This window comes from Paroedura picta, chromosome 7, assembly GCF_049243985.1.
Source record: "Paroedura picta isolate Pp20150507F chromosome 7, Ppicta_v3.0, whole genome shotgun sequence".
Classification (NCBI taxonomy): Eukaryota; Metazoa; Chordata; class Lepidosauria; order Squamata; family Gekkonidae; genus Paroedura; species Paroedura picta.
In genome coordinates, this window is record NC_135375.1 from 88,125,596 (window position 1) to 89,170,667 (window position 1,045,072).

The window sequence follows — 1,045,072 nt, forward strand, 5'->3', positions numbered from 1 at the left end:
GTGCGGTCTTCTAATCTGGCATGCCAGGTTCGATTCTGCACTCCCCCACATGCAACCAGCTGGGTGACCTTGGGCTCGCCACGGCACTGATAAAAACTGTTCTGACCGGGCAGTGATATCAGGGCTCTCTCATCCTCACCCACCCCACAAGGTGTCTGTTGTGGGGGGAGGAAAGGGAAGGTGACTGTAAGCCGCTTTGAGCCTCCTTCGGGTAGGGGAAAGCGGCATATAAGAACCAACTCTTCTTCTTCTTCTTCTGCAGGTTGTTTCTGTTGTCGTGTGGAAACTGTTGTCTTAATATCTGAACGCTTGCATCTTTATAATGTGTTTTAGCTGCCCATTACTCCATAAAATGTACATTACTCTTAGCACAGAGATGGTCTGATCTCCGTGAAGAGCCAGGATCCTTGTACTCTATTGCACTGTTCAATCATAACCATATTTCATAAACCATATCTTTAATGGTTTATTTTTTCTCAAAATATTCCATGGAACCTGTTTTAGAAACTGCCAGAGTAATCTTCATTTTTGCTTTACTTAAGCCAACAGGACATGAACTCTCAAACAGGATTAAAGACCAGTACATTTAGCCCTCCCATTTACACACCCATTTTCCACCCCCAAGGCCAAGGTCCATTTAACCCAGCCTCTTATTTCCTGAGCAGCAGGATAAAAATATTCCCTCCACAAAGTGATGCAGTAGAAATTTCTCCTAGTAAAGGCCATAGAGATTAGGGGAGGCAGCCTTGATTGTCATCTGGAAGTGATATTACATCCTCCTCAAATTCCATCTTCCCCTGGCACTGCCTCCCAAATCACCCAGCATTTGCTGAGGCAGTGTTGGGAACCCTAAGTATATTTACCAGGGATCCTGGAACAAAACTTACAAGGGATAGCCAAATTTCCCCTGAAAGATGTTACACTGCACACTGCTACTATGTTTTCTGTTTTCAACATTTAAGCATTAGATGAGTTCTAGGGCAGGAGTAGTCAACCTGTAGTCCTCCAGATGTCCATGGACTACAATTCCCATGAGCCCCTGCCAGCAAACACTGGCAGGGGCTCATGGGAATTGTAGTCCATGGACATCTGGAGGACCACAGGTCAACTACCCCTGTTCTAGGGTATACAGTAATTCACGTGGACCATCCATGGGACTTATTTGAAACTACATAAATTAACTGGGTGGCATATAATAGGCCTTCAAATCTTTTGCAGTGTGCCAGAGTTCCTTAGGACAACGATATTCAACAAACCCAGGCCTCTTTAGCCACAGGGGCAACATGAGACCTGCTGACTGATGTGACATCACAATCATGAGACAGGAAGAGGAGGTGCCAGTCTCTATTGAGGAGCTTACTTCCCACTAGTTTCCTTCTTTCACTTCTTCTCTCAGCATGCACTTAAAGAGAAGCAGGAGGTGTGCACTAGTAAGCAGATCATTTCATAAAACAACTGTATAGTGGCTTATGACTCATCAGGCAAGACTATGTGATCTATGAGTTGAAGACCAGTGTCTTGGCAGGCAAGGGAAGGTAAAATGTGTCCCTGAAGAAAGATAGTTCACCACTTGCAAATCTAATGATGTGACTCCAATCAACATTCTTGACATACAAGCCAAGCAAGCAAAGCTGTAAGCAGCGTGAAAGCATGCACTTTATCTTTGTCTATGAAGCCAGTCTCCTTGAGTCCTGCTATGGTTCTGAAGCAGGCTTTCACTTCAGGGAGAACTTGAGGTGTTAATTAAGTGAAGGAATAAAGCTCACTGACTTAAAGCCCAGTTCTTCACTTGGGATAAGCAGCATCTGTTCTGGAAAGGAAGCCAGGAAGCCGTTACCTGATAGAATTCAAGGGAGACCTCCCTGTTCCACAAAGAGTGTTTGTTTTGCTTCACACAGAGATTTAGGCAGCTTTCCATTTGCATGTACTTTGCATTCAGATTCTGCCTATTATCTCTTAGGTTTGTAAATCAACAGTTTGCCCAGTTGAGTAATTGTTGATGGCATTTGATGTCAGTGAGTACAATGAATAAAACTGATCGTATCACTGAGCTTTGGGCATGGAAACAATACTGCTTCACCCACTCTATTGTGCAACACCAGACTGCTAATGTTTACGGGGGAGTTGTTTTCTTTTCCTATCTTTCTCAAGATCTGAGAGGCCTCTGTCACTTGACACAACTCCATCTGGTTCCACAGACAGAGGCAGGAAATTTACCTCTGGGAACAATTGAGGTGGGTGTTCTTCATCAGAATGACATACCTGTGTGCACTTAGAGGTTCCTATCTGCCCACTGCTGGAAATAAGAGGTTAAATGGAACTTGGCCCGGGCCCACAAACAAGACTTTCATAGGTGCTATTATTCCTAATCTGCTTTTGTTTACACAACTATTTTGAACTGAATGTTTTTAGGTACAATCTATTAGATTTTTATTCCACCCTTCCTCCAAAGAGCAACATGCTTCTCCTTCCAAGTTATGTTAAGAAGAGAGGAAATGGCCCAAAGGCATAAGTTTATTATGCATAGGTGTTTTCCATTGCTTTCTCCATGCATGTCTGCATGATCCTCCCTCCCAATTCTGCACTGATTTTCTTCCCTTCAGCGTTCAGTATGCTTTTTAGTTGCTGTTTCCCCAGGTTTTCTGCTGGTAGTTTTCTGCTGGTTTTTCCCTTGCTTCACTTCCAAATGAAGGTAATTCAAAAGCATAGAGATTCCCTTGGATTTCCCCTTGGATTGCTGGATGGGGAATTATTGGCAGGGAAAGGCAATGGGACCACCAGCCCCCTTATTAAAGAAGGGGTACTTTATGTGCTGAAGCAGTCGGTGCAAACTTAAATGTCACTGAAGCAGTCGGTGCAAACTTAAATGGACTTCAAGGAATGGTAGAAGACAGGAAGGCCTGTAGGGTCATTGTCCATGGGGTCTTGATGGGTCAGACACGACTTCGCACCTAACAACAACTTTATGTGTACTGTGTCTTATCTAGTTTGGCTGAGAATTGATGTCTCATTTCCTGCAAGAGCATATATGTAATTAACAATAAAATACACATATTCCTAACTGGGATTAAAGTTGCTAGCCCTGCACTAGAAAATGCTGGGGGACTGAGGAGAGGGGCAGTGCTGGGGAGAATAGTGTTTCAAAGGATGTGACATCACCTCCTCCATGATGCTCTAGGGATTTCCCCAGTCTTTGTGGTAAAGGCAGTAGAGACTGGGGAAATTCCTAGGGAAACACAGAGAACCTGGCATCACTTTTGAATACAGGTTTGGAAAATGGGACATCATTTCTAGGAGGAACTTTAGCAGTCCCTACAATTAGGAGAATTCCTACTAATATACCCATCAATGCCATTTCTGTGCCCCCCCCAGCTTTTTTTTATCCCCTTTTTCAAATCATCATGATACGGGAGATTGGGACCTTGTTTTACTGATGTGCTAGTGTTCTTGGTTGGTTTTAATTGTTTCATGATTTTATTATGTATGTTTTTAATTTGTTAGCCACTTTAGTGGCTCTTCTAAAGGCAGAAAGATATAAATGTTGTAAAATAAAATAAGGCAGGGGCTTTTCTGCCACAGATGAGTAGACTGCAAACCTTACTATAGGGTATAAACTGCTGTCCAAAACATGGAGGGAAGTGCATTGTCTTTCTCTGAAAGCTGGCTATAACAGAGGGGGAACTTGCAGGTGAGTGTAATCATAGTGTCTTGTGCACACAATCTAACATTTGTTAGCAGAGGATCCATAGGTCAGTGGTTTACTTTGCCAAACAAAGATTCAAGTGGGTAGCCCTGTTGGTCTGAAGCAGCACAATAAAACAGAATCAGAGTCCACTGGCACTTTTAAGACTAACAAAGATTTATTCAAGGCGTGAGCTTTTGAGTGCAAGCACTCTTCCTCATTTCATCTCTGGTATTTCCAGTGAAAGGATTTCAGGTAATAGGCCAGGAAAAGACATCTGCCTGTGACCTTGGAGTTCCACAGTCAATCAGAGTAGAAAAAAAATGGGCAGGATGGACCAATGGCTTAGTGTAACTTGAGTTGCACCTGGGCTATCATGGATAGGATGTTCATATGAAACTATGGAGAAAGTGTTGATGCACTTCTTTAAATGCTGGTCTGCTGCCATTCATGTTTAAAGCTAACTGATGCAATGGATGACTCCATCCAATGATGTTGCAATTTGTGAATGGGGAGGTGTCCTGAGTTTCCAGTGGAAACACACCTTTCGCCAAGTTCCTCAGGTGCTTTTTCAGTGATGCATCAACACCCAGAAGATTTTCAGCTATTGCTGACTGGCTTGATAAACACAGGGCGAGAACATACACAGCCCTTTTCCTGCTGTATTCCAGTAATTTTGACATGAGATGTTGACAGCACCAGATAAACAAAATTCTGGATGTCGTTCACAGCTGTGTGGGAATGCAATTCAACCATGACGAAGATCAGAGTTACATCAGTGACGTTTGCCCAGTAGGTAAATGTGAGCACATTTTTTAAGAAATAGGTCATATTTCTTCTCAAAATGTTCTGGAAAATTCATTGACTTTTTTTTTTCACTCACCATTTTGAACTTTTCACAGGCACAACTTTAAACAAATCAATTACTGTGGATCTACCCATCAGTTGTAACAATGGATCAGGTAGGTGTCCAAACACCAGGGCAGAGGCAACTACCCATGGAAAGAGTTAGTGTCATCTTAGCAGCATAACACTGTAGAAATTCACCCGGGATAAGGAAATGCTACCAGTAAAGAGCTTGTTCACATAGATGAAGATTTAGTGCCCCTTCCCATGTAACATTTTGAACTCATCGTGTTATTCTTTGGAAGTAATCGCCTGACTATGTACCTGTTGAAAAAGTGACATTGGGGTTGCTTCTTTTTCAAGGAGCTCAAGGAGGTTTACACAATGGTGGCTCCATTTCACAGAACACTACCATCCACCACAGCCTATGTTACATAGGTTCAGGCATACAGGTAGGCCAAGCAATCACAATTTACCGCATGCTTCGTTGGTCTTAAAGGTGCTATTGGACTCTATTTTTGTTGTAGTCTATCTAATCCAGCATTCCATTTCTCACAGTGGTCAATGCATTGCCTTGAACTGCCAAGGCCTTCTTGGTTGCTGATGTTGCTCATAAAACCTGCACTTGAAAGTTTATAGCCCATGGACATAGCTATACATCTTGGCTGGCAGCCATTGATGGACCTATACTCCATAAATCTGTCTAAATCCCTTTTAAAGCCATCTTTGCCATCTCTGGCAACAAATTTCACAGTGTAATAACTCACTGTGTAATAACCCCTTGCATATATTGCTTATCAGCCATGTTCCTCAGACTAATTTTATCAGTCTATAGTTCTGTGTCAGTGCAAAATTTAAATGCACTTCTGTGTGCTAAAAGTGATTTAAATATTCTGCTTCATCTCAGGTATGAACTTCAAATGATACTTGGATGATAGTTCATCCACCATTTCAGGAGGGAGCAAAAAATCATATTTAAAAATCCCCAGTTGATGTCTTGGGCAGACTTGTAGAGCTGTATTGCTGCTTTCATCATGTTGTAGTAAAAACTTCCTGGTGCTGGGTAAATTCCCTTTTCATACTGGTATTTGGAGCTGTGAGTAACATGTTAATCCAACTTATGAGCATTCCTTGGAGCAATTCTCTGAAGACTGAAAGTGTTTCGTAAGTATAAAGTGGTAATTATAGTAGTTTGGAATTTAGAGAATTCTCATCTTTGGCGATAGCAATTAGTGCTAACATTCATTAATACCATTGCCTAGAAAAGGTACAACTAGTTAGCTGGTGTCTAATTGCCATAAAAAAGTTTGTGTGCATGCAGGACACCTACTTTTTGTATATGATATGACTTCTAGTCCATTGCTTATATCTTGTTTTGCCCTGCATCTGCATATTGATGACAACCCAGCCCAAAACTCCGTTCCAGTTGGGCCAGAGGGCGCATAAAGATGTTAAATAGTGTGGGGGAGAGAACCCCCACAAGGGAGTCTGTAGGTATGCAAAAAGTCATCCCCCCATCGCCAACCTCTGGGTCTGGGTATAGAGAAAGGGGCATATCCAGCTAAGAGCTGTGTCCTGTATACCCATTCCAGTGAGACGGTGAGCCAGCAATTAATGGACGACCACGTTGAATGCGGCCAACAGATCTAGCAGAACAAACACGGTTGACTCGCCTTGATCCAGCTGACTACAGATATCATCCAACAAGACGACCAACACCATCTCCACCCCATGACCACGATGGAAGCCAGACTGATATGGATCAAGAGCCGAAATTTATTCCATGAATGCCAGGAGCTGGTCTGCCACGGCCTTTTCAACTACCTTACTCAGGAACGCTAAATGCAAAAACAGGCGGTAGTATCTAAGCTGCTATTGAACAATTAAGACTGCTTATGGAGGTATGAGATTCTAATTAGGAAGTGGAGGATTAATCCGTGTCATCCCATCAGTGAGACAAATAAGGTGAAGGAATGCTGCAGGGCAGCACATCATTAGTATAGAGATGCCTGAAATAATATTTTTTCTTACACTGCTTTGCCCAACATATAGGATGGTTAGTGTGTGGTGACCCACTATCCAGGCAACGGTGGGGAGTTTACCAAACTCCGCCTAGGTTACCCATGAGAAAGCTGAGAGGAGTGGCCAGTTGTGCCGCGACTGTTTGTTTGATCTGATTATGGAAGTCTAATACTATATTATAGCTCTGGGGGTTTGTGCATGGTACTAAATGTTCAGGCTAGGTGGTAGAAGTTCATTGAGTGTTTCCAAGGTTGCTCAACTTTTGGACCAAGGCTTTCCTGAATGTCTGGCCCAGGTAAGGTAATCCAGGATCAAGAACAAAGGCTGCAAATAAAATGCACAGCCAAAAGGAATGCATTTTCCCATATTGTGGTGCAACTAGTCATGCATAAATGACTTTGAAATGAAGACTGAATTCTTGCCATCACCAGCTTTAAAAAAATGGACTGAATCTCATCCCCAACAGACAGATGGGGAGTGCGCAGAAACCAAGCTAGAAAACATGCTTTGGGATGGAGAAAAAATGCTAGAACAGAAAGAGATTAGCCTACTCAAGAAAATCCTTCTTTCCTTGTGAGTTCTGGAATGTGTAACTATGTGGGGTCAAGTTGAAATGTAGAAAAGGTACTTTCCTACATTGGAATTCCTTTTCTTTCCGACTTTTCTCCTTATATCATTCTTTTACTCCCAGCTTCCAACAATCATTCTTCTAACATAAAACCTGTGTTTTCTTCCATTTCTACATAACAAGAGAACTGGATTGTTAATATCCACCAATAGTTCTTTTGAAAAGCATCAGTTGCCATATTGCACAATTTAATAATTTCACACACATATCTTCCATTTGAATTTGAGTATTCTATGGCCCATTCCGCACCAGGATCAATGTGGCAAATTGGTTTTGGAAAGAAAAAACACAATTTTAAATAGTGGAATTCATTGTTATACATACCTGCCTTTGTAGTGGAATCCAGTTGCATTTCAATCGTTTCCCACAGGTTTCCGGTCTCGGCAAAAATCGCTAGGAAGGAAGCGATATTTGCCGTGCTTTGTCCCGCCCCTGGCCGTCAATCAAACGAGCAGCCAATGGCCAGTTGTTACCATGCTCCGAAAAAGGCCCTTTGCCATTAAGAACAGGGTTTAAAAAAAAAACACGTAGCAGCGAATCTGCGTTGATTCCTTGCAATGGAGAGACCCATCTAGCTGGCAGGTGGTGTATGAGCTGGCGATTCATCGTTGCCACGCTCCCCCGAGTGAACCCCCCCCCATGCACGGGCGCGATTTTCTGCCGAAAATAAAGGGAACTAGCAAATGGGGCTTGTGTTGTGCTTGGTGGCTTGAGGCGAGCTTTAAAGCAGCTCTGTGGAGGGACTGCAGCCGGAGAAGCCTCGCTGGGTGAATGAAGGCTCACCAGTTTGTTTCTCTCCGCTCACTCCAAGAAAAAAAAATGGCAATCGCTTCGCCGGAAGTTCAGAGGAGAGAGCCAGGGGGAGGGACTTTGCTGAAACCACAACAATGGAAACGCACAGGTCTTTTTCAGAACTGTTGCATATTGCTTGCAAGAGTGTAGCACTTTTCGGAGGGTGAATCCACCTTCTGGGATTTCCCTTTAAGCGCTACAAAGAAACGCTTTTAGCTGATCATTTGCAGGAGTGTGGCAGATTGTGTGCGACGTCGTGCATAACTGCAAATTAGTAGTGATTACAATTTGCCACACTCCTGCTACTTTGAACTCGTGCGGAAAGGCCCTATGTGTTTCAGGGAACCGCTGTAAGGTTTGGAGCTTATGTAGACATATGCCACCCCAAATTCTGTCAAAATTTAATTTGTACTGATTCTCTTCCCTGCCATTAATGTATCAATACAAGGATCGTTTTATTCAGATGGGCAAAGAGAGGCCCATTATAAAGAACACTCAGACCCATACAGGTGTTGCTATGAGGAACTGACATGAGGCACTTCACAACCTCAGAACTGAGTGAAGTGAGGCCTTTGATTTGAGGCATCTGTTCAACATGGTGTCATCCTTGAGAATTAAATTTCGTATCCATGTTCAAGAGCACAATTCCTTTTCACCAGCTCAATTCGAACATCCTTTTAAAAGCAGTAATCTGTCAGACTGATGTATCTCTTTGGTTTCTATGCCCTCCATTCCTCTTATCTTATTTATGTTGTCTGAGGGTAGGTCCTGTTTGTATTGTGGTCATCCCCTTGGAGAAAACCATAACAGAAGTGCTGCAAATATATAAGATACAGATGCCACTGTGAACAGGTACCTCAAGCAAGTCCTCTCAAATTTGATGATTTACTTGTTTTAGGAGACATACTATAAGTAACCATAGAAGTTGGATGTACACAAATACATCTACTAAACACTACAACTAACTTAGATGGTTGCTAAAGAAGCATACAATTTCTCACAGGCCCCTGAACTAAACAAAGAGCAAAAAATTTATAGACCTGAATAGCATCATGCATTTTTATTTTGACATGTTTTAAATCAATATGTAATACTGTAATATGTAGTGTTAGCAATAAAATGAAATGCAATCTGATTGTCTAGTAAAAAGACAAACAGTTTCAATCTTAATTGAAAGCATATAGTGCAGAACATAGGGATGTGCTGAAGCCTTTGAAAACTGAGATAAAAATCAGAGGCCCTCACAACTGTCTGTATCTCTTCCCAAAAGGTTTGAATTGCAAGACCTATCTCTCTGACTGCTTTTAGTCTCTCACTGTTTTCCTCCCTTTCACCCAAAACTGCCCTGCCTTTTCCTCCCGGGCTTACCTTTTCCTGTCATATCATTTTCTACCTGAATTACCTTTTATTGTTCTCTTTCTCTTGTGCTGCCTTTTGTTGCTAGTTGCCACTAGAGACACTCGTCTTGTGACATGTCTTCCCTCCTGCCCTGTCGTTCATTTCCCCTGTAGAGAGAAACTAAAAAGTCTCAGACATAAAGATCCTGAACGTTTACTGTCTGACAGACCCCAATGCTTCATTTTCTAACACAAAACATCCAGGATGTGCCTTTGTTACACAGCACTGTTTTATTCATGGGTGATCCAAGTGTGTTATATAAAGGTTTCCACAGCTGTATGGCACTTTATTAAAAGTATTCACTGAGAAATATAGAACAAGTCAAAAGGCATTCACGTAAACAATGCCATCACTGTGTCGTTTACACACATCACTTTACACACTTTACACATAAATACTTTATGGCCAGGGTTGGGACCACCCCTTGGTGCCTTTCAATTCCATTCCCCCCCTCCCTCCCAGGTTGAAGCTTTCCAACAGGAAGCAGGATAGAGTTGTCAAGTTCTGCTCAACTGATGTGGCAAACAGGTCAAGGGATTCTGTGCTGGAAAGGGTAAAAAGATCATTGATATTTGCATGTATCTAACCAACCCTGCAGGAGGCAAGGCAGCATGGTATAGCCTGCTCTCATCAGGGCTGAATCTGCACTTACTTTGTTTATTCCATTGTCAATCCTGTTGAATCGATTTGAACTCGGGTCTTCCTCTTTCCCCCCCCCCTCCTCCCCATTGAAATAGAAAAGTGTTTTGCACGTGCTTAGGGAGGCTCAGAAAGGGAGGGGGGAGCCAAGCACAGCAGGAGCCTTTCTTTCTTTTCTTAAAGGGGGGGGGGGAGAGAGAGAGGATTGGAGACAGCAAAGGAGAGAGAAAAACCACGAGGCAAACCTCTACAGACAAAAGTTAGGGCTTCTGCTGAGAGAAAATTAGGGTTTCCTCTTTAAGAAAAGCTTACAGCCTTGGCCAATCAGGGCTTCTCTACCACTGAGCCAGCCCTGGACAATCAGGGCTTCTCTACCACGGACCACGGCAACAAATGGGAAACAGGCACTGGCTCTGCATGCTTTCTCATGCTTTCTCAATCTGAATCTTCAAATATCAAGGGTTAAAAGCACTCTAAGATATTGCAGGATAACGGTAGGGTCACTCCAGATCAATCATGCTTGTTACAGAGGGAAAATTTAAATTGCATTGGAGATGGCAGGGACAGAATCAACCTGGGATTGGAATAAAAGCTCTGTGCAGACTCCACTCAGGTCTCAGAAACTAAGCTGGGTCAGAACGTGTATGGGAGACCACCAAGGAAGGCACTGAAAAGGAAAGCAATAGAAACCACCTCTGCCTCTCACTTGCCTTAAAAGCCTCTTGCTGGGGTTGCCATGAGTCAGCTATGACTAGACGGCACTAACCATTCTTTCACCAAAGGCAGATTTGTTAGTGGAACTCTGCTTGTTGAAGAGGAAAGGGGAGCAATTTCACCCATTATTGTTCCTCACTTCAGCTCTCCTCATCCCTGCTTAGCTATTGGTCCCATGACCCTGAGAATAATCTTGCAGGTAGTGTGGAAAGGGCTGCAGTAATGGAAAAGAGTGCATGAAAACTCTATATTCTGTGTACAGAATGGTATGATAAGCCCCTACTTTTGCACTTAGGCTGTATTTATATAAGATATCAAAGATAATGAACTTAAAGTATGTGACCTCCAGATTTGACTTGCAGGAGGGCATGTTGGGCGAAGTACAAAACAGGCACATTTCAGTTGGCTTGAAACAAGGCAACAGCTTTACTGGCATATCAGTGTTGGCCCAGCATGGGAGAGGGAGCCTGGGTATGTGATCAGCTAACCACGAGAACCCTGCCCACAGCAGCGTCTTGGGAGCCACCCAGTTCCAGTCCTGGAAACATGGGTCCCCTTGCCACTGGGTCCCATCCAAGGGAGGTGTACCCACCTGGGGCACCAAAGAGAGGTGTAACCTCCTCAGGACCCACCCCTGGTCACCTAGCCCTGTGAGCCCATTTGTCTTCCCACACTGGGTCAGCCCTCCTTGCAGTCAACTGCCTCACATGGAGGCCCTTAACCATGGGGAGTTTGATGCTCCCGACCAAACTCCACCCAAACTGGCTCCATCCCATGCCACAACTGCCCCCCCAGCTGTGATGGATACACACAAGAAAGCCTGCCACCTCAAGGCCAACATAACTTTATCTGGCACAACTCAAGACAACTAATATATAACTGGGTGCGTGGGTGGGAAGCTGCTCCATTCAACTGTCTCCTGTGGAGCCCATTAACTATGGGGAGTTTGATGCCCCCGACCAAACTCTGTCTCAAACTGGCTCCATCCCATGCTAAAACTGTTCACCCCCCCCCCCCCCAATTGTGATGGACACATACAAAAAAGCCTGCCACCCCAGGCCAACGTAAATTTATCTGGCACAACTGAACACAACCAATATATAACAGCGTGGGTGGGCGGGAAGCTGCTACTCTCAGCTGCGCGGCCCGGCCCTGATTCCCTCTCCCCGCCCTCCCGCAGTAAGAAGCTTCCCGGGCCGCAAGCTTGCGGCCTGGGAAGTTTTTTACTGCGGGGGGGGCGGGGAGAAGGAGCCGCGGCCCGGCGCCATGGCCTTCGCGGCCCGGCACCGGGCCACGGCCCGGAGGTTGGGGACCACTGATGCAGAATATGACTGTGACGCATAGCCCACCTGAGGCCCCTCCCTTTCCACCCCCTCAAAGCCTATTGTTGGCCATTTTGGGGAGGGGAGATTAACTTAACCATGTATGGTCATATCACCTGATAAATGTTTAACAAATTTTAAAAATATCTAAAAATTAATTAATTCCCACCCATTCAGGTAACCCTTCCAGAGCCATACAAAATCCTGGTTGAAAAAGCCTGGGCTAGAGTCTAGAGGAAGATGTCTTTCTTTCACGCTATTCTGGTGAACTTGCATTCTAGAAACTTCTAACTGGAACAGGATATTGGACTAAATGAACTTTTGGTCTGATCCAGCAGGGTAGTTCTTACATTTTTGTGACCACAACACACCAACCTGTGCAGTGTGTGTAGTGCTTTTTATTGTAGTTCCATTCAGACTCTTTTGTTGTACAAGAGTAAATTTTTGGCAGAGAAAGTATCATTTGCATAAGCGCAACAAGAAAGTAAGCAGTAATATTTGCTCAGGTGCTAATGCTCCCTCATCAGATTTTTTTTCAGGACAAAATGAATTCAAAGATAACCAGGATGTTGTGGTCTATTCCATTATCAACACTTGCCAAAAAAGAACATCTGGCCCAAGCAGAAATGGCTGTCTTGCTATTTATTTTACCATAGATATATACAAGTGATATTATTATTATTGTTCGATTTATTTCCCGCCACTTCCGAAGCTGGCTCCTAGCGATTACAGTGTCCTTTAAAAAACCATTAAAACCCCCATTAAAAGACATAAAATCCCAGAACATGGTGGAAACCCTCCATCTATCCCCACTACCAGAGGGGAGAGGAAGGAGTTCAAGATAATTCAGTCACACCCAGGGGTGTATGAACAAACCCTTGGTTGGGGTGGTCTTAGTCAATGGGCAACAGACCCAGTTGCCCCAAGTCCCTTTTGCCCCCCCCCCCACCCAAAGTTGGGGGACAAGAAAAACTGCATGTTTCTGTTTCAGTTTGTACCTGCTTTATCTAGGCACTGGTATGCACTTGTAATATGCATTACAGAACATATGTTGCATCCAGTGCCTTGCAGTGATTTTAGGATTTTAAATCTTCTGAACTGGAGGGTTTCTGGCTGCAGCAGCTTCTTCTTAGTCCACATTGGATGAGGGCCACCCATTGCTTGACCCCAGTTTGGGGGGGGGGGGGACAACAGTAGGGGAATTACAGTGATCAACCCTGTGGCTAAAAGCCTCCAGTCTAGATCCAGGAGTATAACTTTGAAAGATGTCCTGAGAGGGAACTGTGAAAAGTTTACATGAGAAACTAGATTTCTCAGTTCTTCAAACACACCACTGTAAAACATACACACACTGTCTGTGGCATCAGAAACAGAGACTGGGGAGTATTAGGAAAGCAAGTCTGCAAAGCTCATTTATGGGTGAAACTCCCAGCTGTTATGCCTCGACCACAATAACTGTGATGCACAGCTGTAAACACCGACTAGCCAATTGTACAGTATTTTTAATAAATATGTCATAAACCATAAGTCCATGATAGGATGAATGCTCTTCCAGTATGGACCACAGTACATATGTGGCACCTAATGTCTTATGGTGGTTTTAGAGCTTGAAGTCTTTGGAGCTGGAGGGCACAGGCAGTCGTACAACACTGGACAGGCTGGCAGGATTATAGGCCTCATTCTATGCTTGAGCCAGGACAAGAACAGCTCTCCAGATGTCCATGGACTGCAGTTCCCATGAGCCCCTGCCAGCATACTGCTATAGAAAATAGGAGACCTAGATTTCTATCCCACTATGCATTGAAAGTTTACTGGATGAAATTCAGTCATCCACTTGCTTTCAGCATAACTTATCTGACAGGGTCGTTGTAATGATAAAATGGAGCAGTGGAGAATATTATAAGCTGCTTTGGGTCCTCTTTGGAGCAAAGTGGGGCATAAATTCTGAAACATACCTACATCAAAGGCCATTCTGCTCCTATCTGGCAAGCCACAAAGTCCTCCTGCTAGTGCCATTGGGTGGAGCAAAAAGTGGCTTATCCTTCCTTTCCTCTTACCGCAACAGGCACCTTGTGAGGTAGCTGGGGATCACAAATTTCTGAGAGAACTATGAGTGGTCCGAGGTTACCTAGCAGGCTTCACATGAAGGAATGATGAATCAAACCCAGTTCTCCAGATTACAGCCTGCCACTCTTAACCATAACACCATTCTCTCTCTCTCTCTCTGGTTCCATTTAGACACTCTCGTTTAATGGGATAGCAGACTACCTACAGTATGCTCAGTTGCCATTTTGTGTGAACAGCGCAATGACCACACGTCCATCTTTGGTGTGCAGGAAATCATAGCATCTGAGATTTTGATTGCTCGTACCAAAGCTTGAATATATATTGGCCTCCATATGTGTGGTTGGATTGCCAAAATTTTAATTGCAGAGCTAGTTCTTCTTTAAAAGATTGCCTTGGAAACTCGGTGTTATGTAGGGAAGTGTGGTTGGGCAAAATACTATTGTTTCCCCAGCAGGTGTCAGAAGAAATGTTCTTCCTTCAGGGAGACAGAGCTGAGATGCAGATGGCCCGAAAGGTAGAAACAGGAGAGCGGCAGAACACCATAAACAAACGAAGAAGAGATGCTGAGATGTACATTAAAACAGCAAAACAAATATTTCACATTCCCTTCATTGTTTGGCAAGGGTTGCTTAATTTTTTTCCCCCTTGCTGCAGGTGGCAAACCTGTTTTTCAGGTGTTTGCTCAACCTGCCTCCTGTTGAATCATCTGAAATGATTTTTATTGTAGGACAAAAAAACATCCTGCAACACTGCCAACAGCATGGCAACCCCCCAAGCCTTCTGGGAGCCAGGTTCTGCGTTGCCAGCTGTTGCCTGAGCTACAGACAAGCCAGTCGCAAGACAGACTGCCTGATCAGTCCAGTTACCTCTGTGAGAACTTCTGAGTTCCTTGATGTGCCTCAGCCAGGGCTGGTGCAGCCATCCAGAACTGATGAGGTGACTTGTGAGCTGAGCTGCTGTTTGGCTGCTTGACAGGAAATCTATTTACGGTCTGTAGCAACTAATTCTCAATGGGTTCTCCCTAACACCACCTTTTCCTTTCAAACTGCCTTCGGGGGTCCCTCGTGATAAAACAGATAAAAGTCAGAACTGACCTAGACAGCAGCAAACCTGTCTCATGAAATATAGATACTGGTTAATTGGCTAGGGGGACGGGGCTAAGAATGGTTTTGAGCAGAAAAGCAGAGAGAAGGTGGGAATGCTGGCCTGCTGCTTTACCTATGCAGCCCCATTCCCCCACCCAGGCTAGTGAAATTCACACACAACTGGATGTCTGTTCTGCATGATGCTCTGAGAAGGACTTTCCAAATGACACCCCTCCCGAAGTCTGCTTTGGCAGTGCTTATCATTCCTGTCTCCCTGCTGCCAGATTTGCCTAGCATACTACGGCAAGTGCAAGAGGAGGAGCACCATTAGTCATACTCAGGCCCCAAGGAAAGGGTGAGGTAGAAAAGGGGTTAAGGCTCCAGGAGAAGAAGTTGGCAGATATGCAGGATGTGATTGTGTAGAGATTTGCCTCTGCTTCAGCAGATGGAGCATAATCAGGACAGAAAAGGAAATGGAGAAAGTGAAGGAAGTGGGCAAGACATGCCAAGGGGTGCCTCAATATGGCCAACCAATTGAGGAAACTTTTTGTGTGTGGGCATAGGTTACTTTAAGGATGTTCTGCAAACATCCTTAAAATATAAATGGTAGACACTGGAGTCAATGGGGATCTCTGTCTCAGAACTTCTAGGTAGTGAGGGGAAGGGGAGAAGAAGATAGAGGCAGGAATTCAGCACTTAACCACACACTATACTGCCTATTTTGAGTCTTGTCAAACCAGTTGTACAATGGGAGTTCCATGCTGAAACTTAATTTTCAAGTGCGTTACGTGGGATTCAGAAGAGGATTATGACATGCAAAGAAAGGGGGCTCAGGTCTCAGCCCTTGCAACATTTATCCCACCTGAACAACCTTTTGCCCTGTTGGGAAACTTGAGGCAGCCCATTAGTACACATATTTTCTCAATAGGGCCTTTTCAGATTGAGAAAATGGTATGGGTGGAGAGCCAGTTTGGTGTAGTGGTTAGGAGTGTGGACTTCTAACCTGGCATTCCGGGTTTGAGTCTGTGGTCCCCCACATGCAGCCAGCTGGGTGACCTTGGGCTTACCACTGCACTGATAAAGCTATTCTGACCAACCAGTAATATCAGGGCCCTCTCAGCCTCACCCACCTCACAGGGTGTCTGTTGTGGGGAGAGGAAAGGGAAGGCGACTGTAAGCTGCTTTGAGCCGCCTTCGGGTAGAGAAAAGCGGTATATAAGAACCAACTCTTCTTCTTCTTCTTATGTCCTCTCTCCATATCCACTGTGGTCCCAATCTAATTTGGGCCTGCACACACCTGAAAATTAATTTTCAGCACAGAACTCCTAACAGATATCTGGTTTGACAGGATCTGGGGAAGATTGGAGCTGGTCCAGTTAGAGCCAGAGAAGAGGATGGTGCAAATAGCCTAATCCAATTAAGAACCCTGGGAGTAAAGACATTTATTTAAAATAATAAAGAGATGAATTCATGTGTGTATCTTATATTGTGCAATATGATGCATTGTGAAAGGAAAGTGAAGGCCACACCTGCACATGACCACTTCTGCATATGGAACTACGGGTGGAAGTAAAAGCACCTGCAGCCACACCAGATGCTGTCTTAAGGATCTGAGAATGAATTCCACATGCCCCTGGTGGTAAATCTGACTGGCATCGTAAACTGTGTGCCAGTGTGAGAGCCACACAACTCCTTCACTGCAGACCATATCCACTCTTTCATATTTTATTGGGCACATTTAATTACATAAACTGGATGTATATTGGAGAATAAGTGGAAGAGGCTTGGGTTGGAATTAGTGAAGAGGGGAGAGAGGAATGGAAATGAATTCATCTATGGCAAATGCTGGCAGGGGCTCATGGGAATTGTAGACCATGAACATCTGGAGGACCACAGGTTGACTACCCCTGATCTATGGTACATGGCCATCAAGGGAAACCACATCTTATGGGGGTACAGGTTCTGTGAATTTGAAGTAGCCAGGTGTCTTCTGCCCAAACATTCTAGGATGCTCTGTGTTACTTTCATCACCACTGCAAATGTAGAGGGATGTACATTGGACATGGTACTTTCACAAGGTGGTCTTCTGCTGTCATCTCCTTGTAGATACCATTCTCTCATGCCATGCAGCCAGAGGGCTGTTCTTTTTTAAAATCAGTACATGCTGCAGTGCTATAGTATTATAATGCTTTATAATTAATCAAGATTTTTTTTAAAGACCCTAAAAATCCCTCCAGTAGTGTAAGTAGTTAAAATAGCAGGTTTAAGGGGCTGACAGTAATGCTGGTGTGGGCAGGATGTTTCAAAATCTGCATCTTCCAAACAGCATGATTCTGTGCCTGGAATGTGCTCTTTCCTTAAAGAGCAGGGCAAAGTGGGTTTGAAAAAGTCAAGGCAAACCTGGGAAGATTATTAAAACCTGATGTCATGTGTATGCTCCCCCCCCCCCCGATGCTTTAGATATTTCTTGAACAATCTGTACCGGTGTACATGACTTATGTTCCAGTTCCATGTTTTGGATATAACCAGAATAATGCTGATCCAATGCTGCCCAAAACATCCAGGCAGCACTTTTATTTCCCTTACCTGATGCTTATTCAGCTCAGCTTGTAAACAGATCTGAATCTGAGTGGCTTTGGGACCAGAACCTGCATAACCAGGAGGACTGCTGGTGTGTGCGCATATAGGGGCGGGGAGAGAATGGGTGGGACGCATTTCTATCTCACATGATATGGCCAAAGTAAGTTAACCGGAGTTTCATGATTTTACCTTCCAGTGATAGATCAGGCTTGATGCGCTCTAGTATTTCCTTGTTTGTGACTTTTGCTTTCCATGGAATCCTCAGAAGCCTTCTCCAACACCAGAGTTTACACGAATCTACCAAAGGTAGTAGGAACCATGGATTTCTGTGATATGCACAGTCATAATGTTGTGTGAAAGGGACAATATGCATATTTCCCGTGCACATACAGCCTTCATGTTTATGAACACAAACCTTGCAAAATACAGCAGTCAGGTTCTGCACGCTGACGTTGTGTATGCATGAGAGATATGTTCATTGCCACCATTCACGCAAACATGTATATCACAGAAGTATGCTTTCCAATTACATGTGGTTGGTAGGCTCCCAGACTCCAGGTGTCCACGGTTGTACTGTCCGGCCAGGGCTCTAGATCAGGGGTAGTCAAACTGCGGCCCTCCAGATGTCCATGGACTACAATTCCCAGGAGCCCCTGCCAGCATTTGCTGGCAGGGGCTCCTGGGAATTGTAGTCCATGGACATCTGGAGGGCCGCAGTTTGACTACCCCTGCTCTAGATCATATTCTGTATTCTACAAACTTAATTCTCCCCTTACCTCCAAACAGAAATTTAAGCTCGTAAAAAAGGGAAAGAGGAAATGTGCTGGCTGCCCCAGGTTGTAGGGAACAGCTAGACAGCATTTTTCATTATCTCCCCTCAGTGCTTGTTCAGCTCAACCTGCAAAGAAATCTGAACCTCAGTCACTTTGTGATAAGCTTTCCCGTGTTATTGAAAACTCCCAGATGAGGATGTGGGACATCTTCCTACATGGCGTGTTTGTTTTAGTAAACAAAGCCTCAGAACTGAATGCAACAAGGACACAATTTTGATTAAGGGTTATTTGTGGCTTCAGCAAGAAGAACGACGAACCCGGATGCCAGATAAAGGGACAGAAACGGGTTTGATGCAAACGGTCACTGCTCCACCGGCATTCATAACATTATGCCCATCTGCATTCTCCAGGAACTGATCTGTACAGCCGTTCTAGGAGGTTGTTTCCAGTTCATGGGCACTTTTATTTATCTGCCTGTGTTGAATGTAGTTATACTGTTCAGGGAGTATTCATGCCCTGATCCTGAATGTGAATCTGCACATTACTTTCTAGAGATAAATTGATTTAGGAGGTATTAAAAACCAGCAATATGGGTGGTCACAAGTAAGGCCGCCAACTCTGGGCTGGGAAATACGTGGAGATTTTGGGGACGGAGCCATGAATGCACCGGATTCAGGGCAGGGAGGGACTTCAGTGGAGTATAATGCTATGAAGTCCACCTTCCAAAGCAGCCATTTTCTCCAGGGGAACTGATCTCTTTAGCAGCCATTTTCTCCAGGGGAACTGATCTCTTTAGCAGCTATTTTCTCCAGGGGAACTGATCTCTTTAGTCTGGAGAGGAGCTATAATTTCAGGGATCCCCAGGTCCCACCTGGAGGCTGGCATCCCTGCTTACATAAGGAGTGCCAACATAGTTTTCTGTCTTCACAGTTTTCCCTCTCTGAATTTTTAATGGCAGTTTGAACACACAAGCACACAAAGGTGCCTTATACCAAGGAAGACCACTGGTCAACCAAGGTCATTGTTGCTTACTGTGGCCAGCAGCTGCTCTCCCAGGTCTTAAATATAGAAAGATATAGAAACCAATATGGCAATAAAATATCCAAATTGGACTTATATAGAGTCTTCTCTCTTCAGTGATTCTTTATTTTTATTATTTCACACCGCATTTCGCCTTACAGCTTTTTCAAGGGACAATGGTTTTTATATTTAAGGACCAACTTCAACTTATTAAGCAATCTCTTGACACAGTATAAGGTCATGCTAACAATAGCTAAATTTAGCTTGTGGCGCTCCACGGGGGGGCTCACGTCTCACGCCTTGCAACATTTATCCCACCCTTGAATGGCTAGCCTGGGCTACCAGCTGCAAATGGTATATTCCTCTGGACATCTCCTCTTCCTACAACCAAGCTGCAGTAGCCATTGGCAGGCAGTCCTTCTCTAGTACCAAATTTGCAGTCCAAAGGCCTCATAAGACAGGACATGTTTCTGAATAAAAGATCTGCACTCTAAAATGTCACTCTGTGATAAATTTTTTAATGGCAACATCTCCCTGACAACTCACATAATGCTTAAGGGTTTTGTTCAAGTTTAAACTATGGTTTTCATCCCAATGACAATTTATCCTCCCCCCCCCTTTCATAGCAAAGCTTTGATTCGCCCTCGGGCTATTCCTGAGGGCCTCCTGTTCCACGGAAATCAATGGGCTGTATTGAAAAGGGCAGGCAATTCTCTTACTGAAAAGTACAAGAACTGGTGGGCACTCAAGGAAATTAATAAGCAGTAGGCAGAGAACAGATAAAAGAACGTTTTTTGCCCAAAGAATAATTAATACATGGAATTTTTTTGCCACAGGAAGTGGTGGCAGCTACAAGTCTAAAGAGTTTCAACGAGGGATTGGATAAACATATGGATCAGCAGAGGTCTATCAGTGGCTATTACCCATAAGGTATAGATGGAACAAGGTATAGATGTCTGGGGCAATGATGCTCTGTATTCTTGGTGCCTGGGAGGCAAAAGTGGTTGGACTTCTGGAGTTCTGGCACTGCTGGTGGGCCTCTTCATGGCACTTGATTTTTGGCCACTGTGTGACACATAGACTGTTTCCGCACAAGGAATCTGCCATTGGACAGCCTCTGGTTGCTGGTGGGTTTTAGAGCCACCTCCACATGACGTCGGCTGCATCCTGAGGCTGTCCGGGGGCTGGCTCATGTTTTGTCCAGATTTGTCTTGGGATGAGGAAAACAACAAAAAGTGGATTTGCCACCTTTTATTTCGCATCCCATTGGTGAGCAACCAGTGAGCCCATATGGAGGGGGAAAGGTGCAATAGACTCTGCCATGTTGACCCGTTCTTGTACCCACCCTCTCCCTTTCCTGCTCCGAGTAATTTTTTTAATGGCGCAGTCCGCGTTGCAGCGTGACCGCAAAGCTATTTTGTCAGAGATAAAATAAAATCTTCTTTTAAATGTCCATGGTCTTTTTGGGATCAGGCAGGCAAAACACAGTCCTGTTTGTGTTTTCTGGAGGTAGGAAATGAGCGGGGAAAGAGAGTTGGTTGGGTGTTTGAGCAGCCTTCTTCCAATCATACAGGGCTCTGAGAGCTTTGTTTTTAAGCCAGCCGTTTACAAAAAAAAATGACTTTTTGGGTTCCAGGGACTACGTCCAGCCTTCTCACAACTCAGGCAGGCAAAACACAGCCCTGTTTGTGTTTTCTGGAGGTGGGAAATGATCTGGGAAAGACTGGGTGTGGATGATTGAGCAGCCTTTCCCAATCATACAGGGGTCTGAGCGCTTTTTTAAAGTCAACTGTTTACACAGTGGGCTCCAGGGACAATGTTCAGTATCTCAGAAATCCACTCAGACATAAATAAAGTCCAAAATAACACAAATCCCCAAAAGGGGGGGGGGGATGCTGTATCATTCTGGCGTTTCTCCATAGCAATGCGGAACTGTTGATTTTTATTAAAAATGCATCTGTGTTGTTGTATTACCACATAGCAATGCAGAAGTGCCTTTAAAAATAATTAGGGGACTTGGAGGGAAGAAATTTTTAGTCCATGAGAAAACTGCTGTACTGTGATTGGTGGCTTGCTGTTATTGACAAGCCAAGGAGCAGAGGGAGATGTTCAGCTTGTTTTGACTTGCAACCTTGTCAGGTGGCAAAAAGCTACGATGGGGCAGAGGGAAAACACGGGAGGAGTTTCCTGTGTGGAGGGCTGCCAACACGAGGTTTACCATCCCATGTTTGCAAGCAGGAAGCCACTCGTGTTTTACCCCTCTGTGTGGAAATGGTCCAAGATTTGGAATGGATTGGCCAGATCAGCACAGTTTCTCTTATGTTTTTAACATAAGTTCTTTGCTCTAGCATAAAGTATCATGAAGAACCATCCTGTTGGTTTTATAGTTCAGCAAGCCAAAAGTGAAATTGGGCTGGAGCCTGCTAATCATTTCTGAAGAGCTGGGTGGTATGCTGTTTTTTTGTTTGTTTGTTTTCTTCTGGTTACTTCCCCCCTTTGAATGGTCTCTTGTTCTTTTTCTGAGGTTCCTTGCCCCTCAGGATCAGCATTTTGGGGGAGATCATTGTGAGGGAGACTAGTTTCAAACCACTATTTATTACTTCATGTATAGTATGACTATAAGCCTACCCTGTTTAGTTTCTGAGGTCAGTCAAAATCAGACTACCTTGGATTATCCCTGTTCCATTATAATGCAGTTCTGATCCCGTTATAAAAATGCCCTCCTGAGTATTTCTGAGTCTCAGAATGATAAAAGCTTGGAAGCCTTCATTGAAGTGCTTTCCATTAGCAGACATGGATCCAGCCCAACCCATAAATGTAGGGTTTTCTAGATTGGACTGCTGCAACTTGCTCTATGGAGGACTGCCCTTGAAGCTGCTTTGGAAGCTTCAACTAGTCCAGAATACAGCTGCACAGGTCCTTACCAGGACCTAGTGAAGAGCACACATCCAAACTGTGTTAATTCAGCTGCACTGGCTCCAGATTGGGGACCAAATCAGGGTCATGGTTTTGGGGATCACCTTTAAAGTCCTAAATTTTCTGGGACCTTTGAAATTAAGATCTAGTGACCAAAATTTGTTCAACATCCCTAACTCCAATGATGTTAAGCTGGCCTCAACCAGGGCCAGGGCCTTTTCAGTCCTGGCCTGAGAGAACAATCTCCCTGTTGAGATCAGGGCCCTGAAGGACCTAGGAGAGTTCTGCAGGGTCTGCAAGATAAAGCTATTCCACCAGGTCTATGGTTGAGGCCAGAGACAGCTCCCGCCTTCTGTTCCTGAACGCTAGCCACTTTGCTCTCACACGCGCCTTGCTACTGGAGCCAGCAGCAGGTCACCCTGGGCAAAGGGTGGTGGTGAAGGGGGCGAGGCCTCCAGGCTGCTAACGAGCTCCCTCTGTCTGGGTTGCTAATGAGCTCTCTCCATCCTGGCCTGCTAAGGAGTTCCGTCCAGTCCTCTGCTAATGACCTCTGTCCTCCATCCAGTCCCACAAATGACCTCTGTCCCACTCCTGTGCTCAGGACCTCCATCCTGTCCTGCCCTGCTAACGACCTGCATCCCAATCTGGCTGTGAGATGCTCCAGAGTCCAGAGTCCGAGTGGCCAGTTTGGTGTAGTGGTTAGGAGTTCAGACTTCTAATCTGGCGGGCCGGGTTTGATTCTGCACTCGCCCACATGCAGCCAGCTGGGTGACCTTGAGCTCACCACAGCACTGATAAAGCTGTTCTGACCGAGCAGTAATATCAGGGCTTTCTCAGCCTCACCTACCTCACAGGGTGTCTGTTGTGGAGAGAGGAAAGGGAAGGTGACTGTAAGCTGCTTTGAGCCTCCTTTGGGTAGAGAAAAGTGGCATATAAGAACCAACTCTTCTTCTTCTTCTTAAGTGGCGGGGGGGCAGGGGGGCCCTTTCAAAACCCATTCTTAGGAATGGGCTTTGCAGATAGTAAATAAAATATTATTATTATTGTTATCTTCAAACCGCCCGTGGCGCCACGGGCGCCACGGACTATATAATTCGCTAAGGGGTCTGAAGGTGGGATTAGTCCGTGATGAGGAAGGGTCCGGATTGGACCCTTCCTCATGACAGACAATCGGAGGGACCAATCGGCAGGCGCGAAGCGCCTGCCGATTGGTCCCTCCGATTCCCAGCTCCAGCAACTGCGAGCCGCGCACAGCGCGGCTCGCAGTTCCCCCTGACCTGACGCGGCGAGAGGCGCTTTGCGCCTCTCGCCGCGTAAGGCCGCCGACCCAGGGAGCCCCCGGCAGTCGCGCGAAGCGCGGCTGCCGGGGGTTCCCTGCCTGGCGGGCTGACGCGGCGAGAGGCGCTTTGCGCCTCTCGCCGCGTCAGGCCGCCGCCTGGGGGAGCCCCCGCCCACGCCGAAAGAAGATGGGACAAGCCTGCCGGACCTCCACCGCCGCCGCTGCCTGCCGCCGCGCCTCCGCCTGCCGTTCCGCCGCCGCCACCCGGCTCTCCCCGCCCCGCCGCCGCCGCCGCCGCCAACTGGCCGGGCCCGCTGGCCAGCAGAGGAAGGAGCAGCGGCGTCGGCGGACAAGCGCCGGCCGAAGGGGACGCGCAGGCGGCCGGCAGGAGCAGCAGGAGGAGGCGGCGCCGGAGGAGGACCGAAGCCCCAGCTCGCCGCCGCCGCCGAAGGACCCGCAGACCACGCCGAAGACCACGGTAAGGTCCTAGCGCCCGCTGCATTCCCCTGCAGCGGGCTTGATTACTAGTTATTATATAAAGCAAATGGGATGGGAAGTATATTATTACAGATTAAGGATTGCTTACTACGAAATAACACTGGTTTATCAAGGGCAAAACTACATCCACAAATCCCATAGAGTGGCATTTAAAAAGGGGAAAACTGCTGTGTCATGAAACAGTTCCCAAAAGGAAATAATTGGCACATAAAACTGTTTGTGAACTAGTTAGCTCCTTGCCTCAGGCTGAGTGCTGCTGATCTAACTCACATTGCAGGTAAGCTACAAAGCAGCTTTACCCAGCAGCTGTACAGCACAAAATTAATTTTCTAGCTGTTCTAATTCTAGTGTCTTGCAGCCTAAAGGGCTTTGAAAATCAGCATTTTCAGCTGAGTAGTATTTTATTTTGTGGGAACAGGCAACACAATTTGTGCTTAGTTATCTAGTTAAAATAACTACCTTGAATATCTAGGCCAAATATCAGATATGTGGGGGGCAGGGAGGAATTAACAGATCTATGAGCTTTGTTCATTCCAGAGTCATAGGAATTCTATAGCAGCAATAATAAGTCCCTGAAAGCATTTTAGATCAGGTTGTTCCACCATGCCAATGTGCTTGAAGACAGTAGCAGTGGCTCAAAGGTTTCTGCGGTAAAGCACCCCAATGGGGGAAAAAATTCAGCAAGATACAACACGGCAGCTTCACTGTGTGTGCAGAATGACAATTTTATTTGCTGGATGCATTTAATAAGATTGCTACCTTATGCTGACTCTATGCATTTAGAGTGGTATATGCAGAGATTTAGCAGGCAATGCCCTTCTTAGCATGAAAATTAAATCAGTCAGGCTGGAGTTCTTGGGACAAAATAAGGTTGCCAACCTCCAGGTGGTGGCTGGAGATCCCCCTGGAATTACAGCTACAGAGATCAATTCCCCTGGAGGAAATAACTGCTTTGGGATGTGGGCTCTAGTTTATGTACCCTTCTGAAGTCCCTCTCCTCCCTCAAATCCCCAGGAACTTTCTTTCTTGGTGGTAGCAACCGGTAAGTATTTGACATCACTTCCCTTCATCATCCTCTATGCTTCCCAAACAGCTGGCAACAAAGAGAGGCTTTATAGGGATTAAAAATGGGAGGCAAATCAAGAAGGTTTATTTTTCCAATACAAATGACTGGCTTCAGGTAGTTACTGCAGCTGTCTCTGACTCAGGAGTGCCTCCTGATGTGAATGCCACAGGGGTGATATGCATGCAGAGATACAAGAAGTAAACCCCTAGAAGCACAAGAACTACTGTGGCCACTCTGCATCAAGGTCCAATTGAAAGCTCATTGACATCCAATGGAGAGATGGATGTTGCTACCCTTCTCATCTTGCCTCTAAGCTGGATAGTCCATGGTAGACCGATCCTATCAGGTCTTAGATATCAGTAGAATCCCATCCTTAGACCAATCCCATCAGGTCTAAGCACAGTCAGTCCTGGCTAGCATTTGGAAGCTAGCACTCCAAAGAATACTAGGGTCATAATGGTGGCGGGGAGGCAATGGCAAACCACCACTGAACATCTCTTGCCTAGCTGCCAGACAATCCTAGAATCTCTTGGCTACACTGCACACATGTCATATCATTAAATATATAAAGCTGATAAGATCTTCTAATTTTCATTGCTGGAGGGAAAAGAACACAAAGGATCTTTGGTACAAATATACATGCAGGTATTTGGAGAGTAGAAGATGCTGCTTGAATACGGTATATATCAGCATGGCAGCATGTTTCTTTGGGAGGCTCAGACTGGATTTGGGTCCATAAGAAATCCACCACATTCATATTTTCCACAATGGGAATTGGAGTAACATTTGGCTATTTGTGACTGCCTTTTCTTTGAGAGGCATGGGCTACTCAATGCGTACTCAAGAGATGCATTTAGCACAGCACTTCCAAAAATGCTTGGCCTGGTCCAAAGGAGCATAACAGGATGCTGGAAACCAGCCCCAATTGCCCATCTTGTTTCTATCATTTCTGAGTGCACCTGGGGCTTCCAAACTGCCAATCGGTCCACTAGCTCCTGTGGATGAATTATGAATGCTTTGAAGACGACAGGTTGATTCAGCACCTATTTATTCTGCTCCATGCTTGTGTCTGGCTATGATTACCTGGACTGATCAAGGGGGGGGGGGAATAATGACTTTTAATCAGTCCCATTGATTGCAACAGGAGAGAAAAAGAAGTGCTTGTTGAACATTGAAATGAGCTGGATTTAAAAGTTGAGAAAGGAGTTCAGCAAGGCTGTATACTGTCACCTTGCCTATTTAACTTGTATGCAGAGCACATCATGAGAAAGGCCGGGTGAGAAGAGTCACAGATTGGGATCAAGATTGCAGGGAGAAATATCAACAACCTCAGATATGCAGATGATACCACTCTAATGGCAGAAAGCAACGATGAACTAAAGAGCCTGTTGATGCGGGTGAAGGAGGAGAGTGCAAAAGTTGGCTTGAAACTCAACATCAAGAAAACAAAGATCATGGCATCCAGCCCTCTCAATTCCTGGCAAATAGATGGGGATGAAATGGAGGTAGTGACAGATTTTATTTTCCTGGGCTCCAAGATCACAGCAGATGGGGACTGCAGCAAAGAAATTAAAAGACGCTTGCTCCTGGGGAGGAAAGCTATGGCAAATCTAGACAGCATCCTAAAAAGCAGAGACATCACCCTGCCAACTAAAGTGCATCTAGTCAAGGCTATGGTTGTTGTTGTTATGTGCGAAGTCGTGTCCGACCCATCGCGACCCCATGGACAAAGATCCTCCAGGCCTTCCTGTCCTCTACCATTCCCCGGAGTCCATTTAAGTTTGCACCTACTGCTTCAGTGACTCCATCCATCCACCTCATTCTCTGTCGTCCCCTTCTTCTTTTGCCCTCGATCTCTCCTAGCATTAGGCTCTTCTCCAGGGAGTCCTTCCTTCTCATGAGGTGGCCAAAATATTTGAGTTTCATCTTCAGGATCTGGCCTTCTAAAGAGCAGTCAGGGCTGATCTCCTCGAGGACTGACCGGTTTGTTCGCCTTGCAGTCCAAGGGACTCGCAAGAGTCTTCTCCAGCACCAGAGTTCAAAAGCCTCAATTCTTTGACGCTCGGCCTTCCTTATGGTCCAACTTTCGCAGCCATACATTGCAACTGGGAAGACCATAGCCTTGACTAAACGCACTTTTGTTGGCAGGGTGATATCTCTGCTTTTTAGGATGCTGTCTAGATTTGCCATAGCTTTCCTCCCTAGGAGCAAGCGTCTTTTAATTTCTTTGCTGCAGTCCCCATCTGCAGTGATCTTGGAGCCCAGGAAAATAAAATCTGTCACTATCTCCATTTCTTCCCCTTCTATTTGCCAGGAATTGAGAGGGCCGGATGCCATGATCTTTGTTTTCTTGATGTTGAGTTTCAAGCCAACTTTTGCACTCTCCTCCTTCACCCGCATCAACAGGCTCTTTAGTTCCTCTTCACTTTCTGCCATTAGAGTGGTATCATCTGCATATCTGAGGTTGTTGATATTTCTCCCTGCAATCTTGATCCCAATTTGTGACTCCTCTAATCCCACATTTCTCATGATGTGCTCTGCATACAAGTTAAATAGGCAAGGCGACAGTATACAGCCTTGCCGAACTCCTTTCTCAATTTTGAACCAGTCAGTGATTCCATGTTCAGTTCTCACTGTTGCTTCTTGACCTGCATATAAATTTCTCAAGAGACAAATAAGATGCTCTGGTATTCCCATCTCTTTAAGAACTTGCCACAATTTGTTGTGCTCCACACAATCAAAGGCTTTAGCATAGTCAATGAAGCAGAAGTAGACGTTCTTCTGGTACTCCCTAGCTTTCTCCATGATCCAGCGTATGTTGGCAATTTGATCTCTAGTTCCTCTGCCTCTTCGAAATCCTGCCTGTACTTCTGGAAGTTCTCGGTCCACATATTGCTGGAGCCTAGCTTGTAGGATTTTGAGCATAACTTTGCTAGCATGAGAAATTAGTGCAATGGTGCGGTAGTTTGAACATTCTTTGGCATTGCCCTTCTTTGGGATTGGAATGTAAACTGACCTTTTCCAATCCTGTGGCCATTGTTGAGTTTTCCAAATTTGCTGGCATATTGAGTGTAGCACTTTTACTGCATCGTCCTTTAAGATTTTGAATAGTTCAACTGGAATGCTGTCACTACCACTAGCTTTATTGTTGCTCAGACTTCCTAAGGCCCATTTGACTTCACATTCCAGGATGTCTGGCTCCAGGTCAGTAACTACCCCATTTTGGTCATCAGGGATGTTAAGCTCGCTCTTGTATAGTTCTTCTGTATAATTTTGCCACCTTTGTTTGATCTCTTCTGCTTCTGTGAGGTCCCTACCATTTTGGTCCCTTATCATACCCATCTTTGCATGAAACGTTCTCTTCATATCTCCAATTTTCTTGAAAAGATCTCTGGTCCTCCCCATTCTATTGTTTTCTTCTATTTGCTTGCACTGTTCATTTAAGAAGGCATTCTTATCTCTTCTAGCTTTTCTCTGGAATTCTGCATTCAATTGGGTGTATCTTTCTCTTTCTCCCTTGCCTTTCACTTCCCTTCTCTCCTTAGCTATTTGTAAAGCTTCCTCAGACAGCCATTTTGATTTCTTGCATTTCTTTTTCTTTGGGATGGTTTTAGTTGCTACCTCTTGTACAATGTTACGAACCTCCATCCATAGTTCTTCAGGCACTCTGTCTATCAGATCTAATTCCTTAAATCTATTTGTCACCTCCACTGTGTATTCGTCGGGGATATGATTTAGTTCATACCTGAGTGGCCTAAGGCTATGGTCTTCCCTTATATATCAGCCCTTATAGTGCAGTTGCTACAGACTTATTCAGAGTGTATTTTAAATAGTTCAATGAGGCTTAAAGGTAAGCTTAACTTTCCCCCAATGAAAACAAGGAGATGTAACCTCCAAGAACATATCTAATCCTCTTTGAAAGTTACCACATCCTGTGGCTGGCTGTCTTGGATTCTACCAAATCTCAGAGGCATCAAAAGGATTTCAATACGAGAACTGTTCCACCTGAAGACAGTGGTAAAGGCTATATTTTTCCATCTTGTATATCTCTTTGAGAACCCCTTTTTTTTAGATGAAAGGAGACTATTCTATATATAAAAATAATCCACACCCAATGCTGCTTTAATTGCAGATGAGTAAACCCTCCACGTTGACTATTTGCTTGTAATGAAATAGAGGATCAAGAGTAAGGTGACCAGATTGTCCCACTTTTGGAGGGACATCTGGGGGCACTTGGCAAAATCAAGAGACCCTGTTATCCCAAAGTATTCCAGGATAATAACGTTTTTTGAGGAAAAAAATCCCTAAACAGAACCATTGCTTTTAACCAAGCGATAATAATGTTTTCACGAAAGCTGTCATGAAGTTGGTAGGAGGAGAAGTAGCTCAAGGTTTTCAGGAGTAGCTCAAGGTTTGCACTGAGATGGAAAACACATGACAGCCCTTTGATAAACATCTTAGGAAAGCTTAGGGAAGGGCCTTTGCCTCCTCTGCCGAGATCTTACAGTTGTAATTCAGCACTGACTCATAGAACAAGACCTTGAGTGGTGCAGGAAAGTACCCATTGTATCTTCTGACTTGGCATGAGCCAGTGTGGTGTAATGGTTAAGAGTGGTAGTTTCCAATCTGGTGAGTCGGGTTTGTTTCCCCACTCCTTTCCCCACTCCTTCTGGTGACCTTGGGCTTGTCACAGTCCTGATAGTGCTGTTCTCACACAGCAGCCCTGTCAGAACTCTCTCAGTCCCACCTACCTCACAGGGTGCCTGTTGTGGGGAGAGGAAGAGGAGGTGATTGTAAGCCGCTTTGAGAATCATAGAACCATAGAGTTGGAAGGGAACTCTGCGGTCATCTAGCCCAAACCCCTCCACATCACTCTTCTCCAAGAGGATGGTGAACCATTAGCACCCTTTGAGTGTGATCTAACAGTAATAGGATCCAATGCAGCATTTTATTAACTTGTCAACAAGAACATCATGTGGAACCTTATCAAAAGCTTTACTGAAATGGATATAAGCTATATCCACAGCATTCCCCTGATCCAGCAAGGTAGTAACTTTCTCAAAAAAAGAGATAAAGTTAGTCTGACATGACTTGTTCTTGAGAAAGCCATGCTGACTCTTAGTCAGCACAACCATCTGCTCCAGCTGCTCAAGGATTGACTGTTTGATGGTTTGTTCTAAAATTTTGCTAGCTATAGATGTCAAGCGAACAGAGGGCATCAGAAGAGATGTGTATTTATATTGTTTATATTGTTTGTATTGTTTTATTGTAAACCGCCGCAAGTTTTTGAGAGCGGCAGTATATAAGTCTAAAAATAAATAAATACATTCATACACAGAATAACATCCTGGATTTTTCCCCCCAAATACTTTCCCTCCAGCATTCTGACTGGTTCATTTGGAGACTTTCTGCTCCTTTGAACATACTTCCTCCCTGCTTCATCAGATGACAGTGTGCATGCACATGGAAGCTTATACCTTGAGTAAAAAGGGGCACAAACTTTGTTCTGCTGCTCCGGACCAACATGGCTATCCAACTGAATCTACCAGAACAATATAGTTAAGAAACAGTTAATTGGCAGAGAGGCCATCTGCCTCTAGGGACAAAAAGGTTATTAAATTGGCTGCTGGAGTTGATGCCTCACCTATTCAGTCATTCCTCAGAGACTTGGATTGATTCTTTGTGGAATACTTCTCTGGCACTTTCTGCTTTAACCTTGAGCAGTAGTCATGTCAAGTCTTCAGTGTTTTCTGCCAGTAATGTGGTCTGCATATTTCAAATTGTTAATGTTCCTTACATCACTTTTCACTCCACCTTAATCTAAATCTAACCCAGTTTTTATTAGGATCCACATATGGATTGAAGAGACAAGGATCCCTTTCTGACACCTTTGCCAACTGGAAACTATTTTGTTTCTCCATATTCTGTCCCAACATAGCCCGCTGCACATCCAAACAGATATTATGGCACGTCTGTTTCTTTTAAAACCAACCATAGCTTTTCATGATCCATACAGTCCAAAGCTTTACTGTAATTTGCGAAACTCAAGATGATTTTCTTCTGAAATTCTCTCATATGCTCCAGCAAACAAAGTAAAATTTGTAATATGATCTCTAGAGTTGCTTCATTTTCTGAACCCAGCTTGAACATTTGGTATTTCTCATTCCATTCACAGTAACAATCTTTCTACTGTAAAATTTTGAGCATCACTTTACTTGCTTGAGAAATCAACGCAATGGTCCAACAGTTGCCACAAAATTTGATGCCTCAGTTTTTGGGAACTGGATTGAAAATTAAGTATTGCCAGTCTGTGGGCCATTGTTGTTTTCCATATTTGTTGGCACCTTCTTGTGAAGATCTGGGTGGACTCCATTTCAGATGATGAAATTTCTGTGGCTTGGAATAGCTCTATTGAGCTCCTCCTGATTATGTATTTCACCCAATTGCTCTCTGAACAAATGTGAACCAATCTTCTGCAGTCAGCTTTTGTTCCTCCCATTCTAATTTTCTAATCAGCAGCATGTGGCCACAAACTGAAAAGTGAGACAGGAGCAAAGAGAGTTAAAAGTGACCAACTAAACATTAAATTACAAACTAAATTAATTTGTCTTTGCTGGCACACAGTTTTAAAGCTGTAGGTTCCAGATTACTGGCCAACCCTGTTGCTGGAGCTGATCCTGGCCAATCCTATTCTGGCTGTGGGAGACTTCCTAATTTTCACATCCAGCCACTCCTGCCTTGAGCAGGTCTCTAAAGAGGCAGCATAGAAATATTCTAAATAAATTACTCCCTTTTAAAAAATGTGCTGGATTTCATAGAATCATAGTGTTGGAAGGGACTTCCAGGGTCATTTAGTCCAACCCCCTGCAGAATGCAGGAAATTCACAACTATCTGCTCACCCAAGGTGGCCCCAATTCCTTACCCAAAGGATGCCAACCCCCCGTAACTTGAATAAGAATGTTTTGGACCCTTCTCAAACTTGCCCTAAGTTCTCTTTTGTGACCTGTTTCTCACAGCTCTTTTCACCAGTACAAGCAAAGTATTTTCCAACCATTTAGATCAGCAAGCAGACAGAGAAATCTGTGTGTGGATAAAACTGATCATATCAGACACAGGGCCCGGGGAGGGAACTTCCCCAGGGTAAAGAACCCTTATTTGAATCCTCACACTGGCCTGCATAGGACATGGAGTGGTGAGGGAGCTTTGAGACCAGCTGGGTGTGTCCATCATGAAGCCATGGGCAATGCTACTCCGGACACCCACACTAATGGAATTTAATTGGAGGTTGAATTTAAATGTATTTATTTCATTAAAACAATATAATTAAAACAATTAATGAGCCCTTTTTGCCATCAAGTCACAACTGTAGGGTTTCGAGGCAAGAGACATCCAGAAATGGTTTGCCAATGCCTGCCTCCACGTCACAATCCGGGTTTTCCTTGGCGGTGCCCCATCCAAATACTAGCCAGATCTAACCCTGCTTAGCTTCCAAGATTTGATGAGAGTTCATTAGCCTGGGGGCTGTTCAGGCTAGGACTAATACATCTTTGGCTTAATGCAAAATGTTATTTGGCATCTTCATTGGGACGGTGTGGTAAGAACTCTGTTCCCTGGAGAAGTGGCCTATAAATTCCCTAAACAATCAGCCAGTCTTGCTTATCGACAAGAATGGTTTCTCTTCAGATCGCATAGATCTTTCGCCTTTTAACAAGAATGCTGGTGGCCTGTAACCATCCACACCTATTCAGGAGTTTCTGTGTTCCTCTCCCTTTCTGCAGCATCTTCTGGCTTGCGGAAATATCATTCCCAGGGTTACAGAACCCACACCAAGGAAGAGCTGTGAAGATCCAGGAGCAGGAATGAGGAAGGACATAAAATCACACCCTCCCCTCAGTAGAGAGAGACGTGCTTGTGGGAGAGGTGGAGCAACCTGTGCTGGCCAGTCTCTCTGCCAGCACAGCTATCCCTTCATGTGGTTCCTGCTACTCTGGGAATGATATTTCCCAGGGCCGAAAGGCGAAGCAGGAATGGGAAACTCCCTCATTCATTTACTGATGGCTGATTACCAGCCAATGTGTTTTATTGTTAGGAAAGCAAATACCTCTTCTCCTTTCATGTAACTAATGAATAGGTGCCCTGCTTTTCATTTGTATTAACATATTTTGCACTCTCCTTTACCATTTTATGCTCTGGCCATTCTTCAGATTAATGGGCAAGGATTGGAACAAAAATGTGAGTGTGGTAATGAAGGATGTTTTCTAGGCTGAAAATCTTCCAAGGAAGGTTGAATTTTTTCCGTTCTTCTGCCGATAAGGAATGAGTTCTAATGGTACAATCTTAAACTCTATTTAGGATTCCACTCTCCTCAATATATTAATTGTGTGTATTTAGAGGGGCTGTATCTGATATGCAGCTACTTGATCATACTTTACTATAAACCTGTCCAGGGTATTTAGCAGTTCTTTTCCAGATGGGTTATTCTCCCCATTAGTTCTGACTTCATAGTGTTTTGGTTTATGTCCTGATTTCCTCACACACTTTTGTGTCCTTCGTTTTCACTTCAGGGACTTTGAGACCACTTTTAACAAATAACATAAAGAGAAACAAAAAACCCAACCTGGAAAACAGGTGAGAACCACAAAAGTTAGGGATAAAACCATATATGTTGTTGTGAGGTTCGAAGTCGTGTCCGACCTATCGTGACCCCATGGACAATGATCCTCCAGGCCTTCCTGTCCTCTACCATTTCTCAAAGTCCATTTAAGTTTGCACCAACCGCTTCAGTGACTCCATCCAGTCACCTCATTATCTGTCGTCCCCTTCTTTTTCCCTCAATCACTCCCAGCTTTTCTCCAGGGAGTCCTTCCTTCTCACGAGGTGGCCAAAGTATTTGAGTTTCATCTTCAGGATCTGGCCTTCTAAGGATCAGTCCGAGGTGATCTCCTCTAGGACTGACCGGTGTGTTCGCCTTGCTGTCCAAGGGACTCACAGGAGTCTTCTCCAGCACCAGAGTTCAAAAGCCTCAATTCTTTGACGCTTGGCCTTCCTTATGGTCCAACTTTCACAGCCATACATTGCAACTGGAAGACCATAGCCATATATAGAAAAACATAAACAATTTATTATTAGTGCTCAAAAATGTTTACAAAACATCTTTAACTGCTCCTGGCGGAGCGGAAGAAATAAAACAGTAAGGGCCCCGAGGGCAGGCCCTGTCCGGGATGAGGAAGGGTGCCGATAGGCCCCTTTCCCTGGACTGACAAGCAGAGGGCCCAATCGGGAGGCGCAAAGTGCCTCCCGATTGGGCCCTCTGCTTGTCAGTCCAGCCCCAAACTGCCAATCAGCAGCCGCGCACAGCGCAGCTGCTGATTGGCTGTTTTCCCAGACTACAACCAATTGGGAGGCGCAAAGCGCCTCCTAACCCACCCTAGCCCGCACCAGAGCTTACCTTCGCTCCAGCGGCCATTGCTCTGCTGGCCGCCGAGAGCGAAGGTATGCTCTCTGGCCCCCGCCTTACGGCTCCCTAGACCTCAGGGAGGCTGCTGGCAGGCTCACAGAGCTGCCCAGCGCCTTCCCCGGGGCCTGGGGAGCTTTTTGCCAGAATGGGGGGAAGGAAAAAAGCTCCCCAGGCCCCAGGGAAGGCGAGCCGCGGCTCGCAGAGCCGCGGATCGCCTTCCCCGGGGCCTGGGGAGCTTTTTGCAAGAACGGGGGGGAAGGAAAAAAGCTCCCCAGGCCCAGGGAAGGCAAGCCATGGCTCGCAGAGCCGCGGATCGCCTTCCTCGGGGCCTGGGTAGCTTTTTGCAAGAACGGGGGGGGGAAGCTCCCCAGCCCCCTAGCGCCCGCTGAATTTTGGTTTCAGCGGGTTCTACTATTAGTAAAAGAATATCTTATCTACTGGGCTCACATAAGACATCTCAGTGTGTACACCACAAATGGCAACAAGTTCGGACTTAACGTGTTTTGATCAAACAGACTGGAAAATCGTGCTGTGTGCTTCTTTGTGAAAATCTCTCGTTTTGGAGGAATAAGAAATATTTGCTGGCTGAGGATTCTTCCAGTACGAATACTTTGCAGTGGCAGAACCAGCCATAGCAGATTAAATGTTTTAACCCCTATTGACAATTGGGGGAAAAACTGGTGATAAACAACTGTGTGTATATATTTTACTTAATTTTACTGTGTGTATATATTTTACTTACTTACTTACTAAAAAGAATTTACTTAGAAATGTGATTGTCTAATAATTTCTTATCTTTCCTCTCTCTCAACCACACCTGCACTCAATTATCCAGTACCTCTTAAACATCACCCTCCCTCTTTAAAGATGTTACCAGAAACTTATTTTGTTGTTTTTCTGGTTCTTGTTTTCTTCCCCTCAAACCCCTTGCTCAGAGGTTGGAACCAGATCCTTAACAATGAACTAGGAATTCTCCTTTGTCAGCCAATTGTTTAATGCAAGAAGGAAAACAATGCTTTCATGGTGAAATTTATTGGGAACCCCAAGCAATGCTCTTCCAGAGTTTGGCAAATTTGTCATCTTCCTTAATCTTGTGGGTATAAATTTGCACAGGATCTGCTGCGGGGTACATTAATTTAAGGAAGCTTTATGTAAGAATCTATGGATTCTCTGCACTTTGGTAGAATTGCCACCATCTGGAGAATTGTGTGTGTGTGGCAGAGGAAGTCTCTTCTCTGCCTCCCTTGAGTGTTAAGTAATTTGAGCTGAGCAGATGGCTGGGAGGGGGGAGATCCAGAGGGAAAATCTCTACAGGTTAAAATTGAATTTTTAAACATTTGTTCTCTGTGCATACAGATAGACATATGAGAGGAATGGGGAAAGGGAAACACAGAACTTAGAAACAAAATAAAAGTACAACATCCCACCAATTCAAAACTTACAAGAATTCTCTGGTCGTCACATGTCTCTGGTGAGGGAGGCACAGCTTCCAAATAGGGAACCTTTTCGACTTGTGTTCTGTTTGTTGCTTGTTAGCAGGGACTGAGTTATTTTGAAGGGCTGTTTAAGAACAATTTGACCCTGTTCATCAGTTTACTTTTGGAGTACTAGTAGAGTACAATCAGTAGTATTTCATATAATCTCAAATAGGCCAATAGCTTCCTCCTCTCCCACATATCTGCTATTGCTGAATGCTACCGGTTGCATGCCTCCCTACCATCCCTCCTCCCTCCCCATTTCCTTCTGACTCCTCCCTACACTGCTGACTAGAATTACTAGCAACTCTCAGGAATCATTATTGGTGCGAACTGTGGTCTTATCTGTGATTTTTAAAGCATACTGATTTGATTTTATCTCTTATGTAAATTTTCTGTTTTATTTAACTGAATTAATTTGCTATTTGATGCCCTGAGGTTGCAATGTCTGAGAGGAGTGGTAGGTAGGTAGGTAGGTAGGTAGGTAGGTAGATTCATTCCTGCAATAATTAGAGAAGATTTTTAAAGGGCTGATCGCAGTACTTGATAAAATCACAGCATTGTCCACATAAAATAAGGACAGGAGTTTTAGTGAGTTTGGGGAAGTGGTACAATTTGTCAAAATTTAAAGCAAGGTCATTTAAATATAAATTGAACAGCGTTGGATCCAGTAAACAACATTGTCTAACTCCTCTGTCCAGATTCAATAAATTTGATAAATGACTCTCAATTCCACAGTTGATTTGGGCTGTTGGATCAAGATATGAGTGTTGAATGAGGCCTAGTAATCTTTTATCTTTCCCACAACTTAACACTGCAGACAGAATCTGATGCTACCCTAAGGTCCATAAAACCTGCACACAATTGTCCTCTTCTCGTTAACTATGTATTTATCAGCTAGATGATCTAAAATCAGAGAATAGTCTAAGGTTGAACAGCCCCTCCTGAACCCAGTTTTTCCTTCCCTAAGATGGCCTTAGATTCAAGTCCCAGTCCCATAGTTTACAAAGTTAAAAAGTAGAATATAATTTACTCAACAAGAAAAGTAAACTAATTGGGCAATAGCAACACACTGGGAATTGTATCAAGAGAAACAGTAGGCAACTATACAACGATAGCTTCATCATCTGAAAATTGCAGACATGTGGGGCAATGCAGAAGGGAATATTAAATTATGGCTTGATAGCAGAGTTAACGAAAGACTAAAAGTTTATGTTGTCATTATTACTGACTACAGATATAAGCTGACTCCATTCTTTAGCCAAAGCCTCTTGAATAAAATCTTTGTCAGTCTTTTTAAGGTTTATTAGCTCCTTCAGAATTGTGATAATCTTTAAATTCCTGATGTTTCTGCTGGATTTGCCTTTTAAGTAATCCAAAATCTCTGTTAAACCATGTGTTTTGATTTACCTCCATGCTCTGTTCCAATGAATAGAATATGATGTCAAAGTTGGAAAAGAAGATCTTTGTTTCCTTACTACGAATTTCTGGTGCCCCACCCAGCTTTATTTCAGCTAAGTAGGTTAACCACACAACACTTTGTCTGTCAGTCATCTGCAAGATGGAGCTCTTCAGATGACTTACTGGAATTAACAATGATAACAGGTTCAAGGGGAATAGGCAGTTTCACCCTCAGGGAACTATAATCTTAGGACACTCTTTTTGCTAGATAGTGAGTAATTCCTCCCACTATCCTGAGAGAAGGCTGGTTCTTATTTCCAGTTTGTTGGTTATTGGAACCTTCTAAAACTGGCCGTGGCAGATCAAGAGAGTGATTTTGTTCCTGCTGCACTTACAATAAGTTCTTCTGTAATTTTTGAAATGCTCTATGATATTATCCTGTTCCTTTGAGGGAAGAGTGTGAAATAAATGCAGAAGATTAGAATTCTAATCCAATTGGTCCAATTGGCCATCTTTTGATAAAAGACAATGACTGGGAATACTTAAGGACATCTTATTTTTCCCCCTGTAAAGTTGATTGATTTATAAATACAAATGTAACCACTAGTGGACAGCTTGCAAATTTATTATGGGCCAAAAATTCTTAGAAACAACAGGAAGTTTCCTTTTTTCTCCTGTGTCTTTCTCAAGATTGACTTTGAAGCAACAAGAAACGCTAAAATTTCTGCCCCCAACCGTCCCCTTTTCCTTCTTTTCCCTACCTTACCTACTACCTCCTCTTCCTTTATCCTATAATAAAATATTCTGAAGCAGGTGCAGCCAAATTAAAACAGTCAATATGGTTAATACTCAAGTGCTAAAATACAGAGGATTTAGTCTAAAACTGAATATAAGTTCTATTTTGCTAATTCCTGTTTCTAGAATTAATTTTCATTTAAATTGTCCCACTACTGAATACCTTAAAATAGTTAAAAGAATAGTTAAAAGAAAATAAAACAACTGGAAACTTAATTTTCAATTGAAATAGAATAGTTAAGAAAATAAAACCATGGGAAATAAAATTAAATTATCTTTAACTGCTCCTGTGGAGCGGTAGTAATAATTGAGTAAGGGCAATGTGGGAGGAGAAAGGCTGGGCCCTGTCCTGGATAAAAACTCGGAGGGCCCAACCAGGAGCCGCGAGTGTCCATCCAGGGCTTCCTGCTAGCGCCCGCTGTATTCAGCTTACAGCGGGCTTAAATTCTAGGGGGAAAATAAAATTGAATAGGTTAAAAAAGGAGTTAAAATTAAAAGTATTAAAGGTTAATGTTAAATTGGTTGCAGTCAACCTTAAAACAGGTTAACACACTAATCCTATCTAATCCCAACTAATTATACATTAAAATTAAATAAATGTTAAATCTCAAACAATACAACTGCTTTTCTCAAGATCAGCATTATCAAAGCAGCAACTGGGAAGAAAAAAACAAAACAAAAGAGAAGTCAGGGAGTTACTCCCTAAGGATAGTATAACTCCCTAAAACATAATATAGAATGATTATATGGCAGACAAAAACATAAAAGTCCTAATAACCAAAATAATAGAAAAGAAGCTTCTTTCATTACAGTGGGAACCAGGGCCTCTTCTGCATGATGGATAAGCTGATGAAAACTCACTAAATACATCGTTTTTCTGATCTCTGCACAGAAGAGTGATTTTACTCCGCAAAACTGATTTTGCTCTGCATGGTGAACTGCCTCTTCAGTGCTTTAAGCGTCTTTTAAGCGTTGTTTCTGAAAGATGCTTTTCACCGATTCTTTTCGCTCCTGCCTAAAGAAGCTCCTTAGTCTCCTGCCTACCTATTAGTTATGCAGAGAAGCTCCTTAGTTATGCAGATTAGTGACTGCATTAGAGAACAAAGCAGAGTTGGCAAAACTACAGGGGGCAGGGCTTGAATTGTTTCATGCAGAGAGCATTGCAACGTAGTTTTTCAACAGACTATATTCAGTGCAGCCTCCACCCCCAAATCTCCAGGAATTTTTTCATCTAAAATTGGCAACCGTAACTGAGAGTGAAGCAGCAAGCCTGCCTCCCTAACAAAGGGGAAAAGCTCAGACTCAGATGAAGAGAATGGAAGACCTTGGTCTAGACCCCTGGGGAACACATGAGGTGTCAGAATCACTTGAGGGATCAGCTGGTCAAGAAACCACACTCAGGATGGAGTACTTTGACAGATTACTTGTAAAAACCAAGCCTGGCAGCAGAGTTGTATGCAGCATCCTCTCTCCACTTTCTTCTATAGCTTACAGGAACATGAGGAGGTTTGCTGTCCCTGAGTACATGTGTCTTTCTCTTTTTTTTTGAACAAAAAGTTAACTCTGAAGAAATTCTACAATAAAATCTTTTACAATACCATCAGGATCAAGTCTGTACAGTTTCTTTTCCTCCAATGTCTGTCAGTACATGTGTAAAATTGGACAGTTTGTCACAGGACACAGTGACAACACATACATTGCTGGGCTTTATACAACTGACTTAGATGTGTCTCAGACACAGTGTCATTGTGAAATATTAGGACAAAATTTGAGCTCAGTGGCAGCTTTAAGACCAACAAAGTTTTATTCAAGGTATATAAGTTTTCAGAAACACTTCTGCTGCTTCCAACCAACACAGCTACCCACCTGAATCTGTCTTCATTGTGAAGTATTGTTGGCATTTTCAGGGAAACAGAAAGTTAAAATTTAAGCTCTTAAGAATGTGGTTGATCTCCTGGATAGAAAACAAGGAAACCATCTGTAACAACTAGCAGCAGATAAACCTGATTAAAATAGTCCTTACTATGCCTGGGCCATCCTGTACAAAACAAGAGGGGCCATTTTCTTGCATTTGTAGAATAAAGATCTTTCTACAGTCAAGTGTGGGGCAAGCCAGGTTCAGTCATGGGGCCTACTACATGGACAGAAACATATCAGGTGATGGATTTTATTATAGCCAATGAGTTTGTCAAGAGAGCACTAATTAAAACAAATAGCTTAGTTGTAAAAGAATTCTAGCAGTGTATACATAGATTCTGTTTATTTTAACTATAGCTCTCTAGTTCACTGTGAAAGAGCTGCATTTAATTTATGTAGTAGAGATCTGTTTCTCTTTACTTTTCAGCTCACTCTGCCCTCTTTCCAGATTTGTTCTGTCTACCCTTGGGAAACCCAAAAAATCTTTGATACAATTTTCTTGGGTTTTAAGCTCCTCCTTCCAATTTAAATACTATGGAATGGTGGGAGAGAAGAAATAGATGGATGATGACACTAATGTGCATGGGTGCAGAAAGAGAGACACCCATGGCAGCCCAGACTGTTAGAATATGCAGGATCTGTAGTGTACATGATTCAATATGAAGAATATCCTACAGGGGGCATCAGAGGAGATGTATAGCTAGCATATTAGATCAGGAACTTCCTGGCTTTTTTCAAATAATCTTCTCGTGTGTCCTGATTGGCTCATTGGGAGACTTCCTGCTCCTTTGGGCACACTTCCTCCCGGCTTGCCCCCATAATAAATGAAATAAATAGAACAACAGTGAGTTAGGTCTCTTTCCCTTGTTTCTATATAAAGTTGTTTACCTTCTAAATAAACTATTTTCTTCTTTTAAGCAGCTTGGTTGCAGCGCTCCTCCTCTGCATAAAACCTTTGCCAACAAAAACAAGAGAAACCAGTGGGACCTTAAACAGCAACACATTTATATGCCTTTGTTAAGCCAGAGGTCTCAGCATCAGATGTGCATATATCTGTGCATGGATACAGAATTCCTCTGCTAACTGAATCCAATCTGAGATTTAACTTCTCTAAGATGTATTGCCAAATGTGTTGTTTCTATTTTATCAAAACTTTAACCCACTCCTTAAGACATTTTGTTAAATAGTCAAGCTAATAAAAAAGTAGAAAGAGCAGGAAGTTTACGAACACTCTTCCTTTTCAAGCAAGGGTATCTTTGGCAATGTGTCATGGGGGTGGATGCATGGGAGGATCAAGGGGGTAAACTGCATGGAGCCTTTATTCCAACTCCAGATCGATTCAGTCCCCAGTCACAGAATGCGATTTCCGTTTGGATTTGGGGCGATTTAAAACTTCCTTCTGCAGCAAGAAGGATTAATCTGGAGTGACCCTACCTTTATTGTACAATATCTTAGAGTGCTTTTAATGCTCAATATTTAAAGGCTGTTTTGAATCTGGCCTCTCCTTGGCCACAGGTGGTCATGTGACAAACTTGCCTTAAAGGAGAAGCCCCTAATTTCTCTCAACTTCTGTCGGTCCTGGATTTTTTCTCCCTTCTCTGCCTTTTTCGATCATCTCCCCCCCCCTCCAAGAAAAGAAAGAGGCTCCCTGATTGGCTTCTCTCCCCCCCCACCCTTCAAGAAAAGAAAAAAAGAAGCTTGGCTCCCCCCCCCCTTCTGAACTACCCTAACCACGTGCAGAAGACTTTCCTGTTTCAATGGGGGGGGGAAGCTCCGAGTTCAAAGCGATCTGAATTCAACAGAATTGACAATGGAATAAACAAAGTAAGTGCAGACTCTGCCTAGGTCAACCACCTTGACCAATGGGTGAAGTAAGGCTGTGTGACATGGGAGCTAGAGCAGCCATTTACAACCTTCTGATCATGGAGGAGTTGTTGAAATAATTTTTCAGGTTTTGAGGAGTCCTGGAAGTGATGTCAGCTAGCCATGCCTACCTGCCGCATCCTCAGAATGGACATGTCACCAGAAGTGACACTACCACCTGCATTAACAGGCAAGCTTGAGGAGAACTGGGGAGGGAGGGAGACAGGAGGTAGTTTAAGGTGGGACTAGGCATGCAAGCTCTGCCCCCTCCCAGCCACAGAAACCATGAGAGAACTTACACTCAAGTGGGGGGAGGAGAAGTGATGGAAGTGGCCAGTTCCCTAGCTTTTGGCTGAGACCATTAAGACATGAGGGGAAAGGCTATGGAGCCCCTTCAGACCTCCCGTAGACCTCTGGTTGGGAATCCCCGAGCAAGAGTATCAGACTAGGACTTGGGAAAAGCAAGTGCAAATCCTCACTCAACCATGAATCTCATTCACTGCACTCGGGTTGTCCAGCCTGCCTTACAGCTCTAAGGATAACATGGAAGAGGGGGAAACTATGTATGCTGTCTTGGGTGAGGGCTCACCGGAAGGCATCGTGCTCAGGGCCCCCCATCCAAAATTGGATCCAGCTCTGTCAAGCAATGTTCACTGATATATATGCATTGCAAAGAGATGCCACAGGTAGTCAAAAAGCATCCCTAACTTCTTCTGAGAGTGTATGTTAGTATGACGAGTGATGGTTGCTAAGTTCCTCTTGGGAAACGTGTGTGTTTATTACCACAACCCTTAAATATCAGTAACAAAAGGAAGAGAAACTCAGCCCAGATTAGGTTCAACAGACGCACCAGGATGGCAGATTCCTGGAGATTTGGGAGTTGGAGGAGAGGAGCGAATTTAGCAAGGATGTGATGTCATAGAGTCTATTCTTCAGAGCTGCCATTTCCTTCAGGGGACTGTGCAGTCTGGAGATCAGTTGTAATTCCAGGAGAAATCCAGATCCCACCTGGAGGAAGAATGATAGAATCTTAGAATTATAAACCTCCAGGGTCATCTAGTCCAACCCCCCTACACTATGCAGGACACTCACAACCCTTTAGCTCATCCACTGTAACCTGCCACCCCCTTGAGCCTTCACAGAATCAGCCTCTCTGTCAGATGGCTATCCAGCCTCTGTTTTAAAATCTCCAAAGATGGAGAACCCACCACCTCCCAAGGAAGCCTGTTCCAGGCTCTGTCTGGAACTGCTCTGTCAGGAACTTCTTCCGGATGTTTAGATGGAATTTCTTTTGAATTAATTACATCCCATTGGATCTGGTCCATCCCTCCAGGGCAAGAGAGAACAACTCTGCTCCATCTTCTATATGGCAGCCTTTTAAATACTTGAAGATGGTTATCAGATCCCCTCTCAGTTGCCTCATCTCCAGGCTAAACAGACCAAGCTCCCCCAACCTTTCCTCATACGTCTTGGTCTCCAAACCCCTCACCATCTTTGTTGCCCTCCTCTGGACATGCTCCAGTTTCTTGGTTGGCTGTCCTATTCTGCCAAAATGCCATAGAATCTTGGCTGTCACCACTTTAAAAGGAAGCCGTTCCAGATTGGCGAGCCTAATCTTTACTGTGATTTTCAGTACTCATAACTAACAGCTGGCCCACAAAGAGGTTGGGGCAAGTAGGTATACTATCAGTAAACCAGAAACGGGAGTAATTGATTTTTAAAAAGCAAAAAATGAGGGGGAGGGATTAGGACTCCTAGTCCCTTTTTTGCTCTTGTAACATTATTTACTCTAGCTTCTGGTGTATGGATTGTCTAGATGGAGAGACAGTGGGAATATCAAACTTTGCAACAATCGTGGTCCATTCCCTTTGACTGAACCCCCCCCCCTATCATTTCTGCTCCCTCCCCATGGACAATGATCGCTTTCCACCCCCAATTGCTCATTAAAAGCTAAAAGAACTCCTTGCACTTGCTGTATTAGATGTCAGTCCAGATGTATGCCAAAGCATTGCATAAGAGAAACTGTGTTTTCTTTCCTGCCCACTGAGCCACTTGGGAAATAAAGCTTGTTTAGAGCCTCATATAAGCTTGTTAAATGCAGCATGATTCTATCACCCTGTGAAGGGAGGATGATACTCTCAGCAGGGAACAAGCTGACAAAAGCCCATTATACACACACGGTTTTTTCCCCCGAGCAGTAACCCTTTGAGCTCGATTTTGGATTATGTGCCCACCTTATACAGGTGCATTTATTCTGCAGCTACATTTTTTTTAAGCCCCACACTTTTCTAAATTGGAGTGGAACATCCCTTGTGATGTGTGGGGGTGGTGCCCCAAGTTTTTTTTTTTAATTATTACACAATTGCCCAGTTGCAGCAGCTCAGTAACATTCAGCAAGCACCTTCCATTTAAATCCTCATCGTTCAGGTTTTGCATGTGCATTTTAGCATTCGTTCATTGAATGAAAGGTAATAGAAAGGAATGCAGGCGGGGGGGGGGGGGGGGCAACATTGAAACTATTTTGTAACTGACAAGAATCTAGAAGCCCTGCTTTCCATATTGCAGAGCTTGAGAAAATTCTCTGCTGTGTTATCAGCCACTGTGAAAAATGGGAGCCACACCATCTCATAATATGGGGGTACATGTAGCATGTACAGAATGCATGCCAGAACCCATTAGCTTTGCAAGCTGTGATGTGTGTGTCTCTCTGTGGGTGCTTGTGCAAAGTCAGCTGCATCTCCACCACGTTTTGCAAAGGGCTGTGTAAAATATATGGGCTTGTAGAAAGAACGCCAGGCTACTGGGCCAACAAACAACTTTTTATTTCAGCAGTGAGTACATGTTGTAGCAGGAGACAACAAGACTGAGAAACCCTTCAGAAAACCCCAATTTATATACACAAAGCAGACAATAGGTCTCTCCGTCTGTGTGTGCCATTGGCCAAATAAGCATTGATTAGTTTAATCTGATTGGCTAGATTAGCACTGATTGATTTGAAATGATTGGTCAGTTACGTGTCTGCTTGGATCCTGCCTTGGACCTCAAGCTCAGTCTTTGGTAGATCCACATACACAACAGGCTGCAATTTTTAAGGGACAGAAACTCTGGCAGAAGCTTTGGGGAGCCTTTTTAGTCTTTGACCACTAAAGTGGAAAAAAATGGGGGGTATTTTCACCAATTATCTAACATGCCTGCATAGTAATGCTTCATTCCTGCTATTCCTTGCATATTTGCATAGTTTTCTCTTTGTGATTCTCTGTGGGTATGATTCTGCTGGCTGTCCTGGGCCCCCGGGACATTTACATGGCCTCGTTCAGGGCCAGGGCCTTTTTGGTCCTGGTCCCAACCTGGTAGAATAAGCTCCCGGAAGAGCTGAGGGTCCTGATGAAACTATCAAGGTTCTGCAGGGCCTGCAAGATGGAGCTCTTCTGCCAGGCATTTGGTTGAGGCCGGGGAGGAGTGCCTGGAGTTACAAACTAGTGAGGAAGACTTGAGGCCTTGTGTGACATGAACAGGTGGATGTAGCTTAAGGTGACCAAATTGTCCCACTTTTGGAGGGATATCTGGGGGTACCTGGCAAATTGTACTTATGTTGAAATTAAAATATATATATTGCAATACTATTTTTGTGTTCTATGCATTCTATGAAACTTTTTGTTGCTCCATATAGACCAAATTTTTAATCAAGAATCCCCCCCCCCCCGTCAATGGTGTCCTGCTTTACCAATGTTAAAATCTGGTCACCTTAATGTAGCTGTAGGTTACAACTGACTGGAATAGCGAGAAGGGTTATTTTATTCTACCATCTGCTGTAATATTGTTAGTTGCTCTGAAAGACTGTTTTTTAATATTCTAGGGGTTTATGGATGATATTTTATATTTTTATTCTGTAAGCCCTCTCGAGATGACTTTGCCAAGAGAGGTGGGATATAAATCAAATTATAAATAAAATAAATAATAAATAATTTGATCTGTGCACCGATCATGATTTTGGCAGTTTTTAAAAGCCTGTCCTGAGCAGATAGTGCTCTTTCTCTAAACAGGTAGATCCCAAACAATTTTTATGTTTGATGGTTTGTAGAAGCTTCATGTGTCTCAGCCACCATTTTAATGTCAGGCTTCCCAAGATTGCCAAAATGGGGGGAAGATGAAGGGGGAAGTGGGCAGAACAATCTTGATGTGAGCAGATAATGAATCTTAAGGGGCAGCAAAAGGCCAAAGAAAATCCAAGGGAATCCATAGTTTTTAATTATCCTCAGTGTGGAAGCAAAACAAGAGGGAAATGGGCAAAAAACCATTGTAAAAAAACAAAACAGGGAATGTGCAACCAGAAAACAAACTGAGCACTGAATGGAGGTAAATCAATGCAGAATGACAAAGAAAAGATGATGAACATGCACGGTGAAAGCACCCATGCCCTTAATTTGTGAGATTATATGTTTAATTGGCAAGAGTAATGTGAGTGCTGGAAATGGCATGGAATCTTTTGGAAACATATAATTAAATCCTAAATCAGGCTAGAAAGAAAGTTGGAAGCATCTCTCAGGCCGATTCCGCATGGGGGGAAGGCTGGGTGAGCACTTGTATGGCACCGGGGCTAATCCCTGCTTCCACATGACATTGCTGCCAGCCTGGCCCCCTCCCTAGGTGCACGTTGTTTTCTGCATTCCCTTAGTTGCCCTGGGGTCAATGAGGCCTAGTCAGATGCAGGCTCTTGTGGATGCCTACAGCATACCGGGAAAAACAAAATATACCCCTACAGCACTTTGTAGCACCACAGGGCTGAATGGGGCATTAAAAAAAAAAATGTGCAGTAAGGTGGGATTGCACAATCCCTGCAAATAACCCCCTCCCTGCACGGCAGAATCTTTCCACCCTGGCTGCGGCCATCAGGATGCACAAAATCCAGGGTGGACAGGGTCCACTGCCAAAATCTGCCCCCCACTGGGACTCAGGAAACAGCGGAGTATGCATTGGGGGTGGAGCAGCAGTGCTGGTATGGAATCGGGCTCACAGTTACTTCTCAGAGGCAGCTAAGTAAAGTTCCCAATGCAGTCTCTCAGAATTAATGGTTATTTCACTGAGAAACTAAAGCTACAGTTTTGCACATGAGCTGAACTCTCTCACTGTCATTTATGTTAATAAAGCAACATCCAGGCTGTCTTAGAGCTCTACCTGGCTAGGAACCCAATCCACCTCTACTGCAGAACCACAAGAATGTCAAGACAGTCTGAAATATGGCACACAGACATACCTGGAGAGAATCATAATCTAGCCAAATTTCAGAAAAAATCAGATTTAAAAATCTGAGTTGGACTGCACATCTGCATATAGCCTAGCTGAAAATGTACCATTGCGACTTGGCTCAAGGATCTCCAAAGCAAAATAAACAAACAAAACCCCCAACTTCCCAGAATTCTAGACATGTTGGGATTGTTTAGGGCGTTTGGGATGCCAATGTCCTTTTTATGGCTTTCAGGCCGATGGATAGGCTTCTGGCTACCAATCATGGCAGCTCAGGGCTTTGTGAGATGCCAAAGCCTTTGTGAATATCTTGCACAATTTGCAGCCAGAACATTATTTCTTTACCATGTTGGTCTCCTATCTCAAAGCCTGAGATAAGGTGTCTTATTGTTTCTCTTTCTTTTAGTAAGTCCCCAGCTGAAGAATTGATCCCCTCGTGATATAAAGGCATTTCTCTTACCTGTTTGGGCCAAACTGTGTACCCAGATTAATTCTACTAGAATTTCCCACCTCCTTCCAGTAGGAAAAAAAAAACCCAACTATTATATCTGTATTCAAAAAGAGCTGCAAATCTCACCACCCATATTATTGTCCAGTTAATTGATTAGACATAGCCACTAAACCATATAGCAATTTTTTGTTGGGCAGACTGGAGGATTGGTAAATTTTCAGTCATGTCATTTGTCCAGAGCAAGCAGGGTTCAGGAAAAGGTATTATTGGTCATTGATTGACCCATTATCCACTGGCTCAACTGTGTATTAAGAGTCCCAACCAATCTCCTGTTTGCTACATTTGTAGATCTAACTGCTGCTTTTGAATCAGTCAATCAGAATCAATTGTGGGTAAAATTGTTGTTGTTAATAGCATGTGCATAAAAGATAGATGAGACTCATTGATTCTGACCCATAATTATATAAACAAATAAAGGTGGGTTTTTTCACAAAGTTACTTCCATGAAAAGTACCAATGAACTAAAAGTTACAACTGCTGTGTGGCTGCAGCTAGAAGCCATTACCCCTGCTCTCCCCTTTCTCTATGCACTACATTGACATTACATTCTAAGTTTCTATGTTTCCCACAAACAGTAGCTGATATCAACAAAATGGCAAGGCATTTACTGAAATGTTGCAGGAAAAAGGGGAAGAGAACCAAGGCCACAGCTTTCAGTAGCAACTCATATCACTCTCTGTTGCATTTCATGTTTTGATTTAAATAGGTCAGTGGTGCTTTCAATGTTCAAAATTGAGAGAAGATGCTCTTTTTTACATGTATGTGGGGCAGCAAGAGTGGTTTTATGGAGAAAAACACACCTTTTTTCCTGATGTTTTACTACAGCTGGCTGCAAGAATTAGCCTTTGCCCTGCTTTAGTCAAATTTGAGAACTGTTTACCTTATTTCTCAGTAACTTTTGGAAATCCAAGCTGGCAAGGAAAACAAGCAAACGTTACAACCTTGGTTTTCAGACAAGCTGAAATTACAACAGGGGGATGAGATCATGTTATCAAGGTCCTTCAATCCTCGGGATTCTTATCTGCTTAACAGCAAAGATAGTGGCACAAGTTTCAAAAGGCAGTGGTTCAAGGCAGACAGGCATTGCTTCTAATGGTCAAGTCATAGTTATTTCTTGCGGTGACACTCACCAAGAGTTTAATGTTTTAAGAGGGCTGGTATTATGCGCGCCTGTGAAGATGGTGAAACTTATCCTGGTTACCGACATGTTGAAGATTTCTCAACAGGTGACAGAGGGCTTCTGAGTTTTGTGGGGGAATGCAGAATTGAACCCAGCTCACCAGATTAGAAGTCTGCATTCCTAACCACTACACCAAACTGGCTCTTAGGAATTTGGAGGAAGTATCTGTGAAGGGGGAGGGATTTCACAGAATTTATAGTCTTCCATCCTAAAGTCTGCTTTAGGATGCTTTGGGCTGATCCTGCATTGAGCAGGGGGTTGAACTAGATGGCCTGTATGGCCCCTTCCAACTCTATGATTCTATGATACAGTTTGCCCTGCCATTTTCTCCCAAGAAGCTTATCTTTGTAGTCAGGAGATCAGCTGTAATTTCAGAAAAACTCTCAGCCCCAGTCCTGCTTTTGCTAATGATTGTGGGGGGAGTTAAAGGTATAATGGAGTAATAAAAATCCTGAATGTGTCCAAAGGCTGCCTATGTCCTAGAAGAAGCCGGAATGGACACTAAGGAGCCATTCACTGTTCTAACATAGCCAAAAAAGAAAGGAGTCAGCAACAGCAATAAAGGGAAAGGGAGAACCAGCTTGTCGAAATTCTAGTTGAGCATTGTGTAATTTATAGCTCTTTTGTTTGTATTTTCCTTATGAAGCTCAGCTTGCTTAATAATAACTTGTCTGGCCCTCAGAGCAGACTGTGAATGGCAAACACATCTATGGAATCAACAGATGGATCTCCGGCATGTGATTTCTCTCAAGGCCTGCCTGTTGCCTAGGGAACTCCCTTGCAATTCCTCTACCTACTCCTCAGCTTGTTTTGCCAGACATGGGGCGTTTCTGGATTGAATAGCCTGACAGACTGGTTCATTCTTTGATGCATTGCCTGTTCTGGAAGTAAACGTTCCTCACAGTTGTCATTATTCCATAGGCTGTGGGAGAACAGATGTTCTTTGATAACAGGAACTCTGCTGTAACCATATAAAGGTTTTACCTATTGACAGTCTTCTCTTCAGCAGAATTCACAGGACTTGGCTGTAGTGAAGATTTCTTGAATCCTGGCTTCTTCAAAGCCAGGGGTCCCCAACCGTCTGGCACATTAGAGTGCCTAATGCTTAAAGAGGGCCATAAATTAAATTCAAAATGTAATAACATTATTAGCCTACCTATTTAAGTTAAAAAAAATAGAGGTCAATTAAGAAATGTCAAGTTGAACGCAATCCATTTTGGAACAATATTTTACTATGGGGTCCTTTTATTTAGCTACATGTGCTACATCTAATCAGTGTAATTGTTGTGGCTGTTTTCTGTAAACTAATTAATGTCCAAGTCAATGTTTGCGAGAGACACCCTTAAAATATGTAAATGTTCATCTGTAAGTCTTGGATTTCACAATTTTCATCTTAGGAAAAGTTGTTCACAGATGTATGTGGTGCCTCCTGCAGCAAATTTCTTTAGGTTGATAAATATTTCAGGTAGACAGAATAGAAATTGAATAGTCTTATTTTCTTTGTAAATGTCTCTGAGATGATCACTGGCCTGCAAATCTGAAAAAAGTTACTTGCATCTTCTGGTGCTACTACAATGGATTCTGTAATATTCTTATTTCCTTTCCATGCATATTGCAATCAGTGACTCTATACTGGGATTCCACCTACAATAGGTTAAGTGTTTTGATGTGTCTTTCAACACTGAATTGTAAATTTCTGTACTTCTCAAATTTTATGCATTGTAGCATGAGAAGTTTGAAAAATTATCTTCACTAACTTGCTTCACAAAAATAGTTTTGCTTCAAAAGTTTTTAATTCAGAATACATGCCACACAAAATTTCCTTTCCTCTGCAACCTTAGATTCCGAAGAAGAAGAAGAAGACTCGGTTCTTATATACTGCTTTTCCCTACCCGAAGGAGGCTCAAAGTGGCTTACAGTTGCCTTCCCATTTCTCTCCCCACAACAGACACCCTGTGAGGTGGGTGAGGCTGAGAGAGCACTGATATCACTGCTTGGTCAGAACAGTTTTATCGGTGCCGTGGTGAGCCCAAGGTCACCCAGCTGGTTGCATGTGGGGGAGCGCAGAATCGAACCTGGCATGCCAGATTAGAAGTCCGCACTCCTAACCACTACACCAAACTGGCTCTCACTGTGTTTGGATGCTCGGTGATATCAGTTTAAAAAGCCAAATAAAAAATCCATTCAGAATCAGAAAGTACTTCTTGAACTTTCCTTTCTCCATGCAAAAGACATCTGCTAAGCCAACTTATTTCTGTGTGGCACAATACATCTCAATATTCTGCATCTATCTCTAAAATTGTGCAGGGGGTTGGACTAGATTACCCTGGGGGTCCCTTCCATGATTATATGATTCTAAGTTAAAATTTTGAAACTGATGCTGAATAAGACCATGATGCCTGATGTAACTAATTTTGGATACAACATTGCACATCACACTTTCTGAATGAAGAACTTTACTACGCAAAGCTTGCTGATAGATGATACAGTGAAATTTCATAGGGAGTGTACCATTTAATTCCAATCTCTCTTCATTGTTTCTTGCAACTACACCCATTTTACTTCCTACCGTATTTCTTGCGCCATCAGTTGGGATACATTTCAATTTATCCCAGCTTAGGCCAAGATTTTCTACTGATCTACACACTTTCAAGAATATGTTTTCTGCTGTTGTAGTACCTTTCAGAGGCTGCAGTGTACACAACACCTGAAGAAGCAAATTTTAATACTCTAATGCAGGGGTAGTCAACCTGTGGTCCTCCAGATGTTCATGGACTACAATTCCCATGAGCCCCTGCCAGAGTTTGCTAGCAGGGGCTCATGGGAATTGTAGTTCATGAACATCTGGAGGACCACAGGTTGACTACCAATCCGAATGATATTGTTAGTGTGGAAACAGTTTCAAGAAATATCAGATAAACTGCTTTATTCTTGTTTGAAAAAAGGAAGTACTCAGTAGTCCATTTGTTGTTGAAGTCACTGTGCACATTTGTCTCCATCTGTAGGAAGATTTAGGGGTCTCCCTCTTGCCCCCCTCATGGGGGTATGTGAACTCAGGCTGCCCCTCCTTGGGTCCCACACGGTGCAGACAGCCAGTAAAACACACCAGAGCCAAATATGTGTTAAAACAGTGGTCCCCAACCTGCGGGCCGCGGCCCGGCGCCGGGCCGCAAAGGCCATGGCGCCGGGCCGCGGCTCCCTCTCCCCGCCCCCCCCCCGCAGTAAAAAACTTCCCAGGCCGCAAGCTTGCGGCCCGGGAAGCTTCTTACTGCAGGGAGGGCGGGGAGAGGGAATCAGGGCCGGGCCGCGCCCGCGGCCCGCGGGTGCGGCCCGATCCACGGGCGCGGCTCGCGGGCGTGGCCCGATTCGCGCCCGCGGCCGGGCGCGGCTCGGGGGCGCGGCCCGATCCGCGGGTGCGGCCCGCGGGCGCGGCCGGGCGCGGCTCGCGGGCGCGGCCCGATTCGCGGGTGCGGCCCGCGGGCGCGGCCCGATTCGCGGGTGCGGCCCGCGGGCGCGGCCGGGCGCGGCTCGTGGGCGTGGCCCGCGCGGTCCCTGCGGGCGCGGCCCAATGCCCTGCCGGTCCCCAGCCTAATAAAGGTTGGGGACCACTGTGTTAAAAGATGTATTAAAAGATATTCTAAAGCTACAGTAAGCCAGAGTAACAATACAAATAGATTGTGCAACAGAGATTAAAGGAAAGAACACTAACTAAAACTCGCCTCCGTAGTTCAGGCAGATCTAACTACTTTACCCAAATGTCTACCTGTATATGGAGACGGGTGGGGCAAGCAACTAGTCTCTTTTAATTATTTATGTTAACAACTAGGAAGTGTCTGTCACTAATTACTAACATGGACTGTTTTTTCTCCAATGTTTTTGTGAACTACAACTGAACTCAGAAGGACTGATTAGCTGTTCTAGCAAATAATTAGCATATGGCATAATATGGCATAATTTGGATATTATGATACAGTTTACTAATTTGCCAGTAATTTACCTTTTCTATATATCTGTACTCTCATGATCCTTGTTCCATTTTGTCTGTGGGAGTGCGCCTGCACACGAAAGCTCATGCCTTGAATAAATCTTTGTTAGCCTTAAAGGTGTTATTGGACTCCATTTTTGTTGTGCTACTTCAGACCAACACTTGAATCTACCCACTTGAATCTAGCATGTTTCTCAGTATGCAATATAATCCAGAAGACCAACAATGAAAGACCCTGATTTGTTCACTATTAACTGATGCTAGATTCCTGTATCTTTGCAAGAGAACAAATTTACCTTAAAAAGAACAAATTTAGAAGTGGTTTCCACTTCTGTACAACATTACGTCTTTGTATAAACAATAGCTTTTTAGAGATTCAAACATCTCAAGAATGCACAAATTTCTTGTTTCTGTCTAGCCAAACAATGTCTTTGATCCAGCTCAACTTTTCTGTGAGTGGGAGGTATCCTGTGACTCTTCCTAGAAAGGGGGTCGTGGGTTGCCAAGCTGTAGGTGGCAGCTGGAGATCTCCTGCCATTGCAAATGACCTCCAGGCAACAAAGATCAGTTCCCTTGGAGAAAATAGCTGGTTTGGAGGCTGGACTCTGTATGGCACTGTACCCCACTGAGGTCCCTTCCCTCCCTGAATTCCACCCTCTACAACAGGGGTAGTCAACCTGTGGTCCTCCAGATGTTCATGGACTACAATTCCCATGAGCCCCTGCCAGCATTTGCTCTACAAGATCCATTCCCCTAGTCTCCAGGTGTTTCCCAACCCAGAGTTGGCAAACTTGGGGTCCCCTGTGCCCCTAGAGCAACATTTTGAGTATCTTTTGAGCTGCAGCAAGTAGGAGGAGGTGGGAAAGCACAGTTCACAGGCTGAAATGTTTCCTCCTGTGGAAATACTCTTCTGGCTCTAAGTCAATCCCTGGTTAAACAAAGCTTTGTAAATTTTTGAAGCCCGAACAAAACTTGTGAAAGACTTTTTACCAGACTCAACAGTGCAACAAAACAGTAGACTCCACTCCCTGCCCCTGATTTCAAACAGGTCCTCTGAAATAGGATTACTTAAGAGGACATTTGCCACTGTTTGTTTAAAATCAGATTCTTTCTGAATCGTTGAGGCTCCCAGCCTTCATCACGATCTCAGTTCTGTTCCATCATTGCCACATTTGGGAGGGGCCTTTGAAGATCCATATACCAGTCAAGGGCCACCCTCTTATTAAAGAATTCTTGTATATCCCAATATACTTTACCCCCAATATACCCAGACTCATTTACCAGGTGCACAAGGCCCAGTTCAAATCAGGGCCATGGGAAGAGGGTTTTGTGACCTTCCATGTGCTGGTTTCCAAACCCAAAATTTTCCCCCAGAGGGTTGCTGTTCCCCCCACACACACCTCAGTGCACCATAGGTTCACCCAGGTTTCTTCAGTGTGGTAAATGGCTCCCCCATAGCCATTTTGAAGTCAGGAAAACAGCATGGAGAGGCATAAACACTCCCCATGGTCCTGATCTGAAATGGGCCAAATCCTGCCTGAGGATTCAGTTCCCACTACTGAACTCACAACACTGTAGACCTTTTGACTCAAAATATATATTTCAGTGATGTAATCCAGTCACTACTATTTGATTCAAGATGTTTTGTCATGAAATACCTAGTTCTGTGAAATATGTTTGTTCCAAAGAAACTGTCTGGAGCCTTTGCCAATTCTGCTCAGTCTATAACTTGCAAAAGTTATGCCATTCTGGTAGGCCTTGCGCATAAACAGGGAGAAAACAAAGTTCACAGAGAGAAGGACTGTGGTTCTTAACAGTCAGCATAGCATCAAGGGGATATGTACACTTCCAGAGGCCTAGCAGAAACTAATGAGATGTTGTGAGATGCGATTAGGTTTCTGTTTCTCACATTTTTATCCCTCCAAGGAGATGACAAAGATGTATGAGGCCCCCACTGCACAATGGTAGGGAGCAGCATGCTGCTCTCCCACCAAGGTGGAGGTGAGGGGACACCCCAGCCAGCTGACAGGGGCATGCGGTGTCTCTGCCAACTATGCACCGCACTGGCCCAACCTAGCCCCTGATGGTGCCCGTGGCATCCCAGGGAATGTGGAATATTTTGTGTTCCCTTACCGCGAGCCTTCTGGGGTGTTATGCTGGGCCAGGGCTGGGATGGTGGCAGTGTTGTGCACAATCAGGGCTGCCCTGCTGCCGCCACCCCGGATTACCTGCCATGTGCATAATTGGTCATTGAGTGACTAGGAACTGCCAAGCTTTACACAAAGGGTTGGATATGAAGGGCCTTTACGCACGGGGATCTTTGTTGCAAATTGTTTGCGGAATGAAAAATCGCCATTTAAAATAGTGGAATTCGTCGTTATGCATACCTGCCTTTGTAGTGGAATCAGTTGCGTTTTTTAGCGTTTCCCACAGGCTTCTGGTCTCGGCAGAAATTGCTAGAAAGGAAGCGCTATTGCCAAGCTCGTCCCGCCCCTGGCCGTCAAGCAGCCAATGGGCAGCCGTTAGCATGCTCCCAAACAGCCCCTTTCCCTTTAAGAAAGGTTTTTTTTAAAAAAAAACAGACCCATAGCAACGAATCTAGGTAGATTCGTTGCAACGGAGAGACCCATCCAGCTGCCTAATGTGAGCTGTCGTTTGATTGTATGATCGTTGGCACGCTGCCTCGAGTGATAAAAAAAAAATCCCCCCCCCCTCTCACGGGCCCGATTTTCGGCTGAATTAATGTGTAAAAAATAAAGGGACTTTATTTCAGCAAACGGGCTTTTATGTGGTTTGTGTTTAGTGACTAAAGGTGAAGGACTGAAGCCAGGGAAGCCTCTAAACAGAAAGAGGCTCGCTGGTGCGTTTATCCCCGCTCGCTCGGAGAAAAAAAAATGGCGATCGCTTCGCCGGAAGTTTGGAGGACAGGCTCAGGAGGAGGGACTTTGAAGAACCCGCAACAATGGTAACGCACAGGTCTTTAGCCCTAGTGTTGCAGATTGGTTGCAGGAGTGTATCGCTATCCGGAGGGTGAATCCACTTTTCTGGATTCCCCTAAAAGCGCTACAACGAAGCGCTTTTTGCTGATTGGTTTCAGGAGTGTTGCAGATTGTCTGCGACGTTGTGCGTTAAGGCAAATTAGTAGCGTTTTCAATTAGCAACCATTGTGCTATTTTGAAGCCGTGCGAAATGGCCCGAAGAATTTATTCTCCCCAGCTCTCCCATTCTTCTGCAGCTCCCTAAAACCTGCTCAGTCCACCTGTTACCAAATCCTCATGTTGATTAGTTGTAGATCATAGGAGGTCTTGGGCTTAGACTTTCAGTGGGAGGTGTTGCACCTCCCAGACTCACATTTGCCTTCTTTTTATCATGATGGTGGCATATGGCATTTTCAGACACCCTCTTGCCCACACAGTTTTCACTTTTTGAGACCACCCGGTGGAACCACTATTAGCCCAGTTGCAAAACTTACAAGAGGCAGCTACGTAAGTAATGTGGTTTCCCAAACTCGGCCAGGCTTCACAGGGTGGTGTGAGGGAAGTGAAAGTTGGGGAAGGGGGAGCTGAAGCCCCTTCTGCCCACATGCCAACAGTGTGAAGACGAGAAGAAACACATTCGTTTATTTACAGAGGACCCCATAGAGTTGTTAAAATAACAGTCTTCCATTAGACCCATGAAAAATAAGCTTATATTTTGGAAGGTGGGGAAGAGAATCTTTGATTCTGGTCTTTATTTAGACTGGTTTATGTTAGGCCAGCAAGTGGTGTGCCATCCAGAATGAGTTGTCTAAACAAAAACCTTTTTGTAAGTTAAAGTTCTCCGTGCCACTCTCAAATTGAGTTAATAATTGTTTATCTCTTGCCTCTCTCCCAGTACTTTTTACAAGAACGCAGAACATTCCCATAATCAAGTCAATGCATAGGTACATGACTGGATAATCTCTGTTTTTCTTCTGCACAAGGTCTTACCTGCTTATAAAAAGCTTCGTCTCTCTCTTCCCCCAAATCTGTCGGGAATCTGTAAGTAAAGACAGACATCACTTTAGCAGAAGTGACTGCTGTTCTTCGAATTCACTATGATCCCAACTTGGCCACTTGCTTTAATCCAGCCCATACTAGAAGTCAAAATGGTTGGATCCAGACTAATTTAGCAATCCCATCCTCCTACTGTAGACACCCCCCCCCCCAGAAAAAATGTAATTCCTCAGGGTCCTCTGTAACAAAGCAAACTGAATGCTTGAACAGAGCTATGGTTCACAAGTTCAAGTGTGGAGAAACTATGTAATTGTCTACCTGAATCAATCCAATGCTATGTTTAAACCATAAATAAAAGTTGTGTGTGGACTGGATTTGTATAGTCTTAGGGAAAGAAACACACACACACACAAGTTTTCAGCCTGTGTGTGTGTGTGTGTGTGTGTGTGTATAAATGGTGACTTGAACCTGTGTGACCAGGGTTCTGGAAGGTGGTAGGGTCTGTAAAAAGGAGGTCACGCATGTATATGGGCCTGAGATCCTTACAGAAAGGGAAAGAATCAAAACATAATCAAATGTTCTCTTCACTGTATACAATAATTTTTTTTGCAAAATCAGTTTTTAAAAGGCTCAGAAGAATTACAGGAGGATTATTAATGGCACAGACACTGTCCAATGGGTGCTTCCCAGAATAATGTTTTTCCTTATATCACACTGAGTACTTTTAGAATCACGTTAGGCTGGTACAGCCAAGGATAGCTTGGTGCTGAACCCAGTGATGGTTCTTTCCAAATGCTCTTGAAATATTAAGTTTGTCTTGATGCTGTGATGCATACCATCATGTGACCTGCTGCTTTTCGAAGGCCTGATCAGTCTCCCTTATGTACTCTGCATACTTTCAATGAAGTTAAGCAGCTGGAATTTATTTTTAAATTTGGGGACAGGAGGGGATGATCGTTGTAAGAGGAAGCACTTTAGGAAGAATTAGTCATGGTTCACAATGATAATCTTTGTTAATGAAGCCTAAAGCAGGCATGTGTCCAAACCAGGCACATAATGAAGTGCAGAACTGTTTCTGAGTCTATGGAGAATTCATTAACAGAGATCCTATATGAGTGGGAGAGTGACTGAAAGACACTACACAATTTTTCAAATGCAATTTCCACTGGGATCTGTCTTAAAATATCGGGCTTAAATTAATTACGTCTACTGGCAGTCTGTCTGGTTACTCTCCTCTCTCTCCACTCCCCCTCCCCTTTTGCATGTGAAGAAAATAATATTTCCAGCTGAGAGGATGACTTCATGGTTTAAAGGTAACGGGAACAGGCCCAAGTCACTTAGCTAAAGCTCTATTCTTGCACATCGGGTGCGATAAAGACTACAGGTCATCTCAAGTTTTTGTGGCCAATGGCCTCTGCTCAGATCTCTCTGGATCAGTTGTGTCTATCTTGCCCAAATATCAGCTTTCTGCTGAATCCTGGGTGATCTCTTTTTGTTGGCAGAAACCAATCCAGTAATAACTGCCAATATTGCCAAATAGTTATTTATTTAAAACAGGCTTTGTTAATTAGAGTTTCATGAAACCCTGGGGTTTCTTGATGGCTCTGGAAAGGTTTCCGGAATGGGTGGGAGTTAATTAATTTTATATATATATATGGCTGTATTTTTTTTACTGTTTTACTGTGAACCACCACAAGGCTCTTGAGAGCGGTGGTATACAAGTCCCAAAATAAATAAATAAATAAATAAATAAATAAATAAATAAATAAATAAATAAATAAATAAATAAATAAATAAATAAATATATAATTTGTTAAACATTTATTGGGTAATATGACCATATATGGTCATGCTGACCCCCACTCCCAAAATGGCCAATGATGGGCCTGGAGGGGGTGGGGAGGGGAGGGGCCCCCTGGTGGGCATGTGCACAGCTATGCTCCCCAAACATATTCTGCATGATCACACCACTTCTGGGGTTTCTCAAAACTTGAAGAATGTTTCAGGGATCAAAAAGTTGAGAAAGGCTGCTGTAAAGAGTTATCAAGATGGGTTTTAATGTACTGTTTCCCATCAAATTGTGTAAGAATATTGTAACACTGTAAGAGCCTCTTGTATCGCAGAGTGGTAAGGCAGCCGTCTGAAAGCTCTGCCCATGAGGCTGGGAGTTCAATCCCAGCAGCCGGCTCAAGGTTGACTCAGCCTTCCATCCTTCTGAGGTCGGTAAAATGAGTACCCAGCTTGCTGGGGGGTAAACGGTAATGACTGGGGAAGGTACTGGCAAACCACCCCGTATTGAGTCTGCCATGAAAACGCTAGAGGGTATCACCCCAAGGGTCAGACATGACTCAGTGCTTGCACAGGGGATACCTTTACCTTTACCTTTATTGTAACACTGCCATGATCTGCCATGTGTTCTATTCTGTTTTACTGTATTGATTTTTTAATGCTTAAGATCTCTGTTCAAAAGAATTTTATTAATAAAAGGAGAAGAAATGAGATGCTTATCTGGAGAGACTTCACACCATAGCTGCAATCCCAAAGTGTAGGTGTGTGAGATTGTCAAGCACACGCCTAGATTTGTTTTTTAAACACATTTTAGCTTGAACACCTCCTCTTGCCAAATCATTTAAATAATTTAGGATTATATTAAAAATTGGCTTATGCAACAAGCTATTATATGGTGAGGATGTACAAACACACACACACGCGTTCTCCCTTGTATGTGGATTACGTATGCTCACAACAGGCAAGCTGACTCTTGCCATCTGGCAGATGCTAAGTGGCCTCCCCTTCTGACCTAGAGGCCTGAATGGCTATCCGGTTTGCTCACTGGTATGCAAAATTTATACTCCATGATTCCCAAGTGGAAAAACTGGAGAGAAGAAAGGGTGACAGATACAGACACTGCATTCAAAGTAAAGCCCTATCGACTTGACTTCAGTGGAAATTGAAAATAAACTGCAAGTCAGATTGTGCACCCGAACCTGACACAAGTTGGGAGCATTATATAGTTATGCCCTCACTCTTAATAGTACAGTCACTGCCCCCCTCAATAGAATCACAAAACTGGCCAAACCAGGATAGCTACTTTCTTTACCCTCAGGGAATTCTCTTTTTTCATCTTCACCCTTTTTTCTCTCCAGTTTTTTCTCTTGGGAATCATGGAGATTAAATTAAGCAAAGATGGTGTGGTGAAAGCTGAAGCTACTTCAGGAGGCATAGAATGCTGAGCCAGCTGAGCCAGTTGAAGTAAGAATTAGAAGTCTCAAGCCCATGAGAGTTTCCTGAATCCTATACAGGGAGATTCCTTTTTTTCGCCTTTTCACTCCTCCAATTTTTCATGGGACCCAAACTTTAAGGGCCATTTCGCACGGCTTCAAAATAGCACAATGGTTGCTAATTGGAAATGCTACTAATTTGCCATAGCCCACAACGTCGTAGACAATCTGCAACAATCCTGAAACCGACCCGCAAAAAGCGCTTCGTTGTAGCGCTTTCAGGGGAATCCAGAAAAGTGGATTCACCCTCCGGATAGCGATACACTCCTGCAACCAATCTGCAACAGTAGCGCTAAAGACCTGTGCGTTACCATTGTTGCTGGTTCTTCAAAGTCCCTCCTCCTGAGCCTGTCCTCCAAACTTCCGGAGAAGCGATCGCCATTTTTTTTTCTCCGAGCGAGCGGGGATAAACGCACCAGCGAGCCTCTTTCTGTTTAGAGGCTTCCCTGGCTTCAGTCCTTCACCTTTAGTCACTAAGCACAAACCACATAAAAGCCCGTTTGCTGAAATAAAGTCCCTTTATTTTTTACACATAAATTCAGCCGAAAATCGGGCCCGTGAGAGGGGGGGGGGATTTTTTTTTTATCACTCGAGGCAGCATGCCAACGATCATACAATCAAACGACAGCTCACATTAGGCAGCTGGATGGGTCTCTCCGTTGCAACGAATCTACCTAGATTCGTTGCTATGGGTCTGTTTTTTTTTAAAAAAACCTTTCTTAAAGGGAATTGGGCTGTTTGGGAGCATGCTAACAGCTGCCCATTGGCTGCTTGACGGCCAGGGGCGGGACGAGCTTGGCAATAGCGCTTCCTTTCTAGCGATTTCTGCCGAGACCGGAAGCCTGTGGGAAACGCTAAAAAACGCAACTGATTCCACTACAAAGGCAGGTATGCATAACGACAAATTCCACTATTTTAAATGGCGATTTTTCATTCCGCAAACAATTTGCAACAAAGATCCCCGTGCGAAAAGGCCCTAAGAATCACAATCTCCCTCATAATCTCTCTGGGAAGATCAAATGAAGACATTTGACTGATAGTCATATAATAGAGGCTGATCAGCCAGAGAGGGGGAAGGTGGGGACAGAGAAAATGGCAATAGTTCAACATGACCTCCAGTGAATATCCAGAAGGGACATCCTGTCATTGACATGGTGCTCTACAAGTCATCTAAAATTCTATATTAAACCATAAAGTTTTGGGCAGATCCTAGAGTCATACACAGGTACTGTGATGTTGCTTGTGACTATTCACTGAAAGCGATTGTTGTGTCACTGAAAAGATGCCAGTTTTCCCAAGCAATTTTTTCTGTCTACCAGCCAGGCAGAAATGGGAAGGGTGGATAGAGGCCAGGTCTTCTACTAAATGGGATACTTGATCAGAGCTTGGGCAACTTGGGTCAACCCTTAACTCAGTCATGCAGCATACTTGGTGGCCTGAATCGGTCACTGTGTCTCAATCTAACCAACTTCATGTGCTTGTTGTGAGGATAAGGTGAAAATAAAACACTGGCTTGTGGTCTTTGGGGGCCATAGGATAGTCACAGTTTTACTGCACTGTGTGTGTACAGCTGAGCAGACATTAACACTAGAATTGCTGCTATTATTCAAGCAATGCTAGAAGCAACCACCAAAACAAGGTTGTACATCCACAGACCGTAAGCAATGCCCAAAGGATTCTGAAGCCTGTTGAGAAAGCACATACAGTGCATTATAATCCCCATTCTCGGAAAAAAATGTGGCCTTTTCCAAATCATGATATGACTAGAATCCTGCTTGTCAGTGGCTTATCACCCACAGGAGTATGAGCACCCATGAAGGTCAATGCTATTAAAAGAAGTGTTCTAAAACAGCGGGTTAATGATTGCGGTGGGAATTGCCTCATTAAAATGGATTCCGGCACGTCATGGACAGGAATGAAAGTGAAGGGCTATTATGCATGGATATTTTCCTTTGCTCAACCCCCCCCCCCCCCTTCTGCATATGCTGTTCTCCTCGTTGTGCTCACTTCACTTTTCCTCTGCCTTTTCCAGGGATCACTTTTACAGGTAAAAAAATTTTTTGTTCACTTCCAAGTTGAAGGATATCCAAAACCATAATTATTCCATAGGCACACCCCCAGCCCTCTGCCTCCCTTTGATGTCAACTCCCACACACATCAAAGTTGTTCCACCCATTCAACCACCTTCTGCAGTGCCCTCCCTCGTTGTCCCTATAAGCACCATTCTAAATTGTTTCCCCCATAGTTTTGATTTTTTAACAAGCGGTAAAAGATTAGCAATAAAATGCTAATCAAAAGTTAAATGCCCATGGCAAGATCTGTCCTCTTCCTCCTCCTCCTCCTCCAACTCTCTTTGGCAGTGGTGAAGCTTATCCCTCATTTTGAGCCATTTTCCCCTTGTCTTCTCCCTCTCACTCTTTTTTGCAACCCACTTCTGCAACCCCCCTCCTTCAGTACCAAAAAAACATTTCCCCATTTTTAAAAATTTAGTGGCACAGGACTAGCAGTAAAATGGTAATCCAAATCCACCAAAGGCAAGCAATGACTCAGTATCACTAGATCCACATGCAATCATGAGTAGGACACTGGAAAGAAAGGAGATTCCCCCGCCTCAGCACCAAGCCAACTGCAGATGTTCTAAGGTCAATTCATGCCCAGAGTGAAGAAACACATCAGTAGACCATTGTGACAGATGTGGGGTATGTGGAATGAATAGGGGAGCTGAAAGAACCAAGTTAAACCAATGCAGTACACAAATATGCTCTCCAGGGCTTTTGTCAGAGGACACTTCCCCCATATAAATTCAAGCCCCAGAATGTGTTTATCTGGTGCTAGTCCAGTCTCATCTGATCAGGGAAGGAGGGTTGGCCCTGGTCAGATGGAGAACATTAAAAATATATATATATCAGGCTTGCTACATAGAAGCAAGCAATGCCAAACCCACCTCTGCTAGTTTCCTGCCTTGAAATACTTCCAGTGTCACCAAAAGCTTGCTGCATGCAAAGGGTTTTCAAGTTGCATCCAATTTTCTGTATGTGCAAATGCACATGCACATATGCATAGGCACTTTGCCAGCCATCAAATGAGTTTTGTGTATTTGGTGTACATCTGAGAAAAGAACATGATCCCTGCTTATGAAGGAAGACTGAGGTCCATTCCGCACGACTTCAATGTTACAAAAGGCTTCCAAATTGTAAACGCTACTAATTTGCAGTTACGCACAACGTCGCACACAATCTGCCACACTCCTGAAACAGTCCCGCAAAAAGCGATTTGTTGTAGCGCTTAAAGGGAAATCCAGAAAAGTGGATTCACCCTCCGAAAAGCGCTACACTCTTGCAAACAATCTGCAACACTAGCGAAAAAGACCTGTGCGTTCCCATTGTTGTGGTTCCAGCCAAGTCCCTCCCCCCTGGCTCTCTCCTCCGAACTTCCGGCAAAATTATAGGGAGTTTCTCCCATCATATTCACCTGGTACCATGGATACATTCTGATCTGTATGGGGACTAGCCATTAGCACTTAAATTCTAACCACAGACCCTCAGGTATCCCCACCTTGATACACCGTGGTTTTTTAAAAATTGTAACTCAGTAGCCCTTGTCTACAATCTTATGTACGCAATATTGGAGAGATATTGTTTTATTCGTATTTGTACCATATTGTTTTTAATTATGTTTTGTAATGGCCTTTGGCTATACACAATAAATGTTATCATATCGTATTGTATAACCACAGACCCATTCATCATTAATAATAGTCTCTCTTAAAAGCCATCTGTGTCAATGGCCATCCCCATATCTTACAGCCTAACTAACTAGTCTAACTAGTCAAACTTTATTGCACTAGGCCATAGGCCATTTTACAACAGTAAAGTCCATTGGCTATTTATTTATTTTATCCTCCCGTTCCTGGCAGGCCAGCTTGGGGCAGTTCACAATGTAACAGTTAATAGTTAAAATTACAATAGAAGAAATTTAATTAAAAAGCCATAAAACCTAATTAAAACACCTTTCTAAACTTCCATTACAGTTTCTGCGTCTGAAGCACATTTGTTGCAGGAGGGGGCCAGCTTGGATGATATTACATATTGTAAACTGTGGGTTGTGTGAATAAATGCTTTTCAAACATTGGTTGACTTTGAGTTCCCATATTATGGGAGAAAGAAAAATAGTTCTTGATATTAATTTTTCTGTATCATGCATAATTATATGAACCTATATTGTGAGAAGGGCTTAAGTCTCTCTCTCAAACACACACACACACACACACACTTACACACATACCCTGGGGATGGGTGGCTCATGCCACCAGATTCATACCAGAATCTTTTCCTTGCCTTTCTCTCTAGATTTTGTATATCCATTTTGTACAAATTTGGGGTGGCTTTTCTAACACTGCCAACCCAAATCAGACAACCACTCTGTGTGTGTGTGTGTGTGTGTGTGTGTGTTTTGAAGTGATCGAATTGCACATATACTATCAATACATCACTATGAAGTATGCAGCACACAGAAGAAACTTTTTAAATGCATTTTCTTGGTAGACTTTTTATCATTTTAAAATAATTTCCTACTATGTATTTAGAATTAAAGATTTAATCTTGTTATATTTAAAGGAATATATCAAGAAAAGTATGATAGCTAACATATTCATCTTGATTGCTGAAATCCTTCCAAACCAAACGGTAGTTTATTCCTGTATCTTGTACCTTACTCATCAGATCACTGAGCCAAATGGTCTGTAATCCAGACACCAAACTACAAGATTGCATCTTTTCCCCCATGAGATAGAATGTACCTTGGCTATCTCATTCATGAGAGGAATTTTACAATGTAATTCTAACATCTTTGATTTTATTCAAATTAATTTTATATTAGGAGAGAGATTTCACTGTATCTTTCCAACAAGAATAACAGGGCTCCCCCTCACAAGTCTGTGACAGTAATAAGAATATCATCAATATACAGAGAGATATAAAAATTTACTATCTGCATACTTCAGATATCAGCAGTTTATCAAATTGCCATGACTATCAATTCAATAGAAAATTCAAATAACAAAGGCAATAGGATACCCTAGCTCCATACTACGTGCTACACGAAAACTTCCAGAGACTAAAATAACAGAAATTTTTGGTTTTCAATTAAAATAAATTAGGTAAAGGTAAAGGTATCCCCTGTGCAAGCACCGAGTCATGTCTGACCCTTGGGGTGATGCCCTCCAGCATTTTCATGGCAGACTCAATACGGGGTGGTTTTCTGGTGCCTTCCCATGTCATTACCGTTTACCCCCCAGCAAGCTGGGTACTCATTTTACCGATCTCGGAAGGATGGAAGGCTGAGTCAACCTTGAGCCAGCTGCTGGGATTGAACTCCCAGCCTCATGGGCAGAGCTTCAGACTGCCTTACCACCCTGCACCACAAGAGGCTCTTAAAATAAATTAATGAGGTTTAAATACAAATAGTTCTACCAAACCAAAATATTATGTATTTACTGTAATAGTTCACCACACCTTGCTGAATTTGGGTGGATTGATAGACCACCAAGAATGTTTAAGAAAAGTATTTGTAAAAAAAGAAAAAGAAGGAAGGTAATCTCACTAACATTATGTTGTGCTAGTATACATCCTAATAAGGGGACATGAGTGAACACTTCATTACTGGGGAAAATAATATCACTATTTTATCATTCTTGGATTGTTCGGATTAAGATTTGGCATGGTACTTGGAGAGATTTTTTAAGTGTTTATATCACCACTAGTACCTTGGGATAAATATAGATTATCTCTAAATACTGGGGTTTCACCTCTTATGTCAATATTTTTAATGAACACATGTCAGATACTGCCTTGCTCAGTAATACTACAATCTGGAAAGAGTTTGTTTAATTTACCTGGAGAACTTTTATGGCAAAGTGGGTGTTTTTCTCACATGAATGGGTAATAGAAATTAAGTTTAGAAAGAAATTCCAGCTTTTTCAGTTGGCACATTTGGTTTATTCTACTAAGTGCAATGATTAGTTTGAGAAACAAAACTGAACTTGGAAAAAAATTGATGGCTGGGACAATTAACTAGTTACTATCATTTGGTTATGTATTGTTGTTAAATTTGGAAGAGAATGTTTACAGTATTTAAATGGGATAAAGTTCTTAACCAGCTGTCTAAAATATATAGAAGGTACCAGTCCAATAAAGCTGATTCTCCAGTTAATACATAAATATGTGGGAATAAGATAAAACAATGTATTACAATAAAATGTATAGAATTAATATATCAAAATGGCGACACTCTTAAACATTCTTTAGCTCAAATCTTCCTGGCTGCCAGAGCAAAGCCAACCAATTCTAGTTAGTCTTTAAGCAGCCAGTGCTTTAGTCTAGCGATCCCCAACCTGTGGGCTGGGGACCACATGCGGTCCTTTGAATAATTGGAGGTGGGCCGCGAAGGACGCCTTCTCCCCCCCCCCTGGCCCTTTACTTCATCCCCCCCCGGCCCTTTACAACACATTTTGGGTGTCATTGTCTCCCATCACTCCCAGATGGGACTATCTCGTTGCAGAGAAACAAGCTCAGGGTTCCTATTGATTTGTCATTGTCATGAGTTAAAATTTCCATGAAAATAAAATGTTCCTTATGTTAATTGTTGTGGCGTGTCTGTATCTTATTTTGAAGGGATGTTTAAACATTACCATAGCAATCAGAGAGCGTTAGGGCAGTGGTTGAGAGTAGAGGAGTAAACTACCCCCCCCCCACTGGGCCTCAGTAAAATTGTCAAGCGTTGAGTGGTCCCCGGTGATAAAAAGGTTGGGGACCACTGCTTTAATCCTTTGCCACCAACAGTAGGAAGTGTTTGTGGGATAAAGTAACAAATTGATAAGGTTGTGACTGATAGTTGAACCTAAGATTATCTTGTTGAGTTATGTAAAGGGACAGGTTTAAGACTCAGATGCTAAAATGATATTTGATTTACAGAAGCTAAACTGCTCGAATCCCACAGACAAAGATTCCCACCTGAAAGATCTACAACAAACCTTCTTGGAACTAAAGTACGCACCCAATGAGTTCAAGAAACAGATTAACAAAGCCAGAAGGATACCAAGAGAAAACCTGTTGGAAGACAGACCCAAAAGAGTCAATAAGAGAACACCACTAGTGGTTACATAGAGCTCTGAACTCGAAACAGTTCAGCACACCATCAGTGACTTACAACCTCTACTGGAGGGCAAACCTTTTCTTGTAGGGATGCTTTCACGGTTGGGTGGAGATGGAAGGGGCAAGCAAGTAGTCTCTTTTAATTGTTTCTTTTCATAACTAGGAAAGTGTCTGCCATTAATTACTAACATGGACAGTTTTATTTTGCCAATGTTTTTGTGAACTACAAATGAACTCAAAAGGACTGATTTGCTGTTTTAGCAAATAATTATCTTATGGCATAATCTTTCCCTTCCTCATAATTTGTTAAGGGCTAAGTGGGTGGAGAAGCGCCTTCTGATTGGCCCCTCACCAGGACAGACAGCAGTTCTAGCCAATCGAGTGAGGGCACAATCTAGGCCCTCAGCAGGACTGGCCAGAAAGGCTTCTAGGCCCTCATTAGGACAGACAGCAGTTCTAGCCAATCGGGTGAGGGCACAATCTAGGCCCTCATCAGAACAGGCCAGAAAGCGACGGGGAAGCGGCAGGACACCGTGAGTAAAGAAGGAGGCCTTCCCCTCGGGCCTAGAAGCACACCCGGGGCCTCGAAGAAGCCCCAGGTGTGCTTCTAGGCCCCGAGGGGAAGGCCGCGCCACTGCCGGGGGGAGTGGGTGAAGCAGGCTTTCCCACTGGGCCCAGAAAAGCTGCACCCGGGGGCAATGCTGCCTCTATATGTCTGCTGGGCGGCCACGGCGGGGGAGAGCTTTCAAAGTTCATTCTCACAAACGGTCTTTGAATCTAGTATGGCATAATTTGGACACTATGACACAGTTTACTAATTTGCCACTGATTTGCCTTTTATATATATCTGTACACTTATGATTCTTGTTCCATTTTGTCTGAGGAAGAGTGCTTGCACATGAACACTGACACCTTGAATACATTTTTGTTGGTCTTACAGGTACTATTGGACTCAATTTTCCTCTGATTAGGTATTATTACATTTTAATAATTAAAAAAATAATTTTAATAAATTTTTTTTAAAAAATAATTTAAATTTTTTTTTAAAAAAATTAAAAATAATTTTTAAAACATCATGTAACTTTGTTCAGGATTGATCTATCCTCAATATATTCTGGAATAAGTTCCAAGGCAGGTTTTATCCATGTGTATTTTTACTGAATTGAATGTGTAAATGTAGCTGTCTTTAAAATACATTAAGAAACAAGAGGCTGAAGACTGCATGGGTCCCTCCTCGCGTCCCCAGGAAATAGCTGATTTAACTAAAGAGAGGCTGACTTAAAACTAAAGAGAGGCTGACTTAAAACTAAAGAGAGGCTGACTTAAAATTCAGTGGGAGATGAGAACCACATGTATGCTGCCAAACAATAAAGAAAAAATTACATCTGTAGTCCACTACAATTAATTTACAGTTAATTTTCAAAGTACAAGTGGGACACCGGTTGAGACTACAGTCTTACTGAATTGCAGAACAGAAAGAAGAGCTTAGCAAAAAGTATCGTAACTGCAGTGGAATCTCACATTAGGTGGTATCAGCATACTGAATGTAGGATTATAATGACTTAATTAAATGTTTTATTTTTTTTAAATGCTCAATGCAGCACATACTGTTCAAACGCAAAAAAAAAATCATCTGTCTGGCTTAGATATTGAGTGTTCACAGAACAGTTCTGATCAGGCAAGCAGAGAGAGGGACAATGTTGTCATCAAACTAATTCAGCAGAAGAGCTGTTTGAATAGATAGATAAACAGTGGAACTTTTGAAGGCATGGTAGGCCCAAGGGAAATTCTTCAAACCGCTGAGAACAAGAAAAGCCAACAACAGACCTTCTTGTTTTGACAAAGGAACAATCACTCAATGCTTTCAGGGGGACTACAGAGATCGTTTTCTCCCTTTGCTTCCGGAAGGTATTTATGCTTCTCTTCCACACACTAATTCACTGAGCCATATTCCTCACCCTCCACCCTGGATGGATCTTTTCTCACTGGCTGCTGCCTGAACTATATGTGTAACAAACACTTCCAAATATTTCAGACATCTAATATAGAAGGACAAAACACATCCCCACCTGCTTGGTGTGATCAAAGTTTGTTTGTCGGTTCATTCATTCTGTCTCGCCCCTCACAAAGTCCTAGGGCGGCTAACAAGATAAGAATTTACAATAAACCTGTAAAGCAAAATAAAAGTTTGTTACATTACATTACAGTACTGTGGGCCATTATGGGCAGCTATGTCTATCCCAACTGAAGTGTACCCGGCGTATAGGACGACCCCCCCACTTGGAGGCAAGTTTTTCAGGGGGGGAAAGTAGTCTTATATGCCAGCAAATACTGTATATTAGGAACTTCCTGGTATTTTTCAATTAATTGCCTCCAATGTCCTGATTGGTTCATTTGGAGACTTCCTACTCCTTTCTGTGCACTTCCTCCTTGTTTGCTTCCTGAACAACAGACAGAATGAATGAGTGCAGAGCAGATAGTTAGATCATTAGGTCTCTCACTCCTCTCCTAGGTCCATTCTGCACACGTTGGATAATGCAATTTCAATGCCCTTTAGAAGTAGATTATCCTGTTCCTTACATGAAAATCCTGCTGCCAAAGCACATTATTAGTGCATTATCTAACTGGTGCAGAATGGGTGCTAGTCACAGTTATTTCTCTTCTTAATAAAACTACTTTATTCTTTTAAGGAGCCTGGTACGGCACTCCTCGTTGCAAATTTAAAATCAGCCAACAAGAAGAAATATCTAGATGATTTAGAATAAACTGGTGCTATCCAACAACAGAAGTCTAGATCCAGCTTGCTTTTGGGATCTCGTTGTCCTGTAGATTAAACCAGGGCTGGCTTCCCCTTCAAACAGTGTAGATCTTTGCAATTCAAGGATGGTTCAGTTACTGAAAAAAACATTACAGGGTCCATGGGACCCAGCCATCTACCACCCAGTCTTGCATCTTGTGTTTCTAGGTAAGGTGGTTGAAAGGGCTGCTGCAGACCAGTTTCTGGCATACTTGGAGGAAGCTTTGGTGATCGACCCATACCAGTCAGGCTTCTTTCCTGAATGATCAATGCCAGCTGGCTCAGGGTGGTTCAGCTATGCACATGATGTCAGATCTGTTGGCCGCATTTGATAAGATCAACCATGAGCTGCTGGTACACTACCTTGCTGGAGCCAGGATACAGGGGACAGCCCTCCAGTGGCTGTGCACCTTTCTCTGGAACCAGAGACAGAGGGTTGCAATGGGAGAGGGGTTATTGCATTCCTTCCATCTCTCCTGTGGGGTTTTTCAGGAGGTGGTTCTCTCCCCCACTTTGTTCAACATCTACATGTGCCCCCTGGCACAGCTGGTTCATAGTTATAGGCTGGGTTGCCACCAATATGCAGATGACACCCAGCTCTATCTCTTCATGGATGGCCACCTGAACTCTCTTTGGATACATTTGCCAGGTGTTTGGAAGCAGTGACGGGATGGATGGAGCAGAGTTGCCTGAAACTCAACTCCTCTAAGTTGGAGATCCTGTGGCTGGATGGGAAGGGGGAAGGTCAGGATAAGGAGTCAGGAAAGGCATCTACCCACCTTGGCCAGAGTGCAACTTAACATTATGCCTTCATAATGATCTTGGATTCCTCTTTATCTATGGAAGCCCAGGTCATAGGAGTAGCTCACTTGGCATTCTTCCATCTTTGCCAAGTGCAGCTACTAGAACCCTTCAGAACACTTGATCACAATGATTCATGCAATGGTCTCCTCCAGACTGGACTTCTGTAACTTGCTCTGTTTGAGTCTACCCTTGTCCTTGACCCGTAAATTGCAGCTGGTGTAAAATGCAGTTGCTAGGGTCCTCAGAGATTCATCTTGGAAGTCCCATATCCAGTCTGTGCTGAAGCAGCTGCATTGGTTGCTGGTTACAGCATGGATCAAGTTCAAGGTTCTAGTATTAACCTTCAAGCCCATCCGTGGTCAGGGCTCTAGTTACCTGAGGGACTGCTTGCCTGCTTTTGCCCCCTGTAAGGCACTTTGCTATGCGGAAGCTAATTTACTGGAGGTTCCTGGCCTGAGGGAAGTTCATCTGGCCTCGACCCTGGTCAGGACATTTTCGGTCCTGGCCCCAACTTGGTAGAATGAGCTCCCAGGAGAGCTGAAGACCCTGACAGAGCTCTCGAAGTTCCACATGGCCTGCAAGATGGCCTCTTCTGCTAGGTCTTTGGTTGAGGCCAGGGCTGTTAAGATTGGGGTTCCCCCCTTGAGCGAATTAAATCTGTGTGGCTCCCTCTTAAATTCTCCCCTGAGGTGTTATATGTCTGTGTGAGCTGCCACTGACTTGGGCAGTTGATGTTTTATGTGTAAGGGGTTGCATGATGGGTTTTACCATGTAATTGTTTTAGCTGCCATGAGCTAGTCAACAGGAATAGTGGGATAGAAACTAAATTATAAATAAATAATATATAAATAATTAATAACAACAAATCATAACCTGTTATTATAGGAACAAATTTGGGTGATTCTTGAGCTGATGTGCTCCCCTCCACCCCCTATGTGTGGCTCAATTAATTGTTTTTGATGTGGAGGCAGGCAATGTCAAACCATCTTTGAATGCCCCTTGCCTTGAAAACCTTTGAAAACCCCATAAGTCAGTTATGAGGACACTTACCACCACCATCACCGCCACTACCAATTCCACTTTTGCCCCTTGTTTTAAAAATGGGAACAAAGAATTCACACGTTATTCATGTAATTTATCACAGCAACGATGATAACCGAAGTAAGTAAAATTTGTGCCCATCAATCATCACAGGAGGAATCAGCATAGGCCGTGGCATCTTATTTTAAGAGATGTCCCAGGATGGGCATCAAACCAGAAGCTAATCAGGAGCAGTGATTGATGACTATTTCGTAGTGATGGATGACTTTGTTAGTCCAAGTGCAACTCATAGGTTTCTCTGCAATTGGGAACACCAACACTGCTATTTTTTATCGATCAGGTGCAAAAGATAAAGTCTTCATTAATTGGATTTTGTGATTCCCTGCAGACGGATCACACTGAGATCCCCTTGAAGTGGGAGTATATGAAACAGCTCATCCCTGATATGATTAACTACCTTTGGTCTAAGCTGAACTCTGCATTTAGATAAAGACTCAGTTTTGATATAATAGCAAATTTGGTGATCCAAGGAAGTCAGCATGGATTTGTCTCCAACAGGTCCTGCCAGACCAACCTAGTTTCCTTTTTTGACCAAGTAACAGGTTTGCTGGATCGGGGAAATTTGGTTGATGTCATTTACTTGGATTTTAGTAAAGCTTTTGACAAGGTTCCCCATGATGTTCTGATGGATAAGTTGAAGGACTGCAATCTGGATTTTCAGATCGTTAGGTGGATAGGGAATTGGTTAGAGAACCGCACTCAAAGAGTTGTTGTCAATGGTGTTTCATCAGACTGGAGAGAGGTGAGTAGCGGGGTACCTCAGGGTTCGGTGCTCGGCCCGGTACTTTTTAACATATTTATTAATGATCTAGATGAGGGGGTGGAGGGACTACTCATCAAGTTTGCAGATGACACCAAATTGGGAGGACTGGCAAATACTCCGGAAGATAGAGACAGAGTTCAACGAGATCTGAACACAATGGAAAAATGGGCAAATGAGAACAAGATGCAATTTAATAAAGATAAGTGTAAAGTTCTGCATCTGGGTCAGAAAAATGAAAAGCATGCCTACTGGATGGGGGATACGCTTCTAGGTAGCACTGTGTGTGAACGAGACCTTGGGGTACTTGTGGATTGTAAACTAAACATGAGCAGGCAGTGTGATGCAGCGGTAAAAAAGGCAAATGCCATTTTGGGCTGTATCAACAGGGGCATCACATCAAAATCACAAGATGTCATAGTCCCATTGTATACGGCACTGGTCAGACCACACCTGGAGTACTGTGTGCAGTTCTGGAGGCCTCACTTCAAGAAGGACATCGATAAAATTGAAAGGGTACAGAGGAGAGCGACGAAGATGATCTGGGGCCAAGGGACCAAGCCCTATGAAGATAGGTTGAGGGACTTGGGAATGTTCAGCCTGGAGAAAAGGAGGTTGAGAGGGGACATGATAGCCCTCTTTAAGTATTTGAAAGGTTGTCACTTGGAGGAGGGCAGGATGCTGTTTCTGCTGGCTGCAGAGGAGAGGACACGCAGTAATGGGTTTAAACTTCAAGTACAACGATATAGGCTAGATATCAGGAAAAAGTTTTTCACAGTCAGAGTAGTTCAGCAGTGGAATAGGCTGCCTAAGGAGGTGGTGAGCTCCCCCTCACTGGCAGTCTTCAAGCAAAGGTTGGATACACACTTTTCTTGGATGCTTTAGGATGCTCTGGGCTAATCCTGCGTTGAGCAGGGGGTTGGACTAGATGGCCTGTATGGCCCCTTCCAACTCTATGATTCTATGATTCTATGATTCTATGATTCAAATAATGCATTGCCCATGACTGAGTCAGCCACTTTCCTCAAACTAGCAGGTCCCTTTCTTCCTTTTTTCTTTTGTTGTCAAGTCACAGCTGATTTATGACAACTCCATGGGTTTTTCAAAGCAAGGGTTGCTCAGAAATGGTTTACCTGCATTTACCTGTAAATGTTGTTTAAGTGGTCTTCTGTGCAGGCACACATTGGGAGACTGCACAGAAACCACAGTGATGAAACTGAACTTCATTGGTGGTGGTCTCCCATCAAAGTACTAACCATGGCAGACCCTGCTTAGCTTCCGAAATCTGATAAGATCTTGCTAGCCTGGGTTATCTAGGTAAAGGGTTCCCTTTCATAGGACCATTTATTTTTGTTTCAGCATACCTATACAGGCAAACCAGGACTACAATCCAGGACTAGACCAGTCTTTGAAATCCTTTTTGATGCTAAAGCCCCCCCTCCCCCCTCTTTCCCTGCTCATTCCCCACCTCCAAAAAACAGAAATGAGGCTGTGTTCTGTCTGCCGGATTCCAAAAAGATCGTGGACACTTTAGGGCAGGTGCGAGGGAGGGACAACGCTGCAGAAACTATCCTGCCTTTCTCCCTCCATACAGGCTTGCCCCTGGTTGCTCATCAATGGGACGTGCAATTTAGGGTTGTAAATCCAATTCTGGCAATTCCTCTAATCACAATTTTAAAATGGCCAACACTTGACAGCCTCGGTATGCAGGCAAGGTCATGTGGAGGGGCTCTAAAAGCCGCCAACAGTCAAAGGCTATCCAGTGGCAGATTCCTTGTGCAGAAATGGTCTTTATGTCCGTCTCTAAATTTACCAAAGGAAAGCAGTAGTTTTGCCTTGGCAAACTTTCTCCCCTAGCGTTTCAAGAGAGCTGAATAACAGAGAGGATCTGCTTGCTGTCTGCTGCAGTTACAAGGCAGCATTGAAAACCAGCCTCCGATTTGGCAGCTGAATCTTTGAAAGCCCACCTTTTCAGAGCATTTAATGACTTCAATTATCATTCTTGTGGAACCTCAAGCAATCAGGAAGGAAGCTTGACGGAAATGAGACATTTTTCAAAGACGTCAGTTGGCTGCTGATTACGTTGTTTATTGAACAGCTGGGGGGAAAGTAACAAAAATCTTTAAAAAAAAAAATTCCTAGATCAGCAGAGTTCTTCTCAGACAATAATGAGATGCTCTGTGCTTATTTAAGATCCTATAGGGTCTAGTAAGCAGAGTTCTGGCTTTAAGCTGATTCACAGTTTCTCATAATAGGAAATGGATGAAGCATGATAGCAGGACCTCTGTTAATTTTTCTCAGCATTCCATGAGAAGGGTATATCTGCCCATCATCCTCCAATTTTGAAATATTTATTCCCTTCACTATGTTTTTCTTCGGAATTAAATGCAAACAAATGCTGACCATATAAATTAAGCTTGCTGTTCCAGTTTGGTCCTTGCATCCATCATACACTGTTTACTATGCTTACTAGAGGCAAGGCCTGTTGTACACAAGAATACAACGAGCACTAGGATGCATACCTGCACTGTGGCTTTCCTGGGGGCTGGCTACATTGCAAAAGCTCCTGCCCACCCCTGGACTCTTGAGGCCCCATCTCTGAAACTCAGGGAACATTCCTGACCCATGGGTCACCAGACTCTAGCTGTGGCCTGGAAATCTCCTGGAATTGGAGGTCATCTGCAAAATATAGGTTCTGGAGGTACAAGTCTAGAAAGAATGACGTTGCCAGCATGAATGGGCTTTTGCACTCACCGTTTTTAAGGCTGACATGCTGCTAATTACCATAGCTGACTCTGGGAGTCCAGATCTTCCTTGAGCAATTAGCTGTGCGGTCCTCCGCCTTTCTTTCAGGAGGCAAGGGCAGGGAGGCAAGTGCTGCTGGGGCTTCAGAAGCAGGGTTGGTGTTCAAAGGCTGGAGATGCTGGGTGCTTGTGCCTGGTTGTGTTCTGGACCCTGGACCCTTGGCAGCCCTTTGCTTTGGAGGCTGAGATGGTTGGCAGTGGCTGAAGCTCAGGGACTGTTCCTGGCAAGACTGGCAGTTCTGCCTCTTCCACAGAGTCAGACAGGATTGCAGCTGCCTGGACTCTGACAACCACTTTCTACAAAATACACTATTTGGGTGAACTTGGGTGAGTTTCTCCCAGGTGGCCAAATAGCAACTCCTGGGATAATTTCAGGTTGTAAAAAGATATGGGAGGTGGCATCATCATCCCAATACAAACCAGGTACCCCATATGTGGGAATGGAGGAGAACCTTCAATTCACATCTGATGGTTATGCTTTTACCCAAATTGTTCTCCTAATTTGTTCAGGGAATGTAGCTTTTAAATGGAGACTTAGAAAGAGGGGGCAACTCGTGTTCTCTACCAATGTCCATTGGGATGGGTCCCTTAAAGCTAAAGATAAAGGTACCCCCTGTGCAAGCACCACGTCATTTCTGACCCTTGGGGTGATGCCCTCTAGCATTTTCATGGCAGACTCAATACGGGGTGGTTTGCCATTCCCTTCCCCAGTCATTACCGTTTACCCCCCAGCAAGCTGGGTACTCATTTTACCGACCTCGAAAGGATGGAAGGCTGAGTCAACCTTGAGCCGGCTGTTGGGATTGAACTCCCAGCCTCGTGGTCAGAGTTTCAGACAGCATGTCTGCTGCCTTACCACTCTGTGCCACAAGAGGCTCTGGGTCCCTTAGAGAAACTTAAAATAACCAGTCCAGTATTAAGCTGGAAATGCTTTAATTAAGGGGAATAAAACGGGTACAGCAAACAAACAAAGCTGACTAAAAAAATAAAGGGTGAGGAAGGAAGTTGGGGTAAACTACACTTACCAATTACAACGTGGAGAAAGGTCTATGGATTCACAGAAGAAGAAGGCCTACACACAAGTAGTGGTGCAGGTATGGTATAGAGGGCACAAACATACATGACTGGGGCAAGATGCCCGTATTTTATAGGGAAAATATTCCTTGGGTAATGCTAACATGTGAGCCCCTAAAACAATGTATTGATGAGATCTTCTGTGTTTGATTATGACCTTAGGAGGCATGTGATGGGTTTGTTCAGAGAAGGAATAATGCTCAGGGAGGAACTTCAATGGATTCCCAAGAGAGATCTGGTGAGGTGAGTTCTATGTGAAGAATGGTCCTTCAGAACCTAAGTTTAGGAAGGGTATTAAGTTTGCTAACTTGGGTAGATTGGTCAAATTATATTTATTGAATGTAGCCAAAGGACATTGCAAACTTTACAAACAGTCATTGCATAACTACACAAATTATAGAGTTTCAAATCATGGTCCACAATTCATTTTAACCATCAAATTCAATTTAACCATCAAATGCAATCATGAGTGACATGTCTATCCTTGATTTTCCTTGCAGCCAAAGCAAATAAGGGAACATTATAAGTAATGGAAGAGTCTAAGTCCAATGATAACATGCATAGTATCTTATACTCTGTGTACCCATTGTACTTAACAAGAAACTTTCCCAAGAATGTAGATCTTGGTTCTGAATAGAGAGGGCAGTGAAGTACATAATGGATTACAACTCAGGTAGATGGGTGTCAGGGAAGCTCAGTTAGGAAAATGACAAGATTAGCTGCTAGTTTTGGGGAAAACTAAGGTAGATCTCTCTCTGAGGTATGGAGGAGGGTAGTTATTGACTCAGCCTCTCATCTGGAACCGCTCCAGTGGAGCGCTACCATAACTGGTTAAGGAGTAAATGGGCGGAGAGTGGGTGGGGCCAGTCCGGGTGAGGGGCCAATCGGAAGGCACGAAGTACCTTCTGATTGGCCCCTCACCCGGACAGATAGGAGCTCCAGACAGTCTTCTGAGGGTCCAATCGGCAGGCACGACGCACCTGCTGATTGGCCCATCACTCGACTGGCTGCAGCTTGAACCAGTTGGGAGGCGCTTCACGCCTCCTGACCCCCCTCCAACCCCCAGGGACCATTAACAGCCTTCAGTCCTCACTGGCCGCACTGCCAGCAGGCCTGACGCCACATTCCTCCCTCCTCGCCGCGCTTGCCGGGAAGTTCCCGGCCTCTGAGTCCCAAGTAAGTGCCTTTTGGAAAGGGTCTGATGGAAGGGGAGGTGGGAAGAAGCCTAGGGAAGGGTCTGGGGGGGAGTTGGGAAGAAGGCTGGGGAAGGGTCTGAGGGGAGGGTAGTTTGGGAAGAAGCCTAGGCCCTTCACAGCCTGTCCTTAGGGACGGGCTTTGATGTAGTCCTCATATAATATGGCAAGGCATCTCCTGGACACTGGCATCCATGTAGGCGTCCTGCTTGGGACAGGGTATTTTACACTTAAGACCTGACTGACAGCTATTTTAGTGTCATTTAACTGTGATATTGAAGAGTATTTATGGGAGTCTTTCTATAAACTGCTCTTGATGAAAGGAAGGGTCTGCCTGCTAACAACTGAGGGAGGGGACTGCAGGCTCCATCTGAATCTATATAATCCATAATATATGATCCAGCTCTTAATATGCTACAAATATGCACACCTATAAAAATGCAAGCTGTTAATTTGGGGGCTGGTGCCACTTTTGAGGTAGTATTACTTATGTTCCTGCTTGTGGCCTACCCAGCCTTCCTGTATGCTTAGAGTTGCCGGCCTCCAGGTGGTGGCTAGAGATCTTGGAATTAAAACTAATTTCCAGTCAACAAAGATCAGTTCTCCTGGACAAAATGGCTGATTTGGAAGGTAGACTCTGACATTATATCCCTCCCCTCCCTAATCCCATACTCCTCAGGCTCTGCTCCCTGCATCTCCAGGTATTCCCCAACCTGGAGCTGATAACTCTAGATATGCTACAAATACAGGAGTCTCTCCTTTAAAAAACTCTGATCCCATAAAGCTTCTTCTAGGCCTTTCTAGTCCTGAAGCTGTTGAATAACTCCTGTGCATATAGAAAAACAGAGCAGAGAGCCATGAGATTCAGGGTCACGTTTTTCCAACATTCAATAGAATCCCTAAAAGTGAGCTTGATACTGAATTGATGCTCTCTGCTTAATGTTGCATGAGAGGAGATAACTTATTTGGAAATGATTTACAAATGCTCCAACCTCCAGTTTCCTCTGGTAGATCACTCTTGCTATTGTTTAAGTATGTGCACAAAGATTTCTACTCTCTTCCTGCCTCACAGATAACTGGATATCTAGATCAGGGGTAGTCAAACTGCGGCCTTCCAGATGTCCATGGACTTTGCTGGCAGGGGCTCCTGGGAATTGTAGTCCATGGACATCTGGAGGGCCGCAGTTTGACTACCCCTGATCTAGATAGTTCATAGGAGTGCCATATATACAACCATGTCGACTTCACAGAAAAGGCCTTGACATTTTGATCCTGAGGTCAGTTTATTACCCAAATTAGATGGAGTTGGGGAATTTAGTTAGCAAGAGGAGTAACAACTGGATCTCTACCAGTGTATAGCAGAGTTATTCCATTGGAAACTCTCAATGAACCACATGAGATTGAAACCAAAAGTGATTTTTATTAAAGAAAAACAATATTTGAAGTAAATTACCAGGTTTACACAAAATTAAACTAAACACACACACATAAAGGAAAAAGAAGAGATGGTGCAATAGGGAAGTATATGGAGAAATATATAAGGTACTAGGGGCAAAGCCCGTTGTCTCCAAGAATACAACGGGTGCTAGAGCTTGGCAGTGGGAAGAGGAAGGGGAGGAGTTGTCCAGTCTGTAAGGGCATGGGGTTGTCATGTGTGTTGTGTGGGAGGTTGTGGTGGCATGGTGGCAAATGAGGCCATGGGTGTGGAGATATGGGTGTCACGAACCTGTGGTGTGGAATGTTCGTTGATTGTGGGAGAGGACTGACCTTTGGGAATTGTGGCATAGTGGTTACAGATGAGCTTTCCAGAGCCATGTCCTCAGATATGTGAAGGGAAAATCACACTGGAGACTCTTCTTAGGGGAAGATTACATGGCAACCAATTCCCCCCAGTTCTGCGTCATTTCCCTTCTTGTGTGAATTAGGCCACATTCACCGAAATGCCCCTCTGCCCTAATACACATAGGGTAGTCACAGTACACAGGTGTCCACCCTGTTCCTTCTGTCTCCCATATTTTCACTGTTGGTAAAATGTTATGTGCCCACATGCTTCTTTCATGGTTGCTCCTTAGAAGAACGGATTTTTGTACCCTATTGCTTACTACCCAAAGGAGTCTCAAAGCGGTTTACAAACACCTTTTCCATTTCTCTCCACAATAGTCAACCTGTGAGGTATGTAGGGTTGTGAGAGATCTGAGAGAACTGGGAATGGGCCGCAGTGACCCAGCAGGCCTCAGGTGTCTCAAAGCATTTTCCAATCGTCTTCCCCTTCTCTCCCCAAAGCAGACTCCCTATGAGGGAGGTGGGGTAGCAAGCCTCACAGGGAAGCTGGCAACCCTAAGAGGAAGACTGTCTGTGCACAGCAATCTTGACCTTAGTAAGGTTTTTAATACTGTTTTTTTTATTTGCCAGGCCAAGGCTATTTGCCAGTTACTATTTCAGTTACAATGTGTCTCCAGACATTTACTTGTTCTCTATTTAGTTTCAGGCTGTAAATATTTATTTAGATCTTCCTGCACTTTCCAGACTCACAGGACTGATGCTGGTCTGCCTGTCTGCGCCCCAGAATACAAACAGTTGCTGATAAGGGCTGGCCATAACCCATAGGCCAGGAGGGACACTCCTGCACCATTCCCTACCAACTGCAGGCAAAAATGGCTCCTTTGAAAGCTGGACTCTGAGGCATTGTACGATTTTGAAGTCCCACCTCCAAACCTCCAGGAATATTTCCAACCCAGGTGTAGCCAACCTACAGGTGTGGCCTGGAGAGCTCCTGGAATTACAGCTCACCTGCAGAGTATAAAGATCAGCTCCCCAGGCAGAAAGGGCTACTTTGGACAGGGTTGTGGTAGATAAGAAACATTTAAGGCTTCCCACACAGGTTGTTGTTGAATTGAAAGACTTGAGGCCTACTGCACTGTGTTGTTGTGCAGATGAAACAGGAGACAAAAGAGCCAGCTTCCTCTGCAGAATAACGCTGTGCAGTGGCCTCAAATCTGCAGAGAGTTGCAAAGAAGAAAGACACATGGCTTGGCTGTGTCTAAACCCTGGCCAGAGCAGTATTTTAAGTGAGAAGGGGCTTTTCTGTGGCCTCCCTGTCAGGCAACTGTTTGGCAGAGGGGGAAAGTCCCCCCCTCAAAAGGAAGGCCCCTAAGGCTCCCCTGCATTGCTCTTGGAAAGGCCTCCTTCCCTCAGTCAGGTTCCTTCGCAGCAGGCCTGAAGGGGGGGGAGGGGGAGCACCAGCCTCCGGCCAGCTCTGTCAGGGTTCTTAGACAATTTACAGTTGGACATGGCAGTTAGGGCAGCCTTGGGGCGAAAAGGGCTGGCACAGCCTGTCCAAGCCTCTGTTCTCATCCCCCTTGGCAGCCCTACTGACCTCCTCTCCCTTTGGTGGTCAGGAGCAGACTGGCAGCCAGACTGGGCTGGGTGAATGGAATTTTGGTCTGTCCTGGTGAGGGGCCAATAGGAAGGCACTTTGCGCGCCTCCCCATTGGCTGCTTGGCCCTGGATGGACACTCGGCTCCTGTTTGGGCCCTCTGAGTTTTTATCCTGGACAGGGCCCGCCCTAACTCCTCCCCAGGTGGCCTTACTCTTTTATTTAATAGGACCCTGTCCTATTTAAAGATAGCTACTGTCACGATGTGGAGACGTTCACAGGAGAAATGACCAATGTCTCTGGAAAAAGGTGAAATCTGAAAGCATGTAGGGATGCGCCTGTTGGATCCATACAAGCACACGCACCAAGGAAGATGAATACCAGGCCGCATATAGTGGAGGTGTGCAGAAAATCCGAGAGAACACTGTCCTTGGGTACATGCCACTGTAAGTACATCTGTTTAATATGGCTGTATTGGTGATAGAACTGCTATTCTGGAATGAACACCATTAAACTAGTGGTATTTACAGGGCCCTTAAAAAGAAAAACCTCAAGGGCCAAAAAAGCAAGTATGCATTTTATGCATGAAAATGAATCAGAAAGGGAAGTAAGGAATATAGTCCTGTTTACTGAAAGGCCAGTTCCAGATGGCAGCAGAGGACTGGCGGCTGCAAAAGAAATTTAATACACTCAGCAAGCAAAGAATAGCCTTCAGCAATGTTTGATGCAAGGCAGTAATCCTTTGTGGATTCAAACACAATACACAAGAACATTTTCAACTGAAAGATCCTACACTGTTTAAGGGTGAAGCTATATATATGTGTGTGTGTTGGATAGCCGCACGTAATGCACAGTTCTGCTCATAGCATGTAGCACAACTGACTCTTTCATTCTCCTGTCTCAATCATCAACTATAACTTTTGTGGCTCATTCATTTCTGCTTCTGAATAATAATCTGCTTTTGCAGTCAGCCTGTAAGAATCAAAACAGAAGGTTAACAAGGGGCAGGTATGAAAGGAAGTGTAGAGGAGAGAGAGAGAGGTCGTGGAAGAAAGAAATATGGTGGAGTGGCAAAAACATATTGGGAGGCAGCCTTGCTCTTTCTTTGATGTTGCAGATCTCTCACATTGTAAGGGCTTTGCTTCCCCCTGTGAGCTGCTTGTAGATGAGCAAATTAAAACAACAGTAGAAAAATGCCTGTGCAAAGGGAAGCATCCCAAGGAAGCACTGGTCCAAAGCACCTGGCCGCTCAGAGAATTAGGGCATGTGAAATAATCCACAAATGCTTTGCAGCCAAACTCTGCATGTTCACTCAGAAGTAAGCTTCACGAATTCACTGGGCTTGCCGCCAAGAGTGCGTAGGATTGCAAACTTAAAAAAAAACAAAACTTTATAGCCTGTTAAATAGAGCTGCAATTTTTAAATATGTTGTATTTGCATAGAAAGAACACAGTGAACTTCCTTTGACCTGATAAACTGCTTCAGCCCTCAGGAGATCTTCTTGGCTGGCCTAATTGAGTGGGGGGCAGGGAGGAGTATAAGTTTGCAGCTCAAAGGAAGCTATTGCCTTGGAACCATGCTGGATATTCTTGAGCACCATCTACTGGCATGTTATTCCCTCCCCATCCCCATTCACCGTACATATCCAAGACCATGAAGCCAGAAGAGATCTGAAGATCACATGATAGCCCAGCTGGTTGTATCCTCTCTAAAACTATCTTGTTGGTGACTTTGGCTGCCCATGGTATTCGCAGCATTCATCTCCAACACCAAGGCATAGGTAGGCAGAATATGATAGCAGCTCAGTATTTAAAGGGGGGGGGGGAATCTGTTCATAGAAGACATTTTAACCCAGCAGCTAACAATTTTTTTTAAATGACACAAACTCACACTACTATAAACATGGACAAAAGGAAAAAAGGGATAAAACTGATAAATACTTTTCGACACTGCCACACACTACAAATATTTCCCAGCAGGATCCAAAGTTTACTGACTATGTTGATTTTGCCCTTCTTCACAGGGTTTCCCTTTATCTTCCTTTTGACTGAGCAGCCCCTTTTTTCCCTTCTTCTTTGTTTTTCTCTTGCTGTCCCACCCAGTTGTTTGAATGCGTCTTGTTATAAGCTGGCCTATCCTAGGGAACTACCTAAAAAGCATAAGCTACTTGATATCATAGACACTGAAGTTGGTGAAGGCAGGAACATTCAAACAAGTTCCCGGTTCCTTTCTGAACCACTTAACCATGCTCTCCTATGCAGGGTTACTCCAGTCTAGATTCTAAACCTACTGAAATCAATCGATGTGTAAGTCATGTGACTACTTCAATTTGGAGATGGGTTCAGCCATAACGGCTGACCACCTAGAGAAGTAGCCTCCCTCCTAATAATCAGTGTACCCCAACTATGCTTTCCCTATTCACAGCCAAATGTACATGTTCCAAGTGAATTGGTTGGCTCATAAGTGGGTCTTTTTAGCCAATAGGAGAATAAGTTAAGCCTGTTAGAGAGAGTTCAGCCAACCACAGGGAACTACGAGAAAGTAGTTCCAACTAAAATATATCAATGAGAGTGGAACTCTAAGGCAGGCTTTCTCAACCAGGGTTTTGTGAAACCCTGGGGTTTCTTGACTACCCTGAAAGGGTTTCTCAAATCGATGGGAGATAATTAATGTTTATATATATTTTTAAAATATTAAACATTTATATGGTGAAATAAATATATGTGGTCATGTCAACCTGTCCCCTGCTCCCAAAATGGTCAATGATGGGACTGGAGGGGATGGGGAGGGGAAGGGCCTCAGGAAGGCATGTACACAGCTATGGTTCCCAACTGTATTCTGCCGAATCGTGCCACTTCTCAAAACCTGAAGAATGTTTCTGGGGTTTTCAACAGTAAAAAAGTTGAGAAAGGCTGTCCTAAGGGGATTGCCTGTTAAGGACAGCAAAGAGGAGCTCTCCAGGCCCCACCTGGAGATTGGCTACCCCGGGGTTTTGGAGGTGGGACTTCAAAATCGTACAATACCTCAGAGTCCAGCCTTGGAGGAGACCGTGGATGCACTTCTGGGCCCGGGGGAATGCCGCGCCACTGCCGGAGGGGGGGGGGAGGAAGCCTTCCCCCTGGACCCAGAAGCACACCTGGCACCCGTTGTATTTACAAGTACAATGGGCTTGGTCACTAGTCCTTATATAATGAGGATAATTTTCTGCTTCCTGCAGCTCAGGTTCCCAGTGCAATCCTAAGCACTGTTGACCTTGTTCTATAATAGACATAGAAGGGCATAACTCTGTGTGGTTTCCAGGTGATTACCCACTGAGGTTGGTCAGTTTATCTTGTACAGAAAACCTGTGTTTTTAGTAAATGTGGAGGAGGAAGGAATGCTTCTGCCAGAGGATGACCCATAAATCTGAAATAACAGGAAATGCTTAGAGAAGATCGGTGTCAGACCATTCAAAGGAACTCTGCCATAACAGTATTGTACATAGTTCATTTGTACATGAGGAAATAAGAAGGTGAAAAAGGCACTGAAAGCATCCCAAACATTGGGAAGCCTGTTTTCCTGAGCCCAGAAACCAGGATGCAGCAGAAACAGTACTTGTCTTGACAGAGACCCAAATATAATTTTTTAAATCACAAACAAAGGGAAACAAATTTAGGTTAATAAATCCTAATCTGTTTCCACACATCTGTAAACATTTTGTTAAATTAATCATGGAGCGCAGTAATAGTGAAGTCAGTCTGAATGACCTCAAATAAAGGACTGTGCAAACTTCAAAAGACCTGAGTCTTAAGAACATGATATATCACAAAGCAGTAAACAGGTTTTCAGCCTTCATGGTTATAAGGGTATATTGGAGAACAAACAATCTTTACAATACCCATCCCACCTTCTGACTAGGTTAAAAGGCTTCGGATCTCCATTTCTACTCTACTGTGTCTGATGAGGGACCTTTGACTCTTGGAAGTTTACACCATAAAACTCCACTAGAGTGGTCTCTAAGGTACCACTGGGTTCAAATTTAAATGGTTGTCACTTATTTTAATAAAATAATGAAAGTTGAGAGGAAGGATCTAGACCAGCCTTTCTAAAAATAAATTACCATTGAGAAATCTCTGAAACATTCTTCAGGCTTCAGAAGTGGCACAAGCATGCAGAATATGGCTGGGAATATAGTTGATCTGCAATGGATCGAAGTGGCATATGGGCCTGAGGTTGTGACTTGCATTGTCTGTGGCATGTTTGTATTTTTACCTCAGAGTAATTTTAAATATACACGCACCAAGTGCAAGTGAGTAGTGCTCCTGGAGAAGGTATAGAAGCTAGAAGAACACTTTCCACACTTTATTCTAAAAAGGAGGGTGAAGAGTTCTTAGAAAGAACTCATGGGGCACTCTTTGGAGGGCAACTGGGAGAGGAAGGAAAGGTGTCTCACCAATTAGAAGAGAACCCAATACAAGAGGACAGCGGATGGAAGAACGTTACCTGAAAAATAAGGAGATGTTCTGCTCCTCTGACACTCAGAAATTGTTTCCAGAATCTGCCTGTAAATAGGGACTCTGGACCACAGGAACAAGGGCTATTCCCCCAACCCCCTCAAAGCTCAGAAGCCGGACTAGAATGGATCAAGAGCCGATGTTTCCTCCAGGAAACTCTGTAGTTGTTCTGCGACTACACACTTAATTGGTGACACAAAGAGGGGCAAACACAGGGGAAATGCAGCTGATAGAGGAAAGTGGGGGCAACACTTCCATATGGACACTTGTTATCTGGATGCATACTTTGCAAAGTGTTAGAATTGTTAGAATTGCCCCTCCCAAGGCAACATCTAATAACGCTGAACAGCAAAGTTGTCTATGTTTTTAACCAGTTGATGAGGGCATTTACAAAAGAGATATTTGCCATCTGATATCCTTCAGGTCTCTCACCCACACAATCCTGAGAAATACTCCCTTCATATTTTGAGTCAGAGACAAAGCTTTGTTATTATTTTTCTGTTCAGAAATATCTGTCTTCTCGCTTCCTTCCATGTGCCTAGAAACATGTCCCAGATATCAACACACTTCCTGAAAAAGTGCATTCTCTGAAAAATGTGCCTAAACAACAGATTCTCAGAAAATTACTGTTGTTAAGTTGTTACCTGAAAAATGCTGTCCAGCTAGTCCAGCATTTCCCAGACAGCTGACGCAAATTTAAATTAGAAGGCATGGGTCACTTCCACACCACTAAAAGGTTACTTCCACAATGTGCAAGAGAAAAACCTGTTGTCATAAGAGCCCCTCCCCCCAAGTCTACAAAGAGTAGAGTCACTATTTCTGGCATTCTAGGATGGCAGGAAGGTAAATCATATCTGGGTGTAAACTGCACGGAGCTTTTATTCCAACCCCAAATCGATTCAGTCCCTGCCCTCTACACAGAATGCGATTTCTGTTTTGATTTGGGGCGATTTAAATTTTCCTTCTGCAGCAAGAAGGATTGATCCGGAGTGACCCTACCTTTATTGCACGATATCTTAGAGTGCTTTTAAGTCTCAATATTTAAAGGCTGTTTTGAATCTGGGCTCTCCTCCGTGGTAGAGGACCCGTGATTGGCCACAGGTGGTCATGTGACAAACTTGCCGTAAAGGTAAAGGTATCCCCTGTGCAAGCACTGGGTCACGTCTGACCCTTGGGGTGACGCCCTCCAGCATTTTCATGGCAGACTCAATACAGGGTGGTTTGCCAATGCCTTCCCCAGTCATTACCGTTTACCCCCCAGCAGCAAGCTGGGTACTCGTTTTACCGATCTCGGAAGGATGGAAGGCTGAGTCGACCTTGAGCTGGCTGCTGGGATTGAACTCCCAGCCTCGTGGGCAGACAGCTTCAGACAGCATATCGCTGCCTTACCACTCTGCGCCACAAGACTCTGCCTTACCACTCTGCGCCACACACTCTGCGCCTTAAAGGAGAAGCCCCTAATTTCTCTCAACTTCTGTCGGTCCTGGATTTTTCCTCCCTCCTCTGCCTTTTTCGATCTTCTCCCCCCCCCCTCCAAGAAAAGAAAGAGGCTCCCTGCCTGGCTCCTCTCCCCCCCCCCTTCAAGAAAAGAAAGAAAGAGGCTTGGCTCCCCCCCCCCTTCTGAACTACTCTAACCACGTGCAGAACACTTTCCTGTTTCAATTGGGGGGGGGGGAAGAGGAAGCTCCGAGTTCAAAGCGATCTGAATTCAACAGGATTGACAATGAAATAAAGAAAGTAAGTGCAGACTCTGCCCTGCTTGCTGTTGGTAGAGTTTTCTTATGCAAAAGAGGAACTGAGCACCAGGCTGTTTAAAAGGACATAAGAGTTTTATTATGAAAAGAAACAACTATGTAAGGAAAGGAGAGAGAGACCAAACTAACTGTTCAAGCTGTTGTCTGCGGTCTTTATTCTGTTGTGGACACAAGCAAGGAGGAAGTATGCTCAAAAGAGCAGGAACTATCCCACTGAGCCAATCAGGACACAGGAGGAGATAACTTGAAAAATATCGGAAAGTTCCTGATCTAATTATGCCAAATACACATAATCTCTGCCACCCCCTGCAGGACTCTCTGCATATTCTGATCAATCGTGCACTCTGCAGATCTTGCATATTGCAGCTCTTAGGGCAATCCCAGGAAGCTCCTTCACTACATGGGGTTTTCAAGGCAAGAGATGAACAGAGGTAGTTGGCCATTGTCTTCCTCTGCATAGCAGCCCCAGTCTTCCTAGGTAGTCTCCTCCCTAAGTCCTGACTCGGCCTCGCTTCTGAGCTCTGATGAGATTTGGGTATTAGGGTTCCTAATCTACTGGAGGGAGCTGACCAATTTTAAGATCAGGACTCTGAGATAGCGGATAGGGATTCACTAAGTAGGAAGCTTATTCTCTACACAGATGCTTTGGGCTCACAGGATTACTATGCCATTTCATCAGTATTTCTCACCATGCTTGTGCTCTTCTCTCTGGGAGCACATGATCTGTGAATTACCGAGCTAGATTTTAAGATCAAGTTGTGGGCACCCTTATTAGAATATGTGCAGTTAGAAAGTAGGAAGAACTGGGTGTAAGTTCCCTTCTGCTATGAAGCTCACAGCAGACATTCCTTCTCAACCTAAATTATATCCACAAGGTCATTGCAGGAATAAAAAGGGGGAAGTCGAACCATGGACATTGTCCAGAACTCACTTAGAGAAAGGGCAAGATTTTAAAAAATGGACTCGCTAGATAATGTGAAAAGGCTAAATCTGAATAACACTTCACTGCTTATTTTATGTTATTGTCTCCCAGGAATTGCAAAGGAAGAGAAGGTGGCATGGTATAGGCCAATCTCATCAGATCTTGGAAGCTAAGCAGAGTCCACCAAGGAAATCTCTGCACAGGAAGGCAAGGGCAAACCACCTCTCCTTAACCATTTCCTTTGAAAGCCCCTTGCAGGGATTGCCATAAATCAGCTGGGTACCTGCACAGGAGTTGCAAAACACATGCTCATATGACCTGTCCTACCAGAATTATTTCACCACCACAAAACAAATTTGGCCAACATGGGGAAATATACGACCAGTAAAATCCACACCCCAGGGCATGTCAGTGGCTGCCAGCTGAAGAGGTTGCCCATTCCAGTCCCCTCACATGTGTTTGCAAACCTGCATAAATCTGGTGTTTGAAATGAGTGAAAAGAGTTCTGCATCCCAGCATTAAGTGCACACATGAATACATGCCCTGTGCAGAGCAGCCTTGTCAGCAGAAACACACAAAGGTCCATATGGGTCGCGACTGACCTTCATCATAAGATTTGTTTTCCGACTCATGTGGTCCAAAGTCTGAGAAGGGCAGTTGATTAGAGACTAAATGGCCCTTCGGAGTCACGTCATCCTCTCCAGGCAGCTGAGCCACCGCGATGACTCATCGCTCATTGTGTGCTAAATGCAGTCATTCTTCTGACTTCTCCTTCCCTGTTCATTGAGGTCACTCTCACTTTCTGAGTAGGCCAGTCATACACTGGGGAACAAGGGTCAAAGGCAGAAACGCTGTGAGCATTTGCTCGTGCTTTGGCTTGTGACTGAACTGACCCTTTCCGGAAACTTAGGAACTCACAGAGCTGTATATATATATTAAAAAAACTACTGTATACAAGAGGGATGTGCCAGTCCCCCCTTCAACAAACACAAACACATACACAGCCATAGATAACACTATTTTGCAGAGCTGAGGCTGAGGTTTCTATCCTACTCAAAAGTGCACAAATACATGGGGTAGAGTGAGATAAGATCTCTGTATACACATGGTGTTTTTCCCAGGTACATCCCCAGAGTGGGTCACAGAGGGGTCACTGGTCTTCCCGGACATGTGAGGAACTGATTTTGATGGACACTGGCCTTCCCACCCTTATCACACTTTTGAAACCTGAAATAGCTAGGGTTGCCTGGAGAAGAAGAACAGTCCTGTCCTTTTAAATGAGATTTAGTGTGTGGAAATGGGCAGGTGTGTGGCGGGAAATAAATCTAAACAACAACAACAAGAACAACAACAACAACAATAATAATGGTAAAGAAAATTTCATGGTAAATAATATCCCATTAAGCCTCTAAGATATTAAGACCTCCCCCCCACACACACACACACACACAGAAACAGTCCCATAAAGTCACTGTTTGTTCATCTGGGAGCTGCATGGCTCTGATATGGGAGGACTAGTTGGGTCAAAAGGTGGAACCCATGTGCCCAGAGATAATACTGAAGGGTCAAAGGTACAGACAACCGAAGGAACAGATATCCAAGGTGTACAATTCAATCTCTCTCTCTCTCTTCCTTCCCTTATATATACAAAAAACAAAACAAAACCTCATGTGTTCACCCTCAGTTTGATTCCAGGCTTAATAGAAGTGATTTTTAACCTTATAAAGGCTTAAAAAATCAGTTGAGGACTCTCTCAACCCCTGTTCATTCTCTTGAACTCTGATCAGTTTGTCTGAGGGGATATTATTTACTTGTTTGTTCCAAAATCCTGTTCAATACTGCTGTGAGAACCCAGAATAGTGGAAGACTGTCTTGAGGGGATCCACACAAAGGTATTTGGGGTACCCACCAGCAGCAGACATTGGGACTCCTTTCCCTGGAATTACACCTGCCCCCCCACACACCTTTTTAAGCCTTCTAAACAGCAACCGAAGTCTTTAAAATTCAGAAGGCCTTTTAAAATTAGGATCTTACCCAGGATTTAAAATCCTGCCATTTGAACTTTTACTGTATAAGGTTTTCAGTTTTATTGACATTATGATTATATTGGCATAGTACTGTCTTTGTGAGTGACCTTGGGGATTTTAATGAAAAGGTAGCAATGAAAGAAAATCTAAGTAATTAAATGTGGGGAAATCACTGAGATTTTTCTATCAGGCTTCCATATGAGAAAAGAGATGAAACACTCCTGATAGAGGAGTGCCCTTCATAGGAGTGCCCGATAGAGGAGTGCCCTCTCCTAAAGATCATTTGTATTTACAGCTTGCCATAACATGCCATAACCCCCTTCAAGGATCGCTGCCTTGTTGTGGCAAGGGGGCTTGCGTAGTTCAGTGAAGCTATGAGCTATACCGTGCAGGGTCACCCAAGACGGACAGGTCAAAGCTGAGAGCTCTGACAAAAGGTGATCCACTGGAGAAGGAAATGGCAAACCACTCCAGTATCTTTGCCATGAAAACTCTATGGACAGTTCCAATAGGCATAATGATATGACGCCGGAAGATGAGCCCCTCAGGTCGGAAGGTGTCCAATATGCTACTGGGGATGAGCAGACGGCTAGTACGAGTAGCGCCAGAATGAATGAAGCGACTGGGCCAAAGCCGAAAGGACGCTCAGTTGTGGAAGTAACTGGTGGCGAAAAGACAGTCCGATGCTGTAAAGATTTTTATTCCATAGGAACCTGGAACGTGAGATCCATAAATCAAGGCAAGCTGGACGTGGTCAAACAAGAAATGACAAGACTGAACATCGACATTTTAGGAATCAGTGAACTAAAATGGACAGGAATGGGTGAATTTAATTCAGATGACCATCAGGTATACTACTGTGGACAAGAATCTCGCAGAAGAAATGGAGTAGCCTTCATAATCAATAAGAGAGTAGGAAAAGCAGTCTTGGGATACAATCCCCAAAATGACAGAATGATCTCAGTTCGAATCCAAGGCAAACCATTCAACATCACAGTGATCCAGGTCTATGCCCCAACCACTGCTGCTGAAGAGGATGAAGTTGATCAGTTCTATGAAGCCCTACAACACCTTCTAGAAGCAACGCCAAAAAATGATGTGCTTATCATCATGGGGGATTGGAATGCTAAAGTAGGAAGCCAAAAGATAACCGGGATAACAGGCAAGTTTGGCCTTGGAGTACAAAATGAAGCAGGGCACAGGCTGGTAGAATTTTGTCAAGAGAATACAATGGTCATAGCAAACACTCTTTTCCAACAACCCAAGAGACGACTCTACACATGGACATCACCAGACGGTCAACACAGAAATCAGATTGACTATGTGCTCTGCAGCCAAAGATGGAAAAGTTCTATCCAGTCAATAAAAACAAGACCAGGAGCTGATTGTGGTTCAGATCATGAGCTTCTTGTTGCAAAATTTAGGCTTAAATTGAAGAAAATAGGGAAAAGCACTAGGCCACTCAGGTATGAACTAAATCATATCCCCAACGAATACACAGTAGAGGTGACAAATAGATTTAAGGAATTAGATCTGATAGACAGAGTGCCTGAAGAACTATGGACGGAGGTTCGCAACATTGTACAAGAGGTAGCAACTAAAACAATCCCAAAGAAAAAGAAATGCAAGAAATCAAAATGGCTGTCTGAGGAAGCTTTACAAATAGCTAAGGAGAGAAGGGAAGTGAAAGGCAAGAGAGAAAGAGAAAGATACACCCAATTGAATGCAGAGTTCCAGAGAAAAGCTAGAAGAGATAAGAATGCCTTTTTAAATGAACAGTGCAAACAAATAGAAGAAAACAATAGAATGGGGAGGACCAGGGATCTTTTCAAGAAAATTGGAGATATGAAGAGAACGTTTCATGCAAAGTTGGGTATGATAAGGGACCAAAATGGTAGGGACCTCACAGAAGCAGAAGAGATTAAACAAAGGTGGCAAAATTATACAGAACAACTATACAAGAGCGAGCTTAACATCCCTGATGACCACACTGGGGTAGTTACTGACCTGGAGCCAGACATCCTGGAATGTGAAGTCAAATGGGCCTTAGGAAGTCTGAGCAACAATAAAGCTAGTGGTGGTGACAGCATTCCAGTTGAACTATTCAAAATCTTAAAGGACGATGCAGTAAAAGTGCTACACTCAATATGCCAGCAAATTTGGAAAACTCAACAATGGCCACAGGATTGGAAAAGGTCAGTTTACATTCCAATCCCAAAGAAGGGCAATGCCAAAGAATGTTCAAACTACCGCACCATTGCACTAATTTCTCATGCTAGCAAAGTTATGCTCAAAATCCTACAAGCTAGGCTCCAGCAATATGTGGACCGAGAACTTCCAGAAGTACAGGCAGGATTTCGAAGAGGCAGAGGAACTAGAGATCAAATTGCCAACATACGCTGGATCATGGAGAAAGCTAGGGAGTACCAGAAGAACGTCTACTTCTGCTTCATTGACTATGCTAAAGCCTTTGATTGTGTGGAGCACAACAAATTGTGGCAAGTTCTTAAAGAGATGGGAATACCAGAGCATCTTATTTGTCTCTTGAGAAATTTATATGCAGGTCAAGAAGCAACAGTGAGAACTGAACATGGAATCACTGACTGGTTCAAAATTGAGAAAGGAGTTCGGCAAGGCTGTATACTGTCGCCTTGCCTATTTAACTTGTATGCAGAGCACATCATGAGAAATGCGGGATTAGAGGAGTCACAAATTGGGATCAAGATTGCAGGGAGAAATATCAACAACCTCAGATATGCAGATGATACCACTCTAATGGCAGAAAGTGAAGAGGAACTAAAGAGCCTGTTGATGCGGGTGAAGGAGGAGAGTGCAAAGGTTGGCTTGAAACTCAACATCAAGAAAACAAAGATCATGGCATCCGGCCCTCTCAATTCCTGGCAAATAGATGGGGAAGAAATGGAGATAGTGACAGATTTTATTTTCCTGGGCTCCAAGATCACTACAGATGGGGACTGCAGCAAAGAAATTAAAAGACGCTTGCTCCTAGGGAGGAAAGCTATGGCAAATCTAGACAGCATCCTAAAAAGCAGAGACATCACCCTGCCAACAAAAGTGCGTTTAGTCAAGGCTATGGTCTTCCCAGTTGCAATGTATGGCTGCGAAAGTTGGACCATAAGGAAGGCCGAGCGTCAAAGAATTGAGGCTTTTGAACTCTGGTGCTGGAGAAGACTCTTGCGAGTCCCTTGGACTGCAAGGCGAACAAACCGGTCAGTCCTAGAGGAGATCAACCCTGACTGCTCTTTAGAAGGCCAGATCCTGAAGACGAAACTCAAATACTTTGGCCACCTCATGAGAAGGAAGGACTCCCTGGAGAAGAGCCTAATGCTGGGAGCGATCGAGGGCAAAAGAAGAAGGGGACGACAGAGAATGAGGTGGCTGGATGGAGTCACTGAAGCAGTAGGTGCAAACTTAAATGGACTCCGGGGAATGGTAGAGGACAGGAAGGCCTGGAGGATCATTGTCCATGGGGTCGCGATGGGTCGGACACGACTTCGCACATAACAACAACAACAAATAACATGGAGAGTGTAGAAAGGCAGCATAAAAGTGTTTTAAATCAATTGATTAAAACTATTATTAGGATCCAACCTATTATTTTGCTTCCCAGGTCTCTCCGTCAACTTGCTGTTAAATTTATATTGTTATATTCGTTTTATTTGTGATTAGAGAAGATAATATGTTTAGACACAACAGTCTGTTGCCGTTGTTATCAGTGGAGGAAGTTCAGACAGCTGGTGAAGCGTTCCAGGAGTCCTCTTCACAAATGGAGAGATGCCCGTAGTATCCCAGATTCTCAAAATCTTCACAAGGCATTTGGGAGATGAATACAAAGCTCTCTCCGTTTCTACTGGTTATTTTAGGTGAAGAGGGTCTCCACCTCCTTTGGGAAACTGGGACTCCACAACAACGTCAGTTGGTCAGCCATGTTTAGAAGAAGTTTTAACCTTCTGAAGTAGGGTTAAAAATCCTTGCAAATAGAATTTTCAAGAATTAGAGTGAAGTCCTATGCCAGCATTTCTCAACTTGTTTTTACAATTGAGAAACCCTGGAAACATTCTTCAGGCTTCAAGAAACCCCCAGAAGTGGCACGATTGTGCAGAATATGGTCTGGAAATATAGCTGTGAACTTGCCAGCCTTCCCCACCCCCTCCAGGCCCGTCATTGGCCATTTGGGGAGGGGGGCAGGTCAACATGACTATAAAGGTCACATCACCCCATAAATGTTTAACAAATCTAGAAAATATATTAAAAATTAATTAACTCCCACCTATTCGGTTTCACAAAAGCCTGGTTGAGAAAGCCTGTCCTGTGCAGAATTAGTATAGCCTAAGTACCTTGAAATAAATGGCCTCAAACTGGAATAACTGCAAGGATTGCAGCACTGCTATTCTCCTTTTGTCATCATAGCCTTCATCTTTATCAATTAATTGAGCCTTTTCTGCCGTAATTTGCTTCTTGGACACCAACTCATTATTTCCAGCAATTATTTGAAGCATCTGATAAAAGCTATCATATGGATGAGAGGGGGGAAATGGATTTTCTTTCACAAAGTGGCTCTTTTTTCATTTTTTTTTCAAACTTAAAAAACATCAGAAGCTTGATTTCATACCTCTACAAGCAGGCTAATAATAACTGGCTTAAACTGACATAACAAGTTTTCCTCTAAATTAAACCTACATCTAAACTAAGTATGACTAATGCGGTCATTAGCTTTGATCAAACTGGGAGGGTAATTTTGTGGCTGCCGCACAAGGGCGGGGGGGAGGGAGCCAAGAAAGGCATTCTCCATGAATGAAAGTCAATATGTAGTCACCCTACCACCAGTCTATCAGCCAAACGATCAGAAGGAAAAGAGTTGGTTATTATACTCTGTTTTCACTGCCTGAAGGAGTCTCAGAGTGGCTTACAATAGCTTTCCGTTCCCCTCCCCACAACTGGAACCCTGTGAAGTAGGTGGGGCTGAGACAGCTCTGACAGAACTGCTCTGTGAGAACAGCTCTAACAGAGCTGTGACTAGGCCAAGGTCACCTACCTGGATGCATATGTAGTGGGGAATCAAACCCGCCTCTCTAGATAAGAGGCTGCCGCTACACCAAACTGACACTGCACCAATATTATCATGCCTAACTTTGTCTCTCTCTTATTCTTTCTGGTCATGAAGTGACCATGTGAGTTCTGTGCTCAGCACTTGGTGCCCAGTGAGATGTTACATTGTACCTGAGTCCACAACAGAGATTTTCTGCCATTTTGGCGGAGGGGACTGTAAGGGTTGGGAGTGCCACAGCCCAGTGGGAGGAGAGGCACCACTCTCCACCATTGTCCTGGAATAACTTACCTGGAATAATTCTGGACACCAGCTGACGTTCTAATGAAAGAGCTGGAGTAACTTTATGCCACATTATATCACATAGGTAGGTATACAAGCTATTTTTCTGGTGTGAAAGGAATGATCGATAGGAATGAATCTTCGTTTGAAGATATCAAACAACAGATTGCCAGTGACAATGTTGTAAAAAGTGAAACGTGATTGAGTTTTTGTGAGGCTGCAGTTTTTGCAAGAAAATTATACTTGGGGGTGCAGTTACTGCAGACACACAGCACAAAGTAGGCACAAGAACCCCACCAGAAAAGAATGGACTAAATCAGCAATAAGAATAGTTAGTGAATTTGTTCACAGACATTACCAGACGTGCAAAATACAATATGGCTTTCTACACATTTGTTTAAAACCCTTCCCCCCTCCCTTATCCTCATACTTTTAATTTCTGCATTTCCTTCTGACTGGAATGTTTTTAAGCACAGTCAGGAGACTGTTAAATTGGGTGTCTCTCTCAAATATCCCAGTGTAGCTCTCAAATCTGTCAAATATTTTAAGATCTAGGAATGTGTGTGGCCTATGATACATGAGTATTTCCCCCACTTTCACTGTTCATGTTTGTCAGGTTTTCTTTGTCATTCTACACTGATTTTCTTTCCTTCAGCTCTCAGTTCATTTTCTGGTTGCTGTTTCCCCAGGTGGAGCCTCCTTGCAGAGAGGGCTGGTATGGAAATTAATTAAATAAATAGAGCCTTTGTGCCAATTTTCCTCTTGTTTTGCTTCCAAGCCAAAGGTACTTCAAAAGCATACAGTCTGGTCAATTTCAACATCATCACCCCCCCCCACACACACACACACTTCTTTTCTGTTCTCTTTCATTCAATGAATGAAGGTTAAAATGCATGCACAAAACCTGAACCAGGAGAATTTAAATGGAAGACACTTGCTGGATTCTACTGTGTAGCTGCAATAGGACTATCCCATAATGTTTTTAAAAACAAACTTTGGATACCCCCCCCCCCCCCGTTACAAGTGACATTACACTCTGATTTAGAAAAGTTTTTTTTTAATTCTAGCTGCAGAATAAATACACAAGAGGAAAATAATGGTCCGTAAGGCAGGCACAGAATCCAAAGTTAAGTGCTCTGAAAATCTGCAATAAGATATCTGTGGGTAATGGGTGTGTGACACATGCTAATTAGCCCCAGAAAAACTGGCTCTGCTCAACCAAATTACTGTTGTAGCCATTTCAGTGGCTTGACACAAACGCTGTTAAGAAAGAAGAGACTTTGAAGTTCAAACATTACATTCTTATGTCAGCCAGAGCAGAAAGAATGTTCTTGGAATACTATAGCAGTGTGGGCCACAGGAATTTCCCCAGCAATGTGAAGGGGGAAAGTTGGATTTTGGAGCAAAAACAAACAAAACAAAACAAAAACAAAAACAAATGGCCACCAGGCTTCCTTTGTAAAGTAACAGTGCCTGTTATAGGATAACCACTTGTCAGTTTATACTATGTGGGACTTCCCTTCAGCAATACTGTGAAAGAATATCTAGCCAGGTTAATATTTTACCTTCCCAGTCTGACTCAAATTCTGATGTTGTAATATACTATCTGTGTTAATTTACTTAGGGACTTTATATACCATCCTGCTTGGATGAACTTTCAAGTGCAAACAATATCAATACACAGGGAACGCTAGATTTCCCCTAGGAATTCACAAAAAATTACTACACTCCTAAAATGCCATGGTAGGTAAGACAACATGTATTCTTTATATAGTGTGTTTGGAAATTCAAAACCCAGCTGTCAACAGCCTAACAACCCGGCATTATCATTCTCATTCTGTAGGTAGGGAGCTGAAGCTTAGAGTCCTTAGCACATGCATCCCTGAGGTAAAATGCAAATGCTTCATAACCACCACATCACCTCTAAATGTCGCTTGGTGACCTTGATCCATTCTGCACTGGCTGCCGCTGGTTATTTGGGCCAGGGCAGGTCCCCCCCCCCCCCTATTCCTGGATCCAGGCAGGGGAGCATGCAGGATGACGTAGGTCAATTCTGATTTTTAAGAATAAGGTACCCCATTCTTTAAAATAACAAAAAAAAATGCCCCAGGTGTCTCTGCTACACTGTGCAGTGTAGTGAAGCCACCTGGGGCATTTCTTTTCCCTTCCGGGATGCCATAGTTGTGGCCATGGGTGGGGAGGAGCCAGGACAGGACAGCCCATCGGTGCCTGGGCAAAAAAGGGGTAATCAAGGGCCTGAGTCAGGCCAGGCCTGGGACAGCACCAGCCCAGCTACAACCTCATGCAGAACCAGGAATTTCCCCCGCTAGTGACTGAACAGTGAGGCAGGGCAAATTCCCAACCATTTTGGGTTTCCATTATCATTGCTGGTTTTATAGATTTGTTTGCATGGCTTATGCACCTTAAATGAGCCTCTTGTGGTGCAGAATGGTAAGGCAGCAGACATGCAGTCTGAAGCTCTCCCGTGAGGCTGGGAGTTCAATCCCAGCAGCCGGCTCAAGGTTGACGCAGCCTTCCATCCTTCCGAGGTCAGTAAATGAGTACCCAGCTTGCTGGGGGGTAAACGGTAATGACTGGGGAAGGCACTGGCAAACCACCCCGTATTGAGTCTGCCATGAAAACGCTAGAGGGCGTCACCCCAAGGGTCAGACATGACCCAGTGCTTGCACAGGGGATATCTTTACCTTTATCTATATCTTTATGCAGCTTGATCAGTTTTTACTTGAAGTTTGTACAGTATCTTAGTACCCCACTTACGAGTAAAATGTATGAAGAATGTATAATGTCCATTTATTGTCACACAAATTATATATTTTTGGAAGGAAATCTAGTACAAGGCAACAGAAAATGGTGCAGAAATAATCACTTTTCATTCACACAAGGAAGATCTGAACAACAGCAATAAGAAAATTAAATTCTTGAAACTTTAGAAATTGCTTTGAGAAACCTTTAAGAAATTGCTTTGCCAGATATAGTTTTTCCACTCACTGAAATGATTCTGGGCTAAAATGAATTTCAATAGTGAAAAATGCAAAGTTCTGCATTTAGGTAGGAAAAATCAAATGCATTATTATGGGATGGATGAGACTCGGCAGTAGTATGTGTGAAATGATCTAAGGGTCTTAGTAGACCATACACTGAACATGAGTCAGCAGTGTGATTCAGTGGCTAAAAAAGCAAATGAGATTTTGGTCTGTATTTTTTATTATTTGTATTTCTTTATTATTATTACATTTGTATACTGCCCTCCCAAGATGCATAGTGTCCAGTTCACACAAGGTGATGCTACCACTTTACTCCATTCCGGGTAGACTTCACTTGAAGCACTGCGTCCAGTTTTGGGCACCACAACTGAAGAAATATGTAGAGAAACTGGAGTGTGTCCAGAGGAGGGCTACAAAGATGGTGAGGGGTTTGGAGACCGTCATATGAGGAAAAGTTGAGGGAGCTTGGTCTGTTTAGCCTGGAGAGAAGATGAATAAGAGGTGCTATGATATGATAGGAAGATTGTGAGTGGGTGGGCAGGAAGGGATGTGCCAGTGTTTGTCTCTTGTGGCCCTTCCTTGCATACCCAGGGGACTGCTAATTGCCACTGTGGGATGGTAGGTGAATTTTCTCCAAGCCAGGCTGGATTCTGGAGATTTTTGGTGGAGGGATCATTTGGGCATGAAGTTGGGATCACAGTGGGTGGGCAGGTAGTTGTGAGTTGGACTAGATGACCCTGGAGGTCCCTTCCAAGTCTATGATTCTATTATTCCTTCTATAAGATTCTCTAGCCAAGACTAAGCATGCAATGGTGGTATCAGCAGGGAACCTTGGATGAGAATCCCTGACTTAGAATCTACTAACATTCTGTGGAACTCACCACTATTTTGCAATTGCCCCCACACCTATAACAGCAATTTTGTTATTGGTCCTGCCTTCCATAGCAAATATTAACCTGGCTAGATATTCTTTCACACTATCACTGAAGGAAAGAAAAGCCCCACTAGTGGTTATTCTATAACAGGCCATGTTACTTTACAATGCAAACCAGATGGTTCCAAGATCCAACTTTTTTCCTTTGCATTGTTGTTATAATAGTAATTACTGAAACTCATAATTTCAAATGCATTCCCAGGCTCAACCAAGTTGGAGACCTCTGAGATAAAGAACAGCCACCCCCCACCCACCCACACACATACACACACACACACTTCCATTCATTTATTTTATTTAAAATATTTATTAGCCCTCTTTCTCCCTTGCAGAATGCAAGTTGGCTTTCGATGTAAAGGCAATTATTATTTTTTAAAAACTCAATAAAAACAATATTGGCCCCAGAAACTACTTGGCCCCAGAACACCTAGCCACAGTGATCCATGCAACGGTCACCAACGGTCACTTCTGCAACTCACTCTATGCTGGCCTGCCCTTATCCTTGATCTGGAAACTGCAACTGGTCCAGAATGCAGCTGCCAGGGTCCTCACAGCAACATCAAGAACTTCCCACATTCAGCCCATCCTCCAGCAGCTGTGCTGGCTTCCAGTTGAATTCCGGATCAGGCTTAAGGTTTTGGTTATCACCTATAAGGCCATATGCAGTCTGGGCCCAGTGTACCCAAGGGATCACCTCTCTGCCTACGCCCCTCAAAGAGCCTTATGCTCCACCAGCTCCAATCTCAACCAGGGCCAGAGCTTTCTCCATTCTGGCCCCCACCTGGTAGAACGAGCTCCCAGAGGAGATCAGGGCCCTGACAGAAAAACAATTCTGCAGAGCCTGCAAAAGGGAGCTCCTCCGCCAGGCATTTGGTTGAGGTCGACCAGTACCACCGCTTCCAACCGGTCCCCCTCAGCCTCCCTCCTCCAACCAGCATTGCAGGCTCACCCACCCCACTGGGCCATCAGTAAGCGTTGAGTTATTGTTCTCCCCAGTGTTCTATTGTTCATAATGTTATAGTTATTATTATGTTATTATCTACTGAGTTATTTGTACAGTTATCCCTGTTTATGTAAACTGCCCTGAGCCTTCGGGGAGGGCGGTATATAAATGTAATAATAATAAAAAAATTGAATAAAGCAACAACTATTAAAAACACATATAAAAGGTAAAAATTTAAAATACTCCATTTAGGACTGCCAATAAATAAAAAGTATATCGACCCAATGCAGTCCTAAATAGAACTGAAGTTCGACAGTGACAGGGGCCAGGTGCATCTCCTGGAGAGGTTTTCTCAACCAGGGTTTTGTGAAACCCTGGGGTTTCTTGATGGCTTTGGAAAGGTTTCCTAAATGGGTGGGAGTTAATTATTTTAAATATATTTTTATAAATTGTTAGATGTTTATTGGGTGAGATGACCATTTATAGCCTTGTCAAACCCCCCCCCCCATGGCAAATGATGGGTGTCTACACAGCTATGCTTCCCAACCATATTCATCACAGTTGCACGACTTCTGCGGTTTCTTGGAAGCTGAAGAATGTCTCAGGGGTTTCTCAATAGAAAAATGTTGGAAAAGACTGTTCTAAGTCAGAGACAGAGTTCAACGAGATCTGAACACAATGGAAAAATGGGCAAATGAGAACAAGATGCAATTTAATAAAGATAAGTGTAAAGTTCTGCATCTGGGTCAGAAAAATTAAAAGCATGCCTACTGGATGGGGGATACGCTTCTAGGTAACACTGTGTGTGAACGAGACCTTGGGGGTACTTGTGGATTGTAAACTAAACATGAGCAGGCAGTATGATGCAGTGGTAAAAAAGGCAAATGTCATTTGGAGCTGTATCAGCAGAGGCATCACATCAAAATCACAAGATGTCATAGTCCCATTGTATACGGCACTGGTCAGACCACGCCTGGAGTACTGTGTGCAGTTCTGGAGGCCTCACTTCAAGAAGGACGTAGATAAAATTGAAAGGGTACAGAAGAGAGCGACGAGGATGATCTGGGGCAGTGGTCCCCAACCCCCAGTTCGGGGACCGGTACCGGTCCGTAGATCAGTTGGTACCAGGCCACGGCTCATCCTCATCCTCCTCCCTGGCTACTGCCTCGGGGACTGCCCTGCCACTCTGCCGTTGGCTCACCTTTGGTGTTCTCCAGTGGCCTCCATGGCTGGGGCTCCCCCTCGGCATGGCACTGTGCAGCTGCTGCTAGCAGTTGCCACAAAGTGGGCAGCGGGAAGTCAGGGGCACCGGGGCTCAGGCAGCGGCGGCGTCCCTCAGCAAAAGATTACCCCCCCCCCGGGCCTCAATAAAATTGTTAAGCGTTGACCGGTCCCCGGTGATAAAAAGGTTGGGGACCACTGATCTGGGGCCAAGGGACCAAGCCCTATGAAGATAGATTGAGGGACTTGGGAATGTTCAGCCTGGAGAAAAGGAGGTTGAGAGGGGACATGATAGCCCTCTTTAAGTATTTGAAAGGTTGTCATTTGGAGGATGCTGTTCCCATTGGCTGCAGAGGAAAAGGACGCGCAGTAATGGGTTTAAACTACAAGTACAACGATATAGGCTAAATATCAGGAAAAAGTTTTCACAGTCAGGGTAGTTCAGCAGTGGAATAGGCTGCCTAAGGAGGTGGTGAGCTCCCCCTCAGTGGCAGTCTTCAAGCAAAGGTTGGATACACACTTTTCTTGGATGCTTTAGGATGCTTTGGACTGATCCTGTGTTGAGCAGTGGGTTGGACTAGATGGCCTGTATGGCCCCTTCCAACTCTATGATTCTATGATTCTATAAGCCCATCAGGCTTCACTGGGCACAAGTACTCCTTCTTGGGAAACAAAACTTGAAGGCAGCACTGTCTCTTCCTCATATGAAGGCTGCAATGACGTCTCCCACTTCTATCAATATTTGTCCGTCAATAATAAAGCTTGTGAAGTTTTGGCTCATCTCCCATCACTTGACCCTTGCAGCCAGAGTTTGTGTGCCAAACTAGAATGAGGAGAGAGAACAGTGCCCTTGCTTTCCATGTGTGGTTTGCTCAGAACAGAACTTCCCTCTTCCTGGATTTGTAACAGGATTGGCTAAAAGACTAGAAGCAACTGGGGAATGTATCGTCATACTAAGAGAAATGAGTACATCTGTGCTTTCAGTCCAATTTCTATCACTCCATCTCACTGGAGAATATAATGGAATTTGGAGGGTGGGCAACAGCACTACCAAAAGCCATTAATAAAATAAAAGGCTGAAAGAGATTAGGATTTGTTGTCTTAGAGAAACAGACGACTGGATGGGGAAACAGACGACTGATGCATAAGACGTTACAAGTGGATTTGCGGAAGTGAATTGTGATCAGCCAATTATCTCTAGATAGAAAACAGAAGTCCTGGGCACACTCCAGCTAAGTTAATCTTTTTTCAAATCCAATTGATTTCAGAGATAAAGATGAATTTTATATGTTTTCACTTGTATCAAAGCCCATTTTAAAAATGGGCATTGAAAGGTGCGGAAGGCAGGGGGTGTGAGAGGGTGGCCATGACTCCCCCCCACCTGCCAGCGGCTACAGGGCTTTGCGGCCCTCAGGGAGGTTGCAAGCTCCCCCCACCAGCTCCCTCCCAGCAGGAGCGTACCTGCGGGCTGCAAAGTCCTTTTGCTGCTTCTCTCCTCGTGGGCGACAATGGAGGCCGCAGCCACAAGGCTTCTAGCAGGCAAGGAGGGAGGGTGGGAGCTGGAGGGGGAGGGCCAATCAGGGTGGACCTGGATGGACAGGGCCCTGGACAGTCTCCTCCCAGGAGGCTGTTTCCCAAATATATAAGGGAGAGAAATAGTATTAAGGATGGAACATTGAAAAGGGAAAACAGCTGATAAAGTAAATAAATTACAAATTGGGGGCGGGATCAAATAATTTAATCAGAATTATATCTAAAACAAAGCTGTCCCCCCCCCTTCACTCATTGTCAGATGTCTTTGGTACTGGTGGAAAGTGCCAAGCCTCAGCCAACTTACAGTGATCCTGTAGGGTTTCTTGGCACTGGGTGGAAGATACGGATCATGCTGAATGTAGACAACTCTTATCTGGATTTCAGTTTTGTAATAGATCAATCTCAAAAAAAAATACTCCACTCTAAAATTCCTGTGGTCGAATCATTTGTATGAAATTTCTGAAGCCCCATGAAGTCACTGAACTCTCTTGACCAGTCCCCCCTTTTTTGGCTGACCGGAAAATAACTACTGTCATGTCAAATTACCCCTCTAGCTCCCTCCTCAAACCCTCTACAGACTCCATCCCAAACCTCCAAGGCTTTTTCAACCCAGCGTTGGCAACCTTTCCACTGGATAGGGCAAAGTATTTGTATGGCTGATGTAAACTAGTGTTATCATTGCTCAGTTTATAGTTTTATAGAAATTGTTTATCTTCGTTTTTCAGTTTTGTTTTAAAAAGGACTTTTTAATGTATATATTGTTAAAGCTGCATGCAAAATGCATAGGACACTTTGGATGAAATAGAAGTTTTTTTCCTCCACTGCATCATTTCTTCTTCTTTTCCTTGTAAAGTACACACCTAATTTTCTTTCTCAGTTATTAGAATCAAAATATATCATTTGAATAAACTCCATGGGAATCAAATGGACAAAGTTTCCGTTAATGAGATTAGCCAGTTCTAGCTGAAACTGATTTTGGGTGGTGGGAAAGATTAAATGAGGATTCCAGCTGCTTATCTCAAGGGCCAGATCCTTGAGTCAAGGCTTCAGCCTTCAGTTTCACTGGGGTGGCAGAAAAGGTGGTCAGGTTGCTGCAGTGACCCTGTAGACTCAGAGTTTCAAGGCAAGAGACAAACAGAGGTGGTTTGCCATTGCCTGCCTTTGCAGAGTGACCCTGAATTTCCTTGGCAGTTTCCCATCCCAAATCCTAACCAGGACCAACTCTGCTTAGCTTTCAAGATCTAGATGAGATTGGGCTAGCTAGCCTGGTCCACCCAGGTCAGGGCTTATTTCACAGTATAGCTATAATTTGATTTTGGTGCTTGGCTGCTAGATGAAGTTTAAAATGGTACTCCTATGGCATATCAGAATAATTAGTTCTCATACAATTATTTGAGAGATTAAATGATGGACCCTGGAGAAACAACCAGACATGACTAGGCATCACCATTCCCTATAGTTGTCTGTGGTTGGCTTAGGGCTGCCAATCTCCTGGTGGGGCCTGGAGGTTTCCCAGAATTACAACAGGTCTCCAGACCACAGAAATCCATTCCCCCCTGCCTTGAAGAGTGAGCTCTATAGCATTTGCTGGCAGGGGCTCATGGGAAATTGTAGTCCATGGACATCTGGAGGACCACAGGTTGACTACTCCTGCTCTATAGCATTATAGCCTTTTGAGATCCTTCCCCTCCCCACCTGGCTTCCCCAGGTTCCATTGCCCAAATCTCCATGGATTTACCATTTCAGAGAACTCTGCTGGCTATGCATCTGTGCACTGTTAAAATCCACAGCATACATAGCAGAATTTTTCAGTGCAGCTGCTCTATCATTTGTTTTTCTTCTATCAGATGAGGTTATCAAGGGGCCAATGATAGTAGAATTCAAATCAGATTCAGCTGATGCTTTCATAAGTACACCAGTTTGAGCCAAAAATGGAATTAAACTAACTCTGAGGAAAAACAAAAACTTATCATTGGACAACACAAAATCTATACACAGCAATTATTTGAACCATAAATACTGAAAAACCCATGAAGCTTGTCAAATGAAAAAATTCTGCCAAAAGGTATCATGAAATTGGACCAAATTGATAGTTGTTCTTAATCTCTTTGGCTTCATGAATCAACTGCTGAATAAAACAGTTTATACACTGCGAAGAATCTCTAGAGTAATCACAGCTATCTCCCTCTGAGGCATGTTTATCAGCCCCAGATGGACCGTGTGACTGTGCCTGACTCTCTCTTAACAGTATAAAAAGAATTAAGGCTTTTTTCAGATACCCTCTTCTTGCCCGTGAGGTGGGTGTCTGTTCAGAATGACCTGTGGACCAAATATATAATGGCGAGATTGCCAAGAGCTCTAGAGTTTAGTTGTACATAAGCAGAGTATGTCCTCACTTTGGAGTTACAAAATAGCATCAATCAAGATTGAATGTTTGAGGAAGCTTCCAAAAATAAAAGTCTTCTTCTCTGCCACCAAAGGAATATCCTGATGAGAGGGATCACCCAACCTAAACAAGTAAATCAATCAATCAAATTTGTAGTTATGGCAATTGCAAACCATAACTATAAAACAGTAAACTTAGAATAAAAATTAATGGTTCATAGAACAGATCAACCAAGAGGTAAAAACTATACAACAGCTATACTTAGTTGTCTGTGCACAGTACTTTGCAATGTGGAAGGTGGTAGGAGTGTTATCTCCCATAAGGAGTTTTTTAATCCAATCTTCTTCATCCTCAGCATTCATATCTCTAATCAGAAGCTCAATAATCTTGGCATGAGGTTCCCTATAAAAAGGGCATCTGGAAAAAAACATGGTTAATGGTTTTCAGTTCCTTAGTGTTACATAGACAGATTCTCTTCTCCCTAGTGATCTTATTAAATTTTCCTTCTATAATAGCAGAGCATATGCCTTTCGGTGACTATTTATTTCCAGCAGGTGATGATCAAGCAGCTGGGCTGAAAGTGCTGAGCTGGGACACCATACGTTTCTGACAGATCTGCCCAATCCTTGACACAGTTTTCTCTCTCTCCAGCTGCAGAAATTTGTGGTCAGTTCTGATAACCAAGAACACAACAAATAGGCCTTCAAATGTTCCTGTTACATTTACAAATCTCTGACCAAAAGAGCAGTTTGGCCAGAAGATACAAGACCACTTTGGTTTGAAACCAAATAAGGAGCTCTCCCCTGAATACATATAAAACAATCTGAACATTTGTCCTCGTCCATTGCCCATGAAGCAATGTTGAGCCAGCGTATCTGCTCGGTGACATTTTCTCTTAGTCAAGGCAAGAAAAATGTCTCTGTCAAAAATTACCTGCTTCAAGAGAGCTACTTTTGTTCTAAATGACCATCCATGAAAACTATGTAATTTAAAGGTAAACATTATGCCACACTTATCTCTAAAATGGGACTTACTTATGCATAAACAGGCATAGGATTCGTTAGGGCTGTGATAGACACAAACCCTTCATTCATGGTAGGGCTGCCATGGCCACCCTAGCACTGGTTAAGTGGCAGGAGTTTAGGGCAGTGGAGATCAGAAGAAATGACCTCATGCAATGTTGTGATGTCCCTTTTAGCTGTGTAACTGGAAGCAATGTGACTGCATCATGCAGTGTTCTTGAGTTTACTGTTTCTGTAGGCAACCCCTCAGGATTACATCTTCTAAAATGCTCAGGGATGCTGGAAGAAAGAGAGAAGAAAGATAATGGTGGAGAAGACCATGTGGAACTAGGATTTTTTGGTGCTTTTTGCCTAGTCTTTACCAGGAACAAATGTGGAATCTGAGCCAATACCTTATCCTCTGGTAATATCTGCTAATTACATTTTTCCCCTCCACTATTGCAAGTGACAATTGTAAAATGAATGCAACAGATTTATTTCAGGACAGTTGTCAAACTCTGTGTTACTGGGGCCAATGCAATCTTCAGAAGAATTGAACACTGTGCATGTAACACCTTTCCACTTTCATTTTTCTTCCTTTCCTTGTTCTCTCATACAAGATTAATGGGATGTCATTTCACATTACTCTCTTCTTTGATAGAACCTCCTCCCCTTTTGACATACCATAGTATATCATAGGCAAAAAGGCCTCCTAAATCATGATGGATGTAACTGAATGCAAATGTATGGATTTCTTGGACATATTTTAATTTGGGTATCTTATGGTAGGACAGAATGCCAGTTGAACCTCTTAGAGCCAAACAAGATGATTTGTGGCAGACCATGGAACTGGGATCTTAAGGACCACTGGGAAAGTAGAGCCAGTGTATGTTGTAGTTAGAGTGCTGGACTAGGCTCTGGGTGACCTTGCCCTGGGTGCCCTTGAGCTAGTCACTCTCTCATACCCTAGCCTAACCTACATCACAGGGTTATTGTTGTAAGGATAAAATGGAGTGGGGTATAATAACAGATGCTCCCACTGAGGAGAAAAGTGGAGCACATAATATTCTAATACTCATGTTTAGCCCAATCTGCAGATCAGGGCCACAATGACATAACACAGATTTTCTGCACATTTGGGGGGGGGGGGCTCTGTGGCTTTGCAGAAAGAAAACATTGAAAAAATACATTGGGGGTCTTAAATATCCTCCTTTCATGAGCATTGCTCTCTTCAATCAAGGCAGGATATTCAGCACCCACTTCTCACCACTGGACCAGCCTCTCCCCCACCATGACAGAGGCCACTACCCAAACCAGAAGGCCCTCTTCATCCATCAGGCCCACTGTGGCTCCTGACCTTCTTGCACTGGGCCACCTTGCAGTGGGCTAGGATGGTGAGGGGGAAGGCTCTTTGCTCACAAAATAAAACTCCTCCGTGGATCCAGGCCTGGAGAGCTCTTTCCTCTGTTAACTACATGATTACAAAGCAGTAGCACAGCCTTTTGTTTCTATGTGGATTGCAGATGCATCTGGTGCTTGCCCGATATTTCCACTATGTTTTAGCCACCATTTTTTTCTTATGACTAAACATTTGCGGGCTCACAGCCAGCCAGTGGCCAGCATCAGTCATTACTGCTGCCCTCTTCAATTAACAAACAATGTTATTTAGTGGGTAGTTGAAGGCACCACCTTGGAATCGTGATTACAAAAGAAAAACGTTATACTAGATGTGTTAAGAGTGATCAGTCTAGATCTCAGCTCCATAAGGAAGCAAAACCTCCTTTTCTCTTAAAAAAAAAGACTCAATCTGGAATTATCACACCACTATTCGGGCAAATTATGTGTTGGGGACATGGATCTGAACAGCCAATCATCACACTACAAAGTCCTCAGATTTGTTGGTGGATGACATGAGGACTCTTTGTATCAGATGTGCAATGGTAGTTTTATGACCCCTAGATGTATGCCAGTCGCACTGAAAGAAGCAGTTTCTACATTTCCCCTCCCATGCCATTTTTGCACCCTCCAATTACCCTCTTGAGCCACTATTGGCTTTGTTGCAAAAAAACAAAAACAGGTAGCCATCACACCTCTGCGCTAAACTCCATGTTTTGTTCCCCACCAAACCCAAGGTCATGAAGTTCAAATACTTTTTAAAAATGGAAAGGTCAGGCTGAATCCAATCAACCAGGAACAGAGTGCGTTTGCTGATTTTACTGAGCGTACCAATGCAACCCCTCACCAGAGTCCCCAGTACTTTACAGTTCCCCTGGCTCTCAAGAGAATTATTTTTTTAGGGGATGCAAGAGAGACCACAGGAGCATAGATTTCTTCCATAAACTCACTCCATTTCTAGTTGATTGGGTGATCTGCAACATCTGGAAGAAAAGGAAGACATTAAACAGAATAGCATTTCCTCCCCTTTCTCCTTCAACAATGATTGTTATGATTTTATGGTTTTGGTTAAACATTGGGAGTAGAAAAGAATTCAGGAGTGAAGGTTGAATGGTTACATATTTCCCCCTCATATTTTTATTGTGGAATAAAAAAACAAAATCTGAATATAGCTTAAAAAAAATATCTTCCACTTCTTTCCAACACAGTTCAACAACAAGCAAGATAACGATATGCAAGAATAGCTTCTTGAGACACAGCGTCCCTCCTAAAGTCCTTGTTATTCGGAAGGACTTCTAGTTTGGTATTTCTCAATGGCAGGCATAACAACTGTTGTTCCCCTCCAGTTCTGGTCAACTGGCTTCAAGATCAGGCCAGCAAACAAGGAGGGCAAGGCCAGACTGCAAAGGCAATGCTCCAAACTACAGAAAAGACCTGCATGTTATTGAGCTGGCAATTAGGAAATTCTTGAGAGATAAGATTGGGGGAGCCCGCCACCCCACATAAGCATTGAAATAATCACAGCTCATTTGGTACTAGTTTTAAAAGCACAAGGGCAACTTTCAGCTGTGTATGAATCGACATCACTTTGCTCATTTTAATAGTGTGACACTTCTGCACTGTATTTCTTTATTATTATTAATAACAATATTATCTTTATTTTTGTATTCCTGGCTAACTGATGAGGAAGTCCACAGCGCAGAGTCCTTCCCCTACTGAGGCACATCTCTGTAAACTTCCAGCTTTCAGGGTGAGGGGCCAAAACACAGAGGAAACGTTATTTCTCTAAGCAGCCGGCCCTTTGTATGACTAGTACAGTTTTTGTGTCTGTGCTACACTTTCCCAGCCAACCCTCCCCCTCTTGCAAATGTCACATTTGGCATTTAAAAAGCTTTCTAATTATTTGGTTCTTGTGACTCATTAGCAACAGTCATTGAAATGTAATACTACACCAATCAGCAAATATATTGTGCTATTTAACAAATGCTAATTGCATGCTTCCAGTGGGTAAGCATTTTATAAAATGTGGCTGGCTGTCTCTCAATCCAAGGGTGGCAAGAAACATCTGAAATGGCAGCTGAGCTATCTAAAGTATTGCTTTTGTTAGTTCACTTTGCCCAGGTTTCTGATCGGCAGTATGCTTTGTAAGTCCTGGTCGTCTGAATAAGAGATTATAGCGCATTGCAATTTTATAACTAATCATGTGGCTTCCAGCTTATGGTTCTTACAGCAGCAATCAGCAACTAGCAGTTCCTGGCCAAAACTGCCCCCCTCCCCCCCCAAAAAAAAGTACAAGTATTTCTTACCAGGCAAGAATGCTGAAAATGGGATTTATCTGCAGCTCGCTTAGGGCTAAGCTAGGTCCTCCCAGATCACTACCTTCCATCATCTCCTCAGAAGCAGACTTCTTGGGGAATTACTGGCCAGGTCCCCCAGTGTCCATGAAACAGGAGTCTGTTGTAATAGGTGTTACTTGGATTGTTTATATTTTGCAAGGTGTGGTGGGATGATCAGGAAACAGTCACTGACAATGGCTCTTTTATGCAGTGAGTAAAAACAGTTCACACTAGGTGAACGTAGTTGTGGATATTTCCACACAGATGCTTCACAATCGTCGTTTCTTTCACAGGGAGCCACACACATATATTCCAACTATGGGACATGTTTACTAGAACCTCGTGTGTATGTATCAAGGTGGAAAATCCATGCACTGCCCTTTTCAGAAGAAATTGTATCAAGGGCACATTTGTTCCATATGTAGTCACAGTGGCAGGAATGTCATGTAATCGGTCGCTGTAGCAATATGGCTACCACCAATTGGTTTTGACACACCATAAGTCCTCAAATGGCATGGGGGAGGGTGGCAGTATGGTGGGCATGTATGAAGAAGGCATGGAGAGTATCCCCTGTGAACATTTTACTGAGTACAATGAGTAAGTACATAACAGGGACCTGTTGCTGCTTAGATGCATCTCATAATGTAGTGACTACTGTCCTCCACCAAGTCAGTGATTGACCTGCATTGCCCTTATAGTTCTACTATTCCTCTTTTGGTCAGCATTGTAAAGTGTTTTGCTTAATTTGGCACAAAGAGATAGGACTTCACAGAATATTTATACCTTAAATGCGCCTAAACTGAGACACGGCCCAACGTAAGGGTACAGACTAGAGCTGTATTGAATATTCAGGTGATGGGATGATAACTTGTTTCTGTCACATTTGCACATATGTCTTATAGTTTGGTGTAGTGGTTGAGAGTGGCAGCTTCTAATCTGGCAAACCAGATTTGATTCCCCACTCCTCCACATGCAGCCTGCTGAGTGACCCAGTCCTGATAATGCTGTTCTCACAGAGCAGTCCTGTAAAGGCTCTCCCAGCCCCACCTACCTCACTGAGTATCTGTTGTGGGGAGATGAAGAGAACATGATTGTAAGTCACTTTGAGACTCCTCCGGTAGTGACAAGGGGTATAAAACCAACTCTTCTTCTTCTTCTATGCTGCCTAGTCCACAAGACAGTATACAAAGAAGTGAGATTAAAAACTAACCTTCTCTCAATGTTTTCTTCCTATATTGGACAGTAGTCTATATTAATTCTATAGAGGCTAGTTAGCCCAATGTCTGTACCAGGCAAATTGTGTATAAAACCTTCTGAGGCAAAATCAGTTAGGCTTCTGCAACAGGAAGTCCTGCCTTGCCAATCATTTAGAGTTCCTTGGGTGTTTAAACATGTAGATAACAATGACCTGGCAGCCATTTTATTTATATTTAGACTTTCAAAAGGCTTTGACAAGGTACCTCAACCAAAGATTCCTGAGCCAACTTAGTAATCATTGGGATAAGAGGATGAGTTCCCTTATGTTTACAAACTGGCTAAACAACAGGAAGCAAATAAATGGCTCTATTTAGTGGGGTTTCACAAGGATTGTTATTGGGACCAGTATTAATTTGTTAATAAATGATCTGGGATGAACAGTAATGGCCAAGTCTATACAAAATTATACAGGATGATGATGAAAACCCGAGGCTGCCTGTGAAGAATTCCAGGAGGATCTCTAAAAATGTGGTTAAAGTGCAACAAAGGGGAAACAAAGTTCAATGTAAGTATATGTAAACTGATGCACACTGGAACAAAAAGTCCCAATTTTACACAGGCAGTAAATTCAGGACAAACGAAAGGAAATACATCTTCAACCAGTGGAATTTACTGCCAGAGGATGTCATGATGGTCCCAGGCACAGCTATAAAAGGGGATTAGACAGTCCTATGGAGGATATGTCTATCAGTGGCTACTAGCCATGGTGACTATAGGGAACTTCCACATCCAGATGCAATAAGCCTGTGAATACCGGTGCTGGAAGGCAACATCAGGAGAAGGCCTCAGCCGCTATGCCTTGTTGTTGGCCCTCCAGAGTAACTTGGTTGGTCATTGTATGAGGCAAGTTCTGAACTAGATGGACCAATGGTCTAATCGAACATGGATTTTCTTCTATTCTTATAAATGATCTCATTCTCTCAGAAATAATTTCCACAACTGACTTTCCCATTTTTATAGGGGAGATCACCCAAAAGTAATAGTCCCCGTCTGTAGTCTGAAATGGTACAATCCATTCTATTATCATACTCTGCTGCATAGATCCAGCCACAGAAAAAAGATATTGCTAAATGGAGAGGAATATATAGGAAAATAGTCAGTTTCAAGTAACTTTAGGGGGCCATTCCCCAAGGAGATGAAAAGAGATCCCCTTTGCATAAACAGTGTCTGTAATCTGATTTGGGAGCTTAGTTTTTCCTTTGCTTGTACTAGAACACTGATCTGACTCATCAAGATAAAAATGGGTCCCAAAATCAACATGTCTCTGTAATCTCTTCCCTTATGCATCAGCCATTGCATGCTGCTGAAATATCATGCTCTTATACTGAAACTGGGAGGTATCCCACAACGAAAAATAAAATGTGGATGATTCGAGGTCTGGTTGTATGAGCAAAGCTATGCTAAATAACAAATTGGGGGGGGATCTTTTAAAAGGTGCCTCCCCCACCTCTTCTGCTTAACCAGTTCGGATAGAAGCAACTGCAGCTCTTAGTAAAAAGCAGTCTGCCAAGTGGAGTTGCATGCAGAAGCTCCTGAGGGATCGATGGTTCATTACTGTGAAACGTGCCATTTTGGAGTCTTCTTAAAGTCTGTCACATGGGACTTTGCACAGGCAATCTCACTCTAATTTTGTCAAACTCAACCAATAAATGTCTTTAATATTTAATATTTCCATCCAAGTTGTTCTCTACATAGAGGATTCTTCGTCCTGTGGACTAAAAGCAAAAGTGGGTTTGGTGTGGAATCCTAGAACAATGGCCAGGATAACTAGAAATGTTTTACCTAACAAGAAAGAATGCCTGATGGCAGTGCAGGAAACAATAAATATGATCATAGAATCATAGAGTTGGAAGGGGCCATACAGGCCATCTAGTCCAACCCCCTGCTCAACGCAGGATTAGCCCTAAGCATCCTAAAGCATGATACAGGTGGCAGATTTTCCAACATATGCAATAGGTACAGAACTGAGTTGTCTTGATAGATTTTTGCTATATTGAGCAATATAATTTATAGTAAGCAAGCTTGATATTTATTTCTGCATTAGTCATATTTTAAGACATTAATATTTGTATGTGACTTTTGTTTTGTTTTTTATTGCCTAGAAATCAAACTAAACATAAGAAGAGCAAAGATGAATTTCAGTACAACTTCTTGTAATCCAACAGAGTTAAAGTGCCCTTCAAAGCCTCTACGATTGTTACATTCACACAGGTTTTCCTTATCAATGCTGTCACTGTATTCTTACAACTTCCACATAGAGATGAAGCCTGAAACTTTAAATTTCAGAATTTTCTGCTCTTGAGCCATAAGATGTTCAGTAATGATCTAGGTACCTTGAACTAATGCAGGATATTGTACCTTAGTTTTAACATTCTTAATCTTTTAAGTAACTTAAGAGTCATGTGGAAATAGCTTCACATGTAGCATTGTTCAAAATTTACTTCAGAACTTGACCATAATCTCCACCATAACTACATCTGAAATTGAGAGTTTAAGGATGGATTCAGAGAATGAATTTTTACATCATTTTTGCCATTTAGACATTCCCTCCCTCCACTAGAGGCACAATTATACAGAGAACTTAACATGTATAAGGCTATCTATGCCTACAGACCAACACAACTAGAAGTAAAGCCCATTAAGGTATGGGAAAATGTTTCAAAGCAAGAGAATTGATGGAAGCTTAAGACATAGTGCTCACAGTTTTGGCACTGTGGTCTTGTCATGAAGTATGTTTTAAGAATGGCTACACAGCAATTAGAAGAGAAAAAAGTAGGAAGTCAGTCTCCACCTCTAACATGTTCAAGGGTGCCTCTTGGAGGATGAGTGGCACCCTATGAACAGGGGTTACCCAACCTTTCTGAGGCTGTGGAAATTGCTGGAATTTCGAGAACAGGCAGTGGGTGTCACTACAACAAGGCTACTTGGAGACTAAGATCCATTACAAAACTGTTAGGAGATTCCTAGCCAAGCACCTTCCTATGGTGAAGGCAGCCATTTCTGAACAGATGTTTTCTACAGCCATAAAGGTGATGTGCTTCTGAAGTGCTTCCTGCTCCAATTAGGTGGTGGAAACCCAGGAGTGGCCCTTTGCTTTGAGAAAGTAATACTTCTGATGAGGAGGAATTGAACACAAGGAACATATTTGTGGACACTATGATGCCCATGAACACCTAGCGGAGCGGATAAAATAAAGCCATAAGAGCCCCGAGGATGGGCCCTGTCAGGGATGAGGAAGGGTGCCGATAGGGAGACCCAATCAGAGCAGGGCTGGAATTATATAGCAATTGCCTCTGTGGAAGGACCCAGGTGTCTGCTTCCTGGAGCTACAGCTGGGCTTGACATCCAGCTTGCTTATAACTCTGCTGCTTGCCTTTCGGCCTACTGTTTGAATCAAGCTTTCTGCCCAGTGAGGCTGGTTTAATCATATTCATTTTTGGCTGATCCTGACACTGGGTTTGTATCCAGGTGCACTATTTGGATGGGTGCAAGGACTTCCCACCCAAGATGCATGACTTTCACAGGGCCCCTCTCCATACCAAAATCCTTTAACTGGCATGGGTTCCAAAACATCTCCATGGGGAGGAGGCAGCAGAGAGCCATATTTTGCTGGGTGAACGTGGTTGTGTGAATCCATCTTCAGCTCAGTGCTAAGAAACACTGAGCTGATCCAAACGGAAACTAGCACATATTCCATATCAAGCAGTCCTTTCAGTAACTGTACATATGTTCAGAACAGAAAATGAAACTCTCTTTGAAAAACTGTGTGTGACCTTGCCAGAAAAGTTGCAGGATATTCTGTTCTTGATAAGCAAAGCTTCAGTAAGAAGTTCTTGTTTTGAAGCTGGCTGTAGGACATTGCTTTTGTACCAAGGGCAAATTTTCAAAAGAAATGTGCTTGAGATCCTCCATAAGAAAAGTTCTTTCATCAATAGTTTGGGGGAAAGACGTTTTGATAGCCAGAAGCTGTGAACAAGACTTCTCTCATGTCACTTTCAATTGCAGCTTGGCTTTTACAATGAGGTTATATTTTAGCATGCCAAAAATAACCCTTCTGGGCAAGTACAAATAAAAAAGAACAGTGCAGCAAAAATATTCAGGCAATTAAATGGAAGATTTCTTGGGTTATCAAGCCAGCAGTTTTACACAGGATTCATGCTGATCCCCATATACATTCTGACCAGTCCAAACAACAAAGCAGGGGATTCCCTAAGTTTGTGGAAGTGGGTCCTCTTGAATGACAGCAGTACAAACTCTCATGCAATCATGAAGCTCTGCCCCCTGGCACTTTCAGTACAACCAAATCTACAGCATGGAAAATGGCACATAGGTACTGCCCAGGAGTGCCAGCTCCAGGATGGGAGAAAACAGGAAGCTTTGGAGTTGGAGCCTACAGAGGGTGGGGTTTGTTGAGGGAAGGAGCTTAAATGGGGTAGAACAGGGGTAGTCAACCTGTGGTCCTCCAGATGTCCATGGACTACATTTTCCATGAGCCCCTGCCAGCGAATGCTGGCAGGGGCTCATGGGAATTGTAGTCCATGGACATCTGGAGGACCACAGGTTGACTAGCCCTGGGGTAGAATACCACACAGTCCTCCTTTTTTCTCCAGGGGTACTGATTTCTGTTGCCCAGAGATGAGCTGTAAGTCTGGGGGATCCCCAGGTCCCACCTGGAGGCTGGCATCCCTACATCTTTGAAAGCCCACTGGCTCCAATGGACTTAGAAGGGTATAAACTCTGCTTACCACTAGTTCAAAAACAACCATTAAACAATATTTATCAAACAAGTATCCAAAACAATGTATTGGCAAAACAATCTATTTTCACTTTTGTCAATGTATTGTTTTGGATACTTGCTTGATAAATATTGTTTAATGGTTGTTTCCCCCCCCCCATTCCATTCTATGGCTTCACAGCAATTAACTATTGCGATTCTGATTTATGACTTATTGCTGCGGTTCCTTGTAATTCATCTTACCGCCACCAGTTCAAAGCAGCTCACTAAAGACCACCTATATAAATAGATAAGCCATGTAATAAAATCCAAAAAAACAAGTACATAATCCATAGAATACCTTTTATTAAGACCAATTCAAAGATACTTGTTGTTTTCATATATAGTTCATGTTTCTCACTGGGACTCAAGGCAGATTTAAAAAAAAAGACTCACTCCTTTGAAAACAGATTTAAAAATAAAATATTCTCACAACGGTCAGCAGGATGACCGATGGCTTGTCTAGAACAGGATGCTCAGGCCTGTTTCTGCAGCATATAAATCTGCTATCTGATACAGCCTCCCACAGTCAAGGACAAGGGAAAGGAATGGCGGGAAGAGGCCACTCAAATTAACACTGTAATAGCTGTTAACAGTCTCTGAGATGTTAGCTTGAAGTGCCCACGTTTCACCGAGGACAGTTTCCGAACAAAAGAAAAACAGATAAGCAAATAAAAACCATGTCATGTGGATGGATTTGCTCGTTCTATATTCCCAGGTAAACTTGGATGGTTGCGCAGCTCCGGACCCTTCCATGTCTTCTTTCATTGTTGTCTAAGTGATTGGTAGATGTACACGTCAGAAACGAGAGAAAGTCTGAGTCACTGGGGGAGGTGACATAATAGTCTGCTTGGTGGTAGATAAAAGTCGAACCCCATCAGACAATGTCCTTTTAGCTAGGGCGGCCTGTGATGTATGCACTGCTGCGCTGTATAGATAAGAGCCAAATAACAGGTTAGGGGAAGGGAGTGGAGAGAGAGAAAACAACCCAGTTGCAACTGAAATACTGTAACGGTGGAAAGGAAAAGCTATAACCTCCCGGGCCCCCAAAGCTGCAGGCACCGTCACTGAGGTTTATCCATCCCTGTTGGTCTTCCAATGTGATAACATTCCTGTTTGCTGATGAGGGAGCCGTAATTTCTGTTACTTCCCCCTTCAGCTGCAGACTCTTATTTTGCCTCCTATGTCAGGGGTAGTCAACCTGTGGTCTTCCAGATGTCCATGGACTGCAATTCCCATGAGCCCCTGCCAGCAAATGCTGGCAGGGGCTCATGGGAATTGTAGTCCATGGACATCTGGAGGACCACAGGTTGATTACCCCTGTCCTATGTGGTACTGAAGGCCTGCTGACCCCTCCTCTCCCTGAACATTTTTTTTTGGGGGGGGAGTGGTCAGGAGGTTGCATCAGAATAAACCTCAATGCTGATTGGATGACAGGGGCTCTTACTCAGTGGTAGATGTTTTAAAGTTAGACCACATCAATAAAAAATATTGTGTACAAATGATCCTTGTAAATAATTCATGCAAATGTGACAAGTATCCACAGATCTCATTAAAATCTGAACTACACAAGAAAAACACAAACTGTAGTTACAAATCATCAGAATTTTGCTCCCTGATATATCCTTTCTTTTTAAATGCAGGGAACTTAAAATCCTTAAAATGCATTACTCCAAAGGAAAGCCCTCCTGAAGGTTTTACATTATGTTACAGTTACTGTGCTATATACTGCCAGAAAGAAATTTGTGTTGCTTTTCTGGCCAATTAACATTAAAAGCACAATGCCACTTTTGGGGAGTCTGCTTCGGAATTTGGATCATGAGAATCTAATTAAAATATTTTCCAAAAATACCCATTAATCCTCTTTCTTCCCAGTCCCAACAAAGGTCTGTCTCACACTATGCTACTTCAAATACCAAATGAGAAGCTTAAATTGATGGGCTGTCTATAATTCCAGAGTAAAATCAATGCATCTCAGGTAAGCTGTGAGGAAGAGAAAAGAAATGGAGTCTCCACCTACATATTTCTTTGTGGAAAACATATAAAGCTGTGGCATTGGGGATTTTAGATACTTGCATATGCATTAAATACGCGAAGACATATTTAAGTCTTCAGATAATTAAAAAATATTCTTATCCATGAAAATAAAAGACTGTTTCTCTTTCACATCTCTTGAACAAAAGCTTCCATCAAGTTGAAAAAATAAGTAATTTTCAGGAGAGCTGTTGCTGCTAAACATACATCGGTTGACAGCAACTATTATTCTGGGCATGTTCAGCACGGTCAACTTGAAACCCCTGTATTGGCTATTGGGCAGCATCAATAACGTCACCAAAACACATCCTTCCCCGCCATGCGGCCAACCACCAGCATCCCTTTAACAAAGCATTTACAACCATTTTTACTAAGAGGAAGGATGGCGTGAATATACTTTTGCTACTTTAATTAGAAAAGACATTCCCTTGCCAGACAAAGAGTGGGACCAGGTTGAGAGCTAGCAGAAATCAAGCGCTGCTGTTCACTGACCCAGCATTCGACTTGATGGTATTACGTGTCTGTAACAGAAGCCTCAAGCTGGGCTCACACTGTAGGTGAAGCGCTCCCTGTGATCGTTCTTTGAGTTCTGCAGCTGTCTTTCCTTGTGTTTATCATATCACTCATTCTTTTGTAAAGACCCAACTCTAGCAGAAAGATGAAACCATCTGCAGTTAACACTTAGCATTACGTACCGTGCTGTGAAGAATGATAGTAGCAGGATGGAGCAAAGAACGGCCACTGACCCTAACATAACAGCAGTCACATGTTGTGGCTTGGATGATGCATCTGAAAGCAGGGGGGGAAAAAAACCTGAATAACTACAGTGGACAGCTACCAAATGATTCTGCTCAGTCTTGTGATTCATTATCTGGAGATGATTGAAATTAAAATACTGTGGCAAAACTGAAAATGTGGATTTGCTGCTTCATCAGGCAGCAACAGAACTCACCAGGCAACAAACAGCCATTAACTAAATTATATTAACAGACTGGACCTGTCTCCTCCTTCTGCTACAGCCTTGCATAACCCCCAGAGGCAGCTCCTGAGAGGTTTCATTTCCCCTGGGTGAAGCCAACAGACGTGTTCTGCAAGTCTCATGCTGGGAAGTTAATTTCCTAATGCACAGTACTAATTTGGATTAGGACCACAGTGTGCAGGGAGAGGGGGACTTGTGCCCCCCCTCCCCTGAAACTGCCCTACAGATTCCCCGTTGGGAAAATTTATATATATTCTATCAGTGCAAATAACTAGGTGTACTTATGAAACATATTTGCTTCTTTAAGGCGTAGGTAGGTCCTTAAGCACAAGGTGAGTTGAGATAAACCTCTACCTCCTATAAAACATTCATCCAACTGAAGAACCTTAAAACCTCTCTATGGTGAGAGGGACTTGAATGAGGAAGAGGTGTCCAAAGGGCTTTAAGAATGTAAGAGTCTTGCTGGGTCAGACCCTGGTCCATCTAGTCCAGCATCCTGTCTCAATGAGGGGCAGCTAGAGGGAAGGGAGCAACTTGTTTACTGCAGCTTTAGACACAAGGACTGTGAGCAATGGATTCCAGGTTCCACTTAAATATTAGAAAGTGTTTTCTGACAATGAGGGCTAGAATGTTGCCTCAAAGTGGAAGAGTTTCCTTGGTTGGAAGTTTTCAGGAGTGTGTGATTTTTAAGTCCCCGAGAAGATGTGCGGCTGGACTGGATGGCGCTTAGTGGTCTCTTCCAGCTGTGTGTGATTCTGATTCACCCAGAGGTGTTGTCTTCTGGCACTGGTATTCAGATGTTTATTGCCTCTGAATGTCGAAGTTTCCTTTAGCCACCATGGCCGGTAGCCATGGCCGGTAGACCTATCCTCTATAAATATGTCTGATCCCTTTTTAAAGCCCTTTAAGCCTGCGGCCATCAATACATGATCTGGCACAAAATTCAACATTTTAATCCACAAGCAACAAGTTTTATACTGGATTTGCTTCAGAAAGGAATGCAATTCTAGCCCTCTCTCTGGAGTACTTGTTCACTGATGCTGAGTGGTGGTCTGGCCTGGGGGGGGGGTGCTTTAGTAAGCAAATAGCCCTGTCTGGCAACAGAAGTTCAGAGTATATGGACATCTGGTGTTGCCTACTCCTAAAAAGTAGTGGGGGAGGGGGGCTAGTAATAATATATCAAGAATGAAATCTAATCAGGACAAAATTAAAATCTACTTCTGGGCAGATGCATGCCAATCTCTCCTGAGGCAAAAATGTAAGTACAATGTATTTGAAAAACAAATGTCATCTGTATCAGGGGTAGTCAACCTGTGGTCCTCCAGATGCCCATGGACTACAATTCCCATGAGCCCCTGCCAGCGTTGCTGGCAGGGGCTCATGGGAATTATAGTCCATGCACATCTGGAGGACCACAGGTTGACTACCCCTGATCTGCATGAAACCCAGAGTTCGACATGAGCACTGAGCTCCCGTACTTGGAAGTGAGGCGGCTGAGCTTCCTAGATGAGGCCTCTTTGTAGTAATGGGGGATGAAGGCTGGTGAAATGAAATGATGCCTGAAAAGTCGGTTTCTCTTGGATACCCAAAAAAAGCATGATGCAGTGTAGGCAGATGTAGCATGTTTTTCCCCGTTTTTCTTTCTGTTGAATCTGTCTCGGAGAAGAAGCCTTTTGCCAAGAAACCGTGCTTGCATGCAACACAAGCAGGACAAATGCCAAACTGTAAGCATCAGATCAGTGTCTTGCCCAGAATTATTTTGGCTCTGTCAGTATTCCCCACATGCCAAAAAACAAAAAAAGGGGGGGAGGATACCAGTAACCAACCAGTGTGTTTTCTGGCTATTGTTCTGAGAATATCACCACCCCACTTCCTTTCAAATGCCAAAGCAGCCCTTCCCATGGCTGTTCTGAAGAAGCGTTGGTTTTTATACCCCGCTTTTCACTACCCAAAGGAGTCTCAAAGCAGCTTACAATTGGCTTCCCTTCCTCTCCCCACAAAAGATACCTGAGGCTGAGAGAGCTCTGAGATAAACAGCTCTATGAAAACAGCTCTAACAGAAGTTCACCCAGCTGGCTGCATGTGGGGAAGCAGGGAATCAAACCTGGCTTGCTAGCTCAAAGGCCACTGCTCTTATCGACGACACCACACTGGACCCTGAAAATGGCACTTGAAAATGCATGCAGGGGGACGCAAAAGCACTCAGCCCTGCAGTTCTGTGGGTTAGACCCAGTGGATGGGGGCGTAGCTCAGTGGTAGAGCATCTGCCTGGCATGTACAAGGTCTCACAAAACCCTGAAATCTCCAGTTAAAAGGACCAGCAGTAGATTATGTGAACCAGTGGTCCCCAACCTTTATTAGGCTGGGGACCGGCAGGGCATCGGGCCGCGCCTGCGCGGGCCACGGCCACCTTCTGGCCGCGCCCGTGGGCCACGCCCGCGCATCGAGCCGCGCCCACGGATCGGGCCGCGCCCGGAAGCCACGCCCGCAGATCAGGCCACACCCGCGGGCCGCGCCTGCGGATCGGGCCGCGCAGGCGCGGCCTGCACGGGCGCAGCCCGGCCCCAATTCCTTCTCCCCGCCCTCCCGCAGTAAGTAGCTTCCCGGGCCGCAAGCTTGCGGCCTGGGAAGTTTTTTACTGCGGGGGGGGGGGCGGCGGGGAGAGGGAGCTGCGGCCCGGCGCCATGGCCTTCGCGGCCCGGCACCGGGCCGCGGCCCGCAGGTTGGGGACCACTGATGTGAACGACCTCTACTTGAGACACTGGAGAACCACTGCCAGTCTTAAATAAAGCTAACTTTGAAGGACAGATGGTTTGATTGAGTGTTCATGTGACACTGTAATGCCCAGTTTGGCCCTGAGAGTGGTGGCAACTTCTAAAGAGAGGAAAGCTGATTCTGCCTCCTTCTCTTGAGGTTTCTATCCGTGCTCCCCTTATCAGAAAAATGAGAAGGCTTTGTCCTTACCAAAAATTCATGGACCTCATTTTGACTGTGAACCTAATTACATGATATACTTTCTCTGGACAGATCCCTGGATCAGGTATGTTCTGGGTGTTCAAAGTTTCCCAGATGCATGGAGGCCTAATTCCTATTAGGACCAAGATACACAAGGAGAGAGGGCTTAACCCTTGCCACAGTTCCCCAGACCCGGAACAACCCAGGGGAGCTGCTATTTGCTCCACTGAGGAAACATAACATGTACAATTACTGGCTCCCTGGTGCAACTTCAAGTAGCAAAAACTGTGCAAGTTGGAAACTGAAGCCCCCTCTCCTTGCACACCCTGCTGCCGATATAAATTGGGTCTATATATGTTTGATAAATACAACATTTCCAGAGCATGGTCAAAATCCAGCCATATTAAGAAAGCTTAAGGGCACTTAACTGTTCTTGAGAAGGGGATGACAATTTTTATTAATCCCCCCTTCCCACTGAACACCCTTCATTTTTACTTTTTCTGATGTCCACTGACCTGTGCAGAAAAAACTGGCAGGGGGCTCATTGAGGTGCATCTAGAGAGAGGACATAGCAAAAACTGCTGCCCCTTCTCAAACTTTTTAAAGGGCACTTATGATTTCTCCACTGTGTAGTTGTAGATAGACCTACACAACAGCCAGTGTGGGCTTGCGGTTAAGTGTTGAACTAGAATTTGGGAGACCTAGGCCTAGTCTGCACACAATAGATAATGCACTTTCAATGCACTTTAGAAGTAGATTTTCCTGTTCTGCACTGGAAAATTCAGCTGCCAAAGCATATTGAAAGTGCATTATCCTTTGTGTGCAGACTAGGCCCTGGATTCAAATCCCTACTCTGTCACGGAAGCTTATTGGGTGACCTTGGGCTCCTCACACAGTCAGCCAGTCAACACTCCCAGCTTGGCCTACAGGCACACTGTAAGAATAATCTTGGCCCAGGAAACATGCACTGTGTAGCTAGGTCCTGAGAAATGCTGGTCTATATAATATAAAGACTGTTTTTTCACTCACACCAAGAGCCACACAAGTATTTTCATACTTAGGGAGGTTTAGAGCTTGTGTTTATCAACCATCAGTTCTTTTTAGTTCATGGAAAACTTCTACTGAAAAGGAGGGAAGTTTTAAAAGCAGCTTGTGATAAGGCATTGGGGGGGGGGGAACTCACTGTACAATGGTAATTTTTTAAATAGTTCCACTGGGCAAGCCTGAGCATTTTGTAAACACTAAAAGTCCCAAGAGCCTAGCTATATGATAGATGTAAGCCTGGTCAGGCATCCCAGCTTACAATTGCCTCAAGGTCACACGTACCATCTGGGGATATACAAGCTGCTCTGCTGCTCAGTATGACTTCAATGGCTGAAAGTGGAGCTAAAGGGCTTCTGCTTCTCTCTTGTGCCATTTTCACTAGTAGAAACATCCAAAGCGGTCCCCAGTTGGTTCCTTTCTAGGGATCCCAGAATACATGGAACCAAAGAAAGGGGCAAACCGGCACCAGGGTGGCTGGTTCTGCTACAGAAAACAATGTAGGAGAGAGGACAGAATTGCCTTCTGTCTTCTTGCAGAACTTGGAACCACACAAAGTCATGGAATAGTTTGTTAGGTGAGTTGCCTGATGGTACACAAGACCATGACTTGGGTTAGGGCTCCTTCTCTTTGGTTGCAACCCAAAGGGGAAGGTTAAGAACTGCTGGTTTACCTGCTTCTGTGGCAGCGGTGGCAGCCTCAGCGACCCAAAGGGGGTCATAGGGTTGGGAACGCACTGGCAATCATGGAAGTAAGGCAGCCAGTGCCACAGCGCAGAGGGGAAGGTGCCGGTGGTGCGCCAGCCAGCGCCCGCATGCAGGTGCCGGAGTTGCCCCTCTCCTCCACACTGCTGGCCATGATTGTCAGTGCGTTGGCCTTCCATGATTGTCAGTGCGTTGGACGATGCAACCCTACGCCCTCCTTTGGGTTGCCGCCACTGCCACGTTGGTGGCAGTGGTGGGGTTCGCAGCAGCGGGAAGGCTGAGAACTGCTGAGCTATATCATGATCACAAACCTTGGTGTGGTTCCTTCCAATTTGTTTTGTTTCCCCCCCCCCCCCATTCATCATATTTACAACTCTGACTTTTTTTGTGGCACAACTCAAGAATGAATTAAAAGCCATGCTGTCTATTATTTTTACAGCAGGATATAGCTAGAAATGTCACTTTCCCAATAAATTGGAAAACAACAACACATACCTTTAATTTGGGCCCAGGCTATGCAGGATTGTGTTCTCACCTGAGAAATAAAAACAAAGAGTCTACAGCACTGTTTTCCTAAAAGTCTGTTTTCACTGAGGTGGTAAAGCTGAGGGAAGGGCTTTATAAGACTGAATATGTCATCACACAAGATAAATTCCTGAACAGAGAAAACTAGTTATGTCAGGGAGAAAGTCAAATTAGAAATCTTCTCCCTGAAATCTAGGTTTTGTTGTGAACTTTGAGTGAAGAAGACCAAGAGAATAGTTTTTTATACCAAACCTTTCACTACCCGAAGGAGTCTCAAAGTGGCTTACAAACACCCTTCCCTTCCTCTCCCCACAACAGACACCCTGTGAGGTAAGTGGGGCTGAGAGAGCTCTAAGACAAATGCTCTGAGAACAGCCATAATAGAACTGTGACTAGGCCAAGATCTTTCAGCTGGCTGCATGTAGAGGAATGAAGAATCAAACCCAGTTCTGCAGATTAAAGTCCACAGCTCTTAACCACTACAACCCACTGAAGACATGTTCTGTCATGTAAGAGTAGTATATCCTCAAACCAAAATACACATTCCACTACTTTAAAGTAGAAAATAAAAATAAATAAGCACCAGGAAATCAGATCCTAGTTCTGCATAGGGTTATTGTTGTGTAAATTTGGCCCTCAGAGAAATGTTTTCACACATTTCTTGTGACCATCTGTCTTTTACTGCAATTTATTAATGGGAGCTCAAGTCCCATTTATTCAACAGGGCGAGTTACAACCTGTTTCCCTTTCACAGTTGATCTGCTAAAGGTCAAAATGGTTGAGATATTAGGAGAAGAAGGACCAGGTTGCACTCCGGTGTTCTGCAAATGTTCACTGAAGCAGCAGGGAGGCCTGATTTGGCCTGGGATTGCAGAAGAGCGAGTTTAACTCTTTACACCCCAGTTTCCTTAATCAAAATGGATCCTCCACTGCACTGTTATTTGCTCTCAGGAGGAGGGGAAAAGGCAGGCGCCAGTCTTTTCCCCTTTCTTGGGGAAAAATTCATATTCAAAAATTGTTGGGAGATTTGGTATGACCCTAAATATACTGATTCTGCAAACTGATAAGTATGGTGGCAGGATGCAAAGTGCTACTACCTTCACCTGTACCCGAGATATTGGGTTTGCCCCCTTTGACCCCCTTCTTCTCAAATGTGTTTGTTTTGAAATGTCACTTTGGCATATCACAAACTGTTTTGGGAATTCCCCTAAGTGTCAAACGGGATTTGTTATACCTGGGAGGCTGCTAAAACAAACAAACAAACAAAAAACATCCAGGAATTCCCATGGATATCCAGAATTAATTATGCTAATCTTTGGATCCTGGCCACTGCAAACATCTATACTCTGCACAGGAAGGGAAATTCAACATGTTTGTTTTGATCTTTCTGCTAAGTGAAGAATCTTCTTTCTGTGATCTGGAATACAAGAATCCCTCACTTTGTGGATGGGGACCTCAGGATCCATCCAACCCACTGTCACAGGAGAAAAAAAAAGTTTCAGCTAGTATCTTTATTCCTTTAAGGCGGGGATTCCCTACCAGGAGTCCATGGACCCCCAGGGGTCTGCAGGAGCTCAAGAGGGGGTCCATAGCCTTTTCCCTCCTGCCTTAATGGACTTGGCCACCAGCTAGGGAACCAGCCATTTCCATTGCTCCCTCTTTCTGCCACCTGAGAAGTCCTGTGGCTTCTGCACCTGGGAGCGGGCAGAGCCTGCACACCTACTCCCACCTTAAACTGCCTCCTGTCTCTCCCCAATCCCCGCAGTCCTCCTCAAACCTGCTTGTTAACATGGGTGGTGATGTCACTTCTGGTGACGTGTCACTTCCAGGGGTGTGGCAGGGAGGTGTGGCCAGTTGACATCACTTCCAGTGTTCCTCAAAGCCTGAAAAATTACTTCAAGGGTTCTTCCAAGGTCAAAAGATTTAAAAAGGCTGCTTTAAGGAAATAAAAGGCTACAACTGCTGAATATACAATGCAGGGAAGTGGAAAGAAGCATGGAAGATGTTAGTTTTTGACTACATGGGAGGTAATGGGTTATGCCCTTCTTTCACCTAAAAGGGCACAAGTTCTGAAAATAAGTATGAGAAAAGTGCAAAACGATTAAAACTCAGGACTCTCTTTTTTACTATGTTGTTTACGTATGCTACTGTCACTTGAGGAAAATAGTAAGTGAACAATATAAGAGCTGGAAGTGCTAAGCAACAAGAATTGCCCATATTTTCTTCTAACTCATAGCATTCATGTTCTCTTGTTTCATTTAGGTCACACAACTAAAGGAATCTCCCCTGCAGGAATGAAAAACTGTACACATCATTGATTTTATTTGCAGAAAGCATTTCATCCCCCAGAACAGTCTGCAAAACAAATAGTTCAGCCTGAAGGAGTTATACTTGGCTGGACTAAGAAGAATTCTTATCTTAAAAGCTGTTCTGCATGCTGTGTACTATTTTAACAACATGGCTCATGTTTTTTAAATACTAGTTTAGAGAACCAACACGGCCAAATCCACACAACTAACACAATGTGCTCCTTGTCAAAATTTGTTTGAGGCACTTTAATTAAAGTCTTTTGAAAGACTTTTAATTGAAGGACTTTTAATTGAAGCACTTTAATTAAAAATTAAAGTCTTTGTGATGGAAGGAAATGCACAGCCACACGATCTATTCTATTCCACAAAGAGGAACTTTAACTGAATTTCAGCCATTGTACTGAAGGACGCAAAATGCCTGACAGAATGTTTCAGTTTGTATTTTGAATGCTAGAGCATCATGACATATCACAAGTTGTTTTTGGAACTTGCCTCGGTTTCAAGGCAGAGCTAGAGTCAAAGTCCAAAGGACCCTTGAACATGAAGAACTAGTTACACAGAATTCTGGATCAAGGCTTATGAAATAAAGAACAGGTTAGATAGAAGAATTAATTGGAGAATATAGTGATTTAGTGCACAATGGCTATAGCCAGAACAGGCCTCACACAGCACATTTTTTTAACATTCTGCAGTTCATATTGTTCCCAGCTGTGTGCTTACTTGAACAAACAATTAGGAATGTGCATATTTCCCCATTAGTATTTCCTTCCGGGATGCCGAGATTTACAGTCATCTGATCTAGATACTGCAGCAATAGCAATGCTTTAGCGAACTGTTATTCTTCATTTTTCAGACTGCCACAGGTGTACAACTAGTCGCAGTTTGCAATCTTAGTCATTTTCCCCTTACAAACTACTGATGCATAACTTTCAGCATATATGTGCATTGGTTTTTTTTTCTTTCTTGCAATCCAAAGCCCATTGTCTCCAGCTGAACTGGAAGGGTGCAATTCTTCTTCAGATTGAGATGTGAATCACACAGCAAGAAAACACTTGACCCGATCACTTAAGTACATTAAATAATACGAGAAAACCCAAATCTTAATCAATGTGCTTATGTGCTGGTATGTATCAGAACCTATTTAAAACAAATGGAAATCCTAGACCTGACAGCTACAACAACCTGCACATGTGCCAGTTCTGAAGTTCATGTTGGGAATGAAACCAGCAGGCAGATGTAGGGCAGCAAAGCCATGGAAAATATAATATCTAAACAGAACCAGTGTGCCATAGTGGTTAGAGTATCAGACTATGATCTGGGAGAACCAAGTTCAAATCCCCACTCTGCCATGGAAGCCCGCCGAGCGATTTGAGGCCAGCCACACGATCATAACCTAATCTACGTCACAGGGTTATTGTTGTTGTGTGGAGGACAGGTTCAGTGCAGTTAGTTTTATTACGGTCATAGACCAGCACAAGATGATGCAAAAACATCCATTAAAACCTTAAAACATAACAATACATGAGAATTGTGTAAACCAGGGTTTGCCAAACTGTGGCTCTCCAGACGTCCATAGACTACAATTACCATGAGCTCCTGCCAGCATGGTAATTATAGTCCATGGGCATCTGGAGAGCCACAGTTTGGCCATCCTTGGTGTAAACCATGGGTCCCCATTAGGAGGGAAAGGTGGAGTATAAATGCAGTCAATAAATAAACAGTTTTTGAACCAGCCTATTGCAGTATTCTGACTTTTCAAAAACAGCAGATTCTCAACTTATGGTGTGAAACCATAAACACTCCTTTCCTAGGACTACAGAGTATCAAGGGATTCAAAATAGAAGAGTCTCACGAGCAATTTAAAAAAGAGTTGGGAGGTATTAGTATGATGACACTACGGTCAAACAATATTGGAGGCCCCAAGTGGAGTCAGTTCGGAGCCAATCTTTTGTATGAATAATCAGTTTTGTAGCTTTTCCTTCCCCAGCCCAGTATCTGCAGCTAGAAATGCTGGCACAAATCTCTGAGCAATCGAAACAATAGCTGTCTTGGAATGTAGCAAACAAATTCAGAAGAAAGAACCAGACAATCACCACCCACGGCTAATCAAAACTTCACCAGCATATGAGCAGGATTTCACTTCCAGTTTTTTATTTTATTAATCCTATTTCAGCATATAATGATTTGTGCCTGGATTCATGTGACGAGGATTTCCAAAAGCGCTATTAAGAGTCAACCATGTGGACAAGGTGGCTGACCTTAGAATAATGGGGGGAAAACCCTGACATTTCAACAAATAGGAATTCTATTTTAACCTGGGGTCTAAACTGTGTCATCCTGAGCAGAGTTACACCCTTCTAAAATGGTTGAAGTCAATGGGATTAAGAAAGTGTGACTCTTTTGAGGACTAGACCAATAGCAGAGACTGATGGGGGGAGGGGGAATGGCCCTGAAAAAGCTCCCCACCCCACCCCAAATAGCGGTTTGCACGAATGAGTGGGAATCCGGCACAATTACCTTTCTCTCTTCCATTTGATGCCTACACCAGCAGAGAAGAAAGAAATAAGATTTCCTCCTCACGTTGCTGCAGCACCCTGTCAGGTGGCACATTTTGGTTGTGAGGTGCTCACAATCCCTAGAGGAATTTTGGGACAAATGGCTGAGCACTTGGGGAAGGCAGGGAAATACTGTGTCTGTAACTCTTCCACTGGATCCAACCCTTAATCTTGGACTGGTTTTAGAATTAAGAGTGGAGTAAAAGTTATCTGCTACTATTCATTTCAAAAGTTAGTTCAGGCTAAGGTTAATGTTCTTAATGCATAAGGTAAAGGTAAAGGTAAAGGTATCCCCTGTGCAAGCACCGAGTCATGTCTGACACTTGGGGTGATACCCTCTAGCGTTTTCATGGCAGACTCAATACGGGGTGGTTTGCCAGTGCCTTCCCCAGTCATGACCGTTTACCCCCCAGCAAGCTGGGTACTCATTTTACCGACCTCGGAAGGATGGAAGGCTGAGTCAACCTTGAGCCGGCTGCTGGGGTTGAACTCCCAACCTCGTGGATGGACAGCGTCAGACAGCATTTCTGCCGCTTACCACTCTGCGGCACAAGAGGTTCCTTTTTAATGCATAGCATCTTACAAACACACACACACACACAATTAAAAGGAAAGCTTTTAAATTATTTTGCAGAAAAGCTTCCCTCTATCAGCTGTTCCATTCCATTGTATGTTGGGGAAAGACTGTTGTAATATTTTTTGTTTTCGACACAGTGGGTCTCCTTAGCCATGGAATGAAGCAGATTTCTATTAGCTTTGATACTTAGTGGCAGACATGCTTGTGAATGACTGGAACACTGGCTCAGCCATCTCCCACGATCCAAACAGGGTCTTTTCAAAATTTTAAAAAACACTGCTTGCTGCATCTGCATACCTCTGGCTTATTCATTTTTAAATCCCGTTTTTAAAAAGAGCAAACTGTTCCAAGCACTGATGATTGCAAAGAGTTATGGGTGACATCTCAGCTGCCATGCTGGACTGCGGCATGCATAGCTGACCTCTGCAAAAGAGCTCAATGCCAACAGGAAGGTGCCTCTTTCAAAGGTGTCCTTCATCAGTGTTACATCAGTCTTCACCCAAAGTGAAGTTTGAAAGCTTGGAGATGTTTGCACTACAAAGCACTGATTTGAGAATATGGCTATATAGATCTCATTTTAATATACTGCTGTTGTTCAAGCCAAGAAACTGGAAAGAGGCCCTACCTCATTCCATTCACTGACGGTCCTTAGTATAACACAATAATCTTTTTCTTGTTTCAAGGGAGCATTGTAAAATTTCCCATAGTAAAGTCTGTCTCCAAGAGCAAAGGCCAGTCCGTTGTCAGTAAGGTCTTTGGCTGGGAATTCAGCCGTTGCGTACCCATCAGAGTCAGCGCCATTGCTGAAGTAAGTTTGGGTAGTCAAGGAATAACAATTAAAGTTGCACTGTGGTCTCCAGGGAACGACAATCACTTGGTAGGCACTAGAATGAGACAGAAAAGCATCAAGCACTGTCAAAAGGAACTTATATTCAATTGCCATTTGATGCCTGGCACTTATTCCCTTTAGAGCATGAGTAGTCAACCTGTGGTCCTCCAGATGTCCATGGACTACAATTCCCATGAGCCCCTGCCAGCATTTGCTGGCAGGGGCTCATGGGAATTGTAGTCCATGGACATCTGGAGAACCACAGGTTGACTACCCCTGCTTTAGAGCACTACTTTGTTTAATAGTTCCCATCATTGGCCTTCACTGAATTACTTATTACAGCTCATGAAACAAAACAACACACAACCGCAAATTATTAAACTGCATTCAGAAGCATTGGCATAACTCTGTTCACAACATCAGATTTGGAGTTCTGCTACATAGAAAATTAGACTACATGACTTGCAAAAGAATCAGCACTGTCATTTTTTTCTTCTAAGACTACCATCATTAGAAGAGGAGCATATATTGGGACCCATGGATGACGCAATTAGCCGCCGGCTCCATCCACATCCACCCATTATAAAGTCCTTGTGTTTGTTGGGGAACAATGTGAGGACTTCGAACCACACTTGCCATAGGAATTTTGTACCTCTCATATGGACACTGGTTCTTTTCTGCTTATAAGCACAGTACATAGAGGCTGTGCTTCTCCCCCCATTATTATGTCCTCAAACTGCATCACAAAGCCTCTACTGGTTCTGTTGTGAAACTGATGCGTAGCTGCACAACATGACTTTTACAACAACTGCTCCATGGAACCATTTGAGGATGTGAAGACAGCAGGGCAGAGTGGGGCTATAGCCGTTTCTTCTTGAATGCTGTTCTCATGAACAGAAAGAACTGAAGAAGGGAAGAAGAAGAGTTGGTTCTTACATGCCGCTTTTCTCTACCTGAAGGAGGCTCAAAGCGGCTTACAGTTACCTTCCCATTCCTCTCCCCACAACAGACACCCTGTGGGGTGGGTGAGGCTGAGAGAGCGCTGATATCACTGCCTGGTCAGAACAGTTTTATCAGTACCGTGGCGAGCCCAAGGTCACCCAGCTGGTTGCATGTGGGGGAGCGCAGAATCAAACCTGGCATGCCAGATTAGAAGTCCACACTCCTAACCACTACACCAAACTGGCTGTACAAAGGCAAAAAACCCCCACTGCACATGTGACATAAAATACTTGTGCTGCTCCTCAACAAACATGAGGACTTTGTAATGAGAAGGTTGAACCTCCTTCGTACAATACACAGAGAGCTTCACTGCAGCTACTTTACAAAGGTTCCATCTCCATTGAAGGCTGGGACACCCAGAATCAGAGATAAGGGTCCCTGCACCTCTTACTTTTTTCTACAAAGAGGAAGTGACAATTACATGACAGACAATATGCTGGGACATTGTCAGGGTGTAGACCAGGCTTTCTCACCCAGGGCTTTGTGAAACCTTGGAGTTTCCTGATGGTCCTGGAAGGGTTTCCTAAATGGTTGGGAACTAATTTTTAATTTATTTTTAAATTTGCTAACTATTTATCGGGTGCTATGACTACATATGGTCATGTTGACCTCCCCCTTCCCAAAATGGCCAATGATGGGCCTGGAGGATTGATAAGGGGAAGGGCCTCTGGTGGGCGTGTACACAGCTATGCTTCTCAACCATATTCTATATGATCGCACCTCTTCTGGAGTTTCTTGAAGTCTGAATAATGTTTCAGGGGTTTCTCCATGGTAAGAAAGCTGAGAAAGACTGGCATAGGTTAATTATGTGCCTTGCCTCTGGTAAACCTAAATTCCTACAGGAAGTAGATTTCTCCCCAAACACAGTCTACTTACTATGCTCCATTCAACTTAACAAAAGCTATTGAGATCAAGCATTTATTTTCAACTGCATTACGCAGTCATATTACAGTATGATGCTAAAGCATGAAAAAGAGATAGAACCTAGAACTGGTTCAGAATGCATGCTAGACTTGTCTTTTAGCAAGAGTCAGCCACTGACTGTCAGACAAAGGGTTAACTAGTTGACACTAGTTGCTAGTGGGAACACGCAAAGTGAGTCATGTGATTTTGTTTACTGGTGTGTAAATGTTGTTTTTCCATTCAGGGTGTGTCTGTTTACACACAAGCAACAGAGGCTGGGAGAGAAGATTCGTCCTTCCTCTCTTTGTTTCAAAAGAGTTCTGCTTTAGGCAGAAGGAGATCCATTTTGAATTCTCACTATGTAATACCTTAGGTGCAGAGTTCACAGAAGCTATGTATTTTTACTGTTTTACCTTTCAGTATTCCCTACCCTGACAGTTCTAGCAAAATAATCTTTTTATATTCTTTAATACTGCCTTATCTGGCCTCATCATTTATATATTAACTCTGCTACGTTTACACAAAATATACCCAACAATGTGGTAGTAGTATTTTTTTTAAAGGCAAAAAAAAATTCTACAGGAAACCCCTTAGAACGATTAAGCCATTAATTAACATCTCATTTCTGATACTTAAGCAGTCAATATGTTAAAAAGTGACTATTAGAATAAGAACAAAGGGAAGCTTCCCCAGCAAGTTTATACTTTGTTGCCATCTTGTATGCAAACTGTTTTACAATTTCTTAATCAGCTACAATCTTGATCATCTGATATGCAAGGGAAGGAGGTACAGTGCTATGTGCAAGACCAACCTTTTTCAACCATTTGACTGTGGAGGAGCCCCTGAAATATATTTTCAGGCTTTGAGGAGCCCCAGAAGTGATGTTGACTGGTCACGCCTACCTGCCTTGCCCCCCAAAAATGACATCACCACTTGTACCCTTCTCCCTCTTTTTGTTCCCTCCCCCAATCTCTGGGTGCAGGCAACCAGTTCCCTACCTTGTGGCCAATTCCATAAAGGTAAGATGGGAAAGGCTGCAGACCCCCTCCAGAACTCCTGCAGACCCTTAGGAGTCAGTGGACCCCAGGTTGGGAATCCCTGCCCAAGATAATACAGCCTATTTCCGAATGAGGTGAGCTAAATGTGGCTCTCCCTTTACTAGGCCAGACAGACAGGCTAAATGCTCTTTAATATCCTTTAACTATCCTACTGTATTGATAACTAGAGTGAGTGCTTGCTTACACTTGAAGGGAAATTCAGATCCAGGTTAATGATTGCAAGTGTGGAACTGGGAAGTGTTACCTTTCATATCTTCCTGGGTTAACCAATATAGGAGCAAGATTTTGACTGTGTGGCATAAAATACCATGCCTAGGACATTTCTAAGACCAAGAAGTAAATAAGCAACCTTAAATAAGCAAGTGGTAGAAATTAAATCCCCTGATTTGCTGTGAAATTTAGAAGGACAAAATTCAAAATAGCTGGGTGTAAATATCAGATATATTCCCAGCAAGTCAATCATATACAACAGAAAATCTAGGGACCTTATAGGTCCATTACTTTCTTCGGCCTTCGTAAGGTTGAATACTGGAGAAGAACCTTCTGCTGATATAAATTTCACTTCTGGGCTTCGCGGATCTAAAAGGCAAGCCATATATCACCATTAATATTGTTATTGTGGTAGAAATTGCTTATAATGCACAAAGCAGAACTGTGCTAGAGCAAGTCAAATACCCTGCCTCTCTCCTCTCACTGCTGTGGTCTGGACCTGTTGAAATTGTGTCTCTTCAGGTCAGTACCGCACACACACACACCCCAAACTGCTGGGAGGGGCAGTAATGGGGAAAGGGAATTATTGAGATTCACCCTCCTCTCTTCTCCAAATGGAAATGCTGTTCTGTTTGCAGAATTAATTTTATGATGATGGAATGGCAATTTAGGATCCAAGAATATATATTTAGCATCTTTATTTGCTATCAACATCAATCCGGTCCAGCAGTCTGTTTTTAATGTTTAATTTACGGAGGAGTAGGAGGAGGATGTTGATAAAAGTCCTTGAGATTTCAATCTGAGCAGCAAGTCTGGCCACTGATTAGATGTCTGTGCAAGAATTTGAACATAACTGTCCATGTTCAGCCTGGACAACACTGGTTCTCATGGGAATGTTCTCATGGCTTTAGGAACGTTCCTCTCAATGGAAGTGACCCACATGACTAATAAGAGACTAATTTTAAAAACCCTAATGCTGAATAAAGGATTACAAATTGAAATCCATATCTGAAAACCAATGCTTTCAAAACATGAATAATATTAATGACATACATAAAGAAGGATAGTTTGTTGTCTGAAAATTAATGCAAAAGCTGCCCATTGAGAATGTACAATAATAATTAAGTGCTGTCAAGTTGTAACTGACACATGGCGATAGTCAGGTTGGCATCTGCAACCTGCCATGGCGTTACAGTACGCCTCATTTGTGTCTTTGTGTTATCGGAAGAAGAAGATGAAGAAGAAGAGTTGGTTCTCATATGCTGCTTTTCTCTACCCGAAGAAGGCTCAAAGCAGCTTACAGTCACCTTCCCTTTCCTCTCCCCACAACAGACACCCTATGAGGTGGGTGAAGCTGAGATAGTCCTTATATTAATGCTCAGTCAGAACAGCTTTATCAGTGCTGTGGCGAGCCCAAGGTCACCCAGCTGGCTTCATGTGGGGGAGTGCAGAATTGAACCCAGCATGCCAGATTAGAAGTCCGCACTCCTAACAAATACACCAAACTTGTAGGAGAGGGGTGAAGCTGGCAGCTGGTGACCTTGGATTTGCTTTGATGTACGGGGTTGTTTATAGTTTCATTCTGATCTCTGTGTATGCTATAGGTTAACTTTATGTTGACAGATGGGTGCTTGGAAGGAGAGGAAGCCTAGGTGTGATCTGTAATGCAATGTCCTTGCAGTCATGGAGTCTGGAGATGGGAAATTGCACTTGGGTGTTACAACTATGCTTGGGAAAGTAGGGAGATTACCTTATACAGTGGGTGGGGGCTGACATGAGCTGATGGTGGACCCAATAGGAATATATTGATCTGTATGTGGAAAGGGGAGGGGCCTCGGGTGGCTAAGCTTGCCAACCATATTCAGCACAATCGTGCCACTTCTGGGGTTTCTCCAAGCTTGAAGAATGTTTCAGGGGTTTCTCAACAGTAGAAAAGTTGAGGAAGGCTGGAAAGCTCTGCTGGCATGGAACCCTAGGACCCCCTCCAAAACTTTTTATGATTCCTGCTCAGCTCAAAGACATTAGTCATCTATGGCAGGGGTAGTCAACCTGTGGTCCTCCAGATGTCCATGGACTACAATTCCCATGAGCCCCTGCCAGCATTCTCTGGCAGGGGCTCATGGGAATTGTAGTCCATGGACATCTGGAGGACCACAGGTTGACTACCCCTGAACTATGGCATACTGAAACCCCAAACAAAGACAGAAATCAAACTCTCTCCCTGTCACCCAGAGCTTCCTTGTCTGAATACCTGTGGGCAATCCTTCCATGCCAGAGGTTGTCTGGCTGCTCTTTCTAAGCCTGTTTTATATTCATGTTCAAGGCAAATGAATAATAGCACCATTCCAATTTATATGACTTTCTCCAGAGGTCACTTACAGAAGGGGAAATGTATTTGGAAGCATGCACAAAATCCCAAAGAGATATAAATGAAGTCAGACACATCCCAGTCATGATGGATTTCCTCTTTCTGCACATGAAGTGCCATTCCAGAGATCACTCTTTCATATCTTTTTGGCTACTATGTGATCAGTGCTTAAGGGCAAACTGGATGTTTATATAAAAATACATGCTTTTAAAAGCCCTGATTTCAGGATCGGGGGAGATTTTTTGAAAGCAAAAGCAGCTTGGGCGGGGGGAGGGGGGTTCAACTAAGGACTAGCCATGTCTGGACGTGTGAGTGCTTAACCCTTTCATCTTGGTGCTTTCCACACAAAACAGCCTCTGACGAGAACGTTGTTGCGTTAATGACAACAAAGAGGCTTTTTACAAAGAATAGCCATGGCAGCTTCATGGTAATCATTTGTTTTAGCATGGAGTTAAGCCAATAATATTTGATTCTCATTTAAGAATGGAGTGCAGAGAGGAAGAACAAGAAGGTTATGCATTCATTAGGATGCAAAATGACCAGAATGTTTACTTGTTTATTCTGCTTGGAGTCCACCTTTATCATTCAGGCTCATGAACCACCAAATCAGCGGTAGCTTTATGACAGGGGTAGTCAAACTGCGGCCCTCCAGATGTCCATGGACTACAATTCCCATTTGCAAATGCTGGCAGGGGCTCATGGGAATTGTAGTCCATGGACATCTGGAGGGCCGCAGTTTGACTAACCCTGCTTTATGAGACGTATGTAGCTTTTTCACATGCCATCTGTGCTAATTTTGTGATCTGGGGGCTTCTTTCAACCCTTTTACTGAATACTGAGAAATAATCAGAGGGCCACCATGAACAGAGACCAGGCAAGAAGTAAAATCACAGGACAGAGAAAGTCCTTCGAGAGGACATCTGACAGAATGACGCAAGGCAGGGGAGCATATGGAAGCAGAACAGGAGACAGAGAAGCAGGGGTGGAAAGAGAGAGGCCAGCATATATTAGTCATGTGGCTCTTCTGATTGATGGGGATTGTGAATGTGGCATTCCTAGCTGTGGAGGGGGTACCACTGCGCAAAATCAAACATAACCCACTAGGAACTCTATACGTATCCAATTGTACTGCCAGGCTGGGACTCTAAAAAAGGGGCCAGAGCATTATTTGTAGGCTTTAGAGGGAGAAACTCAACTTGTTGAGTCACAAATAGTGCAGGCTTGCACTACCACCTGACAAATTCTTGAATCGTTTAGTAGACTGCTATAGATGGCCAAGAATTGGTACACAGGAGAAGCACGGTTCATGGGATTCATAATACTCCAATCTTGGCCCATTTACACTGGCGCCCAATTTGTTTCCAGGTATATTTCTAAGTGTTGGATAGTTCAGGATCAGCATACCAAAGAACGCCTACTGTCATACAAATCTACCCAACTAGTACGATAGGTATGCCAACTTTCAAGTGGGACCTGGGGATTTTCCAGAATTATAGCTAATCTCTAGACTACAGAAATCAGTTCCCCTAGAGAAAACGGATGCCTTGGAGGGTGGACACTATAGCTGTATACCCCACTGAGGACTCCAACTCCAAATCTCCAGGAGTTTCTGAACATAGATCTGGTTTAAAAAATGCCCACTGGTGGCCAGAGTGAACTTGGCAACCCTTAGCTATAGTTATCTCCTGAAGCCCTGCTTTAGGCTTTCTGAGGCTGGACTGAAAGCAACACAAGAGTAGGCCATCTTGCACAGAGAGTCAAAGCTATGGAATTACCTCCTCAGGGAGATTCATTTGTCTCCTTCTATTACTGTCTTCTGCTGACAGGTGAAGACTTTTTGCTTTATCTGGCATCTCCTCAATGACTCCTCCTCCTGCTTCATGTTTTAATATGCTGCCTACCACTTATTGAGTTATTTCAGTTCTGCTTTTTAGTTGGTTTTATGATGCGTTATTAAGCTGGTTTAATTGTTAAATGTCTTGGTGATTCTGATTGTGCAGAAGGCAAGGTACAAATGCTATAAATATAAAATTAATAACAACAGCCTCATCGCCCTTTTTGAAAAAGGAATTTCATTGTGGTTTGTAGTAATATAACATCTGGCAAGGAGACAAGTCATCAGTTGAGGATTTTTATTAGTATTTTCACCTCAGCTACACTGGAGAGAAAGTACCACAGTGGTTAAGGGACTAGAAAAATTACTTCCTAAGAAAAATGCTGAGGATACTGAAACGATTTATCAGCTGAAGTTCAACAGCTTCACCTAGTGGATGATTATAGATTGGGGGGGATGTAAAAAGCTTACAAATGCTCCCTTGGTGTTTCTACTGGGTTAACGTTACAGGGCATCCTCAGCTAGCACACTTTCCCCCCATGTGAAATGCATGTGAAGTATGCACAGGTATTTCACATTTGTCATGTGATCGTAGTACATAATGGGTCATAGCTTGGACTCTATGCAGTATGAATGGAGTTGTACTACGTAAGGTCTGATTCCTCCCATGCCACCTTCTGTTCCTCCTTGGGAACATGGACCTTCAGGAACATTATGGGAGTTGCATTGTGTTGCGGGCTGTTGTGAAAAAGGGCATAATTGACAAGAACAACCTTCCTTCTCAGCTCTTTATCTCCTTCTTTTGAGTTTTATTAGGGTTCGTGGTAAGTTCTCAGAGCTTGCACTGTCATTTCATTTGTCATATATGCTGAATTGTACCCAGCGCAGATTTCATGAGACCCTGGGTTTTTCTGATGGCCCTGGGTTTTCCAAATGGGTGGGATTAAAATAATTTTAATATATATATTTTAATTAGTTAAACATTTATCAGATTATACAGCCATGCATGGCCATGTCAACCTGCTCCCCCTCCCAAAATGTCCAATGATGGGCTTGGAGAGGGTGGGAAAGTGGGGGCATGGGTGGGCATGTACACAGCTATGCCTCTCAACCCCACCACTTCTGGGGTTTCTTGAAGCTTGAAGAACATTTCAGGGGTTTCTCAATGGTATAATAGTTGACAAAGGCTGTCCTAGAGCATTACACATTTTACCTAGTTGGTTAGCACAACTCATAATGGAAAGATCATTTTAGAATTCTGCAAATAATCAGGGTAATTTGTAGATGAATGAAACAGAAGGGATTGATTAATATCTTGGTCAATGAGGGCAAAATTTAATTAACAGGCCAGGACACACTTGTTTTGTTTAGAGGTTGTTTTACATCTGGCCAGTGCCTTGCTTTGAAAGGGCATGAAAAGAAAAAAAACAGATGGCTGGTTTTGTTTAATATATTGCAAATTGTCTCAAGTAATTCCAACAAAATGAACTAATAAATGAAAACACATGTAATCCTCGGCCTTTGTGTTTGGGTGTTTACTGATGTCTTTTGTTGACAACCTACATTGCTCAGATAAGAAATTCAAGCAGTTTACAATCCAAAGTTTTCAAATCCAAAGTGCAAAAGACTCTGTTTACCATTGCATGTGTACAACTTTGCACAAAGTATGGGTCATTCATTTTCCTGTACATGCTCTGTGTGCTCACCAGAATGACTGAACCATTTAAGTGACTGAACCATTTAAGCCCTTGGGCAGCAGATACCTCTTCTGATTGTTACCTCAAATAAAAACTCCCTGCATGAGGAAAACTAACACATCAGAGAGGAAATGGTCTAGGCCAGCTTTGGTCTGCTTACTTCCTGTTCTGTTAGTTGTACAGCTCTAGCTCAGATGACAGAAATAGAGAGGGGAGTTACTGCGTCTATCAGCGTTCCACATAGTCATGGCAGCCACTGAACTGCAGTAAGTGATTTGCCTAAAGCCACTCAGTAAATAAGTCTGAAACAAGTATTTGAATCAAACCCAAATTCACTGTTACCTCCAATGGCTCTACTGCAAAAAAAAAAAGTTCATTCATATTCTGCGTTTTGTCAGTTTGCTTTAACAGGGGCAGAATGATATATTTCACTCCTTCCCCTCAATAAATTACTGTCTGAGGTTATATATCATTCATTCATTCATTCATTCATTCATTCATTCATTCATTCATTCGATTTTTATACCGCCTTCCCATATGGCTCAGGGCAGTTCACATAAAACACTGCAGGGGTAATACACAGTCTAAACATATAACACAGTCATAAAACAACATATCAACAATAATCCAGCAGTGGTTCTAAATTAACAGAATTTCAATAGCTTTGGTTAATGATAATATAATAAGAACGACAATGTAATTATGGAGGCGCAGGTCAAGAGAGTAGCGGGCCAGGCATTCTTCCACCTTCGCCAGGCCCGGCTACTAGCGCCCTACCTGTCCCCTGACCACTTGACCACAGTGATCCATGCGACAGTCACCTCCAGATTAGATTTCTGTAACTCGCTCTACATGGGCCTGCCCTTGTCCTTGATCCGGAAACTTCAGCTAGTGCAAAATGCAGCTGCTAGGGTCCTCACTGGCACACCTTGGAGGGCCCACATCCAGCTGGTGCTGAGGCAGCTACACTGGTTGCCAATTGCTGTCCGGATCCGGTTCAAGGTTATGGTTCTAACCTTTAAGGCTTTATGCGGGTTGGGACCCACATACCTGTCACCCTATGTGCCCTGCAGGGCTCTACGCTCTGCGGGAGAAAACCTACTGGTTGTTCCCGGCCCAAGAGAAGCGCGCCTAGCCTCAACCAGGGCCAGGGCTTTCTCCGTCCTGGCCCCCACCTGGTGGAATGAGCTCCCGGGTGAGCTGCGGGCCCTGCAGGAGCTGTCAGCGTTCCGCAGGGCCTGTAAAACTGAGCTCTTCCGCCAGGTCTATGGTTGAGGCTGGGATTGGCGAGGAAGAACATTGCCCCCCCTGGGCAATGTCCTTGTTCGGGTAGGGGAGAGTGGTATTTTCCGCCGTGTTGGGTATTTTTATAGTCTTTTAGTGGGGGTTTTAACGGGGGATTTTAAGACTACTGTTACCCGTCATGAGCCTGTAGGGAGTGGCGGGAAATAAATCTAATAATAGTAAGATGATAATATAATATGAAAAAAACCCAGGGAGATCAGGCTGGTTCAGGTCATGGAGGAGGTGTCTGAGGAAGGACCAGTGGATGTTTTTGGGTTGGTTAAAGGTAAAGGTAAAGGTATCCCCTGTGCAAGCACTGAGTCATGTCTGACCCTTGGGGTGACGCCCTCTAGCGTTTTCATGGCAGACTCAATACGGGGTGGTTTGCCAGTGCCTTCCCCAGTCATTACCGTTTACCCCCCAGCAAGCTGGGTACTCATTTTACCGACCTCGGAAGGATGGAAGGCTGAGTCAACCTTGAGCCGGCTGCTGGGATTGAACTCCCAGCCTCATGGGCAAAGCTGTCAGACGGCTGCCTTACCACTCTGCGCCACAAGAGGCTCTTTTTGGGTTGGTTGGAGTCAAGCAAATGGCTGGTGGAGGAGCTCCAGAAGGGAGGGGCTTCCCAATGAAGTACAGCAACAACAGCAAAGAAAAGTAGCAGAACAAATGTAGAATCCAGTGGCATCTTTAAAAACAACAAGGTATGAGCTTTCGTGTGTACACACGCTTCCTCAGACACAATGTCATGGCCTTTCTCCACTTTTTGACCATGGAGAACCCCCTGAAACATTCTTCAAGCTTCAAGAAACCCCAGAAGTGGTGCCATCATGCAGAATATGGTTGGAACCATTTAATGACATTGTATCTGAGGAATTGTGTGCACATATCTTGAATAAAACTTTGTTAGCCTTAAATGTGCCACTGGACTCTAATTTTGTTCTGCTGCTTCAGACCAACACTTCCCACTTGAAAGAAAAGTACATCACTTCAATTACCTCTTACACTCTTAACTTTTGCTCTGGTATAATATATAAGAGGGAAAACAAAAAACAGAGAAAACACTCACCAGTGATTGGGGTTGTTATATAGACTATGACACTATGTTCCAAATTTGCTGTGGAAATATTAACAGTATAATTGCTGCCTGGATGTAAATTAAGGCACAGTGCTGGACTCTGTGAACTCTCAGCAAAATCAAAAGCCATAGAATGAAGAAATTCCTTCTGGTACCAGCGTAGACCCTGTACATGAAGCTGCAATGAAGCACATGCAAAGCTGTGAATTTCTGATGGTTTCATACATATCCACTAATAGACTTCCTTAATTTAAACAGACTGAACAAATACATAAGATTTACCATACTTGTGTACAAACAAACTGAAGCCCCTGATCCATGCAGCAAAAGAAAAAGAAAAAGAGGTGGTAGAAGGGACTGTACCACTTCAGGTTACAAGAGGGGAAATACTCTTTCCAATGCTCCTCCATATAAAACATATCGTGCAAAAAACAAAAAGAAAAAACCACCACCCTAATACATTCAGGGACAAGGTTCTGACGAATCCATGCTGTGTTCATTTTATAGGATGACTGCTACAAGGACCATGCAAAATTGAGATCTTCCCACAATCCCCAAGATTATGAAGTGGTACAGTCCAGTCTACCATTTCAGGACTTTCTCTCATGATATGGATCTACCATATCTCCACCAATCCAGCAACCCTAATTCCTACCCTGATTCACCCCCTTTGCTCTGGATCTCCTTCCTATTCTCCTGGAGAGCCAGTTTGGTGTAGTGGTTAGGAGTGCGGACTTCTAATCTGGCATGCCGGGTTCGATTCTGCACTCCCCCACATGCAGCCAGCTGGGTGACCTTGGGCTCGCCACAGCACTGATAAAACTGTTCTGACAGAGCAGTGATATCAGGGCTCTCTCAGCCACACCCACTCCACAGGGTGTCTGTTGGGGGGAGAGGAAAGGGAAGGCAATTGTAACCCCCTTTGAGCCTCCTTCGGGTAGAGAAAAGCGGCATATAAGAACCAACTCTTCTTCTTCTTCTTCCTCCTCCTCTTCCTCTGCTACATCTCTACTGCCCCATTCTCTTTAGTCACCCACCTAGCTATTTTTTTCTCCATGCCTCCTCACTCAGCCATCTGCTCAGTCTTTCCTTCCCACTGCTGCTCATCCCTCACTCCCTCCCTCTTCTTGTAGCCATCCCAGTTTCTTCTCCTGCCTGTCCTTCCTTTGTTCCTACCCCCTCAATCCAATCACCATAACTTTTTCTGATCCTTTCCTACTTTTCTCACTTTTTTCAAACCATTTCCCCCACACGGTCCCTCCCTTTCACCTTGATCTTTTTGTTCAGCCACTGTGTTGCTTATAGTTCAGTGTTTACTCCCCCTGCAACATGTGTAGATGGTGCACATCTGTTTTGGGATGGGGAAGTGAGACTATTTAGCCCTACCATTGTTAAAAAATTATTTTGCAATTTTCTGCAAGCCCTGAGTTACCTACATGGTGGCCACACCTATCTATTAGATATATATATAATATACTGTGCTATCAGATTCTTTCTGTCTGCTCTAGTTATCATATCTCTAAGCCAATCAATTCAGCTCCCTATATAAGCAGGTATTGTTGCTGTTGTTGTATACTTCTAGGATTAGATCCAACCAGTTTTTCCACTGGGGGAAAATCCCTCTGAACACACCGGAGCCAGCGCGTGAGAGAGAGACACAGAGAGCCTGGCCAAATCGCAAATAAGCCCTGATTCCCTGTTACAAGCGAGCCCTGATTATATGCTATGGCTCCTGCTGTGAGGGAAAGGGAGAGAGAGAGAGAGCCGCCCCAAACTGCAAATGAGCCCTGATTTCCTGCTACAAACGAGCCCTGATTATCTCCTATGGCTCCTGCTGCGAGAGGGGGAGAGAGAGAGAGAAAGAGAGAAAGAGAGAGAGAGAGAGAGAGAGAGAGAGAGAGAGAGGGAGAGAGAGGGAGAGAGAGAGAGATGTCCCCTGGGTCCTAGCGCCCATTGCATTCCTGGTTGCAATGTGCTTTCTTACTAGAAAATAAATTAAGTAAATAAAAAGCCAGCAAGATCGAATCTGTTTTTTCTCCCACTATCTCATCTGTTCAAACAGGTTTTTGAGACGTTATCCAAGAGGCAAACATGGGTTGTACATACACATCACAAGCAACAATCTCTCCCTACTATTACCTTCAACAGTGGAAAACAAATGCACAGTCTGATTTCCATCCTTCCCATGCATTCCAGAAGAGCACTTTCACTTACCACATAGTTCTGCTCATACGGTGTTCTTGATTTCCTCTGCCATTTAATACAGGTAACATTAAATATGGAGATGTTGCCAAATACAACTTTTTTTTCTAAGGGAAAAACCAGTAAAAAGTCAGTGGAGCAAGATAATCACAGACTGTGTATCGAGACCATTTAATGAGGGAATGTTGTTGCTCTAATGGATTATACAACACTAATCAAGCAGCTTTGGCAGTCAAATAATTAGTTGGTGAGTTCAAATCAATATGTGAAATTCAGCCCACTGCCCAAAGTTTCTTGGCTCCCTTCAGGCTGACAGCTGACAACACTGAAGAAGCCACAACTGGCAGATGAATCTAGTCTTGGAATGAGGGGGTTTTGCTGTTGTTCACTGCCTTCCTGCCCAGGAACATAGTCTCTGCCCCCTGTTTCATGTCCTTTACTGTGCATCATTCCCTCAGGGGCTTCTTTTTAGAACCACAGTCTAAGGATGCATAAATCAGGGAAAGGGAATGGTAATATATGTTTTGTTTTTTTCTGTTCCCTCTGCCCCCATTTTTTACAGTGGATGTTACAGCTAACATGAGAGTCGTTCCTGTGCTTATTTTCTTTTTCTTCCTCAATGAAAATGTTTTCTGCACTGTGTACTATGGAGACTATTATTTGACAATTCAGAACAGGGGTCTTCAAGTTCACAGGTCAGGACCATCACAGGAAGTGGGGGTCATAGAATCCCATCTGCAGGGTCACAATAATGTCATTTCTTGGTTTTTTTGAAATAACCTGTTGCTGAGAAACACACATACACACATAACAGATCAAGGGTGCCATGCCTTCTGCCTCTCCTAGCATATACACTGAACAGAACAGCTGGTGATGTCACTCAGTGGGAAAGAGGATTCTTTTGGCATCAGTAAGTTCAGAGACTCTGCCTTTTCTTCTTCCTGTCATGTGACATCATAGAATCATAGAATCATAGAGTTGGAAGGGGCCATACAGGCCATCTAGTCCAACCCCCTGCTCAACGCAAGATTAGCCCTAATCATCCTAAAGCATCCAAGAAAAGTGTGTATCCAACCTTTGCTTGAAGAACATTGGCATCATGTGCGAGCAGTTCAGTGGGTCCCAGCTGCCACCTGGGATTCCAGGTTTCAAAAGATTGAAGATCATTGATCTAGATCAGGAGTAGTCAAAACTGCGGCCCTCCAGATGTCCATGGACTACAATTCCCATGAGCCCCTGCCAGGGACTCATGGGAATTGTACTCCATGGACATCTGGAGGGCCGCAGTTTGACTACCCCTGATCTAGAGCATTAGATAACGATAATTCCTGTTTTATATCATGGGCAAACACAACATATTTTCAAGATTTTTTTATTATGGGGCTAATTTTGTTTACAGTATGACAAGCTATGTATACGGTGACAATTTACTGTTGAACAGCTTAAACTGAATTAAATAGTCTTTAATACAATCAATAGTCTTCATACAATCACAATATTAAAGATATAATAAACTGTATTTATTATATCTTTAATATATGTATTATATTGTATGAAGACTCTTTCTGAATCCAAGTAACAAACCTTGGGATTGATTCAGTACTGTGTGGATGCAAGGACTGCAGATCTTCCTCATGTTCCCCCCTCCCCCTGTAGTTCTTTTAGACCCTGTGGAAGTAGATTCCTGAGGCCATGGAGCCCAAGGTGACTATTGACCATGCTAGTCAGGGGGCTATGCTAAGGAAAAGCAGTAGGGAAAATCTGCACTCTCACCCAGACTAACAATTTTGCCCTCCCTCATGGAAACTGCACTGCAAACTGATGATTTTGCCTTCCTTCATGGAAGGTGGACTGTTTAGTTCCCTGACCAGCAGAAAACTGCACTACCTCAGACCATTAGTGTTGGAGGCTTCACTGTTTACGTCGCCTAGGAGGAAATGTTTCAAGGGGGTGTGTTTTATTATCTTAGTGTGGGATTGAATATTGTAACTGGCCCCAAGCCAGTCTCTGGGAGTGATGAATAATAAATCAAATAAATAAATAAATATAAATATGATAATAAGCAAAAAAAAAAAAAAGTACCACAGATAAGTAATTACCAAAATACAAGGAAACACCTGTGCAAAAGGCTACCAATAATGCACTCTATGTTATCTGCATCTGCAACAGTAATAAGAATGTAAACACTCAAAGTCTTGTAAGTTGTTTCTGTTGCGGTCTGGCCAAAATGACTTCCAGATTTTATTTGTTTTCAAAAACTTTCCTCTGTGGCCAAGACTGCTAGAACATATAAACCACTAGCAAGACTTAAATATACAAATGACATAAATATCAAAATAATCTTGAATTGGCATGCTCACTGAATAAAGTTGCTTATCTTGTCAGAACAAACAGAACCTCATACACCTCTTAAGGCTTCTTCTGGGTCTTTCAACAACCTCCTACTCTAAAAATATAACAATGAAAATAAACACAATAAGTCTTTAAACAATTGTACAGAAGACAAAGAGCCATAACTCTACAGAGCATGTTAACATTCCAAAAGCATACTTACATACCAAAATTTTCACTTGGTAAGATAAACCTTCTCCAATTGAGAACCCAGCCTTCAAAGCGACAATCTTCTATATCAGGGGTAGTCAAATTGCGGCCCTCCAGATGTCCATGGACTACAATTCCCAGAAGCCCCTGCCAGCATTCGCTGGCAGGGGCTTCTGGGAATTGTAGTCCATGGACATCTGGAGGGCCGCAGTTTGACTACCCCTGTTCTATATGCTTCTGGTCCGCAAAATAGGAGTTATAATGTAACATCATAAATACAAAATTCACAATATGTCTCAAGTGGATACAATCACAGTAAATCAAGGCTAAAAAACACACTGGCTACTGAGGAATGCTTTTGAAAACAAATCATAATTCGGAAATCATTTTGGCTAGATTTCAAGAGAAACAACTTACAAGACTTTGAGTGTTTATATTCTCATTACTATTGCAGATAACTGAGTATATTACTGGTAGCCTTTCACACTGGTGTTTTCTTGCATTTTGGCAATAACTATGATTCTGATCAGGGACCCTGTTCGAAGTTGTGTACTTCTAAATTAGGTGGGTAAACGCCAGAAGACAAGGATTTCTCTCCTATGGCATCCCTTACACAGAAATTTGGTGTGAAACTCACTGAGTTTTTGGTAACAGACCCAAAAAAAGTTCTTCCAGGCTTTTCCTTTATTTTGTAGTTGTTCTCTTTTATTTCTCCTCCCTTATCCAAAATGGTCACAGTGGATCAATTTTTGATTGCTGTAATGCTGCCCTCAGCTAGGTAAGCTTTTGGATTGTTAGGATTTACATTTTTTTTTGTGTTTTGTTTATTGTTGTGCTTTTAATTTACTTTTTAAATACTGGTTAGGGGGTTTTATGGGGTTTTATGGGATTTATATTTTACGTGACCTGCCCTGAGTCTTCAGAGGAAGGCAGGCTATACATTTAATTAATTGATTGATTCCTTAAGTACAGAACCTACCAGCCACTGGATTTAGTAATGAGAAGCTTGAAATCAAATTGCTGGATTCCGCTTCAATTTTTATACTGTAGTTTGTATTTGGATGAAACGGCAAGCATATCTTTACAGCCACCTCAGCAGTGGTTAGGTTAATCTTCAATTCATTGGCAGTTTTCCTAAATTCATTCTCTAGCACTCTCATAGTAACCTGTATAAAATAAATAAATAAGAAGTCAACTCACAGTGCCAAGTGTTCATGGCTTTATGTAAACCACCCAGAGCCGGATGGGATGAATGAATGAATGAATGGCATAGCTACAACACCAGCTAAACAGGCTAGTAGTACCTCTTCCCTAGGAAATTTTGGGGACAAATTTTGCAAGAACTAACACAAGTTCTAGCAGCTTCGACAAACTCCCAGAATTCTTAGAGGGAACACTTATAAATAACGGAATATAAGTATACATAGATTTGTGGTTGAATACACTTTAAGAATAATTTGAGGTAGCAATATTATCAGCCCAAGTTTAAATCTGTATTAGAGATGCAGCTGTCCTGAACTGGTCTCCTGAGAACTACCTCAGGCTAATCAGAAAGTAGAAGCCTATCTTCTACACACCAAATAAACAAAGGGCTTTTTATTTGCTGCAAAGGTTCCTAATTTGGCCCTGTTTTGTGCCATTTTTAAGAAACTTTGGGCATTCAAGTCAAGTGGCTTTATAAACTACTTCACTCAGCAACATTTGCAGAAGAATCTCTTATACATACAGTCTGCCCACCCCACACCCCAGGTTTGACTCACTCGGTAAGTTTCGTTTACACCTTCACTTTCATATTGCCTCCTCCATGTCAAACAAGAATTGTTCACTGCTAAATCAATAAATGGTTGTATTTCTGCAAAAAACAAGAAACAATTTTTTGGGTGCAAACTTTCGTCACTTGGTGTTTTGAAAGAAGAGAGATGGTTTCTTCTTTCTGTTCAGCATCTCATGTCACCTGACTAAACATAATGTACATATTATAGACAGAGGGAATCTGACAGTACAAAAAAAGTGGCAGGAAACAAAATGGTTAAGAAGATTATTTCTTGAAAGCTGGGAGAGCCTGAGAACTATCTTCTCAGGTACCAGACATGATCAAAATCAAATTTATTTCACTGTTCACCGAAGTTCATAGCGAGTAAAAGAGTTTAAGAAAGATAAATTAACAAAACTTCACAATGCAGACACAGGAAATGCTTACCTTTAAAGCACTTTCAAAAAATCTTTCGCCTGCTAAAATGACAACACAAACTCTTCCTTGTTGCTATTGCTACAAAAAATAATTGCTCAGTCTCACAATCTCTTCTTAGCTTAAGGATTTCAGTTCTCTTATGGAATCTTGCTTCACACACAAGGGCATCCCTTTCACTTAGTTCCTGCGTACAAAATTCTGCATTAATTTCATGGAATATGCATAAGTGAAAGGAATGCCCTTGTGTGTAAAGGTGTGTAATACCACTTACTCCTGTGTGGCTCATATACCCATGAGCACACACTAGGCTGCCTTATACTGACTCACTTCACTGGCCAATCAAGGTCCATGTTGTTTACCTTAATTATCAGCGCTCTCAGCTAGAGGTCTCTCATATGACCTACTACCTGATCCTTTGCACGGGAGGTGCCAGGTTTTGGACCTGAGACCTTCTGCATGCAAAGCAGATACTTCACCACTGAGACATGGCCCCTAGTTCTAATCCCAACCCTTCCTCATTTACATTTGACTATCTTGATTTCAGTCATCAGCAATGTTTTCTCGTCATGCATGCTGTTATTGAAGAAGGCCACTGGATGCCACTGTTGTTCTGTTAAAAACTTTTGAACGCAAAACTGTTTGGGGGAGAGAAGAAAAAAAAAAACATCCTCAAAGATCCCTGAAAGGCAAATAGGGAGAGGGCAACTGAGCCAAAACAAAAAACTTGTGATGGTAAAGAGATGAGAACTGTGTGTGGAGATGTGGCAGGATACCAGTACAGCTCACAAAATACTTCCCACTGGTGCAGACGGAGCCATTCTGGGTCCAGCATATCTGTCTCCCTATGCCCCCTGAAGAGTACTCCGCTCTTCAAACACCAACAAGTTGGTTGTCCCTGTCCCAAGGGAATTTCAACAGGTGTGCCTTTGCCTTTCCTCTGAAGCACCATTACAGGAAGAGTGCTGTTTACTGGAGTTATTCCTTCTACGTACAACTATTAAAGTTGTAAGAGCTCAATCTTGATACCTTAAACCTGCTAGCCATCTCTTTTCCAAATATACCAGAAATTCCCTCACAGAGTTAAGTGGAAATTTGGTATAAGAAGCAACAAAGACTGAGCTAATGATTTACTTCTTTCTTTGGTCTAAAAATCCAACAGGAAGCTATCAGGTTAAAATAATTAAAGTGCTAAAACCGACTGCCAAAGGCAGCAATGGGAGTCTCGACACTGTTCAAAAGAAAGACAGATTAATCATAGCATGAGGGAGTCCGAACTAAAGTAAAAATACGGCATGGCTTCCTACACAGCAGGGGAAAACTCTTGCTCTGTGAAAGTTTGACATTTTAGGTTAGAAATCTTACAATTATTAACTTATATTGTAAACACATGAACACACACACGAAGCTGAACAAGCGGGCTGGATAAAAATTTAGGCCATCATTTATCGTAGCGGAGCTAAATCTCTTTGATCTGACCAACAAGGTTCTCTGAATGCTAACATCCAACCTGTGCCTTTCTTCAAGCAATTAAACACGTTATCAGATTACTTTCTTTTAAATGAGATCAGATCAAAAAGCCCCTCTTTTTCTTCCCAAGGTAGACAAATTCTTTCTCCACTGGCCGTGGGCAGCCTTATTGTTGCATCCCATCTATAGCTAGTGGCGTACAACACAATCTTATGCATTGCTATGCAGGCCTATGCACGTCCCACCAAGCACAGTGGTCTGACTAAAAAATACACATACACAGGACTGCCCTGTACATTCCCCCAAATTGTGTTGTTACATGTAAATAGTTCCTCATGTAATCAATAAGGCCTTAAAAAGCAATGACCAATCTTCCCTTGTCTCAGTTTATTAAATGGCTTCTTCTTTATAAGCTTTCTTGAAGTAATGCAAAACTTGGTCTGTAACATTGCTGCATTCAGGCTGACATTGTTTTATACCCTTATGCATGTGCCATATCCCGAAAGATCAACATATGCTGTGTATTTGTCTGCAGAAAGCACTAAGCAAGGGACCCATGAGAAGAAGCCCACTGGCCTTTCTCCCCACCTTAAATCATCTTCCCCCCCTTCATGGTCCCACTGCCTTCTCTTTCACCTACCCTTCGCAATTTGCCCCATCTGACATGTCATTTCCTTCCTTCCTTCCTTCCTTCCTTCCTTCCTTCCTTCCTTCCTTCCTTCCTTCCTTCCTTCCTTCCTTCCTTCCTTCCTTCCTTCCTTCCTTCCTCCCTCCCTCCCTCTATACAGTCCTCAACCTGGTCTTTCCTGCCTGGTTATTTCTTCTCTTGCCTCACTCAACTCCATTTGCAAAGTGATACTGTGACAGCCGTTTTTATCTAGACAACAGCAATAGCCTAAGCGATCCACAATGACTGCAAAGATCTAAAAAGAAAGATTTCAGTTTTTAAAAGAAATTTTAATTCTCTTTATTTGTTTAACGGTTAAGATTTTCCTGCAAAGTTGTGGGTTTCCTGGTTTGCAGAAACATTCCCCCTGTCTCTTCCTTTACGCAACCATTCTCAAGAGATATTGATCAAAAGTATAGTCTTATAATCTATTATATGTTAAATACTATGTATCCACTACTATCTAACAACTTAAGGGTAAGAATGAATTATTTTGCTGTTGCTTTTTTGGAACTCATCTGTATGCTGTGTATGGACCATGATCCAGCTTTTATTTAACCATGCTCCATAATAAGCGTGTAAAGTGTTGTCGTCATAGCCTACTTATTTTATTATTTATGTATTTATGTATTTAATATTTGATTTGTAGATTGCCCCTTTCTAGAGGCAGTCTTGGGGTGTTTTCCAACATATAAAACCAGATATACATAGTTAAAATTTAATTTAAAATTAATTTCCATTTTTTAATATTTTAAATATTGACTAGGATTAAAATGCTCTCATAAAACTCCAGTAGGGGATTAAATAGATCATGTCTTCAGAGTTCATATCCCCAAGTCAAGGTCTGATGGCAGGGAGGTAGGGAAGAGAAGAGGGGGACTCACTCAGATGTTCTTATGTACTTGGTATCAGCCTCAACTGTATGCCTGGTGCAAGAATGCCATTTTGCAGGCCCTTCAGAACCTCGATAGCTCCAACAGAGGTTGGATCTCTGCTGGCAGCTCGTTCCACCAGGCTGGAGCCAGGGCCAAAAAGACCCTGCCTCTGGTTGAGGCCAAAAGGATCTCTTTGGGGCTAGGGACCACTAGTGCATTGGAACTGGTAAGCATAATGCTCTTTGGGGGACATATTCAGACAGGCAGTCCCTCAGATATGCTGGGCTTGGACCACATATGGCCATGAAAGTAAGGACCACCACCTTGAACCTGATCCACATCTTGACTGGTAATCAAAGCACCTGTTGGAGTCGAATATGGGCTCTCCATGAAGACCTAGCGAGGACCTGGGCAGCCGCATTTTGTACCAGCTGTAATTTCTGAAGCAAGGTCAAGGGTAGACCCACATAAAGTAATTTACAGCAATGCAGCCTGGGAAGTGACCGTCACATGGATCATTGTGGCTAGATAGGGGCCAGATAGGGCACTAGTAGCTTTGCTTGGCTTAGATGGAAAAACACCTGCTGAGCTATTCTTGTGACCTGCGCCTCCATAGAAAGGGTGGCATCAAGGATCACCCCCAAATTCCTGATGGTGTGCAGCTTTCAGTTGCACCATGTCAAAACAGGGGAGGCAGACTTCTTCCTCTGGGGCTTTCCTTTCTAGCCACAGGACCTCCGTCTGCAGGGAGTTATGGTGACCCTATAGAGTTTTCAAGACAGTGATAAAGCTGAGGGCTCATGGTGATTGTAATCCATGGACATCTGGAGAGCCACAGTTGGGCTACCCCTGCTCTACAAGTCACATATTTAGGATGTCAACAGTTATCAAAAACAGCACAAGCCTTCACTTGTCCACAATCTATGGTATTTGAGCATATTCAGTAGCAACATCTATGGGGTAACAGACAGATACTGATCTCTTCTTGAGAGTAAGCAGAGCAAGCTTTAAGGCTGCAGAGGATCCCCTGCCACAATGCTGAGAGTTCTCTGAAAGAAACTTCATTGTTCCTGGTGTGTTTGCTCATCTTACTGAATATTTTGATGCAACAGTCTTGCAAAACCTCTTTCACCAGTTTTAAAGGTAAGACAAAGGTATGTTCACATCATGGGAGTTCTACAATGAATATGCTATGCAAGGCCAGTTTGACAAGTCTGATTTGTCCTCAGGGTTTGATGATTGTAATGATGTGTGCATGTTTTCTTTATTATGGCTTTTATGTTTTCTACTTTATGTACATCAGGTAGGTAACCTACCACTCTGTGTCCAGAAAATGTAGTTTCTCCATGGTCCTTTTCATGGCTGCTGCTTTTTCAGACCCCCAGAAAGATCATTTCCCTGGTTGTGGGATACATATCAAGGAGCAGCCATACAGGCTGGGGAGGCTGGAGCAAGGAGGAATAAGGAAGTGAAATATCTCCTCCTTTCTGTTTCACAAATGTAATACCACCAAGACAAGAAGGCATCCCCACCCCACCCCCATAACCTCCTTGCTCCAGCCCCCTGACCCTCACTGGTCTCCCTCTGCATGGATTTTGCAACCCCATAAATGAGCTTTCCAGGATGCTGGAAAGAGCTGCAACAAGTAGCAAAAATGAACATGAGAAAAACTCACGTGCCTTACACACACAGACAGTAAGATATTGCCCACCATTTTCAAGAAGCATGAAAAATTAAAACCTCATTGACATAATTATTTTTTTACAGTACTGTTTTAAAATGTAATTATTCCTCTACCCATATTTCCACCATGTTTCTAGCTAACTGAAAGGGTGAATAAAGGGGCTTTTGGACAATCAAAATGAGCAACACAGAGGGGAAATGGAATTAGGGGGCCAAAGAACATAGAATGGGAACTGAGGAGCAGAACAAATGCAAGAAGAAAAGAGTCCAGCTGGATCAGACTAAATGTCTACTTAATCCAGCAACCTTTTAACAAGATTGACCAGCCAGCTGCTTCTTGAAGGCAAAAGGCTGCCCCAGTTATGGTCATTAAGAGGATGCTCCGGAGACAGAGCTATCATGACCAACAGGTCCTAGCAAGCTTGATCCACCCTGAATTTGCTAGTTGCATGGGGAAGGGGTTGCTTTTCCCTTATACCTCATGGAGCAATGCTAGGTAGACTCTTCCAGGCTGGAGGGAGCACTTTTTAGACGGCACCACTTGAATGGGAAATTAAAGTTTCTGCTCAACACTTCAGCTATTAGCCATATTCTTCAGGGAGGTTTATTGACTTTTTTCTGCCATTTTAATTAAGACTTGGTTGTCCCTTTGCTCATAAGGGAAAAATGTTTGGATGTCTTGTAGAATTAGTTCTGTGAAGCAGAATACCTTTTTAAATTGAGTTACATACACCTTTTCTGTTAATCTGTATTAATCTAAAGGCAACAATACAGATATATTAAAAAAAGACATTTTGTTAAATGTGAAGGTTCTCTGGGGCCATTAAAGAGAACTGCAAACATAACTATGAAACATGAGGAAACTGAACTCTTCCTTTACAATGCCTTTCTAATTATGAGAACAGTTAAGGGAAAATGCTGTAATTATTCTTCACTGCAACACTCACAGGCAAAGTCAGACGTAATAGAATGAACAGCCTGTCAATTTGTAGACAAAGGTTCAAGACAGTTCTTTTAAAATCCTTGTATATACTCTACGGAGCAAACTGCTTCAATGGTGTTTTGACACATTATAAGAGAACCCCAGTTCTGTGAATGTTTTCTTAGAAGTCCCAAAAATGGGATTTACCTCCCCCAGAAGTTCCAAGTATTAGTGACTGTTGCAATTCGTAGCAGTTCTGTAGTGCAGGAAAAAAATATATATATATAGAATACAGCACTGGGCCTCAAAGATACCACTTGGCCAAGAATATAACTTCTCCTGAGAACCTGTTCTGCTAAAAAAGAAAACTCCCTGGCTTCTAATCATTATGACTGTGAATATGTGGAAATAGTGCCTGTTAAATAAGAAACCAGAGATGTTGCTGAATAAGACTGCCAATGATCAGAGCAATGCCCTTTGCTAGAGGAATAAATTATGCAAATCTAGAACAATGCAAAATGCATTATGCAAAGCATCAATTTGCTTTCTTTCTATATTCTGTATAGTCCTCAGAACTCTGTTTTCCTTTGGTTTAGAACTGAACAGGGTACAAAATTGAGACAGAGGGGTTAGTGTGACATGTATGCAGTGCTGAATTGTATCTAAAACGGCTGACTTGTATGTAAACAAAATTCTTCTTGGATTTATTAAATAATGCACAGTCTTACAGGAAGTTCAGTGTTTCTCTTGCCAAAATTACATGAATTAGTCTACTGGGGCACATGAGAATTTCCTGATCCAAGCATATTAGTGGTGAAATAAAAGATTCACACTGTACATCGTAAGAGACAGGGGAAGCTATTCTTTCCCCAACCCTAGATATGCAGGTGAATCAAGTCAAAGTGGATCAATAAACCCAATCAATTCGTTGATTAGTCTGCCAAGAGCGAATCAATATACCAACAATTCAGTCAACTAATCAATCATTTCAATTAAACAAATTTCCACAATTGATTCCAGCAACCAGCTTCTGAAAAATCTCACACTCACTTCTAAAAGGGAGAAAAATTGTTAATAATATTACATAATAAATGCCCCCCAAAGGCTTATAACTTCTTTCAAATGAATATTTCATCATATACTTACTTTTGCATCTTAAATCCAGGATTTCCCATGATCCACTATGGGTACAGTGAGAACGGGTTTTTGGGCTTGTGGCATAAAAACCTTTGTTGCATTCATATTCCACCACACTTCCCAGCCGAGAGGTCTTATCCCAGTTCATTTTAGAGTCAGGTATTAAAGGAGGGTGTCCACAATCTACTTCAAAACATGATTTTACAACTCCATTCAAAAATACATTTGTTGACATCAACTTTTACAACACGCCATTATTTTTCACAGGAATGTGACTCTCATATTGTGATCCACAGCAACTGGCCCATCATTAATCTTGGCCTCCATATGACTTGCTGCTACAGGGCAACTTCTCTGTGAGATTACAGTCCACAACATTAGGCTGCTAGACTGTCAAACAGGTAGCAGTTATCTGCTGTGCATGCCACTGACTGTTTATGCACTGGGGGTTTAATGCCAGGCTGTAGACTGGAGTTTTAGTCGTGGCAGGTTGGCCCACCTCTTCCTGCACCCACACGGAGGAGTATTTGGCCTGGTGCACCTCATCCGCTCCCAATTTGCACTCTTGCATGGGAGCTGGGACAGTGAACTTCCCAGTGCATAAACAGTCACTGTTTTGAAAAAGGAGTTCATGAATAGAGTTCAAAGTCATAGCCTGGCAACCTGCAGGAGATGGGGGGATAGGGTCAAGTACTGGTATCAAACCAGGGTGACCCTCTAGCACTCATTTGCCACATCTGCTAGAGTGGCATTTCAATGTGATGCTGGTGCTTCCGGGTTGTGCTGGAAGTGACATCATTTAGTCACTGGACTAAAAATGCTTTCCCCACCATTTTGCCAGCCTTATTCTGCCACATGAGCATTGTCAAGCAACAGTTAGCAGGAGTTTGCCCACCATCAGCAGTGCCTGGTAAGACTAGCTTATGAGAATTTAAATTAGGATACATTCACCCATCAAGCTCTCATGCCTCCAATCCTAAACAGAGTTACACAATTCTAAAATGGCTGACTTCAGATTATTTAGAAGGATGTAACTCTGTTTAAGATCGGAGCACTAAGCTGTGAGCTGTACTTTTCAAAATAGTTTGTTCCTGTTCCCAGTAGACACTAGAATTCAAAACTAGAAGCAACTCCACATCTGCTCTGACTTTTCATTAATCACAAGTTAACATTGTGGATTAGAATGGACCACCATGCAAATATAGCTTCAGGAATGGAATCGTGATTTATATTGTTCATTCCATAACAATTATAACCTGCCTTTGCCTCTGACTGGAATCCCAAAACAGCAAACAACTTCAACCACAATAAAAATCCTATAAAGGTAAAGGTAAAGGTATCCCCTGTGCAAGCACCGGGTCATGTCTGACCCTTGGGGTGACGCCCTCTAGCATTTTCATGGCAGACTCAATACGGGGTGATTTGCCAGTGCCTTCCCCAGTCATTACCGTTTACCCCCCAGCAAGCTGGGTACTCATTTTACCGACCTCGGAAGGATGGAAGGCTGAGTCGACCTTGAGCCGGCTGCTGGGATTGAACTCCCAGCCTCATGGGCAAAGCTTTCAGATGGCTGCCTTACCACTCTGCGCCACAAGAGGCTCAAAAAAAAAATCCTATACATAGCCTAAATATTATAAATGGTGGGGTATAAAGACTTATCACCATTAATGGCAGGGTGATAATTTCATATCTCCATGGGCTAAATGGATTCAATGAGAGGAAATTTTAATTTGTAAAACTGAAACATTTTAAAGCCATTCTGACTGTGCTATATTGTAATACAGATGTTTAAAAGCATTAGAAATATTTGTTCTAAGCAAAAGTGATTTTAATGAACTAAGTTATCTTAAAATTGCACTTAACATTGAGATTTTGGTAGGATGTGGATTTTAATTATTTAATTATTTATTTATTTGATTTCTATACTGCCCTTCCATATGGCTCAGCGCGTTTTACATACAACATGGGGGGATACATGGAATGTATAACATAAACAAATACAACAACAACAGTAATCTAAGTAACACAATTACAGTGATCTTAAACAATATAACAGGAACAGAACTTAGCTAAGGCCCTAAGAGAGGACAGACTAGTTCAGGCCATGGAGAGGATGTCTGAGGGGGGACCTGTTGTTGGTGTCAGGCAAATGCCTGGTGGAGGAGCTCCCTTTTGCAGGCCCTGCGGAATTTTGGGAGTTCAGAAAGGCCTTGATCTCTTCAGGGTGCTTGTTCTACCAGGTGGGAGCCAGGACAGAAAAACCTCTGGCCCTCGTTGAGGACCGACGTGCTTCTTTGGGGCTAGGGATCACCAGCCAGTTGGCAATGGCAGATCATAATGCTCTTTTGGGGATATAGGCGGAGAGATAGTCTCTTAGGTACATTGGGACCAGACCGCATATGGCCTTGAAGGTAAGAACCAAAACCTTAAGCCTGATCTGGAATTCAATTGGGAGCCAGTTGAGTTGTTGGAGTATACGCCGGATGTGAGATCTCCACGATGTATTAATAATCAACTTGATTAAAAAGATGATTAATCAACTGTACAACTATACAATTCTTTCACTAATTTACAGCCATATGAAAATGAGCCTAATAAAAAGTACAACTGCACATGACGTCTCAATATCTATCTTCTTAAAAACTTGCTAGGAAAAGAAAAATGCACTCACCCTTGGAGAAAGTGGGTGGCCATTTTGTCATTTCAACCACTCTTGGCTCTTTTAATGCTCCATAAGGCCAGCTCTCCACAGCTAAAATGGAGGGAGAGAGAGAGAGATTTCACAAGAGGAAAACCACATCAGAAGCTATTATAGTTCACAGAAAGTAAATTAATGTAATTACAGAGGACAAATCCCTTGAGGAAGCCTACAGTACTTTCATCTGGATCATAACCACTTTCTTGATGATACTTGATGATAAAGCAGACACATGACCTACTTTACATTTACATATGAAGCCACAGAGATATCTCTGGTACATTCATTTCATTTTGTTCATACCTCTCTGTTCTCCAACAGGGACCCATTTTTCTCCTCTCCTCCATTTCATCTGGATAACCCTGCCATGTAAATTAAGCTCATGGTCGCTCAGCCAGCTTCCATGGTAGATTGAGGATTTGGAAGGACATCTCCCAGACCCTACTCTGACACTTTATCTGCTAAACCACACTGATTCTCATGCCATGAGGCACTCTCTCAAGCAGCTGCCATGTGCCTGTGAATTCTTTAACTATGGTTAACAAGGATGACTGTCCCAGTGGGCATCCTCAGAAAGACCAAAGTGAGGGGTCACACCCAAATGGTTGCATTATTTATATACACAGCACAGAAACACATCATGTGGCAGTGCTTCTCTCAAACTTCTGTGGGTGTATGCATGAGAGAAAAGGACATCGGATTTGGATACACTGGGAAAGGCGCCCAATCATTCTGACGGCCAATGTCACAAAAGGCAAAAATAGTGTTCCAGTGATCTTCAGTAGTCCTAGAGATTCTGTATTTGGAAGGTTAAACAACATCCCTGAGAAAGAATTCTCAGATTACATTTTTAATTTGCCCGATGGAATTTAAAGTTCACAGAACAGGTTCTTGTCAAATGCAATGGCAGGTGCATGTACTTTTCAGAACAGTCCTTTAAAATCCAAGGACTTACCCAAAAACAAATAACAAATGTGAAGGCCATGCATGTGAACATACAGGACTGTGGTTCAGTGGTAGGGCATCTGCTTTGCATGCAGAATGTCCCAAGTTCAGTCCTCAGTATCTCCAGTTAAAAAGGACTGTATAATAAGTGAGGTGAATAACCTCTAACTGAGTAGAGGTCAGAGTAGGCAAGAATGACCTTGATGGATTAGTGATCTGACTCAGTCTAAGGCAGCCTCCTGCATTTGTGTGTCTGAGTCATCAATAAAAACTGGATCAAGGGTATTTAAAGGAATGTACTGAAATCGATATTGTTTAACAAAAGCCCACTATAACTGTATGCTCGGTTTCCATATCTAAATGTAAAATGAAACTGAGAACTAGTCCTTAGAATGGATGAGCCACCAAACTTCTTCCAGGGATTTCATTTAACAAACTGAACTACTCAGACTCCCAAATACACTTCAAGACAAAATTTAACTGGGCTGCATGGACAAGCTTGGCTTGCTGTACTTCCCTCTTCCCTTCTTGCATGGAGAATCCTGGTTAGAAACTAATTCTGGTTACCTATGGCATGTAAATGCAATTGAACGTGTTAACAAGAATTAGCCCCTTCCCCAAACTAGGGTCTTGTGCCTGGGAATCTCCAGGATTGGAGAGAGGGTTTACTACAGTTATATTGCCACCAGACGCTTCCCAATCTCAAAGTGGCAATACCTGAGCATGCAAGAAAGGAGCACAAGGGCCAAGCACCAACAGTCCCTTCTGACCACTTACTTACAATCAGACTAAGACTAGGAAGACCTTGGTTCAGATCCCCATAGGTCCTGAAACTATGGCTGATTTATTATCTGTCAGCCTAATTTACCTCAAAAATTATGAAAATAAAATGGAGGAGTACAGAGCCATATACACTCTGAGGCTCCATGGACAAAGGGAGGGATCAAATGTGATATTAAGGGTTTTTAAAAATATGATTTTAAATAAGAACAGAAAAAATGATATTTTTTTGCCTGATGAAATAATGATTTTGGATTCATTGCAGGGTTTTTTTTCTCTTAAGCAAAGAAACATCATACCTTGGCCATGTTCATTCATAAATAATATTTCAATGGAGAATTTTAATAATATGTTTACCTTTGCATTCAAAATAAATGTTTTCCCACTTCTTAGATATTGTACATTGTGAAAAATTATGTTCTCCAACAGGCTGAAATCCTTTCTTGCATTTGTAGTATACTGTGCTGCCCAAAGCTGTGGTGTTATCCCAGACAACGTCTGCATTTGGAAACTGCAATGGTTTTCCACAATCTATTTCTAGGGGAAGAGGAAGGCACCAATGCGAATGAGCAAAGCTATATCACCAGGTTTAATAAGTTCCTTCAAAGTTATTATCAAGTTCCTTCAAATATTCAGTTCCTATATTTTAAGGCAGCAGCTGTCTCTCAAATGTTGAAATTAAAGTTTGTTCAGAGCCACCAAATAGAATTTGAGATAATCTAAACAGGATTTATTTCCACAATAACATTTGTCCAACCCAATTAGCCTTTCTTCAGTGTAAAATACTCTCCCATTGACAAGAACCTCTTGAATTCAAGGCTGAACAGATCGGTAGGAAGCAAAGCAATATAAACACGATTTATGCATGTATGACTTCTTCCATTACAATAGTTACTCATAAAATAAATGGAAAATGTAGGAACTGACCTTTAATGTTTTACCATGGATGACCAGACAGAGGCATGGTGACACAAATAGCAGGAATTAGTGGCATAGACGAACAAGCCATGAACTACATGAGAGACTGTGCATTGTGCTAATAATGTCTGTTCCTGGAATCAATGAACTAGAGGCAAAACTACTCCGGATTCCAGAGCTCTTCTTTAACTTGTTCAGTGTTCTACTTTGGACACGACTTGCAGCACATGGAGTTCCATGTGGCCAAATGTCCCTTATTGAGAGGGTGATATAATTCATGGACAAAGAAAAGTTGGTCCTTTGAGAACAAAAAAGACACTCCTTCCTTGGACATAGCAGTCACTTCAAGATACCCAACCTTTCTTTAAGGAGTCCATGGCTGTTATGACTGTATAGGCCCCTCTGAACTTCTTGAAGGAAGCAGGATAAAATGTAATACATTAATACAAATAAATAGCAATTATAATGAAACAGGCTATGTACAAGGCTGTTTCACATGCCTCCTGGATTGGAGGGGGGGGGGGTGACTGTTCAAATAAACTGGGAATTAGAGATTGAAAACGGTCTACTTTTTAGAGATATGAGAGAGGTTTCACCTTCTGATATTATATGTTAATGTGTCTTTTGTCCCATGTCTACTTTTGGTCGAACAGATAATTAAGCCCCCTGCATATTCTAGGAGAATTAACACACAGCATCTATATTTTCTTTACCTTTGCACACCAGACTGGCTCCTTCCCAGTGGCCTGTGGAATTACAAACTGAAATCCAATTTCCACTTTCAACGCCATACCCTGGTAGACAAGTATATTTGACTTTGCTTCCATAGGTTGTTTCATTGACAAGGGTCCAATATGCATTATGAAAAGGAGGTGGATGCCCACAATCCACAACTGCAGCAAAAGGGAAAGGTGGAAAAAGACATTGTAAAGGGAATCCCATTTTCTTTTAGAAAAAGGATCCAGGCCACTTATGCATAAATCCCAGGTTTGATTAACAGCATATATTGCAGTATACTGCAGCCAAACTCAGCTGCTTGTACCTCAATGCTTCATCTGCTTCTGTTACATTCACATTTTGCTAAATCTGTATCGTGTTCAAAAGCATATATGGAAAACAAGAGTGATACCATCTCCAATGTTTGGAGGAACACTGATAGTTTCATGGGTTTGAAATTTCCTTGAAAACACAGCTTACAGTTATATTTTTTGTAGCAACAGTCATATTATTGCATTGGGTGGCAGTGATAGAAATCTGTAAACAGCTTTCAGTTATTTTAATGTCATGGACATTTATTTGACAACCATGTGTTAAACCAAAGTACCCCCCCTCCCCCGCAAAAAAACAAGGATGAAAAAGCAAAGAGCAATGAACCATGTTGTAGGAGTAGAGTTGGCTACATTTTTCTGAGTCTGACCAGGAACAATAGCTTTCAAGCTCTCCCTCTGTCATTAAAAGTTCGTAACAAAGCCCTGCGGGCAATATTTTGCTTTACAGAAACCAAACATATGTTTTTACTATCAATCAAGGAAAAAACAGAATTCTGCTTACATAATAAGTAAAATCACTCAATACTGATCTTATTTCAATGTAAACTTAAAAAGTTAAAGGCATTTTCAACAATGTGGTAAGCATGGATGGATGAATGAATATCAAATAACAGCACACTGCCAGGCTTTACCAATCAGCTTAGTTCCCTCTCAAGGGAAGGAATTCCTCATATAACCCCAGTGCAAGTGTTTAAAATACCATCTTTAAACATCCTGTAAGCTAGGAACAGGCAACAGTTAACTACAAAGAGCCAGGTTTACAGAGGCAATTGGACTTTATTGTAACAGGATTGATTTAGAACAAATGCTTCAATAAAGGGAAAGAAACTGGACTATACTACTGTCTATACTATGTGCTATCTGGTCCTGTAGGTATCCTATTGTCTAATTTGTACATCATTTAATATGCAATGTTAGTATATATGCTTGGTTTTAGCTACGTTGCAGATTTTGACTTGGTTTCAGTTTCTGTGCTTCCTATTACACTGCCTATTGATTAGCCTATCCTACCAGACTGCATGAGCTCAAACTGTAAAATCTACCTTGAGTCTCAGTGAGAAAGGCTGACTATAACAAAAATCAATTAACTAATAAATACAAATACAGTCTTCATCGTTATAACGCTCATCATTATGCTCTTAGGAGTGCTCTGTCTATTGTATGAAGATAAATGTATAAGTGGACTATCTTGAATATATGGATCTGCCTTATCTTCAATCAGACTCTTGGTTCATCAAGGTCAGTATTATCTACTCAGACTAGCAATGGCTCTCCAGTTTCTCAAGCTGTGGTCTTCCAAATCACCTACAGAGCTGTTGTGAAGTTTATTAAGCTTGAAACACATTATTAAACTTGAAACACATTTCTGAAATAGTAGAGGTCTATGTGGTACAGAGAACCACTACTAGCATCCAACATTATAAAACCTTTATTTAAAAGAACATGTTTACCAGCATACTTTTAGGACAGCACCAGACTGAGCAAGAGATTCCAAAAAAGGTAAAAATGCAATCCCATTGCCTTTAGCTGTCCATTTGCATTTCTGAGCAGGATAGGGGCGGGACAGAAAGCTCGCCTCACCATCTTTGCTGGGGCATGGCTTGACATCTTGCCCATGGCCAGGAACTTGGGGGTGATTTTGGATGTCTCTCTGTCGATGGAGGCCCAGGTCACAGAAGTAGCACACCCAGCATTCTTTAACCTGCACCAAGCATGGCTACTAGTGCCCTACTTGCCCTCGGATTGTTTGGTGACAGTGATCCAAGTCATCTCAAGACTGGATTTCTGTAACTTGCTCTATGCGGGCCTACCGTTGTCCTTGACCCAGAAATTCCAGCTGGTGCAGACTGCAGCTGCTAGGGTCCTCACTGGTACACTTTGGAGGGCCCACATCCAGCCCTTGGTCACCAGTTGTGACCCAGATCAGGTTCAAGGTTTTGGGTTTAAACTTTAAGGCCATCCATGGCCTATCTGAGGGACCGCTTGCGACCTTATGCCTCCTGCAGGGCTGCAGGCCCAGCCTTGACCCAGGCCAGGGATTCTTCAGCCCTGGCCCTAACCTGGTGGAATGAGCTTCCAGGAGAGCTGAGGGCCCTGACGCAGCTATCAGCATTCTGCAGAGCCTGTAAGACAGCGATCTTCCACCTGGTCTTTGGTTGAGGCTGGGCTCTTAAGATTACTGGAGCCCCCTCAGGCCATGTTTTACCATTGAGAGGACCCCCTGGTCATTGACTGTGTGTGTGGGGGGAGAATTTGCTAATTTGATATTTTATTGAGGTGTTGTTTTAGGGGAGGAGTTTTATAATGCGGCATGACTTTTTCTGTAACCCACCTTGAGCTTTGGAGAGTGGATGATGAGATAAATAATTAAAGCTGACCTGATGTGCGCCTGGACAGCCACCACCCAGCCCCCCTCTTCTTTTGTCCAGAAAAACAAAACTGTCAAAATGCTTGTTTCAAAGCATAGGGGAAATACATTTCTTCATAGTCCCTTCACAGTGGACTTACAATTAAATGCAACAGCTTGCCATTATGGCCTATTATGCACGGCTGCTGAATCAGTGGCATGGAGAACGAGGAGGAGGAAGAAGCGAAGCAAACTGATTATGCACGGGATGGAACGCAATGGTGGTAAAACCCAGAGTATCCAATTATGCACGCGGGTACTCTGGAGCTGCTTCTGGTTGCGCCCTGGTCCCGGGAAGCTCCACTTTCTGCCGCATCTCGCTAACACGGCTTTTTCAGCTGCATACGTTGACTCTGCGCCTAGTTGACGCACACGGCGTGCATAATTGGTGATTTTAGCCGCCGCCATTCCCCCCCGAATGTAGACTTTCCACTCCGTGCATAATGGGCCTATAAGCAGCAAGATGTTAGGAATGACAGAAGGGCTCTCTTTAGAGAGGTACTGATTTCCTTGGAGCCTTCATCAAGGACTTCACTCAAGGGCTGGGTGAGAACTGCTCAGTTACTGAAATTGTGCCTACTAAGCATCTGCAGTGCAAATGAACTGTGGCTTTTCTCTCCAAGGCAGAGCACCTGTTCTACAGGTCGTCATGTACCACTATCTCATAATTAATCTTGCCCAGTGTTATTTTACTTTGACCAGAAACAGCACTCCAGGGCTTGAGGCCTATTCTGAGATCATTTGTTTTAAATGGCAGTATCAGAAATAAATTCATTCCAGTCTCTCTGCTACATATGTTAGCCAGAATACTGAAAGCCTATAGTAAGTTTGTTACTTGGAAATGGGGAAAAGAGTCCTGTATCATTCTTCTGATAGCTCCATTAGTAAAAAGGCAAGAGAGCTAGTTATATGAGGCTACAGTCTCTCACCTTCGCATGAGATTCTATCTGTAGGTGGATGGAATGTTTCAGCTCCATTTTTTGTCCTGTATCCTTCAGTACAATTGCACTTATAGCTTCCCACAGTGTTCACACACCGTCCTCCAAGGCCACAGGTGTCCAAGGCTTCACATTCATCATGGTCTGCAATGCCCAATACAACTGTGACAATTATTTTGTTACAACGGCTACTATTACTTGCTACAGCGATGTACTCAGAGTGACATACCCCAAATAGGAAGGTTACTGTCCCAAGAAGTTTACAATCTACTTTCTGACAGTGAGATGGACCTCAGTGGAGGGGCGAGAGAGGTCAGAATAAGAGGTCAGAGAATAAATGCAGTTACAGCTACTTAACTTCTACTGTTAGGTTTGAGTCTGGTCTTTAATGTGCTACCAATAAGAGTTTCAGGGTATAAGCCTTTGAGTGTCAAAGCTCTCTTTGTCAGACACATATCAATTTCTATGGGAAACAAAGTCCACTGGCATCTTTAAGACCAACCAAGATTTATTGAAAGTCTTTGCGTGTATGCACACTTCTTCAGATACATGAAAACTTATACCTTGAATAAAACATTGTTAGTTTTAAAGGTGCCACTGGACTCAAATTTTGTTCTGCTGCTTCAGACCAACACAGATACACATCTGAATCATTCTACTGGGAAGTGAGTGCTAAGGAGAGAAGCCAAAGACTCCATAGAAGAGATGGGATTTTAAAAGAACAAGATGGCACCAGGAAAAAGAGATGGCAAAAGTGAAAGGGAGCAGGAAATGTTTAGATAACTGGTGATGGCAATGAGAAAGGGGGGGAATCACATGCAGGAGATAAGGATAGACAGATGGGGCAACACAAATTCAGCATGGTGTAGTGATAAAGAGCAGCAGGCTCTAACCTGGAGAACCAGGTTTGATTCCCCATTCCACCACATGGAGCCTGCAGGCTGGCCTTGGACCAGACACAGTTCTCTCAAATCTCTTAGCTCCATCTACCTCACAAGGTGCCTGTTGTGAGGAGAAGAAGGGAAAGTGATTGTAAGCTCCTTTGAGAATCCTTAAGGCAGAGAAAAACAGCTTATTCTTCACAAATTCATGGAAAGCATTCAAGTTAAGGACAGAGCCATTTGTGCTGAATTTGAAAGCAAAGGGCAGCCAGTGTTGTGGAAGGGCATCACACAATGAAATTGTCAGACTTGGATTGGAAAGGTCATAGTCAGCCTCCGTCACAGACTCTGTCCAGTGTAGGGTAAGTAACTGTCTCACATAAATAGGATGAAGAGACCTGTGTATTTTGTGTGGGAATCATCACTATACATTAAGCAGGCACATAATAGAGGACAAAACACGTTACTTCCACCAGGCAAGGGAGACACATATACATAGTGACAAACAAATATGAAAGTGCCCTTCCTGAGTTCCGTCCAAACTGCTGCTCTCCAGGACTGACTGCTGAGGTAAAATTGTATAATTGAGCACTGGAAGATTCAAATGAGTAGTCATGTTGGTCTGAAGTAGCACAATCAAATCAGAGTCCAGTGGCATCTTTAAGAACAACAAAGATATATTCAAGGCGTGAACTTTCGAGTGCAAGCATCCTTCGTCAGACCTCGAAAGCTCACACCTTGAATAAATCTTTGTTGGTTTTAAAGGTGCTACTGGACTCTGATTTTATTGAGCACTGGAAGTTCACCATGTTCAACAATGACTCTTTGGCTACCTGTGATGCCACCAAAGGACCGACCACAACCCATACATGTTGAACTTTTTAATACTTTACAATCATGAACAACATTTTTTTTAATAAAGCACTTCTGTTTTTTCTTTAAATATGCCCAGCCCATATCAAGCCTGTGAAGAGAGGCAAGACTGACAGCTGAAGCAGCATTCCAGTTTTTTGGGTGCACTGTATGGTGAAATTGGGCTCACCCTGCAGTTGAGGAATGCACCACAAACCCTATTTTTATGTTGGGCCTCTAGCCCACATACTCTGAAATTATTTTAATTGTTCTTCTTGGTGAAATAAATGGAAGCACGCTGAACTGAACGATCCAGGCTATCCCAACCTCATCAGATCTCAGAAGTTAAGCAGGGTCAGACTGTTCAGACCAAAGAATCCCAGGATCAGTATGCAGAGGAAAGCAATGGCAAACCAACTCAGTTTCTTGCCTTGAAAACTCTGTGGGGTTGGCTTAGATCAGCTGTGACTTGATAGCACTACACACACACTACTGCTTTGATCTTTCTATCGTGCTGTGAAAATGTCAGATATATGTGCATCAACAGGCCTAAAGGGCCTGGGTATTTTGAACTCAGTGATCACTAATGCAAACCAAAACAAAGAAAGAACAGCTGGAAAACAAACCAGGTGCACACTCTAAATTTCCTTTTACAAAAGGAACAGAAATGACAAAGGAAACTGTAGAAACGTATTTTGCTTACCTATACAATGTGTGCCATCATTAGGGATAAATGTACTGTTGTTATTGGAAGCTTTGTAGCCTTCAAGGCAAATGCAATAAAAACTTCCATGTGTATTATGGCAGGAGGCATGCTCTCCACAAATCTCATTAGTCCCGATCTGGCATTCATCTTTATCTGGTAACACATTCAAAACATACCACTTAGGTTAAATTTGAGCGGTACAAAAATGAACAGGTACCATGACTTACAATTATTAAGATAATCCTGACTAGGGTTGCAGCATCTGGATTCATTAGTTAAATGTCAATTAAATGTCAATCAGAAATGTCCAGGATCTGGGATAAGGGGGGAAATTATGCTGCTGGGGTGGAAATCTCTGGGGCCTATGGAAATGCAGTTCTGGTTCCAAACTGGTGCCTGTTATAAGATATGGCTGCTCTAACACTAAAGAAAGGGAAGAATAGACAAGAGATCTCGCTGCTCCCACTGCCTGTATATCACCACCAAATTTAGTTTAAAAAAAAGAAGGGGCAGCCGTAGGAGCTGTCTAAGGGACTTACAACAGCTGGAGGGGACAGAGATTTATGTTTGGCTTTTATGTAGGCTCTTTATGCATGTTTGACAAAACAGATTTCCACCCCCACCCCAGCACTTGCTCACAAGGAAAGATTGCAAAAAGCAAGCATAAATTAAGGTAAGCTGATGGTGTGCGTTCATTGCCACGATCATTTATTTAGTTCACAAAGGTACACTGAGAGCCTGTAACATGTTTGTCTTTGAAGACCAGCCAACTTATGCCATGAGTGGTGGAGCAGGTTTTGTCCCAAAACATAATCTGCCTTATTAACAAGTATCCTTTGGGGATAAATGTTCTGGCCATTTTAAGAAAAGTTATTTGAAAAAGCTCTGTCCCCTTCAGACAGGAAATGAGGATTAGAAGAGAATAGAACAAGGAGCTGCATATTAGGATAGACAACTGTGATGTCTGCTCAACAAAGACCTATTATGCACAGGTACTTTTCCCTTTCACATTATATGTCCGTCAGGATTTCGTTGTTGATCTGCATGGATTTTCCTCCCTCAAGCACTCAGTTTTCTTTCTGGACGCTGTTACCCTGGATTTTCTGAGAGTGCTTTTGTGCCAATTTTTTCCTTGGTTTACTTCCAAGCTGAAGGTAATTGAAAAGCATACAGAGTCCCGTGGATTTCTCCCCCCCCCACACACACCCTTTTGCTACCCCTTGAAGGTCACTCATCGCCCCCATCAAGGTTGTTCCATCTACTCTTCCACCATCCTCCCCCCTTTATCAGTAAACATGTCTCCACAAGCAATGGCGTATCTGGCAATGAGAACGGAATTGAGCAAGCGTTCACGCCTGTGGCTCACTCCTGATTTCTTAACAGTAACTAAGATACTGGGGAACATGACACTTGCATCAGGCCTGTGAGCTGCTATAATAAACACCCAATATCACTTGGGAACAGGAAGGCAGCGTTATTTTAGTCAGTATAGCTTTGACAACTGTCAGAAACTACATGCTGTCCTGGACATTTTCACTGACCTTGACACTGGTTCCTTCCATTACCCACAAATCCATAATTGCAGATACAGGCAGCTTTGCCATCTTGTTGCTGACATGTTGCATCAGCATGGCAAGACTCACACACACTGGGAAGGAGATCATCACCTGTAAAAATACAGTTTAATACAGTGCAAATACAGTATAACATACTACACATTAACATTCAGAAATTAACTAGCACTGAATAGCAAGCATGCTGATTTTGATCGATACAATCCTGCCAACATTAAGCGTACCTGAAGCACGTTAATCTTAATAGGTCACTAATAATGCAAACCTGAACAGAGCTATCCCCTTAAAAAACACCACTGAAGTTTTAGTAGAATGTACCTGTGGTTAGGATGACACTGTTAAAACACATACTTTCCCCCATTAATATTAACAGTACATAAAGTACCAACTCAGCCTTTCTCAACATTTTTACCATTGAGAACCCCCTGAAGCATTCTTCAGGATTCAAGAATCCCCAGAAGTGGTGTGATCGTGCAGAATATGGTTGGGAAGTTTAGCCGTGTACACGCCCACCCGGGGCCCCTCCCCTTCCCACCTCCTCCAGGCCCATCATTGACCACTTTGGGAGGGGGGGGGGCAGGCTGACATGACTATATGGCCATATCACCCAATAAAAGTTTTACAAATTTAAAAAATATATACAAACTAATTAATTCCCACCCATTCAGGAAACCATTCCAGGGTCATCAAGAAACCCCAGGGTTTCATGAAACCCTGGTTGAGAAAGCCTGTATTAACTTCTGGCTGGACTTACTTAAGGTAGGTCTTTTAATTCCAAAACCTGATTTCAAGAACAAATGTACTACCTAATATATGGGCGGGAACTTTGGCTCATCATTTTAAAAAATCCAGAGGGGGGGGGGGGACCTGGTCAGCAAAATAAACCAGTTCATTACTCTGGAAATATCACTGGAAAGCCAAACTTATACAGGTCTACTTGTTTATAACAAACGAGAACAGTCTCTAACACAAAGCAGTTAGGGAAGTTCGGTTTTCTTTATAAAATGTATAGAATTGGGATTTTTTTCTTTTTCCAGGCTGTAGCTTTGTGACAAATAGGTCCACGTGAACAGGTGAACTAGTATATTTCTTTTGTTTAGACTATTTACAAGACCCAGTATTTGTTGAATAAAACAACTGATATATTTTGTTTGTATTCATTTATCTAGAAACTGTATATGCTCCCTCTTCAGATATGTACGCAAGATGACTGACGAATTTAAAACAATCAAATCACAAAAACATAAAAAATGATTAACATTAAATCAAGCAATTAAAAATAAGCCAGAAACACTGCATTAAACAGCCTAAAATAATATCCACCGGGGAACTTTCAGGCTAGGAGCTGAAAATGAAAACTGCTTAAAAAGATGGAACATTTTAACTATGGATAAAAAGTAATATTTGTCCTGAAGCCTGCCTTACCTTTTCCAGTTCTATGTAATTTTTAATGCTCCTCTATGCTTAAAACACACACACACACACACACAAAATGCTTCCTGTAAATGGAACACTTGCACAACAAAAGGCTTAGAGAAACTTTCCGGAATATGAAACTTTCTACCTTCAGGAGCCATAATAAATAGTATCTATACAAAAAGAGAACCTGACCCATTCATTTCTGAACAATTTGTGCAGAAGAAACTTACAGAGGTTATATGCTCGTTTCACTGGTAAAGAATTAGGTCTGTTCTGTGGTCTACTGTCAAAAGAGACAAAACCGTTTGTTTTTTATCTCTCTGTCATTAACCGATAACCGATGCTTTTCACTGTGACAGTAAAAAATGAGATATGGATGTTCTAGATAACTTATCAAATTCCTCCCCATTTTACCACAAGCCCAAGTTTTCTCACAGAAAAATAAACATTACTGCTGCACTTGTTTGCTTTGAATTTTGGTAACCACTATATTCTAATGGTGTTCTTGAACAAGCACAGTTCCGGTGTTGATTCCTATGGCGAAAACTAAAGTCCAGCATTTGGGGACCACATTGCAGAGGGGAAGGGCAGGGGCTGGACCTGAAGAAATGATTGGGCCTTTTCATTCCCATCCTTTCTATCAAAACTGACAGGCATTTAACAAAATTGGTCTGAAGCAACAGAACAAAGTTTGTGTCCATTGCTCTTAACCACTACACCAAGCTGGCTCTTAAGACCAATGAATTTATATTCTGGATATAAGCTTTCATGTGTATGCACACTCAGTGCCTCACCACCACACAATTGCATGTTTCAAGGAGGAAACTGGGAAAGCTGAGCATATGGGGGCTTCCAAGATAAGAGAAAGATAAAATAACCTGGGGAGGATAGAAAGTGAGGTGTCCCTAGTTCTTGCAGGTTCTCCACCATACAACTGGGCCCAGACTTGCTGGCACTGCACAACTTAACCAAATCTAGCACCTAACACTGCATAATTAGGCCAAACTTTTCTGTGGAAATGCTGCCATGGAGGGAAGAAGAAGATGCTGAAGATGGGCAGATCAAAGTTGGTAGGCTGATGGGAAGGAAGAAGAAAAAGAAGGTATATACCAGTTCACTTAAGAATGGAAGAGCCCTGCTGAATCAGACCAGTGATCCCTCTAGTCCAGCCTTCTATCTCACACAGTGGTCAACCAGAACCTCTGGACACAGAGGCTGAAGCCTTTCCCTGATGTTGCCTCCAGGCACTGAGATTCAGAGATCGAATGCCTCTGAATGTGGAGTTTCCTTTAGTCACCATGGCTAATAGCCACTGCTAAAACTATCTTACATGAATCTATCTAATCCCCTTTTAAAACTGTCTACAGGCTACGGCTATTGACTTATTTTATTAATCAGGTATGACCATATAACTTGCCAGTATTTTCAGACAAAATGACTTTGGGGATTAATGACATATAAATTTTTTAAATATGCAGCAGAGTGTCAAAAAAACAATCACGAATACAGATTCAGGGGGGAAGCCATGTTGGTCTGAAGTAGGGTTGAGCGCTTTGGCACAGTCGCCGAAGCCTGAGGTGGCGTGTAGGAGACCAGCACCTCGGTGTGGAAAGGAGGGGCAGCAGTGGTGGCATGCCACATGGTGGTCGCACATAGGCACAGAGCTCTGCACCTAAGTGCAGTTGCCGGCTGCTGCACTGCTGCCACCGCCACCCCTCCTCTCTGCTCCATGGCACTGGCCACCTCAGGCTTTGGTGATCAACGAGGTGGCTGAAGCGCTCTGGAAATTAATTTCTGATATAAAGAGGAGAAGAAGAGTTGGTATTTTTATACCCACTTTTCACTACCAGAATGAGTCTCAAATCAGTTTACAAACACCTTTCCCTTCCTCTCGCCACCTCTCTCTGTTCAGCTAACTCCAACCTGCTGACAATCCCTGGCCGCAAAGAGTTGCCCTTGGCCTCGAAAAAGAGCCAAGGCCTTTTTGGCCCTGGCTCCAGTCTGGTGGAATGAGTTGCCGTCTGAGGTATTAGCCCTCTGGGAGGTCTCAAAGTTCCTGAGGGCTTGTAAGATTGTAAGGACTGTCATTACCATCTAACGAGGCCCCCAACCAAACCCCCACCATCCTCCATTCTGTGTCTGGCCACAACTATGGCCATCTTAATCGCCAGGTTTATGAATCATAGAATCATAGAGTTGGAAGGGGCCATACAGGCCATCTAGTCCAACCCCCTGCTCAACGCAGGATCAGCCCAAAGCACCCTAAAGCATCCAAGAAAAGTGTGTATCCAACCTTTACTTGAAGACTGCCAGTGAGGGGGAGCTCACCACCTCCTTAGGCAGCCTATTCCACTGCTGGACTACTCTGACTGTGAAAAATTTTTTCCTGATGGGGGCATTGGAGATAGGAATATGAATAGGTTTTAATGTATAAACTTTTCATTTTTGTAATTTTAATTTATTGTTGTGAACCATCTGGAGAGGGGCATCATATAAATAATAAAAGTGTAATAAATAAATAAGCAACAGACACCCTGTGAGCCAGGTGGAGCTGAGAGACCGCTTTGTGACTCCTTTGGGTAGAGAAAAGCAGCATATAAGAACAATCTCCTACTCCTCTTCCTCTTCTTCTTCTTCTACACGCTGGCTCTCATGGTATGATAATGGTCTGCATGTGCCAAAAAGATGAATTACAAAGGTATGATGCTGCAATATCAAGGCATTTTTTCTCTCTGATTGAGACATTTAAAAATTTGTCCCTCTCTTGAAACATGGCTAAATTATACTCCTTTGGCATGCCGATTCTCTGTGCCAAATGGCCTGGATCTTATTATTAATATACAACTTTCAGGCATTAAAATAGTGTTGTTTAGCTCAAATGCCTTAACTTATGGAGACGCTTCCAGGAGACAACAGTATCAAGGAAAATGCCTGCACACAGAGATGGGTCCTCCTTGGAAACAGTTGTTGAATTATATTGAGAAATAGATAGATAGACTAGCACAGAGAAAACAGGAAAAGGAAAGCAGAAATCTATATTACCAAATGATTGTACAACAGATCTGAAAAGGCACACGTCCAAGACTATACAACATAGCCTTCCTGATATTTATTCCAAGTTGTTTGCCTGGCTCACTGAACGAAGCAGGATAGCAAGAGTAAATGAAATAGGTTTTAGCTGAATTTGTCTACGTTTATTGTATTTGTATTTTACTGCATTTTACACCACCCCAAGACCAATTTTGGGTTAGAAATTTTGCTGCTCAGAATGATATAGTACAAAATAAAAAATGTTTAAAAACAGAGCAAAACATCCTAACTAAAAAAGGTAAACAAACACCCCACACACAATGTTGCTTTCAAACTGGAGAATATTAGTCACTTGTAAAGCTGCAGGGAGCAGTTGTTGTGGATCTGATCTTCAATAAGGTGCTTATGCTCTAGAAATAATAAAACCGAGTCAGTTCACTGAAGTGGATTTGGAATGAGGAGACCCAGGGTTCAAGAAAACACTAGCCATTAAATTTACTGGATGGCCCTGGTCAGTCATGCCCTGTCAATCCAGCCTAACTTAAAGGGTTGTTGTAAGGAAAAAATGACATGAAGCTACCTCTTTTTTCCCAAGGAGGTTCTCTGGTTCAACCCCCCCACACACACACACACACACACACAACAACCCTATGAGATAAGGCTAGGCCGCAAGCTCACAACTGGCAGTTTCCTCCCCCCCCCATTCCAGAGGTGCAGCCAAAATAACACAGCTGTGTGGCTCTTTACATGGGTTCATCTTTAACATACCACAAGTTCCTTCTTCCTTCCCTACCTTGATACCAGATGTATTCCGTGGGCTTGGTGTACACAGTGGTTATGTGCCTGCACTCTGCACGGGCCTAGAGGCACGGTCTAATTCCTCCATGATCATATTAGATCAACATTATTGTATCGCCCCCGCTTCAGGGCTAAATGCTGGCATTTAAAAGGTTTCCAGGACTGAATGCTGGATAGGCATTGACCTCGCACCACAGCAATCATGCCACTTGCTAGGCTGCCTTGTCCACCCAGGAAAATCCGTTTGCAAACGTTTTTATGTGACCCGCCTCGAGCCCCCGGGATATAAATTAAAGAATAATTATAATAAAAAGTAATACCACCAAGCAGCTCTAGAGCAGGCAACGTCCAACCGTGGACGCATCCACACGTCCCTGCACCTGGCCCTCAAGGACAGCGTTCCCAACTGGTTTTTCCCCCCAAGGCGACAACCATCCAAGCGATGCGTTCCTGCAGGATTTAGCCCCGCGACGCCAGACTCGGCCTGGCTGCGAGGCGGCCTCTGGCTTGGTACTTACCCCGCTTCTTCGCTTCCTCGGGAGGGTGGGAGAGCAAAGGGGGCGCCAGCAAGAGCAGCAGCGACGGGGCAAGCAGACCTGCAGGAGAGCGCCGTCGGCTCATGGTGCAGCCCGCGCTGCCGCGACGAGCTTCAGCTCCGAGGCTGGCCCCGCATCGGAGCCGCCGAGACTTCCCGCTCTCTTCTGCGGGGCCGGGCAGGAAGGGCGCGCGGCAGCCACGCCTGTGCCACTCGCTCCCTCCGCGGCCCGCGGGAAACCGCAGGCGCCCCGACGCCCTTCCTCTTTCTCTCGCCCGCCGTCCCCACGAGCCGTTTGCTCGCCCCGTTTGCTTCTTAGGCCTAACGTGGGAAGGGGCTTATTCAACTAAGGGCAACCCAGGTGGGCAGCCGGGTTGGTCTGAAGCAGCAGGGCAAAGTCTGACCTTGAAGACCAACAAAACTTAATTCAGGCCATAAGCTTTCCTGTGCGTGCACAGGAAAGCTCTTACCCGGAATAAACCTTTGCGGGCTTCGATGGTGCTCCTGGCCTCAAACTCCCTACCCGCTACAGCTCAGAGAGAACCTTCTCACCTGCGGAGCTTTTATTCACTCCCTGCCCAGAAGTCTTGCCTTCTAAAGGAGTGAGTGCTGTGGTAGTTTTTGGTGTTTTTTTTTGTAAATCAAAAAAATAATACAATAAAGAGATGCTTAATCAACTGCATACAGGCCAAGAGCATGCAGTTTATACTCTAGTTTGGTCGAAGCCAGTTGATAATAATGTTGCATAGGATTGCACTGTTTGTTCTCACGATGGAGCTTGCATTTATTTCAGGATATCTGCAATAAGAGAATTCCAGCTTAAGAAATACGTGGCGAAAAACAAGTGGATGACGATGGCGTACAGTAGTGATCCCCAACCTGTGGGCAGCGGACCACATGTGGTCCTTCGACTAATTGGAGGTGGGCCCCGAAGGACGCCTTCCCCTCCCCCCCCCCCGGCCCTTTACTTCATCCCCCCCCCAGCCCTTTACAACACACTTCATTGTTGTGGCATGTCTGTATCTTATTTTGAAGGGATGTTTAAACATTACCATAGCGACCAGAGAGCGCTAGGGCAGTGGTTGAGAGTAGAGGAGTAAACTACCCCCCCCCCCACCGGGCCTCAGTAAAAGGCGTTGAGTGGTCCCCGGCGTTGAGTGGTCCCCAGTGATAAAAAGGTTGGGGACCACTGGCGTACAGCACTTCACTTTATTGAAACCTCAGAACTCACAAGGTCAGTAGGAGCTCCGCTACAATGACCGCTTTCAGGAATCCCTTCCTCAGTGACTCTTAATAATTCAGTTCACAATTTGCGAGTTGCAAAGCTGAGGAAAATCTATGAATTTGAATCAAATTTTGAATTATTTGAATTATTTATTATTATTTTTCATCACTTCTGTTCTTTTGGCTGATGGGTTGTTGTTTCACTAGGAAATACCTGGAGTTTAGGGCATGGAGCAACAATTTTCACCTGGGGAACTGATCTCTGTTGTCTGGAGATCCATTGCAAATCTGGGGGATCTCCAGCCCTCACCTGGAGATTGGCAAATGTAGAAGCAGCAATAATCCCCGTTATATAGATAGGCAGAGGAGGGCGTGGGGGAGGAGAGCAGCAATACTCTGATCTTTTGCAGTCTGAACATGATTTGGCACACAGTCAAGTAATAAATCCCATACCGGGGGTGGGGGGGATTGAAAAGCTGCTCCCTCCGTGCTGGGCAGCATTCAACTGAATCCTAGCTGCTGTACAGTGTGGGACGAGGGAAAAGCTCAGCCCTTCTTGGCACATGGCAGTACGGAAAATAATGTGCCAAAGAATGTTTTTGGCCACTCTCTCTTTTAAAAAATAAACCTTCCCTAATAGGCAGAGTAGAGCAGCTGTCCCCAACCCCTGGGTCCAGGGACCGGTCCGTACATCAGTCGGTACCGGGCTGTGGCTGCTCCTCATCCTCCTCCCCGGCTGCTGCCTCGGGGGCTGCCCCGCCACTCTGCCACTGGCTCACCTTTGGTGCTCTCCGGCGGCCACCAATGCTGGGGCTCCCCCTCGGTGTAGCACTGCACAGCTGCTGCTGGCAGCGCCCTCCAGTAGGCGGCGGGAAGTCAGGGGCACTGGCGGGAAAGCAAGCAGAGCAGGGGCTCAGGTGGCAGCGATGTCCCTCAGCAACAGACCACCCTCCCCGGGCCTCAGTAAAATTGCCAAGCATTGACCGTTCCCCAGTGATAAAAAGATAGACCACTGGACTAGAGGATCCTGGGGACATTTCAGATCAGGAATATAGTACAGGGGGAAGGTTTAAGACCTGTTTCCCTGTGTGCTTCTTTGCCAATGAAAATCAAGTCTGCATACACCTGGGAATTAAGTTTGGAGTGCAACACTCTCAGTCACATTTTCATCATAATTTACCTTGCAGGGCTGTTGTAAGGATAAACTAAAGGAGAGGGGAATTATATAAACTATTTTGGATTCTCATGGGTGAGATGGAAATGATGTAACTAAAGTAAATAGTATTCCATAGAGTTCTGAGTGCGGTTAAAGAGCTGAAGAGAAAAACCACAATACATTTGCTTGAAAAAATGTGTTTTACAATTTCTGTGTTCCTGAAAACACCCAGCACACAGCTGCAGATATATGGTAACAATAACTACTAGGAATTATTTCATGACTTAGCAAAGCTCAGAAATCATTGGGGTCTGTTTGGATATTTCCATTCTGAACTATTCTTTCTTTAAATGTCATTAATCTCCTTTCTGTCACCACTAGAGAAAAACACACACAAGTGGCTGTACTGATAAAGGCTTTATTTATTTATTTTTGCTACCAGCAGAAAGCCAGTTTGGTGTAGTGGTTAGGAGTGCGGACTTCTAATCTGGCAAGCCGGGTTCAATTCTGCTCTCCCCCACATGCAGCCAGCTGGGTGACCTTGGGCTCATCACAGCCCTGGTAGTACTGTTCTGACTGAGAAGTAATATCAGGGCTCTTTCAGCCCCATCTACCTCACAGGGTGTCTGTTGTGGGGAGAGGAAACAGATGGTGACTGTAAGCCTCTTTGATCCTCCTTTGGGTGGAGAAAAGTGGCATATAAGAACCAACTCTTCTTCTTCAGAGTACCAAACATGATTTCACACAATAAGTTGGTTCCTTTTAGTAATTCTCATCTCCTTTTTTTCTCCTCTACAAACTCTGGAATTGTGCTTTTAAAAAAGATGTTAATTCAAGTTGAAGGTCTCAAGAAAGCATGAGAATTATTGCTTCTCTTTAATCTTAACATTACTTAGAATATTAGAATCTCTGGTTTGGGTCCTGATGATACAAAGATAAGGAAGGACCCCAGATGAAAGTCTGCAAGTTCTGCATAGTTGCCAAGAGAACCTGAAAATGCACCCAAAAATGCAAATATGCTAGGTCAGAAATAAAACTCCAATAAGTCACTGCTGTAATACCAAAAATGTGGAATTTCCTTCTAGAAATGGCTTGGGGAAATATCTCCCTTAGTTTCCTGGCTATGAAAACAGGCGTAAAAGACCTAGAATGTGCTGTAGCCAAAGAAGAATTAAAACCTAATACAACTGAAATAGGTATCGAAAGTGATATATCTCATACAAAGACCCAGTTTGATCCACAATGATTTCTAGAAATTGTCATTTTGTCTAACAAAACATATTGCAAATATGACAGCAGCATTTATTGGCTCAAGATGTTGAGTTTGACTGGGTAGCTTCAAAACAGCAGGAGCCACAGCTAATAAAAACACCTGTGTTGAAGTGTTACGATGGGAAAGTACCAATAGCTGGGTCATTAGATACCAGTTCTGTACCATTAGTGTACTGCTGCAGAAAGGCTCTGAAGTACCTAACAGAACTTCACTCACATTGACAAAAAAAAAAGTTCTAGCAATGTTATTTGGATGTAAAAGATTTTACTAGTTATTCTTGTTTTTTTTGGGGGGGGAGCAGTGATTTAAAGGGTGAAGGAGGAGAGTGCAAAAGTTGGCTTGAAACTCAACATCAAGAAAACAAAGATCATGGCATCCGGCCCTCTCAATTCCTGGCAAATAATGGGGAAGAAATGGAGATAGTGACAGATTTTATTTTCCTGTGCTCCAAGATCATTGCAGATGGGGACTACAGCAAAGAAATTAAAAGACACTTGCTCCTGGGGAGGAAAGCTATGGCAAATCTAGACAGCATCCTAAAAAGCAGAGACATCACCCTGCCAACAAAAGTGCGTTTAGTCAAGGCTATGGTATTCCCAGTTGCAATGTATGGCTGCGAAAGTTGGACCATAAGGAAGGCCGAGTGTCAAAGAATTGAGGCTTTTGAACTCTGGTGCTGGAGAAGACTCTTGCGAGTCCCTTGGACTGCCAAGCGAACAAACCAGTCAGTCCTAGAGGAGATCAGCCCTGACTGCTCCTTAGAAGGCCAGATCCTGAAGATGAAACTCAAATACTTTGGCCACCTCATGAGAAGGAAAGACTCCCTGGAGAAGAGCCTAATGCTGGGAGCGATCGAGGGCAAAAGAAGAAGGGGACGACAGAGAATGAGGTGGCTGGATGGAGTCACTGAAGCAGTCGGTGCGAGCTTAAATGGACTCCAGGGAGTGGTAGAGGACAGGAAGGCCTGGAGGATCATTGTCCATGGGGTCACAATGGGTCGGACACAACTTCGCACCTAACAACAACAACAAAGTGATTTAAAGACCACAAACTGTTGGAAGCGATTTTTCCAAAAGTCATATAATGAACTTCCCAGCAGTCAAAGATGTGCACAGCAGAAATGGCTGCATCAAATTTGTATAGACACTGAGCAAAAGCTAATTGCTGCTAACTATCTTTCCCCGGAGGACATATTTAAAAGAGTAAAAGTTTTGAGGAAACCTATGTCCTCATTGCTATTCTCAAAACCGAAATGGGAGGAATTTAAAAAAAAGATACTGTGAATGACAGTTTCACAAAACTCACATGGACTATTTTGTAAATGTAACAAGGTAGAATCATGAATGCTGTAAAACAAACAACCATCCTTATTATGAAAGAACCATGCTTCTCAGAAACTGGTGAATGAGAGATTATTTCCTGATTTTTTTATACGGATATATAGGATAATAACTTCAAGAAATATTTAATACTGTATGCAAAAGTTATTTAAGAAGCTTGCTTGGATCCCATGAATTGTAAACAGGGTTTTAACTGCTCTCTTTCCTTCCTTCCTGTAGCCCTCTGCATCCCTTCAAAAGCGATTCCTGAGGATGGGGCTTTTAGAGCACAGGGGACTCTGTCAAAAAGAACGCTGTACATAAACTACATAAACTACATACGCTGTACATAAAAGAGCCTCTTGTGGCGCAGAGTGGTAAGGCAGCACCCATGCAGTCTGAAACTCTGCCCATGAGGCTGGGAGTTCGATCCCAGCAGCTGGCTCAAGGTTGACTCAGCCTTCCATCCTTCCGAGGTCGGTAAAATGAGTACCCAGCTTGCTGGGGGGGTAAACGGTAATGACTGGGGAAGGCACTGGCAAACCACCCGTATTGAGTCTGCCATGAAAACGCTAGAGGGCGTCACCCCAAGGGTCAGACATGACCCGGTGCTTGCAAAGAAGATACCTTTACCTTTACATAAACGATACATACACATAAATTATTTGCTGAATTGATGCTCTGTTTCTGAAACAACTTTTGCCCAGGTGTGGTGGTAGTGTCTCTACTAATCCCCCAAGCTGCAGGCCCCTTCCCATTTTGCATCCCCCTCCTTTCATGAGGGCCCCCTAAATATGCCAATGTGAATTGGCATTGGGGCCGAACTAGGATAAAAGATAGGGAAAGATCTGTCCATGGATGTCTCTGGGATCTGCCCTTCATGATATACACTGTTGTAGAATGTTTACCAGCTAATCAGGAAAAGTACAAGGTTTTTATCTTTTGACAGCCAGTTAATAAAGTTAAAAGGGGGGGAGAGCAGAATTATCACTTTCTAATTACTAGTAAAGTACAAAATGCAGCCTTTTAAATCTTGTGTCACATTTTTTCAAGCAAAAAGCAGAAAGCCATAATCTTGATACTTAAAGACAGAAAAGTAAGTTCAGAACAGATTTTGATGGCCTTCAGTACATAGCAGATATTCTTTCTAATAGGAAAACCATCCGTTGCCAATTAAGACAAACGTAAGCAAGCTCAGTGAACACAGATTATTCATTCTCGCTGCAATTTTCATTTATTTTTATATGCTCTGCTGTCAACTGGCTGCTTTATGAACAGCTGATCTATGAGTTGCTGACACCTGATGGAAGGGCCACCTTTGCATGCCTCTCAAATGTTGTCCTTTGAGTCTATTTGCAATCAGATTAATTAACAATTGTCGCTCCTGGTAGGTGACAGGAAGAGCAGAAGCAATAAAACTTGCTGGAGCAGAAAGAATAGCTTCCCATCTGGTTCTCTGGGTCTCATCAAAATGCTTCAGTTGTTATTGAGCAGCAGAAATGTCTTTCCTATAATGAGACTTCTGCTGCAAAGAGGCCACAACAGCGCTCCTGGGTATTAGCAGTGTTTCTTTTAGCTCCCCTGATTTTGATTTGTTGCAGTGACCATGAAACCATGAAACTGATCTCTGCCCAAGGGGACACATGCGTTGCAATATTCAAACTCAGAAGTCGAGTGATACGTGTGCATTAAAACCACCCAGAACACCGGAATGCATCCCTAAAGATAGTATCTAACTAATCTAAAGTTTAGTATGGACACTGGGATCACTGGTTGACACACACACACACAAACAGAAAGAGTTTTCAGGGCCTCATCCCATTACATTTTGTTGTGGCCTTTTCTAGCAATTTCCAGGCGGCTATGGATTTGCTGATGGTCTTGGCTGGGCTCCCGGGAAGTACGCCTGGCTTCGACCAGGGCTAGGGGTTTTTCGGTCCTGGCTCCTACCTTGTGGAACGAGTTCCCGGAAGAGCTGCAGGCCCTGTTGGAACTCTCTGGGTTCCGCAGAGCCTGAAAAATGGAGCTCTTCTGCCAGGCATTTGGTTGAGGCCGGGTGGAAAGAACTGGAGTGATAAGATCAGGCTACCCTCTAATTGCTGTCCATCCCCCATTCTTGACAATGTTTTAACATTATTCTGTTATTCTATGAGATTGATGTCGGCAGTGCCGTTATGCGGTGCTCTTATGAGATCTAGGCTCAGTGTATGTCATTCGACACCGTCATCTTTGGGTTAGAATTTTATTATTAGAATGTTTTACTTGGTTTTATATGTGTGGGGCTTTTATCTTTATATGTAAACTGCCGTGAGCCAGTATTCCTGGGAGTGGCGATATATAAATACGTTTATATATAAACAAATAAATACATAAATTGGAAATCAGTGACCTATCAATGCACAGGTACAAGTTTGGGTCCCAAACAGATGGGGATTCTTGTACACGCCAGTCTCTCAATTCCCAGCCAATTTAAAATCTGATTCTGGGACCCAAAGATCTTTCTAAGGATGGCCATACATGTACATGATCATGTTTTGGAAGAGTTCTATGTCTTTCCAAGCCAATTATGGAATTCCCTTCAGAATTTACAAAATCCCTTCAGATTTTACACAAGCCCAGCCCAAAGAATCCCTTGGCTATGTGGAACTAGCTGAACTGCTCTTTGGTCCCTGTCCGGAGCCACTTGTGATTTCTCGAAGCACTACCTTTTCCAGAATAACAAAGTTTTAGTCCAGTGGCACTTTTAAGATCAACAAAGTTTTATTCAAGGTGCAAGCTTTCAAGTGCACACACACACTTCATTGAAACTTACACCTTGAATAAAACTTTGTTGGTCTTAAAGGTGCCACTGGATTCAAATTTCATGTATTGTTGATTATAAATAAATAAATAAAATAAATAAATAAATAAATAAATAAATAAATAAATAAATGAATGAATGAATGAATGAATGAATAAATAAATTTTGTTCTGCAGCCTCAGACCAGCATGGTTACACACCTGAATCTATTTTCCAGAATATTTTCAGGTGGCTCTAAGTTCAGAGTTTGGGGTGCCATATTTGAGAACCTTAAGAATCACAAAGAGTGGGAAGAGACCACCTAGGGCCATCCAGTCTATCTCGGGATAGATCAAGGTAGGTTTGTCTGTGGCAGTAGAAAAAAAAGTCCAATAGAACCTTAAATAGTAAATAGCTCCTTATTGGAGCTTTATTGGCGACAGAACTTTTGAATATTGCAGCAAACTGCAAGAAGGATAAACCTCTAACATTGTGGAAGGTTAAGACATATGGTTAATCCTACCGCTTCAGGTTCTAAGTTACTTCATTTAAAAAAAAATAAGTTGATGCCTCTTATTTCTTATTTGGAGGCAATTAAATGTTATAACGGTGGGGAAGTCCCTTCCAAATATGAGTTTCTTTTTTCATAACTGTTCAATCTTAGATACCCTAAATTGGATGGAAAGGCAGTATAAAATATTTTAAAACAAATACTTTATATTTTTTTGGAATCTGAATCCCCCTGCTTTTTCCACTTTTCAGCAAATGCAGCTCAATATTCCTTATGTTATCTCCAAAGCAAACAGTTATTTTCTTATATTTTCTTATACCTTTACCTATTGGGACATGTGTGTTCTTTTGAATTGAATAAGTATCATTCAGATTAGCTATTTCAAGGAAGATACTACCTGATATATGTTAATAAAAACAGTGTTAAATTATTTCTATTAAAATAGGTAGTCCTAGGACTACAATGTGCTTGAAAGTCATAAAGACCTAAAGGCTACAATTTCAAGCCCATTATTGGAAATAACACAGAAATAAAAGAGGCTTCTGAAGAAATATTTACCTTAGAATCATAGACTAATAGAGTTGGAAGGGACCTCATGAGTAAAGGAGGAAATAGTCCCACTGTTGGGTGTGGATGGACAAACTCTAACGGAAGATGCAGAGAAAGCAGAAAGGCTTAGTGCCTATTTTACATCTGTTTTTCCCCACAGGTCAAAAGGTTTCGGCACATCTAGAGATGGCAGTAGCCAAAGGACTCTGGGTGGCAGGTTAACATGGATAGAGAGGTTGTCGAGAGGCATTTAGCTGCAATGGATGAGTTCAAATCCCCTGGGCCGGATGAAATGCACCCGAAAGTGCTCAAAGAACTGTCTGGGTGGCAGGTTAACATGGATAGAGAGGTTGTCGAGAGGCATTTAGCTGCAATGGATGAGTTCAAATCCCCTGGGCCGGATGAAATGCACCCGAAAGTGCTCAAAGAACTTTCCAAAGAACTTGCACAGCCCTTGTCCATCATCTTTGGGACCTCTTTAAGGACTGGAGATGTCCCGGAGGACTGGAAGAGAGCAAATGTTATACCGATCTTCAAAAAAGGGAGGAAGGATGACCCGGTAAACTACAGACCAGTGAGTCTGACCTCTGTTGTGGGGAAGATAATGGAGCAGATATTAAAGGGAGCGATCTGCAAACATCTGGAGGACAATTTGGTGATCCAAGGAAGTCAGCATGGATTTGTCTCCAACAGGTCTTGCCAGACCAACCTGGTTTCCTTTTTTGACCAAGTAACAAGTTTGCTGGATCATGGAAATTCGGTTGATGTCATTTACATGGATTTTAGTAAAACTTTTGACAAGGTTCCCCATGATGTTCTGATGGATAAGTTGAAGGACTGCAATCTGGATTTTCAGATAGTCAGGTGGATACGGCATTGGTTAGAGAACCGCACTCAAAGAGTTGTTGTCAATGGTGTTTCATCAGACTGAAGAGAGGTGAGTAGTGGGGTACCTCAGGGCTTGGTGCTCGGCCCAGTACTTTTTAACGTATTTATTAATGATCTAGATGAGGGGGTGGAGGGACTACTCATCAAGTTTGCAGATGACACCAAATTGGGAGGACTGGCAAATACTCCGGAAGATAGAGACAGAGTTCAACGAGATCTGAACACAATGGAAAAATGGGCAAATGGGAACATGATGCAATTTAATAAAGATAAGTGTAAAGTTCTGCATCTGGGTCAGAAAAATGAAAAGCATGCCTACTGGATGGGGGATACACTTCTAGGTAACACTGTGTGTGAACGAGACCTTGGAGTACTTGTGGATTGTAAACTAAACATGAGCAGGCAGTGTGATGCAGCGGTAAAAAAGGCAAATGCCATTTTGGGCTGTATCAACAGGGGCATCACATCAAAATCACAAGATGTCATAGTCCCATTGTATACGGCACTGGTCAGACCACACCTGGAGTACTGTGTGCAGTTCTGGAGGCCTCACTTCAAGAAGGACGTAGATAAAATTGAAAGGGTACAGAGGAGAGCAACGAAGATGATCTGGGGCCAAGGAACCAAGCCCTATGAAGATAGGTTGAGGAAGTTGGGAATGTTCAGCCTGGAGAAAAGGAGGTTGAGAGGGGACATGATAGCCCTCTTTAAGTATTTGAAAGGTTGTCACTTGGAGGAGGGCAGGATGCTGTTTCCGTTGGCTGCAGAGGAGAGGACGCGCAGTAATGGGTTTAAACTACAAGTAGAACGATATAGGCTAGATATCAGGAAAAAAATTTGTCAGAGTAGTTCAGCAGTGGAATAGGCTGCCTAAGGAGGTGGTGAACTCCCCCTCACTGGCAGTCTTCAAGCAAAGGCTGGATGCATACTTTTCTTGGATGCTTTAGGATGGTTAGGGCTGATCCTGCGTTGAGCAGGGGGTTGGACTAGATGGCCTGTATGGCCCCTTCCAACTCTATGATTTTATGATCTACTCCAACCCCCTGCACTATGCAGGACACTCACATCCCTATCGCTCATCTACTGTAACCTGCCACCCCCTTAAGCCTTCACAGAATCAGCCTCTCCGTCAGATGGCTATCCAGCCTCTGTTTAAAAATTTCCAAAGATGGAGAACCCACCACCTCCCGAGGAAGCCTGTTCCACTGAGAAACTGCTCTAACTGTCAATAACTTCTTCCTGATGTTTAGATGGAATTTCTTTTGAATTAATTTCATCCTATTGGTTCTGGTCTATTCCTCTGGAGCAAGAGAGAACAACTCTGCTCCATCTTCTATATGGCACCCTTTTAAATACTTGAAGATGATTATCAAATCCCCTCTCAGTCGTCTCCTCTCTAGGCTAAACAGACCAAGCTCCCCTAACATTTCTTCATACGTCTTGGTCTCCAAACCCCTCACTATCTTTGTTGCCCTCCTCTGGACACGCTCCAGTTTGTCTACATCCCTCTTCAAATGGAGTGCCCAAAACTGAACTCAGTACTCCAAGTGAGGCCGAACCAGAGCAGAGTACAGCGGTACCATCACCTCCTGTGATCTGGACACCATACTCCGTTAGATACAGCCCAAAATCCCATTTGCCTTCTTAGCCACCAAGTCGCACTGCTGACTCATGTTCAATGTGTGGTCTACTAAGGCTCCTAGATCTTTTTTGCACATGCTACTGCCAAGACAAGTCTCCCCCATCTTATATTGTTGTATTTGGTTTTTCCTACCTAAATGCAGAACTTTACCTTTGCCCTGATTGAACTTCATTTTATTCAGTTTAGCCAACTTCTCGATCCTATCAAGATCATTCTATATTCTGATTCTACCTTCTGTTGTGTTTGTTACCCCTCCCAGTTTAGTATCGTCTGCAAATTTAATAAGTATCCCCTCTAATGCTTCAACCAAATCATTTATAAATATGTTGAACAACACAGGCCCCAGGACAGATCCTTGGGGTACTCCACTTGTCACTCTTTTCCAAGAAGATGATGAACCATTAACAAGTACCCTCTGGGTACAATTTGTCAACCAGTTATTGATCCACCTGACAGAATTAGGATCCATACCGCATTTTACCAACTTGTCAACAAGAATATCATGTGGAATCTTATCAAAAGCTTTACTGAAATCCAGATAAACGATGTCCACGGCATTTCCCTGATCCAGCAAGGTAGTCACTTTCTCGAAAAAAGAGATAAGGTTGGTCTGACATGACTTGTTCTTGGGAAACTCATGCTGAGTCTTAGAAATCACAGCTCTCTGTTCCAGATGCTCAAGGACCAAGTGTTTATTTGTTACAAAATTTTGCCAGCTACAGATGTCAAGCTGACGGGTCGATTGTTACCCGGATCCTCCTTGAAGATGGGGACAATATTTGCCCTCCTCCAATCGTCTGGCACCTCACCTGTTCTCTAAGAAGTGTAAACAATAATGGAGAGAGGTACAGAGATTACATCTGCAAGTTCTTTTAGTACCCTTGGATGCAATTCATCCGGCCCAGAAGACTTTTTCATTTAAATAAACTAGGTGTTTGTGAACTGCTCCAACAGTGATCCTAGGCCACCATTTCCATCCCCCGTGTTATGTTGCATTTTTGCCACATTGAGCACCATTTCCCTCAGAAGAGAAGACTGAGGAGAAATAGCAGTTAAGCAGTTCAGCCCTCTCTTCATCATCTGTTATAATTTCACTTTCTTGTCCTCGCAGTTGTCCTACCATGTCTCTATTCTTTTTCTTACTTGAAATATAACTAAAGAACCCTTTTTTGCTATGTTTAGCATTTCTTGCTAAGCCTAAGCATATATTGAGCTTTAGCTTTTCTAACATTGTCCCTACAATTATTGATTATTTGTTTATACTTGTCCTTGGTAATTAGGCCTTCCTTCCATTTCCTAAATGACTCTTTTTTTCCCCTCAAATCATTTGACAACTGCTTATGGAGCCACGTTGGCTTCCTTCATGTATCACATCTTATTTTAGTGGGTTAGTGCCTGTTGAATATGACTTTCTTCCTTCTTGAAATCTAGGGTGCTGCCCATTTAGCAAAAGATAAAGACCATACTCTAGTATTAATTGATTGCAAAAAAACAGCACTGCTCATCTTCAAATATTTTAAAGTGTGCTATCTTCTGAAAAAAGCTGAGAAGATATACTGAAAGCACTGTCTGACCCATCTAAAATATCAAAGACTTCTGAGCCCAATACATGGGTTTTTCTACTCAGATAAGGAAATGAGATCAAATTAAAAGCAGGGATACCCCCCCCCATTGCTGGATAAGAATGTATTAGTTTAATATTTCCTATTATAGTATGTTGTCAGCTACTATGGAAATATTGATTGGTTGGTCCTACCAGCTCTCCTGCTAGCACAAGAGAAGGGGACAACCTTGTCAAGTTTCCCTCCTTACTGTATCCCCAATCCTATGAGTTTTTGTCCATATTTGTTTTTGAATCAAAAGCTTCCCCCGCACATTGTGGCAGCAGAAAAATAAGCACAATATACTAAGTTGTATAATTTTCATACCACAGTATCGTTTTGATGTAGCATTTCTTTTCTACTGAAGATTACACTGCTAGGAATATTACACACATCTCTTTAATAGGTTTACTGATCGTGATACACAGACACATAACAGAGTTAACACTAGCGTATCATTTAAGGATAAATGCTAGAAGCCCTTAGACAAGGTTGTTCCCAATTTTAAATGTAGGACAGTTTGAATCATATCCCAAAAACAAATGTCAAGTAAATCAATTCATGAATATCAAAAGGCCATCTATCTATGCTTTTATTGATTATTCTAAAATGTTTGACTGTGTTGATCACAAGAAGCTATGGGATGTAAAATCAGCATGCCTTGGGTCCAGGTTTTGTGGCAAAAGATGGGCCTATAAGTGTTCTAAAGTAACCTGAAGGTGGAGGAACTGAGGACAGGGTCCCTTTCATAGACGAGCTGGGAAATCTGGTTATTGGCAATACTGAAGCTGCAAATCTGAAACTATTTCTAGGAAATGTTTCTCGGAGTGTAATTTCACATTCTGCCTTAGGTAATGTTTTGAGTGGGTTAACCATGCAGTTGGAAACATGAAGAATTCTTACCACAGTGTAGTATATAGTTCAGAATAATTAGGTAGTAACCTTATTAGATGCTCACTACTTTTCAAGCTAGAGCTTGGTCATGAGGGAGAGTTTGGAAGTAGAAGAAATAATCTTAATGTTGAATGATGAACCAATGGTTAGCCGATAACATTTCAGCTCCCCCACAATTTCCTGCTGACCTCTGATATGCACCTTAAACATAATATTGTGCAGCAGCATTCACAATTTTTCAAGCAGAGGTTGAGCAAATGGAAATCTCTGAAGGAATATTTTAAGAGGATTCTAAACCATCTCCAAATGCTTCACGGTTCCCTTTTTAAAAGCAGAATGTAATTTTATAGATACTTCTGCAGTCCCCCCCCCTCCCAATAGTTGAACTCATGTGGTCTGACCCACTCTTATAAGTAAAGCCACCAAAGTTCCGGTGTAGCCCATATATGACCACAGAATAGCTGTTGAGTTAGGCATTGCTTGTCAAGAAATAAAGCACAAGGGATATCGTTGAGCTTTAAGAACTGGTTTATACGATAATTAATTTCCAACTCTAGAATGCTCTGGAATAAGAATGCTGCATTGAAGTTTAAAAGCAGAAAATGAGATCATGAGCTGAAAAACTGGGTGAGCAATTAATAAGATGTAAGAACTGTGAACTATTTATTTTGTCCAAATTCATTGGATATTTCTACCGTAGCTATCAAACTTGCTTATCCATTGCTATATGGGTATATTCAAGTAGCATTTTCAGACTCATGTATAGGTTCTGAAAATCCTAAAACTCCTTTGTATTGTATCCCAGAAACAAAGTAGGAAGAGTTCAAATTAATCTATAAAATATGTCTTGCCCTGCTAGCCCAGTTTGTTTCCCTACACTCTAGAGCAGGGGCAAACGCTAGCAGGGGCTCATGGGAATTGTAATCCATGGACATCTGGAGGGCCATAGTTTAACTACCCTTGCTCTAGATTGTCCATGTGGGAAGTGAGACTTCTATGTTACAGCAGATAAACTGGATTGCACTTACCTGTAACTGTTATTTGACTGTGCACTACACTGGCAATTGTGATGCAGTACACAATGCTTCCACATACAACACAGTTGTGTACAAATGTGTGAAGTGTGCGGTGAACTGTCGAAATCAGGGTGTTGTTTTTTAAGGGAAAGCTGTATGTCACATGGTTGAGGCAGTGCTGAGGATGAAGAACAGTAGGCTACACATGTCAGTACCACTTCAGTGAGACACTAGCTATTGTCCTGAGGTCAGGAATTGAGGCAGCCATGGAAGTCTCCTGAAGCAAATTTAAAAATCAGTGCATAGCCCAGTTTTTGTGATTGTTACAGAGATGGACCATGAGAAGCCACATAGAATCATAGAGTTAGAAGGGATCTCATGGGTCATCCAGTCCAACCCCCTGCACTATGCAGGACACTCATAACCCTATCGCTCAAATCCACTGTAACCTGCCACCCCCTTAAGCCTTCACAGAATTGGCCTCTGTCAGATGGCTATCCAGCCTCTGTTTATGAATTTCCAAAGGTGGAGAATCCGTGAGTGGCATCTTCTGCTGGAATATTAATTTCAGGCCAAATGGCAATCCTAAACAGGAGCTGGTGCTCTAATTAGGGTCAGTCAACAAGGGGAACTGGGTTCAAAGTGCCTATTGAACCACTTTCCTGCATAGTATTTTCAGGACCAAAGGTGTAGAGAATGTATCTTCTTAACTAGCACCCAGTCCTGATACAGCAGCTGTCTTTGGTGTTCTCTCCCTGCCCCTTGATGATCAAGCCTTTATCCATTTGCATACAGCATCTCATAAAACCTGCTTATTTGACGCTACGTGAGTCATAATCAACTGGGAACAAAAAGATGGGGAAAATGTGCTTGAATACCAGCATTTGGTGGATGAAAGTAAAAAAACCTGCAACAACTAGAACGTACAAGGAAATATGGAGAAGTTGATTGCCACAGGTGTTTCTCAACTTGATGGAAGAAGAGGCACATGGGGAGAGGGGAGCAGAGAACTGAACATGCACTGGATTAAGAGATTGTATGAAGTTGTGTTATATCAACCGACACCTCCTGTACATTAGATTTAGAAAAAAATGAATGCATCAATTAAAATGAAACAGCTCGTCTCAACAAAGCTCTTGTGAGTTATTTGAGGAAGGTCAAATTGGTTCTTGATTTAAGCCTTGCTTCTCAGTGCACTGGAAACAAAGTCAATCTCTCATCTGTAGAAAAAACTGTGGTGCAAATTATGTCATAAGGATGTACTATGAAGATGTGATTGTCAAAGACTTCAAACACAATCCAAGGAGAGCAAGTGTAAAATGGCCAATAGAGGAAAAGGAACATAAAAACAGACAGACATTAGCTTTACATTAGAAGGGGAAACCCAAAGCAATAGACAAGAACGCAGAAAAATTTGAGAGTACAGATGTCATGACATTTATTAAGAGGCATGCTACAACTAGAGTTGTTAGAAAAAGAGTTAAGATAGATACTCAAGTAATAATCAGCAAATACACAAAACTTAAAAGAAATGGAGTATACGGCAGTGTACAGAAGTTCAAATTAACCATGCACTACGCAATTAGAAAATAGTTTCTTTAATATTTCAACTTCTTTGCATTTATAACAAGCAATCTGAACAATATGGAATCCTTTTTCCCCCTCCAATGCCACAAGCTGCTTAATAAACGAAAGCTGGTATTGTTGCTTATCAAAATATACAAGACAATTGATGTTTTATTTAATATAAAAACCATTTTATACTTGTTCCCAAAAACCTTTTTCTTTGCCAGGTAAAAAGTGTTGTTACAAATATTTACAGCATTTTCTTGTGTTAGATGAGTATTTTTACAAACTTAAAAGGGACTTAGGAACACATGAAAAAAGTCGGGAATGTCTGACTCCTGAAATCATTCTCCCTTTTTCTGAATACAGTACTACGCAGTCCGTTAGCCCCTTGCCTTATGCCATTACATTTGGTTCACATTTTTTTTTAAGTAGCTTCTCTCATCAAGTGTTCCACTCACCAGCAGCATTCATTTTAAAAGGTCACTTTACAAAGAGTCCTTCAGGAAAGTTAGCTGGATGGAAAACTGGCAAGATGTCTCAGTAGATAACTAGAACAGATAATCTTTGGTCATTGCAATGAGGTGACAATCCAGTGCAACAAGATGCTTGGTTAGCCACCGTGTTCTGAGTTGGGGATGAACTTTTACAGGAACTGTGGGATGAATTGGGGGAAAAAACTAAAACAATTAAAAGATGAATCCAAGTATATAGCTGGTTAGTTTTCCACTATCATCCCTAATACTGGACATAGATTCAAGAACCAAACGTTCTGCCAAAACACAAGCCCTTCATTTATCATGGAAGGTTGTTTTGATACTGAAGTCCCCACTAATGTATTATTTCTCCATTGCATGCCACTGAAGCAACCATACTCTAAGAATTTAACTTGGATTCCTAAATGGTACAGCATATTAATGCTACAATGGTAGAAGGCAAAGGGATAACAAATTCAAATGAAACAGCTATAACTCATTGCACACATGGACAGTTCATGGGTCATTTGGTTTTTACTATATAAATACATATTTTCTTGAAAACGAGAGTACTGATTTGTAAAGACTGAAATAGATAGCAAAAAAATTACACATCTACTGAAGGCACATAAACTTTGGTCCCATTTTGTGTGTTTTTCCTTTGTAAAAACCCTGAAATTAAGTTTTAGAAGTTTTTCAAATTCAAATAATTCCTAATTGTTAAGATTTGCTCCAGAACGAGAACAATCTCATATACAATATACAGATCTTTGCAAAGACAATTAGGAGTTAATTTGCTTCAAGAAAATCTCTGTGCAACTTGGAACAGTTTTCAGCACAACTGTTTAAATCTGGCAGTTTTGTTCAGTTACCAGTCCACCAAAAAAGTAAAAGGCAAACAAAAATGGCTTTAATGCAGTTAACCACTTAGCCCCCTCTCCTTTGAAAACACCAATGCATATATACTATATATAAGAGGAAGAAGACCGAAAAGGAAATCTGAGGTTTCTTCATTACCAAAAGAAAGCCTATGCTATGTTTTACAGCAACAAGATTCCACTGCATACAATTTCTTAATCTGTGAAAAGAAAAAAGAGGTGCCACACAGACAACTCAAGGCTACATTTGGATATATAGGCACAGAGAGCCCTCAAGGTATCCTCCAAGCACAGTTGTAGTGCAACTGACAGGGAGACAAAAGGCAACCAAGTATGGGAAAGGCTTAACGAATGAGTATTCCTTTGAAGCTCTACATCTTGCAACTGACATTGTTAGTCGAGTAAAAAATGCAGTCTAGGTTTTAATTACAGTTCTAAAATTTGCTTTTCCAATTGGTAGAATGGCTAATAAGCAAAGCCTCCAAGACACTGAACCATCAAAACACCTGCAGTCTGTGTCAACCACAAACATATACTTTTCCTCTCCATTAGCCCATTTAGAAATGAAGGAAATGGCAGATCACTTTCCCTTCCACTTTGTATCCAAAACTAGCAGCTTTTTGCTCTCAGGATGAAAGCTATTATGGCTTAGCCTCTAGCAATGAGTATCACAATCAATTAAAACAGACCACTTAAATTGAAATGCAGCTTTTAAACATAGCTCTTCCACAACTCTGATGAGCCTTTGACCTGAATTCAAAGGTATTTGGGCTCTGGTCTGTTACTGTAACTTTAAGTATAAAAAAAACTTCCTTCTTACAATTAACTGGATTTTATTAAACCGCGGGTTATTATTTGAGATACTGCTCCTTTCCTCCAGTATACTAAAAGACACTGTTGCCAAATTTTTGCAGCCAAAACATTAAAAGCTTGTTAATTGGTTATGGACCTGAAAGTATTTTATCAGCTATAGAGTTAGTGATTCATATATATGACAGGAAAGAAACTGAGAACGGAACAGCTTTCACTTCCAAAGCATTTGCAAAGGTCACACAGTGTTAATCTCAATCACCTCAAGAATAATCAAGAATAAATGGTGAGAGAACAAAGACTCAGCTGATAAAATGCTAGCAAAGACCATGTACTTAGGAAAATGGGTCATTCTATACTAGGGTGCTTGATAAGGAGACTTTTGCACAGACAGCTGCTATCCAATAACCACAACCACTGAAGCACCTTAATTCTGTGGAGTGCTCATTGAAAGCCTGGCAGGCAAAGAGGGATCTAATGCTAACATTCTGCAGTGAAGGAACGAAAAAAGAAAACACCAAAACTAGTAATGTCCAAACCTCAATTAAAGGAGTTGCCCTTGAAAATATGAGGTTAGGGTGTCTTGTTTTTGTTTTTTTTGTTTTTTAAAGAAGGGAGAGTAAATCAAACTTGCTGTAAATGGAGCCATTGTTTTAAATGCAAACAAAGTGTACTGCTATCGCTCACATATGCAACTCATGGAAAACAGCCTTCTGAAAATAAGCCAACCACAAAGTGTTGAGAACACATGCATTACAACAAAGATGATAATATAATTAGGACAAGATCACACAAGATAGGTTATCTACCATCCAAATCTCTGTTAAAACTGTTTTAAAGGTGCCAGCATATAAAAACATACGCCCTACAACACAAACTGTAATTAATCTAGAAATGACATTTTCTAGGGACAGAATTAAGCTATTTCTCAAGCTGATTGTTTTTCTCCCTTAACACTACAAAGTTGCTTTCTTTTAGATTAGTTAAGTCAATAAATTAAATGCTTGTAATGTGTATCTGTATACACATTTCTCACTGCACACACACTTATACACACAAACCACGCACACAAACACACCACCCTCACCCTTGATATTATATACTGCTAATGCTCAGTCTCAAAACTTCAGGTTGTTGGTTTTTTTTTCCTGCTTCACAGTTACATTCAACTCCAATCATGTCCCCACTTTGTAGCAGCATTAAACACGTCACGGTGACCAAACCTAAGGTGACTGTAATTACGGTGAGGCAGTATAGTCATTACAGCCTTACTCCAATAAGCTAGTTAACTCATGCCTAACTAGGTTGCCATGCCAAACATGCTTATTTAGAGTCATGTTCCACTGATATCAGCTAAATGAAAAGATCAAGAGCCATACTGGAGTTAGGCACCAGTATAGCCACATGGCTGAACTGAGGGAAGATATTGATACCCTTTGCTAATTTATATACCTTTATATTTTAAAATGGCTATGAAGTCTTGGTGAGTCAGTCATTAGTGGACACTAAAATTTCCCAGTGTAAAGCAATGTTTCTGCAGGACAAGTGAAAATGCACATATTTTAGTCAAGTGTCCAAAGGTTTCCCATCATGAACTGTAGAACACCTCCATACTAATATAGCCATATAATTTAAGGCAGCTGCCTATTCTTTAATCTGACAGTGATGTTACCAAGAAGCTAGCATTTCAAGGATATTTACTAAGATCCCAAATTAAAAATTAGCAGTTTTTTAAAAATCCAATGCTATAGATTTCTGCTGAACCATATCTGCAGAAAAACATTTGGACTTGCTGAAAATCCCCAAGATGAATAAGCAATACCAGCCATTACACTCCATTTTGTTTCCTCAAAAAAAAAATTGTCCAGCTCCAAAACTACTTAAGGATCACCCTTAAACTTGAGGATACCTTACAAACAATGAAGAATTTCAGTAGACATAACATCTTGAGACACCTCTAAAAACATTGTATTACAATCATAGAAATAACTTGTATATACTTATATTTCACAAAAAAATAAGAATTGCATCTCATCTTGCTCTCCAAACAGGAGTGAACATTCAGTACTGAAGTTATGATGTTTATGAAGGAAAGCAAGTCCACATTTAGTACAGCAAGCCCAGTTCTGTTGGGTGAAAAAGAATCCTGAGACAAAAATATTCTCAAAGAGCCAATGGCTCAACAGGTTAGATACCATCCAGAAACTGGAGAACATTCTTCAGAGCCCAACAGTGATGTCACTCAGCTGCAAACCCCAACATATTGTGAAGAGGCCTATAGGATGTGCACTGAGCTGACTTCAGTGTCACCTCCCCATCCCTGTACCAAAGCACCAAAAATCTGATTTACTATTACTTATTAAAAACATTTTTAAATCACCAAACTTTTAAAAACTAAGACAAAGAAAAAACTTTCACCAAGCCACAATACAGTTTAAGATACTTCAGATAAAACTCTAAACTATTGTTATCATTATAAGCACATAATAAGGCACATAAGAAATTAAGTAAATACACAGTAATTCTGATTTAAGTATTAGAGATTATAGTGGTACAAAAAACCCTTGAGGTTTAACTTTGTATTTTTAAACAAGACCTTACCAAAAATAACCTTTCTAAAAATTTGTCAAACCATATGACAGACCTGAATTTTTTTCCTTAAGAGTGTAAACATTTTTTTCTCTGAAAGAAATGTAAAAAATTTAAAATCAGGACAAATTTCATTTTCTCCAAAAATCTTGTTACACATCATTTCATAATAAAAACTAAACTTCATGCCATGATTTAATACCTAGTTCAGAATGTCACTATGAGCACATTAAGACAATTTACTGGTGGCTACTCTTATTATTTGGAATTTTTGTCTTCCAAAGGGAAAGAAGGCCCTGCCTTTCCTCTGATATTTTCAACGGGTGCTAATTAAAATGTTAGTCCATAAAAAAAAAATCCACAAAGGGTAAAAATGATCGTTCCTTATTAGTACGGTAAAGCTATGCAATAAGTTTAATTTGAAGGCATTCTTTTGGAAGGGTAATTTAATGGGACCCAGAAATGTTGTGTACAAGTCATTTTGGAATAAACTAAAGCATTATGTTTCTGAAATCATCTGAAAAAGGGGCTTCTACTGAAAATATTGTTATTAAATACTAGAGAAGAAAATTTCATGGAGATCAGCCTTTTGAACAGCAATAGATATGGAAAGATCATCCCTTGATTTGTTGATGTGCATAGAAATACACATGAACTTATCGCAAGTCTCATAGTTGAAGGACGCAGCGTTTGTCCTGGCTACTCCAGTCTCTGTCTGAAGAGGTTACTCTTAACTGTGGGTAGAGTCCTTAAAAAAAGTATCCAACTGATATCAGATTGTAGATTTGGAGAACGAAACTCTGAGGTGATGGTTTTCTCCAAGATCGTGATTATGAAGCTCAATAAGAGTCTGGATTGCTTCCTCCACTGAACCCAACTGGATGAGAGCCATTTTGCGGTCTTTTCTGGATGTGAAAAGAAAAGAAACCAGTTGAACCCTAGTTTTAAGATCTCAAAAACTTTATGAAGCCAAGTGTGATTTAGCAATTAAGCATGCCAGACTAGAATCAGAGAGAATGAGGTTCAGATCCACATTCTGTCATTAAGCTTACTGGGGGACCTTAGCCTAACCCACCACACACGGGTTTTTTTGCAACGATAAATGGAGAAAATAATCTACACAGAGCTAAGCACCTTGGGGAAAAGGTAGGATTAAAATGCACTAAATATAAATCACAGTGATTGGGTATTCAGCAAAATAAAACAACTGCCAAACAGAAAGTCTGGCATGAGAATCCCACATAGCATCTCATATTGATCCTATTTCCATTGAGAGAAAAAGAAAGGCAACAGGAAACTCAATTAAAACGAGAAGATCTTTAAACTTTCCTCTGAGAACAGAGGATGACAAATTAAAGAAACAGCATGTACCTTCCTTCCTTCCACTGCAAAGTTTTAATTACATGATGATATTCTGTTAGACTATCAGTTCTACTTACAGATTCCCAGCTTGGTTTTCAAAAAAGTGTTGTAGGGGGAAGTTTATACTACACAAATCTGGGTTAACTATGTTTTGTCTCTGCATATTTCATTAAACAGTAATTTGATTCCACATCATTCCTCATTTTGCTGTCTCTATTCATAAGGTCTGGCAATCTATTGCACCATTTTCAAAGTTATTGTAGAAACTTACGGAAAGAATTTGAAGTTTTTCACATTACATCCAGTATTAGCAAAAAGACTCTTCAGGTCCTCAACTGTTATAGACGGTCTGTAAACAGAATTGATTTACTTAAAATAATTGTAGCATTTGATCTCAACCCATGTACTCTGGAGGTACCAACAATCATATGATAACAAGACACTGATACAGTAGTTAAAGAAAGGAGGCATAAAACAATTAGCATTAGCAAACAGTACTATTAAATAATATAAACCAGTATCAAAAGCTAAATAGTTTATAAAAAGAAAGATTTTGAATATATTATAAGACTGGAAATCAGATCACAGCATAAAACCATTAAATGAGGAGTTCCCCCCTACCCACAATATCATTACATTTGATTCCAACAATGCATTGTTTTTAACATTGTTTAATTACCTTAATATTTTTATGTAGCATCATATTTATTTACTACTATCATTGATTGTTGCAGTTTCTGCAGATGTATCTTTTATATGGGTCAACTCAGGGGAGGTCAACCTGTGGTCCTTCAGATGTTCATGGACTACAATTCCCATGAGCCTCTGCTAGCAAATGCACAGGATGACTACCCCTGGTTCAACTGACTGAATAAACACTGACTGACTGACTGATTAAACGAGGAGCAGAATAAGCCCCTTGTAGTCACCCGCTTTACAATCATTGGCGGGGGCCATACAGATCAGGGTCTGCAATAATCATTTCAACAACCGGTTAAAGCACATTGGGGTGAAGCCACTTTAAATGCTACAGCATTCTGAAGTGGGCTCAGAGGTACACCAGCAGGCAGGATTACTTTTTCAATACTCAAGCAATATGTTCATATTATCTGAAGGCACACAGCAACTCTGGAATTCTGGAGCTCAGCAGCTCTGGGTCTGGTTATTGTCTCAGTGGGAGACCTTCTGGTAACCCTATGCACACTGCCTTGAGTGCCACACCAGCTGTGTCACTGCTTTTTGTATTAATTGCATCTCTTAAGTACTCATCCCAGACAGTTGCACATACAGCACTAATCTGGCAGTGAGTGATAGTCAGATGAATTTTCCCCCCAAGATAATTTTTTTAATGCAAATAATTTCTCACTACCTAATAATTTTGAGAAATTTTATAACTATAAGCCAGTCTGGAAGAAACACAACTGATAGCACTGAAAACTACAGAGAGATCCAGAAGCAGCCGCAAGGATACGTTCCCATCACTTTCCCACAGGTCACCCAGTAGGGGATCCAAGGTAGATTCTGTCTTGCATTCAATTACAAATTCAGATTAAATGGGCCTAGATAGTTTGTTAGAGAGGAACTACGAGGTATGGAACAGCTTCATTAGTTACCTATTTGTTTCCAATCCTAATTCAGGATACTAGCTTGTATCCAGAGTAGCATTTAATGGACTTTCTCACCTCCTTCATACTGCAGCAGCCCAAATGCCCCCATGCACGTCAAGGGATATTTGGGACTACAGTGTGAGGGGGACGTAAGGATGTCTCATCAAAGGAACTTCTCTTCTCTGAAATACTCTCTAATTTGTGGAATAGCCAGCTGGAAGAGGTTCAAGTAGGTGCCATAGAATCACAGAGTTGGAAAGAATCTCCAGGGTCATCTAGTCTAACCCTTTGCACAATGCAGCAAACTCACAACTACCTGCTTACCCAAAGTGACCCTAAGTCTATGGCCTGATGGTGCTCCCAAAGAACCAGACTCCCTGTCAGAAATTTACAGAGTAGGCATTATATTGTACTAACTGATGTGTTCCTGTCCTGGTATCCATTTGAGCTTCACTTCCCGAACTCTTCTACACTCATTTGTTATTGGGCACTACAATTGCTCCCTTATCCTCTCTGTTGTGCTGATGCTGCACTGAGCAACTTAGAAAACAGAAAATAATGTAGTTCGTTTTAAGCTGAAAATAATAATTTTGATTACATTCCTCTGTTTCTGTGCAACCTCTTTGAGTCCTGGGGGAAGAAGGGAGCATGGCAGAAATGCTTAAGAATTTAATATACTATACCACTGTCGAAAAGCAAGTTTTCAGATGACTCACTGTAGAATCTAGTACATTTGACCTCTGTACCCTTCCACAAAAATATGTGAAATCAGTGTTTTATATACTTGGAACTATGCAACCTTGAACTATGGACAACAGACATGTACATGGTCTTCTGAGAGCAGCTTGCTCATTTTGTAATGCAAGCAGGCTTCAAAATGGGAATTCTATTTCTGAGTCATGTGTATGCATAAAACGGCACCCTGGATCAAACCTATGGTCTAGGTCTGCTTATTATGTACTTCTCAAAGAACGGTACTTACGGAATGTTGGAGAGGTGCAGTGTGGCAGATGGCGGGAAGATATTTAGGAAGTTCTTTGAGCCAGGTTTTTTAAAGCGATGCAAAGGGCTATTGCTGTAGTCCTTAGTCAGGCCCTGGTCCTCTTGTCCCTCACGAGGAAGCTGTACAGTCTGATGCTTTGAGAGTGTAATACGGAGCACCTTTCCATAAAGTTTTTGTCCATTTAAATGATTCATGGCTAAAATTTTCAAGGAAGGAAGTTAAGAGAAGAAATGGAACAGAGACTCAGATCTTGATCTCTAAGCGTCTTTTGCAGTTATCAATTATTGATAGAATTCGATACACACTTCACCTTATATCCCTCAATTATACATTTTTTCAAATTCTAATAGCTGTAATTTTCAGACAATTTGCTTTGAAAAGTATATTACTACTCAAACATACACTCACTCTGCGCAGAACAAGTTTTCTTCTTACATACCTTCTTCAAGAGGTTTTAGAGAAGCAACAACAAGTTTGGTACCAATTAGCAACAAGTTTGGTACCAATATTAGCCTTTTAATTCAATATCTTATTGCTGACTATTACTGACACAAAAGCAATGGTCTCAAGTTTAAAAAAAGGAAACACATTCTACTTTAAAGTTAGTCTGGGGGGAATGAATAAAAAAACTTGGAATACTTAATACTGGAAGTTTGTAGAGCCTTAAAAAATGAATGTTACTACATTATCCAGATCATGTTAAAACACTACCCACATTTAACATGAAATGGGAATGAACACAGTATCACAACAGCCAAGCCTTTTATTAACTATTCATACCTAGCTGCGATTGTGTTGGATCTGCCATCTGAACCAAGGCGTTTTCCTTCTTATTAAACATGATTTTCACACGATGGACATCACCATAAACACCTACCAGAGTGAAAAAAATGTTGCCTTCAATTCCCAAAGCATCCGTTATATCATAACTGTGGTATGTTATGTCATGTGTTATCATATATAAATCACATATGTCGTGTGTTATTGTATATAAATACAGAGTTTATTTTATCCTAAGCACAACAATACTGAATTACAACCCGGAGAAAGAAATTTCCCATGACAAAATGACTACTACAAATACATGAAATTAGCAGGTCTGTCAGTTTCAACTATGAACGTGGCATGGAATGGTAACAATAAAGATCTTTAATGTGTGATCATCCTAACCAACAACTTAACTAGTGGAGCAGATTGTTTTAAGGCAACATGAGGCCCAGGTCCCATACAAGGTTCTTATCCGGCCTTCAAGCAACTGATGTGATGTGGGGTGCAGGACGTTGCTGGGGCAGGGGGAGGGTGAGAGGAGTGGGTGGAGCTACTTTGATTGCAGCTTCAGCATGGCAGAACAACCTCATCTGCAGCACTGAAGCAGAGCCCCTTCAGTAGCAGTCTCACAGGTAAATTGGGAGCTGCTGTAGCCACTAATTCAGGGTTACAAGACATGGCTCCAAGGCCTCTCTGCTCAGCCTGCAGCTCCAGGTATGCTGTCCCAGGTGGCCACAGGAATTAGCATTTACATGTGCGGGTCCATGGGGACAGCATTCTCTGTCAGTTTGTTCCACACACTGTGGGTGTAATCCTGACACCAAGCATGCAAACTCTGCCACTAGGCCTCCCTTTCCCCCTGGAACACCCAGTGGCCTTCAGCTGCAGGTGGCTGCCACCGTTTTGGAAGGTGGTGCTGGCAACCTTCAGCCATACTAGCCACCAGGGCAGCTGCTGCCACATAGGGATAGCCCAACTTGCCAATGATCTCTGGCTTGAACTCCCAGCATTGCCTCACCATGGATCACACAGTAGCCACTGTACACAGATGTCTCTGGCTTACTGTGCTTGTGCACACCTGGCCCACCATCTTCTCTCTTCGGCAAGTGTGTGCATGGGGTGTTAGTTCAACTTGTCTTCCCCATCCATGGTGACTCAAGGGCAAAGAGGAGTTCAAAATATCCAGCCACTCTGGGTTTGTAGCTCTGGGGCCCCAGTGCTGCACTGCTGACTCTCCAGTCCACCCATGTGGGTTTTCCTCTACAACCCACCCCAGGCCATGAGGCTTTGCACTGAGGACACACCAACTCAGAGCTTACCAGCTGCTGTCCTTTATACAAATCTGCATCTCTGGTACCTGATGTTACATTTTATGACACATACGGTCTGGCCTAACAAAATGACATTTCTGTCAGATCCAGCCGTTCTAACATTTCTTATATAAAATTCTGCAAACGGTTAACCGTAAAAAACCCTGCTGGAAATAAGAGCAGTTTTTAAAAAATAGAAGACAAACCAATATAATGAAAAAATACTGTTGATTTTATACAAAGTCCAACTTACCAAATAAGATAAAGAGTCCATCTGGTGTGATTGCCTGCATTAAAAAGGCAAGATTATATGTCTAAATAAACATTTGTTATTTACATTAATTATAGTTCACCTTTCTGAGACTCAAGGCCGATATAAGTGACAAAATTATTTCAAGTCACGAAAAAGTAAGAAACATTAATGTAATCTTATGGTTACCATGAAGCCTTAAGAGAAATACGTCAAAACAAATTAATATTTTTCTATTTGAAGTCATGTTTGCTTAACTATCTAAGTCACCAACAAACATACAGTGATGTCAGGTATTTGTTCATTGATAACACCATGATATTCAAGTTTAAATTTACATTTTTGATAAGTACTGCAGACTAAGATGCAATCTGCAATGGTGTTATGATTAACACTATATATGTATATGTAGATATATTAGCCTTACATCAGGATTCAGATTGCTAACAAGCAAGACAGAGTTTCCAGGAATTCCAGTAACGCCTGGGATGGCCATCCGACCAGTCATGGCAGAGGTGGTGATTGCAAGAGGGCCAAGTGCACTGGGTACAGCTGGGACTGACAGACCTGAGAGTCAAAAGAGTTCCATCAAAGCACTGAAGAAGATTCACTTGTTGCTCCGCTCTGAAAATAAGTAAATTCACCTCTATACCACATAAAAGAAAAGCCTCTAAAGTTTTTTCACTATCAACTTAACTACCATGTTAATATCTGCAACCCACTTTGACGGCACCATTAAAATATCTCACCATAATATTTTTGTAACAATGCAGTTATTGACGGCTTATTTTTTAATTTACCTAGTTAGGTAAGGGTGTGATTTTAAAATCGCATGTGCTAATTATTTATATATACTAATAAGCTAATTCCATTACACTGTCCATCTTAATACTGCAGAAACATTTCCAAGTCCCAAGAGAGAATTCTATTCAAGGGCCCAAATGAATATCTAGATGCTGAACTACAATAAAAAAAGATGTTGAAAAGTTTTACACAAGCCCCCACTCCCAGCACAAGTTGGGAAAGGTGCCAAAATATCTCTATTCTTTGGTTCAAATATGTGTATTTTTCTACTTTTTAATGGACACCGGATATCAACAGCAGCACAAAATGAAATACATTAAAAAGGACTTGCCTGCAGCTTGGGGAAAGCCAATGGCAGGAGCAAAGCCAGCAGCCCCTGCGTATGGTGAGGAGATGATGCCTGGAGTGCCTAAAAGGGGGAAAAAAACAGATACTGCAAAATATTGTACATACAGAACATAATAGACTTGGAAGGAGACTAGACTGACACTTATTTAGAGGTTCAGGTTATGTACCCAAAAGTTTCCATCTGCAGAAGGACCTTCTGCTACACAGTGCAAGGCAAATCAAGCCCTAGGATGTGCTTCCAGTATAATGCCATGCTCTTATGCAAGCATCTGTGCTAGCAGTACCAGTCCACCTGCTAACAGTTCTTTGGATGCAATCCTTTAGAAAACAAAGCCAACATTTAAAATTGAATCAGCATACACAAAATGAAAGACAAAAGAAAAATATTAATATGCTGATACACAGAAACAGCCTGAAGACAGAAACCAATTAATCTGAATTTCCAGAAGTACAAGTTCACACTCCAATGGTGATATTGTGAGCTTTCCAGAAATTAGCAACAAATTGGCCGTTAGCAATTAAAACATGCCCATCCAGGTAGATATGTTCTTATCTTGAATCTCAATATAGCAGCTTTACAAATACTACAAAAAATGCTACTTAAATTACATGTGTAATGCATTCATTAGTACGTTATATGATTGATAATTGACAATATACGTTCTAATCGTTTCTTCACAGTTCCAGTTTCCACTATAAGTCATTATACAAGCAGACAGTAACAAAAAGCTTATTCAGCCAGACAGGACCTGCATGAATACTGATACCAAATACAGACATACAATACTGCTGTGTTTACCTAGAAGAGCATGCAATGGTCAAAAGTCTTTCCTACATCATCATGGAGTTCAAAATGCTAGTAAAGTAAATTAACCTACTTTACAGATTAAGCAGGGCGCAACTTGTAGACTAAACAGAGAAAGAGTTTACACAAATTAAACCATGCCTCTATTCCCAATCAGAGCCAGCCATCATCCCTACCTTCATTTTTTAAATTTGGGGCAGGATTATAACTGAAAGTAGCTGCCTTATGTATGTAGGCGCATTCTGTTCAAATTCATGCTACATGTCTATTTTTGTAAGCAGGACTTCTAGGTTTGGAGTGTTTTTACAGTCACAATGTATTGTTTTGCAACTTTCCTCAAACACTATACAGTTTTTGCCAGTTCACTCCTTGATCAGAGCTCCTCAGCACATAAATCTGTTATAATAGGTGACATGAAACAGTCAACATGTCAAGAGATGCATATTACATAAGACTTCTATCAGAGACGATATATGGAGTACTTGTTTTTACATGACATTCATCATTAAGTTTGTCTGAAGTACGTACTGCCTTGTGTTCACAAAAGATTTTACAGTTTAAGTTCATTTGTTATGTTTTTTATTTTTAAGAAACCAAATAAGCCTACCTTAGGACAACAAATATTTTACTGATGTCTTCAGTGCAAAAAAAAAAAAATACAGCAGAAGTTTAATGCCAAGAGAAACAAACAATTTATGTAATGTTGAGATCGGTTTTCCCAACCTTTCCTCAAACAACACAGGGCGGTTTACATGGCTTGCCTTCATTTTACAACCATGCTATCAGGTAGGTTAGGCAAAGAGAGATGAGCCAGTCCAAAGCCCTTCATGGCAGAGTGGGGATTTCTTACCAAAAGCAGCAGCCATAGTAGGGTCAATGGAAGGCTGCCCATCACCTGAAGGAAGGTCCAGACGAGTAAAATCTCTGCTTTTGTCATTGTTGTACTTTACATTAAGGCTTGTGAGCTTGGAAAAGTCAATACGAAGAGTGCAGCAAGCATTGTAAATATTTTGACCATCAAGAGCCTATGAAAATAAAGTAAAAATACTAATGTTTAACCAGGTTTCTTGATCTTGTGATAGACATCAATCAGCATTCAGACACGTTAAGACAACAGAAGGGACAGACAGAAGAACAAGTCAATGTTTCCTTTTTCATTCCCATGGTTTTCCTTTGTCATAGGCCCAAGAAACTATGAGAGAGTATATTACCAACATGTTTCTTGAGCTTTGGAGCCTTACATAGCCAAATTAATTAAAAACTGCATTTATTTTGTGCTTGTGGTATACTATTAATAGTTTTCCAATCACAGCACTTAACTGTGGCTATCAACTATATATAATTATAAGGTCAAATAGGAATTTTTATTTAATGCTAGTGCCAAGAGAACTGTTTTGGATGCTTTATAAAAATTTTTTAAAGAATCCAACTATAAAAGTTTGTATGAACAATCTCTGCATTAACTGTCAACTATATGAGCTAACTGCGAGACTGGCAAGGCAGGATACCCCAAAATTTAATACTGACAATGAAATCAATGTTGTGTCAGCAATTAATGTATATTTTAATTCAAATATATTGATAACTACAAACTTACCATTTTGGCATAATGTGCATTCACTGGATCAGAATATTGAAGCAAGGCCTGAAACTGATTGTTCTTTGTGAAAGTTATAATCTTCAAAACAGTCCCAAATTTGGAGAAGATCTGCATAAAAATTCAACTAAATTCACATTTCCATATCATTCACGAAATAGCTGGAGTTCTAAACTATACTTGATAACACAAATTATCGATGCCACTCTTAGGGGTATAGGGACCTCAGCTATTATGCCTGGCCTACACTACATTAATCTCTCAACAGAATGACAACACATATTTCACTTCTAGTTCAGACCCAATGTGATTAAATTTCCAAGATACATTCCTATTTATGCTCTTGGGAGGGGGGGGAAGTTGATGCATCCTACCAGATCATGAGGTTTTTCCTATAGGAAACCAAAATACTTTTCATTTATTTATTTTTAAATAATTTATTAAAATGCAACAGTACATAATCATTAATGTGTAGAGGAAAGCAAGGGAATTAGTATATAGGACAGAAAAGTTTTAAATGCATACTTAAATAGCCAAAATGTTAAATCTGGTTTAAATACAGGATTTGGCAATAAAAACAGTAACCTGAAATTTATGCTTCAGTTCCTTACCTGATATAGCACTTCTAGGGTTACAGGGTAGAAGAGATTTTCAACTATAATTCGAAGAACAGAACTCTGACCAGGGGGTAGTCCACTATCAGTAGTTGGAATACCGGCTAGTGCCAAGCCTCCAGACTGCACGGCATTCACTGCTTGTAACGCAGCTTGTGCTCTCTATGGGAGTGGGTAGAAGGTAGAGGAAATGTGTTGTACACAATTACAGGCATCCTAACAGTTAGCATGAAAACTACACCAAGTTACTTTAAATTTGCCATATCCAGGACATATGTAGATTTAGTGTGCTTCATTTCAGGTGATAATGAAAACAAATCTTTTGAGGCAAACTTCTAGAGCAGTAAAAAAAACCAAACTAAATAATTTATTTTCTATTAAGCTTCAAACACTGCATGTCCTTTTAACAGACTGTAGGTGAATGGCTCATGCTCCTTCGGGTATTTTGGTAACTCTACTGTAGCAGGTAGGATTAAAGCATCAACACCACTTAATACAGAGTCTAGTATACAGACTGTGCTGCCAATAGTTCTCTCCTATCTCCCAAATTCAAATGGAATTTAAATTTGCTTAACTTACCTAGGATGCCAGAAAAAAGATCTGAGCCATATTTGCTAAATTGGGCTAAATTTGCTAAACGGTTAATGGTGAACTGACCTACATTGCCTCATATGTGCCAATGGTACTTTAAGATTAAAATGTAAGCAATTTAGTTGGAGAGTTTTTACAGCTATGTTGTCAAAGGATATCTTGCTATAACACTTCATTCCAGGAATATTATTTCACTATAAGAGAATACGCCAATAGGATGCTCAGTCCCACCTTACATACACTGTCTATACTCTCATGCACAAAAACCTGCAGGTGGAAAACAAACATTAACCCAATTTATGATTCAGGTGGGAACACAAGCTTTCAGAATGCCTAAATACGACTAATGCATCTGTAATAAATTACATTATCCTTGATACTACATTACATAGTTGCAGATTTCTCAAAACAGTAAATTTAAGCAATACAGCAATTTTTCACATAGTACCTTATTATTGTATGCCATGTATTTTCTTGAAACTTTTTTACTTACAGCCTGATGGGGCAGATTGTCTGTCTTAAGTTCTCTGTGATTGGAATACTGGATATAAACAGGCTGGCTGCGGAGGTGAGGAGTAACGGGAGTGTAGTAGTTCACCATGGTAACAGCAGCTTCTTCTGAAGCCATTTCTAGGAAAGCCTACAATTAAAAACAAGCAGAACATATTAGTTTGTAAAAACTCCCTAAAAATTGCACCAGCCTTGCTGGTAGCTGGCAATATACTTAATCAAAGCATTTATACTGATAATTTAAAAAATATCATTCCTATGTTTTCTATCTCAACTAAAAATAATGTATTTGTTATTTTTATTACGTAAGCATAAGTCCATGAGTAAGCATCAGATACTGAGACCATTTCCCATCCTGAAGAAACCATTAATATATATTTTTAAAACTATGCAGTTCTATCAAAACTAATGACAGTAAATCACACTGTGTGGTGGTGAGAAGAATACTAAGAAGTGATCTAGCATTACCAAAATCAATGTCATAGTGTCAAGGAGGGAGAAGCAAGGGAGAAAGTTATGGATTCAGTTGCTTTGCACATTGCCTGTGAGTAATGTTTTGGGTGGAGCAATGTCTGCTTGTTTATGTTGGCCACATGAATAAAAGAATGCACTTTTTCAACATCTTTTGTTCCACTGTCATTTATATTTTCCCCTGGCATAAGTTAGAGCCATAGAAAATCAGTGAAAGGGAAAGCTTGTTCTGAGATGATACAAAGAGCTGACTGCAACCAATGATTTTTGGCTGCTCTGGGACAGAGAGAGGGCAGTGCCACTGAACAAACTAAGATGTCCACATTTTATTATACTGACAAAACCACAGATTACTGACAGTGCTTTGCAGGGTGAAGATAAACTGGATGTCTAAAATATGGTTTATCAGGCTCTGGCAAGCTACAGTTTATCATAAAATGGGAGCATGGCAATAAAATCAAGCTATCGTGAAATATGCCAGGATAGTAGTCTTCAACTCAGCTGCAAGTACATGGCAGGAAAACGTGTGACCTGTATGTTACATGACAGGAAGAAAAGCTAGAGCTAAGTCCTCCGTGGTCAGCAAACCAAAAAAATGAAACAGGAAACACAAGCCAAGCACCAGCAGATGTACCATAGTGAGGAATGAGTCTCTACAAATAGAGGATGACAACAACTTAAAAAAAAACAAACCCTTCATGCTGTTTCTAGGGGAGCAGCTTTTTCAGGAGGCATTCTGGGCTGCAGCGAGATGGGCAGGCAGGAACTCCCTTCCTCCAGCAGAGATTCTGTTATCAAATCCAATCTCAAGTCAAGAGTTATGGAGTTACTGAGTGACACCATCTCACTCTCATATTATTCTTCTCAGCATACCAACAACACTGGGCAGAAGGGCATGCCACCCTTGGTTTTCTACTTTTATAGCATCTGTTGCAATGCTCCCTTTTTTTATCCACATAGAACAGATGAAGCCTGGAGAACACAGGAGGCCGTCCATTTGCAATGAGATTTGAATGCACAGGCACCTAAGCAAACTGGAATTAATTCACATTTTCTGATACCAGCTGCACTTCGGATGCAAGAGAGGGCAGAAGTAGAGATGCCAGGACCTGGAGCATCCCATGAAATTATAGTTTATCCACTCCAAATCCTGCCCCTCCCAGCTCCACCCCCAAAGATGGCAGGTATTTTCTAATCCAGAGCTGGAATTGTTTGAGACAAGTGAAAGCAGCCACTAGATATTACTTAGAATACATCTTTAAGCCATGAAGTTTCAGTACAGCTTATGACTTTTATGGGTTGTCTTTTTAAATAAAGTAGTATAGACTAGACCCAATCACAGTTACCTCAGCAGGCCCTTAAGTGGGGGCTGCAGTGGGCAGGGAAAATTGATGGGAAACATCACTTCTTAAGAAAACACTTTAGAAGCAGTGAAAGGTTTTATTGTTGTTTTTTTGTTGTTAGCCCACACAACGGTATGCAGTTTTTATACAAGCTAATGTTCCACATAAAGGGATATAGGGGCCATCACTGTCAAAGAGCACAGAAATGTACATACCTGGCTTTTTCCCTTCAACATCAAGAGATTGGTTACTTTTCCAAAAGGTAGACCTAGAGAAATGACTTCTGCTTCAGTGACATCATTTGGAATTTTACGAAGATGAAGGACTCGGGAAGGGGAACATGGAGATCTGTCTCCTTTAAATTTCTTGCTATCATTCCCATTAGCTAAAACAAAGAGAGACTTTTGCATTAAAATTAATTTTGCAAAAATAAAATATATCTGTAAAATGTAAGACTGACACACTTATAGCTAGCAATATTAAATTGACTTGTATTCCCTTCATTAGATTTTCTTGTAGTCTAATTCTTAAAAAGGATAAATTCAGGAATATTGGAAGCCTTCCAAGTCTCACCTGGCTGCCTCTTTCTGGTGGCTACTACCACCATCTGTTGCCCAACCCGGTTTTCTTTCCCTAACATCTGCTTCTACCTTGTTTTACATCCCTCCCACCCCAAAAATAAAGCTTTTCTTTGAAATGTGAGGTTTTTCTGCAAACACTGCTGGGCAATGTTGTTCAGACTTACCTATCAGCATGGCAGTCAGCCTTAATCTTAATTAGTGAGGCTGATTTCTTTCACAGAAATGTTTTACTTTTAGCTTGCAAACAGCTGTATCAAGTCATAGCTACTAAAACAACAGCAGCCAGATGAGCTACAGTGGCTGGCTGGGGTTTTCTGATAAGGAGGGGGACTGCTTGGGACCATAGCAACAACAGATTAGATCACGCAATAGCATCATAGGGTATGAAGAAAAAAGGGAAGCAAGAATGAGTAGATCAGGGGGAGTTTGAATAGTGCTGTTGATAAGATTCTGTATTATGAGCAGGCTCTCTGCTAAAGCCATGGACAGCAATTTTGGTTTACTGTGCGGAACACCATGGACAGTCAGGCAGGGCATACATATCATGAAAGACCCTCCAGCCTCGACAAGTTACTGCAGGAGGGACAGTGAACTGATCCACAACACAAAGTTCACTTTAATACTGCCAGCACAGTAAGCAACTTGAGTAGTAGCCTTCTTTCCTGCCAGCACACTCAGGATAGGAAGTAGCAAGGCAAACCTGAAGGACAATAAAGGCAACAACCACTGAGGTTGAGGGCAGAACTGCCACCTGAAGAAGAGAAACAGGAAGAGGGGAAGACAACCGTTTTTCTCTTCTCTTCCTTCCTACCCATGGCAAAGTTTTGCATATCTTCCCTCTTTCATATCTCTGCATGTTTTATGTAAATGTATCAGATCCTCTGAAGTCTCCTTCATATAAAAGTTGCTGATCTTGCATCAGATGCTTTTCTTTGTAGTTTCTCCAGTTCTGGCTTTTTATTTCTCATGGCAGAATACTCAAGGGTTGGAAAAGCTAATTGGTATGTTTTAATGCTGCTTGTTATTTATAGTTTTGACTTGAGATTATATCATTCAGAACTAAATACTGATTAAATATAAAAGCTGGCTGCTCTTCCAAGATCTCTTCTACATATAGCTAACTTTAACCGTTGGATAGCATATATATATAATGTGTATATATATATACACATTATGGCATACTTTTTCCTCAGTCAATGTAAGGTTCAATGTAACTTAAAACTGATCAGTTATGTTAGGAATGGCCTAGAGGTTCATATAATACTCTTCTCATTCCCAAACTACGATTTGACATTATTTCCACCAAAAATATTGATGCAGACAACTCTAACTGTAGTTAGCTCAAACTAAAATGGGTGACACCTGCAAAAGAAGTAGAGCATGCAAGCCTGCTGTCCAATCAGGAGATAGGTAGCATTCCAACAGCAGCAAGCAAAGGTGATAGGTTAGCTTCTGTGGGAATACCTATATTTTGGCCCTATTGAGCCATGCTCTATGTCAAGCTTTCTCAATCAGGGTTTTGTGAAACTCTGGAGTTTCTTGAAGGCCCTGGAAGGGCTTCCTGAATGGATGAGAGTTAATTTTTAAAATATTTTTAAACTGGTTAAACATTTATCAGGTGATATGACCATATATGATCATGTCAACCCCCTCCATGGCCAATGATGGGCTTGGAGGAGGTGGGACGGGGAAGGACTCTGGGTATCCAGAGTACTGTGTACTCTGGGTACACAGCTATGATTCCCAATCATAATCTGCACGATCGCACTACTTCTGGGGTTTCTGAAGCCTGAATGTTTCAGGGGTTTCTCAATGGTAAAAAAGTTGAGAAAGGCTGCTCTGTGTTATATTGCAGTCAAGTATAAGAGTCTTGCTTCTTTTAACTTAACTAGCTAAAACCCATATTCCCACATCCACCAAATCCAAGAAACATTCAAGTGCTTTTAAAAAAATGGTTCAGTCTTCAAAACTAGAACAGACGAATTATTAATTCCCCCCAGAAAGAGAAGTATATCCACAGGGTACAAATCAGGAGGTTGGAGTTTGGAAAATGTTTTGGCAAACAGATGAAATAAACATTCACACAATACATGTTTATTACTCAAAGGGATACTGACAGGGCCTGCCCTGCTAATAGGTACCAATAATCATGTCCAGTCCTTAACTGAGTGAAGCCTGTAATTCCAAATTATTAGCGGTGGTTCCAATATAGGGCAATGGAAACAGAATTCCTGGCTGCATTACTGGAGACAAACCATCTATACTCTCTAGTTCCATGTTTTTTTTTACTTAAAATTCCTTAACATTCCACTACTGCTGTTAGTCCAGCTCCATGGGAAGTTGGATGACTGGACCAGGGCAATGGCAGTAGCACCCGGGCCTGTGTTTACATCAACATACTGCAGAACAAGTCTTGCAAATAAGCCTTTAAAAATAAGCCTTGCCACAAGAGACCTGATAAGTAGCTATTTGCAAGCCTGCTGCAAAATGTATTGTTTATCATACCTGTAGCAGGAGTAGAACTGCTCATGGTAAAAGGCCCGTAAGTGATACCAGAAGGAAGAAGCTCATCAGATCCACGCTGAAAAAATAAGCCATAAAATAGTCAAAATATTAAAACTACCATGGCTCACCTCGATATTATCTATGAAATGTACTTTAACATTTTTGGTTGGTAAGTTCTAAAATGAGAAGATTCTAGTCAATGTACAAGAACAAATTTATTTTAAAGACACTTATCATAGCTTGAACCCACCAGTATATTATCCCATTACAGGACACTGTACAACCCCCCACCCCACCCCGTTCTATCAGCATCTGAAAACAAAGATTTGAGAAACCATTTCAAAGAACAGTCATGTTGGTCTATGGAGGAACCATTAGATTCAAGTCCAGCAGCACCTCAGAGACCAACATGAGTTGGGGGGGGGGAAGCTTCTGAGCACAAAAGCTCCCATTCCTCAGATAGGAGCTCTATATCTGATGAAGTGAGCTTTGAGTATCGAAAGCTTATACTTCTCAAATTATGTTGGTCTCTAGGCTACTACTGGAACAATATTTCAATCTGAGGGTTCTACGAAAAAGCATTTCTTTAACTTTTTATGGTTATGCCAAAATTAGCTTGCCTTTCCTTTACAGTTCCCACTCTAGCCAGTTTACTCATATATATGCATTTTTAGATAAAGAACAGAGATCACTTTCAGAGAATATTTTCACTCCCCAGTGGGAAAAAATGACCTTCCCAGACACTCAGTTGCTGACCTAAGAGTAGCAGTTCTTTTACAAAGAAATTTCATAGCGAGATTAGAAAGCTCAAGATAATGTAACCTTCTGGACTGACTTGAGACCTAGTAGGGCTCTCATACTGTCTTCTCCACCATTTATTTTAAAAATAATTAACCTATGGAAAAGAAGGGATGGGATTCAGTGAAATGAGGCCTGTCTTGAAAAGTCACCACTTTCACTGCTGCCTGTTACAGCCTTAAAGACACAAGAAAAAGAGCAGAGCAGAGCCCATAACTTTGGTTCCTTGTTCTATTAATAGATAGATAAATTAGAAAATTACACACTCCTTATTAAACAGACCAGCTACTTTTATGGAAGCATTCAAGCAAGATCAAACTGTCTCCACTGTTGCCAGCTAAAGGGACAATGATAAAGTTTGACCTTTTACATTTGGATTAGCACTACTGAATTTCTGTTCTACATCTGCACCTAGCTAAGAGAGTATTTCTACATCATATAGCATCATGGTGAGGGGACTCTATTTCTCTTCCCCCACCTCAGCATTTCTCAAACTTTTTACTGCCGTGAACCCAACTTCTGCGCGGGGACACCATGTGTGTGCAGCGTGTGCACAACAACCGAGGCGGCGTGGAGGTGGCCAGTGCCATGGCTCCACCGACTCTGCCCGCCTCCACTGTCCTGCGGGGGCAAGGGGGGGCACTTCTCAGTCTCTGGGATGCTTTCCTCTCCATCCACTGCCTCCACCACCGCCTTCTCCCTCGGCCTCTACTAGCAGCAGGAAATGAGGGGCCGGGAGGAGAGGTGGGGACAGGCAGTAAAGGAGGGGCACAGCAAGGAGGCGGGAGCCCTGGTGGGTAGGGCTGCTGCGTGGAGGGCCCGGGCACCACTGGCTGCAGAAGACTGCCCTGTGCAGCTCGCTCAGCTGTGCCAGCAGGGGATTTCTCAGGACTTCGGGCACCTGGGATGAGCGGGGCCGCTGGAGGAGAGTCCCCGTGTCACTGGTCACCTGATGACCGAGTCAGGGCTGACCGAGGGACGCAAAACTGCTGAAGTTGTGCAGAAGAGAGGATTTGGGCCCACTCTGCCTGCCACCTGGCAACCCCATGGAAGAGGCCAAATGACCCCAAATGGGGTCGGGACCCCAATGTTGTGAACCACTGGACTATCTGCTTAGGGATGAAAGGCTCCAAAAATTATTTTTTCTAATTCTATTCTAAATTAAAGACTAGAATTTTAACACCTAAATATGGTAAAGCTGATTTGCTATGATACAATAGGCAACAGCTTAACATTTATATAAAGTAGCAAACTTATATGAACAACACACGCATGTCTTGTACCTTGCTTGGAAGTCAGGTAAATTTGGCCAGCCCTGCACTTTTGCAACATTACTGGACTAACCTTATCAAGGTTATGTATTCAATTAGCTGCTACGCCTGAGCATTTCAAAAAGAGAGCAGTGCAGAAAACTTGTAATAGTAACTACTTGTGCAAAGCCTAATCTTCTGATTTTCAGCTTCTCAATTTCATCCAACCTTGTGAACCCCCAAAGCCACTCTTGTTGGCATCTGTTGTGATTATCTCCTGAGGAAGTAGAAGGGAAAACGGTTTCCGGGGAACCATCAACCATTGCAGCTGTCTTTGAGCTTGGTGGACCATGGTAACTCTCCATGCCTCATTAGAACTATCACCTACTGATAAGGTAAGAGAGTCAATTTCAAAGTGAAAGCAATCCAATGGGATCACGTCTGTCATGGAGATCAGCAGGCCCTGAATGACTGCCAGGTGCATGATGGTAGCTGCATTGCAGGCTAGGACTTCTCAGACCAATCTGGCGATCTTTGCTTGTTGAGAGGCAGGAAAACTATGGCTTGCGTCATGTTGATCCTGGCCCCCAGGTGGATCAGGTCCCTTATCAGCATCAGGTAACTCTTTGGAGAAGATTGGGGCGGCAAGTTACAGTGGATGAGCAACAGGGTTGTGAGTGTCCTGCACAGTGCAGGGGATTGAACTAGATGACCTAGGAGGTCCCTAGAGGCTGAAGCATTCAAAATTGTTGATGGTGTGTGCCATAGAACTCTCTGCAGTTGCAAAATCCAGAGCTCAGATCAGAACATTGTAAGCAATACAGGAAATGTGTACCTCACCCGCCTCAGTTGGGCTATGAAGACCCCCTGACCTTGGTAAAAACCCTGACAGTCCAAAAAATAACAGTATTCCTGGAATGTGAAGTGTAAGTACTCTTGTGATGCCTCATAGATAGGAAAGCGCAAGTACACCTCTGTCAACAAGGTCGGGGCACTCCACATTGTAGGGCACTAAAAATATGTTGAAGGAATGCTGAACTTCCATTGCTTGACCCACCAGTTGAGAGCCTTCTAATTTATGACTGGTCGCCTGTCCCCAGACTTGTTTGGCACCATGTAAACGGCAGTATATATGCTTTGAAAAGTGCTGAACCTCTGGTACCACTTCCATGGCCCCAATTTTACAGAAATGCTGGATCGTTTGTACCAAAAAGAGCTTCTTGCAGTGTTGTGCTGGGACTGGCAACAGAACAAGTTGTTGGGCAGCAGGGAGGAGACTCTATCCTGTGGCCTTCTGTCATGAGGTAGAACACCTCTATCTGTTCAAGGTAGTGGCAGCCTAGCTCTCCTGGAATATTGCAGCCAACCACTGATCTGGTAGTCAGACAGCCATCTTCTTTGTGTGAAACCGACCCCCCCCCCCACCACCGCCGCCTTTCCTGGCAGAAATTGCAGTGCTGACACTGGGCAGCTCTGGGTTTGAACTAGAACTGGTCAGTGCTTCTGTAGGCTTCTGCTGGCCTATAGGGGCGAACAGAATGCCATCTTGGTCTGGTGTCCCTGGCTCTGCTGGTATGGCCTTTTTTGTCTTTTGTCTCGACTAGGACCTTTGACTTGACAAAGGATAGGCGGCGGCCTGAAAACTTCTGTTGCCTGCATAGTTTTGGAAGAGGTTTCAACCAGACATTGTGTCTATTGATGATGGTGGCCACCTGCACTCTGTCCCCAGATACATAATATCCTGTCTCATGAACTTTATGAACCCAAAATCTTGCTTACATACACATTAGACTAGAGAATGTTGAAGTAACATGCTATTTCAAATAAAAGTTTTACAAGAATATAGGTTTACTATATGTTACAGTGACTTCGTCAACTCTTATATCAGCTTTTACGTAGCCTTTGATACAAAAACCTCAGCATGAGAAGATGCTTCTGCTGAAGGGTGTATGTATTAGGAAGAAAGCTCATTTCACCTCTTCTGCAGATTCTATTCCAGTCCAATACCTGGCCTGAGTATTCTTTTTGGTTATAAAGCCAAAAACAAAGGAGGCAAGTTCTTTCTAAGCCAGACACAAGTCAAGCCCTGGAATTACTGCCACTGTACCAGGGGCTCATGTTTAACTAGGGTGGCCACTGCATGGCCTAGAGCAGTGGTCCCCAACCCCCAGTCCGAAGACCAGTCCCGGTCCGTGGATCAGTTGGTACCGGGCCGAAGCTCCTCGTCCTCCTCCCCGGCTGCTGCCTCGGGGCTGCCCTGCCACCAACTCACCTTTGGTGCTCGCCATGGCTGGGGCCCCCCTTCAGCGTGGCACTGCGCAGCTGCTGCTGGCAGCGCCCCCCAGTGTGGAGCTCAGACGACAGCGACATCCCTTGGCAAAAGACTACCCCCCTCCGAGCCTCAGTAAAATTGTCAAGCGTTGAGTAGCCCCCGGTGATAAAAAGGTTGGGCACCACTGGTCTAGAGGAATAAGCCATGCCTGTAGTACTACTAGTCCTAATGACACTGTCAGCTTTTCAATGGCTCAGTGTGGCTGCTTCACTGGAGACGTTTTACATGCCAAGGAAAATTACCATGTATGCCAGACCCTAGGCCTGCCATACAGTAGCTTTTCTTATAGACATGGGGGGAAATGGCCAACAGAAAGGAACACATGCTCTGAGCAACTAGAAGGGTCTTTCACATATAGGGAGGGTTTTTTTGATCAAAACCCTGGCCTCGCTTAGTATAGGCAACCTATCCTGTTAACCTGTAACATTAACATGGAAACGGAAACAAAATAGCTGTCCAATTGAACTGAAGGCTACTTTAGCAAACACATACGATAGAAGGAAACACTTTAAACATAACCTTTAATAAGGATTCTTTTTGAAAAGCAAACAAAAAAATCATCTTCCTACCATAGTGACAAGAGATGGAGGGTTTTAAGTTTGTAGGCACTTTTGGAATTCTGAGGGCACTGAATGTCAGCACAAAATTCCTGCATTGGGAGCGAGGTCCAAGCATTTGGGGAGGTTCCACATACAAAACACATCTGAGATATGATGCTTGAGGAAGCACATGGCCCAAACAAAGAAAAATGAACCAAGCTATGAGCTCAGGTGCCTATTATCTTCCCAAGCAATGGCCACTGCCTGAATTTCATAGGAAGCAGCTGGATCTTACCTTTAGAATCTCTCAAAGCTACTTGGAAAACTAACATGGTATGAGTGAAGGGTCAAAAGACTGAGAGAAACAGGGACAGAAAATTTAAGCAGACAGTAATGTGAAAGTGAAAAGTGACAAACAAGAATAGGACAAAGCGACTTGTAAAGCCATCAGAAAAAAAAAATCAAAGAGGTCGGGAACAAAGCAGCAGCAAATTAACATGTTGGAAACTGCTAGGTTAGACAATCAAGATGAGGCTGAGCAAAGTAGCTCAGCAAATGATCTTGTGTTGGATATACCAACAGCCTAGCCTGATTCAGATGATGCAAAGAAAGAACAAAGAAAGAATGTGCTGCTCTGAGCATCGTGAAGGAAAGGCATGTGAAAAATGTGATGGCTGTATGATTTGTAGACTACAATTAGAATGCTTTTCAGTTGAGCAGCAAGTTGGAAATGGCTTCTCTCAATTAAATTTAGAAAGATTCTGTAAGGAAGGATACATTTAAATGTATTACCTTTAACACAGGGACAGCCCTTTTCAGAAAACACAAGTAGCCACTGAGTTCTCTCTCTCTCTCCCCCCCTATATGTGTGTGTGTGTGTGTGTGTGTGTGTGTGTGCCTAAAAAGTTAGTTTAGTGATAGTTTTTCATACTTTAAGAATCTTATACTTTACATAAATTTAAATCTCTGTGAGAAGGGAATATGGAGGAATGTATGCAAGCCTTGCAACAAATTATTTTCACATTTTTATTAAGTGGCTGCACATGTAATAGCTGAATATAGCCCAGGTATCCCCTTCCCATGGCAGAAAAAATAACTGTACTCAAGAGCTCAAAGCTAGGACACTTTTCAAAGACTGTGTTAAGGGCTATATTAGCTTGTGCCAATTGCCTGCCCTAAACTGACAACTTCTATTGTACTTATATTGAGAGCAGGAATCCAGCTTGGCTTTTTGCAGATAATTCAAAATTTAGCCTTGAGAGCAGCAGAATGGCAACACCAGAGAGAAACCAAGCAGTTATTCTGTTAGTATCAGTAAAACTGACAATGTAGAAAGTTTCATGATTAAATGTATCCTCACACTCAGTACATAAAACGAGCTTTAAATTAAAATTAGTTTTGTTTAAAGTAAGACTGCAGAAGATTAAACTGGATTTGAACTATATTTATTGCATTCTCAGTTAAGATAGATGAAACCAAGTGTTTATGCACTGAATGCTAACAACATAAATACATGGTAAATATAGCAAGTGATTAGTTTTGCTTAAAACTAAGAATGCTTAATGGATCAGTGGTGGGAGTGTCAATTCAATCCAAAGAAAACTGCAAGCTCAAAAGTTCAAATCTCTGTACTGCAGGATTTGGAAAACCCCAGACATTAGGCCAGCATAGTACCTATCACGTTCAGCAATTCTTTATTTATTGTAGCATCTCCTGGCAATCTTAAGTGGAAGTACAAAGCTTATTTATCATTTCATACCAGAGTATGTTGTACAAAATAAAAATACATGTGCATGATGCTTTTGTCACTGATTATTTTGTACCATTCAACTATGGTGGATTAATTTATTTCATCCAGTTATTTTCTACACTGGCTCAAATATTTAATTAAATGAAGCTTCTGAAATCAGTAATAAAACTATAAGAAACTGGGGAGAAATAAGGTTATGGCTAGGGTTACCCAATTATGAGAAACCACAAAAAGTTTACAATAATCGGACAATAAGGTCAATAAAATATAAAACGCTCAAGGCTGAAGAATTAGTGATTACTACATTTGTTGTCCACCTCCAAGAGTCAAAGACAATGTGTCAAGGGCAGCTGTACTCAGTTACTGAGATATATTATTATTTATTATTACACCAGGATAAAGATGACTGCCTAATAAAATTAGGTTAACACTACAGTTTCTGTTCAGATCATCTGCTGCCTTGTGGAAACTCAGGACCCAAAGATTGTGAAATTCTCCAAGACTAGTTTGGGCTAGCTGACAAAGGATAGGATCAAGTCAGGAAAGACCATATTCCATTTTGCAAAGGAGGGGAGTAGCTTTTGCTAACTATGGTCACCCTTGAAGGAAAATATACACTTAATTTGCAGAATACTTGAAGGTTTTAAGTCATTTTGTCAGCTGTTTACATACACACAAACAAACATATATATCACAGGACAACTTGAAATATAGCCTTGCCAGTATTGTTACTGTCTTCATGAGTTGCAATATCAAGCTGATTTTTATCATAAACCCTCATTGTATATATTTGGGGGGGACTAGCAAATATTCTCCTAATTAAAGTTCTCCTAATTCTCCTAATTATCAGGCCCTTTATTTTAAATCTAAAGCAAATATATTCTAATTTTAGATAGCAACACCTCATTAAGACATGAAAGTATAGAATATTCATGTAACAAAATGAAGATACAAATGGTTTTAAGCATCCATAAAAAGAATATGCAGTTGTGGCTCTTCTAACACCTTGTTTCAAATCCACATTAACCATCTGGCAATACCACAAACCTACTGATGTTGCAGGATAGCAGTCAAAAGGTTGTTGCAGCTTCAATGGTGGGTCTAAAAATTGGGAGATGGGAGATAGTACCATACTATGAACTTTAACCTTATTTAAAAGATTCCTACCCTCTTCAGCAACAATAGCTCAAGTCTCTCAGTGGTTTCTATTACCTCGGTGAAAAGCAAAATGTCCTACATTTTATCAACTGCCAGCATATAAATGAAATCATGCCTTTCAAATTGTCACGGCATAGTTTAATTGATCTTCTTCAGAGTTGTCACTATTCAGGTTAGCCCCCCCCCAAATGATAATGCACTTTTTCATACAAATATTTTCTACATACCAAAAACTGAAAATGCATAAGGTAAAAGCTTATCTCAGTGATCACATATGAGAAATGCAAAGGCAACAGGCTACATTCACATATGAAGAACAAACTATGTTTTCTTTGTAAGCCACTGAGTTTCATGTACTACCTTCGCCTCACAGCTAGCTTGGATACGAAAGAAATCAGACAAAAAGATACTCTGGACATTATTTCATAAAGTAGGATTCCAAACATGGCTTGGAAATTGGTTTGTAAACAAAAAAAACATACCATTATCTGATCTGTACATGAAACACTATGGTTTGTCAGTAATGTGAACTTATTATTGACATCATTTATATACACACTCTTCTCCCCTTTGAGGACCCAAAGTGACTTATATTGTTCATCTCTCCTTCATTTTATTCTCACAAAAACCTGTGAGGTAGATTGAGTTTGCGGAGCCCAAGGTCATCCAGCAAGCTTCCACAGCAGACTGAGATCTGAATCTAGATCTCCCTAAATCTTAGTCCATCCCTATGAATTTTCTGGAAATGTTTCAACAGAAAGATGAGGCCATATAACGTGCTCCAATGTAGCATATTTATTGTATCTTATATACAAAACAGCTTTAAAATCTCCCATGTTAATTTCATATCCTAGACATAACATAATTATACTGAGACAGATCTAGATGGGTATCCATATTAATTTGCCTGTAGCAATAGAAAAGAGCAAGAGCCCAGTGGCACCTTAAAGACTAAGAAAATTTGTTGCAGGGTATGAGCTTTCATACGTTTGCATGAAACTTTGCATGAAACGTTTCAGAGAACGTTTCATGCAAAGATGGGTATGATAAGGGACCAAAATGGTAGGGACCTCACAGAAGCAGAAGAGATTAAGCAAAGGTGGCAAAATTATACAGAAGAACTATACAAGAGCGAGCTTAACATCCCTGATGACCACAGTGGGGTAGTTACTGACCTGGAGCCAGACATCCTGGAATGTGAAGTCAAATGGGCCTTAGGAAGTCTGAGCAACAATAAAGCTAGTGGTGGTGACAGCATTCCAGTTGAACTATTCAAAATCTTAAAGGACGATGCAGTAAAAGTGCTACACTCAATATGCCAGCAAATTTGGAAAACTCAGCAATGGCCACAGGATTGGAAAAGGTCAGTTTACATTCCAATCCCAAAGAAGGGCAATGCCAAAGAATGTTCAAACTACCGCACCATTGCACTCATTTCTCATGCTAGCAAAGTTATGCTCAAAATCCTACAAGCTAGGCTCCAGCAATATGTGGACCGAGAACTTCCAGAAGTACAGGCAGGATTTCGAAGAGGTAGAGGAACTAGAGATCAAATTGCCAACATACGCTGGATCATGGAAAAAGCTAGGGAGTTCCAGAAGAACATCTACTTCTGCTTCATTGACTATGCTAAAGCCTTTGATTGTGTGGAGCACAACAAATTGTGGCAAGTTCTTAAAGAGATGGGAATACCAGAGCATCTTATTTGTCTCTTGAGAAATTTATATGCAGGTCAAGAAGCAACAGTGAGAACTGAACATGGAATCACAGATTGGTTCAAAATTGAGAAAGGAGTTCGGCAAGGCTGTATACTGTCGCCTTGCCTATTTAACTTGTATGCGGAGCACATCATGAGAAAGGCGGGATTAGAGGAGTCACAAATTGGGATCAAGATTGCAGGGAGAAATATCAACAACCTCAGATATGCAGATGATACCACTCTAATGGCAGAAAGTGAAGAGGAACTAAAGAGCCTGTTGATGCGGGTGAAGGAGGAGAGTGCAAAAGTTGGCTTGAAACTCAACATCAAGAAAACAAAGATCATGGCAGCCGGCCCTCTCAATTCCTGGCAAATAGATGGGGAAGAAATGGAGATAGTGACAGATTTTATTTTCCTCGGCTCCAAGATCACTGCAGATGGGGACTGCAGCAAAGAAATTAAAAGACGCTTGCTCCTAGGGAGGAAAGCTATGGCAAATCTAGACAGCATCCTAAAAAGCAGAGACATCACCCTACCAACAAAAGTGCGTTTAGTCAAAGCTATGGTATTCCCAGTTGCAATGTATGGCTGCGAAAGTTGGACCATAAGGAAGGCCGAGCGTCAAAGAATTGAGGCTTTTGAACTCTGGTGCTGGAGAAGACTCTTGCGAGTCCCTTGGACTGCAAGGCGAACAAACTGGTCAGTCCTAGAGGAGATCAGCCCTGACTGCTCTTTAGAAGGCCAGATCCTGAAGATGAAACTCAAATACTTTGGCCACCTCATGAGAAGGAAGGACTCCCTGGAGAAGAGCCTAATGCTGGGAGCGATCGAGGGCAAAAGAAGAAGGGGACGACAGAGAATGAGGTGGATGGATGGAGTCACTGAAGCAGTAGGTGCAAACTTAAAAGGACTCCAGGGAATGGTAGAAGACAGGAAGGTCTGGAGGATCATTGTCCATGGGGTCGCGATGGGTCGGACACGACTTCGCACATAACAACAACAACAACATGAGCTTTCATGAGTCACTGCTCCTTCTTCTACTACAGACCAATATGGCTACCCACATGAAACTATCTCAACCAGGGCTCCCTGGAGTTCTGACAGAACTCCTTTCTCCTAAATCCTGCCGCAGTGGACGGTCACAAGCTATTCCTGGCATTGCCATAAAAGCAGGGAACCAGTCATTTCCATTGACTAGGGGTGGTATTTTTGCATGATTAGTGTAGCTGGGAAACAGGGCTACGCCTGGATGCCTACTCCTGTCTTAATCGCCTTTCTTTCCCCGCCCCGCAAATTGTCCCTGAGAATAGCAGGGAGGAGTGGCCAGCTGACATCACTTCCGGCCTTGTTCAGGACTCCTTGAAGCCTGAAAAAATATTTCAGGAGCTCCTCCATGGTCAAAAGGTTGGAAAAGACTCCTCTACATGCTACTAAATATTCTTTCATCCTTGTCCATTGGTAGCACATGCCCGCCTACAATATTCACATCTAACTCTTCTTTGAAGATGTCACAGTAACTCAACTAAACAACTAGTAAACCTTATGCAAATACTTATAGCTTTGCCAATTCAGTAAAATAAATAACTGTTCTGTGTGCTTGCTGAAGGTGAGGAGATGGAGGGAATCAATCTGAGATTTAAAAAATTAGCTTTGATTTTGATCTGCACAGCCAGTCAAATTCAAATATATCATTATGGTTTGTACCCCCCTCAACCTCCTTAACAAACTACTAAAACATTCTCCAAAGGCCTAGGGATACTGATCAGGAAAAGCATTTATTACAACTCTGAAACTGCCAAGCTTGCCCAATAGTGTATTGGCCATTGCATCCATTAACTGCTACTAGTTTAATGAAAAAAACCCTTAGAAAAATATTCTGCAAAAATATAAAGTTCTTAAAAAATTAAGTTAGTAAGAGACCAACAAAAACGTTTTTAATATGCAATTCAGATGCTATGGGAGGAAGCTGTGCATATCTGAAAATTTCAGAGGCTTGTTCTTGCTTGCAGAAGCTCCCTTACGGTCCTGTAATAACTTATTTTCTACTATTACTCTATGAATTAAAACATTATCTTAAACCCCTGAAATGTATTATTAAAAAGAAATCTTGTTTTATACTCCTTGAAATAAGACTACAAAGGAAGAATAAGGCTATACTCAAAATGTAATAATAAACCAGGGGTAGTCAAACTGCGGCCCTCCAGATGTCCATGGACTACAATTCCCAGGAGCCCCTGCCAGCGAATGCTGGCAGGGGCTCCTGGGAATTGTAGTCCATGGACACCTGGAGGGCCGCAGTTTGACTACCCCTGTAATAAACCATTGTTTGTCCTTATAGAAATAAGCCTTGGAAGACATCATAATTGTGAACTCCCACCCCAACCAACATTTTGGGAGCTGAAGATTTCCTAGACTGTCAGGATACTTTGACATTTCAGTCTGGTTTAAGAAACAGAGTTTGTCATTTTCTTGTCTAGTGTAATAAACTGTTAGCAGTCAGGCCACTCTTCTCATTGAGTGGCAGTTTATAGACAGAAAACCATGAATATCCTTCCTCGAAATATAACTTCAAATATCATAAAACAAATCATTGCCTGGTCCAGAGTGACCCAAAATGGATGCCAGCCAGGACAAATCTGGATAATGTAGTTTAGAATGTGTGAGAACAACCTCCTCTTCACCCTAGGGAGATGTATAATTTAGGACAATAAGGTTCCCAAGAATCTACAAGCTACTCCATAAGGCTCCACCCTCACCCATTTATCATAATGAGACAATATTTAACATTATTCCCCAATCCTGGTAGCTTTCCCGGGCAAGTAATCCATGGGTTATCAAGGGCAATTAACACCTAAACTTTACTTCAACAAATCTCATTACATGTCCCCCAGAGTCATTTTCTACCATTGGGCCATTCATCAAATGTCATCATTTCCTAAGGTAGCATTTTGCCCTGTAAAATATAGCACACTGCACCATAGCTGTGTGTGTTCTTGGATTCACTGAACAACCCCATCTGCATGTGGGCCTGCCTCCTTTGTGCTGGTCCTTTTGATGCTGTCTGTAAATTGTCTTTAGTATTGGTAAATATTGACTTCCCTAAAATTACCTTCTCTACTCCCTGATTTCCTCTTAGCTAGCCTTGTACCCCTTTACATCCCTTCAATAAAGAAACTTCCCAGTTTAGCATCTACTGGTTATTCTGAGAGTTGGTGGAGATACCATTTACCTGCTTCACACTACTTCTCCCTAAAAAGCTAATTTCCCCAAACAATTAGGAGACTACCTCTTTGAGTAACACTATGGCTTATGGTTATGTATGAACCTAAAGTTTGAGAAACATTAATTCAAATATAAGACAAAGTTACAGTTGTCTCTTAAAATCAAGAATTTTTTTTCAATAGAAAGCTGCACAGTGCTTATCCTTGAAACAGTTTGTAATTTAAGCAGACATGTGAGCAATTCATGCCAGTGGCTTGTACACTGTGCCACAAGGCAAGTGCCTAGACTGAATTGCAGTTCTTTTCCTCAGATCTGCTGGAAAGCATTCTGCTTGCATCCAATTTTCACATAACATTAATTTCACCTTTTTTGTGTATATCTCAAAGTTTGCAAGCAATTCTTCTCTCCTCCCCAGAAATTCCAAGTAGACAGCAGGCTTGCATGGTACATTTGACTCTAAGCTAATGGCAAAAGGCTATTGAGAACCAAGACAAAATGGGTAAAAGAGCAAACCAGCAGGCCCAAATGGAAACATCAGGATGAACTCAAGCTGGCTACTTATGCAAATTTTGGTACATATCATATGAAACTAGGAATTCTTTCAAGTGATGTTAAAAAATCTACTTTTGAATAGAAAGTTGGTATGGTACAGTAAGTCACAGGGCTGTGTTTCAAATCCACATTTGCCTGGATCTCATACAGTTGTTGTGAAGCTAAAGTATCACTTACAGAAAGGGAAGAATTCAAATGTAGTTTTTTTAATGGGATTAAAAATATAAGCCAGTCTCAGAATATAAAAACAAAACTGACAGGGAAGAGAAACCCTAGCATCTAAGTATTGTGGGAGAGTTAGCCTTGTATAAAGAATGTGACTTTATGAAGCCAAATTACCTAAATGAGATAGCAACCAGCTTTATTGACAACAAACCCATCCCATTCCACACTGGTTCAACAAGTTGATCAGCAATCTCCCTAGAAACAGGGCTGCTAGTTTAACAAGAGAGCAGCTGTTTTAGTCTTGCTTGCTCACTGGCACACTTGGCATGCAGCTAGTTCCATTGTCTCATGTATCAATTATTGAAACTCTCTGCTAGATCAGTAACAAGATACCTTGGTCCTAACAAAAGGCACACAAGAGTGTAATTAAGGAGCCAATGGAAAGAATGTTTATTATTGAAAGAAATGCTTCAACGTTGATGTAAAAATGACTAGAAACAATAAGGTAACGATGGCAATATACTTGAAATAAATGTCTTAATGGAATGTGTAATATCTTATATTATTTGCTTTCTAATTTAAAATATCTACAGCTTTCAAATAATTTCAAGAGTTTGCAGTTGTAAGGTTATGAAGCTTCAGAACCTTGCAAATAGATTTTCAGAGGATGATCACTTGTGTTCTGCTCCATGCTGGCAAAAGCCAGTAAAACTACAACCCCACACACACACTGCTTGTGAGATGGTTAGAAAAGGAGATGAAGCTTGGCAGCAAGTCACACTGACATGCTTACTCCCTATCTTTAAACAGCCCATGGCGCCACGGTCTAAATAATTCGTTAAGCCCCCTTGAGGTGGGCTTTGTCCGTGATGAGGAAGGGTCCGGGTTGGACCCTTCCTCACGACAGACAATCGGAGGGACCAATCGGCAGGCGCAAAGCGCCTGTCGATTGGTCCCTCCGATTCCCAGCCTGAGCAACTGCGAGCCGCGCACAGCGTGGCTCGCAGTTGCTCCCGGCCTGACAAGGTGAGAGGCGCGAAGCGCCTCTCGCCGCGTCAGGCCGCCGCCCGAGGGAGCCCCTAGCAGTCGCGCGAAGCGCGGCTGCCGGGGGTTCCCTGCCTGGCGGACTGACGCCCGAGGGAGCCCCCAGCAGTCGCGCGAAGCGCAGCTGCCGGGGGTTCCCTCCCTGGCGGTCTGACGCGGCGAGAGGCGCAAAGCGCCTCTCGCCGCGTCAGACCGCCGCCCGAGGGAGCCTGCCTGCTGCCTAAAAAAGCCTGCTGCCGCCGCCGCCACCAACGACGACGCCGACCAGCCCGCCGCCGGTGAGTCCTAGCGCCCGCTGCATTTCCCTGCAGCGGGCTTGCTTACTAGTTTTTCATAAATTGCAAAGAAACATCTGCAACAGTGGGTGCAGATGTTTCACCTTAGGAATTCATCTCAATAGAAAAACGGCTGATTATTCAAATTCTTCAGGAAGCTGAATAAGGGTGGGAAATGAATGTGCTGTAGACAAGTCAAGCTTTTAAAAGACAAATTTAAGGAACTTTTATGCAATTGGTCTTATATTTTGTACCCTGTAGTCTCCATTGCACACAACGAAGCTATATTTTTAAAATAAAATAAAATATTTCTATTCCACCCTTTCCAAGTGGGCTCAAGAAAGTGGACAAGAAGGTTGGCCTCAACTTATAAACACACACAAAAACTCACCACCATCTGACATTAAACATAACAACAATCTGGGTTTAAGCCAAAAAGTCTCTGGGGAGGTCAGTGACTACAGTGAAGGGGAATTGGTGATTACTGCTCTCCTTATTACTAGCAGAAGTGATTTACTTGGAAGGAAAATGACTTTTGGAGTGAATCCTCTGCCCTTTGTTTTATGTAAATGCTTTATATACTACACCAAACTTCAATTCAAACTCATTTGCCTCTAAGGATATGCAAAGTAATGCACACCTTAATTAGTGTAGCCATTCGCAACAATGACCAGCTTTAATGTATTATTTTTGTTAAACTAAGAATGGTCCCATTTAACATATTTTGTTCTAAGCACTGTATTATTTGTTTAAAAAAACAGCAGAACCAAGTGGTCTTAAACAATGACAACTATGCAGAAGTCCCATCCATGTGTTCAGGGAAGGGGAGTGTGCATGTGGTCTGCATGCAGCAAATAAAGGCAGTAAATATATGAAAGGCTGCTACACGTGATCAGCAACTATTTTGAAAATGTTCAACATTTAAAAAATTACTCTCAGGTTTCCTTTCCTCTTCAGTAATGGCTCCCTCATTGTACACAGCTGAATACATATTAATGACTCTTATATGTTTTCACAAGAACCGATATCACATGAGGAATTTGTCCCCAGGACAGTCTCTTACTGCTCAAGGGTTTTAATGCTGCTTCCACATGATGTCAGCAGCAACCTGGAGCTCTCAAGTGGCTGGCATGCCATGCACACACCCATTCCTTATTGGTTTTCTCAAACTGGCAGCATGGAGAATTAAGACATCTCCATATTACATTATATTCATGAAAAATCTTTAAATGTTTCATTAGGGTATCTAGTAAAGTTATGTAATACAAAGGACAGTTTAAGAGAAAATTTATGGCCCTTTCCACAGATTAAAGATGCTTGGCAACTAAGCTTGTTGGTAACTTAAAACTACTAAAAGTTCAAGGACTGTAAGATTCTATTGACAGAGAAACAATGGCAGTAGACAAGTGTTCAAGAAAACCTAGTTTCCCTAGAAAATTCTTTACCAACTTAATAAAATTTCTGCACATTAGTAAAAATAACGTCAAGCCCACAGGCTGGCAAAATGCTGAATTCTATCACGCCTCCCAGGCACTCTGCACCTTTTTGCTGTCTTGCCTTTGTCTGCTTTCTTTTCACACGTCTTACCTGCCACTGGAAGAGGTGGAAGAGAGCAATGCGCATTATAAGTGTTGCACCTCCGCCTGTCAATCAATTCAAGCAACTAATCCCCTTTCTCCATATTTTGATGCAGTTTAAAGGTACCGCAATGCCCGCTATTTTTTTTGTAATCCATACTTCTCCATTGCAATGCTTATGTATGGAATCATAGAGGCATAGTGCTTTTGGGACACCACCCCTTAAGGAATCACAAGTCTTTTGATAAATTAAAAAATTAATATAATTCCTGATTTGGGGGGTCGGAGAAACCTTTCAAGAGGCACGCTTTGTTGGATAAAACATTATTTTATTTCTGACATCACCTACATACATATCTACCTATTAGTTGCTCCAGGCATGTCACCATTAAAAAAAAGAAATTCCCATCCCCGGGAACAAAGGAGAGGGAGGTGGGTACAAGGGCAGGATGAAGCAGGTGAGCGCATTTGAGCCTTCGTATCTTGCTTCTGCTGGTTATTCCCCAACAGCTAGCGCTTTCTGGGGTGGTGAATCCAGTTTTTACAATTCCCAAAGAAGTGCTTAAAAATGGAGGATGTAGCGAGCTGTCCACTAGATGTGGGCGACGTCATGTGCAGGGGCCGGAATATTCAGCTTGCAATTGACTGGCATAACATTACGTTTAATGGGTATGGAAATGCCCTATCATTACCAGAAACACTGCCCTGAAAGATCACTTGTCAATTATTATTGACTAGAATTAGTCAGGCCCCCCTCCCCGAGGGGGCTGGTGCAGCATGGCCACCCGCCCGCCCGCGACCTGGGGCGTTCTCCCGGCCCTGGGAACAGCCTCGCCATGGCGCAGGGCCAGGAGAAAGCCACCCCCCACCCCCCCAGCAGTGACCCGGGGGTGGGAGAACACTAGCATTGTTGGGGGGGCAGAAAGGAACAGGGACGCCGCGTCCCTAATGGGGAGGAGAGGTCACCGGGAGGACTCACCACCTTGGAGGTCTTCTCCGTCTGTGCAGTGACTTCCCTGGAGGCCGAGGCGGGGCCGGGCCAAGCAGCCAATGGGGAGCCGCGCAGCCACTCAGGAGCCACGAGTTTTTATCCCGGACAGGGCCTGCCCTAGCTCCTCCCCAGGAGCCCTTAGCCTTTTATTTAATCCACTCTGCAGCAGCGGTTAAAGATTTTAGCCTGAAGTAATATCATTCAATTCATGCAACTGGAATTGCTAAGTATTTTATGGAAATGAGTGCCACACTAAGACATGCCTTTGGACAATTTGCCATGCAAGTATTTTATTTTTAATTATCAAGTTTGTATACCACCGTTCTTCATGGATGGTTTGTTTCAAGGCATATAATAATAAACATCACAATCCTAAAATGATAGTAGTAAAACTTAGCCCTCATCTGACTCCTCTCTTCAGATTGCTTACTCATTCGTGGATCCCTTTAAAGGGGGAAGAGAACAGTGTGGAAACTTAAGTTTCTTGACAGGCATGCCAGGATTTCTTTTTTGACAAGCTAGAAAATTTTGACATCACATTGTCTCTGGGCAGAATGAAAGAGTAGCATACACAAAGAAAGACTGGGAAGGATCTATATTGATTATCAGAAGTGAAGACATTTGATAGGCTGCTATAAACTATATTAGAAGTTTTTTACTAATTAACCTGGAGAAGTAATATTGATTCAATATTGCCAAAAGTTACTAAAAATTTAGATAGAAGTGAATATAAGAATCCAAAGAACATGAAATGTCAACAGCCCAACATTTGACAAAATTAGTATTTAAACAAGTATCAGGCCTGAAAACAAGCCTATGTGAGAGAAATGAAAATATCAGAGTATTTAAGATTTACTTTGCATCTGGGAATTAACCTGAAGATATGCAAATAAAGTTCTAATTAACATAAGTTGTTACTGGCAGACTCAATAACAACATCTACAATAACTAAAATTACATAGCAAAAAAGACAAAAAAGACACCTACTAGAATAAAGCATAAAGAGCTGATGAGTTCATTTGAATAGCACTCCTTTCTATCACTCCCTGTATTATGATATGTTCATCTGCAAAGACTCATCACCATATCCAAGGGGAAAGCAGAGAGGCAGGATATTAAATTATTTCTAGTAAGTAGAGGGCAAAGCACTGTACTGTATTGTGCTACAAAAGAACATCCACGGGGAGTCAGGGGAACTACAGGGATTTGAAATTTTGGCTTGCCAGGGCATGCAGTAGCTACATGAAGTATTTGAGGTTGGGGCTAAAGAGGAAGAAACAACAGAGAATGCACATCCCTTGAATGCATCAACTAAGCCCAAGCCCCACTCTCCAAGAAGGTATTTTAAGCTGTGACAGGCACTGTGCCTTTGCTACTTGAGCAGCTACTATGTTACTGGACCCAAAGGAAACTATGGCCTGCTTCTGGGCATATTAAAAGATGGGAACTTTGAGAACATGGTTCCTTTGAACCTAAAAATATCCCTTTAATCATGATGTTTAGCCCCTGGCTGATAAGCACCAACAATTTTATTTCCAAATCGCTACAAAACACTGTGCAGTAAATGCAATTACCTGGTTAACACGGTGAACTGCCAAAAGTCAGTACTGTAAAATTCTATGTAGTTCTATGATGATAAAGTCTAAGAAATGTATCGGCTTAGGTGCACTGACGCCATGACATTTTCTAATTAGTCAGGATGAACATGCTGGCAAAACACAAAAGCTGTCATTCCTTCCCTACCTCACAAAACACAACATGTGCTGCACAGTATCCCAACCACACTCAAATAATACAACAATTTAGCAGAAATACAAGTTCATCCACTCTGAAATTGTCCAAGGAGTGGAATTATCCAGCATCATCCTAGGGAGGATAGACAGGTATGTGTCTAGTCCCATCCCCAACACTAATTGATGCTATACCATAAAGAGGTCTGACCCACTTCAGACATTACTTTAAAATGTTGCTACTACCAAAACAAGGAACTACATATACCTGGAAAACTGCTTATGTAAAATGACTCCCTGTGTGGTTTGGACATTTTCATCCCACAAAGTATTACTGCCCTCAGGTGTCTGGAATGTTCCAAACTGCATGAGCTGCATCACAAATACTAGTTCATGCACACGTGACTGCATGGCCTTTCTGCTAAGACATGCAAAGCGAGCTAGAGTTTCTCTTTAAGTTTAATGAGATCTCATAAGGCTACCAGCCTGTGTGTTCTTTTATACATTCTGCTGCTCTTCACCATGCTACATGTCTCTGCATGTTTACAGATTACTTTTGTTAAACCCTTGAGCCAGAAGTTAACAGTTCTCAGCCTCTGTGGAACTGAAGGCCTGCTTGGCCTCAGCTATCTATCTTCTTCTGAAGGGGAGCAATCTATGCAAGACAGAGAGGACACTGCTTAGAAAAGCAGAGGTTTCGAGGGAACTACTCTTCCATCATTAGTACTTCCTCGAAAATGTTATGAATGTGTGTGTGTGTTTGGTGGTGGGGGTGTTATTAGACCCAGATCTCCCACTGTTAAGAATGTGGGGTATGATTAGACCCAGATCTCCTACTGGAGAAACAGGTTGTTAGTCTCTAAAATGGGTTCTCAGCTACACCAGCACCATCAATTATCATCTGGCTGCCCTAGGTCCACACCATAGTAGCCTTGAGGCTTCACTATGGGCACTCAATCTGGTTCTGGACTCAAAGCCAAACTAAAACTACAATTACTTTAAAATGCAACTCCTACTTATAGTTGGAAGTGCCCACAGGGCTCACATTGCCTAAATCTGGTTATCTTTACTATTGCCTGTGTTTTTTATTCAGTTCAGGTGCTGGTGCTTCATAATGAACTCACAAAACCGAAAGACTGCTTTGCCCTGTATGAATTCAAGTGCCAGTCTCCATTACCACAGGGGTTCTTTACTATTCCCCTCCTGAACTAAAGTGAAGACAACTGCAGTCTGTTCACTGCGTTGTTTTTTTCTTTCTCAGTCTCCATTTTGTGTTACAGATTCTCTGAAGCACATGAAATAAGCCTTTTCATTTATGGCTTTCAAGACTGACTGTACAGTAAAATACCCCATTATGAAACTTTAGTTGATGAGTTGTAATGCATTTGTATCCTATGCCATTATGTACCTTGGATCCCTGACTACTAGGAAAAGGGCAAGTAACAAGGATGAAATCATCATCCCAGCAGAAGCAAAGCGCCATGACATGTAAGTAATTTCGAAGCAATTTCCTGACTCAGACATTTAACTGCAGAATATCAAATTCATGCCCTTCATAAACACTGAGAAGGACTGTATGAGCCTTGTTTATCATTAAACTATAGTTGTACATGAGTATCAACTGTGCTGCCATACTAATTTCATTTTTTGTTGTATGCTATTTTTTGTAAATTCAGCCAACTAATATGCTTCAGGTCAGCTTTTGCACACATGTCTTCTTGCAGATCTGTGCTCTTAGCCAGCTCTGGGTTAGAATATTCCTGGATATTTTAGGCTGGAGCCTCATGAAGTGTGGGATTTGGGGAAGAATCTCAGTGGGGTATGAGGTCAAAGAGCTATGCAAAGAGCTATTTTCTCCAGGGAATTAATCAGTTGTGACTCCAGGATATCTCCAGGCCCCACTTGGAGCTTGGCAACCCTATCTCATCATCAATTCAGCTTAGGGCCTTCTTGGTCTTTAGCCTGAATGTGACATATCTATAGAATGATCTACCAGAGGTGGTCTAGAAGGAATTGCTATTAGCTCCTTCTAAAACAGTTTACAATGCCATTTTATTTCAGAGGGCTTTTATTTGAGGCTGCCTTTGAGGCAATTGCCTTGAAGGCAAGTAGACTGGCTACAAAGTGGCTGATAATTCTTATTTGTAGATATGCTTATGTACTTGTGTTCTGTTTTTGGCTTGTTGGCTTAGCTACTTTGAAACCTCAAAGAAAGGCAGGATGGAAATATTTAAGTAGACAGAATCAGTGGCCTAAGATAAAAACTATTTTAGTTATGCCTTCTAAAGTCTGCGATTTCTGAAAGACAAATTATTTTTAAAAATCTAATTAAAATCTTCTCAGACAGTTATGATATTTACCCCTTAAAGCTTTTAATATGCTTAGATAGATATTTACTCCTTAAAGCATTTCCCCGATTTTGTACTCCTATTGTCTCATTGTTAGCATGTTCAGTCAACATCAATGATTTGTGCCAAAAATTTAATTTACTTAAATGCATTGACAATAGGTCTTTAGTGTTCCAACAATGCACAGTGGGACACTAAACAGCTGTTGTCAATACTTTTAAATTTTCTGAGCAGAGCTATACTCTAAGTCCACTGAAGTAAATGGGACAGAGTGTAACTTCAGTGAGGACTACCCTGTACTTTGATCTGCCACTGAAATGGTATCCGCAAGTCCCACCCAACTAGACATTTCATAGAAGCTCTATAAGAGCTTCTTGTGGCGCAGAGTGGTAAGTCAGCAGTCATGCTGTCTGAAGCTGTCTGCCCATGAGGCTGGGAGTTCAATCCCAGCAGCTGGCTCAAGGTTGACTCAGCCTTCTATCCTTCCGAGGTCGGTAAAATGAGTACCCATCTTGCTGGGGGGTAAATGGTAATGACTGGGGAAGGCACTGGCACCCCGTATTGAGTCTGCCAAGAAAACGCTAGAGGGCATCACCCCAAGGGTCAGACATGACTCGGTGCTTGCACAGGGGATACCTTTACCTAGAAGCTCTATGGAATTTGCAAACCATCATATATTAACTAAAATTTGTACAATGAGCTTTCTTAAGGTAGTTGTCCAATACAGCAACATCAGTCAAGAGCACAGCTTAAATAGTACTCTGCATTTTTGCTGAAATACAGTGATGGAGAAATGCTGTTTAAAGTTGAAAGCACAGAAATGGCAGATGTTTTCAGCACAGTGGAGTTCAAAGGCCACTAAAAATAGTTGTCACTTGGCCTTGAAAAGTCTACACAGAACTAGAGCACAACTTTTCAGATGGTCATTACTTTTAAGAGATGGATTCTCAGACACCACCACAAGTCATAAAAATCTAAGAGAAAAAAGGGGAGACTCGTTAACTGCTAGTATTTTGTCACTCCTTTAGAAGCTCAGTGGATCTAAAATCTTGATCTTTCCTGACTCCCCATATGCACCATATCTCTAGAAAACTTTTTGAGGATTGAGAAACTCTTGGGAATACAATGAGATATAGAGGCCAGAAGTTCTAACATGAAATCCACAGAACTCAGACTATCCCTTGCACTAGTAGAAATTACTTCCCCAACACATACCTTTGGATTTATATGAGAATATATTATTACTCCTAATAACTTCTGAAGTACAAATTGTATCCAGTGGTGTCAGAAGGAACACAACAGTGAACCTGCAAGAATACTTAATACTTCATTAAGAAAAGAGAAAGAGTGAACTAGCAAACTCACAAAAAAGGTGTGTGAACATCAAAGTGTTATCCAGAAATTGGAAAAAACAAGGGGAAGGGATTAACAAGTGCATATGAAAGGACAGAAAAAGATTCCTACCTTTAAACCGACTGCTATAAGATCTGTAACAACACTGTGTGAAAAAAAAAATGGAGAAAATGGAAACGTTAGAAAAGTAGTTATTGCACAGGCAGTGGTAAATAAAGCTAAAAGAAGGGAAAAATCTAAAAAATGTAATGAGTTATGGAATGTTTTTTGCAAAATAAAAGGGACAGTTTAGTAACAGTGCAAGAAAGGAGAAGTTTAGTTAGAACAGGTAGTATAGCACTGATTCTTTAGATGTGTTCATCATGAACATGAACAAAATGACTTTTTAATTTGTGTCACATACACAAAACAAAATTCTGACTTAAAAAACATATGATCACAAATACAAATGGAGTGTAACTCAGAGAGTATCTCATTAGTTTTGTTTCATTTTTATGCTTTCTTACAAAAATTACGTATTTCCCATCATCATCCTTGAGTGTGATAAAGTTCAGCCATGTAAACAGAACTGTCCTGTGTCATCCATATTTCTTTTTGAAGTTCTCAGAATATTCTGTCCAGATTCTGGATTGCCACTGTCACAGTGTCACTTTCCAGAAAGGAAAGCAGTCCTTTATGGCAGTGGTCCCCAATCCCTGGTCCGGGGACCGGTACCGGTCCATGGATCAGTTGGTACCGGGCCGTGGCTCCTCCTCGTACTCCTCCCCGGCTGCTGCCTCAGGGGCTGCCCTGGCACTCTGCCGCCGGCTCACCTTTGGTGGTCTCCAGTGGCTGCCATGGCTGGGGCTCCCCCTCAGCATGGCACTGCGCAGCTGCTGCTGGCAGCACCCCCCAGTGGGCAGCGGGAAGTCAGAGGTGCCAGCAGGAAAGCAAGTGGAGCAGGGGCACAGGCGGCAGCGGCAACGCCCTTCGACAGAAGATTATTCCCCTCCTGGGCCTCAATAAAATTGTAAAGCCTTGACTGGTCCCCGGTGATAAAAAGGTTGGGGACCACTGCTTTATGGTATGTGAGAAATGGATGAAGATGGTCTTTCATGAAGGATGTTCCCATAAACAAACAGGACAGAGCTAGATTTTAAAGCAAGGTTGAGTGCCAGGCTTTAAGGGCTATCTGCTCAATAATCCACTCAACAGCTGAAACAATAATATACAGTAAAAAATAGGGCTGAATCTAAAGTGGTCACTTGCTTGGTAATATAGGTTAGATCCATGTTAGTGGACAGGACCCTCGTTGATAGTATATCCATTATTAAAACTGATGATAAATGTGTTTATATTTTGAAGAAATAAATTTGCTTCTATCTATATGTGGCATGAGGAAATACAGACTTACAGATTTTTATGTTAAATGTAATCCCTTAATATGATATGAAGAAAACACAGGCTAATCAGTTTACTTTGTCATATGTAACACTGCAGATAGGTCTAATCAGTAACTAGCTCATAGTGCTGTTTCCATATCACAATGCACGGCTTCATGGGGCAAAGAAACATCTTTTTGCTAATGAGCAGAAATCAGCTTTTGAATCCATGAACGTCAGGTTGGGAGGCAGTGACAGAATAGGCAAGAAGTCGGGTTATGAGAATAAAATTGAAGTACCTTGCAATTCATTTTCCAGATTGCATCTTTACTTTTATCATGACCTCATATTATTTACCATGTGAACAACTTGTGCATCTATGTGCGTATAAAAAAGCAAACAAAGATAAAGTGTAAGATCAGACTGAAAATGTTTCTGTGCAAGTACTCAGGGAAGATATTAGATATAACTACTGGGGAGACAAGTGCTTCCATCAGAGAAATTGCCTTCAAACAGAGCCACTAAAAAGATACCACAATGCACTGCAGGATTTCAAAATTGTTAAATACATTTACAAGGAGGGAAGCATCTATTTCAAATTTGTTAATGCAAAATACAGTACCATATACAGCTCCACAGCAAATTACATCTTTCTACTGCAATCACTTTTGGAACACACAGAAAAACATTGACAATGGACAAGACTAGCATAGGGATAGATCCTTAAAAAAATATCCGGGGGGAGGGGGGAATCAGCAGCAGTGTGAAAAATAAATAAAATGAAGAAGCATTTCAATACAATATCTCAGCATCCATGCCAGCATCAATAACATTGCCTGCTAACCTAACCATGATTGCAAACTATGTACCTGTAAACTAGCTCTCAAATTGAAACGAAGGATACAGCTATCTGAAAAGGGGGAAACAGCATGGAAACTACACAAAAAATGATCAGTAGATCTGAAAGAGCTTCCGCACACAAATGATATTACTGACCCAGACATCACTGACTATGAAGACTAATGTTTATGATAACCACTGCCGGAAAAATGATCATAGACCCACTCAAACATAGCCATATGGGGCCAAGGAAACACAAAGTGTCAATTCACCATATGCTTAACAGTCAAGAGACGGGAAATATCCAGTTGTGCCACCTTGAGCTCCTAGAAGAATGGTGTAAAAATGTGGCAGATGTTCAAGAAAAAAACAGCTCTCAACTATGTGTTTAGGACTCTAGGCACAGTTGATTTACTGAAAGTTCTTTTGACAATTTGCATAATCAGCTTTTATCTGAATATATAGAACCTAGATCATATTAGCACATGAGTGGATGTGTTTAGAAAAAAAATGCTTATTCCATATGGATATCTCAATCAAGCTTTAAAAAATGATCTGTCACACTACTTTAGTAACACATTTAATTTTGCTAGTATTATGCACAAGTACAAGTTAAACAACATTTGGTACCTTGTTACAGTGATACCATTCCTTAGCATAACACGGCTACCCATTTGAATCTACCATTCCGTAGCATGTAATACATTACACATTATCTTAAATGATTTACCCAGGTATGACTTTTAATAGAAACACTTTATCTGTTTGTGCAGAGAATGTCTCACTACAACTTGCTCCGCGATGCTATTCAGCTTTTTAAAAAACTGAACTCCTCTTGCATGATAGATGTAAAATCTATCATGCATACCTTTTGTCTCACAGCCAACACCTAGACATATTCACTTGGGAGAAAGCACAGCTCAAGTTAGTTCATGCATTTGGCATTGTCAGCACTGACATTTTTACCATAGGTGAGTGTGGGAAGAATTGTATTGTCTACTTCAGAACAATCCTTATTGCTGCACCAGTACACAGTTATGTTTCTCCTAGTCTCCTACTTAAAATTGTTAACTATTTTTATTTCCTATTCTAGCTGCACCAACTCAAGATGTGGTCATTAAACTTGCTGTTGGAAGCCAGAGCTTTAAATCACAAAGGCCAGTCATGGAGAAAGAGGGAGTCATAAACAGAATGTTGCTAGGCAAGCCGCTTTGCATGCCAGGTACGGCTGTTTGTTATCTCTCTGCTGGATATTCTTATTTGGGGTCTCAGTTAATATGAAAAAACACCAGTATATTATATTCTGTTAAATAGTCACCTCACAAGTATATTGTTCATTTTATCATGGTGATCATCACAAGTGAAGGAAAGCTTAAGTAGCCACCATTTTATAATTAAGTACAGCTTTATTCAAATATCATTATCTTAAACTGACCCCTCCCTTCTCCAAAAAAAACAGCATAGAAACTACTGTGTGGCTCGGCATTCTTACTCCTAAACAACAGTTTTGAAGAGGGTGAAGAGAGATCAAGTATTAGTCATAAAGCTCATTATACTGCTTTGCACAACTCACTTTCTGAGACTACCCAACCACATGAGCTGTAAAATGGGGAAAAAACCCAGTAAATATTGAAAACCGGTAAGTACTGAAAAAGAAAAAATGGCTAATTGTTTATAAATGGGAATTTCTGTACAAGTACTTAAGCTAAGAAGAAACTCTAGTTATTCAAAATATTTAAACTGTAAACATTTCTGCCAGTCCATTATAATTTACCAGAAAATACTGCCATTACTGGGGGAGGAGAATGACATCACAAGCATTTTGCACACTGGTAACCCAATATAAACTTTTTTTTAAGCAATTAGATTTTATAGCATGAGAAAAACTTTTTTGTTTATATCTAGTTTTATTGTAACCATTTTAAATATTAAGAAGGAATGGGCCTTGGTGCTTAAAGTGCTTGAAAATTTAGTTCTGGATAAAAACAATTTTAAAAGGCTTAATGTTTTAATTAGCAGCTTTAATCAGTCAATGGGGGCTAATATTAATTCATAAAGCTGTAAAGGGTACACCCCAAATATTGGGGGAAGGATAAATGAGGAAGTTCCTACTGCCTTGTTGGTAGAAAGCTAGAAGTAGATGAAGTCCATCTTGGTGGCTATTTTCCTCTTCTTCCTGTAGATATTTTATCTGGTCAGGGACAGAAGCATGAGCCCTGTTTTTTTCAGTCTCTGACTGCAAGTCACTGAGAGTGGCTAACAGAGGTGGCAGATCTGGATAGGCCAGATGCAGTTTTTTAATGTATTTGTTGTTCAGTATGGTATTTCTCTTCCTTCAAGCCACTCTGGAGAGCTAGGAGCCTAAGAATACCCAAATACGTAGTTCTGTAACAAAATACTTAAGGTGGCTACTCCTAGCTCTTCCGGATCAGGTTCAAGGTTTTGGTTTTGACCTTCAAGGCCATCTGTGGTCTAGGCCCAGCATATATGAGGGACCGCCTTTTGCCCTATATCCCCCGCAGGGCTTTACGCTCTGCGGGGGCTAACCTACTGGTCGTTCCCGGCCCCAAGGAAGCCCGCCTGCCTCGACTAGGGCCAGGGCCTTTTCGGTCCTGTCCCAACCTGGTGGAATGAGCTCCCGGAAGAGCTGAGGGCCCTGCGGGAATTACCAGCATTCCGCAGGGCCTGTAAGACGGAGCTCTTCCGCCAGGCTTATAACTGAGGCCGGGCGGAAATAAGATCAGCCCCCCCCTCACAAACTGGCGGTAGAGAGCGTCACCCCCCTCCGTAGTTGAGGATGCGGAGAGCAAATGAGTAGATTACGCCATCGCTGTTGCCATTACTGTAAATTATCGGGTTTTATTGTCATTTTATGGTTTTAGGGGACGGGGTTATGTAAGCCGCCTCGAGCCTTCGGGGGGAGGCGGGGTATAAATATAAATATAATAATAATAATAATAGCACAGGATATACAAATTTTGTAGGTTTATTTACTAGGTTTTTAGTCCTCAAATAACTTTTACTGATGTTTTAGGGATGTAAAAACATTTAATCAATTGGTAAGCAACAGATTTACTGAAGTTCTTTATCCAACAGATATCCACTTGTAGCAAACCATCAATGCATTTTATTCATGTCCTTCTAAAAGAAAGCCATAAGTAACCTCCATTAGATGTCTTCTGAATTTTATAATAGAGAACTTTAAATTGCATACTCCTCATGAAGACTGTAGCTTGGTGTAACTACTTCTAACCAAATATTGTTCGACTCAGACCTTTTATGCATGGCAGTGGCTGTGCCAGGCCACAGCCAGGGGAAGATTTTCCCCGGCACAAACAGTCCACCCAGAGTTGTATGTGTGCACACAAAACTCCTGGGTTGAAAGGTTCCACCACACTTTGTTGCAGAGGCAGCAGGGGGTTACTTCCATGAGGGTGGGATTGTGTGCCAATGCAACCCCACCTTCTTGGCAGGTTTAAAAAAATGCCCCGTTCAGCTCCACCGTGCCACAAAGCTGAATGGGGCATTTTCAGTCCTTGCTGGGACACCACAGGCAGGCCTATCCTTGTATGCACAGGCATGACCTGGCATGGCCCCAGCAAAAAAAGGGAACGCTCAGAATTCAGTGTTCCCTTGCTGGCCTTTTTTCTCCGTGCCTAATCAGTCTCAGCCAATCAAGTTATGCCACACTTTCCTTCAAGTATATTTTTACAATATTCTGTTCAATCGTTCAGGCGAAGTAAATGCAACCAGTGCCCAGAATGTAAGTACTCAGAACATATTAAAAGGAATCCTAAACAATGTATCCATGTATTCTAAGATCATCATTAGACAACTAATTTTCACTTAGTTCACATCCCCTATTGCCCTGGTCCTTTCAGCCTGATACAATTCAAGGCCTTTATTAACTAGCATAAGATCTATACCCATTAGTAACCAGTAGAAATATACAGTTATTTAAGCTAGAGTAGTAATCATGCTGTATACTGATGACCACATCTATACCTTTGGAATACATGTATGTATTAATTACATTTTCTCATCATTGCTCAGTGTGGCATATATTGTCCTCCCCTTCCCCATTCACTCTCCCAACAAATGCGTGAAGTAGTTTAGCCAGAGATAATAACTGGCCCAAAGACACCCAGTGAGCTTGACGGCAGTGGAACTTTGAACCTACATCTGCCAAGTCTTATGTACGTTCAGGTTAGACTGCCACATTGACCACTGCACCTCACTGTTCCTTCACACAAGGTTAATTCATTCTATCATAAATACACTTAGATGCAGGGTACTATTTACTCTCACTTTCCAGACACCAATTAAGCAAAATCAGGTACTTTTAAAGACATACAGACTTCCTGCCTAAAAGCATATTTTAATGTTACCCTCCAAATTTAACTCCTGCACAGTAATTGGGAGCATATTAACATTCCAAATAGATACCCCAGACACTTATCTTATCCAAAAAGACCAGATAGTTCTCTTAGGAATCTTTTATTTTCCTGTGTCCAATAAGTCACCCACCCAACACATAGTCAGGGATAATGCCTGAAATGCATAGAAAGAATTAAGGCAGAAGACAGATGTAGATCTAATTATATTAGGTTCTTTTGGGGGGGAGGGGCAGTATTAAGGCTCAGCAATCTCACATCTAAAAGACTGGCAGGCAGAAACTCCAACTTACACAAAATACTGGATATTTTCTTGAAAATTATTCACAATCTGCTCAATACCTATTTGTATAGATCTAAATGAAAAACCTGAATTGCATTCAGTGAAGAACTATACTTAGATTTTAATTAAAAATGAAAGTTTCACTAAAATTAATATACTTGTTTTACCTTGGTATAACTGAACACGGGTTGTAATATGAATCAATGTGGCCTGAGAAGTTAAACACAATTGGTCAAGCTCTATTTCTAGACTTCTTGCTTGATTTCATGCAGAGAAAAATGTGATATATAAGAAATCTGTGGGTCTTGTAACTATCATATTAGAAGTCAAACATTTAATTATCCCAGCTTTTGTCGAAGCATTTTGCTTACTTATCTTTCTGAAGCAAGTAAACATGATTGGTGACCCAGCCTAACCAGTCTAGACTACCCATAAAAATTCTATCCACTCTGACCTGCAGGAGCCTTAGTGACTCAGGCAAAACACTGAAAAGCACATATCTTAGCACACAAAATCTTGTTTTCAGAACAGGAAACAGAATTAAATATATTATTCTTAATACTATCATACTGCATTTCTTTTGAGAAACACCACGATCAACAAAACTTAATTTCTTAAACTGGAAGAGAAATGTCAGATCTCAGACAGGGACCGTGCTTTTATCATGCAAAGGCTTAAGGGTCAAACTAGCTACAGTTGGAGGGCTGGGGTCCTTTTGACTCAGAAAGTGTTCCTAAGAATTAGTCACATGAAGTAGATGGAGCGTAGCCTTTTTTCAATCAGGATTGATTGGAGAAGAGCTTACAGAATTTGATTATTTGTTTGTCCCCTGGATAAGCATATGCAAAACAGGAGGGCCCAGTATCTGTTGTAGAGTTTTTCTTGGTATCTCTGAGATATCTCAACTGGAGGTTCCTGGACTGTATTTGAAGATTGGACAGACACAATGTGGAGACCTGGAAGTTTTGAGAGCGTGCTTTTTTTTTTTATGGGACTCATTATGTGATATGTGTGTTAAAAATAATGTCTGTGACAGATATGTAATTCCTTGTATAAGTGAATAGTGGTTGTGTATGCTGTTTTGTGTCATTCATATTTAGATTCTTGTGTATAGTTGTAGTGGAATTTTTTTCTATAAGTGAAGAGCTATTTAATAAAGTTTTATGGTATTTAATAATTATGTTGTTTGTACAATATACATTTATGGTTGTCCTTTTTGTACATTGGGCTTTTTCTACTGTCATATACAGAGAATGGCTAAGGATCTGTGATGGGATCTCATCTAAACTGAAATATGGCAGTAAATACTCACAGAACCATCTGCATCCTCAGATATACCATTACTTGTGATGAGCACTATTTTGGCAGGCTTTCCAACTTATCCATTCTGAAATGCTTTTGAAAGAGCACTATTGCTGGTGCACATAAGGTTTTTGGACGGTTTTTGTCTGTGTTTTATATAGATTATAATATCTTTGTGTTTCTATTGGTCGTTAGGATCTTAAATGCTCAAAGAACACAGGGGAGTTGCATCAACACATGTGAGGCATTTCTCTGAGACTCTTCAGAGCAACTTGTTTTTTAAAAGACAGATCCACAATCTCAATCTTTCCCCCATTTGACCTTAAGTTACATTCCAGTTTGGAGACAGTTTGCTTAGTAATAAAGGTAGCAAAATCAAGCATCTTATACGATTTAAAGTTGTCTTATCTGATCACCAAACCATTTCAACCCCTCACCTAAGTTTCACACAGGCAACAAGGTACAATTAATGTATGATGTTTTTAGTTACTGTTCATAATATCAACTTGGGGGAGTACTGCCTATTAAGTATATGACCTTCTGTCATATCTCTGTGGCATTCTAGTCACAGAAATCTGAAAAAATGTATATAGCAAGAATAAGTTAATTTATGAAAGCTTGTTATGCATAAAAATAAGTCCTAAAAATTAGCACATAAAAACTCCCAACTTATTAATAGTCATAAGATGGTATCAAAAATCACATAGCAAACACTTTGCCAGATGATCAAGCTTTTGAGGAGCCACCATGGCTGATGGAAACACAGGGTTCAGTTTCATGGCTGTGAGAGGGCAGAGTTCTAATTAATTAGTTAATGGACTTCATCAGTATCAAGTCAAGATTACAGTTGTAAGCTTCTCCAGTTGTTGCTTATGATAGCACTACTATGTCAGACGTACAGTCACGGCTACCTTAAGGGTTAACTCCCCCCCCCCTTTTTTTAAGTTCTTAGGCTTCATTTTAAGCATTTATTTTTGGACACATCTGCACTTAAGGCGGCGCTCTCTCTTTTTCCTGGTTCTCCAAGCACCCAAGAGAAACAGAAGTACCGTGCGCTCTAACAACTACCCCTTCCCCCAACAAGGAAGAACTCCAGCAGCTTCCGCTACTGCAAAGTCTATTTCTCCCTCTCTAGAACCAGCTTGTTACAGCTAAGTCACAAACGCAGTTCCTTCACTCCGCCCCCACTAATGTGCTCATACTGGTTTGCCTCTTTTTGCCAGTCGATCAAAATGGAACCAGGAGAAAAAAAAATGGCCATACTTTCATTCAGTCCCCCACGTCCCAACCCGGGAGCAGCCGCAAAACTTCTAGCTCCAATACGCTCGCATTCACACCTATCAAGCGGCCGCAGCAAACAAAATGCACCATCCAGTTTTCCTCGAGACAAGCCTCGCTCTCTGATCCACACACGCGCACACACCCCAAAAAAGAGGAAGAGGAAGCAGGGTGGGAAGGAAGAGAAATCTGTTGCTCTTTCGGCAGCACTTATTTCTCGTCCCAGGGTGCCTCTCTTTTTAAAGACGGGAAAAGGGGGGGGGGGAGAAGGAGAGGAAAAAGAACAGCTCTCTCCCTTCCGACAACAGTATGGCGTGACTTCGCTCCAAGTGCAATAAACCCGAAATTAGTTTAAGGCAGGGGCGCACCGTGGGCCAGCCCTACGAGAGGAGAAAGTTAAAGAGTTTCTTTCCTCTCCGCCCCCCCCCTAGGTTTGGGAGCAAGGGAGGGAGAACAAGGAAGTAGGGGGGAACCTGTTTTCTTCCTCCTCACCTCCCCTGGAGCAGCTTCGGCTACCAACTCCTCACGCCCAAGGAAGGGAGAGAGACGAGGTCTAGGGTGGGGGCGCCTTTGGGAAGGGACGGGGGAAAGCTACTTCCCCCACCGACCCCCCCCTGCACCCTCACAAATCCTTCCTCTCTCCCCCCCCCCGTCGCCGACCTCACTCCCCCTCCCTGCCCCACCTACTTTTGCGCCCTCCTCCCCCCCCCCCGCTTCCCTACCTGCGCCAGCTGCTCCCCACTCCGCCCCAGAGCGCCTCCCTGGCCCCTGCCCCCCGGCAGCCCCGCGCCTTACCTGCGCCCTCCTCCCAGCCCCACCACGGACGTGCTGCCCACCCCCCGGGAGAAGAGCCGGCGGCCGAGCGCACGGGGGCCCCGTCAGGTGAGGCGGCGGCGGCGGGGGGCTCCTTCTTCCCGCCTCCCCAGGCGGGGGTGGGGGAGGCCGCCCGTTCCCGAGCGGCGGGGCGAGGCGAGGCAGGTACTTACCCATCCATGGCACAGACAGGAGGAAGGAAGCGGCGAGGGACGGGACGCCGAAAGGGGGAGGGAAGGGAAAGGGAGCGAAGCGGCCGCCTCAGTCAAGGAAAACGAGAAAGGCTGGGCGGAGGAGGGGGCGGGGCTGCCGGCGGCACGCATGCGTGGCCGCTGGGCTAGGCCGGCCCCGCCTCCGCCGCCTTCTGCCTTCGCCAGGGTTTACGGCCACACCCAAGCGTCAGCTGGGGAAGAAGAGAACTGGGGGGGAGGGGGGAGGCAAGGTGCGCGTGCGCGTCCCCGGCTTCGGTTTGAACGGCCAACTGTCGCCGGCCCGTGTGAGAGCGCGTGGGGGCGCGCGCGAGAGAGAGAGAGAGAGCCCTCGCTCACGAGGCCGCAATAACAACGCGGGGGCCTGGGTGCTGCTCGTGGGCGGGGTGCGTTGCGCGTCGCCTTTTCTCCCAGAGCCGCCTGCTTGTTTCCTCCCGGTGGGGGGCGGGCGGAGGGAGGGAGGCGGGGAAATAATCCGGAATTAACACGACGGGAGCGTTCCGATGGGCGAGGGTCAGACTGCCTCAATGAATCGGCGCACGTCTGGCTTCGTTTTCAGAGGGATCTCGCAAGCTGTCTTAACTTTTCGCTTCAGTTAGTGGTTCGGTTGTGAAGGCTGTGAGGTGTTTGGTGTTTTTTCTTCCTTTTCAACCGCCCTGTAAAAATTTAAGACGAAAGCGTCAAAGTGCGCGTTCTAAAGCGTTTCTCCTGCAAAAAGAATGTTCTGAAACGATTCAGTGTTTTGTTTTGCAATTTTTTAAATGAAAATCCATATAATTGTTCAGTTGCTTTCACCAGATTATTTTGTGTGGGAGTCGAAAAGCATAGGTTGCTCTTATGAGTAATGCCGTGTTGAGTAATCCTGCATAGGGTTGCCGTGTAAAATCGGGGAGCCGTGAGGTGTATGGAGGTGTGCATCGAACCGTTGGCTTCAATAGGTTTTAACTCTGCCACTTGGTTGAACTGGAACTCTTTACATAACTAGGAGTCCTTATATCAGGATGAAGGGAATTCCAGCATACTAGTTTGTTGTTGTTAGGTGTGAAGTCATGTCCAACCCATCGTGCCCCCATGGACAATGATCCTCCATGCCTTTCTGCCCTTTACCATTCCCCGGAGTCCATTTAAGCACGAACCAGCAGCATAGTAGTTACACACCACAAATGCATTGGGTATAGAGTTAAACTGGGATAGGCCTAAATAGCCCTCTTTTAATCCTGTTTACTCCCAACTGATTGAAAATGCTCTCCTTTTAAATGCTTGGGAGATTACGGGGAATTGCACAAAAGCCTATCTGCCATTCTCAAAATGTAGGCAGATTTATGCAGATTGAGTGGAAGGTGTGTCTCCACTCAGTCCGCCTTTTTGGAGAATAGCTAAATCAGCAACTACATCTGCATCAGGAATGACTGAGTGATCTGATCACATGGAACCAGATTTTCAGTGGTGCTGCATTTTTGTGTGAGTCACTGGTCTGGCTTTGTCTCTGTCCAAACAAACAGTATAACCAGAAGAAAAGCATGTAAAGTTCAGTGGATAGTCATTGAGCAGAAGGGGATTTCAGATTGTAGTGTGGCACATTATGTATTTTAGATTTCTGTGCCAATGGCTCTGGCGAAGAATACTTGACATGTCTGTTAGTGTGATGCAATAGTTAAGAGTGCTGGACTAGTAACTGGGAGACCTGTGTTCAAATCCCAATTTATGCCACGGAAGTTCATTAGGTGACTTTGGCCAGTGATATTCTCTCAGCCTAACTTACTTAACAAGGTGCTTGCGAGGATAAAATGGAGACAAGGAGAATGCTTAAAGCCTCCCTGGGGCGGAAACTGGGGAAGCATTTTTAAAACAGGCTTTTTTGTTTTTGAAGTGGGGTGATTTTTATTAGTTCTAAAAGGTAAAGGTATCCCCTGTGTAAGCACCGGGTCATGTCTGACCCTTGGGGTGACGCCCTCTAGCATTTTCATGGCAGACTCAATACAGGTGGTTTGCCAGTGCCTTCCCCAGTCATTACCGTTTACCCCCCAGCAAGCTGGGTACTCATTTTACCGACCTCGGAAGGATGGAAGGCTGAGTCAACCTTGAGCCGGCTGCTGGGATTGAACTCCCAGCCTCATGGGCAGACAGCTTCAGACACCATTTCTGCTGCCTTACCACCCTGCGCCACAAGAGGCTCTTTATAGTCTGACCTAAATTGCATTACTGAAGGAAGTTTCCCCCATTCAGATTGTAATGTTCATACAGTTTTCATGTTCTTCAACTTGCCCAGATGAGTGGCTATCTCAGCACTCATACAACAACAAAAATTATAGGTTATAGAATGTATTACCCATCTTGGCAGGCCCTTTCCAGCTCTGGGTGTCTGCGATGCGATCTAGAACAACTTTCCAACTGATTCCAATAGTGTCAATCCATTTTCACATCACTTTATTTCTGCTGATATTGAACACTTTTGCTGAGATCATAAAGAGTGCTACCTTTCTTGTTGAATTGAGTCTACTATTTGGTCTTCTACATGCAGCTAGGTGGTTCTGGAAAAGTCTTGAGCATACTCATTGATGACATCTCCTTTTCTTTGCCCCTCAGATATATCATTATAAGTCTGAAAAAGTGGATACGATTATTGCATAAGAGAGGCATTTGAACAGCTGAGTGCACACTGATTTCTTCAGTGAGAAGAGAGGATCTAGGGGTGACATGAATGCTCTGGTAGACTCAAGCTGAAAGCTTATGTGTGTCAGAGATCAGAGATTTGTTCTACTGATTTCTAAGCTTTTATATGAAGGCTGGAAGAACTGGGACAAATCCCAACTATCTTGCAAATGTATGAAGTATTTCCCAACAGGTTATTTAGTTTTTAGTGCAACAGTATTGTCAGCAACAAGCATTCTAAAACCATGAGTCGTGTGTGTGTGTATAAATCCTATCAGACTCTGATATTCAAAGCACTGTCCTGTCGGCAGTGTTATTCATCACAATGGGTTTGCGCCAGTGAAGAACTACAAGGATTAAGTTTGTTTTATCTTTAGTCAGCCTTTGGGTTTCACATTCTTTTTACAGGCCACATTCTTAGTCTTTTCTAACAGGGAGATGTAGGAACATGACATAAAAATCTTACCGCTTTAACTTAGGTAAAACCACTCTGAATCAGTGTTAACATCAGATGAGGATAATCATTCCTTAATCTAGTGTGGATTGTGTGTGCTCCAAGATAGGATTCCTTAGATCAGTTGTTGGAGTGGGAGAAATTGGAGTCTAAAGTTCAATACTTCAATGTTGTTTCTGCAGTCCAGATCCTATTTTGCATAGTTTAAATTTTACTAACTGCCCCATCCATATTGATTTAATTGTTTCACACTGTGTGATCTACTTTGAGTTTGGTGACAAAAGTGAAGTATAAATTAAATAAAATGGCATTGCTCTGTTCAGCAGACCAGGTTCCTTCTGTTTATACCAGGCCCAGCCAATCCAAACCCAGCCTATCTGTCACTTAAAAAAATAAATAAATAAACGCCTGAATCAGGGTCTGAGACCTAAGCACACACAAGCTGCGTCTGTATTAAAAATTTTGTCTAGAACTGCCATTGCTCCTTTACAAGTTTTTAAGGGAGAATTCAGATGCAGTGGCAACCATGTCATTGCACCCACATGTTTGGGTTGTGGCAATATTGTTGGCTTTGAACAGAATTGAGAGTTAGTCTGTCCAGTGCGCTTTGACAAAATGCTATTGATGTACTTGGAAAGAGGAATGTTCAAGCCATCTGACTGGTAATCCCCTCGCCATTTCTGGGTTGCACAGCCATTTTAAAATGCCCTGCAATACAGTCCCTTGCCTGATTATATTTGAACAGTCTGTGACTGCAATAAGGAAATGAAATCAGGAAATACTTAATTATGGCTAATTACAGTAACAATGGGGGGAGAGGAGCAAAAAGGACAGATCACTTTAAGATAATAAAGGACTCCATGAAACAGCTTGAAATAGTCCAGAATGTTACAGAAGCAAAGAATGCTGGGTGAAGCACTCTGAAATTGACTAGAATGTTGCTCTTTTGACATCTGAAAAAAGAAGATGCAAAGCAAGGTTTTTTAGCAGTGGTCTCCAAGGCTTACAGATTTGGAGAATGAGTGGGAAAAGACCTCCTGCACTGATTGCTTCTATTGGGGAGGGGACTGTAGCAGGAAAGAGAAGCATGCAAAGAGGCCACAGTATCCCTGGCTGACTTTCTAGAGACAAAACCAAAGTGGTCATAATAGACTACTCCTGTCACTGCGGTAGGAATGACTATTGCATAAAATAATGTGAATATAGTGCAGTAATAAGTGCTGAGCAGAGTCAGCAACACTGAAATATCCTAGGAAAGAAAGGATCACAGTCTCAAGTTACTAACCGGTTGAAGTCAAGCCTAGAGGTATGAAAGCCCCTAAAATTTAATAATAAAAGTTTAAGGAGAAAATCTTTCCTGTGAAACTTTTGGAAAGCACTGTGAAATATTTTCTCTTTTTGATTGAGAAAAAGCATTTCGCTCATTCCAAATATGGCATGTGGAAAATATCTGAGAGATTTCAGTTTTTCCAGTGGAAATACCAGAAAATTTGAGGGAGCACTGGGGGAAAGACACACACAAACACTATATAATGTCTCTTTTAGAATAAATGAAATACTTCTTGAAAAAAAGGGTTTTTCCACTTAAAATGTATACCACGGAAAAGTCCAAGGACTATCGGAAAGTATCTGAGGACTTTTTCAATATTTACAATGGAAAACTAATTTTTCACCCTTTTCAGAACAAATGAAATGACAGACAAGGTTTTAGTCAAGGTATACAATGTAAAATTCTATTTATGTAAGTAAATCTTTATGTAAGTAAATCAGATCATTAGATAATAATTCCTATTTAAGCTGTAGATACATGCAACATTTAAAAGAATTGTTTCACTTAATTGTAAACATTTTGTAATTAATATAATTAATGTATGATTATGAATGAGTTCAGGTTTTCAATTTTGTAATGTTTAAGTTACTATTGAAATATGCTGGTAGTTCTGCCTATTTTGAATGTATTAAACTGTTTCTGTTCAAATAGTTCCATTTTTTGTTTATTATAGAATTTATTTTCAGTCCTCAAGATTTATTTTTTTCCTACATCTCAGATAGCAAAAATTATGATACATTATGGTAGCAAAGGGCATAGCAGTTGCAAGACTTTCTCAAGGAATGATGTAAAGTAACAATTGAAAAGTCTGGCCGCCCTGACTCTCCCCCAGAAGCATTAGCCAGCTGGATTGAGTCTGAAGCTCAATCCTTCAAAGACGGAGGTCCTGTGGCTGGATAGGAAGGGCCCATGTAAGGAAATGCACCTGTCCACCCTGGATGGTGTAGAGCTCACTACAGCTCACTCCACCATGAACCTGGGTGTTATCCTGGATGCTTCCCTCACAATGGAAGCCCAGGTCACGAAGGTAGCACAGCTGGCATTCTACCATCTCCGCCAAGCTAAGCTACTAGTGCCCTACCTGGCCCCGGAACACCTAGCCACAGTGATCCACGCGACGGTCACCTCCAGACTGGATTTCTGTACCTCACTCTACGCAGGCCTGCCCTGAGCCTTGACCCTTGAAACTACAGCTGGTCCAAAATGCAGCGGTCAGGATTCTCACAGCAACCCCATGGAGATCCCACATCCTATATCAGTTGCAATGGTTGCCAGTTGAATTCTGGATCAGGCTAAAGGTTCTGGTAATTACCTTCAAGGCCATAAGCGGTCAGAGCCTAGTGTACCGGAGGGACCGCATCCCTGTTTATGCCCCCAGAAGAGCTCTACACTCCGCCACTACCAACTGGCTAATGGTCCCTGGCCCTAAAAAAGTCTGCCTAACCTCGACCAGGCCCAGAGCTTTCTCTGTCCTGGCTCCCATCTGGTGGAATGAGCTCCCAGAGGAGATCAGGGCCCTGATGGAACTAAAACAGTTCTGCAGGGCCTACAAAAGGGAGCTCTTCCATCAGGCATTTGGCTGAGGCCTGGCACAATCAACAACATTGCAGGGCCCCTGGCCCCCCCACCTGAAATCCACCAAGACTCCTGGACCTGTTTGTATTACTATTGTTTAATGTTATACTGTTAATTGTTATCAGTTAATAATATTAATGTTATCGTTATTATGTATGGTTCCATGTATAGTTTTCATTTCTATGTAAACTTCCCTGAGCCTTCGGGGAGGACTGTATATAAATATGAATAAATAAAATAAAAATAAATTATTTTTTTCTTATGCCAAATAATGTAATTGTATATGCTAAATTATAAGTACATTATATATTGGTAAATCAGTCAGGTTTGGGTTTTCCTAGGAAGTAGTATTGCATGTATTTCAGTTTTCCACCAGGCTTCTTACAGAGGCATAGTGGTTAACTCATTTAAGGGAGCCAAGCCATTCCCTTTCCAGAAAGGAAAAACATGTCATGGACTGTTTACCAGATTGCTTCCCCAATTATTAAACATGATTTATCTTTATAGGAATTAACAAGGGGGAAGATATTGTTAAAATCGCTATATTAATCAATGTAATAGCAGGTGTTGATAGGAAGGAGTTGCATATGCAGAGTATTCTGGATAAAACAGCATTTCTTTGTACAAATATTCTATGACTAGATTTAAAGCCCATTTTATATTAGAATAAAATGGGCGCTAGCTGCTGTCCCTGGGGACAGCGCTTGGTGGCTGGCAAGGGCAGGAGAAGACGGGCGCGCAGAAGCCCTTCTCCCCTCCCACCCCCCCCCAACGGCAAAGGCTTCTGAGCGCCCGGGAACGGCGCAGGGCTGCTCGGCCACCCTGCGCCCTCCCCGGGAGCGCAGAATCCTTTGTACTCCCCCAGTTGGGGGAAGGCACAGGGAGCCGCAGGCCTACCTTCCCTTTCGGCGGCCAGCAGAGTAATGGCCGCCGTGCAAGGAAGGGTAGCCTTCGTCGGGGATGGGGCGGGTTGGGAGGCGCTTCGCGCCTCCCTATTGGCTGTAGTCCAGGCAAACAGCCACAGCGCGGCTGCTGATTGACAGTTTGGGGCTGGACTGACAAGCGGAGGGCCCAATCGGGAGGCGCTTTGCGCCTACCGATTGGGCCCTCCACTTGTCAGTCCAGGGGAAGGGGCCTATTGGCACCTTTCCTCATCCCGGACAGGGCCCGCCCTCGGGGCCCTTACTGTTTTATTTCTTCCGCTCCGCTAGGAGCGGTTAAAGATTACTCAAAAGAAAGGGCAAGAACTGTGATTTAGAGAAGCTAGTATAGTGAACTACCAGTTTGTTCTTGCAGCTACGGATTTCCCAAAGTTGTAGGTTTTAACCTAAAACCCTTGTGAATGCTGATAAATGCTCCATTAAAGTTCAAGAGTTGTAAGTTTAGAAGATATTTGCTTCCTTTTATTCTTGCCCCTTAGGAGGCCTCTCTGAAACTAGTTTGGGGTTTTTTTTAATCAGGGAGAAACAAATATAATTTACTTCTGACTCCTTCAAAAATATCTCCCTTAGAGGTTTTAGTAAGTAAAGACCATACATTTTTATGACAAGGCACATATGTTTCTTATTATAAGCTAAATTTAAAGTCTTAAAATACTATGGAGGAGATATCTATATTTGGTATATAAAAATAAGTAGGCCATTCATATTGTAGTCTGTGGTGTCCTACTAGGAACCTGGATTGACTTCTATTTCTTTTAGCTACCCAGAGCTTGTAGGAGCTATTATATATTGTTTAATGGTTATAATAAAAGAGAAGAAAACACCAGAGGTTTGTATGGAGTACAGCCATTATTTGGTTAGGCTAGAGAAATGTGTTTACATAGATAGAAACAGTAGAAGGGCTATGAAGAAATCACTCTGGCATAAAATTAAGGCTAGCAGAAATGTCCAATTTCATATGTGTCTAATATTCTACTGTGGCTCCACACAATTAAATATTTTTTTTATAATTTGGTGTGTCAACTTGTTATTAAAAATAAGGCAGATGGAACTAGATAAAACAAAACACACTTGAGTAAATAGAGAGTTCTGACTGCAAGATCTTTAAAGTGTAAAAACAGTGCATGGAAGTTCCAGAAGCAGTTTGTGATAGGAGAGAACGGATCTGCTGTTCTTATCCATTTGGGCATGTACAGACTTTTGATTTAATTAAAGCAACTGTTTGAAATTTGTTCCCAGCTTGTGGCCTAATTGCCCACATACCTAAAGTTTCTCAGTCTATTGTGGAACTTTTTGGCCTAAAGGCAGGGGAATGTAAATAACCTGATGCCACTGGGACCCAGAAATTCAAGATACACACAGCATAATATCATAAAGCTCTCAGGTGTCCATGGACATGCAGTTAAATCTTTCTAACAATACCTACCTGCCAGCTTGATGTAGCGGTTAAGTGTGGTGGTCTCCAATCGGGAGAAACGGGTTCAATTCCCCACTCTTCCACATGCAGCCTTGGGCCAGTCACAGTTTCTCAGAGCTCTCTCAGCTTCACCTACCTCACAAGGTGTATGTTGTGGGGAGAGGAAGCATATGCAATTGTAAGCCATGTTGAGACTGCACAGTAGACCACTGGAACAGCAGTTACAGGTAAATACAACCCTGTTTTCTTCTTTTCTATACAGGGTGGGCTAAAAATGACAGTACTTACAAACCAATGGAGGTATATTTTGGCCTCCCAGTTACTGATTTAAAAATCATTATTCTCCAGCCAGCTCCCCCCCCCCCACAAACACACACACAACACTTCAAAAGAGAGACAAACTATTGAACTTGACTGACAGAATCTCCCTTTGAGGTCTGAATAAGGACTTGAGACTCCATAGTCATTACAGATGTTAACTAGTTCAACAAAGCCAGAGAGGTGGCCAAGTACAATTGTGAATAGTTTATGTATTTTCTTGATTACATTTGAGTCTCTAATGACATTTTGGCCTGTAATGCTTGCATTTCATGGTCACATGACCCTGCATCATCTGTAAACCGCCCGTGGCGCCGCGGGCGCCACGGACTAAATAAAAGAGTAAGGGGTTCTGGGGCGGGATGAGTCCGGGATGAGGAAGGGTCCAGATTGGACCCTTCCTCATGACAGACAAACGGAGGGACCAATCGGCAGGCGCGAAGCGCCTGCCGATTGGTCCCTCCGATTCCCAGCCCCAGGAACTGTGAGCCGCGCACAGCGCGGCTCGCAGTTGCTCCCGGCCTGACGTGGCGAGAGGCGCGAAGCGCCTCTCGCCGCGTCAGCCCGCCACCTGAGGGACCCCCGCAGTCGCTTCTGCCGGGGACGGCGACAGGGACGGGGACGGGCCAGCAGCGAAGGAGCGCCCGGCCCCGCAGAACCCCCGGGCGCCTCCGACGTTCTCCCGGCTTCTGCCGGGCCGGGCGCTCCCTCGCCGCGGCGGAGGAGCGCCCGACCCGGCAGAAGCCGCTCCCGGCCGCCTCCGACGTTCTCCCGGCTTCTGCCGGGCCGGGCGCTCCCTCGCCGCGGCGGAGGAGCGCCCGACCCGGAAGAAGCCGCTCCCGGCCGCCTCCGACGTTCTCCCGGCTTCTGCCGGGCCGGGCGCTCCCTCGCCGCGGCGGAGGAGCGCCCGACCCGGCAGAAGCCGCTCCCGGCCGCCTCCGACGTTCTCCCGGCTTCTGCCGGGCCGGGCGCTCCCTCGCCGCGGCGGAGGAGCGCCCGACCCGGCAGAAGCCGCTCCCGGCCGCCTCCGACGTTCTCCCGGCTTCTGCCGGGCCGGGCGCTCCCTCGCCGCGGCGGAGGAGCGCCCGACCCGGAAGAAGCCGCTCCCGGCCGCCTCCGACGTTCTCCCGGCTTCTGCCGGGCCGGGCGCTCCCTCGCCGCGGCGGAAGAGCGCCCGACCCGGAAGAAGCCGCTCCCGGCCGCCTCCGACGTTCTCCCGGCTTCTGCTGGGCCGGGCGCTCCCTCGCCGCGGCGGAGGAGCGCCCGACCCGGCAGAAGCCATTCCCGCTGACCTCCGACGTTCTCCCGCTCCGCCCCCCCCCAACCAGCAAGCAGCCGCCGCAATAGGAACCTGGAGGATCGCCAACGCAAGCTCCTCCATCGGTCCTGCGAGTGCTTGCCACAGCTTTCCAGCCCACAGCTTTTCCAGCCCCAGCATGCATTGCATCCCCGTGCAATGCATGCCGGAAACAGGGAGGGGTGGGGGGATGAGCAGGGGGAAGGAAGCGCCCATCCATGTTGTATGCAGCCCGGGAGCCCGGCCCTAGGTTGCCTGCGTGCCCCATCGACCTTTCCCAGCTTCCGCGAAGCCGCCCGCTGAGGGTTTCCCGCAGCAGTCCCTGGCGCGATTCCTCCTCCTCCTCCTCTGTGCATGCCTCCTGCTCTATCGGCAGCAGCCCAACAGGTGAGCCCAGGCACACAACTGTGAGGGGGACAGGGGGAGAGCCTCCTAGGGCCCACTGTATTTAGCGTACAGTGGGCTTAACTTCTAGTATTTTATAATGACCTTATACATGTGTGCTGAGTGATAACTCACTATATTATTTCAATCTGCCTTCCTTATTGAAACTCAAGGCAGATGACACAGTGTTTAAATCAGTGTAATCAATAAAATGAGATGACTAATAAGGAATGTAATAGGACTAGGAATAACAAAATCTTGAAATTATAAATACTAGTCTTGGAATTCAAAACAATGCAGAAAATGATGTCATTTAAATAGAGCTATTGGATGAGAACACGATAATATATTCAGAAAATGAAGTATGACTAGCTCTCATTGATCAAATGGCAGTCTTAACTTGAGTTGAGCCTTATGTGATGCAACACATGACGATTTAATTTCAGTCCTCCTAATACTAACATAATATTCCTTCTCTTGACCAAAAATAACCCAAGTCTTGGAGCACTTTAAGGACATGTTGTTTGTTTATTTGGATTTTTATATCTTTACACAGCGGCCGCGGATTGAATAAAGCTGTAAGGGCTTAGGAGGAGGAGTTAGGGCGGGCTCTGTCCGGGATAAGGAAGGGTGCCGATTGGCCCATTCCTCCGGACAGACCATCGGCCGCATGAACAGACCATTTGCAGCATGAACAACAGGGGCGATGAGAGAGTTTTGCTGTACATGCATGGGAAATAGTGGCCCCCAGCAATCCGGACTGAAGCAGGACTCTGTAGTTCCCTAAATTCCCTGAGCAGAAGTGCAAGGAAGAGGAGATAATGCTCTCTTCTAGAACAGAAGCCCAGTTTTTATAAAAAATAAGGCAGTGTGCAGTGGGGGGGGGGCTATTTTGAGGAAAAAAACAAGAAATATTCACTCACAGCAAACGTTGTCCAGGCTTACGCACAGCAAGGATGACACAGTGGCTATCACATCAGTAACTACTGAAACTAAGGCCTTCATTAGTATAGTAGGAGATCTAAAGCTTTCAGTCCAGAGCTCGATGAATACAATTAAACCTCAGAAATACTTTATATTTGATCCATCTCCTGAATCTCATTTTTGAAGATATTTTGTTGTATAATGGTGACCTTCAATTAAGCAGCAGAACAACATGGAAAATTAAATTTCCTCACACTGGTTTCTGAACAATTCTGTTTTTAATATATTTATATTTATTTGTTCCTTTGCTAGGAGATCAATGTAGACAGGACAGCACAAGGGTTTGTTGCTATGCACCGCATATATTCCACTAGAAAATGAATGGATAAGTAGCCCCTTGATGGTACCATTATTATTAGGCCCCAAAATAATGCTGAAAGTTAGGGGGGCACATAGCTGGCAAATGAACTTGTTAATGAGGCCTAATTTCTGGCCTGTGCCTCTGTTAAGAGACTTGCTAGTGCAGTAAATCAGCACTAACTGTGAGTTAGTACAGGGCATGTGATATACTGCAGTCAGTGCCATGAAGCACGAAGACAGGGATTTCTACAATAAGCTAGTGATTGTATGTCCACTGCACAGTTGTACGGTAGCATCAAGGAAATGAACTTGCTGTGTAGAGTAAAGGTAAAGGTAAAGGTATCCCCTGTGCAAGCACCGAGTCATGTCTGACCCTTGGGGTGACGCCCTCTAGCGTTTTCATGGCAGACTCAATACGGGGTGGTTTGCCAGTGCCTTCCCCAGTCATGACCGTTTACCCCCCAGCAAGCTGGGTACTCATTTTACCGACCTCGGAAGGATGGAAGGCTGAGTCAGCCTTGAGCCGGCTGCTGGGATTGAACTCCCAGCCTTATGGGCAAAGCTTTCAGACGGCTGCCTTACCACTCTGCGCCACAAGAGGCTCATGCTGTGTAGAGTAGTCTAGGCTTAATCTGGACCGAAGACATATGAGGAAAGGTTGGGGGAGCTTGGTCTGTTTAGTCTGGGGTCTCCAACCCCCCCCCCGGAGGCCGGTACCGGTCAGTGAATCAGTCAGTACCGGGCTGCGGCTCATCCTCCTCCCTGGCTGCTGCCTCAGAGGCTGCCCTGCCACTCTGCTGCCAGCTTAACTTTGGTGCTCTCAAGCAGCTGCCATGGCTCGGGCTCCCCCCTCGGCGTGGCACTGTGCAGCTGCTGCTGGCAGTGCCCCCCAGCGGGCGGTGGGAAGTCAGGGGCACCAGGGGGAAAGCAAGTGGAGAAGGGGCTCAGGCGGTGGCAACATCCCTCGGCAAAAGACTACCCCCCCCCCGGGCCTCAGTAAAATTGTCAAGCGTTGACTGGTCCCCGGTGATAAAAAGGTTGGGGACCACTGATGTAGAGGATAGAGGAGAGTTGTTTTCTCTTGCCCTGGAGGGATGGACCAGATCCAACAGGATGAAATTAATTCAAAAGAAATTCCGTCTAAACATCCAGAAGACGTTCCTGACAGAGCGGTTTCTCAGTTGAACAGGCTTCCTCGGAGGTGGTGGGTTCTTCATCTTCGGAGTTTTTAAACAGAGGCTGGATAGCCATCTGACAGAGAGGCTGATTCTGTGAAAGCTCAATGGGGTGGCAGGTTACAGTGGGTGAGCGATAGGGTTGTGAGTGTCCTGCATAGTGCAGGGGGTTGGACTAAATGACCCACGAGGTCCCTTCCAGCTCTATGATTCTATGATTCTGTTCTATGATTCTCACCTGATGGTGGTGAGGAAGTTGTAGAAATCCAGTAGAATCTCAAGTTTCTTCCTGAAGCTCGAAGCAAGGAAGATTCCAGTAATGCATCTAAAGTAGAAGATGACGATGCATTGTTCATCATTTGCATAGTGTATGGTCAGACCATTAACCTGGAGACGGAGAGGTTGGATCCCACCAGCTTTTCACTTGAGCCACACCTAATTTCCCTCTATGACAAATCCTCTGTTCCATGTGGCTTTTGTTCACTTGGGTTTGTGATTTCTTGTGTCCCTTTTTTGGTGTTCAGTATTGTGGTCCTGAGAGAACTGGTGTAGGTCTCACTGAGGAATCATTTCACATGTTTTTGTTCCTTGGATCTCACTATCGCTTTCAGTTAAAATAAATCTTAAAGCACCACCAAAAGAGAAGAGAGACCATAGTGGGTTGAGTGTCCACAGGAGAGACAGTGGTGATTTTATACCAGCTTCAGTTCACTTTTTAGAAATCTGCAATTCAAGGTAGCTGCTCAAGGATAGTTCAAGCTGCCAGGAATATGAATTCAAACTTATCCAGGACAAACCAATGACTGGACAGTCTAAGGCAGGGGTAGTCAAAGTGCGGCCCTCTAGATGTCCATGGACTACAATTCCCATTCGCTGGCAGGGGGCTCTTGAGAATTGTAGTCCATGGACATCGGGAGGGCCGCACTTTGACTACCCCTGGTCTAAGGCAAATCAGATACCGAAATATTGCCTACGTTGGCTATCTTGCATCAGCAACAAAAATAATCACATGAATGTTTGCATTGGTTTAGGAAGTTTGCCTACACCCAAGTTAACACTTCCTGGCAATAAATAAACATGCAACACTGCAATGTACCATTGTCAAAACTTGTTTAAATTGTCTAAACTTTTCCTATAATGCTGTAAAATGGTTACCTCACATTATATCTTCCCTTCCTGTTTTTCCTTTTAACACATTAGAGTAGTGACTGTTTTCAGAAGTTCAGAACAATTTTGAAAACAACCGCCACATGTAAATTCAGGGCATTTTTAAAACTTTGAATGCAACAGGGGGGAAAAAAACAGAAAAAAAACAGAAAAAAAATGTTCACTTAGGTAACATTAAATACACGATTTTAACAATGCCATGGTTTTAGAACTTTCTAGCTTCAAGGAGTCATTTTTTTTATTTACTATCTGTGTCCCTATTGTGGAAACCGTGTCTGTTATGAGGTATACAATATTCTGGGGCATATTAAAAGTTTGCAGTCAGTTCTTGCAAAGCACTTGCCAGGCTTGTTAGGCCTCATAATTGTCCTCTTTAATTTGACAGTACATTCCAGAATACAACAATTGTTGCCCTATGGCAGTGAATTAGAGGAGAAGAGTGAACTTGTAAGTATGCTGTTTTTCAGGGAAGTTTGTTTGCTGTAATTGGATTCCTACATGGAAATGCTGACTGCTCTTCTTCAAGAATTCCTGCACTCTGGACAGAGGCTTAGATCTTAAGCCTGGCTTCCACTTACACTGCACCTTGTCTGTTGCAGGAGCAGCCCTTCGCTGTGAAGTATGTATCTGCTAGGCACTTCAACTAGCCTGCACTTGAGGGCTTCCCTCCTATCCAGAAAAAAGGCACACCACACTCAAACCAAGGTTTAAGATCGAAACTGTAGTTCTCTTCCGCTCCCCTCCAATTTTCTAAATGCCCAAACACAAGGCAAACACCAAAATTCCTGCCAAACCATATATAATGTTTACGAAAAATTAAACCTCCTGTCAAAAGATGTAAATCTACCTTCTATCTCTATTCTATTTTGTCTGAAAATTCCTCCAAACAGCAGTTTTAAGATTAATTTTGTTACACTAACTCAATGAGTGGGCACCACTAGTATAATATCAGGTTATGAAATGTGTTCCCAGAGATGCTAATGCTTTAACAAAATGCACTGTGAATGCAATACAGCTTTAGGTCTATCCTAGTGGGAGCAAAATGGTTTAGCAGATGGACTACCTGAATTTATACAGTGCAGGAGAAAGAACATATGGCAGACAACATAATTTCATCTTCTTAACCATGGATATGGGATCCTCTGGTTGTCACTGAAACGATTCATCTGATTTCTTTGATATGCGTCTAATATGTCAACCTATTTGTGACAATGTGTGGGGTGTGGGAAAAAATGAAAAGTTTAAAATATTAATTTGTTATCCTTGTATTGTTGACAGGGAAAAGCTGGACCACAGTACTCATTTGAGGCAGGCAGCACTGAAAGCAAATCCTGAGCTGATTTCCTGCTATACAGGATTATCGTATTTAACTAAAAACTAAAACCATCTGCTGCTAATGGGCTAATTTGCAGCTGTTTCAGACATTTCAAATTGACAATCTAATACTAGGACAGCAAGAAAAGTTACAGTTTGGAGCTCAATGAGATAATAAATATTACATGCAACAGTTCAAGTTGGAACCATACTCTGCCTGAGCAAATGCCTGTTTCCAAAACATGTGTTTTCTGAGATAAGGTGAATGTGGGAGACTGATTTGTAGGAGTGAACAGACAGGCAAGCAGAGGGGCTGCTTAATCTTTTCCTGCTGGCTGACTCAGTGCTACAGATTCCCCACAAAGGAGGGGAAATTGGCAAAAAGGGAGGGCACAGGAAACAAAGGTAAACTGGTGGCTGCAAGTGGTTTTAAGCACCCCCTTTCTATCCTGTACGACCTTCAATAGCCCTGATGTCACCGCTATAACCCAGCCATGGAAACGTCACAGTTGTTTTGCAATGTGCAGTTCTGCCCTGGAGCTCAAAATCATAAAAGAAATCAATAGCCTGCTTGTAGAAAAGGCAGCTGTGAGGCAAGGTGAGGATTAGGAACATGTTGCTGGTATCTGCCCAAAGGGAATATGATTGTCTCCCAAACCAGTTATATACTGTACTGTATCTTGTATATAAATTTAAGATGACCCCCTGTTTTTCTCGATGGCATGTATGGTGGCAGTGGGGGGGGGGGGAGAAGAGTCTTCCTTTCTGGTAAATAAGTACTTGAAGGACTGTCTCTCCTCTGTCAGTCTGGGTGATGGTCTCCTGAGGACCTGCTCTGAGTTTCTCCGAGAAATGAAGACCGCCTCAGCCCAGGCAAGAATGTCTTCTTTTGGCACTTCCATCTCTTTGGAACTGTATGACAAATGATGGGAGGGTTGTTTAGTTCCTTCTATAGTTTAGGGGCAAGTGCAAAGGGCAAACAATTTAGAAAGATCTTTGGTGAAATATTAATTTTATACTTGGTTTTTAATGGCACTATAATTATGACTGTGTATTAACATTTATGTTTGGAAACTATGAGTTTTTTGGGAAAAGTTATATAAAAAATGTTAAGTTAAATGAAATTATACACACACACACACACACACACATATATATATTAAACCTTTTATGATTGGGCCAACTCAGTAGCTACAATATGTTGATCTTAGTTTCACATCAGAGGTTGAATCTGCATGTAGCTTAAACAAACCCAGCCTTGTCCTCTTGTATGTTCTGGTAGGAAACTATTCCTCGGTTTGGTTATGTCAATTTCATAGTCAAATTCCCTAGATAAAAAAATCTAGATAGAAAAATTGTTAGGAATCTTAGTTTAGCGTCAGTCCAAAATGTACTCCCAGAATTCTATGCTGCATCTTCTGCTAAGAGATGAAAGAGGAACTTGGTAATAGTACCTTTTATTATATTATGGATTTTCTGTTATCAATTAAGGTAAGCACATTGTATTAAGTTAGGGACGAATATATAAATTACAAATATTCTAGTTTCTACTTCCTTGCCTGAAAAAGGTTGCCAACTGCCGGGGGGGGGGGGGGATCCTGCCCCTTTAATATGCCTGCATGTCATGAAAAGATTTAGCTGCTATTTCCAAATATTAAAACTCTATTAAGAGAACGACTTTGGGGGGGGGGGCAGTTCACAAAGGATACATATTCATATTTTAGTCCTGGCTTTATGTGTGGTTTTCCAAACCTTTGTATTTCAAACATTGTTCAAGGTTTTTGTTAGTAAGGGTTAGGGTTGAGGGGATGAGAGTTTTCACCACACATTCCCACTAATCACTTCACATTTTTGCCATTATCAAGATGACTTAATAAAGAAAGCCTGGGCCTTGCAAGACCTGAGCAAGGCTGTTATCCATATGACAGTTTGGAGGTCATTACTTCAAGGGGTCACTATGAGTTGGAAGCAACTTGATGCCCCATCACACACATGATGCTCCATTCACACTGAAGAAAATAAAGTGTATTTTAATACCCTAGACTTCATAATCCCTTTCTATAGCATCAAGTTATTTTTATAATATATGTTTTTAAAGCAAGATTGATAATATAAAAAGGATACCAAACAAAAGCAGGGACTACATAAGAAATCATGTATAGCAAAATCCTTGTACACTACCAGGTATGGAACTGTATCATTGCCATTCATTACAATCCTCAAGATATTCTCTACAAAATACAATTGTTCTTCAAACATTTTAAATTTCATAACATGTACTTTACAACTATATTATCTTAACTACATATTTTATATTTTGTCATCTCTGCACAGTAGCCACAGCTTCCAATATATACCAAAGTTTAAAAGAAATATAAAGATATTTTTGTTCAAAATTCACTTCCATATACCTATGTATTAAAAATTTAATCTAATTCTGTTTCTGCATTATAATACATTATATGCATTGCATTGTATTTATATATAATTTGAAAACTGTTTCTCAATCTACGTTTGTCTCCTGTTTAGATAATAAACATCCCCTCTCCTCAGATTTTGAAATTGATATGTTCCTTATTCTTATTGTTAATTTTGTCATTGCTGCATAATCAGCAAGTTTATTTTCCCATTCTTCTAAGCTTGGATATACGTCTAATTTCCATTTTGCTGTATGAATTATTCTAGCCATTGTCACCATATATTCAAATATCTCTTCCAAAACTTTTGGTTATTTGTCAGGCAATGTTCCTAATAGCATATTTTAAGCCTCCATATAAAATTTATATCCTTAACACTATTTCACTCCCTTATATATTTGGGAAACAGCCTCTTGGGAGGAGACTGTCTGAGGTGCTGTCCATCCAGGTCCACCCTGACTGGCCCTCCCCCTCCAGCTCTCACCCTCTCTCCTTGCCTGCTAGAAGCCTTGTGGCTGTAGCCTCCATTGTCGCCCACAAGGAAAGAGGCAGTGACAGGGCTTTGCAGCCCACAAGTACGCTCCTGCTGGGAGGGAGCCGGGGGGGGGGCAGTTTGCAGCCTCCCTGCGGGCCGCAAAACCCTGTCGCTGCCAGCAGGGAGGGGGAGCTTTCCACTCCCTTTAGTCTGGTAAACGCTCTTACCACAGTGAGAGTGCTTGCCAGGCCAAAGGGAGCCTCCCGTGGCAGCGCCACCTGCAGAGGGGGGGCTTTCCACTCCCTTTAGCCCACTTTGTGAGCCAAAGGGAGCTGTGGCCACCCTCTCACACCCTCCTGCCTACTGCCCCTTTCAAAGCCCATTTTTTACATGGGCTTTGATACTAGTTTTAATATATTCTGCATTGTCCTTGTATTTCCTTCCAATCTCTTTTTCTTTTTCACAAGTCCGCCACATATGGCAAAAGGTTCCATCTATATCTTGACATTTTCAACATTTTCCTTTGCAATTTTTATTTACTTTTTCAATCTTCTTTATCGTACTATATCATCTGAAAAACTCTTGTGACCCATCTACTCCTTCCTGAATAAATCCCTGCTTTTTCTAAATGATTATATAGAATGAATTGTAAAATGAATGTGTCTTCACTTAGTAAGCCACAGCGGGATATGTATTATTAGAAAGCTGGAACATTTGTCAGGTAGCAGGAACAGTCTTCAGCCTATTTCTTAATAATGCCCTCAAAGTGTGTGCTGCTAGCTTTCTAATGCATATCCTGCTGGGGAGTATTGACGTAATCAATTGTATGTAGCAGCAGGCCAGTGGGAATAATGGCTTCCCTGCTGGCATTCATTAATTATTGGAAAGTATCTTTTTCCTGGTTTATGTATCTGAGATTTAAACTACTTTTCTACATTCAAATTTATGTGGTTTTCTTCCACTTTGTTTTTATAATCTGATAATCTGTTTCTTTACATAGGCAGACCAAGTGAAGTGTTGCTTTTATCCATCACACTTCATGGCCTTTAACACCGGTGCTTCCATAATTCTTGCTTCTAAGGGCCTGCCATAGACTGAACACATATACAGCAGTTAAGACACCCATGTCTCTAAGCATGGAGAACTCAAAAGTGATTAGTTGGATTTTTCTAGCTGCCTTCTTTCTTTCTTTCTTTCTTTCTTTCTTTCTTTCTTTCTTTCTTTCTTTCTTTCTTTCTTTCTTTCTTTCTTTCTTTCTTTCTTTCTTTCTTTCTTTCTTTCTTTCTTTCCTTTTCTTTTCTTTTCTTTTTGGCGGAGGGGCAATTCCATTTGATCTACAAGAGAATTCAAGACCCAAACACCCAATGAGTCATTTGGTGTTTGTATGTGTAAGTCATACAAGTGAAAGGTAGAGATTCGTTATCTAAACACTTTTTGGCGGACTAAATAAAGCGCTAAGGGGTTCTGGGGCAGGATGTGTCCGTGATGAAGAAGGGTCCGGATTGGACCCTTCCTCCGGACAGACAATCGGAGGGACCAATTGGTCCCTCTGATTCCCAGCCCCAGCAACTGCGAGCCGCGTGCAGCGTGGCTCGCAGTTGCTCCCGGCCTGATGCGGCGAGAGGCACGAAGCCTTAGAGAGCCGCTGCCTAAGAGAGCCGCCGCCGCCGTGAGACCGCCGCCCGGGGGACACGCAAAACTGTAAGTTTCTAGCGCCCGCTGTATTTGTCATACAGCGGGCTTTATTACTAGTAGAGACATATTTTGGTAATGTCACCATAAGTTGGCTGCCAGCCATTGGTGCTTTAAACACACACAGAAATATAAAACTAAAGAGGGGAGGGCAAGATGTAAACCACTTTGGTTTCCATTGGTGGTGGAAAGTGCTGTTAACTTACAGCCAACTTGTGACAACCTCATCGAGTTTTGAAGGCAAGAGATGTTTAGTCGTACTTTATCATTGCCTGCCTCTGTGTAGCAAACCTGGATTTCTTAGGTGGTCTCCCATCCAAATACTAATTAGGACCCTGCTTAGCTTCTGAGCCCTGATGAGATTGGGCTAACCTGGGCTTGGTTCATGTTATACATATCTAAATAAACAGCAGATACTTTCCTATGACCTCTCTGCTCTCATTAGCAGCCAGGAAGGCCGAGTGTCAAAGAACTGAGGCTTTTGAACTCTGGTGCCGGAGAAGACTCTTGCGAGTTCCTTGGACTGCAAGGCGAACAAACCGGTCAGTCCTAGAGGAGATCAACCCTGACTGCTCCTTAGAAGGCCAGATCCTAAAGATGAAACTCAAATGCTTTGGCCACCTCATGAGAAGGAAGGACTCCCTGGAGAACAGCCTAGTGCTGGGAGCGATTGAGGGCAAAAGAAGAAGGGGATGACAGAGAATGAGGCGGCTGGATGGAGTCACTGAAGCGGTGCAAGCTTAAATGGACTCCGTGGAATGGTAGAGGACAGGAAGGTCTGGAGGATCATTGTCCATGGATGGGGTCACAATGGGTCGGACAACTAACAACAACAACAATGGCAGACTTGATGTATTGTATGACTGACTGAGATTGTCTAGATTGTCTTTTAGTTATAATATTAGTTTTATTGTTCTCTTTTCAAGAAAAATCTGATCTCAGAAAGAAAATAATGATTGCCAAGTTCATTTTAAAGAAATGTACACAACAATCCAAAGTAAAGTTACAGCCTTCCATATCCAGTGAGATCATTGAGTTTAGAAGGGCGTAACCATATTTAGGATTTCACTGCTGAAGTCTCTGGAAGATCACCTAAAACAGGCTTTAAAAAAATAAGCAAAAGAGTCTGTTTACAGCTGGATTTAAAGTTTGGTCTTCTGAGTCCAGAATTCTGCTTGAATTATCTGCTGAAAGGATACTCTTGCCTACCCAAACTATCCTTATCTACAATTTATTGCTGCGAAGGTTGCATGCTTGACATTTCTTTGCTTGCTCTGATTTACAACAGAAACGTCTTGAACAGCACTTTTTAAAACCATCCACACACGTACTCTAGCCCCCACCTCCTCCACCCCTATCCACATTGCGGTGAAGCATCCTGTTTGCCCATTGACCCATTTTCTTTCGTAAAATGCAATGTTCCCTATTGCCATGCGCTTCTGGAGACTACATTGTGCCCTGGCAGGCCCTGGTTCTTGTTAAATATAGTTTTAATGTGAATTCACCCCTTAGGGGGTCAAGCAAGGGAGAAGAGTACAACAGCGTGAAGGCAGACCTGCCTCTGCATGTGGAAACAGGGATGGCCTGTCTCCTCCTCCAGGGAAACAGTCCTTTCACATACAGGATAAGGCATCATCCCCCCCAAAATGTGAGAGTCTCAGAACAGATCTCATTCTTAGCTGTTTCAAGAAAAATTGCTATGGCTACAGTTGGCATCAGTAGTTACATGGCAGGGCATACTTATAAATAATAAATAATTAATCTTTAATAAAGCTTGCCCTTCTTGGATAGCTGAGGGTGGGAAACAATTATAGTTTAGGCCAGTGGTTCTCAGCCTGGGAGTCAGGACCCCTTTGGGGGTCGAACGACCCTTTCACAGGTCTCACGGCAGGGCAAACAGCTTGGCTGGGGGGGGGGGGGGCACCATTCACAAAACAGCGTTGCAGGGTAGATCGAGATAGAGCATTCGTCAGTCTGGAGCAGCAGAAAAGAGTGAGATCAGCATGGTGGGACAAGAGGCAGAACTGAACTGAGAAACCCTGGGGGGAAAACCAATTTATATACAATCATGAACAATAGATCTTCACGCCATTGGTCAGTTTTGGATTGATTTCTGTGAAAGAACACTTGCATAATTTTATGGTTGGGGGTCACCACAACATGAGGAACTGTATTAAAGGGTCACAGCATTAGGAATGTTGAGAACCACTGGTTTAGACAATCAGTCACGATAAAATCAAATAGAAATCGCTAAACATTTTATAATTCCAGTAACCGCCTAGTAGTCTAGGCTGGGGGGGGGGATCAAAATCCTTGGAGGGCGGGTCTTCCATCTGTTTCAGCAGTAAGGCCAGCACTTCTCCTATTAGAGCCTCAGCCATGGGTCTGTGGGAACAGCTCTGACTTACAGGATTAAGGTCCTGCAGGGCCCCAGTCTCTTTTGGCAGAGCGTTCCACCAGGCCAGGGCCAAGGCTGAGAAGGTCCTGGCCCTGGTGGAGGCCAGTTTCATCTCCTTTGGGCCCGGGTATCCTTAGCAGGTTTTTGTCAAGTGACCTTAATGCTCTTTGCGGGACATAGTTATCAGTTATCTTTAATAAAATTGATTTATAAGCTTTAATATCAGGAGGTTTGACCAAGGTTTCATAGAGGCCCTGGAAGATGTCACAGTTTGCTTGAATTCCATGTGTGTGATAGTGAGCAAAGGAAGTCTCTTGCAAAGGGGGTCCTATGGCCTTCAAGGAGAAATGTTGCAGGTTAGGAATGTGTGCATGTATGGAGGAGTGCTCCAAGAAGAGGCTGTTCTCAGGAGATTGCTCAGAAAGCAAACTTTACAACAATACTGTCTTGTGAGAGAAGTAACTCTGCCTAGTAGGCTGAGTCAAACAATTGTCTTGAGAACTTAGCCAATCAAGTGGTAGTAAAGTTACCGATGAGACCAATGAGAATGTGTAAGCTGTAATATAACAAGAAAGGAATATTACTTAAGGGGTATGTCAACTCTGCTGAAGCTGTGTACTGGGTATCCCTATATGTTCAAATATGTTTTATTTTTGCTTCATCTGGTACTGTTGTCTAATTCTTTTGCTTTTTCATTTTAGTTGATTCTGCTGAATCTAGCTTCCAGAACCAGGCTTATCAGTATCTAATTAAAGTTACCATTCCTTATGAGCCAGACAGAAGCTGCCAATATTAATATAGAAGCTAAAAATGAAGGCAGCTGCTTTAGTCTACCCCCAAAAAATGCAAACATCTTACCAGCGGGGCTTTTCTCTTCCTATACATAGGGTAGCCAACCTTCAGGGACAGCCTGGTGATCTCCCAAACTTCATAGTCGATCTCCTGGCTGCAGAGATCAGCTCCCTGAAGAAAATAGTTGCTTTGGAGTATGGACTCTGTGGCTTTAGAAAAGTGCAAGTATCCAGAGGTATGAGGTTTCACTAGTCACTGCTCACATCTTCAGATAGATGAAGCATTGGCTGGACAGGTACTTATCCTGGATACTTTAGGCTGATCCTACAATGAGCAGGGGGTTGGACTAGATGGCCTGTATGGCCCTTCTGGCTCTAGGATTCTATGATATGAGCTCACAAAAGCTCATATACGCTTGCTCTTTTTCACTGCTGCAGACAAACACAGCTGCCCATCTTGATTGATGGCAACAGTGGCCAAACTGTGGCTCTGCAGATGTCCATGGACAACAGTTACTATGGGGCTCTTAGTAATTGTAGTCCATGGACATCTGCAGAGCCACAGTGGTGCCACCCCTGATCTATGGCATTAAACCCTGTTGAGCTCCCTCCCCAAACCCCATCTTCCCCAGGCTTCACTTCAACATCTCAAGGAATTTTCTAACCTAGAATTGGTATCCTTGCCTGTAAACCCTGGATATGGGCAGAGTCATAGAATCATAGAATAATAGAGTTGGAAGGCACCTCATGGGTCATCTGGTCCAACCCCCTGCACTATGCAGGACACTCACGGCCCAATTGCTCATCTACTGTAACCTGCCACCCCTTTGCCATCACAGAATCAGCTTCTCTGTCAGATGGCTATCTAGCCTCTGTTTAAAAATTTCCAAAGATTGAGAACCCGCCACCTCCCGAGGAAGCCTGTTCCACTGAGAAACCCCTCTAACTGTCAGGAACTTCTTCCGGATGTTTAGATGGAATGAGCTGAGGGGCAAGAGCCAAAGGGCTCTCATCCCTTAGTCTGTACCATACAGCCTTTATCTTCCAATGAGCCAGCCAATGAATGCAATAAGTATATCAAGCAATATAGGGCTTGTGACCAGCCTACCATAAGGATCATTGTCTCCCATAAAGACCTACCCATATAATCCAGGCCTCTTTGGAGGTGCTGCTTCAGGTGCCCCTGCCATCTAAGGCTACAGGGGGGTCACCCAAGAAAGGTTCTTCTAAATTTGTGGTGTCAAGATTTGGAACTCCCTCCCTCTCTATCATTGTCGTTCACCAGCAGGTGAAAACTTAATTTTGATGCCAGTGTGGTGTAGTGGTTAAGAGTGGCAGCTTCTAATCTGGCAAGCCAGGTTTGATTCCCCGCTTCTCCTCATGCAGCCAACCTTGGGCTCATCACAGCCCTGATAGTGCTGTTCTCACAGAGCAGTCCTGTAAGAACTGTCCTGGCCTCACTTACCTCACAGGGTATCTGTTGTTGGGAGAGCAAGAGAAGGCACTTGTAAACAGATTTAAGAAAGGCAGTGAAAAGAGGGGTATAAAAGCCAACTGTTCTTCTTCTTGTTTGGTATACCCCCAGTAACTGTTACTGGCCTTCCTCTCTTTGTGTGTTGGTCTATTTATTGGTCTGTTTATGTTTTTTATTGAAGTGTGTGTGTGTAAAACTGCTGTTTTAGCATTGAGATGTGTTAATGTTTTGATGTTCACTGCCTTGGGGACCCTATTCAGATAAACTTTTTTGACGAAATAATGATTGTCTTTCATATTGTCAAAGGGAGAGCATTCTTTGTCCTTGTATGTTTGGTGCAATTTAAACCTTGGTCTACATACTTCAGTCTAGATCCTTCAATTTTAGAAAGAGAGATGAATGCTAAGTCAGGTGTTACCCCACAGTAAAGGCTGGCTTCTGTCCAGGATATGTGGACTGGATATTAGGAGGACATTGCCATTTATTGGCGATGCACATCTGCTTCTCATACAGAACAGTCCAATCAAGAGCTGTTGTTGGTTTGCGTCTCTAGGGTTGCCAAATTCCTGGGGGAAATGTCCTGTCCCTTTAATAGAGCCTTAATCCGATGTTATTTAGTTCCATGCCATGAAAAGCTTGAGTTTCCCGTTTCTACACATTAATGTGACAGGACATTTTTTCCTTACGCCTGTTGGCAACCCATCCAAGTAAACAATGCCGACCCTGATAGATGAACGATTCTGTAAAAGGCAGGTTCAAGTGGCATACATGGCCATTCACTATAAAATCTTAACTTGAAACTTGTTAGATATCTGTGTTTTATGTTTTATTTCTACTATATTCTATATGCGTGGGGGCTTCTGCTATCCCAGTGTCTGCACAATAGCCCTGCAGAGTAGCTTAGACTCAAAGTTATCAATGAGTCCAAGATCACTTTATGAGTGACATGGCTAGGCAGGAATTCAACCCCAGATGCAAGTCGAGAACTTCATCAGACTCTAACACATGTGCTCTCCATGTTTACATCAGATCTTTTTATGTATATATCCTGGCTAGGACCCTCAGGGAAATCTTGCCTCATGGTTGCTTTTAATTGCAGAGGCCTCTTGTCCTTTGACCCAATTTCTGCAGTCAGGAAAGAGCATTAGATTCCCCTCCCCCTTCAAGCATCTACGGTTGCTTAGTCTCCTTTGAAATTTCAGCTGAAATACTGCTTGTTCGCCAGACAGATTCTCCCTCCCACATTTCACAAGGAAGATTGTTCTATCACTCCCACCATATAAACAAATTAACTTTGTCTCCTAATCTGAACAACATGCCACCCTACTCAATAGAAACCTTGCAGTGTTTTCTTTGGATTAGTCTCAACAACTTGAAAGAGCCTTGACCTTAACTTTCAAGCTGTTCCACAAGACATTTTTTTGTGTGTGTGGTGGTGGTATCTTTTGTACATTATACTAGTTGTAACAAATAAGAGTCAAACCAATTATTCATGGTGGATACCAACCAGGTCTCCTCTGTACTTTTCGGCTGCCTTTATGCTCTGGAGACAGGCACTTTGGCGGCATGAGACTAAACCGAGATGCCAAGTATTCTAATCCCAGCCCTGAGACTCACTGAGGTGATCTGGGGCAGCTAATTAATCCTGATGATTTTCTTGCTGAATGAATATTTGCAGTTCTCCCCAAAGCCTGCGGGAGTTATATAGAGGCTCAGTGTTATTCAAATTCCACCACCACACCCTTTCCCTACCAATGTAGAGGTGACTCATCCTGAGCAGAACTAAGTCCACTGGCTTCAATAGACTTGGAGAGCTGTAACTCTGCTTCAGATGGTATTGTTAAACTGCTAGAGTAAGATAATTGTAACACGAGATAAAATAAAAACCAAACTAACAAATGCTCACTTTATTGTCTAATCAAGCCTGTTGATATTTATTTATACCGGGCTTTCCACTCCAGTAGAGACCCAAAGCAACTTACAAAATTGTTCTCCCCTCCCTCCCTGCCGTTTTATGCTTGCAACAACCAACCTGCGGGGGGGGGGGGGGAGGGAGAGATAATTTTAAAAGTCACCCAGCAAGTTTCTATGGTAGGGGAGGGATTCAAACCTGCTAAGAAGTTAAAACAAAAAATCAAAATTAATTTACTTTCTACTGCCCGCATTTTTGAATTACTTAAAAACGTATGTATTCCTGCAACAGATAATATCTTACATTTGATGGCAAAAAGTCTCATCAAGTCTCATCTGACTTACAGCAACCCTGCAGAATTTTAAAGGAAAGGGACTAACAGACATGGTTTGCCATTTCCTGGCTCTGTGTTCCCACCCTGGACTTTCTTGGTGGTCTCTCACCCAAAAACTGACCAGCTTCTGAGATCTAATGAGATAGGGCTCACATTTAGACATTTATTAAAATATACCGAACTCCACTCTGGCATAATGATCATATCTCCAAAGAAAAGATTTGAGAGTCAATAAATATGTAAACTACAAAACTAGTTTAGTTTCATGAACAACCTAATGCTAGAGCAGCAAATCTATTTATAGCTCCTGTTTTAGAAAAGGGGTTTCACTGAAGCAACTGCATTTGCTTTGAGATCTTGTTCTGACACTATGCTGCTCTTGTGTAGACTATTATTATTATTACTAGCAAGAAAGCCCATTGCAACCAGGAATGCAATGGGCGCTAGGACCCAGGGGACACCAGGAGGTGTTTTTTTTTCTGCTGCGTGGAGCTGTGAAAGGCTCCGACAGGGTTTTTTTGTTTTCTGCTGCTTGGAGCTGGGAAAGGCTCCTACAGGGTTTTGTTTTCTGCTGCTTGGATCTGCGAAAGGCTCCTTCCGGGGTTTTTTGTTCTGCTGCTTGGATCTGTGAAAGGCTCCTGCAGGGTTTTTTTTTTCTGCTAGCTCTCGTGGGCGTGCCGGCTTGGAGCTCCTACAGGGGTTTTTTTTCCTGCTGCTTGGAGCTGGGAAAGGCTCCTTCAGGGTTTTGTTTTCTGCTGCTTGGATCTGCGAAAGGCTCCTACAGGGTTTTTTGTTCTGCTGCTTGGATCTGTGAAAGGCTCCTTCCGGGGTTTGTTTTCTGCTGCTTGGAGCTGTGAAAGGCTCCTGCAGGGTTTTTTTTTTCTGCTAGCTCTCGTCGGCGCGGCGGCTTGGAGCTCCTACAGGGTTTTTTTTTTCTGCTGCTTGGAGCTGGGAAAGGCTCCTTCAGGGTTTTTTTTTTCTGCTGCCTCTCGTCGCGCTAGCGAAAGGCTCCTCCGGGGGTGTTTTTTTTTTTTCTGCTGCCTCTCGTCGGCGCGGCGGCTTGGAGCTCCTACAGGGTTTTTTTTTTCTGCTGCCTCTCGTCGCGCTAGCGGCGAAAGGCTCCTCCGGGGGTGTTTTTTTTTTTTCTGCAGCTTCTCGGCGGCTGGAGTCTTGTGTTGTGTTTGCGGCGGGGGCTTCCTTGGGGCCGGCCTGACGCGGTGAGAGACGCTTCGCGCCTCTCACCACGTCAGGCCGGGAGCAACTGCGAGCCGCGCTGAGCGCGGCTCGCAGTTGCTGGGGCTGGGAATCGGAGGGACCAATCGGCAGGCGCTTCGCGCCTGCCGTTTGGTCCCTCCGGTTGTCTGTCATGAGGAAGGGTCCAATCCGGACCCTTCCTCATCCCGGACACATCCCGCCCCAGAACCCCTTACTGTTTTATTTAGTCCGTGGCGCCCGCGGCGCCACGGGCGGTGTACAGATTATTATTATTATTATTAGATTTATATCCCTCCACTCCCTTGCGGCTCCCTTGTGAGCAGAGCCAGTCAGCTACTGGGAGCCAATATGATGTAGTAGCTCCAGTGCTGACCTTGTGTGGGAGACCTGGATTAAAATTCCCATTTGGCCATGGAAGCTTGCTGGGTGAACCTAAGCCAATCATACATACACAGATCTCTATCTTTTAGCTGAACCTTCCTCACAAGATAAAATGCAAGAGAGAACACTATCGTGAACCACTCACTCTGTGGAGAAAATTAACATACAAGTATATGAAATAAATAATAGTGACGAGGTGGCTCAATCAGAGTTGTCTGAAGATCCACCCTTCAAAAACGGAGGTCCTGTGGCTGGGCAGGAAGGGTCCAAGTGAGGAAGCACGCCTACCCAAGCTGGACTGAGTGCAGTTATCAGTGGCCCACTCCACCAAGAACCTAGGTTTGATTCCCGATGCCTCCCTCTCAATGGAGTCTTAGATCACAACAGTAGCACAGCTGATGTTTTACCACCTTCGCCAAGCCAAACTACTAGCGCCCTACTTGGCCCTGGACCAGCTAGCCACAGTGATCCACGCAACTGTCACCTCTAGACTGGACTTCTGCAACTTGCTCTATGCAGGCCTGCCCTTAACCTTGATCCGGAAACTACAGCTAGTCCAGAATGCAGCAGCCAGGGTCCTCACAGCAACGCCATAGAGAGCCTACATTCCGGCGATCCAACAACTGCACTGGCTTCCAGTTGAATTCCAGATCAGGCTTAAGGTCCTGGTAATCATCTTTAAGGCCATACACAGTCTGGGCCTAGTGTACCTGAGGGATCATCTTTCTGCCTACACTCCTCAGTGCCAACACTTCCAAATTTCTGGTGATCCCTGGCTCCAGGGAAGTTCTCTTGACCTCAACCAGGGCCACAGCTTTCTCCATCCGGGTCCCCAACTGGTGGAACGAGCTCCCAGAGATCAGAGCGCTGATGGAACTTGAACAGTTCCGCAGGGTCTGCAAAAGGGAACTCCCCGACAGGCATTTGGTTGAGGTCGACCTGAAGCAATCACTTCCCAGTGTCCCCTGAGCGTCCCCTCCCATGGAAAACACTGCTGATTTGTCCAACCCTCGGGGCTTATGTTATAGTTAAGGTTCTGTTACATTGGTCTGAGACCCAACACATTATATTGTTCTTTTGTTATCACTGTATTGTTTACACAAGTAAATGGTCTGAGATTAGAAGAGGTCTGCACATGAGTGCATTGTATCAGTGCAACTCTAAGCGTATTTACTCAGAACTAAGTCCCACTAAACTCAGTGGGGCTTACTAGGTTTGAAGTCTTGGTGGAAAAAGTCCACCCAATTAGCAACCAATTTGGCTTTAGCCTGCTCTTAAAGGTAAAGGTATCCCCTGTGAAAGCACCGGGTCATGTCTGATCCTTGGGGTGACGCCCTCTAGCGTTTTCATGGCAGACTCAATACGGGGTGGTTTGCCAGTGCCTTCCCCAGTCATTACCGTTTACCCCCCCAGCTAGCTGGGTACTCATTTTAGCGACCTCGGAAGGATGGAAGGCTGAGTGAACCTTGAGCCGGCTGATGGAATTGAACTCCCAGCCTCATGGGCAGAGGTTCAAACTGCATGCCTGCTGCCTTACCACTCTGCGCCACAAGAGGCTCTAGCCTGCTCTTACTGGAGTAAGAGATTGTAAGAGATTATCTAGCAACCAGGAGTTCTTTTAGGAGCGCTCAATAAGACTCACTTTTTATTTCAAAAATCTTGGGTATAGGTCACAAGACTCTTTTTTTTTTACATTGTGTTTCTAATACTTAAATATCCCTGTGGATTTGTATTCCGGCTGCAAGCTGATTAGAAAAAAATAACTGGAGTGTATGCTGCAGAAATAACATACTCAATGCAACTCCTCCTCACTAGTTTGTTGTCCTGTAAGGCCTGTGGATCTGGTGAACATCATCATTACCGACTTTCTCCTTATATAAGTGGTCCGGTTATTTCCACGTCATTGTCTGAGTAGGCGTGCAAGCGAAAACGTACAACTTGATTAGAAACCCTGCTGGTCTTAAGGGTGCCCTTGGGCTCAACATTTGCCCCGACAGTCCATTCGCTCGTTTCCGGGGGGAGGGGGAGGATGGATGTTTCCACAAATGTCGCCTTTCTCCGCCCTGACAGAGCCCTCGTTCTCGGTTTCTCCTTCGCTTCAGCGCCCTTCCCGCCCGACCCAGTTCCCTCGGAGGCCCCGCCCGCCGGCCCTGCGTGTCCCGCCCTTCTCCGTGGGGCAAGCAAAAGGGCGGAGACCTCCCGCGGCTACGTGGCTAGGAAACGACGGGCTTCTCAATAGTGCCCGGGCCGTTGCTATGGACGCGGAGCGGCGGGGCGGGGCGGATCGCGGGAGGGCGCGTTTCGTCAGGCGGGGATCCAAAGACTTCAACTCCCAGGAATCCGCGCTCTTCCGCTCCTCGGGGCTCGGAGAGGGCGGGGCTTCGAGGAGCCGCGGCCGGGCCGGGATTCCCATTGGCTACCGGGTCCCCCGAGGGCGGGGCTGAGCGGAGCGGCGGCTGACGCGCGGCGATTGTTGAGCCCTTTGCCCCGGTGCGCGATTCCGAGCGAGGGGCTGGGATCGGAGCGGCCTCGGAGGGCCTCGAGACGCCGTCCCGCCCGGGCCTGAGCCCCGCTGCCGCCCTCCTTCCCTCCCCGCCCCTTCGGCCTCGGCCATGCTGCCCAACACAGGGTAAGCCTCGGGGGCGAGCGGCGCTTTCCCTCCCGGGGGCCGGGCTTTTCAGCCGGGGCACGCGTGCAGGACTCCGAGCGGGCAGCAGGGGCTTCCGCGGCTTCGGGACTGGCGGGAGAGGGGCAGCGGCTCGTGGGCTGAACTAGGGCCCGAGTCCACACACACACACGCCCGCCCACCTACCTACTTGGTATATTAGCCTAACCTAGTCCTGGTGTTGCTTCAGCACGCAAAGTCAGTGGCCAAAGAGAACCGTGTTGAGGAAAGGGGCCCCCAGACGTGGTGCTCGCGGTCTGCCTTTTGCACCCCGCTGTGTACGCCTGGGCGTCGTGTCAGCGGAATGCGCTGTAATAGGAAAGGCAGCAGTGAGTCTCCCCTTATTCCCCTGGGGTCCAATTCAAAGAACGGATGAAGAGGTTATGGACTGGTAGCAGACCCAGGGATCTCTTCAGAGGTTGCACGTACTTAAGCGGGGTGGGGGGAGAGACGTGCACTAGTCAAGCCAACTTGCTGGTGGTGTGAAGTGCAGTTCAGGGTGCAGCTGACTTATAGTAAGCCAGCCCTTTTAAATCTTTTTACTATGGGGAACCCCCTGAAACATTCTTCAGGTTTCTAGAACCCTCAGAAGTGGTGGGATCCTGCAGATTATGGTTGGAAAGCATAGTTGTGGACATGCCCATCCAGGGCCACTCCCCACCCCGTACAGGCCCATCACTGGCCATTTTGGGAGGGGGGGAGGCGGGTTGACAACCACATATGGTCATATCACCTGATAAAAGTTTAACAAATATATTTATGAATTAACTCCCCCCTTTTCTTTTGGGAAACCCTTCCTGGGCTGGTTGAGAAAGTCAGCTGCAAGCTGTGGCTGCCGCGGTTAGCTGCAGTCTGGAGCCACACAGGGTTTTGTGCTGCCTATTTTAAAATTACAGCTATTACATTCTGTTCGGGATGTGAACTGCTCCATTCAGTAGGGTGGGGAATAGGGAGACCATTGCCTATAGTGACCACTTATGGTGACCCACCCTGTAGGCTTTTCAAGGCAAGAGACCTTCCGATGTGGTTTGTCATTGCCTGCCTCTGCAGAGCTATCCTGCGCTTCCTTGGTGGTCTCCCAATCCAAATGCCAACCCTGCTTAGGTTTTTTGATATGAAGGGCATGAACACTTCCTCTGAGCTTACACCTGGAATAAAACTTTGTTGGTCTTAAAAGGTGCCTGGAATCTATCAGACAACCTGATAGTACAACTTTGTGCAGCAAATTGATTGTTTTGTATTTCAGCATTCCACCCCTTGCACCCAGGGGCACTTCCCTGCCATCTTCTATCAGCCTCCCCACAAACAACCCAACAGCAGGGATCTGCTGAGAATCTGCTTTATTTGTACAAGTCTTGCACAAAGGCAAATTCTCAAGCTTAACTAATAGCCACAATCCAGACATGAGTTCAGTCACTACACATCACCTCCGCTGCCTTCGGCCAATATCACAAGAGTATTCTGAGATTTTCTACCAGCCCCCTCAGCCACCGCACCCTCCAAGCCTGGAGGCAGCAAAACCCACACTTTTGCACGTAATTCAGCCTGCCACATTTCTGGTCATCTTCCTGGTCCTAAGGAGGAGCTGATCCCTCCCGATTACTGAAACCTCAGACCTGTCAGCCAGTATTTCCCCCCTGTTCTCTTTCTGGGGCCTTTATTCACTTCATCTCAATCACATCCTAGCAGCCCTTCCCCTCCGAGGAGGCCCTTCCACCCCTTTGGGAGACCACTACACTGAGGGAGGGTTTGATTCCATATGACACCAATGCTGGCTGACTTTGCTCCTGCTTGTTGTTTAGTTACCCACCCCCCAGGGGCTTGCCTTGTCCTTCCTGTTTCTGCCTTGTCCTGCTCTGTTTTCTGTACCACTACCCCTCTCTGGGTTATACCTTTGCATTCCCCCCATTCTCCCTCAGGGTACACCCCCCTTTCGTTATGGTGTTTATCTAGTCCTGTGCAGATAACCTATCCACTTGTTGATTTACCGTGCAGAGAAGGAGAGAAGGCATGACTGAGTTGCCCATTAAAAGCCCATATAGGAAGGGCCCAGGAATGTGGCCCCATGCTCTTGTCGGTGATATTTCTGAATTCCAGTGACCACAGGACATAGGCATGCAGGCAGGGACTTCTGTATATTCACAGCATGCAGATGACTTGTTAGTGTACCTTGGTGGGGGCAGTGTGCTTGTATTTACTGTCCACCCCCATGTGGTGTGTTAGCCTGTGGATGGTTCATCTACTCAGGGCTTCTGAATATGGCCAATAAAATCTATTGGCAGAGGAAGTAAAATCGAGCACATCCTTGGTTTTCCAAAACATTGTGGCTCCAATTTGGTAAAAACCCTTTAGGACATTGCTACTTTATATTGATGTAACAGTTAACAATGAGGTTTTAACCACATTATATTTAAGTGGGTTTGAGCTAAAGGAAATGAGTGTAAGTAACGAACTGGATCAATACTGGGGTCATTACAGGGCTCAGGTGTCACCTACTATAAACGGGGTAGATAAATTCAGGTGGGTAGCCATGTTGGTCTGAAGCAATAGAACAATGTTTGAGTCCAGTGGCACCTTTAAGACTAACAAAGTTTAATTCTAAGCTTTCATGTGTATGCACACTTCATAGATACATATCATCAGGTAGACGTTGGACTCTACTTTGCTGACTTTTCATGGATCACCTACCACATAGAATCATAAGAGTTGGAAGGGACCTCATGGGTCATCTAGTCCAACCCCGTGCACTACGCAGGACACTCACATCCCAATCCCTCATCTACTATAACCTGCCACCTCTTTGCCTTCACAGAATCAGCCTCTCCGTCAAATGGCTATCCAGCCTCTGTTTAAAAATTTCCAATGATGCCTGCTGAGGTTCTTGTAAAGAATGCTAGATGTGTGCTTAGGTTCCATGAGGCGCTTCCTATTTCTTCAAGTGAGAATGCTTCTGTAGAATAACTGTCCTGAGTTTGTGCTGCTGTCTTGTAAACTTCACACACATCACTGAGCCACTGGGATTCTTTTTTGTGTGTGTTTTTTTCAGCCTATTTGTGCTATAAACAACAAGCCTTAATGCAGTTTCCTTTTGTGGTTTGTTGTTGTCGCTTTAAAGTCATTGGATTGAATACAAAAAAAAAAATCCATCCATTAGGTGAAAGACTTCCTGCAAGTGTCTCACTTAGGGGAAACAGACTCTTCGGATTGTCCCATGCATGTCAGATTTTTTTTTGTAGTATATTATTCTTGACTGTGACATCTTTTGATTCCATTATCTGGTTAGTATGGTACTTCTTGCAGCAATAGCGTGATGATGAATACTACTTACTACATTCTCTGCTTATAAAGGCGGTTCAATGAAGAAAGTTCCCTGGAGTTCATTTGTGGATGATTAAAGCAAACCCCTCAGCTTTATATCAGAATTAATGTGAGACATTGAAGTTAGTGTGTATCTGAGACCTGGGCTCTGCAGAGGATCAAAACGGACACTTTTCTATGTGGTCTCTATTAGGATCTATAGCTAGTTACAGTTTATGTTTTCTTAGATATATCTGTAGTAGACATTCATCCATTTTATGCTGGAATGAATTTTGTTGATCTTTAAGATGCCACTGTACTTCTGTTTAGCAAACATGGCTACCCTTCTGGAATTATTATCAGATGTTGCAGTTCAGGGATGCTGCTTCTGGAGGCGGTCCTGTGTGTGACAGGCTGCATTGAGACACAATTGAAACTTTTTCTTTTTATACAAAAGTGAAAGAAATCAATGGGTGACCTGTGGTTTTGAAGATTAAAGAAAGTAAATGTAGACCTACTTACAATTTAAATATGCTGGAAGTTATATATATAATAACGTGGAAGGTATAGTTTGTGGTTTATAATTAACAACGTGGTGTGATGGAGAAGTTAAAGAGAAATAAAGTAATAATAACAATAGCAATAAGAATGTAGTCTTACAGCGTAATGTAAGTGATGTAGGATGCCTGTTTTTTATGTTTTGGGTTTTTACATTTTTTTCTACTTTTTGTTTTTATAATCTTCATTTTTGTGGAGCAATCAAAAACAATTGTACTGCATGGAACATATGCAACAACAGTGTATGCAAAATGGAGCAAATAGGATTAAAAATAAACCCCTTACATAGCAGTCACGCTCGGGGTTTTCTAGTTGTACTATTAAGACAGTTTTTAGACTAGAGAGCTGCTCAACTAACTTTTCAAGTGGTTAACGAAATGATCTCCTCACTCCCAATTGTGTTTGTTGCTTAGGAAGTTGAAAGGGTGCACTCTTTTTATCACGGGTGCAAGCCGTGGCATTGGAAAAGCAATCGCCTTGAAGGCGGCTAAAGATGGCGCAAACATTGTGATAGCTGCCAAGACAGGAGTGCCGCATCGCACACTCCCAGGAACCATCTACACTGCTGCGGAAGAAAGTAAGGATGACGGGCACTTGGGTGGTACAGCTACTGATTTCCATGATGCTCTGACTTCCAGATAATTTGGAGCTTTATTGTTGCATAGCTTTTCTTGGTGCTGATTTACCTGGACTCTCTTTCCACTGGTTCATATCTACCCATCTATCTTTTTCCACCCTTCTACTTGAATCAGGATGCAATAAGAGCTCTGTGCCCCATTGTACAGTGATGAGATGGGAAAGAAGCCAATTTTAATAACATGCTCATGGGCAATTTTGTGCTCTATGTGAGCAAGGCATAAACGTTAGACTGGAAACCTGCAAGCAGGGTTCTTTAGCTGGTTTGGTGTAGTGCTAGTTTGGTGTAGTGGTTAGGAGTGTGGACTTCTAATCTGGCATGCCAGGTTCAATTCTGTGCTCCCCCACGTGCAACCAGCTGGTTGAACTTGGGCTTGCCACGGCACTGATAAAACTGTTCTGACCAGGCAGTGATATCAGCGCTCTTTCAGCCTCACCCACCCCACAGGGTGTCTGTTGAGGGGAGAGGAAAGGGAAGGAGACTGTAAGCCACTTTGAGCCTCCTTCAGGTAGGGAAAAGCGGCATATAAGAACCAATTCTTCTTCTTCTTCTCCTCTTCCTCCTCCTCTTCTTCTTCTTCTTCTTCCTCTTCTTCTTCTTCCTCTTCTGGGTCTAAACAAAAGGCGTGCTCTGCCCTCCATTTTAAGACTCAAAATGGCCCGTATAAGATCATTCATTTCTATTTTCATAACAGCTTTTTAAGACAGGTAAGCCCGAGTAAGTGGCTTGAATGAGTGAATTTAAAATCTCCCAGGTTTCATGGTCACAAGCTGACAACCTCAATCTTTTAGGGGCAAGAGGGAACTTAAGCCATTTAAAACAACAGATGTGAGTATTTTGAAAGCTGCTCAAATGTCCTCCTAATCAAAGGAAATTTGAAGCCAGAAGGGGTCCCCCCCATGGGGTGGGGAGTGCATGGTTGTATCCTGCCATTCCCTGACAGTGTTGGCAGTTGTAAGTTAGAGAGAGAGCACTCTCGACTGAACCTGGATCTAGGAATGGCTGTGTAGATGAAGTCCTCTTTATAAGTCTCCAGAATATAGGCAAAAACAATGAAGAGTTTGGGAGCTGGACATCCGTTCCTGCATCCTTTTATTAATATTTGGCTACAAGATGAGTATGTCGTATGTACATTAATATACAATGACAGAAAACAAAAATAGAGTCCAATAGCACCTTTAAGATGAACAAAGATTTATTCAAGGTGTGAGCTCACGCCTTGAATAAATCTTTGTTGGTCTTAAAGGTGCTATTGGACTTTATTTTTGTTGTGCTTCTATTTGTTGACCAACATGGCTACCCATTTGAATCTAGACCATAGAGGGTAATCTCTCCTAGGGTTGGTGACTAATGTAGAGAATGCCACAATCCTTGAATAGAGGCCTACTGGTATATATGCTGTGAGAAGTTTCAATGACCCTTTTCCCCAAATTAAACTTCTATTAAAGGGACAGGACGGTTTTCTCCAGGCCTGTTGGCAGCCCTTAATCTTTGATGTGTAAATGTTTTATGGCCCGAATCATGGCAGCTGTGTAACTAGTTCTGCAAGCTCCAGGGAATGCTGTGTAGGCGGTTGTTGTTTGAGAAATACAAGTACAGCGTGTCTGAGGGAGTCTGGGAAGCCATGTGGGAGGTTGGCTGTTAAGGTTTCTAAAAAACCCTGAAAAATCCCACTGGACATTCTCTAACCTTTGCGTGCACCTAAAGCAGCTCTTGGGCTCTTTGCCTCTGCCTTTGTTAGGGGCTGTGGTTTAGTAAGGCTTTTGTTCTGCAAGGAGGCGTTGGTGTAAAGCAGGGAAGGTTATTGGTACTTTAGGCAAGGACATGGTAGCTTTACTGAGAAGCAACTCTCTTGAATTATTCTAGCACCGTCAGTGCATTTGTACAATGGAGTACTTGTAAGAATGTAAGCCAAAAGAAAAAAGTCATATGCCTTCCCTAAGGACTTTATAATCTAAGACCCCTCTTTTGGATCATGCTCTACATTGGTTTGTTTGTTTTTTTAAGTTCCCGGATAGTTCTGTTGAATTATTATGGGCTTGGATAAAATAGTTGTGTAATATTTGTGGATGTGGCTTGCCAGTGGGGTGTCATGGTCAGAGTGGGAGACCCAGGTTCAGATCCCCACTCTGCCATGGAAACTGCATGGGGTGACCTCAAGTCACACTCTCTCAGCCCCAGCCTGTCTCAGGGTTGTGCTGAGAATAAAATGGAGGAGAGGAGAATAATGTAAGTCACTTTGTGCCATTGTTGGGGAAAAGGTGGAGTACAAGTGGGGAAAACAAACACATTTTCTCTTTTCCAGTTGAAGCAGCAGGAGGAAAGGCGTTACCCTGTATTGTCAATGTCAGAGAAGAAGAGCAAATAGTTGATGCTGTGAATAAGGCTGTCCAGACATACGGAGGTAGGGCCTAACCTCTGTTCTGCTGAATATGTTGCACATATTTATCATTATCATTAATAGAACGTAACTAACCAACAAAACAGCTAGGTTAAGTGTGCTTCTGCCCATGTGGTCTTTAAATGCTGATTTTTTCCCTCCCAAATGCTGGATTGTTTTAAAACCAGGGATAGATGTTCTTGTGAACAATGCAAGCGCAATCTCCTTGACTGGCACGCTGGACACGCCGACGAAAAAAGTGGACCTCATGATGAGCGCCAACACGAGAGGGACCTATCTTACGTAAGTGCTTACGGGTAAATAGAGATACATTTTAATGTTTTCTAATTATCAGGTCTAGGCGGAGGGGAACAAATCAGCTCTGGGTTTGGTTTTGCCTGTTAGACAGGCAGATGATTGTGGAAGTGGACGAGGGGAGTACAGAGCCCTGCCTAGAACTCTCTAGTTCTTAAGTCTGTTGCAAGTAAGCCATGCTTGCTTCCCCTGCTTGAGGGTAGAAGTGAACCAAACTTCTAGTGCTCTGTGCATGTCCTGTGCTTAGATAATCATAGCCAGATGTCTTCTAGAGCCTCTGCTTTAAGAATTCATAACCTTTACCAAAGGCTGTATCATGTTTGCTTTTCTTCTTTAGCGTTCTTCTGCCAGTTTCTGGGTTAGATCCTTCCTTGATTTCTGCAAATAGGTGGCAGCTCAAATGACACCCCCCTCTCCATGCAGCTGCTGAGGTACAGAGGAACCTAGGAATGGGGGGCGGGTGGGTGAGAAAATAGGAGATCCTGTGGAAGAGAGGGGATTGGTGAAAAATCACCCTCCCCTGATGTCCATACAGAAATCTAGGCAGAACTGAGTTTCGATTTCTTTAGAATGCGCACAGAAAATTCATTTCTGGCTAGATCCTGTATTGTGGGCACAAATGGAAGCTTGTGCTGTTGCATCTCAAAATGGTATCTTGTGCAAGTAAAAAAAGTAGACAGTATTTGTAAACAGACGTATCAGCCCTTTCAGAAAAAGAAACAAAATCACGCAATACCTTTTGTTCAAACCAAACGAAAGGGTGCGAAGGTTTATGCAAGCTTTCGAGTCCTATAGCACCCTTCATCAGCCAGAAGTTACCAAACTTTAAAGAATGAAGGGGGGTGGGGAAGCAAAATTTCTTGGTCCAAGTCAAGCTGTGGACCCTCAGTCACTTGCATTTACAACTAGGAACCCAAGCCTCTGGAAGTGCCAGGTGGGCAATACCTGCCAAGTGCATGATCTGATGGACTACTGTTATTTTCTCTTGTACATTCATTTTTGGTCTGTTTAATTCCCCAGGGTCATAACATATCTGTGCTCCCACAGGCAAGAATGGGGCGGGGGGTGGGGGGGGGGGAAACGACTGGCTTGATTCTCAGTGTCTGCATTGAACAGGGCCAGGGAGCATGTGGGCCACATTGTATCAATGGCCCCTCACCCTTACCCCTGTGAAACTGAATGGTAGTGATTTGTTTGTAGAGAGAAAGGCAAAGCCCTGCACTTCAAAACTTCTTATTGATAAGTAGTTGGGACTGAGTTCCCAAACCCATGGGCTGTTTTAGAGTTTTCTCATAAATTCTAGAATTTCCTTTGCTCGGACAAATCTTTTCATTTTTATAACATGTTTGCAGAGAGGCCTCTCTCTTCTGAAATGTTGCATCGAAACAGTTATCAGCTACCTCTTGGCATCTTCTTACACTTTTCATTTGGCTGTGTCCATGATGATGAATTATTGCTTAAATGCACAGCAAGCAGGAAGCCCAGATGCTTGGAATATAGATTTCCTGAATCTGCCCAAGTTTTAAAATATGCCTTTTATAGATCTCAACATGTGCTACTTTTATTTATGTTATTTTATTTTTGCCAAATGTTTGAGGAAGCTCCTTCCATATTCTCAAGAAAATCGAGCCACTTCAACTATGTGGAAAAAATTTCAAAATAAATGGTAAATGTCTTTTGCAGTCTCCCCCCCACACACACGATCCATTGTAACAGAATTAAAGTGCATTTGTTTCACAGACTTTTTAAAAAGGCAAATGCAACAGTAAATACGATAAGACAATGAATTAGACTTCAAGAAAAGTGAAATAAATAGAAACATATGTAAAAATATGTTTAAAAAAACCACAGGTGCTTCCATAAGAGGCAGAGAAATTGACACAATATTTGTAAATGATACAAGTTATGGGCCAGAGATCTAGGAAAGGCAACCAACTTGATCAAGGAGTTGGAACGTCTTCCTGATAAGAAGAGACTAAAGAGTTTGGTGTTTTTCATTTGAGAAAAGAATGGCTCACAGGGTGAACTGTAGAAGTGTATAAAGTTATGCATTACCTAAGAAAAAATGAATACAGGAGATCTTGTCCTCATGCTACCAAAATATGAGAATTGTAGGGACAGACAAAAGGAATAGCTTTTTCACGCAATGCACAAGGAGCTGTAATGGGATATCATGGTGACCAAAGCCCTAGATGTCTTTAAATATGGATGGTCTGACTCTAGGTTTGGGCTGAAGTTCAGGGTGGTTCATGGTTCCTTCAGTAGGGCTTGCACTAGGGGGAAGAACCTCAGAAAAGGGGGGGGGGGAGGTTTCTTCACTCTCTTGCTCCTACCAGTAACCTCTTCCTAGTTGCCTTTGGTGAGGCCTGCCCTCCATCCCTACTTCTCCCATTGTGCACCCTTTAAAGCAGTGTTCCCCAACCCTCGAGCCCTCGGTACCAAGCCGCAGCGGGTGGGAGGGAGGGGCGGGTGCCACTGGGCCGAATTGCTCAAGCCTAGGGGAGAGGGAGGCCTAGGGACCGGGGGCGGGGAAGAGGGAGAGTGGTGCTTGCGGCACAGTGCTTGCCAGCGGGCGCAGGCACGGAGCTGCTGCGCCTGCGTGCTTGCGCCCATGCCTCCCCCCCCCCCGCAATATGGAGCTCGCCAGCGGGCTTTTAAACAAAGGCATTTGAGGGCCAGATGTCACAAAACTCTAATATAAATATTTTGTCTTCTTTTGTTTTGAACAGTGATACAGATCTGTTGAGATCTGGCATAACAACAGATGGGAACCAAAGAAGCAGAAAGACCTCTGCTAGCTCTACTTGTGCTGACTTTAGTGTTGTACGTAATTTCCCCAGCAATGAGAAAATCCCACACTTTCCCAAACCCATTGAAAGGTGGGAGGATTTCCCCCTTTTTGTCAACTGTATCTTAGCTGCCGGCAGGAAATAAGAAATAAGGACAGATTGTGAGTTGGCCACCAGCCCATCTATAGCACAATGTGGGCTGGATCGGAAGAAAGGGGGACTGTAGTGCTGGTGATAAGGTCCAGTGTGCTAAGCCGGTATAAGTGGGGCCACTGGATGCTCAGCAGAGGAAGCATTTTTCTCGGTAGTGACAGCTGCATGCTGGAGTAAAGCTGAACACAGGCTAATATCTGTAATCCCCCATTGGTAGTGTAGTTGCAGACTGAAAGCGATGGCGAGAAGAGAAATGCCTCCCCCAGGAGTCCTTTGCTGCTGTTGTGTGCCTGTCAGTTCAGAATTTCGGAGGCATCCTGTACTTAGCACTATTTTCTGTTTGTTTCCCTCTAACTGTGCTTTTTTATATAGCTGAGCCCTAGTGGTGCATTCCCTTCAAGTCTGCAGGAAATGTCTTTGTTCTTGAGTTTAAGTTGTTGCCCTAAAAGTTTCCTTTATAAGACCATGTGTAAGGCCACAGTTCTCATGCGGGCATCCTCAAAAGAGGAGTATAGCAATTGTTAGGAAGACATTCCCATTCCTGTGACCTCTTTTGAACCCAGTAGATTTTGAAATGCTTCTGACTTTTTTCTGTCCTGTGTTGGGCCCCATGGAAGTGACAACGCAAAAAACAATACCTTTGTCATAGCACATCTAGTTCCTTTCTCCAGTCAGACGTTCTTATAGTGCCTCAGGCTTGGGGGCAGGGCTGATCTCTTTCTCTTAACTCTGGCTAGAGTTTACTCAGTTACTGCCCATCTGTATCTCGAATGACCGGGAGACTTAATGATTCATCAGGTCTTCACAGTCATTTTTGGACTATTCAGGTAACCAATGGCAGCCATCTTCTTGAGGCCCTCATTCATTCTGTGAGCCTGTGTGGCCCTGATAACCTTTCTTGTGGCCTGTCCTCCCAGCATTAGGGCAAAATTGGTGGACAGTTCACACTTGCCATCTTCCTTCACTGCTGTGGTCCCATGTATGGGAGCCCTATAGACTGGCTAAGAAAGTGGATTCTTTCTATATGATTGGTACCCACCTCTCCCTCCCTTAACCATTTGGGCTGAGCCATTGGGTGGCCTTGGAGTGTTGACAGCCAAGCTGTTTGTTGTGGATTAAATGGTTTTTGCTTTATCGGACAAGGTCCGACTACAGCCTAATTTGTGAGCCTTGTCTATATGCCCTACTTGGTTTATAGCGATTGGAGTTATCTTCTGTAGTCTTATATTTGATGTTTATTACCTAGCATAAATCTTCAGATAGGAGAGAGGTAGGGGGAAATGGAATCTAGCTATGGGATCCTTTCCTGGGAGTAAGCTTTCTTGAACAGACCTGGGTAACACTTTGAGTAGGTCTGCTTAGGAATGTTCTCTGAATGGAGCAAAGAAAAGGACAGATTAGATTAAATGTCCAAAATACCAGAGCTGCACTTTTTAGGTAGGAAGCTAAACATTTCTCCTTAATCAGACCTTTGAACTGTAAAGAGTTGCTGGCTTTGAATTGTATTGTTTCCAGTAACTCAAATTATTTGCTTACTGAAATGACAGTATTGTAATAGTACATTTAATGATACTGTCACTTCATTGTTTTGACCTTTTTGTGCATACTAAGAAATGAGGCAGTCTCCCTGTACACCTGTGTGCATAGACGGGTTGTACATATATGCATCTACGTGTGTACCAAGTCTACATTATGAAATACTTGGTACAAGTGTGGAATCACTGCAAAGGAACCCCAAAAGAATGTGAAAGTACATGTCCCCTGGCAAAGCTGTACTCAAAACGCCAAGAGGTTGTTCAATTATTAAAGATTCTTTTCCTTCTGCACCATTTGTTTCTTCCTTGTTCTGCTATGGTGTGCCCCCCTTTATCATTGGACTCACTACAAGTGGAAATGTTTCAGATGTAGGAGAAAGTGAACATGTAAAGTGATTTGAAACTTTCTGTGCCTTCTGAGGAAAGGCAAAGAAAAATTAGATATTCCTACCCCCTAAGGAAATATGGTTGTTTCGTTGGATTTGCAGAGATGTTGTGTTCTCAGTCACTTCTGTCTTATGGAAACCCTATGAATTAATGACCTCCAAAACATCTTACAGTTTTCAGCATTGCTCCGGTCTTGCAAACTGAGGGCCATGGCTTCCATTGGGAGTAAATTAATCTTCTGTTGGGAGATCTTTTCCTGCTGCCTTCAACTTTTCCAAACAATAATGTTTTTCACGACCAAAGAATGATGGCCTCAGTTTAGTCATTTTAGCTTCTAGGGACAGAATCACAGAATCATAGAGTTGGAAAGGGCCATCTATTCCAACCCCCTGCTCTATGCAGGATCAGCCCAAAGCATTCTAAAGCATCCAAGAAAAGTGTGTATCCAACCTTTGCTTGAAGACTGCCAGTGAGGGGGAACTCACCACCTCCTTAGGCAGCCTATTCCATTGCTGAACTACTCTGACTGTGAAAAATTTTTCCTGATATTTAGCCTATATCGTTGTACTTGAAGTTTAAACCCATTACTGCGCGTCCTTTCCTCTGCAGCCAACAGAAACAGCATCCTGCCCTCCTCCAAGTGACAACCTTTCAAATACTTAAAGAGGGCTATCATGTCCCCTCTCAACCTCCTTTTCTCCAGGCTGAACATTCCCAAGTCCCTCAACCTATCTTCATAGGGCTTGGTCCCTTGGCCCCAGATCATCCTCGTCGCTCTCCTCTGTACCCTTTCAATTTTATCCACATCCTTCTTGAAGTGGCTCAATTTGATCTAGATGTACATGTACTCTAAATTTCTATTACTGTTGGGATATACTTTAAGAGTGCCTTTTTGGGTAGCTGTTACAAGAAAATTTTGAAATAACGAGGAGTCTGTATTACTACATAGCGGCTGCTTTCAAAAACTGATACAGTACTAATGGAAACTCCATTCTATGAGGAAGTGTATCGGCCATTTGAGAAGAATAATGGTATTATATTTGAGACATGAGAGTCCAGTCTGGTCATCTAATGTAGCTATTAAGGAAATGTTTTAAGAAATGTTGTTTCAGTGATCCTGCACTCCATTTAAATTATTTTTTTAAATGTTTGCTACTGTATCACAGAAGCGTCAGTGGTATCAAATGAGTAATAGAGTTTTTACATACGTGTTAAGGATGTGACATTATTGAAGATTATAAAAAAGGTCCTTTGTTATGAAACAAGTTAGAAACTAAATCTCCTTCTCAGTGATTGATTTGTTGATTAGTATCTGAGATGACATTCAAAAGAAGTGTACAGTACAGTCCTAAACGGAGTTATACTCTTCCATGCCTCTCAAAATCAATGGATTAAAAGGGTATAACTCTGTTTAGGATTGCCACAATAGAGGTTATTCACAGGCAGTCTGAAAGAAAATGGTGCAAAACAAGAAACTGTTGGAGGAATATTAGGGTAGGACTGATTCAGACAGTTTCTGCATTAAGTCTTCAGTTAATTGCTCTCTAGAATACCATTGTGCCCAGTGAAATGCTGCAGTTGATAGGTAACCATTAATGTTGTGGCTTAGAAATAGCAGGGGCAATGGAAGGCAAATTAGGCAGAGAAACTGGCCTTCTGTGTTTGTGCATCAGTCCAAGGATTTTTGTATTTACATTTGCTTAATATCTTGCTTACAGGGCAGACATTCGTAAGGCACTTATCTGATTATGGTAGTTTGAAAACCTTTATAATTTGGTATGTTAGGTTTTATCAACCGTAACTTGATTTACCTTTGTAGACTGGTTCAAAATCTAACTCAGGTTCCACTCAAGTAACTATCAGCCATTCATTTATTTTTTGCCAGATAGCTTGTCTCTGATCACATGGGTTGGAAATTGAGTGTGTCTGTGGGTGGAAGAGGGTGGGGAGGGGGAGAGGTTAACTTTAAAAAACCCTTATTTGTAATAAATAAATAAATAAATAAATTCAGACATAAGACACATAGAATCCATCCAGCCTTAAGACTTCCAAAGTCCCACTCGTTTCTCTGGGGCATACATAAATCTCCCTGTTCAAACTGGCTTAGAAGTTGCTTGGGTTTGGCTGGCTTGTGATTTTATCTTTATGTATAATAATAATGTACCAAGTCTATTTTCTTTTTTGGTTGTTTGCTTTTTAAGATTGCAGGTCATTCTTGGAGTGTAGGGTTTCAGTTTAATTTTAAAACATGGGGAAGGAAGATGCTGAATACAGTCTTTGTGACGTTAATATATCATGTGTTATACGATATTAATATTTACTTAGTTGGGGAAATTATGGAACGGCGGTAGAATTACATTAGGGAAATTATGGAACAACCGTAGAGTAGTCAGAAAAGAGCCTCATGCCATGCTTGTCAGTGACATTTGGCACTATTTCCCCATTAATGGCTGATGGGGAGTGTTTATGGTGGATCTCACTCGCTACATATAAAATTAGTTTCCTATAGCTTCTGAATGTGCAAATTAAGATGCGTATGACCTGAATGCGTAATATATTATTCTTTCTAACTCTCTTCTATGAGACTGTTTCTCCCAATTATTGAGCGATAGCTGCTGTTCTGTATTGGGCCTGTCTAAAGTAAACTACCCCCAAGAGAGCCATTTGGCTCTGAAACATCAGTCCATTTAACAGAGGTACAACATATCTCTAGGAATATGACCTGAAATGTACATGATCAGGTAGGCAGTCTAAAGGTCTGCAAAATGATCTTGGAACTCTCGGTGCCATAAAATTATTGGTGTTAATTTGAATGCTGGGTGCATGGGAGCTCTCTGGGAGTCTTGCTTTGGTCTTTCTGAGTTTTCTAAAGCTAGAAAACAATAGAACTAAATAAAATTTTACCAGTGGTAAAGGATGGATGCAGAAGGAGGAGGGGGAAAATGCTTTCTGACTAGAGATTTTGTCAGTAGTAGTGAGACTAAATATCCACTTTTTAATATTTCCAGATCTAAAATATGCCTGCCTTACTTGAGGAAGAGTAAGATCGGTCATATTCTTAATATCAGCCCACCAATAAACTTGAATCCTGTCTGGTTTAGAAATCACTGTGGTAAGCACATTTTTTGAAGTGTTCGCATAGAGAGATACCCCCAAATTCAAGACAGATGTAAAGGTTGGTTCTTCCCCTCTCTTGTTTCTTTCTTTTTGGCATTTTCACAGCCTGAAAATTGATACAGCCCCCTCTCTCAGAATTGTTGCATGTACTCAGCTCCTCTCCGGTTTCATACCAAAGGCCAAGAGCCAATATGGTGTAGTGGTTAAGAGCTGTGACCTCTAATCTGGAGAACTCTGTTTGATATCCCTACTCCTCCACATGCAGCTAGCTGATGGACCTTGGGCCAGTCACAGTTCTGTCCAAGCTCTCTTAGCCCAGCCTACCTCACAAGGTGTCTTGTGGGGAGAGGAAGGGAAGGTGATTGTAAGTTGCTTTGAGACTCCTTCAGGACCCGATTCTTATTCTTCAAAGTAGGACGAATGTGAAATTGCCAATGCAGAGTATTATTAGCCCAGTTTGGCTAAACTAATCAGTATTAGGGAGCTAAGCCACGGACAGTACTTAGATGGGTGACTGCCCAGGAAGACTGAGGCGATTGGTTACATATAGGAGACACTGGCAGACCACTTCTGCTCAGTCATGCCTGGAGCCCCTTATGAATGGGGTCACTGTGAGTCAGTTGTAATTTGATGGCACATTCTTCTCCTTTTGTGTCCTAGGAGAGCAACGATATGATCAAACTGTGTTTGCACTGTTTTTGATTGCACTGAATTTCTGTTACAGGGGAAATGAATCTGGCCATTGAAGCTAGTGTGAGGGAGTGGTTATTGTGGGACTAGAATTGAGGAAGCATGGATCCATGCTTCACTTTAAAGCACACTGTGGGCGGCCACACTCTCTCAGGCTAACATAACTCCATAGGGTGTTGTGACAATAAAATAGAGGGGGGAGAGCCAGGTACATCACACTGAGCACCTTGTTGTATAGAAATTAAACCAGCTCAAATGCCACTGTTGTTCTCCATCAGATCTCTCTCTTGGCACTTTGACACACACACATTCATGCACATGTACACATGCACTTTCAATCCTCAGGTGTATGTGAGCCAGGCACTCTTGTTCAGTGGAGCCTGCTTATGCAGAAGTCCCCATTCTCTCCCTTTGATGGAAATGCGGTGCATTTTGTGGAGGGTCCTGCTCAGCTATTCTTTGAGCTTTGTTGTAGTAGCAAGCAGCCATTCCTTCCTCCTCTGCAAGCAGAGGAACCAGGACATTTGGCCATGTGCTGTGGATGAAGGCTGAGGAGGAACTCGTGCAAGTGCCCTTGACAGGAAGGCGTGGTGTGGGTTGGAATTCACCAGTCTGAACTCTGACCGAGCTTCCAGATGAATCTTGTGTGCCAGAAGCTTGGCAGTTCCTTTCCCTGGTGTCAGGGCTCTTGTGCAACATGAGTGCAATGATCTCATCACCCTGGGAGAGAATTAATCTCTAGTTCTAACAGTCAGTTAATAAAATGCAGATCCCGTGCAGGGAGAAACACACCCTGGCCCTTCGTTCTTCCCACACTGGCCTGCTTTCTCATGCAGGAATTTGCACAATGTTTTGTACGTAGTAGAAAACAAACCAAAGATCTACAAATTATGAACTGTGATGACGATGATGGATTTTAGCTGGCTAACTCTGTCTTTATATCTTGTTCTAGCCTATACTATTTCTAAATACGGAATGTCCATGTGTGTACTTGGAATGGCAGAAGAATTTCGAGGAGAAGTCGCGGTTAATGCTTTGTGGCCTCAAACAGGTGTGCATTCTTTTTTTAAAAGTATATATTGCTTGACTTCAACATCTGACGAGATCGGGCTAGCCTGGGTTGTTCAGGTCAGGGTGTGCTTGTTCCCCCTCCCCCTCCTCCCCCCCATTCATCCCTGATCTGGATAGCCCAGGCTATAATATTGGTCTTGGAAGCTAAGCAGGGTCAGCCCTAGCAAATATTTGGATAGGAGACCTTGAAAGAGTACCACAGTCATGATGTGGAGGCAGGCAATGGCAAGACAACTCTGAACCTCTTGCCTTGAAAGCCATACAGGGTTGCCATAAGTCATCTGTGACTTAGCACCAGTACCACACACACACACACACACACACATTTCTGTTTTGATGTGTTCAGTCCAAGTGGCTTATTCCTACTCATTCTTCAGAAGTAATCTGCTTTCACTTGAACGGTATGCAAAATGGGGTTTTATGTATTAGGCAGCACATCCCTCTCTGTTTACTAGGGGGAAAGCCCCACTGAGTTAAATGGCCTTGCAAGTAAGGGTATGTAGGATTGTTGTCTTAAGATTCCTAGAGTGATAGCCTTGAAACCATGCACACTTCTGCAACCCGTTTGCTGGCTTAATACTTTACAATGAACATAGCATCTACATTCCATTCTGTTAATTTAGATGCTTTGTTTTGTTTGGTTATCGGATTAATGACAAAAGGAGCCAGACTGATTGTTCTGACCTTAGGCTTTCTCCTAAACATCATTTTTTCTGCCACTGATTTGCAGAATCTTCCTGTCCTATCCTTGTTATTTTCCCATTAGCCTTATATGTGTCTAAAAAACAAGCCGAACGATACTTGCCTTTGCCCCACTTTCACAATCCCAGATGGGCACTTCTTCCCGGAAGCTTCATCCCTTTCTCATTCTTACAAAACGGATGCAAAAACTGCTTGTGAGGTCTTCTTTCGGGTTTGGAACTGCTGTTCACAGTCACATGCATGGTCTTTTTTACTATCACGTTTTATTTATCCCTCATAAGCATTACTGGACAAATAATCTAAAATTATTGAAACTCAGGTGACAAGTATCCTGTTGTTCAGAGGACCCTAGTATGGTGCCCACAGAGACCATTCCTTGCGTCCTCCAAGTGTTTTTAGGAAATGAGCAGGGTCACATGGGGATTTTGCCCAGCAAGAATGTTGATTAGCCACTGAAGATTTTATTGACTGTGCAGATTCTTTAGAAATGTTGTTTTGGTAGGAGGTGCCGGCACCTCACAAGAATCTTCTCTGTGTGACTGAAGGTAAGGTGTGGCAGCTGTTTTGTGTTTGGCTGTGCCTCTCCTGGTGGCCATGTGGTAGCTGCACCCATCACACTCTGCCAGAATTCTGGAGGTGCTTGCAGGCTCAGAAAGATTGGGAACTTCTGCTCTAGGTGGTCCAAGATGACAGACTGAACATTTTTCCTTTGTATGTACCTTCCTTGAAGGGTCTTTTCCACGTATGACACGGAGTGAATCCAGATGTGCCCTTATAAACCCCCAAGAGCACTGCAATCCATGATCAACATCTGCTCAGGGTCCATGGCTCAAAGGAGGTGAAATTTGGCCTTTTGGGCCCTGTCCCCAGCCTGGTGGAATGTGCTCCCAGGAGAGATCAGGGCCCTCTGTGGGACCTAAATCAGTTTTGCAGGGCTTGTATGACGGGACTATGCTTATGGTCAAGACCTAAAGCTGGCTTTATTGCCAGAGGAGGAGAACAATTAGAAGATTAGCTCCTTACTAAACAACCCCTCTCTGAGAATTTTAATTGGGGGCATTCAGGAATGTAATGTTTTAGTTGTATGTAATCTATATGTTATTACTTACCCTGAGTGTTACGGAAGGATGAGTTAAAAAATAAAATTTATTATTATATTTTATTATTAATTGTATTCTTTATGAGTCCACCGTAACATTTTAAGGCGGACTCATAAAGCATAAAGTAAGAAGTGGTTGTAGGATGCGCCTTTTGCAAAAAAGGGGATGCTAAGTTTGTAGGACTATTGCATATCTGCAGGGTAAGGAAAGACAGGATTTAAAACAACATTGCTAACAAATGACTTTCTTCCCTTCCTTTCTCTTTCAGCTATATACACTTCTGCTATGGATATGCTGGGAGGGGCTGGTGTGGAGAAACAGTGCAGAAAAACTGATATTCTTGCAGATGCTGCATATTGCATTTTAACAAAACCTAAAAACTTCACTGGAAATTTTGTTATTGATGAAAATTTGCTGAGAGAAGAAGGCGTGAAGAATTTTGATGCATATGCAGTTGCACCAGGTAATTGACATTCATCTGTCTTGCCCAAGGAGGTAGGACTGTATGAAGCCAGTGGGATTGCAGAACTACAAATCAGCACTCCCCCTATCCTGCCTTCCTCCGCTGCCAGTCAGAATAGACAGCATTGACCTTGATGATCCAGAGGGCAGCTTCTTGTGTGGGAATATGGTAATACGCAAAATGCACAGAAAGCAAGTTCTACTGAGGCAAAATTAAACTGACAAGGAATTCTACTGCTAAAGGCAACTTTCCTTTGATGCATGTGCTTCTCTGCCTGTGCATTCTCCCTTGTACCAAAGAAGCATGTATGTATCCAAAACAAACAGCATCATTTTCAGGCACTCCTCTGAAACATCCCATACTTGAGGATGGTTCCCGCCCCCATTAGTTGGTGTATATTATATATGCTTCAGACAAAACATCATCTGCATCATGCAGTCAATCAATATAGTTGGTTGTCTTATTGAGTGTCCTTTCAAAGGGAAACTACAAGTTGCTGTTGCAGAAAATAATGGTGTTAGCTCAAATGTCTCCTAGGTAATGTGTGGCTATTGCATATATGGTCCAGTTTTGTTTTCTAGATGAATGTTCATAGATGTTTAAAGTGCACGTACGCATATGGAGCCAACGTAATCCATCTGCTACAAGAATCAGTCCATATAATATGTGTTCCCTGCAGCAGTTGTCCATGTTAGCAGCTTAAATCTCTCATTACCCTGACTAACCACATAGTCTGATTTTGCTGTATGAAATTTTGCCACCTTATTCTGTATTTTTAGGTCACCCATTGCTACCAGATTTCTTTTTAGATGTGGATCCTGAGACACTAGCGATGAAAATGGAAGCGCATGGTGAGAAATGATGTGGTTAGCTGAGCATTCCCTGAGGATATTGAAATGTGCAGTAAATCTCTCTCCTCTTGAACTTCATCACTTTCAAACATCTGGCAGCAGCTCACTGATTGCTCATTTCCCCCAACATCATTATATTTGGGGCTGGGTTTTGTTGCCATCTCAGCCTCTTGGTTAGGAAATAACCTTTGAAGTAGAAAATGGGGAATATATTGGTGGGGAGGGTTGTAAATTACAGGACATTGTTCTAAAAGTACAGGTTTCCAAAAACCGGTATTTATATTTCCACACAAAATTGCTGCTAAAATTGCATAATTTGAGTTGACCATCTGAGTGCTGTTGGAATTGGTGACACTCTCTAAAACTTCGGCAATTTTGGCGGAACTTCTTGTTGTCTAATCAATTCCATGAAAAGCAATGGGGGCTGCACCAAGGCAAAATGAAGAGAAAGCAACACATGATGCAAAAGGAATAATTGCTATGTGTTTCGCGTTTAGCTTCATTGGGGGGAATGTCCTTTTAGATTCCTTTTCAATTCCTTTCTGTTATTCAACTATTAAAGATCCCTTGGAGCCATTTGTTTCTTTCTCTTCATAATCAATTCCATGCCCAGCAATGAGCACATTAATTTTAAAATCATAGACTCATAGAGTTAGAAGGGGCCATACAAGCCATCTAGTCCAACCCCCTGCTCAATGCAGGATCAGCCTTGTTGCTTTGTATAAAAGCACAGAAACCTATCGTGGAGGAAGGGGAAAGGTTCCAGTCTCAAATTATATAGAGCCTGCAGCTTCTGAGACAATCCGTTTCCTAAACAGTTTTCCAGACCTTTGGCCCTTTCTTTTGTTCCACATGTCTTACTGAAATCAAATTTGCATTTCGGAATAAATGTGGTTCCTTGTAGCTAAGGGGTGGAATGGGGAACAGGTTTCTCAGAGAGCAAGGGGATCAATTAGGGGCATGGTGTTGCAAAAACTGAGCAAGTATCAACTCCTCTTGGGTCGATATTGGTCCTCCAGGGGCTTCTCCAGCATTCAGAGAAGGAAGGAAGCAAGACTTATCCAAGCACGAAGGTCCTGACAAAACTAAAGCCGAAGGTCCTGAAAGAGGGAAACATCACGTGCACTTTGCAGCTGAGAACTCGGGGAGCCCTGTGGTGGAAACATTTAAGATCATCAAAGGAGCAATCAACGAAGAAGTTGTAAAGTCAGTCCAAGGCGTTTATCAGTTTGAATTATCTGGTAAGAGCATTTTCTTTTGACTGTGTCTTGCTGAGATTTTGTTGTGTCTGTGATTCCTACCTAGTTCTGACTTCCCAAACCATAAGGAGCTTTATTTTGTTGATCAAATATACAAAGGATATATTTTGTTTCAGAAACTCTCTACTGAAGAGAAATATATTCTGCTTATTCCCAGAATGACTGCCTCTCTTGGGATGTAGTTCAGGCCTCCCCTGGTCATCCGAGTTACATCAGGAAGTGGGAGGGGATGCTTTGGGATGCCCTGGAAGCACAATTGCGGATGAACCCAATAATGGAGAGAGCAATCTGCAGCTTGTTGTATCTTGTGCTATTTGAGTACATATTTTAGAATTTGAACCAGCCAAGAAATAAGAAAAAAATAAGTTGAAAAAAAAAGCATAATTTTTTGTTTTAGTATATAAAAGAAAATGTATCATGTGGACAGAAACTCTTGTGATCACAAAAGGAGTAGCAGCATATGTGAATACAGAGTTAAGCTTTATGACCTGGACTATACTGAATTCTTATGTCACATGTTACAAAATATTAATTTTGGTCAGAATTAGCTACGTTTAAATTATAGGTATATCCTTGCAGTTATGGTTTATATCACTGGTATATGCTGGAATGGGAGGAAAGGTGGCATGGTGCAGCCTGATCTCGGAAGCTAAGCAGGGTCAGCCCTGGCTAGTACTTGGTTAACACACCAAGGAAAGTGCTGCAGAAGGAAATGGCAAACCACCTCTGCTTCTCACGTGCCTTGAAAGCCTCTTGTTTGGGTCACCATAAATCAACTGTAACAGGATGACGCTTTACATACAGACACTGGAATTATTTTGCAATGCTGTGGATTGTCTTACATTAAAATCTTCATATTATACATTTTGTCCAGTGCAATCTTGTCTTAGAAAACATTTCACTCCATCCAAATAAGAAGCTATTTCACAGGAGGTGTTTTGCCCCCTTTCCCCTCCCTTTTGTTTTTGCTTTTCCCTCCTGGTCCCCCCCCCCAGACCTTCACATTTGTATCCTTAGCTGAGAACTTATTGGGGACTCTTAACTCAGTCATTATCTCCTAGCATCAGTTCCTATATCAGTAAGAAGAAAATACTGACCTATTTTGGCAGGTTTAACAGTTGCATACATTCTCCCTGAAGCATGCTTTAATGTTTGGGAAAAGTATGAAATGCAAACTGTATATTACCTGGTAAGACTTTTGAGGCTGCAAGACTGTGCACACTTACTTGGGAGTAAGTATGGCTGAACAGGACAAAATTAGACTCTTGTAGCATCTTAAGAAACTAATAAGATTTTGCAGGATATAATGAGTCAAAATTCTCTTCATCTTATATCTGACAAGGTGAGCTTTAATTCACAAATGCTTATGCCTTGAAAAATGCTATTTGTCTCTTAAGGTACTACTAGACTCAAGTTTTATTCTGAAAATGCAGATTAACATGTCTGAAACTAGGGGGAAAGTAGAATTGAAATCCACAGTGTAATCATTAGAAGGAGAGAACCCTGCCCCCAAGAAATTAAATCAATCCAGGAACCATTGAGTCTAACTGAAGTAGAACACGCACAAATGTTTAGTCAAATCTGTATCTTGTGTTGACCCCACCTAGTAGTAATCCATAGTGTTAGCATTGGTCAATAGATCCTTTTGGAGTTAAGTATAAGAATCACTCTTTAACATTGCCTTCTTGGAACTGTCTTATGGCTACTGCAGTGTTTAACTTTAAAATCTCCTGACCATCACACCTGTAAATAATAATTAAAAAATCTGCCTCACTTTTTATAAATGGTCCATTGTTTGCCTCTTGCTTTAGGTGAAGAAGGAGGAACGTGGTACATTGACCTAAAAAACAAAGGGGGCAGTACAGGAAGTGGAGAGCCACCCGGGAAAGTTGATGTAATCATGAGCATGTCCAGTAGTGACTTTGTGAAAATGTTTTCAGGTGGGTACTAGAGAAGTCTGCCTTGGTTTAGGCAGAATTTATCAGTTCTGTTGTCTTGTTACTAACAGGTCTTAACGGTTGTTGGCACCTGCATTCTAGGTAGGGTATTAGACATGTGTATTGTCTTTTATTTCTTTGTTGGATAGCTATCACCTTGACACACTACAATGTTGATACTCACTTAACTTTTATCCACTTACTTACCTGTCTACTAGAAAAATGTATATCCTGCTTTCCTATCATAAATATGACCTTTCTTTGTTAGAGAAGCAGCACAGGCAAAACAATAACGAGATTATTAAAAAAAAAAAAGAATTAAGCTAAAACCAAAGCTTTAGGACAACATTAAACAAAAATTAGATTGAAGCAGCAAGATTGTTGAAACACAGTAGCAGGACCATCCTTAGCAGAATTAAGGCGCGTCTACATCCTTTGAGGAAAACTTGGAAAGCTATTTACAACCACACTAAGTGAAGCCCAGATAGAATGCATTCCACAAGTTAGAGAAAAAAGACTGCCATATCTAAAAGAAGGCCTGAGTGGCTAACAACAGAAGTCAAGGAAGCTATAAAAAGTAAAACAGCTTATTTTACAAAGTGAAAGGTCTTCCCCAATAATTTGAACAGGAAGAAAATCTACACCGGGGGTGGGTGGGGGCGCAAGCAGTTTCAGACAGAACTGGTTATACAAGCAGTCTCAGATTAGTTTTATCCATGAGTCACAGTATGCTTCAGTGTATTTTGCCAGCAACCAGCCCTTTGCTGACTCCAGACACTGATTCAAGGTTTCTGTAGCTCCCTAGAATCAGATGGCTGAGAGAGGGATGAGGATAATCTATGCACAGGGGGCATTGCACACTGGATGCAACAGCATCATGTGCCCCTTGGATCATTCTCTGAGTCCTGAGCTCTGCAGTGGATTAATCTTGTCTTCAGAATAAATTGTGCAGATAGTCTAATTTGTAAGGATTTTCAGTGCATACTATGCTGAAATTTAAATGCTTTGGTTATAAATTCATTAGTGCATTGTCAGCTTTTACAAAAAAAAAAGGTCTATAAATGACTTTAGTCAACACTGCAGCTTGTTGAGGAGGAATGGCTGGCTGTTTGATGTTAATTGGGGCTCTTAGGTTTTCTTTGTCTGACTGCATTGTTTCACAAAGATCTCAGCATCTGATCTCCTCAGGGGCTTCCTACTTGACTCCATTCTACCATTTTCCTAAGCAAGTAATCACTGAACGAAAAAGAACTGGCAGATGTTTAATTATTAAGTATACCAACAATGTATTCTTGAGTAGATTCAAATGGGTAGCCCTGTTGGTCTGAAGTAGCACAATAAAATCAGAGTCCAGTAGCACCTTTAAGACCATAATAAATCAATCAATGAATAAATCTTTGTTGGTCTTAAAGGTGCTACTGGATTCTGATTTTCTTGAGTAGAGAAACCCTAATTTAAAACCATTGATTTCAGTAGGCTTAAGCAGGAATGGTGGCATAGGATTGCATGGTAAAGTTTTTGCTTGCTTGTTTGTTTTTGTTATGCTGCCTGTTTTAATAGCTTTTTCTCCCCCTGCTTCTTTCAGGCAAGCTAAAGCCAACCATGGCTTTCATGTCTGGAAAACTGACTATCAAGGGTGACATGGCCTTAGCGATCAAGCTGGAAAAACTCATGGGCCAGTTCAATGCCAAACTCTGATAACATTAAAAGGCGGGGATAGGGGCATGGTTTTGTGTGTCACGTTGACCTTTCAATAAATGTGCAACACTTTTCTGAGGAAGGTGCTAATGTTTGCTTTTGTTTAACACATTATGATTTATTTCATAATTTTCATGATTTCCTCAATTGAATGAGATTTGTGGAATAGATTGAACCAGTCCTAAATTGATTTTCTTGGAATCAAATTGTATTTTTGTAAAATGGAACTGATTCCCAAGGGATTGGTTGTAGGATCAGTGTTGGCCATGTTGATTCCTCTGATGAATCCTTCCGGTAATGTCAACCTTGTTTAGGCTAAAGGAAGATGCCATTTCCCTCTTTCTGCCCTGTTTCTGTCATCTTTCTAAATGTTCAGATTCACTTGAAGTGGCTGCACCTGAGTGCATTTTTTCTCTCTGCATTGGCAGAGTTGCTGTAAACTAGTTCTTCAATTGAAGAAAGCTCCGGTCTTGCTCGGTTGGTTTTTTGCTTCAGGCATTGGGAACCAGCATGGAGTGGGAGCCATAATGGTGTAGTGGTTAAGAGCAGCGGGCTCTGATCTGGGTTTGATTCCCCACTCCACACAGAGCCTGCTGAGTGACCTTGGGCCAGTCACAGTTCTCTGAGAGCTCTTTCAGCCCTACCCTACCTCACCAGGCAACTGTACTGAGGAGAGGAAAGGTAGACGTCTGCAAGCCACTTTGAGACTCCTCAGGGTAGAGAAAAGCAGGGTGTAAAAACCAACCCTTCTTCTACCCCCTGGGTGGAAATCATGGGTGTGCACAGTAACAATTTTCTCAGAACTCTCTTAGTCCCACCCACATCACAAGGGGCCTGTTTTGAAGAGAGAAAGGGAGGGTGATTGTTATCCACTTTGAGACTCCTTAAGACTCTTTTTATATCCTGAAGAGCCTGTTGACTTCAGTATAATGGTGCCATCCTTCAGTGGCCACTGAATTACCTCAAAGGTGCCTTTGACTTTTGCTTCCAGTACTGGGGCTTTGGGGGTTTGTGTGCCTTTTAAATATTTTAAAGTGTTTTCTACATCTGTTTCAATTACACAGTCTCTCCCCTCTCCCCCTTTAAGGAATTCTAAATTCAGAGGTTTTAAGCAGGGAAGAAACTAGCAATTTGCCTTAATTTTTAAACCTTTAATTCTCATATTGTTCAATAACTTTGCTGCTATGAAAACTCAAGTTACTACCAAAATGTCATAAAGTTAGTTGAAATAAAATGTATTGTTTCTGTGTCTGTCTGCTTTCTTGTAGTGCTTTAGAATTAAGGTGTTTGTTTCCAGTTTGCTGGTGAATGCAGAGAAGACTATGATATTGCAAGGTTCTGTATTCTAACTGAAATTTGTTCATATATTGGGTTTAGATCTCATCTGGATGGGAAGGGCTTGATTGGAGATGCTAAAGGCACCAAATAGAAGTTTTCTTTGATCATAATATGTTTGTAGTGTTGGATACAAACCCACTATATTCACATTCTGGTGCCCTTACCCCGCAATTCATCTTATTTCTTCACAGTTTCAATGCTGCCTTATGCTAAAGAATGGCTCAACCATACACTTTGCCTGGACTGTATATCCAGCAGAATAAGGAAGTGGAATTTTGAGTTTATAGAATGGACTGTACCACTTCAGACTCTGTTGAGGGGAAATGCAACCCCCCCCCCCTTTTAAAAGACTCCTTGCTTCCTTCTAGCCTTATTGCACTAGTTTTGTGACAGCATAATCAGGAAGAAGGGTGCATGCAAGGAATCAACAAAGAATTCCATCAGCATTGCTAGTGTATTTCCTGCCACTCTGTTCCAGCCCAGCTTCTCAAGCATTCTGCCCAAGGGAACTTTCCAACCAGATAGTCCACTGGTCCTGGGTGACCAAGACTAGCCTGATCTCACCCGATCTATGGTTGAGGCCAGGAAAAAACATCAAGAAGTTGCTGTCCTCCCTGCCTGAGAATCCATCCAAACCCCCTCAAGAAGACTTCATCTGTAAAGACAAAGTGGTTTTCAATAATTTTAAAACTGAAATGTAAGTTTATAATGTATTAGTTTTATTGTATATGTAACTTTTTTGTATTGATTTTAGTTTTGTTGTTGTCTGCCCTGAGCCAACAAAGGATGGACAGAATACAAAAAATAGTAATAATTTATCTTGGCTGTTAAGCAGAGTTGCTCCTGGTTAGTATGTGGATGGGAGATCACCAAGGAATACTAGAGTCACTAACAGAGGCAATGCCTCTTGCCTTGAAAACCGTTTGATTGGTTGACAGTATTTTTGCTGTTACAATAGGTATCACGATCTCCATTAAACATTATAAAGTTGCAGTTGTATGCTGACAACTCAATCCCTACCTGATTGGCCTTCCCTGGGGGTGTGCTGCCAATAGGGATAAAACGCTTTTCTAATTGGAGCCAATCAGTTCAAATTGCACTCTACCAATGAGGACCAATCAGTTCAAATTGTGTACAGACAACTTACTCCAGTGGTCCCCAACCCCCATTCCGGGGACCAGTACAGGTCCGTGGATCTGTCGGTACCGGGCTGCGGCTCCTCCTCGTCCTCCTCCCTGGCTGCTGACTTGGGGGCTGCCCTGCCACTCTGCTGCTGGCTCACCTTTGGCGCTCTCCAGCGGCCGCCATGGCTGGGGCTCCCCCTCGGTGTGGCACTGCGCAGCTGTTGCTGGCAGCGCCCCCCAGCAGGCGGCAGGAAGTCAAGGGCACCAGCGGGAAAGCAAGTGGAGCAGGGGCTCAGGCGGCAACATCCCTCAGCAAAAGACAATCCCCCCCCCCGGACCTAAATAAAATTGTCAAGCATTGACCGGTCCCCGGTAATAAAGTTGGGGACCACTGACTTACTCCCTACCGGATTGGCTTTCCCTGGGGGTGTGCTGCCAATAGGAAGAGCACTCTTCCAATGAGGGCCAATCATGGGACTTTTCCCCATTTTTAGCCTCTTCCCACCCTCCATCTCCCCCAGGCAAGGGAAGGAAGCTAGCTGCTTCCTTTGTCTCATGTATTGGTCTCGGGTTTCAGCTCTCTGCTGGAAGGAAGCACAGATGAGCTGCCAGGAAGGCAATCTGTATTTCAAAAAGAGAATGCCAAGGGACAGACAGAATGCAATTAATGCCTTAACTCCATCCAGTGAGTCAAGGGTTCCTTAAGGCAATCCAAGGGCATCAGCAGAAGGAGCAATTTCACAACTCAGGCCCCCCAGCCTCAAGTTAATAGAGGCTGTCAGCAGCCTCTCAGTCCTCACTCTGTAATGACTCATAGTCTTCTGCAGTCAGCAGCTATCTTGCTAATATGGCATAGTGCCTTTTAGACTGGAGCTCTCTTCCAGCACATAGCTGGCATTGCTTAATTGGCTCAGGTGAGCTGACAAGTCAGGGAAATGCAGCTGGAGGATGAGCAGATGAATGAGGAGCTCCTGCAACAACTTTGGAATCTAAGCTCTGGTTTGTCTGCAGCTCCATTACCTCCTGTTGGATAGAACTCTCTGCCTATTGAACATCTGGCTGGGCTAAATTCTCATCCAGCTGAGACTCGGGTGAACATGAGAGCTCCCAGCAAGGCTTTTCCTCTGAGTCCTCCTTAATAGGACCTGGGCTCACAGCACCTCCCCACGGCCCTGCAGCTGGCCATGGGAGTGCTCTTTGCTTTGCTTTTCTGCAGTCTCTTATTCCTACAGGCTTGTAAAAGGTGAATTCATTTATTTTCAAATAAAGCTGTGAAGCAGATCTCTTCAGAAGGATTATCTAAGCTCTGAACAGTAGCAGGGATTTTTCCCTCCCCCTGCCATGAAAAAGCCTTTTGTAACGTATGCATGTGATGTTTATAGACTCTGAATGTTTTATGTTTGCCAGAAGAAGACTGGTGACTTTTCCCCCCGAGGAGGCACACAGAGATGTGTGCTTAGACTCCCACTGTGTTTTTATGTATTTCGCATGGAACCTAGCAGCTTCCATGACACTACAAGAGAAAAAGTATAGCCTGGTGTTTTGTCTTCAGGCGATTTATCTGGCTCCCTCCCATCTTTCTTGCTGCTTGTTAAATCTGATCATTAAAAATGAAAGTAGAATGTTCCAAAGTGAATTCAGATGAAGGTAATTGGTGAGCTAGAGTGAAAAGGGGAGAACAAATACCCCTCTTAAAATACTACTACATGGGATTCCATTGTTGAAGTACATCAGACTGATGGCTCTAGAGGAGAGACAGCTTTGCCCTTAACTGAGAGGATATAGGGAGGGGGTAAATATCAGAATGAATGGCATGTTCCAGATGTAAATGTAGTTATGTAAAATCGTGCCACAAGGCAAGAGAGAACTAATGGTTACTACAGGCAAGCATGCCCTATTCTGGATACCCCAGGCCAGCCGGATCTCGTCCTGGAAGCTAAGCAAAGTTGGATTTGGTAGTATTTAGATAGGACACCACCAAGGGTCCTTTACAGAGTGGCAGGCTAATAGCAAACCAACTTCTCTTGCCTTGAAAACACTACAGAGCTGCTATAAATTGGCTGCAACTCAACAGCCAAACCAAGCAAAAAACATTCAAGATTCAGTTGGTCAGTGTGTGAGGAAGTGTGCTGAGCATATAAAAGCTTACACATTGAATAAAATTTTGTTAGTATTACAAGGTTAGTTTTTATACCCCACTTTTCACTGCTGGAAGGAATCTCAAAGCAGCTGACAATCACCCTCTCTTCCTCTCCCCACCTTAGTAGGTGAGGCTAAGAGAGCAGAGATAAACTGCTCTGTGAGAACATCTCTATCAGCAATGTGAGTAGCCTAAGGTCCTCCAGCTGGCTGCATGTGGAGGAGTGGGGAATCAAACCTGACTCCCCAGATTAGAAGCCGCTGCTCTTAATGACTGCGCAACCCATGGCCCTGCTGTTCTCCCCCATACAGTGGGACAAATGGCACTGGCCAAACTTATGTTTTTGAACACAAACTCACCCTACTGTAAGCAGTCTTGAATTCTGTTTGGTCACAAAAAGTAACATAGAGTGGACAGTTCTCTTGTTCTCAATCATTTATTTGCACAAATCTCTGCAATTCTTTGAAACACAAACCAGACTTCATTAAAAAAAATAAAAAATCTCTGGAACTAATTTTTCAGCCGTATTTCAGCAGAAAGAAGTCCAACATCTGTGGAGTCTGGCTGTATCTTCAGTCAGCTTTATTACATTATTCATTAATGTATAGGCCTAGTTCTGTCATAGAGAAGAAATACCTCAGCACAAATGAATCACCCAAAGCAGCTATGTTCTTGAGAGACAAGAAAACAATGCATAATAGCGTCACATTATTCTATATTTAAAAGAAGATTAAAACACGGTGCATTCCATTGGTTTCACATGTGCATAGGGGAAATACATTGTTCAGATCTATTCATATACATTACTCTATTGCTTAAAGAGCAGCATTTTTAAAGCACAATGCAGTTCTAAAACGAAGTGAAGAACTGTTGCTAACAGCAGGTGTCACTGTTAACTAAAGTGACAGTGGCCAAGCTCTCCTGAAACCACTTGAGAGCATTTTTCTAATCATTTAAAGAATGAAATAATTCTGCTGAAGTTACCAGTTTGATAATGTTCTGCTTATGTGCTCTTTGTGAGTAGGATTAGACTGTTCCCAATGGCTCTTATGAAATCACCAGGCAACAGGAAAGGAGGGAAAACAAAACAACCAAAGCTGAAAAACAGGTGAGAACAAAAGGGAGACTCAAAAGTATCAAAATATACACCTACGGTGTACATGTTTCACTGACATATGTACATGACCTATAGGGCTGGGGTAGTCAACCTGTGGTCCTCCAGATGTTCATGGACATCTGGAGGACCACAGGTTGACTACCCCTGCTATAGGGGATAGAAGTGTTCCCTTTTCATGTTTTTTTAATTACCATGAGTTCTGCTTAATAAACTGTTCATTTAATATATCTTTGATACTTTTGTGTCCCTCTTTGGTTCTCCCCTCTTTTATGAGATCACACCAAGTTTCATGTAAAATCCAAATGGGAATGTCAAAGATGTAGGTGTTTTAAACGGATCTAGATAGATAGGGCAGAGATACACACAGTTCTTGTGTTCCCTCATGAGCACCTTATATATCTGCTAAGGAATCTCTTCTCATTTGAAATATGAGATAATTGTTACAAGCCCTAACCTGGACAGTCTCCAGGCTAGCCCAATCTGACCAGCTCTGGAAACTAAACATGGTCAGCCCAGGGACAGGAAACCACCAAGAAAGTCCTGAATCACTGCACAGAGGCAGGCAATGGTATTGGTAACCTACTCCTGAATGTCTCTTGTCTTGAAAACCCTATGGGGTTGCCATAACTTGCTTTCAACTTGATTGTACTTTCTACCTATTGGTGCAAAGAATTCTCTTTTCTTCCCTCCCTCCAAGGGAGAATGAAACGCTCTATATTGTTAACATTGCTAGTGTTATTATGAAACATAATAATTAACTAGGACAACATTCCTCCAGAAGTTCACAGATGGAAATCAGAACTGTTGTGCATTTGTTACGCCCCTGCTCTCATACCAAGCATCTTGATCTCGCCCTTTCTCTACCTCGGGCGGGGGGGGGGGGGAGGCACCCATTAAAAGTTTATAAAACTATGCATAGGGCAGAGAGAATTGACAAAAATAATTTTCCCCCTCTCCCAAAATAATAGAACTTGAGGACATTAAATGAAGTTGATGGGCAGTAGATTCAGAACAGACAAAGGGAACTACTTATTTATGCAGAGTAGTTAAAATGTGGGATTTGCTGCCAGAGGATGTAGTGATGGCCCACAGGAAGAGACAAGTTTAAAAGGAGATCAGATAGATTCATGGAAGGATAGGTTATCAGTGGCTACTAGTCATGGAGACTGAGAGGAACCTCCTTGTTCAGAAGCGATCAACCTCTGAATCCCAGGGCTAGGAGGCAACATCTGGTGAAAGTCTCAGTTTCTATGTAGTCTTGTTAGCCCTCCAGAGGAATTAGTTGGCTACAGTGTGAGACAGGATGCTGGACTAAACGGAACATTGGTCTGATCCAGCAAATTTCTATTTACATTGTTAATGCCGTTTAAAGTAATAAAGAGGAATGGGAAGGCGACTGTAAGCCGCTTTGAGCCACCTTCGGGTAGGGAAAAGTGGCATATAAGAACCAACTCTTGAGAGAACTGAAGATGGCGCCATTAAAAAAGCTGGACTTCTGTTCAGCTCTTAAGCCATGCCGAGGGTCAGGAGCTTCTGCACCTGGCTGACCTGAGCAGATACGCAAATCTGCTCACCGGTCGCCCCAGGAACCGGGAACGGCATCCTGAGGGTCCTACAGATCCGTGGGGAGATAGGAAGACCGACCTCCCTGGATTAATAGCGGCGTGTGCTCAAGGTCACAATGGCGTCTTTGTCGCAAACAACTTTACAAGCTTGAAACGACCAGCTGACCTTACATTCTTCCCAGACCATCATTTACCAGATCGACAGGAGCAGAAGCTGACAGAAGCTGGAATCTACAACAGTAAGAATTGAAAGCTTTCTGGCTTTTCTCTCTCTTCTCCCACAAGCTCTTCCCTCCCCCCCCCTCAACCAAATCACAAGCGAATTCCTTCTTTCGCCGAGTGAGAGACTCCCAGCTAATTATACCCATTAACCAAACAAAGAGAGTGCTTTGAAGATTTATTGGTGAAAGTTCAGTGGGGGAATTTGACTTGATACGGAGATCGACAAACTGATAATTTGGGATCGCTCGTGCTCCCGCGAGACCTCACGAGACTTTCTGTTTATAGTTTGTGACTGCCTAGAACTATGGAAGAATTAACTAAGGCACAGCTTTTCCATTTGTTATGCAAAGGAAACTCAGAGATACTGAAAGCAGTCAACAAGCTGGAAAAGGAAATTCGTGGGACTAAGGGGGAGCTTTTGGATGGAGCCCAAGGTCCGGAGAGACCAGCTGATGACGTAGCTCAGCTAACAGTAAATCAAGTGAAACTTCAATGTCTGGAAGTTAATCAACTGGAGGGAGAGAGTGCCAGAGATGTAAAAACCCAAAGTACCTTTAAAGAACCTGGGAAAACAGATTCAAGGAAGGAAAGTACCGAAAACCTGGAAGTCTATTCAGAGCAGGAAATGACTTGGATCAGCAAAATAAAAAGAGTCTATTCAAAAGCGACAGCAACTAGGAAGCTATCAGGAGATATTTCTGTGCGACCAGAGGAAGAGATCCAGATTGACAAAGGATTCAGAGCCCCCTCAAAGGCGATTACAAGCAAGAATCAAGTAAGAGATTTCTTTGGCCCTGACAGAAGGACAATCAGAAATACTCTACTATGGAAAAAAACACAATTTCATTTTCTGCGACCACCTGAAAGATGAGCTGAACAATGGAGTACTCTCCTGGCTTCCTGTGAGAAAAATAGCAGTAACCTTTAGGACAGGTCCAATATATGAAGGGAACTGACTTTATATCATTTAAGACAATAATAGAATATATCCTTATAATAGATTATACCCTCCTATGTATCAACAACTACTTTGTTAAGAAAGATGATAATAACTCCTAGATCAGGATTAATATGCGATGGGAATTGAATATGTATGTTAATATGTATGCTAAAAGAGGATGACAAACCATATTTTATAGGCATTAACAAGACGACAGTAGTAATTCTTGGGTCAGGGCCAATTTATGAAGGAGACTGACCTAATATCATTTAAGATAATAACAGAATGTATTCCTATAACAGATCATACTCTCATATGTATTAACAATCACTTGGCTAAGAAAAATGGTAAAAACTTCTAGATTAGGAATAATATGTGATGGGAACTAAATATCTATGTTAAAAGAGATGGCAAACCATATCAATTGGTCGCTTTTTCTTTACAACTTCTCTGTAAATGCTTTACATAATAATAAACAATAAAATTATTATTAAAAAAAAAAAGAACCAACTCTTCTTCTTCTTCTAATAAATAATTTCTTACCTGCCACTCTCGGCACGCTGGCTCATGGCGGGTTACAGCATAAAAACCTCACAAGAATAAAACCCCATTAAAGCCCTCATTGAAAATACATAGCCGGGAGCTATGTCAACCAAACATCACCCATGGTGTTCTAATAAGTGACGCAGCTTCCTAAGGGGAGGCCCAACCAGATCTTCCTCCTGCCCCAGCGTCACCCATAGACCTGGTCGAAGAGCCCCATCTTGCACGCCCTGTGGATAGCAGACAATGAAATTAATATAGAACACTGTACATTTTTCGGTTCTGCCAGAATTCTAAATCTGGATGTGTGTGTGTATTTATGTGTGGAGAGAGACAGAGAGACCGATAAAGCATTTTGGCAGAACTCAGAACCTTGCACGTTTTTGTGTTGTGCCACTCGTTTTTGCATTCAATCAAGGAGGCAATTGAGTTGCACAGGGAAAATAATGCCATCTACGCATCTTTGTATGTAAGCTTTCTGGTCGTAGGTTCTGAATTTGTCATACGTTTAAAGATTTCTCCTGTCATGAGCAAAATATACTTTAAAAATTCTGATGTGTGAAGGAGGTACTGTAGTTGTATTCTGAGGGAACAAAGGAGGAAGAAAGCTACCATGGCACAAACTAAATAAATAATTGGTGGTGGTTGTTGCGCTAAGTAAAACACAGGGAACAAGATATACTATATTTAGTACAAACCATGTGCAGAGCATTTTTGCAAGTCCAGCCCCGAAGAAAAAGATTTTTACAATCTGTTATTTCTTTCATTGGTAATATGGTGGATGGTTCTGTTTGGTCTCTCCAGCAAAATGACTTTTGAGCCAACATGGCATTCTGTGTCTTCGAGAAAGGCTGCCTGGCTTCTCTGCTCATGAGTAATTCAGTGCAGGACAAGATTAGTGAGCTGGAAATGGTCCCAGAAGGAATTAGGAAATACCCTGCATTTAAAGAGCTAGGAAGCTACTTTGTGCATTCCAGGCTTTCTGAATTGATCAGTATAAAGGAAGCCCAGTGGTCATAACAGCACCCTTGAGAGGCTTCCAGACTAAACATCAGGCATGGTTTTTGACACCTGTGCCAGTCATAAGACACAGCCTAGGCACAAATGCCCCCCACCATGCAACAGCCTCATTCTCCTGAAGACAGACATTTAAAAAACAACTAATAATTTCCTACTTGACCTACCTATCAGAGAAAAAATGTCCTGCTTTCATCAATTCAAAGTGCTCTTGCAGTTGTAGAAGGTACAGGGAAAATTCTTCTAAATCAGGTTTTTTCAACCAATGTTTTGTGACTGCCCTGGAAGGATTTCCCGAATGGGTGGGAATTAATTAATTTTTGATGTATATTTTTAAAATTTGTTAAACATTTATTGCCCTCCCTCCCAAAATAGCCAATGATGGCCCTGGAGAGGGTGGGAAGGGGAGGGGCTCCAGGTGAGTGTGTACATAGCTATGCTTCCCAACCATATTCTGTTAAATCATGCTACTTCTGGGGTTTCTCAAAGCCTGAAGAATATTTCAGGAGATTCTCGGGTTTAAAAAAAGTTGAGAAAATTATTCGTTTGGGAGAGGTATTTGGATTGTATGGTCTAGTTGGAGAAATGCAACGGAAATGCCTGATGACTAGTTGATTTTACTGTCTATATGAGGTTTCTTTTTAAAATAACAATTAATGGAGACTTCCAAGAAATATATAACTGTGCCATCCCAAACACAAATACACCCTTCCAAGTCCATTGTAGTCAATGGCTTGCGAAGGGTGAAACTCTGATTAGTATAGTGCTGTAAGGGAGGAAGAATAGAGCTACACCATAGTGAATGACACATATCCCATACAGCTATACACAAAAACAAATTATTATCAATATTGTAGATACTACTCATAGAACATTTTTTAGTCTTTAGAGTGTTTCACACACAGTTTGTAGCAAAATATACGTCCATTCACAAAGCAGCTCAAGAAGAAGTTTCAGAAGCATGGGATGGAAAATAGATCTAGATCCGGGAACAGAGCCGTGTTCATCTCAAAGTGTGGGCAAGCACATTGCTTCAAATAGATGTTACAGTTAAGAAGTGGTACATCAAAACTGCATTATATGCTGAACAGCATACAAGAGATTTAATCACAAGCTGATAACATCATTGTTTTGCAAAGTATCCAGAACATATATTCACATTATTCTGTGTTAATTAAAACAGCTTCCTGTACAGTTCTAATTGGAATAGCTCCTTGCTGTGAAAAGTACATTCAAGTAGGGTTCTTTTTAACTGTTAGCATTTTATTACACATCCTTACAAACTAGTATGATTAAGGCATTAGAGCACCACAACCTATGGCTTTATTTTATGGACTGTCACATCAGCATAAGAGATCCACAGGTTGAGAAAACTAACACCATTCCATGTGGTTTGCAACCTCAAACAGAAGATCCTGTTTCCCAAACTGCTTCTATTCACACATGGCTCATTTCATTTGTTATGCAGGCCAGAACTGATGACCTAAATGGTACTGTGTTGGGTTGGGCCACTTGTGCCATAAAATGTCATGCCAGGTACCAGGGATATAAACATTCTCAATTACACAGGCAACCCAGTTAACAATATTATTTTAAATTCAAAATGCAAACAAAAGCACTAGATTCCTAGGAGTAAAAGCAATTGATTTACTGAGAAATCAACAAAAGCCCCAATAAGTGTATTTAATTATATGCAAGACTAGTTATTTTCCCCGAGGGATACAATAAAAGGGTACCTTACATTCCATACAAATGAATTACATTTAGTATATATATAACACTTTTCGGAGAGGAGTCATCTACCTTCTGAGTATATAAGGTAGTTTTTCAGCAGCCTTCAGCTGGCAAGCATGACTACAATCTGTTTCTCATGCTCTTCTGTCCTATCTCTGAGGGTCTTGAGGATGCACACTGGACTCCCCCTTTCACTGCCCCATACTCACCACCAATACCCTTGTGAGGTGGTCTAAGCTGTGCAACCTGCCCTGGGTGACCCAGACAACCGGGGTTCTATCTGTTCTCATCCCTCCAGTATTTCTTACAGAAGTGTTGGAGCTGAAGGGAAAATCTGACTAAGATGCTATTTTTGAAACCCCCAAGGAGTGCTTTTTGTCCTCTCGTCATCACTTTTCCTTCATGGGCTGAGAGCAGGTGCAGGGGAGAAGGGAGGTTGCTGTCCCTCACTGTTACTGACACTCATTCTGCCTCCTGGCTCCATGGCAGCAGTGACAGCTGTTCACCTTTTCCCCTTTGTTCCTGCACTCATTCTCGTAAGAGCAGCATGCACAAGACAGTCTAGTTGCCTCTCGATCCATGTGCTGGCTCTCGTCCTCTTCCTCTCTCCCTTCATTGGGAAACTGTTGTTTCATGTGCCCACTCTTGCCAACCCTCCTCATGGTCTCCATTTGGTCTGGTGATGGCAGCGCTGGCTGCCCAGCGGCTCCACCAATCCTCACTGAGCTGTGGTTGGAGGGGAAAACACCATGCCTCCTCTTTCTCTGTTTCACTGAAATCCTCTCCCACCACTGTTTGACCTCAACCTCATAGTCCTGCCCCCTAGCAGTTTCCATTCTGTTTCTTAACTGCTTCAACCACACATACCCCACTGTGTGCACCCGCTCACCCCCCCATCCCAGCCTTCGGCCTTGTACCAGATGCTTGCAGGTCAGATAAGAGTCCTGGACAAGCCAGTTCCTGCCCCTGGCCCTTATTGACACTCCTTAGGCAAATATCATTTAACTTCTTTCAAATCAAATGTTTTATACAATACTACAAAATAGGGTAGTTGGATTGGTTGGGAAACTCTTAGAGATCTGGAGAAGGTGCCTTGGAAGGACAGAGGCCTCAGTGGGACACAATTCCATAGAGTCTGCCCTCCAAAGTTCTCCATGGAAAATGCTCTGTAGTCTGGAGATAAGCTGTAATTTTGGGGGATCTTCAGGTCTGATTCTGCACTTACTTCCCCACCCCCCGCCATCGATCCTGCTGAATTCAGATCGGTTTGAACCCAATATTTCTCCTTCCACCCCTAAAACAGAAAGCCGCCTACTCTTGATTGGGGAAGCTCAGAGGGGGGAGGGGAACGCTGGTCACAAAGCTGAACTACCTTTCCTCAACTGGAGGGGAATGGGGGTCTGGTGAAGTCCAGCCGGCACTAGTTCTTTATTCCTTCTCTTTTGACTCCTGAGCCAGCAGCAGCCTCCCAGAGAACAAGGCTAATCTCTGCTGAGAGAAGTGTGGGTTTTTGGAGCACAGTCACTTTAAAATAGGGAGGGAAGCCTTGCAACCGGGAACCAGGAAGTCTTTGAACTCACACTCTGGCCAATCAGGGAAGACTCCTTTGGAGCAGAATGTTAATTTGCAAAAAGCAAAAATCTACATATTTACTGATGGCAGTTTTTCAAATATCACAGCTTATATCCACTTCTGGATATCACAGGGGGAAGGTAGGGTCACTGCGGATCAATCAGGCATGTTAGAGAGGGAAAATTTAAAGTGTCCCAAATCAAAAATGGAAATCGAATTCAGTGTAGATGGGATTTATTTGGTCTGGGTGTGTCTTGGCCCCCACTTGGTGGAGCTAAAACAGTTCCACAGGGCCTGCAAAAGGGAGCTCTTCCGCCAGACATTTGGTTGAGGCCAGGCATCACCAACAACATCTGCAGGGCCCCTGCTCCCTCCATCCCAGAAATCCATCAATGCATTCTGCTCCTGGATCTATTTGCACTGTTAACACTGTTACAGTTATTGTTAGTATTAATGTTATGGTATTTCTTGTATTGGTTCTATATTTCTATGTTTTATGTAAACGGCCCTGAGCCTCTGGGGAGGGTGGTATATAAATATAATAAATAAATAAAAAGCTCTGTGCAGACTTGACCCAGGTCCCACCTGGAGACTAGCATTCCTAACAGAAACTGTATCAACACTAAAGTACTTCCAGATTGTATCTACTTTAGGTTTTGCTTGATGATTACTGTCATTAAAGCTGGTTAGTTCTTTCATGGTTAGTGAATGCTGGGACAGGAGCAATTAAGCGTAAAATAATTTACATTGGGGCAAAAAAAAATTCCTTACATATACTCTGACAGGATTTTTGTCTCACTAGGAAAGAGACCTCAAGGGTGAAGGGTAGATACATGTATTATTTATACACCAACAAGTCACAAACAACATAAAACAATGTTTTCAAGGCAACTGAGAAGCAGAGGTGGTTTTACCATTACCTTCCTTTGCAGCTTTCCTTGGTGGTTTTCTATCCAAGTACTGGCCCTGCTTAGCTTCTGAGATCTGATGCGATGCCATGCTACCTTTCCTCCAAAGAAATGCATAGCTCGGTTAAATTTTATGGTACAGTCACATTTGAAATACAAACAAGGATTCCCTACTAGGGGTCTCCAGACCCCCAGGGGTCTGCAGGAACTCTGGAGGGGGTCCAAAGTCTTCACTATCCTACTTTAATGGACTTGGCCACAAGCTATGAAATCAGCCACTTCCATTGCTCTTCTTCCCCACTGTCCTGAGCATGAGTGAATAATCTTAAGGTTCCTATGCCTGGGGTGTGTATGTGGAGCCTGCATGCCTACTCCATCTTAAACCACCACCCATTTCTCCCTCCCCAGTCCTCCTCAAGCCTGCCTGTTAACACAGGTGGTGATGTCGCTTCTGGTGACATGTCATTTCTGGGGGGAGGGGAGTGTGGCAGGGAGGCATGGCCAGCTGACATCACTTCCAGGGCTCCTCGAAACATGAAAAAATATTTCAGGGGCTCCTCTGTGGTCAAAAAGCTGATCTATACTAATGTTTAGTTTACACAAGGCTTGCCATCTGTGGAGTATGTGAAATTCTGGTCTCCACCTCTCACAACAGGCCAAAAGACCTCCCTTCCACCCTTCCTGTGAGCATACAGTCCCTCAGGTATGGCATTTTAGGGGTTTTTTAGTTTGCCACAGGAAGGGACATAAGTAGGTCACCCTCTGTGGGAGGAAATCCCTTGTTCATATGGAAATACTAATCAGCATCCAAACCACAAAGTACAATTCTGGGTGTCCTATCTCAAAAAACAACATAATATAGCTGGAACATGGGGTGTCATATTAGATTCCAGATTTTATGTTTGACATAATTGACACGTTTATATTACATTTATTTATTTGTTTATTTAGTTTGTTTGTTTATTCATATTTATATACCACCCTCCCCGAAGGCTCAGAGCGGTTTACATATAACTGAAACTATACATGAAACCATACATATAATAACATTCATATTGTTAATTGATAAACCGGGTGACAGTATAACATAACAGTATAACATTATAAGATAAACAGTGGTAACTTGAACAGGTCCAGGAGTCTTAGTGTGTTTCTGGGAGAAGGGGGGGCAGGAGGCAGGGGGCAGGATAAAATCATTATCATGTACATCCAGTAAAAAAAGTATTTAACTGGGGAATATTTGACCCCAACATCAGATTACTAAAGATTTTTTGGTTTTGTTTGTTGTTTACAAATTTAGAAAAGTAGAAATAAAACCAGAAGAGATTTGGGATTAGTTAAAAAACTGGATTTTGATGTAAAACCTAATAAGGATATGCTGAGTTTAAATTGTGTTCAGTTCGATTGGAAATGCCAACAGGCCCTGAAAATTTTTTTTGTCCCTTTAAGAGAGGCTTAATATGTGGAAATGAGCATGTGAAGATTTCTATAGCATGAAGGTAAAAAAACATCTAATTAAGTGTATTAAAATGACAGGTCTATTACTCCCTCCAGACAGTTAGCAATACTAAATCCAACACTATCCGCACATTTAATTTAATTTCCCCCTCAGTATCCCACAAAGTTATTCTTATTTTGTATTTATAGTTCCCCTTTCTCACAGGGACTCGGGGATTATGCATATTCTTTCACATACAAACACTAAGGGCCATTTCGCACGGCTTCAAAATAGCACAATGGTTGCTAATTGGAAACGCTACTAATTTGCCATAACCCACGACGTTGTAGACAATCTGCAACAATCCTGAAACCGACCCGCAAAAAGCGCTTCGTTGTAGCGCTTTCAGGGGAATCCAGAAAAGTGGATTCACCCTCCGGATAGCGATACACTCCTGCAACCAATCTGCAACAGTAGCGCTAAAGACCTGTGCGTTACCATTGTTGCTGGTTCTTCAAAGTCCCTCCCCCTGGCTCTCTCCTCCAAACTTCCGGCGAAGCGATCACCATTTTTTTTTCTCCGAGCGAGCGGGGATAAACGCACCAGCGAGCCTCTTTCTGTTTAGAGGCTTCCCTGGCTTCAGTCCTTCACCTTTAGTCACTAAGCACAAACCACATAAAAGCCCGTTTGCTGAAATAAAGTCCCTTTATTTTTTACACATAAATTCAGCCGAAAATCGGGCCCGTGAGAGGGGGGGGGATTTTTTTTTTATCACTCGAGGCAGCGTGCCAACGATCATACAATCAAACGACAGCTCACATTAGGCAGCTGGATGGGTCTCTCCGTAGCAACGAATCTACCTAGATTCGTTGCTATGGGTCTGTTTTTTTTTTTTTAAACCTTTCTTAAAGGGAAAGGGGCTGTTTGGGAGCATGCTAACGGCTGCCCATTGGCTGCTTGACGGCCAGGGGCGGGACGAGCTTGGCAATAGCGCTTCCTTTCTAGCGATTTCTGCCGAGACCGGAAGCCTGTGGGAAACGCTAAAAAACGCAACTGATTCCACTACAAAGGCAGGTATGCATAACGACGAATTCCACTATTTTAAATGGCGATTTTTCATTCCGCAAACAATTTGCAACAAAGATCCCCGTGCGAAAAGGCCCACACTGTTTATCTTTTCTTGAAATTGAGGCCTTGTCGTTTTTTGTTCTTATGAAATACTGACTGGGAGAAGTTACGCCTCCCCTTAGCCACTTATACCTCCCCCAGTAAACCTGGAGTGACACACAAATATTGCACGGATGGTCTTGAACTTTAAATTATTGGGTTCTCCAATGCTGAAGAAATAAACATTAAAAGGACAGGACTTCTGCCCCCCATTTAAAAACAACAAAAACTAGTTATTGGACACAGGGATGAGTGCAAACTAATCCTATAATATGTGGAATAAAGAAAAATGTGACTACAGAAGAAGTAGTGGAACTGGGCTTCTGGACAAACGAATATTTGAACTTCTGTCTCTCCCTTTAATGAGATTCATACTTTTTTTTTTGCAAAAATTGAAGGAATGGAGACAGTAGAGGCAGATAATGGAAAGCAGGGCTTGGACTTATCTGTAGTGAGGACAGGAATTGGTGGTCATGCCATCATATCACTGACTTAAAGTGACGGTGTGAGGTTTTCTATGCAAGAGGCATTCAGAGGTTGTTTGCCATTGCCAGCCAGTTGATAGTAGTTCTGAACTTCCCTGGTGGTCCCGTCCAAGTAGTAAGCAGAGATCCCAGATCTGATAGCCTGGGCCATTAAAGGCAGCAAATTTATCAGTTTGACCTGTTATATTTTTGGCATCATGGGGCTGCAGTGGATGGGGTGGGTAAATAGGGTGGGTTACCAAATGGATTTCCTCCCATGCTTGCTGCAAATCTCCACCCCTGATATAATGTAGTGTGGATTGTGCATGCATGTGTGTTGGGGGGGGGGGGTGACTACGACACTGGGCCAAAGTTTCTAATGTATTTGTAAAGTGCTCTCAAGTCACAGCTGTATTAAGCCAGCAAGGGGCTTTCATGGCAAGAAGCAAAGGTAGTTTGCCACTGACATTGTGTGCAGAGACTTCCTTGGTGGTCTCCCGAATAAGGACCCTGCTTAGCTTGGGAAAACTGACCAGATTGGATTATACCATGGCCCCTCCCGTCCCCTCCCCCTGAAGATTCTTACCATACTTGTAAGTACTTAAACTGGCATTGGCTCAACAGATGTTTGGTGTGGGAAAATCCATCAGGACAAATACAATTGTGGACTATAGTGAGGAATTCTGAGAAGTTAAAAAAAGGATTTCTCTGCAACTTCCACTGACTCCAGCAAGCAGCAGCATTGCCTCAAAAGACAGACTTCCTTCCCCATCTACAAACAACTGAGAGGAGGGAGAGAGAAAAATAGCAAAATCCCAGCCCAGCAGTTCAATCCAGAGCTCCCTCCCCCACCGCCCCACTTTTCTAGTTCCCAAACAATAATGCCGAAAACCTTCTGCAAATAACAACCAGAGATCTTTTAATTTAATAAGGAGCACCGATTCTATTCCCCTGCTGCTGCTTTATCGTCTGTTTCTGCTTAGAAAAGGGACCCAGGGAGAGGTTTCGCAGCTGCTGTTCCAAAGGCGGACATTTGCTCGACAGCGTATTTAATGTGCTGTTTATTGCCTCACCATTGAATAACACGCTCGCTCCCTCTCCCTCCCTCCCTGCAGCTCCTCCATCTTTCTCGCTCCCCCTTCGGTTAGATAGTCCCCAGCACAGCGTTCTTTTCCGTCAGGGGGGAAAAAGGCGGGAGACGTAGTTCTCCAACCAAAAAACAAACAACCCCCAAGCCCCCCATAAGTGTTAAAGTACTATTAAGAAATCTTTCTCCGCAGAACTTGTTGGTCTCTTGCAAATGTTAACGATTTATATTTGAGGAGGGATGGCTTCCCTCAGGGAATTGAGGAATCACTTATCGGATGCTATCTGAAATAAATACCGACGGTTCCAACATTTTACAGGATTTCACCCGTGCGTCTAGCAGACATATGCTTCAGTGACTCCTATATGATACCATGCGTTGTAGCATGGCATTTATAAATTCACCCACAGTCCCCGCCGCTTGCTCTTCTACCAACGCAACTGAAAGGTTTCGCAAATCCCATTCGTTTTGTAGGTTTGAAAACGGGGCTTGAAAATTCCTCGAGCCGCGCTTAGAGCCATGGGAAGGAGCCCTCTCTCCCATATCTTCCATCAGTTCTGCTAGAAGGGCGTGACAGAAACCGGAGTTGGGAGAGATAAACATCTCCAGCATGGCTGGACACCTGTGTAATATTTCCAGTCAGGGTTCCCCACTATAGATTCCAAAAAAGCGAAATTATGCTTGCCTTGAAAAAGCCCTAACTATATGCATCTGTCTACTCTCTTTCTCCACTCCCCCTGTATATATAGTATGCAACCACACTCACACATATATAGCACATATAACACGAGTGTGTGCATGTATTATACTACATGCATTGATATGTCTGCTAAACCTGCTGTGTTACGCTGTGCGGTTATCCTGTCACCCCAAAGACATTTCTGCTCTGTAGTCCCGGCTGGCTATGCAATAAATCCGCTTTGGCAGGCAGACCATGATATATGATATATGATAGTGGCGATGTTTTCCCTTCCCTTCATCTGTTCAGTCTTCCCTCGCGCGTAGCTGCGCGCTGGGATAAAAGTGCAGCGGAGGGGTCCGTGTCGTTGTGTGTTGGCACAGTGGGAGGCGGGGGCAGGGGTAGCTGCGCGTATGCGTGTGTGTAACAGGAGGGCTCTGCATGTGTGTGTGTGTGTGTGTGTGTGTGTTATTGCACACTTCCTGTGGTATATTTATGACCAGGGCTTCGATTTCCGGTAGCAGATACGAGCTCTCTCGCTCTCTCCCTCTTTCGCACAGAGCATTTAATATCACTGAGCAAAGGAGGAGGGCAACCTCCAGCAAGCACACACACTCCGCGGGAGGAGGAAGAGCAGCAGCAGCAGCAGCACCCGCCGCCTCGGCCAGGGAACTGGCGACGAGAGACACCGTCCCCCTTCCCAGACACAACAACTCTCCCTCTCAGCCCAAACAATATCTGATGAATAAGCGCGCCATCCAATATCACGCATAGACCACGGGTCTCTCTCTCTCTCTCTCTCCCCACTGCCCCCAGCGCGCGCACAGGCGCATCGCATTCCTATGGACGGGCACGTGCAGGTAGGTGGCTATCTGGGGCAGCTGGGGAGGGATGGAGAGGCGAAATGGCGAGCCTGTGCCAGGGCTATATGTCTGCTATTATCTCTCTCGGGGGTGCGTGTGTGTGTGTGTGTAATGAAAAGGATGGGCGCTTGATATGCCTTCGGGGAGAAAGTCTCCCTGCCTGTTGGCGTGTGCGCCCAGTATGGAGAGGCGGCCGTGCTGGAGAAGTGGCGAGAGAACTGAGGAGCTGTCGGGAAGATAGGACGGTTATCGCATGGGGATCTATGGCGAATATATTGCAGGTCTTTGGCGGTGGCAGGGTTGCATGGGAGATAGCCAGGGGAAGGCTCCCCTTATGAAAGCTTCTTTAGTGCTTTGGTGTTTATTTCTGGTTATTGCTCAGTGTTTATTTTTCCGTGTGCTAGTTTTTTAGAACGCGAAGGGGATGAAGCGTGGGTCTCCTCTGGCGCGGACGAAGAGAGTTGGATGAAGTCAAGGCATCTTTGACGTGAGCTGGGAGGTTCGAAGGCGGGTCTGGCTGCACGGAGCTCGTCCGGGGGGAGGAAAGCCGGTGTAGTGGCTGCAAAAAGTGGGTGAGGGGGAAGGGGAAGAAACGAGGTTGCATGGCGCGGCAAAACCGGGTGGGTTTGTGCAGGGGGCAGGTGTGCCTTCAGGGAGAAGTGGTGGGCGTGCATCTGTGTGGGGCGATCGCGTGCAGAAGGGTTTGTGTGCACCCAGGACGGGAGGAATGTTGGAATGAATCCCAGAAGCTGAACCCGTTAGTTGCAGCAAAACTCTGGCATCGTTGAGTGTTTTTACCCCAGCAGAAGCTTTCGTGGATGCGTGAAGGTGTGGCGGGACAGGTGTGGTGCTATGAATTGTATACGGTGAAGTTCAGTGTGCTTTTGCTGGCCGCTGGAGCAGAGGGCTAAGATCGGAGAAGTGCGTAAAGAATGTGGCAGGACAAGCGGGTAGGGAATTCGGAAAAGTTCTCCCCTCTCCGCCTCGCTCGGTTTTGTCTTGTAAAATGCAGCCGCGCGCTGACACAAGGGTCCATGAGTCCTGCTGCTGGAATTTCGCCCAGCAAAAAGCGGACTGACCTAAAAAGACGAAAATGAGGAGGAGGGGCACGAAGGAAAGAAAGAGGCGAAAGCTTTCTGTTTAGTCGAGTGGGGGGAACCCGGGTCGACAGAGCTTGGGAAGGGGGCGGGATTCCCCTGCTTGCTTGCGATTTCTCTTTCAGATGCCCATAGGTTCGTCTTGGTGTGTCATTTATGCTTTAGTTGTTTCTAACAGGAGAAAAGGGGGGGAAACTGAGCAGGCAGTTTTGCTCTGTGAGGTTACATGCCAGCATTGTTTGGTAGCAAATGAAGGGCATCCACCAAAAGAAGTCAAAGCCAGAAGCTGCCATAGTAGAACTGATGCTTAATTGAAGACCTAACGGCAAATTGGAAATTTCTTTCTTTCTTTCTTTCTTTCTTTCTTTCTTTCTTTCTTTCTTTCTTTCTTTCTTTCTTTCTTTCTTTCTTTCTTTCTTTCTTTCTTTCTTTCTTTCTTTCTTTCTTTCTTGTAGTTGTACTCCCTCCAGCGAGACTGAAACGCATATTAGTTTTTCAATCAGCCAATTAAAGTTGGAGTCAAATGACAAACAGACACTCTGAAACTGGTAGAGGCTGGAAGTAAACACAGGGTTTCTTATTCCAGAATGCATGCTAATTTCCCCATCCTTATTTTTTTACTCCTGTTTTTAGGAGGACCTCATATTTGGACCCCTGGTGACTCATCAGTTTCAATCTAAAGCAGAGTTACCCCCTTCTCAGGGGTGAGAAGGGTGTAACTGATTAGGATGGCACTGTCCGCTTCATGGGTTCTCAGATCTTCTACTATGATGCGCATCAGTATCGTTTAATCTTAGGATCTGTATGTTCACATTTACTACCTTGCTTTCTGCCATCTTGCCTTCAGCGCCCATTAATCTCTTGTGAACCAATAATCTTTCTTAAAGTATAATTAAGAAAGATGAAACTCAAATACTTTGGCCACCTCATGAGAAGGAAGGACTCCCTGAAGATGCTGGGAGCGATTGAGGGCAAAAGAAGAAGGGGACGACAGAGAATGAGGTGGCTGGATGGAGTCACTGAAGCAGTAGGTGCAAACGTAAATGGACTCCGGGGAATGGTAGAGGACAGGAAGGCCTGGAGGATCATTATCCATGGGGTCACGATGGGGCGGACATGACTTCGCACCTAACAACAACAACAAAATTATAATTAAGGGTAGAATGAATTAGAACCTTGCCTAAGATACCTTGCTAACAGATAATCTTATCCCACCATTGCTAAGCGACTGGGCAGTATAGGTTACTGCCATTACATTAAAAAGACAGCCACCAAATCTGCTGAACAGTAAGGTAATACGTCCAATGTTAATGCTTCTACCATTTGAATATACATTATGGTACCAAAAATGCAAACATCTTCTGTCCACAGGAATGAGTTTATAATTAATTCCACAGTGCCTATGAGCAAAGAATTATTATACTATTTCTGCATTAGTGATGAATATATACAAAGTAATACTTGCATGCCATTTGGATGTTCAATATTTACGTATTCAAAAGTGTCCTTCAGCAAACTATATGGTAAATAATCTGCTTTTACCAACAGTCTCTTGATTTTACCATAACATTATAATAACTTGGGGAATTGGAGGAGAGGGAGGACAGGAGATTAAATTACATCTTTTTGTCTACTTCATGGTACTTACTCTGTGGGAAAATGGGGATAGATATTTCCATTGGTTTTTTAAAAGACAGTTTTTATTTGCATCTTGGCATTAGTTCTATAGCTTTTCTGGGAATGATAATCTAGGATTATATTTAACGTATAATGTTTGTAGGCTTTAAACATACTGCATTCCACAGTATTTTGTTAACATTATTTGGTGAAATGTAATACAAAAGTACATCAGCTCACTGAACTGGTTGTTTGACAATCAGATTTCTGCCCTGCTGGTATTAGAAACACAAATCTTAGAAAAAAAGAGATAAGGTTTCTCGGTGGTGAATGTCTCTTGTCCTGTGGTTTGCACCCTTATTCCAAAAATTATCCAAAGATAATTCCTTCACTCCTTTCCCCTTGTGAACTAGAGAGGACTCAGGTAATGCAATGGGAAGGCAGGAAAAGGGAACCTACATTCCCCTTGTGAGGTCTCTGCAGGTCACGCAGTCAGTGTAGTGTGGTGATTAGTGTGTTGGACTAGACATGGGTTCATATCTCCGCCTTGCTATTGACAATTGCTAGATCTTGGGCCAGGTTCAGTGTGACTGATCTCAAAGGTTTGTTGTGGTGAGGATACAATGGAGACTGATGTAAGCTGTTCTGGGTCTCCATTGTGAAGAAAGTAAATGAAGTAAAACAAATAAATAAGTATGGAATAACAGAGGGATGACATCTCTGTTTACAGGCTCACATCCAAACCTATCTTGCAGGACTGTTGTGTTTATAAAATGGGAAGAAGGGACTATTCATGCTGTCCTGAGCTCCTTGGAGGAACGACAGGATACAGATCTAATTGAATCAGTAAATAAGAACTACATAGAAATATTCTTCTTATTCACATCTTCATTATGCAGGCATTTAAATGTGTCTTGTATTTGAAGTTACATCAGGTCAGAGAAACTTTGAATAGTTAGCTCTTTTGGTGCTGATAATGGTTCTGTGTTTGCCAACATCTTTACAAAAAACAACAACCCAATAACAACTTTGATGAGCTTACACTTAGGTGTGCACATTTGAATCCAGTTTAAAATCTATTTCTCAGAATTAATGAGATATTATCTTTCATAAGATTGACCAACCAGCTCCATGATATGAAAAGTTTACAAACGAACATCCAGAGATTAAAATATTGGTTTAGCTGTTACATGTCCATTTTTGGTTTCTGCCCTGTCTTCTGCAAACTAAAGTCTGGCATGGCTGATAATCAGATTACTTTTTGGCCATCGTTGGCTGTTCTTGTTAGTGCTCAGGTTACAAAATTGAACCTAATTGGAAGGATCAAGTAGAACAATATAATATTCAGTCATTCTCATTGCCAAACATGCATATTAGTAAAAGCAATATCCATACGATTTTTCCAAGATGTTGAATATGACATTGACTTTGAAAATGACATCAGATGTGGTTGGAAGAATCGTTTGACTTTTCTGCCATGTCATATGTGATTGTGATCAAATGCACTTTAGTAAGGTTTGCTTAAAAATTCCTCTTGATGTTACTTTAATTGGATTCTTCAAAGGAGTAATACTGCAACAAATGTTAATTGAGTGGTAAGTTACAGTAGTGTGATTCCTTGGTATAACTTTTTATAAAATTAAAAAGGAACCATCAAATTGACAGGATGTAGACTTTGGGAATTGCTTCATTTATCAAACAACAATGAACATGTATTTAACAGGGAATTATAGCCCATCCTGCTTTGACCTCAACAGGCATATGTGTTGTCACATTCACATTATGTTTTGAAATTTACATTCTAAACATATTAGCCATACACTTATACAAAATGATCTGTGAAATAACTCTAGTATGGGACTGGGAACCCAATAGATGATTTCCATTTTTGACATTTTTGTGGCTTTATAAGGCCTCGAATGCAGAGTTAACTATATGGCCCGATGTTTAAAACAATGGCTCTGCATGCACATTATTTCATGTGTGCACTGAGGAGCTTCATGGCTGCCATTGGCTGCATCCACACATTCCCTGCCATGGCTGCTATGAATGCAGAATAATTTGCATTGGAAAACTGAGTCTTCATGCAGCAGTGTGGTGTGCCCTTTATCAGCTGCTAATTTCCTTGATTTTTTCTCTCACTGGAAGGTGTTTTAAAAATCTAGAAATTGCTAGATTGTTGTAGCATTATAATGAATGATTGCCATGATTTGCTAGTTCCAACTTTCCAACTTTCATTTTTAAAAAGGATGTTTCTATCCCACATGGAGATAAGCATAAAGGTTTATCACAGTAAGCAAAAATGTCTTTGAGGTTACGTCTTTAAAAAACTGAAATTTGGGGGTTCAGAGGAACTGGTAGATCATGGCAATAGCTTGCTTTAGTATAGTAATGTTATAACAATCTAGCAAGTTTATAATCCCTTCCAAAGTCCTTCAGAGATAATGGGGAAATGGTGGCTGTGCAAGCAAAATGGTTCCACTGTGCATGGGATCTTTTAAATTGTGCACTTTCTTATTTACATGGGGTACAGACAAGCTTTGACTGTGATCTTTTGAAAAATATCATATCAAACTAGGTCTGGGAAAAGATCAGAGCAAAGCAGGGGAAACCTGGAAAGTGGACAATTAAGGAAGGCTGTCATATGGATACTTAAAAAAAACTGGTTCACTTTGGATGCTGAATTAGAGCAGAACCTCTGTGGAGCAACAGTCAGAATATCTGTATTCCTTAGAAATACATAATACTGTATGAGTATACCTGGGACTGAAGAAATATATCATTATGGGAAACAAAGGGGTACAAAGGGAGGCAGAGGCAGAGGCAGCTCTTGCATTGCCTCCTAAACACCATCACCTTGTTTTTGTGTAATTTATATTTAGCTTCTCCTCGTTGCAATATAGTCCCAGCTTATCCAGCAATCTTTTTAGGCCAGTTTTAGTTAGAGTGATGAACACCATGTCATCTACATATAGCGAGATTGACACCTTTGACTGGTCAACAGATGGAGACATGAATTCTGGACAAGCTAGCTTGGACACTATGTCATTGACGTATAGATTGAACAACAGGGGGCCCAGCACACATCTCCGTTTCACACCCCTTTGAACTGGTATTTCATTGGTCAGTGAGCTTGGTGTCCCTACTTTGACTCTTACAGTGGTATTTAGGTTGAGTTGTCTAATTAGGTAGACTAAATGGACATCAGCCCCCAGGTTTAGGAGTTTCTGCCAGAGACTTTCCCTGTCCAGGAAGTCAAATGCCGCAGCAAGATCAACAAAGGTCTTTTCATGGCTGAGGAGGCAAGATGGTACAGGGTCTGGCAATGTTCAATTGTTGTGTCCTTTTTTGAAGTCTAGTTGGCATGGATGTAGTATGTTATTGGCTTCTATCCATTCTTCAAGTTTAAGTTTCAGAAATCTTCCATATAGTTAAGAAATGGATAAAAGATTGATGGGTCTATAATTACAGGGATCATTTTTATCAACTTTTAAATGGATGGGGCAATAATATTCGTTATCCACTGCTGGGGAATTTTGCCAGTCTCATTAATTTGGGAGAACAGTCTCGATAGCACAGGGGCCCACCAGTCAGGGAATGCTTTATTTCAGGGAATGCTCAAATCTTCACCTGGCGATTTATTAGACAGGAGTGACAAAATCAGTACCTTGATCTCATCTTTTGATGCCAGAGACCAAGGTGGTAACAAGATAAATGACTCTTGAGACCCTGCATCCATTATGCCATCCCCTAATATCTTTGAGTAGTGGTCATGATACATACTTGCCTTTAAGAGTTCTTGATAATGGGATTTGGCCCTTCTTAACTCGTTTAGTGTGGAATTGTTTTTAACTCATCTAGTTTCCCTGTTACATCTCAAGAGCTTTGTTTTATAGTCTTTACCAGGGGTAGTCAAACTGCAGCCCTCCAGATGTTCATGGACTACATTTACCATGAGCCCCTGCCAGCATTCGTTGGCAGGGGCTCATGGGAATTGTAGTCCATGGGCATCTGGAGGGCCGCAGTTTGACTACCTTGGTCTTTCACCATCAAACCATTTATTGTCATTAGTGAGGATATATTTGGGGCGCATTGTATAAAGGAATAAGAGTTTTAGACCATCAGCAAGGTTTTCATAGTACTATGACATCACAGTCCACCTTTGAAAGGGCCTTTACATGCAACAACTCATCCTCGTTAATCAGGGTTTGTTCCACCGAGCTCTGAAGATGGTCTGAACATTTCCCTTTCCTGTGACCAGTAATGTCATAGTCTACTAAATTAGATGGTAGAAATATATCCTTGCCACATTTAATTGTTAACTTTAAAGGATTATGATCACTGAAAGAAGATTCTAAAACCTCAAACACGAGAGCTCTGACATTGCTTGATCCATTATTGCTTGTAAATGTGGACTGAGGGAAGATGAGGGATAGCAACTCTGTGAGTAAGCCCTTATATCTTTTTTGCAGGCTTTCCATATTAAGGGAAAAACAATCACAGAACCTAGCATAGCCATCCCTCCCCTTGCAACTTTTGTACAGAGATAAATAAACTTAATTATGTGCCATATAAAATATTTTACATCCCAGGCCCTGTTATCAAAATACAACAACAACAAAAGGCGGTTTTAAGTTTACCTGTACACGTGTGAACAACAGACTATTTTAAATGTGCTTGTTATCATGGTCCTGAATTGACTCATGGTCGTGCAACAGGGATGATTTCATAATCACATTCAAGCTTTCTTGCATTTTGGAATGCATTGCATGTGGGATTTTGGGTTTAGTTTCTTTAGCAATTTGTGCCATGCAGTCCAAAGTATTGTACGGATAGGATCTGGCCAAAGTTAAGCTGTTTGAAACCCTGTTGATTCAAATAGGGGAGTTAAACATATGTCTAGTTCTTGTTCAGTGGGATTTTAAAAGTGCTTAACTTTTCCTGACTCCTGACTCTAATTTCTACACTATCAGCCCAATAGATTGTGTCCCATATGCTTCCCCCATATGTTTTCTAACATATATGCGTGTTTGGGCGATCCTGCACCAGTGGCGCCATTCCGCAGTGTACAGAGTCCCCACGGGGGATACATTTCAGTACTGGATCATTTCTGGTGTGGAAATGTGTCCCATGGAAGACACATTTCAGTGGGACAACCAGTGTCCTGCTGAAAGGAGTCCCCCCAGGAAACGCAGTGGTGGCAGGTAGGTTCTGCCGCACGGGGGTTGTGGCGGGGGATGTTGTAGTTTTCTGGACTGTGGGATTATGTTCTAAACAATTCCACCTTCCTGCAATTGACATAAACAATGCCCTAGTCCGCCCTGTGGCACCAGGACATGCTGAGAAGCCATCCAGGGCATTGTCCCCTGCAGGCCTCTGTAGGGCGGGGAGGAGCCGGGCCTCCTCCCATCCTAACGGGCCTACTGCTGCGACAGGCCTCGTTGGCCCCCACAGTGCCAAAAGGGAACATGGAAGAATCCTTGTTCCCTTAGTGTGGGGCTTCTGTGGCCCAATCTGCACCAGGCCGGAAGAACAGCAGCCTGACAGCAACGTCATATAGATATGGGGATTTGCACCACCTCCATATGGCTGCCCTTTAGGCCTTTTCCACCCATGTGGAATTGGCCTTTGACGTTTATCTGGAGAACTCTACCTTGAAGCAACAACTGCTTTATCATAATTTTTTTGACCTTTGGGTTGCTCTTTTTAAAAAAAAAAATCAGCATAATTGAGGAAATTCTTTTGCAAGACAAAAATTACAGTGTTTCAGTGCTCTAGTATGTTCCCTTGGTAACAAATACACTACGCAAATTTCATAATGAGGTTCTCAGTCTGTTAGCGACCATGTATGTTGCCTTGCTCATTAAGTCTGCCTTGAAGTCAGTAAAAGGTCTTGTTTATGCAACTATTCAAACACATGCTGTCAAAGATACATTACTACTAACATCCAAAGCTTCCATATACAGGAATTTATTGTAAGATATACAATGTGATGAACTTTATAAACGATGCTGTGTAAATAATGCAACATATTTACTCTGCATGTAAGGTTTGCATTTATTAGCATAAGTTCAAAATGTGTACGCATTTTGTCTCCTTGAATCTTAAGCTTATTAATTCACCCAGAGTCAGACATGGAGCGAGATCCTATGTATGTTTATTCAGCAGCAGATTCAGTATGGTACACTGAGGTAAGCGTGCCTAAGATTGCACCTAAGATTGACAATACTATATTAAAATAATCATCTTGCATTCCTTTACCACAAGAACTTTGTTGTCCCATCCTCACTCCTACTGTATGGCTGTGTGGTTTACTAACAGTGCCATCTTAATCAAGTCTGCTCAGAATCATAGAATTCAGTACTTCTGATGTTTCTAATTTGTCTTCAAGGGTTGTCTTTAAGGTAACTGATAAATCCCCATTGCTTTCACAAGATCCAGGGTCATCTAGTCCAACCCCCTGTACAATGCACAATCATATTCAGGTTTATTCAATGGCACTTACTCCCAAGAAAATGTTTTTAAGATTATGCTGCTAATCATAGTACTGTGGCAGACTCACTGGGCTTGTCTACATCATGGTGATAAGGCTTCATAAGGAGAACAAGTGGCAACATGGAAGAACAGCCAGCAGAAGAAGTGTTAACAGCTGCCACTTGGTTTTTTCCTGAGAAAACAGTCACCTCCGTATAATTATTCTACTTTCAGTGATAATTCAGGGCATTTTGCAGTCTAAGGCAACAAGCCCCTCAACTGACAGACTTTACAGGCCCATATTTTTCCACCACCATGATCACCAAAGGTAAAGGTAAAGGTATCCCCTGTGCAAGCACCGAGTCATGTCTGACCCTTGGGGTGACACCCTCTAGCATTTTCTTGGCAGACTCAATACGGGGTGGTTTGCCAGTGCCTTCCCCAGTCATTACCGTTTACCCCCCAGCAAGCTGGGTACTCATTTTACCGACCTCGGAAGGATGGAAGGCTGAGTCGACCTTGAGCCGGCTGCTGGGCTTGAACTCCCAGCCTCATGGGCAAAGCTGTCAGACGGCTGCCTTACCACTCTGCGCCACAAGAGACCAAAGGTACCATAGACATTAATGTCTCTTTTCTTCCCTACTCACTTTCTCTAAAAATAGCATAGCATGTGCTATGGGTTTCAAAAACTCACACAGAATTCCCTTTTTTTGCAAGAGTTCAGTTGTTATTTTTGGTTGCCATAGCAACACTGCCCTAGGCCTGTAGCCTGAATTTTTTCTTGGGAGGGGGCAATTTTTTTGTTTTAAGGGAGCAGTGGAGGCATCAAAAGTTACATTAACTGCAAGGACTGTATGTGTTTAGGAATTCATTTTTTATAGAATAGCGCATCTAGAGCCAGGGTTATTTATTTTTAAAAACGTGTCACAGATTGATTGCAGAAGGAAGAGAAAATCAGTGGACATCTTCCCACCCCAGTTCTTATGAATTCTTCCTTTAACTTCTTAACTTCCTTTAACTTCCCCAACTTTTTAAAAACCTCCTTAGTATTCTGATTTGCTCCAATGCAGGGTTGTTAGACAAAAGCTGGATAAAGATCTATTTGTATAAATTTCTGGGAACACCCTGCAGAGGAACTGTGGTCCCAGCCAACATTGAGCGCATATGAAAATGCCCATTGGTGAACCTAGTCAATTTGACACCCAGAGTGGATCATTTTTTAACATCTCCTTCCTTAATTACTTAATCCCAGTATGAATTGCAAATGCATGCAGACATCTAAGCATGTTTTAATATAAGTTAGATGTCCATGGTTTTGATAGTTACTAAACATAGACATAATTAGAGTTACCAACTTTTAAATTGCTCCTGTAGCTGTCACTTTAATCTTAGTTGGGTCTGCAGCAAATACCAGATGATATTTTTAAAAAACACCAAGAGAAACTTCTCCTGTCCTATTCCATTAGTTAAACCTTAGTTAAACGGACAGCACTGTTTATCTTTATGTCTCATAAGAAGGGCAACTCTTCTTTCTTAATAGTTATAAGGCAATTAGGATATTAACAGACAGAAAATGAGCTGAGACCGACGCCTGGCACCAGCAGCCGGGCTGCATTCCTGCTGAACCCCTTCCCCAATGGCAGGAAGGCGGGTCACTCAGTGCTTGGTGGAACGGCCCTTCTGAACTCCAGCCAGACGGAATGCCACCCCAAGATGAGCCAAGAAAACAGCAGGAGTTGCAGCCTTTCACCTAGCTGTGACATTTTTGTGCAGCATCTGCCGGAGGCCATGCACAGTGAGCTAGTGTCTCCAGCTGAGAGAGGTTGGTGTCTGGCAGGCAGCACCCAGAGCAGGCGGGTCTTGAGGTACAAATATGACCAATGTATGCGAGTGGCTTGCTCATTTTCTCACACAGCTGGAAAGGGAAATATTCCTCGTCTCCCATTTCCAAAGCTTCTCAAAATCAACGCAGCAAGCTATGTGTACTCTAGAAGACTTTGCAAAATTTCTTCCTCTCATGACAGTTCAACAGCGTGCAGCCAACGGGGGAGGGGGACTGACACGAACAAATCCCCACCTCAGAGGTGCCCTGCCCCATCAAGCAAACTTGGAAGAGGTCGCTAATCAGTAGTACCAAGGGCAGAGTAATTTGTGTCCTCTGCAGCTAGCCACTCTCTAGTTTTGTCACATCTTGCTTTTACCAGAGTCTTCTAATTATTTGCACCGGGGGCAGTGATACTACTGATTAGCAACCTCTTCCAAGTTTGCTTGATGGGGCAGGGCACCTCTGAGGTGGGGCTTTGCTCTCGTCAGCCCCCCTCCCCTGGCTTTTTGAGAAGCTTGGGGAATGGGAGATGAGGAATGTTTCCCTTTCCAGCTCCTGGACAAAGACAAGGGTGACAGGGAGGGAGATTCACAAGCCCCCAATATCTGTTCCTTGAGATGAATGTTCCCTCTCCTCCACTGGGGACATTCTGTTCATCATAACCTGTCAATAGAGAGGCCTCCAATTTCTAGATCACGTGATTCCAAGTCAGTGCAGAAAACAACATCAGAACAAAGTTTTATTCAAGGTATAAGCTTTCGTGTGCAGAAGTGTGCATGCACACAAAGATTTATACTGTGAATAACATTTGGTTGGTCTTAGAAGAAGAGTTGGTTTTTATACCCTGCTTTTCTCTACCTGAAGGAGTCTCATAGCAGCTTACATTTGCCTTCCCTTTCCTCTCCCCACACCAGACACCCTGTGAGGTGGGTGAGGCTGAGAGAGCCCTGATATCACTGCCCGGTCAGAACAGCTTTATTAGTGCTGTGGCAAGCCCAAGTTCACCCAGCTGGCTGCATGTGAGGGAGCAGGGAATCAAACCCGGCTCACCAGATTAGAAGTTTGCACTCCTAACCACTACATCAAGCTGGCTTTCTTAGCTCTCCTACAGGTGCCACTGGACTCAAACCTTGTTCTGCTACTTCAGACCAACATGGCTACCCACCTGAACATTTGACCCATGTTATATATTGAGTCCACGTAGAACTACAGGAATAGCTGAGCATCAAGGTAATCTTGGCGTGAATGTAGATGTTCAATCCTCAAATTACATGCCTGCAGGATCTGTTCAATAATGACCACTAAGTAAAGCCAGTAGAATGGTTAGTACTGGCACACCTGCTTGGTATAGTGGCAGGTTCTAATCTGGAAACTGCTCTTGATTCTCCGCTCTTCCACATGCAGTCAGCTGGGTGATGTGGGCTAGTCACAGTCCTGATAAAGCTGTTCTCACAGGGCAGTCCTGTCAGAGTTCTCTCTGCCTCACCTACCTCATAGGGTGTCTGCTGTGGGGAGAGGAAAGGAAGGCGCTTGTAAGACGCATTGAGATTCCATCTGGTAGTGAAAAGTGGGGCATAGAAACGAACTCTTCTTCTTCTAATGTGCTTGACACTGATTGTGTGGCAAATGGGACAACATCTTTCCAGAACCATTCACTAGCTCCCTCAACCCCTTACTCAGGAAGGGTGCTGAATTGGATATTGACTGGAGCTACATTGGCCAAATGTGATCCCTCAGCATCAACCGGCCAGTTTTCAGTGAAAAACACGCCAGATTAGTAGCCTGTTCTTGAATCAGATCATGGATAGCAGATGTCTTGTTTGGCAGGAGTTAACTGTACACCCTCTATGAAGTGAAGTTGGTGGAAAAATATTTGCTAATATGCTTGCATGCAAAAACATTAATTTGGAACGCAATATGAGCTCTGAACATCAATATACTCTGTACCTTTTTCAGTCCAGCAAACTATTCCTATAGGTATCAATGAAATGTATATACATATCTAACTTGAAGCTGATTGATACTCTAAGTGCACATTGTGTCTAGGCATATGGCTTTTCCTTCTTATTTTAAATCTGTTTGCAGTCTTTCCTCCCTCATTATTTTTCCAGCAAGTGTCTTGTTAAATAAACTATCCTGAAGAACTGCTCAGCATCTTAATATACCAGTCTGTGGGAAATTAAAGTGGAGCACCTTCTGGGTACAATCAAAAAGAGCTCTTTGGCACAGGAGAATGTGTAAAGTGGAATTTTTATTTTTATTTTTCCCTTTGGCATGAGAAACGCACCATTATGCCAAGCTTGTGTTTTCTGAACCATCTATGCATGACAGCCGTGGAACTGAACAGAAGCAGTCAATTCATGCGGGAGGCTGTTATTCACCATGGCCTTAATATACAAGAAATGCGCCTCACTGTAAATGAGCTCTTTTAAGCAAGCTGCACCTGCTTTAACAGGATCATCTTGTGTGTATGTGTACATTATCTGATGGATGGTTGGAACCTGTTTTGTTTTAACCAGGAGTCCAGACAAAACAGTCGCTTGTAGCAAGGAAACAAAGATAATATTCTAGTTGCCGGGTGTGACGTTATCTTTTGTTAGGCTGATAGTCTTGGGTGATTGAATGACGGTTGATTGGGAGATCCACTGCTGTTCTATAAATGGGATCTGATAACTAGAGATCTTTACCCTGCTTTTGAAAAGTGACACCTGATAGTGGAGCAGACTGCCCCTCCTGTAGTTTTGCCGTTTGAACTGAGAGACAGAAAGGAGAGCTGGGGGCATTTTAGCAGACATTTAACTGGACCAGAAGCAAACTCAGGATCTCTAGGGTCGATATTTGATATAGAAACTGAGAAAGGATCAGCGGCATTAATTCATGCAAACATGAGGGTCTTCGTTTCTGTAGCTACTAACTTCCATGCCAGAGGATAAGGTGGTATCCCTAAGGCTTTATTCCCTTCCTTCAAAATTAGTCCCCTCCAAGTAATAGGGAATTATGGAATTGGATGAACTGGGGGGAGGGAAGAGCAGAGGGAAAGCCATGCTAGACAGTAGACAGCTATGTGAGAATTCTTGTATGAGAATTATGAGCCTTGATTACAAGTGTGGGACCCTTAGTGGTCCTATACACAAATAATAGGGAATTCAGAATTACACAGTGTAGTGTTAATTTGTACAAGTTTCTGGTGTGTTATGTAAGTTTCAAGCAAGATTGTGAGTGGGGGAATGTGTTGGATGGGAAATGTCCAAAAAGTTACTTAGAATCATAGAATCATAGAATCATAGAGTTGGAAGGGGCCATACAGGCCATCTAGTCCAACCCCCTGCTCAACGCAGGATTAGCCCTAAGCATCCTAAAGCATCCCAGAAAAGTGTGCATCCAACCTTTGCTTGAAGACTTCCAGTGAGGGGGAGCTCACCACCTCCTTAGGCAGCCTATTCCACTGCTGAACTACTCTGACTGTGAAAAACTTTTTCCTGATATCTAGCCTATATCGTTGTACTTGAAGTTTAAACCCATTACTGCGTGTCCTTTCCTCTGCAGCCAGCAGAAACAGCATCCTGCCCTCCTCCAAGTGACAACCTTTCAAATACTTAAAGAGGGCTATCATGTCCCCTCTCAACCTCCTTTTCTCCAGGCTGAACATTCCCAAGTCCCTCAACCTATCTTCATAGGGCTTGGTCCCTTGGCCCCAGATCATCTTCGTCGCTCTCCTCTGTACCCTTTCAATTTTATCGATGTCCTTCTTGAAGTGAGGCCTCCAGAACTGCACACAGTACTCCAGGTGTGGTCTGACCAGTGCCGTATACAATGGGACTATGACATCTTGTGATTTTGATGTGATGCCTCTGTTGATACAACCCAAAATGGCATTTGCCTTTTTTACCGCTGCATCACACTGCCTGCTCATGTTTAGTTTACAATCCACAAGTACCCCAAGGTCTCGTTCACACACAGTGCTACCTAGAAGCGTATCCCCCATCCAGTAGGCATGCTTTTCATTTTTCTGACCCAGATGCAGAACTTTACACTTATCTTTATTAAATTGCATTTTGTTCTCATTTGCCCATTTTTCCATTGTGTTCAGATCTCGTTGAACTCTGTCTCTATCTTCCGGAGTATTTGCCAGTCCTCCCAATTTGGTGTCATCTGCAAACTTGATGAGTAGTCCCTCCACCCCCTCATCTAGATCATTAATAAATATGTTAAAAAGTACCGGGCCGAGCACCGAGCCCTGAGGTACCCCGCTACTCACCTCTCTCCAGTCTGATGAAACACCATTGACAACAACTCTTTGAGTGCGGTTCTCTAACCAATTCCCTATCCACCTAACTATCTGAAAATCCAGATTGCAGTCCTTCAACTTATCCATCAGAACATCATGGGGAACCTTGTCAAAAGCTTTACTAAAATCCAAGTAAATGACATCAACCGAATTTCCTCGATCCAGCAAACCTGTTACTTGGTCAAAAAAGGAAACTAGGTTGGTCTGGCAGGACCTGTTGGAGACAAATCCATGCTGACTTCCTTGGATCACCAAATTATCCACCAGATGTTTGCAGATCACTCCCTTTAATATCTGTTCCATTATCTTCCCCACAACGGAGGTCAGACTCACTGGTCTGTAGTTTCCCGGGTCATCCTTCCTCCCTTTTTTGAAGATCGGAATAACGTTTGCTCTTTTCCAGTCCTCCGGGACATCTCCAGTCCTTAAAGAGGTTCCGAAGATGATGGACAAGGGCTGTGCAAGTTCTCTGGAAAGTTCTTTGAGTACTCTCGGGTGCATTTCATCTGGACCAGGGGATTTGAACTCATCCAGTGCAGCTAAATGCCTCTCGACAACCTCTCTATCCATGTTAACCTGCCACCCAGACACTATCCTTTGGCTACAGCCATCTCTAGATGTGCCTAAACACTTTGACCTGTGGGAAAAAACAGATGTAAAATAGGCACTAAGCCTTTCTGCTTTCTCTGCATCTTTCGTTAGAGTTTGTCCATCCGCACCCAACAGCGGGCCTATTGCCTCCTTTACTTTACGTTTGCTCCTCACGTAACTGAAAAATCTTTTCTTGTTACAGTGGACTTCCCTGGCCAATCTTAGCTCACTCTCAGATTTGGCCTTTCTGATGATTGATCTACAGTGCCTAGTAACCTGTAGGTACTCTTCTTTAGAGCTCTGTCCTTCCCTCCATTTCCTGAACATTTTCCTTTTCTTTCTTAGTTCCTCTTGAAGTTCTCTGTTCATCCAAATAGGCTTCTTAGAGCTCCTGCAGTGTTTTCGTATTTCTGGAATAGTCATTGATTGAGCATGCAATAGCTCTTGTTTGAGTAGCGCCCACCCTTCACATGCTCCCTTCCCTTCCAGCATTCTCGTCCATGGTATGACACTCATCATGTCTCTGAGTTTATTAAAGTTTGCCCTACGAAAATCCAACATCCGCGTCTGGCTACAAGCTTCCTTGGCTCCCCATCTCAAAAGGAATTCTATGAGGACATGGTCACTTCCCCCTAGGGTCCCCACCTCCTTCACCTCATCCACCAACTCTTGCCTGTTGGTCAGTATTAAGTCCAGTATGGCTGAACCTCTTGTGGGTTCATCTACCATTTGATAAATGAAATTGTCAGCCAGGCAGGTCAGAAACTTGCATGACTGAGGACGCTTCGCAGAGTTTGTTTCCCAGCACACATCTGGGAAATTGAAGTCACCCATGATGACAAGGTCCTGCCGTTTGGATATTTTCTCAAGCTGCTCACAAAGTGCAGCATCCACATCCTCTCGTTGGTCAGGCGGTCGGTAGCAGACACCAACCACCACACTGTTTGTTTTCCCCTTGCTTATTTTCACCCAGATGCTTTCCACTGTAGATATGCTCTCCTTCACTAGAATTTCCTGACAGGTAAGCCCTTTCTTCACATACAGTGCCACTCCTCCACCTCTTCGATCTATTCTGTTTTTTCTGAACAGTTCATATCCATCCACCATTACATTCCAGTCATGAGAATCATTCCACCAAGTTTCTGTGATGCCTACTAGATCATACCTTTCCATCAGCATGAGAAGTTCCAGCTCTTCCTTTTTATTGCCCATGCTTCGGGCGTTAGTATAAAGACATCTGAATCCTTTTACTTTTGGTTCCCTATGAGCTGGCCTTGCCGGTTGGGCTGCCTCCGATAGTTTTCCTTCCATACACTCCGTATGTTGATCGTCTCCTTCCCCTAGTGGCTTTAGTTTAAAGCTCTCCTGATGAATCTCCCCAGGTTCCTGCCAAACACATTCTTCCCCAGTTTCGATAAGTGCAGTCCATCAGGTGCTAGTAGGCCTTCCTCAAGAAAGCCTATCCCATGGTCCCAGAAACCAAATCTCTCCTGCCGGCACCAACTACGCAGCCAGTGATTCACCTCCATTATCTTCCTCTCCCGACGCATTCCTCTTCCCTTGACAGGCAAGATTGAAGAGAATACCACTTGTGCCCCCATTTGCTTGAGCTTCCTCCCCAGATCTTGATAGTCTTTTTTAATAGGAGCGATGGTATTCAGGGACATGTCATTCGTTCCCACATGGACCATCACAAATGGGTAGCGATCCGTAGATTTGAGGAGTTACTTGTATGTAGGGATCTTTTGTATTAGATCTTTATATCATTATGACTTCTTTATAACTTTATAAAGGTTTATCTTTATAACTTCAATAACATTAAGATTGCACACCTCTATTAAATTAGATGCAATGCACCCAAATGGAGGGAGGGTGTTGGAAATCATGAGATCTGACAGGATTGATACTGATGACAAGGCTGGCTGTGCCCCTTGTGTGGCTGATTGGCTGGGAGTCCATGGCCTGAGACGATTGTGTTCTGAATAACCCTTATCCAAACATTCCCCCCAGCATGACTGGTTGCATCTGAAGGGAGAACAGGAATGCCAGGTGCTTGGGAATGTATGGAGTGTTCTTCTTCTCTCCCTATGATGGAGGGGCTGAGTATTGTCCCATGTGGCTCAGGGTCCCAGCCAGTCTGGAATCTGGAGGGGAGGGGTGGTGAAGCCAAGACAAACAGTTCCTTTTAATTGGCTTTTAAAATTATAATACTGATTATCTGAGCTATTGAGGTTTATACTGGTTGAAATGTTAAAATACTGGATTTGGCCCAGCCATCGTTTTTGTTCAGTCGTGCCAAATTCCTCTTCTTATGTCAGTCCCCGTGGTTTTTATGTAAGCATATCCCATGATTCCTAGTATAGGCTTTGGGGAAGGGGTCAAAGAACACCCTTTTTAGTTGTAGAAAGGCTGGTTGGTTCCAACCCACTCCCTTACAGTCAGGATAATTGTAGGGAAGGGGGATGTAATAAGAGTTCCATTCCATTGTCGGTAAGCTTTGCACATCTTAGATGAAAGTATACATAAAGCTCCCTTATTCTGAATCAGACCACTAGGCCATCAAAGTTGACACAGACTGGCAGTGGCTCTCCACTGTTTTAGGAGAGATCTTTCCCATGTACCATATTGTTTTAACTGTAGATTCCAGATATTGTATTTTCTACACCAGCCAAAAAAAGAAAAAGAGAAAATATTTAATATCAGGACCAGACAGCTGCCAGTTTGTTTCTTTTCACAGTTGGGAACTCAGAATTATCCCTTTCTCCATTTTATCCTCACAACATTCCAGTGACATATGTGAGGCTGAGAAAATGTGACAGATCACCCATCAATTTCCATGGCAGAGTGGAGATTTGAACCCAGGCTTCCCAGATCTTGAAAATTCTTGATTTAAAACAGCAGCATTCTCCTGGTCTCCTGTGGGAAAGACAGCGGCAATAACTTTTAGGTCAGGGCCAATATATGCGGGGAACTGACTTTATATTATCTAAGACAATAATAGAATATATTCTTATAATAGATTATACTCTCATATGTATCAACAATTACTCTGCTAAGAAAGATGGTAATAACTTCTAGATCAGGATCAATATGTGATGGGAACTGAATATGTATGCTAATATGTATGCTAAAAGAGGATGGCAAACTATACTTCATATGTATTAACAAGACAGCAGCAGTAACTCTTAGGTCAGGGCCAATATATGAAGGGGACCGACTTTATATCATTTAAGATAATAATAGAATATATTCTTATAACAGATTATACTCTCATATGTATTAACAATCATTTCGTTAAGAAAGATGGTAAAAACTTCTAGATTAGGATTAATATGTGATGGGAACTGAATATGTATGTTAAAAGAGGATGGCAAACCATATCAGCTGGTCGCTTTTTTCCTCTTTTACTTTTCTGTAAATGCTTTATATAATAATAAATAATAAAATTACCAGAAAAAAAAAATAAAACAAGCGGGTCAACTCCTGTTTCTGTACCCCAATCCTAAAATAATTGTCCTGGCGTATCAGCTTTTTGCAAAGCACGAATGCTTGAAGCATGAGGGAGACCATGCCTGCTGTCTTCTCTCCCAGCCTTTGCACCCGCATTTCTCAACCTTTTTACCATTGAAAAACCCCTGAAAAATTCTTCAAGAAACCCCAGAAGTGAGGTCAGCAGGCCACACCTACCTACTATGCTTCCAGAAGTGACATCACCCAGACATTCCCACCAGATATGATATCACCAGGACATGCCCAGAGCACAGGATGTGACAGCACAGAAATATTTTCAGATGATTTGTGAACAGAAACATGCTTGCACTCTGGGCTGGCTACCAGTTTGCTCTTCTTCACTAAAGGCAGTCTATAGTGGGACTGCAGAAACGGCCGGGACAGGTCTATGCCACTCTATCGCCCCCACCCGAATGCCAGAAACAGGGCCAGAGCAAGCCTATGCCATTCTGTTGCCCCCTTGCCAGTAAGTTAAATTGAGAGTACTTACCTCTCTGGACTCCAGTCGCTACCACATGTGATCCTTGGCCAGCAAGTCTTGTATAACCAGGGTTCCAGGTCCATCATTGGCCATTTTGTTTGTTTGTTTATAATTAGATTTACAGAACCACCCCTCTCAGCCCGGACGTCTCGGGGCAGTGTACAACAGCTTAAAAACAACAGAGTTAAAACCAAAATCAGTTGATCCATTAAAATCATATCAGTGTCCCTTGCTTCTGGGCCTCTTCACTCACTCACATTGCTCTCCTATATTATAAACCAGGTCCAGATATTACAAGGGAGTGTTTCAAGGGGGGAGGACGAAGGTTTTGGGAGGAGTGGGTGGGCTGACATGACCATGTACAGTCATTTCACCCTATAGATTTTTTAAATTAAAAAAAATATATAAACAATTAACTCCCACCCAATCAGTGAAACCCCTCTGGGGCCACCATGAAACTCAGGTTTTCACAAAATCCTGCCTGAGAAAGCCTGCTGTACCCCTTCAGTGACCCCTTATGGGTGGGCTGTCCTCACAAATGGCTACTGATTGTGTGAAGACAGGGGGCACTAGACACAATCCCTGTCCTCCTCATTGTCCAGTGTCCTCACATTTTTAATGTGTAAAGAGGCTTCAAGTTCCATCCTCACCGTAGTATTTTGTGATATTCAGCAGGGGTCACCATCCTAAGATGCTTGCTGGCTTGTTGGTATGTGAAGTTACTGAACCATCAGATTGCTGAAGCCGTTTCAGAACTGTTTTGAAAGATCATTAACATAACACTCAAGTTTCTGTTAGAGAAACCAGGTTGGTATCAACCTTGTCATGTGACAGCATTTCAAGTGTTGCTCTTAGCTCTACCCTTAATTACCCACTCAAGCTGTGAAAATGTATAGCAAATCCCCCAAAGCGAATGCAACAATATCATTTCCTCAGCACTGATAATTGTACCACACAGAGCTCTATACTGTATCACAACAGCAGAAATTGTGTTATGATGTATGCTGACAGAGGAAGAGTTTCTCTGCGCCTTTGAGCAGCTTTTTCCAGGGGATTTGAAAAAGAAACCAAAAACAACCGCCTCGTTTTCAGATAGTCTGACCCACTGCAATTGTTACTAGAAAGAATCTGAGTAGGTGGAAAATTGTATTGCGTTTACATTCTCCAGACATTTAGGAGAGGAGACTGAAAAGCCAGAACCAGATAAACAAGCATCACATATAATAACATTACTGCCAAGGAAATTTAATTCACTCCTCAATGATGGGTTTGGGCAGATGAGCTGCATTCAGTTTGAGATAAGATAATACATGTGGGGCAGTCTCGAGTAACCAGTCGCAGAATGAAATAGATATTTTTCTTGCATTAGGTATGTATTATTTATGTTGTATCTGATGTAAATGTACAGCAGATACATGATACCATCGCCATCTGCATGCAACTGGATATTCCGTATCTCAGTGGCAGATGCAGAACAAATGCTATTTTAACTATCTGCACAAAGGCATGTTTCATAAAACTCGATTGCATTAGTGCATTTGTGTGAGTACTAAATTTATTTACATAGGGCTTGAAAGGCTGATGTGGGATAGATAGAAGACCAATAAACTGAGGTAGTTAGAAAGAGAGATTGCTGCTCATAATATGGACCCTGATCTCAGTTTCACCTTTGTTAAAAAGGTTTGGCAGGCTTCACAAATCTGCCATGCCTGTTTGACTACAGGTGTAACAAAATAGGTATTATATGCTATAGGAAATAACTGATTTTGTTTATCTGGATTTCAGTAAGGCTTTTGACAAGGTTCTCCATGATGTTCTGATGGGTAAGCTAGAGGACTGCAGATTAAATTTTTGGATGGTTAGGTGGATAAGAAACTGGTTAGAAAACCACACCCAAAGAGTGGTTGTCAGTGGTATTTCATCAGATTGGAGGGAGGTGAGCAGTGGGGTGCCACAGGACTTGGTACTGGGTCTGGTAGTTTTCAATGATCTGGATGATGGGGTAGAGGATCTCTTCATTGAATTTACAGATGATACCAAATTGGAAGGGGCCAGAAGTGTACCTTGGTGATTAATTGGCCCTCTAGCGAATTATCAGGAAATAAAGTAACATTTTCTGGTGGTTCCCAATCATGGAACTCCATTGCTGCAGCAAACCTAAAACGCAAACATACCAATGTAAAAAATGGGGGTATGGGTCAAACTTTTTAAACCACCTCTTAATCAAATTCACTGATGGGATATAAGTGGTCAGTTTAGGATTTCTCATGCATTTGGAAAATTCCTGGAGATTTGGAGGTGGAATCTGGGGAGAGCAGGATTTGTGGAGATAAGTGATCTCTGCAGGATATAGTACTATATAGTCCACCTTCAGTTTTCTCCAGGGAAACTGATCTTTGTAGTCTGGAAATTGGTTGTAATTCTAGGAACTTTCTAGACCCGACCTAGGTCAGGTCAGGTTCCAGATATGACCTTCATGCAGACTATTGTTCCTCTTCAGCTAGAATATTAGGTTTATAAATGTTTCAAATATCTTTTCAGTCATTCAGTCCTTATATACCCTTAGGCAAAACTGTACCTCTGCCTCAGTTATGCATATTTAAAACAGGCACACTGATGCTCTAACTGACAGATTATTGAGAAAGCGAATGAATAAAAACTATAATGAGCATTATCATTATAAATTGTGGCCATTTAAAGGGGATTCAGGTTCAGCCCCCCAAGTTTTTAAATGTTCAAGATGTTTTAGGTGACTTTGGCATGAAGAAAATGAACAGCCAAACAAAAACAAGCAAAAATATTACATTTAAATCTTTGTAAATGAAAAGAATGAGGGTTTGGAATTTCATATTAATAAAAATTGGGTGAAATCCAGTTAGCTTTTTCACTTACCGCCATCTAATTCCACTCCTTACTGCAACTCTCATCCCATGTGTCTTTTATCTGTCCAGATCCCATAATGCCCCAGTGTAGCCTTTTAGATGTTCAAAGGAGATCCCATCCTCCTTTTTTTATCCAGCAGAAAATTTTGTTGGATTCAACCCAATGATCTGCGAAAGACCCAAGAAAGTGTTAAATTGTCCTTGACTTTTTGTAAACAAGAATCTACATTTGAGTCAAATCCCCCCTCCCAATTAATATTATATTTACAAGTAACTTCCATCACTTTTTTTGCGGGGGTTGGGAGCAGCATTCTGGTATCTGGTTAGGTAGCATCATGTTCTTGGAGAAAGCTGGAGGAGACAATGTTATTGACAATGAAGGGTTTCTTCCTCCCCTTCCCCAACTATTAAGTTGCATGCTAGATTTGCTGCCTTTGCAATGGGCAGGTATTCTATTGCACTTGATATGCTTTCTGATGCACCTTAAGTATGGCACCTGAATGCACCCTGGGGAATGTAGCTGATATCTTTGGACTACAGTTTTCATCCAAGGGTGCATTCAGGTGCCACATCTTGGACAAACAGGAAAGACAAACCTCTGTCAAGGAGGTTGCAGGCAGGGGGAGAGATTCTCTGCCCTAAACCCTACCACACATCACTCTAGGTGCAGTGTAGATAAGGAGGAAGTGAAGTAGGGCAAACCCCTAGAAGTGCTATCACTACCCACATCCTATTAGCCCTTCTTTTGCTCCTTCCCCCCACTTTGTCTCATGTAGGCAGGAAAGAAGAGCAGCAGCTGAGAAGACTGCCCAGACCCCCCCCCACTACCACCACACCACTCCAGAACACCTGTGAACCCCCTTCCAAGCTCCCACAGATTCCCAGTGGTCCACAGACCCCTGGTTGGGAATCTCTGGGTTAGAGTGTTTGACTAGAATCTTAGAAACCTTGGAAGCTTGCTGAGTAGACTTGAGCCACTGTCAGCCTGACCTACTTCACAGGGTTGTTGTGAGGATAAAATGGAGGAGAGGAAAATAACCTAAGCCACCTTGAGGAGAAAGACAGGATATAAACAAACAAAAATACATATAAGCAATATTATTACATACTCCTATGGCTAACAGTGCAATGACACTTGAGTCAGCAGCCTCTGGAAAGAATTGGTTCCGATGACTGTGTGAACAAGAAGGAATCAGTTTCACTAAACCACACTTAACAGTGCTTGAAAGATTAGCAGTGCAATCCTAATTGGAGTTATCCCCTTCTAAATCCATTGAAGTAAATGTTGTAAGTCTGGTGCAACTCTCTTTAAGAGAGTTGCAAGTCCTTATCTGTTTTTCACCATATGTGGGCAGAGCACCTCTGAAGACAGGGCCGAGGGGCTTCCTGCCCTCATCTGGTGGGAAAACAAGCACAAATGGTCAATCTTTATTGGCTTTTGAAATCCCCCCCCCCCCCGACTGGAGTAACACACTGTTATGATGTTTATTATGATGTTTGTTTGTCCCCTAGATGGAGAAATGGATGGCCTTGTGGTTCTGGCTGTGGTTCATACCTGAAGAGATCCAGATTCAGTTCCCCAAACTGCTTTAGACTTCCCGGCTGGTCTTGGTGAGTCTGTTGCTCATGCGTATTTCAACTGGAGAGTAAAAATAACAAATTTGTTTTTAATCTTAAAAACAACGGTATTGCATATTTGACATTAGATCCTTATCTTTCAGGCTTATTGTGTTATTTTGACATTTGCCCAGTAATGGTCAACCTTCCTACATTTGGGGAACATTTCTGTGTTGAATCGTGTGCCAAGGAACCCTTCAGTATCTGTGACAGAACCACATTGCTTTGTAGAAGGCCCTGGGGCATGTACTGAAAAGCACAGTTGATAGTAGTAGGCAAGGTGTCTTTCAGGAAACCTTGTCCTCCATCAATGATCTTCTCATTGAGGTTCTCCAAATGAGTTTCCACGGACTCCTAGGTGTTCCAAAAACATGGCGTGTCAAATCACTATTGTAGTAGAACCATAAAGGAGGTTATTTACATGATCACTCATGATATAGACTGTTTCATGTACTGTTCTTATGTTCCATGTAAACCGCCCTGAGCCTCCGGGGAGGGCGGTATATAAATATAATAAATATAATAAAAATAAAAATAGATTAGTCTCAGTCAGAATGACAGGAGTCCTGTGATGGTGCAAAAATGGACGGGAGGAGGGGGTAGCTGATACAGAACATGAAAGAAGTAAATGGTATACAGTTTGCAAACCGTTTTGATTACTAAGAGGTCCTCAAGGTCCACACATCTGTTATTAATGATAAATGGCAACATAATGGGACAGGCTGGTTCCTCTAGCCATTCACAATTCAAGCTCACTTGCCATGGGTCCTGTGGATTCAAAAGCTAGAGCTGAGCATGAAGCCTGCTGGGTAACCTCAGACCAATGGCAGTTCTCCCAGAACTCTCTCAGCCCCACTTACCTCAAAAGGTGCCTATTGCGAGGAGAGGGAGGGAAGGCAATTGTAAGCTGCTTTGAGACTCCTTAGGGTAGAGAAAAGTAGGGTATAAAAACCAAGTCTTCTACATATGCCTGGGATCTTCTGGAAGCTCTGCCCTCAGCTAATAGCCCACAAAGGCTCACTGCAACAATATACCAGGTTGCCAAATCTTTACCAGTGTGTGTTAACAAAACATAGAGAAAGCTTAAGTAGATCTACTGAGCAGTACAAGTAGAATGCACCACTGAGCCACAACTGACTCATGATGCAGAGGTCTTTTGCCACTGCTTTCCTCCATGTACCACTCTTTGTTGATGGTCTCCCATGCCAACCTTGGCTTCCATGTTCTGATGAGCTTGGCTAAGCTGAGCTATTTAGGCTGCTACTAAGAAGTAATGCCCATTTTATTCAATGGGCTTCATTCCCAGGAAAGCACTCTTGCAGTTGCAGAACTGGTTTTCTTACTTCTCAAGTGCTCTGCTTGCTCATTTGTACAACAATCAGTGTTCTTACAAAATAAGGAAACCAATGTTTTCATTTGTTGCTTTGGCAGACTTAATCTATTTCTCCCCTGGAAGCGATTTGGAGCATAAGCCTTTAAAAATGTTCTATTTGGTTTGCATTCATATGCATATATTTAAGAGCTATTTTGAAGATACACTGTTATGGTTCTTATGATCCTCTGTTCTGGAAATTAAGTTTCAGCATTTGTTTTCTGCTGATCTTAATGGAAAACAGAGCCAGTTGCTAACAAGGTTCATAAAACGCTACTGTTATTTTAGGTCTTAGAAGCATGTTAAATTAAAAGGGCAGCAGCATTGCATCACTCCATATTAGTGTTACAGGGACTCCATTTGCCTAGGGACTGCAGTGGCAGAAGGGAGGGAGAAAGGAAAAGGTCATGTGATGGTGAGATATTTATTTAAATCCCATGTTGCTGTTTAAATAGAATGCCCAAGGCAGCTAAGAAATATAAAGCATCCTAATAAAATACGCTAGAGGGCGTCAACCCAAGGGTCAAACATGACCCGGTGCTTGCACAGGGCATACCTTAACCTTTAATAAAATACAAAAATCAGATATTTAATTAGTAATTAGACAGCCAGGGTAGTTGTAGCAATTACAGTGTCAGGCTAGGATTTGAGAGGTCATGGTGCCACAGATTCTTGCTGGGTGTCCTAGGACCAGTCTCATTCTCTCAACCTTGCTTACCTCACAGGCCTGTTGTGAGGAGAAAATGGAGAAGGGGAGGAAGCTGTAGAAGAAGAAAAAAAGTTGGTTTTTATACCCTGCTTTTCACTGCCCAAAGGGGGGCTTACCATCGGCTTCCCTTCCTCTCCCCACAACAGACACTCTGTGAGGTGGATGAAGCTGAGAGAGCTCTAACAGGACTGCTTGGTCAGAACTGGACTATCAGGGCTGTGACTATCCCAAGGTCACCCAGCTGGCTGCATGTGGGGCGGGGAATCAAACCCGGCTCGTCAGATTAACCACTACCCAAGCCACTTTGGGTCCCCATTAAGGGGAAAAGTGATATATATAAATAAAGTAAAAGAATCAACAGGTAAACACTTGGCAGTATGGTCATGGGGGACAGCTGTTGGTTTCACCATAGACTTTGCAAGGATTTGTTGTCACTTTGTATTTTCTCTGGCAGTGACAACATGTCACCACCTTTTATTTTTTAGCGATGGCAGAAAATGGGGGGTAGGGGCAGGGAATCCACCAGCCAGGGTACTGGCAACTCTGTTTCCTGCCCAGCTGCATTATAACACTGCAGTGCAAATCAGCAGAGGGAAAAGACCATTAAAAGGCTAAACCCACCGGGAGAGTTACAAGCTGCCCTGTACCATTTTGAAAGCACAGCTTAGCTCCACACCCCTTCTATGATGGCAATGAGTGGAGTATCCAGATCAGGGGTAGTCAAACTGCGGCCCTCCAGATGTCCATGGACTACAATTCCCAGGAGCCCCTGCCAGCATTCGCTGGCAGGGGCTCCTGGGAATTGTAGTCCATGGACATCTGGAGGGCCGCAGTTTGACTACCCCTGATCCAGATGGATGTGGCACCTGTAGAACCTGCCGTTCCTCCTTTGAACTGGAGAACTGTTTTTGTTTTTCTCTGGGTTAAAGTGGAATGTCCCTTTAACCTCCACTGCACCAAAGAAATGGGGCCCCAGTCATAGTTGCCAATGGCTCTTCAACTCTCCAGGTGCAAACTATAGTAGCTCAGGGGGGAAATTATCTGGCTTATGATTTTTTCCTCCTCTTTATAATACAACACTCATTCCCAGTTATTTTTGAGTCTTCTTGCACTTATTGTTATTGGCTAGTAACCTATGCAATAATCGAGAAGGCTCATATTATATCCATTCATTCTGAAGGCACTTGTATTTCCTCCTTATTTATTTTATTTTATTTATTTATAAACAAATAAGTAAATAAAATATTTCCTCCTGTAATCTCTTTGACTTCCTAGCATGAGACATTTCTTCAATAGACTGAGTGATTATTTATATTTAACTCTTGTATGGAGCACTCTGGCTAAAACAACAGGTTAGGGTCCCATACTAAGCCTGTCACACTGGAGGTCAATAGCTTCAGATGGATAGCAGCAAGCACAATGCACTGCTGTTGTGATGTAAGACTTGGTGCATCCGTATTATCTGATGTTGAAAAGGGCATGAGCATGCATATTCTATGGAGGTGAGGGGTTAACAGATTAGGTCTAAACTTCAGATCCCAAGGTTTCCTGGTGTATGCCCTAGCTTGGCAATATGATTGCAGGATGGAATTAATAAATGACTGGGTGAATTGGGGTGCAGGTAGACGAGTCCTGGGCAGTTGCTCAGGTAAGGTTCTGTTCATGTACATCATGTAACAAGGGTTAACTGGATTTTTCTGTGTTGTTCACTGCCCAATAGGAACTTAAGTAACGGTCGTTTCATTTAAAACAATACCCCCTCACACCGGTGTTTCTAATGACCAGGTAATAGGTCATTCATTGCCTGCTCACATTAGAGGATAAATGTAATTATCTTTGTCCTTAGAATAATAATGCTTTTTACAGTCTTTAAGTAATTATCAAAAGCTTTTTGTGAACTAAAGTCCTAAGATAGGCTTTCGCAAGCAGGGGTGATATCAAATTTGTTAAATATTTATCAGGTGATGTGACCATATATGGTCATGTCAACCCACACACTCCTTCCAAAATGGCCAATGATGGGGCTGTACGAGGTGGGAGGGGGGGAAGGGGGGGCAGCGGCTGGAAGTATACACAGATATGCTTCCCACCCATATTCTGCATGATTGCACCACTTCTGAGGTTTCTCGAAACCTGAAGAATATTTCAAGGGTTTCTCAATAGTAAAAGAATTGAGAAAGGCTGCCCTAAGATATATCGTATTTATTGGCTGAGTCGTGACAGCTAATAAATGATAAATGTTATGGTGTGTTTACAACATATTTAATTAATTGAACATATGGAATAACAACACAGAGTATGGCTATGAATAGCCTGTAATTCTGAAAAAAAAGCACCAAGAAAGACTAAATACGGTAAATACTATAAAGAAATAATAGCTATACAGGATTTGTTTTCTTATTTTGTGTCTTTTGCAAAGCATCTGAGACAGATCTGTTCTGTTGCGATGCCTAACAATTGCATTCCCATTACAAAAGAATCAACCTGAATGAGATAAGAGGTTTCTTTATATACAACATTTATATCTTGCCTTATCTCCACCGACTCAAGATGGCTAATAAATGCAAAATCAGGTTGCATGGGCCCAGAACTGAACAGCCCAAGAAACTCAATTTTTAAAATAGGCAGATCAAAGACACACAAAACAAAACAGAATGAAACACACACAAAAAAGCCCCATTCAGAATTCAAACCAATTTAGCCAAATTCAACAAAACAGTTCCCATTTCACCAAATGCTATCTGAAATAAAACTGTCTTGTACATCTTCCTAAATGCAGTGAGGAAAGGCACCATCTGCACAGGGCTGGTTTATCCATGCAGCACATGCATGCTATGGGCCCCACAGTTCCAGGGACCCTACACAGTGCCTTCCCCCCATGGACCTGGGCTGTAGCCTGTCTGCTCCCCCCTTTTCCCTCTTTAAGGTCACTTGGAGTAACACCCCTTTCCACTGTGGGTGGGACCCTCCTCCCCCAATCTGGCTGCCCCTGCCACAATTGTACTCTGCTAGGGCCTCACAAATCCTTAAACTGACTATGGGCCCCACAAATCCTTAAACCACTTCTGCATCTGCATCCACTCTAGTGGGCCATTTCAAAATATTAGACTTACCATGGATAAAGCTCATGACTTAGTGATTTTGGTGGGCCTTGGATAGACATTATAAGGTCCCTCCTTACCTTGCTAAGGATGCCAGCCTCCAGGTGTGGCCTGAGAATCCTTTGGGATTATAATTTGTGTGCAGAGATAATTTTTCTTTGAGAGAATGGATGCTTCGAGGGAAGTGGACTCTGTGACATTGCTATCTCCAAACTCCAGCCCTAAATCTCCAGGAGTTCCCCAATCTGGACTTGGCAACCCTCACCCCTATCATCTGCTGGTGACTATGGGGGACCTAGCAACCCTATTCCCCTCCTCTCCTTTGACTGATGCTGTGCTCCTCTATATCATCCCTCTATCTTTCCTACAACCCATCTGCTCACATATGCATCCTTCTTTGTACCCACTTTTCAGGCTCCTAGCACTTGCATGCCCTTCTTCAATGGTGCAGAACAGCACATGCAACCAGGAGCACTGCTGGTACTGTATGCTACCCACACCCCCTTTCTCCTGCAGTGCTGAATAGCATGTGTGGCCAAGAGCTTGAGGATGGGGTGGGAAGGCTCATACACTCAAGCAGCTGGACAGCAGGGAAGGGGGGCAGGTGGGGTGGTGGAGGCTGGGGGCCCCCCTAGGAACCCTGGGCCTTAGTCTCTGCTTGACCCACTGTATGCTGCTGACACCTTCCCTGCCAGATGAACATTCCTAAAGAATGGTACCATCAGGAAATAAGAATAAGAATCGAGATCAGAACTAGGCAAGAGTAGAGATATAAAATTTCTGAATGTTTTGAAAGCCCTGAGGGAAATTGTTCACAGAAGAAAAATGGAAAAATGGAATTTTGTGGAAACTGAAATACATGCAATAAATTTTGTTATAAGTCTTAAATGTTACTATTTTATATATATATGTGTGCTTCCCAGCCCCAGAAAAGCATCCCTGCCGTGGGGGGGCTTCCCGGCCGCGGAGAACCGTTAGGCCCGGGGGGGGGGAGAGAAAGGTCCCTTTCAAAGCCCGTTCTTAGTCAGATGAGACATCTAATAAGTCTTACATTCAGACATCGATTTGAAATGAAAGTATTCAAATACTCTCCTCTATGTCCCTCTTTTCAATTTATTCACAACCCTTCGTGTTTCTAGCACAGAGTAAATGGAAGGCAGTTCTGGTTGAGATTTATCAAGCATCTGGGTTTATTATTTTGGGCAAGTACTACCCTAACTTATCTTTTAGGAGAAATGTCCCCCTTTTCTGCCTATTCTGACAGAAGCCATTTTCCCAGGCAATCTGTTTGCAGTCTGTTCAACACTTGTTGAGCAGATACTTGTAGCTGAAGCGGTGCCATGCCATTCTTGGCAAAGAAGCAAAGTTCCTGGAAGAGCTGCCAATGTTAGCAGAACGATAGTGGTAGATTGGGAGGAATGTGGCAGTGCACAGGGATTTAAATGAATGGAAACTAAAATACTTTATTAAAATACCACAGACAAGAAACAAGGGGAAGAAATGTCCCTGTTTAAAACATCACCTGCTGGCGATGCTGTATCGTTAGAACATAAGAGAAGCCATGTAGGATCAGGCCAGTGGCCCACCCAGACCAACACTGTCACACAGGAGCCCAAAACCAGGTGCCATCAGGAAGCCCATCAGTGGTGCCAAGACTTCAGAAGTGCTCCCACTGTTGTCCCTCAAGCACCAAAAATACAGAGGACCACTGCCCCAAACAAGATATGATGTGGCTAATAGGCACTCATGGATCTCTGCTCCAAATGTTTATCCCAGCCTTTCTCAACTTTTTTTGCTGTTGAGAAAACCCTTTAGGCTGCGAGAAACCCCAGAAGTGGCACAATTGTGCAGAATATGGTGGGGAAGCGTAGCTGTGTACATGCACACCCAGGGCTCTGCCTCTTCCTATTTCCTCCAGGCCCATCATTGACCATTTTGGGAGGTGGGGCAGGTTGACATGACCATATAACCCTATATGGTCATGTCAACCCGCCCCACCTCCCAAAATGGTCAATGATGGGCCTTTATCCAGTGCCCTCTGTCTATGCCTGTGGCTTCCACCATTTCCGGCAGCAGTGAATTCCACATGTTAATTCCTCTTTGGGTGAAGAAGTCCTCCCTTTTACGTATTCTAAGCCTACTGCTTATTAATTGCCTTGAGTGCCCATTATATCTTGAATTGTGAGAGAGGGAGAAAAGTACTTCTTTCTCTGCCTTCTCAGTCCCATGTCATGTCACCCTTTCAGTCGTCATTTCTCCAAGCTATAACAGTCTATCCTGATAAGAGAAGTAAGACTAGGCGTTCTCTTACGAGTCTGCCTTCGCACAGTTGAGGCAATTTAAAACACATTAATTTTAAAAAAGTAACCTGCAGTTACGACTGTGTTGAGGATAAACGCAGGCAAAGTGAATTTTAAAGCCTTTACTGCAACACACAGAGTAATAAATAAAATTGAACTCGGAACAGTAATGAATTCTCACAAGAGCAAGAGCAAGAGCATGAAATAAAGTGCAGCCAAGAGATCTGATTAATGAGAGGGAGGGTGTTTTGGACCAGAGGATGAAACAAAGGCTAAATGGAATGCGAGTGGCACCTAAATGACAATCACTTTTGAGGAGAGCATGTCCCCTGCAAATAGGTAAAACCGGCAACTGCCTGTTCACACGTATTCTCCCTGGTGGCTCCCAGCTTGTCAAACACGCTGCCTGAAGTCTTCAGAAAAGACCCCACACTTCTGTCATTTTAAAGAAATGTTGAGGAGGGCACTTTTACAAAAAGTTTAGAGCCACAGTATAATGGAACACCTCAGAAGGTCGTTACTATAAGGAATAGTACTTTAATCTCTTGCGATGCTTATTGTACCTATTACCACCCTTTTTAGTACAATGCCCTCTGCTTTTGTAACCTTTCTTCATTGTGATATGGCATACATCAGACTGTTTTTGGTGCCTCAGACAGGTTTTTTGTGGTTGTTGTTTGCACTGTTTTCCCATTCTATAATCATAATCTAATTGCATTGTTTATTAGAAGTCTTTTCTGTCTGATTGAATGGCTTTTCACATTGTGTAAGCCATCCTCAGTTGCAGTAAGAAAGATAATCAACAACTACCACTATCCAAGTCTCCAAGAGCTTCCCAACTTGAATCTGGCAACCCTATGCCCCCCCCATCCCTTGCCGATGGTCAGAGGGGATTTGGCAACCCCTCAGCACACCATCTTCAGTCCATTTTTAGAGGGCTGTGGTTCAGTTCTGTCCCTGTTCACCCGAACTGAGTTTCTGTATTGAATCTGCTCTGGGGCTTACTCCCTGAACAAGAACAGTTCAGCCCCAGGCTCCACCCAGAATTCTGGACTTCAAGAGTTAACAACCTTACCTTATGCTGAGCAGTTTTCAGCCATCTTCCATTTAGCAAGTCATCCTCCATTATTGAAAACTCTGGGAACCAAGACTGCTCAGCGTTAATAGATCATGTCCATAAACAAACACACTTCAGTACTATTGCTTATAATATGACTAATAACTTCATCCTAAAGATGAGAGCCAGTTTGGTGTAGTGGTTAGGAGTGCGGACTTCTAATCTGGCATGCCGGGTTCGATTCTGTGCTCCCCCACATGCAGCCAGCTGGGTGACCTTGGGCTCACCACGGCACTGATAAAACTGTTCTGACTGAGCAGTGATATTAGCACTCTCTCAGCCTCACCCATCCCACAGGGTGTCTGTTGTGGGGAGAAGAATGGGAAGGCGACTGTAAGCTGCTTTGAGCCTCCTTCGGGTAGGGAAAAGCGGCATATAAGAACCAACTCTTCTTCTTCTAAACATAGAAGTCAATGCTGTTAATTTCAGTGGGACTTTCTTTCAAGTAAGTGAGCATACGACTCAAGCATTAAGCATATTTCAATTGAATTCATCCTTTATACCAGTGGTTCCCAACCTTTTTTAGGCTGGGGACCGGCAGGCCAACTGCCCCGCCCGCGCATCATGCATGCGCGCCTGCGCCTGCGCCCATGCGGCACGTGCGGCCGAAATCGCGCATGCGCGATTTTGGCCGCACATGGCACATGTGCGTGGGCGCGGCCCTGATTCCCTCTCCCCCCCCCTCCCGCAGTAAGAAGCTTCCCGGGCCGCAAGCTTGCGGCCTGGAAAGTTTTTTACTGCAGGGGGGGCGGGGAGAGGGAACTGTGGCCCGGCGCCATGGCCTTCGCGGCCTGGCACTGGGCCGCGCCCGCAGGTTGGGGACCACTCCTTTATACTACTCTCAGTTTTTTCCTATCTAGTGTAACAACACTGAGGTTCTACAAAGATAAACACACACACTTTGCTATGACAGAAAGGCCATTGGTTATTTGCCTACGATTTGCTATGTTTATTTTCTTCTTGTACACTTTTTACGCAAGGAAACAAACCACATCTCATTCCCCTCTTTTGTTTGCATGAGTAAAATTAGAATTCAGGTTCGAATGCTTATAGTTACAAGCCTCTCTTCTGACCTAAAGCTTTCTTCTTTATGCTCTAGGAACAAAGCAACGGTGGGTGTACGATTACCATGGAGGACTGCCTTCACACTTCCTCTGAAAATCTCTCCAAACTGGTCAGCTGGGCCCACAGTCATGGAACCATTTGTAGTCTCATTCCAAATCTAAAACACCTCCTGTCAGAGGGGTCCCATGGCAACCTAACGGCTATGTGGGGCTGCAGTGCGGGCCATGCCTATCACTGGCCGCTCACGGCAACCTGTCGGGCCGGCTCCCAGGAAAGGGTGTGTTTCCAGGACAACAGAAGCTTCAATTCGGACAGTCCCAGCATCATAGGCATGACATCAGACACACAAACCAGCCCTGTGGAACGATACCCTGGAAGGCCAGGGAAAACGAAGCTGGACTGTAACCGAACCAGGGATTCCTGTGATTTCTCCTACTGTAGCGAACCTTCCGAATTAGATGAAACCGTGGAGGAATACGAAGATGAAGCGACGCTGTTCGACATGGTCTGTGAGTCCTCAGTGACAGACGAAGACAGTGATTTTGAGCCTCATCCACAAAGAGCTCAAAGCACTTCCCGGAAAAGGCCAGGCGTGGGCCTATCCTCCTCCGTTCATTCAGGGTCTCAGGTTGTTGATGGCAGCAGTGGAGATGCCATAGTGAAAAAAATCAAGCAAGAAATCCCCGAGGATTATTATATCGTGGCTAATGCAGAGATTACTGGTGGTGCCGATGGTCCTGCATTGTCATTGACACAAATGTCAAAGCCCAAGACTCACGCTGGAGCTGCCTACCCTGTTCCCCCTAAGCCAACTCCCCATACCTCACCTTCGCTGGGTGCCGAATTTGATCTGCAAAGCGTCTCCGCCTCTTCCTCTGTCATATCACGGCCAGTCGTTCAAAAGCCTCCCAAAGTAACTCTGGCTTCGCCAAGCCGAGGGCCTGGTAACACTCCAGGGGCCAACGCTCAGGGGGCCCTCCAGATGCCAGCCAGCACTTCCAACCCCAGCAAACAGATAAGCATCCCTTTATCAGCATTGCAGCTTCCTGGGCAAGAAGAGCAAGCGGCCTCGGAAGACCTCCTCCAGCCTGCACCCAATCAAGTTCCCAGCGACGTAGCGTTATCGCCTTCTGTTAGCACAGAGCCAGAAGTTAGCTCTAGCCAGCAGCAGCCAAGCACTGCTCCTGCCGTCACCACTGAGCCAATGGCACAGACAATTCCAGGTATCGGCATTTACACAATGCTTCTCGATACGTATTTGTTTGAGGCGTGGGCTTTAAAAAGAGAATTCAGTATGTATTCCGAAAGGTAAGGTTTTAGCACAATTCAAGCAATGATTGACGGCTGCTAAAGGGGAAATAAATATGCAAGAAAATATTAACATTGGTGTAGGCCTGGTGCTATTTGGGAATGACATGGTTAAATCAAAGGTAAGTGCATGATGATACACACTAAGAGATTTTTCGCACGGGGACTTGCTGGGGAACGCGCACTTGGTTGTGTGAAAATATTCCGTATAACATTTTAAAATGCACCAAGAAAAAGAGTATATTTGAAAGGGTCTTCCACATACACATGAAGTTGCCATGTATTGAATCAGTCCATCTGTCTATCAAGGTCAGTATTGTCTGCTGAGACTGGCAGAAGCTTTTGGGGTTTTTGGCAAAGGCTTTTCACATCACCTATTGCCAGGTCCTATTAACTGGAGATGCTGGAGATTGAGCCTGGGACCTTCTGCAGGCCAAGTAAAGGCTTTTTCACTGAGTTATGTCCCCTTCCTAACTTGCTTCTATAGAATGGCTTTTGGGACCTCGTGAAGCCCCCAAGAAGGGAAACACACAGCTTGTTCCTATACAACAGAATTCTTATTGGGATAGAGATTTATTTTGGACTGACTTTTGGAATCAATACTAAAGGCCTATGAGCAGAACCAGCTCCAAGTGGTGGAGCATTGGTTGAAAATATCTAGTCCTCCTTTTTCCTGTAAAGTGATGTCATCATGCTACAAGTCCCCGCTCCCCCAGCCCTATATTATTCGCTAGCAGCTATGGCATGGTGCTTTTCATTATATGTTGCAAGGAAGGGAGAAACAACTAGTAGAATCATTACAACATTTAGCAACCTTGAGGCTACCATTCAACTCAAATGCCTCTGGTAAAACCATAGAGTTTTTCCAAAATGCTACAGCATCCCTTATGTCACTTAAAAAAGACACAAAACAGTGATGTAAGTGCATGCATGTGCTGCCAGTGTTGCCAAACTGCTTTCCAATTCCTCCTGGGGGTTTGGTGCTATGGCCTGATAATCCTAAATCTGGGGGTCTGACTTTCCTTTTTACAAAGAGTGGACCCTACAGTACCATCCTAAGCTTTGTTCACAGGAGTGAGTGCTGCTTTATTTTTTGGGGCTCACTCCCCAATACATGTAATAGTTCTCTTTCACTGTTTTTGTTCAGTAGCTGTTGACATCGTATTTCCCTAATTTTGCAACTTTCTTTGAATTGGGCTCTTTAAAATGTTTAATATTACTGTTGCACTAGTATGCCTTATATTCTGCGTGTTGTTCCCTTGTTGTACATATAATTGTGCAAACACAATTAGTTGCAGAAATAGGAGATGTTTCCAAATGACAGGTGTTTAATCAACTGAGAAAAGGGAATGTTTATCTTGAGTATTTGTTTTTGAATGGTGCAGAGGCATAAACTGTGTTGAACAAAAAAAAGTGATTCATTTCAAATGCAGACTGATTTTTTAATCTGTTCTTTAGAATCTGCAATATGGCAAACTTCCTAAATGGACGTTTGACTAACCACAGTCCATCACAAACCTTTTATGATGAAGAGAAAATTTTCCTGTTCATCAGTTTTATATCCTTGGTTATCTAAGCCAGTTTGGTGTAGTGGTTAGGAGTGTGGACTTCTAATCTGGCATGCCAGGTTCGATTCTGCGCTCCCCCACATGCAGCCAGCTGGGTGACCTTGGGTTCGCCACGGCACTGATAAAACTGTTCTGACCGAGCAGTAATATTGGGGCTCTCTCAGCCTCACCCACCCCACAGGGTGTCTGTTGTGGGGAGAGGAATGGGAAGGCGACTGTAAGCCGCTCTGAGCCTCCTTCGGGTAGGGAAAAGCGGCATATAAGAACCAACTCTTCTTCTTCTTCTAAGCAACTATGCAGTAACAAGTCTATTAAACTTAAAAATAACTTTGAATTCTGACTACACAAAATGCCTCCCAAATCTCTAGCGAATGCTTAAACCTCATAAAATGCTCTATGTAGTTGTTGTTTGGGGGGGGGGGTGGCTAAGTGATGGAGCATCTGCCTTGCTTGTAAGAGGTCCAAGGTTCAAACCCTCTATCTCAAGCTGAAAGGATGAGGAGTACATGATGTCAAAGATCCCTGCCTGAGACCTTTGGGAGTCGTTGCTAATCAGAGTAGACTTGATAGACCAAAGTTCTGACTCTGTAGAAGGCAGCTTCATGCGTATGTGTTCATCATAACAAAATGAGGCATAGCTGATTTCAGCAATGGGGATGGGGTCCATAATGGCCTCTTTTTCTCGCATTGTGAAATATTAATTTTGTTAAGCCTTTGTTGTACTTATTTACAATTTTTAAATACCTTGTAGCTACAGAAATATTGTCAATATGGGACTTAGCAAATAGGCTTTGGCATGCAAGTTGACTACATGGGCCTAGGAATGCCAGCCTACCGGTGGGGCCTGGAGATCACACAGTATCATGAATCAAAAGTTCTACAAAATAGCCTCAGACTGAGCTGCAGTTTAGGATTCTGCAAACCAGATCTGCAGAAAAATCTGAAACGTTAAAAAAGAGTTTGGTTTCCCTTAAGACTGCCAGGACTGGTGTGAGCTCTCACGTGGGCAGCCTTCTTCTCCTGCTGCTATTTGATGGACCTGTGGGGCAGATTGGCTTGGCTGGAGGTGACATCACCAGTGTCACAAAGCCACTGTAAAGAAGTTCTCCTCCACACGCAAGTCTCCTGCTGGTTGCTTGCTTCAGGTGGACTGCCAGAACAACACAGTATGCCATGCAAGCAAGTAATCAGGGGGAACCAGAACTCAGGACAGATTAGGGTTGCCAACCTCCAGCTGAGCCCTGGAGAGTTCATGGAATTGTAACTGAGCTGCAACAAGCCAAAATGGTGCATAATATTGTTGCAGGGATCACTAGGAGGAACAGGAGAGGGAGCACAGAGAGATGAAGCCAGGTGCAAGAGGTGGATCCAGAAAGGGGAGGGAGACAGAGACAACAGGGAGGGAGGGCGGGAGACTGAACTAGCAGCAGGGAGGGAGAAGCCAGAGCCTCTAGGAATCTGTGTAGCTCTTCCTTTGGTAACAAGTACATTATCAGCTCCAAATCTTCAGGGAGAGCATGTACTACACATCTAAATTAATGAAGAGATATAGAGACCCTTGCAAAATAAATCAAAGTAATTCTGGATATAACACCACACATGTACAGAAACAGTAGTGCCTTCCTTGCATTGCTGCAAGGTGATCTGTTGTGCAAGAGGCAGTGACAAAACCTTATAGAACATCGCAATATCTTTCCAGAACTCTCTTTCTAAAAGCACTGCTGCCTGTGGAGTTTTGCCATTAACACTGTGAACACCAAGGCTGATGACTTTCGGCTAAGTCAGTTGCTGGAGATAGCCTTCAGCGTCCCTTTAAGTTGGTGATGGTCAAATGAACAATTAAACCGCTGTTGCAGATTAATCAGATGTGCTCTTTCTTTCTCTCCTGCTTGAAACAGGGGCATTCAGAAGTCACCAACAATTCCTTCCACAAGCAGAGCCTAGCTCTGCTGCAGAGCTGAATATAACATTAATTCCCTGATATGTCATTTTTGAAAAGGAAAAGCATGGAGAATATAGTGTTTTTTTTCTCATGGCCCAGAAATCATGAATGAAATTTATATGATGTTTTTATTATGATTACAGTCGGTGCTACCACAGCAGAGGTAAAAGAAAATCTGTATTCCAGTAGTAAAAGATTCCAAAATATAGATTCTCAAAAGCTGCCCCTTTACCCTTTCCTGCATCCCAAGTGGTCTGTAACAGCCCCAAGTTCTTGCAGCTGGCACAAGACAGAAAAGAATCCTGGTTGTAATTGAGCAATTTTGTGAACAAGCCAACCTCATAGATTCTGTTTGGTGACACATACATACATGGAGATATTCTGCTGGATTAACTGATACATCCAATTGTATTGTAGAAAAACAAAGTGTTAACGATTTAAAAAACTTAGATGGGACAGTATGGGAAGAAACGCCACAAAATTATCTGATGTGTTCACTGTATGTTGGGGCAAGCAGCAGCAGAATGGATTCTCTGTGACTTCACTGTGACCTTTGACCTACTTGAAAATGTCTTGGAAATTGTCTGGCCTCTATTGGAGAACTAAATGGGTGTTTGGTCTATTAATTATAGTAAGGAAAGTGCTCCCATTTTGCAGAGTGAAAGACACACACCTGTAGTTAGGACCTTCATCTGTAGATGAAGATGTCATTTTATGGTTTTAGGGGACGGGGTTATGTAAGCCACCTTGAGCCTTCGGGGGGAGGCGGGGTATAAATATAAATATAATAATAACAATAACAACAACAACAACAACAACAATAATAATAATAGATCTCAATCCCTGAAATACCTATATCCGATCTACATGAGAGAGCAGGAGGTCCATGACAGGATCTTCACAATGATCCCCCCCCCCAAGTCAAATAGTAACCGTACAGTTCCTGGCTTTCTAGCACAGAAAGCAGGAGGAGTTTAGCTCTTTCACCCCCACATAATTTCATTGATCACAACAAACTCCACCCTCAGGGCTATCTTTCGCCCTTGGGAGAAAAATAAACAGACACGCTTTCGCTGGCTGTCTTACTACTTTTCCAGAACTAATAATAGCACCAAGAATAAGTTTCCATTTGAACAACTTTATACAGGTGGAAAGGTTAACCCCTTCCTGCAGGGTTCTTTCATATCTGAATCAAGGCCCAGCGCGGCTGACATTTGACTGTAGAAAATGCCTGGGAGATTAGCAGTACAGTCCTAAACAATCACAACATTTAAATTCCATTCTCAGTGAATTTGTTAGGGTAAATTCTGTTCAGGATTGCACTGCAAATTTCTGTTGTGAAATATGAAGTTTATAGTGTCCTCCTAAAATATGGAGGTAATTAATACAGTAGGAATTTGGTTGCCTTTCTAAAACAAACACACTTTAGATGGCTGGACCAAAAGATAAGAAGCCTTATCTAGGCTGTAATAAAATCAGGATATTCCCTATGCACTGATATGTTTACTTGCAATAGGGAGCAACTCTATAACTGAACACTCATGTCATGATGAATACATTCTTCCTAACATGAGTGGGTTGGGTCTTTTTTGTAGACTTGAATGTGGAGCTGTCATCAGATATACATGGAAAGAATGCACAAGTGACCAAGTGCCCTTTTAGTCTCTGAACATACACAAATCATATTCTCAAAATGGAATACAGGACACATCTTTCAAAAAGAAATTAAAAGTTGTATAGCCTTGTGTCCTCATTGCTAACGTACTTGATTACTATTAAAATGATCCTTAGATAATTTTTTGCCATGAGCTTTAACTGTACATTTGAATTAATGTTTGAGCATCGTCTGGAGGCAGTACAAGGCTCCTAAAATGGTGCCAGCAATGCACATGGCACTTACAGAATAACATCAGCAAAGAAAAGACAGACCATTTCCCAAGGAACTTGCCATCTAAATTTCTGGTGTGTGTGTGTAAGAGAGAGAGAGAGAGAGAGAGAGAGAGAGAGAGAGAGAGAGAGAGAGAGAGAGAGATGGGCAATAAAAGAATGGGGGAAAAGGAGACATGTTTGCTTCTGATGCACAGGAGTAAGATGGGAAAGAGTTGTTTGAATATTAGAGTTCTATAATCTTAACATATTGTTTCCCAACATGAACTATTATAGCGTGGTGGGCTACAGATCAGCCCAAAACCTCCCAATAAAAGTGACTTCAGATAAATTGCTTTGCTCAAATGCATATTAAAGAGCCCAAGTTGCAACTCTATTATACTTGTTTATTGGAAGGATGTAAACTTGTAAAACGTACAGGCTTGCTGTTCCTTGATTGTGAGGAATCTTTGCTCATACCCACCGTGGCAGACATGGCTGTTAATTAAATTCATTCTTGGGATGCTTTCAAAGCACACTCTTGTCCTAGTTGTATGGATGGCATTGAGTCAATAGGGCTCAACACAAGGAAGTAAATCTGCTTTAAAATGTGTGGCCCATTTAGAACTAATCTTCCTCCCTCTTAAACAGACACAGGTAGGTTGGTCAGGTGGGCCTGGGAGGTTTTAAATGCCATGTTGATGGAGAGGGATTGGCCTTGTCTCCTTGCAGGAGGAAGTTATAAAGCCACTCCTGAAGAAAGCATCCATGGACTTGAATGCTTATATTCCAATTATCAGAATCCTGTTTTTCTGCAACGTGCTTAAGCATTTGCTGGTTGTGCAGCTTCAGGAGGTACTGGAGGAACTAGATTAGTTTTACCCATTCCAATCTGGATTCAGGTTTGGTCAAAACATAGCCTTGGTTGCTTTCAGTGACAATATTCCCTTTGACAGGGATAGGGGACTGCATTCCTGCTGATTCTGCCGAGCCTTTGGATAGCTTTTGACACCATGAGCCATGATATTGTTTTGGAAATGCTGGCTCAGTTGGAAACTACAGGCACTTGCTTAACAGTGGTTCTACTCCTAGAAGGCCAGTGGCTTCCACATTACAATGCTGAGAGTCTGTTGCATAACCCCCTGGTATTGTGTGTTCTTTGGCTGTTTAATATCTACATGAAACTACTGAAAGGATTTCTCAGCGATCTGGAATGGGAAGTCGCAACTATGCAGATGATATCCGAAGCAGATAGTATTGACCTGAGGATAAGGCACTTCCATGTGTTCTTATTAAGATGAGGTGCCTTGTCTCAGTGGTAGAGCTATAACTAGAAATGCAGGAGATGGTGGGTTCCGTATCTGGCACTTCCATTTAAAAGAACCAGGCAGAGTATGTATGTGTGCAAAGGGCCATCAAATCACAGCAAACTTATGGGGACTTCATAGGGTTTTCAAGGCAAGAGATGCTCACAGGTAGTTTGCCATTGCCTGCCTCTTCATAGCAACCTTGGGCTTCCTTGGTGGTCTCCCATCCAAGTACTAATCAGAGTCGACCCTGTTGAGCTTCTGAGATCTGACAGGATTGGGCTTGCCTGGGCCATCCAGGTCAGATCAGGTAGCAAGTGATGTGAAAATCCACCATCTATAACTGTGGAGACCCACTGCCAGTCAGAAGAAGAGTTGGTTCATATAACCTGTTTTTTACTATCCAAATGAGTCTACAATTGCCTTCCCTTCCTCTCCCCATTAAAGACACCCTGTGAGGTAGGTGGGGCTGAGAGAGCCTTGACAGGGACTGTTGTGTGAGAATAACACAGCACTATCAGAACTGTGATTAGTCCAAGGTCACTTAGCTGGCTGCATATGTAGGAGCATGGAATCAAGCCTAGCTCACCATATGAGAAGCAGCCGCTCTTAACCACTATACAAAGCTGGCTCTCAGAGTAGACAATATTGATCTTGATAGACCAGTGGCGTCATGAGTATTCTCCAAAACTGAAATTTACATTTCACATATCTTGTTGGAATTTCACTGATTGAATATTATTTATCACCATACGTTGTGTCAAACTAATCATTCAATTGTTTTATTTGTTCTTAGCCTTCTTGAACAAGATTTCTTGAAGAGAAGACCAGGAATATTGTAAATATAAACAATGTGTTCTGTAGAGTTGCCATGATTTGAATCAAATTACAAGCCTTTACAATCAAGATATACGAAGAAACTCATTTTAAGGCTCAGATGGGAGAAATCCAGTTTTATTTGCTGTAGGTAACAGATTTCCCCACTCTGCAATATCCTTTAAGATCTATTTTAAGATCTATTTTAACTGTATTATAAATGTATTATAAGGATGATACAGTTAATGAAGAGTTGATATTTGGAGGAGAGGGCATCTCTCTCCTGGGAGTGGTAGGGGAGAAGCTGTGTTGTGGTGCTAGGCTGGTTGCTGAAGTTATAGAATCACAGAATCAGAATTGGAAGGGCCCATCCACGCCATCTAGTCCAACCCTCTGCTCAGCCTAAAGTAGCGATCCCCAACCTGTGGGCCGCGGACCACATGTGGTCCTTCGACTAATTGGAGGTGGGCCCCGAAGGACGCCTTCTCCCCCCCCCAGCCCTTTACTTCATCCCCCCCCAGCCCTTTACAACACACTTCATTGTTATGGCATGTCTGTATCTTATTTTGAAGGGATGTTTAAACATTACCATAGCGAACAGAGAGCGTTAGGGCAGTGGTTGAGAGTAGAGGAGTAAACTACCCCCCACCTGGCCTCAGTAAAAGGTGTTGAGTGGTCCCTGGTGGTCCCCAGTGTTGAGTGGTCCCTGGTGATAAAAAGGTTGGGGACCACTGCTTTACAACACACTTCATTGTTGTGGCGTGTCTGTATCTTATTTTGAAGGGATGTTTAAACATTACCATAGCAATCAGAGAGCATTAGGGCAGTGGTCGAGAGTAGCGGAGTAAACTACCCCCCCCACACCGGGCCTCAGTAAAAGGTGTTGAGTGGTCCCTGGTGAGTGGTCCCCAGCGTTGAGTGGTCCCCGGTGATAAAAAGGTTGGGGACCAGGATAAGCCAGCCGCTGCTTGAAGACTGCCAGTGAGGGGAGCTCACCACCTCCTTAGGCAGTAAATTCTACTGCTGAACTATGGCACTAAGGAAAATTGCCAACTTTGGGTTGGGAAATCCCTGAAAATTTCAGGATAGAGCCTTGAAAGAATGGGGTTGGGGTTAGGGAGGGTTATAATTCCATAGATTCCACCCCAAAAAGAGCCATTTTCCCAAAGAGAACCGGTCTTTGTAGCCTGGATTCACCTGGAGGTTGGCAGGCCTGCTAAGAGATCTCCCAGGGGCCCAGGTTGCAACATATGTAAATCTGTTGAGTTCCTTTACAAGTGACTAGGGTTAATTCCTCAGGAGAACTTGGAAGATCTTTTCGAAGTTTCCATTATAATATACAAATGGGGTGGGGGCAGATTCAACCTTTAGAAGAAGAAATGAAAAAAAATTATGTGTGATCTTTGCTTCCCCCCCCCCCATGTACATCATCCCTTATCCTGTTAATGCATCTATTTATACTGCTGCCAGTAAATCTTGACAGTAAGATAAGTGGCTATGAATACTGGGATTTCCTTATGGGATTCTGGCAACTGTTTGCTCCCATTCTTGGCAATCTGGATATTTGTCATCCCCCGCCCCCCAGCCAGTATAGTCATCACAGTGAAATGAGATAGGGCGTTTCCTGTGTAACTCACTTGAGTAATTGAAGTTCAGGGGAAATTAAAAGGCAAAGGCAGTCTCCCTTCAGCCAGGCCTCCACATGGATTTCATTCTTATTATTTGCCTTCTGTATTTCTAGTGGCCCTGAGTTCTGCCGCCTTGCCTGTGATTGCTGTCAGGCAAAGGAAGCCTCACTAGTACAAATCAGTATAATTTCAGTTTTACCCTTAAATAAAATTATAAATATTTATTCCTTGGTATCTCAATAGAGAGATCTCTGGAAATTGGACTCTGTATACAATATCTATTAGCTACCTTGGTGGCCCTTGTGAGGGCAGAAAGGCAGGTTAGAAATTTTGCCGTAAATAAAATACACACCACTTCCCTCATTTGGAACTCATGAATCTTCTTTGGAATGCCAGTCCACCATGTTACATGAGCAATCCTCAGGCTGCATGCTACCTTCTCACTGATGCTTCCAGCTGCTTTATACTGAGGAGTGAGACAACGGGTCTCTCCAGATCAGTATTGTCTCCTCTGACTGGCAGTGGCTCTCCAGGGTCTCAGAATTCTTTCACATTACCTACTACTTGATAGCTTGTTAACAGGAGATGCTGGGGATTAGACATGGGATTTATTGCATACAAAACAGTCTGCAGCGTGGTGTAGTAGTTAAGAGCCGCGGCTTCTAATCTGGTGTGCTGAGTTTGATTCCCTACTCCTCCACATGCAGCTAGCTGGGTGACCTTGGGCTCTCAGGGAGCAGGGAATCAAACTCGGATCACCAGTTTAGACGTTCACATTCCTAACCACTACACCAACCTGGCTCTCTCAGCCTCACCTACCTCACAGGGTGTCTGTTGTGGGGAGAGGAAAGGGAAGGCAAATGTAAGTCATTTTGAGACTTGTTCTGGTAGAGAAAAGCACTATATAAAAATGACTTTTTTCCTGTATTGCTTTGGTGTAAACAGGTGTATTATGTATTTTATTCCTACAGCTCTGGTGTAATTCTGTAATAAACTTACTACTACAGTCCGCCCCCACTCCTCCAGAGAGAATTGGGCCTCAGGGAAAGCCTAGTAGGGATCTGCAGAGGAAAGGAGGAATTGGTGGAAATTGGAAGAATATTTTTTGTTTGACTACTGCCACCTCTTTTTTAACAACAGAAAACAAAGCAATAGAATGCTATACATAGTTGGTAAACCGCTAGGATTTAAATTTTAAAAATACTCTCACTGAGTGAAGCAAATGATGAGGACAATTTACACATGCACCAAGAAACGCACAGCTGAACAATGCTTGTCATTTTGAAGTGGTGCATAACCCAAATATTTTGTGAGCCATATTGAATCTGAAGTGGGCAGCGCCATGGCACCCTTATGGCTCAGGTATATGAATTGTAGAAGGAGTGTTTTCACCCCCTCATCTGGGAATGTTCTCTGTTGCATCCATCCCAGGGGGCTTGGGATTGAAACCCAAGCCCTGGCAATGCAGCGGAGAAGTTTCCTGTCCTGTATAGGGAAAGCTAGATCACCACCTGTCAGCTGTTTTTTGGACTTAGAGAAGACGTCCTGATCTTCACTCACCCCTTTGGAAATTTATCCACTTCCTCTCATGGAGATATCTGTTTACTAACTTAAATGCTATAGGAAGGACACGACAGAGCTCCCCCCCTTCTGAACACTAGACATTTACAGTATTTGGTTAACCATTTATTGACATTCAAACATATGCATCTTGTGTGTTTCCAGTCATAATATTCTGCCAAATAATCCTTCAGATGTTTGGATATGTGTCTGGGAATGTATCTGGTCCCCTTTCAATAGAACATGATAAGTTTCCATGTGTAAATAGGCATCTTTTAAATACAACCTCATTCAGTGTTTTTTTTTTAACAACTAAGAAGGATTTGTTTGGTTTGATGGATGTTGAGGAGGGTAGCAGTTCTCCAGTTCTTTCCCTCCAGCAACACTCAGCCCTCCCCCACAGCCCCCAGGAAAGGAAGGAGCCTGACCCCCTCTCTGCAGTCGCTCCCTACAGTAGCTGTTTTCCCCACTAATGGCCCAGCAATCAACCTGTACAGTGGAAAGGGCTGTCACTAGCTGCTCATCCTTCCCCTCTGCAGGTGCTCATTTGGATCAGGCCAGAAGCTGAGAAGTGGAGGCATGGAAAATTTGTTTCCTCTACTTCTGGCCTGATGTTGGCTGCCCCCACAGCAGGAAGGGCTGGTGCCAGTCACCTCCTCTTCCCACTGCAGGGCCCCACAGGCCAGGCTTTCAAAGGGCTCACCGTTGGAGAGCTTTTACGGAACTCTGGTTCCGACTCCTCCTGGAATGCTGACCCAAGAATCAGCCTTGAGGCACTACAGAATGGTTCATAGGTTTACCATCCTTCAGATGCAACCTAGATTTCTCTTGGAATGATAATGGCTCTTCAGACTACAGAAGTCCGTTCCTCTGTAGAAAATATACAAGTTTCTGTTTCCATTCAGTTAGCTCCATTCAGTTAGTTCTCAACACTGTTGTAGCCAGTTTGGTGTAGTGGTTAGGAGTGCGGACTTCTAATCTGGCATGCCAGGTTCGATTCTGCGCTCCCCCACATGCAGCCACCTGGGTGACCTTGGGCTGGCCACGGCACTGATAAAAAAACTGTTCTGACCGGGCAGTGATATCAGCGCTCCCTCAGCCTCACCCGCCCCACAGGGTGTCTGTTGTGGAGAGAGGAATGGGAAGGCGACTATAAGCCGCTTTGAGCCTCCTTTGGGTAGGGAAAAGCGGCATATAAGAACCAACTCTTCTTCTTCTTCAAAAGTGCCTTGTAATTAAAGACAAATATTGTCTAAATTATACGTCCTCGTTTTGTTGGTGTCCTTATGCCTCAATATTCCAGTTACTGGGTTGGAGGAATCACATTTTTCTTTGTGTTTGAGAAGTAAGAAATTAACAACAACAATGCAACATGGAATGTTTCCATGTGGTGCTGATATTAAATCTTCTCTTGAACATGCCTCTTGGGATGTTCTTTCCTCTTCATTCTTCCCCAGCTCTTTCATGCTCTTCCTCCTCTTTCTCTTGTCGGGACCAAGCCGGGACCAGGGGCAACCAGCCCTGAGTCCAGACTTTGAGTGCATCTTCTCAACAACAGCTTCCTGGGCACTGTGATTACAGCTTGGGTTTGAATCTTATGCACACAAGGCAGGAGATACTGTTTGGGGCTTGTCACATTGAAGACCTCAACATCTTTTAGCAATAGGTTAAATCCAGTGGGAAAGTTTACCTATGGTGTACAGTTAAAAGGGAGGAGGAATTGCCTTGCCCTTTGATTTTCTAGCAACTGGTCCAAAGCAACAAATGTGTTCAATTAAACTGGATCTGTACATCATTTTTGAAAGTCTTACTTCTGGGCATCAACTATCAAATGCCCAGAAGTAAGACTTCCAAAAATGATCAAGAGGAGATCTCCATTTTCACATTTCATAATTAAGTGTCTAGAAACGTTACCTGTGCATGTGGCATGCTGAGCTGGTAGCTTATCATGTCAGGAATCCACCTCAAGAATTATGTGATAATTTCACACTATACTTTTAATGTTTATTCATGAGAACAAAGCTTTCTTTTGCCACATAGGTCTGATTCCAAAGCATGCGAGAGAACAGTCTAGCTGTCTGAGACTATGATGATTCTTACTGCCTTCTACCATTTTTTAAAATGATCTTGCCACTGATATATGAAAGAGTACCTGAGGATAGGTAGTTTGGCACTACCTGTGAACTCAGGTAGTTTAAAATAGATTCACTGATATTGACATGATATTGTGAAGCTGAATAAATACATAAAACTGAAGGGGGGATCTTAACATTTTGATGTCCTTTTAAAAAATCCAGGCTTAAATATATGAGTCCACTCCACTGAGAAAGCATAGCTGCGAGATTTATATGAATTGCGGATTCCGTTGAAAGGATTCTGTTGAAAAAGTTCAAACAATCCAGCTCAGCTAGAGACTGAGAAAATTTGGAGGTTGAGAAAATACTGTTACAATGAAGTATCTCCATCTCACACTGGCTAGTTTTAGATAACCCTTATTCAAAGGGAAACCTCCTTTGTACAACTATCCAAAACATTCACTGGCAGAAAGTTCTGTTGCTCCTTGTAAGTCTTACAGAGACTGATAATTATGTATAATGTATATTGAAGAAAAGGGAGACAACTTATTTAAAAATCAGTCATTTAATCCAGTGGTCCCCAACCCCCAGTCCGGGGACCGGTACAGGTCCGTAGATCAGTCGGTACCGGGCCGCAGCAACTCCTCGCCCTCTTCCCTGGCTGGTGCCTTGGGCACTGCCCTGCCACTCTGCCGCCCACTCACCTTTGGTGCTCTCCGGCAGCCGCCATGGCTGGGGCTCCCCCTTGACGTAGCACTGCGCAGCTGCTGCTGGCAGCGCCCCCCAGTGGGTGTCCGGAAGTCAGGGTCGCTGGCAGGAAAGCAAATGGAGCAGGGGCTCAGGTAGCTGCAGTGTCCCTCGGCAAAAGACTACCCCCCCCCCGGGACTCAGTAAAATTGTCAAGCGTTGACCGGTCCCCGGTGATAAAAAGGTTGGGGACCACTGATTTAATCTGATTAAAACTTTGAAATGAAAAGCATATTCTCTAGCAACCATACTAGCCATGTTATTGTGTTCATTCAAAGGAGGAGGAAATGTCGAAATAAGATTCCCTAAGACACACCTATAGTTTCCTGTGGTATTAGTAGCTGGCAGCAATAACTCATTGTACACACTGTATATTTACATCTCTGGTGGATATTACAAATAAATCAGAAGCGGGCGCCTTTGATTCACTAGCTTTGACAATGAAATAAAAAAGATTAGGGGCAAAAGACTGTATGGGCCATTTTATAAACCATATATCAGCCAAATACCTCGAATTTCTGTAGTGAAACCCAGAGTGTGATTTATTATATTAATTACAGTCTTGTGGATTCATGCTGCTAAGCCTGAAATTACAATCACATTCTAAAGTTGATTTAGGAATATTCTTTGGCTAGGAGTCACTTCAGCATAGTTTATTATGATTAATGTAATAAAATATTTATTGCATATTCCATTGCTTTCCTCTTCTTAGTGCTTTATTTAGATGGTCTGATTCAAAAGCTGAGAGAGAGGAAGGAGCAGCTGCATTACCTGCTCCTGTTCACACATAGTGAATGAGTTGAGGAGGGTCTAGTTTTCACATCCAAAGGAACGTCCAGGTGTGGGGCACTGGAACTGACCCCATTTCGACCTGTTCCCCATCCAACCCCCCTTTCCCTCAGCTCATTTTTAATAACAGAAATGAGCAGGGCAGGAAGAAAAATCCCAGAAAAGATTCTGTTCTCTTTACCTCTGAGCCCCCTTTGATGATCAAATAAGATCGCTTCCCTGCATCCTTATTTTATAGCCATATCTCAGAAACTAAGCAGGGCTAATCCTGGCTAGTATTTGGATGGGAGACCTCCAGGGAATACCAGGGTTGTGATGCAGAGGCAGGCAATGGCAAACTATCTCTGAACATTTTTTACCTTGAAAAACCCTACAGCAGGGGTAGTCAACCTGTGGTCCTCCAGATGTTCATGGACTACAATTCCATTGTAGTCCATGAACATCTGGAGGACCACAGGTTGACTATCCCTGCCCTACAGGATTGCGACAAATCAGTTGTGACTTGATGGCACACACATACAAAATCCCTACTTTATACTGAAATAAGAGAGATATAAGAACAAAGGAATGCAGTTGCCAAGAAGTCATCTGATTTAGAATGATTTAACAGTCTTATCCTAACTCTGTTTAGGATTACTCTGTTATTCTGCTTAGAAGAGAGCCAGTGTGGTATATTGGTTAAGAGTGGTGGAGAACTGTGTTTGATTTCCCAATCCTCCACATGAAGCCTGCTGGGTGACACTGGACCAGTCACAGTTCTCTCAGAGATTTCTCAGTCCCACAACTTCACAAGGTGCTTGTTATTGGCAGAGGAAGGGAAAGGCAATTGTAAGATGCTTTGAGACTCCTTAAGGTAGAGAAAAATGAGATATAAAGACCAACTCTTATTCTTCATCTTCTAAGAGCTCCTTGGAGGAAGGGCTGACTAAAAGGGCTGCATCACATATATTAAAGAATACCCAGAATATTTCCTATGATGTGTAGACACCTTACCCTACTAAGTGGTAAGGCCTCCACTGTCCTCTCTCCTTTGCTTTCCTGTGCACATTACCCTTCTCCCTCATTTTCACATGCAGGGTTTTGCATCTGACTATTATGGCCTGATGGTAGGTAAATCAGACCGGGTTTTTTCCCAGATAGTGTAAACAAGCCACAACACAAACACACATGACAGTGTGTCTCTCTTTTGTTGTGACAAGCCCATCTATTAAAATGTGATGAGCGTTTACTGTGTCTCAAGCTGTGCCATTTAAGATGTCTAGACAGAGTCATTTTTTTTTAAAGATACTCTTGTCAGTCAAAATTCTGATAGCTTGAGAAGTTTTAAAATAATTGCTGGGTGGGTGTGATATATTCTGGAGTATGGGCATGCTGAACAGCATAGATGCTTGAATATTCACTGGAATAATAGGGTGAATTTTGTATTGGCTTCAACAAATATACCAATATTTTCTCCTTTAAATGAACAAAAATATTGTGAATGTTTCTAAAAATGGTTGTGGTAGTAATAACCACATTGTAGTCAACCAAGTGTTATCAACTATAGTCAAGACTTTTCAACACACCTAAAATGATCTTTTAAGTCATTGTACTATATAAATGTAACATCTGAATCAGCCAGGTGGGGGTGTGTCTAAGCCATGGGACAACTTGGGTGGCTACCCTGAATCCTGCACAGAGGGGGACTGCTTCAGAGGACCCCTGACTGCCCAGCTGCTGTAGCACCACCACTGCCAGCCTCTCTGCTATCTCTGAAGTTGTAGTAGACAGCAGCAGCTTAAGGGCAGCAGCTGGAGAGAAATCAGTTGTACAGTGGTATGTGTGTTACCCAAATTAGAATTTCGATTGGGGAAATTAGCTTGCAAGAGGAATAACAACAATGGGATTCTCTGCCTGTGGGGTTCTTCCCTTAGAAATTCACAGTGGCCAGTTTGTAATAGAATGAGAATTTTTTTTAAAATTGAGAAACAAATTAAAAATAAAACTAGCACACTTGCACACAAATTAAGCTAAGTGTTAACACAAGACAGAGTGAGATAGTATGATAGGTAAGTATAAGGAGGGAAATAAAAGTATAACTACTTTCATGATGTATAGAAATCCACAGAACATTTCTGGAAGAGAGCCTCCAAGCATGTAGGGATGTACATATTGGATCAGAGAACACATACACAGAGAGGTTCTGGTATGTGCTTTAAATAGCCAGATTTGTATCCTGAGGTTAACGTTAGGCACTGTGGCCCCTAAAACTATTATTATTATTATTATTATTATTATTATTATTATTATTATTATTATTATTATTATTATTATTAAATTTATTACATACAGTTGCATAAAACCCCCAGTTAAAAACTAGACATAAAAACACAGTCGTAAAACAAGCAAAACCAAGTTACGGTGGAAGAAACATGGGGGAGGGCTCCCACCTGGGATTCAACCTACCTTTTCATGGCAGCTCCTTCCAGCCTCACATGGGACAAGAGCTGTCCCTTGCTTGGGGCCAGAGTATCTCTGGTAGAGAGGTTGGCAGTGATTCCAGGGCTCCAGGATCATCTGAATCTAATTTTTGAATGCTTAAAACTCAGCCTGTGGTATAAAGATCTTAGTACCAGAAAGAGCATTTTATTATCACTAACTGCAGCAACAGTCCCAGAAATCTGTAGTGCAAAAGTGGAACATCTTTAAAGTGTTAAGGGTAGGCCTGGGAGTATCTAGGAATTTGAATAGAGAAATATCTATGATGGTCAGAGGAGGCTGTGCTGCTGGTGGGGCTAAAAACAGAGGGATCTGGCTAGAAGGCTGAGACCAGCCATACCTACAAATTATAATTATTAGGCATAGTGGCTTGAATCCACACTGGGAAAAAGACGGGTGGTTCTCCCTTGCCTTTAAAAATACGTAAATAAACTAATTGAGAGAAGCTTCTTTGTATGAGTTTCAAACAGATCTAGGATCATAACATTTCTCTGAGGGAGGAAATGACACTATATAATAATAGAGTACTCGTTGTTTACTCAAAATAGGGCAATAAATTTCTTGAAGTCCTTTATAGTTGCAGTTCTAAGCAGAGTTACACCCTTTTGAGTCCATTGAAGTCAGTGGACTGGGAAGGGTGTAACTCTGCTTCGGCTGGCACTAAGTCACAGACCATCTTAATAATTTGTTTGCATGAGCTAAGCTTCTTTTAGAAAATATTTATTTCTTGTCACAGTTATCAACTTTAAATATGAAGCCTTGTCAAAACTGCTGACATGCAAATTGCATGCCTGTCAACATTTCACAATGAACTTGAAGATAACTTGCAACCAAAGAAGGAATCAATATCTTCCACAATGATTCTTCTGTCTTCTTGGTATTCTGTAGAGTAGACTACATTCTCCTGCTGTCAATCACTCTTAAATGAAGGAAATTGTAGTTCTTGAAAAGGAGGTCTGAGTGGTTCCTCCAGTTTTATAGCTCTGTCTTCATAGGTAGTGCATGTATTCAGTGCCAAATGAGTAATTCCTCAGAGGTAGGCCAAGGAGGGTACTTTGTTGACAGAGTACTATAAATTGTTGTCTTAGTACTGCCAACTGCTTCTCATGGTCAGAATAGAGCCTGTTGTATTTGGGAAAGTGTTGTGTATGCAGACATAAGGAGAATGTGCAAGGCTCGGAGGTTGAGATGTGAGGCTGGGATCCTGAGCCCTTAATTGGGATTTGTTGATGCTGGGCTCTCACCCAGTAACCGAAGAGATTTATGAACCAATTGAGAGCCAGACTTAAGGTCCTATCATGGACCTCCACTAAGGGCCAATCACATGCTTTGGTGTGAATTCTGAATTGTATATAAGTTCCATAGTTTGCTTGTCTGTTGTTCAGTATTTCCAGTTCCACTAAAGTTGTTGGTTGTTGGAGCTGAGTGCTTGTGTCTTACTGAACTCACGGATTTAATAGAAAGGATATATCTCATCTCCTACCTTCTACAGCATGAAGCTGTTCTAACTTCATAGCAGTTTTCAATCCCCTGTGCCAGTAGACTAGGGGTAGTCAAACTGCGGCTCTCCAGATGTTCATGGACTACAATTCCCATGAGCCCCTGCCAGCGAATGGGAATTGTAGTCCATGGACATCTGGAGGGCCGCAGTTCGACTACCCCTGCAGTAGAAAGTTCCTCAAGAACTTGGCCCAAGTTCAGGGACAGGAGTTGCCTAGGCGCACCTGGCTTTAAGGGGCACCAAATTAGGTGAATTTAATGAAAAATAAAAATGTGTTAAAATGTTATCATTTTTAATTTTTATACTGTTAATTTCAAATGCCAAGTAAATGAAGTTCAAAGTATGTTCTGAACTACTAAATTTTCTCCACATTGAATGTGGGGTTGAGCACTAAATCCATAAATTCACCTAAGGTGCCAAAAAAACCATGCTCAAGCTATTTCTGCTTAAATATTATAGATTGTATATTTTGATCACAATCTGCATTGCACAACAGTGACCTAAAAATCCTTTGTGTAGTAACTACTGATATGTATTATATCAAAACAGACTGTGAATTTGGTAGGCTGAAAAGTGTATTTCATTAAAAGCATTTTTGGTTTATTAAATGAGGCTCTAGATCTTTTTTTTTTTTAAAGGTAACCAGTACAGCCTCTGGTTTTACAAATGAAATGATTCAGAAAGGCCTTTACATTTTCTAAATGCACCTCTGCATATAACAGTGGGATCAATATAAAGTTTCCTATTTTCTAGCTTGTTCTAAAATCCATACCAACTCAAATTTCTGAATTTCCGCCTTACAAATCTTCATGCATTGAAATATGTGCCAGCGATCTGAATAACCCATTTTGGTTTGTTTTTCGTATCCTTGATAGCAATATTTGTGAAACAGAACTTGGCTTTTCAGACACAATATGTAATGAAGACCTTTGTGATCTTTCTGAAAAGAATTAATTTTTCTTTTGTTTTAAGGATAATTTTAATTTGAGAAAAGGTGCATGCCTCAAACTCATTTCCTCCCTTCTCTTCTTTTGTGTGTCCCAGATCAAGATGAGAGAGCAGCAGAACTGAGCAGAGAGCAGAATGAGAAAACCATCCGCAGCACCCAAACGGCTCTCCGGAACTTCAGAGAATTCCTTATCTCCAAATATCCCTCAGAAACCCGGGAGATCTACATCATTCCTTGCAAAGAGCTGGATGCATACCTGGCTTCATTCTTTGTTGATGCCCGCCAGAAGGATGGCTCGGAATATGAGCCAAATAGTCTGGCCAACTACCAGTGTGGCCTGGAGCGATATCTCAAGGAACACAGATATGGATATAGTATTACCCGGGATAAGGAATTCAAGAGGTCACAAGAAGCACTGAAGCAGAAGCAGATAGAGTTGCGATGCAAAGGCAAAGGCAACAAGCCACACAAGTCCATGAAGCTGACTTTTGCTGATGAGCTCATCCTACGCAAAAGAGGCTTGCTGAGCCGTTACAATCCCGAGGGATTGCTGAATCTTGTCTGGCTTAACAATACCAAAGCCTTTGGGCATTGTACAGGTTTCCATGGGTCAACCCTCAAATGGGGGGACATTAGGCTTCGGGTGACAGAGACTGGATTGGAATATTTGGAATGGATGGGTCAAGACAGCAGCGATGGCAACACGAAAACCAAGAGAGGGGGCACAGACTCCAGGGTGTACGCCACACAGCACGCACCACAGACCTGCCCGGTGCAAGACTACAAAGAGTATGCACAAAGGCGGCCCCCTGCCATGCGGTATGAGGACGCCCCTTTCTACCTGTCCATTAAGCCAGTGGTTAATCTGGCTGCCCTTCACTGGTACAATTGTCAAGCGCTCGGTAAGAACAAGCTGGCCAAGATGGTTAAGACCATGTGTGAGAAGGGGAACATCCCCGGTAGAAAGACAAACTTCAGCGTCTACCAGAGCTGCAGCACTCTCTCGGAAGCCCAGAGCAACCAGCTGGTGCTGATCTGCAACAACCTAAGCCAACAAGCTGCTCAGTCCATGGCCAGCCACTCTAGCTCTGGCAACTTCATTGTGTCGGCATCTTATGACTCTTCCTCGGACACAGCTTGACAGAACTCAAAGCTGAGAGTGCTCTTTTGTTTTAAGCTTTGGATCTGGGTCCAGTAACACATGTCAACTGCGACTGTACACTGCTCTCCCCATTCATTTCCCCCCAGTATCAATTCACTGTATTAAAATAAATTGCATATATATATTTCTTTTTACAACTGAGTGAACAGTAATAGTTTGGTATAACTTATATAATATTTATAGAAGAGCTTTTTTTGTACCTCACTTTTTACTGCCCGAAGGAGTCCCAAAGTGGCTTGCAATCACCTAACCTTCCTCTCCCCCACAACAGACACCCGTTGAGGTAGGTGAGGTTGAGAGAACTGTGACTGGTCCAACTGGCTGCACGTGGAGGAGTGGGGAATCAAACCCAGATTAGAGGCTGTTGCGCTTAACCACTGCACCAAGCTGGCTGTCTTGTAGTCCTTATATAAGGAAAAAGATAAAAGAATGAAGCCTACATGGAAGAGTAATATGATGATAGGTTTTGAAAGGGATGATAACAGTTTTTGAGCAAAGAAGGGACAGATTATAATCTTTATGTAAAATCAACTGAGGAAAGATTGACACTACATATTTAAAACAGTGTAAATATACCCTAGCTGCCATTATTTTTCCAATGGGAATTTAGTAGTGTAATCACCAGTGATGCATTGGCCAAACTGCAGGTCTACAGATGTCTATGGACTTCAGTTACCATGAGCCCCTGCCAGCATGGCCAAATGGCAGGGGCTTATGGCAATTGTAGTCCATGGACACCTGGAGAACCGAAGTTTGGACACTCCTGGGCTAGAGTATCAGGCTATGATTAAGGAGACCTGTGTTCAAAGCCCTACTCTGATCTTGGCCCAATCACTCGCAGCCTAACCAACTTTGCTGGGTTGTTGTTGTGAGGATAACATCTTCTAGCACATGATGAGGTAGGCCGCTTGGGTCCCATTGGGGAGACTAACGGGGTATCAATACACAAATAAAAATAACATGTAGCTACTGAGATGCCCTTGTTCTTCCATAGAACTATATTTCCCACAGTTCTTTTGTTTGGAGTCGTAATAGTTGAATGGATACAAACCCAGTTTAAATTTGAAATCTGTGAAGGCAAACATCGCTAATTAATGGGAGTTGAATTCTGAGACATTTTCTGTTTCATCTCTGCACCTACGGTCCCAGCTCCAGATCCCCAGGCCTGACTTGGAGGCTGGCATTCCAATCCAAAAATGGAACAAGATACTCAAGAATGCTGCTGTGCATTTCGTGCTCATTGTCAAAGCTCTTGAGCAGAAGGTGTTGATGTCTGATGGTGCCCAGAGTACACAATTTGCATCCAAACATTCTTTATTAAAGAGTGTAAGAGCATACCCTTCTAAACCCACAGAAGTTAATAGGTGTAGAGGTATGTAACTCTGCTTACAATTGCCCTGTCAGTTTCTTATGATGTCTCATGTCCTTTGAAAAGGTGTTATTAAAAGGTCATGAATCTTATAGTGGCTGGAGACTCCCTACATTTCTATGCCAGAAAATATGTTCCTATTCAGCATAATGAAAAGAGTGGGAAAGAAGAAAATAGTGGGAAATGGGGGAGAAGGAGAGGATACCATTTCCTATAATCCCCCCCCCCCAATATTTCAGTTGTGTCACCCAGGGGAAAGTAGGTTTTTTAAAAATTAATAGTGGTATCTTTAAAATATGTATAATATATGTATTATAATAATATGCAAATAAGCATAAGGGCAAAAAAGTAGACTGTTATACAAATAATAACTTTTCCAAACTGAGCACCACTCTTCTAGTACTTTGTGTCCATCGCCATTTTCCCGCTTGAAAATACTGTCAAAGGTCCAATTGTCAATTGCAGGTGTCAATTCCGGACACCAACTTTTGTAAGCGACTTAACTCTGCACTGGATTGTCGGTCAGCATTTTATTTATTTGATAAAGTGCTCATAATGGCAAAAAGAAACATCAGCTTGACATACATGTAGAGTTTTTCACAAGGTGTGAAATGGTTTCCCATCTTCTTTCTCCATGCCCCTGTAACTTTATTCTGTTAAGAAGGGAGGCCCGTAGAGAGTAAAGGAAACGGTTCTGAAGGTCACCATATGCCTAATTGGTTGCTTTCAGTTTGTCACATGAATACAGGAACACCCATGAAGCTGCCTTCTACTGAATCAGACCCTGGGTCCATCAAAATCAGTACTGTCTAGCCAGACCGGTAGCTGCTCTCCAGGGTCTCAGGTGGAGGTCTTTCACATCACCACCTCCTACCTGATTCGTCCAGCTGGAGATGCCAAGGATTGAACTTGTGACCTTCTGCATGCCAAGCAGATGTTGTGCTGTTGAGCCACAGCCCCTCCTTTCAGTGGGCATCAACCGATGGAATATCATCATTGTTCAGGACTCATTTTTTTTTAAATCTGAGCCAGAAAATGAAGGATCCCTTTCTCTTTCCATTGCCCTTCCCTAGGGCTGCTGGTCTTCCCATTATGGTGGAAAACCTCCTGCTGGAACTCCTTGTTGCCTGTCGCCACTCAGAGTGGAGGGGAAGTTAATTTTAACACGCTAGCCTCACAAGCAATGTCGCTTTGTGTGATCTCACACCATGTGTGTAAAAGTTTTACTATAGTTTCTGGCAATTGCTAGGGCAACCTGACATCACTTTCCCCCCCCCAGAAGTGACATCATGGTGGCCCCAAGTTCTTGCACCCACCCCCTGGTAACCCTACCTTGTCCACAACTTCCATTGCTTACAATGGTATTTGCTCAGTTCTATTTTGTTGAGATCCTACTCTAATCTACTCAGGGTCAAGTTAAAAGTGACTGGTGAGATCCACGAGCAGGCTCTCTCATGTTTCTTTTAAAAGACGGCAAGCGACCACCAGCTGACTTGGACACTGGCTGCAGTGGAGGGCAGCTACTCGTGTGCTCTGTCCTTGCTCCTCAAGCACATCACAGCCCTCCTCCCTGAAGCTGCTATTTGCCTTGCAGAGACAAACTTTCACATGGTCAGAGCTGTTGCTTGCAGTGCTGCAGCCATGCCTGAGCCTATGGACTGTAGATTCGTTACCGCTTCTTGGTATCAGTTCTTTTATGGAACCTGAAGACTGGCGAGAGGGTCAGTTGGTACAGAAAAATGCACTTCAGGTACCCAGACAAGTGTCTTAAAAATAGTGTTGTCCCTCCTGTCCCCTCAAGAATATAGAAGTTGGCCACCCCTGAGCCACAAAATACCCCACTGAACTAAAGTTAACTTCTGAACAGCATCTCTGAAACTTTTTGAGAAGGAGTTCTTTTGCTTTTAAAATCATTGTCTTGCCAAAAGAGAGATAATTTCTATGCATTGTATAATTCATTGATGGTCCTGTTGAATATGCATGTTTTACAGCATATGTGATACTTGGATTGTTAACCATTGCTGCTATAACCATTTATTGTAGCTAAATGGAGAGAAAAAATGTTCCTGTTTATGTTGAGGCTGTGCAACTTAACAGTTTTACGTGTGGCGTTTCTACTTGTCTCTTTTTTAAACTTTTGTTGTCTGGAGCCCTTACTTTGTGCCTTCTGTTGAAGGAAATAAAACATTGTGGCTGACAGGCTGTGCCAAACAAATAACTACACTGCTCTACAATTCTAGCCATGGAGTGGGACAATGGGCTCTTGGAAGTAATCCCTTGGGCACAAACTTTCATTGTTCTCATCAACCATTTAAATGTCACAATCAGAATGCCATGTAAAGAACCCTATTATGAAGGTCACTACAATTCCAATTTCAAATGGGAAAACTGAGTCTGAGAGATATTACATCCCAGGGCATATATCTATACCATATTTTTAAATTGGTTTAACAGCCTCTTCCCAGAGAACCCTGGGAAATTATACCATGTATGGGAACTCTGTGATCTGGGAAGATCTCCAGCAGAGAATGCTCAGCACTGTGCCAAACTACATTTCCCAGGATTCTTTGGGGAAAACCATGACTCTAAGTGGTAATTCAATCAGTTGTTCAATATACTGTTGTAGAATAGATGTGCCGTAACTAATGAATTTGTAGCTGAGAGATCTTATGGAAAATGTCTACCCTGCAAGTCCCATGGAAATAAAGGGGATTGGCATAAGAATATAGTTGTACTCTTTAATTTTAAAAAAGAAGATAATTTCTAGAAATACCCAAATATTTCCATAGGCTTTCCACAACAGTGTCATAGTGTTATCTCACCACCAACCCTATTCTTGTTGCATGTTTGGCTTGAGTATCCAACAATCATCTGTAAATCTGTAGTGTAGCCATTTGATGCCCCTCCCCTACTCACAGTGGAAAAGCTGGTTGGGTCCAACCCGATGTGTAGCGAAGCACCATTTTCTATAGCAAAGCCTTCAAACTAAATAAAAATAGGAAATAATGTTTTAAATATTTCTTTTCATAACGGCTTTGTTATGATTTCTTTTTAATTGCAACCCCAGGAAGAACATAGCTGGCTTCAGAAATGGAGCATTTCAGCGGTATAATGAGAAATAGACAGCAAAGGGTTAGTTGCAGTCACACCTTTCAGCCGTTAAGACACACATAAGCCACATGCCATTTTTATTGCATACATGGCTTCATTCTTTGTTCTTCCTCCATCCAGAGAGAGCTCTGGGTTGGGTAACTTGAGTGCTAAACCTGGACCAGTGGGCAAATACTGCTGATTACAACTTTGGTTCTCTTAGAGCTTGGCTACACGTTATACTTTCTATATGAGAAAGGTTTAACTTTGAGTGTTGGGAGTTCTTCAGGTTCTGTCTCCATCAGGCAGAGAATTTTCGGAAAGGATAGCAGTCAAATGCGGAGGAAAGGAGAGGCCACTAGTAGATCTCTTGCTGCTTTTGCCCCCTTTATAGCTAATATAGTTCCTGCTTCTAACCCTCCCAGCACTTAGGGCTGTGGTTTTCAGACTTCAGAGTGAGTTGCGACTCTATTGAAGTTGGCTTGGAAGGAGGAACATGGTGGACTGGAAAGAGGCTTGATGTCAAATCTGGGTTGTTGCCACATAATGTCCAACATGGCCATGAAATACATTTCAGATCTCACTAATGCTCTATATTTATAAATACTGAAAATGAAAAATAAAATATAATTGTTTTTCTGTGTTCACTGTTGTGAGATTCCTGCATTGGGATTCCTGTATTGGGATGGGGGAAAGTAAAGTGGAGTCCCTTTGTAAATGGGTCCCCCAATAGCACAAGTCCTGCTTCAAAAAGCTTAAGAGCTGCTGATTTAGGCAAAAGGAGGCACTCGATGGAGATAGACAATTGACCAGCAAATGACTTTGCTTTCCTGGTAAGTATGGCTGTGAGCAAAATTGCCTTTGGCTTTGTTTGTTTACTATATTTATACACCACCCTCCCCTGTGGCTCAGGGCAGTTTACATGGAATGTAGGGAACAAGGAACCATACAGTGTAACTTGGTAACCATGTCAAAAGAGGAACAGTAGTAACAGTGATAACAGAGAATAGTGTTTAACAACAACATTATAACAGTTTAACAACATCAACATTTTAACAGTCCCATGGTTGGACAGTTTAAGATGTTTGCTTCACAGAGAGGGGGGTTCAGGGGCCCCAGTAGATGACGTTAGTTTCGGTTGAACTCAACCAAATGCCTGCAGGAAGAGCTTCCTCGCTTGGACCCTTCCTGCCCAGCCACAGGACCCCCATCTTTCAAGGATTGATCTTCATATGGCTGCTTGAGCCACCTTGTCACTGCTTCCAGACATCTGGCTAAGACTTCTGGGGTAGAATCAGGGTAGCCATCCATCAGGAGGAAGAGCTGGGGGTTACCTGCATATTGATGACATCTCAGTCCAAACTTCCATACCAGTAGAGCAAGAGGGCGTATAAAGATGTTAAATAAAATGAGAGAGAGGACCGCTCCCTGTGGGACTCCACATGAGAGCCGGTGGCAGCTTGATAATCTCCCTCCTATTGCTACCCTCTAACAGCGACCCCTGAGAAAGGGGATTACCACTTGGAGTGCTGTCCCTTGTATTCTGGTGTTGGCGAAGAAGTGAGCTAATGCTGCTGAGAGGTCTAGTAGCACAAGCAGCGCTGACCCACCTTGGTCTAGCTGGAAGTGGAGGTAATCCATCAGGGAGATTAGTGGTGTTTCTCCCACAAAATCTTGACTGGGATGGGCCTACAACTGAACCTTCCTCCATGAATGTTGAAGTGCAGGATGGGTTGGTAGTTGTCAGGCTCTTGTGGGTGCAGAGATTCTTTTTCTAGCCACAGGCGTACCACTGCCTCTTTTAGCCTTTCCGGGAATTATACCGTTAAGAGGGAGAGGTTGACTATTTCCCAAAGGGGGGCCATATTCTTCTATCAGTTGTTTTTAGTAGCCACAATGGGCAGGGGTATTTGGTTGGCCTCTCTGCAACTAGCATCCTGTCCACTTCAGTTAGCATGAGTCGTGTGAAGTTACTCAATGTGAAGTTACTCAAGAGCCAAAGGGCCTCTCACTTGCCATGTTTTGTCTACCTGTTGGTGTGGGGAGACTTCACAATTCTCAACAGAATACCAGGATGTTGGACAGAGTCTTAGACTTAAAGATCAGGGTTTTCATTACTGTGTACCTCACTGATCTCAAATTATGGCACCCTGATACTTGATCGAGAAAACCCATAACTTGTTCCAGCACGCACTGACAGAGGCTCCCATTCTCAACATACTAATTTTGGCTGTATAAATGGAATCTCGCTTTCAAAGGCAATAGGTTTGGGATAAGGGTGTTTAGAGGATTAATCCATAGAGAGAGTCAACAAAGTCTGTGATGGGTGCATGTTTAGAATGTGCCTCTCCCAAATCCAAATCTGGCACTTATCCCACACTGGCCCTTGTTTCAAATGTCAACGGCCCATCCAGTTAACCATGTGCTTATCTTCAAATCTTAAGGGGATTGTGTTTTTTGTGACCCTTCAAGAACAGCAGATCCCATAATTATGAAGCAACCGCTTGAGAGCATATGCAATGTTCTAACACGGTGTACAGATTTTTAAATTAGTCCTGGGCCACGCCCCTTTGTATACAGTGGCCTCGCTACTGCCCCATTTGCTTTTTGAAGTGTAACTTGTCACTCACTCATCGAAAACACTTCCTTGCCCTACTCGTACGAAAATATCATAGTCTTAACATTTGCCAATGATTTCATTTCAAGTCACAAAAGCAGCTCAAGGTTATTGTGGTGTATTACCTATTCAAATGTGTTGAAGTGAACAATACTTTCCTAGCCCAAGCAAAGCTTCACCTTGAGTTTGGAAATTAACAAGTAGTTTTGCTTCATAACTCTTGCCAATAACAAATGGAACTTGGCTCCTTTCCCTGGAAAGGCATATGAGGCTTCTGTACAGAAAAATCAGTGGGTTTTGTTCTCTCTGTTGCTTTCTCTCTCTCTCTCTCTCCTCTCTGTTTCTATTATTATTGTGCACATTAGTAGAATAATTACAGGTAGCAACATTCAGGAGAGCTGGATTATAGCACAGTGGGAGGAACACTTTGAAAACAGAGATAATAGCCCTGCAAAGACTATACAGCTTTTCTTATATGGAGCTAACTCAAAAATTTCCTTTTTAATCAAGGCAGTTCGTGCATGCGACCTGATATGGAGGTCACTGAGAAATGCAAAGGACTCCCCACAAAAACTCCCTCTGGGCCCTCCCTCACATTCATCCGCATAGACACGTGATGTCTGTGGGGAGCATCCAAGCTTGCTAGTGTCCAAGGGTGGCCCTGGAACTGGGTATCCCTCGACCCAACTCTTGGCGGTCCTACGTCAGATACAAGAGGAAACTCTGTTACTCTCCCTGATGGTTGAGAAAAATAATTATTTATCTCAAAGTGCCAAGAGGGCAATTTAACCTGAATACTGAGGTTTTAGTTTAGGAAAAACAACTCACCCATGAACATCTTTTGTCTTAAAAGAAAAACACAATAACGGAACCCTTGGTTGTTGGGCTGTTTATTTTTAGGTCCCCCCCCCTCTTTCTCCCCCCTCACCTTTCCCTTCCCTCTCTTCCTTCACCTTTGCTCCCTTGAGGGGAGGCCTGGAGGCCTGGTGTGTGTGCGGGTGGGCAGTGGTGTGTGGCATCTCCAGTGGGGTCTGGCCCAGCTCTGCTCTCCCCGGGCTCCAATCAGCGCAGCCTTCCCACTCCCACTGATGCATGCAGTTGCCACTGCAGCTGAGCGACCTGAGCCAGCCAATCGCTTCCCAGGCCAGGCAACACATGGGATGAATCCTCCCTGTCCTCTGGGCACCAGGAAGCCAGACCCTGTGCAGGCTGACCCAGTGAACTCTGTGCTGGAGTGATGGCACGTGTGCTCACTGAGAGGGCTCTGGGTGCCACCTTTGGCATGCATACCATAGGTTCTCCATCACTGCTCTAGAACAACCTTTCTCTTTACCATTGAGAAACTTCTGAAAGATTCTTCAGGCTTTGAAGAATGTGCTGGCAGAGGCTCATGGGAATTGTAGTCCATGGAACTGGAGTCCATGTAGCTACGGTTTGGCCACCCCTGCCATAGGAGAACTGAAGTCACAGAGTCAGTAGAAGATGGACACTTTAGAACTTCAGTTTGTCCTATGATACAGGAGGACATGTTAGCTTCTGATGTCTGCCTCTTTCTCTCATGAAAATGTACACAAATGCTCAGAGAAATGCAGAAACCACCATAAAGGCCCTTTCCAAGACAGAGACTGGGCTAATGATAGTTCTGTGTCAAATAACGTTTACAAGTTAATAAGTAAAGCTTTTTGGCTATAGCCTTTTAATTTGTTTTATATTCCTACCAAACAACACTATGTAGTCCTTCATATATTTCCAACGCTCTTGTAATTTTCAAGGTTCAAATCACAGTGTGTACCATTTATTGTTGTTGTTGTTGCTGTTATTCTCTTCAAACTGGAAATCCCTTAGTTAGCAAATTCCTCACACGTACAAACACCCCCCCCACACACACACACACAGGAATGGGAAGAAGATCAAAACATTGCATTAACTTTCCTTCAAGGCTTGCAACCTGAGAGGCCATTTTTGTTGCTGTTCATTAAATGGCACTTGCACAGGCGTCAGTGGTGTTCCCTGACTCAGATTCTCCTCCATTTCTAAATGGCAACCAAGCCCTAATTTTGGAAATCCAAGCCAAGTGGTCTTAGAACCCTGAGGCAGAGCTGTGACTGACAGGCCAGGCCACTCCAGCACACCAGCAGCCTCTCCTTTGTTGGTAGGGTTGCTAACTCCATCTTGGGAAATCTCCGTAGATTTGAGGGTGGAGCCTGAGGGAGGTGGAGTTTGGGGACACAGTTCAGGTGGGTGGGATATGATGTGATAGAGTCCACCCTCTGAAGTGGCTGTTTCCTCCAAGGGAACAGATCTCGGTCATCTGGAGGTCAGTCGTAACTGCTTCGCTTCTGAACACACACTATGCAGTCTCACCATGATCTGCTAAGTAGCCATATTTATTTTTTATTCTTATATCATTTTCAGCCTATTCCACAAAGCTCAACAAATTTCCCATCATTAATTTTGATGATGCCTTGAAGTATCGTTGTATCAGTGCTGTGAGCCCCAAAACAACAGGAGCCACAGTGTACACACTGAACATGTGGCGTTACTGGTGCAGACAAAAGGCCTGAAGGATGACATGAACATTACAAAGGGGTGTCTGTAACAGTAACTTTCTCCACTGGCCATTGCTTTACTATCTGAAGCAGAATTTGTAAAGCTTTGTGGAGCTGTGAAATTAAAATGAAAGGGCACTTAACAAGCCATAGGAACTCCTAGGATATAACTACCCTGACCTTTTCAGCAGAAACTAAACACTCATGAGATTTGCCTTCTCGGTTGTTATGATTATGGCATTGGCCTCACGGACTGGGAGAGGGTGCTATGTGTACCTGTGACCATCATTTTGTGTGAAGCCTTGTCTACCAGCTGGGGTTAGGGAGGCAGGGTTGCTAGATCCAGGTTGGGAAACTCCCGGAGGTTTGAGGATGGAGTCTAGAAAGGACGGGAACCTTAGTGGGGTGCAATGCCATAGAGACCACCCTCCAAAGCACCCATTTTCTCCAGGGGAACTGGAGATCAGCTGTAATTTTGGGAGATCCCCAGGTCCCACCTGGAGTCTGGCATTCCTAGTAGAATCCTTTTCCTATCTAGGCCACACCTGGGAGACCCAGCCTATGAAGATCCCTGTATTAGCCTACAAGTCTTTAGGTTCTTGTTATTCTGCATTGATCCTCCACATTAGCCAGCCTGTACATCACAACATTTTAGCTGAGGGCCTGTCTACTAGCGGCTTAATAAAGTCTGATGAGCAGATGTGAAATAAGATAGCTGAAATTAATGTAGTGATGAGAAGGCGAAGAGAAAAGGGATCATTGTGACTTTCTCAGCTGCAGGCATCAAAGGCAATATTCTTCAAGCTTTCCTCCTGTTTTGTAAGCACCTCATTATAACCAGCTTAAAGCTTTCCTTTTAATTATTAGTTTTATAGGACCTGTAAGTAGATTGGGGTAAAATGGCAGGAGAGGAAATTTACACTATTCATATGCAACAGAAAAATGGGTTGCTTGTGCCGTTGATTTAATAGCTAGATGAGTTCAAATCATAGAGCATAGGTTAGTCCATTGCAGAAAAATCCTTGAAGACCTAATTGGTCAAGGTTACGTTTGCCAGAGGACAAGACTATGTATTGCAAGGGAAGAAAAGGAGGCAATTATTATTATTTATGTGTTATATATGTATTATTTAAGTTGTTTATAGTCCACATTGCTCACTGACACTCAAGGTGGTTTATACAGTATATAAACCAGTGCACTCAATAGGATGGGACATCAAGTAAGCAATGTAATAGGATTAGGATTGTGGAAATTTATAACCAAACAAAACGTTGAAAGAAAGCAAAAGTATTAATACAACACATTAAACAGTGCAGAAATGACACAGTAGGATAATGTTCAGCAACGGGTAGTACATATTCGATACAGTAGCATAGTCCTAAACTAGTGTGTATACTGTATAGCCCTATTACCTTTGCAAAAACACACTCCTAAATAATTCAGTTGTGCATAGTTTGCTGAATTCCAAAAGACTAGGAACCTGCATCAAGTGGGGGTCAAAATAAAGAAAATGTGTGTATTCTCCACTGCAGCACTCTCGTCCTCTGCTGCTAGCACTTCCATATGTGCAAAGTTTGTTTTCCAGTGTTTTCCATGGAGCCCTTATACATGAAGAAGTGCTAGCTGCAGAAGAAGTGAGCCCCACAGCAGAGGAAGTGGCCGGAGGGGAGTGTGAGGGCAATGATGTCACAGGAATCAAGCCACTATCTTGATCTCATGGCTCCATCTGCAGAAGACAACTCCATGTGCGATTTTAATGCAAATATTTTCATTTATCTGGACTTAGATTTCAGTGGCGAGGCTGAATCAACTCCTTGAAGATTTCTCTGTCCTGGTAAAGAAGACCAATGGCTCCGATTTCCTGGCCACCTCTCTGCATGCTATCCGCTGAAGGTTAGATCGGATTCTGAAGAGGCTGGGATGTGCTTCAGTTCCTCAGCCAAGAAGCTCAAGGAAAAATTGTGGGTGCCCAATAAGGCCTCATGTCAGGGTCTCACTCTCTCTACATTGCCTGTTTTTCCCTTTTGGATGAAGAAGAGATGTGGAGGACTGGATGCTTGGGTGATGGAAGTCCAATATAACAGCCAATATCTTAATATGAGAACCTTACAGGAGCATGCTCATTTAATGTACAGTGACATTAAGCTGTTGAAGGACTCACAAAATCTCTTTTGCCAGAATGGACAACGTGAAACAAGATGGCTTCCAACAGAGTATGCTACGGCCAAATATATCACGAGCACTCCAAAGCAATGGTCCACAACCTTTTTTAGGCTGCGGACCGGTGGGGGGGAGGCGATCCGGCCGCCGTGCATGTGCGGCAATTTCACGCATGCGTGGCAGGTCAGTGCATGCGCATTTGCGCCATGCGCGGCCACAACGTGCATGTGTGGCACTTTTGCGCACTTCAGCACCTGGTTCAGCTGACAAAAATGATTGTCTGTGCACAATCTGTGTTTCATGTGCACAAATGAGTAGTTTTTAAGCACTTCATATTTGCCGTGGGACAGAATCCAGAGCACCATGAAACTAGTTCCAGGAACCAAAGGGAGATTCAGGCTTGTTTTTGCCAAACTTCCATCCCTTCTTGGCAAGTTGCTGATGAACTGCTGGTGATTGCAAAAGCAGTTCATAATTCGAAGGAGTGGCCAGGTCAGTTGTTCAGAGGGGGGGAAACTCAACTCTACAGTGCAAAGTGCAGCCCTGTTGCATGCCCTGAAGTATTTAGTTGAATCTCAACTGCAGCATTGCAGCTATATTCTGGAAAGGAATATCATCATTGCCTCATGTGCTTTGAATATATTTGCCATTTGTATAAAAGAGAAGCTCATATTTCCAAAATATTCTCTTCCAGTCTTCTAAGCCTCGGGAAAGGAGGTTCCACTTAAATATGAGAAAGCATTTTTGACAGTGAGGGCTATTTGTGGATGGAATATGCTGCCTCAGAAGACGATGGAGTCTCCTTCATCGGAAGTTTTTAGGAAGAGATTGGATGAGGAGTGTTTGTGTTTTTAAGTCCCTGAGAAGGTGTTAATCTGGGGGCTGGACTGGATGGCCCTTTGTGATATCTTCCAGCTCTGTCTGATTCTGATTCCATTTCACTGTTTGTATGACACCAGCGTGCTGTTCATATGGCACACTGCTGAACGGTCAAAAATGCATTGTAGTGAACCACTGAAACTGCCATTAAAAACGCCCTTAAACTATTTCACTGGACACCAATGTTTGTTTTGTTATTTTGTAATAATTAAACCTGAGCATGTTTTGGGAGAACTGAACTAATTTGCCCAGTTCCTCCTTTCCCTCCAAACATCATGAGCTTTCTATTGGATGAAAACAAACATCAGTTTCATATAGGGCCAGCAACTCTGGCTTGAGAAATTCATGATGATTTAGGGGGAGGAGAAGTCTGGGAAGGCTCGAGTTTCAGGAGGGGGAGGGAGCTCAGTAGGGGTGTGATGCCACAGAGTTCACACTTCCATTTCCTCCCGACTGATTTATGTAGTCTGGATATCAGATTAAACTCTAGGACAACTGAGCCGCTAACCCTATGTACTTTTGCATAATCCATGTGGTTGCATTAATGGGATAACAAAGTGCAAATATGTTTGACAAGTATTCCAGCACAAGGAATTTTTACAACCCCAGCAGAGATATAACCTTCTAAGACCATTGACTTCCATGTAGCTTTGTTTAGGATCATACTGTTTGAGAATTCAAGATATAAGACATAAACACTGCTTCAAAATTCATATGTCCATTCCAGAATTGGATTAAGCCCAAACCTCCTCCTTTTTACTACCTACGTGTGGAGAGAATGGCCATTTCCACATGGAGGGATGAAACGCGAGTGGCTTCCTGCTGGCAAACATGGGATGGTAAATCTTGTGTTTGCAGCCCCACTCACGGGGAGACCCCTCTTGCATCATCAAGGTTTTTTGCCTCCTGACGAGGCTGCATGAGACAACAAGCTGAACTTCTCCCTGTACTCCTTGGCTGGGAAATTGTAGTGGTAATGTCAGATTTAAAAACAACAACAACAACAACAACATTTGGTCCAATTTAGTATAGGGTTGTCACCTCTGGGTTGGGAAACAGCTGGAAACTTTGGGGGTGGAGCCAGGATTAGGCAGAATTTGGGGCAGGAAGGGACTTCAGTGGAGTATAATGCTAAGGAGTTTACCTGCTAACGCAGCGATTTTGTCCAGAGGAACTGACCTCTTTAGTCTGGAGATGAGGTATAATTCCAGGGGATCCCCAGGTTGTACCTGGGGACTGGCATCCCTAATCAAGGAATATATTCATTTTAAGTAAGTAAACACCTGACAGGGTCAAAATACAGTCTCAAAAGCACATGGCTGCATCTGCTTGGGAACCAAGTTATAGATACTTCTTTTAGTTGTGTGGAAATCCCTGGAAATACAACAGCTACATTGAACAAAGAAACTGGATACAACCCTGAATAACTGCTGGCCAAAATCATTTTGTGTGTTCTAGTTCCTTTTATTCAAACAGCAGGGCTTTGCAAATTGATCTTAGAATCCTAGATTCTGGCATTAAGGCCAGCTGTCAAAAATGTGGTGAAAATTCTAACTCTTGTGGCCAGAATGGATCATATAGGTAGGCATATTGAAGCCTTTCATAATCAATGGAATGGAATATCATAGAATCATAGAATCATAGAATCATAGAATCATAGAGTTGGAAGGGGCCATACAGGCCATCTAGTCCAACCCCCTGCTCAACGCAGGATTAGCCCTAAGCATCCTAAAGCAATATGCATCCTAATTCTGATTGTGGTCCCTGTGTTCTCCAAGAGCTGTGATAGAACATGATTTAATTTGTAGTTAATTTGTGTAGACTAATTAAAATATGTGTACTTCTTTCATTCATGGCCTGGAAAGCTTCCTCAAAGGAGGAGATTGTGTTGTCCATTCTTTCATCTTGGCATCTTGTTAAATATCCTAAATCTTGGTCTCTGAATTTTTGCTGTGTAAAATAAGTGAAGACTGTGCATTATTGAAGTGGCCAAGGAAACATATGGACTCAATTTCCTTTTAAATGCAATATCCTATGTTTTCCAGTTTGTTTATAACTTTTCTTTCTTTTGACTCCCTAGCATGTGTTTCAAAGGATGTCAGCATAATCTACAGTTTTATAGTCACCCAAATTTAAATGTGAGTGTACAAAGGGAGTAGAAATACTTCAGTTTCTGTTGTAAGGCTAAAGGATATTCCTTGATCCTATCCTTATAAGACGGACCCCAAATTATAATTGGCCCATCTTCCCTAGCTTTTTAAATCAACAGATCAATTGATTAAAAGGTCTCAATTTGAAAGCATGACTAATTTGAAGTTTAATGAAGGTCTTTTCCTGTATTATTGAGATCAGATGTTAAAACACATTTGTGCGATCTCATTTTCTTAAGTTGAATTCTAGAGAAAAATGCTGTGAAATACAATCAGCTTCTGGTATCTTTGAAATCTGACTAAAGATTCTGCTGCACAATATTCAGTTTTTGGTGAAATGTGAGCTACTACACTGGAAAAGCAGAACAAAATTTGAGTCCAGCGCAAGACCAATATATATTCAAGGTGTAAGTTGTATGCATGCACACTTCATCAGCTACCTAATGTTAAGGACACAGCACTTAGCTTCAAATTCCCACATGCCATGAAAATTCACAGGGTAACCAAGGAATGCCAGTCTCCAGGTAGAACCTCTGTTGTCTTTCTGAAGTGTTGGAAGTTAAATTTGCAGAAGGTTTTTACATGGGCTAGCATCCAAAATGTGGCTCCTGTCATTTGTGTTTTGAAGTGTTATTGCCAATTTTAACACTTCCGGATCCTGTAGGGTTGCCAGGTCCTGCCTGCCCACTGGTGGGGAATGGGAGGGGGGGGGGGGTAGAGTAGTCAGATCCAGTTTGGGAAATTCTTGAGGATTTGGGGTTGGAGCCTGAAAAGTACAGGACCTCAGTAGGGTACAATACTATAGGGTCCACCTTCAAAAGCCAAAAGGGGAGCCAATATCTATAATCTGAAGATGAGCCGTAATTCTGGGGGATCGCCAGGTCCCACCTGGAGGCTGGCATCCCTAGGATCCTACCATCTTATCCTGCTGCTTTGGGCAGCCCAGGCCTAAATACATAGGCTGCAATTGGAGAGGCAGGGAATCTGTTAACCAGGGTCTCCCATCCCAAAAGCGCATGTCCTTGCTGTTCTTCCTTATTTCACAAATGTAAAAGTAAAGGCCTGGTGCCTGTGTGCAGTGGGGGCAAGACCTACTCGCTGTCTCTGGCACCAGACTAGTCCTCTGCCTTCTGGAGAAAGCTCATTAGTTTGAGAAGGAAGAATAATGGCAGAAGCACTGCTGAACATTTCTTCCTCTGGCTTCTGAAGAACATATATGTCGAGGCCAAGATTTAAAAAGCAGACCTAACACTGTAGTGATCTCAGCGATGGCTCCCCTGGATCCTTCCCACCATTGATCCCAAGGATCATGGGGTTTCTAAAACACATGACAGTGCCTGACTCAATCAGCCCTCCAGGGGATGTGGTGGGCACTGGAGTTTGGCTTCCTCTCCTTGGTCGCTCTGTGGCAGCAAAGGGGGAGAAATATAGCAGTAATTATAAATAGTCCCAAAGCTTATCCCGTCCTTAGATTCGTCTTCTGTTTGACATTATTGAGTCTGTCCCTACAATGCACAGCAGCGCTGTAATCTGTAGATTAAAATTAACATCCCTCTTGGGACGGCGTCCTCAGAAGCAGAGGGATCAAGGTGATGAACGGGCATTTCAAAGATATCTCAAGGGTTGCCTGTTCTGCTGTGCTTCAGTCCTGTCTGCACCAATGGATTTGCTGTAGATAATGGGACACAGAAAATCTGTTGCTTGCAGCTCGTCAGGGCAGTTATCGATTTTTTGCAAATGACAAAGCCAAACACCAAAGGCCAAGAGCTATGTGAAGCATAACCTGGAGAGACAAAAGGAGGCTGCCAAGAAGAGTGACGGGGACAGGGAAGGAAAGATTTCAGACTGCTACTTCAAATCCCATCTAACATCTGATTGGAAAGCTTCTTCCCAAGATGAATTTGCTCTATAGCTCAGTGGTCAACTGTTTTATTTATGTGTACCTCAATCTTCTCCTCTCTAGTGACCCAAAGTGGCTTACATTGTATTTTCCCCTCCTCCATTTTGTCCTCACAACACTCTGGTGAGGCAGGTTAGGCTGGGAGAAAGTGGCTGGGACAAAGTCACCCATTAAGCTGTTATGGCACAGTGGGAATTCGAACCTGGGTCTACGCAATCCAAGCCCAACACCGTAACCACCACACGGCAGCGGCTTTATGTCGGTCTTTCGGAACATTGATGGCAGATATACTCCTGGATGTGCAAACACAGCAGCTGTTCTTTGGCCAATATTTGCTTTTTGGTATCAGCGTTTTGAGTTTTTAATAGCAGTCAGCATATGATGAATTTCAGAGCAAAAGACGTAGCTTGTCAATATTCAGTAGTGTTGCCTGGCAGATGGCAGGCACTAGCAGCCAGCATTTCCCAGTAGCTTTTAGTATAGTGTGTGCTAATTCCATTCCATCCATTCGACTAACCCATTAAGAAATACCCCAGTGAAGAGGTGCCCAAGCTGCTTGATATCAGTTCCAATCTCCAAATGTTGGATGTCAGTTAAAATTTCATTAGAAACTTCAAACGTTGAAATGCTGCCATCTTTTGAATTTCGCTTTCATTCAGCTCTACTTGCCATACATTATTTTATATCCTAGGACAGAAGTACAACATTATGTACAAAATATAGGCAAGTTGCTTTTGTGCCAAATGTTCAGCATTCATGCATCTGAACGCTTGGTCTAAAATATATAAATAGGGGGGATGTTGCACATGTTTATCAAGTACTCCATGTGAACTACTAGTGAAGAATAAATGTTTAATGTTGATCGCATGCCAGCAGCTAGACACTATACAAGAAACTACCAAGCAGATAGGATTCCTGTTCACAGGTTTATAATCTTAGGTACAGAGATGCAAAACCAAAGGAAAGTAAAGAGTACTGATTTTAACAATCAGTAGCTTCATTCAAAAAAGCATTCATCTAGGAGCATTTCCACCACAAATAACTTGCAACCTCAAACACCCACAATGTAGCTAAATTTAGAAGAAGAAGAAGAGTTGGTTCTAATATGCTGCTTTTCTCTATCAGAAGGAGTCTCAAAGTGGCTTACATTCGCCGTCCCTTTCCTCTCCCCACAACAGACACCCTGCGAGGGAGGTGAGGCTGAGAGAGCCCTGATATCACTGTTTGGTCAGAACACCTTTAGCAGTGCTGTGGTGAGCCCAAGGTCACCCGGCCAGTGGCATGTCCAGGAGGAGTGGGGAATCAAAACCAGCTCACCAGATTAGAAGCTATTGCTCTTAGCCAAACCACTAGAGTGGTTAATGCTTTGGGAATGAATGGTGTTTCTATGCCTATCCTTTTGCTGCTCACTGCTGATACATGCACCCCACATTCCTCCTTCCCTTTCCCCCCAGCCTGTGAACAAAGAAGGACTTTAACAACTATCTCCTGCTGGCTTCTCTGTATCCTGGCTGTAGTAAACTAGATATTAAAGAGTTAACTGAAGCCTGATTAGGAGTGGAGGGAAACTCCACCGCTCCAATTATTCTTTTTCCTTACTTTCATTTTCCTAAGTTAGTTGGAGCTAGGTTGCAAATAAAGAAGTTGTGTTCTGCAGTTCCTGTGAGTATCTGGACTTATTGATTACAAAATTCACCCTCCCTCTTCCCATTTCATAGCTATGAACAGAACATGCCCATTAAAGGGCTGAGATGGGAAGTGAAGGACCAGCACCACCATTTTGAAAGTGGGGCTTAGTTCTGCTCCCCTCCCTGAGTGGGTAGCCCCCACAGCTTCCACACAGAAGCTCTGCCTGCAGCCATCTGGCATTCCCCTTTTGAATGGGATCACAGGGGGGTCCAGTTTAAGTAGGGAAGCCCTGAGGGCCCACAAGTCGTTCTCAGAAGGACCACAATGTCCTGCATAAGGTCCTAAAAATCTGGAAACATCTACTCCCCATGAAGAGAAAAGTCCTCCTGTGGAAGAAACCTTGGGACCTTGGTTCCTGAATATTCGTAACTCCCTTGCCCATTCGGTGTAGCATATTGCCCTAAGAACAATATGATTTTTTGAGGAATTGCTACCAGTATCTGCATTGCTACCAGACCTTAGAGTATTTTGTGACGACGTCCTTTTTGGACCTAAATATGAGGGGGGGGGGGCAGGGAACTAAGACACACAACTTTGTCTTCTTTAACAACATGAAAATTCCCCTAATTTTCTTTCTCTTGTTCTTGCTGGTCAGCCTGGTAATGTTTTATATTTTAACTAGTTCTCAAATTGTCCCACCCTAGTCCCTTATAATAGAAAAGGATTTCTGAACCAGCTGATAGAAATAAAAATTTGTGTGTTTATGTACAGAAATAAAAATGCCTCCTTTCTGCCTTAGGTGTGCAGTTTTACCTCAGTAGTTAGATCACTGACGCTTCCTGGCATTAACCCTTTATGGGCTGGGATCTGCATGTCAAGACAAATAAGTTGCATTTTCTGGGTTTTCTTTTACCCTTACTTCTGGGTCATGCCATATGCTTAAAAGACAGAATTAATACCAGTTGTGTTTTTGAAAACAAAAATGGGAACCTCAGCATTTCTGTAACCCTGTGCTATGTCACTCTCACATTTCCGTAACCACATGTTTTTATACACCTCTCTTTGAAGTATAACAACATTCATGTCTTTTGATAATTAGTGGCCTGTGTCCTATCATTCCACACTGCAAACTTTGAAGCCTTCTTCAGTCCTAAAGAGCCTTCTTCCATGGTTTTTCCACTGGAGGAAGAACCTCTTAAGTTACAAGAAAGGATTCTTAGGCTGGAGAAAGCTGTTCAGTTGAGTTGAGGAGAAAGGTAGGATACAAGCCAACATTGTTGGATTATTTACTGATTATTTGGAATCTGTCATGGACCACCCCATCTTAGCATGGGAGGATGATCCCTCATTTAAGGGAAGTCAACAACCTTTCCCCAAGCAGACCCCAGGGTGTCAGGGTCTTCTTGAAGGGACAGTTCTTGAAGAGACACTGAGACTGGAGACCCTAGCAAGGGCCCACTGGCAATCAGACCCAGCACAGTCTCTTGAAGCACACTAGGAGCAGAGGAACCAAAGGACTAGGGCTGAGGCATAGACCAGGCTCAGGAAAGCACACCTGGTAGCCCTCAGCCTCCCTTCCACTAAAGAAATGTTGAAGAAGACAGCTAAATCTTCATAGGGTCTGGGCCCCAGTACATCTCATGAGCAGAGGAGTTGAGTAGCTTGCAGAGGAGAGCCCAATGTGGGAACCAATGGCACCTGTGAGGAAACTCCCTGTATAAGGGTACAGAGAGGCAGCAGTGGGTTGCCAACATCAGGTGGGGAGCCTGAGGAAAGCAGGGTTTGGAAAGGGGAAGGACTTCAGTGGGGTATAATGCCATAGTGCTCACCTTCCAAAGTGGCTATTTTCTCTGTTGCCCGGAGGTCAATTGTAATAATGGGGAAATCTCCAGCCACTACTTGGAAGCTAAATAAACAGAAATTCCCAAGCTGGCGATGGCAAAAAGCTTTATTCAGAACGAGTTCCTTGGTATAAAACCTCGTTTTCATATATTACTTCCTCAGTAAACTGTAACAAAATCAAAGTATATCATGTCTTCATGCAGACCTTATATAACATGAAAATATAAATTTAATGTAATTAAAATAGTTTTCTATCTTATTTCTGAATTGGTTTTTTTCCCAGGGATACAAACAAAGTCTTCAACCCACTATCTAATTCTGGAAACAAATATATACATTTTATATCAAAAAAATCTTACAGCAAAAAGGGAATTATTAAAGAACATATGTTAAATATACCTTATATTTTATATGCCTTCTATTTTATATTTTAAGCCATATAAAATTTATATTTTCATGTTATATAAGGTCTGCATGAAGACATGATATACTTTGATTTTCTTACAGTTTACTGAGGAAGTAAAATACGAAAACGAGGTTTTATGCCTAGGAACTCGTTCTGAATAAAGCTTTTTTTCCATCGCCAGCTTGGAAATTTCTTTCTGTTTATTCATCTTCGGTTGACGGGTCGTCACTACTTGTACTACTTGGAAGCTGGCAACCCTAGGCTGCAGCCAGTGGGGGATGAACTTGTCTGCAGTCTTGTTGACTACCTCACCAGCTGCCTGACCCTCGGGCTGCATTTGACTCTGCTTTTGAAATACATAAAATTGGACATTGGACTGAGACCTTGGCTTGCCTTTGGATCTTGCCTTTGGTTTCTGTTATTGGACCTGGTCTGTGGCTTCTGGATTGGGACCAAAGAACCCCTGTTTGTCAGATTCTATGGTTACTGGGACTTGCCTTCCACCTGGTGGCCAGGACAGAACTGAAGTGACTGTAGGACACACATACACACACCCTGGGTAAATAGGGCATACACCTGGCTTCCCAAATCTACCTTGTTTATTTCCCGGTATGAAACTAAGTAATGACTCTGGGATACCTTATTCTCCTCAACTCTCCCTCTTTCATGCCACTTTATGTGCCCCTGCTTCGTAAATATAAAATGCATTTGTGAACCATGCTGATGCTAGTAAAAATAAGTAGACTGTGAAACTGAAGTCAGCCGACTGTTGATTTAAGATGTAATTATTTGAACACGCACCATGAAACCCACACTTCTTTCTACACCCTTCCTTTTAATATCCTGGCACTTTTATAATCCTTCCACTGTCTCTGGATCTTGAACCAGCTGCTCTAACTCTTTCCCCATAGAGCCAGTGCAGGCTAGGTTCTCCTAGCCTTTCCCAGCAGCTGGTACCCAGTAGGAAACTGGGGGGAGGAGAAGAGGGCAGAGCCATTGGAGGTTACTGCTGCATTGACAGCATGACATCATTTCCTGGGCAAACAGAGAAGTGGCATCATGTCACTAGGATTCAGCAGAGAGCATGTAATCGGCGTGGAGACTTCCATTCACTTGGCAGCCACAAATCTTCCATGGGAACTCAATTTGGAAGCACTGTGACAGTCTTATTTGGATTGGGCCTGTAGTCTGGGGGACAGAGGGTCTTCCCTCCTGCATCATTTCCCTGAGCTGAAAAGGCCTAGGAGGTGTTATTTGGCCCACCAGGGGGCTACTTGCACTTGCAGCCCTCCCCCAGCAAATAGCTCCAGGGGTCACTGTCCTTGTTGGTGGAAAAGCAACTCCAATTGTATACGAACATCTCATCTCCAGTTGAATAAAAATACACTTACTATTACAATCTGATTTGTAAGGCAGTCTGGGCCCATGTTCTCTGGTTGTGTGTATCCAATATTATTTACTTTAAAAGTACCTAAATTCGATCTCAAGGGTCAGAGGGAACTTGGAAATATTCTGTATTATGGACAGATCCAAATCAATGAATAACAAAAGCCACATGGCCAGAAAAGCTTTGAACTTACCTTTCCCAAGCACAGACCCCCACCTGCAACATGAAAATGCTGATCCAGAATTTCCAAAAGCATTTTGTGATATAAACATTACTGGGGGTGGGGGTGGGGAGAAAATCTGCCAAGTGAAAGTGTTAAAAGAACTCTTTCAGCTGTTGAATTCAAAATGTCAGGTTAGATTCTGTGCAAGTAAGCAAACAATGTGCACAGACATAAAACATTCTGGGATTGTGGTAGACAGCTCCATGGAAAGTGAAATGCCTGTTCGCAGCCATGACCAAAAAAGGTCAATGCCATATTAGGGATTATTAGGAAAGGGATTGAAAACATGGCTAGATTGCTCTGGCTATCTATAAATCCTTGATACCACTGTGTTTAAATTGCTATGGACGCTTTGCCCCAATTGTACAGCCCATAATACTTCTCTGCATCCCTAGGCATAATGAAGGAGGACTATCAATGGCTACTGGATACTGTTAAATAGAGTTAAATAGAGCATTCATATTCAGAATATGTTAAATACAGCATTCATATTCAGAAGCAGTACTCCTCTGAATACAAGAGGCGAGGGGTAAAGAACCAAAGAAAATCGGTCAGGATCTTTTTAGCCTGTTTTGCTGCTGCAGGAAACAGAATACAAAACTAGGTGTCTGGCCCAGCAGGGCTACTCTTAAAAATTGTTTTAGGTCATACAGAGGGAATACTATGACTTTCAAAACTATTTTTCTTCTATTATTGGGTTTTAATTGACAGCTATATATTGCACAAGGTAACCTTTTCTCATGGCATAGAAAACTCATTTCCAGATCTTAAGCAAGGGTAGTCAAACTGCGGCCCTCCAGATGTCCATGGACTACAATTCCCAGGAGCCCCTGCCAGCATTCGCTACTAATTCGCTGGCAGGGGCTTCTGGGAGTTGTAGTCCATGGACATCTGGAGGGCTGCAGTTTGACTACCCCTGATCTTAAGTCATGACATCTTCATGAGTGCTTGGAAGAAAGAACCTCCCCTTCCTTGATCCATTGGGGGGGGGGGGGGTAGAGGATGTTGAAAAAGAAAGGAACATTTTGAGGGAAATTAGAAAGTGTGCATTTTGTAGGGAAGAAGTTGTGACAAGCACTTTTTTGTGGTAAATTGTCACTTCAAATTAATTTCCGAGTAATAAATGAATGGGGTAGGGCAGAGATGGATGACATAGTCATTTGTTGCTTGCGTCTCAGAGTGGCCACGTGCAGAGATATAGGTAAATATCTGGGCATATTTAGGTACTAAGATCGGCAAGCTAATAGCAGTAGAGAGAGCTGCTACTAAGGCTCGGCATCTTTTCTTTTTATTGCTATTTATTATTATAATAATCTATGTATATATATATGCCCAATGGGAGGGGCATAGTTTTATACCAGTGGGAGGGGAGACATTCCCTGCCCCAAGGAACTTGCATTCTAGGTGTCAGGGTAGGGTAGAGAGTGGAGGTAGGACTAATAACATGATACAGAGGGGGGGATAATATATAGGCACAAACCCATGAATCTGAGTAAATGCAAGTTCATGTACTTGGTTCCCATTGGCCATTCTAAGAGACAACTTTTTGGTCATGAGCTCTGTAACTGCATAAAAATGTTAATGTTCTGTCGATTCTATGCCAATAAAATTATTCTGATTCTTCCATGAATTTGGGTTTCCTTTGAAGCTACAACATTGAAGTGGAGATGACAGGGCTGGCAACTCAGGGTTGAGGAATCCCTGGGAATTTGGGAGTGGAACCTGAGGAGGACAAAGTTTGAGGAGGGGAAAGAGCTCAACAGAGAAGTGATTCCATGTTGCCCAGCCTCCAAAGCAGCCATATTCTCCAGGGGAAGTGTTTTCTGCTGTCTGGAGATCAGATGTAGTTCTCTGCCCCACTTGGGAGCCTGGCAACCCTTACAGAGAACGAAGGGGGAGACAGAAAAATGAAAATAACAAGGGAGTCGCAGTTTCACAATCAGTCACACCATCATAGATAAACAGAGCCTCTCCGAACAATAAGCAACCTCAGATTTTGTGTGTCTGTGGTGGGGGGGGGGGGGATCTGCCACTGATCAGATCAAGAGGATGATTAGGCTGGCTGGCAGACAAATAAGCCAAAGAGGCATATATTTCCAGAAAGGGACACCATGGGAAGAAGGCAAAACAGACAAAAGGTTGGTTGTAAGTCAGCAGATCTAGGACACTTTCTTACATCATCAGATTCACAAAGTGACAGGTCAGCTGATGCTGATGCTTCTAGACAGCTGTCTTCCACTGGGGAAACCTCTTAAGGACACAGCTACACAGCCTACTTAAACTGATTTAACAGTATTTCCCCATCTTTAATGACTCCTTGGGAAAGGGCTTGAAGATTGCTAACCAAGATTACTCTGCAGCCTTGCCAATTAACAGTTCCCAAGATTCTTTGAGGGAAATCCTGCTCATTAAACTGGTTTAAAATAAATCTTGGGGTGTAGTTACACCTTCCCAATTTTCTCTTTTTGCAGAACATCAACATTTGTGTCTGCTGAAGTGATGTGAGGCAGTGAGTGACCTGATCAGGAGAATGAGGATGTGCACATGCTTGTTGTAAAAGAGGCCAAAGCAACAGAGAATCAAGGAAGCTTGAGGTTTTACAGCCGCAGGTAATGCTATGACTTCTAATGAAATCTCCAGTTTAGAAATATTTGACTGCAGGTACGCCTCCTTTTCTTCTAGAGCAGGGGCCCCTAGCCTTTTTGAACCTGGGGGCACCACTGGAATTCTGACAGAGTGGGGGACCCAATCACAAAATGGCTGACACAGGAGACAGAACCAACCACAAAATGGCTGCTGTGGAGGGCAGAGCCACAGACAGGAAGTGTAAGTTTAAGGGATGGTGGTGTTAACTTTTTAAAAAACTAAAAAAGAGTGGCAAAACATTGTAGTGTTTACTACTACTGAAACAATGTTATTTTAGTCTGCCTAGCCCATCACAAGCCCTGCAGGGCAAGTGCCACACCTGGCTCCCCTATTTTCTAAAGACACTTGGTAGTTGGTGTTGCCAGGGACCATCAGGCCTCCAAGCACCACCTCAGTTCTAGATAGCTGTAGCAAAAACTCAGTAACTGAATAAGTCTAAAGTGCCAAAAGACTACAAGTGCTTTCACACATACTTCAACACCCATTCGCAACTGAATTTGGCCGTTTCACACAGTAAAACCCACTTGCAAAGTGCATTGAAAGTGCATTATTTAGTGTGTGTGAAAGCACTTTTTTTTAGTAGACAGAAGCTGGAATTCGCAGTACATATAACTGACATTTGTGTGTTTATGTACAGTAACTAAACACTAACAAAAATGTTATGCCTGGAGGAAATGCAAATTCCAAATGAACTCTCTCCCTTGCATAAAGGCCTTGTTACATCGTATGTCGAGCTCCTCAGTAATTTCTGCTCATGTGAGAAGTGTTTACAAAATACAGTATCCAAGAGTACGTTCTGTGATATGCAGGCCAAGCTTACCACATGCTTTCACATCTAGGTGTTGATCTGGGCACTGTTGTTTGAGGGACTTTTAAAATGTATTTTTTATTATTACATTTATATTCTGTGGTTCCCGGCACAGGATCACGGTAGATTACAACAATCATATATAAGAATAACAGTCTAAAAACAATAACAATCTAACCCCCCCTCCAACCCTCCCCCCCTAACTATATGCCTAGGGAGATGGTAATATGGCAGAGGGGCTAGAATAGATCTTCCTATTCTATTGTGCAGTGCACAATAGACCCAACACAGATTTTTTTTACGCCTGACTCCATCAAATGGTATGGCAAGTACTTGAACAATTTATAGGGAAAGCTCTTCCAGGGGCTATCCATCAGCCAATGTGAGTGGTTCCAAGTGCTCCCCCCCTTTACATTGTAGGATAATTGCATATTATATTGGGCTCGCCTTTTTCTGACAGTTAATGACTGTGAAATATTACTACAGATTTACGTGCCCAAGAGTTCCTATCTTCCTGTAGCTTTGATTTCCTGAGGGTATCTCCACCCCACCCCCTCTCCTCAGTTCTTTTAACTCATCAGACTACAAAAAGATTAGAGGCATAATTACATCCCTGCATGTAAACAGCAAATATTGTAGGCTTCAGAAATACTGACGTTAGCTGGTAAATAATGAATTACAACCCAGCTAGGAAAGATCTGACAATGATTCACAAATATACTGGCTTCATTTCTAATAAAAGCCTTTCCCAGTTTTCAAAAGATGACATATTTATGGCAAGACTCCAGGATGTAGTTTGTAATTCACTGTTAATAATTATTTACAGTGTTTTTATTTTTTTTAAAGAAATCTGAACCCAGCATAACTGTCAAATGGGAAGATTTCACAATTTATGGTGGGCTGTGCACATTAGGCAAACCCAAAAATGTATTCACATTGGCTTGCTGGAATGAATTTGACAGTAAATAGATCACAGAAAGGAAAACAGTATCAGTAAGAAGGGAAAGAAAGAAGTCTAATTTTAAGGATGATTTAAAGATCAAACTAAGAAGCAGAATACAATCCACTGGGTCACTGAAGCTGGTGTCTTTCATGCAGAAGAAACTCAGCTCACAGCCTAATAATCTTTGCACATAACAATGTAATTCTGAAACACCTGCACTGTGTAAGTGAAATATCCTGAGTTCCATACAGAAGCCATGCAAGAAGGATACTGAGCTGCCAGGATACCTACCGAATTCCACCTACTGAACAATAAAAGGACTCTCATGGCCTGTTAAAGACCAACAGATGTCATTACATATTTGCATTTTTGCTGCAGCAGAGTATGCTCGATAGGTCACAAGATGTAGGCACAAGTAAACTACAAAATAAGTACATGCCTTATTATGTGTAATTTGTAATTTTGTCCATTTGAAACTTGTTTATAATGGAGATTTCAGAAGACATCAATTGGGTCTCTTCAACCAGCTGTGGAAATCAGAGATGGGAAGGACTTCAGACACGACCCAGAGATCAGTGCCTACTAGAGTGGAGCCTCAAGGGAGGGCGGTATACAAATGTAATAAAACTTAAAATAATAGAGATGTCAACTCTATTTTGGGAAATTCCTGGAGATTTGGGGGTGGAGCCTGAGGAGGGGCAGAAATTCAGGAATATAGAGTCCAGCCTCTAAAGCAGCCATTTTCTCCATGAAAACATTTGGGAGATCTACAGGTTGCCACTTGGAATTTGGCAACCCTAGTGGTTACCAGGTGAATTCTTGACAGTTGCTGTTATTTCACATTTCAGAAAGGAAGAGAACAATTCATATTGGCTCTAAAGCTTCTCTGGAGGAATGCATAAACTACAAGACAGTTGTGGATATACTGAGAGCATGTTAAAATACCTTGTAAGGTGACATTGGTCCTGCTACTCAAAGGAATGATTCTTCATTACGTTTTAAGATTTCCTAAGGAAATTCCATGAAGGTGAAGCCAACTGTAGAATAGGAATCTCCCTCTCCTCTGTAACTCTGCCTGCTCAGGGAATCTTGCCAAGTCTGTTCCCTGCTACTATCAAGAACTAAAAATTTCTGCTAGAACAATGAAATAAGAACAATTAAGGACAACAGTGACATTGTCAATTCAGATGTAGGCGTCATCCGAGGCAGACCGGCCTTTGTGTGGGAACTGGGAAAAGTCCTGGAGGACTGATAGCCTGATGGGGCAGCCTCTTCTGAAACCACACCCAGGGCCAGCTCCGGGTCAAGGAGACCAGCCCAGCTGACTTGCAGAACTACTTGCTGCATGCTTTGTGAGGCCCAGTCCTGCCATGGGACCAGCCAGGATGGATGAGTCATGCAGCTGGGTTGTAGCAGTCACTGTCTGCCTGCCCAGCCGGCCCAGGGAAGATGCTGTGACATGGGCTGATTGAGACCACTGGGCCGGCCTGCTCGGTGTGGGCCTCCCTATGGTGGGATCCAGTCTCCCAGCACACCTCTGGGAGTAACTCTGCATAAAGAGAGGGATTTGTGCCTTTGCTTTTGATAACAGAGGGTTTTTTATTTTTTGCCATTGAGTCACAGACAACTCCATGAGTTTTCAAGATGAGAGACATTCAAAGGTGGTTTAGCTGCTTTTGCACAGTAACCTGGTTATTCCTTAGTTATTCCCACTAATACGCAGTTCTGTTGTATAATCCCCCTCCCCCCTTTTCTCTTCAGTACCTCCCCTTTCTCCTTAAATAGATTCTAAAAAGATAAAATGTATACACTCACCTGACAATCCTGCATACCTGAGTCCACATTTAAGGGTCGTTTTTACAACTGTTCTATCAAATATCATTAGGTTCTAGGGCAGGCTTTTGTGAAACCCTGGGGTTTCTTGGCAGCCCTGAAAGGGTTTCCTGAATGGGTGAGACACTGGATACACCCCAATGTTGTTTCACCATTTGGAGGACGTCCACACATTTCTCACCCATCCCCAGCAGAAAAGAATGTCTCCAACATTGTCCCGGTCTAGATAGTTGTCATCATTCATGATATGTCCAATACACGGTCATCCCTAATTTATATAGGAGTGAGAGCTATGACTGAACATGGGCATTCTCCAAAGCTCTCCTTCTAGCCATGAAGAAGACAAAAAGAAAGAACCACTCACCTCTCAGATTTGGACTCTTTTCTGAAATAATGGGTATAACACTAACCAACCTTAGCAGGATGTTATACAAATTGCTGAGGAGGCATATACTTACTTGGAAGACTCTTGTACTGTGTTAACAGCAAGTGTTATAGCACTGCTTGTTGGACATATGGTACATTCAGGTGAAAAAACAAGCAAGAACCAAGACAGAAAACTCAAGCACCGTATCAGCATCATCCAATGTTCAGACCACAAGGCAGTTTAGAACTCAAAAAAGTTTAATGTCTCCCCCACCCCCGCCTCAAATTAAGAGCCGGTCTCAAAAAGAGAAGCAAAGTCTGTCCACTTTTAAATCCTCGGTTATTTTCACAAATCACGACTGATGGCTTGGGAAGGGGAAGAGCAGCAGCACCAGACACACCCCAATGGCCTTCATTCTAAGGGTGCTAAATCAAGCCCTCACTCCAAATCAAGCCGCGGCAATACAGGAAGAATAAGGTTTCCAAATGCAGAGTCCTGGGTGATGAAGTATCCTGAAGAATGTGCATGCGCATGCTGGAAAAGGGAAGAAAATAATCATTTTGGAAAAATGACAACAAAAGATTTCTTGCTTTGAATATGCCCACCGCCATCCCAGCTAAACTGTGCATTAAAAATGCAACCTCTGCTTAATGTCAAAAGTGGCGAGCCCTAAGCTCAATCAGGCTACTTTGGTCCTATTAACCTCTTATGTTTTTTAAGCAGCCTGACAGTACACTTGATGGCAAGATCCATCATTCAATGTGGAAGGCAAACAGAAACGCCAGACACACAGGGTGAAATCCTAATCCGTTTGACAGGGTTGTCTTTCAGGTTACTGCTGCACCCTCTGCTGCTGGAACCGCAGCATGGCAAGGTGCAAAGGAGGGAGCTTTGAGTTACCCTCTCTACCAGGGGTGGCCAAATGATGGCTCTCCAGATGTCCATGGACTACAATTACCATGAACCCCTGCCAGCAGATTAGCTGTGATTTACAAGCAGTGTCATCCATGTGCAGTTTCCAAGCTTTTGTAGAGTACATCTGTGTTTGCTTCCAGCAAGGGAGGAAGGTGCTCTAGGGACTGTTGCTTTTGACATATTAAGGAGACCTGCACCTAAACCTTCAACCACGGTTGATCTGAGCCTGCTTCCTCTAGGAGTTCTTACCTGCAAGGCAGCCTTCTGCTGTGCTGCAATGTGCTGTTGCTCAGCATGATCACGGAAATCCTTATTAAGGGAGGATCTAGTGAGCGAGATGCTGCAAGCAACAGGGGGGGAAAAGAACCCATGTCATACAAACGCAACAAAATCCAGCACCACCACAGAACTATGGCCAGGGTGGGCATTGCAGAGCCATTGCAAGGCATTGCTTTAAATACAAGACCTGAACGTTTGGGAAACCTGACATGCAGGACGGTGGGCAGGCACCAGATGGACAATTTCTGCTCAGGAACACTTGCTCCGGCGATGGCAGGTTAGGTCAAACAGGAAGGATGCCCAAGCCCCAGTGTCAATCAAAGGGAAATCGACTGGAAGGCATGCAGTAGAATGATACCTGGCCCCCCAAGCTCATTTGTGTCTCTTGCCAGTGCCACCCAGTGACTTGCCTAAGCGATACCTGAATAAGACAGCAGCACTACTAACCAGGGGTCCATAGTCTTCATGATGGGCAGTTCATATGTTTGGTAGAGTGGCTGCAGAACTCTGTATGCATGAAAAGAGTTTCCCATTGAGATCCAGCCCAGACAAACTTTGCTTGTAGCCAACATGTTTATACAGTACATTGAAAAAAAACAAACAAACACCTGCACCACCATGAGCAATAAGATAAAGCTCTAGACCAGGGGTCCCCAACCCTTAGAGCCTGTGGACACTTTTGGAACCCTGGTACAGGGTCATGGGCACAGCTATAGAACGGCTACTCCCAGAGGCAGAGTCAACAAGAAAACGGCCAACCCTAGAGGTGTAGCCGACCTGAAAATGGCTGCCACAGGAGGAGTAGCCACCCTACAGAGGTAAACAGGGTGGGCACAGGGAACAATGAGTAATTTTTAAAAACAGCCTGTGAAAGAGGAGTGAGATAAATATTAGCAAGGAGTGAGATAAATATTAGCAATACTGTGGTGGTAGCTGTTGCAGAATCAGCAGTATATTAACCTGCACAGCCAATCAGATCTCCCATGGCCAAGCAGAAGCCCTGCTGAGCAGCAGTCCCCACCCATTTTCAGAAAACACCGGAAAAGATGTTGGCAGGTACTATGTTGTGGACCCCTGCTCTACACTAACAGTGGAGGGGAAGCAGTTGTTTACAGAGCCATTCATACTTGCATCTTAAGTCAGTGGTTCTCAACCTTCCTAATGCCGCGACCCTTTAATGTTGTGGTGCCCCCCAACCATAAAATTATGTCAGTCTTCTTTCACCAGAAATTAAACTGAGATTGACCAATGGCGTGAAGATTCATTGTTCACGACTGTATATAAATTGGTTATAAATTGGCGGGCACCTTCAGGAGGAGCAGCAACAGTAGCAGCCCCCATCCCCGCCAAGCTACTCACCCTGCCACGACCCCTGTGAAAGGGTCGTTCGACCCCCAAAGGGGTCCCCACTCCCAGGCTGAGAACCACTGATCTTAAGTGAAACCTCAAATTTCCATTAAATCACAGGTTGGTTTGTAAAAACTATGAAAAGGATTTGTAGCTAGAGAAAGAGAGGACGGGTAAGGCAAAGTATCAAGGTTTGAGAGCCTGCCACTCTCAACATTCAAGGAGTACCCAAAATTAATCGCTGGGCATTCTCTTTGGGCGCCAAGGACAAGCAATGTGTCATCTAAACCGAGGCTGCCGAAGAACGAGACACTCAAGTAACTGACCTGTCATGATCAGATCCCGAGGCTTTCCCTCATACTCTGAAAATTGGATGCTTACATAGGCCGCTGGGATCAAGACCTCATGAACACAGTGAGAAATAAATTCTTCTGGGAAGAATGCAATGTACATATTTGATGGTGAAGATATATGTGTGTGACAGGGGTGTCTGGTTCTTATGTTGTTATGTCACCGTCTGCCTAAATTAAAAAGGAATAATGCAGGAAAGTTTGAAGGCTCTGCAGTTCCTGCCTCCCTTTCATGCAAAGCACTCTGGTGTTTTTGCTGCAAGAGATTCACATGGCTACTCTTTTGAGAACAGCCCATATTTCCCTTAGACTGACCACCACAGAGGGATCCTTTTACAACTCTTATGGGATCTGGACATCTACTGCTGAAGTTGTTCCATCATCTACATGCTTCGTTTTAAGTCCCCTTGTTCTTGGCTGGAGGATGCACTAGATGGGGTTATATGGCCCCTTCCAACTCTAGGATTCTATGAAATGTTAAGATTTGAATTGTTCTTTTATTGTATTTCACTGACTGTTTTATTATGGATTTCAGACTGGAGGCACCTTTAGGAGTGGAGTTAACTTGAAAAGCGGGGTAAAGCAGAATGCTTTTAAAAAACAAAAAGTATCTAAGCTCTCCCCCTTTCAAGAGTGAAAGGGGAAGCCGGGGAAGAATCATCACAGTATGTGCGCTGGCTGTCCCTCTTAAGGTGGACAATCAACGTGCAGCTCTTGTAAAATGAAGCGGTTCCATTAGATGTATCACATTTGACTTTTTGTTTTGATCTGAGAACATGGCTGCAATAAATGCGCAGTTCTGCGAATGTACAATACCTGGCTCCAGGGTGACTGGTAGAAGACTGGTTTTGCATCAGTAGCTTTCTCTTCTCCTTGTCTAGCTCGGCCAAGATTGCAACCCTGTTTTTATTCTGAAAGCCTGGCAAGAATGAGAAAAATGTAAATGTCGGCAAAGGGCTTTATTCCTTCAAACTACCCCGTTACCTCACTGGCTTAAAGCCTCTTCATTGTACATTAGGATGAATATAAATGAGGAATATATTAATCTTCAAAGCTGATGAACACCAGCACCATCCTTGAAGTCTATTAACACACACGTACACACCTCTCTTCTTTCTCCATTTATAACCTGCAGTGGCTTCATGACAATATCGTGAATGCTAACTATTAGGAGAAGTCTTTAATCTTGAGAAAGGTTGCTTTGGGAAGCTAATTTCAAAACAAGCAGGCTCCTGGCACACCACCACCAGTTTCTTCCCCTACAAACAGGTGTCTGCATTATAAATATTACACATTCTACAGACAAGAAGCAACGGTGTTCAGAATAATCCCTACAAAATGCAGCCAAATTGTGTCTTAGTTTATTCCAGCTTTTTTGCGTGTGTGTGCTTTTGTGCCACCTACAGGACTAGTTGGAATCCCGAGAACTGCAGGTTTTAAGAGCAAAACAGATTCCAGGCCCCACTGACAAGTTTAAGAATGTAATGGGGGTGGGGTGGGGAGACACAGAGCAAAACGTCATCAGCATTAGAGAGAAATAATGTAAGAAATGCAAATACTGGTTTTGAACTGTGATTGGGCTATGCACTACAACTCTGCACAACTAACTGTGGAGCCTTCCATCAGAGTAACAGCTTCATGGGCTGGAGAAAGGTCAGATGCTTGGCTGAGAAGTGCAGCAGGATACAACCTGACTGTGTTTGAAATTTTTTCAAGAACTGCTTCCAGGTTTTCATTTCAGAGGGTAATACATGCATCCATCACATACAACATCACTCCAGTTAGGCTAATTACAATGTAGTTTACTATTACTATGAAAACTGTTGATTTCAGGTAGCTGCAACATACAACTGCACTGTTAACTCCAGCTCAGAACACACTTCTGCCTTGGCCCTGCACATCCAATAAATTACCCACATCTGCACAACACCTAGGACAACACAGACATAACTCTGTATATGTATTTAGACTCCCATCACTCCCATGTACATTCTTGCAGCCCAGTCAGCAGCAAGTGGAATTTTTGCATGGCACAGCAGCAGGGGACCACTCAACGCCTTTTACTGAGGCCCAGTGGGGGTGGTAGTTTACTCCTCTACTCTCAACCACTGCCCCAGCACTCTCTGATCGCTATGGTAATGTTTAAACATCCCTTCAAAATAAGATACAGACATGCCACAACAATGAACATAAGGAACATTTTATTTTCATGGAAATTTTAACTCATGACAATGACAAATCAATGGGATCCCTGAGCTTGTTTCTCTGCAACGAGATAGCCCCATCTAGGAGTGATGGGAGACAATGACACCCGAAGTGAAGGGCCGGGGGGGGGGGATGAAGTAAAGGGCCGGGGGGGGGGAGAAGGCATCCTTCGGGGCCCACCTCCAATTAGTCGAAGGACCACATGTGGTCCATGGCCCACAGGTTGGGGATCGCTACCCTAGGCTATTCCACTTATGTGGCCCTTTCAACTCCCATTTTTAAGTTTGTAAATTACATGAGAGATAATAAAATACATCATTACTGTGATATATAATTATGTTAAATGAAACATGTTGTGATTGGTACTAACATTTATAAAAAATGTGGAATATAGGCCCCTCTTGATCTTGAGGCCCTAGGCTGAAGCCTAGTTAGCCTATAGGAAAATCCGGCCCTGCACAGCAGATATGAGGAAGTGGTTCTAATTTGGGCCTTCAAACCAAGATTGGTCATACAGGAGGGCTTACTTGATAAATGTTGACAAGTTACTTAAAGTAAAAAAAAAAAAGTATGTTGCTGACTGGGAAGATCACAGACAGAGACCTCCCTAATTAGGCTATCAAAGCCCCCCAACACAAACAGACACAAACACACTTTCGGTCATTAGAAGACAGTGGAAGATGGTTTTATTTGGGACTGTGTTTAATTTTTTTTAAAATATTGGCAGTGCTAATTCTGATTTTAAATTCTGGTCTTGTGTGTATTTTTAATAATCACGGTTTTACCTGTACTGTAAGCCACTTTGAGTTTAACGTGGAGAAAGGCAGCTAAATGTCTCAAAATAAATAAGAGAAACCAGATATACAAGCTTCTTGATAGTCAAATGTAGCTCTGTATTAATAGCCATAGATCTCAATGCACTTTTCAAGAATGAGACGCTTGTTCTACTCTCTGCAAACCTATGGCAAACAGTACTGTTACTCTATAGCAGCCTTTCTCAACTTTTTTACTGTTAAGAAACCCCTGAAACATTCTTCATGCTTTGAGAAACCCTAGAAGTGGCGTGATCATGCAGAATATGGTTGGGAAGCATAGCTGTGTAGCTGCCCACCCAGGGCCCTTCCCACCCCCTCCAGACCCAACATTGGCCACTGGGGGGGGGCAGGTCATCATGATCACATATGGTCATATCACCCAATAAATATTTAACAAATTAAAAATATATTTAAAATAATTAACTCCCATCCGTTCAGGAAGTCCTCCCAGGGCAGTCAAGAAACTCTAGGATTTCATGAAACCGTGATTGAGAAAGCCTGCTTATTGGCTCCGAAAACAGTCTGCTATCCACTAAAATGGCATTCTGTTTTCAGAGAGAGTATATTATGGAGATGCACATAGAACTTTTAACAGATGAGTGTAGAACTCCTGATCCTGCAGACCACTAAGGTCATCGAGATATTACTTCTGTTTATGAAACAATAGCCCAGAAAATATATTTGCCTACTGCTCTCTCCTCTGCCTCACCTCAATATCACAGCAAAAAGAGGGGAGGGAGTTGCAATACCAGGATCCTCCTTCTGTTTACTCCCTCTCCCCTCTCCCAGCTCTGAGCAGGATCAGTGACAATACTCTTGACTAGAAAGCACTGGAGCCTGGAGGAGATCACTCAGAACCTGCCCCTACTCATGCCATTGGCCTTCCCAGAATACCTGTCTGCAAGTTTGCCTTTTACTCCAGCCCCACCTGCCGCTTAGATCCCTGCTAGGTTGCTTCTTTCCTTAGGACCCATCCCTGAAGCATTCTCCCCCCCCCCCAACCCCTCCTGCGGCTTAGGTAGGTGGCACCAGGCCAGCCTCACTCCTGACCCAGCAATGATAGGCTGGTGCCATCTCATCGGAGCCTAGCCAATGGTGGCGGCTGGTGATCCTCGGCTCTAGAGAAGTACATCTGGCCTCAACCAGGGCCAGGGCTTTTTGACCCCTATCCTGGTCCCTATCTTATGGAATGTGCTCCCAAAAGAACTGCAGGCCCTACATGAGCAAGACTGAGTTCTTCTGCCAGGCTTTTGGTTGGGGCCAGTTAATAGCAGAAACTGACATCATCATATGGGGCCCTGCTTAAAGTAACTCACACCTCCCCACCCAATGCGAGATGGGGAGGCAGAAACTAAGACCCATAGCTGGGGTGATTATGGAATATTTCAACTGGTTTTAATTGTAAGTTATATAGGGTTGCGAACCGCCCTGAGTTAGCAATCCTGAAAAGGGTGGTATATAAAGTTAATAATAATAATAAAAATAAATAGAGGGTTGTCCCAGCTGTCTCCTGGCATCATGGAGGAGACAGGAGACCTTGTATTGCTGGAGCTGGTAAGGTCCTGCCACTTCATTTTCTGCCTAGAATACACAGCACTGGGCCAGGGGGAATCCTTTGCTCCATACCCTCTCCCATAGGAATGAGTGTGTTCTCTCACATTCCTTCCAAAATGCAGAGCAGTGTGCAGGATGATTTATTTCATCCTTGGCTTTCCCCAGCAGCTTACTTTGTGTTGAGCAGTGGAACATGGCTCAATAATATCCTTAGAAGCAGAGATTGGCAGAATACTCAGCCTAAAGTGGGGTTTGCTTTGGGCTGAGAGGAGGAGAGTTGTGTGTGTTTCTTGAAAGGCCACTGAACTAGAAAGGCACCATGTGCTAATGACAGAAGGACCTTTGGTGCTTGAACATCCAATTCTGATCCACAGGTCACTGTTCAGGGCAGATTTCCAATAGGATACAGATTACCTAGGCAACATATAAACCAATTAGTGCACCATTTATGATAACTTAATTGGCCCTTTTGCAGTCACAACCAGCAAGCCACTTCCCTATCACTTTCTTGCAATAATTTACATTCTGATGAGTTCTCCCAACACGTTCTGCAACAATTAAGCTAAATTCATGTTGCTCATTAAATTCCCTCTGAATTATTAAAGTAGTATGAATATTTTACTTGCCTCCGATAACTATGACCACATATACAGAACAATTTAATATGTACAGTGGTTTATAGCTAGACTGTCCTTGGGGAAATCTGCATATAGACTAACCTTCAAATTTGAGGCTTTGCATTGAAAGTAGCATTTTAAAATGTAGCAGCTGTGTTTTAAACCCACCCTTCCTTCCCTTCCCGCAGAAAAAAACAAAACCCTTAAATTCACTATGGTTTTAAGTTAGGCTAGTCCACTGAAACCCCTCACCTGGATATAGCCCAGGTAAGGCCAACCAATCCCTTCAGATCTTTAAAGCTAAGCAGGGCTGGCTTTGTCTAGTATTTGGATGGGAGACCTTGAAGGACCTGGCTGGAGTTCCTCCAAGGAATGTTAAGTGGCCCGATGTGGAGGCAGGAAATGGCAAAGCACCCTTGAATGTCCTTTTCTCTAAGTAGCTAAAAGTCACCCAGTGTGTGGAGGAGCAGGGGATCAAATCCAGCTTGCGACATTAGAAGCTACTTCTCTTGACCACTATACCAAGCTGTACAAATTGCTATTGCCTTAAAGAGATGTAGCTAGAGCACAGGCAGAAGAAACTTTTGCAGGAAAATGGTGTAAGCCTTTTTTGACTTGCTTATTGATTGTTAGGAGATTCCTTTCCTTTAAATGTGGCCCTTCTGGCCAATGGCTGCAATCCAAGGAGGGAGAGATTCAGGTATTTCCTACATGAAGAGGTGATTGTGTGGTTAATAAGGTTTGCTATTTGAGAAAGACGGAATGCTTTTGTCTTGTGTGTTCTCTCCAGGTCCCACCTGAAGGCTGGAATCCCTGAAAAGTGTCAGGGATGCCAGCCTCCAGCTGGGACCTGAAGATGCCACTTCTGGGGTTTGTCAAAGCCTGAAGAATATTTCAAGGAGTTCTCAATGGTAAAAATGTTGAGAAAAGCTAACAAAGGCAGTAATTGAGATTTTTTTGCCAGCCAATGTTTTCATGTTTTATTGTAATATACAACTGCTTTATTTTGATATTGACCTGACTGAAGAATGTACTGACTGAAAGGTTTCCAGTTCTTCAAGCAAATTTTGCTATCAATTAAATATTTCTGTTGAAGAAACTGACAAGTTTATGAATTATTTGATGTTTATTATTATCAATTACCGTCACACAACATTTCCCACCAGAAGCCTGGCATCCCTGCATCTCCATGGGATCCAAAGTCTGAGAGTCTTCCCTCCCAAGCTGCCCTTTTCTTCAGGGGGACTGACCTGCAATTCCAGCAAATCCCTAGCTCCCAACTGGAGAATGACATCTAGCAACCTCTGTGGGGCACAGTACCACAAAGTTCCCCCCTCCCAAGTAAGCTCTTTCATCTCCAAGAGCATAGAGATGAGTTGTCATTGCAGAGTCCTCCCTCCAAACCAGCCATTTCCCCCTGGGGAGCTGATCTCTATAGTCTTATAAAGCCGGCACTGGTTTCTGACTAGTTTCTTGACTCAATACAAAGTGCTAATGTTGATATTTATATGCCTAAGCGACTTTGGCTCAGAGCATCTGAAGACTGTGCTGGAACCATGTCATCCAGTCTGGGACTGAGGTCTATGGCCCTTTCTCCCCTGGGATGCAAAACCAAAAAGGGAAACCAAAAGCCAATCTAACCAGAAAAGTTAGGAACCCAAAGGTTGAGCTGAAAAAAAATTAAAATATCTATTTCATAAAGTTCACTAGTTCAACATATTAAAAACATAGTCATGATAATTTAAAAACATCACAGACCAACACAGAATGGGCCAAACGCAATGACAAAGCTTTATCTGACACACAGCAATTGAGAGCTGGGCAAAAGCAGAGAGTGGTGGCCTCTGAACGTGTATAGTTTAGAAGGTGGGCTCGTAATCATATACCTTTAAATTAGAAGGACTAGTTGGAGCAGCACCTAACAGATTTTTCTTTGCTACCCAGCAAGCCTTTTGATTTTACATTCCTCACAAAAATCTGGCCACTGAGGAAGACCTCTTGGGATCAAAATGCATTTGGTCCATTCTATGTTGGTCTATTCCATGTGCAGTTAGAAATATGAAGCTTTTAAATTCTGAACTATGTTTTTAATATGTTGCACTAGTGCACTTTATGTAATAGATATTTGAAAATTTTAAAAAATATATTTTTTGCAGCTCAACCTTTGGGTTCCTTTCTCCTGGGAACCAGCTAACTCTAACTTATGTTTCATTGGTTAGGGCATAGATGAGAGGCTTCTGTCGCACCCCTGCCTGTGCAACTTCCTCCCTAAGGGCCCAAGACCAGCCACATTGCCAAAGACCCTTGTTTCCTAACAGTTTTAAAGCTAGATTAATGGGTAGTGCTGTGTACAAAGGGACCTTTCTGGTGGGTCCACTACGACATGCAGGCATGTTGTTTTAATTATGTTGATGCCTGTTTAATTTTATTAATCATGGTTTATTTTAATAATATTATTCCAAACTGCTTTGGGGACTATGTCTGGTTAAAAGATGACTTTAAAATGCACTAAATAATGTTCACCTGTATGTAAACAAAGAGCAAACTGCATGTGGAAAGCTAGCCTGACAGAGAAAAAACAAGGTAAGACTGCCTCTACCCAACAGGCTGTCTTTCATACAGATAGTTGTTTTTTATTAGATGGGGGACACAAACATGCAATTTCTCCCACCTCAAGTGGTACTATCCTCAATCATATCTCAATAGCTAGCCTTCTAGGCCTGCCAGCTAGGGGGAAAATGGGGAAAAGATAATTAACTGGATAAGAAGACCCTTTGGTATTAATCTTTTGCTCAATCCCAAAGTCATTTTATTGGCATCGTTACAATTGGCAAGAAGCCAAGAGCAGGCATTAAATCTTTTGTTTATTAGCTCAAGGCATAATTGTTAATTGCTAGATGTTGGAAGCAAAAGGAAAAAAAAGAGCCATCATTAAACTAAAGGCTAATAAAAATTTGGGAAGGAGCAAACATAATGATATTAATATAACGATTTATATTTCAAGAGGATGAATAACAAATCTGAATGGATTAAAGCAGTAACAGTATGTGATTAATTTTCCCAGTATGGTGACATATTTAACAGAATGGAAAGAGGGTCAGTATATGACAAGGTCCTTATGAGTGTGCAGTACGTATCTGCTGAGCACTATTTTGTCCCATAGTACACAAGCAGAGCAAATTAAAACCAGCCCAGCTCCTTCATCAGCAGTATCCCACCCCAAATCCTGTTCCTTGGTCACACTACTGTGCGACAGAACTTGAACTGCATGTCAGAGCATAGGCTTACTATTTATTACTTTAATTGATTTGATTTTATACCGCCCTTCTCAGCTATTGATGTGAACAACATGACTAGCATTGAACAAGATATATAACTGTTAATTTTACTTACCTAGTAGTTAAAAAGAGCAATTAATAGTTAAAATCAGTAAATTTACAGCCACCTGCAACCGGATTCAGCTTCATCAGCTTCAGAATCCCTCCCTAATTACATACTTGGGGGGGGGGGGGAGAGGGGGGCCAGTTAACTGTTATCTGCTGCTCTGGCCTCAACCAAATGCCTGGCAGAAGCTCTGCTTTGCAGGACCTGGTGGAACTTGTCTAACTGCCAAATATCACCTTAAAGCTCAATTAAACATTAAAAAAAAATTACACTGAACTTTCACTGTGATGGTTCTTTCAATGCAGGGCCTTCTTCATCTAGATAGTCAACTTTGTTCCTTAGTTTTAAAGCACTTTGAAGGCCTTTAAACCAAGTTTATTCAAGTTGAGGGGGAAAGATGGGTTTCTCCCTTTCACCTTCCTGTTAGCCCCTTTGTAAAATATGTACTAATTGGATTTTTATGTGACTTTATTACATTGTGTAAGCTACCAACTGTGCCAACTGCAGTTTATTATTTTATGCAAAACACTCCAGGCACCAAGTGGTGGAACCATATAAATAAAAATTATTAGAATTAAATGCCACAGTGTGATTGCTTGTGAAGAGCACAGCTGCTGAATGCATTTCCAAAGACAGGGATGCTGGAAAGCACCCACAGACCATATTAATGAATTCAGAATGTCATTTGCATAAAAAATCTGCTGCTGAAAAATCATTGATCTCAGTCTAGCTCTAGTCACATGCAACTAATAACATGTAACACTCAGTGGAGCCCAGATAGTGATGTGCATGGGAACAGGCCTGTTCTGGCATGCAGGCCCTGCTCCACCCTGCTCATCAAGGTCTTCCCAACACCTTGAGAGGCTTTTATGTCTCTCACTACCACCACCTGACTTTTGTAAGGAATTGCCTGCTGGGAGGATCAGGACTCCTTTCCTTCCCGGATTCGAGGCCTTGCCTCTGTGTCTCTCCCGCAGTCCAGTGCCAGGTCCCTAAGGGGACAGTTTACTGCCTTGTGCAGCCCTGGAGGAATAGCTACTTGCTGGCCTTCCCTTGACTGCCCTATTATAATGGTGAGTCCAAGAAGGTGATTTACTTGGTACACAACTACTACCAGCATCAAATGTTATAAAGTATTTATTGAAAAGAGCCTCTTGTGGCGCAGAATGGTAAGCAGCAGAAATGCTGTCTGAAACTGTCTGTCCATGAGATTGAGAGTTTGATCCCAGCAGCCGGCTCAAGGTTGACTCAGCCTTCCATCCTTCCAAGGTCAGTAAAATGAGTACCCAGCTTGCTGGGGGGGGGGGGTAAACGGTAATGACTAAGGGAAGCACTGGCAAGGCCACCCTGTATTGAGTCTGCCATGAAAACGCTGGAGGGCGTCACCCCAAGGGTCAGACATGACCCGGTACGTGCACAGGGGATACCTTTACCTTTATTTATTGAAAAGAAAATGTTCACAAGCATACTTTTAGCACAACTTCAGATTGAGCAAGGGACTAAAAAGAAATGGGATCCTTCTCTCTATGCACACCCTATCAGATGCTAAAATATAAGACAAGCTCCTTAGCTTAGGAAGTTAACTCTCATAGTTTCCATTACCTTGAAGCTTCCTTTAGCTGTCCAAGCAAGCACATGGTCCATAGCAGCCTCCTTCAGACCATAGGTAACAGTTCTGTCCACTCTGATGAACTCAGCCCTAAAGAGACCTTCCTCCTTGCGCCCCTGAGTTTTATCATATCTTTTTCCCACTCACTCACAAGGTCAGGCCAGGTCAGAGAACTTTCTCTGGAGAGTATTCCTGGGGCCTGACTAGTTTACAGTCCTCCAAATCTGTTTCCTGCTTGGAGAAAGGGGAGAGCTTGTCCCAAACATTATCTAGACCTATTAGCATTCGTATGAAGGTGGGTTGAGGCATGTTTGGAAAGCTACTGAATTGATCTCCCCACTTCTTGCCTGTTGTCTGCCCAGATAAACAAACTTAAAAAAAGGAGTGAAAGTTATGCTCATTTCAAACCTTCAAGGAAAAAGGCATGTATTTACACTATGCATGAAAAAAACAAAATTCAAATAATTCAGATTGGTTTACCATTACTAAGTAGAGGTCAAGGCAAGAGAAATTGCCTTGCTAGATCCAAACAAATCCCTTTCCCTTTGCTGTCACAGCTCTTTTGAACTGAACCTGTTGGCTATCATTCAAGTTCAGAACTGCCATGTTAAGCACTGCTAAGGCTAAAGGAAATCAAAACCCAAAGCCAGAATTTTCCTAGTGCAGAAGAGCTAAAGGGACTCCTTGTTAGAATGTTTTCTTTTTCTTTGCTCATAAAACAAAAGGAAAAGAATTCACACAGTTCAGAAACCAAACCACAGGATATAAGGAAGATCATCATTTACCTTGTCCAGGAGGGTTTGATGCCATTTTTGGTACCGTCAAGCCTTGTCAGCAACAACTGCAACTTGTTAAAGGAAGAGCTTTAAAGAAACAACAACACAAATTCCGTAACAAAGCAATCCAATATACTATGATATAAGTTAATATATTTCTTTGATGCCTTTCAGAATATAAAGTTTATAAATTTGTTTTAGATCAGATAGAGCAAATGCACATCTGTCTCAGGTGGATGTTAAACCATCAGATACAGAAAGAGTGAAAAAAGTGGGTATCAACGTTACAAATTTTTAACTGATTTATAATCTGCTATTATTATCTCTCCACAGAAAACTGTGGCTAATTAAAGGGGCACAGGGATTGCTATCACAAATCAATTTCTCTTCAACAGATTACAATTCTTGGGGAGTAAATTACCATCATTAAACCCATAAAACCACTTTAAATGTATAATATAAACATGCCCTAAAATAATCCAGTTGCAAAGGCAAGACATTCCGCATCCTTGGCGATTTTTAACAATAGAGGCACAAGTTTAAAACACTTCAGTTTTAAAGTCAGCTAAGCCAGTGAGGTGGCAAGGTGTATTCCTCCCGGATCCTTTCCTAAAGGTACGTGATGCAGCAACCTTGCTGAAGCTAAGCAAATTTAGGACTAGTTCTTCCTTAAATGGGCCAAAGTGCTTGGGAACCTCCTGTGTGCCACCCTGAGCTCCATGATGGAAAAGTCTCTCAGCTGTCATCACTTAGCTAGGGACACAAGGAGCAGTAGCTAGGCAGGTTTTCCATCATGCCTAGACCAAGACCTCGCTAAAATAGCATTTCAGTTGGTATTTGTGATAGGCTTTAACTACTATATTTCGGACAAAAAGCCCAGGATAAAACATATGTAGAATAAATTTGCATGATATTTTGACTCCAGCTACTGCAACAGAAAACAAAAAATAAAACACTAAAGCCTGAGTTTCCATTTAGCCATGAAAGAATAAACCTTCTGCTTGTTAAACTGTAAAAGTTCTGCTCTTTCTAAAGCACCCCCAATATCCCAAGATTCGCGGCTGTTGGCATTCACATAACACGCATATTTATTCTAAATGGAACCAGAGGTAGGAGGAAGCAGTTACAGGACGAGGCGAGGTGTCCGCGGGAGGGACGACGAGTGACTAGCAGGTCCTCACCTGACACCAAAACCAACACGACATTGACAAGTAAACGGACCGACGATAGAGAATGTCTTTGGGGAAGCCACTTCTGCTTCTTGCTATCTACCCCCATCCCCCGCCTTCATTTGCGGGCAACACGCAAACACTCCCTCCGACCACCCGTCAGCATTTTCTTTCTAATCTGGATTGCCCACAAAAAAAGCTACTCACCCGCTCGTGACGCCATAAGCGTGCGCCGCTACAAGAAGCCCGCCTCCATTACTACCGCCAAGGGTTTACGGCGAGGGAGATTGACGACATCACCCACTACCGCTCCTCCCATTTCGTCTACTCCCGCCCACACAGACAATACTCTTCAGCCACCATAGAGTTAAGTCCCCCCTCCCCATTTTGATGGGTAGCCTGGACAATGGAAGGCGGGAGAGAGAACTAAGTCAATGGGGTAGAGTCTGATAGGCTGGAAGGAGCTCTCCCGCCCCTTAGTGCTGTGGGTCGGGCATAGCTGACAGCAAGGTAGGATGCACCACCGAGCTCCTTTCTTAGTAGATTAGTTTGCACTCCAAATATTGGTTTAGGCGGGCGAAGAGCGGAATCTGCAGGCGAGAGCGCGCCTTAGTGGTCGCGCGCTATTATTAATAGCACCGTTATATAAGTATATATGAACAACCGCATATTATATGAAGCATCCAGTATTAACCTTATTGATGATTTCTGGTATATATATCGATACTTTTCATATCAGGAGCTATTTGAAATAAAACTATTATTTCCTTTTCCCCGTTTTAGTTGGTATATCTTATCACATGGGCAAATCAGAAAAGTTTATTAATTTGATGTTGACTTGGCAAGAGACTGGATGCCAGTGACCTGGTAGTATGTGAGTCTACGTCCTGTAATGGAAAAGAGAGATCTCCCCCACACTTTTCAATATCTATATGCTCCCTCTGGTCCAAAGTTATGGGCTGAGATGTCACCAATATGCGGATGACACCCAACTCTATCTCCTGATGGACGGCTAGTTGGACTTTCTCCTGGAAACTTGCCAGTTTGGAAGCAGTGGCTGGATAGCTCAGGCAGAGTCGTCTGACACTCACCCCTTCCAAGACGGAGGTCCTGGGGCTGGGTAGAAGGGGACAGGAGCAGGAACCGCGCTTACCCTGCCTGGATGAGGTCCAACTTTCACCTGTACCTGTCATCAGGAATTTGGGAGTGATTGTTGATGCCTCCCTATCTATGGAGGCTCAGATCACAAAGGTAGCCCAGATGGCGTTCTTCCATCTATGCCAAGCACAGCTACTAGCACCCTACCTGTCCTTGGAACACATTGCCACAGTGATCCATGCAATGGTCACTTCCAGATTAGACTTCTGTAACTCGCTGTATGCAGGCCTACCCTTGTTCTTGGCCCAGAAATTGCAACTGGAACAGAATGTGGCTGTGAGGGTCCTCACTAGATCATCATGGAGGGCCTACGTCTAGCCGCTGCTATGGCAGCTGCATTGGTTGCCGGTTAGTTTCCAGATCAAGTTAAAGATTTTGGTTTTGACCTTTAGGGCCATATATGGCCTGGGTCCTACATATCTGCAGGAACACTTATCTCCCTATGTTCCCTGCAGGGTGCTCTGCGCTGCAGGTATGAATCTGCTGGTTGTCCCAGGCTCCTGGGAAGCATGCCTGTCCTCTATCAGAGCCAGGGCCTTTTCGGTCCTGGCCCTTACCTGGTGGAATGTGCTCCCTGAAGAGATGAGGGCCCTGAAGGAGCTCTCTGTGTTCCACAGGCCTGCAAGACAAAGTTCTTCCACCAGACATTTGCTGCCATTGACTCTGCTGACTGTACCAAATTGTATTGCCCCCAATTGCATTGAGGTTTTTAATGATTTTTATATTATTATTTTAAACTGCCACAAGCCAGCTTGGCCAACAGCGGTGGTCTAGAAATTAAATAAATAAATTTGTAAACTCATTCTTGTCCAGTAGGGGTTTAATCCATCTTTATTTATTTTATTTATTGGACTTTTATACCGCCTTCCCATATAACTCTCGCTCCTCATTGACTTTTGAGCATTTGAAAACTAGGTGAGCCAAAGTACCCATCTTCTCTGTGTTACAAAAAAGAAGTCCATTCTGAAAAAGGGATTCTCAGGTAGCGGCCCTTCATTTCATTGTTGCTACTAATAATCAATACTCTGGTGGAGTGTTCAGAGTGCTGGACTGAGAGGCCTGGGTTCCAGTTCTCCACTCTGCCGTGGAAACTTGCTGGGTGACCTTGGGCCAATCATACACACTCAGCCTAACCTGCCTCAGGGGGTTGGTGTATGGATAGAATTAAGAAGGGAGGGATAAGGGACACTGCTCTGAACTTCTTGGATGGAAGGTCAGAATGTGTGCTAAATAGTTTTGATTATGTGGAGCTCTTTTTGGGTGGCTCTTATGAGTGCTGTTTCTGTTCACTAGTAAGTTCCTAATAGGGCTGAAATCTACACTGAATTAAATCTTCTTGTCTTTAACAGTATCCTGGAAATACAGGAAGGTGAAACTCTTCTGGGGAAAAAAAAATTCAGGAAGAAAATAAGGCCACACCAGTAGGTAGAATAAAGAGAGAGCATTCAACCCTTTAGAGCCAGCTTGGTGTAGTGGTTAGGAGTGTAGACTTTTAATCTGGTGAGCCGGGTTTGAATCTGCACTCCCCCACATAGAGCCAGCTGGATGACCTCCTGCACTCCCCCACATGCAGCCAGCTGGATGACCTTGGGCTCGCCATGGCGCTGATAAAGCTGTTCTGACAAGCAGAAATATCAGGGCTTTCTCAGTCCCACCTATCCCACAGGGTGTCTGTTGTGGGGAGAGGAAAGGGAAGGTGAATGTAAGCCACTTTGAGACTCCTTGGGTAGAGAAAAGTGGCATATAGGAACCAACTCTTCTTAGATCCCAGGGCATTTCCAGTGAGAGCTAGAGAGGTTTCTGTTTGAGATCCCCTGATGACATTTATTGTGAATTGTGTTGGGATGTAAAAGTATTAATAAACTACTCTCCCTTGGGTGTTGGCTTTGCCAGTTTAAAGTCAACCAGAGCAGGGTTACACAAATAAAAGCTTTATTCATTCTATCCAGCATTCCTGCCCTTCTGACTTGGGTGGGGGAACTGCCTGGGTTTTCACATAGATTAAGGTGTGTAGCCAAGTTGGTCTGAAGTAGCAGAATCAAATTTGAGTCTGGTGGCACCTTTAAGACCAACATTTTATTCTGAGCATACGTTTTCTTGTTGACACAGGTCAGTCAGATACAAGGAAGCTTATACCTTGAATAAAACTTTGTTGGTCCTAAAGGTGCCACTAGACTCAAACTTTGTTCTTAGGTTTTCTCATGTTCTTCTCTAAAGAGAGTGTATGCTTGTTTGTTTACCAGCTCTTGTTCCTATGCAGTTACACCTATTAACCAAGGATCCTTATGGCCATACCATGAAAAAGCATCACCTGATGATTTTGGCAAAGCAACTTACTGTTAAAGGTATAGATCAGACAGGACTCTTTTTGGCCAACTAGTGATCTCATGTGCTTCTTTAATATGTATCTACAAGTGAAGTTCCCTGGCAGGAGTTAATATAACAGGAAAAAGTGTCACCTGCCTCTATTATGTAAGCCAGGATGCTTTCAAAGGCAGCCTAATAGGCTAGTAAAGAAGTTGGCTACTTTCCTCCACATTTGTTGGCTTTGATTGTGATGTATGTATGAAGGTTGGCCATAGACTTTTCCTAGTAAGAGTAGCTGTTAGATCCAGGTATTGAAGGCTCCTGTTTGCATAAGGCTGCAACTGTTAGTATGTTAACTTGGCAGTAGGTCCCATTTAATTTTCCCCTGAAATTAATTATCTCAAATATTCTTTTCCCATAAATGTGCTTGTTGCTTAATTAGAGTACAGGATTCTAATCCATGCCTCCCCAGTTGCAGAAGTAGTCAAGCTTGCGAGTCAGAACTAATTTGTAGGGAAATCTAATGGAAAAATCTACCCACACATATAATTTATACTCACTTAACTACTTTTTGATTTGTTTACTGATATATCCACTTAGTTGCCCTCACCTACTACTCGTGACAAAAGTTGTGTGTGTGCATGCTTTGTTTGGTTCTTTTTATCTAACATTGGAAAAGGAAAATTTTTGTCCTATGGCTTGGTGACCTTTAACATTACAAAGAGGACATTAGCACTGGTTTGCACACAAAGCTCAGTATCTGTTGGTTCTGGAAGAAAGATGTAAAGCTGCAGGCCTCCTTTGAAAAGTAAATGCTATCCAAGCCACAGGACCACAGCTAGAAAGATATAGGAAATGACAATATAAACTACTCAACTATAGTTTGGGGGGCCCTTGCTAGTATTCAGATTTGCAGGACTGACAGATGAAGAAAGCATAATCCCCCTGCCCCTTATATATAACATTACAAAAACTCATAATTATACCCGTTAATAGAAGATTTATACCTAGTTCTTGAGAAGGGCACAACAAGAAATGGTTAAAAAAGATTGCTAATTGGAAGACATATTGAAATAATGTTTTATTAAAGAACACAATTGCTGATTCAAAAAGCTGAGTGCTAACTTGAATGATGTGTTTCTAATGCAGTAAAGCTGTAAAAGCTTTTGGGGGGGTGTTCTGAAGAAAAATTAAATTCAAGCTGTTCTTTCAGCTGCTCTCCCTTTACAATCCTATACAAGCACTATTTATTAAAAAAAACAAAAAACTGAAAAAAACTGATCTAATCTGAAAAGTTTGGAAAATTAAGAAAGATCCTCTTCCTAAGCAAATGCTACTGTGTGATGCTGTGTGATACAGATATCCTCAGGGCAAAAGTGATCATCATCATCACCAGTAATAATAGAGCGACTCAATCAAACAGTTCTCAGGACTACTTAACAAGGTTATAGGAGACAGCATCCAAATCTGCCAAATGAATATTGAGAGTATAAGCAAGTCTAAATGCCTATACTTGTCATGAATTCTATGTATTATTTATGTTTCAATTTATATCTCGCCACTCTCAGCAAGCTGTCTCATGGCGGGTCACACTAAAACCCCCAATAAAATATACAATATTGTCCCATTAAAACACCCATTTAAAAAATCCTATGGTGGCAACAATTCAAATCCCATAGCGCTAGCTATCATCCTGTCTCAGGGGGACCTCGAGCACCGATCCATCATCCACAGTGATGGTCAGCTGGTGGGGACTTCAAAATTCAAGATCTTCCTTCTTCCCTGCCAGGGGGGATATCAGATCTTCCTGGGCTGGCTTCAACCATAGACCTGGCAGAAGAGTGCCGTCTTACAGGCCCTGCTGGCCAATATAATAGACGTAGGTCTTGTTCAAGAAATTCATCTTGACAATGAAGATTTAACTTGCCAGAGAGCAAAAATTGTGGGAAATGATGTTATTGGCATCACATGCCATCATCCAAACTGCATAGTGACTTATGCCCGAAGTAACATTGAAAATGTGAAGCTGGTATTGACCAACATCCACAATGACTTCCACACAACCACCACCTATGGATTTTCAGAGACCAGTACTTGCTTGAGTATGATTTTACTGGTAGGGACACCTAAAACGCTGGCACCTGAACTTTTCTTTGATGGAAGATTCTCATTGATGGAAGAAGAGAATGGCCGAAAGAAGAGTTTGATGTTATTCTCCCTCCCCTTAATTTTCATTCAGTGTATTAGTTCATCTGCACCACCCAGAGTATATCTTTCATTGTCTCAGTATTGGGAACCAAGAAACCTGAAGCTCCTTTGCTGATGTAGTTAGAAACAACTATAAATATAAAGATGCGATCCGTCAGAGAATAGCCTAGCAGGGATGATTTGAAGCAAAGGAAAGCCAGGAAAGATAAGTGAGCAGGAAAAAAAAAGAGAGAGAGAGTGAGAGGGAGGGAGAGTGAAAGAGCAGCAGAGATAAACACTGCCGTCTGGATCTACTCCATTCACAATGAGCAATAAATCACAACTAATGGATGAGGAAATTTCACTGTGTGCTGACGGAAATTATGACTCCTGCATTTTGTCAGCAGATGGGAAGGGGACAGAGTTGCTGATGCTGGCACTTACAAAGATGCTGTGTGTTACTCATTTTGGCCCACTTCATTCATTCATATATGTCTGGTGAAAGTGAGCATGTCTGTATATACATTTTTAAAGAAATAATGTTGGGACTACTATGACCACGGAACTTAATTGCTTCTTGTGAAGGAATGGAGCTGAGTAGGCATGATTTGTTGAGAATAATCTTCCTGTTCAGTGAAGACTTTCCCAATACCAATTCTTGTGGATATATATATTTATCCACCCCCTTACATTGCTTAATATGTTTTTTTTAAATAGCATCCAGTTCTGTTTTGTTTTAAATAGTATCCTGTATTGCACCAAACAAACTCTACTTGGTAAGGCATGCTAGACAGCAATATTGACAACCATTTTAAAGAGGTTTCTAGGGTGTCTATTTTAAGGGGGGGGGGGGAGGAAGTGGTCACTGGCCAGTGAGGAATTGTCAAAAAAATCTATAAACATAATAACTTAATAATTATTTTATTTTTATAACCCACCCTTTCCAGCTGGCTCAGGACAGATAACAACAGAAGATATACAAATAATGTACAAGAATAAAACAGTTCTTATATGCTTTAAATTAAAATATATTATTAAAAACCACCTCCTTAAAAACTTTACTGAGAGGCAACTAATTTCCACTGAGTGGGTTGATGTTTTGTTTTGAGTATGGATGTTTTATAAGTAGGGAGGCCAGTGTTTCCACAATGTTAATTTCCTGGCCTCAACCTTAGGCCTGGTGGAAACATGGTTTCAGTCACATGTCCAGCAGTACATGAGCTAAATGTACCATGAGAATTACACAATTCATATACAAAAAACAAGTTTCTATATAAAAGGTATACTATCATGTATTTGTAGAGGAAAGTCTTCATGTCTTGTTTGATATTGTTTTAATTGTAAGCTGCCTTGAGCAGGACTCCAAAGGGGTGGTATAGAAATACCCTAAATAAATATACAGCAGTACTAAGCAATTATAAGTTTTTGGAGTCCAGTGAAATCAGTTGTGATGAACCAACAGTCATTTTTCATCGCCGCGGTTCTCAGAAAAGGTGCAGAGTCACAATTGTGGCTGTGGGTGCCAGCTTACCACAAATTCACACAGACCACATTACCCCTGTGGGAATGTTTCTCCAGCATTAGTGGATAAATTTGGTGCCCCCTATCAGCCCTGATCCAGTTTTTTGCACATACCAGTAGATGAGAAATCCCATCCTTTGCATAGCCTGAAAAGACGCACAATACCAAGGAGTTACTGGCTACTTTCTAAGTTACATATAGCAACAATATTAGCTGTTCTTTTTTTTTAAATGGTTACATTAGGGATTCCTGTTCTCTGTGTTGCTCATTCTGATCACATTTCCTTGTCACAGGTGCCACTGGAAATGCTTCCACATTCACATTTGGCTCTTCCTACACTCCTGTTGTGGCTGCTGGCTGGGTGTTCTTGGGGCCAGGTCATGCTCTCTCACCCTAACCTACCTCACAGGACTGTTGTAAAATGAAGGAGAAGAGAACTACATTGTCAGCCACATCAGCTCCCCACTGGAGCGAGAAAACGGGGTACAAATAAACAGGCCGTTTCTGCATGCAAGCAGTCGCAGCACCAACACGGAACTTGACCTGCCCCAAAAGAGTTGGGAGGGGAAGGAGGAGGAAGCCTCAAAACAGTAGCTCCTTCCGTGCAGTCATGAGACCCGCATTCAGGGCACAGATCCTACAAGCGGAGTTTATCTCTCACACCCACGTCTGACGAAGAGGGCTTGCCCTCGAAAGCTCACGCCTTGAATAAATCTTCGTTGGTCTTAAAGGTGCTACTGGACTCTGATTTTATTGTGTTACTTCACACCAACACGGCTACCCATTTGAAACTACCCACGACTTCCCCAAAGAAGGGCTATCAAAACTGCAGGCAACCGCATCCACACAAACACACGGCCCTTAAACAACACTCGAAAGCCACGGGGAAGCAGGGGCGAAGAGGGAGTCCTCCGCCCAGAAAATAGCGACGGCCCCTGGGCGCGCGGGATGAATGAACGGGACGGCAAAGAGAGGGGGAAACGGAGACGGCCCCTCGCCAGGCAGCGATCAATGAGCGAGCCACAGACGCGGCCGCCGCAGGTTTCTCCGCCTATGGCTGCCGGCGCAGAGCGAGGGAGGGCGGAGCCTGCCCGCTTAGTCTCTCCGGGTGAAGCCGCGCTGGGGCCGCCGCCGCCGCCCGCGACGTTGGGTCTTCCGCGGCGCTGCTGGGCGAGCTCCTGCCTCGGACGAGCAGCCCGGCAGGTGGTGCCTCCTGGCCCGGGAGAAGAAAAGAGAGGAGCGGAGCGGCCGGGCGTAGGTGGCGCCTCCTCCTCCTCCTTTGGAGCGGCTGCGGCAGGAGCGGCGACCCCGCGGCCTTGGGGCTGGTCGGAGGGGCTTGCTTGCTTGCCTTCGTCCTGCTCCAGCGGGGGCTCGACGCTGCTCCGCCTCCACCATGTCTGCCGCGGGGGGCGGCGGCGGCGGCGGCGGGGCGGGGACTCCCAAGGCGCTGCCTTCCTCCGGCCCCAAGTCCCTGCGGGACATGCCGCACCCGCTGGCCGCCTCCAGCAGCGAGGAGGCGGCCGCCGATCTCACGCCCAGCCCGGACTTCCAGCTGCCTGGCAGCATCGCTGACAAGGTAGCCGCCGGGGCCCGCGGGGGAGGGCTGCGGAGGCGGGCTGCGCCGGGGGGCTTTGGGGGGCCGCTGCTCCTTCGGCCTCCCGGGCACCTTCGCGGTAGTGTGGCTGCAGCGGGTGGGGGAGCGTCCGCCGGAGCTGAGGAAAGGCGCGGTTGTTGTCACGGACTAGGGTCGCACGATGCCCGCTCAATGGGCTTTCTCCGGCGCGAATCTGCTTGGCCAGCGCATTATCTAACGTGTGCGGAACGAGCCGAACTCTCCTGCGCGCCGATGTTTTGCTGACAAGATAGAAACGAAGGGGTTTGTCCTGCGATATGCTGGTGCTTAACCCAAAGAATGTTAAAAGTGTACATCGGGGTGGCCAAACTGTGACTCTCCAGCGGTCCGTGGGCTACAATTACCGTGATAATTACAATGGGAATTGCAGTCCCCAGGCATCTGGGGATCCACTTTGGTCACCCTCATGTACGCCTTTAACAATGTTTGTGGAGAGTGAGCATGTGCGGAATTGTGTTTGCAGGCAGCTTTACTGTGGGATTCTAAGGCTGGCTTGCATTGCCATTGTGTGTGTGATGAGCCTGTATAGGGATCAGGACCCTTTCCTAGTTTAGTTTGGCTGTATGTGCATGAACATACAGCATGAACTAGCCAGTTAGTGTCAGTGATGGATACTTATTTTTGTATCGCAAGGTTCAGAGGTATGTATTGTGTGTGCCTTGGCAGTGGGAAGTATTTCTTTTCTCTCTCTCCTGGATCTCTTGACTTGCTCCCAAAGCTACACATGTATCCTTGAGCATCTTCCCGCCCTCGGAAGCTTAAAGGAAATGACTAATGGCCTTCATAATAATCCTCATTAGCAATTTGCAGTAACCAACTCTGAATGACTTGTGTCTTTCAGGTTTTCTCAGGCAAATGTGGCAAATATAATAAATAAAATAAATTGTAGTGTGCTGCTACTTATTTTGTGCTTTAAAAAATCAGATATGGGACGCATTGTTTAAGACTTGGGCAGCTTCTTGTACCATTGCTTGAGTTATACAAGAGAGTGATGATGAAAGTTGTCAATAGTCCAGAGTTGGAAACGGAGACAAAGAAAGGTACGGCCTAATCCCCACCTGTGATGCATCCCAATTTTCTCCCTGACCTTTCCCGTCATTCAAATGCGTAATGAGACCAGAGTTCAGCAGCATCTTAAAAGCTTTGGGGTGCATTACTTCACGGATTCACTTCAAGTGTAAATCTGGGCTTCAGCAGATGACTCCGAGGGATGCAGCCCCTCATTGCATGAATACCGAAGCTGGCTCTTGCGCCCACTGGAACAGAAAACAAGCTGCTTTCCAGGTTGGGCTCTCAAAATAACTTGTGTGGGATGGGAGCAGGTGTTAGAAGTCCATCTGGCAACATGTGGTCGCGGCGAAGGTAATGCAAATATATGCAAACAGGTATCTGGAGCAGCATCTCAAACTTCTTGCAGTGCACTCGGTGTGTGTGTGTATGTGTGTAGTAATTAAGTGCCTAGCTTGACACAAGTTGCACTTCCGCATGGTACAGAGTTCTGAGATGGGCTTCCCATGAAGGGCCACCGGAAGTGTGAGCAAACAGCCTGTTTCCATTCTTTGCACTCAAGCTGCTGAGTCTGAAATTGTTGAACTATGTGGTGTAGTGCAGGGGTAGTCAGCCTGTGGTCCTCCAGATGTCCATGGACTACAGCTCCCATGAGCCCCTGCCAGTGGTTGCTGGCAGGGGCTCATGGAAATTGTAATCCATGAACATCTGGAGGACCACAGGTTGACTACCCCTGGTGTAGTGGTTCTGAGTAGTGACCTCTAATCTTGGAGAGCCAGGTTTGATTCCCCACTCCTCCACATGCAGCCGGCTTGTGTGACCTTGGGCCGGTCACAGTCGTATTATCACAGGGCAGTTCTATCAGAGCTCTCTCAGCTCCACCTACCTCACAGGGTGTCTGTTGTGGGGAGAGGAAGGGAAGGTGATGTGAAGCCTTTCTACATCCATGTGCCTGCCACAGTTAGAGTGAATTACCAAGGTCCCAAGAAGGAAGCTTGAATATCATTGCATTAGTGATTTTTTTTACAAGAACATAAGATTTAGGGTACCAGCAGGCATGTTTATTATAGAATGGGACCTTTTGCCAGGCTCATCCTTCTGTTTGTACTCTGGTCAGGCAGGAAGTTCCTGTTCACACGAGAGGCGTTGTCAGTGTGTCTCCTTCCAATGTTAAGTTATGTTATCATTTGGGTTGCCTGGAGCGTCCAGTGTTGCTAGCACTGCAGACTCACTAGCTGAGCTCAGCTATGTGAGAAATGCTGTGGTTACTTGCCTATGTTCTGTTGTACACTAAACCCCCAGCTTCCAGGGCTGAATTTGAGAGGGTATTAAGCTGAGTTGTACCTGGCAAAGTACTTGGAAGAACATGGCAAGACCTCCTGGTTGTCTGAAAACCTTCTAGTGGAGTAGTGTGCAGACTGTTTGAATAGTTCATGCAGGCCTTCTTCCAGTAATTTCTGGACCAAGATGCTATGCTTGGCCTTGTTCAAGAGTTCTGGGGGCAATGAGACACTGCGTGGAAACACTGTCTCCCAAAAGGATCCCTGTTTGGGATCTCTTACTTGCTCCAGACTCATCCTTCTGTTGGTTTCTGGTGGTGGTTTCTGTGACTTGGGGGACATGGGATTCCAGAACATGTGTTCCTTTAGAACAGCCCTTTTCAACCTTTTGACTGTGCAGGTACCACTGTAATTAATTTTCAGGCTTCAAGATACCAGGATGTTTATGTCAACTGGCCATGCCTCCCTCCACACACCCCAGAAGTGAGAGGAGCCTCAGCAGGCAAAGATTTAAATGGCCACTTTGGAAGGGAGTGGATCACCCTGCCCAAATAAAAGCAGAATTTTTTAAAACATATAAACTCTTTTTTCTTTTCTCCTCACTCGGAGCTGGAAATGGTAGCTACCATTTTGAAAACACCCACGCTGCAGTACCATTGAGGGGCCTTCAAGGGACCATAAAGTACCACAGTGCCGTGGTTGGAAAGCTGTGCTTTAGAGGCTGACTTCTCCAGAACCTTTCTACCTATCTCATCAATCTGGCTCCTCTCAGCTGGTGAATGGATCTAAATGTCCTGTAAACACATTAAGACCTTAATGATATTAACTTTCTACCAATAGAACAATGGTAGGGTAGGAGCCTTGAAGAATTTGCCACCATTGTGTCCTGCTGAGATCATCAATGTCTGGAGAGTGCAACCCATTCTAAGAGCAATGTTTGAACAATGCTCTTTGGCTATTCATGTCACACCATGCACCTGTACTTTGCACTGTGTGTTCTTTCACCCCTTCCTTGCCATTCTAAGGGAAAACTTGATGGGCTTCTAGGCCCCTTCCTGCTCTTCTTTTTATTTCTGCTTCCTTCCTCACAAACCTTGGCTAGATCACTCCCTTGTGCTTCAGATCTTTTCTGCTTTTGTAGCAGGAACATGGGAAATCTGTTTGAATGGTGTGCACCTGAACTAAAGAAGAGACTTCTAGACTAGTGGAAGTGGTTGCACATAGCAAAACTGTAGACTGGAAACGGTACTGTGTATGTTGGGATATTCACAATTCAGTAGCCTCCGACAAGATTCTGGTATTTCTAGAGTCTCAAGATGTGAGCTGATAATGAAAAGCCACCTGTTTCTTTCCAGTAAAACTCTTATTTCTGGGTCCTGCTTATGTATTTCAACCTGGTCAAGGATTGATCACATGGAAAGGCATAAGGGCTGTGAACTATTTGTAGTTTTCTGACTAGTTTATTTTTCTCCTTTGTGGATTTCTTAATAGGTATGTTTTAAGGCCAAGAAAAAATTACAGACCTTCACAGAGGACCCATATCTGTAAAGCTTATAAAATCCAAACTGACTACTCACCCACTACCTGATTGGCCCTTCCTGGGGTTGTGCTGACAATAGGGAGAGAACACTCTTCCAATGATGGCCAATCTTCAGGCAGTCCAAGGGCCTCAGCAGAAGGTGCGGATTATAAGTTGTGTTCACAACCCAGGCCTCCCAGCCTCAAGTTAATATAGGCTGTCAGCAGCCTCTCAGTCCTCACCCTTAGATGCTTCTCAGCAATTGTCTTGCTAAAATGGTGTGGTACGTTTTAGACTGGAGCTCTCTTTCAGCACATAACTGGCATTGCTTAATTGGCTCAGGTAAGTTGGCAAGGCAGGGAGCTGCAGCTGGAGGATGGGCAGATTAATGAGGAGATCCTGCAGCAACTTTGGAATCTAAGCCCTGTTTGTGTGCAGCTCCATTCCCTCCTGCTGGTCAGAGCTCTCTGCTTATTGAACATCTGGCTGGGCTAAGTTCTCATCCAACTGAAGCTCAGGTAAAGCTGAGAGCTTCTGGCAAGGCTCTTCCTCCAAGGAGACCTCCTTAACAGGACTTGGGCTCATGGAACCTCCCCATGGACCTGCCGCTGCCCATGGGGGTGCTCTTTGCTTTTCCCCACCCTCCCTCTCCTCAGAGGGGCTGGGGGGATCCAGCACCCTTCCCCACCCAGTCTGGCTCTTGGGAGATGTGGGGGGATAGGAAGGGGACAGCCTTACTGGTCCAGCCTGTCCCTCTGGAGATGTGGGATGGATGGGAAGGAGGCAGCCAAACCCCTATGGTCTTCCCATGGGAGCCTGACGTTCGGGAGAGGTGGGGGTGGTTGGGAAAGAGGCAGCCCACTCCCATGCCCACCCAGCCTGGCCTTTGGGAGATGTTGAGGAAGGGGCAGGAAGGAGGCAGCCCCCCATCAGCCTTCCCTGCCTGGCCCAGCCTTTGGGTAATGTGTGTGTGTGGAGGAAGGTGGCAAGGCCACCTCTGCAGCATTTCTGGCCCAGCCTTGGAAGATTGGTAGGTGGGAAGGTTTCAGCCCACCCCTCCTTGGGCTGCTCAGCTTGTCTTTGGAAGATGTGGGGTTGGATGGGAAGGTGGGGACAGTGGTGACCTATATATGCACTCTTGTATGGGGGTGGGGTAGGAGGGCCAGTGCTCCTCCAAAGCAGCTGTTTTCTTCAGCTGATGCCTTCCTTTCCTCCCCCTCTTTCTTTGTCTCTTTCATCTTCCTGAAGATTTCCAGGCCCCCAGCTGGAATTTGGAAACCGAGCTGGCTGCATATGGAGGTGGAGTCAAGAATCAAACCCAGCTTTTGAGATAAGCACTTGCTATACTTCACCCCACTGGATCTCAAGATTGAACGGGGAGCGGGTAGAGAAGGGCCATAACCTAGGAAGGTCACAGTGCAGGTTTTTGTGCTAGCACCGATTGTATTCCTAGGTGCAATGGGCTTTACCCCTAGTAATCAATAGGAAGCAGCCGTATAAAATACTAGCCCCATTGCCGTTACTCATGGATAAGCTGTCTGAGAGTAGTTGAAGGTGCCAATTAGTACAACCTTTCCTGATTTGGTGGTTTCCTCTGCCCTTTTGTATTTCAAGGTCGCCCTCAGAGTTCTGGTCAGGGCAGTGATGGAGGTCACCCAGACCACTAAAAGAGGATAGACATTAAATGTAGTCCCATTACATACTGCCAAGCATTGGCTTGGCGTGGCATTTCCACAGAGCCATTATATGGAAGGGGGTAATCACTCCTTTCAATGCAGCTGCCTCCTGCAACCCCATCCCCACCTCTTAGTCTTAAACAGACAAGCCAGTCTGGCATTTTGATGGAACAATTGGAAGATTTTCTCATAACCTGCTTATAGATCACAGTTGATCATAGTAAGAGTAGATACAGAGCTGGGTAGATGGGGGGAAATGATGTTTTCTCACTGTCAGAGTATTATTTGTTATATGACAGAGTTGCAAACAATAATATAAAATAGGTTACCAAGTAGATATAGTAGGTATGGCGATAGAATGGGCTATCTCCTGAATCAGGGATTCCCAACCAGGGGTCCATGTATCCCCAGGGGTCTGCAGCCTTTCCCCTCCTGCCTTAATGGCTTCTGCTGCTCCCCCTCCATTTGTGAGTGAGTTCTCTCGTGGTTTCTGCACCTGGGAGGGGATAGAGCCCACATGCTCACTCCTTTCTTAAAATGCCTCCTGTCTCTCCCCCCTCAAGCCTGCCTGTTCGCATGGGTGATGATATCCCTTTGCCTGACATATGACTTCCAGGAGTGTGGCAGGGAGGCGTGGCCAGCTGACACCACTTCCAAGGGCTCCTTGAAGCCTGAAAAATTATTTCAGAGGCTCCTCCATGGTCAAAATGTCGAAAATGGCTGCTCCAAATACTAATATTTCAGTCCACTCAATCACAGCTGGGAAGAGTACAAGGAGTCCGTCCCAATTCCCTGAAAAACACGGCACACCTTCCTGTGACTGATGGAAAATACTGCAGTCATATTCAGGACCTGGTATTTTGCCCCACTGAAACAACAGGTCTGCACAACTGCCAAAAACCTGTTTGTATTCTGTTCACTGTCTCCCATTTTTGCAGTCAGGGTTAATTTGGTCTGCTGCTTATCCTTTATCAAGCTGGATTCCTATCTCTTCAATGCTTAACGGTGTCTTGCTTCATATTGATATTGGCTGAAGAGTCTTAAGGTTGATTAACTGTCACTGGATGCAGTCCAGAGACAGATCTATAGGTTTTGAGTCCACAGGGACATCTTAAGTCTGTCAATGCCTTTAAAAAATGTGCTTGGTGAGATGCAGGAGGGAACCTTTTCATGCAGTACAGCATTTCCATGGTTTAATTTTTTAAAGCTCAGCAACCTCTTCTTCAGCAGGTGCTACATTTCACGTTCCCTGCCTCCTCCATGGAAATTGTGAATCTGCTGGCATAGCTTCAAAATGGGGTGTTAGTAGTAAAGGGTTTGGGTGGTCCAGGCTAGACTGATTTCATCTGATCTTGGAAGCTGAGCAGGGTTGATCCTGGTTACTACTTGGAAGGGAGCCAGCCAAGGAAGTTCGGGGTTGCGGTGCAATCACCTCTGGACGTTTCTTGCCTTGAAAACTCTTCAGGGTCACCAGAATTAAGCTGCAAATTGATAGCACCCTCCGCCACCAGGAGGGGAAGGTCGGCTTCTTCAGGCTGGATTTCATTTGGTGTTCCACTGTTGTGGGGTGGGGAGGAGGGTTAGCTTGACCGATTGTGGACAGGAAATTTCCTGTGGGCAGGAAATGGACAGCAAAGGCAACAAATGTAATAGCCAGTCTATACCTTTATGAGCGAAGCTTTCAGAAAAGAGGTACATTCAGAGAAGAATTACAGTTAATATATATACACTTAATACTGGGGGTCTCAGAGTGGTTTCCCTCACCTGTAGTGAGTTACATCCACTCCTGGATATCGCGGGGAAAGGTTAGGGTCACCATGGATCAATCACATAGACATTGCAGAGGGAAAATTAAAAGCGCTAAATATCAAAATGGAAATCAAATAACGTGTAGATGACTTTCTTTAATTTGGGGTCACTGAGGATGAAAAGCCCAGTGCAGATTCACTCTAGGTCTGTTAACTTTTGGCTGTCAGGTGGATGTCCTCAGTGGAATAAGTGAGGAAAAATAGTAGTCTTACTTGCTCTGTCTTTGGGTTTCCCTGTGCTTGCCCTCACTGGGGACAGGGGAACCTGTGTAGTCTTCTAGTGCAGTCCGATGCAGAGTTCCTCCAGCCAGTTGATTCTGGTAGCTTGGAAGAGAGATTGAGGGGAACACTGCTGCCCACTCTTTCAGTGATTTATTGGTTTTCCATTTCTATTTCCAGGCATAAAGCTCAGGAATGGCCCAGAGCCCAGGTGAGCAGCAGACAGGAACTTGTGGGGCTGTGCCTTGCTGTATTCAAGACCACCTTGAGCTGATTTATTAAACTGATGATTAAATTGTATTTCTTTTATCTGCTGTAAGCCGCTTTGGGTTCCTTTGGGGAGAGGATAGGGGATAAATATTTTAAGAATTGCACTGCTGGCTTGATCTAGTAGGGTTCCGCTTATATTGGCTGTTGCTTTGCTGTTTGTTATGGGGTGAGAGAGCTCTCAGATATGTTGTTTACATGTTACTTAATGCATGAAAGGGCTTTTCCAGTCTGATACAAAATCTCTGAAATGCTAGGGTTGTGCCAGCAGTGAATCGTATCGAGACTATTCTTTATCAGTGTTTAAAATCCTCCTTGTTTATGGAAGCAAGCATTTCTTAGCTCTGAGGTAACCTTCCTTTAGTTTTTGTTCTGAATCATGGATTGTAGATCAGGAGGGGCAATTCTAAAACATGTCTCCTGAAAGAGAAGTCCCATGTTATTTAATGGGGGCTTGTTCCTGGAAAGATTGCAGCTGAAAAGAGTTAAGCAGAAGTGTGCAGTAAAGATGCAATTCTAAATTAATTCTGCTGCTTTTAAAGCTTATACTGTGCAACAAGGCCTTCCACAGGGGCCTTTCTGCAGCTCTTCCTTTATTTGGAATTTTACTGGGGGTGATGATAGTGAAGGAGCATGGCTTCTTTAAGAGGGGCACACCCATACAGAACTTGTTCTGTGGAAAAGCTCAGCAAGCTAGTACTATGTTCAGTGCATAGGATAACTTTTGTGTTCTGGAAGTTGCTCATGGGGCAAAGCCATGTTTGGGTGCTACTCTGGGAGCCATTCCGCACATCAAAAAAAATATCATTATGCTGGCAAAATGGCGTAACACTATAAAAAATCATGCCTCCAGCCATTCTTTACCTCCTGGCTCTCTTGCTCCTCTACGGCCTTCTCGCACTTCTTGGCACTCCGCACGCCTGGTTGAAATGGCGGAGGAGAAGAACGCGCTATACATGGGACTCTCCTCCGCCTGTCAGTCAAGCCAGGCAGCCAATCACCTTTCTCCCTGGGGACTGCGATGCAAGCTAATTTTTTAAAAACTAAAACTTCAGTTGCTATGTTTATGCATCTAATCATAGATGCGTAGTTCTTACTTTACTGCCACTCTTGTGCATGGCTTGGTACTTGTGTCAGTATCACATCAAGTGGCCCTATCATTTAGAACTGCCTTGACATACGTGAATGGTGGTGAAGAGCAACCCCCTGAGATAATGGCCGCTTCCAAAATGAATGATCCTTCATGTATTCAGAGACAATCTATGTGTTGCACTTAGACCATGAAGAATTGCTCTCCATCTTCTCAAAACTCAAAATGCTCCTAACTGCCAGGAAAGAGGGATTGGGCCTTCTCCTTCTGATTTATTTCCTCCAGTTGGCCTCTCTCGTCTCTGCTTGGCTTCCCTAGCACTAGGGAAAAGCAGGAAAGAGTGCAGATCCCAGGAGAAAAGTAGAAGTCAGCAAGCAACTTCTTTCCCCCTTGTTTAAGATTCCAACCCTCCTGGGTTTTCTTGGCATGTAGTCAGCTGTTGATGTTTTTAGTGTGACAGATGGTAGAGAGCAACTGACTAATTTGTGGTATTCTAACAGAGTTGGCAAATTGGTGGGGGTGTGAGTTTTGTACTGACATATTCCAAACATATTATGATGCAGGCACTTGGTGCTGAGTGAAATTTCTTGATAACAGAGGGACAAAACGTTCCAGCAGTACAGAGAACTCAGAATTACACTATCTAATTTGTGCTGTCATTGACCAAGAGTAAAATGAAGATTGATAAAAGGCAGTGTCAAACGGCAAAGCTGCTAGTTATCACATCAGTGTTTGGTATTTCAAACAATGAAAATTAAGTGTGCAATGTTGATGACAGCATAGGCTTCAGGGTAAATTTACCCATTGCAAGCCAGATTAGCTAACTTCGAGCAGTTACATACATACAAGTCTTGAAATGGAGAAGTAGCATTTGGTTTTCTTGTCAGATGGGTAATAGATTAGAAGTAAGAAAAATGGGTGATATTAACTGTGAAGCTGCAAGTAAAGTGTCGTAGTAGTCTCCTGAAAGATAAGGAGTGACGTCCCTAACACCATTCTGAATCAGAAATGATGCCTTTTGTGGGGAGAGGAAGAGAAAGGTGTTTGTAAGCTGCTTTGAAATTTCTTCAGGTAGTGAAAAGCGAGGTATAAAAAAATAGCTCTTTTTAAAAAGGGAATGGAGAGAGAACGTATTCTTTCCAGTCTCCTATTATTGACAAAATACTACATCTATTGATGATAAATACAGTCTTGTTTTCTGTAAACAATATATCTTTTGAACAGATAATCATATGTTTTTGTATGCTTGAGAGGATATGCACAAAGCACCACCATCTGCACCTCCCCCCTCCAAACTTACTATGCAGCTCAGGTATTTCTGCCATTAGCTATTTGGGAAGGACCTGAATTCAAGAGGGCTCCTGAAGAGATCCATTTTAGGAAGAGTCTGTGGTGAGGCCTGTATTGCAGAGGATTTGCCTCAAATGGGGTAGTAAGTGTGTAGTCTCAGGATGTACTGAACTAAATTGACATTGAGAACATACCATCTCCAGCAGTTGGCTAATACCCATAGTTTCCAGGGGGTTCTAAAAAATCAGCAGAGTTCTTTCATCCAGATAAGGTGCAGAATCTCCATCCAATGTGGATCAGTGCCTGGCCATTGGCTGCAGCCGGTAGTCCCTCATTCATGCCAAAAGTATCTTAAGCAGCTTTAATGGCTAGAGATGCATATTCAGTTAAATGTATGGCAACTTCCCAAAATGGCAGCCGAGCCTCTCTAGCCCCTCCTTCCATGGTGTGGAGGACAACTCATTCATCTTCTTTCCGTGTCCTCTCCCGATCTGGCAATAATTACTAAAACAGTCACAACAATTGGGACTAACTTAGACTTGGGAGTGGAGGTGGGAAGAGGTATAATTAAAGGTTTGGGTTTTTTTTTATAGTCAAAAGATGTTCATCTGTAGGTTTGAATGTGGTTTTACTGTGAACTGCTTGGCTTAACAACGAAAAGTGGTATAGAAATACAAAAAAATGTATTTCCCTTCTCATTTTTTGTTACTGCTAGTGAAGTGGAATGAAGTATTATGGTGACCAAGGTCATGGAAATTCATGCCACACTATTCCCCATAACTATGTATAGGTGTGGAAGTAGAACCATGAAAAATGCTGACAGGAAAAAAAGTTGACTCATTTGAGATGTGATGTTGGAAGAGAGGATTATGGGTACCACAGGTCTTCAAAAAGACAAATTGGTGGGTTCTAGACCAAGGGCCATTAGGCACCAGGATCTATGTAGCAAATTAGTTGCTGAACAAAAAAACGCCATTTTAAATAGTGGAATTCGTCGTTATGCATACCTGCCTTTGTAGTAGAATCCAGTTGCGTTTCTATCGTTTCCCACAGGTTTCCGGTCTCGGCAAAAATAGCTAGCTAGGAAGTGATATTGCCGAGCTTTGTCCCGCCCCTGGCCGTCAATCAAACGAGCAGTCAATGGGCGGCCGTTATCATGCTCCTGAAAAGCCCCTTTCCCTTTAAGGAAGGTTTAAAAAACAACAACAACACACGTTGCAACGAATCTGCGTTGATTCGTTGCAACGGAGAGACCCATCTAGCTAGCAGGTGGTGTTTGAGCTGCCGTTTCATCGTTGCCACGCTCCCCCCGAGTGAAACCCCCCCCCACGCGCGCGATTTTCGGCCAAAAATAGAGTGAAAAATAAAGGGAAAATAAACCAGCAAACGGGGCTGTGTGTTGCTTGCTGACTTTAAACAGCTCTGGGGAGGGACTGCAGCTGGGGAAGCCTCACTGGGTAAACGAAGGCTCGCCGGTGCATTGATCTCCGCTCGCTCCAAGAAAAAAAATGGCGATCGCTTCGCCGGAAGATCAGAGGAGAGAGCCAGGGGGAGGGACTTTGCAGAAACCGCAACAATGGTAATGCACAGAACTTTCCCGCTAGTGTTGCAGATTGGTTGCAAGAGTGTAGCACTTTCCGGAGGGTGAATCCACTTTTTGGGATTTCCCTGAAAGCGCTACAACGAAGCGCTTTTTGCGGATCGGTTTCAGGAGTGTTGCAGATTGTCAACGACGTTGTGCATAACAGCAAATCAGTAGCGATTTCAATTTGCAACCATTGTGCAATTTTGAACGAGTGCGGAATGGCCCCAAATCAAGCCTGAATTCTCCTTAGATGCAGAAATGACCAAACGGGGCCCATCATACATTGGTCTCATTAGGAGAAGACCGGACTCATTGGAAAAGACAGTTAATTCTAGAAGATGGCAGGAAATGAGAAAACCCCAACATGAGATGGATTGATGTGATCAATCAAGCAGGTCCTGGCCCTCCATCTATAAGAACTAAGCAAGGCTGTTAGCCATAGGCTGTTTTGGAGGTCTTTAATTCTTAAGGTGGCCGTAAGTTGAAGTGACTCGATGACACTTAATACATACAGTGTGGGTGTGAGGTAAACCTATGAACCCATGAAATCAGGTGTGTGTAAATTTGTCTTTCAGCAGTGAATCTTTAATATTATTTTCAATATATATACAGTTTTATCGAGAGGTGCTAAGGCAGGGGTCCCCCACCTGGTATCTGCCAAGTACCTTTTCGAAAGTGAGCCCCACTGAGGCTTTTTGTCTAGCTGGGCTTCTGACTGATGGTTGGAAAATTTATTGGCTTTGCAGGTTTTTAAAAAGCTGCTTCAGTAGCACTTGCCCCCACAGCACAAAGACCGTCACTGTTTTACTGAAGGTAAGCTGTGCACCCAAGAATACTTTGAAATGGGATGTTCATTTAGAGAGCCATCCTGCTAAACAGATCTGGCCTAAAATGTTGAAGAGTTAATTATATATAACCTCACATTTGGTGGCCATTTTGTGGTTGTGCCCACCACTATGTGTCAGAAGGTTTGCTCAGGCCCAAAAAAGTTGGTGATCTTGTATTAAGGTGTAAGAATAGTTTCCCCTCATAGAATATAACCATGAATATGGTCCTCTGGTGTGGTTCTAAGCAGAAACTAGCAGAGATGCCATGAGGTTGCTTTTCTCCGGCTTTCCATGAAGGGTGTCAGAATGAAGAAGAGTTGGTTCTTATATGCCGCTTTTTTCTACCTGAAAGAGTCTCCAAGCGGCTTACATTTGCCTTCCCTTTCCTCTCCCCAGAATAGACACCCTGTGAGGTAGGTGAAGCTGAGAGAGCCCTGATATTCCTGCTTGGTCAGAACAGCTCTTTCAGTGCTGTGGCAAGCCCAAGGTCACCCAGCTGGTTGCATGTGGAGGAGGACTGGGGAAATCAAACCCAGCTTGCCAGACTAGAAGTCTGCACTCCTAACCACTACACCAAGCTTCCACACAGAGCAGCAGAAAAAGTCTTGAATACTTAGTAACATAGAAAACCTGCATTGAAGGGTAAGCCATGAAGCAGACAAGAAGCCTTTTCATGCACCTCCTGGTTGAGGACCATTTCTGGGGGTGGCGGAGAGCTGGCAGCCCGGGCGCCACGCAAATGTGGCGGTGCCGAGCAAACACGCATGTGCGGAGTTGCCGTGCAAGCGCGCATTTGCGGTGCTGCCGCACATGCACGTTTGCGCCCACCGGCATGCTGGTGGCCGCGCCTGCCTCTTCCCCCCCTCACAGCGAGAAGCTAGCCGGGCCACGAGCTTCTCGCTCCGGAGGGAGGGGGAAGAGGCACAGTATTGGGCCGCAGACCGGGGGTTGATGACCCCCACCCTAAGTGACAATCGTGCTTATTACTTGAAGTGCTAATTAGACTGCATTGGGATGGGGAGCAGCCCTAGGTTGCCTCCTTTTGCTTTCACCCCTCTCTCCCAGAGTTGCAGATGTGCATATAATATACTTGGTTTGCAAAGATGTGTAATTGTTTTACTTCTTAAAGTATGGTATCTTCACGCTGAACTTAAATTCTAGCTGTGCATTATTGTTCTGGCGGGTTTCAGATTTTGGTGTTCAGAGTACTTTCCTTAAATTCACACAAGAAAACACTCGATAGACCTGACAGTCGTGATTATTGGTCTACTGGCTTTGTAGCAGTTGAAAGCAAGTAGATTCGAAAGCAAGTTTTGACAAAGTGTTCAAACAGCGGCTGCATCTCCGTCTGGATGCTTCTTTCCATGACTGCTGAATGCAGAACAGTCCATGGCAAAAGATTACAACTGCAGCCTATAAATACATAGCGGACAGACTTCTCTCCTCCGCCGAGTTTATCTTGTGGTTTGTCTTTCAGCGGAATCCAATTTTACGTTCGAAGGGAAAGCGTAATAACTCGGTGAGGTTTGTCTTGTCAGCCTCAGTTGAACTGGCATAGCCCCACTTCACTCAGTGCTAGCTAGCGTTGGTTGCTTTCCTGTTTCAGTTCAGGGCCTGCATATCTTGGACTGAAGGTTTGCCTTGCAGTATGTTTGTGTTAGAAATCAGTGTCGACATGATTTAAAATGCAGTTGCCGTGTAACAGCTCTGGGCTGTCGGATGGTTGCTAAGGCAGTTGCTGCATAAATAAGAAATCTTTTAATACCCTGTGAACTTGAGGGTTCGCTTCTCTCATCACTGTGCTTACGGCCAGATGGAGTGGAGGCTTCCCAGTGCCCCAAATGAATGGCTGCTGATGCGATGCGTTTTTAGCTTACGGTTTGCCTTCTAAATAAATCTGTTGCTTCAGAGAAGGAGTTGCCTGTCTACATTTCACTTCCTAACTTGCTGTAAAGGATAATGAAAGGATGCTTGACTAAGAAATCTTATTGAAAGAATCAATCTTGCAGCATTTAATAATGTGGTATTTGATTTTCCCCGGCCTCTGGGGTCTCTCTGCCCTGGAATTGGAATGGTTTGGGGGCAGCTTCCTATCCTGTAAAGCTAGTTTAATGATTATTGGTGCACTTAGATTTTGTCCCAAGGTCAAGCAATCAAGCTTTGGAGCAGAGTATGAGATCTGCCTGGACTAGGCGGTAAGATCTTGTGGACTAGAGCTAGTACAAAATCTGCAGCATACAGACAAGCTCAGCAGGGTATTGAGGAAGCGTGTGTCTTAAAACAACTCTCTCGTGGGGACTAGATGCTTGGAGAGTTGGCTACTGGTCTGTTGCCTATGAATATGACGGTGAATTGTAGCTTGGCCAACTTAATCCATGGAATCCCCAAGCATCCTTGATGTCAAGATGAATAAAAGGTAGAAAAGTAGCAGACTGGCCCATCTGTCCATGGAGTTTTAGGTGTTCTTTCAGTAAATTAGGCAGTAAATCTATTTTAGGCTGCTTTGGGGTTTCTTTATGACCCTGGAAGAGTTTCCTGAATGGTTGGTAATTGATAATTTTTCTGCATAACTTTTAAATTTGTTAAATGTTTATCGGGTGAAATGACTATATATGGTCATGTTGACTTGCTCCCGCCTCCAAAATGGCCAATGATGGGCCTGGAGAGAGTGGGAAGAGGAATGGTCCCTGGTAAACATGTTCCCAGCTTTGCTTCCCAACCATATTCTGCATGATGGTGCCACTTCTGGGGTTTCTTGAAGCCCAAAGAATGTTTCAGGGGTTTCTCAATGCTAAAAAAGTTGAGGATTTTTACAATGCAGTGCTTCTCCATTTAAAAATCATATACTATGTAAACTAGGCTAGAATTTTTGTTCCCGGTATCCCTGCATATTAATTGCTTCCTGGCACTCTGTTGTCTTAGATATTTTGAAACGTGGATCTTTTCACATGAAGAATTTCTGCGTTGCTCTTTCCTAGAACACCCAGATCTTGCTATGTGTTTCCCATTAAACTTCCTTGGTGTTTGGCTCCTATACTACAGTTGTAACTACATCGATACATACAAATGGGCTCCCACAAGGACTTATGAGAGGCATCTCTTTTCTCTACCCCCCACTAATTCCTCTTCCTCTTCCTGAAAGCTCCCATAGACTCTCCTCTTTTCCTGTTTTCTCTTTAGGGTTCCAGGTTGAGAAATTCCTGGGGATTGCGGAGCAGAGCTTTGGGAGGTGAGGTTTGAGGAGGGAAACAACCTCACCAGGGCATAATAGTTCACCTTCCAAAGCAGCTGTTTTCTCCAGGAGAATTGATTTGTCCTCTGGAGATCTGTTGTAATTCTGGGTAATTTCCTGCCATAAACTTCACCCTCCAAAGTAAGGCCCAACCTATTATGCCTTTTACTCACAGAAACTAACCCCTGGAATGTTGTGGTTGTCTAGCCGTGAATGGTGAAGGGGTCTGTTCTTTTTCTTTTTAAGTGACAGGCACTCCTTTTGAATTCAACCCCCACAATGTATTCTTTTAAAGATTTCACATAGTTCTGCAAATCCTTTCACATTTGTAGAAAGGTTCATCTTGCCTGTTCACAGCTTCAGACACTGCATTTAAGTATCCAAGATTTGGCCAACTTGGCTGTTGCTATATAGATTCCTGACCCTCGGCTCAGATCTTTAGTTCAGGCCCTGCTTTATCTGCTGCCCACAACAAAAGTTGTGCAAAATTTTCAGTTTCAATTTCCATTCTGGAAAGGCTTCCTCTAATTGCTTGCCTGGTACCAGATCTGGTGAGTTTCCGGTGTCAATTTTTTCCATTCATTTTGCTATCAACTGTCTTGTGCCAATTAAATAGTTGATTTAGTTCATAGGTCAGCCTCTCCCCTCTCTGTCTCTCTCTCTCTCACTTGGCCTTGACCTCCCATCAGTTGCAACAATGCTGACCTACTTTGCAAGGCTGTTGAAAGGCTTAAGCTTAATTTTTAAAAAGTGGAAGTGCTCCATAAGCTAATGCTAAGCGTCATTGCTAGCCCAGGGATATGGGTTGAGGAGATTGGGTGTTTTCAGTCTCTGCCATCTTATCAACTTGGGTGATTGTGCTTTGGAAGTTCAGTAACATATTTCCTGCTCTGCTGTTTTCTGCTCCCCCAGGATCTCAGCTTGCCCAATGGTACTCCTGTGGACACTTCTAGCCCAGCCTCCTCCTCCTCCCTTCTCAACAGATTGCAGCTGGATGATGACTTGGATGGGGAAATGAGAGACCTCTTTGTCACAGTTGACGACCCAAAAAAACATGTCTGTACAATGGAGACTTACATCACATACAGGGTCACATCCAAGGTACTCATTTGCCACCTACTTTCTCTGCCTTCTTGCTTTGAATTTAGAACTTTCTTGTTTCAACTCCCCCTTAAGCTACAGACTAGAAATAACAATTTCCCATTCTTCAGGTATTTCATGCTGGTACTAAAAGCTTCCAGTTTTGTCAGTGCAAGGGTTTTTAGAAATAAGACACTATGGAATTTCTCTTTTGTTCAGATTTATCTTTGTCCAGTTTTTATACAGTTTGATCAAGGTAAACGATATGTTAAAACACCTCTAAGCCTGAGGTTGATCCAGAGAAATCTGTCTTTACAATCACTAATAATAGGGGCTATTAAACTATTTCTGTGTAGTGGCTTTGACAAACAGGGACTTTGACATGTGTTACCTGTTTACCATGCATGTGGCTGTATCATCTGGATGTCAGTATATACTCTTGATAGCAGACAATGTGTGTGGAATCCATGGGAGTGGTAGTACCTTGAGAAGGAGTGAGATGACGTAGAAGTTCTGTTTGTGGTGGGATCTCTGATGGTTTGTTCATTCATCAGTTGTCTAGCGATACACATGTTAATTGGTCCATGGGTTTTGGGGTGGCACAGTGTCTGTTTGCGCCACTGCCTATTCTAGTATACCCTGGCTTCAGTGTTCAAATGCCCAGTTTAATATTGTAAATTAAGTAATTTATCTTCTTGTCATCTCCCTAATTTACTGCTGTGGAAACAATTTTGTCTTGTGGAATATAGATTTTGTAAAAGTAGTATTATGTTGTTTTGGCAACATTGCCAAAGATAAATGGCTTTGTATTACACAAACTGTTAATGTAATCTAGGTGCATGGCTGAAAGATGTGTTTTAATAGAAGATACTTTGTTCTTTTTCCTTCCACCTTCTGTGCATTATGAAATCTACTTTCTGGTGAAGAAGAATTGCATTCCAGGTGCCTACAAATACCTTCCCCCACAGACACACCAAATACCTTTCAGCAGCAAAGATAAAGTGTTTGTGTACTTCTGCTTGAAGTTTGAACTACTTCTGTGAGGGAGTGTTGTGTGTCATTTGTAGATACCCTAGTTAGCTTAAGGCAGGGTTCTTATTTCTTCAGAACCTGAGCTGTATCTACTCATGTTAGTTTAACTGTGCTGTTTTCTCACAAAGAATCCTGGGAAATGTAGTTTAATAAGTTCAATTAGATCACCAGCTTTCCCTCACAGTTTCCAGGATTCTATGGGTTCTGTCAAACCAGTTCTACACATTTGGATATGCCTACAGTGTTCTGATTGTTGTGGAACGTTCTGTGGATGTGTAAGGTTCACCTTTGGATGTTCAAATATTTTTAGTCTTCAAGCACCTACTGATCCAGGAAACTCCACAGTCCTTGGCACCTGCACATTTCTGAGAACCTTGTTTTGCAGTTGCTCAATCTTTTTGGCTCTCCTTCCTTTTGCTGATGTGTCTAGCACACTTAGGGAGACAAGGGCTTGTACAAATGCGGAACCCTCTTGACAGCACACAAATTGTCCCTCAGGTTGTGCTGCTGTTCATTAGTGGCTGATAAAATGAGAAGTATCTTCTGTTGGACAGTACCTGTAAAGCCATGGGTGACAAGGTGCAGGTGTTTTCCACACCTGTTGACTACTATTCTTCTGTTACGGTAGGGTATTTAAGCAAGTCTTCCCCTTCTGACAGACATTTTTACACAGAGAAGTCTACAGAGTAGTATAATAGCTGAGGTGCTCGTGGCGGTAGGGCTGGAGTAGGACAATAGGGACCTGGGATCAAATACCCATTTAGCTTTTGAAGCTTGAAGCTTTTGAAGCCGGTCACACCCACTCTTCTTAAGCTACCTTAAAAGATTGCTTTGCGGATAAAATGGGGATGGAAAATGTAAGATCTGTAGTATATCCTACAGGAGGCATTGGAGGGAGATGTGTATTTAGCATATTTAGATCAGGAACTTCCTGGGTCCTGATTGGCTCATTTGGAGACGTCCTGCTTCGTTGAGGATACTTCCTCCCTGTTTGCCTACAGATGAGGAACAGTTTATCAGTTAGACTGCTAGGACTCTCTCTTCTCTCCTTTTACAAAGTTGTTCCAGTTCTCAATAAAGCTGTTTATTCTTTAAGCAGCCTGTGCTGCTTGCCTTTGCTTATTTAAACTCTGCTAACACTTTCAAGGATCTTGGAGCAGGAAAGAAATTCAATATAGTAATAGAAGTTCTATGGCTTGCTATAACAGTTGCTGTACAATTGCAGCTACTATACTGGTAGTCTAATGTGGGGAATTGCTTTTCTCAGTGCTGCCAAGCCTCCACAACCTCCTAGACCAGGGGTAGTCGAACTGCGGCCCTCCAGATGTCCATGGACTACAATTCCCAGGAGCCCCTGCTAGCGAATGCTGGCAGGAGCTTCTGGGAACTGTAGTCCATGGACATCTGGAGGGCCGTAGTTTGACTACCCCTGTCCTAGACAGACAAAAGTGGTCAGCTTAGCAAAACTAATAGCATAAGACTAGAGGTTTTGATGCATCACTTGTGACAGCAAATTCCAGGATCAAGTTTTGGCATTTCTAAAGCTGCTCTCACATAACAGGGATCCTTCAGGTGGTTTTTCTTGCAGCTGCGAATGTAGAAACAAGCATGCCGGTAATATGGCTTCCACACATGGGGGTCTTCTGTGCACTCTCCCCTTACAGCTTTCCCCTTCTGCACGTGGACCGCAAGGAATCCACTTTGGCTCTTGGGGGCATTGTCATCATGGCTGATGCTCCAGGACTTGTTTGTTCGGCTTACGTACTATTTAAACTTCAAATGGTTAAGTAAGGATAGCTTTTTATAGTGCAGTATTGATGACATACAGTCATCTTCCAGCTTCCCTTCCCTTTTCCTTTCCAGATGATCAGCACAAAAGTTGCCTGTAGCTTTCTTCTTACACCTCTACCACAAAGGGCTGTAGTCTGCTCCCTTCCCCGCAATGAGAATGAGTTCAGGGAATCAAAAATGTGAAACAAATAGGTGAATATTGGCAATCACTGTGGCAACCGCAAGAGGCTGGTAGCAGGGAAAATGTGGCCGGAATGCATGGGACCTTTTCAACAGGAAAGTTGTCACCTTTCCTTCCATACAACTTACTTAGTGTTGAAATTGAGAGGACCAAGTTTGGGGAAGAGATCAGTGCATGCTGGAGGCTTCCCACTTAAAAAAAAAAAGCCGCTTAGAAACTGAGACAGAAAGAAACCTCTGCATGGTCAAACCTCATTTCACTGAGGCCTATCCAGAGTGATAGCTCAGTCCTTGACAATATCAACATATCTCCAGGCATAATTTTTATTTTATGTTCTTTCCCTTTCTTCCTCCTCCAGAAAAGCATTCCACTCAGACAGCTGAAAGAACTTTTAACCGTCTACATTTCCAATTACAATATTGAGACAGTGTTTAGGTTGTATATCTTATGTTGCCAGAAAATACATTGCTTCCTCCCCCTTCCGTTTTGCTGTTGCTTGGATGCCTCCGCTTGTAGTAATGTTTCAAGCAAGACAAGACAGTCCCTGCAATGCATTTCAAAAACTGAGATGTCTCGCCTAATCCTGAATAATTTCCCTTTTTCTCTCCTCTTCATTCTTAGACCACAAGAGCAGAATTTGATTTGCCAGAGTATTCCATGCGCCGAAGATACCAGGATTTTGACTGGCTGAGGAATAAACTTGAGGAATCTCAGCCGACTCATCTCATTCCCGTAGGTAGTAAGTCATGGCCTCCAGTTATAAAACACTTAATCTTCAGTTTTTAAAAAGTGCATGCCTAGAGAATTCCATAGTTTTGGTCCCATAGCCACTTAGTCGGTGGGTGCTAGTCTGATCTTACTGGAATCAAGTTAGCACTACTCCCCCCAACAGCTCTGGCTTTTCCGGTAGGGATTGTCTCTGTTCCCTTCAATTTCTTCTAACTGATTGGCTGAGCTGTTGTGGTGACTTGGAATGTGTTCCTAGAACAAAGCAATTTGCTGTCCAACTCTGGGCATTGTTGGTCCTGGCTGAGTGGACAAACACCTGAGTACTGAGAAGGTGTAGATATGGAGAAGCTGAAGGAGAGGAAACCTAGACAGAAAGAAGGCTAGGCAGTGGACTGAGAGGAACCTTGCAAGGTTTTGGGGGGGAATGAGTGTATTGGCTCTGGGAAAGAAAATGAGGAACTGAAACAAGAATGGGAAAGTAAAAAAAAATCTTGCCATGTTAGTAAGACAATTCAAGAGAAAGAAAGAAACCGGAATCCAAGCAAATGATTGTGAGAGAGATGGGGTTGGAGAGCAGAGCTCAAGAGGAAGCTGGCCTGGGGCCCAGTAATGAGAGAGAGTGTACACTTTGGTAGGAAAGAACTGTGCTGGTAATTGTGGGAACCAACAAGACATGGAGTTAGTACCTCTAGATCCTGGCAGGGTAAGTGCTGCCCACTATAGTCACTAGTCACTATAGAAATCTCTTCCAACAATCCTAGTCTAAAAAGCAGTGAGTCTGAAATCATGCTTGTTTGAAAAATATGGCCAGTTTCTGGGTATATCAGTGTTTGCATTACAAATCAAGCTACCCAAGATAAATTGGCAAACTTAGGTTTGATTAAGAGCCTCTTGTGGCGCAGAGTGGTAAGGCAGCAGACATGCAGTCTAAAAGCTCTGCCCATGAGGCTGGGAGTTCAATCCCAGCAGCCGGCTCAAGGTTGACTCAGCCTTCCATCCTTCCGAGGTCGGTAAAATGAGTACCCAGCTTGTTGGGGGGTAAACGGTAATGACTGGGGAAGGCACTGGCAAACCACCCCGTATTGAGTCTGCCATGAAAACACTGGAGGGCGTCATCCCAAGGGTCAGACATGACCCGGTGCTTTGCACAGGGGATACCTTTACCTTTAGGTTTGATTAGATGTAAATGTCACCACCTGACATAGTGTTCTGGGGGTGTACCTTAAAAGATAAGCTACTAGCCAGGTGCAACTGTGGTAAACATTATAATAATGTGTGTTGCGCTGTTCCAAATACAGGGCAAGAACATCTGCCTAAGGCAGTTGTTATGAAATCCAGATGTGTTCATTGAATTGCCAGCTGCCAGTACCTTTTTGCATTTGATAGCATTTTCACTCAGCACTTTTACACTTTGGTTTCCTATAACTGTGCAAATAAGTCTTGTCAGTGGGAAATGTACTTTGTGCATTTTATGAAATGGCCTTCATTGGCTCAAAGTCCTGGTAAAAAACATGGCTTTCCTGAACAGACCATGACATGGAGTTGGTTTATGGTATCTGGGATTGTATTCCACCAAAAAGAGCATCCATATGGTAGAGAGAAGGGAGGGACATGTTCAAACTGTTGTGGCACAGCCTTCTACCCAGTCAGTTGTGGATGGGCAAAGGAAGTATTGCTATGTATTTTCGTAATCAGGTCCAGAATACCTTAGCTATCACCTTTGGATCTGATCCAAGAGTGGCTGTTGATTTGTGCTCCAGAGAAAACATAACACATTGAAACATCCTGTGACTCTCCCCTCCAGCCTCTTCCAGAGAAGTTTGTGGTTAAAGGAGTTGTAGACCGCTTTTCAGAAGAATTTGTTGAAACGAGGAGGAAGGCCTTAGACAAATTTTTGAAAAGGATTGCTGATCACCCGGTGCTTTCTTTCAATGAACACTTTCATGTGTTTCTGACGGCCAAAGTAAGTGAGCTGCATTGACATAAGTTCTTCAGATGACGTATTTAGGCAAGGATGGTTTCACATTTTTATGACTAGGATCTGGGAGACCCAAGTTTGAATTCCCTGTCTACCATGACAGTTTGCTGGGTGACCTTGGGCCAGTTACACATATATTCATCCTAGCAAATCAGAGTTTTTGTGGGGATCTAACATAGGACGGGAGAAAATGTAATCAAGGTTGTGTCCCTAGAGAGAAGTGGGAAGTGTAAATGAAGGAAATAAACAGTGAAAGAATTCCTAAAGAGAGAGCCTGTTCAAAAGCAGTCTGTGAGAACAGAGTTAGTTGTTATTTGTCAGTGTTTAATAAGTAATGGTTACAAGTCTTCATATTTTCCCTTCTAACTTCACATTGAAAGGGCAGAGACTTTTGCTTTTTTTAAAAAACAGCTAACAAGTAGTAGGTCATGGCAATAGATCATTATGTTGTGCGCTATCAATCAGTCAGTTACCTTTTTAAAAAGCCTTTTGATTGTGCAAGGGGAAATGGCATCTGTGCTATACTGAAACAAGGGAAATGCAGGGGAAACTGTTGGGAAAGTACAGTAATCCATTACCAGGGCAAATGGCTCTGCATTCACAGTAGCGATGAAAGCTTCAAGGTGTATTGTTGCTGGGTGCTTTACATGGTAGCGTTTTGGGAGACGTAGCTGTCGACTCTCGTACTCATTTGCTGTGGAATGCAATGAATGACAAATTATTCTGAAGTTAACCAATAAATTATGGGAGTCAACTTTAATCGGCTTAAAGGCTTGACCAAGAGAACTCTTAAGCGGTAGTCATGCGGTACAAGAAACTCTGCGTCTTGTTCAAACGGCAGGGAGATGTTTTAAACTTGAAATAATGCCGAAAAACTTTATCTCCTCACAGTGAGGCAACCGCCAAATAATGCCTACGTTGCTTTCATCTGACTCCTTGCGAACTTTTGACAGTTGCTTTAGAACAACTGTTACTGATTTTCTCCAGATAAGTTTAACCTGTAACCAGTGGGAAACTAATTGACTGCTTTGTCGTCAGGATCTTAACGCTTACAAAAAGCAAGGGATAGCTTTGCTTTCCAAGATGGGAGAATCAGTCAAATACGTCACAGGAAGCTATAAACTAAGAAGTCGACCCTTGGAGTTTGCAGCCATCGGAGACTACTTGGATACCTTTTCTATGAAGCTGGGAACCATTGATAGGATAGCACAGCGGATCATCAAGGAAGAAGTGGGTGAGTAGCTCTCCTCATTCTACCTTGTAACCGTGACCCATCTATAGTCAGCCCCTGTGCTTTTATAACTTGGTGCTAAACTGTCTGCTGGAGTACCACTGCTTGTGGAAGGTCCCCTTGCCGTTTACTGGCTTTGAATTCTTCTCGAAAGTTGAGCAAAGTCCACCTGGCTGGTATTTGGATGAGAGACTTCCAAGGAATGCCAGGTGTCATGATGCAGAGGCAGGCAGTGGCCAACCACCTCTGAACATCTCATGCCTTGATAACCCTGCAGAGTCACTGTAAGTTAGCTGTGCCTTGGTGGCACTTTCCACCACCAACTTTCCATATCACTTTGAGAGGTTTTCTTTGAGCTGCAAATGGAGAAGAACATAGGGAAGGGATAAAACCCTTGTGCTGCTTCAGTGTGGATGTTATCCACCGTGTCAAGGACTATGCGGTGCCCCCTCGAAGCCCAGAAATGTGGCTCCTCTCACGTATGGCTCTCTTACAGAATATCTGGTGGAACTTCGAGAATATGGGCCGGTTTACTCAACCTGGAGTGGGTTGGAAAGAGAACTGTCTGAACCTTTGGAGGGGGTGTCTGCCTGCATTGGTAACTGCTGTACAGCTCTGGAAGAACTGAGTGAAGATATGACCGAGGATTTCCTACCTGTTCTAAGAGAGTACATTCTGTATGCTGAGTCCATGAAGGTGAGGTGGATTTTGTGTGCGTAAAAAACAATTGTGTGTATGTTCAAACACTGTTCATTTTAGAGTTCTGTTAGTGTTCTTTGGTTTGGGGATTGGGTTAATCCCTGTTTAAAATAGTTTTGCTTCAATCTAGCATTTAAATCTGAGGCATATGTGACCATTGTGACTTCCCTGAGAATTCCCTGCACAGCTTGTGTTCTTCTGAAGTTACCTGTTGGCACAAATGGTTCTTTTAAAGGCATGGTGTATCTCACCCCCACCCAAAAAAAGAATTCAGGGTTCTTGTTTATGCAGCCAGTGGAGATAGGGAACCCTATTGCTGCTAACATTGCCTAGCAAATTAGGATCCATCCTTGGGAACATGTGCTTCTTGGAGCAGCTTCACATCCTTTTTAATGTAGTTGGCATTGATAGTGTCATAGTGGTTGATGGGGATAACCTTGGGTCTGAAACTGCAATGGTATGATGTGCGTAAAGATGAATCAGTCAGCTTTCCCACAAATGCATGTAATATGTTAGAGAGCTGTGGGTTTAGTTATGTATTTCAAATCTCCTTTCCAGTTCAATTCAAAGCTTCTGACAGTAATCGCTTGTAGATGAATGAGAGCTGTGTATATAGCAGCAGGTTCAAGTTCATGCGTCAGTCAGGAGCAGTCGCCATGTAGTCATATCTTGGCAGAAACTGGCATTGACTCCTTCAAGTCAAGCCAACATGGTGTAGCACTCAAGAACAGTGAACTCTAGTCTGGAGAGCCCAGTTGGATTCCCCACTCCTCCTCATGAAGCCTGCTGGGGTGATCTTGGACCAGTCATAGTTCCCTCAGACCTCTCTCAGCCCCATCTACCTCACAAAGGTGCCTGTTGTGGTGAGAGGAGAGGAATCTGATTGTAAGCTACTTTAAGGCTTTTTGAGGTAGAGAAAAACAGGTATAAGAAGCCTTCTCTTCAAGTTACAAACATAGATGTTGAATTGGGAGCACAGAATTCAAGGGGGATAGTAACATTCTGCTCTTGCCTTGTGGGTCCCCACTTTGCTGGATTCCTGACAATTTTGAAAGATTTGAATGCATCATTTGCTTACGTGCTCCATGAGGTAAGTGTCTCTTGCTTCTGTAAGTCACCCAGTAGATAAAACACTGGTGCGAACAGTCAATGCTGCTTTGTTGTGTGGGCAGTCTTCAGATGTTACTGACAAGCACGGTCAGGCAAGAAAAGGAATCGCCCAGGGCCCTGCATATGTGTTCTAGGTGAGTTTGTGGAGAAAGTTTCCCAAAGCGATCCAGACTGTAGAAGTCGGCTTCCTTAGAAAAAAATGCTTCTAGACTGGGGTCCCCAACAAGGTGCCCACTGAAACCTTTCTAGGCTCTTGCTGAGAGTTTTTCAAAAGTGAGTGGGGGTGGGGTCTTGTGCCCAGAATTACTTCTGATTGGCCACTGGAGGCCTTGATAGGCTGTGCAGGTTTTAAAAAATGCCTTGGTAGGAGCTGCCACTAAAACCCAAAGGCCTTCGTTGTGTGGTGGATAGTGAGCAGTGCTCAAGCAGGAAAATACTCTTAAACTACATTTATTTTAAAAGAATTCTGAAGGTGCCCACAGCCTTGTGTACTAGAACAGTGGTCCCTAACCCCCGGTCCGGAGACTGGTACCGGTCTGTAGATCAGTCAGTACTGGGCCACAGCTCCTTCTCGTCCTTCTCCCTGGCTGCTGCCTCGGGGGCTGCCCTGCTACTCTGCTGCCAGCTCACCTTTGGTGCTCTCCAGTGGCCGCCATGGCATGGGCTCCCCCTCGGCGTGGCACTGCACAGCTGCTCCTGGCAGCACCCCCCAGAGGGTGGTGGGAAGTCAGGGGCACCAGCAGGAAAGCAAGCGGAGCAGGGGCTCAGGTGGCAGTGGTGATGTCCCTCGGCAAAAGACTACCTCTCCCGGGCCTCAGTAAAACTGTCAAGCATTGACCGGTCCCCAGTGATAAAAAGGTTGGGGACCACTGTTCTAGAATTTGACACCGAAAGCCTTCTACAATCCTAACCCTCCAAGCAGGTTTGAGTAGGTTGTTGTAGGAGCCCAAACTGCAAGACCACACTCTCTGCATCAGTGTTCTGAGGCTGACCCGTACCTCTGCCCGGTGTATCACACATGACATGTCACTTTTAGGTATAGCTGTGGAGGCAAGGCTTCTTTATAAGCTTTCATGTATGATCTTGCCTAATTAGTTTAATGTTTGCTTAACTACTTTTAACTTTCGCTACTCTTTAGCTTTAACTTAACTTCACTGTTGAGAATTCTAGCTATTCGAGGGTCTTGTGCCTCTCTTGTTCTCTAATTTGCCCCAAAGATCATTTCATATAGTGGCTGTGTTGACTTGCAGTAGAACAGCTGGATTCCAGTCCTGTAGCATCTTAGAGACCGACAATATTTTCAGGATATGAACTTTTTATTGTGATTATTTCATTTATATGCTGGCCTCCCCTGTGGCTTCCTTGCAGCTTACAAGTTGAACAAGTCAAAGCTCCTTATGCAATGGGAGAAGTTTTGACTCTTTAAAGTTCATCCCCTGAAAACCCTGTTGGTCTCAAAGGTACCCCTGGACTTGAATCCAGCTCTCCTAATTTACCAGTTTTATAGAAATTGTGGAAAGACGAGAATGCCTCTTTCACATTTCCACTCAGGCTGGCTTGGATAAAATCAGTGTTGCGATGACGCAGAATATATTCCTTCTAACAAGTTCAAGCCCCAGCTGAGCTTTTAGATAGTAGGCAAATGGAGATAGCTTTAAATATTTATATACATTTTCCATGCTGGCGCAGCCTAAAGTATGTTGGGAAGGTTTTCATGTGGGCACAATACATGCGCACAGCCATCCTCGGCCTTTTGAGGGAAGCTTGTGTGTGGCATTTAAAAAGTAAAATTCTTAATCTTGGCAGTGTTTAGTTTCCTCTTAAACTTTGTATGCAACCTGTGACATGCCGCAGGTAGTATAGAATCTTGGTTTCAGTTGTAATTTTTTATATTCTGTAGAAAGACTTGGGACTGTGGGTTTGGGTCAAAGTGACCAAGGTTGTTGCTACCCATCCTTTCAGCTCAACACCATATTTCTAACAGAATTAATATAGTAGTTTCCTTTCCTCTACTATAAAGAATAGCCAAAAAGTTTTCCAGTGGTGTCCAGCTGAGACACAGACCCTGTCAATCACCCACCTTACCCTTTTTTGCATCTATTCATGTGAAGACTATTGGTCTCATCTGAGTGGGTTGACTCTTCCATTTTGTGCCTCTTGATTCCTTAGCTCAGGGATAGTCAACCTGTGGTCCTCCAGATGTTCATGGACTACAATTCCCATGAGCCCCTGCCAGTGTTTGGTGGCAGGGGCTCATGGGAATTGTAGTCCATGGACATCTGGAGGACCGCAGGCTGACTACCCCTGCCTTAGCTTACACAATCAAAGACAGAAATGTATTGCATTGGGTGAGATTACAATGACGCAGCATGATCAAGCATCTTTCCTGCATGCTGACTTACTATCGACAAGAGATAATGTTGAACTAAAATGTTAAGCCACAGTGAAGGCACCACCAACATCTTGCCTGCCTCTTCTGCAGCTGGGATAACCTGGTCTCTTGCCTCCCCCTTCTGGTTGAAATCTTTTTGACTTGTTCCAGATTTGGGGTGTGTTCTTCCTAGTGTAACGTCTGTTAATGATTGGTCTCCGTTAATGTACTTCTGCTGGCCATTTTATTAGCTAAGGTCAGCTTGTTTGTGAACTCAGGATATGCTTGTTCCCAAGTAGAAATACCTGTAAAACCTGAAGCATGGGCCATGAAGCTCTAATAGCTACAGGCGAAATGCCACATAGTTACTGTGGTGTGTGTGTGGGCTTTATAGACAAAATGATAAAGTTCTGTGTCTTTAAGCAGACAACAAGATGCAGAGAGCCAGCTTGGTGTAGTGGTTAGGAGTGCAGGTTTCTAATCTGGTGAGCTGGGTTTGATTCTGCCCTCCCCCACATGCATCCCGCTTGGGCTCGCCACAGCACTGATAAAGCTGTTCTGACCGAGCAGTGATATCAGGGCTCTCTCAGCCTCACCCACCTCACAGGGTGTCTGTTGTAGGGAGAGGAAAGGCAAGGCGAATGTAAGCCGCTTTGAGACTTCTTCGGGTAGAGAAAAGCAGCATATAAGAACCAACTCTTCTTCTTCTTCTTCTTCTTGGAGCCAGCTGAAATCCCGTGATGTTAAATTGCATCTCTTTCAGCCGTCACCTTGAAATCAATTTTGCAGGGTTATTATGGCAAGATTTGCTGATATCCTACTCCAGTGTTTGACAAAATATGGTCTAGCTACTGTTGTACCATGCACCGCTTATGTTGTTGAATTAAAGTATTTCTGCAGTTGTCCAATGCTTTGCTTCCTGTTATTTTGGGTCTGAATTAGTTTTGGGAAGTCTTTCTGTTTTAGCAATGTTGAATAGAATGAAGCATGTCAGTATTCTGATTGACTTGGGTGGTATTGGATGCTATAATTTGGAAGTTATGTTGAAGCTAGCACTAATGTGTCTTGTCACGTTAATTTTTCAAAAGATTGTAAAATCCAAAGAATCTTTGTACTGTAGATACACAAGATGCCTTCAGGTTAGTTGGATCGTTCTTCTAAGAAGATTCTTAAAGGATGGGTCTTTAAAATGCCATCTTTGTATAAATAGACTGGGCTACATCTACACCTGATGATTTCTTAACTAGATCTTCCCTTCCTGTATCTCCAGACTGCCAGATGTCTGAGCACAGAGCAATCTATAGCCAGTTAAAATTACTTTGAATCTTGAGAGAAATGCACTTAATAAGTTTTCAAGAAGAACAGTTTGATTTAATGAGGTGGTCTGCTTTCTAAAGTAAGACATGACGATATTTTCTGTGGAACTGGCATATTGGTGTCTTATGGAGCCCCAAAACAGTTGCTTGGGGGCCAGAGCTGAGACTTGCTGGATGTTGAGAAGTCCTGTGCAGGGCCATGGTTAAGGTTTCAGTTATGTCCGGTGTCTTGACCTAATTCTGTCGGGGTATAGTTGCTTAAATAGACTCCGGGGAATGGTAGAGGACAGGAAGGCCTGGAGGATCATTGTCCATGGGGTCACGATGGGGTGGATATGACTTTGCAACTAACAACAACAACATAGTTGTTAGGTTTGTATCCTGCTCCCTTTTGTGGGACAGCCTATGAATTAGCCTACAACAGAAAAACAAGGAACTTTTCCAAAGCAATATACTTGTGATAGTGTATATACTGAATTCCAAAACAATTTCTTTTACAATTTCTTTGATATACAAGACGAAACAACCATAACATCTTCTAGATAATTTCCGTTTTCAGTGATTTCTTCAGTGGTTGAGTCCTCTAATCCTCCAATGTCAGTTTGTTGTGGAAAAAAGTGGAAAAATCCTACTGCCTCTCCTTATATAACTATTTTAGTATCAATAGGCCATTGGCTCAAAGGTACCAGGGAATGTTAGTCTTTGAGTAACAGTATGCCCATAAATGCTGAGCCTAATGCTGGGAGCGATCGAGGGCAAAAGAAGAAGGGGACGACAGAGAATGAGGTGGCTGGATGGAGTCACTGAAGCAGTAGGTGCAAACTTAAATGGACTCCAGGGAATGGTAGAGGACAGGAAAGCCTGGAGGATCATTGTCCATGGGGTCGCGATGGGTCGGACACGACTTCGCACATAACAACAACAAATGCCCATAAAATCTGACCAATCCTCTACTAGGTCTCTGTGTCTCATCTGGCACTAAGTAGCAAGGGCCTGCTCTGCAGGCTCGAACGGTCACCACTGTCCCTCAGAAATAGAAGAAAATTCCGCCTGCTCAAGGATTCTTGAGTGGCTGCTGTGTCTAGCCTTTGTAGCTTGGTTTAAAGGACACTGCCTGTATACTTCTGGGTAGTAGACAATGATCCGTTGTGCTGTCACATGGTTTTCATTAGGAGATGGCTTCTTCAGAGATCACCTCAAGTTGGCCTCAATGCTTTATAGGTTCTGACATCCACTTGTTGAACTATGAAATTGACTGTCCAGAAGAGAGAGCAGGGAAAGATGGCTGTCCCTTCAATTTATCTTGATGGTATTTCATGAAGTCTGGTGAAGTCTTGCTTTTCCCACATGACCCTGTCCAGTTGTTAAGAGTCTCTGGGATCCCTGCTCTGCCTGTTTTCTTTCAGCAAAGAGAAAGACAGCTGAAAGAAATATAGCCTTTCCCTTGATACCTTGTGTATTGAATTCCCTCTGTGTAGATGTTTACCAGCTGCTAACCCATCTGAGCTTTAGGTGTTAAGTGAAGACTGTTATTTTTTAGTCACTTGCTAGAGTTACATATGAGCAAAATTTAAAAGCCAGCTGTTAATGCTTCTTCTGTAGGTGTTTGTTGGTTGACTGTTGTATGCCTGGTTTTTTTATGACTACTTGAACACATTTCAAACTCAATGCATAGTAGATGGAAAAATTATTCTCTCTTCCCTCCTGACCTTGTGCTCCCCCATTCTACAGCATTGATTTTGTTTCAGTTTCAAAAGCATAGCTACTTAAGAAGAGGTGAAAACTCAAAGCTGAAAGCAACCAACATTGTAGCTAATTTGTAATTTAGGTAGTGAGAAGACCTAGAATAAACTTGACTCTTGCCTTCCTTTTAATTACAGCTTACTTTTCTCTTTCTGTTTTAGAATGTGCTGAAGAAAAGAGATCAGGTTCAAGCAGAATATGAAGCCAAATTGGAAGCAGTGGCTCTCAAAAGGGAAGAGCGGCCCAAGGTGGTAGTTTTGTAATAGTTGTTCTTTTATTATTATTTTTTCAATCCTGTCTCCTGCAGCAAGTGGGAAACAAAGCCTAATGTCTTTTGTTTCTTATGGAAGTTCTGTAATGCTATGAAAAGTCCATCCTTGGGTGATAAATAGTGTCAGCTATCTGTGTTCAGAATTAATTTCTCATATTACAAAATGGAGGGGCACCCAATAATTGGCTCAGGGTTGTGTTGAGCGGCTGCATAACTCATCTTTATGTACTATGTTGAGCAGATGAGCAGATAGCTAAGTTGTCTTTATGTACTGTGCAATCGCAAGGTGTGGTACCTCTGAGTTCTTTTTTTTTTTTTTTATGATAATTTTATTGTTTATTATTATATAAAGCATTTACAGAGAAGTTGTAAAGAAAAAGCGACCAGTTGATATGGTTTGCCATCTCTTTTAACATAGATATTTAGTTCTCATCACATATTATTCCTAGTCTAAAAGTTTTTACCATTTTTCTTAGCCAAGTGATTGTTAATACATATGAGATCTGTTATAGGAATACATTCTGTTATTATCTTAAATGATATTAGGTCAGTCTCCTTCACTACTGTTGTCTTGTTAATACCTATAAAATATGGTTTGTCATCCTCTTTTGGCATACATATTAACATACATATTCAATTCCCATCGCATATTAATCCTGATCTAGGAGTTATTACCATCTTTCTTAACAAAGTAGTTGTTGATACATAGGAAGGTATAATCTATTATAAGGATATATTCTATTATTGTCTTAAGTGATATAAAGTCAGTTCCCTTCATATATTAGACCTGTCCTAAAGGTTGCTACTGCTTTTTTTTTTTTTCTCACAAGAAGCAAGGAGAGTACTCCATTGTTCAGCTCATCTTTCAGGTGGTCGCAGAAAATGAAATTGTATTTTTTTCCATAGTAGAGTGTTTCTGATTGTCCTTCTGTCAGGGCCAGAGAAATCTCTTGCTTGATTCTTGCTTGTAATCGCCTTTGAGGGGGCTCTGAATCCTTTGTCAATCTGGATCTCTTCCTCTGGTCGCACAGAAATATCTCCAGATAGCTTCCTAGTTGCTGTCGCTTTTGAATAGACTCTTTTTATTTTGCTGATCCAAGTCATTTCCTGCTCTGAATAGACTTCCAGGTTTTTGGTACTTTCCTTCCATGAATCTGTTTTCCCAGGTTCTTTAAAGATACTTTGGGTTTTTACATCTCTGGCACTCTCTCCCTCCAGTTGGTTAACTTCCAGACATTGAAGTTTCACTTGATTTACTGTTAGCTGAGCTGCGTCATCAGCTGGTCTCTCCGGATCTTGGGCTCCATCCAAAAGCTCCCCCTTAGTCCCACGAATTTCCTTTTCCAGCTTATTGACTGCTTTCAGTATCTCTGAGTTTCCTTTGCATAACAAATGGAAAAGCTGTGCCTTTGTTAATTCTCCAGTTGTTAATTCTTCCATAGTTCTAGGCAGACACAAACTATAAACAGAAAGTCTCGTGAGGTCTCGCGGGAGCACGAGCGATCCCAAATTATCAGTTTGTCGATCTCCGTATCAAGTCAAATTCTCCCACTGAACGTTCACCCATAAATCTTCAAAGCACTCTCTTTGTTTGGTTAATGGGTGTAATTAGCTGGGAGTCTCTCACTCGGGGAAAGAAGGAATTCGCTTGTAAATTGGTTGAGGGGGGGGAGGGAAGAGCTTATGAGAGGAGAGAGAGAAAAGCCAGAAAGCTTTCAATTCTTACTGTTGTAGGTTCCAGCTTCTGTCAGCTTCTGCTCCTATCGATCTGGTAAATGATGGTCTGGGAAGAATGTGAGGTCGGCTGGTCGTTTCAAGCTTGTAAAGTTGTTTGCGACAAAGACGCCATCTTGACCTTGAGCTCAAGCCGCTATTAATCCAGGGAGGTCTTGCTTCTCCCTACGGATCTGTAGGACCCTCAGGTCACCGTTCCCGGTTCCTGGGGCGACCGGTGAGCAGATTTGCGTATCTGTTCAGGTCTGCCAGGTGCATAAGCCCCTGACCCTCGGCATGGCTTAAGAGCTGAACTGAAGTCCAGCTTTCTTATGGCGCCATCTTGAGGTCTCGTGGTACCTCTGAGTTCTGATTTTTTTTTTTAAAAGGATCTTGATCACTTCAGTCTCTGGGTTGGATCCAAACATGCTTTTTCACGAATAGGAGAATCTTTTATTCATAGAAGGAGGAAGCAAGCAGAAAAAATCAGAGTGAAGAGAAGAGTATATTAATTTCACTTTTGTGGATTTATAGCTATTATGTTAGGTGCAAGCCTTTTAACGTACAGAAGCAGTGTACGTCTGAATTCCAGATGCTTAGTGATGAACACACATAAATAGATGCTATGTGTGTTTGTATAGTGGAGTCACCATCACAGATCAAACATTTGTAGTAGTACCACTCAAAGGCCACGGTCTTTTTAATGAAGTTAATTCCAACTTTCAGCTGTGCAGGAAGCGGTGTGTGAACCGGTCTTTATGGGAAAAAACTGACTTGACTTTTTTTTGCTACCGTGGTGCTAACAGATTCTCTCTCTCTCTCTCTCTTCAGGTGCCCACGGATGTTGAAAAGTGCCAGGACCGAGTGGAGTGCTTCAATGCAGACTTGAAGGCTGATATGGAAAGATGGCAAAACAACAAGCGTCAAGACTTCAGGCAGCTGCTAATGGGAATGGCAGATAAAAATATCCAATATTATGAGAAGGTAATGCCAAAAGCTGGCACTGAACAAGCATTGTTGAGAAGCATTCGCTGAGTAACTTAAACTCCTGTATCAGTAATTTAGTTTAGTTTAGTTTGACCAGGGGCCCAATCCACACTGATTCCATTTTGACGTCCATTAAAAATGGTGCCATTGACTAATTGAAATTCTGGTGTTCCCTCTTTTCCTAGGGCCTGGGGAGGCGAGGGTTCCAGTGACAGCCTCCAAATTCTCAGGGAGGCTATTCCCTGTCCTCCAAATTTCACAATAATTTGACCATGGGGTCCACATCCAGGGTTTCCAAAAGAAGGCTGCCCTTATCCACTCCAATCTATCCAGTGGTATGGACTCTCCATTGTATAGAATGGAGAGATGGGGGCACCATCTTTTGGGACCCCTAGACATCTACCACATGGTCCAGTTGTTGTGAAATTCAGAGGGATGTTAGGGAAGAGCCTCCTGGAGTTACCCTGAAGGTTTGGAGGCTGTTACTGGAAAAAACCCCACCCTGGGAAAGGCAGGAATGCCGGAATTCCTATTAAAGTCCAGATCAGGCCCCTGGTACACAAAGCCGACTTGGGACCTTCTGAACGCAAATCCATAGTTGAGCTATGGTCCCCATCCCCGAAGAGAAGCAGAACATTTCAGGATTACTACATTAATATGTAGTATAGGCCAGTTCTGTTTTTCCACACTCCTGCTTATGTGAAGTCCAAATGCTGTTCAGTTGGCCTGGTAGGTAAAGCATGTGGTTGCTGTTGAGAAGGTGGTTTATTTGGGCCATAAAAGCAGACCCTCTGGCAGGCTACCCAGAAATATTGACGGAACAATTTTAAAAAGAGTTTACTGAGCCAGGTCTCCACAGCAGAAGACATAATTCCGTATGGAATTCCACGGAGGCATTGTTGAGCATGTTGGATCATTAAATCTGATTCTCTGCACATTTTCCTTAGCAAGAGGGACATAATTTTATATTAATTTCCGGTAGGGTATAAGCTTTTGTTAGTCACTGCTCATTTCTTCTCCAGAAGTGAATAATGACTCATGAATTCTCATACTCTACCACACATTTTGCTAGTCTTTAAGGTGCTACTGGGCTCTTACTCTCTTCTGTTGCCACAGACTAATATGACATCCCATTTAGCTCTTAAATGCATTTTCAGGCTTACTCGTTCTGCAGAGAGATCCAGTTTCATCGACTGATATTGCTGTTCCTGCTAACATCATGTTAATGAATGAAATGGTTTTAAAGAATCAAGCAGCCAGAAAACATCATATCATTAGATGTGTGAGGGATGGAGTTTCCCACTGTCCAACATCTTGTTTGAAAGCATAACTGGATCCTTTTTATAATCTGCTGGCCTGCACACATAAGTCTTACATCAGTTGGCACTTGGAGGACTGCTTCTCCATTTGAGACCCGTAGGTGTAATGTGTATGCAGGAATATCTGTATGTATGAGAAGCTTATACCTTGTGGATACCTTTAGCCAGTGCCGTGGCTGCAGTACTGTGCATTAATATGACTTGGAGTGGATGGGAACTTTTCCATCTCTGTATCTGATAAGAAATCAGGAAGGCTGGGAATAACCAAAAGCCCTGCTCCATGTGTGAACTCATTGTTTCACTTGGGGACAAGTTTGTAGAGCAGAACTTGGGCCACAACCCTTGTGGGAGGTGTAGTCCTGAAACTGCAGCGCCATTTCCCACGATACCACAGCTGTTCCTTTTAACCCCAGACATTTTAGGCCCACAGAGCTCAGCTTGCATATCAGAGACGAGAGAGGGTTCTAATAGTTGCCTGTTGGAAACAACGATATTTCTTCTTTGGCTGAGGGAACATGCTAGACCTCAAGTTGTGTTCTTGTGTGCCAGCTGGGGCAGAGAAAGGCTGATGTGTGGATTGTTTGGTTTATTTGGTCTCCCTTTTTTGTTTGATAGTGCCTTACGGCGTGGGAGTCTATTATACCACTGTTGCAAGAGAAACCAGAGACCAAATAAGAAGAACCCTTCCCTCCCACATCCTGGACCTCTGACCAAGTGCATGGTACCACTGGAGATACACCTATGCACGACTTCGTCTGATTTTCCTCTTCCCCATTCCGCACTTCCAGATGAAACACTGCCTGTGCCGAAACTTGGGACAGACCAACTTGCGAGTGCTTGCAACTCTGCATTTTTGCCACCGTTTATTAACCCATCTGAGTTGGCCAGTGGGGTGATACTTGGCTAATGGGCAGATGAACACACAGGGATTTATTCTTCACTTGGACCGCTTTATATTGAATGAAGCTGCTCTCAGTGGAACACTTACAATTAATAATAAAAACTCTTAAATGCAAGGTGCCAACATGACATCTTTTATTACCCTCCCTTTTTCTTGCTTCCCAAGTTAAGGGGTGGTTGATCATGCAAAAAAAAAAAAAAAAGTCCCTCCCTTAAATCTTTAAAAAAACTTCTTTCATGGAAGGGGAATGTGGATGGTGAAGATAAATACTGGATTCTGTAAGATTTCTGAATTATCTTGTGGCGTTTTTGACCGGCGGAGCAAGACCAGGGAAAGGAGTTATCTTGGGAGAATGTACTAGAAACGTGGCAGAATGTTCATGAGGTAAACGTCCTGTGGGTGTGGCACGTAGCCCATTTTCCACAGCCTTACTAGCCATTTGGGGGAAGAAAAGGAGGAGAAAATGTCAGGGGTATTGTCCAAAGAATACAGAAGGTCTTTAAAACTCTGTTTGATCCCCCCCCCTAGAGTTACTGGCATTTTTGCCTTAGGATAAATCTGCACTTGTAAGGGCTCAAGTCTTACTAAACATATAACACAATTTCACCTCAGACTAATTTGTAAATTCCTTTTGGACAGGAATGAGGAGACTCTTGTGTGTGTGCGTTTGTGGGATAAATCTAATTTATATGTCATATCGCTTGACCAGTCATAGAAAAGCCCCTCATGTGACATGTTAGGAGTGAGGACAGAAGGGATAAAATGCTTAAGTCAACCATTTTATTGGCTTGACATGGCAAGCACTACTGCAGCAAAGTTTCCTTCATGGTCTTCAGCTCCACATACATAGTTTGTGAAGAAGACTTGCCAGGGAAGACTGCTGATCCAGCACAGCTGCTTTGCTTATCTTTTCCAACAGTTGTGAAGCCAAGGAGTTCCTGCAGAAATTGCCTTTTATGTAGATGTGTATTTGTGGGACTTGAAGATAACAGTGAACAGCTGTAACTGTACCATTGTATAAATACTGTCTTTCCTCCGTCACCACCACTGCTTTTGAGTGCTCAATTTCTATTTGTTGTTTTACAGTATATTTAAACTGTTAAAATAGCAGATATAAACATTGCCCCACCTTTAATTTTATTTAATACAATAGCATGTACATGTCACAGGAGCCCCTCCCCAACGTTTAAGACACAAACTTGAAAAAGTGTGTGGTGAATCTTCTGATTTTTTCCCCCTTAGATTTGGATTCCCTAGATCAACAGCTCAAGTTGCTCATCTTTATCACTGTGTTCCTAAGCAGGTGGTGGGGAGGGGTGTAAATAATGGCAATCACCATGTAAAGAAATATCACTCATACAAGTTTTAGCTGGTTTCAATCTGCATGTGAGTCCAAACAAAAAGAAAGGTGTGCTTAGTTATAGAGGCCCATATATATGATAGGAAAATCATTTGCTTCTGTGTATGCAAGGAGGAGAGATGGCTAAAGATCAAGCTAAGGAACGCTCAGAGGATACCTGAACAGTGTCCAAACGGGTTTTAAAAAATTGAACAGCTCTCTGTGAGGGACAGGGCAGCTCTTTATTTGCTCAAAACCACTGTTCCCTCTTCCACATCCCCATCCGTGAGGTAAAATCCAGGATTTTCAGAACAGATTGGTGAAAACAGTCTAATAGACAAATGTCAGGAGGGGAAGAGATTAAGTAGGTCCCTCTCACATCTCCAGTCAAAACTTAGTGGTCTACAGGAGGCCTCCACCACTTCTTTGATAAGAAATTATTTGCTTTCTCTATGTAATATTTTGGTTGTCCCCAAGATGGCACCCATCACCAACAGTTTTGGTCAGTAAAACCTAAAACTCACAAGATGCGGGAAATCCTAATTATTTGGTAAGGTTTTAGTCTCAGAATTTGGAGTTTCTCTAAAGAGTAATTGATAATTTTCAGCCTTCATGTGCTAAAAGTATAAGCTTAGATTTTTCAGTTTATGAAATGGAAAATCCTGTTTGTGTTGAATTGAGTGCCTTTGGTGGCAGTAATCATTCTAATCAAGTTTAGGGTATGAATCTGCCACAAGGATTTGAAATGTAATGTTTTCTAAGATTCAAGTGTTAAGAACGCATGAGATGTAAGAAGCAAGTCTCATTGAACTTGGAGAGTGTCTCAAACCCAGTTCCCTAAACTTTTGTCAAGGTTTAGCCTTTCCAATGTTGCTGAAATTCAATTTTATTATTGCTGGCCAGTTTTTTGGGGGGATAGGGGACTACCATAGTTCTACGCCTGACCTGATCTAGCTTCATTCCTCCTTTCTTCTGATTTTCCTCATAGAATTAATACTTTGGAGGAACAACCAGCTGTAGACATCTTCCCAGCCCCTATCTAATTTGTATTTCCCTTCTTTGAGATGTTTCAAAATGTCAACATGTATTGTATGTAACACAGTGGCTAAGAATTGGGAATGTTCAGTTTATATTTTACCTCAACCATCGATTCTCCAGGTAGCCTCAAGCAAAAACCACTTTCCGACAACAGTACAAGAGAGATCTGGGGAGTGTGTGGAATGGGTGAGAATACTGATCTGCTTAATACGGTGGCTTGTAAGATCTGCTCCTGAGGTGTAATGGCTTGAATCCGGATGAGCATTTCCATGGACAGAAGGACTTTTGTCTTCAGAGTATGGCTTTCTCAGCTTACCCCTCCCATTGCATCTGCTAATACCCACCCTTGAAATGCTGTTCCTGGGGGTCCCCAGGAAGGGGGAAATTATGCTCTAGGTAGAAACTGTTCTGCCCATTTAAATGATGGCATCGAAGCCTAATTACATATGAATCTTGGTAGAATGTTTTAATTGCTGTGCAATTAAAATTTAAGTGCTGTTTGAGACTTGGATGGGGGGGGGGAGAACACAAAGTTGAGCTTAGTGGTTACATGACTACACATGTGCTTGGATTGTTAAAAATGAGCTTTAAATTTTTCACATGTGCAATTTTCTGGTAATCCCCAAAGAAGTTATATGTTGTTTTGCAGCATCACACATACCATCTGTTCTTTGTGAAGGCTTTATGGAGTTGAGATGCTTTTCTAGAAATACGTTTCAGTAAATAAGGTACTTCTTACTAGTGACAAAGGATTGTAAGCTGTGACTTCTTCGAGTGACATGGGCGGGGAGGTCTTCAGTCTCAAACTTAGCTACATTTAATTTGTCATTGGATGACTGAGGATCAAGCCGAAATTTCTGATTTGGCAGCTGACGATTAAAGCATCCAGAAATAACCTTGTGCTTGTGTCGCAGTTCACATTGTAGGATCAAAAATATCTAGTCACACAGCAATTGGAATGTATGGCAGTGCTCTGGCAGGTAGCAAAATGTAGATAAGAATTTTGACATGTTGTTAGCTGTCAAGTTGACCTGAGATCCTCCTTTTTACGCTCCCAAATCAGGCATGCTAAGTCAGGTAGAACAGATAGATGGTGCCATGGGGGTAATAATGCTCCCCCAACAGTTTCAGTAGCTGTAGGATTTCCCACCCCAATTGTTGCATTTTCTATTAAATGGCTAGGCATATTGCAGATTTTGTGTTATGGGAAAGTCAGTACCTGTCAACGAAGCCCTTGTGTAATAAATTGAATGTCATTGATTTTCTCCACACCTCCCAGTAAAATTGAATTATTAGGATAGTGGTATGCTTGCAAATGTTAATGACCTCTTTTGCTCGAGTGTCCTGTCACTGATTCCCTAATCTGTGTTGGCAGTGTTCATTTCCAGAAATGTACCTTTAAGCCTCTAGCCTTCAAATCCTGGCTTCGCTGTTTCATTGGATATTTGTCAGCAAGGTAAGCAGGCATCAGAACACACCTGGCAGGCTCTTGCATCCTTTGACCTGCCATTGAAAAGGAAGGCGTTTTCATAGCAGGAGGCCAATATGGTAGAAGGAAGAAGAAGTGGTGGCCGTATTCTGAAAGAGGCAGTTTCATAGACCAGATTGCATCCTGCAAAGTGTCTTTCTTTTGGTGCCATGTTTAATTTGCACAAACCATGTCTGACATATAAAGCTTGCACGTCACCTGATACAGTGTGTCCTGAAGGCTACCTGCATGCTCTTTTGTCAAATGCCTATTCCACTTGGCTCATGCCCAGTGCCCACCCATCCTGATTCAATTTAAACATTGCTACCATGAAGAACTTAGGCCATTTGGGCTACAGACACAGGGGTCTTGATCAGGTACATGGACAGAAATAATCTTGTAGCCAGAGGACAGTTAGGCTGCCTTTTAGCTTGTGATGCTACTACATGTTTAATAGGTTTAAGAATGTCTCCTCTGTCCTCTGCTACTAAGTATGTTTTTGTTCCAAGAGGCTAGATTGGTAGGATTGATGCATAATTAGGTTTTCATTGCTTTTCTCCCCAAAAATGTCAGTGCTCATGGCTCTATTGCTAGTTCCTACATTTTGACCAAGGTTTTCTGAACAAATGAAGCCCTTTAAAAATGTTAACTTTGAAAACTTATAAAGCTATCGTTGCTTGTACCAAATATTTTTTGATAAGTGTAGGTGGAGAATTGTACAGTTAGGAAGATGAAAATGTATAGTGGTCCCTCCCATCAGCACTTCGTAATGTCAGTGTTAAAGTCATCATGGCATTCATGTAGATCTCCATTCCCTTCACCTCCCAGGGATCGGGCAGTTTTAGCCAAACAGCATTGGAGAAACCATTTTGCTCTAATAGCTGCGCTTAAGCTGGTGGCATTTAAATGTGCCGCTGAACTTACAGTTGATGTCCAAAATAAAGGATGTATGTTGGGTCACTTAAAGGCATACAGTGTTACAAATTTGGCTTGGTGTTCTGCGGTCACAAATGGCCTGTTGATGTTAGTCTGATAGTAAAAGTTGAAGTCCTTGAGTGTTTTTACATTTGAGATTGACAGAGCAACCCTAAATGGAATTACACTTCTCAAAACCCATTGACTTCATTAGAATCAGGAGGGTGTAACTCTGCTCAGGACTGTACTGTTGGAGTACTGATTTTTCCAGTAGGGTAAGCCAATACCAGTGCTCTGGCCCATTGTAAGTTTTACACATGCATGATTGATGATTTGTCATTAAATTCACACACCTCTGATACCGCCCAGATGTTTTCCCTGTTTTTGCTTTGTGGAGCATCCAACGTGTTTGGCAGAAACCTCATTTATGACAATCTCTTTAGGAAGGTGGCCATCTAAGACCACCAGTGTCCCATTGGAAAGGGAAGGAGTGCATTTTCAAAGGTCTCACCCTCATTGTTAACTCTCCTTCCGTTGCTTCCTGCAGGCACCATTTTCCTTGCAGTGCCATGGGAGAGTTTTTTTGTTTTAGGTTTTTAGGAAATCGGTAGTTACTATAGCACCTAACTGCTGCAAACAAAAGCCTTCCAGTACTTCGGCTGGGAAAAGGGGAGAGGGGTGACAAGAGGGAAGAGCACAGAAAACTTTTGTCTGGATGCTCCTTTGCCTAGAGCAGATGATTTCCATGCAGTTGCAGCAGCAATGAATGCAGCTCGGAAGAGGCTGGTTTTAAGCTTTCCCTGTGAATACAGGTTTCCAAATGGTTTTTGGAATAGGCGCAGCAATATAACTGAGAAACTCTCTGGAGGAAGGAAGCGAAAAGTGCTGGTTTTGGTTCTGGTTCTATCTCTAGGGAAGACATGTGGCTGGTCGGCAGACTTATCTGTCACTGTAGCCATTGAGAAATGGGAGATCAGCTGAACAAGATAAGGGAACATCTTTCCCACCTCAATCAGGGTAGCATCAAGTTTTCCTTGGACTCTTGAACAGGCCCCCCCAGCCCTATAAGGACATTTTTGAGTTTTTGAAAAAGGTGGGTAACACCACAAAATGGCTGCTACAGAAAAGCCATGACCCACTACAAAACATGGTGGTCTTGACCTCTGTGGCACCCAATATTGAAAGGTTCCAGGCTGTCCGAGGATGAAAGCAGCTCCTTAAAAATGCAAAGAGGATGCCTTTGCTCCAAGGATATAGATCAAGATAAGTAGCCTACTTAGTCTGGAGTCTGTAGAAAAAACCAAGAATCCAGTAATACCTTAAAGATAGACACAATTTGTGTTACTACTCACTTCTACAGATACCTTACAAAAGCTCATACTCTGCCACAAATTTGTTTCTTAGTCTTTAAGGTGCTTCTGGACTCTCTCCCCTTTTGCTCCAGTGAGGTGAAGGAAAGAGGATTACATTTTAGCTTTGAGGAAAAAGCAGCTCTGGACTAGAAAGGAGTAGGCGCCAGAAAGCACATCTAGGGCCAAAGCAATAGCAAAGCCCTGTTCTAGAATATGGCTGCTACTTAAAGAGGGGAACAGAACATTTATATCTCCTCCCTCAGCCACTCCACTCTGAAGGGGAGGCCTTTGTAGAAAGAAAAGTTCAATAAACACATGGTGGAAAGAGTCGTTTCAACTTGCTTCAGGTTTGCTCTCAATGTACTTTTGACTTAAGTGAGCTTTCAAGGGCAGTGGTAACGTGAGAGAATCAATTGGCTAGCAGCTAAATATTTCTCTACAAAGGTGAACAGATGGAATACTTACATGTTAAAGACATTTTTATGTACGCACAGAGTGGCAGTGTGATGGGGAAACAAACTCCCTTGCATGTACCTACTGTTATGTCCACACATTCCTGGAAATGTAAATCTTCCCTTGGTTCTTTATCATATTTAGTGTGGCACACACCAGTGTACAAATGTTACTTTGTAGTTTGAATGGACCTTCCGCCATTCAAAGTTTTGGTAGATGCAGGGGCCATCTCTGCTGTGAAATCTACTCTGGCTTTTGTTGGAACCTCTACATAAGAAAGTGGCTTAACCTGTCTCAGAGAAACCCTAGAGTTTTTGCAGCACATGTTTAAACGGAACAGCGTGACTGATGTACTTGTGAAATCTGTTTACAGAACTTTATGTCTTTTGTCCCCTCTTAGTTTAAATTCAAACTGAAGGCAACAGCGTTACAGTAGTGGGAGAAAAAAAAACTTAGCCACTTAACAAAGACTAAAGGAGGTGGGGCAGCCTAACAATATAAAGTGAAAATGAATTTGTCGCCAAAATGAAAGCTGTGAATTCCCAGGTAGCAGATACTGTACACACTGGTCTTGACCCCATATCTGGGTGTGTGTGGTTATATACCCCTTAGAAGCCGAATTTTTAAAACCGGCTTAAACTCTTGGGATGTCGGGCTGCAAGTAACCGGGAAGTTCTGTACAGGTTCCCTTGCAAAGAATGAACAAAGTGGGGCTTGTGCAGGAGAATTTTGCAGGTGCTTGTGTCCCAGGTGTCTGGCCAGGTGCTAGCAATGGCATGCTCACCTTTTCATATATATATATGTTTATAAAAGTATTGTGTTAATTATGTAATTGAAAATTTTTTTGAACGGGAAACTAATTTGTAATGCTTGATTAAACGATATGTGTACATTTTTGAATACTGTTTCTTTTCTCGTTTACTAAAGGAAATGGACCAATAAATGTATTACATTTCTTTACTGGTTGCTGTGTGGTCTCACTGTCTCTTTGCAGCATCCATGATGCCTTCAATATGGGCACGTATCCTCAGTATAGATCTTGGAGAACACTTTTAGAAGGCTTATTGAACAGGGAGAGTTAGCCTGCTGAGTGGCAAAAAGGGGCAGCTTGTGTGTGTGGCCTCTCAAGGACTTTGACAGCCTATTGATTGATAGAAGGGAGATTTAAGTGCCTGTCTCAAATAAATAGGCTGTAAAAGTCTAATGAATAATTACTGGACTGGTTGCTTCATTGCGACTTGGACATGGTTGGGTCGGTGTACTCAGATGTCTACCAAGCTACTACATAATGGGTGCCATTGCCATGACTATAAAACCACTCTGCACACATTTTGCTACCTTACTTGCATGCTAAAAGATGGAGATTTAACCACCAAGATTCTTGTGCCTTGTTGCCTTCCCCATGCTGCTGAAAGGGGCAGTATGTGCAAAAGAGGGGTGGTCAAATGAAACTATCCAAAATAGAGAAATTTGACCAGTTGGCTATCAAAAAAAGTAATCTGTTTTTGTTGATAATTGTTCCAATTTATTGAAAAAATGTATAACTTCAATACTTAATATTCAATATATATTATCTTCATATCTGTGATGGAATAGGCATGAAAACATAAACCAAACCAAAATGGGTTCTGGATAAACTCGATAGTCGGTTTTCAATGTTTCCTTCTTCCTCAGTGGTTTCTCAATATCGTCTCAATATCATCAAGTATTTCATATAAGCATTCCCTCAGGCTCAGCGTTTCATGGAGGTCTCTTCACTGTTCTGTGGCTGTGGGGTTTTCATAAACCCCAACCGGTTGAATTTTTCTGTTTTGAAAGGGGCAGTGTGGCAGCTGTAGTCAAAGCAGCTTTGAACACAGCACTATTCATGAGCTTAAGGGTTTGTGCCATCAGTTGTCGCACTGAGGGCTGTAAATACAATTGGGGTGGGATGGGGAAGTGGATCAACTGACTCCAGGGCTTTTTTGGGTGGTGGTACCATGACTTGCTGGTACTGGGCATGAGCACCTTTGCTGGAAGCATCCAAGTCCAGAAGGGGGTAATTGGTGCAGTCTTTTATACAAAAAAGCACTGTTGTGACTGAGCCCTTGAAGGAGAACTCGCACGGGAAACATGGTGCAATTTGAACACAGTCAAAGCTTTAAGGTGCCTATTCACTCCTTTGTGACTGGAAGGCACTTGGCTATTTTAAATAGGTACGGGTCCCATAGAATATAATTCAGGTTCTGTTTCACAATACTATTGCTAGTCCCAGGCAGATTTTAAGAATCTTCTGGTCCACTGGTGACCATTTCAACTCCTGGTTGAAGCTCCCACTTACCAAACATTCTAAGCATGTGTATCAGTCAGTCAGTTTCATCTTCAGAGATGTTGCTTGTTGGACCTCCCCGCCTCTCCTTGCAGCCGGAACTCAGTCACATGAGCCTGTCGTCCTATTGAATATTCCACCTGGTGACTCAAAACCTAAGTAGTGTAATGAGGACTCTGGTGAAAACTGCCTCAGAAGTACAAAGAAAGGGGGCCAAGGCAGTTCCTGGAGCAATACCTTTCCCTTATATCTTTTGGAGGCACAAAGAGGAAAGTAGGAGAAAGCGCTGAGGTCTGGAGAAAATGGAATATCAGTCCTAAATAGGGGTGCACTGAGCAAATGACACCAACTCCCCTCAATATAAACATTCCTCCCCCCCACTATCTCATATATGGTTCCATCAGACAAACTTCACTGTCAGTGCAGCCCATCAGAAGGCCAAAAGTAGCTTTCTTTTCTAAAGCGGTAGGCCCTCTGGGCCATGCAGTCCTGGGACACTTGTTTCAGCTCAGTCCGTTAAAATCTCCAGTGAACCGAATGAGGCGCGTTGCTTGTAGGCTACAATACTGCCCAGGGTGGGGGAGAAAAAGAAGCAATATAGAATGAATAAACTTGAAAGGGGAACAATTCAAGCACAATATTTCAGGGTCACATATTCCTTGTTTAGGATGGACTAATGTATAATTCTTCTTCGGAAGGCAAGTTTGTAGCAAGAAAACTAGCAAAATAAGGAGCTGATGGCTCAGAAGCCCACAGTTAGATGCTGGCTGCCTCTGGGCCCACTTAGCTTCCCCCAACTTCTCTATATGTTTTTAAGTGGTTTTAAGAAGGTACCAAGGGCAGGCTTGTAAATAGCCACTTGACTGGGTGTATCAACCACATTGTCTCCAGCTAGGAATAGGCTGTCAAATGAGGAAGTGATCATTGTGGCATATTAGCACAATGTATGGACTCCAGGAAGGATTTCGAAGAGGCAGAGGAACTAGAGATCAAATTGCCAACATACGCTGGATCATGGAGAAAGCTAGGGAGTACCAGAAGAACGTCTACTTCTGCTTCATTGACTATGCTAAAGCCTTTGATTGTGTGGAACACAACAAATTGTGGCAAGTTCTTAAAGAGATGGGAATACCAGAGCATCTTATTTGTCTCTTGAGAAATTTATATGCAGGTCAAGAAGCAACAGTGAGAACTGAACATGGAATCACTGACTGGTTCAAAATTGAGAAAGGAGTTCGGCAAGGCTGTATACTGTCGCCTTGCCTATTTAACTTGTATGCGGAGCACATCATGAGAAATGCGGGATTAGAGGAGTCACAAATTGGGATCAAGATTGCAGGGAGAAATATCAACAACCTCAGATATGCAGATGATAGCACTCTAATGGCAGAAAGTGAAGAGGAACTAAAGAGCCTGTTGATGCGGGTGAAGGAGGAGAGTGCAAAAGTTGGCTTGAAACTCAACATCAAGAAAACAAAGATCATGGCATCCGGCCCTCTCAATTCCTGGCAAATAGATGGGGAGAAATGGAGATAGTGACAGATTTTATTTTCCTGGGCTCCAAGATCACTGCAGATGGGGACTGCAGCAAAGAAATTAAAAGACGCTTGCTCCTGGGGAGGAAAGCTATGGCAAATCTAGACACCATCCTAAAAAGCAGAGACATCACCTTGCCAGCAAAAGTGAGTTTAGTCAAGGCTATGGTATTCCCAGTTGCAATGTATGGCTGCGAAAGTTGGACCATAAGGAAGGCCGAGCGTCAAAGAATTGATGCTTTTGAACTCTGATGCTGGAGAAGACTCTTGCGAGTCCCTTGGACTGCAAGGCGAACAAACCGGTCAGTCCTAGAGGAGATCAGTCCTGACTGCTCTTTAGAAGGCCAGATCCTGAAGATGAAACTCAAATACTTTGGCCACCTCATGAGAAGGAAGGACTCCCTGGAGAAGAGCCTAATGCTGGGAGCGATCGAGGGCAAAAGAAGAAGGGGACGACAGAGAATGAGGTGGCTGGATGGAGTCAGTGAAGCAGTAGGTGCAAACTTAAATGGACTCCATGGAATGGTAGAGGACAGGAAGGCCTGGAGGATCATTGTCCATGGGGTCGCGATGGGTCGGACACGACTTCGCACCTAACAACAACAACAACATGGACTCCAGGGTACAGCCAAACTCTTCAGAGACAACAAACCATCTTCAAGAGCAGTCCCAATTAAGAGCAAAGGACTGTGTGAGTTCAAGCTGTTTGAATAATACTGAAGAGTTGTTGCCATTTTATGGAACCTACATGGATGTCAGTGGAGTCATCCAAAGCCTTTGTTGGGCCAAGCGCTATTGATATACTTCATAATAATAACAAGAGTTGATTCTTATATGCCACTTTTCTCTATCAGAAGGAGTCTCAAAGTGGCTTACAGTAGCCTTTCCTCTCCCCACAACAGACACCCTGTGAGTGGGTGAGGCTGAGAGAGCCCTGATATCACTGATCGGTCAGAACAGCTTTCTCAGTGCCGTGGCGAGCCCAAGGATTATCCAGTTGACTGCACGTTGAGGAGGAGCGGGGAATCAAACCCGGCTTGCCAGATTAGAAGTTGGCACTCCTAACCACTACACCAAGCTGGCTCTTGGTGGGATCTGTAGAATTTTAAGTGTTCTGTGGTGTGAAGGGTGGCCTAACTCAGCTGTCTGGGACTTTCACGGGATAACTTCTTCTCTTGTGAGTGTTTAGAGATAAGTGGCAGTAGAGACTGGTAGAGAAGTAGGCCCATGCACAGATACCTCTGGGAGACAACAGCAGTTTTGTGCAACCGTGGCTCTACATGTGTACGGCCATTGGTAGCGGTGCAAGTTGAAGAGGAAAGAGCATCAGCACTTAGATCCCACTTGTGCTCAAGCAAGGTAACCGGTCATTTGACTGTGAATGCAAGGCCACAGTACGATGTCTACAAACTGCATGCATGTCTGTTGTCTCTGCCCCCATGTCCTAATCCAGCAATTGTGGTGGATGGAAGCTGTGCAGTACATCTTCTATGCTTGTGTGTGCTATGCCCACATTTGTACAAATGTGCATAATATTGGATGGGAGTAGCTTGTTGAGTTAAAAAGGCAAATGGGATTCTGGGCTGTATCAAAAGGAATATCATATCCAGATCACAGGAGGTGATGGTACCGCTTTACTCTGCTCTGGTTCAGCCTCACTTGGAATACTGTGTTCAGTTTTGGGCACCCCAGTTGAAGAGGGATGTTGACAAACTGGAACGTGTCCAGAGGAGGGCAACAAAGATGGTGAGGGGTTTGGAGACCAAGATGTATGAGGAAAGGTTGGGGGAGCTGGGTCTGTTTAGCCTGGAGAGGAGACGACTGAGAGGGGATTTGATAACCATCTTCAAGTATTTAAAAGGCTGCCATAGAGGATGGAGCAGAGTTGTTCTCTTTTGCCAAAACCAATGGGATGAAATTAATTCAAAAGAAATTCCGTCTCAACATCCAGAAGAAGTTTCTGACAGAGCGGTTTCTTAGTGGAACAGGCTTCCTCGGGAGGTGGTGGGTTCTCCATCTTTGGAAATTTCTAAACAGAGGCTAGATAGCCATCTGACAGAGAGGCTGATTCTGTGAAGGCTTAAGGGGGTGGCAGGTTACTGTGGGTGAGCAATAGGGATGTGCGTGTCCTGCATAGTGCAGGAGGTCCCTTCCAACTCTATTATTCTATGATTCTACTGGTGGGGGACTGGGCCCGCATTTCTGAGCGTGTAGGTTCTGCCTTTGTGTACGTCACATGGACAGTCTTGGAATCGCAGCATATTAGTTCCCCCGCCCCCTTGCTTACCTGATAGGGATGAGGCTCAAGCAAGTGATGCCACAGGACAAGAGGAAGCAGAACCCACCAAACCAGTCCAATGTGCTTTGATAGATCTTATTGAAGACTGTTGATGTCACAACCCCTGTGACCACCAGTGCCAGCTGCAGCAGAACAAATACTTTGCCTGGAAACAAGGACGGAAGGAAAACAGAGTAAAAAAACAAAACCCTTTAGAACCACTTCAACAATTAACCCCTTATTACCGTAACCTCTGATGTGTTTATATGGCTAAGATTGAATGAAGAGATGGAAAGCTAGCTACAAACAGACGGAAGAGCCTCTAGATCAGGGGTAGTCAACCTGTGGTCCTCCAGATGTCCATGGACTACAATTCCCATGAGCCCCTGCCAGCAAATGCTGGCAGGGGCTCATGGGAATTGTAGTCTATGGGCATCTGGAGGACCACAGGTTGACTACCCCTGATCTAGATAATTAGACATTATTTTCCCTCTGCTGTCTTTTGAGTGGTGGCAAGCGAGTCTATAAATATAGGAGTATTTATTGCATCAGCTACATAGAGGTGTGTGGAGTCTTGGGCTAGGATGGCTGATCTAAAACTCGCAGCCATTTTGAGCAATTAGCTCTGAAGCAATTCCTCATATTGTTTTAGGTAAACAAGCTCTTGGTGGAGGCACTGAGGGCCATACAGTTCATAACTATAATTAGCACAATTAACAAAACAGTTCTGGGAAGCCCCATCCTGCCTTCGTGTCACATTTCATCTCATGAGATTGGCAAGAAAAAAACAACAACGTCCTTAGAGTTTAGGATTATATTACCTTCATCGTAAGAGCATCCGAATCACCTACAGTCTTTAAGACCCACACACAGACTGGATAATCGGGAAATCAGGCTATCATATAGACTGAGTTCCCAACCCACACAAAGGCTAGCTCTGTGGGGAAGGGGGTGTGGTTTATGTGCCTTTAGTAAAAATGTTGGTTTCTGCTTTGGTTCACTGTTTGCGATAGACTGAATTATTATCAAGTGTTTTAATCCTGTCATATTTTTGAGGTATCTATTTGGGGAAAGGAGATGGAAGGTGGGGTAGAAATGCTTGTACAATGAATAATAACAACGTAAAGATTTGTGCCAGAGTGTGAATGTATGAACCAGGCCTACAAAGCCTAGTCTTTTGGGACATCTATAAAGGTAAGTCAGGAATAAAGAATAAGACCAAAATTAGCCAAACAATCTCCTGCTTTGCTTGTTGAGTTTCATTCTAGGCACTCAAAGGATAGAAAGTAACTCATCAGAATGGACTCATGCCGAATTTACCTCCTCTCTCTTTTCTCACTTAAACCAGCCCTTGAAAGGAGCCACTTACCGTATGAGGAACCTTCTACCTGTTTGGATAACATCGACCTGATTGTCGGCAGTGGAATGAGGGAGAACAGCATGACAACACGAGCTGCAACAGAAGAGAACAGATTCCATTCACTGACCTTCCAACGTGTGGCTGGAATCTGAAAGCATCAAATATACACTGGGAGGACCCCACATCAAATCTTGACACCGCTGGGAACTCAAGTTCAAATCCAGTGGCACCTTTAGGACCAACATACAAAAGCTATACCTTGAATAAAACTGTGTTGGTCTTAAAGGTAACACTGAACTTAAACTTTGTTTTGCTGCTCCAGATCAACATGGCTACCACCTGAGACCGAATTAATGCCGAATAACAGTTAGGCAGTCAATTAGGCCTCTCTCTCTCTCTCTCTCTCTTCTTTCTATATAAAGTTTGTTTCTCTTCTTAATGCACTTTTAGTATCTAGTGCTGTACTCCTCTTTGCATATTTAAACTCAGCCAAACTATACATTGAGAGAACCTCCTGCAACATTCTTCAGGCTTTGAGAAACCCCAGAAGGGAAATGACTGTACATAATATGGTTGGAAAACATAGCTGTGTGCACACCCACCCAGGGCCCTTCCCCTTCCCACCCCCTCTAGGCCCATCATTGACCATATTGGTAGGGGGAGGGGGGTCAATATATAGTTATATCACGATAAATGTTTAACAATTAAAAAAATATATATATATATAAATTAACTAACTCCCACCCATCCAGGGTCATCAAGAAACCCCAGGGTTTCACAAAACTCTGGTTAAGAAAACCCGCCTTAAGCCAACAGGCTCCAGATGATGCATGTGTGAAGTAATCAATTTATGACTGTCTGCTGGATCAAATAAGCAGCCTTTCCCCTGACGTTCCATTTATAAAACAGAAATGTTCCTTGTAAATTTTAGAAGATTAAAATGCTATTCGCCACCTGCAGGTTTCCAAACCTGCCTATTGTTGGTGAGCCACTCTAAGGAAGAGACCTTTCTGCCCGAGGTCCAACAGATGGCCAAAAACACATATATAAAAAAAGAAGGGAGCGATAGAATTTAGGCTGGCATGTGTATGAAGAGGACGTTTCTTTAGACATTAAGCAATGCTGTTGAAAAGGTGTATTAATAGTCTTTTCCTGGTAGAGAGTGGTAGAGAGTGACTGCGCAGGTGAATAGTTTGGTGTCGCTGGAAGGAAACAGGTTTGGTTCAGCCACACCCACATTTTCTTCTTTGAAGTCTTCAGTGACGGATGACACAAAAAAGGTTTTGTGCCACCTCTCTGTGCTTGTTGGCTTCATCAGGGCAAATGGGTGCCAACCTCTAGGTGTGGCCTGGAGTTCTCTCTGAATGACAACTGGTCTCAGTTCCCCTGGAGTTTGGGAGTAGATCTCCATGGCATTATACCCTGCTGTAGTGCCTCCACTCCCCAAACCACACCCTCCCAGGCTCCATCCCCAAATTTCCAAGAATTTCCCAACCCAGAGCTGATCACCCTAATTAATTGGCATAATTCATACGCAACTCTCTGCGCAATCATCAACCGAGTTAGTGCCTCCTAGGCCCATGGACTTTTGCTGTCAGGTTGCACCTGACCCCCTCAGGTCCCCAAGGCAAGAGATGTTCAAAGATAGTTTGTCAGTGCTTGCCTCTGAGTAATGCCCCTGGACTTCTTTGCTTGCCTGCCATCTAAATACTGATCCTGTTCAGCTTCTGAGGTCTGACAAGATCAGACTATCCTGGGCGATCCAGGTCAGGGCAGAACTAGGGCAGCTTGTTTTACATTGTCTCGGGAGCATGCACTGTTGTGTCGGTAGTGCTGCTGAGGACCAAGCTTGAGGTCCAGACAGAATTGTAAGCCTGCACTGTAATTGACCAATGCACGGCTAGATCCCATTTGCCGGATCCAGTCAGCTTAAAGTGAAACTGACCAAGAGTGCAGGCGGGTGGGGAGATCTATTGTGGGGCGTTTGTATAGAAGTTGGGGTTGATTGTGGGTTTCTTTGGTTCAGTTTTTGCCTCTTTGTGCCATCATGCTTTTAGAGAGGAGCAAACGAACTATGTCATTAGAAGAGAAGATATTACGGCTAAAGCGCACTTATTTTGGACACATCATGTGATCAAACTCACTAGAAAAATCATTAATGCTCAGCATGGTCAGCAGCAAAACGAAACATGATCGCCAAAGGATCCTCTGGCTTGACACGGTCAAAGCAGACACAGAGGCGAGCATGAAACAACTAAGCTGTCAGAAACAGGGGCACATGGCAGAGACTTTCCTATAGGGCCAGACACGACTGAATGGATAACAACAACAACAACCATCATGCTGGGTCACAATAAAGAGCTGAAATGAACTCCCAGTGTCCAGCTTGGTGTCAGCCAGTTTGGTGTAGTGGTTAGGAGTGTGGATTCTGCACTCCCCCACATGCAGCCATCTGGGTGACCATGGATCTAACATACACATCCCTGGGTTTGGAGGGCATATGATCCTCAGGGCCCCAAATGTCCAGGAACGCACCCTAAGAAGTTCTCAGTTTTCCAATGGGAGATCAGGTTAGAAAGGCAATAAATAAACACCTGTGGAACAAGAGGTGGGCCAAAGCTCTGACTTACCCACGTAGAACAGGTATGTCCATCGCACAAAGGCCATGATGAAGATGCCCACAGCGAAGGACAAGATCCCTATCATGACCATCGTGGTGTCTCTTAAAAACCTGGAGAACACAAAGACACCCAGGAAGCTGGTGATAAAGATCATGTAGCCGGCTGCATAGGAATATCCGATATATTCTGGGCCCCAGCTGAGGGGCGCTTTAAGCAAAAAGAAGGGCAGCACGTCAATGGCTCCTGCCACAGCTAACTCATACATGATGGCCGCCACAAAGAGCATGGCAATGATGAGTCTGGAAGGGACTACTGTGGGTTGCTGCTCTGTGCTTTTGAAGACCAAATCTCTTTCATCATCAGGTGGCTTGCCATTGGGATGCTCCATGCTGGTGGAAGCAGCTGGGCAAGAACTCACAGGCGTGGGGACTTTAAGGACAAACAGACTGTAGACAAGGCAAAAGGCATACAGGGCAATGCTGGAAGAAACCAGCACCACACCCTGGTGATAACCAACATGGAAGGTGACAAAGAGATGTCCGGATGCTACACTCCCCAGGAAGCCAGCTAAGCCATAGGTGAGCTCAATGAGAATGAGGCGCAGTGATCTCCTCCTCTCCGATGAGCCCAGAGATGCCACAGCCATGACACTGGCCCAGTAAGTGGAGAAACCTCCACTCAGACCATGCAAGACAGCTGCCCCGTACATCACCTCAATTGGCCACGGCAACAGGATCAAGAGGAGCAGGACGGTCCGGGAGAGTAAATAGCCAAGGAGGGGGATGCAGATGGAGATCTTCCGGTCCTTCACATCTCCCAGTCTGGCCAGGCCGTAAGCCGACAGCAGCGGGGTCAGGCCTTGGAGGAGGTTGTAGATGATGTAGAAGTTGGAGATGGCTTTCTGCTGAGCACCTTCGCTGGCGTTTGCTGAGGAAGCGTTTGTGTGGTTGTAGTAATTCTTCACAACCAGCAGCAGGCCGGTATCATAGAAAGAGCTGGCCAGCTGAGCCACAGCGACCACAGGCTCGATCCAGGTTCTCATCTCCGTTGGTCGACCTTGATGACGAGGAGTCCGTGTTTGTTCAGCCTTTGTTCAGGCCAGGGTTTTTATGCCAGTCATAAAATCTGCACTGGCTGCCTGAGAAACAGAAGCCAAGAGGCATTCAGGAACGGTCTGCTTTGTTGATGTTTGCTCCTTTGGAATAAGCCTTTCCCTGTCTCTGTCTCATTCTCAGATTGCTTTTCTCTGTCTGAAGGCACGCCTACATGTTCTAACGCTTCCTGGTTTGCCTTTACGAAGTCATGTGGTCCTGCCTGGTGGGGATTTCCCAATTTCATTTTTAAGAACTGAAAGTGGTCGGGTCAGTTTTTCCCCAGTCCAGAGGGTTCTCCAGGGGAGCGTGCCTTGGGTTGTGAGGGTAAGTTGAGGCTGTGTGGAACAAGGATGGAGGGGAGCAGAGAAGAGCTCGATCCAGAGCAGGCTTCTGCAGTTCTGAGGCAGCAACTCATGCCTGCCTATAAGGATGAGAGGGCAAAGAAAAGGAGGAAATGCCAGCTCCCAGAGAATAGGACAGGCAAGTTTTGTGTCTGTGTGAGGGAGAGGGGGCGAGGGACAATGTGATGAATACAGAGAGCCGTTTCTGAGGTAACTTTGCACAGAGACAGCTGTTAGTCAAACAAACAAAAAAGCCCAGGTCCTCTTGGCTTTGCAACAGAAACCACAGAGAGGCAGTGAATCAAGCCCTGGATGTGTGCATTTGTGTAAACTGATGCTAAATCACAGCCAACTCCTGGCAACCCTGCAAGGCAAGAGGTGTTCAGGGGGTCTCCGTCCGTGTGTGCTGTGGCATCCCTCTGTGTAGTAACCCCAGACTTTCTTTGTTCATGCCCATCCAAACACTGTCCATGGCCAACCCTGCTTAGCTTCTGAGATGTGACCAGATCGGGCTAGTCTGGCCCATCCAGGTCAGGGCAAACTGAGCACTAGTTCAGCCAAAATAACAGCAGAGCCTGCTGACAGGTCAAAATGTTAATCCACCCCCCCCCCCCCCCCGAGTTTCAAAGCTGTATCCTTTTTAATTTTTCAAAAGCATGCTCTGTACATTTATCTGTTTAGTTGTCTGCACATCACTATCTTCATAATAAGGAAGGAAAGGATCTTTAAAACTGCAAACTTACTCTGGGGCTTAGGGAAGGAAGCAAAAAAAATGACATCACAGTCATTAGCCAATCACACTGTGTATGGATGTCTCATGACACAAACTTGAAACCCCAATCCCAAACTCAGCTCCAGAGACGCAAGACATTTGCACTGAGTATTGGAAGATGCTTCTAATGTAAGCCCTCCACTGCACTAAAAAATATTATTTCCATACAATCTATGGTTTTTTTGTTTATTCAGTTGATAGACCACCTATTTCAGTAGTCCGAAATGCATGCATGTTATGCACAAGACATTTTAAGCCCAGATTTATCCAGGTCCTGGTCCCCAGTATCATTTGAGCAATGTTCATACATTTACAAACAGCTGTGCTCACCCAGATGCAGGATGTACATGAAGGGTTGCCAGCTCCGGTTTGGGAACTCCATGGCGATTTTGGGGGAGGAGCCTGAGGAGGGCAGGGGTTGTGTGTGGGGGGTATAATACCATAAAGTCCACCTTCCAAAGCCACTGTCTTTTCCAGGTGAACTGACCTTCTTGCCTGGAGGTCAGCGGTAATCCCAGGTGATGTCCAGACGCCACCTGGAGATCATGTACATGTACAGGGCTTCTTCATCCCCAATGCCGTGGACACATAAGCACTAGACAAACCAGAGCTATAAAATCTTGTCAATTAGTCAGTCAACTTTGATCACCTTCTAGATTCCAGCAACTTTTCAAGCAAATGTGTGGTAGATGGCTGGCCTTGCTAAGCAATGATAAGCAGAGCGTAATTCAAGCTACAGACCAACACTTGACTGTCTGTACTGAGGGGAGGTGCTGGCTGGAACTGTATTTGTGAGAGTGTGAGTCATCTGGAGAGCTTTATGCATTGCAAAACCTGTGTGATTGCCGCAATCCTCTGGGCAGTTGTGTAAATGAATTATGGACACCCCCCTTTCAAATATGTTTCCCCTCCCTCAAGTTGTAAACTGCTTCTGTTTACTATGTCGGGAGATTGTGAAAGAAATACGCATGGTCACAATTTCCACCCATTCCAGTGTCCATTTTCCTCCCTTTATATCGTGGTATTTCCTTTTAGGGTGGCCAGGTCTGTAAGGAGATGTGGAGGTACAGCCTTAGGAGGGTCCAGGGAGCAATGGGGCTTCAACAGGGGACAGTAGTGAATCCAGTCTCCAAAGCAGCCATTTGTAGCCCCCTGGAATTGATGGCATTTGTGACGAGGACTTTGGCCTTAAGTGGGGATATGGACCTCAGTCCTTGTTCAGTGTTTGAATTCAATATGCCACACTAGATTTATTCAGAAATATACAAGTGGGGAACCTAAAAAAAATGATGGGGGGGGCATTTCACTTCTTGCCCCGGAAGGACGAACTTCGGGAGAGGAAGAGGGAAGTGAGACGACTTGAGTGAGTGTGGAGGAAGGCTTGTGGTGAAGTGGCAAGAACATCTTAGCACACGCTTATGAGGCCATATGAGATGGCAGTGAAGGTGGCAAAATTACCCTTAAGATAGCAAGATTGTGGCTCTGGCTTGAACAATAAGGCAGAAGAACATGGTTTAGTGTCCCCCCTTTGATACTTTTTCTTAATTGTACATATTCAGTGCAGACTGCCTACCTCATGCTTCCAATGTGTACTGTGTGTTGTTGACACGCTTCTTTCCTGATCACGGATTGCAATAATGAATTGAACAACGAAGCACAAAACTGTGCTGCTGCAATGGAAACATCCACAAGTCCTGTTGCTGTTTCTTGCTGTGCTGTTTTCCACGAAAAGCTGGTGTCAGGGTGTTGGTGAGTTGGAAGAGTTAGCATTTCTAGAGCAACTGGGATGTGGGAAGAAGGTGGGCGTGGTGGCTCAGCCTCCATAAATCTACAGGCTTTCCTTGGTAAAGAACTGGCAACCCCCATGAAGGGTCTTCTCTGCCCACCCCTGGTGCCAACTTTGCCTAGTAATGCTCAGGCCTCCTCCTTTTTGGGAAGGACAGCTATTCCTACGTGTTATATTGTATTTTCACTACCTCTTTCATAGTCCCAACCATGTACTGCCAGATTCCTGACTGGCCAGAAGTAATTTGTAAAACTGTAATGGCAGTTAACTGTGGTCAGTGTGAACGCTTATTCTCCTGAAGATGCAGTGAGAATTCTTGAAAGTACCTCACCCTATGATTAGGAAGTCTGATAGGTGTGTGTGGTAGAGAGGGCCTGCTTTAGCCTGTGGACTTATTCCACCCTGCCCACACCAAGGGGTTCCCAACTCCTAGAGAGGCTCTCTCTCTAGTAGGTGTAGCTACTGCCACCACTGACCTTTATAGGAAATTGCCCACGTCCACCTTCCGTTTTCAGTCCTGAGGCCTAACTTCTGTGTCCCTGCTGCCCAGTGCTCGGCCACCATGGGTACAATGTAATCCAGAGGAATAGCTGCTTGCCGAACCTATTGACATTTGACAAGTCCTCATGGATAAAATTAATTTGTGAGACTAATCAGGGCTCCTCTCTCCTCTGACTCCTGCCAGGGCATGTACTCATACCATCCTTCTAGCCCACCCACCTGTCTGTTTTTCCATCCATTCCCTTGGTCATATGTGAGCCTCTGTATCCTTTCCCCAGTGTTGCTGGGTGGTCTGTGCAGATAGAAACACCACCACTATGCCTACCAGGACTTCATGCAACGCTGTGGTCCACTGGATTGTTATGAAAATGACAAGATGTATTTGTGAGTCCTAGTTGACCCTGGGAGAAGATATTTTAAACACTAAACATACCCGGGAGTTCTGTTGGTCTTAATTTGTTCATAAAAGGACTCTTATTGTTTGAAGCATTTGTTTCAGCAGCCAATGATTGTGACTCCATGGAAAATTTCCACCAAGCAAGAAAAGATAACCTGCAAAGAATCTAATGGAGGCTATTCATGCAGTGTGTAGACTTAAGTATTTTTGGGGTTATTATTGATGGCTGTTAAGGCAATGTTAATATATGCTATATGTTTTGAATGAGAGTCTTCACTTATTGTACACAGTATTTTGTATACTTCTGGAGTGCACATTCCTCTTACGGTGTGTCTTGTGTGTTGTTCTGATTGCTCTTTATGAACATTCCTTTCCTGGAAGCATGTGGTTGGAGGGCAGGGGTGATTTGGAAAAGGGGGCCAGTCTTTGGTATCCACTCACCTTGTTTTTAGATAAGAAACACAAGACAAGTTTAACTTTTAATGAGAAAATAATTATATACTTGTATTGTATGTCTCACAGTCACTATAAAACAGAAGCATGGTACAACATGGAAGTGGTTAACACATACAGTAAGTAATGTATTTCATGACTGCCTTTCGTTGGTAATTTATGGAGACAGAAAAAATTACTGTTGTGATTTTCTCCACGGATTCTTTGGGATGGGGAGCAAAATGACACCAAAATGGGCAGTGTTAAAGCAAGAAACAGTTTCACAGTTCTGCTCTGCAATTTAAAACAAGAACCTAAGCCCAACCCAAGAAGAACCAAAACCCCTGGATACAGTCATAAATCATAATGCTTAACTATGACAATGCACAATTTAATTAAATCAGTGTTTTCTGCAAGAAATATTATCTCTTTGTACGTGTGGAGAAAAAAAAGCTAATTCTGTGATAATGTTGTAATCACTGGCATATATTTATATATAAACATCTGAGCCATGGCAATGGGCAGATGGAAGTCAACTGCTAAACTATCAAAGCACTAAGCTAAGTATTGCTGAAACTGGTAGTCAAGAGATCCCATAATTCCTGAAAGAGAAACTGTCCACTGACAGCTAGTCACACATCTGTTTTCAGAGGGAAAAAAGCATGATGAATTAACCCTCTCGTTCCACCTAAAAAAGTCATCCCAAGATGCCAGAGACTAATTTGCTTCTGGGGAGTGGGGCGGGGTTGGCATTGGTAACGAAGAATGAGATGATTTGACAAACAAAATGTGGGTTTCTTGGTATCTTTTTATTTTCATTTTTAGAAACAGGGAATACCTTCTTTGTGTTGAGCTGATTACAACCTAGTCACAGGGGAATAAAACATCAAATTCCAAGCATATCTATAGTTACTGATTTTATTTCCCCCATTATAAAAACCACCATTTCCCAGTAAGGGTTACATGTAGTATAAAAAGGAACTTCCTTCCTCATACTTAAGATCTTTCAGAGAATATTGTCCGTGCACAGCACACAATCCAGCTGGTTTGTCATAATCCTGAGAATGTTCACCTTACTTTTAAGAAAACCGCCTCTGGAGGGCAAAAATCTTGATTGTACAGGCAATTTCGGCTAAAGGCTCAGAAAACTGTGAGGGTGTGTGCGTGTTGGGGGAGCCTTCATAAGCTAGTAATGGAAGTTCGTCACTGTGAACAGTTCAAAAGTTTCCCCTCTTGTCTTCACCCGCCTTTCTCTCTGTATATCTGTTCTTACAAAAAAAATTCAACCAGAACAGTGTGCAAACCACAAATATAAAGCTCTTATATGTAAAATAGATAGATTCTAGTCATAATAGTTTGGATTTTTCCCCCTGGTTACAAAGTTTGTAAAGGTGTACTAGATACACTGTGCCTAGTCCTGTGAGAACATCAACAAGGAAGCCCACATGCAAATGAGACTTTCCTGATACCAGCATCATTTGAATGCACAGTTCTGTCTGCTCACCTATCAGAAGCGCCATATATATGTTATCCATGTGGACGTCCTCCATACGTTCAAACATTTCTAGTGTGCTCTGTGTACAACAGAGAGACTCCTCTCCAAGGTTGCTGCCTTCATACTGAATGTTGGTATTTACTATGAGGAAAATAAGACCTTTTTTCCAGATTGCATGTCCCTCATTTGTCTAAATGAAATACCAGAGCACAAAATTCCTGCTTATAGTACGTAACATGGAAAGAGAAATTTAGGGAGGTTCTCTAGTTTTTGCTTCTCTTAAACAACAATAGTCAAAAGCAATATTTTGGGCATTAAAAAAAACAATGTATCAGTTTTTTTGCAGCTGTTCAAAGTATGACAGATTCTGGTCCAAATATTATGGCTGTTGATCATTAAATATTCTACTGCATTGCCCAGACAGATAAAAGACTAAACCAGTAGGTAGATTCTACTACCATGCCAAAATACAAAGTTCAAGAATAAATACCACTTTTCCTCCTAAACGTCAGATTACAAAACTGCTCAATACTTCTGAAAGGTTAACTCATGCAAATATCAGTTCAGTTCAGTTCTGTTACTAAGAATACTGCATCAGTTTAGTGCCTTTTTAATACTCCTCTTCTTTAAAAAAGGGAAAAAAGAAGAAATGTTTATACCTTTAGACTTCGCGGACAGCTTTAGACAACATAATCTGTACACCCATGTCTTTCCATCATCCTACTTCAAATGCAACTTCACATGCACACAAGCAAATACACACGGATAATTCTTCGTCGTAGATTCCCAGCCTACACGCTATCTAAAGAGTCTACATGTTTTCCTCTAGCTCTGAAAACACTGCTTGAACAGCAAAAATAATCCTTTGGCTCATCTTTTCCTCTCTTAGTCCACCACCATCTCTCAACTTTTTCGTTTTCTGTTAAAACATCCCTCTCACGCTCTCAGACCTCTTTATGTAGCATAAATATAGCTAAAAGATATAACTATTTTTCTTTCAAACTGTTCTCTGCAACGTAATCTGACTTGAAGGTCAATAATTTGCCTCAGTAAAAAATATGTAAACTTTTCTCATTCTCCCCCATTTCTTTCTGACTCAGCTTTGCTGCTCTTTACAGATTTCATTTTGCATCCCTTCGTGCATTATCACAGCCCTCCACTGTCTATTAAATACAGGTAGGCGATAATGCAGATATGTACTGACAAACAAGTGACCGATTGGATAACCACAACCATAAGGGTTGCTGCAACTATGAATTTCTGCTTTGGATTTTCTCTCTGTGTTTCTCTTTTAACCTATCTAGGGATTGGTCTTTGTTATTAAAAGGAAACTGCACTAAGCATACTAATTATGAAAATTGTGTGGCTAAATCCGCCACTAATACCACCGATGATAAATTAAGAGAAAGGCTTATATGCCCCATCTCCCTCCCCCCCTCCAATAAACACCCTTGCAAAATAACAGCAAAAAACCCGTCACACTGTAGTTTATGGCTGATATAAAGATCGTACATTCACAATATTAAGACCGACAGCCACCTCTTCTTTTCTTTCATTTTAAAAAGTCAATGAATGGAAAGCAAGAATTAAAAAAAAAAAAAAAAACGACCAACCACCATTGTCCTTACAGGTTAACAACATCAAAACAATATTATCTTGAATTCATTATGGCTATCTAGGATATATCAGAGTAATAGCCCTGTTTTTAAAGCCATGTATGGAACGAAGAGCCACGGTTGGGATCAAGTAAAGCTTGTACAATGGCTTGTTTTTTCCTCGTGAGGCGCCACCTTGTGCTAAGAACCCATAAAAGCCAAACTCTTTCCACTCCTAACGCAAAGCTGCAAAGATAGTTACAGGAAGCAATAATGGGCTCATTCTGCTCGCTCTGAAACGGGCTGTTGATTCCTGCGGCTGGATCTTACCCGTGCCATGGCACTGGCTCCAGAGTCACAGCTGGCTGCCTGGGTGTGTTTCTTTATGTGTCTGTGGAGGGGGGGGGCAAGGATACAGGGTGCTTTTCTTTATATAACCATCCTGTGTGTTTGTGCGTATATATGTACACATGCACGCGCAAACACACACACACGCACACATATAAAAAATGGACTGTTCCTATTCGAAAATGGATCGCAGAGACTGGTGCATTTGCAATAAATATCAGATTAAAATGATGTAGCTTTAAAAAAAATTAAAACTTTTGTTCTTCTATTTGGTTTCTTGGTCTCTGCAATAATAATAATAATAACAACAACAGTAATAAAAAAGCGCTTGCGTTATTTGCCAAGAAATCTACTCATTTTCTTCCCGATTAGCATAAATGCCAGCTTCCCAGCGCAGGGCTAGGGCACTCTTCCTGCGGTTAACCCTGGTAGCTTCAAGAACCTGGAGGAAATAAAGAGAGAGAAAAAATTAGTTTGGGAGCCCATTCCCCACTACAAGCAAATGGAAAATGTAGCTGATGCAGGGGATGGTGTAGCCTGAAAGCCTGCATCGGCAGCAGTTGGTTGACAACTTCAGCTCTGCATTTCTTACTCACTGGGGGAGGGAGGCTACGGCACAGCTTTAGTCAAAAATACATTAAAATATGCCACTGACACAATAATTGTTCGTAATCTTCCAAACTGTGAATTTAAGCACATCCATGAAAAAGCCACTACATGCACTGAAAAACACGGCAGGATCTGGATCTGCAATCTCAGTGCAAAAAAACAAAACAAAAACACAAGCAGTGCCAGCCCAATGGACCCAGACAATTGCTAGGGCCTTCCGATACAAGGATTTGTTTCATCTGAGAACAAGTCACACTCTGAGAATCACAGGTGGATTTCCTTGTCTTCTGCAGAGTGTTCATTTACAGCCTTTTGTGTCTTAGCCCTTTGGAAATGCTTGATTTGATCATAAGGGATTCCAGTAATGTGTGTGTGTGTGTGGGGGGGGGGGGGTTGTCCATGCTTCTGGTTTAAAATTATGAAACAAACAAGATTTGGGACCCCCCCCCAAAAAAAAGCATGCAACCAACAAAGAAACCAACAAATCTGCACAGACTCTGAATGAGACCTGGGGCTATTATGCATGTACAGGTTTTCACTGAAGTCAGCATACTGACCCTTTTAAAAAAATATTTTTTAAAAATAGTAATGTTTATGCCTGTGCTCTGATACTGCATTGGGGTTTTTGCATATGATTATGCTTCTAAAAGACTGACAATGGCAAATCCTTAAGTGTGTGTGTGTGTGTGGGTGGGGGGGCTAATGTTAAATACTGTGCATAAACCAGCAGCAAAGGTGCACTAGCCACTATGAGGGGGGGGGAGGACAATGCATTATCAAAAATACTATGATGGGTTCCATTGTGAAAATGACACCACATGCAGAATTTAAAAAGTCTTTTTTTCAATACCTTTTTTTGATGTTTCCTGCCATGCATAATACCCCCAGGTATTATATGGCATTAGAAGTGTGCATTGGGAAAGTCTCTGGCTGAAACATTCACTCAGCCACAAATTCATGAGGTGTCATTAGACAGGTTACTGCTCTCTTTCCCTCTCAAACTCCCATGTGCAATATGGGAGACTGTCACACTGAGCTCCTTTACAGAGATGGCAGAAGGCTTCCTGAGATAATGTATGGAACTATTTTAAGCACTTCAAGGCACTATATACATTGATGTTCTGATTTAAACACAAAGTAGGCTGGATACAGATAAGGATTTCTATGGCCACAGGAATGTCTGTCCATTAAGTACTCAGACTACTCCCTCCCACATTGGCCTGAAACCTCCTTCCCCCATCTCCCAGGAACAGGAATTTGGAGGGCTACCATGAAAAGCAGGAAAATCCCACTTGGGTGAAAGTCCCTGTGCCCACAGAAATACTAGTCTGGATCCAAACCAGCTAGGCTGAGGTACCCATCCTCTGTCCATTCTATTTTAAATCCACCAAGTAGTCTCTCTTCCCTATATTGTGGGCTGCCAGAAACAATCCCAGCTGAGGAGAGCTGTCAATTTTATTTTAAATTCATCAAGTAGTCTCCCTCCTTTATGCTGGAGCATGTGTGTGGGTGGAGGTGGGGCTTTATTTTTGCGTCTGAGCTATTGTTGGTTTTTAATATTTTTATATTTCCCGTGGGTTTTTATGTTCTTCTGACTATAACCCGCTGTGAGACAGTCCTCCGATAGCAGCGGGAAATAAGTCTAAATAATAAATCAATATTGTGGGCTGCTAGAAACAATCCCAACTGAGAAGATCTGGGGCTACAAAGGTGTAATAACATAAACAATAATGTATTTTGTTATAAGATATAAGGATACCAAAATGTAATGTGTAGCTTACAGTATGCAGAATATCTCTGAGAAAAGTGGTCTAGACTTTTCTTGGACACCCCCCCCCCCAGTTAGTGGCTACAAACAGACAGCAGTTTCTAAGAGAGTTGAAAGTAGCAAGGTAAAGCCATCCCTGGTATGTGCAAGCATTTATTTTGTCCTCTTATTGTCTCTGGTCAAAGAGGTTTTGAAGGATGACAGCAACCTGCAAAATCTGTACAGAAGGAAGATAGCAGGAAGAAGGAGCACTGCGATAGAGAAAGCTGCTTTCATTCCTAACACCGTCTTCAACCCCCCCTCCATCTTGCTCACTGCCTTTAAACACTCTCTGGCATTGGTTACCAGGATCAAATTTATGCCATCTGTGTTCTTTAAAAATACCACCTTGCATTTTTTAGCAGAAGCCCAGAAGCAAAAAGTATGATCCTATTGGACGAGCTCAGTCATTTCTTCTGCATAATATCCAGTGTTGCTATTAATTTGATACATATACAATTTCTTTTTTGCACCTCTATACTCATAATACTTCATTCTAAGAAAGGTCAGCTAAAATCAGGGGGCTTACATGTGAATATTCATGGTTGTAATTAATTGGTATATTGGTTAAGAGCAGCACCTTCTAAACTGGTAAGCCAGGTTTGCTTCTCTGTTCCTCCACATGCAGCCAGCTGGGTGACCGTGGGCTAGTCACAGTCCTGATAGAGCTGTTCTCACAGAGCAGTTCTATCAGAGATCTCTCGGCCCCACCTACCTCATGGTATCTGTTGTGGGCAGAGGGTGGGAAGGTGATTGTAAACCACTTTGAGACTCCTTCAAGTAATGAAAAGCAGGGTATAAACACCAACTCTTCTAACTGTAAAGAGCTCTTTATCTATTAATTACAATGAAAAACAGGTCGTATATTGCAGAGTAGGGACATGAAGCTAATAAAAATAAAATCTCAAAAACAAACATGATCAATAATAATGTGACATTTCAGTTTTAGAAATGAAAAATGATTCCTGTTGATATTGAAAACTTTATTCTGACTGAAGCCAAAGGTCCGAATCAAGTGTGTAGCTCACTCACGCTCAGTGTTCGAGTGCCGTCATGGTTACAAATTCAAACCTGTGGACTTAAGTTGTAGAAATAGTCTTAGGGCTAAATTACAAATGACAGTGGCCAAGGGTCCATGCTGTGGTTGCCAACACCATTTTAGAAGGATCTCTGGCTCTTGTCCTCACCCTGCAACTTTGCAGATTTAGAAACAGCCTGCTTCTGCACCTGAAAAGGTGTGGGGGAAGGGAGGAAACAGGAGCTCCTGGGGCTGTTCTGCTGTGCACCCTCTCTGGATCAGGGCCGCATGGCAATTTTTAAAGAATTACAAACGATTTGTGGCTGACCTCTTTTGCAGTTGGTCTCTTATCTAGGACGTTCCTTTTGCCTTATCAAAACATAATTCAATTCCCAGCTCAGAAATGCAATTGTACCAGGTAGGGTGTAAGAAGACAAGCCATGGCTCAGCAGCAGCACGTTTTGCATGTGGAAGATTCCAGGTTAAATCCTCAGCCGTTCCAATTTAAAGGATCACAAAGCATTAAATGTCTGGTAGACCCTCACCATTACTACTAAGGCTGATTCTGCACGGCAGCAGCCATCCCGGGCCCCTGGTGGCGTAGTACTGTATCTCCACGGGGGACCCATTATAGCGCTGGATCTGCTCTGGTGCTGAAATGTGCCCCCCCCGGGGAAACAACGCAGGGGGCTAAGGGGAAGAATCCAGGTTCCCTTAGTCTGGGGGTTCTGGGGCCTGATCTGCACCAGGTCCAGGAGGCCGGTGGTCTGGCGGCAACATCATATAAAATCAGGGATTGGCCCCGCTTCCATTTGACTGCTCCCCCAGCCTTTTCTGCCTGTCTGGAATCAGCCTAAGAGGCAATTGGAGGCAGTGGCTTAGAAGAAAAGATCTGTATGGGGTAGATCCCAGGTTTAATCATTGGGATCTCCAGTTCAAAGGATCAAGTAATAGATGTGCAGCACCCCTGCCGGAGCCCCTGGGGATCTGCTGCCAGTTAGAGAAGCCACTCCTAATAACCTAGGCCAGTGGTTTAATTCAGTGGCAGAGTGCAGCATGTGTTCACGAGGCATACCTGGAAGCTTGCAGTTTTGCCTTTTTTTCAAATGCACTGCCTAGTTAGACAACTCCAGGGCAAGATGGGTGAGGGATGTAGGAATTAAAATCGAACCTCTTTGTCTTCTAATCTAAACCATCACTCCAATAGCTATGCAAAGCAGCAATGAAAAGCAAACTTCAGCAACATGCATCTGAAACCCTCATGCAAAATGAAAAAAAAACGAAGCAAAGAGAAGTGCGTGAAAAGTACCTCAGAAGTAACCTTGTTAGACAGTAATTTACAGGGATACTGGTAGAAAGGGAAAAGACTGTCATTAGTACACAGAATAAAGAAAGAGAAGAGAGGCTGACTTCAGGTTTGGAAACAAATTAAGCTGAGAATAACTGTGTCTCTTGCAGCTGAAGCAGCTGGAATTGTTCAAAAAAAAAACTTGCTTAGGAAAGCAAAATAGCCAATTAAGAACTAAAACCAAACAGAACCAAGGTTTTTGGCTTTTCTTGTTTTTCGCTGTTATGATGGCAAATTCTGTTGCAAATGAATTAACCTCTTTCCCAAGCATACGGCCAGAAAGAACAGATAGAGACTGGATGGAGACTGGATCTTTCCACTGAAAGTAATGAAGTATTTAGAATATATTGTTCATGCCTAGCCCTCTGCTGGCCAGCCAAGTGACCACAGCTTGTACAGTGAACTGTTTTTACAGGAAAGAGTACCCCAAGGAACATTGCTTGAATGGTGACTTAAGCGCTCAGCTCTCAGGTGCTTCTGAAAAAAAAAAAGAATCTAGATTTCTTATGAAGCATTTCGAGCCAAGATCCTGTCAGCATCCATGTTAAGCACCCTGTGGGCTGATGGGGAATCCAAGGTATTACTGACTGAGTACGCAGCCAAGTTTCAAGCTGGCATTGTTCTGATGCGGTTGTGTAAAAATCTGCCCTTCTGCAGATTGTTAGAGTTCAAGACAACACAGGCATTCTGGACAAGAAAACAGAGATATCTGTGCTTGAATAGTAAGGCCAAGAATGTGGGCTGCATGTGATAAATGGTACTCCTGCTGAGATTTCTTATTCCAGCTCTCAGTGGAATAGTTTCCTGATATTACACTATTCATCGTATGGTATGTGTGTAATATAGCCAGAAGATTCGAAAATTGTCTGGCTGCCAGGGCAAAAGATGTGGTTTGCCATTGCCTGCCCCTGAATGTATTACACAGGGAGATGCTAAATATTAGGACTGTTTGTGGGAAGGCAAACAGCCAATATTCAGGTTGCAGTTCTCTAGCTCACTGCAGGGTCTCCAAAGCATCGTGGTCCCAAACATACATTTATACAGAACATGCACCAATGATTATGGAGGAATTCACTTCTGTACGAGGTCATGCAAATGGCAGTTTCTTCTGCTTTGCTTTGTTTCTAACACTTATTAGGCGATGCTCTGCTTGTAAGAAGCAGGTTCAGTGCATTGTGGGAAAACAAATGAGCCCAAACCCCACATTTCATTACGAGGGACCTGTGGAACAGAGGTCACAACCTGGGCGGGGGATCAGACACACTGAATGTGCAAATCTCAACCCCGAGGAAAGCTCCCATTAAGACATGCTCTGGATCGTAGTGGAGAAATAGATGTCCTAAATTGGAAAATAACCTGCAAGAGAAAATTCAGTGAGATATATGGATTCACATATGATCTTATGGCTATGCCAGTTGGTATAATATAATAAAATCTTTAAATTTTGTATGACCCATAATAATGACTGGTTTTGTTCAGTACTTCTATGCAGGGAATGGTGCAAAGGTGACCTCTAAAAGCTGTAAAAACAAGAAGCCCCCTTCCTACGTGCATAACGACAACTCAGAGTAAGCCTACTTACACTGCTCTCGTCCATCTTCTCCCGCCTTTTGGTTTTGTGAGTTTCATAATCTTCCAGGAGAGTCTGCATCAGGTTCTTGGGCTTCTGAGAGGCTCCAGCTTCATCCGATGCAGAGTCGGAATGTGACAAGGGCCCTTCTGAGGTGGGGGATGGAGGCGGCTTGATCTTTTCTATTTTGCCTGTAAAGACCATATAATGACCACAGGTTCACAAGCAGTCTCTGAACAAATATCAGACTTGATAGAGAAAAGAGAATGCATTAGTCCAGGGGTAGCCAACCTGTGGTCCTCCAGATGTCCATGGACTACAATTCCCATGGGAATTGTAGTCCATGAACATCTGGAGGACCACAGGTTGACTAACCCTGCATTAGTCAACCCCTGTCAGGGTCAGTCTATTGGGAGCACGGGGCCCGAAGTCTCCTGGTGTTTCGGAAACTGGTGCTTAACCTTCAAGTCCTTTGTGACCTGAACCCACGTACTTGAAGGCCCGTTTCTCCTGATATGAACTTCATGCGGCAGTTGGGCTCCTCATAAGAGATATCCTAGCAGTACCCCCCCTGCTGGGTTTTTCTGCTGCTGCCTCCCTACCATGGAACAGTCTCTCGGAAGGCTCGCAGAGGCCCTCACCCCTGTGGCGTCCCATAGAGGCTGTAAAATAGAACCCAGTATACAACATTACAGAGTAGTTTGAATTGGGCCCTAGTTTATTCATTTTAACTCTCACTTCAATGATGTCTTTGAATGATTTCAACAGATTTTTTTTTGTCTTGTGACCTGCCTTGGGCTCTGACCCTGAATGAAGAATGAGGGAGCATACAATTAGTCAGCCATACAGAAGCAAAAAAAAGCACTATTAAGATAATCACCTCCCTAAAATCTCTGTGTACATCACTGATCACAACTTAAAGAGTTGCTATGTACAATTATACACAAGATGTTATCTTGGCCCAGCTCAGGTACAGATACAGAACTTATTTGGTTTAATGTAGCCTTTCTCAATCTTTTTCCCATTGAGAAACTCCTGAAACATCCTTCAGGCTTCAAGAAACTCCAGAAATGGTGCGATCATGCAAAATATGGTTGAGAAGCATAGCCGTGTACTTGCCCAACCAGGGTCCCTCCCCTTCCCACCCCTACAAGCTTATCATTGGCCATTTGGAGAGGGGGTGCTGGTGACTTGACCATATATGGTCACATCACCCAATAAATGTTTAACACACACACACACACACACACACACACACACACACACACAATTAACTTCCACTCATTCAGGAAACCCTTCCAGGCCATCAAGAAACCCTATGGGTTCATAATGCCCTGGTTGAGAAAGCCTGATCTAACTATATAAATATTCTGTGTACAAACATGTTAAGAATTAAAAGATCCATGTCAGAATGAAGGCAGTTAATTTTATTAGTTTTGCAACTACAACAACTAGAATGATCATTTCAGGATTAATGTGCTTGAATTCTCAGGAATTTAGAATCCGTGGGTACATGAAAAGACTGGTTGTGGAGTCATAAGAGTTGGAGAGGGCCCTCTAGCCCAGGGGTAGTCAAACTGCGGCCCTCCAGATGTCCATGGACTACAATTCCCACGAACCCCTGCCAGCGAACGCTGGCAGGGACTCATGGGAATTGTAGTCCATGGACATCAGGAGGGCCGCAGTTTGACTACTCCTGCTCTAGCCTAAAGCATCCCTGACACGTATTTGTCCAGCCACTGCTTGACAGCTGCCGGTCAGAGCAGTCTATCTAGGCAACTGATAGCACAGCTGAACTATTCTTATTGTAAATCCCCCCCAACATCCAGCCAGTATCTTTCCACCTACAATTTAAATCATTAATGCGAGTCCTATTGTCTGCTGCTAACAAGAGCAGCTCCCTGTTTTCCTCTACATGCTTTAGGAGAGCAAACATGTTCCTCCTCTACCTTCTTTTCTCCAGACTAAAAATCCCCAAATCCCTCAGCCTTTCCTTCTAGAGCTTGATCTCCTGGACCTGATAATCCAAAATGGTACCCAGTACTCTAGATGAGGCCTGATCAATGTAGTATACAGTGGGACTGTGACATCTTGTGACATAAGTGATGTTCTTCAGAACTGTTCTTCATGGGCCATCTGCCACAACTTGCACAAGAGACAAAATGTTGTGGCATTTTGTACCTGGTTATGATGAGGGTTTCAGGTCTATACTCCTGTTTATCTCTTCAGTGCTATGCTGCTCCCCAGGGTCAAAACTACAAAGGAGGAGGAGAAGAAGGTTCTTATATGTCGCTTTTCTCTGACAGATGGAGTCTCAAAGCAGCTTACAGCCACCTTCCCTTTCCTCTCCCCACAACAGACGCCCTGTGAAGTATGGGAGACTGAGAGAGCCCTGATATTACTGCTCGGTCAGAACAGCTCCATCTGGCTGCATGTAGAGGAGCGGGGAATCAAGCCCATGTCATCTCTTACACCAAGGGATAGCTTGGTGTAGTGGTTAGGAGCACGGACTTCCTATCTGGTGCTCCTAACCACTACACCAAGCTGCCCCTTGGTGTAAGAGATGACATGGACTTCATATGCAACAAAGCATGCACTATATTTCTCTCAGTAAAGTTGCCAGCCACTGCTACATTCTAATAAAGATAAATCCCATTTAATCTTTCCCACCCCAAATCCCAACAATTCCTGGCTCCACCCCCAAAGTCTCCAGGTATTTCCCCACCCAGAGCTGGCAACCATATGACAAGTAGCCACCCTTCAAGGGACCTTTCCATTATTTTTTACACACCAAGAAAAGAGCACCAAGAAAAGAGAAACGCTCACAAGAAGCTAGAATGGCCACTAGAGGTCAGGTGTGCTACAAAAGTAGGCAATCCTCTGCTTGGAGGTGATAGTTTATGATAAAAACCAGTCCTAAAACGGAAGGGATTAAAAAGACGTGGGAGGGAAGGTAGCAAAGTAGAGCCCTGCTTCCTCGGATCTCAGTAGCTAGGAAGGGTCAGTACTTGGGTTGGAGGCCACCAAGGAAGGTTCGGCAGAGGAAGGCAATGGCAGGCCACCTCTGTCTTGAAAGCCCCTGGCTGGGGTCACTGTAAGTTCCTTGTGACTTGATGGCACTTATGTGGGAAAGCAAGATGTGGATAATCAAGGTCCTCCAGATCCCTGATCCCGATCGTCGCAGGGGGACCTCTGCCCAATTACTATCTTTTCAGCCCAAACTTGTAGTGCAGTTCTAAGAAGGACTTGTCCATGATCTGCTACCTGCCTACCCATCCCTATTTGCTTACTGGACTAGGCCAGGGGTGGCCAGGTTTTCCCCTCCCCAATAGTGGATTGCATACTTTATGGAGCTCTGCAACATGCATCCACCCCCAGTCTTAGACACTACCAAGGCGCAACTTGGTAACTGAATGACCAAACTGCCTCTTGTTTAGCTTCTTGCCTTTCCCTTTGATCCGGTTTAAACCACAGTTTGGAATTCTCATTTGGAGGGAAGACAGCAGAAAGTGCTGCACATGCGTGGCCCGGCTGCGCATGCGCAATGCGCGTTTCCGGCCATGTATGCATGGCATGCGCGGCCGGGCAATCGCCCTCCTTGCTGCCGCCGGTCCCCAGCCTCAAAAACGTTGGGGACCACTGCCTTAGACTAAAGGCAAAGTGTGGAGAACAGAAAATGTTCTGTAGTTTCATCAAACTATAACCCCTGCAGGAATCTGTGGCAGTTCAAATGCTGTAACACTGGCTTAAGCATATATCAAACAAATGTAGGATGATTATTTAATTCCTTGGAGGTTATTAGGGGCTATCCCTCTTCCCACCCTATGTAGAGATGTACACTGAGCAGGGAAGCAGGCAGTACAGCAGTAACTACCCTTTTTTGCTACATAAAAACTGGATATCATGTTATTAGCATTGAACAAAGATTTGTAGGAGTATCACCAGAAAAAGTATAACAGAATTGGAATGTGTTTTGTCTGATTATTATGAAAGACCCTACAATGCACATCTGGAAAGGGGAAGAGACACTTAGATGTCTCTTTTAGTTATGAAATGTGCAATGGTTCAGGCTGAAGCAGCTGATACTCCAGGGAACCAACTGCTTTGTGCAGTTCCAAATATCTGCCTGGCTGTTTGTATAAAGGGGTTACGGGCCTGTAAGGTATATGGCTCTTGTCCTCTAGAGTAACGATCCCCAACCTGTGGGCCGTGGACCACATGTGGTCCTTCGACTAATTGGAGGTGGGCCCCGAAGGATGCCTTCTCCCCCCCCCCCGCCCTTTACAACACACTTCATTGTTGTGGTGTGTCTGTATCTCATTTTGAAGGGATGTTTAAACATTGCCATAGCGATCAGAGAGCGCTAGGGCAGTGGTTGAGAGTAGAGGAGTAAACTACCTCCCCCACTGGGCCTCAGTAAAAGGCGTTGAGTGGTCCCCGGTAATAAAAAGGTTGGGGACCACTGCTCTAGAGTAAACAGACGGGTGTACAAACAAGGAGAGGGGGTATTAATTGTTCTGCTGGAAAACCACCCATCGCTCTGTTAGGAAGACTATTCAGTTCTCAGGATGGCCCCAGTTCAATTATCATCCTCCTGATCACAGTCATAAAGGTATATCAGTAAGGCCTCACTGTGGAGACCTGTGAAAACAATCCTATTCAGCAAGGAATCCTATTGACCTATTTGATGGGGCTTACCGTCAGGAAACGGTTAAAAGGGTGCCACTGGGTGTCTTGGTTTTCTCCTGAAGTCATTTCTCAGAAGGATTACAAGAAGACCATCAAAAAGAGATGGCCACCCCATTTTCAGCATATTCATTAAAATTTGTTAGAAGTAACTGGAAGCAAGTTCTGTTGATAGTGTTATTCTCACAGAGCAATCCTGTCAGAGCTCTCTCAGCCCCACCTACCTCACAGGGTGTCTGTTGTGAGGAGAGGAGGGGAAGGTGATTGTAAGCTGCTTTGATACACCTTCGGGCAGTGAAAAGCGGGGTATAAAAACCAATTCTTTTCTTCTTGAGAATGGAAGAACTTTCTGAATGGACTAGATAAAAGATCAGGGTTTTAAAGGATTCCTGTCAGAAAAGCAATGGCAGTTCCTGCTTAATGTCCACGCTTGCATCCATTAGGACATAGGGCTACCTGAAAGTAATTCGTGAAAAAAAGACAACCAAAAATATGAATGCATGCTACTCTTTTATTAAAAGCATCCCAAGCCGTTCACAACAAATAATCAAAATGCATATCAATAGCATAAGAAGTAGTCCAACATAAAAAAAAAAAGATTCAGGCAGCAGCAAAGAATAAAATACAATCCTAGAAAAGAGAACATAAAGATTATACCAATAGATTTACAAAGATCAGTGGTGAAACCTTAATAGCAAGCAGAGTTCTGTTAGCCCAGTGCAGGGATCAACAAGGCCTCTTCCACAGTAGGCCCATGTGGGCAGGGAAGAGTTCTTACAGTGGCCCAGAGGGGGCAGAAAATGTCCTGATCGGCCTTACAGTGCTTTGCCATGCTGCAGGCTGGACTAGGGCATTTATTTTCATTTTGCATTTTGTTTTCCATACAATCCCACCTTCCTGCAAAATTACACCCTCCGTGACCCCCCCTCCCCCCGTGCAGTGAAACTAATCTGCTATTGTGTTGTTTCCTGGGGAGACACATTTCAGTGGGACACCAGGTATCCTGCTGAAATGTGTCCCCCGTGTGGACACAAACTGCTGCAGAGCTCTGCGGCAACACACCGGCGGTGGCCTGGCATGGCTGCCACCGGCATGAGGGTTCCCCGGAAATGTTGGTGATCCAACTTGGAGAGAATGATGTACTGGAACTACAGGCCATATTCTGAAGCATGCGACTTGGACGCCATCCGGACAAGACTTCCATGGGTGACAATTTTCTGGTCATCGCTACTGGAACATAGTACTTGGTGAGCAGCGGTTTACCCAGACCGGGTCGACCTCGCCTGAAGGCGTGTAAACAAAGCGGTGGTTCAGTTTGTTAACAGTTTTGCATGCTTGCTTGTATGACACCAGGATACATCTCTTAGGCAGTGGGCCCTCATTAAAAGCGATGGGGTGCACCTGTCAGACTGGGGTATGGGCATTTGGCTCCATGGGATTCAGCATGGTATTTTGAAGTGGCTACAAATATGAGCAGTGGTGGGAGCCTGTTGAGGCATTTCCCTCTTGGGCTCAGTGGTGGAATTGGGGCATGGGAAGGGTCAATTTTGGGGCTGCCAAGCTTGCGCACTGGCCTCCCCTAAGTTTGGGGGACTTCTTAAGGGGCTGTGTGGACACAGAGCCTGATTGAAGGCTTGCATTTCTGGGGGGCAGGAGAACCCAACAGAGGCAGATGCCCAGTATGGCCACTCCACGTTGCCTCCTCCTGTTTTCCCAGTCTGCCATTACGTCTGGGTTGTTGGAGGCTGGATAGCCAATGCAACACGTTGAGGGCCAGGCTGAGATGGGCTGCCTTGTGGTTGGCTGACCATAAGAGGGCCAGACCTATTTCCCAAATATGGCAGCCTCATGGGCAGAATTATGTTTTTTCACTTGGAAAAATTCAGTGGGGCCAGCAGAGGAAGGCAACGAGGAAGCTCGCTTGTGGTGCTAAAACTTCCAAGTCCAAACTATATCTGGCAAGGATGGCTTAACAAAACCTAGTGAAAAACTTATTCCCATTACCAATTCCTTTCGATGTTTTTAAAAACTGGCTTATGCTATTTTCATAATTCATTTTTAGCATCTGCCTGGGCTAAATATGCTGAATTCTGGAACATTGCATTCTGGGGGCTCAATTTGTACCATCAGTCAGGCTGTGGGGGAGGCTGTGAGGGTTCCCTGCAGGAAATCACAAACCTGAAGAGTTTCAGTCCTTCCCCTCAGCACACACACAAGAGAACGGGAGACTAGTGCCTAACTTCCATTTCCCCATCCACCTCTGCCATGCTTGATACTTGGCATGCAAGCTCTAAGCTCCCTGTCTTTACCAGCGGAAGTGACAGACTGAATATAGGGGAGGGAATAAAACCAGGTTTTGTGGTGCCCTATGAGGACCCCTGCATATTTGGAACAGACCGAGTCTGTTATTTGAATTTTCAGAATGACCACATTCTTCTGCTTTGGCTTTATTGCTTATTATTTTTCTTCTGTTTTCCATTAGTTTCGTTGACCTTAAAATGCATTTTAAATCTTTTCAAAAACAACAGCACCAATGTAACAGACAGATGCTACCAATTATCCTCAGGTACTCCCCCCCCCCCAATCCGGGTTTTAAAACTCCATCACTCCTCTTGTTAAGTTCTTCCAACATTTGTTCGTCCCTTCAGAGGGTCTGTGTTCACATTCAAACCTTCCACTTCTTATTTAACTTGTATTTATACCTGCCTTTCTTTGAGAGATGCAAGTTAATATCTTGCTATCGATTTTCTGACTTTTCACCACACTTAACCCTCTCAACGTATTTTATTTTCAATGGCAAGACTGTATTTCTTTCCCCCTCTCTCAGATGTAAAATGAGGAAATTTCTCCCTTCAAAGTTCTCAAAGATCACAGGGGCTTGAGAATGTGACACCCATCCATGATTCTTCTCAGACCCGGTCATTCTACAACTCTCCTTTTCTTCATAGGGTTTATATACTTGTGAGTGGTTACCTGCAGTTCTCCAGCCTGTCAACCCACTGTTACTTTTTGAACCCTTTGCCCAAACTTTCCTGTCACCATTCTTCTTTCTATGGATCACCACTATAACTAAGAATAAACTGGGTGACCCCTCTGTGAATGATGAAGGATGGGAAACCAGCCTGTGTACACAGGGAATGATGACTTTACAAAAAGAACACCCCCCTGGGCTATTGAAGACTAAATATGTTCCAGATTGGATCAAATATTGAGGGCAGCAGAGGATCAGTTACACACAGGGGTAGTCAAACTGCGGCCCTCCAGATGTCCATGGACTACAATTCCCATGAGCCCCTGCCAGTGAATGCTGGCAGGGGCTCATGGGAATGGTAGTCCATGGACATCTGGAGGGCCGCAGTTTGACTACCCTGAGTGACAGGAACAAAAGGGATGGGGAGGCTGTCACACAAAGGAATCAGTTTACCAAGTCACTGAATGCTTAGGAAATCCTGAACAGGATCCCTGGGTTGGGATGGGATTTCCAGAGCATCTCCCCCCTCCCCTGTGATTCTTTCTCTCTAATAGTAGAGTGGCTGCTATTACAATAGCTCAGGCAGGATAATGAATTCAGAAAAACCAGGCCACTCAGAGATATCATAAGGGTTTCTTTTCACATAGGGCAATTATAAAGTATATCGGAAAAAAATGAGACTTTGGAAATTAACACAATAATAAATCAAAACCCCTCCAGCCTGCCCCTTCGCCCTGTGGTGTATTGACTGTATACATTACAACAGAACAGTCCGTTCCCCCCTCTGATGTGTGTGTATTTGTTTAATTCCATAGGGTGGAGTCCCTGCTGTTAGTTCTGTTTGTTAGTTACAATTGTACACTACATGAGCTTCCTTGTCCTGAAACTGGTTGCTCCCATCTCTGTATCTTCTTGCCAATAAATAGATGTGGCTTTGAAGTCACTCTGAACCGGAGACCAGGAACCTGAGTACCCTATTTCTGACTTGCAAGCAAAATGAACTACCTCCTCCCTCTCTCGCCCGGTGAAGACTTAAATAGGAGCCAGAAATATGGGATGCTGAGAGACGCTTAAAGTCATTTAAAGGGGAAAACTGAGGAGGGAAGAAGAAATTCCTTCATTCAAACTCCTGAGATCGTGGGATAAATTTTGGGAGTTAGTAGGATTTAAAATTCTGTTTCCCTGATATCCCAGATCTCAAGCTCGCATCCTAAAATGGGCATACTGAATTTTTAGATTTCCTTAAAAACAAAAACAAAACTGCAGTGTTTGGTTGTATCATCCCTATGATAGCTTGACTTGCAAGGCTGGTCACAGTGTTTTCCCCAATCCATCTACAAACTCTTTACTCTTTGTCATCACTTGACATAAATCAGGAGACAAAATCCTCTCATCCTTTATCCACCCAGCTTATTCCTTAGCCCTGACATGGGTGACTTTCAGCCAGTCTCCCACCCTGCCACACAGGGTTGTTGTGAAGACTATAACAAAAGTATTGTATGAAATAATGAAGCTACAACTGCATTACATTCAGCAGTATATGTGGCAGGTGATGCTAATTTAACATTCATGTTAGGGACCATCAACGTGTTAGGCCCTAGGGAATGAGCAAGGCTGGTGCAAAAGTGCCCTCATTTCCCCACTAATTCCCACTGATTTCACAAGGCTTTGCACTAGAAAATGCTCAGTGAGTCATATTTACTGGAGGTTACAGGCAGCCAGTTGCACAGTTCAGTTCTTAAGCTCTACTTAAGCTCTACATAAAGAAAAAGAACAGAAATTTTAACATTTTCCGTTTGGTTAGAAGGAACATTATATCACGCAGAAATTCACCTACATATATGGGCACAAGTAAAAGGGAAAAGTGGAACCTGCTTTGTGTCTCTCTGAAGCAACAGTGCATTCATGAAACTAACAGGGGGTCATAAAAGGAGGCTTGGGGAAATCTACAGCTGCCGTCAGACATCAGTTGCATCCTGTTAGGAATTTCCTCGTGTTCACAGCTGAGACATCTGGCATAACTGGATGGCTTTGCTTGTTACTGAAAGACATGCAAAAGCCTGTAAGACATTTTTCATCTGCTCGGATACACAAATATACCCCCTGCCCTGAAATGAATTGCCAAGATCAGAGGAAAGCAGCAAGGGTGTGTTTTAGTGGGCAGGCAGCAACCCTAGAGAAACTTTTACATGGTACCCTCCAACTGCTCCAATTTAGACAGGAGAGCTTCATATTTCAGAGCATTGTGCTGGATAAAAAAACCCAAATTCTCAACATCCCAATTTTAACATAAGTCTCATTTACCTACAGGATGAAAAATATTTATGACAACTAAAGCTGAATTACAGAGCACACATTATAACCCCACCCCCCAAAAAGGCTTCTTCTATGCCATTGTAATGTGCTGCCTGAAATTTAATGAGGGCACCTTCCCCGCCCCAACAAAAAATCCTAAACACAGTTGCTTGTACAATTACAGTGCAAAACGATGCAGCTGCTCCAGACTGGAATTAAAGTCTGAAAACAAACTGGCATTGTCTCCTTCAGTCCTTCTCAGCTGTAAAATGGGGCGAATGTCTTCTAAGCAGCACAAATGCAATATGATGGACATTAGACTTGTTTCACTGCATGCAAGGAGTTTTACTCCCTGAAGTCAATTCATTGCACACTCAACTCTGGGTGGAGCTGCCACCACCATGGTCTGCCAAACTGTGCTGTTATACCCTCAGGCTCTGCCCACCACGTCATCCCGTCTAGCACAGGAGTTTTCAGGTTTGGGAGTTGCACTTCCTGGTCTGACCCTTTCCCACCTATCCAAAGGACCTCCATCTTTGAGAAGCTGAGTTTCATGCGGCTATACTGAAACCATTCTGCTACAGCTTTCAGACATACGCCTGGAGAGCCAGCCACATATAGATGTTTGAGATCCACAATAGAACAATTACACACTTAAAATTGTGGTATGCACATTTTGTCACAGCCAATGCTGATCACCCAAGATACCCTTGCTTCATCCTGGTGGAAAGTTTTTTCTCTCTCCACAGTTAAACCCACCAGCTATGCCATGCAGTTCAAAATAGACGCCTTTTCCTGGTTTCTTCTGGTGTGAAGTTATGGCAAAGATGCAGGGTTTTATTTCCTGAAGAGTGGGAGTTTTGCTGCTTTTGCTAATGGATACAGCAGCAGGATAGGGCAGTCCTGTGTTTCAGCTGCCATTGTACCTGAGTCCATCAGTATGACTTGACACTGGTTGTCTGGGGGGGGGGGGCTCAGTCCCCCCCGAAGTTTATACCCGACAACAGTAGACACTTTCAAACAACAAAGAGCAGAAAACCTATATCTATTCTGCACATATGGGGTAATGCACTTTCAATGTTCTTTTGCAGCTAGATTTCTTTGTAGGGAACGGGATAATCTACTGAATTGCATTGGAAGTGCATTATCCAATGTGTGCAGAAGGGGCCTTGCAGGAGTCAATAAGAGCACAGAGAACTGCAGAAGATGATGCTAAAACAATTTATATGTTTTTAAACAGAAAGAAAGAAAGAAAGAAAGAAAGAAAGAAAGAAAGAAAGAAAGAAAGAAAGAAAGAAAGAAAGAAAGAAAGAAAGAAAGAAAATGAGGGAATACGTCAGAACTTTTGCAGCCATGACCCATTATGCTCATGTTGGATAATGTACTTTAGAAGTAATTTTCCTGTTCTGCACAGGAAAATCCAGCGGCAAAAGCACATTGAAAGTGCATTAATCCCCACTCGTGCTATGGACGCTTGCTGGGTACTTATAGGCCAATCATTCTCTCAGTCTAACCTACTCCATTGGGTTATTATGAGGATAGAAATGGAGAAGATGAGAATGAAGTTGGGTCCCCACTGTGGAGGGTGGTGCGGTATAAATAAAATAAATTAATCTATAATGTATGGCAGGGGTAGTCAACCTGTAGTCCTCCAGGGCAGAGTTTGCACATATAGGATAATGCACTTTCAAGGTGCTTTGGCAGCTGGATTTTCCTATGTGGAACAGGAAAATCTACTTCTAAAGTGCATTGAAAGTGCATTATGTATTGTGTGCAGACTCTATCCAGATGTCCATGGACTACAATTCCTATGAGCCCCTGTGGGAATTGTAGTCCATGGACATCTTTAGGACCACAGGTTGACTACCCCTGATGTATGGCACATCCAGTTAAAGGGTAGCAAAGTGTGGAAAAACTATACATGTAATTTCAGAGTTCTCATCACACAGCTAAACTAACTTGACTACAAGCCACAATTTCTAGAAGGACTTAGAAAGCCCTCAACTCCCTTCAAAGTTCTCTTAGTGGATTTTGCAGACAACCGCTGAGAACATAAACAGCAATTAGGAGTGCTGCACATTTCCCCCCTTTCCTTCAAATCTAGCCACACGGCTTGTCTCGAAGCCTGAAGCCAGACCCTGGCTGGATGTGCTTCACAGCAGCCGAACAGAAAACACAAAAACAAAACCAGGAAAGAACGAAAAGGATAGCTGACGCATGTCGCACATCACAAGAAAACTACAGATATTAGATACATGAGTATTTCTGAATATTTGTAAGCCACAAATGATTTATCTAGAGTGAATTAAAATACAAATGATTTAAAAAACCCTCAATTATTACAAAAGAAATCTCTGTTATCATACAGGAACATCTGAAACTGACACACATAAGCATAGCCTCTTGTACCCATTTAGGAAAGGAAAGCAGCCAAGAGCTCAACTACTAGAGAGCCGCTGACAGTCCTGTAGATTCGCCAATAGCCCCATCAAGGGTAAACAGGATTGTCACCCCTGGCAGGGTATGGTGTATGTGTGTGTAGGGCTGCCAGATGCAGGTGGGAAACTCTTGGACAGGGGTAGTCAAACTGCGGCCCTCCAGATGTCCATGGACTACAATCCCCATGAGCGTTCGCTGGCAGGGGCTCATGGGCATTGTAGTCCATGGAAATCTGGAGGGCCGCAGTTTGACTACCCCTGCTCTTGGAGGTCTATGGAAGCAACCTAGGGACCACAGGGACCTCAGTGGGCACACTACCTCTAAGTATCCATTTTCTCCAATGGAACTCATCTCTGTGGTCTGGAGATGAGCTGTATTCCCAAGAAAGCACCAGGTCCCACCAGGAGGCTAGCATCCCTAAGGACCAAACATTTAGGTAGATTGTACAGTTTCCCCTCTGAAATAAATATCAGCTCTTGCAGAATGCCGGCAGTTGGCAAAACAGCTCCTCTCACGGTCTTCATCTAAACCAGGAATTCTTGCAGACTTTGTTTAATGAAGGCTCAAAACACAAGAGCTCTTATCAAGGATCTTCCAGCATCTCAACTTGGCACAGTGTCAGCAGCCACTGTGGTCCTTTTCCTGACACCCGGACGTTCTGCAGCCTATGCCTTCCCAACCTGTAAGCTGTAGGAGGAGGTGGTGGTGGGCCTGGTACCTTTTGCGTGAAATCAGCCATTCACAGAGGAAAAAAAGCAGTGAGGGGGCAGGAATTAATTTGCTCATTTTTTGAGCACAAGACATGAGCCTGCACCTCGGGGATGCTTGTTTCTTCAGCAACAGCTGTTTCAATCACAACCCCCCCCCCCTGTGCAAGGGGGCAGGTTCCAAACTGGGGGACACTGCTCAGAAAAGCCACAAATGGAATGCAAAGCGCCAGAAACTGAGTGAGTATCACTGAACTAGAAGAACCTCATTCTAATCCTAAAAGTTGTTCTCCTTATCATAATGAGTACCAGATACTGGAGAAGTACAAGAAGAGATCATAATGTCACTTGTGAGTTTCTCTGAAGTATTTAGTGACATACTTCTGCGTTACAGACCTTTGATCTGCCTCCGCAAGCCAGTCCTTACTTCCTTTGAGAAGGATTCTGAATAAGGATAAACATTTGCCACCAACAACACCCCCCCTCTGTCATCCTCAGCTTTAGACAAACGTAAGCAAGAAGTCAGGACTCTTACCTGGTGCAGTTTTGTAAGACACAGTTCTGGTGGCTGGTACGGGTGCACCCTTTGCTAAGGGACTCTGCGTCACCGGCATCCCTTGCCTCTGTCTTTTGAGTTCCTCCTCTCTTTGCTGGGCTGCTCGGATCTCTTCTTCTATCATGGACAAAGTCCTCTGCTTTTTGGACCTTAGTTTGAAAGGCCCTACAGTCACCTCGGTTTCTTGATGAGCCAGAATGGAAGCCGTGCTCCGTAGCTCAGCAGCTTCCGAATACTTGCTGAAATAGCTGACTTCTGGCTTGGTTTCCTCCACAGTGACTGGTTGGAGAGGATGAGCAGCAAGCGACAGTTGTGGAACTTGCTTCTCCCTGAGTACTAAGTCTTGAGTTGCTGAAGACTTTGGTGCTGTGTCCTTTTTCTCTTGCATGGGAGAGGACACCTGAGGTGGCTGAAAAGTTGGATTGTGCTGCTTCTCAGAACAGGGTGTCTTATCTGCTGCTTCCTGACTATCAGCCTGGTGGTTTCTATGCTCTGTGGCATCTTTTGGTTGCTTGGAGCTCAGTTTGTCAGCCTGCTCAGCTATGGCTTGTTGAATGGCATTTTGAACCAGTAGACCAGCCTGGTATTCCAACTGCTCATCAATGAGCATGGAGTCAAGTGATGGGGAAGAAGGAGAGTAAAAACCATGGTCACTCAGTGACTTGGAAATGCCCTCAGAAGGTGTGTTAGCTTGAGGAGTCTGGGGCAAGGAGAAATCGGTGAGTGAGTTTTCTTGGAGGGCGTTCATCGTCTCATTGGAAGCACCACTGTCGCTGACGTTGTCCATGCTGAAGTCGTTGGAAAGTGTTTCCAAAACAGTTGTATCCTGAGATCTCACCGACAACTCATCCAAACCAGAGTCCAGCTCCTCTGGTAGGAAAGACACAATGGCAGACCTGGAGAAGTGGTCCAGTATGCTGTGGTCATCATCCTTCACCACTGTAAATACTGCCTTTGCACTCATGAATTCGCTATCATCCGCCCAAGCTTTTGCTGTCTGACCAGGTTTTGCAGATGGGGGTGTTCTCATTAAGTCACCAGAGCTGTTCTGAATTCCTATGCTGCCGTCGTCTATGATACAAGAGACCCTCTCTGCTTTTACAATAGTTACATCATTATTGCCAGCCTGTACGCTTTGACTGTACAGAGACACGGGCTTTGAAACTGGGTGTGTTCGCTGGTCTAATTGGGACGGGCCGATTGGTTTATAGAAAGGTTGGACAGTGAACATCTTGGGAGTCCCTGACCTCTTGGGCACAGCTGTGCTGCTTGGCTGCCCTGAATTTTCCATTAACTGAAACTGTTTCCGGGCAGTTGAGAAATCTATTTGCTCTGTTACGATATCGTCCTTTTTCATGCCGCTTGGATCTGGTGGTGTGCAGGAATACGAAACGTGCTTCGTGGCTGTTGATGGCGGCGGCTGCTGCTGTTTTTCTTTGCGTTCTCTATACTTCTTGTGAGATTCCAAGTGTTCATCATCTAGCTGTTCCTCAAGAGTTTTCTCCTGGGGTGGGTTCCACCACTTGGCTGCTATGCCCGGGTTTTTCTTCACAGCTTGGCTCCTGATGAGCTCCCGCCTCTCTTTTTCCAGCTCCATCATCTCCTCAGAAGGCCTCACTTTGCGCACTCTGTACTTCTCTTTCATGTCTTCCTCCTCAAACAGTTTGGATGGCTTTTTCTCTTCGTGAAATGCTCTAAGCTCAAACTTAGCTTCTTTCTTAAGGGTAGTTAATGTTGCCTCTCCATCTCTGGAAGACCTTGAGCTTGTGGAAGAGCTTGGACTCGCTGGTCCTTTCAGGTCGTCACTGTGTTCCCCTTGCAATCTATCCGGAGAATGGCCGTTTGGTTTTAGCTTCTCAGATGCTACATTTATCCCATCGTGTTCAGTAGCCGGAGGTGCCAGCCCACCAACCACCAGGGTGTCCCTTTCATGGGGTGATGTGGAATCCTTAGTATTGTGAGCAGATGGACCACAGCCATCAATGACAACAGATGCACTTGGCTCAGGGGAGGAAGAAGTCATCCCGTTAAAGGGATTATCGGCAGCAGAGTCACAGCAGTTTGCTTCTAGCACCTCATCCAAGTATCTGATCTCTTTAGCAACCTCACTGTCCAAGGACTCATGTCTGTCTTTAAGCCCATTGTGACTGGCAGCAGGGGAGAGTGAGTGAGTCTGATTGTCTACTGCAAGCATTGAACTCCCCACAGGGATGGTTTTATGTTCCGAGGCAAGAGCTTCAATTTCCATTTTCCCTTCCTTTGTCGTGCGCACGCTGCCCGGCTCCAGGAAATTGGCACAATATCGGTCTTTCTCGTTTCTCAACCTGATGTCATCCTCAGAGATTTGAGATGATTTCTAAAAGGAGGACAGAGGTAGAAAATCAGTAATGGAGTCCTATGAAGTCTTTTTATAAAAAAAGAAGAGGAAAAAAGTAGCAAATTTCATCTGAAAAGCGAATTTATTTTCAAGGAAAAAGAAATGCTACTTATACCAGATATATGCAAATGTCCTCTTATAACTGGGAAGCCAGTAAAACCATCATTCAATCTGCAGTTTCTTTCCATTTAATTATATCAGTTGATGATTAATCGCTGATTAGGTAAATTTTACTTTATTTAAGTCTGAGTCCACTGGCACTTTTAAGACAAACAAAATTTTATTCAAGGTATAAGCTTTTGTATGCATGCACACTTCATCCGACAAAGTGTGCATGAAAATGTCTTGATCTTAAAGCTGCCCCTGGAATCAAACTTTGTCATTCTGCTTCAGACCCACATGGCTACCCACCTGAGTTTACATTTCAATGCCACTTTCCTACCTAATTTGGGCCTTCAAAGCGTCAAATACTTAAAAACAACTTTAAAACCAATACATACATTGCTATAAAGCAATAGCTAAAAACAGGAAGGAGGGACAATAAGGGAATGCCAAACTAAATGAAATGGTCTTCAATCTTTGGGACAAAATAATAATGAAATGTGGAGAGACTGATTTTCCTGGATTGATTTTTATGTTTTAGCAAACTACATTTTAATAATAATCTTTATTCTATTAGCCTACCCTTCCCATGGGCTTCAGGCTGGGTAACATCAACAGTAAATTATATAAATAACATTAAAATACATTTTAAATTAAATTAAAAACATTTTACAATCCATGCCTCTGGAATGGTTTTGTAATTTTTAATCATTCACAGATCATTCTGGCATATTTTGTAGATTGAATTTCTAGATTTTACTACCAGGCTGCATAATTTAGTATCAGCGCCTCTTTGAAAAATCTAGGAGATTATGGTTAAGAATTTATACTTCTGAATTTCTTGTAAATAACCAAAAAGGAAATGTAGTGAAATGCTGACAGATTACTGGATGCTAAAGACAGGCATTCACCAGGTCACCTGTGGTGAGTAGTAACTGCTTCCAGGTAACCAAGCAGGGAGACTTTACAATGATCATTTATTTATTTGTTGATGACATGCCTAGTGTAGCCAGGAGATCCAAGGATTGTCTGGCAGTCAAGCAAGGGATGTTTGGGGTTGATTCTGCCATTGCCTGCCTCTAAGTATTTCTTGGAAGGAAGTCCTTGGAAGTCTCCCATCCAAATATTAACCAGAATTAGCTCTGCTTAGCTTCTGAGATCTGGTGGGAACAGGTTTGCCTGGGCTATCCAGGGCAGTGCAGGATGCTTTATTAATGTCACTTCAAACTCTCTTTCTAGTCTACAAATCACTCACATGGTACATGTGGACAAGTCATTTTTTTATAGCCTGGTAAAATCTGGGGTCTTGTTTCCAAAACTCATACTGAGTATGATGTCTGAGACAGAACGTCTTCTCAAGCTTCAGGGAATACAATGAGGTCATCAGCTGAGATATTTCAATAAAACTGAGATACCATGTGGTAATAAGAATTACCCTTTTTATTGTAAAGCTTTAATACACGCTACAGATCTTTTTATCCCTTAGGGAATTTGGCATGGCTAAAGATTAAAGGTTTTCAAAATAAAAGACAAAAGTTAACCATGATGCTCCTCCACAATGACTCCTTTATTATGAGCTACTTCTGTGGCTGCTATTAATATATTCAGCACAACATCTTAAAATAGACACCAGAAACCCCCCATTTTTCTTATGGTCCCATCCTAAGAGAAAGGAATGATTGTTTCTTTTTTAAAAAGGGTCTTAAAGGACAACTTTAATCTGAGTTGAAAACCATTTACTAACTAGAAACAATCAATGCCTAAATTAAATACACTTTCCCTCAAAAATAGACTTCCAAAAATGTATTGCAATAAACAGAAAAAGAGGGGGGGGGGATCCGTAGCTAGAAACTGGAAATATGTTTGCAACTGCAAAACCTGAAGGTGATATTATGGTTTGGTTACAAAATGTTGGTATGATGTTGCCAAAGTTAAGAATGGTATACTGCCAATTCAGGTTGCAAATTCTACTTACTTTTAAGGTCAAATTTAAACACATACTCAAATCCCTACGATTTAAATGGAATTTGAAAGTTTGGTTACAGATTGTCCCATAAATATTGACATGTAAGGGCAACTTCTCTCTTTTTGATTATCCACCTGAAACTTTTGTATCAGAGCCAAAACAAACAAACACAGCTGCCAACTTTTGACTATGATCACAAATGACAGATAATCCTTAAGCATTTAACAAAGTCAGCTAGTTTTATGACAGAATTTCAGAAGGTTAGTCTTTTGGCAGAAATTATAAATATTCTTAACTATGGTTTGCAAAGCTATTTCAATGCCAGTTGTGAGGGGAACTTATAATCAGTACACATGTAACAGCAAAATTGCCCTCAAACCAGGATTACGATAGCTGAAATTTACAACAGGAAGAAAGGAGCCAATGAAGAAGAAAAGTTGGTTTTTATACCCTACTTTCTCTTATTGTAAGGAGTCTCAAAGTACCTTAAAATTGCCTAGCCTTCCTCTCCCTACAGCAGGCACCTAGATGGTTTCCGCACCAGGAATTTGGCCCAACATGCTGCTCATTGTGGATCAGGCCAAATTCCTGCTTCTGCATGATGTCGGCACCAGTCTTGGGCCATCCCAGGCTGGCCCAACTCCATCCCTCATTTGCCCCGTGATAAGGGAACATGAATAAATCTGCAAAATCAAAACTTTAAAACAGCAAAATGACAGGAAAGGTCAATGAACCCTTTCCCTGCCTATCATTTTCCTGGTTCTAATTGCTCCCCAAAGTCGCTTTCCTCCCTGTGGCATTCTAAGTATGTTTGCAACTGTAGCCTTGGGAAGGGCGAGCTATCGTCAAGAACCAGTGTGAAGGTGCACAAAACCCAACAAAACAAAATTCTTGGTACGTTATTATTTAATGGTTTTTATAAGGCGTTTTCCACTGTTCCTCACTAGGCTAAACAGATTTATATTACACAGGCATGCACTATTGTGTAGGGAGACTGCTGAGACACTGGTAACAGTGCACACATGTAAGAAAAGAATTCACAGAGAAAAGACAAATATTATCAACGTCTCAGCACAAAATGAACCATTAAAGTAAAACAGATGTGTCTGTTCGAGTCCAGCGTCTTCACTTTCTTGACTGTTTGTCTGTTAAAATCTGATGCAGCACTGTTATATCACAATTTCTGCATTTAGTGCGGAAAGGAAAACAAGAGTTTTAGCATTAATTGTATAACTTAATTAGCAGAAAGCCATATTAATATCCTCATTACATAATTATCTTATATACATTTAACTATCCCAAAGCAAGACAAGCAATTAGGAGATTACATAATAATCTCTGATTATTATGAAGATTACATAATAATCACTGATTATTAGCACTACCCTCATAATTAAAAATGTTGGTCTCTCAAAACATAAAAGCGAGTCCACAAAGAACTGTCACCAAAACACCTGAGCAATGCAATGCGAAGAATAAGAAGGGAAAAAACAGGGGAGGGGGGAATCTCTGAATAAAGAAAACATGTTTTAATAACGTAAGCTCTAAGGACAACCAAAGTTAAGAACTTTTAGAGGTTGCTTATTTCAATGGGAAAGATAAGCCTGTGCTTAAATCTGTATAACTGAAACCAGTAATGCTTAATTTTAGCTCAGCTGCCTTCAGTGGAAATGTGCCATATTATTGGAAATTAAAATACACAAAATGACAAAAATATCCTAATGTCAGAATGGAATTTGTTAGCACAGTTAGCTGAAGACCCACTGAAATAAATATATTTACTTTCGTGTGAGCAGTTGTTAACACTGTTAAAAGAGCTACAATTGACAGTATAAACTTGACATTTCAATGGTAAAAATATTTGAAACAAGGGATCTATATTTTGCTGATGCTCCCAGGAAAACAGAAAATACCAAAGAAATAGATCATAGAATTATAGAATCATGGAATAATAGAGTTGGAAGGGACCTCATGGGTCATCTAGTCCAACCCCTTGCACTATGCAGGACACTCACATCTCAATCACTCATCTACTGTAATCTGCCACCCCTTTGCCTTCACAGAATCAGCCTCTCCGTCAGATGGCTATCCAGCCTCTGTTTAAAAATTTCCAAAGATGGAGAACCCACCACCTCCCGAGGAAGCCTATTCCACTGAGAAACCGCTCTGTCAGGAACTTCTTCCGCATGTTTAGATGGAATTTCTTTTGAATTAATTTCATCCCATCCCATCTCAGTGGTCTCCTTTCTAGGCTAAACAGACCAAGCTCCCCCAAACTTTCCTCATATGCTGGTTTCCAAACCCCTCACCATCTTTGTTGCCCTCCTTTGGACACGTTCCAGTTTGTCAACATCCCTCTTCAACTGGGGTTGTGTAAGAAAGCAGCAAAAATGAAACAGGAATGTCAAATTTACCGACATTCCTAGTTTAAATAGAAGAGGAAAACATATGAAAACTTCTAATATCTCTTTCTTAATCTAATACTGGAATTTCCCCTCTGTGGCAGGCTTACCATCATAGTAAACTACAGGCTAGGATCTAGCATCACAATTAAAGTCATTAGTAATAACGCTGGAACATGGATGTTCCTATGTATGACTTATCAAAGCCCGGAAAAAACAAATGAACCATTCCTTGGAAATACATGGAATAGAGCTTGAATGAGTTACTATATACTCATGTAGCTGGCAGATGGTAATGGAATGAGAGAATGGATTAGGCAAACCAAATCTATGCGTAAAAACATATTTTGTGAACTCTCATTTCCTTGCCATCAGTTATCATGTGATCCCTTTGTAATAACCATCAAATAAAACTTTCATATAATTATGGAATTCTGGTCCTGGATTAGTATTGTGTCTTTCCACACCGTACAGAGCTAAGTATTCAAGTTCCACCACTTTTAATGGTTTTTATAAGGAGGTTTCCACTGTTTTCTGGATATCTTTGCCTGGGACGTTCTGTGTTCCAAACCCTACTGCAGCCATTGTTGTGACTGTAAAATGCTATTTCTTCCAACCACTTGGAAGGAGCTATATTTAGTAAACACAGCATTTTCCACACATGCCTGTTTTGTCTTTCAGTACTAGATGCTATGTTATCAGTGACATTTGTACAAAGTACTTGGGTAAAACTGCAATTATTTGTGAGGTTTTTTGTTGTCAAGTTAACAATCCTTGAGCTTTAATTGAAAGTACTTTATTGCCTCTAGAGCCTCTTGTGGCACAGAGTGGTAAGGCAGCCGTCTGAAAGCTCTGCCCATGAGGCTGGGAGTTCAATCCCAGCAGCCGGCTCAAGGTTGACTCAGCCTTCCATCCTTCCGAGGTCGGTAAAATGAGTACCCAGCTTGCTGGGGGGTAAACGGTCATGACTGGGGAAGGCACTGGCAAACCACCCTGTATTGAGTCTGCCATGAAAACGCTAGAGGGCGTCACCCCAAGGGTCAGACATGACTCGGTGCTTGCACAGGGGATACCTTTACCTTTACTTTATTGCCAAACAAGAGAGGACAAGTCCTATCTTTCCAAAGGTGTTCTACAATGAGGTTTTGGCTACAACTCTGTGGATAAACCAGACCCATCAAACATCAGCAAGTGTTGACCACCCTATTCAGCTTCAGTAGCACTGCCTGCTTGCCTCATGATAAGGATTTTCATTATCTTCCTTTAAAAAAAACCCTCAAGAATTTCTCTGAAAAAGATCTAGTACAAGAAGAACAGCATAGGATAAATATACATACAAAGGATGGGGACAAGGAACCAAGCACTTCAATCCCGAACATTGAAGCCATTCTACATGCCATGGGTCAAATCACTTGTTTCGGTTTAGCTAATGCAACATGGCCTTGAAAGTTATTAGTGATATAGTAAGAGCTTCAGGGGGTCATGAATCATAGTCCTGTACTCCATTTTTAAAAATCCCCACAATAATCTTGAGATTTAGGTTAGGTTGAGAGACGACGACTGACCCGAGATCACCTAGTGAATTTAGGGAAGAGTGTAGATTAGAAGGTGGTCTTCCACAGCCTGCTTCAGCATTCTAACTACTCTTCCCCTGTACATGATCACCGCTCTACCCCTTGTCCATATCCAAACTCTTGAACGGCTTGACTGTGTGCTCATTACCAGGTTAAGACAAACCTGAACCATGAATGAAGGAAAATTCAAAAAAGAAAAAGTACAGCTCTGCTTCTAGTAAAATCAATACCAAAAACGTCCATTGAGGCTTATGGATAAAGACTGCAGTTGAAGTTAAACAAATTCCCAAGCATTCATCTGTATGCATGAGTGGGTGGTCTAGGAACAAAAAAAGATGCTACACGTCTAAGAGGATTTGCACAAAAACCTACTATTAGAGAAGCAAAAGGTAATTATCGTAAAAATGGTGGCAATTGCTGGATTAGAAAATAAATGTGTGCTAAAAAAAATGATTTTAAGTATATTAGTTCTGCTCAGCTGGTAACAGGCAAATGGTGATAAGTTTAGGTTGCAGACTAATACTTAGAATAAGCCATTTGCTGCTGTTGGTTCCAGCTGCCCCACGATGGCCTACAATATAAGATACAACAAGGGAATTTCTTTGTGTTGACACGTTATGTACATGTTCACAAGTGTGCGGCATACCTAAGTAACATCAGTAATTTTAAAATTAGAATGGCTTTTATTGCTCTGCATTTCCAGACTATGCCAACAGCCTATCTGGAAGGTAGATATACCTGGATATCAGTAGATTTAAGGACATGTGTCTGTGGACAACCAGCTATAGAACAGTGGTCCCCAACCTTTATTAGGCTGGGGACCGGCAGGGCATCGGGCCGCGACCGCGCCCGCGCGGGCCACGCCCACGCTTCAGGCCGCGCCCGCGGATCGAGCCGTGGCCGGCCGCGCCCGCGAGCCACGCCCGCGGATCGGACCGCGCCTGAGAGCCACGCCCGTGGATCGGGCTGCGCCCGCGAGCCACACCCGCGGATCGGGCCGCGCCCGTGAGCCACGCCCGCGGATCGGGCCGCGCCCGCGAGCCACGCCCGCGGATCGGGCCGCGCGGGCGCGGCCTGCACGGGCGCAGCCTGGCCCTGCTTCCCTCTCCCCGCCCTCCCCACAGTAAGTAGCTTCCCGGGCTGCAAGCTTGCGGCCTGGGAAGTTTTTTACTGCGGGGGGGCGGGGAGAGGGAGCTGCGGCCCGGCGCCATGGCCTTCGCGGCCCGGCGCCGGGCCGCGGCCCGCAGGTTGGGGACCACTGCTATAGAAGGTCTAATTCATTATGTGCGTCATTGTCTTCTCTAAGACCAAGATCCAATTTCTTGGGAGAGGTGGTTGATATGTGTAGTGGGCATTGTTGTTGTTAGGTGCAAAGTTATGTCCGACCCATTCCAACCCCATGGACCTTCCTGTCCTCTACCATTCCACGAAGTCCATTTAAGTTCGCACCAACTGCTTCAGTGACTCCATCCAGCCACTTCATTCTCTGTCGTCCTCTTCTTCTTTTGTCCTCAAGCGCTCCCAGCATCCTCTGAATGCCCAGTGGGCATACAAAGGATGAAATATTATGCATGTTGTTGTCAGATGTAGACCCTCACATTACCTACAAAGTAGCCTTATTTTCTTTAGCTGCAAGAAAAATCAGGGACAGATTTGTCAAACATAGTTTTATATGACCTGTCCAGGTATAGTTATTCTGTATTAATGATTTCCATGTATGTAGTTTACATAGTTTTAAAGTTGCTCATTGTAAAGCTTGCAAACGGCCATTCAGTTATATGCAATAAGCTCATGTTCAAAAGTAAAACTTCATGATAGAGAAAGAAAGCAGGCCAGCGTAGCCAAACAGGCCCTCATGGAAGCCAGGTTTGAATCTTCACTCTGTCATGGAAACTCACTGGGTGACCCTGGGCCAATCACCCATGCTCAACCTAACCCAACTCACAGCATAACTGTAGGGATAAATCAGAGGAGAGGAGAGCAAAGTAAGCTGCTTCATGCCCCCACTGGGGAGAAAGGCAGGGTATAAATGAAGTTGATAAATATAATTCCTTCATTCTACATCTATCACACCTTCCGCCCATCATGGTCTTCCATGTACTTATGCTGAGGAAGACCAAAATTAATGCCAAATAAATAAAACAGAAAGGCTTGGATATAATTAATGTATATGTTGGGGGGAGGGGGAGGCGACCCTAGTTCTACAAATTGCAAGGTTGCCAGTTGCACTGGCTGCCAGTTGCAGCCCAGATCAGGTTCAAGGTTTAGATATTACCTTTAAGACTATATGCAGCCTGGGTCCCACATACCTGAGAGACCGCTTGCCTCCTTATGCCCCCTGCAGGACGTTGTGTTCTGTGTCTGCAAATTTACTGGATGTCCCCGGCCCTAGAGAAGTGCACCTGGCCTCGACCAGGGCTAGGGCTTTCTCAGACCTGGCCGTGACTTAGTGGAATGACCTCCCGGGAGAGCTGTGGGCCTTAACAGAGCTTTCACAGTTCCACAGGGCCTGTAAAACGGAGCTCTTCTGCCAGGTCATTGGTTGAGGCCGGGGGCAGAAAGATCTTGGGGCCCCTCCCCCCAGGCCAACCTTTAACATCTGGTCAACCCATATGTTCCCGAGGTGCCACCATTTGGGGGCTGGCTGGAGGGTGAAAGAAGAGGCTTGTGCCAGTTATGGGACCCAAGCCACCCAGATGTAAAATAGTACCATCCGTTTAACTTTGTGTCTCTCTCACCTTTATATATTCTATTTCCCCGCTATCGCATTACTGCACCGGCTGGCTCCCAACTCTCGTTCTAGTGCAGCTACCATTTTAATAAACAGAACTATTTGTTTATCGAATTCATCAACAACCTTGGGGTGCTTTGGTCACAGGATGTGGCAGTCAGGAGGGTAACACAGGTCATCACTGCCAAAAAGGCAATTTTCATTTCTGCACACAGCAATTTGTTGGAGATTAAATAGAATGTGAATACCGCTCTGTGCTTTGCTTTGAAAATTTGTGAGGCTGCCTGCTTGGACGCTGTTGATGGGCTGAATTCCTACATAAAAGTGGAACATTGGTCTGATCTTGCCAGGCAAGACTTAGATTTATAAGCACAGCAGGTACAATCTGTACCCCTAGGGAAGCAATGTCAGTAAAGACCCTGCCTGTCTACAGCATCCTTCCTTCAGAGAAAATCATTTCTTCTCCTTAGCAATGCCAGAGCAATAAAAAGGCACAAAGCAGCCATAAGAACATGTGATGGATGGTACATAGCTGATGGAGCAAATCATGAATTACAGAATTCAAAGAAAGTGTGTAATCAAGAGGCAAGAGAACAGTTACGGGGGCAGAAAGCAATAAATAGGTGCAGTGAAGTTTCACACTTACGCAAGTCTTCAGAAATAGGCTGCCATACAATGGCAGGAAATATAGGTTCTTCATTGGGGCTGCTCAGAACCGGGTGTACTGATGAACTGCACCTTCATGGCCACAGACCGCATCATCATCAAGGGCCTCAAATCACAAGACTCCTCAGTCTACCCTCTTAGTCAAGATGGCCTTCACAGGTTTCGACCACATTCTTCCCAATTTTGGGTTTATCTGTACCCACATGACCATTTCTTTGCTGCAGGAAGAGTTCACCCTTGATATTCTCCCACAACTAAGTTTCTCCTGAAGTTATTGAACTGCAATTTGCTGTGTTCTTTATTAGAACATCATGTCCTTCTGCTGAGTTCAATGACACCCTTACAGGAAAAATGACCTACAAGTGTATCCTCTTGCCTCAAAAAAGTCAAAATAATCCTATCCATAAAAACTTTACCTTCTTTCTTGTCCTATTCACCAATATAATTCATTATCTGTTACCACATCCTTCTAGTTTCAGGGCTTCTTGGAGCTACCAATGATCCCTAGACAAAGATTTTCTCTGACACTCCACCTAAGACCCAACCCAAACATCATATAAAAGTGAATCACATGCCTTGCTTGGGTCCATGGGCACTAGGCATTTGGGCCTTCTAGTCCCCTCCCCTTTGCAGCCTTGTTTAGATAAGCCTATCAAACTCAACCTGGGCTACAAAAGTGCCTATGAGTTTCATCCTTCTGGGACTTTCTATAAATTCATGTGAAATCTTTGTTGTGGGGATATGTATGTATCTACCTGTCTCCTGTTCCAAGTGAAAAATAAGACCTACTATTTAAAGCCAGATAATCAAATAGTGAAGAATGCAGTATTGTAAAACTTGGTTTCCATGGCTGTTGGCAGCTCCCCCTTAAAACAACAACAACAAAAAAAGGAGGGCTAAGTTTATGCAAAAAGGTCATGGTACTTCATTGTGGATAATGAAAAACCCAAGAGTCTAACATGTCAAGTCTTTAAATAAGCAGATAAGTACAAACAGTGAGCAACATTTAGATTTCAAATTGTGGAAGTTCTGTACATGGAAACACAAAACTGTCACTGTCATGCATTGCAGGCGTTTGCAATGCCCAGGCTTAGAAGCAAAAAGGGGCTCTGGTATGGAGAGCCACCCACCCAGCTGGCCCTGTCATTGTCCAAATTATTTTCTTGTAGCCAGGCTCACTTTTGAAACAGAGGTACTGAAGAAAAGCACCTGGTGCTTCAGAGAGGTAAGCTGAGAGCAAAGATAAAATTCTGCCCTCCTCACTTGTGCAGTTCTTTTGCCAACCTCTCTTGTTTCATGAATAGGGACAGTTCCATGTTTCGAAATGTGCCACCTTTGCTGTCACATCTAGCTGGAGTTCTAACAAAAGAAGAAAAGTAGAACTAAACGCATTGGTTGGAACCTAGAAAGCGACAGCAAAGGCCTTCCGGCTGCTGAGTGGGATTCTTCCCTTTACTCACAGTTCTCCATCATAAACTCCTTTCAAATCTTTTAATTTCAGAAGTATTTGGACCTGAGGGCTTGGGGGGGGGGGAGTTCCAGAGAAAGACAAGCCCGAAATAGGGATTTGAGTTTCATGGTTCTTTAGATCCTGTCTACTAGGTGAAACCGACAAACAAAAAAAATGTGCTACCCAGATGGCAGTGGGAAGGTTCATAAAGAATATCTCAGAATTTCTTCTTGCAAGTAGAGCTGGCAAATTCTTTACATGCCATTGCTGTTTCCGTGCTACAACATATGACCTACCATGTGAGTCTAAACTGTTAGTAATTTCACTATGCTTGCACAGTCTTATTACCCTCCCCATCTAGCTAATTTCACTGGAATTATGACTTAGAAATTTCCTGCCTCCTCCTTTTATGGACAAAAGGCACTGGAGGAATCCTAATGAACATGACATTCCCACCCTCAACCCACTCCCTCCTACTCTTCTTTTTACCCAGCCCAGATTCCCTATTTCCTGCTGGAGAAATAGACACCAATGAAATCACATCTGGATTCTGTTAAGGTATTTATTTATGAGATTAACACATTTTCATCAATGTTGCCCTAAAAGAGAATATTGTGTAGGAGGGGAAACCCTTTCAAATATATGGCTAACTAACTGTTTAAACATTTTGGGATAGTCTGAAGTCTCCAGTAACGGATCATCATCAGTATACTATAAAGTTGAAGTACAGTTCCACCCATTCCTTCTCACCCCAAAAGGGACATCTAGTTGAGTAGGAAGCCAAACATGCTACAATGTACGTCTCATTCGAATTATGAGAGTAAAGCAACAATATAGCTTACTTAGACAACTATATATTGACAAATACCAACGTCATAAACTATGATTCCTAAACAAACACATACTATTTAAATCCCTACAACCAGAATGACAAACAAGAAGCAAAATTCAGTTTTAAAAAATGGACATGGGGAAGGAGTAAAAGGTTCATAGGAATAGTTAATCACCCATTGAAGAAGATCACTAGTTATAACAAGAACCTGGAATAACAATCCTAAACACTATTCTAGCTTCTAGATTAAATGACTAAGTCGTATAAAGGAGGCTTTGATCATGGTGATATGAAGGCTTAAACAGTTACTACACTGATGGGTACATTATTGAGAGAGAGAGAGAGAGAGAGAGAGAGAGAGAGAGAGAGAGAGAGAGAGAGAGAGAGAGAGAGAGAGAGAGAGAAACCAAGTGCAAACAGAAACAAGCCTCACTAGAAACATATCATGCCCAAAGCAAGGTACTACCATTGAGTTTCTTCACTGCCTGTCTGTACTTTGCCATTCAGAGGTATAAGTTGCATCTTGTAACAGGCTCTTGGGAAAGAAAGCAGCACAAACCTACAGGACCTCGAGGACGTTAAGCTGCACTGCAGCAAGAGAACGAGACAATTTTAGCACTGCAATCATTTAGCAAAAAGATTCCGAGTAAGATACGATCAGCTACTTCTGAAAATTATACACTGAACAGATGGGAAATTTTTCACCACTCGTACCCCTGCTTCATCGCATTTATTACGTTTTGCTTGGGACAGGAGCAAATTGCCTTGGTTGTCAAGATGGGGTGTGCGTGTGGGGGGAAATGCAGCTGGCTACTGCACTGTGCGTAGTTTCTGACACACGAGAGCTATGAATTCCTTAAACCTTCAATTAGTCTGTCTCTCGACTTCAACAGAAAACCCACACTTTCTAACTAAAATGCTAAACAGAAGGACAACCCACAGCATATTTTGTGTGTGTGTGTGTGTGTGTGTTGCCGGTAAAGGGGGGGGGGGTAGAAATAAGAGCTTACCTCTTTTCTCATTTGGAGCTCCAAACCTCCAAAAAGCGTGCCTCCCTTTTCCCCTGCTACAAAGGCTTCTTTTTTTAGCTCATCGAAATCAAATTCCTTCTCTGCCTCCATATGGGACTGTGATGTCAGAGAGCTGAGGGCTGGTTTATAAGTGGGGGGGGGGGAGAGCACGCACATGAGCTTCCCCCACTCTCAACCCATTCATACAAAGAAACATTAGAAAGCAAAATGTCAGCCTTTTGCAGTATAGGAAACTGAGAATGTCTAGCCACTACTGTTCTGCCAGCTTTTTAAATCCAATGAAGGGCAGTCATTCCAACAGACTGTATGAAACAGAGGACATTTAAGACTGATTGTTTTCAGGTTCAGCCAAAGAGGAACCTCCATACCACTGCAAGTGACACATTTCAAGGTTTGAAGGACCAAAGGGGCAGCCTTCAGCAATCATGCCTGTGAGAGGCGTGCAAACCGTTACTCTGCCATCTATGCGTAAATGCTTTCTTCATCCCATGACATTTGGGTGCAGCCACATTATTCCACACTGGAATTTAAAACCCATGCAAATGGTAGATGCCAGGCAGATAAGCTGTGCCGTTTTGGCTTGAGTCTTGCATTAAATTAGGTTTTATAAGCCGTCAATCGCCTAATCGCCTGTGCAAAATAAAAATAGTTTCTAAGGAGGCAATGTTTTAACATTAGACAAAATGTTGATTCTTTGATTCTTTCAGTTTATCAATGTTCCATACCTCATTATCACAGGAATATGTGGACAAGAGGGATAATAAAAGCACTGGGTTGGATCCTGCCAGAAAGATGTGCACAAGTGTGTGTGTGATCACACCTCCATTCTAAGGCAGCCCTCAACCTCTCTTGTAATGTTGCTCCCAATATAGGATGCGCCAATATCTGCCGGTTTAGTTTATTTCCAATTCACTACTGGTGATCAGGAGGACAATGAATTAAAGGGCTGTTTGGCTGTTTACAACTTGTTCTTGTTCACGTCATGTCTATTCACAGAAACAGGCTACCTGTAGTTATTAGACAGAAGAGGGATCATCTGGGGTTTGGCTTCTGATCTGCTTTCTACCCAGTTTTTTTTTTTTGGGGGGGGGGTCAAGAGCCAACTCTCTTCTGATAGCTGCAAGTGGGGCTCTACTGATCTCCCATCCTGGAAATTTTGCTGCCCTCTCACTTGCTGAGATTTGGCAAATTTAGCAGGAGCGGATGGTTGATCAGAAGACCAGCTGATTTCCCCGTACTCCATAAGGAATAAGGAAGGAATTGAGGGCTCTTTTCCTTCCCTTTTACAAGAAGGACAAGAACATTGCTTTAGACCCACACAAATTGCACACTCAAATGGGGATCCAGGGAGCATGCAAAACTACTGCTCTCCTCATGGACCACGGTTTTGTGGATTGTCTGAACTGAGTCAAAGTCTTCCAACACTTTGAAGCCTAACTAATTTATCTTGGCAGGAGTTTTCATAGACAATAGCCTTCTTGTATCTCATCAACAAAACACCAATAAATGTGCTCTTTTTTATGGTGCCACTTTGTCAGTTGCTTGCCACAGACTAAAATAGCCACTCTTCAGGAATTTACCCATGTGGTTAGCGCACATCCAAGATGATACACGGTACACTCTGGACACCACATGTTATTTCTTCCTGAGCTTGGAGGAAATGACAGTCAAGTGTGCAGCCTTCCCTGACATACTCTACTTTTCATGAAGCATAAATTTGCAGCAGACAAAGCCTACTTTTTTTTTTTAAGCTTGCATTAAATCCTTTCTTCACAGTTACAAGCATCCAAATCATTTGGCTGGAATGGGACATTATGGAAGAATCAAGAATCTTGCTACTACTACATTAGATATGCAAAACAAAAGTCATGAACTGAGACACAAAATAATTAACCGCAGGGATTTTATTGCTGTTTCTAGCTAACAAAGTCTCAAAGACAATTGGGGTAAAATAGCCAGCTCCCCCGCCTCCCAAATGAAAGCTTGTTTCTCTCTGTTTTTACTAAAACTCGAGTAGTACAAAAATGCCATCTATAACTAGCTATTTGATCTGTAATAAGCCTTTCCTGTGATGTTGCTCTAATAAAGTTAAAGGTAAAGGTATCCCCTATGCAAGCACCGGGTCATGTCTGACCCTTGGGGTGATGCCCTCTAGCGTTTTCATGGCAGACTCAATACGGGGTGGCTTGCCAGTGCCTTCCCCAGTCATTACCGTTTACCCCCCAGCAAGCTGGGTACTCATTTTATCGACCTCAGAAGGATGGATGGCTGAGTCAACCTTGAGCCGACTGCTGGGATCGAACTCCCAACCTCATGGGCAGACAGCTTCAGACAGCATGTTGCTGCCCTACCACTCTGCGCCACAAGAGGCTCTGTTGCTTTAATACTCTATATTAATGCACAATACTTAATATCTTACTAAGAAGTAATTTGCAGAGATAATCCTAAGAATTACAATCATGCAATTTAAAGAAAAAACCCTAATTCATATTCAGAAGTGATTCCTGTAACTCCCTCCACTTTTAAAATGGGTTATTACATAACCAGTACACAGATACACACCAGAGTTCCTACTGATTCTTTTCAGGTAGCAAGCTATGATTTTACTTTCAGATGGCTACATTTCATGAAACTCCATCCAGAAGTGTGTACCTGCATAGCCCTGGGCACAACAACTGCTTTGGAGTTCAGATGCCACTCTTGCTTGAATGACACTAGCAAAATATTCTGCAACACTGGGTGACATTCACAACACTGGTGTTCGTGTGCATGTGTGGAATCTGCACACATTCTTGTTAGTTTCCTCCCCAATGAAGGTTCTCTCATTTTAAGTGGGTAAAATGAAAAAAATTCAGAATAGAAAATAATTTTCTAAGAAATTTTCTATAAGCAAACACTCAGAGACAGACACACACAATCTTGCAGTACTTTTTGGTTCTTCTTCCCAAAACTGATAAAGGTAAAGGTATCCCCTGTGCAAGCACTGAGTCATGTCTGACCCTTGGGGTGACGCCCTCTAGCGTTTTCATGGCAGACTCAATACGGGGTGGTTTGCCAGTGCCTTCCCCAGTCATGGCCGTTTACCCCCCAGCAGCAAGCTGGGTACTCATTTTACCGACCTCGGAAGGATGGAAGGCTGAGTCAACCTTGAGCCCAAAACTGATATGCACATGTAAAAAATGGACTTGCCCTGGGTTTCAGAAATGCAGTGATAGCCAAGTGAGAAGACTGCACGATAACCACTCTGCAGTCTTTCTTTGTGCATAATTTTGAGCTTAAATGTGTGGGATGAGGACTTGCTCATATTTAATTGGTGACAGAGCTTTTCCTGGCCACGATGGGCTCTGAGAGACTGAAAAGAATTGTAAAGATAAGTATAAAATGTTTCTCTCTTCGTAATTTTTAATTTTCAAAGTATTCCGATTGTTAACCTATTTTATTTACTAAAATAAAATGTTTATATCCCATCTTGCCACAATGCCTAAGGTGGCCTACAGAATATAAACCACAGACAATGACAAAACGAACAAAGTTTGAGTGCAGCAACGCTATGTACATGTGGGTGGGGGAATGAGTCAGTATTCTGCTCTGTTACAGTTCCCTCCTGAGTGTAGACTCTTCCCCATCCTGTCCCAAACAATTCAGCCCCTTTTCCCACCAGTCAGCGTTTTCTGCCCTGTCTAGGCTCCAATTATTTCTGTTTCCTGTCTCCCACAGTCAGCTCCTTTATTTCCATGCCTTCAACAACACAAGTGCTTTCCCTCTTCCCTGAAAACCAGAGCATTCCTACCCCATCCATTCCTCAATTCCAGGGAAAAATCCAAGTAGCACACTTTGCACTGCTGTGATGTGAAATGCATCCCCAATGACATTCCCTGGGCTTTCAAACAACTGGTGCCATACTTTTAACAGTTATTAACAGATACAAACAGCAGCTTTTATTAAAAGGGATATTGGCCACAACTGGATACCCGGCATTGTGTACACTCAATCACTGCAGATGGCAGGAATCTGAGGTTTTTAAAAACACCCAGAAGCATCAGGGCAATTTCCTTAGATATTTCAAGGGAACAATTACAGTTAAATATTTCCTAAGCAAAAAAGATGTGGGAGGTTTGGATGGGAGGAGGGCTCCCAAACTCTTCTGTTCTATCATTTAAAAATGATTTTTAATTGAGGCTACCATCCTACCAAAAGTCATCATGTAACAGGGTGGTATCGGCAATGACACATCTGCCTCCAACACTGATGCAACCTGGTTACAGCATAACATCATTATTTTGTGCTGGTGTGTTGGCATAATTGTTAGTACGCCCCACCTTAACACATAACAATATTTTCTCAGGAAACGTTTTAGATTGGTTTCGAGCCAGCCCTGTGAGGGTTTCAGGGATGCTCTGATTAACAAACAAACCAAATGAATTCCTCAGCTAGCATGGTAAAAAAATACTTAGGCATCTGTTATGATGCACACATCAATGGCAGTGGATTAGTAACAACTGGCAAGCCCAGTTTCCTGCGTATTCTGAGGCCTGCTGAGGCATATCGGCTCATTTGTATTCCATGCAGCAGGGGTAGTCAACCTGTGGTCCTCCAGATGTTCATGGACTACAATTCCCATGAGCCCCTGCCAGCAAACGCTGGCAGGGGCTCATGGGAATTGTAGTCCACGAACATTTGGAGGACCACAGGTTGACTACCCCTGCCATACAGTATCTGCTGTTGTTGTTCACCCTGATGGAATGATTCTTGAGAGGGCTACTTGTACCCCAAGTAATTTTGTTTCACTAGGTAGGTTCACCTGTGCACCTTTACCAGTTTTCCTCTACATAGACACTGGGCTGGAATGCCTCCCCTTAGGTCATAGTGTATTTATGATAACAAGGGGGAAAGGACTGTTTTTCTCCCATGCTAATTGTTCTGGGAAGTAGAAGCAAAAAGAATCGGCAGATTTATTCTATTGTAACATGCATGGAGCCCTGACCTGGTCAGCCCAGGCTAGCCCAATCTTGTTAGACCCCGGAAGCTAAGCAGGGTCAGCTATGATTAGTATTTGGATGGGAGGCCACCAAGAAAGTCTAGGGCCACTAAGCTGAGGCAACGATAAACCACCTTTGCATGTCTCTTTGCCTTGAAAACCTATGGGGTCACCATAAGTTGGCTGCTACTTCACAAGTAAAACACACGGTAGATACGTATGTGGTAAGATGGGTAAAATTATAAACCAACAAAAGCGGACCTGTCAGGAGACGCAGAAGGAACCGGACAGCACTATAGGGAGACCTAATGAAATAAAGAACCAGAAGAAACAGTGAGCAATTCCCCAGCATTGATCTTGTGAAGAATACCTTGCTCCTGTACTTGGCATTGTGGCTGTGTTGCCAGAAACCTGCGGCAGCTCATCCTGGAATTCCTTTGAGCAATGGCAGCCCCACCCAGCCACCTGATCCAATGTGGAACGCTTTGTGGAAATGGCTGGACCCCTTGGGTGCAACATGCTTCCTGGTGTCCACTAAAATGCCCACCAGTAATGGTATAACCCTGCTTAGGATTGCACTGACATGTATTTTTCTGCATGATGTTTTCCTTCTTCAAAGTTCTTATTTTTGGATTTGTCTTGATGATGGATAATTCCCCACAGTGCACTTTGGCCATGTGCCTCTCCCCTGCTATGTTTAAGAGGATATTTTTATAAAGGGAACAGGACTGTAGTTTTAAGCAGTTTAAAACAATATTTCACAGTATGCTGTTTGCACTGCTCTTCTTTGTAAGCAGCCTTCAGTCTGTTGAGAAAGGGGGACTACAAAATTAAGTAAATAAAAAAGCATCAACTGTAAACTCTTTTGTCTCCCCGGTAGACCTACTCTAACAGCCAGCTTCAAATGAGTAGCCATGTTGGTCTGAAGTAGCACAATAAAATCAGAGTCCAGTAGCACCTTTAAGACCAACAAAGATTTATTCAAGGCGTGAGCTTTCGAGTGAAAGGTCTGAGGAAGAATGGTTGCACTCAAAAGCTCACGCCTTGAATAAATCTTTGTTGGTCTTAAAGGTGCTACTGGACTCCGATTTTATTCTGACAGTCAGCGTTATTCAGTATTTACTTTCATCCCTGACATGGCACCAGCAACGGTTCACCCACTCAGTTGGTATTCAACCCGCTTTGGCCTTCTAAGCATGCACATCAAAGGTCATGGCCACCATGTTCTAGAATGGGCTCACTTCCATCTGAGTCCTCAGGGCTAAGATGAATGTGGCTGAGAGTTACATACTGATTAACACTGGCTGGAACTGTCAAAAGGGCTGGGGGTGGGGCAGAGACAAGTGCACCAGTGTCACACCAGCATACAATGTCATTTCTGATGAAGGACTGTGTTGTCGTGATCTCTTTCACCTTGGGAGACAGGACTAGTCATTGTCTTGCCCTCTCTTTGCCTGTTGCTGCCATCACCTTGGGCAAAATCTAGCCCCTCTCTGAAGCTCACCATGAAAAAATAAACAGCAAGACTTGCAGGGCACGCAATCATACTTCGCCCATATCTATGTGCATATCCATGCTAATATAACAATAAACATTAGGTATGAGATGATACCTGAAAGTTATATTTCCATTAACAAACCTGTACCAGTTTCATAGAGCCTCTTGTGGCGCAGAGTGATAAGGCAGCAAATGCTGTCTGAAGCTGTCTGCCCATGAGGTTGGAAGTTCGATCCCAGCAGCTGGCTCAATGTTGACTCAGCCTTCCATCCTTCCGAGGTTGGTAAAATGAGTACCCAGCTTGCTGGGGGGTAAACGGTAATGACTGGGGAAGGCACTGGCAAACCACCCCGTATTGAGTCTGCCATGAAAACGCTAGAGAGCGTCACCCCAAGGGTCAGTCATGACCTGGTGCTAGCACAGGGGATACCTTTACCTTTTTACCAGTTTCATACCAGACTAGTTAAACTTTGTTGAAAGAATCCTAGGTACTGCAGTATGCAAAAGTAGCCAAGGATGTTGTTGAAATATCTAGCTCTCCCCATTCCTGATCAAACTGCAGTTCCTAGAGTTCCCTGGAGGGAAGGACTGATTGTTAAGCTGGAGTTCAACACTATACACAATTTACTTGAAACAAATGACGATAGAACGCACTACATTGGTAACTGGAGTATTCACAGTTCCAAGAAAAGCTGAGTTCCTTCCTCACAAAATACAGAGTGTTCCAGTGATTTATATCTAGCAAAACCAATTATATGAAATCCTTGGGCTATAAATAAAGCTCAAAAGAGAACAAAAAGCATTTCTTTATTTCCAAAGCTTGTTTTCTTTCATAAAGCACACACAATATTGAACTCCTTAATTCAGGGGGTTGAGAGGCCACAATCCAGGATAACCAATTCTCCAGAAAAAAATTGCAGATCTCCTAAGGTACCTGAAGTCCCTACAGGACAGGAAATTAGGCTATCAAGACATTTACATGGGGTAAATACTGACAACTCAATGGAAAATACCATTGGAGGGAGAAGGTTACCAGCTAATGCTGTTTCCAGAAAATTAATATTCCATTGAAACAGTCTCTTATGCAACAAAAATTACAATTACCAATTGGGTATATTTCATATACACAAACTAGGAAATATTAATTTAACAGCTGGATTTCCATATTAAAGCGAGAATTTTTCGAATACAGGTCCTTCAAATTTTGCAAGGACAATGGGAAGGATGTGGAGGAACAGAGGGGAAAGGAGCCATTTTTTTGGAAATTATTGGAAATTGAGAGGTTCCTTAAGCAGGTAGAGATCTTGCTCTGTTTCCAGTCACTTGAGGTGAAAAGCAGACTTTTTAATGGGGAGAACCTTTCTGGATTGCTACTAGGGCAAGCCAAGGTCTGAATTTTAAAAAGACCTAGAGCTCATCATCTGAAACCTGAGAGGAACTGGACTAGCCTGGGCTATCCTGGTCAGGGCATCAGGAACACTATCACATTTCACTTTCAGGATGGCTATCACCAAACGGTACCAAGCACTGGCAGACTAGTCAATAAACACTGTTTTGGCCTCTATAACAGATGTGCTTGGTGCTGTGCTGGGGAAGTGTAGGCTGTCAATCCTCAATTAATCCCCAAATCAATGAAGTGGGACCATTGTGAGGACAGGGGCACTAGGCAGGGTAGGGGTTTTCTTGGTAGGGTAGGGTAGGGGTTGGTAGGGCAGGGTAGGGGTTTTCTTGACCAAAACAGGAAATAATGCCAGTTCCTGCCACCCCAACCCGTCACTCTGTCAAACGTGGTTTGAAATTTCTGGGACACTTCTTTTGAATATACTTTGGTCCTTTAATGTGGTCATTTATTGTCCACCTATTGTGGTCATTTATTTTATACAACTGTCTTTATTCCATTTCGTATATACATTTCGAATATATACATTTCGAAGTAAATACAGCTATTTTAAAAAATCTGTAACACTTCTTTTGAGTATACTTTGGTGCTTTAATGTGGTCATTTATTCATATAAAATAAATGTTTCTGGCCCTATACACTTCATGAATTTATTATATGGAGCTAGCTAATCTTTCAATTGTGCAAGAAGATACAAAAAGTATGGCATATTACCAAGTGGTCTTTCTTGTTCCAAAAAATGCAGGTCATCTCTGTACTGAGAGAATTACTACAGAAACAGATACAAAATATGAATATTTCTATATGACCATTGTGCTGTACAAATGCACAGATTTGTTATTTGGCTATTGCAGGAGTCTAGCCATCACTCCTTAAGGAAACGCTTCTATGGCAAATTTATCCTGCAAATACTTGAATGTGAAAGAACAGGTACCGTTACCAATGGGATTGTGAATCCTAAATGGAATGTGGATGTAATATATGAATATGGAATTCATGATGCCTGCACACTTTATGAACAGTTCCCATCACACAACTAATGACCCAAGTGCAAAATAGTGCACCTTCCCAGATAAGTTTTAAGGTTTTTCCATAAAATTGTTATGAGGCATAGTTTCCAAAACACCACTGAATAATATGAGCTTTCATTTACCCAATATACACAGCCCTCCACAAAAAAACAACAACAAAAAAACCCAAAAAAAAACACCTCACAAAAAGGCTTGTTGATCTGGATTACTTTCCGTTTGCATACATATGATTAGGATAATTTTAGCATTTTACTTGCGATCTTTAAGCAGCTGATCTAATAATATCTAGTGAAGTAAACTGTTTTGCAAGGTGATAAAACATTTTTAAACTTGCAAAACCAAGCACAGCACATTTTAATTCAATTGACAGAATTCCCCAGGTAGCATATAATTTGTGGCTGATCAATCTATTGAAAAGAACTTTGAAGATGGCAGTCTAAGATCTTTATTGCACTTGTTGACCATTTAATTTATTTGGAAGTGCTGTGAATGTACTGAAACTGATTTATATATTACCTAGAATCATGCTGCAGAAAACTCTACACAGTATGCAAGGAACATGAAATTGGGATTACACAGTCCCAAATTATCCCATTTGTTACTGTTGGATATGTTCTTATCACTGAGAGATCATAAGAATATAGTAGACGCCAAACTGGATCAGGCTAACCCAGGCCTTAACATTTTTTCCAGCTTTGTGTGTGTTTGTGTGTGTGTGTGTGTGTGTGAAGTGCTATTAAATCATTTCTGATTTATGGCAACCCTATGAATTAACGTCCTTCCCAAATGTCTTATCATTAACAGTCATTTTCAAGCCTTGCAAATGGAGGGTCATGTCTTCCTTGATGGAGTCACTCCATCTCATGTTGGGTCTTCCTCTTCTGCTCTTGCTTTTTATTGTCATTTCCAGTGACTCTTGTCAGCTTGATGGACAACCCCAAAAATGTAGGAGTCAGAGATCTTTTTCAACCTTTATATCCTAAATACTGCTACCATACCACCTAACCCTAAACTCTTTGGTTTGTAATTTTTACAAATCTTTAACAAAAGTGTTGATCATGTAAACAAACATGAGGCAATACTAGCTGTTATCACAGCAAAAAGCTAACCTTTATCCCTCATCTAAATAACCTTTGTAATCCTATGGGGAATGACTTCTGAAAATACTAGGCTTGTGAAATTTCTCAGCACTCTGGCATCTGGGATTTGTTAAGCGCTCAGGTAATCAGTGAAGCTGTTAACACGTAAAATCCAGTTTTATCATACTAATATAAATAGGTCAATAATCTAGTAGCAACATTGTGGACCGGCCCTTTTTAAGGGTAGCTCGAGGTTACTGTGGCATAGGTCAGTGTGGCAAGGTCCACACGATCAAGATAGTGGGTCTGTTGACAGTCTTGACAAAGACAACAGAAAGTGCTCTTGGTCGCTTCCTTGACTTGCTTTCTCAAGAGTCAAAGGAGTGGGCTGTCATGTCATAATGGTGGTACCGCATGCAATCAGCCTCACCCACCAGCATTACCTGCCTCTTTTCTGGATTCAATTTTTGCCTGGTTTCCCTTAACCACTTGTCCACTGGCTTACAGACATTGCTTTGGCACTGAGACGGGTATTTCTGGTGGCTCAGTAAAAGATTTATAGCTGGGTGTCACCTGCGTACTATGGACAGCCAACCCTGAGTGTCATCTCAGTCTCAGAATGTTTGTTTATTTAAATTAAAACATTTACTAGCCATCTTTCAGCCTTACAGAAATTCAAGGTGCTTACCATGTAAATAACAACAAAACACAATGAAAAATACTAATTAAAATTAACACTTTAAAACTGCTGGTAGGCAGAAAAATGAATCAACTAATCAAATGCTGTTATGAATAAAACTGTCTCCAGCTGCCTCCTAGTGATCAGAATGAGGGGGCCAGGTACACCTTCTTAAGGATGTTGTTTCATAATAGCGGGGCTGTCACTAAAAAGGCCCTCTCTCATGTCCCCATCAGATGAGCTTCTTTGGAACAATCAAGAGGGCCTCTCCCTGAGCACTTGGTTACCAGGGGAACAGATGATCCTTCAGATTCCCCTGTACCTTCTAAGTGCTCTGTTAAAAGGGCCTGGTTACCAGTATTTTTATTTATTTATTTAGATTTTTATATCACCCTTACATACAGCTCTGGGTGGTTTATATAAAACTAGTAATCAAGCCCGCTGCAGGGGAATGCAGCGGGCGCTAGGTCCTTACAATAGTCGTCGGCGGGCTGGTCGGCGGCTCCTTCGTCGTCGTCGGCGACCTTCTTTCGGCGGGGGCAGGCTGACGCGGCGAGAGGCGCTTTGCGCCTCTTGCTGCGTCAGGCCGGCAGGCAGGGAACCCCCGGCAGCCACGCTTCGCGCGACTGCTGGGGGCTCCCTCCTGTGGCGGCCTGACGTGGCAAGAGGCGCTTCGCGCCTCACGCCACGTCAGGGCGCCAGGCAGGGAACCTGGGTTGGTGGCCTGACGCGGCGAGAGGCGCGAAGCGCCTCTCGCCGCATCAGGCCGGGAGGAACTGCAAGCCGCGCTGCGCGCGGCTTGCAGTTGCTGGGGCTGGGAATCGGAGGGACCAATCGGCAGGCGCTGAGGAAGGGTCCAATCCGGACCCTTCCTCATCACGGACTAATCCCACCTCCACACCCCTTACCGAATTATTTAGTCCGTGGCGCCCGTGGCGCCACGGGCGGTTTAAAGATGTCATGGGGTAATTACATGGAACATCACAAAAAATATAACAATCATAACATATATCTATACCTATATCTATATATCTTAACCACTGGCTCTTAAATAAAGTTGAAATAGCCATTTGGGTGGCATTGTCTCGAGTCTGCTGTCCGGGTCCGTCTGCTCCGAGGCAGAGGGCCAATCTGGAAGCGCCCAGCCAAACTGGGCACTTCCGAATTGGGATGGCCCCTAGAGCGTCCACCAGGCAGTGAGCCAATATGGAAGCACCCAGCTTGGGACGGCCACTAGAGTGCCTGCCTCATCCAGGCGTGTGGGAATACTCGCACAGCCTCGCCACCACACAGCTCCTGGCTGCCAAGGGCTGCGCTTGCCCGACTCGCCTCCTTCCAGGCTCCAGGATGCCCCGCAGCCCTCTGCCCGCCCACCGAGGCACCTGGTCCCAAGAACTGTGCCTGGCAGCGGTGGCCCGCAGCCCTCCGCCCACTACGGAGCCACCCGCATCGCACACGCCTTCTTGGCGGAGGTGCCCTGTGGCTCTGTGGCCGCACACCACGGAGCCGCCACCTCTACAGAGGCCTTCCCGCCATCGGAGCCGCACTGCCCTCTGGCTGCCTGCTGCTGAGCCAGGTGTTCTCAACGGCCCTGGCCGCTAGCACAACGCTCTGCAGCCACACGCTGGCCGGCGAGGACATGTTACTACTGCCGCCATTGGCCACCTGTCACCCTTTTCCCCATGAAGATGCCGCCTGCCTGCCCTCTGTGTGCCCGCTACCGCCTGTCCCGCTTCCCACCGGCCTGCCCACAACTGGCCTGCTCACCACCAACGCTCCCATCACCTCCGGTAGGTCCCCCTCTCGCCAGCTCTCCCTTCCGCTGCCTGCTAGTGTTTGTGTGTGTGTGTATGTATATATAAACTAAAATATTTCAACAGAAACATTGCTTAACAGAAATAGTAACTTTAACAGAACACTTAGGTAGGTCATATTCAATTGTGTAAAGGGGGTGTCAGGGGAAGACTAGTGGATGTTGTTGGGTCGGTCAGCCTCAAGCAAATGCCTGGTGAAGGAGCTCAAAAGGCAAAAGATTTGTGTGATCTGAAGAGAAAGCAGTATCATCAGCCACCAAGAGGTCCAATTAAGAGGGCTCCCCCAATCCAAGTCTGCTGCTGGTGATTATTTACCAGAGGAGTAAATACCATCTCAACACCAAAATTAAGTTTATTAAAGCTGGGTTTTAATGGTTCATCTCATCCAAATAATCCTGGAGTGTCTCCAATACCACTTTCCCAACCAATTTGCCTAAGTAGGGGAGGTTAGAAAAGGTCGATAATTGTTAACATCAGACAATAAAGATTTCTTCAACAACAGTTTTATTATGGCCTGCTTTAATACTCTGAAGCTGAAAGGAAAACTCCTTCCAATAATGGGATGTTAACAGCTCTTTCCAAGTAAGAGTTTATTGATGCAGGGCAAGCTTTAATTAGCCGAAATGGATACTAACCCAATTTACAAGTAGTAGGTTTCTCACTCCCCAGGATTCTGTACACATCAGACAGAGCTCAGTCTCAAATTATCCACCCAAAATGAATTGGCTGGCACCCCTGGCACCTTAGGTTTGTTATTTAAAACAATGGCTTCAGATTGAATGGGTCAGAAAGAGTTTATCAGCAAATAATCCAGCAGACTCATCACGATGTCTTTCTAGTTCTCTCCATCCAGCACTGATAACCCAAATTCAATGTGGTTCTTCCAATATATTGGAAATACCTGCAGATTCTGCTGACACAGTGAAATAGATTTTTTGCTGCCATCACAACTACTTCATAGGCTTAGTAATGCACTCCCAAAATGTGGTCTGCCTGATTCATGAAATGAAAACAGGGTCTGCTCCAAGCAAAATTAAGAAAAGGAAATAAATGGTGGAAAAGGAATGGTGTTTCATGGTCAGCTTTATTAGGGGAATTTAAATTTAGAGACTGTAGGAATTGAAAAAACTTGTAAAAGGAATTGAAAAAGCATCTAAAAGTAAATTTCCCCTGACAAAGTCGAACATGAAATTCGTAGGAGTTATTCAACCACGAGAGAACCTTTTCTTTTTGCACCATTTATTTATTTTTCTTTGTGCTGGCTGAATCATCCCAAGTTTTTTGTCATCCATGTTCTCGACATCTGTCATTCCATTTCCTGTGTCCTAGATTACTGAGACACCCCATCCTGCCAGCTCAACTGGTGCCCTGACTGGTATGCTAGCTGGACCATAAACTAGCAGGGATCTGGATTATGGACTGCACATGACTCAACAGGGCCTTGTCTTTCCTTCCTTTGCAGTATGTATTCATAGTATGCCAATTACCAGGAATGGGAAACCCATGAATGCCTCTCATAATCCCCCCACCAAGTGAGAAGGCAAACGAACTTCCAATAATGCACTTAACCCTATGCTGATGCATCCATTTGTGGGTAGATGCACTTGCCTATTTCCAGTCCAGTTTCTGCTTTAACGCAGTGAAAAATGTTATCCGAGTGTAAACAGAGCACAATAACACTATTAACAGAATGGTTTTCTCCACATGGATACCTACAAAAACAAGAGACTATCTTTGACTGCATAATCCCATGGGCAAGACACAGATGACAAACTAAGCTTAGTACACCAAGCTTAGTGCAATAACTTTTGTAGAGCACTTCAAATGACAAAAAGCATGCTATGTACAGGAGGCTCCTACAAAAACAGGTTCACTGCCAAAAGACAAGGAAACCATGATTCCGTGAACACCTTGCAAACAATGCCTGCCTTATAGCTGGTCATGAGTTGAAGCCAACAGTAGCTCTGGGTAGACAAACAATTCAGTGCATGCAGGAAAGAAGGACGGGCATCCATATGTGCCGCAGTCCGCAATCTCCGCTCTCTTATCGACCCCTTTCCCCTCTTGAAGGTGGGACAGAATTCTAGACCCTTTCTTAGGAACAGCAGCAATGGAGCGAGTGGAGGAATCTTCACCTATCCACTCCTCGTTCCTGCTGCTGCTGATCCCTAAACATTCCACAGAAGGAGGAAATAATAAGAGTCTGGAAAAAAAATGTATTAGTAGCTTGCCATCTCTGAAGCCTTGGCAGAACCACCATATGTTTTAGAAGCTGCCAAGCTGCCAACCATTAATTCAGAATTTCAGGCACAGTCCGCATGTCAAAACCAAAATAGGAACACAACCCAACCTTTACAAGTGGGACCTCAGAAGTTGAGCTGTACAATAAATAATATAAAAACTGTAATTATTTATTGTGGTGCACAATTTAAAAACAGAATAAAAACTATACAGAACTAACTGCACATAAGACCAAACGCGTTTCGACCCTACTGGGTCTTCCTCAGTGGTCAGAATTATTACAATACACTCTATATACAAAATCTAAACTCATTATAAAGTGTAGCTGAGTGGGATCTGTAGATTATGGCTCCAACCAATATGTAAGCTTTTGACTTTTTGGAGACCACCTCCTATGGCATGTGCCTAGGCTCACCACTCTTCGCTATCATATAATTCTGTGCTGAGAGTGTATCTCATGTGCGTTAGAAAAAAAGCTATATGTCATGTCATCACTCGTCTGGGTGAGATATGCTGAGCCCAGTGCTGATCTTTTGCATCCATTCCCCATCACAAGGAAGTGAAGGAGCAAAGAGACCAGAGAGAGGCAGGAAAATCACCCATTCAAAAGCTGCTACTCAAAATCACTCATTCCCACTCCAGTTTTTAAAGGTCATGCAGGTGCAACACATGCGGGTCAGCTGGAACGTATTCATTAAAAACATGCACTGGCAACATGAGATGTGATAAATATCTTGAGGCTGTAGATCTTCATAAATAACACCTGGAGATTAATTTGCAAAATTAAAGTGCCAAATCGAGAAAGTTGTGTGCTGGCTTTGTGCAGATGCTTCCTTTAGTTTCTGTGGACCTTCCATGTTGCAAATGAGTTACAGATTATTTAGCTCTACTGTGATGAACTGCCAATCAGAGGATCTTGCAGGGGCAGTCTTAGACTAGCCACTCCCCATTCAGTGTTGTCTACCGCCTGCCTGTCAACAGGCCTTCCTCCTCCCTTGCCCATGGTGACACTGACTTGGAGGAAACAACTGCTCTAGGACCTAAACTGAAGTGCAATTCAGGCCAATGGCAGAAGGAAGCAACAACAAAGATAAATGCAGGAAAAGGCACTATTAGAATATCTCGTACCCCTTAATATGGGTTTATGGTCAACTTTATGGTCAACTTGACTCTAGGAATAAGGAATTCTCTCAAAGCAAAATCATCTTTCCCACAGTTCAAGTTGGTTCTCTTTTTTCACACTGTTCCCCAAATCTTTGCTAAACAGCAAAATTGAAGGCATTCTATGCTCTGGCCTACTGCCTTCAGTTTCTTCATAACCAATCCATTCAAATGTCTTTTGAACTAACAATTTTAAGATTAAGTAGACTGTGTAGAGAGTCTGATAAATGTGCAACCTTGTCTCGGGACCTCTAACATGGAAGCAACAACAATGATACTTTTCAATATTCTGCCACACCCTAGTATGACCAAGAATTAGGAACCCTAGATGAGGTTAGGTTCAACAGCTTGATTCCCAATCTCTAAGATCACCAGAGTCAGGAATATGTGCAGCAAGTGTGTTCTTCTCATTTCTTGTAATTAAAAACTAACCTTTGATTTAAGTGGGAGGAAAGTAAAGCACATGAAAGGCTGATGTGGGTAGGCCAAAATGAGTCTTCCCACTCCCTCTCACAAACAGGAAAAACACACCATACAGAAATCTGCTGCACTGTTACCACCAGGACTCCATTCAGCATATAACACACATTCTGTAAGGCTACGGCAATGGTCATCATCATAAATATAATACACTAAGCAGTTCAATATCCACAGCTGAGAAATGCCTGGAGATTTTTGTTGTTGTTGCGAATAACTAGGAATCTGCAATAAGTTTTTCCTAGCTTTGGCCCTTTAATTTGCCTATTCTGTTCCTTGTATTCCCCACCCCCTTCTTTTTGAAGCCATTTGGAGAATACAGTTCTTTAAAGTGTGTGTGTGTGTGTGTATTTATATTTAAATATGTGCATTATAAAAATGTATATTATAAACATTAAAAGATAGCTGTAGAATTTACAGGAAAGAGAGAAAGACTGGCATTCACTCAATAATTCTTACCAACCACAGAAAGCAAATAGTTATAATCATTCAGGGAGGAAAAACTAAACTCCAGATATCACCAAGTAGATCACTCTCTTACCCTTAAATCTTGCTCCATTGACAGGCGGGGAACCTGCCGTGGCGCTGTGTACCTGAACATCTTTGGCAACTGTGAAAGCTATAATAAATGGTGAAAGGCATATAGAAACGTCCAGCCTTCTGGATCGGTTTTCGCTGGAAAGGGTTATATATGAGAACTTTTAAAACTTATACTCCTCATGGGTCTTTCTCGTGCCTGAATTCAAGCTGCAGCAACAACCATTACATTTGCACCCAGAGGAACTGAATAAATCATTCACTAAGAGGCTTTCCTTCCTCCGAAGGAGATTAGCTCAAACTCAATTAGCAGAAATAGGATGATCACCTCCCAAAGCTCCCACTTCTCCCACTGTGGCTCTGACGATGGAATGTATGTCATTTGTGGATCCTGCATTAGAAAGCCTGGAAGCGCCTGGATGATTTATAAAATTCTACAAGCAGCTTCTAGAAAACATTTGGGAGAATTCTGAAGCTAATTCATACCTCAGATACCCTAGGGTGGAAAAAAACCCCCCAAACCTAACTAAAAGGCAGCAGCGTCTGTCTTCTATTGAGTCTCTTTCTATTGGTGGTTAATTGCGGAAATACAAACTGAAACCAGCTATTAGGCACACAAAATTCCAAGCCAGGGCAGGTGGGGATGATCCCAGGGCCTCAGCAGGTATCATGTTCTTGTTAGCAACAGAGGCTGACTACAGGATCATGACTTTACTCCTCCCCACCCCCCTCCCTTTCCTCTCTTTGATTTTTCTAAGCATTCGCTACTCTAAGGCACTGTATGTTGGAACCAGAACTCTCATGTGCCCCCTTCCCTTCTGACCTTGAGAAAGTCGATTTGCAGGATGGCAGGACCCACACGAATCAACAGAGGGAGCTGTGCTAAGAAGCCAGAAGAAGGCAAAATTGTCTCTTTGCTCCCTCTTACACCTGGACAGCTCTGGAGATGGAAGAGGCAGAAAGGGCAACTGTATTCCTTTCCCTCTCCTCAGCACAACTATTTGCTCACATTGATCCCAGTAACAAACTTCTGGGGTTTGATGGGACTGCTGGGAAGAGGGGACTAAGGTAAGATCCATAACCACTAGCAACTCCTGCTGACAGAGGTGGACAAAGTAACTTCAAGCCTTGGCTGCAAACTCTGATTAACAGGGAAACCCTATCTCTTTGCAGCAAGCAACAAGTTTAAAGGGAAAAAAGGGATAGGTAGGTAACACTGAGAGGCTTATTAAGAAGGAAGGGCAATGCACAGCCTGCTCCGCAGACCAACAAAACGGTTGTATCTATCAATGAATATATATGGTTGGTTTAAAAAACAACTAAAATGATTATATGCAGGGAAAATATCCTGAACTGGATGGTGTATATATCTGCTGAAGTCTTGGGGGATTTCAGGACAGGACTTTCCAAAGATTTCTGTCTCTTGATCCCATTTTCCACTGTGGTTCAAGCTGTTTTTCCAGAATGTCACCAGACACTACTTAAAGACAAAGGAACCCACTGGGATTCCGGGCTGGATTCAATGTTACCTTTGCAATGCAACAGGAAAAAGGCCACTGTACTCTACAGCAGGGGTAGTCAACCGGTGGTCCTCCAGATGTTCATGGACTACAATTCCCATGAGCCCCTGGTTGACTACCCCTGCTCTACAGCTCTCTCCCCATAACTACTAACTGCACCTGACCCTACTTGTGCTGCTTTTCAAGAACTGCTGTGTAAAAACCGGGCAAAAATGTGCATCTTCTAATAATTGTCTGCAAGACTTGAGATGAAGCATTCAGACATTCCACAAAGCAGTGACAAAACGTAGCTTGAGGTACAGCCTGAATCTTAAAGAAGATGCTTTATTTCATTGCCATCAATGCCAGACGTAGGAGCGTTTGCTTAATCCCTGGCCTGTGCATCTGCTTTATTTGCCCCCTCTCATGATCAGGTATACAAAATTGGCTGGTGAACGATGATAGCGTAACAGGTATGGTATAAGAGTTAATTGCAGACTATCCTTCTTGAATTTCAAAGCAGAAAATAGTGCACTCCACACAAACACAAGCCTTCATTTCATAAAACAAATTCGCAAATTGATCTCGGTAATCTGTTACCATACAGATGATACAGTAAGTCATGTGCTGAATTCGCCTTCACGTTTATATGCCTGGTGGAATAACAATGACTTACATCTTCTATTTAATATAGTTCTGGAAGTTCGTACAAACAGTGACCTACATCTGTATGGAAACAATGAACTTAAAGAAACACACACTAGAAGCAACCACTCTAATTTATCAGATAGCTGTTGCACGGTTAGAAAATTCACAAATTCTTTCAACTAACTAGATAAAACTCTGTGATTTTCAATATTTCCTTCAGCAAAGAAGAGGTACAATGCATTTAGAGTATATGCGCATGAGTTGAACACTTGTGAGCATCTCGGCTTCCTTAAAAAACCCAGCAAATAAACAACCTTCATGTAATCTGTGGAGAAGTTTAAATAACACAAGAACAAAAACAAACAAAAGAGCTAAAGAACCCACATAAGAAGATGTCTAAATTCATAATATTGCAAACTCACATTTTCCATATGGCTGTAATTTGAATCCAAAGAGCTTATTAGGTAACAGAACCTTCCCTGGCAGAAACAGGTAGATTACAGGCGAGATAGGGGTGGCTGGCCTGCTGTGTTTTATAGCTGACACAGACATTAAATCAAAAGGTAAAGGACCTACACTTTATGCTCCACTGAGATAGCACTGAAGACGGGAGTGATTAGCCATGACCGTGGGGCAAAACTGTTGAATATCCTTTAGCCATTCCCATGACCAGATATTCAGGCATCTGCTATGCATGGAATGAAGGGGAAGATACTGAAACAGTTCCCGTCCCTCTGTTTGCCCAAAGGAATATGCAGCTGTTACGACCTCTTGACTCACCCTTATCCTTTTAAGACAAAGGGCCGAAACTGCCTTCCCTCTATATGCCACACACGGAAAGCAAATCCCAAAGAAAAAGTTCTTCTAGTTGCTGGCCAGGTAGCACTGATCTAGCGACTCAGAAATAATTAGCAAATATAAGAGGGTTTGACCAATATGAAGTCATATCCACAAGGACATTCACAGATTCAGTAGGCAAATACTTTTATAACACTGCATGAGATACTGCAAACAGGGCTTCATGTTGCCTATGAATACTTGAATCTATACTTGGCCATATTGATTTTCTCTGGATCTTGTAGATGGGTTTGGAGGCATATGCTGTCTCCCTGTTATGATAACTATCCCTGCACTTTTCAACATTATCTATGGCGAACTTTACAACCGAGATGTAACTGAGATGAATGCTCACAATGTGTAGCTCTAACCATCCTCTCTTGACACCCTGCTCAGGAATTTGGGACTTCCTGATTCACAAGACGCCAACAAAGTTCATTGTTACATCTAAATCACAAATGACAGTTTGCATCTTAGCAACATACTGGGTAGCCAAACCAGGATTAAACCACAACTCATTCACAGTATGAAAAATCATGATATTGAAATGCACAGAATTTCAACTATGGATAATGAATAGAGAAGGAATGGGAAAAATCAAGTGGGAAAGAGGACCAAGAAAGAGAGATGACAGAGCACTAGCCCATACTGCTCTCTTAATATCCTTTTCATGGTTAAGAGGCGAGGAAACACTCTCTTTGTATCAGAAATAAATAGAATTAGGCAGACTGCTCCTGTTTTATTCTAGTAGTACCACACAATGGTTGTAGTTTAAGAAGCACATGTATCTTAAGAACAGGACAGACTGTCAAAGAGAACATCTAAGTATCAGTAAGTGTGTTTGCTTCTTTTCTAGACAAATCAGCTACAGTTCATCAAACTGCAAAGTCCCATCCAAATTGAGAACATATTAAACTGAAAATGCTTCATAATGAATACTTATTGCATTGGGAAGCCTAAAGCAAAAATCCCTATAACTACATGTTGGTTATAAAGACCAGATCCTCATCCACAGTACACATAATCCTGAAAATCCTTGTAAAGAAATGTTGAAAATAATGATTGAATTATAGAAAGGGTTCGTAGGAAGAAAGGTGGCATTTAGGAATCAAAATTACATTTTAAACAGACAGAAGAAAAGCACATGTGCATCTTGTGATTTTGCAGCTTTAGATAATTAAAAATAGAAGCCCCATGAGGATTTGAAGAGGAGAGGAATTCCCATTTATCCCTTTTCCCTCCCTCCCCTCCCTTCTACCACTCCCAGTGGCCATCCCCATTCCCTCCTCCACATCAGTCTCTTAGCTGCTCTGGTACCTTTCCTAGATCCCCTTCCCACTGTACTGACACCAGGTTCCTCCCCCTCCCATCTGTCCAGTACTAATCATCCCATTTTTCCATAGCCCTACCTGCTGCTACCTTTTTGATTTTGCCCATCCCCTCTCCTCCAGCCATTGTCCAGCACCACTATTTTTAGAACAGGTAACCACTTTCAGTTGCTTTAGCAACCCTATACTCCATGTATACTCCTGGCGGAAGCAATGTATGTACTTGTACAGATGCTGCTCTTAAAACAAAACAAAACATGTTGGTTTAATTTTTGGGGGGGCGGGTATTCTTATGCAGTCCCGGGCTTTTCTTCTGGTTTGCAGGAAACTTTGCCCCCAGCCCCAGAAAAATCCCTCTTTTTGGTCTGCATTGTGGGACCATTCCTGGAATTCATATAGATTCGTAATAGGATGATTTGTGCTGAATGATTCTGAGGGTTGTAATATTGTAGAGTAGTTCATCATTTGATTGGACTATTCAGGGTTAGTCAAACTGCGGCCCTCCAGATGTCCATGGACTACAATTCCCAGAAGCCCCTGCCAACAAATGCTGGCAGGGGCTTCTGGGAATTGTAGTCCATGGACATCTGGAGGGCCGCAGTTTGACTACCCTTGGACTATATGTTTACATTCTTATTGCATGCTATATATAGTATATTACTATATTATGTATTTTAGACCATTTTAAATTTTGGTTTGAATTGATTGTATCCCATTTACCTATGCTGGTCTATGACAGTATTAAACATCTACTACTACTATATATGAGGCCTTTCATTATGCCTGGAACGACTTCTCATTTCAATAGATCAGTTCTGCATCCTGCATTCTTAACTCGCATTTGCTCTCCAATTTCAATACAATACAGCTATCGAGACTAGATATCTTTTCGTTCTGACAGTCACAAGATTCTTTTGTTCAGCTGGAGGCCAAGTCCTCTTCCACTGGGAGTGGGTGCAGGTCTAATTGACCTTGGGAAGGGATCCTTGGTTGGAATGCCAGGATTCTGCCCTGGCCTCAACCATACACCTGGTGGAAGAGCTCCATCATGCAGGCCCTGAAGAAAGCTGACAACTCTGGCAGGGGAGCTCATTCCACCAGGTTGGGGCCAGGACTGAATAGGCCCTGACCTGGGTCGAGGCCAGGTGAACATAATTAGATGTACTGCAAGCCACACTGTTAGTTTTGTGTGCCAGGCTCTATAAATAAGTAGTAATACCAGTGGGTTGTTGTTTTTTTGAACACTTTTTATTGATAACCAGTTAAGTTATCCTGATTTTGCAGAGTTCCTAACTATTCCACTGAGCACCAAACTATACATGCCACTGGAGCACCATGTTCCTGCCCTTTAAAAGGTGCTGAGGTGGGACTGTGGCGGGCAGACCCGGGGGTGAGGACCGGCAGGAAAACAGCTGTCACTTCCAAGAGATTATGCTGGGAATCACCAGCTGCAAGACCCTTGTTGGGTGGAGAGTTAGGAGGCAAGCTAGAGGGCATGGTCCATAACATGAGAAGCACAGGGTGAAGAGGGAAGGGTCAAGAACTGAGGGAGGACATTAAGTTAAATGGCTGACTAGGAGGCAGCTGGGGAAGGCAGAGTCTACCTGCCAGGGGGTCTGTGACATAAAATTACTCCAGGCAGGAAAAGTGCAGGAACTTTAAAGCTGTAAGCCTGGCCTGAATAAAGAGAGATAGAGAGTAGAAGCAGAGCAGTATGCAGCTTAATCCTTGGACAGAAAGGGGTCACAGGACCACGGCCCGCCCCTAGATTGCCGAGAGGCCCAAAAGGGCAGGTAACCCAAGCCACTGGGAGTCTGGGACCATGCACACAGGACCCAGTGGTAATGGAGAAGGGAGAGGTTACCATTTATGTATGACCCATACCAATGGAGATATTTTCATTTAGGGAAATAGTGCACGGAAAATTTTTAAACTGTTCCTCATACGATCTATAATAGGATGGGATGAAGGCTGATGTACATCAGGACACCGCACAGGATGAAAAGGTGGAATGCCCACTTTTTGAAATAAAATAGTAACAAACAAACAAACCCCACTCTGGATCTGCAAAAGTTTTTGTCGTCTGCTGCTGTTCTTCTCTTTACTTTCCTTCACAATTGCTGAAGTAACACACTTGCTTCTTTGGTTTTACTGAACATTCAGAGTACTGGTCTGTGGCACCCATTAAGAACCAGCCAAGAAGAAAGCTGTGGCCAAAACGGCTTAATATTCTGACGACTACTAACAAAATGGACACCTACTAACAAATACAACTGATATGAGTTGTCTGGCTGTTATCCAAACCACTGGGATGCCTTTGATCTTAACCATCCATACCAAAGGTCCTATCCATTTAGATAATTATCTTGCATTTCTCTCCCCCCTAAGCATGGTATCTACTGAATCTCGGGAAGTGTGTGTGTGATGAAACAAGTACAAACAAAATTCCACTAACTGGAAAGCAACTTTACTTATAAAAAGTGAATTTCTGCTGATTTGGAACTTTGGGTGGTATCAGTTTTCAGTGTCGCTACAGGGGGGAAGGGCAATGACCACCCTACACAACAGCTGTGTACAAGTGTAGTTCTTTCAACTGCATTTCTCAAAAGGAATGTATGAAGTCATAAAGAATGAGACCTTATCAACAACTGGCTGTTTCACTAAGGCAAAGCCTTTCCTCTTCCACTTCCTGTCTTGCTTTACAAACAGCTGATGATAGAGAAAAATGTGCACTTTCATAAACTGATTTACTTACAGCCCTTCTTAAATACTGACTTACAGTCAAATCCTCCTGTAAGAAAGCAGCAAAAGTTTACTAAGAGCTTAGTTTACGGCACGTTCCCAAAACTCACTACAGCCAAAAATTAGTCAATACATTAACTCACTGGGAAGCAGATCAGGTCACTGACAAGCAGACAGCGACTATGCCAATGAAGACGCGACTCAGAATGTTGGCACCAAAATGGCCGCAGCTTTTTGTTACAACCCCAGCGGGGGTTGGCCCAAGAGCCAAGCAAGGAAGCCTGAACATTCAGCCGCCCGTCTGTTCTTCCCCCGTGAACCATAGTGCTCGGGTTCCTGCCTACTCCCAGCCGGGAAGGGCAGGTCGCACCATGCCATGGCTCCGACCACACAGGAGGAGGCTTGATGGGGGCCAATGGGCGTCCGCCTCCATTGACTACCCCAGCCGCCTGGCCACGGGCCCCTGGCCTCCCAGCCGGGTAGGCCACACCCTCTTGTCAGCCAGACCCCCACGCTCAGGTCTTTCCGTTTGCAGACAGGAATCCCTGCCAACAGGCTCCTTACTTGGCTTGACCTGCAGCTGCGACAAATATAACATGCTAACCATTAACAACAGAATAAAAAAGGGGGTAAGGGGGTGGGTAGTTGTTCAGAGGCAAGAGGCACAGAGAGCCAAAGAGGGGAGGCGACGCTCCCAGCCTTATATGGGCTGGTGCCCTGCCCCTCTCAGAGCGCCGACCAGCTGCAGAGAACGCTCGCACGTACCGGCACGCTGTTGCTCTCATCAGCCCCCACAGCCGCCTCATCAACAGCGCCCGCGTTAAGTCACGGCTGCTAATTTGCAGTCTGGGCCCCATTTATCTGATGGACTGCCTGTCTTCTTATACCCTCTGCAGGGCTTTTTGTTCAGTGGGTCTGAATCTGCTGGTGGTCCCGAGTCCGTGGGAGGTGCACCTGGCCTCAACCAGGGCTACGTCCATTTTGGACCTGACCTCGACCTGGTGAAAAGAGCTCCCGGAAGAACTGAGGGCCCTGACAGAGTTATCACAGTTCTTCAGGGTCTACAAGACAGAGTTCTTCCATCAGGCATTTGATTGAAGATGGGTCGGGGAAGATCTTGGATCCCTCATCAGAAGGCCTGGAACATCAAGGTGCAGTTGTATATGCCTTCTCCAAGACTTGTAGGCAGTGTGTGTGTATAGAGTTATTCTGGACTGGTAATGTTGGGAGGGGGGTTGAAACTGGGATATGCACTGCCTAAGGGCTGTAGTACTGTTTTTATATACTGTTATTGGGGTTTTACTGGTTTTTTTTATAAACCGCCACGAGCCAGCTGGGTCTGGGAATGGTGGTTAAGAAATCAATCAACCAAATAAATAAACCAGGACCAACCTTGCTTTGCTTCTGAGGAGATCAGGCTAGCCTGGACATACATACATTTCTATTCACTTGGGCATGGAATTGGGTTCAATGTGGGTGTGCAGGTAGTTGTAAGTTCCTGCACTGTGTAGGGAGCTGGACCAGATGACCCTGAAGTCCCTTCCAACTCCATGATTCTATACATAAACAAAGCAGGACCAATCTTGCTTAGCTTCTGAGGAGATCAGGCTAGCCAGGACAATCCTCATCAGGGCAGGTTAGGTTAATTAGTATTAAGGGAAAAAAGCAGTAAATAATGCCATGTACGTTAAGTTCCACAGTGACTTTCTGAATGGAACCTATGTATGTTATTACTGTAATAAAACATCAGTGTTCTGTTTATTGTTATGATGGCCCTATCCACTTCCTTCCATCAGAGGCAAGATTTTTCCCTTCATTTTTCTTTCTCTTTACTGACTGAACCACCCTAGTAATGTTCTTTGATGAAGAACTCTGAATGTCCCATTCTGCAACAATATGATATTTTGGCTGTAGGCTCAGCCCAAGAATCTGAGAGAAGGATCAGGAACCCCCTTTAACTTAAACAACTTAAATGGCACCTGAGGCATTCCGAAATTCAAAAATAACAAAATATTTTATTTAACTTAGAGGGGAAAGATCAGGTGAAATCAGGGATTGACATTTCTGAGATAAAACCAGTACATGCACAGACTTTAGTTCTTACATTTCAGGCTAAGTTTGTTAAGCTTTTCACAACTTAAATCTTTACGTCGAAAGGATTTTGTTCCAGTTTTCCCCCCAAACAATTCAATACATTTTCTTTGAGTATTTTCTAAATGTTGTGGTTTCTAGAAGACTGGTAATACTTTTCAGTACTCAAACCCCTTCTCCTGAAATACCAATACTCCTCTTAAGTTTTTAATTGACTCTCAAGGTCTCCAAAGACAGTCTCTAACCACACCAGACCAGGGATCTCTGCACTCTTCAGACTGTTTGACTGGGTAGGGAAATTCTCCTTTCACTAGAAGATCTATCCACTTCCCTTCGTCCAAATGGGAGACTTCATCAAACTACCCACTCATCTTTGCCAACTTTCCCCAATTCTCCTGTCTGGGTTAAACTGCTATCAGTCAGGACTAAATCTTGAAACTGTCAGTACTCAACTCTTCTCAGCTACAGCTGAAATCAGACCGAATTTTCCTCAGCATTCAGCTCAGAAGTCTTTCTCTGCTCAGCTGATGCTAACCAATCAAGTCTCTTGGAATAATCTGTCACTCACGGCACTCTGTCTCTATGAAGAATTAACTGTTCACAGCCCTTTATCTGTTTACACAGCACTTCTAAGCTATGCTATACCGTACATCATTATGTATGTGTAGTACAGTTCTTTAAAACCCAGCATACCATTTTGTGAAACAAGAATAGCAAAATGCCAATGGAATTCATAGCTATCACACAAAGCTCAGTAGACTATACATACACTATATACATGCCTTATGTCACCCAGTCTGGTTTAAATCATGTAATCCAATGAAGTATTTGTATAAGACCCTGCCTTTTCTGCTACTTACTGGACAGGGAAAGGAGTAAGTCCTGAATTTGTTACCTTATTTAGTAAGTTCTGAACTCGAATTACCTTATTCAGCATGCAATCATAAGGGCTAGAGAAAGCTGACTTTCTGTTACTGAAAAACAAGCCAAACCAAACGGAGATTCTCAGGAAGCAGAATTCTGCTTTCACATTTTACAATCCAGCCCACATTGCAAAATTGTGCAGAGTTGTAACATATGCAATCAGCTCTGGTTAAAAAGCCAAATCCATTGCTTTGATGAGGTAGAAAGAAGTTTTGTTGCTACTTAGGGAATTAGGCCTGAAAATAATGGAGAGGTACTCAAATACAACAGTTAGTAACATTGTTTCTTACAATGGTTTCCTTCAGATCCTGACCTCACTAAACCTGCAAAATCTGGTAAATTCACCATCCAGCAAGATACCGCACCTAAGTATAATTTATGCTAGTAAAAATCATTTTCTGGCACAAATCCAGCCTCTTCATACGGAGATACTGGCAGACGTTTAACAGTCGCAAGTTTGACAAGGTCGAAGAAAACAAGCCATTGGCAAGTCAAAGGCAGGAGGGAAAAATCTTTAAAATGCTTATAATGGACGCGTCTGACATTTTCGGGCCAGATCTAAATATTAAAGCAGCTCTGAAAGCCAAGATCAAGCTCTGCTGGTTTGCATGTTAAATTCCTCATTTCCAGTCCTGAAAGCATTCTGCTAATTTACAAGAAATACAAAAGACAAACAGCTGAGAGATTTCAGGAAACTCTGTGAAAGGCTACTATTTTCTCCCAAGCTACTAGCAGCAGCTGCTCTCTAAACTCTTAAGGAAGCAGCACATGACAAATGCAAGAAAGTGACATTACCCTTGTCCCATTCATCTTCAACGTGCTCCTCGGAGACAGACTGACACAGTTTCTTACCCTCTATCTGTCTTTCAGGCACAAAGTACTCCGTGCTAATGAATGAATGATTAAGCACCAGCTTGGGCTACCGTATGCCCTGGATACAGTTACCAGAGTTTTGACCCCAAGCCAAATTCCTGGAGTTCACTTTGGTACTAAATAGGAGTGCAAGACTTGAAGTGTTCGACCACAAGTTGTTGGCCTGCTGCCTTGCCGCAGCCAGGTGTCGAGGGACAGCCCTTCAGAGGCTGCACTCCTTTCTCCGGAACCAGACACACAGGGTGGCAGTGGGGGAGCAGGTTTCACGTCCCTGCCAGCTCCCATGTGGAGTTCCGCAGGGGGCAGTGCTCTCCCCTACATTATTTAGCATCTTTATGCGTCCTCTGTCCCAGCTGGTCCAGAGCTATGGGCGGGGGTGTCATCAATATGCATCAATATGCAGATGACATCCAGTTTTTATCTACTCATGGATGGTAGGCCAGACTCCCTCCACCACCACCCCACCCTAATTCACTCCCTGGATGTTTGGAAGCCATAGTTGGATGTTAGAGCAAATTCACCTGAAACTCAACCCCTCCAAAATGGAGGTCTGCGGCTAGGCAGAATGGCAGTGGGACAGGAAGCGTGCCTACCCACCTTGGATGGGGTGCAACTTAACATCTTGCCCTCAACCAGGAACTAGGGGGTGACCTTGGATGCCTCCTTATCAATGGAGGCCCAGGTCTCTGGAATGGCCCATATTGCATTTTTCCATCTGTGCCAAGCTCAGCTGCTAGTGCCCTACCTGCCACAGAACTCCTTGGTCACAGTGATCCATGCAACAGTCACCTTTAGACCGGACCTTGGTGACTTGCTCTACCCAGAAATTGCAGCTGGTGCAAAATGCAGCAGCTAGGGTCCTCACAGCTACATCTTGGAGGGCCCATATCCAGCAAGTGCTGAGGCAGCTTCATTGGTTGTTGGTTGCGACCTGCATCAAGTTCAAGGTGTCATTACTGACCTTTAAGACTACATACGGCCTGGGCCCAACATACCTGAGGGACCACTTACCTCTTTATGCCCCCTGCAGGGTGTTGTGCTCGGCAGGTGCAAATTTTCTGGAAGTCCCCGACCCGAGAGAAGTGCGCCTGGCCTTGACCAGGGCCAGGGGCTTTTCAGTCCTGGCTCCTCCTACCTGGTGGAATGATCTCCTGGGAGAGCTGCAGGCCCTGTCGGAGCTCATACAGTTCTGCAGGGCCTACAAGATGGAGTTCTTCCACCAGGTTTTTGGTTGAGGCCAGGAAGGTCTGGGCTCCTCTTTAGACCATTTGATCATCTGGTCCCACCTTCTTTTCTGTCCCTCAAAACTGGAACATCTCAGGACCGGGGAGAGGGATGGGATGTTTTACCACCGCTGGTCATTTTGGTTGAGTTTTAATGGATTTTTTAGTGGGGTGTTTTATTGATATTGATATTGTAACACGCCACGAGCTAATTGGAAGTGGCAGGATATAAATCTCTAATTAAATAAATAAGATGAACAAACTACTGCCTACTTCATGGGCCAATGTCAAAATTTACTAAACCCTGAAATAAACAGGGCACAGATGAAGTCTAACGATCAGCACACATTTTGCTACATTTCTCTAGTACTGGAACCAAAACACACATCATATTTCACATCTGAATAGCAACCCAATGTCCTCACTGGAACTCAGAAGTTCATGGTGCATATGGCCTAATATCGCCGGACTATCTGGCACCCCTGGTCATAGAGCTGAATCTTTCCAACAATATATATTTGGTTTCTAGTCAGGACAGACAGGTGACTTCATATGCAAAACAACAAATAGCTTCAATTAAAAAATGGCAGTATTCACATACTATTGGGAATGTATTTTGCCATCCTGGCTGATGATTTAAAAGTCATTATTCTCCAGCAAAAGAAGTTCAAACGGATGACTCCAGCACTAAACTGCTGAATTAGAGTTATACAGTCTTCCCTAGAGGATTGAACAAACACTTGGGACTCCGTAGTTATGATAGGTGTTAACTAGCTCATCAAAAGTAGGGAAATAGCCAAACACTGCTTTTGGGAATGGTTTTTGATTATATTTGAAAATTATCTAATTACGTTTTTCCCTGTGACTCCTGTCTCCTTGATCTTGCAGAATATGTTTTCATAATCCCATATAAGTGTTTGTCTAACGATGACTCAGTGCGTATTTGTTTATTTACATTACAGTCTGCATTTCACTGAGACACAAGGTAGATTACACAATGTAAGACAATGCAATAAACAGGATGAGACGTTTAATAAGCAATTTAATACAACTAGGATTACAGAAATCTGAAAACCAAGCATTAATATAAAATATGGTATGTTGAACCATGCAAAAGATGGGATTATGTAAGTAGAAAACACGATGAGAACAAGATACAGCAAACAGATACGTATAATATGTAGTACTATCTATAGATCATAGTCCAGTTCCTCCTGATCTATTCTCCTATACCACAGCCCTTCATAGAAATGCCCACCTGAACAATTCTGTTGTACACAGAATCACAGAGTTGGAAGGGGCCATACAGGCCATTTAGTCCAGCCCACTGCTCAATGCAGGATCAACCTAAAGAAAGTATTTGCCCAGCTGCTGCTTGAAGATGGCCTCTTGAAAGGGCTCTAGTACACAAAAATGTATGCTGCACTAAAACCTTAAGCTGCTACTAGACTCTTGTTTATTTTTCCTGTGAAGAGTGTATCCTTAATAACACAAGAGTTCCCTATCTGGAAAAATCCTTATCATATTAACCCAAATGGAAGGCAATCTTGATTGTAAGACAACCCTCTTAAACAAGGATGCATACACACACAAAATTTATACTGTTGTTTGTAACTGCAACCTCTATGCAAATGTAAGATTGTCCTTTTCTCTATAGAATATGGGGGACAATAGTTTTCCTTTCAGGGTTGTTCTAAGTGATACATTCTAAAATGTTAACTTCCTGGTTGTTATTTGCAGCCAAGAGGTACCAATCAAAACTAATTCTCCCTCCAAGCTATTAACTCTGGGAAGGAGGAAAAAGACTGGCCCAGAAATTTCCAGTTATTTTCCTTCTGGGGGTAATAGCCTGAGAGAGAAGTAACCCCCCCCCCAATCATCCACTAACAGGAACCCCTCTGCATTCTGTGCCGTCCCCATAGGGATATAAATAACAGGGAGGCAGCTTTTATGAAGGACTTATCTTATATCATATGTACAATTTTTAAAATGTTGTTAGCAAGGATAGGGCAGTATACAAATATAATATTTATTCATTTTATTTTAGTGAGGTTCTGGACTCAATCTTCTCTAGAACTATCAGGAGGTGGAAGTTCTAAATACTTCTTTTCTCCTTTAGCCCTGATTCGAACTGCGTGGCCTATGTGGGTCCCATATGCTTTTAAAAGACATATGGAAGATCCAGTCACAGATTGCCCAAGCAGCTTGACCAGTTGGGGCCTAAGGTAAATATGCTGAATAGCTTAATTGTGTGAACCAAGCCAGCCATAGAAAGCCAAAGTAAAAACCCAGTGTTGGCAGCCAATCTGAATTCCAGTTTGTTTGCTATAGTTTGTTTACAGTGGTTCACATTCTCCAGGGCTGTGGCTCAGGTCCCGGGTTCAATCCGCGGCATCTCCAGTTAAAAAGCCCAAGCAATCCTGACCTTGATGGACCAGTGGCATGATCCAGTCTAAGGCTGATTTATGCATTCATGTATGCTCATGTCCCTATCATATATCATATACCTTTAAGCCAGTTTATATATTCAAATCAACCAAGTTTCCTTTAACTGTCCCTGTTCCTTTAACTGTCCCATGAGTTATGGGAGTTGCTGCATGCTTGGATAATAAGCACAATTCTGAAACAGATTACAGTCAGTGTCCGAGTACCAGTCTCACGGTTTGTAATGACACTTCCTCCCATGCACTTTCTTTCCAATAGGATATTAATGCATATTAGCAGCAAGCTGTTACTGAACAAGAGAGTTCCCCTATGCCAGATGTCAGGCTCCTAAAGAACAGTTAAAAGGAGCAGACACCAGTGTCCCCAAGTCACCCGAGGGACAGTGGATATTTATGTCACCGTTCCACCCAGTGTAGACATACAACTCTCCATTGCTTTTGTTTCACCAGCAGCTTCAATTAGAATTGACAACAGCTTCTGCTGCAGCCAAAGATTGTGACTTAAGATAAGGGCTATTTTCATGGATGGTAGCATTAAAGGCATTAACAGCAGCCTGGGGACCCAGTAATGGAATAATTCCCTTAACAGCTCCACAGCTAGTCTGGCCCTTTGTGTTACATCACTTTCTTGTGTGTTTGTATCAGCGCAACAGAAGCACCAGGAGCCATTTCAGCAATGTAGCACATCTACCAGGACTTTCATCTCAGAATGAAAGTCTCAGAAAAATGAAAAGCATGCCTACTGGATGGGGGATACGCTTCTAGGTAACACTGTGTGTGAACGAGACCTTGGGGTACTTGTGGATTCTAAGCTAAACATGAGCAGGCAGTGTGATGCAGCGGTAAAAAAGGCAAATGCCATTTTGGGCGGTATCAACAGGGGCATCACATCAAAATCACAAGATGTCATAGTCCCATTGTATACGGCACTGGTCAGACCACACCTGGAGTACTGTGTGCAGTTCTGGAGGCCTCACTTCAAGAAGGATGTAGATAAAATTGAAAGGGTACAGAGGAGAGCAACGAAGATGATCTGGGGCCAAGGGACCAAGCCCTATGAAGATAGGTTGAGGGACTTGGGAATGTTCAGCCTGGAGAAAAGGAGGTTGAGAGGGAACATGATAGCCCTCTTTAAGTATTTGAAAGGTGGTCACTTGGAGGAGGGCAGGATGCTGTTCCCGTTGGCTGCAGTTTAAACTACAAGTACAACGATATAGGCTAGATATCAGGAAAAAATTTCACAGTCAATGTAGTTCAGCAGTGGAATAGGCTGCCTAAGGAGGTGGTGAGCTCCCGCTCACTGGCAGTCTTCAAGCAAAGGTTGGATACACACTTTTCTTGGATGCTTTAGGATGCTTAGGGCTGATCCTGCGTTGAGCAGGAGGTTGGACTAGATGGCCTGTATGGCCCCTTCCAACTCTATGATTCTATGATTCTTCTATGATTCTATACTCCAATAGACCACTTTAGGTTGCACACCATACACCGGTGACTCATTTATGAAGACATGATTTGCAAAAGCATCTACACCCACAGTCTTGACAGGTTCTTTCATAATTATGGCTTGGCTGTATGCTTGCATAATTGTTAAAGATACTATCTCATGGTTTAATTTAAGCTTCATGCCACACATTACAAGGCAGCAAGCTCAGGTTTGCCATTGAGTATACAGGAACAGAAGCTCCAGCCAGCCCTGGATGTTAATGGAGCTATACATGGCATTTCTTGTGGTTTTAGCTGCACACTTAAATGATTGAACTCATGAAGTCTTCCTGAAAGAATATTTAAACTGGGAGCAAACCAGGAAATGAAGGACTGCACATAAAGAAATAGCTCACTTGTCAACTTAAGGATGACTGTGTTCATGTGGAATGGTCAAAATGTCCTGGCTTTACCTCCTAGAATATGTGTTTATGAGGAAAATCCTGCCACTTGTCGATTAGCATTGTTTAATAGCTTTGCCAAGCCAGAGAGGAAGTGTCTTTTTGGTTACTGAGGCAAACCAATAAGCATCATATCATCAAAATTGAATAAACACTGCATGAAGAAAACACTTCTCAGCACGTAATTCCATTTATGGACTTTGGAAGTATCATTCTACAATACTGTTTAAAGCAAATACAGAGTTCCAGCAGCAACCTGCAAATGCTTAAACCACACATTTCAATAGGACTTCATAACATCAGTTAGGGGATCTTAGCCACAAGCTATTATTCAATGAGCCCATTTATATGCCTGAAGAGGACTGTAGAATCATATCCATGTTTGATTTTTTTTAAATATTGCAGTCCATCTGAGAAGTAACTCTAGAGTTTTGATTTAGAATAAGAAGAATTGGTTCTTATATGCCACTTTTCTCTACCTGGCGTCTCAAAGCGGCTTACAATCACCTTCCCTTTCTTCTCCCTACAACAGACACTCTGTGAGGGAGGTAAGGCTGAGAGAGCCCTGATATCACTGATAGGTCAGAACAGCTTTATCAGTGCTGAGTCCAAGGTCACCCATCGGGCTGCATGTGGAGGAGAAGCGGGGAATCAAACCCACCTTGCCAGATCAGAAGTCGGGGCTCCTAACCATTAAACCAAGCTGGCTCTTAACCCAAATTTCAACAATAGCTCAACGTTCAGTCAACTAAACAAATTAAATTTATTACATTTAAGCTGTCTCCACCTATCATTTTCTGTACAACCTTAAACCCTCTTCTTTATAGAGCTTTATGTCTGCTCCATCTACTGATATTTTCCCAGGAAGTTCTACTGTGTATGCTCAACAAAGACATTGGGGAAAGGAGAAACAGTGCGGTTTTCTGTGCCATCAGGACTAGGATCAATTCTGAGCCTTCATTCCACCAATACTGCTCATGCCCAGCTAACTTCGCTGATGTCATCCCACTCTGAATATAAACAAAGACCAGAGGAACAAATAGTACAAGCACAAGGAAATGACATAACTGTGCCACTGGACAGATCCAGACTTCATACCAAGGACCCAACCCAAACTCAACTTGGTTAAGTCACCAGGCTATCCTAGCTTGTTAAGAACCGTTGACCAGCGTTCTTTGCAATATATGAGGAATAACTAGCAACTTTCCTTCAATGAAAGCCAAGGTTCTTCTGTATTGATGACTTCAAGTAATGTCAATATAAACATTTCAGAACATCTGGCCACAAAACACCTAGCCACAGTAATCCATGCAATAGTCACCTCCAGGCAAGACTTCACTTAGCCATAGTGATCCACGGTCACCTCCAGGCTAGATTACCATAACTCACTCTACATGAGCCTTCCCTTATGCCTGACCTGGAAATTACAACTGGATCAGAATGTGGCTTCTCAGGTCCTTACACAGACCCCAAGGAGAGCCCATGTTTGACCTGATCTCCAGCAGCTGCAATGGCAGCCAGTCGAGTTCCAGATCAGGCTTAAGGTATTAGTTTTAACCTATAAGGCATTATGCAATTTGGGACCTGCATATCTGAGGGACCACCTCTCCAAATACACCCACCAAAGAACACTTCACTCCATTAATTCCAACTTGCTGGTGGTCCCCAGGCCCAAAGAAGTGTGCTTGGTTTCAACCAGCGCCAGGGCCTTTTTGGCCCTGGCTCCTGCCTGGTGGAATGTGCTGCAGCAGAGACCTGGGCCCTTATGGAACGGCCAAAGTTCCAAAGGGCCTGCAAAACAGCATTCTTCCATCAAGCATTTGGTTGAGGCCACTCTTCATCATTGGAACAAGCCCCCCGTCTAGACCTCACTCCCTTCATCCAAGCCTGGTCTGGAAATCTGGGTTCTACCTATGTGATTCAGGTTCATTAGGGGGAAATGCCAGGGTGTGTTCCTAGTTTGATTAATTTTAATATTTAATGAGATTATATGTTATTGCATGGGGATTTTAATGTTGCAAACTGCCCTGAAACTGCTTTCGAGAGGAGTGGCCCAAAAGCTGAACAAATAAGTAAATAAATATACACTTTTCTTTTGTCCAGGATGCATACTGTAACTGAACAGTTACATCCACAGCTGAATAGAAAACAATTTGGGTATTTATGCTGCCACAGTATTCCAACAGTGTGGTGTGCTTCCTTAAATGGTTGTGTTTTCTGACACTAGCAGGTTTTGCTGCGCCCAGTGTTGATCTATGATGTAAGAGAAGATAAAGCTACTCTAATGACTAACGCAATTGGGAATGAAATTTCAAAATGCAAATGCAGGAATGCAGCAAATGCCCAAAGACAAAGTAATATGATCCGATGCACAATACTTCGGGGGAAAAGGCAAAGGAAACACAACGGGACTAGAATGCAAATTTGTTTTGCTATTGCGATGCCAAATATAACCTCTACCCAAGATCTTTCAGCTGTGGTCCCATGCATACTTACATGAGATCAATCCTATAAACACTCAGTGAAACCGACTTGCATTTAAAAAGGGCATGATTGGGTTGTCAGCCAACTGTCTCTAGCAAGAATTTTCTGACGTAAACACTCTTTCCATTCCAAAGCAGTATTTCCAGGAACACAAAATAGTTTCAATATTTTCTTTGTATCTTCTGACTTAGAATTTTCCCCTGCAGGTTTATCTTGGGGGTTACTGCATACCAGTGTATTTTAGATTGGAATATGGGTGCTTTCTATCTACCAGAGGTTATCCAACTAGCCATAAATGAGCTTATATGAGAGATGCTGTTAAGTCATCAATCAATACGAGTTTGTTGGCTGATTTACATGATGCTGATAGCCCTTTTAATGTGGATGGAAACAATAATGTTGAAAAAAAATGCAAGGGTCCATTTAAAAAAATTAAATAAACATTCTCATCAGTAGAACCTTGTACTACTGTCATACTAGATAGAATGCCAGATCAGGATCTTCAGAGACCCAAATCTGATTTCCTGCTCTACTGTGCAAGCTTGCTGGGCCAGTTACAAACTTCAACAGAAGGAAATGGCCTCCACCAGATGTTACACCAACACTGAGCATTATTAAAGCCAATGATGACAATCGATGGTTCAAGATCCCAGAATTTCATTCTTCTAACTGAACTCTGATCTGCAAAATTAGATTTATTAAGGGGTGAACTTTTGTGATGGTATTACCTTTCCATGTGAGAAATAGGATAGGGTGTTGATGCAAGACTTTAAAAAATCATTAAGGATGACATTTTTTCCTATTAAATTTTAGTTGGCAGATGTCATCACATTGAGATCATTCTTCCATTCTGCAGCCTGCTCTGAAAGTCATGTCTGTCCCACTTTGACCAATTCCACACATGGCAAAAAGGCCAGGCAATGCAGTGGGGCTAATCACTTCCACACGAAGTTGGCCTGTCCCCATCCAGGACTTGGTACGCTTTAGGCCCTCATTGCCCTGTGGCAAGGGAACATGGATATCTCCACGTTCCCTTTTCTGTCATGGGCGCCAACGACCTGTGTGGAAGGAGAAGAGTTGGGTCTTCTAGGTCCAGCTCTTCCCCCTCCTACAGCATCCCAGAAGAGACCAAAATGCCCCAGTCAGCTCCGCAGTGCTTTGCGGTGGTGTGGAGCTGACTGGGGCATTTACATTTTCCCCCCACAAAGGTGTGATTGCATTGTGACACAATCCCACCTTTGTGGAAATAACCACCCGCTCTCCCCCCCTCCCGCCCTCTTGTGCGGCGGAAACTTTCTGCCCCAGCTGCCTCATGTGGAAGCAGAAATCCAGGGAGGATGGGGTTCCCACCAAAAGTCCACCATGGGGACACAGGAAGCAAACGGCCCTGTTGTAAACTCCTGGTGGCAGCCTGGCATGACTGCCACCATGCGGAATTGGTCTTTTTGCATCATAAGGTATTTAACACGTTTTTCTTTAGATTTGTTTAAACTCATTAAAATGAAACAAAAGTCACAGGTTCTAGAGAGCATCTGCAACATAATATAAACCCTCTTGACCACTGTTGGCCATTGCCACTCACAGTTGTACAGCTGTTTATACTTTGCAAGGGTATTTAACATATAGAGATGCTCATTATCATAAAAGCAAGAATTTCCCCTTAAGACCTTATTTAAAAAGCTGTCATGGATAAAAATGTACATCTTAGACGTGCTTCAGATTCTGTGTTAAAATTCCAATAGATCAATTTCTTGGAGTGCTATAAAACTTTCCCAGGGTGACTAGAAGATAGTTTGCAACCAGGGGCAACAAAATTTACTATCTGAACATTGGATCCTTATGCATTGTGACCCCAAATACTGTTAGCCAAGGGGCAGCAATGGGGTAGGGAACAGAAGGAGCAAAATCCCAGGGGCCTGATTGCTCATGGAGCTGAACAAAGTGCTGTGGGGACATAAAGGGAAGAACTGGGGCTATTCTCTCAGTGCCCACCATCTGCTTAATTTTGCTGTCATGTGAAAGACAGAAGGCATAATACGCCCCCATTAAAGGGGGATTAAAGGGATTGTTGTTGTGGTCTCTTAACCTTGCTGGTGATGCAGGTGGAATATAAAGAGCAAATAACATTAGGTGAGTTTTTGCAAGGGCTTGTGGCATTACACAAGGTGCAGAAGGTCAGCTATTTTTCAAACCTGAAAAGTAGCCTGTAAGCAAAATATTTACAAAAACTTTCAAGTACCAAGGTGTTCCATATATTATTCATGCATACCCAACAGCAAAACTACTATTTGCTAGTTTTACCTGCTTTCTAGCACTTCTATACAGTGGGAGTTGAAGGCAGGATGACACTGCATAAATTTAGGAATTTCCAGGTCAAGCAGAAGGCCTAAAGGTTAGCCTTGAACAAAAGACAAAATGTTGGAGGGTCCCACTGTGTAAAATGGATGGATCAGTCAGTTAAATGGTGCATGAAGACAGCGGTGTTAAGGAGGGACACTGGACATATTGTGTTATTAGAAAGGATCAAATGTCAGACTTCACAAGAGGACAATGAGAAAAGGTCTACAAGTTGCTGACGTTTCTCCGCAGGCCACCAAATAAAAAAGTCCCACTTGTTCATCTTAATTATTTGGGAATTTCAGTAACATACCTACAAACCAAAGCACACAAGATTAAGACCGATAATAAGCAATTAATGACCAAATTGTCCGTGTTACCTAGATTTCTGCCAAACCATTAATTTTTCAATAATGAAAAAGGCAGGTTCACTATTAATGCCACAGATCATGGTACTTTGCACACTGAAGGTCCCAATTCTAATCTTCAACACTACCGTTAAAAGGACTCGGGTGGCAGCACTGGGAAAGGTTTTTTGTTTTTATTCTTATCAAAGTACAGTTAATTTAAATGGGGGGGGATAGACAAAAACTGATTCAGCCTTTCATGGATCAAGTGACCAACAGCATTACCTGCTCTGTAGATTTTATTTAAAATTTTAATCAGTTCATTCTCCAAAACCCATAACCTAATTCAGCAAAGACTATAATAGTCTTTCTCAACTTTTTCACTATTGAGATATCCCCGAAACATTCTTCAGGCTTCGAGAAATCCCAGAAGAGGTGTGATTGAGCAGAATCTGGTTGGGAAGCATAGCTGTGTACACACCCACCTGGGGCACCTCTCCTTCCCACCCCACCAGGCCCAGTACTGGCCATTTCGGAAGTGGGGTTGGGTCGACATGGCCATACATAGTGCATGCCAAGCACCTGCGCTACCACTGAGTAACAGCCCTTCCCCTCCATGAAGCTGGCTAGCTAATTAAGCTAAATTTCTTAGGCATGAGGCCAACAAGCATTTCCATAACACACTGTAAACCTTTAAAGAAACTTCTGAATTCATGTTGCCTGGAATAAACAATACCATACATACTCGGCTTTAAAAATTGTTTACTTCATTCATATCTCACATTTCTTCGCAGCAGTAATTTTTGTGGGTAAATATTAGGAGCTTTAACTTAATGGTTCAGTGTTGCAATAATGTCTAATGACCTCTCCTGAAAGCTGCTAGTGTAAATAAAGTTTTAAATGGTTGCTTCCTGCCACCATCATCTAAGGCTGTGCAAGGAAATTCTCACATTTCCTACAGTTCGGTTCCTCCCCTCCACCCAACAGCAACGCTATTTCCTTAATTCTGCATCTGCAAAAGGTCTTTTTGCACACTCCACCCAGAACTGAGGAAGTGTTTGGTCTGTGACACACACACAAATCTGGACACAGTCATGCTACACTGTTTATTTTAAGCAGCAGGAATAGCCTGTTTAAAAGTATTCCTTAGCAACTACAGGTTGAGTCCGCTACTTCCTGTGAAAATTAATGGCAGACAAGTGTCTGTTTTCTGCTTTGAAAAGGAAAAAGGAAAAACTCCCCCTATAGCAGCTGCCTCTCTTAGGTGAGGTCAAACCTTTCTTTTGAAATAAAGGCTGGAGAATTTAAATGCACCTTTTGATGGCAGCCAGTATGATCCAAGCCCTTTGTTCAATGGTTGATGATGATCCAAGCCATGTTTATAATACAACAGTTTGATTGAGCAAAACAGTTGCTAAACAGAAAAATAACATAGCTGTTAACGGGGTAAGATTTCCCAAATGATAACACCACAGCTATCCCAATGGATTGTATTTACAGGTACAAATTAAATTCAGTAGGGCAAACATGGTGATAGATTAAGTTAAGGGAAAGGGTGGCGTCAGTGAGTTAACCAAAGCAGTAGTACAGAATGGCGGAATCAGTATCAGAAAGGACAAATCATTGTGTCCATGGTTCATGGGATACATTTGTCAGGGAAATGGACTTCTGGGGGGAATTTGGAATAAGGAATCCTATCAACTGCCCTGATATTTGCAAACTTCAACACAGAATGAATCCCTTTAAATAGAATGGTTTATACCATATGGGGTATTTAACATGCTTTGGCTTATGGCGGGGGTCGTCAACCCCCGGTCCACGGCCCGGTATTGGGCCATGAAGGCCTCGGTACCAGGCCACCGCTGGCCACGCCCGGCTCTCCCCCCCACAGCGAGAAGCTCGCCAGGCCACTTCGCTCGCGGTCTGGGTAGCTTCTCGCTGCGAGGGGGGAAGAGGCAGGCATGGCTGCCGGCATGCCAGCGGATGCAAACGCGCATGCATGGCAGCTCAGTGCATGCGTGTAGCTGCCACGCGTGCGCATTTGCGTCCTCTGGCAGGGTGCAAACGCTCATGCGCGGCAACTTCACGCAGGGTATAAAAATAATCACTTCTACTTCTTCTATTCCCTGCAGTCTCACCAACTCATTCATTCATTCATTCATTCAGATAAGCATAGCCCAGTTTTTTTAACCAGTGGGAACATAAAAGTGGAATATAGTCCTTCTTATCTCCACAAGCATCTTCCTGTGAGGCATGCTAGGCTGAAAGTAAATGGAACAAGGTCACCCAGTGAGCTTCCATGGCAGAGAGGAGATTCAAACCTGGGACTCAGAGATTCCAGTACAATTACTTACACTAAGACAGCATCCCTGAACAGCTTAATTGCTGTTCTCATTGTCATTTTTGTAACCCATCTGGTAACAGGAAGTTGTAAAATCTATTATTGATTGTTCAAACAGAAAGCATGACTACCAAATTTGCCTCAAAGGCTCCCAGGGTAAGGGAAGACTCTTAGTCTTAATGTAGCATACCTCTATGGCCAGTTCTTCTTTCCTTCACAAATAAAAAGATCTAATGAACAATGGGATTTAAAAAAACAAACCCTCTTCACCTTATCTTTCTTTACAGATAAGCAGCCTCTTTGTAGCAGAAGGCTAACAGTGCACCAACCCAGACTGAGTTAGCTAGATTACTAGCAGTAAAAGCAAAACGCATTCTTTCATCTTTGCCATCTGTAGTGTTGACTGCTCTTATTTTGTCAAGCTAGCATTTTACGAGAAAGCAAACGACACGATAAAAAAGCACCGCACTCCTTTATACAAAATTGCCTCCTTTATACAAAACTTTGATGGATAACAATCTGACATGGTCAATATAGGAAACAACACTGAAAAGTTTGATGGATTTGATGTGAAAAATCGGATATATCTGCTGAACTTTAGGAAACCATTCGAATCACAGTTAATCCTACTGAGATATACAGAGAGGGAAGGACTCCTGATATAGTCTGATCTTATCAGATCTTAGATGCTAAGCGTGGTTGCTACCTGGACAGGAGACCACCAAGGAAGGAGGCGGCAACAATGGTAAACCACCACTGCTCTTCACTTGCCTTGAAAGCCCCTTGTTAGGATCGCTGTAAATTGGTTGCAACTTGACAGCATGTACATAGCACTGAAGCGCATGTCTCTGAGATTCTGACATCAAAAGTACACTGATTATGACACATGTATGTTGTGGAATAAACACTCATTGTTTAAACAAAGAGTATTTGTAAATGTCTTCTTAATCTGGTGTGGAGTGTATTAATAGAAGTTCCCAGTGACCATTAAAAGTATTAGAGCTTACAATAAATACACAGCAGAAGTTTGTGTGTGTATGTGGGGGGGGGGGGGGGGAGGTTAACGGACATTGTTTGATGAAACACATTGCAGCATTTAATTGTCACTGGACCATGAAATAAGTAACCAAATGCTCTAAAATTCACAGTAGCATGTGTTCTTGTTCTACTGGCTTCCTGGTAATATAAAAATCCCCAATCATTCAGCTGTGTTTACTTTTTAAAAAAAAACTTTTGGCAAGACTTGTAACCTTAGGAGCTTCATACTGAAAGAACGAAGTGATATCCTGAGGATAAGCAAGACTTCTCTATTCCCTCCCCCCCCTCCCCAATTCAACAATATTAGATTACAGTTAAGCAACAGACAAGGTGGAGGAGGAAATGCCTCTATATTCTCACCTTCCAAAAGAAGCCTTTCAAAAACTCACAACTGTAGAACTGCATAATTCCTACTACTCTTAGTAGGAATTGTGACAATTTCACCCCTAACCCTTTCAAGTTATAAGTTTGGCTTCTCCAGAAGTTTTGGATGAATCAGGAAGAGATATATCTTATCCAAACAGTAAAGGAACAGGAAATGAAAAGAACTCGGAGTTCCAGAAGCCAATACATAGCTAACTATTTCAATTTTTTTTTAAAAATGATGACTATAAAGCTTTATGAGAGGAAAAATATTTTATGCAGCCTTTCCAGGAACCTGTCCAAGACATCTTACAAAAGCATTGAAAGATATTAACACACCTCCCAATTTTTTTAAAGAATAGATAGAAGAAAGAAAGAAAGAAAGAAAGAAAGAAGTATTGAAGAAAAAAAAAACAATAGCCTGTTCCAAATGAGAAAATGTCCCAGGATTTGTCAAAATTTGCAAAACAATCAAGAAGCAAAAAAATTTCACTGAAAATTTTGGGATGTTTGAAAGGTTCTCTCTTAGGACAGTTGCCTTTTTACACCTGAAGACATTAAGTTAGACTATCTAATAATATTCTGTGTGACAGCCAAATATCCCTGGTCCTGTGATTAATTACTTGAAAATTATGGTGCAAACAGAGAACCAAGGCCTGTATGCAGTTACATCCTGTTCCATTTCTGATTCACTCTTATACATACATTCCTTGCAAACACCACCCACAGACATGAATGTAGGAGCCCCCGTATTTTGAAAATACATGTATGTGTAACTTTCTGTAGGTCTGGCCTCTGTTCTGCAGCCAAATATAAATATTTCCTGTGTGGTGCAGAGTTTTAACCCCATGGAGCATCAGCCACAAAGGTAATTGGCAAGCCTTAAAACATACCTATTAGAAGAACCAACTACTGAGAAAATTAGCCTATTTTCCTTGAGTCAGAGCCTCTGCCCTGTCAATTATAGGGCCTACTCACATTCAACAATAAGGTTTACCCATGAAAATACCATGTCAATGTGGCATGCTTGGTGCTTTCTGGCAAATGCAGGAAGGCTATGACAAACAACGCACATGGAGTGCTGTGACATGGCAACAAAGGACATTGGCGCCTGTTTTTATTCCAGCCTACAGTTGGATATCTGGGGAGCGGGGGTAGGTGGGGGAGATGCTGGTTGAGCAAAACGGCTCAGTCCAGACCTAATTATTTAATGTTTCCCTGTCACTGTTGTAAAATGCAATTTATTCTGGCTGGTTTTATTCAAATGAAATTTGTAGGAAATGCTATGAAAACAAGGAGGATGGTCAGATGTACGGTAAATGTTGTCCAAGGACTGTACCACATTCAGACTAGGTATTATGTAGGATACAAGCAGGTTCACTCTGCTGTTCCCCCCTACTCATGGGTATACTCAAGTGTAAAGAAACAATAACATGGAAATTGGCCACATGGGTGGGGTAGTGTGAGACTTGTTGTTCCAATTAAGTATAAAAGCAAACATGGCTTTTAGTGCAGGGGAAGAAAGTTATCTCAGTTGTCAAGCAGGCAAAACAAATTCCTTTTCTCTTCTAGGTTTGATTCTTAATGAACCAGTTAGTGTTATTTCTTTGTTTTTATACATTTTTTAAAAAGAGATTGTTTGAGACATTTCCATAACTACTGACTTTAAAAACAAGTACATTTCCCCTCAGTGTAAAATTAAATTGTTTTATGAACACTACAGAAAGCAAAACAATATTGTTCAGTTTATTTTGTTCAATATTTACAAGTGAATTGTTTAGTGGTTTCATTTGTACTATGTGAGAAAAAGTTAAATTGCTAGAAATGGCAGCAGCTATTATCTATAAGAAAAGCACTTGCATGTTACTGTTTAGAAGCCTGAAAAAAATTACTCATTTTGTGAATGGAGATAAGTGAATATCTACAAATCTTTCTGAAAAAAATATTGAAAAAGAATAAAAACAAAGCAACAATAGCAATAGAAGGGATAATTGTAGGCATTACATACGCCAGTTATTAAGGCATGTTGTTTTTTCAGTGAAACTTATTGCAAATAAGGTATAGACACAGTTTATTAGTACAAAATGTGGGGCATTGGAACAAGTCCAGAAATTAATCCTAAAGAGTTTGAATACTGTGACAGTCCTACGTACCGTTACTTCTTCCAGTGTCACCATGACTAGAGGGAACTCCATGGCTAGAACCTGGCTGGAAGACCATCAAGGAAAACCAGGGTTGTTTTATAGAGCAGGGGTAGTCAATCTGTGGTCCTCCAGATGTCCATGGACTACAATTTCCAATTGTCCATGGACTACAATTTGCTGGTAGGGGCTCATGGGAATTGTAGTCCATGGACATCTGGAGGACCACAGATTGACTACCCCTGATATAGAGAAAATCAATGGTAAATCACCTCTGCTTCTCTCTTGCCTTGAAACGCCCCATGGATGGGGAGGCCATGAGCTAGCTGACCTTGACAGCTTGTTCTTCTGGTATTACAAATCATGTCAACCTTAACATTATGTTTGATAAGACATTTGCCATACCCTAGATTTACGAAAGGGAGTAAAAAAGAAAACCAATCCAGAAACAAATTCTGTTCCTCATGCAGCACGCTGGTTAAGAGAATGATATGTGAACTAGAACGGCCCACATTCAAATCTCATTTGAGCCATGAACTCATGCTGGGTGACCTCAGGCAACCCCCTATTGTTAGCCTCTACCCCTCCCATCTCTAACAAAGGGCTAGTCTACTGGCCTATTTTATAAGTTTGTCATAAGAACTGCTGAGACATATGTGTGAAGGAAGACCTCATCATCATCGTCAGTATTATATAAAAGCTAAATTGTTTTTACTACCATTTGGTTTCTGCTGGTAATAACTAAGGCATTTATAGCCAATGCCTGTTTAAAAGTGTCAAAGGCATAAAAATATGCTATAAAATAAGGCAGTATGTATATATACACATGCATGGAGAAGGACACTTGCCTCATTTCTATGAGCAATTAGAACACTTATCAGGGTTGGTTCCTTTGGAGGAGAGAGACCTGGAGGTGTATGGTATCTTTGTGCTATTCACTTTATTTATAAGGTGTGCACCTGCACAAATAGCACCTGCATTTACAGGTGTACAAGTGGAGGCACAGAAGCACTCCTCGAGGGCAAGTGATGCAAACCCTGTATCAGATTCCCAAAGAGAGCTCCTGTATTCACCAGTTTTATCTGTTTACTCTTTAGCAATGACTGTCTGCTTCTCTCTAACTGATTCCGCACTGGGAACTTTGCTGCCCTAGCTCCTGCGCAGGAGCATAAATCTGTGGTGGACAAGGTGCACTGGGCCAAATGCTCCCCTGTGCGGGAGCAGGAAAAAGCTGGGCTGCCTGCCCTGGCTCAAATTCCAGTCTCCCGCTTAGCAGCAAGCTTCTGGTGCATAAATGGTCTCTTCTTTTGATACACATCCACCACTCTGCCCCTCTTCCAATACAGAAATTCTCACCTCCTTCAAACCAGATGGCCACTTGGCCAAAGCAATGAAGGTCTGTCGCAAGGAAACATGGCCAGAGCCATTAAGGGAAATTAATTACCTCCTCTGGGCACTTACCCCATGTGCATTACAATATTCAGTTAGTGCTTTACCTACAATAAATATAAAATAGGAGCAGCAGAAAAATTATAAACAGCATTTTAAAAACCCACGATAAGCACAGTAAAACTCAGCACCTAGAAAGCAACAAACACAATTTAAACAACACAACTGGCATAGAAATGCCTTGATCTGGCACTTAAATGACAGGTAGGATGGCATCAGGTGAACCTCCCAGAGAAGATCATAACAGAGTCATCGTGTCACCAGCAATAAGGCCCAATTCCAAGTTACCTCTCATTTCCATCCATTTAAATTCAATTCAAGGACTTCCTACTTACACAGGCATCAAGCCAACAATCACAGTCCTCATTAGAGGCCCTGTTTATCAAGCCCCCTCCATAGCATTCCAGGAACACACATTCTATGCACCCAATAGAACCCTCTCATTCAAGAGTTCTCAACTCACTGTTTTCAAGCTACCAATTCCAACCCTTGTGGGTGGAGCCCAGGTGCACTCTGTATACATAGGCTATTCAGTCCTGAGGGTGGAAGTTTCCCTGCATCCAAGAAAAACAGCTAGTAAGGCCAGAGCATGGCATAGCTGACATGGCCTGAGTGCCTGTCCTGCCTCTGCGTGTCTATCATTGCTTCCTGGGATCTTCTCATGAGACCCACAAAGGGAGCTTGCTGAAATGTACATTGACTGTGAAGATAGAGGGACAGCATCTGAAGCTCTCTTATAGCAGCACCCCACTAGACTAAGGATGGGTGTGGGACTGTGCAGAGGAAGATGAATGGACCAGAATGGAGAGCCAGTTTGGTGTAGTGGTTAGGAGTGTGGACTTCTAATCTGGCATGCCAGGTTCGATTCTGTGCTCCCCCACATGCAACCAGCTGGGTGACCTTGTGCTCGCCCCGGCACTGATAAAACTGTTCTGACCGAGCAGTGATATCAGCGCTCTCTCAGCCTCACCCACCCCACAGGGTGTCTGTTGTGGGGAGAGGAAAGGGAAGGGGACTTTAAGCCGTTTTGAGACTTCTTCGGGTAGAGAAAAGTTACATAGAAGAACTAACTCTTCTTCTTCTTCAGAAGGGATCCCACTCCCACACAAGAAAAGTGTGGGGTGCCACTCTTGCCACCAAAGATGTTGGCTACCGCTGTTTATATAGCTACAGAATCCTCTAATCGACCTGGTGCTTTCTCCCCAGAGCCAGCTGGATCTATTTAGATTTCTTGATTTCGATTACTGAGTTGTGGTTAACACTTTTCCATGCTTGTATGTTGCTGTGGTATAGTGAAGCAGCTGTCTCAGTCTACAACTACATCATGCAGTTACTGAGGTCCCTCAATCAAACCTCAGCCCCACTGAAATTGCACGTTTTAAAGGCGAAGCAATGGTCTGTACATGCTGAACCAATGAACCTGTGCCAGTTATCTGTGCTATTTAAAGGAATATGCAAATACGGTTAATTTACTTAACATCTCAGCCAGACAGTCTAAATCAATGATCAGGCAGGTGCCTTAAAACCCAGCAGGAAACACCCAACGGCTATCCGCTCTTAATGATATTATGGTTCCATTCTCCCAACCATACAACAACAAAATGAGGGGCAAAGAAGGTCTCCAGCTATGCTGCTTGTTCCCCCTAATAGAAATGAGCAGGGAGGGCCCCCAGGCAGGCTTCTCAGGCGTTCTTTGTGCTTGGCTTTTCCTGCTCCCTTAACCTCTCCACCCCCTTGGAACTTTGCAGTATGTACCTGGCAAACAGGTGGTACATTCCTAGATTTGTTAGCAGCTCTGCCTCGTGCTTTTGCCTGTCTAAGGCTCTCTTGTGCCAGGAAAGTTTATTTCTACTAGAAGAAAGCACCACCACCAGTGGAACAGAAATGCAGGATCCAACTCAATGCTTATTACCTTTACTGCCTGAATAATTAAAATGAATACTACTAATGGCTGCAAAAACAGAACAGAATTAAAAGCAGAAATGGGTGTGGCCAAATTTGGGAGTGGATCAGGGTAAAGTTAAAATAACTAAAAATAGCTAACAATCATCAACTTAAAATAACCAAAAATACAGCAAGTCTTGTTCCTGTGAAGGTGGAATAGGCACCTTCTTTGGAAGCCCATAAAAGTCCTCAAAGGGACAGCACTGGCTCTGCTTGCTGATTATATGGAATGGAGATTAATTTTGTATAATAAAGCTTTTAACTAACTTGCAATGTGTTGTTATAAATTAATATATGCTTGGCTGGTACAGGCATATGTCGTGAGAAAGAACTTGGGGAAAAAAACACTTAAGCATGCACGAGCATACGTTGAATGTTAAGCATCGAAAATGCACCAATGCTTGAGCCTCTAGTACGTGCATGGACTAAAGCATTCTGCTCTACAAATATATCTACTATATTGCACCTCTATCCCCACCCCACAAAAGATGCTGCTTTAACTGGGGATGGCCAAACAACAGATCAAATGCTTCTATAGTACAGGTGTTTACAAGGCTGCAGAGTAGATGAAACAAATTTCTGGAAATAAAATAAATGCACATCAGACATTAAGAAGGCTCTACAAAACAGACACCAGACATGAATACCAATTAATTTGCCCAGCTGTGAGATACTGCTAGCAATGCTGAAATACTAAGTTTTACAAGACAGCAATGTTCATAAATACTTTTGCTAGCTGTTCTGTTGAGAGGCAGCTTCACATAGTGGTTAAGAGCAGTGACCTCTAATCTGAAGAGTCAGGTTTAATTCCCCAGTCCTCACATGCAGCCAGCTGGGTGACCCTGGGCTAGTCACAGTTCTGTTAGAGCTGCTCTCACAGAGCAGTCCTTCCAGAGATCCCTCAGCCCCACCCACCTCACAATGTGTCTGCTGTGGGGAGAGGAAGGGAAGGCAATTGAAAACTGTTTTGAAACACCTTTGGGTATTGAAAAGTGGGGTATAAAAACCAACTCTTGTGCTTCATCCACTTTCCTAGTAAATGTGACAATGATTATTTCTGTAACTTACCTACATGCTTTTAAATAGCAACACAATTCTCTCATTTAGAAAATGTCTATTTTAAGGTAAAGGTATCCCCTGTGCAAGCACTGAGTCATGTCTGACCCTTGGGGTGACGCCCTCCAGCGTTCTCATGGCAGACTCAATACGGGGTGGTTTGCCAGTGCCTTCCCCAGTCATTACCGTTTACCCCCCAGCAAGCTGGGTACTCATTTTACCGACCTCGGAAGGATGGAAGACTGAGTCAACCTTGAGCCAGCTGCTGGGATTGAACTCCCAGCCTCATGGTCAGAGCTTTCAGACTGCATGTCTGCTGCCATACCACTCTGCGCCACAAGAGGCTCAAATGTCTATTTTAGCTAGGGGGGAAGAAATCGGTCACCCACACCCCTAAAAGGCCATATGAATTTCTGTTTCTCAAATGCATACTCTTTTGGGAAATTGTTACTTCTTTTGAGAGTGTTGATATTCATTCCAAAGGAAGAGAGCTAAGCACATACTTAGATCTATCTAACTAAAATAAATTAGGTTTAATGCTGACTAGCCTTTCTTGTCACATTGGCTAAGAGACAAGAGCTACAAGGAAGGAGGACACTAGTTCAACCCACATGTCTCCCATGAGTTCACTAAATGGTCTTAGACAACCACTCCCACCCAATCCCTTCCCACTCTTCACTATCTTCAACAGGACAATAAGCTAACCTACTTTGCAAGGTTGTTCTGATGAGAAAAAGCACATTAATCTGACTTTCTAAAGCCTTTGGTTTTGCAACATATCATTCAAACAATGTGAATTCGTTAAAAGAATTCCTGATGCTAATAAGGCACCATCTAGTCTGAATTCCCCAGTGGTTTAAAACTGTTCCTGGATACTTCTATTTTAGCCTGAAGATACATTTCAGGAAGAAGTAACTGAGTGTGGAGAAACAGTTATGGGCCTTTCCTGACTGCCACGTCCCTAATGGAACCCCTCAAGGGGCTTTCTGTTCTTCCATACTGTTTCTGTGGTCCTGCAACATGGGTGGGGGCTTGGAAGGGCGCTGTGTAGGATCACGAAAGTGCCCCTTCCTCCCTGCTCCCATCAATTGCCACCTCCTGAAAGAACTTTTCAGTCTACAAAAGGGCTAAGTCACAAGGGTTCCTATGGAACATGGAATTAGCCCCATAGTCAAATGTTTTTTCTGGATATTAAACCCAAAGAGAGAGACACAAACAAAAATAAAATATGATGTGCTTATTCAAAAATGCAATGGACTGGGACTCTATGAAGGGGGAAACAGAGGAGGCAAACAGAAGGGACAAAAGAAAAGCTAAAGAGATGGGAGTTCTTGAGACACCAGTTGGGGAACACTCCAGCATCTGCTCCTTACCCACAATTTACTTAAGGTGTTTTCACTGTTCCTTCTCCAGATTTGCCAGGCTTGTCAATCCTTCCCCATAAAAATCTTCAGTTTAGATCCCCTAACATTTTAACAATTTCCAACACCCGAAAATGCTCAAGAAGACTCTTGCACTAAATGCATGCACTTGTGTTCACCCCCATTCCTTCCTCCACACTCAGTCACCCCTATTCCCCAGCTTCACCCCCCCCCAGCACCTCAGTTTACTTCTCTAGTTACCTCATCTAACCCCAGGCTGCAGATGAAGGCAGCTCTTGCATCACTCCCCACATATCTGATGAAGTATATACTTGCAAAGTCTCAACAAACTTGCTCATCACCTAATCCGGGCGGTATTCACATCCCACAGTTATCTCGCGCTGGGGGGAGGGGAGGGGGGGTGTTGACACATAGTCTGGGCTTTGAGATCTCACCACCGGGAATGGGCCATTTCTCCTCTCACTCCACTTAGCCCACAGACCCTCTTGGTCAGTCCCAAACCTTACCCCTATCTTCCTCATTCTTCCAGGAACCGACACGGTTTAGCAGTAGAAGCACCGCTTCAAATTAGCTAGGGAAAGGGGGGGGGGGACAGAGAGAGAGAGAGAACCTCCCACCCCCGTCAACGTCTAGGGGCTTTCTCGTAAGAGCTTCCAGCCAGAAGGGAAAGGAGGGGATTTTCCAACCTTCGTAGGTTGCCTTTAAAATAACGCCAGCAAGGTCATTCACACAGGACAAAGCGTCCCTCTCTCAGACACACACACACACACTTTTTCAAAGACGGGCGTTGTGCGTTTGGAAGGCCTGTTACTTAATACTTTACAACAATGGTCCTATGAGGAAGAGGAGCTATAGACGCTCCCAGAATTATTTTATACCGGGCGGGGGGGGGTATCCCGTTGCTCTTCCCATACAACTCTTCGCCTCCCCCCTTTAGCGTGCTTGCTTTGAATAGCGCTCCCCTCTGTAAACCCGAACCCCCCCCCCTCTTCCCGCGCACACTCCTGCTTTCCAGGCGCCTCTGAAGCTGCGACCGCACAACGCCCCCCCCCCTTCCCGCACCTTCTCCCTCTGCTAGAAGATTGCAGAGAGACCCCCTGCTCGCTTGCGCGCGCATACGCACCCCTTTCTCCTTCCCCACGCGCAGAAAAGATGGAGGCAATCCGCACGGGGCAATTCCCTCCTTTGCCCTTCACAGCGGCTGTGCCCTCATCGCCGAGGAAGCCAGCCGGCCGGCCGCGGAGCGGGAGAGAGGGAAATGCCTCGCCTCCCGGCTCCTTCCTTCAGCTCCCGCCTTCTGAGATCAGCCCGGCTGCGCCAACGCAGGGCGCGCACAAGCCACCCGCGGCCACCGAGCAGCCGTCGGGGATTCTCGCGCGCCTCGCCTCGCCTCGCCTCCTTTGGCTCGCCGCCGCGGGCGGGCTGCCGCTTCCAAGTGCGAGAAGGGTTGCGGCACAAACCCCCCAGCCAGGGCGGGCGGGCAGACGGGGGTGTGACCGAGGCAAAGTCACCGCGGGCGCCTGAAGCCAGCCGGGAAGCCTCTCGCCGGCCGCTGCTCTCCTCGCAGGCTCGCGCCTCCGCCGCTGAATGAAGAAGCAAATAGGCAAACAGGAGTCCGCCGCTCTCCACGCAGCCAACGCGGCCGAGGGGGAAGGGGGGGGGGGCGCAAGCAGCCTCCTCGGGTTACCTCAGCATCCATTCGAGACTCAGGCAGGGAGAACGACGGCTCCCTCACCCCCACTCCCTCTCTCCCGCCAAGGCTGGGAGGGGGCACGTGCACTCCCCCCCCCTTTTACCAGAATTTGCGTTATTTTTTGGGGAGCGGGGAGCTTGGGGAATACAGTGTTAAATGATGCTCCTAGGAATATTAAACGCTTTATTCACAAGACAGCTTCCTCCTGCGGTATCTATAAGTCAGATTACAGTGGATGCGTCTGGACTAGTTTGCATGCAGTGCATGGGCTCTCAGGCACCATACAGTGCATAATTTCCCATTGCTCCCAGGAATGATGCTGAGATGTATTGTGATCCTGCCCCATTTGGCTTTGCGGTTTTAAAGCATTTCATGTTGATTAACTCAGTAACCATTAGGACAACTGTGCAAGGGAGATATTATTTATTATTTGTATTATATTGCATTTCTATACTACCCTCCCATAAGGCTCAGGGCGGTTTACAGAAAATGTAGAGGATATACATTATAATAATAATAATAGCATATGCAGGTACTAGCTGGATGTTGAGGGAAACACTATGTGCCTGACTTTAGCAGAGGCACAAGGTCTTAGCCAAATCGCCAGCTCTGGCTGCCCCCCCCCCACACACACACCTTAACTCACCAGAGACATCATAGATCCAAATTACAGTGAGGTAGCCATGTGAGTCTTTCTTGGCAAAACCCAAACCTGAAGAATCCTATGACATCATCCAGACCAACACGTTTACTGTCGCATACGTTTTCCAGGGTTACAGGTCACTGTCAGGTGCATGAAATGGCTTCTCATTCCACAGAATAAGCAGAGTGCAAACAGACATGTTAAAAAGCAGTGGTGCTCAAGTGCCAAGCAGTGCAGAAGATACAGTTTTATTTCATTTCTGTACAAAACTAATAGTACCCAAGGTAGGTAGGCATGTTGGTTCTCAGGGCAATTCAGAAGCAAAACCTGTATAACCAACCCAAATACCATCAAATACTGCACAAGCTTTCAGGTTTTCCATAACTCATTATTAGCCTAGATGTTAATAAAACACACACCTACTAGTTTTCAAGCAAAACAAAAATTAATACACTAAATGTAGCAGTAACTTGTTCACATAACCAAACCCCCCCCCCCACACACACACACACTAAACAAAACAGTTATTCCAGGTCATTGCTTCTGGTTCTCTGCAGTGCTTAATGCACAGTTTGCATTGATTTAGCGGCATACTCCACCCAACACGTCATGCTAAAACAATTTCCTGAGAATCCCCCAGCTTCCGTTTCTTTCTGTTTGTGGCTAATTTCCCTGTAGACTATGCTGAGGCACCAGGGACTGTTGTGAATGTTTCCTCAGTAGTAATCACAGGAGACAACATGTCCAGGCCTTTCTCTTTCCCCTGCCTGCAAACAGTTAATTTTGAATATGGGTCCTTGTTTCTGCAAGAAGCAAAGACCATCATTTAGGCATACCAGAAGTATCATCCCTTCCTTCTATAGAGTCCTCCATGAGTCCTAGGTGACCCACACCTTCTTCTAGTGAAAACAATGTTTGGGCTTTCGTCTCCCTCCTTCAAATCCTGAAAACTGCAGCAGAAGTGAAAAGGAGTTCTTTTATGCTACCATTGCATAACCATATAGCAACAGTTTAAAATTGCAGTGTTTCAACTACTTGCTCTTAATGCCACTCAATGAAGTCACTAGAACTGTGTATTGCAGGCAGTCCAAGTCATAAGGTGCACACTGGTGCATGTGAGTAATGAAGCCTGACACTAAAGGAAACAACTATTCTAAAGCAGAGTCAGTATCAGGGAGGCTGGCTAATTAGGAAGTACACAGAAAAACATTAACCCCTTGCAAATGCATCAGAACCCACTCTTTTCCTGGAGAGTTAAATGCAGATGGTGTTGCTTTCTTGGCCCAAATGACATAGTGGGTTATCTCGCTGCTCTGATTTTCCTATTTCCTACAGCGGGGGTGTACTTAATTAATACTAATTAGGCAGGAGACTATTAATAAGCCACAGAGGAAACCAAGCACTGTTTCATCATGCATATCTGAATAAGTCTTGTCTCTAATTCGCATTTTGAAACACTTGCAACAGCAGAACGGCATCTGTCTAAAAACATTAAGAAAAATCTGTCTGAGAAACATTTGAGTCTTGCTTTTGGATATGCAGTTAACAATAAGAAGAGATAAAGAATGCTTCCCAGGTTGCATAAGATGGCTTTGCTTTAAGCCAGTGCACATTTTCAGATTTTGGGAAGGAATGCAGCAGTAAAGCTGTACCACAGAGCAATTCAGGGAGGGTATTTGATTGCCATCTTAAATAGTCTGGGACCTTCATACTTCCAGGACCATCTCCCTTATGCCCCACAGAGAAATCTGTGATCAAGCTCACAGCATCTGCTCAAGATCCCTGACCCCAGAAAAGTTAAATTGGCCTCAACCAGAGCCTGGGACTTCTCTGCTTTGGTGCAACACTCTCCCAAGCAAGATCAGGGCCAGTAAGACTTAAGACAGTTCCGCAGAGCTTGCAAGACAGAGCTTTCCCACCAGGCCTATGGCTAAGGCCCATAGAACATGATCATTTACTGGCCTCCCTACACAGACAACATCTGCACACCTCCTGGTTATGATATTATAGCACTTTGCTCCCCCCTCCGTCCTATTAGAGAGACGGTGGGCAGTTCCTGGTTTTAGTATAAACTGGTTTGTAATGTTTGTATTAAATGTTGTGAGCTGCCCTGAGTCCTCAGGCAAGGGTGGCATAGGAAGTTTAAAATAATTAGAAACAACAACAATTTGGGATTAAATTTACACCCAGTTGGTGGTTAGTTCAGATGTTGGGGATGGTATAGAAATATAGATTGAGGACTTAAATTTGTTTCCATTTAAAATATTTCTTTCCTGACTTTCCATAATGTCGAAGGTGGCTTACAAAATGTAAACTCACTGAAATAAAAATATAATTAAACCCATCCATTGAAACACATCAAGTTAAAACTACAAAGCCAGCTGCCAGAGACATTAATTGGTGGTTTCAACTAATAACATGTCAAAATAATTGTGCTCTGCCCCTTTCAATGGGAGGAAGAGAATGTAAGAGCTTTCAGCACCATATCTTACAGTCTATTCCAAAATATGGGTGAAGCCACTGAAAATAAGCATGCACGGCCTAATGGACCTCCTAAATAGAGGGAAGTGTCAGAAGTGAGGTTTCTGATGATCTTGGCTGGCACATGGGATCACATTGGGAAAAGTGGTTCTTTAGATATGCAATTCCAAGACCATGAAGGACTTTAAAGATAACTTGAGTTTGAATTGTGTTGTTCTTACCTGGAAACCAACAGGTAACCAATTAAGCTGTGGAAGCAGTCATACCATATGACTGTAAACTGGTCGATAATGTAGCAGCAGCATTCTATCCAAACTGAAGTTTCCAAACCATTGTTATGAGTAGCCCCATCAAGAACACATTACAATGACATAGCCTTGAGGTTATGGTAGCATGGATCAGCAATGCAACAGAATCATGATAGGGATTCCAGATGGCACTAACTATATACACAGTAGAACAAAGTTTGAGTTCCACGGCATCTTTAAGATCAACAAAGTTGAATTCAAAGTATAAGCTTTTGTATCTGAAGATGTGTGCATGTACACAAAAGCTTATACCTTGAAAAAGGCCATATATATATAGTAGAAAATCCTCCAAGCCTTTTCCCCAACCTGCCTTTCCAAGAGCAACACTGGATCCAGTACAATCAGCTCCTCTACCAGAATCATCTTGGTCTTTACTGGATCAAGTTTCAGCTTGTTATCCTTTAGCCACCACTTCCAGGCACTGGTTTAGTACTGTGACTGTCACTTCTGGTGGGTTAGCTAAAGAGATGTATATAGTCAAGTGTCATGTGCATATTGGTTGACAGCCAGCCAGCCTCTAGACTCCAGAAAATCTCTGCCAAAGGACATGCATAGATATTAAAGTGTATCATTGAAAAGATCGATCCCTGAGGGGACACCATTGGCCATGTTCCCCTAATGCGACTGCCTATCAGCAACAGCCAGCCTTTGGGTTCTGTCAATCAGAATGGAGTGGAACCATTTGAACGTCAACTACTTTATCCCTAGGCCTTTCAGATGCTCTGTTAAAATGGCATGCTGGTGTCAGGACCAATAAAATCAACAAGGAGGAGTTCCCCTTGTCAATTTGTAACCAGAGATGGTCCACCATTAGTACCAATATCACATCTGAAGCCATACTGAAATGGGCCTAAATGCTTAGCTGAACTGTGTTGGACTAAACTGGTGAAGTTTTGTTTTTGTTGTTGTTGTTCTTGTCTTTCTTCAGTTAACAGGGAGCTGTGCCTAGGCTGTCCCCAATCCCCCAAATCTGAAATTGGTTTACTCTTTTACGCAACTTGACATTCGTTTCAGGCATAAGTTCTAAGCTGTCTGATTTTTAAGTGGTTAAAATGGATTCAGGTATGTGATTCTGTGCCCCTTGCACCAAGATGTAGAGGTATGGTGCGTTATGCAGGAAACTATTGCAGCACCACAGTCCATGCACATATCCTTCCATTCATTTTGGAGACAAACTGTATCCTAGCATGCTGGTGCTGGATAAAGTGAGGGGGATACATACACAGACCCCCTCCTCATGATCAGTTCTGTACTCACAAAGGCATTATGCTAACTTTGCTGCTTTTACACCATTGGTTGGAGTGCACTGGATGTGTATTATTCAACACGTACAAAGGCAGCCAATCTGACAACCAGCCAGAGGTGGTGGAGGAAGTAGGAGTCCAGCATCCTTGCTCCCATTCCCATTGGATTTTACTTACAGATTCTATCCTCTGTCATTACACTTTAACCACATGTACAGGAAGAATGTACTACACACAATATTCACAGTATGCATGACTACCATTTCATTACAAAGAGGCAACACACACATTTGCAGTCTCAATATGGCCATTGCAGGACCCTGATTTTTTTCCAGGGTTCTGGTTTGCATATTCCTTAACTGAAAAGATGGGTGTTGTCCCTTTCAGACAGAATGTTTATTGCATGTATTTGGAGTAGGGCTGCCAGCTCTGGGTTAGGAATTCCTGGAGATTTTGGAGGTGGAGCCTGGGGAGGGCAGGCTTTGGGGAGGAGCCTCAGCAAGGTACAGTGCCAGAGTCCACCCTCCAAAGCAACCACTTTCTCCAGGGGAACAGATTTCTGTCTGGAACTGAGCTGTAATTCTGGGAGATCCCCAGGCCCCACCTGGAGGTTAGCAACTGGGAGTATCATGTACAGCACACATTCCTGATACCCAGGGATGCCAGGATCCCAGTCCACATGAGCATAAGAACTGAAAGTGTCGGCAACACATGCTACATAGAATGCATAGTGTCAAAAAAAATAACTTATTTTATTTGTATAGTTAGCTTAACACTCAGAGACAGGCACATAGGTGAAGAAACAACTCAAATCAGTTTAAAAGCAGAAGAAAAGTAAATGAGTTAGTAAATAATCACAGAACAGTCACTGTGATTAATTAAAGATTATGTACTAGCCTATCTGTTTTAATAGAAAAATGAAGAATGATCACCCCCTAAACTGATATGAAATGGATCTTCTCTCATCTCTTGGAGTCTGCTGCATCTTGGTTCCAGTCTCAGGGACTTAATATCCCTCCTCGCGCCCCATCATTCTATTTAAGACTTGCCTTTTCTACATAAGGGTAATCTCCTTGCTATTTTTAGATGACCTACCTGGCATTAAAGAGTGTTCAAAATATGTTTAAGCCCTGAGGAAGGCAGAAAACCCCTGAGCTGGCCCAGAAGTGGCATACCTTCTTTCCTGAGCCTTCCCCACGTACTGCATGATCTGGGCTGACGAGTCCTTCTGAGTTCCTGGGCCAGTGAAAGTACACTCCTTCTGAGGGCTTTTCCACAAGGGATTCTTTTGACAATTTTAGCCCCCACATTGCTTTGGATTATCCTCTGATTTCCACACACATTTCTCGTCCCTTTAGTTTCTGCTTCAGGTTTTCTGTCCCCCCCCCTCCCCACACACACACATTTCTTTTGGGACTACTTTTACTCCAATATATTTTTCTGGAAGATGATTCTAAGGCACCTTTTCCCACACGTAAAGTACTTTTTTGTCCTGCTCACTTTTCAGTGATTGGACTGCCATGGTCAAACAACTCCTTCTTCTCCCCCCCTGAAGAAGAGTGGTTTTATTTTCTTTTTAAAAAAGACATTACATATAGATCTACCACTAGAGTATTGTAACAATAGGCCTAGCAGGTTTTGTAAATCCCCAGTGCTTTTCTTTTTAAAAACTGCCTCTAGCTCCTTTCTTCTTGGGTAGATTATAATGCCATGGCTAGTCTACCCTACTAAGCAACCATTTTCTCCACAAGAAACGATCTCCATCATTTGGAGATCAGTTGGTCATTCCAGGAGTCCACCTGGAGTTTGGCGACACATCCCTACAGGGCAGCTTAACCACCAGAGATGCGCTGTTGGACAACAACAGGAACAACCTTTTGCATACAGTCCTTTAGGTCAAAGTCTAGAAAGAAAAAACTTCCATTCAAGTCCATTCCATTCCAAGGCATAACCATGTCTGCAGGAAACAAAACTCTTAGGTATTCTTTCTGTGTTTCATGAAAGTCTAATGAATCTCAGTAACGCATCAGTTGCACAGCAGAGCGGCAAGGAAGGTAGAAGTCACCTTCACACCAGCTTTTAATTCAACACTATAAGGATATGTAAGATTAGGCAGGGTGGTCTGGCAGCAAAGCAATACTTCGCAAATCAGGAAAGCCCAGAATGACGCCCCTGGCTTATTAACACCTTTGGTAGAAATCTGGCAGCCTATTCCTAAATATTAATATATGAGAGTCCTACTGTTTTTAATAGAAATGAAAAGGAATGCATGTTTAGGATACAGCATGCACTGTGTTGCTGAGAGGTACCTGGGGTCGCCACAGGTGGGGGTAGGGTAGCCAGTTCCAAGTTCCAATCCTGGAAATTTGGGGATGGAGCCCGAAAAGGACAGGGACCTCAGTGGGGTTCAGTGCCATTGTGTCCTCTCTCCAGAGCAGTCATTTTCTCCAGGGGAACAGGACTCTGTTATCTGAAGATGAGCTGTAATTCTGGAGGATCTCCAGGTCCCAGCAGGGGGCTGGCATTCCTAACTGTACTACTTCAGATCATAGAGCTGTGTGTGTGTGTGTGTGGGGTGTGTGTGTGATTGTTTTCTCATGTTAAAAAGGAAACAAAACCTTTCAGGAAAGGACATCAAAAGGAAGTTTAGATTACAGCTTTCCCCTAACATGCTAGTTTTAAACATGCAAATAAGTCTGGGGATTTAAAAAGGAGGAAAACATAAACATTTGGTCTCCACCCAGAGTGATACCTTCCACCCGTAACCAGTTATTTGCAGAGGGCTGTCACTGATGCCATCTGGCTTTTTGTTCTCACTTTACATTGTTGGTCTATTTGGATGTACAGTGTGCTCGGAACTGGGGTGTGTATGTGTGTGTGAGAAGCAACCATTTCACTGGGTGAACAGTGAATGGGCTGACGGCATAAAAGGAAACAGGAATCTTACAGCTGATTCAGTTTGGAAGCCAGGATGGAGTGAAAGTGCCCTGTGGATGCAGGTAGATGTGCCAGGTAGCTGGGATTACCTAGGATATTTTCCACATGCTATGTTAAGCTGCTCTGTTCCTCTTGCCTGCGGGGATACAAAAGAGCAAGACAAGAACAGTGGCTGGCCCTGCAGCCATTTTTCATCTCCCTTTACAATTGCTTCCTCCTCCTATGACGATGCAGTGCTTCTCTACAGGGGAAAATAAGCGTTCTCAGAGAAGTCTCAGAAATCATATGGCAAAGCTAGGAATGCATAATATGCTATTGCCAATCTCACTAATATATTCCTTTGCTGCTAAAATCATACATCAGAAAATATAAGACATCCTAAATAGGGTTGCTAGCTTTGAGTTGGGAAATACCTGGAGGTTTTGAGGGTGGAGCATGAGGAGGGGAGCAATTGGGGGAGGGAGGGATTTCAGTGGGGTATAATGCCAGCATGGGAGAAGCACGTTTGATTCCCCACTCCTCCACATGCAGCCAGCTGGGTGACCTTGGGCCAGTCACCATTTTCTTAAAGCTCTCTCGGCCTCCCCTGCATCACAGGGCATCTGTTGTGGGGAGAGGAAAGGAAGTTGACTGTAAGCTGTTTTGAGACTCCTTTGGGTGGCAAAAAGTGGGGTACAAAAACTTCATCCAATGTGGCCATTTTTTTCAGGTTATCTGATCAGTTGGAATTCAGTTGTAATCCCAGGAGAGCTCCAGCGACCACCTGGAGATCACCAATCCTCATCCTAAACTATTCATGCCATGTAATATGATACAATATGGCTCAGGCTAGCTTGACCTTATCATATCTCAGAAACTAAGCACGGTCAGTCTTAGCTAGCAACTGGATTGGAGACCACCAAATAATACCAGGACTATGACGAAGAGGCAGGCAATGGCACACCACCTTTGGACTCTTTTTGTCTTGAAAACCCTACAAGGTCACTATACAACAGTTATGACTTGATGGTATCCTTATCCATTGTTCCTCTTAATATTTGTGAAACAGCCTGGGGGCTGGAACAAGTCCAGGGTGTCCGAGTTGGAATAGGGCCAAACAAGCCTTGCTACTAACGAGCCCTGATTACCTCCTATGGCTCCTGCTCTCTCTCTCTCTCTCTCTCTCTCTCTCTCTCTCTCTCTCTCTCTCTCTCTCTCTCTGTGTGTGTGTGTGTGTGTGTGTGTGAGAGAGAGAGAGAGAGAGATCTGTGCCTGCTGATATTCCCTGGGACCTAGCGCCCATTTCATTCCTGGTTGTAATGGGCTTTCTTGCTAGTATGTATATAAATAAATAGGACCAACAGAAACTGGGTTGCAAAGCTAGCCTAGAGCCCGCCAATACTTAACTTTATCTTAAAACATGTTCTCTGAAAGGGAAACTCTTGACCTAGACACTACAGTCTTTTTTCACAGCTGTCTGGACAAAATACACTGGGACCACATAGCTACAAGAACTGGGTGAGGGGTTAAGTACTTCTGGCCTGTTTACATGACGTGAAGAGCCCCCTAGAGGTCACACGCAAACACCCACTTGAGGGTTTTTGCTGAGTCACGCTAGAACTCTTGAAGAAAGAGAAACACATTTGGTCAAGAGCCTGTTCTGGAGACAGTAAAGGAGAGAGAAGAAGTGGGTGGTCTTACTAGTCTAAAATATATTTGATGCTTCCCTCTGCCCAAAATAATAGTCTACAAGAGGACTTTAAAAAATCCTGATCACTTATAGATGGAGCCATCTTCTTGTAACATCACTTTTGTTGGAATGTTTGGCTGCAAAAGCAGAACCACTAATGCTTGTAGATTTTAATATCATGTTTTCAGGCACTGTAGGATTGCCAGGCCCCTCTGGCCACTGGTAGTGGAATGGGGGGGGGGGGTAGGAGTGCCATATCCAGTTTGGGAAACTCCTGGGCATTTGAGGGTGGAGCTTGAAGAGGACAAGGACCTCAGTGGGGTACAATGTCATACAGTCCACCCTCCAAAGCTTCCATTTTCTCCAGGGGAACTGAGCTCTGTAGTCTGAAGATGAACTGTAATTCCAGGGGATCTCCAGGTCCTATCTGGAGGATGGCATCCCTATGGCAGTGTTAAGAACCTGCTCTAGATTGTAGGCAGGTTGCCTGCAATTACCCTTCAAATCTCTAGGTGAAGTAATAGAGAAATGCAACCACAATTTCCTCTGCATAGTCCCTCTGTGGCCCATTACCCCCGTTGGGGAATGGGATTGGAGTTATTATTGCCGCTTGTAAGATGTTAAGTTGGGATGTTTTATTGGGGGTTTCATTGTGTTTTAATGTTATGTGATGTAAACCGCCGTGAGCCCAGTTTGGGGAACAGCGGTCTATAAGTAAGTAAGTAAGTAAGTAAGTAAGTAAGTAAGTAAGTAAATAAATAAATAAATAAATAAATTGATGGGTAGCACCTTGAAATAAGGGCTGCCTAGAAGGGTATTATCTGTTTTTAAACATTGACCATGATAATTCTTGAGAGTTGTTCTCTCCCCTGAAGAAGATTTTTAAAAGATGGTTTTAGAATTGTAGGAGAAATCAACATTTAAGGCAGTGGTCCCCAACCTGCGGGCCGCGGCCCGGTGCCGGGCCGCAAAGGCCATGGCACCGGGCCGCGGCTCCCTCTCCCCGCCCCGCCCCCGCAGTAAAAAACTTCCCAGGCCGCAAGCTTGCGGCCCGGGAAGCTTCTTACTGCGGGAGGCGGGGAGAGGGAATCAGGGCCGGGCCGCGCCTGTGCGGGCCATGCCCGCTCGGCCCGATCCGCGGGCGCGGCCCGATCCGTGGGCGCGGCCCGGGCGCGGCTCGGGTGCGGCCCGATCCGCGGGCGCGGCGTGGGCGCGGCCCGTGGGCGCGGCCCGATCCGCGGGCGTGGCCCGCACGGGCGCGGTCCGCGGGGGCGCGGCCCGATGCCCTGCCGGTCCCCAGCCTGGGAAAGGTTGGGGACCACTGATTTAAGGGACACCTCATGTTACATACACAGTAACCAGAATGTCTTAGATAGGGGTGGCCAGACTGTGGCTATCCAGTTGTCCATGGACTACAGTTACCATGGTGATGCTGCTAGGGGCTTGGAATTGCAATCCATGGACATCTGGAGAACCACAGGTTGGCCACCCTGCCCGAGAACAACTGGAAAACTTAGTGAATGCCGTTTTTATGCATGCATGAACGCACGTGTGCACACACACACCTATCCACACACACCCGAATGCTTTATTCCCATATTCCTAAAGATAGCCTGCATCTCTTCTTTCAATATTATTGGTTAATTTAGATCCGCTGACAACCATGCATTGCTGATCTCTAATGCAAAAAGAACAGGCAAAATTGGTATTTCTTCCAAGCAGATATGATGTACATACAGCTTGCAATTCAGAATGATAAAATTAATAAAACCCCAGCCATATTTCACATTCACTGCAGGCATTCAGCTGAATGCTGGAGTTGACAGAAGATTAATTGTTTCTCTTCCTTCCCTAGTTCCAACCAATGAACATCAGCTGAATCACATATAACATTCACTGCACAATTATGCTGATAATGTCTTCTTCGGGTAATGGTGAAAACCTAAACCATAAAAATGGACAAGAAAATCTGCCATCATGTTTCTTGAATGAGAGTTAAAATGCATACATGCGTTGATGCTCAGGTGGATTCTGAACCAATAGCAATATCTCCATGTTCTCTCCTGCATGACAGCCAAGAGTCAGATTCAAATGAGTAGCCGTGTTGGTCTGAAGTAGCACAATAAAATCAGAGTGCACTAGCACTTTTAAGACCAACAAAGATTTATTCAAGACATGAGCTTTCGAGTGCAAGGTCTGAGGAAGAGTGCTTGCACTCGAAAGTTCACACCTTGAATAAATCTTTGTTGGTCTTAAAGGTGCCTACTGGACTCTGATTTTATTGAGCCAAAAGTCAGTTACCAAAGACAGGAGGTGCCCGTGACTTCAAAACTCACCAACTACAAACATAATGCCGGAGCCCAGAAAAAGTGATAGACAAGAACATATGGCTCACATAGACACAGTCTTTTGGAATGCAGTGAATTTATTGGTGAACATATGATCTCTGTGTGAAAGCGTTTGTTAGAGATCGGGAGAGGGGGGAACCGAGCATAGATTAGATTTCTGTTTTGCAACTGAACTGACAGGGTGCTCACAATAAGAGTAGCTAATATCTTGTCAACCGAATATTCCCAAGAAACAATAGCAATGACATATGTCAGCTCGCCCAATTCCCATTAAATAGGAAAAAAGAGATGAATGACTAAACAGCTGCAATGTTATGTCACCCACACATTTCCTCTATCTGCTCTGACCTGCAACTCATCCAGTCTTCTGTGGAATGACGAGGGAGATGACTAAAGCAATAGTGAAGAAAAAACAGTGGTTCCGAAACTTTTTTGGCTGCAATCATCTTAGCTCCCAAACCCACATCCCTAGCCCCCCCCCCCCCGAACACACACTTCTTTCATAATGTTAGGTCTACTGCAAATTCAAAACACACTGTGTTGTCTACACGTGTTTTTTTTTTTTTTTGCTGTTGTACAGTGGCCATATTTTAATTTGTAAAACATGGATATATATAAGTTCTTTGTAAAAATAATTCGTAAAAGCATTTTGGGTCCTCATTGGAGAGAAAGACTGATGGGGAAAGGGGGAGGGAGAGAGAGAGAGAGAGAGAGAGAGAGAGAAAGAGAGAATCAAGCAATGGAAAATCCCATGGCCAGGAGCAAGCAGAAGCTTCCCAAAGATGGAGACTTTTGGAGAAGGATTGCCAACGCTGGGTTAAGAAATTCCTGGGGTGGAGCCTGAGAAGGACAGAATTTGAAGGGGGTGGGGAGGATCTCAGCAGACACATGATCCCACTCAGCCTACCTTCTGAAGCTGTGGTTTTCAGGACCTTGCTTTGGGTGCCCCATCGTCTTAGGCAAAATGGGCAGCACCAGAGGAAGGGCTTCCGTGCTTGTGGCACCAAAGTTGTGGAATTCCCTTCCCGAGAAAACTTATTTCAGGCCTCTCCATCAGCATCACATAGGCATGGAGGATGCCTAGCCAGCTTCAGTGGCCACAGTGTGTGGCTAACTGGTATCAGATGAAGCTTGTGGGATGGAGGGTAGGACTGCCAGATCCAGGTTGGGAAACTACCAAACCTTTGGGGATGGGGCCTGGAGAGCACAAGGACCTCAGTTGGGAGGTGCCGTAGAGCCCTTTCTCCCAACCATCCTTTTTGACCAAGGGAGAAATCCTGCCCCGTATAGCCTAGGAAGCCTGATCCCATCAGATCTCAGAAGCTATGTAGGGCCGACCTTGGCTAGTATTTGATGGGAGACCTCCAAGGATTTGGATGGAGTTCCTCCAAGGAATACTAGGGGTCACGATGTGGAGGCAGGCAATGGGAAAACCATCTCTGAATGTCCCTTGCCTGGCTGCTAGACACTCATCGGATCTCCTGCCTGTGTTACAAATGTCATACCAGGGAATTGATTTCTTTAGTTTGGAGACGAGTTGTAATTCCAAGGTTCCCCAGGTCTTGTCTAGAGGGCAGGCATCCCTAAACAGGCTGAAGAAGCAAAGCCAGCAGCCACCCAACTGACAGTATGTTCTGCAATGCTAGAACATTGCAGACCAGCCATTATTCTTCTCTTCACTTGATGGTCTATAGAGTTCTAAGTAGCCTGGGTCATAAACAATAACAGAAATATCACTCGTATTAGAATGGTTGGTATACCCACTCCGGGTTTGGAGCCCTTTTTAAAAACTAGAATGCGCATTATTAGTGGGGCCCTGGAGTTGCTACACTGTTCTGTTTGTCTGCCCTGCAACTGTATTGTGCTGATTCTGCTCACAATGCAACAGGAACAACACTGAGTCAGCTTCCCTATTGCAAACCTCTGCCCGTGTCATTAAGCCTCCTTATTTAGCAAAGGATCTTCATTAAAAAGTGAAACTTAAAATAAATAAAACAGACAAGCTAACAATGGAAAGCCTTTCAAGGGAGGGGGAAGAAAGAAAACACCCAACCATACAAATTTGCTTTGGTCTCATTTTCCTGGTTTACTTTCCATTACGTAGGTGGGATAATTGAAATAGCTGTTACTACATTGAGATCAGTGGATAACTTAAAAAAAAAATACTCCCCCAAGACTTAATTAATGAAAACAGTCATACATTTTTGAGGTTGTGTCCTGCCCTTCAGAGCCATTTTACTTTCATGGATATTCATGGTGTTAAGTGAATACACATAACCAGCCAAACTCCCAAGGTATTTCACTTGAAAGCTAATTGGGGCACTTGTAATATAATCCTAATCAGAGTTGCATCGTTCTAAATCCACTGAAGCCAATTGGATTTTAAGGGTGTAACAATAACAATTTCTGTTATTGTTTGGGATGGAATTCGGGTTGCTCTGGCTCTGGCTACCAGTGTGAGAAGGGGGGGGGGGCAGGGCTGCCAGTTCTAGGTTAGGAAGCTCAGGAGGATTTGAGGGTGGAGCCTGGGGAAGACCGGCACCTCAGTGGGGTACAATGCCATAGAGTCCACCCTCCAAAGCATCTGGGGATGCCAGTCCCCCGGTGGGACCTGGGGATCCCCTGAAATTACAGGCCATCTCCAGACTTAAGAGATCAGTTCCCCTGGAGAAAATGGCTGCTTTGGAGGGTTGACTTCATTGCATTATACAATGGTGAGGTCCCTCCCCGGCCCAAGTCATGCCCACTCCTAATTCAACTTTCTAAGACTCCAGGTATTTTCCAGCCCAGAGCTGGCAACCCTAAAAGCATCCATTTTCTCCAGGGGAACTGATATCTCTAGTTTGCAGATGAGCTATAATTCCAATGCTAGGCCAAAAATGTCTCCTCCACTCAGTCCTAGAATTACCACCCTGAACATTTAAGAAATTTACGAGGCAATCCTGAACAGAGTTACAGCTTTCTAGGCCCATGGACGTTAAGGATGGCACTGAGCCTGGGATGTTAAGGATTGCTGAGAAGAAGCCTTGAGCCTTTTCTTTGCCTGAAAATTTCTAGTAGCTTTCCACCTTGAAACTGACAAACCTAGAGAGCAATCCCTTGTCAAGTGAAACCACAGGCTCACAGCATCCAAAGGAAATCCAAAGCGAGGCGAAAACAAGGTATGTCTCCTAATGCGGAAATAATCAGGGAGGCAAATTTGGCAACAGAACTGTGAGATTACACTAAAGACAAACTAAAATCTCCCAGCTCCTGATATCCAATTAAAAAAAATCCAACACTGACTCCAGGATCAGAATATTGACGGGAAAGGTAAAATAGCGGTAAGTAGCAACAGACATTTTAAAAGTACGTATTAATGCGCAAACATTGCCATCAGCAGTATAAGCGACCAAAGACAAGCTACCTCAACCAATAAGGGCTGTTGTGAAGCAATTCAGAGAAACAGGTTTGCTGGCAAGCAGGTTAATATCAACTCACCACTGCCACAGTTTCCTCCTCCGAGCTTTCACTGAATTCCTTGGAACCCACATGAAATATTTCAGCTTCTGTAAAGAAAGATAGATTGCATTTTTAAAATAAGTTCTGCCTATACAGGTCATTACAGAAACCACAAGAATAACAACACAAATTAAAAAGAGGCAGATATTACCACAAGCCTGACAGAATTGGGAAGATGTCATTTGAAAGAATGAAATCTGTGGGGCCTGTGCAACCATTGGGGCACGCCCAAGGTAGGCCAAATGCCACACAGGCCTTGAAATAGCAAGAACAGAAGAACCAGTGAAAAAAGCATGATCTAAAATAAATGAATGAGATGAGAGGTTATTTCTGAGGTTTCACAGTTGACACGCGTAGAGGTGAAAAGTGGTGACTGAAGGTATTTTCTGACACCCAGACTGAGCCAAGATTAGATCTCACTTGTTAGCAGTAGGACCATATTTAAAAGGAACCAGATCACCTGCCCCTTTAACAGTACTCAATCAGGGGCAACTTTGATCTGAAGCAACAGGATGAAGTTTGAGTCCAGTGGCACCTTTAAGACCAACCAAGTTTAATTCTTGATACCTGTTTTAGTATGCTGCACATCTGTAAACCACTCCACGGTTATTAATAAAAGAGTAAGGGCAAGTTGGGAGGAGTTAGGGCGGGCTGTGCCCGGGATAAAAACTCGGAGGGGCGAATCAGGAGCCGCGAAGCCTCACGACCGCCTGCCAAACCGCGTCCCCGCAGCTCCCGGCCGCTGAGGAGCCGCCAGCGGTGAAGACAGGTAGGCCGCTTCCAGTCCCGGCCCCGCTGAGGCCTTCCGCGATCCGGGGGGGGGGGAGGAGGAGAAAGGCTTCTGCCGCCCCACGGCCGCAGAAGCCTTTGGGAGTCGGAGGGGGGGGGGAGGCCGCACCCATCTAGCGCCCATTTTATTTAAAAATAAAACGGGCTTTAGATCTAGTTTCATCATAAAAAGACATAGTGGGTGACAAAGATATTTTTAAAAAAGAGGCTCAAAGTTTGAGTGAACTATTTTATCCATCATCATACAATGCTTCTTCTTCTTTTTTTTTTAAAGACCGAAAAAGAAGTTTAGAATTGGAGGTCAGAAGTGCTGTTATTGTTGCTGTAGTTAATTTTTATTGTGCTGGGCTGCAGGGAGATTAAATGAGGCAGAGCATTTCATGAGGGTAGATCCATCAGCAGTATCTAACTGGGCGGCTTTTGATCCCCCTGTGTGTCCACTGGCTTTACGTTATGCCAAGCACATTGCTGACTTATTTGTTTCCTTGTATTCACTGTTGATTTCAGCGGGTGAATAGCGTTTGGAATGGTTGAGGGGACAGCAACAATCAGAGAGAGGGGACAAAAGGATTGAAAGGGAGTTGAGCTAGCAGCCCATTTTCTCAACGGGACAGCAAAGGGGGTGGTGGGGAGGAGGCTGGGGGTGGACGGACATGGAAGATGAATGGTAATCGCACCTGCTGGTTACAACAAAGAACTGCTGGTCAGATGCCACCTTCATATACTTGCAAAGTACAAAATTAATATTCTGATCATTTGGGAGGAGGAAATCATTCCAATTTGGTCTTATTTTTTTTAAGCGGCTTGAGTGACTCCAGGTTTAATGTAGACACAGGAACTGGTGTTGTTCAGAGATGCAACTATGGATATCAGGATTTATTTCGAAGAAGGGTTGGCTTTTATGCCCTGCTTTTCACTGTTCAAAGGAGTCTCAGAGTGGCTTGCCATCGCCTTCCCTTCTTCTCCCCCCCAACAGACCCCCCTCTGAGATAGATAAGGCTGAGAGTTCTCTGACAGAACAGTTTTATGAGAACAGCTCTAGCAGGACTGTGACTGGCCCAAGGTCACCCAGCTGGCTGCGTGTGGAGGAGTGGGGAATCAAACCTGGCTTGCCAGATTAGAAGCCACCACTGCACCACACTGAATCTGTTTTGACCTCCGCAGCAAATCCCTATGGGATCTTCAAGATAATGCTAATTCATGTATTATTCCATTGGCTCAAAATCTGCTGGATGGTAAAGACATTTTTATCTCAACTGCTGTAATACAAACTACCTATTGCCTTACCACATGACAGTTTAACGTATTTGGCTCATTTGAGACCCCCCTTTCCTTTATTTTGAACACATGTCATTTTCTCATTCACTTTGAAGCAGAAGTGACCCCATAAAACATAACAGAAGAATAACGGAATGCTATAGGTCAGGGGTAGTCAAATTGCTGGCAGGGGCTCCTGGGAATTGTAGTCCATGGACATCTGGAGGGCCGCAGTTTGACTACCCCTGCTATAGGTGGTGCAGTGGCTAGATGAGGATCTGGGAGATCCAGGTTCGAATCCCTACTCTGCCATAGAAGCTTGCTAGGCAATCTTGGGCCAGGCACACATGTTCTCAGGCTCATCTACCTCATTGTTGATAAGAGGAAATAGTATAAAGGAGAACAATGTCAGTCACTTTGGGTCCCCATTGGGTAGAAAGGCAGGGTACAGGGTACAAATTAAGTACATAAATATTAGTCTGTGGCATGGATCACTTTCAATGATCTCCTCTGGAAAACATGTGTCAGTATTGTTCCAATAAAAGGAAATGTGAAAAAAAAACTGCAGTTCTTACGCATTTTGCCGTGCAGGGTTTGTCAGGGGGGAATCTATAAAAGCACAATTTTATATTTAATACAGATAACAGAACGACCCCTTGGAATATGTTTTATGAATGCTCTATTATCTATCTATATTAAATATAAAAATGTATTTTTATAGATTCCCCTTGATGCAGCCTGCATCATGAAACACGTAAATCAGTTATCTGTCACCTGGCATTTCTTCCTTCTTGTTTCACTGACATATTTCTGGGTGCAGCCCACTTTTTCATTATCTTTGTAGGGTTTCAACCATATGCCAAAGATGACTGGTCAGGAGATGACAATGAGACAAAGGCACTCATGTTCGTTCACATAGGTAGCACTCAGTGCTGCAAAGGGGACTGTAGCACATTCTTCCCACACTGAATGGTGCCTATGGGTGCAAGTGGTGTGTATCTACAGCCTGACATCATCGGGGACCTTGCAAATGCTTGGATCTCTTAGCTGATTGGACAGTGTGTACTTGGTGTAGTAAAGAGCGGCAGCCTCTAATGTGGCAAGCCAGATTGATTCCCTACTCCTCCACAAGCAGCCAGCAGGGTGACCTTGGGATAGTCACAGTCCGGTCAGAGCTGTTTTCAAAGAACAGTCCTGTCAGAGATCTCTAAGCCCCACCTACCTCACATGGTGTCTGTTGTAGGGAGAGGAAGGAAAGGTGATTGTAAGCCGCTTTGAGATTCCTTCAGGTAGTGAAAAGCAGGGTATAAAAACCAACTCTTCTTCATTAATATAGGTGTTCCCACATAGGCTCTTGTTCCCGGTAGGGTTGCCAATCTCAAGGGGGTGGTTGAAGATCGCTGGGTATTGCAGCTGGTCTTCAGGGTACAGAGTTCAGTTTTCCTGGAGAAAAATGGCTGCTCTGGAATGTGGTCTCCAGAGCATCATGCCCCAACAGGGTCCCTCCCCTCCCCCAAACCCCCAACATTTCTCCACTCTCAAATCTGCAGATAGTTCCCAACCCAAAGCTGGCAACCCTAGTTCCCAAGGCTCAAATAACTGCAATCCTGACTCCCTTTCCATGTGCTGTTCACCACTACATGGATAAACACGTAGGCATCGCATACGTTCACGCCTCTGTCTTCAAGAGTTTCATCTTGAAACTAGTTTCCTGTGTTCTGCCTGGATCGTGAGCCTGTACAGCAATGCGGAAGCAGACTTATCATTGTACTCAGGTGCAGGCTTCCCTTTAAAAAGGATAATTAGGAGACCATCTGGGCCCACATACTGCTGATCCACTAAAAAACGAGGCTGCTTGTGATGTATTCAAAATTCTTGCATTATGGCGTGATTTTTTTATTTACCTAACCAGATTCTCAATGGCACTGCAACATCAAAACATTTCCAAGTACACAATGCCATACTGATAAAAAGAGATACCGCCTTCTACGGCTATATGATGATGACATTCTCGTCTGTATCAGACAAAAATATTGATTGCGGCTGATGCTTCTGAAAGAGCTTCTGACAACAGCAATTGAGATAATTTGCACTCTTGCATTGCCTATTCTTTTCCGAAGGAGTTGCCACCACAGTGAAGGAAAAGAGAGAGGGAAGTTGCCAGGGAAACCCTTTGGAAATATTTCTCTGCCTTGAAAAATGCCCTGCGGGAGGGAAAAATCCTCTATTAAGGGTACTGACTGTCCTTTCAAAACTCTCTAAGTCATCAAGTGGAGGGCATTAAAAAGCTTGCCTCACATTTCTGAGCAGTCACATGCCACTCCCTGTCACAGCGGGATCTCTGGCACAGAAATGTTTCTTTTTTTAATTATTATTTGAGTAGCCACATAAGAGACCAGGTGGATGGGAGGACTAGTGAAATTCCTTTCATTGCAATGGGGGAGCTTGTCACTTTCTCTCCCCTTTATTCTCACAACAACAACCTTGTGAGGATAGGTTAGACTAAGAGATTATGAGGGGCCCAAAGTCACCTGGTGAACTCCCATGGCAGCATGGAAGTTCTGTAGTGTGCATGATCCAACAGCATATATAAAGAATATCCTACAGGGGGCATCAGAGGAGATGTGTGGTTAGCAGCATATTTAGACGAGGAACTTCTTGGTATTTTCAAATAATCTTCTTTTGGCTCAGCTGGAAACTTCCTGCTCCTTTGAGCCTATTTCTTCCCGATTTGGCTTCATATGGACCGTTTATGCACTGGGAACTTCACTGCCCCAGCTCCCGTGCAGGAGCACAAATCGGGGGCGGATGAGGTGCACCAGTCCAAATGATCCCCCGTGTGGGTGCAGGAAGAGGTGGAGCAACCTGCTCCAGCCTGCAGCCCAGCATGAAACCTCCAGTGCATAAACGGTCATGGAGAACAGTGAGTCAGTTTAGACTTCTAGGACTACCTCCTCTCTCTCTCTTTACAAAGTTGTTTCAATTTTCAATAAAGCTACTTATTCTTTAGGCAGCCAGTGTTTCGTAGCAGCAAAGAAGGCAAATGCAGTCTTGGCTTGTATCAACAGAGGCATCATATTAAAATCACAAGATGTCATAGTCCTGCTGTATTGGTCACACCCCACCTGCAGTTCTGGAGGCCTCACTTCAAAAAGGACATGGGCAAAACTGAGAGGGTTTAGAGGAGAGTGACGAGGATGAGGAAATGCTGAGGGACTTGGGAATGTTCAGCCTGGAGAAGAGGAGGTTGAGAGGGGACACAATTCCTCTCTATTTGAAAGGTTGTAACTTAGCGGAGGGCAGGGAAAGGTTCCTGTTGGCAACAGAGGATAGGACCCACAGTAATGGATTTAAACTAAGTGTAGAACAGTATTGGCTAGATATCAGGAAAAAAAATTTACAGTCAGACTAGTCCAGCAGTGGAATTGACTAAGGCGGTGGTTCTCGGTGTCATTTAAAATATGTAGTTACAGCTTCATGGGGTAGGATGAGGGACAGATTGGGATTGGTACCCATAGTACAGGGTGGGTGGGGTGGGAATAAAAGGTCTAATTATTCCATTCTGACATGGTTTTGTAAATCAGAATGCCTGAACTCTAAAAAAAAATGTCTTATTTTCCCCATACTCAGGGATGGGGAAATAAATTGCAATTAGTCACATCTAGTAGGACTGAAAGGGATACATCTGAATTGGGCACCCATGTAGCCATTTATAATTTTCCATTCACAGAGATCCATGACCTCAGGGAGGGGTTGCCAACTCCCAGCAGGTTTGGAGTTCTCTCAAAATTAGACTGAGCTACAGCTGAGCTACACAGATCAGTTCCCCTGGAAAAAAGTGGCCATGTTGAAAGGTGAAATCTATGGCATCTCAACCCTGCTGAGTTCTCTTCCCTCCTCGTATTCTATCTAGCCTCTGCAGACTCTGCCTGGAAATCTCCAGGAATTTCCCAACCCGGAGTTGGCAACCCTACTTTCAGAGGAGACGGCGTAATACTCTGTGCCCACCAGTGGCCAAACAGCATTTAAAAACTGAACTAGAAATCCTCACAACAGGCAGTCCCGCCTCCCATATGTGTGTGTGTGTTCTCAACTGTAGATGCGGACCTAAATTTCCCACAGCCGGCAGGTGTTCAGCCAGCGGCATTCTGGAGGTTTTTACTGCAAGTGATTGCCCCAGAAAACAGTCAGGCCACTTTCCCAGTCAAAGTCATACCCTTGAGACAAAAGCAACGAATCTGCTTGGAAGGCATTCTGTATTTCTTCCTTACAACCTTAAGGTATACATGATCTGTGCATACATACATACAAGGCACCTGTGTCTACATACATACATTTTTACCCTGATAAGAGTGAATAAAGAGGAGTCGGATATATTTTAAATTCTATTCACACTGCCTGACACACCGGAGAGCCATTTTGAAATGCTGCCTGGCACCTCTCGAAGGCAGTTTTGACACTAGATTAACTCAGATTGAAAGAGCGAGAGTGCGAGTCTTTTACGAATTAAGATAGCACTTCAAGATAGCTAATAGGGTAGAACTGGTTACTCTCAAATTCCGGGTAACCCAGGGTCTATAAATAGCAAAGATCACCTTTTCCTCCAGCAAACACAGAGCTTGTGACGGTCAACAGTTTTTATAATCTGAAGGGATAGATGCAGAGTGCCAACTGCTAGGGTCACTCCTTCTCCGGAAGGACATTACAATGAGCTTCAGCAAATATCTATATTTGTTTTTCACCACATTCTAAATTCATTTTGATGCATCCCTATTCATCTGTGCCATCTATAAATGAGCACCTAAAATCCAACGTTCTCTCCTGCCTTATAAGAAACAATGAATTTTTTTGTGCAATGTCTTTTACATGGACAGCGTATCTTTTCTAGCAGTCTCTCTCATCAAGAACCTATCAGTTAGATGGATCTAAAAGGGGATTATACAGACTCATGGAGGGTAGGTCCAGCAATAGTTACTAGTTTGGTGTAGTGGTTAGGAGTGCAGACTTCTAATCTGGCATGCCGGGTTCGATTCTGTGCTCCCCCACATGCAGCCAGCTGGGTGACCTTGGGCTCGCCACAGCCCTGATAAAGCTGTTCTGACTGAGCAGGAATATCAGCGCTCTCTCAGCCTCATCCACCCCACAGGGTGTCTGTTGTGGGGAGAGGAATGGGAAGGCGACTGTAAGCCGCTTTGAGCCTCCTTCGGGTAGGGAAAAGCGGCATATAAGAACCAACTCTTCTTCTTCTTCTAATCAGTGTAACTGAAAGAAATCTACGCGTTCAGCCAGGTTCCCAGTAGGACAGCTCAACTCTACAGAGATCAATTTTACTGGAGCAAATGGATCCTTTGACTCACAGCATCAGAGCTGAAAGAGGCTGTATAGGCCAGCTAGTCCAACCCCCTGCTCAATGAAGGATCAGCCTAAAGCAGCCTTTATCTATTTTCTTGCCATTGAGAAACCCTTGAAACATTCTTCAGGCTTTGAGAAGCCCAGAAATGGTGCAATTGCATAGAATATGGTTGGAAAGCATAGATGTGTACACATCCACCTGGGGCCCTTCCCCTTCCCACCTCCTCCAGGCCCAGCATTGGCCATTTGGGGAGGGGGGGCTAGGTCGACATGAGACGATATAGGGTCATACCACCCAATAAATGTGTAACAATTAAAAAAATATATTTAAAATAATTAATTCCCACCCATTAAGTGAAACCCTGGTTGAGAAAGCCTGGCCTAAAGAATGAGAAGTATCTGTCTGGTTGCAGCATGAAGACCACAAAGTGAGGGGGAGCCCACCACCTCTTTAGGCAGCCAGTTCCATTGCTGAACTACTCTGACCATGATTTCCCCCCTGATATCTGGCTGATGCCATTGCACATGTAGCTTAAAGCCATTACTGCAGGTCCTTTCATCTGCTGCCAACAGGAGCCGCTCTCTGCCGTCTTCTAAGTAGCAACCTTTCAAATAGTTCAAGAGAGCAATCACGTTTCCTCTCAACCTCCCCTTCTCCAGGCTGAACAGTCCTAAGTCCCCCAGCCTTTCCTCATAGGGCTTGGTCCCCAGGCCCTGGGTCATCCTAGTTGCTCTCCTCTGCACCCTCTCAGTTTTGTCCACATCCTTTTTGAAGTGAGGCCACTAGAACTGCACACAGTACTCCAGGTGCGACCTGAGGGTGGAGTCTATGGCATCATGCCCCACTAAGGTCCCTGCCTTCCCCAGGCTCCATCCCCAAATCTCCAGGAGTTTCCCAACCTAGATCTGGTGTTCTGAGGGAACATAGCAACTGCAATTCAGAGGCAGCAATCCTCTAAAGACCAGAGCTAGGAGGTAGGTTTAATCGGGTACAGCCTTGGCCTCTGTACCCTGTTTACTGGGTTTCCAGGGCAACTGGTTGACCACCATTTGGAGCAGGATTTCAGACTGGTCTGATCCAGCAGGGCCCCTCTGATGTTACTTCCCCTCTTTCCAGCTTCAGTCCTTTTCATCCATCTGCCTACCCGCCTCTCTCCTATCATTCACACTGGGCTTAGCTTCCATGACACTTTAATCTGGCCTAGGCATGTCTCATCCTAAAACATACTATGTTTTAAAGTCTTAGACTATTTATGCACTGGGACCTTAACTGCCCCAGCATCCGTGCAAGAACACAAATCGGGGGCAGATGTGGTGCACTGGGCCAAATGCTCCCCCATGTGCGTGCAAGGAAGAGGTGGGGCAACCTGCCATGACTAAAACTCCAGCCTGCAGCCCAGCATGAAACCTCCAGTGCATAAATGGTCTTAATGAAGACTAAAAGAGGAGAGGAAGACACTCTGGACTCACCTTTCAGACTTTAATGGGCAGCCTCCATACTAACAGAAGCACTTCCAGATCAAGGCACACTAGCCTTGAAGCTGCACCTGAACAGGAAGACTCCCAGACTACAGGAACATGGCTGATCCTGCAGTGTTATAGGTGGAAGCAATACACCATTGGCTATCCAAGATCACCTGATTCCCCAGACCCAGAGATTTCTGGTCTCTTAATGACTCCATCGCTTTGGAGTTACAGAGACAGGCTACCAGGACCAGAGTGGTACAGATTTAATCCTGCAGTACCTTCCAAGTATAAATGATATCTGAAATGCTAGCATGGTTATTTTATCAAGAGAGAATGTACATATATGCATGTAGAAGAAGTTTGGTTTATTTAGATATTTATACCCTGCTATTCTCCTTAATGGGACACAAGGCGAGTTGTGACATATTTAATTCTCCCTGCCTTCATTTTATTCCCTCAACAACCCTGAGATTAGGCAGAGAGAGAGAGAGAGAGAGAGAGAGAGAGAGATTGGCTTAAGGTCACCCCACAAGCTTCCATTTTAGAGTGGGGCTGGACCCAGTTTTCTAGGATTCTATGCCTGGCCCTCTAGCCACCACACCACACTGGCCCTCAATTCATAGCCATGGAGTTCCAGTTCATGGCAAGAAGTGGAACGGGAGTCACTACTGAGCAAAATAATTTGGATTTGTGAAGTGTGGTTTGCTATGTTGATGAGCAAGAGAACGGCATTCAAGCAGATGTGGGAAGAGTCGGGGGACAGGCAAGAAAAATGCATTAAAGCTTGGCAGCTCTTTCTTACATACTGGAATGCGATTAAACCCAAGGAGAAAATTAGAGGGGAAATTTTGTGGTATCAAAAAAAGGGTTACAGACCTGCTCCCTTGGAACTATATAATAGCTAGAAGAAGAAGGCTGTTTTTCTCTACTTGAAGGAGTCTCTAAGTGGCTTACAGTCGCCTTCCCTTTCCTCTCCCCACAACAGACACCCTGTGAGGGGGGTGAGGCTGAGAGAGCCCTGATATCACTGCTTGGTGAGAACAGCTTTATCAGTGCTGTGGCGAGCCCAAGGTCACCCCAGCTGGTTGCACATCTCTATATTACTGGTATTGATGATCAGTAGATTATTCTGTTATGAGATTTGTAATATAGATGCATCGTTGTGGTTTCTAGACAGTCCCACATTGGGACTCAGTGTGTGCAGGCTAGTCTGCACAGAAGACCAACAGCTACAGGTAAGTGAAATCCTGTTTTGTTGTAACTTTAAGAGGGACCCCTCCCCCTGCCCGAGACCTGAAAAAAGGCTACAGAGACCAGCATAGGCTACGACTCACTGACTGTGTAAATAAGGTTTGCTGACTCAGGCTTACCCCTTTGAAATAAGCACCTTTGGAGTAAACAAGATCATAGTTTTAGTAGCGCATGGTTGCGGCCGCTTCTATTTTTATTTCTTTCATTGCTATCGATGACATATGCATATGTGAGTGATCCAATCCACGAGAGCGAGGAATAAAGACTGACAGCACAGTGAAGCAAACAGCTCCCTGAATGAGCTTCTGGCTCTCTTTTGGTTGTGCATGTGGCTGCAGCACATCTACAGACTGCATCCTAGTATATACGATAGCCACTGGAGCCCTATCTCAGCAGCTGGAGATGAGAGAGGCTGTACAGAAGCAGAAGCAAAGTGGCAGATATGTAAACACAATCAGATTCCCAACACCAAGCAATTTCTTTCCCTGTTTGCTTTCTGTGCAGGACATCTTATTTACCTTCTAGGTCCTTTCCTACCAGTACGAACTCATCCCCCACTTTTCCTATTGCCCATAAAAGAAGAAATGGCAAGCATCAGATGGAAGTGGTCCATCTTTCTCCTGTCTTAAAACAACTACAATGTGACACTTTACTCAGCGGAAGAAGGGAGAGAGGAAGGAGACAACCTCCACAGAGTGAGCAGCTGGTGGCAGTTCCCCACACCAGTGTGTAAGTCATTGGACTGCTTCCATTAAATATATGTCATAGCACTGTCAGCCTCACTTTGATATACAATTCATTGAAAAGAATGGAACACACATGTGTATAACTAAACAAAGTAGCTCTGACCTGGATAGCCCATGCTGGTTTCATCAGTTCTTGGAAACCTAAGCAGGACCGATTCTGGTTAGTATTTGGATGGGAGACCAAGGAAGTCCAGGGTTGCTAAGCAGAGGAAGGCCTGGCAAACCACCTCTGAATGTCACTTGTCTTGAAAACCCTATGTAGGATATGCAAATCTGCTTGTTGAGCTAACAAAGTTACCAGTTAAAAGGACTACTAGGGGCCAAGCCCATTGCATTCAGGAATACAACGGGCACTAGATTAGGGGAGTGGGGTGGAAGAACTCTGTGGATGGCCTCCCCCTCCTACCAGGACCCGGAAAGGCTGCAGACTGCTGTTATAGAACTCACCGACAGGAGCAGCTCTCACGCAGCAGGGATATGCAGCCTCCGAGCCTTGGAGGGAAGTGGAAGGAGGAGGGGGTGGTCAGGGGTGGGGTACGGAAGGCGACTGGCTGGCCGCTGGACAGACAGGCAAGTTGGTTGGAGGAGGAGGCGCTCACAGGCGGGACAGCTGCCCTAAGTGGGTGCTAAGCACTGAGTGGCACTTAAACCATGAGACACACTTCTCCTCCGGACCTGGAAGACCCATGTTTGAATCCCTGCTCTACTATAAAAGCTTGTTGGATCAACTTGGACCAGTCATTCTCTCTCAGCCTAATCTACCTCACAAGATGAAATGGAGAGATGGGGAGCCATGTATTCTTCCCTAAGCTTCTGGGAGGAAGGGCAGGATAAAAATATACTCAAGGAAATGATAATATCTGTGAACTGTTTGCTGGTCTCTTCATGTGCTTCCCACAGATGGAGAGGAGTTGCATGCTCGAAGTCTCTACTTTAAAAATCCAGCTCCTTTCATATATAAAATCACATCCTGATATTCTCACTTTTGCATTCAGGGAGTTTTTATTATGAAGTGAGCGAACATGCAGTCCTTTCAGATGTGCCTGAGTCCAGGCAAAGTGTTGTGCAATTCTAGCAGGTTTGGTTGAGTTAATCCACCTTGCTGACACGGTACCTGACAATGTCTTCCAGCTTACCTTTAGAAGTCTTCTGCAGACAGGCCACACAATGGTGTCTAGAAGCCAGCTGCCTGCAGATGGCATCTCAGTGCATATAAGAACCATTGCAAGCAGCAACACCAGCCCCTTGGCCTGAAAATCAGTCTAACCTTGTCTGCCTGTATTTTACTCATGATCAGTGTCTCCTTATTCAAGTGCGAGCTTTGAAATATGAATCAGACAGATTCTAAATCCAGAGTAAAACAAAAATAAACATTGATTGTAGAATTTGCAAATGTGGATGACATATTAATTCGAGCAGTGAATCTGAATCTAAAACTGACTGGTCATTTTGGAGACTGTTGTTTTCATTTATTACTATTTTAAATATTAAGGGAAATGCAAACTAGGGGACACTCTTTGACTGAAAACTGCTCTCTTTGCCCTCTGTAAGTCCTGTCTGCCCAACCTGAGAAGCTCAGTGCAGCCAACTGCTGTCCATGAGAGCCCTCTAGGGACTTGCTGTGCCTCTCTGCCTGCTACCTGGAACTACAAAAGACAGGAGGGGGGGCTGAAACACGTGTTAATGTACAGTCTGTGATTGGCTTGGTGGACTGTAAGCCATCTGCCAAAGACTTTTAAAGGTCTAGCAGTCTGAACTGCACAATTGCTTATTATAAATCTTATTTTACAAATCTTGTCAAATGCTGCATTTTGCAAAAAATGAATGGTAGCCTGATACAGAACTCAGTCTTTTCCTTCTAACCAATCAAATGGATTATTGGTCTGCCAGATCACCGTTCTACGCACGTATTCTCCTCACTGAGTCATGGCCCTTTCAGTTGATTCCCATTTCTCACACTTCACTTACCCTACAATTAATCTCTTCTGCATTTGACGATTGCGTATGTCTGAAAACTTACCTCTGATGGTACGACATTGCCCAGGTCAGTAAGCTGAAACGAGGATTTGCTCTGCCTCAGAGAGCAGTCATTTATGACTAGGTTTGGCTGTTTGGCCCCTCTGATCAGCAGAATGGTAGTTTAAGGGAGGTTGTGGATCCTGAAGCTTATGCATTCCGGTTTGTGCCTATGCTTCACAACCAGACCCAATTGCATCTCTAGTCTCAACACATTTCTATTAATAGCAGGTGTGGAGTAATGGTGGGTTTGACTAAGGCCAAGATGTGCATTAATATCTGTCTACCCCGTCCTAGGGTGGCTTGCTGAGTGGTTGGGAGGGGGATTTATGCTGCCAATCTTGGGTGTTGTTTGTTTTTATAGTTAACAAGGTTTTATTGGCTTTATATATTGTAACCTGCCACGAGTCCTTGGAGAGTGGCGAGATAGAAATCTAATAATAATCAAACAAACAAATAAATGTTGGGGCTGGGGCATGGGAGGGAGTTTAACCCCACCCTAGTTTTCTAGTGTACATTTCTCCCCTTGCATACTGCCATGGTCAAAATGGCAACTACAAATAGTGGGAGATTTGTGGGTCACACAATCTTATCTTGGTTTGAGTGCCAAATGATAAAAAGTGAAAAGGGGTGCTGCTGCAACCACATTTACTTTGGCTTTTAGCAGCAGAGAAACATTGCTTGAAATCTGGTCTATTTCTCAATTGTTGCATCAACTAGCCAACTCCAAAGAATCAACTAGCCAACTCCCTTCTTCTTCGGCTCTGCCTTGATTCTACTCTTTATGTACCACCATTCAGGTTCACTGCCTTATAGTATTAGGAGAAAGACAGAAAATGATTGTGAATGTCTATAAAAGGTTATAAAAGTCAAGACAACCGTCAAATGGGGGAAATATACTTACCCAATTGCTCCTCCAGATTTGGTGAGGAGGGAGGAAACATTCCTTCCCCATGCACCTGCTTCCCCATGTTCTTTTGACTCCTGTGCTAATGGACATCTTTGTGTGGGTCTCTAACATTTCAAGAAGAGGTATCAGCATAAAAGCTAGATCTCAAAGGTCCCAAGGTGTGGTCCAAAGACAAGTGATGCAGCTGAGAACAAACACATCTGGATCTGGTCAGTGCCTGGGAGATCTGCCAGGAATCCCCTGTACATTGCCTTGAGTTTCAAAACGGGTGGTGGAAACAACAGCACAATCCGATGCTTGTCTACTTTAAAGTAAGTCCCATTATGTTTATAGGGGTTTAGTTCTCGGAAAGTGTGCTTAGGGTCACAACCTAAATGGTTAAGGGAGTAATGAAATAAAATCCAACTACCCAATCTCAGCTTTTTAAAGTCAATCCTCAGCTGTGCTATTCAGGCCTATGGATATGTATGAAGTATTGAAACATTCTACTCATACTTGGCTGTCTGGTCACACTGGAGGTGGGATTCTAGCATGACGTAGGTTGGAGAGCTTCTGGACAAGAAGTGCGCCTCACAAAATGTGTCCATTGGAAAGGTTAGCTTAACACAGCCTGCCAAGGTTTTTAGAGGGCAAGGGCATTCACCGGACGGAATAGGTTAAAATAATGAATTGGCTCACAGTGCATAAATTGGGTAATAAAAATAGAGTCTACCTGCTCTCTACTGAAAAAATAAAAACGATAATGTCAGCTTGAGGAAGTTGACAGATAGATGGCAACTTCAAGCTGCTGCCCAGTATGGTTTATCCCACAGTGTTTTGATAAAAAATAATCTTCCTCGGAGAAGTGAGGTACTTTCTCTGCTTTGAGAGAAATGCATTCGGCTTTACACAGTTTTTCTGGAATATGCCCAACGTATAATTAACATATGGAATTTGCTACCCCAAGATGAAAAGATGGCCACTAACTTAGATGGCTTCTTCAAAAGGTTAGGGAAGTCCATGGAGGACAGGTTGAGTAGTCATAAATGCTTGTGTTTAGTGGAAACATTGGGTACAAATAACAAGATACAACAGCCTAGCAGGGGACCTTCCTGCTGGATGTCGGGACCAAGCTGAGCTTCTGCAGGGCACAGATACACTCCTAACTATGTTGCCCCCCAAGAAACTGCATGGGCAGAAAACTCAGTATGTGAGCTTCTTGGGCACAATGTTGGAAAAGGAATTAGGGTTGCTATTTGCCCAACGCCAGCCTATTGCCTCACTCATTGGGGCAGCAGGGGGGAAACAGGGGTGTGAAAATCCAACGTGGCAACCTCACTTCCGGCCACGTAATTAGGGTTGCCAGCTCTGAGTTGGGAAATACCTTGAGACTTTGGGGGTACAGCTGGGAGTTAATGGGATTTGGGGTAGAGAGGGACCTTAGTGAAGTATAATAGTGTCCACCCTCCAAAGAAGCTGTTGTCTTCAGGGAAATGGATCTCTTTAGTTCGGAGATGGACTATAATTCCAGGGGATGCCCAGGTCTCACCTGGGGACTGGCATTCCTACATGTAATCGGAAATGATGTCACTATGTTGCTGCTCTAGGATTTGTCTGAAACTCTGCTTTAGTTTTTTAGTGTCCTGAAATGTGTGACATCATTTCTGGCTACAGATCCTTCAGGAACATCACAGAACCTGCCACCGGCAGCTCTAAGGGGAATGCTGGACTTTATGGACTTTTGGTCCAACTGTGCTGGGCAATCCTTATATCTAGTCATGGAGTGAAGTTCGCTACAATAAATTACTGGTGCTGCACTGTATACCATTTCACAGTTTAATGCCTGAGAGTAAATGTAGCAGGGAACAGGTTCCAGATCTTTCATGGGCATCCTGGTATGATTTTATGTTTCAAAGAGGTGTCTAAAAACCACTCTTTTTCTTTCCTACTCAGCACTGTGGCAAGAGACCACACTGCATGTAACGCAAATTACTCCATGGAAAGGCATGGAGGTGGATGGGGGGTAAATGCATTAGTCCAAATGACAGGTTAATTAGGCACGTGAGTACCAAGTGTGATTCCAGAGGAGAACAGAGCAGCAGAAAGGGGAGGAAAATGAAATCTGGGTTAGTTTGACTGAGCACAGTGGGAAAGTTTGGAACCAAAACTTCCTTGAGATGGTAGAATATCTGGAAGAGTGAAGGAAGAAGAGTAAAAAGAGAACAAAGACACAGGAATAGGTGCAGTGAAAAGGCAGTTTTATTTACTTTTAATACTATACAGAGAGAAGGGGGGAAAAACCCAACAGAAAGTAGCCACAGTTACAGCATGGCTGTTGCTGGCAGTGTTCGGAAATCTCTTTTTTTTTCTGTTTGTGTGTCTTTGATTTTTTTTTATCTGAAGAAAACAAATGAAGGGGAAAAAAGCATATACAGTCTCAAAAAGTACACTTTAGGTTACAAAGGACAGCAGCTTCCCCCCCCCCCCCCCAGCAATTCTAATCCAGTGGTTAGCACAACAGTGTCTTTCTTCCCCCCTGCAAAAATGGGATTTTATTTACAGTGGCTTCCAAAGAAAGAGGGTGTTTTTAAAACTAAAGCTACAGCGTTTTTTTTTTTTAAAGAAGGAAGAAGAATCTCAACCACAACCTACATTCGGCAAAAAGCTGCATTTTACACAACATTTTCTTGGGCCTCAATGCAGGATTTTAAAAATTATTTATGGCACATAGGAAATCTTTTAGAGATTGGGGCAGGAGTGTCCTTTTTAAAAATCTGGTATTGCATTTGCCAACAAAAGGCTCCTAATTATTTTTTTAATGGATTTATCGACGGTCTCGGTTTGGTACTCACAACCAATGTTTCCTCTAATTCTTTTGCCTACTGAGCAGAGCAGTTCTCACCTTGAGTAGAACAGAACTACTGTAACCTTAAAATGGGCAAGAGGCAGCACAGACGTCTGCTGAAGGGAGCTTCCTGGGTTAATGAGCAGCTGCTCATGGGCACAACTTCAACAGAAAGTTACAGGAGACAAGTTTGCTTGGATCTCATCACAGATCACAGAAGAAGGTGCATTTCTTGGATGGGAGGCCCTTTTAATTCGTAAAACCTTGTTCCATTGAACCCTCCCAAAAGCCCCAAACCCTGCTCTGGTTTGGCTCTGCATAACTTACTATAGGAAGACTCAAAGACAGCTACACAGGCCATAGGGTTGCCAAACTCCAGGCGGGATATGGAGAAAGTGACCTGTCAGCAAGTGTGGCCAGCAAAGAAGCAGAAGAAGCCGACACGCTGGCTGCATAGAGTGCAAGAGAATAAATTTATTCCCAAATCATGCTTTGTCAAAGCGTGGACTGGTTGATGATGACTTTATAGGTTCCGTTTCTTGCTGACACTGACATTTCTTGTTTATAAATGATGTGTTTTATTGTATAGTTTTTTCACTGAGGAAGTATAGGAAAATGTTCAATTAATTGGTCCATGTTTCGACAAAACATAATTTGGGAACAAAGTCATTCCTTCTCTTAAACTACAGGTGGGCCTGGAGATCTCCCCGAATTACTAGAGAGATCACTTTCCCTGGAGAAATGACTACTTCAGAGGACAGACTTGGTCTTATGCCTGAATAATGTCCCTCCCCCACCTTCCTTTGGGATCCATCTACCAAAGCTCCAGGAATTTCCCAATAGGGAGTTGGCAACCCTAGCAGATGTATGCACACAGTTTTTCTTTGCAGCTACAGCCTGCCTGGCACATAAGGGAAAGGCAGCTTTTTTGTTTCACACTGTTGGGCAAAACAGGCCCCCCTCTATATTTCAGAGCTTCTCTCATTCCCCCTTGCTGAGCTCAGTTAAAAGAGAAGGCAGAATGGTTGCTGTGATGTCCCACTCTACTGTGGGCTTGTGGGGCAGAACTCTTTCCCCCACATCAAGTGTTTTAAGAGCCAAAACAGCTGCATGGGCATCTGCACACACTGTAAAATGATCACAAGACCACTTGTGAGAGGCAGAACACAGAGGCTGCAGTTGCTGCCCACCCCTCTAATTCTAATCATCTCTGAACACTCCCCACTCAGGCTACAACACAGGCAAAAAAAGAAAAGAAGTTTCTACCTTAATGTGCTACAGTGCTGCATCAGAGGCATCCATGACTGGCATGAGCTAGCAAGCTAACGTGGTAAAAGGACTGTCATGTGCTTCAGAGCAAAGCTGGATCAACTATTCTGTGCAGGAAGCAAGGTGCAAAGGGAAAAGCCTGGGAGAAAGGAGGGAGAAGAATCTACTCCTGATTGGCAATGACTGGGAGGGAGGTGGGAGGAGGGAAGAAAAATCTTCCTCTCATTGGCAAAGACTGGGAGGGAGGGAGGAGAAAAGGAGGAAATACCCTCTCTCATTGGCAGAAAACTTTATTTTATTTATCGGTTTGTGGCCCACCACTCCCACACAGTGGGTTGTGGTGGGTAACACCCATACCCCATTCAAAATTCCCATAAAACAATCATAAAACCAGATAAAAACTCTCCCCTGGTGGTGACAGATTTCACAACCCCTAGTACTGGTTAGAGGGGCATGGCAAATTATTGGTGGGGCCACACCCCTTTGTGCAGCATTGGGGCTATGCGCCGGCCCCTCAGTCATCTTATTGCATCCCACTCAGTTCAATGAGCTTGCTGAGTAAAATGGCCAATGGTTGACAGCAATTCTATGCACAGTCGGTTGAGAGTGACACTGTTTTACTCATGGTCACACACAGAACGAGGCTTCACATCCTTTGGGTTTGGATATCCATTAAATGGGTTGCTTCAAGAATGGGCTGTAAATTTGCCATTTCAAGCACCTATTCTAGGAAGCTGACGGAACCACTTGAAATGTACATTTCTGTATTTTAGTAGCAGGCTCTGTAAGACTTGCAATAGACTGTCACTTTTAAAAATGATGTTGTTTGGTTTAAAACAATAAAGATATGGGTACGCACATAAGCTTGCTGCACGCAGATTGGTATCCTATGTATAATTAACCTCACTGTAATAAATGCAAGGGCTTTCACTAGGGCTGTGCCTGCCAACTGGCAGGGACACCTCTGACACGTTGCTGATGTCATTCCTTTGCCCCAACATGATTATGTCATTTCCAAGTTGCCCTGGAAGTGGTCTCTGTATGCTGATAGACCACTTCCAGGGCAACTTCCCCTCTCTGCCCAGTGAATAATGGCAGGAGGTGAGGGCTGCTGATAGGAAGTCTCCTGTCAACCTGACAGCCCTAGATTTCACTGACAATAATTTAACTAGTGGCTGCTTCTTTCATTACAGCTTTTAAGTGTATACTGACAATTTCCAGTTTTGATTAAAACAGGAGCCCTGGTTAGGTTTACTCACAGCCAAAGTTGTGACAAGGATGTTACATACACAGAGGCTCCTGCTTTTGAAGTTCATCGGACAACTCCCACTAATGGTTCAGGATTGCACCATTAACACGTGGCTCAAGTCAGTTGTTTAAAATTGCTCTTACTGGTAATTAAGCTTGTAAGCATCCAGTCCCAGTTATGTGCTTAAGACTTCAATCCTATTCACACTTGCTTGGGAATGAAATCCACTTGAACTGTTTTGGATCATGCTACCCATTTGTTAATCTGAAGTTTTAGTGGAATGGTTTGTGTGCTCAGAGTTATGCCTATGAACCTGCCTTCAGCAAGTGAGAAGGTGGTCTATAAATAAGGTAAATAAATAAAAGTGAACAGCTAGGTCAAATGGGAAACCCCCCCCAAAACCTACAATCAGCCAATGTTAAAGTGCATAAAAAGTATTGGAAAGAGAGGCATCCCCTTTTTAAAAATAAATTGTGGGGTACAATCCAACCAAAGATAACACGCTGTTAAGCTCCACTGGTTTCAGTTAAGGAAATTAAAGCACGTTTTTCTTATTAGCGTCAGTGGGCCTTAGAGGTTGCTAGCTTTGGTTACACTGAGCTCTTTAAGACACGTCATAATTTAAGCTAGACTATTTACAGTACAGACAAGGTGTCTCGAAGTGCTGTTTGAAAATACATGCTTATTAAGGTAGGTACTGTGTGGGAATAACTATATCTGGTTATTTACAGCAATGGGATCTCCCATGACATCATGCATTCTCGACAATACTTATAACCCAAAGGCTGAATTCAAACATCCCTCTCCCAGCAGAAGAAGGGTCAATTTTTTACTTATTCCTTCTCCCAATGGGAATCAGCACATCGCCCCTTAAGGGTGCCCAGGAACAGTGTTTCAGGGAGCTCAGAGAGTGAAATGGTAAAAATCAAGACCTTCCGCTGGTGGAAGTGACTTACATCTGTGGAACACGACCATTGGATTCAGACTATGAAAATATATAAAAATGTATTTACAGTGCATAAGGGGTGCAATTCACTTGCTGCCCTTTTATAGACAGAGGCGTCATAGCCACAAGTGGTGAGAGTTTAAATCTATTCTACGTAAAATGTGGTTACGGTAATTAAGTTTTGAACCCTACCTCACCCAACTGCAGATGGGAGGGTTGTGTTTTTAGTGCTCCCCTTGGAAAAAAAAAAATCCCCGCTAAGAGAGATTTAAAAAAAATTAGGTGCTGGGGCACAGGTTACAATTGCCCCAAGGAAGTTCCTAAAACTCTGTTCTGCAGCAAACTATCAACTGCCCAAGCATTTTTGACTACCGTATGTGTTTCCATATCACTGCTACCTGTACATGGCAGTTGCTAGAGAGAGCATGGAAACTCTCACAACTTGATGTGGTGGCTGCTTATATATGTTTCAGGCTGTGTAGGGAATCTCTTGTCACTGGGAGGTCCTTTCCTATGACAGTTTCATGGTAGCTGTATCATATGCTCTACACCCGAGTCTTAATGAAACAGAAAGAAATAAAGTATACTGTTAAGAAGAGCTTATACCCCACTGAATTAGCAAGACTAACAACCCAACCCATGCAAGTTTACTCAGTCTATGTTCTAAGTAAGACAGCTTCCATGCAAGAACCAAAGCATGCTTTTTTTTGATGAGCTGGGCCCTGGTTTCCTGAACCCAGCTCACTTTTCCTACAATCGCGCATCAGTTGTGGGGAAAGCCTTGGTTGGGCTCAGAATGACAGAGCAGTAGGAGGAGAGCTGGTGGCCTCCTGCCAAAGACCTATTACGTTTAAATTTCTCTCCCACACACTTTTATCCTTAGCATATTCCAAGTATTGAAGCTGAAACAAAGGTCTGCTGCAGGGCTGTCGAGGGCCACCATGGCCCCTCCAACAAAAATTCCTTCACACCACCCAGACTCAAGGTAAACATCATATGAATACAAATGACATGATCTATTCAGCTCCATGGGCTCCCCAGAGTGATCACAGCACCTGCAATTTTGTCCTGCTACCTGGGACATGGCATCCCCAATCTTGCCAAATCTTAGAAGCTGAACAGAGTGTACTTGGATGGAAGATCACCAAGGAAGACTCTACAGAAGAAGGCAACAGCAGCCCATCCCTGCTCCCCACTGACCATGAACACCCCTTGTTGGGGTTGCCATAGGTTGGTTGTGGCATGACATGTGTGTAATCACTATCTCTCACAACCCTGCTCCATTAGGAGAAAGTCATTTTGATAATGAGTTTAAAAGCAGAAAAGTAACTAGGTGGAAGAGGGGAGTTCTCTTGTACTCCTTTTCAAGTTAGAAGAGGCTCCACCCCTTGATTCCGTGTGGCCGGATCCAGGTTATGAAAGAAGCCTTTTCTCAAGTGCCCTCAATAGGCCTGCTCCTTGTTGTTGCTTTCATCCACCTGCTCTCCCTCCTCTGTATCTCAGTGCAGTTAACGCTAATGCCCAGAAAGACTGTGTACACATAGGAGGCAGTGTTCATGAGTAGTAGCAGGGCCCGAGTGGCTGGCAGTGGGTCCCTATGGCCGCATGGAACTTAGCCATTGCCGGTAGGCACCAATCCCTGATGCAAGCCCTGGTGAGGCACACTTGTACATAGAACAAATTGCTGTTGTATTCAGTCAGGCTCTATGCCTTTAATGAAGCAATACGGAGAGACGCTTGAGCCTTTTAAAGGGATTTGCTCAAGAAACTGTCCCCTGGCACTTCTATTGTATTAATAATTCATGCAAACCATCGATAGAAACCTCCACAGTTACAATTCTAACAACGTGCTCAATGTAGGAATTGTGACGTTCAGCCCATTTTCTCCTGGACATGTTTCCCCAATCAAATGAAAACATTGAGGAAAACTGGAAAGGGAATGCGGGATTTTCTTAACAACTAACTGTGAACTGCTGTTTTTAGAAGAGGCGAACAGATTCTTATAAAGCATTTCTACCATTTAGATCTGATCACATTTGTCCCTATCCTGATCCCTGATTTAATCGAATGTAAAATTTCTCAGGCTTCTATTCACTTTATTATTATTATTATTATTATTATTATTATTATTATTATTATTATTATTATTATTATTACATCAGTGTTCCTAATATATATGAGAGTCCGAATACGTAGGTGGGATTCCAAACACATTCTTTTTCTCTTCACCGTATCACCCTCTGCCCCACTGAGACGGGCCAGAACTGGTGAAAGCGTTCAATAATCTATTATATTACTCCTAAACAGTTTGCTTGCTTTGATATTGTAAAAATTAGGGTACATATTTTGAAATAACTAAGTGATCCTGATCTGTCAGATATGTTTGACTTTGACAAGTTTAAGGACATGTGAGCTGTACTGGGGCATGTGTGTTAAAGTTCAACTGAGGGCACATATGCAAAAAGAAAATAAATCTTTTCAAGAGGGTTGGCAGTGATATATAGGCTTCCTTGAAAGTCAACCTCTAGTGGTGGTGGTGAACACTTTGATTTGCATTTATTAAAGTCACCCTTTACCTCAACTTAGTCCCCCCCCCAGCTGTTCATTGTTACCAATCAAGCTTGTAACAAAGACAGAGGTGGATACAATCCGGTGGGAGCTAATCTTGGCTTGTACATCACTATTTGGTAAGGCCTCTTTATTGCCATGCTGACCATTTGTACATCCAGTCAGGAGACTCAGGATATGGGGGAATTGTAAAATCTTCCTCACTACTGAGTGAGTCTACAGATGACCTGGTCATTACATGCATATCTTGGTAAATTGCTGCTTGATAAATAGTCACCTGTTTTTAGCTGGCAAAGTAATGCCACCAGGATTGGGTAGTCTGAAACTACGCCACATTTAAGAGGCTCTGCAGCATTACCAAAAAATGTGCATTACTCTAATATTGAAATGTAGTATTTTAAAAACTGAGAATAGCCTCATCATCTGACGCACTAAACTGTATTGTACACCATGCATTTGAATGCCACAATGGATAATTGGGAGGCAAAGTCCAACTTTTCCCCAGTCTTTTATATTACAGCAATATGAATGGCAGTTCATAGCTGAGGTCCAAGAATGTGCCATCTTATATGTTTCAGAGAGAGAGAGAGAGAATTGTGCCTTTACAGATCAAGAGGGAAACAGAAAGAGAATGTTGTGCGTATGCAGCTTTGGAACACAACCTGCATTTTGGGGGGAAGAAAATAATGGGATAGGGAGAGAATCAAAATTCAAGAGTGCTAAGGCAACCTGTCCAATGGCACATCATACCTATTTTCATTCATTTTGATAATATCACAAAGGCAAACCGGAGGAGTTATGTAAACGTATACTATACAGTACATCAGCCACAGGAAACCAAATAGAGTAAACAACCCTGCAATTCTTTTCTTTCTGCACTGGTATTCCATCAATCAAAAGGAACTGCTTGGTCAGTATAGTTGCCATCTTTTATGTTTCTTTTTCTTTAAATCTGAATGGGAAGTCCTAAGTTTGGGAGGGGGAAATCAATATGAAAACTAAAGTCTGATATATTTGTAGAAAGTTGGAAGATACAAAACATTTAAAAAAATTGTACAAGTTATTTTTTTAGCCTAGGAAAACATGCTGAAAAGATTCCCCCCTTTATTATTTACAAAAGTTAAGGCAAAATATTAATTGTGCCAAACACTCATGAATCAAATTCTTTCTGGCTATAAGTTTCTTGCTTTGAACATTTTCTGTGCTTGAATGGCAAATATATGATCACAGTACTGGTTAAACAGGTAGAGACATCTTGTTGATAAACCTTCTAGGCAAAAAGTATACTCAACATTACAGTCTTGCAGCTGGTTTAATATTCTTCCTGGGAATCCTTAGTTTGGAGAGGTGCAATACATTGAGAAACAGGAAGTCTCATCTCCTTTCACCAAGTTCTATTCCTCACATTTCTTTGGGAAAAGTATGATAGCTGAAGTGATCTAAAATGACTGAATATCTGTCATGCAAACTACCCACTAAATCTTACAATGATTTTTGACTGACTGGACTTGTTCCTTCCTATTGTTACTACCAATATACTGTTGATTGAGTTGAAGGACAGTGGGGAAGAAACTAAATTAGTCCAAAATTTCAAACCAGACACCCCAATTCATATATGAGCTGTTCCAAAGCAGCAATTTTCTCCAGGGGAACTGATCTCTGCCACATGGAGATAAGCTATAATTCCAGGGGATCTCCAGGTCCCACCTGGGGCTGGTAACCCCACACATGGCCAATGAAGCATTTGGCTTTATATTGCTCTGACATGCAGTTCTCCAATTTTCATGGCAAGAAGAGCCTTGGAAGATCAGAATGACAGCACATCTAGTCCAATATCCTCTCTCACACTGGTTGCCCTAAAGGGTCAATGAACAGGGCAGAGGGGACAGGGCTTTCTCCTAATGTTGACTCAGCAGTTTTTGAAACTAAAGATAGTTTCAAATACAGTCTATGGGTCAAATGACTACTGAGCATGCAGAAGTCCTCAAACAACTCGAATTCTAAAGTTGCACCACTCACATTTTAAATAAAAACCTATATATAAGTCTACTTATTGTACGATGTTTTTCTACAGTTTAAGCTTTCTCAGTTGTAAACAGGATTGGAAGGAGTAATTCTGTTTAGGATTGCATTGTGGGTGACCTAGGCAGCATCCATTGTGAATAATTGCTAAAGTGCAACAGATACCAAAAATTACAGCATGCAGATATAACTCCAACTAATTGCTGGTGTAGAGCTGACCCAGAGATTTATGAGGAAGGAGAAAGCCTCTCCTGAACTCTTTGAAGAAAGGGCAAGATAATAGTACACAGACAGAAAACACTATTCTCATTTCTTACTGCTTCATTAATAATTTTGAAGAGTGCTGTTTAAAAATGCACTGTTTTGGCAATAAAATCATTTTTGTACTCAGTGGTTCTTGCCATCTGTGTCTTCTCATTGTTTGGGTGTGGCCCTCCCATTGCTTGGCCACTTGCCATAGATAACTGAGACAGATGTGGGCTAAAAATGGAGGAAAGTGTGCTGATGGAATGAGGAGAGATTAGCACTCTAGCCAGTGTCAGTATGATGTAACGTTTACCTAGGCAGGTTTAAAGTTAGCTGGAGTTTTCACTGAATGTTAACTGGACCCTTTGCAAAGCTGGCTCCTTTGGTTCCCTCGTTGAACTATGAGAAGGACATTATAGCTGATGGGGTTATGAGCACATTAACATGGGCAAGGACAAGGCTCCAGAAATGTAGAAAGCCCATTTTATGGAGGCCATTCATGTTGTGGCACTTAAACAAAAACAAACAAAATAAAACACTATCATTTGATTTTGCAATGGAAGAATTAAGTATAGTTTTGAAAGGAAATGGGAGTCATTTATCTGTTCATGGAACAAACACCACATTGTTATCCTAAGGAGAATTACACCATTCTTAGACCTCAACCTTCAATGGACTTAGAAAGACTTAGAAGGATGAAACTGATTAGAATAGCACTGTCCAGCTATTTGTGTCACTATAAGTTCATTGTTTCTTTGATTTCCTGATTAAAAATGACAAATGATATTGGTATGAACCTCTCCTTTTTTGGTATGAACCTCTCCTAAGATGATCCCATCTACTTTTAGAAGGCTATGATCCTATGCATGCTTCTGGGGAAAAGCTCAAGTTGAAACCAAGCACAACATACTGCCAAGGAAATGTGTTTCGAAGAACAGAATGTCCCATCAATCTCACTGCTTCCATTCTGGTATTTCTTACATGAAAACCTACCATGTCTAGGCATTGTTCCTAATAGCACAGAAAGAAAAGAGTTCAGAGCAAAAACGTTCCACACAAAGTTTAAAGCTAACGGTTAATACAGTAAAAGCACCATTCAAGAGAGAACAGGTACATAGTGAAAAACAACATCAACCTCTGGAGGAGGCTGTTGTTGAATTTATGGTCTTCTCTTAGATTTATTCCAAGGTATGAAATTCCTCCTTGGTTGAAGTTATTATAATGCCACCAGAAAGAACAGTTTCTAATTGAAGTATCACACATAGTAGCATTGGGAATATCTCCACTGGTTAATGAGACAAAACACCAGGGGAATACAGTTTATCAACAGGCTTGCTGTAGTCATGATAAGAATCTATTATTTTCCAACAGCCTCCAGTTCCAGGAGATCCACCCATCCTTCCTTCCACTTGAGATTTCAGCAGAAGGCTACGATGCCTTAAAACTGAGCCAAGGACTTCTGTCAACATTCTTATGGGCTTCGTATGGGCGTTCTGCAAGATTACAGACTGAAAAAGGTACGGCATCTGCTCATGTGTGAATCTGGCATGGGTATACCTATCAATAAATGCTTCTTTGAAATAATGGGCCTGTTCAGATGTTATTTGTCCCTGGAGAGAGATTGTGAGAGATGCTGAAGCGCGCTCACACACACACACACACACATTTCCTCACTGCTCTTTTGCTTATCTCACTGTTGGAGAAGTTAACTATGATCCTGCTATTATCAGAATACAGGATATCCCCTGACTAGGAGAAGAAACCCTCTTTAGGGTCAGAGCATATTTATCTCACACTGGATTAGAAGAAGGCCCATGGGCAAATAATCAGGGGATTGTCTATTTGTTCGTTACTTCTCTGCAGTGATGGCAGCAAGGGACAGAGCTCATACTGAGGCCCATATTCATGCTCCTCCTAGGAACAATTCCAGTAGGAAAATAGTCTCTGAAAGTAGGATTTTTCCTTTGCCGTAAGACTCCTTTTACATTTCATAGAGCATCTGATGAAATGAGTAAACAATGGGCTATTTTGCTTAGCTTTATAGGAAAAGAAGGAAGACAGTTTAGAAGGAATGTGAGTCAGTGAAGCTAGATAGGTTCTGAATGTCTTTGACATATAGTTACCAATAATTTAACCAGTAGAGTCTTGCAAGCTTTTCCAAGGGTGCAAATTAGATCAGTGGTTTTCTAATTTCTAACTCAAGAGCTCTTTGAATCATGAAAGGTTGTACACTCACACTAGCAGATCTTGCTTTGGTTAAAGGTGTCAGATTTCAATTTTTGCAGAGGCAGGCAGTGGAAATCCACCTTGAAAACCCTACAGCGTCACCAGCTGTGACTTGATGGCGCTTTCCACTTCCATTTTGATTTTGTTCCTTCCACTCCCCAGGTGAAAACGATACTTTCTAGGCTAAGCTGATATGTTGACAGGTACATATTAAGAAATGGGTCTTTTTCACCTTGAAAAACCAGAGGCTGTTCTGAGTTCTTTTCACAGGAACTATTTGAAATCTATTATGGACACATTTAACTTAACCATCAATCTCTCCCATATCAGTCAGTCCACAAACCAACATAGACGCTTGTTACTAAGAGCCGAGGAATTAAAACTCACTATTTGTGTTTTAGTTGTGGCTCCCACTGGACCTTTTTCATCACACGCTTAGTTAAGTTTGAATGTAAAGAGATGCAGCAGATTCACAATACTGTAAACTGGAAGATTTGGAAAAGGCCAATTCCCCCCCCCCCCCACCCCAATCTCAATCGGAATTCATCTTGAGTTACGCATTGATCAGTGGTGATGACCAATGTTGAGATTTCAAGGTGATAGTTTCAACTCCAAGGCTGCAATTCAGCACACAATTGCATGCACAAGTCCCAATGAAGCCAACAGTTACCCCCGTGGGATTATTTACTATCAGATAACCAAACACTTATGCCATGAAAAGTTCAATCCACTCAGCACAGCTTCTGCAGAAGTCCCTTGCTAAGCCAGGCAGACTGACTGGTTTTTGCACGGCAGCAGCATTTGGTGGACTGAGCCCACTGTGTGCCCTCTGCTCAGCAATATCCCTTCACAAACCCCAGGAAAATATTGGAGCCTACACATGAGCAAGTCTTGTCGAACAGCTTCCAGGCTTCCAAGATGTCAAGTCATTTTGGAAAGGAAGGGGCCTGAACGTTATGACAGCAAAACAACAGCATGACCAAAGGCCCTCTCTTCTTGCTCCAGGTAAAAAAGAAAGAAAGAAAGAAAAGCAACACAAAGCTATTTTAAAAAATCATTAAAATGCAGTTTAAGGCTCACATAGGCGTGAAACTCAGAGTCCTGCAAAAATCCCGGGAGGTTGATCATACCTGCTAGATATATAAAGTAAAATTCTTCATATACATTTATATGTCTTATAAATATATTTAATACACAAATATGCACATTTACACACAGCCACCTATGCATATTCATATATCATATATTTATAGATAGCTATAGATAGATAGATCTGCTTCAAATATGAAAGTGCTTTTGTCCACTTTCCGCTGATGTCTCACCTTTGAAAAATAATTCTAAAACAGTGCATTGGGTGAGCAATCGTTATTTTCACAACTCAATCTCCCTTGAAGAACTAGAGGGGGGGGAAAAATCAGAGCAACTCAACTGCAAGGCATTGGAGGCAGTTCCTTCCAGTTCACAGTACTGCAGTTAGAAAAATACAGTGAGGTCTAAGGGAGTGATGGAGCACGTGCTGCTCGGAAGAAGAGGAAGAAAGGAAGGAGTAGTCACATGACAATACAGCATTGACAGCGCTTTTTCTTTTCTGTACCTGGGACTTTTTCCATCGGCAGACTCTCTTCTTTCCCCTCTGGCGAGGAAGGTTCTGTTGTGTCTGACGTGGGCCTCCCAGAAACTAACTCAGCGGCGTTTCCATCCATGGTCGACACATCAGTCACAGTCTTCTCGCGCAAGGATTTCTCATCGTCTTCGTCAATGAGGACCAGTTCGGCCTTGATTGTCTCGTCGTAGCCCAGCACCTTTTTGGTCTCCTCTTCATCTTCTATGTTTTGGTAACCCATAAATATCATTGTGACAGGGTGATCTGTACTGGCTTCTGGGACTTCATCCCCAGAGAGCTTTGCTTGGTGTCGAGGGTTCCCGGAATGTCTTTTACTAGATTTGTGCACCATCTCTAGTTTTGCCTCCTTGAAGAGCATCTGGTCCTTCATATGGCTGAGGTTTCCATCAGCTATTATGTTCCTCTCTGATACAGTCGCTCCTCTTATGCTTGATTGTCCGGCTTTCTGGATAAGTTCATCTACATCCTTTGAGCTCAACTTATGCACCCCGTTTTCTATCACTGCACCTCCAGGGTGCATCTCATAGACTACTTTGGTACCATCGTCATAGACTTTGATTCCTCTTTGATGGGCTCCTTCTGGGCCAATGGGGGACGTAGAGAGAATCTTGGTCTCTCCTGTCTGTTTGTCTTTCTCCACATTAATTTCCATGCCGTACAATGCTTGAATGGAAACAAGAGAGGAAGTGCATGTTATAACAACAAAAAGCATGTGAATGTTAATAGCCACACAGACATGCAGACTACTGTGCCCTGCCCCCATTGTAGGTCTTCCTAAAGGGCATGTTAGCAGAGTGGTGCATACTGTGAAAGAGAAGCAGTTGTTATCCTACAGCAGCTGATGCAACTGAGGCTAACCATACCTTTCAGGCTTAGACTGGATAGGTTCCCGTATTATTATTGAACATGTGTCCAAACAGTCTGTTAAATGATCTACCACTATATTTCTACAGTTGCTTCAAGGACAAAATATCTCAAAGTCATAGGGTCAGTGCATCTATGTTGTTCTCCTCTGCCCACTCAAGAAATTGGGAATATAATATTCAGCATACATGGGTATTTCTTCAGAGGTATCCTTTCTCTACCAATGTCATATATTCCTAAAAGCACTTCCACTAGCCCAGAAACTCCAGTTCATGAGGACTACCTGCATGATCTTAAGATGACTCACTTGCAGGGCACACAGTCATTATGAGAAAACTTTGGAGATCCCCAATGAGATGTGCACCCCCCAACAGAACAGGGCTAAATTTATGCTGTGATAGTGCAAAAATGCACAACAGCTGCAGAATGGGGTACAGGTCATGGATTTCATCTTCTGGGGTGTGTGTGTGTGTGTGGGGGGGGAACTGCTAAACTGCTAATGCAGTTTTCAGCCTAGTCGGATCTCAGAAGTCAGAGGAGCTGCTCAAGAACAGCACCTTCCTGAGCAGAATTACACCCTGCTAAACCCAGGTATCAAAATGGGCATAACTCTCCCTGTGGTACTGTAAGTGACTGGCCTGGCTAATGACTGACACTGACACTGAATAAAAGAAACAAGGGGAAAAAACAAGCAAAAGAGTTCAAATTGCAGGATTATGAAAAATAAACAATATCACACAAATCTGCTTTCTCAACTAGGATTTAATGAAATCCTGAGGTTTCTTGACGGCCCTGGAAGAGTTCCCCGAATGGATAGAGTTAATTTTATATATAAAAAATTAAAACCCATCCATATAGATAGATAGATAGATAGATAGATAGATAGATAGATAGATAGATAGATAGATATGACCATATATAGTCATGTTAATCCCCCCTCCCAAAATGGTCAATAATGAGCCTGGAGGGGGTGAGAAAGGGAGAGGCCCCGGGTGGGCTTGTAAACAGCTATGCTTCCCAACCATATTCTGCATGATGGCACCACTTCTGGGGGGTTTCAAAACCTGAAGAATGTTTCAGGGGTTTCTCAAGGGTAAAAAAGTTGAGTATGGCTGGTGTAACCTGTAAAAATCCAGCTTTTGTTGGTGCAGAATTTTGGTTTTATTAGTGAAATATGAACATCCATCCTTAGATTGTTGTTGTTAGTTGCGAAGTCGTGTCCAACCCATCACGACCCCATGGACAATGATCCTCCAGGCCTTCCTGTCCTCTACCATTCCCCGGAGTCTGAAGTATAAAAGATGTACTTCGCTATCTCCTGTTATGAACATTTGCTCTCCCATGGACCAGGTGTTCAGAAACTTTTCCTGCTGTGCCTTCAGAGGAATGCCCCCTCCCTTCTTCCCTAAGGCCAAATAAAGAAGGTCAGTTAAGTTGCAGTGCTCTGAGAAAAGAGTGAGATTAAAAGAAATGGAGGAAGCAGGCTGAGGTGTGCCTGGAAGGTGATATAAGGCCCACCTATCTGGCCTAGAAGGAGCATCAGTTAAGACAACTGCAAGTCAGAGAGATACACAGTCCATGTGTCTTCCACATCCAGCTACATGCATACATATACATCACTTGGTTGGTCGACATGCAGGCTTATATTACTGCACATTAGATTATTGTATATGTGATGAGTGGGAAATGCATATATGAACTGACTCCATTAGAATCATAGTTGGAAGGGACCTCCAGGGTCAAAGGAAAAGGACTACATTCGACCAGTAAGACTTTTCTCTGCAATACGGTCTCTGTCATAGGCTGTTTGTGCATGCAGTGTCACATTTAGTGTTGCTGTAGTCAAGAGATGGATGTATATGTAGACCCTAGGGGAAGCTTGCATATTTCCAAGAAGGTGCTTAGGAATCCTATGGGAGGTCTTGCTATTGGGTTAAGACCAGTGGCCATATAGCTGGCATTTTCAAATAATCCTAACATTTAGCACTTCTCAACCTTTGAATTCTATTTTGAGGATTCATAAGACCAATAGTGCATTTTTCATAATCCACCCAAGCAATGTTGGCTTTTCTTCCCCTGATCCTAGGAAGCAAACAAGAACAGCCTGCAGTTTCTCCTGAAAATCGGCTTACTTTTTGCCTAGAATTGATTATGACAGTCCTGAGCCCCATGGTGACTTTCTTCCTACCACCCTGGATCCTCAGAGGACAATTGGAAACCCATCCAATCACTTCTCATTGCAATCTGTTGACATTTTCAACCCAACTCCACATTTAGGAACACTGCTGTTAAAGTGGAGTCTTTGGATGATATTTAGAGTGTGGAAGAAGTTTGAAAGAGAGGAAGGTATTTTCTTTAATTTAATTTCTTGACTAGCAAAAAAAAAGGGGAGGGGGAAGGACAGCATACAAAACTTCAAATACAATTTTAAGTGAAGCATGTTATGAAGGATGATCTTAGAATAAAGATATTCCATTTTTCCACAAGGTCATCATTTCTTCAAATTGCAATCAATCCTTTCCATCCGAGAGGACAGATTAAACATTTTTAAAGAACCAAGTATATATCATCATAATTTATGATCATAACAATGGTGTAGAAAGTCTACTTATGTTGGGAAAAGACCAGTGGCCACCCTGAAAGGGACAGGCAAATGAAAGGTTTGCACTGTGAAGATGAAAACTTCTTAGCAGACCTGGTTATCGTCCCTTCCTCTTCCTATGCAGCCCAAAGCAACCATGACAATCACTCTGGTGCTTAAAGTGTGGTTGGTTTTACTATTTGCTTTTATGAAAATTCCAGTGGACTCAGCCACAATAAATCAGCAGCACCAGAATGTGGCATATACGTCTGCTACACTGCACTTTTGAAAAGATCATCAACAGACATTATACAGCTTTGTTGAAGTAGTGCTTCTTCAATAACCCCCAACCAGTGCTAACATGTGTAAAAGAAGAGATTGTCAGCTTCGTTTTGTTAGGTGCCCCTGAAGCCTTCATATACTGATCTATAATCAAGAGCATTTCACTCAGCAGAAGGCCTTTATGGTTACAAGACACTTGTATGCTTGAACTAGAGGAGTTCATTGACTTCAGGTTTAAGGAAAGAATGTGACCCCTTATTTTTCAAAGCCCCTCATATAATTGGTGTTATTTTCACCTAAATATGAAGATCAGTGTGGCATAGTGCTTAAGAGCTGCAGACTCGCCTCTGGAGAACCAGATTGGATTCCCCATTCCTCCACAGGGAGCCTGCTGGGTGACCTTAGGCCAGTCACAGTCCTCTCAGAACTCCCTCAGCCCCACCTACTTCACAAAGTGTCTGTTGTGGAGAGATCGTAAGGCAAGCAAATCTACACAGAACCAATTCAAATATTTATCATAAGGTAAAGGTAAAGGTATCCCCGGTGCAAGCACCGGGTCATGTCTGACCCTTGGGGTGACGCCCTCTAGCGTTTTCATGGCAGACTCAATACGGGGTGGTTTGCCAGTGCCTTCCCCAGTCATTACCGTTTACCCCCCCAGCTAGCTGGGTACTCATTTTACTGACCATGGAAGGATGGAAGGCTGAGTCAACCTTGAGCCGGCTGCTGGGATCGAACTCCCAGCCTCGTGGGCAGAGCTTTCAGACTGCATGTCTGCTGCCTTACCAATCTGCGCCACAAGATGCTCTTTAATATTTATCATAGCAAGTTATAAACAGTTCCCACAACGACCAGGTGGATCAGAAGTCCCTCAGCCAAGTGATGCAGCCTGCCTTAGCATCCTAGTTCACACAAATCATTCTTCCCTTACAGGAATGCTCACAATAGTCTGGCCCCATATATACATTCATGGACAAATTTAATGTGCTAGCTGAGCAATCACAGACATGATTATTACCAACTTCAATGGCAATTTACCTGAGCACTAATGTTCCTCCTGTCTCTCTCTATTCTGGGAGGACAGTACAGAAATTTAATAAATAATAGTAATAATAACAACAACAGCAACAACAGCAGTCCATTATTGCCCAGATCCCACACCAGATCCCAGCATAAGCAGGCAGCTGGGGCAGCTTATGAGGATGACAAAACAGAGAAGGTCATTCTAACCCCAGCACACAAGCTCCCCTTTGACAATGACTAAAAGAACATTGTCTTCCATTTAAAAATTGCAAGGTGTATAAGGCCAGTTCTTAGAACTCAGAGTAAACAAAACATATACATAGTAATATGTTTCACTATATATGGTGACCTGCCTAAAGGTTCCTCTGACTTATCCTGCAGCAGAAGACCCAGGCTAACCCAGTCTCATCAGATCTTGGAAGCTAAGCAGGGTTGACCCTGGTTAATACTTGGATGGGAGACCATCAAGGAAGTTCAGGGTGGTTACGTAGAGGCAGGCATGGCAAACTGCCTGTTTTTCCCTTGCCATGAAAATGCCATTGAGTTATCTGCAGCTTGGCAGTATTTTCTAAAGACACTATGTTTGATGGCAGGGGCTCATGGGAATTGTAGTCCATGAACATCTGGAGGACCACAGGTTGACTACCCCTGGCTCATGGTATGTAACAAATCATTGACAGACACAAAATGTATTGGATACACAGTGACCTAAGCAAACCCAAGTCTATCAGTAGTGTTGTATACATGTTCTTGGATGAAAGCCCCAATGCAAATGGGATTATGTGAGCCCACCAAAGCCCCCTTGATCTTAATGGGCAGAAATATGGTTAATGTTGTTTAGCTAATACCTGTACTTCCATATCCAGTTCTTTCAGCATCAGGTTAATGTTAAACTTTGCACAATAATTTCTATTCTTGCCATATTTGAAAACCCCCTAAAACCTGGCCAACAAAACCATCTATGTTTTCTTTCAGACTGCTTGTTTATATCTGGGAAATATCTTCTACCCTTGACAGCTCATTCAACTTTCAGCCACTGTGACTATCACTTGAATTTTTGTGTCTTGAAAGATACAACACAGAGAAACGTTTAACCGGCTCACTGGTTACGTGCAAGGAGCCAGGTCGTGCCTTGAGCTGTTTCCTCCTGTATAAAAGACAGCTGGGCACTCATCCCAGGAAATCTAATATACGTCTGCTGCCTTGGCTGAAAGAATAAGCCATGCTCCGATGAGACTTACCAGTTACCCTGCTTGTCCCGTCCTTCCCGGGACCCGGCTCCTCTGTTGTTCGTGAAAAGAAAGTCGGGAGTTCGGAGATCTGGGAATAAATGTAATTCACCGCATCTGATTGTCAAGAGAACAGGGAATACAGTTAGATACAACCCCGTGGACCCCAAAGGCACTGATGCTTAGACAGCAGAGTGCAGCTTTCACCTCAAACAATAGCCATCAGAGGCTTTGTACGGATAATAGGATCAAAGCAAGCAACGTGCAGAGTCATTGTACTTTGATTACCATTCAATAGACTGGCTGAGGTTGGAAGGAATAAGACCAGATGACTAAACCATTGCTAGTTGTACGTGTGCTAATCCCTGCGGTCAGGAGGTTCTAGATTTTTATCAGGTCAGTGACCTCAGAAAATAAAATAAATTGGGGTGGGGAATAAAGGAATTAACCTTGTATAACATGTTGAAGCAATATCGTACCCTGTATCTCTAAGCTCAAATGTTTATGTCCAACATGGGCGTCCTAATCTTTTTCAGGGGACTTGCAAAGAAAGTTCATCAAGTTCCCTCTGGTAACCCCCAAAATATTGGTAAAAAGATTTTTCATTTGGTGAATGATCAGAATATATTATTAAAGCTGCTTTGATTCTAATTTCTTCCTTTTTCCAGTGGGGTGTTTCTTTTTTCTAAAAAGAGCTTAATATGTTAATGGTGATTTTAAATAAGCATTTATGATTTTTGAGAGGTCTCAGTTGATCTTTAGATAAGAACATAAGATGAGCCCCGCGGGATCACATGCGGGATTAGGTCCACCTAATCCACTGTTCTGTACCACACAGTGGCTCACCAGTTCCTCTGGTGAGTCAGCAACAGGGCAAAGAGGCCAAGACCTTCCCCTGATGTTCCCTCATGGCTCTGGGATTCAGAGGATGACTGCCTCAGAACTAGGTTTGCCAGTCCCCAATTTTGATTGGGGACCCCCTGGTTTGGAGCCTCTACCCATTTTCAGACTCTCAGAAACTGGGGGAACTTACTAGGCACAGGGAGACAAGAAGCAGGAAGTAAACACAATGTGCTGATCACCCAGAAGCAATGCAGGCACACTAATGACACTGAAGGATGACACTCTGTTTTTTGGGCAAAACTCTATGGTAAGATGGCAATTCTACCATAGAGCTTCTGTTAAAAAAACAGAGCATCGTCCCCAATGTCCCAACATAACTTCCTGGTGATGTTCGTGTGTTGTGCTAATTTTCGACACTCCTCTCTGCTCCTGGAATTTACATCCCCCATCCCTTGCTGGCAGCTGTGAGGGACTTGGCAACCCAACTCGGAAAATGGAGGATCCATTCAAGTTGGATCCAATGTATTTGCTCATGCTAGAACTCTTAGAATCATAGAATCAAAGAGTTGGAAGGGGCCATACAGGCCATCTAGTCCAACCCCCTGCTCAACGCAGGATCAGCCCTAAGCATCCTAAAGCATCCAAGAAAAGTGTGTACCCAACCTTTGCTTGAAGACTGCCAGTGAGGGGGAGCTCACCACCTCCTTAGGCAGCCTATTCCACTGCTGAACTATTCTGACTGTGAAATTTTTTTTCCTGATATCTAGCCTATATCGTTGTACTTGAAGTTTAAACCCATTACTGCGTATCATAGAATCATAGAATCATAGAGTTGGAAGGGGCCATACAGGCCATCTAGTCCAACCCCCTGCTCAAAGCAGGATCAGCCCTAAGCATCCTAAAACTCTTGCGCAAGCAGCAGCATAAGAATAAAATTGCACTAGCCATTTGCATGAAGTCAGACTTCATTTGAATTTCCACTTGCCCAAGATCTTGAGAGACCAATGTTGGAGCACTATTAATACATAAAGAGGAAAGAACTGGGTGTTATACAACATCATGAGTATGTAGATACAGATACTTATCCTGAATGCTTTAGGCTGATCCTGCATTGAGCAGGGGTTTGAACTAGATGGCCTGCATGGTCCCTTCCAACTCTATGATTCCATGATTCTAATTAAATGAAAGTGTGAATTGGCTATTACTAGCTATTTTAATTGTTATCCTCTCTTGTATCTATGATGTACCGGTTTTATTATTGCTACCTACCTTGGATCCAAGGTTTTTAAAAATAGACTTATTTTGTTCCCTGTACAAACTTCCCAGATATGTTGGTATTGCTATTTCATCCCTTGTTGGAGTATGCGTCAGAGTTGCTGTAGCATTCCAGAACACATTATGCTGCACTCTATGAATCTGTGGACAATTACCATGGCTTCATAGACTGCAATTTTTGGATCACAGGAAACAGACCAGATTGAATATGTTTATTTTCAAGATGAGTGCCTTAACACAATGTGCAAAGAAATCCCCCCCCCCAACACATTCTAGAAGTCTGATAGGGAATTGACTTTGTTAAGAAGGGAAAAGGCATGCACGCTGGTGGCCACTGTGAAATGCATGTGATTGGGGAAATGAGAACTGTGCATGGGCCCCCAAGCGACTTGAAAGAATGATGGGACAGTGTACTACATTTCTTGAATATGTATATATTTAAATGGTGGATTTTCCTGCAACAAGCTCAAAGGACAGCTTCAGTTGATTATTCTATTGACCAAGCTAATTAAACATCTCGGCACCAATAAAAACCAGGAAGCTATGATAATGTCATAGTGATGTTACATGGGCTGAGTAGACAAACTATTTGGTGCAAATGTTTATGATCGGGGTGACAGCATGAGCACATTAAATTGATTTTTGAGGGAACATTGGCATATGATGGCTTTAATCTTATTCGAAGGGAGAACAAATCTTCACCGATAATAGGGTAATATGAATCCAGACAAAGGAAGCAAGTTGTTTGAAGTCTTTGTTTGAGTAATGCACCTCTTTCAGCTCTGTTTCAGCAAGTCTTTCTGACTTCAGCTATAAACAAACCCACCCTTTTGCTCCATCCATCAAAGAGCAAGAAATTCAAGACGAGACCAAATGAATTCTGTGGAGTAAAAACTAGGCATTTGAAATGGAACCAGAACTGGGGCATGCTTCTTGTTATTGTTTCCTGCTTCACTGTGCAGATTCAAAAAAATCTATGATGCCTTAAGAGTGCTGTTCCTGACCAGCTCCCCTGGTCCTACTGTAAAACCTCATCAAAATCTCACCACAGAGCACTTCAGTCTGGATTCACCAGACTGAAGGACTTCCATGCAGGGATGTGACTTTCTTGCCTGCCCCTTCTCATTTTTGCCTGCAATTTGTGGGGGGAGGCTTGAAATCATTCTGTCCACACAAATGCTTCAGTGACTCCAAGGCCTCATCTGCTAACTTGCCCTGATTTCTCAAATCTCTTTGGCAGCAGAAACAGGATGTCAACATGAGTGGTTTAATATGAGCGACACAAAATCCAATAAGTGGACCCTGTGGTGTCTGCTTGGAACATACAACCCAAAAATTAGATGGGTAGGGTTAACTTCCTAATGTAGCTATTTTCAGAGGGATGGGTTTGTAAGGGTTCTGGTGAGACTGCCAGTCATAATTAGGAATGGGGATCGCTGTGTTAATCACTGCTGGACCAGATCAACTATAGACACAGATCTTCTATTTTCTCCAAACAGAGCTACTGTTATTATTATTCATGTTTCCAACACACTCTTTGGCAACAACTAAAAACCAACACAAAATGGATGGCAGTTGCTGCTGTTGGCTGGCAGTTGACACCATCGCTCAGATTGTCCACCACTCCTCCCTCCAAAGGGAAGGGGGCTGAAAGAACCGGAAGCACTCACCATCGGAATCAACTCATCAGTGAGGAACATTCTCTTGCACAGCACTTTCTCCTTGCCTCCTCTCATTATTGTTTCTGCAGACTCTGAATGGAATCGTAATTCCTAAAGAGCCAACCAGAGACCCACAGAAAGGCTTGATGGGCTGCTCTTAAGATCAACATTTTTGGAATTAGAAAGATGCTTGTCCAAATTTCCTTCCAGTGAGAAGTCTGGCTGCCCCCTTTACAAGCTGATTAAAAAATCTTGATCGATGGGTGTACATAAAGTGCATGGAGTTTCCTCATATTTCTCTCTGTTCCTGAAGCCCCTTCTGACACCCCGGAAACATAATTCCTGGGGTTGCAGTACCTGTGCGAAGGAACAACCATGCAGGTTGGGGAACAGGAGGGACAAGGGGACAACAAACAGTGTCCTTTCCTCAGCTGCGCTGCACCTGCACTAAAGGAATGAAGAGCAGACCATCCTAGGGCCTGCCCTCACTACATTATATGCATCTGCTTCCCTGTGTGGGTTCTGCAACCTTGGGGACTCTGCATTCTGTATAGTGAATGGTAGGCACAAACTGGGAGTAGGAAAAAGGAAGGACTTACCACCATCCTGGTGTGAGAAACTCTGAAAAGACAAAAATATGGAAACAGGTGTTTTCTTCACATTATATGAATTGCACATTGCTGAGACTCGAGGTAGATTATAAATTATTTTTGTAAAAACAAGCAATCAGACTACATGAGATATCTAATGAACAATGTGATAGGACTAGAATTAGATTTAGATAAATTAGGTGCAGAAGAATGCAACCAATATGAGCTTATATGGTTGCCAGATCCCCTAGTAGAGGTGGGGAGTCTCCCACTGGCAGGCCTTACAACTCTATTGCTGATCAGCTGGCAGGCAGAGGGACGGGAGGATTTACCCAGAAAAAGAAGAATCCCAGTTGATAATGCAGTGACAGGTCTACATCACTTTCAACATGACTTCATGTTGGTGATGTCAGGGAAATGCTCTGGTGTTTGGACAGAACCTCTAAGTGAAAATTAACCATAGAGTTTTCTGCCCAAATACTACAACATTGCCCTGACATCACCAATGTGATGACTTCACCTCTGGGTCATGTCGCAAGTCACACTGACATATCTCTGCAATGTGGGCTGAGCCTCCCTCCTGCTCCCAGTAAGTCCCCCATCCCTGTCTGATTGCCAGGAGGGACCTGGGAGCCCAATGAATTAACATTACTATAACTGGCATTGGTGGAATGACCTTCCCCCTCTTGACTTCTCTAAAAGTTGGTAAAATCCAGGGAACCACAAGAGGTGACTGGTGCCTCTACTACATATTTGCTCTGATCTTCAGGGATTGGTTGCCTGGTAATCTACTTTGGAGTGAGGGATCCTGAATAGGTTTTGGTCACTTGACTTCAGTGTTCTTTGGGGGACATTGCTAAGAGGCACCCCCACAGATACAAATGTGCCAGACTGTTTAGGGTTTTGAAAGTAATGATCAGAACCTTGAACTTGATTTGGTCTCCAATTTGGAGCCAGTGCAGCTGAGAGAGCATAGCTGTAACATGTGCTCTCCATTGGGTTCTGATGAGGACCCAAGTTGCCACATTGTGGACCAGTTGGAGTTTCCAGAGCAACTTCAATGGCAGCCTGTTGCAGAGAGAGTTACAGTAGTCTAACCTGGAAGTGAGTGTTACATGGATTACAATGGCTAGGTTGATGTTATCATTGTGAAATAAATAGAAGAGCAATATCCTGGAGAAGTCAACCATTTTGGCTGTAGACATAATTATGAGCCAGTGGATTGTACTGGTCAAAATATTGTTGAAAGGTTCCATGTTCAAATCTCCTATTGAGCCATGAACATTTCTCACCTTGAATCAGCCAAATATATTCAACCTAACCCATTTCACAGACTGTGATGGGAATAAAATTGAGTAATAGAGAACCATTAACGCTGTCATGCAGGGTTGCCAACTCCTGCTTGAGTAATTCCTAGAAAAGTGGCAGTACAGCCTAGGGAGGGCAGGGTCACTTCTGGGTCTGGAAAGAGGGGGAACCTTAGCGGGATATAATACTATAGAGGCTACCAAAGTAGCCATTTCCTCTAGGGAACTGATTGTCATATGGAAATTACTTGTAATTCTGGAAGAATTCTAGGTACCACCTGGAGGATGGCAGTTCTACTGCCCTTTGAAGGAAGACTGAGAAAAATGTGATAATTCCATGAGATCTTTCATTGCTAGATCATATCATTCTACGAAATAAAAAAGGACAACTTTCCCACCAAACCCTTCCAATTGATTTTCTTTTTTATACTAATTTTCAGCCTAGCACTACAGCTAAAAATTAAATAGGGTCACTCACTTCTCAATAATTTTAAACAGAAAAACTGGCAAAGCAGTGCTGCATAAATATGCAATTCCATCAGTGGGATCTCTACCTATGACACTGTACATAAATCAGAATATCAGCACTGCATAGTGGCCATAAATAAATAATAAGAGGAGGATTAATCTTTCAGGGGGTCTGGTCTAGTAAAATCACCATTATAGCAACTTTAATCCCAAGCAAGCTAAACCTTTTAAAATATTTAACATTAACTTAAATAATATTTAATATTATTTAAGACTGTTAACATGGCCTAATTCTCTTTGAATGATGAATAATTATTGTCTTTAATCTCAAACCTCTTGAGGTCTTGTAATACACAGAGCCTAAAAATCTCCTCCTTTGATTTTTCACACTAAAAAACAAAACAAAACAGTTTTGTACCTTTTGCAAGTCCTCAAAGGATTTCTCTGTCTCCTTTAATTTCTCTAAGATGATTCGCTCTTTGGCAGATATTTGTGATTCCTCACTTTCTAGCTTCCCAATTTCTTCTTCCAACCTGAAAAATATATTTAGAATGACCTTACTCATCTTGGGAAAACATATCAGAAAGTATCTGCCAGATCATATGTTTTAAACGGATATTTATTAAAAAAAAACAAATCCCCCCCCAATAGATTCATCCTTATGAATGCCAGCTTCAAAACAGACATGTCATGCTGACAGGAATGGCAATTCACTGCACACATGGAATTCGTTCACACGGGAATGTACACCTGCTGGATTCTTCATATTTGATTAATCAACACTAGATGACCGCTGTGTAGCTGACCACACTGAGAACCACATCACACTTAAGTGATAGCAGATGATTTCAGATAAACCAGGACTAAAGTGACTATAATAGAAGCAATGCGGAATTTACTCATCTGCGTTAGTTACTCTGCCCTGCCCATCCCCGCACAGGTATGTCATTAAAAAAAAGAGGGAGGCTGTCTTCCATTTGTATACAAGTTACAGTTAGGCCCAATAATAACCTTTTTGCAGGTTTAAAATTTTTAAAGGGACCTTGTTACAATCAGGGCCATCTTCCTTTAGAGTGAATATGGTACTGCCATTATTCACATAGTATAAGATCTAATATGCACATGTGAGAGAATAGGGATTTATATTAGTGTAAATTCTCAGGTTACGGTTAGGGTTAGCATAGGCATGGGTCTGGTTGGGGAGTTTGACATGGTTAGGAATGGCCATTGGATGTATAAGGGTTTTTTTTAAACATTATTGTAAGCATAAAAATATAGGGATTTGTATTACTGTATATTCTCAGGTTAGGGTTAGGGTTAGCTTAGGCATGGGTCCATTTGGGGAGTTTGTATGTTTAATGGGAGCATAAGTGGTGGAGAAGTATTAGTGAAATTGTTAGGAAAGGCTATGAAATTTATAAGTATTTTTGACATTATTGCACATAGAAAAATATAGGGATTTACATTAGCATAAATTCTTAGGTTAGGGTTAGGGTAAGCTTAGGCATGGATCCAGCTGGAGAGTTTGTTGGTTCAGTGGGAGCATTAGAGATAGGGAAGACTGTGAAATGGTTAAGAAAGGCTATGAAATTTATAAGTTTTTTTTAAACATAATTACACATCTAAAAATATAGGGATTTACATTAGCATAAATCCTTAGCTTAGGCATGGGTCCATGTAGGGAGTTTGTTGATTTCGTGGGAGCATTAGAGGTAAGGAAGAATTTGTGACATGGTTAGGAAAGGCTACAGGATGTATAAGTATTTTTGACCTTAAAGGTAAAGGTAAAGGTATCCCCTGTGCAAGCACCGAGTCATGTCTGACCCTTGGGGTGACGCCCTCTAGCGTTTTCATGGCAGACTCAATACAGGGTGGTTTGCCAGTGCCTTCCCCATTTTTGACCTTACAGCACAATTAAAAATATAGGGCTATGAAATTTATAAGTATTTTTGACATTATTGCACATAGAAAAATATAGGGATTTACATTAGCGTAAATTCTCAGGTTAGGGTTAGCATGGGTCTGGTTGGGGAGTCTGTTGGTTTACTGGGAGCATTAGAAGTAGGGATGACTTTGTGATATGGTTAGGGAAGGCTATTAGATGTGTAAGTATTTTTTGACATAATTTCACATCTAAAAATATAGGGATTAGTTTGCTTATACTTAGATTTTATGCTAATATAATATATGCTAATAAAATATAGTCCAGTTGGGAAGTTTCTAGGTTTAATGGGAGCTTTAGTGGTGGGGAAATATTTGTGAAATGCTTAGGAAATGTCATGGGATGTATAAGTATTTTTTTCATTATTTTACATGTAAAAATATAGGGATTTATAAGTATTTTTTCCATTATTTTACATGTAAAAATATAGGGATTTATATTATCTTAAATTCTCAGATTAGGGTTAGGGTTAGTTTAGGCATGTGTCCGGTTGGGGAGTTTGTTGGTTTTGTGGGAGCATTAGAAGAAGAAGAAGAAGAAGAAGAAGAAGAAGAAGAAGAAGAAGAAGAAGAAGAAGAAGAAGAAGAAGAAGAAGAAGAAGAAGAAGAAGAAGAAGAAGAAGAAGAAGAAGAAGGAGTTTGTTCTTATATACCACTTTTCTCTCCCTGAAGGACTCTCAATGACCATTTATGCACTAGAGGTTTCATGCTGGGCTGCAGGCTGGAGTTTTAGTTGTGGCAGGTTGTCCCACCTCTTCTTGCACCCACATGGGAGAGCATTTGGCCTAGTGTACCTCATCCGCCCCCAATTTGTGCTCCTGCACGGGAGCTGGGGCAGTGAAGTTCCCAGTGTGTAAATGGTCAAAGTGGCTTACATTCACCTTCCCTTTCCTCTCCCCACAACAGACACCCTGTGAGGTAAGTGAAGCTGAGAGAGCCATGATATTACTGCTCGGTCAGAACAGGGCTGTGCTGATCCCAAGGTCACTCAGCTGGTTGCATATTGGGGAGCACAGAATCAAACCCGGCTTGCCAGATTAGAAGTCCTCACTCCTAACCACTACACCAAGTTAGGGAAGACTTTTTGACATGGTTAGGAAAGGCTATGTGATGCATATGTATTTTTTGAGATTATCTTATATGTAAAAACATGAGGTACTAAAATGGACTGTACCACTGTAGACTATACGTCAGGCATTTTAAAATTAGGGCTTTGTGAAACTCTGTTTTTTTTTACAGCCCTGGAAGGTTTTTCTGAATGGTGTGGGAGTTAATTAAATATTTATATATTTCAATTTTTAAACATTTATCAGGTGATATGAGCATATATGGCCATGTTGACCTCTCCATAATGGCCAGTGATGGGCCTGTAGTGGATGAGAAAGGAAAGGACCCCAGGTTGTCATGTAAACCCCTATGCTTCCCAGCCATATTCTGAATGCTCATGCCTCTTTGGAGATTCCTCAAAGCCTGAAGACTATTTCAGGGGTTTCTGAATGGAAAAAAGTTGAGAAAGTGTGCTATAAGTAGAGGCTTAAGGAGGTTTCCATTTTGGAATATTCCCTTATACTACAAGCTCTCTGCAAACAGAACCCCAGACCAACAAACTGGGTGTGGGACTTTTCCTGCTATTGGTTTACCGAATCCAGAACTGGAATTTGTCTGAAGCACAGCTATGCCTCCTGCCATCTTGATTCTACACATATCACATAATTTCCCATAAAAAATGAGCACAAACTTCTAACTTCCAGGTTTCCACGTTGTGTTTGTTTAATCTTCAAATACAGTCCAGGAACCTTCAGGTTGAGATACCCAGGAGATACCAGGAAAAACTCCCTAACAGATCACGGGCCCTCCTGTTTCACACATGCTTTATCCAGGGGACAAACAAATCATCACATTCTGTAAGCTCTTCTCCAAACTATCTTGATTGAAAAAAAAGGCTATGCTCCATTTACTTCATGTGAATAATTGGTAGGAAAACTTTGTCTCTGAGTCAAAAAGACCCCAGCTATTTGCAACTGGATGCTGCTCCAAAAAAAGAGATGTCTTGAAAGAAACTTGACTTTCACATTGAAGATTAAGTTGTAAAACAATCATAAGCTGACAATGAAATCCACTGTAAACAACCTTAGTAATAACAGGCCTGTTTACAGCAGACATACCTTTTCTTTCCATTTGGACTAAAGCCTTTAAAAACATTGAGTGGTACAGATCCTTCCTTCCTCCTGGCCTGTCTGCAATTGTCACTGGGCACCTGACAAGGAAGAGATTTCCTGATTTTTGGCCCTTAAACGCATTATAAACCGGATCCTTAAGCATAGTTACACTCACTCAAACAACTGAAAACTGGGTTTAGACAAATTCACAATGCAACAGATCAATTTAGCAAGGGGAGGGGGGATCCAGAGGGACAGGATTAAAGGCAAATGATCTAGCTATGAAATTTGATTATTTCTTATTTTGTAGTAGAAGGCATGCCAGGAGATCCAGTGTTTGTGTCTGTGGAGATCTTCCAGGCTGGCTTTGTCCACATTTTTATGAAGTGCAGACCTATGATCATGGGGGAAGAAGAATCCGAACTTCATAAATACACTGACGGTGTCTGAACAGAAGGGATCAAGAAAAAGAGTTGAGGACAACTTGTTGGAAACATCACCTTGGTGGGTAGCAGCAATTAATTTTTTTAAACTCATCAGGCAAAAGAGTGAGAATAAAATTGCCAGTATGGTAATGCCCTTAACACAAGTCCTAGTTGCAGTCTCATCATACAGAAGAAGAAGAGTTGGTTCTTAGATGCAACTTTTCTCTATCCAAAGGAGGCTCAAAGTGGCTTATATTTTGCCTTCCCTTTCCTCTCCCCACAACAGACACCCTGTGAGGGAGGTGAGGCTGAGGGAGCCCTGATATTACTGCTCCGTCGGAACACCTTTATCAGTGCTATAGCCAGACCAAGGTCACCCAAGCTGGTTGCATTTGGGGGAATGGGGAATCAAACTCAGCTCACCAGACTGGAAGTCTACACTCTTAACCACTACACCATTCTGGGATTGAGTGCTTTACAGATCCTGTGGACTGCTAAAAGACTAATAAGTGGGTCTAGATCAAATTAAGCCTGAAGTCTTCATAGAAGCTAAAATGACTAATGGAAGCGATTGTACTTTATGGTTACATTATGGTTACACTATGAGACAACAGCCACTGAAATAATCTGAGTTGACCCGGGAATGTGTGTGTGTGTATATGGCTTTGCTCACAATTACAAGAACCAAAAACATAATGAATTACTGCCTATTTGTATTTACCACCTCCCACCCCCACCCCATTACAAACCTTTGTAGTTTTGCAGGAAATCCTGAAAGCACATTTCCATGCAGAGTTAACAGTAGCAAAGACATTATTGTTCAAAAGCCTACAGTACTAAATGACTGGAAGGCTCCTGGAACTGTGGGGTCTATAGCACATGCAACATGTGCTTCCAAGTTAAACCACACTTTCCAAGAAATAACACATCCTTCATTACCTCAATAATAACTCATTTTATAAGTTCAGGTTCAATACTATTCGTCAGGGTTAAACAACAGTTTTTTATCCTTGGTAGGATATGGTTTATGAGGAACCATGAACACGTAACTATTCTGAGTTTTGTTTTAATTCTTTCAATATCAAAAGGACTTCCTCTAGTTTTTAGAGCTTTGCCATGCATTTCAGTTTATAGAAATACGTAAGTTCAGTTTCAAAAGTGTTTACTTCAGCCTACCAAATGCTTAGAGTTAACACACAGAAATGTATTCCATGTAGGGTAGATGGATGTCTGATAGACAAATCTCAAGCCAAAAATGCATTTAAAGCATCTGTACTGCTGGCCAGCCAACAGGTTTATATATTGAGCAGATGTTATAAATTACATGGGTCTCTAAACAAGGTATGCATGTCAAAGGCGTATCCTTTTGATTCTAAAAGATTGCCTGTTTGTCTTCTGATAATATCGTTGTTATAGTCATTTTTTTTACTTTAAAAAGATTGAAACAAATCACATTCCAACCTTGTAGCAAGTGTAACAGGAATGATTCTTTGGACAATACCAAATTTAGACCACCCCTAAACAGACTCAATGAGATAACCCAGGTCACAAAGCACACATGAGCCCTTATGTACACATACTTGATATTCCAGACTATGCAGGATTACTCCTTAGAACCAGCAATACATCTTGTTAGTACAAGGCATAAGTAGAAAAATCTTCAACATTTGGGCAACTTGGTCTGGAAGATACCCAAGAACAGGCCTTTGAATTTGAACCTTCCTGTGAATCTTTCTATTGCCCCAGACTCTACTGAAATGTGCCCCTCCCCACTAATCTGGAAATACAGTTCTGCCCACCACAGAATCAACCCCTAAAATTACACCCTTATAGCCATCAGAAGAGATAACATGGTCTAAATCAGTGGTCAGCAACCTTTATTAGGCTGCGGACGGGTGGGGGGTGGGAGATCTGGCTGCTGTGCATGCGCATTAGCGCATGCGCATTAGCGCATGCGCATTAGCGCATGCGCATTAGCGCCATGCACGGACCTGCCGCACATGTGTGTGTGTGCAAGAGTGCTGGGCATGCACGTTTGTGGCCGCACATGGTGCAAACGTGCATGCGTGGACTTGCCACACATGCACGTTTGTGCTGGCAGCTGCGCTTCCCTCTCCCCCCCTCCAGCAAAAAGAAGCTTGCCGGGCCGCAAGCTTGTGGCCTGGGAAGTTTCTCACTGCGGGGGGGGGGCGGGGAGAGGGAGCCGCGGCCCGGTGCCAGGGCCTTCGCAGCCCGGAATGTGTATCAGAAAAGCCTGGAGACTATGGGGCTGGAGCTAGGAGTGGGTGGGATTTGGGATGGGGAGAGATCCTAGTGAAATATAATGCTATGCAGTCCACCCTCCAAAGAAACAGTTTTCTCTAGGGCAGAGTCTGCACTTACTTTGTTTATTCCATTGTCAATCCTGTTGAATTCAGATCGCTTTGAACTCGAGTCTTCCTCTCCCCCCCTCCCCATTGAAACAGGAAAGTCTTCTGCACGTGGTTAGGGAGGCTTAGAAGAGAGGGGGGAGGCAAATGGAGACTCTTTCTTTGTTTTTTTGAAGGGGGGAAAGGATCCAAGAAGTCAGAGGAGGGAGGAAAAAATCCTTTCTTTTCTTGAAGGGGGGGGGTGTAAGAGGATCGAAGAAGGCAGAAAAAAAAATCCAAGACCAACTAGCAGCTCCTAACTTGTTTGGTCTTTATTTATTTGATTTAGAGAAACTTATAAAACCTGACTCTTCAAACTGGTTGTTGGATAGTTTTTAAAATGGAAAATGGGGTACCTTTTGGAAGAGTTATATATAGAAGGATCAGATAACAAGAAAATAGTTAAACCATGAATTGTAGAAAATGTTAGTTTTATTGGTTGCATCATATTTCATGTGAATATGATTATAACTCATTCTGAACTTGGGAAAGTGAGATAATTTTTAATTAATCAAACCTATGTCTACCTTTCCCACCGAAAGCAACATGAAAGCACTGATCTTTGGCTCTAATGTGCCCTGAAACTTTCCCAAGATCATTACAGGAAGACTTATTGAGCAATTCCAAAACCATTCCTCTGACCCTTTTTCCATTTTGGAACAAGTTCTTTTTTTAACATGCCTTTAATTTATGTTTTCTTTATGCTTCATCTTTTCATTCTGCCCAGCCCAGCCCTATCCCCAAGAGCAGGTTCATTTCCTATTTTGAGGATGTAAATAGGGTGGATGTAAATATTATTCTTCCTCTAATGTGTCTATTGTTGAGAACAGCTGAATATAGACAATAGGGCTATATAGCCATGGCCACAGGACTGCCTCTTTGCTGATCCGCTCTTTCATACTTTGTAGAGCTCTTGTTCAGGACACCAGCTGGAAAATAAATAGGTCTTTAACATATGGAAGGGAGGCAGGACAATAATATTTTTTATTTCAGTAAGTCGTAATATTAAATGCTGTTCTGTCATTTCAAATTGTATTCACAGAAAGATCTAGCTTGGGTGTTTAATCTGCTCCTCATTTCCACATTTATTTTATATATTGGCAATGAAACAGAAGGGTAAGTATATGCAAACAGGTATGTTTATTGGTTTGCTTGCTGTTTCCTCTGTGGTTTATCTATTACAGATTTGAGAATATGTAAAGATTTATGCATCCTCAGTTCCATTTTTGATTTCTTCAAGCCATGCAATTACCTCCAGCACCTTTGGGACATCCATTGTCAGAGGTAGTCAAACTGCGGCCCTCCAGATGTCCATTCTGCGTTCGCTGGCAGGGGCTCATGGGAATTGTAGTCCATGGACATCTGGAGGGCCGCAGTTTGACTACTCCTGGTTTACATGGTTTGCAAACGTGCTAGGAATCGGAACCATTCATGCCATTTTGCTAGATACATTGTGAATATGCTGGTAGGAGAGATCTGGTGGCTCAACTGCATTCTCAAGATCCCCAAAGGCTACAAATATGATCAAAGGTATTCATTCATTAAATATAAATTTTTGGTTCGTATGTTTAAGAAGCTTCCAAGGGAGAAGAAGAGGTAGAGAAAAAAACTGCACCAATCTGGTAGGGTTGCTTGTGGAATGAGGCGGGGCTACCTCTGGTAGGTCATAGGAGGTGTGTGTCGGATCTTGGGGTCCTAACAACACCAGAGCACGGTTTGGTGGATGGCTTTTGTCCCCTGAGAATGGTTCATTTCCAAAATATGGTTTTAATGTCCAGACCACTAAAACAATGGCCAATTAGCAGCACCAAGCCCAAATTTACCAGTGTTGTAGTTATAAGTAACGCAAGGAAAATAGGTTTCTCTCACAGGCACATCTATTGATCCGAAGAAGAAGAAGAAGAAAGAAGAAGAGTTGGTTCTTATATGCCGCTGTTCTCTACCCAAAGGAGGCTCAAAGTGGCTTACAGTCGCCTTCCCTTTCCTCTCCCCACAACAGACACCCCGTGAGGGAGGTGAGGCTGAGAGAGCCCTGATATTACTGCTTGGTCAGAACAGCTTTATCAATGCTATGGCGAGCCCAAGGTCACCCAGCTGGCTGCATGTGGGGGAGCGGGGAATCAAACTTGGCTCACCAGATTAGAAGTCCGCACTCCTAACTACTACACCAAGCTGGCTCTACCTACCTACCTACCCACCCACTCCACAGCAATCCAAAGCACAGCCCAAGATATCAACATTAGCATCCTGATTCCGTCCACAAACCTGATTTTCTTTAGAGGCCTTGTTTGTGCAACAAGCTTTTCATGACGCAAGGTGGCATGTGACAAGTTCTGCTTTAACGGAAAGCTGCTTCATCCCAGTGGGATAATAATTTCAAGGTTATTCCGAGTGCTCTTGCACACCGCGAATCAAGCCAATCAGGAAACTCCGTGATTCGGGGAGCTGTGTGCGCTGTTGATTGTTCCCACCCATCAGCATTTCCTGCCATTGTTCTTATACATTTTTCTTAAGGGAATGCAATGTGCCAGAATGCTTGAGTTGCCGCCCTTACCTTTTCGTAGGGAAAATTTGGGGGGACTGTTTCAGGGGCAGAGCAATGGAAGAGCTCCTTTGACACGGTCTTATGTCACTATTTCCCAGCACCAAGACAGCTTTCTGGGAAGACAGAGTGGCAGTGACAAATGAATGTAAGAAGCCATCCGAGCAGCTTGCTCCGTCTCTTGTCTATGAACAGACAGATGTGAATGAAAGCCAGATTTCATAAGATAAATGACTCTACCACCTCACCAGCCAAAAATGCTTAAGTCTTTTTTTTTTTTTAGAGCCATGACATGAAGCTGCCAGTGTAGAATTTTTATATGAACTGCTCTAACAAAACTGAATATCTTCCCAGTTATTGTTCTCTGAGCACAGGTTTTGGAGCTGATCTTTCTGCTTAACTTCTTTCATTTCATACTTGGACTTTTCCAGAACTTGGGAATTTCTAATAGCCAAGCACAGTCCTCAGGGTGGAAAGATTCCTTGCTTGGCTTGTTTAGAACTCAGAAGGCTCCTCTCCCATCATATGTGGAACTGGCTTGCACCTCATTTCCCCCCATGGTCCCCAGTAAGGAAGGAGGTGTAGTTATGTCACCCGCAGCAGGTCTGCAGTCATCTCTACGGCCAAACTAGCCATTACAGCAAAAACATGAAACAGCGTCCCGCCTCCAATGGCAGCCATATGTCCACTTTCCCTCCTCCTCTGTAACATCTACTGCAGGGGTAGTCAAACTGTGGCCCTCCAGATGTCCATGAACTACAATTTCCATGAGCCCCTGCCAGCATTCGCATGGACATCTGGAGGGCCATAGTTTGACTACCTCTGATCTACTGCAATTGACACATGTCCCGCATCACAACATTCTTCATTTCTATGTCTTGTTAGCCCATAACACAGAGCATGGACACAAAAGCAGCACTGTGAGCTCAGGGCACAGTTAAGTTACACTGGATATTATGGATTAGATGTTAATCCATGTTTTGTTTGTTTGTTTATTGTTGGATTTACCAGATCTGCTGTCTCGGGGTGGATTTAATGGCCAAATAGCCATGGTTAACATTAGAACTTTTCAGGTGTTCGTCTTGGGGACATCCACTTTACACGCTAAAAACGTACAGTTGCCATATTGTATGAAGAGGACAATGTCCACATTTAGAAGTTTCACACATGTACCTGCATCAAACAGGAGTTTTCTTTACTGAAGCTAGAAAATACATGTGTTGCCTTATTCACACAAAATGGAGCCTGCACATACTGGGAGAATGGTGTGTAGCACACTCTTTGGGTATGCAAGGCAGCGGTGCCCAAGATGTGACAACTGAGAAGGGCTATCATCCTAAACTTCAAAAAATAACCTCATCTGCAGTTGTTAGAACTAAAAACTGGTGTACATATAATGTGAACTATGAGTAACTCCCAAGTAGTAAAAAGAAGGGGGAATTTGTGTGCTAGGTAAGGAGTGTGCAAACTGACTGGACCTAAACCCCTGACCATAGATAGGAGACAGGGCAGCATTACACCTGCAGTGGTTCAGAGCAGCTCAATAGACTTCAAAGCAGAAACATGGCCAAAAAAATAATTAAATTACTTTGCAGCCTGCCAATTTGAAACTGCATGCATCTATGGTTACAAAGACAGGAAATAAGGTCCAGAGGTTACATTTCTAATCCTTCGCTGACATCAAATGAAGTTAACTCAAGCTGAGTCATAACCATCTCATCCCAGATGGTTAACAAACCCAAAATAAGGCTGTAACTGTGTCATACTGTCAATGTCCGAACACACACATGGACAAGATAAAGGCAGAAATCCCTCTATGTTGCCTCATGGGAAATTGGAACGGAGAGGACTGAAGTGTGGGAATCAAGAATATTTCCCATTGGCTTCATGCTGAATGTTTCCCAGAAGAGTCAGCTGATCACTTCCTGCCTGGCTGGCTCAGGGTCTCCGTCAAGTCGGGGGAAACTCTTGACCCAGATGCTTTCAAAACACTGTGGAAACTCCAAGGCAGGATTTTTGTGTTTGTTTAAACTTAGCCACCTGGACTGTTTTAAACCAAGGCGCAGACGCCAATTAGAACACCACCTGAAATGGAGTCATTTGGCAAACACCTGGAATGGATTTTAAATAAACCGACTCTGGTACGGAGCTCTGGGCCAGTCACTTCCAGACGCCAGAAAGGCCATCATGTTTATTCAAATATAGTTTCCATCCAGGGGCAAAGGAGTCCAAAGGGGAAAGTTATTCCTCCACAACAGAAGAGGCTGGAGACTTAGTTTAAAAAAAACAAACCTGGAAATTCACAGAACATGGTACACTTATAACAGCATAACAACAATACAAAACAACAACAATACAAAACAACAACTGAAAAAGCCCCAATGACCTGGAGGAAGGGAGGATGGCTGCAGCTGTGGGACTGAGGCAGGGAAAAAGGGTACCTTGCCAGGTGGGGATGCTGCTGTGGTGGTCAACAGGACCACTGGCAATGAGGAACCCACACCAGGGGGGGGGGTTTGCCAACTCTAGGGGTGAAGCTTGAGGAAGGTAGGGTTGGGGGAGGGGAGGGACAGAGCCCACCTTCCAAAGCAGCCATTTTCTCCTGGGGAACTGTTCTCTGTCACCTGGGGATCAGTTGTCATCCTAAAAAATCTCCAGCTACCACCTGGAGGTTGGCAACCCTACCCACAAACATTTTTCCATGTGAAAAGCACCCTCATTTCCTGGCTACTTCCAGTTTTTCATATCATACACTGTGCAGGTGTAAGCTATGTTTATGTAGGGGAAATACAGAAAACCTGGAATTAATAGGCAACTTGGCTGGTACATTATTATTTTACATGCATGTCATTTTATTTTCATTTTGGTCTCTTAGAAGCCCCTTTCCCTTTTACTATAGTTAATATACGGGGTGAGAGTTAGGGTTGCCAGCTCTGGGTTGGGAAATGCTTGGAGACTTTGGAGGTGGAGTCAGGAGTGGGCGAGATTTGGGGAAGGACCCCCCCAAAGCAGCCATTTTCTCCAAGGGAACTGATCTCTTTATTCAGCAGTGGAATAGGCTGCCTAAGGAGGTGGTGAGCTCCCCTTCACTGGCAGTCTTCAAGCAAAGGTTGGATACACACTTTTCTTGGATGTTTTGGGATGCTTTGGGCTGATCCTGCGTAGAGCAGGGGGTTGGACTAGATGGCCTGTATGGCCCCTTCCTACTCTATGATTCTATGATTCTGGAGAGGAACTGTAATTCCAGGGGATCATGTGGGGACTGGCATCCCCAAGAGGGTACATTATCCCCCTTAAAACATGGAGTTTTTATTCACTTGGTCCCAAAATAAATTTCAGCGCTAACACTGGACCCTAAGGAATCAGGTACAGGTAAAGCTCTCCATATGTGTTTGTTGACAAGATTTAGACAGATAACTATGAAATGCTGGACACTGACACTGATTTTGTGATGCCAGGTTTTACAAATATTCAAGTTGGCCAGGTAGGAGGCAAACAGGCACAGGTTCAAGCAACACTGCTCCAAAAGCAGCAGCGTCTTCACAGAGGCCGAATGCCATCTCTCCCCTGTTTCTTGGCAGCTCTTCCCAGAAACATAAACACTTGGTATAGATTTAATTCTAGCAGCTTTCCTTTGCCACAATGGCATGAGCCCCAGGAGGATGTGACCTGCATGCTGAGTTGAAAGAACATCATCTGACCACCAGTGCCCATTATGGAAATACCTTTAGCAGTTAAACTACTCAAAAAAGCCCCAAATAATAGTCATATTTTCATCTTGCGCCACTTCAAAAAACCTGCCCATGATACTATGTAGATCAGCATCCACAGCTGTTGCCATGCCGGACAAAAGGCACAAAACACAGAGGTTGTATGCTCCAGATTCTCTTGGGTTTCCTTTGATGAAGAACTTCATTCAAACTTACTTCAGCACAGAAAATGCTCTGATGAAAGCCGCCACATTGTCCTACTTACAACATACAAGCCTCTCAGAAAGGGATGGCTGGCAAGCAGGCCGGCCTGTCTGCCAAACAGCCAAAGCTGTCGTTTTGGGCAGCAACATTTTAGCAGTGCCAAAAAGCAGAGCGCTCCAAGAACTGTACACTAGCATCCTCTGTGATCTTAAGGGATGTTGAGGCACACCTCTCTGTTTGCACACAGCAGCCATCATGGTAGCGATGTGCCAAGAGTTGATGTTTTGCTTGTTTATGAACATCTGTTCATCTCATGATGTAGTGGTTAAGAGCATGGTGTGGTGGTTAAGAACAGTGGACTCTAATCTGGCGATCCAGGTTTGATTCCCCACTCCTCCACATGCAACCAGCTGGGTGACCTTGGGCCAGTTACAGTTCTCTCAGTGCTGTTCTCACAGAGCAGTTCTTCTAGAGCCCACTCAGTCCCACCTACTTCACAGGGTGCCTGTTGTGGGGAGAGGCAGGAAAAAGTATTTGCCAGCCACTTTAAGACTCCTTTGAGTAGTGAAAAGCAGTATATAAAACCCCCCTCCAGCTCTTCTTTTTTCTGTCTTTTTCACTGTAGACAGTGACCCGAATTGGCAAGCAATGAGATACTAAAGCTGAAAATTTCACAAAGCCAAACCAGCAGCAGCCTCTAAATATTCTCTACCAATAACCCCTGCCCAGTCTAATGCTTATCAAAGGCCCAATTGAAAAGGGCAGCCATGCATTGCCGGAGGAATTGGGCCAAAATAGGCCCCCTCCCGCAGCAAACCATTCCAAAGGCCTGGTGCTGATGTTGTTGCCAAGGCAATAAGTTAAGGCTTTAACGTTCACAGGTCTATACCACACTGGCCTAAGTCGACTTTCTAATATTTTTTCCTCCTAGGAAACCTGCATATTTGAGGTAAAATCCCCCTTAGTAGCTTTCAAGGACTTTGTTTTCAGGATGTCATCACAGGATCTACCAGTCTGTCACTGCATGTTCTCTTAATGTGTTTTTCAGTTACTCGGCATGCCAATAAAATCTGCCTTCTTGGCAGCCGGGCGTGCCCACAAATCTCTTCATTTCCTATGCCCTTTCTGCTCTCCATTTCTTTTTTGTTTCCTCTTGGCAACTGCTCTTCAATGGATGCAATCAATCAGTTATACATAAAAAAGCGGCACGTGGCAGAATCCGTGTGGGACGGCTAGCATAAGAGAATGTCTTCGAAGCACCAGCCGTTCAATAGCTGGCGTGATGGATGGGAAGGGATGAGAGGTTACTGCTGAGTGCGAGAACAGGATACCTAGGCAGACACTGATGAATGGCTGACCAGAGTTGATTTATTCCAGCTGTTGGATGACAGCTGATAAGGGCCACAGATCCCTTCTCAGATGGATTGCTCCACCAGCCCATCCTGCCTGAGTGAAATGGATGCTCGGCAAGTGCATGCAAGTAGGGTTGAGCACTTCAGTGCCATTCAGCCGCCTTGGCAAACACCAAAGTCCGAGGTGGCGCGTAGGAGGCCAGTGAGGGGTGGGGCAGCGGCAGTAGCGGCAGTGGCGCACCAGCGGGCAGTTGCATGCAGCCACAATTCAGTGCCTTTTGTTGCATTTTCTCTGCATGGCTCCAATGACCTGGAAAATTTTTCCCCCAGATGGAACCAGCAGCCATCGAAAGCTACAGCAAAAGTGTCTTCTAACTGCCCTTGCTCATCGAGGGAACAGCTAACAGCTGAACAGAAGCAAGAGGAAAAGTCTTCCTGTCGTGGTGCCTGCTATGTCTCCCATTCCACTTTTAGACAACATGGAAGGAGAGCATTTCATTGCATGTGTCTGGGTTGTATCTGCTTGGGGAATTCAAAATAGTTTTGACAAACAGGATTAATTTTTTTAAAGCTGTATAAATATCACAGCTTTTTTTTGTTTAAGTCCAGAAAATGTAAAATCATCACCTTAATTTGAATTTCTGAATTCCCTGGCTTCTTCAGAATACAATGCAGGACGGCATCTAGTGGGCATTAGTATTATAACAAGCATCAGAAACTGAAGGGCCTTCTCCCCTTTCAAAAGAAGGGACTAGTTAGTTACGACTAACAATAGAATCATTGTTATTATTTGTAGTCTGGGTCTTTCGCTGAGTCTCAAGGCAGATGACAAATATGGCAAGAAATCCTTTTCAAGTCAAATATGAGAACATCAAGCATTTTCAGATGGGTAGCCATGTTGCTCTGCCGTAGAAGAGTCCAATTCAAGTCCAATAGCACCTGACAGCCCAATAAATGCCATTACTACTTGTATCTGACAAAGGGAGCTTTGACTCCTGAAAAATTATACCCTGGAAATCTTGCTAGACTTCAAGGAGCTACTGAGTTTGAATCTGGATCAGCAACTGATCAGTAAGCAGAGTACAAGAGACAACAATACTGGAACAACAGCAAAAATCCCCAGTAAAACAAAATAGTACTCTAATGTAACAAGGTTGGGATAGAACTGCCAACTCTGTATTGGTAAATAGGGATTTGGGGGATGAAGCGGATGGGGGGAGGGTTGGAGAGAGTGTTGAGAAACCCCTGAAACATTCTTCAGACTTTGAGAAGCCCCAGGAGTGATGCAATTGAGCAGAATATGGTTGGGAAGCAGAGCTGTGGACACACCCACCAAGAGCTCCTCCCCTTCCCACCCTCCTCCAGGCCCATCATTGGCCATTTTGGGGGAGGGGAGTGGGTCAACATGACCACTTACGGTCATATCATCTGATAAATGTTTCATACATTAAAATATATTACAAATTAATTAACTCCCACCCATCCCTACCCTTCTAGGGCCATCAAGAAACCCCAGAGTTTTACAAAACTTTGGCTGAGACAGCCTGCCATACAGGGTATACAGTCCACTCTCCAAATAGGGGTGCCAGTCCCCAGGTGGGACCTGGGGATCCCCCATTATTACAGGTCTTCTCCAGATTAAATAGATCTGTTCCCCTGGAGGAAATGGCTGCTAGATAGATTCTATAGCATTATACAGCACTGAGGTCCCTCCCCACCCCAAATCCTGCCCATTCCCTGCTCCACCTCAGAAGTCTCCAGGTATTTCCCAACCCAGAGCTGGCAACTCTACCTCCAAAGCAGCCATTTTCTCTAGGGGAACTGATCTTGGTCATCTGGAGGTCAGGTGTAATAGCAGGAGATCTCTGGCAACCCTAGGCTGGGAGATAAAGGTATTGCTCACTGTGCCAAGAAAGGCATCTCTGTTATCTTTACAGTCAATAAGATAGTGAGTCTTGCCAAATTGTTGCATGATTGTGTCATAAAGCATGATGTGCCTCCAGTCAAGGTAATGGCACCAAACCAGCAACTTCTAACTAAGCCTGATGGAAAGTAAGAGGATTTTTGAGAGTTACCACTTAATTTGTTCCACTGTTTTCAACGGGGCAGTCTCAATCACATCCCGTTGTATCAGTGCCAATGCATCTGGCTTCAAAATCTGAATCTCCTTTAACTTTGGTTTGGTGCTGCTATTTGATCACTGCAGCACCAGAATTTCAAAAATTAATCATAACCCACAGTGCAATTTTAAACAGAGCGATTACCTTCTTAAGCCCACTGTCTTCAAAAGGCTTAAGCAGGTTCTATCTCTGCTTAGGACTGCACTGTAAATCCCTCTGATTAATTTAAATCCCACTGATTTCAGGAATATGACTAACTGTAGAGTTACCTCACTCTATACCAGCCTTGCTGCTTTGGGATGCAGGGAAAGAAATATTAAAATATAGGTAATTACTAAATTATGAGCCTCTTGTGGCGCAGAGTGGTAAGGCAGCCATCTGAAAGCTTTGCCCATGAGGCTGGGAGTTCAACCCCAGCAGCCGGCTCAAGGTTGACTCAGCCTTCCATCCTTCCGAGGTCGGTAAAATGAGTACCCAGCTTGCTGGGGGGTAAACGGTAATGACTGGGGAAGGCACTGGCAAACCACCCCGTATTGAGTCTGCCATGAAAACGCTAGAGGGCGTCACCCCAAGGGTCAGACATGACTCGGTGCTTGCACAGGGGATACCTTTACCTTTACCTTTTAATTACTAAATTAATAGAAAGGTCTGCTTTTTAAATGAAAGGTGTATTTTTCAGAATGTGGGGAAATCCTGGAATATGTACAGAAGCAGATGAGTAAACCAAAAGGTCTAAATACGCTCCAACTACCCTTATTTACCAAGGACCAACTTTATTTTATCATACTGTCCATATTTGCCTTTTGGTTTTGCCTCTAAGGAAGATTTTAGGGGAGCTCTTTAATCCTTTTTTCAGCATGCACTGTCCATCCTCAGGATTCAACTCTCTATAGCAAAATCTCCAAGTGAGAGGACAACACAGCTCTAGCATGTCACAGAGTCCTTGTGTTTTTGGCCAAAGTCTGGACTTTGGCTCAACCATACAATAGGAATTTTGTGCCTCCCCAAATCACTTGCAGGAACCTTTTTCTCTCATGACTGGTGTGTTTGTGTGTGTGTGTGTGTGCACAGGTAGACACTTTCTTCCCCTCCCCTCCATACTCTTTACCCCTCAAGCCACAACATGGAATTGCTAATGGCTCTATTGTGAAGTTTATGTGCAGCCAAAAAGTGTTTTGCCAATGAAGCCAAAGGAGGAGAGTTCAGAGGAAGAGATCACCTGTAGGGTTGCCAGGTTCCCCCAGACCACTGGTGGCAGATGGGGATGGGGTACGATTGCTAGATCCAGGTTGGGACACTCCTGGGGATTTGAGGGTGGAGCTGAGGCAGACAGGGATGCAATACCATAGACTCCACTCTCCAAAGCATCCATGTTCTCCAGAAGAAATAATCTCTGTATTCTCGAGATGAGCTGTAATTCTGTTCCCACCTGGAGTTCCCACCTGGAGGTTGGCATCTCTAATCCCCTGCTTCTATCTGAAAATTCCATTGACAATGATCAAATGGGAGGCACAAATGTTATTGAACATCTAATGCAAGGTTCTTTTGTTGTCACCCAGCAAGCAGAAGGGCTTTGTAACTTGTGAAGGCAAACACATAGGCACTAAATGCCAGTGCACGATCTTTCCAAATGCCAGTGTGCCACCAGCTGACTGCCTATTGAACTATAGGTTGACATACAACAAGCAGATGAGCCAAATGTAATGGAGGTTCAGGAAGCAATCATTGGCACAAAAATAGGGGTGTGAACATAACAAAGGGTGTACCTATTTTCACCCATGAAACGTTGGAGGGTAAGGGCCAATTCTACTTCAAAAGCTACTAGAGTCTGTGACTGACATTCCCAGTGTGAATGCCCCTCTAAAGCCTCTCTCAACAAAGGTCCTGTAACCATGAAGACCAACATCTCAGCATGAAGCTCTGAACACCTGCGGTCAGAAAAGCACACCTATTTTAACTGCTGCAGCTTCTTCCTTGTCAACAGTTACCACCCTCATGTTCCTGGAAGAGAGAGGCTTTCAGCAAGGAGACATTATTAGAGCTGTACAAGCACTGGAATGGAAGGTTTTCTCAACCTTCAATGAGGGTGGAAGCTTCAGGGGAAAAAATACACACAACCACGTGGAACTGTAGTAAACAGATTTCTGAGTAAGCTGTGTAGGTTTTTTAACTGAATCATCCTGTGAGGCTGTTACAGCTTCTGAAGGCAGGAAACGCTTATGACATATGCACACTGAGGTAATTGGTGCTAGAATAACTGGTGAAGGTGGCTGACCAACTGACAGGAAAAGCCGGGACCAGGTTCCCAAAATGCTCATCCAGCTGTTGCTCAAAGCCAGAGCTGCTTAATTTCAGCATTTCAAATGTAACAGGTGGCTTGAGAATATTCCCTGGGCCATAGAAGACACTGACTGGGGTTTCTGTCCCTGAAAAACTGAAAAGAAATAAATGTATGTTGTAAAGAAAACCAAAACTACAGCTGAATTCTGCCATGTTAACTAGGATTGCCAGGTCTGGGTTGGGAAATACCTGGAAAATTTGGGGGTGGAGCTGAGAGTGGGTGGGATCTGGGGCAAGGAGGGGCCTCAGTGGAATTTAATATGAGGGAGTCCATCTTCCAAAGCTTTCATTTTCTCTGTCACCTGGAGATGAACTGTAATACTGGTGGAATCTGGGGACTGGCATCCCAACAGTCACTCCTAAAATCCTCTCCACATGATGTCAGTAATCAGTTTTAGGATTTAATGAGTTTTGGTACTGGCAGCCTGAGCCTCTGGTAGATTTCTCATTGTAACTGAAATCAAGTTCCTTTGACTCGCCTTAAAATTCCTCTAAGGGGAAAGTGGAAAGGTCTGCACTTATAGCCCATTTCTATATTCAGATTAATCTCATGATTAGGTCTCTTATTAAAAAGGTAAAGGTATCCCCTGTGCAAGCACCGGGTCATGTCTGACCCTTGGGGTCACTCCCTCTAGTGTTTTCATGGCAGACTCAATACGGTTTGCCAGTGCCTTCCCCAGTCATTACTGTTTACCCCCCAGCAAGCTGGGTACTCATTTTACTGACCTCGGAAGGATGGAAGGCTGAGTCAACCTTGAGCCGGCTGCTGGGATCGAACTCCCAGCCTCATGGGCAGAGCTTTCAGACTTCATGTCTGCTGCCACTCTGCGCCACAAGAGGCTCATAGGTCTCTCATTAGGGAAACACTTTAACCTGCAGTATAGGGAGTGCATATTCAAAAGATTCCCATTTAATAATAAAAAAACCTCCAAACACTGCTCCTTCCATGTAGAAAACTAGCACATTATAAAGAAGGCTAGGCTAGGTGAAATGTTAATTTCTAAGAAGAGAGGATTAATTTTATTTTAACATTTACCCTCCAACATTACTTCCAGCTTCAAAAATTCCATTCATAGCAGAACTGTATCACGGGATTATTCCGACCAGGTAGCTTTTTCCAAAAAATACATTGTGGTCCTAGAAAGAAATCCAATTAAATCTATGATGTAAGAAGAAAGTGACTGCTTAGACTTGTGCTATTAGCCTCATCTAGAGAAAAGTTCCTTTAGTTTGGGGTCAGAAAGGAGGGAATTTTCCTCTAGGCCAGACTGGCCCAGGGATTCTGGAGATTTCTTTGCCTTTCACTGTGCATAGAGCAGGAAGTTCCAAGGAGGCAGCTGTGAATTTACTGCTAGACTAGATGGCTCTTGGGGTGTCTTCTAGTTCTATCTTTCTAAGACAAGTGCCTTTACAAAAAACCCAAGTGATAAAGTTTCTTAAAATGGTAGGAAAGGATAGACTAACACACTGGCCCTAACATAGCAACTCATGTTAAAGTTGTATGTGCATTCTGGCCTGTGACTCGTACACTCGTATAGCAACTCGTTAAACCCTGTTATCATTAAACCTATTAGTTTCCAAAGCTGCAACATATACCTTTTAAACTGAAAAAACTGAAAAAAACATTGATTACAACTGGTCCTGCCATACTATCCATTACTGTATTTAATTTTTTTTCTTCTCTATTTCACAAATATGCCCATGTTCTGCCACCTATTGTTCAATGGCTGAAATACAGGGGAATTCTGCATGTCGAAAAGAACAACGTCACGCCAGCAAAAGTGCGTGACGCTATTAAAACTTGAGCCCCCGCCATTTCTCACTTTTTTGTTCTGCCGCTCTCTTCTCCCGTTTTCTCCCACTTCCTGGCACTCTGCACCGCTGATTAAAATGGTGGAGGGGAAGTATGTGCTATAAACGTGACTCTCCTCCCACTTGTCACTCATAGCAGGCAGCCAATCACCTCCCCCCCCCATTTTAAAGAGAGAGCAATTAATTTTCTTTTTTCAGTGAAACGTCTTAATTGCATAAGGTGACCAGATTTTAACATTGGTAAAGCAGGACACCATTGACCGGGGGGGGGGGGGGAAGTTCTTGATTAAAAATTTGGTCTATATGGAGCTACAAAAAATTTCATAGAATACATAGAACGCAAAAATAGTATTGTAATATATATTGTTTAATTTCAACATAAGTACAATTTGCCAGGTACCCCCAAGATGTTCCTCCAAAAGTGGGACAATCTGGTCACCTTACCATTGCAACACCTATGCATCTAATCACAGATGCATAGTGCTTATTTTAAAGCTACCCCACAGCTTTGAAGCTTAAGAACAATAATTGCGTTCACAATTTTTTTTGGGGGGGGACTGAGAGGCATCTTTGTGTGTTAAATGCCGGGGAAATATATTTCTTGGCTACATCTGGCCATAGCAATGCATATTCGTTGCTCCAGGCTCTTTGCTAAAAAAAAAAAAATTAAAGCCCTGTTCGGGTAGAAGGGAGAGGGAGGCAGGGTTGAGGGCTGGCGCTGGAGACTGAGATTGCACTGCTTTGCCCACAATGGTTGCACACATGTCCTTGGCATGTGGCTTGCTGGTTGCCTTCCTCCCGCTAGCAATAGATGGGTGGGGGAATCTACTTTTTTGGATTCCCCTAACTATCACTTTAAAATGGAGGAATTAGTTGCTGGTTTGCTGCTGGGATGCTGGATGCAGATGACATCGTGTAAAATATTTTTTAAAAAGTGCGTCTGCATAAAGTTAGTATTTCACTTTTTTACTTGGGTGTGGAATGGGCCTAAGTTTTTTTCCCATCCTCAACCACTTTTGTTTATGACTGTACTTACTGATACCGGTTTGGTGTGTTTCAGTTATAGAACTCTTCCTTTTTTTTCCTGTAGAGATGTATGGAAAACATCCAACTCATGCATAACCCCCTTTGCAGAGGAAGAGCAGACCATTGCAGTTATGGGAAGAGGAAATAGCCCGTGTATCGGCTGCCCCCTTCACAGGTAGGTGAAAAGACTAGCTCAACTCCTTCGCCCTTTCCCTGAACATTTAACATTTAAAAGGGGATAGCAATAATGGGAGCCTACTGGGCAGAACAAGAGCTCTTGTCTACAACAAAATGGATCATGTCTGCAACATCTATGGACCCTGACAGTTAAATGGAATTTCCATGTTTGGAGCCATTCTGGCTTCTGGAGTACTCCATGCTGTGAAACAAAGAAAACGTTACCTTCATGCTTTTAGGCTTCCTAGAGGGATCTGGCTGATCAGTTTGCTCTGTCGGATATTTTAGTGGAAGTTAAATACCCAGAATATGAATAAAGCATAGACAAGTAAATCAATAGTATGCATGGCAGCACTACATTACCTAGCATTGCTTGACAGACAATCTGTCTAGTAAAATAATTTATTCCAAGGCTAAAATATAATTCTGTCAAGATTTTCCTTCTTGAAGTCTTTTTTTTTTCCTGCGGGTCCCTTATTTCATTCCGGAGATGATTTGAAGAATACGTTTTTAGGTCCTTTATTTAACATTTGCAAAATGGAATTAAATGTGGGTCAATGGCTCACAGGCACTGGAATCATTGCAGATCTTTATTGGTGCTAGAACATGATATAAGCTGTACCAAAAACCCCACTCAAAACCCCAAAATTTATACAAACAACAGACAAAGAAATCACCCATGGCAGCATGTTATAGGCTGGATCCTTCTTTATTGGATCCCACAGTCATCTAGACAAGACAGAAGTGCTGTTGTTGATCCAGGGTTACGTAAGTTTACAAACAATTCTAGAAAATTAAACTAACATGTCCCATTTGAGCTAGTCATCCATCCTGTTCAGTTTGTGTTGAATAGCCATGAACTGCTGCCAAATAACCATGTGGACAGTCAAACTGCTCACTGAAAAATCAACTGTGACTAATGACCTAAACCGGTACCTTAAGTTCTAAGTGGAACCTGCCACAGAGATTACATGCCCTTACCTAAGTGTTTTGGTAACTGCAGTAGCTGTCAATTTGTCTCTGGGCCCAATTCAAAGGGCTGTCTCTGATTTTTAGATTCTAAAGGAATCCTTAAGGAGGACTGTCCCTCTGTCCATATGAGGTGGCCTGAGATCTAAGGTCAGCTACCAGTGCCTACTCGTCTAATTTTACGGTGTGACACATGTTGTTCTTGTGATAGAAAAGCAGGATATTTATTCCATATAAATAAATAGTTTCAGCTACTGAGAATGGCAGAGGCGGCTAAATGTTTGTGGGTGAGGAAGAATTGGGCCCAGGAAAGAGCCTGCTTTGGCAACAGCCCAAGAGCTAGTACCAGCACACTGTGTTTTGCTGACAGGAATATCCCCCAGCCTCATGAGGGAAACATGCAGACACAAGGGATTTTAGCGGGAGCAGCGAGGTTTTTCCAACCCCCACTACTCTATTGGGAAGAGTAGGAGACCTTTTCATTGTAGTGTCTTTAAACACACTGGATTTGAAAAATATATAGATCAGAATGAGCTAGATGGATGAGACAGCAACTCTATTTAATACAGTCCTTTGTTTTACATGGTGACCTGCCTGACAGACACATTTGAATTGATTGGTTGTTGAATGCTCGGTGGAACACTACTTTGGAACATAGACGTTTCACTTAGCTATCGTGGCTCACAGGAGTTGACTGATCCATTCTCCGTGAATCTGACTGATTCTTCTTAGAGGCCATCATCATATGTTTCCTTCTAGCCTCTACAAGGGGAAAAAAATAAGCCCCAAATGGCTGTGAAGCTGCCCATAGCTGGCCTTCCTTTTGGGGGGTTCTGCAGGAGTGGTTTAAAGATTAATGGAGCCCATAGCACCATTTGTAGGGGCCCTAGCAGAGGACAATTGCGGCAGGAGCAGCCAGAATGGGGGAGGAGGGGCCCCTCACAGTGGAAAGGGGTATCGCTCTGAGTGTCCTTAAAGAGGGAAAGGGGGGGAGGAGAGCGTGGCTACGGTCCTGATCCATGGGGGGAAGTCACCGCATGAGGTCCCTGGAAGCACAGGGTCCATAGCATGTGCTACATGGATAAACCAGCCCTGGGGTTCTGATTTTGTGAGCGGAGTGGTTAAAAGGCATATGTGCTGTGTTGTCATAAACGGCTGTATAGTTCAAAAGTCAAAGTCATTTACAATGCGCCCCGTATTAAAGTAGCTCCATAAGAAATATTATGAGGCCAAATATATTTCTTAGGAGAAATAACAAACAAAACAAAGCCAACAGAGACACGCACAACAGAGCCTAAAGTATTTGAATGCATATCAAAGGAGTTTTGGTTGAATGGTCCAAAATTAGTTGATGCAGAGAAATATTATGACAGGGTTTCTTCTTAAACACTGCAAATACACGAGAAAATGGAAAGGAAATTCCAGAATGCTTTTAGAATATTCATAGCTTGGGAGTGAGCTGCATTACAAACCACTACATAGGGCTGATCACAGGAAATGCTACACTAGTGTTTCAGTTCCTTCTTTTTTTGATGTGCTGACAACAGCACAATTGGAGGTTTCTCAGGAAAACTGGAATATGTGCTGAATTAGGGGCTCTAGAGTAAGGTGACCAGAATTTAGAAACCTTAAGGCGGGACACGGTGCGGTGGCACGGGCAGTGGTGGTGCGGTGGTGGCACGGGTGGCGGCGGCGTGGCGGCCTCCCTCCCTCCGACTGGGCTCACCTTGTCTCCCGCATGCCTCTCCCGTCTTGTGCGCCTGCGTGGCTTCCCCGCAGGCCAGGTGGGGGCCGAGGGTGGGCCTGTGCCCGGCGCGCCTGCGCAGGCCAGCCAGGGCAGAGTATCGCTGCTGGCCATCCTGCTGGCTGGGTGGCAGGGAGGGAGGGAGGGAGGCAGGGAGGAGGCTCTGGCTGGTGGCACGTTTAAGGACCCGGACGGGACCCCGGTCGAAGACCAGGAAAGTGTGAGTGTCCTGGGGGTTTCGGGACGGATGGGCAGCTTACTCTAAAGGGAAAACTGAAAGGTAAAAAGGGGACTGGGAGAAAAGGAGGAATAGAGGTATGCTCAGAATACCACTTGAGTAAGCAATTCCCAGGAAAGTGTTTTTAGGATTGCACTGGAAGTTACCTGTTCTGAATTTTGCCAAGTGAACTTCCATCGGATTTAGCCAGACTTGTATTTTATTTATTTATAGTTGGATTTATATACCACCGTTCACCAAAAGGTCTCACGGCGATTCACAATAAAATATAAAATTGCAATAAAATCACATAAAACCCTATAAATATCCATTATTACAATGAAAAGATGGCATTCTATTCTGTAACTCTTACCACTTTCCCCGCTTGTTCAGAGAGAGGTCAGACGTTAGTTCCGTAAGAGAGAGAGGAGAGAAAAACTGGCCGATGGATTAGGGATCCTGGATGGAACCCGGGCTCTGCCCTGACCTCAACCATACACCTGGCGGAAGAGCTCCGTCTTACAGGCCCTGCGGAAAGATGGTAGTTCCGACAGGGCCCTTAACTCCTCTGGGAGCTCATTCCACCAGGTTGGGGCCAGGACCGAAAAGGCTCTGGCCCTGGTCAGGGCCAGGCGAACGTCCCGGGGGCCCGGGACAGTCAGCAGATTCATACCTGCAGAGCGGAGGGCTCTGCGGGGGGCATAAGCAACCAAGCGGTCCCGCAGGTAAGTAGGACCAAGCTGCAGATGGTCTTAACGGTTAATAAAAAGGTAAAGGTATCCCCTGTGCAAGCACTGGGTCAATGTCTGACCCTCTAGCGTTTTCATGGCAGACTCAATACGGGGTGGTTTGTCAGTACCTTCCCCAGTCATTACCGTTTACCCCCCAGCAAGCTGGGTACTCATTTTACCGACCTTGGAAGAATGGAAGGCTGAGTCAACTTTGATTTGAGCCAGCTGCTGGGATTGAACTCCCAGCCTCATGGGCAGAGCTTTCAGACTGCATGTCTGCTGCCTTACCACTCTGAGCCACAAGAGGCTCTTAAAGGTTATACCATCACCTTAAATTTGACCCAGAAACAGACTGGTAACCAATGGAGATGGCGGAGTACCGGCTGAATATGGGCCCTCCAAGGTGTTCTAGTGAGGACCCTAGCCGCTGCATTTTGTACCAGCTGTAACATCCGGATCAGACTCGCTCTAGGCCTGCGTAGAGCAAGTTACAGTACTCTAGTCTGGAAGTGACTGTCTCACGGATCACAGTGGCTAAGTGTTCCGAGGACAGGTAGGGCGCCAGTAGCTGGGCCTGGCGAAGATGGAAAAAAGCCATCGGGCTACTTTCGTGACCTGAGCCTCCATAGACATGGAGGCATCAAAAGTCACTCCCTGACCACTGGTGTAGATGTTAATTGTACACCATTCAGGCCTGGGAGATGCGCTTCCTCATTGTTTTGCACTGAGCAACTGGGCTGATGTCAGAGAACAAAAAAACCCTAGAATGGTGCAGGCCGGGATTTTGTAGCAACAAGACTATGACTGGAGGTGAACGGAGAAGAAATCTTTCCCTCAAGCATCAGAAGTATCAAGCAGCTAAAGATTTCCATGGAAGTAGTCTCAGCACCACGAAAAAGGCCCAGCTTCCACTGTACTATGTTACACCAAGAAAGATCTTTCTGACTTTTTCCACCCCTCAGTGTGTCCTCTGTTTCCTGGTGAGTTGGATCCCCAGTTGATGCTCCTATTTTGTAGCACCCATTCCACAGAAGGGCATTAATTTGGGGATTTTTTTTCTCTTGAATTCAGATCCGACCCTCCCTGTGTGTTCTGCACTTCCTTTGAAAAGGGGTTTTGTTGGAAAGGGGTTTTATGGTTATGTCATCGTGTACTTAGTCGGAGATAGAATTCCTCTCTTGCACACGTGCAGTAATGTTATAACTTCATAGCACCGTAAAAACCATAGAACATATCATGGGGACCAGTATGGCTGTCGCCATTTCATGGGTCCCCTACTCCTGGAAATCATTGAAGTGGATACATCAGTTCAATAATTATGAAGCATGCAAAAGCCACCAGAAGAATTCAAGGACTGTTGGGACCTCTTTTTAGAATTTGTGGACAAATAAATCTATCTATCCTTTTATATTCCCTATTACGATGGCTACTACATAAAAAAAATATTTTATAGTTATGAGGACTAATTGCAATGGGGTTTATAATGAAGAAAAAGCTGGGAAGGGATATTCTTTGTAATTGTCTGGCATAATTTGAATGGACTTTTTAAGAATCACTTGTTATATTCGTTACTTGTTATATATGTACTATTTATAATTCTTTCCTTTCAGTATTCTTTTATATTTTGCTTTATTCTAGAAAAATATTTTTAAAATTATTATTATGAAGCATAATGGACATGACCTTGTGCACTTCATCACTGATGGAACCTCCTTTTTTGTTTTTTGGCATATAAAGTAATGTTATAACATCAAAACAAAAAAGAAAGAAAACATACCAGAAGCTATAGGGGAAGTTAAGGGGAGAGAATGAAGAAACAATACAAGTGTGGGGCATGAAAGCCTATCCACCAGAAAAGAAAAGAAACTTCATGAATGGGTAATTGCATGGAGAAGGTTACTGAAAACATTTTTTTTTGGGGGGGGGGGATGACAGAGGCTTTAAGGCAGGCATTGCTGGGTTTTCCATTGTTAAAATAAGTTGTGATAGTCCAGAAAGGCTCCTTGTAGGGCCAAGGCTCAGCGTTAGGCCACCAGCTTTCCATGCAGGAGGTCCCAAGTTCAACTAGTTAAAAGGATCAGGTAGTAGGTGATGTGGAAGACTTCTGCCTGAGATGCCCAGAGAGCTGCTGCCAGTCAAAGGAGACAATACTGCCCTTAATAGATCCATAATCTGACTTGGTCTGAGGCAGCTTCATGAGTTTATTTACATTTAATTACTTAAAACATTTCTATCCCATCTTATCTTTTCAAGCTCAAGGCAAGGTACGTAGCAGTTCCTGTAAAATTGCACGATTATTCCCCAATTAACCTGTGATGCTGGTAACTTGTGGTATCTGGTGGAAGATGCTGGATGGGGCAAAATGTACTGGTTTTTTTGCATTGTGTTAAACCTGCCATTGTACAAAACCACTCACAATGTAATCATCCTGTCATCTCTCAGCCTTCCTGTGCAACACCCCCCACCCCCCAAATCAGCGCCAGACAATTTATACAGAACAGACGGTGTAAATCTCCGCGTAAACAAGAAAAGACCGGGCCTCCTGACAGGTGGACATGCTACAAGATCTCCGGAGCCATCTTAGGCCTGTCTGGCTAGAGGAGGATTTTCTAAAGAAATAAACACCAGAGTTGGCATGTAATTTATAGCTTGCCAGCCAATGATGATCCAATGCTCCATCTGGGCATAGTTCACAGATTACTTCATCCCCAAAACGAATGTCAGCAGCTCTCTGAATACAGTGAGGTATTCTGTTGTGCTTCTGCGATGGGGAGCAACTGGTCCGAGGAGGCACTGAAGGCCCAGTTCAGAGTCAGTGGCCTGAGTAATCCCCAGGGCATCCAAGATATGTCTGTCCACCATTGTCAGGAGGCCGTCCTGTGTGAGTGGCCCATGGGGTGTGCCAAGGTATTGTCATTCATCCTTTGCCTGTTTCTTTTTTTTCCCTTCCTGCGCAAACAATATATCCAACTGGCAGAAATTAGACCAGCAAAACCATGCAGGGAGGAACTGCTCTTTCCAAATTTGACCTCTAGCCTCAAAAGAATGGGCATTTCTCCTTTACAAACATGGAGAAGTTCTATTCCCGAATCTTCCGGCATTTCATCTACTGAGGTGTGAAAACATCACAAGCAACTTCTTCTCAGCCTAACAGCATGAGGCTGTTGGGAAAAGAGGAAAAACGGGAGGGGAGATACACAAATGCCGCAAGAATGGAAAAGCAGAGTGGTGGGGAAGAGGTGTGGAAACCTTCCCAGGCAGCAATGGGTGAAGGAACCTGATAGGATCATGTGTCTGTGGAGGCTGTCTCAATATGACTGCAGTTCCCTTAACCACAGGGATTTTTTTGCCTGGCCCAGGGATAGTCAAACTGCGGCCCTCCAGATGTCCATGGACATCTGGAGGGCCGCAGTTTGACTACCCCTGGCCTGGCCCTTAAGTCTGGTTTTCCACTTCTTTAAGAAGAAGACAGCCTTGCAGTGAATGGAAGACAGGAAACGTGATATGAAAAAACGAAGTGAAGCTCTGCAAGGTGGGATTCTCAAGCATCCTTAACAGAAAGTCAGCCCTTCAGTGACACTCACGTTTGCATGAACAAGAAGCAACAAGTTGCCTTCTGAAACCCTTTCTTCAAAAGCTTGCAGTTCAGAGAATGTGGCAGCAGAGGGAGTTTGACACTTTCTTTCATCCATCTTTTGCAAAGATGAAATTTAGGGGAGATCATAGCTGAAAATTGCCACAGGAGAAGTTCGCTCTTGTTTTTCTGGCCCTTTGGGGAATACTCAAATGTGAGTTCTCCGAGGCTGAAAGGATCACATCCTTCAAGTCTTCAGTTCCCCAGGTGTTGCAGAATTCCCTCCAAAACCATTCCAGCCATCAACACAAAGGATTTATGCTCAGGGATAAAATCTATGCATGGCATTCACTTTGTTTTCCAGTTGTTTCTGTTCATAAAAGTTGGCAGAACAGAGGAATGCCAAGGGGTCTGAGATCAGAATGGTCGTGTTTTTAAAGGAGCAAATGGCCTGCTCCACTGAATCAGGAGCACCAGGCTGGTGGTTAACAACTTCCCCTGTGCCATTTGCCTAATCTTAGTGCCACAGGGTTGCCAGCTCTGGGTTGGTAAACATCTAGGGATTTTGTGGGTAGAGCCTGGGGAGGGATCTGAGAGATCCCCTCCAGAGGGAAACTGATCTTGGTCATCTGGAGGTCAACTGAAATAGTCAGAGATCTCCAGATGCCACCTGGAGAATGGGAACCCTAGATTAGTGGTCCCCAACCTTTTCCAGGCTGGGGACCGGCGTCAGAATGGAGGGCGATTGCGCGACCGTGCATCGTGCATGCACCATACGCGGGAGAAAACGCGCATGCGCGGCACCCTGCTTCCCTCTCCCACCTCTCCCACAGTAAGAAGCTTGCCAGGCTGCAAGCTTGCGGCCTGGTAAGTTTCTTACTGCGGGGGGGGGGGCGGGGAGAGGGGGCCGCGGCCCGGTGGTTGGGGACCACCGCCCTAGATTACTACCACGAACAATTGCTGCAGAGACATCTGCATGGTTTTGCCAGTAGTGCAAATGGTAGCAGGGGAGAGAAAGGACATGGATGAAGAATTAATCAGCCCCTCAGTAACTTGGGCCCTGTCCAAATCAACCCCCCCCCAATACTATAATTTTTAAAAAATACTATAAGAGACCCCATGAAATCCTTGGGCGTCTGCTTGTTCTAGTAACACCCTAAATGCCACAAAAATGAAATGATGGAATCCAGTTTTATAGTCCTTTGACTCAGCTTCTGGAATTCCTGCTCAGACACTCCCTGCTTTGCTGTTTCTAGTTCGCCACCCTCCCCCATGAGTAAGAGTGGTACTTGCTGGAAATGAAGCTCACTCTTGCTTTCCTGTCAATAAACCTATTTTCATCAGGAAAAATGAATGCCTGTTTCTCCTCTGTTGGCCTACTCTGTGCATCGCCAGAGAGGCCTTTGCCTTTCAGTCTGTGGATCACAGACTGAGGTCTTGATAGACCAGGACCGACTGAAGAGCTTGAACATTCTTGTTTGGTTGGTTCCATTTGCTGATTTCAACTGGATTCTGTAGGGCAGTGGTCCCCAACCACCGGGCTGCGAAGGCCTCAGCACCAGTCTGCAGCTCTCTCTCCCCGCCCCCCAACCGCAGTCAGAAACTTCACAGGCCGTAAGCAAATCGGCGGCCAAAGTGGCCGATTAGCTTGCTGCCCGGCAAGCTTCCTTTTGCGGAAGGAGGGGGAGAGGGAAGCGCAGCCACCAGCACAAACACGCATGTGCGGCAGGTCCGCACATGCACGTTTGCGGTCGCGCATGATGTAAACTCGCATGCATGGACCTGTCGCGCATGCACACAATTGCCACGCATATGCATTTGCGGCCGCACATGGGACAAATGTGTATGCGTGGACCTGCTGCGCATGGGCTTCCACGCATGCACGGCGCTCGGATCGCCCTCCCCCTCACCGGTCCGCAGCCTGAAAAAGGTTGCAGACCACTGCTGTAGGGGACTTCTGGTCCCCTTTGCCTGGGTTGAATGTACTTAAACAAGTTCAACAAGATCTGAACATGCTGGCAAGGTGGGCAAATGAGAACAAGGTGCAATTCAATAAGGAGAAGTGCAGAGTTCTACATCTGGGTCACAAAAATGAGAAGAATGCAGACTGGATGGGAGAGACACTTCTGGGTAGCAGTGTGTGCGAACGAGATCCTGTGGTACTTGTGGACTGTAAGCTAAATATGAGCAGACAGTGTGAGATGTGATGGTAAAGGAGGAGAATGTAATCTTGGGCTGTATCAACAGAGGCATCACAACAAAATTGCAAGATGCCATAGTCCCTCTGTATACTCCATTGGTCAGACCATACCTGGAGTACTGTGTGCAGTTCTGGAGGGAATGTTCATCCTGGAGAAGAGGAGGTTGAGAGGGGACATGATTGCTCCCTTTAAGTATTTAAAATGTTGTCAGAGGAAGGCAGGGAGTGGTTCTTATTGGCAGCAGAGGATAGAACCTGAAGCAGTGGCTTTAAACTACACGCAGAACAGTACCAGCTAGATATCAGGAAGAAATTTTCACAGAGTAGTTCAGCAGTGAAATTGGCTGCATAAGGAGGTAGTGAGTTTCCACTCATTGGTGATCTTTAAACAGCAACTGGAAAGATACTTATCATGGATGCTTTAGGCTAATCCTGTGTTGAGCAGAGGGCTGGACTAGATCAGGAATGGTCAACTTGTGGTCCTATAGATGTCCGTGGACTACAATTCCCATGAGACCCTGCCAGCATTTGCTTTTCACTATGTGAAGCAGGAGGCTGCATCTGAGGGACCGTTAGTCTGATCCACCACAGAAAAGCATCTCTTATACCAAAGATATCGCAATTCCCTTGTTCTCCGAGTTGACAGTGGATCGTATGACACAGCTCCGTGGAGGTTTTCTGCCTAAACTAGGGCTCTTCTCATCTGGTCTGAGATACTGATAGGGCAACCATTTATGCTGTCTCTTTAGCACAGCAAATGTGGACATAATTATAAGTACATCTTGGAGATGTCCTGGACTCCATGTAGGGAAGAACTCTACCCTATGTCCCTAGCATTAAACGCAAAAGTAAGAATATCACCCTGCAGAGTTTCAAGTCATCTAAGATTACTCTGAGCAAACCAAGTCCAGTTGTCACAGCAGGGCACAGACTCTCCGTATCCATGGTAACTGCTCCTACTCGGACAGTATATTTTTCCTCCAATTCGGAAAAAAAGAGATCTTTCTAATTATATATCTGCTGTGAACGTTTGCTTTTTTAAAATCTCACTCCGATAAAGCAACCTTTGGCCCTCCTTTGTATTAAGATGACTGACTACACTGCGTGAGGGACAGGGTACCATTCTGCATGTATAAACAGGGCTCTGCACTAGGCCAGAAATAAACACAGTGGGAGGGATGGGGAAAAGTTTATCACCTTTTCCCTCCTTCCCTTTAATTTTCTATGTTTGTTTAATATCTAAGAGTGACAAATTATCATGCCTATTTGGGGACAATAAGAACTGTATTTAAAAATGGCCACCTGAACTCTCAAACGAAATCCCACGACCTTCTCAAATGCATGGGAGAAAAGTCCAGGACCTTTTCAGATGCTACAGTCCTCATGGTGTGACTGCACATGTGGTACAGGGTCACTACAAAGAACTCCTCCCACCCCCATATGTGCTATTTGGTTTTATTGAACAGGGAATTCCATCGATTTTGTTTCTTGGGACGTGCTCAGGTCATGTGTTCTGATATATCCAAAGCGAATCAGTGCCTGAAATTTTCGGTCCAGTTTTGGATCAAATATTTTCTATCTGGAACTAAACAGGGAATTCTGGGTATGATTTCAGTTTGGAACTATCTAAATATACAACCCTTGTTCACACATTCTAAAGCTGGGATATATGTGTGATGCTCACTTTAGAAGAGATGGTAATTCCAAATATCAGGAGGATCACATGAAGAGTCTTTGTAACATACAGATTCTCGAACATAACAAACGAGCAAAGCCATTGATTAACTTTCTCTCAAAAGCCTGCTTGTTAGAATTAAATCCAGAAACTTGCAATCATGCACACAAACCAACTGAACTGTGTGTACTCTAAGCAAAACCCAAAGCCTCGATAAAATATTGGGCCTTACTTTAGCAGCAAGAAAAGCTGGATTCTGGGAGCAGTGAGATTATCAAGGACCACAGTGATCAACCGGATGCTCCCTAGGTCTGCCCTGCCAGGTCACAGCAAGGCTTCAATTGTACCTCTTGTCAGAGATGTACACAATTAGGTATGTAGGCAGAGGCTGTGGCTTTGTGTGCCCCCCCCCCCGTATATATATATGAAAGCCCTGTGGGCCATTGCTTGCATGAGCTGGCAAGCAAGCATACCTGCAGAGGCGGGGGGGGGGCTAGTTTCCCAGCCCAACAGACAGCTTTCCTGCTTTGCAGAATGTGGGGCAGTGCTAATGGAAACAGAGGTTAAGGGTTTAGGATGGTTTGTATTTAAAGCAAGATGCCCGAGAGAAAGACTGAATGCACTGCATGGAGGCCAAAAGTCCCCCTGGTTGTCCCTAGACTGGTACACTACTTGTGAACATGGAGGTTCTATCAATTTGCTTTTAGGCTGCAATTCTATGCTTGCTTTGGGGTAAGCCCCACTGAACTTTGTGGGACTTCTTCCGAACAGACACACATACCAGTGGGGGCATTGCAATATGCAAAACGCTAGTCGTGGGGGTGGGGGCGGGGGGGGGAAGCAAAGAGCCTCAATCGTTCACCATTCAGGAATTCCCTTGAGTTCTGATATTTCAAAAACAACCCAGAGTTACCAGCTCTTGGTTGGGAAATGCCTGGAGATTTTGAGGATGGAGCCCGAGGTGGCAGGGTTTGGGGAGGGCAGGGATATGATGCCCTACAGTCCATCTTCCCAAGTGGCTATTTTCTCTACTGCCTGGAGGTCCATTGTAATCCCAGGAGATCTCCAGCCTCCACCTGGAGGTTGGCAGTGCCAGCTTTCAGACGTATATTTGCAACCATGAGGACTACAGACATGAGATTCTTCTGAAGCTGAATTCTGCAGCCTGTGCCACATTTCAGTTGTGCAGTGCACAAGACTGCAAAAACGTACCCACAGCCTGTCCTACACCATAGCTGAGCAATTCTACAGTATAAAAAGAGGTTAAGAAAATCTCCGGTTGTCAAATATTCTGCTTCACGGGCCTAAGTATCTGGTTGGAGTAGCGGTGGTAGGTAGCATTTTGATGCAAGTGATAATCCCCAAACACATATTTACAAGCTTCCACACCTGGAACGGAATATTCATCCTAAATTTAGACAAATATTTTGCAAAGCAGCTGCAGCAAGAAAACACCCTGTCGCTTGCTGAGCCTCCTTTAAGCTCTGTTCAGCTGACCGTCTCTAGGGCCAGATGCCAGAGATCTCGGTTCACCCATTTACATTCCGTTCCAAAACAATTCCATGGGAGCCAGTCTGTCATTGATCTGAAACAGTCAGAGGGCAGCTAAATGAGGTATTCACAACATACTCTGGTTCCCCCGGCATGTACAGGGGGCACTTTTAGGAGAGTACCAGATGCCATTCATAGCTCAGAGTCCAGCTTTGCCTTCAATGGTTTTTGAGCCAAGCGTTCTCAGCACAAAGCCAATAAAAATAGTCTTCTAATTTTGGAAGGGAATGCAATGTTTGTGGGTACCAATCAAATGTCTACATCCAGATCATCACAAGATCTGTCTCACGGCGTTCATGCTATTCAACAGACTGTTTGACAGACCATTGGATCCTGCTTCAGTTTCTGTACATTATGTGAAAATGAAAAAAAAAATTGCACTGGAGGTGAATTGTGCTTTTTAAATCTATTTTACCTGTGAAAATACAGAGCCATGAGGAGGGGCTATGGCTCATTGGTACAGCATCTGCTTGACATGCAAGAGATCCCAGCATGACATAGTGGTGGGCTCTAATCTGGAGAACTGGGCTCGATCCTCCATCCATCCACCTGAAGCCTGCTGGGTGACCTTGAGACAGTCACAGTTTTCTCAGAACTCTCTCAGCTACACCCACTGTACCTCACAAGATGACTTGCTGGGAGAGGAAGGGAAGCCACTTTGAGACCCACACTGGGAACTTCACTGCCCCGGCTCCCATGTAAAGAGGTCGAGTTATCAGAGTGTGAAGGGATGATCTTACTACTGTAATGTCAAACCCTAGTCATGCTAAGTTTGAGTCCGGTGGCACCTTTAAAACCAACAAAGTTTAATTCAGATTATAGGCTTTCGTGTGCATGTACACTACTTTTGTGCATACACACAAAAACCTACACCCAGAACTAAGCTTTGTCGGTCATAGAGATGCCACTGGACTCAAACTTTGTTCTCTTGCATCAGACCAACATGGCTACCCATCTGAACTTAACCATGCTGCTATGGGTTCTCATTGTCACTTCTCTGGGCATATTGCAATTAGTTAAATGGCTCCACATTATTGGCCTACAGGAATTGCTCATCTTTGGATTCTCTTGTGTGGAGAATAGGGAGGTAGGTGGGCCCAGTAGCATAACATCCAGTAACGTATGGATCAAGGCCAAGACTTCTGGCTGTAAATCACATAGGAATTTTCGTGTGACTTTAACTGGAAACATTCCAGCACAAGGTTTGCTTACAAACAAGCTGCAAAAGCAGGAACCTGGACTTGGCCAGGCAATGATGGAAGAGAACTTGAGAGATTGAGAGGAAGTTGTAACTTCTGTGACATTGTGAGAAGTGAACAGTGGCATCCTAGGAACAATTCCCTGTAAGTATTAAACAGGTGTACTTCTGTAAAGTTCTGCATAGCATTGTTCAAAAAGGCTCTTGTAACAAGGTGACGAGAACAGCAGGCACTCCTAAAATTATTTCTTTTGCACAGGGGAAGCAGCTCCTTTAAAAAAAATCTGGCTACCTTCTGCAATTTTTGCAAGATTGTTTTTAAAAGCCTCCCTTTTTTGCATGAGCTACTTCTCTACACATTGGCCTTCATTCACTCCGTATTCCAAAAAGTCCTTAAATGCAGTGCTCAGCGTTTTCCGCTTTAAGCAGCCAGACAAATGGGAGTGAGAGATGCAAGCAATTCAAAAGATTATCTTTGGCCCCCTGACTGATTGTTACACTTCCTTTTGAGAAAATAAGTTTTAAGATTCTGGCTCTGGGTCCTCACAACATTCATGAAGATTGATATTTCCTGAAAATATGATAACATCCCCCCACTTTCAACCTAGAATTCTCCCCTAAGCTTTCCAAGCATTAAGGAAGTTTGGATGTGAAGACACTTTAATGTGAATTCTGAGGCAGACCAGACGAGCAGAAGGGTCAGAAGACTTCCTTCCTGAATGTCCTCTAATCCCTTGGACTGAAGGGTTTATATTTTCTCAGAGCTGTGTGTGCTAACCCCATTCAGGAGCCAGGCCCAATACATCATCCCTTGAGTTCTAGGCTCTGGGCAAGGAAGAGGGGAAGGACTAGGGCTCTTCAGTCAGGGCTAGCTCCTTTTTGGGGTTGTCAAACAAAAATTTGGGAAGCAATACAGTATTATAGATTCAATAAGATATGCTAAACTGTATTCTGCTGGAACAATGTTTGAGTCTAGCAGCACCTTTAAAACCAACCAAGTTGAATTCTGCATTTAAACTTTCAAAGTTTTATATCCCAAATTAAGCTTCATTGGTCTTAAAAGGTGCTAGTGGACCCAAAGTTTGTTCTGTTGCCAGCTTTTAAAAGAAACACAACCCCAAGAAGAAAAGGCAAACAATGCGGCTCCTCAGATAAAAGAAGAAAGAAACCCTAGGAGAAAGATACAGTAAATCCCAAAGCACCCCCAAAACATGGTCACCCACCTGAATGTATTCATGTAATTCAAATTAGTATTGGCATCTGAAAAGCCAGAATATTCCAAATTCTGACCTTTTCCAAATACTCGACTTATTCCTGTTATTTTTAGCAGCCCATCCACATGCACTAGAACTGGTTTGGGCACATTTCTTCTGCACGTCTGCCCTTGCTCTGCATTTTCACAGTTGAAGAATCAGTTTATTATCTTCTACCCACGCCTTAAATAATCCAGATTTTCAAGGGAGGGTCAGCAGTGTCATCATCAGCATCACCGCATGCCCATTCTTTTATTTTTAGCACATGTTTATGTAGATATATCAATATAATGGTTGCATTTTTCAAGAAAGGGTACTATTGATATATCGTTGTAACAATAGATCTAGCAGGCTCTCTGAATCCCTAGTTTTCACTTTTTAAAATGCAAGTCTCTAGTCCCTACCTTCATGAAGATAACAAGGAAAATGATATATTTTCAAGAGGGAAGGAGCTAGAGACTTTAAAAAAAATAAAAGCTGGGAATTCAGAGAACCCCTTAAATTATCATTACAAGAGTTGATCAACATGAGAGTTCTATTTAAGCAAGTCAAAAAAGGAAACCACTTGTGTTCAGGACAGAGGGAAAGGGTTCGGAAAACCAACCAAAATGCTACATACCAGGGAAATGGTGAGTCAAAATCGGCCTCCAAGAAAAAAATTGGGGATAACAGTGGTCTCAAAAGAACTGGTGGAAAAAATGGGGGGGGGGGGGAAACGAGGCAGAATACTCAAAGCAGAAAAAATGCACATGGAAATCAAGGTATAAACTGAAGCAATATGGGGAGAGACCCAGTGAAAAGACCCCAAGCAGAAAAATCCTCTGTCCTGTCCCAGAAAATACTGTCTTTAAAATCAGGCACTGGCAATCCAATATTAAACTTATCCTAAAGTGCTGAAAGCATAACACTCTCTTCCACAAAATGAGCTTAAGAATTAAATGTGTTGTGAATTATAATTATGTCTTAAATGTTGGTTTGCATGGCATCTCCTGTGGGAAACACATTGTGTTTGTAAAACAGCAATGCAGAGATATATTTCAGAATGGTGGAAAACAACAATTTCAATATAATATTGTTGACAGCTACGGTTTGAGATTGAAATGTATTTATCTCAGTAAAGAGAGAAATTTGATTGGAGTCTTTATACTGCCAGAGGCCTTTTTTTTCTCCTAATAAACACATGCCCCTGTGGGTGTGGATGCAAACTTCCAAACATAGATTAAAGTTTAAATGATTTAAGGTTGACCTTATAGTAATCCCATTGCTACCAGAAGCAGAATTGCTTAGTACACATTTTTACATTCTGAAGTCAACTGGATTGAGTAGATTTTTACAAATATTTAATTCTGCATTTGAAAATAGACACCTTTGAACCCAATTAATTTCAGTGGATAATTACATGCTCCCTTATCACGCTCCTTTGACGAGACTTTATGGCAGGGGTAGTCAAACAGCGGCCCTCCAGATGTCCATGGACTACAATTCCCAGGAGCCCCTGCCAGCATTCGCTTTATGGCATTCGTAGCCGTTTCAATACCTTGTTTATCACATTTTCATATATTCATGCCTCTCTACCCAAAACAGATCCCCCAATCTTTCTCATACATATTCAAACATTACTTTTAACCACAATTAAGGGGAAATGTGTACACATTTGATCTGAGGCTGTCTGTGCCTGGCTCCTCTACCATCTGTTCTTGTATGCGGTTGAAAACTCACTTTGGTTACCTGTGCCGTACCAATGTATTCACAGCAATTAACTGGAGTCAGCTTCTTCCACACAAACAAAAGAATCTAAACCAGAGTTTAACTTGGCCTTTGAATCCCAAACAGTGATGGGCATGATAACTCTGGTTTAATCCATGAGTTGGCATTCACACGTCATGGGTAAATGGACAGTTTAAGAAAGTTTGCACACGTCTGTCCTTAACTGTGGGTAAAGGTGATGTCTAAGTGCAGCGGAAGGAGCAAACCGATTTCTGATCAGGACCATGATGCAAGAGTTTAAGCCCCTCCTCCCACTGTCATGGTATTGACCTGAAATGTTACCGTGAAACGGCAACAGGAAAGATGACTTTAACCCTCCATCCCCTTGTGCCCCTCTCCCAATCAAAAGTTATGGGATTTCCCCACTGGGAGGCCTGACAACCGTACTTCTTGCCTTTTTCAGGCGAAGACTTTCCTGTTCTGTCAGACTTTTAAGAGCTATTATTTAATGTGAGGAGTTACGGAAGTTGTGGCCACAGGAGTAAACACCTTTAAAAGGGGCTTAGATTGGTTTGTGGAGGATAAGTCTATCAATAGCTACTAGCCATAGTGATTGAGAGGAAGTTCCACATTCAGAGACACTAAGCCTCTGAATCCCAGAGCCAGGAGGTAACATCAAGGAAGACCTCGGCCTCTGTGCTTCGTTGTTGGTCTTCCAGAGGAACTGGTTGACCACTGTGAGAAACAGAATGCTGGACTAGATGGACTGATCCAGCAGGGCTCTTCTTGTGTTCTTTATTGCAATTTAAAAAACATGAACTGTTGCAACTTATTGGGTTGGATTCTATGAACTGTGAGAACAAGGCGCCTGAAGAAGCAGATTTCTCTCCATTTTCTCTTCAGCAGTGCTGTCTGGTCTGCCCAAAGGTACTCTCAGGGGTGATGATAAAAGGCAAAGGAGAGGCATCGGGGGAGGGCGGAGAAAGGTGGGTGAAATTGGCTGGCAAACAAGGCATCCGCCTTAAGTAAGATCCAGCCCATTGTTTTTATGTGACTGTTCTAACCTTTACTTATAAAAAAAAATTGCACATTTTTCTATGAGCAACCTAGAAATCTATTTTAACATAAACACACATAGAGTGGTAATTTCCAAGCAAACTATGAGAATTCTATGATTGAGTAAAACATCAAAGGTTCCTGTGAGCCTGAAGAGCCTGATTACCCATAGAGGATGCTGCATGTTCCACCTCTGTCTGAATGAGTCGTTTCAACTCAAACAGCCTCAACTACAGCCTCAAGTAGAGACCTTTCAATGACTCAGTCACTCCTGAGGTAGAGGAACTGAGTCACTGCAGGAGCTGGCATGCCCACAATATAGCAGTGTGACAGCAGTAGCAAAATGTAATCAGCACCCTCTGTTTTCCATCACCCATCACCCCTCTAGAATGGGTTATCTGGGGTAACTTAGGTAGACATTATTGGAGTTTTTGCCACATCTGTTTCATTGTTTTATTTTGTGTATTATTGTGTAATTGGGGTTTTATGGATTTTACGCTACGGTTTTATCGGGGGGTTTAGAAGAAGAAGAAGAAGAGTTGGTTCTTATATGCCGCTTTTCCCTACCCGAAGGAGGCTCAAAGCGGCTTACATTCGCCTTCCCATTCCTCTCCCCACAACAGACACCCTCTGGGGTGGGTGAGGCTGAGAGAGCCCTGATATCACTGCTCGGTCAGAACAGTTTTATCAGTGCCGTGGCGAGCCCAAGGTCACCCAGCTGGTTGCATGTGGGGGCGTGCAGAATCGAACCCGGCATGCCAGATTAGAAGTCCGCACTCCTAACCACTACACCAAACTGGCTTTATGCTGTAACTCGCCACGAGCCTCCAGGGAGAGGCGAGTAACAAGTCTAAATAATAATAACAACAACAACAACAACAGCAACAGCAACAATAACAATAATAGTCACTCACACAAAAACACCGAGCTGGCATCTTGGAAGGGCTGATTTACACATTACAGAGTATGTAGGTCTCTGTACAGTGTCTTGTACAGCTGTCAGACCTGAGTTTAGGGATGCCAGTCCCCAGATAGAACCTGGGGATCTCCCGGGTGATAGAAAGCAGTTTCCCTGGAGAAGGTTACTGCTTTGGAGGGTGGACTTCATTGCATTATATTCCACAGAGGGCCCTCCCCACCCCAAATCCCGTCCACCTCCAAAATCTCCAGTTCCCAACTCAGAGCTGACAGCCCTCCATGAGTTGCTGGTTCTCCTTAGCTGCCATGCGTTTGAGACCTATCTCAGATGCTGGCCTTGAGAAGAGACAATAGCCTTCTCATACCATTTTCCCCAATGTGAAATCTTCCCACTATTTGGCCCATATGTTCGCTTGTGGGTTTCCGCAACCAGCCAAAAGTGCTTCCCTCCCCCTCCCTCCAGTTAGGGAAATAATGTGTACGCACATGGGGGGGGGGGAGCTGCAGCATTTCTTCCATACATGGTGGAGCAGTTATCAAAATCAGAAAATTGGAAATAAGAATCACCTGCAATTCATGCTTGACTCCATACAGTGTAGGAAACCCAGACCCAACCTAGGTAGCTTGAAACATGAAAATCAGGATAGTTTACTTCCCAGGTACGTAAGTCTTTTTTAGCAAGCATTTCCCCCTTTTAAATTAAGGTATCAGCAGTAAACACTACCTTAGAAGAGCAAAAAGGTCTAATTGGAAAATTTAAACAAGAAAATTCCTAGTATTATAGATGACACATACAGTACTGACTGCTGTTCCCATGCCTACATCCTCACATACTCTTATTTACTGGTTAGAAGAAGAAGAGTTCATTCTTATATGCCATTTTTCTCTACCCAAAGGAGTCTCAAAGTGGCTTACATTCCTCTTCCCTTCTTTTCCCCATAACAGACACCCTGTGAGGTGGGTAAGGATGACAGAGCCATGATATTACTACTTGGTCAGAAAAGGGCTGTGCCGATCCCAAGGAACAGAACAGGCACAGAACAAGGTCACTCAGCTGGTTGCATGTGGGGGAGCACAGAATCAAACCCGGCTCGCCAGATTAGAAGTCCTCACTCATAACCACTAGACTTGTGAAGCTGTGGCCACTGGCATCGCAAACGCGCACGCGTGGCAAGTCCACGCGTGCGTGTTTGCGCTGCCAGCATGCCGGTGGCCGCGCTTCACTCTTCCCCCCCTCCCGAAGCAGGAAGCTTGCCAGGCCGCAAGCTAATCGGTGGCCTGGCGAGCTTCTCGCTGCGGGGGGGGGGGGTCGGGGAGAGGGAGCTGCGGATCGGTGCTGAGGCCTTCGCGGCCCAGGGGTTGGGGACCACTGCACTACACAAGCTGGCTGCATTACATTACATTAAAAAAGAAGCAGCAGCTACCGTATATACTTGAATATAAGCCAACCCGCATATAAGTCGAGGCACCTAATTTTACCACAAAATCTGGGCAAATTTATTGACTCGTATAAAAGCCGAGGGTGGGAAATGCAGCAGGCTACTGGTAAATTTACAGGGTGGCCTAAGTGCTTAATCCATGCTCAATCATCACAGGCTTTCCCATCCAGCTTCCCTCCCAACAAATACAGAAAAGTCAAGAGGATGAATAGCTGCTGGTTTTTGTACCCCACTTTTCACTAACCAAAGGAGTCTCAAAGCGGCTCTCTTCCTCTCTTGATGCCAGACACCCTGAGAGAGCACTGACAGAACTGCTCTGTGAGAACAGCTCTGGCAGGAGAACCAAACAGTGCCCCCCCAAGGCAGCAAACCAGAGCAGAACAATAGTACCCAAAGTTGGCAACCTGCTACAACAACAGCTACCAAACTGGGGGCTATGGTGTCCCCCCCAGAACAAAACACTGAAATAAAGAACTGTAAAACTGAAAACTGAAAGAAAGAACTGTAAAAGCCAACTTTTAAAAGAAACACAACCCTAAGAAGAAAAGGCAAACAATGCTACTCCTCAGATAAAAGAAGAAAGAAACACTAGTAGAAAGATACAGTAAATCCCAAAGCACCCCCAAAACCCACCCCACCCACAGAAACCAAAAGGAGAGTTTGGAAGAAGTGATTAGGAAAAGAAGGGGAAAAAATATCAAAATCCCTCAGTCAAACCATTGACGTCCTACAAGCTGCCAGAGTAAGCTCAGCTATTAAGATCTTTGCAGAAGGCCATTGTTTGCTGGGAACAATTAGCTCACTTGCAAAAGCTTAGTTTTTAAGATCTTTGCAGAAGGCAACGGTTAACTGGGAGCAACTAGCTCACTTGCAAAGAGCTCATCTTGCAAATGCAATGCTACGATTAGCTGGCTGTTAACCAATTACCCGCGTATAAGCCGAGGAGGTCCTTTTATAGTGCTAAAAGCTGTGCTGGAAAACTCAGCTTATCTGCGAGTATATACGGTATTACAGAATTCTTCTATAATGTGTGGGACATCCTTTTTAAATTAACGAGCAAATTACATCAAAATTCAGCGAAGAGCCAATACAAGAAAGTTGATTTGCAAGACTGAAACTATAAAACAGCATTACTGACAACTGACATGTTGATGAATGGCCAAAAGCAGCAGTGAAGACAGTCGGAGGCTGGGTGAGGCCCAGGAATGGTGGTGGCTAAATTTGCCAGCTCTGGGTTGGGAAATACCTGGATTTTGGGGCTGGAGCCGGGAGTGGGCGCGATTTGAGGCAGGGAGGGGCCTCAATGGAGTATAATGTTATAGAGTCTACCCTCCAGAGCAGCCATTTTATGCAGGGGAACTGATCTCTGTAGTCTGGTGATGAGCTGTAAAACTGGGGGACCCACAGGTCTTAACCTGGGGAGTGGCATCCCTAGTGGTGACAGCAGAACAGATTTGATGGGTCTAGGGAGTGCCCACCATCTGCCAGGAGAGCTGAAGTGGATGCAGGGCGGCAGCAAAACCCAAGAAGACAATGGTCCTGCAGTGTACTGGGGGGAGAGGTCTAGAGAGGCAAGCAGATGAAGAGTCACTCCCCCCCCCCCGGTCCAATTTTTGGGATGCAATGGAGGCAGACAGATGGCCAGGGAGGTAGGACGGGCAGGAGAGGAAGGATGGCAGCATGTGGGGCAGAAGGACCCATGTGGGAACATGGGTGAAGTGAAATGGGAGGAAAATAGACCAACAGAGACAAGGAACAGCAATGTGTATGCATGTGGGGAATGACAATAGCCATGGCTGAAATGAAAGAAGAAGAAGAAAAAGAACAGAAACAGAGAGAAGGAAGGCTAGTAGGGGGAAGGGATGACAGTACCAATGGCTGGAATGAATAGAAAAACAGAAAACAGTGAGAAGGGATAACAGTGGTGGGGAAGGCTATGATGCGGCAAATGGAATGGCTGCCTCTGCAAGTGCCTTTTGGGTCCCCCACTTGAATACAATAAAAATGCTTCCAAATACATATCTGTCTCAATTGGGCATTACGTTTTAGATGCACCCTTGTAAAATCCTAAGTTAATGTTCAAATACAAAGTGTGAAGCTCCTTGATCTCAATATGGGCTCTGACAAATATTACTTTGCTTGGCATAATAATACGCAAGCATGGGAACAAATAGGGTGGAATAATGTGGATTGAGTGAAATGAGAGAACGAAGATGGATAAATTCTTAAAAGGAAAGTTCATGCGTAGGTCATTGTGAGGCACGGGTGCATTAGCTGTGCAATTCCTTCCTCCCAGAATCTGACTGCAAAGCCTATATTGGATTATCTAAACAGTCAATATCAAAATGACATTCTCTGTCTCTTTGTTCCTTTCTACCAGCATTTTCAGGTCATTTCTTGTAGAAGGTGTTTTTAAGTATCACTTGAGAAAAACATCACTGACATACATGGAATGATATTTCCGCCACTCTCTACTTCCCACTGTGTAGGTAGCATATACCGAGAGAAAGTATGGTTTTCACTGATTGAAGAATGTAAAGTTTACCACCCATCAACCCTTTGGCTGATGGCTTCCCTGATTACATTTAAATACATTTGCATAAATCATTTACTTGCTTCCCCCCCCCCTTCAGCCTGACTCAAAGCAGTTTACAACTATTAATACACTCAAGCAGCGATCACAATACAATAGTAAGACAGAAAATAGCTCTTTGACTATTACATGGTGAAAGGGTCCTAGCCAAACGATTTCATTACTTGAAGATTGTTAATTGTTTACCGATATAATGCAGCATTCCTAAGCCACTGCTGGGCAGGTGTCTTCCCCATAGCCCGTGGAAGTCCACTCCATAAACACAGAGTGGAACTTAGACGTAGGCTCAACAGGGTTGCCAAACTCCAGGGGGTGGCTGGAGAGTTCTCACTATTACAACTGATCTTCAGGCAACACAGATCAGGTCACCTGGAAAAAATAGCCATTTTGGAAGGTGGACTGTATGGCTTCACACCCCACTGAAGTCCCTCCCTTACCCAAATCCTGCACTCTTCAGACTACAGCCCTCAAGACATCTAGCTTCCCCAAGCCAGAGCTGGCAACCCTAAGGCTCAAGCTGAGGCAGTCCTAATCGCCCTATAGAATGGAAGTAACAAAATTCCAATCTAGCCACCTTTTTGAGATGCAGAATGTCTTTCCTCAACTTACTGACTACCACCACCATAAAGGGGGTGACACCACTAAGAAGGCCTTACTTGGCAGCCATCTGCTTACTCTTAGAGGCATTTGTTTGCCACGAAGTCTGGAAGGAAGGCCACCTATAATGTCTTCTTTTCATTCCTTAAATAACAACATGCCAAAATGAACATTTTCTCTTGACAATTCAGTTTTCCTTCCGCCATCCATCAAGTTGCAACTGATTAATACAGCAATTAACTTGATTAAAGCTTGAAGCCCAAGTAGGAAGTAGAACAAGAAGGATCCTTCCATGCATGCAACCATTAGATCAGGGATCCTGAACTCCTTCTTTAAAAAGAGCTATTTTAAGTACTGAAAAATATCCCAAGCTACTCCCCCCCCAGCATGTTTCTCATCTTTTATTCTGCTCTAGAAACATAACATGGATGGACTAGGATGAGGACCAGCAACGAAGTTATCAGCTAAGCAGAAAGTCCCACAAAATAAAATCGTTTTTGGAAGAGCCTAAAGCAACTCTCTTTGCTGTCTTCTCCAGGGTCTTGTAGAGCAGGGGTAGTCAACCTGCGGTCCTCTAGATATCCATGAACTACAATTCTCATGAGCTCCTGCCAGGCAGGGCTCATGGGAATTGTAGTCCATGAACATCTGGAGGACCCCCAGATTTCTCAGGAATTTCCCAACCTAGAGTCAGCAACCCCAGCAGTAGTTGATAAGCTACTGGAAGCTTGCTTGCTACCTAATACAGGCTTCTGCTTCAGACTGTCTCTGTGTATTTCCCCTCAATGTATGTGGCTTTTGGAAGGCAGAAGCTAGGCCTGCAGATATAAACAATTATTGATTTTATTTATTTATTTAGTTTATATATTGCCCTCCCAGTGAGCCAGCTCAGGGAGATGTACAACATCAAAACGGTAACAATAAGATGTCCTTTGTTATAAAATGTTATAAGGGTTTCAAGCCTACCGGTGGATGCTGCCTTCAAGCTTTTTCACCTCAAGCTCATCTTCTTCGGACTGCCTCTTTCTGGCTTCTTCTTCCGCAGGCGAGCCAGCAGGCATTCCCTGCAACAGCCATTTTTCGCGCAGCGCTTTTGACTGCGTGGAAGATGAAAGAGAAAAGACAGAGGAGGGGAAAAGCTTCCCTTAGTGAGACATTCAGTGACTTCTGTTCTTAAATATTTCATGGCCCTCTTGGAATCGCTGATTAGCACTTTCAGCACTAGACACACTGAGCTGCCTGGATCGGTCCCTCAAGGATGGATCCAGATTGTCATTTGACCAGGATGTCGCTTCCACGGTCTACAAGGTCAACGACTCATTGATTCATTAACTAAAAGTAATTTTCACTCGGCCTGCTAGCAATCAAACGGGTGAACAGAGCCAACCACAAGATGATTAAATTCCAATTCAGAGAAGACAGGATCTTTTTATTTTTTTTCTGAAAGCAGAATATATTTACACCACAGATTGCATATTCGATACCATAATAAGGCAATGCATTAAGAAGTCTGGCATTTAGGATGGAAAAGCATAATAGATATTGAGTACTAGAGCCCAAAATGTAAAAACAAGGAATACATTGTCACCTGGACACCTTATTGTTTGATGCTTTAAGAGACATGGTTGTTAACATGTGTGTCATCAATGTTAAAGATAAAAACTGAACACCACTACAGAGGTAATGCAAAGATACCAAATACTTATTATCACTGGCTCTACCAGGCTTCATGGAGCCCTCCCATCCACCCACTTTAGATCTTCCATGCAGGCTGAAAGTGTTTTGTTTAAGTAGGTATATGTAGGATGAGACTGGAAATTCCCTCTACATTTGTTTTAGCAGGCAGTGAGAACATGGGAAAATAAGATGATTCCTCCTGGATTGGACCAGTGATCCATCTTGTCCAGCATATTATTTGACACAATGGCCAACGAGTTTCCCTGGAGGACCAAACAAACAGATCGAGCCCCCTTTGATGGACCTCTTCTTCATGAATCTATTTAACCCCTTTAAGCTATCTATGATTCTGGCCCTCACTCCCGCCTTTGGCAGAAAACTATGCAGCTGAGTAAAGTATTTTGTTTTGTCCGTCCTGAACCTCAACCATTTCATTGAGTAAACCCAAATTCTAATATTTTGGGAGACAGAGAAGAGCTTCCCCTATTCCCCCTTTTCCTCACATCATGCATAATTTTTGTAAGCTTCTATCAGGTCTCCTTTTCAGCCATCTTGTTTTTAGATTGAAAAGTCCCAGATTCAAAGGAAAAGTGCTGGGACCTTCCTTAAGTTCGTCTACTTAAACTTCTGTTGAACTGATTACATCACAGCTTTTTAATATGAATGTTACAATCTTGGTTGCTCTCCTTAAAATCTACTTCATGTTTTGTCAAACTGTAAACATCATGGCTTTTTAATTTTATAACTCTAATTTTCTAAACCATCTCAAGTGTTCCTAGGAAAATAAATTAACACGCATTTTTCATAAAGAAATAAACCTTTTCCTTCTAGCTTTAAGGTGGACATTTTCCTTTGTATCCTTGGAGCATCATTTCAGAATGCATCAGTTAACACTGACATCAGCATTAAAAAGGGGGAAAGGAAGTAGTACATAACATGGGGGGAAACCCCAAAACAGATCAGAACAGAACGTTTTCATTCACTCATGAATCAACTCAAAGGAACAACCCAGATACACATACTGGTGTATACTGAAAAACATGCATTCTCTGCTTGGCATTCTTTCTGATAACTAAACAAGAAGATACCATCCAACTTGGGACATAACATGCCATGGGCCTTTCACTCTCAACATTCTAGCAAGTGTTCAATGACACTAAAGCTTGGAATATTGACATTTTCAAGGGATTTACCAAGATTATTATCATTGGTTTGAGTGTTACAGAAATGATAGCACTAAATGTTATTATTGAATATGGTGGTGGTGTTGGTCCTTTCTGGTGGTAGCTCCTGTGGGTGGTGGTAGTCCTTTCTGTAGGAATACGGATCCACTAGGTCAAGTTCCTGTGGTGCTAATGAAATTTTATCTAAGGCTCAATTCAAAGCTTAACCAGAGATTCTGCGTACTTTCACATTATCACAGGATTCTGTTTAAAGAGAAATGTAAAGTATTTCTGTCAGATTTTCTTCAAGCAAAACATCTGAAGAGTTTATGAGGGAGCAAAAAAAGTTTCTATTAACCCCAGCAAGATTTTCCAGGAGGCTTTTGTACATGTCAACCAAGCTCTAAAAAAAAAAAAAAGGGAATTACTGATCCAGAGAAAACTATTTGTGTGTGTGTGAACATGCCTTCTCCTGTGATTGCATTCCCTTTGCGAGGATACTGCACACCACACAAAGTGCAAGGGGAAATTTTTCTTTCTACAAACAATGACAGATTCCGCACGGAGACTACAAAACGTAAGGAGGCAGCTGGTGATGTCTGCAACCTCCACATCATGTAGTCAAAATGCCTCTCACAGGAGCCACTGTCAATATTCCTAATGATTGAATCAGCCACTACTAGGAACTTAGCCCCCTCCAGCCCCCCAGGGATATCCTTGGTACAAGGGGATATTGGTCGATCACCCAAGAAGGGGTCCCTTCTAAGGGGTCACATCCCTCTTCCTCAGGCTGATGCCCTCTGACCTTGAGACTCTCACTTTCCCCAACAGCAGAAGAGCTGCCAGCACAGCAGTGGGCCAGTTCCGGTAAGTCCTGGAGGGTTTCTTCCCCAAACCTCTCTTTCTGCTTCAGCTTCTCCAGGTCAATGATCTAGCCTCAAGGGAATGAAACGGCTCCCTGAGAGCCACGAGCTCTACATAATACCTTTTATTTGGACCAGTCTGATGACAACTAACATTGTGTAAGCTTTTGAGCTCTCCAGAATTCTTTGTCAGACTGGATATCATTAGGAAAAAATATAGCCAAGGAAAAGGAATGAGTTTTGGGACACGATACAGAATCCTTGTATAGTCTGCCTTGATGTCAGTTGCAGACCTACTGCTAGCATCCACTCGTACAATGCTCTTTTAATGAGCCAGAGGGAAAACATCTTGCCATAACAGGGTGCTTTAAGTAGGCATAACATTTTACTGTCTTGGTGGCTGGTGGGGAGAGAAGGGGGACTGTATTTAGTTCTCCATATTCTGCTATGCACCTTTGGCTTCTGTGACTGACTGCATTTTTAAGATAGATTCAGGTGGGTAGCCATGTTGGTCTGAAGTAGCAGAACAAAATTTGAGTCCAAAGGTGCCATTGGACTCAAATTTTGTTCCACATTTTTAAAAGTATAGAACTGCTGTGTAAACAGATAAGGGGCTGTGAAGGGTTAATTCTTCATAGAGCCAGAGAGCCTTGAGTGACAGGCTATTCCAAAAGATCTGATTGGTTAGCATCAGCTGAGCTTTAAAAAGCGCAGTCCGTCAGTGTTTTGTAGCATTGATTCCCTGTTTACTACATAACAGAAAGCACCCACATGCTGCACTGAACCTTCTAAGCAAGAGCCTCGAGCTTCAGTCTGCCATCAGCAGAACTAACTGTTGTTTTTTCTTGGTCTGGGTCACACAGTCACTTCCTAATGCCAGGAGGATGATCACTGCTAGAATGTGCTCATTGGTTTCTTGCTTTGCCAGGGGAAAAGAGCCAATTTAGCTTCTCAGCACTGGTTCTGCTAGATGCTCTGTCAACAACAGCAGCTGGCTGGAAACTAGTCCAAAAGATGGTACCCTCCCCCAAGCAAAACCCCATGGCATGAATAATGGAGGGTGGAAGCGCCATGAACCAGCAAGTGATGTGAAAGACCTGTGCCTGAGACACTGGAGAGCCCCTGCCAGTCTGAATAGGCAGTACTGAGTTTGATGGACCAAGGATCTGATTCAGTATAAGCCAGCTTCATGTGTCAACCCTAAGCATATCTCTTTAGTTGTGGTAGCTCCTGGTGTCTTTCCTTGACTTCTGTTTTAGGGACCCAGAAGTTTTCATCCATTTATGTGCGTTCATTATGCCAATTAGCACAAATGGTGTCCTGAGAAGTATCCAGCAGGAGCTGATGACTTTATGGAGCAACTTCTACAGTAGTGGAGATATTAACCAATTCCACACAAGGAATCTGTCCCTGGACAGCCTCTGGTTGCTGGTGGGTTTTAGTGCTGTTTCCACATGACATCAATAGCAACCCAACCCTTGGCTATCAATCAAACAGAACAGCCAATTAACTGTTGTGTTCGTGCTTCCCTTTAAAAACTGTTTTTTAAAAACCCCAAAACACCAGTAGCAACACATATTCGTTGATTCGATGTATCAGAAAGACCTTTTTCGCTGGCGGAGCTGGCTCTTAATTGTTTACATGCTCTTAAAGTTAAAAAAAAAATCTCCCTCAGTGCAATTTCTGGCCGAAATTACGGGCAGTGTCGAACAGGGGGCTGTATTATTCTTGGAAACTTTACAGACAATTGCTTGTGGATTTCTGCAAAAGAAGCATAGCTTATCAGTTGCTTTTGCCAGTTTAAGGGGGGGAAAGGGCAACTGCAACGCTAGAAACTCTGGTGCGAGAGCTTAGGGAGGGACATGCTTGTTACCGCTATACTGAGAACGCATATGTCTTTTTCGGATGTGTTGCAGGTTGTTCTCAAGAGTCTAGCATTTTTTTAAGGGGCTGAAAAGCGCTACAACGAAGCGATTTTTGCGGGAGTGTTGCAGGAGTGTTGCAGATTGTGTACGACATCATGAATAACAAAAAATAAATAGTGTTACACAATGATAATACTTCAGCAACATTAACGCTGTGCAGAATAGCCCTATGTTTCGACTTCCATATGACAGGTATCCTCACAGTTTCCCTGCCCCCAGGGGAATCTTACCCTGTAAGTCTTATGTGGTATTTGCACTTTGAAAAGTCCCTCTGTGTGATGAACTCAAGATGTAGCCTTGGGAAAGGTAACATTAGCCTTCACTGGCTCCATTTTCAGTACCTTGGTTTGGACTATAGGAATAAGAGAGCTGCACCAATCTATAGCAACAATAAGAGGAAAATCTCTAAAGGTGCTGTAGAAGACTGGTGTTATTTATAGAAGCTGAACTGACACATTCCAAACTATTAAGCTAATTTCCAAGGATTTTTAAAAATTGAAGCTTTTTCCAAAAAAATGTCTCCCGACCCCCCCCCCCCCCGCGTTTCTGTCCCAGCCATATTCTAAAAATAAAACCAGCTGCCAGTTTAAAAACACACACACACACACTTTGCATATTTTCCTTTTATTTCCAATTTGCCATATGGATAAAAGCCATAAGAATGAATAACTATCAAGAATACCCAAGTAGTGATTCCTTGGGGGGAAGAAATCTTATCAACGGGCCCTAAACTCAGCTACATGGAAATTCAACATTGGCAAAACCTTAAGCACGCTCTGTTCATCTCCATGACTACCATGAAAGAGAAAATGCCCAGTGGTTTGAGCTCTTAGATACTCAGAAATGGAATTTTTCATGGGCTCATGTGTATAAGTTTGGCTATATCCAAACACACTTCCAAGATGTGAGCTTTATCAGGTATGGAAATAATAAAACAGCTTAAGTAATAATAACAGAACCTATTACCTACAAGGTTAGATCTATTTATCCCTGGCCTATTTTAGTGCACAAATGTAGTATGTTTATGCTGATAGCTTTTTAAACCAGCCTAATTAATTTGTTCATTAAACATACGCACATTTATTGCCACCCGGCCATTAAGACAAAACCAGCCTCTGTGCTATACAATTTGCTGGCCTGTTTAAAAAGTAAACAGACCGTTATGAGTGTATTCCCCTTCTAGAAGAAGAAGAAGGAGGAGGAGGAGGAGGAGGAGGAGGAGGAGGAGGAGAAGGAGAAGGAGGAGGAGGAGGAGGAGGAGGAGGAGGAGGAGGGCTGGTTCTTATATGCCACTTTTCTCTACCCAAAGTTGTCTCAAAGCAGCTTACATTCGCCTTCCCTTTCCTCTCCCCACAACAGACATCCTATGAGGTAGGTGAGGCTGAGAGAGCCCTGATATTACTGCTCAGTCAGAACAGCTTTATCAGTGCCGTGGCAAGCCCAAGGTCACCCAGCTGGCTGCATGTGGGGGAGTGCAGAATCAAACCCAGCATGCCAGATTAGAAGTCCGCACTCCTAACCACTACACCAAACTGGCTCTAAGTATCTTGCAATGGCAGACCAGACCCACTTGTTCATTACTTAGAATAAGCTTTCACAACCAGGGTTTCGTGAAACTCTGGGGTTTCTTGTTGGCCCTGGAAGGGTTATCTGAATGGGTTCATTTGAACATACATTTTTAAAATGTTGTGTCTGTAGACGTTTTGAGACCATGAGCTTGGGAATGGAGACTGAGATCCTGAACTCATGCCTGGGATTCTCTGGTTCTCGGCTTGCAGCCAACCAGTGAAAAGACCTAAGGTTCAATCATGGACCTCCATTAATAGCCAATGTTAGTTGTTTGGTTGATGGAGATGAGTGTCTGTGTCTTACTGATCCCACGGATTTAATAGCACACATGAGGATAGATAAATTTCATCATGGTCCTAACTTCATTCTTTAACCTGGAGACTGGGGCCATGAACATGGATCTTTCTACAGGCTTGAAAAAAGCCCCAGGTTTGAAAAGAAAATCTAAAAACAAATAAATTGGGGGATAACCCCCTTCCAAATAATAGAAGTAGGGCCTGTAGCTTTCAAAAACAAATATCCTTCCTGTGGCCATTGTGGTCTTTAGGCAACCATAACAGGTAAAGGTAGGCTGGTTGGTGGGCGTGAAGGAAATGTGGAAGCAATAAAAAGGCGGGGGAAGGTGATGGGATCATCCAGGGAATGGAAAAAGGCCCTGGAGGAACAGGGAAAAATGAGATGCCCCTGGCCCGTCCTTCTGAGTCCCCCATTTGTAGCCAGTTTGGTGTAATAGTTAAGAGTGCGGACTTCTAATCTGGCATGTCGGGTTCGATTCTGCGCTCCCCCACATGCAGCCAGCTGGGTGACCTTGGCCTCGCCATGGCACTGATAAAACTGTTCTGATTGAGCAGTAATGTCAGGGCTCTCTCAGTCTCACCCTCCTCACAGGGTGTCTGTTGTGGGGAGAAGAAAGGGAAGGTGACTGTAAGCCGCTTTGAGCCTCCTTCGGGTACGGAAAAGCTGCATATAATAACCAACTCTTCTTCTTCTTCTTTTCTAATTTTGAGGAAAAGCAAGTGGTTAATTTTCTACTAATTATACAAATGTTTAAAAATACAAATCTGGGCCATTTGCATTCTTTTAAAAGTGGATTTTAGGTCAGGGGAGGAGGAAACTGCTGAACACCTCAAGCTATTTTGGGGGGGTGCATTTTGCCTGCTCCTTGTTTATTCCAGGCTCTATACCACAGCTAGAGGAAGTGTTGGGGATGAATCACTGATGCAACCGGAGTTCTCCGGAACAAACAGCTACGGAACGGTGAAGCTCCACTGAAATAAGAGGGGCTGATTAAAGCACCAGATAAAGCACCAATTCTCATTAGGGAGAAGGATTCTGCTTTCCCCCTTCATCATGTCTTCATAAAATGCAAACAAACCACGAGGGTTGTTCTGGGACACACACATACACTCACCACACCACCTGTTGTCCCTGGCCCCCAGGGGGTTGGCTTCACTTTCATTTAATCCAGACTAAACCAACACCCTCAAATTCATCGCTCTCTCCTCACAATTCACAACGCCCTGTTAGTTTGCGAGCTGCCTGGAACATGAGAAATGAATGAGGGTAAACCACCAAATAATAAAAGCTTGCATTTCAGACCCAAGAGTTGCTCCGGGTAGCTCCCCAATCATAACCCAAGCACTTCAAACAATGAGTCACTGTTTTCAATTGAAAGCCATAAAGCAAACAAGAGCAAAATAACGCTAACCCCCTAAAACATTAAAAGCGGAATCCCAGTAGTCCACAGGAGGCCTGGCAAAATCAAACATTTAAAAAAAAATTAATTTCCTAACAAATGTTGATGAACTTCCCTGAACAGGGATCCCACAGTAAGGGAGTCCCTTGACTGACACAGCCATTTTATCTCTCTGTTAGCATGTGAGATATTCAAAACAGCAGGGCTTCATTTTAAAAAAAATATTATTATTATTACTATCATTATTATTAATAATAATTTATTCTATCCTGCCCTTCCATATTGCTCAGGGCAGGTAGTAAAACCACTCACAAAGTTTAAAAGTTAAAAACATTTACAGCTTTTCTAATGCCCCCCAACTCGAATGCCCAGGGTTGTCAGGCAGAAGCTGATCTTCCAACTCTCCTCCTCCTTCCAGTGGCAACAAAAATACCACAGGAACCTCATGTCGTAGCTTTAACACACAGTTTAAAGCTTGGTTTTTTTACAGCTGTGAATTCTGGTGGAAGATCACTTACAACTGCAAATTAGTCCTTTAAAAAAATAAAAGGGATCTCTGCCTTTCACTTTTGGTATGTGAATTAGTTTCTTAAAGGAGGAGACCAGTGAAATAAAGCAAGTTAACAGCTGAAGAGAACGTAATGGTTTTGATTCTGGAAGGGACACACACCAGCCAGGGTGACAACATATCCTTTCTGTCAGTCTACAACTAGCTCTGTGCAAATCTACATGGTGTTGCCAGATTTCCAGTTATTGGAACTGGAAATTCTTGGCCCTCCAACGTTGGCTTGGAAGTTCGAAGTGGAGGGGAGAGAAAATTCTGACTATATTCTCCTTTTCAAACTTTCCTCTCTTTCACACCAAGCAGATGAGGAATGGCCATGAATATCCAGAACCAAGTCAGTGCAACTGAACAGCTATGCACTTGGGTGGGGAATGCCAAAGTTTTCTACTGCAAACCCGTACCCCAAGGGTGGCCAAACAGTGGCTCTCCATCCAGATGTCAATACCATGAATCCCTCCGTCATTTTTATCACCACCACAGCTCTGTAAAGCTTTTTGGCAAATGTTTCAGGATCCTCGATGGCCATTTGGGAATCAAAATGCATTCCAACCTTTCCCCTGAATAGTGCCTCCAGCAAAATTTTAAAGTTTAACAGAACCAATCAAGTACATCCTCAAATGATGCAGCTGCCTCCTTGATAGGTAGCGAGGCAAAATGAATCAAACAAGCAAAACAAACAACTGTGTGATGAAGTTAGCCAAAGACTGATGGGAGTTATTTCAGAGCAGTGGACAACCCTAGTTCTTTAACCCCACCCCAATCAACATGCCACCGCTGAATAGCTTGCATGATTTATCCCGATCCCCCAAACATTCAAAAACCTCAATCAAACGTATTGCGTGTATACACACACACACACACCCTAGCATCCCAGAGTAAAATTAACTGCTGAAATGCAATTACAATGTAAGGATAAACATTCCTAATTCAACCCAGCTATTATAGCCGTAGGACCCTTGAAAGCAGAGCTTGCCACACTGAGTCAATTAGAATGCAGCTATACATTTTATACAAATCCTCGGCTTTTTAAAATGCCAGTGCAACAGGTTAGCCTGTAATAATGCCATTCTGCTGCAGATCCCTCGTGGGAATTTGTGTACTGATTGCCCACAGACATCCCCCCTCCTCAAATAATCAAGCATTGTTTATACACCAGTTGTTTTTGGATTGTGTTCCAGGGAATCCTCGGGTTCCTCAGAAGTTTCTGGTAGTGATTCTGCAGCAAGGTAATCAGTCGTGGCAGACGAGCCTTCTCAAAAGGCAGCTTGCATACCACTAACTGCCTTTCCCCGTAGCATGTGGCCGCAGGGAGCATTGGATTTCTAGGCTGTGCTTTCAGATTATGGACGGGGCAATGGTGAGGCTCAACAATCCTGGCCAGTACTACATCAGACATACTAGACGTGAAATCATCCCCATGTTTAGCGTGGGGATGCCACCATTTTTAAAACTGGGGGTGGTCTTCTTTCAAGCCCCTTCCTCAAGGGTCCAATCTCAGAAGCACAGCTGAAGTTGGCCTGGTGGGTTGGAGACTAGAGATGGGCAGAAGCAAACAAACAAAAGTAGTCTAGCTTGTGGTTCATGGCATGTCTTGTTCGCAAACCATGGACCATCATGAACTTTTAGCTGCCTCACAAACTGGTTCTGTTCCTGGTGAGGTAGAATGACCCCCCTCCAGCATAATTTCCTAGGGGCACTTGGGGGGCATAACTTGGACCCCATAAATCAGATTCTCACCAAACGTGGAAGGTAGGTAGAGGAGAATCAACTTGAGATAGCTTGAAAGTTTGGTGTCCCTAGCTTACACAGGATCTGTTCTATACACACCTGTACCTCTCAAAATGAATGCTGCGGTTTTCCACTTCTTGCTCAGCCATGCTGGCAACAAAAAACATTGGGGGGGAGGGGGGGAAGAAAAGCATTATTTGAAATGTGCCTCCCCTGAAAATAGTTTCTTCCACCAGCCACTCTGGTGGAGAAATTCCTGGCCTCAGACGAGAGATTTTCCCAACTTACCCCAGCCCTTCTATTCACATGCTGCAATGAAAAAGAAGGTCCCATTCTATCCCCCACCCATGGAAGGGGCACCTTTGCTTACTGTTTCTTTCTTCCCCAGCTGCTCCAGCAATCTGCAAAGCAATGAAAGCTGGGCAAAGTGAAGCTGCATGCCTGTGATTGCACCCAAATCCCAAATGTGTTCCCAAAAAAACCCACCAGGTGACCAGTGGTGGGGAGATGGGAGATATCATTTTGACAGGCAGGTTCAGGAAGTTCAGAAGTGTATAGAACAGATCCTGTGGAAACTTGGAGGGCACGTAGATGATTATCCAGGGAATAGACAAGATTCATTGTATAAATTCGTGAACCTGCTTTTTTCAAAATGACCAAGGCTCAGGAGTGCATAGAAAGGATTCTGTGCAAGATAGAGACATCAAAAATCACAGGGGACCTCCTCCAGATGCTCCAGTACATGCCCTCCAAATTCTGCCCCCCTGTTGCTGTGATGTACTGTAAACATTTAGATTGAGGGGAGACAGTTTGTCTGGAAATGTATCTGCTCACAATCTGATACAAAACTTCACAAACAGCTTGAAAGTCTGTGGATAGTTAGAGCTGGTCGAGGTGCCATGAAATTGACTTTACATAGCACAACCCAGCCAAGATTCATCACAAACTTTCATTTGTGAGTCAGCTTGTGCCCATCCCTAATGAACATCCCGGTCGGCTTACCCTGGAGGAGGGTTAAAAACAGTGCATAGGGTGGGGTGGGGAATAAGAGTGCCGGTGCCAGCAAAAGTAAGAGACAAGTGAGGGAACAGTCAGGGGCAGATACATGGGTGTTGTTTTCTAGCCTGCAGGAATGACAGTTCTGGGTGAGACATTCCTGGAGAACTGGGGATAGAGACTGGGTTTTAAAGACAGGAGGGACCTAAGCGGGATGCAATGTCGTAAAGTCCACCCTCCAAAACAACAATTTTATCCAGGAACACTGATTCTGGGAGACCTCCAGGCCCCATCTGGGGGTTGGCAGCCATACTCAGGGAAGTAAAGTCTTAAACCACTGATCCTCAATACATTGCCTATGGGCATCATGGCACCTGCCAAAGGGTTTCCCCGTGCCCATTTGCTTCCTCCCCAAGCAGATGCTCCCGGCTTTCTTCTACCTCACTGAGCTCAGAAGGCCTTACCTTTGCATCAGAAGGAAGCATTTGTTCAGAAACAGCTGCCTTCATTACAGCAGGATGCCAAGCCTGGAAACTCCCAACATGTTGTGACTGGTTCCTGCCAACACTATGGAAGCCATTTTGTGGAGGGGCCCACTCCCTGTATTCAGAATTCTAAAAGTTCCCACGGGTTCACCAACACTGGGGATGACCGCCTCAGAACTTGCAACAGGCTGTTTCCCAGCTAACAGGTTGATGTGGGAAACGGATTTGGAAAGGGTAAAAAACACTGTTACAAATGTAATTCTCAGGCCAGAATACCCATGCCTTTCGCCACAGCAGAAATGTAGACTTTCGTGAAGCCCAAGCAGCATCTGTCAGATCTGCAGTAATAATACATCCATCTAAAACCTTGTTCCACATCCCCAGTTTTTTCTCAATCGTTTCTATTGTTGAGGCCATTGGATGTATCTGAGAGAGCAGTGGTAGACATCCTTTTAAGCATTACGTAATGTCTTCTGTGGAAGATATATAGTACTGTATGAAGTGTATGGGTTTGATCCTAGCCAGCTGAGGCCATGGGACATTCACAAGTTCCAAGAGGAACCAAAAATTGGAGTGTCTACCTGACGTGATGACACAGACATGTGATGCCATAGGCCTCCCTACCTCTGTCCCTGGTGCCTGGAACCACAAACTAACTAGGGAAAGCCCACATGCTTATCACTCCACCTGTACCTCCAGTGGAAACCCCTTCCATGTGAATGAGGGCACCCAACAGTGGCCCTGCCCAATTCCTTGAAAGCTTAGAGGAATTAAGGGTGGGCACCATTATGTCTGTGGGCACCATGTTGGAGAAATTTGCTCTTGTGGACCAATAGCCCAATGTTCAAGAACCTATGGGTGAAGAAAGCTCTAGTCTATTAGAATTCTGAGGGCATCTGGCTTGGTTACCACCCCCTTGCTCTCTTCAGTAACAGTGGACAGGCTGACTCTTCCAGGCTAAGGACCTCCCATCCTGAATAAATGTGAGAATAACTTTAAGCGGCAGCCCTATTACTGCCATGGAAGCCAGGCAAAGTGTGAAGGAGAGACATGATTTGGAACGGCTGCTTGGAGAGCATCTGCTGGGAGTCTGGAGATGCATATCCCTCCCTTATGACACTATCCATGTCTACCATGGGAAACACCCTGGCTGCCCTGTAAAGCAGCTCTCAGCTGGTGACGTGGTTTGGCAACCCATCCTTCAAATGAGAGAAAATTATATCTTCGGCATATCTAACCTAATGCGAAAGATATTCCTGTTTTTTTCATTGAAAGGACTAAAGTATTCATGACCATTAACTATGGACACACAGATATCCCTTATCTGATATTGCTCTGAGATCCCACACTACCAGTCCTATACAGATCACTGAAGTCTCTGGGCATAGAAGAGTGTAGGACAGTGCTATTTAAAAAGGCATAGAAAACGACAAACTTGCTTGGGAACAGCCAGACACGACAAATGAAAGACTGTATCCATGGGTCATTGGATATTGCATCATAGTCATCTTGGGTTCTCTTGTCTACGGAGGAAAAGCTGGGCGTGAGTGACTGCTATAATGTTTGATATACTGCCATGTATGCATGTAAACCGCAGAGAGGCACTGGAGGTGCCAAGTTCTGTTTCTCCACCTCGAAGCGCAATCTCATGTGCTCTTGTATTCAGTCTCCCAAATACCCAACACAAACATTCTCTCTGGATCTCACTACTGCCCAAGGGAAATGGCAAGTCTGGGCTCTAGAAATGCAATCACGTTCGCCCCTGATAACACAGGAGTCAATAGTATCCCTGGTGTAGAACTGTGCTGACAACGATAGAGCATTTGCTTAGGCCAAAATTTAAGTGTATCAGGCCTAGCTGAAAAAACAAAGCTCAGGTGGCCAACAGAATACAAAAGGGGATACAAGTGGGGGATGCATGAGAAACCAGTGGGAAAGAAGAAGTCCAATCCTCATGCTGGCCTGAGTTATCCTCCTCTCGTGCTCAGACTTTGGACTATGAATTGCCTGGGCCCAGCAGTGAATCCCCCATTCCAGTCTCCTGCACAGGAAGAACTGAGGAATGGGAGGAAAAAAATGGCTCCATAGGAATGCCTTAGGATTTCTCCCTAATCTCTATGGTCTTTTCCACAGAGTTTATAGAACATTCCTACAGTGTTATCTAGAAGTGACTTTGCATTCTTCTCAAACTCCCCCTCCCCCTCCCCCACTGGCCAGATCTCCTGGCATTTATCTGGGCAATGTTGGGAACTCCATCAACCCCTCATCAATGCCTTTTCCCCACACCATTCTTGTGTTGCATGGGCTGCTTCTTTCCTTCCCACAAGGCTCCTATTACTGCTGTAGCTGTTCTCGCCTTCCTACCCCTTAATTTAGGTCTCCTCCTCCCTAACTCTCCCATCACCATCACTGCTTTCTTTTTCCTTCCTAATCAAACCTTCCACTCGTTTTCACCCCCAAACCAGCTACCACCAATAAGCCAGCAAATTTTATTGAAATGGCTAACCAACTCCAAAGTGGCATTCTAGATCTTGTAACTTGCACCATAACTTCTCAATTTTTAAAGTCGCTGCCACGGTTGTCTCCGCAACAGTAGTTTGTGTGCTTAGTATCTTAGTATTTTGTGCAAATCTGGATTTCCAGCATATGTAGATAGGGTTGCCAACCTCCAGGTGGGACCTGAAGATCTCCCACTATTTCAGCTGATCTCCAGATGACAGAGATACATTGTCCTGGAAAAAAAATGGCAGCTTTGGGGTGTGGATACTATGGCATTGTTGCCAGTTGAGGTTCCTCCCCTCCCCTAAGCCTGACCCTCCCCCGACTCTACCACCAAAATCTCCAGGTATTTCCTTATCCAGAGCTGGGTACCTTATATTCCCCCTTATCTCTTGCTGCACTCCCTTGTGGTTGGTCTTGCTTTTCACGGGCTATGTGCGTTCTGCATTAGATATGTGCCAAGAATGTATCTGTGCTGCTGGGTTTGCCCAGGAGAGCTGAGGCTTTGTGTTTCTTGTGAAAGGAGGCATCATGCAGCAGTTTTTGGTCAAAGCATAGTATACAAATTTAACTATTCTTGTGTGTTAAAAAATATCTATATCCCAGCTCCTAACTTTGGACTCCAAGTGGCTAACCAAGCAAGAGCAAGTTGCAGACACATTAAAAAAAAATCTAACAGTCAACACAATAAAGACACACCCAGTTCTGTCCAAACAATTAACTCTCCATCGAACACCCTGTGAAATAAAATCTCCCTGCCTTATTATAAGATGCCTGACCTACCTACACAGCAGATGCAAATAAAACATGAGAAAGGTTTCCAGAGGAGTTGCTGCATCTATAAATCATGGAATGCCTTTCCCTGGAGACTCACCAATGTCAGAGTTTAAACGTCTTCTTGAAGTAGCATAAATACCCCACACCCATTTCAGTTAGTTCCCAAAACTTGGGGAAAGGCAGGTAGAATGAGGTAGCTTTAATAACCCAATTGCTACTGAAGGTATCCAGCATTTTGTTTTCTCATTTGAACTTTTGGGAAGATGAAAAATCCAGTCATTCTGGTTAAAAACATTTTTAAAGTTAAAAAAAACTTTTCTCCCCACTGGGGATGGCAAAATGGTTTGCAGCATTGCTCTCCCCTCTTCCGTTCCATCTTCACAGCAGGACGTAGGTGAGAAGTAGGTTAAGAGAGAGTGACCGGACCATGGCTGGCCAGCCAGTGTCTGGGCAATGTGAGGTCTGGGTTCTTCCACATCTTCATTTGATGCTCTAACCACTACACCACCCTGCTGAAGGGTATCGCCATGTAGAGGAAGAAGAAGAGCTGGTTCTTATATGCTGCTTTTCCCTACCCGAAGGAGGCTCAAAGCGGCTTACAGTCGCCTTCCCTTTCCTCTCCCCACAACAGACACCCTGTGGGGTGGGTGAGGCTGAGAGAGCCCTGATATTACTGCTTGGTCAGAACGCCTTTATCAGTGTTAAGGCCACCCAGCTGGCTGCATGTGGGGGAGTGCAGAATCAAACCTGGCTTGTCAGATTAGAAGTCCGCACTCCTAACCACTACACCAAACTGGCTCTACGTCTGTTCTATAATATCTCAATGTGAGGATGAGGCAACAGGAATCTTTGTTGGGGGACAGCTGTGTTCTCCCTCCCCCAACACAATTGTAGCGCAAACTGTGGCGTCCCAGATGCCCATGGACTACAACTCCCATGAGCCCCTGCTAGCATTCCCTCATATAAAGTATCAAAATACATTCAAAGGAACATCTCGCGGGCGGTGGGACCAATAAAGATATCAATCTACTTGTAAGACGCGCTGAATGCCTTTAGCTTCCCGTTGCCTTGGACACAGTCCCAAGAAGGCTTGTTTGAGCCTCGGTGCATATACACATATAAACCCTTATTTGTTTCTTACACTTCTGTCCCACGCTTCGTCAGAGCAGCTTCTGTGGGTCTCCCAGGAAATCTCCTAATCAAACACTGACGGGCTGAGAACTGCCCTACTTTTTAATAATACCCCCCACACCACTCCCCCCCCGCCCCATATATCAAGGTGCCCAACAGAACTATGTCTGAGGCACAGGTACCCTGGAGGCGATACAAGGCACATCTGGATGAATGAGATCCAGGTACACAAGATAAGCACGTACATATTGATACACAAGCTTATGCACAATGCCTGCCTATACATGCCCTGTATGAAGTTTTAATGTGCCAAGTTATATTTAGAGCCACACACATTCTTCCTCTATCGAGCGTACATCTCCGAAGGCATCTCTCAAGTCAATCTGCACGCCGATTTATATTTCAGCTAATACATCCATGTGCTTCGATATGTATCCATGTGTGCACCCATACGCACAGAGAAAAACAAATCACGTAGTAGTGACTCAATACAATCGTCATGAGATAAATAATAAAAATAATCTAAAAAAAACTAAGCAACTGCATAGCTGGAAAAGAACCGTTTAAGCAATGCAGCGAACACGCCCAAAACCACAATCATCGCATTCCGTGGGCGTGTGATGAATAATGCATTTGTGGCAAAGCATGCTTGCGACCGGACCCCTCCCGACCTCTTTTCTGCCCCGTCCTTTGCAGGAACCAGGCATGGGAACGGAGAGCCACACACAGAAAACAGGTCCAGGGAGTGGGAGCTGGAAGAGACAGGCTCTGCCCGCACAGGCTGCTTCATGTCGGAGCAGGTTCCTCTTTGCTCGCCACTCTGTGATCTGCATGCCTAATCGACCCCAGCAGCTCCGGCCAAGCCACCGTCAGCCCTTACCTTAAAATGCTGCAGCTGAAGTATCTGTTCCTCCAGCTGTTGCCTCTTCCCTTCTATTTCGGTCTGCCTTTTCCTTTTTTCCTTGGTAAAGGAGGGGGGGAAAGAGAGAGGGAGAGAGGGAGAGAGAGATGAGAAATTGCCTGTCAAAAAGGTACAGATTGGAAGGCTTTTCCCAAGAAAAGGATGCACGAGGAGAGCCCTTCTGCACAGACAAATTCATGCCAGCATTCTCACCAGCTTCTAGGTCGGAGGCGACGCACACCCAGCAACTGAGCAGCGATAATATGTCAGCTAAGGACTAGCTACTTGTTCGGCAAGGGAGAGAAGAATCCCCCCCCCCCCCGAGCTATGGGAACAGCAGCAGAGAGCACTGTCCTCGGGGGAAACAGCAAGCACAATACCTAACAGGAGAGTTAAAGGAACCAGCCCTGTCGTACACAAGGTATTGCTTGTGTCTCTTGCAAAGTGCAGAAGATGGGCTATGCAAGCCGGGGACCAGGAAACAGCCAGCAAAGAGTGAGGTCACATCAGTGGCAGAACAGGGGCAATGGCAAAATTATTTTGAAGGGCCATGTAGTGGTTAAGAGTGTCAGAGTAGCCTCCAGGAGACCCAGGTTTGATTCTCCATTCTGGCCCGGAAGGTTGCTCCCACAGCCATGCACTCCTTCCGCCTGACCTACCTGACAGGCTTGTTGTGAGGAAGGAATGATGTAAATTGCTGGGGGTCCCCATCAGAGAGAAAGGGAAGACATCAATGAAATAAATGTGCCACTTGAACTTGACACATGCATATATTATTGTAAGCCATGCCAAGTCCAATTGTAGGGGGAAGGGTAGTGTATCTATATTATATATAGATACATGTGTGTGTGTGTGTGTGTATACACACACACATATAATTTTTATGCTGGCCCTCTCCACCTGCAGGCTCAGGGTGGTTTACAATAATAATAAATACAGTTACCCCCTTTCTTAAATACTTAGAGCAGGCTTTCTCAACCAGGGTTTTATGAAGCCCTGAGGTTTCTTGACAGCCCTAGAAGAGTTTCCCAAATGGGTGGGAGTTAATGTTTTATATATTTTTTAAAAATACTTAAACATTTCTTGGGTGATATGACTAACAACAACAACAACAAGCCTTTAATAGCATATAAAAGTACAATATAAGGAGGGAAAGTGCAAAAGGATCCACTGCTAGAGAAATCAAAGGCAAAGATCATGCTTTAGAGTAAGACATAATACGTTCACGAATTCTCATGGCAAGATATAAAAACTTTGCAACTGGTTCAATTATATCAGGGTTCTGGGATGTCAAAAGAAACTGAATCTTACGTTCATCCGAATGATATGACTATATATGGTCATGTTGACCCACCCTCCCCCTCCCAAAATGGCCAATGATGGGCCTGAAGGGGGTGGGAAGGGGAGGGGCCCTGGGTGGGCGTGTCCACAGCTATGCTTCCCAATTCTGCACAATTGCTCCACTTCTGGGGTTTCTTGAAACCTGAAGAAAATTTCAGGGGGTTCTCAATGGTAAAAAAAAGTTGAGAATGGCTGACCTTGATAGCCCCCGTGAAGGCAGAAAGGCAGGTTATACATTTTGTAAACAAATAGATAAAACATATTTTCAAACTCAGGGAAGGTGCCACTGGTTTGCCTGCACTGCCACAACACCCGTCCTGTTCTTCATACATTCATTTCCTCCGTGCTCTTCAACTAGAGGGAGTCCCAAGTTTGGGAGAGAAACTTCAACGTGAACACAAGGAACAGGAAATACGCTTGAACTGCCCACTAAGACTGAAGAGCTGTAATGTGGAGGGATGCTTTAAATTACATTTAACAGGCAGTTAAGCTGACATATTTCAAGGTATCAAAGTGAGTGATTGCTCCAGGGCTGGTGCTGAACCAGTGGCACTAGTCCAGGTTGTAGTGGGCCCCTTCTCCATGCTGACTCTGTCTCCTAGCTGCAAAGGAAAGGCTGCAGGTCCAGGTGGACATTCTCTCTCTCTCTCTGACTTTCCATTCACCTTAAACTCTGCAGATCCGAATGACCTCAGAAGACTGGGAGGGAGGGAATGCCACCCACCACTCACACTGTATCTGCAAGCAGAAGAACTGCCTATACAGCAGTCTTCTCGAGGTCTGCAGATTTAGATCTTATTGCAGTCAGAAATAACCCCTTTGCCCCTACAGAGTCTTACTCTCCATAATTTCAGATAAGCTCAACAGATGCAATATTTGACCACTCAAAGAGCTTGAAATGCTTCCAACTATAACGCAGTCTCCCAACTTCTCCCTGTATAACATGCAGATGAGACTGGGACTGGCTCCATTCCTTGAACTCCACTTTCAGCTTCTTGGCCGACCTCTCGTTGTACTCATCTACTGTGCTCTAAGGAGTCTCTGAAGGGAAACAGAGGACTGCGGAATTACTGAAGAACCTGGAATACACAGGACTATAAGCCATGCCTTCAGAGCGCCTGGTTATAAAGGAAAGCTCCTTCTGGTGGTACCAGCTACATCCAGCAAACATGAATGGTGCAACTGGAGATGGCTTCTTGCATACGGATGGAAATAATGAGGCTCTACATCAGTCCACCAAGATTGTGGTGGCTGGTTGCTTCCTTTATGACCATGCAGAACATAGATCTCCGAGAGATGGTTATAAGGAAGCCCCTGTGTGTCCCCTGTGCTACTACTAAAGCTGATCAGCAGTGCCGCTCCAAAACTGAGGGAAGCACTTATGCAGGAGCAGAATTCAAAGAGTTTGGAAAGAAGAAAGAGCACCATCATCCTTTGTGTCTGTATTTTATTTATTAGAATATTGACACCCCATTTCTCCCTTGAGGCTCAAGGCAGATCCTGCCATGGAGATTTATTATTTCTATTTACTGCATCTTTATAAAGATCAAAGTGGCTTTCAAAGGCAAAGGGTGGTTCTACCTAGTCAAACAGCACAAATACCACTCTTTGTGGAGAGGTTTCTGCAAGTCACGCTGCAAGTTTGGTGCCTCTACGTCAGGGGTAGTCAAACTGCGGCCCTCCAGATGTCCATGGACTACAATTCCCAGGAGCCCCCTGCCAGCGAATGCTGGCAGGGGGCTCATGGGAATTGTAGTTCATGGACATCTGGAGGGCTGCAGTTTGACTACCCCTGCTCTACGTCAACCTCGCCCCCATCCCCCCCCACACCCTCCAAGCCCAGAAAAGATCGAAAGGGGGGGAAATCCCCATAGACTTGAAAGGCACGATTGGTTTCAATGGCACTGAATCAATTCGGCTAATCAAACTACATTAAGTGATTCAGAGAAATAGATTTGGACCAAATAAAAACAATCCTAATCTTCATCTCCTAGCATGTACCCACTTACAACCTCTGTGGTGTGTGGACCGTTTTTGTGCTGCTGGTTCCCCATATTTTCAGGATGGCAAATATTTTGGTTAGTAATGGGAAATAATTCCAGTGGTCAATCTCCAAACAGCTCACAGAAGATGCTTTTTCAAAAAACCGACACTGATACTGTTAAACCATTTTATATACGTTACTATTCATTCCATACTTTTCTCCTCAATGGGGCTCCAAACAGCAAAGATCATCATTCTCCATTCTTCCATGTTATCTTCACAATAACCCTGTAAGGCAGGTTAAGCTGAGAGAGTATAACTAATCCAAGCTCACCCAGAGAAGCTTGTAAGACGGTGGAGGCGGGGGGATGGGGGACCTGGGTCTCCCTGATCCTAAGCCAACACCGTAACCACTAAACCATGCTGGCTTGAATTGGTGTCATTTTTATTTCTACTACTAGCTGCAAAGCCCGTTCGTAAGAACAGGCTGTGAAAGGGCCCTCCTGCCCCCCCCCCCCCCCGGCAGCTCTGCGGCTAGCCCAAGGGCCGCCAAACACAGCCGCTACCTTTTCGAGGGGGTGAAAGTGCTTGGCAGGCCGCGGGCAAACCTTCCTGACCCCCCTCCCCCCGACAGCTCCACAGCTTGCCCGTGGCCCGCCAAGTGCAGCACTTCCTAAGCCCACTTCCTAAGAATACTTGGAAGGCACCAGAAAAGGTGTCAATGGGCACTATGGCACCTGTGGGCACCATGGAGACCCCTATTTTAAAGAGAACAGTGCCTGTTGTCCCCCCTCCCATTTCTTATCTCTCCTCTACCCCAATGGCCTCTCAGTCCTCCCTTTGCCTGTAAAGGGAGGCTATACTCCAGGTTTCAGGATCACACAGCCTCCTTAGTAACTACATCTATTGAATATTGGGTGCGTGGATGTGGAGGGAGTAACAAATACTTGCTGATGACATAATTGCGTTTAATAGCTTTCTTGAAGAACAATATTCTTCAGAAATGGCTGCATTCCGCGTAGTGGAGCCCCCTTGCTGTGCCATGCTTCAAAGGAAAGCAAAATCCAAAATGCCTGGCAATGCTTACCTGACTTTTGTAAGCTTTTACCCTGCCAAGCTCTTAGCACGGAACTTAGAGCCCCTCAAATTTGTGATTCACTGAAAGCTTTCAAAAAGAGAAGCTAATGTCTTGAAAGCACTGCAGAACGTTCCGTCTGGGGCAATGGCTTCTGTGCTCCTACTTAATTAGGTATTTGTATTTCCACCAGCTGATACCAGACTGTTAGTGGGATGGAGGTCCAGGGGGTTCACTTGAGAGGCAAAGCTATCTTCTGTGATTTAGTTTTCAGGCCCCATCTGGCTAAATGGGGGAATTGTAGGAAAACTTTGATTCACACATTACCCAGAGCTAGAAATGAGCAAAACAACAACAGTATTTTTTTTTGGGGGGGGGATTGGGTATATTGAACCTGAAAAATATTGGTATCTCTGAATCTCAATACCGATATAATATTTAGATTTCATAAATATTCAGAAATCCAGAATTTTTTTGGCTCCATTATACCTTATGGAAACCATCATAATGGTAATCAGAGATTACAATGGACCATTGATCTGGGGGTATCTAGAGCTCTGGAGCTGCTGGTGCCTCTCCTCAACCCCCCAAGTTTCCAAAAGATTGGACTAAGGACTCTAATTCTATGGGCCCCCAAAACAGCTGCCCCATCCTTCATTATTTCCAATGGAGCCTTGAAAAGAATTTAAAGGGGCTGTGGTCCCTTTAAATGCCTTCTACAAGCTTCAGCTTCAGCTTCAGCTTCAGCTTCAGCTTGGAACAAACTCTGAAGGCATTTAAAGGGCTCATAATCCTTTTAAATGCCTTCTGCGAGTTGAGTTCACCTAGAAGGCATATAAAAGGTCTTGTCATGCCTGCACCCTCAGATTTGGCACCAGGGGTGCTCCAGAGGCAGCGGATCTTCTGGAGGCAGCGGGAGTCCCAACTACCACAGACCAGGAGCAGCCTCACCACCAGAGGATGAGCATCTTGGGCCCAGCCAGGCTGAAACTCATGTTTTGATGTTCCGTTCTCTCTGATTTTGACTATGGCTTGTTACCTGCTTGGATGACAACTTGGCCTAGGAGACGACCCTTGGCCTAGGAGAAATGGTGAGAAGAAGGGACTGCACAGGAAGTGAAGGAGTTGTAGATGTTGACCTTTGACCTCAATGTGAGAGCACCAAATGTGGCATCACCTCCCTGTTGACCTTTCTCCCCTGGCCAGGGACTGTCTTCAAATCTCCAGGATTTTCCTGAACTGGGGCAAATGTGAGGCTGTAATGGTGCTGAGAGCTCTATCTGGGTTTCCACACAGGCCCCGTTGGGCCCATTGCAAGATAAGAAGGTGGTGGTGGTGGTGGTGGTGGTGGTGGGGAGGCTAAAGCCCCTTCTCCACATGCACTGCAGTCCTGATCTGGACACCACATGTAACCTCCCTGTCTGGCAGGTTGAACTGAGAAGCAGAGTGAGATGTTAGGACACTCACACTCTATCTGCTTGCTTAAACTCCTCCCTTGTTGAGTCCTTTCTTTGAAAAGGCAACACGGCAGAAGACCTGATGTGACAAGTGTGTCATAATTTACCTCTGAAATGTCTTAGTAAGGAAATTCCACAATATCAGGATATGCTTTAAAAGCAGGAATTGGGGGAACTTCCGTGAAGTATTCAGACTGGCTGAAAATGAGCTGGGTGCCGATACTCAACAGACTTGCCCGTTACGGCAGCTGTGCATCAGCTACACACCAATGTGCAACTGTGGGAGGATTCAGGTCATGGTTGATGTAGCTTCTGGACTCATCCATCCGTGCAGAAGGCAGATCAATTGCTGTTTCAAACTACAAAGTGAGTCTAATTTTAATCCCTCCACTATCTCACATTTGAATCATGTGCGGGGGTGTGACCACTTTGGCTTCTCCATGTGCCTAAACACTACAGATGGATGGTTGTTCATGCCATTGCCCAGTGATGAGGTTATGAGATTCTATCCTGCTGTAAACACTTGGATTCCCTGAACCAGGGGTACTGATTGCACCTTACAACGAAGTTCCTATTCAAAGCCATTTTCATAGCATCACAGTTTGCTCTTGGGCGGGAGGGGGAGATGGAGTTGCCGTGCTAATGTGGAGTAAATACAAGAACGGGGGCACAAACAAAAGAAAATTATAACGTGCGGCATTTTGCTGACACTTACACACAGTAATTGCAGACAAGTGAGTTCAAGAAGGGTTATCGCTTCTACATTAAAGGACTGTTTCTTCTTACCACAAATAGTCATAATATACTATTAGTTGTATCCCTGAAAGACGAAGTGTTGAAGCACTGAAAATTATTTTAACTAGTGCCCCCCCTCCCCCCCCCGCCTCCCAACAGGCTCAAGGGTTTTCTTAAACAGCAGGAACAAGCAACCGTCTGTTGTTGTACGAGAGAATCTATCTGACGCTTTTCAGAATCAGTACACAGCCCTTTCCTGCAACTGGGTATCCTATCTAAGGAAAAAGCAGAGCTGGTATGATGTCACGGTTAGAGTGCTGCATGACAGCAAGGTCTGGGAGACCTGGGTTCAAATTCTTACTCTGTCATTAGGGTTGCCAACCTCCAGGTGGGACATAGGGATTTTCAATTGATTTCTAGATGCCAGAAGTAGGTTCCCCTTGAGAAAATGGATGCTTTGGAGAGTGGGAGCTCAGGCATTATGCCCTGCCAAGGTTCCTCCTGTCCCCTCTGTGAAGCCCCCTTTTCCTGGTTTCACCCCCAAATCTCCAGGTGTTTCCCAATTCTATCTGCCCTGGAAACTTGGTGGGTGACCTTAGTCCAGTCACACATATTGAGCCCTGCTTGACTCACAGGGTGGCTATGAAGAAAAAATAGAGACAGGGAGAATGCTGTAAGACACTTTGGGTCCTTGTTTCTACTTTAAGGAACACTGCAGAGAAACTGCAATCCTGTCTGTAACATTTTTTGTTTGTTACAGAATCCCAATAAGAAAAGACAAGGTAAATAAATTAACCTTAAAAAAATGGGAGGGGGAGTCTCAGTGCACCTGGAAGATTGTTGCTCTTCTCTGTGGACTAGCAATGCAAGTCATCCAAAGTAGCAATTCGGCCATGAGTTTTTGTTTGCATGTTTAATTGCTTCACCGCGGCTACTTCGCCCCTGCGCATGTGAGCCTTTGCTCTTCCAGTCGCAATAGACTAGGAAACTATAATGGGAAAAGACTCCTGCCAGTCTTTACAACAATGACGGCTGGCACTGGATGCTCCCTGTAGATTGTGATTCCAAGGCTCTTTGGCCATTGTGAACAGGACACAATAGGCGCTACGACATTGGCAAGGAGAGAGAGAGAGGGAGAGTGGGGGAGAGGGAGAGAGAGAGAGAGAGAGAGAGAGAGAGAGAGAGAGAGAGAGAGAGAGAGAGAGAGGGGAACTATTGGATTAGGGGAGTAGATCTCTAAACTCATGGTTTTTCCCTGGCATCATTCTTTTAGTTATTTACTGACTGTAAACATAAAGACGTCCATTTTTCTCCCATCCTGCAAAATATATTAATAGATTGTGACTGAGTCCTTGAAGCCACCCTTCTCCAGACTGCCCTACAAGGACTTGAATGCTTCAATCTTGTTATTGTTTTGTTTGACCTTCCTTGTTCCTCGAGCCTCTTCAGAACCAGTGTGGTGTAAAGGACACTACTCTGGAGAGCCACGACAAAAACTGAGTCCTCGGCTATTTTGTCTGAGGAAGTGTGCCTGCACACGAAAGCTCACGTCTTGAATAAATCTTTGTTGGCCTTAAAGGTGCTTCTGGACTCAACTTTTGTTGTGCTACTTCTGACCAACTTGAATCTATCTTTCTGGAGAACCATGTTTGATTCGCCACTCCTCCACAGGAAGCCTGCTGGGTGATCTGGGACCAGCACAGTTCTTCCAGGGCTCTCTCAGTCCCACCTGCCTCCCAGAGTGCCTGTTGTGGGGAGAGGAAAGGAAGGAGATTGCTGGGAAGGAGGGGGGCGGATCAGGGACTGCAGCCGAGGGCAAGGGGGGGTTATGTGGTGGAGGGAGGAGGGAGGGAGCCCCCGCCAGTGCTCTTGCCACCCCAAACAGCTCGAGAAGTGGCTGTCCGGGGTGATGCGGGGAGGAACAGAATCCCCACCAGTGCTTCCACCCCCAAAAAGGCCCATCAAGGCCTGTGGAGGCTTCAGCGGGCCTTTTGGGGGATGCAGGGGAAAGCGGCGTCCCTACCAGCACTATCCCCCACTGCAAAAAAGCCCACCAAGTCTGCGGAGGCCTCAGCAGGCCTTTTGGGGGGCCAAACGGAGGGGAGGCCTCAGCTGGCCTACTCAGGGCAGGGGAGGGGGCCTAGTGCCCATTATATTGTTATATACAAGGGGATTTGTTGCAATTGCACTTAATAACTTGCCTGTAGACTTGTATTCTGCCTTCAGCTTTTGATGACAGACATGTGTGTGGTCAGATTTCTGCTGGACACCCCCCCCCCAACACACACACACACACACACACACACCTCCCCAGTTTCCTCTATGCTGTTCAAACAGGGGACTCGGGGGGCTGCATTTTATTTGGGGTAGGCAGAAAACTGCCACACAAGGCCCACTCAGTTTGCAGATCTTGTTACATAGGAGTTGCTGACTTTACCCTGTGCCCTGCCAAGGTGATTTACTTCAACACAACCACAACAATAAAGTTCAGCATATCCTAGTAACAATCCTAGGATCTACTGTGTTGGGGGGAGGGGGAAGACCCCCCCCGGCTTCCTCATTGGAGCCCCTCAGCCTCACTCAGCCTCAGCCTAAATTAAGCTTTCAGGGCTCATCATTTGTCTTCAAGTAAGGATCAAGGAAAGACAGGTGGAGGTTCTCAGTACCTTCCTTCTCTTAGAGGGGAAAAATTTTTTTTGGGTAGAATCTGCCCTCACATTTTCCCCCCACTGTAAATCTTGCTGAATTCTGGTTGGGGTGGGGAGGGAAGGGAGCTGCCTCACAGAGAACGAGGAGGGGAAAGTAAACCCAAGAAGCAAATCTCTGCTTTTGGCCTCTGTTGTCCTCCTTGCTTTTCTGAAGAAAGGGAAATGGCCTCCAAGGGCACTTTCCCCCCTCTGCAGATGTCAAACTGGCCTCTATTTGTGCAGAGTGGGAGCCTCCCTAGGACATGTTTCAGGAACGTAATCTGCATACTGTAGTAATGTGTGAACAGGGAAACGCCCATGTTTCCCACACGAGAATGGCTTCTTGTCATGCAAGCAAATGGAAACCATACCTGCATGGGCAATCCAGGTGCTGCCCTGTTTACACGTTACAGTGATAAATTGTGAAAATTGTGTTCCTGAAATGTGTAATCGGCAAGTTCCCAGACCACACAAACTGAATTCCAAAGTGATGCCTGCTGATGTGTGGTGCAGAAACTATGAGAAGATGTGTCAATACTAGAAGAAGAAGAGTTGGTTCTTCTATGCTGCTTTTCTCTCCTCGAAGGAGGCTCAAGGCAGCTGACATTCACTTTCCCTTTCCTCTCCCCACAACAGACACTCTGTGAGGTGGGTGAGGCTTAGAGAGCCCTGATATCACTGCTCGGTCAGAACTGCTTTATCAGTGCCGTGGCGAGCCCGAGGTCACCCAGCTGGCTGCATGTGGGGGAGCAGGGAATCAAACCTGGCTCACCAGATTAGAAGTCCGCACTCCTAACCACTGCACCAAGCTACGGAGTGTATGCACATGTAGAAGAAAATACAAGTGGCAGACTTTTTGGCCATTGCCTCTCAACACATTTTGGCTGCGCACCCACACACAAGGCAAGACCTAACACGTTAAATTTTATACACGTTAAATTATATCCTACATATGAGAGCTTCCGCCATGTTGGGATTGTTTTTAAAGTCTTTTAATGGGTATTTTAATGGGGATAAGACTATTGTGACCTCACACGAGCCTACGGGGAGTGGCGGGAAATAAATCTAATTAATAATAATAATAATAATAATAATAATAATAATAATAATAATAATAATAATATACAGGCTACGACAGGGTAGTGGTTAGAGTATGCATGTTGGCGCCAATTCCCATTCTGCCACGAGACGTGCTGGCGGACTCTGAACTAGTCCATATTTCTCAGCCCAGCCTACTTCAAAGGGACACTGGGAGGATAAAATAGAGGAAGGGAGACCCACAGTATAGGCTCTCCTGAGCTCCTGGGAGGAAGGGTAGGATAAAGAGACAGCATATTAGTAAAGGCTGAAGCATTAGGAAGGTATCTCGAAGCATTTACTCATCTTATACTTATAACTCCCACTTATGAAGTGAATGTCAGAGAGAATGCATGGCAGGGGACTGCCCGTCCATGCTATGCAGAATATTCCAAGAACCTAGCCAAGACAGATGGATAACCACACTTTAAGGCAGTCAGCCAACCTCCTTGCACACACCTGTACACCGCTCTCTTGTTCGTGCAGCCATACACACCTTGCTGTCTCCCTTTAGCGCCCCCCCCTGCATTGATTTCTTCTCCTCTCCCTCCCAACATGCAGAGAGGCACTTATTCTCTCCACCCCTGAACACGCTGCTGGAAACAAACTCCCATGAAGCCTGACTGCCCAGTTCCAGCAACATGCATTCTCTTCCCTGACACCAAGGGCACCAAGAATTCAATAGTCCTCATCTGAAGAATTTTCCCAGGCATCTCTGTATATTTGAGGAGGATGAAGTTGGTTCCCAATTCTTTATTTGCACTTCCTAGTTTCTTTATTTGTGAATCTCACCTCAGCCATTAATGACAGATCAAAAGCTCTCTGCTGTGAACATGTGTGTTTGGGTATGAATTGGGGTGGTCTAAACCAGGGGGGGTAGTCAACCTGTGGTCCTCCAGATGTCCATGGACTACAGTTCCCATGAGCCCCTACCAGCAAACCTTATTTGTGCAGGGGGGATCAGAGAGTTTTAAATATTTGAGGTTGGATTCACATGTCCACATGATGCTGCCTTATGCTGAATCAGACCACTGGTCTGTTGAGGTCAGTACTGCCTATATGAACTGGTGGGGGCTCTCCAGGGTCTCAGCCAGCGGTCTTTCCCATCATCTACAGCCCGATCCTTTTTAACTGGAGATGCCAAGGACTGAGCACAGGGCTTTCTACATGCAAAGCAGAGGCTCTTCCACTGAGCCATAGATCCTTACTTCACAAGATACGGAGTACAAACTTCAGCCTCACGCCTGTTAGACCACTGCATTATTCTTATTTTATGAATTAGAAAACTGAAAACAGAAGAGAACACTTCTTTTCCTGCTGCTTCCATTGGCCACTATTGTCACATTTCTGGCTCCAGTCCTAAGAAGATTTTCCTGATTTTCCTGGGAGTTAGACCCACAGAAGAAATAGGACTGGTTTCTCAGTAGACCCTCCAAGGATTGCATGCCCTCTTCCCCTCCCCGCCCTCCCCGTTTCCTTATACCAGCCTATCTCAACTGTTTTACCACTGAGAAACTCCTGAAATATTCTTCAGGCTTCGAGAAAACCCAGAAGTTGAGTGATCATACAGAGTATGGTTGGGAAGCATAGCTGTGTACATTAATTTACTCCCACCCATTCAGGAAATCCTTCCAGGACCATTAAGAAACCCCAAGGTTTTAAGAAACCCTGGTTAATAAAGGCTGCCTCATACTACTGAAATACCAACTACAAAATATTCACATTGCTAATATCTGGCTCCTTCTCTATTTGGGGCAGGCAGATTTTACTCAGAGTTCATTCCAATCATGCACATTAGCCTAGCTCTGCATATGCATACTAGAAGGGATTTCTCATAACAACACCCATTTTTTAAAAAAAAAATCAAGGGCTTCTCTAGACAATGCTTAAGACTGAATTTGTTATTTATTGAATGCTCTAGTGGCACAATACAGTTACCCACAGCACAGTCTCAGGGAAATACCAAACCACCTTGGCACACCCAAATAAGGGCTGTCTAATTAAACTCCCTCTGCTATTCCAAACAAAGTGAAGGATGGCTTTCCTCCCACAGCAACAGATCTTAATGAACATAAATTGCTATGAGAAGGCATTTTTTCCCCAACAGCTGCCTCCTTGGCTCATCTTGGAGGTAAAATTAGAAGGGAAGTTGCTGATGGATAACAATCAGTGTTGAAGGTGTTCCCATCGCTTCAGACAAATAAACCTGAATCTCTGCCTAAATTAAGCTATTATTATGGACTTGTTTTGTATGGCAGATAATATTTCTAGTTAGTTAATTAGTCGGGTAAGTAGAGGATATTTCTGCTACCTCCTACTGATTTTGTCTCTACCCCCCCCCCCCCACACACACATGTATCTTTCTGCTTCTATAAATCAGCATACATCTCCTCCTTCTGACTCAATTTTCTAGCCTGGGAAGGAAAAGTGGCCTTAGGAAGTTCAGGGAAAATAGTTCAATACTCTGCATACCCAATGGTTTGGGAACTACCAAAAGAAGAACATGAAGATAATGCCATTGGTGACATCAGGACACATGTCACAATTTCTAACCCTGACACCCATTTGTATGATTACAACTTCAGCACCAATTGTCAAGCAGCCTGTATGAAATCAGTGTTATACAGCAGGGGTAGTCAACCTGTGGTCCTCCAGATGTTCATGGACTACAATTCCCATGAGCCCCTGCCAGCAAATTCCTAGCTCCTCCACATGAAGCCTCCTGAGTGACCTTGCACTAGTCTCAGTTCTCTCAGAAATCTCCCAGTCCCAACTATTTCACAAGGTACTTGTTGTGGGAAGAAGAAGAGAATGTGATTATAAGTCACTTTGAGACTCCTTAGGTATAAAAAGTGGGATATGAAAACCTTCACTTCGTCTTCAGAATCAGAGTTCTTCCCAGCTGAGAGTGGATCTGACCAGCACTTTAAAAATGGAAAAAGCAGCCAGTCACGTAGACCCTGATACAGACTGGGGGCACGGAGCAAAGACAGAAGGGGATATTATTTTGTTGACAGACACTGACCTTTCCCAAGAGTCTTTACATCTTTCTAGTTTCAACGGGTGAAACTGCTCGAGAGTGGTTAAACTTCTCAATTTCCCCCTCCACACTGTAGCCCACATCAAATAGCTTTTTTTTGTCAAGAGAACCATGTGGTCAGGTCCCCCTATCAATCACACGGAAAGAGGCCTGAATTTCATCTTCTGTTAATAAGAACTTATTGCTAATCAATGTTTTGAGCACTAAGGTCCAGAAACAGAGATGATGGCAAAAGAAGGGAAGTTTTAAAGAAAGGCTACAGCAACTGCAGATTGACTACGGAAGAGGGAAGGAAACTATCTCAGATCTGTAGGCTGTGGAGTAAAACCTTCAAGAGCCCGTACCAAATCTTTAGACATTTGTCTCCAGCAAAGAGATAAACAAAAAGGGCTAAACTTAGAAGTCTGGACCCTCAGAAGTCACAATTCTGGTCCATCCCTGCTTAGATTAATATTTCACTACTTTTATCTTTTGGATTTTGCTATGAACCAACGAGGCAACTTTTTGGGGCCTGCTTTGGGAAAGCTAAGAAGAGATGTCCTACAGAAATCAAGAATGTGTGAGCACTTGAAACTGGACATTTTCCTGGTGTCTGCTAAAAACATCTCCAATATCAGTTTTGACTCTCTAATGCAACATTGAAAGAGAAAGAAACTGAAGTATCCTTCTGCATAGACTGGATGTGAATTGCTGTGTTCACTTAACACTCAGTGAAGGAGGACCCTCTTAGGTTTTGAGAACGTGTATTTCTCCGGGCCACCATAATCCATTTATGATAGAGTAATCTTACTGGCATTAAGAGAGTAGCATCTCCATTATTGATTTGTCTTCTTTTAAAGCGACTTCCCCAACAGTCTGACCATTTCTCCCATAGCTTGATAAGGAAACAGAAATCCGGATAGACATTTGCAAACAGCAACAGGCCTGATTTTTCATGTCCAGGATCCCTAGTTTTGTCCCCACCATAGTCCTTGTGTGCTTCTTTATCTGGTAGAGATCAGTGGCTATGTGAGAAGATGATGAGTAGGGTTGCAGCTTGTGAAAAATTGGATAATTTGGGGTGAGGGGTTACAAAAAGGGGAAACGTTTTTGAATTACAGTGGGAGCACAGCCCTCACTTTGAACTGGCTTCATGAAAGGTGTGTATGTGAACAGACTAGAGTAGCCAGTGCAATATAAGATCATCACAAAACCCATTCTGATTTGAGTACTTCTTCCTGCTTCACAGTGGCGTTACACTCATATCCCTAACTCGTACAAACCATATTTCCAAGAAAAGACAACAGGAAAAAAATGCATTACACTGGTAAATCAGGGAAATAAATAGATGCAGACAACATGGCCAACAGGTGGAATCTGAGAAACAAAGATACCCTCTCCGCTGACAAGCCAAGTTTCACCCTGAAAATGCCTGCTGTCAAACATGTGGCACAATGCTGAACGAATAAACCAGTAATTGACATTTCATTCCACGTTTAATTTTCATGCATACATACAGCCTGGCCAATCCTATAATGGTTAATGGTGTCTCTGCTCTTGTTTTGCTAGGAAACCTTCTGTTAGATTCCAAACATGGAAGCCCACCAGGTGGTGAGACGTGACCAAGAGCACATGCCGGTAATAACAAGTGCAGCAACAACAGCCAAGTTATTGTAATGGCTCCATGTGGCCGTCAGTTTCAAACGGCTATTGTGAATATTAAAATGGCAGCACCCTGTGCAGAAGGCATCGTCATTCTCAGTTTACGCCCAGACAAGGGATGGAAACAGACAGTCATGCTGCTCTACAAAAGGAAATGGGACAGGTTCAAAGGCTCAGAGCTCAGAAAGTTCCCCAACTTCACTATCGGCTGAAACGTGGTACATTAATGACATTTGTGTCTGGCTCATTTGGTTTTTGCTTTCCTTCCAGCCAGCAAATGAAAACTTCCTGGAAGGTACCAAAAATGCTGCAGTTGGCTCCGTGGCACTGAGGTGAATGGGGCATTTAAAATTTTTCACAAAGGTAGGATTACATTGCTATGTAATCCCACATTTGTGAAAATACCCCACCACCACCACTGCACCACGCAGCAGAACTTTGCTGCCCCAGCAACCTCATGTGGAGGCAGAAATCCAGGTGGCAGGGTCCCCTGCTGAAAACAATCCCCAATGGGGACACAGGAAGTGGAGGGGGAAACGATCCCATCACAAACTCCCAGCGGTGACCCAGCCATGAGAAATGGGTACAAAAGAAGCAGATGGCAATTTCCTTTGCCTCCCCCCCCCCCCAGGTCCCAGTTAAATAAGGAAGCAATAATATCATTAACTCGGAGACTTCCAGGGGATGGGCCATACTAGGTCCATTTCTCATGCATTTCTGGAATAGTTTGTAATTAGAGATACCAGTCCTCAGACAGGACCCGGGGATCCCCTGGTTTTACAGCTCATGTTCAGGTGACAGAGATCAGTTCCTCTGAAGAAAATGGCTGCTTTGGAGGGTAGACTCCATAGTGGTCCCTCCTTACCCGAAATCCCACCCACTCCCAGCTCCACCCCCAAAAGTCTCCACCCCCAAAGGTTTCCCAACACAGAGCTGGCAACCTATCTAGAACCCAAGTTGTAGAAAAAGGTCATGTCTCTCCCAGAAATATTTGTGCTAGAGTTGGCCATGGCAACTCCAATTTGGAACAATTCCAGGAGATTTGGGGGTGGGAAAAATCCCAGGAGTTTTGGGAGGGTAACTCAGGAGGGATGTGATGCCATGTGATGCTACAATCAAAATCCACCATTTTCTGCAGGGAATGGATCTCTGTGGGCTGCAGACCAGTTGTAACCCCTTTTCCTCTTGTGGTAATTCTGGCACGGGTGGGGTGGGGGAGGGGGCACAAGCACAAATGGCTGGTGCAGGATGCGGATCCACCCACAAAATTTCAGGGAAACCCTAATAGCAACTCTTCAATATTTCAGACAGAAGTTCTCTGTAACAGGATGCCCTTCCTAATGAATCCACTGTCTGAAAAAGTTATGTTGCCTGCATACAGCTTACCTGGAGGAACACAGCAAAAAAAATCTTCTGCTGCAATGGCAGCTGCTCCCAAAGTAACTTCATAAAAATCTGTATAGCCAATAATTCTCTGCTTTGAAAAGCATCAGCTGTCAATAACGAACCGACCCTTTAGGTTCTGAACTTCAATATCCGGGCTGCCTCATATAAAGGAGAGAGAATGACGCGTCTCCTTCTTTTCTGTGATTAAACCTTACACGGCGTAGAGCCACTGAATAGATTTTCATGTTGTCACATTTGCAAGGAAACTGCAGGCAATGAACTCAGCTACTCAAACACAAAACAACCTTTTCCACAGAAGCCTAATTAAAATTTGATGGCTCTGTCATTACCTGGGAAAAAGGGAGTTTCATTATGCAGCTTGAATAGTAAACAACTAGATCCTCAGAAGTTTTGCTGCATTCCCTTGAACTGTCTCCCTGGCACATCTGCCTAGGAGAGCGGAGCCAAAATGAATAGGGATGCCTGTAGCCTACTTGCTGACATTTGGCTGTTTGATCAATTAATTATCCCACCATTTTCTGTAGACTCATGGCAAATAACACAAAAGACAGATAAAACCCCAATAAAACCAGTCAGCACCCCCTTTAAAACAAACACAAGAAGGCGGCATAATCCCTCAATGACCCTCCCCCAACCTCATCCTAGCCAGCATTGTAGAGTGGGTTAGTAGGATGTTAAGCGATGTCCGGAGGAAGGGCCCAAGTCCTTCCTGGGCCCAGCCTCAACCAAAGACCTGGCGGAAGAGCTCCGTTTTCCAGGCCCTGTGAACTTGGACAGCTCCGTCAGGGCCCTCAGCTCTTCCAGGAGATCATTCCACTAGGTTGAGGCAGGACTGCAAAAGCCCGGGCCCGGATTGAGGCCAGACATGCTTCCATGGGGTTAGAGACCATGAGCAGATTATCACCCGCAGAGCAAAGAGCCCTACGGGAGGCATAAAGACATAAGCGGTCCCTCAGATAGGCAGAGTCCAAACTGTGGATGGCCTTAAAGGTTAATACCAACACCTTGAATCTGATCCAGGCTATGACTGGTAGCCAATGCAGCTGCCTCAGCACAGGCTGGATGTGGGTCCTCCAAGATGTATCTAGCAGCTGCATTTTGCACCAGCTGCAGTTTCCGGGTCAAAGACAAGGGTAGGCCTGCTTAGAGCAAGTTACAGAAGTCCAATCTAGAAGTGACCATTGCATGGATCACTGCAGCTAGACAGTCTGAAGGCATGTAGGGTGCCAGAAAGCCTCACCTGGTGACAAGGTTAAAATGCCATGCGAGCTTCACCTGTGACCTGGGCCTCCATTGAAAGGGAGCCATCCAGGATCATCCCTGTATCATCGCATCAATTTTTCAGATCATAAACCCAGGCTTCTTTGCTGGGCCACGGGTGCCTCAATTGTGGAGATCCCCAAAGGGGAACTCAGGGACTTCATGGCACCTACCAATGTGTTTTCTGGCATACACTTTGGGATAGTATCCAATAATATATTGGATGGGGGAGGCAGATGTACCAGGGATGAACAAATGAGATATTAATTCAAAAGAAATTCCGTTTCAACATCCGGAAGAAGTTCCTGACAGAGCGGTTTCTTAGTGGAACAGGCTTCCTCGGGAGGTGATGGGTTCTCCATTTTTGGAAATTTTTAAACAGAGGCTAGATAGACATTTGATGGAAAGGCTGATTCTGTGAAGGCTTAAGGGGGTGGCAGGTTACAGTAGATGAGTGATTGGGATGTTAGTGTCCTGCATAGTGCAGGGGGTTGGACTAGATGACCCATGAGGTCCCTTCCAACTTTATTATTCTATGATTCTATGACTATTGAATAGAACAGGAGGGGAAAATATCCTGGAAGCTTCAGATTGGCCTCTACTCACTGTCAGACTTGCAAAGTTCTGGGATCATTCCAGGCAGATGTCATAACCATGAGCCTTTGGTCTGGCCACATTCTTAGGGCTTAACAGCTCTCCCTGGGGGCTAAAAGAGGCAACTGTTCCTTTATCTGGAAACTGTTCCCAAACAGTGCTCTTTGCTTTGGGGAAGAAGCACTGTTTGGGATTATATCTATACAAGCAACACAACATCATTACATTTATTTCAAAAATGCTATCGTAAAGTACCGTTTTACTATTGTAAAAGCAGCAGAAAATACAGAAATTACCTCCGATGCACATATTGTTTATATAGATATAATAGCCACTGACAAAGGAGTGTTCCTCAAAAATGAGTCATTCATGCCGGCATCTTGTTTTGGCTGGTGTTTTATATATGCAATAAAGCTGGATTCATTAGTTCCATTTTGATGCCTTGTCAGTTTCTTCTTTGCTCACCTGCTTGGAGGGTGGCACCCCTGGCCTTCATTGACATACTGGCAGGTATGTTTTTCTTTACTTCTGTTCTCTGTCTCTTGTCTGATGACCACTAAGGTAGAATTGCCACCAATGGTTTTGCTTTCCAAAACTCTGGGTGCAACCCTAGTACAGAAACCCGAGAAGAGTAAGATTCTACATGTCTACCTGGAAGCAAGCCTCTGGGTGTTGATAGGAGATCCCCCCCCCCCCCCCGCCCGGGAAGTGTTCTTAGGATTGCAGCCTAACAGTGCAGTCTTAAACAGAGTTACACTATTCTAAGCCCATAGACGTCAATGTATTTTGAAGGGCGTAAGTCTGTTTAGGATTTCACTGTAAGCAAGCAACTTGCCCCATACTCTGTGTTAAACCAGCCTGGTGTAGTTAAGAGCAGCAGCTTCTAATCTGGTGAGCCAGGTTTGATTCCCTGCTCCTCCACATGCAGCCAACTGGGTGACCTTGGGCTCGTCACAGCCCTGATGGTGCAGTTCTGACTGAGCAGTCCTGTCAGGGCTCATCAACCTCACAGGGTGTCTGTTGTAGGAGAGGAAGGCAACTGTAAACCATCTTGAGACTCCTTCTGGTAAAGAAAAGCGGGGTATAAAAACCAACTTTTCCTCTTTTCCACAGAGGACACTGTGGAGTTACTTCTGCCCACTCTCCTTAAAAAAAAACAAAAAAAAGTTCTGTGGAACTCAAAAGCTTGCTCACAACTACAACATTTTACAATGGGGCAACCTCTACTCACTGGTGACTGTAGGCCAGGCACTCTTTCTTAACTTGAACTACCTCACATGATTGCTGAGAATAAAATGACATAAAGGAGAGCCATTTATTTTGTCCTGAACCCTGTGTAGGCATGATGGCACAAAATGCTTAGACAGATAAAGGTATTTGTTGCATTTCTATTGCACCAACACATCTACTTGCAGGTTTTACCTGCTAATGGGCAGCCAAAGAGATATTCATACATTCCGTTAAGTTATGCTTTGCCAAAAGGCCTGGAGTAGGTCTTTTTTAAGTGGGTCTTTTTTTCCCTTTTACTTTTTTCTTGCTACTTAGGCCTTGCTTGACACCTGGAACGGAGAGCATGAACGTCGTCTTTCACACACCAATTCTTTTTTCATATTTGTATACCCTGCACGTGGGGCTTCCTACAGGAGCAGAAACGGTTGGCTCCTGCTCATTGTCTGCTGTGAGAAACATGAAATCTTTGATAAGGAAACATGTAACCTCCCTGCATGGCTAAATAGTATGAAAGAACTTGTTCACCACAGCACACGGAAAGCCAGGCTGTCCAGCACACAGAAGATCCTACCCGGTCTCTTTTCCAATTCATTCCTCCCTCTTGTGACAAATTCAGACCGCATGGGGCTCAATGCGAGAGGCGTGGAAAATGCTTTGAGCACGCGTACCCTTTAATCCCATTTTACGGCTGGCGCTTTGGAGCTAGACCCGGTCGGAAGGCATTGTTCATTTCCATGTAATTATCCCCAACAGAAGTTGGGTGAATACCAAGAAAGCCTTGATAGCCAACCCAAATACCTTCTTGAGCCGGCCTAAGAATGCTTATTCCAATCGCCCTGCTATCAGGCAAAGGAAAATCAGCTTTCTAAAATTCTTCTCTTGTTCTTGTGTTACCTCAGAATTTCAAAACAAAGTCAGCTTCAGAGGAAGAAAAGCAGCTCCACTTTTACTGCTGAGGAACACAGGAGCCTTTGTAGTTCACAGCCAAATAATCACAATGAAGTGGGTACCCTACTGAGCCCAGGTTATCTGCATGGCCTGGTTTTGGAGACTGGGTCCTCTGTACTGCAAGGATAGTTTTCCAACTATTTTAAGACAGCTTCGCGATGAAGCACTAGGGTTGCCAACCTCCTGCTATTCCCCTAGAGGAAATGGCTGCTTTGGAGGGTGATCTCTATGGCATGATATCCTGCTGGGGTTCATCCCTGCCCCAAATCCTGCCCCCAAATCCTGCAGTCTTCAGGTGTTTTCCAACCCAGAGCTGGCAACCCTAGGAAGACATCAGGGTCCTGTCGGAGCTCACTGAGTTCCAGGGCATGCAAAACAGAGCTCTTCCACCAGGCCTCCAGGACCATCATTGGCAATTTTGGGAGTGGGAGGGAAGTTGACATGACCATCACCTAATAAATGTTTAACAATTTTAAAAAAATCATCAAAAATTAATGAACTCTCACCCCTTTTGGAAACCCTAATGTAACCTGCACATCTGTTCTTAATTTCCCTGATGGCTTCTGCCTGCTTTGTTGTTGTTAGGTACAAAGTCGTGTCCGACCTATCGCGACCCCACGGACAATGATCCTCCAGGCCTTCCTGTCCTCTACCATTCCTCAAAGTCCATTCCTATGGAATAAAAGTCTTTACAGCATCGGACTGTCTTTTCGCCACCAGTTCCCTCCACAACTGAGCATCCTTTCGGCTTTGGCCAAGTTGCTTCATTCATTCTGGTGCTACATGTACTAGCCGTCTGCTCATCCCCAGTAGCATATTGGACACCTTCCGACCTGAGGGGCTCATCTTCTGGCATCATATCGTTTTGCCTTTTGAACCTGTCCATAGAGTTTTCATGGCAAAGATACTGGAGTGGCTTGCCATTTTTTTCTCCAGTGGATCACCTTTTGTCAGAGCTCTCAGCTATGACCTGTCCATCTTGGGTGGCCCTGCACGGCATAGCTCATAGCTTCACTGAACTACACAAGCCCCTTCGCCACAAGGCAGCGATCCTTGAAGGGGTCTGCCTGCTTTAGCAATAGGTAAAAAGATAAAACCTGGCTGTTGGGCAAGAAGATGTCATGTGGAGGGGGCTGACTATGTCGCCAACATCCAGAGGCTGTCCAGCTTCACTTTGCACGTACAGAAATTCCCCTAGAGCTATCCATTGCCACTCCTATGTTGTATCCAGAAGTGACCCTGGCAATGGAACCCCCCTGCCCCCACCCCAACTCTCCCACTGGCTGTCAGACTTGGCCTGGCTACCCCAACTTCCTCTCCTGCCACTGTCCTTCTTACAACGAGGTGCACCTATATTCCTCTTATTTCCATCCCTCATTGTGTTCTCCATGTGCATAATAGTGTGCAGATGTCATGAGGGTAGAAGGCTGCCAACCTTCAGGGTAGATACAGTAGTACTACAAAGCAAATGCTACAATACTAAAATCCACGCATGGATATCCTAACCAGGTACCTTCCTCACAGTCTGGCAGGGGCTCATGGGAATTGTAGTCCATGGACATCTGAAGGACAACAGGTTGAATACCCCTGTTTTATATGTTTAGGAGTTGTTACTCCGCACAATGAGAAAATTCATTAGGATATGAATATTATCTAGATGTTTCTAGGCACTTGTGCAGTAAAGTTTCTGTTAAGGTCCACTAAGGAAACATTCCAGAACAAAACACAGGATCTACCGATTCCAACTTTGGATTTGGAATTTCCAGTGGCATTCCGACAGCTTCTCAATGTCTTTATAGTATTATTATGTTCTGTTTGTGCTTTCAAAGCATTACAATTCTTATTTAAGTACATTGTCTTTATTACAGTGGATTTTTTTTCTCTTGTACAATCTTCAGGTGGTTGCTGGAGATCTCCTGGGATTTCAAGTGATCTGCAGGCAAGACGATCAGTTCACCTGGAGATTGTTGTTACACAGAAGAGGGACTCTATGGAATTATACTCCATTGAACTCCCTTTCCATCTCAAACTCTGCCCTCCTTAGGCTCTTCTCCCTTAAAAATCTCCAGGTATTTCCCAAACTGATGTTAGCAAACCTGAGGGTGTGGCCATAATAGTATGGACTAGTTGGCTACTTCCATCTCTGCCTTTCATGGGGGCATAATCAGCACATCCCACCATGATGGCTGGCTTCTATGGACTCAGGAGCAATTACTAGGCATTAGATCTGTGTATTAGATCCTTCTGTCCTCTGTAGGGTGGGCATCGGATACCGAAGAGTAGTGCCAGCAAGGCACCACCATTGGGCTTTTTGGCTGAGTTACAGGTTGAGATGCAAATTTGAATCAGGAGAACACCTTTTTCTCAGCCCCTTTCCTACAGCAGCACTCAAATTACGAACATTTGTAGGCAAATTGGTTTTTAGGGCAATCCAGAATGTGCTCTGGTTTGTACCAAAGGAGTACAATTCCTGGCTCCATTTTTCCTAGAAGTCAAAGAAAGCAGCCTAGGACACCCTACTCTCCAGACAGATGTTAGCGCTATGTAAATGTCAGGCTTCAAAGTGTGAACTTCTCTTTCCATAGCTACTTTTCCTGTAAGCAGCCAAAACTTTAAGAGGGAAAAAAAAAACACATGTGAGGAGGAGAAAAAGGAAGGGGGCAATAATATTTGAGCTATACAAAAGGGGCCTTGTTCTCCAACGTAAATGAAACACAGCTGCTTTACAGCTGTGCCATTCAATTCCATACACCAAAAATCCAGACCGTATGGAAGTCACCATGCCCAGCATGCATTTCCACGGACCCTGTTGGGCTGTCCTTTGCCCGATGAACAAACAATTTTGGTCCCTTGCATATCCAGCCCAAACGCAGACAGGCTTCCAAATTGTCCCCAGACAAGTATCTATGGTTTCTACACTCAAAAGGATTTTATAGGCCAAAGGGGTTTGGGTGGGGCGTTTGTTTGTTTTTTGTACCAAAGGATTTTAAATCACTGCAGGTGGAGGGGAAAAATCAATTACAAAAAATAAAATGCGAAACTGCCTATAATACACACATTAAGGTCATTTGTTAAATGTGCTTGATTTTCTTAATTATGCCTTCATATTTTGCCTGATTTTGCCATGCTAACAATGGGAATATGTGATTCTGAAAGACTTAAATACTTATGGGGACGGTTGTTGATGTTGAAATCTAAAATATGGGGCATGGATAGGGCCTGGAGAAAATGTCCTTCTCCTTTAACAGAGGCTTCAGAGGTTATTTTTTCCATGAAAAAAGCACAGCTGCCCACTTCCAGACATGAAGCCCCTGTTAAAAGGACAGGACATTTTCCTCCAGGCCTGATTACGATCCTAAACAGGTGACAGGCTGGGCCCCCACACAGGTGGCAGAAGGAATGCAAAAGGAAAGAAAAGGGGCAACGCTGATTCTTAAATCACAGGAGAAATCTGACTCCAAATCTCGGATACTAGAATAAAAGCTAGTTTCATTAGGACATCAATTTAATAGCTATTCTGATTGGGAAACACATTTCCAGGAATTGGCATGAAAGTCTTGGGAGCTGTATACATCACCCAAGGAAATCTCCCTGCCAGACTGCAGGCAAGGGAAGCCAACGTGTGCTGTTGTAGATGCAATTAAAATTCCACCTTGCAAAATGGGCACAGAAAAGAGTAACTTTCCGTTGAGTTTACTTTCCTCTTCACTTCAGAAACTCTATTGGCATTACGTTGCCTGTTGTTTGTCTTACAAAAACTGAATGCATATTAGATGGGAACTAAGCTCACATACGTACACTACACTGTGTCCTACTTCACTGATGCTTCACACATTACAAAGTACTCTGAGTCTGGGTCCCCAGCCTGTGTCAAAGCTATGGGTTCTCCTCGATCTCCCCATCTGTGTGGGGCTCAATAGAATCAGGACCTTATTACCCATGGGGAAAGGGTTCAACCTAACCAAGCACCATACATACAGGGAGTAAGGAGAACATTTCATGTGTAATTTTATTGTCTGATGCAAATCCTGGACGAGTCCTGTCAGAGCTCTCTCAGCCTCACAGGGTTTTTGTTGTCGGGAGAAGAAGGGAAGGCAATTGTAAGCCACTCTGAGACTCCTTTGGGTAGTGAAAGTGGGGAATAGAATCCAACTCTTCTTCAAAACACTTAGAATTAAAAAAAAATGTTTACAACTGTTCCAAAGAGGAGGAGGAGGAGGAGTTGGTACTTATATGTCGCTTTTCTCTACCCGAAGGAGTCTCAAAACAGCTTACAATCACCTTCCCTTTCCACTCCCCACAACAGACACCCCATGAAATGGGTGAGGCTGAGGGAGCCCTGATATTACTGCTAGGTCAGAACAGCTTTATCAGTGCTGTGATGAGCCTAAGGTCACCGAGCTGGCTGCATGTGGGGGAGCAGGGAATCAAACCCAGCTCGCAAGATTAGAAGTTTGCACTCCTAACTACTACACCAAGCTGGCAGGGTATGGGATAAAAGGTGGAACTTGTATTTACAGAAAACCTAGCCAATCAGCACTTTCTACAGCCTTACTCTGAGAAAGACAGGCAACTTCATTTTGATACAACAGCTGACCAGGTGACCTTGTGCAAATCTGTGTGATGTGCAGTCAGTTTGCTTACAACTTATGATGACCCTATGAATGACCCCCCCTCCCCCGCAAAAAAAAGTCTTATCAATACCAGCCTTGCTCAGGTCTTGCAAACTAAAGGCCATGGCTGCCTTGATTGAGTCAATCCATCTCATGTTGTGCAAGTCTAGGCTCCGTTGAAAACCAGAAGAACTGATTTCCCAGAGGAGATATTTTTATATCTGTTCAAATGTAGTGAGTACATTCTGATAATGGTTCTCAGCTAAATATATATATGCCAGTAGACACCCAAATAGCTTAAAACTTATTTAAGAAGCAATTCAGTGAGATTGCAATCATGAGAATGTTTTGCTGGGTAGACTTGAGACAGATTCTGAATATACCTGGATGTATTATGCATGGCAGGAAACCTTGCAAAAAGTCTGCCCAAAAACATGTTCTTATTTCTGCACATGGCAGCATTTACACATTGTATTTCTGATTCTTCATGGTGCCCCCTCCTCATAGTGTCAACTGTGTTTTTTCAGTGTAGTATTTAAAACTAGCTTTGCAATGCCTTTTCTTTTGTGATGGTACGGAGGATGCTCTTTTTCATGCATAAATGTTAGTGTGCTTTTGGTCTCTGCCCCCGTGACAACCCCTTTTCAGCTTCAGTCCCTCATCCACCAATGGGAAATTGAGGTGTCTGCTGCTGATTGTCAGTGATCATGTGAACATGCAATCTGGTTAATCTCCCTGGCAACCAAGGCAACTAATTGCCATGTAAATGAAGAGGATCACTTCTCTGGTATGTGTGGCATTTCATGCAACAGTAAAAGCTCCTGAGACTACAAAGTTCTACCTCTGATCAGTGACCATGCTGCGGGAGGGAATTGTTTGATAATTTATCAGGCGGGCGAAATGGAGAGGGGTCTTCCCTGTGCCACCTTTCATTGGCTCAGCGGCTATCTGATATGCCAGTTCCATCTTGTGGGAAAATTAGGAAGCAGAGCTGCTTCAGGCTATGGGTGGAGGCACTGATTTAAAAAAAATGTTCATGGGTGGGGAGGGGATGGTATGGTGGGTGCTTTAAGTTTGCATGGGGACCGGTGGGCTGCTGTGGTCCATCCTGCCCACTGTCTATGAGGAACAGTATACCTCAGAGAGGGGAAAGGTCTTAATTTTGCCATCCAGAAGCCAGTGTGTCCCCACAGAAATTTCTTGTTCTAAAGTTTCCTTGTCCATGAACGACAATTCCCATGAGGCCCTGCCAGCAGTATGTGCCAGTTAGGTGACACTGCAGCACAACAGAAGAAGTTTCCCCCTTCAAATGCATAATTTATGCCCAAAAAGCAATGCCGTATCAGAGCTCATGCATAAATAGGAATGTTTAAAAAACGTTTTTAAAAAGGATGATTTTAAAAGGTTGCCGAACTGACTGTGGGAACAACCAGTACATGCATAATAGCCCCTGCTTAAAATTGCACTGATTCTTTAGAGGAGGGGTAGTCAACCTGTGGTCCTCCAGATGTCCATGGACTACAATTCCTATGAACCCCTGCCAGCGTTTGTAATCCATGAACATCTGGAGGACCACAGGTTGAATAGCCCTGCTTCAGAGCAGCCTTTCTCAACTTTTTTACCATTGAAAAATCCCTGAAATTTTTTCAGGCTTCTAGAAACCCCAGAAGTGGAGCAATCATGCAGAATATAGTTGGCAAGCATAGCTGGGCATATGCCTACCTGGGGCCCCTCCCCTTCCCACCCCTTCCAGGCCCATCATTGGTCCTTTTTTTTGGGGGGGGGTGTCAGGTCAACGTGACCATATATGGTCATATCACCCAATAAATGTTTTAACAAATTTAAAAGGTATATTAAAAATAATTAACTCACATCCAATTCAGGAAATTTATCCAGGGCTGGCAAGAGACAGCAGGGTTTCATGAATCCCTGGTTGAGAAAGCCTGTTTTAGAAAACCATCAGTAATGGACATCTACACAACAAAATATGCTTAAGAATTCCTCAACATTACAAGAGCTTCCTGCTGCCCGTTTCATAAGGCAATAAAATAAAATCAGCAGACTCGGCCTGCAACCTAATTGATATTGAGTGAAGAATAAGTTCTACAGAAGGAAGAAAATTACTACCTTGCATTCTCTGTTTTTCAAACTACTCTCAAATTCTTCAATACCAGTAATAGCAAAAATGTTGAAAACGTGTCTGGTATTACCACTTGAAATAACCCACATATGCTCATGCCTGGAGAAATTACCTCATTACAAGAATATTGTACCTAAAGAATACCAAGCATGCAAGCAACACTTCTTAAAAGCTTAAAGATTTCACACTTACTGTAATTGTGATTCTATGCAAACTGTAGACTACTATGATTCTGGGCGCTTTCAAACAAAAATCAATTTCTACTGGGAAAGCTCCCTAAGAAGGTTTGGCAAGACTGAGTAAGTTTGGGAGGAGAACAATCTCATTCTCTTCCAAGAAAGTGGTCAAGAGGTATTTCTGCAATACATGCTCTCTGATGCTTCGACCCTTTCCCCCCCCTCCCCCCTGTACCGTGGCAAACCCATGCCAAGGTTGGTGCTTGCCACAAAACCTGTAGATCATCCTCAAAATTGGCCAAGCTCCTTATCCCTCATTAAGATGCACACCTACATACAAGGACATGAGCCAGTTCAACAACAACAGGCTAATTAGTGACTAGGGTGGCCAGGGCCCCTCTGGGGTGGGGGTGAGGGAAAGGGTTGCCAGTTCCAAGCTGGAGAGCTCCTGGAGATTTGAGGTTGGAGCCCGGGAAGAATGGGGACCTCAGTGCCATTGAGTCCACCCTCCAAAGCATTCACTTTCCCTAAGTGAAGTGATCCAGGTTCCATCTGCAGGCCTGGCATCCCTGTTAGGAAATGAAATGGAATTGGGATTTTGGGAACACACACACACAGCAATAGCAGGCAAAGGCCATCTGTATTTTTTCTGAGCTCCCTATCCACCCCGAATCAAAACGGATTGCAATATCAATTTGGATTCCGGAACAAGAAAGCCATGCCAGGTCTTTGACAATGCAACCCATAATGAAAAATAGCGGTAGCATCTGGGACATCACTAGTATGAGCAAATCTTATCAGCTTCTTAAAAGGAATACGTTTGCCAGAAAGGGAAAGGATATTAACATTCCATTCTAAGTCAACCTCCAAAGGACAGCTTTGACAGACTACATCAACTACTTCTTCAAAGCACAAACACAAGGGACTTCTATTTATTTCAAACAAGGGAGGGAGAAACTGAATTGTCAAATGGAAAAAATAAACTTGCCTGTGACACAAGGTCAGAAATTAAAACATGAGAAGCAGTGTATTATTTAAAGGAAAGGATCTCACACATCCAGGTTTACAAGAATAAATGGAAGTGCCTAACCCAGCTAGATGTGCCAAGTTTCAATTGCAGATACTTTGGCCTCTTGGACAGCAATAGAAGAACTATGGCAGGCAGAGTCCAGAAAGAAAATGGACAGGTCCTGAGCATAAGTTAGCTACAAAGATATAGCAGGGCAGATACTAGCCAATAAAGTTCAGAGCCCAGAAAATTATGGGTTGAATGGGAAGAACGTGGAATTTACTGGCTCCACAGTAAATTAATAACCTGACTAGGGTAGCCCAAGGTCCACCCAGTCTCATCAGATTTGGCTGAACTAGCCATAGTTTTGGTAAGTTAAAGGCACATTTAATAGTTTAAGATGTTCAGTTCTATTAGGCAAGCTCAGAAAAAAAAACTGTAATGAATCAACATAATGTTTTATTACCTGTCTTTCCCTCTTTGCTTTCCTTCCTAATGGGGAACAAAGTGGCTTGCAACATCCCCCCCCCACACACACACACACTTTAAAGAGTTGAAGAAGAAGAGTTGGTTCTTATATGCCACTTTTCTCTACCCGAAGGAAGCTCAAAGCGGCTTACAGTCACCTTCCCTTTCCTCTCCCAACAGATACCTTCCTCTTTCAATTTATCTTCACAACAACACTGTGAGGTGTGGTGAAGGTTTTAAATGCCATCTAAGAAGAGGTAGCAAGCTGTGTCATTTCGGCAATGTGGCTTCTACCACAGCTTTCTTCTGGCAGACTGAACATAAGTGGCCTTCTAATTCAGTTATTTCATATGAGATCCAGGAAACAGGGTGAAAAACTAACTTTTATTCACTACCATGGATAAGTGAACTAAGGATGTTCAATAAAAAGGTTATTTACAGGTAACACACAACGTTAGCTGAGCTCAGTAAGTTATAATGGATCGGTTGTCAACCCAGAACAGCCCTTAGCCAAGCTTTTATTCCTGAGGTAAACTCTCCCACCACAAATGTGAGCTCCTCCCAGAAAGTAAAAAATTTTAGTCAGTTTTCCTCAGAAACTAGGCATTGATACAGCTGCAGCCTCTACCTAAAACATGCACTAAGCTGGCCTGTTTTCATACAAAAGACAATCTCTGAGACACTTAATGTCTCTAAACGAAGGATTTTCAGTCTACCCTTCTGTAAACATAAACCTTGTTTCATAACATTCATCATTTTAGCCTTCTTAAATGTACACAGATAGTCAGGCAGACTCTCAGAAACGGTCCTCCCAATTTCGCTCTCTGAAGGCTGAGACCCTATCTTATCTGGGCGGCCGGTGTAATAGCTTTTTATTAATCTCCCCCTTCCAGCTTCTTTGGCCAGACATGGGCCCTGACTGGTTATGAGCCAGTCTGAATATTACACATAGGGATGCCAGTCCCCAGGTGAGACCTGGAGATCCCTGGAATTATAGCTCCTCTCCAGACTACAGAGATCAGTTCCCCTGGAGAAAATGGCTGCTTTGGAGGGTGGACTCCAGAGCATTTTACTCCATTGAGGTTCCTCCCTGCCTCAAATCCAGCCCACTCCCAGCTCCATCTCCAAAGTCTCCAGGTATTTCCCAATCCAGAGCCAACAACCCTACAGCTTGGTGTAGTGGTTAGGAGTGCAGACTTCTAATCTAGCGAGCTGGGTTCGATTCTGCACTCCCCCACATGCAGCCAGCTGGGTGACCTTGGCCTCGCTCTCTCAGCCTCACCCACCTCACAGGGTGTCTGTTGTGGGGAGAGGAAAGGGAAGGCAATTGTAAGCCAATTTGAGACTCCTTCGGGTAGAGAAAAGTGGCGTATAAGAATCAACTCTTCTTCTTCTTCTTTTAAACAGACTGCAACCAGGCATACAGGGTGTTGGTAACTGACATTGACTGATTATGCACGGCAGCGGGTTCCTAGCAGCCGGGCAGCATGTCCTGCTGCTTCCCGAGTATGCACGGGGGACACAATCCCCCAGCACACATGGTCCGCCCCGACATTGCATGTGCGCACGCATAACTCCAGGGCAGGAAAGGTCAGAGCAGCAGGTAGGGAGGGGGGGAGGGGGGTCCCACCACAGGATGGTGGGATAATGGCATGCAGCTATCCCATCATCATGGGGGTGTAGGAACAACCCATTTGGCCCTGCAGCACCATGGCGGCAAAAGGAGTGTTATGAGTCCCTAAAGGCCATGTTATGTGTCCCTTCCATTATGCACAGACCGGCCCCAGTTGTGCCCCTGCTGGCCACCGTGCCAAGACAGGGAACATGGAAGAATCTGTGTTCCCTTGCCATGGGACATCAGAGGTCCTAACACAGGCCAGGGCCAGGAAGGGAATGGGATGGCGGTGTTGGCATGCATACTTGGGGATTAGCCCCACTGTCCTGGCACCGCCAGCCCAGCCTTTCCGTCCCATGCATAATCGGTCAGAAAGTGGTAGGCCCTTTGCCCGTCAGTCACAGTTGGTTAGGCTAAGAGCACGTAACTAGCCTGAGGGCATCCAGCAAGCTTCCATGGCAGAGTAAGGATTCAAGTCTGTCTCCAAAACCCTAGCCCAGCACTATAATCACTACACCATACATCTCAATGGCACCCTGGCTGCCATACAATACACCAAAGTTAAGCCTAATGCTATAGCTGCAGATGGCAGCACCATGTTCATAGCCAAGATGAAACAGAACATGAATGGGTCAGCGCTGTGAGTCAAAATCAATGTCTCTACTGGGAGTCACAGTTGTGCTGGTTTAGAACCCAGCGGAGGGTTGCCAGACGGCAGCCTGGAGATTTATTTCCTCAGGTTCCCAGGCATTAGGAAATGAAACAGCTGTTGCCTTTCCAAGGTCCCTGCGACCTTCCGCCTCAATTGCAGCTCTGTAAAACTGCAAACGCATTCTCACTGTCACTTCTCAAAAGACAGGTAGGGTCTTCAGGTCGCAGTCTGACAATGCTAGGGCCAGGTACTGAGCCCAAGGAATAATCAGTGCTTAAATTGAGCAGGCGTATGTCACAACCATTAATGGCATGACAAGGACAAGAATATGAAAGGAAAGTCAATTAATAGCTAGCCAAGATACAGTGGATTCTCTTTTACCCTCCACTTTTTTAATTGCGGGGGGGGGGGGACCACAGTGGCCTATTTAATAGGGTTGTGTAAGATTTCAGAGATCATGCATTCATGTACTTTGAACACTGTAAAGATCTACATAAATGCTAATTTTAAAAAGTTGTGGATATGTTGTATTAGCAATGGGAGATGGCTCTGGTAGCATCACATAAAATCTCTGGCTCTCAAGCAGGAGATGGACAATGTTGGCCAAATGAGAAAATTTAAGAGATTCTCCCCCCCCCACACACACACACACACAGAGCTTTGATAGCAACAGATGCCAACACACAAGAAAAACGGGTTAACTTCAGGGGGTCCAGCCTAGGCTACGTTTCAGAAATAAAATAGAAAGGAATCTTTTGTGGTTCATGAGATTGTACATATTAGTTGAAAACTGTGCATGGGAGACACATTATTATACATTTCTGAGAGAAACCATGCTTGAATCCTGGCCAGTAATGGAAGAGTAGGTCATCATCTGGTTAGTTTACCTTCCTTTAACATTCCGGCCTTTACTCTCCAATTGGTTTCTGTAGCTTGTGGACTGGAATTCTGGAACTGGACCCTGATTCTCTAGTGCAGGGGTGGCCAAACTTTGTCTCTCCAGATGTCCATGGACTACAGTGACCAGGAGCTTCTGTAGCCCATGGACATCTGAGCCAATTCCGCATGGGTGGAAAATGCCAGGGAAGCATCAGTATGGACCCAGGACTAATCCCTGTGTTCATACGATGTCGCTGCCGCTGCCCCCCAAACCTGGCACGGATTCGGGCTCAGAAGCCCCGTGCTAAGGGAACACGGATTCCTCTGAGTTCCCTTTTGGCAGTGCAGGACCCAATGGGGCCTGTCCCATGGCAGCCCCATCTAGCAGCCAGGCCTTCCCTACCCCATGAAGGCCAGAAGGAGGCAAAAAAATGCCCTGGACAGCTTCACAACACTTCATGGTGCCACAGCGCTGGGGTGGACCAGGGCTCTTTTGTTTCATTCTGCAGGAAGGTGGGATTGCATGGGAACCAGGAGGCCTAGGTTTTATTTGTAAATTTGCCACATGACTTTTGGCTAGCTACTAATCACCGGGCTAATATCATGAGTGCATTGGTGCTGAAGCCTTAGATATTTTTAAAGCTACTGGTCTGCATGGCGAATTGCTGCTGGCAAAATTTCCTGCTGGCAAAATTTATTCACTCCCTTCAAGGGTAAATGTATTTTTCTACTGAAGGATATTATGGTAATAGGTATCCATAAACTGCTTAGGTAAATAGATTACACTGGAGCACGACACAACCCTTGCTATCAGACTGAATATCAATGTTTGCTGTGGCATTTCCCAAATTCAGTTAAGCTGCTGCACGCCCATGAAAATAGTCAAAGGCACGGTGTTGGATTACATGTTACTCATAGTCCTCTGCTGAAATGACCGTATGATCAAGCTGTGGCCGGCCATCACCTCAAAGTGGGTTTGGCAAATTGCAGTCTAGAGCAGGAGTAGTCAACCTGTGGTCCTCCAGATGTCCATGGACTACAATTCCCATGAGCCCCTGCCAGCAAATGCTGGCAGGGGCTCATGGGAATTGTAGTCCATGGACATCTGGAGGACCACAGGTTGACTACCCTTGGTCTAGAGGACTGTCTTATGGCAGGGGCAACATGAGCCCTGACTCTGCCCAGAAGAAGAGCATCCACTCGATTCACAGCTGATTGGCAGTGGCTCAGCTGAGCACAGATGGTGGGGCCTGACCAGGCCAAGAGGCATATGGGCACCTTGACTGTCATGAGGATTCCAGTTCCCTCATGAGAGAAAGAAAGCTACAATGGGCCAGGAGCAGTGAGGATTCCCTGGCTTCCTGCTCTAGCATACCAAAAAAAAAAAAAGGAGCCAGGGATAAGAGGAGAAGAGAGCTGAGCCATAGTCCCTCTCCAAACCATCTGAGGCCCTGAGGGAGGAGGGCCAAGTGTTAAGAAGGCCTAGTAGGATGTGCTCCATGATGCTCTTGCAGAACTAACTTATTTGTGCTCCTAGAATCCCTCTGTCTAAGTAACTCACTATTCAAGTGGCACTTTTATTTTTGGGAAGGCAATTATCAGTCGTATACTTATGGTTTCCATCTCCAAGCTGGGAAGGTTAAGGGTGGAGCCTGTGGATGAACCTCTGTGAGATATAAGTAGAGTTGCCTGGTCTGTCAGACCAGCTGGTGTGGGATGGGAGTGAATTTACTGTGAACAGGAAGGGAAGAAGCCGGAAATAAACGTAACGTTCCCATATAATCCATGTCATGGCTGTAAACACGTCAGGGATGACACTGGTTTGTGGGTAAAACCTCTATGGTAAAATTATCCTTCTACCATAAAGTTTCGCCCCAAATCCAGTGTCCCCTGGGTGAAGTAGGCACATTGTGTTTATTTCTGGCTTCCTGCCTTTTTTTGGGGGGGGGAGTAAATTCCCCTCCCCCCGGCCAGTGGTAGACTGCCCAAAAATGGAGTATAGTGTACTCTACAAAGCTTCCATTTTCTCCAGAGAAATCTCCCTTTGTAATCTGGAGATCAGATGCAATTCTGGGAGATCTCTCTGTCCCACCTACAGGTGAGCAGCCTAGCTTGTGTTATGCCTGTTAATATGCTTCTGTTGAAGTGTCTAATACTTTATAAGAGGGAGAGAGAATATTTTTGGTCTCTCTCAAAGCTCTGGGACAGAAGGCTGGTTATGCCGAGAGCAATGCCATAATCTGGACAGAGTGGTATCCATTTATGGACACAGGGTCAAGGAAGGTTTGGGCCTAACAGAGTCTTCTGTATTGATATGAGGGACCCATGCAGATTTCCGAAGAATGTTTCACTGAGCTGTGTGAATGCTGCTGGATTTGATAGCTGGACGTAGGACTGAGAGCCAGTTTTCACTTACTAATTTGTTCCTGCACATGTAGATATCAGAGTACAAAAACCATGTTATCCTCCTTATCAGATCTGAAGAGCACAATTGTCTAAAATATGTTACACTTTCTTTTCAAACACGAGGAAGTGAAAAGCTTTGGGAAATGGTGTTGGAAGGTTGTTGCTGTTGTTGTTTTTAACTAAATACTACACAAATGCACCCAGTTAGGTATGTTGATGTTAGAATATGCAAGGCATGGAGTGTGCATGATTCAACAGCCTAGATGGAGAATATACTACAGTGGTCATGGGAAGAGAGATGTGAAGATCAGGAACTGTCAGGTATTTTTCAAATAATCTTTTTGATTGGCTCAACTGGTGACTTCCTGACCCTTTGAGCACACTTCTTCCCTGTTTGCCTCCAGATGAAGAATAGTTAGTCAGTTAGACTGCTAGGATTCTCTCTCGCTCTCCCACTCTCTTTACAAATTTGTTTCTCTTCTATTTATTTTTAAGCAGCAGGTGCTGCAAACTTTTGCATAATTGAACTCTGGCAACAGTCAGCTTCAGACTGGGAAATTCTTGGAGATATGGCAGCAGAGCCCCAGGACGATGGAATATGGGGAGGGAAGGGAGCTCAAAAGGCATGTGATGTCATACAGGACACCCTCTAAAGTTGTTATTTCCTCCAGGGGACCTGAACTCTGTAGTCTGGACATCGGATGCAGTTCCAGAAGAACTCAAGGCCCTGTCTGGAGGTTGGCAGCTGCTACCTCCATGGCTGCCTCCCCCCCCCCCCACCCCACAAGCGAACTGACCTTTGCAGTCTGAAGAGAAGTTGTAAACTACAGAAAACTCCAGCTCCACCCGCAGACAAGCAGCCCGGAACCCTGCAGACTTATAATTTGTATATACCTTTTCCACTACCGCAGGAGTAGTCAACCTGTGGTCCTCCAGATGCTGGCAGGGGCTCATGGGAATTGTAGTCCATGAATGTCTGGAGGACCACAGGTTGACTACCCCTGCACTACAGCATCTCTGTGAAGGGAAGCGTCATGATCTGTTCCTGTGTGGTTATGAAGGACACGAGTCTCAGAAACTAGCAGTTGAAGCTTTCTTCAAGATTCAAATAACTATCATCTCCCACTTCAGTCTGAACATCAAGCCATAATCTGGACAGATTATCCATTTAGCAACTGCAACCCAGACATAAGGATGAAAGTGAGAGTCGACACACATGCTGGACAATTACAGCTTTCTAGTCAGCGGAGCTACCTTGTTTTTACTCTTAATAACACAGAGGTAATCCTTGAGACAGAATGATAACATAGCCCAACTTCGAAAAGTTTTTAAGAAAATTTCTTTCTAGCTTAGCCGACAGCTCAGAGGGTGGCATTTAGAGAAGGGAGGGACTTGTATTTGCAACTGAATCTTTCATATATACAAAAGCCTGCACGCCTATCAGCTTGCAATGGAATTTGCTCTGACCTGCATTAAACTGTGGCATGCCACTTGATATGTCCCATCAATTTATGAACAGCAACAGTGCTCAAGTTTGCACAGGGTTTTGCTGGGGGACAGAACGCCTCCCAAAGCCTCAGATTCTGTTTATCAGGGCACCAGGGCAGTGATTTTTCTTGGATTTGTAGTATAACAGGAAGGGCCCCACCAGTTGCCTTACTCCTCCACTGATGGAGGAAACGATTACAAATGCCATTCGCTTATTGGGAACTGGCTTCAATTTTAATATAGGAGAAGAAATCTCTCTTCTCTGAATTGAGAAATGCTGCCTGCTTTATGACCTTCCCCATGATAAAATATAGGAGAGTTGGTACGAAGCTGCGCTAAAAGCAACTTGTAGATACGACAGGATGTTTTGACTAAAATGAAGCATTGCTTTAACTTCACATTTCTGATAAGGCAGCATTTAGCACAAACAGCCGCCATAAGGAGACATATGCTCTGTTTAAGGTAAGGCTGAAGGCTCTTGCCTGGTGACTCTTGCCTTGTCCGAGGATGAAATCAGGGCTGTTGGGCCAGCCAGGAAACTTTGGGGGTGGGTCCTGGAGATCGTAAGAGGGAGGTGAATGAGGGCCTTGGCCCAGGGATGCAACCAGCCTCCCAAGAAGGTATATAATCCTATATCGCCCTTTGTTCTGGGCACAGTTTTTTCTGGACTCCAGTCCCCAGTGTCTTGTTTCCCAGTCTAGGATGTTTTGGGGATAATGTCATGCCAGGCAAAAAGCCCTGTTAGGCCTGCAGGTCTCTCTCGCTTTCCAGGCCATGGTCTCTTGGGGCAGTTCCACAGTGAGTCATTCTCCACATGGCAGTGACCTCACAGCTTTTGTAGCACTAGGGGCATATAGAATTCTAGCACATTCACATGACTGTGGGGGATCTAGTGCTTTTGTAGTCATCCACTTTCCAGGGTTTCCAGACCCCTCAGGAAGGGCATTGAGCAGGGGATTGGACTAGATGGCCTAGGCCAGTGGTAGTCAACCTGTGGTCCTCCAGATGTCCATGGACTACAATTCCCATGAGCCCCTGCCAGCGTTTGCAGGTTGATTTCCCTTGGCCTAGATGGCTTCTTCCAACTCTGATTCTGTGTAGGATCATGAATCTTCCTCTCGGTCTGTGTAGACACATCAGTGATGGTAGGTGTCCACAGTCCACATCCAACTTTCCCCTTGGTTTGTGCCAACTAGTACTATTATATCGTATTGGGAGGCCTACAGCCTCCTGGCAGAAAGAAAAATGGCGTCCACTCACAACAGTATAGCAGTAGCAGCATCAACTCATTTTTAAAGTGTAGCAAGCAAGTTGGAGGCTGACAACCCTAACTATGCTTTCCAGCATGCGCCAAAACATACATCTTCCTGAGATCGTAAGGCGGCAGTACAAAGTCAATCACAAAGCACGCTCCTGAACAAAAGCAAACCATCACAACAAATCAGCGCATGTGTGTGTAGGGAAGGACCATAAAAATGAAAGGAGAGAAGCACAGTGCGCTGCAGACAACACCTTTTTGGGACCCCTATGGTGACAGTGGATATAAGTGTAATTGTGCTACATTTCTCTAGGGTGGAATCACCACTGAAAGAGAAAGACAAACTCCTGCCTCTCTTCAGTTTCAGGTCTGATCAGAAAGCAATTTATTTCAACCACAGTGGATTTTGTTTTCTCCTTACTGGAGCAAATCAACACCTTCTTTACAAAAAACAGCTACAATTACTTACAAGGATGCTGTTGTGGTTCCTCTTTTCAGTACAGCAAGCTAGCAATGCAGCCCCAAGCAGAGCTACACCCCGAAATATCGGGTTACCATCTCTGGGCTGGGAAATGCCTGAAGATTTGGGGGTTGAAGCCTGACCAAGAGTGGGTTCTGCAGAGGGAGGGACTTCAGTGCGGTAGAGACCTAGACCCAGAAGGTTGCAGTGGGGGAAGAGCTGTCACACCCCCTTCAACTCCCACATGGAGTTCCACAAGGGGCAGTTCTCTCCCCCATGCTCTTCAACATCTTTATCCACCCTCTGGCCCAGCTGGTCCAGAGATTCGCGCTTGGATGTCGTCAGTCTGCAGATGACACCCAGCTCTATCTCCCCATGGCTGGCAGGCCGGACTCCTCCTGGAAACGATCTTCAGATATTTGGAAACTGCAGCTGGATGGCTTTTGAGCAGAATTGCCTGAAACTCAACCCCTCTGAGTAGAACTTAGTTGGTCTTAAAGGTACCCCTGGACTCCGACTTCATTCTGCTTCTTCAGATCAACAGATCAACCCACCCGAATCTAAACATATTTGTCTCACTTATATTGTTTACTCCTGGAAAATATATTGAAGTTGGACCTAGGGAAACCCTTCCAGCAAGACTTTCTCCACATAGGAAGACAAAGCGGAAGTGAGTTGGTGGATAGCAGACTGGAGTCATGATTATCTGTCTTGTCATAGGCTGGAAGAAGTTCTTCCTGTCTCAGGTCTCCTCCAACTCCAGTGGGTCTTCCATTAAGGGAAGACACACTGTATTTACTTAGAAAATGCATATACTACTCTTCAGAGACAGCTCACAATTATAACAATATAAATAAAGCCACTTACCCCGGGGGGAAAAACTTCAAACTTTAATCAATGGATACAACCCATAAGGTTTATAGTAATTCAAATGCGTGATTCTTGAAGCAGCAGAATGTGAGGATTTTAGGACTATGATATATTCCTTTAAACCAGCCTTTCTCATTTTTTTTAATGTTGAGAAACCCCTGAAATATTCTTCAGGCTCTGAGAAACCCCACAATTGGCATGATTGTGCAGAATATGGTTGTGAAGCATAGCTGTGTACATGCCCACCCAGGACCCCTCCAGGCCTATAATTGGCTGATTTTCTTTTTTTTTTGGGGGGGGGTTGACATGACCCTATATGGTCCTATCACCTCATAAATGTTTAACAAATGTTTAAAATACATCAAAAATAGCCACCCATTCGGGTAGCCTTTCCAGAGCCATCAAGAAACTCCAGGGTTTCACGAAAAGAAAGCCTGTGTTAAACAGTTACTTTTATATATAATATCTTGCTGCCTAAACCTAGCTTTTGATCGGGGTTGGTTACGCGTCACGATAAACAGAACATAAACTACCTATGATTGAAACAATGGCAGTGACACAAGCAGTGTTGTGCATATGTTAATCTATCGCGGTTGTCAGGAAAAGATGAGAGATAATTTAATCATGGGCAACTCCTCTTCTGACCTCCAGCCTGCTATAATCAATTTGAAAATATGGCTCTAGTCTATGAAGATCTATGGCTGTCCAATTCCTTATTCTGAGTAATCAGTTTGGTTCAGAGCTAAAAATTTTTAATGAAAGCACCTACAAGAGACCATCAGGGTAAGAGTGAGGAAGACTGCAAGCAACCCTACAAATCCAAGTTTCCATTTGAAGCACCAGACACAACTAGAGTCAGGAATCTGGGACTGGTCTCCCAACATCCCGTTCCATTCTTACCCATTTATCTTTCCCACTTGCACAGAAAGTCACCTGTTAGCAGGAGTTCATCAAAGTACACCGATTTAACAATTCAATTCAAAGCGTGGTAAATGCCTCTGCATGTGCGGAAAGCCTGGGAGTTGACTTTAGAAGAAGAAAACCACCGAGCTACTTTCTGGCGGCTACAATATTAAATACTCCTAAATCATCCAACTTTCTATCCCCCAAACGGGACAGCCTATTTGATGTTTTCCAGGAATGTTTTCAAAGGATTTCAATGGAGAGGAGGTCTGCATATTTTGAATATAAAAGGCACATATTAGTGGATTAAATGACCTAAGCAAAACAGCCTCCTAGAGTCGCTAGGCCGGCAGCTGTTCCGATGCCTACAAAGGAAATATAGAATCCATCTGTGGCCGGCTATAGTCGAAACGCAACATCTGTTGATCATTGGCAACGCTCTGGCAGAGCTCCTGAAACCCAGGCAGCCCCCGTCATTTTCTGCCTTCTCACTTCAGACCTGAGACGTGCAGACGTCTGCACGTCCCCGAGCCCGGCCTTTTCTCGAGCCAGCAGCTCTGCTTGAGTAAGCAGAACAGCTCGACAAAGTAGAGAGGGGGACGCTGCCTGCGCACATGATGGATGAATGTCAGTGTGCTACCTCAAGGGCAAGTTCATGCAGGGTTAGCCGAGCAGCAGGGAGCACAAGGCTCTTTGGGAGTCCTGCCCTTCTCTGGTTCCGCATGTGAACAGTTCTAGACAAGGAGACACGGGAATGTGTGTGGGGGGGAAGCTATTTAAAAATAGTGAGTAAAAATCTGACTTCCTTGCACATGGTAATTCTGAGAGGGTGATTTGTACAATGTATGTTAAAACGCCTTGGAATAAAACAGCATCTCGGTTATTTGTCCAGGGGGTGGTGGTTCCTTTTTCTACCCATAGGGCTCTTTGCCTTGTCTCACTCACATTTCTTTCGCCCCAATTTAAAGTGAGTGTGGCATTAGCAAAAAAATGCGATCCTAAAAGCTCCCAAAGAATCCACCTTTGATCCCTCATCCTCCTGCCTTCTGATCACTTGTTTGGGTTCCACACTCAAAGGCAGTTAGAAGTTTGCTTTGTTCAGCCAACTGGGATGGCGCTCAGGATATTTTGGCTGAAAGGCCAGTCACATTAGTGTTGTTCAAGGGGCAAAGAGGCCAGCCCTTTCTTGCCAAAACCCAGGAGGTGGGTGAACCGCAAGCCTGACACGTGTTAGAGCCTTTGCCATTTGGACACACATTCAAACACCCAACTTCTGCTAAGTTCACTATTTTTAAACGTAATAGTTGGCAAATTCAGAGGGCTACGCGACTAAAGAGCTGTCTGTCATCCACTGCCAGCAAGAGCATGTCTTCCAATATAGAGCTCAGAAGTGCATTCAAGACTGGCACACCGAGTTATGGCCCTTTGTCAAAGAGATCGACTACTTAACTGATGCTCCGTACCAGTTACGGTTGACTTGACTCAAATCAAAACCACCCCTGATGCAATCTTGAGTCAGCTAAATAATGCAAGTTTTTATGGATCAGGAAAAGGAATCTGCATGTGACCACCACTCTACTCCAAAAGCTAGAATTTGTACAATAGGCATTTCCCCCCTGCTCAGAGAGAGCCTGGCTCTTTCTCCCTACTCCTCTTCTGCAGATCTTTCCTGTGTGCCCTCTCCTTTCCCTTAGAAGTGGACTCAGCGAAGGTCAAGCCCACCCAAACCAAAGGACCGACACCCTGCTGCAAGAGCAGCGCTCGGCCACTCCTGCGCCCCAAAGCCAGGGAACGCTAAAAGGTGAACTCCGCAAAACTTCCCCCCATGTGAAGGGCTCCCGTGCTGGCACGCTGCCTTCTTCTGCTCTGCGCCCCCCCCAATCCCCCTCCCCAGACAAAAGGGCAGGATCAGACCCCGCGGACTTACTGCAATCGCTCGCAGCCTTTCCTTGTGTAGTTCAGCCTCCGCCATCCTGGGCGAGGGAAGGATGCCGCGCAGGAAGAAATCAAAGCGCAAAAGGGAGGGGAAGGGCAGGGCAGGGCAGAGGAGACGACAGCGCCGTCACCGAGGGAGGCGCCCGCTCCCGCTGTGCCTTCGTCGAGAAAAGCCAACGGAGGGATCCCGGGAGAAACGCCGCCGCAGCTGGAGGGACGCCGCAGACCTGGCTCAGGGCAAGAGCATTTTCGCCCCCAGGACTGGACCGCCGGCTGCCCGCCGCCCGCCTCCCAGCTGCAGGGCTGCCGCTAGCTGCATTGCATCGCCGCTTCTGGATGCTGCCTCTGCTGCTGCTGCCGGAGCCATCTAGGTGCTGGGCAGGCGGCGGAGTCCCGGGGCTGGCTCGAGCGGCGGCAGGGGCTCCGGCGCGCTCCCCCCTCCGCTGACGTTTCGCAGCATGCTCGCTCCTCCTCTGAACTGCTGCCTCACGCCGGGGAGCCTTGACAGCGGCGCGCACAGCCCGCCAGCCGAACCCGCGGGGGGCCGGAGGGCGGGGCCAGCCTCCCGAGAGGGCGGGGGGGGGAGAGGGAGGGAGAGGCGCAGTCCAGCAGCCAGTTGACCGCGGCGGATGCGGCGGCTCGGAAACCGCCGGGATTCGGCCACCTTTGGGGAAAGGGGCGTGGGGAAAGCCGGAACCAACAAGAGTCCCGCAAAACCGGCGGGACGAAGTGTCACTCCTCAGTGACGCTGGAGCATCCCAGAAGGGTCATTAAACGAACAAAGGTATCAGGTATGTGGACAGAACAAGGAACGGGTTGCAAACGGAACGGTAGGCAAATGCGGGGCTTGGAAGAGTTTAGCAACCAGAAAGTGACTGGTGGACTGAAATCTTAAAAGACTGTCATGGACCAATGGGACGCCTCCGTCCAGAGCCAATTGGAGGTTTTGTTGGGCTTCCTAAAATGTATATAAGTTGGGGTTTGTGTTTATGTCGTTGTTGATTGCTAATAAAGAGCTGTTTTCTGAAGAGCTATGAGTCTGTGAGCATTTCTGGACACCAGTAAAAATAGCATCATGCCAGCTGAATGGCAAAGTGCTAAATTTTATCATGCTTCCCAGCCCCTCCTCGCCTTTTCTGCTGTCTCACCTTTGCCACCTTTTCACATGTCTCTCCCTCCACACCGGCTGCTGGCGGAAGAGAGCAACACGCCTTTATACGCAACTCTCTTCCGCCTGTCAATCAATTCAGGCAACCAGTCCCCTTTCTCCATATTTTAAAGGTCCCACAATACCCGCTAATTTTTTTTAAATGCATACTTCTCCGTTGCAATGCCTATGCATGGAATCATAGATGCATAGTGCTTTTTGAATGCCATCCCTTATGGGATCACAAGTCCTTTGATACATATAAAAATTAATATTGTTCCTGATTTTTTTTGGGGGGGGGAGAGATAAAAGTTTTGAGAAGCATGTTTTGTGTTATAACTTTGAAAAAATTCTTTTATTCGTATCATCTCCTGCACCTATTTGTTGCTCCAGGAAGTTAGCCATTTTAAAAAAGAAATTCAAATCCCCAGAAACCAGAGAGGGAGGCAGGTACAAGGGTGGGATGAAGCAGGCGAAGCATACTTTCCTTCTGCTGGTTGCTCTCAGGTAACTAAGAGTTTTTAAATTGGTGAATCCAATTCCCAAACTCACGCTTTAAAATGGAGGATGTAGCAGGCAGCTTGCTGCCCAGACGCTGGATGTGGGTGACATCATGAGGAGTGACAGGAATATAATGACTACATTAGGTAAGCACTTCCCAATATTTATTGGGTGCAGAAAAGCCCGGTATTTACTATGCCTGCAGACTTAACAAAGAGAAATACAGCAAACAGTGGAACTCATTACAGATACTTGAGAACAATATTTTAGAAATGTAGAAGTCTAACTCTCACCCCTTTATTAACCCGTTACAGGGCAAAATGTAATGTTATAGGAGGAGGATGCAACAGTGCTGGCAGAAAGTTGGAACTGGCCTGTTAGGACCTGTTGAAACCAGAGAGGGGGGAGGGAAGTAAAGAATAGACTTATATCTGTGCTCCCATAAATGGGCATCAAGGTAGAGAAAAAAAGGAAACAACAATATTTCATATATAAACACATATCCAATCAATCTCCTGATTTAAACCTGCTGGTTTCAGAATATCCAGAAAGTCCAAGCAGAAAAGTGATCTCAGTAGATGTCAAAATCTTCTTAATGCCATAAAACCATCTTTGGTGGTTTGCTGGACTATAGGCACTGAGACACTGTGATTTCTGATAAATGCTCAAGAATGTGTGTTCCCAGAGGCCTAGACATAAAAATTATATATTGTTTGTATTTACTTTCAACTCTCTCTCTCTCTCTATATATATATATATAACCCCAGATGTTGCACATGTAATGTATTGACTGATGAAGGAAGTGTCATCATTGTTGCAACTCTTAAAGTTATAGCGTTTTTTTTTTTTAACAAACTGAGAGACCTTGCAATGCTGGCAAGCAAAAAACCATACTTGGTAATCCTTTTTCATCTAAAGTACTCACTGCTGGTCCTGTATGGGAGAACTTACTATGAACAAGCATGTCCTTGAGGTTTTGCTCTCGTTTATAGGCAAACAAAGGCATTGAATTACTGTTATTGTAGCGTTTATTGTACATTAACACCACCACCATTTTATTTGTAGGAAGGGTTTTTATTTTTGGGAATTAAGAGTAGCCCTAGGAGTTTGGCCTTAAAAAGAGAATGTTTCAAAATTTTGGCTGAATAACCTCTCTCAGCCAATTGCTAGAGTGTTATTTGAGACTGGTTGATGAAATCAGATCTACAGCTACAGTTCCTATTCAGTCTTTGTAACTGAGAGAAGGGAAGATTTTTTTTTTAATTGGTAGGGGTGAAAGCTGTCACCTGCCCAAAATGAGTTGACATCTGTGGGTTTCCTGAAAGGGTCTGTCTGAACGTTGTTACCTTGTTTTTTAACAATCACATCAAGAAAACTGGTGCTGTTATTATCATACTTCATTTCAAATTTAATGTTTTTATGGACTGTATTAATATATTTTGTGAACTGAAGTAATATTTCTTGTGAGCCATTCCACATGGTTCTGTTGACCTACCCTCTGGGGAAAAGACATTTCTTTCAAGACTCGACTGTGGCTTGGGGAAGGGGGTGGGGGAGAAACAAAACCTCCACCAGGGAGCCCATGACCACCTGTCCCAGCCCCAAGCACTCTCTCCAGCGGTCAGGTTTACTGTACCTTGGCTGTGAAAGTCCCCTCAGGAAGCCAGGTTTACCTGTTCTGTTGCCTGGGCGAAGTCAGTTGCTGCAGCCAAGTCTACCCTCAGGCAGTCAGTCTAGTTGAGAGCCAGTTTGGTGTAGTGGTTAGGAGTGCGGACTTCTAAATCTGGCATGCTGGGTTCGATTCTGCGCTCCCCCACATGCAACCAGCTGGGTGACCTTGGGCTCACCACAGCACTGATAAAACTGTTCTGACCGAGCAGTGATATCAGCGCTCTCTCAGCCTCACCCACCCCCCACAGGGTGTCTGTTGTGGGGAGAGGAATGGGAAGGCGACTGTAAGCTGCTCTGAGCCTCCTTCGGGCAGGGAAAAGCGGCATATAAGAACCAACTCTTCTTCTTCTAGTTTCCCAGGCCCAAGGGGCTCACCCCAGAGGCCAGGTCTACCATGCCACGGCCACAAAAGTCTATGGACAACAGATCTACCTCTGATAGCTTTCCATGGGAATTTCTAGCAATTGAAATTCCCTGTTTTATTCTATGGACAGAGAGGTTGTCAAGAGGCACCTGGCTGTTCTGGATGAGTTCAAATCCCCTGGGCCAGATGGTGTGTACCTGAGAGTACTTGAACTTTCCAGAGAGCTTGTAGAACCTTTGTCCATCATCTTTAGGACCTCTTGGAGGACTGGAGAGGTACTAAATGTTATGTTTTATCCATAGTTGTGTCACTGAGGAATACTTCATTGAAAACACTCAATAACCAGTCTGCGTTTTGACATTAACTCGAGTTTTTGAATAAAGAAGAGAATCTTTTTGTAGCCTTTCTTTCAACATCCAGGTGGGGCCAGGAGATCTCCTGGACTTTCACCTTAAGTCAATTACTCAGCCTAACCTCCCTCACAGGGATGTTGTCAGGACCATTATTTTATCGATATATTGTATGGCATAATTACAGACAAGAACACAAAGGTCCTATTGGCACAATATTTGCCAGTTCACCAGTCCACCTTTCCAAATGGAGGGTTTGGTGACCCACCTCGAACCACTAGCTAGTCCCCATTGCATTTCAGTGATATGGAAAACATCTCAGCCTGGGGAAGTAGTGCGCAAAGAAAAATGAGTGAAAGAACAATCTCTGTAGGACTTTACACAGCATAACACTGAGTCCTCAGAAAGCAGCCAAAACTTCAACACATTTACCTTCTCCTACCCTTCACTTCAACACACATTTGCCACAACAAATTTCTAATTCTAGGTTTATCTCCTGCTTGTGTAATAATAAACAGCCCATCTCTCTTTGAATTTCAAAATTGATCTATTTTGCAAATCAATTGTTAATTTTGCCATTATCGTATAGTTCGCAAATCCCTCTCCATTCTTCTCTACTTGGACAGAGATCTGATTTTTGTGCATGTATGATTCTAACTACTATCACCAATATATTTCACTTTATGGTCTGTTTATTTGCTTTTTTTTTTTAGTTTAACTCTACAGTATTTCATTTATTAACACCAAGCAAAGAAGAAAGAGTTTCCAGAACATAGGCTTGAGAAGTGGGCTAAACTGGATAAAATGAAGTTCAATAGGGACAAATGTAAAATCCTGCATTTAGGTAGGAAAAAAACCAAATGCACAAATATGGGGGAGACTTATCTGGGCAGTAGCATGCACGAACAGGATCTAGGAGTCTTAGACCATACATTGAACATAAGTCAGCACTGTGACTCGGTGGCTAAAAAGGCAAATGGGATTTTGGGCTGATCAATTAGTGACTTAATATAATAATCCCTTATATTCTCAAAAAACCCTGCATTCAAGCAAAACATTAAAAGACTATTCAGACCACAAGGGAAAATTCTATTGGAATACAGTATATTCAGAAATCTCCCCTGTAGTACCACTGAGGGTATAATATTCACTCCTGTGAGTAACAAAGTGCTGCAATACCATGGGATAGTAAGATAGTACATATGGGGGGGGGGAGTAAAAGACCAAAAGATGGGTGAGCTAACACAACAGGCTCTTAAGAATGAGCTACTGCAATCAGTTTCTAGGACATGCTGTTAGATTAAAGAGAACACTTTTTATTTGCCCATAAGAGAAATATCCTGAGCCAACATTCCAACTAACATGACTCCGAGATTATGCTTCCCCCCCTTAATTTGCCAAGAACAGAATCACCAAATAGGAAAAGATCTTAATCTGCTCAATACTGACTCTATTAATTGACCATTGAAATGGGTTCCATTTCCTGGTCTGGGTGAAAACTAAAATTTCAGATTTAACCAATAAACTGAAAACAACATCCGCTGTAACAACTGGCCTAAGACATGCAGAGGAAAAAGTACCAACTAGTAGCCAAATAATTATAGGCGGCCACAGGAAATGTTTACAACAACAGCATTAAAAAAAACATTCTGGCAAGACCAACCCAACAATTCAACCCAACAATTCAAAGGTGCATATAACATTTTTCTTCTTTTTTATTCCAGTTGCATATATTATTTTGCAATGATATGCAATAGTATGCAACAAGGTTCCATATTGAATACCTTGTTTCACCTCTACCTTGTGATAGCACATTTCATCTGAAAAGATATGAAAATTAAAGAAAAATACAGAGTCATTACAGTATCTAGAAGACCTAGATTCCCCATGCATTTAATACTTTCTAAATGCTTACCGGCACAGATAAAAAATGTTGTTCCCAAGCAGTGTAATAGCCTGCATTGCATGGACCCAGTCTGTCACATTATGTGGACCCACAAGCCACCATAGTGAAATGCATCTTTGCTAATGGTCCCCAGCTGAATGGAGTAAGACTTAATTGTAAAAAGCTGAAGCCAATTATCTGAGCTTTGACTGCAAACAAGCTGTCAAACCAATTGACATTAGATCATCTTTGACAGTTGTCAAACCACTGAATCATCAGATCATCTTTAACAGCTGTCAAGATAAAGAGATATCTTGGGGAGGTATCCACAGAGTTCTTCCACCCCCTCCCAATCTAGCACCCATTGTATTCCTGAATGCAACGGGCTAGGTCCATAGAACATCTCTTAGAGCAGGGATCCTCAACCTGTGGTCCTCCAGATGTTCATGGACTACAATTCCCATGAGCCCCTGCCAGCATTTGCTGGCAGGGGCTCATGGGAATTGTAATCCATGAACATCTGGAGGACCACAGGTTGAGGATCCCTGTCTTAGAGGATCTAGAACTCATTGGGTGGAGCCTCCAGATAGGTAGGAAATGTTGCCTTCCCCTTCCTGGGATGGGCTTCTAGAGGGCCATTAAAAACTTGTTTTTAAAGCTAAGGTTGCTACATTTCAAACTGGTCCCTTACCTTTTTAGTTGGTCGCCCTCACCACCCTTTTAATATCAATTATGTGATGATGTTATTTTAGCTCCAGGCCATGAAAAGTATCAGCTGCCCATCTCTGGAGCTCAGGTATCATTCCAGATCTCCAGCCCTTACCTTGAGACTGGCAACCCTAACATAACAGCTACCCACGTCAAATGCTGTTTGTGTTATTTTGGTTGAGCCTCATAAAAGCTGTTATTTAGGTTTCAGTTTCAGATTTTGCTTTAGATTAGCAAGGCTACCTGCAACCTTCATCTGTTTTAAATATATATTTGAGAATTAAAAAGCAATTTTAGCAATGCTCTTTTGGACTTTTCATATATATTTTTTACTTTATGTGTTTAAAGCCAATGCACATGCCCCCAAACACAGAGCATCTGCTGTCATTTGACATAGCACCATCTTGAAACCCTCGGCATCTCATAAGTTAAATGATATTTTATTAATCAAGCACAACATGCTGTTGTTTGTGGCTTAGTTGGCTTTATTCTCTGGCTAAGAAACAGTCCTCAAGGAAACCCATGACACAATAGGTGCTCCAAACAGCACAGAATGCTAGACAATTCTGTTTTCATGCCAAAGCACAGCACATGGCAGACAGCCAGTGTGGACGAGGGACAGAATTAGAAACATTTGTCTTAGTGGCCATAATGCTATTCACCCTTCACCGTCCAACAAGCAACCTGATCTGGTAGGAAGGAGGGGATGTTAAAGGAAGAATGAAAAGGGATGCATGCCACAGCTGCGGGGGGGGGGGGGAGCTTGGGTGCAATGCTTGGGTGCCAGCCTCCAGGCGAGAACTGGAGACCCACTGAAATCAGACCACACGGAGCTCATCTGAGCTCCCCTGGAGAGAAGGGGGTGGCTGTAAGTGGCAAGGTGCAGGGACCATCTCACAGCACACCAGGAGTCAGACTGGATAGCCCACCAAACACCACAGCAAAGAGAGCGAGGAGGGGATGCCTATTCCTGGCAAGGTGGGGGAGAGATTTTGTGGCGCACCAGGAGTCAGGTGGGATGCCAGCCTCCAGGGGGGACATGGAGACATACTAAAATGACACTACATCTTGGAACTACAACAGAGAAGAAACTGGACATGCACATCACCAACCAGCAAGGCCTATCTGTGTGACTACACACATGCCAACAGCACAGCAGAAGCACGCTGCCTGACAGCCCATCATGATGTCTGGCATGCAGAAAGACAAACCTTTTGCTCCAAGCAAGGGGGGGGGGTGTTTTGTCACATGGACACCTTCCCACTCCTCAGCAGGATCAGCTCATGCTCCAACCCTCATTGCCCCCTTGGAGGAGCTCTGGCTGGCTTAAGCATGCTGCAAGACTGATTTTGCAAAGCATCTGAAAAATGCCTTGCTATCATTGGCTAGACTCCTCTAGGGAGCCTCACCATTGGTCAGCCTCCCTCCCCCTGCCTCCCATTTGCCCTGGGAGACAGGTCAAAGGTGGGAAACAGAGAGTGGGAAACCTACAAGGTAGTTCCGCTCTCTGCTGTCCCTTTAAAGTTTAAATGGCTGCCTGAAACAGCCCAAATGCTCTGAAATACGTTTTGGATGGAAGTGTTTCAGCCTTTCCTTTCAATTTTGGACTGTTTTTGGCTCTTTCGTGCCTGAATCAAGCCAGATTCAAGTCCTTTTTGGCCAGAACAATCTGAAACGCCCATGTCTAAAGCCTTCAAATGACAACACTGGTACCAAGCTCCCTGTATGAAGCAAATCTCATCTGACTTTTTATGATGCATAAATGCTTCTGAATAGCTAGAAGTTTAAGGTCCGATTAATGGCAAAGGCACACAAAGGAGTTTCATAGAAAGATTCATAGAAAGCCTGTGCATGCATGCGTGTATGGGGGGGATTCAAAGTGCAGGGGTGATGGAGATGGCCCATACCATTTCTGCACAAGAGCAAATCCCTACATTGGTGTTCTTAAATAACGAGAATGTAAAACTTTCTGCCCAAAATTTTACCCCCCAGCAAATAAATCCAAATCTTACACCCCCTTAACCCATGGTTTTTAAAACTTTCCTTTACAATGATGTTTTCACCTATCAGATCTTAACTTGCAGCTTTCCAGTAAAGAACCCCAACATTTGGATTTGGTTTCCCACTTGCCCAACATTTTGAGTCATCTGTGTCACAGGTTTATCCTCCCACCAAAAAATGTAACCAGAGCCCAAGGTTGCATCCAAACATTACAAAGCTGAGGAAGTTTCACAACAAATCTAGTCTGATATTAAAGATTCTGAAGACAAGAATATCTCTTCATGTTTAATATTTACCTCTAGTAGGAATGCAGAAATTCTTCTGTTAAGATTTATAGATCCACACTCCTCCCCCATCTCTCCCAGCTTGGCATAACTCCCCTGGTGATGGCTGGGGATCTCCTGCTCTTACAACTGGTCTCCAGGTGGCAGAGATCAGTTCGCCTCAAGAAAATGGCTGCCTTAGATGGTGGCCTCTATGGCAACAGACCTATTAGGTCTGCGGGTTCAGGGGTCACAGACTCAAGTCTTCAGAACAGCTCTTTTTATTTAGCAACTCCAGCAACAGACTACAACTACTGAACAGAGAAAAACAGGCAAACTCATGCACTTTTATACCTTTCTGGCAGCCAGCTGCTGCCTCTGATTGGCTCTAAGCAGAGCAATCTAATTGGCCCTAAACAGAGCAATTCGATTGGCCCTAAGCAGAGCAATCAGACTGGCCCTAAGCAGAGCGATCAGGTTCCTTTGATTGGCTAGTTCCTTGGCTGGCAGAAGCCCTCATTTGCATCAGTGGCCAAATGCCCACAGACATAACAATGCCCCATTGAAGCTCCTCCCCTCCACAAACACCACCCTCCTCAGGCTTCTCGCTGCAAACCTCCAGGCATTTCCTAACCTGGAACAGGTAACTATTTCTTAGAGATGCTTTACAAAAGGGGAAATGCAGAGGTGAACAGTTGCCAGCAATCCAAGTGCACCCCCATGCACAGACTCATTCTGGTGTGCTAAAACATCCTGCTGGGTGCTCCTCTGTGCTTGTTATTTGTGTGTGCCACTTAATATAGGAGTCACAACAACCAGTGTTCAGGCTGCAGAAAATTTGTGGCTTACTAATCAATGTGTTAATTATCAGTATTGTTAAATTGTATCTGTCATACCAACTGGCTCCTTGCTGAATTTTGATGTTCCTTGGCATTTTAATTGTAAAATGTTGCTGCCCTCTGAGCTACAAACATGGGTCAGTAAGGTTTTCTCCGGCAATTACTGTGGCACTGTCATCCTGGTGCTTGGATGTTCTCGCAGTTTTGTTGCAAGCACTAACTATTTTGGGCTCCAGCCCAGACCTAGTGCACCATTTGCCATCAGTTCTTCCACTTTGAGCTCCCCCGTGGCTCACTCGCTTGAACAAACTGGATTTTAGCACATATGAATTATGCAGATACAACACACATTATCATCTCGTGCCCCAATTATTTTTCCACAAGCAGGCAGAGACAGCATTGTGGTAGCCCTACAATGTTACTTAAGAGCATACAATTCTAACCCTGTCCCCTCCAATGTAATGGAGTGGGGGGGGGGGGAAGAGAATTCCCTTAAAGTTCTATTATTTATAACAGCTCAGTGATAAGGTATATAGCATTTCCTCTCATCCATCTCAAGAAAACAATAGACTGATAAGAATGAGAAAGAAATTATGGGCTCAATATCCATTGGATTTTGAATATCTCTTCCCTAAATTTAGTCAGAAGCAGTACTTAACACATACACACAAATGCACTATCATTGTTGACTATCCTTATCCATTGTTGTTCCTCTATATATTTGTGAAACAGCCTAGGTGGTGGGACGTGTCCGGCTGTCCTGATCGGCCCTGCCCCTGCAGCTCCGATCATCAGTCCCTGGATTCTTGCCTCTTTGCTCTCAGGCGCCTCCGTGCCTGGAGCCATCAGCAGGTAAGGGGAGAGGCCCTGGGCAAAGGAGCATGGTGGAGGGCCTCCTAACGAGGACCTCTTGGCCTGCTAAGCCTGCTGATTGCTCATTAAGGACTGCTAAGGAGCTCTGTCCCGGCCCTGCTAATGAGCTGCCCAGCCCCCACCTGCCCCACTTGATCTGGCTGTGAGCTGCCGCCCAAGGCCACCTTAAGCTGCCTAGCTGGGGTCCAGGGGAGGGGGCTCTTTCAAGGCCCATTATTAGCTTTGAAGCTAGCATTAATATAATTCTCCAGCAACTGGTTTTCCCCCATGACCAGCCCAAGATGATGAAGAGTTGGTTTAATCCATTATAAAAAGAGGAAGAGTTGGTTTTTATACCCTGCTTTTCATTACCCAAAAGAGTCTCAAAGTGGCTTATAATCTCCTTTCCTTCCCTGAGAGGTAGGTGGGGTTGAGAGAGCTCTGTGACTGGCCCAAGGTCACCCAACAAGCTGCATGTGAAGGATTGGGGAATCAAACCTGGCTCTCCAGATCAGAAGCCACTGCTCTTAACTACTACACTAAGTTGGCTCCCAGTCACCAAGATGATTCTTAAATTCTGCCACCACCGCTCCTCCACAACTATCCAAGTCCTCTTCAAACCCATAGAGCAACCAAGCCTCAAGAGTCCAGCATTTCTGGGGGTAGAGAGGAATTGTTTTGCTTCTCCATGGACAACTCTATGCATCCAGCAGAATCTCCACTCAAGGAGGAGAGTTCATGCTCTCCTTCCCTGCAGTAATAAGATTGCTAGCTTCCAGGTGGGATTAGAAGATCTGGAATTACTACTGATCTCCAGAATACAGAAATCAGTTCCCCTGGAGAAAATGTCTGCTTTGGAGTGTGGACTTCATAGCATTATACAGCACTGAGGTACAAATTTCTCTCTGGCAAACAGACTCTCTACTGTCAGAGTTACACCCTTCTAAGCCTTCTGATTTAACTCTTCTTTTGAGGACCACACTGTAGATGAAATACATTCAAATCCACCACCACCTTAGAGATCTGCAAGAGTTTTGCAGTATAAGATTTTGAGAATGAAGCCTCTCTTTATCAGATACAACGGTAGGTCTGCCGAGCTCCAAGTGGTGGCTGGGGATCTCCTGGAATTTCAACTGGTCTCCAGCCAACAGAGATTAATTCTCCTGGAGAAAATGGCTGCTGTGGAGGATGGAGTCCATGGCAACCCCCAAACCCCATCCTTTACAGATTCCTCCCACAAAAGCTCCCAAAATTGCCTGACCCAGAGTTGGCAACCCTAGTTAAGAACTGTTCTACCCATGAAGCCGAATGAATCCCGAAGAAGTAGAGTGGATGCTCCATCTTCAGATTTCAGAGGGGAAACCATTTTGAATGCCCTAATTGCTGTGCCTGCAAGCTTAAAAAAAAATGACATCACAGAGGTATTAGCCTAGCCTACTTCCTGTATGAGTTTTCCTGTTGCAAGTCTTCCATTTTCTTCCTTTACAAAAAGCAACCAACATTTGATTTTCCCCTCTGTTCAGCAGAAGTCATATATTTCACTGTATTTTCTGTCATTTGGCGGCAAGACTAGACCTGAAGCATTTTGGCTGCCAACTCCAGGCTGGGAAATGCCTGGGGGTTTGGGGGTAGAGACTAGGGAGGGCAGAGTTTAGGGTGGGATGGAATGCCAAGGGGTATAATGTCCACTCTGTAAAGTAGCAATTTTCTCCAGAGTAAATGATTGTTGACATCAGAAGATCAGTTGTAATTCTGGGAGATCTCTAGGCCTCTCCTAACCACAACACACATAACATAGCCTCAGATTAACAGCCCATTTGCTTTCCTTTTGGTCTCCGTCTTGGTTTTCTTTCTTGCTTTCAGATCTGAATTTGAACCACCACCAAGATACAGAATGGCTTTCCTTAGTGTCTGTATCAGATACAGATGGTTTATTTTTCTCTACACATTTGACATCCCAAAATGTAAACTCCCATAGTGCTTGTGTAGCAAATCATAATTGCCCTCAAGATCTGGCAAGGTTTTTCTCATGCCAGTAATGCAGAGCTTTTATCAAGAGTGGTCTTACATCTCTGTCAGGTTCATTTTGGATTTTTACAAGCCTACAATTCTTCTTTTTAATGGGACAATTATATACAGCAACAAATGTAAGGGTAGTCAAGCAGATGAATAATGGTTTATAAATAACTGTCATATTTTATTTCCAACTGTACCAAGATTTTATTGTGATAGTTCGCAAGTTATTTCATCTAGTGAGTCCTCAGTCCAAGGAAACAAAGCTACCTGGGTAAATGGAATTTCACCCCACAGTGCAGAGTGACAATGTGCTACTGGCCCGGTGCCATTTCCCCCCTTTCCTGCCCATAACTCTGATAACTGGTAGACATTGTTCTCCTGCCCTCCGTTTTATCCTAATAACAACTAGGCTTAGAGTGTGGCCAGCTGCAGGCCACCCAGTGATCTTTCATGGTAGCGCAGGGTTTCGAACCCAGATCTCCTAAAGCAGGTCTTCTCAACAAAGATTTCAGGAAACCCTGGGATTTCTTGATGGCCCTGGAAGGCTTTCCTGAATGGGTGGGAATTAAATCATTTTCTATATATTTTTAAAATGTGTTAAACATTAATCAAGTGATATGACCATATATGGTCATGTTGACCCCCTCCCAAAATGGCCAATGATGAACCTGTAGAGCTAATTTTAAGAAGTTGTTAGTACCTGTGTTGTACGCAGACTTGGTAGAAGAGTATTAAGGTCCCCTGTGGCCAAATTAAGAGGGTTGTGGTGGAACCATTATAATTGGATGTAGAACTTTCTGAATCTGTTTTTTTTTTAATGGGAAAAGCCAGTGTGGTGAAGTGCTTAGGAACAGCATCCTCTAACCAGAAGAACTGGGTCTGATTCCTTACTCTTCCATCTGGGTGACCTTGGACCAATTATATTTCTCTCAGAGCTCTCTCAGCCCCATCTACCTCACAGGGTGTTTGTTGTGGGGAAAGTAAAAGGGAAGGTGATGGTAAGCCACTTTGAGACTCCTTCCATAGTATAAAGTGGGGTACAAAAACATAGCTCTCTTGTCTTTGAAAAAGGCTATAGCATGTAGGCCTGTACAAGCAGGGCCTGCAAAATGGAGCTCTTCCGACAGGCTAAAAGTCGAATGAATGAATGAATGAATGAATGAATGAATGAATGAAATAAGCTGAAGCCCATCAAGTTGAATGCAGCCAGCCATTGCATAGGATGGACAACCAGGAGCCTGATAAACCTGCTTTTACTTCCTGCCTTGGATTTTGAAAATAAGGGACTTGCAGGCCACAATACATGACAACATGTTTGTGTACAATCTAGTGGTTCATATATTGAACAGACCTGAAAGAATGGCACAGAGGCTACAGGTATAGTTTTGAGTAATACAGGGGGCCTTTTCGCACGGGGATCTTTGTTGCAAATTGTTTGCGGAATGAAAAATCGCCATTTAAAATAGTGGAATTCGTCGTTATGCATACCTGCCTTTGTAGTGGAATCAGTTGCGTTTTTTAGCGTTTCCCACAGGCTTCCGGTCTCGGCAGAAATCGCTAGAAAGGAAGCGCTATTGCCAAGCTCGTCCCGCCCCTGGCTGTCAAGCAGCCAATGGGCAGCCGTTAGCATGCTCCCAAACAGCCCCTTTCCCTTTAAGAAAGGTTTAAAAAAAAAAAACAGACCCATAGCAACGAATCTAGGTAGATTCGTTGCAACGGAGAGACCCATCCAGCTGCCTAATGTGAGCTGTCGTTTGATTGTATGATCGTTGGCACGCTGCCTCGAGTGATAAAAAAAAAATCCCCCCCCCTCTCACGGGCCCGATTTTCGGCTGAATTAATGTGTAAAAAATAAAGGGACTTTATTTCAGCAAACGGGCTTTTATGTGGTTTGTGCTTAGTGACTAAAGGTGAAGGACTGAAGCCAGGGAAGCCTCTAAACAGAAAGAGGCTCGCTGGTGCGTTTATCCCCGCTCGCTCGGAGAAAAAAAAATGGCGATCGCTTCGCCGGAAGTTTGGAGGACAGGCTCAGGGGGAGGGACTTTGAAGAACCTGCAACAATGGTAACGCACAGGTCTTTAGCGCTAGTGTTGCAGATTGGTTGCAGGAGTGTATCGCTATCCGGAGGGTGAATCCACTTTTCTGGATTCCCCTGAAAGCGCTACAACGAAGCGCTTTTTGCTGATTGGTTTCAGGAGTGTTGCAGATTGTCTGCGACGTCGTGCGTTAAGGCAAATTAGTAGCGTTTTCAATTAGCAACCATTGTGCTATTTTGAAGCCGTGCGAAATGGCCCTGGGAGTATCATGCTGGAAAGCCAGTGTCGTGTAATAGTTAACATTTCAGACTGGGTTCTGATAGACCCAGGTTTGAATCCCTGCTCTGCCATGGAAGCTCACTGGGTGACCTGCAGCCAGTCTCATTCTAAGCGTAGCCTATCGCACAAGGTGGTTGTTAGGGTAAAATGGAGGCCAGGAGTTCCATTTTGAGTTCGAAGAAAGATTTTTAAAAGTTATGAGCTGAATTAAAGGCGGTTCAGTGGAATGGAAAAGTAACAATTTAGAGACAAACAAGCATGTTCCGCACCGCACAGAAAGAGAATTTAAATTCATCATATATTTGGATGGAATTAAACCATTCCTTTTTTTGGTCCCTAAAATGCTTTTAAATATATAAATTACTATAGTTGTCCCATATATTAGTAATACTCAAGTAATTATGCATTGCTGTTTGATTACCATTATGTGACTGTCTAGCAGGGCAACTTCTGACAGGGCCTCGACTGCGTATTCGTTCGAAGTGTAAACAAGTCTGTTGCCAACCGTTTTTTGCATTCGCTCCACTTTTACTGTTCAACAAAAACTAAGCAATTAGCATTAATTATCGACATGATCAAGTCTATTCAATCTGTATGAACAGGAGTACACCAGTGACTCTGGCCCCTGTACACAGATAATATGCTCACATTTTCGCTGTTGGAAAGACCAAATTTACCTCAGTTTATTGACAGTCCTGAAATAAATCTAAAACCACATTAAATATATATATATATATATATATATATATATATATATATATATATATATATATATATATATATATATATATATATATATATATATATATATATATACACACATACACACACACACACACACACACACACACACACACACTGCCATTCTCTATAGGGAAATCCCACAGGAACTTACAACCCTTATACCCCTCTTCCCATTTTATCCTCACAAAAATTAGGTTACATTGAGTGAGTGACTACCCCAAAGTCCTCTAGCGAGTTTTTCTAGCCTCGAGATTTGAACCAGGATTGCCTGGATCTTAATATCACTTTCTAATAATTACAATGCACTGGCTTGCAGTTGAATTTTGATACATTGCAGTGCTGTCTGCAGATATCAGTGTTACAATTGAGATGCCAAACTCCAGGTTGGGCCTGGAAATCCCCCAAAATTACAACTCAACTCAACAAGGATCAGTCCCCCTGGAGAAAATGGAGGCTTTAAAGGGTGGACTCTGTGGCATTGTAACCTATTGAGGTCCTTCCCCTCTCCCAACCTTGCTCTCCCTCCAAAATCTCCAGGTATTTCCCAGCTCTGAGCTAGAAACCAAGATACAAGAGACTAGATCAGGTCCTCTATTATTTACTTATTTAGAAAATGTATATGCTTCTTCCTCTAAGACTTCCTTGAGGTGGCTTATAAAATAAAAAAAAACATGCCAACAGCATCAAAACAAGATGGAGACATAATAAAAATAGCATAATACAACTCTTAGCAGCCTACAAGGATATTCATAAAACAGTCTTCGGGTTAGAAGACGACAATAAAAATGACCTTGAAAAACAAAACCTTTCAGTTAAGTTTAGGTGAACTTCCAGTTTTGCAGGGCCTGCAAAACGGAGCTCTTCCTCCAGGCATTTGGTTAAGGCTGACCGAACCAACAGCATCTACTGGGCTCCCAGAAAACCCCTATGCATGTATTGAATCCTGAGCTGATCTACTTATGGAATCAGAGTTAGCAAGTTAACGTTGGAACCATTAGTAGTGGTATTGCTATATGGAAATGTGACAGCAAATGTTATAGAAACTGTTATCATCAATTTTTGAAACCACAGTTCCTCTTGTTTTTACCCTGTTATGAATTTTGCTGTAATCCTTATGTTCTATCTAAACCACCCTGAGCCAAAAGGGAGGGTGATATAGAAATATAAATAAATGCCCATCCAATACCATTATATAGGTCCATGGTCAGGTGGGGCCATTCACCACTGAGAGAAGTAGCTAGTAGCTCTCTGAGCCTTAAGGTGTATCCTGAAGTTCTCCCAGAATTACAACTAATTTCCAGAGTACAGAATTCAGTTTCAGAGGAAAGACTATGGTCCTAGGAAAGACATGGAAGTCCTAGAGAGAGATCACATCCCTGCTGAGCTCTCTCTCCCCTCCCCAGGCATTGCCTCCCAAGCTCCAGCATTTGCCATGCTGGCAACTCTACCCCAGTAAAGAAGCCAGTCTACAGGTGGGACCTGGGAATCACCCAGCATTACAGATCATCTCCAGACTACAGAAATCAGTTCCCCTGGAGAAAATGGATGCTTTGGGAGGTAGACTCTTGTGGCATTGCTCCCCACTGAGGTCCCTGTCCTCCCGAGGCTCCATCCCAAAATCTCCAGGAGTTCCCCAACCTGGATCTGGCAATCCTACTGCCTATCCCCAAAAAGGGAGGGGGGGGAGCTGGCAGCCCTATACCACAGAGTAGGCCTCCCTGCTGCCGTCTGCCCTACAGATACTCAAACAATGGGGACTAGACTTGCCTGTACTCAGGTCTGAGCCAAATAGCCTGTCCTCACTTTCCATTAGCAGCATGCAGTGAAATCCAGTAAACTATGGTTTGGATCACCATGATCTGACTGTATTTGTCTTGGATTTAAAGGCACATATTAAAGCTTGTTAACCCTCAATACTGCCTGAGACCCAATCACCAGCTGGTTTGGGGGTAATGGAAAGAGTGATCGCAATCCTACCGCATGTAACCTTTACAGCCACTATGGAAAATGAATATTGGAGCAATACTATGCAGCTGGAACTCTCGGAATGAGAGCGCTTTGCCAGAAGCACACAGGAAAGTGAACAAGAAAGACATTCTTGGAGAAACAAAGAGTGTACTGAGGGGGGACATGAGGATATGGGACAAAGTTAGAAAAAGAACCGTTCTGTGTGGACAGGCGGCCTGGTTGCAACTGAAACCTTAATGTAAAAATTACTCTCTTGGTAGAAAGTATAGCGCACGTGGTAATTAAAAGAAAGAAAATACTTAGAACTATTACTGAAAAGGTAAAAATACATATTTGTACCTTTGAGCAATATTTTTTGAGGGGGTTGGAGTGGGGTTATACAAATAACAGAAGGTGGTTTTTTATGGATAGCGTTTTATTAGATGTCATATATTGTTTTAAAAATAATGTTAACTGCCCTGAGCCAACAGGGATAGGGCAATATATAAATAAAAATTTTATTTTATTTAAAACACTTGGGGGAAATGGTCATGAAAAATCCAGAACTTCTAAATAAAAGCTTGTATAACCCCACTGACTTCCTACGACATACTGTTTTTATAAGACTCTTCTAGGTATATTGATGGGGTCATCAAATATCCATGAGATTCACAGGATGAAGTAACCTGTTTTGACTAAGTGTAAAGTAAATAGGAGTTACAAGATTGATGAGAACTGCCTGAAGAAATGGTTCCCAAGAAAACATGTTGAACACATGAATCTGTGTTCATTATACTGAATCAGACCATTGGATTTGGTATTGTCTCCTCCGGTGGGTGGCAGCTCTCCAGGGTCTCAGATAGAGGCCTTTCACCTTACTTACTGCCTGGTCCTTTCTAATGGAAATGCCAGGGATCAAACTTGGGACTTTATGGTTGCCAACTAGATGCCCAGCTACAGCCCCATCCCCATCTCTCTCATCTGCCTAGGACTTCTGTTCTGGGACACAAACTAGAGGTTTGGGAGTAAGGGGGCAGGACAACACCTAAGAATTAATATAATTAACGACTGTGAGAAAGGGAAAGGGAAAGGGAGCAGGTGGTCTATGGTCAAGAACAAAGGGAATCTACAAGAATTGTCAAGCCATCTTCTAAATCAGGGATACCCAACCAGGCTTCTGTAGAACCCTGAAGTTACACGTAAGCTCTTTAGGGGTTCTGAGGCCTTTCCTAGAAGTTCAGATGGCTGCTGACATCACTGGACATTACTGGAATTCACTTCCCCTGTTGTTCTACGTGCCTAGCCTCTTTCTCCACAATTGGAAGCAATAAATGATCAATTGATTGATTGGCTCCCGTGGGCTTCCTTACGTGCCCACTTCTCTGAAGGGGATTTTTGGAAGACTGAAAAATATTCCAGAGGTTCCTCCACAGTAAAAAGGTTGAAAAAGGGGGGTGGGGTGGAAATCAGACATTCTTGCCCCTCCTCAACAGTCTCCCAGTGGATCTTATGCTGAAATAAAAGTCGCTGCTAATGCAAGACAGAAGTGGCAGTGATGTTGTCAAAAATCTTCCCTCTTCACTGTAGCCCATCCACCCCCAACATTTTTATATGAGGTTCCTACAGATCCCAGTCAACTTTTTGGAGGAGGCTTTCCAGGGGAAGAGCAAAGCAGAAATTATTTGCCTTTTCCTCATGAACAGTAAGACATTATCTCATCTGTTTTACAGTACATGACCCATCTGACAGCCAGTTCCCATATGATCTGGAGGTGTAGTTTACCCAGGTGTGCATGGAGCATGCTTGCAGGAGGAAACCTGCAGATCCTGGGGCTGAGACACACATTTGCACATGTAAATCCACATTCCCATTTGCTCTCCATAGGTATATGTACCTAGACAGTCTGGGCTGTGAGACATCTGAGGATTCATTGAAGTAGCTGTGAAAATGACGTTATGCCCTCCAACATAATATTGCAGCCTTTATAAAAAGGAAATGCAGAATTGTCCTATCTTGCTTGGCCTCTCCAGTTCCCCTTCTTATACCAGTGATCGTGGCAGGAACTAAACATGATAACGGGCAGACCGAATGTTCCTGGCCCCTAAAGTCAATGGTTGCTGTCATCTGTTCCCAGAAGGCTGACACTTGGAGTAGCTGTCATTCCACCCATGCTGAAACCAAAAGGCCTTATAAGGCAAAGCCTGAACAGACTGTTAAGCACTCTGAAGTGCTCCTCGGTGTTGGAAATCCATTGGGGAATGCACCGCATACCCCTGGCAAAGATTACAGCATATTTCATGGCAATGCAGGCTCTCCTAGTCACTACACAGATATTATATCTTTGAATTTCAAAGTATGTGGGCTGTCTTGTCAGAAATAGAACAGGGGTTAATTCCTGTTTACTAGACGGGTTGGCGGAGATGGAAGAGTCATTCATGGAAAGCCTGATCTCTTCACCTTGTTACTTGGAAATAAGTTCCACTGAATCCCCACTGTTTCCAAAGGATTGTTCCATTGGTTCCATGAATCATTCTGTCAGGGATTTTAAAGAGGAAGAGACCAATTGCCTTCTCAGGGAAATAGGTTTCAGGGTTGTAGGGATGTGTGTGTGTGTGTGTGTAAAGTGCTGTCAAATCACATCTGATTTATGATGACCTCAGCAAGTGAGAGGCAGAGGGGGTTAGCCATTGCCTTCCTCTGCAGAGTCTTCCTTCATGGTCTCCCATCCACATGCTGACCCTCCTTAGCTTCTAAGGTCTAATGAGATTGGGCTATACCATGCTGCCTTCCCTCCGTTTGTAGGGACAACTCCATTTCCCCCACACATACCTGGTATGGGAACCCTGGGTTTTGCTTCTGGTTTTGTAGATTCATTTCTACCATGCATGTCTGCTGGATAGCCTCCACATGCAATTTAAACATGTAAACACACCATTTCTATTCTTTACACATAGCCTTAGGGGAGGGCGGTATACAAATGTAATAAAAATCAGTCATTAAATACACAATGTATTATGCTGACTGATACCATTGAAAACACTCTATCTTTTATGGGGAAACACAAAATGATTCAAGCACAAAGACTTTTGTATTTGATACACAGAAGGCAGAAGCAAAATCATCACAAGGGCTAGCAATCTGAAATAGCAGGGATGAGTAATTCAAGGTCAGTCCTATACCAGAGCAAAAATCAGCAATTTCATGTAAGAGAAGAGTGTGATCGTCCAAAAATGTGTTTGATGATCCTTTCCACTACCCTTCCCAATATTTGTACACCTGCTGCACATGAGTAAAGCCATCTTTATGCCTTTGAAACTATGTTTTACCAAATTTCCTTTTCAGTCCTTGTCTTTTTTGCCAGTGCTGTTCCACCTCATGGACTGGGAGAGTTTGCTATACTTTATGCTCTTGCTATGCACGAGTATCATTTTGTGTGAACAGGGCAACACATAAATTTTCTACCTTCAGGATACACAAGTGGAAACTCTGTCTTGTGCATACTGGAGCTTTTTTTATTATGTTCTATTCATTCAAAATCACAACCTCACACTTTGGGAAGACCATTTGTAGCATGCTCTGCAACAAGGGAGGCAGGAGCACCAAAAACAAAATGGCTGAACAGGGTTAATGGGTCAGTGACCTGGAAGAAGATGAGACACCCCTTTAGTGTTGACACTCTGAATCTCTGCACAGCTCTACTGAATATGGCAGACACAGTTTTTAAAGTAACCCAAGGTAGGTTAGGATTCCAACCACACAGAGGCAGTGCAGTTCTTAAATAATAATACACAGTGCGTATTACATACCACTCCTTTTTTTAGCTGACAGGGTTATTCAGGATCATGATTATGTAGAATCATGCTAACATACTTCAGAGGTATGCTATGGGTGCATGGTTTTGATGGAGGGGAGTCGCAAGAAAACCATGGGTACCATATCCAGAATACACATAACATGCCTTCCTATGTAGCAGAAACTGGTAACCCCCTTTTGTTAGCAAGCGGGAAGACAGCAGGGAGAAAAATATTTAAATCACAACTTAATAGTACAGTATTGTTCACTATCAGCATTTAACAAAGTTATAGTAGTAGGTGGCTTCCAATTTTATAGTCAACAAATTTTCTTTTAATGGCTGTGGATAGAGCTTTAGACAATCCCAGCTTCCTAAGAAGATTTAGTTTCTGTATAAAAATCTTAGCCTGTCTGGCTCTGTCTCCACTGCTGAAGAGAGTTTCTAATAATACTACTCAGGAAATGGGCCACATAAAATGTATGCAGTAATACGCGGGTGTTGCCACTTGCCAGCACACAGTCATTTGCTACAGTAAAGGCTCTTGACTTTTCACTTATTGCAGTCATGATTCTTGGGTTCCATATCACAGCACTTTTGAAGTAAGGCTTTGTCAAATTTACTTCCAGATCTGTAAATTCTTTGCAAAGACAATTGAAACTGCTGATGAATTCCATGTGTTTCTGTTAGGAATTGAAGAAAGATGATTTTTGAACCTTTAATATGTAGTTTTCCCAAAGTCTACAAAGCATCTGACGAGTACTCCGTCAAAGAATTAACAGATACACACATGGAACAGCCTTTGTGACAAACTTTATTCACTTACTTAAAAGATGTTTTTATTTCAACCCAACCAGGGCCACCAAGGCAGCTAACAATTAGAAACAGAGTAGTGTAAAAAACACTTCATAAAATAAGTTTAAGAACCAAAACTAAAATGCATGCAAGCACAAGAGCCAGCATGATGTAGTGATTAAGAGCACCGGACTCTAATCTGGAGAACTGGGTTTGATTCTCTACTCCCCCACATGTGAACTGCTTGGTGACCTTTGGCCAGGCACAGCTCTCTCAGAACTCTCTCAGCCCCACTTGACTCACGATTTCTGCACTAGAAGAAACCCCCCACACTGAGCCCCCTGTTTGACACTGCCCCCTGTTGGACACTGCCCGTAATTTCGGCCAGAAATTGCACCCATCGGGGGGGATTTGTTTTTTTTTACTTGAAGAGCGTGTAAACGATTAAGCGCCAGCTCATATGCCAGGGAAAAGGGTCTTTCTGAGATACTGAATGAACAAATATTTGTTGTTACTTGTGTTTTTGGGTTTTTTAAAAACAGTTTTTAAAGGGAAAGGGGCTTTTCGGGAGCATGTTCACTAGTCTGTCTTGTTCACCGGGTCTCCAGGCAGATTATATGGTATACGTCACTCCAATCAATGAACAGTTAATTGGCTGTTCTGATTGACGGCCGGGGGGGGGGAGAGAAGCATGGAAAAATATCGGCTCCTTTGTTGCGATTCTGGCGAGACCAGAAACCTGTGGGGAATAAATAGACTACAATTGGGACTTCAATATTCCGCTAGAATTGAAGGTGTGCAGAATGACGAAATTCCACTATTAAATATAGTGTTTCTGCATACTGCAAACATTTGGCAACATTGGTCCTTGTGCGGAATGGCCCCTAGTTTTACCATCCCACGTTTATAAGCAGGAAGCCACTCATGTTTTACCTCTCCGTGGGGAAATGGACCATGTTTTTACAGGGATTGGCAATCCTTGAGGTATGCTGCCTCCAGATCATATAGCAGTGGTCCCCAACCTGCGGACTGCGGCCTGGTGCCGGGCCGCGAAGGCCATGGGGCCGGGCCGCGGCTCCCTCTCCCCGCCCCCCCCCGCAGTAAAAAACTTCCCAGGCAGCAAACTTGCGGCCCGGGAAGCTTCTTACTGCGGGAGGGCGGGGAGAGGGAATCAGGGCCGGGCCGTGCGGGCGCGGCCCGATGCACGGGCGTGGCCCTGCGGGCGCGGCCCAATGCGCGGGCATGGCCCGCGGGGGCGCAGCCCGCAGGCGCGGTCCGCGCGGGCGAGGCCCGATGCCCTGCCGGTCCCAAGCCTCAGAAAGGTTGGGGACCACTGCCATATAGGACTTTAAAATTCAGTATCAAAACCTTGAATTAGGACCAGAAGCAAACTGGGAGCAAGTGAAAATGAGCCAAGACAGGAAAGGTATGGTCTGACAACCCATTCCAGTCAATATTATGGCTGCAGATTTCTGCACCAACTGAAGCATCCAAACACTGTTCAAATGTGTAAGATGTGCACTGGTGGAGGGTCCATGTCAGCTCAAGAAAATAACTGAGAATTGGTTTATGTTGCATGGGGCTCCTTCAGGTAAGTGGTGGAGGTGTGAACTGAGGCCGTCATTGTTCTCCTTATACACATGCATTTAACTCACATTTAAACCTCATTCCCATATTCTACAAACAGCTGTCAATTTTGAAAATACATTTCTGTGGAGAAGTCCCAATCGCCTTATCTGTTTCCACAGACATAAGTACCATCTCTATTCAAATGAATTCGCCTCTTAATTTTACCTCACCGCTCACTATTTTTCATAGCAGCAAGCTAACATTTAGAGGGAAGCTGGTGTGAACAGAGACAGTACTTGTGTCAGTGGAAACAGATAAGGAGAATGGTGTCAGGGTAACTGAGGCTTTGCCTATGCATTGTATAGTTGGGGGGAAAGCAATTTCCTTTAAAATCAAACAGATTTGCTTCCAAAGAAAAATAAATAGGATTGGGGTGGTTGGGGATTTTTTTGGGATAATGGTGGTTTTCAAAGCTTCTAAATTCGCAAATGCTTTTTCACATTAGTCCTCCACTGGGTAAAAACCCCCCAAAACCTCACAGAACTATTTCAAAGAACTTGTTCTATGGTGTGCATTCTCACAGATGAAGAAGGCCCGCTGCTTTTAAAGCAAGCTGATGCCAAACACTCTTGGTGTGGGACAGAGGGTGAGAGCACAAGGACATTTGCCCTGGAATTTTAGCCTGAGTCTTACAGCATGGGACCCGGCCTTTTCATGGTGTGATTGGAAGAAGCTTTGCCAGGAGAGAGAGAGAGAGAGAGAGAGAGAGACTGGTGAGCCAGGTTTGATTCCCTGCTCCCCCACATGCAGCCAGCTGGGTGACCTTGGGCTCGTCACAGCACTGATAAAGCTGTTCTGATGGAGCAGTAATATCAGGGCTCTCTCAGCCTCACCCACCTCACAGGGTGCCTGTTGTGGGGAGAGGAAGGGAAGGCGAATGTAAGCAACTTTCTTCTCCTTCAGCAGTGAAAAGCATGGTAAAAAAAACCATGGTAAAAAAACTCTTCCTCTTTTTATAATGGATTAAAACGACGTCTGTTGGACCATGTTAACCTCAGCATACCAAGAAGTTAGTCCTGAACTGTTTTACAACTTCTTTATGGATGGTTCCGATTCAGATTTATCTAATCCAATCTAATCACACCCAAAGCCCTTCATGTCCTTGGACTCTCATATCCATGAGACTGCTTCTCCTGCCACGACATTTTGCTCCTTGGAGCAAGGCCTCCTGCTGGTGCCACCCAGCAAATGGGCAAAATCTGCCAGTTGGTACAGATGCATTCTCTTGTAGGTCCCATTTGTGGATTGTCTGGCTTGAGGTCATCAGGAAAGTTCCCACTTCTTTCATTCTCAAGTTATCCAAGAATATATTTTTTATGAAGGTAAGTAATGCTATAAAAAGAGCCTCTTGTGGCGCAGAGTGGTAAGGCAGCCGTCTGAAAGCTTTGCCCATGAGGCTGGGAGTTCAATCCCAGCAGCCGGCTCAAGGTTGACTCAGCCTTCCATCCTTCCGAGGTTGGTAAAATGAGTACCCAGCTTGCTGGGGGGTAAACGGTCATGACTGGGGAAGGCACTGGCAAACCACCCCGTATTGAGTCTGCCATGAAAACGCTAGAGGGCGTCACCCCAAGGGTCAGACATGACTCGGTGCTTGCACAGGGGATACCTTTACCTTTACCTTAATGCTATAAACTCAGGAAGGTGCTTTTATAAAAGGAATGGGAATTCGAACTTTGTATAGTATGGACTTGCTATCTTAATTATGTCATTCTCACAGCTTTGTTTTTATACTTATGCATGCTATTTTCATGTCTTTGTCCTTTATTTCATACTGTTATGATCCTACTTCCAGTACATTGCATATTAGGAGGTCTGATCCTATTGATTGGAGTGACGTATACCATATAATCTGCCTGGAGACCCGGTGAACAAGACAGACCAGTGAACAAATAAATATATGCAGAAAACTGAGGGTCGAGCCTGTAAGACCTTATTGTTAGAGGATCTTGACATAGAATTGGGGAAAGCAGTCCCTGGTTGTGTTAAGCAGCTCCATGCCAGACCATTTTGCTTGGCCCTGGGGGGCATTCTGGTTCTCTGAGTAAAGGGGGCAAATCAGGCTCAAAAGGTTGCCTAGCCCTATTCCAGGACTTATCCCACACTCTTCTGTGGATGCACATTTTGGGGGACAACCAATGGTGCTAGGCAAGCTGCCTCTTAAAATATACAGGTAGTTGTTCTTTTTCCACCAGGAAATCTTAATATTTTTTTGAGGGACATCAGAACACTCTGGAATACAGAAAGCCACTGGGTATACTGTGTTATTTTATGTCCATGACTTTCCTCAGTAGCTCATAGCACCTTTGATTAGCTGTTCCTTGAAAAGCATAATCTGGTAACCATTAATGTTCTGATCACATGCCGGTTAGACCGCTGTAATGCTTTTTTCATAAGCTGCTGTTGAAAACTGTCCAGAAGCTGGTTCAAAATGTGGCAGGCCAGCAGTTGTCAGGGGAAAGAGATCATATCATCTTTGCTTTCCAAGATCTACACTGGTTGCTTGTTCCCAATCAAAGGCTCTAAATAGCTGGAGACCAGGACACATGCAGGAGTGCTCTTCCCATTCACCTAGTTAAGGCCCTCAGTTAAGATATTCCTCTCAAGCCCGGGAAGTGGTAAAACAGGCAGCAACTAGGGATGGGCGTATAAAGGCTGGTTAGTGGGTGGAAGAATAGAAAGCAGAGAAGCTGGGTGACTGCCTGGGGGAGAGAAAGAGGATAATGCACCCATGAGATCGTGTGGGTCTATTGCCTGTAAATACATAACTGAATTATGTAAGGAAGCAATCTGAGCCTTCTGAACAAGAACAGAGGAGAAGGAGGAGGAGGAGGAGGAGGAGGAGGAGTTGGTTCTTATATGCTGCTTTTCTCTTACCTCTTCATCTTAAAGCCCCAAAGATTGCACATGCCCAGTTCAATGGTTGTCAAACTGGACTCAGGGGGAAACTCGAGGTTCCTCAGCGACAAACTTCTCTGCAAGATAGCTCGCCTATCATAATTGATCTTCTCACAGTATTTTTAGTATATTCTGGAGCACATTTCAAATTCACATGAGATACTGAACCAGCCTTTTGGGCCCCACAACTGTGCTGGGTGAGCTCAGTGTGCAGTGTAAAACTCCCAGAAGTCTCTGCACCAACCTTTTCAAACAAACGAATGCAGAAAAAGTATTCCCCGAAGACAGAAAGACTGAAAACCACCAAGCTGTTTATAACCACATACTAATTTTACACCCAGAGAATTCTTCTGTTGCAACCAGCCACAAATATATGGTTTATGGTTCCAACAATATTGATGCAATAATCAAAGGAATACTGTTCTGCATGGCAGACTCCAGGGAAAAATGTAAAAGCCAGCCAAGGAAACTTTTTTTAAACAAGGGAAATCTCTCTGCTAACTGTATTTCAAGATCGCTTGCCGCTATACGTTACGGTATTTAAATTATCTGCAAGCCTTTCTCATTGCTCATTAATAAAAGGTCATCCAAATCTCTGTGTCATGTGCCATAAATATCCTGGGGTAGCAAGAGGAAAGCCATGTGAAATGAGTGGGCAATCCACGAATTTCAGAATGAAGAGGAGAAGCTCAAAAGTCTAACTGCTTTCTTTATTAGCAGCTATTGCTAAGGCTGTGTCCTCCACAGGATATTTACACTGGCTTAATCCCACTCGCTTCCATAGGAGTCAAAAGCAGACAAAAGTGGTCTGCTGGGCATACATCCTCGGTTTGTCAAGTATACAAGAATGTAGAGGTTTAGTCTAGGCCTTTTTAACGCTTCCCCCTTCTGCCTGCTGAGGGGGGGTGGGGTGGAACTTCTGGCTTTAGTTGGATTTATCAACAGACTATTTGATGAATGTTTAAATGCCTGACTACTGGATGATCATGAATGCTGCACGGGAGACAGCATCTCTTCCTTTCAGTCTAGTTAGATTCAGGTGGGTAACAGCATTGGTCCTCCAGAAGAACTGATCAGGGTTGAGCATTTTGGTGTGGTTCGGCCGCCTCGGTGATCACCAAAGCCAGGAGGCCAGCGTGCAGTGCAGAGAGGAGGCTCAACGCCAGCCCTCCTCTCCGCGCCACGGTGCTAGCCGCCTCGGGAGTTGGTGATCACTGAGGCAGCCGAACCACACCCAAGTGCTCAATGCTAGCACTGACCTCTGTAGTCTGGTCCTACCTGGAGGCTGCCAGTTCTATATGCAGCCCCCACCCCTCCAACGTGGGTGCTAGCTAAGGCAGCACAAGTCACAACTTCCGCAGGGCCTGCAAAAGGAAGCTCCTCCGCCAGGCATTCGGTTGAGGTCAACCAGAACCAACACCTTCCACTGGGTCCCCGAGCCTCCCTCCCATGAAAATCACTGCCTGATTCGTCCAACCACGGGGCCATCAGTATGCTGTACTTTGCCATTGTTCTACTGTTCTATCATATTGTTCTATTATTATTTACTGTACTGTTACCATTTATAACTACTGAGTTATCTGTACTGTTCCCTGTTCCGCTAAGTTTTATGTAAATTGCCTTGAGCCTCAGGGGAGGGCGGTATATAAATGTAATAAACAAACAAGCAAATATATCATGCGGTGGACTAGCAAAACCCAGCTAATTCCCTTGGTTTCTGGGGAGCAAATTCTGGTCTGTTCGCCTTCCCCTCCCCCTATATGTATTCTATGATGGGAGGAAGAGAGTTGCCACCCCAGGGTATGTTGAGGAGGGAGAAATCTATACTAAGGGTTTATGGGCATGTCACACTTTTTTTTAGGAGTAAAGAAGAAAATCTTTGAGCTCAGACAGACATAGAAGACAGCATCCAGATTATCAGTTTCTGTTAGAAAGCTTTCTAGATATATACGATTCCCAGTCCCCGGGATTGGGCTTTGGTGTCCTTGGTGTTGGAATCTGTAAGGTGTGTAGTGTGCGTGATTAAAAAGGATACGAAGAATATCCTGCAGGGGGCATTGGAGGAGAAGTGTATTGAGCATAGTTAGAATAGGAAATTCCTGATGTTTTTCAAATCATCTCCTCTAATCATCTCAAGAGGCTTAATAGACTCCCTGTTCTTTTGAGCATATTTCCTTCCTGCTTGCCTTCAGAACAAACAGAGAGAATGAAGACAACAGAATGGTTAGTTACTTAGGACTCTCTCCCTCGCTTCTCTTCTCTTCAAAGTTGTTTCTCGCGTCTAAATAAAATAATGTTATTCTTTTAAGCATCCTAGTGCTTGGCCCCCTTTGCATATTTAAACTCTGCCAGCACTTGGCTCTCACGATGTTAAGTACAAAAGCAGAATAAAGAGAGCTAAATGGCATTCACAGGAGGAACCCCCCTGAATCATGCAGTTGAGTTTAGTTTTACATTATGTCATCCATGTTGGACAGTTCAAGCTTCGGATTGGCTGAGGACTGAAGTTTGCAGGCACCCATGAGCAAGATGTGTCCTTGTTTAAGCAAACTGCTGCTGCTGCAGGCAATGGAGGCAAAGAAAACAGTGCCGATGTAGAAGAAGCCTGAAGAAAATGTGCCTCTTCCTGTCCACACAGTGTCCACAGGTGCTTTGGGTTTCCCAACAGTTTTATGGAATCAAATTAGTGAAACATTGCAACAAAACAGAGAAAACACTGCAGTAGGACAAATGCAGGATGAGGTTGCATGGATGCACTCAAAAAGACTGCTGTCATATGGAAACCAAGATGGAGTAAGACATCCATATGGGAACTGCCTTGGTTTCTCCCATCCTGCACCTATTCATGCAAGCATACCCCTCACAGAAGCAGATCCTTTCACATCTGAGGAGAGGAATGATTAACACCTGATGTTTGCTTTCCTTTTTAAAGAGCCCTTTATGAAATGACTAATTAAATTCTGAATGCCAACCACAGCGCGGGCCAGGAAAACAGCCCCTGTGTGATGATGATTATTTTAGCCGGCGAGCAGAGGGCATGAGAAAGGATCTATTTTGTTGCTGGAACAAATTCATCTTGAAGACCTTAAAACTGATCCTCCTTATAGGGATGTGTTTACATTTCTATTCTAATAGCCACCGCAAGATGTCTCGGGTTGATGCTGTTCCCCAAGCAAGCTTGGTGAGGTTTGTTTACTTCAAAAATTCAGAGCAACGAATTATCCCAAATTTTCGTTATGAAATAAAACCTCTGCTGCGGCAGTAGGGGGCGGCTGCAACATAGCCATTCCTCTTCCCAAGGCAGATGACACTCCAGTTCAACCAAGACAACCAGGTTGGAGCACACCAGGCAACTTCTGCTACCATAGTTTGAGTATGAGGTCTTTTCCTTCAAAACACTCCTGAGAAGTTAAAATGAGAAAGCATGACTGCTCCAAGATCATCTGGCAGTCTTCACGTCAAGCAGGGGATCAGAAAGCATGGCTCTCAGAGAGTAGTCTGGTACTAAACACTACATTACAGTGGCACTCTGCCTTGCTTAAGTGACGGGCTCTTTGCTCTTGATAGTTCCGCAGGTACAATCACACATGTTCTCTTCTGTACAGGAGGGTTGCTCCAGCTCAGCTTATGAATGCACCATATTTACCCTTCACTTGAACTATTCTTTGCTGGCTATTGCTCTCCCCAACCCCAAGTTTCCTGTGTTTTTTAAAACTGCTGCAAAAGTCAAAGAAGAAAATGGGAGATAAATGATTGGCAAACAATACTGTGTCTAAGGGAACAAAATGGAATGATACCAATGTGGTGGTGTGGTAAAGAGCTCATCTGGTGAGCTGGGTTTGATTCCTCACTCCTCCACATGCAGTCAGCTGGCTGACCTCGGACCAATCACAGTCCTGTTAGAGCTGTTCTCCAGAGCAGTTATTTCAGTCCCAACTACCTCACAGGGGGTGTGTTGTGGGGAGAGGAAGGGAAGAGAATTGTAAGCCACTTTGAATAGCCTTTGTGTGGTTAAATGCGGGATATAAAAACCAACTCTTCTTCTTTAGTGCAGTGCAATGAATAAGCCAAGCTGGTGTCAACACTGGGGGGCTTTCCGCACCGGGATCCTTGTAGCAAATTGTTTACTGAACGAAAAATCGCCATTTAAAATAGTGGAATTCGTCATTATGCATACCTGATTTTGTAGTGGAATCCAGTTGCGTTTCCATCATTTCCCACAAGCTTCCGGTCTCAGCAAAAATCGCTAGAAAGGAAGCGCTATTGCCGAGCTCGTCCTGCCCCTGGCCGTCAAGCAGCCAATGGGCGGCCGTTAGCATGCTCCCAAACAGCCCCTTTCCCTTTAAGAAAGGTTTTTTTTAAAAACACACCCGTTGCAACGAATATGCGTTGATTCGTTGCAACGGAGAGACCCATCCAGCTGGCATGTGTGTTTGAGCTGCCGTTTCATCGTTGCCACGCTCCCCCCGAGTGAAAAAAAAAATCCCCCCCCCCCTCACGGGCACGATTTTTGGCCGAAAACAGTGTGAAAAATAAAGGGAAAATACATCAGCAAACGGGCTTCTCTGTTGTTTGTGCTTAGTGACTAAACAGCTCTGGGTTGGGACTGAAGCCGGGGAAGCCTCTAAACGGAGGCTCGCTGGTGCGTTGATCTCTGCTCGCTCGGAGAAAAAAAAATGGCGATCGCTTCGCCGGAAGATCAGAGGAGAGAGCCAGGGGGAGGGACTTTGCAGAAACCGCAACAATGGTAACACAGAGAACTTTCCCGCTAGTGTTGCAGATTGGTTGCAGGAGTGTAGCGCTTTCCGGAGGGTGAATCCACTTTTGGGGATTTCCCTGAAAGCGCTACAAGGAAGCGCTTTTTGCGGATCGGTTTCAGGTGTGTGGCAGATTGTCAACGACGTTGTGCATAATGGCAAAACTGTAGCGTTTTCAATTGGCAACCATTGTGTGATTTTGAAGGAGTGCGGAAAGCCCCCCAGGGGAAAAGCCTATTGTAGATAAAAAGAAAATGCACAAATAGATAGAAGGCACTGAATGCTGTGGCAAACTATACACCTCCAGGCCTGTGTATAAACTTTAACATGTAAAGCCATGGTGAATTATAAAGGTCTTGGCTCCACTTTGGAAATGATCAGGTAACTTGCAATTCTGTAATCTAGAGAGAACCTTAAATGGGTTTCAGAACATTCTCATTGACCACAAGATATTTCTTTTATTTAAAAAGGCCTGGAGAGTGGAGAGCTTGCAGTATCCATGCTGGTGAGAGAATAATCAGAATGGAGAAGCTAATATCTGTTAGCCCATTTTTCCTCATTCTGGATCAGACTTAAGGTTCTGGTTATCACCTTTAAGGCCATATGCGCTCTGGGCCCCGTGTACCTGAGGGATTGCCTTTCTGCTTACATCCACCAAAGAGCCTTACAATCAGGCACTTCCAAATTTCTGGTGATCCCTGACCCCAGGGAAGCTCACTTGACCTCAGCCAGGGCCAGAGCTTTCTCCATCCTGTCCCCCACCAGGTGGAATGAGCTCCAGGAGCAGATTAGGGCCCTGACGGAACTTGAACAGTTCTGCAGGGCCTGCAAAAGGGAGCTCTTCCACTGGCATTTGGTTGAGGTCAACCTGAACCACCACTTCCCACAAGCCCTTCCCCTAAGCCTCTCTCCTATGGCACCCACTACAATTCAGCCCAACCCACTGGGCTATCGGTATGCATTAATGTTTTCCATATTTTCTACAGTTCTATGTTGCTCGTTTTTATCACTTTATTATTGTTAAACTAAGTTACCTGTATTGTTTCTGTTTTATGTGAACCGCCCTGAAGAACTGAAGAACACTAACCAGCAGGCTAACTCGCTTGGCCAACGACAAGCAGCTAGAGAATTTGTTAAAATATGGTTTACCACAGCAACTCAAAATCCACTGTTAAATATTTTTGGAATTCATACTGAAAACAGAAGAGTTCTTGCAAGTATATTTTGGCAATGCCTTATGACAGAGACTGCTGATGCCGGCTTCAGAAAGGTCTGAAGCTAAGCATGGACGATGTGCTATCATGAACTGAGAAGTTACTTGTGTGGCTAAGTGGCCCTTACCTAAGTGAAGTGAAGCTCAAAAGGTCTTGTTACCAAGAAGCTTATGGCTTGTTAGCACAAATGCAGTTGTACTGGGCACCAAGAAATAGGGAAACGTTAGATTAAAAAAATGCACAACAGCTGGGGCTTTTCCAATGAGATTTCCTAATATTAGAAGGATAAGCACTAACTCTGTGTAATCAGCACCATGACAGTCAAGGCTACAGCCAAATCCACTGAATAAATTCAGCATCCTATACCCCAGCGTAGGCTGTGAGTTAACTGAAAACTGAGAAACACTCCATTACGTTGCCAGAAACCTTTGCTACTGGTTTGAGTGTGAGGTGGATTGTTCCAGCTATTGCCCACACAGGTCCAATCTACACTTACTGGACGTGGCATGAGAGCCACTGTCCCTTTGGGTTCCTCCCATGTTTTCAGGGACAAAGGAAGGGAAGAATCAGGATGGTGAAAAACACAGAAGGTAGAGCAGAAGAAAGATGCTGGGTCAGAAGATTCCAAGGTACTGCACAAGCCATTCCACTCATTCCAAATAGTTCCTCCATTTCTACAGTACTGGTATGGGAATAAGTCTGGAATTACTCAAAATGGTCACAGGTGCATTTGAAAATTTTCCTTTTTTAAATCTCAAGTGAATACAAATTTGTTGCGCTTGCCTAACTTCTAGATGAAAACTTGAAATGTGTTTCTAAGACCATGATTTAGACAGTAACGATGCCATACTCAAGCATTAAAACAATCGTACTTATCCCTGATTGCAGCCAATATCTTCAGAACGAATCTTCTGAGCACTGACTTTCTAAAATTTCTACTTCCCTCATGAACTTACCAACCAATTAACTCCTATAAGGTTTTATCATTCTCTTATGTGCATATTTTCCTGCTTACATACCTCTTACAGATCTTTGTAGAAAAGAAAGGATAAGGAAGGCTTGTGTTGTGGCAACCTGGCTTAGGTCTCTACCATTCAGATCCTCAGCCTGCCATGGAATGTTGCTGCGTGACACACCCTCAACCAAACCTACCTCACAAGTCTGGTGTGAGGATAAATGAGGGACAGGAGAACAATGCTGCTTTGGTATTTTTTTATAAACCTAATCTGCAATGATATTTTTTAAAATGACTTCATTTATCATGGCAAAGTAGCCTTTACAAAGGGATATCAAATCCTTCGCCAGCAAAATAATGCTTAACAATCCAGTGCCTGTATCTTCTGTACCACACGGATAGCCACTAAAACAGATGAATGTCTCACTATCATGCATGTAAAGGTGGAATCATAGAATCATAGAGTTGGAAGGGAACCCCAGGGTCATCTAGTCCAACCCCCTGCACAATGCAAGAAATTCACAACAAGGGGGAGAGAAGCATCTTTGTAGTGCTTTGTTAGATCATGGGAAAATATGAATGCTTTCCCTCATCTCTTCATAATATAATATTAATAAAAGTTTGCCCATAAACATTCTTTGCCAAGCAGCATAGGGATGATAAGAAAGGCTTTGAGACAAAGAAGTGAAAATGGGAATGAATCAGAATTGTGTGGGAAAGAGGAAAAGAAATCAAAAGAGGGAAAGGTTGTTTTATCTTGCAGCAAAACCCTAACTACTGCTTTTGCAAGATTTGGCTCTGGTGAATCCAAGCCAATATACTTAAAGTTTGGGGGCTTTATTTCCTGTTTGGCATTGACTTTTCTCCCAATCTTGCACTGCTATTTAAGGACACCCTTGCCAGGAATAGCTGTAACTTTTGAAGCATCTATTTTTTTTCATTCTTGTAGTCTACAAGCTGCATAAGTATGAATACCCCCCCCCCAAAGAATCCAAGTGTGAAGCCCCCCTAATTATACAGCATGTGGGGCCCCTGGAACTGTGGGGCTAGTAGAACATGCTACATGTGCTACTCAGATAAACCATCTCTGCCTCCAGCTGCACCAGGGTGGACTGTTCCCTGCCCCCCTCCAAGGAACTGCATTTCTACTTGCTTGTCAGATGCGGAACAGCCTTCTAGAAGAAGCTAGGAACACTCCGTCTCTTTGGCAATTTATTAAGGGCTGTGAGACAAGACTTCTAAAGATAGACCTTTGCAGTCCCTAGATGGCTGCTGTAGCCTGTAGGTTCTTAGGGTCCGTGATCTCTTGTGGGTGTTTGTTTATAAGGTTTCTGTCAGCTGCTTTAGTGGTTTTATTTTTAAAATTTCTTGCCCTTGGAGCTGACTTTCAATCTGTTCCAGGTTTTAGGGCCCAGTTGCTAGGGAGAAAGGTGGGCTGAGAAATCTTTTAATTAAATAGAGCAGAATTGCACCTATTTTTCCAGTTTAAAACAAACAAACAAACCCCCCCTCCCAAAACACTCCTGCATCATGGCTGATAATTAATGGTACAAGTGATAAGCACTTGGCAGTAATTCTAGATGTCAAATGTTTGAGTAACCCCAGTACAAGTGATCTATAGGGACGAATCTCCCAGAGCATTTTCATGGATGGAAAGAGTACTCATGGAGCACGCTGTTCTTGCCTCCTCCCTGTGTTGCAGCCCCAGAGGCCCCCTGAAACGTTGCTCCAGAGAATCACCAAGAATTGCATTTTGAGGTACATTTGGGGGCTACGGTGTGTGTGTGTGGGGGGGGGGCAGGAAAGTTGCCCTCCACAGACAGAAATTCCTCTGTTTGTAGAAAAGCTCTGGTGGATCCAAGCCAGTGTACTTAATGTTTGGGGCCTTTATCCCCTGTTTGCCTTGACGTTTCTCCAAATGATAACCCACAATGAATCCTTAAGTCCCCCTCCTTCATCTCAAAAAATTTGGCTGTGGATCTGCATAGAAGATAGTGATCTATAGGGATGGATCTACCAGCGTGGTTTTGTAGATGGAAGGAGCGCTCATGGAGCGTCTCATTCTGGGCAATGGGGAAAAGCAAAAGCAGTTTCCCTCAGGTGCTTTTTCCTCTGTCACTTTCCCCTGGCTCTTTTTTCCCTACTCAGTTTAGTCTGAAGCCTTGCATTTTCTAGAGTGCTGGCTGAGTACTGACAGGGTGGTGGTGGTGGTGGTGGTGGTGGGAGCCTCCTTGCAAATCAGGGCCAAAGAGGGACAGAAAGGCATGCTGATGAGCTGATAGCGCCCCAAGTGACCCCTCTTTCAAAATGCCCTATGAATAACAGCTTCCTTTGCTCAGTCACCACAATGGAAAGATAGGAGACATTCAAGGCTTTGCTGCGAGGCACCCTCATTGTTCGCCATATATGGTGTTTTCAGGGTATGCCAGCTGTTTAGACTGGAAACATTTGTACATCTGTGTGCAGCCTTCCCTGCACAGCAAGTCAGCCAGAGACGCAATCTGCCAGCGAAAAGCAGTCACAATGAAACCACAATTGAAAGTACCGGCTTTAAACCGCGATAATAAGCAGATCCTGTTATTGCCCAAAGCGATTATTCTAAAACTTCAAAAAAAAAACATTCAGATTTACAGATCGCTTTAAAACTATAATTTACCATGAAGATACCAAGCATGCAACAAGAGACCTGGGCATATAATGCTTACACTTACTAACACTAGCCGCATTTCTTACCTCTGCATGGTTAAGATGCCAAATATTTAAGCACTACCATAGTTTAGCTTACTAAACTAAGCCCTCAGTTAAGACAAAATGTACTGAGGCTCCAGCACCCAGGGAGAAGAAAGAAATGAGAAACCTGATTTCATTTTGAGTTGCTTGGCTCACAGGCATACTTAACCATGCCCAAAGGGGGTTAAGAAATCATGGTTTCCTGGGCTGGTTAGCGGCCAATCCTTAGTATTGTTAACTAGGATTAAGGAACAAACATGCACCGTTTTCCGCACAGAGGCTTTAAAATTGCGTCACCTCCTGCTTGCAAATGTGCGGTTGGAAGCCACATGTTGCTCCTCCTCTTCCTGCACCTACATGGGAGAGCAGTTGGCCCCGTGCGCCTCATCTGCCCACGATTTGTGTTCCTGCACAGGAGCTGGGGCAGTGAAGTTCCCAATGCATAAACGGTCAATGAGGTAGCAAGGGAAAACAAAGCGAACATCTTCCACCGCTCCTCTTCTTGTCAATCGCCGCGAGCCACCAATCCCAGCACAGTGGTTGTTTCGGGTACTCAAACTTCCTTCCACCTGAGTCCTGACATTAATTTTAAAAAATGACACTTCTGCGTTGCTATGCAGTAATGCCACAAAACAAGAGCATTAAAAAAATTAACACTTCAGCATTCCTATGGAGAAATGCCACAACAATAAAGCATCCCCCCCTTTGGGATTTTTGGTGTTTTCGTCTCTATGTTCGGGTAGATTTGTGGGAGGCTGGCCATGGCAACTGGACCCCAATGAGTGACTCTGTGTGAACAGTAAGGCTTAAAAATGAGAAGCATGGGCACTTAGCTGATCAGGAGAGGGCTGCTTCATCACAAACACTACTTCTTTCCCTGTTAAAACTCAAAAGCCAGAAAACACAAATGGGAATGTGTCTTGGCCGCTAATCCCAAAACAGACAGAACATTTTATTTTAATTTGGGGAATGTAGCTTTGTGGTTTTCCAGCTATAGGGACTGCACCATTTAAAGAAAATTTCTTGCAATCAGGAAATGAAGAGGTGAGAGCAGGTACAAGGGCGGGACAATGCTAGTAGAACTGTTGCATGTTTCCCCTTCCACATGGACTTGCCCCTGGTTGCTCCCCAATGTGAAGTACAATAAGGAGTGGGAAATCCTGTTTTGGTGATTTCCCTCATCACAAGGCAAATCTGGTCAAAACTCATTCCAGCCCCTGCACAGCTTCAGGATGCTGATGAGGTCATGTAGAAGCAGCACTAAAACCCGCCAGCAACTAGAGGCTGTCCAGGGGCAAATTCCTCATGCAGAAATGGTCTTGGTGCATTCCCTGCTGTGCAAGCAGAAGCAAGAGGGGTAGAAAGTTGAAATATACAAGAATGGCATCCACTCATTGTCCCCTCTCAGCTTATGGCTACTACTAACAAGTCTCCCCTCCCCGCTTCCCCCTGCTCTTTGTTGATGCATCAAGAATGGTGCTGGTCCTATCCCCTTCCCCTCTCTCTCAGCACCTGAGCCATGACTGACAGCTAAGGCTAAAAGAGGGCTGAAAAGGAAGGGGAGAAATGAACCCCAGTTCTTCTCATCTTCCCAGATTGGCTGTGGGCTGAGTGTCCACATGGACTCTTTCATATTGTGCAAAAGTAAAAAAAATAAAAGAAGGAAGGAAGGAAGGAAGGAAGGAAGGAAGGAAGGAAGGAAGGAAGGAAGGAAGAAAGAAAGAAAGAAAGAAAGAAAGAAAGAAAGAAAGAAAGAAAGAAAGAAAGAAAGAAAGAAAGAAAGAAAGAAAGAAAGAAAGAAAAATCACTGTAGCTGGAGAGAGAAGGTGGACCACAAGCTCTGTCCAGAAAACATCATGGTTACACATTACATATCTTCACATGGACAAATATGCTATTCAGAGTGAAATTCTTTCATAGCGTGCTATATTAGGAAGGAGCTAATGTTTGCTATTTTATTTTAATATTTATTTATGGTGTTGCAAATATTTTCAGTTGTCTGCTTTCTGCTCTGGGTTCTGTAGTTTTGTTTGTATTGTATAAGCATGCTGCATGGTTTGTTTAAAAATATATGGTATTTATATTTATATAAATGGTATTTAACTTACATTTATAATATATAATGGTAACACCTTAAAGACCAACAAAGATTGATTCAGTGCGTGAGCTTTCGAGTGCAAGCACTCTTCACCACTCACAGTCTACTGATATAACAGAATTGATTTTTGCTATATATTCCCTGTCATGTAAGGAGTTCATAGTCTGACAAAGAATGCTTGCACTCGAAAGCTCATGCCCCGAATATATCTTTGTTGGTCTTAAAGGTGCTACTGGACTCTGATTTTATTGTGCTACTTCAGACCAACACGGCTACTCATTTGAATATAATGGTAATTTATTGATACAAACTGTGAAAAACATTCATACATTTGAGGGGGAAAATCAGGGCAAGGAAATAACAGACCTATATATAATTTTGCTTTCAATTTGGAGCCGATTTATGGTGACCTTGCAGGGTTATCAGGCTAGAGATGAGCAGGGGTGATTGGTCCTTGCCTGCCACTGTGCAGCAAGCCCAGAATTCCCTGATAATGTCCTGCTTAGTTTCCGAAATCGGAAATATTTTATATTTCCCTGCTGGAGTGAACAACGTGGAGAATGATTCAAGTGTTAGCCTGAAATAGCAAAACAAAAATTGAGTCCAGTAGCACTTTTAAGACCAACAAAGATTTATTCAAGGTGTGAGCTTTCGAGTGCATGCACTCTTCCTCAGACAAAATGGAACAAGGATCATAAGAGTACAGATAAGACAAAAGTAAATTAGTGGCAAATTAGTAAACTGTGTCATAATATTCAAATTATGCAGTTTGGTAATTCTTTGCTAAAACAGCTAATCAGTCCTTGAACAAATCTTTGTTGGTCTTAAAGGTGCTACTGGACTTAACATGGGGAATGGTTTTTAGAAAGAAATCACAAATTTCAGAAATTTGCTTTGTACAAAATTGTGCAAAGTTGAATCTGGGACTTGAGCACTGACTAGAGGATGGGTGAGTATTCTTAGTAATCCATCCTAGGTATGTATAGAGAGATTTAGTTAGTAGGAAACGCAATTTTCTGAGGTAGCCTAAGTCCCCATCCCAAATGTAACCTAATCTCCACTCCTATATAGTGTTAACTCCTCAGAAACATAAGGAATGTTACTAAAACCCTCAGGAGAATGTTGGTGAAAATTTATTAAAACAGCAGCTGCCTAAATTTGAGCTCTACCTCCAATTTTGTGGGGAAAAACACCCAATATTTTCTCTCACAATAAAAATAGAAACTTCCATGGCATTCAACAAAAAGCCCATTTTTTCCCAGAGCGCTGCCTGTACTTAATAGTAAGCCTTATATCTGAAAGTAAATGGTGGAGAAACATCAGACCCATAATTTCTGTGTCACATGACACTAAAAAAACAGGATAGGGAATTTCCATAACTGTAGATCAGGGGTAGTCAAACTGCGGCTCTCCAGATGTCCACCGACTACAATTCCCACAAGCCAGTGGGAATTGTAGTCCGTGGGAATTGTGGGCTCGTGGGAATTGTAGTCCATGGACATCTGGAGGGCCGCAGTTTGACTACCTCTGCTGTAGATATATAGCATCAAGCATTTTTCTGTTTTGGAAAAAAAAAATTTAAAGCAAAAACTGGGACTTTTGAAAGTACTGCCACCATATCACCCACAGAGGTGTCTCTGCTCTTCCTGGAGGGTAGAGTTTGGCATTACATGAAGGAGCATAATACAGATAAAAGAGCTGAGGAATAAAATTAGAATGAAATATTATAATCTGATCAAAATACATCAGTCTTATTTCCAAAGATGACGGTATAATCAAATCAGCCTTATTGACAAAAATATAATTACAACCAACTCAGAATTATCAGTCTGGTATAGAAGTTTCCCTGTTAAAGAATGCTTTTATTGTCAAAAAGTATACTGAAAACATTTCCCACATGTATACGTGTATACAGCTTGGTGTAGTGGTTAGGAGCACGGACTTCTAATCTGGTGAGCTGGGTTTGATTCCCCACTCCTCCCCCACATGCAACCAGCTGGGTGACCTTGGGCTTGCCACAGCACTGATAAAGCTGTTCTGACCGGGCAGTGATATCAGGGCTCTCTCAGCCTCACCCACCTCACAGGGTGTCTGTTGTGGGGAGAGGAAAGGGAAGGCGATTGTAAGTCACTTTGAGACTCCTTCTGGCAGAGAAAAGCGGCATATAAGGACCAACTCTCTTCCTCCTCCTCCTCCTCCTCCTCCTCCTCCGCTATTTAAGAAAATAGAATTGTTTTTTATACCCTGCTTTTCTCTACCCTGAGGAGTCTCCAAACTTAATGTGGGGGAGTGGAGAATCAAATTAGAGGCTGCAGCTCTTAACCATACTTTCCCCAGAATGTTTTGTGAGTACTGTATGACATATTCTCTAGAATAAATACTGGCTGTGTGTTTTATAAACCTTTGTAATGATTCCAGTTTGATTCTCCTGATAGTTTTGAAATAGACATGGATATGACAATATTTCATTCCAGTTTTATACCCCCCAACCCTGTTATTACTATTATTTTCTTCTTATGAGCTATAGAATATTCCTCTCATTTTGAACAGGAAAATGAACTTGTCTTGGGTTGTCATCATCAATATGGTTGATATCAGATAATTTATGTTTTATGCTGCAATCCTGTTTGTTGGGGAAATTAAACCCACACCAGATTGTACACTCTACTACTCTGCAGCAGCACCACTGCCTAAATCAATGAGCTTAGACTGGAGTAATACTATTAAATATTGGGACAGAACAAAAAAATAACAGGTAGAGTTGCATCCTTCTAAATCCATTGACTTTAGTGGATTTAGAAGGGTGTAACTCTACATAGAAGGCATGGTAAGTTGCTGATTTTTTTTTGCCATGTAAGTATTCCAAAAACCCACAAGATTTATCTTGCACATCTGGTTTTCTTTTTAAAAAATATGAGAATGTTATAGGTTTTTTTGCAAGAAATTTGTAATTGGGGGAATATTTTCCTTCATTATAATCTCAGCTCTATGTTTGGCAAGTACAAAAACATACTAAAGATGGGCCACAAACCTATTATTATTGCCAAACTTGACAATTACACAGTTGAGTTGTTTCTGCCCCAATAATGCATTCATTATATCTTATTACATGAAAACATCAGCAAAAGAGAATTTACTGCTTTTCTGTCAGAGAAAAAGCTTCTTTCGCATAAAGCCTCTTTTCAATTAACTCGACCTCCTGCCCCCAGAGCGTAGTAAATAAAACATGCTGTACAACAATTTTCAAGCAGCAATTATGCATTGACTGGAAGATGAAGATGAAAGGTCAGCTCATCATCATCAATATATCTATTTCTCAGCATGGTCACATCTGTGAGGATACTTAAATCTAGAGACTGGAGCCACAGACAGATCATTCTATGAATCTGGGGAAAAATGACTCATGGGGGCCACGAGGATTGGGGACATCACAGATAGCATCTACTTCTTAAATATATACTTGCTGGACTGCCAGTATAAATGGACATACCATGTGAAATTGACCCTTATTTCTTTCAGCATTGCAAAGAAAGGCTGAGCTGTCTGATGTACTAACCTCACAGCCTTTTCATATATAAAACGAGGAATCTCTCAAAATCTCCTTGGTTTTACCTCAGAATTTCTGGCAATAATCTTTTTCTTGCCAAACTGCTGGAGTGCTGTCAAGCGAGACCCACTGGGATGTGTGTGTGCTCTCCCACCCCCAGTGAGCATATGGCAACCGTACTTGTGCACGTTGATAAGATCTGCATTAGTTTCCCTTTAATAAAAATAATGTTTTTGTAGCTTCTGTGAGGACAGATTTACAACATCCTCTTACTATTCACTTCCTTGTTTGCTGGAGAAGATAATTTTTTCAAATTCACTTGTAGTTGTAGCTTTCTTTTTATGCATGGAGTTGAGGCAAGTTTTGAGCACACCGTCTGCTCTTTCAGTATGCCCTCTTCTTTGTGCCCAGTGGAAGCATAGGCCCATCTAATATTTCAGAAGCCTGAGGCAAGAATTTATTTGAAAGCGAGGAGCATTTGGTATTCAGTCACTTGTTCTCGAGACTGAGGCAAAACAGGATATATAACAAGTCACAGGGAAAAGATAATGGACTGAAGGAGTTCTAGCAGCCACAAAACAGGCTCAAGGACCTCTGCAACCCTGATCCTAGCACAACTCAGTAGCCAGTCAAACTTGCCCCCAGGTAGCACTCCTGGAATTTCAAGCAGCAAACCATCAGTTCAAGGTTTTTGCCAGGATCCTCTCTGACATTAATAGTGACCTTAGCCGCCCCCATAATCCATGCAAAATTGAGTAGCTGTGCATCACAGCCCTGAAGCTTCCCCCACACTGTGAGCTAACCCATCAAGACACACCGCCACTCGCTAACACAAGCCAGATGTTGAACAGGACTCTGTTTCCTGATTAGGTCTTCCTCCTCCTCTCGATCGGCATACTTTGCCTGTGTTCCTGAAATCTAGCTGAAACACAAAGGCAAGTCCAATGATATGGCTGAACTGATAAGTCTGTGGCGATGACAGCCTGCCACTAAAAGAAAGCACCCTGTGAAAATGAAAGGACAGGAAAACATGGCAGGGCAAGAGATAGCCAACATCGCATTACGTCACGGCACTGGATTAGTTTTAAAATCAAATCATGTTGACGGCATGTAAAACGATGGAGGCTTTTTTGCGCATCTAGGCTGCTGTCCCTCCTGCACACGTGGATTTACAAGTCCAAAAATGGCCCTCATTATTATTATATATAAGCTAACATCAGCACTTTGCAGTGTGTGTCTTCGGCTCCGGGTAACAGGCAGCACTGAGTACAAATACCTGCAGGATTAGTGGCTCAGATCACCTGGAACTCCACTGACCCAAGGCCCATGGAATCACTCCACACAGGCATCTCCAAGGACTGTTTGGGATCTCTGGTCAGCATCTGGGCTCAGGTAGAGGGCCACCAAGCGCTTTCTCAGACCTCGCCCCACTCACACTCCAGTCAAATATCAAACAGGAAAAAAAATGAGTTGCTGTTAACCCAGTTAAGTGGCTGGGGCCATTTTTACTTCTTTCAGGCCAGGGATCAGCATGTAGTGATCGCTTGATCTTAGTGCTCTTTGGGGGCTATAGCAGAAAAGTCCTGGTAACGCCTTCGTTTAATGTGACCATTTACAGTGCACATTGCTTCCAGGGATAGCTGGGATCCAATTGGTTTCAAAGACAAATGCCCCTAACTTATCTGCGACAGCAACTGGTCAAAGTTTTGGCCGCTTTACCCTTTTTGAGCCGGCCACTAAATGAAACAGGATCCCTGGAACTGTTCGGTCTGATACAGCTGAGTCCTTCTTATTTTGTTCTATGCGATTGAAATACAAGTGAATAAGGTTCTTTAAAAAAAAATTATTGTAATCACCCAAAACAGAAATAAGCAAAATATAACCATGTTGAAAGTTCTACAAATTAGGCTCTATAAAAGGTTACCAAATATCTAAGAACATGTCTGTGTGCAAATGTTGTCAACATACTGTACATTCAAGTGGTGATAGTTGCAAGGTTCTCACATTAATAGAGGCCCTTCACTTGCAGATGATAGTGATGTGACTGTAATAAATGTCCCCTCAATGTACCCCAGCTGAAACGAGGAATGCTTCAGAAATAGTCCTCTTCTAAACATCTCACTAGCTTCAGATTCAGATTCAGAGTGCCTTTATTGGCATAAACATCTCACTAGCTTGTAGGGTGCTGGATTAGTGGGTCTGATTTCTGAAGTGCTGCTGGTGAATCAGCGATCTGCTGTTGTTATAGGTTTTATTTGTGACTATTACATAGGGCAATACTGCCCAGGATTGTGAGTCTGTGCTGCAGCCTTGTTTAGCTGGCATTTTTCACAATGGAAAAAAACTGTGCCCTGTTTCAGACACAGTTATTCTCTATTGTGTTGCTAATTTTCCACGGTGCCTCCCATACTGTTATTGCAGCAGTTTGTCACAATGGTGCATTGTGTTCTGCTCCTGGGCACCAGCAGCTTGGCTCTGAGTTCTGCTACTGGGCACTATTAGGTTGGCACATGGTTTTGCTGCTGGGCATCAGTACATTGCCCTGGTCCTGGTGTCTCTGCAAAAATGTCCTCTCCCCTTCAGTTTCTTCTTTGAGATTCTCTGATGTGAACTTGGTCCTGTTAAGTTGGCACTGCTACAGTGGCACTGGTTCTTCTGGGCAGTATTGCATTGGACCTGCTTCTGGGCTGGCCTTGCAAAAATGCTTTCCCTCCCCCCTGCCCACTTTTGCTGAAAAGAATTTCTGGGACATTCTGCTGGGCTTCTACTGCCTTGCCATTCACCCCCCCTTCTTTGGGTGCCCATAAAATTGGACCTCCAGTCAAACCTTTTTGAAACTTGGGTGTTCTTTTGAGGAGAGGCTCCAGCTGCAAATGGGTGCGTGGGTGATGCTCTGGTTTGAGGGAAAACTCTAGGGCTTGAAGCAAATTCTACCATAGTTTTGCCCCACAGCCAGAATGGCACCCCCTGACATCCTGACATCACTTTCCCATGATGTCTTCTCATTGTATCATTCCTCCCCATCCCCTTTTGGGCAGCCCTAGATGTCTCTTCCAATAAATCATCAGATGTATGCAGAATCAAGTACAGTTATGTACATTACATTATCCCTATGACAGAAGGCTTCCTCCCAGAGTCTGGTCATAACATGAAATAAGTCTGCAATGGAGGTTCCTCAGGATTATGTGGAGGATTTCCATGTAACAAACATTTCTGGAGGCAATAAGGTAATGTGTAGACATTTTTTCCAGGTCCCATCTTGAGACTGGCAACCCAGCCTGGTGTAGTGGTTAAGAGCAGCGGCTTCTAATCAGGTGAGCTGGGGTTGATTCCCTGCTCTTCCACTTGCAGCCACCTGGGTGACCTTGGGCTAGTCATAGTCCTGATAGAGCTGCTCTGAGCTAGCAGTCCTGTAGAGCTCTCTCAGCCCCAACTACCTCACAGACTGTCTGTTTTGGAGAGAGGAAGGGAAGGCAATTGTAAACCGCTTTGAGACTTCTTCGGGCAGTGAAAAGCAGCATATAAGAACCAACTCTTCTTCTTCTACTACTTTCAGTTGAAGATAACTACTCCACTCTTTGTCTGGAATACCTGGTATTCAGAAGATTACGCCCTTGCTCTGAACTTGAAGGTCCCATCTAGTTATTATGGTGTGTAGGTATTTTCTTCACTAGTGTATCTAATCTTTTTTTTAAACAAAGGCTATATACCAACAACCATCACCACATTCCATAAGTTAATTATGCGTTATGTGAGAACTACTTTCTTGAGGTACCTCTTCAGTCATACTTTCAGCATTCCTGAGGTAAAACATTTACTGATTTAACCATAAAAAGCCTATGACAACCGAGGACATGCTTCACAGTGAAAAAAAACTAAAATAATTTAGGTTTGGATACAGACATGGAGACATGGATCTTTTGCCACTACTGCCTATTAATTTTTGATTTGTGTTTCTGAGGTGGAAAAAAAATATCCACGATTTGAGAAATAAGTACTAACTGCACATTGCCCCTTTTCGTGACTTGCCGTACCTCAATGAGGCTATTAGGGAAGAATGATGAGAGGCAATAACTCAAGGGCTGGATTGATTAGTACAGTTTCTGCCCTCCACAGGATATTTTAATATATTCTATATTAAATACCTCATTTGTCCATCAATATAAGCACCTTCCTGATATGTTAAGGCCTCTTTTGAGGTAAATAGCTTGAAATTGATCCTGCTTGCCTAATTTAAGGCCTTCTGCTGAGGCAGCCCTGCAGTGACAATAAACACAGTCCTCTTTGTGTATACTCCAGTGGTAGGAATGAGCATCTGGGATTCATCTGGCATCTGAGGTTTGCATCTGGAGGTACTGGTGAGCCCTCTGCATGACTCCACGCCAAGTGGAGCTTCACTTAACACTGTAAAATGTCAACCCCCCCTCACTCTGAAGCCCCCCCCCCCCACAACTTCTTGACAAAGGAATTAAATCATATTATCCTGTGTGAACACTAAACACTTTTTAATTTTAAAAGAAATAGCCCATGTATTTAATTTTCATGTGTAAAAAAAAGAGAGTACAGCTAAGGGATGTCTAGAATCCTGATTTTCAGTCTGTGTTCCAGTTAACCCAGTTTGGAAAGCCAGCTAAGCCGTGGCCTCTAATTTGGAGATCTAGGTTTGATTCCCCACTTCCAAGGAAGAAGAACCCACTACCTCCCGAGAAAGCCTGTTCCACTGAGGAACCGCTCTGTCAGGAACTTCTTCTGGATGTTTAGCTGAAAATTATCTATTATAATTTTGCAGACAGCCAAAAACTATTGCATTCTTATTTCACTATAAAAAGGGGCTCATGATAAACTTAACTATGAGAAGACAGATTTTCAGTGATTTAGAAGGATATAACTCTGCTTCAGATGGTTCTGTTTAAGTATTAAATTCCCTAACAAGGGTGGCATATAAATCAAATAAATAATATTTGAATAATTGCATATTCATGTATCAATATATGGTGAATGCCAATGGGTTTTGGAATTCATTAGTGAGTAATGGTTCATGGGTACTAGGTAAACATCAGCAAAACAATAGACCTATGTACTATCTATAGTTGTAACTATCTATATTGTAACTATCTATAGTTACAAATACATATGCACTGAAAGTCTGAAAGTTCTCCCCCTCAATATGCTGCAGTCCTTTGTGGTAAGCTCCCCAAAGTGCCAGTTTGTTCTGGCGGGAGATTTGGGGGTTGAAACATGGTGGAGGCATGGTCTTCTAAATGGCAGGCTCTCTGCTTTCTCTGATCATCTATGAGTGCAAGATGCCCTCTATGAATCCCTTAGCAGCATGGGATTTACTTCCCCATAGGTTCTTCTCACACCTTGCTAGTACATATGGATGAAAGAACCCCATCAGTGGTCTAAGTGCTGTGTTTTGTACTCACACCACCTATGTCCTCTGTAGGAACCAGGTGGCATTTATGTGAGCCAAACCACACCGTTGGCTCATTTATGTGATTCTTTCACCCCTAACTTACTGGAGCAGTGTGGAAGCAAGGATGAATATGCCATTACCAAAAACAATGGCTTGGCACTGAATTCTGAACATCATATGGATCTTGAACAGAAATAGACTAAAGAAAGCAACAACAGGTATGGGAAGGCTGACACTACCAATCACCTTTTACGTTTCCTGTAGATGAAGGACACTATTCTCAGACCAAATATTTATTCCTCTTCCGCATGAAGTCTGCTGTCTATGTGTGGACCATTAAACATTTCATTGTGGCCTTGGTACCTCCTACCGTTGATCTGGAAGCCTACTTAGAGAACAGAATAATGAAATGGACTTACAATGAGAATAGAGGAAAGTCAGAGTGTATATTGACGTATTTGAGGAAGGGAAGGGACAGTTTATCCTATTGGCACATGTGGCATGTCCTATAGGCCCTATAGTTCCCACAGTGCTGGATAGTTAGGAGGACATCACATCATGATTGTTAGAAGGGTTTCATACTTACATGACCTGTGGACCGCAAGAACGAAAAAAAGAAGCTGTCAGTTGCTTACCAAGTCTCAATTATCCCTGGGAAGTGTGCCCTACTGTGATAGCGCAAGTAACAGCACCAGTTGTGCTCTGCTAAGGCCCCATGAATACTTAAAACAAGTCTGCTCCACGTGACAAAGAAATTAATGCTCCTGCCCATAATCACATCTATAGACCAATAATGTGAATTACAATTAGTAAGATTGGGGCTCATGAAAATTCAAATTATCTCAATATCGGCTCATTACAATCAGTCTATTGTAATTTTAAAAGGGGAGATTAAACTTCTGCAATAACTGTTCTGTCAGTTATTGTCTCTATGTTTCCCCTTATAAACTCCCCTAGCTTCCATCTTTCTAGCCCTGGCCCTTAACAAATCTTGACTGTGTTCTTCTCAGTAACAATGATTTTACCATATGAAGCATACATACTATCCTCCCCCTCCTCCCTCACCCACCCATTAAATACAGATTTACATATACATAGGTGCCACTTACCAAGATTCTGCACCTTATCAGGGTCACCAAAAATGGCATATAAAGACATGGTACTATGACAATAGGATTGATTTTCAGGGGCTCTTATTATGTCCTATGGGGCAAAGTTGACCTGCTGCAATCTGGGCCCGGATTAGCCTAGGCTAACCTGATCTCATCAGAACTCAGCACATCCCAGAAGCTAAGCAGGGTCATCATATCTCAGGAATTAAGTTAGCTCCGGTTAGTACTTGGATGGCAGGTCCAGCCACATACTCCTTTACTTGGGTGGCAGACAGCCCTGTCCCTCACTCACCCCATTACTGCTTGCGGCAAACCACTGCCTCTCACCTGGCTTTTGAGAGGTTAGCTTTACTTAAGAGGGCCCCTGGTTACCGCCTTCCTCCTTGAATCCCCTTGGAAGCATCCATTTGGTTGCAAGGAAGAGCTTCCAGGATCACAGAGTTGCCAGGAAACTGTGTTGTGTGCAGGACCACGTCACTTCCAGTTAAAAGAACGAGAGGAAGTTGCAAATGTTAGCTGCAGCAATTCCTAGAACCACACTTTGTCACTTGCATTAAGAAAATGAAGCATCTTTAAACAAAACAAAGCACACTCCCCTGCTGATACCTGCCGTGCTGGCAAGCACTGGGACTTGGAGGCAAGGGGTCCCCTACCAAGGACCTGGCAGTCCTTCTCGATCAGCACTGAATTGGAACCCCAACAGTTTTAAAGGGTTTTACTGAAAGATTACATTCAAAATAGGAAATGTCAAAAATAGGGAGGGGGGGAAGGAGGCTGCCAAGCAAAGAAATACAGATAAAGGTTTCCGAAGGCACCTGCATTATTCCCTATCACAATTTATATAGCCCTTCCCTAGAACAGACCAGCATGCCGTAGTATGAGGGCAAACATCTCATCAGCATATGGATTGCCAACTCTGAGTTGGGAAATACCTGGAGACTTTGGGAACGGAGCTGGGAGTGGCTGGGATTTGGTTTGGGTCCTCAGTGCTATAATGCTATGGAGTATGCCCTCCAAAGCAACCATTTCCCCCAGGGGAACTGATCTCTGTTGCCTGGAGATACGTTATAATTCCAGGGGTTCCCCAGGTCCCACCTGGGGACTGACATCCCTATCAGCAGCTGCAGTGGCATGCATGATATCACAGCTGCTCTTATCCTCACAACAAACCTCCTGCCATTTTGCAGAAACAGCCTGGCAACCCTCTCTTGTTGTCTTATAATCAGAGAGTGTGAGTGGTCACATGAACCCAATAATATCTACATGTATCTGGAATGAATTCCATGTGAAATGAGAAAGGACCCCAATACTTAGGGGGGTTACACATCCACACAGAAACAATACTATCATCAGGTTCCAATAGGATGGCGGATCCTGATCTGTTAGTGAGATCTGTTAGCCTATTCAGAAAGGCAACAATGTCTGGGAGTGGTATAAGTGGAGACAGAGAAAATCTCTTGTACGGTACCTTTACATCAAGGCTTTCCCTATAAAAAGAAAGCTGCTTTGTGCTGGCAGAACTGAGCCCCAAGGAGAATGTATTTCCTTTTCACCATTTATACACATTTCCTATCTCTTCTAACAAGAAACATAACTCTTCTCCACATTCTGCATTTCACCATGGACCTTGTCCAAACAAAATGGAAACAGAATCCTTGACCTTAATTCCAATCCTTCGACCGTTTGGAATCGCATAATACAGACAACTCCATTTAAATCACACCACAGCTTGGTTAGTATGGCACCTGGCAAAGGCTCAACGCAGCTTAGGCAGTTTCTGCTGCAGAGCTCGCTAGTCTTTAGTACAAAGAGTGAAAATCGACATGTAAACAATGAAACCAGATATGTTCATTCCACACAAATTAGGTCGTTTGCAGTCAGTACAGAGCTGGCATTGAGGGAGCTTTAATTATGAAAGGAAATATGGAGACAGTCTGATGCAGTGCAGTCAACAGTTTCAAAGCTGAGCCGAATTTCTTGCGATTAGGTAGCACTCGATTTGGCAGCAGGTATTAAAAAAAGGAGGCTAAGCATACTTTCTTGGTGTTTGCTTTGAGGGCTGCCATCCAGAAACAGAATCATTATGTCCTTGGATCTTTCCCAATCAGAATTGGCTCCCTTCTGGTGATACCTTTCAAACATGGGTTGGAAGAAAAGAGCACCAAATAAGACACCATTAAGGGTTATGTTTTTACAGTCTCAGACTAGAGTTGTGAGGTCTCCTGTTATAGTGGGAGACTTCCTGGAGGTAGCCTGCCCCATGCCCAGTAGGCGGGAATGGGGGGAAACAATGCAAAAAGCACCTGTGTGTCAACAGGGCAATATAATTTCTGCAAACCCAGAACTGATATCATACCACTCTTAAGTATCAACAGATATTTATCACAGAGTTTCCACTGAATCCTAGAGTGGTCTAGTGTCACTTCACCTCAGAAATGGTTCCACACCTTGTGTGATGGCACCCACATATCGACACCCCTCAGTTTCCTGCTGAATGGCTGCTGTTGGTTGGCAACCCTAACTCAAACATTTAGAGAGGGTCTTAACATACAGAAGGCCAGGAGCCATTTTGCAATAGCAGGGGCATTGCTCATGTTGTTGTCAGATGCACAGTCTTCTGGGGGAAACTGAACTCTTCCCTAAATAATTCCATCTTAAAGCCGTTTTTATGGACCATTGCTAGCCTGAGGGCTGTTCTATGTATAGTATACTGGATTGCTTTATGACATTTTTATGGCTTGTTTTTATATTCCTAATTTTATAGTTTTTGCTTTAAGATTTTATTGGATTTGGATTTACTTTGTAACTTTCCTTGAGCAGGTCTCTGCAGTGCAATTTTTCTAAACAAAGGTGTAAATCCATGAGGCCCTTTAAAAGTCTGAATGATTTCAAGTCCTGGTTAAGTTTTATAACCATTATACGACAAAAATTTAGAGAGATCTTCATATAGCCCTGAGTATGAACTTGAACATTCATGGCAAAAGGGGATGTCATTGAAAATATCACTATTTTAAAAGTTTATCACTGTGTAACTTAACCCTGTAAATTTATTTAGATATTTACTAGCTTCAAAGCCCGTTCAGAAGAACGGGCCTTGAAAGGGCCTTCACCCCTGGCCAGGCAGCTTTGGGCTGCAGCTCGCAACCAGATCGAGTGGGGCAGGCGGGAGCTGGTTGCGAGCTCGTTATCAGGGGTGGGACAGAGCTCCTTAGCAGGCAGTCAGCAGGCCGGAAGGCCCTCGTCAGCAGGCCCAGCCTAGCAGGCCAAGAGGCCCTCGTTAGCAGGCTCTCCACCATGATCCTTTGCCCAGGGCCCTCTCCCCTTACCTGCTGCTGGCTCCAGCCACTAAGGCGTCTGAGAGCAAAGAGGCTAGAGGCTAGGGATGGAGGGCGGGAGCTGCAGGGGCAGGGCCAATCAGGGCAAAGCTGGCTGCACCCTGATTGGCCCTATTCTAAGTTGGACAGCCGGACACGTCCCATCCCCCAGGCTGTTTCATAAATATATAGAGGAGCAACAATGGATAAGGATATCCTGCTTTTCTGCGCCAATGAGACTCCAAATGGTTTATATTGTTCTCCCCTCTTGGAGGAAAGCTAGACTGGCAGAGAGTGACTGGCCCAGGGTAATGCAGGGATCTGAACCAGGGAGAAGTCTGCACACGTTGGATAATGCACCAGCATCAATGTGTTTTTGCAGCTGGATTTTCCTGTGCAGAACAGGAAAATCTAGTTCTCATGTGTACTGCAGGTGCATTACCCAATATGTGTGGAATGGACCCTGGTCCCCTAGTATGATACTATGTACTATCCTAATATGACACTTCAAAAACTACATTGGTGTACTGCTCAGCCGCCATGCACAGCATGAAGACTAACAGTAGGATGGAGCTCAGGTCACATGGTAAGTACTTCCAAACAATATTATGTTTCTACAGTTGCACAGTCAGCCAGATACCTGGGAGCAATTTTAAAAGCCTCCTTAACAATGGAGGCTCAAATCATAAAGGTAGCACAGCTGGCATTTTTCCACCTACACCAAGCAAAGCTACCAGTGCCCTACCTGGCCTCAGAACACCTAGTCACCGTGATCCATACAACAGTCACCTCCAGATTTGATTAACTCACTCTACACAGGCCTATCCTTGACCCTAGTGTGGAAATTACAGGTGGGTCAAAATGCAGCTGCCCAGGTTTTCATACAAACACTATGGGGAGCCCATATAAGACCTGTTTTGTGGCAGCTGCAAAATCCGATTCTAGGTCTTGGTACTGACCTTTAAGCTACATACAGTCTGGACCCTCCATACCTGAGGGAGCACCTCTCTGAATATGTTCCCCAGAAAGGACTCCGATCTAGTAACGCCAACCAACTGAGAATCCCTGGCCCTAAAGAAGTATGTCTGGCCCTGACTCCCGCCTGGTAGAATGAGCTCCCTGGAGAAATCAGGGCCTTGATGGAACTTGCTAAGGGCCTCTTCCATGGGGCTTAACATTGAGGACAGCCGGAAAATCATACTATATCAACTAACCAGGCCTCCCCCCATCTGCCCATCCTCTGACTCTTCACCACCTACTTAATATCAATGCTAGAAATTTACCATCAATGCAAATAATCATTTATGTTGGAGCTGGCAGCTGCTTTTGACTATTATTTTAAAGTTTTGTTGACACTGCTTTATTGTTAATGTAAATTTTATAAATCAATGCTTATGCTGCTGCCTACATGGGATCAAAGCAGAGGCAGCTCCTTTCATGGGGACAAGGCTATATTCTTCAGAGTGGAAGACACAAGTCTTCCCTCCTTGTGCAAGGGAAAGAGAACAAATCTTGTTACAAGGATTTTAGGCTCCCTCTAGGCTCACATGGACCCATTATGCACGGGGCTGGAAATCCGGGATGGTGGCAGCAGGCCAGCCCTGATTATGCATCCTGGTGCCGCCAGCCCTGGCCCGACGCAGCTCCCTGGAAGACCCGCAACAAGGGAATGCAGAATCTTCCACATTCCCTGGGATGCCGCATGTGCCAGCGGGGGCTGGGTCGGGCCAGCCCCGTGCATAAGCGGAAGAGCCTGGCCTTTCGGCCCAGCCCTTCCCCCAACCTACGGTGTCCCTGGAGGGACACTGCATGCCCATCTTGGCTCCGTGGAGTTGCGGAGCTGCCCGGGAAGTCCCCCCACCCCCACCTAGGCATGTTGCTCCCCACCATTGTGCAGTGGGGGCCCCATTCCCCCACTCCTACCCCACTCCCCTCCTAACTGCTTCTGCCTCCAGGTGTTTTGTATGCCCATGCGTGTGGTATGTTCTGCATGACGTCGTAAACAAACCGCAAAACTCCTGCAACAATTGGGATTTTATAGCGCTTAGGGGGAAATCCAGAAAAGTGGATTCCCCCTGAAAAAACCGCCACACTTCTGAGCACAAGCCGCAACACATCAGTGAAAGACATGTGCGTTCTCAAAACAGTGGTAGAAAGAATGTCCCTCCCTCGCTCTTGCCCCCGAGCTTCCAGACACGCGAGGCTTCTCTGGCTAATGTCCCTCCACAGAAGTGCTTAACAGTAAAACAAAGCTCCCTTCTGCAATTGTCTTTAACGTTCCCAAGCACAATACAGCCCTCTGTTCGCCACTGCCCGTAATTTCAGCCACAAATCACGCCCATGGGGGGGGGGATTTTTTTTTTTACTCGAAGAGCGTGTAAACGATTAAGTGCCAGCTCCTACACCAGCAAAAAAGGTCTTTCTGAGACAATGAGTGAACAAATATTTGTTGCGACTGGTGTGTTTGGGTTTTTAAAAAACAGTTTTTAAAGGGAAAGGGGCTTTTCGGGAGCACGAACACAACAGTTCATTGGCTGTTCTGTTTGATTGACTGCCAGGGATGGGAAGAAGCGTGGAAAAATATCACTTCCTTTGTTGCAATTCCACCGAGACCAGAAACCTGTGGGGAATGAATAGACCGCTACTGGGACTTGAGTATTTCACTAGAATTAAAGGTATGCGGAATGATGAAATTCCACTATTAAATTCCACTATTAAATGTTTGCATACTGCAAACATTTAGCTACATTGGTCCTTGTGCTGAAAGGCCCAGAGAATAGCCACCTATTCTATCTATTGTCCTCATCTATGACAATCTAAGCCACAGATTTTTCGTAACCTGAGGCTAAAATTACTTGACCAATTAATTTTGAGGCACCTCTCTTGGCAATTACTGGGTATCCAGCAGTTACAATTAAACCCAGGAAACCAAATTATGAGATCAGTTCAAGGCTGAGGAGGGAAGGAATAAGTTTCCAAGGCTACAATGAAGCAATACAACCCAGTCTGATTTTTTTCTTGAATCAATGTTCCACATTTGAAATGACTAGTAGCCTTGCACTTCTCTTTTAATTGTCCCCCCCCCCCCCACACACAGATTTGCCAGGATTACCTTTAATCCAAACTGGAAGCTGTTCAGTAGCAATAATCATTTCTGTCCTGTTTTAGACTGCAACCTTGCAACTTGCTTGCATTGCCATTTAGCTGCATTTTATTTTTGCTGTCATGTCACATTTGACTTACAGAGCCTCCAGTATGGTTTTCAAGGTGCCTTTGAGCCACCATCCTGGTCTCCCATCCACATACTTGCCAAGGCCGACCCTGTTTAGCTTCTGAGATCAGACAAGATCAGGCTAGCCTGGGCTACCCAGATCAGGGCATTTATTTGCACAGGGTTTGGTTAAAGAGACACCTAAGAATCACTCACCTTATCTGCAAAATACAGGGTTCTCTTTGAGCCAAATTTCTGTTGTCAAGGCAGTCCTGAAACTGCTGTTCCCATGATTTCAAGAGGGAAACCACACAAGGAAAACCTGAAGTTTGACCTTGACCTTGAAGTAGCTCTTTGCTAGGCTCTTGCATGGGCTTAACTGGAACTGTTGCCAGCACGCGCTTGTTAACCTTCAGCTTCCTCAGGACGGCAACTTTCCTCAGTACTGAATTTGCTTTGAAATACAGTCCCCAAGAGATATGCCTAATGAATATATCAGTATACTCTTAAGAAGCCATATGTTATACACAGGCATATATAAAAATGTGTATACATGAGACAGATTATGAAGCTTTTATGGCTTCAAATATTTTCCATATGTTATCACATATCCCAGACGTATCCCAGTCTCATAAAATTAGACTTTATTTTAAAAGGATGTGTTTGTTATTCTCCTAACCCAGGAGTTATAAATGCATGTTCTTGCCAGTTAAACCTGTAAAAAAAACATTTTACAGATCCATAGGAATAGAAACAGCATGTGCCAAGACTCTGGAGAACAGGATTACCTCAGAGCAAATGGTCCAGACCTCTTCCTGCCCATCTTCCTAGCTCCCCACCCCAGGGACCTACTTTCTTCCTTGAACTTTGTTAAGAGCCAAAGAAGACAATCAAAAGCCGTATTCTGATGGCAAGTTATCTCCATGCATCCTGCAGAAGCATTTACATGGCTTTTTGTGGTAAAAACTCATCCCAAGTAGCACTTTCCTAACAGATGCTGAAGAAACCATCAAGAACTACTGCAAGAAAGCAGTAGCTCCACAAAGTTATAGAAGAAGTAGTATTGGTTCTTATATGCTGCTTTTCTCTACCCGAAGGAATCTCAAAGTGGCTTACATTCGCTTTCCCTTCTCTGTCCCCACAACAGATCCCCTGTGAGGGAGGCAAGTCTGAGAGCCCTAGGTTCCCAGCTGGCTGCATGTGGTGGAGCACGGTATCAAACCTGGCTCACCAGATTATAAGTCTGCACTCCTAACTACTACACCAAGCTGGCCATCATTCCTCATCTACTTGAAAAGCATCTGTGCAGTGACTATACCATATCACGTTCATAACAGTGCCATTCTAAGCAACATTGTACCCTTCTAAGTCTATTGTGAGCCAATAAGGTGTAATTCTGCTTACTATTGCTTTACTAACCACAGACTATTACTCATGTATAAAGCTGCAAGCTTGTTGATTAGATCTGAATATTCCCATATCGACTTATACCGCTTTCCTCCCCAATGGAGTTCACAAGAGGCCTACAACGTTGTTCTTCCTGCATCCCTTGGAACTAGCTGGATGCCTCTCAACAAAATACTAAAGCAATCTCCATATCACTTCTAGTTTTCACCAGAAGTAATGCAAATGTGCCAGCACAATGCCAGCATGCCTGGCCCCACCTAAATTTACTCCCAGGGCCTGCCAGCTTTTAACTTTACAAGAAGGTACATTAGGCGCAGAGTGACTGGCCTAAGGTCCCTCAGTGAACTGCCATGGCAGTGTGGAGAGTTGAACCTGGTTCTCCAGCATACACTACAAAGGCCTTATGTTTATTGGGGAACACTGGGAGGTTTTGGTATGAATGATGGGAGCTTTGTGCTAGATATGCATAGGCTTTTTTCTGTTTGCAGCCCTAGCACACAACAATAAGGGCCAATAGACCCCCCCCACACACACACACACTGTTTCCCTGACCTCAGATCACCCTATGGTGATCTCCATTGGCTCTATTATGATAGCCGTGTAAGGGTTAAGCTTTCCTTCTCATTTATGTTCCCAGGTGCAAAAGGGGATTGCGTTTGACATCTGAAGTCGTATTCTGAAAATGTAGATAAGATTTCAGTTTCGTTTGGAATTGCACTCCAGTTGTAAATGCGAGCAACATGGCTTTGGAGGAGTTGCCCAGTGTGTCTGAAAAGAGCTCTCGAGTCCACTGCAGAGTCCCGAAAAGAACATTGGCAGCTGCTGTAGCTGGGCTGCTATAAATGGCAACCATGGCTCTTGGCACTCGCCTAACAAATAAATGAAAGGTTTTCATAGAAAGGGGAAAGGGCTATAGTTGGCGCCTACAGGCGCCTTGAGAGTTTTTGGCTTCCTTCCCCCTGCCAAAGGTTTGGAGGGAAGGGTGTCAATGTTCTCATCCAAAGGAGTCTCTATTAGGATTGTCTGTGCCCCAATCCACGGGCAAATGAGCAAAACAGCTTACTTTACAAACCTGAAAAGACCAATGGCCAGATGAGTAGAAAATAGAAAAAGTGACTGCTTTGTTCACCCCATGGGTGAATGTACCTCTTTCTGTACGCACTGCACAAACATGAGCTAACGGGCAGATAATTCGAGACATACATTATACCCTATTTAATTATGACATATTCTTTATATTTTTCATAGTGGTTTGGGTTCTCTGCTGGGGAGTGTTACCTTCTCCAAGTTTGAACAGATCAACCCCCTAAGTCTTACCTGATTTGTACAAGAATGCTTTAAGTACAATATAATCATTTTTCATTTGGTCATCCATAGCAGAAGTTAATCTATCCAATATTTAATGTGATACTTAGTCTGTCAGCAAAATATTTCCAACAAAAATTATTCAGTCCTCTCCCCCTCTTCCTGATAACCCAACAAAATCATCAGTAATAAAATATAATTAAAGATACGGCATCAATATATTCCCCATGTACATGCAGTTTCAACAGAGATAGAAAGATTCCATAGGCTCCTTTATTGCAATGTTAATATCGCCTTGACTTGGCCAGATACACTCTTTCAATCTGTGAGAAGTCATACATATGGATAAATATCTCATCTGTGGTTTATCTCAGTGCTAGGACTGGGATGTGCAGATCTCTCCCTCTCCTTCAGGTTTCAGGAAAGCCCCCCTCCCTATGCAAAAGCTGCAGCAGTTGAGGCAGTTGGGGATGGCATCTGCATGCCCTGTCCATGCACCCCCACCACTGGATCATACTGTTCCCCCACTATTGCCACAAACTTCCCCCTCTACTGTGAGCCACAGTTAAACAGACATGATGGTTCATCTGTGAACAATGAAAAATAGCCCATCAAAGAACTCTTGGGATTTCCGCACCCATTAAATAGTGGAATGTTTACCTTTCATTGTCATTATATTCCGGCCCCTCCATATGATGTTGCTAACATGAAGCGTCTGGGCAGTAAACGGCCGGCCACATCCTCCATTTTAAAGTGCTTGTTGGTGAATCCCCAAAAGTGGATTCACCAATATATGTAGCGCTATCTAATGGAGAGCAACCAGCAGGCAACCAGCGGAGGGAAGTTATGGAGGCTAAAAGGCGCAAAAGGTGCCTGCCTCGTTCTGCCCTCACACCACCACCCCTCTCCCGCGGACGGGAATGTCTTTTAAAAGATGTCTGACATCCTGGAGCAACGAATAGGTGGACAAGCCTGCAGGTGATGGCAGGAAGAATTCTTTTATAAATGTTGTAGCACAAAGCATGCCTCTCTAAAGCTCCCCCCCACACACACCAAAATTGGGAATGAGATTAATTTTTAAAATTAACAAGTCTTGTGATTCAGGAAGGGGTAGCGTTCAAAAAGCACTATGCATCTATGATTAGATGCACAGGCATAGCAATGGAGAAGTATGCATTTAAAAAATTAGATATTATTTTAATGAGAAAAATCTCATGCTCACTGGACATAGCTCCTAAAATAAAACAATGCTTTCTATGAATCAGTAACAAAAGCCTCTTATGAAGCTGCAGCTTGGATGATAGTAGGAAACCAAAAAGCCACATTCAGCTGTCCAGCTCATCCCATAGCTTTAGCTGCAGTCACTGGATCTAGAGTGACTGCACCCAAATATGATCAAATTACTAATTTTATAATCACTTAATTTGGGAAAGTCAGACAGAGATAATTACTGTGTTTAAGTTTAGTCACTGTTCCGTCTCAGTATAAAATCACAGGGTTATTATGCAAACATCTGAGAATAATGGCTCAGTAGGATTCAATACTCTTAAACTTGATGAGAAAAATTAGGGATGAGAAGTATTCCTGGCAGCAGTCCTGTAGGAACTTCCCAATGGACATCGGGGTTCTGTTCCTCAGTCTATTGTCCTTGCACAAGATCTGTTTATTTCATGCACCCGACACCAGCTTCTCCTCTTGATGCTCATATAATTGGGAAACTCCATCTGTGTTACAACTCAAGAGTAAAAACAAATTTTAAGTTCTCAGACAGATAGTTATTACATTCATCTTCTTCTTGACTTTGGCTATTGTATCATTTTTCAAAGCTCTAACTATTTCCCCCCTGAATTAAAATTGGAAGAAAAAGAAGAGTTGGGTTTTATACCCCACTTTTCACTGCCTGAAGGAGTTGCAACGCATTTTACAATTGCTTTCCCTTCCTCTTCGCCCAGCAGACACCCTGTGGGGTAGGTGAAGCTGAGAGAGCTTCTGACAAGACTGCTTGGTCAGAACAGCTCAATCAAGGCTGTGAGGAGCCCAAGGTCACCCAGCTGGCTGCAAGTGGAAAAGTGGGGAATTAAACCTGGCTTGCCAGATTAGAAACTGCTGCTCTTAGCCACTACAGCATTCTGGAAGCATATTATACTTGAAAAAAATCACTTATTTAGATAATAACAACATCCTTCAAATAGCCCAATCCACAGTTTCAATGTGGGTCACTGTTTGGGTTACAGATTCTAGTGGGAGAAATGTGTTAGTCTGAAGCAGCAGCTCCCCCCCCCCCAAACCCCAACCAACAAGAGTGTTGTGGCATTTCAGGGACTAACTCATTTATGGAAGCATAAGGTTGCATGAGATAGGAACTCCACCCCATAAGATGCATTGAGATAAATCTTTGAACTTGTACTTCATGCATTTCCTTGCCTTCCCCCTTCCCATCCAAAATTTTTCCCTTAAAATATTAGGGTAAAGCCAACGACTTGCATTTAAACATTTTAAGGCCAAAACTTGTGCTTCTTTCTAAATAATAATATATGACATCAAGTCACAGCTGACTAATGTGACTCTTCGTGGAGCTTTCAAGGCAAGAAATGAGTGAAGGTAGTATGCCATTGCCTTCCTATTCAAGGGCGACTCTGGTCTTCCTTGGTGGTATCCTATGCAAATGCTAATTATGGCCAGTCCTGTTTAGATTCCACACTTAGACCTGAATACCCTCAAAGGAACCTTTCCTTGAATCTGTTGATGGCCCTGAGCTAGCTACAAGACCATATTATAGAGTTCACTCAGAAAGAGGACAAGAAGCGCTGTCCTATTTTGCAGCCCAAATTAAAGCACACCCAAAAGAGGGAATTACAGCTCCTCTCCAGACTAAAGAAACCACTTCCACAGGAGAAAATGGCTGCTTTGGAGGGTGGACTTCATAGCATTATGCTCCACTGAGGTCCCTCCCTGCTGCAATCCTGCCCCCCCCCCAGTCAAGAAAACCAAAAAGGGGGTAATGTTACAAAGAACAACAAAACTAACAAACCAGTAGTTAGGAACCAAAAGGTTAGGCGTCCATAATATAGAAATATTCAAATCATATTAATCTTTATTGTGCATAGCTTATAAATTTTAAAAGTTTATAAGTTAACTTATAAAATTAGCTTAAAGTTAAAAAGTTAACTTTAGAAGTGAGAAAGTGAAAGTACGTACCAGAGTTTTTTTAGCAGCCGTGGAGAAGGAGATTTACATTTGATGAATGGGCATCTTCTATCAGTTGATCTTGTTATTCATAGAGAATAAATTGAGTTTTTAACATCTCACTGGCTGCATTCTCTTTGGTAACACACGTGCGTTCAGGACTAGACCTCGGAGGTTTAAATGCATTTTGAGGTTTAAATGCATTAGGTCTGTCACTGTATAGTGCATATTTTGTGATTTCAATAATTAGCCTATGGGCTTTGTCTTTGTTTTTAACTTTATAAACTGTGCAAAGTAAATGTTAATATAATCTGAATATTTATACTTTGTGGTCACCTATCCTCTCGGGTCCTATCCACCCCCAAAATCTCCAGGAGTTTCCCAGTTCAGAGGTGATAGCCCTATTCTACCTGCTGAATTCCCCTGCTGTCCATCTACTCCTTGAGAGCCTTCAAAGACTCCTAACTGTATGTACTACCCAACATAATCAGGGATGGGTGGGCAAGCCCTGGAAGTACTGACAAATGAGCAAGGGGGTGGAGGAAGGACAGATGGTTAGACAATGGGGGAGGAGAATGCAGGGAAGTGGAAAAGGAGGTGTGAGTGGGGAGCACAAGGGCAAGCAGATGAAGGGAAGGAGTCCCCAGGAGCTCTCTGCCCAAGGCCCACTGAAACCCGGAACTGGCTCTGATCAGGGCAACAGGCTGAACAAACCTCTTGGGTATCATAATCTAGTCAGATGAATATTCAGATGAAACTAGTTGAGATCCCTCATTTCTTGCTCCATTCCCATTTAGTTAGATTTTCTTTCAATGGTGAAGAAGGCAACTATTGTTCCTTTTCACCTTGCCAGGTTGAGGCTATTATTTCCTGCTTCTAAACCATTTAATTTCCTTCCTTCCATCTGATGAAGAGCGCCTTTCCACAGCAGGGATGGATGCCAAAGAGACAATAATTGGAAATGAAAAAGAGCGGCAGCAGCAACACCTTCCAGAAACGAATGTTTTCGATCTTAGAAAATCAGATACCTCCTTATCATGAAAATGCAGGGAATCCTGCTCCAATTCATATATGGTGGAGTAAAGTTAATCTGATTAGCAACAGAAGGGGGATGTCACTTCACTGATAAATGCACCGAGATGATGTTAACTGATACGTAAAGGAATGCCCAGCTCCAACAATCAAGATAAGGTTATGGATTCATAACAACAATCCTGACTGCGGAGGGAAATTAGAATTTTTTTCAAGAGGTCATGGATGTGAAGAAACACTTTTGTTCGGTTTTATTAAAGTAATGATTGGCAGGACAATGTTTCCCAAACATTTCAAGCAGGTGACCCACAATTTTAAAGGAAATGTGCACTTCGCAGGTGTTTCTTTAGTCAGCTTCCTTGGTTTTAAAGTTACAGCACACCCTTTATGCCATTGTAACCTCAGCCGGAATGCCCGCAATCCAGATATGAAACTCCTACTGCAAACAATTCCTTTGCTGAATCTGTACCTAAGGTAGATCAGAGCAGCCAGTCTGATGTCGCCGGAAGATCATGGAAGTGATATCATTTCTTTTTAAAATGTGTTTCTAGCAGGAGACAGAATACTGCTTTTGCCGATGAATGTTCTATTTAGTTACCAAGGTGTAGTCTGTACAGGGCTTTTTACCCATTCCCAATTTGAATAAATCCCTCCTGTATACCCTGAATTCGATTTCCATTTTGATTTGGGGCACTTTAAATTTTCCCTCCACAACATGCATGATTGATCCGGAGCGACCCTACATTCCATGCCCCCCTCCATATCCAGAAATGGACATAACCCTCAATATTTGAAAACCCAGCATTCAGGAAGTATGCAGATTTTTGCCTTTTTCAAATTAACTCCTTCTCTGTGCCTTGCAGCAAAGCAGTCTTCCCTGATTGGTTAGGGTGTCAGTTCAAAGAGCTTTCCTGCACATCTGAAAGCATAGTGTTACACCTGTGTAATGGCATAGCACTAAAAATAATCGCGCCTTCGGCTATTCCTCACCTTTTTCCTGTCTTGCTTCCATTTGCCGCCTTTTCACACTCCTTGTACTCTGCATGTCTGCTTGAAATGGCAGAAGAGAGCAAAACACTTTACACGCAACTCTCTTCCGCCTGTCAATCAAGTCAGGCAACCAATCCACTTTCTCAACCTCGATGCTGAAAAAAAATCTTGTTCCTGATTGGGGGGGGGGGGACTTTAGAGAGGCATGCTTTATGTGACTACTAGGGGGGAAATTGTTTTGCTTTGTCTGCATGTTTTTATACTTATCCATTGCTCCAGGCAGTTTGCTTTAAAAAAACATCTCTGGGAAAAGAGAGAGGGAGGCGGGTGCGAGGCAGAGATAGCACTTCTTTGCCTCCATACAGTTCTTTAGCATGTGGCCTGCTGGTTGCCATCCTCTGGCTGGTACTTTTTAGCTGGGGGAATCCACTTTATGAAATTCTCCAGCTAGCACTTTAAAATGTAGGATGTTACTAGTGGTTTGCTGCTTGGACACTGGAAGTTGGCACCATCATGCAAAATGTCAAAAATTGTAGCATCTTCAGCAGGTAAGCATTTCATTATATTTATGGTGTGCGGAAAGGCCCAAAGATTTGCCTCTTGGATTTACTCCCCCTCCTCGTTCAAGAAAAGAAAGAGACTCCTGCTGCGTTTGGCTCCCCTCCCTGCTCTGAGATTCCCCAATCAAGTGTAGAACGCTTTCCGTTTCAATTGGGTGGGAGGATAGAGGAATATCCGAGTTTAAATTGATCTGAATTCAGCAGGATCCACAACAGAAAAAACAAAGTAAGTGCAGAATCAGCCCAGGATTAACTTGGAGGAATTGGAGGAATTTGGCCAATTCTCTTTTTAAATTTGAGAATTTGTGGTGTAGCATCTGTCTCCTCCATAAAGCACATTCCCTGTGGGGTGGGGAAATTGTCTTCCCTGAGGCCAGAGAGACACAGCAGGCAGAATGCCTTCAAAAACCTTATTTAATTGGTAGAATGGCAAAACAGGGAACAACACAGACTTAAAGGCTGGAGTCCTAACAACCAAACAACCCATTCCCAGAAGATACACCCATTCATGTAGAGAGAAGGAATTCCACTTAGGGCCTAAGAGACAGAGAATCTGTAAGAGGCAGGTTCCATATACTACATGCGGATCTCCCAACATATTGTGATTGGCCCTACCCCATTTCGGGATGGTACCCACTACTCTTTCTCAAAATTCTGAAAACAGTCACAGGCAAGGTTGTGGACCTCTGCAACAGCAAGCCACAAAAAGGAGAGTGTCATAGGTTTTTTCACATATCTAGAGCCCATAAAGTTTTAGCCATAATATAAAGGGGACTTCTGGCTACATCCAACACACTTGGGATCTGAGTAAACTGAAGACAGTAAGTAATGAAGAATAGATGTACTATTATGTTGGATGCATAAGGGGGAAAGGGTAATCTACGTTCTATATTTACTACAATGATCTGTTCACTCTTTGCTGTTTGCCAGGAGCAGAAACCCCATGATCTTGGGGTATATCATTGTCAACAGTGTCCTAAGCATTTGCCATAGCATTTGAAAGTCACAAAATATCACCCCCTTTTTTGGGGGGGGGACAGACTGGAAACTTATACAGATTAAATCACTCTTGAATAAAGCACAAATGGAGAACTGTGTTGGCAGGTAATAACTGTTTATGGGGGGGGTAGTTCATATTTCTTTGCAGATTGAAAGGAATAGTGTATATCACCAGCCTCCAATCTATTTTAAGCCAGACAAATTTTTCAAAAGAAAGCCTCACATCTGCAGGAGGGATGTAGTCCAAATCCATCCCTTTGCATGGAAAAATGTGGAACTCATTAGTAGCATAAAAAACCCTTGAAGGGCTGATCGTTGCTTTAGATATATTATGCTTTATTTTCAGTGCCCCTAAAGCTGCGAAGTGCAGATACACATGTATTCATGGTGCAGATATGGGAGACAGAGCCTCAGTCCTTGCAGGTATATTCAGCTTTATGAAAGTGCCTTATGTGGAGTTAAATATTAGTTCATTGAGAGAACAATTCTCTCTTATCAGAACTAACTATTTAGGCTCCCAGGCAGAGAACTTCTCCTATCACTGTTAAGTCAGATTCTTTGACCTAGAAATGTTGGCTGAACCTACAGATGCCAAGCCTGTCCCCTCATTTCCTGGGAGCAGTTTGAAAGCATAAGAAGAATGGTTGGCTTTTATAACTTGCTTTTCTCTACCGAAAGGAGTCTCAAAATGACTTATAGTTGCCCTCCTCTTCTGTTCCCTACAACAGATCCCCTGTGAGGTAGGTAGGGCTGAGAGAGTTCTGAGAAAACTGTGAAATGCCCAAGGACACTCGGCAGGTTTCAAGTGAAGAATTGGGGAATCAGATCTCCACATCAGAGTTTACCACATTTAACTACCACACTACCCTGGCTCTGACAGGGACTGGGAGGGGAACAAAGTTGCTGATGCTTTGGTGTCACCTTCAAGTGTCACCACAGATACTGGGTCAGTTTCCAAATGTGTTGCAAGGAAGAGTGACATCACTTCTGGATAGACTTGCCAGGGAGCCTGGCAACTGGCAGGAGGTTTGTGGGTGGAGAAATTTGGGAGGGGCATGTTGCCATCTGCAGTAGTAAAAACCCAGAAATGAAATAGTGCTGCTCTAGGAATTGATGGAAAGTCCATGGTTTGACCACAGAGCTTCCAGAAATTCCTAGAGCTATCCTATATCACTTCTTTTTGTTTTACTGCAAGTAACAGGACATTGCCTTTAAAAAATATTTCCCCAAGTGATGGAAGCTGGGGAGCAGGAGATTCTCTACTCCCAATGAGGCTTGGCAAGTCTGTTTGTGGACACTCAGGAGCCTTGGCAAAGCATTAACAGTATTGTCACCCGCCCTCACTGCTGAAGGGATAGGCAACAGAGTGTGTGAGGTAGCTCCCCAACTCACAGGGGACACCTGTCCACCTGTGACCTTCTGTACTAGTTTGCTCTATATTGTTTTCTTCTGTCCAAATCAAACAAACTAATAGAGAAATAACTTGCAAAACAATCTTCTGTATCTCCTGGCAATGTCTGATCAGAGCAAGGAAAATACTAATGCAGATAGTTACCATTACCTCAACCAGAAATCTCATCCTCCTAGAATGCAGGGGGGTAGCATTACCTTTGCTCACTTCCTGTCTGTTAACTAAAACAGACAGGATTAAATAAGGGTCAGACTCTGGCAGAAGAACTAAATTTTGGCCATCCAAAATGGAATGGCGAAGAGCTTTCAGGTCACCAGGAGCTATGCAGTATCCTTTCACTGTGAAGGTGGCAAGTACTCGGATATGCAGAAGCAGTTTGCATACGGTTCTCCATTTTGGCAGAGTTTAAATATGCAAAAGATCAAAACACTGGCTGCTTAAAGAATAAATAGCTTTATTGAGAATTGAAATAATTTTGTAAAGAGGGGGGGGAGGGGAGTGGGAAGAGAGAAACCTAGCAATCGGATTAACTATTCTTCATCTGAAACCAAACAGGGCGGAAGTGTGCTCACAGGAGCAGGAAGTCTCAAATTAAGCCAATCAGGACACAGGAGGAGATTATTTGAAAAAAGCCAGAAAGTTCCTGATCTAACTATGCTAACTATACATTTCCTCTGATAGCTCTGTAGGATATATTGGTCATAAATGCTGTTGAATCATGCACACAACACATATCCTGCATATCCTAACAACCTAGCCATTGAGACATCCTGTCCATTTGGCCTAGACGGCCCCTTCCAACCCGATGGTTCTGTGATTCTAATATGCACCCAATCTAAATGGATAGTTTATTGGCCCATTTCTCCAAGAAGTTCAGGGTGTGCATCATTTTCCTCCTCTGTTTTATCCTGTAAATTAGGTCAGGGAACCTTGTGGCTGGTTGGCTGACTGCACGGGACCTGGGCGTTATGAGCCAAAGACCTGTAGGGAGAGCAGTATATGCATCTGCCATTGTAGTAATCAGTTTTACTAATGGTAGTAAATCACCTAGCTCCTCTACTGGCCAAAAGCAAGTGGTAAGCCAAGAGACAGTCGAAAAAGTGACTGCTCTGAAGCCAGAATGTCAATAACCAACCGCTTGAAGGTATTTTCCAGGGCCACTGACTCATGCTACTGGATTGCTTTGGCTTGCCAATACTTGGCAGGCTTTGCTTTCCAGCGAATCTCCTTCACAATTACCAGTTACTCCATTCCTATCCTGTGCCTCTTCGTTATTTCCCTCTGGCTGCCCAGTGGTATTTCAGCAGCTCTGTGGTTATTTATTTTGAGTCTCCTGTAACTTCTCAGCAGTCTAAACTCACCAAACCATGAGGCATTTATCAGCGCATGAAAGGGAGGATGGAGTGAAAACAGGGAAATCCTAATTTATGAGTTTAATATATATCCCGGTGTCCTTTCTGTGCTCGCAGAGGGATTTACAACTCATGCAGGTTGCTCTATCAGTTTTTCCACAGCCGTGATGGAGACTGAAACACACAATACATCAATTCAGCCAAGCCAATGCTTTCTTTCTTTGCTGCCCGAGACATCCTAAAATCCTTGCCCAGTTGTGGTCTCTACAACTCAGGCTACTGACAAAGCCACCGTATGTGTGCTCTTACTGTCTAGGAAAATGGTTGTAACACAAAAAAAAGTTACCCCTCACGTTCTGGATGGAGGAGGGACTGCAGATTTCTTGCCTAATGCAACTAACTCTCTCTGCAGCTGCATCATGGAGCATTGGTGGGCTGATGGTGGATGAAGACAATGGAAGTCAGTGTGGCAAACCAAACTCAACAACAGAGAAGATGCAAAACATATCCGAGATGGCTTACAGTGTCACACATGGAGTTTATAGAAGTGTCCCATAGATAGTGATGCTGGATTTTTGAGATATACTTTATTTACTCGAGGTTAGCCGTTCTAGCATGGTGGCTCCAGTCAGCATGGTGCTCCAGGCCGAGGAATTTGGGAAGTGACTGTTGCTTTCTAGCTATACTTGTAATGTTATCTTTCAGCTTGTGTTAAAGTTAGCTGCTGTCTTTGTGTGAAAGTGTCACTTAACACCACCCTTCCATTGTTAGTTGCCAGCCCCATGCTGATGAATCCCAGGAGATCTGGGGGCAGAACATGGGAGGGGAAAGCAGCACAGACACTAGGATGTCAGTTCCAGACGATCACCCAGAAATACCCCTTTGTAAGTGATGCTGTAGACCAGGGGTAGTCAAACTTCGGCCCTCCAGATGTCCATGGACTACAATTCCCAGGAGCCCCTGCCAGAGAATGCTGGCAGGGGCTCCTGGGAATTGTAGTCCATGGACATCTGGAGGGCCACAGTTTGACTACTCCTGCTGTAGACATTCCCTTTAACTCCATGGCAGGCTTTCTCAACCAGGGCTTCGTAAAACCCTGGAGTTTCTTGATGAGTTTCCCGAGCTCTGAGAGGGTTGCTCTGTGAGAACACCTCTGAGAAAACTATAACTAGTCCAATATGGAGGAGTGGAGAATCAAACCCAGTTCTACAGATTAGAGTCTGCCACCCTTAACCACGACACCACCCTGGCTCTTAAGCACTCTTCTCTTAACCACTGCCCTGTGCTAATTGTGTTTCTGCTTCACATAGAATTAAGAGGAAGAAAACGGGAAGTCCTGTATTGACTCATTTATTGGACTGAATTCTGAAACAGTGTCTGTGAAGTCTGGAGAGATTCTAGCAGCTTGTGGAGGCAGAGTTAGATCAAATATCCTTCCAACCCAGTCTAGAGCACACTTGCCCTTCTGGTCTGGGAACAACAGAAGCCCTTTGCTATCCCGTTTCCAGACCACAGTCTCACCCTTTCTACACAATTCCTATGGCCTTGGGTAGCAGGATCCAAAACTTTGAGCTCTGTGCAGACATGGTAGCTTGCCGAGAAAAGAAACAAAACCTGAACAGAAGAAGAAGAAGAAGAAGAAGAAGAAGAGTTGGTTCTTATATGCCGCTTTTGTCTACACGAAGGAGGCTCAAAGCGGCTTACAGTCGCCTTCCCTTTCCTCTCCCCACAACAGACACCCTGTGGGGTGGGTGAGGCTGAGAGAGCCCTGATATCACTGCTCGGTCAGAACAGCTTTATCAGTGCCGGGGCGAGCACAAGGTCACCCAGCTGGCTGCATGTGGGGGAGCGCAGAATCGAACCTGGCATGCCAGATTAGAAGTCTGCACTCCTAACCACTACACCAAACTGGCTCTCCAGTGGTAAAAAGGGACAGGAAAACGTTCTGAGACTTTATTTTAAAAGTTAAGCACTTTTCTTCATTCCCCACCTGCCTAGGTAAAAGAATTAAAAAAAAATGTAGCTCAAGCTTCCAGTTTTCTCACTGGAGACTATGGCCAATCAGAGTAGATAGCACTCAGCTGGATTGGCCAATGACCTAACAGTGTAAGGCCTACATTCAAAGCTGTTGCCTTTTTGTCCATAAAATCTTACTTGATTATAACTTTTGAGGAAATCTTTTCCTGGAAAGGTAATTTTTAATGTGTGTCTAAGTGTAGGGGACATTTGATAAAGAAAAGCTGTTGCCATGGGAGTGCTAATCTCTCTCAGCCTAACCTATTTCACAGGATAGTTATGGCATAAAATCAAATAATCCCATATGTCCTACACAGAAACAAATATTTTATTTGTATGCTGAAAATATTTCTGCCTTTCCACTCTGAAAGACAGTTTACCAGCTCAAAGGGAGTTTACCAGCCAATAAACCTTGAAAACCAAATGCAGAAAAACTAACCACAGGATTCCACTTATGACACATCAGAACGACACACCAGCCCGGCAAAATAATCCATCAAATTCCTTGCTAGACACTCTGGTCACAGGAAAAGCTCTTATCAACCAAACCATCAGTAAAATGGCCCATTTCAAAGAATTGCCTTGCAGGTTTTTCTAGTGGTGTAGAGAAAAGGCACCTGATGTGCCACCTCCAGCAGGTTATTCCACAGCACAAGCCTGGCTTTAAAACTGACCTTCAGACAACAGAGACCAGTTCTGCGGCAGAAAGTGGCAGAAGAGAGTGGGAAGTCCTGTATTGACTCATTTATTGGACTGAATTCTGAAACAGTGTCTGTGAAGTCTGGAGAGATTCTAGCAGCTTGTGGAGGCAGAGTTAGATCAAATATCCTTCCAACCCAGTCTAGAGCACACTTGCCCTTCTGGTCTGGGAACAACAGAAGCCCTTTGCTATCCCGTTTCCAGACCACAGTCTCACCCTTTCTACACAATTCCTATGGCCTTGGGTAGCAGGATCCAAAACTTTGAGCTCTGTGCAGACATGGTAGCTTGCCGAGAAAAGAAACAAAACCTGAACAGAAGAAGAAGAAGAAGAAGAAGAAGAAGAAGAGTTGGTTCTTATATGCCGCTTTTGTCTACACGAAGGAGGCTCAAAGCGGCTTACAGTCGCCTTCCCTTTCCTCTCCCCACAACAGACACCCTGTGGGGTGGGTGAGGCTGAGAGAGCCCTGATATCACTGCTCGGTCAGAACAGCTTTATCAGTGCCGGGGCGAGCACAAGGTCACCCAGCTGGCTGCATGTGGGGGAGCGCAGAATCGAACCTGGCATGCCAGATTAGAAGTCTGCACTCCTAACCACTACACCAAACTGGCTCTCCAGTGGTAAAAAGGGACAGGAAAACGTTCTGAGACTTTATTTTAAAAGTTAAGCACTTTTCTTCATTCCCCACCTGCCTAGGTAAAAGAATTAAAAAAAAATGTAGCTCAAGCTTCCAGTTTTCTCAGGCTATAGATAGGGGTGTATGTGTGTGTGTGTGCATGCATGTGGAAAAAAGCCAAGTGAACACTGAGAGGGGATTTCAAAGACTGCTGCAAGTGTTTCTATCGTCTTTTGCGGACCTGATGTTTGTTTCTCAGGGCCATTTCGCACGGCTTCAAAATAGCACAATGGTTGCTAATTGGAAACGCTACTAATTTGCCATAACCCACGACGTCGTAGACAATCTGCAACAATCCTGAAACCGACCCGCAAAAAGCGCTTCGTTGTAGCGCTTTCAGGGGAATCCAGAAAAGTGGATTCACCCTCCGGATAGCGATACACTCCTGCAACCAATCTGCAACAGTAGCGCTAAAGACCTGTGCGTTACCATTGTTGCTGGTTCTTCAAAGTCCCTCCCCCTGGCTCTCTCCTCCAAACTTCCGGCGAAGCGATCGCCATTTTTTTTTCTCCGAGCGAGCGGGGATAAACGCACCAGCGAGCCTCTTTCTGTTTAGAGGCTTCCCTGGCTTCAGTCCTTCACCTTTAGTCACTAAGCACAAACCACATAAAAGCCCGTTTGCTGAAATAAAGTCCCTTTATTTTTTACACATAAATTCAGCCGAAAATCGGGCCCGTGAGAGGGGGGGGGGGATTTTTTTTTTATCACTCGAGGCAGCGTGCAAACGATCATACAATCAAACGACAGCTCACATTAGGCAGCTGGATGGGTCTCTCCGTAGCAACGAATCTACCTAGATTCGTTGCTATGGGTCGGTTTTTTTAAAAAAAACCTTTCTTAAAGGGAAAGGGGCTGTTTGGGAGCATGCTAACGGCTGCCCATTGGCTGCTTGACGGCCAGGGGCGGGACGAGCTTGGCAATAGCACTTCCTTTCTAGCGATTTCTGCCGAGACCGGAAGCCTGTGGGAAACGCTAAAAAACGCAACTGATTCCACTACAAAGGCAGGTATGCATAACGACGAATTCCACTATTTTAAATGGCGATTTTTCATTCCGCAAACAATTTGCAACAAAGATCCCCGTGCGAAAAGGCCCTCAGTAATCCGCTTGGACAGGGATCAACCATATTTTATCCTTAGTGATGATGAAGTAAAGCACCTTTAAAAAGCTTTTTTTGTTCCCCCAAAACTTTTGCCTGCCATTCCCTTCATGTACAGGTTATTGTAGCATCTCACCTCCAGTATTCCTTCCCCAAAGCAAAGAGCTGCCCATGGCAGCTGACTGAAGCAGAAGATTCCAGAGGCATCCCCCCTGGGTCTGCGGAGGACACCCATGCAGGAATTGCTGCCTAAATGACAGGACAATGCATGGCTTGGGCCTTGCTGACATTTTGTGCCAAGCCCTATGACAACCATTTTGTAATTGGCTTTACTTCCTAAGGCTGGCATTTTCTGCTGGCACCCACCATCCTTTCTCAAAGTTCCAGTTCTTCCCCACAGGCTCAACCAGTTCAGGAACTTGTGATCTAGATGCCTTGGCACAACCGCTGCCTGCTAAACAGCACCTAAATCTTAGGTGGCTGCTGTCAAAATGCAAATTTCCAGCCTTGGAAAAACAAAGCAACAAGCCAAACAGAAACCCAAGCCAGCTATCGGTGATTTATCAAATGGAGAGACTTTTATTGAAAGGCGGAGTGGATGTGCTTAATTTCTTTGTTCCGTTGGTTAAAGGACATAAGAGCCCTGCAGGATCAGATCAGTCATCCATCTAGTTCAGCATCTTGCCTCTCACAAGCAGCGAACAATTACTCTAGGAGGCCAAATAACAACAAAGCCATAGAACATGCTGGCAGGAACTCCTGGGAATTGTAGTCCATGGATGTCTGGAATCCCACAGTTTGGCCACCCCTGCCATAATGATTTCTCCTTATATTATCTCCTTGCATTAATGTTTAGTGATTTATTTAATTTATAATTTGACTTCTATAATGCTATCGGGGTGGTGTACAGCAGCGGTCCGAAACCTTCCGGCTGCCGCAGACCGCTGTTTCTGAGTGGGGGGAGAGGCCAGGGCCCTGCGCACGTGCGGCAGCCCCAGCACAAACATGCATGCGTGGACTTGCTGAGCGTGTGCGTTTGCGTCCGGCGGGGGTGCAAATGTGCATGCGTGGCAGCGATGTGCATGCGTGCACGTGCAAAACTGCCGCACGTGCTCGTTTGCGCCGCCGGCGGACACAAACACAAATGCGCGGCTGTCCGCGCATGCGCGTTTGCGCCGCCGGCATTCCGGCAGCTGCAGCTCCCTCTCCCCACCCCTCCAGGCCGCCAGCAAAACGGCCACCAAAGCAGCCAATTAGCTTGTGACCCGGCAAGCTTCCCTTCCCCCCCCCTCCCGAAGCAAGAAGCTTGCCGGGCTGTAAGCTAATTGGCTGCTTCAGCGGCCGATTTGCTCATGGCCTGGTGAGCTTCTCGCTGCGGGGGGGGGGGGGAGAGGGAGCCGCGGCCTGGCGCCGAGGCCTTTGCAGCCCGGCATCGGGCCGCAGCCCGGGAGTTGGGGACCACTGGTGTACAGCATAGAGTCTGAAGACATCCATTACATAAACTGCATCTTGATGTATAAGTTCCCCTTAGTCAACTTGGTTAATAGCCAGTGATGGACCCACCCATTCCCAAATCTGTCCAACCAACTATGTTAGTGAATTTCATTATAATCACAGGGAGTGAATTCCACATTTTAGTTACCCACTGATTGAAGGAATATATCCATTGATCAGTCTTGAATCTACTGCCCATCAGGAAGTGGGTATACCTGAATTACAGCATTATGGGAGAAGAATAATTCCCCTACACACATCTACTTTCTCCACCTCGTGCATAATAATAATAATAATAAATGACTTCTATTATTTCCCTCTTCAGTCTGACAGGGACAAGGGAAAAAGGGCTAGGAAAGATCTTTTCTTTCCAAATCACTGGAGACTATGGCCAATCAGAGTAGATAGCACTCAGCTGGATTGGCCAATGACCTAACAGTGTAAGGCCTACATTCAAAGCTGTTGCCTTTTTGTCCATAAAATCTTACTTGATTATAACTTTTGAGGAAATCTTTTCCTGGAAAGGTAATTTTTAATGTGTGTCTAAGTGTAGGGGTCATTTGATAAAGAAAAGCTGTTGCCATGGGAGTGCTAATCTCTCTCAGCCTAACCTATTTCACAGGATAGTTATGGCATAAAATCAAATAATCCCATATGTCCTACACAGAAACAAATATTTTATTTGTATGCTGAAAATATTTCTGCCTTTCCACTCTGAAAGACAGTTTACCAGCTCAAAGGGAGTTTACCAGCCAATAAACCTTGAAAACCAAATGCAGAAAAACTAACCACAGGATTCCACTTATGACACATCAGAACGACACACCAGCCCGGCAAAATAATCCATCAAATTCCTTGCTAGACACTCTGGTCACAGGAAAAGCTCTTATCAACCAAACCATCAGTAAAATGGCCCATTTCAAAGAATTGCCTTGCAGGTTTTTCTAGTGGTGTAGAGAAAAGGCACCTGATGTGCCACCTCCAGCAGGTTATTCCACAGCACAAGCCTGGCTTTAAAACTGACCTTCAGACAACAGAGACCAGTTCTGCGGCAGAAAGTGGCAGAAGAGAGTGGGCTCTATGACATCACAACCCTGCTGAACTTCTTTCCCTCCCCAAATCCTACCCTCCCCAAACTCTGATCCTAAATCTCCTGCTCCAACTCTCAGCCTGGAGTTGGCAACTGGAATTGGAGTCAGGACAAGAATGCCCATCATTTAGACAAGCTGTGACAGCCATGGAAAAGGATTCATATTGTTGTGTATGCGAGGCAGCAGAGGGCTGAGCTTGGGGTTTGGAGCAGGATCCAAGCAGCCCCGAAGGACAGCCAATGAACTGCCAGGTCCCCAACTGCAGGGTCCAATGAGTTTAAATCAATCAGGCTCCGCTAATCCAATCAGGGCTTAGCCAAGGGTGTGTCCACCTCTACCCCTGTGTATATATTTGGGGGCTTGTCCATGCAAGTCCCCCAGTCAGCATGGTTACTTCCAACCTGGAATCACTTTAACAAATAAAGAGCTGAAATGCATGACTGCGCCTCTTTTCTTCCCTACTGAACCCACTATACAACACATATAATCCAGATTTTCTCAGCCAAAAGTACCAAAAGTTTCCATTAGTTGAACAAGGTTGTAGACCCCAGGTTTTCCAATTCAGGAACCATACGACTTTCAAACCCTGCAACCTCTCTAGCCCAGGGGTAGTCAACTTATGGTCCTCCAGACGTCCATGGACTTCAATTCCCATGAGCCCCTGCCAGCGCCTACAAAAATGATGGGTCTGTAGTTTTCCTGACCTTTGAAAATGTGAATGTCCTGGCAGCTTATGTCCTGGTAAGTGTCCTGGTAAGTAAAATAAACCACCTAATCACACCAAACACTATGATTCCTCATTTTTTAAAAAATCAAACAAACACAGGGCGAGACAACATGTTTACAGCATTCTCATCACTTCTTTGTTGCTTTTGGAATTTACAGTTTTCTGGCACTGAAGTAATGCCCACAGTATTGTGATGGGGAGGGGAATAGGTGTTCTGCTAAGGTCCCTTTAAGAGCCTCTTGTGGTGCAGAGTGGTAAGGCAGCCGCCTGAAAGCTTTGCCCATGAGGTTGGGAGTTCAATCCCAGCAGCCGGCTCAAGGTTGACAGCCTTCCATCCTTCCGAGGTCGGTAAAATGAGTACCCAGCTTGCTGGGGGGTAAACGGTAATGACTGGGGAAGGCACTGGCAAACCACCCCGTATTGAGTCTGCCATGAAAACGCTAGAGGGCGTCACCCCAAGGGTCAGACATGACTCGGTGCTTGCACAGGGGATACCTTTACCTTTACCTTTACCTTAAGGTCCCTTTGTATTGTTAGCTAATCTGGAACCAGAAATCAGGCCCGGGGATAAACCCAAAACAACAGCTTGCCAATGTTACTGAGAATGAGACCTCTTGAAGATAATTAAACCAGTTACATAAACTCATGGTTCTTTTTCAAACTCATAAAATATATTTTTATTGCTCTTCCTCGTCCAGATAGAAATCTCCAAAATATGTTTTTATTTGTGTAAACATTTTAAATAATTTTACTGACCTTGTTTTAATGGGCTTTTGGAAGCACATAAAAGAGCATGCACATCAATGGGCCTCCGTCCATAAATAAAAGAAGACACTAGTGTCTGGATGCATCCCCAAAATGGCCAGCAATGGCCAAGCTAGCACATTCAATAGCCTTGTTTAGCAACATGGCTTGCCCTTTCTTTGCACGTATGCAACATGGTCTCATGCTTATGTGATGTTTAACAGAGATGGTTTACATCACTGGATCCATCCAGCTTTTCCACTCAGTTTCACCTCATTCTTTTCCCACATGACTTGTGTATATGCAGGTCCCATGATACTCAGCACAGCCTTTTGGGGTCTTCAAAAAGGATACCCTTCCTTCATTCTCAGCAGCAGAAAAGCTAGATGGATCTAGCCCATTGTCTCTAGGTCTTCGGCATGTGACATGAAACTTACATTTTTTTCCACATGGAATATAAAGGTCAGACAGAAATCAAAACATGAAGGCAAGTTGGGGTGCATTAAAAATCTCAAAACTCCGTCTGTCCATTTCCAGTTAACCTGAGTGTAGGTTGAAGATGGATTCCCTCCCCCGCCGCCACCTGCACAGTTTTAGCATTTCTTTTGACTTCCATGCTGTGCACCAGAATGTGATGCGTTCAGAGTACAACTTTATTATGAAGTGTCAATTGTTGGCAGCAAGCCTGAAAGAACAGCTTAAGCTGCTGAATGATGTAAGGAACTCAAGAATGTTTTTGATCCTTCAGAGCCTACTGTTTGTTAAAAGTAAAGCTACCCAAGAGAAACAAAGACTTCGGTAAAGTATTGAGGGAGAATGCCTTCATTCCCAAATTACTATTTGGCCCTTACAAGGAACAGAGAGTATATCTCTTTTAACTGGTACTCCCACCAAAGAGAGGAGAAATTTGGTGTATCATATTGTCCGATGGAGCAACCTGATGACAGACTTTCTCATTCTCTTGGGAATTAACTGAGAGACTCACAATTTGACCTGGTCTTTTCACAACCTATTTTCCCTTGTCTGCATCCACCAGTTCTGTGACATACCTGAAGTCCTGCTCACTAAATGAGTCAGGGGGGTAAATAAAGGGGGAAGATGGACAGTTTCTTCCGGATGGCTTCTCCCAAACTATCCCCCATTCTGGCCATTTTCACTACAGCATAAAGACCTAGCTAATTGGTCATCAGGGCAGCTCTTCAAAATGTCATTCACTTCCAAGTAGCAGTTCTAAGACCAGTCCAAAGGGCAGCAACAGCCTGTCCTGCTGCTGGCAGAGTCTGAGCTGAGTCCTTGTAGCATCTTAGGTCCTGCCCTATGGAACCTACCAAACTATTAGTCAATCACAAGATTTTGGTGCGCTGCCTTGCCAATGCAGGGATACGAGGGACATCCTTACAGTGGCTGGTCTCCTTTCTGCAAGGCCATGGACAGTTGGGGAGAATCAATTGCATCACTGTGAACTCCCTTATGGAGTGCCACAGGGTGCGGTTCTCTCCCCAACTGTATTTAACATCTTTACACACCCCCTTGCCCAGCTTTACCTCCTGATGAATGGCTACCCAGATTCACCCCCAGAGTCATTCACCAGATGCCTGGAAGCAGTGATGGGGTGGATCTAGTAGAGTCACCTGAAACACAATCCTTCAAAGACAATAGTACTGCGGCTGGGTAGGAAAAGACCAGGTGAGGAAATGCACTTAACCCTGACTGGATGGTATTCAGCAATATGGCTGCACACAAAGCCAGGAATTTGGGCATGATCTTTGACGCCTCACTCACAATGGAGGTGCAGATCATAAGAGTAGCAGAACTGGTATTTTTTGTACCTTTGCCAAGCAAAACTACTTGCACCATACCTGTCCCCAGGGCACCTAGCTACTGTGATCCATGCAACCGTCACCTCTAGACTGGATTTCTGTAACTTGCTCTACATGGGCCTACCCTATACTTGACCTAGAAATTGCAAGTTGTCCAGAATGCAGCTGCCTGGGTCCTCACAGGAACATCTTGGAGAGCCCATATTTGGCCTGTCCATCAGCAGCTGCACTGGCTCCCGGTTGAATTCCGGATCAAGTTAAGGGTATTGGTACTCACATTTAAGGTTATCCATGGTCTGGGCCCAACATATCTGAGGGACTGCCTCTCTGCCTATGTCCCCCCTAAAGGACTTTGCTCCGCAAACACCAACCAGATGGTAGTCCTTGGCCCCTAGGAAGTACAACTTGCTTCAACCAGGACCACAACATTTTCAGTCCTGGCCCCTACTTGGTGGAACATGCTCCTGGAAGAGATCCAAGCCCTGAGGAAACTGGTACAGTTCCCTCAGGGCTTGCAAGATGAAGCTCTTCCACTGGTTGGAGCCAGTAATCCAAAACCACCTAATGGATCTCCCTTTTAAAAATACATCAATCTGGCAACAGAGGGATGCCACTAGAAATACTAGTTGCAATTGGGATGATATTGCTGTTACCTAATTATGGTTTTAAAATGTTTAAAATACTATTTTAATTGTGTAGTTTTTTTTTATTGATGCTGCATACCACCCTGAGCTAGTATACCAGGAGAGTGGCATATAAATGGAATGAATGAACAAACAAACAAAAACAAACATTTGTTTGGCTTCCTTGATCCTGGAACTAATTTGCTGACAACTTGGATCTCCTCCATGTTAAGGGCAGTGGGATGGAGAAACACTGAGCGTGACTTCTCAGCATGCCTTTCTTTCACACAAATTATTTGTTTAAGGTTGACCCACCCCTCCCTATCCCATTAGAAGGAGATTGGCAATCCCCCCCCCCAAATCCCTTCCATTAATGCAAATTTACTACTAAAATAGCAGCAGTTAGGTGAGTATTCAAATCAAACTAGTGGAACTAAACAGCAATACAATGAGAATACCACCACCAAAATGTACATATCCCCTTGCTAGGAGTTAAATGCGAGATCCGGAAGGAACACTGTTTCTACTCTACAACTAGCAGTGATAGCAAAATCCTTGGTTAGCAGGACAGCCTGCATAACACCTGAATGCTTCTGGTGCTTCGTTCCCCTCTCATTGATTCCATGTCCCTCATTACTACTTGATTGGCTGGCACAATGACCAGAAACCGAAGCCAAATCACGGGCAGGCGTTTAAAAATCTTGCTTCCATCTCATAACGAAATAGCTGCCCTTGTCTTTCCTGGGAACCAAACAGTGCAGTCCTAAGTTGAGACACACCCTTCCAAGCCCACAGACGTCTTTGGACCTGGGGAAGGGGGTCACTCCAGGTCACACTGCAAGAGGCCTAGTTCATACAAGTTATATTTTCTTCCTTTCCTCAAAGTTAACCATCGCAAAGGACCCATATTTGACACTAGGCGCATTTAGCTATCACGGTGGATGGCAAATGGTGCCGACACAGCCATGAGTTGGAAATAACAGCTGTCGCAGACAACCAGCAAGGAAAGACCAGGCTGACGATGGAAGTGCCGAAATGTGCAAACAGATTCCACATATGGATATGACCGAGGGGAAAACGTCTGCGCCGACACACATGAAAAGAGCTACCTGTATTCTTACAGAAACCTAATAGGGCTTCCTTTTCTTCCTCCCACCATAGGTGCACAAAACGCACATGAATGCCTAAACGAAAAAGTGCACGAGTCAGCTCCCAGCCTCCTTAGATCAGCCCCTACTGGCTCCATCACCATGGAAACATGCTTAGGGAGAAAGGATGCTCACCGCGCAAACAGAGCACATCAATACTCACTCCTTTTTCAAGGGTGGAGGCTTCCTCCTTAGTCGTATGCCTGGTCGTGCTGGGGAGGTGTCGGCTGCTTCCCTGTGGTTTATTACCAGCAGTCCTTGTTGTTAATTCCAAGGTGGAGCTGTGAGATTCCCCCCCCCCCACACATACAATTCCCCCTTTGCCCTCCTGTTATCTGTCTCCAGTACTGAGAATGCTGTGAGCGAATGCCAAGGATGGAACTGCACAGCTTGCAAACAAAAAGAGAAGCAATTGGATAAAGCTCCCCCACCCCCTGGCAGCAATAACAATATACCCAAACCAGATTGCGCGTGTGTCGGTAACTTAATCAAATGGCTCAGCTTCCCCAAACGCATCACATTCTAAGAGGAAGAAAGGCAGCAGCACTGGGGTACTAAATGCCAAGTCTTTTACTGGCAATCTACAATACTCTAAGCTGCTTCTGCAATGACAGTCTTGCCTCGCCCAACCCAATCCGCTGTTCATATCAAAGGACATGGAGACACTGTGTTCACGCATGTTCTGGAGCTTTCTACCTACTTCTGGTCATTATAATGAAAACGACCCTACCGATTACATAGCAGTAGACACAGAAACTATCACTACTGTCCTTCCTAACCTTTAAGACTATTAGAATTGCAGAGCTGGGTCACCCCAAGCGCCATCTAGTCCTGCATCCTGTCTCCCTCTGTGGGCAATTTCTTACGTGAGTTGTATATTGTGAGCTTGGCAGGATGAATAAGTTCTTCTTTGGTATAATGACTTATAATGGCCCTTTGCTTTGCATAACTGGAATGCCTAAAATAGAGCAACTAGGTACAATTTTGATGATGTTTTATTATATTGCTTGTTCAATAAGTGCTCTGTGTGAAATTTTGCCTTGAAGACCTTTCTAGGTATACAGCTGACACACAGCAGGGGCAGTTATCGTGTGTCAGTAGAGCAAGGGATCAATAGAATTAGGATGGATATGTTGTAATTAATTTCTGCATTTGGTGACTCCAATGAAAGAGCTACTGAAATTGGAGGAAGGGTCCTTAGGCTAGAGGAATTTCATCCAGTTTAAATTGGGATACACACCACTGTGCTGGTACCTACCAGTTTTTCTCCTTAACCTCTTCTGATTTCCTTCCTCCGTATAACCAATGTCTGATGCAGCTTTTGCCCACATGCATCTGACAATCCCCCATATAGCCTTTTTTGGTGGCCAAAAGAAGCCCCTTCTTTCACCAGGGGAAAGGATGTCAGGATACAGCTCACTCTGTATTTTTTGTTTTGTTGTAATATTTGCCTGGGATTGTGACCATCTGTCTGTGGATGCTGACATCCCTGAATTACAATCAAAACGTTAGGAAAAAAAGCTTGGACAGATGTACATGCAGTTGTGGAAAAGGATGAACCATTGGATCTGGCACCAGGGCAGACCACTTTGATACTTAACCTACCACAGAAAAATGTCTGTGTGTCTGAGTGTCTGTGTGTCTACCTATCTTTTCTCATGATATTCAAACATATTATAATAGCATCACAAAATATATTAACAAAATAAAAACAACCCTTAAATAAATTGAAATTAATAAAGTGGTTAAACCAGATCTTGGGGTTCCATAGGAAGCTATTCTCTCTCCAATGCTATTTAACATCTATATGCACCCTTTCACCCAGCAGGTCCAGGATTATGGGCTGCCACCAGTATACTGATGACACCCAGCTATTTCTGGTGATGGACATCCATCCACACCCCCAGATTCTCTGATAAACTATCAGGAGATCATGGTGGATTGCCTCAAATGATGTTGGTTGAAGCTAAGATGGAGGTCCTTGGGCTCAGCTGACATGCTGGAAGGGAGGTAGTGCAACTCCTAGCCCTTGACAGGATCCATTTTCCACCTTCAACAGCTGTCAAGAACCTGGGTGTGATCCTGAATTCCTCCATATTTATGAAGGCCCAAGGTAAAAATATAATTTGCTAGGCATTTTACTATCTTTGCCAAGTGAGACGCACTCAATTTCTTGACACCTGACTGAACAACTGTGACTACCCTTGTCCCTCACCTGGAAATCGGTGCTGGTACAGAATGCAGCTGCTAAAGTCCTCACAGGTACATCTTGGAGGTCCCATATCCAGCTGGTAGTAAGGCAGCTGCATTGTTTTCGAGTTATGGCCTGGATCAGGTTCAAGATTTTGGTGTTAACCTTCAGGCCTTACATATTTGAGGAACTGCTTGCCTCCTTATGCCCTCCGCAGGGCCCTCCATTCTGCGGGTGCTAATCTGTTGGAGATCCCCGGTCCGAGGGAAGTTTGCCTGGCCTTGAACAGGGCCAGGGCTTTTTCAGTCCTGGCCTTGACCTGGTGCAATGAGCTCCCAAGAGAGCCAAGGGCCCTGACCGAGCTGCTGCAGTTCCACAGGGCCTGCAAGATGGAGCTCTTCCTCTAGTACTTTGGTAGACGCCAGGGCGAATAAGATCGTGGGCCACTCCCCAGGCTGCATTTGAACATCTGACTAATCCTCTTACCCACAAGGTGGGGTTGAATATGGACTTGGTGGAGAAGGAGGAGTTTTTGCCACTGCTGGAATTTGGGGTTGTTTCTATGGAAGGTTTTTATGGGGTTTAAATGGGATTTTATTGGACTTTATGTTGTTACCCACCATGAGCTGCTTGCGGGAGTGACGGGCTATACATTCAAGAATAAACAAACAAACAAAATTTGCTTAGGGTCCCCAGCCTCAAGGAAGTAAACTGGCCTCAACCAGGGCCAGGACTTTTTCAGGACTGATGGAACGTTCTGCCTAGTGAGATTTATTTATTTATCTATCAATTTTTACCCTGCCACTCTCGACAATGTCGTCTTGGCGGCTTACAATATAAGATTAGCGCCCCCCCCCCCGATTTTGATTCCAAAGGGCCTGTAAAACAGGCCTATGCTTGAGGCTTGGAAATTAACACACACACACAGAAAATGCTGACCTCTCTATCTGAAACAGAGTACCATCCTAAAGATATTTGCTAAACAGTGACTGAGTGCCCCTCCTCCCTGAGATTTTTTACTGATACGAAGTGATGGCTTTTAAACCTAATTTACTTTAATTTAAAAACTTAATTTCTTGTATTTAATTGTTTTTATTGCTATAACTTATTTGAATGAATTGCTGAATCTCATGTTACCTGCCCTGAGGGCAGGCTATAAGATTATAGGGCGGGCTATAAGATTAAAGATGATAGCTTAGAAAACTATCATCTTTAATCACCAGTTAGAAAACCAAAAAAACCTTAAGAAGCCAGTGACACCACAAGCCAAACTCAACAATAATTCAAGTAAATGCAGACTGAAGGCACCAAGTACATTTCAGATTTTACCCACCATCTCTCTTCAAACTGGGGAAGCTGCTCTGAAATATCACAATGGAAAGATGATACAGAAGAAAGTTATTGAGGTACCCCAGACATAAATTCTGGCTAAGAAATGCTGTTTTTTTAATACAGGGGAATTGATTGCTGCAGGGTATCCCTCTCTATAAGAGCCTCTTGTGGTGCACAGTGGTAAGGCAGCAGAAATGCTGTCTGAAGCTGTCTGCCCATGAGGTTGGGAGTTCAATCCCAGCAGCCGGCTCAAGATTGACTCAGCCTTCCATCCTTCCGAGGTCGGTAAAATGAGTACCCAGCTTGCTGGGGGGTAAACAGTAATGACTGGGGAAGGCACTGGCAAGGCCACCCTGTATTGAGTCTGCCATGAAAACGCTAGAGGGCATCACCCCAAGGGTCAGACATGACCCGGTGCTTACACAGGGGATACCTTTACCTTTATCCCTCTCTATTAATACCCTTGCAACAGTATTTTGGGGGAGCTGAAGATTTTGAGAGGCCGTCTGTCCTCCTGGGACACATTAAAGCCATCAAGCCTGGATGCCATCAGAATATAACAGTAAGCAAGCAATTTCTTTCCTGGAAAGGGCCCAACTGGCACATCAACTTATTTTCTCAAGAACCACTAGAGTGACCTTCAACTTCTAGTCTCAAAAACCTAAAAGGATACCTTGCTCAGTGCTATTGAAAGAAGTTGACATTCAGGAAGACAACATCGTGTTATCCCCCTCTACCCATCACTCAAATGGGTCATCACTCACAAGGAGTTTCTGTGCCAAACCCAGACATGAAACCTGAAGGAAAGTTTTATTTAGAACTGCCATGCTGTGAACCACTACAAGGCACTTATCCTGAACCCTCCCTCTCTCTCTCTCTCTCCACATTTGAGGTCCTCACTCTAGGAAGCAAAATTTGTGACCATGCAATGGTTAGAGCAGGGATTCCCAACCAGGGGTCTGTGGGAGTTTGGGGGGGGGGCTGTCCATGGCTTTCTCTTCCTGCCTTAACAGACTCGGCCACATGCTAGGGAACGTGTTGGTGTAATCTGAGAGTTTCTATTGTAAAAAAGTAGCAAATATATAAATGATGAGACCAGACAAGGCAATAATAATGTATATAAGCAGACAATTTTTACTAGCTAACAGACTAGGGGAAACTTGGAAGAGAAGACAACAAAAATCCATAGCTTGTTCAGGAGCTCTACACCTTAGCTGTTACATGGTGAAGATTCAAGATGGGTCTCTCTGCCTAAAGCAAATCTCTTCTCAAACAAAGGGTGGAAGTAGAATTCTTCTCTTCCTGCTAAAGCTGCGGAAGGTGGTAAACAAACACGAGGCAGTGGCCCCTAAACAAATCTGCATAGCTATAAACAGACCACATGACCCACACTGCCTGTCCCCACCAGCAACAAGTGTAAACAAATAGTTAACCCTGTAACTGGCAGTCAGTGGCTGGCTCTTGCTAAATGACAAAGTCTAACAGAACCAGCCACTTCCATGGTTCCCCCTTCCGAGTGTGAGTTCTCTCGTGGTGTATGTGCCTGCATGCCTACTCCTGCCTTCAACTGCCTCTCCCCCATTCGGGCATCCCTGAGCTTGCCTGTTAAGGCAGGTGGTGATGTCACTTCTGGGGGGGCATGTCAAGGAGTTGACATCACTTCCGGGGGTCCTTGAAACCTGAAAAATTATTTCAGGGGCTCCTCCATAGTCAAAAGGTTGAAAAAGGCTGGGTTAGAGTAATCTCTAGGAGTTGCTTCATGACTACCTTCTGACAAGAATTCAAGCACGCATCTTCTGCCTACCTGGTTATTCCCTCTGGGAATAATAATAACCCTCTAATAACCCTCAATAGGCTAGCTGCCACCACTGAATGTCACCCAAGCAGTGCATGACAGTCTGGTTTTCTGGAAACATCTGATAGGAGAACTGTATAGAAAGTGGCAACCAGGTATCTTAAGCAGCTCAATCTAGCATGCCTAATGTAAAGGTATCTGGCAATTAGCTGAAAATCAATAACAATCTTAAAGCATTAGTATCTCGGTGAACTGGGAGGGGGGAAAATCAAACATGGCAACGTAAAGAGCAATCGAAGAAATTGACATAATGTATAACCCGTCCATATTTTGATTGCTGCTATTAATTACTAAGGGTGATCTCTTTTATTTAAGGAGAAATCAGTCGCACCTTTGCAATTAAATATTAGATGGTTTATTAGGAAGAGAATTAATGGGGGTGAAAAGCGCTTTCCGTTCAGACAGGCTAGAAGTGATTGCCATTCCTTTCTTGCCCTGCACGTGCCTGGACTTGCTCAGGTTTACAATCTTCACCGTTTAATGCAAACACGTGCAATATTTCTGCCTGCTGAAGCAGTTGGTGCCACTTGACAGGAAGTTGCCATTTTTATTTATGCATGCAGTGTCATCCCTTGACTTTGGGTTGAAAATCAAAGGTCAGATCAAACTTGTATGTTCCGCATTGGGGGGGGGGGATAATAATGGTGCTAGTCAGTTGTTCCCACAACAACAGATTTTCTAAGATATTAGAAAATCTTTGCTGACATTTCACTTCCCTGCAGGCATGCATTGCAGACCCAGACATACAGCAATATACTTAGCATAGCCTAGAACTAGGATTACCAACCCCAAGGTGGGGCCTGGTGGAGTTCTCTTGGAATTATAACCAGCCTCCAGACTACATAGATCAGCTCCCCTGGCAGCAATGGCAGCTTCAGAGGGTGGCGTCTATGACATCACGTTTCCACTCAGTTCCCCCCTTTTCAGGCATCATCCCTAAATCTTCAGGAATTTCCAGAGCCCAACTTGACCACCCTAACTGGAATGGGAGGCCTTTCTACACATCATTCAGGAAGAACCAGCTGCCCAACTTCTCCTTAGGCCTGTAGTGCCTAAGCCAGGGGTAGTTAACCTGTGTTTGCTGGCAGGGGCTCATGGGAATTGTAGTCCATGAACATCTGGAGGACCACAGGTTGACTACCCCTGGTCTAAGCTATCTGGGTTCAAAGTATGAATGTTTGTAGCTTCAAAAAGAAGCCAGGGTACTGCTTCCTTCTAGGGAGATCTAAGTGGATCTCCCAGTCCTGGCAATGGCTAGGAAAGGTGCATTGCTGTTTGCCTCCATAATTTGGTCAAGTCGAAGGCTAGTGGATGAAGGGTACGGAGAAAGAGTGTTACGGGCTCCCATACCTGGTGCGTGCAATTCAGCCAGGGCACAGAGCTGCACACAAATAAGTGTCACCTTGTACTACTGATTCCAATTTAACAGCACATTACCAAAAAAGTATGTGTTTTCAGTGTTGTCCTCCAGTGACACGGACTTATTAATAGGCTGAGTGTCAGAATCCTGGATTATTGGTTTTCCTTAGGTCTACAACTAAAGAACAAAAGGCAGGTTATCCTGGCATGTCACACTCTAGTGTTTTGTATATAAATGAAAACCATTCCCTTGGCTTCCCTAAAGTCTCTGCCCTTTGGCCCTCTGATGTCGTTTAGATGGATGCATCCAATATGTCTCCTGACAGGTACAAGAGAAACCTTAGAGGAATGTTTCATGCACAGGATACACACAGGCAAAGAGAGTTGAAGCAGTGTCACACATCTGTTTCCTGTCTAACTGGCTTAAGATTGCTGCAGCAGAAGACTATAGAGCAGGCTGTTCTCTCCATTCAACATGGCAGCCTCCACTACCAAGATATTTCCAGACAATCTAGCTTGATTTCATCAGTTCTTAGAAGCTAAGCAGGCTGGGATCTGGCTTGGATTTAGATGGGAGACCTCCAAGGAATACCAGGGTCTTGATGTGGAGGCAGGCAATGGCAAACTATCTCTGAACATCTCTTGTCTTGAAAACCCTATAGAGTTGCCATAAGAGAGCTTTTTCCGCTACCGCAATCCAGAGCCCAACTTGACCAGCCTAACTAGGATGGGAGGTCTTTCTACACATCATTCAGGAAGAACCAGCTGCCCAACTTCTCCTTAGGCCTGTAGTGTCTAAGCTATCTGGGTTCCAAGTATGAATGTTTGTAGCTTCAAAGAGAAGCCAGGGTACTGCTTCCTTCTAGGGAGATCTAAGTGGATCTCCCAGTCCATTTTTCAACCGCAGAAGAGCTCAGGCTGAAGCTGCAATTCTCTGCATGCTTCCCTGGGAAAGGATCCCACTAAATAGGTTTCCCCATCCTATAATGATGCATTTGATTTTTCCTACCCAAATGCAGAACTTTATATTTATCACTATTGAGATTCATTTTAGCCCAGTTTTCCAGCCTGTCACGATCATCCTGTATCCTAATTCTGTCTTTTGCTGTGTTTGCTACCCCTTCCAGTTTAGTATCATCTGTAAATTTAATAAGTACTCCCTCTATTTCTTCATCCACATCATTTATAAATATGTAGAACAACACAGGGCCCAGGACAGATCCCTGAGGCATTCCGCTTGTCATTCCTCTCCATGAGGATGATGAAACAATAACCTTTGGGTGCAATCTGTCAACCAGTTATTTATCTACCTAACAGTAATAAGATCCATACCAGATTTTACTAACTTGTCAACAACAATATCATGTGGAACCTTATCAAAAGCTTTACTGAAATCTGGATAAACTCAGCATTCCCCTGATCCAGCAAGGTCGTAACTTTCTCAAAAAAAGGTTAGTCTGAGCCAGGACTTGTTCTTGAGAAAGCTGTGCTAACTCTTAATAATCACAGCCATCTGCTCTAGCTGCTCTAGACTGTTTGATGATTTGTTCCAAAATTTTTCCAGCTATAGATGTCAAGCTGACAGGTCAGTAGTTACCTAAGTCCTCCTTTCCCCCCTTCTTGAAGATGGGAACATTTGCCCTCCTCCAATCTGCTTTTTGTAATTTGTAATTTCCAAAATCACATGGTCACTACTGCCAAGTGTGCCCACTACTTTCACCTCATCAACCAGTTCCTCCCTATAGTAAGAATCAAGTCAAAAATTGCAGACCCCCTAGTTACACACTCTACCTTCTGGGAAATGCAGTTGTCAGCAAGAGAAGTCAAGAATTTATGAAGTTTTCAGCGAGACAAGTCAAGACAAGTAAATTAGTGGACTTAGAAGAGGGCAACCAACACAAGGTAGGGCCTGGATTCTCCCAGAATTAAAATTCATGTTCACATTTCAGAGATCAGTTTCCCTGAAGGAAAGAGCAGATTCTGAGGATAGACTCCATGACATCACATCCCTGCTGGGCTTTCTCCTCTTAGCATGTATCACCCTTCAATCTCTAGAAATTTCCCAAACTGGAGTTGTCAACTGTTGCTTAGAAGGGTGTAACATTTTTAGAACTGCACTGTATGTCTCCCAAGAGCAAGGTTTTCCATAACTCTTGTAATGACTTCCCTGATTTCACTGTTCTTTTATATAGCATTTTAATTGTATATTTTCAACCAAACTGCATGCTGGACGTTTTATAGTCCAATTGAGATTATGCAGCTAAATGAATAATCACGAAATTAATAGGCCGTTGTTCTTCCCCTGCTGTTACAATATAGAAGACAGATGATGACAACTCCTTCTCCTCCCATCCTCCTCCTCCTTCAAACAAAGAGTATATTAGCAAGCACACACATGCTGCCCAAGAGTGGCTGTCAATGTCCTAGCATGTGGTGCAACCTCAGCACTATGCACTGTCCAGTGAAATGCCTGCACAGGGTTTCTCAGCCCAATCTATAATTCAATCTACACACCTCCTCTCTCAGATCAATTACATTTTGAAATGCAACCTTCCTTGTCCTTCATTTCCATGCCTTCGCATTGCTTTGAGCATTTCTGAGGGGAATGGTCAGAGTTTTTCTAAAACTGCCATTGAAAGAGAGGGAGAAGAAGATTCGGGTACTTCCCATTGCCCTTTCAAATGCTGGCCCGGTTTCAGGATTTGCGGGACCCGTAGCACCAGAGTCCGTTTAAAGATGCATGGAGCCTTAGCAGAGCACAACTGGTGCTTCCTCTTGTGCTGCACCAATATCTGCAGGGCCCCTTTCCCAGGGATCACTGGAACTCTGGAAGCAACGGAGAGCTTCGCTTTAACCATTTTACTAGTGTTAGTCTGAACTTAAACTTCCTGAGCATAAAAAATAAAACAACCTAAAAATAACTGTTCATCTTTGTGGGGCCCCTGGAACCATGGGGCCCGTAGCGAATGCTACTGGTGCCACTAGGATAAACCACTTCAGTTCCAGTGAATGGGGCTGAACGGGTCCAACTTATATTTATTCATCTGTTTATTTTAAAAGGTATACTCTGCCCATAAAGTCCATTAACAAGCACATGCAGTCCCTTACAAAGGTGAAGTAGAATGTAGAAGTAGAGTTGCCAGCCACCAGGTGGGGCCGGGGGAATCCCCTGGAATTATAAGTGATCGCCAGACAACAGAGATCAGTTCCCCTGGAAAAAATGACTGGTTTGGCATTATACCTGCCAGAGCCCCCTCCCCAAACTCCATCCTCTGCAAGCCACACCTCCAAATCACCAGGAATTTCACAATCCGGGGTTGGCACCCTTAAGAAGGACACCACAGAAACATTTCTAAGACCAGCATAAAAGGACACAATCAAAGTGAACAACCTGTCAAACCACAGCTAGGAAGTTTTAAACAAAAGTAAGAAATTGTATTTAACAACACATTGCTGAGCCATCAATAGTGAGCAAATGGCCTTTGGTGCCAGATTGGAGGGGGCCTTTGTATCCCTGCCCCCTCCTGCCATCAGAGCATGCAACATTCCTTCCATCCTCACTGCTCTTTAAGTACAGCACAGCCTTGCCCTATCCAAGTGTTCCATATTTGAGAAAGAGAAAGGGCGATTTTGTGGGTAGAAAGCGGCAGCCTGCCCAGAAATCTTGGTCACCTCAAAACGATGTAATCATTCCATCAGGGCTTAGAGGCCTCCAGGCTGTTTCTGCACTGTCCAAGGGGATTTTTGGGACTCAATTTGGAATATGCTCTTTTGTCAGAAACAGGCTGGAAAAAAAATCATTTTGGACCTGTCCCCAGAGAAGCACACAGTAGGATCATCCAATATCCCGGGGAGGAACAAGAAATATATGCTGGCTGAGGATTCTGCTGTCATGACCAGGACCAGAACTAGCCAGAACAGACTAAATAAGTTTTTTTTTTGATGAAAATTGTAAAAAAATTGTTAATTGTAACTGTGTGCATCTGTACAATTGACCTCTGATGAAGTTATATTTGATTGAAATGTGTTAGGTCAAAGTAAAAAAATTATTTGGCATTATTGGTGCACACATTTACATGTTTTATGTATGCCCAAAATACATTATTTTATGTTTTTTAAACATTTGAGCTCCTGTAATAAACAGTTTATATTTTTCTAAAGTTGATTTTATCTCTAACCTTTTTGCTTCTCACCTGTATTTTGGGTTCTATTTGTTTCCCTTTTTGTTACTTGTCAGAAAAAAACCCACACCCATTAGATTTTTTTTGAACCCACTGGCACCTCTCAACAGCAGCAGAATGCAATTTCTGTCATTGATCAGAGCCCAAGCCTAAGTCTTAGAAATCTTTTCCTCACATCCCTCATGCGTGAGGGAAAGTTCCCACTACGGAAGGATAGAATGGTACTCTCTGCGCACACTCAAAAGTAACTTCCTTGCTTAATATTATTTCCCCTGTTTCAAAGCTATGACTAGCATCAAACAGGTTCTAGAGTTAAGCTGCCCAAGACCCAGCAAATATCCAGGGAAGGCATTGTTTTAAAAGTTTGCCTTCTTTCCACCACCTCAACCCAACTCTGAGCATATGTCAAGTATAGAAAATTGATACCCAAACATTAAAATGAAAAACTCAATCATATCCCTACGTGGCAACAAAGAAACAAAGCAGTTCATGAGTATTTGCTAACTGAGTAATCTCAGGAAAGATTACAGATCTGTATTTTTTTTCTTGAGGAGGAACTTCAGGAAGGGATTTTTGTGTGTGTGTGATGTAATGGTTACGATGTTGGATTAGGACCCAAATTTGTATCACCAGTCACCCCTAGAAAATAACGGGGTCACCCTGAGCCAGCCGCCTTCTACCCTTGTTGTGAAGATAAAATGAATTGGGGGAGAATTGCATTGTAAGCTGTTTGGTGTCCTTGTGGGGGAAGTAGCTAGAGTGGTGTGGCGTAGTAGCTAGAGTGGCTACAAAGGATAAACAAATAAACAGTTATACCGTCAATGAGGAAAATCCCAAGTTCACTCCAAAGCGGTGTAAAACACCAGCTTCAACAGCTACATAAGTAAATCAAAACATCCAAAAAGATCTATAGCTTTGTAGCAGAATTATTTAAGTTCCAAGAGCTTCTGAGAAATACTGCTGCTTTGTCCTCCCAGTTCTAGTGCTGGAGTAGGATCTGCAAGACCCCACTTCAAATTCTCACAGCACGGCATACAAGCCAGCAAAAACATACAGTCACTCTCAGCCTAACTTACCTCACAGGATTGTTATGAAGACAAAATGGAGGATAGGAAAACAATGGGAGTTGCATTGGGTCCCCACTGGGGGGTGGGGGGGGCTTAAATTAAGTGAATACATTCTCAGATATAATCCACATAAAAGCCAGCCGCATTTTGTAAAAGAAGAGAAAGCTGTGGGCAAAATACACGAGATTCAACATCACAAGTTGTTGGCCTTGAGTGTTCTTCCCACTAGCCCTGCTCAGTCATCTCACATTGTGGCTTGGCCCTACAAAGGCAAGAAATGGCACCTATGCAATTAAACTCGGTTTGTCGATCTCCAAAAGAGCAAGGGGTCTCCCTGTTCATCCCATCTCATGGGGTCTCAGCTACAGATACTATAAATGAGCTTAAAAAACCCACTGAACACAGATTTTTCCCCCCATTACAGTCCTATTCAATGTGGGAATGATTGCTCTTTAAATAGGAGGCCAAAGTGTCAATATTTTAAAGTCTCAAACACTTTGTGATTTACAGGTCTTCTGCCATATTCATTTCAGCCCTGTATATTTTTGTTGGCATGTTTTCAGAGGCATTACCATTCCTCTGCTGCACCCCACTGCGCCACAATGTTATGATAATAAGATAAGCAAAACAGAGAATGCCAGAAGGGCCCACTTATGACTACATGTCGATAAAGATTGCACTTCATTACGGCTCGGCTGTAGAGGTCAAAGTGAGTAGGGTGCTTATGAAGCTCGAATCGGATCGAAGCGCTTTGAGTGAGAGTTTCAAAAATAGCAAACTGAAGATCTTGATGTGATTCTGCAAAAGACTATATTGCACTGGTTATGACCCTTATAGCACTTCCTGACTCGGTACCCACATATCTAAAGTTTTTCCACATGCCCTTGGGTGCCGGTTAGAGCTCCCAATCTCCCTCCTGTCCCAGGCACCTGTTCCGCTGGCTGATGGGGGGGGACTTACTGGCTCTGTGTGTGTGTTGGAGTCTAGACTGGTGATGCAGCAGTGTGTATGGGAAGTGGCATTGGCCTGTCATTGGCAATGCCAGACACTCTGATATTTGGACAAAAATTATGGTAAAACCATAGAGTTGTCATGCAAATACCAGAGCATCCTGCATCGCTTGCAAAGCATTGATATCATCTCCAGATGAAATGTCACTGTGTCCCAGGAAATGATGTCTCCTTCCTTTCTCACTCCTGCAGGCATCTTTTCACATGGCAGCCACACATGTTCCACTGAGCTTCTTGAATTCTCACAAGCTTCCTCTTGGCCATGTCCGGGTGTTCATGCTGTGTTTCAAGCTGTCTTGCAAACAAAAAGAGAGGGAGCTTGAGCTGCTCAGGGTGGAGAGAGCTGAGAGGAAGTGGGTGGAAGGGGATGAGGGCTTCAGGTGGCTTCTCCTGCCAAGCTGCTGTTGACTAGGGACCCCCCAACCTGCGTTGGATACCTTGGAAAGCTGTCATGGGCCCAACAATCTTTCTGCAAGCAGAAGTATCAGAATTAATCTTCACTTGTATTAAGACCGTTTCTGTACTAGCAATATAATTTGGATTTGCATTTTTAAAGGACCAACTTATCTGCATTAAAACTTGCATCTGACTTACCATATGTTTCGGAAATTCCCAGTTACAGTGATTTCATCAGTCAAGGCAAAATATAATTCAGGGCTGCCCAATGCAGAAATGTGTGAATTTGGGTTTTTCCCCACACCTGCCATTTTGAGTCATTTGGCCGTTCCTCAATGCCATCCTCCCTCCCTCGGTTTCAAAAAATCTGCTTTTTTTTACACACAAAAAGGGATGATCATGTTACAATACTGGGTTGCAAAGCAGCACTGTAACACAATAACCCAGGACTTTATAAAAAGTTACATTCAGGACACTTTGGGGGGAAGGGGGGAGAGGGGACCAAGAGCATAGAATGGTGGGATTAAGGGGCGCAATGAAAACAAAGGGGCAAGTGGATACCATTTTTCAAAAAACACACGTTTTTAAAAAAGGGGGAAAGGAGCGAAGCATGATGGGAAGCTGCCTCCATCAGACTCAGTGTCGAAAGCATATCGCAAATTTCAGCTTGGAAATGAGAGGAGGAAAGCCCAAATGTGGAAAGGCTAGGGTTGACTCGCAGCATCCAAAGGAAATCCAAAGTGAGGCTAAAACAAGCTATGTCTCCTAATGCAGAAACAGTCTAAGTTTTTACCACCACCCCTATCTTTTCAGCGCACACAAGACATAGCACAAGGCATTTCTTTTAACAGTCTCCAAAAACAAAGTAAGTGAAATCATGTGAATCAGCTCTCGTGCACGCCATTCCTCCATATGCACACTGGTATTTAGCTACAAGTCACAGCGTTTTTCAGTCATTGCATTCCAGGATGGTGGAGGAGCTGCAGCAATAAGAGGGAAGAAAGTAATATCACCTCTTGCCCCCCTCTTCCGTGGATGCAGGCCATGAACTCTTCTGCTGGATCTAACCCAATGTCCCCAGGCAAGAGAACGCATCCGAGAATGAGGGCCAGGGATGTTCTTCTCTATAATTTGACCTGTAAGAGCCTTCCCAAAGCGAAAATAAAGCTTACTCGTCATTTAGTCAGAGGGATGTATTTGGGGCAAATAACACCATGTCACTAACGTGTGACATACTATAAGATTCTGGATTTTCTGATGGTTTGTTTATACTCCTCTCTCCCTGTCACTGCTGCTGCTTCACTGGTGTGCTCATAAACCCTCTATTATACCACAAGAACCCTTTATTATGCACCATTCTGACAGAACTCATCTCCTTATTATCTGCCACCCTGACAGGAGGAGTCTTCCACCGCTCAAATGAACTGCCTAAACCTTTCAGGGCTACTTCAAATAGTTTCAGGAAACAGAGCTGTAAGAATGGGAGTTTATTTTCAAGAGCAGGCCTAGACTGGTGTGGAATATTAACCTTCTGCCGCCTGACAGAAAAGGAACAATGGGCTCTCTCTAGAGAATCACCCCCCACTCTCCCCCCCCCAAAAAAAAAAGAGAGGGAAAGAAGCCAGGAAGAACCCCCAAAAGGGGGAAGCTTAGACCAATGCAAAGACGTCTGCCTTACAGTCTATCAACATAGACTATATCACTCTTCGGGGAACATTCTAACAACAAGAGGCAGAAAAGCCACAAAGGGTTTTAAACAGTGTCCCCGTTCCGTAGAAGAGCTGAGAGAATGCCTGCCATTTGCTTTTCCGCTTGCGAGGGAGAGGGTGTCCCCATGTAACTATCATCTCTCACCCTCTCTTGTTTTGACTGGTGGTGGGCTGGTGCACATGAAGTACTACTCCTGCCGTGGGTCTTGAGTTAATGAGGGGAGAGAGGGTACAGTGATTAATTGAAAGCCTGTATGGAGAAGAAGAATGGGACCAAGGGCATGGTTGCTGGATGGGCAGCTTCAAGATATTTCATTAACCCAGCAAATGGGTTTGAGATAATCTTTCTTGATTATGGTACTCCATTAATTTCTCTTTAACAAATATTCTCTTCTACCTACTTATTACTAGGGGGAAATTTTTTTTTTCAGGAAGCTCTTTCCTTGCCCATTAAAAGAGGTCAGCTGCCGAAGGCTTGGGTTCTCCTGTCAAGTTTCTTTTTTAAAGCTTTTTTAAAAATTTGGACTTTTGAAGGTTAATGATAATGGGGATATTTTATATTGCTTTCAAATTCTTATTATTTGCTCACATCTTTGACATGGGCAACCTATGAATGTAAGTAAAATATAAAAAACACCCTGAAGCAATTTTCAGAATGTTATGTAAGAAATCTTATAGGTTATTTATAACCTTAAAGGTTATATAAGAAAAAGCATTCTCAACACGGACCCTTAAAGGTTTTTCTTTGGGGTTCCCAGCTTCAGCCAGGGAAATACCTAGAGATTTGGGGAATGGAAGGTGATTAGGGCAGAGTTTGGGGAGGGGAGTGACTTTGATGGGGTTTATTGCTTAAGATTCCACCATGCAACGTGAAAATCCTCCCATAAGTTAGCTGTGACTTGATGGCAACCCCCCCCTTTGAATAATGTTGCCACTTTGCTATTGAGCCACTGAGCCACTAATCAGCTGGCTGAGGGGGGGGGACTTATCACAAAAAAAGGGAGGAACACGCAATGTGCCTCCATGAGTTGTCCTAGAAGTGATGTTGGAAGGCACACTGGGGACATACTCTGGCTTGGGGGCAAAAACTCTGTGCTAGAATTAGCTTCTACCATGGAGTTTTTGCCCCAGATTCAGTGTTGCCCCAGTTTTCCTGACATGCCTATGACACTTCTAAGTCACAATGATGTCACAGAGACACATCATGTGTTCCTCCCCTTCTTTGGTGAAAAATCCCATTCACTGGCTAGCTGATCAGTGGCCCGGCAGAGAGGGAACCCCCCTCTCCCCGGCTACCACTGGACTATGTGTCTGGCATCCCTATCAGTTCCCCAAGAAAAAATAGCTGCTTTGCAGGATGGATTCAATTGGTCTCTGTCGTCTAGAGATCGTCTAGAGAACAGAAGAAGAAGAAGAAGAAGAAGAAGAAGAAGAAGAAGAAGAAGAAGAAGAAGAAGAAGAAGAGTTGGTTCTTATATGCCACTTTTCTCTACCCAAAGGAGGCTCAAAGCGGCTTACAGCTTTCCCTTTCCTCTCTACACAACAGACTCCCTGTGAGGTGGGTGAGGCTGAGAGAGCCCTGATATCACTGTTCAGTCAAAACAGCTTTATCAGTGCCGTAACAAGCCCAAGATCACTCAGCTGGCTGCATGTGGGGGAGCAGGGAATCAACCCCGACTTGCCAGATTAGAAGTCCACACTCCTAACCACTACACCAAACTGGCTCTCTGGCAAATCCTGGAGGTCCTTCCTAGAGGTTTTCAACTCCAGTTACCCCTGGAGAAAATGGCAGGTTCTATTGGCACAGTACCCATTGAGGTCCCAGCCCTCCCCAAGCTCTGCCCTGCTGAGGCCCCATTCCCCCAAATGTCCAGGAATTTCCGAACCCAGAGTTGTCGACGCGAAGAGGGCTAGATCTTTGTAGTCTGGAGATCACTTGTAATTCTGGGGAAACGCCAAGCCCCACCTGGAAGTTATCATCCTTGCATATATTGGTTCCTTGTGACCTTATCATGGGCTGCAGGAGAATAAAAGGAATGCAGACACTCAGGAATGCCGTGGAATATAGTTTCTGGTTTTGACATGAAAAAGCAATACATACAGAGGCGAACAGGCCAAAAGTCATACTTCCTGTTTAAAGGAAAGACTGTGGGCTGTAAAGACAGTTGAGATAACAGCAAGAAATATTATACATAAAAGCTTTTTAAACAAGCGGAGGTGATGGAGCCTAAGAGTAGGAGCCTCTCGGTGCTTCCCGGTTCAAATCCCATCACCTCAAGCAAGGAGCTCACTAGGTGGCCCCACGTAACTCGTTCTCATCCTGAGGAAATGCTGCGTTTGCTGCTTTGGCAAAGTATTTGAAGAATTTCAAAAGGAGGGAGGTTTCTCGGGGGGGGGGGTTATACACATCCCTCCTGTCTCACCCACCAGAGGAAAAAAGCCATCAAATGCTCTTAGGATGAAATGAAGAGAGAAGTTTGGATGTGAAGGCAGGAGATCAACTTGGCTGGAATATTTCCTACTGGCCCTGGTACAAGAGAAAGCATCCAGAGACTTTTAGGGGTTATAAGTGGGACCCAAAGACTAACAGTGTGATTCTAAATAGAGTTAATCTAGTCTAATAGGCTCACTAGAGCCTCTTGTGGTGTAGAGTGGTAAGCGGCAGACATGCTGTCTGAAGCTGTCTGTCCATGAGGTTGGGAGTTCGATCCCAGCAGCCGGCTCAAGGTTGACTCAGCCTTCCATCCTTCCAAGGTCGGTAAAATGAGTACCCAGCTTGCTTGCTGGGGGGTAAAGGATAATGGCTGGGGAAGGGAATGGCAAACCACCCCGTATTGAGTCTGCCATGAAAACACTAGAGGGCATCACGCCAAGGGTCTGACATGATCCGGTGTTTGCACAGAGGATACCTTTAACAGGCTCACTGTGGAATAACTCTGCTTAAGATGCTGCTGCTCTTTCTTCCCTTTCATTGACTGTTGGGTTGTATATATTATTTGTGTTATTGTTAAAAAATGAGTTACTCCCCCTTTCTATACTTCCTTCACAACTTCATATGAAGTGCCAGGCCATCTTTGAAAGGGACACTCTGTGCCCTGAACTGTGTTACAAGGAGAACAGTGTTACAGGGACTGAAAGGGTGATTCCGACCCCCCCCCCCTCTCTCTCTCACACACACACACCATGCTGATGAGTTGTTTTATGAATTTTATATTTTTTCTTTATATTTACTTCGTTTGTACCCTGCTCCCCTCCCCATGGGTCCCAAGGTCGCTCATATTGTTGTCTTCTCCATTTTATCCTCACAACACTCCTGTGAGGTACGCTAGGCTGGGAGTATAATGTGACGGACCCAAGGTCACCTAGCAAACGTCTATGGAAAAGGGGGAATTTGAACCTGGGTCTCCCAGATCCTAGTCCTTCCCTCTGAAATACTGATATATTGAAACACTGCTGTAGTAATAGGTCAGGTAGGTTCTCTGAATTCCCAGCTTTCATTTGGGGAAAAATGCCAGTTCAAGCCCCCTCTCTGATGAAAATATAAAGAAAAAGGGAAGAAGATGCAGACATTTTTAAAAATGAAAGTTGAGAATTCAGAGAACCTGATTATGCCATCATTATAACACTGCATCATTATATCGATAGTGGCTTAAAAAAACATGGCCATTATATTGATAGATTATTGAAGCATGCAGTCAAGATGAGGGTGCTGTGAAGTCTTCAGCTACACTGAAGCACCCTCCATTGCAAATCCGGATTATATAAACCATGAGCCGAAGACAATAACCTGACTCCACAATTGCAAAGATACAGAGGGACAACAGACATGAAAAAGAACTGTGCTCAAACTGGATCAACTGCCAAGAAAACCAGGAGTAAGGCAAGCCTGTGGAAAAGCCCACATTCAAGGAATTTGTGCCAAGCTCCCACTCCTAAATGTGTGAACAATTCAAACTTCCAACCAGGCTCCTCTGATCTCCAAAGGGTGCATTCTATGGAACGACACCTCATCTGAGCACCCTCCCCTCAAACGCCACGCTCCTTAAGTACTGCACCCCAAATCTCCCAGAATTCCCCAAGTCAAAATTGGTAACCCTCTGTATTTAGATGCTAGGCATTAAGCTTACTACCTGAGTGTGTCCTTTGCTGCCAGGTTGGGGAAAGGGGACATGCATTTCACACTGCTTACAAGCAACAGAATCTCCAATCTAACCCTGGTCTCCATAAGCAGCAATATCCATGATGAGTTTGGGCCTTGGTAGGTACCTTTATATCAGCAGCTTTGGAGGCTTGTAAACTTAGTATGTGGTGGAGAAAGCTGATCTCTGAGATCTGTTTCCTTGTTACCACTCGCTCTTGTCGCATCCCCAACGGACTTGCCAGTTGCATAAGCATTACAAGATACATTATGAACACAAAGGCCAACATTTACTCATATTTTTGTCATGATTGTGACAGGAATTGTATTTGTCCCCCCCCCCACTCCGAGTCTTAGGGGCCTGCCAATGCAAATAACCAGCTTCCAGGATTATACCTCTTGTCTGCATGATCACACTTGCAAAATATTCCTGCTATGGTTAGGAGTAATTGCAATTCCAATCTCTTTAAAGACATGGAACTTTGAACCTCCTCCATCCTTGTTCTGATTTATTTGCATGCTTTACCTTTGCTCGCTTCTTGGGCCCAGATAATTCTGCATCCAGCAAGTGTGCATCAGAGAGAGAGAGAGAGAGAGAGAGAGAGAGAGAGAGAGAGAGAGAGAGAGAGAGAGAGAGAGAGAGATGAATCATGAGAAGAATCTCGCTTTGGATCTGTCTTCCAGACACTGGCTTAGAAAATGGCAGCTGAATTCTCACTTAAGACCCTGCCAATGATTGATGAGCGTGTTTTGTGTCTCATAGACATTCTTGCATTGTTGCATGGGAAGCTAATGCCAGGTGGTTATGTTGAATAGATGGAAGATTCCTGGGTTAGTAGCAAAAATAGACAATAAATCAGTATTTCTCCATTCATTTTCATGCCGCATTCCCTGAGATTAAGGAAGAGAGAGGTACATCCCTGAAAGAGGCTTCATCACTGAATAATGAGGAACCTCATATGGAAAGGGAATGGAGCACAATGACAGAACATCTGCTTTTCATGCAAGGTCCCAGGTTCAGTTCCCAGCATCTCTGGTAAGAAGGATCTGGTACAGGGTTACTATGTCCCTCGGAGCTTTGGAGCTGTCAGCAGCTTGGAAGAATGCTGGAAATTAATGCAATGTGCCTATGGAATACTAGAGTGCTGCCCTGACATAATGACATCACTTCTGCATTTGCACCAGAAGTGATGCTGTACTGCTGATGTGTTGGCAGTCTGAATCCCCACATCCTGCCAGTCACCCCCGATGTTGAGGATTGAGCTAGGTAAGACTTTCTTTTTGCAGCCTGAGCAGGAATGGCGAAGAGGACCAGGGATACACTGATGTGGCTGTTTTCAATTCCTTTCAGATATCCTATAGCAGGGGTGACCAAACTGTGGCTCTCCAGATGTCTATGGACTACCATTCCTAAGTAGTGCACACTTCCAGCACTAGATGCTTGCAAAAAGCAGCAGAGGCTGAACACTGGAGGAACATGCTCTGCAATGGAGTACCACCTCCATAATGGGGCGGTGGTGCTGTGGAAGCAGAAGAAAGGGTTAGGATCCAAGCTGCAGGCTCATTTCCAATAAGGGAGAAGTGAAATTGAAAAGAGGAGCTCCAACCTTGAAGAAGCAAGCTGTGGATTTCAGTCTCATTCCTAAGAGGAACAGTTGGCGTGCATGCTTATTACTTGCATTACTTGGAGAGAGGTGTGAGAACTCAGGAAAGCAGATAGCCAAGACAACGCACTTCTTTGGCTGAGCCAAGATGGAGAGAAAAGCTTGTCCTATCAATGCCCTTTCAAATGCTGAAGTTGCCCTGACAAGTGGCACCAATTCGGTGAAGCCATGATCCCAATCCATACCTCTTTGCTTCCCTTATTCTGACTTAGGGCATATTTCATAGGAAAATAAATATGAAGACTTATAATACCTTTAAAGGTGTTTCCAAGAGGGCCTGCCTGCACTGTACCTCTGCCAGTCCTCGGCTTCCAAATCCCGCCAGAGCCCTTGATGTTGGAGCTCACTTTAAGGTTCTCATGTGCCATCTTGCCAAGGCAGATAAATCATTCCACACCCAAGATCGGGATACCTGCCAAGGGAGAAAATTCATTGCATAGTTTAGTTCCAGAGAAGCAAATAATGTAATTTTCCCCATGATCTGCTTTCATCCCCCTTTGTAGGCTTTTCCCCGTACCTTTGATATGGGGGAAAGATGGCTTCACTGTTCTAGTTTGCAGCTTAAGGAATTGGTTGGCTTCTAAGGATTTCTTCCCGTACTTATCTTTATGATACTCTGCTTGGACTTTGGCAGCAACAGAAAGACACTTGTTGGGTCCAAGCCACGGCCAACACCCACCAGGGTCCAAATTGGCTGCAGCACCTTTGCTTGGCCTTAGATGGGAAGGGATGGGGGGTTGAGATCCCCCTGTTCTCCTTCCCCTCACTCAGATTCCTTCTGTACTAGCAGCCAAATATGGCCGGTCTTCTGTCGCATAAGGTTGCTGTACTCCAGGTTGTACCTGGAGATCTCCTGGCATTACAGCTGATCATCAGACTACAGAGATCAGTTTCCCTGGATAAAATGGGTGCTCTGGAGGGTAAACTATGACATTACAGTGTGCTGAGGTCACTTCCCTCCCTTGACTCTACCCTCTCCTGGCTGCATTCCCCAAACCTCTAGGAATTTTCTAACTCAGATGTGGAAAACCCTACCTATGTGGTCTCTTCCCTCAAGCTTTTAAAGCAATGAGTCAGGATTGGGCCTGCCCAGGTGCCTGTATAAATGAGAGACCACCCTGTGGGAATGTGACCACATGTGTGATTGACCATTAGCACTTATGGCTAATCTCCTCCATGTATCTCCCCTTCCCTTTTCCCAGAATGGAGCTTCCTGGCCAATGATTGTCAGATGATTGTTAGCCAAAAGCCAGTTGTCATTCCCTGGCTGACTCTTAAAAGGCTAGCCCCATTGATTAGCTCAGTGGTTCCCAACCCCTGGCTTGGAGACCGGTACTGGTCCATTGATCAGTCGGTACCGGGCCACGGCTCCTCATCGTCTTCCTCCCCGGCTACTGTTTCGGGGGCTGCCCTGCCACTCTGCTGCCGCCTCACCTTTGGTGCTCTCCATCGGCCACCATGGCTGAGGCTCCCCCTCGGTATGGCACTGCACAGCTACTGCTGGCAGCACCCCCCAGCGAGTGGCAGGAAGTCAGGGGCACCAGCGGGAATGCAAGTGGAACAGGGGCTCAGGTGGCGATGTCCCTCGGCAAAAGACTACCTCCCCCCCGGGCCTCAGTAAAATTGTCAAGTGTTGACCGGACCCCAGTGATAAAAAGGTTGGGGACCACTGGACTAACTGGTTGGTATGCAGGCCACTGTCACCAGTGGGCCAATGTGCTGGGCTTGACATTGTGAGGTGCCCAGAAGAAGGAGGGTTAGGCATTGTTCCTGTCATTGCTCAACGTTGTTGCTGGAGAAAACAATCTTTGGAAAAAAAAAGGGTTCACGGGCAGTAGTTGCATTTCAGTGCAGGGATAGCAAAGCGCACTTTGAAAGATCAGCACCTTTTAATACGTGCAAAGCTGAATGGCCACAACAACAGAAATTCATAGCATATCGTCATAGGAATTCTTTGAGTTATTTTTAATGCCATACAGTGAGTACAGAAAGGTTATCGACACAGATCAGTCCCTTTCTTTTGAAAAGCATGCTGAAAGTTTGGCAGGCATCCCTGAGACTTTGCCCTGTTTAGATATAAACAACAATTGCTTCTGTGAAGTGGCTGGAGACACAAATGCCCCTTCCCCTCAAAACAGCCATACGTGGCCTGAAATACAAGATGGGAGAAACGGAGCTCATACTGTGCCATACCCAAACCTGCTCGGAAGCCAAGCAGATGATTCTGGGCCAATCACCATCTCTCAGTCTGACCCACCATTTTGTGAGGGAAATCTGGGAGAACCATGCATGGTGCTCCGAACTCCTTGAAGAACGGTTGGGATTAACATGGCTACAAAATAGATTTTAAAAGCCTCTACAGATATCTAGTTGAAACCAATCAGGAAACCCTGCTAGAAAAGAATCCTATACATTCCTCCCATCAGCCTTCACTCCCTAAAAGAGACAGCTTTTATTAGGTGGAGATAGCTTGCTGTTTCCAGGCACCCAGTTTCTATTTATCTTTCTATCAAATTTATACCCTACTCGCTCTCCCCAGAACAGGACTGGAGGTGGCTAAACATATATAAAATGCACTAGGTAAAACCACAAAGAAAATACAATAAACAAACACTTGATTTGAGCCAAAGGGCCGTGAAGCAGTGAAAACACAATAAACTTTAAAAATATAAAACGATTAAAAATCTCTCACTGAAAGAGATAAGCACCTTCCTAAGCATTGTGTAGGTGCAAGTATTTTCCTTTATTTCATTGGACCTTCCTCCCCAGTGTGTGCAGAATTCGAGCCTTAGGCATTAACAAAGAAGGACAGCCCTCAGAGCATTCCTCCGAGGCACCTGGGTACTTCTAGTTTTATGACAATTTGTTTCTACAAAACCCCTAGATAAAGTACCCTGGCATTCTTTCAAAGATGTGATAAGAATTAAAGTAGTAGGCATCATCAGAATATTAATGTGTAAATTAGAATATAAATGTGTACAGGCTCTTCAACATTCTCAGTTTTGTTGTTTGTGTGTCCCTGTTGTTTTGGGGTCTCTCCCATCTCTGCATGTATTTTGCTCCCCCTAGTGGTCGATTCAGTATTGCATCTCCATATAGCCAGCATAAAAACCTGCAGAGAGTTATGCTGGCTGTACATCCATGTGCTATCAAATTGACCACTAGAAAGAGCAAAACACGTGGTAACCATCTGAGGTCCTTCCCCTCCACAAACCCTGCCCTTCTCAGGCTCCATTTCCAAATCTCCGGGACTCTCCTGAAACTGGCATTGGCAGCTAGGAGTGCCAACCTCCAGGTGGTGGCTGGAGATCTCCCAGTATTATAGCTCAGTTCCAGGAGACAGAGAAGTTCATCTGGAGAAAATGGTTGCTTTGGAAGAGAGACTCTATGATATCACACCCTATTGAAGTCCTTTCCCAAACCATGCTATCCTCAGGCTCAGCCCCCCAAATCTCCATGTATTTCTCATCCTGGCAGCTCTATTGGCAATCCTATGGATGTTGTAAAATAAATGCAGAATACCATGCTCCTTATCAAGGAAACTTGAAAAAGAAATTGTGTGGGAACAGGGACTGTAAAGTTAAGAATACTTCTTTTTTTATACCCTGCTATTTACTTCACAAAGGAACATCAAAGTGGCTTACAATCTCTTCCTTCCCACCCCTCACAACAGACACTTGTGGGGCAAGTGGGGCTGAGAGAGCTCTGGGAGAATTGTAACTGACCCAGAGTCACTCAGCTGGCTGCATGTGGAGGAACAGGGAATCAAACTTGGTTCTCCAGATTAGAGTCTGCCAATCTTTAACCACAACACCATGCTGGCTCTCCAAGTACAGAGTCTGAAGGCTTTGATTGTGAGGTGTACACCTTACAGCACAATATTAAACAAGTTAAGGGGGAAAGACTTAGCGTGCCTTTCAGGGGAAAGCAATAATTAGTCACACAACCCAGGGAAAGCATCTGGCATGTTGCCACACTCCAGTGTGGCAGCACTCAGACCATTTGTTGACAACATGAACAAATATTGGTTCACAGCTCCCTCTTGTGAGATACTGCAGATACTGTTTTGAGAAAGACATCTCAAGAGATGAGCATGAGGTGGTGAATGCTTAGTTCAGAGACATTTCCTTTTCTCACAGTATTTCTGTGAGTCTCTAGAATATTGGTGCAACCTATCAGCAATCTCTCTTGCTTCCCCCCCCCCCACACACAGTGTTGCAGTTAATGGTGTTCCCTGATTAGTGGTGACCGGGCATGGTGCAGATGCCACTGAGCATTATCTGTTCTTCAGGTAAACGGGAAGACATAGTTTAGAAGGGAGGGCAAATATCTCCAGCCCAGCAGCATGAGGAAGAATAAACTGAGCCACGGAATAAATCTTCTAGAATCTCCTCAGGAAGAAACAAGAGCCTGAAAAGAGCCAATTCTGAAGCACTTCCCTCAGCCTGTGTAAGACACTATGGAAAATTACTAAACCCAGTTTAGAATTGGCTAAAATAAATAAGAACTTCAGCTATTAAAACTGAAGGCAGAGATAGGGAGCGTTTTGCGTCCTACCTCCTTAGTAGCTCAACTGGAAGTCCAAATGATTAAGCCCAATGGAAGGCAGGCTGTAAAAGGTCAACCCCCCACTCATCATCACACATGCTTCTACTGATGCCTTCTACTGATTCAGATCACTGGTCATTATCGCCTACTCAGACTGGCAGCTGCTCTCCTGTGCCTCAGACAGAGATCTTTTGCATCACCTCCTACTTGAGTCCTTTGCCTTATTTGTATGAAGAATTATCCCTAATAAACCCCCCAAAACCCTAAATCATAACATGGGGAAGGCAGTATGATTACAAAACCGCATTATTTTTCCTTATTGTCAACAGCCTTAGCTATTTATAATAATCACAGAATTAAAATAGACAGTCACATCTTAATGGAGCTGCTTTAATTCTCTGCTGTGGGGAGGGGAGGTATATACTGATTTTGCAGTGTGGTGACCATTGGCTGGTGCTATGAGCTGGGAGGCCAGAATTTCAAACAGGGAAGGAAAGATTTCTTAGGAATGTTGCTCAGCCTTGCCTTTAGTCCCTGAAGCAAGAGCGACACCTGGTGGGTAGATTCAAGTGGGTTGCTGTGTTGGTCTAAAGTAGCACAACAATTATTGAGTCCACCCGGCCCGAGAATTTCACTTCTCTTGAAGCTTGTTAGAGTCAGGTGAGTAGCTGTGTTGGACTGAGGCAGCAGAACCCAGTTTGAGCCCAGTGGCACCTTTAAGACCACCAAAGTTTTATTCTTGGTATAAGCTTTTGTGTGCCGGCACACTGCCTCAGATTTAGTTTTGAATCTTGGGTTCAGGTAGGTAGCAGAACAAAATCTGAGTCCTCCAGAGGCACCCTTATGACTAACAAAGCTTTATTCAAGGTGTAAGATTTCACACATCAGGTACAATGCCTACAGTCTCAGGGCTTCAGCAGTTGTAGGGAGCTACCATCACTCATTTTAATGCTTGGCTTGAGTGAAAAAATTGCGAGCCCTCTGCTCTGCTCACATGCTATGTTTTCCACTTAAGCAGAGGGTTAAAATGAGTAATTATGGATTCCTAGAGAGGTGTTTTAGTGAGTCCTTTAGGACAGGGGTAGTCAACCTGTGGTCCTCCAGATTTTCATGGACTACAATTCCCATGAGCCCCTGCCAGCGTTTGCTGGCAATGGGCGGGGGGGGGCGGGGTAGTCACTATATTCCTTTAAAAATCTGTGGGGGAATGTCCAAAGAGATTTCTTCCCCATAGGGGAGCATAGTGGTTCCTGATAGCGAGGGTTGCCAGCTTCCAGGTACAAACTGGAGTTCTCCCAGAATTACAATTGAGCTCCAGAGCACAGTGGCTGGTCACTGGAGGGACCAACAAACAGGGCATAGAGGCTGAAGCCTTCCTCTCAAGTTGCCTTCTTTCCAGCACTGGCATTCAGTGGGGTTGCTGCCTCTGCATATGGGGGCTCCTTTTACTCACCATGGCCAGTAGCTATTTTTAAAATGCTTTTTGAATTTTGAAGAAAGAAATTAAGAATCTAATCTCATAAAGATATAAAAGGGGCACAGAAAGGAAACAAAACAGCTCATATAATTGTTAAAATTTGCTCTACAACAGGGGTAGTCAACCTGTGGTTCTCCAGATGTTCATGGACTACAATTCCCATGAGCCCCTGCCAGCAAATGCTGGCAGGGGCTCATGGGAATTGTAGTCCATGAACATCTGGAGAACCACAGGTTGACTACCCCTGCTCTACACGACACAATATATTAACCAAACAAGGATAGGGCTCTCCCCAAAATCCTCATCCTCCAATGATTAGTAACAATCCATTTCACCACTATGTTATTATTTTCATTTTTACTAGATATCCCATGTTTTGCACCTCATCAGATATTAACAATATTACCTGTAACAGATAATATGTCAAAAGTAAACCATGGCCAGTAGCTACTGATGGAACTGTCCTCCATGACTGTGTCTTTTACAGCCACCTATTATTATGGCCATCAATACTTCTACTGGCAGTAGATTCCACCGTTTAATTATGCCTTTCCTGTTGTCAGGACTGGACCCATCGCCCAAGGACTTCAGTGGAGGTGCTCAAGTTCTAGAATTATGGGATAGGGTCATCTACTGACTTTACCCCCCGTATATAATTCTATAAACTGCTGTCGTGTTCCCTCCTTAGCTACTGAAAAGAAAATGACAAATGATAGACTTTGAGTCGCTACCAACATAACTTATGACTGTGTAGGGTTTATGGGACCAGATCAGGAATACTCCTTGCAAGACAATGTAAGCTCAATACAATTTCTTTAGCTCTTCAATTTACATTATAATATCAGTCACACTCTGTTTAACCCTCCACTGCCTTTACCCTTTTCATGCAAGGAATGTACAGCTTCTTTATACAAGGTGAAAAGACCCACAAAATCTTATACAGCTCAGACTCTCCCTCTGCAGCTAACTTCCATTTGTTGACTAGGCTAAGAACGATTTCCTGGAATTTAGACCCTACTGGGGGGGAAGGGACTTTACTTCTGAGCAAACCTGCTTAGATGGCTCCCTAAACCAACTCGCTTCCTGTGACCACCAAAAAAGACTATTCTGGGGGTCACGGGACCTGCCTGGATGGGGGAGGGGATGGTGGTCAGACTGAATAAAAATGTTTGCTGGATCCAAATCCTTTTCTCCCCTTTCCCATTTTGCACTTACTATCCAGCCCAATGAAGAGTTCTGAGGATTGATTAGTTCCTGGCGATAGCTTTTGTGGTTGTTCTGTATTGTCTCTCTGCATTGTTTTTCTCCTTCATTCTGGTTTAATAAGTTGAATTTGTGAGGTTGGTTTCAGGACTGAACCCTGTGCAGTTTGCCATGGCTTCTGTTCCTTTCCATTCATCCCCATCTCCTACTCAGCCAGTCAAAGTGATGCATGGTACTGCCCTAACCAAGCAACCCCGATGTGACTGTATAATGCAGTGACACTCATAATATTGGCAGAGTTTTGGTAGACAAAGAAGGGTATAGCACCAGGCTGCTTAAAAAATGCAATAGTTTTATTGTGAAGAGAAACAGCTTTGTGAAGAAAGAGGGGAGGAGAGAGATTCCTGTCTGTCTAACTGCCCTGTTCTGTATTAATTCTGGACAGATACTTATCATGGATGCTTTAGTTTAGGCTGATCCTGCATTGAGCAGGGAACTGGACTAGATGGTCAGAATGGCCCCTTCCAACTCTATGATTCTGTGATTCTGGAGGCAAGCAGGGAGGAAGATACTCAAAGGAGCAGCAAGTCTCCTATTGAGCCAATCAGGGCACAGGAGGGGATTATTTGAAAATCATCAAGAAGTTCCTATTCTAGCTATGCTAAATACACCTCTCCTTTGATGCCCCCTGCTGGACAGTCTTCATATATTGTTCAATTATGCATACTGCAGACCTTGCATATTCTAACAACTAAGCGGCTCAGGAGCCACAGGTGGCTTTTGGACACATCATCACCTGTAGTTCTTCAGAACACCCTTCTGCTCTTTGGCACCTGACCCATGTTTCAAACAAGAGGACAAGGCCATTGCCCTGGGAAGTCTGTGGATGGCAAGTAGTTCCCACCTTGAAGCAGTTGCCACTGGCAGAACTTGTGAGCCTTCTTGAGGGGCTCATGCTGGGATTAAGGCAAACGTGGCTCCTTTGACTAATGGCAAGAGCAACTGTTCCACTGAGTACCTCATTGCACCCAGATATTTTTTGTGCCATGTTTGTGCTGGTGCACATTTATCTTCCTGTTCACAGGTGCCTCTTAGGGCCTCTTGTGGTGCAGAGTGGTAAGGCAGCAGACATGCAGTCTGAAACTCTGCCCATGAGGCTGGGAGTTCGATCCCAGCAGCCGTATCAGGGTTGACTCAGCCTTCCATCCTTCCATGGTCGGTAAAATGAGTACCCAGCTTGCTGGGGGGTAAACGGTAATGACTGGGGAAGGCACTGGCAAACCACCCCGTATTGAGTCTGCCAAGAAAACGCTAGAGGGCATCACCCCAAGGGTCAGACATGACCTGGTGCTTGCACAGGGGATACCTTTACCTTTACCTTTACACAGGTGCGCAAAAAGAGTGCTGATAATCTGTTTGTACAACTGCATGCACCAAAATTTAGTTTTGGGCTATATATTCCCACCATCTTGATATTGTGTTCTAATTATGTTTTAATAGGTTATTTTATGGGATTTTATTGTATTCATGGGCTTTGTAAACTGCCGAGAGACATTTGAGAGCAGCCACATATAAAAACAAACAAACAAACAAACAAATACATACATAAATAAAATTTAGCCCTATACTGAATTCCAGGCTTCTAATGATCCAAGTGAATTCAGAGACAATCGTTTCACTGTTCAGCCACCAAGTTCTAAGCTTGTATGAACATTTAACCTACATAAAATATCAAATATATACACTAGATGGCAGTAAAGAGTGACTTTTGCTGGACGGTCAAGAGTTTGATCTATTATCCGAAAGCAGGCCATTTTTGGCTGTTCAAGAGACTCCCTAGAAATCTTTTAGCAGAAATTACTCTGATTTCCTTCACAGGAAAACTTCTAAAGCCTTCTCACAAGATCTGCTTTTCAGAAACCTAGCAAATGGTAAGGATCTGCATTCAGATAGTGCCATCTTATAGTGAAAACCTGACAACAACTAAGAAGCCCATCCTCCAACGTTTAATTGGGGCCCATTGTCTTCATTCAGGCGGCAGAAGTAATTAGGGTTGCCAGGTCTCCTGCCCCCAACCCTTGCTGCCCAGTGGCCACTGCTCATTAAAACAATCACCATCCGTCTGACATCACATTGGCCTGGGCATCCTGGAAATTGTATGGTTTTTCCATATGGTTGTTCCTAGAACTGCAAGACAAGCTTTCCCTGGAAGTGCTGTAAGGCTGACCACCTCCCGTGTCCTCATTCCCCCCAGACTCCCAAGCTGGCAACTATAGAAGCAACGGAGTTCTTGGTTCTCTCTAGGGAGGCTGCTAGCAGGAAAGAGCAAACATGTTCCCTCAGCTGGAAAAGACACATGAACTCTAGCCAACTTATTCATTTATATTATTTCCTATATCTATAGTCTCCCTCTCTTGCTGAGACTCCATAGAAGTCGAAACAATGGGCAAGAGGTGGTCTAGAAATTGGATAAGGGCAGTAATAATAATAGGCTGAGACATCTGATAATAAATGTACTAGGTCCAGGTCCAGGACCTGCAGGGTACAGTCCCAGAGCATTTTTGTTCCAATTGTTCAGAAAACAAAACACAACAAGGCTAGTGCCAGCAATGCACTTCCTGTTGAAATCAGTGGAAACATACAACCATAACAAACAGGATTAATAACAAAGATGATCGACATGAAGAAAGGCTTTTGAAATGAAAATGAACAGGAACATGTTTCCACAGCCTAGTTATTTCTATATGAAAACAGCCTCCCACTCTTTCTAGCTGCAGGATGGTAAACACAGAGCAGCAGCTTTATAAACAAACAAGTACTGGCTTCTCATGTGGTAGCCTATGCTGTAAGGAAGTTATAAGGACACAGAATCATAGAGAGTCCTCCAGGGTCATCTAGTCCAACCCCCTGCAGAATGCAAAAAATCCTTTCGATTTCCTAATCCTTTTTTATTTCCTTTTGATTTCAAAGGAAGAGCCCTGCTGAATGGGACCAATTGTCTAGCCAGTCCAGCATCCTTTCTCCCACAGCGATCAACCAGTTCCTCTGCATGGCTGACAACAGGGCATAGAGGTCCAGGCCATCCCCTGATATTGCCTCTCGACTCTCTGATTCAGAGGATTAGTGTCTTTCTCTGATTGTGGAGGTTCCCCTCAGCGATCATGGCTAATAGCCACTGGCAGACTTATCCTCCATGAATTTATCTGATCCCCCTTTAAAGTGGTTTATTCCTGTGCCCATCACAACATCCACTGGCAGCGAATCCCACATTTTAAGTAAAGTAGTATTTCTTTTTATCTGTCCTGAACCTGCGACCCACCAGCTTCATTGGACGCCTTTGATTTCTAGTATTTTGTGTGAGGGAAAACAAATTATCTTTGTCAACTCCTCTCTCGACCCCATGCATAATTTTATAAACCTCTATCATATCCCTGCCCCTTCATTGTCTCATTTCTAAAAAACAAAAGTCCCAGAGTCTCCAGCCCTTCCTCATAGGGAAGATAGTCCAATCTCCTCATCTTCTTGGTTGCCCTCCTCCGTCCTCTTTCCAGCTCTGCAACATCCTTTTGGAGAGAACAATGACCAGAAGAGGACATAGGATTCCAAGCGAGGCCACCCCACAGACCTATACAGGGACATTACTGTATCGGCCGTTGTAGTCGCAAAGCCTTTCCTAACAACCACCGTGCAAAGGAGCTCTGAAGACTGCAAAGGGAAGCAAGGGAGGTGACCTACTGACCTGGCACCATTACAGCCACCCTTTCCCCTGTCCCAGAAACATGAATCCTTGCCACAGTGCCTGATTCCACACAGTATATTTTGTAAGCAAGTGAACATAAAAATACAAACAAAATGCATTATTTGTCTTCGTGGTGCTTTTATGCCATCACCAGTCAATCTATTACAATTTGGAGCGTCAACAAATTGATATTCCCTCTCAGATGTTATCTTTTCATTTCCATCTGCCTGGGTTTGTTGCTGCGTTTTAAATCTATTACATCCAAGCGTCGTTTTTCAGTGGATGCCTGCTAATAATATCTCCATGTCGTTCTTAAAACTGAAGTCATTTGTAAGGGAAGACACTTAGGAATAGGCAGCCTGATCGGCTAATGACTCTCCAAAGAGGCTGCTTCGTGTGCCTTCAGCTCCTCTCTAGAAGCAAATGCAAAATTGTCAAAAACACAGTTGGGCTTCACAAATCCGAGCCAGACCCAGCTAAGGTGAGCCCTTGACTGTGCACCTAATTACGCATGCAAGGGCCAACAAGCCACAGCCAGCTCATGGTGATTCCAGCAAGGCAAGAGAGAAGCAGAGGGGATTTGCCACGGCCTTCCTCTGCAGCCTCTTCCTTGGTGGCTTCCCATCCAAGGACCGATCTGGCTCATCCTCTGAGACCTGCTGAGACTGGGCTATGTGCCATGCCACCTTCCCAGCCGTGAACTCATCAGGATGCCACAATTAAAATGCCCATGTAGTGCATTGGTTAGGATGGTGGACTAGAATCCTGGGCACCTGGGGCCACGTCTCCATGTTGCCTTGGAGCTTGCTGGGTGATTTGGGCTGGTTGGAGGACAGGATTGTGAAGAAGACAAAGATCTCAGAAGAGTACAATGACATAGCTTCCATTTTCTGTGGGATAACCGATCTCTGTAGAGATGATTCAAAGGGATCCCCAGGTCCCCCCCTGGAGGCTGGCATCCTAGTGGAATCCTGTCTGCTTTTGAGGATCCAGCCTAGTTGCTAATTGGTAGAAGCTGTTTATGATTAGAAGAACTGAAACTATTGTCCGAATCAGCCAGGTTTCTGTTTCGTCTGTCTAGAGACCTGTGCTGCTGCTCTGCTCCTTGAGACCTACTTGTAAATAAATAAAGCTTTGTTTTGGTTAATACACATAATTCCTGTCTCAGTAACCTCCAGCTTGGTGGCGTGGTTAAGAGCGGTCGCCTCTAATCTGGAGAGTCAGGTTTGATTCCCCACTCTCCCTTCACATGCAGTCAGCTGGATGACCTTGGGCCAGTCACAGTCTTGTTAGAAGCTGTTCTCACAGAGCAGTTCTGTCAGAGCTCTCTCAGCCTCACCTACCTCACAGGGCGTCTGTTGTGGGGAGAGGAACTGCTTTGGGACGCCTTTGAGTTGTGGGGAAGGGTGTATAAAAGCCACCTCTTCTTCATATGCTCTATCTGTGCACCACAGAACTTACCACCCAGCAAGATACCCAAAGCCTAGACATTCACTGCCTTTACAATACCTGGTGTCAGGGTCCCTCCAAATCATATAAGGCTGTGTGAGTCCCTTCAGTGGATAGAAATGGCCTGTCAGAGTGGCTTCATTGTGTGCGCAATGCCAATAAGTTTCTTAAATTTTCAATTTCCTAATTTCCCACCTGAGCCCTGGTCTTTACAATGCCTCCAGTTCCTGTTGGGTTTTATATCCCCCAGTAGCTCCCGACTTTTGCATTCTCTCTCTATTTTGAAGAAAGCATGCTAATTTTTTACTCTCCCTGATTGTGGGGGGAAATCCATGTTCTAATAGTCGGGTCTGCCCACCTCTTCCAGAACCCAGCAATCAGTGTTTCTTGCTGCTGCTAATAAACAGAAAACATGTTGACCTTCAAACCACCCCTAACATGGGCCAAGTATTCCATCATAATTATTGTTATATCATTTTGACAGGCTAACATTTGCCATTTCTTCACTTAAGATCCATTGCTTTCAATGTGATGCAGGCAAATCTATGTAATGCTGTGGGTTTGGCCCTCGGAATTTGGGAGGGAGGGATTTTGCCACTTTGGGCTGAGGAAAAGGATGGGGATGGGGTGAAAGGAGTTCTATGGGGGGGAGAAGAGGGATTTATGAGGAGAGAAAAGGAGACAGAAGCCATCTGGATTTGGGGGCAAAGAAGAGAGCAGCTTGAGAAGACCTCAGAGGGAGATGGAGTAAAAAACTACTCTCTTCTTCAGTCCAGCTTTAAGCCATGTTGACTAAGGCACTTTCTGCACATGCAGCTTACTTCCAATTATCACTTGAATTCAAATCCTGCGCTTGCACTCTGCAGTTTTTAAAATTTTCTCTTTGGAATCATGGATCATGTGTTATGCACACCAATTTAAAAAGTGTACAGTCTCACAGTACTGAAGTTTTTTTGTGGGTAGGGAGAACAGCATGGTTGGTCTTACAGGTCAGTTTTGCACGGGGTGTATTTTTTTTTAATTGTAAGAAGAGATTCTTCAAGTGGCATCAACTGTCCAGTAGCCATCTGAGCAGACGGTTCTCCCTCCTCCTTCATTGCTTACTTTCCCCCTCTTATCAATTCTATTTTTAAAAAAAGAAACAGAGTAAGGCTAGCCATGCATGTGGATGCCTCACAAGACTTGAATCCCTGTTTTTTTTGGGGGGGGCAGTGTGCATGTGCTCTGTTTAACGAGATCCGTGCCCTGTGTTGGGAATGCTTACTGCAAGGGGGGGGGCTCTAGGAGGGGAGTTGGGCATCTTTCTCCAACACATGTCTTGACAGCAGTGTGGAAAGGCACCTTAGCCGCTGCCTGGGTCTAGCTCTCAGGATGAGCAGTGATTAAATTGAGTCGCCTGCATAGAGAAGGAAGAATTCAAGAGCTTTTCCCAGAAATGTCAGGAGGATTTGTGAAGATTGGCAAGCCATTGCAAGTTTCCTTGCTCTACTCACTACCTAAATTGGCCCTCCTGCAGCAGCTTCCTTTGAGATGAAGTTACCCGCTGGATAATCCAATTCCAGGCCCCTCAAAATCAGTTTTGCCCTAAATAGCCTCAAGTCCACAAAACAGGCTGCGTGCTCAACTAATTTCAAGAAGGCGAGCTGAAAAATGTCACAAATAAGAAACTAAGGCTCATTCACATGTAAATACTGCCTGACATAGATACAGCTGAAGTATAAGGGAACCGTTCCTGGACTAGACACAAAGAAAAAATCACCCAAAATGTCTCCATGCACAGAAACAGAGCTAGCCCTTCCTCTCAAGGGAGCATGCCAAAAAGGGAATTCAGAGTCCCAGAGCAGAACAGTCTTGGAGAAAGACAAGAAAGACAAAGCAGTAACATAATTACAAGGCCTTGTGTCAGTCAGAAGCCATCTAACCCTGTTGATATAATTTGTTGAGACCCAGGTGTAGGATCATCTGAGAATAGCAAGGATGTCCCACTACAGTTAAACAGAAGTGAAGATATGATTCAAAGATGGGCATGTTAGTCAAGGATGGGCAATCTTATCAAGACAATCTTCGTGATTGTTAGGAGATGATGTTAAATCCTATAAAACGGGAAAGTTCTTCTCAGGAGAGCTTTTTCTCAGGAGAGGTTCCTTTCCTGCAACCTGCTTCTTTTGGAGAAAGAAGCATTTACGGGCTCATAGAATATCTGTCCTTTAATTATTTATATATCCAGGGTGGATGGCATACCATTTGGTTGATTTAAGAAAAAGCTTAAAATGGAAGCAGAGATTCTCTAATTGTATTTATTTGTGTATTGTCCCCAGAGCTAACCTCAGGCATTACTGAGGCATGCCTCTTGCCTGGAGTTAAGTGATCTCATATAGGAAAACTAAGTGGATGCCCACGGTGCATGCCTGTATCTGAAACAGGCCTGATTAGAGTAATCTAGAGCAGTACAAAAAGTAGCCACAATCCAGTACAGAATTTAAAACCCATGGGTTTTCAGGATTGTAAGGATAGCAAACTATGCACTGGATTGTGGTGACTATGTTCTCCCCTGTTCTGAGGATTCCAAATTTGATCTTGCCTCTTCGTCCCACCCTCCCATCCTCTTTTTATACCTACAGCAGTACTGCAAAGTGGGTTAGGCTCCATCGATACATTACAAACTATTTATTCAGAAGCAACACCAGGACTTTGTCTCCAATGTGCAGTGGGAGTAATGAATTTATCTGAGTGACCTTGGGCCGGTCTCTCTCTCTCTCTCTCTCTCTCAGCCTAACCTATTTCTCAGGGTTCTTGTAAAGATAAAACACTGGAGTACAGAACAACTTTCCAGTTGCTGTTTCCCTGGGTTTTCTGAGAGAGCTTTTGTGGTGGTTTTCCTCCCTTGCTTCACTCCCAAAGCTGGAGTTAATTCACAAAAGCATGAAGATTCCATCAGATTTTCCCCTCCACTATTTTTTCCCACCCCTCAGAGAACACTCCTCCACCACCCACATTGGGGCTGTTCTTCCCACTCCGCATCTTCCCCCATTCCTCCTTCCTTCATTGATTATAAAGCTCCACTGTTGCATGTCCATTTTTAAAAAATATAAACAGGATTATTCTAGAGATACTACTCTTTTTCACTGAACTTGAATCGCTGCGGGAAGAAATTGGTGACAGGAAAAGTTTTAAATGTTTATGTGTGAGAGAGAGGAGGGGGGATTGCTGTTTAGATTTAAGGGAGATGCATGCCCTCAGGAGGAATGCCATGTTCAGCTGCCCCTTCAAACTGATGAAGGGGGGAGAGCCACTAATGTTCTGCTACCAAACATGGCTACCAGACAGTAAATGCAGCATGAAGGTTCTGTACTTCCGATTTCAAAAAAACTGACTAGTACAAAACTGACCAATCAGGAGAAACCAAGTCGTTGTGACACTGCCCACTTATTCTCATTGGTATGCCAAACCTACACTCCACAATTCCCAAGAGAAAATCAGAGAAAAAGGAAGTGTGTGGAGTGCAGGATTCAAGGTGAAGCCATACCAACTCAAATTCAGTGATTATTGCAAGTAAACTGTGCATACAGCAAAGGCCAGAGTCAGGCAAGCAAAACAGGGCATGGCAGATAGAGAGACAAGCCATGCAGCTTCCCTTTGTCCCCAAGCAGCATCAAACATCTATTTTAACTTATAATGCAGATGACATGAGAGGTACGGGGAAATCAGTATGAGAACTCACAGAAGATGTTTATTTAATCCATTAATTTGCTGCTTTCCTGCCCATTTGGCAGTGAAAAATTAAGTCAATGTTAAAACCAGCTCCTAAATAAAGGGCATTTTATGAGGAAGAATAAAGATATGCCCAAGTACATATTAAAGCCTTCTTGAACTGGTGGAAGACAATGATTGAGGGGGATAAAAGAATCTCCCCAGGAAGGGAATTCCATAATTGTGGTGCCTTGACCCCAAAAGCCCTTTATGGTTTATGACACAATTCTTTTGATGATTTGAAGAAAGGAATGCTCTTGAGCATCTGAGATGTTGATTGCAATGTATGATCTTGATTGTGATTGAGCATCACTGCTGCTAATAAATTATCCTCCTTGAATGTGTTTAAGCTCTATTGAAATCTGTCTCCTTTCCAATCAGGTTTTCAGCTTGGTTATTCGACTGACTCAGCCTTCGTCACCCTGCTGAATTATCCGCACCAGAAGATGGCCAGAGGGAATGCGGCTGTAGATTCATCTCAATGACTTTCAATACCATCAATTATGGTATCCTTCTGGACTGCCTTTCCAGGTGGCAAAGTTCATACAGTCATACAGGTCCCACTTGAAAGTTAGGTTTCAGAAGGTGGCATACCTCAGCCCTTTGGCCTGTGAGGCCTGACAAGATTCCATCTTGTTCTCCATACTCTTTTGTATTTCTGTGAAATCATAGTATGAGGTTATCAGGAGATCTGGGCTGAGTTGCAATCAATATGTGGACAACAATCATCTCTATGACCCATTATGCATGGCATAATGCACAATATCCCGCATATGCACAGGGGAGGGAATCCCCTGGTGCATGCAGGCTGCCCTGGTGTAGCATGTGTGCATGCCAAACACTGGGGCTGGAAAGCCCAGTACACTTCCTGGAGGTGGCAGCAGCATGGTGCCCCCACTGCATGATGGTGGGGAGTGGCATTCTGCTCTCCCACCAGAGTGGGGGTGGGGGGACCCCTGGTCAGCTCCATGGCCCCACACAGCTGACAGAGGCATGTTGTGATCCTGCGTGTGGTGGCTCTGCTGATTATGTACGGTTCCAGCCCAACACAGCCCACGCTGGCACCCGCAGCATCCCAGGGAATGCAGAAGATTCTGCATTACCTTACCGTGGGCCTTCCAGGGTGCTGTGCCAGGCTAGGGCCGGGATGGTGGCAGCGTCATGCACAATCGTGGCTGCCCTGCTGCCGCCACCCCAGATTTCCTGCCCCATGCATAATCGGTCCCTCTCATACTTCCAGCTGTAGAAACCCTGAGTGGTGGTTAGAAGTTTTACAAGCTAATAAACTGAAGCTTAGTTCCTACAAGACAGAAGTGCTATTGGTGGGCAGAAGGTCTGATCCAGAAGTTGCCACCACTTTTGGAAAGGGTTGTACTCTCCTTGAAGAAACAGGTTCATGGTCTGAGGTTATTTTTAGGCCTACTGGTTGAGGGTATTTTTAGACTCAGGCCTACTGGTAGCTGTGGCCAGACGTGCCTTTTACCAGCTTCAAGTGGCCAGCTTTGGCCTTTGCAATGCAGAAAAGATCTGTCCACTATGGCACACACCAAGGTTACATCTAGATTATGATTGCTGCAGTATGCTCTATGTGAGGCTGCCCTTGAAAAGTATCCAGAAACGTCAACTGGTACAGAATTCTGCAGCCAGGATGTTGACTGGAGTGGGCTCTAGGGCCTGTATCACTGCAGTCTTGGCCCATCTACACTGGCTCCCAATTTGTTTCCAACTACAATTCAAGATGCTTGCTCTGACTTTTAAACAGCTATAGTGTTTCAGATCAACATACCTGAAGGATCATCTCTACCAGGGGTAATCAAACTGCGGCCCTCCAGATGTCCATGGACTACAATTCCCATGAGCCCCTGCCAGTATTTTCTGGCAGGGATCATGGGAATTGTAGTCCATGGACATCTGAAGGGTCGCAATTTGACAACTCCTGATCTATACCTTTAAGAACACACCTGATCACTATGGTCATCTTGGTCATGACTCCAAAACTTTGGAACTCTCTCCCCATGGAGGCTCATCTGTTCCCTTCTGATGGAGTCTTCTACTAGAGGGTGATGACTTGTTTTGTCTCACTTGCCCAATGTTTATAATGTTCTGCTTGCATTTTAGCTCAGTGACTCCACAGATCGCCAATTTGTTACCCAGTTCACAGCTTTGGGCCCACATATTTGCAGGACTACTGTGCTCTGTGCAACAGCTTCGCTCGTGTGCAAAAAGCCTTCTGAAGGTGCCACCCTGAAAATGTGTAACATCAACTGCAGAACACATGAACACATGAAGTCACCTTCCGCTGAAGCAGACTATTAGACCTATTAGAAGTCAGTAGTGTTGTCAGGCTGGCAGTGGCTCTTCAGCCTGGAGGTCTTGCACATCACCTCCTCACTGATGCTTTTAACACCTAGAGTTGAACCTGGGACCTTATCTTATGCTAGGGGAGTTGCATTGTTTTATCCACCTTGGATCTCAGCAAGAAAGGCAGACAATGCGGATAGAGAAAAATAACAGAAATCAGCCTAGAGTAGCACATCATGCCTTCCTTGACACACTCATTATTAGACTGAATGTTCTTTGCAGTGGTGTGTGCTGTTGTAATTCAGAGCAATTTATTTAGGAGATAAAAAGTTTATGCGGGTCAGATTGCCAACGAGCCCCATTAGATAATGAGGGATTGAGACTAGCATGATCCGTATTTGAATATGTACCCACAAGAACAAAGCACAGGAGGGGAAAGCTTTGCATCTAATTGTGAAAGACTCCTTTGACTGTTCAATTTTACCTCCTGAAGGCCCTTTCCTCTTTGGATAGTTCCTTCAAAAAGGAGATTAATCTTACATCAAGTCTTTTATGACGGAGGAATTAGATCTTCCATGACCTTTCCTGGGATACGACTGACAGGGAGGATTATGCAGCTCACCGGTGATAGAAGCACGCCGGCTCTAGTCTTGCAGGCACTGAAGCACTTGCACAATGGTGTTCAGGCACAGCATTTGCCACTCATTCTACAAGATGGGATTGTAGCTAGTGGTAAGCAGAGCTTTTACAAAGATCATCATTTTCCAGGCAGAGTGCAACAACACCAGGATTGGGATCATCCTTGTATTGACAATGGCCCCTGGGTGATTTGTAATAAATCTATATATCCCGACCTGGACAGTTTCCACACTGGGAACTTCATTGCCCTAGATCCCATGTGGGAGCACAAATTCCAGGCGGATGAGTTGCAGCAGACCAAATGCTCCGCCATGCGGGAGCAGGAAAAGGCGGGGCAATCTGCTCTGTCTCAAACTCCAGCCTGCAGCCTGGAGCAAAGCCTCCAGTGCAGAAATGGTCCACTAAGACTCCTAGATCCTTTTTGCACATGCTACTGCCAAGACAAGTCTCCCCCATCTTATAATGGTGTATTTGGTTTTTCCTACCTAAATGCACCCCCTTCAAGGATCGCTGCCTTGTTGTGGCAAGGGGGCTTGCGTAGCTCAGTGAAGCTATGAGCTATGCCGTGCAGGGCCACCCAAGACGGACAGGTCATAGCTGAGAGCTCTGACAAAAGGTGATCCACTGGAGAAGGAAATGGCAAACCACTCCAGTATCTTTGCCATGAAAACTCTATGGACAGTTCCAATAGGCATAATGATATGACGCTGGAAGATGAGCCCCTCAGGTCGGAAGGCGTCCAATATGCTACTGGGGATGAGCAGACGGCTAGTACGAGTAGCGCCAGAATGAATGAAGCGGCTGGGCCAAAGCCGAAAGGACGCTCAGTTGTGGAAGTAACTGGTGGCGAAAAGACAGTCCGATGCTGTAAAGATTTTTATTCCATAGGAACCTGGAACGTCAGATCCATGAATCAAGGCAAGCTGGACGTGGTTAAACAAGAAATGAGAAGACTGAACATCGACATTTTAGGAATCAGTGAACTAAAATGGACAGGAATGGGTGAATTTAATTCAGATGACCATCAGGTATACTACTGTGGACAAGAATCTCGCAGAAGAAATGGAGTAGCCTTCATAATCAATAAGAGAGTAGGAAAAGCAGTCTTGGGATACAATCCCCAAAATGACAGAATGATCTCAGTTCGAATCCAAGGCAAACCATTCAACATCACAGTGATCCAGGTCTATGCCCCAACCACTGCTGCTGAAGAGGATGAAGTTGATCAGTTCTATGAAGCCCTACAACACCTTATAGAAGCAACGCCAAAAAATGATGTGCTTATCATCATGGGGGATTGGAATGCTAAAGTAGGAAGCCAAAAGATAACTGGGATAACAGGCAAGTTTGGCCTTGGAGTACAAAATGAAGCAGGGCACAGGCTGGTAGAATTTTGTCAAGAGAATACAATGGTCATAGCAAACACTCTTTTCCAACAACCCAAGAGACGACTCTACACATGGACATCACCAGATGGTCAACACAGAAATCAGATTGACTATGTACTCTGCAGCCAAAGATGGAAAAGTTCTATACAGGCAATAAAAACAAGACCAGGAGCTGATTGTGGTTCAGATCATGAGCTTCTTGTTGCAAAATTTAGGCTTAAATTGAAGAAAGTAGGGAAAAGCACTAGGCCACTCAGGTACGAACTAAATCATATCCCCGACGAATATACAGTAGAGGTGACAAATAGATTTAAGGAATTAGATCTGATAGACAGAGTGCCTGAAGAACTATGGACGGAGGTTCGCGACATTGTACAAGAGGTAGCAACTAAAACCATCCCAAAGAAAAAGAAATGCAAGAAATCAAAATGGCTGTCTGAGGAAGCTTTACAAATAGCTAAGGAGAGAAGGGAAGTGAAAGGCAAGGGAGAAAGAGAAAGATACACCCAATTGAATGCAGAATTCTAGAGAAAAGCTAGAAGAGATAAGAATGCCTTCTTAAATGAACAGTGCAAACAAATAGAAGAAAACAATAGAATGGGGAGGACCAGAGATCTTTTCAAGAAAATTGGAGATATAAAGAGAACGTTTCATGCAAAGATGGGTATGATAAGGGACCAAAATGGTAGGGACCTCACAGAAGCAGAAGAGATTAAGCAAAGGTGGCAAAATTATACAGAAGAACTATACAAGAGCGAGCTTAACATCCCTGATGACCACAGTGGGGTAGTTACTGACCTGGAGCCAGACATCCTGGAATGTGAAGTCAAATGGGCCTTAGGAAGTCTGAGCAACAATAAAGCTAGTGGTGGTGACAGCATTCCAGTTGAACTATTCAAAATCTTAAAGGACGATGCAGTAAAAGTGCTACACTCAATATGCCAGCAAATTTGGAAAACTCAGCAATGGCCACAGGATTGGAAAAGGTCAGTTTACATTCCAATCCCAAAGAAGGGCAATGCCAAAGAATGTTCAAACTACCGCACCATAGCACTCATTTCTCATGCTAGCAAAGTTATGCTCAAAATCCTACAAGCTAGGCTCCAGCAATATGTGGACCGAGAACTTCCAGAAGTACAGGCAGGATTTCGAAGAGGTAGAGGAACTAGAGATCAAATTGCCAACATACGCTGGATCATGGAAAAAGCTAGGGAGTTCCAGAAGAACATCTACTTCTGCTTCATTGACTATGCTAAAGCCTTTGATTGTGTGGAGCACAACAAATTGTGGCAAGTTCTTAAAGAGATGGGAATACCAGAGCATCTTATTTGTCTCTTGAGAAATTTATATGCAGGTCAAGAAGCAACAGTGAGAACTGAACATGGAATCACGGATTGGTTCAAAATTGAGAAAGGAGTTCGGCAAGGCTGTATACTGTCGCCTTGCCTATTTAACTTGTATGCGGAGCACATCATGAGAAAGGCGGGATTAGAGGAGTCACAAATTGGGATCAAGATTGCAGGGAGAAATATCAACAACCTCAGATATGCAGATGATACCACTCTAATGGCAGAAAGTGAAGAGGAACTAAAGAGCCTGTTGATGCGGGTGAAGGAGGAGAGTGCAAAAGTTGGCTTGAAACTCAACATCAAGAAAACAAAGATCATGGCAGCCGGCCCTCTCAATTCCTGGCAAATAGATGGGGAAGAAATGGAGATAGTGACAGATTTTATTTTCCTCGGCTCCAAGATCACTGCAGATGGGGACTGCAGCAAAGAAATTAAAAGACGCTTGCTCCTAGGGAGGAAAGCTATGGCAAATCTAGACAGCATCCTAAAAAGCAGAGACATCACCCTACCAACAAAAGTGCGTTTAGTCAAGGCTATGGTATTCCCAGTTGCAATGTATGGCTGCGAAAGTTGGACCATAAGGAAGGCCGAGCGTCAAAGAATTGAGGCTTTTGAACTCTGGTGCTGGAGAAGACTCTTGCGAGTCCCTTGGACTGCAAGGCGAACAAACCGGTCAGTCCTAGAGGAGATCAGCCCTGACTGCTCTTTAGAAGGCCAGATCCTGAAGATGAAACTCAAATACTTTGGCCACCTCATGAGAAGGAAGGACTCCCTGGAGAAGAGCCTAATGCTGGGAGTGATCGAGGGCAAAAGAAGAAGGGGACGACAGAGAATGAGGTGGATGGATGGAGTCACTGAAGCAGTAGGTGCAAACTTAAAAGGACTCCAGGGAATGGTAGAGGACAGGAAGGCCTGGAGGATCATTGTCCATGGGGTCGCAATGGGTCGGACACGACTTCGCACATAACAACAACAACAACCTAAATGCAGAGCTTTACATTTGTCCCTATTGAACTTCATTTTATTCAGTTTAGCCCACTTCTCGAGCCTATCAAGATCAGCCTGTATTCTGTTGCTGTCTTCAGTTGTGTTTGCTACCCCTCCCAGTTTAGTATCATCTGCATATTTAATAAGTATCCCCTCTAATCCCTCATCCAAATCATTTATAAATATGTTGAACAACACAGGCTCCAGGGCAGATCCTTGGGGTACTCCACTTGTCACTCTTTTCCAAGAAGATGCTGAACCATTAACAAGTACCCTCTGGGTACAATTTGTCAACCAGTTATTGATCCACCTGACAAAATTAGGGTCCATACTGCATTTTACCAACTTGTGAACAAGAATATAATGTGGAACCTGATAAAAAGTTTTACTGAAATCCAGATAAACTATGTCCACGGCATTCCCCTGATCCAGTAAAGTAGTCACTTTCTCAAAAAATGAGATAAGGTTTGTCTGACATGACTTGTTACTGTGAAACCCGAGCTGAGTCGTAGAAATCACAGCTCTCAGTTCCAGTTGCTCAAGGACCGAGTGTTTGATTATTTGTTCCACTTGATAGCAACACACATACACCTCATTGAGGGACTATTATATTTACATAACGTGAGGCAAGAACTCCACATGGTCTCAGTTTGCATGAGCTACCTTTTTTTAAAGTGAGGGAGATGGAAAGAATACCGGGACTGGATTTGGGCATGTAGAAGCCTTCTGTTTGCATCCAGAAGTATCATGAGAGAAGGATCACAGAACCACTAAATACCCACATCAAAACATACACCAAATCCATTAAGGCAGTGGTCCTCAACCCCCGGTCCGGGGACTGGTACCGGTCCATGGATCAGCCAGTATCGGGCTGCGGCTCCTCCCTGGCTGCTGCCTCAGGGGCTGCCCTGCCACTCTGCCGCCGGTTCACCTTTGGTACTCTTCAGCAGTCACCATGGCTGGGGCTCCCCCTTGGCATGGCACTGAGCAGCTGCTGCTGGCAGCATCCCCCAGCAGGCAGCGGGAAGTCAGGGGTGCTGGCAGGAAAGCAAGCAGAGCAAGGGCTCAGCCGGTGACAGCGACATCCCTCGGCAAAAGACTACCCCCCCCCCAGGCCTCAGTAAAATTGTCAAGCATTGACTGGTCCCCGGTGATAAAAAGGTTGGGGACCACTGCATTAAGGCATAAAATTGGCTCAAGGCCTTCATTAACAGGTTCAATCTGTATTGTGAGAGAGTGTCAGATGATGGTTCCATCTCTTTTATATGCTTCCTCAGCTGAATGAAAAGAAAGGGAGGGGGAGGGTGGAATTGCCTTGCTTTGAAGATGTCCCAGAATTGTGTGTTTGCATCTGTGCCAGGAAGAATGGATTTGACAAATTCCTCAGCAGTAGGGCTACCTTTTACAGGCAGTGACAGCCCAGTGCACTGTGGACATTTCTTTGATTTGCCCATCAAGTATTCTAGTCAGACCATGAGGAAGCCTCTTATGCTGCCCGTCTTTCCACATGAAAGGTCATCAGTTTCCTTGACTCAGAAAGGCAGAGGACTTTTGAAGCGAGACAGTCAAGGTCAAAGCATTGATACTGTACTTGACAAGGGTGAAGGGGGGAAAGCTGAAAATAGGTTCCTAGACTGTGCAGGGTGAGATTGTTCAAGTGTGCCATTTCATAGAACATAATGATCTTATTCTAAACACCTCTATAGCAGTGGTTCTCAACCTTCCTAATGCCATGACCCTTTAATATAGTTCCTCATGTTGTGGTGACCCCAACCATAAAATTATGCACATGTTCTATCACAGGAATTAAATCAAAACTGACCAATGGCATGAAGATCCATTGTTCATGATTGTATATAAATTGTTTTTTTCCTGGGATTTTTCGGTTCTGTTCTGCCTCTTGTCCCACCGAGCTGCGCTGCCACCTGGAGCACCTGGTGGGAGACTGCGCTGCGCTGGTGTGGGCGCCTGCAGGAGGAGCAGCAACACTGGCAGTGCCCCCCCCTGGCCAAGCTACTCATCCTGCCGCAATCCCTTTGAAAGGGTCATTCAACCCCCAAAGGGGTCCTGACTCCCAGGTTGAGAACCACTGCTCTACAGAATAATTGATATATGCCAGTGTTCCTATAAGTGAGCTCAAACCAAACGTGGAGGCAAACCCTAGCTTGAGTCCTTTGCTAAAATGGCACAAGAAAATGTTAGCCTAACACCCTCCCTTCCCCCAAGCATGCTCAGCAGTTATGCGCAGAGGAAGTGAGAAAACAAAACAGCGCTAACATGCAATTTCTTAAGAAAGCGCTATGAAGAAGGAATAAAGGAGGAGTAAATTGTTCTTCAGCTTTCAAAACATTTTGTTAGAAGCTTTGACCCAAGCCTCTCACAGACACAATGTGTTGGTCAGGGCAATATGTTCTGAAATGTGGACACGTTGCCTTCAAAACACTTCAGCTTTTCATTGAAAACCTTTGGGAGGAAAAAGAGTTTACTGCCACTTTGCAGCTGCGATTCAGCTCCCAACCCCAGCCCTACATTTCTCGGTCGACTCTCGTGCTTTGGAAAGAAGACCAACTAAGGCTATTTTTCCTTTCAGCTATTTAACGTTGGCATTCCCTGCCAGTCAAGGTGGTTATGGCCACAAGCACAGGTAGCTTTAAATCGGGATTAGATAGACTTATGCCCTGATTGGGAAGGCCCAGGCTAGCCTGGTCTCATCAGATCTCAGAAGCTATACAGGGTTGACCCTGGTTAGTCCTGCACAGCCACGGGTTGCTGCTGACATCATGTGGAAGCAGCACTAAAGCCCATAAGCAATTAGAGGCTGTCCAGGGGTAAATTCTCTAGTGTTTTCATGGCACACTCAATACGGGGTGGTTTGCCAGTGCCTTCCACAGTCATTACCGTTTGTGGCACCTCTTGTGGCGCAGAGTGGTAAGGCAGCATACATGCAGTCTGAAAGCTCTGCCCATGAGGCTGGGAGTTCAATCCCAGCAGCCGGCTCAAGGTTGACTCAGCCTTCCATCCTTCTGAGGTCGGTAAAATGAGTACCCAGCTTGCTGGGGGGGGGGGGGTAAAGGCACTAGCAAACCACCCCATATTGAGTCTGCCATGAAAACGCTAGAGGGCATCACCCCAAGGGTCAGACATGACCCAGTGCTTGCATATGGGATACCTTTACCTTAGGGGCAAATTCCTCATGCGGAATCAATCTCTGTATGCAGAGGCTGCATACCTCTGTATGTGAGTGTTGGGAAGCAGCAGCAGGGAAAGTCCTTGGACACTGTCCTATATTTGCTTCTTTCTCTCCTCCTCTGGTTTTCGCATGGTGCACTGAACATCTCCCATCCACTCTCCAGCCCTTCCCTCTTTCTTCTGCTACTTCTTGTCAGGTAGATGGCTTTCCCACCCACATTTTTGTCTCAAAGGAGATGAGATAGTGAGAAGTTGGTTTCAGAGAGAAGAAACAGGAATGCCTTGGTTTTTAATAAGAAATATGAAATCTTGTCCCATCAGGTGTGAATTTCTATGCCACATAACTGACTTCTCCACACCTGGTGTTCTAATCGACTATGCTGACAACCCTCTGTGATACAGAATGAAACTTCCCATTCATGCGCTGAGAATGCCAGAGACCTTTGGTTTATTTCTTCACCGAAGATGCATTTGGACAGCCATTCAGCCTTGTTCATAATGACTGCCCTTCTGAAGTTCTATTGATCTGCACTGAGAAATAAGGACTTAATCATGTGCTAAGAATCGTGTTGGTTTTCAGTAGCACACGCAGGACCAAGCAACCTCTTTGGATAAGACTCTGAAGCATGGCTTAACATATTTAATTGCCCAGGGTCATCTCTTGAAATGCAACTGGCTGTTTGGCAGCCATTTTCAAGGTAGCTCACTATGGAGTTTTCACCGCTAAGGGGGGAAAAACAATATAAACTGTTTTTTTTTGGGGGGGGGATCATTTCCAAATTTAGTGCTCAGTGGCTGGTGGGTTTGGAAACAGATGAGCTATAATTCTTCAACAGAGATGCTTTATCACACTTCTTGATTTCCCACAGGAAAAGACTCTGGCTTGTCAACAGAAGTCTGTCTCAACACCATTCTGCAGTCTTTGTTTACCATCACTGCAAGTGGTCTATTTATCCCTGTTCCCACCCAGAGCTGATCCCCCATTCTGATCATGCCTAAGACAGTTTGTTCACAACTGCCTTTCATCAGCAGACAGGTGGCAAAAATGTTAAGCACCATAAAAGAATGCCTTTGATCTTTCAGGATTTCATGCATGCCATTTTTGTCAAGCTCCTCCAGACATGTGCTGAAGGTCTTCCACAAGAGCTCCCAAAACAAAAGGAGGTAGTTCTGTAATTAAGGAAACGGGGCTTTGCTTGTGCCAGGGTTCATCCAAGTTCCCAAGCAGCTACTGTTTCAAAGCCATCACACTAGCTTCATCACACTAGCTGTGAAATCCTACACAGAGTCACTCCAGCTGAAGCCCACTGAAATCAATGGACTCAGTCCAAATAAGTGCTTAAAGAGCAGTGACTTTTAATCTGGAGGCCTGGATTTGAAAACCCACTCCTTGATGTGCAGCCAGCTGTGTGACCTTGGGCTTGTCACAGTCATTTTAGAACTGTTCTTACCAGTCAGTTGTTTTAGAGCCCCACCTGCCTGTTTCCACACTCGAGGTTTTGCACTGGGCTGCAGGCCAGAGTTTGAGATGGAGCAGGTTATGCTGCCTCTTTCTGCTACCACACGGGGGAGCATTTGGCCCAGTGCACCTCATCTGCCCTGGATTTGTGCTCCCATGCGGGAGCCAAGGCAGCGAAGTTCCCAGTGTGGAAATGGTCCAGGGTGATTGTTGTGAGGAGAAGAAGAGAAAGGTGTTTGTAAGCTGCTTTGAGACTTTTGAGGTGAGTGAAAAGTAGGGTAGAAAAACCAATTCTTCTTCTCTTATTGCACTTTCATCTGGCTCCAACAGAGAAGCTGCTTCCAAGAAATATTTCTTTTGAATTGCTTGTGGACCTCTCACAGGCATCTGGTTGACCAATTAGGAGCAGAGAGTTAGTTTCTGAATGTAGCCAGCAGAGTGAAGCCCATGGAAATGGACTTCCCCACCTCCATTCTCCCAGGGCAGCCCACTGTGCCCCAGAAATGCTGCTTCTGTGGGTCAGGAACAATGTGGAGTCAAGGTGAAGTTGTAACAGGAAGATGAGGCTGGTAGAAATGACCCTCCACTCCTCCACTACCAGAAGTGCTGACATGCTAAGCCAATGTCACTTACTAGGTGACCTCAAGTCTGCTTTAGATCAAGGCATTTTCACGTGACTTATTTCCAAATAAGTTCCATAGCATGCTAAGAAACACATAGCCTGAAGAAGCTAATATATGGTTACATATATGTTCAAGATGGTTTCATATTGCTTCACTATTAATTTGCTAGCTGATTACAAATGGGATTGCTAATCAAAAACTTTCCCTGTAAATTGTGTTCGGTATTTACATCAGTAGATGCCCTGCCTTGATTTTTGCTATTCTTTTAAGACTATGCAAACCGCTAATTTATCATTAAGCTGTTATTGACAGTAAATATCCTCAAAATAGAAGGTATTACACATATTTGCCTGAATGCACTGACTGCTCAATCAAGACACTTAATCAGCAAAAATGATCTTTAATTGGCTAAAAGCCTCATTTACTGACTTCAACACTAAATTGCTTCATCACTGTTTTAATTTATGCCTATTAGCATTAGGGGCAGGAACTCTATTTCCTTTTTCTCTGGGTCATATTTCTTTCACTGAGTTTTAAATACAATACGCTGTTTTTCAGGACAAAACAAAACAAACAAATGAAAATAAACCACTTCAAGATAAATATGATGGAAAAACATAAGCAGGGTTGCCATTTCTCAGATTGGGGTGGGGAAACCTCTTCCTTAAACCCCTCCTCATAAATAAAAACAGTGCTATGCTCTGGTTGATAGGACTTAATTTAGCTCCTCCCCTTCTCCATTTTATCCTCATAGCCCTGTGAGGTAGGTTAGGCTGAGAGAGAGAGACTTTCTATCAGGTTCATTCAGTAACTTCCAAGATAAGCAAAGCAAACTCACTCCCATTTCTAATGTACCACTCTAACCACTACACCATACTGTCTCCCTGCTGGGTCAAGCATTGTGACCTAGTATATTCTTTTGCCTTGATTCTGTCCACAATATGTTAGTTAATTCATTTATACCTTGCTTTTCTCCCTGATGGAGATCCAAAGTGACTTATAATATTAATTCTTCTCTTTAACAGTAACAATGGTGTCAACTCAAACCAAGTAATTGATTTTCATTTTAAATCCAAAGCTTATAGTTCTCCATCAAAGTCTCTCTCAGGATAGTTCTAAGCAGAGTTACATACTTGTCTGTTGAAGTTGAAAGATTCAGAAGTCTGTAACACTGGTTATAAAGACACGGTCAGTGTAGCACACAGAATGTAGGTGCTTCTGAGGAATAATAATTTTGGAGTGGGGCAAAGCCACCATCTTTAAATGGTGCTGTGGAAGAATGTGATCTCTCAGATGTGTTGACATATGTCCCCAGATCTGACTTAACCTGTTAGGCAAGAGGTAAATTGTTGTAGAATGTCCATAGCTATTACAGGATAATCATACAGGAATCTTTGGTTCATTTTGGGGGTGGGCTTTGCTCAGGCATGGTGTACTGTACCCCTTGACAGATTTAGCAAATCTGACAATCTCAGTCTCTTTTTACTTTATGAAGTCTTGATATCCTCATAGACGATATGAGATCAATGACCTATCTTTAAATGTTGTTTTGGCAAAGCTACAAACCAAACTAGTGTTTTGAGGATGACCAATTTATTTTTATTTCTCTGATGTCAAACCCAGCTTGGATGCGTTCTGGAAAAATTGACCCAAATTGACCCAAGAATTCCTGGGCTCTTTGCCCTACCATTCAGATACCAGTGTTCATCACAGACATATATCCCATAATAGCTATGGACATTTCCCAGTAATTTTCTTCAGGCCATTGGTCTTGGCTATAGGCTAACAGATTCGGGGGGTGGGGAGAGGATGCACATCAGTACACCTGGAAGATCATGCCTGGAGTCCTTCCACAGCACCATTTAAAGATGGTGGTTTTGCTCATGCCAAATTTATTCCTCAGGAGCATTTACATTTTGTGTGCTACACTAACAAAGCCTTCATAAGTAGAGTTATAGTCTTTGAAGCCTGTTGACTTCAATAGGAAAGGGTGTGATTCTGCTTAGGACTGTACTGGGAGTGACTTAGATAAAGAACTATGTGGTGTACATTCATAAACCCTTCTGCTTTAAAACAAAAATTAACGGTCTTCATTGACACCATTGTTACAGTTAGAGAGAAGCATTTTAAAAAATGCCTAAATATAACCTATGCCTTTTAGGAATGGACAATTTGGTTTGGATAAACTGAAAAGTACCCAAATCAATGCTGATATGGGTACTTTTTGGACCTATCCAAACTGAATCACCCATTTTTGAATCACCATTTGGCCATGATTCAGCCAGTTTAAAGGAAGGATCAGCTGCTTGGCAAGCCCTTTAACTGCCCCCTCAGTCTTCTCAGGCAGTGGAGATGCTGCCAGAGAAGGCTGGGGGGGGGGGGGCATTTAAGGGACCTGCAAAGCAGCTGATATTGACAAATCAGCTGCTTGGTGTGCCCTTTCACATGCAGTGGAAAGTGTCTCAACTGCTTGAGAAGGGAGGGGGAGCATGCCAACCAGCTGATATGTCATGATCAGCTACTTAACAGACACTTTAAATGCCTTCCCCCAGTCTTCTCTGGTAGGATTAACATCTCTCCACTGCCATAGAAGGCTGGTGAGTGGAGGAATATAGAGGGCCTACTTAGCAGATGATTGTGACACATCTGCTGCTTGGTGCACCCTTTAATGGGCGCTGAAGCTGAATTGGTATGGATCAGGCCCCCGGTGCACAAGCCTAATAGTGACCTTGATAAACTAATGATTTGATACAGTACAAGGAAATTTCTGGGGTCCAATCTATCCACCAGCCTCAAATACAGCTTTCGTCTCATGAAAATCCGGAATCCGTTTTCTGAAAAAGATTCTCCTTCTTTGGAAGATTTTAAGCAGAGGCTGTCATCTGACAGTAATGCTGATTTATGAACTTAGGCAGATAGTGAGTAGGTGGGCAGGAAGAGATATATTCTCTTATGGCCGTTCCTTGCATACCCAGGGAATTGCTGATCGCCACTGTAGGATGGCAGATGAATTTCCTCCAGGACAAGCTGGATTCTGGAGATTTTTTTTGGGGGGGGATCACTTGGACATGAAATGAGGGTCACTGTGGGTGGGCAGGTAGCTGTGAGTTCCTACATTGTGCAGGGGGTTGGACTAGATGACCCTGGCGATCCCTTCCAATTCTATGTTTATATGATTTCTGTTCCTTGATGATTAGAGCATTTTTCAGAGGTAGCTTGATCATTTAAATTTTTAATTAGGTAGATGCCATTTTAAGCTTATCTTGAAGGCAGATCAAAGAAATGAACAACAAAGTCTTATTTTGGGAGGTAAATGAATAATACTGATTTCCACCCTGTCCTTTCATCTGTGGAGATATTAATATTCAGAACAAAATTAATTTGGTTTCTTCTCAAATGATCAATAAGGAGATTCTTGAATATTATATCACGCTCTAACAGCCCTCTATTCAATGGCTGGAGAACAAGCCAGTCAGACAATGAAATATCTCTTCGAAGTTCAGATCAGGCCAGTTCTGTGGCTCAAAAGCCGCACTTGAATCTCTATTCAGCCATGAAGTTAACACTTGGTTGGTAGTGGTCCCACCTTTCCCAGGGCCTGGGGGGTGGGGGTTCCAGTTACAGCCTCCAAACTTTCACAGTAGCTCCAGGGTCCTCTTTCCTAACCCCTCTCCAGATTTCACAATGATTGGGCCACGCGGTCTACATCCAGGGGTTCCAAAAGGGGTACCCCATCTCTCAATTCTATCAAAGCCAGGTCTGACTCCATCTTCAAAATCCTGCTCTCTGCCTTAGGTTCAGAATGACAGCCTTTGCCTAATCCAGGAGCCCCCTATTGCACTCCAGTTTACCCCCTTCTCCAATGTACTTCTGATCCAGTGGACCAGCTCCATCCTGTTTGCCCAGGGGCTCCTAGGCAAACCTATTTTGTCTCACAAAATATTCACACTTGGCCCCTCTGCCAGGGGAAATCTCCTCCCCACATCTTCCAGCTAGACCCATTGAGTTATGATGGCTCCCTTCCTCAGACCCATTAACACCTTTGTCTAAGGCCATCAACAGCCATCTCCTGCTTTGGCCAGCCATTGCCCAACACCAGGCTCAGTGGAAATTTCCAAGTAGCCTGCCACCTGGCTTGCATCACATAGGCCAGCTCCCCCAAACCCTATATAAACAATGGCTTTAGCAAGCCCCTGTATGTATTTCAGATATGGGATTCATCTGAACACCCTGCACGGTCCCCCGTGCAGCCTGCTTTCTCTTTCCTGTCATCTCTACAGGAAAGATAACTATACTGGACCCTCTCTTCCCACCCTATTCTTCTCTATCTGACTGCTTGTTAGTTTGTTAGCTATTTTTATGCTTTTTATCATTTTCTTTTCAATAAAGCTTATATTTACTGATTTACCATTTACATTGATGTCTGCCTGGAGTTCCTACAGGTGCAATAACCCTGGTATACACAGACAAGATCCATAACACTAGTTATGCTCCTCTCGCTATAATTGAGCTATCTTCCCCACCAGCTCTAAGACATATGTTCTAGGACATATGTCCATGCATTTCAGGTAACAATTGTCCATAGTTCAAGGAATCTCACAGATGGCTGATTTCTTTATCACTCTCTTAATGCAAGAACCTCTGACCTAGATGGTTGGAAGGGTACAGACTGACACTGTTAGCAACATTAGTTTCAAGACCAAAAGGATGAGGCTAAATAATAATAATAAAAAGGCTTAGATGAATATCAAAGCAAGCCCTTGTGGGGAAAAAAAATCTCATTTGCATTCAGGTTCTGTTGCTCTTGCTCCATCTTCAGTTTTCACAATGACAAATGGTTTCTCCCGCTCTCCCTGCAAAATCTCATTAAGGGGTCCGGCCACAAAGCTTCAGCACAGCCCCATGGCCCATTCTTTTCCTGCAGCGGTCAGATGCAAAACACAATTCAGTCTGGCAACATTTGATCAAGAGCTAGCACACTGCAGCAGGGGGAAAACCGTGCCAGTGAGACAATGCTGAGGGGATAATGGGCACCGTGATGCGCACACTGACCCTGCCAGCAGTATATCCAAATCGTATTTCCTTTCAAGGGAGATCAGTTCTGCGGCCATCAAGGGCTACTAATTTCGATGATCACTGTGTGAGGAACTGGTCTGTATTCGTGAGACTTTTGGGGGGTCAAGGCCTGATGCTATTGTTGACACAGGGCTGTTGCTGCTGCAGAAAATGGCAGCCCTGCATTATTTCCCATCCTCTCAACATAGTGTTTAAATACACTCTAAGTTTTGTGCCTCATTCCACATCCTTGACCCCCAACAGCATGGGCAAGGGAATCACAGGGGCAAATGTGTAACTTTTGACAAAGGAGTGCTGTTTTCATCAGCAGACTTGTGCCAAACAAAGTGATCTAATTCTACTCTTTGTTTATTTTATGTCAATCATTTTTTCCCTGCAATATTCCACTTCCAATGCATATTATTACATATTATTACAATTCAATATCTAATTCTGAACCAAGACCCCAGTGTGTGGATTGTTAAATCCACACACTGGGGTTAGTTTCAGAGTAGGTGCTAAATTAGAAGACCTCAGTTGCCATTTTGAGGAAACACAAGGGAAGAAGAACCACAATTAGGGGGGGAGGGTGGGATTGGGAATTGCCCATTAAAAGTATACATTTTCCAAAGTTCCTTGGTACAGTAGTTAAGGACAGTGGCTTTTGATCTGGGGAGTCTGGTTTTATTCTTCCCACTCCTCCAAGGTTGTGATAAAGGAGCTTCCAAGATCTCAGGCAGAGCGAGGATCCAAAAGAAAGCCTTTATTACACAGAACAAATACAACAGGTAATACTTGCCAAGACTCAGTGAACTTCTTGGCAGAGACAAAGATACAATAGACATTAGGGTGTACTTATAGGGGGAACTCACAAGTTGAGCTGAACAATAAAAATAATGTAAAACTTGTTAAATATTTATTATGGTGCACAATTAAAAACAGAATAAAAACTTCTTAAAAACTATACCGAACTAACAGCACATAGAACCAAGGACCAAACGCGTTTCGACCCTTCCGGGTCTTCCTCAGTGGTCAAGATTATAATAATACACTCTCTATATAAATATACCTATATAGAACTCTCTATAATGTATAGCTGAATGGTTCAGTAGGATCTGTAATGTATAAATTTTATCCTTTTTGAAGACCAATTCCTATGTTATGTCCCTAAAGTCACCACTCTTCGCTATCATTAAGTTCTGTACTCAGAGTGTAATCTCATGTGTGTCAGAAAGAGGCAGCCAGGAAACAGCACAGGGATTTATGGTTTTATGATAACCAGCCTAGAGGAGGCTGGGAGAATGCAGCAGGAGGAGGGGGCATGAACCGGGGTTCATGACAGCAGTTCTGTTGGAGCTCTCTCAGCCTCACCTACTTCACAAGGTGTCTGTTTTGGGGAGAGGAAGGGAAGGTGATTATAAACCACCAAGACTCCGTCAGGTAGTGAAAAGCAGTATATAGAAACCAACTCTTCTTTTTCTTCAGTGTATATCAGCATCAAATATTATATGCATATTAGTGTCACAAGTTGTCATATATAACATGTGAACAAAACTGTACAACATGTGCCATTCAATATAGGCAAACTGAAAAGCAGAGAACCAAACTCATTAACAATACTCTATAGCCAATGTTCTATAGTGGTGGTAACAGTATTGAATTAGGGTCTAGGTCAGGCAGGGTCACATTCCCCACTCTGCCACCAAATATAGCTGGGCGACTTTGGGCCAGTCCATCTCCCTCTCAGCCAAACCTACCTCAGAGGATAAAGCAGAGGTGAGAATGCAGAGACCTGTTTTGGGTCTCCATTGAGGAGCAAAGCAGGATATAAATAACATAAAGGAATCATGAATATGGAAGAAGCCGTGAAATGGAGAGCATTTCCTCCAAGTAAATAATCCCCTTGCACTAGAAATAATTGCATGGAAAGGGGATATGAAAGGAATTTTCTAATTTTCATAAAAATGAAACAATGCCTTTTGACACACAAAGAGACTATGCCACTAAAGACTAACAACTCTTGCACACAGCTTTCCTTCTGCTGTTATGCATCATAGCCCCCATCTTGGTACATAGAACCTTATTCAAAACCAGCTTCTAACGGGAATGGCCATTCCTGCCCTGGCTCAGCGGTAGCCTGCTGGAATCTTGAACAAATGGCTTCCATGACAGATGCACGTCATTATTAAGGATTGCAACACCATTTGGCGTAATTATTCCTTCAATGTTTCAGCAACTCTGTGATGGGGTTTCTTCAGAGAGATGAAAACAACAGCTGGCCCCTCCTAGGTCACCCAAATAAATTATAATAATAAGCAATCGCTGCACTTGAAGGAAAATAAGGGATTATTAGCACTAATTAGATCAGCCATATCAAAATTCCCCTAGAATTAGATGGCCATCTCGAGCTGCATCCCTTAGTATAGACAGGCAGAAAGCTAAACGTTCCAGTTCAGTTTGGACTGGGGTTTACCCTGAACTGAGCTGAGCTGGAATTGCCCCAAACCACCCCTGCCAGTTTGGTTCCCCCATTCTCCTGGGTGCGGCTTTATTTGCCACCCAATTCGGATTAAATTTGTGATGGCTGCAACCCTCATACACCCGATTATATCTGATAAATAAGAACAGCCTGGTCTCAGGACAATTTATCCACCTCACCATAAGAGGAGGCTTCTTATGGAGTGGAATACGAGGTTGTGGGGAGAAACTGCAGACTGATAACAAGTTGTGTTTGTACCTGGTTGCTGTTTAATTACAGTTTGCAGTGACAACTGAATGCAGCTACTGTGTGTGCAGAAGCAGCCCTTTAGCTCAGCAATTAGGCCCCAGTTCTCCTAATTTCACATTTGTAGATCATGCCATGAGAAACCCAGTAAGCTTCATATGTGAGTGAAATCCAGATCTCTCTGGCTTTAGTCTGATATGCTAACCACTACATCACACTGCTAAATAAAAGAAAACCAAGGACAATTCAGCCAGCATGTGATAACAAGTAGACGTCTTATAGAATGGAATAAGAGGTTGTGGAGAGAAATTTCAAACTGGTAATGAGTTGTGTTTGTATCTGATAGTTGTTTAATTATAGTTTTCTGTGGCATCTGAATGCAGCTAATGTGTCTGCAGAAGCAGACCTTAAGCCCAGCAGCTAGATCTTAGTAACACGTGGATCAGAATGAAAAATGGGCTTCTATTAGCAGAGAGCAATTCAGCAATGCCATATACCGTTCAACGTGTATTCTGCTGTATAAGCAATCATCCCTGTCGAAAGGAATATGATCCTGCTGTGAGCCTAAAGATTTCTTTGCCATTCTGCTGTCACAGTGAGACACATCTAAATCCAGTGTTTCTCCCCTTGTTAATACCCACTAGAGACAAATTAACAAATGCATCCAGTTAATAAGGATTATTTCCAATGCAGTCCTAGGCTGATTCTGCACTTTGTTTTTTTCCATTGGGTCCTGCTGAATTCAGATCAATTTGAACTTGGTCTTCCTCTATCCCCCCCCCCCCAACTAAAATAGAAAGTATTCTGCACATGATTGGGGAAGCTCAGCAGGGAGGGGAGCCAAGCACAGCAGGACACTCTTTCATTTCTTGAATGGAGGGGGGGGGTGATTGGAGACATCAGAGGAGGGGGAATAAATCCAAGAGGCAAATCTCTGCTGAGAGAAGTTAGGGCTTCTGGAGTGCAGACACTTTAAGACAAGCCTTGCAACTGGGAACCAGAAAGTCTTTGAATTGATGCCCTGGCCAATCAGGGAAGACTGCTTTGCTATGAGGCACAGAAAAGGGAGTTCATTTGCAAAAAGCAGGAATTTTTCAAATATCGAGGGTTATATCCACTCCAGGATATTGCAGGAGAAAGGTAGTGTCACTCTGGATCAATCATGCATGTTGCACAGGGAAAATTTAAAGTGCCCAAAATCAAAATTGAAGTCAAATTCAGTGTTGATGGCAGGGATTTATTCAGACTGGGAGTGGGTGAAAAGCCCCGTGCAGACTATACCCTAGTGTGATTTCTGGGTGACCGGATTGATGCTTGGAGTAAAAAGATGTACAAATGGAGGTGTGTAAGAAACAGCATTAAAAGCAATCTGTTTTCTCATCTGTTCAAAAAAACAAGGGGTGTCCATCTTCACAAAGGAAGCCATTTTAATAAGATCTACAGTAATATGGCTGCCTACAAAATCATGCCAATTGCAAGTGGCAAAACAGGAAAGTTGTACTCACTACTTTACATTTCAGCCCCCTTTTTCAGAGGAGGAATGACAAGGTGAGTGAATATTTAGTATTAGCTAGTCATTTCCTTTCTGGTTTATTTCTAGTGCTCTGCAATAACTCTCATTGTGTCCTGATTCAGGGGACCCTTATTCATTTTTGAGCCCATGGGCCCTTTGAAATGTTGACCCAGGGCAGCAGGCACAATCAAAAAATGGCCACTGCAGGAGGTGGAGCCAACCACAGAACATCAGAAAGGTAATGCATAATTAGTTTCCACTTTATGTGTGTTGGCTTCTCCACAGGGTCGACGTTAGTTAATAAGACTCTTTTCTTGTAAAGTGGTTTGATTGCATCAAAAACTCTTATGCATGTACCTGGTTGCTCACACATGCATGTGCACCTCTCCTATCTCTGAAGCTGTATAGCTAGAAGAATGTCAAAACTTCTGTTAACCCAGCCTACAACATTTCTCATTCTGTCTGACAGCTGGAAATATTAAGACCTATCTATCCACCCCTCTTGACACTGGACTTCTGTTGGCTTGATTTTTTTCATATTTTCGTTCCAAGAAAAGTCTAGTTTCCATTCATGTGTGTACCAAAACAAGGTCTATGACTGTTATCACACATCTTTGTACTGTCTGTGAAGGTAACTCTACCTCATTTGCAACAGTGGGAAGCAGAAAACTAGGGGATACCTCAAGTACTATTAGCTATTGGGAAAAGGAAATACCCTCCCCTCCAATCTAAGAGGAATGGTTTGCAGGAGGAACAGGTTTCTCAAAAGGAGTTGGGATTCCTCACACACGTATACCAGGAAATTAAAATCTCTCAGCCACAGAGATGGGGGGAGATGGGTTGGAGCCCTAACAAAATGCATGTGATGTCTTTTATTTTGTTGGTTGGCCCTAATAAAAAGTATCTGGTGTTCCCCCCCACCCCCCTTATCACCACTAGGTGATATGCTCTCAAAAATGAGTAAATCTCTGCTGATTCTTTCTCCATGCTAAAACAAAGGATTCTAGATTTACTGAGGATCTCTTTGGCAGCAGGGTTAAAAAATAGATATGTTTTCATATCTCCAGACAGAAGAGAGGTAAGAGCTTAAAGGACATTGCCTTGTCTGTTTGGCAGTTTTCGTATCAGAAATCCACCGTGCGCCAAGGGACTGCAGGCTGGTTCAGACCATATGGTAAACTGTCCAAGTGTATAATCAGCAATTACCTGAGGAGTACATAAGCAATCCACAGCTGCATTCAGAGAGGTCTCCAGTTGGAGTGTAGACATCTGTTTCAAAATGTGTAACTTACACCCCAGCCTTAAACTCTTCTATGTGGAATGCCATGGACTTTGATGGAACCGACTGCTGACAAAAAAAAAATAAAAGCTCAGAATGATCTTTGAGGTTGTTTTTGCCTTCCCCTTTTCTACCTGAGATCTTTGCACAAGGACGGTTGATTGGGAACATTTTGTACCAGCAGTCTATGGCTGCAATCAGAACAGCATCTGTCCGGCCCAGCATTCCCACTGAGGCTGCCAGCTCCAGGTTGAGAAATTCCTGGAGATTTGAGGGTGGAGCCAGGGGATGGCAGAGGGCATATGGGAAAATACCAGAAGACCCAATCTAGACAGGACAGGCAGGACTCCTGATTGATGGCATGGAGCCAGACAGAGAGGATGACATGACATAGTACTTAAGCAGTACACTAAGAGTTGCTATGAGTTAGGAAATTCCTGGAGATTTTGATAGGAGGGGGTGGAATCTGAGGAGGGCTTTTTTGGAGGGATCTCAAACAGGGTACAATGCCATACAGCTCACCCCCCAGAGCTGCCATTTTTCTCCAATCAGCTGAAATTCTGAGAGGCCTCCCAACTCACCTGGAGGTTGTCAAACCTCTTAATCAAAATATCAGCAATGTTTTCAAATTTGGAATCAGTTCCCACTGGAAGCAAACTACTGGGAGAGAAAACTCTATTGCAACCCCCACTCTCCAGCCTCTGAATCCCAAAGCCTAGTTTTCCATTCACATAGAGTGCCTCTCCAAGAGCTGGACTCTCGGATCATTTTCAAACTCTATCTTAGTCACACTTCTTTGAGATGCGGCTCACTGGGAAATGGCATTCCGCTTCATCAACCAGCAGCCCACCACACTTAAATGTCTTATCAACTATAAGGACGGTTTAGAAAAACTGCAGTCATATAAATGCAGAGGGCTGCTCTGTACAAATAGAATATTATCTTGGGGAAATCAAATTGATTCTCACGGCTCTGCCTGATGCTATCAAGTAATACATTTCTCTTTTTATTTAAGATTACCCTTTCTTTTTACGGCTTTAACACTGCAATTGACTTGAAATCCACGGGCTGCAAGGATTCTGCTGCCATAATTTCTCTTTCAGGACTTGGCTCCTCTCCTCCAAGAATGGCCTCCATTCCTCCCAGCTGCTTCAAAGGGAAAAGCCAAGCACCTGAGACTCCTCCATTGCCCTGGTAGGGACCAACTACCATCCAGTTCCTCCCTTCCCAGAATGGTCACCTCTTCTAGTCTAGCCACTGTACCTAGTCACTGTGTAACCAGTTGGTAAATTATGTAAGCATTGATATTCCATTCTTCTCATTTGTATGGGATTGGAGGTCATTTTAATGGACTACAATTCCCATGAGCCCCTGCCAGTGTTTGCTGGCTTGGAATTGTAGCCCATGAACATCTGGAGGACCACAGGTTGACTACCCCTGCTCTGAAGCTAAGCATGGTCAGCCACAAATAATATTCAAGGAAGACCAGAGCCAGGTAACAGCAAATCACGTCTGCTCATCTCTTGCCTTGGGAGCTCCACCAGGTAGAACTTCATGAGTTCATTATGAGTTCAGCTGCAGCTTTCCCTGTTGCTCAAATTATCTTACCCTTCTGTAACCCCCAAGTGTCAGTCCCCATTGTAGATTGGGTTCTTTAGCCCTTCCTCCCATGGCAAGAGGGCTTCAAGGCCCTTCAGACCAAGCAGAGAAGAGCCAGGAGCTTTTTGCACTGGTGGCAGAATTGTCTGCCTCCATGAAACCACCCTGAAGCTTCCTGGTGGTCTCTTATCCAAGTAATAACCAGGCTGATCCTTCCAAGATCTGACTAGATCACGTTGACCTAGACCAATTAATTTTTATATTAAACAATATAAAAATTTATGAGAAAACTACGTACCTATTAGCTACGTATTAAGTAAAAATTATAAAATAGGAAATTATGTTTATCAGTATCCAAGAGCTTATTGAGAAACATCCTTCTTCCGAATGGCTCAGACATCACTAACACTTCCTGAGAACTGTCTAAAGAAATTCCTCAAGCAGATGCAAAGAGTTAAAAGTAGCTCTGCCATTACCTGTTCATTTTGTGTCTCCCACTTGGAGATAGGCAACCTTACCTGTTAGAACCACTCTCCCTGTTCTAAGACATACAGTCACCTTAGTGTAAGTTCATATTGAAGGAATGGCCTAGCTGTGATTTGTATTAGACCATCTAGCCCAGGAGTAGTCAACCTGTGGTCCTCCAGATGTTCATGGACTACAATTCCCATGACCCCCTGCCAGCATTTGCTGGAAGGGGCTTATGGGAATTGTAGTCTTTGTTCTCAGTCATGTTGGGTGGGAGGAGAGGAACAATTGCATGGATAGTATTCACTGTCACAACAAGCCGCTTTTGGGCTCAGGATGAACAAAACCCCTGTCTTGTTGACATGGTTGTGTGTTCCTCCTTTCCATCTGTCCCCGTACCCCTTTAGAGGAACTGGGTTGGATTATTTTTAATGAAACTCTTGAGTTCACGCTGGGGTAAGCAAAGGATATTCACATTTTCCCTGACAATGGAAAAAACTTTCCCTTCAGATGCACATGCCCAACAGTGAAGCTGCTTAGTTTGTGGCTCCCTTTCATGTCTCAATCCAGAATACGACTGGAACCTGGGAGATGGGGTCCAATAAATACATTCTTTCTAAATTCTAGATTTGTCACACTTCTAGACAACTGTACCATATTCCCATGGAGACCTTCCCATCACAATTTCAACTCCTTTGTTTCATGGCATAAACACTGTCACAGATATAAATCATCCTTATTTTGTAGAGTCCCAGACATCAGAGAAGCAATTTCTAAAAGGACAGGAAAGGAGGGAAGTCTCCCTCCATTTTTCAAAACCTTGCAGTGGAAAATAGTTATAAATCGGTGTGTATTCTTACCACATATAGGAAAATCCCTAGACTGGAGCATGCTTAGGGTTCAGATTAGTCCAAGATCTGTCATTAGAGGTTGTAAGAATTGAGTGATTTTTCAGTACAGTTTCAATGGCTATTATTTATCATTATCCCCCCCCCACTGTAAATTGATTGTGGTATATAAACTACAATGATTTCAGAACCAAAGGGGGAGGATGGGTGGAGAAAGGCAGACCAAACAAAAACAGTGATTTCCAAATGAAAAGGAAGCATTTCACAGAAAGCGCATCCCATTTGGTGTAGACAGTAAACTTGAAAAGGAGGAAACACAAAACCAAAACAGAAACAAACCTGAAACCCAAATGATGTCTGAGGCACAACACGAGCTGCTTATCATCAAACAACTAAGATGTGGCAGGGGAACGCTGCTGAGCTCCGCAAGTAGGAAGGAACAATTTCCTTCCCTCCCAGTTCTATTGTTCTCCAGAATTTCTGGAGTCTCCCTTCTCCTTCATTCCAGTTTAAATAGTATCATTTCTGGAACTGTCTCATACACAGCTTAATTCAGTTTACATTTCATTTGCATCCTTCCCTCTCTTCCTTTTACTAATACACTATGTACATTGATAAAAGAAAGCAAGGGGGAAAGGGGCAGCCTGACCTTCATTTAACTCTGTGGCTGACTGCATCAAGATCTTTTGTGTGAAGAACTTTACAGCTGCATGCATGCACTCGTGTGAATTGGCACAAACACCACCCAAAAAGAATCTTTGGGGAGTGTTTTATCAAAGTGCATACTAGGGATGATTTTGAAAATCTCTTTGACCTGAAAATCCCCATTTCAGTTTCTCAGATTTTGTATTTCTTACCACCACATTTTCTGTCTAAAATACATGCATTTCCCAACAATATTTGTATATCAGGAAATCACCATTGCTAGTTTTGTATGTATGTATGCATGCCATACAAAGCAGGGGTAGCCTTCTTGGGTCAAGCACTCAAAAAACCCACAGGAACGTGTGAAGACTTTAGTGTGTTAGCAAACAAAAGGAGCGATGTACTTGCTGTAGTGGGCTAGATACCATGGAATCAAGCTGCACATCAGCTCAGCATAAGAACATTTTTGTCCTGGATGTGAAGGGTGGCTGCTTTGGTCCAGGAGGTAGTGATGTGCATAAGCCAATACCTGCAATGCTGCTAGTTCCAACCAGCATTACTGAAGGTCACACTACATCAGTCTTTATCACCTTTTTAAAAAAATTACCAGGAACACCCTCCCCCAAGTATTTTGGAGTTCCTGGGGCACTTTATACATTCAACCCTATCATTTTTCTTCCAGACTATACCATTTAGCTTCTTAGAAGGGGATGTTTCATATTTCAATGGTCATAATAACATAACCTAGATTAGCCCAGTGGTTCATCAAGTGTGACATTCCTGTTCCACACAGTGGCCAGTCAACTGCTCTGATTCCCTGCAGACTGAAAAAGTAACTTCACATGCCTTTTATTTTAAGACTAGGAATTAAGCCCGCTGTGGGTAAAATACAGCGGGCGCTAGGTGCAGGTGGGTATGGTGGGGGGGCTGGGCGGGTGGGCATTTGTCCCGGGGGCGCCGCGTGTCACTCTGGGCCCCCCGGTAGGCAAGACTCACCGTCGGACGTCTAGGCGGCAGGGCAACGTGTGTTAGCGGGCAGTGACGGCCCGGCTTTCTGTGCTGGTATCAGCGGCTCCGCAGCGGTCTGTGGGTGGCGGCGGCCATGTTGGGGCCAGGTGGTGAGAGCTCGGTGGGCCGCTGGTGGCGGATCAGCTCACCATTGGTCTCCTGGTCTTCGCGTGCATTCAGAAGGCGAGGTGGGTAGTGTGCGGCGATGCGGCTCGTAGTGGGCGGCAACAGCTGGGTTTGTGGCGGCCGTGTGAGCGGCTGCACGGCGGTATCCGGGTGGCAGCAGCCATTCTTGGGGCGGGCAGTGAGGGCTGGGTGCGTGGGTGGCAACGGCTCGGCTTGCGGCAGGCGTCTGAGCGGCTCCAGGGGGGTCGGCGAGTGGCGGTGGCGATTTTCGGGCCGGGTGGGGACGGCTGGGCTCACAGCGGCTGTATGAGCGGCTCCAGGGGTGGCCATTTTGGTGCCGGCCGGCAAGGACTGGGCGGGGCGGTTGTGGCCGTGTGGCTGTGGACCGCTTGAAGGGCGTCGGAGCGCGAGGGCGGGCCGCGGCGGCGGCAACAAAGGCCGGAGAGAAGCGGAGAAGCGGAGAAGCGGAGAAGCGGAGAAGCGGCGAGCGGCAAGGTTGTAGGGAGGGCGCGGGCGGGGACGGACGTTCGTGGTGGGGGTGGGAATGGTGCGGGTGACAGCCGCCGGGGAGGCGTAGAAGGCAGGGAAGGGCAGTCACTGGGCGGAGGGAAAATAATTTCCCCTGAGGCCAGCAGCGTGGGGCGTGCCTTCTCCCTGGTGGCCATCCGTGCAGGATGGCGGCTCGGGAGAAGTGGAGTGTGTGGTGCGGGGTCCAGGAGACAGGCCAAGTGTCCAACAGGGAGGCGCGCTTTGCACGCCTCCCAATTGGACACTTGGCCCTGGATTGCCATTCAGAGGAGCGAATCAGGAGCCGCTTTGCGGCTCCTGATTCGCTCCTCCGAGTTTTTATCCCGGACAGAGCCCGCCCTAACTCCTCCCCACCAGCCCTTAGTGTTTTATTTAGTCCGTGGCGCCACGGGCGGTTTAAAGATAACACAGTATAAGGCAAAAGGAGAGGCCTGAATCCAGAATACCGACACCTCGAGCATTTGTTTGTTTCCTTTCCATAATCTCTCAGGAAATCTTCTTGCTCACTCAAGTTAGAGCCTTTGTCTTAAAGAATCATTTCCCTATAATCAGGAGAAGCAGGCAATCTTTACAGACTATTAATTCAGAGGCTGCTACAATGTAGTTATTGCCCCAAACTTCAGCTACTGCTTTTAAGGAAGGTCGAGATAAACCAAGTGAAATACCAGGTACTAAAGAGTCCTTTAATAGCAAAATCTCCCAAACAAAAACCTATCCCGTAAATCATATTTAGGTTGTTCAAAACTCAACCTTGCTTTTTAGTCTGAAGGCCTTTGTAGAGATATGATAATGGTGCAGAAAATAATCAATAGTTTTAACAGGGGCCAGCAAACACGTCAGCACAGGGTTTTATAGGAAACCCCATCAGCAACCTCATGACCTTTGGGAGATTGGCAGTTGATGAACTGTTGAGGAAGATTTCAGGTAAACTCTGAGTGGCTTCCATTACAATTCTGTTAATTAAAAAACGTGACCCCAGTCATAAGGACAGAATACAGTCCTCACTGCCATTCATGCTGGCCTTTTCCAAAATAAGTAGGTAAGTGCAGATAACTACATAATTGTTGTTTCTCCCATTAGTCTATTTTCTCAGTTTTATGTGTACATTTCACCTCCTATTCTTGCTCTCTCTCATCTCATTCCCTGTCAAAAAATGTAGATCTCATGCTTCTTGGGTCAAGGTCATGCTTTCTCGGTTTGTGTTTCACTGCATAGTACTGCTTGGTGCATTATTTTGTCCAATTTAAAATTTCCCTCTGCAACAAGCATGATTGATCCGGAGTGACCCTACCTTTATCCTGCAATATCCTAGAGTAGTTTTAACCCTCAATATTTGAAGAATTGGATTGAGAAAGCACAAGAAAGCCTGCGGATCCAGTGTCTGCTTCGAATTTGTTCGGGTCTCTGTGGTAGAGAAGCCCTGATTGGCCAAGGCTGTAACCTTCCTTAAAGGGAAAGCTTTATTTTCTCTCAGCAAAAGCCCTAATTTTCTCTCAGCAGGTTTTTTTCCTACCTCCTCTCCTGTCTCCAATCCTCTCCCCGCCCCTTCAAGAAAAGAAAAAAAGAGGCTCCTGCTACACTTGGCTCCCCCCTCCCCTTCTGAACTTCCCTAACCATGTGCAGAACACTTTTCTGTTTCAATGGGGAGAGGGGGGAGAGGAAGACCCAAGTTCAAATTGATCTGGATTCAGCAGGATCCACAACTGAATAAACAAAATAAGTGCAGAATGAGTCCTTGGTTCCTCACAGATCTCTCAGAACTCTCTCAGTCCCACCTACCTTACATGGTGCCTGTTATGGAAGAGGAAGGGAAGGTGATTGTAATCTGCTCTGAGATGATTTTAAAAGCCAGGTATAAAAAACATTTTTCTTCATATTTTGTATGCAAAGCAAACACTCTGCCCCTGAGCCATGCCCCCCCCCCATCCCCTGGTGGGAGAAGCAAGGGGGGATGAATCTTGCCTAGAATGTCTTCATGTTTCCCTCAGCAGAGCCATTTTCCTCCACATGTATCCATACAAGTCTATAGACTCATTTGCTTACAGCACCATTGCCTGTATCTTTTGCATTGCCTTTTCCCTGAGTGAAATTCCATACAATCTAGAACTTTTCAGTTTAGAAAAACAAAGGTGGACAGAGAGAACTCTCTCATAATACCAGAATTTCATGACCCCTCCCCCATGAAACTGATGGACAATAGAATCAAGACCAATACCTTCTGCACTCTATGAGCAATTAAATTGTGGAATTTGCTAATTTGCTGCCATTGGACACAATGGTGACTGCTAACATAAACAGCATCCAAAGGAAATTAGACAAATTTGTGGATAACCAGTTCTCTTGATGGTTGCTAGCCAAGAAGATCAAGAACAGCCACCATGTTCAGAAGCAATAAACCTCTAAATACCTGTGCTGAGTGTCAACATCAAGGAAGGCCTTCAATTCTAATGCAGTGGTTCTCAGCCTTCCTCATGCCACAACCCTTTAATACAGTTCTTCATGTTGTGGTGACCCCCAACCATAAAATTATGCACATGTTCTTTCACATAAATTAAACCGAAGCTGACCAATGGCACGACGATCCATTGTTCAGGATTGCATAAAAACTGGATTTTTTCCGTGGTTTCTCAGTTCAGCTCTGCCTCTTATTCCATCATGCCAATCTCGTTCTTTTCTGCTGCTCCAGATAGACGAACACTCTTTCTCGATCTACCCTGCAAGGCTGTTGTGTGGATGGCGCCCCCGCCAGCCAAGCTGTTTGCTCTGCCACAACCCCCGTGAAAGGGTCATTCGACCCCCAAAGGGGTCCTGACCCCCATTGTTCTAATGCCCTGTGTATAAGCCCTTCAGAACCAATTGTTGGCCTCTGTGTGAAACAGGCTTCTGGTCCAAATTGGCTTGACTCAGCAGAACATCTTTTATGTTCTTCTGCTCTTCAGCTCTACTGGCAATACTGGCCTATATGAGTTTGATACCATCATCGCATGGCTGTCAGTTGCCACATCCAAATACTGGGGGTGGGGGGGGAATGAATTAGTCCAAGGACTGTCAAGACAAAGACATCAACAGGAAAATGGTACAGTTTTCTGCCACTGCTGGGGGAATGGAAAAGTGCTGAGCAGCATCAAAACAATGTCAATGTTCAACACTATTTTCAAAGCAACTATCAAACAGAGACTACCAGGCACAGCAGTGTCTTGTTCATTTGAAGTGGTTTGCACATGTGAGTGAGTGAGAGAGAGACAGAGAGAATATTCCTTAACACAAACATGAGCAAACAGCAGACTTATTTCACCCTAAGCCCATTGATTTCAGTGGGTTTATACCAGAGTAATTCTCCAAGGACAGCACTCTTAGTCCCTTAGATGTTTCTCATTCCCGTAGAACTACTTTCTTCCTCAATTGCTAACAAACATGCTCAAAACAGATGGGAATGCAAAGGCATGCAGTTCAAAGCAATAAATAAAACCAAAGGTCACCCAAATGCCTACATGCGGTTACACTGCTGCTATTAATTGTCAATTGCTTTGTTCAAAGCAAAAACAAAAAACCCAAAACAAAACAAAACACGTGAACCAAGGTTGGGCCCCAGAGATGCTAATGGCAGCGGAAACTGTTGCCATGGAGACCAAGAAGAAAAGCCAACCAAAGGAGTTACTAATTCATATGAGCATAAGCGTGTCTGACATTGAATAATGCCAGTTGACTCCAGAGGTCCCAGCGCTATTTTGGAATTGGAAGAAAGGCAAACGGCGCCTCCCACCATGCATCGTTTTGTGGAGCTTGCAACAAAGTGGCAGAGAAGGTCTGCTTTGCTTAGGTTGGGAAAAGAGGGGCATCTGGAGGCCTCCTCAGCCAGAGCGGGAAGCGCGAAGGCCGTTCCTCAGGCTTGGTGGAATGTCACCCACTATGAGGCATGCTGCAATTCACCGTAGAGGGAAGGCAAAGAAACCCATAACACTGTCATTAGCAAACTAACACTGTTATAAAAGATGGCTGCTCTCATTAACATACCTAATAGCCCAGCACACACATCTGCTTCCCTTTTGCATTTCCACTTCACAGCCCAGATATCATTATTGTCTGCTCATAGAAAATCCAGTTTTCCACATTCCATCACACTGGTGGTGACCAAGAAACAAAGCCCTGTGCGGATCTTGTCAGATGGAGGCATCTGGATTAGTTTCTGGGTTTAGCCCCCCTCCTCAGGGGTAGTTATTGTTGTTGTATTTATTAATTACCTGATCTTGTGAGATTCAGGATGGTTTACAATAGAGTAAATCATAAAATTTATATAAAATATAAATTTACATACTTACATTAAATTATAACATTTAGATCAGGGGTAGTCAAATTGCAGCCCTCCAGATGTCCATGGACTACAATTCCCATGAGCCCCTGCCAGCATTTGCAGATCCCATGGCATCATACCCCATAGCCCTGCCCCTCCCCAAATCCCACCTCCACCGGCCTCTCCAAATCTCCAGGAATTTCTTGACCTGAAGTTGGCAACCTTACGGTCCATTTAGCCAAGACAGTTGTGGTGCCTTTACTGATGGAAGGTGATATCATCTTAACATGGAGCACTTATATATCTCTACTAGAAAAAAAAGCCCATTTATAAAAATGGGCAGAGTGCAGGCATAGTGCCAGAGCTCCGTACCTGGGAGCTCGCAGGGCAGATGGTGGGGACAGGCTGGTAAGCGGCGCGGTTTGGAGGCCCGGTGGTGCAGGCGATGGGGAAGGGAAGCACGCATGCTCAGGAGTCTGGGCATGCGTGCTGGAGCTAGGGGCGGGGGCGGGGGCGGGGCGTCGGGGCAAGCAACCAGGCATGCGTGTGAGTCCGCGCATGCCTGGTTCATTCGGGTGGCCTGCCGGCCAGCGGGCAAACCGTGCTGGCTGGCGGCGTGGCTAGCAGGACAAAGGGAAGAGAGGGAGCAGGAGGCCCGGCAGAAGGTGAGCGCGGAGCAGGGAGCGGCCGGGGGAAGGGTGAGTTGGTGTGGGGTTCAGAAGTGTGGGGACAGGGGCTGGTGTAGAGGCGGCAGATGCTTTTTGGGGCGTTGTGGCGTGTCGGGAAGGGGTTTGGGGAGGGTGGGAGGGTGAGCGGGCTGCGGGTGGGAGGCGGGGTGGGTTGTTTTTTGTTGGGAAGCGGCGGGAGGTTGCGCAGGGGTCTGGGGAGGGTTTGGGGGGTTGGGTGGCGGCGGGTGGGTGTCGGAGTGTGTGGCTGGGTGGGTTTTGTTTTATTGGGAAGCGGCAGTGGGTTGGGAAGGGGTCTGGGGAGGGTTGGGTGGTTGGCTGGCGAGCTTCTATCATTGGCGGCGGGCTGACGCGGCGAGAGACGCTTCGCGCCTCTCGCCGCGCCAGCCCGCCAGGCAGGGAACCCCCGGCAGCCGCGCTTTGCGTGACTGCCGGGGGCTCCCTGGGTCGGTGGCCTGACACGGCGAGAGGCGCGAAGCGCCTCTCGCCGCGTCAGGCCGGGAGGAACTGCGAGCCGCGCTGTGTGCGGCTCGCTGTTCCAGGAGCTGGGACTCGGAGGGACCAATCGGCAGGCGCGAAGCGCCTGCCGATTGGTCCCTCCGATTGTCTGTCGTAAGGAAGGGTCCAATCCGGACCCTTCCTCATCACGGACACATCCCACCTCGGCAGGCCTTACCGAATTATTTAGTCCGTAGCGCCCATGGCGCCACGGGCGGTTTAAAGATATTACAAACATAGTTGTCATTTCATCAGTGAAAGAAGGTGTCTGGCCATTGTTCTATGAAAAGGGTTCCTTGCCATGACCCTGGGGAGAAAGATCATGCAAACCGCTCATTATGAACACTGTGTTCTTTAAGGGCCACGTTTCCTTTAATATTGACTTTGAATGAGGGATTCATGTGTTAAAAGTCTTGGAGAAAAAGTCTCTGTGAAAGAGGTCCTGATTCGGCGGGGAATTTACTTACAAATGCTAGCAAATGTATAAGATCTCTCAAGGAGAAAGAGAAGCTTTCCAATACTCGAGCACAAGGACCTGGACAATTGTCCTTACAACTGCAATCCGAAAAAACACTTCCTTGAGATTAAGCCTTACTTGAATAAAAGGGTAGTTACTTTTGAGTAGACCTCTTTAGGATTGTTATAGATTAACAATTTGCACAAAGCTTTCCCGAACGACAAACAAAAGTCATTTTAAAATGCAATATTTCAGAATGAAAATATGCAGGATAATATTTGCCCCTATGATTTCCCTTTGATGCTTTAATGCCTTTGCTATAAAAATGATTTAACCCCCCCCCCAAAAAAAAAAACCTGATTTGGCAAAATGACTAAATGTTCTCTTTTTGAACAGTTTGCATTTCTCCATGCCCTCCACAGGAACTGTAGTTTCAAATGCATTTAAAAAAATCTATACACACATTTTGCAGACATAATCAACAGTATTTGGCTTCGATTTACGACGGACTGTAAGAGGCTTCTCTGAACTCTTTCCAGAAAAATAAGCAGTTAACCTCTAAATACTTACAGAATCTGAGGAGTAAGCTCTGCAGACTTAAACTCTGACATTTCTTCCCAAGCATAACTGTGAACAGAATTTGCAAAGCATCGGTAACTTATGCCAAGCAGCCTACAAAAGTGATGATTGCCAAGCCCACGTGAAGAACTTGCATATCTCCAGTTAAAAGTATTTTCTGTTCATCTGAAGAGCTTCAGTATGACATGCACCCTAAATATGTGCCCATTGGTAGTATCACCACCAGCACCCCAATGCTCTTAGGCCCTATGAAATCAAAATTGTATGCAGACTCCTCCTTGGGTCAACTCAGAGAGTCATCGCATAAATTAAGTGCAACAAAATGCCCTCTCATGTGACCGGAGAGTAATTCTGTTTCACTGTATCTGAAGAAGTATGCTTACACATAAGAACCTATACCTTGAATAAAACTTTATTGGTCTTAAAGGTGCCCCTGGACTCAAGCTCTGTTTTGCTGTTTCAGACCAACATGGTTTCCCACCTGAATCTATGCCAGTTCATGGTTATCCATAAGAAATTGTCAAATTCCTTCACGGTGGGCTTACCTTGTGACGCTATGGGATCTCCACACAGCCCTATCAAATGGAGTGACCAGAGCTTGTGAGATGACAACCTAACATTCCATTCCTCGCAGACAACATTTCAAATGCCCAATAAACCAATCAAGGATTCAGTCAGTAGCATGACTTAGTCTCCTGCCCCATCAGCATTTATCTCAGAGTAAAGTATGGAGAAAACCTTGAATCCTGTCACTGGCTCAAAGGGATGCCATTGGAAATGTAAAAATACCCATTTTGGCCTGGCAGTTGGCGTTTGGCTTGGGATAATGGCTATGATATTAGTCACTGTGCCTCACTTGCTACTACCAGGGCTTGTTATGGGATCCTCACCTGGCTCTCAGACATTATGATTACCCCATCTCTCTTCAGGACTCTGGGATGTAAAGAGTGTAGGAGACCTCACCCTCATGTTGATAACTACGCTACAATTATCAGTCTTCTGTGTGCAAAACGAAGAGGAGAGGAGTGTGGGTGCATTCTAGATTGTGACTCAATGGTGAGACCCGATTGTTCTTGGCAGTGGACAAAATGTATCCTCTAAAATTTACCAATGAGCCTCTTGTGGCGCAGAGTGGTAAGGCAGCTGTCTGAAAGCTTTGCCCATGAGGCTGGGAGTTTGATCCTAGCAGCCGGCTCAAGGTCGACTCAGCCTTCCATCCTTCCAAGGTCGGTAAAATGAGTACCCAGCTTGCTGGGGGGTAAACGGTCATGACTGGGGAAGGCACTGGCAAACCACCCAGTTTTGAGTCTGCCATGAAAACACTAGAGGGCGTCACCCCAAGGGTCAGACATGACTCGGTGCTTGCACAGGGGATACCTTTACCTTTACCTTAAAATTTACCACAGAAACAAAGGGATCCATTGACAGGTGAGACACTGTGGAAAGTGTTCCCTGAGTGTGAGCAGCAGAAAGTTTGGAGGGGTGAAATGTTACCACCTAAATCACTTCACATTTGTGTCAGTAATGATTCTATGTAATGTGTTTTTTTTGGGGGGGGGGGGAGATAGGAAAGAATACCATAGTGCATGCCATTTCAACTTTAGGATGCTTAGGGCTAATCCTGCGTTGAGCAGGGGGTTGGACTAGATGGCCTGTATGGCCCCTTCCAACTCTATGATTCTATGATTCTATGATAACTTCTAACTGCCCCCACCAAACCCCAACAGCCCTAAAATTTAGAAAGGGCAGAATTGTGTTCAGTCTCTCATTCAGTTAAGCAGCGCTATTCCATGTGAAATATTCATGTCAGATTTCTCAAGTGTAGTGTGTGGCTTCTCATCAGGTTGTCAGAGGGAGAGAAAAGAACAATTGCCATGCTAGTCAAGAGTTCCTGTCAGTTCTGCCACTGACAGTTCAAACCACAAAATGCTGGCGAAGCTGCCAGGAAAGCTAGCTTCTGAGATATCCTCCTCAATGACAGTTCAGCTTAACCCTGAGCAAAAAAGAAAATGAGACACATACCATTTCACAAAACACGAGAAGCCTTTGTACAGGACAGAATGTAAGTTTTTTAAAACTACTGTAGATGCCAAGATAAGTTTTTAAAAACTATTATGGCTGTCTATCAGTAGTCATTTCCCAGCATATAAATCCCAGTGGAAATTATGAGCCATGCTCACTTGTAAGCAAATTCGAGACTAAAGGGCTACTTGAGACAGGAAAACCAAACTTTCCCCAAAAGTCCTCTGAAGAGATTGATTATTATCAATAATTATTATTATTATTCTCCTCTCATGAGCAGGTTCTCACAATTTTCCTGAAGATATCATTCTTTGGCTTCAAAATTATAAACTCAGACCTGGCAAATTACATTGTTCCTGCAATTTTGGGGGAGGGACCAAAGAATCCCTTGCTTCAAAGAAGAAAGCAGGGTGTAAACTGCACAGAGCTTTTATTCCAACCCCAGATCAATTCAGTTCCTGCCCTCTACACAGAATGCGATTTCCGTTTGGATTTGGGGCGATTTAAAATTTCCTTCTGCAGCAAGAAGGATTGATCCGGAGTGACCCTCCCTTAATTGTGCAATATCTTAGAGTGCTTTTAAGCCTCAATATTTAAAGGCTGCTTTGAATCTGGGCTCTCCTCCGTGGTAGAGGACCCGTGATTGGCCACAGGTGGTCATGTGACAAACTTGCCTTAAAGGAGAAGCCCCCTAATTTCTCTCAATTTCTGTCGGTCCTGGATTTTTTTCTCCCTTCTCTGCCTTTTTCGATCCTCTCCCACTCCCCTTTCAAGAAAAGAAAGAGGCTCCCTGCTTGGCTTCTCCCCCCCCCCTTCAAGAAAAGAAAGAAAGAGGCTTGGCTCCCCCCCCCTTCTGAACTACCCTAATCACGTGCAGAACACTATCCTGTTTCAATGGGGAGGGGGGGAAAGAGGAACAGAGTTCAAAGCAATCTGAATTCAACAGGATTGACAATGGAATAAACCAAGTAAGTGCAGACTCTTTACATACTGTAGTGCTATGGCTTTCCATCACCCCTGGCAGCCTTGGGCCCACTAACTACAAGCACCTGAAGTTCTATCAGGTAGAGGTGGTGGGGGCTTAGATGCAAATGGTGCACTGCAGGACTGTCTGGGAGTGCAAGAGAGAGCACCTGGTTCAGACTATGCTGGCTTTTTAGTATTTGTGATGCCGAAGTGAGCACGAATCAGACGATACTGGGACAGAGAAAAGAGAGAAGGGGGGGGGGAATTGTCTTTGCTAAAGAATCCACCACTGAGAGTCCTGAAGAAGTGTCTATGCACATGAAAACTTATACCTTGAATAAAACATCATTAATCTTAAAGGTGCCACTGGGCTCTAACTTCATTTTGAATTTCTCTGAGTGACTACCATTTTGTTCTTATTGAAGTACATGCAAAGAGAGTTCTGGAGGGGTGCCCCCCTTTTCTCTGGGCATGTGCACTAGCCGCAGATTCTGCCAGGAACCAGCAAAAACACGTTAGCTATTGAGGAGCTCACAACTCAGCAGGTGAGGCTGCACAACCTGTGAGGGTCCTGGCCCATAGGCTAAAGACAATGGATCGACTTGTTTACCCACTGCGTTTTGGTCAGGATGTATAGTATTCTAGGGTTTCTGGGCCTCAGTACCACAGTACTGATGTGACCACAGTACTGATACCTCAATAAATGGCTAGATCACAGATGAGAATTTTTGATGTGTGCATTTCTTCAAAGAAACTGAAAGTGGGTCACGCCTATCCAAAGTCAGCGCTGTAGTGATTAGCTTTGAAAATTAGGGCGTCACATAAGGCTGCCAGTCAGGTATTATGAAGAACAACAGATTGGTCGGGCGGATGGGAGACTGGGAAATGAGAGTGAAGAGGAAAGGCTGTCCACTTAAACTAACCAGGGATTGCTTTCTCTGCTCCCTTGCGCCGTGCTGATCCATAACAATTCTATTACTGTGGACTGCAATCCCAACGGAGGTCTTAAATTGTTCTTGCCCATCCTTCTCCTTAACCAGAGGAAACCTTTTTCAAAATTGTTTCCTCTAAAATCGAAACCTCGTCTAAGTCTGTAATCATTACATTCTCAGTGGATGGCACAGAAATTGTACGCCCAAGAACAGCGGTTGTTACATTCCAACCCTTTCCCCAAGCAATCAAGTCGTGTTACCACCTCCTGTTTAGCAACAGATAACATGAGCCTCACTCAACATTTCCTAAAGTGGGTGATCCTGGAGACCGACCATCACTCTTGTTCCCCCTGAGTGGTTCTGTGCTAAATATTAATGCTCCTTCAGCTACACCGTGGGTGGCCAATCCCATATTGCAGGTAACCTGAGAAGGACAGGCAAGGAATATTTTGGGTGCACCAGAATAAGAGAAAGAGGTTTTGTGGCCTGGCTACAGTACAGAGAGAGACCTAAGCTCCTACCTCTACAGTGCTTCAGTACAGTAAACTTAATGGAAATAAAACCAAGAGATAATATGTATTATAATATAGGCATAGCAGTAGCAGTGAGGTTCTTTGGGAGTTGAATTGAGGGAGACTAGCATGGAAGGTACATTCAACCATGATCTTCACTGGATGTTTCTGGGCCAGCAAGTTCTTTCAGAGTTTCCCCCATCCCCAAAAATTATGAGGAGAGGGGAGAGGGGGATTTATAAACCCACAGTCTGTCATGTGCTTCTTGGTAGAAGAGTGGGTTTCGGCCGGCAATCCGATGCTTGTTTTAAGGAACTGTTCCTTATTTAGTATCAACAGAAATATTCATGGGAAAAGAAGAAATGTGCCATAATGATAAAACCATTGAACTCGATTTATGACAAGTAGGGTATATTCTGACAAATATTCTGAATACTCTGACAGAGGTAAGAGGTCATTTTCTTATTGCTGTTCACTGCCCAAAGATGGCAAGTCCAAGAGGGGTGGTATATAAATCGATTCACAAATAAATAAATAATGGTCTTGCAAAGGGTTCCTGAGTTAGAAGCTCCTCAGGTAGGAACTTCAGATGGGTAAAATCATAATCAATCCTTAAAATATCATTACTGACCTCCCCTTTTTATAGCAAAATTGATAACTGGGTAGGGAAAGAAAGAGGAGAGCCAAAGGAATTACCAAGTACGTGTTACTTTGTAAATCAGAACAAAACCCCAGATTATCTGACCATAGTAATTCATATTCTGATTTTGTCTGAGGAGGAGGAGGAGGAGGAGGAGAAGGAGAAGAGGCCACCGCTCTTAACCACTACACCAATCTGGCTTTCAGCCTGACAATTTATCAGGATGTTCCTTGGCATGCTGAGGAGCTTGGCTTCCTGCCCAAGGGTGGCTTTTGTTACTTTGTATTCTTCCTGAAGCAAGTTCTAAGAACTTCCTGAAATTGAGTTGGAACTCAAGTCCTGGAGATGCCCCTTGGTTCGGTCAAAATCTGAGGCCCAACTAATTCTACCAGCTCTTTTCATCCTGCCTGTTGCCATTACAACTAACTCCTTGCCCTCTTCCAGCTTTCTCTCCTGCTGAATCCCTTGCTGATCTAGCAAGCTGCTTAAGGTTTATAGCTTCCATCTTCCTGACCTCATTAGCTTCTGACCTTGCTCTGCTCACTGCCCTATGATTCACCTTTCACCCTCCTGGTATAGAGTCAGAGAATGCAAAACAAAATCCACATGAAACCTTTTTGGATTTAAAAGTTATGTGGCCATTTTCTAAATATGCAAGTCTTTCGTAGTGCAACAGTGGGCCAGGAATGGGTAGGAATCTCCTGGAATTACAGCTCACCTCCACACTACAGAGATCAGTTCCCCTGGAGACGATGGAGGCTTCGGAGGGTGAACTCTGAGGCATTGCACCTCAATGAGGCCCTGCCCTCCTGAGTCTCCAGGCCCACATCTCCAGGAGTTCCCTCGAACTGGCCACCTATTCCCCAATCCCCTGCCACTGGCCCGGGACGACCTGGTAGCCCTAGGAGAGTGTTATAAATTTTCTGTTTCTGTGATATGTTTTATCCTGTTATTTTTTTCAAGCAATCATTTTTCTTTTCCTATGTTTTTTTTTCCTCTGTTGGATATATCATTTCCATGGGGGAAACAGAACCTTTATTAAACAACTACATCTCCAGCAAAGATTCAGTGTGTGTCTTGAATGATCTTTCTTATTGATTTCCTGTATAACAAGTGTTTTAATTTTGTCACCCCTAGATAACAGAGTAACGGAGGGGGGGGGCAGGGAGCTAAATGGGGTAGTTATGCCAGCGGTAATTGTTTCATTGTCACTGCTTGGTCTGGGAATAGCTCAAAGTAACAGATTTACAGTTCCAGCCTTAGCCTATTTACCCCTTTTTATGTTTGTGGAAAACAGTTGGCTCAGATGGATGCATCTCTGCCCAGGGCTGCACTTTTAGTATAGTAGAAACTATTGATGTTTCTTAGAGATGACCACTCCATTCAACTGCTGGGATCCAAGTCAGGTTCAACACATGAGGATGGCAGTGTCACTCTAGTGTGCATTGAAGTTGCTGTTATAATATTGATGATTAGCTGGAATTGCATGAGAATCTAGCTGCCTCATTATTCAGTTGCAAGGGGAAGGGCATTCAACAGACAATTTGGTCCTATTGAAAATGCCCTGTCTCTGGTAGCCACCCACCTCATCTTGGATCCACCATCCAAGATGGTTCACAAGAATTAGAGAGCAGAGCTCGTGAAGCAGATCATAGCTGGCAGGCTGGGCAGTGTGGGAGGAGGTGGTCCTTCAAGTACCCTGGTCCCAAGCCATTTAGATATGAACCTGCACTTTGAATTGTGCCCAGATGCAGATAGTAGCCATGACAGATCTTTCAGCACCAGAGTGATACGAACTCTGTACCCACCCCTGTCACGTTTTGGACCACCTGAATTTTCTGGACCATTTTCCAGGGCAACAACACATAGAATACTATAGTTTGGTGTCTTGGTTAGGAGTGCGGACCTCTAATCTGGCATGCCGGGTTCAATTCTGCACTGCCCCACATGCAGCCAGCTGGGTGACCTTGGGCTCGCCACAGCACTGAGAAAACTGTTCTGACCGGGCAGTGATATCAGGACTCTCTCAGCCTCACCCACCCCACAGGGTGTCTGTTGTGGGGAGAGGAAGGTAGGCTATCCCCAGCCATGGGATTTTTCCACTGCAACCTCAGAGTGACCATTAAGTGTCACTAGTGAATATTTAGGTACAGTTTAGCAGCTTCTACAGTTTAGCAACAGCCCTTCAAGGCTGACTGCTCCAAATTACTTGCCGATTGCAGTTCGAACAATGCTACATTGGTGGGAAGAAACCGCTGAGCAGTAACATCCATGCTACTAAAGAAAAAAGCATTATGGGTTTCTTGCATAGTACGAGAAGAGAAGCCCTAGTTGTACCCTCTGGCCATTCTCCACCTTTTTTATTTGATCACTACCGAGAAGAATTTCACTAGAGAAGCTCACATGCTGAAAGCAAATTCTGTATTCTCGTAGATTGCCCTATTTATCAACAAATAGGTCTGCTGAAGAAAGAGAAACAGTTCACCATTCCCATTCTAACTTCCGGCACACATAGCAAAGCGGAACCAAAGCAAACATTAAAAACATCACAAATCAGCCAGCTTGAAAAGCCACTTGAATCTTTTAACAATGTTAAAAACCACTTCTATGACTGCTTGGGGCCAGGCTCTTTTACAAAATTACTTATTAAGTGCCATCATAGAATTCACCATGTATGTATATTATGGCATTCATGGAGGGGGACATGCTTGCATGCCTGAAAACCATTGCCCTGTCTTGTCTCCAGACTTAGGAAATTACATTTCCCTACTTAATTGTCTGCCATGCTAATTTCTCACTTGCATGCTGCTACAAATGGATTAAACAAGCAGTTGTTATGTAATGAGGCCCCTGTACCTCATTAATGGACCAAATGTTTCCCACATGATTATTTCATTAAAAAAAAACTTATGAAGCCACTTTTTGCTGAGTCAGACCACTCATTTTTCAAGGTCAGTGACTGGAATAGCTCTCCGGGGTTCCAGGTTCAGACCTTTTGTATCACCTGCTACCTGCTTTTTTTTTAAACTAGAGATGTTGGGAATTGGACTCAGAAAACTCTGCATACAAAGCAAAAGCACTGCTAAGCCATGACCCCTCCCCAGTTTCCTTCTTTCTAATGTTATATTAAAATAATATAAAGGAAACCGTGATCTAATTCAAAATATCATATGTAACATTTTATACATGAACAGCGTATCCACATGCATCTCTTAAAGCTTAATGCAAACCATCGTAATGCCAAATCTGCATAGCTGCTCTATTTGCTGCAGAAACCCCTGTTGTCACACTGATGTACCTGCAGCAGATGTAGAACCCCAGAGAATCACAGATCCATAAATATCCATGTACACAATAGGAGCCGAAACCATAAACACATCAAATAAATGGTAATGACTAAATATCAGTCCAATTATTCCCTTATGGAATCAAATTGCCTTATTTGCATCCACAATTCGCAGTCCTGATTTAAATGTGATGCGGCAAGGCAACAGAGCTCACTTTGCCTCATTTAAACGGGGCTGTCACCCATGCAAAGTGTGCTTAGTTATCATATCAGAGACTGCAGGGAGTTGTGCTGATGGCATGAACCTAGCGGCTTTGCATGGCGGCCCACTTTAAGCAAGAGCTTCTATGGAAAATGTGTTGCCAACTCCCCTGCACACCACTACCTCCCAGTATGAATATATCAACTGCATGTGTAACACTATGAACACATTCTGCCAGACATGCACAGAACATGGGGGAGCAACCGCCATGTTTTATGTCTCACAATGGATCGTGCACCAATGAAACCAGCAAAGGCCCTTGCAGCAACAACCACTGCAAATGCTTCCCAAGAAGTCTTTTTTGGATAAATTGGGGTGCGTCAAAAGGATGAAAGCAATTAAGCCATGCCAGGCAAGATGTCCTGTATTGTCTGTTCCATTAGATGTGATAAAGGTAAAGGTAAAGGTATCCCCTGTGCAAGCACCGAGTCATGTCTGACCCTTGGGGTGACGCCCTCTAGCGTTTTCTTGGCAGACTCAATACGGGGTGGTTTGCCAGTGCCTTCCCCAGTCATTACCGTTTTACCCCCCAGCAAGCTGGGTACTCATTTTACCGACCTCGGAAGGATGGAAGGCTGAGTCAACCTTGAGCCGGCTGCTGGGATTGAACTCCCAGCCTCATGGGCAAAGCTTTCAGACGGCTGCCTTACCACTCTGCGCCACAAGAGGCTCCTACATTAGATGTGATACCTGACCATTAATGCAATTCAGTTGGCAAGTATCCTGTGATACTTCATAGGAGCCTCCTGTTCAAAATATCTCTTCATTCCCAAAGTTCCCACCAGATATATGACTCAGCTTCATGTCTCCTCAATTATAATACCATTAAAATTCCCTTCCTGTTGTATTTCCCTGGTGCCATTTACTGTTTTTTATATTTTCCCCCTGATGAGCTGCCCAGCTCTAAAGGATTCCTTTCTTCTCAGTTGCAACATTTTGTTTCCTAAAATAACCCATTTTTCCCCCTGTGGTACACATACAGTATAACTAGAAGGGCTTTTAAAGCCAGTAATTTGAGCTACCTGTGCTACAACATGGGCTGCAAGTCAGACTCCCAACATACTGGCCATTTCTGCATGAGGAAAATGTTCCTGGACAGCCTTCGCATTTTGACAGCATATTGAGCCTCCTCCACATGATGTTGCCAACATCCTGAGGCTGTCCAGTAGCCTGGTCACGATTTGGCCACTTATGATTTCAGAAATCCAGAAAACTGGGTTTACCACCCTAAATTGCACAAACCATCGGTGAGTAACCAGTGAACAACTAGGGATAAGATCATATGGAGGGGGAAATGCATGATAGTTTTGGCAGCTTTTTCCCACCCTCATACCCACCCTCCCCTCTCCATTATCTCCTTCAAGTAATTTTTTTTTAAGTGGTGAAGTCCATGTTGCAGGCACAACTACAAACCTACATTGTCAAAGATAATATAAAATCTTCTTTAGAATGTCCACGGTCTTTTGGGGATCAGGCAGGCAAAACACAGCCCCTTTTCTGTTTTCCAGAGGTGGGGAATGAGCTGGGAAAGTGGAGGGCAGGTGATCTGATTGCTAGACTAAACAACCTACAACATATCTGAAAAAGACATGTGCATTCTCAATATAGCAGTAGCAAGCATGTCCCTCCCTAATCTCTCGCACCTGAACTTCCGGCGTTATGATTGCCATTTCCCCCCCTTTAAACCGGCAAAAGCAACGAATAAGCGATGCTTCCTTGGAAGAAATCCCTCCACAAGCAATTGTCTGTAAAGTTTCCAAGCACAATACAGCCCCCTGTTTGACATTGCCTGTAATTTCGGCCAGAAATTGCACTGGGGGGGGGGGATTTTTTTTTAACTTTAAGAGCATGTAAACGATTAAGAACCAGCTCCTACGCCAGTGAAAAAGGTCTTTCTGATACATCGAATGAACAAATATGCATTGCTACAGGTGTTTTTGGGTTCTTAAAAAACAGTTTTTAAAGGGAAGCACAAACACAACCGTTAATTGGCTGCTCTGTTTGACGGCCAGGGGTGGGAGGAAGCGTGGAAAAATAATGGCCTCCTTTGTTGCGATTTTGCTGAGACCGGAAACTTCTCCGTTACGAGAACAGTGCTAGTGGGAGAGCCTTTTTTCGATAGAAACGGTTGTGCGGAATGACCCTGAATATTCATCACGCCAGTGTGTTTTCTGCACATCCCTAAATTTGTCTCTCTCCTGCAGAACAGGAGAGGAATCTTGAAGGAAGCCTAAAGTGTACTGATAAGACTAAAAATAAAGCTCTGGCACTTCAAAGGCTAACAAAATTTATTCCAGCGTGAGGAAACATCAGATGCTGCTGGACTCTTGTTTTGTTTTGCCCCTTCGGACTAGAAGGGCTGTCTGTGAGGAATATCACTCATCCTGGAAGGCACTACACTTAAGCATGTGCAGCAGAATCCATTAGCTTGGTGTACGTGCTCTGACTCTCAAAAGCTCAAACAGAAATCAATGTTGCTAGTCTTTGAGGAGCCACTGGACTCCTGTTTTATTTTCCTGCTGCAGACTAAGATGGCTACTAACATTTTTCAGGAAAGCTAAATCAAAGAAACCATGTACAAGAGTCAGGCAGAATTTGGAGAGAGAAATCCTCAATCCAACTGGATTGGGTGCCTAACATGCTTTTGAGTACCACAGGAGATTACGGCAAGCAGGCCTAAACAGAAAACCGCCTTTCTCTGCTGAAACACAGAAAGGCATAGCAAGTTGTCCCATGTGTGACTTTGATTCCCCTGTGTGTGAAAATGGGCAGGGGGAAATGGATGCTCTGCTTCCTCACAGGGCCCCCAGGGAATTAAATAATCTGCCAATGTTGATAATAGGCTTTGAAGGTGAGGAGCACCAGAGGAGAGCTCAACCTCATCAATTCCCTGGGTGTCATGTACCAACATCATCACGAGGCTGTCTTTTAATATTCATGTAAATTATGCAAATCCAATACTGCATTGTCACTTAGATGGAATTAATATCTGCTTATTGTAACCCCCTAAGGCTGTTGCACTATTCTGCCGATGTGAAACAGAGGAGTTAGGAAGACTCGGTCTCTGTAATCCTTAATTAAAGCAAATCTCAGGGCTTCAGTGCTGCGATTTGTACAGCAAAACGCTTCCAAGGCAGGGGGTCTGCTTCTGCCGATGGGGTAAGTAGCGTCACCATAGGCTATTAGCGCATCCTTGCTTTGCAGAGCTATTAGGCAGATACTGTAGCTTTGCTGTCAATGAAATTCCATTGTCTTCCATGGGATATCTGAAAACTGCAGTGTGTGTTGCTCAGAGGTGGCGCCTGATGGTAGCAGGAAGGTTGCACCAGTGAACAGCAACTAATGTCAAGAGATAGATTCATTCAAATGAGTAGCCGTGTTGGTCTGAAGTAGCACAATCAGTGTAAGGACTCAAAAGCTCACACCTTAAATAAATCTTTGTTGGTCTTAAAGGTGCTACTGGACTCTGATTTTGTAATGTCAAGAGAATGGCAGCCAGGGATACTAATTTCAAGGGGGGCTTGGAATTCTCCCAGAACGACCACTGATTTCCAGACTACATTTCCCCTGGAAGAAATGGCAGCTTCAGAGAGAAGACTCTATGGGATATCACAGAATCTAAGGAAAACAAAAGTTCAAGTGTGACATCACATCCATGCTATCTCCGCTTCCCAAACTCCAACCTCCCCAGGTATTGTCCCCAAATCTCCAGGAATTTTCAATCTGGACTTGGCAATTATATTACCAGTATTGGAGACACCTGGGACCATGCAGTGTAATCGTAGAACTGCTGAATGGGCAACAGCACCCATCAAAGAGAAATATCTTTGACCCATAGTAGCTCATGCCGGCTATTCAACAGTTGCACACAAGTACATCAGCCTCTGTTTCCACTGCCACTGAGCAACACCAGCTTGTGAGGATGCAGGCTTTCTCTTCCCTTTGACTGCTCCTCAGCCCAGGCATAATACCTTTCACCCACCTTTCTTCAGGTCTGTCGATATGCTATGATTATGCATGAATATGTACAGAATTCAGGATCTTGAAAATATCAGTAGTTTGTTTTAAAGCAAGTTTCTAAATATTATTATTATCAATTTATTAACCACCCCTATCTATATCCAGGCTCAAAGCTATATCCCTTATGTACTCGTAGTTTAGCACAACAATACATACATTTGCACTGAACAGTAAGATATTGATCAAAACAATTCAGATTCAGAACAAAACTTAAAATGTATGATGTTAAACAAGCATATCTGCCCCTCATGATCTGGGACTACTTGGGGCCTAATCCATGCCAGGCTTGAGTGCGCACCAGCCTGGCAGCCATGTCATGTGGGTGAGGGTATTAGCCCCGCCTCCATGTGAGCCCCCTCCCGGCCTTTTCTGGCTGTACGAAAAGACCTTAAAGAGTAAGTTAAAATCTCAAGTACTGGAATTTAAGAGGAGAAGTTTGGGTAATAGAAAAAGTATGCCAGCCTTCTAGAAATCAAGATATTAGAGAATACACAAACAAGTATACTGAAGTATTTGGGCTAAAAACATTGGAACAAAAGCCTCTCAACATAAAGATTTAAGCAACTGTGAGTAGCTTAAGAAACTCTCAGCAGCCTAAAACATAAGAACATAAGTGTATATACTGCTTTTGCTCCAGAAATGTCAACCCCTGTTCCCTCTGTTAAATAAAATATTTTGTTACTTTTGAATTTCAAAAAGCTTTGAGTGCTATTTAAGTTGTTTAAGTTAAAGCAGGCTCTTGATCCTTCCCCCAACTGAGCCAACAACCAGGGTGGGGCATCCAGAGGTCTTCAGCAAAGAAAAAAAAACAAATTACTAGAGTGGGGCTTACTCAGTAAAGGGACAGAAAAACTGAAGGGAAATCTTTTCTCTGAGGGAGGAAAGTGAATGGGGCCATCATAGCCACAATTCAAGGATATGAGAATGCATAGATCATACATTTACTCACAGACATAAACAAGACGTGGTTTTGAGGAATTAAGCATCTGGCAGTAAGCAATTAGGTGCTCAATCTAGAAAACAGTTTTGCAAATAAGAAACACAGAGGCTGTAGTCCTAGTTCAAAAGATAAGCAATAACTCCATAGCAGAGAAAGTTAAGGTCATGCAGAGTAGATGTCTCAAGAAAGAATCTGTGGCAGAAACTCTGATCACAAGAATGCGAGCCAAACCACAGGGAATTCAGGCAGGGATTCATATGCACACAGTTATCATCCTTTCCTCTTCTTTGTACCCTCTGTCTTTCTGTACCAACTGCCTCTGGTAGGTAGCCATCTCTCCCCCCCCTCCCCTCTTCTGAAGACCTTGGTACTTGGAGGTGACAGATGGGCAGCAGGCTCAGCAATAGGCTGAAATACATTGGCCAATAGTCTGACTCATAAATTTGAGGCACTTACATTCAATCAAGGCTGCAATCCTACAATATTAGAGAAGATTCCCAATATTTATTTGTTTTAAAATGCAGCAATGCTGTTCTTACCTGCCAGACAGCAAAGCAGATACTTAGTTTAATGGATCCCTCTCTTTCTGGTTGAGGGGATATTGGGAGGGAAAGGGAGACAAAAAAAAAGGCAACTACACACAGCTGCACTATAAGAGAAGCTGCTCTTGAGACACAGAGAAGCTTCAGCTGAAAATGAAAATCAAGATAGGGAGCAAGGCCTGTGCTGGGATGTTCTTAAAGGCACAGTCTATTTAATTCATTTATTTTAAATATCATTCACTAGCTAAACTCTCACTACCACCGCAGCCACCTTTTTCCTAACACGGTATGCTAGTAAAAAAAACTGGCCATCTGGCAGCCTTTGAGGTCAATGAAGCATCTTTAGGCTTTCTTTTGAGTTTACAGTTAGGCCAACTGATCTTGTTTCCAAGGTGGATCTGATGCATTAGGACTTCTGTACAGTTCCATTCTGGGTTTTAAAAGTCTGAATCTTGTACAATATACTAGGAATGTGCAAGATTTCCCAACTGTATACTGTTTTGACACTTTCCTCAACTAATACATGTTCGTTCACCCATGGCCATGCATATCTGCAAAGCATAAACATACAGAAATTCCATAAGTTAACTCCAACCATGTTTATACTCACAGCAAGGAGAGAGTTACAATACAGCTATATGTAGAATTGCCAGCTTCGGTTTTGGTAATGCAAGGAGATTTTGGGGGTGGAGCCTGAGGGGAGCAGGGTTTGAGGAGTGGGGATTTCAGTGGGGTATGATTCCATAAAACCCACCTTCCAAAGTAGCCATTGTCTCCGGGTGATCTCTATTTCCTGGATGTCAGTTGTAACCCCAAATCTCCTGGTGCCTGGCAACCATCATTATAGATATAATAATGAGATTTCTTTCTATAAGTTCTCGTTTCACTACAACCGCAAAAATATTTATTTTGCTTCCCTACCCACATATATCTATATGCTATGATTCCACCCCTTGTAATTATCAGTTCCACAACCAAGTCTCCTCAGTGGGCACTACATTTTGCTCATTCTGTTAACATTCATAAAAGAGTTTGGGTATAATAACATGCCTGATCACATCCAGATTTCTTTTTTTGCTGTGTTTTGTCAATACGCACCCTTGTTTTGATTTTTTTTTTAAAGGCAAAGAACTGAAAGCATGGCTAGTCAGTGATCCAGTTCTGGGATTTAATTGCCATGCATTCCGTTGGTTAGATTGGAATTAAGGAGCAGTGGAGACATGTCCAGAACAATAAATGACTGAAATAGAGGAGAACCACTCATCCGTGGTAATCGTTCATGGCATCAAGCTGTCCTTTATCTTAATGGAAATTAGAAAGGCGTCAATCATGGCACACTAGCAATGAAAAAAAAACACATTTAAAATTCTTATTTGTTTATGTGATAAATTATTATTTGATTGGCAAACCATGATCTTTCTGCAGGTTACCAACACTGCAGTCTTAAGAACAGTTTCTAAGCCTTGCTAGATACACTGAGTTGGATTCTGATTAAGCCTGTTTAAGAGTGCTGCATAACAGCCTAAAATACCAATAGAAAAGGAAAAGGACAAGGGCTGTTGTTGTTTTTTGGTACCCTACTTTTCCCTACCCAGAGGAGTCTCAAAGCATCTGACAATCACCTGCCTAGCCAGCTTGGTGTAGTGGTTAAGAGCATCAGCCTCTAATCTGGAGAACCGGGTTTGATTCCTCGCCCCTCCACATGCAGCCAGCCGGGTGACAACCTTGGGCCAGGCATGGTTTTCTCAGAGCTCTCTCAGTCCCACCTACTTCACAGGGTGTCTGTTGTGGGGAAAGGAAGGGAAGGCAATGGTAGGCTGCTTTGAGATTCCTCTGGGTAGGAAAAAGTGGGGTACAAAAAAACCAGCTCTTCTGCTTCTTCTCCTTCCTACACAATAGATGCTTGGCTGATGATCACAGCCCTTTCCCTTGTGAATGGACTGATTCAGACCATTAGTCTATCAAGATCAAGAGATCTGCAAGAGTTCAGGTCCTTCACATCACCTACAGCCTTATGATGTTAACTAGAATTGCCGAGGAACTGACCCTGGGCCTTTCTGTGTGGAGTAGATGCTCAACCACTGAGCCACAGCCTCCCCTATGTAGCCCAGGCATGGCTGAACTGAAACACTTCCCACACTACCTATGTCTGTCTGGGACTGCAAAAGGAAATATCTAGCAGGACCGCAAAGCATACTGGACAGGCTGTATTTACTGAATTACTAGACTGATTGATGCCATTTATGCATTCTTCCATCCTCCATTTTATCACAATAACCCCTGCGAGGTAAGTTAGACTGAGGCTATGTGACTGACTTGATGGGCCTAGTCAGACCCTTCTCCCACATCCTCTGTTGTGCAAATTTAGACTGGGAAAAGAAGAAGCCGACAATGAAGAATGATTTTTATATATTGCTTATTTTTATATATTACTTTTCTCTACCATGAGTCTCAAAGTGGCCTACAATCACCTTCTCTTTCCTCTTCCCACAACAGACACCTTGTGAGGTAGGTGGGGCTGAAAGAGCCCTGATATTATTATTATTATTAAATTTGTTATTGTTATTAAATTTATTATTATTATTATTAAATTTATTAACTGCCATTCCCGAGAGGCTCGTGGCGGTTTACAAAGTCTGACTAAAAACCCATTAAAACCCCAATTAAAATGGACATGGACAACATCAAAAAACAACAGCAGCAATGAACATGGCGGAACCCTTAATCCCCCCCTACCCTTCTGTGAGAGGGGGAAGAAAAGAGAGACAACTCAGAGGTGGCATTGACATCAGGGGGATCCCAGTTGCTCTTCCTGCAGTATCCCAGCCTCAACCATAGACCTGGTGGAAGAGCTCCGTTTTTCAGGCCCCGTGGAAGGCTGAAAGATTTCACAGGGCCCGCAGCTCACCCGGGAGCTCATTCTACCAGATTGGGGCCAGGACCAAAAATGCCCTGGCTCTGGTCAAGGCCAGGCATGCGTCTCTGAGGCTGGGAACAACCAATAAATTCTCACCCGCAGACTGTAAAACCCTGCAGGGGGCATAGGGTGATAGGCGGTCCCTCAGGTTACTGCAGTATTACAGCAGTATCAGTGCTGTGGCAACCCCAAGGTCACCCAGTTGGCTGCATGTGGAGGAGGAGTGGGGAATCAAACCTGGCTCACCAGATTAGAAGCCACCATTCCTAACCACTACACCAAACTGGCTCCTTGGTGAACATCTCAGAGATATGGCATCACACACATTGAAATTAGTATATAAAGAAACAGGAGCCCTTTTCTGTGCTCACATACTTAGCTCAGATATCTCCCACACTTTAGTGATCCAGCTGTTTTTCTACCATTCAGGACAAGAACATCCAACTGACATGATGGGTGTTGGGTAAGCAGTTCACCTTATTGATTGGTACTCAGTCATTATCAGCCCAAAAGTTTCACAAGAGCCAGAAGGAGGCATTAATGAGTGCTAGACAGACATCACAGTAGCACGACAGAAGGTCACTGGGATATGGATGGGGTCAGGCACTGAGGTTTTACTAATCAGATACTATAAAGAGATACAAACCCAGCTGATACATATAAGGAAACAGTGATGGATGATCCCAAACCAGGGGGAAAGCAGCATGCGAGGATGTCGTGACACCCAACAGGTCAAAGGGGAGAAGGTAAGAAAAGCTGCATAAGATTCTCTTGTGGCAATTGGATGAGCAGATGTTGGGGAGAAGTGGGGTCCTGTCCCTTGACTGATTGAGACAGAGGGAATTGTGGCTACTGTAGCAATAGAATTGGAAGGTGAATTTGGTTATTAAAGCTTTCCATTCCTCTTCTGCTGAGTGGGAACTAGGGCAGAGTCTGCACTTACTTTGTTTATTCCATTGTCAATCCTGTTGAATTCAGATCACTTTGAACTCGGGTCTTCCTCTCCCCCCCCCCATTGAAACAGGAAAGTGTTCTGCACATGGTTAGGGTAGTTCAGAAGGGGGGGGGGAGCCAAGCCTCTTTCTTTCTTTTCTTGAAGGGGGGGGGGTGAGGAGCCAAGCAGGGAGCCTCTTTCTTTTCTTGGAGGGGGGAGGGAGAGGATCAAAAAAGGCAGAGAAAGGAGAAAAAATCCAGGACTGACAGAAGTTGAGAGAAATTAGGGGCTTCTCCTTTAAGGGAAGCTTGTCACAGGACCAGGTGTGGCCTATCAGAGGTTCTCTACCACGGAGCTTGTTTTCCCAATCCGGATTTGAAAAATGTGGAGCATTAAAAGCACTCTAAGATATCGCACAATAAAGGTAGGGTCACTTCGGATCAATCCTTCTTGCTGCAGAAGGAAGATTTAAATTGCCCCAAATCCAAATGGAAATCACATTCTGTGTAGAGGGCAGGGAATGAATCGACCTGGGATTGGAATAAAAGCTCCATGCAGTTTACACCTAGGTCTCTGACTGGTCTTACCACTCTCTGTCTGTTATTTTCCTTGTAACTCTTTGTCTATATGTCATAGATCACAAGATGGGCTAAAAGCCACAGACCTTGCTTTCCTGTCCTCTTTCTCTGCTCTTTTGAAATGCTCCTTAAAATAGATTTTGATGAAATTGTTCATTGTGTATAGCTCGGGTATGCAGCTGCATGTCTGCGCTCCAGACAACTGAAGCAGCACAATTCATATTATTGCCCTACGCTAAATGTCCTTTCTGTGACAAGGCTTATATGAAGATGACCATCAGAATACAAATCAACTGCTTCACATGCAGTTATACTAAGTGATTCATACCAGCCACAAAGTCTAAGTCTGTGGTCCTCACTGTGATGTCGGTGGGTACCACAATGCCTATGGATGCATTTCCTGGAGCTTACTTTCTTTCAAGTCTTAGTCTAAATCTCCTTATACAAATTCCATTATAGTGTATTTTGCTTTGATAAAAATTCAAGCATTACCATTCTAGATCAGGCTCATATCTTATTTCAGCTGCCCCAGTGTGGCACTCACTGGTGTGTTTTCTGACATCTGCTTACTTTGTACGATAAAATCTTGAATGGAACAGGAAAACAAACAACAAAAACAACCCCCCCCTCCAAAAAAACAAACAAACCCACACAGTCAGTGGAGTTCACTGAAAGATATTTTTCAGTGCTTCAGGAAGATAAAATGCTTAGTTCATTGCAACAATTTTTGTCACTCTCAATCATGCCTCTTTAGAACTTTTCAAAATAATCTGAGTTTTGCTTTAAACCCATCTATCACTGCTGCTATGCCTTGTTAACAGCCAGCATTTGTCTGGATCAAGAAACAACAGTGCTTGTTCCTTCAGAACACTGCAGCTGTCTGTCAGGCTTCTCAAGCTTGAAAAAAATGTTGTGAGAACACCTTAATTTTCAAATTATATTCAGTTTTGAGACTTACAGTCACTGTTAGCCTTAAATTAATTTGAGATACTTGTTTCTTTACTTTGCTTTCTGTTGGAATTTTCTGCGAGTATAATTTTTGCATTGGAAGTTATTTGGTTGGAACTCTCATCTTGATGCCTCAGATTTTTCTATTTATAATTTTTTAAAAATCTATAAGCAAGCCGAAGCCAAATGACATGAGAGGTAAGATGAGAAACCCTCTCCTAATCTTAGGAGAGCGATTAAAATAGAACAGCCAGACTTGTAAATGTCCTTGTGTATATGTATGGCACTGCTGCATGTGGATTACTGTGTACCATTTTGGTCACTGTATCTCAAGAATGGCATTAAAGCTCTGGAAAAGGTATAAGGAAGCACAACCAGACAATCAAGGGGTTGGAGCACCTTCACTAAATGAACAGATTAAGGAGATATGAGCACTTAAGGTTAAGGGGGAAAGACTAAATAGGGAGGGCCATGATAATTTAAACATCATGCATGGAAAAAGTGGAGAAGATGAACCTTTTCCCTTTCTATCCAGAACTAAGGGAAACCCAAAGCTGATGGTCAGAACTCAGGGGAACTTGGTGAATTTGATGGGCAGGTGATACAAGACAGACAAAATCAATTACTTCTTTCAAAGAATTATTCATTTGTTGAATTCACTCCCAAAGGATGTAATGCTGTTTGTTAGTTGGGGTGTGGAAAGTACCATCAAGTCACAGCCAAATTACAGTGACATGACAGGGTTTTCAAGGCAAGAGATGACCATGGACTTTCTTAGTGATCTCCCATTCAAGTACCAACTAAGGATGACCCTGCTTAGCTTCCAAAATCTGATGGGTCATCCAGGTCAGAGTGGCCATTAGTCTAGTTGGCTTCAAAAAAGGATTAAACCAATATGTTCAAGATGGACCTATCAATGGTTATTGGTCATGTTCAAAAGCTGCAACCCACTGTGTACCATGGCATACCATAGGACTTTGGCCTTCATGTCCTGTGCTTTGCCTTTCTGGAACATCTGACTGGTTAGTGCATGAAATAGGCTGTTGGATTAAATGAATCCATATGGCTACCTCATATTCTCTTATGTTTTCATGTAGCTAGGTAAACCTCCTTTAGGAATTCAGGTGGGTAACCATGTTGGTCTGAAGCAGCATAACAAAGTTTGAGTGGAACCTTAAGACCAACAAAGTTTTATTCAAGGTATAAGCTTTTGCATGCATGTACATGTCTTTCAAAGAATTTGTATCTGAAGAAGTGTGTATACACATGAAAGTTTACATTTTGATTAGAACGTTGTTGGTCTTAAAGGTGTCACTGAACTCCAACTTTGCTGTGCTCCTTTAGAGATGTTGCTAGTCATATGAAAACATTTATCTTGTAGTTCCTTGGATGTTTACCCTAAGTAGATTAAATTTTACTTCAGATTTGGTGGTGATTCTAGTCAGAATTAAACTCAAAAGCAGAAATTTTAAAACCAGCCAACAGAGCATTTAGTAAAAAGGCATTAAAATGTGGGCCATGACAGAAGAATTCATCTGTTGAAGATGAGAAGACAATCTTTTGAAGGTGGAAAGATGAAGAGAGTTATATATAAATATTACATACAAAAGGAGAGATGCTCAGGAGAAAACAACATATGGCAGAGCCACAGGCAGCTCCTGTGTTTTGAAGCAAGAAAGGTCAGTGGAAAAGAAAATGGTGCCCAGGAGAGCCATGCAGTGTAGACAGCTTGTCAGAGTCTGAGACAACATGTACTCCAGGGAGAAACAAAAGAGTGCGAGGGAGGAGCCTCTTTGGTGTCAGAAAATACACATGTTTGAGGAACAGTCCTCAGCTGGTTTTAAAGTCCCAAAGCACCAGGTAATAACTCAAGCAACAGTATAATGCTAAAGGTCTGGCCCAACATCTCTAGGAGGCTATAAAAAAAGGAGTCATTAGTATCAATGATTGATATGGAAAGGGATATGTGTGTGTGTGTATATGTATGTATGTGTATATATATATATATATATATATATACACACACACATACACACACACACACACATTCTTCCTGTTGATGGCTTCCAACACAAAGAACCAATGATAGTCTGGTGAAAGATTGAAGCCATATCTGTGTTATTTGAGGGGGGATTATTTTTGAGTGCAGGCTTCTTGCAGGAGACCCCCAGCTCAGTTGCTTTACCCTCTGCATGAAGGGTGGGGTGGTGGTGCTTAAAAATATTACCTTAGCTCTTCTCTTCTTTCGAAGGTCTTTCCTTCATGTGATGAGATCCTGGAAGACATTCATTTTTGACAACTTACTGATAGTTTCAATCAATCATTCATTATGGTCATAAACCAATGGGGTAAAACATTCATTTATAGAGTGGCAACAAAGATATACATATACAAATATGTGTCACAGAACACTTTGCCTGGGTAGACTCTAGCAGCTGCACTTAATCCAGCAACTCTATCTGAGTTTTCAGATTCAAGGTCTGTGAGAAGAATGGAGGTGAACCAGTCCTCTAATACAATGGATGGTCATCATATTCAAATCTGAGTCATCAAAGTATGTGTGAGAGAGATGCTAATCAAACTGGCTTTTTGAAGTTCAGTTTCATCCTTGGGTAACATGAATGATAATGACGGAGGAGGAGGAGGAGGATCCTATATACCGCTTTTCTCTACCTGAAGGAGTCTCAAAGCAGACTCCTTCAGGTAGAGTCGCCTTCCCTTTCCTCTCCCCGCAACAGGCACCCTGTGAGATGGGTGAGGCTGAGAGAGCCCTGATATCACTGCTCGGCCAGAACAGTTTTATCAGTGCCGTGGTGAGCCCAAGGTCACTCAGCAGGCTGCATATGGGGAAGAGGGGAATCAAACCCAGCTCGCCAGATTAGAAGGCCACACTCCTAAGCACTACACCAAACTAAAATGATGACTCATAACAACAAACAGTAGTGACATTAATTAGAGTTTCTGGAAAGAGAGGTACCAAGGTACCAATTCTAAGCAGGATCCTGATCTGCAGCTTAATCCCGAAAGCCAAGTCACGGTAAGCCATGTCGAGAGCCATGTCGCCATGGGCAAAGCCAGCTCCAGTATGATCTACAAGTTTATACAATTGTCACAAACATATTTCATGTTTTCAATGTACACCTATAAAATATAAGGGACAAAAGACCTTTTAGTTGAACACAGGCTGTAGTCACTTACTGGTGAGAGAGAAGCCCTTTGTAGAAGCCAAGATGCATCTCTGTGGCTCATTATGGACAGAGACAAGGAGGCAGGAAGTGATACTAAAATGTGGTGGTTAAAGGAGATACAGTGCAGATATCAGGAAAACCAGTCGAACAACAGAGCCTTAATATTTATACAACCATCTGCATTTTGAGAATGGACACTACACTGGGATTCTGACTGGATCTCAGGCGTCATAGAAACTCAGACCCAGAATATGAGCCAGCACCTCATGGAGGGGGAGCAAACTGAGGCTCTCCAGTTGGCATGGGCTCATCTTAATTGCAATCCATGGACATCTGGGGAACCATCGTTTGCCCACCCCTGAGCTCATGCCTCCTCTGGTCTTTACCTGAGCCTCTTCCTTCCAGGGAGAACTGCTGTCCTAATTTCCTTGAACCACAGCAAGATGGCCAGCAGAGGAAGCACATCCTGCTGTGAGGGATCCAATGAGAAAGCCAGAATCATGGAGTGAGGAGTGAGACCCAGCATGGAGGAATAAAGCTCGGCAACTTTATTCCCCACTTCTCCCTCCAAAGGGAAACCAACACAACTAAGACCCCCTGGTAGGCTAGTGATAGACTCAAAGTCACCCAGTGAGCTTTCATGGTGAAATGGGGATTTGAACCAAGCTCTCCCAGATTCTAGTCCAGCACCATGCTGGCTTTCAGTTATCAGATACAGTTTTTCATGGTGGAGGCAAGCCATATCACTTCTTCATTCCCACCAATCAGTCCGCCATGAACAGCATCATTAACAAGGGTTGGTTGAAGGCACATGGCCTTGGAGGAAAAGGCAGCTGACAGAACTAGGGAAGTACAAGCCAGCCACAGATGCTTCCTAGGGGAAAGGGGGTGAAATAATAGAAATATCAGGGGGTCGGGCAACCTGGCAACCCTAATGCCTGATGTTCTAAATTAGCCCTTGTCTGGTACCAGAGTACAGAAAAAAACTTTTCCTACTTGCTGTTAATTGCTTTCAGTTAATGTAACTTGTTGATTAGCCAGTACCTCTACCTTCTCTGCAGTCCTGTAAAGCTATAAGAGTTTGCTTTACCCCCATTTTATAGGCCAGAAATTGAGTTACAGAGGATTTATCGCATATAAGAATGAGCATATTAGTTGTGATCTTATGAAGTGCTTAGGCACATTACAGTCTTAATCACATTGGTGGGATCCCACTATACCACACTGCTTGCTAGTCTGTTCTTGACCTAGCCTCTGGTTCAGACCCCAAACTCACAGGGAATCTCCAGCTAATTCTCCTCTACCTGCCCTTCAGGTTTGCTGAGGTTTGGATGCATGGGGTCCAATTTACAGCCCTCCAATGAAGCTGCCCATAGGAGAGTGATTTCTAAGGAAATGACAGGTGTAGTTCAGGAGTATATAGGATGGAACCTGTGCAAGCTACAGACATCAACTCACAGAGGACGTCCCCCTGATGGTGCTCTCCATGGCCTCCAAGTGATGTACAATTTGGACTTCGGGGATCCAAATTATCCCCCAAAGAAGATACTCCATGAAAGTGCTTTTGGGGGAAAGTGTCAGGCATAGTCCTGCACAGGTCTGCATGAATACCCCATGGAAAGCCCACATTCAACCTGCCTTCAACAGCTGCATTGACTACCAGTAGAATTCTGCACCAGGTTCTAGGTGTTAATATTAACCTTTTAGGCCTCTTAGGCTTGCACATCTGAAGGTCAGCCTTTACGCATAGATTCCCCGAAGGGTATTCTGCAAATACCAGCTTGCTGGTGATCCTTGACCCCAGAGAAATCCAGCTGGCCTTGACCTAAACCAGGACCTTTTTGGCCTTGGCTCCTGCCTGGTGGAATGAGCTGCCAATAGAGATCCAGGCCCTGACAGAGCTATCAAAGTTCCACAAGGCCTATGGTTCCTCCAGGCCTATGGTGGGGGCCAGGGCTGCAGTCAAAAATTCATCTCCTTTCTCATTGTTTTCCCAGTCCTAAGAGAAAGTTTATTGAAGGGACTCAGATCTGAGTACCTGTCATTTCATTTACATATTTTCTCAGTATCAGAATTTTTTAAAAAAATGTAGAACAGTTCCAAAATGGAAGTAAAAATAAAATCAGTGTGTGGAATTCCACACTTCCAACAGCTGTCATGGCTAGTTATAAATATACTAGGACTAAGAGATGCCACATACCAGTGAGGCTGAGCTTTCAAGAAGTTTTGTCTTTCTTTTGAAGGCGATAAAACTCCAGGGGGAAGAAATGCCTTCTGTATACAGAAAGGGGGGAGAACTGATCTCCTCGGCTGGGGCTCATTTGGGAAGCAAAAAACATCTCCTGGCAGGTCTAAAAATAATCAGGCTCATGCAAAATGCATGTTAACCATGACAAACAAGTTGTTATGAAATGGATATTAACATGGGTAACCTCTCTTAATGAGCCGGCCTTGCTTTTGGAATGATAAGTTGGCCAGCTAAAGCAGGAGGGGAGAGCTGCAGAATCCAGAGCCGTATCGGCCGTAGCGCTGTCTCCCGGCGCAGGGCTCAAATTAGAAGAGACAGCGCTGGGGTGGGCATTCCAGATTTTCTTGGACACACTGTGTCAATAGTATGACACAGATGTCAATGAATATTTTATCACCCTCTCATCTCTTGGTGCCCCTAAACGTTTTATAATTTATGGATTTGAGGAAGGGGGAGGGGGGCCTTGCCTATTTGCGTGTCTGACACAACCAGAGCTGCATCTATTTAATACTTTATGACAGAGGAAATTAGGTCCCTCTTAGACCTAATAGTCATGGACTTGACAAGGAAAAAAGGAAAAGTGTGTGTGTGTGTGTAGTGTGTGGGAACAGGAAAGCTGAGTTGTATTTCTTGGAGGACGGGAGGCAAGTTGATGGCAGCCCTCCCCCCTGAAATTTTTTGCAAGGAGCTATAGCCCCATTTAATGGGAGAGGGTGGGAGGGAAGATGCCAAGGGTGACTTTTGGACAGTGTGCTTCGGGATCACTTGTGGGAACTGCTTTTGGAAATACTGCTCTGTAACTTAGCCATCAACATGACTCAAAAGTTTCTCCACATAGCAGAACACAGTTTCAATGCACTTTAAATGTATATTTTCCAGCTTTGCACAGGAAAATCCAGCCACAAAAGCACATTAAAAGTGCATTATCCAACATGTGCCGAAGAGTTGCGTACACTGCGCCCTCCCCTCTCCCACCCCCATCATTCATTATATCAGTGCTCAGTAAGAAGTCCCAGAGATTTACAAAGAAATACTGCAATGACTGAGCAGTAGTCTTCTGTGGTTAAAAATCACAGAAGATAGAGACACCCTTGTCCTTTCCTTAAAGAGCAATCCTGCAGATAATGATATTCTGTATCAAACAGCATTGCATTTTTAGAACTCTATATGCAATTGTTTATTTCCCAGCATTGTTGTCCCAGCATTGTTGTCCTGTTTTTCTCTTCATAAGGACTCAAATTGTTCTATTCCAATAACAGTTTTCTGTTGGTAAGCCCATTGTATAGACCTGAATAGGATTCTGAGTAGACCCACCTAGGATGGCACTGGCAGTGGTTTAGAATTCTGATTTAGGAACCCTCATAAACCATACATTAATGTATCATATGGAAAGTGTAAAGTGTAGCCAGGAGATCTGAGGATTGCCTGGTGGCCAGGCAAGCGATGTTGAGAGGTGGTTTGCCATTGGTTGCCTCTGCATCATGACCCCTAGTGTTCTCCACCCAGATTCTTGGCGGTCTCCCATCCAGATACTCTCCAGGGTCAGCCCTGCTTAGCTTCCAAGGTCTGGTTGTATCGGGCTTGCCTGGGCTCAGCCATAAGAGAACTGTCTATATGAACAGGCTTCAATCAACATCATTCTTATTCAGTGACCTTAACCACTACACCACACTGTCTCTGCTAAAAAGGAACTGGCTGTGGTGAATGCCAACTAGGCAACTCTGAGATGGGGGAAAGTCCAGAACGGGGTCACCAGAGGATCATAACTGGCAATGACATTCCCAAGTCATGAAAGGGGTTAAAGGTGAGAACCAGCACCTTGAAGTGATCTGGGTACCCAATAGGCAAATACAAAGACTTAACCGAAGGCAATCATCTGTCTGTTGCAACATGATCCAACCCCAGTTTCAGGGTTCCTGCCAAGCGCTACCTGGCACAGAGCACATAGCTGAAGTCTACTTGTGAGGCTAGAAGTGACCATAGAAGTGGGGGAAAGATTCTTGGCCTTTTTATTAACCTGCTTTTCCAACAGCCCAGCTGGAACAAACAAGACCCTCTAAGCTGCTCCCCAAGTCCATTAATGAAAGGCTCCTTCCACCAAACAGCACTTGTGCCTCCAGAACCTCAGCCTAACCTGCCACCTTTACCTCCACCTTACCTGGATTCAGTTTCACTTTGTTCTCTTTCAGCCACTTAACCACAGCAACTGGACACTGGTCTAGGAAAGATGCAGCAGCTTCCAGACACTTATTTACAGAGATGTAGAACATGGTTGTTAGACATATCACTACATTCCAAGTTTCTAGCACATCCAGTATCAACATAGAGATCTTCAGGGCTAATCTGGATATTACAAAGTCCTAGTGTTTGTTGGTGAAGAACACCAGGACTTGGCATCAGACATCCAATGGGAGTTTTGTCGCCCCCACCACATACCAGTGCTTTTCTGCTTACAACCAAAGCAGGTGGAGAGAAACAGATTTAGCCTTTCCCTTCCCATTTTTGCATTTGCAAACCACCCAGTGGAGCTACTATTTGCTCAGTTTTATTATGCAAACCGCCGCAAGACCTGTTGGGGAGCGGAGGTATATAAATCTAAAAATAATATATAAAATTTATTATGCAACTTGTGTGTAGCTAGGTAGGTCGTATGATTTTAACAATGAAACCAACAGCAACTCCATGGGTGAAGTCCATCAAACAAAGCCATCACCATCTTGTGCACTGGGTGTTCTATGCCTTTCTAGGATTCAGACATCTCTAGGGGAGCACACTTAAAGGATTTAGCAAGACCCTCTAATGTGAAATGGTGACTCTCTAATTTGATACGTTTCTGATACATTAGAGTCACATGTAGCTGCCTCTCCAGTGTGATATATTTTTATCACGGCTGAGAGTCCAGGGGTGATTAGACTGTGAAATATGACTGAGTAGGATTTAATGATCCCTCCTTACTCCGCTCATCTGTGAATCACCCCCCCTTTAGAGAACCTGATTAGGAGGAGGCAGGACCGCCACAGTGAATCAAGGTAGCGAGCAAGTTAAAAATAAAATCTGGGAACTTTAATAAACAAATGAATGAAATAATCTCTCCAGCATGCTAGCAAACTTCTATGCGTAGTCATACTTTGGAAATTATTTTATTTATTTTGATATTTATAGCCTTTTGCAGAGCTGAGAAGGAGCCAGGGATCCTCCTCACTGGTGTTGCAGCACCCTCTAGTGTTCTGGTCCCCTGGGAGAGGCAGATTTATGACGAGCAGAGCTAGCATGATAGAAGAGTTTCAGCCCTTCCCATTTGTTGTCTTTTGGCTTTCCTTCTAGCTAGTGTTTCTTAGCTATCAGAGACCATCCAACCACCTACTCCTTCACTGCCTGAGCTCCCTTTAAAGAGCTCCCCCATGTACTGGTGCTGGTCCAGAGTCATCCCCAACTCATTGCAGCAAGTGACATCAACTGGGAAAAGGCCCCACCATTGCTCATGGGGAAATCCCCAACCCTATCCCAGGGCAACCTCATCCAAGGTGATCCTGTGTGCTTTTTCAGTCCCCTCCCCAGCTGAGTGGAAGGAGTCTCTTGGGGATGAAGTCAGAGCCAGGTGTGTCAGTCAGTTTCTTGCTTGCCCTCCACAATCCACACTCTTTTAAGAACCCTGGATACAAGGTGGGGAAGGCGGCATGGTAGTACCTGATATCACCAGTTCTCAAGAGCTAAACAGGGAGGCCACCAAGGAAGATGCTGCAGAGGATGGCAAAGGCAAACCAACTTGGCTTCTCAATTGCCTTGAAGGCCCTTTGCTAAAGTCCTCACACTTTAGCAGTGACTGGATGGCACTTTACACACAGTAAGGGGAGGGCTCTCATTGCCTGCTACCTCAGGTGAGGCATATCCCAACTTTTCTTGATTAAGTCTTAGAGAGTGGAGGTGGACTCCAAGCTAGGTTAGACTGAGGAGAGTGATGGGCCCAAGGCCACAGCAAGCTTCCATGGCAGAGTGGGGATTCAAACTCTGGTCTCCAAAATTCTAGTCTGACACTTGTAACTACTATACCATGCTGGCTGTGTAAGCAACTCATCTTCTTCCCACTTCCCACTTCCTGAGATACTTCCAAGCCCTATTCTTTCATACTGACAGAAGCTAGCCATCTAATTTGTCACATTTTTTAATATTAGTAATGCAGCGGGGGGTAGAGTCATGCAAAAGATATCAAGCTAATGCATCTGTTTGTTCAGCAAATTCCACCTCCCTTCACTCTGAGTTTTGTTTAAAAAGTTAATGCACTTGAAATGAACAGTTTGCAGTTGGATTTGTCTCTAGCTGCTCTGTGAATGTTATCTGAACTCCTCTCTCTGGCCTTGTTTTAGTACCTTAATTGCACCTACAGCAAGCAAAATACTAGTTTCACGGCACCAAGTCAGCAAGCAAACCACACGGTAACCAAAGTCTTATCTCCTTTGGGTAAGAATTGGTGTCATGGGGATAATTTTGTGGTGTGGTCCTCTCTTTCTCCCACAGCCCTTGCTTCTTCCTTGCCCTTCCTCTCAACATGAATAAGTACTTCAGGATAGGAATCAATTTTACATAAGGCTACTTTTTAAAGAGCCACGTATACCATATCCCACAAACTTGGCCGCCACAGCCACTGCATAGCTATAAAGCTGTTCAGCCATCATGGCAGAGAGGGCAGAAGGTCGAAGGCTTGCCAGATGAGTGGCTGTGACCATCCACAATAGTATGTTTGCTTTCCAAATGTGTCGATTGCAAAGTGCACAGCAGCCATACTTGGAACTCCCTGGTAAAATCATTGCTGGTAGAGTAGAATGGGACTGAATTGTTGGTTTTGGATAAGTTTAACCATTGCAACTTACTGTTTTTCAGGCTGTGACTATGTTTTGTTATTTATACTGTAAACGCCCTGAGCCCACAAGGGGAGGGTGGTATAAAAATTTAATAAATAAAGAAATCTCACTGGAAATCTCAGGAAGCCACAGCATGATTCAGTTATCTTCATTGCTTAGCAGAACAGTCAAGAGTGCCCAGATATGCCCTTTTTGTTACTTTTTGTTTTCATACATTGTCATTGTGAGCTTCTCCCCCGCGTGCGCACGCACGCACGCACGCACGCACACACACACACACTTATTGCTGGTGTTTGTATCTTGGTCCTTTTATGCTATATCTATGTCATTTATCCATTGCATGTAATTTCTTTGACACCACTTGGACACCAACAATGAAAAAACAAGTGCCAGTTTTAATGGTCAGTATTCCTTTCAATGAGCCTCTTGTGGCGCAGAGTGGTAAGGCAGCTGTCTGAAAGCTTTGCCCATGAGGCTGGGAGTTCAATCCCAGCAGCCGGCTCAAGGTTGACTCAGCCTTCCATCCTTCCGAGGTCGGTTAAATGAGTACCCAGCTTGCTGGGGGGTAAACGGTAATGACTGGGGAAGGTACTGGCAAACCACCCCGTATTGAGTCTGCCATGAAAACGCTGGAGGGCGTCACCCCAAGGGTCAGACATGACTCGGTGCTTGCACAGGGGATACCTTTACCTTTATTCCTTTCAAATTTTGTTAGCATGGTTGGAGGTGGATGCTTGCAATTTCATCCCTACTCCAAGGGTTAGATCTGGCAAGCTGTTTGGCTTAGTGCTTCCTTACTATAGACTCTGTCACAAATGGTTTTTGTCCACATAGGTTTCAAGATCCCGGCAAGGCCTTTTTAGATTATCAAATTGGACCCTATCCTCTTTTGTTATTGTTTCTACTTGGAGAAAAGCTGTTTGAATCCAACATAGAAACTGTCATTCTTAAGGTGAAATATGTCCCTGGCATTTAATAGCCCTCCTAAGAACACATCACTCAGCAAGATGATCAACTAGTAACACACACCTTTGTCACAAGCTAAATGTTCACCTGTATTCTGGTGAATCCATGAACATAGGGCATTAGTATCTGTGAATCCAAGCAAGATTAAATTATGAAGAGTGTGATCACTGAAAGAAACAATGTAAGAAATATCAAGGCCTAACAAAGAAATATTGGGGTTGTCTTCTGATAACTACCAGTTAGCATCTTGTTGATTTATTTTCAGACATTCAGATCAACACGTTACATGCACACGTAAATGGTCATGCACGCCTAGACGGTTAGCCACTGAAATCCACACTTTATAGAACTTGTTGATGCATCTGGCTTACTCCAAACAGTCTGGCTCACAAGTGAAACAGGAACCTTTTTATTCCTGTTGTAAAGGATAGTTAAGAGAACAAGCTGTATTGATGAAAAAAGAGGGGGGGGGGGTCCATGGTTAATGGCAGCTGATGAAATGCTGGCCAAGGATTTCCATTCTGTTTTGATCTGCAAGGGAAACAGCTTCAAGGCAAAGGTCACCTCAGTTAAGAGGAGTCTTAAATACTTGAAAGACTCGGCATTGACTTAACGTAAAGCATGAGCAATTAAGCTTAAGATGGTTTATGGGCCAGGGCTTGCAATGAAGACTTCTCAGTGGGTTTTCCTCTGATCTCACCCTAGTTAAAAGCATTACACATGGAGGCCATCTTTTCCTAGCATTTTTCTCAAGATCAAAGGGAGGAAAATCATCTGAATTATAGTCTATAAAGTGCTTTAAAAGACTTTGTTACTCTTAAAAACAGGCAGTTTCAAAGTAACAAAGCTTGGTCTACAGTCATCTAATAAGTTTCATGTAAGACTTGATCTGGACAGCCCAAGCTAGCCTGTTCTTGGCAGATCTTGAAAGCTACACAGGGTCAGCCCTGGCTAATATTTAGATGGGAATACTACCAAGGAATGCCAGGGTTGTGACACAGAGGCTGGCAATGGCAAACCACCTCTGAATGTCTCTTGCCTTGAAAGTCCTATGGGGTTACCATAAGTCAACTGTGACTTGATGGCACTTTCCACCACCAAGTTGCATGACCAAGCAGAGACTGGGAGGCCTTTCTTGTAAGCTCAGTGCTTTAAGGTAGGTCTCACCAACCCCTCACCACAGAACTTGGTTTCTACGCCAGCAAAAGACATTTCCAACCATCATGTGACATTACCAATTGACATTTTAGAAGACTTTAGGGAGCCAGTTTGTTCACTTTTAGGGCTTCTTCATTCACAACAGGAAAAGAGACACTGGCCTTTTCAAACAAAAGGCATGCATGGATGAAGAAATTGAATTTTATCCCACCTGGACTCCTTGCATTCTAAATCACCAGAGACTCTTTTGTCCCCTAGCTGGATCCCCATTTGGTATCTGAATTAAAGATGAAGTTGAATTTCTCATATCCCTGCTGTTTTGACACAAAACCTCTGCTTTGACACTTTTGACTCTGCTTTTAATTTTTGGATTCTTTTCCATGTCCTTGCATCAGTTTCTTCTATAAATTGTACATATGTGGGCATCAATAAATCAGTATCTCATATTCTAAATTAAAACAGAGAACACGGATCTTTTTATAAACCTGATAAGGAACTGGGGCTTGCAAAACAATGTGAGATCTATCATACAAACAAACATTGGGGGCTTTTAAAAAGACCCCCAAAATGTTAAAAGAGCACCTGTTGCTTTAAGCAAGTGATTCCCTCAATGGCTGTTGCTAGATAGCCACAGTCTTCCTGATTGAGGTCCGTCAGTAAGGGGGGAAGGGGAGGCAAGGCCTTTTCAAGTCCTATTTTGGCCTTTTAAGGAGAATTCATTAGAGCCTACAGTCTACGGTTGCCAGCTCCAGGCTGGGAGGTTCCTTGAGATTTTGTGTTGGAGTCTAAGGAGGGCAGAGTTTGAGGAGGGGAGAGGCTTCAGCTGATTATAATGCCATAACCTCCACCATCCAAAGCATTTCTTCAAGGGGGACAGATCTCTGGAGTTCAGTTGTAATTCTGGGAAATCACCAAGTCCTACCTGGAGATTGGCAACCCTAGGCCTGGCAGTTATAGCTGGGTGACTTGAGACCACCCGGTTATTAAACAGCAGCCACCCTATGAAAGCTAATGGGGCAAGCTTTGGAGCAGGGCAAAGAGTACTGCAACATCATTGATTGTAGGGCAAGGAGTATTGCCAGCATGGAATACATTGAGTAGGCTGAAATATTGGGTGCCTGCAGCGCTGGTTACTGAACTGGCAAGAAATGAATAGAAAGTTTATTAAAAGTGCAGGAGTGACAATGAAGGGTGGTCTTTGCTTATGGGTTATGCTACGAACTCAGTAGAAATATGATTTTTATGTCATGAGGTTTATATTGAATGCCCTGATAAGAATGTGAATTATTCTTCAGGATGGAGTTTTATGCCCTTATGAGTGATTTGCAAATATTTTTAAAAGACAATGGCATCAGTCTAAAGCTCTGTGAATTTTAGAGGCATGTTTTTAAGCCACCGGAGAACATTGATCTATTTAGCTCCACGGATTCTAGTTAACTCTCAGAACTGAATAGTCTCAGAATGGCAGTTTTCTGAGCACACGGTGATAGACAGTTGACAAATGGAAGGCAGCTCTGTGGTAGTCTCATGGCAAAAGGGAGTGTCTGTCTGTGGCCATTTAATTCCATTAGGATTATGGAGGCAGGTTTCAAAATCCACACTTACCTGGCATGAAAGAAAGGGACATGATTCTTTTTCTTGCCTGTTCAATCCCTAACAACTGAATTAATTCTTTGCTAGTTTGAAAAATATAACTGAATGCATTTGCATACCCAGTATTAATGGTAATTGTTTCCCTTGAGCTTAGGAATAGAGAACTGTGATTTCTGCCCTTGTCCATTTGGCAGAATGACACAAACAAGCACGTGGATTACATGCACACAAAGCCAAGTGATCACTGGATAATTTCTACAAAATTGGTAAACCCACACCGAGCTAGCCTGGTATAGTGGTTAAGAGTAGTGTGGCCTCTAACCTGGAGAACTGGGTTTGATTCCCCACTTCCCTCCCACATGCAGCCAGCTGGGTGACCTTGGGCTAGTCACAATTCTCTTAGGACTGTTCTTACAGAGCAGTTCTGTCAGAGCTCATGCAACCCCACCTACCTCACAGGGTGTCTGTTGTGGGGAGAGGTAGGGAAGGTGATTGTAAGCCACTTTGAGACTCCTTTGATTAGCGAAAAGAAACTTTTCCACTCAGTTTCTCCCAATTCATAGTATAGCCCCGCGCCTTCCCATGACTTTTGTTCATGTAAACCCCATGATTATCAGGAAAGCATTTTTGACAGTCAGCAGAAAAGCTGTCAGGGTCCCACCAATGTACTTGGAGCCTCTTGGCAGCTCTTCTTTTCATGGAGGGAGGTGTGTATGTAAGCCTTCACTTTGTAATAGCATAATCCCTATAGCTGGGTTAGGGATCCCACATCCCCTTACGAGCTGGCCATAGCTACCACATTTCTATCAGAGGTCAATGAGAGAACAGTGATTTGGAATTCACCGAAGGTAGCCTCCAGCACAGGGTGGTGCTGTCAGAGAGCTGGGGGTCATAAAGGCAGACCTGGTGATACCCAGTGCAAGTAACAGGAAGTGTCCTGGTCACTGATGGGTGCCCACAACTCAAGCCAATCATTCTGCACATTTTTGGCTCTGAAGATAGGCTCCTGTGGATTGTGTAGCTCCCATACCATGAGGCAGTGGCCATGTGATGCAGCTGTTCAGGGTTCTCCTTCCCACCAGTGGCCATGTGATGCAGCTGTTCAGGGTTCTGACTGACCTGGATCTTCACATTTTCAATGAGGTGTCCCTGTTAGCAACCTGGATGGGTAATGAGGGAGCCATCCAGCATAGCAAGAGCACACAAAGGTCCCTCACCTTCCTGGCAGTCTGGTGACTTAGTAAACATGCCCTCCTCATGGCTAAATATCTTGACCAACCCTAGTTCTCAGACTCATAGGGTTTTCTCCAACACAGGACAGTAACAGCTTCTTGTTGACTGAGCACTGCATTCTCCCTCCGCCCTCATACACAAATTATAGAGTGTAGGCTGTTTCTTCTGCAGATTGAATGCCTTTCAAAATACCCCTCAGATCCCACCCACACGTGATTCTCCAAGAGAGGAGAGGCTATTCATACCATTGCTCTGTTTTTCTAGAGTTGGGATGCAGCAGATACTAGAGGTTGCAGGTTACTCCCCTCCCAGTCCACTGAGTAGAGTAAGAGCAAGGCAGGGCAAAATGAAATGAAATGAAAACTGAAGAACTATTGTTCAGCATGAAGGACCGAGGTGTATTCCAAAAACTAAGCACCAGTGATGAATTGGACAGGACCTTTGGGGTATGTAGACACCAAAGCTATTTGCAGCCCCTGCACAAGGGGTATACCCCACTTACCAAGAGCAAGTACAACTAAAATAATCTTTCAGAATTACTGTTTTGCACTGAGCCTCTGGTAAGGAGCAGAACCAGTGCAACACAGTGCCCTCAATCCACAATAAAGAACGGTGATCCAGAATGATACCATAGTTAAAGCTGACAAGAGGTCCAGAAGAACCATTAGGGTCCTATTCCTCTAGACCAGAATTCCTCAGGTTTTTTGAGACTGGGCACTTCTGGAATTTTGACACAGGGTGGTGGGCACAACCCCAAAATGGCTGCCACAGGAGGCAGAGCGACACACACACACAGGAATTCCAAGTGCAAAGAAGAGAACAATACACTAGGGAAAAGGAGTGAGGGGAAATAAACCAACACAGTAGTGAGAGTTGTCCCTTGAACACCACTACGTCAGTCTTGACAACTTTTCAAATGTTCTGTGGCCAGTCAGGGGCCCTGCTGCGCAAGAACCCAACTTGTCCAACCCACTTTCTCAAAAACACTTGGTGAATCTTAAGAAACTTGTTGGCAGGCACCAGGTTGGAGACCCTTCTTCTAGCCTGTCTCCTCCAAGGTAGGTCATCCACTTGTGATCAAGACAATGATATTCTTCAGTCTAAGCTTGAAAGCAGATTGAAAGAGATCCAGATAATAAGTTTCATCCAAGAGTAACTGGAATTGTTTCGCCACTTTGGATGCCCTCCAACAATGATGCTAGCGTGATTGCTATGCCAATTTACTCTGTCTCACGGCTTGCTGTAAACTTGTGATGTCAGAAAAGCAATGGTGGGAAGGGAATGTGGCTTAAATTTCTCCATACATCTGGTGTGCATATCCTTAGGTGAAATCCACTGAGATGTACCTGAAAACTGACAGTAGCCAAAGGGGGTTTCCAGCAGAGACACTGCATCTAATATGACATCCAATTTAGAGCAGACACAAGGAACTTCATCCTTTGCAAACTAGTCACAGTGCTGGTGGCTCCAATGAGTCATACATACAAGTCTGTTTCAGCCTCCTAATAATGTTGCATGGCTCTGCTGGGCAGAATTCAGCACATGGGATGTTAGCAGGGAAGTGAGACCTTTTCATCACCACCACTGCCATGGATCAGAATTTCAAACGGATTTTAATCCATGTTTGGTCAAATCTATAGTGAGCCTTCTGCTGTCTGCAATCTGACCGTTAACCTACCTAATTTGGTTTCAAGCAGCTCCTCTGACAACCCAGAAGTCTCAGTGAGAGGAGGAGCTGAGAGCCAACCCCATCAGCTGTCTAAGTTCATTCCTTCTTGCAGAAATCAGCCACTCTCAAGAGAACTCGTCAAGTAAGCTGATGTGTCCCTGGGGCCAGATTGGAAGCCTACTGGATCCAACAGCCTCAAGGGGTGGACCATTTTAATAGATTCTCCATTCTGGTGGTTCCGAAATCCCTCATAGCCAGTTAATGATCTCTCTGTGAAAAAGAAGTCATAACAGGTTTCACCTCTCTCTACAAAAGAAACTCCACATCTTCTTATGGGAGTGGGAAGTGTGTGCAGCAGTGCCTTGCACTTTTGTCATCCCACATTCTGCACTGCTTGCACTATGCCATATTGAGAAGTTTAATTTTGGGTTCCTAGTCCTATGGCATTGGTATTAGCATTCAATTTTTTTACCCCTGGCTCCGCTGCATTGTTCACTTGCATTCTTGAATGAATGACATATAAAATATTGTGCTTGTAGTCCTATTGCATTGTTCATTACATTGCTATCTGTTCTTATTCTGTACTCTGTAACCAGCTTTGAATCTCAGTGAAGAAAGGCAGGCTACAAAAAAGCTAAACAAACAAATAAATAGAAAGTACAGACAGCTTTTGTAGGAATTAAAGGTAAAGGTATCCCCTGTGCAGGCACCCTTGGGGTGATGCCCTCTAGCGTTTTCACGGCAGACTCAATTCGGGGTGGTTTGCCAGTGCCTTCCCCAGTCATTACTGTTTACCCCCCAGCAAGCTGGGTACTCATTTTACCGACCTCAGAAGGATGGAAGGCTGAGTCAACCTTGAGCCGGCTGCTGGAATTGAATTCCCAGCCTCATGGGCAGAGCTTCAGACTGCATTTCTGCTGCCTTACCACTCTGCGCCACAAGAGGCTCTTTTGTAGGAATTAGCTAATGTCAAAAGACCACTTGTGTCCATTCTCACATGCAAAATATATCGATCATAAGAACAGTGGATCCTAAAGTCTATGAATGTACATTACAGCCTCAATACATTATAGCAGAATTTACACTTGTGAAAGAAAGCTCTCCAGGCACTAATATATATTAAACTCCACACATTACAGCTGCTGTTTAGACATTTTTTAACAGCACCATTATGCCCACTCTCCCTAAAATAGTCACAACATGTAAAATCCAAAAATCACTTTATATAGAAGAATTAGGGAAGCAGTCTTATGGATTCCCTGCACTGCTCGGTTTCCAAGCAGTTTTTCTCTGTGCTCAAAATGTCAGCAATAATGCATGCTGAGCAGAACGTATACCCTTCCCACACCTAATCAACTTATGGAAAAGAACCAGTATAACCAGCATCTTCAAAGGGTATCTACATTATGATGGAAGAATTTAGGCAATGTTTTTCAACTCCTTTAGGAAGTCACAAATGTGTTTCATCTTATCCAATGTGAGGGTTTGTTCTATATTGATTTTTCTGCAATCAAATGTATATTTAGAACAGAGGACTAACCATGGTCAGTCACGCCCATGATCCATGTAGCCCAGCATTCTCTTTCCTGCAGTGGCCAACTTGATACCCTCCATAATTTAGAAGCAACACTTTCCCCTTATTGTTGCCCTAGTACTGACTGATTCTGAACACAGAGCTCCAAGTAATCATTGGGTCTCTTACTGATGAACCTATCCACCATGAATTTGTCTAATTCCTTTTAAAAACCAACTAAACAAATCAGATTGTTTAAATGGATGCACGTGACAGCATCTAAATTTCAAAGTGAACCTTTTGTTCAGTTCATAACTTGATCACAATGTTTACAATTATCAGTTTGTTCTTGCTGCGACAAATGTATTGCAATAAATGTTTTGCGGAATACGCACAGGGCAGGGCAGTCAGCCGTTTCAGGACCTTGGACAGCAGGCACGGGCCTATCCTTTCTCCCACAGCTTCTGTATTGGCCAATGTTATCCTACCACCAACAGCAGTGTATAAAGAGGTCTTGGAAATAGGAAGTGTAACTCACTCACGGTACAGCCTCCCAATGAAAATTGTGGCCTGCAGATTCTTGACAAACATCCTGTTTATACCATCTACAATTGCATTACGAATTTCATTGACAGATGATATTACAGTGGCCACTAGCTTATATGGATATTTTACAAAGTTTACACAAATCCATAGCCTAATAGACCTGGCAGCTAAATGAAGCCTTCATGGTCAGAGATCATATATTTTTGAATACTGGATAATGGTGATAAATGTATACTATACTAATAAGCCTCCCTGAAGGAACTGGCCAGGCTCTGTTCCTGTTATAATTAGGACAGCGGAATGCATGGAATTTAGTCTGATCTAGCAGGATTCTTATATTCATCATAAATTATAGGTAGCATCCCTATTAGACTATCAAGTCATTGGTAAGAACATCTGATTCTGCTGGATGTCCAGTTGCTGGGCTTATTAGAGTTCTACAACGCCATATATGCATAATGGGCCAGACAATCATGACAGTGGTACAATTTTTAAAAGCCATGGCAGTATTTATTTATTTTGTGCATTTTAGTTTTGCATCACCAGGAATCTTACCTTGGGCAGATTCCAGAATTAAACATAACAACCTAACACACCTTAAACTGAGAGCCAGTTTGGTGTAGTGGTTAGAAGTGTTGACTTCTAATCTGGCATGCCGTGTTCAATTCTGCACTCCCCCACATGCAACCAGCTGGGTGACCTTGGGCTCATCACAGCACTGATAAAGCTGTTCTGACCGAGCAGTGATATCAGGGCTCTCTCAGCCTCACCCACCCACAGGGTGTCTGTTGTGGGGAGAGGAATGGGAAGGCGACTGTAAGCCGCTTTGAGCCTCCTTCAGGTAGGGAAAAGTGGCATATAAGAACCAACTCTTCTTCTTCCTCTTCTAACAGTTGTTAGTTACCACCCCAACTTAAACAACCTGTCCAGAGTGTAAAAAATGTAAATAAATAAATAGGGCGTCTCACAGTTGTGAGGTTAAAAGCAGAATATTAAAAATGGTATTAAAAACCATATTCTTAATGAAAAGCTTTGATACAAAAGAACTGTTTTGGCCTGGTGCCTGAAAAAGAATAGTCTGGCCATCAGTCAAGGGAAGGGTGTTCCCTAAGTGAGGTGCTATCACTGAGGGGGGGGGATCCCTGTCTCTGGTTGACATCTGTCTCACCTCTGAAGGTGGGGGCCCAGAGAGCAGGACTTGAGAGGTATATCATAGCAGGAGGGCTGTGGGAGGAGGCAGTCCTCCAAGTGCCCTAATCCCAAGCCATGTATGACAGCACTCAGAAATGAGTCAGTCAGTAACCTTTAATTGGCATAAAGAAATGAGTCTACAAAGAAATGGGCAGCCAGGGCAGATCTTTCAATATTGGACTGATATGAGCCCTGACAGTAGCGTGACCCCATTTTGAACCAGCTCAAGTTCCCAAGACTATTAAGGCAGCCCCACATATAGTACAGGACAGTAAAGTAACATGGATGTAATCAGAGGATGGATCAATGTGATCATATCATGGGTCTTGGCAACAGCTATAGTTGGTGTTCCAGCCTAAGATGATGACTGGAATTACATTCCATGAAAGAGATCTGGGCCTCCAACTATAGGCAACCACCCAGCAGCACCCCAAGTGTAACCCCAGGACTTGCTAGCTTTGTCCCTGACCAGCAGCACCTCAATCTTGTCTGAGCTTCAGTTTATTGCTCCTCATTCATAATATCACCTTCTCCAGGCAGCTGCTCTGGACTTTCACAGACCCACCTGGCTCAGCTGCACCAAAGGCTTTTATGCAATGCATGATGAACTCTAAATGAGTTGTTTAAGAGGACCAAATTAATGCCCTTTGGGGATGGCTGTTCTTGAATATTTCATACCAAACATGGGCTGAACGTCAGGTCTGATTTTGAAGGAAGGGGGGGGGGGGATGGATTCTTAATGCAGTTGAGAAGCAGCAGAAAAATTAATAACTTAGTGTTCAGGAGCTTTTCATGTAGACTCAGCCTCTTTATGCTTTAAGCAGAGAACCTGTCAACATTTCAAAACAGCCCAATTTTAAAGAAAAAAGAATTACAGAGTGTTATTCATCATCTCGCATTAAAGGGTATGTGTCATGCCTATGTGGGAACATTTTCATACTCTCTAAGAAGTTGAAACAAAGGTAAGAAGCAAACTCTGATTTAAGTGGATTCAAAATCTGATGGTGATCAAATACTGAATTATCATAAAATTAATGAAAACTTTAAGCTTCACTTTAGTATCCCAGATTTCTAGTTGTGTTGGGAAAGTAATGGATGAAAGTCTGATCTAAACAGATTTTGTTCACTAACCTCAGAAAAGCGACAAATTGGAATGAAATTACCTCTGATTTCATATCTGAGCTGACTGCCTGATTGTGTCATATTTCTGAGAATGCATTATTTCCTCCATTTCTCTAAAAAGCTCTTAGGGTTCTTCTTCTCTCAGCAGTGAAGGCTAGGGTAATGGGACAGTGACTTTGCCTTCATGATGGTAACACCTATTTTGATGCATATAGTCCCCTCCAAACAAATTCACATTCTAGTCTCTTTATAAAAGATTGCTACAATTTAAAGAGCCCGCTAGGGATTCATAATGTAATTCCTTCACCGGAGGTTGCAGGAGATGCGTTTGGGGAGTTGTGAATACCACCTGGAAGTCCACAACCTCCTTTGAAGAGTCTGGAATGTAAATCCCTAGTGGGCTCTTTAAGATGTAGTAACTGCTTGGAAGCAGGCTTCTTTAAGAGAATATAATGTGATTTTTTTTTGGGGGGGGGACACTGTATGTATCAAAATAGATGTTGCCGTCATAAAAGTTTGGTCCTCCCAAGGGAACAGTGGATGCACTAAACCATCTGAATTTTATGGTAAGGAAGCCTTTCCTTGTATGTTATTGTTTGTAGATTTTGAAACTGTTTGGAGATCCTCCTAGTATTAAAAGGTCCAATTTTTGTATTTGTGGAATGCTTATTGTATACAAGTGAAACATGAAGTGTTTGAACACAAAGTCTTGAGAGGAAGTGGTGAGTTTTACACATTTAAAAGAATTAGGACTATTTGAAGTTTTGTTTTTGACCTATATTGTGTCATTTATTTTACTTAGCTCTTTGCCACTCAGGAAAGTGTAAGTGAAACTGACTGTTATATCTAAACATTGTTCTGGCAAACAATGAAATAAAATAAACAAAGGAAAACAGAAAAAAGACCAGTGAGATCGTTTGTCTTTCCCTGAGGATTGTGACTTTGCCTTTTTCGGTGCAAATTACTTCGATACAGTTTTCTTTTTAACGGTACTACGTGTGCAGATGTGTGAATAAGTGATAATTCAAACCTAGACCAGGCACTGGAGGAAGGAGGAAGTATGACTTATATATCATGGGCATTATCCAGTGCATACCAGTAACAGCAAGATAACAAAAATGTGCTCACAATGGTATGCGGTCCTACACAGATTTTACATCATATTGGGTTGGGGGGAAGACCTGATCTAGTGTACGACAGTTGTTCAATATTGCCTACAATTCTCTGCAAAGCTGCAGTCTACACAATCTCATAATAGTCTGACCTTGGTAGCTGAAAGCAGAACAGTAAAATGCAAGAAGGGAGAAATGTGGGATGCATCCATCTTCGTGCACTTGGTTTGAAAAGAGGTTATGGGAGTTGCATGAAAATTTCTCACTCCCATGTTGTCTTAATGCTGAACTATCAGCTCAAATGAAATCACAGTTGTAATAAGTCAGCTCCATTGTATTCTGCATGCAAGAAAATGTCTTTTCTACTTCCCCTTTCTTACTGTACCGAAGAAGAAGAAGAGTTGGTTTTTATACCCTGTCTTTCACTGCCCAAAGGAGCCTCAAGGCAGCTTACAATTGCCTTTTCTTCCTCTCCCCACAACAGATACCCTGTGAGGTAGGTGAGGCTGAGAGAGCTCTGAAAGGACTGCACAGTCAGAACTGCCCTATCAGGGCTGTGACTGGCCCAAGGTCACCCAACTGGCTGCATGTGGAGGAGCAGGGAATCAAACCTGGCTCACCAGATTAGAAGCTGCCGCTCTTAACCACCATACCAAGCTCTTTACACTTATTCCCTCTTCCTGAAGAGGAACTGTGGAGGGACGGAGTCCTTGAAACGAGTGTGGGATGCAAGAACAGGGTCTGAGGGAATACAGGAATTAAGGGAATTAAGTTGCCTTCTCCATGAGCCCATTGGCAGAAAAGGAAGTCTGAACTGAAACCATTACATTTAAACCACAGTGAACATATTCTACATGGAGATTTCTCACAATCAAGTTTCAAAATGGCACATCAGAAAGAAATACCTGGGGTTGGTACGTTATGCTTTCCCCTTAGACTTCAGTTTCTGTATCTTCTCCCTTCAATTTGATTTGACAACTGTTCCTTGTTCCTCAGGGGAGTTCAATTGGAGCCGTTTCAGTTCTACTTAAACTGTCCAATTGAAATTATTCCCCAATGTTTTTTTTCCTCCAGCCCATGGCTCTGCTCCAGATTCATAGCATAAATCTCTGCTTTAAAATGCTGATGCTTTTTGACTTTACCATAGGGACAAGCATAATAAAGAAATGCATTTCCCTTGTCTTTGTTGCATCTTTGTTGTGCCGAATGCTGGAGCTGTTTCTGCAAAATTAAGCTGTCACTCTCAGGCAGTCGGGTAGAGATGGGCCAAGCCTCCTGCTAATGCTTGCACAAATCCTATGTAAGGCTCTTCCATGGTGGAGACAAGTGAATGACAGCCACAGAAATCAATGCAATTGCCTCGTGATTTATTGAGATTTTTCTTTGGCTCAGATTCTTTTTGGAATGGCACTTGGTCTGCAAGAAGATGAAGAAAAAAACATCCCTTCCACAATACATGAACATTGAATCAGACCGTTAGTCTCTCAAGGTCATGCCTTGAAGTGACTCAGACCAGGGGTAGTCAACCTGTGGTCCTCCAGATGTGCATGGACTACAATTCCCATGAGCCCCTGCCAGCAAATGCAAATGAACATCTGGAGGACCACAGGTTGACTACCTCTGACTCAGACCATCAGCCATCAAGGTCAGGGTTGTCTGCTCAGGCTGACAGCAGCTCTCCAGGGTCACAGGCAGAGATCTTTCACATCACCCACAGCTTGGTCCTTTTAAACTTGAGATGCTGGGGACTGAACCTGGGACCTTCAGAATGGTACCTCAGAAAGAAATACCTGTGGTTGCCACATTCTGCTTCTTGAACCTTTTGCCTTTCAACTGAACCACAGCCCCACCCAGTCAGCATTGTGTCTATTCAGACCGGCAATGGCTCTCCAGGATTTTCAGGAAAACTTTTTTTTTTGTAACCCACTTTTTAATTCCCGAAGGAGTCTCCAAGTGGCTTACAATCACCTACTTTTCCTCTCCACACAATAGAGACCTGTGAGCTTGGTAAGCCTGAGAGAGCTTCCATAGATCTATGACTGGCCCAAGGTCACCCAGCAGTCTTCACATGGAGAAGAGGGAAATCAAACCTAGTGCCTGGTGTACAACTGCTTGAAGTAGAAAGTCCTTCATATCATCCACTAACTGGTCCGTCCCCCCCTTTTAACAATTTGCAACAGATATGGACTTGGTTAATTGCTGGGCTCTCAAGCTCCACCTTGAACAGCAACATGGCAACTGTAGATGGAAGTTTTGAAGCTCAGTTTGTTGTAACCATCAAACACAGGCGCTTGAACAGACTGAGATTCATTTTGTTCTCACATAGACCATTCATGCACTGGAGATTTCATGCCAGGCTGCAGGCTGGAGTTTTAGTCGTGGCAGGTTGCTCCACATCTTCCTGCACCTGCACCTGCATGGGGGAGCATTTGGCCTGGTGTGCCTCATCTGCCCCAGATTTGTGCTCCTGCATGGGAGCTGGGACAGTGAAGTTCCCAGTGCATAAACGGTCTAACAGGGATTCTTAACCATAATCCTAATTATCCATAATCCCAGCCCTAGGGAAGTGTGCCTAGCCTCAACCAGGGCCAGGGCCTTTTCGGTCCTGGCCCCTACCTGGTGGAATGAGCTCCCGATTGAGCTGTGGGCGCTGCTGGATTTACCAGCTTTCCGCAGGGCCTGTAAAATGGAGCTCTTCTGACAGGTCTATGGTTGAGGCTGGGGTCAGCGAAGTAGAACTACTGCCCCCTCCACTAGGATTGGAAGTTACATCGTTCCTCTCTACTCTCCCTCCTGCTCTGGTAGTGGGGGATGGAAATGAGATTATTTTCCGTCATGTTGGGATTTTTTAAAAGTCTTTTAATGGGTATTTTAATGGGACTAAACTATTGTTACCCGCCATGAGCCTTTTAGGGAGTGGCAGGAAATAAATAAATAAGAGGAAGAAGAAGAAGAACCACCCCAATGATTAAGAATAAAATTATAGCAAGTAGAAGCCACACTATTGCACAGGAATTGGGGTGAGTATTCTGAGTAAATTCCAACATATAATTGATGCTCTTAAGTCCCTGTCCCACCCAAGCAATCTCTCTCTCTGCCCCCCCCCCCACACACACACACATGGTTTATGTGTCCATTGGCATATCTTGCTCAATGCTATGGTATTGACTGGCTGAGCTATGCCCAGTAAGACTTGTAGGTTACCACTTTTCACCTGCTACTTGTGGCTGTTCTGTCCCATACTTCTTAGAATTTTCTTTCCATCATTCCAATAATTTAACCTTGTCTGTCTTCCTGAGCAATATCTGAAATAGCACTGTCCTTCTTTCCACTTCCTTAGTGTTTCCACACTTCTCACCTCTCCAGGGCTGCCCTCTTGCCATGGAGAATCCCTCTGCTCCCTTCATAATGACCAGATCCTACCCAAACGTCACATGAAAACAAATCACATATAGCATAAAAGCACATGGCCATTTTTCTAACCTATTTCTTACCTTCATAGCCTAATCCACTAAATTGGAGCATGTGTGTTGGAAGGCTTTTCATTCCATTGACTTCAGTGAATCTAAAGAGCTTTCAATCAAGCATTCTAGCTTGGCCTTATGGGTTGAAAGCCACCTTACTGAATTACTGCCTCAATTTGTTAGAGTAAATACCCACTTAATAAAATTCAAGGGGAAAATATTCTTCAAAGGTTACTTGCTCTAGAGAGACTGATTAAAGGTATCAGCCAAACCTAAATGGAAATGTTGAACGGCACCCAAATGTTATGATTCAGACTGCTGTCTAAACTGCCAGCAGTAGCATTTGCGTAATAGCTTGGTGCTTAAGTGCAGAAGGCTAGCAGGAGCTGTACCCCGGTCGGCCTGTTGTCTAAGATCATGAAGTGACGAGTTCACTCGTAAAGCCAGTCAAAGGCAGAAGCAAATGATGTCCTCACTCTCAACACACCCACACCCCATGCACCCCTCCCAAACATTTCTATCTGTATTCAGGAGATAAATGTCATGGTTGTAAAAGATTTAAACCATTTGAATGAAAAGGCAACTATTAATTCCAATGCCCTTTCCTGGAAGAATCTTTCATCAGTGTTTATATATATCCTACAGTTCCCTCTGATAAATCACAGTCGCTTCCATTAGTTTAGCCATCTAACTGACCCTTGCTGCTTTTTAAAATCATGTTGTCTAGGTGGGCTACAGCACTGCTGCATCGGAGCAGCTAAAAACAGAATGTTCTCTGTGGACATGCTGATGAATGCAAGGGTATCCTCCCTCCACCTCTTGAGTGAAAGAAGATCAGGTTCTCAGTAGTGCGGGCAGTAATTGGTAGTTGTTCAGGGATGCCGCAGGTGCTGTTGTGGATATAGGATGTCATGGATGGACTGCTCAGATGGAAGTGTGGGATCAGGAGTTACAGAGGGTGCCCAGATAGTTCAGATGGTGAGGGCCCCAGATCTATAAGGTAGGGCGCTGCTGGCAATGTAACTAAGGTATATCTCTCCTAGGCTCCCTCGTTCCTTACTTTCCCACAAAATTCCCCATAGGCACAAACCACCCCATTTCATGTTAAGACTGGACTGAGCCCATATCTGGGAAGTATTTTGAACCCTGAATGATAGATTTGATGTGACATAGTCAGTGAGGTGGTGCCAGAAACAATGTCAATCTGAACAAAAAATATGAATAATTTTTGGACTAAGCGTTATTTGTATGCACGAAGACGGGAGGGGGCTCGTCATCACAGCAAAAGAGACTTATGAGTTTTGAAAACCACCTTCAGAAATCTTTGAAGCAGAAGTGGATGCGTCCAGTGGAGCCAATTTTACATTTATGGAGGGAATAGAGTGGAACTAAATAGGAGACATCTTTATAATCAGGGAGAGAGATTTGGCTCTCTCACATTAAAATTAATGAAGTTAAATTAGAGTTATATTGGGAAAATTGGAGTTGAGATTTACAGTACACCCTTTAGGATATCTCGAATCTCTTAAAAGATATTAGAACATACTCGTGTTTTTTATTCTATAGTATGGAACAGCTCGCAATAAAAAAGGCAGACCACTGAAGGGAAAAAAAATCAAGATGACTTTGCATTTTCTGGTTGTCAGCAATTCCGCTAATGTTTTACAATTTGCTTTATAACTGTCTGATTTACAGCATGCATTCAGCATGGAAAATTTAAGGCCCATTTTCGCACAAGGAATATGATCCTGGACAGCCTTCAAATGTTGGCGGCTTTAAAGCCCCTTCCACATGACGTCACCTGCATCCCAAGGCTGTCCTGTAGCCAGATCACGATTTGGCCATTTTTAAATCTTGATTTCAGGAATTTCCAAAACTGGATTACCACCATAAATTGCACGTTCCATTAGTGTAGGGGGAAAGTGTGATAGTCTCTGCAGCATTGTCCTGCCCTCGCACCCACCCACCCCTCTCCATTTCCTGCTCCAAGTAATTTTTTTTAAACAGTGCGGTCCATGTTGCAGCATGTCTGCAAACCTACATTGTCAAAGGTGAAATAAAATCTTCTTTAAAGTGTCCACATTCTTTTTGTGATCAGGTAGCCAAAACACAAACCCTTTTCTGTTTTCTGGGAGTGAAGAATGAGCTGGGAAAGGGGGAGGGCAGTTGATCAGGTTACCTTCTCTCGATCATACAGGATTCTGAGCACCTTGTTTTAAAGTCAACCATTTACGCAAAACGTATTTTTGGGCTTCAGTTACCTGGAGTTGGGAAATGAGCTGGGAAAGGGGGGGGATGAGTGATCTGGCAGCCTTCTCATGATCATACAGGAGTCTGAGCACTCTGTTTTAAAGCCAACCATGAACACAAAATGCCCTTTTGGGCTCCAGGGACCCTGTTCATCAACTCAGAAATCCACCCGGACAGAATAAACAGCAAAACAACATGCATTCCAAAAGTGGGAGGGGGGGCACTTGCTGTCGTTTTGGCATTTCTCCATAGCAATGGGTCAGTGTTGATTTCTACTAAAAATGCATCTGTGTTGTGGCATTGTGGCATAGCAACGCAAAAGTGCCTTTAAAAAAAAATAATTTCAGAGCTGGGGAGGAAGAAAGTTTCAGTCCACAAGAGAACTGCTGTGCTGTGACTGATGGCTTGCTGTGATTGGGAACCCAAGGAGCTGGGGGATAATTGTGGTTTGTTTTCCCTTACAGCCCCATCATAAGGCAAAAAGCTGTGACGGGGCAGAGGGAAAACACCGGAGGCATCTTTCCATGAGGAGGGCTGCAAATACGAGATTTACCATCCTGTGTTTGCAAGCAGAAAGCCAGTTGCGTTTTACCCCTCTACGAAACTGAAGTGACAGGGATGTTTCAGTTGTGCTGCATGTAGGGATGCCTTCACCTATACAAATGTGGTTCTTTACAGGTAGCAGCTGTTCAAGAAACATTCAATTTATATATATATATGTGTGTGTGTGTGTGTGTGTTTGTGTGCTTGTGTGCTTGTGTGTTTATGTATATGTATATGTATATGTATATGTATATGTATATGTATATGTATATGTATATGTATATGTATATGTATGGAGTCATATAACGCCCCACCCCCCACGGATACTGGCTTAAGGCAGTTTACTACATATACACTACTTTAAAACATTAATCATTAAAACAGTTAAAACAATTAAAATTATACTTGCAAATATTATACACACACATCTGTTATTCCTTTTATTTCTGGGGAGGGCTCTTTGGGATCTTGTGGGAGGAGGCTAGATCGATATTCTTCTATAAATCAAATGTTGGGCACACAAGCTCCATTTTGCAGACCCTTTGGAACTGTGAAAGTTCCTGAAGGGCCTGGCGGCTGGGGCCAGGACAGAAAAGGCCCTGGCCCTGGTTGAGGCCCAGGGACCACCAGCCAGTTAGAATTGGCAGAGCACAGAGCTCTATGGGGGTGGGGGAGATAGGCAGCCAGGTGGTCCCTCAATTACAGGGGGCCCAAGCTGCAAATGGCCTTAAATTCATTTTGAAAATATCATGTTGCTGAAATTCATTTTGAAAAATCTCCTTTGGTAATTTTACTTTCTTGGATCCTGTGAACAAGTTTCATGTGGCCTGGACATCTTCTACTGCACAGCTCACTTCTTAGAATCATAGAGTTGGAAGGGTCCTCCAGGGCCATCTAGTCCAACTCTCTACACAACTTCATTCTCTGCTAGCACTTCCATGTGTCTGGGAGGTACCTTGAACCCTGAGCTCTGCATCAGAGGCTGTCTGGCACACATGAACAATATCCATAGGATCCAAGGCACTGAACCTCAGCCGCCTAAAATTTGCCTTCTACGCATCTAATTTTTACTGTTTAATGCTTTCCCAGTGTTGTGTCTGCTGTTTTCCCAGTTAATGACTATGTCCCCTGACGTGCAAAATAGAAGCCTGGCTTATGTCTAGAAAGACAGCAAGGTAGATATGAGGTGAAATCCAAAGGAGAGCACATTCTAAAGACAAAGTGGCACCCCTGAAAATGCTCTGTGTGTAGTTGCCAACCACTTCACCTCTGGAGACGGGCGCACAGAGAGCAAAGGCCAGAAGGCAGAGCTTGACTGGTGGTCTGGACTGCATGGGAAGCCATGTTCCATCAAGCTATGTTCTCCACCACTCTCTACAGCTGTTTTTCTACTTGTGGCATATACTTTCCCGAATTTGGAAATGGTATTCTTCATTAACCTACTAGAAAAATAGTCGACTGTCCCATACACACATACCCATCACATACCCATCACTGAGGGGGGGGGGGGAATCCAGCCTCTCAAGGCTGTGTCTCATCTACAAATGCCAAAACATGGTAACATATTCTGATATTTACCACAATGCTTTGTGAAAGAAATTATAAGTTAAATAGAAGCTTCTGCCTTCTATTATAGAATGTTGTAACTTAATTCATTAGGATCCCTTTTTCTTGTCCTGGTGACCAATGAGCAGATGAATCTTCCGTGAACAGTCAGAGCATTGGTCTGTGTGTTCCAGCATCACCAACTCTGACTGGCAGTGACTGTCCAAGGGCTCAGGGGGGCACATGTTCCCCAGGCTTTGGACTCACAGTCCTTTTTAGTTAGAGATTAAGAAATGAAACCCAAGGAACATCTGTGTGCAAAACATGTCCTCGGCCACGGAGCTAAGGACCATCCCTGAATACAAGAATCTGCATAACGGTTATGGGCCTTTTCATAGTGCAGAACATCTTTTGTTATACAAATAATTCTTGTACCACTGCAGTGCAAGATTAGGAGAAATCTCTAGCATCTGTGGTGATTTAGAGAACAATCAACCCTTTTTGAGTTAGCCAAACAATAAAAGACAATGCAAATCAAGCGTTGACGCATGCAGCAACCTTAATATTAATCACTGGAGTCATTCAGGAAAACGCAGCTGAATATGAACTATTGCCACCAACTGATCCCAGAGCCTCGCTGCTTTCTGTCTTGAGAAAAGAACATTCTCGTTTGCTATCCTGTGTAGCCCAAGGCTACTGTACGCTCACTTGGAGGTCAGCCCCATTGAAATTTCATTGAGAATCTAAGACATGATTGGTTCTCCCTCATGAGACCTTTGCATCATCTTTGGGATTGATGCTTGATGCCGTGTTTTCATAGCACTTATATGTTTTGTTTGTTTGTTTGGCCGTGTATTATAAGAGACCAATGACATTTCCAGACATCATGCCTCTGACGTTATGGGCACATTCAACTGCTACTCAGCATGTATTAAGAACTATGAGCCTGTCTGACCTGTGACACATGAAATTCAACACAGTTCACCAGCCATATCTAACTTGCTCGTTCGACTACAGGTGCTTGAACACCCATCAGTTTGACTCCCCATCTGTTCACCATTCGAGAGATGGCTGGCCATCTTTCTGGTTACTGTTTGAAAATGGTTTGACTCTTTGTCGTGTTACTTTTCAAGCACTCCAACAGCCCCGTGCGATTCTCATAGAATAATTATGTAGAAAACGTTTATGCTGCCCCTTCAGACAACCTGCCTGAGGCTGCGTTTCATGCTTGTGTGTTCTCACAGAGCCTGAAGGCTGTCCCATTTTGCCCCTCCCCTTCCCGCACAGGTCTCTTGTCACTGTACAGCACCTGGCAACCATTGATAGTAATTATAAATAAGCACTGATAAAATTCTTATCACTTCTTGTGCAAATCTGAGTTGTGGCAAAGTTCCCCTTTTGCATTAGAGGGAGTGATAAGTGCCTTTTTGAGGGATGGAGAGGTGCCAGCAGCATTAACTTATGCTCCCCCCTTAAGAGGCACTTAGCCCAGTGACAAATATTTCCTGTGGGGGCAGGGTTTTGGAGAAGATGGTGGCTACCCAACAGGAGGCAAACTTGGAGGAAACGGATTATCTAGACCCATTTCAGTCTCTGGTTTCAGGCAAGGTGTTGGCATGGAAACTGCCTTGGTCACATTGATAGAAGACCTTAATTAGGAGAGGGAGAGATGCAATGTGACCCTTATGGTTCTCCTTAACCTTTCAGTGACTTTCAATACTGTTGACCATGGTATGCTTCTGGATCAGCTTTGGGGACTGGGATTTGGAGGCACTGTTCTACAGTGGTTTGCATCCAAGGTAGACTCCAGAAAATAGCTGTGAGGGACTTTTGCCTGATGCCCTGGGATCTCCTGAGGGGTTGGTTCTGTCTCCTACTGTCTTTAACATCTATATCTAACCACTGGAAGAGGCAATCAGGAGTTCTGGAGTGGGGTTCCATCAGTATGTTGATGGAACCCTACTCTATCTCTCTGTTCCATCTGAGTGAGGTGAGAAAGCTGAAGTGCTTGATCACAGTAACGGGCTGGGTGTGGATCAATAAGTTGAGGCTGAATCCAGGCAAGACAGAGATACTGTGGGTCAAAGTGTCCAAATTAAGAAAGATAGTTGTAGATGGCGTGGTTCAGAAAGAACAGGTTTGGGATCCGGGTGTTCTGGTTTCATTGCTGTCATTTGAGACTCGTGCGAAGGCAGTAGCCAAGAGTGCCTACTTCCATCTCCAGCTGATTTGCTGGCTTCAAACCTTTTCTGGATAGGGATAACTCGGTCACAGTGATCCATACTCTGGTAACATCCAGATTGGACTACTGTATTGCTCTCTACATTGAGAGCCAGGGTGGTGTAGTGGTTAAAGAGTGGCAGACTTGGGGTGCTCTGACTAAGAGGTAATGGCCATTGCCATCAAGGCAAAACTGAAATTGTGAACATGTCATCAATGCTCAAGGCTCAAATTAAGCAAGGAAAGTCTAGCAACACAGGACAGGCCATGGCTCAGCAGTAGAACATCTACTTTGCATGTAGCAAGCCCTAGGTTAATTCCGTGACATCTCTAATTAAAAGGGAATCAGGTAGTTGGTAATGTGTAAGATCTCTCTCTGCCTGAGACACAGGAGAGCGGCTGCCAGTCTGAGAAGACAATATTGATCTTGATGAACCAAAGATCTAAATCAGCAGAAGACAGCTTCAAGATAAGTTTAGGTTTAGAACACATCCTTGACAGAAATCAATTCATTATTATATGTAGATTTCTGATCACGGATAATAGTATCAATGACATATGCCTCCTGCTTGCATTTGGTATCAACCCTTCTACATGTTACACATTGACATCCACAAAATAAGAGCATCTGGGATGATGCATAGAGCCTTGAGAAGATCATATTTCATCGAGACACAGCAATCCTGAAAAAAATCCCTTAATGTGGGTGAAAAGCACTACTTCTTGGTTTTCAAAGCATTTAAAAATGTATGCCAAGAACAAAGCTCTGAATGACTTTTTCCAGTCATTCTTGACACAAGTAGGCCATCAGCTTTAATGAGGCGGTAACAGCAAACACGGGATCCAAGCCAAAATTTTTAAATGATGAGCAGAATATAGAGAGTGATTTCACCCAAGTCTTTTTTTAAAAACTGGTATTTGGATATCAGAGAGTGAGGCATTTAGACATGGCTTTAAGGTGACATTAATAAGTGATGGTCATGAACTGAGCTTGTTTTGGTGCCTGCAAACACACCTCACTCCTCTCCCCTTCCTTCTCATTCAGGGAATCATATTTAGAAACTAGCTCCTTGTAAATGTAATGTATGAATGCAAACATGTGAGTTAACCAGGCCTGGTCTAGAAGAGGAAGAGGAAGAATTGGGTCTTATATGCTGCTTTCCCTCTAACCAAAGAAGTCTCAAAGCAGCTTACATTCTCTTACCTATCCTCTCCCCACAACAGACACCCTGTGAGGTGGGTGAGGCTGAGAGAGCCCTGATATTACTGCTCAGTCATAACAGCTTTATCAGTGCCATGGGGAGGCCAAGGTCACCCGGCTGGCTGCATGTGGGGGAGGGGCTCGCCAGATTAGAAGTCCGCGCCCCTAACCATTACACCAAGCTGGTTCTAGATGTCCATCAGAATAAAGTAGCATCATACTGAGGTGGTAGAATAGACTGTACCACTCCAGATTTCAGGTAAGGAAATTCAGATTTTCAAAGTCCCCCAGTCTTAATAATCCCTTATACACTGGCACATCATGAAAAGAGCTAAACCATTCTTGTTAAAATAAAAAAAATTAAAAAGAGCTAAAAATAGAACTTTCCTTTCTAATGTGCTAATTCTGTTATTTGTTAGACAACAAAGATCAGTTCCCCTCGAGAAAATGGTTGTTTTAGGGGGTGGACTCTATTGCAGTATATTCCACTGAAGTCCCACCCCAAGCCCCTCTCTTCCCAGGCTCTACACACACACACCAATCCTCCAGGTATTTCCCAACCTAAAGTTGGCAGCTTTAAGAACTGTGAAGGAGACAGATGTTCAGGGAAACCTTAAGAAGCAAGTGAAAAACAAATCAGTTCATCCTTCATCAAAGTAGTAGTTTTTTTGAGATGCAGTATTGGAATGTATTCAGAAAGGGTAAAGGTACAGGTATCCCCTGTGCAAGAACTGGGTCATGTCTGACCATTGGGGTGACGCCCTCCAGCATTTTCATGGCAGACTCAATATGGGGTGGTTTTGCCATTCCCTTCACCACACTCTGAACGGCCCAGATCAGTCAGTTCTCAGAACAACGTTTTTAAGCAATGTAAGCTAGTCCCTTCATATCTAGGGCTGCAATTTGTTTTTTATCTTCCAAGGTGAATTTTCATTCTACTTTCAATCCATGCAACCATAAGGGTTTCCCATTTCCAAAACAGCAGGACTCTTTCGAAGATGAGGATATATGAGAGAGGACAGAACAGCAGAGTCATTTGATAAAAACAAACAAAAAAAAACAGTGGAGATTTGGGAAAATAGAACCCTTGAATGCATCCAATATACCCCGGTGTGACATTCATCTCTTCTCCAATAGGATGTGGAGATCAAATTGTTCGGCTGATTGGTTGTTAGACTAGCCTCACAGGTAAGACCAGTGGTTTGCTTTAATAGCTCCCCTGGCAGCCATAAACCTATTCAATTAAGATGAGAAAGGGAAATTGTTGAGTAGTTTATGTCCCCAAAAGCACAACGTGCATGCAGGAAGTTTTAGAAGGGACAGTGAGCAGTCGGAAAATAAACTTCTTGTTGGCAGGAGTCTCAATAATCTCAAGAGCACCTTGAAAGTGGGAACTTTTCTGAAGGTTTCATAGAATGCGGTAGAAAATGTAGGCTGTATGTAACCACTTGGCAGCTGATAGTTTGCCAGCTTGGTGTAGTGCTTAGGAGTACGGACTTCTAATCTGGCAAGCCAGGTTTGATTCCCCACTCCCCCACATGCAGCCAGCGGCCAAGCAGTAATATCAGGGCTCTCTCAGCCTCCCCTACCTCACAGGGTGTCTGTTGTGGGGAGAGGAAAGGGAAGGCAATTGTAAGCTGCTTTGAGACTCCTTTGGGTAGAGAAAAGCAGCATATAAGAACCAACTCTTCTTCTTGTGTAATTTAAGTGATTAATGAAAGATACCTTTGTAAATTCACTTCATTAGGGGAAACATATTTCTCAACAGTTTCAGCATCTCCTGATTTCAGACAGATGCACCTTGAGAACAGCCCAGCTCAGCCCTCTCCTCACTCTACATTCTGGTCAAAGAGAAAACTGCTTCTCTTCATCCAGTCTCAGTGCAGTGTGCTGCTAATTTCATAGGGATTTTTGTCATAGAAAACAAAGAAATAACACCCTCAGCTTTCCCCTCTTTGAGAGCCAGTGTGGTGTAGTGGTTAAGAATGATCATTCTGATCTGGAGATCTAGGTTTGATTCCCTCCTCCTCAACATGAAGCCCATCGGCTTCATATTTTTGGGCTAGTCACAGTTCTCTCAGAACACTCTCTGCCCTACCTGCCTCACAAGGTGTCTGCTGTAGGGAGAGGAAGGGAAGGTGATTGTAAATTGGTTTTAGACTCCCTAAAAGGTTGAGAAAAGCAGGATATTTAAAAACCAACTGTTCTCCTTCTTTGCTTCTCTCTGGCATGACCTCGTTTTGTCTGCTATGCAGGAAGAGAAAATAATATCAACATCCGGACCCAATGGTGCAAACAACAAGACAGAACAATGGTGATAAACAATTTGTGCTTTACCTACAGTACAGAGGCCTAGGTAGGGAGATAGCATGGCTTTGGAAACAGACAGTTACAGCCAATGGGAGCCTTCTTTCCACATGGTTTAAGAATGTTGAAACCAACCATACTGGGACTGCATTCAAGACAAGAGATCACCATGTAGTGACGTGTGTCGTAGCAGGAAGACCCTGTGAAACAATAACTTCATGTTCAAATAAAATCTTTGAACTTAAAGCTTAAGCCTTGATTAAATCTTTGTTGGTCTTAAAGGTGCTACTGGACTCTGATTTTATTGTGCTATTTCAGACCAACACGCCTACTCATTTGAATCTATTCATGTTCAAATGTGTCCCAACATGTTTCTTCTAAATGTTTGAGGAATCCAAAATTCTGTTAATTAGATCCTTTTGCATGCTAGCAAAGATCATATGAAATCTACAAATTTTTCTAGTTAAGAAACTTATTGAGAAATATGATTATTAGAAGGGTCTGCACTAAGATCACTTCAAGAAATAGTGGCCAAAATAAATATAAATTAATAAACAAAACCCGGGATATACTTTGTACAACCCCCTTCATCAGTACATTCTGCTGCAAATCTGATATTTTGGAGAAATGTTATGGGTCTGGGATTAACTGAGTTGCTTTGACACTATGAAAAGTGTGAAAAGCATTCTGAAGTCAGCCTGATTCCAGTAAAACCAGGCTCCCTTCAGTGCCTGCTCATTAAAGACCCAATTCTGTCAGTTCCTCATTGAGGTGACTTCTTCCTCCTTTGTTGGTATGGCAAAAAGAGAAAAAAAATTACCCTGATGTGGCTCTGGAAGATAAGGAGATCATTTCCCTCCCAACTCTATCCCCACAAGAAAAGACAGGCGGATCTTAAAGCCTGATTCTGTGTGGCAGGAGTTTATGCTACATCCCATAGGGCATTACTTAGGGCCCTACATTTATGCATGTCTCCTATCTGTTTGGCCAGGACAGATATATATATGCATCCTGATTTCACCAGGACATCTATGCCTGGGTGCTGGTTCACTCAGTATTGCAATGGGACAGAAGAAGATTCCAGTTTCCCTCCCAGCCCTCTTTCAGCAGCAGAAAGGGCAGGTGGCTTCCCATCCCTTTTCTCTGGCTCCACACATCCTTCCTAGGGCACATGGAACCAGAGGAAAGGGGTGAAAAGCCCCCCACTCCTCCCACTGCTGCCTTTTTTGCTGGCAAAACTGGGGTGGGAAAGAAACCAGAAGCACTTCGCCTTGCAGCATTCCCTTGCAGCACTAAGCAAATAAGCACTTTTTAAGGTGAGATCCCCCAAAGAACCACCTGACTACAAGTCTGTTCAAGCACTTGTGACTCAACATGTGTTTGGTGTATCATGATGTTTGGCCCTCTCTGGCTGGCTGGAGAGATGCACAATCAGACGCGGTGTGCTTAGTCCTGAGCTAATGGCCACAAGTAGTCCTTTTACAAATCCAGCAGTCCCATCCAACTGTTGCTTGAGAAGGGGAAAGCCAGCAAGATTTCAGTTATGCATGGTTTCTCTGTGAATGGAACCACAGGGTGGAAAATCTCTCTCTCTCTCTCACTCTCTCTCCCTCACTCTCACACACACACACAGTTCACTGCTGAAATTAGAGAACTTGCAAAACGCAATATTTCACTGTGGCAGTTTCATCAACTACAGAGCTTCATGGTGAAGTGAGAATTCAAACCTGGGTTTCCCAGATTCATACCTGTCAAGTGTTAATGTACACAGAGCAACCTATCCCATCCATTTACTTTTTCTGACAAGTGCTGATTTAACACCATTTCCAAAGTGGAAGCTGCATTAGCACAGTCTGTAATAATGACATGCTTTGCCCTTTGCTCTCTCAAACCTGGACAAGGACTATGAGCACTTCCCAATCCTTATGAGCCCTAGATCAGAGAATTCCGGGTACCTTGTTTCCCTTTTTCTGGGCATTCTCCTTTCACAAACCTTTAATGGGGCATTCTCAGCCACTTACTTGGCAGGCGAATGCCATTGCCTATGAATAGCATTCGTAGTCAGGGTTTGAAACAGCTGGTATATGTGTTTTTATTTAGTGAGCCCTGGGTTTAATTTGCTTCATAGCGTATATTCTTAGGGTGATTTTTATGTCTTGGTTTGTAAAAATGTGCTGTAAACTGCCCTAGGGAGCCCCAGGGCAATGTCAAGAGAGAAATCCATACAAATGAAATGATGGAGAAGAGGAGCCTCGGGTCTATTATGAAGCTAATCAATCATAGAGTGCTCACCAGATTCATGGAACGTCTTGGAAAGAAAACTAATGCAAAGAAAGTTCGCTTCGTCTACATCTTAGGGCTGTCCCCAAATGTTCCCTAATGTCCACATTTGCTTCCTTTGCTTCATTTCAATGGACAGCTGGGGAAATGTATCCCCACCATCAAACATGAGCATAGCTTCACTGTTCTTTGGCACTCTTTCATTGGTTCTCTGAAGGGGCATGTCATCTCTTCTGGGGTTCCTCAAAGCCTGCAAAATATTCAAAGCTTCTTCCATGCTCAAAAGACTGAAAAAGGCTGATGTTGAAGGACAGTATCCACTCTATGCATAAACCCATTTGCAACTCTCAGCAAGGAGGGAGAATGCAGATGCTCCAGATGTGTAGGGCTAGCAAGTTTTCCTTGTCCCTTCTACCCCCAGACTGTATTCTAGTCTTGTGTAGCATCGTGCATTGCAGTCATAACGTTGATTTGGTTACGACCCTTTGTCTTGATTCCTGCTCATGGCCTGGCTGTACATTCGGGCTAGAAAAATGCATTAGGATGTTTACCAGCATGGGGGGCAGTGCACTGGGCTGCTGCCTGGTGTTTGCCTTAGGGCAGGTTGCCATTCCTCTTCCAGACTCCACACGGGGGAGCGTTTGGCCAGTCGCATTGTGTCTGCCTCAGATTTGTGCTACTGCATGGCAGCTGGGGCAGTGAATTTCCACCACACTATGGGGCACTAGTGTTTGTTTAAGAATGTTTTAAAACAATCACATTTTTAAACAAAAAACACCCCAGGCAGCTCTGCCACACTGCACAACATGGTGGAGCTGCCTGGGGGATTTTTTGTCCCTTCCGGGATGCTGTACTCATGGCCACAGTTGGGGAAAAGACAAGCCAGGATGGCCTGACTCCTCCCTTATTTATTTATTCATTCGTTCGTTCATTCGTTTGTTTGTTTGTTTGTTTATTTATATACCGCCCTCCCCGGGGGCCTTCTGGATGACTTAGGCCCCAGAAATGGAATTCAGGTTTATCCCTGTTCCCTTGCCATGGGGCAACTGAATGCCTGAGTAGGGCCAGACCCAGGACTACCCCCGATTCAGCACCGATGTCATGTGGAAACTGGAATTAGTACCACAATCGGACAAACAATGAGTTGGGGCGAATTCTGGGTATGGAAAAGGTCCAGTAGGTTCCTGTACCTCTTTGCAGCAACAATGGGAAGTGGAGATAAGAATCAGGAAGGAATGGAATGCTACGCAAAGGAATCCAACTTAATGTGAAATTGGGGACAAGGAGAGACTTCTGCTGAGATGGACTTCTCTCCCCCAAAAGAACAATTCCTGTTCCAGTCTTGGAGCAGGGCTGAGTCTCTATCATTTGTATGGGAGGAAGCTGTTTTTAATGCCACAATTTTTACTGCCTGAAGGAGTCTCAAAGCAGCTTATAATTTCTTACCTTTCCTCTCCCACAACAGACACCCAGTGAGGTAGGGGAGGCTGAGAGCTCTGAGAACTGTGACTGGCCCAGGGTCACCCAGCTGGCTGCATGTGGAGGAGTGGGGAATTGAACCTGGTTCTCCTAATTAGAGGCTGCCACACTTAATCATTCTGCCAAGCTGGGTTTCAGGACTCTTTGCCTGTATGGGAAGTGTGGGTACCTTGCTGGGGAGCTGAGCAGAAGCATCACAGGAAAAACCAGAGCAATCTATTGCACAGGAATCTTTCCTGCTGTTAGTGATAGACTTTTGCAGAAGTCCACCAGAGGGATTCTCAGCCAATGCTTCCTTTCATTTACGCGTTGCACATGTCAGAGGAAAATTCTCAGCCCCTCCTTCAAGAAGCAGCATCTCACCATGAGGAGATGGACACAGGACTTTCAGCAGAGTCTCTCAGCATGTGAGCACCAAACAGCAGCCTCAATAGTACAGAAAGGATCTTGGAAAGGTACATTTCCCCTCCAAGTAATGACTTTTGCTACCTTGGTGTTAATTGAAATAACTGCTGACAGTACGTCTGACACCATGTCCTTCCAAGCGTGTGCTTAACAACCTCCCAAGGTGGCCGATAGAATAAATTAAGATGTTTTTCTGAAGCCCTGTTCACTCCAATTTCGAAACACTTACAAGGGGGAGCAGGATTGAGTGTGTCAGCTCTGGACTCACCGACGTGGGATTTCTGGGCCAGAATCTGTGTGTCCAGAAGGTGAAGCTGCACAGGCTCCATTCCCGTGACCAGGAACATTAACCAAAGCAGTGCTCCCATTCAGAGACACCTTGATTGAAACATAACTGAAGGATCAGCCATCTCAGTCCCAAACTCTGCTTATTCTGGGAATGGGGAATAGAAAACATGCCTCTCCTCACTCACTGCTTCTTTTCTTTAACTCCCTCAGTTTCCCCTTTAGTATGCTTCCATTTAAAAATGAGAAATGGAAAAGACTGCTAGGAGAGGGCAATTGGGACTGGGGAAATGATTGGCAGGGAAAAGATAAGCTCCTCCTCCCCTCCTGCTGTCTTGTCACTTAGTGGGATCCAGTGTGCTGTAGTGGTTAAGAGCAGTGGCCTGTAATCTGGATAACCAGGTTTGATTCCCCACTCTTCCACCTGTAGCCTGCTGGATGACCTTGGGCCATTCCTAGTTCTCTCAGAGCTCTCTCAGCCTCAGCTGCCTCGGAGGGTGTCTGTTGTGGGAAAAGGAAAGGAGTGTGATTGTAAGCAGCTTTGAGACTTCTGCAAGCAGTCTCCAAGGCTCCTTTTATAAAAGGGAAAGGATTGTAGTTTTATTGCCAAAAAACATTTAGTTTTCACCAGCAAAAACCATTTAAAATTTTCAGACATTGACACTAGGGATAGGCACAAACCATGAAAATGTGGTTCTGTCTGTGGTTCGTGTTGTGTCTGGTTTGCAAACCATGAACTATCACAAACTTTTAAGGGCTAAATTACTTGGTTCAATTGCTGCTCCACAAGGCTTCTTTTCCTTTAAAACAAAGAGCAGCGTGGCCTCGGACGGTCCTTTCCCCTTAGCGTTTCCAGTTCTCTCTTGTTTGCTTCTCAGGAAGCCATATAAAGTGCTTAGGCATCGCCTTCCAGGGGGAAATATAATCTGTTTGGGAACAAGATTCCATTTCATTCACAGCCATAGGTAAAATACTTCAGTGCCTTGGCTGCAAAGGATTTTCTCCCATTAAAAGTCTCAGTGCTGAAAAGTGGTTACGCTCCAAACTCAATAAATTGCGACTGATTATTTTACGAGAACTGAGCGGGGAAAGAGAAGTTTTCCGTTGTTATCTCAGTATGTGATTCATGGCACCACTGTGTTCAGTTGGCAGAGAGAAATTATTTTGTATTACTCCAGCTTTAATAGCCTTTTATTTTGACAAATTAATGGACATATCGCTGTCCAGTAATGAATTACTTTTCCCCATATTTCCATATGTAATTCTTCTGCTATAACTACTGCCTTGCCCTTATGGAGAGGAAAACACACCTGGTCCTGCTGTCCAGATCACTGGACTTTATTGAGGAGATCTCTACAGCCTTACTCCATCGACCCCAACAGAAATAAGTACATTTAACTGTTGCCACCAGCAGAAGCAAGTTGGTCTCCATAGCTTTTATATTCTACTGAAAAAGCCTCCTCTCTTCAAGAACTTTACTCATTTAATATTTACAGTTGTTTCACTTACTGCCAACTCAGATTTACCCTGAAAATGGATGGCCTTGAGTCTACTCAAAAGTGAATCCCATTTTATTCAATGGGCTTGTATCCACAAAAGTGTTTCTAGGATTATAGCCCTAGGAGTCTAGCAGACATAAGGTTGCCAACTCGAGGTAGGGCAATTCCTGGAGATTTTTGGAGTGGAGCCTAGGAAAGGCAGGATTTAGAAAGGAGACGGATCATGTATGGGAACAATGCAATGGTGTCCAGCCTCCAAAGCAGCCTCTGGGAGTCAACTAGATAAATTTATTCTATGGCTTTGGTCCAGCTTTAGTCAGTCAGATTTAACATAGCCTCTGAGCACCAGCAGAATGCAAATTCTTCCAAATCTATGGATTTTACATAAGGTATCTGGGTCGTCATCTCTTTACATCAGGCTTTCTCAACCAGGGTTTAGTGAAACCCTGGGGTTTCTTGATAACCCTTGATAAAGGGTTTCTTGATAACCCTTCTTAAATGGGTAAAAGTTAATTTTTAACATTAAAAATTTGTTAAACATTTATCAGGTGATATGAACATATATGCTCATGTCGACCTGCTCGCCCTCCCCAAATAGCCAATGATGGCCCTGGAGGGGGTGGGGAAGGGAGGTGCTCCATGATCATGCCACTTCAGGGGTTTCTCGATGCCCGAGGAATGTTTCAGGGGGTCTCAGTGGTAAAACAATTGAGAAGCATGCCTTACCTGCTTATACGTTTTCAGGAACTGACCTGATAGAGGGTTGCTTGAACACAAAAAGTCACATGAGCAACAAGAACTGGTTCTGATTGGGGGATGCTCATCCCATCTCTTTTGAAAGACACATCCAGTCTCCTTAGCAGGACCCAAATACTCACTGAGCTGTTGCACATTCACATGCTTATCTGCATTAACAAGGCAAAACTGGTTTCTTCATTTTTTTTCTACACCACCTGAAAATAGTATTGGCTTCACCAATAAATGTCATTATAGTAATACTGTCCTTATGTAACCCAATATTGATTGCTGTGAGATATGTGATGATGGACTAGACTGACCAATTATTGGACAAAGTGCAGCTGTTACTATGAGTCCAGGCTATCAACCCTGCTGTGTATACACTAAGGGTGCATCTGAAATTGTCCCTCTTTAAATTTCAGAGATCTAAGAAGAAGAGTGTTTTTTTTTTGTTTGCCTTAACAAGTCTCAAAGCAACTTACAATCACCTTCCCTTTCCTTCCTTTACCCAGAACACACACCTGTAGAGGTATGAAGGGCTGAGAGATCTCTGAAAATACTGATTTCAGAAACAGGACTGTGACTAGCCCAAGATCACCCAGCTGGCTGCATGTGGGAGAGTGGGGAAATCAGACCTGGTTCTCCATATTAACAGCCACTGTTCTTAACTACAACACCAAGATGCCTAAATTACATGAAGGCTGAATCTGACAGTTCCAAATGTTCTGAAGTCACTGACAAACTGCTTGAGCAGACTACCATATTTACTTGTGTATAAGCAGAGTTTTTCAGCACAGTATTCACATTGAAAAAGTCCTCCTCGGCTTATACGTGGGTATATACGGTAAATGGAACTTTCATGTTTAGAGGCAGTGTACCCTCGAATACCAATTGCTAAAAGGAAACCCTGCCTGTGAGCCTTCAGAGACCACCCGGGTAGCAACTGTGGGAAAAGGAGTCTTGAGCCTGGGGGACCATTGGGTATGATCCAGCAGCACTCTTCTTATGTTCTGACAGTCTTGCTCCCAGAGTGTAATCAGTGCATTGAGACACGCATTAGGAATTCCCCATTCCACGTTTATATATACCGTATATACTCGCATATAAGCCGACCCTCATATAAGCTGAATCTGCTTATATCTGTTTTTTCCTGTGATGCTTCTGCTCAGCTGCACAGCAAGGTACCCACACTTACCATACAGGCAAAGAGTCCTGAAAGCCAGATTGGCAAAATGATTAAGAGTGGCAACCTATAATTAGGAGAACCAGGTCCCTTTCTTTCATGCCACATCCCAGCCCTGAGGCCTTTCATGCACAGTGATTTTTTAAAAAAAGTTATGTGAGCTCTGTACAGAGTTAGGTTGAGCTACAAAGAAGATTTAAAATACAAATATTTATTATTAAAAAGTGCACACATTAAATATTAAAACATCAATAAATCAGGATTTTATACTGGATATTATATTTCACAATAACACATGGAACTGAGACAAAACGTGTTTTGACCTCTTCCTCAATGGTCAAGTTATTGAAAAATGTACTAATACAGTATTTAAGGCTTGCTGAGTGGTAAAGAAAGTCAATATGGTGCTGCTCCATATTGGAGCCCTCGCTTTAAAATATAATTCTGGTATAGAGCCCACACTTTAAAATATAATTCCAAGGACCACCACTCTCTACATTAGCCTGGCTCTCAAACCAAAGTGCATTCTCATGTGTCAGGCCAAAAAAAGTGTGTTTTTTTCCAAATTCTGTGAGCTCTATACAGAGACCAATCAATGTATCAACTGCTTATTTATTCATTCATTCATTGTTTATTTATTATTTGATTTATAGACTGCCCCTTTCTAGTCAGTCTCTGGATGGTTTTCAACATATAAAAACAGACATATATAATTTAAATCAAGTTCAAATGCTTTTCTATCTTATTAAATAAAATTAAATATCCTCCAGCAAAATTTCATTAGGGGATTAAGTAGAAAATAGCACCAGATTGAGATAGCACCCAGATGAAATATGGTGGCAGGGAGGTGGAGAGGAGAGAAGGGAGGCCAGCTCAGGTGTTCTTAGGTGCTTATATTGGCCTCAACCATATCCCTTGTGGAAGAGCACCATTTTGCAGGACCTTTGGAACTTTGACAACTCCAATAGACCCTGCATAGATTCTCAAAGATATGGATTTCCTGGTTCTGAGGTCCTTCATTCTTTCCCTTCCCACAATAATTTCCATCTTGTGGCCAGCTATAGGAGTATTTCGGTGCTCCATGAGTTTGTGGTTTACCTGGGTACATCAGGCTATCCAAGGAGGGCACTATCTGGTCTTTTGGCATGATGATAAGGTTACATCTATGCCAGGTGCATCTGTTGACCAACATACTAGTATTAAATCTGCTAGAGAGATCAGTACCAGTGACTACCATTTTAGAAAAAAAGGGGAGAGAAGCCTTTCAAGTCAGAACTTTAAAAAATGCCAATAAAATAATTATCTGAAGAAACCCCAGAAGCTTTCATTTGATGGATTGTCAGGGAAATGGATTATTCAAAGAGCAGGTCCTTTTTCCTCTTTGCATTTGAAAGAATGGGCCGGTATTTAAACTCCTCCTGGGACATGTAAGTCATGCTAATAAAATCTTTTGACTGTTATTCATTAAAGACAACCTGAAAGTTTCAGAGAAAGGCAGACATTTCAATACCTTCAGAAGCAGGCAACGGACAGGAGAGCTAGGAGACTGCAAACGGGTTGCAGTTCCCAAAAGGGCAATCAATCATGTAAAAGGAAGTAAGTGTTAACAGAATTATTAACAGAATTACTATTGCTTCCTGATGGTTTTATTTGTTTGCTTGCTTTAGTTTCTTCTGTATTAGCAGCAGTACTGGTGTTACAGAAAAACTTCTACGGTGTTTTTAGCTACTCTGGCTAATTTTTATTTCTGTTTTCATTTATATGGAAACCACCACATGCATATGGTAGACAGAAATTATAAAAATAATTTTTGAAAACTGGGGACTCCAATCCTCTTCCCTACTTGATCTCACAGCCCTTGCAGCTTCTGCCCTTTCTTCTCCCTTGCTTCTTTCTCTCTCTTCAACCCCACCTTTACTTCATTTTTAAATAATTTTTCTTTCCTCCTTTCTTTCCTCCTTCTACTCGAAGATCACTCTCACTTCTTCTTGATTCAAAATAAAATTATGGCATCCATTTTGGATGGCCAAAAATGGTTCCCGAGATCTCATGAGGTAATATCTCCAGAAATGCAGTCCCCCTTGGGTTTGTAGAAATAACTCTACTGTCTGTCCCCTGAGTTGGTTTTCTGATCTGCTCTTGTGGCCAGGTTCAAAATTAGATGTATAGGTCAATCATATGATGCTGGGACTTCTCATGCAACCCCTCACTGAGGAAGAATCATACAAGTTATGTTTGTGTCACATATTTACCTTATGCACATGGCAGAGGTGGTGCACAGGTCTATTCTCTGTCATGCAAAAACAATTGGCAGCCAGGTGAGTGTATAAATGAGCCTTCAGCAATCAGCAGTCAAGAAGAGACCAGATGGCAGAGGATAATTGGCTTGGAGGTGTGGGCAGAGCTCATCCTTCCTTAGGGTGGAGAAGAACAGGTTCCATTCCAAGGATATATGATTTTAATATATTTCTTAAATGTTGGCATTACATTTCTACTCAGGAGTGCTGAACTTTCCATGCATCAACAAAATTGTTGTGCTGAATAATTCCATACTAGCCTGTTCCTTCCTACACTGGCAAGTTCTCTTCTCAGTGTTCTAATTTTCTTTTGCCAGAGTGTATATTTTTCTTTACAAAAAAACCAAACAAAAACATTCTGGTTTTGAAACCCCTGTTTGTTTTGAGAGAAAATAATTTACTTCCTTAGTGCTGCTAATGATGTGTTGGGAGCACCGTAATCTTATTCCATCAGATGTTAATTTAAAATCCACACAATCACAAAGCTTTTCATTTCACAGATGAATATTTCCATGCCGATAAAACCTGGTGGAATTTTCAGATTAAATGCAAAATGTTCAAAAGGAGAACTATAAAGGAGCTGTACCATGCAAATTGCAAAACAGATCCTAATCACATCTGTAGCTGACTGGAGTTCATTAGTAACCATATGCAGTTGCTTTTCCCTGATGACTTGTTAGCATAAGTCATTATTCCTGGAGAGCAGAACCAAATGAGAGGAGATGTAAAAATAATATAATCTTACTGTGTCAACCACAGATCAGCAGTTTTTGAATTTTTCCAGAAACAGTTTTAGCACTGACCTGTTAGTCAAGGAACCTCTGACATCAGTCTATTATCAGCATGCTCAGAGGTGGGGCAGCTGCCAGAACTCAGGGTTCCAGATAGGGCCCATTGCTGCATACCCCCGCCCAGCCAATCCCCTGCCACCTGTCTGCATGTCTTTCCTTTCCTCATCAGTTTGCCTGAAGTGCTCTTCCACCCACCCTTCCAGCTGCCCAGATGCATTGGGGAAAGTCCTTTGGTGCACAGAAGTGATGCTGCTAGTAGCCATGGCAGCAGTACTCCCAGATGCAAACTTCAACCAGTTCTGTTGAGGAAAGGATATTGAGTTTTATTTATTTTCAAATTCTTATACCGCCACTTTCGGGAGCACTGGCTTGTGGCGGCTTACAGAAATCTAAAAATCCGTAAAACTATAAAATCCCAATAAAACTCCAAGATGGCAGCAACAACAAAACAGGATGAAAACCCTAGACCAGGGATAGTCAAACTGCGGCCCTCCAGATGTCCATAGACTACAGTTCCATAGACTACATTAGCTGGCAGGGGCTCATGGGAATTGTAGTCCATGGACATCTGGAGGGCCGCAGTTTGACTACCCCTGCACTAGACCGTACCCACACCCAGCCCTCAAAATTAACAGTTGCAAATTCCCCAGAGTGCAGCTGCAGATATGTCCCAGCAGCCATTCAGGTGATATAGGCAACTGAGTATGAGCAAATAGGGGAAAGGCAATGAGGCATACAGGGATGGGGTGAAGGGAAGAGGGGGAGATCAGTGTACAAATGGGAGTCTCTGGGCAATGGCTGTCCAGGGCCCCTTGAAACCTGCACCCACCCCTGCCTGGCCATTTCAGAGGATTCTGTGGTGTATTCTAGACCTAACATTCACCCCATGAGTACTGAGGATGTCTCTTATACAACAGAGCTCCATCAGTATACAGAGGCTGAAGGAAATTCACCAGAATTCGCATTTTAAAAAGGAGGCAGCAGACAAAGACATTTTGGGCAATTTGTCCTCTGGATTGGGCCTTAAATGTCAAAAGAGGGAGGCTCAGGTGCTTGAGTGGCCCAAGTCTCCATTCAGATACAAAGAACTTCATCTAGAGGAAAGCGTGAAGGAATCATCTTACACATATGGAGAATTGCCCACGGTAGCATTTGTTGCCCCCAATCCAATTGCTACCTGTCCATATGCGAGCATACATGAACAAGGCTACTAAAAACATTTGAGGTTGTAGGTCCTAAACACAGTTTACATGCAATTTCCAGACTTCCTATAATCCAGACATCAGTTCCATCTTGATACCTTCCAGGAACCTTGTGTGCTTGCTTCAAAACGTCTGTACCTTGCAGAGGGTTTTGTATCACATAGTAGGTACACAGTCACATGAACATATAAATATGTAATAAATAAGAGCATTCACCCATCTACTGCAGAATTGCCAGGTCTGCCAGTAGTGGCTCTCCATAGGTTTCAAGCAGAAAAGGGTCTATCCCAGATCTACTTCTTTAAATCAGCTTGCCCATGCCTCTGTATACTGCTGGAACTCTGAACCACAGCATGGGGAAGATAGGGAGAAACAAGGAAGGATAACACAGCAACAAGTACTTCAAAGCAGGGATAGCCTTGTGTCCTAACAGGGTCTGCTTGCCTAGCATGATGTCACCCAATGACACGCCACACTGGAAAATGCAGGAAAAAGAAAAAAAAATCACAGGGGGACAAAGGCTGATTCTGCACGGGCAGAAAATGACAGGAAGGCTAATCCCTGCTTCCACATGACGTCACCACCAGCCTAAGCCTCTCCCGGGACTGGAGCCTGTTAGGCCCTTAGGTGCTCCGGGGGCCAATGGGGTCTAGCCCAGCGCAGGCCTGAGGAGGCAGAAGAGGCCAAAGAAGACAGAAAATGCCCTATGTGTCCAAAGCTCCTGTGTAAAGAATAAAGGGTCACAGAGGGTTTTATATATCTACTTGGCTCAGATGCCTGGATGAATGCGACAATGCCACTCCCTCAGCATCATCTCCAGGACTACCCTGCAGAGTCTTCAGGCCAGCCCTGGAGCCCCTGACATAGCATGGGGTCACTGGCTCAACATTCACTGTCCCCCTCCCCCAAGTTTACACTTGGCAGAACATTCCCAGTCCTATGGTGTCAACTCATATCTGGAAGGCTGAGTTACAATGACCCTTAATTTTTTATCCTAAACAATTTAAAAGCACCTATAATTCACTTCCATCCTAATTCTTCAGTTGATCGGAAAACCATGCATGAAATACAGCCTTGCACAGGCTGGTTTCTCTGCTCTGCATAACAAACAGCATTTTCTTAATATACAGGGAGAAAGAGAGATCAGACCATCTCCAATATGGAACTGGAGCCAATTTCCAGTAACTGTATGATCAGTTAGAAGGCTGTAATCATTTCTTTAAACAGCACTCTGTCAGCAGGTTACAACTGACAATGCCTCTGGTCACAACAGCTTGCAGATGTATTTCAGATCTGGGTGGAGAGGTTATAGATTATTTTGAATTTCTCATCCCTGCTACTTCTACTAGATTTTGCTTCTCAATTACGCAAACTGAACCTGTGATTTTCTGTTTCTTGTAGCAACTTTTCCCCACAAATGTGCCTGTTGCAATTTCTACTTGTGTCACTAAATCAATACATATTATAGGTCTACTATAGGCATAAATGGCATGTATTGTATGCGTAAGAATGAAAACTGTACAACATGCAGTTTAAATGAATTTGCCACACTAGCAGGAAAAATCAGAAGACCACAATTATTGGTTAAAAACACAAACTATTGTTTGAAGAATGAAACTACCGACGATCCAGCCATCTCTAGTGGTGCTAAGGAGATGCTCAGGCAATTCCTAGACTCTTGGGGTTTTATTCATATTTGGTAGCCAGATCTACAAGTTAGGAAATATTAGAAAGATGTGTGAAAAATGGCATAGCACCTTGGTTTAGATGTCACAGGAAAGCATGGTTTAATTCAATTAACAATCAGACTGCAGACGACTCCACTAACTTTAGTTCCATAAGACCAGGATCTGGAACCATGATTTGAAGGTTTAGTTACCACAGTTTTAACTAGCTTTGTGCAATGTACAAATGTGAACATCTTGGATTAATCCCGTTGTTGCCCAGCGCCATAATCTAGATAGATATACTAGCTAAGGCACTATGGGGGAGATGGAGAAAAGAATTAAGCTGATGCAACCAGCATCTTTTGAGGGAAACCAGAGCCCATTCTGCACATGCTAGATAATGTGCTTTCAATGCACTTTCAAAGTAGATTTTCCTGTTCTGCACAGGAAAAACGAACTACAAAAGCACACTGAAAGTGCATTATCCAGTGTGTGTGGAATGGGCCCAGGATATGAATGATGGTTAGCGAGCTAAATCATGGTTTCACATAAATTAAACCACTATTTCATATAAAGCCTGAACTGAGCTACTAGATCTCAAGATACTGAACCTGATGTTAGTACTCAGGGTCTGTTAAAAAGATAGTGCAAGATCAAGAGTTTTGGTTATTAATATGTTAACAGCAGCAAAAATGGTCTTAAAGCAATGAAAAATGAATTCGAAATCCTTGAGGCAATAATGGCTGGAAGAATCTGGTATGTTACAGAAATAGAGGGACTGATATTAACTGTAATTGATCAGTGCAAGAAATCAAAATGTAGACATTAACTCTTTCACTAGTAACTGCATGAAGTTTGTTGAATTCTCGAATAATAATTATAATGCTATTCTGAATTTGTGCCTTTTTTCATTAAAGTGAATTTGTAGCGTGTAACCTGCAATTATATTTACCTGGCTTGTTAATCATCAACATTTTGAAAGGTCAAATTGCCAAAAAGCACTGTATATTAAAAGCATTCAAGCTCACTATAGTTATGGCAATGCAATCAGCCCAGGTCAAAACGCTTGCAGAGTTTAAATACACAAAAATGCAAAGCACCAAGCTGCTTAAATGAATAAAATACTTTCATTTAGAAGAGAAATAAACTTTGAATAGAAAGAGGAGATGTGAGAGTTTTAACTGTCTGTTTTGTTCTACATTCATTCTGTCTGCTCAGGAGGCAATCAGGGAGGAAATGTGCTCGAGCCAATCAGGACACGAGAGGAGCATATTTGAAAAACATCAGGCAGTTCCTAATCTAACTATGCTAAATACACATCTCCTCCAACGCCCCCTACAGCTTATTTTTATGTCCTTTTGCATCATGTCCACTACAGATCTTGCATATTCCAACACACTGTTCATCCTTTGTCTTAAACAAAGGGATTAATGCATTTGGCATGCATGCCCAAGTATGTCCATTCCATGCAGTTTCTCATTTCTGAAAGCATCCCTTGTGCAAACTGAACCCATGATTATTATGTCCTTTTTACTGCCTAGTACTAAATTTCCCCCAAGCATTTCTTATTGCTATTTCTGAATTGCCCGGAGAATTGACAGCTTACAATTGCTATTTCTGAACGGATAGATCACTATAATGCCTTATATCATATATATATACATTAAATCTATTCTGCACAGAAATGCTGTAACATTGTATAAAACAACTGTGAAAAACTTTAAAATCCTGTGGAAAGTGGAGTGCAGAAACAGTTGACCTAAAATATAACCAATCTCAAAAGAATATTAAAGAGGGGAATGCTTTCTCCCTGATTCATTTGCTGATAACAGTCACTTGTCGAGTTGGACTGGGAATATGGGTAACCCAGAAGGATAACCTGGAATGAATACAGGAGCCTTCAGTTGCCTCTGAATGATGCCTCTGCTCCTGGCTCAAGTCACAAAACACTCTGAATTGCACCCCAGATCTACTCAGTGCCCAGCTTCTCACAACTTACCCTAGGAAGCAAACAGGCTCAAGACCACAGATGTAGCTTCGGCTGAGAAACTGGCTTGCAATAGTTATAATCATATTGCGGACAATGTTTAAAAACCTGGAAGTGTTGGTTTCAAAAAAGAAAAAGCATATGTGTGTGCATGGGGTGGTGGTGGGGAGAATGCGCCCTAGATCAAGCAATTTTGCGGGGCAGAGCCTGCAAAAAGGGAGCTCCTCCACCAGGCACTTGGCTGAGTCCAGGCACAATCAATCTATCAACAACATCAGCAGGGCCCCTTCCCCCCCTACCTCCCCCCCCCAGAAATCCACCAAAATTCCTGGACCAGTTGTGTTATTGTTGTATTATTATTTTTAAATGTTATACAATTACTTGTTATTATAAGTTAATAATATTAATGTTATAATTAGTTATATATAATGTTTTCTGTATAGTTTCTTCAGTTCCATGTACACCATCCTGAGCCTTTGGGGAGGGCGGTATATAAATGCGATAGATAGATAGATAGATAGATAGATAGATAGATAGATAGATAGATAGATAGATAGATAGATAGATAGACAGACAGACAGACAGACAGACAGACAGACAGGCAGACAGGCAGGCAGGCAGGCAGGCAGGCAGGCAGGCAGGCAGGCAGGCAGGCAGGCAGGCAGGCAGGCAGGCAGGCAGGCAGATTGCAAGCATGCACCATTCATTTGGGAGGAAACCTGCTTTTCCGATCAAGGAAGTCACTTCTCCCACTCCCCAGCTCAAATGGCCCACATTTTGAAAGCACCATTTACAAATGGAAGACAACAGAAGGAAGCACAGTTGGTCCCTCGACATTTTGTACGGCAGCAGCATGGCAAAAAAGCCGTCTCTCTTGCCGGGAGAGATGACAGTACTGACAAGAAGGTTCAGGTAAAGGTTTGCTTCCCATTCCTCATGCTGTGCACGCTTTTAACTGTGTCAGCACATAAATATGTTTGTTGCTCCTCTGCTGAGTTGTAGCAGGTGTAGGAGGTCATGTGGGTCAGATTCTTGGCAGAGGAGAAACCACTGGTGCAGCACTGCATTGTGTGTTCAGTGTAGCTTGTTTTATTTATACCTGTGCAACAATCTTGGAGCAGAGGTGATCATGAGAGAGAAAGTGACGGACAGAGAGACTGAACCCAGCTTGAAAGCTTAGCTTTAAGACAGCAATTTAGCCTCAAGAACCCAAGTGATAGAGATCTGGTTGGCCATTCCATTAAGGAATCTGCTGATATAAGAACCGTGGGATTGCAACAATCAATGACAACACCTGCTGTGAGACATATGGCTAGGAAACAATGAAGAACCTGGTTTTAATCCAGCATGGAATAACTAAGGCAATGTCAGATGTGCTCCAGGGAGACCAAAGTCCTTTGCTCAGACATGAAGCTCTTCAGTCATATATATTTATTTGATTTATTTATACTACTAGAAATTAAGCCTGCTGTTCTGTAAATACAGCGGGTGCAAGGTGTCTGACTGTGGGTGTTGGGGCAGCTGTGGGGGTCGGGGTGGGCGCAGGCACAGCAGAGGCTGGGCTTGGGGCTGTGGCTGGGTTCCCCGGCCCCGTGGCAATGCCTAATGGAGAACCTTGCCAGGGACGCGGTTCACTGGCTCCTGGTGGGTCCTCAGCTTGCGGTGGCTCGGAGCGCTCCCGGCGAGAGGGGGGTGGGTGGTGGTGACGGGGCGAGAGGGACGGTAGCAGGCATGCGCTGTAGTTGTCGCATGCCTGGTGTGTATGCAGGGCAGGGCAGGGGAGCGGCCTTGGTAGGCAGCAAGCAGGCATGTGCGGGCCTCCGCGCATGCGTGGTTCAGTCGTAGTAAGAGGCTTCGGGCGTGCGAGTCGCTCGGGCAGCGCGAGGCCGTGTTGTCCCGCGGGTGGGACGTAGTGCAAAGGGACCATCAAGTAGATGGGTGAGTAGGGGCAAGGGGGTGGGTGGTCAAGGGGGCGGTCAGCTGGAGTGAAGGGAGGGTGGGGGTGCATGTCGGCGACACGTGGGAATGGGTGGGGGGTGTTCGGACAGCGAATGCAGGGGCGAGCGGAGCCATAGGGATGGGAGTGTGGAGGGCGGGGTGTTGGGTAGGCTTGGCCCTCGAGTGGCACTTGGAGGGGCCCAATCAGGAGCCACTTTGCGGCTCCTGATTGGACCCCTCCAAGTTTTTATCCTTGACAGGTCCCGCCCTAACTCCTCCCCAGGAGCCCTTACCCTTTTCTTTAATCCGCTCCGCAGGAGCGGTTTAAAGATGTTTGATTCCCCATTCCTGCAAATGAAACCAGCTGGGTGACCTTGGGCCAGTCATTGTTTTCTCCGAGCTCTTTCAGCCTCATCTACCTCACTGGGTGTCTGTTGTACGGAGAGGAAGGGTAGGTGACTATAAGCCACTTTGAGACTCCTTTGGATAGTAATATGTTAGGTACAAAAAACCCGCTCTTCTTTTTCTTTAAAAACACAGAGTGCCATAAACATACTACCATTATATATTCTTCTTATACAGTAGGTGTGTTGCTTCCCTAGACACATACATACAACTACCATTTGTGTACACTTTCTTAAACAGCACAAGAAAGATGGAAGAGTAAAATTAGTTCCCCTCACGAAGAGCTCAGTTTTATGTAGAACACACCATTATAGTAGGCCAAATTTTGAAAGCGCTGAGTAGTTTCTCTCTTCCCCTTTGCCTATTGTCCCATTCTTCCCTCTGCTTAAAGGCTTCCCATCAATTTAAGTCAAACAGTTCAGTGCTCCCATTCCTCTGGTACCAAGATAACCACCTTTAACCAAAGGCCAATAAGAGATAGAGCCTAGAGGTGCTCGTTTATTTGACTCCTGATCTGATGGATATCAGTGTCTTCTGTCAAAGAATTTATTAAGGCTCTGCCAAGTGAGATTGTATTGTATTGTAGAGGTGATGTTTCTGTTAGGATATTCTTCGGAGATCAAAGTCAATTTTGTGAGCTCCAGTACTAATTTGGCACCTTGATAGAATACATTCCAGGAAGGAAATTTTGGCCACATCAAGCAAGCAGTTTCAAAGAAAGAAAGAATTTGCACCTCAGCTCCAAGGAAAAAGGATGCTGGCTTCAATTCCAGTCTCTAACAACCCCATAGGATTGTTGTTGTTTTTTCATACCACTGAATGACATGACAAAAAAGGCTAACAAAATGTGGGGAACTACTGAGAAAAAAACCTACACACTAAATCACCCACTTGCAAATAATATCAGTCAATTCAAGAAAAGGTATCTAATATCCTTTTCACATGTTTTATTTAGACAACCATTGCCTTTTCTTTGAAAAAAAAATCCAAGGTAGTATGCAGCACTCAAAAGAATCAAAAATACCCCAAGCACACAGCAAAAGCTGCAAACTGGAATCTTTCAATACTTGCACAGGTCCATGTACTTTAATATAACAGGAAAAGAGCTCTGCATGATCGGACCAGCAGTCTCTCATCTTGTTTCATACCAAGGCCAGCCAGTTACTGGGAAGGCCAACAAAGAAGGCACAGAGGCCAAGGCCCTTCCCTAACATTGCTGCCTCCCAGCACTGATCTACAGATTTCTACTGCCTCGAAATAAGGAAGTCCCTTTTAACCATTCTGGCTAGTTAACTATTGGTGAATCTGTCTAATTCTCTCTTTAAGCCATCAATGCCAGTGACCATCGCTACGTCCACTGGGAGAAGGTTCCAAAATATAACTGGTGACTGATTACTCCAAAAGCCATGGCAGCCACAGCCCACTCTTGCTCCCTAATAAGCATTTGTATATAATATCTGACTTCCCCCCCAATAATAATAATAATAATGGAGCTCCATTGTGGCATTTATCTTTTACATTTTCAACGGGGGAAAGTAATATGTTGAGTATATATTATGCTTAATGGTTGTGTTTGATTTCTGTTTTCTTTTTTGCTGGTCAATTGACTGAACAGAGGAGGAGGAGGATGTAAAATATACAGCTTAAAAAAAAGTAATGTGTGAATCAAAGTGCAGAATAATGAAAATCATATGGTTATCTAAAGCAGGGGGAGTCAACCTGTAGTCCTCCAGATGTTCATGGACTACAATTCCCATGAGCCTCTGCCAGTGTTTGCTGGCAGGGGCTCATGGGAATTTTAGTCCATGAACATCTGGAGGACCACAGGTTGACTACCCCTGATCTAAAGGCTGGAAGGAAATGGCAATGCCAGGTAGGTGTGTTTGTGCTGTGATGCTTCACTGACCTTGCCAGGAATGGGACACACCCATTTAAGGGCACCTGTCATACATGTCCACATCCTAAGGCTGAATGGTCAAGAAAGGAAACCTGTGAACAATCAGTTCTTGAGCAAGATCCCTCCATCCAAGAGTTTCAACTACAGATCAACTGTATAGTAAAGTAAAAATGTTTTGGCTTATATCAGAAGTTTAACAAGTTTTGTGCCAGGTGGAGGGCACTGCACAGATAAGTCAACCAGGAATGAGAAACTGACTTCAGCTTCAGAAGGTGGAGCACACAAAACAAGGCATCAAGAGAGCTCAAAACCTGGCAGCAAGTAGTCCTTCGAGTCCCCTGATTTCAGGAGGCTCTAAAGGTAAGAACCAGAACTCTGGACTGAATTTAGGGTTGTAGATCCCACCTGGACACAGGTGGGGGTGGTAGAGTTGCCAGATTCGAGGAATTTCTGGAGATTTGGGGGTCGAGCTTGGAGAGGACAGTGACCTCACTGGGGCACAGTGCCACAGAATCCACTCTCTAAAACATCCAAGGAAACTGTAGTCTGAATATGAGCTGTAATTCCCAGGAAGTTCCACATGCCACCTGGAAGCTGGCATCCTTCACTGACCCTGGCATGAAACAGGTAGACAGAGGTGTTCCTTAAGATGGATGAACTATGTTGCCTATAACCTACACCTGTGCAGGTTTGCTAATGTAATTGGAACCAACCAGAGTTTCTGGACCATCTTCAAAAGCAGACCCATATGGGAACTATCCAATCTGAAGGTAAGTGGAATGTAGTTAATCATGGTTAGATCCCATGTTTTTCAAAGAAGAGGCACATCTGGAAAAGTGCTATAAGCTACAGATGAAAAGTGGACATTCATCTATCCAGGTATGAATCTAGCAATGCTCTCAACCTCCTCTTTGTGGGACAGCAAGGTAGACTGAAACACAATTTCTTGGTTGACATAGTCACTGACTAGCAGTATGTAAGTAGCATCTGAACTCTGCTTCAGTTTGTTGGCTGTCATCTATGTAGCACAGCTTCCAATCACTCATTCAGATGGAGATGGAGCAGAAACAAGGCCTATTCTGAGGCTTCCTCCACACAAAGATAAATAAATTGTCACACTAACAAGGGAAAGGAGAAATGTCCTCATCCTGCTAAGGCCATGTGCTTTAAGCCATACAATTCTATCACTGTCTCACCGGGTTGCCAGTTCCCTGTGGGGAAATTCCTGGAGTTTAGTGTAAAGAATGGGGAAATTGGGGCTTCAGGAAGGGGGACTTCAGCATGGTATATTTATATAGAATCCACCCTCCAGAGCAGCCATTCCTCCAGGGTAACTGATATCTGTACTTGGGAGAGCAGTTGTTATCCCAGGAGGCTGGGGACACAGTTCACTCAGCCAAGACTTAAAGTGGGAAAAGTTAAATCCCCAGCCCTGCTCCTTCCTTTGGCATGTCATGATTTCTCTGCCGTGGCACATATAGGGATGCCAGCTGCATGTCATAATACCATTTGTTGACTGCACTTCCCAAAGTTATAAACATTGATGAAATAATTTAACTAAGTCCATTGCTTTTGGCCATGATGGTTTGGGAATGTTACTTCAAGCAGAGGGTTGCACTGATTGGGTCTAGACACATGCTCATGATGGAGGGTCATAGTTCAGTGTAGGTACAGGTCTTAGGAACGACCCTTGGAATCTCTAGTAAAAGGAAGATTTCATGGGGAATGGCTTTCTTGGTGAAGACTTTACCTGACTAGAAAGACCAATGTTCCAATAGTATAAGGTAGTTTCGGTTCATATATTTGTATTATCAACTGCATTTATATTCTGTCTTTCTTCCATCATGGAACTCAAGGTAGTATACAAAGAATTCTTAGGAGGTCTCCAAAATTTGCACTGACCAGACCATGGCCTCCATATTTTCAGCATCATGCACCTGTATGAATGTAGGTTGCATATCATTTCATTTGGGGTACTATCTTTACATGTGTCTTGATCATTATCACTTGCTTTTATCCACTGACAGCACATGGTATAAACAGGGATGATAATCCTGATTGGTGAATGACCATGGAAGGAGAGAGTTAATGGATATGTGCATCATACTTAATGAATTGATTAACCCACTCATCAGTGACTGCATGTTCAGCCAAGCATTCCCATCATCATTCAGTGCAGCATGTGGTTTCTTAATTAGGCATTTACCTTCAGGTTAGAAGAATGCTGATCACACAGCAAGGAAACAATTTGCTGCTAACATGAATCCATTCAGCACATCCCTACACATTGTAATGTCTTGACAGCTGTACACTTAATCACTGTCTTCTCAAACACGGTCTCTGCACATCTCCAGGTAGGGGATAAAGGAAGGTATAAAGGTGACTTTGTACCAATATTGATAAAATGCTTGATTATTTCCACTAAGAAAGCAATTATATGTCAGGCAAAATAGCCCGAGTCAAAGAGTGGATGTATGTCGCAGATGGATGTATCTAGTTTGTCATTCACCTGAGAACATAAGATGGGTCAGACCAGTGGACTGTCTAGTCCAGTATCCCATTTCTTGTAGTGGCCAACCAATTGTCCTGGAGGGTCAATAAGCCAAGCACAAAGTGACAATCATGCCCCTGCTGGTAGATCAAAGGAGGGAAGGTTCCCAATAGAAGTAGAACAGGAATTTATTATGTACAACAACTGATGCTTGTCCTCCGACATAGATTCCAAGACCCATAACAAGACCAGGTATTCCTCAGCATAGCTGACCAAGCGACAGCCGTCCCAGACCCCACAGTTCACTGCACTAGAAGACTAGGAACAAGAGCAAGGGCTCTAGTCTTATTATTTGCAAAGTTTATAACCTGACCTTCTGACCTCACAAGGGCTCCCAAGGTGGCTTATATATTTAAAACATACATAAAATGTATTTAAAATTAAAACCAACATAACAACATCATTCAAACAGTTAAAACCAGAGGTAAAATATACATAGACATTGATTAAATCATTGAGCAAGAAGAAGGGAACACTTAAGGGAATACCAGATGAAAGAAAAACTCCTCACTCATTGGCCCAAGATGGTAACAGAAGGTGATAGATAAGCCTCTCTGGGGAAAGAGTTCCATAGTTTTGGTGAGAAGGCCCTCTCCCAGGTTAATGTCAGAATTTAATTTCCCTGCCTCAGAGGCAGAATTTTTCCCTCCACTTTTCTTTCTAACTGAACAGCCCTAATGGTCTGTTTTCTTCTTTCCTGAATAACTTTGGCTGCCCCACCCAGTGTCATAAGATATTTCTGGCTCAGCCCAGGAACCTGAGGGAAGAGTTGAGATCACCCTTTAACTTAATCCACTGAAAATGGCACCTGGGATGTTTTAAAATTCAAAATTAACTAAATATTTTATTCAACATAGAAGAGAAAGGTCAGGTGAAATCAGGAGTTTAGATGTTTTAAGTAACTCAATTTAGATAACTCTGAGGGAAAGCCAGTATATCCATGCACTTTGGTTCTTATGTTTCAGGCTAATGAGAGTTTTTAAAACAGTTCACAGTTACTTAAATCTTTATGTTGAGAAGTTTTTGTTCTGGTGCTTTCCAAACACTTTGGTACAATTTTGTTGAGTATTCACTGACTTTGCTTTCCAGAAGGCTGGATACTGTTTCCAGTACCCAGACATCTTCTCATGACTAGCTAATATCTGTGGTATGGAAATTCACTGACCCTCCACATACTGACTCTCCACTGACTCTCACAAGGCACTCTGAAACTTCCCCTACTAAGTTCTAGAAAGCTGGTTAGTGATGGTTAAAATTATAACATGTTAGCTATAAGAACACGTGTGTGAGCCTCCCTGGTGAGCTACATTCTCGGTTCTAAGCACTGACTAGTTTGATATGGTTTATCATGTTCCGCTGATGAGTAGCTTGTTGTATACCAGGGCAGTATGTTGCCCTAAAGATTAGAATGCATCACAGTTTGTCATGGACTAACCAGCTCCAGCAGAGCCAAGTGATGTGGATGATTCCTCTGAGGAAGAGGCAGCCGGCAGTCCTGACACAAACCCACAGCCAGTAATAGACACGAAAGGAGGAAATGCTCTATGAGGATCGAGACCTGGATCCATAGCCAGTTGGCACTACTACAAAGGCCCCTCAGCCCTGAGTTGGCAACTGGCCATCTGCTGGTCAGTTCACCTCCCGTCACCAGGTCCTTGGGTACAGTGTAGGATAAGGTGACCACACTGTCCCACTTTTGGAGGGATATCTGGGGGTACCTGGAAAATTGTACTTATGTTGAAATTTAAAAATATATATTACAATACTATTTTTGCGTTCTATGCATTCTATGAAACTTTTTGTTGCTCCATATAGACCAAGTTTTTAATCAAGACCCCCCCCCCCCCGGTCAATGGTGTCCCGCTTTACCAATGTTAAAATCTGGTCACCTTAGTGTAGGAGGAAGATGGGGGAACTGCAAGACAGTGCAAGATGGGCAGCACAGAACTAGCTCCACATAATAAATGAAGATGAGAGTTTGCAGGAGCAGGTTGAGAAGGCTGTCAGGTGCTTAGTGTGATGTTAAAATCAGCACACAAGGGAACAGCTATGTGGAAGCAATCTGTCTGTTAATTACTGACCTTGTGGTCTGTTTCTGGACTGATTTCCTTGTCTCTGACCCTGACCTGTGCTTTAGAACACTGCTTTTGTATTTCCCCTTGGACATCAAGCTGTGAGGGTTGTCTAACTGGTATCTGAACTCAGGATTGATATTTTGATAAACCTGACGGCTAGAACTTACCTCTGTCTGCCTGCTGTGTGTCTGCAATCAATACAGTGTTATCCTACACAGATGTAAGTCATTCTAAACCATTTGCCTTCAAGGGACTTAGACGAGCATAGCTTTACTTAGGGCTTTATTTTCATTCCCCCAGTTTTATGCACTGAATTTATTGGGCAGCATCTGTTAAAAGAAACCATCACTTTCTTCTATTGCAGATCAGTGGTAACTGATTAGAAAACTGGTGCTATTTTTGGGACACAGCTATCTCTGAATATTTGTTTTCTTTTGGGGAACTGAAAAAACACACATCTTCATGGAACTGAAGACTGGGGGCCATTCCGCACTACTTAAATATAGCAGAAGTCTTACCTTTGGTAAACACTACTAATTCAACGTTCTGCATGATGTTGCACACAATCTGCAACACTCCTGCAACACTCCCGCAAAAAGCGTTTGTTGTAGCGTTTTTCGGGAAATCAGGAAAAATGGATTCCCCCTGAGAAAAGGCATGTGTGTTCTCAATTTAGTGGCAGAAAGGATGTCCCTCCCCCGCTCTCACCACCGAACTTCTGGAGAAGCTATCGCCATTTTTTTCCCTTAGATGGGGAAAGCAACGAACGAGCGAGGCTTCTCCGGCTAAAGTCCCTCCACAGAAGTGATTAAAAGTTAAACAAAGCTCCCTACTGCAAGTGTCTTTAGAGTTCCCAAGCACAATACAGCCCCTTGTTTGACACTGCCCATAATTTTGGCCACAAATCTCGCCCATGGGGGAGGGGGATTTTTTTTTAACTTGAGGAACCTGTAAACGATTAAGCGCCAGCTCCTACGCCTGCGGAAAACGTCTTTCTGATCCACTGAAGGAACGACTATGCGTTGCTACAGGTGTTTTCAGGTTTTTAAAAAGAGTTCTTAAAGGGAAACATGAACACAACAGTTGATTGGCTGTTAAGGGGCAGGAGGAAGCGTAGAAAAATATCACATCCCCTATTGCGATTTCAGCGAGACCAGAAACTTGTGCGTTACGAGAACAGCGCTAGTGGGAGACCCTTTTTTCGCTAGAAATGGCTGTGTGCGTTACCGTGATCTGATGCTTTTGCCTGCAGTGCTTTTCAATAGCGCACAGATTTAGCCACATTGCCCTTTGTGCGGAATGGCCCCTGATTTTGTTGATGGGTCACTTAGAGTATGTTTAGCCCCCACCCCCTTCAGTGGCCTTCAGTAAAATTAGAAACTAGTATAGCCACAATCCCTTACTTGTATTAATTAATGAACTGAACCCAAAAGCCAAGAGTAAAAGAAAAAGTATCTTTAAAACAAGTTATGTTATAATTTTCTAAAACAGTTTTTAAAAAATTCTCCACCCTGCTTTTTTTGTTGAGACATTATTCAACAATTAAAAATTGGGGGTGGATAAGAAATATACCCAGCTACATAATGTGAACTGCAGCATATTGGTCCTATTTTCTTCTTGTGATCTGCAAATTGTAGTTTGTACTGATGCGAGTCAAAAGATGTAACTGCTAGTTAAAAGTTAGCTAATCAGGTTATATGGATTAATTAAATCCCATTTTCACCAGTCTTGGAAATAAAGATCATCAAAGATGAATTAATTAATTTTATTTATGGTCATTTAGACCAAACAGCAGTTAAAATAACAAATAGATACAATAAACTATTTAAAATAGTGAAATATAAACTGGTTGGTAAAAATTTTAAATTCATGTTATAAACCATAGGGATACAGTAAAATGTGTGTGTATATTTCTGTTAATTTGTGTAGTTCTTTCTTATAAAAGAACTATGCAACTTAATGGCGCAGCACAAAATTTGGGAAGATGTAGCCAATAAAAACTTACCAAAAGCAATTGTAGTTTAAAGTGTTGATTAGTAAAGAAAAGAAAATATGGCATGGAAACACTCAGGGTTTTATTAAAGGGAAAGGCTCAGTTTGTTTGATTTAAAAATTTCCACTGGAATGGACAGCAGAAGAGAACAACTAGAAACTACATGCAGTACGAGTTTACAATGTGGGAGCATCTAAACAATTAAGTAACTGCCAGCTCTTTAACACTCATTGGGGAACATCAGAAGTGGGAAAATTATTTTTATTATGATATGCAGTAATATTGGCAGTTACATGCTTGCTCTGCCATTTGGCTTCTAATCCCTAGGTTGCTATCCTGACATGTGATTGACATGTTGTTATATTTTCTACCTGATACTTGGGAGGGAGGCATTTCATTAAAAAAACAAACAAACAAAAAACAGAGTAGGGATCTTTAAATAAATAAATAAATAAATAAATAAATAAATAAATAAATAAATAAATAAATAACACTTGGAAACAGACTAATTCAGTGGTTCTCAACCTTCCTAATTCCGCGACCCTTTAATACCGTTCCTCATGTTGTGGTGACCCCCAACCATAAAATTATGCAAGTGTTCTTTCACAGAAATTAAACTGAAACTGACCAATGGCATGAAGATCCATTGTTCATGATTGTATATAAATGGGTTTTCTTCTGGGGTTTCTCAGTTCAGTTCTGCCTCTTGTCCCACCATTCCGATCTCACTCTTTCCCACTCCTCCACAGACGAATGCTCTATCTCAATCTACCTCGCAAGGCTATTGTGTGGGTGGAGCCCCCCCTCCCAGCCAAGCTGTTTGCCCTGCCACAACCCCTGTGAAAGGGTTATTCAACCCCCAAAGGGATCCCGAACTCCAAGTTGAGAACCACTGGACTAACTGGAAAATCAAGCTTTTATCAATATCACACACCATCTTCTGCAGGGTCCTGAACAGGAGATGTCACTTTTAAGCCCAACAGGAAGAATTGTAGCAAACGTTCTGACTATCTTTAACCACATGCCTCATTGGAACATCTAATTGCCCCTCTAGGAATGAATGCAAAAGCGCTGGCCCTTCCTGGCGGCTAATTCCTGGCAGATGGAGTCTGCGAGCTTATAATGGCTCCGAGTTCCTTCATAAAGAAGCAGCTTTTGTGTTTCAGCAGCACTTGGGTTACTTGCCTGGCATGTGGAGGAGCCCCAACAAACTCAATTAACATTGTGTTCAGCCCCACAGTGCTGTACTGGCAAAGAATGAAGGAAGTCGGCTACACAGAGAAGCATAATCGCACAGGCAGCCTTCTGAGGGCTTTCAGAAATGAATATGCAGATGTTTGTTTCTGCCATGGGAGCGTATTTTTGTCCTGCACCACAAAGATGCAGCCTCTTAGGCCGACTTCAAAGAGGCACAGAGGAAAATGAATCCCTTAGAATCTATAGAACTGTCATCCCCCCCCCACCCCCACCCCCCGCTTTCCTCCCCATCCCAATTACTTCACACAAAACTCAAGATAATGATGAGATGCAATAGTCCAAGCCGAAGCACCCACTTTGAGGGATGAAACCAAGCATAATGCATTTGAGAGCCCAGTCTACAGAATTCGCAGGATTAAATAGTTACGTTTACTAATCTTTAGGAAAGAGTGGGCATATCATATGTGCCATCATTACATTTATTTGCGGTCATAGACCACAGATAAAATATTTTAGCAAAAGGTCAGCATACAAAAGAGTAACATCAGTATCAATAGTTACAGACAGAACATTATCAAAATCAGAATAATACTGATATATTGAAATAGAACTAAAACCAGTAATTTCATTTAAAAACCACAAATCCTTATAGTTTGATATTTGGACTTCTACAAGCTATATATACTAAAGCACAAAACTTTATGACACATCTCAGAATTGAAGAATTTTCTTCAGCCAAAAGTTTTTCAAGACATATTCTATCAGAAAAACCTGGAAGTTTGTTTAATAGTGTCAAAATAGTTTGTTATGGAAAGGACAATGGGGAAAAAACGTGCTCCCTGGTCTCAGTTTCTCCAAGGGAGCAAGAGCAGATTCTCTCAGAGAGTGGGACTCTATAATATTTGCCATCCCTAATGACTGTGGGCAGGGCTGCAAATCTAACCAGAGTCAAGGCCCCTCTGAACACATTTCTTTAAAAGTGAGTTGGAACCAAAGACTATTTATGCTCTGATGGGGACAAAAGAATCCCAGGTTACCGTGCAAGATCATATTATCTCTTGGTGTTCTCCAGACTTTGTGTCACCACGTTTTTGAACTGGTGCCTATCAAGTTTCAGTAGTTCCCGTAGTGAAAAACCCAGCCTCATTAAATGTGTTCGAACTGTAAGGAACCACTTGCTAGCTCAGTCAATGGTCTGATGCAAAGTGAGTGAAGCTGTTGGGTGTGATGGTTAGGAGTGGGAGATGCAGCCTGATTGGGCGGGTGGCCATTGGGTGGGCGGCTACTCAGGCAGAGGATGACACAGGCAGGAGCATTCATTGGCCCTTAAATTGTGAGGCCCCAAATGTCATTGTGAGGCCCCAAAGGTCATTAGGCCTTTTAGTATAGTTACAGATTAGTGCAAATATATATGTACTGTTGCCTACTACTAATGTACTCTTGCTTATGCTGGCTGGTTGATGCACAAAGAATGGTTAACTAGCACACAATGTATGGGAAGAATACATGCTTTTAAACAGAAGTCAAGGAGAAAATCATGGGTTTCTTTTGCACAAAGGAAAATGGGGATCAAAATGGGTATTTAGGGGGTTGGAAGATGAGAAAGACAAAATCATCCTTAATTTCAGATCATTTCAGTATCATCCCTAGCATCATCCCCAGGAACAGCCCCCAAACTTCCTGCCACTCAGGCTAGAGGAAGCCAATCTCTATGGCAACGTTACAGATTGGCATATACTAAGTTTCTCAGCAACAAATGTTGAGTGAGTGGGAACAAAATTAGCTCCAAAATCACTCTGAGATCTTTCCACAGTGCACAACATGCACCACGGATTATGAAGGGAGTGTAGTAGCTGGGAAGTATTAAAGAAATTGTATGTGTGAGAGTGGGGGTCAGCACTTATCTAGCAGAAAAAACAAACTGTTATTGCTCAGGAATCAGTGAACTGTACTCCTTAAAAACCATGATTCTTTCTAAAGTATTTACATTTGTACCAGGTTCAAAAATGAAATCAAAGGGTGACACAAAACAGAGACATCTAAATTTCTCTGAAAAGTTTACGGGCAATGGAAACCATTCTATGATACTTAATCTCAAATCCCAAACAATTAAAAAGTTTCTCATGATAGAAAGAGGATTTGAACATGGTCCTATATCTATATCTATATCTATATCTATATCTATATCTATATCTATATCTACCGTCAAATCATACTTATGGTGATTCTGTTACGGTTCCAAGGCAAAAGACATTCAGAGGTGACTTGCCATTAGTTTCCTCCGTGTCACAGTTCTGGTCTTCCTTGGTGGCCTCCCAACCAGATACCAGCAAGGGCCAACCCTGCTTAGTTTCTAAGATCCGACAAGATCAGGCTAGCTAGGTATTCCACTTTGAAATGTGGGCAAGATTCTTCACTTTACAAAACCATAGCTGGTTGAGTAGTCTTCTGAATAATTTATTCAAAACAAATAATTTGAGATCTTCCTATTTAGTCTATCTTTCAACTCATAGTCTCAGAGTAGCTTTTACCTCTATGCGATTTCAAACAATGCCAACAGCTGTACTGAGTGGGTGATACCATAAAACACCAAAAGATCAATGCTTCTGTATTTGTGGAGCTTTAGTTCTGGAGGATCTCCCACATTACATTCTCACTTGCCCATTGTATACAGATCCTAGGGCCAAATTTCTTGCTGGCCTCCTAGATGGGCTAAATGATAAATCCGACCAGGAAAAACTTGTGTTTTTGTTAGCAGATACTAATTCATTTGTTTCTAACAAAATGTCATTATTTGCCCTTGCAGCAAAGAAAATAATGACCAGAGTGGTGCTGCAGAGAGCAAGTACCTAGAGGAGCTTTAGGATAGGTGGACATATGTAGTCTGGAAATGTTTTTATGATGTTAAGTGATTGTTGTCTGAGATTGCACTTTCTTTTTATTACTGATTTGAAATGTTTTAAATCCTTTTATATTTTCCTTTTGTATTGTAATGGCCTATGGCTACATGCAATAAAATCTGACTTGACTTAGAGAGTAGTCTTCTGTGGCTGCTATTGCTCCACTCCAGTCACGGATTCATGCAGATGCAATAATCTGTCTATCCTGTTATGCTGCAGCATAGCATTGCTATCTCTTGGTTCTTTTTTCACAGATGAAAACAAAGCCTTATTGCATATAGTTTAAATTATATACGCATGTCACCTGTTTATATTCTTTTCTCTAGATGATTTTGTCCTTTTTAAAAACCAGTGTTTTCACTGGTTGCCCATGACAAGGTTGCCCAGCAAGGGACTTGAGCCAGTAGACATAAGAGGGACACCCATTGGCTTTCCCCAGAAGTGATATCAGTTTTCTGTAGGAATCACAAAACACTCCATGCTTTTTACCTTATTTTCCTTCAATACCTAGAAAGGACTGGTGTTACTTCCTCTCTGTTGTTGATTCTTTTATTTTTAAAAAAAAGCTAACAATTTTCTGGCTGGCCACTGGAGTGCCAGGAGGTAGTGCTTGTTGGGGACAGACAGAAGCCCGAGAGGGCAGACAGCAACCCTACTACTCATCCTCCCACAAAAATCTCTTCTCCAAAGTCATATATTGAATTCAAAATGTATGTATATTCACACACTTCATTCAGTCCAGTCATTTTACAATTCACACACATATTTTCAAGTTAAAGGTTTGAGGCAAACTTCCTCAAAACCACTGATGCATAGTGATATTTAAAAATATTTCTTTTTTGGGGGGACTATTTAAATATTGCATAAACAAGACTTGCTATTATGAAATCTGAAAACCATAGAGGAAAAAAATGGCCCATTCCCATAAAATGGTGGGGAATATCTTCACCAGCTATGGATTAATACAAATGACTATCAAACCATGGAGGAAACCAGGTAAAGCTTTATCACACCTGGTAACAACCGTAACTATTTCTATAGATAAAGAAAATGTTTTTTTTTTTACCATAGAGATCAGCAGCATCCTATAGCATCACTGACATAACTTCTGGTTTTTAGCCAGAATTGAAGTAAATGTTTTGACAATGTCCATTTTGCCATGCCCCCCCCCTTCCTATGGGTTCCATGCATATGCCTAGCAACCCTAGACAATATAAAGGAAGGCAAAAAAAACCCCACTTCAAGCCACTTGGGGTCACCAATGAGAAAACAGAGGGGGCAGAAACATCTAGACGAAATCTACATTGCTGCATGTCCTTCACTTCTACTGCTGAATTAATTAGTTCTTCAATAGCCTGTCTGACTCTTACTTTATTTATTTCTTTTTGAAGAAATCTCTTTATTGAAGGGTTAACGAAGCAGGTACATGAAACTCTTTGCCAAAACTAAAGTTAGCGGAAGCCCACCTAGCTTTAAAGCTATTCCCAGTCCCCCTCCCCAAGCAATCTTTGGTGTCAAAAACCTAAGTGCAATAACTCACAGGTCCCATGCCAAAGGCCTGCCAATGTAAAGCCAATAAAGATATCCCAAGAGCACTACCCCTTGAAATTCACTGCAAACCTCCCTTGGGTTACAGAGTTAACACAGTATAGTTCACATTTCCTAGCTGCCCCTGTTCTTTGGTCAAACACAATGAAATTCTGAGGGCTAATACATGGCATAGAAAATACACAGGATAAGTGCAACATTGATGTCTGACTCTTACTTTAGAAGCACTAACTTCATCAACAGAATGTGTAAGTAAACTGATTGTAACAGTTTCCTTTTTAAAAACTTCTAAAAAGAGTGTTTATGCACACAAAGGATCTTGTTGTACACATGAAATCAGTTCAACTCAAACAGATTCAACGGCATTTACAACGTGTTTAGGCACTTAAGGGACACATTCTGTTTTTATGTACTTTATATCCATGTGCTCTAGAGGATGCTGTTTATTTTCATTATATATTTATTTCTTTTTTCATACTGCCTTCCCTTGTGGCTCCCCTACTCAGAGATTTAAGTTCTGAAGACCCAGGGAGGAAACTGAAATAATGTTCATTTATCCAGCTGGGAGATCTGGTTTGAAAATCAGGGCCAGTCTGGATGGGGAAATTCCTGGAGACTGGGGAGATGGAGCCTCGGGAACTGGGAGGGAAGTGACTTCAGTGGGGCATAATGCTATAGAACCCACCATCCAAAGTAGCCATTTGTTCTAGGGGAACTGATCTCTTTTACCTAGAGACCACTTGTAATATGGCCCCTTCCAACCTGGATGGTGTGTAACTATCAGTGGCTCACTCTGCCAGGAGCCTGTGCATGATCCTGGATGCCTCCCTCTCCGTGGAGGTACAGGTCTCAAAGGTAGCACAGCTGGCATTTTTCTGCCTGTGCCAAGCCAAACTATGAGTGCCCTGCTTGGCCCCAGAACAAATAGCCACAGTGATCCACATGACAGTTGCCTCTAGACTGGATTTCTGCAAGAGGCCTACCCTTATCCCTGACCCAAAGGGTACAACTGGTTCAGAATGCAGTGGCTACAGTTCTCATGGGAACTCCATGGAGGGCCCACCTCCGACCCATACTCCAACAGTTGCACTGGCTACCAGTTGAATTCTGGATCAGGCTAAGGTCTTGGTACTTACTTTTAAGGCCATATACAGTCTGGGCCCAGCATACCTAAGGGGCCACCTCTCTACCTATGCCTCTCAGAGTACTATGCTCAGCCAACTCCAATAGGCTGGTGATCCCTGGCCCCAAGTAAGCAGGTCTGGCCTCAACCAGGGCCAGGTCATTCTCTGTCCTGCCCCTCCCCCCCAAGGAGATCTGGGCCCTGTCAGAGATAGCACAGTTCTGCAGGATCTGCAAAATGGAACTCTTCTGCCAAGCATTCAGTTGAGGTTGGTAACTGACAGCATCTATTGGGTTCCCAGAACCCCCATCCCATGCAGGTGCACCCACCAATCGCATCATAGGCAAAAAGAGAGAAGAGGAGGTTGAGAGGGAACATGATTGCTGTCTTTAAGTATTTGAAAAGTTGTCACTTGGAAGAGGGCAGGGAGCAGTTCCTATTGGTAGCAGAGGACAGAACACAGAGTAATGGGTTTAAAACAACATGTAAAATGGCACTAGCTAGATATCGGGGGGGGGGAGGTTTCACACAGTAGTTCAGCATTGAAATCAGCTGCCTAAGGAGGTGGTGAGCTCTCCCTCACTGATGGTCTTCAAGTAGTGGCTAGACAGATACTTAACATGTATACTTTCAGTTGATCCTGCATGGAGCAGGATATTGGACTAGCTGACGTATATGGCCCCTTCTAATGCTATGATTCTATAACACTGGAATGACATGGGCATTCAAAATGAAGAAAGTAAAAATAAAAATAGATCAGTGCTTCAAAGGCCCTCCATGTTTTATTTATGTGATTTATTCACTGCATGGCTGGCTTTGGCCAATTCAATAAAAGCAACAATTAATTCATAAAATAATAAGATTTGATATTAATATAACATTAAAACCTCTTTAACTCATGGCCTGTTATTCGTTGGTGTTGTTGCGATAGTTCTGGTTTATTTCCAGATCAAATTTCTGAAAGTTGGTTTACTTGGGGAGGGGATACCTTGTAGAGGGGAGCCCAGTGATGTTCTAGATGTTATTATTGCAGGGATCCAGTGGCCCCAATCAAAAGCCTGGAGAAAGAGCTCCATTGTGCAGACATGGATTTACTTGCCTTTCTGGTGGAAATTTCCTTTACTATGTTGCTATCACTTTACTGAACCATTGCTGGAGAATTTTTAAGCCTGTGGATACATAAATATTGATATATGTCTCAGTGAGAAGTTCTTTCTCCATGAGCTCTAAAGACAGGCATTGACAAAGCAACAACACTAAAGTATCAGAGAAAAGCAAAAAAGAGTGACTATTGACTTCAATCCCCATGATGAATGATGAGTGTCTGCTGAACCATTCAGTAAAATGTTTTGCTCCCAGCCTCTTTCCAAACACTTCCTTGTGACAGTCATGATTCATGGTGGCTTAATCAGCAAATGATTCCAATGAAGCCCGGAGGTTTTACAAATGTTGTCGTTGTTGTTCACATTAATAGATATAGATGCTAAGTTTGTCAAGCCTTGTGCAGATGATTGTTAATATTCTGCATCCCTGATTGAACTCAGAGATACAGAATATTAGCAAGGTCAAAGAATCTAAGAAATGAAGGCAATATTCTTTTAAGGGTGCCATCCTAACTAGAGTTTCAGCCATCTAAGTTCATGGAAGTCCATGAAGCTGTAAAGTTGTATAATCTTATTAGGATACTTGTAACTGAATCCGGCCTGTGGCCGAACCAGCTCCGCATTGACTTCTCAACATGATAGCGCTCTCCATGGTCCTAACTGAGATAAAAGTCTTTCCTAAAACTAGAAGACGTGAAGTATCTTAACCTGAGACTGAACTTCAGCCTTCTTCATGCAAAGCAGACATTCCACTACTGAGACCCCATCATCACACAAAAATCCTGTCAACCCTGAACTTGAGCATGCCACTGTTCCTTAGCACTGGATGATAACATGGGGGTTAATTCTACTGTCCTCACTCACTCCAATGAGTATTTGGCTAAGCACAGTGGGAAACAACATATTTTGCATTTATGTGCCCATTTGCTTGCAACTATGCCAAAGGCAAGATACATTGCCCACCTCCACCCTGAGACTAAGCTTCTTGAAATCCGGGGGGAGGAGGGGAATTTGTTGTTGATGACCCAGTGACTTTTTAAATGGTATCACCAGCATCTTCCCAAGCAGCAAAATAGGAATAGTCCCTGGTAAAATGGGATAGATGGACTGTACGTCTACAATATTAAGGCTATAAAAGTGAAGCAACCAGTATCAAATCTCCTTTGAGATTCAAAATGCTCTTAAAAATATCACAGCACCACCAGAAAATCATAGATTCACTTGAGGACTCTTTTCTTGTTATTGTTAGTAACTCCTGAAGCTAACAGAGCTGTGAAGGGCAATCAGAGGTGATCTTAGCTACATTAAAGTCAGGCACACACTGTTTCTCTCAGCATCCAGGTAGTACCTGCATATGGTGTTGTTATTATTATAATGTATACGTTGTCTGTAAACCGCCCTGAGCCTTATGGCAGGGTGGTACAGAAATACAATAAAACAAATTAAATAAATAAATTGCATCTCAGACAGCTGCCCATGGTGGATAGAGGCTCAACTGCCCTGTAACCAGTTGCTCCAGTCACTGCCCAGCAGAAGTCACAACCACTACAGTTTCAGGGCTCCCACTGCCCTACAGCTGAGACTCAGAGAGCAGTGGGAGGGCAACCATAGACCCCAAAGAAAGATTTCTCAGGCAAAGGTCATTCATATCATCTGTTACATGGTTATGGAGACTGAACCTGGGACAATTGACATGCAAAGAAGATGCTCAACCACTGGACCATGACCCTACCCCAAATAAGTTAAATACTTTTTTGTCACTTTCCTTTAGGTTCCTCGAATGTTATTTCCCAAGAGATGCACTATATCCATCAGTATGAGGATTCATCAGCTTTCAGCAGGCCTAGCACCTCTGCATGTGCAAATGGCTTGTCAGTGGGGAAAGATACTAGCCTTTTCAAGTGCTGTGTTTCAACACCATCAACAAAGATAAACAAATGTAGTGTTGCAGATACCAACTCAGCAGGAATCAGGGGATAAAGGACATAAATGGCTTTTCTACTGAGTCATAGCAACACTGCATGGGAGATTACTGGCTTGCTGATGTCATGTTCTGCATACCAACTGGTATACTTTTCTGTCCTTCCAGCCCTGATACAATCCAAAATATAATTACTTCCACACTCTACCTGCTCTATGCAGAAATGCCATATTACTTTGTCACCTGGTTTGAGAGCCAGTATGGTATAGAGTTTAAAGAGTAGTGGACCTTAACCTGGGGAAGTAGTTTTGATTCCTCACTCCTCCACAAGCAGCCAGCAAGGTGACCTTGGCCTAATCACAGTTCTCTTAGAGCTGTTCTCACAGAACAGTTCTCTCAGAGTTGTCTTAGCCTCACCTACCTCATAGAGTATCTGTTGAGGGAAGAAGGGAAAGGTATTTGTAAGCCAGGATTTCTTAGAGTAATGAAAAGTGAAGTATAAAAAAAACAGCTCTCCTCTCCCTCTTCTTTGCACCTCAGCATTACAGGCAAAAGGCTCCATGATAGCCAGAGCACATGAGGATGGTATATGTGAATAGACTCTGGGTGGCCTTGAGATAACAGAGTTGCTGGTGTGGTTGTTCACTCTCCTCTATCTGACAAGATGGCTAAGTCATAGCTTAAGCAGGAAGAATGCAACACAACCAATTGTCCAATGTCCCCTTAGATTCCAACACTCTCCTCCAGAGGCAAACATATAATTGAATCATAGGACACATTGGCTCTTCTTTAACTTTATGGTTCTGAAATCATAGAATCATAGCATTGGAAGGGGTCATACAGGCCATCTAGTCCAACCTTCTGTTCAATGCAGGTTCAGTCTAAAGTATCCATAAGAAGTATCTGTCCAGCAGCAGCCTGAAGACCACAGTGAGGAGGAGCTCACCATCTCTTTAGACAGCCGATTTTACTGCTGAACTACTCTGTGAAAGGTTTTTTTCCTGATATCTAGCCAGTACCATTCTACACGTATTTTAAACCCATTACTGCAGGTCCTATCCTTTTTTGCCAACCGAAATGAGAACTAGAACCTGACTCTAGTGAGTCAGATGAGTCACCAGCTCATTGCCAAATCTCAAAATCTACAGTGTAGGTATAAATATATATAAATTCAACATATATAAATTCATCATTGTCATAATAATGAGCTGTCTGGCTATATGCACCATCCAAGAAGCATTTGCAAAAAGCTTTCAGGCTAGACCACAACATCTGAGCACGTATCCATGTCATAAGAATGTTTTATAATCTAATTTCAAGAGTACTGTTCTGCTTAGAGTGGTGACATGTTGGCATAACGCTAAATTCAATTGCATTTTTTGTACCCGTTTTGCTCATAGCTGTTTCCATGGCAACATCTTTGATGGAGAAATTGGGAAAACTCAGCTGTAGGCTAAGACATACTGTGCAATCAATAATGGGGGAAATAAATCAGAAAATTAAGCTGGTAGATCTGTAATAAGTAAGCAGACCCTTCTGAGTTGCCCCTTCACCTGTATGGTGACACAGTACTGTGACATACTGGGGTTAGAGGGAGATTGGGAAATCTTAGCTTCCTGGCAAACTAGATCTGCATGGAAAAATTTAATTTAAAGGATGGCTAGATTAATATCTCAGATTTAGGCCTGGCCTACACATGCAGTAGAATGAAGTGGCAGAATTCTGATATTTCAAGCCAGAGATTGGGAGGTGACATTCTTAATGCTCCCTGCAAATAAAAATTTAGCCCACCTTTGACACAATATGTTCACTTAAATTACTGCCAAAAGCATTCCAAAATTTAATTTGGTGCAAAATGTTTAAGTCATGACGTTGAGAAGGCCATAGGGATTGCATCACCCCAGTCGAGGCCCATCTCCTCTGGCTTCCAGTTTGTTTCCAGGCATAATCCAAGGTACTGATGGCGTCCTTTAAAGCTCTAGCTGGCTTGGGACCAGCACAGCCTGCTCCCTCCCTGGCCACTACAATAATCTTCAAAGGCCCTAATCTGGGTACCCCTGCCTTCTGAGAACCTTCATGATCTTGGTACCAAAGCTCTGGAATTCTCTCTCCAGGGAGCCTTGCCTGTCCCTCTCTGTTGCTATCTTCTGCTAGCAAGCAACTTCATGTTTTGTCTGGTGTGTCCACTGTCTGGTGTGTTTTGTTGTTTTTGCATGTGTATTTTAGCTTTGGCTTTAATTATTTCAGTTATGTGTATTTGTTTCTAATGGTCTCTAAAATATGTTTTTATTATGTATATTTTAATCCTTTAGCTGCTTTATACTGAATCAGACCTTTGGTCTTTCAAAGTCCATCTTGTCTACTAAGACTGGCAGCAGCTCTTCAAGGTCTCAGGCAGAGGACTTTCATATCACCTACTGCCAGTTCTTTTAAACTGGAGATACCGGGAAGATTATCTACTACTGACCCACAGCCCCTAAATGAGGGGTATAAATCTTGTAAAGAAAAAATTTAAAATATGAGTGGAAATTAGTACTATAGGAGATTCAGTGGTGACGGGAGCAAACTTACCTCCGATTTTGTCCCAAACCTTGCAACACTGAGAACATTCAAGCTATCAATTTCTTAACAAAGAACATTGGAATGAACTTAAAAGAGCCTCTTACCTTGGTTCAGTAGACTTGTATGTTGCCATGGTTGATTCTCTTCAGAGAAAAATGGTGTGGCCTTCACCATCCCTCCCAGCCATTTTTACCTCTGCCCAGTCCCCCAACCACTAGGCTATACTACCCAGTTTGACCTCTCTCTAAATTTTGTAATAATTATTATTTTATAATAATAACCACCAGCCTTAAGACTGCCAGTTATTTAGTAATGATCCGAACAGAGAACTGTCGTCCGGAAATATATATTGGAAAGTCAGGTATTTTTTCAAAAAATACCTGGGAACTCTATCCAGACTGCAGTTCAATGCAAGCTTACTTGAAGACAACACCACTTAACTTGCTTCCAAATAAATAAGCAAATGACTGGCTTGACAAGTCAAAAAGAGTCAGGATGCAATTCTATACAGTTATTCCACTTTAAGCCCATTAATTTCAGTGGACTCTGATTGGAATTACACTCCATAAGGAATAATGCATAAAGGACCTAAACTCTCTTCTGGCTCTATCTCTGTGACAAGCCATTTCAATCAACTTAGGAGACCCCCACGCCTCCTAAGATTTTTGAGGAACCAGGTTCATTTTAAACTATAAAACTTCCCCTCAACAACCCGGTGTTTTAAAGGTAGCAAGATTATAGGCATTGGGCTCACTGCTATGAGGTAAATTTTATGAACAAATAGCCTATGTAGAACACTGAGACAGAAACTTGATATTAACTTCACAGATGATTGATTTATTTACAAGTTGGTTTCAAAGAATAGATAAGCAACACAGGTCTCCAAGTAGACAAAGGAGAAACCTGGCTGAGGCACATTATTATAAACTAGTTATGGCTTCGGAGGGTAGTTTGAATTTTCCCTCATGCTTTCAGGCTCAAAAAGGCTTTTACTGACTAGCCACAAGGCTGGGCCCTAACAATTTCACAGGATTCCTCCAAGATAACCAGCCTGCCCTTTCCCAAGAGTCAGACTAGATGGTACAAGGTCTGCTCACTGCCGGAGTCAAGCCTTGCCATTGGGCACTCTCTTCTCCATCAGAAGTAGAGCCAAACCACTCAGCCACGCTGCCAAGCAGAGCCAACCTTCCCTCAGTCTGCTCTTTTCCGGAGCCAGACCTGAATCCTCAGGGCACTCTCCCTGAGGCAGGACTGAACTAACTCCTCCTGCGCTTCCCTCCAATATTCCATCCCTCCAGCATTCTGAAAGCTGATTGGATGCTGGAGCAGCCTCCATAGGCTCAGCTGAGTGGCTGTATTTTCCATTCCAGACCAGCACAGCTCCTTGTCTGTCCCAGTTCCATTCAAAGAAATAAGCTTCCTTAAAAAATCAATACTTAGAAGCTTTGTAGATTGTGTAATCCTGGGTATGTTTTCTTTTTGATACATATTTTAACATAGCCCACCATTTCACAGGCAGATGACAAACTACTACCCCACCATCCAAAATTGTTTGCAGTATAACAGTCTGGCCTCTGTTCCAAGAAAAAGACCTGTTCCTTTGTGCCCTGCTTACAAATCACCTACCCTTCCTCTCCCCACAACAGATACCCTGTGTGGTAGGGAGGCTAAGAGAGCTCTGAGGGAACTGTGACTGGTCCAAGGTCACCCAGTTGGCTGCATGTGAAGGAATGGGAAATCAAATCTGGTTCTTCATATTAAAGCTGTTTCTCTTAACCATGACATCAAGTTGGCTCTCAAGAAGCTAACATTCTAAATTTAGACAGCGAGAAAGAGAGAGAGAGAGAGAACACAGAATGGAATAGAAGGAAAGCTGGAATGACTAGAATTTCATGCTCAAAGAGCCCTTAAAAACCCAAGCAGTCAAAATAACACAGAACAGTAGGCATGCTTTCAAGCTCTTCAGAACATCAGACTGCATTTTGAAAAGCAAATAAAAAGCAGTGGGGGAGCAGGTTGTCTCACAGGCAGTCTACTGGAGGAAAGGAGGAGGTTGGTATTTTCCAGGTCAGGGTCTGGAGACCTCCTGAAATTACAACTCACTTCCAGATGGCAGACATAAGCTCCCCTGGAGGAAATGGCAGGTTTGGAGGGTGGACTCCATGGCATTATTGCTGGCTGAGCTCTCCTCTTCACTGCACTCCACTCCAAATGTCCAGGAGTTTGCAAACAGACTTGGGCAGGGGGAGGGGAGATTTTTAGTGTCATTCTAAGCAAGTTGTTTAGAAAAAGATCAACTGAGCTCCTTGGAGCTTACACACTAGAATGGGCGCTTAGGATTGCAGCCTTTGGGTATCATAACTTGCGGGAAACTAATAATATACCAGGATGCACACCTAGAAATCTAACACCATAAAAATCACATCCCCCTCTCCAGCTAATTGCCTTTCATCTTCATCTCTCCCTCATCAGGCCCAGAACTGCCAGGAAGCCATTTTTAGAACTCCTGTTCCCCCACCTCCACACTTCACCAGAAGATAATTTGGCAAGAGCCAGCAGAGCAAAAAGCCAGGCTCAGGAACCAAGAAAAACTACATCCATCCAATTGGTCCACAGCTACAGTTGGATACTTGGCATTGGGTGCTCTCGCCCATGGAAGTCTCTGATGGGTCAATTATTTCCCTACAACTCCACTGGCCAAACTTGTTGATTGTTTCTGTTATTATTTTAATACTAGAAGTAAAGTCTGGTGCAGTCAGGAATGCACTGGTAGGGGCATGGTGGGAAAGATTTGAAGGGAAGGGTGCAGAGAGGCTTGTCTCTGCACCCTGCAGAGGCAGGGCAGTTAAAGAGCTGGGCATTTCCTCTCCCCATTGAGAGAGGAACTGCCTGGCTCCCTGGCCCAGCCCCCACCCCCACAGGTGGGCACGGGAGGGCACAGGAGGGTACTTTGCATTGTCTTCCCAGCAGGGAAAATAGGGAGGAGCTTGGCTGAGGGCCATAAAGTCAAGGAGACTAAGACTGATTAAAGACAGAGCTGTCTACCTAAAAGGGATGAAGCAATAACATTTGGTACAGGGTTGTCAACCTCCAGCTGGTGGCTGGAGATCTCCCACGATGCCAACAGATCTCCACTACTTCAGATTGAAATGGGCGGATTCCAGATTTGAATATTTATTAAATCATTTATATTCCGTCTTCTTAATGGTGCAAAAGCAATAAAAGAAATGTTCCTTTGTATTAAAAGCTCAGTGCAAATGAAAACTAGCATCACAGGGGAAAGGTTCTCCGCTCTCTCTTTACTGACTATGTGCTTGCAGATAAGACTAATGTAGCAAAACATAAAAACATGATCCCTTCCCTGCAATTTGAAGTGGTACAGGCTATTCATCCACCTTCATGTCACTTCATTCCTTTTCCCATGGTGCCACTGCATTCTTCTGCCTCAAAAAATTACCATCCCATTTACCCTTAACAAGTTCATTGTAGTATTTTGGAAAACATCAGGTCACAGGGCTCCACCATGTTACACGGCCCTTAAAATGACAAAGAGTAGTGAGGGGCCCCATGCAGACACTAAAAATATGGTATACTTCACCCACTTCCTAAGGTTGCCAGCTCAGGGCTGGGAAACACATGGTGCTTTTTCAGGATGGGGGGGGGGACCTTGGAAGAGCAGGGTTTGGAAAGGGAGGGACTTAAATGGAGTATAATGCCATAGAGTCCACTTTCCAAAGTATTCTCCAGGTGAACAGATCCATGGAATTCTCCTTGAACCTAAAACCCTTGGGCCATGCCCTGAGAGCCTGTAGTTGAGACCTCACCGCCAGGAGACACAGTAGATGTTCCACATCCAACTACAGCTTTCCCAGCCAGGCTTTTCCCCTCAGCTTTCCCTCAGCCTCCGCCACCACCCAGCAGAAGCACCAAAGGCAGTGGGTCAGTACAGAAGCAGCCTAACACAGAAGCAGTGTGAGACTTGCCGTCTGAACTCCGGCTCTGAAGCGAGACCATCTCTCCAGTGGGCTGAATCTTTGCCGGATTCTGGAACTCATGAACCCCTGACCAGAGGAGCCCCAGGTGCTGCCTTCAGAGTAGGTGGAGGTGTTTCCCTCAGTGTATTTGGACCCTGAGATAAGAGGGGGTAATCTTACTGAATCAACCCAAATGTCAGGCTCTTGTTCCAGCTCCTGCTTTCTTGTTCTTGAGCTCCAGGCCTCAGGCCCACGCTTCCAAGGAAGACTGTGGGAAAACTGTTGTTGCCACAGTGTCTGGAGTCAGAACACCTGGGAGTTGTGGAGGGAAAACAGTGTTAAGCTGATTCAGAGCTCAGACTGCTATGTAGGGATGCTAGTCCCAGGGTGGGTTGAAAATTAGGGGGGGGGGGACATTTGAGGCTAGTAGAAAATCAAAATATTGTTTAATGTGGTCACTAATCTTAACCAAAGTGCCATGTTCTTTGCCAAAAGAAACTCCCTTCATTTAGGGAAGTACAGAAATTGGTAACAGTCCAGTGGAGCAATTGAACATGTAACACAGAAGTCCAAAACTATAACAGTCAAGCCATCCCTGGTAATGATCAGTTATGTGTAGCTTCTCCCTACAAAGTAGGAAAGTAAAAAATTCCATTTCCCCCCTCTTCTGCTTCATAAAGTGCATAGAGTCTTTATCTTTCAGATGCAGCACTGGATATCATTGGGCCACTGATTTCTGTGCTAAGGTCCTTCTGTATTGTTATCTACTGTTGTCACTCCCATGGCTAAGTAGCCTTTAATGGGGCACTCACAATAAACAGGAGATAAGACCCTTCTTGATGCTTTTTTCTGTTCGCACACATGGGGCATTTCTCCCAGAGGGGAAAAAAAGAGCTTTCCCCTTTGTAAAGCTTTTACGCCATTCCTTCATTAAAAGAACTGACAACTGGGGTGCCTATTTATTTTTATTCGAGGATAACATGTGAAATGTTTCATAATCGTTCTGTATTCAGGGTTAGCTCAGGGCCAAATGAGATGTGATTCTGAAAGATTTGTGGCCAGGTTTTCCAGACTAAAAAAAAAAAAGGAAGAAGCAGCAGCAGCTAAAAGGGGTTTTGGTTGGGGCCACAGTACAGGTGAGGAAAGGGTTTAGCCTTTCATATTTATTCATATAATACATGGGGGGAGGGTTGGGGTTCTCTTGCCTCCTTTTTACTTCCTTGTACATACAGAATCACCTAGACTGTACTACTTCTGCTCCTTCATCCCACAATGCCACCTTTATCCCGGTCAGTCCTCTATGGTTGCTGGCAGGGGCTCATGGGAATTGTAGTCCATGAATATCTGGAGGACTACAGGTTGACTACCCCTGCTCTATAGACTTTGGCAGAGTAAGGATGCCAACCTCCAAGTGGGACTGGGGGACCCCAGGAATTACAGCTCATCTCCACACTATGGAGCTCAATTCCCCTGGAGAAGGGACTATACTCAGGGTCTGGAGCCAAGATCCAACCTCAGGGTCTGGAGCCAAGATCCAACCTTTCTGCAAAACACTGGGGTGCTACAGGAAACCAGTAATGGAAAACCCAGAAGCAGCCCCATTAAACTCCTGACATGCCGCCAATCATATAAAGATTGATTTTTTAAAACAACTTCATATTCATTAGCATTGGTGGAAGAAGATCTTTACAGGAGGTATTTGCCAAGGACTAAAAGCATCCAGAGCATTCACCATGCAGTTTTGTCTTTTAATTAATTGACTTTTAAAAATTAATACATTTATTAGATTCCCCCCCCCCTGCTGCAAAACCACATACAATATGAGATGATGCAATAACAAGAAGTAAAAATGGTGCTGGAGAAGACTCTTGCGAGTCCCTTGGACTGCAAGGCGAACAAACCGGTCAGTCCTAGAGGAGATCAACCCTGACTGCTCTTTAGAAGGCCAGATCCTGAAGATGAAACTCAAATACTTTGGCCACCTCATGAGAAGGAAGGACTCCCTGGAGAAGAGCCTAATGCTGGGAGCGATCGAGGGCAAAAGAAGAAGGGGACGACAGAGAATGAGGTGGCTGGATGGAGTCACTGAGGCAGTAGGTGCAAACTTAAATGGACTCCGGGGAATGGTAGAGGACAGGAAGGCCTGGAGGATCATTGTCCATGGGGTCGCGATGGGTCGGACACGACTTCGCACATAACAACAACAAAAAATACTTCCCCAACAGCCTCTGGTAGAATAATTGTTTGTGAAATGGTGGAAGATGTGGAATTAGATAGGAAGGCGGGGACAGTGGAGACCTGTGTAGACAGTGTTATATGGGGGGTGGGGTAAGACTGCCCTTCCAAAGTAGCTGTTTTCTTTTTCTGTCTATTTCTCTTGCTTTCATTCTGTCTTTCTCTCTTTCATCTTCTTTCTTTCATCCTTTAATCTTCCTTCCCCTCCCTCCATTCTCCTTCTTTCCTCCATTTCTCCCTTTTGTCCTTCCTTTCCTACTTTCTTCCTTTTATTTATTGATTTATTATATATTTATATACCACCCTCCCCAAAGCTCTTTCCTTCCCTCTCCCCCTCCCCCTTTCTCTCATGCCCACTCTTTTTTCTCTTTTTTAAAATCATTTCTCTGTCCTTTTCCTTCCTTCCTTCCTTCCTTCCTTCCTTCCTTCCTTCCTTCCTTCCTTCCTTCCTTCCTTCCTTCCTTCCTTCCTTCCTTCCTTCCTTCCTTGGAGATCAGTTGTTATTCCTGAAGGTCTCCAGGCCCCCCCTTGGAGGTTGGAAATCCAGATGGCTGCATATAGAGGAGGAGTCAGAAATCAAACACAGCTCTTGAGATGAGAGTCTGCTACTCTTTAAGCACTTCACCGCACTTTAGCTGAAGATCAAGCAGGGAGGGGGGGGGGCAGAAGCCAGGAAGGTCACAGTGGAGGTGGAGGTGTTAGTGCCCTTTGTATTCCTGGGTGCAAGAGGCTTTGCCTCAAGGCTTGAAGCAGACATTAAAAGCATTTTTCAAAGATCACCCCTTAATTAAAAACCTGAGCAAAAAAGAAATGGTTTTGTTTGAAGTTGAAAGGAGGGTAGGTACAGTTGCCAGTTGGGAAATCCTTGGGGGTGGAGTCTCAAGAGGGCACAAATTGGGAAGGGGAAGGACCTCAGCTAGGTATAATGTCATACGGTCCACTCTCCAAAGCAGCCATTTGTCGTCTTGGTTGTCTGGAGGAGGAAGAGGAGGCTTAGAGAGCCCTGATATCACTGCTCATTCGGAACAGTTTAGCAGTGCCCTGGCGAGCCAGCTGGCTTCATGTGGGGGAGTGTGGAATCGAACCCGGCATGCCAAATTAGAAGTCTGCACTCCTAACCACTACACCAAACTGGAGATCAGGTGTATTAGTGGGAAATATCCAGGTGCCTCCTGAAGGTTGGCAACCTTATCTCCTAAGAGTAGAAGAGGTGCCAGGTGAGGGTAGGTAATTCTAGAGGCAAGGTACCACCATACAAAAAGTCTGCCTCTGGTCCCTACCCACCTAATATCTGCAGAGGGAGGCACAGAAAACAGGGAGAAAGATTCTAATTTCTTGCTCCCAATAGGACCAGTACCAGTAAATGTAGCATCAAGAAGTTCCAGTTTTTATGTGTAGATTTGAGCTTCACTTTCACATGGCTCCTGCCATCTGCAAAGGGCTGCCTTCCTCTGTGTCATGGACTACATTTACATAACGACTGGGTGGGGGGAGGGCCTGCTTTTGTTCAAATTAATTACTTTCCGTCAGGAGGGGACAGCGGCAGAAGGAGAGCTCCTCCTTGTAAAATGTTTCTCACACAGCCTTCAGTTGTAACCTTGGCCAGGGATTTGATTTAGATGACAGGTTGGCTCTGAGAGAACATTATCAGAGGCTAAGGATGCAATGAGATGTACACACTTTGGAATATGTGCCTCTGAGCTCTGTGGGCCTTCAGTTTTGCGTAAATTGGTGTGGCAATCAGTTGTAATTCTCAGAGATCTCAAGGCTTAATAGGTAGGCTGACAAAACCTAGGCCTGGAAGTTACCTGTGAAATGCAGGAAATATAACAACAAGGCCTGAAGCCTGTATGTGAAGGAAAGGCTGCCTTGAGGCTTGTAGGCCACTCCATTCCAAAGCCTACCTCCCCACTTCCCCTGGGATTCCACTGGTTGCCAGGCAATGCTTGTAATCCTAATGGTGAAAACCATGGATGCTGCCGTTTCACCCCATTAATTCTCCTGCTCCTCAAATTATCAAGGGCAGGAGTTTCAGGGCAGGGGCAGAGGATGGTCCACTGCCTGAAGGCAAATTGTCAGCCCATGGCAAAGCCAGCTTCCAGCTTGTGTGTATTCCCCACAAGTGCAGAGTTTTGTGGCCTGAACATTAATCACAATCTCAGCTGTTTTAAACTGTTGTAAACAAATTGCCATTTCAAGACCTCAAGATGGATATAGACATCCTGGGGTTATATCTAGTATATATGACAAGCCCAGATTTTATTTATTTTTTTATTTATTCTTTAGATTTTTAGCCCATTGCTCTCTGGGGACCCGTGGTGGGGTACAATATACCCCATAAAACATGTTAAAACCCCATCCCATAACAAAGCAGCAAAACATAGATAAAAAAGGATAAAACAAAATTGGTGGTATAATTCCTCCCCCTGTCCCTGCAGCTGTCCATTCCCCAGGATGGAATATGCTGGATGTTATTGCATAACCTGAAGAGGGTCCCCTGTTGTTCCTGGCTCTGGCCTCAACCAAAGACCTGGAGGAAGAGTTCCACTTTGCAGGCCTTGCAGAACTCTGATATCTCTGTTAGGGCCCTCAGCTCTCCCAGGTGCTCATTCCACCAGGTTGGGGCCAGGCTCTGGCCCACATTGAGGCCAGGCGTGATGAGGGGGAGGAGCATGCCAGTGATCCTAGTAAAAAGTTTCATCACCACACAATACTTTTTGCCTTCTCTTTCTGTGACTAGAATGAAGTATGTAAACCAAGCAAGTATTTGCAGCTTTATTTAATTTCCATCAGGTGTACTGGCTGCAGATTCTGCTGCATGGGGGGCGGGTGCAGGGGGGTTATTTTACAGGAGAACGCAATCCCAACTTCCTGCAAAATAGCATTAAAATCCCCCAATTTGACCCCACGGTGCTGTGAAATGCCATGGAGGCAAGCAAGGAATTTTCAGTCCCCTCTTCCTGTGTTCATGGGCCTGGCCCAGCCTGGCCGCAGAGGGGGACTACAGCAAAAAAAAAGGAGTGCTGAAAAAAAAATGCTGATTTTTCAGCATTCCCTTTTCGCAGGCCATTGAGCCAGGGCCAGGAGGGGGCCGGGCTGGTGGCAGCATCATGCATAAGCGGGGATTTGCCCCGCTGCCATGCTTCCTCCAGTCCAGACTTTCCTCCCCATGCATAATAGGTCAACAATACATTTTTGTGTGAGCATAAAAATCATGGAACAAAACCTGTGTTCCCAATAATGTCACCATTTAGCTACACAAAATAAAATGTGCATCTATCAACACCTGCTTTGACTTATTATATCAACACTTGTTCTTGCTGTGTATGTATATTTATGTGACAGCTAGCAACCACTGAAGAAGGCCCATTGAGGTGAAATGCATTTGGACTTGTTACCTGTGCTGTTATTTGCATGTCATCAACTTATGGATATTCATTTGTATTCTATGTACACTGAGGACTACTTAATCTGGCAGTTTCAGTATAGAGGCCAAATTTGAGGCCTATGCTTTTAATTTGTATTTAAAGTGCACAGTACCATAAATTTATTTATTTTTGTTTAATTCGTTTTACAGCCTTCATAGTATCTAATAGCAGATCTTCAGGTGCTATGTGAAGTTTGGCTGCCTTTTTTAACAACATAGTGTAATTCTACTTCCATTTCAAGGTCCATTGCTCTGTTCAGATTAGTAAGAATCTCAGATTTAATTAAATAAAAAAGCAACCTTCCAGCTCTCGCAGTTGCAGAGAGGTAATGCCTACCAAGAGGAAACATGGGGCCCAGGAAGGGTTTGTGCTGAGTAGCTATCAGTCTGTCAGTCAGATGAAGAAGAATTGTTTTTTACAACCTGTTTATCACTACCTGAGACTCTCAGTATGGCTTACAATCACCTTCCCTTCCTCTCTTCACAACAGTCACCTTGTGAGTTAGGTGGGGCTGAGAGAGCCCTGCAAGAATAGTGACTGGCCCAAGGTCACCTAGCAGTGTTCATGTGAAGGAGTGGGGAATCAAATCAAAGAAGAAAAGTTGGTTTTTACACCCCACCTTTCTCTACCCAAAGGAATCTCAAAGCGGCTTGCAATCACCTTCCCTTCCTTTCACCATAACAGACACCCTGTGAGGTAGGTGAGGCTGGGAGAGCTCTGGAAGAATTGTGCCTAGCCAGTTCTGCATGTGGAAGAGTGGAGAATCAAATCCAGTTCTCCAAAAATTTGCTGCTCTTAACTACTAAATCAAACTGGCTTTAAGAACACTTTCTTGAAAGTATGTCCCATTGAACAGACCTGAATAGGATACTGAGTAAATCTGATTGGGATGGCAGGGTAAGGGTTTTTGTTTTTTTATTTCTCCCCTCCCACCTTTCCCCATGTGCCCAGCAATTTTATTCTCTTCAATTCACTGACTGCCTTGTCATTTTCCAAACAAACACAGGATTAAGGTTTTGATTTTTAAATTTTAAAAGCCTGCCTCCGAGTGAGGAAGAATTCTAAACTAAATCATAGAATTAATAGTAGCTCTCTAAGTGCGGCCACTTTTCTGCTATCCCGGCTAATTGTGGGGATTTCTATTTAATTACGCATTTTATCGCTGCCTACAAGAGGTGAGAAGCAGTCGGAGTCTTTCTCTCATCAGCTCCTTTGACATGCTCAGCTATTGTTCTCCCATTATCTGTTTGACTTTAAAGTGCATTCCATTTCTAGAAACGAGGTGATTTATATGAAAAGGGAATGGAATATCCCTCCCTCTTCTTTCCCCCATACGAAGTGTATTGACTACAGATGAGGTCTAGTGTTTCAGTGAGTGGTTTTTAGAGTACCAAGATGTATTTGGACTGGGACAATTCAGAGCCCAGACTGGGGTATACAATTAGACATGTTTCTTTTCCTATTTAATCTCATTACCATTTCTCAGCTTTATTGCCCAGAATTCTGAAATACCGTTTGAAATGGGAGCCATCAGCCATCCTGGTTGTAGGTGAACAAATTAATTTTGAGCTTGAAGGGCAGGCACAATGTTTTGAAGAACATATCCTGATAACATGGTAATGTGGAGAATTATTAGCTTCAATCGCCTTGGTAATGTGTATTCTATCAGGCTGAACTGAGCTTGTGACTAACTTGGAGAATGCAGTCTCCACATTTTTGTGCAGGAGGAAGTATTTCTTTATTCAACAGGTAATTAAATTGTGCTATTTGTTGCCAGTGGATGCAGTGATGGCCAGAAGCTTAGATGGCTTCAGAAACGAGATTGATGGAGAGATCTATCAATGCCTACCAATGACTGAAGGAAACTAAGCTTCTGGGAGGCAACATCGGACACTTCCGCACATCGAAAAATAGCCAGCATAATGCTGTAGCGCTAAAAATTATCATGCCTCTGGCCATTCCTCACCTTCTTCCTGCCTCATTTCCATTTGCCACCTTTTCACACTTCTTACACTCCACATGACTGCTTGAAATGCCAGAAGAGAGCAACGCACTTTACATGCAACTCTCTTCTGCCCGTCAATCAAGCCAGGCAACCAATCCCCTTTCTCAACATTTTAAAGGGCCCATGATGTTGGCTAATTTTTCAAAACTCAATCCTTCTCTGTTGAAACACCTATGCATGTAATCATAAATCTATAGTGCTTTTTGAAAGCCACCCCTTATGGAATCACAAGTCTTGAATCTTTTAAAAATTAATCTTGTTTCTGATTTTTTTTGGGGGGGGGATGCTTTAGAGAGGCATGCTTTGTGTTTAAACTGTGGGGGAAAATTATTTTTGGCTTTGCCTGCATGACTGAATGCCTACTCATTGCTCCAGGCAGTTTGGTCTAACCCCCCCCCCCCCCGTCCCTGGGAGAAGAGAGAGGGAAGCGGGTATGCGGACAGGACAGGACACTGGAGGTGGAGATGGCACTTCTTCGCCTCCATACATTTCTTTAGCATAGCTCTCCTGTAGCTCGTGCTTTTTAGGTTGGGGAATCCACTTTATGCGATTCCCCAACTAGCACTTTAAAATGGCAGATGAGGCGTTAGGTTTGCTGGTCAGACGCGGGAAGCTGGTGACATCATGTGAAATGCCAAAAATGTAGCATCTTCATATGGTAAGTATAACGTTACATTAATGGAGTGTGGAATGGCCCATCGGGTGAAAGCTTTAGCCTCTATGGCCTGTTAGAATAATTCCCCACTTCTCTTTGTCTTTTCCTTGGATGAGCATCCCCTTTTCTTCTTCCTTGTTTCTCTGCCTGGTCTCGTCAAATTGTTTAAATGTATATATGTATATGTTGACCCAGCCTAGGATGCTGAGGAACTTAACAAAAATCCTTTGTAAGTATATATCTGATGATAATGGCAAATGCTGATAGTAATTCAACATTTTCCTTTTTAAACACTTGATAGAGATCACTCCTTTTACTAGGAGCTTTTTCCTTCAGAGAAAGACTACTTTTCTCATTTCCCTAATACAGCATCCACCTTGATCATTCACTCTTCTTCACTCCCACACTTAACTGAATGCAACAGTTCCAACTGCCACTCTCAACTGCCCCTCCTAACTCAGCTGTAAAATTGCATTTGAACCCCCTGTCTATTCTCAGGCAGAGTTAAAGCATTAAACTGGCAAATGCTGGCAGGGGCTCATGGGAATTGTAGTCCATGGACATCTGGAGGGCCGCAGTTTGACTACCCCAGCATTAAACAATTGTTTCCTGTTACAGTAAACATTTGTTGCCTGTCACATCTGTTGTTGGTTCCTGGTAGGACACCGTACACGGAAATTGTTTCTGGTTGCTTCAGAAAGTCCATGAATCAGCAAGTCTAATGCTGAAACCTGACTGAATAAGACTGAATGTGATTTCTGTCTACACACTTTGAATCAGAGATCTGTAGCCCCTGGAGGGTATTTTCCCGCCACGCTAACTACAGCTATTTTGCTCAAGTGGCCACGCACTTTAAACACGAGACAAGACTGTGAGAAGCCCTGACGACCTCCTGTTCAAATCTGGTCTGGCACATGAGAAGACGCATAAAGGTAGTCAGCAGACTCTTTGACCCTGTGGTGCTCACTGTTCCTAGGGGAATCAGTATCCTTCGCTAGGTTCAGGTCTCAGGCTTCCCGGAAAACCGACTTCAGCTTCTGTTTCGGTTGGCTGTCTCCTCCTTTCCTTTAGGAGGGCACTGTATACAGTACATGGCTATAAATAAGTCTTGCTGTGTGGTGGTAACCATGGAAACCCGAGAGCTTTGCAAACCAATGTGTACAAGACTTCAAGGAGTCTGCCCCAGAGTTTACAATGGCGTGGCAGAACATTTTTGTCCCTTTTTGAAAATCGCATCACTTGGAGAGTTGTGTGTCTCACTTGACACAAGTTTTCTGTCTTCAGCACGTCTGTGTCAGGTGACTCTCCACCACCAACCCTCCTTTTTTTTCTTGTGGATGCCAAATGTTCTCTCTGAAGAATTATTTCCTTCTACACGGTTTTCTCACAAGGCGAGGGCCCAAATGGCATCACAGAAACTATTTAAGAGATGGCAAAAAGTATACGTGATCTTTGTATTTTATGTTCTCACAGTTTCATTTATTGGATTATCAGGGTGTGTGGGGGGGAATAGTCACTTTTTGCCGTTTCATCGCTGTGCATTCTGTTTCATGCACATATAGATGTCCCTTATGAGGAAAAAAAAATCAATAGGAATGAATTCAAAGAAGAGATTGAAAGAAACCTGTGGTCTATAAATGCTAATCCACCTGAAGGACCTTCAGGGCATTGTTTTCAGAATATAAGAAATAACCTCTGAGTGATCATTTATTAATAAAGTCGAGGAGCTCAACATTTTAGAGCCACGAGACCTTCCTGCTCCATTGCCTTAGTCCTTCTAATGAAGTCTTCCTAATGAAGATCTTGCTGTGTTTCTGCACGGTTCATTAGAAGGGGGAAAAGACTACAGAATTGTTTAGCTTTCTTCCTTGGCCAAGGGGTGAATAGGTGATTTTAATAAGCCCATTATTCTCTTCAGCATCTATACAGTTGTTCCATGTATCGGCATTCAGTTCTCCTGGGCTAGCTTGAGAATCCCCATCAAACGAGTTCATGACAAAAAGGGGAAAGCCTCTTTTGTCACTGTGCTGACCGATAACAATAGCCATGGATTTCCTCCCCACACACACACACACACACAAAGTACCAGTGTGTTAAAAAGGCTGTGGTTCTTTCCAGCGCACCGGGACAGGATAAGGCGGCTATAAAGACACAGATCAATCAAAGGCGAAAAATCTGTTTTGCACAGATGCTCTAGCCTCATCAAGCAAATTTGGAGGCACACGTGTTTGCACATCCGTAATCTCCTCCACTTTGAGAAGGCTAATGATGTGAAGAAAGCTGTTCATTTGCATAAATATAAACAGTATTAGGAGGACCTATATTTGTAATGACAGAGAGGATTTCCCCCCCCCCCTCCAGACCTCTTAAGGGAATTCACACTCTGGGTTGGGGAAAAAATTGTCTCCCTATTTTTCCTTCCTATTATCAAATGCATCTATTCTTAGCTCTTGCTGCAGAATGCCTTGTGGGACATTTATGGGCCTTAGAGGCAAATGGAAAGATTGTTTCTTAATGAGCAAACCAATAAAATTAGAGAGTTAACTATGTAAAAGCAGCAGTGGAAACTAAACCATCACATGTTACTCCAAGAATGTCTAGAGCTTTTTCTACATGAGTTACTTGCCCCTCATTTGAATCTCCTTGGAAATGCCCCTGCTTCCCCACAGCATTGTGGGACATCCCCATATCTCCTAGGGATTCACCAGCTTTTCCTCAGACTTTCCCAGACCTGTTTTGCTGTGAAGTTTTGAGAATGTTCACAATAAATGCTTGAACTGCAGTCATGTGTGTGGGAAAGTTTGGATTTTCCTACCCACACGGCAGTCATTTTTTCCTGCTCCTGTTCTTGAGGAGGTATTTCCTCTAGTTGCTTCCTAAGAATAAAGAGAAGAGTAGATATTTATATACTGGTTTTCCCTACCCTAAGGAGTCTCAAAGCAGCTTCCAATCTCCTTCCCTTCTGCTCCCCACAACAGGCACCTTGTGAGGTAGGTGGGGCTGAGAGATTTCTGAGAGACCTGAGAATAGCCCAATGTCACCCAACTGGCAGCATGTAGAAGAGTGGAGAATCAAACCCAGCTCTCCAGATTAGAGCCGATCACTCTTAAACACTGCATCAAACTGGTGGAGGGCTTATTTTTAAAACTAGCAAGTACTGTTATAGTGCTGTAACACTACAACAATATGCAACAAATGGGGCTAGAGAGGTTTTTAAAAATAATAATTTTGTAGCAACTATATTGTCCTGCATTCGCTGCTGCAGCAGCAAGAGGGAAACCATCTTCTTCAGTTCTCAGCATTGGCTACATATTGAGAGATAGTGCAGAACTTTGGCTGCATATCATATGGCAGATTTTGGAAATGCAAAGGTTACTGTGTTTGAGGCACAGCATTGCTGAGGGATTGGTGGCTCATCTGTGAAACAACCGGCTACTCCTGACATATACACAACACAGCTGATAATAATGTAGGACACTGACATTGCAACACTGTAATTCTGGGCACCCCAGGATCTAAGTCAGAGATGAACTGAAGGAAGAAAAGAAAGACTTGGCCTTCAAAGATGAACCCATTAACAAAGATTGATATCATTTCAGATCATACAGAAGGCATGTTCATTTGACAAATCCCCCGTGATATCATACTTAAGGAGAGAGCATATGGCTTGCATGCTGAAGGTCCTAAAATAAATTATTAGCAACCCCAGTTAATGTATCTTGGGTAACAGTCACTCCAGAAGGTGCTTCTCCGTTTGAGACTCTGGAGAGCTACTGACAGTCAGTAGACAACAGTGGGCCAAATGAACCTTTGATCTGATTTGGTGTAAGGTAGCTCCTCAGTAGCCCAAGATGCTAAAGGAAGTCCTCTGTGGGGAGGAGTGGAAGTGTCAGCATTAGGCCACATCATCTCTCAGACAGAAGTGATTCCCAGGAGTCACTGGTAGTGAAAACGGGGCGATCTGAAGGAACTAATACGCGGTGGATATGTTAGGACAAATCAGAATCTCCATTCCAGTTCCACTCTTGGGTTTTATCTATGCCATTTCCATTCATCTTCATGGGTCCTGAGTGTTGATATTCTGGGTTAGAACGTGTCCCCCAGTAACTGATTTCATGATGGCTAATCCCCGCCTCAGGGTGCCAGACTGGGCCGTAGTTGTCTTACACTCCCTTCCTTCATCATTCTCTACTTCCAATCTTCTTGAGGATTAATATACACCACAAAGCATCTTATATGTTATGGCAATTACATTCACAATATAAAATGGCTTTCATTTAGCAAGGCAGATGGAAGGGGAGGGGGATCTGAGGGTAGAGACTGAAAAAAAAACAAAATAAGGGCATTGCTGGAGATGAATCATCAGGAAAGAGGGCAGGCAGACAGCAGGCGAAATGCGTTGCTTTGCAACAAAGCTATCAGCTCTAGGTGATATTTTCATTCCACCCTTTCTTTTGTGACAGCTATAACCAGTTTGGTGAATGGGACTGCATTGCCTCACGTTTATGTCGAATTGGACAGGTTGTCTGTGGGAATGACTGAAGTTCAGGGTAGAACTCTATGACTAGAGGAAAGTCAAAGGGGAAAAAGCCCAGCTGGGAAGACAACCACCACCCTTCTGAGCCTCTGTTGAGTCAGACGAGGAGGGGGGAATCCTTAGAAAGAAATAGCCTTAGATATCTAAGCATGAGTAAGGAAAAAACAAATTAGTCCAAGGAAAAGCTATTGGGCATCTTTTCACCTTCCTGCAGCATTCTATTGATCTCATGGTTCCTCTAAAATCCTCAGGATCCACAATTCTCTCCATCTCTTCTCTAGCCTTTGTTATGAAGAAAACATTTCTGTGTAGTCAAGAGCTGATTCTTTGGGATAAATTCCTGAATAACCAAGAAGTGCTACAGCAATTGCCTTGGGAGACTTTTGCTAGCTGTAATGGATTGTCCTTGGCTTTAGATCTTTGTTATACCTTGCTGTCAACCTCTGTGGAGCATAAAACAGTATTTCCTAAAGCTCTATTTGTTGAAGCACAATTTGCTGTTTTGGTGTAAGACTGTGTAAACCTGTGGATCCACAGGTTTACACAGAAATTGGGTGGTGGAGTGGATTCTAGGGGGAAGATCACATTTTAGAATGGTTCCTCTATGTTAAAAACTCCCAGCAATTATAAAATCAGCCCAACAAATAAAGAGAAGTATTATGTCTGTGGGCATTTGGACACAGGTGCAAATGAGAGTTCTCTGCTAGCCAATGAACTAAGGAACCTGATCAGACTTCATGGGTAGAGCCAGGAGTGGGTGGGATTTGGGGCAGGGTTGGACCTTGGTGGAGTATAATGCTATGGAGTCCACCCTCCAAAGCAGCCATTTTCTCTGGGGGAAGTGATCTCTGTCTCTTGGAGGTGAGCTGTAAAACTTAGGGATCCCCAGGCCCCACCTGGGAACTGGCATCCCCAGAGCCACCACAAAATGGTTGCCATGTGATGCTAGACTGAATCATAAAATATTATCAGGTTCCGAACCAAGCATCCTCCTATGACGGCCAGGCTGTTTCTGAATGGGTGCTCCCCACAGACTAATGAGATACCTTCTGGTTTCTTCTGAAACCCAGGAAGAAAGCCAAGACCAGCTATCTGCTTAGAGGGAGAAGCAGTCCCTATCAGAAGGCACCAGGGCACAAACACTGGTATATAACAGTTTCCCCTGCTATGTTGGATTACAGGGTGCATGGGGCTGTTTATTTGTTTGATTTTTATATTTTTATACCCCCCTTCCATATGGCTCTGGGCAGCTTACATAAAACATTGTAGAACATTTACATAGAACATATAACAATATAATGGATAAAAGGTGAAAGAGCATTCAGGGTTGAAACCTGTGGTCTGGAGTGGCCCATTTAGCATTCTACCACTCCATTCTCACCTCATTCTCTTATATGTGTGTACTGGGATGTACATGTCAATAGTATCAGGGTTGTATTCTGCCTTTCCAGAATCTCCTGGAGGTGGATTATTGCTAAAACAATGAAGTAATATAAAACCACTAAAATAAAATAGAACCACTAAAATCACCAAGATTGAACTCATGCTTTCCATGTTTATTAAGTACAAGTGTTGAATGGGTTGATTTAGCCATACTCTACATCCCAAAACTGATAAAAAATGCTGAGAAATAGGGAGATTCGACTGAAGATGGCGCTGTAACAGCTGGACTTCTGTCCGGCTCTTAAGCCATGCTGAGGGTCAGGAGCATTCGCACCTGGCTGACCTGAGCAGATACGCAAATCTGCTCGCTGGTCGCCCCAGGAACCGGGAACAGCATCCTGAGGGTCCTACAGATCCGTGGGGAGGTAGGGAGACCGAGCTCTCCGGATCAACAGCGGCGTGTGCTCAAGGTCACGATGGCGCCCTTGTCGTAAATAACTTTCTAAGTTTGAAACGACCGGCTGACCCTACATTCTTCCCAGATCATCTTTTACCAGACTGACAGGAGCTGAAGTTTATAACAGTAAGGATTGAAAGCTTTCTGGCTTTTCCTTTTCTTTTCCCACAAGCTCTTCCCCCCCCCTCAACCAATTTACAAGTGAATTCCCTCTTTCGTTGAGTGAGAGACTCCCAGCTAATTATACCCACTAACGAAACAAAGAGAGAGCTTTAAAGTTTTGTTGGAGAGAGTTCAGTGGGGGAAGCTGACTTGAAACGGAGATCGACAAACTGATAATTTGGGATCGCTCGTGCTCCTGCGAGACCTCACGAGACTTTCTGTTTATAGTTTGTGACTGCCTAGAACTATGGAAAAATTAACTAAGGCACAGCTTTTCCATTTGTTATGCGAAGGGAACTCAAAGATACTGAAAGCAGTCAATAAGGTGGAAAAGGAAATCCGTGGGATTAAGGGGGAGCTTTTGGATGGAGCCAACGGTCTGGAGAGAGCAGCTGATGACACAGCCCAGCCAACAATACATCAAACGAAAATGCAATGTTTGGAAGTTAATCAACAGGAGGGGGAGAGAGCTAGGGATGTAAAAATCCAAAGCACCTTGGAAGAACTTGGGAAAACAGATTTAAGGAAGGAAAGCACCGAAAACCTGGAAGTCTATTTAGAGCAGGAAGTTATTTGGATCAGCAAAATAAAAAGAGTCTATTCAAAAGTGACAGCACCCAGGAAGCTATCAGGAGATATCTCTGTGCGAACAGAGGAAGAGATCCAGATTGATAAAGTATACAGAGCCTACTTAAAGGCGACTGCAAGCAAGAATCAAGTAAGAGACTTCTCTGGCCCTGACAGAAGAACAATCAGAAATACTCTACTATGGAAAAAAACACAATTTCATTTTCTGTGACCACCTGAAGGATGAGTTGAACAGTGGAGTACTCTCCTGGTTACCTGTGGGGAAGACAGCAGCAGTAACTTTTAGGACAGGACCAATATATGAAGGGAACTGACTTTATATCATCTAAGACAATAATAGAATATATTCTTATAATAGATTATACTCTCATGTGTATCAACAACTATTCTGCTAAGAAAGATGGTAATAATTTCTAGATCAGGATCAATATGTGATGGGAACTGAATATGTATGCCAATATGTATGCTAAAAGAGGATGACAAACTATACTTCATAGGTATTAACAAAACGGCAGCAGTAACTCTTAGGTCAGGGCCAATTCATGAAGGGGACTGACCTTATATCATTTAAGATAATAACAGAATATATTCTTATAACAGATCATATTCTCATTTGTATTAACAATCACTTTGCTAAGAAAAATGGTAAAAACTTCTAGATTAGGAATAATATGTGATGGGAACTGAATATGTATGTTAAAAGAGGATGGCAAACCATATCTGCTGGTCGCTTTCATCTTTATTTTTCTGTAAATGCTTCATATAATAATAAATAATAAAAAAATGCTGAGAAATATAGCCTCCTCCTTCCTCATCTTTACTGGGAAGTAAGACCCCCCTGGTTTAAATTGTGAGCACACATTTTAAAAGGCATAGTAGATTGCAGCCTTTCACAGACATGAATGCTGACTAACAGAGAAACTTGTTCAGAATCCTATTTTAATTCATGTTTCATATTCGTATGTTTGGAGGAGGACAGCAGTTACTAGTCACCACCACCCTATGGAGACTGGCAACCCAGTTATATTACATTTGCTTATGATATGATATAAGAATATAATATATGTGGATACAGCTCTAGAAAGGCTTCAAATTATTGGTAAAATGCTGAGGTTACAGGCATGCTTCTTGAGAGCATGAAAGACTTCCTCCCACAACCTGGCTATGGGGAATTTTGTCCCCCCTCCCTGTTCCATTCATCAAAATGTGGAATTCATTGCCAATAGATATGGTTTGAGCAACAAGCATAGATGGTTTTCAAAAGGAGATTAATACATTCATGGAAGATAGGCCCATCAATGACTATTGGCAACCACAGGAAATGTCTATATCAGGAAGCAACAAAACTTTGAATATGAGTTCCAGAAGGCAACAGAAAAGGCTTTGGCTTCTGTGTAGGTCCTGTCCCTTTAAGGGAAAGCTAATGTAGGGAAATAGGCAGCTGAAGCTTTTCAGGCATGTCTCCTAGTAAATAATTTAGGCTTTAAAACATCTCATTTACTGTACATATTAATGCTGCTTCCCCCTGCCCCCTCAGTGGGGACCCAGTAGGTCTCTATTAAATGGACAGGGCATTTTTCTCTAGACAAGTTGTCAATCCTATACAAGGGCTGCCAACCTCCAGGTGGGATCGAGAAATCTCCTAAAATTACAATTGATCTCCAGATGACAGAGATCAGTTCATCCAAAATAACAGCTTTGGAAGGCGGACTCTAGGGCATTATGGTCCCTCTCTGCCCCAAACCATGCCTTCCCCAAATTCTGTTTCTAAGACAGAAACTGGCAATCCTACCTACGTCAATGGCCATTGTTGTGACTCAAGGGCAACTGATTGCTTGCTGTGTAAAACAGGAAGCTGAAATCTATGGACCATTTGGCTGGGCCAGTAGGCCCCTTCTTATATTTTTCCTATACCCCTCATCATTCAGCAACCCTTGTCTTGAAAAAGGAGAACTTCCCACAGAAGACAGCTTCTTGGCCTTGAATTGTACCCATGAATTGGAACATTGACTACACACAGTTGGCTATATCAAGCAATGAACCTGGGACTGCATGCAAAAAAGCATGTACTTCATGAATGACCCAGGTCCATGACTGTTTTTGACAATCAGTTCCCCAGACTCTTAGGCAGAGAAAGATCTTCCCCAATGCCTGCTACAGAGATACTTAAGATCCATCTAGTCCAGCATCCTGTTTCACATATTAGCCAATGAGTTACCGTGGAAGGCCAACAATGGGGCATAGAGTTCAAGGGCTTCCCCTGAGGTTGCCTCCTAGCACAGGCATTCAGTGGTTGACTAGCTTTGAATGTGGAGGTTTCCTTTAGTCACCATGACTACTAGCTATGGATAGAGCTGTCCTCCATCCTTGAACTACAGATGCCTGGTATTGGCCATGGTTACATGTTTGCAGTTGAATTGCTGTTCATGGTGGCTTCATTATACTTTTAAAAACATGAAAGCTGCTTCATTTATGAAGATATGTCAGATAAATCCTTGCCTAATAACTCTGGGCTCTGACCTGAAGGGCCCAGGCTAGGCCACACCTCATCAGATCTTGGAAGCTAAGGAGGATCAGCCTGGTCAGAAGTTGGATGGGACCCCACAAAGAAAGTCCAGAGTCACTACACAGAGTCAGGCAAGGGCAAACCACCTCTGAATATCTATTGACTTGAAAACCCTGTGGGATTATTATAAATCGGCTTCATCTTCACAACCCTTTCTATCACCAACAGTCCCAAGACACCAAAATGACACCAATGCTTACCCTGCTTTCTACTTTTTGGGAAGGGAAAAAGAAATACTTGTAAAAGAGAAAGTTAGTACTCCATAAGCTGAATCATGAGACACAAAGTGTTCAATATACTAATAATAAATGGGCAGACATTAACCTGCTATGTTTTAAATTGGCTATAAAAGGCTTTTCAGCAACCGTGCTAATTATATTAAGATACGATTGCTTTGCTGGCTGTTTTAATCAAAAATTGCCTCTAAAAATTATCCTAAGAGCTGATAGGTGTTATTAATATACAATTTTATGTGCATATACTCACATACGTTTGGTTCCTCACAACATGCTTTGCCTATAGATCTGCCCTGTGTAATTAATTGTGGCAATAAATCTACCCTACTATGTTGCATGTCTGGCTCTTAATGTCCATTATACCAATTATCAAGAGAACTGGAGAGAATGCTTATGCTGCAATTTTTAGGATTTATAGCAACAAGAAAAGTGCAGGGAAATGTACACCTTTGCATTTTCCCAGGCAAGGAACTCTGTAGAAGAGCTATCATTCAGCAGCAGCTGTCCAAGAATTCCTGGCATCCCTCTCTCATTGGCAGTCCTATAAATGAAGTAAAGTTGCACCGGATTGTACACTGAAGCAGAAGGCTCCAGCCTTTCTAGACCCAGATCCCATCTTCAGTGTCCAGGCAGCATCATGGGCCCCGCTGAGCTGCAGAATGACAGGAAGTCATGTGACACTGCAGTCCAAAGGCCGAAATAGTAAAGCCAACCATGACTGAAGGGGGGGGGGAGTTCTACAAGTTTTGTAGCCCTCACCCCTCTCTTTGTCAGGTTGCATGTCTGCTTCTTCCAGACCCTTACTTTGATTTTCTGGTGGCTGTTAGCCATTTTGCTCTTTGGTGCAAAAAGGCCTTCAGTGATTTATTCCCAGGAGATTTTGCCTCTCTCTAGTGTTATCTGCATTCACTTGTCTGTTTTGTCTGAAGGCCAAATGGCCATACCAGCTATTTGACACCAGGGTGTCAATTCTCTGCTCTGAGCTTGCCTTGAAGATAAGGGACTGCATTCTGCGGGAAATTATTTTAGCATGCAAAGTGTGTGGTTGGGGGATGAGCTATTTTGGCATGCAAAGTGTGTGGTTAGGGGTTTCTCTTAGCAAACTGGTCTTGGTAATGCCTATCTATCACAAAGATGCCTATAGTGCTCTCTATGGACTTCAATAAACAACCTTTCGACTTTTCTCACAAAATGCCTCCGCTTGTTTTCTACATCCCTTGGGGTTGCATCTAGATTCAAGACACTACACTATGCACCTGCAGCACTGGGAATCCCAAGGGAATATGTTTGACCTTGGTCAAGACAGAGACAACAGAGAAAGCCACGGAGAGCTCTGCACACTGGTGACAAGTCACTGTACCAAATTCCTGGGCAAGACGTTGTTGAGGAGGTTCTTCTTTACAGTCCACCTTCTGTAGTTCCCATTTCCTGCAGGAAACTGATCACTGTAGTTTGGAGCTAAGTTGCAATTCTGAGACTACTTCAGGATATTGATAACCTGCATGCTGAACCTCCATGGTATAAAGAGGAATCCTCTCCACCTCACTGTTCTGCTAACTCCTTCCAGCATTATTTAAAGAGAGACAGGAGTAAGGTTCCTAGGCATGACCCGACAACCGAAGGAAGACCAGGGGATAGGAGCATGGAGGAGGGCCATCAGGGATAGTGCACCATTACTTTTGGGGAAACCCGAACATGACATCACCCCTCTCTAGGAATTGCTGGAAACTCAGGCAACACAGGTTACCAATGGGTGGCCACCCACTTGTGATGCCACCGAATCCAAGCAGCCATTTTCTCCAGGGAAAGTGATCTCTCTACTCTGGAATTCAATTGTAATTCTAGAAAATATTGAAGCCCCACCAGGAGATTAGCAACCCTACTAGGATTGCCAGGCCTCAACCATCAACCCCTGGGGAGCTTTTAGAGAACTGTCACAGGGAGAAGAAGTGTTTATCAAAATCACAACACTGCAGGAATCAACCAAAACTTTGTGGTCATAATGCTGATCAGCCTCTCTCTTCCGTCCCATTTCATTCCCACTGCTCATTCAAGCAGTGACAGGTGCTAGAAGGCAGCAGCAGAAGACTTCCTGGATGCTGACCAAGTTAGCTGACCAAGAAGACCACAAACTGGCAACCCTTATAGAATTCTGAAAATATCAGTTTTAGTTTGCTCTCTTAGGGATAGGGTTGTCACCTCTGGGTTGGGATAAAACGGGATATTTGAGGATAGAGCCTGTAGAGGGTAAGTTTGGGGAGGGGAGATCCTTCAATATGGTCATACAGTCCACTTTCCAAGCAGCCAGTTTCTCCAGGGAAACTGAGCTGTGTTGCATGGAGATGAACTATAATTCCAGGGGCTCCCCAGGTCCCACCTGGAGGCTGGCATTCCTACTTAGGGTGCAACTGGCTTAAGCTCAGAATCTTTCAGTAAAGCAAACCATTGATTCTATTCAATACATTTACATACAGGAGGAGGATGAAGAGGAAGAGTTGGTTCTTATATGCCACTTTTCTCTACCAGGAATCTCAAAGTGGCTTACAATCGCCTTCCCCTTCTTCTCCCCACAACAGAAACCCTGTGAGGAAGGTGAGGCTGACAGAACTCTGACAGAATTCCTCTGTGAGAATAGTATTATCAGGGTTGTGCCCAAGGTCACCCAGCGGGCTGCACATGAAGGAGCAGGGTATCAAATCCATCTTGCCAGATTAGAAGCTGCTGCTCCTAATCACAACACCAAACTGACTCAGGTTGCCAACTTTCAGCCTAGAGATTTCCCAGAATTTCTTCTGATCTCCAGGCTACTGAGACCAGTTCCTCTGGAAAAAATGGCTACTTTGGGGGATGGATTTTATGGCTTTTCATCCTAACGAGGTCCCTCTGCCCAACCCTGCCCTCTCCAGGCTCCACCCCACAGGACTTTCTCGATCTGGAGCTGGCAACTCTAAATCAAGTTTATATCCCAGTCCTAAATTCTGTTGCCATTAGACTAAAAGAAATTACAGGCTGCAGTCCTTGGCAATATCTGAAAGTGCATTCAAGTTGATTAAAGTGCATTCTATCGATTTCTGCAGCTATCAGACAGATTTGCCTACACCTCCTTTGGCTGAGATATTCTAAAGGAAGCCAAAGATCCTGACAACACTGTGTGTGACAGGAACGGGAAAAAGAAACTAATCATGCAGGGCCAGAACCTGCAGAAACATTACCACATGGCCTATCTCAATCTCACTTTGGATTATTTTCTTCTCTCAAGAGCAAGTGTTGACAGTTCTTCAGTATCTCTTTTGTCTTTCTGCCAACCCTACTGGGTCTCTACAGGGTTCAGATTTGCTGTGGAACTATCTGGTTGAATATAAAAGAGAAAGATAGGGTTGCAACTGTTAGCTGCATTCGTGGCCCCAGTTGGGCAGAGGGGCAGAATATAAATATCGTAAATAAATAAAACCTTCTGTAAAAAAGAAATCCTAACAACTTTGAAATTTTGAGCAGTGCACAGTTGCAGTGCATCACCGGCTGTAATGCACTGGACTGGATTGGGACATTCCTAAGAAATGTATGTTGGTTCATGTTTGTTACAAATATTTTTCAGAACCTTAACTATCATTCTGCAGGGTGGTTATTGTATTCAAATGACATTCATTGGTCATTACTGTATCTGGGTGAGATCAGTTCAAGTGCATAGCCATATTGGTCTGAAGAACCGTAACAACATTTGAGTCCAATGACACTTTAAGACCGATTTATTCAAGGTGTGAGCTTTCCTGCCTCGAATTGGTCTTAAAGGTGCCATTGGACTCAAATTTTGTTTGGTGAAATCAGTTTCACTTGGAAACATATTTCTAGCTCTAACGTTTTAATTCACCCCAATCTAGTGCCCGTTGTATTCCTGAATGCAACAGCTTTGTCTCTATTACAATAATAAAAGAGACTCAAACATCAGAACTCACTGATATGATCAGATGCTGTTTCTTCTTAGGATTGGGGAGGGGGGTTACTAATACACTAAACACACAGTGCAATGTTTTATTTTCACTCTACATTTAAGAAAATAGGAGAAGAGCCCTGCTGGATCAGACTAGTGGTCCATCTCGTCCAGCATCCTGTTTTACATAGTGGCCAATGACTTCTCCTGGACTGAGGGCCAACAAATAGGGCACAAATCATAGAATCATAGAATCATAGAGTTGGAAGGGGCCATACAGGCCATCTAGTCCAACCCCCTGCTCAACGCAGGATTAGCCCTAAGCATCCTAAAGCATCCAAGAAAAGTGTGTATCCAACCTTTGCTTGAAGACTGCCAGTGAGGGGGAGCTCACCACCTCCTTAGGCAGCCTATTCCACTGCTGAACTACTCTGACTGTGAAAAACGTTTTCCTGATATCTAGCCTATATCGTTGTACTTGAAGTTTAAACCCATTACTGCGTGTCCTCTCCTCTGCAGCCAGCAGAAACAGCATCCTGCCCTCCTCCAAGTGACAACCTTTCAAATACTTAAAGAGGGCTATCATGTCCCCTCTCAACCTCCTTTTCTCCAGGCTGAACATTCCCAAGTCCCTCAACCTATCTTCATAGGGCTTGGTCCCTTGCCCCCAGATCATCTTCGTCGCTCTCCTCTGTACCCTTTCAATTTTATCTACGTCCTTCTTGACGTGAGGCCTCCAGAACTGCACACAGTACTCCAGGTGTGGTCTGACCAGTGCCATATACAATGGGACTATGACATCTTGTGATTTTGATGTGATGCCTCTGTTGATACAGCCCAAAATGGCATTTGCCTTTTTTACCGCTGCATCACACTGCCTGCTCATGTTTAGTTTACAATCCACAAGTACCCCAAGGTCTCGTTCACACACAGTGCTACCTAGAAGCGTATCCCCCATCCAGTAGGCATGCTTTTCATTTTTCTGACCCAGATGCAGAACTTTACACTTATCTTTATTAAATTGCATCTTGTTCTCATTTGCCCATTTTTCCATTGTGTTCAGATCTCGTTGAACTCTGTCTCTATCTTCCGGAGTATTTGCCAGTCCTCCCAATTTGGTGTCATCTGCAAACTTGATGAGTAGTCCCTCCACCCCCTCATCTAGATCATTAATAAATATGTTAAAAAGTACCGGGCCGAGCACCGAGCCCTGAGGTACCCCGCTACTCACCTCTCTCCAGTCTGATGAAACACCATTGACAACAACTCTTTGAGTGCGGTTCCCTAACCAATTCCCTATCCACCTGACTATCTGAAAATCCAGATTGCAGTCCTTCAACTTATCCATCAGAACATCATGGGGAACCTTGTCAAAAGCTTTACTTTACTTTACAAAGGCCAAGGCCTTCCTTTGTATCACTTCCTAACACTGGTATTGAGAGGTTTACTGACTCTGATTATGGAGGTTCCCTTTACTAAACATGGCTAGTAGCCATTGATGGCCACAGGTAATGAATTCCACAATTTAATTGCTCTATTGATAAAGAAGCCTTTCCTTTTGTATGTCCTGTACATATTGCCCCCAACGCACGCGTTCTAGAATTATGGGTAAAGAAGGGGAAAACTCTATCCACTTTTTCCCCCCCATGCATAATTGTATAAATCTCTATCATGTGTCCCCTGGCTGGTTCCTGGCACTATTTGGCAAGGCCTCTGGAAGATCCAACCAGGCATTATATCAGGAAGCCCAGGCCTGTAGACTATTCTTGCTTTCTGGCTCTCTCTTTCTGCCTGGAGTACCATCTGTTTGGCTCATCTGACCAGTTGGATCTACTATACCTGCACTTTGCCCATCCAACATGTCCTCTAGTTATTGCCTGGAGTCAGAATAATTGGCCAAGCTTCTATTCATTCTGTGAAGGCTGTTGGATCTGCTTTGGGCTTTCTATCCTGAACTTGCTCTGAATCTCATCAACATACCTATGTCAATATGATCTGACATAATAATAAGTGGAAAATGTCTTTCCTCTTACAGCAGATGCTGGGATCATCTCAAATAAAATGCTCAAGCACCAGATTTTGGCTGTAGGCAATGTTCACTTTTCCGTGGGGTTGCTGATGTTCACCATTTTATAATAGGCTGCACTTTGCAGGTGTGTCCTGCTTTTGAAGTTGCCAACTTTCATGATCCCACTATGTGAGCAGATGAGATTGCTGGAAGAATTATGCACATATCAAGGGAATGCCTCGCTGAAACGGGTGGCCTTATACAATAAGTTCATATAATACCAAAGGCACTAAGAACAATTGGAAGAAACAAGCATTTTTTTCAGTTTTATTTTTGCAATTTAAAAACCCTCTTCCTGATCCACATTGCCAGCTATTTTAAAACTTAGAATCATAGAATCATAGAGTTGGAAAGGGCCATTCAGGCCATCTAGTCCAACCCCCTGCTCAATGCAGGATCAGCCCAGAACATCCTAAAGCATGCAAGAAAAGTGTGTAGTCAACCTTTGTTTGAAGACTGCCAGTGAAGAGGAGCTCACCACCTCCTTAGGCAGTCTATTCCATTCATACATAGAACTTCACCATGCATACAAAGAACATCACATAGTTCTCTAAAAAATACACATGAATCACTGCTCCCATGCGATGAGGGCAAGAATGCATGCCTGCAGATAAATTTTGATCCAATTTAGAACACTTGATAAAAGGCTTTCTTAAGTATTCAGGCATCGTGGTTGCCATTTGTCATCAAATTACAATGTGAGTTCACCCACTGCTATTTATGACTGACAATTTAGGCACAGCTCTGACTGAGACAGACTCCTACTGGTCCTAACATGATACATTCTTATGGATTCCCCTTGCTGTGCTGGTTCCTGATGTGCTTCTTATAAGCAAATCTTACTGTTTCCAAAGAAATGTTGGCCAACAATCACAACCCCTTTCGTGGCTTCTTTTGTTTTTATTGAAGAGTTGGTGAGAACCGGTCCACTGACTTGTTGGCCCTAAGCATAAATTGGTAGTTCGTGTCTCGCCGGCTGGACAGATTTTCTCATGCTGACTAGGTTATACAAACAGGCCATTTGAGCTCATCATGGGCAATTCACACAAGTGGCTCACCATGTGCGTATTAAATCTGTGCAATAAAAACCCTGGATGCCCAAGCCAAAACAAGCCCTCAAAAGTGTGAACTGGCAGTGTGGTATAAAATGTCTGAAGGTCAAAAGGGTGTTTATGTGTAAGTTCCTCTTCCCCCAGCAATGTCTGAATAAAAGCTCTTCATTTTGGACTAGAGAAAAACTGTATTTACCTCATCTGCAATATTTGTCAAAAGGTGCAAATGGTTACATAAACAATTGCCTCCATCTTTATGTTTCCTTATTGAGGAAGCCCAAAATAGTAGCTGAGTAACCAAAGCAACCTCCTTCCAGCTTCCCTCCCCAATATAATTGCTATAAGCCACTGCCGCTCTTCATGTTCCTTGATGTAGCATGATTTCACAGCTCTCTCCTCAATCCCTCTTGTGACCTTAAAAGCACACATTTTGTTTGTGGAGCACAACCTTGTGAAAACCCTGTCACGCATGTGATAATCTACCCACATGAATCTGTGCGATAATTCAATAGATGTTTCTTAGGTGGCTTGAGAAGGTTATGGTCTTAATTTTCTCAGTCCAATCCCTCTATTTAAAACTCGCATCAGGTAGAATGCCATCTAAATCCCTTGCAGCATACTTGGGGTTGCAAACAAATCATAGTGTGGTGTAGTGGTTACAAGATGCGGCTTCCAATCTGGCAAGCCAGGTTTGATTCTCTGCTCCTCCACATGCAGCCAGCTGGGTGATCTTGGGCTTGTCACAGCCCCGATAGTTGTGTTCTCACAGAGCAGTAATGTTAGGGCTCTCTCAGCCCCACCTTCCTCATGGGGTGTCTGTTGTGTTGAGCGGAAGGGAAGATGACTATAAGCTGCTTTGAGACTCCTGGTAGAGAAAAGTGGGTTATAAAAAGCAGTTCTTCTTCTTTACAGTAACCATTGAAGATCTTGCTAAACTAGTGCAATTTTTTCCTGCATTATGTCAACCGGTTCCTTCACAGATAGTATTGTTATGAGGAGGGAAATGTCTCTTTCCAAAATTATCTTTCTAAGATATAGCTATTGGTTCCTCTTATTCTCTTTTTGTTTTAAACAAGGAATCTCTAATTTCTCTTGACTTCTCTTTGTAAAGCAATTAATGCAGCATTTTGTAGCTTCAGGCCTTACAGTTACAATATGTGACACAGCACAGGCTGGCGTTCCAGCAGGACGAAAAGAAGACTTGGGAAGACATTGGCTGCCTCTGAACATCTACAGAGCAAATTCTGATTTGCAGAAGTTCCCTTTCTGCCCCTCCTCTCCTAGGATTCCTCTTTGATCAAACTGGAATTGATTAGAAACTGACTCCAAATTTCTTTTAAAAAAATTAAAGCAGGAAAATAAAAAAATATATTTGGATTTTAGGGAGAAACAGCCTAAGAAGAATTAAAAGAATTTATCTTAGCCCTATTCAGAGAGCTGCCCAGTTCCAGTTCTCAGCCTTTCTATTGAAACAGATTGTGGGTCTAAGCTCTGGTGCAAATTAATAAGCCCTCCTGTATTCCTATCAGTGGTCTATAGCTCCTTTGACCATCAGCTAATCTCTCTGGTTTCGGCTGTGAGAACAGCAACTGCCATAGTAGAAAGGCAAGGCCAAAGGTAGCCCTCTGATAGTCATCCTAACTGAACTTACTTGACAATACTGTGTGCAGCTGTGATGAGCACAAAGCCCTCTGACCTATATTTTGTAATGATATAACTTTGATTTCTATTAGCCACTTTACTGGAAAGGTGGCAATAGGAATCAAGTGAAGATAGAGACAGACAGACAAGACAGACGGTTTTACCTAAATAACCTGACCTTCCTGTTGAATGTCTATGAACATTCTGTGACTTCATCCAATAGCTGGGGCAATGGGATAATTTATTACCAGCTTACAGGGAGAAAACAGCTAGGTTTCATTCAGTTTCTAAGAAATTATCACCCACAAAATCAGCCATCCAACCACTTCTTATATTTCTCATACTGAAATAACATACAACAGAGGTGATTCCATTCCCATCTGAAGAATAACATTTCTGACTCCAAGCACAATGCCTGGAGGAATCCTGATACACTATGCCAACCCCAGGCTCTGTAATGCCACCTTTGGATATTCCCTTGTGACATTGAAAACAAAGCTACTCTTCAAATAGGTGTTTTTTTCAGTGTGGACAATATGTAAAACTATCCCTTGTAGGAGTTCAGGAAATCTGTGGCTAACCGGGTAGGGGATACATCCAGCATGTTGTTTTCCCTCTCCTCCTTCATCAGGAGCCCCTTCATTTGGTCCATTAGTCCAGAACAGCTGGGACCAACCCTCTGCTTGGTTCACGTAACATTCAACTAGAGCAAGAGAAGGATAATAAAGAGGAAAGTGTAAGAGGTCATGTTTTTCACGCTTTAACATAATGGGATAATTTAATGGAGTGCTAATGGCTGTAGCTCTCTCCCACCTCTGCTAAACTGTTGTTTTAGCCGACTGTGCCAAGAGGAAATTGAGAGCCTGATAGAGTGGCATTGTGCAATGTCTGACTCTATTACGGTTTGCCCACGTGTACAGGCCAAACTAGACACGACATCGGCAGACACGTTTCCTTAACACATCTCTACATCACTGACGGTACAAAGCAGGGCAGCGTAAGAGTAAAAAGTGTGTTAAGGAGACGCTTCTGTGCTTCTTACAATCACTACTATATGCCCAACTCACACCTAGGGATGCTGAGAACTATCATAAGACCCCGATAAAGATCCCTCCCACACCACCTAGACTCGAATCAAATGTCATAGGAAAGCTCATCACTTTATATGCAAATCAAACAGACAAGCAGGCAAATAAATTAGTTTTTTTTCCAGCTAACTGACCTCTTTTTTTGCTCTTTCAGCGTTGTTGAACAATCCATGATACCCAGTCTTCCCAGCCAAGGCAACACAGGGTAACTACAGCCCCAAGCATTTTGGTCTTTTGGCTCCCCACATCTCAGCAGCTCTCCTCCAGCCACTGTTCTCAGAACTTTTCTCCTTTCCCTACTGCTATCAACCAGGAAGGGTGAAAAGTGCCTGAAACAACAGGCTTTAGGGAGGTAGAAAGTGTTGTATAGTGGTGAAGGTAGAAGCACTACTCCTTGTGACCAGAGCCCTGAACTCTTCAGATATAAACACACTTCATCTTTACACCGCCCGTGGCGCCACGGGTGCCACGGACTAAATAAAGCCGTAAGGGCTGTGTAGGAGGAGTTAGGGTGGGCTCGGTCCGGGATGAGGAAGGGTGCCGATTGGCCCCTTCCTCTTGACGGACCATCGGCCGAGCCAATCGGCAGGCGCGAAGCGCCTGCCGATTGGCTCGGTCGATTCCCACCCCACTCACAAGGAAGCAACTGCGAGCCGCGCAAAGCGCGGCTCGCAGTTGCTTCCTTGCTGGCGGGCTGACGCGTCGGAGGCGCGAAGCGCCTCCGACACGTCAGCCCGCCGGCCAGGGAGCCCCCGGCAGTCGCGCAAAGCATGGCTGCCGGGGGCTCCCTGCCCGGCGGCTTGGCGCGGCGAGAGGCGCGAAGCGCCTCTCGCCGCGTCAAGCCTTCGCTCAAGCCTTCACCGTAAACCCGCCTCCGCCCTCAAGCCTCTTGAGCCGCTTCCGCCGCCGCCGATCAAGCCGCCGCCGCCGCTCAAAATGGCCGCCAGCCTTCACTTTAAAGCCGCCTCCGCCCTCAAGCCTCTGCTGCCGCCGATCAAGCCCTCGCCTCCGCCCTTAAGCCGCCTCCGCCGCCGCCGATCAAGCCGCCGCTAAAATGGCCGCCAGTCAGCAAACCCAGCGCAGGGTAAGAAATCTTTTACTCTCCCACTGCCTCCTAGCGCCCATTGTATTTAGGATACAATGGGCTCTTTTACTAGTTAGATAGATAAGTGAAGTAAAGGAGAAAGACAAGTTTGGTGTTTCTCCTGACCCTATACATGAGTAGGGTTGTTGTTAGGTGCGAAGTCGTGCCCAACCCATCATGACCCCATGGACAATGATCCTCCAGGCCTTCCTGTCCTCTGTCCTTCCCTGGAGTCCATTTAATTTCCCACCGAAAGCTTCAGTGACTCTATCCAGCCACCTGATTTTCTGTCATCCCCTTCTTCTTTTGCCCTCAATCGCTCCCAGCATTAGGCTCTTGAATAGGGTATGAATAGGGTTCAGAATGATTATTCTATTAAGTGTCCCTTGTCTGTATTTTCAGGCTTTCACCTATTAAGTATTCCCAGCCAAGTCAGGGAAAATCAAACAAGAGCTAACTAGGAAACTCAGGGAGGAAAAGGGAATGTGTTGTAGGGATAGGTGATAACTATAGGTCTTGAAGAGGTCCATGTAAGCAGCAAAGTCAAAGAGGAAATAACCAGTATTTTGGGAAGTGGGACTCCCATGTAAGTAAGGCTGTACGGAGGAACCAACAAAACATACAAAGCTGGGTTAATAGAATGACATATTTATAAGGCAAAGCATATCCTGAGGCAGGTTGACTTACTGCCAGAGGATAATGAACTGATTATTCTATCAGAAGTAGACAAAGAGGTAGAAGTTATTTGATGGCTATTCAAGACCAGAAATTAAGTCTCCAGGTCTTGGTGGCATGCATTGGAGAATTCTTAAGGAACTCAGATGTGAGATAGTTACACATATAGGTTAGTTGGTCAACTATCACTAAATTCAACCACTGTACCAGAAGACTGGAAAGTAGCCAATGCGACATCAATTTGTAAAAAGGGATCCAGAGGGGAACCAGAAAATTACAGGCCAGTTACCATAACATTTTTCCTGAGGCCAGTACTATTTAATTTATTTATCAATGATCTGGAAGTAGGGTGAGTGGTGACCAAATTTGCAGATTGTGAAGAGCTCCAAGAGGACCTGCACACACTGGTTGAGTCAGTGACAATGTGGCAAATGAAGTCCAATGTAAGGTAAGTGTCAGGTGATGCATATTGGGACAAAAAATCCCAACTCCAAGTATAGGTTAGTGAGGTCTGAACTTGTTGGAGAGGGGGAAAGATCCCAGGTTTGTAGTAGATAGCTCAATGAAAGTGTTCACCCATAGTTTTGCAGAAGTTAGGCTAGATATCAGGAAAAATATTTTCACAGAGTAGTTCAGCAGTGGAATAGGCTGCCTAAGGAGATGGTGAACTCCCCCTCACTGGCAGTCTTCAAGCAAAGGTTGGATACGCACTTTTCTTGGATGCTTTAGGATGCTTAGGGCTGATCCTGCGTTGAGCAGGGGGTTGGACTAGATGGCCTGTATGGCCCCTTCCAACTCTATGATTCTATGATGCTATGATTCTATGATTGTAAGTGGAAAAAACTCTCTTTGTCGGGGATTATTAGGAAAGGGATTGAGAACAATCCCTTGGCCAAAGGAATAAACAATGTTAAAAGAGGATTAGATACATGGAGGATAAGTGTATCAATGGCTACTAGCCATGGTGACTGAGGGGAACCTCCACATTAAGAGGCATTAAGCCTCTGAATACCAGAGCCAGGAAGCCTCTCTGCCTCATGGTTGGCCATCCAGAGGAACTAGGTGGCCACTGTGTGAGACAGGAGGATGAACTAGATCGGCCTTTCTCAATTTTGTTACCATTAAGAACCCCCTGAAACACCCCAGAAGTGGTGGGATCCTGCAGAATATGGTTAGAAAGCAAGCTGTGTACATTCCCAACTGGGACCCCTCCACGCCCATCATTGGAGGGGGGCATATCGACATGGCCATATAATAAATGTTTAACACATTTTAAAATTATATAAATAATTAATCAACTCCCATCAATTTGGAACACCTTTCCAGGGCCATCAAGAGACCCCAGATTTTCACAAAACCCTGGTTGAAAAAGCTGGATTAGATGGATACAGTCCGATACAGCAGGGCTCTACTTATGCCCTTATGTTAGAATCATAGAATCAGAGAGTTGGAAGGGGCCATACAGGCCATCTAGTCCAACCCCCTGCTCAACGCAGGATCAGCCCAAAGCATCCTAAAGCATCCAAGAATGTTCTTAACCTGTAGTTTTTTTTAATGGAATTTAAGCAGAGATTAGATCAATGGGAAATAAGGGAAAGATATTTGAACCTTGTCAATCATGTATTGCAGATAAGAACACTAAAACGAGTATGCATAAAGAAAGAGTAACACCTGTCTGTGCCTGAAATGGTAAATAAGGTACAGAGCTTAATCCTAACTGCAGTATAATGAGAATGAAAACTTGCTCGTGACATTAGGTCTGCTCTAAGATAATGGCAGCAAACAGAAAGGCTAAGGTGAGGGATGCTTCTACATATTGCAAACAGAAACGTCATTCAGCATGTAGAATTAGTGGATATTAGAAGTTAAGTTGTCACAGTGTTCTTTGTACCTGTTAATGCCACATAACAGGTGCAACCTGTTCATGCTGTGTGTGTAGAATTTCTTTGCTCCCCTGAGAAGAGAACTGAATTACGCATTGATTCTTTCTGTCTCTAAGGTTCAAGTCAAAAGCCCATGAAGATGGTAGACTCAGTAAGGGAACTGGAAGAGAAGTGAAGGAGATTGTAAAGGAGAATCCTTAGGGTTCTGATCCATGGGTTCAAGGGGTCACCTGATAGACCACCGGTTTTGTATACAGAAGAGATTTTTTGGTGTGTGTGCCCCACTTTTCACTACCCAAATGAGTCTCAAAGCAAATTACAATCGCCTTCCCATCCTTTCTCTACAACAGACACCCTGTGAGGTAGAAGGTGCTGAGAGAGTTCTGAGAGAACTGTGACTGGCCCATGGCCACCCAGCTGGCTTTCTGTAGGGGAATCAAGCCCTGTTCTCCAGATTAGAGGCCACCTCTCTGAACCACTAAACCAAGACGGCTCACAGGTTCCATCCCTGACATCAGATTCCGATTCAGAAGACCTTTATTGGCATACAAAAGAGAAAACACATCATAAAACATGGATTGTTCTACAATTACGAGATCTCATAGCCATCTGTAGAAACTTGGCAACTGATTCAATCACTAGACAGCTTTTGTTTCCTAGTAAGAAAATGATCTTAGCCTCATCATCAAATCTGTATCATTTAGAAATGAGTGAGTTGATGAGCTGCTCATGAATACATCCCTGATATCTCTGCTGAAATCAGGTAGCTGGTGATGGGAGAGACCTCTTACTGAGACCCTGATGCCCATCAGAGCAGACGCTTTTGACAGACCAATGGCCTGGAACAGCATAAGGCAGCTTCATGTGCCGATCAAAATGGATCATATTGGTTGAATGGATCAGTGCAGGGGTGGGCAAACTGTGCCCCTCCAGACGTCCATGAACTACAATTCCCATGAGCCCCTGCCAGCAAATGATTGATTGCATGAGCATATGTTAATTTAGAGCAGGAGTGGCCAAACTGCTCTCCAGATGTCCATGGGCAACAATTCCAATGAGCCCCTGCCAGCATTCTGCACTCCACAGACATCTGGAGAGCCACAGTTGGCCAATCCTACTTTCCCCCGCCTAGGATAGTATCAGTTGAGTAATGCAATTTCTTGCTCAAATAAACAAACCTTAACATCCCCTTGTGTATTTGTCATCAATGGCTTATGAATATATTTGTGGCTACCCAGCCAGCTCTGTTGTACAAATTAGAGAATGTGCCCTTTCTCTAACTGAACCATTCAAAAATCAATACAGATAGAGCAGACGTTAAAGGCAATTTGCAAAACGCGCCACAAATGATACATTTCGAAATTGCGTTTCAGAGCTTAACTTCTGCTGTGGCTTCGGTGCCACACAGTGTAATCTGCCCTCCGAGTGCTCCCGTTGGGGTGTGCTGCAATGAAACAGGACCATCGGCAGAGCGAAAAAGGTGCTCATGCTGAGGAAGTGGTTTTGTCTGATGTTGGTTCGGAATGACAACAAGCCTGAAATCCACCTGATCCCTCTGAAGCACAGAGAGCGATTCAAAGAGGAGGAAAAAAGCCCAAACATCGTTTCTGGGTTTTCGTCAGAGATGGCAAGGAAATGCTTTCTGGGAACAGACAATATCAAGTCTTCATCAGCACAGACTGAAATTGAAGGTGCAGTGCTTACTGCCTCTCTGAACCTTCCTGCTTCTTTGTTTCCACACATGGCTTTATTTTCCCTAGCTGAGCTGTCTCGAGAACGAAGCTGCATTTACAAGGCAGTGCTGGCTTGTCCCTTTACAAGCTATTGTACTTTGGTCACATTAGGAGAAGACAAGGGTCCCTGGGAAAAACAATAATGCTAGGAAAAGTTGAAGGCATCAGGGAAAGAGGAAGACCCAACAAGAGATGGGTTAGATCAGCAGAAGGAGGTTCAGCCCTCAGTTTTCAAAACCTGGGAATGGCCACTAAGTAACGATAGGACTCTTGGGGAAATGTTAATTCATAGGGCCACTGAAAATCAGAAGTGACTTGACAGCCCTTATTTGCCTTGTTTGTTGTCATTTAATCATAAAGTTGGAAGGGACCTCCAGGGTCATGTAGTCCAACCCTCTGCACAATGCAGGAAATGGTCACGAGAGCCAAGTACCTACACAGTCCCTTCTGCCCACCCACTTCAATCTGAATTTACAGGACATCTTTGCAATGTTCTGTTCCAAGTATGTTTGCAAGGTTTAGTGCTCCATTATCTAGTAAGTTCTCTAAAGATTTGGAATTTTGTTTTATTTGCTCATTCATGCTCATTAAATTTGTTCATATTAATATTTGGTAACTATTTGCAACATTATGATGGTTCTGCGTCCATGTCTTTTTGATATGTATTCTTGTCTCATGCATCTGATTCATTTTGCAGTTTGCTTTTGTAGTTTACTGGCCAATAATGCCTTCCAATAAACCATGTAATTCGCATCACTAACAATTTGGAGTCTGCAGCTTTCTACTGACAATCACATACCCACTGGGGAAAGAACCTGCGAAAAAGAGACGCTTTTTGCTTAAGGGAACTGAATTAACATTCATAAACATTAACATAAACATTAACATTCATAGAATGGATTTATCATAATGGTTTATTTAGACTCACAAAAATGGAGAAGAGTGTGGAAAAAATATGCAGGTCATCATTGTCATTGTGTTAAATACAAATTAAATAAAATTGCAAATGTGTTGACACTTAGCAGGGCAAGTTTTGATTTGCAAGCCTTGAATGTGTCGCCACACTTGCATTCCAGCTGACGGTTCTCTCGCTGATACCTCTTGTTTTAATTTGCTAATCACACCTAGTGATAGATGCCAATGAGCTGGGAGAACTGCTGCCAGATTGTCACACGATTCCTACCCCTGCCTGGGTTGTGATGTAGTCTTCGGATATCAAATGTAAATTAGCCAAACAAGGCTATCAAGGGAAGAAATTTACTACTTATGGAACCAGGGCTATAAAGGACCCGGATTCAAAACTCTGGAATAAAATCTTCCCTGGAGAAATAATCTTGCTACAGACATAAGAATCTTTGCTCTTAAAGATTTAAAAAAAGCACCATATACTCACACTGGACAATTCAGATGTATCAGTTAATCATCATATCTTCACAAAAGTTGGAGTTTTCCCTGCTCTGTGTGTGTGTGTGTGTGAGAAAGAGAGAGAGAGAGAGAGAGAGATCTTACCTCACCTCTCTTTTTGCCCATCATTGGTTCTACCAATTAATGACAACATAATTTGAGAAATATGGGGAAAACTAATTTTGACATATAAAAGTAGCTGAAAAGATGGCTGACCACTGGGGTTGCTGTGTCTCCTTGGCCTCCAACACCAAGGGATGGAGGAGTAGGGTTGCCAGCTCTAAAATTCTCGGAGATTTGGGAGTGGAGCCTGAAGAGTTCAGGGACTTCAGTGGAGTACAATGCCATGGAATCTACCCTCCAAAGTATCCATGTTCTCTAGGGGAAAGCTGATGTCTGTAGTCTTTACAAGAGTTATAATTTCTAGAAGATCCCCAGGCCTGGATGGAGGCTGGCATCCCTATCAGCCATCTTCATAGATATGTACAATCCTAAAAACACATCCTTGAGAAATAAAATTGGGCTTACTACTCAGTAGAACTGGTTATGATTAGCAGCACTAGATACAATGCATTGCCCCGCAAAGCAAACCTCACATCTACCCAGAATCCTAGTCAAGTCTACTTAATAGGATTTACTCTCAGGAAAATATCCTTAAGACTGCACTGCCAGAAGCCTAGATGCTCAGAACATCTAGGTGCTATAAGAAAGCTCTCAGCAGCCTAACTTCCTCTAGGCATGGTTGCAGCTGTCTCTACCAATCCCACTCCTGTTAAGTAATGAGAATAGTTCTCATCTTCTGATGATTTCATGAAGCACATGTGGGGCCCTGAGGCTTCATTGACTTAGAACTGAGCTGTTGTTGTTCTTTAAAGAGATAAGTTGCAGACGTCCAGTGCTAGCTAGGGAGTATGAAAGATTATTCCAACTATCTGAGTGAGGTTAACTGTGTGGATCCTTTCCACCTGATCTCAATAGAAAACTCTGCTCTTTCACTAGAGGAGTTTCTCTCTGGAGGAGTTTATCTGCTAAGAATTTGAATCAGACCAGTATCAACTCCCTGCAGCCCAAAGGCAGTATAAAGGTAAAGGTATTCCCTGTGCGAGCACCATGTCTGACCCTTGTGGTGACGCCCTCCAGCGTTTTCATGGCAGACTCAATACGGGGTGGTTTGCCAGTGCCTTCCCCAGTCATTACCGTTTACCCCCCAGCAAGGTGGGTACTCATTTTACCGACCTCGGAAGGATGGAAGGCTGAGTCAACCTTGAGCCGGCTGCTGGGATTGAACTCCCACCCTCATGGGCAGAGCTTTCAGACTGCATGTCTGCTGCCTTACCACTCTGTGCCCATTCAGCTGTGTCTGGCCAATCAGAGAGCTCAGAGCCTGTCATCCTCATTCTGTCTGCCTGGAGAGAACTCCTCACCAACTTGCTACTGCTTCAGAGGGCCTTATTTTCTAAGTGATGTCTATCACACCAGTATTAGGATTTGGGGATATTGGGAAATACTGGTATTGGGGGGGGGGTCAACATACCTGAACCCAAAGAATACCATTGTTGATTTTTCGCACAGCCCTAGTTTTCACCTCTAAGGGAGGGATTGTTTCTTTATGCTGCTGGTACATTTCCACCTGATCAACAGCCTGCACAAGCAGCAGAAATTCTGCTGCAGAGTCAAGCCCAAGTGACTCATGAATGTCCAGCACATCACCGACAACTCTGGGAATCTGGCAGGTACGCAAGCCAGTCCGAGCTAGAAGAAAATGTCTGCATTGTTCAAATCCTGCACATAACGCTAAACCCCTCACTGAAACAGCACAAAGAAAGGTCTGGAATACAGCTAAGGTGGGAAGTAAACATTCTGCAAATTGCAGGGCGAAGGCATTCAACAGATTTACCTTGGGATTTTGCAGAACTGTGCATACGTGAAAATGCTGCTGATCCAAACACACCAGGAGCCATTCAAGTTGCTAGTAAGGACTAGTCAGATGAAAAAATAATGTTTTTTTTTAAGCATTGAATTCTGACTGATTCATGATTTGAGCCTAATTTCTGTTTAAATACTTGCCTGCCAAGTGTAACAAGGTGCAACAAGAATGGGGCAGGGAAGCAACTTTGTCAGGTCATGCAAAAACTCACATGCACAACAGGCTGATTGCGCTATATTGTACCCTTAGGAAGGAATGCAACTTGCTAAACAGTCATTAAAGGGCCAACAAACAGACAGATATCTAGTTGAAAAAAACTGATTTGCAACTGTACATGAGCCAAATCAGCAGGTATTTGAGCAGGTGAAGTAGGTTACCTTTTCAGTGGGAAATCATTCTTGTAGTAATCGCTCCTCAGCACCACTTTGGGGCAATTTACCCCTTTTTTAGAAGCAGCCTGGTTATATTGGTGCCTATGTGGGGGAGGGGGGAGGTTGTCCATTGGGAGAAGAAATGTCACTTCTAGTAAGCTTCCAACATTTCATGCATTGCAGAGCTAAAGAAAAAGACCATCTGTGTCCTCAGGCAAATACAACAATCAAAGATGGCCCTGGAAAAACTAAAATAGTTTATGAGAAGCTTTGAAGTAGAAGGATTAAGGTTTGGAGGAAACCAGCTGAGAAACAAGGGGAAAAAAAGTATCCTTAAATTGGATTGGCAACTTCCCAGTTTATAGAACAACAGTTTTCTAAGTGGTTAGGGCAGCAGTGGTGCAGGACCAATGCACAACTCCTGGGGCCTCCCTCGCTTATTAGGCACATAGATATACAGAGCAACAATGCAGTTCCTACTTCCTCCCAAATTTCAAGGGTAGTGCCTGGAAAGCAGTCATGTGTCAAAGGACCATGGAACAGACATCTTTGGGTCCTCCTGATTCGAATCCCATCATCTCAACTCTGCAGTTTATTCCAAGCAAGATGATGGACAGTTTGGTTATGATAAGGATACAACATTGGTCAGATATATCCATGGATGGGCCATTGATTAGCATAGATCTTGCCAGAGAACACACACAGAGGGAGCTTATGCGCATACTTCTGGCACTTCTGCCCCACCAGCTTCGACTGAGGCGAGGAGCCTCATTGCCTGAAGTGTCAAGCTGCAGAGGAGGAGTCGGCGTGTGATTCACCTCAGCCCCACAGGAAAGCCTGCTGGTTTCAACTAAGATCCCAGAAGAATCCTAGAGGCTCACTTTTGTAATGGGGGAGGGGGAATAAATCTACATACTCACAGGAGCTGCAGAATACAACATTTTATTGCAACTCCTAATCAGTTAAATCTTTGCTTTCCATTTTACTACATTCACACACGCAGGGACAAAGCACAACAGGAGAAAAGGGGAGGGAATGCTCTGGCTGCTACATTTGATGGCCTCTACTGCAGCCTGCCAAGTGACAAGGCAACCCACCTCCAAAGAAACAGACTCCCCTGCAAGAAAACCCTTGAAGAGAATGCCAGAGCCCTCCCCCCAAATCTGGAATAGCCACTGAAGGGCAAAGCTGAGGGAAGCTGTGGGCAGCTTGGAGCTCCTAATGTCAGCTGAGGCAGGAGGACATCTCTGAACTGCAGTGAGTAGCTGGCATGTGTAGAAGGATCCTTGGGGAGATACATTCATGCCCTGGAACTGGAATTACAGCCCTCAAAGAGGATGACATTTCCTGGGGAGAGGAAGGGAAAGGTGTTTGTAACCCACTTGGGGACTCCTTTGGGTAGTGAAAAGTGAGGTATAAAAAACAGCTCTTCTTGTTTTCTTGTCTTCCTCACATGAAATTTTTTTGGGGAAGAGGGGTCTGTTGAGTATACAGGAAAAACAGAGCAAACAGCACATACAAAGGCCATTTTAAATTGGAGAAATGGGGTGTACAGGTTGGGAGATGCCTTCTCCACATACACTACAGTGGAATTGGGAATTTCTTACGCAGGAAGTGAGAAGCTACAGCTCAAATGTGATTTCAACCCCAAGCCGAACATTTTGCTCCATAATAATCAGTTTCCATTAGGTATTAGTGAAAACGAACCAGATGGATTCTTACAAGGAAGATTCCGGGTTGTGATAAGTGTGTTCTCTGATCTGGGGGGGGGGCGCTTCCTGAGGTAAGCCCACTGCACCTAATGTATAAATCTCTCTTCTTTTACTGCCCTGTGCCAGTGCACACACAACAGGTTGCGAATTACTCATCTTGTCAGGTGAATTGCTTAATTATACATCTTCATAACCTTTTCCTGAGGAACAATAAGACAGGAGAATTTAGAAACAAAAAAAAAACCCCAGTGGTTTGGCATTGGGGGAGAACCTATTTGAATGTTTTCCCCACATGCTGGAGTCTAAATTGTTCTGCCTAGGACTTGAGTGAGCATTAAGCATTAAAATGTGACATGTTCTGCATTCTGCAGAATCCTTTCTCACCTCGGTGAGACTACAGCGCTGAAGAACAAAGGGGAAGGGGAAGGAAGAGGATGAAAGGCTCTTGTGCCAGTGAGGGACCAGCAGCAGGTCTCCGGGAAAAATACATCCATCCGCGCAAACATTCATACTGACATAAACACAAACACATAGCTCACAGAGATTGCAAATTTTGTTTCCCCCTCAAATAGCAAAAGCTTATTCTCAATCCAATTTACTTAGTGTTGTGCTGGCATTTTTATTTCACCCATCCCTCTTTTCCTTGATATTTTATCATCGGTTTTTCCAGCTCATTTATATGTGATTTATTTTTCCGGTTGTTCCTCCCCTCTCACACACTTAACTGCAAAGGCAGTTGCAGGCTGTGTAGCCATGAAAAATAAAACCCACTGGCCAAAATACTGTTCAGCTTTCCACAGACACACAGTGTGCAGTGAGGTATACTCTCTGGGAAGGGTACGCGGGATCGCTTCTATATGGTCCTTTGGATCGAAGTATAAATATGTCAGATGGGATCCAGGGAATTATACGAGGGGATTTCATGCTTGTAGCATGGTGAGCAATGTGGCTCTCAAACAGGGTCAGCATTGGGGGGCCCAGGCCTTCTGGTGGGGCCGTACTGTCACAAACCTCCCCTCACACACACCCTCGTTCACCTCCCCTGCTTCATTCCTTTCCCTATTTATTGGCTTGTAAACATTCCATCTCCCATGCTCCCAGCTTCCTGGCATTTATGCAGGTGGTACATGGTATATCCCCAGTTCATAGACTCATGGAAGGGGGCATGCAGGCCATCCAGTGCTGTTGGGGAAAGTGGTGCAGTAAACCGTGCGTGCAAGTGGTGGGTGGGCTTGTGAGAAGGGGAAGGATTCGTAGTTAGCTGGGAACACACACAGGTGGATGGGTAGAAAGGGAGGCAGGAGAGGAGTTGTTACTTTTTACTACCCAAAGAAGTCACGGCTTACAATAGGGAGAGGAGCTGGTGATGGGGAGAAAGGGCTCCTGGCACTGTCTGCCTCTCAAAACCTGAAAGTAGCAAATTACCAAGTGGAGTCTCAGCCAAGGCCTTGTTGTGTATGCAGTCTCTATGGAAAGAGAGAGCGGGTGGCCCAGTCTTCTTCATCCTACCTCCCCACTCTTAGTGGCCAGCCACAGAGGAACTGTGCTGAGATCTCCCTTGGAGGTACATATCTGCTACCAACAGACTGGAATCTTCAGTCTGAACAACTTGTTGGGGTGCTGAGGGGTCAAAGACTACCAGATTGAGGTTCTTGAATCTTGCTAAATTTTGGACACTGTACGATGGATGGATCCAAGGTTTAGATGCCCTGTCAGACCCTATGTCACTCCTGGCCACAAGCAGAAATTGGGTTGCCAGATCCAGATTGGGAAATATCTGGAGATTTGGAGATAGAAAACAAAGAAACCTAAATGGAATTAGATAGGACCTGAAAGGTTGCATGTCTCTATGCAACATACAGTTTTAGGGCTTAGATCTAAGTCTATAATTTTGTAAGCTGCTGTCTAAATTACACCGACATCCAACCTTTCAGATCCTGGCTAATTTGTTAGGGTTTTTTGATTTCTGTTCCATGTAACATTTCTCCTGTTTTTATTCTTTGATTTGAGGATAGACCGTGGGGACAACAGCGACCACATTGGGGCACAAGGCCACAGAGTCCACTCTCCAAAGCATCCATTTTCTCAAGGGGGGTTGTTTTCTGGAGATGAGTCGTCGTTCTGGGGGATCCCTGGGTTCTACCTGGCATCTCTCCCAGGCCCTGACCTTGCTCCTGCTCAGTTTTCAATAGTCTCCTATGGATCCTGGCTTGACCCAGCCCTGCCTAAAAAGCATCCTTCAGCTCCTGACGGAGCAGGACTTCCAAGCTCTCCCACCTACAACTTTTTGGGAATTACTTCTGGAAGTAAAATGTCCTAGTGTCTATCTTACAAGCAAATACATTTAAAAATATTAGCACTAGTTGCTATGTCAGTGGTACATCAGATGTGAAGTAGGCATTGTTGTGGGGGGAAGGAAGGAAGGAAGGAAGGAAAAAACGGGGAGTGCCTCTGTGCCACCAGTCCCCTCACTGGGTTGGTTGAGCTGCAGGTTTTAGATAAGAAACCCAGGAGGAGATTGGTCTCACACACACACACTGACTAATTTGTCCACATTAAGTCACAAAGCAGGGCTGCAGGGGACTTGCCTTTCAACAGGAACCACATGGCAAATCATTTCATTCAGCACCTTTCCCCCACCCCCACCCCCACCCCCCAAAATTACTTCATGTTATCCTTACAGTTATTTTTACGAGCCGAAAGTTTGCTGCACAATGATTCGGGGGATCTGGATCATAATTTTTATTTCCTTTGTATTAAGTTGAAAAACCAATTAGATTTTTCTGCCCTAGATTGAATAAAATATTCACTCTGTTGGCTTCACAGGCTGAACACGGCCTTTCCATCTTGCCGGATGCCTCTCCACAGCATACACTCCATTACTTTCCCTTTCCAATAAAGAACATTGCAAATGGGGGGTGGGGGTGGTTGGATGCATTTAAAATACTGTTCATAATCCATGAACAAGATGATGAATCATATTTTACAAAAACAGCTAAGGGGCTCTACATCTTTACATTTCTATTGCTATAAGTGTGCAATTTTTAATCCTATATAAAGGTAAGCAGGATGTCTTGCTATGCAAGGATACAATTTGTCCTGTGTTGGATTTTCTTCATGCTGAGACCCATTTTAATGTATGTTACTACTTCAACACACAATACTAACCTTTTAGGTATGTGTGTCAGATTTTTAGGGATCTAGGGAAAGCTTTTATATTCCTGGTGCCTTATAAGTATCTCTCACCTTTCTTTTTTGCCTCTTCTGTCTAGCAATATAGACTTTCCCCACAAACCAAAGCAATAATACAGGTTTCCGTAAATAGCTTGGCTATCTAGAGCAGGGGTAGTCAACCTGTGGTCCTCCAGATATTCATGGACTACAATTCTGTTGCTCTATTTAAGTTTTGTTTTCCCCTTGCATTTCATTTCCCGGTGTTAGGTCATGTTAGGGGAATAAAGGTTTTCCTCTTTGAGATTCGCTATATCTTATCGCATCTTTCTAAGAGTCTTGTTTTAGAGGGGGATCTGTGGATACAACCAAAAGGACCTGTCCCAGATAATTATCCTGGGGAACTAAATGCAACAGGCCTGGCAGGGGAACCTATCTGGGTAACTCATCTAGTTGATGAGATCTGCGACCAGGAGCACCTCAGAGACCTACAAAGTTTTTCAGGGTATAAGCTTTCAAGAGTCAAAGCTTTCTGCATCAGAAGTGACTAGACTTCTCAAAAGATTATACCCTGAAAATCTTGTTGGTCTGCAAGGTGCTGTTAGATTCGAATCTAGCTCTTTATGGTGCACAACACAGCTATCCTTTGAAACCTCTGTGATTAAGAAGAAGAATTGGTTCTTATATGCTGCTTTCCTCTACTAGAAGGAGCCTCAAAGTGGCTTACAGTTGCCTTCCCTTTCCTCTTCCCACAACAGACAACCTGTGAGGTGGGTGAGGCTGAGAGAGCCCTGATATTACTGAAGAAGAAGAGTTGGTTCTTATATGCTGCTTTTCTCTACCAGGAGTCCCAAAGCAGCTTACAATTGCCTTCCCTTTGCTCTCTCCACAACAGACACCCTGTGAGATGGGCGGGGCTGAGAGAGCCTTGATATTACTGAAGAAGAAGAGTTCTTATATGCCACTTTTCTCTACCAGGGGTCTCAAAGTGGCTTACAATTGCCTTGCCTTCCCTCGGTCAGAACAGCTTTATCATGGCCATGATGATCCCAAGGTCAACCAACTGGCTGCATCTGGAGGAACAGGGAATCAAACTTGTATAAGAAAGCAAGGCGCTGGACTCACTCCTTGTTCAGCATTTTTGGCCATGATCAGGATGCAAGTTACTCTAGACACTACGAAGTCTAAGCATGTTGATGTTAACTCATAGCTTTGCTCAGGGCTGTCCTTGAAAATAGCAACGGCCTGCTTTCAAACCAGAAAACAGAGGTCAGTTAATAAGAAAGATTCAGTGAGCAGCAACAAGATGTCCCAAACATTTGGGGGGCTCCCAGATTCTCTCCTGAAAGTTCCTCTTATGAGCCTGTTCTGGTCTCATAACCAGGCATATTTTTCAACTCAGAATCCAGCTGACCAGAGGACACAAAAAAATCAGTGAATGGGGTGGAAAGTGGGCTGTTTTATATGCTGCTTTTCTCTACCAGGAGTCCCAAAGCAGCTTACAATTGCCTGGTTTAGTCCAAGCCAGGGATTTATTAAATGTCAGACAGGTGACAAGGCATTCCTCCCTTGCATTTCCTGATTCTTATTTTCAAATACCCCCATATTTCTATCATAGCACTACCTGTACCCTGAGGCTGCAAATTGAGGGCAGGTTTGGAATAATAACATCCTACTTCCCCTATAAAAACCCCCACTCTTTCCGTTAAATGTGGTTTGTTTGATAGAAATGAGCAGAATAATCAATGTGTTGGGGGGGGGGTGTAGCACGCAATAGCTACCAGCTGTTGCCTTTTTTTTTTTTTTTTTTGCCATTCCTACAGATACGCTACTGGAGGGGAGCCAAAGCAGAAGTTTTCATAGGAGCTCCTTCCCAAACAGAAGAAGAAAAGAGAAACCACAGATATGATTATACCTTTATATTTTATGAGGGAAAACAAACACAGCTATCATCTAATTGAGCGCTATTAGAGGAGAGAAAACATGGTTAATGCTGTATATTTTTATCTCCAGAAATATCCCTGGGATGATTCTGCATTAGATATGGGGCCAGGGTGGTAGGGAGAATGGTTCTTTCCCTGGTCTTAATTGCCATTGGCACATGTTAAGAACAGTAAGGAGCACTGAAGTCTGAAGTAACATTTCCCCCCACTAAAATGACAATGGAAATTACTCAATAATAGGAACTGCTAATCATCTCTGTTATGTATTGTGGTGTGCTGGAGGAGTGTTATTAGGAGACATGGCCTTGCACTGTATAGCCTTTTGCAGATTAAGTAATTATCTTGTTTTTTTGTTTTTTCATTGTATTGTCTCCTGGGTTTGCAACAAAGTTCTATCTTCAGATTCAGTTAACAAAACACCATTAGGATCCCAGTTTGCATTTTAAAACACACCACAGTTATTTAAACATAGAAAGCATAAAGGCCTAACTGTGCTACCCTAAGAAAGGCTACACTCTCCTGAGGCCATTGACTCTGATAGGTATACAAGGGTGGAAAGTCCATACTGTGGGAACTGGGTCCTATCTAAGTTTGGGTGACTTGCCTCACTCATAGGAATGTGGCATAAGCAGCAGTGAGCAGTATTCCCCTGCTCAGTCCCATTACAAGGTTTTATTCTGTGCTTCATCTCACATCATCTTAATTCTGGTTTATCAAATAGAATTTATAATATTAATATAGAACTGGGTAATTCCCAGTTTGTTGATGCTCTCAGATCTTTTCTTTCCATTGCAGTCCCTGTTAAGCTACAGTGTGCACATGCACATTGATAAAGAAATGCAAAAAAAAAAAAAACCCACAGTAATACCATTGGTATGATAACATTAAAAGAACAGTTAAAAAAATGGGAAGGGGCAAAAAGGAAAAAGCTCAAAATCCAGCAAGTAAAACAAATCAAACAAGGTATACTAAAGCAGCGACAAAAATAGCAGTTGTAGCAGAGCTACACATAAGTTTCTATTAAAGACTTCCAATATAAGTCCATATGCAATTGTCATCTATATGCTGTGCATGCAAATGTCGATAGAGTTCTAAGGTGTTCATTGATTTCTTGAACATGGGCCTTTGTAGTACAAGTCTTTTAGATATGATAAGGGCACAGAAGGGAACATTTTTGTTGACTGTCAGTTCACTCTCAATAGATGGGCAGACAGTTAAAAATTAGATAAGCATTCTCAAGAAAATCAATGAATATTCTAATACAGAACTGGTATCAGTCATAAATTCTTCCCAGAAGAAACAAATAACTGACATACTTAAAGCATATGTAGACGAAGAAGAAGAGTTGGCTCTTATATGCTGCTTTTTTCTACCCGAAGGAATCTCAAAGAGACTTACAATCACCTTCCCTTTACTCTCCCGACAACAGACACCCTGTGGGGTGGGTGAGGCTGAGAGAGCCCTGATATCATTGCTCGGTCAGAACAGCTTTATCAACGCTGTGGCCAGCCCAAGGTCACCCAGCTGGTTGCATGTGCTGGAGCGTGGAATCGAACCTGGCTCACCAGATTAGAAGTCCACACTCCTAACCACCATACCAAATTGGCTTAATGTTTGAGGGATACATACTGTAAGTTAAGATGCTAACAGTTACACACTTAAACTTTTGCTTGAGAGTCACTATGCAGTCCAGTATATCCTAAATATAATTTTTTTGCTGAATAAGTCACAAGTTCATCATAGAGAGATCAGGTATAAACTTTAAAGCCATGTTCCATTGCACTGGCAGAATAGGGTGCTCTAGCTCCTTATTCCATTAATTCCTGAGACTCTGCATATCATATTTATTAATCAACACCAAATATTTACTTTAAAATGTTTTGTTGTCAGCAATGATTCAATTAGAGTTTCTAGGAGAAATGGTAACTTTGAGATACTTAATGCTTCAGGGCTATATTTGGATACCAACAGATGTTGCAACTGTAATTGTTGTGACATTATGGGTCATTGTTCCCAAAACTGCACGTGGAACAGGATCCACTCTAGCATTTGTAGACCCTAAAGTTAGAGAGGGACACAAGACAAGAAGCCCCCAGAACAACCCAAGATGCATAGTGCAATGGTAAGGAGGGATCCCAAAAATTAGTACAAGTGTGTCTGATGATATAAATTAAGATCAGGAAAACCAAATCCTTCTTCATTGGATGGAAGTTGCATTCTCTTTAAATAAAGTATTAATTTTATGAATATATTTGCTGTGGGATAGCATATATGTTTGCACAGAGTTTATCTGGTGTTGAAAGTTCACGTACACTGGTTAAAAACACCACACAAAGAGTATTTTCATACATCTGCACTGCAACCATAGCAAAAAATGTTTGGACACAATTATACCAATGCACATGTTCATTCTCAGCAGGGATGTGATACCTCCAAAGCTCCCAGTCCCTCCAAGGAAACTGATATGAATAGAACTCCTGTGGGAGAGCTTCAGCCCCTAAAGCCAGTTTGGTGTAGTGGTTAGGAGTGCGGACTTCTAATCTGGCATGCCGGGTTCGATTCTGCACTCCCCCACATGCAGCCACCTGGGTGACCTTGGGCTCATTACAGCACTGATAAAGCTGTTCTGACCGGGCAGTGATATCAGGGCTCTCTCAGCCTCACCCACCCCACAGGGTGTCTGTCGTGGGGAGAGGAAAGGGAAGGTGACTGTAAGCCGCTTTGAGCCTCCTTCGGGTAGGGAAAAGCGGCATATAAGAACCAACTCTTCTTCTTCTTCTAACTGGAGGTTGGCAGTCCTTGATCTGCTACCCACGATTCTTGCAACAGGATGCGCCAAGGGTTCCCAACTTCCCATCCATAACGTTCTGCAGTTGTGTCTTACCATTAAGTGAGGACAGCGCCAAAGGAACCAAGAAATTGCCATAGCTTTTGGATGGGATATGCAGTATATGGCAGTTGTTTTCCTCACCGTGGGTATTAGCTGCTTCAGCAGGCAATTTCAGTGGGAGGAACAGTGTGAATACTTCCCACCCTGGACTTCAGCACTGAATCAATCCTCTCCTTCCCTGAAGCTTCCTTGAAGTCTTTTAAAAAAACAGAAATCTAAATTATGGATCTTGTAGGATAGTTTGACCTGAGGAAGAATGTTGGCTATGCACAATAAACATGCATATAAAAGAAGATAATCTTTATAATACGGTGTGCTACTTTTATCAGCAGCGTATTTAGAAAAACCGATTTTGTCTCTTTTAAAAGGTTGTTGTTTTAGAGCATAGTTGTTTATGGAAACGTAGTGACCAATTTTCCCTCTTCTATGCAATTGCCTGGAAAAGGCAAGGGCCATTTTAGCAGAGTGCCTGATATGTTATTATTGGATGAGTCACGTATTTCCATTAAACACAGCATTTCTGAATGTAAATATATATACAGAAACATACACATTTATTATATACGTGAATTCTAGGCTGCAGCTCTGCCAACAAAGTGGTATTTAGGCCGGCAAAACAATACTTCTGTTTGTAACAGTGAGGAAGGGCAATTTCCTCCCATTTCCTTCTCCCAACGCAGTCTTCTCTTTTCTCCTGCTTTCCCTGAGGGCTTGTTGACTCCTCAGGAAAAGAATCTGGGGGCTCTGTGAGTAGGGTTGCCAGGTGGGATGGGGGGGGGGGAAATCAACCCCTCAGAGTCCTGGGGGAAGGGAGAGCCCTCAAGAGGGTATAATGCCAAACAGTGTACCCTCTGAAGGAATCAATTTCTCCAGGAGGCAAGTACTTGAATATGTGGAGCTCAAAAGTAATACCGGTTCTAAAGGTGCCACCTGCAGTTGGCAACCCTATCTACGGACTGAAGAAGGAGTCCCAGTGCATGGCTTCTCTTCTGCCCGTAGTAAAGATCCAGCCTTATATCTTTTGAAGGCTGCTTAATCCCATTTCCAAATTTGGAGCTAGGGAAGATGTAGACCAGGGGTAGTCAAACTGCGGCCCTCCAGATGTCCATGGACTACAATTCCCAGAAGCCCCTGCCAGCATTCTGGCAGGGGCTTCTGGGAATTGTGGTCCATGGACATCTGGAGGGCCGCAGTTTGACTACCCCTGATGTAGACCATGTGTTTGATGACAGCTAATAATTAAACTGACTTTATTAATCCCCATTCTTTATTTTTATTTGCAGCTTTTCATTCTAACTGCTCTTTATAGATTAGAAGAAGAAGAGTTAGTTCTTGTATGCCACTTTTCTTTATCTGAAGGAGTCTCAAAAGGCCTTACATTCGCCTTCCCTTTCCTCTCCTCACAACAGACACCCTTTGAGGGAGGTGAGGCTGAGAGAGCCCTGATGTTACTGCTCAGTCAGAACAGCTTTATCATGATTTTGGAAAGCCCAAGGTCACCCAGCTGGCTGTATTTGGGGGAGCAGGGAATCAAACCCAGCTTGCCAGATTAGAAGTCCACACTCCTAACCACTACACCAAGCTGTCTTGAGAATGATGGGAAATTTGGTAATTATGGTTGTATTGATTTGATTGTGCTGTTTGTTTTCATGAACCATCTCAGGGATTCTGGTGGTAAAGGTCTCAAGAAATAAGAAGGGTGCAATTTCAGGCTAGTCCATTCATGTCAGATCTCAGAAGCAAAGCAGGGTTGGCGCTGCTTTGTACGGGGATGGGAGATCTCTATGGGGATCTTTGGGTGCTATGCAGAGACATACAATGGCAAACCATCTCTGAATGGCTCATGCCTTAAAAATCCTATGGGGTTGGATTGCCATGTTGGCTGCAGTATGACAGCACTTACCATCACCAATCCAGAAGAAGGCATGCACTGGCAAGCCCCCTTGAAGTTACTAGGAAGTAAGGCACTTCCAACATAGAAGGCAACCTTATGGCAGAATTAACATGCCGGGATTTGTTTTTCAGAAAAAAAACAATGACAAGTGTCTCTCATTTTAAAACTTTAAATGTTCATGCACTTAAAATCTACTGTCAAGTGTATTTCTCAATCCCAGTCCACGTTTGTGCAATTTAAAGAAGTGCAATCTGTGTTTGAGAATGCAGGCATGAATGCCTATACAGAAGGGTCTTCTGCACAGAGATGCAGCCAAGTGATGCTGTGACCTTTCAGCATGTTGCTAAGGGTTTAAACTACAAACAATCCATGAACACTAGAACAGAATGGCAAACAGCAGTTTTCCAAAAGCCACAGCATATCCCAGCAACCCAGTGGAATAAAAGAAGCCACGCAGTAGACAGTGAGCATAAACATACATCAAGGGTGTACGTGTGTTTGATGTGCACACAAGCAGACCAATCCCATAGTTCCATTGTAGGAACGTCACAGCTCACAGAGTGTCTGTTTCAAAAAGTATTTGTGTGTCTGCTGCAGCCACCTGCCCTTTTCATCTTTTTCTAGACCAGAGATCTGTTGACCCCTCTTTCAGTACTGGGCCCCAGTTTTTGCCCTGGGTACTTTTAGTATCACAGTCTGGCAAGCCTTTTGTGTTTTCTCCTGATCACAAAGTGAATGTTTGCCATCTCTCTCCCTCTCATCCCTTCAAATCTGCCTTCCTCCTTTGCCCACTTCATTTTCTCAGGCTCACGCGCAGGTGAATTTTGCTCCCAAGGGTGCACTTAAGCACCTGTTCTAACATGTCCTTCTGGCAGCTGGTCTTTTCCGTCTGACTGCCGGTGTCCAGCATTTTACAGACACAAAGCTTTCGATCACACTGCCATTCAGTCCCCACCATTGATCAGACTCCGCGGGATGCATGGCTCAGCTTGACTTCTAATGAGATGCCCGAGCCATTGAATGATATTTGAAGAAAGGTTGTATCATGCATCCTGCTGGAAAATGTAAAACCTGGCATGTCACCGTGCACCAGACATGCTGTGGTGAGCCTGGCGCTCAAAGAAACACATCAAACCATAAGGCGATGTCTGTACCAGGCAGTATTTCACACAGCCAGCCGCTGTTAGATGATACATAGAGACAGAGAAGTATTTTCCCCTTTCCTCATCATCAGGTTTGTCAGCTTAAGAAAAATGAATACAAAGAGTACAGAAGACCTCATGTTTATTGAAATAGTAAACTCAAGCTTGTCCCGTACTCCCTCAGATTGCAGATAGGGTCTCAGGGCATGGGACATACACCTCCACAATTTCAGCCACAGATAAAATAAATGTCAGGGAAAGGGATTTTTTGCATAGTTTTCTCCCTAACAGCTAGTTTTCTATGTACAGGGCTATGATTTTTAGTATAGCGAAGCAGCCACTCATGTTAGCATCCTGCTGAAGTAGGCTCAGTTTACACATTCCCCCAGTGACCCACCGGCATTATGGTACTCATCTGTCTTTTTTTATGTTCAATTTCTTCTTCTTTAAAGAAAAAGCCAATCCAGGCTTTCCTCCACTTTTCTGGGGAAGCAGGTGCATCAGCACAACTCAAAAGGCATTTTGTTTGTGTCTTTGGGACACATCCATGTAGAAACAGCTGTCTCCTTTGTATTTTGAAGCCTGGGCTGAAATTCCAAACATTTTGTGATTGGTCCCAGGCATCATAGCAGCCATTTTATTGCTAACTGCACCTCCAATGGCAGCCATTTTGTGATGGTACCTACTACCTAGGGTTTCCAATCCAGCACTAGCAAACAACAGGAGATTTGAAGTAGAGACCTGATAAAATGGTGCTTTGTGATACTGCAACATCTCTTGAAGCTCTGTAATCAAAAGTGACGTAGCCACATTGTATGATTCTCTAGAATCCCCCCAAAATTCTATGGTATAAGCCAGCAATCCCCAATGTGGTATCCATGGGTACCATGACATCCATCAATACCTCCCTTAATGCCCACTGAGCTTTGCAAAAGTGGGTGGAGCTACTGTAAGGCGGGGTTTGTTATTGGTTACTAATGAATGGGCTTTCAGTGCTTGCAATAACAGCCGTAGCTACTGGGAGAAATCTAGGATTTCCTTAGTTTGTGGTTCCATTTCCTCTCCAGGCTTTTCTTCTTTCCAGGAAGTAAGAGAAGGGAGCTATTCTGTTTGGCTCCACCTCCCATAGCAGCCATCTTGGGATGGTGCTTAACATCCACTCTCAAAATTCCAAAGGCTCAAAATGGTTGGGGATGTGATGCTGTGTTGTCACTTTCAGGTTCCTAGCCTGAAGGGTTGTTGTGGTGTTGTGCAATGTATCTTTCCACCTCATTGTCCTCCTGGCTATTCAATGAACACCAGCAGTGAATCTTTTGCCCTCGATCGCTCCCAGCATTAGGCTCTTCTACTACTACCCTGTTCTTAATTCCAAAAGCACCCAAAGGACCTACAGGCATGGAGGCCTTTACATTACCAGTCATGTATGCTTTGTCTCTGAATTTTTAAAAAATACCAGCCTGGGTAGACAGCAAATTGGGTGAATTGTTTGACTAGGGTTACCATCTCCAGCTTGGAAAATTCCCGTTCACAATAAACTCTTCCAACCACTTTTTCATGCATGAGGTGTGTGTGATGGTAACAGAAGTAAGGTTTCATAGCTGTCTCAATGTGGGCAAAAGAGCTACTTGGAAGGGTGATTTTAAGCTTTACAAATGATCACAGGAAAAATATCTCTATGTCCTTCCACTTGCATTCTCAGTTTGCTCAGGCTCATTTTTAAAAACTGTGAGGGGGGGATTCCATGTCTATAATTTGAGCCTGAAATAGTGCTGCCTAGACCCAGCACTAAAACAACAACAAATATTAAGACGTGTCAGATAGACTTCACCCCAGGCTGAGATCAGAGGCCATCTTAGAATTGGGGCCTATATCTATTGGTGCCAGCTAAACCAGGGATGTTTCACAGACGACCTCATTTCCTTTTACAGTTCAGTGTGCAAAAGGGATGTAAATATTCACACATGTGTATTCTGAAGAGTGAAGATGGGCTAATCTTTCTCACACCTGCTGACTTGCCCTACGATGTCCCATCTATCAATTCTTCCTCATCTTTTATATGGTGGGGATACTTATTTCCAGTCTAATTTGTAGCTTGCTGGGGTGAATTGAAAAGGTGACCAGCTGTGAACAAAGTTAAAAAGGATTTCTATAGGTAAGCCTGATGTAGGCTGTCTCTGCATCCTGTGATCTCAACAAGATAAGAGATCAGCCTTGCAATACAACACATACAAGAGCTGTGGGGGTTCAAACGCCATCTGGCCTCAGACAGGTCTGTTGCCACTAATGATGGTATAGGGATTGAATGGGTGACATGGAAATAAGTCAGGGCCTATTAAAATATCCCTCCATTCCTGAATGCTTTAAAATCCAGTAATTTTATAGGAACAAGCCCTGAAAACACTTCAAATTTCCAGTGGTCACCAGCATTACTCAGTGTTTAAATCTAGCTACGGAGAAGGCAGCAAGATCAACGTGCTTCTCAACATATAGAAAGAATTTTTTTCCTAAAACCAATCTCCAGAGATTGTTCTCACATTGGTGATGCTGGTAATGAATTACGGGTAGTGTCTCCTCAAGACTGTGGAAAGCAATAAAACAGTGAAAAAGAATCCTCTCAGGAGGAAACCTGTCATTCTTGGGCACTTAGCTATGGTCAGCAAGTCACAGAAAGACAACGGGATTCATTACTGGTGCCATCAACAAAATAATTGATCTATGTACATGGAGTTTACATAACATCTAATTCTGTGGGCCTCTCTGACCAACCCCACCAGGCTGCAAACCTGCACTGTAGTTCTGAATGTTTCCCCCCCCACCCGTGAAAGAAAGCACAATGGCCATTTTACTATTTAATTAATATTATCATATTGTTATATTGTATTCCTTTAACAGGTAAGATTTTAGTGTGTTATAGAACTGATTTAATTATTAATAACTTTTTAATATAGGGATTTTGTGTATTATGTATAATCCACCCTGCGTTTTTAAAGATAGAGTGGAATATAAATTCCTAAATAAATACATAAATAAATGTGTAGAGTTAGAGACTCTGTTAATGTTCCTGGCTTAAAGAAAGACTAGAAGTCTTGCCCATGGCAAATGCATATTCAGTCAATAAGCAACTAGTATAAAGCAATAAATAACTAATATGAAACCAATGGGTATCTATCTGAAGTTATATATTGGTTTCCCTTGACACTATTGACAAAAAATGTGCAAACCTCAAATTTGCTATAATCAGGTAATAAACTTATATTTAATCTCTGGTACCCTCAGGAGAAAATATCAAGTCCTTGTTTTATAGCTATGCCATTATTAACTGAGAATCAGAAAAAAATCATTGCTAACTAATATTGATTAACAACTTAGATGTTTATTATTCTACATTCATATGCTTTTTCAAGTTGCAAATCTTGCATATGAAAGGACTGAAAAAACGGGTTGCCTAAGGCAGTTTCATGAATTTGGTAAATAGTACCTAGTTAAGGACCTTAGTGTATTATTTTTATTGTTCTCACAGTTCAATAGCAACCCTCAGTCAATCTACCTAACTTGCCTCACAGACTGGCTGTAAAAATAAAATGGGATCATTGCACACACATCAGTGAGACATCATGAATACATGAACTTGCCATAAACTGAGTCAGACTACTGGCCCATCATTGTCAATACTGACTGTTCAGACTGGCAATGAATCTCTGTGGTCTCTGGAAGATATCTTTCACCACATTCTACCTGGTCCCTTTAGCTGGAGATGCTGGGAATTCAACCTGGGATCTTTTTCATACCAAGCAGATGCTCTACCTCTACTTAAGAGTAGGGTATACATAAAGGAATGAGAATAACTGTTTCAAAGGACTTACATAAATGTTTTGGAAAATTATGCATTTGAGCGTGCTAATTGTTATCAGAACTTCGCCCAAATAAATATTTCTCAAATTTTAAGAAGTTGTTCCCTTTCTTCCTAGGGTTGCCATTTCTGGATTGGGAAATTCCTAGTTTGTGGGAGGCCAGGGTTTAGGGTGGCGGGAAGGATGTTGGAAGGATGTAATCCCACAGAGGTCACCCTCAAAAAAGAGCCACTGGAAGCCCTACAATTCAAGCCTGAATCACAATTTATTTGCTTACTTTTGTTACTTCATTTATAGTCTGCCTTTCTTACTGAGTCACAAGGGAATCTTATAACTAACACGGGCCAGATGGTACAGTTGATGTTATTATTTTTAATATTCAAGAGCAACAACGTACTGCTTCAACTTCAGTTCTGAAGCTTTGAAGAAAGTACTGGTTGATGCGATTGTGTATTAAAATAATGGCGTACCATTTTTTCCCCTAGAAGATATTCTTGCATCATACTAGAGTTAAACCTTAAGGAATCCATAAAACAACTGCAAAACTTTGATTGGCCTATCTAGGCCAGTAGATGTACATAGATAATAATGTGGTTAACATTTGTATTTTCTTTTGTGAGGCTTTACTTCAAAGCATTACTCCTCAACAAAGTAAAGGTTCTGAGATCTATTCCTGTGTTCAAAACAGGATAAATTTATATTTACCTATGGGGAAGAGACGAGGCTCCTTAGGAAACACATTCCAGTGTGTCTGGAAATTCTTCCCTCCCCCTGCTCCTTTCTGCATATTTACTCAGGAGGAACACGTGTCTGTCATCTTTTTTATTTACCTTCCCTGCTTTTGAGGAGGATTTTTCTCCTATAAGAATATTTTTTCCTGTTCAGACTTTTACTGGGGCTGCCTGGCCTACTTTAGGCTAAAAATAGCCCTTGCTGCTGCAGTTTCTTTATGCAAGTGACACAAGACCACCCACGCTCAGAAATGAGTCTGTTCCCTTGAAATGGCAACCAAGCAAACCGGATCCAAGACCACTGGGACAGCCACATGACATCCTGCCAGCTTGTACTTGCCTTTTACCTCAGCAGTGTAAAACCAGTCTTTGTAACATCACAGGAATGTAACTGAAAGAAGGTGGCGAGGAGAGAAACACAAGGTAGAAATAAACAATGGACAGAGAATGCAGTAGACACGGAAAGCTATGGTTGTCAACTTTTTAAAAATCTGGCCTCTTAGTAGGAAGACAAAGGGACAGGTAGAATCAAGGAAGAAGCTGTCAGGTC

At 43.6% G+C, this 1,045,072-nt stretch overlaps 9 protein-coding genes and 2 long non-coding RNA genes across 28 annotated transcripts; 5 read left to right on the forward strand and 6 right to left on the reverse strand.

Annotated features, from left to right (window-relative positions):
• Positions 1-77,064: 77,064 nt before the first annotated feature.
• LOC143841243 (uncharacterized) lies at positions 77,065-127,556 on the forward strand. Its single transcript, XR_013232641.1, has 3 exons — positions 77,065-77,145; positions 112,440-112,533; positions 127,303-127,556. It is a non-coding gene; the product is annotated as an uncharacterized LOC143841243 (long non-coding RNA).
• SUSD1 (sushi domain containing 1) lies at positions 117,089-176,294 on the reverse strand. 3 transcript variants are annotated; one of them, XM_077345305.1, is made up of 17 exons: positions 175,943-176,294; positions 170,145-170,270; positions 168,601-168,756; positions 166,156-166,308; positions 162,484-162,663; positions 161,210-161,389; positions 159,101-159,181; positions 156,439-156,615; positions 149,248-149,339; positions 148,467-148,653; positions 144,959-145,053; positions 142,736-142,922; positions 134,759-134,852; positions 131,107-131,365; positions 125,011-125,050; positions 119,532-119,625; positions 117,089-117,730 (listed from the first exon to the last, which is right to left on the reverse strand). In XM_077345305.1, exons 1-17 carry the CDS (start codon positions 176,043-176,045, stop codon positions 117,601-117,603), a joined length of 2,334 nt encoding a protein of 777 aa, XP_077201420.1. In that variant the 5' UTR covers positions 176,046-176,294; the 3' UTR covers positions 117,089-117,600. The 3 variants fall into 3 exon arrangements, with proteins under 3 accessions (XP_077201420.1, XP_077201418.1, XP_077201419.1); XM_077345303.1 differs by having other exon boundaries at positions 156,439-156,612; positions 175,943-176,244; XM_077345304.1 differs by lacking the exon at positions 156,439-156,615 and having other exon boundaries at positions 175,943-176,247.
• A 16,099-nt stretch (positions 176,295-192,393) lies between these two features.
• PTBP3 (polypyrimidine tract binding protein 3) lies at positions 192,394-246,978 on the reverse strand. Its single transcript, XM_077345306.1, has 14 exons — positions 246,827-246,978; positions 213,600-213,675; positions 210,729-210,898; positions 208,683-208,829; positions 207,596-207,760; positions 206,985-207,095; positions 206,238-206,412; positions 204,566-204,643; positions 203,858-203,997; positions 203,434-203,467; positions 201,883-201,975; positions 201,082-201,298; positions 198,764-198,841; positions 192,394-198,035 (listed from the first exon to the last, which is right to left on the reverse strand). The coding sequence occupies exons 1-14, from the start codon at positions 246,974-246,976 to the stop codon at positions 197,903-197,905; spliced, it is 1,767 nt and encodes a 588-aa protein (XP_077201421.1). The 5' UTR covers positions 246,977-246,978; the 3' UTR covers positions 192,394-197,902.
• Positions 246,979-277,668: 30,690 nt separating this feature from the next.
• Positions 277,669-304,110, forward strand: HSDL2 (hydroxysteroid dehydrogenase like 2). The gene is made up of 11 exons (XM_077345313.1): positions 277,669-277,888; positions 282,193-282,356; positions 284,722-284,820; positions 284,985-285,099; positions 292,984-293,087; positions 294,735-294,833; positions 296,924-297,118; positions 297,898-297,969; positions 298,989-299,210; positions 301,040-301,168; positions 302,751-304,110. The coding sequence occupies exons 1-11, from the start codon at positions 277,872-277,874 to the stop codon at positions 302,861-302,863; spliced, it is 1,329 nt and encodes a 442-aa protein (XP_077201428.1). The 5' UTR covers positions 277,669-277,871; the 3' UTR covers positions 302,864-304,110.
• A 200-nt stretch (positions 304,111-304,310) lies between these two features.
• On the forward strand, positions 304,311-383,586 carry KIAA1958 (KIAA1958 ortholog). 4 transcript variants are annotated; one of them, XM_077345308.1, is made up of 5 exons: positions 304,311-304,898; positions 322,479-322,778; positions 347,059-347,157; positions 356,862-358,050; positions 377,457-383,586. In XM_077345308.1, exons 4-5 carry the CDS (start codon positions 356,892-356,894, stop codon positions 378,500-378,502), a joined length of 2,205 nt encoding a protein of 734 aa, XP_077201423.1. In that variant the 5' UTR covers positions 304,311-304,898; positions 322,479-322,778; positions 347,059-347,157; positions 356,862-356,891; the 3' UTR covers positions 378,503-383,586. The 4 variants fall into 4 exon arrangements, with proteins under 4 accessions (XP_077201423.1, XP_077201424.1, XP_077201425.1 ...); XM_077345309.1 differs by lacking the exon at positions 322,479-322,778; XM_077345310.1 differs by lacking the exons at positions 304,311-304,898; positions 322,479-322,778 and adding an exon at positions 323,573-323,609.
• Positions 383,587-407,560: 23,974 nt separating this feature from the next.
• On the reverse strand, positions 407,561-422,690 carry INIP (INTS3 and NABP interacting protein). Of its 3 annotated transcripts, none has more exons than XM_077345316.1 (6): positions 422,549-422,690; positions 421,182-421,259; positions 411,029-411,131; positions 408,963-409,022; positions 408,486-408,576; positions 407,561-407,855 (listed from the first exon to the last, which is right to left on the reverse strand). In XM_077345316.1, the coding sequence occupies exons 2-6, from the start codon at positions 421,204-421,206 to the stop codon at positions 407,760-407,762; spliced, it is 375 nt and encodes a 124-aa protein (XP_077201431.1). In that variant the 5' UTR covers positions 421,207-421,259; positions 422,549-422,690; the 3' UTR covers positions 407,561-407,759. The 3 variants fall into 3 exon arrangements, with proteins under 3 accessions (XP_077201431.1, XP_077201430.1, XP_077201432.1); XM_077345315.1 differs by lacking the exon at positions 422,549-422,690 and adding an exon at positions 422,354-422,541; XM_077345317.1 differs by lacking the exons at positions 408,963-409,022; positions 422,549-422,690 and adding an exon at positions 422,354-422,541.
• A 7,870-nt stretch (positions 422,691-430,560) lies between these two features.
• Positions 430,561-474,925, forward strand: SNX30 (sorting nexin family member 30). Its single transcript, XM_077345318.1, has 9 exons — positions 430,561-431,090; positions 447,861-448,049; positions 451,654-451,764; positions 453,566-453,724; positions 454,778-454,973; positions 455,467-455,666; positions 462,371-462,457; positions 465,025-465,177; positions 467,115-474,925. Exons 1-9 carry the CDS (start codon positions 430,908-430,910, stop codon positions 467,172-467,174), a joined length of 1,338 nt encoding a protein of 445 aa, XP_077201433.1. The 5' UTR covers positions 430,561-430,907; the 3' UTR covers positions 467,175-474,925.
• A 542-nt stretch (positions 474,926-475,467) lies between these two features.
• SLC46A2 (solute carrier family 46 member 2) lies at positions 475,468-485,754 on the reverse strand. The gene is made up of 4 exons (XM_077345327.1): positions 484,077-485,754; positions 481,456-481,539; positions 480,096-480,252; positions 475,468-476,839 (listed from the first exon to the last, which is right to left on the reverse strand). Exons 1-4 carry the CDS (start codon positions 485,107-485,109, stop codon positions 476,782-476,784), a joined length of 1,332 nt encoding a protein of 443 aa, XP_077201442.1. The 5' UTR covers positions 485,110-485,754; the 3' UTR covers positions 475,468-476,781.
• A 3,670-nt stretch (positions 485,755-489,424) lies between these two features.
• Positions 489,425-595,103, reverse strand: LOC143841251 (PALM2-AKAP2 fusion protein-like). Of its 7 annotated transcripts, none has more exons than XM_077345319.1 (5): positions 595,036-595,103; positions 512,814-515,190; positions 499,193-499,371; positions 497,572-497,610; positions 489,425-493,270 (listed from the first exon to the last, which is right to left on the reverse strand). In XM_077345319.1, exons 2-5 carry the CDS (start codon positions 515,080-515,082, stop codon positions 493,178-493,180), a joined length of 2,580 nt encoding a protein of 859 aa, XP_077201434.1. In that variant the 5' UTR covers positions 515,083-515,190; positions 595,036-595,103; the 3' UTR covers positions 489,425-493,177. The 7 variants fall into 7 exon arrangements, with proteins under 7 accessions (XP_077201434.1, XP_077201440.1, XP_077201439.1 ...); XM_077345325.1 differs by lacking the exon at positions 595,036-595,103 and adding an exon at positions 579,356-579,846; XM_077345324.1 differs by lacking the exon at positions 595,036-595,103 and adding an exon at positions 547,428-547,580.
• A 15,957-nt stretch (positions 595,104-611,060) lies between these two features.
• LOC143841253 (paralemmin-1-like) lies at positions 611,061-905,868 on the reverse strand. 5 transcript variants are annotated; one of them, XM_077345332.1, is made up of 9 exons: positions 905,775-905,868; positions 841,503-841,661; positions 699,534-699,614; positions 682,546-682,676; positions 636,360-636,474; positions 634,176-634,197; positions 629,810-629,914; positions 623,789-624,481; positions 611,061-611,220 (listed from the first exon to the last, which is right to left on the reverse strand). In XM_077345332.1, the coding sequence occupies exons 4-9, from the start codon at positions 682,638-682,640 to the stop codon at positions 611,099-611,101; spliced, it is 1,152 nt and encodes a 383-aa protein (XP_077201447.1). In that variant the 5' UTR covers positions 682,641-682,676; positions 699,534-699,614; positions 841,503-841,661; positions 905,775-905,868; the 3' UTR covers positions 611,061-611,098. The 5 variants fall into 5 exon arrangements, with proteins under 5 accessions (XP_077201447.1, XP_077201445.1, XP_077201443.1 ...); XM_077345330.1 differs by lacking the exons at positions 841,503-841,661; positions 905,775-905,868 and adding an exon at positions 746,850-746,978; XM_077345328.1 differs by lacking the exons at positions 841,503-841,661; positions 905,775-905,868 and adding an exon at positions 740,894-741,453.
• Positions 741,523-774,459, forward strand: LOC143841254 (uncharacterized). Its single transcript, XR_013232642.1, has 3 exons — positions 741,523-741,692; positions 751,363-751,482; positions 773,441-774,459. It is a non-coding gene; the product is annotated as an uncharacterized LOC143841254 (long non-coding RNA).
• Positions 905,869-1,045,072: the final 139,204 nt, after the last annotated feature.

Bases quoted from the DNA above. Each gene is read 5' to 3' on its own strand.
- SNX30 (XM_077345318.1), top strand. From the start codon at position 430,908: ATGTCTGCCGCGGGGGGCGGCGGCGGCGGCGGCGGGGCGGGGACTCCC. The intron at 431,091-447,860 runs GTAGCCGCCGGG...CTGCTCCCCCAG, and splicing joins CTGGCAGCATCGCTGACAAG to GATCTCAGCTTGCCCAATGG. The intron at 453,725-454,777 runs GTAAGTGAGCTG...CTTTGTCGTCAG, and splicing joins ATGTGTTTCTGACGGCCAAA to GATCTTAACGCTTACAAAAA.
- SLC46A2 (XM_077345327.1), bottom strand. From the start codon at position 485,109: ATGAGAACCTGGATCGAGCCTGTGGTCGCTGTGGCTCAGCTGGCCAGC. The intron at 481,540-484,076 runs GTAAGTCAGAGC...CTTCTGTTGCAG, and splicing joins GACATACCTGTTCTACGTGG to CTCGTGTTGTCATGCTGTTC. The intron at 480,253-481,455 runs GTAAGTGGCTCC...CCTTGTTTCCAG, and splicing joins GGTAGAAGGTTCCTCATACG to GCAAAGTATTTGTTCTGCTG.
- LOC143841251 (XM_077345320.1), bottom strand. From the start codon at position 544,922: ATGTTCAGGTACACAGCGCCACGGCAGGTTCCCCGCCTGTCAATGGAG. The intron at 499,372-512,813 runs GTAAGAGTCCTG...TGGTCTTTACAG, and splicing joins GTCTTACAAAACTGCACCAG to GCAAAATAGAAAAGATCAAG. The intron at 493,271-497,571 runs GTACTTTTCACG...TATTTCCTCCAG, and splicing joins CTAACAAGGTTACTTCTGAG to GTTCTTGAAGCTACCAGGGT.
- INIP (XM_077345316.1), bottom strand. From the start codon at position 421,206: ATGGCATCAAACCCTCCTGGACAAG. The intron at 409,023-411,028 runs GTATTGTACATT...TCATGCATACAG, and splicing joins ACCAGTCACCCTGGAGCCAG to AGTTCTGCAGCCACTCTACC. The intron at 407,856-408,485 runs GTAAGAACTCCT...TCCCTTTTCCAG, and splicing joins AGCAGAAGGCTGCCTTGCAG to CATGCGCATGCACATTCTTC.
- HSDL2 (XM_077345313.1), top strand. The intron at 293,088-294,734 runs GTAAGCACATTT...ATCTTGTTCTAG, and splicing joins CTGGTTTAGAAATCACTGTG to CCTATACTATTTCTAAATAC. The intron at 294,834-296,923 runs GTGTGCATTCTT...TTTCTCTTTCAG, and splicing joins TGCTTTGTGGCCTCAAACAG to CTATATACACTTCTGCTATG.
- PTBP3 (XM_077345306.1), bottom strand. From the start codon at position 246,976: ATGCGTGCCGCCGGCAGCCCCGCCCCCTCCTCCGCCCAGCCTTTCTCG. The intron at 208,830-210,728 runs GTATGTACATTT...TTTTAATTGTAG, and splicing joins TGTTGAAGGGAAAAAGCCAG to GCTTTCCTAGAAATGGCTTC. The intron at 201,299-201,882 runs GTATGAATAGTT...TGAAAATTTTAG, and splicing joins TCCAACACAATCGCAGCTAG to CCATGAATCATTTAAATGGA.
- KIAA1958 (XM_077345308.1), top strand. From the start codon at position 356,892: ATGGAGGACTGCCTTCACACTTCCTCTGAAAATCTCTCCAAACTGGTC. The intron at 358,051-377,456 runs GTATCGGCATTT...TGTGTGTCCCAG, and splicing joins AATGGCACAGACAATTCCAG to ATCAAGATGAGAGAGCAGCA.
- SUSD1 (XM_077345305.1), bottom strand. From the start codon at position 176,045: ATGAGCCGACGGCGCTCTCCTGCAGGTCTGCTTGCCCCGTCGCTGCTG. The intron at 159,182-161,209 runs GTAAACATATTA...CCTCCATTTTAG, and splicing joins CATTTATTTTGAATGCAAAG to CTGTGGAGAGCTGGCCTTAT. The intron at 156,616-159,100 runs GTGAGTGCATTT...CATGTTTTGAAG, and splicing joins GCCACCCACTTTCTCCAAGG to TAGATTGTGGACACCCTCCT.
- LOC143841253 (XM_077345328.1), bottom strand. From the start codon at position 740,938: ATGGCGGAGGCTGAACTACACAAGGAAAGGCTGCGAGCGATTGCA. The intron at 636,475-682,545 runs GTAGGCTTGAAA...TATATTTTTCAG, and splicing joins CTTGAAGGCAGCATCCACCG to GTTGGAAGAAGAAATTGGGA. The intron at 629,915-634,175 runs GTAAGTCCTTCC...CTTGACAATCAG, and splicing joins TTTCTCACACCAGGATGGTG to ATGCGGTGAATTACATTTAT.